Genomic DNA, 1,059,447 nt, shown 5'->3' with positions numbered 1-1,059,447 from the left:
AATCCAAGCGATTTTCCAAACGCCTTTGAGTTGCGTTTCAGTGTTAAGGCAAGGAGCGGGAAGATAATGCAATTAGTCACGGGATTCTCCAGGGCTTCCACACACAGCTTGTGCCTCAGCCCAGCCCCCCTCCTCCCTGCTGCCCGTCACACACCCACACAGGACCGTGCATACTCCTATACCCACACATCCTAGTCCAGTCACACAACCTTCTAACACAAGACACACGTAGTCTATATATCGACACACCCCAGAACACCCTCACTATACATTTTACACACGCACACACACACACACCACATTGTAAATAAACACAAATTATACCCTGTCTAGGACAACACAAGCACACTATACACACAGAGTAATACACATCGTGTCCTATACACACAACCCCTATGTGAACACACACACACACAGAAAAACTCACACCACATCCTATACTTACAAAGTAACATGCACAAACACACTCGACTACACTACACATACACTAAACACCTTTTTAAAAGGGATCCCTTCTCTCCCCCTGCCCCGACAAACACCTAAAAGGCCTTTGCTTCAAATTCAGGGCACTCTAAAGATTTACCATTTCTGTCTGTCTGTTTTGTGTAACTTGATTCCAAACTCCCTTTTTGCCCCCACTACACAGCTCTCCATGGAAACCCAATACTTCCCACCCCAATCCCTGTCAGCTGAGGAATGATTAAATGAGGAGCCAAGTAATATATTAAAACAAATATCTAAAATCAGGGTAAGCTGCAAAATCAACAGATAAACACCTCCAAATCTGAGCCTGATTTCTCATCATAACCTTTGTTGTTTTACCTACTGTTTCTGATGTCAAAGGTGACTATTATGCCTTAAGGGAAAACAGAGTAATGTAGTTTTGTGAGGAAAGGCATCTTTTTGATAAGAGAAAACTACAGAGTTGCAAGAATTTCTCCTGAAAGCTATAGAGATGTTAAAAGAAAAAGAAACACCACCATATCATTAGGCTCCAAATAAAAAAAACATGTTCGGACTTCACAGAAGCCAAATGTACCTTGGGGTCTGATATCTGTTCTGAGTGTTCAATAGCTGAAGAAATGTTGCACAACAAGGGTGTGTATTCTTAACTACCTCCAAACAATATTCTTGATTAGTTATTTGGTTTTATGGAAAAAATTACTTGAGAGTGATCTTTTGCTGGAAATTAATTGAGCCAACTTTCAAACTAAGCAAAAATCAGGGAGGGTTTTAAAAACTAGACAGATTTATATTTAACAGCTTAAAAAAAAAGAGTTTTTCAGTCAGGGAAAATTAGTATTCATGTGACATTTAAAATGCATTCTTATAGTAAAACTTTGATACCCGAGTAAATATTATTTCACATTTTATTTTGCAGTACAATTAGTTAATAGGCCCAATGCTGCAGACTTTTCACAGGCAACACCCTCATTACAGGGGAGTTTTGTCTCAGTGTGTACTGTAGAATGTGGCCTAAGTTCTACCACTAATTACAATTTGAAGTATGAATGAACAAAAGCATATAGAAAGGGTACTAAAGTGTATCAGAAATAGGGATGTTGCATATACAGTTTAGTACACAAAGTGGAGGTTTAAAATTAACGCCCAATCAACAGGAACCAGAACTCAAGACACAATGTAGTACTGTGTTTTTATTAAACTGGGAATCAGGTTAGCATAACAATTTTTTGGATTTCCCCAGTTTAAGTTAGTCCTTTTGGACCAAATCCTTTTTGCCTTACTCATGTGTGTAACCCCCCATGAAGCCAGCAGGACTACTTCTGTGAGTAACATAAGCAGAATTTGACCCCTTGAGCACAAGCTGCAGGAGGTAGAGGGATTGTGAGAGAGCAACTGTGAGAGGGTTTAATATATTTGACTTTATCACAAACCAACAATAAGGAATATTTCAAACATTCAAAGGAATATTCTACAAATAGGAAAACAAAGCTGCAATACATTTCCATCGCTCATTTTGTGTTTTGTTGTTTTAATAGTTAAAATAAAAATGTAGGGGAAGTTCTCTATGTTTAACTTTAGAGAAAAGTTCACTATAAAACAGAACTCCTACTGGTGTTCATTAGTTTTAACAAAGAGTCTGGTCATAGGTTAATACTGGTAGACATTGTTGTAGTCCACCACATGTTAGCTGTTGTCACTGTAAGACTAGTAGAGGAAAGTCTATATGTAGAATAAGAACTGAAAGAACAAAACAATGGTTTCCTCCTCTGACTTTTTTGTAGAGAGAATGAGATTGTATCCACGTATATACTGAACAAAAGAGTTTAACAATTCACAAGTCCACCAAAACTCTGTCTGCAACACAGTACCTGTTTTACATATCACAGCATAGTATGATTACCTTAAAAACCCTTTCTTCATATTGGTGGATGTAATTTAGCTGTAAACTAAGAAGAAATACTACATTTATGTAAATAAATAACTGATAAATTTATTAAATGAAATATTATTCCTATAGTTAGTTTCTATTCGTTTAAAAAAATTAATAAACCAATTTTTCATTGTCTATTTAATCCCTGCATGAAAATTATACTAAACAGGAGGGAAACATTAGCATAATTCTTGTTATAATCTTTAGTACATGTATGGCTAAAAAAAAATCAATTTTCCATTCACAATGCAGAGTAAAATGAAAATTATTGAAGATATTCAGTTTTGCTCCCTTGAGTCTTGAGATTACTCTTCATCTTTGAGAACAGTTTAAAGCTGTAGTTTTCTAATTCCCACTAGTGGAATCTGGCATATATCACAGAATTGCACTGATTTTACAGAGATTAATTAAATAAAAACAGTGGGCCAAATCATACCCTTCCATAGACAAACTTTGCAAGAAAGGTGCAGGGGAGGAAGGGAGGCCCTAAAGATATATCAAAAACTGCACAGACCAGCTCCTTAGCTGGTGTAAATCAGTGTAGCTTCATTGATTTCAATTAGCAACCTACTCCAGCTGAAGATCTGGCTCCAGGTGTTTATATTCACCCAATTTCTGAGGTGTCATCTGTTGGGGATAAAGGGCAAGGTGTTGCTCCCCATGGTCTGAGTAGAGATTGAGAATTTTTAATCTCATGGTTCTCCCAAAATCAATCCTGGGACATCCCATGGATCTCAAAGCACCCCCAGACAACTGAAGCATTCGTCTGTCTTGGCCTTCCATGCCCCTAAGAAAGAAGCATGGCCTCATCTAAATCCATGCTGTGAATGACTTTCTACTTCTATCTCAGTTACCTGTTACTAGGTGGAACATCTTCTTCCCTATATCCAAGAATAATAGGTACATGCAATCTAGTCATTTAATAAAAAGAGTTAAAATTTAACATGGTGTGAAACATGCAGCCAATTTTTAATAAGTTCCCCTCTAATTTAATATAGATTTCCTCAACCACTGACTTTTTTCTTGGCTTATTTTGTTTCTATAATTATGACTGTAAAGGTCATATCAAACTTATGTTCATAACAAGGAATTTGATTTTCACAAGTACAATCTATTTCTACAAGATTGCCTTAAACAATGCTTAACAAAGTTGTTATAATAAATCTTTAAGCCTTTCTACAGTGGTTGAGTTGTTAATGATTTGAGTAATGATTTATAAGTCTCTGACTGATGAAACTCTTGAGGATTACTGAGGTTTTGGATACATTTGTTTCAAATTTTTACAATTTAATGAAATATACTAGATAAATAGGAGAATCTATGCTGGTTTGAATGGTGCTTACTACATTAATACCATATATCTTATGACTATTCAGATTAGAAACAGAAACACGTCTTCCTGTTTCTGAAGAGCCTTGCAAATGTTATCTCAATATAAATAAATTTTTGTGCAAAATGCAGGTTGAATTATACTTTTTTTTTTTTTTTTTTTAGGTAAATGTGAATGGAAATAAAATTTGTTGATTTTTTTTAAAGCATGAAGAAAGTCAGTTTCCACATTTTAGAGAACGCTGTGCTTATTGCCAGTTAACTCACTGAGTCTGAATCTTTAATCTGTAATTCTATACCATTATTTACATCTTAAATAAACCATTCATTTTGACGATGTATGTATTTAAGATCACTTCAAAAGACTTTTTAGTGAAACTTGCTTTAGAGAAAATCTCACAGTTATATCTAAACTCAGTAGTACAATCATGATAACCTGTGGAGTAGGATATAAGTGTCAAACTACTGTGAACTTAATACTGCATATTTACAGAGTTGGCACTTCTGATTTAAAGTACCAACACTCTAAATATGTAAAGTTAAGCTCACAGTAGTTTGCTGTTTATATCTTACTCCACAGATTCTCATGGTGTACTACTAAGTTAAGAGCTCACAAAAGCTTATGCTCAAATAAATCGGTTAGTCTCTAAGGTGCCACAATTACTCCTTTTCTTTTTGCGAATACAGACTAACATGGCTGCTACTCTGAAACTTGTTCAAATTTGAGATACCTCAGGTCTCCACATGGAAAAAAGAGTCCACTATTTTGAGAAGAGGCTTCTCAATTTGAAATAAAGGCTTGCATCTTAAAAAACAAACAAACACTGTATCCCATTTATGAGACACCAAAGTTCCCCCCAAAAGTTCAGCATCCTCTAAGATTTCTATTCCCTCTATTGGCATGCTCCCATATTCATCTGGTAAAGAACCTAGGGATCACTGTGATGCTGGAAGGCCAGGTGCCAGCGCTTGCCAAGGCTCTAGCTATCAGCTAAGCACTGACAATTCATAACTGGAAACCAGACCAGCTCACCTGTTTGTTACTATTGTTCAAGATAAGTGTTAGACTTGTAAAGATATGTAAGTGTTTAGCTTCTATCAAATGCTTGTAAATTGTATTAATCTTATTTGTAATATATCCCATGCTGTAAGAGGATATGTAAGTTTCGCTTTATAACTGTAAAAATACCTGCTCTGAACTTATGAACCCAGGCAGAAGGAATAGTTCTCCTGCCCATCACAGTGCATGATCAAAACTAAGCGGGCTATTGTGAAACATCACAATACAAAGACTGGGCTAATGGCCCTTTCATGCCCATAAAAATACTACATGCAAGGAAACTCATCCCATCAGCTTGAATTCTGGAAGAAGGAAATAAAGATAGCCAACATCTCTTTGCTGTTTGGACTCTCACAGGGCTGGAGCTAGGAAACAAAAGCAGAGATCTCCTTTTAAAACTATAGATTGTCATTTATGTATCTATGTTGCCTGCTTTTGCCTGTAAATAATTCCCATTTCTTTTTTCTAGTTAATAAACCCTTAGTTAGTTTACTATAGGATTGGCTACAAGTGTTGTCTTTGCTGTGATATCTAGGGTACAAATTGACCTGGAGTAAGTGACTTATCTCTTGGGACTGGGAGCATGGGACTGAATGTTTTGTGATCATTGGTGCAAATTAGTTTTTCAACCTGTGATCTGCACACCTAAGGGGGTCTGCAGACTCTGTCTAAGATTTCCGCACATCCATTTGAAATTTTTTAGGGATCCACAAATGAAAAAAAGGTTGAAAACCACTGGTGTAAGTGATCATTAAGTCCAGACTTGCCTGTGTAGCAACATAGACTGGAGTGCCCAAATGGACTGTCTGTGACTCCATGGCAAGACTGTTATAGTGCTTCAGGAGTTCACATTTCTTACTGGGTTGATGAAATGTAATTATAGAACCTACCTCTATTTTGGGGTGTCTGCTCTGCTTTTTGACAGTCTGCCCTGAGGTTGACACTCATCACCATGAACCGCCTCAGACAGTGTGACATTCACCTTGGGTTCCTGCACTATATAATGGACCCTTTTCCCTCTATCAAGAGTCTGAACTTCCTTTCAAGTTCAGATCATTTAAGTTTAAGAAAAAAGTAATTTTTAAAAATTTTTTTCTGTTTACGACATTAACAATATAAAAAAAGAATACCTTGGTGGATTACTTTTCTTGAACAGTAAGAAGAGAAAGGACTTCTTAATGTGACTTTGAATTAATATTTGAGAACATTTAAAAACAAACAAAACCCACCAAAGCTCTACCTTTATTATTGGTGAGCAGGGAAAAGAAAGAAAAGAAAACACAATGGTAATTAAGAACCTTCTACAAACTCAGGAAACTTTTACCAGATAGAATTTCTTATTATAACAGATTATATTTGTTGATAGTAAAAATATAGCTGCTTTGTCTCAAAGCAAAGTACTCACTTTTATTGAATTAGGCAGAGTAAAATTAAAGCATGCATATATAATAGTAATAGTAATCTGGGAAACTATAACCATTATTGGCCCTATTCTCTTATCCAGCATAATTTCAAATCTATTTCAAAGTAGAAGTAGGTGAGAATTTTTGGGCACTCTGGAGATTAGCATTCTGATGTAGGTCTGATTAGGGTCCTGATCCTGCAAGACTATACACAGGCTTAACTTTACTTAAACAGGAGGACTGTTAGCATGATCAGGAAGGATGAGAAGGGAGCAGAGGAGAACACTGTTCCCCATCTGTAAATCAAATGGCATATGATCCTTTAGGGACCATTGGTAGGCATTGTCTAATAAACAGCTTTTTACTGCTCTAATTACAACAGGGACAGGGCAGTTTAACCTGCTGCCTGATATCCCCACACCCTCAGGTTTCCATCTCAGATGTGAGGAGAGGAAGATGGGGTAAGGAGACAGAGGTACAGGGCAGAAAACAGAAGAGGATTTTGGCCAGGACTGCAAAACACATGGGACTGAGTTAAAATATCCATGACATTCCTAGCCAAAATGAAACAGTTGACAAATAGGTTAGATTAACACTGGACACTAGGTAGACTTGTGCTGTATTTAAACCAGTGATTTAGAGGAGGAAGATACGGTATTCCATGGTTAATCCCATGGACATACCCATTACACTATGCAACAACTGTAAATATGGTGCTTTATCAGGAAAATCACTACAGTTAGAGAGTTGTAAAGAGATAACTAAAAATTAAAAGTGTGGGCACAGGAAAGTTGCACAAAGTAAAGAAATCTGAAAGGGAACATAGCTGAATCTTAAACAAAAAGAATTGTTTTATTAAACAGCGAGTAACTTCTATTCTTTTGTAGGTATTTTGGTAGATAATTTATTTGGATATAATCTTCAGTATTTCACAATCAGCATTACTATTATTACTTAACTATCTAATACTGTCAATTTACACATACATAAAGAGAAGAAGACAGAAAACAGAACCATAAGGGACACCTAACTCATGGAGAAGAAGGAAGGAGCCTTTAAAGAAGATGCTTTAGGAGAGTTCAGGAAATTAGATAAGAGAAAGTGAGGAGACTGATCAAGATCACCAGGAAAGATGATTTATGTCTTATTCCTTTGCTGTGGGGTAAAATAAAAAACATTATAAGTAAATCCACATTTTTAAGAAAAATCAGTTTTATTTCTTTGTAGTCTTGGAACAAATATGAATTCAATATCTGAATGAAGACAATGATTTGTGAGCCATCCCTCTACCAAGTGGCATTAGCTCAAAAACATTTCAGAACCCACAACGCCTAATGAAATAATATTAATTAATCTACAAGTGATTTTTCATTTAAATTATATTGTGGATATCCTATTTGTGCTTTCCCCCTGCCATGACAGAGAAGGATTTCTTTATACTTACCAGATTAAAAAAACCCAAACATTATAGACATGATTTATATTTTTCTATCTAAGGGATTTATTCATAAGAAATGTTGTATGGAAACATGCAGAACAGGCTGCCTTACTCTTTCAGCCTCTGTAACTGGGAAACCCATCAAGACCACATGAGTTGTCAAAGCATACAGTATATAATATACTGTATGAGTACTGTCCACAGTCACTTGCTTTGAAGGAAAGCCAAGGGCAAACAGTGGCACCAGGAGACCAGCTAAAATATAGAGGAATCAGGGTGACAGAACATAAAACACAGGTTGTGCAATAACAGGCAAACAGCCAAGGGCACATAACTAAGTGGTTTCTAAGATACTCTCTAGTGCCCTTTTCACTTGAGGCAAAGCAAAAAAAAACCAACAACTAACCCTCCCCACCCCTGCCCAAAAAAACCCCAATCCCTCTATATATGTTGGCTTTCTGTGAGATGTTCTTAGTTATACTTCTGAATATCTGGCCCCAGGTTATGTGGGAATACATAAGAATAAAAAGAATAAAAGCACAGAAGGCAGCTTATCTTGCATTTAATTGTAGTCAGACAAAGGAAAGAAGCAGATTGACAGGTTGTGCTACAATCATTGTGATCCAAAGCCAGGAAGTGTCAGTTATCACAGTGCTGATAGGCATTCATTGTACTGGATTAATACATTAATATTTGCAAAGCACTTTAAAGATGAAAGGTGTTATATAATGACTAAATATACTCATCATCACCTAAAACCTATGTGTTTCCCTTAAAGGAAAATAAGCCGCAAAAGTGTTTTCAGTCAACTGCTGAGAAGAATCAACATGTGTGATTTCTTTGCTGTACCTTCGCACTTGCTTAGGACTCTAGTAATCTAGTATATTTTGTTACCTCTTCCAATCTTTTATAGACATATAGGAATCAGAGGTGAGACTCATTATACACTCATACACCCCCACACACACCCTATAACCACAAGGAAGACTTTCTCCAGATGTTTTTCTACTACAGAAGAATTTTGTCAGACTTCATTTCCAAAACAATTGATGTAAACTGGTGTCTGCTTTTGCTTCTTCTTCTGCTACAATGAGAGTTGTTGGACCAGCTGGTTTTATCTCCACCAAACATACAGGAGGAGGGAACTATAAGGTAAAAGAAAGGCTACTATGTGACCAAAATTAGGGAAATAAATCTGGTTATTCCAAACTGAATGTCTGGTGCACAAGGTCACCTGGTACTACAAAGTTGAAGGGAGATAGGCCTTGCCACAAAATTATACATGTGAAACAGGAAAATCCTGACAGCTATTAACTCATTTATTTACCTAATGTAAGAAATATATGGAGGAAACTGAAAGTCCATACGGATATGGAGAAATCACTGATACTCCATCAAAAAGAAGATGGAAGAATACCACTATATGTTCAGGGAACTGAGGTATTTCTATTTACTCTACACAAGAAAATGTTAGGACCTGATTGAGACATCTCAATCAAACTGTGAATTTTGAGGGGGGGGATGAGAAAGAGAGAGAGACCATATGTCCAGCATAATCATTTTAAAAACAATTTGTAGAAAAGGAAATAACTCCTCTGAGGAAATCTTTAGCACTATCCCAAATTAAATTAAGTTCTCTGTTTTCATAATTAGTATCACAAAAGATCTACCCCAGCTTGACAAGAAACTATCCAAAACAAAGGGTTATCAGAGACAGGTAGATTTGGAGTCCTTAGACAAAAATCCCCATGGGCTACAGGATCAGGCTCTGTATCTCCACCAGAAACAGCTTGATTCAGGTTTGGGAAACTCAAATTCCACTACTAGGAAACGGTCAGTGGTGATGTTTTAAATACCTTCATAGTCAGACACACACACACACGCACTTTATAAAACTCTTATACATATAAGTAAAGTTTCCGTTTTGATAAGACATGTAGAAATATCTAAATATCCATTAAATGAACAATCCAAAAATGTTTTAGAGCCAGCAGAATTAATCCTGCTGGCTACACTGAGATAAAGCCTTAGCCCATAAACTGTATGAAGTACTGCATATAGCCAGAAAATCATCATCAATTATGTAAACTTCTTTTAAAAATCTGAAAAACAAATTAATTCCCACATAACAAAGATAGTGGATTTCACTGGGGCCAAAGTCCACAGCAAGTGTGACATATTAAAACTAACCCACTGTTGGATTATCTGAGTGCAAAACAAAAATATTTTTGGATGGGATTTTCAAAAGCACCTAAGGAGAAAGAGCACAATTCCCCTCAAATGTAAATGGGCTTGCTACTAAATCCCTCAGATGTTTTTGAAAATCCCATATTTTTTATTATTTAGTTAGTTAGTTATTAATTACAAAAAAAGGCTAAATTTTCCCCTACATTCTCATCACTCAAAAAAACGGCTTAACCAGTTTTGATTAAACTTAACAAAAATCTCCATTATGGATGAAAAATTTCAGGCCCAGTGAAAAATGTTTTATGTTGTGATGGACTGAAAGTGGGTTTGGAGTTTAGTAATTGTTCTTTGAAATTTAGATTTCTTAAGTTTATAGGGAGATAATTATTGCCAATTTTGCCAAAAGTACACCATTGGTTACATTTTTAAACAGTTCTTTTATAACTTCCTTGTGAAAGTGTCTTTGTTTAAGCTTTGCTGCTACAAACATCTACACCCATGGTTATTTTTACATAAGTAGTCCCAAGAACCTATTATATTCTTGGATTTGCCCTTTATGTATTTTAGTCTTAATGGAACACTATGGCAGCTAGGGGTATGCCTACACTTGCTGGTAGAGAGTATTGATTTAGTAGGTGTGGCAAAGACATGCTAAATTGATGGGAAAGCACTCTCCCATTGATTTGTGTACTCCACCTCCTTGAGAAGTGTAAGAGAAGTCAACGGGAGATCCTCTCCCATCGACACAGCACAGAGTAGTCACCGTGGTAAGTGGATCTAACTACATCAACTTCAGGTACGTAACTGAAGTTGCATAAGTTAAATTGATTTACCACAGTAGTGTAGACCAACCCTAAGATACTTATATGGGTCCAATTACTGTAGTACCTCACAATTTTCAGTGCATTTATCCTCACAACACACCTGAAAGATAGGAAAGCACTTTTATCTTCATTTGATGGAAGATAAAGAAACTGAGGCACATAGACATTAAGTGACTTGCCCAAGGTCACACAGGAAGTCTATGGCAGAGCAGGAAATTGAACCCACATCCCTCAAGTCACAGGCTAGTGCCCTAAGCACAGAACCATTCATCCTCTGTAGATTTATGTTACATACAGAAATTCCATGGCCAGACATAAAAACATAATTCAGGTTATTGTATATTTGGTCAGCTATGCAACATGATTGCTGTCATTTCCTAAAGAGCAACTAACACACACCTCAAGTTGTAGGGTACATGGCAATAATGGCAAAGTCCTTAATGTGGGGTTTTTCCCCAGCCCAAATTGTTTGGAGCGAATGTTACATTCATGAAAAGGGCTAGAGTGACAAGCCTAGAGACTGAAAGCCTCTTTATCCACAGAACAAGTACAACTAAGGCAGTGATGCAAGCTTCCCCATGTTGTCCTTCCAATTTATTTCAACCCCAGCATAAGAGGGGCCACTTCTATAGATGAAAGATAACCAGGCTCTCAGACCCTACCAATAAAGGTGCCAGTTAGAGCCAGCTGAGGTAGCAATGTTTGTCATGTGGGCAGCTAGTCACTACTCTTTCACATAGGTTATTGAGCAGCTATGAAATTTTTGGTCATTACTAACCTCATTTGGATCTGAACTGTAGACTTAAATCGAGAACGGCATGGTATCTCATAACCAATGCCTTGAATCATCCAGCTTCCACATTTCTTCAAGTATATTAAAGCCAATGTAGTCATATCTGGCCTTATACCGAAATACTTAGACCAGTGGTTCTCAAAATTTTGTACTGGTGACCCCTTTCACATAGCAAGCCTCTGAGTGCGACCCCCCCTTATAAATTAAAAATACATATTAATATATTTAACACCATTATAAATGCTGGAGGCAAAGTGGGGTTTGGGGTGGAGGCTGACAGCTTGCGACCCTCCATGTAATAACCTTGTGACCCCCGAGGGGTCCCAACCCCCAGTTTGAGAACCCCTGACTTAGACCAAATTGTCCCCATGAAAGCTTTTCCCTACTTAGAGGATATTCTGTGAGTTCCTATTTGCGGAGTTTCCTCCTGATCATTCAGATGGTGGAGATAAGGTCATACCCATGGAAACGGCAATTCTGCCAAAGGCCATAGCTATCCACATTGAGGCACCTGGTCCTCAGTGTTACCTGGCCATCGATTCCTTCCATGGTCTCCCTGCCTGCCAGTGCCCTTTAACACTCTCTCTCTAGTGTTGGAATCAACACAGGTCAATGCAGGTCCAGAATTAACTTATTTTCTGCCACCCCACAGACTTAAAGGGGGGGATAATGCTACAGAAAAAGGCTTAGCCCTGTCTCTTTCCACCCCAAGCAAGAATCAGATCTTTACACTTCATCAACAAAGGAGCATCCGATGTGTTGGGGGGGGGGGAGAAGGGGAAAGAAGGTCACAGAGCTGAACTCCCCTCATGCTCACCCTCCTGCTTGCATCTTCTGCTTTGGATTCTCCTCTGGTTCTGGAAACAGAACAGGAACATTTTGTGCTTACCAGTGAGCATTAGTGAGGTCTCACATCTGCAGAGACAAGTAAAGCACCTCGGTCATGCATTTCATGCTGTACATACCATAATGATGACACAACAGGGCATAAACCCAATTAGATTTTTTATTTGTAGAAACTGAGTCATGTGTAGAAAACAAAGTTAAACAGGGATTAGAGCTAGTCACAGGAGAATGGAGGAACTCTGTGAGCATTAAGTAAAAGGGACGTGAGATCAGTATGGTCTGCAATACAAATTAAATTAATTCCCAGAAAATATTCATACATATTTTTAAAAGATATGCATATATTTTGTTCTATATCCAACCTGTATTTTTAGGTTCCTATTGCTACCTGTCCATTTTTTGCCATGGAATCTTGATTATCCTACAATCACCAAGTAAAGCACCAGTTGTTAGAATAGGTAGCAGTTATTCATAATTTTCTTTGCCTCAAAAATTGTGTTTGGCACATGTACACTGGTGCCAGAGCAATGCTCTGTCACTTAAGTTATTTATTTCTAATTGCACAACACAATTTTACTTAACAATCCAGTAGGATCACTTTGCTCTTTGCTTGTACTTTTCTCCTCTCTTATCAGACTCATCCATCTGTCCACAGGCACTATTTGGAAGGCCCCTTTTATCTCCTGGAAATGAAGGCAGCTCTTTTGGAAAAGTTTCTTAGTACACAAAAGTGGCGGAGAGCCACCTATGAGATGATATGAGATTATTTAAAAGCTAGTGAAAGCACACGCACACAGCATTTATGAAATGGAAGGATGCTGGGTAAGCATGCAATATGAACACCAAATTAGAGGTAGGAGGTAAAATTGTCCTATTTATTTCGGAATCATTCAGAGGAAGAATCTTTCCGCTTAGATAGTATTGAGCATGTCTCTGACACTGAGGAGTCCTTGGACACAGGAATCCAAAATGGTTAACTTATTTTCTGTACCAAGAAATAGCCTCATTCCATCTGCTCTGTTATTCTGCCTTGTTACTTTTTCCTCCTTAAAATATTTCAATATACTTGTTTCATTTTCTACTACTCTACAACAGAAGAGTGCTCTGGGTACCTAGACAATCTCTTAGAAGACACTCTAAATAGAAACATATTATATGAGTTACTCCCAGTTCGCAATACCCTAGCTGTGACCAAAAAAAAAATATAACAAGAATTTAATATAAACTCTACAGAATCCCCACCAGCCCCCCACTCTCACCACCACCTAACCTCCCACATCTCCTTCTGGGGTAGGGAGAAAAGATGGGCCTTGCAGAATAACCTGAAGGTTAACAAACTGCTTATTATGTACTAAGAAGGGAAAGTGAGTTTCAAAGACACAGAGCCCTCACAAAGAACACCTCATTAACACACACACACACACACACACACACACCCGCCCCCCTGTCCCAGCCTTTTTACTGATGGGGCTCCAGATCAGGTGCCTGCTCTAACTGCAAGTGGGGCAATTTTATTGATAGAAGGCAGGTTTTTAAGATAGACCATTTAGATCTGGGATCTACCTGAGATCTGTCTAAACCAACACCTTAAATTCAACCCCAAACCAATGGGCAGCCAGAAGAAACCACAGAGCTCAGGTTTAATACAGTAGCAGAAAGAAATCCGTACATGAGTATCAGTAGTACATATAGAGCATAGTAGCTATTAATGATTTTTCACAGCTGGAACTATTTAAAAATGCACCACTGAAGTTATTTATTTTCCAGTTGGCATATTCATATGAAGTAAATCAACATCATGCTCCTTTCCAGCCTCACTGACCCCAAGTTCCCTTCTGCTCCCATATCCAAGAAACCTATATATTCCTATATATTAAGAGGGGATCATGTAAATCGATTTTCTTACTTAGTATAACTTACAAAAAAGCAGAGGAAGGGCCAGCAAAAAGGAGTGGCAGTTGATCATAGGAAATTAGGTGGAATTTGGCCAAATAAACAATTTCTTCTTCTACTTTCCCCTCCTGATCTATGAAATGGCCGTCTTAAAAGTGGAAATTGGCCACATGAGTAAAGTTCTTCCTCTTGTTCTCCCTCCTGACCTATAGAATAGTCATTAACAGGACCACTGCCTCAATCAGACAAAGGTTTTTTAGAACATACTTATTGGGCAAAATTCTTCTCCTTTATTCGCACTGGAGATCTTTAGTAGCAAATTGTTTGGTCATTTAGTGCATGGAAGTTCCACTCCCTTTACAGAATAAATGGAATAGCTACCTGGATGGCTGGGAAACATCGTTTGACCCATATATTACTAGCCCTTCATATTTTTTTGTATTTACAGTCACCGCTTTTTAATATTTACCAAGGTATTTATTGATAAAACCAAATGTCTCCTCTGTAGAGAATTGTGATCCTGACCATCAAAATGACAGACTGGACTTCTAGACAGAATGCTTCCGCAGACGTGCATAGGGCTGAAATTGTGAACAAATAGCATCACTTGCCCCATAACCTCAGCTGTACAGATCACACCATTCACAACCTCAAACAATTCTGACATTATAATCAAAAGGGCTGACAAAGGAGGTGCTATAGTCATCATGAACAGGTCGGATTATGAACAGGAGGATACCAGACAACTCTCCAACACCACATTCTATAGGCCACTATCCGCCGATCCCACGGAGAAGTACCAAAAGAAACTACACAATCTGCTCAAGAAACTCCCTGAAAAAGCACAGGAACAAATCTACACAGACACACCCCTAGAGCCCCAACCACAGGTATTCTATCTGCTACCCACGATCCATAAACCTGGAAACTCTGGACGCCCCATCATCTCAGGCATTAACACTCTTACAGCAGGATTATCTGGCTATTTGGACTCTTTCCTCAGACCCTATGCTACCAGCACTCCTAGCTACCTTCGAGACACCACCAACTTCCTGAGGAAACTACAATGCATTGGTGATATTCCTGAAAACACTATCCTGGCCACCATGGACGAAGAAGCTCTTTACACCAATATTCCACATGAGGATGGACTACAAGCTATCAGGAACAGTATCCCTGATGAAGCCACGGCACACCTGGTGGCTGGGCTTTGTGACTTTCTCCTCACCCACAACCATTTCAGATTTGGGAACAACTTATACCTTCAAGTCAGCGGTACTGTTATGGGTACCTGCATGGCTCCAAGTATGCCAACATTTTTATGGCTGACTTAGAACAATGCTTCCTCAGCTCTCGTCCCCTAGTGCCCCTCCTCTACTTACATCACATTGATGACATCTTCATCACACACAGGAAGGCGGCCCTGGAAAAATTACACCTGGATTTCAACAATTTCCACCCCACCATCAACCTCAGCCTGGAACAGTCCACACAAGAGATCCGCTTCCTGGACACTACAATGCAAATAAATGATGGTCACATAAATACCACCCTATATCGGAAACCTACTGACTGCTATAATTAACTAAATGCCTCCAGCTTTCCATCCATCACAAGATCCATTGTCTACAGCCAAGCCTGAAGATACAACCGCATTTGCTCCAATCCCTCAGACAGAGACAAATACCTACAAGATCTCTATCAAGCATTCTTAAAACTACAATACCCACCTGGTGAAGTGAGGAAACAGATTGACAGAGCGAGACTGGTACCCAGAAATCACCTACAGGACAGGCCCAACAAGGAAAATAACAGAACACCATTGGCCATCACATACAGCCCTAGTTAAAACCTCTCCAATGCATCATCAACAATCTACAACCTATTCTGGAAAACGATCCCCCACTCTCACAGGCTTTGGGAGGCACGCCAATCATCACTTACAGACAGCTCCCCAACGTGAAGCAAATACTCACCAGCAACTACACACCACACCACAAAAACACTAACCCAGGAACCAATCCCTGTAACAAATCCTGTTGCCTTCTCTGACCCCATATCTACTCTAGCGACACCATCAGGGGACCCAACCACACCACCCACACCATCAGAGGCTCATTCACCTGCACATCTACTAATGTGATATATACCATCATGTGCCAGCAATGCCCCTCTGCCATGTACATTGGCCAAACCGGACAGTCTCTACGTAAAAGGATAAATGGACACAAATCAGACATCAGGAATGGTAACATACAGAAGCCAGTAGGAGAACACGTCAATCTCCCTGAACTCTCAATAACAGATACAAAAAGTAGCCATTCTTCACTAAAAAAACTTCAGAAACAGACTTCAAAGAGAAACTGCAGAGCTACCATTCATTTGCAAACTTAACACCCTCAATTTGGGCTTGAATAGGGACTGGGAGTGGCTGGCTTACTACAAAAGCAATTTTCCCTCTCTTGATATTGACACCTCCTCATCAGTTATTGGGAGTGGACAACATCCACCCTGACTAAATTGGCCTTCAGCATTGGTTCACCACCTGTAAGGTAACTCCCTTCTCTTCATGTGCCAATATATATTTATGCCTGTATCTATAATTTTCACTCCATGCATCTGAAGAAGTGGGTTTTTTACCCACAAAAGCTTATGCCCAAATAAATCTATTAGTCTTTAAGGTGCCATCACACTCCTCATTGTTTTTGTGGATACAGACTAACACGGCTACCCCTCTGATACAAATACAGGTGACACTGCTGAATTAATTAGGATACAATTTAGAAAGGAAAAAAATTGAGATCAGGTTATTTCCTTGAATAGTTATGAATAACTATAGGATTCTTTCAAGGGCTCTCTGGCACATTGTCCACTTGCCCGAGGGCTGCCCAAGTTGTGACCCTGCTTCAAGTGGCCTGTATGGGGATTTGTGTGGACCCAGAATTCCTCCCACTTTCTCTCTCAGTCAATCATTCTCTCTTAAGAGAATGTTGAAGACAAAATATATGTGTAATTTTTTAAACAAATAAAATTAATCTTATTTCCATCCTTTAAATTTGATTCTGATCCCCTACTCTCCAAAAGGAGTCCTCAATAGTTTAAATTGTTTAACAAAACCAAATTTCACCATTATTTTAAGACAGATATGTAAAATATTCAACATGTAATGCTCTACATGTGGATATTAAAGATCCCATGGCACTTTTGTAAGTGCAAGACTTGCTCTAAGCCGTGGTCAGAAAAATTCTCCTCTTTTTATTACTGTTAATTTTGCAACACATGAGTTGTCTGTAGATCACAGACCACCCCAAAGGCAGTTGCATTTCAATGGTATTGTACATATGCAGTTTATGTTGGGCTTTGGTACTTTTCAGGATAAAACCAGCCAAAAGTGAAACTTTATTATTGTTCCTCTTTCCCACTTTTTTGCTGTTTTGTTCCTTCCTATTATTTGAATAGGATACCACATTTTAATGACTGAGATGTGTTTTATTAATAAAACAAGAAACCAAAATGCATGTCTACTGAAACTCATGAACAGTTTTTGGTTCACATGAACAAAACACATGAACAGTTAATTGACAGTTTATGTACCAATTCCATAATACAGACAAGATAAAGAATAAAGGAATAGATTTAATAGAAATTTAAACTACTGTGGACTTGATTAAAATGGCTAGGGGATTAGAATCAGGTTTTCATGGTGAGAATGGGATTATTTAAGGACTTCAAGCATTTTGAAAATGTTTTTAAAATGAATGGGGTCTTTCACTAGGTCTATTCATTTTTTTTTAAATGAGGCCCAAACCAAACTTTAAAGGAAAACTGAACCCATTTTGCTCAGCCCAGCAATCTGTAAGTTCGAAAGGTGGCATAAGAAACACTTCTAACCATGAATAAACTGTGTCAAGAATGACTTGTCAAGATTGCCACCTCTGTAGGGGCATAGTAAAGCCAATTGCAATTTTTAAAAATGCCTTCGACAAAGTTCACATTTTATTCAGGGTGAAAAGCTTTTTTCTTATCTCTCAGATTTGGAGTGAGAAAAATATTGTACTTCCTGTATATTATACAGATCTCTGTCACATCACCTCCGCTGAGCAAGATACCATATAGTTTTGAATGCTGAAGAAGCACCCACTTAAAACTTTGTGTTATGATAAAAAATATAGGGAAAAGTAACCTTGTGACCATTCAGGAGGACAAACTGGATAAATGAACTGGGATCTAAAACCCTGATGGGGGAGCTCTACAGCTATGTATTTACTGACACAAACAAGGGAACCCTGCAATAATCTTGCAATTTACCTATGGAAAGATTGAGAAACACAAGAATGAAGTGGAAAGGGCATATATGCAATTGCAAATCAACACCAATGCAACAACTAGGTTACCAATGCTGTGTTAATCCACTACTTTTTGTTCTCAGTGTTAGCTGTTTGTTTGTGTGTTTATTTTATACCTATGCTGTAGCTCCAGTTGTGTTAGAACTACAGCAGCTTTGTCTAAAGTTGCAGCATGCTTTTAAAATGGAAAATGCTGTTCCAGGTGTTAGAATACTGATAGTGGTATGGAAAAAATAAATAAGAGTTGTGAAGGGCAAACAGTAAATAAAATAAAATAAATAAATAAAATAGAACACATTATTAAATAGAGTTTGGCGCAAAAGGCCTGATCCTGCAGCCCTAATTCAGGCAAAGCGTCCATTGATTTTATGCCCTGATCAGGCAAAGCACTTAAGCATTGAAGTCATTGGGTCTACTCATTTGCTTAAAATTAATCATGAGTTTAAGGGCTTAGCTAGATCAGAGCCATATATTTCAGAAAAATTGCCCCAGCTCTCTTGGGCAATAGCTTCCTGCTCAGTTACTCTAACTACTTGCTGGACCACAGCTTCAGTTAGGACTGAGAGATGGGGCCCTAGATGAAGAATGTAAAGGGTTAAAGGTGTGTGTTTTGAGATGAAGGCAGGTAGAGTAGGGGTTTCTTTAATAGTGATTTTATCTGGTAATAATGTTTTGATTGTCCAATATGATTCAGGGCCACATTATTCCACCCTTCTTATACTGAGTAGGACTACTCAAAGATTAAGGTACAAGTGAGTAACGGTGGTAGAAGCTGGCCATTAGTAGATATTAATTATTTACTATATACTTCAACTTGAAATGTAATGCATTTAACAAAGTATTAGCCTAAGAATGAATTAGGCACATTAGAAATCAGATAGTGAATGGTTCCAGAGAAAGCTCTATGCCATGAATAAAATGTTTTGTGACAGTCAAAAATAAATAAAGGACACTGATGAAATGTCTTCCCCTACAGGATATAAGTTTTTAAATAAAAATTTGCATATTTAATCATTTATTTTGCAAGTTATTTGTTGTTAAAAAAAAGTCTCAGAAAATATCAGGGAAACCAGCTAAAACAATGGCCTCTTGAAGTCTGAGCATCTTAACAGATGGTTCCTATTAAACTTCCGTCGCTTTTTCAAGGAGAATCTCTTTTATGTCTACTACGGGGTTTGCTTTTTGTTTTTGTTTATTTTGAAACCATACCTACAGCATTTTTAGATATATAATATAGAGACAAAAGTATGTCAAAAATCTGACAAAAGCATTTCTAGCAGCTTAAACTTCTACCCCATTTTCACCTGCTGATTCAGGTCATGTTTCCATTTACTTTCTGCTACTGTTTGAATTGATGAACGATTCTCTTCAACAGGAGGCTCCTTCAGAAGTGCTCAGTTTCTTTTCAGCTCTTCCTTCTCCTCCTCCTCTTCATCAAAATGAAGGAAACGTTTAAAAATAAAATAGTGATGTTTTTCTACAAATATTTAGAAATTGAACCGGTGTACCTACTACTGTAGCCCTTATGAAAATGTGAAAGCACATGATTTGGTCCTGATCCCAGACAAGTGAACGAACACTGCTTCATAACTTATGCATGCATGAATGCTGATTATACAAGATATTACACAACTTTATCTCACATTGTGCCATACAAATGTATTCCAGAATGACTTATCGAACTAAATGATACAAGATAATATAGCTTAGCTACATTTATAGTACTGTATTATATACCATACATCATTCAAAAGAAGAACAGCATATGCATGTGAGGAGATAACAGCAAAATCCATGCCAAAATGTTGGTATTAGGAGAGAGAGAGAGAGAGAGAGAGAGAGAGAGACTGCTGTCTTTAAAAGGTCCATAAAGACAGCTCTGCATACTATGCTCCAACCAATATTAATGAATTTTCAGAGTTTCACAAAAAAATGAAAGCATTTATAATTACAATACTAGTTTTTCACATGCTGCTGTGAGAGCATCAGGCCCCTTCCTCCATGAATTATTTCCTGAATCAATATATTTCACACACTAGTTGTAATAAACCACATATGACCCTCCCACATGGTGTATTCAATAGTATGTTTGCGGCCTATGATTTTTCACATCCTTTAGATTCAGCACTAAAAAACATTATAATGATTTGTGAGTCTCTTTGGGGTATTTTAGGTCCATAATCCAATGAGCTCTGTGGAGCAGAAAAGCTTCTCTCTTTCATCAACAGAATTTGGTTCCAATAAAAGATATTACTTCACCTCCCTTATCTCTAATATCCTGGAACCAATATGGCTACATTAACACTGAAAAAATAACTCACCCCAAAAGCCATTTTTAGTTGCTTATGACAGAGATAAGCACCTGATTTTTAAAAACAGCCTTCAGTTTTGCCGGCATGAAACAGGTAGTGCGAATTCTTGGTGCCAGTATCTGTATTAAACTTAATGGCACTTGCACAACTGGAGGCTGCTTTTAAAAGTCAGGCCAAGAACATGGCAAATAATTATTATTTAATAAGTAATCAAAGGATAATTCAATGCAAGCCACACAGTTCTCTTGAAAATTGTTCTTAATTTGGTGAACTGTGTTCAGCAAAGTGTCTATATCTAACAGGAAAAGAAAAGGAAAAAAAGGAAAACACAGTCACAATATTGTTTTGAAACATTTCTTGTCAACAGTCTCATCAGAGAAGGCAGGCACAGAACCCTGTCACTGCTGAGGCAAAGGTCTTGTGGAAAAACTAGTATGTGTTCATGAAATTATAGACTGCATTAGAATGCACGTGTGCAAGGGCGACAAATTAAGGTTGCACAGGCAATGCTAATTCAAGCATTTTCTAACCTTTGAATGCTTAACTTTGCAACCTTAGCATTCTTTAAACATAGTTTGTTAGTATACAATTTCTTAAGTCCCTCCCCCCCCCCCAAAAATCCCCTAAACTCTCCTCCCCCCACACAAATTCCATCACATGCAAGCCTGACTCTCACATCACTCATCAGCAGAGCTGGAAGCTCTATATCCACACTAAATATTTTGTTCAGTGATCACTCTGTGTTTACAGCAGTTGGCAAGACATCAGCTCTATTTTGGAACAATTGCAGGAAAAGTTCTGCTCCACACCTCAAGTCCTAGGATGCAGCACCCCTCAGTCACTTTGAGGGGTTTGCAAGTTGGCATCTCCTGTCATAGTTGATGTACGAGTTTGTTTCAGTGCATCTTCTTGTGCAAAAAACTGATGAGGGATCTGCAGATGTGACTGCATGTCAGGTAGCCATGGTTGAATGATTTTGCCACAGCCTGCTTTCTTCGCTCATGTTTCGTTTTTGGCTTTTTCTGTTCTGCTGTTCTTGATTGCTTTAACTGCAGACTAACAGGTCTGCCGTCATCCTGATGTGTCAGCGGCAACAGTTTCCCATGTATTTGAGTCAAGTTGGCCAGCTTTAGAGTATTCTTATATTGTTTTCAATGGCCTCCCAACATATGTGCTCCCATTTTTAACTGTCCATAAAATATGGCTTTGGGGAGTCATGTATCATCCATTACGTATGGGGTGATCAGTCCAGTGAAGTTGCACCTGTATCATTGGGGATTCAACATTAGCCACGCAGCATCAGTACAGGACTTCAAGGGGTCAGACAGGATAGCAAACATTAATGTTACAGATGAGATGTCGACAGCACATATAAAAACTCTCTAGTTGCTTCGAGCATCTGTGATGTGTCCATGTTTCACACCCATAAAGAAGAGTACATAACACAATTGCATGATGGACATAATCTTGGTGTGAAGTCAAATGCCTTTCACATTCCACAAGCAGTGACAAGGTTGACCATAGGCAGAACGGGCTTCAGAAATGCGCTGCATGATTTCATCATTGATCATTACATTATTAGCAAACACGCTGCCAAGATAGCAAAACTTTCCTATCACATTAAGGAGTGCATCATCAAATGCGATTTCAGGGGCAGAATACATTTTTTCTGGAACAGGCTAGTAAAGCACTTTCATTTTCTTGAGGCTAACAGACAGTCCAAATCACTTTGCTGATCTAGAAAAGCAGTTGGTTAGATGCTACATGTCTTTGATTGCATGTACAAGTGTACAGTCAGACTAATGAGCAAGTTGCTCACTTTAGTGTGCATGAAGATGCTGGATACTGAAGATGCTGCCATCTATGTGGAATTGCATGTAAATACCCCAGCTGCAGTCTTTGAAATAATCTAGCAACATAGCACCAAAGAGAGCGGTAAGTAGTGTAGGTGAAAACACAGAGTCCTAATTAACGCCATGCGTGACAAACAAAGGTTCTGAGGAAGCACCAATTTCCAACACTCTAGCCAGCGTGCCATCAAGGAACGAACACACAATGATGATGAATTTTTGGAGGCACCCAACTGTGTGAAAGATTCACCAGACACCCTCATGATTAACAGTGTTGAAGGCCTTCATCAGGTCTACAAACACCATATAGAGGTCATGGTTTTGTTATACAGTCAGGTTGGCACACAGGAGATATGAGGGGATGAAACATGCTCACTGCAGACAAAATAGTCAGAAAATTTAGTTTCCAAACTAATACATCTCTACTGAGCACATGAAAATTGATTTTTGATAGGCTTATAACTTGGCCAAATTTGGGTGGATTTTCATAGGAAGAGCAAAAAACACATCCTGACACCAGGGTGGCCCTGTTGCTAATTGTCAAGTGCCTGCTCTCAAGCATGGAGACATTATAGCTTCTCAATTTAAGGTTGTAAGAATTTTTTAACATGGGCACAACAATGCATTTTTCCGTACTCTTGTTCTTGGAAGTGGCTGAACCATTTTAGCTGAAACTTGAAAAGTATAAATAAAATATAAAAATAAAAAAGTATAGCCTGAGGCAAACACCCAGCATTGAAAATTTCACGCCTGTGACAGGTGTCGGTCGGTCCTCCGAGCCCCTAGGGGCGATGGAGAGCAATGGTCTCCGTGGCCGGTCTTGGCCCCACCTCCCGGGCGTTGGAGAATTAGCGGGGAGGTGCACCGGCCGGAGTCAATAGCGCGCCCCTCGGGCAGGGGAGCGCCGGCAAGAGTCAATAGCGCGCCCCTCGGGCAGGGGAGTGCCAGCAAGAGTCAATAGCGCGCCCCTCGGGCAGGGGAGCGCCGGCAAGAGTCAATAGCGCGCCCCTCGGGCAGGGGAGCGCCGGCAAGAGTCAATAGCGCGCCCCTCGGGCAGGGGAGCGCCGGCAAGAGTCAATAGCGCGCCCCTCGGGCAGGGGAGCACCGGGGTAGGGGAACGCAGGCCCACCCAACTCCACTGCGTTCCAGCCCAGGGCCCTGACAATGGCGGGAGGCGAAGGTCCCACCGCTGGGTCAGCGGGGCAATCCGCACCCACTGACTAAACACACCCACCCCACGGTGTAGTTGGGCCCCTGGGCTACTTCCTACCCGGTCTCTCTCAGGCGGGTCGCTGCGGTCCCTCCATCTCCTCCAGGTATTCCGCTGCGGGCAGCTCCGGAACCTCCATCTCCTCCGGGTAATCCGCTGCGGGCAGCCCCAGTTCCTCCGGGTATTCCACTGCGGGCCACCCCCGCTCCCCCTCGGTCTCAGACTCACGCTGGCCTGGGCTGCAATCAGGCCCCTCCAGGTCCTCTGGGTATTCAGCGGCCGGCAGCCCTGGTTGCCACAGGCCTTCCCACCGGTCAGGCTCCTCCTTGCCCAGGGCTTTGCCTGGGTCGGCAGCAGGATCGCAAGGGAGCAGCCTGTGTCTGTCTCCCTCCCTGGTGCTCTCCTCACTGGGCAGAGGGCCCCGCCCTTTGTACTTCCTGTCCCACCCTTCCCCTTCCGGGGATTGGCGGAAGCTTGGCCTGGCCCCGCCCACTCAAGCTCAGAGGGTGGCTCTTTACCCTCTGGTTTGGAGGGGAGCCACCCTGGCTCCCTACAACGCCAAACAGTTAAAGCAACTGCTAGTCTTATAATGGAAAGTGTTAAGTAACCTTATTATAAGCAGAGCTACCAGTTCTGCCTATAATACATATAGATGTGATATGAACACCTCTCTAGTAAGAAATAGAGAGATTGCCCACTGATTTCACATAGACTGTAAATACACACATGCCAGTCAGAAAAGTTCAGAAGCCCCAGAATACCAAAAATTTAACATTGTGACCATACACTGCAGAAAGGAGGATTCAAAAGAAAAAGATAGTGAAAGGCCCTAATGCCAAAATTAAAACCCTTACACTCAGCATGAGGGCTTCTTAAGAATATCATCATGGAAGGAATGCATAAATGCATACTCTTGAACAGAAAATGGAAATCCATCCCTAATGAAGACAATAGAAATATGTATAAACCATTGAGGAAAAAGTACAAGATGAAAATTAGAAAGGCTAAGAAGGAATTTGAAGAGCAAATTGCTAAAGGTATAAAAACAAAAAAAATTTTTTTTGAAAAAGTCTGTCAGAAGCTGAAAGCCACCAGGCTAAATTTGAAAATAACATTGTGTTATAACAAGTTAACTAAAAATATATTAAATGTGTGCTGCTATTCAGTGTAGAAAAGTACCATTGTGCTTAAAATCATGTAGCCAGTCACAGTTGTGGAATTTTCCCACAAACTTCAGTGAATATTGGATTAAGCCCTAAGTGATCCTGTACAGAAATAGCAGGTAGTCCATGAAGCATCAGATCAAAATGAGAAAACCAGAAATGTAGGAATCCAAATCAGCAATCAAAATAGGTTTATTGACCGGGGGAGAAAATACAGTTGTGAAAGTGAATAAAAAGAGTGTTAGTTACATCTTCATATAACACAATAACCAGGGATCACCCAATGAAATTAGTAGGCGACAGATTTAAACAAACATAAGGAAATATGTCTTCACGCAACGCATAGTCAACCTGTGGAACTCACTGCTAGGAGATGTTGTGAAGGCCAAAAGTATAACTGGGTTCAAAAAAGAACTAGATAAATTCATGGAGGATAGGTCCATCAGTGGCTACTAGCCAAAATGGTCAGGGATGTAATCCCATGCTCTGGGTGTCCCTAAAACTCTGACTGCCAGCAACTAGGACTGGATGACTAGCTAAATGCTCTGTTCTGATCATTCCCTCTGAAGCATCTGATGCAGGCCACCATCGGAAAATGGAATACTGGGCTAGATGGAGCACTGGCCTGACCTAGGATGGCCCGTCCTATGTTCTTATATGATTGAGAGTGAGAATATAGCCAGTGTTGTCAGGATATCTTAATAGGGTTGCCAGTTTTGGTTGGACTTATTCCTGGAAGTTTCATCACACCACATTATCTTTAATTAAAGATTAATCTTCAATTCCTGGAGACTCCAGGACAATCCCAGAGGGTTGGCAACCCTATATCTTAACTGTACATTTCCATACTTTCAAATATTTGGACTTCCATTAAGTTTAACTTTAATTTTGAATTACCTATGGCTATTTTATCATCATTACATTTGGTCTTATAAGATTATTTATCCTTAATTACAAATATATATTTTACCTTATCATCACCTTATCTTGACTTCACTTCAAGAAGTTTTTGTCTGAGACTATCATTCATTTCAGTCACTATTACCAAAAGCCAACCCTAGCCCTCAATAAGGTACCTAAAGGAAAGGGCTGACTTCCTGACCAACTTCACTACTTACAGTTCTCTCAAGCTTCCCAGAGTTCTCAGGTTCATGAGAACCTAAAACTCCAAGTGACACCCATGGGTCATGATCCCTGGCAATGTGAACCCACCAGTTTCAGTTTGCACACAGGCCCTATTTAGGATTAGGTCAGTAACCTAAATACACTAAGAGTATAAGTGAAGTCCAACATCTGCAATGCCCATGAAAACTCCTTTAACAACTACATACCAAAAAGAAGCAACTTTTAACCTTTCATTATTATTTTTAAAATCCTGCTTGCTTACATAAAAAATGAAGTTATTTCTCCTCAGAGAAAGACCTTTATTCAAATTTCCTTTACTGAAGTGGATCTGCTTTACATAAAAATATCCCTAGTGCTTTATTTTCTGTCTTGACTGTAATTAATACTGACAGTAATCACATTTTCGTGACTTGAGATGACATTGATATATTTAAAATAATCAGTTTTCTGTGAAACAGTACCCATGCAAACCCCAAAATGTCAGTAGTGTATTTAATGTATTTGTTAGTGTTCTGATAAGAGCTGCAGTAAGAACTGTGCATTTTTCTGCAAGAGTCAGTACTGAGGATTCCAGCTGTGGTATACTAGGAACAATCCAGCTCTACAGCTTAATCATATAGAAGTATGTTTGTGGGAAATGCCCTTTTTCCATCTTCAGTCAATTACCATCCCAAATTATTGGATTTCTGCCACCAAAGACATCGTGCACTCAATGTCCAGTATTGTTCTGGATTAGGTAAGTTATAACATTTAAAGTCTGCCTTAGGTAGTGCTCAAAATAAACAAACAAACAGAGACCAGGAACAACTGAAAATCTTTCTGAGATGATGAAGATTCTTTCTTCAACTACAATTACTTTTTAAAAAGTTTTAATGAATGTAGTGCTTGTGAAAGGTGCTGGCTTGTCAGCATTGGAGACCACAGCTCTCTCTTTTGGGGCTTTATTGAAGCCAATGGAAAAACTACTGTGGACATCAAAAGGCTTTGGATCAGTCCTTTAATCTTAGGACTGTGTGATGGTGCATACTCCCCACACTGGCCCTGAGAGGGTTGAATTAGGCCAGACAGGCCCATCAAACAGGAGAGATTTATGCTCTGAGGAGTCCACTAATTGGAAGCAAGTTTACCTATGAGGGAACAAGGGGGCTTATCTAGAGATTGGCAACAGAGGGTCAGGCTGCAGGGTGGCAGTCACTTTCTCTCAGGAAAGGAGGGATAGGAATCTCTGTGACCTAGTAGAACCCTAGGAAGAGTGGAAGCAAGGTAGCAAATATTCCAGGGGTGAGAGCAGTAATGTTAGAGAAGCTGCAGACCTTGATTGCTTGGTAAAGGGCCTTGGACTGGAACCCAGAGAAGAGGATGGGCTTGGGTTCCCCTACCAACCACTGCAGAGTGGTACTGCCTGGGGCAGTGAATTAGAAAACTGCTTGGGTCGCTGCAGGAGTGACAGGGTCAGTGTGGCAGGTGTGAGCACTGCCTGATGCCAAATGAGTCGAAAGTCTTTGAAGGACTCCATCCTGCAAGGGGAAACCACCTACAGTTTGTCTACACTACAAAGAAAAACCCATGGCTGACCCATGCCAACTGACTCGGGCTCCTGGGGCTGGGGTGAGGGGCTGTTTCATTGCAGTGTAGACTTCCGGGCTTGGGCTGCAGCCTGAGCTCTGGGACCCGCCCACCTCGCAGATATCCAATGTGAGAAGATATGACTTTTTGAGCAAGGTCCCATCAATCACTTCTATAGTGACGGAGTCATCCTATCCTCCCACAAAGGGAGACGCGGACAATCACCTTCACAATCCAGGAAGTGGCCCACTATATACACAGGGTCAATAGCTACCTCAGTTAGTTCCATGGCTGACACTGGAGCCATTAAAATTTTGAAGAGTCATCATCCATATGGACACTAAAGTTGCCCAGAACAATCAACCTCTCCACACTTGGAGAAATAAGATCAGGTTAACGATTTCCTACAACTGGAAAGTGTTTTAGATGACATAAATCTCAGAAGTTATTTTACATTATTATTTAATTCAAATTTGGAAAATAATCATAAAGACATAACTGGATACATAGGTGTAATTCTAAACCCACTGAAGCCAAAGGGAGTTTTACCATTGAGTTAAGGTAGCCAGGATTTCACTCATAGTATGGAACATGTACAGAGATTGGAATTGGTTGGTACCACAAATGATACTATAAATTAAGTTCAAAATATTGTATGTATTGCAGTGTTAAGTGATAAATCCTCTTTGAAAGGCTGAGGTCACCTCATTGCTAAAAACTGTGTATGTATGTCACTACAAGGCAAGTGACTTTGTCAGTGAAGTCAATACAGTTATAATAAATAAGCCATCAAGCATTCAAAGTCCTGGATAACGTGACCTGTACGTATTACAGTAATGTTAACCTTAATACTTAGCAGTTGTTGCTAACAGCATGACACAGTAGTGAAATTTATAAATACAGTCACCTGAGGGTCTTTGTCACTGACAACTGGGGCACAGTTTATGTCAAACTACAGTCAAATGAACCCTTAAAAAGTTAGTAAATACCGAACAATTTCAACTATTTTAATGCATCTTATTTATTACATATGTTTCTGTTGTTATAATAATGACCAGGCTGGAAAGTTCTCAGATGTACATAAAAATGTCTACAATTTTATTTTATTGATTTCAGAGGGTTTACATTATTTTAACCATGTGCAAAAAGATGCCACAGTGGAATAATCATGCAAAATCTGTGTTTATTTATATGAACAAATTAAGTTATATTTTCCAAGAAAGAATGGCATTCCCTCTGGATACACAGAGTGATCTCAGGGTAATGATTAATATCTGTGGAGGGTCTGAGTGGAGAGTAGCCATAAGGGCAGGTCCCAGGCTCAGCCCAAAAGTTAAAGCTGACCAGGTTCAACTTTGACTTTTGTGACTATTTTAAGAAAGCACTTTTATTAAAGAGAATTGATGTAAGTAGATTGTTATAAAGTTTTCAATTTGTGTCTTCATAATCTTTTGAAGAGATGTACTTCAATTTTATATTTTTAATTTCTTCTTAATTCCAGAACAGAAGCATTCCAATAAACGTAACACCAATAGCTATGAAAATCAGAATTCAACCAAGTTTAGAAAGACTTTTAAATGGGTGAAAATGGTATAAATGCTCATCTTTCAAATATGTATACTGCAAGGCTCTAATGTTTAAAAAGACACACTCAAGGTCCATAAATGCAAACTGAGTTAAAGGTTTTAGTACATTAAGAATTAGAACAGAGATTATGGGCTAAATTTAGCTCTCAGTTACAATGATATCTCAGAGCAGAATTTGATGCAACATCATCTATTAAACTACACAAGTGCCCTATTCCGTATCAACAAGCAATTGTGCCCCCAGACGGGTGCAGATAACAATTCAGAACTAAATCCCATGAGCTCCCGTAACATCAGCACTCGCTCTCATAGAGGGCCTGATTCAATACTCATTGAAGTTAATGAAAAGATTTCCATTATTTCAGTGGTCATTGTATTGCACTTTACAGGATTCGGCCCAAGGATGCAAAATAGCATAGGGGTCCAATTCTACACAGTTTAGGTCAATAAGAGTTTTGCCAAAGTTTTGTCAATCACTGCAATGCAGTAAGATTGAGACAGTCATGTGCATCCATATTCTGTCTGTCAGCAGTCTCATGCACATCTTTCTACATGGTACAAACCTGAATAATCTGTGTGGCACAGACAGTATGGCACAGAATCCATTTCTGAGTACACATGTACACAGTCATGCAGGCTATACTCCCTACATCCGAGGTCTCACCTGGAAATGTGTCTTCACCAAGAACGTTGTGACAAAGCACCTACAGTACAGTCTCTCTGAAGATAATAAGGAAGTCAGAATAGCATTGGACACTTCCACCTCAAATATTTGCTGCTGCTTCTGGGGTTTCTGGGACACAGAGTGGTACCTGCCAGAAAATACTCCTTAGGACACATTATGAAAAGTCAGAGGTGTACTAAATTATATACTATCATGGTAAAGAGTGGCAACTACTAAGGTTGTAAAACACTTTCCATTACAGCCCTCTAGGATCACATTCACAACTTTATGAAAGTATCGACTTCTGGGCTGAAATTTTCCGTCCTTTTTCATTGTCTGAAAGGGACATTTCTTTATTTTGTGAGCAATTGAAAACAATCCATTCAGTCACAGAAGAGAGAAAGATGTGCATATTCTCCACTATAATGTTAATATTAAAACAGGAACAGACATGAACAGAATGAATCCTGCACTATCCTGAACCGAGGTAACAAACCTGAATTAGTCTCCAAATGCACTCCCTTCCTGGCACTTGGCTTCACTTGTAATGCAACATAAATCTAAACATAAGCTTCTCCCTTTGACCATCATGATTCATCAGTAATTCCTCTGAATCTTATTGCAGGGTTATAGCACTTGAAGCCAATGTCTCAACAGAAGAACTCTTCATTCCTACACAGAATATTAGAATCTGCCAGCATTTTATAGATTCCAATTAGGTTTTTAAATAGGGAACTCAGGAGTTGATCCCATAGCTATTCCACCTACAGAATTCAAATAGAGTTGCCTGCATGGTTTAACTGCAGGAGGCTTCTGCAGCTTATGGTTGGTGGTATGGGTAAAGTTCTGAAGCCAAGAGTAGGAGACAAAGGTACAGTAACTGTGTTCTTCAAATATCAACAGTTGTGCTCTTTATGACTTTTTCTATAATGATAGAAGTCTGAAATCTTATTGAGTGATTCAGTTTGTAAATAAAAGGCTATTTTATTCATGGATATCCCATATTTCAGCATTAATATTCCCCTACTATCCCCTCACATCAAATAATATAGTATTCATATGCAGACTATAACTATTAATAACTCATTAATCATATGCTATTGGAATTGCAATGCAGTTTCAGGCCAATGTGAGGAACGGCAGATGTGATATTTGTAGCTTTGTCAGATGCAAAAGAAATGCAGAGAATAGCAACAGTACTTTTACAGTGTCTCCATCAATCTGGCTAAAGCATTTGACACTGACAGTAGACCTGGACTTTGGCAACTATTACATAAGTTTGGTTGTCCAGAAAAATGTACCAACATTCTGAGGCTATTTCATAGCAGAATGCTCAGATGAGTCTGTAGATGGTGTTCTGGCTGACCCATTTCCTATCACTAATGGTATTGAGCAGGTCTGTGTAACTGATCCAATCCTGTTCAATCTCTCCTCCACAGCAGTGTTCAATGACACTAACAAGAGACCTGAATGCTGGCATCAGGATATGTTTCCAATCCTCTGGAAAAGTATTCAGCCTCAACAGGCAGTGATCTTCCACGAGAAGGCAATTGTTTAAGGCAATTGTTCATGAGCTGCTGTATGCCTAGAGGCACATACTCAAGAAAAGATATAATTGATCACAGACATATTCACTGAATCTGCTGGAAGGTATTGGCTGACAATCAGTCTGAAAAAGACAGAAGTCATGCATCAGCCTGCTCTGGGGAACCTTACATGAAACTAATAGTCACCACCAGCAACACGCAGCTGAATGCTGTTTCAGACTATCTTGGCAGCACATTGTCAAATTATGCTACTATAGACAAGAAGCTGACAAGTTGCACCAACAAAGCCAGTTCATCATTTGGCAGGCAGCAATTGGCAGCACCACAGTATTAAGCTTCAAACCAAGTTAAAAGTCTAAAAAGTAGTTGTGCTGTCCAATTTATTGTACAGGTGCAACACTTGGACCTGCTACAGGCATCATATCAAGCTTCTACGTAAGTTCCATTTGATGACATGTGCATGCCATACCCTGCATCAAATGTCTGGATAAAGTTACCAATAATGAAGTTTTGAAATGCAGCCACTCCACAGGGATTGAAGCCATGCTTATCACATCACAGTTACACTGAGCTGGTCATGTGTTGAGGATGGAGGACACAAGAATGCCAAAGCAGTTGCTGTATGGTGAACTGAAAGTGGGTAACTGCATTTGAGGCATCCAGAAGAAACACTTCAAGGACACACTGAAACATAACTTAAAGTAATGTAACATGGATGTTGACAGCTGGGAATTGTCAGCAACAGATAGATCATGCTGGCAAGCAACAGTCAATAATGGGGTTACTCAGTTCAGGATTAGTTCCCGGATCGATCTTAAAGCACAGAGGCTGAGTTGTAAACAGCAGCAGATTCAGCAAGCACAGACTGTAATCCCTTCCTTGATATCAAGCTACTCATGCAATCAATGAAGAAAGGACTGCCACTCGTGCATTGGCCTATTTAGCTACAGTCATACTCACAAGATGTAATAGTCTCATCAGCGTCATCTTCAGTCATGAAGGACAGCAGCAACATTTAACTGAGTGACATAGTTATTCTAATTCTTTTTTAGCCTATAATCTGAAAAATTAATTTAGTTTTAAATACACTTTCAATCATTAATGACCTTTTAAATCCGCTTGCAAATGTGATTTGTTTCATGTTGTACTGCAATCAAATTTTATATATGTCTATAGAATGTGTGTAACCATTAGGTTTACAAGTCAGGAAATCTAAATGACTTCACAAGCACTGGCAAGATTACACATGCTTTATTTAGGATGAAAATCACTGTGTTTAAAATTTAACTGTTTGAGTGTGTAAATGTAGTCCACAAATCTTTCTTGCCCGTTTTCTTGTTTCTCAAGTGAAATGGAACTGATGGATTGAAATAGATAGCTGGTATATGCAACTGTTACAGCACATTGCACTTGCAGATGGCAATAAGATACTAATGGGGTTATCTGTGTGTGTACCACATCTTGCCCAAACAAGTCAGCCTTGAGGAGAAGGTAAGAATAAAAATGGTAAGGCGAAACCGTGGACAGGAATGATCTAATAAAAGAGTTCATTAAGAAGGTTCAGGCAGTTGCTTTCCAAACCAACACCCTTCTGCAGTTTGGACACAGACACTAATGGACACACTCTAAATTAACTGCAAGCATCTAAAACTGTGTGGGCTGAAGTACAGCTCACAGGGTTTGTCATAGCCAAGATTAGCAGAGGCTCCCAAAAATATTAAATGAAATATTTTGTTTTCAGGTCCTAAAAGATTTAAGGTTACAAAGGTTTTTCTTAGAAGCTAATGAGCTCTTCAAAAGGGAGAAATCTGTTTATTCCCACTGGCAACTAATAACACCAATGAAATAGATGTGTGTTTTCATTGGGATTTATACCATTTGCTCTAGCATTTATATTATTGGCTTGTACAAAGGAAAAAAATAGTAGCTTGAGCTCATAATATGTTGGGCAAAATATCAAGAAGATTAGGCCACATGTTAGAGTAAACTCTGATGGAAAACATACATTTACTGCAAAGAAATAGTTATGCCAGAAATCTAAGAAATTTTACTGCAAAACGGTGTCTGCCTTGTATCCATCTATCTCTCACTATCAGATTTTCTTAGTGGGAATGGGGCTATAACATGCCATGAACAAACTACCTTAAAAAGGTTTGTAGAGGAAAAAAAGAAAGGGAGGGAAAGAAAGGGAATGGTGGAAGCAGAAATAATCTAGTAATAATACAATAACTGATTTTCTAATAATAATAATAATACTGAATATTTTTATCCTTTATTGTTTCATAAAATAATTGGTGGTCAAAATATTAACCAAGCCACAGCTATTAACAAAGACCATCAAATGTAAAAATCTGGGGGGGAAAATGTAAAGATATTGTGATCTCATTTGAGACTCAGTTTAGTAATAATTAGGCTCCGTTGCTGTTAGTGTACTGGAACGTCACATGCCTGTTCAGTTCCACTGAGAATTAGGAAAAGGCTCCCATTCTCTGGTGTCTGTGAAAGGCTGACTACATTACTGGGCAGGCTGCATCCCTCACTTGTACTGCAGAATTGCTGCCTACTCTGATCACACTTAGCAAATAGGCAGGAGAACTCAAAAACAGCAGTAGCATTCTGGATCTTTTTGTTGAAGAAAAAATGGTGATTGCCCACCTGATTGTGCAGTCCAAGGTCTGCCAGTTTCCTTCAGGATACACTTATTGTCCACCTGCCCCTTCTTCCCCTTCATACAGCTTTCATGGTAGTAACTCTTATGAGTACAGTGGGTGCGGGAGGTGTGAGCTCATGGTGAGCAAACCAGTGCAAGATGCAATGTTTACTTTCCATGTTTGCTGAGCCAGCTTGAGCACCTGTTGCAGAGCCCAAGTCCCTTACTCACCCACACAAGCACTGCTTAACCCTGTGCAATCTCAGTCCCTTAAAAATATTTCTGCTCCATAGAATCCTAGGTCCTGTTTCTGACTGTGACTCATAGAATGTAAAGAGGAAAGATAAGAGTCTCTTAATGATTAACAGCTTTGAATGTAGGAACTTTGCTTGTTCATGTAACTCCTACTGTAGTTAGTATTGAATACTGAAAATATGACACTTGCAAGCATATATTCTGTTCTTGTTGTTATAAATATGTGCAGCTTTTTTTCGGTTGTATATTTTATTATAGAGCCATCACTAGTGAGTCTATAGCTAAGGTTGCATTGACATTTTCACTTTAAGCAGGATTGAAGTCCTTCTGTTACACAATTTACTGACTGAATTCAGTCTTCAGTTTTGGCAAAGGAACTCTTGCAGCTCAAATGATTTCCAGTGTAACCATTTCAGTGAAATATTCACTATTATTTTCAGAGGATACATTTAAAAAAATTCTTTTCTTGTTAATATTATGTCCTGTTTTCCTTGTTTCTTTGGGTTCCTCTGATTAAAATGACCACAGTCTCTGCAAAATCCAAGTCTCACCCTCCCTTCACACACTGTCATGATTTTTCAGACACAGACCACTTTTTAAATTAAACTCCTCCCAGCCAAATGCCTGTTCTCCCAACCCTGCTTCTCATCATCTTGATTCTCCCATGCTTCCTCCATATTCCCCTTCAATAACTATATTCATGGGACGCATCATTTAGCACCACTTTGGGATGCTGGGCAGTGGGAGAGGAGGCTGCAGCTGAGGAGAGGAGGCATAGTGGGGTTAGCTAGGATGTCGGGTTAAGAGGAAACATTAAGACAAACTGGTGTTTGTGCTGGGGGCCCTGGAGTGGGGGAAGGGCTGCATGCTGATGAATCACAGGTAGTTCACCAGATCTCAATTCATAGACGTTAAGGCCAAAAGGGACCATTGTGATCACCTAGTCTGAGCTGCACATTACAGAACCACACCCTCCATTCCTATAATGGACCCCTAACTTCTGGCTGAGTTAATGAAGTCCTGTAATCATAATTTAAAGACTTCAAGTTACAGAGAATCCACCATTTTCTCTAATTCAAACCTGCAAGTGATCCATGCTACAGAGGAAGGCGAAAACTCCCCAGGGTCTCTGCCAATCTGACTTGGGGGGAAATGTCTTCCTGATCCCCAAATATGACAATAAATTAGATCCTGAGCATGTGGTCGAGACCTACCAGACAGACACCTGAGAATGAATTCTCTGAAGTAACTCAGAGCCCTCCCTATCTAACATCCCATTGGAGATATTTGTTACTAGTATCACAGATGGGCCACATGCCATTGTAGGGATCCTCATCCTACCATGCCCTCCATCAACTTATCAAACTCAGTCTTGAAGCTGGTTAGGTTTTTTGCCCCTACTGCTCCCCCTGAGAGGCTGTTCCAGAACTTCACTCTTCTGGTGGATAGAAACCATCTAATTTCAAGCCTAAACCTGTTGATGGTCAGCTTATATCCATTTGTTCTTGTGTCCGCATTCACACTTAACTTAAATAACTCCTCTCGCTCCCTGGTATTTATCCCCCTGATGTATTTATAGAGAACAATCATATCTCCATTCAGCCTCCTTTTGGTCAGGCTAAACAGCCACATTCTTTGAGTCTCCTCTGGTAAGAAGAAAAGGAGTACTTGTGGCACCTTAGAGACTAACCAACGCATTATTAAGGATCTACAACCTATCCTGAAGGATGACCCAACACTCTCACAAATCTTGGGAGACAGGCCAGTCCTTGCCTACAGACAGCCCCCCAGCCTGAAGCAAATACTCACCAGCAACCACATACCACACAACAGAACCACTAACCCAGGAACCTATCCTTGCAACAAAGCCCGTGGCCAACTGTGCCCACATATCTATTCAGGGGCACCATCACAGGGCCTAATAACATCAGCCACACTATCAGAGGCTCGTTCACCTGCACATCCACCAATGTGATATATGCCATCATGTGCCAGCAATGCCCCTCTGCCATGTACATTGGTCAAACTGGACAGTCTCTACATAAAAGAATAAATGGACACAAATCAGATGTCAAGAATTATAACATTCCTAAACCAGTCGGAGAACACTTCAATCTCTCTGGTCACGCGATTACAGACATGAAAGTTGCAATATTACAACAGAAAAACTTCAAAACCAGACTCCAGTGAGAGACTGTTGAATTGGAATTCATTTGCAAATTGGATACAATTAACTTAGGCTTGAATAGAGACTGGGAGTGGCTAAGTCATTATGCAAGGTAACCTATTTCCCCTTGTTTTTTCCTACCCCCCACCCCCCCCAGACGTTCTTGTTAAACCCTGGATTTGTGCTGGAAATGGCCCAACTTGATTATCATACACATTGTAAGGAGAGTGATCACTTTAGATAAGCTATTACCAGCAGGAGAGTGGGGTGGGGGGAGAGAAAACCTTTTGTAGTGGTAAACACCCATTTTTTCATGCTTTGTGTATATAAAAGATCTTCTATACTTTCCACAGTATGCATCCGATGAAGTGAGCTGTAGCTCACGAAAGCTTATGCTCAAATAAATTGGTTAGTCTCTAAGGTGCCACAAGTACTCCTTTTCTTTTTGTGAATACAGACTAACATGGCTGTTACTCTGAAACCTGTCCTCTGGTAAGGTAGGTTTTCCATACCTCAGATCATTGTAGTAGCCCTTCTCTGCACCTATTCTAGTTTGAATTAATCTTTCTTAAAACATGGGAGACCAGAACTGCACACAGCATTCCAGATGAGGTCTCACCAGTACCTTGTATAATGGTAAATAACTCTTCCTGATCTCAACCAGAAATACCTCGCCTGATGCTTCCTTGGATTGCATTAACCTTTTACACGGCCACATCACATTGGCAACTCATAGTCACCCTGAGATCAACCAATACACTGAGGTCTTTCTCTTCCTCTGTCACAACTGCTATGTCCCCAGTTTATAGAAAAAAAATCTTGTTGTTAGTCCCTAAGTGCACCATCTTGCACTATTAAATTTCATCCCATTTCTATTATTTCAGTTTTCAAGGTCATCCATCATCTTGCATGATATTCCAGTCCTCCTCCATATTGGCAATATCTCCCAAATTTGTGACATCCACAAATTTTATTAGCTCACTCCCACTTTTTGTGCCAGGTCATTAATGAAAATGTTAAATAAGATTGGTCCCAAGAAGAAATCCTGAGGAACTACACAAATAATTTCCCTCCAGGCTGACAGTTCACCTTTCAGTATAACCCACTGTAGTCTCCCTGTTAACCAGTTCCTTACCCACCTTTCAATTCTCATATTAATACCTGTCTTATCCAATTTAACTAATAATTTCCCATGTGGAACTATATCAAATGCCTTCATGAAATCCAGGTAGATTACATCTACTGCATTTTCTTTGTCTTAACTTATTTTTTTCTTTTATCTTCTCAAAGAAAGAGATCAAGTTGATCTGGTGTGATCTACCTTTTGTAAAACCATGTTTTATTTTATCCCAATTACCATTTACCTCTATGTCCTTTACTACTTTCTCTTTCAAAATTTGTTCCAAGACCTTGCATACAATTGAGGTCAAACTAATGGGCCTGTAGTTTCTTAGATGACGTTTTCTCTTTCTTAAGAATAGGTACTACATTACCAATTCTTCTGTCATAAGGTACAACTCCCAAGTTTATGGATTCATTAGAAGTCCTTGCTATTGGGTTTTCAATTCATGTGCCAGTTCCTTTAATATTCTTGGATGGGGATTATGAAAGCCCCCCACTTTGGTCCCATTAAGATGACTGAGTTTGACTTCTACCTCAAATGTGGTCATTTCTACTTCCATATCCTCATTTCCATTAGCCACCCTGCCACTACCCTAAAAGCTCCTCATTAATTTTATTAAAAACTGAGGCAAAGTATTCATTTGGGTGTTGGTCCATACCTAGATTATCTTTAAGATCCCCTCCACCACCATGTTCAGTGTTTAGCAGTCCCACCTTTTTCCTTGTTTTCTTTGTATTAATATGACTAAATAGCCTTTTATTATTGGTTTTAGTTGCCTTTGCAAGGTCCAACTCTGGTTGGCTTTTGGTAGTTCACACTTTTCACCTACACTGTCTGACTTTCAAGAAGTAGCTTTCCTTGCTAATCTATTTCCCATCTTCCTCTCCCCTCTTCCTTTCTCAGCCCCTGCCCAATCAATCCCCACTTATTTCCCATACACAAAATTTTCCTTCTCTTCCCCAGTCCTGCAGTATCATGCGTACACCATGGCCTCCTGTAAGCCCATGCCTCCCATACATTTCTCATATGCCCTGCCTCAGGTTCCATTCCATAGTCCTTCTTACCCTAATCCCCCTACATCCATCCACTGTGAGCCCTTCTCCTCTACTGCATTTAGCTTTTAAACCCTCATGTGTCAGTGTCCATATGTATATCAGCTTAAATGCTGAAAGTGGTACGGAGTGGCCATATGAGGGTTGCAGGGATGTAGAGGGGGAAACCCAAGGGTAATGGGGAATTGGCATGGATGGTAGAATGTTTAATGTGTATTTTTAAATATCTATTTAGTTTTTAAACATCCCTATATAGTTCAGACATTCATATAAATGAATAAAATACATTTATGCTCTAATTTATGGCTGCCAAAAAAAAATAGGGATTGCTCATTCTTAGCAACCAAGCAGACCTTGGTAGCAGAGATGTTTTGCAGCAGGGATTTTTAAAAAAAAAAACATCCCTGCTGCAAAACAACTTTGCACCACCTTTGGAAATGAAAAACAAAAAAAGCAAACACACGCACGTAAAACATGTTGTTAAGAAACAAAACTAATACACAAGGTTAATTTCAAATGTAAAACTTTTTACAAGATACTATATAAAATGGAAGTGATTAATGACAGTCATATTACTTGACTAGTAACTAAGATTACCAGACAAGTTATTCTAATTTTTCTGACTTATGCTAGGCTTATGTGTTCTAGCACAATACTTCAATACTAACTTTTAAGATAGTCTACATTTTTTGTTCTTGCTTTACCAAATTATCACTTGCAAACGGTGGATTTTGTGCAAAACCATGAAGCTATTCCCCCACACTTTAAATCTGTGCTTCATTTTGGTTTATGCTCTTAGACAAAACATAGGGCAAATGTTGCTTCCCCCCGCACCCCCTCATTTGTGTGACTAATCCCATTGACATCAGTGAGCCTATTTGCATGAGTAAAGTGAGCATGATTTACCTCATATTTGGAATCAGCTTAGTGTGTACTGAATAGAGTATAGAGCTGTTATGTGGTGTGACAGCAATTGAACATGACAATTATTTTTGCACACTTCTGATAAATGGAGCAAAACCTAAATAGTCATTTTATTCTGAGAAAATTACAAAGCACAAGGGATGAGAGAAGGAATCCACAGACCCAAAATGAGCCTCAAACTCTTCAAACCCATGTAGCTGGCCTTTGGACAGCCAATGCCGCATAAAGGGAGTGTTAGTGTACATATAGGACAGACCCAAAGCTCACTGAAGTCAATAGGAGTATTTCCATTGATTTCACTGGGCTTTGAATCAGAGCCACAGCCCTTGCTCTGTCCTAAGAACTATTATTATTATTTTGTTTATTAACACTTTGAAAGTACTCTGCATTTTCAAATCATTGTACAAATATTGGCTAACTAATCACCACCTCTCCTGTGTGAGCCAGGTACCTCCACTGGCTTCTCCTCTACTATCCCATCAAATTCAAACTTCTTGCCACCATGTTCAAAGTCCTGTATAGCTTTCTTGCTCCCTATTTATCCTCCTTTGTCTTGCTTTTCATCATCTTGCTCTCTCAGCTCTGCCACTGTTCCCAGCTTCATCTACTCATTTGTCAGCTGCTTGCATAGACACCTCAGAGCCTTCACCCACACTGTCCCCTTTAAATAGTATCCCCCTCCTGAGCTCATCTGCCAGACCACTATTCTCTCCACATTTAAGTCCCTTTTGAAGACCCATTCTGGTATGCTGCCTATGGGAAAGCTGTTCTGTAAACTGAAAAAATTATATGTGTGTGTGTGTGTGTGTGTGTTACCTCTCCCTCCAACCCCTGCCTACTTGACTGGCTCTCCTTTGATTATGAGTGCCTCGGGGCAGGGACTGTGTCTTCATGTCTTGAAACATTGATGCAATCATAAAGGCAAGCATATGTATTCTTAAGGTAAAAGCATTATGGAGAAAACAAAAAATAATAAATACATTTAAAATGCACACTGAACATACCCATCAATCTTATAGGGCCCTAAAACGGTGAAGACTTTTCAATTCTTCCACAAGCATTGGTGCCCGCACTGGACAGAAGGTACTGTCCATTTGCTGCATTGGAAAGAAGGCAAGCTCATCCTTTTAAACCAAAAGCTTTTTCCTTTTTCTCTTAGTCTCTGCAAAACCCATCTTGAGTCAGTATATGCAAACCACTCCAAGGACTGGTACCTCTCTAAAGTTGTTTCATCTCAGTGACTCATCTTGATCACCACCCACTGTTTTTAGTTCCTATAGGAGCTGCGGTAACCCTCCCCCACGGAGAAGAACACAATCGTACAAACTATTCATAGATTTAATACAATATGGTCCCCAAAGATACTGCATGCAATTGCAATATCTGTCACATTTCCCACATTAGATATTGGGGTAAATTGAAGCAAAGAGATAAAGTGATTTCCCAAAGCAATACAGCCAGTCAGTTGCAAAGGTGCAATTAAATCTTAGGACTTCCTAGGTGCTAACCTTCTGCTCAGCCCTCCAGCTGCCATCACGGGGTTTTATCCCTCTAGAGGTGATGTGTCAGGAGTAAACAGGGTCCAGTGCACCCCCAGCAGCCAGCAGTGGGTGGGGAGCAGAATGAGTGGGGCCAGAGCCACTGAGATGCTACTCGCTGCAGCACAGCAGCTGCCAGGGAGAATGACTGGCTGCAGTGGTGGGTTGCCTCCTGCCCAGTCTTAGCTTCCAGGGATAGCAGCCAAGTGAGCCAGAGATCCATTTCCCTCCAACCCCTGTGCCCAGAAGGTGAGCCTGGGCAGGGAGCAGGCTGCTGCTGCCACCCCTTCCCAGCCAGGCTCTTTCCCAGGCAGCTGGCTACGCTGCACAGACTGGGAGCGGCTCCATTCTGCTCCCCACTCGGGCCCAGTTGCCAGGGAGAGTAGCCGAACATGCCGGGGGGGGGGGGGGGGGGAGCTTTAAGCCGGAACAATGGGAGGACAGAGCTCCTCCCCCCAGCAGGCAATGTGGGGTGGGGAGGGGCGGGGATAGAATGGGGCCCCAGGCTGGGGCATTCACGTGTCCTCCCCTTTAGTTTGTGCCCCTCCCTGGTATGGGAAGGCACCAGTCATTTAGGCCTCTAGATTTGCATTGTTGGCTAACTCACAGTGCATGCCACCAACACACTCACTTGACTAAAAATGAGGTAACAAATAAGAGCATTAAAAAGGTTGCCAAAAAAGAACAGAAGAAAAGCAGTATTTAATGCTGTATTAGGTTATCTGGGGCTACATGGAGTTTTTAAACAAATTGAAGTATGTCCAAAAATAACAGTGCACCCTATCATGCAAAATCATCACCCTGCCAGTTTTTTAAATAAGCATGTGGTAGCTACTAAGGAATGCAATTCCAACCAGCACTATCTTACTATTAGTGACTCCCTGAAGTGCCCAGACTAAGGACAAAATATTTCTTTCTCTAAGATTTTGTGAATTTGAAAAGTGGCTATTGTTGAACTTCAAATAGTTTAAGTAGTTTTGGATACTTATCTGAACAAAACTTCAGGTGTTTATCCTAAATTATCTGAACTACTTGAGTATACAAAGTGGGTTGGAGATCTCACAGAAATGGTCCTTTCAATATTTTCAGTACTTCCATTTTCCAGTCAAGGTGGGTCCAAATCAAATCACCACATCTGAACTCACAAACTTTGAAGAAATTTGGGTATGGATCTGGTTCAAATTCTAATTTTGTGGCTTGGACCCATCTTGAGTTTCCAGCCAGGTCAGAAATTTGCATGGCTGATATTTTCAGTGGTTCTACTTCTGAAAAAAAAAAAAAAAAAGATGAAGGGGTATTCACAAATGGTGACAAGGGGAGAGGAGAGGAGTGAAAACTCATTGTTATTTCTGTTACAGTAGGACCTACAGGCTGGAACTAGAGCTGGTTGAAAATCAGAATGTCCATCCCATGGAATATTCTGATATTTCAAAGTTTCAGAAATGGGATGAAAAGTCAAAATACTTTTTGGTGGAACAAAAAGTGTATAAAAATTTCAGTATGGAAATGTCTAAACATTATGACATTCCCAAATTGAAAATGTTTCATTTTGGTTTGTTGAACCAAATAAAACATTTCATTTACTCATGGGTCTACATAGCTTGACATTTGTATTTGCCTGAGCTGCAGCAGTGCCTCATGGGAATTGTAATTTGGGTGCTTCATGCCCCCATTCTGCTCCTCAGGTTGACTGTGTGTCCCATAATACACAATGGTTGCATGTCTCACAACAAAAAAGGAGAGATAAGTGCAACAAAGAGATAGTCCAGCCAGGGTGCCCAGTCCACAGAGGAGAAATGGAGCACGAGGCATCTGAATTACAACTCCTCCCAGGAAGCACTGCAGCAGCTCAAGCAAACAGACACAAAACAACCCAACCTGGGTTTTTTGGCAAAATCAAAATGTTTGCATAAACTGTATTTTCCATTGAAGACCCATTTAGATAGAAAATTCTTGACCAGTTCTAGTCCCAAACAAGACTGGGTTCTGCTGTTGCTCTGTCTCAGATTCTCAGTACTAACTCTATTCATTTTTCAGAGTAACAGCCGTGTTAGTCTGTATTCGTAAAAAGAAAAAAGAAAAGGAGTACTTGTGGCACCTTAGAGACTAACCAGTTCATGCTCAAATAAACTGGTTAGTCTCTAAGGTGCCACAAGTACTCCTTTTCTTTTTTCTATTCATTTTGTTTCTCTACTCTCCTGCAACATGTACTCAGGCAAAGCTTCCACTAATAGTGGAATTTTTGACTAAGAACTCCATAAGGACTGTAGGTCAAGCCGCTTTTACATACATACATTCATTTTATTTTTTCAAATCTCAAAGATTTGGTTCAAATTGAGCTTGAGTTTTAGGTAAAGGTTCAGGTCAATTTGCCCACCCATAACTCATGAAACTTTGGCCCAAATACTTCGAAGGTGGCATAAAGCCAGCAACTGTTACTCTTACCTTCAGTGCTCTTATAATCAATTAAATAAAGACAATTGGCCCAAATTTGCTCTCAGTTGCACAGGTGCAAATCCCATTGAAGTCACTAGCTGCACAATGTAAGTTCAGCTGTTGTAACACAGAGTGGAATTGGAAACAGTAAGCCAAATACATCTCTGATATTGAGTAACCCTTTGGACTTGAGCAAAGTAATACACCCATTGTGTCTATAATGGCCATTATTCCCCATTAAATGTTTGTTAATAAGTTTATGTCTCTGTGTTGTAAATTGTAATATATGTGACATAGTGCTGGTGTCTCTATAATCCACCTGTCAATCATGTAACTATTCATTTTTAAACAAACAATCAATTGGTATTTAAACACCATACAATACAAAAGAAAATCTTATTAAATACCCCTGAAATGCAAATTTTAGAATCTTAAATTTAAAAATGTTATTTTACTGAATTGATCACATGAATCTTATCCATTAGGTTCTGCAAGCTCTTTAATACAAGCAAACCCATGTTAAATGTGCATGACACCACATGTGCTTCTGCTATATCCAGCATGACTTGGGAACTGAACACCAGAACAGAACAGCAGGTGGGAGTGATGAATTCCTGTTCAAGAATTCCATTGACACTACAGTACAATGCCAATACCATCGCAATGAACTCTTTGTAACTACCTGCTCCATTGAAAAGTCACTTGCACCATGTGATGACAGAGGGCCTCTGACCAATGGAGATTTTCCAAGGAAACAAGATACATTGATATTACCAAAGAGATTTGCATCAATAAAAAAGTAAGCATTGGAAAGTCTTGAACCCATGACAAGATCTCTACTCTCTTGCTACATCTCAAGGACATTCACTGGAAGGGAGATGTGGTCTGAGCAAAGGCTCAGAAATTCATACTTCTAAATATCCTGACTCTGATTGGAGTCCTCGTATTGCCTTGTTTAATTTACCTAATCTTGTTGCCGTATTTTCTTCATCTGTAAAAGACAGAGATAATATTATTGCTGGATGAAAATCTTTCTGTGACTAGTCACTTAAATTTTAAAATGAATTAGCATCAGCCACGTGCACAGTTCTTTTATTTCAGCTTTATGTGAGCAATAAAGTGATTAATGTTGTTTGCATGAATGCTCACGGGAAACAAATTTCCAATTCCCACTAGCAGTTATTCACGGAAAACTAATTTTAAGCAGACCAGTAAATGAGCCAAACAGGGATATGACCCTGTCTTTCACAACTGAAACAGCACATACACATGCACATGCAATTATTTTGTGTCAGTGACTGTGCGGGAGTGGGGGACAGAAATGTACAGATCAGTAAATGCAAAACATTTTAAATGGCATGGGACACTCCTTTAGAAAGGAGACAGAGCTCCCACATGCCAGGGATATTATATAAGCCAGACAGGGATCTGACCATTCTGTTCACAACGATGACCATGAATGCACATACTTTTCCTTTGTGAGAGTGTGACTAGAGGAAATGAAATTACATTTAAATTAAATCTGACAGCTGCCCTATTTAATTTTTTAGGAATGATGCTTCAGGCAAGGCCTGTGTGGCCCTGAAGGAATCCCCTAATCTGGACTATCCGCTACCTCTCCCTAAACTATTACACCTTTCTCAAAACTCTCAGAGATCTAGGTGCTTCTTCAAGGCTTCCTCCAGATTACAGGAAATATGCTTGTCCAGACAGACAACAGAAACAATATCAAGTGACTTATGAAACCAATCACTACTCAAACTTTGAATATTAATTACCAAATACTTGCAGCCAATTATCTCAATCAATCCTTAGAGTAAAATAAACCCATTTCATACAGCAAACACATTTGAGGAAATGATGATCGGCTCACAGATATTCCTAGTAGGAAATGGGTTGGAGGGGGAAGACTAAACTTGTAAAATATGTTATTCATTGCAAATTATTCCCTTCACTGTAATAATAATTTACCTGCCTCACAGATATTTTTGTGAGGGTTAGTTAATGCTTCTAAAGCACCACAAAGAGGCAAAGCACTACACAGGCATTTATAATTATTGCAAAAAGTAGAAGCCTGCTATTAGTGCAGTATTTCTAACACAGTCAGACTGGAAAGTAAGTAAAAGAGTCTCAATTAATGGAAACAATTGAAAATGCCACAAGAAAGTGAGGGTAAAGTAATTCTCAGAATTAAAGGAGTCTACCTTGTTCAGCACTATTTCATGGGGAATACATATTGTGGTGTCTGCTGTAACGGTGGGATGCTGTGCTAGACTGGAGAAACAGAATGAACAGATTTAGTACAGAGAGTCCGAAACAGAGCAATAGCAAAACCCAACAGTAAGATAACTAAGTTCTTTGAAAAGACAGATTTTAATGGGACGCAGAGACAAATCCATTACCGGACCTGAGGGTATGTAAAATCTGGACAGATTAGAAGGAGTGATAAAAGCTATATATAGTATTCAAGGACAATGCTCATAGTTGTCAAGACACTATTGTTCTAAAGGGAAACACCAATATATTGTGTAATTCTAGGGCTATTATCCAAATGCCAGTCATTGATCCATAGTTAATGGTGAGTTTTGCATATATGTAATAAAGAGGTTGAACCTCTGCTTTATATGGTGAATACATGGTATCTTTCCTCCTCAAAATCTCAGCACTGAATTTAGAATGAATTTCTTGAGAATTTACAAATAGATCCATTAATTAGATCCATTAATTTATTAATGAAAAATTAATTTTAAGATGAGTCCTTTCAGAAATTTAGCATTTTTGTGACAAATGAACTCAATAATGGGGGTAAAAAACACCCCAGACTCTATAGCTAAAATTAGAGCTGGTTACAATTTTCCAAAATTTCAAAATTTGACCACAAAGTCCTTTTTCCTCCCCCAAAAAAACCTGCAGTTTTTTCCACCAGCTCTAGTTAAAATTCACTAAATTCTTGAAAGCTACATTTGAAGAAATTATAAAGCAAATAAGAAAATTTATTAATGATTATTATGAATTTTAAACAGGTCCGAGTCAATAGCTCAATTCACTCCTAAGTGAAGTTAGTGATATTTTCTTAAAAGAAATTCAAAAATGTTAAGGTATGGAAACACAAAATTCAGGCACCCTGACAATCTTAACTCTGCCCTGTAATACCTATAACAGGACAGAATTAAGGTTGTTACAGTGTCTTATCTGTGTTATTTCCATAGCTTAATGTGTTTGGAGTTCTTTTGGCTAACCTTAATTCTGAATTTCCTGGATTTCTAATTATTAATTTTAGGAAAATTACAACATATGTGTGATGTTTTACATTCTTAAAGTTACTGATATATAGTTTCAACCTTAGCTCAGACTTATTTTAGGTGTTCTCTCTCTCTGCCTAGGAATAAACAAGCATAATGGTTAGGTCTTGACAGAGGAGAGGATGGAGTACAGAGGCATACGTTGTCATCTAATTACATCAGGAGGCATAAATTATGGTATGAATCAAAATTATGTTAAAATATGCTGGATTTTTATCTGAACAAGTCTTATTATTGCTGTGTAATCTCCCAGCCAGAATTGGCCAGGGACTTGTCTAAATTGCCTTAGATTTCTGTTCACCCAAGGGAAATTTATTACATTTAGAAAATGTTTTCTGGAAATTTCAGTTACTTTATACTTAGAGCTCAATGAGCAAGAGTATCTGAATCAAGGTTAAGTTTTGTGCAATGGAATGGGATGTTTCAATGATAATACTTTAGTAGTTTTGGAAGGAATTACTACACAAATGCAAATTTGGGGTGAAATTAAACCCATTGTGGAATGATGTACTTCAAAGCAGCACCGTGGAATCCTAATATTCACCACTGTCACACAATTATGATATGTTTTGTACAAAGTGTGCCCTGTGAGGCATCATTTTAAAAAGTTTTGATCTGTTGAACATTAATATCCTGTTGGATTAGATGTGCTATCATGGTATGTGAAGTTATGAAGTTTTGCTATGTGTGTGTTACTGAAATATGTTGTAGGGTTAGGAACATCCACAACCAGCCTTTCAGGTACAACAATGGAGCAGCCAGACACGCTGATGGTCCATTAAAGGGAATTCACACTCCCAAGAACTATCGCAGGAACCGTATACAACGGAGACTTGTCAGAGATAGCACATACACAAGGGACACAGCTTGACCCAGGTCATAGCAAAGGTTCTTTTCAGCAAGCAGGAAGAAGGTATAAAAGAGGGGAAGTGACATCATGTCTTGGCCTCACTCCCCCCACAACTCAACACCTGGAAGCACATCTGGAGGACAAAGATTTGGAACTGGGAAGGGGTCCCAGGCAGAAAGGAGAATCCCAGCTTGTGTATTAAGGAACTATACCATCTACCAGGGCAAGACACTGCTTGATTCAAATCCTGTCGAGTTCAGATTACAATTTTTCTTCAATTTCTAATGGTAACCAACTTTGATCTGTATGTTTATTACTTATAATTACTTAAAATCTATCTTTCTGTAGTTAATAAATCTGTTTTATATTTTACCTGAAATAGTGTGTTTTGGTTGAAGCGTCTGGGAAATCTGCTCAGGTTTCAAGGGCTGGTGCACATCCACTTTCCTTTGTAGAAGAGGTGGCCTGCGTAATAAACTTATACTGGTCAGGCTTCTGACCAGGGCAAGATGGTACAGCCCTGGGGTCCCAGGCTGGGGAGCTGTGGGAATTGGCTGGAGCTTCTCTATTGTTAATTCATGAGTGAACTGGGAGAATCATTCAGGTAACTCAGCTGGGTTTGTCCCTGCCTGTGGATGTCTGTGTAAGTAGTACTTGACAGAGGTTTCTGGCTTAGCAACAGAATCACAGTGTGAGAGGATGCCCAGCTTGGTGGCACAGAGGGCTCAGCAGTACCCCAGTTCCAGGTTGCACCCCAGGGAACCCATCTCACCCACGTACTTCTTGAATCCTATTTATACCCCACATAAAGACATGAGTTATGCAGCATCTTCAACAGGTCCTCTGCATTAAGATTTCATGCTATATACACATAATGCAATCTCCAGGAAGGATTACAAAATTTTATTTCTAGAATTTTTTTAAATCCTACCATTGAACTCTGTGTCCAACTTTCAGAATTCTGATCAAGAGGGGTAGAGCTGCAAATGAAACGGTGTACAGCCAAACTGTGTTCAATGTGAAATGTGCCACAGACAGATGTGACCACCACAAGTCAGGGTGACCGTGCCATATTTCAAAAGGAGCTAGAGAACAAAAGTATTGAGTCTGTTATTAAAGCTGTCATCCCAAATGTATTTGAGAAGTGCCCTCCAGATACTCAGGACTTTCATTCGAATTATAAAAAAATCCCTCAGTGGATCTTTTTCTTCATACCTCTAACACTCAGCTGTCATTTGCTAAGACTCTGAAATATTCCAGACATGACCTTGTCCCTGTTTTCTGTTTCTGCTCCTCTCCATTACTTTTCTACTGGCAGCTTTCTTATAACACGTGATGTTTTGTACCTCACAGAAAAGTCTGGGTGTTTCATAAGCAGAGTTTTCTGGACTGTTGCATCCTTAATATTTTAAATTAGACTTTACAATGCAGCCCTTTAAGTTAAATCATATCAGAATTTATACTCCAAGTTTGAATATACTCTTTGGTTAGCCTTATACTTAGAATCTGTTGTAAAAATATGCACAAACAATGGAACTACAGTGTATAGAGAGTAGCAGCAACACTGCAATTATTTTCTTCTTCAACTTGTAATTCAAAAGTTTAACACAAAAGGGAACATAACTCACACCTTGTAAATAAATCTCATTATAAAAATCAGAGCAGATTTTACCAGGAAAAAAAAAACCTATTTTGAAGGGGGATCTCTCACCCATTACCACATGATTACTATTTAACAAGAGCTCAACATGTGCCAGGTGTCTTATGGCTTTTGTCCTGAAAAATCATTCCTACCCTAGTTCCTAACATGACCCACAAGTGAATTTAATTCATAAATCCGAAGGAATCAGTAATTGTCCTAATTAAATTAACAATTGTGTGCTTAAAATTATTTGAAATCTGCCTCGATGCCACCATTAGGCTTAAGAGTTAACACAACATGGATTATTTTTGGACAATTTACATTTCTTTTACAGCAGCTCTTTCAGGCTGTCTAAAGACAGACCATTAGTTCCTTTTTGTTGCCTTTTTGTTTCTTTTGTTTGAGCATGCACATGATGAGCAGAGATGGCCATTCACTCAACAGGGAGGGGAATAAAAAGGATGTACTGATTTTTCTAAAGAAAAACACTCTTCCCAAGAAAAATAGTCCAAGAGGTAAATGCCCCCCACCCCCACACACACACTTTCTACAAAGCATTGTCTACAATATATTTCAAAACAACTCAGTTTGTAGCTTTATAAACTTTCAAATCCCCTATGCTGCTACAGATTATAAATATTTTCTTAAAGTAAACTACCTTTATTGAAGTTGTGACTAACAAATAGCAAACATAATACTAGAATTACCAGGTAATAATTATCAAGCCTAATAATCAAACAACACAAATATGAATTTCAGCTTAAGTACATCTTCCATTAATATGTCAAGAAAGACTATTGAAATGTGCAATATTTTATTTGTATTACTGTATCCCACTTTGACATTTCATTACCAAACTCTGAAGCACCAAAACTATATAATAGGATAGCTACAGTATCATAAAAAGCTTTGGCTTGTAGGCAGGGATAAATAAAGTCTCAGATAGATGGTGTGATAGATAAATAGTGAACACAAATTATGGAGAGGAGAGTCAGAGAGAAGGCCAAGACAGTTTGGAGCCAAGTTAGTAGGTGGATAGGAGTTCAAAGCAGTACAGTGGAATAAGTCCAGGAAACATTTTTAAATCCATTTTGAGGTGGATTTGAAGGCTGATATAGTAGAAAGCAAGGAAAGATTCTGGAACATGAAGCTGATATGGTCGTATTTACTCGACAGTGAAAGTCTGGCCACAATATTCTGGACCCCCTGAAGTTTAGATAATAAAGATTTATGAAGACTATAAAAGAGGGAACCACAATAGTCAAGATAAGAAGTGATTAATGCATAACTAAGGATTTCAGAAGAAGAAAGGTCAACATAAGGGCAAATTCTGCCAATAATCTATAGGTCACAGTAGGCAAGCTTACAGACAAGGGAGACATGGAAAAATCAAGATCAGGGCCAAAAATTATTTACAAAAATTTTATCCTAAGATCTGAATTAAGAAAATTGAACATAAAGTCTCACACCTTGGGGCTACATTGTTACAACTGAGCATTCTTAGAGAAAATACTTGGGCAACATGTACCACTTTGTTCAACAAAAGAATTGTACCTCAAATGATGTTTTGCCTGGTCTTACTCCTTACACAGGCAAAATTCACATTAAAATAAGTGGGAGTGTTGATTGAGTAAGGCCACTTTGCTAGGCAAAGAATAAAAAACAAATACCTTTCTCTTTATATACACATTTTTTGGCTGCCTTATCAAAGCAGTTTGTCTCAGAGACCAGAATGTGTAGCATCCTCTGTTAGTGCTGCTCCATAAATTAGCTAGCAGCAATTCATCTAGTCTACAGAAGCTCCCACATGACACTCAGGGTCTTTGCTAGCCTTAGAATTCTGTTTGGCCAGTATAAAACCTAAATAGCATTTAAATTTCAATAGTCAGTACAATGTTAATGCCATGCAGTGTTCTGATTTACAGTTTAATGAAATTATTCCAAGTAGTAGTTCTAGCAACGTTTAGGCCAAATCTTCCTCTCACATCTATTCTGGGCAGATCTATCTCTGAAATTTGGACAGAGATAACATTGGAATGAAATGCAACATATTTTCAATTCTGATGAGTAACTATCTTTTATTCAGGCCCAGTTAGTCCAGATATTACTGGAATAATAGCAAATAAAAACAAGGTTGCATAATCTTCACTCTTGAGTACTGGAGCATCTTTGCTTGACCGCAAGTAAAGTAAAATTATCAGGAAAACAGCGATAAACTGAGAGACCCATCCTACTTTTGCTGGTATCAATGGCAAAAGTCCCAGTAAAATTAGTGCAGAAAAGATCACTTGATCCAGAGTAGCTAAATTAGAAATTCACACAAATAATTCCAAGGAATCTGAATCCAAGACATTTATATCATCAAACAAAAAGGGGTAATTTAAAAAAAATCTAAATCCAGTAATCACAAGTTAAATAAACTTCAGAAGTATTTCTGTGGTTTTAGTAGACAAATAAAACCTATGTATCAGTTCACTTATGGTACTTTGTAAATATTAATTAAATATAATACTCTAAATCATACAGCCTTTATGCAGTAAAAACCTAACTTTGACTTAAATAAGAGGCTTGCCTGAACAAAGATTCTAGAATTTATCTAAATGTAAACATAAGAATTTGCTCTACATGTATTCAGCTTCATACTGGCAAACACACATGAGTAAGTTTGGGGATGTACTATTGTGTAAGGTTACTTTCTTGCATAAGTGTTTGCAGGATCAGGTCCTTAGATTGTGAGCTCTTTGGAGGATGGAATATGGCTTCCTCTAGATAGACAGCACCTAGAACATAGTGGGCACTGCCATACTACCACTACTAGAAAAATAGAGAATGATAGTAGAAAAGTTAGGAAGTTTCCTGTACAGTTGTCAATGTTTTAATCTTTAATCACATGATCTATCTGCCATTATCTGGATTTAATGAGGTTTCTGGACATCAAAAGTCTATATTTCTAAAAGTGATATTTCAGAGCCAGATTCACCAAAATTTCATCCAACTTCTGTGCTGCAGAAGCCAGTGCAAGCCACACTGGTTTGGCCTTCTGTGAGATTCCAAGGTGTGGAAGCCGGATAGAGTTTTATTGAAGCTGGCCCTTAACTGAAGGCTCTTGAAAGTTCAAGCATGCCAACAGTAATACATCACATACTAAGTCTCCCATTTTATTTTCAGCTCACAATTTCTTATTTTAAATGAAATAATGATTTTATGTTAAGGAAACAAACTTTAAATGCAAGTTGTTACCAGAATACATAACTACTACACCATAATTCAGTCCCCCCCCACACTTTTTTTTTGGCTATGCTTTTGAAAGAGCAATATTGACCCAACATATCAGTTCTTGTATAAACCACAATGAGGATTCTGAGAATCAGTGGTTTGTTTTAACAAGAAACTATTTTAATTGGCAGTATAATTCAAGTGTTACATTAAATGAGATAAAGTTTGCCTTTGACACCAAATCCTACCCACATACAGTACTGTAAACCTCATGTTTAAAACAAGAGGGAAAATCTAAAAAGGTATCATGCTACATTAAGCCTTTGTTCACTGCCAGCCACATTATCGTTCCTGCCTTTGTACCAGTTGAAGCTGACTGACAGTGTTCAGATAATGGGATGTGTGTATCAAAGCTCACAGTGGCATACACTGTATCTTCACATCCTTCAGTTGAGGACAAGGTATAGCAGCTATGGTCTCCAGTACCTTCTCTTTTATACATATGCTCATGGCAGCAACAAATCAAACACAAACTTCACTATCATTAGAACACAAGCACGTGCACACTTTACATAGCATGCCTTATAGCACTCCCTCCCAATGGTCCCATGGAACAGTAATTTTCATATTGTAGTCGTCTTCCCATATTAGAACTGCAGCATGAGGACTCTTCACGTCTTTTGCCATTCACCGCTCAAATCCCAGACACCGTTATCCTCTAACTTCACTGAGCTGAAAGGGCTCAGCATCTTGCAGGATCAGGCCCTCTAACTGATTAAAATGAAGCTTAATCAAGACAGTTGATTAAACTCTCAAGGAATTTTTACATCAACAGCTTCCCTCACTACCTGAAGCAGAAGTCTTCAGTACAAGAATGTATTACATTATAGTTCATAAATAAACAGAGGAAAACTGCCAATTAAATAAAATAAAAAGTAAAACAAAGAGTTAGACTGGTTGAAGTTCTCTTTCTCCCCCACACCTGGCCCCCAGTACTATTTTAACCAGTTTACAATTTGCCCTGCTGCTTTATATGCTATATGATAAGTTTGATAACAAGTTTAAGTTCTTTCCAGTCCTTTTTGGCTCATGATCATAGAAAAACTCCTGGAGAGAGTGGGAGGGCGAGGCTGAGGGATTTCCAGAGATTAAAATGACCACTTTAGAGATACTCTGAGCAAAACCATGTCAAGAGCCAAGACCCACAGGCCATTGAAAAGAATTGTAAAGTGAAAATTTGGGTGATTGTCTTCTGCCTAATTTTAACTAAAACAGTTGTTTCCTCTGAAATGGTCACTGGAGCTGCAGTTTTGTTTGCATATGATTCTTTGAAGTTCTCTCCTTCAGTCTACATATTTTTTAATCTTGGATCAGCCTGGTTCATTAACAAACCATCAGTGAACTATTGTGTTTGAATTCTAACTTAAATGGGCCACTTGGGTGTACTGGGCTGCAAAGCCAACAGAACAAGCAATATAAAAAAGGCAGACATAATCTCATTCACAACCTAAATTTCAGAAGTACACCTGGAATAAAACTGTGTTTGGATAGGACCAGAATTTTTGTGACTGTCAGCTGTTGTATGTAAAAGACTGAATTCTACAGTGAAACTAATAGAAAGAGTTCTTTGAGGCCTTCTCTACTTACTTTCAAACATATTGCTGAGTGAATTTTTATAGAAAATCTCTAGTGTAAATGCTTAATATTTTGTACTTCAACAGTGCTTTTCATTTAAAGACCTCAATACACTTTACAATCTTCATATTACCACGGTGAGTTAGTTGAATATGCTATTTTCTAATTCTGGGGTGTATTAACAGGAGTGGCACGTCTAAAATAGAGAGGTACTTGTTCCACTGTACTCAGCACTGGTGAGGCCTCATCTGGAGTACGGTGTCCAGTCTGGGGCACTGCACTTTAAGAAAGATGTGGACAAACTGGAGAAAGTCCAGAGGAGAGCAACAGAAATGATAAAAGGTTAGAAAACCTGACCTCTGGGGAAAGGTTAAAAAAAAAACCTGGTCATGTTTAGTCTTGAGAATAGACGATTGAGGGAGGACCCAATAAAAGTCTTCAAATATATTAAGGGCTGTTATAAAGAGAATGGTGATCAGTTATTCTCCATGTCCACAGAGGGTAGGACAAGAAGTTATTGGAACAAGGGAGATTTAAGTTAGATATCAAGAAAAAAACTCTTACTAGAATAGACAAACATTTGTCAAGGATGGTCTAGCTACTCTTAATTTCTGCCTCAGTGCAGGGAGCTGGACTAGATTAGCTCTCAAGATCCCTTCCAACACTTTGTTTATAATAGTGCACCGTTGGTGCATGTGGCAGACCCAGATTTGAGTGCACATCCCAGGTGAGCACTCTAGCCACTGGGGTGGCTCTCTTTTTCTTCCATTTTTTTTTTAATTGAAAGGTCAGAATTTTTATTCTGCATCAAAATGAAAACAAATGTCAAAATCTCAAAATTTTTCACAAAACAGAAGTCGTGTTTCCTAGCCAGCCCTATATACCACACAAAGGGGGAAGCTTTAAAGAAGGCCTGGAGATGCCACAAAACTGGGCAGAGAAGGCTACCATTGATGTGCAGGAGGAAAATGAGATAAGGACCATTACATAGTCAGGTACAAAAACATGTAAAGCCTTAAAGGTAGTGACAAATCATGAAAAAGGAACCAGTGAAGGGATTCAAGGACAGGGTCAGATACCATTTTCAGAATAATAAGCATTAAAAATATGGTTTTAGTAGATTTCAAAATAAAGAGAATATTTATAGGATGATAATTTTACCAGCATTTTAATATATATATGCCATTTGTTAGTATGCTTCCAGAAATGACACTGCCATCCATCAGTGATTCATTATAAATTACTTTAGTTATCTACTTTATAAATGTCAAAAGGCCAAAGAGGTGGAGAAATGTATGGGGTATTCAGCCATTTGACTTATAAAAACAAGCAAATCTACTCTGTATAGGAACCGCAAATCGTAGTCTAACAGTTATTTAATGGGGGTTGTAATTCTAGTAACCTACACATTCTTATTACAGTATTCCTAACACTACCTATTGTTTTAAAAAGTATAATGATTGCATTGATTATATAGTTGGCAGAGCCCCCCAAAATAAGAGCAACACATTCATAGAATCAAAATATTAACTCTTCTGAGGCCTGGTCTGTTGATAAGAAAGTAATTAGGAAGATTGGCCAATTGTTGTTCAGGATCTATCTAGTCCTGTATACTGTCTCTGAGAGTAGACAATACCAGATGGTTTAACAGAAGAAGTAAGAAACCCTGAATCTGGCAGTTAGGGCATATCTTGCTCATAGGAGAAATTTCATCCCACCTCTTTAAATCAGAGATTGGTTTTGGACCTGAAGCACATACCTTTATATCCCTTCCAGACTTCTGGGGTTTTTTTTCCCCTTTCTTTTCTTCTTAATGCCATCTATAATATTCCAAAATACTGCCACATGAATCCCCAGTCTAAACCTAAACCTCAGGTCTGGCTATTTTTAAGGTTCCTTCCTTCAAGATCTTCATGTCCAAACCCTAGCTACCTGTCTTGGAAGCACATCAAGATGGAATTTTATAAGTCACATCTACAGCAATGACTCAACAGGATTTAACATGCAGTTCCCTGATGTATTCTAACACCTGGTGGCAGGGTGGGGCACTGAGGAAATTCTGCCACTCCATTAAAATGACTCACTCCTTTTTCTATGCACATGGCTATATGCTGTTAATAGTACATGAGCTGCTAGTAAGCAAGTGTAATTGTGGATACAGCCATCCAGATTTGAGCTAAACTGTTTGCAGCAAGATATCTTGAGGGGACAAATACTAAGTCAGCTCTGCTTGAATTTCAGTGCAGATATAGAATGTGTTGAGGGTACTTCATGTCACAAGCTGTGGTTTGGAGCCAGGCTAGCAGGAGATTGTCAACACCTACCTTATGAAGGGCAGACTGCCAACTTCTCTTAAGGAAGCTATTGTATTAAAAAAAAAAAACATCACTTAGCATTAATAATTTGGACAATTATTGTACTCTTTGGATTCTTTCAATTTTTGTTTCAATTCTTGTATGGGTTGTAGTGAGAGAAGTCTCACCATGTATTTAGATGCTTCAGATCTCCTTGACCCTTGTATTTACTTTGGTATGTATTGTTTGCACTGGTCGACTATCTCCTCCTAGCAAAGGATGAATATCAGGTATGCTGGGGTCCGTGCTAATATCATTAGATCTATCAGTTGTATTTAATACTGCTGATTGCAACCTGTTATTGATTCACCTGCAGACCATAGCAAGACTGAATGAGCGCATTCTGGAGTGTCTTTGATCCTTTTTTGCTGAGCATTTCCATAGGATAGTTTTGGGCAATAGCTGTTCTCCCCTAGAAGCTCTTTCATGATGGGTTCCCTCGAGTTTCCTTTTGCTTCCTTTCTTGTGCATGTGAGGCCACCGGGAGCATTAATGAGGAAACAAGGGCTATAGTGGTTTCAATATGATGATACCCAGCTCAGTGTCTCAATTTTTTCTGATCTAGCCAATGCAGTTGAGTGACTTGCCCAGTGTATGGTTGAGAGCAGGGCCTGAATGAAAGCTACTTGGTTAAAAGAAAAGGAGTACTTGTGGCACGTTAGACACTAACCAATTTATTTGAGCATAAGCTTTCGTATGCATCTGATGAAGTGAGCTGTAGCTCACGAAAGCTTATGCTCAAATAAATTGGTTAGTCTCTAAGGTGCCACAAGTACTCCTTTTCTTTTTGCGAATACAGACTAACACGGCTGTTACTCTGAAACCAGTTACTTGGTTATGGCTCAATCCAAATAAAATTGAAGCAGTGTGGGTAGGTTACAGAAGTAACTGAAGAACAGTGAGAATTATATCCAAGCTTTGATAGGTGGGGGTGTGTGTGCCTTTTGTCACTGGCATTCATGCTCTGGGGCTTTGATTAGATTCCCTAATTTGTTTGATTATCAGATAGCAACAGTAGTAGTCAGGGTGGCTTTCCCTACCCCCAACATCTATGTGTGGTCAGGAGGTTGAAATCTTTTCTTTCAAACGCAGAGCTTGCTACTGTTGTCTATGCCTTTAGCACCTTGAGATTAGAATACTATGGTGTGCTCTACATGAGGCTTCACCTTGAATCCATTCAGATTCTGAAGCAGATGCAGAATGAGGTGGCCCACTTATTGAGTGGCATTTCCCCCTGGCAGCATACAAAACCAATATTCTAAGAAAATGAACCTGTTACCTTTTGGTATTTGGACAAAATTTAAGGTATTAGTTTCTACTTACAAGGCCCTAAACTTCTAACAGATTGTGTCTTCACCCATGCCATACTACCACAGTTGCAAGCATTTGAGAAGCTCAGATTGGAGCCTCATTCATTTACAAGAGAAGGGAGTTCCAGCAGGGTGCTCTCTTGCTATAAGGACTCCTCAGTTTTGCGAGTTACTGCTCCTTCTTGATCCAAAATAGCTGCACATGTTGACTTTCTGAGCCCAGTACAAAGCCCACCTAGTCTTCCAAGCTATTGTTGAGGGAATGATGCAGTCAGGACTATTGAGTAGGCTGGGCTGTTTGACTCATTTTTAAGTTATTATTTTCTGATTTAGGGTGCTGCTGATTTTATTGCGCTATTGTTGTGGTATTAACTGGGTGTGAAAAGTGCCTATAGCTCTGATTAGGTGTTATTTTAGTGAGCATTGTATGTGTGGATTTGGAATTGGGTTTGCATGACAGAGTAGGAGTGAGACAGAACGTGAAACAACATTTCAGCAGAGGGTGTGTTTGTGCCTGTTCAAACAAATTCCACATGTAGAAGGAAAAATATTGTAAAAAATTAAGATTTGTGCCTTACATGATGACCAGGATCCCAAATCACACTTTGAAAAACTCAAACAGCAGCAGCTAACATTTTGCTTCTTTGATACTTTATATAGCTATTTTTCTGTAACTAACACCACATGTCCTGGATTGAACCCTAGTGTTACCATTCCAGCATTCTCCGGCTCTAATGGAGAGGACATGCTAAATCATCTTTTGTTTCTCAGATTGATTTTTTCCCCCTTTTTTAGCCTTTATGATCAGTTTTCAGAGTCTGTATAGAGTTCTATCTCTATTTTCTTATTCCTGTTAAATTCAAAAGTTAGAGCTTGATCCAAATAAAAGTAAAACATGTCTATTTGGGAGGGAGCTGTCAGTGTGGAAGTTAGATTCTCCAGGGTTTTTGCAGCCATCCTACAGTGTTGAAACCAGAAACATTTTATAGTATCTGGCCCTTTAAGATCATTTCCTTTGTTTATATTCTTTGTAAATTTAAAAAGTTTGCTAAAAACAGATTTAGTCATAGAAGTTAAAAGCTTTTCCATCTCATAGGTCAAATCTAATCTATTCCTCCTGCCAGTTCATTATTATCCCTACAGTATATTTTCTAGTACTTCATCACTCCTAAGAAATACACCCTTTACATTGGATTTCAGTAGCAGATTGCACTTCAATAGCACTTTCAAAGTGCTTTTTAATTCATTAAGCCTCCCATCACCTTGTGAGGCAGACATTACTACTAGAAGTGAGAAAAAAAATCTGTAATATATGCTGTAATAATTTCACTCTAACTTTTAAATAAATTTACTTTGACTACATTTGTGCCTCAGCTGTCTTCACTTTTTTAAAATATTAGAAGAAGAAATGCAAGTAGCTGGAATGTTCATGGAAACAGAATGGCATGTAACTGTCAAAGAATATCTTCAAAAAGCACTTCACTGCCCACAAACATTCTCTTAAGAAACCTAATTCTAAGAATTAGATTGATCCCATTAATAGAGGGAAACTTGTGACATAAATAACCAGTCTCACAGCTTGAATTTCAAATTTTGACCATAAAAAAATGCAACAAACTGCTTGCAACTGAGCAACAGACCAGGAATTATTTACCTGAATTATTCATATCTATAATGAAATATTAAAAGTCATATGTTTTAAGGAAAATACATGAAAAGGACAAAAATAATTGAATAAATTATTCGTTAGAAATTATTTTCTCAGACCTTATTGTTACTTTCATTTACAGAGGAGTAAACTGAAGGATAGGACTGTTAAAGTTTAACTAAAATATATTTTAAAATTACCAAAATTGCTTCTCCTTTTTGGTCGGAGATAGCCTAATTGTAATATATAAAGTGTTTATTTGCAGATTTTCTTCTGCAAATATAATTGACTCCTCATTTCCTTCTCCTGGAAGGAATTAAGGCCCTGATGATTGTATATATTTGTATGTTAGGCTTAATATAATGGCAATGATTATACAAGATCTATGCTGGATGTTGGAGAATGTATTAGCAAGGGGTTAAATTCCATGTGTCAAACAACATGGTTTCAAGAGAAGGTAAATGACATTCAACAGGCCATGATTTTTGACAGAGAGGACGACTTCATAATGGAATAAGGACTATGGACAGGACTTGAGTCAAAAGGCTTCCCTTTCTATTGCATAGCAATTTCCAATAGAAAGGGCCCAAGATAAGTCAATGTGAATGAGGTACCTGCATTAATCCCTCAAAGCAAAAGGAGCTGGATGAGCAGGAAACAAAAACTAAAAGAAGCAGTTACAGATCAAACTGGGTTAAACTAGAGTTGTGTGTTTTGTGCTAGTTTAGCTGAGTCTGTCCTAATAAGTCTTTGCCAGTGCTGCCCAAATGTAGTGCAATCATCAGCCGAATATTGCAGCACAATGTAAGGTTCCTTTGCTTGTACAGGTGCCACCAGTAGGTAGCAGTGCTACTCTTAATAAGTCAGAAAGAGGTAGAACACTTCAGGCAGAATTTTATGAATATGTTCAGCATTTCAAAAAGTCTACATCACAGCTGACAGTGATTTCTCCAAGATCCAAGTCCTGTATATTCAGATAAACAAAACTAGCAAGGCCGTCTTGCAGCAGCCCTGTTGCAGACTCCCAATAATGTTACAATCAATTGTTCAGAAAATGGGCATATTGGGCCAGATTCCAGTGCACTCACTACTCACACTGTTCCTATAGCTGCGCCGCCCAAATAAAATGTATATGTTTTGGAGAAAGGTGCTCAGAAGCGTTTCGGAAAAGTAGATCTTTCTGTTACCCTATGGGGAGCACTGGGAGAGAGGTAGGTACAGAACCTCCACAGTGCACGGGGAGAGTGATCAGGCTGCATCCTCCCCCCTTAGAATAGTCTAGTATGCTCTTTTCTCTGGACCTGGCCAGGTCTGCTTCCTTTCTGCCCTTTGTGAGGTGATCTGTCATCCCAGAAGAGAGGAGGGGAATATCCAGAAAAATGACCGATGGCACTCATCAATTTATAAACACATAAGGGGCCTTCTCTAGCACTCCCCACTAGATCTGGGTACATAATAATCAGCCAGCAAATGGGGAAAAATAATTGAGTTCAGTTCAATTCCAAAAATGTTTGGAATGTGCCAGGAAATCAGAAAGGTCCATTTTGAGTTTTCCAAAATGTTTCCTTCCTCAGCTTCAGAAAAGTGTGTGCTTCCCTTAACCTTTTAACCCTGAATCAGGGAGAGAGAACATTTGAATCCACATCGCCTACCCCGTAGGTGAATGCCTTAATCACCAAGCTATAGTTATTCTCACTGTCTCTCTCTACTCCAATTAATATTTAAATATCTCTACAAAGAAGAACAGCTTCAGCAGGCGAGACTGAGGGCAACCCACCCTAGAACAGCCTGGTGGTTAGGAGGCTCATCTGCAGGGGAGTGAAGAGAATGGAGTTCAAGACCCTCCTCCAGAGTGGGGATTCAAATCTAAGGCCACGTCTACACTACCCGCCGAATCGGCGGGCAGTGACCAATCTATTGGGGATCAATTTATCGCGTCTAGTGTAGACGCAATAAATCGATCCCCGATCACTCTGCCATCAACTCCGGAACTCCACCACGGCGAGAAGCGGAAGCGGAGTCGACGAGGGAGCGGCGGCCGTCAATCCCACGCCACGAGGACGCGAAGTAAGTGATTCTAAGTCAATCTAAGATACGTCGACTTCAGCTACACTCATAGCTGAAGTTGCGTATCTTAGATCGATCCCCCGCCCCCCGCCCCCCAGTGTAGACCAGGCCTAAGTCTCTCACATCTCAGACAAGTGCCTTAACCACTAGGCTACAGGTTTTAAGGGGAGGGGTAGGGATACAGGCACACACATGCTCTCCCCCTGAAGCTGGCCATAAAAGACTTTTTCCCAACTGAAACTAATCAGGTCAGGTCAAATTCATAAATAGTTTCAGGTCAACCAAAACTGGCTTTTTCAGCAAATAAACTACTCATCCAAAAGATGTCACCAATCTGTATTCCCCGCACAAGGGCTAAGAATAACTACAGCCCCTGCACTCCTCTGAGTCCAAGTGCCACAATTATTGCTATCCTTTATGCAGGGAGTTCTAGAGAAAGGGGAAGGCTCCTTGCATCCTCCTACCATAGGACTCCACATGCACGTAAGGACAAAGGATAATTGGTCCCTTATGTTTTAAAGTTATCTAAGGCCAAAGGTCATTTTTCTGGATAGTCCAAGTAGCTTCCAAAGCAGTCACATTGGGCTTTTCTTCACTCAGTGAGTAAGTACTACAGCTATTTAAAATAAAGAAGTCTCCAGCAGGTACATGTAATTAGTGTGAGAGACACACAGGAGTGCAGGGGAAAGACTGATTCTCAGTTGCTGGACTTGGTTGGTATATAGGACAGAGTTCTATATCCCAGTCACATGGCCGGGATGAGAATCTTCCATCTGTAGGGGCTACTGTTACACTGTACAAATTTCTAACACTCTTAGTGAGCTATATGCAAGTATATATAAATGGAAACATTAAAGCCTTTCAGGTTGCAAAAAGGAACCAAATCCTGTGATAGACCCAGGCCAGTTGGGTACAGCAGAGTAGCCTTATTGGGGTCTGGGAAGTAGGCGGGCGAAGCTCGCCCACTGCTAAAGGATCCCCCCCCAGCCTACGCGGGGGGGGATCCACAGGACCTCGGAAACCAAATAATTACGGGGGACAACTAATGAACAACAGGAACGGGAGTGCGGTCAAAGGGTCAAACGAAGGGAACCGGACGGGGACACCGAGCAGAGAACCCCGGACAGCGCCCACCGCTCCTCAAAGGCATCAAGGGAGTCAGTGGACGCCGCCCAGAGGAACTCTGCCCGGAGGCGTGAACGGACAGAGGATCGGAAATAGGCCCCGCAGTCGCAGGAGACTCCATCGGTCAACCTCCTCACCCTGGTTTTATAGATGGCCACTCTAGCCAAGGCCAGGAGGAGGTTGACTAGGAGGTCCCGCGACTTAGTGGGGCCACGGACAGGGAGTGCATAGATAAGGAGGTGAGAAGAAAAGTGCAACCAAAACCTTAACAAAATATTCGTGAGGAGCTGGAATAGGGGCTGCAACCTGGCGCACTCCAGGTAGACGTGCGCCAGGGTTTCCCTCACACCACAAAAGGGGCAGGTGTCCGGGATTGGGGTGAACTGCGCCAAGTACACGCCCGTGCTCATGGCCCCGTGAAGGAGCCGCCAACTGATATCCCCGGCGGGCCTCGGGACTAAGGTGGAATAGAGGCTGGACCATCATGGCTCCTCACCCTCCATACAGCAGAGTAGCCCATATTGGGATCCAGGAAGTGGGCGGGCGAAGCTCGCCCACTGCTAAAGGATCCCCCCCCAGCCTAAGGGGGGGATCCACAGGACCTGGGAAACCAAATAATTACGGGGGACAACTAATGAACAACAAGGACGGGAGTGCGGTCAAAGGGTCAAACGAAGGGAACCGGACAGGGACACCGAGCAGAGAACGCCGGACAGCACCCACCGCTCCTCAAAGGCGTCAAGGGAGTCAGTGGACGCCGCCCAGAGGAACTCTGCCCGGAGGCGTGAACGGACAGAGGATCGGAAATAGGCCCCGCAGTCGCAGGAGACTCCATTGGCCAACCTCCTCACCCTGGTTTTATAGATGGCCACTTTAGCCAGGGCCAGGAGGAGGTTGACCAGGAGGTCCCGCGACTTAGTGGGGCCACGGACAGGGAGTGCATAGATAAGGAGGTGAGGAGAAAAGTGCAACCAAAACCTTAACTAAATATTCGTGAGGAGCTGGAATAGGGGCTGCAACCTGGCGCACTCCAGATAGACGTGCGCCAGGGTTTCCCTCACTCCGCAAAAGGGGCAGGTGTCCGGGATTGGGGTGAACCACTCCAAGTACACGCCCGTGCTCACGGCCCTGTGAAGGAGCCGCCAACTGATATCCCCGGCGGGCCTCGGGACTAAGGTGGAATAGAGGCTGGCCCACCATGGCTCCTCACCCTCCATACAGCAGAGTAGCAGAAGGCAGATATACTGGCCACTGGATTAACAGTTTTCTGTTCCCTGACTGACCAGAGCAGGGGCTGCGCCAGGCTAATAAGAACACCTGACTCCAATTAACCTGCAAAGAGTCAGGTGAGGCCATTAAACTAATGTGACCACTTTACTCTAATTAAGGCCCCTCTGATACTATAAAAGGGCTCACTCCAGTCAGGCAGAGGAGAGCCAGGGGAGAGGAAGTGTAGCTGAAGGGCTGGTTAATGAAGATGCCCTCAAGTCATTGGTAAGGGAGAAGCAGGAGAGCTGTGGGGAAGTGGCCCAGGGAAATGTAGCAACTCTGGCAGTGAAAGATTGGCTGCCAACAGCTACTACTATTAGGGTCCCTGGGCCAGAACCTGGAGTAGAGGGCGGGCCCGGGTTCTTCCCCCCTCCCCCAACCCGTCACTACCCGAAACACTTCCTGGGAGGGGAAAACAGGCCCCTGTCAGGACAGGAGGCCAAACTGTTTTGGTATAAGGCCGTAGGAGCAACAGAGACTGTAGGAATTCTCTCACCAACCTCCTTGCTGGCTTATGATGAAAAGGGCTCAGTAGACTGTATCCCTGGCCCTAGAGAGAGAAGGGCTACATGGAGGGTTGCAGTAAACCTCTGAAGCTAGCATAAACTGCCTGGAAATGCAGGACCTATGGGGACAAGGTCGGAGCTCTGCCACAATCCACAGACATGAAATGAGAACCACAAAAGTAAAAAAGTTACAGGAACTATATATCAGACTCACACTATTATGTGTTCTATGTGAAACACATTTTACTCAAAAAGTTGGGATTTTTAGAGGGTTTTTTTAAATTGAATCTACATCTTGCATCTTTCTATGTGTAAACGTATGTGCCTTAATTACCATAAGTCCAACTGTACAGGGTTCAGAAGGAAGGAAACATTTTAAGAGACAAAATGTTCTAAAATAGCTTTTCCATGCATAAAAGCATCACAGTTGTGAACTCTTATCTGAAGAGCTTACTGTGACGGGTTGGATCTCAGAAAACCCCTTGGGAACTGCCAACTGATGTGCTGAGACTACTTTTAAGTCTGTTTTCCCTGGCAGCTTGGGACTTCAGTGCCCTGCCTAGTTTGAGCCAGACATGGTAGCCGGCTGCAAACCCAGACCCAGGTCTAACCAGGTCCCCTAACAGCTGCAGGCTTAACTGAAAGTGGCTTAAGAAGTGTTCCTATCTCTAACATTCAGATGCCCAGCTCCCAATGGGGTCCAAACCCCAAATCCATTTTATCCTGTATAAAGCTTATACAGGGTAAACTCATAAATTGTTCACCCTCTATCTCACTGATAGAGAGATTCACAGCTGCCCTCCTCCCCCCAGTATTATTACATATGCTGGGTTAATTAATAAAATCACTTTTCACTTACGAAATACAAAAAATAAGATTTAAGTGGTTCCAAGTAGTAACCAAAAGAACAAACTGAATTACCAAACAAAATAAACACACAAGTCTATGCCTAATACAGTAAGAAAACTGAACACAGATAAAACCTCACCCTCTATGTTTCAATAAGCTTCTATCACAGACTGGATGCCTTCCTAGTCTGGGCACAATCCTTTCCCTCGGTACCGCCCTTGTTCCAGCTCAGGTGGTAGCTAGGGGATTTCTCATGATTGCAGCCCCCTTTGTTCTGTTCCACCCCCTTACAAGGCAGGAATCTTTTGTCTCTCTGGGTCCCCCCGCTTCTAAATGGAAAAGCACCAGGTTTAAGATGGATTTCGGTACCAGGTGACATGGTCACATGTCCTGTGCGACCCCCCAGCCTTCATTCCTCCCATCCTGACTCTCAGGAAGGCCTGCAAGCAAACAAAGCCATCCACAGTCAATTGTTCTTGTTGATGGGAGCCATCAAGATTCCAAACCATTAATGGCCCACACTTTGCATAACTACAATAGGCCTGCACTCCTGCCTGTTTGCAGGATTGGGACTATGCTAAACAAGGGTCAAAAGATGATGATGAATGGGAAAGATGAGGATACAATCATTTTAGTCACACCATCTCGTTACTGAGTTGTGCACACTTCTTCCAAGTTACAGAGTTGCTTTTTGTTTTCTTAATATACAAAAATCTAGGGTGAATTGGCAAGAGTCTCAACAGCCCCAAGAGTTCCTTCCAGCACATTACCATTTGAACTGATCCCACTGAAATCAATGGGATTTTTTTACTATTGACATCAATGGGAGAAAAGTTTGGTTGATACTGAGTTCTTTAGAAAATCCAGTGCCTAGTTTAAGATTTTTTTAAGACGTGGATGGTGAGAAGAGCCTGAAAGAAAAGTGTGGCAGATGGGATGAAGACATGGGTTCCAGGAACAACTCAAGTCTAACTAACAATGAAAAAATAATTGTTGATTTCTCAGTATTAAATGAGGCAGGTAATGAAAAGAAGCTCCACCAGAAGAGCCCTAAAATGACATCAGAGTAAGATGAGGGAAAAAAAATACGATTGCAGATTTCTCTTCTTGGCTTCTTTTCAAATCTTTGAGTTCAGGTGTTCGGAAGTACGGGGACCTCTAGTCCTATACAGGCAGAACTCATTTAGTTTGCAGGATTAGACCATTTTAGATTTTCAGATTAGACTTTATTTATATCTCTGAGATTTTCTGTTATCGCACTATGACTCTTTGTCTTTCTTATGCTATCTACTGGTAGTGGTTACATAGCAAATCTGAGCCACAACTAGCTGATACATTTGTTACCCAGGTTCAAGTTTCCTGTTTCCTGCAATGCTGCATATAACTATTCTGTGTATTATGCTTGTGCTGCCTTAAATAGGTTTTGGGGGTTTTTTATGTGAAAACAATCTTTATTAAAATTTTCATCAAAGCAGTTTCACAAAACTCCCTTACTATTAGCTACCTACTGCAATAGATAGTTTTGTCAGTTGACAGTATAATGTATTGTTGTCAGTGACCTAGTATGTCTAATGTATAATACATTTGGTGGATGGGAAGGAGGAAATTGTTCATCTTGGCAAAGTGGCACCACTTCTAGAGTTTCAGGACAGCTTAAGGCAGCCCCAGGTAGGGCAACTGGGGGCTTAGACACTATATTTGAGAGAACAAATAGGGTCTCTAAAATCTATAGGGCCTTAGTTTCCACCTTAGTGAACTTTTTGCAAAATGTTCTGCTTCCTGTACAAATTCTATAGAGTGAAAACGGACAGTACGATCTAACTGTATTCTACAGCTAAAAATATTAGGACTAGATTTTTGCTATATTTTAAAGTCCAGACCTTTTCAATATTTATATGACAGACAATACCAAAGTCAGGATGAAGTTTTCAGCTGATCCAAAACTGGAAGGAAAAGCTAAGAATGAGGTCTGATATAACCAGTTGTTAAACCTTCAGTTATAATTAACCTGAATCTTCTCTCATTTCATACCAGTTTTACCACTGGTTTTACATCTCTGATGTCAATGGAATTACTGATTTACACCAGCTTGATGGAGAAGAATCAGGCTAAATTAGTGTACAGTGAATGAAGTGTAGTAGAAAGATACTAAGTCCTAAATACTGAAATTAGAAGAGAAGAAAGTTTAGCTTATCTTCATGATAGAAAGAAGTCTACAGTATGCAGATAATTTATTAAGGATTAAGCCCTTAAAACAAGGGTTAAGGGTTGCAGTGGGCTTTTCACAGACTCTCATCACTGAGATGACTTTCTCTCTAATTGCATATTATTTAACTTGCAGGTGTAATGATTTGTATTCTGAACCATCATGAGACTATTCTCATTATACACCTATCGTCTATCATGTCATCCAACATTTAGGGACTCAACTGTAAAAATTATTTAGCTACATGAATGCACATGAGACCTGAGTCAGCTGACCCCATACTTGCATGCTGAACAATCACTCTATAAACATTTTGGTAAGGATATCTGGACACAGAGTAAAGAGTATTTTTAAAAACAATTTTCCTTCTAAGTTCACACCGTCTAAATTAGGGTGTGAAATTTTGATATTAAAATCAAACTTGTCATTAAGTTTTGAAAGTGCCCAAAACTGCCTTAAGTAGGACATTACCTACTACTTTATTATTGTCAGAGGGCACCCCTTGATGGCAGTCCTCCACACAGCCCACTGCCTCCATTTGCACCTTCAAGGGTTTTCTAAAATAAACTTCACACACAGGCCTTCTTTCCAGTAGCACTCCTCCCTGTAGTCTAGTTTTATTAACAAAACAGTTCAAAATAAAATGTTCTCAAGTCCATCCATTTATCCTCTTATAAATTATTCCCAGGCCCTTTCCTGCCTATAGTCTCAGTCCAAAATCCAAATTTTTTTTTTATTATTTTTTTTTTACTAGAGACTACTCATTCCCAGCAGCCCCTGTATCCCAATCTAGTCTCCCTAAACATTCCCCTCTCTGTGGCTTCCTAATGTCCTTAATAGGGGAAACAGGTGATTAGGCCCATTTTGAGAAACTGTGGGCCAAATTCATCCCTGATTCATAGATATTTAGGTCAGAAGGGACCATTATGATCATCTAGTCTGACCTCCTGCACAACGCAGGCCACAGAATTTCACCCACCACTCCTGCGAAAAAAATTTAACACAAGTCAGTGGAGTTACATCAAGGAAGGATTTGGTCAAATTAATCTACTCTTATAAGATCATTTCCAATATGTTCTTGAGACGTTTATGATACACAACACTTGATCACTAACTAGTACCTCTGTGGTCAAAATGGGCAACTATTATCTTGTCATTGTATCATCTTTGTTTCATGCTTTCTATGGGGAAGGGGGAAAAGCAGCATTTCACCAAGCTAATAACTTGCCATCTTGCCAGGTAAGGAAGGGAATACAAACATTATGAAGATACTGCCATAACTTTAAACAAAATAACATGAAGCATGACAGTGGTGGCCTTTTCAACGATTCCCACACAGAATTACAACAGTAGGAAAAAGATGAGGACTGTTGCCACGTGGTGGATTATCTGTTCCTTGAAATCCTAAAATAAATGAATTATACTTTTCATAGCATTTGGGGCATTTTTTTTTTTTTAAAGAGTAGCAGACACCACCAACTCTGCCAAATGCGTCAGGCAGATGTGGCTGGAGAACCTACCTGAAGTGCCAGCTGGATTTGTACTCGCATTCTTGGAGAGAATGAAGACACGAATGGCTGCTTTGAATTTAATATATGTTATTTCCTGACTGCTGGCGCTACTTAAGGGACACATTTGCTGTCCACTCGGCTGTGCCCTCTGAGAGTCTTTTTTCTCCTGAAACTTTTTTTCTTTTTAATATGGACTTTTCACAAAACAAAAACCAAAATAATAAATTGTTGCTTTAACATTTGGCTCCAATCACCTAGTTCCTATCCTAACCAAAGACAGACAGCGTCCACAGTAAAGAGTAAAGACAAATGGTTAACACATTTTAAGATACATTTTTGGCAATGAAAGAAATTTGTGAAATAGTTTCTGGTTTTTTTTAAAAACTGCTTAGAAGAACTGCTGGTATGTTTCTGTGACAACATTACCATTGCAAAGACTATTGACAGCTCACATAGTAATTACACTATTAAAAGACATATGACAAACATAGCTTACCAAAAGAGAGAGAAATAAAAACAAAACAGAAGACTTCATATACAGAAACAGTGAGCCTGGCTTTTCTATTATTGATCAAGTGCTCTGTGCCACCATCCTGTAGCAAATTAGGAAGAAAGGAGTTTGCTGCTGCCAACGTGTATTGAAACTACTGGAACATAGAACGTGGTGTCTTTTTATGTGGAATAAGCACATTAGACTGTGAGGATCCAGGGTTTGTGTGTGCACATTTTGCATAATGTCTACTTCCTAACAGTATACAGTACTACAGTACACAGCTTTAGTAATTTATACCACTGTTACTTGGCCATCAAAAGGTGAATTTCCCACCCTGAGATTTAAAAAAAAGAAAAGAAAAATGTACCTACTGGTATTTTTCACATCTCAAATGGTTCACACGATAAGGGTAAGAAGTATTTTTACTAGAAATGAACTATGGCTTTATGGGAGGGGTGGTGGTATTTTCAGTTCACTGCTCAAACTGAGGGGGAGGGCAACCAAGGAAATTCTACCTTCTTAAAAACAAAAAGTAACGGTATTTCCCACCATCCCAGAAATATGTACCAACTTTTTCTTTTTCTTATCCTCCTGTTTCTGAAACCAGCACTTATAACGACCACCTGTAATTACAAGTTTGTTAACTGTTTTAACCTATTAGCATTTCCAAATCTAGTCTGGCTGAAAATCAGGTGATTTGTGAGTACATCTGCTCAAATTATTAATCACAAATAAATTAAGTGACATTTTATTCTTTTTTCTGTGCATAAATCATTTGCAGTCCTGATTTCTGAAAGTGTTTATAGTTTAGTAAACAAATGTCAGTCATTATTTGATATTCTCTATTTGTTCTTCATGACTGATGACCTGAATCACCTGTGATGGTTTAAGTTGATTAGAGGACTAAAATATTTTAAATACAAGAACAACAAATAGCAAATAATGAATATCCATAATCACATATGAACAACAATGAAGGCATTCAGTGAAAATACAGTTATTCCACAAACCTTAATGTGAACAAAAACCTATTGCCACATAATAATAAAGGGGGAAAAGATACATCAAACCAAACAAAAATTTGGAATTTGAACAAATGTTGCGGAGGCTGTTTTTGCATATGTCTATTTTGATAAATGTGAATAATCTCAATGGTTTTAATGAGATTACTGATATGCTTAAAGTTATACTGATGCTTAAATATGCTATTGGATGGAGGTCTGTTTGACCAGCTAGCCCTATTTGGGAAATTATTAGTGTGATAGCCCAATGGAAGAGTCTGTAAACCAGTTTCCAATGTGCCTTCATTTTAGTTTTATAATCCAAAGAAAAACTTAAATATATAGTGTTTAAAAATTAATAATTTTGCTCACAAATTGGGATTATTTTATTGTTAAATCACTTAGGTAGGCTGAAACATGGTTGACTCTGTTTCATTATGTGCTCATTTCAACAGTCACAAAATGACTTTTCTTATTAAAAAAATGTCTGCTTCCAGAATGGCTCAGCAACATCAATTACAAAGTTAACAAAACCAAACAAACATTTCACCATTTATTCATGTTGCTGAAAAAAAGCATCTCTACCTAAGAAGTTTTGAACTGGCAGGCTTAGCTAAGTAGCTGCAATTTTCCTTTAAAGATAAACATAGCCATTTTAAAAAATGGAAAAACAAAAACATAAAACAAGGGCTCTTAATAGTAACAGAAATGTGAAAATACTGAGACTTTTTGTGTAAGGAAGAACCAGAGTTCCAAATGTTAAGGGAAATAGTATTGCTAGTATGACAGCCTTTCCGAGCATCAGGGTGACCATATTTTTATGAGTTTCAGAGTAGGAGCCGTGTTAGTCCGTATTCGCAAAAAGAAAAGGAGTACTTGTGGCACCTTTCTTTTTGCATATTTTTATGGCAGCAGTTTTTAATTTAGCTTTCCTTTGTGCTCCAAGGGTTAAATGTTGCATGCCCCTCCATGGCCAAAACATCAAAAAGTTGAACTGTTGTGATTTTGCTGAGCAGGGTGCCAGGAACTGAGGAAGAGGAATGTGTAGCTGTCAGCTGATATGCGGCTTCTACACAGGTGGAAGAGGAGGGGATTTGTGGAGATGCTGGGTGCATGGCCTATAAGTCTGTGAACTATGTTCGGGGAGGAGGGGCAAACAGCAGCAGGATCGATAGTAACAACCTCAACCCGGTTGCACAGGCAGCCTGAGCTCTGGCTGTGACAAAGGGAGGATTACACTCTCTGAGAACCCCTTGAACCTGTTTAACTTTGCATCTCCTGTACAAGGTCTGTTTGGCTTTGCTTCATGGTGCACATGAATTTCACCAAAAGAGATTAGAATATGATTATTCCCATTTAGGAATGCATCACATCCCCAGTCCTCACCCTGCCTGCATGTTGTATATAATGTTCACTCTTTGAAGAGCAACATTTTTCATTGGGCCTGATTCATTGCCCATTTAGGTCTATTGAATTTCCATTTACTTCAATGAGCTTTGGATCAGGCCCATTACACCCAGAGTTTCTCTGAAGTCTCTTCCTGACCTTTTGAGAAGAATTTTCCCTACATTTGTGGACTAGTGATTTCTGAAACATTGGTAGGAATAACACTGTGAAGCATAGGTGAAAATAATTTTGAGTAGTACAAGGGTTGCCAACTGTCTAATCACACAAACCCAAACACCCTTGCCCTGCCCCTTCCCCAAGGCCCACCCCTCTCTGGCCCCTTCTCCAAGGCCCTGCCCTGCTCACTCCATCCCCCCTCACTCCACCGCTCACTCTCCCCCACCCTCACTCACTTTCACTGGGCTGGGGCAGGGGGTTGGGGTGCGAGCTCTGGGCTGGGGCCAGGCTGAGCCTGGATAAGGGGGTTGGGGTGTAAGACTGGGTGTGGGGTGCAAACTCTGGGAGGGAGTTTGGGTGCAAGAGGGGACTCAGGGCTGGGGCAGGGGATTGGGGTGCGGGAAGGAGCTCAGATTGGGGGCTGGGGTGTGGGAGAGGGTTTGGGGTGCTGGCTCTGGGCTGGGACAGGGAGCTGGGATGCAGGAGGGGGTTTGGGGTACTGGCTCGGTGGGGGGGGTTCAGGGCTGGGGTATAGGAGGGGGTGAGGGGTGCGGGCTCTAGCCAGGCAGCGCTTACCGTCGTCAGAGCAGTGGGGTTATGGCAGGCTCCCTGTCTGCCTGGCCCCGCGTCGCTCCTGGAAGTGGCCGGCATGGCCCTGTGGCCCCTGGGGAGAGGGGACCAGGGGGCTCCGCATGCTGCCCCTGCCTGCAGGCACTGTCCCCGCAGCTCTCATTGGCCGCAGTTCCCAGCCAATGGGAGCTGTGGAGTTGGCGCTTGGGACAGGGGCAGCACACAGAGACCCCCATCCCCTTCCCCCCATTCCCCCGCAGGGATGTGCCAGCCACTTTCGGGAGTGGTGCAGGGCCAGGGCAGGCAGGTAGCCTGCCTTAGCCCCACTGCGCTGCCAGACTTTTAGCAGCCTAAAATCTCCCGGTTTGGCTTCAATAGCCTCTGGGAGATAGAGCCCAATTCCAAGAGACTCTTGGCAAAACCAGGAGGGTTGACAACCCTAAGTACTACACAGGCCACTGTGTAAAAGTTAGCCCATACAGACCGAGTGCACCAAGCAGTTGCACAAGTTTAGTTCAGGGTGAAGTTTGACACACGCTGCTTTACAGAATGTAATATGCAACCTGTTTCATAAGTTCATTAAATCTTTTTTTATTATTTGAACAATCTCTTGAATTGTTAAGTGAAACAGCAATTATTGTGCAAGAAAAACTAGAAAGTGAAATGGGTTATAAACAAATGTGATGTGACAAAAGTAAACACCCAGATTAACTCATTAACTGGGGAAAACTTAGATTATTAAAACTGACTCAATTTTAATACTTAAGGCTCTGATCCTGTAAAGTCTTACCCACATATATGTACATGTGTAATCCTAGTATGTTCAATTCACAATTCACCAATGGCATAAGTGTGCACACCTCCATTAATTTAATTGGAGTTCAGCTTGATCACAGAAGCAATAAATTTAAATACATGACTTTGGCATTAGGCTAAAGTTTGTCTATTTCAATATAGAAATGATAATAGCTCTTTTGAAATTGTATTCGGCCCCAATTATCCTATTACAAAAATCTATGGAAAGCTGTTATTTTTTTTCAATCCTTACTACATATGCATTTGACTGGGAGATTTACTTTTATGAATTCTTTAAAATTTATTTTTAAAAGCCCCACTTTGTTACAGTACCATTAATGCACACACATGAAAAATGATAACATCTTAAAATAGCTTTAATTAAATTTAATTAATTTAGCCTGTGTTTTTAGATCATGCTGCATGCCTAGACACTGCAGCACGTATTGCATAAGATCACTGATAGTTCTGAGGTCTGTGTCATGACTTCTGAAGGTTCTGCAGAATATGCTTAGGAGGCATCACCAGCCATACTCTTGAATATTTGATTTTGCTCATTTGAATTAGATCATTGGAATCTAAGTGCTCCTGAGATTTTGGCACACAAATTGTCAGTGTATTGATAGGAGATTGGATCCCTAATGCAATTTTAATATAGCTCTTTTCAAATTATTTAATATGCCAAATACACAAGCTATGAAAATATTGTGTTTTTTATTTTTTTCACCAGGCAAGGCATAAAGGATTTTAGCCACTAACTACTTTGGCATAAAACAATGGAATAAGTTTAACAAATAGAGAATAAAAAAAAATTTTGTTTTGATGATTTTCACAGAACTGAAATCCCAATCACCTAAAGATACTTGTGGGTAGAAACTTGGTATAAAAAAGAACCCTTTGAATTACAAAAAGCATGGAAGTGAATCAACCATTTTCCTTCCTACATAAATGATTTAACAATAAAATTGCAGTAAGCACAATTATTAATTGGCTAATAACTCTTCTGAAAACATGAATTAATAGTTCATGTTTTCAGATTTGTATAACTAGAGAATATATGCAGAAAAAGATATTTTAAATCCCTTTCAGATACAAGCATCTTTCAGTTTAGCAAGGTGATTTTTTTCTCTTTTGTAAAGCACTGTTGAACATCTTTATTGCATTTGACAATGTAAGTAGACCACAGTGAATATTCCAGTTCATAATGCTTGAATGTGTTATAAACTAACATTCAATATGTAAATCCCAAGTACCCTTAGATATATTTTTAATCACAATATGAGAAATTTAAACTATACTGGGGTAGTTCGATAAAACAGTGTTTTTTCTTATTTGACACAGCGAATGGATAATTTCCATTTGTATGCGAAAAATTTGAAAGGAACTTATCTGCAGATACTGAAAAAATCAGAAGGTATTCAAAGCACATATTATTACACTACTTGATACATAGTTATATTTACTGGCATTTGAGAGCAGTGATCTGTCTACCCACCATCACGTCAAATAGTTTAGACTTCCAAAACTTTCTTAAGATTTAGTGTTTTCACTTTTCCCAGTCTGCAAAACTGGGATATTATAGGAACAATGACCCTTTCCTACCTCAAAAGTGGAACGAAGTTTCACATATTGGTGTTTGTAAAGTGCTTTGAGATCCTCAGACAGAAAGTACTATAGATGTACTAGATATTGTTTTTAAAGTGAACTAAAATGGTTTCTATTAAAATACAAAACCTGACAAACTTCATATATTTAGCAAAATAGATATGTTGACTCTGAACATTACAAATAAATGCATTTTAAAACAAAGTTTAAAGTTAAGTAAAGGAAAGACTATCTGCTAAGATCTCAGGCAAGGACAGGTCCTCAGGGGTTCTGTGGGTGTTTTTTTTCCTCACTGCACTTGATGGCATCACTACACTAAAGCAGTGTAAGGATGCAGCTCTCTGCACTGCTTTTGGTGTTTGTGGTGTTATTTGTTCTAAAAGAAACTTCACCCCAAATTCAAACAAACATGTTTTTATTTTCATCCCTTTGACTGCCAACATAAGACTATCTAGTTGACTCCAGAGGAAGTTTCTCTTTAGTAGGAGTGTTTGGGGGAGGACTTTGTGTAAATAACAAAATTTCTATGCAAATTAATAACACATTCTGTTACAGCTCCCTTCACAAAATTAGAGAATTCTTCCCATGTAATGTACTGATATGACAGTCATCAATAAGAATTATTTGTGGTGTTGGTGACTACTGGATACCTATCAACAGCCAAATAAAGGCCTTTATTTAAATATAAACATTACACTTTACACATGAGATCATTTCACCTTGAAGCAGTGATCTATTTCATCTAAGATCTATACATTGAATATGTTCCTAATATTCACTCTTTCGATCACATTTGATAGTGTATGTCTTCACAGGAATGGAACAAGCTTTATGTTCCACTAAGTAGTACACAAATTGTGATGCAATGTTTTGCGACATACTAGTTTGAGAGGTGTCATGCTTTATTACCTTCTGATATCTTTTATTCTAAGGAAGCAGAGATATCATCAGCAGGTTCCCTAAAGAGCTGCTTTTATTTTGTCTGGAACATATAATAACAATTGTGACAATAGTCATATCCATCCAGGCTGTGGAAAGATATGAATGTCCTCTATTTTCCTATTTGAAAACAGCAAAGATTATCCTCATATTAGAGGATGTTACCCTGAGGCATGTCCCCGAGAGAGAGAGAAGGGTCCTGTTCAAAAAGGCAATGAGCAAACCAGGAAGATATGCAGAGCTTTTATTTACCGGGATAGCTTGTGTAGGAGTGGAAAACAAACAAAACCCATATGGGAAACCTTGTAAAGGCCAGATTGCCTTTGAATGAGTGTGCCAAAATAGGGCACTATCTCTAGCAGTGGGTGCTAGAGATAGTGCCCTATTTTGGCACACTCATTCAAATAAACATTTTTTCCCATCCTGTGAATATTTGAGTTTGGGAAAATATCGATCTCCAATGTTCATAAATTAAAAAACAAAATACATTCATTTTGAATCAAAACATTTCTAATAACAAACACTTTTTGACCTTTTCTCTTCTCTGGTCTTATTAGCTTAAATTTCAAAATGTAAAGTCACTTCCAACTTCTAAACTTGTTTTGACACCAATCTTCAGAATCAACTGTGTTTTGTAAACAGTTTGACAAATTGGCATTTTCTGATGAAAAATGACAGTGAAAAATTCCTGATGAGCTCTACCTATCTGTGCCTTAAGTTCTGTTTTATTTAAACCCACTGACCGGCACAAAGTGTATTGCAACACAGACTTTTGCACAGACTGGTCTCTCAGGTTTGTTAGCCCCTTTGCAGCAAAATGGGTTAACAATACTTGGGGCCTAACTAAAGCTAGCCAGGGACAGCCACAAATGTCTTCTCTCTGCATTATGAAATATGGCCGTAGCATCATTTGGGCAATTCTACCTTCTTCTAGGGTATGTTTGAAAATATAAAAGCAGCTAAAATGGCACTGATCAAACTGTGGTCCAAAGTATTTTTTCTATTGTCTTTTCTCCATCTGTATCTGCTACTACAATAAACATGCCTGCCGTGCCATGTTTTTTGCCACCACCATCTGCAAATTGATTTCCATTGCAAGACACTCACTGCTCAACATACAAATGTCTGCCAGCTTCAGCCTCCTGGAATCTGCCTGAAGGAATGTCACCTCTGCGTGACCTACCTTTACCTTCAAGACCTTAAGAACATAATTTCCAGTGTACGTACACACACACACACCTCCTTACATATTATCCATACATTTCACAAATGTTATGAAAGTCATGGTGATTCTGGCTTTCAGCAGAAAGCTTACATGACACTCTCTAGTGAACTAGTATGTAAATACCAGACCCAGGGGATCCCTGTAACCCTTAGCCATCTCTGTGCTCTCTACCAGGTGGCATCAAGAGGTCTTTGAGTTACAGTATCAAGAAGGCAAAGAGGATGAATTTGGTCTATTCTACCTGTGATGAAAAACGTCTTAGCAGAGCAGTTTGGTGATGGAAGAGGCTGTTTCATTAAACTGTTTCTCTCCTGAAAACAGTCTCACTCTTTTGGGACAGTGCTAACCAGCTTGATGTTCAACCTCTTCTCAAAAGTTCACTTGACTTAGAGAACCTTCTTATGCGTCCAGGCTCAGGTTTTCAATAGATCCCAACTCCCATTTAGGCACCTAAATAAATGACTGCATTGGGTGCTGAGCTCTTATTTAAATGCTTAAATGGAAGTTCCATTCTTTTGAAAACCAACTGCGGGTATTGAGAATTTGAAAATAGACACCCTCCTATTTTACACCTCCTTTTTGGGAGTGGGGGGCAGGAGAAGGCTGTGGATGAGCAACTTTGCTTCATGTTCTGTGTATATAAATCTCCCCACTGTATTTTCCACTGAATGCATCCGATGAAGTGAGCTGTAGCTCACAAAAGCTTATGCTCAAATAAATTTGTTAGTCTCTAAGGTGCCACAAGTACTCCTTTTCTTTCTGCGAATACAGACTAACACAGCTGTTACTCTGAAACCTGTCATGGCAGAAAGGGATTCTTTTAAAAAAAAAATCTCCAGCCTGGGTTCAGACCTTGTCCAAATGCAGAGATGGCACTTGTGTGTTTCCCAGATGACTGCCATATATCATATCATACTAATGATAATGTTAGACATAGCAACTGTTTTTGATACTGCGGTACTCCTGTCCCAGCTGAATGGTGGAACAGGGGCATTGGCGCTGTCTTATAATTATTCTGTTCATTCTTTTTTGGGCACGTTTTATGTGCTATCAGGTTAGGATTATGAAGTAGACTGAAGGATGAAGTTAAACGTGAATTAGAATGAAGTATTATTGATGAAACAGTTGGAAGATCTTGCTTGCTTCATGAACTTGCCTCCTATTCCTCCAATCTTTTTATTCAGCCTGTTCTAGTCCACATGCTCAAGTATTAATTTATTTCTGTACTCCATTCTGATCGCTTCAGAATCACCCCATCTGGAACAGACTCCAGAATTCTGTCTGAGCATTTTCACAGCTCTTCTAAATACACATACTTTCTTTCTCCTGGCCTATGGCTTGATTAAGTAATACAAAAAAAAAATCAAATCCTACTTTGTGAATGCCACCCAATGCTCAGATTCTACAACACAAAGAGAATGACTATGTCCCTCATTTGTACGTTTGCTACCTGTAACAGGCTAAAGTCCGTAACATAGATACTTACATGACTTAGATAAGCATGCCCTATAGAGGCGTCATATTGAGTTGAGTTTTGTATTTAAAGCAGGGATTCATGATTTTAGACATTTTTGTGGTCCCAGATTAGAATAAACTGGCTTTTTTCTACAGATACATTTGATTTTTTTCTTCCCCCCACCCATGGTGTCACAAGGCAGAGTTAAGGTTGTTTGGGTGCATTTCCATACCGTAACATGTTTGGATTTATTTTGATCTTAACTCTAAATTTCCTGGGTTTTGAGATGATTACAGCATTCCTATAATGTATTCTAGTTTAAATTGTTGATATATGCTCGCAGCCCCAGCATGCATCCTAGAATCTCCCTCTTTCCTGCCTTCCACACTCCTCTGAGAAATATATCTGTGTGCACGCATGTGTGCACACATACAAGACCAGTTTCCTCCTCCCTCCTCTCAGGCTGATTTAGTACCATAAGTAGCTCTAGATGAAAGTTTTTTGCTGTTTTTCATAGCTAATTACTTATTTGTCGGTGGAAATGAGTGCATATAATAGCATCAGAAAAACTCGCACAGAATTACCCATTTCAAAATGGCTGCCATCTCCCATTCTCATTCTCAATGACAATGAAGCCAAGCTGTCTTCAGTTAGTAACTCCCCTATGCTGTTAAGAGACAGAGCAGAGCGCTCACGGCATTGTCAACTTCAACCTTTTAAAAATTATGATGCAGGCCTAAAAACCTTGTGAGAATAGATTAAAATCATGTCATTCTTTTCATTTGCCTTCTGGTCATGAGAACTGAAATCCTTTCTGAGAAAGCTGAGATTCTCATGTAAGTTCTCATCTGAGGGCTGCCTGTGACTCCTGTCCTATGGAGAATGGGGGATAGCCCTCTTTCATAATGGCTGCCATTACCATGGAATTATCTGTAGAATAAAATCCTTCTCCAGAGTCTGCTGAAGGAAAAGCTTTGTTAGAAAGAACAAAATTACCTTTAACCTTTAAAACATAATATTCAAATGAAATCTTCCTATCCAAAGATTTCTGCAAATTTAAACTATGTAAGGAAAGTTTGAAGTGCCTTATTATTGTGGTTAAGATGATCCAATCATTTTTTAAAGGCTGATAATGGGTGTAAATTTATGAACCTACCCATTTTCAAATTTTAGTTCCTAAATTAAGTGATGGATTTACAGTACTTAAGTGCTCAGAAAATTAATATTTTATACCAAATGCTTGAATTTGAGACTGATACACTAGTTTCTAATCTGGAACCACAAAAATACCTAAAATCACAAGTATATGGTTTTTGCATGGTGTCATATGAGCCTTCTTAAACAGAGACTCAGGCCTGATTAATCATTTAAGCATTTGCTTTGATCACAGGCATCCAGAGATTTAAGCGATAAACAGTATTATACTATATACAACTAACTTGAACATACAAATAATGTATTTTTAAATTAATATCCTTCATATTTAGAATTGTCAATACTCTTGGTTAGCTATATCTAGAGGAGCATTTGTTGTAGATCAAAGCTTTTAACCATCAATGAAAAGTAATTTCCCTCCCCAAATACCAGGTATTTCTTGGGCCCAATGGATTGTTAAATGGCCTCCCTGCCATATAACTAACATTCATGGTCAACCCCCTAGGATTCAGTCCATCTTTGAGTGATCTCACCCTTCCCCTGGGAGAGAGGATGATGGTGGACATGAAGGGTACTGAAATCTGCAAAAACATAAGGTCTCTTCTTCCTCCCGGCTAAAAGGCATCAGTTATCTTTTAGTTCTCATTAATATTTACCCCTGGGAGCTGGCCATTTTGAGCATCTCACCTACAGCAGACAGTTTACAAATTACAACTGTAGCCTCTCATCTGAGGTGTGGCTCAAGCCTCCCGGTGCCTACCACTGCCTGGAGTGGCTTTTCCCCTCTCCTCAGATAGGGTTGGGTCCTATATTATCTTGTGGTACCTCTAGTCAAGGTGACTCCTCACTGTGCCTGAGACACATGGGAGTGTAACACTACCACTGCTGGGAAGGAGTATAAAACCCAGTACACAAGAAAAAGTACAGCAACAATTCCCCAGCAAAGAAATGACATAACCCAAAGTAACAATATAACAGGGGGACTTTACTGGGAGCAGTAAAATAGGATTCATGGAAGGAAAGATTAAGGTTAACTAACACTAATAGACCAACAAATCAACAGAGTCCCAACCCCAGCTCCCTTCCAAGGGTGGATGGTACACTGAGGACGAGTCTGGAGATAAGTGTTATAAATGCTGTCCAGATGAAAAAACAAAAATAGGTTCCTCTTACTGTGTGTTTGCCCTGGGGTGAGGAACAAGGTCAGCTCCCAGACTACTGCACTGGGCAGCACAGCACGGGGAGGAGGTGACTAGCCCTCTGTGGAGAAAGAAGTGGTTCTGGATTATTTAGAAAAGCTGGATGAGCACAGATTCATGGGGCCGGATGCGCTGCATCCAAGAGTGCTAAAGGAGTTGGCGGATGTGATTGCAGAGCCATTGGCCAATATCTTTGAAAACTCATGGCGATCAGGGGAGATCCCGGACAACTGGAAAGAGGCTAATGTAGTGCCCATCTTTAAAAAAGGGAAGAAGGAGGATCCGGGGAACTACAGGCCAGTCAGCCTCACCTCAGTCCCTGGAAAAATCATGGAGCAGGTCCTCAAGGAATCAATTCTCAAACGCTTAGAGGAGAGGAAAGTGATCAGGAACAGTCAGCATGGATTCACCAAGGGCAAATCATGCCTGACTAATCTAATTGCCTTCTATGACAAGATAACTGGCTCTGTGGATGAGGGGAAAGCATTGGACATGTTATTCCTTGACTTTAGCAAAGCTTTTGACACAGTCTCCCACAGTATTCTTGCCAGCAAGTTAAAGAAGTATGGGCTGGATGAATGGACTATAAGCTAGAAAGAAATCTGGCTAGATTGTTGGGCTCAACGGGTAGTGATCAATGGCTCCATGTCTAGTTGGCAGCCGGTATCAAGTGGAGTGCCCCAAGGGTCGGTCCTGGGGCCGGTTTTGTTCAATATCTTCATTAATGATCTGGAGGATGGCGTGGATTGCACCCTCAGCAAGTTTGGATATGAGTCAACAGTGTGCCTTTGTTGCCAAGAAGACCAATGGCATTTTGGGATGTATAAGTAGGGGCATTGCCAGCAGATCGAGGGACGTGATCGTTCCCCTCTATTAGACACTGGTGAGGCCTCATCTGGAGTACTGTGTCCAGTTTTGGGCCCCACACTACAAGAAGGATGTGGAAAAATTGGAAAGAGTCCAGCGGAGGGCAACAAAAATGATTAGGGGACTGGAACATATGAGTTATGAGGAGAGGCTGAGGGAACTGGGGATGTTTAGTCTACGGAAGAGAAGAATGAGGGGGGATTTGATAGCTGCTTTCAACTACCTGAAAGGGGGTTCCAAAGAGGATGGCTCTAGACTGTTCTCAGTGGTAGCAGATGACAGAACAAGGAGTAATGGTCTCAAGTTGCAGTGGGGGAGGTTTAAGTTGGATATTAGGAAAAACTTTTTCACTAGGAGTGTGGTGAAGCACTGGAATGCGTTACCTAGGGAGGTGGTGGAATCTCCTTCCTTTGAAGTTTTTAAGGTCAGGCTTGACAAAGCCCTGGCTGGGATGATTTAGTTTGGGACTGGTCCTGCTTTGAGCAGGGGGTTGGACTAGATGTCCTCCTGAGGTCCCTTCCAACCCTGATATTCTATGATTCTATGAAGGGTCCTCTCTTGGCTCCCTGGACTAGAGCCCTGTAGAAGTCTTGTATGGCTTTTGGCAGCTGGCACTATGCTGGTCTCTGCAGGGCTGGAACTGCCTGTGCCATGCACAAGATCCCACAGCAGTTCAAAGACTCCCTTTGTAGGAGGGGAAGTTAATGAGAGCCTCCTTGAGCTGTTCTGCTTCTCTCTAGTCCTAAGCTTAAGAGCTCATAACTTAAACTGAAACTGGTCTCTGTCTCTGACTCAGGTTGTCCCCTCCCACTGAGGGGCTGAGCAGCCCTGGTACGTAACTGGCCCAGCAACCTGCTTGGCCATATCACTTCATTCAAAAGACTCCCTACTGGCCTCAGCAGGAGTTTCTTGTCCATTCTGTCCCTCTCCCAACTCCGAATCCACACTGGCTGGGAAATGGTGTCAGGGGGCTCTGGTAGAGATTAATATTGTAGTTTGTAGTTTAGAATGCCCTAAAGACTCAGTCTAGAGTTCCAGGAGCTGCCAAACTACCACTTAGTTACACAATAAAATTACAAGCTCCCTTATCCTACAACTGTAGATTCCTGTTCTCACTCCTTATTGGCCTAAAAGTGCTACAAGGATGGCAAAAAATAAACCAACCTACTAGACATCTTTTCAATCTTGCTGCAAGGGAAATGTTTCTTCCTGACCCCCAAAACTGTCAGCTGGTGAAACCCACAGCTTCACAGAAACACAATTCAGACTACACCTCTATTATAGCGCAGGGAGAGTGTGGCACCAACCATAGCAGAATGACTGATGTGTGCCCTGAAACCTTAATATGCAGGAAGGGGAAGGATATAAGAGATAATCAACTCTCCCACCTCACTGCCACTCACTCAGAGTCTAACCAATGACATCAGGGAGAGAAGAAGAAATCCCTTCTTCTTCCCTACTCCAGTACATTCTCCTCATGTGTCCAGGTGAGGGGGGGGAGGGGCTGTAGATTAGCGAAACCTATCCCTCCATTTCCACCTCCTCTCAGGGCCACAGGGGTTGTCTTTGCCTACTGATCTGATCAATACCCTTCTGCTGAGACAGGGAGGAGTATTTTAGGAGTTTGTCTCCAGTTTTATCTAATCGGTTTTAAAAATAGGCCTTTTCCAGGAAGCAGTGTCCAGTAGCGTACAATACAGAATATAGTATATCATTATTATACTGTTACCCATTTTTGACCTGAGCAGCTAGTAAATTTCTACTCTCAGCTGGAACATTGATGGGGTCTGGTATTTTGTTTGATGCAGTCTTGTTTATTTATAAGGAATGTCCTGCTTCTCTGAATGAAGGAGGAACCAAAGGTAAAAGGAGAAATTTTAACTTACAGGACTTCTTTTCAGCCAGCACCACTGACCCAGAACCTCTTTCTAGCATTATCTCAGGGTCAAACTGTGCTTCGGCTTGGATTTCTTCAGGTTGTCTCTGTCTCTCTCTGGTTCTGTGTTCTTCTCCCTCCTTCCTTTTCCCAAAACAAGACTTAGAAAAATCCCTTCCACCTATGCAGTCCAAACCTCCTGAGTTGATTCAGTGACCCTTTTGTTTTAGGTTGGGGATTGCAACTGATTTATCCTTACAGTTATGTTGACTGAAGGATGCAGTCATACCCAGCAATCTCACTGGGATTTTAACTTAACCCCTAACAAGGTTTCACTCAGCTCATAACAATATGTACTTGATGTCATTCATGTGCCCTTTTCCTCATAATGTATAAAGGTGTCTGGAAAGCTTTGTTTGGTGCAATACATAAAATCCCTTCTTAAACAGATATCTGACTTTGACTTTCCAGTTTCTGATGGTAGACTCCTTGGAGGATTAAAGAACTTAACATCATGAGCAACTGAAAGAGCAAAGGATTTTTTGTCTGACTACACAAAAACTATTTTTCTGTTTCCTTTTTTAATAATCATTGTCAGTAGTTTGAATGAAAAGAGTTGGGAGGCAGGTTTTCTTTGTGAAACAGTCTATGCTTACAGCCCTTCAATTGAAGGCTGAGAAAGCTCTCACTCTAGTCTTCTCCTCTAGAAAAAGAATAGGGAAGGGAAAAAGTAATATTCCTGATATTTCTAAAGTAAAAAAAAAAAACAAGCAAGGGAGGAAAATAACCTCTCTAGATTATAGAAAATCAAAGAAGAACACAAGCACATCTTTCTCCTTCGCAGGTAGTGTTAAAAATAATATGGTTTGTTGTGTGTGTGTTTGTGCACACAATTTTTAAAATACCTTGGCATATAGAATTGAATATTTCCATTTTCAATTTGCTATACCTAAACTAATCCTTTGCCAAATTGACTTTTTCCTTCCATTTTGAGAGGAACTGACATCACTGGTGGCTGCACTACCATATGTTTCCCTTTCTAAATATAATAAATGTCTAATTCTTCCCTTTTTTCTTTGCAGGTTTCAAAGACTTCACAGTTCAAAGCACAAAGGATCTAGTATGAAATATATACTGCCATCTAACTGACACTAAACTGGGAGGAGAGGTAAATACGCTGGAGGGTAGGGATAGGATACAGAGGGACCTAGACAAATTGGAGGATTGGGCCAAAAGAAATCTGATGAAGTTCAACAAGGACAAGTGCAGAGTCCTGCACTTAGGACGGAAGAATCCAATGCACCGCTACAGACTAGAGACCAAATGGCTCGGCAGCAGTTCTGCAGAAAACGACCTAGGGGTTATAGTGGATGAGAAGCTGGATATGAGTCAACAGTGTGCCCTTGTTGCCAAGAAGGCCAATGGCATTTTGGGATGTATAAGTAGGGGCATTGCCAGCAGATCGAGGGACGTGATTGTTCCCCTCTATTCAACATTGGTGAGGCCTCATCTGGAGTACTGTGTGCAGTTTTGGGCCCCACACTACAAGAAGGATGTGGAAAAATTGGAAAGAGTCCAGCGGAGGGCAACAAAAATGATTAGGGGACTGGAACACATGAGCTATGAGGAGAGGCTGAGGGAACTGGGGATGTTTAGTCTACGGAAGAGAAGAATGAGGGGGGATTTGATAGCTGCTTTCAACTACCTGAAAGGGGGTTCCAAAGAGGATGGCTCTAGACTGTTCTCAGTGGTAGCAGATGACAGAACAAGGAGTAATGGTCTCAAGTTGCAATGGGGGAGGTTTAGGTTGGATATTAGGAAAAACTTTTTCACTGGGAGGGTGGTGAAACACTGGAATGCGTTACCTAGGGAGGTGGTGGAATCTCCTTCCTTAGAAGTTTTTAAGGTCAGGCTTGACAAAGCCCTGGCTGGGATGATTTAAATTGGGGATCGGTCCTGCTTTGAGCAGGGGGTTGGACTAGATGACCTCCTGAGGTCCCTTCCAACCCTGATATTCTATGATTCTATCTCTGTGAAGATATGAAGTCTGCTCACAATACACAAAAATGCCCAATTTCCCTGTTACTTTTGCACATCTTTGCAAGAAAAACTGCACTTTGGAAAATCTAGGCAAAAGCTTTGATGTTTATACATTAAAAGCTGACAGTCCTACAAAGGTAAACTAGTTAGCAGTGTGTAACTAGAGTGGTGACAGAACAAGGAACTGTGTATAAGTAAGCAAATTAAATTTTACCCTAATTACATCTGTGCAATTCCAAGTGACTAATATGGGAGCAGTGTACATGAAACGGAGGAAAAAATTTGATTCAATTTGCTGGGTTTATTTGATTGCTTAATTATTTAAAATTGTGTATTTTCACAGCTTCTCAAACAAGAGGGAAAATTCTTCATTATTTAGTTCTTTCAGCTTTTCATCAGCAAATACCAAGAGATGAAATACAGCTCCTTATTTTCCTTTTCAAGAGTTAAAAAGAGATGCTGTCCCATAACATTTTTCCATTTTCTGACTGCAGCAAACCATGTTCCGTGCACCTATTAAATATTTACATTAGTATATCAACCAGATAGACCATCAAAATCAGGGTTCATTGTGCTAGGTGCTGTACAAACATATGCAAATACATGATCCCTGCTAGAAAGAGCTTTCAATCTAAGCCATCAGTCCTGCTGTGGATTCTGCTCAGGGGTCTGATTGTACACAAGTTGCAGGATCAAAGCCTAAGTATGCAACTAAAGAGACAAGGTGGGTGAGGTAATATCTTTTATTGGGCCAACTTCTGCCGGTGAGAGAGACAAGCTTCCAAGCTTACACAGAGAAACTAACTCAAGTGTCTCTGCTAAATACAATATTTGATATATATAAATATACACACAACTCAGAATAAAGCACCAACTAAGCCTATTTGCTTATTTTGCTATTTGATACATCATTAATTAGCTGACTTCCTATGAGCATCATATCAGATTTTGGGGATTTATGGGTAGTCAATGTTAGTTCAGGCCACTCAGCATTTTACAGGATGGGATCATATGTTTATAAACAGGTTTTCACACAAAAAAGAGGCAAGTTCTGTGATAAGCTAAAGGTCTTCTGAGTGGTGCTCTGTGACCTTACCTCCCACTGAAGTCAGAATAAAGGCCACAGCACTTATCACAATCAGGCCAAATCTTGTATGCTTAGTTGAGAATCTGTTTTGAAAATTTGCCTCTGATAATAGAAGATTAATATAATACATTTCATTCTTCTAAAATAAAGCAGTAGGTACTAACTGTGAATATTGATGCTGTCAAGGTTCCTCCCCCACTCTGAACTCTAGGGTACAGATGTGGGGACCTGCATGAAAAACCTCCTAAGCTTATCTTTACCAGCTTAGGTCAAAACTTCCCCAAGGTACAAAATATTCCACCCTTTGTCCTTGGATTGGCCGCTACCACCACCAAACAAATACTGGTTACTGGGGAAGAGCTGTTTGGACACGTCTTTCCCCCCAAAATACTTCCCAAAACCTTGCACCCCACTTTCTGAACAAGGTTTGGTAAAAAGCCTCACCAATTTGCCTAGGTGACTACAGACCCAGACCCTTGGATCCTAAGAACAATGAACAATCCTCCCAACACTTGCACCCCCCCTTTCCTGGGAAATGTTGGATAAAAAGCCTCACCAATTTGCATAGGTGACCACAGACCCAAACCCTTGGATCTGAGAACAATGAAAAAGCATTCAGTTTTCTTACAAGAAGACTTTTAATAAAAATAGAAGTAATTAGAAATAAGAAATCCCCCCTGTAAAATCAGGATGGTAGATACCTTACAGGGTAATTAGATTCAAAACATAGAGAACCCCTCTAGGCAAAAACCTTAAGTTACAAAAAAATACACAGACAGAAATAGTTATTCTATTCAGCACAATTCTTTTCCCAGCCATTTAAAGAAATCATAATCTAACACGTACCTAGCTAGATTACTTACTAAAAGTTCTAAGACTCCATTCCTGATCTATCCCCGGCAAAGACAGAATATAGACAGACACACAGACCCTTTGTTTCTCTCCCTCCTCCCAGCTTTTGAAAGTATCTTGTCTCCTCATTGGTCATTTTGGTCAGGTGCCAGCGAGGTTACCTTTAGCTTCTTAACCCTTTACAGGTGAGAGGAGATTTCCTCTGGCCAGGAGGGATTTTAAAGGGGTTTACCCTTCCCTTTATATTTATGACAGATGCTCAATACTTATAAATTGCAATTTGTGCCAAAGATAATCTTATGTTCCCATTTCCTTCATCTTGCTAAACCAGTAATAATTAAATGCTGCTCTTCATTCTCTGTAAATGACCTGCAGCCTAGAATCTGTATTTTTTGCAACCAGATGAACCTGACTGAAGACCTCACACTATCTTTATAGACACAACAGCTTTTGGTTTTGGCATCTGTTAATTATTGTATTCTTTTAGGAGCTTATCTTGTCCTAGGATCTTAAAGTTTCTACTTCTAGTGAAATTCTGAAATACATCTGTACCTGTGAAGTAAGAAATCCTTCTTACAGCAATTTAAATACAAACTAAAGGTCATTTTTAAAAGATATGATGGGATGTTCTGCACGAAGTTGTATGGGATACATCAATCAGCAGTATCTCATCCAAAACCCATGCTTTATTTGAAGAGGGGGGAAATTCACACTTCCCATATCTCCTAGTGATAGTACTGGCACATAGATAGAAAAAAAATCTCTTGAGTATTATCAATGTGTAATGTGTATCAATGTGTATCAATGTTTGCTTAAAGTATTGAGTATTATCAATGTGTATCAATGTTTGCTTAAATGAGCAAAGAGTTTTCTTACCTCATAGACTATATTCTGCAGTGTCAGTCACACAAATTGAAGATTTTTTAACATCTATTCCATTTTAATGGCACAGGCAATATGTAGTTCAACAATATGTAGTTATTTCTCCCTATTAACTACTGTGTGCAATTGATATTGCAAGTGGTAACCATCAGTGTAGTTGTAATGCTACCATAGCACACTTTTACAAGATTTTAGTTCACATGAGGCCCCATCCAATTCCCACTGAAGTGAGTGGAAAGGCCCACAAGTAGCTGTTTACATTCATTTTGCTACATATTACTGCCTGGCAATGCTAAATAGCTTTGAAGTTCTCTGAGCCCTGGAATACACTCTTAAGAGTATTTGTAGAATGCTATTAACCAAAGACTGTTTCAGGCTTGCATTGCAATTTTGACACTGCTTTTTGAGCCATATTGTTTGTGTTCATTGCACTGATGACCTAAATAAATAAACTGAATAAAACAGGCAGCACAAAGTGAGAGACTGACGCTTTCTGATGGCTAGCCAGATATGGTCTATCTACACGGTGTTTTAAAACCCACAGCAGCAACTCTCAGAGCCGAGGTCTATAGACTTGGACTTCGGGGATTTGCACTGTGGCCTCAGACCCCAAGCCCAAACATCTACACTGCTGTTTTTAGTGCTGGAGCACAAGCTGCCACAGATTTTAAAATACAGTGTAGACATACCTTTAGCAGCTTAGCACCAAACATCCTTCGGCTCTGATTCGACCAAGCCGGGATATACAAGTCTGCTACTTGCAACATGGTAACAGAAAAGAGGCCAGAGGGCAGCAATTGAAGGGATGTAGCAGCAGTAAGAGCGGAACTAGTGGACCTACTTGTCATGTCTCAGTTAGAGAATTGCTCTGTACTGTGTTCCAATCATTCAGATGGTGTATTTAATAAAACAGATTCTGAACTGGAACTCAGCAAAGGAGACAGATATTTTCCCCTCCCTAGAAAGGGACCGGAGGATGAAAGAGGAAGGCGCACGCTCCCCAACAGCAGCAAGGTTGCAACCCACTCTCTCCAACATTTCTAAAATAGCTGCATTGAAGGTATTTCTTTTTATACTGCAGATCCTCCAGCCTTCCTGCCATGGAGATGGACAGACAGACTATTCCAGCCCCAGCCTAGTAGGATATATCCTGAAGGCTCTGTAACCCAAGTGTGGGGAGAGGGTAGTTCCTATGTTATTTTGCTTGGAAAGGGCACAGAGCCTGATCCAAAGTCCTTTGAGAGAGAAGTACTATGGAAAGACTTCCACTGACCTCCATAGACATTGGATCAGGCCCACTGAGAGCAAATCTCCAGCTGCCACGTAAGTGAACAAAATACAAAAATCACAATGATAAACTGACATTAACAGCTGCACAGTGTTTACAAATGTTGTGTGTACTGTTAAGCCAATTTTTGTGATTTTTTTATATAAAATTTTAATGTGTGTGAAACAAACAATTCTTTGGCAATAAATCCTTTTATTGCTATAAATGACAGAATACATATTTCATAATGATATGACCTGGTGAGGAGAGAGTTTTAACACCATTTATTTCATCCACATGTTCTTATTCACAATGTTGTTTACAGAACTAAAAATTATTTATCTTATGGATTAGAATGCTTTTCATAACAGATTCTACAACATTACAGGACATCAGGGAGGGGTGAACTTCTATATTTTCTGTAAAATACACCAGCCACCAATAGGATATATTGTAATATAGTTGCCAGGTTATTTGTTGTAAAAATAGTGCAAAACTAATTACATTATTATTATTTTCAGCCCTAGGAATGAACCAAACTGAAATCATTCTTGAAGTTCTGATATGTTTATGTAAGAACCCTGATCTAAACCTCCTATCCTATTCTCCTCTATGAGTTTCTGGGGGGCTGGGATCCCATTTGTCTCGTACTTTCTAAAGTCTTTTAGGATTGTGTGGGATCTTTTGGAAGTAGTAGCCAAGTCCAGTCCTTGATCCTGCTTTCTTGGAGGCCTATGATGCAAGTCCACTTACAGCATAATATTGTGGTATTGAGGATGTGGTTGGGTTGCAGCCCTGCCAGGCACCAACTGAAGATCTAAAAGGAGGGAGTGGCCTTCTCTTCAGCCTCTTTTAGATCCCAAAAGGAAGACCAGGTCCCTTAGCCACCTGTGGAAGATTTGGAATGGGCAAAGGGACCTGCTGATCACCCTCAGAAGACTTCTGAGCATTAGATCTTACACATACACTAAAAAAAGCGGGGGGGGGGGGTTCTTTATTCTATCATGTACTTAGGAATTATGAGCTCTGTTGTGACTAAACAGTCAACATTCAAAATCAGGCAGACACACTGAGTTTGTCAAGAGGCCACTTTTAATTTGTGTGTAAAGGAGGAGTGATGGAGAGAAACAAGTCATCCTGGTCGGGATATTTTTTACCATGTGAAAGATTTATTATGTCAAAGGCCAAGCGCACACTTTATAAACCCCTCAGCTTCTGAGGTCTGCAAAGGCTATGATGAACCATGTATAAATTCAAGCACAAATTATAGTAGAGATTAAACAGAAGGTAAACAAAGAATCAGGTCATATCCTGATAAGAAGTTCTCTTCTCTGGAATCCAAACACAGTGCAACCAAACTCAATTAACTGGGAACTCCCAGTTGACTAAAAGCTGTTTGGGTGTTCTGGGACTGTACTGCATGATACTGTGTTTCTATGGAGTTCTAGTGTATCCTTGTTCCTCTGGAGTTTAAGAGTTCTGCAGCAGATAAGCTCCATTACTGCAGAATTTAGGAGTTTGACAAGAAAGAAGGTTCTCATAAGCTTCAATTGTGCTGAGCTGATCAGTGCTGGAGAAACTAGCCAGCTCATGGAGCTGTAAAGTGGAGAAGTATAATTATTCAAAAGCCCAATATTGGGGGAATTTAAAATATTCCCCAAAACCTTTATAAAAAAAATATATATCAAGATTTCATGGTAGTTCCCAACAATTTGGACAGCTATGGCAAAGAAAAAGTCTGAATAGTGAGTACATCAAAGGCAGTAAAGATATCGATTGTTCTTTATGAATAGATTGAATATGGAAGGTTTATTTTTTTCTGATTTAGAGGTTTCTGAAGTTTGTTAAATTCCTCAGCATTCTCAAGCCAAGTTATAAAATCGCCTCATGAAGTACTTATTTTCACTCAACTCTTGTTCCGGACAGTTTTTAAACAGTTGTGTCAGTAATATGGACAAGGGCCACACTGTCCACATCCTTCATGGAGATGTGAACATTGTCCTTTCATGGTATAGCCACACACTGGATTGCCAATATGTTTTTTAAAAAGGGGTTTTTGTACTGTGATATATTTGAGATTGTAGAACTGAAAGAAAATATTTCAGAATGCAGAAAAATAGGATATATTGTAATATAGTTGCCAGGTTATTTGTTGTAAAAATAGTGCAAAACTAATTACATTATTATTGTTTTTACATCTAACAGTGTTTCACACATGATGTCAAGCTTTCCTCTGCAAACATGAAGGCTAGAAATTTACGAATGAAATCTGAGATTCTAACCTAATCACATGACTCTAGGAGCTAGGGTTTCAGGAAGAACATCAAATATCACAACACTCACAATAAAGTCAAGAGAGTTGACAACCACCAGAATCAGTTTAGATTTATTTTTTAAACTATAACGGACACTAAAGCTCTCATTGCATCTCTTGAATTGTACATTCAATGGTCTGGCCACCCTATTAAGAGGCAGAAGCAATGTCCTGTCTTCCAAACTTAGTTACTATTTTAAGGTCACTCCTGGGAGCTCCACTAAATATTACATCTGATAGAGTGTTTATTTTGCTGAATGCAGAAGCAAAGCAAAAAATGCAGAACAGTGCAAACTTAATAAAATCACTAATAAATTCATTGCCTACATCCACGTCACAGCTCAGTTTTCAGACTAGTTCTCTTGCTTAAAGCACACTGAATGATCATTCCTTTTTAACAATTTTAATGACATTTGATATCACATAGCTCTGCAGAGAGATACAGAGAGTCAGGTCAATAATATATTACTATTTCCACAAGACATTTACGATGCCAATTCATAGATGTACAGGAATGGGATGAAAAATGCCTCTAGTTACTCATTTAAATATCAGCTACTGGCTATACTTGTTTGGGGTGAAATCCAGTTCTGGGTAGAATGCCTATGCCCCACTTAAGCCCTCAAAACAGGAAATATTATCAGCACCACATTTGGATTAGAAAATACATCCAAATAGCTCAGAAAACTTACGGTACTTTGTTTCAGTGAATGTGTTAAAGTCAGTTTAAAAATAAACATGTCTTTAGCAAGTATTTCAAAGTTTTCTATATTCTATTTATTAAAATTAATCAGGAAGCTAGAGAGAGAAGGGAACTGTGGTCAAACTCCCTCACAACTGTTAAATATCACCTATTGGTAGGAAAGAATACAGGATATAAAATATGAGGGGCTCAATCCTGCAAAAATAGGACTACTTTATACGAGTAAAGCTACTTGAGAACAAGCATTTTCAGGATTTAACCCTGAATTACCAGAGAACAGCCTAGCTTTTTGCAGTTGTTTATGTACCTAACAATCTGCAATTGGACTGGTTCAGTGTCTACTTCAGCTATGTAGTTTAGAATACCCTTTGTACAGAGCATTGAGCCAGTTAAAGAGAATTGATTTAGAAGATGATGATTAATTCAGCACCTGCTCTTGGGCATTAGAAACACAGAATTCTATAGGGTGGCAGAGGGAGAAATTCACATAACTGTATCTCCAGTTCATTTAGCCTAAAGGAACAGCTGGTTTTACTCTGGCATTTGTATGCTTCATTGAACCCATTTCAGTGTATCGCTCCCTCCCTGTCAGCTAAGATTCAAGGACACAGATACAACAGAACAACATTAAATAAAAGTCTAGTTGTCAAACCACAGATAGTCTAGTTCTAAAGATTATAGCGAAAGGAGAACGTTGAGACAAAACCCCATTGCCTCATTATGTATGTACTTTGGTAAACATTATTTCATATTATTGTTAGGCATTAATAACATCACTGCTATTCCCATTCTCATGGCCTTGGAATTCAGCGCAGCTACAGAAAGAGGTGGTGTATGAATGGCATGTTCTTCCAGCACACACGTAATATTACAGTGGTAATAAAACAGATGTTAGGGATATATAGTTAATTTCCTTCACATTGCACATGCAATGGTATTATGGCCTTCAGAAAATGACAGAAGTCAAAACTTGCCCATACTTTTCTAAATTTTGTCCAGAAAAGCAACACGGATAAGAATACAGATTGGCTAACTTCTGAAGAATCTTAACAGGGACAAGACTCAAAACAACAAAATTCAATTCAGTCTCACTTAAGAAAAGAGTTCACAAGCAGTAACAAATATTTAAACAATTTAAACTTATGAATACAGTTTCTTTACTGAACAAGCTACTTAATGAACTCACTTAATACTGGAGAATGTCTTGAAGGCATTAAGCCTGTCCTGATTGTCTCTGTGACAGCATGCAGCAGTCCCATTTGAATTCTAGCAAGCCTTGGGTTATTCACCGCTCATATGTCACACAGGTGTTTTGGGTGAAGTAGCAGAATACGGCTGGAGACTGAGGGCCTAATTAGGCAGCGTCTAGAGCCCGGCAGTGACAATTAATGCTGCAGAAGGAAGCTAGGAAACTCTAAGCACTGTCTGGGAGACAGTTTGAGAAGGTAGGTGACGATGCACAGTGGCTAGGTTGTTGGATTGTAGACAGAGCCTGATTTTTTTCTGTTTGAGTCTGTGTTTAATATAAGTGCTTTTTATTTGAGAGAGAGAGAGATCCTGTGCACACTAAGTCAAGAGAAAATTCCCTCACTTGAAACGTTTGTGGTTTGTGGCTGCCCCAATTCTACCTGCTTACAGCACCATACCTTCAGTATGGAACTGTAAGCACACTCTCTTTGAACAACCCATCCCATTATATCCTTCTGTAAGATACAGAACCAAAAGAAGACTGTATTGTGAAATTATTGCTTCCTATTGCCATGCCTACAGGAGTGAGTTCACTAAACATCTGTACAATAGAACACCTCTTGCACTGTAAAGAGGTACAATCACTGATAAAAATCAAAGACCCAATCCTGTAAAGACATTACCTACTCGAGAAGTCTCTAAGTTACCCGAGACACTCACATGAGGGAGGACTACTTGAGGCGAGAAGAGAGGCAAGAACAGGCCCTTAATGCTTTCAGTAACATTCAAAGTAAAAGCTGGAAAGAGAAAAAATCTTAGCCTGATCATAAACAGTAATAGAAGTGATGTGTTCCAGTTGTGCTCTCCTGAGACCTATACTAACAGCATAAATGTAGGGGTGTTGCTAAATGCATGTGTCCCAAATAGCTGAGACCCACAGAGATTAACTCTACATAATGAGCAAAAGAAGAAGAACTAAAAAAAAAAAAAAAAAAAAAATGGCCGAAAGTAGCTCAGCCCTTCAGTGCATCTATCCCCTTACCACCTATAAAACCACAAAGACATTGAACATAATGACACTTAACTTTGGCTGAACTGGACAAAGCTTGAACAGGATAAGGTATGTATAGAACCCCTCCGTCCCCAGATGCTAGTCCAGTAACAATTTAAATACATTAGGCAGGCTCAAACATACAGAACACCACCATCATATCATTACCATTTTAACCTTAACTATTAAGCACTCAATCCATTGTATAAGGCAGGTCAAAATCTCTTGCCCAGAAGAATAAAAACATGAACAGGGATTGTGTATAATACAGTTATGTAGCCACATAAAGATGCTTCCATTTTGCTAAGGTGTCACATACATCTGTTTCTGCTGCCTGAACCACAAAAAGGCCATTTTCCTGCCATCTTCCAGCTCCTCCATTTGTCCCTTTTGCCAAGTTCTCTACATTTGTGCATCATACTATGTTTTTCCCATAAGGGAGACTTCAGTAGTTTTCCTGTGCCTGATTTAGTGCTTTTAAAGGCTAAAACAAGGCAGCAAAGGGGGAGCTCCTTAGTGATTCAGAGGTAAGGGAGCAAAAGGGGTTGAAACACTGTCTCAGATGGTGGTGGCGATGGGGGTGAGAACAGACATAAGCTTGCAGCAGGAAGTGGCTGCTTTCTGGCATTCCTAAAATGCTCAGGAATGGAGCACCATTCCTTCAGGGTTTATGAGTTCTTAATGGCAGCTGCCTTCCCTTGCTGCATAGCTAGTAATGCTTGCAGGAGTTGTATTCCTCTGACTCAAAGCAATGGTTCTATAGTTTCAGTTTGTGGTGTATTTCAATAATCAAATGATTTTCATCACCAGTTACCATTGCTGCATCATTCCCAGGTTACCTCAGGGTTCAGTGCAGTGCTGCTACATAAATTCCAGGGGGGGGGGGGGTGGGCGAGGACAGGCTTCCCACATAATTTAGGTACACCAGGGCCTTGGAAATTAATTTATAAACTCACTCCACCAGTGATGGTGTAAATTTTTAACAGTGCACGTAAATAATCATTGGAACAATTTGCCAAGGGTCATGGCAGATTCTTCACCACTCACAATTTTTAAATCTAGAAGGGATGTTTTTCTAAAAGAGATGCTCTAGGAATTATTTTGGGGAAGTTCTGTGGCCTGTATTATACAGGAGGTCAGACTAGATGATCAGAATGGTCCCTTCTGGCCTTGGAATCTATGATGTAACGTTTTATACTACCAAACAGCATTTCTTTTCTGATATCATAGTTCAAACTGGTTCTCCCACTCCTGAAAAAATAAGGAACCAACTTCTCTTCTGCTGTCCTGAACCTCCACTCCTTCCTCTGGTGCTAAACCAAACCTTTTTACAGCTTTGGAAATTTTTATTTAACTATTGACCTCTCATTATTTGTCATAGTTACGTACTTCTGCATTTGTGTAGTGACAGATGAGGCAGAAGTCACTGTGAAACTACAGCAAATAAATTCTCTCCATGTTTTCCAGGTAGAGAGAATGTTGGAACACGCTAGTAAGGGACGTAAGTTTTAAAGTGACAAGCAATATATTAATTAAGAGTGACAACAAAGGAGGTCTAAAACAAAATGTATAGCAAATAAAGAAAGATAAATAGATGCTTTTGTTTTGAAAAGCTTGGGCATCAACATTCTGAAAGAGATAGTAAACATATTTCTTTTAGATCATAGCAGAAGTTTTAACCCCTCACTGGGAACAAGAGTGATTTTCTAGCCCTGGAAATAAGTTAACATAACACCCATGATGTAAGGGGGATACGTTGGCAAGAATAACATGATTGCTAGATCTGAGAAACTAGTTAAGATAATGGTTTATATATTTTGCTGCTTTTTCTGTTCTCAGAACATCTACAAATGGAACAGTCTTTTCACAATTCAAAATTTCTTAATTTTTCTTCAAGACTGCCAGTTACTCTATGGTTTGCTGTTCAATGTTCAAAAATACTGGCCCCTCTAAAGTCAATGATAATTTTACCACTGACTTCAATGGAGCCAGAACTTCATCCCAAATTTTGGCTTTTTAGTTCTAGGTGGTCACAAAGTCACATGAGTTAGCTTCTTTTATAATTGGGCTTGTGGAACAAATATTATGGAAAGTTTAAATTCTGTCTGTAAATAAAACTTCATGATGATAGTAAGACTCAGATGTATAAGTGTTCATGGCTAGTGAACACAAAAGGGGCAGAAATATGCCCAAAAACTATTTTCTTTATGTAATTATTTGAATATTTGCTGATTATTTTTGTCTTTGGAATATTAGCTCACGTGGTAACAGACATTTAAGGCTGATCATGGTATTTGGGAAGTTTCCAGAGTTATGGATCAGACACACAAAAGAGGAGAGGAAGGCTGATCCGATACTTAGAACCTGGACTGTGGTAGACAGGGGTCCAATTTCCATTTTGCCACAAGCACTGAGTCTGTGTATAAAAAAAGAAAACCTTTACTAAAGGGGAGAGGAAACTCAGCATTAATTTGGAACAATACCACAACAAGGATTCAAAAGCGTGCAAAGAGTAACTATACATCCACCCTCACAGTATTTTGGGCAGTAGTCCTTTGCCTCAGTTTCCCACCTTGTGGTGTGGAAGTCTGACAGATACATTTCCTTTTAACATGCCACTCCCTTTTCCCTCTGCTGCATCCCTCTCACAGATGTTTGTCCAAAGTCAGCAAACTCCCAGAATTCAAGGGAATGTTCACATGAGTTTGCCTCCTGCCCTTGAAGGAAGGAAACGGGTCAGGAAATGCCTCCATTGCTGCCACTGCTCTTGCTGTTGTCTCTGCTATTGCTCACCGCTGCCTTTGTCTCTAGCTGCTTTGGCACATTCCTAGGTGTCACGACTTAGCTTATTTCTTAGTCATTCGGTTCTTAGTGATTTTATCAGGTACTGGGAACCTCACTGATTCTGCATTATAATTAACTACAACACTGCTCTCACACCAAATCTAAGGGTTTGGCTACACTTGCAAGTTGGAGTGCATTAAATCAGCCCGGGCACCATAACTCCTGAGGTGTCCACATTGGCAAGGCACTTAGAGCGACTGGACTCTGCAGCTGGAGCTCTTCTGGTAATCCACCTCCACAAGAAGCATAAAGCTTGCTGCGCCCTGGCTGGAGTGCTGGGGTGTCAGTGTGGACGACGTGTTGCATTACTGTCCTGTGATTGGCCTCTGGAAACATCCCATAATCCCCTGAAGTCAAGTGGCCACTCTGGTCATTGTTTTGAACTTGGCTGCAGGCATGCGGATATCCCCTTTCAAAGCTCCGTTTCTGACAGCCGGCATGCTTATCTGCTCCGGGACACAAAGCAAACCTTTACTGCGGAATGCTCCTGCTGCAGAGGCAGACATTTGTGAGTGTGTGAGAGAGAGAGGCTGGGGGTGGGAGCTGATGTCGGGTTTCCCCCTGCCGCTGTCTGAACTTACAAGATGGCATGCTGACACACTCTGCCCCCCAAAACACATTGTCTCTCCCCCCACATACACACAACACTCCCCTGTCACACTCTTACCCCTTCATTTGAAAAGCAGCTGGCAATCTAGTAGGACGCCCATGGAACAATGGGATTGGGAAGCTTGCATCATGTGATGCTGTGTCTGCCCCATGAGGCATTGCAAACCCTTTCCAAAGCATTCTGCAGCCACTTGCACACTGGGATAGCTACCACAATGCACTATTCTCTGTGGTGTTGCAAGAGCTGCTAAAGTGGACATGGTCCACAGTCACAAGGAGCAAGCGTGAACACACAGCAGCGCTTTCCCTGCTGCTATCTCCGAGGACCGGTTTAACTCCCAGCGCTCTACATCTGCAAGTGTAGCCAAAGCCTAAGGTTCAGTCCCCTTGTCAAGGTTCCTCCCCCACTCTGAACTCTAGGGTACAGATGTGGGGACCTGCATGAAAAACCTCCTAAGCTTATCTTTACCAGCTCAGGTCAAAACTTCCCCAAGGTACAAAATATTCCACCCTTTTTGTCCTTGGATTGGCCGCTACCACCACCAAACAAATACTGGTTACTGGGGAAGAGCTGTTTGGACACGTCTTTCCCCCCAAAATACTTCCCAAAACCTTGCACCCCACTTCCTGGACAAGGTTTGGTAAAAAGCCTCACCAATTTGCCTAGGTGACTACAGACCCAAACCCTTGGATCTGAGAACAATGAAAAAGCATTCAGTTTTCTTACAAAAAGACTTTTAATAGAAATAGAAGTAAATAGAAATAAAAAAAAAATCCCCCCTGTAAAATCAGGATGGTAAATACCTTACAGGGTAATTAGATTCAAAACATAGAGAACCCCTCTAGGCAAAAACCTTAAGTTACAAAAAAGATACACAGACAGAAATAGTTATTCTAGTCAGCACAATTCTTTTCTCAGCCATTTAAAGAAATCATAATCTAACACGTACCTAGCTAGATTACTTACTAAAAGTTCTAAGGCTTCATTCCTGGTCTATCCCCGGCAAAGACAGAATATAGACAGACACACAGACCCTTTGTTTCTCTCCCTCCTCCCAGCTTTTGAAAGTATCTTGTCTCCTCATTGGTCATTTTGGTCAGGTGCCAGCGAGGTTACCTTTAGCTTCTTAACCCTTTACAGGTGAGAGGAGATTTCCTCTGGCCAGGAGGGATTTTAAAGGGGTTTACCCTTCCCTTTATATTTATGACACCCCTAGACGAGAGTATCAGTGACTTCAGGTCTAGCGATCGTTGAGCAGAAACAAGGCCTCTAAATTGAGTCTGATCAGCTCTGTCATTATATGCTGGAGGGACCAGGTCTTGTAGTATCTAAAACTATTTAAACAGGGTCTATGCCACCAGGTAGAACTACCTATCCTCACCTCCTGTTTAGAGAATGATGTCCAATTTAGGGTGAACCCCCTTCATTGGCGCCATATTAAGTGGTAGTTCTGCCATTCTGTGGTCATACAATAAAGATAACATTTCAGTCCCCCAGCATCCAAGATTAACATTAATTTTAAACCAAAGCAGCCAAAACTGATCACTTTGGCAAAGCAAGTCTGTCTGCTGATCACCTAGGCAAAGTAGGTGTGTCTCTGCAAATATGGTCTGCTCCTGAGGTCTTTCCCCCAAATTCATCAACAAATGGCAGGGGAGAGCTCATTCAGACCCTGTCTTATATAGATATTTATTCCATTTTTTTAAGTGACAGGATGAAATGAATTAAAACAGATGGAAAATAAATTATGGATTAGCAAACAAATTATCTTCATAGCATAAATACATACAATTATAGTGTTTGTATCTTGTTCCAACCTACATACCACTTGTTAAAATGAAGCACAATAGAATAATTAATTTTCATGACTTCATTTTCATTACTTTTCGGTGGGTTGGCAACCACATTCATATCTCAAGCTGCAGTCTGTAGAGCAGACTGAAAGATACTTAAGCTCTTAAATCATGTCTTAGTTTTTATCTTACAAATTCTAAAATTTCTTGGCGAAAAGTACCAGAAGATTAACAAAGGAAGTTCTTGTTTGTAAATTTTCCTTGTGTTTATGGCCAAAAAAACAGGCTTTAATGCAGGTTCACCAATATGACTTCCATCTATGCTAACATACCACAGGTCCAATTAGGTCATTTCCAAGGTCTTTCAACACTTTATAGCACTTGCATATTTACACTGGAATCCCACTGCTATTTCCTAGAATAGCTTCTCTCAGTAAACTGCAATATCTCAGACGTCTTTATCAGACTTCTGTACATTTGATTTTATTCTCAACCATCTAGTTTCTCATTTTAAAATGGTATTGGGTTTATAATGGTTAGGGATATCACTGCAAACAATTAGGCAACCAGAGCATTATGGGCCAAATTTTTAAGGAGTCTCAACCCAGCTTTCAGTTTCTATTTTAAGTATTTATATAGCATAGTATTCCGTCTGTGCATATGCAAAGTGTTGTCTGCCTGCTTAGTTTCGTTTGGCATGCCGATTAATTTACAGTTGAACTACTTTGGGACTCAATATGCATGTACAAGGGATTACATTTGTTTACATGTACCTACTCTTATAAGTGATAGTACAAAAAAAAATCAAGATAGTGTGAAAATTTGATCCCCAAAAATGTTAAATTAAAGACCCATATGTGATCCTAGGTATTTGTTAAACACTGAACCCGCTTGTAACAAGTACAGATTGGAAACCTTGCTGACAGACAGATCTTCATAAAAAGATCAGCTAAAATCAAAGGGAATAATTTGGAAAAAATGCAGCTGCCTTTCTAGTACATAGGTATCTGACAAAAAATTTATTTAATGCACTTTGCTTCAAAAGAGTTGAATTTGGAACAAGGGTGTTTCAGGTGGACTTGCCTTCATTTAAATCAGTGGCAGAATGAAAGTGTCAGATTTTTGTTATTTTGGGCTTAAAATCCCTCATTCTTGACCAAGTTACACGCCCTTTTGGAGATGTATCAGTTTTAACATGGAACAGTTGCAGATCCACCATAGAATACTATTTCTAGTATATGAAAATCTCATGGGTTTCCATAAACATCTCAAATTGAGCCCCAAAATTCCTTGATCATATTGCATATCTAGGATTATCTTGCAGATCTCATAGTAAAATTTGGCCCAAAGTGGTGAAATGAGGCTGTCCACACTGCTTCCAAAAGAATAAATGATTGGTTCCATAACTTTTTGTTACATTATCCAAGGACTCATTTATTCTTTCTCAGCACACAGGGTGACTGTGAAGCCAAACAGCTGGAAACCATGCAATGTGTGTATGTTACACTTCATACATTATTACTACCATCTCTGTTAACACAGAGCATTCTTTAAGCAAATCCTTCTTCTTTAAGTGATATTTCTCAAGGTCTGTGGCACAGTATGATCAATGTTCTGCCACCAAGGTCTCTAAATGAAAAATGAATGCTGAAAGGGTAGTGGGGTTGGGGTGGGTTTTTTTTGTTTTGGTTTGGGTTTTTTTTGAGTCAGCATAGTGACTAAGATTTTTTAAATGTTGATCCAAGTTATTCCCCCCCTTTTTAGATTGATTTTGTGGCATAACTATATCTACACACTCAAACAGACTCACAGTAGTTTGTCATTCATACTACAGTAATGTATTATACTTGCAGTGCTGACCCACTCCAGACCCCATACTAACTGTGAAATACATATTCCACAGTATATCTATATATTTCTCTAATTGCATCATAAAATATATGTAGTATAATAAAAACAATCCAGATATAAGAAACTATCTTTTGGGGAGGCGATGGTACTAAATAGTGATGGGTGGACCTCAAACTGTTTAGAGAGTTAGTGCTAAGTTTGGATAAGTGCCTGACCATTTGGATGCTTATCTGGACTATCACTACCTCTTCTGTCTGGAAAATTTGTCTCGAAATCCAACAGGAATAGGCTCTCTTGAGAGATTCCAGATACTTCCTGCTTCTGGGTGGGACAGAAGACCTTTATTTTGTTGGGGACTTCGGTTAGACTGAGTGTGAAGGGTGAAGGAGAGAGAGGAGTCAAAGATGACCTGAGGTTAAAAGTGACAGAATGGGGTAAAGAAGAGGGAGAGCTTTTTGTACTAATGTAACATCTTGATTTGATGGCTCTGTGTTTTCTTTTGAGCTACACTACATTGTTTATTCAGTGAGGTCTTACCTATTAAATTAAACTAAATAAACTCCAAGCCACTTGGCTCCAACTTGGATGGCTTAACATACACCTAATATTAACTTTTTACTCCCCTGACTGACTTCTATGCGCTTACATGCTAATCCCTCATCACATACAGGGGAAAGGAGGTGAATCACATCAACAGCCTTAGATAGCTGGTAGTTTTATAAATTTATTGAAATAATTTTGGTTTCAAAAGGAAGTTAAGTAGTAATATTGTTCATCAGCAGAATTCAAGCAAGTATAAACACTTACTTGAGTACACTTCATGAGTACCCTTGCATATACAGAAAACAGCCAACAAATGAACTCTATGTTAATATTACTGCACTCAGACACCTTAACAGGTAATATGGGCCAGATTCTCAGCTGATGTAAACTGGATTGACTCCATTGAAGTCCATATTACTGTAACACAAGACATTTAATATGAGGCTAGTGATGTCATTTTATTACAAAGGACTTGAAAATGGGACCACTGTTAAGAAGGCAAGATTGTCAATGGACACAGCAAAGCTGCCAATGGAATATCTTACAAGTTACTGGGATGATGCTGCTTTCTTTTTTTCCTTCTGTGTCTGATGAACTATAGTTGATGTGTGTCTGTAAATATTTCACAGATCACAATTAGATTTTCCTGGTTTCTCCTTATCTCCATATGACTCTGAGTACTAACAGTGAACAGCACCCATGTTATATGTTGACTCTTCTTTTTTTCCTTTCCTATTTGGAATTTAGGTTTTGTGTGATGAGTGCCATAATGAATATCTGATTCAGAGAACTTAATAGAATTCTCCTTATTCTCAATTATGTTGAAAAAGAGACATGTTACAATGAGTAGATTTACTGTCTATGTACAGTCTTCTACTCTGCAATACATTGTCTTTCTTTGCATTTAAAATAATCAGAAAAATATACATGAAAACACAAATAGGTATATATGACTTCATATATACTTTTCAAGGCATAGTACTCAATAGTTTTTCTATTAGATTTTTGTCATTACATGAAACAGGAGAAAATTATTACCTCACTTTTGAACATTTACTGGTATAATATATTGCTCCACTATATCACAACACATATAATATGGACTACTGGGAAGAGTATTTAGATACATTGATGGTATGCAGTCATACAGTTATTACACAGTGGAATGCTACTCAGAGCACCTCTTGACTACCTCTTTCCACAGGAATTGATAGAATTTAGATGAAATTGTTATACCTAAAATATTTCTGGTTTTTAGTGTTCTAAATGACAACTACATAAATCCAGATTAATCCAGGTCATTCATATCATGAAAGAGATATGATCACATGCCATTCCTCTCTGATGCTCTCCCAAGTATACCCAGGGTTGTGAGGTACCTCATCACTACCTGCCTTTAGTGTGAAGCAGTTTTGTCTGTGCCTGCTGTAGATCAGCTCCCTGAAACCAGCAGCCTCTGGCCTCACACACAAGCACGGATTTCCAGGTCTCTGCAGACCGCTCTTCCTCTGTGCAAGCTACTGAGACACACATTAACCTCAGATTCCTCAAAGAGCTTCCTGCACTATCCAGCCCCCATCACTGGACACTCACAGAAATTACCAGGTAAGCTGACCCTGAAGAGACAGTGTACACACAGCTTGACTGGCACAACTCAAGCCCAGGCACTTTACAACATCACAGCACTGAAATAAACTTATGATTGTCTCACTATAAATGTATTATCAAAGATTTAAGAGATACTGAGTAAGGATAATGAGACCAGAAATAGTTACACATGTAAAATAAAAAGTATAATATGTTTCTTGTATTAGAGTCTGAACTTAAATTTTAACAGGCTAAACTCCTTATCTAAAATAGTTGTTGCTCACCTAAAGAAAACTCTCCACATCACCAACCCACTTGGCTGGGATCCACTGTTCATAGATGCAAGAAGGGCTGTTCTTTTTTGCCCCCCCCCAGTGATGAATAACTATTATTCAGTTATAGTCCAATGGAGCGTTGATTATACCTCTAGACAAAATTCTCTTCTCCCTGCTGTTGTTCTCTTCCTGTTGACTTCCCATCCCCCTGTTGACTCATATGTAAATAGGGCTTCCATTGTTTTGGCTTACAATGCTTAAGCTACATATGTATCTAGGCAGATACGTGTGTAAGCAGAGTGGATGAGCTCTCCCCTGACATCTAGCGCTGAGCTGTGGAAAAAAGACTTCAGAAGCTGATCTTGTTTGCTTGGACACACCCAACCTGCCTAGGTGTTCAGCATGATGGGACTGCTTGCCCAAATGATCACTTGTGGCTGGTGCTGGATCCCCAGTCTCCTTGTTATTGCGGCAGGAGTAATAAAGTAATGTAATTGTTGTGTGAACCGAGGGCAGCAGAACTGTACCTGGCATACGCCAATGGAGGGACTCACCCTCAACTGAACAGCACTCGCTAGGCAGGGGACATGGGTTCCAAAGCCCAGTGAGTAGAGAGAGGGTGGGGACAGGTACCTGGTGGTTGGGCCCTGTTTAAGGGTCCTAGACTCCATTTGACTCTTCCTCTTTCCATGATATGATAAAAGAGGTAATTTAGACTCAATTGAGAGTCTTGTTACACACTGCAGAGCTGAAATCACTAATACCTAGGTCTAAGTATTAGACCTACTTTGGGACAATGTCCCTATTCCAAGAGACTGCCCAGTGTGCACCAGCAGTGAGGCTCCCCACTAACAGCTGAAATCACTGAGAGCTCTGTTAAGTGTGTGTGTGGGGGGGGAGGCTGAAGACATCTTGGCGAGCAGGCAGCTGGTGGAAAGGCATGACCAGTAGGCCGGCTGGTGGAGAGGCATGGCAAGTGGCTAGCAGGGCGGCTGGCGGAGAGGCATGACCAGTGGCTAGCAGGATGGCTGGTGGAGAGGCATGACCAGCGGGGTGGCTGGCGGAGAGGTGTGACCAGCGGCCAGCAGGCAGAGAGGCGTGACCAGCAGGCCGGCAGAGAAGCTGGTGGAAAGGGCCAGAGCAGAGCCCTGCAAAGGTGTGGCAAGCAGCCACTGGGGCAATGAGTGAGTGCCCGAGCGTGTAAGGTGCCTCCCTAACCCCTTCCCCACCCTGCCTTCCATGCAGGGTGGGAGGTGAACTCTGCTGATGAACCTCTGAACTCTGGGGCTGCACTGGCCAAGGACAGCAACTGTGAGTGGGGTACAGAGAAGGGACTTTTGGGTAGCTGGACTTAAGACCCTGAGGGGAAAAGGACACTGCCCAACTTACTTGGGGGTGGGTCTTTTGCTCATGCTTTGTGTTTATGAACCCTAGTTGCGGTGTTTTTCCAAATTAATGCTGAGTTAATTCCCTCCTTTTATTAAAAGTCTTTAATAAAAGTCTTTGCTACACTCAGACTTTGTGCTTGCGAGAGGAGAAGTATTACCTCTTAGAGGCACCCAGGGTGGTGTTTAATTGTCCCAGGTCACTGGGTGGTGGCTCGAGCCGGTTTTGTGCTGCATTGTTGAAAAAGAACTCCTAGATACTGAACCCGGCCCTTGTTGCTGCTGGTTCCACCTGGCAGAAGGGTTACAGGTGAATATACATCCCTTTGTCTCACAAAACCTGTTTGTCCACCCTGCCTGAGATGCAGATTTTAAAACATCTTTTTGGTCTATATACACAACTCCCTAAATACATACATACATACATCTTGTATCCATTATGAGAATCAACATGACAAGCTGTTATTAGATACCTTACATGATATTCTTTATTGATAAATATTATAAACTACTAGATGTAGTGAGTCTGTCAGGTCCGTTAGGAGGTGCTGACACAGAGTAGTGAACACTTTGCCACCTGGCATCAATATATGTCAGCCTCCCACCTCCAATTCTAGTCCACATATCAGACACAGATTATGGTCAACTACATACATACATGTCAAAATGGTCATGGAATCTTACAGCTCTGAAGATTCATCATGAAACTGGATGTTCAAATCAGTCAATCTTGGTGATTCCAACATCACTACAGAGTGGAACTTGACCAGTTCATCCAAGGATTCTGAGATGCCAGCCAAAACACTATTCTCTAGAGACAGCAGGACAAAAACACTTCCAAAAATTGATATTAACATCTTGTCCCCACCACAACAGGAACCACTGGGTCCCAGACGAACTGGTCCTCCACAACCAACCCCTGCCTTGACCTTCATATGCTTATCACTCAGCCATTCTAAAGTAGTCATCCAAGAGACACAGCTGTAACAGCTAAATACCAAAATATGAACCTCAGGGGCCAGAATCTCAAAGTCATCAACCAACAGTAGTCTCTAAGGCTTTGCAAGAAACACGATAAAATTTCTTCAAAACCAGAGGGATTTTTTTTATTTTTCCCAACCATTTGTTTACTTTGTGTGTTTAACAGGACTGGATGTGTAGTCAGTTACCTCTGCTGTTTGTGTTGGTTTTTCACACAGCAGTAGAAGAATTTTTTTTAATAAGAATATGTAGAGTGAAAATCATTTTAAAAATAAATCAGTGTACTCATGGGCAAATGGGATCTCTGAAACTACTTTTGACTTTAAAACAAAAATTTTTTTTAATTGACTAGATTTAAAGATGGCAGCGCCACTTGATTCTGTAATTATTTATTTCAGGAAGTTAGTCTAATAATTTGCCTTTTGAAAAATAGAATATTATTTCATATTCCATTGCTTTGCAGTGGTTCATTTGCGTCTTTCAGCTCTAGCATTGCATGGTTAGTAGAGCAATACAAACATTTTCTTTAAATTACAAATTTCTGACCTATCAAGATACACGACAAAATATTTTTTGCCAAGCAAAATATAAAATATAGTTATAGCTGGTGTTTTCCATACAAATCCTATCTAATTACAACATGCAATATACAAAGGAATAGAATGTTATTTTTACTAATCTATGTTTTGTATTAGCTCAGTACATGTGTGCCTGTTTTAGCATAGGGGTGTGTGAGGCAGTGCATCAGTGCAACAACACCCCCTCTAGTCAAGTGTGGCACAGCCCCTGCACTAACATAGCCTAGCAGGGCTGTCAATCTATTCCTGGTGCCCAGGAATCTGGAAACCCTTTTTTCACTCCCAACTCTGTCAGAGGGTTAAGCCGAGAACCCAGGCCCACCCACTCCAATGGGTTTCAGCTCAGGGCCCTCAAACTAGAGAAGAAGGATCAGGATTCTTCAACTCTGACAGTTCCCCAAGTTCCTTCCTATATTTCTTTGGATAGCTGCACACTCTCTAGTCTGTCCCCTCCTAGGCTGTTGTCTCTGGGCAACTCTTTAGTAGCTTGTTGGCAGGAGCTCCTTTCTCCAACCTGCTCACTTCTCTGGCTGCACCCTACTCCTATGCTTCCCAATCGTTTTATCCTCTCAGCTGCTGTGAGGCTTCCAATCAGCAGTAGCCAGCAGTGCCTGTGTTACCCTTTCAGTTGCTGGGCCAGCATAGGGTACATACACCCCATGGCAGGGTGAAAAACATCAGAGTCTTTGCTCTCTCTAATACAGTCTCAACCAAAGGCATGTGTCAATGGAGAATTTTTCACCACCTAATTCAGGACTCTGAACACTACACGTACTCTTTCATTTCTGCTATTTTTATCACAGTATTGCTAAGTGTCTTCCTCTCTGTTGAGATGCTTCAGCCGCTAGGAGGTGATAACAATGATATGCCAGTTGATACAGTTCCTATTGGCCTAAAAATTGAGTCCCATTGTTCCTCTCAAATCAGGAACTCCTGAATATTGACTCTAAGTTTCTAGATGGGAAACTAACTTCAATAACAAATTGTATTTGTATTCCTCCTCCTATTTTCATTGTTACTTGCCTTCTTCTCAGTGGTCACCCTTGCACAGCCCAAATGGTAGATCATCTTCTTCCAAGAATACATGTTGCAGTTAAGGTTCAGCCATCAAGGAAAACAGCATAATTAAGTTCCCATATACCCATTTTCCCAAAAATGGGGCTCCACACTTCTGTGATACACTTGTTCCCCAGTGTAGGCTCACCACCCCACATATACCTTCTAAACCCAACTCTTCTGCATAGCAAAATAAAGTACTGACTGTCCCATATATCACTAGTACCACCACTACTCATTGAGAGGCTACATAAAGTCATGTTTTTCCTCACACTTCTTCAACAAACAAACAATTCTGTGAGTTTAGTTAAACTGAGGAAGAAAAATCAGTGCTGCACATTATGGGCTAAGTTTTGCAATATTTATTCAGTCCACACCCAGGTAAAAACACACAAACGTGCAAAAACCATTTGTACTCACACCATTTGCACAGGCACCTCATTTGGGAACCCAAATGATGTCTAGTGAGGCAAATCTGAGTTTTCAGAATATAAATTCTAACATGCCCCAAATTCTGGATACAAAGCTAAAAGCCTGGATAAGGCAACTTTGAACATCAACCCTTGGATATCTGAATATATCATATCTGGATATGTCCCCACAACAAATAGTGGTACACATCAGTACTCCGAGTGCCCTAAGACAATGGTTCTCGGCCCGCGCCGTTTCCCGCAGCCCCCATTGGCTTGGAGCGGCGAACCGCAGCCAGTGGGAGCCGCGATCGGCCAAACCTGCGGATGTGGCAGGTAAACAAACCGGTCCGGCCTGCCAGGGGCTTTCCCTGAACAAGCGGCGGCCCTAGTTTGAGAACCACTGCCCTAAAATATTGTTAATTTTGTTAGCAGTTTGAATGGCTATGGGGGGTTTTGTTTGTTTGTTTGGGGTTTTTTGAGTTTTTGCTCACCTTGGTAACCCAAATCCCTCTTCAGGATTTATGTCCATGCCTCTAGCACTCCTGCAGAAAACATGGGAATGAAAATTATGTGCACTGAATCCACAATTCTGTATGTGGGGTAAATAGTTTTTACCTTCTCTTACTGTTTCGTACATTTGCAGTTTATTTTAGATTTATGGTGCTATCTTACCAGCCAAGGTCCTTGAGTGCATGGCAAGGTGACAATGGGTATGAACAGAACTGGAATGGTTATATTAAAACCAAACAGAACAACTTAATTCAGCATTCACAGCATGAAGTCAAGAACTGCTGACATAACATCCCACAGTGCTCTGGGAAATAAAAAAGGTGAAGACAAGAGAATGGAAACAGTATGTAAGACAAATAGATAGAACAAGAAGAACAAGAGATTGTTTTGTAGAAATGATTTCCAGGATTTGAACAATTGTTACACATCCAATTAAAATACAGTTGTTCTCATCCATGATCTTTGTAGCATTTCTCTTCCTGAAAAAAAAAGTTACACGGAATATTTTTTGTTTTCTGTTTTATAATCCTTTAAATCAAAACCACATGAATAAGGTTTATGCAATGACATATGGAAGCCATTAGTACTTCTTCAGTTTTCAACTAAGTAGCCAACTCTGTACTCCTTAAGTAAGAAAAACTTCCACTGAAGTCAATGGGAGGGGTTTTTTTTGTTTTTTTTTTTTTTTTGCATAACAAGAAAGCAATTGGGCACTAAGGCTGTGCCCACACTGCAGCTGGGAGGTGTGATTCCCAGCGTGGGTAGACACTCTTGTGCTAGCTCAGATTAGGCTAACACACTAAAATGTAGCAGTGTGGACTTTGCATTATGGCTAGCCGCCTCAGCTGAGACCCAGTGGGTCAGCCAGGGTTGGACTTGGGTGGCTAACCTAAGTTGTTGCCTAGGCTGCAAAGTCCACACTGCTATTTTTTAGTGAGCTAGCACAGACCTGCCTACCCACGCTGGGAATCACATCTCCCAGCTGCAGTGCAGAGATACCCTGAAGGTATTGATCTGTATACTACTGAAATGGCAGTAGCAGCCTCATGCACAAATGCTCATGCTATTTTGATACAAGAGACAAACTTTGATTTGATTGTGGATGGGTACTTTCTGTGCAATCAAAGCCCAGTACAACTCCCACAATGTCAAATTCAAAACTCCCACCAACTACAGTAGGAGGCAGGACTGAGCTCTTCATATGGTTTCCCCCATAAGAAACACAAAGCTAAACCGAATACTTTTTCAAACGCCAATCTACCAAGAGAACTCTCATTTCAAAGGCTGTCACTTTCTCTGCGTGGATGGGGTTGAGGGAGTGGGCATCTATATTACAGTCAATCTCACATAGAGCTGTGCAGGAAGTTGTCCTTTCCCACAACATTTTCAAGGTTTCAAAAATGTTCCCATTCCCCATCAGGACAAAACTGAAGCCTTTCAAAGAAAAAATGAAAGCAAGAGAGACTTACTCCAGAATAGCAAATAGCCTTGTGGTTAGGACACATACCACTTACATAGGATATAGGAGACCTAGTTTCAAGTCTCCGCTCTACCTAATTCGGACCAAGGACTTGAAAGAAGGTTTCCACAATCATAGATGAGTGCCCAAACCACCAGGCTCTTGGCTATTTGGGGGCAGTTCTGTCTCAGGTTCTCCTGTTGGAGATATTTCATTCTGTAAAAATAAAAAAATATTCATTAGAACAGGGACTTGAACCTCAGTCTCCTAAACAGGTGTGTCTCCTAAGTACTGGGCTATAGATTCAGATTCTCCCTCACTCTGTGGCCAATGACTATTTAATTATTTATACAAAGTGGACCAGTTTCAGCACAAGTAGATTCTGTAGCCAGTGATTATGGCATGCACAAGTTGTTTAGGAGACCGAGGTTCAACCTACATTCAATTCCCGTGTCTTATTCAGGCAGAGCAGGGACTTTAAGATGGGTAACCCACAGCTCAGGCACATGCCCTAACCACCAGAGCCTTGACTATTTCAGCAGAGGGTGCTCTCCAATTGATATTTTCTGATGAACAAATGTTTTATCAACAAAATTTCCAACCAGTCCTAAACCCAAGTTCCCAGCCAAACAGCGTGTAATAAAGCTGACCCTGAAAAACCACAAGAATGAAAGACAAGCAGACTCTGAGGTATTATCTACCTAAATGTCCTCTTTATTTGACATTTTAAAGGAGATAAATGAGTAAATAAAGCTGCAGATATGAAAATGTTTTATTAACAAATGCATCAAAGTGTTAGTCATATTGATCCAGATTCAGTTCCATTGAAATCAATGGCAAAAAAAAATCCCTCTGTGACTTAAATGGCAGCAGGATCAGAAGAACATTATTTTTATGAAGAAAAATATATTGATAAGAAATGTCATTCTAATCCTTAAGTAATGATAGAAATGCTGTTATTTGGAGCATCAGAATTACACATTCTGGGTCAGCTTCTGTGCACGCTGATTAACAGCATGTGTAAAGAGCACAGAACTTGATTATTTTTTTTAGGATTGTTCCTTCAGCTATAGCTATTAAGCTCTTCAGTGGCTTATCTGAGCCAGGGCAGATGTGATTATGTAGGTGGACAACTTTATTATAGGAGGATCATTAAGAAGGATCTAAGAGTAACACAAAGTATCGAGATACTTCATTTATCTCCATATCTACATCCATATCACACAAATATATATACTAAAACTGGTCAGGAATTTCTCAGTGAAATTTTTTCCATTGGAAAAGGTTGATCCATCAAATCCAAATCTGTTTGTGTGTGGAATGGCTGATTTTGACTAATTTCCTTTTTTAGAAAAAAAATTGTGGAAAAAATTTAATTGTCCCATTTTGACAAGTGTCAAAATGGAAAGTTTCTAATTGACTTTATTGCAAAATGTAAGTTAATTTATAGTAAAAATTTTAAAAGGTCAAAATTGAAACATGTTTCAAGTGACCCAATCCACATTTTTTTCTGATTTTTAGGTTTATGAACATTTGAGATTTTATCTATTCATTCAGATTCAAGATAGGAAGAGTTTTCAAAATCTTTAAACTTCTTGGAGGATGGGAAAAACAATTCCTGCCCTGCTCGCACACGCACACACTCTCTGCATAGTACCTGGCAGGACTACGCATTTTAATGTTCATGGAAATTTCAAAAACTCTTAGTAACATGAAAGTAATATTAAAATAAAATTATGTACTGTATTTTATTAACTGAAGAGTCAAGTCTGTGTAATTACTTTCAGCTAATACTTTTGAAGTTCATTAAATGTTTTGACCCATTCTAGTTTATAAAAAAGAAAGAAAAAGGAATTTACAAATATTTATACAGTAAGGAAAAGATGGGTTGCTAATAGAGCTGAGCAAATAATGGATTTTTCATTTCAAGGATAAAACAAGGAGGCGGGGGGAGGTCCAGTTCCATTAGAAATTTAAACCAGTCTTTGGGTGAACAAAAAAATTTTTTTTTAAATTGACAAACATTTCAGGTTCATTCAAAATGAATGGTTTATTTTTTTCCAGTTTCGAGTCAGGTTGACTCTAAACAATTTTTTTCACAAGTTTGTCATTTAGATTCAGCAGTTTTCAGTGTTTTTCATTCTTTGTGTATGTTTGTGTTTGTTTTTCATTGGCCAAATTTGAGAATGAAATGCTATTCTGAAATAAAAAAGTCAAAACAAAATGTTTCAAAATTGTCAAAATGAAACATTTCAATTTTTTCTAGGTTCTTTTGCCCTGAACTATTAACTGAATTTGACCCAAATTTGTGAATAGTTTTGGAGACCTGAAAAAATGCATTTTGGGGTGAAATTTCTATTAGCTGACAAAAATTCACCCAGCTCTAGTTGTCACTGAAGTTTTAAGTTATCTGTGACATTACAACCTAGTTCCAGGGAAATGATTTGGCTAAAACAGTAAGGGCAAAATTCTGGCCCCACTGAAGTCAATCACAAAACTCATTTACTTCCGTGGGGCTAGGATTTCATCTCAAACTTTTAGGGCTTGAGCCAAATCTCATTGAAAAAAATTGAAAGATTCCTGTTTAAATGAAGTGAAAAGGAAAATATATAGGTCATAACAGTATAGTCTATTTAAAGTGTGACTTTCTCATCTAATATAATACTGTTAAAACTAGAAGTAGTAGAAAAATCCAACCTGGTATATATAAAACCATTTGGCAAGTAACTGTGTTCTACTATATGCAGTAAGAGCTCTATCCTGCATGTTTGGTTTAATGCATATAGTCCCACTGAATGTTATGCAGAGTTATGCTGCAGTTACTCCTCTTGAATTAGCCTTGCTTGACTGAGGCCTGATCTACACTACAAACTCAGATCAACATAGACCACATTAGGTTGATTTAATAATGTATGTGTCTATACTATCGAATACCTTCCGCTGATTTAAGTGACCGGTAAAGTTGACTTCTGTATTCCACCTCGGTGAGAGGCATAGCGCTTGATTAGACAACCACAGGTCAGCATGGGCATAGTGTAGACACTGTGTTGTGTAATTTGAATGAATTGGCCTCCAAAAGGTGTCCCACTGTGCTCCACTGTGACCGCTCTGGAGAGCACTTTCAACTCCATTGCACATCAGCCAGGTACACAGGAAACAGCTCCTCTGGGAACTTTTGAATTTTCATTTCCTTTTTGATCAGTGTGGGGAACTCGTCAGCACAGCTGATCATGGAGACTCAAGGCCGCAAACAGATTCGTCACTTCTGCCTCGCCCCTCCCCAGAGACGGCTCTGGCGCCTGGAATTTCTGATGGCGGGCCTGGACACACAGCAATGCTGCATGAAAATAAAGGAGCTCACAATAATAATGCTCACAACAGTGTATAGCTGAGCAGGGTCCATGCTTGCCGTGTAACCCAGGCTTAGGAAAAAAGGCACCAAAAAGCCTTGGTTTCTTTGCCGTTGATTTCAGGGAGGGAGAAAGGGAGGTAAGTGCATCATGGGAGGCTAACACCATGTTCCCATAACCACGCGCACAAATGTTTTGGTCCCATAAAGCATTACAAGCCCAATCCAAAATTCCACTCAGCTCCATGCGCTGTGGGATAGCTACCCACAATGTAGTGCTCTGCGCATCTATGCAAGCCCTGCTAGTGAAGATGCACTCCGTTGACACAATGAGCATCGTGGGGACACGCAAGATCGACTTGCTTAAATTGGAGGCTCAGTGTCGACTTACATAAAATCAACTTAACTTTGTAGCGTAGACATGCCCTGAGAGTGGCCACACTTTTGAAAAAAGAGTCAATGGCAGTTGAGTGTTGTTTGGCATATCCTATGGTTCTTTGCTCTGCAATAAACTGAACTGCTCTGTGAATTCTTCCACAATTTATTGGGAGAGAACTTATCTGCCCTTTCTGAGTACATGGGGGAAAATGTGGAAATTGATTGAAGGACTAATGACTCTCAAGTGGAGCTAGCTTACATCCACATTACAGAGTGTTAGTAGCTGATGAGTTGTGCTAACTGAAATTTCAGCCTAAAACTTCTAATGAGCCAGCCAAGTTGAGTTAAAAGCTCCACCACACTCGTTAGGAGCAACATTTGAGTTATAACTTGATTTAACTTTGCAGTGAAGACAATCCTGAAGATATACATATGTATGCACAAGGAACACCAATTTGTGAGAGATATGCATGTACTGGCCCTGACTACCACAGTTTTCTGAGTTGATCGAATACTGGATTGTTCCTTTTGAAGTCTCTTCAAGAATGAGAAAACTTAGGTGTGATTCTAATATTGCTCCCACTTGCAGAGTCCTTTAAAATGAACCACATGAATAGAATGTGTTTTTAGATCATAATGTTTCATATGAACTATACATTCGAATGCTAGAACAGCTATCTTACCTATGGGAAGAAAAGTAAGCAAGAATAATATTTAGAAATTCAAACATGTTAATGGCTGTATGCTACATTGAACTAAATAATCTTCACAAGAATCTTTTGAGGTAGGAAGATACGTTACTGTGGTTATTTTATTGAAAGGGGGACTGAGACAAAGCAGCAATGTGAAGCCACATAGTGAGTCAGTGGTAGCATCAGGAATAGAACTTGGGCCCTCCTGACTTCCAGTACTGTACTTATTTCTTCCATCACACTGCTCTCTGAGAAGAAAGAATAATTCCTGATTATGTCCATTATGTGCAAGTCTAGTATAGCGTTTAATTGTCAGTACTACAAATATATTTTCCAGGACCATATTTAGTGGCCAACACCACAGTAAATCATACCCTGGAGAAAGAATTGTTACCATTATACTTCCAAGGGAAAGTGTTTATTTTACCTACATTTTTCGATTTTCCATCACGAAAATCTAAATGAAACATTTCATTTTGGATCAAGTCAACATTAATCTATGTCCATCTGGCCCACTGCAATGCCTCATGGGAACAGTAGTTTGGGTGCTTCATGTCTCAGAAACTGGGTGAATTATCGAATTCTCAGCCATGTCTGTTGAGCACTACTGACCAGACATATGTGTACATCACTTTTAACCTGTCTTCCTCAAATATTCTGTCACTTTTTAAAACACAAGCTATTATCCATCAAGAACCCTCAGAAACTCCTATTAAGATGTTTAGCCTTCTCCTGGCAGTGGATAGTTCAGAGTGGTATTTTTGTACATTCTAGTAATTTCTGCAAGCAAACAAAGAAGGTATTGCCTACAAGAAAATGACTCTTTGCTTTAAAATTTAAATGTAGACGTCTCTGATCTAGAGAGATCCAGCTGCAATAGGAAAATCGAATTAGTTTGTACCACCTATAAATAAATGATCAAACAATTGTGAACAAGAACCTTTCATAGGGCAAATTACGGTTTCATGATTTTAGCCTCCAACTATGAGCATAGACTACACATGATGCCACGGAGTTACTATTACTCAAGTGGATCTCTTCCAGACATTTCACGGAATGGGTTGGGGGAAGAAAAAAGTCAAAAATGTCAAATGTTTGTTTGCACTTTGGCATTCATCCAACTTGCTAAAATGAGGATGCACTTTTGAAAAATCAGAGTCTAGGTGCCAACTGACATTATGAAAAAAAAATTCTGGTCATTTCAACAAAGACCCAAAGTTTGTTGCCAGTCCACAGTCAGGTTTTAAAATCATTCTTTGCAGTTGTGATGACACATTATTGGTAAATGTGGACTCCATAGAAACCCCTGGGTGGGGGGAAAAAAACAACTCAAACAATTTTCCAGGGAGCCTTCCAAGTTAAATTGAAGGAAGTCTTAGGGTGACAAAGAGCTCTCTTTAGCAACTACTGCTTACTCTACCTAAGGGATTACTGACCAAGATTTATATTTCCCTATAGGTTTCTTTTAGATTTTGTGCAGATATTTATGAAAGGTCGGCTCCGAGGAAACCTGATAGTAAGGTTAAGACAAGAGGATGTCCAGTAATTTGCATGCCTTTTTTCAGACTTTTGGACAAAAATGTCTACAGCCTCTGTCACTCTTTCCCTATTAAATGAAAGGAGGAAGCACCTTCCAGGGGTACCAGTCATGACAACAATCAGGATAGATTTGTAACAGATTTTGTTCTTCTTTATTAAATACACTGTCCTGAGAGTCAGTGGCATCCAATAAATAAGTTCTTATTAAACTGATGGAAAATAAATCAGAGGTCCCATTTCTGACACTACAAATGCTAGATGAAAAACTGTAACTATAAAATGTTGCAGAATTAAAAATTTTCCTCTGTTTTTAATCTAAGAGGCAACTGTCAGAAGGTGATATCCTCACCCCCCTGAAGTTTATGGCAAAACTCCAATTGACTTCAACAGAGCCAGGATTTCACCCAGGGAGTTTAAGGCAAGGAATAAAGATTACTGCACATGTAGACGCCTTGTAAACATTTCATGGAAAAACAAATGGACAGAGGGAAAGCTTTATGCCACATTATTTATACATGGGAGAACTAATCCATGCCAGGGGATGTGTCCTCATATAATGAAATATTATTCTCAAGAATTTGTATAGTGCTTTTTCCCGCATAGATCTAAAAGCTCTTCACAGAGGTGGGTAAGTATAATCCTTCACAGGGAAGGCCTGCAGATCCCTTAGAGTGGGTCTCTCCCTGTTTACAGCTTGCCGCAGGGAGAACTAGGCCTATCAATCAAGGCAGGATGGGAGTAGTCACACTGCCAGTTCTGGTCTGCTTCCAACAATTGCCAGTAGACTCCTTTTTTCCATCATTTTATTGATATACGATGAAATCCTGAGGTCTTTACTCAGACAAACACTCACTGAGTTTTGCAGAAGTCAAAAACTTCAGTGGAAGTGGATCTAAGTATGGACATTGACACATGCAAGCATACACACACACCCTGCTTTTTCCTCCAAATTTTACAGGAGACTAAGTAATTAAGAAACTAATTTAAAAAAGAACCAAACAGGTGCACTAATTGCATTCACAAAATGTGCAAGTAGAGATGAAAGAGGTAAATGTGTAAACAAATGTTGCAGTTGTCCATGCAAAATGGTTGCTTTCCAGTGCAAATATGTGATTATACTTTCAGATACTTGTTTTAATGTGTAACTGTTTTCTGCAAGCAACTCCATCTTATATATGATAAACTTTCTCTGCCCCGCATGAGGATTTTTTTATATTCTCCTTTAGGAATCTTGCACTTATATCAAAATTTTCACTGATAGGAAAAAAAATAGTACCCAACCACTGAAAAGGGGTATTCCAGTCTTGTCCTTATTTTCATTTAGCAACACTTTTTAAAGATAGCCCTACTGAACAATATTTTTTAACATTATTTACTTGTTCAGATTTTTTTATTTTTACTATTTGGACTGCTATAAGTAGAGTCACAATCAGAGCAAAACATTTATCGTAGCAGTTTTTATAGCAATCACGGGGTCCAATATTTTTTCCTCATGATGAGAACTAACTGTAACCTGACTAGTAGGTAATATACCTCGTAGCTAAAGTATTGTCTTTGGTCCAGTAGAATATGCAAAATCTGAAATTTTCCTTCTATTATCCATTATAATCTTCTCTTTTAACAATGTTTATTGCAGCTAGAAACAAGATTCCCAGTCCTTCCCAAACTTTACTCTCCATTTTAGGAATTTTGAAAGCACTTCAGTGCCGTGATGACAATGGACATATTCCAGGTATAATAAACTCAGTATTACAGTCATATGGTGCTACATGCTATGGAATGCAGTTGTATGAAAATTAAGCACAAAATTAATGGTGTAATCATGTCTGTGAATTTTGAATGATCATAAGCATAGGTTAGGGGAAATTCTTTGCAAAAACCTCATGACTCCCTTGAGACTTTTCTGTAATTGGAAACAAGTGAGAGGAAGTGGGAATACTGTTATATATCTTGCTCTGAACAAGCCAGCAAACTAGGGAAATGTGGTCGAGAGGAAATTACTATAAGGTGGGTGCACTACTGGTTGAAAGACCATACTCAGAGTAGTTATCAAAGGTTTACTGTTAAATTGGGAGGATGTATCTAAGTGGAGTCAGGCAGGAATCTGTTCTGCATGTGTTACTATTCAACATTTTCATTAAGGACATGGATAATGGAGTGGAGAGTATGCTTATAAAATTTTCATATGACACCAAGCAGGGAGAGGTTGCAAGGGGTTTGGAGGACAGGATTAGAATTCAAAATGACCTTGACAAATTAGAGAATGGTCTGAAATCAACAAGATGAAAAGCAATAAAGTCAAGTGCAAAGGAAAAATCAAATGCACAACTACACAATGGGAAATAACTTCCTAGTCAGTAGTACTGCTGAAGATGATCTGGGGGTTATAGTGGATCACAAATTGAATAAGAGTCAACAACATGATGCAGTTGCGAAACAAAGAAAAAGGGGGGGCTAATAACTTTCTGGGGTGTATTAAAAGGAGTGTGGTATGTGAGACATGGGAAGTAATTGTCACGCTCTACTCAGTAAGGCCTCAGCTGGAGTTCGGTGTCCAGTTCTGGACACAGGAAAATAGATATGGACAAACTGTGGAGAGTCCAGAAGAGAGCAACAAAAAGGACAAAAGGTTTAGAAAACCTAACCAATGAGGTTAAAGGTTAAAAAAAACTGGGTATGTTTAGTCTTGAGAAAAGAAGACTGAGGAGGCATAACAGTCTTCCAATATTATAAGAACTGTTATAGAGTAGCAGGTGATCAATTGTTCTCCATATCTGCTGAAGGTAAGCCAAGAAGTAGTGGGCTAAATCTGCAGCAAGGGAGATATAGGTGAGGTATTAGGGCAAACTTTTTAACTAGAACTGGAATACACTTCCATGGGAGGTTATGGAATCCCCATCATTGGAGGTTTTTAGGAGCAGGTTAGAAAAACAACCCTCTGGGTGGTGTAGGTATACTTGGTCCTTCCACTCCACAGGAGGATTGACTAGGCCCCCACTCAAGGTCCCTTCCAGCCCTACACTTCAGTGATTCTGTGAAACATTATGTGCCCCTTTTAATTTCTCAAATAGTTATATGGTTTTTTAAAAGACTAGAGGATCATAAACACTCTGAGGGAAAATATTTTGAAATAGAAGAATAGTTATTGGCAGGTAGGAAAGTTAGCTATAGATGGTTGGGGGCTGAAAGAGCAAAATTATAGGTGAAAGGAGAGTTTGTTAGAGTGGCTTGCCAATTGTGTTCATAGATTCATTCTTAGATATTTTAGGACCAGAAGGGACCATTATAACTATCAAATCTGGCCTCTTGTGGCCATAGAATTTCACCAAGTGATTCTTGAATCAAATTTATAACTTCTGGTTGACCTACAGCATCACTTTCTTATAACTTACTGTAAAGATGTGATCCAACTGCCTCTGAAGATGTGGGAGTGTTTAAATGGGAGCTGTCTCCATGCCTTTATATTATTATTCACATGCTCCTAATCTATTTTATATAAAAATCTTCTCTAGCCCTTAATATATAATAAATATTCTGTCAGTCACATAGCAAGTCACTAAAGAAAGATCTTTAACAGCTCACTATTTTGAAATATACCAGGGTAGGTGACTGGCAACATATTTAATTTTACTTGTACATAAGCTTAGTAACTCAGAGCACACCTGCTTCCACTCTCAACATTAATTACTGTGATATATAGGAGTTGCATAGTGTAAGCGGGGGAATAGTCCCGCTATTGTGGGGAACTTTCCTGGCTTCTGCACTACCCCGGTGAAGTGGGCTAGCGAAAGGATCTGAGTCCTCGCTCCCACTTCCTTTACCCAGTGGTCTCCCTGCCCTTGAGGACTCCCCTTCCACTCTCCTGTCTGGCAGAGTCCTCGTAACCCCAACAACGCTGGGCCCAGGATTGGGCCCTGGGGGGCTCAACCCGCAACCCTGCTGTGGTCACCTAGGACAGGGGCTAGGGTGTCTCCACTCCGGGGTACTCTCTCCACACTAGGCACTTCTCTGACCCACTGACCATTACATTCAATTTAAAGCAAATGCAAGTTATTTAATCAACAATTAATTTTAAAAAGAATAAGGAAACATGGGAAAGGTTAAAGGAAACACATCAACCCGCTCTGTGGCAGGGAACATCACAAACAGTGTCTCTGGAACGTCAGGGCAGTTCACAGTCTGTTCCTTGTAAGTCCCAGGCCTTCTTCTCAGGCCCTGGCTGCATGGATGCTGTGGGTTGGACACTTACTCTGGTGGTGGCCACACACTCTCAGGCTCTAAGTAGTAGGACCCTTTTTCCAAGTGTCACCCTCGCCCTTTCGGGGTTACGATCCAAGCCTGGCCTGCAGAGCCTCTTGGCTGAGGTGTCTCCCTGTGCTGGGCCCGCTGCCCAGGATCCCCCTCACTCTCCCTAGCTGCTCACCGCACCCAGCTCCGGACTGCTCCAGCCCCAGCTCCACCACTCTGTCTCAGCACTGCTGCTGCTGCTGCTCTGCCTCCAGCTCCCTGGGCTGCTTCTCTGGCCCCTCTGGCTCTGGTTGCTACAGCTCTGCTCCCAGGATAGGTCTGCTCTGCAGGCTGCTTCTGTGACTCTGCTCCCAGCACTGACCTGCTTCATGGGCTGCTTTTCTGGCCCCTCTGGCTCTGGCTGCTGCAGCTCTGCTCCCAGGGCAAGTCTGCTCTCTCTCTGGCCTGGGCCTCTGGCTTTGGGGCTGCAGCTCTGCTCCCAGGACAGGGTCTGCGCTCTCTCTGGGCTGCTTTTCTGGTCCCTCTGGATCTGGCACAGCTCTGCTCCGCAGCTCAGCTTGGGCCCCTGCTTTCTCCTTAGCTCAGCCCCACTCTGTCTGACCCAGGCCAATCCAGCTCACACGGAGGACGGGAGCTCCCTGGCCTCCTGACTCCCTGATTAGCCTGCCCGCCATGTCATTCAGGCTAAGCTGGAGCATTGGCCTCTCCCCATTACTCCTAGGGACTATCAGTCTCAGGGTCCTGATTTCCCATAGACCCATCCCCTTTTAGTACCGGGAGCTAGCCAACCAAAACATCCCCACTGAATGTTAGTAAGGGGGCAACAGTCCCCTTACATTAGTATCCTTTTAAATTGTGAGCCCTCTTGTTGTCCTCACTATCTTCCATATTTCACAAGCCACTAGAACACTGCCTCACCTACGTACTTGTAGCTAGGCCTTTCATGTTTATGTATTGAGTAAATATGGTTCTTTGGACTCCATTGTGCCGATGTCATTCCTTCATATTGTGTATGTTGTGTAAAGATTATTAACTCCAGAGCAAAACAAAAATTACCTGAACTTTTAGACAAAAGCTTTTTGAGGTCTTTCAGGAATCAGAGACAAATAAAAAAAAAATCAGAATATTTTGTTCAGTGAAAGATTTCAAAATATCAAACTTTTCATCTTGATTTGGGACCAAATAAAAACCAAAAAATTGAAATACTCTAATTTTCCAGGGAGCTAAAATTCTGAATTTTGTTCAGCTGTACATTCAGGCAACAGATTTTAAGGCTCTGATTCACAGTTGTTTACAACAAAGGATTGTAAATTTTCTATTGGGCTGTGAGAATGCAGGAGATGCTACTACATGGGCATAGACTACTGGGGTCCTGAAAGGGGGGCTTTAGCCCCACTCCCCTGAAGTAGGGGCTTAATAAATAAAGGCAACACTGAGTTTGGACCAGAAGCTCATTTATCTCACTTGAATAAAAGTGGACAAATTTAGTCATGGTACAAAACTACTCATTAAAGTGATATTCAATAGCTATTTTTTCTTTACTTCTAACTTCCCCAAATAAAAAATTGTCTATGACCCTGTAGAGAGGGTTCGTTGGGCTTCATCCCTCTCCGGGGCGACAGGGAACCACACCGCCTCCTTTAGCCCTTGCACGGCCCCTTGGGGAATTGGTTGGGCCACAGGAGTCCTGGCTCAAGCCGTCCGGCAGGGGGCTGAGCAAACACAGGGAACAATTAGCAGTTAATAAGCCCAGGCCCTGGGTCAGGGCAGGGCAGTGATGAGTTCAGGGCTCAGGTCCTTAGGCAGGGGCTGAGCAGCAGTTTATATAGTCAACAGGCCTAGGCCTTGGGTCAGGGCGGAGCAGCAGAGTCACAGCTCAGGCCTTCAGGCAGGGGCTGAGCAAACGCAGGTAACTAGTACACCCAGGCTTCAGGCTCTGAGGGCCTGAGAGAGGGGAGACTGCCACCCACACGTTGGGTGGGGGGGGACGCAGGACCTCCCACACCACTGTGTCCCAGCCCGGGGCCCTAGCAGCAGCCAAAGGCCCGCTGCTGTGTCAGTGGGGATCTTAGCTGCAACAAACTGATGGGTTCTGGCAGTGCTGCAGCCAGACTCTGATCGGCTGCCCCCGGGCTACTTCCCAACTCCCCCTCTGGAGGTACCTGAGTCACGATGGCGTCCTCAGGCGGGTTGATCACCATTGGATCCTCGGGGTAGCTGGCAAGGGGTAGGCTCCACGACTCTCCCACACGCTGATCCGTGTTGAGTACTGGCCAGTCGGGCCAGTCTCCAGGTCCACCGCTGGTTGCTGTAGTCTCCCCAGTGGGAGCTGGGCCGGAGGCATCTGGCCTCTCCAGCAGCTGCCTCTCAAGAGAGCTCTGAGGTTGGGCTCTTATACTTCCTGTCTGGCCTCTGACCCTCTGGGGGTGGGCTTGGAGTGCTCTGGCTCCGCCCACTCTGGTGTCTGGTGGAGCTCGTCCCTCTCCAGGGCACCGGGGAACCACACCTCCTCCTTACAGACCCTGTGCTACAAATCAGATGCCAGCAACATTGTTTATGGGACAAAATTTAAGGTTTCTCCTGGATTTGTTAAATCCAAATCTATAGAGACATGTTCTTAAGACACAATGTGAGCAAATGACAACTAATAGTTGCACCTTACTGATTTTCATGTGGAAGAAAAAAGTCTTAATAACTAAACTACCAAGATAGTCGAGAAAGGGTCTGAAGTAAATAGGATGAAATTCAATAAGGACAAATGCAAAGTACTCCACTTAGGAAGGAACAATCATTGGGCACACACAAAATGGGAAATGACTACTTAGGAAGGAATACTACGGAGAGGAATCTGGCGGTCATAGTAGATCACAAGCTAAATATGAGTCAACAGTCTAACATTGTTGCAAAAAAGAAAACATCATTCTGGGATGTATAAGCAAGAGTGTGGTAAGCAAGACACAAGTAGTAATTCTTCTGCTCTACTTCACGCTGATTAGGCCTCAGCTGGAGTATTGTGTCCAGTTCTGGATGGCACATTCAGGAAAGATGTGGACAAATTGGAGAAAGTCCAGAGAAGAGCAACAAAAAAATGATTAACGGTCTAGAAAACATGAGCTATGAGGAAAGATTGAAAAAATTGGGTTTGTTTAATCTGGAGAAGAGAAGACTGAGAGGGGACATAACGACAGTTTTCAAGTACATAAAAGGTTGTTACAAGGAGGAGGGAGAAAAATTGTTCTCCTTAACCTCTGAGGATAGGACAAGCAGCAATGGGCTTAAATTGCAGCAAGGGTGGTTTCAGCTGGACATTAGGAAAAACTTCCTGTCAGGTTGGTTAGGCACTGGAATAAATTGCCCAGAGAGGTTGAGGAATCTCCATCATTGGAGATTTCTAAGAGCAAAACACCCATCAGGGATGGTCTAGATAATACCTAGTCCTACCATGAGTTCAGGGGACTGGACTAGATGACCTCTCAAGGTCCCTGCCAGTCCTATGATTCTATAAGGTGGAGAGACAGGACAGACAAGACAGGACAGAGCTTTTGTTGGTGTTTTTGAAATACTGGACCCCTAGTTAGTTACAAGCACATGCTTTGGCTGGCAAGTCAACCATGACACCTGCTGGTTGGACCCTGATTCACATACTGGTCAGGTATGCCATCTGGTTGGATACACTCTCCTTATACTATGTTCATCCAAACCTGCCTTGTCTAATTGATTTCAGGATGCGATGAAATGAGAGATAGGATAGGAGGGGAAAGAGAAGAAAGTGACACAACAAGGGCTGGGAAAACAAACAGGATCTTATTTGTCTGTGTGATGTGGGCAATTAGCTAACCCCACTGATGGGCTGAGGACTGGATGCAGTGGTTCTCAGTGCAGTGGTTCTCAAACTAGGGCCGCCGCTTGTTCAGGGAAAGCCCCTGGCGGGCCGGGCTGGTTTGTTTACCGGCTGTGTCCGCAGGTTAGGGCAATCGCAGCTCCCACTGGCCACTGTTCACCGCTCCAGGCCAATGGGGGCTGCAGAAAGGGCGGCCAGCACATCCCTAAGCCCACGCTGCTTCCCGCAGCCCCCATTGGCCCGGAGCAGCGAACCGCAGCCAGTGGGAGCCATGATCAGCTGAACCTGCAGATGCGGCAGGTAAACAAACTGGCCCGGTCTGCCAGGGGCTTTCCTTGAACAAGCGGCGGCCCTAGTTTGAGATCCACTGTGCTAATGTAATGACTTTCAGTACTGATAGGTGAAAACAAAGTTCATAAAACGAGAGCAAGGCCAGCCAGCCTTCCTTTTGGGAAGGAAGTCCCTTAGCATGGTCTGCTCATTCTGAAATGAGGTTGAGGAAGCTGAGATGAGTCCAGATTAGTTACAGTGTTGGGCAGTCAGAAGATGAGCTGGGCAATGCCGATTATTCTTTCCTCCCCCCTCCAAGTCTCTTTTTAAGACCTCCAAAACAGAGTAAAAGTGGGTGGCATATTTTATCCTTATTTTGTTCTCCAATTAAATCCATTTCCACAAGGTCAAGCTTGGCATAGGTAACTTTGTTCTCACATTTTCTTGTTTACCAAGTATGATCTCACCATAGTCCTTGAGCTATATCAATAGGCCATTTTTGTTTGGACTAATTCAGTTTCTGTCTGGTTTTCTTGCACCTGTTCATAACATTTATTTATGAAAATAACTTGACCTATTTTCCATGGTGAGTTTTCAAGCAGGCAAAAAGTCATAGGTTATTGTGACATGTTATGAACTTTCACATACTTTTCTCAGTTGCTTAGGGCAAACTTTTAGATCCAATAATCATAACAGAACCAACACAGGAAACAAATAAAAATGCATAGCATTTAGCTGAAACAGATGTCTGATAAGTACAGGGTGTAGTTCTGCACTTCCTGATTTAAGAGACTTAGATATTTAGAGGGAAAGGATCTAAAGAGCTTTCAAGATAGTCTATTTTTAAGGATTAAGTCTGACTTTCTCCACTTGTATTTGTTTCCAACAGTACAAACTAGGTATTTAGACATTGCCAGGGTCCTGGCAATGGGAACTGTAAAAACAGTGTATTAAAACATATTAGTGTGAAATACTGCTTTAAAAAACCCAGTCAGAGGCACTGCATCAAATTTATCACCTATTATGATAATGCTGATTTTTCTATGAATATGAATGTTTATACTCTGACTGTGAAACTAATAGTTCTGTCACTAAACGTGTTACCCTGTGTATACACATTTTTGTTTTAAGATGTTAAAAAACCAACAAAGCATCAAATGAACAAATCATGTGTTCACCATTCGAGGCACTGATCCTACAAAGGATTCCATGTGGGTTGGCTCTTATGCCCACACAGAGTCTTGCTGATATCAATAGGACTCCATGTAAATCCACAAGAACAAACTCCTTTGTATGAGTGAGTCCTTCGGGCTCAATCCAGCACCCTGTAAAGTCAAGACTTTCACTGACTTCAAATGGAGTAGGATCAGGCACTAAAAACAGTGTGATAGGCAAATGTTGTTGGACCCTCCCACAAGGAGGAGCATCCCAGAGCTCGGACTCCCAAAGCTCGTGTCCCAGAGTTCTGTATTCTCTGCAATTAAATAACCCCTTAGCCTGAGCCCCATGCGCCTGAATCAGCTAGCACAGGCCAGCTGTGGGATTTTAATAGCTGTGTTGACACACCCAGAGAGACTAGATAGATTAACAGGCTATGGCGCATGCATAGATATTCCATACGTTGAACCAAGAGCTAACTGACGGAAGCTTTCACATCTGTCAGACCAAACTGAATAATATATTTTAATGTGTTTCAATAGCAATAGAAAAGTAATTCAATGTGCTAAGCTGCAGCGCTTTCAGCAAAAGCAAGGAAGGAAACAAAAGGGATGTCATGGGAATTCATACTTGATAGGTATATATTTATAAAATCAAGGGCAAAGTTCACTCCCACTATACGCAAGAATAATTCAATTGAAGTCAGTGAAGTTGCACCCACTTACACCAAGATATAATTTGGCTGTTAAGATGTAACCCATAAGTAAGTGTTACTTTGGTCATGCAAAAGTGGCATATTTACTTGGTTATGGTGAGTACTATTTTTAATTCAGTGAGGCTTGGAAAGAATAGCTGCCCTGTAGAAGTAGTTAAATAATGTTGCAAAACAAACTGAATTAAACCAAAGAATTTTTTCTTGTGTTTTGGGGTGATGTTCTGAATTTACTTGAACTGTATATTATATACATATAATGATGGCATCAATAGCAACTCCATAGTTAAGGCTGTGTAGATATTTGCAGTTTTAGCAGGAATCAAACCCTCTGTGTCACATTTTAATGACTGAATATTGTCTCTAGATTTAGCACAGTAACTTCTCAGAGGAGAACTGATTTTCCTATAACTATTTTAGTGAAATCTTTACTACCTTACAGAGGAAACAATTAAATGATCCCTTTTGGCCACTTCCCCGTTTTCCTATAATTTCTTTAGGTTTCCCTAGCTAGACAACCGCAGTTCCCACCAATTCCAACCCTCCCCCTTTCACTCTTCCCCCCCTCCCCCCCCCACACACACTGTGATAACATCACAGACAAAGGCCAGTTTCAAACTTTTAAAAATTAAATCACATAAGAAGTTAATTATTCCCCATAACCTAACTGAATTTTGCCAAGATTACCTCATGGGACAGCTCAGATTAATCATATACTTCTGTTTTCCAACTCTGACAACCTTCCTTTGACTAACAGGTAATATTTTGAAAATTTAAAAAAATAAAACCCAAAACATTAGAAAATCTTGATGAAAAACAGAAAGTAAGCAGCTATATCCTAAAGTGACTAGCTATTGTCTACACATACCCTGATGAGGAGAGATGGGGCTCTGGGAACATATGGGGGCTGAGCAGGCCTTTTGGAGTTGTGAATGTTGAGCTGAGCTTGGCATGTGAGAGTTAGGGGAGCTGTGGCTGCACAGACAGTTTGGAGTTGAGAGAAGGAGCTCATTGTCTCTGGGCTGAGTCAGAGACTGAATGCCTCCCTCACTTCTACACTGAGTCCACTATACAGTGTTTGTAGGATTAGCTGTACTGCCCAGACCTGTCCTATCACCTTTATGACAACACACTAGCCCCACCCCAAATCTTAACCCCAATATATATTTTAATCTCACAGATTTCCAGTATATGCGCTGGCATCTGTAAACAAACTAAGTTGTTACAATCTTGTCCTAACTCAAGAGCAGCTGCGATTACTGCCCTGCTTCTATTAAAAGGGTGTTGCAATTACTCTTCCCTGAGTGCAACTGGGGAACTCCAGTAGATGATCCCATATGGCAGTGCAGAGCTTCCCCAATGCAGGGCTGTAGCTAAATGTCACAATCTAGCCTTATTCAGCAGCTTTCAGACATACAACACAGCAATCCCTATATGTAATTCAGGGGAAGAAACAGTTAACTATGAAGCTAATTTAACCCCAAACCTAAGGCCTAATCCTGCAAGCATTTATTCATGAGAAGCTTTATGAGACCACTCTCCTCCACAGAGTTCAACAGGTCTACTCACAAGGGTATATTTACTTGTGTATGTGTTTGTGGCCATCCATAAATTATGTGATGTATTAGGGGGTGGGCTGATCTTTAATTTTGCATGTTTGTTTCAGGGTTACAACATGCTACAAAGGGTGGGTGGGTCTTGGGGGGGAAAAAAATCACCAAAAATGCCTTTGTACAAGGCACTGTTAACACACACCGCACCCTTGGAATATTGCATACAACTCTGGTCACCCATGTTTAAGAAAGATTAATTCAAACTGGAACAGAGAAGAGCTACTAGGATGATCACAGGAATGTAGGGCCTATTTTATGAGACTGGAAGAGTTTGGCTAGTTTAATAGAGCAAAAAGAAGGCTGAGCAGGGATATGATTGCTCTCTGTACATACATTAAGGGTGTAAACAACAAGGAGGGTAAAGAGCTATTAATGTTGACACAAGAACAAATGGCTATTAACTGCCTATGAACATGTTCAGGTTGTAAACAGAAGGTTTCTAACCATCAGAAAGGTGAGGTTCTGGAACAGCCTCTCAATAGGAGTTGCGGTAGCAAACAACTTAATTAGTTTTAGGAGACAGCTAGGCAAATTTATGAGTGATTGTATGATAGGGTTGTTTCTGATGTCAGGGTGCAGTGCTCAACAGCCCTCGGACTTACTTCTGAGTTCTGTCTTATGTTCCTAAAGCTCATGCTTAATGGTCATCAGCAGGCATCAGGAAGGGATTTCTCCTTGCCCCCTGACCTATCCCCAATGTATTCTGGGAAGGTTTTTTGTTGTTTGTTTTAAACCTGCTTCCTCTGAAGCATCAAGGATGGCCATGGCTAGAAATGGGACATTGGGCAGGGAGGGCCAAGGCTTTCAGGTGGCACCAAGTATTCTTTTTCCCAGGTGTTTGGTTGGCTGGTTCTTGTTCACATACTTAGGATCTAACTGATCACCATATGCGGTGTCAGGAAGGAATTTTCTCCCAGGTCAGATTTGCAGTGACTTGGGGTAATCAGGATCCCAACAAGGGCAGTCATGGGCCAGGGGCAAACCTAAGGCTAGGAGAAGCTGATGAGTTCATAATCAGTTCCAGGCCATGGTCAATACTGAGGGTCAGAGTCCAAGTCAGGTTTCAGGGTCCAAGTCAGGAGGTGAAGTCCAAAACAACCCAAGGTCAAGATACATGTTCAAGAGCACAGAACAGGAACAGTCATGAAAGCTACAGAAGAGCCACACCATTACCTGGCCACTTCCTGGAATGCCCCTTCGGTTAATATAGGGCAGGGAGCTGCTATCTGACAAACAATAGCCTATGGTCTTTGTCCACAGCAGGTCATGGGAAGTGAAGCACAGGCTGGTTATAGTTGTCACTGGGTGGCAACCTGGAGCAGTTAACTGGCTGGTAGCTCTGCAGACCTGTGTTCTAGACCTGTGGGGTCTTACAGATTTGGGGGTTTTTGCCTTCCTCTAAAACAGAGGTGGGCAAACTACGACCCATGGGCCACATCCGGCCCACGGGACCGTCCTCCCTGGCCCCTGAGCTCCCGGCCAGGAGGCTAGACCCCGGCCTCTCCCCTGGTGTCCCCTGTGAGCTGTAATATTTTGATCTGATTTCGGTTTTGGGGTTTAGTGTGCAGGTGCTGGTGGCCTGCGATATACAGAAGGTCAGATGAGATGATCTAGTGGTCCCTTCTGGCCTTAATCTTTGTGACTGTAAGACACTTTACAGACATTAAGACTCACAGCACACTTGCAAGGGCATTAAGTATAAATATACCAATTTTACAGCTAGTTAAACTACCATGGAAAGGGAAAAAATGACTTATACATGGAATCACACAACAAATCAATGGAAGAACCAGGAACAGAACCCGGGAGTCCTGAATCTTAATGCTGTGCACTAACTACAAAATAAAACTGATAAACAATCCATGCTGTTCATAACACATTTAATGGGTAGTTATGCATTTACAAAGAAATAAATTAAATTCTAGCAGTAACTAAAGCTGTTTTAGTTTAGAGATTAAATATTCTATTTTATAATTTACACACAGTAGGTAAGGTGCTACAGAGTGATTTTCTAGACCAGAAAAGCACATGGCATTAGTATTTTTGAAACTGATCCAAGCTCCAAATGTTTATATAGCGGTTGGTAAACTGTAACAGCTGGCTTACTGAACAGGATACCTGGTCTAGACATTTAGACACAGATGACAGAACCCTAAATTATGTAGTACTAGTGTGTACGTTGCATATTTCATATACCTAAAATAGTAAGCAAAAATAGGTAAGCCCGATACACAACTTTTCCAGAGACAAATATATTCTCCTCTGGAACAGTAGTAATTTTGGGGAGTTCAAAAATTATCTTCTGTGTTATCAGGTTTAAGAAAACTGCCACGTCACAAATTTTACCTTACAAGGTAAATTTCTTATTATTAATTTTATTATTATTACTATTAATGTTTCAGTAGCATCTAGAAGCCTCACCCAAGATTATGGCCCCATTATGCTAGACACTGAACAGCCATATAGTAAGAGACAGTACTCACTCTGAAGATCTAACAATCTAAATAGGCAAGTCATTCAAAAAAGGGGAGGGGGAAACATTTACAAACAGGTGCCTAATGTCACACAGCAGAGGCAGTGGCAGAGGCAGGAACAGAGTCCTGGTCAATCAAGTTCCAATCCTGTGCCTTACCCACTTTTCCATGCTGCCTCTCTTATAACACTAATCCTTAAAGAAAAATAAAAGCAACAATTCATTCTCAACGACTGACAGGTAATGTATTATATTTTCTAAACTTTCAGCTTAAATATTCAGAATAATTATATTTATTGGGCTTTTACTTAAATATCAGAGGCCTGGTATTACTCTCACTTACACTGCTTTTAAACAATTGTAATTCCACTATTTCATTGGGGTTACTTCTAATTTATAACCATTGTTCACAAGAGGAGAAATGAGCCATGCTTATATAAAATTGCTGAGTAAATATCTCCAGCAACAAATACCTTCAATAGAGAAGCTAAACGTATCTACAGAAATGAAGTAGAGAAATACAAGGAAAAAATTCATCTTCAGAACTGAGATTTCAATTCGTAGAGTTGCATGGCATCTTTAGATCTGCTCTGGATGTTTAAGCAGTCAGCCTGCATGTGACACATGGCATGCATCTCATTTCCTTTCTTCTCACTCACCTCCTTGCCCCATACAGGGAAATCACATATTTGAGGCACACACTAGAGTTAGGGGGAATGTAAACAGCTGCAGGGAGTAAACTTGGGCTTCCAGAAATGCTTTTCACCTTCATGTGTAAATGATTTGCAAATTATTATTAGAAATATTTATAACCTGTTTATCAGTGGTGTCTGAATATTCTGATATAGGGCAGAATACCAAACAAAATATTTATAAATTAATGGATTTATAGATTTTAAGGCCAGAAAGGACCATTATGATCATCTAGTCTGACCTAGACATAGACCCTCTCACAGTAGTTTCTGAATCAAGCCCATAACTTCTGTTTGAGATATAAAAGTTCAAATTTCTAAAATGTTTTGTTTCCAAAAGCCAAACTGAAACAAAAATATTGATTCAAATAAAAATAAAAAAAAGTTTGTTAATTTTTTTTCAGGAAAAAAATCCAAGTCTTTTTGACCAGCTCTACTATTTAATGCTCCATAGAAAGTCTCCTATGTGTCAATTGTTACCTGCAAATGAAATGGCAGTGCACTTACTAGAGCTTCCAAACAGCCTCCAAAGTTATCCCTGGGCATAGCTCTTTACAGTAGTCTCTCTCAAGATTAGAGAGGCATGGATGACTAGAATAAGGTCTGCAGCTTAGAGGAATGGGTGCTATTTCTTGATCAGCTAAAGCAGTGGTTCCCAAAGTAGGGGCACCACTTGTTCAGGGAAAGCCCCTGGCGGGCCGGGCCAGTTTGTTTACCTGCCACATCTGCAGGTTCAGCCAATCGCAGCTCCCACTGGCCACGGTTCGCCGTTCTCGGCCAATGGGGACTGCGGGAAGCGGCGTGGGCCGAAGGACGTGCTGTCCGCCCTTCCCACAGCCCCCATTGGCCCGGAGCAGCAAACCGCGGCCAGTAGGGGCTGTGATCAGCCGAACCTGCAGATGCAGCAGGTAAACAAACCGGCTCAGCCCGCCAGAGGCTTTCCCTGAACAAGCGGCACCTCTAATTTGGGAACCACTGAGCTAAAGATTCAAGAAATACGCTTCTGGCCAGTGCTGCTATCTGAGTCTAAGTGCAAAGGGAGTTCTAGCAAGTCCTGAAGACAGCAAACCACTTTAACAATTTGCAGGGAAGCATCCTCAACATTATAGTCAAGGGGTAAAATCCTGGCTCCATCAAAATCAATGGCAAAACTCCCATGCTCCCAGGATTTGACCTAGGCTCTTTGCCAGTTCTTCAATTGGTTTGTCCCTACTAGCCATGATCAGCATCATCTCCATTTTATCCAGGCTGAGCCTAAGCCATCTGGCTTTTGTTCAGTTTCCTGTCTCCACCAGAGATTGGGAAATCAGGGGAACTGTTCCATCTGGGAGTGCTGAGAAAGAGAAAGAACTAACTGGTATTTGTCAGTCATTGTAGCCCAGACTTAATTTCCTCTAGCAGTTTCACGTGCACATTGAATAAGAGAGTGACAGGGATGTATACTGTAGGATCCCACAGCTGAGGGCCCTCTTGGAGAAAGAATAGTGCTGCTAATCACTCTGTGTGATCTTTCAAACAAAAGGGTGAAGTCACTTTAGAGGAATTCAGTCAACCCTGCAAGATTCCTCAGTGGAGTTAGTAGCATCTCCTACTGATGGAGTCAGAAGCTATTGACATATCTAGTAGACTTTTAACCTTTATCCAAGCAGCTAATCAACCACTAAGATTAACTGTGCTTTTGTGCAGCAACCTAGTGAAGTTTTGAGGGAACAGGGCTCAAAATATCTGAGGTGATCTGGAGGCTGCTGGAGTTGGCTTATGGCTAGAACTGGGAGAATAATGTAACAAGAACCAAACAATTATCTTGTATTTTTATTAAATGAAGTATTTGTGAATCTTTGTATATTCTCCCAGCCATAAACCAATTATTTTATGAAGATTCATTATTTATCTGAAAAAATGAAATTCATCAAATAAATCCATGGACAAATATTATACTCCAGCTCTATTCACTGCCATGCTCCCCACAAAAGGGAAGGTAAAGTCTGGGTGATAACTGAGTCGGTCATTATTGACAAGTGTGGAGAGTTTGGTCAAGGTTCATAACACAGCATGTGATAGTGTTTCTCTCAGCATGTTTTTTTTTAAACAAGGAATTAATGACCTCATCAGTAGGACATCCAGTTATTACCAGATCACTATTACTAGCCATGACAGACCGATTTGATTCCCCGTCATCTAGAACCTCAGATTATGAAACAGGATGAAACACATTCTCTCTGGCCTTGACACTGATCCTGCAAGCTCCAGAGGGATTAATGTGGATCAGCTCAATTTTCTTTGGAAAGCTCCTCACAACAAAAGACACTGAGGCCTGATAAAGGCAGTCCACGCACACTGTTCTGTTTCATCACCAGTGTTCGGACATTGGCACTATAGTCTCTGCCATTTTTGCTTCATTTGTTGCAATACACCACTCTCTTGTCAACTAAATTAGTACTATAGCATAGGATGGAGCACAGGTACAATAATGCTGGCTCTGAATAACATGGTATTTAGCAAGCAGGGAGGGGTTCTTGTGTGTGTTTTTTGTTAAATTAAATGTATAACACTCACCATTTTCCCTTTCCTCCTCCTCATTGCTCACACAAGACCAGAATCCCACACATGGGAGACCTCCCCAACGTCTGCCAGTTTTGATTAATTTCACCTTGACTTGAATTCCTCAGTGACGCCTTCTCTTCCCTCCATGCTGCATACAATTTGTTCAAATATAAAAGAGGTGAAATTTTGCCTCCCCCAACAACCAAATCAATGTCCCATTGACTTCAGTGGGGCCAGGATTTCACCTGAGGTGTTCACATGTCACGGAAAAATGAGAAGGAAACTACAGCCAGTCAGCAAACCCAAATGGGTGCCAGCATCTGGGGCAGGAGCTACATATGAACAACACATACTTCCTTGGGGTGGGGGGGGAAGAGGAAGAAAAGGAGGGTAAAATGACTAGGTAGATTGACTTTGCTGCTTGCTAGGACATGCCTGTTACAGGCTTTTCCTGCCTAAAAGTTCATCCTGGCTCGTTCCTCAGTGGAGGATGGGAGGAGACTCCCATTGTTATGTACAATTAAGTCACTATACTAATGAGGAAAACTGCAATAGTGTTTAACTTCTATTTGAAATGTGATTTTTTTTCTTCCCCTTCAGCACCATTATTATTTTAAATGGAGGAAGGATGGTCTTTCAACACTGTAGTCAAAAGTACATTAGCAAACTCCCCATTTTCCTGCACTCTGATTCTTGTTGCATTTAAAATTCTTTTAAATACTTTCTCTTGATTTTGTTCTTCACTAAAAATTGATATCACACGTGCTACCATACCAAGGTCACCTCATTGTGCAGTCCGCAGTGCCAGTCAGGTGGGTGAGATGTGCAGCCCTATACAGCGGGACCCTGTACGGCAGTAAGATCAGTTTACTATTTACTTGGCACTTTTTAATGTGTCTATACGTTTGAGGAGTATGAACAACAACAAAATACAAAAACTTAAGAAAAGAAATTGCAGTGGACAAATAACCCATTAATACTACCATTAACTACCCCCTAAGCACACAAACACCCCTCTCAAAATGGCATCACAGCATTACCTGAAGGTAAGCAGGTTCTGGTTTATTTGCATCGAGGATGGAAATGAGTTATAGAATTGAGACTCCTGCCTCACTAAACACACCCTGCCAGCACAATTAATCCTGGGGGTAGTTTCCTCAAGTACTTTGACATCCCATTGGGAGAGGAGCTGTCTTTTTAGAAAAATCAAGGCAAAATCTTGGAAACTTGACTTGATCTCTCCTCTCCCCATCACATGCACCTTACCATGCCACTCAATTTTTGTTTACACTTTAGTGTTGGAGGGGGAGGGGGAAACAGGTTCAAGAGATAAATATGCATGGAACTACAGTGTGAAAACAGATTTTCTATCTTTTTGCACAGCTGCACAAAGCCTATTTTGTCAGTTTTGCTTAATGTGTGGAAGTACTTGCAGCACTTTTACCTTGGTCTGAGGGATACAGCAAGCCACTGTGCCATGCTCTTGATCTGGAAACTACCCCCAAGCACTATTAAGTGGAGATGGAAAGTGGTAGAAAGGTAGCAGTGTCATAATCAACACTTGAGACCATCAGTAGTTGTCTGTAAGAGAGAGAGGAGATTCTTTCCCTTCAGTGACTTAAGATATCACTTTATGCATTTTCCTTTTCATTACATACTCTCTGCTTCAGTGGTTCAACTTGTGTTTTGGCTTGTGTCGATGAGTAAGATCTTTGGCTGAACATTAAGTCTGAATGTTTTGCCTACTTTGTAGGAGATGCAACTGCAATCTACACAAATCACCATCTCAACACAAGGCCAGTGGATGTTGTTTTTGATTGTAAACAAGTTACCTAGCAACTGGGGAGCAATAGGAGTCAGATCTTCTTAATTCTGAAGCTGTTACTTTTTTACTATAACAGCTTCAACAGGAGAGACAGAGAGCCCCACCTCAGAATATCCCATAGGAGAGTACTCTAACCACTGGTCTAAGAGATGGGAGATCTATGGGCGTGGGAACTAGGGTGCAGTGGGTGCTGCCCCAGGTTTTACTCAGGTCTCCGTTCCCGGCCCCCCATGCAGGGTCCCAGCTGCCGGCCCCATGCCGGGGGCTCCGCTCCTGGACCCATGCCCACCCCCAGCTGTAGCCCCAGGCTTGGCCCCCTTACCGCTGTCTAAGTCCCCCCCCCCATTGAAGAGACACAGCCCTGCTCCTGCCCCAGCTCTGGGGGTGGGGGAGAGCATGGATAGGGGTAAGGGGGCTGGCTTTCAGCACCCCCACTATTAAAAGTGTTCCAGCACCACTCTGGAGATCCCTGTTCAAATCCCTTCTCCCCCGCTGCCCAGAAGGGGGGAATTTTGGCTAGTATGTGGGAGGCCAAGTTCGTGTGCTGAGCACTGGCCTAGAAGTTTAAGGTAGGCCTTCCTCCTCCTCCTGGCTTTTGAGTGGGGCTCAAACAGAGCCTGGGAGGGAGGAGGTTATAAATACAGGAGTTAGAGACACTGCTGTGGATTCAGCAGCTGATTGACACAGGAGTAAGAGATATATCTGTTATGAGGGCTGGGTCCCAATCCCTATACCACTCTGGCTATAGATCAGTGCTATTTTAGCTTTATTTACTAGGGACCCACTCCATTAGAATAACATTTGATCCACCATAGTGTGTTTTTATGGACCTAGTACAAGAGCTAGGGGGGACATATGTTACCCCTAGAGGCTATAGTGCCTGTGGAAATAATTGTTGATGAGCTAGTGATTTGGTTAGAACTGATGAACACCACAAAAGACAGACTGGATCATGTTTCCCAGTGTACAAAAAAAAACCCCAAAATGTTAAACTGCTCAGAAACAAGTGTAATTGAATTAAATTATATTAGTTATGTATGATACCAACCCAGTGACAAAGAGTTCAATTAGACCCAAGAAAAGCAGAAGCAATTGTACAAAATGAAAGTCATCCCCCACATACCACAAAACAAGAAGATCTTTAAAAAATCATGGTCTGCTAAAGTATCATTATTTATCTTTATTTTGGCACAATTGAATGCTCCACTCAGAATGCTTCTTGAGGACATCACAGAATGGCATTGGGGTAATTGGCAGGAGAAATGCTTCTGGGAATTAAAAGTTGTCAGAGTGATGAAATATTTTGAGATTAACACAGAACCTATGATCTCAGTTGATACCAAGGGCTGTCCTGCTACAAGATGAGTTCTCAGTGATAAATGCTTCCAAAACTCTGACTGACTAAAAACACAAGAGAACTCTGCTGAGATTGAAAAAGAAATGCTGGCAATTACTTTTGGTTGTGAGTGGAATTCATTTATGGGCAGAATTAGTCAAAGTTGGAACAAACCATAAACCGTTGGAAGCCATTTTGCAGAAACCATAGTGCAAAGCACTGAATTGACTTAAAAAACTATGAAGTTTTTAAAAAGTGAATACGAAAAAAGGGGCATCTTAAATGTGAAATATAAGCCTAGTAAGGAGTTTCTTATAGCAGCCATGCTTTCAATGTTACCTATAAATAAATATAAAGTAAAGAGTCTGAAATAAATGACAATGCAAGTGCACTTACAAGAAGAGTTTAAAATAAATGTGACTCAAGGGCTGTTCATTCCTGAAACAGCATTTACAGCCTCAAATGAGAAATCCAAACTGACCAAACCTTACAGGAGTTTGATAGAGTGATGAATGACCACCAGAAAAAGCCCAGGCATTTTCAAGCTTAAAATCATACTGGAATTATTGTTCCTAAACAAGTCCAAGCCGTGCTTCTCCCTGCAGCATTAAAAGAGAGTTACAAGGAAAACCAATGGCATGTGCTCAGAAACTAGTAGGAAACAAGTATAAATCAAATAGCAAGACAAATTGCCATTACCTTTTCCACCTGTGATTCAGAGTGTGTGCATGCTCTTATTATAACAAAGAGGAGGTTTCTTGTACTCATGATGCCAATTTATAAAAAATATTGTCTCAGGCCCTGATCCAAACCTTTCTGAAGTCAATAGAAGTCTTTCCATGGACTTCAGTGGGCTCTGAAGTAAGCCCTCAATGGAGCTTCATAAGTAAGTAAAGCTGTGATTAGAGGTAAGAGCCCTAAATGGAATTGATTAGGCTGATGACTATGCCCACTATGCTACACATTTATATAGGAGTACCTTTCTCTAATGGCACCATGTGACTATTCACCTATTACATCTTATCATAGTCCTAGATTATGAGCTCTCTGAGGTAGGGACAGTTTTTTTTTTACTCATTTGTACAGCCATCATTCCTGATTGGGCCCTGTAGGTGCTATTACAATTTAAATAATGAGTTTCACCATACCGTGCAGTATAAGGTGAGAAGTGTTTGGCATTACCCATAGTGTACACCTGTGTGTTGAGAGTGTAAGACCAGAGCCTGAAATATCTCTTCAGGTGAGGCATGACAGTTATGCTCAAAGAGAAAGGAATTTAAATAAGAAATTTGAAAAATTCAGGAAACAGGAAGCAGTTGAGCTGTTGCATGTAACAATACATTGCAAATCTGAAGCCACTTTCTAGGGGATTCCAAATGAGTTAACAATAGGCAAAAACCAATAATTTATGAATGTCTCATTTCAGCAACTGTCTTTGATATAGTACTTCAAGTATGCCATATTGAACTCTTATTATGAGCAGTCAAATGGTTGGCAGTAAATTCAGTCAAATAGCATATAATCTGAATTTTTAAAAAGCTTTGGGTGGTTCAAGAGGTTCATACTTAGCAACGTTAGACTATCATGACCCACTTCACAAAGCTTTGTTAGAATCAGCTGTTCAGAGACTTAAGGCAGAAGGACAAAACCTTGGTGCCAGCAACTAAGAAGCTTCTTTAACCAAAAAACAATTGACTATGAAGTACTTACAAAATAACTATACATCAGTGTCAAGGTTCCTTCCCCACTCTGAACTCTAGGGTACAGATGTGGGGACCTGCATGAAAGACCCCCTAAGCTTATTCTTACCAGCTTAGGTTAAAAACTTCCTCAAGGTACAAACTTTGCCTTGTCCTTGAACCCTATGCTGCCACCACCAAGCGTGTAAAACAAAGAACAGGGAAAGAGCCCACCTGGAGACATCTTCCCCCCAAAATATCCCCGCAAGCCCTACACCCCCTTTCCTGGGGAAGGCTTGATAAAAATCCTCACCAATTTGCATAGGTGAACACAGACCCAAACCCTTGGATCTTAAGAACAATGAAAAAGCAATCAGGTCTTTTAATTAAAGAAAAAGTAAAAGAATCACCTCTGTAAAATCAGGATGGTAAATACCTTACAGGGTAATCAGATTCAAAACATAGAGAATCCCTCTAGGCAAAACCTTAAGTTACAAAAACAGGAATATACATTCCATTCAGCACAACCTATTTTACCAGCCATTTAACAAAAGGAAATCTAACGCATTTCTAGCTAGATTACTTACTAACTTAACAGAAGTTCTGAGGAGTTATGAAGAGCATTCCTGATCTGTTCCCGGCAAAAGCATCACACAGACAGACAGATCCTTTGTCCCTCCGTCCTCCAGCTTTGAAAGTAACTTGTCTCCTCATTGGTCATTTTGGTCAGGTGCCAGCGAGGTTATCCTAGCTTCTTAACCCTTTACAGATGAAAGGGTTTTGCCTCTGTATACAGAAAGGTGGTTACCCTTCCCTTTATATTTATGATCATCAGGAAACCAAAAGAAATAATACAAGTTATAACTGGGAGAGAATGTTAGATTCCAAACAAGTGCTTGACAACTTGCTCAGGTAACAGCCATAGCATCTGTGCCAAGGCCATACATCACAGCTACCTTTGAGGGACCAAGGACAACACTGGATCTCAGTTTCCTGATGACTCTAGAATGCTAATGACAGTTTTCATGCATTGACAGAAGTAGCACATGCCCAGTCAGGGGGAAATATATGGGGAAATAGACTGGCATAACTATAATGGAATAACTACTTTGCAATTATTCCAGAATAAAGTTACTTTTATTCCAGAATAGAGTGTAAACACAGGGGAGTTATACTGGAATAGCTCTAGTGGAATAGCTATTCTGCCCTAGCTATGCCTGTCAGTTCCCCTGTATAGGCAAGGCCTCAGCCATGGACAAACAAAATCACCAGGAACACCACAGCAGGTAAGCTTATCATAGCCAAAAGAACTGTTTTGAAAGCAAGTGGCTATTTCATCAAAAAGCCAGCATAGTTCAGAGACAATATTTACTGACAAGCAACCAACAAGCAGCAGAAACATCTTCTCATTTGTCATCAGGTTCTGGTCAACTCTCCTGACTACCAATCCCCAATATTTCCACTTGCATGTTTTATCATTTGGCTGTATTAGTTTACAGTTGTTTTTAGCTGGTATTAAGTTATTAAATCATTCTCTACTCACTCTAACAACTTTTTCTGCCTTACTTCTTATCGGATAATTTTCCTCTCTTCTTATTTCCTATTTCTAGTCCTTAAATTAGAAAAGGAACAGATGCTGCTGATTGGGGGAGTAGGGGAGGGAAGAAAAAGTTCTGCATATCATCACTTTTTTGCAGGATGGGGAATATTATAATTTGACTTTCTATATCCTACACTCATTATACTACAATTGTCATCTTCCCCATTGTTGAAATATTCTACTTGTGAGAGATATTAAAATGGAAGATACAGCTGGAATCAGTGTCTCAAAACTAAAGAAACTTGTGACCACTGCATCATGAAGTTTACACTATGGCCAATATGCTTTGTTGCTATGGCCAATATGCTAAATTGTCTTGCTAATATTTACAGGGATGTTGCTGATTGATGAAAGAATCCAGCTTAGAAGTACTAAATGCAGCCTTTTAAAACTCTTAGATTTAGGGGAGATCTAGATTCTGTCCTCCAATTAAGACCTGGTGAAACCTGATTACATACTCCAGTAATTTAAGCATGATTTATATTTTAATTAATATTCTCATTGGATCATTAATGTTGGGATTATCCAGTGCTGCATGAGACTACTTTTTTGTTTATTTAACACACACACGATCACCTATTAAAACATTACTTTTTATTCCATCACAGTGTTGGTATGCCCCCTGCTTTTCTTTTTTGACAGGAAATTGGCCCACTTGGGCATCCTTCTGAACTGAACCTGGCCATGTTGGACATTATCAATTGGGACCACAAGGTTCACACCTTTAAACCTTCCTTCAATACAAGTGTCGTCCTTCGTTTCAAATCCAAATTTACTTCCATGCCACACTAACCTAAAGTTCTTATTTTTAATCACTTAATTATTAATCTCAGATGTGTAAAATAATGTAAATAAATTGGTGGAAATGGTGCTTCCACCTACTGTGCACTTTAAGAGTACAATGAAGGAAACTCATTAAAGCCAGAGGATAGGAATAAAGTAGAGATGGGTCTAAAGCAAAACCTCTAATATAAACTCCACCAAACTTTGGACATCTCTAAAATCAGATCCAGGTTTAGCAAATGGAGTCTCTCTCTAGGTTAGAAGGAAAAGTTGGGGTGTGGAAACAATTAAAAATACAATTTAAAAAAAACAACAACAGTGAGTGACTCTGCTAAATCTGAATTTAGTTCAATTTCAGCCAATAATTCATCCAAAGCTAAAAACAACAAGCCACATTCTGCCACTTTAGGCTAGGGTTACACTACACAACAGTGGCACATAGAGTATGTGTAGCTTCATGCCGCAGTAAAAAGCAAGCTGGGTCCGCACTGCAGCATGTAACTACACATCTCAGTGAAAGTCTCTGGCAGGGATGAGGCAGAGGAAAGGCTTCAGCAGCTCCTGGCTGCCAGATCCTTTCACTGTAGCAAGGAAAGACTCTGGCAGGGAGGAGGCAGCAGGGAAAGACTGAGTTGGCAGAGCCTTTTCCCCACTGCCAGAATCTTGACCTACAGCTGGGAAAGGCTCAAACACTGGGGAGCTGCTGGAATCTTTCCCTCCAACGAGTAAATGCTCCAGCACCAGGGAGCTGGCAGAGCCTTTCCCCACTGCTGGAGTCTTTTTCTGCAGTGGGGAAAGTCTCTAGCAACTGGGAGGCAGTGAGACACTTCATGGCTAAAAATACCAGTGTATACAGGAAGGTACAGCTTGGGTGAGTATAAAGCAATGTAGGGTATGTACTTGGGTATATATAGACACCCTTCAGGTGTGTCTGTACTCTACTCACCTAAGCCATGCCTCATCATCAACACTGCTACTTAATCCCATGTAGGGGAGGCAACCCAAGTACATACTCTACATACCACTGAAAGAAGCATGCAGTGTAAACATAGCCTTACTTAGGCGAAGCAGTCTCTTACTTGTGAGTAGTGCCAGTGATCTCACAAAGTAAGTCACTACTCAGCAAGTGTAAACATGGCAATATTTGCCCCATGGAAGTAATCTCTTACAGGCAGTGAACATGCATTATCTATGTTCTGTCAAATAAGCACATTTATGCTGCACCATCAGTTATAGACTAGTTCTGTATTTGTTAAACACTGCTACCACCTGCTGGTTAATTCATTGAGTGATAATTGCTATACTAGTCTAACAAGGAAGGAGAAAAGAAAAAAAAACAATACTAGACAATGTTGTTCAGAGTGAAGTGTCTAGCAAAGCCAACTGATCTAAATAAATTCGCAAATCCCCTCCTTTCTATTGCCATTTGAAAGGCAGCATTAATATGACAGATACTTCTATTTATGACAGGTTTCAGAGTAGCAGCCGTGTTAGTCTGCATCTGCAAAAAGAAAAGGAGGACTTGTGGCACCTTAGAGACTAATAAATTTATTTGAGCATAAGCTTTCGTGAGCTACAGCTCACTTCATTGGATGCATTCAGTGGAAAATACAGTGGGGAGATTTATATACACAGAGAACATGAAACAATGGGTGTTACCATACACATTGTAAGGAGAGTGATTGGGTAAGGTGAGCTATTACCAGCAGGAGAGCGGGCGGGTGCGGGGGAGAACCTTTTGTAGCGATACTCAAGGTGGGCCATTTCCAGCAGTTGACAAGAACGTCTGAGGAACAGCAGCCGGGGGGGAGATAAACATGGGGAAATAGTTTTACTTTGTGTAATGACCCATCCACTCCCAGTCTTTATTCAAGCCTAAGTTAATTGTATCCAATTTGCAAATTAATTCCAATTCAGCAGTCTCTCGTTGGAGTCGGTTTTTGAAGTTTTTTTGTTGAAGAATTGCCACTTTTAGGTCTGTAATCAAGTGACCAAAGAGATTGAAGTGTTCTCCGACTGGTTTTTGAATGTTATAATTCCTGACGTCTGATTTGTGTCCATTCATTCTTTTACGCAGAGACTGTCCAGTTTGGCCAATGTACATGGCAGAGGGCCATTGCCGGCACATGATGGCATATATCACATTGGTAGATGTGCAAGTGAACGAGCCTCTGATAGTGTGGCTGGTGTGATTAGGCCCTATGATGGTGTCCCCTGAATAGATATGTGGGCACAGTTGGCAACGGGCTTTGTTGCAAGGATAGGTTCCTGGGTTAGTGGTTCTGTTGTGTGGTGTGTGATTGCTGGTGAGTATTTGCTTCGGGTTGGGGGGCTGTCTGTAAGCAAGGACTGGCCTGTCTCCCAAGATCTATTTATGGAGCTATTCAGGTGGGAGTCAGGTAGAGATTATTGCAAGCAGAAGGGAGTGGCCTGTAGTATTACTTTCCTTTTTTTCTTATTATACTACCATTTATAACTAGGTCACTCTTGCCTACTTTCTAGCCTCTTCTAAGCTGGAAGAGGGAAACTATGCAAATACCATATATTATTGCTTTAGCAGCCAAGATGGTGTTGAAGCCTCTTTTATAGTGTGTCATTTATACAGGAAGCCAAAAATCAAAACAAACAAATCAACTGCTTGTCTTGTGGAAAGCTGTACAAAAATGTCTGAAATAAGTGCTCTCTATTAAAAAGTTATACATCCAGTAGTTGCTATGGAAACTGAAGCTTTAAGAATCATAGCAAAGAAAAATGTCTTACACCACAATGTTACAATGGATTAATTAATAAATTAAATGTATATCAAAAGAACTGACTACAGTTGCTGTGGAAAGTATTGTGTCCAAATAACCAATATACAAAACTATGTTACGGAGGTGCTCTGTTAAAGAACAATACACAAGCAACAGAAATCGTGACTAAACGATCTGCTTGGAAAACATTAGAGCAGCCGTGTCTAGCAGTTTAATTCCAATGGACAGGCACCAAAGATCGATCCAAGCCGGGAAGTTTGGATCAAGATCTACTTTACCTCGTGGTACAGGTGTTTTCAAATCTAGGGTTATAATTTGTCCCAGTGTAGATATAGGGCCCAAACTTGAAGTTTGGATTTGGACTTCCTCAAAGTTCATGTGCGTTTAGATCTGGGATATTAGTCTATCACTAGCCAGTACCAAAAGGAGTAGTAGGCTAAAGATTAGTAAACTTGACATGATTGGCTCAAGGATGCTGCTGCATTGTTTGTCTCATTCTTCCTGTTTATGTGATAGGGTCATTGACCAACACAAGCTGGTCAAAACAGCAGGCCCCAACTTGATTAATTATACCTGGGGAGGCGCACTACATTGCCCTCCCCCTGCTCTCACAGACCAGGCATTTAATTGGTTCCAATGTGGGTTACAGGGCTCCGACCATGAACCAAACAATAACTTGGGGTAGAACCTTCCCATGGACTCAGCTCAGCTGTGAAAACACTACACCCTCAACCACCCTAGGTAAGGGGGTGTGGAATGACAGAGGCCAGAAAACTGGGTGGGAAGAACCTCCTACCCCCAGTGAGTGCAAAGTCTAGCTACACGATCCCAGGTCTCATTTACCTGTGGGAGTTTGCCCTTTTAGCTTTGACCTGTACTGGACGCCAGCTGCAAGTTGCAACAAGTCAACAATCATAACAGCATTATATGAGCTTCAAATCTTGCTTCTAACCCATCTGTGCAACCAGGAGACTGCAAGGAAGGGAACAAAACCCACCCAACTACATGCCAGTTTGGCCCAATGGGAAAAATTCCTTCCTGACCCCTAAAAACGGGCAATCAGTTCAATCCATAACATCATAAGTGGCAGAGCTCCTAATCTACAACAAAGGGAAGGATAGTTAACAGGACAGTAAGGGTTCTGAAAAGCTGGGCATAGCTTAAGAAGGCAAGGGGTTGGGGACCCGGCAGCCAGTCAGCTGGCCCCACCCGCTTTGCCCAGCCAAGAGAACTGAAGGGGGAGAAAGGCACTCCCTACCCTGCCACACATGTATTTTTGATTCCCTGCTGTCCAGTTAAAGGAGCTTCATGCTAAAGATGGTAAGAGGGTACTGCAAACAATAGCTGACCTTTAAAGTAAATACTGTAAGCAGAGTGTAGTGTTCAGACAAACTTCTTGTATCAAGTATTTTGGAGTGGTGGACTCTGGGAGCCTCTGGCATCACTCTGGTGATGGACTTATCCCAGGAGCGTGGTCGTGACGTGGCCTGACTTTTGTGCCCCTTTTCTCTATCTTCTTGCCATACTAACTTGCAGGAGATGAACTGTTCTGTGCCAAATTCTGCTCTCATTTTCTCCAGTGTAAATCCACTGATTTTACTCCCGCTTTAGACTTGTGTGAATGTAGAATTTGGCCCTTTCAGGGCTCACTCCCCACTCTGAACTCTGGGGTACAGATGTGGGGACCCGCATGAAAGATCCCCTACGCTTATTTCTACCATCTTAGGTTAAAAACTTCCCCAAGGCACAAATCCTTCCTTGTCCTGGGACAGTACGGCTGCCACCATCAAGTGAGTTAGACAAAGATTCAGGAAAAGAACCACTTGGAGTTCCTGTTTCCTCCAAAATATTCCCCCCCAAGCCCCTTCACCCCCTTTCCTGGGGAGGCTTGAAAATAATATACCAACCAAATAGGTAAAGAAGGTGAGCACAGATCAGACCCTTGGGTTTTTAGGATACTAAAAACCAATCAGGTTCTTAAAAGCAGAGTTTTATTATAAAGAAAAACGTAAAAGAAGCACCTCTGTAAAATCAGGATGGAAGGTAATTTTACAGGGTAATAAGATTTAAAACACAGAGGATTCCCCTCTTGGCAAAACTTCAAAGTTACAAAAAACAGGAATAAACCTCCCTCTTAGCACAGGGAAAATTCACAAGCTAAAACAAAACATAATCTAACGCCTTTCCTGGCTTTACTTACAATTTTTGTAATCTTAGATGCTTATTTCAGGCAGGGTTTTAGGAAATGTTTTTTTCCTGCCCTGGCCCCTCTCTGTCCCAAGAGAGAACTAAAACAAAGAGCACAAACAAAACTCCCCGCCCCCGCCCCCAGATTTGAAAGTATCTTCTTTCCCCTTTGGTCCTTCTGGTCAGGTGCCAACTAGGTTAATGGAACTGATTAACTCCTTACAGGTAAAGGAGGGATTTTATGCTACCCTTAGCTGTATGTTTATGACAGGCCCCCAATTTTATTTTATTTTCAGTCTGTAAAATTGTGAGGTTGCATTATATTGTGGGTACATGAACAAGTTCAGATAAGAACAGATCTGAAGAAAATTTCATCCAAACTTTCAAGATTCAAAAATGTTTAGTGTTTCCTGGTTTCTGTGTTTCCTGGTTTCAGCTGGAAGAGGAATTATTGGCCAAATAAATAAATAAATGTGTTTGTAAGGGTATGATGTCATGGTCATTCCAGTTGGGCTAAAAATCAAGGTGCAATTGACAATCTCACACAAAAAAATGCTGTAGCTGTGAGATTTCCAGACCATTTTATAGACCAGAGGTCTGAGTACCATTTATGCTTATCTGAATGGAACCCCCAGATTTATGCCACACTAGTGAATATGGACTTACAGCATGGTGAAATTGCATATATTTGTCTGATATCCCCTTTTCTAAAAGGAAGCAATCCTATTTAAGGAGGAGGGGTCAAAAGCCGCTCTACTTTTTGAATTTTCCCTACCAGACAATTTGAAAAGCGGATGAATTATGGCAGCATCCTTAAAAAGAAATCACACATTCCTCCATCTGCTCTGAAGAAGCCACTGCAAAGAGGTTAGTTATATGGGTGAAAAGAAAACAGCTCAAGTAACAATGGGTTCTTAGGGCTCATAGCAGGGTTGGAGAAGAGATTCCGACCACAAAAAACAACAACATAGTGAGGGTAAGATTTTCAAAAGTGCTCTGCTTTGGCCTAATTCTGCTTTGATTGACTTCAGTGGGAACAGTGAAAAGCCAGTTCTCAGTGCTTTTGTAAAAATCCCTTAAAGATTCCAATAAACTTTTAAGATTGTACCTAAAGCTAATTGTATTGTCCTCCATTTAAGGCAATTCCAAAACAATGGCTTAAAGAAGCAATTGAGGTCACTATTCAATTAGCATATGAAAAATACTTTTGCTGTGATTTCATTCTCTGTGGTCTTGCCTGGCACATGCTGATTCTGAAATGAGAAGCTGCCTGTGTTTTATTCCACACATATATCTAGTTAAGGGGTATGGGACTGCATAGGGCAGAAAGGGGTGCAGAACACAGAATTGTTTAAAAAGCCTGGTACTTTTCAGAAACAGCATTAAAGTAGTTACAGTGTACAGAGTAGTCTGGCTCCTCTCAGCTCAGTCCCGAGGGATATTAGTAATAATAAAAACCAGTTTGCATTTCAACTATCCAAGTATTTCACATAGGTTTATTTATATACTTTTTTTTAAAAAAGAGTCTATTACATTAGTTAGATTGTTTAGCTTTGCTTATTAAGTAGGGAAGTTGGAAATCGTTTCAACACATAAATACTGTTATTTTATTGATCCCAAACTGTTCAACACCTGAATCACTTTTTAAAATAAATCTCTATTTGGCCCATTTGTGCATATCAGAAAACTTCCACAGAATTTGGCACCATACAAGACAGTTGGAAGTCTTTGCTTAAGAGAGATCCAGAACTGGAGTGAGTAGAGACACCACAAGCCAGGCCTGAGGTATATTAACAGAGCTACACAGGAAAGATTTCATAGCAGTTGCTTACACTGTGTCTGTTCGAAGCAAATGCTACTAGTCTCATTTTCAGGAACACTAAATTCACACAAAATATTTTTTTTTAAAAAGCCTTCCTCATTTCAGTCAGAACTATTTCCCCCATCTCCACCTCAGCTAAATTAAGAATTAGGAATAACCATTCCCTAAAAAAAGGGTTTTCAGAAGTATAACCTACCAAATGCAATGACTTTACTATTTGCATATCGCACATATAGGCATGTGCCATTTGAAAATTTTGCTCATGCATCCATGACAACCAATCTGAATAAAATTCCATCTGACGGTCATTTTCTCGGTTACACCAGCAAAAAAAAAAAAAAAAAAGATTCCAAGACATAGAAAGAAGCTCCTAGGCTGAAAAAAACATTTCTACATTTTCACTATGTGGTTCATCTGTTGCTATATGAAAAATTACAGAGTTACCAGAGATTAAAAATACTGTTGAATAGCCAATATAGGAAAAGGGTATCACTTCTTTGACCATAATTAGTTCACTCATGAGGGAAGAGACCAAAAAGCAGAGCATTTTGTGAATTATAGCATGAGTACAAGTGAATCAATGAGTGCTACATTAGTACCCCAGCACCACCAGCTGTTCATGTGTGTATGTATCGTTAAAGGTCTCTAACTCATACAAACAGAGGGTGATGGTACTGCGAAACAATAGGGTATTGTGAAGTACTTTCATTCTCTGTCTGAGCAATACTCAAAACTCACGTATAGTTCACAGTATTTAGTATGACCCAAGGGCCTCACTAGACTTAGATATCTAAGATAACACTTAGATAGATAGTATATTCCCACTACAGGCACTACCTGCTGCTTACATATTTATAATTCACAAAAGAAACAAGGCAGGAGTGTCCTTATAGAGTGAACTTGTGAGCTGTTTAGGAAAAATGAAATTCTATGTATTACTTCAAGGGTGCTGGAACAATTTTTATAGTGGGGTGCTGATGATGGAAACCATAGAAACCATGTATTTGGTGTTTGTTATTACTACTTCAAGTTAGCGGGTATCCAGCACCCCCAGCATCCTTAGTTCCAGTACCACTGCCCAGACTGATTGTTGGTATTACCCAGACATCTAATGAAAATACTTCATAATAACCCAAAACAGACAGGCAGAAAACTCAGATAGAAGTTGGTGCACTATTATGTTTATAGACAACTGTTAACATGTTATCCTTGAGTCTCCATTCTGGAGTATGATGAAGGGGACTTCTGTCCCACAGGAACAACCTGGAGAGTTTTAAAACACATTTTAAAACATTAATGCAAACATTTCTCCACAGGAATTCAGTGGAGTACAGTGAAACCATATACAAGAATGGGTGCAATCTGCTTAAACAAGCCCTTTATACTTTATAATGGAACCATTGTAGCATCAATCAGCAGAGGGAGCTCTAAGATTGGCTATAAAGACTTTTTCCCTCCCTATAGGGGCTCAGATTCTTATGTGGATGAGTGCTACAGAAATGTCTATGAATACACTAAAATATTCTCTGATTTATTTAATATAATTTTATTTATGGTTTCTAAGTTAATTGATTTGTCTTTAAATAGTAGTTAGAACTACAGATTGGCGCAAACACCTACAGTGTGATCCAGATCTGACATCATTGATTTTAAATCTGAAATAAGGGCAGAAACTGTCAGTTTTCAAACTTGGCTTCAGAAAGCAAGATTCCCCTCACTCTCAGGCCCCTGCTGACACACAAGAGGAGAGTGTCATGTAGACAGGAAGAAAAAGGACAGCATAGGACTCCCTGCTTTTGTGTGTACATGGGAGAAGTTGGGTTCCTTGTTCATCTGTGCACTCACTAAGGAGGGGGTGGATTTTAATACTGTTGCTTGCAGTTCTTTTATTGGAGAGGATGACCAGTTTTCCCCCACCTCAAAGGCATTATATGCAAAGAGGCTAGATTTTCAGAAATAGCTGGACTAGTCAGTTGTCCATGCTAATCTGTAAATGGGCATGCTAATACGTGGAACTAGAGAAGCAGCCTATTTTAATTCAGTGGAGTAGTTATGTGTTCTTCTTAAAGACGATGCCATTTTGCTTCATCAAGATTTGTTTGTGGGGCAAACAAACAAAAAAATACCTCACTTCAGAACGGCCAATAACCCAATGGTCAGGGCACTCAAGTGGAAAGTAGGAGATCTAGGTTTGAGTCTCTACTCTGAATTTTGGCTATTCTGAGGTACGAGTCTCTCCCTCTTTCCTGAGGAAAGTTTCAAAAAAGTTTCAGTATTGTCAAATCAACACTTTGCCAGTGAAAGACATTTAGTCAAAAAATTTCTTATCAGCTCTAGCAGACAGGTCCTGTCACCTCACCCTCCTTGAAGTTTTGTAAACTGAACCCTATACTGTGCTATCACTGTACTCAATATATTTAAGGAATGGGGTATGAGTATCCCCATCTAAGTGTGATTTAATATACATAACAGGTTTCATTTCCAAATGATAATGGAAGTTCCTCCTTTGCGGTGGTTATAAGAGTGATTTTATGTTAATGCAAATACAAACATCCAGTCCCTCTCTTCTTTTCTCAAAAAAGCACATGTTCCTCAGGTACATTGTTTGTCACAGATTGAAGGTGGTGTTAGGGGTGCAGGGGGGGAAAAAGAGAGAGATTTGTGGCATAGTTTGTTAGATACTGTATTTGCAGTGCATCTCTGAGCTAGGAGACAGGTCAGAACAGGGTGCAAGGAACAGGTATTAGCAGTTAGGTAGGGAGAAGAGCCAGGTGTCTGGAGAAGGGTCTGGCAGCTAGCATTGTGCTGAGGGGCATGCCAAGTGCATTCACCAGTGCCAGGGGCAAGGACAACAGTTAGGAATACACATGCATGGAGTGTTTGTTTACAAAGTTAAAAGGTTAAATTCTTCTAGACTACATCTGCTGGTCATAAATTAACCAGAGAGAACCTCATCACCCTTGAGATCTGGGATTCAAAACCTCTAAAACATGCAGCCAATTGCCTTGGCACCCAAGTTTCCTCTCCTCTCCTGTTCTATTCCATCTAAGCACACAAGTGTCTTATTAACATAACCTAACATCCCCTGACCCATTGTCATTTTCCCAGAGAGTGTGGGTGGTTACGCAGTTTTGGTTTTTTTAAAGCAAGAGGATATGCTGAACTAAGCCAATAATATAAATAAATAAGAATAATAAAACTTCCTGCCTTCCACACCTTCTCTCTACATTGGAGAGAGGACTAATTATATTTTAAAGGATTATAGAAGGCGTAGCAGATAATCAAGTTATTACAGATGCTATTAATTTATAGCACATTTAAAGGCTATCCTTGTGAGAAAATCCTACTACTATCAGCCTTAAGTCTTGAAGAGTCTCCCTCTATGTCTCCTTATCTCAGGAGGCAGCCACTTTCTTCAGAGTTTCTGCAGAGTTTATGTGGAAGGCCTCCTTTGGGGCTAGCTATTGCCTGATGATGGGTCCAAAGCTTCTTCCTTACAGCACGCTGTAAATCTCACCACTTGTGTTTAAAGTCATCCAGGTTTCACTTACTGTAGCCTAAAGTATTCACAGAGAACAGGATGTGATTCCAAACCGAGGCCTTCCTGGAAAGGTCAGTTTTAAGAACACTGACTAAAAAGGATGTCAGAATGGTCAGTAATCATGCCTCCTATATTAATGAATCAATCATATTAATTGGGTTTCCATATCTAATCGGTTTGACTTTCTCCTCCTTTGTAAGGAAGATCCATTGCTACCCTTTCTAGCAGAATCATAATGGCAGGAAAGCATTACCTTTAGTGTGGAATTAAATAGACCCTGTGAAACATCATTCTCTGAATCAAAATGTAGTAGTATATGGGAAGTAATATGTGGCTTAGCTATTGTGTACTCTTGTTTTGCCTACATACCTTGCAATGCTTGTAATATGCCAAAGTACCTTCCCTCTGTCTCTCTCTCAATGTATATACACAACATTCCTGTTCTTTCATTCACGTGGTTACTGATTAGTCTCTAAGTAAGATTAGAAGATTATGCTGAGTTAAAACTCAAAGTATATGTGGTCTTATTAACTCACTGCGGCCCTTTAAATATTGTGATCCTAATCAAGTCAATTAAATGTGTGAGTATAGCATAGATCTGAAATTATAAGTGGATCTTTGTTGGGTTCTTTTTTCTCCTTTTATTTCAGTTAGTTTTTGTGGCTTTGTGTATATTCTGCTACACCATACAAGGGATACTTCTGTCATAATGAAATGTACTGTTGTACTTCACTGTTGTGAGTAAAGGGGTCACAATCTGGACACACAACGGGATTTTCAAAAGCATTCAGCGTGGACCTAACTCCTCTTCTTTTGAAGTCAATGAGGGTTTTATCACTGACTTCAATGGGAGCACAGTTAGGCCAATGCTGAGTACTTTGGAAATCCCACACTCAACTTCTATATTACCCTAAACATATTTGTTGTTCACATTTGACTGTTACCATTTTCAAAAACACCGATGAGAATTAGGAGTGCCTTTCTGTGACTCAGTTTCCCCACCTCTAAAATGGGGGAAATGGTACCTGCCATCTTTACAAAAGCACTTTGAGATCAATGTATGGAAAGTGCTATGAAGCAACTATTAGTTATTATTATTAATTATTAATTATTATTATTATTGCCTTACAATTGGACTTAGGAGTCTAACTCCCTTAGTTGATTTAGAAACATGTACCCTAATATTTTTTTTATCCTGTGAATGGATTGTGAATATTCAGAAATCAATTTGCAATGTGATTGGTCACATAAGTCATATGTCTTTGTATCTATTTCCTGCCTGGATGAATGGGCAAGCACTTCTGGCATTAATACTTCTATGTGCAAATTTTAAATTTGGTTTCCACAACTACTGCTTCATACAATATGAAATTTGATTTTAATAACTTTGCCAGTAAAATCTGGCCACTTTACTGTTCTCTACAAGTGCACACAAAAGAGAGATGAGCCAATTAATTAAAAAATTGATTGGACTTTATCTTTTTGCATTACTTCCACAACTCTAGTGATAAATTTACAGCGATGATGCATTAGGACTCTATTTTATGTTGATGCCACTGCATATTAGTCTTTACCCTGTACTTTGTTCCTTGCATTGGCACTCCATCTAAGACAGAATCCAGATTCATCGGGAGTCAGAGTCACCTTTGCAGTCTTCTTTTGGGGTCGTGCAGTGTTTCTCACTGTCAGGCACCCTTAGGGCTGCTACGCTTTAAATCCTGAAATATCTACTTAAGCAATGTTTACACATATGGGGTGAAATCCTGTCCCTGTTAAAGTCAATGGCAAAGCTTCCATTGACTTCAGTAGGCTCAGGATTCACCCCCAAGAATAGAATAGCATATAATTCAACATTCATACTCTTGTACAGTTCATACTTTAGCATATAGTTAAAGCTTTAGCTTCAAAAGTCCTGTTTTAGCACTAGATGTCTTTTTAAAAACTGAACACCAAGTCTAAAACCCTTTCCCACACTCTTTAGACTGTACATGTTTTATTGTGGCAGAGTACACAGAACCCATCCAGTGATTATTTAAAGAACAGGGTAAAACTGTTACCCCTTTTAGCTGAGCAATTAATATCACTATTTAGTGTCAGAAAGGGTAGGGGAATCTTCTCCTTGGACAATTAAAAAATTAATGAAAAATCTTCTAAAAAGTGTTATTTAAAAAGGGAACAAAAGTGTTATTTTAAAAGGTCCTAATAAAAGAATGACAAAGACATGGAATACTGTGATCTAACCAACTGTTGTAACACTTCACTATGTGGAGACAGATATGTTTGTAAATGATCCAGCATCTTAGATATTCTACTACAAAAGAAGAATACTGAATAAAAAGAGAAGTTACTTATTTTTCATTAACACTTTGCCATATATCCTCTATTAACTGTTCTCTTCATTTGTTTGCTGTGTCTTTCTCCTGAGCAAATGAAAAGGTTTCATTAAAGCAAAGCCAAATGCTGTCAGTGGCAAGAGGTCTGCCAACCTTGGCTGTGTTAGCAAGTCAGTTAAGCTGATTTGAATATTAATACTTCATAAATTCCAGCTATTTGTAGCAGCCCTTTTCCAATAGCTCTTTATTGCCTATGAAAAGGTAGGTTATACAATTCCAACCAGTAATCAAAAGGCAGAGCAATCACCCATCTATATCTTTATAAATAGCACAGTCCTGTGAGACAATGGAGCCTCCATCTATAATAGCCTCCTCTTAAATTTACAGAAGCTGCTCTTGAGATTCCAGAAAGGTCAGTCTTTAACTTCATCAAACTCCCATGTCCTAAAGATTTTATTATAAGAACACTAACCATGAACACATAAAATAGAGCTTTCTTGTTGGGCCTGTACAAGATTGTCAGAACCCTTTTTTCAGAACAAATGTTCTGAACCTGTGTGAGGGACATCTGTTGTGCACATCTAGCATAGTTTATCCTCTGTTCTTTATCATAAGGTGTGAAACAAATGCCTCCGATCACTGAGTCCTGCTGTTGCTGCCATGGCAGTAAGTACTGTGGAAAATTCTCAAAGTGGTATTTATCCATAGGCTAGGTACAGTTCTGGGTAACATCAAAGTTTATCAGGTGGGCAAGTTTTTATCCTCCATAGTTTCCATTGCCTTTCTGAGCAAGTCTGTAGCATTAGCAACTCATGATTAACTGAAAGACTATGAAATTACAGTGTATTGAACTTTTTTTTTACTGTACCCTTAAAATAATGAGACCATGGTCATAGAAAAAAAGAATGATCCTGACTCTTGCTTCCTAAAAGTTTGACTTACATCATTGGTTAAATAATGGCAGACATATTAAGAGAAACAAATCACTCAACATCTAGAGGAGGATGGAATCATGAATAAGGCTACATTTGTTACAGAGGTCATGGAACTCATGGAATCCGTGACTTCCAGAGAACTCCGTTACATTCTCTGCTTCAGCCCCAGGAGCTGCCAGACTCTGGAGCTGGCAGCCAGCGGGGCCTGGCAGGGTTCCAGTGACAGGTGACAGAAGCAACAAGTAACAGGGACCCCCCTGCAAAGTTCCAGCAACAGGTGACAGACTCCTGAGGGGGCCCTCCTCAGGGTTTCAGTAAAGGGTGACAGCCTCGCACGGAGGGAGGAGGAACACCTCAGGCAATGGGTTGGGGGTGTCCCATTTTCTCTTTGGAAATATGGTCACCCTGCAGCTCCCAGCTGCCGTGGGCAGGGGGGAAACCATGGAGCTGAAGCAGCAAAAGCCACAGACTGGTAACTGCTTCCGTGAATTTTTGTTTATTGCCTGTGACCTGTCTGTGACTTTTACTAAAAATAACCATGACAAAACCTTAATCATGAGCAATAAGATATTTTTCATAAAGAACGGATTTTTCCAGAAAAAACTGATTGCTTTTTTGGAAAGGATGAAGGGAATGCAGTCTATTTAGTAGTGTATATTTGGACTAGAGAAAAGCATTTGTTACAGTATTCTAACAAAAGCTTACTTTTAAAATGAACTCAAATTGGTTTGGATATGTCATGTGCCCTAAAAACTATGCACAGATTATTACCGTACACAGTAATGCATTAAGTTGGGGTGGGGTATGTTAGGGCTCAAGAAGGATCAGTGTCAAGTCTAGCCTTGTTTAGCATCCTCACTATCTTGATGAGAGTAGAGAGCATGGGCTACATCTTGATCTCCTCTTCCACAACAATAAAGCCCTACTCTTGCATAGGCAGGGTCTGCCTCACTGATCTTGAGGATAGCCAGAAGTTTAGAAAAGGTGCAGAGAGATTCCACAGCATCTCTGCATTAGGGACCTGCGGAGTTGATGATTAACTCCTTGACCACTACAACTGTTCTTCCACTTATCCTGCACCACCACTCAGGCTTTGTAGAGGTTATTTCAGACCGGGTCTGCATTAACACATCAAAACTGCCACATGGGGAGAGGACCAGGAATTGGAGTACTGTTAATGGGCAGAATCGCAACTCCATCCTCAAAGCAGCAAAAAGATTCTAAGATAGCATACAAACTCATCCTTCTAAGGGTTTGGCTTGTTGGTAACAAAAACAAAAAACAGAACATAAACCTCAGCCTAAAATTTCCTCCACTGAGCCTCACTGTCCCTAAGGATTGTCTCCAGGACCTTCTTTATCCCATTTCCTTTAAGCCCTAGAACCCAACTACCTTCATCTGGGTGGAGTTTATAAGCAAAACCTACCACAGTGAGTCAGCAGAACTTCAGCAGCTTTATACAGGGTTACAGGAACTGACCAGTGTGTCAACAAATGAACCCCCAACTACAAGGACAAAACTGCTCTTTCTCCTGTTGTCTATGCAGTCTTTTTTTTTCTGCTCCCACTTTCCTAGGCCAGAGGTTCAAGCCCCACTGAAACCATCTGCAGGGGCTAACAGCTTTATTTCCAAGCTATCAATCATTTCCTCAAGGTGGTGTCTGTTTGGAACCTTTGCTGACTCAGCTGTCAGTTAGCGAGACACCAACCCCATGCTGGGTGAACTGTTGCGTACGCTTCCTCCAGTCACTCCATAAAGGGCACAACAACCGCCACATAAGGGAATGGAGCAGAGGCAAGCTACAAGACTCCAGGCAGTTCATCCATAGGCCAAAATAAATGTATGAAACCGATTATAAAACCTAGTTGCAGAATAATTTCAAACACTGAATACAGTAATAAAAATCAAAGCTCGTTTATGAAAAAGAGGGCAAAATTCTTCAGACAAATTGCTCATCAAGACTAGTTTGCACAGTTCTGAAACAAAACATTAACTGATTTTGAATTAGACTGGGATGGGTTTGTATGAAACCCAGGGCATTAGATTTGTTCACAATCGACTGCAGTTGAGTATAACAAACTATTTTTCCAGTTCTACTCAGTTTGCTTGCTTCCTTCTTATGAGCAGACAGATATATCCTGCTGCCAGTGAGACTAACTCACACAGATTATTCAGAGTGCAGGAATGGAAGGCTATACACTTCTGATCCAAACTCCAGTTGATAGGGATAATTTTAGCTCTACCAAATTTAACAAGTATCTTCTCCATTTTTTATTAAATGTAGATATATCAAGTGGTGAGGGTAGGAGAATATTGAAAAAGTTGTGATTCTTCAACATCCCTAAAAGAACAGAAAGATGAGCTTTGGAAACAAAACGTGCATATAAATATACTTGTATTGATATTACAATAGTTATATTGATAAGAGTATTTCCTTTACTTCCTGCTAGTAAATGGGAGAAAGAAGCAAGATGACTGTTGCCCAATGTTACTGGCTGAGACCATACAATACACTAAAGACCCAGATCCTCAAAAGGTATGTGGGCACCTAAATCTCATTGAAATCACTAATTCAGTTTTTTTGGGTGACATTCTCTTCTGCCAGCAAAACACAAGCTATGGGAATTTTGTAGCAGAAAGCCCACCTGCAAACTCTGCTGTCTGCATGAAGCCAGTTAACTGGAGTTTAAAGCTGCTCACACAGTCTGTGGTGTACGCACCTAGCAGTGAATTTGCCATCAGACATAGGGGGTACACACTACACACTCTGCCCAAGGGATCAAATCAAGCCTTGAGAATCGTTATGATAGCAGATTTATTGAATATGTATTAGTGTGTAAGCTCATCAGGGTAGGGACCACATCACTATGAAATGTTTTCATATATATTATTCAGATTTCCAGGTCTGTCCACCAGTAAGGCCACATACTACAATCCTATACATTGGCTCAGATGTACAGTTTATGTAATGCTTAGAATAATGGTATTATCCAGCCAGATAAAGGAACAGGTTAGGAAGGTAGTTTTGTGTAGCCACACACTCCAATTGGTTCATGGTCATTTATTTATTTAGGTAAAGCCATAACTTTTTATGACTAATTAGATTGTGGGAACTTTTTATTACAGAAGATAGCAGTATTAGGTCAGTATAGACTTGTTTTAAAGAAAAAGATTAGGCTAAAGGATCGTATGTTATTTTTACATATCTAATACAAGGACCATTAGAAAATTATGAAGTGAGCTTTAAAAAGCCTGGACTGTGATTAGCTTTTATAGTTCCATGACTATGCTTTAGCCTTATGACACAGTTCAGTCTTTTCAAGTAGGTGATTTCCTCTCATGGCTTGACTCTTCCATTTCACACTGATAGCTGTGCTAGAAATATCTTAGATTAAATAGCTTGGCAAGTATCATTTTGTGAACAGCAGTAAACAGCTTGGGCTGGAAGATTTCAGTTACCAAAATAATCTGACAAATCATTTGGGGGGGAGAGAAGATAAATGAATGGCAATAAAACATTGCATTTGAAAGAAGGGAGGAAGTAACATTTAAAAACCATACAGTTTATCAAGCTTTTAAAACTAAAATCAAAGGTGACATTTTCGTTGTGCATCCCTGCCAGAGGTGTAGAGCCCGATTTTTGGTGTGTTGAGATCAAAGGGAACTGCGGAAGCTTAGCACCTCTGAAAATAAAGCCCTTTGACCTCCTTTCCTACTCTCACCTTTGAAATTTTACTCTACAAATATGTCCATTAATGTCAACCAACAATCCACAGATGTATGGAGAACAGAATAGTGCAGTTGAGTAACAGCATGAAGAAATTAGGGCAAAATTTTCTTCTCATTTTTGTTTCCCTAGGCACAAAATTGGATAATTAATTTTTTAATCAGTTTTAGAATCTCACTAAACATACCAGACAATCCAATTGTGCTGATTAACAAGTCTCAAGTGAAAGACAGCAATTTGATTCACCTTGTGCCTCACTTCACATGCAAGCACTCATTTATATGGCACTATCTCTCAGTAAAAAGAAAAGGAGTACTTGTGGCACCTTAGAGACTAACCAATTTATTTGAGCATGAGCTTTCGTGAGCTACAGCTCACTTCATCGGATGCATACTGTGGAAATTGCAGAATACATTATTATATACACAGACACCATGAAACAATACCTCCTCCCACCCCACTCTCCTGCTGGTAATAGCTTATCTAAAGTGATCATCAAGATGGGCCATTTCCAGCACAAATCCAGGTTTTCTCACCCTCCGCCCCCCACAGACAAACTCACTCTCTTGCTGGTAACAGCCCATCCAAAGTGACCACTCTCTTCACAATGTGTATGATAATCAAGGTGGGCCATTTCCTGCAGGAATCCAGGTTCTCTCACCCCCTCACCCCCCTCCAAAAACCACACACACAAACTCTCCTTACAACGTGCATGAAAATCAAGGTGGGCCATTTCCAGCACAAATCCAGGTTCTCTCACCCCCCCCCAAAAAAACCCACACACACAAACTCACTCTCCTGCTGGTAATAGCCTATCCAAAGTGACCACTCTCCTTACAACGTGCATGAAAATCAAAGGTGAATTTGTCCTATTTTACATTTGGGGACAATGTATACCTTCAGATCAGCGGCACTGCTATGGGTACCCGCATGGCCCCACAGTATGCCAACGTTTTTATGGCTGATTTAGAACAACGCTTCCTCAGCTCTCGTCCCCTAACGCCCCTACTCTACTTGCGCTATATTGATGACATCTTCATCATCTGGACCCATGGAAAAGAAGCCCTTGAGGAATTCCACCATGATTTCAACAATTTCCATCCCTCCATCAACCTCAGCCTGGTCCAGTCCACACAAGAGATCCACTTCCTGGACACTACAGTGCTAATAAACAATGGTCACATAGACACCACCCTATACCGGAAACCTACTGACCGCTATTCCTACCTACGTGCCTCCAGCTTTCACCCTGACCACACCACACAATCCATCGTCTACAGCCAAGCTCTGCGATACAACCGCATTTGCTCCAACCCCTCAGACAGAGACAAACACCTACAAGATCTCTATCAAGCATTCTTACAACTACAATACCCACCTGCGGAAGTGAAGAAACAGATTGATAGAGCCAGAAGAGTTCCCAGAAGTCATCTACTACAGGACAGGCCTAACAAAGAAAATAACAGAACGCCACTAGCTGTCACCTTCAGCCCCCAACTAAAACCCCTCCAACGCATTATTAAGGATCTACAACCTATCCTGAAGGATGACCCAACTCTCTCACAAATCTTGGGAGACAGGCCAGTCCTTGCCTACAGACAGCCCCCCAACCTGAAGCAAATACTCACCAACAACCACATACCACACAACAGAACCACTAACCCAGGAACCTATCCTTGCAACAAAGCCCGTTGCCAACTGTGCCCACATATCTATTCAGGGGACACCATCACAGGGCCTAATAACATCAGCCACACTATCAGAGGCTCGTTCACCTGCACATCCACCAATGTGATATATGCCATCATGTGCCAGCAATGCCCCTCTGCCATGTACATTGGTCAAACTGGACAGTCTCTACGTAAAAGAATAAATGGACACAAATCAGATGTCAAGAATTATAACATTCATAAGCCAGTCGGAGAACACTTCAATCTCTCTGGTCACGCAATCAGAGACATGAAGGTCGCTATCTTACAAAAAAAAAACTTCAAATCCAGAGTCCAGCGAGAAACTGCTGAATTGGAATTCATTTGCAAATTGGATACTATTAATTTAGGCTTAAATAGAGACTGGGAGTGGCTAAGTCATTATGCAAGGTAGCCTATTTCCCCTTGTTTTTTCCTACCCCCCCCCCCCCCCCGGCCTTCTGGTTAAACTTGGATTTATGCTGGAAGTGGCCCACCTTGATTGTCATGCACATTGTGGGGAGAGTGGTCAGTTTGGATGAGCTCTTGCCAGCAGGAGAGTGAGTTTGTGTGTGTATGGGGGTGGGGGGGTTTAAAAAACCTGGATTTGTGCTGGAAATGGCCCACCTTGATTTTCATGCATGTTGTAAGGAGAGTTTGTGTGTGTGGTTTTTGGAGGGGGGTGAGGGGGTAAGAGAACCTGGATTCCTGCAGGAAATGGCCCACCTTGATTATCATACACATTGTGAAGAGAGTGGTCACTTTGGATGGGCTATTACCAGCAAGAGAGTGAGTTTGTCTGTGGGGGGCGGAGGGTGAGAAAACCTGGATTTGTGCTGGAAATGGCCCATCTTGATGATCACTTTAGATAAGCTATTACCAGCAGGAGAGTGGGGTGGGAGGAGGTATTGTTTCATGGTGTCTGTGTATATAATAATGTATTCTGCAATTTCCACAGTATGCATCCGATGAAGTGAGCTGTAGCTCACGAAAGCTCATGCTCAAATAAATTGGTTAGTCTCTAAGGTGCCACAAGTACTCCTTTTCTTTTTGCGAATACAGACTAACACGGCCGTTACTCTGAAACCTATCTCTCAGTATGCTTTTGGGTGGTTTTTTTAAACTTAGGAAAAAACATAAGTGGGTTTTTTAAAAAAATTAACATTTTTAAAGGCAAAAATCTATAAATTCAGCAAGTATGTACTAGGTACAAATAGGCATCATTGGTAATATGAATAAGTTTATAAGGATCCTCTATAGTGTTTTCTTTTATTATTCCTGATTGACCTCTCTTGTGGTAAAATCATTGGGATGGACCCATTGAAGGGAAATCTCTGTGGAGTTCTCATAGTGTTTCCTCCAATATTTTTCCCTATCTGTGGGAAGGGGACAGGGTTTAGTTTTCCCCAAACCCTGGCAGTACAAACAATGGATCCAGTCCACAAACCTTATGGATCTCTGGGATCTGCTGGAGGTTGAGGAGACACTGCTCAGGCTCTCGGGTCCCTATGGCTCAACCTGGCAGTGTGGCTCCAATGGTTTGATTTTACTAACACTCAATCAACTACAAATACCTGCTTGTGTTTCCAACATAAAATATGGTGCTCTGGAAGGTGGCAACATCTCTCCAAAAATGTATATGCATAAAAGATATTGTTGGAAATTCCCCCCTCCTCACTACTGCAGCTAATATAAATGTATAAATATTGAAGAAACAGAATAATATTTCATGAGATATTTATAGCACTTTTGCGCACAGTTGTTGATTTATATAAGTGGACTTTACTCTGCTAGACAGCATGATTAACATAGCAGCCTCTTCCCCCGCCTCCCCCTCAAAAAAGGGTAAAAATAGGTCAGTGATGTGGGACAATGGCTTCTTAAACTCTTCCTTTCCTGCCCCGAGCCACAAGCGTGGTGATCATTCTTCAAACTTTAGAGCACAAAATAAGTTCTCTCAAAAACATAAGCAAATTGGGCCATACTCTGCCCTTAATCTTGGCACCAAATTTCCATGACATCTATGGGAATTTCACAGGCAGCAAAAGCTAGAATAAGAGCTATGGTAAATAATAGCTTTTAGGATTCTCCATTCCACAAATACCACAAGAGTAAGAGAGACAGTAAATGTTAACATTTTATTTGCTTTAAACATATAGAGGTTATACAATTATTTTAGAGCCATCTTGTGGGGAAAATAAATCATTTCAAACAATACATTTACTGTAATTTTTATACCTAAAAGATCAGTGTTCAATATTTTGTTTCATCTCCTTAAAAAAAAAAAAAAAAACCAACAAAAAACCAAAGGTTCTAAAGTTACATTCTTGTTGTAAACGTTATATAACAAATTTTAACCCATTTGAACATGAAGACGGTGCCTTCAAGAAGAACAATCGTGTTAAAGTTTAGTTCCAGCTACAAGATATATAGCAATAAGCTACAGATGTTCCCTTTTAAATTACGCTTTTAGGCTAGATTCCAATCAAATTCCAACATCAGTGCTGCAGAAGTTTGCAACACACTTGAAAAGTTTTTTCAGGGCTTACTTGGCGTAATGCAGAAACCAGATGGAGTTTATTAAATCTAGTCATAAAAGGATTAAAAAAATATGAGGACATTTCTAGAAATAATTAGCCTTCAGTAGTTGAAACTGAAAGAGTTTAAGATTTTTTTTTCAATTTTAAATGCTGGTAGTCTCCCACTAGCTGTGAATTACTGTAAACCAATCTTTTAGATCATCTCATTAACAAATTGACAGATTTCTTTATAATTTTGAAAGGAGCAGTGACCCAATGATTGCTTCCATCTGGAACTTGTAGTTGAAGTACAGAACATTAAAACAGGATTAGGGAGTCAAAAGTCTGGAATAATCAAGAATCAACGTAGTCCACTTCAGCTACACAGAATAATTAAGCCTAGATTGTTGATTGAGCTACTTGGTTTGTCTACTGAATAAGACAAGCATTTAGCTTTTATTCTAAAAGACAAACAATGTAAACATGTAGTCCATCTATTTTATACTATTGAAATTCTCTATTAAAATAGTTTAATTTATGCACAAAGTTAAAGCATATTATCACATCACATTTACCTCAATCAATACAAAAGTGAAGCAGAATATTACAGTACACTTTTACAAAGTGAACAATCAAGAGATTTCACAGAAATGTGCACTTTTTGGAGAAGTGTAACAATCAGTGAATATAGTACAGACTAAACAGGCACCTCTGTTAAGTTTTTTTTTTTTAAATAAATAATAGAGCATCTGACAATAAAAGCATCTTATGGTACTCAAGGTCTTTGACAGCTGTGATTAAACAGAACACACTGGCACCCAGACAAATTTTGCTAAGGCAAGCACAAATACGCCAACTTTTAGTTTTATAGTTCTACTGAAGTTAGTGTGAGAGTGTGCACGCATGTCTGCTTACAACTTTAGTTCTTCCTTAAAGATAACAATGTGGTGCTCTTTCAAAAAGCCCTCTTTATACTTTGGAAAGGAGCCCTGACTCTGGAGCACTTGCCTTAATGATGTTTTGAATTTCTTTGAATTTTGGATGGTCTTTATCAGCTACCAGCTGCAGCAAGATGGCCTCACTAGTGGTAACTATTATTCCAGTGCGAGCAAGACGCTAAAAGAGAAAAGAACAGAGACAGGAAAAGGTGAGACCCTTGCAAGTGTGGATAAGCACATACAGTATACCAAATGGAGAACACTTTTAAAATATTCACTAAACAATAAAACCTGTGCTGTTTTGCCCCCAGTATTTACGGATGGGAAGAATAAAACCAGGAGGCCAGTGAGAATTAAGAGCGGTGGGGGGAGGAAAAAGTCAATTCCATTTTGTTATGGAATATTAAGGGGAAGGACAGTCTTGGATTAAAGAAAAGGCATGGTACTCAGTAGGGTTTCTTTCTCCAGTTCAGATCTCCTATGTGAATTTAAGCATGTCACTTCCCTCTACGTGAATGTTTTCCCATACATAAAGTGAGGATTATACTCCTCCCACAACACAGCAGTTTTGAAAAGCTTATCTCATCCAGTGTTTAAAAATTTGAGATCCTCAGATAAAAGGTGCTATGTAGGTAAGACGCATTATTATAAAGAAAATAAGTTAGCTGCTACTGAAGCTGAATTTCCTTTTTCAGAGGTTGTTAGATACCATCCAATACCCTGTTCATGAGATTATACAGTGCCCTGGAACCAGCAGTCTCGTGAAAGTAAGAGAGGAAGACTCTTTTACAAGCCTTAGCTGTTGACTGTAATTCACTCATATTAGTCAGACAGCAATAATTTTTATTAACAATGCAAAGATTATATTTAGCCTGTAATGGGACATTTACACAAAGAGAACTCTTCTGAAAGACTATAAAATGTTCTCAAGATAAAAGTTAAAATTGTTAGGATTAAAAGAAACCACCTATATTTTAAGTTATTTCATACAAATACAATTAAATTCAGTAATGTTCTGTCTAGCTCCAAACATCTTGCAGTGCATGCAAACCCTGGAAGGCTACAATTGCTGTCTGTAACAGCAGGATATTCTAATGTATCCTGGAGAGAGGCTGGCTCCCTCTGCTAGGCCAAAGCTCCACAGCAAAGAGTTATTCAGCTGTTTGGTGAATACGTCAGATCCCTGCCTCACTGATATTGTAGATCCCTATTCTGGGTCCTGTCTACCTCCCATGCCCACTATCCCCATGGAGGGGACAGTGGGTAGGAGAGGAAATGCAAAGGAAGTGGACTTTCCAGGCTTGGTCTCTATTGTGAGCAGTGGAGGAAAAAAGTACCCTATGAGGGGTTGGGATCTTTACCCCTTGGTAGCTAGTTTAGGCAGTTGTGGGATACGCATCCCTATATTCATATCCCCCACATTATTGTCGTAATCTTTGTACAGGGGGAAATCACTATTTTTAGCTAAGTGTTTTACTTTACGCAGTAAGCATGTAGTTTGTAAAACAACGAACAAATGCAGATTGTTTCCTTCAAGTTAACACTTTCTGCATGAGAACATGGCTGTAGGTTTTAATCTTAAATTGCAAAAAAGAAGTGCATTCTCCAGCACTGTAGTGAATAACTAATCCACATGAAGGTCACACATATTTTCAGTTAAAGATTTTAAAATATATTGCCGGTAACATTTCATAGAGTATTTCTCGGTGGAAATGTTCATTATCTAACAACAACAGATACATTTTCCCTGGGTCGTATACTTAAACAGATACAAGCAGCAAATGAAATAGCCGAATTTAGGTGCCAAACATGTGGACTTGAGGCTCCCGTTAGAATTCCCAAAATGATTATCAGAGCACTAACTATTAGGGGAGAGTTACAAATCGGAGCTGGAATGGAATGAAAACTGGTTAGGGAAAAACAAGAGACCCACTCACACTTAAAAGCAAAAACAAAAATCCTTATCCAAAAAATGCAAATGATAAAGCACTACCAGAAATACATTTCAGAAGTATAGCTGAAATCTGTGTTCATGTTAGTAATGCATGTGTCATTAAAACAGAATAGCAACAGAGAGTGGGCTGTTAAAGAAATACATTTAAGAGAAGAAAATGCTGAGGGTAAAATTCACCCTGTGAAGAGGTGAGACATAATGGTCACTATCTTGTGGGCTTAAATGGTTCTGAAAGTAGCATACGCAAAGGTATATGCCTCTTCTCTATAATGGCTAGTAAAAGTGTAAATGACCTAGCTTTACATTAGCTTTGCAGATCTGCTTTAGGAAACCATTAACCTCTTCAGCCCAAGAGGCAGAACTGTTTTTCCACAGAATGGGCTAGTAAATGTCTTAGGAAAAGACTTGGGGCACATCTACATGTACAGCGCTGCAGCTTCGCTGCTGCAGCGTGTCTGGTGAAGACACTGTATGCCGACAGGAGAGAGTTCTCCCACTGGCATGATAAAACCATTTCCACAGGCTTTCCCACTGACATAGCGCTGTCCACACCATCGCTTATGTTGGTGTAATTTATGTCACTCAGGTGGTGGTTTATTCACACCCCTGAATAACATAAGTTTTGCTGACATAAGCTATAGTGTAGACATAGCCTTAGGGCTTGTTCACACCACCACTTATGTCAGCAACTGAGGAAACTAACAGGAGCCTCAAGATAGCTTGAGTTAGCATTCAAAAATTTTGCTGCTTAACTGATTACTTATACTTGTTCAAGTATAACAAAAATCTAACTTATTGTAAAAAAAATGTCTTTTAGAGCTTTCTTCATGATTGCAAAAAAAAAAAAAATCTCAACATGCAGGACTGAATTCTAAATGGGGCTACATAGATTTGTATATATCTGAAAAGTAACAGCAAAAGAGGAGACCACAGGATGAAAGTTGTCTTCTTCAGCTTTGACTACATCCAGGTTTCATGCAGGATTCTCCTTGGTCAGAATCTAAACATTACAGGGCAGTCACCCCATCATGAGGAAGGAGTAATCTGCACAGAGTGGAGCAATGCAGACAGGGCTGAGGGCAGCAGAAAAAAAGGCTGACACTAACATTGGATAGAGTGAAGACCTATTCCTGTTTCGTGCCAAAATGTGTCTCATTATACAGAGTACAATCATTCTGACATGTATATGGGTCTAATTTGAAAATTTTAAATGCACTGTATACCAATAATTTAGAATCAAATTGTGTTAAAGGGTCTACATAATAGCTTGTAGTTCTACAGTACCCTCTACTAGAGGATCTCAAAGACTTGCGAGCATATCTGAAGCAACACATATTAATGAATTAAATCTACACCACCCCTGTGGGATAGGTAAATTTAACCTGTAAATCCAGTGAAAGGGAAAAAAATTGAAGGCTTTAAATATTTCTTCTTATGGTGTATTTAGCCTAAACCAGGGGTTATCAAATGTTCTGAAATCATGGAACACATCTTAAGACAATCAGTCCCTTGATCATACAACATTCCTGTATATGCCTTCCTATTTTCTGGTTCCCATTTCCCCAGCCATGGTTCCTGAAGACAGCATTCAATTCCTCTCCCCTATAATATTAAGCAGCAGCCCTAATATAGGCTCTTTGTTGCACAAAGGAAAACTAGAAGCTTGTAGAGGTGGCTGGAAGTGGAGCCAGTAACACATAACCTGTAGCCTCTCCACAAAGAGCCAGGAAGTGCTCTCTGAACTACATTTTGAGAACCACTGACATTCACCCCAAACTCCTCAAATAAAGAAAAGTTATCTAGAACCAATTAATTTGTCTGAAGTGCCCTTCTAGGAGTTTTGAGTGAGTGCAGTTATCTACTTTTTTATAATTATAATGGATCTATTCTGACTGAACAAAATCCAGGACTTGTCCAGGGCGATTCAAAATCTATTACAATACACAGAACTGTGATTTGTGTGCGCATGAAAGATATGTCCTGTTTGTTCTAAGCAAATGTACAGAAACAGCAAAACCACCAAAATTTTGGGTTTTTTTGTTGCCATACATATTAAGCAATAGTAATACTGCAGTAGTTTCCAGATCAGTCTGTGACTTATTTTTCTGACAGTAGTCCTTGTGCGTCATATGCATTATGTGGCAGATTTCATTAAGCTCGCACTTAATCAAAAAGTTACTGCATTTTTATCAAATGCTCAATACTGCTGACTTTACTTAAGCTCTGAGGTTTTAGGAGACATAGAATAAAAAAAGGAGTTGCACACCTTCTATGTGACGGGCAAAAAGTTATGAAATTATTGTTCGTTTTAAGAGTTTAATTTTCAACTATTCTGCTAAAATCCAGATCAAAAATTCCCATGTTTAGTGCAGATACAGTTCTCTTTTCCATCCTGGATTTTTAACACAACAGTGAAGCTTGCAAGCTAGTTAGAGTACATTGTTTTCAATAAAACCACCATGAAGTTGTGTATGAAATGTAGCTGCACTTTTAAAATTTTCTAGCTTTATGTACTGTCACTTCTGCAACATTTGTAACATATTCAGTTGGACTACCAGAATTTTTCTAATTGTGATGATGAAACTTTTTAAAAATCTGGACTTTAAAGCTTTTTAGCTCCTTAGAGGCAAGTAGGAGTTTTACTGAATTTGCTGCCTTTTTTATTTTTTTTTTTTTGCACATTAGAAGGCACTTCAGAACTGGAGCCCCTTTATACTTTGAAGTGTTTAACGGCAGTAGCATGCCAAGCAAAATACCATTCTAAACTATAAAAAGTTGTATAGTATTTTTATACAGTTTCATAGAGAATTCTTTCTTACGAGGTCACCCAAGGGGCCACAAAAAGTCAGTAGTTTTTTAGAATATCCAACATTTCATGATAAGCTCCCAAATTCTGACCTGATGTCCCCAACCCTGTGCTCTGCATGTAAACACATGTCACCAAAATGTTTACGTTTTTTAAAAAATCCTGGCCCTCCTGTTGCATGGTGACCTATTCTGTGGATGACTACATGACTAACACCTCTCACTGAGTTAGTCACTTCTCAATGGTTTGTAACAATAAGAGAACCAAACATAGAACCAAGATGTAAAAGAAAGTCTGCCTAAATTATGCATGTTACCTCAAGAGCAAACATTCTGTCCATCATACTTCTTGATGAGGTGGCATCTGCTACAATGTGAACTTCCAGACCTCTGCCAACCAATTCCAACGCTGTTTGCTGAATGCACACGTGAGTCTGTCAGAAAAATACCAGCATTATAAAAGTATTTACAGGATTACCTGGAACTACAGTACAAGATTAAATTAGGGATCAATCCTATAATTTTCCCAAACATTAAATTAATAATTAATTCAATGGGAGTTTTGAATGCAAACTGCATAATTGCAGGATCTGGCCTCGTAAACTCGATTTATATCTAAGTATCTTATGAGATTATCCGCTCTGATCACAACTTAACCTTTAAGTGGTATCTGGACTATAACACTGCTTTGCGCAAAGACATCAATATATAAACACGTTTTCAACCATACTACAGTAATAATACAGTACTATAACAAACAAGTACATACTTCTACTCCAAACAAGACAACACTGCGGACTCCAGGAATATCTGCTAATGCAGCTTCTACTTCTGGCAATACCATAGAAAATTTTGTTTTTGGAAGCACAAGTTTAACTCCTGTTAAATCAATTTCTTGCACGGTGCTTCCAAGGCCTTTGGGATACTGTTCTGTCACAATGACTGGAATTCCTAAAATCCGTGCACCCTGGAGCTGCAAGGAAAAAAAAATCCACAAGAATAAAACAGTTATTTAAGCATGAGAGGAGTGAACATACAGTATTTAAATCTGGACTGTATAAGACACCAGTCACTGGTAGTATCTGTGCATTGATGATAATTTGCAGATATTTTTGTAGTTACTGCAGGAGAAAGGGGAAAATCAGTAAACCTACCAAACGTTGTCCTACACTGATGATATCACCAAAATATTTGATAGCAGGTCTGAATCTTTCTTGCATATCACAACAGAAGAATACAGTACTTGAAGGTGTCAGGTTGCCCAATGTAGTTATCTGAAAACAAAAATATAGATTTAACATCACTGTTTTAATTCAATTAAATTTTTAAATGATTAGTAAAAAAAAAAGGAGATTTCTGGAATGAAAAATAGTTTTTTAAAACTCTGTCAGCATATGGGTTGAATGCATACTGAAGAACAAGAAAATTAGGGGGGAAAAAGGACCTTTAAGGATTTTATTTTATTTTGTTCGTTTGTTTTTAAAACTAACATGTGGCAATCAATTAAATATTGACCCAGACATACAGTTTAAATACACAATGAGACTTGTATACTTTAAAATATAACTGCCAGTCACAGGATCTAACCTTTTGACAAAAATACATCCAATTCTGCAGCCACAACTAAAGGGACATTACTTAAACTTCTTACAAAACTGTTTTACCTACTAATGTTACAAAGTAAAACTTAAAAGCGGTATAACTGAAAGTTTAAAATAAAATTCTCTTTCTATATACTTTGTATGAACTCATTTTCTCTGGTTCCACAGTATACTCAATGTCTCCTGTTTGTGTGGTCCTTTTACCTTTCAGATAGCTTACTTTTGGGTTTGCTTTGCTGTTCACCTTTACAAAACTTGTATGCATCCTTTCTGCTTCTTTATGATTCTAAAAATGGCTTCAAGCTTTTTCTAAATATTTTTCTATTTCATCTTTCAAATATGAAATATCAAGGCTGTTTGGTCCTCAATTCCTTCTCTTTGCTGGAGAATCTTGGCCAGATGTTTGTAAGAGGAACGGTGATGTTACTGGGGCAGTACCTCAGAGGCCACGCTCATCATACCTTCCCCCTCCCCAGTTTCCTCCATAAAAGGGGTAGATATACTGATTCTTAATGCTAATATTCTAAATGTATAAGGATTCCCCAAAGTTGATTTTGAAATGGAATATATGGTGACCTTTGTGAAATTAATGTGCCGTCTTAGTGCAGTCCACAGTGACCATAACACTTTGTACAAACAGCAGTCTTATGGTATGTCTAAGCTTCAATAAAATGCCCACGGTTGGCCCAAGACAGCTGACCCAGGCCAGTCAGGGCTGTTTTACTGCAGTGGAGACATACCCTCGGAGGCCAAAGCTTGAATCAATCTGAAAAACCAAGGCTCTAGAGGTGGCTATTCTAAATGGGCAGAGAGAGCGGCATCAGGTTACAGTGTCATGTGACATAAGGTCTTTTCAAGATCTTGCTGGGGACCACCTCCACCAAGACAGCAGCAAGGGCCTGATATTCCTAAAGGGGATCAGGAGACGGAGATGGAATCAAAAATTAAAAAGGTTCATTGGTTTATTTGTTTGGCATTTTTTCCCCTTACAGTTCAGCTTTTAAAAGAGCGTATTTTAGTGCTGATAAAACTTGACAGTATGGAGGCTGGAGCCTTCAAACAACTGAACATGTATTTCATGATTAGCAGCAGTGTAAGTCTGGCCACATTGCATTGGAATGCAGAGTTGGAAGGACCACCTCTAGGAGCAAGCTGATAGCTTGTTTTACACTTCAATTTACTCTTTGTCCTCTGAGGCTTTTAATAGCACCAGTAGTGTAACGGACACTAAGGGCTGCACTAAGGTGATATGCTAATTTTGCATAGGTCACTATAATAATGAGTTTTTAAGTCTATTTTTGAGATACTGTAAAGCACTGTGACTATAGAGTTCTTGATTTGGTGATGAAAGAGAATAATGTTACAAAATAATGGTTTCCACATAAATGTTAAGGCAAAAACCAAAACATTTTGCCAGCAGAAGACATTACTCGTGACAATGTTCTGTTATAAATACTTTGTTTCTGTTATTACCATTAATAAAACTGGAAAGTCAAACATCCAAAAGCTAGGAAATGCAGAATGAAGGTTGCTTGTGCATAGACCGTATGATGGAGCCTTTAACTGTATAGTCACACTATTTCACCTTCCAGGACCCCCACATCCATCAGTGCATATAATGGACAGTGCTCAGGGAATGAGGCAGTTGTTCAGTATTTCATTTTATCCTCTTCATACAATGTGTGGTCCCAAGCTTTGTTTACTGCACACCATGCAAATTCTTCACTGAATACAGCATTATTAATTTCCTCACAGGCTTTCCTATTATACTCACCACACAGAAATATTATTGAATTTACCTTGACAACTTCCCTGTGAAATAGGAAAGTAGTAGCTTCATTTTACAGACAGGGAATTAAAAGATAAAATTGAAGCTGGAGAGGGGAAGGCTGGCAGAGCAGGCAGAGCAACCCAGATCCACACCCCTGCAGCTCCTAGGTGGCGGAGAGGCACAAGCGCCAGCTGCCGCAGCTCCCATTGGCCAGGAATCACAGCTAATAGGAGTTGTGGGGGTGGAGCCTGCGGCCGCAGGCAGCATTGACCTCCTCCCCACCCCAACCCCTCTGCCACCTAGGAGCTGCAGGGCCATAACAGTGGGAGCACCCCACCCCGAGGTAAACATCCTCCCATACTCCCAACCCTCTGCCTCTAGCCCTGACCCCACACACCCAAACTGCTGCTGCTGGCCCAGGGGCTGCCTGAGTCGGGCAGGCCCTGAGCCAGCACCAGCCACTACAGAAGTCATGGAAAGTCACAGAATCCATGACTTCTGTGAGACTTGCAGCCTTGTGTATAACTACTGGTAGACAATTAAGAATTTGACTGGCTGACACCCCATATTGCAACAATGCAGCATGTCTACATTAGGAATTTGCATCAGTGTATGTATACCAGTGTAAGTAAATGCAAGTTTCCCTGATAGACATATCCTAATCTGAAGTGTGTAAAGTAGCTTTCAGAAAAGACCATACAGAGACAAAATTAATACAGAGCGAGGTTACAACCCTTCTGAACTTCGGAGGGATGGAGGAAGGAATTGAATATTTCAGTAGAAGAAACCAGGCAGTGTTGTCCCTTTCTGAGCATTAATTGGTACAGTAATCAAATTTCTCTTCCTTTCCCCATGTCTAAATATCTATCACAATTACAATGAGTTTATGGAAGGAGATATCTGAATGGCTGATGATTAGGCTATGCGTATGATAAAACTATACAAGTTAAGGGGTCAGCAATTTGTTGTTATTGGGTTTTTTTAAATCATTTTATTAAAAAAATATTAGGTGTCTAGTGCAACCGCCCTCCCTATCACACTCATGCAGATGAAGGACTTTTTTCTTTGACTAACGTTTCCCAGTTAATCCGAAACATGCAATTATGACTGTATTAGACCAGAGGTTCCCAACCTGAGATCTGGGAACACTGGCTGGTGGTTCAAGGAGAGCTGGCTGGTCACATGGTGATCTTTCCACCTCATTACCAGCTGCTAAATTACATTCAGAAACAGCTAAGATACATTAAAGACTGCTCTAATTTTACCTTTTCATCTAAACAATTACATGAAAAACCTCAGAGATGTAATGGCATCACCAATGAGAGGGCAGGCTGCCCACGAGACTGCTGCTGTACTAAAATGTGATCCACACTATGACAGCGTTTGGCAAGTCTGTATTAGACTAAAATGAAGTAATATGTATATGAGGTTTAACAAGAATGTATTACCAGATATCACAATACTGACTCTTCAAGGTCAAGATAAAAATTATGGCCCAGTTCTTCAAAGAGATGTGTGCAGGGATGTCAAGTTCAAGATAAAAGATATGCCCTGGCCCTGCTAAGAAGTGAGTGTGGGGGATCCCACTGAAGTCAATGGTTTCAACACAGGGAACAACCAGCAGAAGTCTTTGCAGAAGCGAGGCCTGTACTTGCGGGGGAAGGAGTCTTATCTGTGTCATTAATGACACTTTAAATTATTTAAACTAATCTTAAAATCCTGTAGTTTTCTTGTCACAATTTAGCTGCCTATTTTGTCTTTAACTCAACTTGGACCGAAAGACCTCACTGGTCAGTTTCATGGAGGGGACTTCATCTTTTCATGTCTCCAACTCAGCAGTATAATGTCACTTTAAATTAACAATGGCTAGATGACTGAAGTCTTTTTCTATCCCCAAACACATAGTAAATTTGAGGATGGAAAATAATTCAGACCTTTAGACATTCCTTCTGTTAATGTTTGTTCCACATAGTATGTTTTCTTGCCTAGTTCTGACTATACCAAATGATGAGGTTTCCATCACTTCCTTGGGAGACTTGGGAAACATAATTAGACAAAGGAACAGATACTAAGAGGGGTCTTTGACACATGAGCAAAGGAAATAACAAAAATACATAACATTCTGGGCATAGGGAACAGTATTTAGTGGTAAAGCAGTGGTTGTCAACCAGGGGTGCATGTACCCCTCGGGGTACATCAACTCATCTAGATAATTGCCTAGTTTTACAGCAGGCTACGTAAAAAAGCATTAACAAAGTCAGTACAAACTAAAATGTCATACAGACAATAACTTGTTTATACTGCTCTATATACTATACACTGAAATTAAGTAAAATATATATATTCCAATTCACTTATTTTATAATTATATGGTAAAAATAAGTATGCCATTTTTCAGTAATAGTGTATTGTGACACTATTTGTATTTTTATGTATGACTTTGTAAGCAAGTAGTCTTTAAGTGAGGTGAAACTTGGGGGTACGCAAGACAAATCGGACTCCTGACAGGGGTACAGTAATCTGGAAAGTTTGAGAGCCACTGAGATAGAGGGAGTCTGACCTGATAACCTGCTAGGGCACAGGACTCTATTAAGGCTAATTTATGAATAACATCCCAATAAGTATTTTCTGGTGATACAAAGAATAGCCATATTCCAAATAATAAAAATTATTCGTTTTTTACATTGCATTTCCAACTCATCCAGAATTTCTGCCTGACAGAGAAAAATTAATTGACTACAGCTAAAACGTGAACATTCCTCTCCATATAAAATTCACATTTTCATTACTGAAAAATGGTTGACTTTTAAAACTCCCTACGCTGGAAAAAGAGAAAAGTGATGCAATTTTGTTCTGAATGCAGTCATTACAGCACGACTGGCATAAATCTCTGGTATGCATGAAGATACCTTACTATGAAAAACACGTACTATATCTGTCTAGCAGTCTGCTATGAAACCAGTGAGTTACTATCCTATAATTTATCAGAAGCAGGACTGAATATAAAACTGGGGACATATAATGCATGGTACAAAGCTCTGGCACAATAAAATTTGTAATTAAAGATTAATCTTTGTTTTCAATGTTGAACCCTGACCCCAACCTCAACTCCACCTTAGCACAAATTAAGTTGAAAGAAAAGAAAGCACAGGTTGTCTATTTCAAATGACAAATGTTTACTGTTTTATGTACTGTACCACCTTTGGGGAAAATATGGTCTGATTCATTAAATATAAAACCAAGATTCAAGCGTGGCTGTAAGATACATGTGTTTCTGTGAAGTGCATTAGGTTATGGGCTTAATAAGATAAATGTATCCATATAATATGAAATGTAGGTTTGCTGTATTGCTTCCTCACAGATTTAGATTTTGCCTAATCCGTTCTTTACTCTGCACTGAAGTTTCCCTCAGGCATTGCAATTACAACGCTAGTCAGGAAACATGGCACTCACAGACACTGCTATGCAATCCTTTTTATAATCTGTCTTCTATATTGCGTCGTATTTAAAACGAAGACATTTATTGCAACATGTGGAAGCTCTGAGATTTCTTGAGGATAACTGTATTTATCATTTAACTATTTGGGAAATAATAAAAGTGATAAGAACTAATAAATCCTCTCTCTAAACTCTGGTCACAACTGTAAACATAGAATTCTACATGCGCATGTTAAGAGAAATTGGGGTTATATTCCTTCAACATTCATTTTTCAACAGAAATTTTAGAACAGGTTACATAAGAGAGGGGTGGCTACAGGAGGGGGTTTCAACAGCCTGTGTGGACTTTAGAGGGAAGCAGACAGTGGGTGTGAAAAGGGGTGTGTGCCTGAGAGAGAGGTGGCTGGGGGCTGTGGCACTGGAACAGTTTTTACAATGAGGGTCCTGAATGCCACTGAACAAAAACTGTGAAGCCTGTATATAAAGGAAACCACTTCAGCACCCCCGGGGGGGGTGTCTTAAGGAGACCTGAAGCGCGCTGGGAAAGTCTTAGTTTAAAGGAATGGGGGGTGAGGGGAAACCAAGGCAGGGCCCCTGCAGGCTGAGAGATGCCGGGAGTGCACTCATGCAGACGGGGTGGGAGGCGTGCGCTTCAGAGGAGCGAAGGAGTGTAAGTCACCCCCGTGTGCTTCAGGGAGCCCATAACTCCGAGCGAGGCAGGCACAGGGAGGGCGGGAAGCTGTGGGACGGGAGCTGGCCCTGGGGTGGCTCTCACCTGTATCTGCAGCGGCACCAGGCGCACCTTGCAGCGCTCGCTGACCAGGAAGCCCTTGGGCAGGTCGATGTACTGGCTCCACTCCTCGGCGAAGAGCTGCACCACGAACTTGCGGTGCATGTCGAGCTGGTCCCCGTAGAGGCTCAGGAACTTCTGGATCAGCAGCTCGTAGCCGGCGCCCTGCGGCACGGTCGAGGGCCGGGCGAAGACCGAGAAGCAGAAGAGCACGGGCACCGAGCCGCCACCAGGCCCGGCCGGGCAGCAGCCCCCGCCGCCCGCGGGAGGAGCAGCCGCCGCCATGTTCAGGGGCAGCCGCTCAGGCGCCTCCCTGCGGCCCAAGCTGCCGCAACTGCTGCTCCGCCAGCCGCTCCCGCCCCCAGGCAGACAGGCGGCCCCAAATCCCGGCTCCTGCTCCGCCTCCTCACCATGAGGCCCAGCCCAGGTACCCCGCTCCCAGTCCAGCGGTGTCTCCCCGGCTCAAGGGCCCTTCACCCTCAGCCCGGCTCGCTCCCCGCCTGCTAGGAGGAGCCGAGGCCCCGGCCTGGCCGCGGCGCCCCGCTGCTGAGGCAGGCCCTCTGCACGGGACTGGATGAGCGCTCACCTCAGCTGGGCTGCCCTGGCATCCACGCCTCAGATCCGAGTGCAGGATCGGGGCCTCGTACTGCAGCGCCGGGCCCCACCATTAGCACAGAGAGGACGACACAGATAGCAACCTTCCCCTTTTGCAACTAGGTGCAGTCTCCGCCACGCAAACGTGACCATCTTGGCTACTGCTCAGGACTTGCTACCGCCTGCCAGGGTTGCAAATCAGGAGGGATGGGGGTTTGGTCGGAAACGCTCACGGTTTGCTTCCTCCTTGCTAATGTGCCAAATTGATTTTACTGCCTGGTCCAGGGGTTGCGAATTAGGAGGGATGGGGTTTTATGGTCGAAAACACTCACAATTCCCTCCCTCCTGCTAACGTGCACAGTTGATGTATTTGATGATTGAGACGTGCGTGAAAAGGGAGGCAAGGTTTGGGGGTTCGGAGCATGCCCATGAGCCCAAGGTAATACCAGAGTGGCCCCTTTGATCTTTTTTCACTGGCTTCATCCTTGGTTATTTCCAATTACTTGGCTGCCCATGCACCTATCACTGGTCCAGGGATGGTTGCGAATCAGGAGGGATGGGGGTTTTGGTCGAAAACACTCACGATTTGCTTCCTCCTTGCTGCTTTTATAATTTGCATTGTACACAGGGACACAAATACCGAGAATAATTTTTTCAAATAAAAAACATTTATTATAATCTGGTATATAAATAAAAAATATTTTTCTTGCATTATCTTTTGAACAAGAGGCATTTAAATATAATGGATTTTTTGTTTTGTTTTTTTGGTAAAGAAGGGAACTATGCACATTTTTTGCGTTGTACTCTTTCTTCTCATCAGTCAGGTAGTCTTGATTGGTTCCTTCTGTAATGCATGGTATAGATGCCCACCTCTTGCAAGAATCACACTTGACCTTTGATAAGTAACAATTGAGAAAATGAAATCACAGAAGTTATAATGACAGGTTTCAGAGTAGCAGCCGTGTTAGTCTGTATTCGCAAAAAGAAAAGGAGTACTTGTAGCACCTTAGAGACTAACAAATTTATTTGAGCATAAGCTTTTGTGAGCTACAGCTCACTTCATCGGATGCACATACTTTGCATTCACTCATGCTATTCCTTCCACATGTCAGCATTACCTAACATATGCCTGTCAGCATGATGAAAATGTTTACTGATGTGGAATTTTTATAAGAATCATGATCCTGGGCAGTTTATGGCATTTATTTCTCATACAATTCTATGTTTCTTACCATCGTGCAATCCTCACTTTCCTTTTCACAGTTGACAAGGTTGCAGTATATGCAGTAGTCCTCCACGCTTTCTTAAAAATAAATATATGAAATGATGAATATGTTACAACCAACACTGAAAATGCAAATCTTGATTTATTAATTAATGTCAATGTTAATTTATTTATTAATTAATGTCAATATTTTAATCCAGTCACTGGTTTGAACATATCTTTTTCTTTTTTGTGAGTCATATTTTCTCAAATTTTTACTTTACTGCATCTGTATATAAAACTACCAATTTCATTCAACTGGTCAATCAATAGCAACCATTCACCCCATTCAAATTTTTGTGTACTTAAAGATATTATTGATTCATAGTCACCATTACAGAACCAAACCTGTGAGATATTCCACTTTAGGGGTATTAAGATAACTGTCTGCTATGTGACATAATTCCACTCTTCCTGTTATCTTCACATGTGCCTCATGAGTCCATAGTATATGGTAGAAAGTAATTACCTGACTCCTACAACACATGATGAAAGAAAAGGCACAATTTCAATAATATTTGATTAATCAATCCCATTAACAAATACATGTTTAGTGGTACTTAAATATACCTCATCACTTATCCAGCTTCTCGGTTTCCGGCAATGAAATGAAGAGCCATACACTTTTATAAAAAGAAAAGGAGTACTTGTGGCACCTTAGAGACTAACCAATTTATTTGAGCATAAGCTTTCGTGAGCTACAGCTCACATCCAATGAAGTGAGCTGTAGCTCACGAAAGCTTATGCTCAAATAAATTGGTTAGTCTCTAAGGTGCCACAAGTACTCCTTTTCTTTTTGCGAATACAGACTAACACGGCTGTTACTCTGAAACCATACACTTTTATGTTTCTCACTTTGGCCTCCAGTCTCTCTGTGTGTTTGCTGGTCCTTACAAATTTGACTAGAAAAAAATATTAACACATATTACATGCATGGTAATACAGTTTCCTTTATCTCTGTTTTACTATGGTGAATGCCGCCACTTTGTACATGAAAACCGTTAACATAGTTCCATTTATGAAGTATGTTAATCTGTTTAAGAAAGGTGCGGTAACCAATTACCTTTCAGAATCCATTGCTTGTCTTCCACCTCCTCCACAAGCATGTCATCAAAATTGTCATCAGCATCACTTAAATCATTGTTTGAAACATCTTGCCCTACATACTTCTCTTCTTCCATTGCTGTGACCTCTATGTTTTTCACTGTGCTGTCATGGGATACAGTGCCATCCACTTTTCTAAAGTCTTCTGTGGGTGTTTCTGGTTCAGTGTCACCAACTGCAATTTCAGTTCCGATTTTTCCCTCTGATGTGCTTGCAGCAGCTAATGTTGGTGGCTCTTTAAATGGTTTTAAGTGTGCCATACTGTACATGGTTCCTAACCGTTTCCCTAAGATGGTTTGTAATTTCACTCTCTTACCCTCAACAGCTGTAATTTTGTATGGTCCAATATACCTAGGTTCCAGTACTACTCCTTTTCTTGTTCTCTTTCTAGCATTCAGTAACAGAACAGAGTCCCCAATATCAAATGTTATTTCCCCATATTTAGAATTCTTTCTTTTAGCATAATGTCTTTGTTGTTTTTCTTGTGCTTTAGAAATGTTATTTAGGGCCAGTGCAATGTCAGCATCATGTCTCGATTTCATATTTATGCTGTACTCTTTGCAGAAATCTTCCCCAAACGTATTCATATCTTGGATCTTTGTAAACAAATGGAGAAGGGATTGTATTTGTAAAATGAAGACACACTGAATGCCATGTATACATGAAAGGTGCTGGTAATAACATACACTTACTGTGTAATTCTCTGAGACTTCTTCTTGAAATACTGGGTCAGCACAAAACATTAGTCAAAAGGGTGAAATTTTTGTTGTTGCGTGTACTTTAGTTTGCAAAGAAAACAAAATGGGGTCAAGTAATTCATCCCAATTACTCCCATTGTCATCAACCATCTTCAGCAGTGCTCTGTAACAAATGCTCATTGATTGATTGGTTTAAAAAAAGAAAGTCACATGTACGGTCTTGACTGAAACAGATCAAACATAATCAAAAAGGTGTAATACATAATGAAAAAGACTTTCCATGTAACACATTGCTTTTGAAGATTTTTTTGTGAGTTATATCTTCTTGCATAGTACACTCTACTTACCATTAGTACTGTAATATTCCCACCCCTTCACTTACCTTTTTATGGATTTATTAGCGTTTTCAGCCAAGCCATTGGTTTATGCGTGGTACGGGCTGGTGAAGCTACGTTCTATTCTCAGTCTTTCACAAATATACAGGTTAAACTGAAAGAAAATAAGTTACACCATAAACTTACATATAGACTTGTGTTAAGGAATGTTCCTTTGTGTATTTGCTGTACTTTTATGTGTAATTAGCAACAGGAATAGCCCATCTTTTAATATTTGTTTTGGAAACAAGTAGTTGTGCATTTCTTTGTTAGATATGAAGACACCGAAAAATAATTTTATAGCAACACTGACAGTGACCAACAGCAGTTTATTAAAAAAAAAAAAAAAAGTATGGTGATTGTTTGAGATCAATGAGTGACCTGAGAGTGAGTTTGACTACATAGTACAAATAACCAGAAAAAAACCAGTCATTACCTTATTGAATTCCGGACCAAGATCTGTCAGTATCTGCTTTGGGCATCCACGTCGAACAATCATTTTGTACATGCCCTTTGCCAGTTCAGATGCTGACTTACTTCTAAGTGGAAAGGCTTCCACCCATATGTCGTAAGCAGAGAATGTAAAGCCCATTTTTAAATACAGAAGAAAAGAAAACAAACAAAAAGAAGTACAGGAATGGGTTATGGAAAACCATCCAAGAGTAAAGCCGAAGAAATATCCCCAGCCAGTGCAAAGACACAATAGCGGTAATTGCTGCACTATGCTGTGCCTCTTGTATGCATTGGACTCGTTTCAAAATCAAAGCCTCATTGTATCGCAGAAATAACAATGGATAATGATAAACAATAATGTGTCTGATTCCAAAATTCACCTTTCTGCTTTTCAATTTAATTCCTTTCTCTCTTTCTGGCAAGTAAGACATCGTGCAACCTGGTTTTGATAGAACAATATGATGATATTAACATTTCGTCATGGAAATAGTATTGCAAGGGAACAGAGTTCACATTTGCACACCAAATATATTTTTATATTTCTTTTATATATTTTGAACTTCTATTTCAATTGTAAATAGCGTTCTTCAGGATTTAGTTTCATTACTTTACATACCCAATTGGCAATGTCTTTTGTCATCCCTGGCCAATAATATTTTGATGTCAGCATATTCCTCTTTTGGAATATTCCTAGATGTCCACCCAATAGAGTGTCATGATATCTTTCAAAGAGTTGTAGGGCTTCTTTCATGGTATGCACAATGACAGCCTTTCTTCCTTTTTCAGAATGGAACAATGTCCCCTCTGTTGATTATAGAAGATGGAACACGGAGGATGATTAAGGTTTCTCAGGGCCCTGAGCCAGAGCAATTGTTGGGCACCTACCACCCTGTCCACCGGCTGCACCACCTATGGCCCTATCCCTTTCGTCCTCTTCCTCAGGATCTCAGCCATGTTCCACCTAGGCTCCCCACCATTTTGCCTGCCACTTCATCAGATGCATGTAGTGGAAATTCCCAGAGGCAGGTATAAATATACAAGCAAGAATCAGGCTAGGGATAATGAGGTTAGTTCAATCAGGGAGGATGAGGCCCTCTTGTAGCAGTTGAGGTGTGAACACCAAGGGAGGAGAAACTCCTTTTCTAGTTGGCTAGCCACTCACAGTCTTTGTTTAATCCTGAGCTGATAGTGACAAATTTGCAAATGAACTGAAGCTCAGCAGTTTCTCGTTGAAGTCTGGTCCTGAAGTTTTTTTAGCTGCAGGATGGCTACCTTTACATCTGCTATTGTGTGTCCAGGGAGGTTGAAGTGTTCTCCTACAGGTTTTTGTATATTGCCATTCCTAATATCTGATTTGTGTTCATTTATCCTTTTACGTAGGGACTGTCCAGTTTGGCCGATGTACATAGCAGAGGGGCATTGCTGGCATATGATGGCGTATATTACATTGGTGGATGTGCAGGTGAATGAACCGGTGATGGTGTGGCTGATCTGGTTAGGTCTTGTGATGGTGTCGCTGGGATAGATATGTGGGCGGAGTTGGCATCGAGGTTTGTTGCATGGATTCGTTTCTGAGTTAGAGTTACTATGGTGCGGTATGTAGTTGCTGGTGAGAATATGCTTCAGGCTGGTGGGTTGTCTGTGGGCAAGGACTGGCCTGCCTCCCAAGGCCTGTGAAAATGACGGATCGTTGTCCAGGATGGGTTGTAGATCCCTGATGATGCGTTGGAGAGGTTTTAGCTGAGGACTGTATGTGATGGCTAGTGGAGTTCTGTTGGTTTCTTTCTTGGGCTTGTCTTGCAGCAAGAGGCTTCTGGGTACACGTCTGGCTCTGTTGATCTGTTTCCTTATTTCTTCGTGTGGGTATCGTAGTTTTGAGAATGCTTGGTGAAGAACTTGTAGGTGTCGGTCTCTGTCTGAGGGGTTGGAGCAAATGCAGTTGTACCTCAGCACTTGGCTGTAGACAATGGATCGTGTGGTGTCTCCGGGATGGAAGCTGGAGGCATGAAGGTAGGCATAGCGGTCGGTGGGTTTTTGGTAAAGGGTGGTGGTAATGTGACTGTCACTTATTTGCACCGTGGTGTCTAGGAAGTGGACCTCCCATGTAGATTGGTCCAGGCTGAGGTTGATGGTGGGGTGGGAGCTATTAAAATCGTGGTGGGATTCTTCCAGGGTTTCCTTCCCATGGATCCAGATGATGAAGATGTCATCAATGTAGCGCAGGTAGAGAAGGGGCGAGAGTGGACGAGAGCTGAGGAAGCATTGTTCCAGGTCAGCCATAAAAATGTTGGCATATTGTGGGGCCATGCGGGTGCCCAGAGCAGTGCCACTGGTCTGGAGGTATATATTGTCACCAAATTTGAAATAATTGTGTGTGAGGATAAAGTCACAGAGCTCAGCAACCAGTTGTGCTATGGCATCATCAGGGATACTGTTCCTGACAGCTTGTATTCCATCTGTGTGTGGGATGTTTGTGTAGAGAGCTTCTACATCCGTGGTGGCTAGGATGGTGTTTTCTGGAGTAGCTGCTAAATCTGTGATCTAGGCATCTAAGTTCCTTTTTGGATCTGGACCTTACACTTGTGCAAAGTGGATGCAAAATGCTACAGTTCTGATCTAGACTACAAAATATGCAAGACTGTGGAGAACTAGACTCCAGTTTGGTGCATTAGATACAATTTCCTGAAGTCTGTAGACATGTATGCTGTTATAAAGCACTGAACTGCAAATTTTGACAAGGAGCATGCTCTGCTACCATACTGATGAGTGTAATATAAGTGCCTTGCTAGTTGGACTGTCATGAAGAAAGAGTTAACAGGATAAAGAAAGCAGAATGCTTGTTTACTTAAACATAAAGGTTTATATAGACATAAAGGTATTTAAAAGATACAAAAGGTATATCATCTTGTTACATTACTAGGAAGTAATTGCTACTAATTTCAAGATATTATCATTGAAATCCAAACACCACTAATGAGATCACCAATTATATGTGCAGCCTTCGTAGCAATCTAGCTTGAGGATTTATCTTCATAAGGCTCTTTGTGCAAAAAGATATTGGGATAGTTGTGGATGCACTGACTTATGTTGTTGAGACAATTGTAGTAGTGGTAAAATGTTGCACGTATTCCTACGGAAAGGCCCAATAGAAGGGATATTTAAAGGTATATGAAGAAGCAGATTTGAAAATTAAAAGGCAGAGACGTTTTTATTTTCAATGTTTTGCTCCTAAATTCCTGTATTTAGGACTATTACAGTAAATAGATACTAGTAGATAATACAGTAGAATGTACCCATAACAGGTATGCAGGGGATTAAGAATGAAATGGAAGTATATCAAGCTGGGAGGAATTGCAAATTCTTTGGAGGATAGGATTGAAATTCAAAATTATCTGGACAAACTGGAGAAATGGTCTGATGTAAATGGGATGAAATTCAATAAGGACAAATGCAAAGTACTCCACTTAGGAAGGAACAATTAATTGCACACATACAAAAATGGAAAATGGCTGCCTAGGAAGGAGTACTGTGGAAAGGGGTCTGGGTGTTATAGTGTATCACAAGCTAAATATGAGTCAACAGTGTAAGACTGTTACAAAAAAAAAGCAAACAGAATTCTGAGATGTATTAGGAGGGGTGTTGCAAGTAAGACAGGGGATGTAATTCTTCCGCTGTACTCCATGATGATTAGGCCTCAGTTGGAGTACTGTGTTCCATTCTGGGTGCCACATTTCAGGAAAGATGTGGACAAACTGGAGGAAGTCCAGAGAAGAGCAACAAAAATGATTAAAGGTCTAGAAAACATGACCTATGAGGAAAGATTGGAAAAAATTGGGTTTGTTTAGTTTGGAGAAGAGAAGACTAAAGGGGTCATGATAACAGTTTTCAAGTACATAAAAGGTTATTAAAAGAAGGATCTGTAGCTTAGGTATAAGAAGCATTGCTGCAGAATAAATGTGGAAGATGCAAACACAAGAGTAAAGTTATTTATGGACTAATAGTGATAACTACTCAAGGAGAGCCTAAACAAAATAAGTTACATTATTAAAGGTTAATACCTGAGGTAGAAAAGAAAACAGAGAGGGAACATGAGGGATCTCACCCACTCCAGAAGCTTGAACTTGTGAGGCTTCCCAGGCAACGGTGATAGCTCAGAGTCTTGTATCAGTCAGGAGTAGATGAAACCCCAGTGGAAATGAGGCAGAATTTGGGTCTATGCACGCATCAGAAAACTTACTGGAGGGTGAGTAGATGGTTTTGTAAAGAAAATACAATGGTTCAAGGGAGGACACTAGATTTGTTTATGGGTACACTGATGACTCAAGGAATTTCTTTAGGCTAGACAATAGGAGCTTCTAACTATGGCTGGTGTTCCTTCAGGGAGTTGACAATGAAATTGGGGTGCTTCAGTATTTTGGATATCAATCAAAGTTTCGCTACTAGAATTGGTTTAACTGCTGAGCTGGGTGTATGCAGCATAGGTTCATTAACATCTGGAGCACAGATCTCCCATGATGCCATTGTTCCCTGCTCTTTTGGTCCCAGAGTACTGTGCGGTTCTCTTTTTTCCCATTCTATATGGTAATGCATGTCTGGTTGTTCCATCTTTCATGCAGATGAGAATAGGGGAGTGGCCTCTGTTCTCCATTCTGTATGCTAATTGAGATGAGTCTGTCACATCTTTAATGCAGGTGAGGATAGGAGAGCTGCCTGAACTTGTCACCAGGGATCTTGGTGTGTCTCACACCGCCATTCACTGCTCTATGCAAATTTTTTCTCTGATCAGTTTTGGTTGGGGGTGGGAGGTGGGGGAGCGTCCTTTCATGAGTCAGACAGAGTGGATACTGTGCCCTGGTTCCCCAGGAATACAGGTATTATCTGTGACATAATTGAGGGCATTGAGCATGAAATGATCTTTAACAATATGTTGTGACTACTTACGTTAAAGAAATCCATTCCACCTTGGTTTAGGAGAGAGACCACTCATTGACCAATAAGAATCTGGTGTTGCAGATCCCCATAGTGCAATTATTTTTTCTTCTCCATTATAAGTACAGCTTTTATTTTGGTGAGTTTTGCACACAGATGCAGAAATGTGGACTTGCGCATCCAAAATTTCTGCAGCTGCTGCTCATGAGCCCAAGCCTTCATTGTTGCAAAAGATTTTTGCTCTTGGGAAGGATGTAAGATAACACCATCTAATACACTTACTGAATATTTGTGAATCAGCTTCTACACACAAGCAATGACATGTGAACATGGGATTGTAAGGGCTGGAGTCATTTGCAAGATAAATGCAGCAAAAGGCAATCCTAAAATTTGTGAACTGTTATGAGACTTCACGTAGACAAATAGTGATGAGACTCTTTTAAATAGTCAGAATATGTGATGCAGAGTTTGATGGAATGTGGGAAATTATTTCACTGCATCAAGTCTCGTGTAGCAGTAAAGAGCACCAGGGCAGCATATTTTTATATTTTTTGGTGGCATCCAGAAAAGGTCCAAGAGAGCGTTGCTGTGGGAGTGGATTTGGGGTCAGTACCAGGTTTACAATGGTGCGAATGGCACATAGCTGGGTCTGGCCCCTCACCTGGGGAAGTCCAGCACACAGGCCTTGCTGTGTGAGCAGCTCTCAGCCAGCAGGTTCCACTCGCCTGTAGGGAGCTCATCACCCAGCAGCTGGGGACCACTATGTGGGCTCGGCAGGGCTGCTGGCCACAGGGCCAATGGGTGTGGGTGGGCTGTGTGGGATCTCAGGAGTCACATCCCAGGAATCTGCCCCACTCCCCAGCACTGCTCCAGCTCTGAGCTGTCTCTGCTGCCTGGGACCTGTGGGGCCCCACCTGCCTCCCCAGGGGAAGAGCCACCTGGGACTGGTGCAGAGGCTGGGCCAGTCTCAGCCAGTCACGGGACAGTGCGGTGGGGCTCAGCTGGGTGGGTCCTGCCAGGCATATGGGTCCTGAGGGAGCCTGGCCCAGATAGGCTCTGCTCCTGCTCCAGCCTGGCTGATTGCACCCTCCCAAGGGGCCGGAGTTATCCTGCCCCAGGACCAGCTCTGGCTGCGCTGCCAGCTCAGCCTGGCAGACACAGTCACCTCCCATCAGGGCCAGCTATTGTGGCTGGGGGTCAGGGTGTGGGAGAGTAGGTCTCTAGTGGGTGTGCGGGGGTGCTGGACAGTGGGGGGTGGGGAGATCTGTGTGTGTTGGGGTGCTGGGAAGTGTGGGGGGTCTGGGCAGGACACTGTGCAGTTGTGGCAGTGGGGGGTACTGGGCAGTGAGGGGATCTGTGGGGGGTGGCTCTGGGCGGGGAGGTGCAGGGTGCTGTGCAGTTGTGGGAGGGCTGTGGGGGGTGTTCAGCTAGGGGGGCACTGGGCAGTGAGAGGAGCTATGGGGGAGTTCTGGGTGAGGGGGGCTGTGCTGGGCATAGTGGTCTGTGGGAGGGCACTGGGCATGGGGGTTTGTGGGGGTCTCTGGGTGGCGTGGCACTGGCCGTAGGGAGTCAGAGGGATGCTGGGCAGGGGGGTAGCATGGTGCAGCATGGGCCCGCCCCCAAGGGGAAGAAGCATGATGGCAGCGCAGGACCGGGCTGGCCAGTGTGTGTCTGGCAGCTCCCGGTTTGTAAACAGTGCCCTTGTACTGGGCTGTGGGGAGTGGGGCTGTCCCTGCTGTGCCATGACCCATCTCCCATTGCCCCCGGCCAACCCCTCGCTCTGAGGACTCTGTCCCCCTGCCCCCATGGGGGCCCACAAATATGTTTAGTACTGGGCCCACAAAAGGTTAATCTGGCCCTTTTTGGGGTGCAGGCTCTGAGATGGAGTTGGGGTGCAGGAGGGTTGCAGGCTATGCAGTGTTTGAGTGAGGGGTGCAGGCTCTGACCTGGGGCAGGGGATTGGGGTACAGGAGCGGGTGCAGACATTGGCTCTGGGAGGGAGTTAGCAACTCAGCACGTTATATAAGAGAAAGGAGCTGCAGTGATTTCATATAGCCATAGGAACTGATAGAAGACTCTTTTACATATTCAAAATGTGAGGTGCAGAGTTTGGGGCGGGGGGTGTCTGTACAATATTTCACAGCATTCTGTCTCCTGGCTGTAGCAGTAACCTAGCCCTGCCGCTGCGGTGTCTGAGCATTGACGGTCTAGGCACTGGGAGGCCTGGGCCTTTAAGAACCCGGCCCCAGGAACCCGCCCCCTGCCTGACATGCAGCCTCCTGTGAGGAGAACGAAACACGCCTCTGCACCCCCCACGCCCCTAGATTTGCGAGCACAGCCCGCGGCTGAATCCCACGGGGCCACTGTTCCCCTCTCCCCCCCCCCCAAACGGGGGTGTTGTCCCTCCACAGGGTCTGGCAGCGTCTCCCCCCTGGGCTTAAACCCGGCCCCACCCCCGATTTTCCCCTTCAGCCCCTCTCCTGCCGCTACCTACAGTAGCTTGAGCCCCACGGCCAGTAAATTTCTGCCCCCTGCTCACCTCCGCCCCCCCCCCCCCCCACGCTGCAATTTGCTTCCCCCTTGATCCTTTTTAACCCCTCCAAAGAGGAGGCAGCAAATCGTAAGTAGAAGTAAGGGCAGAGAGAGGGCAGTGGCAACAGCGAAGGTTACTGAGCATGCTCAGTTCGGGTGACCATGCTCCGTGCACCCAACGTAGGGAATGGGGGCAGGGAGCTGTTTGTGTCTTAATGTGGAATTGCTGCCAGGGCTGGCTGCCCTGAGCTCGTGTTGGCCTGTGTCTAGCACTTGTTGGTAGTGCCTAAAAGTCAGTTTTATAACTTTATAATCCTTTATAAAACCTTATAATTCTTTGAGACTATTCCTATTTGGTAATTACCTCAAATGGATAAAGGTATTTCATGGAGTGAACGCATCCTATGGACGGTTTTAGAGTAACAGCCGTGTTAGTCTGTATTCGCAAATAGAAAAGGAGTACTTGTGGCACCTTAGAGACTAACCAATTTATTTGAGCATAAGCTTTCGTGAGCTACAGCTCACTTCATCGGATGTAGCTCACGAAAGCTTATGCTCAAATAAATTGGTTAGTCTCTAAGGTGCCACAAGTACTCTTTTTCTTTTTGCATCCTGTGGAGTGCTGCTGGCATTAGATCTGATTACCAGCCAGTAAAGATAAGATTTATCATTACATAGTGAAATGGAAAGTATAAAACAATCTGATACTTCAACAAAAATTGTCCTTTATCTGCAGTGTGTGCTTCAGCGAGGATTTGCTGCATGTTTAAAGCTTTAACAGTATGCAGACTGTAATATTATGTGTGCATATATAATAAATATGCCATTGATATGGCCTGAAGACTGCCTGTGTTTTAATTCTTTTTAAAAAAAAAAGAAAAAGCTTTGCAGCCTGAGCTTTGACTTTGATTTAGATTCAGGACAGTTTTTCATCGTGTCATGATGGACATATGTGATAGGTTAATACATTTTAATGCAAAATACAGTCTGATAAGTTTCCCATGGTCATCCCGTTCAAAACAGTTCACAGACTTTACTGAATGTCTACCTCTCTAAAATACCCATGTTGGAAATCTGAGTGGGTGATATACAATTATCATAATGCTCAAGAACTAACTTGACTGCAAATTTAGCAGAGAATAAATCTTATGCTTGATTAAAAAAATACAGTTGCTAGCAAATGTAGTCCTTCAATTTTGTATTTTTCCCTGCTGATGCTAAATTGTCACATTTGGCAGACACTAAAATAGCCTTAACTGATTAATGAAGACCCCATTCAGCAGCTGTTTTTAGTGAAAATTCTACGTTACAGGAGCAGACATTCAAACTGATGTTCTCATTGTCTGTAAGCAGAAGTTATACCAAATGAGTCTTAAAACTGTATCAAGATACCGGTCCTAAACATACATTGACTCTGTTCTAATTTTCTCCCACTGAATTCAGCAAGTTTGCACAGACACTAATGAAGTCAGAACTTAGACCACAATATGACTAATAATGGCCCATTTCTGCCATCCTTACTTATGTTGAGTTAGTATTTACATAAGTAGTCCCACTGAAATCAATAGGATTGCTCATATGAGTAGACACCACTCCCTGTGGTAAAGAGTGGAAGAATCAGGCCCATAATGATTAAAGTAATGAATCACATGGATTAGCAGGGAAAGAAAGAATGGTCTAGTTTAGTGGAAACTGCAGCTGCCTCTCTGTGATCTACATGGCTTAATTTAGATAAAGATTTTCTCCTAGCATACATTTAAGGTTCAGTGCAAAAGTATGAACACAATTCCGCTATGTTAAGAGAACATAAAGCCAACATATCAATGTAGCATATCTAAAATGTATCAATCATTTAGCATACTTAGGATCAACCCTTTAGAACTAATGTCATCTGCAAATATTTTCTTAGAGCAAGGGACTTAGAAGCAGGCACCCTTGACTTTGATTTCTGGTTCTGCCACTGATCTACTATCTGACATTTGCCAAGTGACTTAAACTCTCCATTCTCAGCTTACATAGCTGTACAGTAAACATAATAGTATGTTCCTTACTGGGATGTTTTGAAGTTAATTACAAGTTATTATTTTTGTTATATTAGAAATACACATTTTGAGATAAGTTTCAAAGTCTGTGAAGAACATGTAGTCACGCCTGCCAACTAGCCAGTTGTTCAGGACTTATTTTTTAATTGCTCATCTAGGCTTACTGTTCTGCTGATACAGTTAATGACTACAGCCAGTCACTTAATACTATTAAGTAGAAGCATTTGAACTGAACAATTTTATGGGTCAGTCAGTTAGCTTGAATCAATTCCAGTTCTCCAAATGAAAAAGGTGACAAGTTCAATAATCTGTGTGAATCCTATTTATCCTATTTGAATTAATCAGTTTTCGTTGATCTTAATCTGTGATGTGCCATTTCTAAAAATTATAGCAGCTTGTCCTCCACACTTTAATTGTTTCCAGTTCTAGTATTCAATATCTAAAGTCAACATCTTTACTTACCCGTCACTCCCAGATTCATATATAAAGGTTAGAGCTGTGTCTGCCCATATTTACCTTCGAAGCTTCTAATTTTCTGTGGGGATTTAATTTTCATATTATGTATTTGAAAACCATCAATTTGCTGAATGGATTCTCAGTACCAGGTGTGGGAACTGGCTGTTGTTGAATAAGCCCTAAGAAAGAAGTAAGAGACCGCAACAGAATACCTACATTATTATTATTTATTTCTTTTATTGTAGTGCTTAAGAGCACCTGTCATGGAGCAGGACTCCATTATGAGAGGAAACACAGAACAAAAAGATTAAGCTCTTTGGGGCAAAGACTCAGTCTATGTATAAGACAAGAGACAACAGATGGATACAGATAGAGTTATGGGGAAGTACAAGGAAATAATGAGACAATATTGGTCAGCATGATATGCAATGGTCTCTGCTGCACACCAGCAACCTAGCCATTGTCAAGTTTTTTGTAGGCTTCATGGCAATAGGGAGTTTTAAGGAGGGTTTTGAAGGATCATAATGAGATAGTTTTGTGGGTGTTTATGGGGAGCACCTTCCAAGCATGAAGGGCAACATGTGAAAAAGCATGAAGGTGGTTATTTGAAAATTAAACAAGAGGGCAATGGAGGTGGTCACAGATCCAGTGTGGCTACCCTTGGTGACAGCCCACCAGATCACTTTGTGGGAATCCAGTCTCTGGATCCCTAGGTGTTTTAAGCCTCTGGAGTCGTAACAAAGCCCAGGCACCATCCAAGTCCTAGGTCCCTCAGGGACACTCTTGGAATGCAGAGCTCTACCTAACACTCCTGCCTGGGAGCTGAGACCTCACTGTCCCCTGCCAAGACCTTGGAACCAGTAGTGATTCCTCAGACTCCTGTAGCTTAAATACACCCACTGCTAGAATCCCACTGAAGATGTAAGCCTTGTGCAAGGGGCTACATGGTAGGTATAGCCAATAACATACAGACACTTTCCACAGAATTCTAAATCGTTATTGCTACTTCTTTGATCACATGAGAATTACACAGATCTATTAAAAATTATAAACCCTGCATGCATTTCCCCTTATTCTAGTTCATCTTTCCTTTGGTTGTCCTTAGAGAATCATCTGTATTCAGGCAGGCAGGGTCCCCTCCTTCCCCTGACTTCATCCAGCTCATGCAGCAACTTCCCTCATTTTAAGCTGGTGTGACATGGCTGAAGAGAAAGACCAAACAGAGCAGCTTCTGCCCTTTATAGCCTTCCAATCTCCTTTGTCAGGTGACTCCTTGGTCAGCCTCAACAGGAGACCACAGAATCCTACCAAGTAACTGCATTGATAGGTGACCTCTCCTCTGACAAACCAGTTCTCTTGGTTGGGAGCCAATCTTTTGTCTAGAGAGAGAGTACATTTCAGTGGCCAAGCCTTCAAGTCAACAACCTGAAAGGCTGTTGCTTTTGCTCCTAGATCTGTTACCTCTGTAGAATGTACTAAAGGTCAAATTGATAAAGAAGCCACCTGAACCCTATCAGAGCAGGAGTGCATGTAGCTAGGCCTTGCTTGTTATATATATGTTTAGTAAACATAATTATGCAGATACCACTCTTCCCTTGTGGTTCCTTCATGTTACCTATGTTGCGTAAAGAGGGGGAGTCATTAGATCTGGGATTATTGCTAGATGATTAGGTAGAGACTGTGGCAAAGAGAAAAAAAAGGTAATCTCTGCTTGGTGAGACTAATGTGACCTTTCCTGGATTTTGAAAGTGGTTCCCACTTTGGACCTTCAGAACCAGAATTTCTTAACCTTTAAGACATGGGAGGAAATCACTAAAGTAATAGATTTCAGAGTAGCAGCCGTGTTAGTCTGTATTCGCAAAAAGAAAAGGAGGACTTGTGGCACCTTAGAGACTAACAAATTTATCTGAGCATAAATGTAGCTCACGAAAGCTTATGCTCAAATATATTTGTTAGTCTCTAAGGTGCCACAAGTATTCCTTTTTTTTAAAGTAATAGAGTGTTTGTGTGGGATTATTTTTGTTATAATAATATAATATAATATATATAATTTTGTTATATATGGGTATTGGCATAATATTATGCAGTGTGCATTATGTATTTTGTAGATTTAGTCTGATGTTGTATGTTTTAACTGTATAAAGTGCCTAGAGCCATTGGTAGACAGGTCAAAGAAATTGAAATAAATAAATAAAATACAATGAGCAGGAAATATACTGCTGCCAGCCTTAAATTGAGGTGCTGATTATATTCCAGCCCTAAAGCTAGAATCCAGAAGTGGATATTTATTATATAGAAAGTAGTCATTCTATTAAATTATTTATTGCTTATCAATTGATTATAAAAAGGTTTATAACTTTATGTCTCTGAATTCTCAACTGGTACTGACTTCTTATTCCGATACTGAATACTTAACTGCATGTGAAAAGTGGGATTATCATATCCTTCCATCTTCCCAGCATCACCTTGTCTCTCCTAATGCTGTGAGTGGTGTATTTACATTATAGTTCTTTAAGGTGTGAGAACCAAATATTGCTTCTTCCTGTGGGCTGTAAATCAGATGAACAAGTGCAGTGGAAAAAGAAGGTCCTGACCCTTCAATGAACCTCATGTAGCAGATCCCTGTGCAGAGCTCCCAGTGAAATCCCTCCTTGTTAATGGGGCCATCTGAACTCTCTGTTCAGAGTCAGGCCCGGGAGAATAGAGATTTGCCCCCCCCCCCAAATATGTGGGTATTCTGATAGTTTTTAATGAATATCTAGATATTCATGTAATATCTGTACTATCATGAGATGCATATTACTGTGATTACATACTATATGCTGGCAGAAAGTACTTGGAGACCATTGTCTTTTAAAAGCATTTGTCATATGATGAGCTTACAAATATAATGTTTGAGGCAAGTTAAAGGATGGGGGGAAATGATTAAATCTGATATATAGCAATGTGATTTTCTAGTGGAAGGTTTGACTATCTGAAATGTTTATGATAGTTGATTGCCAATGAGATCACTTTTACTGCCTCAACCATGCAGAGAAAGAGAGAATTATGCCCAAATTAGACCCTAACTTGTGTCATAGGCCTATTTTATCCACACCTGGGGCCCAATTTACGGTTACACTAAAGCCCCTTTGTGTCACTCTGGCAGTACAAATGGGTATTAAAGGGGGCAGGAGTTGCTCCCTGAGACTATTCTCTGAGCATGAGGCCTTGCCCATTGATGTAGAGGTAGCAAAAGGACTCTAAGGCTAACCATGCTCAAAGTCCCTCCATATTGGGAGGAAACGGGTAGGCCAGGGAAGGGTCTGGGCTTAGCCAGAGACATTGTACTCAGACTGAGAGCTACTTATATCAGGGGCTGGGCAGGCTCCTGACTGTGCCAGAATGTAGGGAGCAGTGGCTAAGAACACCACTTCCATCCAATCTTCTTCCATTCCTGTCCCAGTGTAGGAAGGAAGAACAGTGTCCTCGGTCTCTAGTCTGTACCTTCAGATTATCCCTGATCACCCTGGGAACTGAACACGCTGTTCTGAGAAGGAGGACTGCTGGGAAGAGATGGGGTCCACCTGACCAAGAAGAGGAAGAACATAAATTGTGCATCAACCTGCCAACCTGGTGAGTAGAGCTTTAAACTAGCTTTAAAAGGGGCAGTGACAAATGCTACCAGGTAAGCATAAAAAAAGCAACCTTAACAGAGAGTTAGATGTTTTGGGTGGCAGGGGGGAAGCATGGAAAATTACGAACAATAGGAAAATCAGTGGAGGAATCTGTTCAGCATCTTAGATGTCTACACACAAATGCAAGGAATATAGGAAATGAACTGGACGTATTAGTACATAAGTCGAATTATGATTTAATTGGCATCACAGTGACTTGGGGGGATAAATCTCATGACTAGAATATTGGTATAGAGAGCTATAACTTGTTGAGGAAGAATAGGCAGGGACGAAAGGGAGGAGCTGTTGCATTATACATCAAGAATATATAACTTGTTCTCAGGTCCAGAAGAAGGTGAGAGAAAGACCAGTTGAAAGTCTCTGGGGAAAGATAAAAGTTGGAAAATATGGGTGACATCAGGATAGGGGTCTACTATAGGCCATCAAATCAGGAAGAGGAGGAGGAGGAGGCATTTCTAGAACAAATAACAGAAATATTCAAAACACAACACCCTGTAGCAGTTGGGGACTTTAGCTACACAGACATCTGTTGGAAAAGTAATACAGCAAAACACAACATTTCCAACAAATTCTTGGAATGTACTAGGGACAACTTTCTGTTTCAGAAAGTGGAGGAAGTAACCCAGGGAACAGCCATTTTAGATTTGATTCTAGCCAACAGGGAGGATTTGGTTGCTAATCTGAAGGTGGAAGGCAATTTGGGTGAAAGTGATCATGAAGTGAGATAGACTTCATGATCCTATGGAAAGATAGGAGTGAGAGCAGAAGAATATAGGACTTCAAAAAAGCAGACTTGTCTGGAACTACAGGGGGAAATGATATGTGAAGCCTGGCATGGCAGATTTGATAAAGCCCAACAAGTTGGCTTTTAGACTTTGATAATAAAAAGTCACTTTGAACCAAATTTCGTAGCCCTCAATCAACCAAAACTTCCATTGTTGTCAAAAGGCATTTTGCTTTATTCTGTTGTTTGTATACCATGGCCATCAGAGTAGTATCAGAATTTGTTCCTTTGTTTTTCCTTTTGGCATACAGTAACTAAATCAAAAAGAGTGGTTCCAGCTGTAATTGATATGTCATGGAGAATAATGAATATTAATATTGTAGAAACTATGGAAATTAAAAATGGAGCTCAGAAGAAAAGAGATTTCTCCTTTCTGCTCCTCCACTGTCAGGGACCATTCTCATTTGTATCTATTTTTAAAATTAAAGACAATTACTCTATATTTCTTAATTTGCCAGTTCTTAATATTTTATCCTGCAGATGTAATTTACAAACTCAAATGCTCCTTTAAAGGTTTTTTTAACTTGATTCCTCTTACATCTGCCTGACAAATGTCTGCATTATCAGCTATTCAAAGAATGAGGTTTTTATTACTCCTGAGACTGATCTATTTAATTCATGAAATCCTTGATCCATGAGTGAGTGTGCATTTAATTAAGAATTTACTCCATGCCAGATTCTTCCACAGGATTTACTTTTATTTTTAATGGAGAAAGAGAATGCAAAGGAATTAAGATGCCTAGTACAGAGAAAATTTGAAATTGTAGGAGTAGATCACCCTGAGAGAACAGAATCTGTGGCCTTATATTCCATGCAGGTCTGAAACACCTGTGTAAGTAACAGATTATGTTCATGGTAGTGAGGTCTGAGTGGCAGCCATCTCCTTCTGCAATTAAGCATCCAAGTGCAACTAAAACATTTAGAAGTTATTTATTGTGAGTATGCTCCAATGCAATGAATCAATCATAGAATCATAGAGTATCAGGGTTGGAAGGGACCTCAGGAGGTCATCTAGTCCAACCCCCTGCTCAAATCAGGACCGATCCCCAATTAAATCATCCCAGCCAGGGCTTTGTCAAGCCTGACCTTAAAAACTTCAAAGGAAGGAGATTCCACCACCTCCCTAGGTAATGCATTCCAGTGTTTCACCACCCTCCTAGTGACAAAGTTTTTCCTAATATCCAACCTAAATCTCCCCCACTGCAACTTGAAACCATTACTCCTCGTTCTGTCATCTGCTACCACTGAGAACAGTCTAGAGCCATCCTCTTTGGAACCCCCTTTCAGGTAGTTGAAAGAAGCTATCAAATCCCCCCTCATTCTTCTCTTCTGCAGACTAAACATCCCCAGTTCCCTCAGCCTCTCCTCATAACTCATGTGTTCCAGTCCCCTAATCGTTTTTGTTGCCCTCCGCTGGACTCTTTCCAATTTTTCCACATCCTTCTTGTAGTGTGGGGCCCAAAACTGGACACAGTACTCCAGATGAGGCCTCACCAGTGTCGAATAGAGGGGAACGATCACATTCCCTCAACCTGCTGGCAATGCCCCTTCTTATACATCCCAAAATGCCATTGGCCTTCTTGGCAACAAGGGCACACTGTTGACTCATATCCAGCTTCTCGTCCACTGTAACCCCTAGGTCGTTTTCTGCAGAACTGCTGCCGAGCCATTCGGTCTCTAGTCTGTAGCAGTGCATAGGATTCTTCCGTCCTAAGTGCAGGACTCTGCACTTGTCCTTGTTGAACCTCATCAGATTTCTTTTTGCCCAATGAACACTATTTCTTGTTCAGGGCAAAAGAAGAATCAACACACCTCAAGAAATAAAAATAAAATTGTTTCTTGCTTTTCTGAAAGTTTTGTGCTGCAGCTTTCTTGGCCTTTTCAGTGACGCCACTATTGGGGGGCAAGGCTTGTATGACTAATTGTTCAAGGATAGGTTATAAAATGAGGCCAGGTCTAAAAAGTAAATAATTGAATTGAATTTTTGTGAATATGGAGAGATATGACGGGATATGTAGGGCCAAAACCACTCCTGGTATAATTCCATTGAATTCGACTGAGTGAGAACAGCAGTGTCAATAAAAACTTCAATACTGTTCATGAGATAATAGCATTTGACTCTTCTGGGTGATGACTGGCTAAAATCCTTCTCGTGTCCAATAATCCTCAGAAATTCGTTCAAGCGGAATAGTAAAATACATTTTTTTGAATTTAGAAAAGAAAGCAAAACTCTGAAGCACCCCACAACGTGATAGTCACATGAATACATTGGGTGTTTTATTATGTTCCTTACAATTAATGCTTTTCTCATTGTTCTAAAACAATCAGGAAAATTAAAACTTGTGATCAATGACTTAAGACCGAGCTTTCATTTAATGTTATGGTATATCCTAATACTGTTACTTGCTTATTTCTGTAATACTTTGACTTACGTACAAATGATAAAACCAGAAAGATTAACATTTTGCTAAATACGTGTCATTTTTAAATATCATACAAGAAGCAGAAAGGTCTTTGAAATAACAAATACACACGAACTGGAATGGCTACAGTCTCCAGACTCAGACTCTTTCAAGTTTGTACCAGAATAGCGTAGCAGGGCCTGATTCTCCACTCTAGTGCAGTTGTGCTGATGTAAAATGGCAGTGAAGCAGTGATGAGTCAGCCCTATTATCTTGAACATGAATATCCCAACAAAAACATTCCATTAATGACAGATTACAGATATTTTCATATGACATGTGAAACCTTCTCCTCAGACAAATTAGATATGCCCTTCCCAGTGGAAAAAGGGGCAGAGGCACCACATTAAAAAAGGGTGGGGGGGTTTCATTTTATGATGAAATATGACTTTCTAGATGTACATGATCTCAGAAACAAAACATTATTACCATGCTTTAATGTACTAACAGGTCACCTATCAGATTATCTCCTAGCCTTGATTATTACTCTAATGGAAAAAGAATCAGCTAAATTTATACCACTGGCCTTGTTGCTAGCAAAATGTAGAATTACAAATATTTTTATAAAGCAATACTATCTTTCCGTTTATCTTCAGATTAAAGATGTCATGCACAATCTACCATCATAAGCAAACAAGAAAAATGTGGTCTAGATGAAATTACTATGAAATGGGTACATAACTGGTTGAGAGACCATTCTCAAAAAGTGGTTATCAATGGTTTGCTGTTAAGTGGAGATATAGTATTTAGTGAGGTTCTGCAGGGGTCCTGTTCTGTGGCTGGTACTAGTCAATATTTTCATTAATGACATGGCTAACTGAGTGGAGAGTATGCTTAGAAAAACTGTGGATGACACCAAGATGGGAGGGGGAGGGGTGGCAAGCACTTTGGAAGACAGGATTAGAATTCCAAATGACCTTGACCAATCGGTGAATTGGTCTGAAATCAACCAGATGAAATTTAGTAACAAGTATGAAATACTACACCTAGGAAGGAAAAATTAAATGCACAACTACAAAAATGGGGCTAGGCAGTAGTAGTGCTGAAAAGGATCTGGGGATTATAGTGAATCACAGATTGAATACGAGTCAACAATGTGATGCAGTTGCAAAAAAGGCTAATGTCTTTTGGGGGTAATTTAACAGGAGTGTGGTATGTAAAATGAGGGACATAATTGTCCTGCTCTATTTGGCACAGGTAAGGCCTCAGCTGGAGTACTGTCCCCAGTTCTGGACGCCACCTAGAAAATAATAAGGTTATAAGGAATAGCCAGCATGGATTTATCAAGAACAAATCATGCCAAATCACCCTAATTTCCTTCTTTGACCTGGTTACCACCATAGTAGATAGAGCAGAAACAGTAGACATGATATACCTTGATTTTTAATAAGGCTTTTGACACAATCCCTTACAACATTCCCATAAGCAAACTAGGAAAATGGGGTCTAGATGAAATTACTATAAGGTAGGGGAACAATTGTTTGAAAAACTGTACTCAATGAGTTTGGCATCAAACTGGCAAGGCGTATCTAGTGGGGACACACAGGAGTCAGTCCAGAGTGCAACATTTTCATTAATGACTTGGATAATAGAGTGGAGAGTATGCTTGTAAAATTTGGAGATGACAAGCAGGTAGGAGGGGTTGTAAGCACTTTGGAGGACAGGATTAGAATATAAAATGACCGTAACAAATTAGAGAATTGGTCTGAAATCAATACGATGAAATTCAATAAAGACAAGTACAAAGTACTTAGGAAGGAAAAATTAAATGCACAGCTACTAAATGGGAACTAAGTGGTAGCACTACTGAAAAGGATCTGAGGACTATAGTAGATCACAAATTGAATGAGAGTAATCAATGTGATACAGTTGCAAAATTGACTAATATCATTATGTGTGTATTCAGAGAAGTGTTGTATGTCAGATACAGGAGGTAATTTCCATCTCTCTTTGGCAGTGGTGAGGCCTCAGCTAAAGTATTATGTCCAATTCTGGGCACTTTAGGAAAGATGTGGACAAACTGGAAAGAGTCTGGAGGAAAGCAACAAAAATGATAAATTTAGACAATCTAATCTGGGAGGAAAGGTTAAAGGGCATGTTTAGTTTTGAGAAAAAGAAAACAGAGGGGGGACCTGATAATAAGTCTTCAAGTATGTTAAGGACTGTTATAAAGAAGATGGTGATCAGTTGTTCTCCAGGCCCACTGAAAGTAGACTAAGAAGTAATGGGCTTAATCTGCTGTAAGGGAGCTTTAGGTTAGATATTAGGAAAAACTTTCTACTGTAAGGGTAGTTAAGCACTGCAGTAGTTACCCAGAGGGGCGGTGGAATCCCCAGCACTGAAGGCTTTTCAAGCACAGGTTGTACAATCACTTGTCAGAGATGGTCTAGATTTACTTGTTCCATCCTCAACATAGGAGGCTGGACTTCACAAGGTTTCAAGGTTGCTTCCAGCCCTATATTTCTATGATTCTATTAAAATTGTGTGTGGGTTTTTTGGGGTGGGGAAGAGGGGTTTGTTTTTGGTTTTGTTGGGGTTTTTTGGGGGGGCAAAAGGTAGCCATTTGTGGGAAAGGAGTGATTTTGGTTAATTTCCTGTTCAACATTTTTTAAAATTGTCATAATGAGACTTTTTACACTTACAAAACCAAAGAGTTTTATCTTCTGGGCCAAAATGATTTTTTATTTAGAAATTTAATTGAATGTATAGTTACAAACTCTTTTTTATTCCACGCATTTTCAGTTCATGAAAATTTTTGAAATTTTGTTTTTTCTTCCCAAGTTGGGATGGGAAAATTTTTCAAAATCTCAAATTTGTGCAGGTTGGGAAAACCATTTCCTACTCTGTTATATACTGTGTATGACCTTTTCTTTCAGATGTGGACCTCACAGTGATGGTGCATGGCTTTGTATCTTCAAGGATGGTGTCAGGGTTTCTTCCCCACTCTGAACTCTGGGGTACAGATGTGGGGACTGGCATGCAAGACCCCCTCAGCTTATTTTTACCAGCTTAGGTTAAAAACTTTCCCAAGGCACAAATTCCTCCTTGTACTTGAACAGTATGCTGTTAGCACCAAGTGATTTAGACAAAGAATCAGGGAAAGGACCACTTGGAGTTCCTGTTCCCCCAAAGCCCTTACACCCCCTTTCCTGGGGAGGCTTGAGAATAATATCCAAACCAATTGGTTACAAAGTGAACACAGACCCAAATCCCTGGATCTTTGGATACTGAAAAAAAAAATCAATCATTTCTTGAAAGAAGAATTTTATTAAAAAAAAAAGAAAAGGTAAAAATCCCCTCTGTAAAATCAGGTTGGAAGATAACTTTACAGGGTAACAAAAGATGCACAAAACACAGAGGAACCCCCTCTAGCCTTAGTGTCAAAGTTACAACAAAACAGGGATAAACCTCCCTCCAGCAAAGGGAAAATTCACAAGTTGAGAAAACAAAGATAAATACGCCTTGCCTGGCTGTACTTACAATTTCTGTAATATGAGAGACTGGTTCAGAATGGTTTGGAGGACATGGATTGATGTCCAGTCCCTCTTAGTCCCAAGAGTGAATGAACACAGAAACAAAGAACCCAAAACAAAGCCTCTCCCCCCACCCAGATTTGCAAGTATCTTTGTCCCCATTGGTTCCTTTGGTCAGGTGCCAACCAGGTTATTTGAGCTTCTTAACCCCTTACAGGTAAGGAGGAATTTTAGGCTACCCTTATGGTTATGATAGTTGGATTATCGTAATGTGTTCCACCTTGTGACTTTTCTTGATGACTTCAATACAGTGCTCAGTAGCGCTAGATACCCCAAACATATTACACTGTACTAGTTTCTTCATTGTTGCACATACTGTTTTTAATATATTGTATAAATCTCTATCTGGCCTCAGTCCAGAGTACTTTATAGACAACCTCTCCTCCCCTATATCTTCATGATGATTGAGGTCAGACACAGAGCTCAAATTAATGTTGGAATGAGTGTTGGAAACCTTGTGGAACAGCAATTTTGGTGGAAGATCCTCAATTTTAGAGTTTTGCAGGTCTTGTGACCCTGTTGTTATGATTTTTTTAATCTTCAGGGATCGGGTCAAGGCCTGTCTATTTAGCTAGAATTTGTCTTGTGCATAGGTCCAAATGGGTGCGATCTCCTGCTTAAAGGTAAAATGATGACCCATTTACTCACACTGGTGAGCAGTCATTCACACAAGTAGCCCCACTGGTTTCAGTGGGACTACTCACCTGAATAAATGCTCACCACTGTGAATAAAAGGGTTAAAGGCCTTTTAATGCAAAAGTAGAATCTTGTAGCCAACTCAAAAAATGGTCAGTTGTAGCCTCAGCTATCCATCACCCACCAGTTGGAACGAAAACCCGAAACTATACAAAAACATCCTCAGCCTCACTAACAAATACATTTACTTAGGCTGAATAACTGCAATTAGAAAAAATGTATTTTTCTTAAACATCTGTCATCTTTTCATTTAATAGGACAAAAAATGCTCCACTTTTATAACTCAGATCTGTGTTTTGAATGTATACTTTGTGTAAACTGTTGACTGATGTAAACATAAAAAATGTCACCATAGTGAGAGTTTGCAACTGATTATAAACATCCCCTGCATCAGTGAAATAGGGTGTCTGATCTGGAAACCAATACAAATAGTTTGGCCACTTACGTTTCTATTATGCACACAGTAATCTCATTAGCTTTGGTCACAAATGCATAAGTTCCATTATGAAATACAGCTGTATACCAAAATCTATTATCTGGCCATATATCAAATGGAAAACTTACATAAGCCATTTTCTTTAACACTTTAAAAACAAACGTGTTTCCTTGCATACAGTAAACACTGAGAGTTGTGTTTGAAGGATCACTCACCCTTTTGAAAATTGTGGGTATCTGCACACAGCAGGTCATTTTGAATTAAAGAGCAGAGTTAATCAGAACTCTTTCAGTATTACAATTCAGATAATATGCATCAAGGCAGTCAATCACCCTATTGCAAAATGTGCTTAAAATATTGTCTGTACTCAACACTGAATTTAAGATTTTTTTTCCTTTTGGCTTAGATTGAGTCATTAGGCTGATTCTAGACAGCAGGTCTACACTAGAACGACTTTCCCAATATAGTTACACTGGGACAGCTATACCAGCACCCCCACTTCCCTGTGGAGACGTAGTTCATTGTGGCAAAATAATGCAGTTCCCCAAACAAACTAAACTGGCAAAAGGACATTTTTGACAGGATAAATGCATTTACTCTAAAGCTCTTGCTGTTACAAAAATGTTGTTAAGAATCAGGCCTCTAACCGATATTATCCTGGTAAAAGTTTCTTGTGTAAACCTGGCCAGAATAAAATGTGTAAGTTGCACCATCCTAGGAGAAACTCAGGGTGGTTTTGCATCTCAGAGAGGCCTCTTGCTGTAGGGTAGGGTCAGAAGTACTTTGCTATAGCCCTCCTTTCTTGTACCCAGCCAGCTCCACCATGGCTGTGCCCAATCCCTGCCCATTTGTTTGTTGGGGGCAAAGGGTAATATAGCGCACCCAGAACATGCCCTACCACCTCTGCCTGGAGTCACTCTCTGGGCACAGTTAATTCAGCCACTCCTCTGCCTGGCTGAGTAGCCAGAACCACAATCTAGACCTTTGTTGAGCCAATAAGATCTTCTACATGGCAAATTGGTTCATGTAATGGCATGACTTTTGCTGGAATTCTGTTGTTCTCTGGTGATCACAGCTAACAGACAGCCCCTGGAAGGCTGTTGCTAGCCAGCCTAAGTTAAAGCAGCCTTCTTTATGTCAAGCATAAATCAGCCCTGAGAGTTGTTGGAGCATGCAAGGTAGTGTACATTCAAATAGCGCAATGGTAGGACCTTTTATTTTTTTTAAGGTCCAAATCAAATTTGTAATCTGAAAAAGGACTGCAGAAGGGCAAAGATTAGACCAATAGTTAGTTAAAGGCCAATAGCAGTGAACATTCTGATCTCAAACAGTATTTGTACTGTACATTCTAGTATAAACATTAATAACACGACTTCAACAGACTTCTAAAGTCAAGTTTTAAAAATAAAAGTAGAAGATGTAAATTGTAAGTAATCCATTTTAGACTACGACTTTCAGGTGGTCTTTGTGCTGCAATCATACTGGATAAAGAGATGTTGTGTCCAATGCTGAATAGCAGCAGCAGCATCACTATATTTTGAACAATGAGGAGTAGAAGACTCAATTTCTGTAAAAGTCTGTAAATATCACATCTGACTGACGGACTAATTGGAGAAATCTGGCATAACAGGAAGGTTCAGGAGAGGAGACGATCTAACCTAATATATTTTTTAAATCCGCCTCTGTCCTCTGTGAGTCGCATAATGTAACCAATCCCAAAACAAAACTTTGTCATTAATCCTAAATCAGACTGACATAAATACAGTTTATTTTAACTTTTACACTTTATTTTAAAACTCTTAAGAACAGTGTTTTAGCATGTATGTCTAGAATTTTAAAATACCTTCAAATAAAAATCCGAATCAGTCATTAAGAAAACAAGGCACCCACTGGTTAATTAAGATGAATCTTTTGAAGAACTAATATTCTTGTTTTATACATTTTTTTTAATGTTCTAAGAACAACTTTTGCCCTCAGCTGGCAATGACTTCCAATCCATTTGTCCTAACTACATCTGAGCGACACTACCCAACAGACCAGGACTATGCACATCAATGCATGGATATTTTTATCCAGTGCCAAAAGCGTGCTAGTTGCTTTACCAGACAGTATACCCTGCCCTCAGGAGTTTACAATCTAAAGAGACAAGGTACAAATGAAGGAAGGGAATAGATTGCAACAAAAAGGCATGCTGCTGAGCAGTGAAGCTACCACACATTTCGTTAGTTCCATGTTTTGTTAAGAGGATTTTTTGGTGTCCAACTCTCTTATTTATATTTTTGATGTTGCTTTGAGGGAGCATTATGATTTGTAGGCTTTAGGCATGTGTGCGTTTAAGATTGGATTATGGAAAACAAGGTCAGGAAGAGGGATGGTTCCCCCATGTATGGAAGTGAATGGAAAAAGCCAGAGAGATCACCATTGCCTTCAACAGCTTTGGACTGGGCCCTTAGAGCAGTAAACTTGCATCTTGCATGTGGACAAGGAATTTAAATATGCTGCAGAAGGTAAGTGGATTAGGAATCAGATGAGGACAGAACCAAGATCCAGATGCCATGAGGGAAGGAGATAAAAACAATGTATGCTGTATGCCTTCCATGTATTGAAACTAAGCAGCTTAAGTCAATGTTTTCATAGAGCAGGAAAATTATAGTTTGTTGTGTTTTTTCCCTACCTTTCTTCAGTTCCTTTTTAATTTTAACATTTTATAAATAATCATTAGGCTTTATGAAATTTACAGGAAAACTATTAAGTACAGTAAAATAGATGTTAGTCTCAAGCAACAATACTAACAGTAGTATATTTTTCCAATATAATTTATTTCTGTGTATATTATTATTTTTCTGTAACTATCACTCATTCGTGTCTGATATAGAAAATAGGTTCAAGACGTTCATACCCCAAATCACAAAGAAGATACATTTTAAACATGTTTCCTAAGTAATATAAGTATATTTGGTGTTTCAGGAGGTAGAAAATTATTAGTGTTCAGTGACTATCAAAAATGAAGGGTGTAGTGAAACTTCTGAATCCAAAAAGATATGGCTGCAAAATATCAAGAATACAAACTACATAGAAATATTACTTAGTGCCTTTGTTGCTTCTTACAAAGTAGTTATCAAATCTGTTAATTTAACACTAATTAAAGTTTCAGTTGCCCAGATAAGATCTTGTCATGAAGTTCTTTGGTTAATGGAACATAAGATTTTTTAGAACTGTATAAAAAATAAAGTGGATCAGTGATTGCAGATGGATTAAACCCTTCCCTCACCAACCGAAATTTTTGTTGTTTGAAAGTTCCTGTCATTTCCATTGTTTCCTAGGGGAGAAAGAAAATTATTTAAGGTTAAGTGGAAATATTTAATGCTTTTTCTCTTGTCTGCATGGACACCTACCTTCCTGACTTAAGTGTAAGGCTGGTTTACCCAGTGATGACAAATTTGCAGTCCATCCCTTAAGTAACTGAGGCCCAATCAAGACTAGTGTGAAATTTCCTGCTTATGTTCCAAAACCACAAGGAGCAGAGCAGAATCGTTTCTTGCTGACTGACAGCAAGAATTCCCCCAATAAGTTCCCTTACTAATATCCAGAAACGGAAGATGGAAGAGCCATATTGGATCATCCAGTCCAATGGTTCTCAAACTTTTGTACTCGTGACCCCTTTCACATAGCAAGCCTCTGTGTGCGACCCCCCCCTTATAAATTAAAAACACTTTTTTACATATTTAACACAATTATAAATGCTGGAGGCAAAGCGGGGTTTGAGGTAGAGGATGACAGCTCGCGACCCCCCCATGTAATAACCTCGTGACCCCCTGAGGGGTCCCAACCCCCAGTTTGAGAAACCCTGATCCAGTCCATCCACTTGCTATGCAGGATTGCTCTCTACTAAATACTTTGTAATGTTCTGCCTAGTCTAATTTTTAAAATCACTCCTTCCTGGCGGGGGAAGGGGGGGAGAAGGGGGAGGGAAAAGGGGATGGTAGGTTAGTCAGAACCTCATATCTGTCCGTCAGGAAATTTTTTCCTCCCTATTTAGCCTGGTTTGCTTTTCTAGTTTCATCCAGCTACTCCTATTTATAACAATACATCATTCCTCTCTCCCCTTGTTATTAACACCCTTCAGAAATTTGTAGCATTACCTCTTGCACCTTTACTGTTGCTTACACAAACAATACACAGTTTGCTCTTAACCTTTCCCCCAGCCTCCTGATAATGTTTATTATGTTCCTTTCAACTCCCTTCAATTTGTCAAAATCTCTCTGGTAATATGTGCTCAGAATTAAATATACTATTCCAGGTGCAGGAGCATCAGAGCCATATAGAGAAGGTTTGTTAACTCTGCTCCAATACAGGATACCTTGGCATTTTTGTGGCTATGTCACATTGCAAATGCACGTCTAGTTCTCTGTCTACTATCACCCCTTCTCTTTCAGCATTACTTCTTCCCAGCTCTCTCCCTTCCATTAACTATATAGATTTCAGGTTATTTTCCCCAGATGCATTAGGTACTATTTATTAATCTGAATATAATTTGTTATTCTCTGTCCATGTTTCTAATCTCTGTAAATCTCTTTGTATTATCTCCGTCCTCACAGCTGTACATGACTCCTCCCAGTTTAGCATAATGTGCAAATTCCATTACTATGCTGTATAATTTCCCCTTTTAGATCATAAATGAAGATGGTAAATAGGACTGGTCATACTGTCAATCTGTGCAATACACCATCAGATACCTTCCCTTCAACCCACCATATTGCCTTTTATGATCTTTGTCAGTGTTCTGTTCACGTGATATTTGTGTGTCCTGCACAATAAATGTAAATTACCTGGAGTCTTAAAAATAGTGGGCAAGCATAGCCTGGTAGATATGTCACAACTTGTTCATACATTTGTTCTAAATCTAATGACTTATTGGGCTTCAAAGTAACAGAGACCATTCCCACTTTTCCTTCATGATCTGTGAAAAAAAGTTTAAAATTAGTTATATGCTACATAATCTGGAAATTTTCAATCTTAGTGTAACCTGACTTTAAAAACCATATATTAATATACTGAAAATTTGTCTGATTAAGAATGTAGTATTTATGTTTCAATCAAACGATAAACTATACACGTGAACACACAAAATGACAAAAGCTTTACTGGAATAAATGTGGAATGACTACATTACTCTTATGTACCAGAACCATAAGTGAGTTATGTTGGCAGTCTCAAATGAATTTCTTGTACTTCATCACCATATCGTATATTTTGTCACAAATTTTATAGGGGAAATTATTATAGGAATGTCTGAGAATAACTTAAGTACTGGCAAAAAGAAAAGTTATAACTAGATAGCTTAGGTTTCTAGAACTTTCTGTAATATTTTTTCTGTTTAGGATGACTGCATTACTTATTAGCAAGGCTACAATTTAGTCATGGAGGTCATGGAATCCATGACTTCCAGTGACCTCTGTGACTTCAGTCCGCCGCCTGTGGGGGGCAGGGAGCTGCAGGGTACCCCTGCTGCCTCTAATGGCAGCACGGGTACCCCACAGCTCCCTGCTCCCATGGGAGGCAGGCGCACCCCACAGCTCCTGGCCACCACGGGCAATGGGGGGACCCCCCAGAGCTGCAGGCAGCAGGACCTTATGCCCCCCTCCTGCTGCAAGCAGCTCTTACCCCCTGCACAGCTGCCCCACTTCAAGCAGTGCTGGGACCCGCAGCTCCCCATTTTGTCCCAGATATTTTTAGTAAAAGTCAGGGATAGGTCAAGTCTTCCTTGAATTTTTCTTTTGGCCATGACCTGTCCGTAACTTATTAAAAATATCTGTGATAAAATCTTAGCCTTATTATCCACTCACAGGTTATGCAAGCTATTCCAGATGAGTGCCTCTGCCACTCTGGAGTAAAGCAGCCACCCTAAACTCATAACAATAAACCTTTTTATATCACCTTGCAATTGTGTATTAAAAGTAAGAGACTACATAGAGGGCGGCTGCCATTAAAAATTCAGTATTTGCCAAAAGTTGTCCCACAGTGGCATGTGAGATATTGCAATTATTCCTTTTTTTAAAATTTAGGTAAAAATTATACTATTTGTTGGCCAATGTTGAACATACAATGGAGACCACTGTAGACAGAGTAGTCCTGATTCTCAGTTACAGTAATGCTCCTTTACATTGCTCTTTCAGGGTAAAAGGGCTTTAAAGTGCGAGTAAATTAAACTTGCACCTACTTTCAAACCTCTTTAACCTCCCAGTGGGGTGTAAAGAGGCTGTAGCATGAATGGAAATCAGGCCCAGACTATTTTCGGCAAACTTTTTTTTTTGTTTATTATCATCATACTGTTTTACATATTTCATTCATTTCTTTTTAGGTTCCCAGGGAAATTCTCCCTCAGCGCTAGTTTACTGGACTGCGTTAAAAGATGAAAGCAAACTAGCTCAAATGCTTAGTTTAATGTGACTTTTTTTTTAATTTAAGTGGTTAAAAGTTCCTTGCTTCCTCACTCTGTTGAAATGTTTCTATTTTTCCATATAAATGTTTGGGTTTCCCAGATGCCATATTAATGATGCTGAGAGGATTAATTCAAGTTATGCAGTAGTCTCAAATTCATGGCAAAATAACCTTTATTACAATACAACATTAAGTTGTCTCTCTTATATTCCACATACATCAAAGTACAGGGTTAAATGGCTGATCCACAATCTTTTGTTATCTGAGCTATTCTTAAGAGCTTTTTAGAGAGCTGAATATTAAATAGCCAAGTTAATTAAAAGTGATTGTTTAACTTTGTAAAGCAAAACATAAAAGTTATGAGGAATAGAATCATGAATTTAATGAAAAACCTCTAGAAATAAAAGGTTCTTACCTGGCACAGGAACACCATATACATTGGCTTCCTGTATGAAGTCCAACATACCAATGACATCAGAAACTTCAGTAGTTGCAACATTCTCTCCTTTCCATCTAAATGGAGTCGGGAGTGGAAAACAAAACACTGTACCCTCATGAAAACATATGGGCATATTGTACTCCTGATGGATGGTATGAGCTCTTTGGGGGAAGGTAACATTAATATTATTGTTAATAATAAAATAATAATAATAATTTATCTTATTATTGTGCCTAGTAGCCACAGTCATGGGCCTTGACTCCATTGTGTTTGTACAGGACCTAGCACAATGGGGTCATGATCCAAGATTGGGGCTCCTAGGCACTATAATAATACAAATTAATAATAGTAATATTACCTTTTATAGGAATTATGAGTACATTGGACTAAATATACCCTACATTTGTTCTAGCATGTCCAGTTAATGTGATGCTCTGATCACCATAAGAGTAAGCTTTGCTAAAACAGCTGCATTTAAAAATAAATAAATAAATAATAAATGAAAACAAGTAAATCCTATACTAATCTGAAATAAATTATTTTCAACATTTATATCCAGCTAAATCTACCAAATGTAGACATCTATTTTGTTTGATACATTTTCCCACTTCTCTACTTCAGTGTGCCAAGTCTCCTTGCCCAGCAACAAAGACACCATTTGCTAGAATGCTCATGAGAAGGATCATGAGGGACGTTGAATGAAAACCTGCCACAAAATGAAGTTAGGTATGGTTGCGTGCTGCTCACAAAATTAAACACTAGCACTGTTATATACTTCAAGAATGGATATGAACCAGAGACACTTGGGAGAGAGGAGAGGAGCAAAACAGGTCAAGCAATATTATCCTATCCCATGCACCAATGCTTTTTAATAAGGACATAGTGATTGTACCTGTAGGTATCCCCGATCCTATCCAAAAAGTAAAGAAAATTCTCTTGGTCTTGAACCATCAGATCCCCTGTATTGAAATAAATGTCTCCCTTCTTAAACACCTCGCAGAGTAATTTCTTTTCTGTATGTTTCTTACTCCCAGCATAACCAAAGAAGGGATTCTTTGCATTCACTTTGGAAATGAGAAGACCAGCCTCACCTACAGAGAAAAGTTAAGGTGAATAATGATGTAAGATATCACAGAATAGTTCATGTTAATGTTTACATTAATGTTAATTGACTACATATCCTACATTTACAATATTAAGATACTAGATACCCAATTCGACATGGTGGAATTAGCCTATGAGACCAACAAACAATAGCGTGTCTTCTGCTCTACTGCCTTGCATCTTCTGTAGTCCTTTGCAGTTGTCCGAGATGCATATAAACTGCTGCCAAATAGGAAAGATAGTGTTTTACATTACATAAGATCATAAGAATGGCCATACTGGATCAGAACAATGGTCATCTAGCCCAGTATCCTGTCTTCCGACAGTGGCCAATGCCAGGTGCTTCAGAGGGAATGAACAGAACAGTTAATCAGGTGATCCGTCCCCTGTTGCCCATTCCCAGCTTCTGGCAAACAGAGGCTAGGGACACTTCCGAGCATGATTTTGCACCCCTGTCCATCCTGGCTAATAGCCTTTGATAGACTTATCCTCCATGGACTTATCTAGTTCTTTTTTGAACTCTGTTACAGTCTTGGCTTTCACAACATCCTCTGGCGAAGAGTTCACACAATGCACAGTCAACCTGTGGAAGAAATACTTCCTTTTGTTCGTTTTAAACCTCCTGCCTGTTAATTTAATTTGGTGGCCCCCTAGTTCTTGTGTTATGAGGAAGAGTAAATAACACTTTCTTATTTACTTTCTCCACACCAGTCATGATTTTATAGACCTCTATCATATTTCCCCCCCCCCCTTAGTCATCTCTTTTCCAAGCTGAAAAGTCCCAGTCTGCTTAATCTCTCCTCATATGGAAGCTTTTCCACACCCCTAATCATTTTTGTTTACCTTTTCCAATTCCAATATATCTTTTTTGAGATGGGGTGACCAGATCTGCACGCAGAATTCAAGATGTGGGCATACCATAGATTTATATAGAGACAATATGGTATTTTCTGTGTTATCATCAACCCCTTTCCTAATGATTCCCAACATTCTGTTTGCTTTTTTGACTGCTGCTGGACATTCAGTGGATGTTTTCAGAGAATTATGCACAATGACTCCAAGATCTCTTTCTTGAGTGGTAGCAGTTAATTTAGACTCCATCATTTTATATCTATAGTTGGGATTATGTTTTCCAATGTGCATTACTTTGCATTTATCAACACTGAATTTAATCTGCCATTTTGTTGCCCAGTCACCCAGTTTTTGTGAGATCCGTTTGAAACTCTTCGCAGTCTGCTTGGGACTTAACTATCTGAGTAGTTTTCTATCATCTGCAAGTTTTGCCACCTCACTGTTTGCCCCCTTTTCCAGGTCATTTATGAATATGGTGAACAGCACTGGCACCAGCCAGACCCCTGGTGGACACCACTATTTACCGCTGTCCATTCTGAAAACTGACCATTTATTCCTACCCTTTGGTTTGTATATTTTAACCAGTTACTGATCCAGGAGAGGACCTTCCCTCTTATCCCCATTAACTGTTTACAGGATAAATACCACTACACAAGATGCAAGGCAGTGGAGGATCAGGCCCTGCTCTGTTTTAGAGTTATCACTTACTAAAGTGCACCTGCCAAGAAAGATTAGATCTCACATTTCTTAGTGAATTATAATTGTCAGCATTAGTTTCCTTTTAATACTCAAAATAAAGTACCCAAGATTTGCAAAAAATGTATGTCTAAAGCTAGGTATTAAATCCATATTTAAATAGCCTGATTTTCAAGAGTACTGAGCTCCACAGCAGTTTCCATTGGAGCCAGAAAAGTGGATTATATTTATACAGAATCAGTTTTCTTTCTTTGCCAATTAACTTATAAAAGTTAACCAAATCTATTTTCAGAAAATAACAGACAAGTTAGGAGAGGAGGAAATAAGTCTGCTTGTTGCAAATAGAATGCATGGGTAGAATACTTCTATGGACTACTAGTTCGAAACACAAAGTATACAGCGCATTTCTGGAATGGTTGGTTGTGTCCCTGAGCATTCTAGGGTTACCCATACACACAAGTTTTAATTGTAGGGTCTCACATTTATTAAAGCATTTTCTGAACAGCAAAACCAGAGGGTTACATTGTTTTAGCAGAGAAAAGTACTCCAATAAAAAATATACCCAAAAGGGATAGAAAACATTACAAGGAGTTTAGGACCAAATCCTGGAGAAAGCATAAAAAGACTACATAACAGGGTTTTGCCTCGCTTTTCTTAGATTCATAAAGTTTAAGGCCGGAAGGTACTACTAGAGCATCTACTCTAACCTCTTTTATATCATAGACCATTAATTTTACCCAGTTACCCCTGTATTGAGTCCTATAACTTTTGTTTGGTTAACACATAACTTCCAGAAAGGTACTCTCTTATACATGTATCAGGTAGTCTCTCAATCTTTCTGATGAGCTAAACAGAATGAGCTCTTTTAGTCTTTCACAGTAAGGCATTTTTTCCAGCCCTCTAATTATTTTTTGTATCTTCTCCAATTTTACAATATGCTTTTTAAAATATGGAAATCTGAACTGTATACAGTATCTGTCTCATCAATCACTTATACAGAGGTAAAAATCATCTCCCTAAACCTACTCACTGCTCCCCTACTTATATAGTCAAGGATTGCATTAGCCGTTTTTGCCACAGCATCGCACTGAGAGCTCACATGGAGTTGCTTGTCCACTGTGAATCCTAATATCTTTTCAGAACCACTATTTTCCAGGATACAGTTAGAGCTTGTCAAAATTCAGAATTTCATTGTCTGGAAAATTCTGACACTTAAAAAGGTTTTCATTCTGATCAATTTTGAAATTTCAAGCAGAAAAGAAAGTCCATCTTTTCCCTATTCGTGCTTTTGTCCTTAGGCAGTCTACCATTAAACAGATTGTGCTTCTAAAGCCTCACATGTTTAAAAATGTACCACCTCAGGTCATTAAACCTACTGATTTTGTAGGCAGATTGTTATAGGTTATTATTAGCTGATGTTGGTGCTTTATCACTTGTAACACAACAATACAGTTCATTTAAAAAAAAAAAACACCTGCAAGTTATTTATAGGGTGGACATATCCTGTTATAATGAATGCTTACCTTTCTTAACCTTCTCACACCAACCATGCCTATTTCTAATCGGTTCATCTTTTTTAAAATCATACTTGATTAAGTCAAAAGGGAAAAAAAGCTGAAAAGAGAAGAGAACAGATGGACCATCACTTATTTATAAACCCAGCGACATCTGGTGGCAGCAGAAGTAAGCAATGAAACAATTTTATGTAGAGCATTCAAATCTTTTTTTACCTAAATGTAGAATCCAGTTTTATGTAAATACAAAGTGCACAAGATAAACTTACACTATTCACTGAAGAAAAGCAACATCTGATTTTAATAACTCTGTAACATTAAAAATATCTCTAGAACACATATGTAATCTCACTTATTTCCATACAGCATCCTGTGGTACAACTGTGGCCCCTATATACCATTGGAGCAGTGTACCAGAATCAGCATCAGGATGTCATAATAATAGAATCAGATCTGCAACTTTAGCTATAGTATTTGATAGTGGTGTCTGCTACAAAAACTACTCCTGGAACCAGATGCTTAGCTGGTGTAAATGACTGTAGCTCCATTTATTTCACTGGAGTTATGCCAATTTATTCCAGATGAGGCTCTGGCCCACAGTTTTTAGCATTGCTTGCTCGTGAGAATGCTTGAAGTTGTAGATTGTGGAAGTATCGTCAAGAGCAGATTAAAATGTCAGAAAAGGACTGTAGATGAACCAAAAGCAGCACTCGTTAGGACCCTAAAAACTTTCACGCTCACTCAGCACTACAGTATGGCTCTTAGGAAAAGCCTCATTTTGGTAAAGCTGCACTACCTGAACAAGAAGACTGGGAGCATTCTACTTCCCTAAACGTCAACAGGGAGGGGAGCATCTCCACTACTATACTTCTTTATGGACTGCAGCCTTCTCCCTGCTGGGCACCAGTCCTGTTCAGTGGGCCTCACATCCTCCTTTTGGGTACTGTCCACTCCTGAGAGCATAGGGACAGAAGTTTCTATACTCCCCCAATCACAGACATTGCTATTCTGATTGACCCCTACATGGACTGCACACCAGAGTTGAAGCTGGGGTGAAAGGTTCTTGGGACCTCTTGCATAAGACTAGACAGAATCTGGCCCTGGCTGCAGGACTGGGCCCCATATTCTTCCCAACATTAAAAACCCAGGTACGTTGTTTTCCACTAAATACTCAGGACCTGATTCTCATTTACACTAAGGGCTTGTTTTCACATATTGTGCTAGAGCTGCACCAGTGCAACTGCACCACTGTAGCACTTTAGTAAAGATGCTCCTTTGTCAATGATTAATCCACCTCCCCAAAGGCTGTAGCTATGTCAGCAGGAGAAGCTCTCTCATCAATACAGCACTGTCTACACGGGGAGTTAGGTTGGTATAGCTATGTCGCTCAAGGGTGCGGATTTTTCACACCCCCTGGACAACAGATATACCAATATAGATTTGTTGTGTAGACCTGGCTTAAGGGCCCTTTGCAAGTAGTGTAAAGTGGTTTTCATGAAAATGATAACTTGACCCAGAGTCTTTGTCATCATATGGACAGGGTGCATTTCTTATCAGATATTCACTTATCTTTCTGTGCATTCAATTAGCCTGCCTCCTTACTCTCCTCATCTGCTTTCTCCTAAAGAAGTGCATCAGTAGTTCTTGTAAAAGTAGGACTAACAAAGGATTTCTGGAAATCTTTGCAGAAGAAGTACTGACAGGACCAGTGTGGGAGAAACTAATTGCAAATATATATTTTAAATCACACAGCACTTTTTTTCACCAGCAAGAAATACAATGTAATTAGGGAAATGGGATTAGGAAGATGTCTCATGTAATGGATAAGATGCTAAAACATAAAATGCTCATTTGACTTCAGTTAATTTGACTGAATAGTATAATGATTTTATCATCCCTTAACCTGATCACACCACTATTCATTTTGTTGTCACTGATGCCTGATTTTTTATAGCAACCACTAATTAGCACAGGGGACAATTTAGAAAGAATCAAGTCTGTGGTGGTTGGATGCTGGATTAGTGAATGCAGCTACACATTATGCACACCTTTTGTAATATGAAATTGAATGAGACTGGAACTTTACTTTTTGAATTAGATATATTGAAAATGCTTTATAATGTAAAGGGATAGATTTTGGTAGCAAAGCAACTGACTGCATATGAGAATTCAACTGTCATTAGGCACTCAAGTACAACCTTGTTTGAGCAAATCTGTTTCACTGACAGAGGAAATGTTGAGATTACCTGATTTCCCTGACCAAAGATGCATCTTTGCATCCAAAATGCATCTTTGGATCTCACTACGACCCAGAGCAAAAGAACCTTTGTTTAAACACCTGGTCTAAAGAAGAGTACCTCTAACAGTGCACTACTGTGTATCAGCCCAAGGATCTAAAGACTGGACACATGAACTGAGATTTACTGAACCTACTCATCAGCATCTGTAATACTGTAAACCTGTCTACGTGCAAGCTGCTTTCCTTCTGCATTAAAGTTTGTGAATTGGAGTCACCTTGGCAAAGCAGGTGGCGCTGCATCATACTGCTGCGGGTACAGACCTAAATTTGTTTCATCTTGGCTATTTCAAATTATGGGGAAAGAAGGGCTGTAGACAAACATTACTGTATTATTCTACACAGTGCAATGCAGTGGATCATTCATCTAATTTAACTGTTTTACTGGATAAATAAATATTATACAACACATGAACCTTTCAACCAGATAAATTGCAATCTGACCATACTTTGTATCAGCACTGCCCTGTGATTATGTTGCTCTGATATTATTTAGCTATTTAAAATACTTATATGGCCAAATTACCATAGTATCTGAGCACCTCACAATCTTTAATGCATTTATCTTCACAATACCCCTGTGAGGTAGGGAAGTGCTATTATCCGCATCTATAAAACGGGTGATCTGAGGCACAGAGAGGCCAAGTGACTTGCCCACAGTCACACAGAAAGCATGGGGCAAAGCAAGATATTGAACCTGGGTCTTCTAGGTGCTAAGCTAATACCCTAACTACAGGACCATCTTTTTTTCTAGCTAACAGTATCCTCATAATGTCACACCGTTGCCTTTTCAAATACAATATTTCAATTCAAATACGTTTTTAAAATTGTTTAAAAATTATTATATTTTAAACTCACAGTGGACCAGTACAAATATGTATCAGCTTTTGCCTTTGGTTTGGTTTGTCAGCTGGAAATTTTACAGGAAATCTACTGTTGAATACCCTGGTAGATGTTTATAAAACAAACTGCTATATATATACACTTGTCTACACAGGGAAATAGCCCAGAATAGCTATTCCACATGAGTTCCCAATGTGAATACTTGTTCCTTACTAAGGCTGCATCTCCACTATGAGCTAGGGGTGTGATTCCCAGCTCACTTACACATACTCGTGCTAGGTCGAAGAGAGTTAGTGCGAGTATAAATAGTACTAAAATAGTAGCCATGATAGCACAGGGAGCATCAGCAGAGGCACAACTTAGCCATGCCAAGTACAAGCCCACCTGAAACGGGTAGCTAAGCTGTGCCACCGCTGCCTGTGCTACAGCATTACTTATATTCATGCTAGCTTGATGAATGTGTGTACCTGCATTGAGAATCACGCTTCTGTCTCTCTCAGTGTAGACACAGCCTAAACTGTGCTTTCATTTGGTTTAGGTTAATCCACTTTGTGTGGAATAAGTGTGTCCACATGGGGAACTAGTGCAGAATAGCTATTGTATTTTTAGTTCACACCCTCATTTTATTTTGCAATAGCTTTCCTTTGTATACAAGCCTTAAGATTCAGGATCCACCATCCAAACAAATTCAAAGACTTAACTAATTTCCTTCCCTAGCACAATTGCCCCCCTCCTCTTCCCTGCAGTCTGTAGTTTAACCACAGGGCAGCGAAGCTTTCAATGAACCGGCGCAACGGAGCCGTGTGAAGTACTTCCACTGGCAGGGGAGCAGCATGCACACAGGGCTTGTTGTTCTGGTTGCTTTCTGCCTAGCTGTGGAACTGGTGACTGGGCAACCCTCCAGCTGACCCTGCAGTCCTTGTGCATTGCTATCACTGGCAGTTTTGCCTCCAGGATTGGGGTCCTATAATATCATTGAATTTAGATATGCATCCGATGAAGTGAGCTGTAGCTCACGAAAGCTTGTGCTCAAATAAATTGGTTAGTCTCTAAGGTGTCACAAGTCCTCCTTTTCTTTATACATTAACTATGTTTCATAACTACAAGGCCTTATCTATGATGAACTCTGAACCATGTATGAAAACAGAGTTTGAACACTATTTAACCCTGTTTGGGCTAAATTGTTTCTCTTCATGATTTGGCTAGCCAGTGACAGGACCAACTATTTAAAAAAAAAAAAAAAAGCCTTGCAAAGAACATATTTGGTACTAACCCAGAAAATACTGGTACAGTAAGATATTTTGGAATATAGTGGCAGTATTAGACCATGCTTGTCAAAAGCTATGTGAATAACCTCACTGTTAAAAGAGCAGCAGTGGTACTAATTTTCAGACATGTTTTAATCTTTGCTGAAGAGGCAAAGATCATAGAAGCTTCTAGTAACACTGTTGATAAACGCATTAAGCCTTTGTGCTGTTAATATTGATTTCCAGAGGCTTATAAATATCTGCTTCAGCTAAAACTTGACATGAAGTTTTCTTGTCATGTTAAAAACTACCTGTTCTGTTATTTTAAATTTTAAGATTACAAACAAAAAACAAACTCCACTAGAATTGGGTCAGTTCTGAAATAATTTGTTCTGTGAAAGAAAGGCAATAAGCCTCAACAAAATGCTACAATGTTTTTTGATGGAAAGCTTGACTGTGGCAATCAATCAGATAAAAAGGTTAAATTATTAATTTAGCACCTGATTCTGTCATCCATTCTCATGTAGAGTAGTGCCTTACCATGCAAGCAGTCCTACTGATTTCTAGGAGAACAACAAAACAAGGTATTACACAGAATGAGTCCTGGAGAAAGATTCAGGCCTTTACAATTTTTTTTTTTAAACTAAAACACTGGCAAAAAAAATGTTACATGCAAAGTTCTGAATACAAATTTTTAGAAGCTGATTTTTAGGTAGATAGTATTTGTACTCCCTGTTACCACTTTTTATGACGTATGAGTTCTCTTTCCCCTCACTCCTGTTGCATTTTCTCCCTTGTAGCATGGGGTACATTTTAAGGGTAATGTGGAGTGTCTTTTCCATGCATCTTTGATCAGTATTAATGGGAGTCTCATGCCTAACTCCTTATGCATCACACAAATCATATATGCATAAAAGGTCTGAAGCTGCTGTGTACATTCCTGTTCAGAGGCTTCTGCAAATTTTGTTTCCTTAGCAGATATAGGCTCCCATTTTCTACTGCATTAATTCTATTCATATGAGACATATAGACATCCTTGTTTTTGAAAAATCTGTTTATACAGATGGACTGAGTAACTGTGCCTTCAAACATATCAACAGGACCCATTGTACCTAGAGATTACACAGTACAAATAAACTAAATTATTCCTAGACAAGAACACCACTTTCCAGTTAGCATCTCACATCCAGTGGCTCTTTGGATACATGACACACTACTACAGCATTCACCCTTTTCTTCACACAACTGAAAATATAATAAAATATGATTTGGTTGACAGAAGATCATCACTATCAATATTAATTCACTTACTTCTGTCTTCTCACTAGCTTTTCTGGTTGCTAGCATTGTATCTTTCGCATCACCTATAATTTGGCAAGTGGAACATCAATCACACATTAGTCTTTGCCTCCTTGCTTTAGGAGAAGGCAGTTAGTGACAGAAAATTCGCTTTCATTATCTTGGGAGCCTGTACCAGTCTTGCCAGCTTTAGCATCTGCTGTCTCATCTGTCTGTATTTAATCTTTAGATACTGTTCCACATTCATCACCTCAACATACAAATATAGGAACGGCCATACTGAATCAGACTGGTGAACCATATAGTTCTGTATACTGCCTGACAATGGCCAGTACCAGCTGCATCAGAAGAAGATGCAGGGAAACCTACCGTGGACAACTATGAGATAACGTGTCCATAGGGGATATGTTTTCCTATTTCTCCCTCTATCCCCACAAAGTGGCTGGTTTATGCTTGCAACCATGAGGTTTTATATCCTATTGTGATGGGGTGTTCAAACCCCACACAAGGCAAGAAGGGGTTAAAGAGCCGCTTTGAGCTCAGGCAGTCTTACCCCACCACACCTGTAAGGCATACCAATCTGGGAGGAAGAGCCTTAAAAGGGAAAAGCCTTGAATACTGAGGGGTTTCCTAAAAAATCTCTACCTATTCTCTATTAATATTGTTTTGCACCGGATTCAGTGTGAATGGAAAGGCAACGAAGTGAGAAAAGACACTAGAGCCTCCAACAGGAAGAAGTCAGTCAGAAAGAGAAATTCCTGGGTGTGGTGGGGGTAAGACAGGAGGCCCATTGCAAACGTGCTCACACGTGATTTTCTTTTCCCATCCTCAACTTCTCTCTCCTTGTCCTAATTCCAATTTAGGGAATGAGATCTCAGAGAGTATCTGAGAAGCTCTCTTCTTCCCATTCATGGGAGAGAGAAGTAGCATGTGCGTATTCAGTTACCCTAATTGGATTTTATGTATCACTTAAAGTTATGTCTGTCTGCTCCCACCAGCACAACCGTATTAGCAGAAAAGTGTGTAATAACCATTAGGACTCAATGAGGCCTCTTGTATACACCACAAACATGTTTTTCCTCAAATGATTTTCAGCTAGCTTCCAATCTGTCACATCTGACACACTTTTCAAAGTCATAGCCGCTCTCCTTGTCACACTTTGAGATGTCCAACCAGTGACACTCAAAAAGTGGAATAAAACCATGGCATCATCTACGCTTCTGAAATATAGTGTTTGCCAGTCAGTGATTTGTAAGGGTTTTGTTTGTTTGTTTGTTTTTAGGAAACCCCTCAGTATACAAGGAAACTGGCCCAGGGTATTATGATTCAGAAACTATTTGTATCAATCAGTATTCAACTGCAGTGCAATCAGAAACACCAAAACAAAGGAGCAGTGTGAATGTTCATTCCCCTGCAGTTCAGACGCTGCCCCCATACTTTTTTTTAAATCCAGAGGAAAGAGTGTAAAGTAACAAAAACCACATCTAGTGACCTTTTACTTTTGTAACATTCATTCCTTCTTGCCCTCTCCTACCCTTTGCTTTTTTTCATCCATTGCTGAGAGAAGTCTAACCAAAGACTCTTACTCAGGTGAATAGTACCAATGCCATAACAAAGTGGGGAGCTATCCGCGGTTATGAACAGGAATGTGGCAGAAAGAGAAGTGAGGGAATGACCATTTTAAGATGACTTCAGTAGGCCTGCTTATATGGGTAAGGGATGTAGGGTCAGGCCCTTAGTTTGTAGATTCTTGCTTTGTCTTTGATTTTTCCCTGTGATGTATAAAATACTAACATGCAATGTGGCTCCACAAGAAATATTCCCTTCAAAGAGAAAGGGAGCATCATTTTGGAGAGGCTTGGGAGGTGAGGGGGTGGAGACAAGTGTACATATTTTGGACTGGATCGTCCCACTGTAGAAAAATCCAGGGGAGAGAGTTCTGGAAGAGGAAGCATGTGCAAGAATATCCCTTCAGAATTCCTCCCCAGTCATTCTCTTGAGGTGTCAGATAGGTTTGTCTTCCATATGGGACCCAACAAAACACCTGGAAAATACTGAAGGATTCAAGTGCAGCCAAGTGTAGTTAAATCAAAGGTCCTGTGCCTCTGCACTAGTGACTAGATTCACAAAAGGACTTAGGTGCCTGCCACTGCAAGAACCTAAATCCCAGAATCAGGTCCCACAGGTATTCACAAAACCCCACTCAGCTGCCCCTGAACCATGTAGGCCTGAACCTAAAAATTGCTCAGCACCTAAATTTTTGCAGTAAAGTTTCCTGGGCACCAACATTTCTACCTCTGAGCATAAGCACTGCAACTGCACGGCAGGCATCCAAATGCCTAAGTCCTCATAAATTCACAAATCAGGAGTAGGTAGATAGGTGTTCCTCCACCTAATTCACCTGCGGGACCTGATCTAGAAAGCAAGCTCCGACCTCAGCTACTGGATCAGGCCCCTAATAGGCAATCTCATACAAAATGAGGGAGATGGGGGAGAGAAAGTCCCTCACAACTTTTAGCCCAGTGGTTAGGATAGTCATCTGGGATATCTCCAGTTAAGTCTCCCCTCCATCTGAGGCTGAAAAAGGGTTGAACAGGGATATGCCACCTTTCAAGTGAATGCCCTCGTCTGGGATATTCTGATGTGGGGCTTCCTCGGTTTCTCCTGTTATACTCTGAATTTTTTAATTATTTATCCATCGACATTCAGTATCACGACACCTAATTTTCTTTGTGAATCTAGCCCTTAATGCAGGTTTATTTTCTGGAGAAGAAAGAGTTTGAGCAGTATTTTAAAAAGACAATATAAACTAATTTTGAAGGCAGAATAATTGCAGAGCGGCCATTTCCTGTTCATGAGAGGTCTTACATTCTTTACATTTTCATTTTTGAGAAAGGGTGAGGGAAGATGATTTCACAGTTATATTATCAAATTAGATAGATACTTTGATAGGGCACAGTAATGCTAACTGCTTAGAATTTACAGCAGAAATGTCTGTAGACATTCACTATCCAGTTGCAAAAATAAATAAATAAAATTAACAGAATTTTTAAAATGTGGATTGCAGCAGTATCCTTATTTCTAGTGTATAGTGGCTAACTCAAGTCGTATGACTAAACCACAGAGGGGAACAAATAGCACCTTTACTTTATATTCAAGAAAAAGTATCAATCTTCCTTTCTGGGTATATAAAAAGTACCATTTTATCAATGTATGAAACAAATATAAAACAACATTCCACACCTTACATGGTTTAAAGACTTGGGGGGTTGGGGGATGGAAGGGCACAGAGGGAGATATAACAACTCTGGGTCTGATCCTGAACCAACCAAAGATTACAGATGGAATTTTCAAATGTGCCAAAGTGACTTAGGAACACAAGTCTCATTCTAAATCAATGGGATTTATGCTGCTAAATATTTAGTTGCTTTTTAAAATTCCATACTATGGGTGTGCTGCTCTTGATTTCAAGAAGAGCAGGACTAGGCCTCAATAATAGTACAAGGTTAAATTGGCTGCCTAGTGAGTAGAAATTCTGAAGAAGACACCTATCACTTAATTATCTAAACCCTTGGATGCAAGTTTCTTAGAGACAAACCTCTCCAGCCATTTAAAGGAATGATGTTAACAGGATCCACAGGAAGATCCATCTACTGTCGTTTTCTACCTGGGAGATGGTTGTTGTGACACTAGGTCTTGAGGGAGGGTGAAGGAAGGGGTTTACAAAAAATAAAATTAAAAACAAGAACCCAATGAAAGTGGAAGAATCCCTCACGCAATATAAAGAAAGAACCCCTCCACCTTTTCCCCTACTGAACTGTATGGGACAGTCTAACAGAATTTATTATAAAAAGGACAGTCTTTCTGTAGAGTTATTTAGCAATGGAATTTAATAGAAAATTTTATCCCTGCTATAGAATATCTATCCAGGATGGTTCAAAAAACTAGATAAAAATGATCTAATTTTCTATTAAATTCTGTAGGGTTTTAGAGTAAATTCTATAAAATCCTATGGGTTTCATCTCTGTACAAAAGTCCTAACAGTTAATAAAGGGAAACAGAAAGACTAAACCTTCAGTACCCATCTTGCAGTTTTTACTTTTCTTTACTCAAGTCTGCTTTACAATGCATTGACTTTAACCATCAAAAAGTTAAATATTAACATTACAGCGATCTGTGGTGTAATTGACACAGCTTTACTCAGTTGACCTTAGCTTCAAATGAATTTATTCAGACTTTAAAGAGGTAGTGATAGCAATAAACATGTCTGTCCAGATTCAGAAGCTTTCTCAAATGTCACTTAGCCTAATAAAAAACCACTTATTAAGCTGTTTGCTCACAACTTTCAAACTATGAGATGACTATACTCCTTTATAATTTCACAGCTTGTCACCACACAAAAACACCCAATAAATGGGAACAGATCCAACGTGAAAGTAAGATGTGTAAGAGTCACGCTGATATTACTCCAGGAGGCCAGGGCAGCCACAACTTTAAAAGTGCTACCAACATGATCAGCAGCAGCCTGTCTCAGGAGCTACACTTAGGGTCCAAACCAATTCATAATAGTTTCATCCATTCACTTAGCCCTCGGGGGGGGGGGGGGGGAATATTGATCTAAGTTACGCAACTTAACGCTACGTGAATAACGTAGCTGAAGTCGACGTACTTAGATCGACTTACCATGGTGTCTTCACCGTGGTGAGTCGACTGCTGCCACTCCCCCGTCAACTCCACCTGCGCCTCTCGCTGGAGTACAGGAGTTGACAGGAGAGTGCTTGGGGGTCAATTTATCATACCTAGACTAAACGTGATAAATCGATCCCCGCTAGATCGATTGCTGCCCGCCGATCCGGCGGGTAGTGAAGACATACCCTTAGATTAACTCTTTTTAAAAAAATATCTGAACTATTTACATGGATAACTTTTTTTTGCCGTTTCTCTCCATATACTATAGCAACTGATTACATACAGTGTGTAGAAAACTTGTTGCACTGGGCCGCTACAATATGGCCCACGGATTTTAACAGATATTTAAAGCCTAATTAATTCTGGCATCTCACCTTTGTTGCAATATCCTTCTGTAGAAGCAGTTTTAGGTTCTTCTATAAAAGTCACCCAGGAATTCACCATCCAGGCCTGTCTATACTAGACATGTTTTTTTATCAAAATATCCCACCATCACCAAGCCTGGTTAAGTTCCACTGGTTTTAACAATGTTAAGAGGCTTAGTACAGAATGGCTGCGTGCCACTAAGCCTGTGAGCATAGTGTAGAGTTCAAGAGATCCACCCAAACTGAACTTTTCAGGATCCTTTTAAAATGGGGTTGGGGAGCCCCATGTGGGCTTGGATGATCAAGTTCTACGCTGACCTCAGCATACTACTGTAAAGGCACTCTCCACCTATTTCCAGAACTCCTCCTCACCTCCTATTTTGCAGGGAAGGGATGATACAGGTGATGTGAGCGACCCTCCCTCTTCCCAATCACATATTTTATTGTCTAAGCTGAGTGAAATGCCAACACATGCACCATGCAGTAAATAGTGAAAAGTAAATTTGATTTATCTTTCCAGTTTTAATCTAAAGTAACAAAATAAATGTTACAGACTCGGTGGATTTTGATTTTTGCCATGTGACGGGGTATGAACTTTTTGTAACTCTGACTTGGCCATGTGACTGGGGACAGGAAATATTTCTTAGCATTCCTGTATATCATACTTTTGTTCCAGTCAAGCTAATATATTAGTGTCCTTTTTATCTTTTAAATTGAGAAGTATGGAAAACCAACTTGAGGTAAAATGGCCACACTGAGTTAGTCATGCATTACTGTAAATTTCATTGCACTAGTCACGTTACCCATAATCAAGATATTATAGTTGATATAGTAGTTTATCTTTATTATTACTATTACTCAGATTTATTATTTTAAGCTAAATATTTGTACATTAGTGTATGATAAGTGTATTCTTTGAAACCCTAGCCCTGAATATTACTGTCCTACTAACTCCATGGAGAACTGTATTCTTAATCGTGCAAGTCTCTAAACCAAGGGCCTGTTCCTATGGACTGCCCCAGTGTTACTGTCTCTCATGATTTTATCAAGTCTCATGATCTTTGGTGTTTTTCGTAGTGCCCCAGGTGTTGGAATCGGATTGCATGAAAATTCCAGCTTTCATTACGAAAAAAGTTGTGGAAAGCTTCAAAACATGAAGCAAGCGCACCTTAAAGTTTCAGAAAATAGAAATGTATTGTTTTTAAAAATAATCTCTGGATTTTTAAGCCAATCTCATGACTTTTGAAAGCTTTGGGGTTGGCAGTACTGCAGGCACCCCCAGGAAGCCATGCTGCCCGTAGATATTGTTCTTCCACAGTTGAGTACTTGAAGCCACACAGCAAGATACGGCAGAAAGGAGCTCCTGGCAAAATATCCCTGGGTCTAGATAGGGTAACATGGAGTGGAGAGTACTTGATCTCCAATTCCACACCAGGCTCTGACCCAGAAAATAAAAGTTTGAAGACTGGGAAGTAGATGGACTTGAGACATACAAGCATCTACAGACTCCTGATGAGCAGAGAGAGCATGCAGGTATACCTCCCAGTCTTCAATCTTGTACATATATTTCACTGGTTATAAATCTGTGATGCATTAAATAATTGTAATCTAGGCTCTTGCCTAGTAACAAAGATTTAGAATGCAGAACTGAACAGAACTTTCTTGAAACTTTCAGGATGATGGAGTTTCACTCATTTAGACCTTGTCTATGCTAGGAAATTTTAAGGGAAAAAAAATCCCACTGGTGCTGCCATTAGCACAGGTGGGAGCACTATATACACATGATTTTGGGAGCATTGAACAGTGTCAGTTAAACTTGCAGTAACTAGATCAAAAGACTTAGGACTTGATTTTGCATCCTCCACTCCCACTGACTTTAGCCTCACTTCTTCTGATCTAGTTACTGAATTAAGAATCACATTTATTCCCAACCCTCCTTCTAAAATAAAATATTAAATAGTTACCTTATAAAAGAAATTAGTACGTCCCACAGATCCTATTTTCCCAGTGTGGTTCATGAAAGAAATGTTTCCTTCAGTAGCCCCATAAAACTCACACATTTTGATGTCACCAAATCGGCCTAAAAATTCTCTCCATACATCACTCCTTACTCCATTTCCAACTGCCAAGCGAACTTTGTGATCTTTTTCTCCTTCTTTCTATTAAAAGAGAAATTAAAGAAGATTTTAAAGAATAAAATATTGTAATGCATGTGTTTGATTGTAGCAGATATTACCAAAAAAAAATATGTACAAACTTTCAGACATCCAACAGAAAGCAAAAGAGAAACTAATAAGTTAAAGTAAATTACAGTGCATTTCTAATGTTGCGAACTATATCTAAGATACAGCTGTAGTTCAGCAAACACTGAACCAGTGTCATAAATATATGCATGTAAATTGATTGCAACAGTTAAAATGTTGCTTAAATGAATATTTAAAAAAGGATGCTTGGATTAGAGAATATGAATATATGCAGGTTTTAGAAAAATTAACCGATCATTCTTCTCTCTAGAACAACTTTAAATTAAAAATTGATGTTGGGGAGAAGTTAGTAAAATGAATAGGGAAAAGCAGGAAATGCTTTTGTAACAGATTTACATCAGGAGAGGTTATCAGTTACCTCCTTGTCTTTCAAATGCATTATAACTTTCATGAAATCTTGGTTGCTTCTCAAGCAATTACAAATTATGAGAATTCCTGTCCTGATTAGAGCATCTGATCCATCTCCTATAGCATCTTCAATATTAAGACTTGCAACTAGGGCTGTTGATTAATTGCAGTTAACTCACGCAATTAACTCAAAAAAATTAATCATGATTAATCGCAGTTTAATCGCACCGTTAAACAATAGAATACCAATTGAAATTTATTAAATATTTTGAATGTTTTTCTATACTTTCATATATATTGTATTCTGTGTTGTAATTGAAATCAGTATATATTATTTGATTCAAATATTCACACTGTAAAAATGATAAAAGAAATATTTTTTAATTCACCTCATACAAGTACTATAGTGCAATCTTTGTCGTGAACATGTACCTTACAAATGTAGATTTTATTTTGTTACATAACTGCACTCAAAAACAAAACAATTTAAACTTCAGAGCCTAGGCTATTAGCCAGGATGGGCAGGGATGGTGTTCCTAGCCTCTCTTTGCCAGAAGCTGGGAATGGGCGACTGGGAACGGATCACTTGATGATTACCTGTTCTGTTCATTCCCTCCGGGGCACCTGGCATTGGCCACTGTTGGAAGACAGGATACTGGGCTAGATGGAGCTTTGGGCTGACCCAGTATGGTCATTCTTATGTTCTACAAGTGCACTCAGTCCTACTTCTTGTTCAGCTAATCACTAAGACAAACAAGTTTGTTCATATTTACAGGAGATAATGCTGCCCTCTTCTTATTTACAATGTCACCAGAAAGTGAGAACTGGCATTGGCATGGCACTTTTGTAGCTGGCATTGCCAGGTATTTATGTGCCAGATATGCTAAACATCTGTATGCCCCTGCATGCTTCGGCCACCATTCCAGAGGACATGCCTCCATGCCGATGACGCTTGTTAAAAAAATAATGCATTAATTAAATCTGTGACTGAACTCCTAGGAGGAGAATTGTCCCCTGCTCTGTTTTACCCGCTTTCTGCCATATATTTCATATTATAGCAGTCTCGGATGATGACCCAGCACACGTTGTTCATTTTAAGAACACTTTCACTGCAGATTTCACAAAACGCAAAGAAGATACCAATGTGAGTTTTCTAAAGATAGCTACAGCACTTGACCCAAAGTTGAAGAATCTGAAGTGCCTTCTAAAATCTGAGAGGGACGAGGTGTGGAGAATGCTTTCAGAAGTCTTAAAAGAGCAACACTCCGATGCAGAAACTACAGAATCCGAACCACCAAAAGAGAAAATCAACCTTCTGCTGGTGGCATCTGACTCAGATAATAAAAACGAACATGCGTCGGTCCGTACTGCTTTAGATTGTTATCAAGCAGAACCCATCATCAGCATGGACGCATGTCCTCTGGAATGGTGGTTGAAGATGAAGAGACACATGAATCTTTAGTGCATCTGGCATGTAAATATCTTGGGACTCTGACTACAACAGTGCCATAAGAATGCCTGTTCTTACTTGCAGGTGACATTGTAAACAAGAAGCGGGCAGCATTATCTCCTGCAAATGTAAACAAACTTGTTTGTCTGATCAATTCGCTGAACAAGAAATAGGACAGAGTGGACTTGCAGGCTCTAAAATTTTAGATTGTTTTATTTTTGAATACAGGGATTTTTGTACATCATTCTACATTTGTAAGTTCAACTTTCATGATAAAGACATTGCACTACATTACTTGTCTTAGGTGAATTGATAAATACGATTTCTTTGGGGGGTTTTTACAGTGCAAGTACTTGTAATCAAAACAAATATAAATAGAGCACTGTATACTTTGTATTCTGTGTTATAATTGAAATCAATATATTTGAAAATGTAGAAGACATCCAAAAATATTTAAATAAATGGTATTCTATTATTGTTTAATCACACCATTAATCATGATTAATTTTTTAATCGCTTGATAGCCCTACTTGCAACTTTTTAATCTCAAAATTTTGTTCAATGTTTCTTGGACTATTTTAGCCTCCTTATTCACTGCAATCTCTAGTATTGCTAGCTCTCATAATTTTATCAGGAGAATCACAATATTAGGCATTTCTCTTAAAGCACCAGATCCTGGATTCAGTTGATTACATGAGAATCTCAGCTTTCATTTAGAAAAAATTTCTAATGATTATGGTTGCAGGGAAAAGCTTGGAAATGTGATCCAAGTATATTCCAAAGGTGCAAACATTAGAAGGCAAATAAAAAGAACCCAACATTTTTTATTTTTAAAGATCTCATGATTTTAAAGCTGAAATCATTTTCTGAATGTGTGGGTTTGGCAATACTGAATCCCTGCAAGTGAGCTGAGAGCATGAATTAAATATAGGATTTTATGAGAGACAACTATCAAATACATAGTACTGTCTATCTGCTAATAAGTCTAGAGTGAAACTGCAACAAAGAAAGGCATACAAAGAATGTATTGGAGACTTGGGGTATGTCTGCACTAGAATAAGAGATCTGTGGCATGGCTGTGACTGGCCTGGGTCAGCTGACTCAGGCTTGTGGGATTCGGGCTGCAGAGATAAACCCTGCTGCGCAAACATTCAGACTTGGGCTGGAGCTTGGGCTCTGGGACCCTTCCCCCTTTATTTGTTTATCATTAAACAAACTTTTACTTGATTTCACTATAAACATATTTAAAAGTGCTGTATGTTACATGGAGCAGTGATCCAGTGGATCTAGTAAACTGGGGTGTACTGGTTTTTTTTGGAAACAGCAAATCCCTCATCCACACTGCTGGGTGCTAGCAGAGGAGTCATTGTGAGCACAGGAGAGATCAAGCTCCCAGCCCTCAGTTTCAGTGCAAGCCCGACCATGGCTTGGAGCATCCAGTTCAGGGAAAGCCCAGCTTTACCTCATGGCCCTGAGCTGGAGCATGCTCAGTTGTTCTGTAGGGATGATGCCTGCAGAGTCTGGTCAGCATTAGGAGCTGTGAGAAGCTCAAGCATGTTCGGTGAGAACAGAGTCTTCTTAGATTTTAACTTCTCTAAGCATGTGCAAACTGCAATTTTTTCCAAAGACTTGTAAACTCATCAAATTCGGGCACATTTTCATGGGCACAGCAACAGATCACACTCCAACTAAATTTCAACTCACTGCTTCAAAGCATGGGAGCCCTACCACTGTTCAAAGAAAAGGTCACCAGAATTTTTTTTTATTATGGGTCAAACAATGTATTCCCTCCCCAGCTTTGATCTTGGAAATGGCTGAAGTGTTGTGGCTGAAATTAAAGTCAGGCTGAGGCAGATATATAGCATGTAAAATTTCAGCCCAGACTGTTGAAGCTTGGCAATGTTATAAGCAATTAAAAATAAGATTTCAATCATGGGGAAGTGTAAGACTGCCTTAATCTTACCTCACCTTTAAATACTATTTATAGACAAATAAATCAAAATCTAATGCATTGCTGCATTCTTGATAAGTGATGAACTGAGGTCAGACAACCCTACTAACAGTGGCTGCTTTAGAAAACAGGGAGGCAATTTCGAGCTCTTGCCATGCATGTTATTTGGAGCTCCATTGTTAGACCTCAGAACACTATGGTAGAGAAAATGAGTATTTCAGTACACATTTCAAGTGAACTCTGAATTTCCTTTTTGAACTGTGGAAGTTATATTACACTGTGTGTGTGTGTGTGTCAAAAGTGCACATTTTTCTTCTCCTTCTCTTCCTCCCCTTCTCCCCCCATTCGCTTTAAGAATGGATAACTCATTATGAGGGAAGAGCAAAGTCTTTATTAGTTTTGGGAACCCCACTTCAGTGAGCCAGAAATAAATCCACATTTCATACATGTTGGCATCTCTTACCATGCAAGTATCTAAAGCATCCATCATCCTGTTACAATCCCTGTTCCATGCAGCTGGCTTTTACCACATCCATGTTTTTACCTTCCCCTACTGCTCAGTGACCTCAATTTGCAGTAAGAATTATGTAGCCACCGATTCTATAAAGTCACACATAACTTTGCTCTTTTCCTACCCCTGCAGCTCTGTGATCTTGTTTCAACATGTGATTCATTATTCAGCATGATGGACCTGATGGAAGGTGTTACCAGTAACAATAGTGTCTAAATACAGCAGTGATGCAATAAGTGCCTGACTTAGTAAAATTTGGATGTCATATCACATATCATAATGTAGATCTTCATACATCTGAGAGCTGCAATGAGGTTTTACATGTATTTTAAAATTTACCAAATATTGAAGAGCTTCTGACTACCACTATACTTTGAAAAAATGTGTTTAAATGCCATCTTGAATTTCAGTAGAAAAGCTTTGTGATTCATTTTGCTTCTAGAAAACTATTCACCCTCTGAGTGCTATAAAATTGAAATAGATAAGTCCCTTTGATTTAAAGTAGCAACTATTTTACAATTGGTTATTTTTCTTTCCATTTCATTGCTACACTGACATTCATGTGTCAGTTGCTGAACTACAGTTACCCCTTGCTGAGGTCATTGATTTCTCAGTCATTCAAAAGTAAAGAATTCTGGTAACACCCCACTGAAAACAAAACAAAGAACTCCTTTCACTGAGATAATTTGTTCAACAATGAACAGAAGAGAGAGCGTAAAAAAGTGTACATAGATTGAATGGCTTATTCATAAACCAAGGGAAATTGAAGCTCTTTAGAGATCAAGTTAAGATATAGGTAACTGTTTCCATTTATACTTTTCAGGAACAAAGACAGAGTTGTTGATGGTATGCTGAAGAACAATTCCACAAGGGACCAGGCTCTGTTATTTCCACCAGTGCAAATCCAGAATCAATAGTGGAATCAGTGGTCTCAATCCTCAGCCTCATTATGGCTGCTTTGCACTGCTCCATTATGGTCCTAAATTCAGTGCACCTAGGCCCCACAGGATCTTTCCTTCACAGGCACGTTCTCGGGAGGAGAAGAAACACAGATACTGCTGGGGATCTGGCCCAATGTCTCTTTGGGCATGTCTACACTTACTGGTAGATTGGCACTGCTGCAATTGATGCAGCAAGTGTTGATTTAGAGGGTCTGACACGCTAAATCGCTGGGAGAGCACTCTCCCATCCATTTGCGTACTCCACCTCCTTGAGAAGCATAAAGGAAATTGATGAGAGACACTCTCCCATTGACAGCACAGCATAGCCACCGCAGTAAGTGGCTCTAACTACGTCAACTTCAGTTATATTATTCACGTAACTGAAGTTGCGTAAGTTAAATCAATTTACCATGGTAGTATAGACCAGCCCTTTTTGGCTGCAACTTTAATGCCATCAACAGTAAAAGACAGGGCTGCTAGATTTCAGGAAATGTTTTTCTGAAGTATCTAGCACTTCCTGCAAAGGCACAAAGGAGTCACATGGAGGTACCAAAGCCCAGTGCTGGAGAGTGACCTTTCCTAAAAGTGGGGGCTGTCCTAAAAGCAATCCATTCAACCATCCCCGCAGTCCAGCTTCACACACTTCAATGATTGAATTAGATTTAATTGTTGAAGTTACAAGGCTTGTAATTTAGTCAAGTGCATGATGGTGACATTAACCCATTAAGGGAGGGCCCTCTTAAAAGTTTCCTAGAGACATTCTGTGGACAAGGAGTGCAGGTGGAGCAACTGGAGAACTCCTGCATGCTAATGAAGTTGACTTCATGTCAGCTCTGAATTGGCCAGTGTAGCAGGAAGTGCTGGATTGGGGTAGGCATAGGCCATTGGATCCCCACTAACAGATCCAATGGGTGAGAGCTCCTGATCAGAGAGTGAAGGGCCAAAAGGTGCTGTTCCTGTTCACAGAAGGAAATAGCTGGTCACAGAAGGTTTATGCTACAATCCCACAATATGCTCCAGCGCAGGGGTGTTTTTGTTTTTCACCCTCTCTTTCCCCAAGCCATGCAGGACCAGCCCTAGACCAAATGGTGCCACCTCCATTTGTTAAATTTCTGAATAACTTACAGCATCCTGAGCCTGGTGCCCCCCAAACCCATTACCCCAGGCAGTGACCTGGGTTGCCTGACCCTAAAACTGGCCCTAAACCTATGTACAGAATTCCAGAATTTTTGGGAGTCTCCAGAATTCCACCGCATACAAACATACACAAACCCTTGGGACTAATCTTCAACTGGTGTAAACCAGCATAGTTCCAAAAATCTAGACTGAAGTCAGTCTGGATCCTCAAATGCTATAAATCAGTGTATCTGGCCTCTTCAATTTCATCCCAATGTTTCCAATTAAAATATCAGGAAGTCTTCTGTTCGTACAACTAAAGAAGTGTTAATGCAAGTTGTTTACTTTTGCTTTCATGCCATGTCAAAAACATTGTAAATTACCAATTGATTAATATTAACTCCTGACCCTATTAGTGATGCTAATAATCATCATCCCTTGTACTTGCTAAAAAAAAAAAAAATGATGTCTGTGAATCCTAAAATGAAGGACAGATCACATGAGATTTACATTCTTGTATTTACAAGGTAGCTTTATAGAAATCATGCATATCCACACTATATCCATTAATGTTTTAAATTGTGTGCTACACCATCAGATGTTACTGTCTGCTGAGTATATTCTTGATGTATAAAGCTATTGCCTTAAAAAATTTTATTCTCTAACTGTGCTCTTAAATCTAATGATATTTTTCAATAGTAACTTAAAACTCAGTCCCAAGCCTGGCTTCAGTAGGACTCTTCTGCTGAGAAAGGCTTGTAGAAATGGGCCCATGGTTTGAAAATTATCTCCCAGCATACTGTAAAATTACTCTTAATATCTGTATTCCTTCTAAAGATTTTGTATCATATTAAGAGTAAAATGATTATAGATCAAAGATACAGAACTACAATTAGACCATATTTTTCCTGCTAGTACACAAATACCTGGTTCTTATGATATTCTGTTCAAATTAAATTGTTAGAAAGGGAGTATACTCTAAAGGTAAAAGTACAGAACTAGAAGTTGAGCGTTCTGGGTTCTGTTCCTGGTCCAGCCATTGACTTCTGACCATAGGGCAAGGTATTCTGTACCGGTCTATACCTCTATTTATTCACCTATAAAATGTGGTAATATTACTCCATCTCATAGGGTATTGTGAGAGGCCGAATAGATTAACATTCCTAAAAGTTATTAATTACTTGTATTATGGGCAACACCTAGAGGCCACAGTCTCGATCTAATAAAGACACAAATAGATGTGGTCCCTGTGGCAGAAAGCCTACAATATAATTCAAGGCAAAAATGCAACAAATGAGTAAAAACAAAAAAAAAACAAACAAACAATAGGAGAGAAGGAGGAAAAGTGCAATGGTGATAGGACTGTATTGTCACATAGTTCAGAGACATATGGAACTGTTTTAAAGTTCTGAATAAACTAGGTAACAATAGAAAAATTTTTAAAGGCTTAAAGATCCTCAGAGGGTTCTATAAACAGTAAAGTAAAGTATTCATGATTCTGATATTCAGATATAATCAAAGATTAGCTTTGGTTAATTACAGCTGTGATTAATGGTTCCCTGAGGGTTATAAAGATGGTATTTGTGAACTGATCAAACATTAGAATATTTTAAATCCAAAATGGTCCATTCAATTTATTTACTCTTTATTTCGCTGAACAGTGATTTGAGAGAAACATGGATTTGAACTTTATATTTAAAAATAAAGTTACAAGTTCTGTTTTAAATGCAGCCTAAAAACAGAGAGAGGTGAATGGAAATAAGGTGTAAATTTTTAACACCGAGAGTAATTAACCATTAGAACAATTTAGCAAGGGTTGTGATGGATTCTCCATCACTGACAATTTTTAAATCAAAAAGGGATTTTTTTTCCCTAAAAGATATGCTCTAGGAATTACTTTGGGGGAAGTTCTATGGCCTGTGTTATACAGGAGGGCAGAACAGATCGTCATAATGGTCCGTTCTGGCCTTAATATATTAATTTTTTTAAAGTAATAATACACAAGAAAGCATGTATGAATACCAAATAGCTGGATGTCTCTTGAGAGCCTTTGGCCAAGTTCCTTTAATCATATGATATTTACTGGTATTTAGTGCAACTGAAATTCTGGAAACAGGTTTCTCCTTTATGAATGTTTGCTACATTTTTGTAGTAAATTAGCTAACAAGTCCAGATCTGCTTTATTATTGCTAGATACCCAGACAGCTGGAATCTTCCTCAGCCATTCTTTCTTTCATAATGTCCTTTTTATTCTAAGTAAGCTGATAGGTCACTGATAAATGAGACTGTCATCCATAATCAACAGGATATTAAATAAATGTGGAAGGAACTACATGACTGTAGTAATATAAAATCTTACTTAACATCTGCATTAAAAACCCCAAGAGACTGGATTCTCTGTTCTACCTTTCCTACTTTGGGTTCAGGAAATGATGAGCGGGAGGGAAGCAAAGATGACTTTAAGCTGTCTTGTAAATTCTGGTCCTGGTGCAACTAAGCAGTCTCAGGGCTGTAACAATCCTCTATGGGCCATTACATCTGCAAAGAATAATAGATGGAGTACCAACCACTCCCATTCCCAGCTCTTCTGCTGGGTGCCAGGTGGGGAGAGAACAGAGCCAGGGAACCACAAGGAGATAATCTGCAAGGGTTGTCCCACTTCACCATAAGGGGCAATTAGGAAAAGGGTTTTGTATTGAGAGAGAAACATACAGAGGGATAAAAAGGAAAGGCATCTTGACTGTTGAAAAACAGTCTGTAAAACTCCCCTGAGATGGGTAAAGGCAGGAGACCTAAGATCTGAGGGAGTGTACACAGAGACCAGAAAAGTGACAGACGTGCAACAAGCCCTGTAACTCTGATACTCACCAATTCTCAAGGCCCTGCTATGTTGTAATCACTCACATTTTATATATAAAAACCCAACAACCCTCAAAACTTTAAACTGCAAGATACTTACCAAACCTCTACTAAACTTGCAGATGAAAGCATAGGTGCTGGAACTAGGGGTGTGGTCGCACTCCTTACCGTAAAGTAACAACAACAACCCAAATACATGGTTTCCACCTTCAGCACCCCCACTATAAAAACTGTTGCAGCACTACTCGACAAAAGTGATGCATTCATTCCTGTTCTTGTGTTATTACCTTGTCTAACATAGGACCATGGCATACCTTCATAGCAAGTGGAGTTGCACAGAATGAGGAAATGCTGTCCACCCATTCTTTCCCTCTTCTTCCGAGTCTGTGAAGCTCCCTTCTTTTACAGGGATCACTCTCCATACTGTGGCAAGGAGTGTTAGCTCAAAGATGTCTGTCCACTGTATGTTCTTCTCCATTTTAACATTTGGATTTCCAGCAGGGAAATGAATGCTGATCCTATCAGCATTAAAACTTACTTGCCTTTCCCTTCTGACTCATTGTTCTGAAGCAGAATAGTTTTAATCCTTATTAAATGAATCCTTGAGCATCTTTTCTAAAATCATTAGAGAGATTTTAATGTCATTGAAAGGAGCCTGGGTCAAAATGGATCTAAAAGTCCAGCCCAGATAGGTCTACACAGAGGGGAAAGAAAAAAAAAAACGCACTTGGAGCACCGACTCTCAGAGGCAGGGTCTACAGCTCAGACTTGCACTACAATGCTAAAAATCATGTGTAGACATTTGGGGATGGGCTCAAGTTCAGGCTCTGAAACACTCCACAAGCTTCAGAGCCCAAGTTTCAGCCAGAGTCCGAACATCTGCACAAGCTATTTTTAGCACCGTAGTGCAAGCCTCTCTCTGTAGATACAGGTTCTGAGACTCACTGCTGCTAGGATTTTTTGCGGGGCCATGTAGACATACTGTCAGCATCCAGGGTCATTAGCCATACCTTTCTTCTAATTAGACTGTTGTGAAGTAGAGATCTAGATGAAAACTTAGCCAATATCTATAGGTCTCATTTTTAAGTACTGAAAATACTTCAAACCCCAACATTTTTTTAAATTTAGATTTCTTGTAGGGATTTAACCCAGGAGAAAGTGCCAGTGGATAATGGAATGACCTCTTTTACCTAGCAACAGATGCCCCATCAGTACAAGAGTTCCACAAGTCAGAATATCATTTAAACAACATCAAGGCTGAGAAAAACCTGAAAATTCATTATATAGGCTTTGCATACTCTTTAAGCTTTGGACATGGGGAGAACTGTCTAGGGAAGGAATATCAACATGGTCTGTAAAAGTAATTTCAGAGCCTACAGGAGACATGGGAGGCAGTAGCTGACCGATACCATACTCCATTATAAGATTTGTCAAAGCACTTAACCCTTTCAACAAAGAGGCTTTCAATGGACCCTGACAGCAAGAACACTTATTAGTTTTATGACTAACCTTTTTCATTAAAGTATCTACATTAGTACATTAATACAGATGCCACTCTCTAGCTCTCTGCTGCATTTACTAAAGTACACTTCTGTTGAGGAGATAAAGAGGCTGAGAGAGGAGCTTGGAACAACAAAGCTGCGTAGACAACAATTGATTAGGAGCTCTAGCAAAAGTTGCACATTTCAGGCTCCCTTGAGTGGAGAAGGGAGATCTGGTGACTGAGGCATTCTTGTAACAGGTGGCCTTTCACACGTCTGCAGGTTGCTAAAGCACTGCATGCAGAATAGGGCACAGGAAAGCTCTCATTGCAAAATTTGTTGCAGATGTGTGAGAAGGCGGCAGCAAGTCAAGAGGCTGGAGCTGAGAAAAGGTTTGTTCACAAGAGTCAATGCTAGAGAAAAGACACCAAGAAAAAACAAATCATAGAATATTAGGGTTGGAAGAGACCTCAGGAGGTCATCTAGTCCAACCCCCTGCTCAAAGCAGGACCAACACCAACTAAGTCATCCCAGCCAAGGCTTTGTCAAGACAGGCCTTAAAAACCTTTAAGGATGGAAATTCCACCACCTCCCTAGGTAACCCATTCCAGTGCTTCACCACCCTCCTAGTGAAATAGTGTTTCCTAATATCCAACCTAGACCTCCCCCACTGTAACTTGAGACCATTGCTTCTTGTTATGTCATCTGCCACCACTGAAATCTTCAAATATTTAGTGCAAAACAGCATGACAACAGCTTCACGGGATGGAGATCAATGATGAGTCCTGCCTGTACACATCTCAGTCACAGGGGTCCCTACTAGTACTCAAACCAAATTGCTTTCAGCAGCCTCAGATGCCAGGACAGACAGTGAGTCCCCAAGATTGGATTCTTGGGCTTCCAAGTTATTCCTATGAGCAAGTGAAGAGGAAAAGCTCCTCATTTACTATAGGTCCCATTGGTGCCTATAGGCCATCTCCTGTAACTGCAAAGTTCAAAGATTTTCACACAACTATGGTAATTTTTAATTTAGTATTGGTTTTAAAGAATATTGTACTATCAGATGTGATAGATGTTAATTAGGAGGTCTTTCATATACAGCAATGACAACCTTGTCCCTTTAACCCACATACCAGCACAGAATTTTTTTCCTTGTGCAAGCCAGATTTCTATTGGTGCTAAGATTTTTTTTTTTTTTAAAAGTACTTGTTAGTGAAACTGGAGATTACACAGTAAACAATTTCACTCACTTGGAAAATATTAATGAATGTATCTCTACATGGAGTAACAGGTTTTTACTCATACTATTTATTTGTATGAACATGTTTCTCCTCCAGTTCTAACATGGCAAACTATTACAGATTTTCTTCCAACTACAATCTAATAAACTTTAGAACTGATTCAGTTTAGAAGGTTGACTCTTTGAAGGTAAGTGTTAGGATTTTCTTTATCTGACCTGCAAATGAAGTAAATGGTACATTGGTAAGAAGAGTTTAGGATGTGCCTGTGCCAAGGAATTAGACATGTACGCCCATGTTAGTAGGAGCTATTTAATGGAAGCGAGTTCATGTTGGTACAGAGAGGGGAAACTCAGCCCTAGAAGGTGTAATCTCTCCTCAGTGTAGTAGTTATTGTTGTGTCAAATTCCATATGAAGAAAGAAACTTTGTAACTAAAATTAATTTAAAAAAAACTAAGGCTCCATAGAGCTTGTAATTCTTTAAATTATCCATCATAAGAAAAGATTTGGCTGTGCCTGTGTTTTAGGCTATGAAAATAAACCTACCATTACACAGGAGGTGTAAAGGAGAATGAAATAAAATCAAGCAGCACTCTTCAGCAAAGTCAAGCAACTGAGGAATGGAAAGAGGGGAAACTTAACTGTCTGAGAGGATAGTTGCTGAACTTGTAACCCAAGTAAGGAGGGGGGGTGAGGGAGAAACAGAAAAGCATGCAGTAAAGAGGAACCAGCTTATACATGGTCACCTTCTTGGTATGTTTGACTTCCAGTATAGTCTTGGGCCCAATTCTTCAGTGTACTGCATCCTGTGCAATAATTTGCATTTGTGTGAAGTGGATATAAGAAACTACCATTTCCATCTGATCCCATTCTGGCAGCTGGGGAGCACTGGCCAGAGGACTCACAGACCATGCCTCCTTTTCCCCAGGAACATCCTCTGTGCTGGCATACAGGAGGGAGGAGTGGGGTAGGAGCTAGAACAGTGGTTCTAGCATAAGAACATAATGGCCATACAAAGGTCCATCTAGCCCAGTATGCTGTCTTCCAACAGTGGCCAATGCCAGGTGCCCCAGGGGGAATGAACAGGGCAGATAATCATCAAGTGATCCAACAGAGGCTAGGGACTCCATCCCTACCCATCCTGGCTAATAGCCACTGATGGACCGATCCTCCATGAACTTTAGTTTTTTTTAACTCTGTTATAGTCTTGGCCTTCACAACATCCTCTAGCAAGGAGTTCCACAGGTTGACTGTGCATTGTGTGAAAAAAATATGTTCTTTTGTTTGTTTTAAATCTACTGTCTATTAATTTCATTTGGTGACCTATAGTTCTTGTGTTATGAGAAGGAGTAAACAAAACTTCCTTATTTACTTTCTCCACAGTCATGATTTTATAGACCTCTATCATATCCCACATAGTTGTCTCTTTTCCAAGCTGAAAAATCCCACTCTTATTAATCTCTCCTCATATGGCAGCCATTCCATACCCCTAATAATTTTTGTTGCCCTTTTCTGAACCTTTTCCAATTTCAGTATAATCTACACCACTCAAAGATTCACATGTGTAAGGAGGAATCTTTAAGAGGTTGGCTCCACTAGCTTTAGGGCTGCTTTGCACCACTGAAATGCAGTCAGAGCATGAACCAAAATCTGGCTCTCGTAACATGTGCACACTTCATTTTAAAACCTGGGGCCGCAAGTGTCAGAGCCCAGGTCTATAGGTGCTAAAAACAGTAGTATAGACATTATGGCTCAGGCTGGAGCTTGAGCTCTGAAGACCAGCCCCCTCCCTGGGCTTTAGAGCCCAAGCCTGAATGTCTGCACCGCTGTTTTTAGCGCCATAGCACAAACCTGAGTCCATAGACCCAGGCTCTCAGACTTGCTACCATGGGTTTTCAAACATAGTGTAGACATTTCTTCAGATTTTGACTGCCGTGACTTAAATGTCTTCATTAGAAGTGAAACAGAGTCAATTTATAGGCCAACACTCCTGTACTATTCAGAGGTTACATTAGACCCCCAAAGGTTACTATTTTGAGTTACTATAGCCTTTGCTACGGATTGTAGCAAAGCTAAGTGAAAACTAAAATGTCTGATCCAATGTCCATTGAAGTTAATGAGAGTCTTTCCAGTAACTTCAGTGGTCACTGGATTGGGCTCTAAAAGTAAATTGTTAATAGTGCTGAAAAATAATCTTGGCTCACATTCATCTCCTGTTAACAGAACCCACTGTTGAAGTCAGTGCTGATTATTTTGAAAGAGCACTGACAGAGGATTGGATTAGAAAGGAGTTTTCATGTTAATTTGGAGGTATTACTATTAATAAATATCTCACCATATTTTTTTAAAATCTAGGTTGCTAAACAAAATCCACAAAATGACAGGGAAATTTACTAATTGTATATATTTTTGGAGTCCCGAGAACATTTTAAATAATTATTGCATGACAAGGAGGAGATTTTCAAAGGCACAGAAGGCAGTCATGCATTCAGCTCCCACTACATTTTCCTGGGCGTTGGCTGCCAAACTCCCCTGGGTTGTTTTGAAAGTCCTGTTAAATAAAGCAAGACCACTAATTGCAAGTGTCTTTGCTCCATTAAGTAAAGAGAGTATTTATCTATTTAGATAACTGAATACTGAAACACTTAATAAATAAAAACTGTTCATGGTAACAAGCCACCACTATGGTAAACGATGGTCATTTTAAAAACAAAACAAAAAAAACCTCATAACTTAAAATTGTGTATGTTTTGATCCTTAGGAGTTATTAACAACTGTCACAATGGGATTATCTGCAGCTCACAACAAGTATAAAGGTGGCAGTTGTCAATATCAGCAGAAACAATTTTAGGCTCCATCTACAAAGACCAAGAACTAGGATTGTTATATTTATTTTAAACTCAGTTTGACACACAATTTCCCTGCATAGTTAAGGACAGAAACCAAGTAATGTTATAAATTGATTTTAGAAATTATTTTATAGCCTAGATTCACTCTGTTTTTCCCTGTCCAGTCAAACTATGATTAAATTCAATTAATCTGAACCAGTTATAAATGGTGTTTATAATTAGTTCTGCAAACTTTGTTCTTAGTCCACTGCAGATGGGGCCTTAGACAGTGATATTGTATCAAAACAAGCATCCTAAAATTAGGACTAAAGTAGACTGTGATTCAAGCAGAAGTGATAGTTTGACATTAGTTTGATAGCTGCTCTAGTCAAAGAAAGTTTGTATGTCTAAAGAAAAAAAATCCAAATCCACAGACATGGAGTCATGATAAAGTCTTAGCTGTGAGACACTTTCACTTATTTGCTCTCAAGATAAAATGTGACAGATCTACATGCCACAGGTACGCTATTTCTGTACCACAATCTAAGCACCTGGTCTCCACACTACAAGGATATGTCTACAGTGCATCTGAGTGAGCCTCCCAACCCAAGTCCACAGACTTGAGTTGGCAGGGTTCACGCCTGCAGGCTAAAAATAGCAGCTGTGTAGGTGTTCCAGGTTGGATTGAAGCTCAGGGTCTCAAGCCTGGGAGGTGTGGCTTGTGAGCCCAAGCCACATCATCAAAACACCATCTTTACACAGCTATTTTTAGCCCCAGTAAAACACATCTGTGGGCCTGGGTTAGGAGGGTTGCTCCCAGACACAGTCTAGACCTACCCTGAAGGACTTAAGTAGAATTAATTTATACAAATTATTCTGAATACAGAATAGCCTTAAGTGTCTGATTCTCCATTGCCAGGCACCTTATATATTCATTTACACCTGTGGAAAAAGGATATAAAATACTGCGGTTGTGCTTGGATAGCACTTTACAGGTACAAGTAAGGAAGAATCCATCCCCAACTTTATTATCCATACATCAAATAATGAAGCCAGATCTATTATATAGAGGTGTATTTACAGAACTCTTTACTATGTCATATGCTAGATACAATTTTATAAAAACCTAAAACATAGGTTCCGTTCTTTAAAGTAAAGGGTCAGATTCTGGGCTGCTTTACAACCAGTGCAATCCCACTAAATGCTTGTGACCACTTACACCAGAGTCTACCCAACTTCCCTAATGTAGCAAAACTTTTCAATTTTGCTCAGATTGCTTTTACACACTGAATTAAAGAATCAGGCCCATATTTTCAGGAGTACACATGCACTTGTGTGTACATCTCAGTCAAAATCCCTGACTCGAACATGCATTTTTATTTTAAATATTCAAATCTTCCTTATTTTGCCCTCTGTTTAAGCAAATCAGAAAGTTCTTTTAAGACATGCATAATTTAATGCCCTGGTTTTAATACAACCACTGAATGCAGCTTCCAACTAAAATGCTATATCAGCTTTTAACCTACGTATGTAATTTATGACAGCTAATAAGACTTATGTACACAGAGTGCAAACCTAATATCTCTAGTGGATGGCAACAAATTGTTTCCTATATTATGTCAAGTGTACTTGACTTTTTGGACAGAATATCTATATATTCCTTATAGCTAAGACACAGCTGTGGACTTAACTATGCTAAGTTTTTCGGTTTCTACATAGCTGGAAGTTTTGGTTAGTGACCAACGTGCTAAAGATACACGGCTGGATTGTGGATAGTCACTAGTCTACCCAGTTGGAGGTCAGATATGAGGCCTTCCAGACCTGGGAGTAGTGTGTTCACTCTGCTAGCCAATTCATGGTTCTTCCCCTTTGTGGAAGTTAGCACAGATGGGGACACCTCCCCCTAGGGACCTTGCAGCCACAGAAATCAGGAACTCCCCTTTTGCCCAACTGCGGCATAAGGACAGGAGGAGGGAAAGGCTCCCTCTTCCCTCCATGTGTACTTCTAGAAGGGGTAGACACATTGGTCTGCACAGTTAAGGCTGAAAAGTCTAAAGGGCAAACTAATAGGAACTTGAAACAATTTTCTCTTGATCCTTTGAACTGTATTGACCCCTATAAAACCTTCAAGAACAGAGCAGAGGGAAGGCCTATGTGCATGCATGTTCCACAAGCCAAAATAAAGCTAGTAGGGCCAAAAGTAGGCCTACAAAACTTGACAGTGTCTATTTAAGTTGATCACAAGAACCAAGATTTTGAAAATGCATTAATGTTAACGTAGGTACTCTAGACTTACCCTTGGCTAAAGTTTGCGCATGAATATTTTCTTTTCCAAATAAAATAAAACTGATTCAATTTTTTCCCCTACATCTTTAAATATGGTATCAACTCCTTGGTGCCAGTTCAGTTTGCCCAGAACCAATCTATTGGCAGTCACAGACGCAGCAGCAACCTTGCACAGAAAGAGGAGTGGAGGGGACAGATTTTTTTCTTTTAAAATTACTTTTCACATTTCCCTTTTAATGTAAATACAGCTACACCTGCTAGCATGCAAATAAAGTTTAGTGAATAACCAAATGGTAGGATAACCATCATTTTAATTCCACTTACCACAGGTTGGTTGCAAAGATAACGACAAAGCTCTCCAATATACTGGATAACAGTCACATTATACTTTTTGCAGTCACTCCAGAATTGACTAGCTGAGAATTTCTTTCTTAAGACGCAAGTTGCACCTTATTAAGAAAATAAAAACAGGAAACACTGGTTGTGTGAACTCGACAAGAATGCTGCTTCAGGTACCACAGAGTCACGTAAAGGTAAATTGATTCAAATACAAATGACATTCTCATGTGTTTGTTTTACGGACGGGTCTAAATTCACAGACCTTGTCCATTACAGTGAAATGTGTCAGTGTTGGGGGGGAGGCGGTGTGTTTTTTAAAAACTAGTACTTAACACTTGGTATTTAAAGTGCAATACAAAATTAAGGAGCACAAAAGCCCAGAACAAAAGGATGTTTCTCTTTCCTCTGAGGCAGAGGAATACAAATTTTGTGTACATAGATTGCTTAATATTTTTCTTGGGGAAATGCTTTATGGAAAAACTACATTTTGCCTTTTAGTTACACACCACAGTAATGTCCCTGGACGAGCACTGAAGTCCTAAATTGCTCCCAAACTCGTAAGAAGTTGTTATCACCACTCTCTCCCCAAACATATAAGGACAAAAGCACAAGTACCACCAGTGACCCAACTTCATCAGTTTTAATCTTGATTCAGCATTGATTCCCCATCTGTTAAAGTGCACAGAGGGGGAAACTGAGAAATAAGGTTGAGGAAGGCATAATAATATCACACAAATGCTAAATATTATTCATTCCAATTTCATGAAGTTAGCTATAGGTTTTCTAAAACAGATCCACTACCTTTGCAGTATTTTGCACGAGGCAAGACAAAATTCAGAAATTTTAGGTAAACATTTCTAACATGAAGATCATTAGCCAACAGGAAAAGATATCCCATTATTGAGATACATGTAGAATAATTACACACAGCAAGAACAAAGGATTTCCCCATACTGAATCAGATCCATAGTGCACTGAATATAATCTCCTGTCTACCTCTAAGCTACACTTGACACTTCACAGTATGGCAAACCTTGGCCCTGACCTTCCACATTAATTTATGTTAAAGAAATCATCCGGGTCAAACAGTCACAATAAAATGTATATTCTATAGTCAATGCTAAGAGACAATGCAATTTAAGTGCATAAAGTCCAACAATTTTCAATGCTGTAAATTTATTTTCAAAAATATTTTAAATCTGAAAAAAAAATTTTTTTTAAATCTATACCAGTCACAGAGCTCCAGCAATATTTATGCTGGTGTGTTTACACAGCCTGCAGACAGTTAAACATGTGCATAACTTTACACATGAGAATAGTCCAATTCTACAAAGTTATGGGTCTGCTTAACTGTAAGCCTATAGCAAGTTTAAGACATTAAAAAGAACAGCTTGTGTTGGGGGTTGTTATCCTATAAATGTGTGGTCTCCTCTTGGCCCCAAGGAAGCCCTGCAAGTGGCCCATTGCCTCACTTTCCCCTCTTGATTCCTCAAATAAACTCAATACAGCCTTTGAAATGTATAAATAGCCCTGTGGGGGGAGGGCAAGGGGCATTATTTTATTACCAAAAGTCCGCTACCATAAACCAGAATCCCTCAGTGCAGTCCAAACAGTAGATTAGATCCAACAGTCCAACACTAAGTGTAGCTCAGACATCCCTCATCTTGCTTCAGCCCAGCTCCCAGGTACAACTCTGGCATCTCACCCCGCACCTCGCCTCACCTCAGATGTTTATCTACCCTATTTTCTTCCCGGATAGGGTTCCAGCTCTTGCCTGGAGATATCGGCAAGGTTGCCGCTCCCTTGTTCCCCAGCCTTCAGCCCTCTCTGGCCCTCTGGCTTCAGCTGTCTGGCTCAGCATCTCCCGCTACTGCTCGCAGCCTTCAGCCCTCCCTGGTTATGGCTCTCTAGCCTGGAGAAGTTTGCAGGTGACCCCAACTGCCTTCACCAGCCTATTATTCTGGGTTCACTGCTTAAACCGGGAACTCACACCATTTCATCCTTCATGGGCATCTCCTCCCTGAAGCTCTCAGCCCAGCCCTGTCCTTCCTCTGAGCTCTTTACTCTCAGGACTCTAGACACTCTCCCCTTTTAAATTCTGGGTTCTGAACTCTCCTTCTGAGCTTCCTCTCAGCCTTTGAGTTCTGAATTCCCTTCTCAAACCTCTGAACTCTCATTTTTAACTCCCAGGGCAGCCCCACCCGCCTCATTACACCAACACAGGCACACCTGGTCTGCAACAGGGGCACTGAGGCCAATTTCATTTAAGGGCCTGTTACCCTAATGCCAAAAACAAAAACGTGGATGAACAGAATTTTACTTAATTTTCTAAAATAAAAGTGGATAATATGGACCTTACTGCAGTTTCTTTAAAAAAAAAAAAAAAAAAACCTAGTCAATGGAATCACAAAACTGGTTACAATTATTTCCAGATTCATTTGTTTTTTGATTTAGAAAGGAAGATACAAGACAAGTCCAATTAACTCCACTGATAGCAATGATTCTGCACTGTGTTTTAATGCAGTTCTAAATTAATCCCCTCTTCAATCAACAACGCTATAAAATAAAGTGAGCCTACCCAATTTAATACATCCAGCAATGCCAAGGACAGAAGCCGCACTGTGGTAAAGAGGGAGAGTTATATAAACAGTGTCATCTGCAGTAGCACCAAATGCCCATAATCCAGCAGCTCCTTTTAGAATCTGCAGATGACTAATAACTGCAGCTTTTGGTAGACCTGTAAAGACATAAAACTATACATTACAGAGAGGTCAACATTCACTTTTGTTGAGTACATGAGTATCCAGTCTGTTACGAACTTCAACAACAACACTAATATTACCTACCCTTCTATATTCTAGAGCCAATTTTTCTGCTAGCCACTTAGCTAAACAGACATCTAAGAACTTGTTTGCAAGTTTAATGTGGCACTAGGTCTGTTGGTCCTATAGAAGTAAGGGGTATGCAAGCAAGTCATAGCTGCATCAACTCACTGCACACTAGGTCATCTGATTCAACAACAGATGGATCAGGACGTGAAGAAATATGAAGGCGCTCCAGGCCTGATGTATAGTTAAAATAGACAAGGTAGGTGAAGTAATATCTTTTATTGGACCAACTTCTGTTGGTGACAGAGACAAGTTTTCGAGCTTACGAAGAGCTCTGCTTCAGGTCTGGGACAGGTAACCAGAGTTCTGGTCCTATAGCCATATAACTATGTTGCTCAGCAGTGTGAAAAATCCACACCCCTGAGTGATGTAGTTACACCAACCTAGCCCCTGTGTAGACACCACTACGTCAGTGGGAAAACTTCTCCCATCAATATAGCTACTGCCTCTCGGGGAAGTGGATTAACAAAGCTGAAGAGGAGAGTTCTCTTTCATTGACTAAGAGCATCTTCATTAAAGCACTACAGTGGCGTCAATGCAGCGTTTTAAGTGTAGACATGCCCAGAGCGTGACAGCTAAATACAAGGGTAGAACAGATCCAGTGTCTTTATTAAGGCCATGATTTTTGGTGTCTAGCAGAGTTATGAATTTAAGTTCCCTTTCCTTAGAGGACGAGGATTCAGAGGTCAGATATGCAGTGATCATTTTGTGAATAGTGTTCATCCAGGTTTTTGTCTTTTATCATTTTTCTATGTGAGTTCCTTTGAGAGCATAGTGATTGTCCGGTTTTTCCCCACGTAGTGATTAGGGCAGTTGGTGCACTGGATAAGGTTCACCACATTGGTATGATAGGCATGGGTAGAAACCATGGATCTTGAGAGCAGTCGCATAGCTAGGTGGGGAGCAGGGCAGTGGCCGCTCCCCCACCAAGAGGAAGTAGAGTCTTTTTAATTCTTTGGCACCTTTTTAATTTTTACTCACCCGGCGGTGCTCCAGGTCTTCAGCAGCAGGTCAGGCAGCGGTCCGGGTCTTCAGCAGCACTTCACTCGCTCCAGTGGCGGGGGGTGGTCCTTCAGCGCTGCCAGGTGAGTACTAGCGGGTGGCGCCTTTTTTAATCTACGCTCCCCCTGTTTTCTCCACCTGGCTATGCCACTGCTTGAAAGGTGTGTTGTGGGGGGTTCTGATCATCGTAACAGTGAAGACATATCTGCAGGTTTCCAATCTGGTGTTATAGTGGGGGATGGTACTGCTTTGAGCTGGTATGTCCTGGTGTATGGGGAGCTCGCTTCTGATGACAAGCTTGGCGAGGCTAGGGGGCTCTTTGAAGGCCAGAAGAGGGAGCCTGGGAAAGATTTATTTGAGGATGTGGTCCCCATCAAGTCTGGAGTGCAAGTTTCATGATTCCCTGTGTGGGTTTTAGTGCAGGGTATTAGGTGACTAGGGTTGTACAGTGGGAGGTTTGTTTCCCCTCCCCATATTATAGCAGGTTCTGTCAGATTATTTCGGTAGCCCATTCCATCATGTGATCTACTTTTCTGGTGGAGTTTCCTTGTGTGGTGAAGGTGATTTTAAGTGTGTTAAGGTTTGTACCTGGACTCTGTCCTCAGTGCACATTCTATGATATCCAAGTGCCTGGTAGATAACAGATTTCTTGGTGTGTTTGGGGATGGTTACTACATGTGTGAAGATAAGTGTGGCGATCGATGGGTTTCCTATGTATAGTTGTCTGTAGGGTTTCATTGCTGAAGCTGATAGTGGTGTCGAGGAATTTGATGCTGGTGTGGTAGTACTCTAGAGTTTCATGGATGGATGGCTGACGTTATGGTGGAAATCTATGAAATCACAGCTGTCATGCCTTTGCTCCATTTCATTTTGGTTTTTCACACACAGCAATCTACGTGTGGACATGTAGAGTTTCTTTGAAACTGTATGAGGGATCCTGGTCGGAGGCAGACTGGGGAAGTTCTAGACACAAGCACTACAGTGAAGCTGAAGCAGAAGCTTTATAAACCAACATCATTTTCCTTATTTCTAATCCTTGTTCAGTGTTAGAAGAAATCAGCTCTTTCTAGGATTCTTTACTATCACCACCTGACACTGATTTCATGGCATCTCTCTCCAGTAAGATTCAAGGGCTTCCCTGCCTCTGCTTGACACCCCCAATCCCAAAAGCTAGCTCCTTAGAAGATGTGGGAAGCAGTAAGATATTTGCCTTCTGAAAAAGAGTTCTAAAAGAACTTTTTTTCTCTTTCTTGTGCTCCTGGATGAATGCTGTTCTCACATTAAACAGCGACAGCTGATGGTGCTCCAAACTCAGAAAGACAAGCAAAGACTGAAAAATTGATAATCTTAAATATACAAAATTAAAAACCAATTAGGAGTTTATATTAAGTAATCTGAGCACGTTTATACAGCTGTATTTGGGGTGAGAGCCACTCTCAACTACATATCGTTTCCAAGGATGATCGATAAATTATACACCGCAGGACAAAAAAAAGGACGTTCCATACTGATCAGATCAATGGTTCATTGAGTATTTCCTCCTGTCTGGCTCTGACTGTGGCCTCTACTTGACATTCCAGAGGCACACAAACCTGGTCACTCAGGTCCCACCATATTGTACCTACCAATAGCTAGCTGTGCAGTGCTTTATGTGAGGGAAAGATTCCTTCCTTTAGGAATCAGCCTTCACTCTTACTTTAACATGCATAATCACAAATTTTATTGAACAAAATAATCTAATACTTTGAAAAATCCATCCACAGATTGTTTGCTTTTGATTTCCCCTGACTCTAGGTTCCAAAAGATGTTTAAAAGCTGCACAACATTTTATTTCCTTTTAACTTGGCCAGAATATCTAGACTATTAATTATATCAGCAATCATGTGTTCTTGTATTATAGGAAAGCATGAAAAGGATGGCTGGATTTGTTTGTACTAGATGGATCAGATTGCACAAGACATGATTTTAAATATAATGATTCAATTCCCTCTAAACTTTTATCCATGCAAAATAACTGCTCTTTTTGCAATCACACTGTACTTAAAAGAGATAAAAGTTTCAGTGTGCATGGGCTACATGCAATCACTCAAATTTTCTTACCTCTGTAAGTAACTAAACTATATTAGATTAATTCTGGGCATTGCATCTTTCCACCTCAGCTTCACATGGAGGCCTTAAATGACATAGTTCTCACAATGTTACAGACTACCTAGGGAAGTCTATAACATGATTTAACTAAGAGTATTCAGAACAAAATTTCTATCCACAGTAGCAAGCTCTGCTATATTTTTTCACCACTATTTCAAACATAGTTAATGTCTGAATAATGTTTGCAACAGTTCTGGTTTTTTTAATTATTTTAAAAACAAACAGAATTTAGTTCTAAAATAAACTAACGTATGGTTCCATGGAGGCAAATAAAAATCAATAAAATAATTATGCTTGGGCAGGGAAAACAAGTTGTAAGATGCAAGTTATTTTTAAAACATCTCATGACTGAAACCACAAGTTAGTTTTCAGTTGAATAAGAAACACCAATCTGTTTAACCTAACATCATGATGCTGCTTTTTATGCCACTGATCAGAGGTTTTTTTTAAAAGTCTTAACTTCTTAGCCACAGGAGCAATGGTAATGAAACCAGCCATCTGTTTCTAAACTAAAAGGCTAGTAACTTAATCCTATTTTCTGTCTCTTTGGTGACCTGCATTCAAAGCAGCTTAATGAAGACCCACTTCATAATAAGTGCATAGTAACTTGTTCTAAAAGGATGTTGTAAAGTTCTAGATGTACACATTAGCTCTACAGCTGTGTTACAGAATCACAAAATATTAGTATTACATTTGCAGTGTTGACTAGCAGGCACCAGTAATAGTAGCTATTTAATAAAAGGGCACAATGCCCTGCCCCAGGATTTAAGCAATTCAGCTGGGCAGGGAAAAAGGTGCTACCTTTGCGGGACCCCTATGCCAACAGCCTTGGAAATGACCAATGCCTTTCTTGAGCTCCTGATACCTTCTCCTGTAGACTGAGGTGAGACATTTAGAGTGTCTGATACAGACACATGAACTGATGGTTTCATAAACAGTTTCAGGAAATGATGGAAACATGGAAAAGAGAGCTGTACCTGTAGTTCCTGAGGTAAAAATGTAGAGTACAGAGGACTTGAGGTTGTTTGCAGAGCGGAGGTTAACTGGTACACAGTCTTCAGATGCAGCTTCCAGTTTGTCTAAAAGGGTATTAACACTTGGCAAAGTGCAGTCTTTTGTCATTACCCAAACACCAATATCTTTTTGGAGGCTAGGAAGAATCTCTTCTAATGTTCCAAGCATATCTTAAAAAAACAACAACATTGTTACCTATTTTATAATGTATTTACAGAAAGCTAAACTTAAAGCAAGTTTTTCAATGTTTTAGAGTTATGTTAGCAAAATACAAGGAGCCAGATTCACCTCTGTGAGAGTAAGGGAATATAATCAGGTGCTGGTGCTCTGGGGGTGGGGTGGACTTCATGTAGAAAAGGACAAACAATGGTACATACAGTTGCTGTCACTCCCACGCTTTAAATTTCAGCCAGCACTCCATGAAAACCCACTAGCAATGACTACCATCTCTTGGCCACACCCAGTCTTGGGTAGTTTACAGTCAAGTTTCAGATGAGAAGTGCAGTTAATGTTTCTCTCCAGATTTCATCTGGCAAGGTAATCTGCCTTCATGCATTGCAGTTTAGTTATGGATACTTGGGTTGATCTACGTTGCAAAGCTAGGCCAGCTTAACTATATTGCTCAAGACTGAAAAATTTCATGCCCTGTGCAATGTACTTATGTAGACCTAAGCTCTGGTATAGACATAGCGAGGTCTGTGAAAGAATCTTCTATTGACTTAGCTACTGCCTCGGAGAGGTGGATTTACTACAGCAACAGAAGAACCCCTTCCGTCGCTGAAGTAAGTGTCTACACTAGTGACTGCAGTGTTTCTAGTGGTCTGCTTAATCCAAAATTATCCCCTTGCAAATGGCATGGCAGAAAACAGCAACAGATGTCACCATTCTCCAAACATACACAGACTACAAGTAAAAAATGAGCCACTACCATGATTTATTGTCTCTTGTGTTTCCCATCCCCAGAAATGTTTGCAATTTTATGGAATTGGTGCCAAAGCAGCATTGGCTTATTTACAGAAAACTATTTTTCCTGTGTTTATGACTACTAATTTAGCTACAACTAATCAGGAGAAAGATCTTGGCATCATCGTGGATAGCTCTCTGAAGACATCCACACAATGTGCAGCGGCAGTCAAAAAAGCAAACGGGATGTTAGGAATCATTTAAAAAGGGACAGAGAATAAGACGGAGAATATCTTATTGCCCTTATATAAATCCATGGTACATCCACATCTTGAATACTACATACAGATGAATACTGCATACAATACTCATCTCAAAAAAAGATATACTGGCATTAGAAAAGGTTCAGAAAAAGGGCAACTATAATGATTAGGGGTTTGGAACGGGTCCCATATGAGGGGAGATTAAAGAGGCTAGGACTTTTCACCTTGGAAAAGAGGAGACTAAGGGGGGGATGTGACAGAAGTATACAAAATCATGAGTGGTGTGGAGAAAGTGAATAAGGTAAAGTTATTTACTTGTTCCCACAATATATGAACTAGGGGCCACCAAATGAAATTAATGGGTAGCAGGTTTAAAAAAAAATAAAAGGAAGCTCTTCTTCACTCAGCGCACAGTCAACCTGTGGAACTCCTTGCCTGAGGAGGTTGTGAAGGCTAGGACTATAAAGGGTTTAAAAGAGAACTGGATAAATTCATGGAGGTTAAGTCCATTAATGGCTATTAGCCAGGATGGGCAAGGAATGCTATCCCTAGCCTCTCTTTGTCAGAGGGTGGAGATGGATGGCAGGAGAGAGATCACTAGATCATTACCTGTTAGGTTCACTCCTTCTGGGGCACCTGGCATTGGCCACTGTCAGACAGAATACTGGGCTGGATAGACCTTTGGTCTGACCCAGTATGGCCATTCTTATGTTCTTACTGAGCATAAAGAACACTAAGAAATTGGTCACTGATTTTATGGTCATTCAGAATTTCAGGTATAATTCTGATTTTTTATTTTTCAGTGCAGTAGTCTTAGAAATAAATTTACACTGAGTTCTTAATGTATTTGAGAAATGTCAATTATATTTAAACTGCAGACAAGTCAAGCAAGAAGGGGGCTGTGGTCATAAGACTACCCTATGGTCTAATCAGGCAATCCTTTCTAAGGGGAAAAATATCATAGTTACAGTCCAATTTAAACTGTCATTTAGGATTCAAGAATGGCAGAAAGGCAGTGGTTCCCACTTCCTATACTGAAGCACATCTTCTTTATGTTATTCCAATTAATTAAGATCAAGCCCAGACTGAAAATATCCTTGATTTACTGTTTCCACTTCTAAAATTATTCAGTTAACCTAAAGTTTCTGTTTTTGTGTACGGGTTTGTTTTTTTCACCTAGTATTGAATATTAATACTGTGAGTTGGTTCTACAAAAGACTTCTCAGTTGCACTCTGGTATTAAAAATTTGGAACAGTATCTGAACTGTTTGTAGCCATTTGTTATCTTGAAAGAGATTCCAGGTTAGATAGGAGAGCACAGCAAAAAAACCATAAGCAATTTCCTGAAGGAAAAAAAGAATCAGAAATAGCTAAATATTTTCTTAATATTAAAGAGCTGGAAGCCTTAGATTAATTCTGCATAATGCATGAACAATGTGAGCTGAAGATAAACTCTCCATTGTACTAATATTTCCAAAGAGCACTTATACAAATGTAAAAAGGTCCAAGACTATGTCCAATGTTGATGTATTGTTTAATGCACACTGAATTTCTCCACCAGATGTTTTTTAAAAACCTGATGCTCATTTTACACTTGTATTACCCATATGTCCAGAATAAACAGCTCTCTTGGAAGAAATGCAATACAGCATTTCTGGTGGTTCCTGGTACATGTACATAAGCAGATGGTAAAGCAAGCCACAGGTTGTGAACTTAAGCTCTCTCTATTTTTCTTAGAAACATACTAAGAAACTTTTAGGGTTTGTTTTGCAATGAGTTATTATACCTAATCTTTAACTATAATAGAGTAAATAGCAGTCCTGTGTGTTGTTTACACAATACATTCTGAACAAACATACATTAACTACATGGTTTCCCTGGGAAAATTCATGCGTTATTGAAGGTAGAGATCTCCCCCATGCCCTTTTCTCTATTTTTTCCTTCTCCTGCTTCCCTGCGAACAATTGAGCAGGTTTGTGACATGATGCGAACAACCTGAATACATAAATAATTGTTAATTGTGACATTAGAATAATAGACAATACACCTTTTGGTTCTAAACTACCATCCTGCATTGCTAGTCATACAAAAGGTTCTCTCTATTTTTCTGAGCAAGGAAATAATGCAATTATTTATTGGCAGGCAAATATGAACCCACAGTAATAACTGACAGAAATCAGATTATGAGATCAACTTGTACTGAGCAAAATCTTACTCAGTTCATTCAAAAAGTTTTATGAAATATTGCTGACAAAATATTTGAAGGGCACTCTGATGCATATGCTAAATAAGCTGTAGCCACCAATGATCCTTTTAACAATAAAAGGCCAGTCCCAAACTCCCCATTTTTAGATGCATTCCCTCCATATACTTAGCCCTGGTCTACACTAGGACTTTAGGTCGAATTTAGCAGCATTAAATCGATGTAAACCTGCACCCGTCCACATGATGAAGCCCTTTATTTCGACTTAAAGGGCTCTTAAAATCGATTTCCTTACTCCACCCCTGACAAGTGGATTAGCGCTTAAATCGGCCTTGCCGGGTCGAATTTGGGGTACTGTGGACACAATTCGACGGTATTGGCCTCCGGGAGCTATCCCAGAGTGCTCCATTTTGACCGCTCTGGACAGCACTCTCATCTCAGATGCACTGGCCAGGTAGACAGGAAAAGAACCACAAACTTTTGAATCTCATTTCCTGTTTGGCCAGCGTGGCAAGCTGCAGGTGACCATGCAGAGCTCATCAGCAGAGGTGACCATGATGGAGTCCCAGAATCGCGAAAGAGCTCCAGCATGGACCGAACGGGAGGTACGGGATCTGATCGCTGTATGGGGAGAGGAATCCGTGCTATCAGAACTCCGTTCCAGTTTTCGAAATGCCAAAACCTTTGTCAAAATATCCCAGGGCATGAAGGACAGAGGCCATAACAGGGACCCGAAGCAGTGCCGCGTGAAAGTGAAGGAGCTGAGGCAAGCCTACCAGAAAACCAGAGAGGCGAACGGCCGCTCCGGGTCAGAGCCCCAAACATGCCGCTTCTATGATGAGCTGCATGCCATTTTAGGGGGTTCAGCCACCACTACCCCAGCTGTATTGTTTGACTCCTTCAATGGAGATGGAGGCAATACGGAAGCAGGTTTTGGGGACAAAGAAGATGATGATGATGAGGTCATAGATAGCTCACAGCAAGCAAGCGGAGAAACCGGTTTTCCCGACAGCCAGGAACTGTTTCTCACCCTGGACCTGGAGCCAGTACCCCCCCGAACCCACCCAAGGCTGCCTCCTGGACCCAGTAGGCGGAGAAGGGACCTCCGGTGAGTGTACCTTTTAAAATACTATACATGGTTTAAAAGCAAGCATGTGAAAGGATTACTTTGCCCTGGCATTCGCGGCTCTCCTGGATATACTCCCAAAGCCTTTGCAAAAGGATTCTGGGGAGGGCAGACTTATTGCGTCCTTCATGGTAGGACACTTTACCACTCCAGGCCAGTAACACGTACTCGGGAATCATTGTACAACAAAGCATTGCAGTGTATGTTTGCTGGCGTTCAAACAACATCCGTTCTTTATCTCTCTGTGTTATCCTCAGGAGAGTGAGATATAATCCATGGTCACCTGGTTGAAATAGGGTGCTTTTCTTCAGGGGACACTCAGAGGAGCCCATTCCTGCTGGGCTGTTTGCCTGCGGCTGAACAGAAATGTTCCCCGCTGTTAGCCACAGGGAGGGGGGAGGGTTGAGGGGGTAGCCACGCGGTGGGGGGAGGCAAAATGCGACCTTGTAACAAAAGCACATGTGCTATGTATGTAATGTTAACAGCAAGGTTTACCCTGAAAGAGTGTAGCCAGTGTTTTATAAAATGTGTCTTTTTAAATACCGCTGTCCCTTTTTTTTTTTCCTCCACCAGCTGCATGTGTTTCAATGATCACAGGATCTTCTCCTTCCCAGAGGCTAGTGAAGATTAGAAAGAAAGAAAAAAAAAAAAAAAAACCACACTCGAGATGAAATGTTCTCCGAGCTCATGCTGTCCTCCCACACTGACAGAGCACAGACGAATGCGTGGAGGCAAATAATGTCAGACTGCAGGAAAGCACAAAATGACCGGGAGGAGAGGTGGTGGGCTGAAGAGAGTAAGTGCCGGGCTGAAGAGAGGGCTGAAGCTGAAAGGTGGCGGCAGCGTGATGAGAGGAGGCAGGATTCAATGCTGAGGCTGCTGGAGGATCAAACCAGTATGCTCCAGTGTATGGTTGAGCTGCAGCAAAGGCAGCTGGAGCACAGACTGCCACTACAGCCCCTGGGTAACCAACCGCCCTCCTCCCCAAGTTCCATAGCCTCCACACCCAGACGCCCAACAACGCGGTGGGGGGGCCACCGGCCAACCAGCCACTTCGCCACAGAGGATTGCCCAAAAAAAAAAAAAAAAAAAAAAAAAGAAGGATGTTATTCAATAAATTTTAAAGTTGTAAACTTTTAAAGTGCTGTGTGGCATTTTCCTTCCCTCCTCCACCACCCCTCCTGGGCTACCTTGGTAGTCATCCCCCTATTTGTGTGATGAATGAATAAAGAATGCATGAATGTGAAGCAACAGTGACTTTATTGCCTCTGCAAGCGGTGATCGAAGGGAGAAGAAAAGGGTGGTTAGCTTACAGGGAAGTAGAGTGAACCAAGGGGTGGGGGGTTTCCATCAAGGAGAAACAAACAGAACTTTCACACCGTAGCCTGGCCAGTCATGAAACTGGTTTTCAAAGCTTCTCTGATGCGTACCGCGCCCTCCTGTGCTCTTCTAACCGCCCTGGTGTCTGGCTGCGCGTAACCAGCAGCCAGGCGATTTGCCTCAACCTCCCACCCCGCCATAAACGTCTCCCCCTTACTCTCACAGATATTGTGGAGCACACAGCAAGCAGTAATAACAATGGTAATATTGGTTTCACTGAGGTCTAAGCGAGTCAGTAAACTGCGCCAGCGCGCCTTTAAACGTCCAAATGCACATTCTACCACCATTCTGCACTTGCTCAGCCTGTAGTTGAACAGCTCCTGACTACTGTCCAGGCTGCCTGTGTACGGCTTCATGAGCCATGGCATTAAGGGGTAGGCTGGGTCCCCAAGGATACATATAGGCATTTCAACATCACCAACAGTTATTTTCTGGTCTGGGAATAAAGTCCCTTCTTGCAGCTTTTGAAACAGACCAGAGTTCCTGAAGATGCGAGCGTCATGTACCTTTCCCGGCCATCCCACGTTGATGTTGGTGAAACGTCCCTTGTGATCCACCAGAGCTTGCAGCACTATTGAAAAGTACCCCTTGCGTTTATGTACTCAGCGGCTTGGTGCTCCGGTGCCAAGATAGGGATATGGGTTCCGTCTATGGCCCCACCACAGTTAGGGAATCCCATTGCAGCAAAGCCATCCACTATGACCTGCACATTTCCCAGGGTCACTACCCTTGATATCAGCAGATCTTTGATTGCGTGGGCTACTTGCATCTCAGCAGCCCCAACAGTAGATTTGCCCACTCCAAATTGATTACCAACTGACCGGTAGCTGTCTGGCGTTGCAAGCTTCCACAGGGCTATCGCCACTCGCTTCTCAACTGTGAGGGCTGCTCTCATCTTGGTATTCATGCGCTTCAGGGCAGGGGAAAGCAAGCCACAAAGTTCCATGAAAGTGCCCTTACGCATGCGAAAGTTTCACAGCCACTGGGAATCGTCCCAGACCTGCAACACTATGCGGTCCCACCAGTCTGTGCTTGTTTCCCGAGCCCAGAATCAGCGTTCCACAGCATGAACCTGCCCCATTAGCACCATGATGCATGCATTGGCAGGGCCCATGATTTCAGAGAAATCTGTGTCCATGTCCTGATCACTCACGTGACCGTGCTGACGTTGCCTACTCGCCCGGTATCGCTTTGCCAGGTTCTGGTGCTGCATATACTGCTGGATAATGCGTGTGGTGTTTAATGTGCTCCTAATTGCCAAAGTGAGCTGAGCGGCCTCCATGCTTGCCTTGGTATGGCGTCCGCACAGAAAAATGGCGCGGAATGATTGTCTGCCGTTGCTCTGATGGAGGGAGGGGCGACTGATGACACGGCTTACAGGGTTGGCTTCAGGGAGCTAAAAATCAACAAAGGGGGTGGCTTTACATCAAGGAGTATTTCAGGCAGGACTTCACGGAGGGTTCCAATAAAGAAATGGTGCACCTAAGTTATTGTTCTTATTGGAACAAGGAGGTTAGCCTGGCCTCTGATTGATACATGGCTAGATTTACCTCGCTGCACCTTCTCTGTGAGTGACTGCAGTGTGACCTAGAGAAATGAGTCCCCTAGATGGGGGAGGAGGCAAATGAGTACAAAAAAAATCTGGTCTATTTCTTGTTTTGATCCACTCCACCTATCTTTACATCTTTGGCTGGCAGCAGACGGTGCAGAAGGACTGCATGCCATCCACATCTCATGGCTGCTCGGCAGAAGACAGTACAATAGGACTGCTAGCAATCCATATTGCCTGCCTGCTCACCATAAGACGGTTCAATAGGACTGACTGCAGGACTAAAGAGAATGACCTGGTCAAGTCACTCCAAATTTAGTCCCTGCGCCCATGTCTGCCCAGGCGCTCCCAGCCGACGCGGCCAGGAGCACCTTGGACATGACGATGACGGCTACCAATCGTATTGTACCGTCTGCTGCCACAAGGCAATGGGTTGCTGCTACTGTGTAGCAATGCAGTACCGCGTCTGCCAGCACCCAGGAGACATACGGTGACTGTTACCTGAGCGGGCTCCATGCTTGCGGTGGTATGGCGTCCGCACAGGTAACTCAGGAAAAAAGGCACGAAACGATTGTCTGCCCTTGCTTTCACGGAGGGAGGGGGGGAAGGGGGGACTGACGATATGTACCCAGAACCACCCGCGACAATGTTTTAGCCCCATCAGGCATTGGGATCTCAACCCAGAATTCCAATGGGCAGCGGAGACTGCAGGAACTGTGGGATAGCTACCCACAGTGCAACACTCCGGAAGTCGACTCTAGCCTCGGTACTGTGGAAGCACTCCGCCGAGTTAATGCACATAATGCACTTAGAGCATTTTCTGTGGGGACACACACACTCGAATATATAAAACCGATTTCTAAAAAACCGACTTCTATAAATTCGACCTTATTCCGTAGTGTAGACATACCCTTAGTTCCCTGTCAAAAAGGCTCTCTGTTCCTGCTAAATTGTGTTCAGCAAAAGCCATAGGTGCTGGAGGTATGGCAGCACCCTTGGTTTGAAGTGATTTCCATTATACACAGGGTTTGGTTCCAATGGCTTTCAGCTCCCCCACTATAAAAATGGTTCCAGAACCTATGGCAAAAGCTTGCAGGGGTCATCAGATGTAGCTAAGAATCTATGTTGGCTGCCATGCCTCGCTTGAAATGCCACTGAAGATCATGCAAAAGATTCTAGAATGTGTGTAGGAACTACAAATACTTAGCATATATTACTGATCAAACGCTGGGATGTATCTGAAGGAGGCACTGACTCAGGTAGGGGACCCAGTGAGTTTCCAGGAAAGGGAAAAGCAAACAAGCAAAATGGAGAGCCAAATCCCATCTTGGAACAGTCCATAAGAGTCCACACTGCATGTCTTTAACTCCGTGCTGCACTGGATGTCTCATAATTCTTATTTTTATCATTTAGTTTAAATAATCAAGTTAGATATTAGATAATAATTCACATTTATTTTATCAAGAAAACAATTTCCCCTTTAAAAGCTGATTAAGGATTCTGCTGCTTGTATGTCATAGTAGCTGTTCTGAATTCACAAGCTCCTGAAAATCTCACTCATTCCCCTTCTCCAGGGCATTCATAGACTATGATCTAAATTCATTCCTAGTTTATCTTGACTTCTGCCAGCATAAACCAGGGTTCAGGAGCCATAGCGACAAAACTTCCACAAGGGCACACAGCAGTGGCAGAAAGCAACAGCAATTTCCCCTCTGCCAGGAGGCTCCTAGACAGTCAGTGAAGCTAGGGGAAAAAAAGTGGGAAACACTGGTCAAAAAGGAGCCATAATCAGAACAGCTAGGGGATACAATTCCGCACATCCCCCTGAGCAGCCTGAGTTGTCAGGGACCGCTGACAAAGCAACCCTCTCTCAGTGGAAAGCCCCAAGCAACTCCAGAGCTGGAAATACTGCATGTACTGTCAACGGTTAAACCCTTGGAAGGGTTCAGCTACCATTACAGGTGCCAGGAAGTTCAATGTTCACTTTCCTGTGCTAGCTGGGGTGACTCTGGTACTACACCTATGCTGTTAACACTTACTGCTTCCATACAACTTCCTGCAGTAAGGGATACAATTTACAGTTTTTGTCAAAAACTCTCATTTAGCCTAGGTAGGACTGCATGATTTGGCTCTTTTAAGGATCAGATTCCACTGCCCTTACTCATCTTAAGTAGTACCTTACTACTCACTTTGTCCTTATAGTTTCAATATAGGTAAGGGTGGCAGGATCTCGTAAGTGAGCAGAAGTTTCACAGAAGCGAATCTCCTCCTTCCACTCTAACACTAAATACCATCAATCCAGCAGGATTAACTGTTTTAAACTGTTACATTGAGATATTATATATATTTTAAATAAGATAAGCAGGGAACAAGAAAAATGTAAACTCAATAGGTCATTATTAGAGATGGTTGGGAATTTTTCAACCTAACTTTTTTTTTGGCGGGGGGGGGGGTTAGAAACTGTTAACTGAAACTTTCAGACCCATTTTCTCCCACCTCCCAGGTGAGAGTCTTCCACCAGGCTATGCAATCAGTCTCCTCCCATGCCCCCCGCTCACTTAGTTATTTATACTAAGTGAAACAGCCCGAACAAGAGAGACTGAAAGAGCCTTCACATTAGAATAGTCAAAGTCTGGTGGTTACAGCCCTCAGTTGGAATGTGGGAGATCAAGCTCCTACTTGGCCTCATTTGCAGGGTCTCCCTCATCACAGGTGGGCATCGTAATCACTAAGCTTTTGGCTATTCTGGGGTCTCACTCTTAAAACTTTGAAAAGATTTAGTTTCATCACAATGAGGAACAGGAAAATTTTTGAATGGGATAGAAAAACTGTGTGTTTTGTGATCCTGCTGAATTTGCATTGCTGGTTCTCATTTAGTAGCTTGCGTAAATAACACTCTTCTCCACTCATATTTTTCAAACACCCATACAAACAGTAGTACAAAACATCCAATGAAACTAAAAATAATCAGGGGGAAAGTTTTAAGATTACTTTTAAAAATAGAAAATCACCACTGTAGATAGCATGAAGAAGGAAATTCCACCAATCAGGTGAAAAGGGTACAAAATCCCTAGTAAAGGCACAGCAATACGTAGAAAACCAGAAACAAGGCACAGAGTGCAGGTAGAGGTAATAATTTTAGAGATGGGACAAAGCTGCATATTTAGAGTGTAAATTTTGAAACACACACACTCCAACCCCAAAGATCAGAAATGTTCCAGTCTGAGATTTTGCTTAGTTTTTTAATAAAGATAAAGAGCCATTTGCAAAAATTAGCACCTGGATTTGGATGCTGAAGCTCTTTACCAATCAAGCTCTGGTTTTGGATATGTGGTTTTGGTTTGGGGCCCTCTCTCATAAACACTAATTACATTGTACAACACATGCAGGTCAAAAAAGGAGTTCTATCTCCTCTGAACACTCAACAAAAATCCACCCATAATTTGGAAGCTAACAAAGTGAGCTACCCCTGATTATTACATCCCATCTCCTAAATGTTAGTTGTCTACTGTAAGTTTGTAGCGGTCTCATCTCATCTATACCACACAAATAACACAAAACTTTTTAAGACTGTCAGCTGCTTGGGTTAGGTACTATATCCTCATAAGCCTACCGCACAAAAGGGACCCACTCATGATTTGTGGGCCTCTTGGTGCTACTTTAATACAAACATTACATTATCTGTCTAAACCAGGTCTCCAAAGAAAGGAGGTGGGGAGAAATGCAGTGTATGAGGTTAAAGCATGAGTATACAAAACAAGTATATACTGTACCTGCTCCCACAATGAGTATCTTGGGCTCACAGTTACTGATAGAATGCAGAAGGGACCTGGAGCGGACGTTGAAGTTGAGGAAAGCCACCACACAGCCCAGCTTGGCCACTCCAAACCACACATGGATGAAGTCAGGTTCATTGCTCATCAGCAGGGCCACGGTATCCCCCTTTTTCAGCGCTCCCTGTTGCAAGAAGACCCGAGCTACCCTGTTACTCCTCCTGTCCACGTCCTGGTAGGTGTGAACATCCCCTTCATAGACGATGAATGGCTTGTGGGGCTGCCTTTCAGCTTGTTTCACAAACCTGTCCAGCACCGTGAAAATTTTCCCTCGTAGCCTGTAGATCTCCATGGTCAGCCCATATTTTATCACTTTCAGCAGGTATTTAAGGTCGTGCCAGAAGTAGGGGAAGAGGAGTTTCTGGATGAGATGCAGGGAGACAATCCCAGCTGCGGCGCCCGTTACCCAATAGGGTAACATCGGAACAGCCGGAGCAAACAAGCTGCAGACAACAAGCAACAGCTGTAAGCGCCTCACCCAGCAGTACTGGGGTGCTTTACTGGCGTCCCTGAGTCTGGAGAGACGGGTCAGAGTCCAGATGGGAGAGTCCGAAAGGAAGCTCAGGAACTCCGGCAGCTTTCCCCCAATGAGCAAGCTGGGGGAACCCGGGGCGGGAAGAGACGCGCACGAGCGCCTCAAAGACGCTCAGAACAAGGCAACAGGTGGCAGATGGGCATCCCCGCAGCAGGACCCACGGACCAACGCGAGCCGAGAGCTCCTGCCCCCGGGGTCCCACCAAGCGGAGCGAGCCAACACCCTCTGTCAGTCTCTAGGCAGAGCGAGGCAAGCTCCCCGCGCTGCACTTCAGAGGCTCGGCGAGCAGAGGTGGCAAGAGCGCCCTGTCCTCACAGCAAAAGGAGGGGAACGCGCCACGCCGCGCCTACGGCACCCAGCGAGCACAACGAGCCCGCGGCCCGTGGACACCCGCGGAGCGGAGCGGGACTAGGGCCCCCGGCGTGCAGCAGGCAGAGCAAGGTGAGTGCGGGCCCCCCGCCCCAAGACCCACTGAGTGGAACAAGCTTCTCCCCTACACTCCCCCGGGGCTCCCTGACGAGCGCGACCTCCTGTCTGGGGCTAAGGTCAGAGAGGGACTTGCGGAGAAGGTGGTGGGGAGCCTCGGTGCTGCGGTCCTTGCATAAGGCAAAGCTATACCCTCTGCTGCTTCGGCCCGCCGGGAGCAGCGCTGGGGGACGGCTCTTGTATATAACACAGGAAAGGGAGCCGCCCTCTTCCGCCCCCGGCTCAGGAGCTCGCTGGCTAGCCGGGCACGCTACTTGGCCCCGGTCAAAGCCATTGCTGGAGCTAGTGAGTAGAACTGGGAGTCGGGACCCCTTGCAGAGCAGACGGGGCGAGCAGCGGGGACAGGCTGCCTACAGCTCTCACTTAAGTGAGACAAAGGTGACTAGTGTTACCATATGTCCCACGTTACCAGGAACCTTCTGGCTGTAGCTCTTTCCTGGGACATGCAGTCATAGTGCTGGCCCCTCTATTTGCTTCAGCCCAGTGCCCCTTTCCTCTCCCAAGACCACAACCCTAGAGCCCAGCTACACATACATATCTCAACCCCCGAACCAGTGGTCCCCCAGGTACACTATACATCACAAAGGGTACTGGGTTGTTGGGAAAGATATCTCACAACCTTTTCTCTTCCCCCTCCCCCACCCCCCTAAAAATACCAACAGATCTTGGGAGCCAACAGAAATGGGATTTGTATGTGACAATCAAATTTCTGGTCCTCCTGGTTGTGGAGAGAAGCTTGAAAATGTGACCCAAGTGCACCCGGAAGTTTAGAAAACCAGAACATAGATCAAAAGAACCCCAACGTGTATTATTTAATGATGTTATTATCTGGATGTCAGTCACCTGATTTTTGAACACTTGGGGCTGTCAATACTAAGCCCCCAACAAATCCAGTGGCTCCCCTGTACCTCACCCAAGTCTCTTCAAACATGGCAGCTCCCCCTCTATCTCCTTCAAACATGTTACTGCAGTCACCTGCCTCCTCTCAACCCAGAGGCTCCCCAACCCCTGATTGCTCCAACCTTCATCTGATCTGAGGCACACCTCTCCACCAAACTCATTTATTCTCAGACTCCCCAGGGAAGCAGAGTGGTTGCCTTTCCCTCCCTCCATCAAGGGGAGGAGGCATACAGCTCCCTGGCAGAATTTCTTATCTAGGTTGTACTGAGCAGGCTCACCCAAACTGAGCAGGCTCAGTAACATCTACTGATGCTGCTGCCCTCACTCTGCCCTTCCTTGGACTCAGACTGCTGCCTGCTCTTCACAAGGTTTAAAAGGTGGCAAATCGGGGGCGACTGGTCAGGGTCTGAGGAGGAGGTGGAAATTTACTGGCCAGATGGTCAAGCAGCTGTAGGTAGTGGCAGGAGAGGGGCTGAGGGGCAAAATCAGGGAGGAGGGGTAGGAGCTTGGGATAAGCCCAGGGATGAGATGCTGTAGATCATGGCAGAAGCCAAAATCTCTGCACAGGGAGAACATCTGGGATGGGGAGAAGGGGTAACAGTTATCCCAAGGGGATGAGCCACCTGCCGTGTTTGCAAAAATAGGGATGGGGATCTCAGTCTTACCATGTAATAATAAAATTAATCAACTGAAATATTAATAAATTCCTTAATTTCTCATTTTTACCATGTAATAAATTTAAATATTAATATTGTACTTACATGTCAGTGCTGGACCACTAGGGTAGCAAATTCTGCTGGGTATGCAAAGAAGGCCATACTTACATGGTAACTGCTACTGGTGGGAAAATGTGCTGGCTGCTGTTTTTGCCCTCTTCTCTGGGCAATGAAGATCTTTATGGCCTGCAGACTGATCATGTTAGACTCTAGTTCTGCCTTTTAGGGTATTGTGCACATTGGGCCTGCAGGCTTTGTTCATTCCCTCCTGCCAGGCTAGAAGCTCCTGAAGCTGCACGGCGGATTCTGTGGTTTGCCCCCTTCCCTGCCATTTGTGTGTAACTTGAGAACATAAAAACATAGGCTGCCATATGGGGTCAGACCAATGGTCCATCTAGCCCAGTATCCTGTCTCCAACAGTGGACAGTACCAGAGCTTCAGGGGGAGTGTACAGAACTGGGTAGTTAGAGTGATACACCTGTCTTCCCTTCCTGACAGTCAGAAGTTTAAGGTTGCCTTGGGCATGGAGTTGCATCTCTGACCATTTTGGGTAATAGCCATTGATGGACCTATCCTTTGTCTCTTTCTTCACTGAACCCAGTTATACTTTTGGCCATCAACATCCCATGGCAATGAGTTCCACAGTTTAACGTGCTATTGTGTGGAAAAAGTATTTCCCCTTGTTTGTATTAAACCTGATGCCTATTAAAAAAATAAAATAAAATAAATAGGGTCAGAAGCCACATACCTGAAAAGGGTTGGGTTTCCTATGCTGGAGAACACCCTGCAGATGTGGCCACGGAAACCCAGAGCATATGCAATTTCTGCTCACTGGCAGAAGGGCTTCTTCACGAGCCCAGCTTTCTGTTTCCTGACAGCCACTCTCCTTCCCTTCATCCTGCCTTCCTTGGAACGTCTTAACCAGACAGTTTCTCTCCCACTCTGTAACCCCTACAACTGGTGTGTAACTACAGCCATGATCTGTCTCTTTCTGAACAATAACCCATCCACACTGCCTACAAGTCCATTCAGCCACCGTATCTCGCTCGCTGCAATACCTCTGCCAGCCTTCTTGCTCTTCTTTTCTCCCTCTCTGCATCCCAGTTATTCTCACAGCCTGCAATCCACCCTGTGGTGTGCTGCTCTTCTCACTAGGCATGGAGGAGAGCTTGTATTGAATACTTGGTTTTATTTCAACATTACATAACTTTTACACAACACAACCAGAACCTGGGTTGTCAGCAGCCTGCAGTCCAGAACCTCACCTTCTCAGATGGAGGCTGCAGCCACTCTCTTCCAAAACCACAGCTGCTCTACCAGTTTCCCTTTTTAATTAAAAAAAAAAGTATAGGGTTGTGCAGCTTTGAGTGCATATGTAGGTCTGCAGTCATAGTCTTTTCTTTTCAGTGGTAGTACCACACATAGTCCATTTTTCAAGGCATGTGCAGAAATTGTTGTAAGGCAGAAAACATCAAAATATTATAGCCACTCTATTTCTATCTCCCTGCCAGCCACCCATACATACAGGCACTCACTCTCCCACCCCACTTGCCATATCTCACTCAGCCACTGTCCCTTCCATCTCTGCAACTCTGATGCACTCATTCTCACTCTCAGAAATCCACATGCTCTTCCTTCCGTCCTATCTATCCCTCAGCCAGTCTGTCTCTCTCCCTCCCTCCCTGCAACCTATTCAGCTACTCTCCTTCCCCCCCCCTTTCCTTTCTCATCAGGGAAGGAAGTTAATAGGCTGCTCCAGCAATTACCTAGAACTTAGTTATGTATAAAACTTTTCCTACAAACTGCATCTTAGTACAGATTTAGATAAGAAAACTGTATTAACAAACATAGAAATAAATTGACACCCATTTTCAAATGTTGTGCCTAATTAGCACACCCAAATGCTACATTAAGACTTGAGTATGGAAAATAGTATGTATTGGCTTGGCTTGGCTTGGCTTGGCTTGTACCTTGTGGATTCACGGGGTATGTCTAGAAGGCATAAAAAACTCACAGGTGGGCCAGATCCTCTAACTCAAGCTCCCAAGTCAATATCCACACAGTGGTTTTTAGCTCTGCACCATGAGCCCTGCAAGCCCAACTCAGCTGACCTGGGCCAGCTGCAGCTATGCCACAGGTCGTCTGTCACTGTGTAGACATGCCCACATAGATCTGGATGAATTTGGGGCAAAACAGACGCAAAACAGATGCAAAACTCTATTATGGTCTCGCAGTAGGAAGGCCACAGTTAAGTTTGCATCAGAGTTTTCTATTTTACAGGGTCTGTATCTCTGTGTCTCACTTTTTTGGGGGGGGGACGGACCCTTTATATATAAACATGCCACAAGGAATTTAAACCAAAGATTCATCACTAATGGGTGTGCAATGATCTCCAATGTGTACTTTGTGTTTGACAGGTGTTGGTTTTTCAGGAACACTGGAAAAGCCTCATTTTTTTCCATACAGCACCCATGATTTGCTGCCCTCTGCTGTTACCTAAGCAGTAACATCAGAAATAGCCAGCCACTCATAACTCCCTCCCTCCAGTTCATCTGCATGCTTGGGAAGAATAACTACTGCACTAGTTGTCATGGTGACAGCTGCCTCTGCTAACTGGTTTTCCTCAGACCACCATAACTTTGGTGCAAAGCAGGGTCCCCGGAGGAACAATAATGAAAGCACACTGGATTTGGATAAGGTCCTGCTATGCTCCTTTAGGGTTGTACTGTGGTAAGGGTTTTAAAGGTTAATTGTTGATAACTTTCCTCACAAAGGTTTACATTAAAATAAGACAACATATTACAACTGCTTTTCCTGTGTGGGTGTGTATTGTTTATATATATGCTGCTCATGAATCGAGGGCTTTCTGAAGATTTACCTTTTTTTAAAAAGCAGGACATTATACATTTTTCATCCCTACTTAGTTTTCTGTTACACAATTAAAAACTAAACAAAACGAAACCAAATCCCCTCTAGAAAACATTTAGAAGTTGCAGTAAACTGAAGTTGCATTAAACACAAACATGTTATGTTTGAATAGTTAAATGTAATTATTTTTCAATATATTGTTCAACACAGCACTATGGTGAAATGTGGAGCTTTACAAAGATGAAGGCAACAGACTATACATTGAAGACCTAAAATGTGTAAGTGCTTTATTATTTAAATAGCACACATATAAAAGATTTTCTTTCTGTTAAAAAAAACTAATGAAATTCTCAAAACAAAAAATCTTCATTTAATGTTAATTAAGATTGTTCTCATCAATAAACTAAACCATAAAAATTAGGAAATACAAAGCTAAGGATTAAAAAGGTGGATAGTCAAGCACTCTCAAGTTAGGAAATGCCAGAATGAACATTTGCCATGCAACCTTAATTCAGCCCCCTTGTGTATATACATTATGATACAGTTACATGGTAGGTACAGATCACATACTGTTTTTCCACAAGACCCCTGCCTCATTCAAGTGCATAGAACAGATGTGCTCTGAGGATGAATTGGGGTTGTGTAGTGAAGCAGTCTATTGTGGGTAGGACCCACACCTCATTTATTGCAAAAGTTGGAAGGTTTGTATCTACTGCAGGTACTGGGACAGGCACACCCAAAACTAAAGGCCCACCCCCTCAACCAAGGGGGAGGAACAACAGAACCCAGGCCACAACTTAAGTCAGGGGACAACAAATGCAAAAAAGGAATAGGAGAGTGGGTCACTAGTTGAGAAACAGGGTCCTGGTGGGGACACAGAGGAGAGAATCTTGAACAGCACCCACTGCTCCTCAAAGGAGTCTAAGGACCCAGTGGACACCGCTCAAAAGAACTCTGCCTGGAGAAGTGATACAGCAAAAGACTGGAAATAGGCCCCACAGTGATAGAACACACACACACACACACACACACACCCCTGCGCGATCATGCTTCCTCCTCCTGGTCTTGTGAATGGCCATCTTGGCCAGTGTCAGGAGGAGGTTGACAGAGGTCTCACGAGTTTGTGGGGCCATGGATATGGTGTGCAAATATAAGGAGGTATGCAGAATAATAAACCCAGAACCTCAGCAGGAGGTTTTGGAGGAGCCAGAAGAAGGGTTGCAGGCTGGCACTTTATGTAGATGTGTGCCAGGGTCTCCCTCTTGCCACAGAAGGGACAAGTATCAGGGGACTCCATAAATGATGCCAACCACACACCTATGCTCATGGCATGTTAGGGTGAAGTACAGGCTGGCCCACTGGGGCTTCCCATCCTCTGCTGGGTGCAGCTGGTCCCGCCACCTGGTGTTGGTGGGAGGACACAAAACACTGAGGAAGTGGATGGTATGGAGTATGTGTGTGTAAATATGTTAGTGGGGCATAGTTCAGAGAGGGACCAACTAGATGGAATTCGGGCTGACTCAGGTGGTGTGTCAGAGGGGGTTGTGGGGTAGGGGCTATAGAAGGTTTGTACTGAGTGAGGCAGGGGATTGCAGGAAGAGAAGGTATAGTCTTGTGGTTAGGGCAGTTGAATGCCTTCCTGGAGACTTCAATTCTTCCTTCTCTCTGCCACCACTGAGTTCCTCTGTGATGTGGGCAAGTCACTTAAACCAAACTTTACACAGACAGTCACTTCTGTAATTTTGCTCTCCCACCTGCACCCCTTCTCCCCTCACCAATCTCTCTCTCTCTCTCTCTAAGAAAGAAGCTCTCTAGGCCAATACCATTTACAATGGTTTTATTCTTTTTGTGGAGCTCATCTGTAGGTAACAGCCTAAATATTTGATGGTGGCCTGAAGAGTTGTGGCTGCACAAATATTATCCACCCCAGTGAAGGGACCTAATTGTTGGACTATTGGATACATTTTTCAGGTCCTAAGAATTCTCTCTCAATATGGCATTTTATATCCACTTTGCACAGGTGTCAATGGCTATACAAGGACAGTGGAAAAATCAGGCTCTGATTAAGGGCCAGTATGAATTCCCATTTGTATCGTAAGATGTGACTACTGATTTGCACTCTCCACTGTCCATGTTTGAAAACTTAACTCCACAGTTGTACGGTGGTTGGAGAAAATATATTTGTATGAAAAACACTATAGTTAATGTTACAATATTTATTTACCCATTGTGTGAGTTTTTAAAATAGTGCTTTGGTTTATAACTTTAACTCTGGAGTGAAGGTCACTTTTTAATACGTACCCATGAGTAGTATATACCTCAATAGCATTCATCATCCTGTATTTTTTAACAGGTTTCCAGTACCCATTTAGGGCTTATGTCCTGTCCTCCGTCCCCGTTTCAGTTGGTGTCAAGGTTTGGTGCCGTCAACCATTTTGAAAAAAATTTTTTGATTATTTTTTATTTTTGAATAGGGTGTATGTTGCATGCTTGTGCTTGGATATATTTGGTTGCTTGTTTAGATAAAAAGGTAGAAAGGATACAGTGAGAGAGCTTAAAGATTAAAAAAGAAGGCTTTGGTAAGGTTTAGAGGAAAGAAAGGTTGTTTGGTTAGGTTTAGTAAGGAGAGGTGATTTTAAAGGACTAGTTTGGCATGTTATTAAAGAATAAAAAAAATTGAGTTAAATTTAAAAGGTGTATTAAATATAAGGGTAGTTAAGAGCATTTAAAAGAGTTAAATAAAAGAGAAAAATACAAAGAGGTAAAAAAACACATATGGCAAAAAAGGGAATTTACTAAAAGCAGAGACTGTTTAGTAAGCACATGGTAAAAATATAAAGGTTGGTTAAGAAAAGAGCATTTAAAAAAGAGTTAAATAAAAGAGAAACAGATAGGTTAAAAGTAAGAAGAGGGCAAGAAAAGGGAAAAGAAAGCCTCTTTGCAAAGGGCAAGGATAGACAGCACACGGTTAAGTCAGAGAGAGAGATCTTGCCCTACCAACTGTTCCTGGGCATAGGGAGGGATGGGAGATGGCTCTTGTTTAAAAAATCTTGACCTGGTTCAGGAAAATAGGATTGGTTCAGGAAAATGTATTCTATGACGCAGCTGTAGAACAGCATCTGATTGGTCTGATCCAAAGGTGGAGATAACTAGCCTGAGGGGCTGTGAACCTTGGAAGCTCCCTCTTTCCCCAGGAACAGTTGGTAGGACAAGATCTCTCTCTCTCTCTCTCTCTCTCTCTCTCTCTGACTTAACTATGTGCTATCTTTGCTTTGCAAAGGGGCTTTCTTTTCCCTTTTCTTGCCCTGTTCTCACTTTTAACCTATCTTTATATGTTTCTCTTTTATTTAATTCTTTTTAAATGTTCTTTTCTTAACCTACCCTATATTTAACATTTTAAATGCTTTTCTATTAACCTCCCTTTATACATTTTACTATGTGCTTACTAAACAGTCTCTGAGTTAGTAAATTCCCTTTTTTGCCATGTGTTCTTTTTTAACCTCTCTTTCTTTTATTTAACTCTTTTAAATGCTCTTAACCTACCCTTATATTTAAAACACCTTTTAAATTTATCTCAAAATTTTTTATTCTTTAATAACAACATGCCAAACTAGGCCTTTAAAACCAGAAATTTCAAACATTCATTTCTGGAAAAAAATTGAAATACAACTTTTTTATTTTTTCAGAATTGCCAGTGAACTAAACAACCAGTTATTTGCTTAGCTCTGCTGAGAAGACTGTTCACTGTTCATTGGGAGAAAACTTGACTGTTATAAAAAGGACATGGATCACTTTCACAGCCTCCGCCTTGCTGAGGTTCCTTTCCATGCCCACAGAAACTGAGGGCAAGGGGACTCAAGAATTCATGTAAGCTAGAATCTGTGTCTTAGGTATTAATATAATGAAGGGGGGGAAACCATCAGATTTATTATCTCAGCTACAAATGATATATCAGGTTTGGAAATAAATTGTGAAGAAGAATTGGAATGCAGTTGGGACTACATTTTTTTAAAATTAAACACAGATGAATCTCCTCTAACACAAATAGCCTTCCAGAAATAGCTACTTACCCATCAAATTGCAGATTTAAATGTCAAAGTTATCATGTAAATATAAAATGTGCTCTTCACATGTCATGGTTGTGTTCCAAGTTATCTGAATACTGGCAGGAAAATTCAAACATTGTTGCAAAAACTGGAATTGTCCAAAACTGTGTATATTACACCTCATGGTAGGACATGTACTGAAAATACATTAAGAATAGGCATTGTTTTATTATTAGCTAAAAGAATAAGAGAGGGAGATTTTTAAACACACAAATAAAGTGGTAGGCACCCAATTCCTATCAGATCGGAATGGCAACTTTTGGCAGTTGTGGCTACCTGAACGTCCATTTCTATCTAAGCTAAGAAGCAAATTCTGATCAATATAATAAATCACATAAGCCATTATTATATAATGCACTTGCACTAATACAGAGGTAGTCATGTTGGTTAAAGTTTTGTAGCTCTTGTTTATTCCTTCATCTCTCAAAGATGGTTCTTACTTACCTTTTTTAGCTGCATTATAAATTGATGTACTACTGTCTTAATATAAACAAAAGCCCATGTTAAAGTGACTTCTTCCAACATCACAGCTTTTTATATTTACTTTAGAGAGTTTTCTATATAAGGAATCTAAAAAGCCACACAAAAGAATAGAGTTAGCATAGCTAACTGTTCTGTAAACAGACATACTGTACTGTATATCTGCTTCCTTCTCATAAAACACAATGCTAAATATAATATTGTTTTTAACTCTTTAAAAAAATTTTAAAAGTAAATATTGAATATGCTGCTATAAAGATGTGGAAAGTGAACTGCAAAAAGTTATATTCAGAATAAATTACTTAACTAAGGGCTTGTTTACCCTAGGGGTTTAAATCAGATTAAGTTGAGTTATTCTGGTTTGAAAACACTTGCATACACACAAAAGTCCATCTGAGCGCACTAACTTTGCATTTCGCATGAACTCTGGAGTCCTCTTGCCAAGTGCACTATGTTTGTTGTGAAACAAATTAGCTCGGTCTACTGTTCATGTGTACGCAATGCTGCTGAGAACCACTTTGGCAGTCCTCCAACAACTATCTAATAATGCTTTGCAGGCAACCATTACTGACCTGTCTGTTTACCTGTGTGACCTCCACTGCTCTGCTGTTAAGGTGCCAGGATGTCTTCTCTCTATTTCAAACTGGCACAAGGCTCCAGGATTCCAGTATATCAGCAATGCTGGGAAACTGCTACAGAGGCCTCACATCACACCTCAGGCAACTGCTTGGAGCCATGCTGAGGCCCTAGATCTCATCACCATCTTGGGTGAAGCATTGGTGCAGGAAGCTGTTGTGGCCAGTCACTGAAATAAAGATCTGATTTTGGACATTGCAAAGCAGATGTCTGTGAGGGGACATGACTGGGATGCCAACCAGTACTGAATATTGAGCAAGTAGCTCAGGAGGATCTACATTAAAATCAGGGATGGCAAGAAAAAAATCCTGCACGGGACATGTAACCTGTCCATTTTTTTGAAGAACTGGACAGAATTTGCACAACTACACGACCATGGAACCCAGAAAGGTTGTGGTACCTGCTGCCCCCTCTCTTCGCTCAATACCCCCAGCCTCTGAGGATGATCAGCAAGACTCAGAGGATGAGAATGAGGAGGCCAGTGAGGAGCTATCCCCTGACAGCCAGGATCTTTTTGGGACTCAGGATCCTGATGCCAGCCATATAGAAAGCCACCCTGATTCCTCCCTTGCAGCAACAGAGCCTGAGTCCCAGCCAAACATCCATACCAGGACCCAAGAGGCAAATCATCTGGCGGGAGCTTCAGCATGTGAGAACCTATCTTTACAATTTATTTGCATCATGCTATATGGGCATGCTAGCTTCTGCTATGGGTACCCCATGGCAGCTGCCATTTTAGGTGGATGTGAGCTAGAAGCATTTCCAAGTCTGGAATATGAACAACCAACTGTGTTTTTTCATACTCCCACAGTCAGGGTACCTACAACAGCCAGACCTTCAAGGATAGGGCCTGATCAATGGCCAAGCAGCTGGACAATATGAGAAGGCAAAAAACAGAAAACTCAGGATAAAATGTTCAAATCTTATGACAGTGTCCCAAAGAAAAAACAAAATGGCAAAGAGGTGGGAGGCAGCATTTGTGGGTGGAGAGGGAAGAAGTCAGGGAGCTCTCCCAGGAGATTGTAGCAGTGGCCAGGGACAGCATGGCAATTTCTGAGGAAAGCATTTCCATGACCAAAGAGGTATTGGAAAAATAGACAGGGAGATTCAGAGGCAACCCACAGACACAATACTAAACCAAACTGTAATGCTGTAAACCAGGACCCTGCCATGTTCTTCAGGCCCTGGATAATACAGAATTCTGGGAACATCAGAGAGTCCATCAACCCATCCTCCCAGCTCTTCTTTGTCTTATCTCTCAGTGCACCTCTGCTCCTCTTGCAGCTCCATGGATACTTCATTCCCCTCTCTCAGTCCTCAGTGGGCAGCTGCAACGAGGTCCTTTTCTCTTCTTGACCACAGCTGTCGGCGGGGGAGCTCCATGGGTTCTTAACCCCCCTCTTCTACTTCCTAGGCTTGGTGTTGCAAGGTGCTGGGTTTTTTATGCATCCTCCATCCTCTTGTGAAAATGGTGTTGGCTGCTCCCTCCTCCCCATCCCTTCCCCACCTATCAACATCTCTTGGGTCTGGAGGGGAGGGAGAAAGAACTGCTCCAGTAGGGACTAAAATTGCATTACTGACATTAAATTGAGCGAGTTGGCAACACTGTTATGGAAAAGGATTGGCCACTTTCTGCATGTGGCTGAGATGGCAAGAGAGGGGTCCACACAAAAAAGTAATCACAGAGGTTGTGTGCTTGGTTATGGTGGCTATTAGAGTGTTGTCAAAAATGGAAAAAGTTGGAAGAGGGGAAGGTTGGGGAAGAAAAATTTGTCAGGTTGAGGACAGGACATCTGGGGAAATATCGTGCATTTGAAAAAAATTATAATAACTATACAGTGCAATGTGTACAGTTATGAACAATATGATTAGTTTTGTTTGTGGTAATACATCTTTAAATTTCTAAGTACTTTTGCTGCGTGCAGAGTTCACCAGGTATTTTGTTCTCAGAGTTGCTTGTAGAGTAGACTCCATGAGAGCTTAGCATGTTACTTTACTTTTGTATTTTCTTTTTGATTTCTTTAATTTCAATGGGAATTTAATTTTGAATGGGAAAGTAAAAATTCTGGTAATGAGGTTGGGATTGTAAAATGACAGAAAAGCTGAATGAAAGTTAAAAAGAGTGGGAACATTCTTCTTGTTAAAAAGAAAGCAAAGTAAAAAAATGTAAAATGCCCCCTTCTGGACAAATGTAATGTTTCCAATTTAATGGAAAAAGGAACAATTTGAGATATATGTTCAAGGTTCTACCCAGTATTTTTATACAAATGTTACTACAGACCAATGCAAGAAGAACAATCTAACAATGGTGGAAAAGATGAGCAGCTTTCAAATGGAAAGTTCTGTAAATTTCACAGCCAAAAACTTTCAAAAATTATTTTTGTTAAAGGTGGTAGAATGGTACTGTAATCTTCAAAACAGACTCCTGTATTCATTCTCTACTTTTGCCAAAAAAAAAAAAATCTTTCATTTTCTTTTTCTGGGGATGAATCCGAGGCATGTAGCCAAAGAGATTTGTCTGTGGGACCCTTACTTCATTTTTTGCAGAAATTGGAAGGTATGTAGCAAGCGAGGCAGGGGATCGGAGGAAGAGAAAGGATAATCTCATGGTGAAGGCAGTTGAGTGCTGTCCTGGAGAACAGATTCTATCCCTGCTTTTGCCCTGTGATGATAGGCAAGTCAATTCAACCATACTTTTCACAGATGGTCACTAATTGTATGTTCCTTATTTTCAGGGTGCCATACTTGAGACTCTTGGATCTGACTTGAGAAACGCTGACATTCACAGTTGAGGTGAATGATGAACACACATATTAAATGTATGGAGTCCCCTTCCCAAAGCTGACTTGCTTCTTCTCATTAATCCCACCAGTCAAGGATACATGACTGTGGCTGCTTCTATCTATAGTCTAGCAATGAGACTAGATCTTTACCTCTGCATTTAGTAGTGAAATAGATTAATCGTAGTTCCATTAAGGTGAAGTGCATATCTTTTTTCACATCTGCTAAAACTTTCAGCTTAATATTGACATTGTTGATATACTGTGACCTATCAAACTATCCTACTGTGGGTAAGTACTTCTAATTACTGATATTTTCATTTCTTTGTGAGCGGAGCAACTTTCCATGTTGTCTGTGTTAATTTTTAACTTTTAAATCTTTCCATAAAGTGATCAATTAAAATAGCTGGTTACACTCAGGTATGCATAAAACTTCTTAACATTATTTAGATATTTGTTGGATTAGCTGTCAGTAAATCTTATTGTGTAACTCTGGAGGTAATAATTCTTGGGAAGCTAAAAGTTTAAACATACTCTCCTATATGCCTCATACTGTTTACCGTTCAGATGAAAGAAGACTCACCAACCATTAAGCAGATAGATTGCTATACTTGGGACCAAATGCAGCAGCCTTGTGTAATGGAATAATGTTTCAATCCTTTGAATTCCCTTTATCATAATGGTTTATATTGATTTTAAAGCTCCCTAAAGAGGCAGGTAAAAAAAATGGTCATTTCTTGAGTTGTGGATTAGGTAGTAGGACAAAGGCATTTTATGAGGCAGATAGTATTTTTTTTTTTTAGGGTTACCCAATGTGGTGAGGAAGGAAGACAGAGACAGATAGGTCCCCATAATGGGAGACTAGGGGCAGGGTGGACTAAGGGCAAGATATGGGATGGTGATAGGGACCAGTTTGAGGAGGGAAAGAACAGAGGAGTCTGTGCTAACTAGAACACACTTCTCAAAAGCCTGGATTTGAACCCAAGATTCCTGAGTCTCACAATTCATTTGGTAGCAAATGTCAGTGAAATCCACTGATAAGGGGTGTGTGTGTGTGTGTGTGTGTGTGTGTGTGTGTGTGTTTCGCCCCCCTCTGGTATTGGTCCATATATTCAATTCTTCATTCTGATTTAGGACAAAAATAAATTGAAGTGTCAATTTCCTGCAGAAGAGCGACTCCAAGTTTGACAGGTCTAGTAAGACAAGTAAGATTAGAAGTTTGTAAGACAAGATACCTTAGAGCTTCCAAGTCAGAATTCATTAATGTTTGTGAGGTGTTCTGATAATACCATGATAGGGGGCAGATCATTTCCAAGCAATCAGTCAACATGATTGTAATGCAAGTGTCTGGCACACTTGACTTGTTATCTTGGATCTACTGAATCATTTATACACTGAAAATACATTTAGAAGTGCTAAAAATGAAGTTTGCAATTCTTCCTAGAAACACAGATGAGAAAGCTGGCCCATTATTGAAGTTTAGCAGTTATGTTTGGCTCAGGGCACAAATTGTGGAACAATGTAACAATTTATCCTTGACACAACCATCTGGATCAGTGCTAGAATTTAAAACAAAAGCTAATAAGCAAGGTCCTTTAGTTGAAGGAATGATAAATGGTTAGTGTTGTTTCCTCTATAGATTTGTATCAGGAGAGCATGCTAGGTATATCTGCATCCTTTCAAGATGGGTTTACCTTGGTGAGATACCAAGTTTTAATGTGATTTCAGGTTATTCACATTCCTACTCTACACCTGAATTTTTTAATAATCCTTACAATAAAATCAGCCTGCATCATCATCTGGTAGCAGAATTTTATGCTGTTATTTGGCCTGTCATTGTCCTATTTGTGCATTTCAGTCTCTCAGAAGCATGGAAACATGAATTAAATGTGTTGATCAGACAATAGTCAAATATATTAACATTACGGCATAGTTTACTGGTTAGTCTAAAATGGAATTACAACAACTTAAAAATCTAAGGAGTTACTGGACTTCTGCAAACTTGAGAGAATTAGGATAGTACTGTTAGAATTAGTATAGAATTGTAAGTTACTGTCTGAATCATTATATCAGACTACATACAGGCTTTTATACAAAATGGACTGAAATTCTTCCTGGCTGTGCAGAAGCTGAACATTAGATGGTGAAAAAGCTCTTGTATTAACACTCATCTTTTATAGCAGAAATTGCCTTATGAGAACTATTAGTTTATAAGATTAACAACAAAACTGAAGAACTGTCATTAGAGAAGAATGTATCATCTAATGGAAGACAGATGTTAAATGGGAGTTACATGAGATTGCTAGGGAGGAACATGTCTGGTTTCACAATGCTTGTCCATAGTTTGTTATATTGCTTTAAGACCAAGAAACTTTTAAAAGCCACACTACACAAAATTAATAGAGCAGAACATTGCTATTCAATGCAGCAAATTTCTTTATAAAGATGGTTAAATACTTCAGAGAAGATGTTATTAAAGCAAGGTATAAATAATCTCCGTATGATTAAAACATCTATGGACTTTTATTGACTTACACCAGGGATGAATTTCGTCTTCAGGACTAAAGCATAGATTTCCAGGAGCCTTAACCAAGAGGCAGTATGTTGTTGCACTGTCCAGGGAGCAGCCCAGGAAGCAGAATGAAAATTAGAGTCAGACTCTACCTCTCAGTTTCTCCTACTGCACGGGTTGGGGCATATTCCCTTAGCTGTATATCTGGTGCAGCATTTATCCCTGTACAGGATCCATGAAGGGGGAGGCCAAACCCAAACAAAGTGTCCCCCTTAAAAAGGCCTCCTAACCTCAGCTAGCAGAGTTCCTAGTTCTCCTATTGATCTAAGGAGGCAGGGTGGTTTTCTCTCTTTCCCTGAGGTGTCAGATCAGGAAGGGGAGCTAGTTAACCCAGTTCACAAGGCTCTTAGTAAAGAGCAACCAAACTTGTAGTAATAAAAAAAACACCCTCTAGCCACAGGTAAGTCAAACTACTTACCTGTGGCTAGTAACTAACAGCATGACTTCTAGCCCCCTCATTCTTGCTCAGCTTCATTTTTATGTAGCCCAGACTCCAGGTGAGGTAGAGTGCTCTTGTTTTTTCCCAGGCCATCTTGGCCACAAGCTGCAGATGATTCCTTAAAGAGGCAGTACACCCCTCCACAGTCCCTCAGCCTAGCAATGCTGGTTGGAACATTGGAGGGTCAGACCCGTTTTCTGCCCTCTCCCACCCGTATACATAGCGGGAGAGCATAGCAGTTCTGCATCAGCAGTTCACAATATAAGTAGCCCATGCCAGGGAACAAGGGCACACTATATGCCCACTTACTCCCCTGCACAGCTGCACAACTTGGGCCATGATCTTGCCTTTTGTCCATAACTTGATATGAACTAAAGTACAGATATCAGAGATATGTCTTAAGTGGTTTGTCTCAAGTCATTACTGATTTGGGGCCAGGTTCTACCACTATTCCTCAAACTGAAGCATGTCTTGCTTCTCACATAGTCACACCAGCTGCTAAAGGAATAAGTTACTCCATGACATCGGTAAGGGTGACAGAATCTAGCCCTAAGAAATTACCCGCAGCGCTTAGCATTTGCAGCTTCTTTTCCCTTTGCTTTTTGGAAACTTGTTGGAGATCACAAAAAAAATAAATTATAGAAAATTTTGATAATCTGGGGTTCTTGGAGTGGTTACCAATCTCATGAGCAGGCACTGAATCTTTTCATCATATTGAATTTCTAAGTGAAAGTGCAGTTAGAGCTATCCTTCAGAGGATTAGAACATGGTGTTTGCCTTCTATGCCCTCAGACAGGCCTAAGATCCCAGCTGGTTTTTAGTTTGCCTCTGTTCTCAGCCTGCAAGCTTTTATGTCATAACTTTAAATTGAACTTCTGTCATATTGTGCCTCACTTGTTTGTTTTTGCATAATCTTTAAGCTAGCAGACCTTCTGTTTGAGCACCTCATTGCCCTTGAACATATTCTATAAGGAGTTCAGTTTTACCTTCAACTCTTTCAAGTTGAAAAGGAGTACTTGTGGCACCTTAGAGACTAACCAATTTATCTGAGCATAAGCTTTTGTGAGCTACAGCTCACTTCATCGGATGCATACTGTGGAAAGTGTAGAAGGTCTTTTTATATACACACAAAGCATGAAAAAATACCTCCTCCCACCCCACTCTCCTGCTGGTAATAGCTTATCTAAAGTGGTCACTTAGATAAGCTATTTAGATAAGCTATTACCAGCAGGAGAGTGGGGTGGGAGGAGGTATTTTTTCATGCTTTGTGTGTATATAAAAAGATCTTCTACACTTTCCACAGTATGCATCCGATGAAGTGAGCTGTAGCTCACGAAAGCTTATGCTCAGATAAATTGGTTAGTCTCTAAGGTGCCACAAGTACTCCTTTTCTTTTTGCGAATACAGACTAACATGGCTGTTACTCTGAAATCTTTCAAGTTGGTATCCAGAATGACAGTTAAATTAGCTGTTTTGGTAGTGATTTTCCTTTTTGTTTGGAAGATGTAGCAAAGGTGGGGGTTGGGGTGGGAATCGCATAAATGTAGAACTGCTTGTCCATGCATATTTTTTGTCCTTTGTATTTTGAATGCAGCCAAATTTTCAGAAGTGTGCATTCATTAGAGTACCCAACATGAGACACTTTGTGTGAAATCTTGGCTTCGTTGAAGTCAGACAAAACTCCCATTGACCTCGGTGAAGACGACCTAGGCTGGGGTCGGCAACCTTTCAGAAGTGGTGTGCCGAGTCTTCATTTATTCACTCTAATTTAAGGTTTTGCATGCCAGTAATACATTTTAATGTTTTTAGAAGGTCTCTTTCTATAAGTCTATAAAATATTACTAAACTATTGTTGTATGTAAAGTAAATAAGGTTTTAAAAATGTTTAAGCAGCTTCATTTAAAATTAAATTAAAATGCAGAGCCCCCCTGGACCGGTAGCCAGGACCTGGGCAGTGTGAGTGCCACTGAAAATCAGCTCGAGTGCCACCTTTGGCACGCATGCCATAGGTTGCCTACCCCGACCTAGGCTATTATGCCTGACTTTTCCGCTGCCTCCTCTTTTTCTTTGTTGCTGCACTGAAAGTAACAGGGAAGAGGGCTACACTGAAGCCATCAAAGAGCCAGAGGGAAAAGTTTGGGTAGTACTGAGGTACAGAAGTGTGCCAAATGTGGCTACCATGGGTGGCACCCCATATGTCCTAGGCCACTTCATCTGTCACCTTGATACAATAGCTTCTATCAGTGGTAACACTGTGAACAGCGGGAAAAGGAAGATGTAGCAAGACCCATTCTCCAGACATCTGCTACACCTTCCCCACATATGCAACTCCCTAGATTCTGCTGAAAATCTGTCTGGGCTGCTGGGAAAGTAACTTTTTATTGTGTAATTATATATTTGGAGGCATCTTGGTTTTTGAAGACTAATGGGAGCTGCTAGAGCATAGGAACTCCTGGTTACATTATGCTCAGCATGTTGGTCACATTGCTCCTTCACCTCTCCTCCCCTACTCTGCACTCCTTCCTGTGAGATTCCTCTAAATCAAATCCACTTATTTTTATTGCAGCTGCACTTCTTGCAGTAGTTTACATTATGGCATAGCCCATAATGCATACAGTAAAGTTGTTTAGCGCTTGATTTTCAGACGTTTGAGCTGTTGCAACTCCCATTGACTCCATTTGGAACTGCGCATGCTCAGCACCTCTGAAAATCAGATGCTTAAGGTAAATTTAATTATATTGTACCCTCTTGTATGAAATGTAAATGAGACACTGTTAAAGAGTTTCCTCACCACTGGCACAGCCCCTCATGGCTGGGCATGGCATAGCAGCTCTTTCCCCCTCTGGTGCCCCCTGCCAACAGTCGCTCCAGTGGTTTCTCTTTCTATAACGCAGCCTTTTGGCCTAGTCACAGTTTAGTCACACCCCTTTTTGGGGTAACAGAGGCTAACACATAACAAATGTCCAATCCCTCTGTCCACTCCACCAGCCTTGATGCCAGGCCTAGTGGTTCATATGCTCTTTCCTCAGAGCTTCTAGTCACCCATCCCCTCCTCAGAGGGTTCACACCACCTCACTAGTGCCTCGTAGACAAACCCAGGGCCATTATCTACATTGGATTCCAATCTAGGGGGCCTTAAGATAAGGTTCAAGCCTCAAATGCCTTGCTCCCACCTCCCTACACTTCTTCCTACCATCAAGCCTGTAAGCAGGATTCTTCTACAGCCTCTAAGTTCACCCTTCTTGTAGGGCTAGGGCTCCCTCTGATCCCAGAGAGTGACTTGCAAAATTCCTACCTCTCTCCCTACAGGCCCCATCTTTTCTTTTTCTCTTTTTTATGGTGAAGCAGACTTGACTGAATAGTCTATAGCCTTATATCCTCTCACTCAGCCCTGTGTCTTTCAGGTAATGTATCAGCACCTTTTTAATAATACTTCATTTCCCCCAATGTTTTTACTAAATCACTTAATATAATTTTTTTTACTTGAAGATGTTTGAATTCCTCAAAAAGCTTTTCTCTTTCTTTATCAAAGCCTTTCTATACCAATAAAAGGTGATCAATTGTTTTCTTCCACTGTGCACTTAGTCCACCTTTGTGTCTTTTTATTTGAAAAAGATTTTTGTTTAAGCCACAATGGCCATTTAGCAGTCTAAACAAAAACATTTCATTAGTCCTTTCCAGGCCCTGAAGTATATCATAATCCTCAAATATAGGGCACAATTCAAAAAAATCTCTCTTTTTCCGTTAATCCAAATTTTTTGTCATTCATATTTTAAATTTTTCTGAACTAGTCTTTTGAATTCCTGTTTACCCAATGGGTATTTCTGTGTCAATCTTTCCAGTACTTACAGCATTTTTAGCTAATTTGTCTGCTATTTTGTTTTCTGTTACTGTTATCTCAGTATGTGCTGGGATCCAAGCTAATGCTATATGTATCCGCATCTGTACTAACTCTGTTATTAAAAATATAACTTCACTGATTAAATCACTTCTACATACTGAGTCACCTTTTTATTGCTATAAGGCCTGGGATTGAATTCGAAAGAATGATTGCCGCTGCTGGGTATACAGCCCAGATCCAATTTAGTGCTAGCATTATTGCTACTAGTTTGGCTGTCATGACAGCTACATAGTCAGGTATACTTTTAGACATTTAATAATTGTATTAAGATGATGTTGAAGTAAAAAGAAAACGGTACAGAGTTTAAGCATAGAAGTTTCTGGTTATCAAGGAATAAGGTACAGATTATCAAGGGGGGTGAAATTCGGTTTAGGAACGGGTGGTGTAAGGAATACATAATCTGCAATCTCCTCGATTGGGGATAAAAGTTTAACGGGTCAAAGTACAGACATTGAGATATGAGGGTATGTTGTTCACATAATGGCTATGTTCAGGTGTGGAGTATGAGTGGATACGATGATGAGGATGGATTTACCCTCATTTGGTGGGATTTAATGTTCAGTGAGTTTATGGTTCCAGTTCATATGGTCCAATGGAAAAAGTCTCTCAGTCCCTTTCCCCTAGTTGATGCACGATGTCGTACCGGCTCACACCTCCTGGTACTGTCGGTGGCCGGTGATGTTGTTTATATTGTCTTTGCCTTCATCTAATTTGGCCATATATTTCTGATGTCTTGGTATCTTTGTTTATCCACCCACAGTACTTCCTCCAACTCTCTTTGATTTTTTTTATAATTCTTTGTGTTATTACCTTACTTCTTTTATACTTCATTAGATCCTCACTATCTTCTTTTTTTATCGGCTTTGTTCCTTTCTTTAACTGCCATTTTGCACTTCTCATTCAACCATGAAAGTGAGTTTATAGTTTTGGAGTACTTCAATATCCTAGGTATGGCTATAGCAGCTGCTGCTATTAATCCCTTTGTTACATTATCATTGAAATTCTCTATGTCGTCACTCACACAATGACTATTCACAAATTCAGTACATTTACTTGTAAATAGCTCCCAATTAGCTTTCTTCAAATTCCAGGCAGGTAATTTTTAATTACCTTCAGTCTTGAAAAGTAATAAATATAGGGAAATGTTCACTCCCCATTCCTTCTTCCCAATGCTTAATTTTGTAATAAAGAGGTGCTGGGGCTCAAGCAATTTTTTTACATTCATAATTGATGCAGCAAGCCCAGAGGTGCTGGAGCTATAAACTGCCAGGCCTAGAGATGCTGGGGCTCAGCCTTGGCACAAATTAAACATTGCTTCATCCTTATATATTTCCCAGTTGCATTTATTTGCAATATCTGCTACTATAATTCCCAGGTCTAAGCAGAAAAAACTACCATCTGCTGCATTAAATCCTGAATGGGTTAAGGAAGCACAGAAAGGGCAAATTAGTGTGATAGGCCTCACATGAGAGGATTAGGCTGGTAGAGCAACCCCTGATTGAAGAATGAAGGTCACCCGAGTAGGTATGGGGTGGGCTAGGATAAAACCAGGAAGCTGGCTTTAAAAAAAAAAAAAGGGAGGAAGTGGGTGTTTAGTGAGATGGTCTGCAATTACTTTATTGTGTATTGGGGAGGGAATCTCGGAAAGAGTAGGATCCTGGCCCTTAGGGAAGGGTTTACCCTGGAAAGAGAATGGTGGGAGAAGAAAGCTTGTGGGAGATGAGTAGGTAGTAACCCAGGGAGTGAATAGCAAGGTTGGGGACTGAATAGATCTCAGCTGAGTGTTGTAGTTTCCCTGGCTAGAATCTCGAGTAGCAGGTGGGCCCAGGTACCCTACCAGCCACCGACAGAGGCATTGCCTGCCCAATGTGTCCAGTGAGACTATGTGCTAGAAGGGGAAACTACATAGTGACCTAGCTGGAAGATAAAGAGGCAGCTGTAGCTCTTGGAGCAAGAGAGGTGCTGTAAAGTGAAAGAGGACAACCTGTGGAGAGACAACAGGGGAAGTGTTGGACTTGGAAGAGCTAATCCCCAGAGCAGCCAGGAGGTAGTGCTACCCACAGTGAGTGAATATCCTGTGACAGGGTATCCTTGTTTAAAACCATTGGATTGTTTTGATCAATGAACTTTTCTAAGCATGCACCAGTTCTATCAATTCTCTTACTTCCCCACAACTTATGACTATTTGGGTCACCACACAGCATATGGCCTTCTAGCATTCTTCCCTCTTTCTTGTAGCTCTGAACTTTCTAATTTCCCACATGGGTTAGAGATACTATACATCCTTAAAGAAATACAACTTTTCTGCATTCGGATTGCAACAGCATTGTAGTCTAGGATTACCTCTTCATTCTCTGCTAGGTAGTTTAATCTTTCCCTTATGGAAGTACAAACACCACCTCCTCTTCCTAGTTTTTAGTCTTACCTAATGGCAATATACCCTGAAATTTGACATGCAAGCTTTTCAGTAAGCCGTGTTTCCTGGATACATAGGCTATTTGGTTTAGCTTTCATTTCCAGGATATTTTCTTTTAGTCCTTCAACATGTGCTATTCCAGCAAAAGACTGAGGTCCCCATGCTAGTCATATGTAATCATTCAACTTCATTCAAAATTGCATGAATATGCTCCATTGACAAGTTGCTAATAAAAGTATTTTTCCACTGTCCTTTGCTAGAATTTTCCTTTTTTGATTCTCTGCCTCCCCCAGTTTGTGATGTACAGTTTGTCACTTCTATCATTAATGCAATAATACTTTTTTTCTCTATTCTAGTCTCTATCACCACCTAGACCTTCCACAGTTTATCATATTCTTTGCAGAATGAGGTTGTCTGCAGTTCCGTTTCCTGCGCTGATTCTCTTCCTTCCCCACCTGATGCTTTGAGAATCTCCTTATGGCTTCTGTATAAGATACAAAAGAAAAATTAACGTATCTCTTTAGCTTGCCTTGCTGCAATACATCTTCTACATGCTGGACTGTGATTACCACCACAATTGCTACATTTGACCTGTCCCTTCTATAACATTTTCATAGAAATGCTCTTCCCCACACTTACATCTTGTTTTCCATTTACAAACTGTTGCTATGTGGCCATACCATTGGCACTTACAACACCTTAAGGGAGGGGGAATATGTCTTGGCTTCTAAATAACTGAAATCCTATTGTTACTTTCTCAGGCAGAGTCCCTCCCTTAAGTGTTGTCAGTACAGCTGTGGATGGCTTGCTTTCTCCTCTTTGTTTTACTGACTTACTAACACTTAACCAAAATCATAGGAGAAGATAATCTCATCATTGCTCAGTTCTAATGGCACACCATACCTTACCCCTTTTATTTCAGGGGAATACTTTAGAGCTGGCAACTTTCCCTAGCATTTTATTTTTTAGCAGTTTATCAGTTTTAACATTCAACTAAAGCAGTGGTTCTTAACTGGGGGTGCATATGCCAGATTTTTTTAGAAGGTAAATCATCAAAAACACAAATTAAGTACAACTACTTTGTGTCATCAGACCTATGTATGTATTAATATTACACATTTAACAATTAATGTAATATACAAACAGATTTAAAGAACTAACCTACTTCAACGATTTTTGATAAGGGGTGCAAGAACATATTTTGAGAACCGGGGCAGTAAAGGTTAAGCACCACTGAACTAAAGGTTTACTATCTCACAGCCTTCTAGCTCTTATCCTCTATTTTTCTTTTAATCCAGTCAACCACTTTCACAAGGGTTAACGGCACCTAATCTTATTTCTTTGGTTAGGGATCTTAAATTAGCATCATCAGATTCTGCTTCTACTCTCCCCCGCCCCTTGTATCCATTCGCCCTTTCTACTAGTCTTCACTTTCCAGAGTGACTTCATTTGGGGTCAGAGAATCTTCCATTGCCCAGCCCAAACCCCATCTGCTACAAACTTCCTCTCTTTATACTAAGGGTATGTCTACACTACAAAATTAGGTCGAATTTATAGAAGTCGGTTTTGTAGAAAGCATTTTTATACAGTTGATTGTGTGTGTTCCCACACAAATGCTCGAAGTGCATGTAGTCGGCGGAGTGTGTCCACAGTACCGAGGCAACCATCGACTTTCGGAGCGTTGCATTGTGGGTGGCTATCCCACAGTTCCCGCAGTCTCCGCCGCCCATTTGAATTCTGGGTAGAAATCCCAGTGCCTGATGGGGCTAAAACATTGTCACGGGTGGTTCTGGGTACATATCATCAGGCCCCCGTTCCCTCCCTCCGTGAAAGCAAGGGCAGACAATCGTTTTGCGCCTTTTTTCTTGAGTTACCCGTTGCCATACCACGGCAAGCATGGAGCCCGCTCAGCTAACCGTCACCATATGTCTCCTGGGTGCTGGCAAACATGGTACTGCATTGCTACACAGCAGCAGTTTATTGCCTTTTGGCAGCAGGCAGTGCAGTATGACTGGTAGCCGTCATCGACGTAGTCCTGGGTGCTCTTTTAACTGGGCGCCTGGGCAAACATGGGAGTGACTCAGCCAGGTCATTTCCCTTGTTTCGTCTCGTGGCGATTGAGTCCTACCGGCAGTGCACTGTCATTTAACCTCCAGCTAGCAGAAGATGATGGCTAGTCATCATACTGCACCGTCTTCTGCTGAGCACCCAGGAGATGATGATGGCTAGCAGTCGTACTGCACAGTCTGCTGCCAGCAAGATGTATAAAGATAGATGAAGTGGCTCAAAACAAGAAATAGACCAGATTTGTTTTGTATTCATTTTCTCCTCTCTCCCTCCCTCTGTGAAATCAACAGCCTGCTAAACCCAGTTTTGAGTTCTATCCTTGAGGTTTTGAGTTCCCTCCTTGAGGGGGCCATTCAGTTTCTCGCAAAGCCACCCCCTTTGTTGATTTTAATTCCCTGTAAGCCAACCCTGTAAGCTATGTCGTCAGTCGCTCCTCCCTCCGTCAGGGCAACAGCAGACAATCGTTCCGCACCTTTTTTCTGTGCAGACGCCATACCACGGCAAGCATGGAGCCCACTCGGATCATTTTGGCAATTAGGAACACATTAAACACCACACGCATTATCCAGCAGTATATGCAGCACCAGAACCTGGCAAAGCGATACCAGGCGAGTAGGCAACGTCAGCGCGGTGATGAGAGTGATGAGGACATGGACACAGACTTCTCTCAAAGCACGGGCCCTGGCAATGCAGGCATCATGGTGCTAATGGGGCAGGTTCATGCAGTGGAACACCAATTCTGGGCTCGGGAAACAAGCACAGACTGGTGGGACTGCATAGTGTTGCGGGTCTGGGACGATTCCCAGTGGTTGCAAAACTTTCGCATGCGTAAGGGCACTTTCATGGAACTTTGTGACTTGCTTTCCCCTGCCCTGAGGCGCAAGAATACCAAGATGAGAGCTGCCCTCACAGTTGAGAAGCGAGTGGCAATAGCCCTGTGGAAGCTTGCAACGCCAGACAGCTACCGGTCAGTCGGCAATCAATTTGGAGTGGGCAAATCTACTGTGGGGGCTGCTGTGATGCAAGTAGCCAACGCAATCAAAGATCTGCTGATATCAAGGGTAGTGACCCTGGGAAATGTGCAGGTCATAGTGGATGGCTTTGCTGCAATGGGATTCCCTAACTGTGGTGGGGTCATAGATGGAACCCATATCCCTATCTTGGCACCAGAGCACCAAGCCGGAGAGTACATAAACCGCAAGGGATACTTTTCAATAGTGCTGCAAGCACTGGTGGATCACAAGGGATGTCTCATCAACATCAACGTGGGATGGCCGGGAAAGGTACATGACGCTCGCATCTTCAGGAACTCTGGTCTGTTTCAACAGTTGCAGGAAGGGACTTTGTTCCCAGACCAGAAAATAACCATTGGGGATGTTGAAATGCCTATAGTTATCCTTGGGGACCCAGCCTACCCCTTAATGCCATGGTTCATGAAGCCATACACAGGCAGCCTGGACAGTAGTCAGGAGCTGTTCAACTACAGGCTGAGCAAGGGCAGAATGGTAGTAGAATGTGCATTTGGACGTTTAAAAGCGCGCTGGCGCAGTTTACTGACTCGGTTAGACCTCAGCAAAACCAATATTCCCACTGTTATTACTGCTTGCTGTGCGCTCCACAATATCTGTGAGAGTAAGGGGGAGATGTTTATGGCAAGGTGGGAGGTTGAGGCAAATCGCCTGGCTGCTGGTTTTGCACAGCCAGACACCAGGGCAGTTAGAAGAGCACAGGAGGGTGCGGTGCGCATCAGAGAAGCTTTGAAAACCAGTTTCATGACTGGCCAGGCTACGGTGTGAAAGTTCTGTTTGTTTCTCCTTGATGAAACCCCCCATCCCTTGGTTCACTCTACTTCCCTGTAAGCTAACCACCCTCCCCTCCTCCCTTCAATCACTGCTTGCAGAGGCAATAAAGTCATTGTTGCTTCACATTCATGCATTCTTTATTCATTCATCACACAAATAGGGGGATAACTACCAAGGTAGCCCAGGAGGGGTGGTGGTGGAGAGAAGCACCAGGAGGGGTGGTGGAGGAGGGAAGGACAAGGCCACACAGCACTTTAAAAGTTTTAAACTTTTAAACTTATTGAATGCCAGCCTTCTGTTGCTTGGGCAATCCTCTGGGGTGGAGTGGCCAGAGGCCCCCCCACCGCGTTGTTGGGCGTCTGGGTGAGGAGGCTATGGAACTTGGGGAGGAGGGCGGTTGGTTACACAGGGACTGTAGTGGCGGTCTGTGCTCCTGCTGCCTTTCCTGCAGCTCAATCATATGCTGGAGCATATTGGTTTGATCCTCCAGCAGCCTCAGCATTGAATCCTGCCTCCTCTCAGCTTCAGCCCTCTCTTCAGCCCACCACCTCTCCTCCCTGTCATTTTGTGCTTTCCTGCACTCTGACATTGTCTGCCTCCATGCATTCGTCTGTGCTCTGTCAGTGTGGGAGGACAGCATGAGCTCAGAGAACATTTCATCATGAGTGCGTTTTTTTTCGCCTTCTAATCTTCACTAGCCTCTGGGAAGGAGAAGATCCTGTGATCCTTGAAACGCATGCAGCTGGTGGAGGAAAAAAAAAGAGACAGTGGTATTTAAAAAGACACATTTTCTAGAACAATGGCTACACTTTTTCACGGTAAACCTTGCTGTTAACATTACATACACAGCACATGTGCTTTCGTTCCAAGGTTACATTTTGCCTCCCCCCACCACGTGGCTAGCCCCTCACCCCTCCCCGTGGCTAACAGCAGGGAACATTTCTGTTCAGCCATAGGCAAACAGCCCAGCAGGAACGGGCACCTCTGAATGTCCCGTTAAGAAAAGCACCCTATTTCAACCAGGTGAACATGAATGATATCACTCTCCTGAGGATAACACAGAGATAAAGAACGGATGTTGTTTGAATGCCAGCAAACATACACTGCAATGCTTTGTTCTACAATGATTCCCGAGTACGTGCTACTGGCCTGGTGTGGTAAAGTGTCCTACCATGGTGGATGGAATAAGGCTGCCCTCCCCAGAAACCTTTTGCAAAGGCTTTGGGAGTACATCCAGGAGAGCCGCAAATGCCAGGGCAAATTACTCATTAAACATGCTTGCTTTTAAACCATGTATAGTATTTTAAAAGGTACACTCACCAGAGGTCACTTCTCTGCCTGGCGGGTCTAGGAGGCAGCCTTGGGTGGGTTCGGGGGGTACTGACTCCAGGTCCAGGGTGAGAAACAGTTCCTGGCTGTCGGGAAAACTGGTTTCTCCGCTTGCTTGCTGTGAGCTATCTACAACTTCATCATCTTCCTCGTCCCCAAAACCTGCTTCTGTGTTGCCTCCATCTCCATTGAAGGAGTCAAACAACACGGCTGGGGTAGTGGTGGCTGAACCCCCTAAAATGGCATGCAGCTCATCATAGAAGCGGCATGTTTGGGGCTCTGACCTGGAGTGGCTGTTTGCCTCTCTGGTTTTCTGGTAGGCTTGCCTCAGCTCCTTAAGTTTCACGCGGCATTGCTTCAGGTCCCTGTTATGGCCTCTGTCCTTCATGCCCTGGGAGATTTTGACAAATGTTTTGGCATTTCGAAAACTGGAACGGAGTTCTGATAGCACGGATTCCTCTCCCCATACAGCGATCAGATCCCGTACCTCCCGTTCGGTCCATGCTGGAGCTCTTTTGCAATTCTGGGACTCCATCATGGTCACCTCTGCTGATGAGCTCTACATGGTCACCTCTGCTGATGAGCTCTGGCCAGCGTGGCAAGCTGCAGGTGACCATGCAAACAGGAAATTGAAATTCAAAAGTTTGCGGGCCTTTTCCTGTCTACCTGGCCAGTTCATCTGAGTTGAGAGTGCTGCCCAGAGTGGTCACAATAGAGCACTCTGGGATAGCTCCCGGAGGCCAATACCGTCTAATTGCGTCCACAGTACCCCAAATTCGACCCGGCAAGGCCGATTTAAGCGCTAATCCACTTGTCAGGGGTGGAGTAAGGAAATCGATTTTAAGAGCCCTTTAAGTAGAAAAAAAGGGCTTCATCGTGTGGATGGGTGCAGGTTTACATCTATTTAACGCTGCTAAATTCGACCTAAACTCCTAGTGTAGACCAGGGGCAATCAGCGGGTTATCTCAAGTGCCTATACACAAATGCACGAAGCCTGGGAAACAAGCAGGGAGAACTGGAAGTCCTGGCAAGGTCAAGGAATTTTCATGCAATTGGAATAACAGAGACTTGGTGGGATAACTCACATGACTGGAGTACTATCATGGATGGATATAAGCTGTTCAGGAAGGACAGGCAGGGCAGAAAAGGTGGCGGAGTTGCACTGTATGCAAGAGATCAGTATGATGGCTCAGAGCTCAAGTATGAAACTGCAGAAAAACCTGAGAGTCTCTGGATTAAGTTTAGAAGTGTGAGCAACAAGGGTGATGTCATGGTGGGAGTCTACTATAGACCACCAGACCAGGGGGATGAGGTGGATGAGGCTTTCTTCCAGCAACTCGCAGAAGTTACTAGATTGCACGCCCTGGTTCTCATGGGAGAATTCAATCACCCTGATATCTGCTGAGAGAGCAATACAGCGGTGCACAGAAAATCCAGGAAGTTTTTGGAAAATGTAGGGGACAATTTCCTGGTGCAAGTGCTGGAGGAACCAACTAGGGGCAGAGCTCTTCTTGACCTGCTGCTCACAAACTGGGAAGAATTAGTAGGGGAAGCAAAAGTGGATGGGAACCTGGAAGTCAGTGACCATGAGATGGTCGAGTTCAGGATCCTGACACAAGGAAGAAAGAAAAGCAGCAGAATACGGACCCTGGACTTCAGAACAGCGGACTTTGACTCCCTCAGGGAACTGATGGGCAAGATCCCCTGGGAGAATAACAGGAGGGGGAAAGGAGTCCAGGAGAGCTGGCTGTATTTTAAAGAATCCTTATTGAGGTTGCAGGGACAAACCATCCTGATGTGTAGAAAGAATAGTAAATATGGCAGGCGACCAGCTTGGCTTAACAGTGAAATCCTTGCTTATCTTAAATACAAAAAAGAAGCTGACAAGAAGTGGAAGATTGGACAAATGACCAGGGATGAGTATAAAAATATTGCTCGGGCATGCAGGAGTGAAATCAGGAAGGCCAAATCACACCTGGAGTTGCAGCTAGCAAGAGATGTTAAGAGTAACAAGAAGTGTTTCTTCAGGTATGTTAGCAACAAGAAGAAAGTCAAGGAAAGTGTGGGCCCCTTACTGAATGAGGGAGGCAACCTAGTGACAGAGGATGTGGAAAAAGCTAATGTACTCAATGCTTTTTTTGCCTCTGTCTTCACGAACAAGGTCAGCTCCCAGACTACTGCACTGGGCAGGGCAGCACAGCATGGGGAGGAGGTGACCAGCCCTCTGTGGAGAAAGAAGTGGTCCGGGACTATTTAGAAAAGTTGGACGAGCACAAGTCCATGGGGCCGGATGCACTGCATCCGAGAGCGCTAAAGGAGTTGGCGGATGTGATTGCAGAGCCATTGGCCATTATCTTTGAAAACTCATGGCGATCTGGGGAAGTCCCGGACGACTGGAAAAAGGCTAATGTAGTGCCCATCTTTAAAAAAGGGAAGAAGGAGGATCCTGGGAACTACAGGCCTAGGGGTTACAGTGGACAAGAAGCTGGATATGAGTCAAGAGTGTGCCCTTTTTGCCAAGAAGGCCAATGGCATTTTGGGATGTATAAGTAGGGGCATTGCCAGCAGATCGAGGGACGTGATCGTTCCCCTCTATTCGACACTGGTGAGGCCTCATCTGGAGTACTGTGTCCAGTTTTGGGCCCCACACTACAAGAAGGATGTGGAAAAATTGGAAAGAGTCCAGCGGAGGGCAACAAAAATGATTAGGGGACTAGAACACATGAGTTATGAGGAGATGCTGAGGGAACTGGGGATGTTTAGTCTACGGAAGAGAAGAATGAGGGGGGATTTGATAGCTGCTTTCAACTACCTGAAAGGGGGTTCCAAAGAGGATGGATCTAGACTGTTCTCAGTGGCAGCAGATGACAGAACAAGGAGTAATGGTCTCAAGTTGCAGTGGGGGAGGTTTAGGTTGGATATTAGGAAAAACTTTTTCACTAGGAGGGTGGTGAAACACTGGAATGCGTTACCTAGGGAGGTGGTGGAATCTCCTTCCTTAGAAGTTTTTAAGGTCAGGCTTGACAAAGTCCTGGCTGGGATGATTTAGTTGGGGATTGGTCCTGCTTTGAGTAGGGGTTTGGACTAGATGACCTCCTGAGGTCCCTTCCAACCCTGATGTTCTATGATTCAGGGCTAACCCTGGTTCCTCCTCAAGATGGGATTCATCAGTAACTGGTGTTGACCCACCTTCCAGGTGTGGCCAGGAACCTTAATCATGCTTTCTAGCTCCAGCTAATCCTTTTCATGCCAGTGTAGGGTAGATACCCAATCACAAGTATGTATTGATACATCACATGCAGCCACCTTTATTGATAAACTTCATGTAGTTAAATAGAAATATCACCTTGATGCTTCTAATTTATTGTGGGATTAAGTGGTATGTTTAGTTGATGTCTCCAATGTCCTACACACAGAAAACATAAGTTCAAAGTGTTGCTAATTGCATTTCATGAACATTTACACGCAAACTATTTTTTGGTTAGTTTTGCTGTCTTTTTCTATATGATCATCAGCCTGTGATGTCTGTCTGGTCAACTGGTAGACTTGGGAATTGGAAGATGGAAATCTTATTTAAATATCTTCAAGCTCTAGCTTGGTCATAAAGGGACCAAAGAAATGTAGGTAATAGTTGTTAATACTAAGGCAAGTACAGACATTTATGAAGAATCAGAATTATATTACAAGCTGTGACCGCCAATTTCACAGATGAGTTTCTTGCCAAAGAATTTCAGTTGGGCTTACTATAATAAATTTAATTATATCTCTATGTAAGTTATCTTGTTGCATACTGTAACTTATGCCAAGATGTGTAATTTTTAAGGAAACACCTAAGTACAGTAGCCAAGATTTTTTTTTAAAAGGGTGCCTCGTTATGTTTCTAAGTCCATATTTAGGTACTTAAATAAAGAGCCTGATTTTTTTTCACAAGTGTTAAGCACCCAGCCGCCCCCAGTTTCCTCAGCTTGTAGGCAGGGGCTCAAAGTCTCCCCTCCCCCACCCCACACTTCCAGAGAACCTCACTATTCATGAGCAAAAGTCAAGATGAGCTGACCTATGTTTTTTTATTTCCATACCTAGTGCTGTGTCCACTGAAGCCAAGAGCTTCATGTTAATCCTCGCAAATTTATCTGCAAAATACGCTGACCTCTAACACCCTGGAATACTTGACACTATATCAGAGTGGAGGCAATGGGAATTCAACAAATTATCTGTAGTTCTGACAGGTCAGCAGATGATTGCAACTCTACTGACATCAAGGTGGATAACCCCTTCCCACTGTTGATCAGTCTGGGATCTTTGCCATAAGTGCTCTAGCCATCTTCCTTCATGTTTCTTCTGTCTCAGGCCATCTGTAAACCAAGATAATCTGCAAAGAAGCTAAGGAAAAGTGAGATAAGAAACTCCACCTCAATAACCATAAATATCATTTATAGAGGTATGGTGCCTGGTTGGCTGACTATTACTACCACTAATAATTAATAGTGATTCTAATTAGCTCAAAAGATAGGGCTTGCAATTCCGTTACTTAATCATCTAGGGCCTCATCCTGCAAAAGGTCATATTTTCTGCAAGGAGATAAAGAAAGGCACTCAGCCTCTTTGCAAACTCTTCCCTTTCCACCATCCCCCAAGTTTATTCCACAGTGGTCTGCTGTGGCCATATCTTCAGTTACTAGTCTGTTATTCAGCATGTAACGGCTTGTAATTTAAATAACAGTTCTTTTAATATGTTCTTTAAAATGTGGTTTGGGTATACAGAAGTTTCCATTAAAATAAATTTACCACACAAATACTACTACACTGTTGTATTTGAGATACAGTAGTTATGTGCTATTTTGATTATAGAAACATAAGACCCTGATCCTTCGAGATGCTCTTATTAATCCTTGTTCTGCTGAGCAATTGAACCTCTCATTGACATCAATTAGAGAACTTCCAGGATTGGGCTCTAACTATGGATTCTCTGAAAATGTAGTAAATGTTGATTCTTCAGTGGAGACCACTGTAGAATATACAGTATAAAACAATTTAAGAATGGGATAAGACTTAATAGTCAATAAATGATTACCAGCATTTGAAAATGAGAACTTTCCAAAACATACTTATGTCTGTCTGGTATTAATCTCTCTCTTCTCTAGGATATTTTATATGGGATCTGGGCTTCACCTTGCCCAGAAATCTGGGGTCTGATCTCATTTTAAAGCCCATATATTTGATCCTTATACTCAGTCTTTGGTTTGGCTGGCTATAACTTGCACGGTCTGTGTTACTTTATCCCTATTGTATGAGATTGCATTTTCAGTTCTGGATTGCTGGACTGAACTCTAGAAACAAGAACTTTGCTCACCTTGTAGATCTTATTCTCCCTGCCACGGTTGTTATATGAAAGTATAAAAATGCTGGTGGTGTGTTTTTTCTCTTATTATTTCACCACTTTGAAAGGTGGTAGCATCTCTCCACTAAAACTGGATCTTTGTGTCAAACTGCAAAGTTCAGGCAATGTTTTAGAAGAAGACCCAGGGTTGTAGGTTTTCTGAGCCCCCTCCTAGGTGGGGGAAGACATGGTCTGTTCTGTATCCACAGCCTGGTCCATGCCTTCCACCTCCAGGGCCTACAGAGGCTCTCCTAAACTACAGGTAATCCAGCATGGAGCATGCTGGGGCACGCCTTCCTGTGCCACCACCAAGGGCTCTGAAATGACCAGCAGCTTTTATCTCCACCCAACAGGCCTCCCCCAAGACCTCTCTGAGCTGCTGTTCTTTTATCAGAACCTCCTCAGGACCTGGAAGCTAGTCTCAGTGACCAGTCCATAATAGACACCAAGGGGGAGAACATGCTAGCAGAACCCCCGTTACATAATCCACAACTTAGTGTGCAAGTGGTGGAGTCCCCTTTGATGCACAAGAGGTTGGTCTTGGCTGGTACCATCAGACTGGGAAACCTCCTGGCTTATGACAGCAGGGACTGGGTGGACCCTGTGGAGATTGGCCAGTGCATGGGTTTGTCCAACCCATGCATTTCCCATTGTGTGCTCCAGGAGGTGAGGGCAGTTCTGCCTCCTGCTTCTCTTGATTTCCTTGAGTGGGCCTAGTGGGAGGGTGATCTCCACCTGTCGCTCACCCCTGGCTCTCCAGAACTCACCATCAGTCCCCTGCCCAGCAAGCCTCCCTAGCCATCCCTAACATGCAACCTAAGTCAGCTGAACAATATCCAGCAAGCCCACCTCTGAACTGCTCTCAGGAAACATCTGAATGCACTTGTGCTTCACACCATCTATTTACTCATCTTTGTGTCCCACCCCAACACCAAATGGCAGGACCTGTTGCCACCTGAGGAGGGTGAGGAACCCTGGTGGGCCACTCTATACTCCACTCTGGTTCCATAGCCCACCAGGGATATCAGCTGACAGCTCCTTTGTTGGTTAGTATGCATAGGCATGTACCTCTTACTGAGGTTCTGACTGTACTTCTCCCTGCACCTCTTGATCTATATGCTCCCCATCCGCAGCCCCACAGTCACAGGACCTCCTTGTCAACCTCTTCCTAACATTGACCAAGAGGGCCATCTGTCATACTTGAAAGAGGAAGCTAGACAGGGACATGCTCTGAGACTCTGGGACCTATTTCTGGTCCCACATTTTATTACATCTTTGGGCAGGGTTCCTCTGAGTGGTGTCTACTGACTCCTTAGACACCTTTTGAGGAGCAGTGGGTGTTGTCTGGGGTTCTCTGCTAGATGTCTTTCTCTCTTTCTTTCTCTCCTCTCTCTCTCTCTTTTTCCCCCCCTACCCGCACTCCCCCCTGCTCCAATCCCTCATCTTTGACCTCACTCCCATTCCTAGGGTATTTTGTTTGTTTGTTGTCCCCCCATTTGTTGTCCCAAGAACTCCATTGTAGCCTGGGCTTAGTGGATTCTTCCCCTTAGCTGTGGGGTGGGCCTTTAGATATGGGCAGGCCTAGACCTGCCTGCGCCAGTAATGCTTATGACATGCTCCTCATGGTCCAAGGCAAGACAGACACAGATGGAGGCTTGCCAAGCCATCTATTAAGCAGCCTCCTCCACTTGTGGTCAGTTGGATCAAGAGCTCTTGCATGATGGTCAGGGATGGGTGATGGGGGTTCCCGCCCACCTATCCTCCATGCCATGTGGCAGGGTGCAGGTCCACTGTTCAACCTCTGCATATACATTTCTGCCGCAGATTCCCTTCCTGCTGGAGAATTGGAGTGATTTAGAGGCCAGAGTAGCTGACTGCTTGCAGAGGTGGATGGGGCTGCTCTGGTGCCTTCCCCTGTGAGGGAGGGCATTGATGCTCAATCATCTGGTTATGTCTATGGCTTGGCACCAGTTTAACACCCTGAGTTGGACCCCTTGCCAACCTCTAGTTAAAGAACTCGGAGGTTTTCCTAACTGGGGCTGCACTCAGTCTCTGTGGGTGTCCCGAGCCTCCCATTGAGGGAAGGTGGACAGGGCCTGGTCTGCATCTGCAGCCAGGGGTCCACACCTTCCACTTCAGACCCTGTAGAGACCCCTTTATAGTGCAGGTAGCCCAGCAGGGAGTGGGATGGTGAACACCTTCCTCCCCTCTCTCTGAGACAGCTAGCAGCTATTTTATCTCCACCTGAGAAGTCTTCACAGAGACCTCTCTCAGCTGCCAGTCTTTTACCAGGACCTTCTGGGGACGTGGAAGCTAGTCTCAGTGACCAAATTTGTATCAGCCACAGAGGAAAAAGATCTGCCCTTTGAACCCCTGCTACACAAATGCCATCTTCATGTGTCACTGGTGGATTGGAGGATGGTGCATTGGAGGATGGTCCTGTCTGATATGACCAGACTCTGATACCACCTGGACTATAATCCAAGTGACTGGGTGGATCCCACAGTGCTCACCCAGTGCATGGGGCTGCCCACCCTGTGTGTCTTCTGTTGTGTGTTTCTGTAGGTGAGGGTAATCTTGCCCCCTGTTTCTTTTGCTTTCCTTGACCATTTCATGCAGAAGAGTGCTCTCTGCCCAGCCCGCACACCAGGCCCTCTTGTGCTTGTCATTGGGCCCCTGCCCCATGAGCCCACAGGCCCATCCCATAAACAACCCAAGACTGCTGAATGCCATCCAGCCCGTCCAATGCTGAACTGCACCCAGAGAACATCTCTACATGCTCCTGCTCTGTACTATCCATTTCCCTGCCCTCATGTCCTGTCTCAATATTAAGTGGAGGACCTGCTGCCACCCGTGGAGGGTGGGGGCATGGGTGGATCAACCTCTAACCACTCTGGTTCCATTGAACACTGGGGATATTAGTTGGCTCCTTGCTGCATGTGTGGCTAGTGTGATTTGTGGAGTCCCCCCAAACCTGTCACTTCTGTGGCATGATGGAGACCCTGGAGCATATCTATGCAGAGTGCGCCAGGCTGCAGCCTCTTACTCAGGTTCTGGTTGCACTACCACCTCACTTGCTTAGTCTCACACACTCCATCCATAGCCCCACGAAATTGCAAGATCTCCTCCTGGCACCGCCCAACATGGTTATCCACCAGACCAGGAGGAGGAAGCTCAGTGAGGGAGGTGCTCTGTAACTGTGAAGCCTGTTTCCATTCCTTCATCACATCTCTAGACAGAGCTCCTCTGGGCAGCATCATTTGGCTCCTTGGAGTCCTTTGAGGAGTAATGGGCGTTGTCTGGGGTTCTCTGCTCTGCATCCCCTTCTGAAACCCTGTCTTTGAATCCTTGATGTGCACTCCCTTCCTATTTTTTTTAATTTGTTGTCCCCCAGAATCAGTTGATTTCAATGTTCTTTTCTGGCCCTCCCCCTCTGTAGAAGGGGTGGCCCTTTTGCTTTTGTAGACAGTGCCCTTTTGAGGGATTTGTCTGGTATATGGAGACCAAATAGGCCCGTGCACTGAATGAGGCAGGAATCTTCTAGAATAAATAGTATGTGCTAATGGAAATAAAGTCTGGTATCATAATGCATGCATATACATTAGAGGCCTGAATAAAAGTTGCACAGGCAACCTTAATTCTAGCATTTCCTAACTTTTGAGTGCTTGACTTTGCAACCTTAATGTTCTTTTAATATAGCTTTCCTGTGTAACTTCCTAGGTTTTTAAAAAAGCAAACTGAAAACAAAACCCCCAAATTCCGTTATGTTGCATTATATTGAACCCCCATGGGTCATCAGCAGGGTTGGAACCTTTATATCCACTGCACACACCTCTGGCACTTGAGCTCACTAAGTAACTGATAGAGTAGATTTTCACCCTCTATGTTGACCAGCAATAAGGGGAAGGTGATCCACGTGTTTTGGCAGTGGGTTTCACAGATACTTGCTGATAGCAGAGAAACTGAGATCCATAAATCTTGTGTTCCATTCTAGGCTCTTGAGAGGAGTCTGCCTGTTCTCCTCAAGCTTGATTTCTTCTGCCCCATTCCCTCTAGCTACATTGCTCACATCTGTGAAAAAGTCACACTCTCTGTGAGGTAGTTAGGTCAACCTAATCCCCACTCTGGACACAGCTATGTCGATGGGATAAATCTTTTATCAACCTAACTACTGCCTCTTTGAGAGTTAGAGTTACTACAGTGATACAAAAACCCCTTAATCACTGTAGTGTCTATACTACAGAGCTATAGCAGTGTTGCTGTAGTGTAGATATGCCCCCAATCTCCTTGTCCAGCTAGTCCCAGTCTCGCTAATAGTGACTCTGACCGGCTGTATCCACCTCCAGGCAGAGTATTGGGTTTAAGCAGGATTTATAAACAGGCAGGAGAGGAATAATTCGTTCTCTTAGATCACATCTCAAAAATATATTTCTTTTTAAATGGTCACCGATGACCAGCACCTTATTGGAAAGTGACATGCTGGATAGGATGATCACAAGGGCCAGTGAAGATAGAAGTAAATAGAGACCTAACATAACAATTGCTATAGGATCCAGCATTGGCTTTCAGGTTACATCATATAACATCCCTAAGTACTTTAAAGAAAATTCCTATAAATTGTTGTGAAAGGGAATTTTGGTTTCTCATTCACCTTCTACTCTGAACTCTCTCTTTAAAAAGTGCAGCAAAACACACTTTTTTTCAAAATTTAAATTTAAAAAAGATGCATTATATAATAACAGTTAGATTACACAGTGTTTGGGCTTGTATTATAACAGTACCCTGCATTTGGTCTCATTTAATATGACTGAGTGTTAGAAATAAGCCCAGGCCAACACGTCAGCTGTGAATGCCCCAAATTTTGGAGGGATCAGAAATGAAACCAGGAGCTGGATCCAAATTTCACAGCTAGTATCTGTCTCTAGAATAGGATGAACCAAATCCCTGGGTTTGCACTCTTGGACTTTCAAAATCTGGATCCAATTTTTGTGGATCAAGACCATCCTTTTAAGCATGTACCAACACCCAATTGTACACACTTTGTACGTTATCACTTCATTTCTGTATGGCTTCAAGATTTCTAAAGGGAAAATTTGCCTGAGACAATGGGTAAATATTTCAAAAGCACCTAAATAAGTTAAGGCACTTTGGGAAATTTTACTCAATAGCTATCTATGCAGAGCATTAGCATGCTACAAACTATAATTATAAAATTATTAAAGTGTGAGTGGCATCTAGTATGAATCTGCCTGTGCTTCACAGACCAGATAAAACTTTTGCATGCATACGTAGTACAGCACCTTTTATTACTGAAAGGTAAATGATTGTTTTCATCTAACTTTTTTACAATGATTCTCAATAAGCATGATAGGGCACGTCTTAGCAGAAATTTCACAACATGCTTAGTCTCTTTCAATCAAGTTCTTCTTTGCCATTCCCTTTTACCATACCCTAAAGCAAAGATACGAGAGCAGTCTTTTCATAGACAAGATCTACTGAAAGGAAATAAAACCTTGCACGCTTCCAATTTATGGATGCAAATTATTTGAAGTGGTTTAGAGTATGCCAATAACTCAAGTTTGCCATCAGGCAAATAATGGCTCCTCTTTTAAATAGTTCCATATGTGACTTTTTATTTTGCTTCTGATAATGTGCATTTCATTTAAAGAGGGGCAAAATGCCTGGCTGAATATCTCTGAAAAAAGTTTCTTTAATCCTACTTTGGAAAAGGTTTTATTGGGGCAATGGGTGGAGAAGCTGTTCTATTAATTTAGATGGAATAAATGGGCCCAGAGAGTCAAAGATGTTAACATGACCCTGTCGCTGTCCAACATTCAATAATGTTAAACAAGGTTTAGGTTAGGGTTTGGTACACAGAGACATCACCCTGTTTAGTACCATGGCAAACTCATCATTACAAATCTTTTTAACTTTTTATTAAAGACAGAGAAAAGAAGGAAAAAGAGGTAAAGCATTTGAAATGTGAAATATTAAATAAGGCTTTCATTTTAACGACATCCCTTGTTCCCTTTCCCCTTTAGCTGGAGATCTTTTAGCACGAACCCCCTTTGACAGTCTTTCAGATGGTATAAAAGTTGGTAGTAACTGTCCTTTTGGGGAAAAGGAAGTTGTTAGTTGAACTGAGCTGGAGCTGTTGTAATTGCTGCTGCTGTTAAAGTCTGATTCTGTTTCCTAAAAGACAAATATACACAAAAGGGGGAGTGAAAAGCAGCTTCTGTCTTTGTTGACTTGCAGCCTCACTGCTAAAGAAACATAGGCATGGCACATGTTCTTATCAGCCAATCAAAGACCTGGCAAACTTGTACCAGCACTGGGCTGTTTTGGACACTACTATTATCTGCCTTTCTGGTCATAGGCTCACAGCAATGTTGCAAAATATACAGTCCTGGCAAGCTAAGCCAAGGGGAGTGATGGGCTGAATAGCCCATCCCCTCATTATTTTGTTCACCAATTAGGACTAATTTTTGACACACTAATTTTGGTCCATTGATTTCTGGTCCCTCATTTATCTTGTTCACCAGACATGATTTTAGCACAATCCTTAAGTTATATAAGTAGGCTTCTGTGTCTGTACCAATCCAGGCCTCTCTCCCTTTTGTATGTTTTCCCATCAACATTTGTTATAGGTTATTGTGATATTTTATGAACTTTCACTCACTTTTAACAGTGGAGTTCATAATTAGGGTAAATTTGTAGCCCAATTATTACCATTGGTCTGAAGACTGAGTTTTAGCTGGTATTAGAGGTGGAAGTTTCAAGGAAGTTGGGGAAGAGTCAATATGCCAAGAGTTTTCTTGTTTTAAACCCTTCTCAGTCTTGGCCAAAAGATAATGGTGAAGATGCTCAAACAGTAAATCTGGGTTGGGGAGGAGGATGCTGTTAAAGAGAACATACCTAATTTACAAAAACTAAAGTATTCAGTCCCAGGGAAACTCACCACATTTTATTGCCTTCTTACTTAGACGGGTGAAGCTTTACTTCTATCAGCTGTTGCAGAAACATCCAAAAGCATTAAAACATTATTTCACATTATGGCAGAGGTTTGTTTGGGGAGGGGGGGGGATGTCTTACCTTTTCACAGAGCATGAAAAGAAAGCTGGAGTTTATTGGAGATCCCCAGACTTATTTATGTAGGACATAGCTTATGTAAAGTGATGGATGACCATTCAGCATTATGTTGATTAATCAAGAGCAGATAAACAAGTTTATGAAACTGTTTAGCCAGTTTGATTTCATAAGTGGAGTTAAAGAAAACTAAGTCCACAAGGTGGAAATACATCTCTTTCCAAAGGAGGCTGCATCTTTTACTTGCATGTAAATTTAAAAAAAAAAAAAAATCACATTTTGAGTCACAAATAAAAAATATGTAGAGATTCATGCTGTATCTCAGGAAATTCCCTTGAATGAACAGAACAGGGCAATCTGGCACCGGCTGCTGTCAGACAGGCTATTGGGCTAGATGGACCATTGGTCTGACCCAGTATGGATATTCTTATGTTAAGCATTTATACTTCTCTGATTACCTTAGTATCAGGGTAGAGGGGGTGCCATCTTAACTGTCATTACACATAGTTTTTGTGCATAAATATAATTTTGATAGTTACTGGCAAACATTTGGTTTTTTTCCATTGTATTTTATGGGTTGTGTGCATTGATTTTTAAAAGCACTTAATTTAACATTTTCAAATGTGTATGCCTAAAATTAGGCATTCAAATCCCTATGGAAGCTAAATGGACGTATAAGTATTCAGCCTTTCTGAAAATGTGCCTCCACGTGTTTTAGGTGTCCAAATTTAGGCACCTGCCTTTGGAAAATGTTGGGATTAGAGCCCAAGATAGGCCCAAAAACTTGAAACAAATTAAGGTTTTTGTAAGTAAATGTTAGAGACTGTGGATAATTGAAAGGAAGTAATTTCTTTTCATTTAAAAAGTATTCATGTAGTTTTCACCTCAAACTATTAATATACTTGCTTGCCCTCTGAAAGTGAAGAGGCTCATGCGCTCTGGAATTTGCATTTCCCTTGGGTCTGGAGTAGCTTAGATTTTTGCATGCTGCAAGAGCTCTGTCTTTTTAGGGCCTTTAGGGAGGCCTCAGGAAATAGTTTTGGATGGGATATACTTTGCTGCTGGTACTTATCTGATAAGTTAACTTTTATTATGATACTGAGTGATGCTCCTAGTGCTTCAGCCTTTAAAATATATTTTAAATAGAAATAAATACATAAATTGTTAAAATAGGTATGTCATTTGTGAAACTCCATGTATTAAAGCTTACTGGCTAGTTAAGGGAACAACAGTAACATTCTGCATTAAGTCACCTTATGTTAACTGAGGTGATCTAAATTATTGATAGCATTGTTAAAGGACAATTTAACCTAATTTATTTTGTGTGCACATTTAAAAAATTTTTCAAAGCAGCTCTTATATATCCTAGTCACTCTTTTTCTGAATTCCCATTCAGTGAATACTTTCCAAGAAGTTAATAATTAATAGTACAGTAGAACCTCAGAGTTACGAACATCCTGGGAATGGAGGTGGTTTTACTCTGGAATGTTCATAACTCTGAACAAAACATTATGGTGTTGTTTTTTTTTTAAAGTTTACAACTGAACATTGACTTCATGCAGCTTTGAAACTTTACTATGCCAAAAAAAAAAAAAAAAAAAAACCCACCACACTGCTGCTTTTAACCATCTTAAATGCAATAAGCACAGAAACAGTTTCCTTACTTTGTCAATTTTTTTAAAAAACTTTCCCTTTAGTTTTTTAGTAGTTTACATTTAACACTGTACTGTACAGTATTGGCTTTTTTGGGTCTCTGTTGCCTGATTGCATACTGCTGGTTCCAAATGAGGTATGTGGTTGACCAGTCAGTTTGTAACTTTGGTGTTTGTAATTCTGAGGTTCTACTGTAGTAATAAGTATTTCTTTGTATTACTGTAGTGCCTAGGCACCCTAGCATGAGTCAGGACTCTACTGCATTAGGCACTATACAAAAGAACAAAAAGATACCTCAAAGCTTACCATCTAAAATTCTGCTTTTGATGATCCAAAATAGGGACTTGATAATAGGTGTTAATAGGCATAGAGCTTATTACCGTCTCTGTTCCCCTTGACTTTGGCATTGACTCTTCTTGTTGTCACACCATATCTCAATCTTTAATAAGACTATGTCTGACATTGAGCACTATACCCATTTGTGGTTGCAGGATCATGCACTATGTCTGAAATGATCAAACACCCCCAAAGCATAAATTGGAAGCTTACTCTTTGTATGGTAAATTGGTTTAAACCTTGGGTAACTTACATTTTAAACCGCCATTGTTTAAAAGTTATGTAAAATAAGAAAAGATGTCCTCCTATTGAATTCGCTAATTGCCTTCTGCATGTTTTAATATGTAATATTCTGCATAAAAAGCATCTAGTACAATAACATTTGAAATGGTACCTGCAAACACTTCATCAGAAGCTTTTGCCACACTTACAAAATATAAAAAGTTACACTACAGTAGCCTAACTTATAAGTGTGGAGTTTTTTGTCCATAGGCCTTGAAATATATCTGCATGAAATTGGAAAACCATGGTGGCAACACTAGAAATGTACCAAATCTTACTGTTCCTCCTGAAAGTTGATTGTAATGAAACAATTTAACTTATTTTCAAACATTCTTTTCTAGTCTTGTAACATTCATTCTGTCTTGTAATAGTGTTCACAGTGACTTATTAAAATAAACATATGTGAGTTTACACCTATTTGTTTCTGATGATAAACAGAACAGTGAATAAATGAATAGCTTTCGTAGATGGAATATGGTCTTGCACAGCCATTCCATCTGGCTTCTGTCCAGGGCTGGGTTGATGCAGGATTGAGTTGTCTTGATTATTTTTTTCTTTGTCTAACAGAGGCAGAGAAGGTGAAAAGAAAACCAATGAGGGAAGGAAGACAGACAAGCATTGCTGATAACCTGTGTACAACCCCCACCCTCATAATTTACTTAATGAAGATTACGCAAATTTAGGTATAGGCTTTCACCATTTGCCTTTGGGGAGCTCCCAAACTATCTAGTCAATACTGATTTCTGTGCCTAGTGGTGCTGACTTATACTTGTGTGGCATGTATATAAAACTTGTGAACACTGTGTATATTATTTAGGGTTTTGATACTTACTACAGGAACGTGCAAAATATTTTACATAGTGTAACCAGTTCAGTGCTCTGCTAACCCCATGTCATGACCTGGAAACTCATGCATTTTGTAAAAGAATACTGTCTACCCCTGAGATTTGTAGAAAGATAGCCCTGCTGCTGCAAATTTTATAGGACTCAGGAATAGGGTACGCAAGGAAGAGAGCTAGGAAGATTAGTGGACCATTCCTCCACTTTTCAAAGACACCATAAAGTATATGGAAAGTGAGAATCCCCTACAAGCCTTAAGCTCATTGCCCCATCCTTAGTTTTACTGGGCATTACCTCCACACACCTCTTCCCTCCACTTTTGAGTGCTGAAAGCCACCTCCTCCTCCCATAAGACTCATCAGGATTGTAGGGATTCAAGGGTGGTCCCTAATAGTCTTTAGTCCCCAACAGGTCTACTCCAGCACACTGTGGAACTTTTGAGATTGTGTTGGCTCACTTAGGACTCAGACTTCTAAATCTGTGGGACAATCTCAGAGGAACATGCAGTGACCAACTCAGGGTTGGGCACGCTAATGCAAAGCCCAAGACCCACAGCTGGTTGTGTGCCTCCAACAAGCTAAAGGCTTGTGGAAGCTTAGTAGTTGCCTCTTAAGGTAATGGGTACCCGCTGAGTCAGAGGTGACAAGTCTTCTAAGACTGAGTACAGAGGAGAAGCCAAGTTGAGCAGAACAAGGAGCTCCTACACACGCCAAGAGGAGTGAAGGACTGACTCCCATCATGGGCATGGGGAGCAGGTAGAGGGCTAGGACAGCACCTCTTCCCAGTTCCATTAACTCCCAAGCATCTTGCCAGCCACGGGTGAACCTAAAATCTAGTCATGAAAAAGAAAATGCACTTTTTGTAAATTTTGTTGGGGGGCTTTTGTTTTCTGTACATGGTTTCACTCTAACTTGTTGCTCTGAGACAAGCAACAGGGAAAACTGACTAATTGGGGGAAGCCATGCCTTTGTACATTTTATGGTACGTTGACTGTACAAAGTAAACCAACTGGAAAAGACTTTAATCAGTTATAGTTGTGTTAGTCATAACAGTAGGTTTAAAAAAGATTCAGACAAGATTCTTTTAAGATGTCAGTGCCCCTTTAAAGAAAAATCTCAGGCAACTAAACTGGGTCAGCTAACCTCAAAAGCTCGAGCAGCCAGAGAAATACATCAGACTTTACATCACTCATTTGATGTTTATAGGGACAATTCCTAAAGAAACACATTCTCATTCATCTTTTCTAATTATCTGTCTTCTGTTCCATGACCAAGGTCTTCCAGTCATACTTTTGTTGCTCTCAGATATACAATATGAAGATTCTTTTCATTTAAAGAATGTTTCTAATAGAAAACACAGTAACTTGTTCATCACATAAAATACCAGTTACATTTGCAGAATATCTGGCTTCTGCCAGAATTGCGTTATTTAACACCAGTTCAGTATGTTTAGATCATTCTTTTTATACTTTTCTGATGTTAGCTGTGTAGAGTTTTAACACTGGCAATATGAAATTATCCCTCTTGAATTCTAGAGGCAATATGAAGCTGCCCTATTGAGGAGGAAATAAAAGACAGCTCAGTAAGGCCAAATCCACTATTACTAGTAATACAAAAATAGGTATTCAAATGGGTGAAAAGTTCTCATGCCATATAAAACATGTATGGACAGTTAAAAGTAACAATGTATAGCAGTAGTGCAGCTTCCACACAAACCATTTTTCATTCTTATTCTTCAGGGACCAACTCTGCCAGCAAGAGGGTAATTTAGTTTTTATGCCCATACTGGCTTTGATTTGAGACTCTTCAAAAACAATTTATATTCTTTTTATGTAAAGAATGTGAGAGTATACAGTACCTTTCTGCAACATTCAGAATGTCATGGATGTACCACTTACAGCCATATTTGACCAGAAGCCACCTTTTTGCAGATCTTTTCTCAAAGCAATATATCCCATCCAAGAAATTTAAAAAAAAAAAAAAAATCTAACTTCTGGATTGAATCCTTCATTCACTAGATGTCCTTTCCGCTGCTTGAAAGTTGTAGTACTTTACATGCCTTCCTAAAAAAAAAAAAAATCAGATATGGCGCATTATTCAACTCAGATTACAGATAAGTAAATAAAAGTAATTACTGAATAAAATGAATGTCTGTTATAAAATGGCTTCAGTTTGAAGGGGAGAGCTGATTACCTGCTTGGTGTGCATGATTACAATAATAATGCAATGAGTATAAGAATTAGATATTTAGAAGTAAACTTTCTTTCATCTCTATTTAAAAATCCAGACAAGCTGATATGTTTCCAATATAGAAGTTCAAACTGTGGGTTATAGAGTACTTGCTGGTAGTCTGCAGAGAGCTGACTGAGTGTATGGCACTGGCAGTCCTATTTCTATCTGCTAAGTTTTGTTAAAGACATTACAAATACAGTAAACACTTTCCTAATGTTACTTTTCTATGTAAACAATTGTGGTAGATTCTGCAGGGCAGTTGTAATCACAAATTCATGGAGAAGGACTGTATACAGTAGCAAATGAAGGGGAGAGGTGGAATAATCTAAGATGTGGTCTACGCTAAGGGAAAAGTTTGAAAGCTTTTGATTTGTGGCTTTTTAAAATTTAGTCAAGGCTTTCCGTTAGTCTTCATTCTCAGACAGACTTTCAGGAAAAACTTGAACTCTTTTAATCCGTAATGATTAACTCCCTCTCCTTTCCTTCCCCTCCCCTATTTCTCCATGCCCATTAAGTCTTTGACCTCTTTGCTGAGACTGCTAATAAATTTGCCAATTAGTTCACTCCACTGACAGCTTATATTATAGGAACCACAGAGACAAACCACATCACTTCACACAGGCAACTGACAAGCTGCCAGACAACAACTTTCAATCACTACCAAGCTGGGGTTGATTCTAACTGATTACCCAAAGTAACTTGTGGTCTAGCTTCAACATTGTTCAAAAGCCAGAGGTACTTAAGATAGAAAATTAAAGAAATACCCTTATTTCTAAAATATTTAGTGGTTATGAACCTTCTCACTATCCCTCTAGTCTGAATTCCCTTTAATTAATATAGATTAAACTCAATTCATGCTCAGGCACTAAATTGCCTTCCTTGAAAATGTTAACTTCCAAAACTTTTAAAAATGAGATCAGTTCACTTTACAATGGCAGACAGACACTATTCATCTAGTCTTATCTAGGTTTTTATACTTCAGTATGTGAGCACCTCATCTTTTTCCTCAAACAAATATCTGTTCAAAAGACTTCTCCCGGTAGAGGGCACTGCTGTTCTAAAGGATTCTCTGGACCAGCACATCTACTCATGTTACAAAGTAGCACAAGTAGGGTGACCAGCTGTCCTAATTTTATAGGAAAAGTCCCACTATTGAGGGGCTGTCTTATATAGGCACCTCTTATCCTCTCCACCCCCATCCTGATTTTTCACACTTGCTATCTGATCACTCTAAGCACAAGGCTACTCTAACAGCTTTTAAAAGATGATTTACCTGGTATGCTTCCCTTCAGTGAGTGAAAAAGCTTTCCTCAATTCTTAAGTCCTTCACTAACTTCTTTCCTTCCCTTGTAATAGTTACCCTTCCCCCTACAACTGATCAGCTTATCTTCTCCCTCATCTTTCCCTTCTCTAGTCCCTCCCTGTGTTGTAGTCTCATCCTGCTCTTATCTTAATTTGGGGAATCATTTCTGCCTTTAAAACCCAATTCCTGTTGGGGGCAGTGCAGAACCGTAGAAAGCCTTCCAGAGCTCAATGCCACATGGGACAGAATTCTGACTCTTACATCCCTTGATGGGCTGTAGTGTACTTCCTGGCACAGGGCCCCTGTCACTAGGGCCATCTCAGCAGGGAAAGGGTGCAGGCCCTGGGACATAGATGCTGAGTTTCCAAGTACCCCCTGGCTCTGCCCAGACCCTGCCCCTACTACACCCCTTCCCCCAAGGCCCCACCTCTTCCCACTCAATCTCTTCCCTGTCCAGTTCCACCCCCTCCCACAAACATGCTGCGCCCACGCTCCTCTCCCCTCCCCAGTGCCTCCTGATGCTGTGGGTGAAACATCTGATCTGCAGTAGGCACTGAGAGGGAGGCGTTGATCGGCAGGGCCTGCTGGGGGGAGGGGGCAGTTCTGGGAGGGGGCTCCTCTTCTCCTGCCCGCCTCCCCCAGTCGTCACCTCACCATGCTTGCCCTCCCACAGGGCCACCCAAAGCACAGGGCCCAAGGCGGATGCCCCAATTTGCCATACTCTAGGGATGGCTCTGCCTGTCACTACTCAGTGTGTTGCACTGCCTGGCCAGTGTATGTGGCCTCTCAGTTACAAATACACACCAGGTTGTTACCTTTTCACCACATGCGTATTTAGTCCTTCCTTAAAAGGTATAACAGCATACAGCAAAAGGCAGTTACCCTTCAGTCCTCAGCCTAATCTCTCCTTCTGAGCTTCCTCTTGCTTCCTGTTCCTTCCATTTATATCCCCCCTTACATTATTAACATAGTGATTACCACCCAGGTGCTCATAATCCCCCAACAGAAAGTGTCTAATTGCTCATCATAGCTAAGCTTATAGCTTCTTCCTGTTGCAGTGACATCAGTGATCAGGGTTCTACTAATAGTGACCTGTCATACACACTCCTTTCCATGCCCATCCTAATCCATGCCTTTTTGCCCCTTTGGGGGAACTTGTGCTTTAGGAAGCACTGGCAGGGAGCAACCCTTGCACTTCAAAAGTTTAGAGATTGTAATTTTGTCCTAAGGCTGCTATTTTACTGCACCTCAAAAGACTCAGGGCCAATGCAACAGATGATCAGGTTCTGGCCTCTCCTGGTCCTCTTTAACTCTCTTCTACCTCTGAAAATCACACATATACATTGGTTAACTGGGTCTATTTGAAATTCACATGATATAACCTTCGGGTAGGGTCAGAGTGGCTCAAAAACAGGTAGAATGCTGCCTGAGGAGAAGATGGGGAGAGGTGGATGAAGTCCTTCTGAGGCAGATGTGGGAGGGGAATGCCCAAATATTACTTAATATAGGGGGAAACCTTGAGCTAACCATGACCTCATGATTGAGCACTAAACCCAAACCACTGTAATAAGACAGTCATATCCCAGCCTAAAAAACCAAACCACATTGCATGGAAATATAAACATCTTCTGGTCACTACATGTTATGTTCCTGAAAAATTCTCTCTAACCTCAATTCTAATCTGCTGGGTCCAGGTACAGTTTTCGTCTCTCTTTTGTAAAACATTGATCATACTAATGGCACTCACTCAAAAATCACAATAAAAATCCCATGGTCACTCCCACTGATGACATATTGTGGGTATACTTGTGTTACAGTATCAAGGAGCGGGGCCTGATTGTGCTTGGTGTAATTTATAATGAAGAAGACAGTTCATGCCCCTGAGAGCTAATAATCTAGATGAGAGACCAGAAGAAACGGTAGACAAAACAGACAAACTGGATGTGGTTCGTTTGGAAGGAGGAAGTAATAATAAAACAAACCATTCAACAGAAATCACAGCTTGTTACCTTCTTGCTTGTGCTACAATAATTTTTTATTTCCACCCTTTAAACTATATAGCACAGACAGCCATTATGGGATTCCAAGCCCACAGAAAGACTCTTTTTGACTTCAGTGGGCTTTGATCAGGCCCTAAATGCTTCGGACAAAGCAAAACTGGTATTCAGCAAGTTCTAAAATGTGTTATGAAACCCAATAACCACGCTGTATGTGAAATTGCATCCAGTAGTAATTCACTGATCTTATTATAATCTCAGTACTACACCTGGAAATGTCTCCCATCCTGTCACTGAAGTAGATAAAGTCATCCTGGTCTATCACCATGAGATCCCCTGAATCGAAGTTCACATCTCCTTTCTTAGCAGTTTCTTTACTGAGGCTTCTTTATTTCCAGCATTACCAGCAAATGGGACTGTCACTTGGCCAACCAGACGGCCAGCTTCACCTGTACAGCCTGGGAACAAAAAAGACTGCCTTTATAGTAAAGAGATTAAAGCATAAAGTATTATATTAAAGCACCTTAGAAATACCAGACCCACTCTTCCCATCCTATTAGTCTGTTTTATAGTTATTTTCAGATGAGGAGAAACAAGTGAATGAAAGGGGGGAGCATAGCATTACTTCCCTCTTTCCTAAAAACCTGGAGCAATAAGGCTTTTGTCACTGCCCTGAAATAGCAGTTATTCACACAGCTCTAGGCATTTGTACATGAGGTGTTACAAAGTGTGAAGAAAGATGCTCAAAATCTGCTCACAAAATAGTATAAGAACTGTTTTCTTTTCATAAGGCAATATAGAAATGAATACATTCAGAGATGGAAACAATTATTGTTCCTCACCTGTGTGCACTTTTAAACACCATCCAAGTTCATCCTTCGCAGGTTCCTGTTTCCAGACATCATATTTCAGCAATTCAAAAGAATGCAAAAAACTAATTTTTAAAAAATCACTTCAAGAAAAACCTGTTCAACTTCAGGGAATTTAACAAAAGGCCTCATCCAAACCCCATTTAAGTTAATGGAAAGTCTCCTATTGAGATTGTTATTTGACCAGGCCCCCAGTGTACTAACATTATATTAGTGAGGGAAAGCCTCACTGCTGTCAGATAAGGAAGAAAGTCTTCATTTCTTGGCAAACAACATTCAAGATAAAGCTAGACAACAAAGAAAAGAAATCCAGAGTTTGTGAGTATTCTTACTCACAATATTTGTTAAAGCTATGATTAGAGGAAGAATATTGATTCTGCTTCAAAAAGAAAACAGACTTGCTGTCCATTTCTAAATGGTGTGCTATTCATTACTGGAACACAAATCTTGAATATTTAAGATTCTCACAATAATTTCAAATTACATTTCCATATATCCCAAAAGTAGTGCAAGTCAGTTGGGCATAGTTGTTTGGTTTAGGCTTTCCTGTCTTCATCCTTGGTCCCACAAAGTTAAAATTGCTTAAAGAGCCAAACTATTATATATTCTATTATTCTGATGGTGGGAAGGCTTTTATGGCATCCCAAATTAAAAACAGAGCACATCATCCTGGAAATCATTAATCTAGTTCTGGTATCAATGGAGCTGATTCTTTACTATCACATTTTTTGAAGTATTTGATTACACTTTAGTTTTGTGTTTCACATCGGTCTTTATGCCGATAAGAATAGTGGTTGAGATTTTTCAATGCATTATTGTTAATGGAAGATGTGTGGCTATATCCCCTGCCCTGCTTTGAAAAAGACAACCAGTACCTTAGTATATGAGATTTTATGTGGAAAATATTTTGAGATTTACATTTTTCTCTTTTTTCTCAAAGAGTTTGAGGACCTTCTGGATCTGGTGGTGGTTGTTATTTTCTTTGGAGCAGGGGGAAATAAGGCACAAAATAATTAAGTGATTTTATCAAAAGTCAAACAACAAATCAGTGTATAAGGTAGCTCTAGACCTATATCTCCAGATTTCCAAACCTGTGCACCAACCAAAAGTCTGCTCTGCCTCATTATTTAATCTTACACTGGGTATCAGGCTTTTATCAAATAAAGTAGCATGTACTCCATGTGAAAATCACCTTGAGTGGATCTTGTGCATAGGCACTTCTACAGAACAAGGATATTTTTGCATATTTTAGGCCAAATTCATCTCTCAGTGACATCAGTGAAATCCTGTTGACTTCAATGGGATTACACTGGTGTGAATAAGATGAGAATTTGCTTGGAATGGTTGTGGGAAGTTTTTTTTGTATATCAAACTTTGTCATAGCTATGCTATAGCCATAATAAGTGTGACCTGCATGTAACCCCCTCTTTTCTTTACTATTTGTGCCTTTGGGAAAGGAGAAAGTTTGGCAGTCTAGAGGGAATGTGTCTTTTTGCCTTTGAGAAGATGCTAAGACAAGCCCCTGCACCTGTTTTATTTGTGTAGTTGACCAAAATAATATTTCCTTTTGTGGAGCCATGGAATTCAAATTTTTAAGTTGGCCAAACCTCATCAGAAATTCTTTCCAGACATCTTAGGCTATTTCCTGCAGTAATATGCACTTGGAGATTTCTTTCATCTTCTGCCTGTGAACAGCCAAAGAGAAACATTCTGAAACTTTGATCATTGGTCCTATCACATTATTTTAGAGAACAGATGAAAACAGAAGTGATAATTCATGACCAACTCTGCAACTTATGAGACTTAGATACTACAGTAACAGACATTACAAATCTGAAAATTTGTATTAAAGAAGTTGGGGAAGCAGCAGAATGGCTTTTAGCTTCTTAACATACCCAATGTGATGAGATGCAGTTTTCAGCTCTAGGCCCCAGTTCAGCAAAGCACTTAATCATGTGAATAATTTTAAGTATTCCGAGTATCCCATTGTCATCTGAGGGATTATGAACATGCTTGAAGTAAAGCAAGTGATTTCCTGAACCAGGTCATAGTGCTGCTCAGCACTTCGCAGGATTGAGCCCTAAGACGTTTCTCATTTTAATTTTGAGGTCAGGAGACTGACCACAAAAGGGCATTGTGGTTACATATGGGATGGGATTCCCTATAGTGAGGGCACCATCAGTCATCCTCACTAATAATACTGATGATAAGTATTAGGAGTGCATGCTTCCCTACTTTGTTCAACCAGCTCTGTTCTCTTCTTCATTTCTAGTTTTTAGATGTGTAGCAACCCAACACACATAGATGTGATCAAACACAATTATGAGCCATTTGGTGGTCAAGATGGGGAGGAGTTCATATATATAATTACTAATGGCTCCTCTCTATCCCATGGTCTCCAGTGGTAAAATTGTGTTAGAACACTCCTACAAAAGTGTCCAGTGCAACAACAGTAGAACATGTCAGACACAGTAGGTTTCTGAAGTTTAGCTCACTCAGAAAACATTCCCAAGTCCTTTCTAGTTTCAGTCACTTAGTCTTTGGTGTTACAGGCGAGCTCTGTTCTACCCTTATTCATTCTGATCGGTGCATAGATGCTGTGTAAGCTTCTTGTAGACTAGTGCTGTCCCACAGAGTTCTCTGTCTAGTTTGTTAGGCTGACCTGGTCTGGTTTCTACATGGAACCAGGCCTAATCCATGGGTCTATTCTTTACTCTTCAGATTCCTATATTGTGCCCATCAGCATAGTTTCTGAGTTTTGTCTGGAAGCTGGGACTGCTGGTACGAGTTTCACTCACAGGCATGGTACTAGTCTAATCCACCCTTCCCTGAAACACTCCACATTCCTGCTTGCTGGGCCACCTACCTTTCTGCATTCCACTCCAGTTCATGATGCATCAGCTACCATTTAGTATCTCATCCGATAGGTTTCTTTATTGTAGGGCCAGGTTAAGAAACTTTCTCCTTTATTCTCTAATCCAAAAAGCCCCTTTGGTCCACTAGTCTGGACTAGTTGGTTACTCCCTTGTCTTTGGTGCCTTGACATCTGGGCTTACTGAAGACCCATCTGCTCAGGCTTGAGTTTGGGACAGCCGCTATCTAGATTTACATGCTCTTCTCCCTTTTTTGCTTGACCCCTCTTCTACATTGGGACCACACAGTTAGACATGTCAGCTAGTGGGCTGGCCTAGTTGCTCCTTTGTCTCCAATACTTGGGCCAATGTCTGAGCTTGCCATCAGGCTGCATTTGAGTCTAGTGCTCATTTATTGGTAAGTTTCTTATTCAGATCCACAATGTTCGGTACTATTACCCCAAGCACAACTAAGTCTTTGCATTGCATGGCCAGAGTTTTGCCTTTATAAAGGTGGGTTTATTGTTTTATTCAGAGGGATGATATCCTTATTGCAAAATGCAGCCTGTATCAGCCTATCCATCTATCTTGGTGGCTATTTTAAATTATGAATATAATTTAAAAATATTATAATCTTACATTAGTGGCACAACCTCACCTCCCTCCTGATGTGAAAATGTACATGGCTGTGTTCATTAGGCTGGTTTCAGCTCTAAGATGAGATAGGACAGGATCATCGGGGGCATTTTCTAGTTTGTCCAGTAACGTGTCAACATGTTAGAAAGAACTGTTACTCATTAGCCAGATGCTATTTTCCAGGAGCTGAAAAATAAACTCCTCTTCCAAGGAGCCCACACTATCTGTTAGGTTAAAGAAACAATAGAACATATTTAAATAGTTATAATTGAGGCCCAGATCATCCACCTTAGAACAGCATACTCTAGATTTTTACACAGTCAATCCACTTCAGTGGTAGAGATGACCTAGATGACCCTGGATTGCAAAACCCAGCCAGATGGTCTGATGGAACTCACCAGGAGGGGAATAAGGGAGCAAAGGAGCTGGGGGAAAAGTAGGAGCCGGGCAAAAAGCAGGAGCCATGAACACCGAGGTGGGGAGCAATAGCATCAGAACCTGAAGAGGCTCATTTGGAGAGAATAACCCATACTGAGGTTTGGGAGAAAAGATTAATTAATTTGGAAGGTTTGTGGGGGGACAGAGTATTTTATGCATCAGGTGGCATCACAAGGTTGTCCCCTGAGAGTCTTTTCCAGCCTTAGTCACTGGCCACCACAACTCCAAAGATCTTAACTATGGTGCTTCATTATATCCCTTCAGCATGCCACAGTGTTATTTACATAATGTTTACAGTCAGTTACCCACTTCCCTACTTGCTTCTAGGAAGGGCAGTATAGCTAGTACTCCCTTCTTTCTAGCCCCCTACTCTTTTCCCTACCAGTTCCTTCCTGTCTATTTATATAGTCCCAGCTTTGGGAGCGAGAGGGGGGCATTACTTCTACCCAATTAGTCCCTCAGCTGTATTATCTACTCAGTTAATTGGCACTCTCTGACAACTGCCTGTCTTTCAATTAAGGCCCCAATTAATGAATAGTGGTGGTGATTTGAGTGACAGAGTGTTCTGAGTCAGTACCTGACTCAGCACAAGCAGTTACAGGTGAGTTTGTGTTTGAACTGGAAGCTAATTAATTCATAAGGGAAGAAGGAAGCCATCATTGAGAGGTAGTATTAGGAGTCAGAGTATTTGGTGATATGCAGAAGCTTACAGTTTTCTGTCTTAGTGTGGATATAGGTCACAGTATTATACAGGGTGTATAAAAGTTCCTCTGTCAATGAGCTAAGGACCCCAAATTACAGTGACCAGCTGTCAGTAGAGCAGTACTGGCACAACCCTTAGCATAGACAGGGAAAGCTATTGTTTACAGTGTGAGAGTTGATTGCTGCTTGAATCCCTGGGATAAGTTCCAATGGTAGAAATAGAAGTTTTGCCTGTTTACATGAGGGGCTCCACTGGTCCAGCTTAATGAATGGTTGTAATTAGGGCAAATCCCCAGTCTAGGCAAGGTCTAATTTAATATATGTAGACTTCTGCAAATTTAAAATCCACCTTTTTTGGATAAAGAATTGGAAGATCTAGCAAGGTGAAGTTGCAACTGAATTGTAATCACCCTGGTCCTGTGATGTCTTTTTATATGCAACCCAAAGCTGCTCTGCCTTTTTTTTTTATGTGTAAACCAGTAAAGAAGTGTGAAAATTAACAACTCACCAATTACACAGGAATTACCTGCTTCTATTGTAATGATTTTGTGCTACAGTTGTAAACATAGCGCAGGAGGCACCTGGTGTGGATGTTGAAGTTGAGGAAAGCCACCACACTGCCCATCTTGGCCAGTCCAAATGACACATAAATGAAATCAGGTTCATTGCTCAACAGTAGGGCACAGTGTCCCTCTTTTTCAGAGCTTCCTGTTGCAGGAAGACCTGAGCTACCCCGTTACTCCTCCTGTCCAAATCCTGGTAGGTGTGAACATTCCCTTCATAGATGATGAATGGCTTGTGGGAACACTTCCCCACTTGCTGCATAAAAATATCAGTGAAATACTCCCTGTCCTTACCCTGCTCTTATTTTTAATCTCATCTGCCTCCTGAAGAAGATCAGGTCTGCCCAGAAATATAGAAAAAATAACTTGAGTGACATACAGTGTTACAGCTCATGCGCCAGTTGGTGAAAGGCACATGCATAACATAGTGCTGGTAAAAAAACAATAGCTATAAATATATTACTGATACACAATGATACATTAGTATATTCAATAAAGGGTTTTAAAAGAGAGGTAGACTGAAACAGTCTGAAAAATTAGTTAATTGTAATCCATCAAGTCAACATGAAGGCTACTTCTAAATGCCATATGAGAATTTACAGAAAGTAGAAATACCAAGAACAAAAATGTAAAAAGGCAGAAAGGAGAGGAATAAAATTGCACAGTTGAATAAATCATGCAGGCCAAAAACTTGTCTTCTGAAAATGAAAGTATAACCAAAGTGATACTAACAGAATGAACAAAGACTTTGAAAAGTAAATGTAAAATGGAAATTAAGAAACAAGAATTTGAAGAAGAAATAACAGAAAATATAAAGACATACCATTTGTATTCTGAAACAAAACATTTTAAAATTGAGTCAAGGTTGCTGCTTGGCTGCATTTTCCAACAACACAAACCCTAGGAAGCAAGGGAATAAGGGAAAAGTCATTGGGCACCACATTTACACTCAGCTCTTATTCTCATCCTTAACTACTTCCATTCCACCTTACAGTCTACATATCCCTACTCTCATCCTGAATAACTTATAAGTACTCTGGGACTCTGACTATTCAAATTAGTCATCAGTTCATGTGTGTGGCTTTAATCAATTATATTGGAAATAGTTCTGTAGGTGGTTTTGTATTGATGTGTGAAAAGTAAGTGAGGTACAGTATAGACTGCAAATGATAAATGTGAGAAAGGTTTTCCAAAATATTTAGGAATGTGAATGGTTGATCTCTTAGTTATTCTAAATTTATTATGTTGTATGCAGAAATAAAACATTAAAACTACATATGAATATGCATTGTTATATTATGTTTATTGCTGGAATTCAGGCAGCACATTTTTGTTCAGTATAAAGGTGGATGTATTTATTATAAGAGTTCAGTTTCTCTCCCTGAGATGCCTGTCTATACCTGCTCCATCTTAGGGCCTGATTCTTATCTCAGTTACTCCAGTGTAAATCCAGAGAAACTCAGTTGAAGTCAGATTAGAATCTGATTCTAAGTTTTCATATTCCTAGTTCAAGTATATTTAAATGAAATAATATATTGGCACACTATAGAGATAAAGATATAACAAAATAAAAGGCAAGTAGAAATTAACATGTTTGCTGGAATACTATTGAAAGCATCTCTAGGCTGGACCTAAATTTATATTCTAATGTATATTCTACAAGGTATTTTTTTATAGTTGATCAGTCATTTGTATTGAAAAAAGTTTAAGATGTGGCTGAAATGTGGCCCCTGATGAGCTCCTAGCTCTCAAGGTAATTGCAAAGCATTTATATTCTTTAATGACCAGATTGGTGACTAGTGGCTATATAGAATTGCTATTATTTTTTATTTAAATTATAGTAATTCCCAGGAGCCTCAGCCAAGACCATGAACCCTATCTGCCCCTAAGCATTTATTATTTGGCAGATTTTTTTATATGATCATGGTTGATTGAGGAGTTTTGAAGACTGATAAAAGTTATTGCAGAGCTTAGAGTGTAAAGATAACCACTGTGCAGCTTAGAAGTTCCACATGGACTGCTACAAAATTTACCATCTTGCCACCAAAACAGTCAATATGGAGTTTTAATATCTATAGCACAGGCACAGACTGTGTTTGTGGACTCCTCGGACAACAGTGTTAGCTAGCAGAGTTTTCAGATCTTACAATATCTGCAGGGTACACTTGCAGTAAATTCCACACCAGAAAGGAAAGCTCTTACATACAACATACAGAATACATATTTGTAGAAAAAAATAAGGATTCTGAACATGAAAATGTTCAGGCTTTCACTGCACACATATATATAACAAGTAAGGACATAGGCCAAAACATTTTCAAGTTATGAGTGGATTTTTAAAACCCCACAATTTTCAAAAAGTAAAACTGCTATTTTTCTAAGCCCTTTAATTTGTAAATGGCTTGCCTGGTTAACCTCAAATTTCCCAAAATTATTCTCCTCAGTTTTGAAACTAACCATGTAAAATTTCAGGCCACATTTTTAGTTATTTATTTATTTTTAGTTGGAAGGGACTCAAAATCAGGCCTAGAATGCCTTAGCATTTGAGTCACTTCTGTAATTCCACAAGACTCTACTTTCTGGTTCTCTCCTTAATGCTTCAATGGCATTTTGCTTGTGCATTTATCTAGATTTGATCTGCTGCATTGTCAGAAATAAACTAATGTGGTATTCCTAAGAGTTAATGAGCTCTGAGATATTGTCCCTGGAGCCTAGGAATGGGCATTTTAGCAACTAATACAGACTAATCAAGTCATTCTTTTGTCATTTTATTAATTCATGGCCAACCTGATATTTTTGGTTCTTAAATTAAATGTATCTATATTTGTCCTACCAAACTGGTCCTTTGGCAAAGAGCATTATTTTTTAAAAGAAAAATTATTGGTATTTTTGTCCTCTCTGAAACCTCTTAGGTGTGCAGGAATCTGATACACAGAGGGCTGTAAAAAGATCTAGTTCACATTGGTCATGTCTAACTCATTCTATGAAAGTTCTATGTATTATATTGACCGGTTTCAGAGTAGCAGCCGTGTTAGTCTGTATTCGCAAAAAGGAGTACTTGTGGCACCTTAGAGACTAACAAATTTTATTTTTTATATGGCTAAATTTGTTAGTCTCTAAGGTGCCACAAGTACTCCTTTTCTTTTTATGTATTATATTGTGGATTTTACATTGACATTAGAAATTAAACATCAGACTGAGCATTATTGGCCTAAACATTTGAAGCATAAAACACTGGTGATCAGCCCAGTTACCTAAATTTAATTTGTGAAGTGGAAAAATAATAATTACTAGGCAGAAGTCTCTCCCAGTTCACAATTGGAACAGCTGCTACACAGACTATATTTGAAATATTACTCCATTTTTTAAAAATTTTGTTTTTTAACCCAGGTACTGCCAACAAAAAATAAGAGATTTCAAATAAATCATTGGTAGCTTAGTTACTAGAACTGATAACATTAGTAATTGTGTATACACTATCTGATTGATTTAGTATGTTCCTTCTATACATAAATTGATGGTAAACTATCCTGATTCTTGAGAATGTATTTCTTATTCCTAAGCAATTGCCATATGGTTTAGACAAACAATTTTCAACCTATGTGCTATTCTCACTTTGACTACTTGCTATTACTTATTTGTGGTAAGTAATTGGCCACCAAATTTACATGCTATTATTTCTACTCCCGGTTTATTTTTTAAACTAGGAAATAATGTGCAAGGGAAAATGAATAGTGAATAAAGAAGAGCAAGTAATAAATATGAGTACTGATGACTCTTGTACACACACAAATACCCAGATGTGAATACATATATATGTATAGTATGGCTTACTCCAAGCATTCAGATATTGTGAGTCAGGCTCTCCAAAATAATGAAATTGTGTTTACTCCACAATATTCATGCAAATACAGTTGTATTCACATGAGTGCCCATGAACAACAAATAAAACATGGTGAAACTAACCATCTAAGCAGAATTCAAATGAATGTTTTGTCTTTGCAATATTCAGTCAGCTCACCTGTCTTCACTGCATGCTGCTTTTGCTTAGTAGAAATCTAACTAGTTAGCAGTAGGAATGTATTTTTAAATCACATATACTGATTTTCAGTTCTCACGAAGGGATTCAAACTTTCATCCCCCACTAGGCACAAGAATCATCTTTAGAAAACTGTATAAATTAAAACAAAGGAATGTTCAGATTCATATATCAAACACTAAGCTGTTTGTTTATATAGATTTAAGCAACAGTAAAAAATGCCTCTAGAAGAGCTCTGCACCCTGAAATTTACTTAATCTTACAACAAATAATACATAATACACCAATGCACACTAAATGGTAGACAATATCACCAAACCAGCATTTCTTCATCATTACTTTGATTATTTCTTGATTAGTTTCTGGGATTAGGTTAGATACTTCCTGGATCTGCTCATAACTTCACAAGAAAGATGCATAGATAATCTGCATATGCTTATTTTATCCCACAGTGGAGATTCTCCAGTAGCTCCACTCCCACATGACACTGTAGGGAAGAGTGCATGGGCAGGCACATATAAATCTTTATACCTGTTCTCAATAAGTCCCAAATCTTCAGGCCTGTATTTCCCCAGCTTTGTCTCTGACTCTGAGTGTGTGATAAAAGAATACTGGAATGTTGTATGGAGGAATTTAAAGGATTTGTTTTGTATAGACACAAAAAAATGGGCCAGAACTCCAGCTTCTGAAAGTGAACATTCCAAACGGATTGTAAGTTGAACTTGTCTAATTGGAAAATAAATGTGTAAAATTTGGTGATATGCATGTATCTTTCAGCTCATTTTTAATAAACATACATAGGGTGACCAGATGTATGTTTATTAAAGGGACAAAGTCATCCTGCAGATGTCCCGACTTTTTCTTAAAAACTGGCAAATTGTCTCATATTTTCTGTCTTTCACCCGCCCATCAGTACTGGCAGGTCCTGCTGCTGGCCGGATCCCTGCTTGCAAGCCACCTGCCCACCAGTGGTGAGTGGTGGGGGTGCAGTCCAGAGGCCAACGATGGGGGTGGGTGTTCAAGGATGGTGGCGGAGCAAAGATGCAGTGCATGGGCTGGCCACTCCTCCTGCTGGTCCATCAGCACAGGAAGTGGCGGTCAGTACACCCCTCAGCCCACACCACTTCCAGCAGCTCCCATTGGCCTGGAGCAGTGAACCACGGCCACTGGGAGCCGCGATCGGCCGAACCTGCGGACGCAGCAGGTAAACAAACAGGCCCGGCCTGCCAGGGGCTTTCCCTGCACAAGGGCAGAACAAGTTTGGGAACCACTGGTGTAGTATCTTGAGCCAAGATACAAAATCAGGACCGAATATAATGGAAAAAAGTCCGTCGGCCCCCCGGCCCCCGCATCCTTGACAATAGCCAGCATTAGAATGTTACTCTTTCTGTCCTTTTGCATGCAAATAATCATTCTATCATCACATACAAAATCATTTTACATGGCATGTTTATGAAAGAATGTATAGCTAAGTGAAAGATAATTTTTATTCCTAATAAATTATGTTAGTAAAAGAGTGCATTATCACTGACCCAAAACACTTCACCTAAATTGGCTACTTAGCAACTAATCTTTTTCTACTGAATGTAGTCTAAAGAGACTATGGGCTGGATTCTGCTTTTATTCATACCAGGGTAACTAACGATAGAATGTAGCTTTACATCTTTATATATTTGAACTGTTGTTTTTTATAACTTTTTCAATGCATATGAAGACTTTTGGATAACACTTACATTTCTAGAATCTCTCAAGTGATTTATAAACCGGTAATGCATCTATTTCCTTCACATAGCCTACAGATAAGTGCTGCTCCTGTTTTAATGTATGTATTCATGCCGTAACTACAGATACATCATTTATTTTTTCACCATAACTTAACAATAGAAACAGTCACAACATCTGTGAGCAATTTAACATTTGAGAGAGAATACCATGGAATATCAAGGTCAATAACAAAAACACATACTGGATGGCTACTAGTCAGCAATCATATCCTGAACATGGCAGATGACTGGGAAGTTTTAATCCAAAATGCAGCAAAATACTGAGTTCATTTATATTATTATAGTACTAACAATGAACAAAAAAGTACAAACATTATTTTAAGTTAACTATAACTGTAAGCAGTGATGAGCTGCCAAAATCTTAACAACTGGTTCCCTCCTCACCCCACAAGGGGGTCGTGGCCTGCCTCCCCTACCGCGCTGCATCCCCACTCCTCCACCTACCTCCCACCGTTTCCCACCTGGCCACCTCCAAACAGCTTTAGCAAGCTCTGGGAGGGAGGGGGAGGAGTGGGAATGTGGCGCGCTCAGGGGAGGAAGTGGGGAAGAGGCAGGGCCGGGGCCGGGGATTTGGGGAAGGAGTTGGAATATTGCCAGGGAGGGGGCGGAGTTGGGACGGGGACTTTGGGGAAGGGCTGGGAAGGGGCGGGGCAGGGGTGAGACCTCATGGAAGGGGTGGAGTGGGGGCAGGGCCAGGGGCAGGGCGGAGGTAGAGCACCCATGGGAAAGAGGGGAAGTCAGCGCCTTTGCTGTAGTCCAGCTTAGAGGTGACGAAGGCTATGCCTAAATGGCATAATCAGATACTCAATGTCCTTTTAAAAAGAAAATATTGAATTTGTACCAGGTGTCTCACAGTTAAACAACTCTTCCTGCATATCATACTCATTTGGAAAATAGGAAGACCACTTTTAAAATACTATATCACCCTGGAAAATATTCATAGACCTTGTGCATTTTTTAATAGTGCCATATAGCATCTCAAGCTTTTGTATTACCATGTCTTTTACCACTATGTACAACTTAACACATTCTGCATTGTACAATAATACTTCATCCAGATACAAAGACAAAAATTCACATATAGATACACTCTGTCTTTAACCCCAGAAGATCAGATACACTGTGCAACGTTTCTTCTTACATCAGCAGAACAGTTATTTGCAAATTTGTGATTAACCAGGAGAAGGCAGTGATTCATTAATTTTGTGACAGAATAGAGAATTTCTTTATAGTACTGTATAGTGTAAGTGTTGCACCTTGGAAAAGTCAATACATAGTCTGACAGATTTGCAAACATAAAAATGGTTTGATTTTGAGATGTTCATATATGGACAACAGCCAGAGTATCTAAGAAACAATTTGACTAGTAACTAAATAACACATTCTTTTTTGAGGCTAGTTTAATGTAATGGCTCCTGTTATATCTGAAATATATAACATAATCGGAGAGTTCTTGGAGAATAGGTAGTTGCCGCTATAGTTTAGATAGCATAAACATCTCCACTATAAACCTTTTTTTCATCTTTTGGACAGAAATTTTCCCAGCTCCAATGTCTGCTTGAGTTTTGGGGGTTTTTTGTTTGTTTTTTATGAAGTTAGAAAGAATATACTTCATCCATTTTAAGTATGAGTGGAAAAGTATACTATTCTAATATTTCAACCTTATTCCAACAGCTCTACAGCTGAATCAGTTGGGGTAAGAAAGTTAAAATCTGGTATGTATCCCAAATACATAATGAAGAAGGAGGGTGGGGGGAATTCCCATGAAGGAAGTGGGATTGAGCTGTAATAGTGAGGCCCTGTATCATAGAATCATAGAATATCAGGGTTGGAAGGGACCTCAGGAGGTCATCTAGTCCAAACCCCTACTCAAAGCAGGACCAATCCCCAACTAAATCATCCCAGTCAGGACTTTGTCAAGCCTGACCTTAAAAACTCTAAGGAAGGAGATTCTACCACCTCCTTAAGTAACCCATTCCAGTGCTTTATCACCCTCCTAGTGAAAAAGTTTTTCCTAATATCCAACATAAACCTCCCCCACTGCAAGTTGAGACCATTACTCTTTGTTCTTTCATCTGCCACCACTGAGAACAGTCTAGATCCATCCTCTCTGGAACCCCCTTTCAGGTAGTTGAAAGCAGCTATCAAATCCCCCCTCATTCTTCTCTTCTGCAGACTAAATAATCCCAGTTCCCTCAGCCTCTCCTCATAAATCTTGCACTCCAGCCCCCTAATCATTTTTGTGGCCCTCCACTGGACTCTTTCCAATATTTCTGCATCCTTCTTGTAGTGTGGAGCCCAAAACTGGACACAGTATTCCAGATGAGGCCTCACCAATGCTGAATAGAGGGGAATGATCACGTCCCTCAATCTGCTGGCAATGCCCCTACTTATACAGCCCAAAATGCCATTATCCTTCTTGGCAACAAGGGCACACTGTTAACTCATATCCAGCTTCTCGTCCACTGTAATCCCTAGGTCCTTTTCTGCAGAACTGCTGCCTAGCCACTCGGTCCCTAGTCTGTAGCAGTGCATAGGATTCTTCCATCCTAAGTGCAGGACTCTGCACTTGTCCTTGTTGAACCTCATCAGATTTCTTTTGGCCCAATCCTCTCATTTGTCTAGGTCCCTCTGTATCCTATCCCTACCCTCCAGTGTATCTACCCTCCTCCCAGTTTAGTGTCATCTGCAGACTTGCTGAGGGTGCAGCCCACGCCATCCTCCAGATCATTAATGAAAATATGGAACAAAACCAGCCCCAGGACCAACCCTTGGGGCACTCTGCTTGATACCGGCTGCCAACTAGACATGGAGCCATTGATCACTACCCATTGAGCCTGATGATCTAGCCAGCTTTCTATCCACCTTACAGTCCATTCATCCAGCTCATATGTCTTTAACTTGCTGGCAAGAATACTGTGGGACACTGTATCAAAAGCTTTGCTAAAGTCAAGGAATAACATGTCCACTACTTTCCCCTCATCCACAGAGCCAGTTATCTCATCATAGAAGGCAATTAGGTTAGTCAGGCATGACTTGCCCTTGGTGAATCCATGCTGACTGTTCCTGATCACTTTCCTCTCCTCTAAGTGCGTCAGAATTGATTCCTTGAGGACCTGCTCCATGATTTTTCCAGAGACTGAGTTGAGGCCGACTGGCCTGTAGTTCCCCAGATCCTCTTCCTTCCCTTTTTAAAAGATTTGCACTACATTAGCCTTTTTCCAGTCGTCCGGGACTTCCCCGGATCGCCATGAGTTTTCAAAGATAATGGATAATGGCTCTGCAATCACATCCGCCAACTCCTTTAGCACTCTCGGATGCAACGCATCCAGCCCCATGGACTTGTGCTCATCCAGCTTTTCTAAATAGTCCTGAACCACTTCTTTCTCCACAGAGGGCTGGTCACTTCCTCTCCATGCTGTGCTGCCCAGTGCAGTAGTCTGGGAGCTGACCTTTTTCGTGAAGACAGAGGCAAAAAAAGCATTGAGTACATTAGCTTTTTCCACATCCTCTGTCACTAGGTTGCCTCCCTCATTCAGTAAGAGGCCCACACTTCCCTTGACCTTTTTCTTGTTGCTAACATACCCAAAGAAACCCTTCTTGCTATTCTTAACATCTCTTGCTAGCTGCAACTCCAGGTGTGATTTGGCCTTCCTGATTTCACTCCTGCATGCCCGAGCAATATTTTTATACTCCTCCCTGGTCATTTGTCCAATCTTCCACTTCTTGTCAGCTTCTTTTTTGTGTTTAAGATCAGCAAGGATTTCACTGTTAAGCCAAGCTGGTCGCCTGCCATATTTACTATTCTTTCTACACATCAGGATGGTTTGTTCCTGCAACCTCAATAAGGATTCTTTAAAATACAGCCAGCTCTCCTGGACTCCTTTCCCCCTCATGTTTATTCTCCCAGGGGATCGTGCCCATCAGTTTTCTGAGGGAGTCAAAGTCTGCTTTTCTGAAGTCCAGGGTCCATATTCTGCTGCTCTCCTTTCTTCCTTGTGTCCAGATCCTGAACTCGACCATCTCATGGTCACTGACCTCCAGGTTCCCATCCACTTTTGCTTCCCCTACTAATTCTTCCCGGTTTGTGAGCAGCAGGTCAAGAAGAGCTCTTCCCCTAGTTGGTTCCTCCAGCACTTGCACCAGGAAATTGTCCCCTACACTTCCCAAAAACTTCCTGGATTGTCTGTGCACTGCTATATTGCTCTCCCAGCAGATATTGGGGTGATTGAAGTCCCCCATGAGAACCAGGGCCCTTGATCTTGTAACTTCTGTTAGTTGCTGGAAGAAAGCCTCGTCCACCTCATCCCCCTGGGCTGGTGGTCTATAGCAGACTCCCACCACGACATCACCCTTGTTGCTCACACTTCTAAACTTAATCCAGAGACTCTCAGGTTTCATACTGGAGCTCTGAGCAGTCATACTGCTCTCTTATATACAATGCAACTCCCCCACCTTTTCTGCCCTGCCTGTCCTTCCTGAACAGTTTATATCCGTCCATGACAGTACTCCAGTCATGTGAATTATCCCACCAAGTCTCTGTTATTCCAATCACATCATAATTCCTTGACTGTGCCAGGACTTCCGGTTCTCCCTGCTTGTTTCCCAGGCTTCTTGCATTTGTGTATAGGCACTTAAGATAACTCACTGATTGTCCTGCTTTCTCAGTATGAGGCAGGAGTCCTCCTGTCTTGTGCTCTCCTGCTCGTGCTTCCTCCCAGTATTCCACTTCCCCACTTACCTCAGGGCTTTGGTCTTCTTCCCCCAGTGAACCTAGTCTGAAGTCCTCGTCACTAGGTTAGCCAGCCTGCTTACGAAGATGCACTTCCCTCTCTTCGTTAGGTGGAGCCTGTCTCTGCCTAGCACTCCTTCTTGGAACACCATCCCATGGTCAAAGAATCCAAAGCCTTCTCTCTGACACCACCTGCATAGCCATTCATTGACTTCCATGATTCAACAGTCTCTACCCGGGCCTTTTCCTTCCACAGGGAGGATGGACGAGAACACCACTTGCACCTCAAACTCCTTTATCTTTCTTTCCAGAGCCACGTAGTCTGCAGTGATCTGCTCAAAGTCATTCTTGGCAGTATCATTGGTGCCCACATGGGGAAGCAGGAAGGGGTAGCGATCCGAGGGCTTGATGAGTCTCGGCAGTCTCTCCGTCACATCATGAATCCTAGCTACTGGCAAGCAGCACACTTCTCGGTTTTCCCGGTCGGGATGGCAGATAGATGACTCAGTCCCCCTAAAGAGGGAGTCCCCGACCACCACCAGGAAACACAGGACAAACTTTCGAAGCAGCCTCAACTCAGTGTTAACTTATGAATGCACAACTACTAGGCAAACACAAAGCTTGTGCTCAGTAATGCTTAGTTCTAGGGCTATCAATTAATCACAGTTAACTCAGGCAATTAATGCAAAACAACTTAACTAGATTTAAAAAATTAGTTGTGAATAATCAGTTTAAATTGCACTATTAAACAATAATAGAATACCAATTTAAAATTTATTATAAATGTTTTTGGGTGTTTTTCCTACATTTTCAAATATATTGATTTCAATTACAAAACCGAATACAAAGTGTACAGTGCTCACTTTATATTATTTTTATTACAAATATTTGCACTGTAAAAAGATAAACTAGTATTTTTCAATTCACCTCAGACAATTACTATAGTGTAATCTCTTTATCATGAAAGTGCAATTTACAAATGTAGAATTTTTTTATATAACTGCATTCAAAAACAAAACAATGTAAAACTTTAGAGCCAACAAGTCCACTCAGTTCTATTTCTTGTTCAGCCGAGTGCTAAGTCAAACAAGTTTGGTTAAATTTGATTTAAATTGTGGTTAATTGTAACTTTTTTATAATCTTGTGATTAATTGTGATTATTTTTTAAATGTTTGACAGCCCTACTTAGTTCATTGCCACCTGCATTTGCTAATGCCATCTGCACTCCATTTGTGCACAGTTATATTTTGTATATGTAAATTCTGTCATTTCTCCAAATGTGGTTGTTTGCAAAATGTTGCATATGTAGCTATTTATTTATTTTATGCAAAGTAGTATACATGCATACAGAGGCCATATTTTGAAATTTTGGCCTACATGTCTATCCTGGAGACATGTCGGTTATTCATGGGGAGCAAGCAAGCATACAAAAATAAAACCAGAATTAATTTTTTAAATAGCTAACAACTAAAAGTCACAACAATTATTTAACCAAGGAAGCCAGAGTAAACAGCAACCAGGACACCAATTATTTAACCACACAGCCCAGAATCAATTAACCTCTGTAGATACTCCACTTTGTATAGTCAACAATATTAATTTAATGTTAGTACCCAGTGTTGCTAGCTTTCAAAAAGACACATAGTCAAGCAAAGAAAATATTCGTCCTTACCTTCCACTGTCTGGAAACTAGGAGATAGGCCAAGATTCTGGTATCATTCACAGTAAATGTCAGTGAGCTTTCTTCCTTTGGCTTACAGCTTGCAAATAAAGTCCAATTTGGTTCCGATTCTTTTATTTCTCTTTGAACTTCCTTAGCTTTTTTTTCTAATTTTGAATTCTTCTAACTTTGTCTCAGATCATGGTCTGAAATTCAGAGATGTCTCCCAATTGCAGCATTTAAAAAACAAACTCTCACATAGTTTAGCTATCTGCTCTACAGTAAGAGTAATGAAATTCTACCATGTTTTTCCTACATTTCTGCGGCCTGATCCAAAGCCTTCAGAAGTCAGTTTAAACCACTGTTGAATCAAGACTATAGTGCTCTGGGATCTCCTTTAGGAAGACTTGAGAGTTTCTAATAAATGAAATCTAGGTTTATATTCTAAACTGTTCTTTTAAGATAAATTATTGGAAAACTGATGAGTGTTTCCCAGGATAAAGTCTGCAGGATTTGTCCATTAACTGTGGAGTTATCAACATAGCTACATATTTACTTGACGAAGTCAATATTCTGAAAAGCAGAGCCATTTTTATATAATCATTTTTCAGATTATAACAATTATCCAATTTATAAAAAAATACGCTAGGAAGTTAATTTTTCCATGCATATGAAGTATAAATGCTGAACGTTGCATGTATCCATATACATATGCCTAATAAAGAGCCATCCAGTCAGATCCCAACAGCACATTACTAATTTACAAAAATGTATATACATGTGTGTCAAGTGCATTAAAATGCCATATGAAGTGTCTCAGGAGGGAGGGGAAACAAAATATACTATAGTCAGCAATGAATAAGCCAATGAGAAATCTTTCACATGGGCTATATTTCAAATAGGAATGATAATACAATCTGTATTTTTGGATTAAATGTTACACATTTTATGAGGGTTACAGATTCTGTACATAGTTTGGTAAAGGGAGGATTAACCACTTTCTCCCTCAGCAAGGAACATTACACATCTGTATGCCCTTATTTTCCAGAAAGCCCAGCCACAAGGGGTAATATGGCTGGGTACAGCTGTAGTAAATGATTCCATCAACAGAGACTATAAAATGAGTAAGTTTGAATGCATTGATAGCTTTGTGTTAATTGAATCTAGAAACATATTGAATTTGGGATTATGTTTAAAGTCATTGACTAAGTGTAGGCTTTGCTAAACTATTTTGGACCATCTTTATTATATTATTACTTTGCATTGTTCTAGGGCCTAGTCATGGACAAGGTCCTATCATGCTGAGTGCTGTACAAACATAGAATGAAAAGATGGTCCCTATTTCAAAGAGTTTACAGACAGGGCCAGCCTTAGGGGTGAATGACCACCTGGGGTGCTATGGCCCATGCGATGTCCCAGCTCAGTGGAGGAGATGGGTGGAGTGGGCTGGCTCCCAGCTGGGGGAAGGGCTGAAGTTGCATGCATCATACTCTGCATGGTGTCCTGGCTCAGCAGAAGGGGCAGGTGGGTCAGGCCAGCCCCCACCCGGAGGAGGGGCTGAAGTTGCAGGGAGTTGCCATGGTGTCCTGGATTGGCAGAGAGGGTAGGTGGGGTGGATCAGCTCCCAGGTGGGGCAGTCTGCCCAGGGTGCCATTTTCCCTAAATTCAGCCCTGTTTATAGTTGTTGAACTTTGTTTTCATGAAAACCGTTTTTTCATGTAGAGAAATTCTAGCTATGACCATGACAAGTCTTTCTACTTTAACATCTGGCCTTTTACACCCTGAGTTTAGTAAATTAAAACAAAGGGTTGCTTAGTTTAAATAAAGGGGAAAAGGGCTTTTTGTAGCTCACTAATTTCTATGCTGACCCTTGATTTGTTGATTTTTCACTCAGTCATGGCTCCTTTGACCTGTCACAAGACAATATTTTGATTTATTTTTAATCCACTTAAAATATCAAAATTAATCTTTTTTTTTCCTGAAGCTGGTGAACTGTGGTGTTAGTGCTATGGGATGTGTATAAAGTTAACAGCCCTCAGATGTTTCTCTTTTTATATCCTCCATAAGCATAACAAGCTGCAGCGGCACAGGAGTCAGCAAACAAAGCTGTAAACAGGGGAGTTTCAGTGGGAGTTTTAAAGGGGAGTTTGTATTGTGGTGCTTGTTTGGGATTTGTTTTTGCTGTGGGTGGTGGTGTTTTGGGTGTGGTTTGTGTTTCCCAGATTAACAGGATTTAGGTGGGAAGGCTATGACGGATACAGAGGCAGGAGTGGGAGTGACCCATGCAATGAAAGACACAATGAGGATGACTGGATGTGGAAGCTGCGGTATGTACATGATCCTGGAGGGGGTACCTGGTAAGAGTTTTGTCTGCATGAAATGCCGTCTGATAGAGCTGATGGAGGAAAAGATCCGAGGTTTGGAGATGCAGGTGGAAAGTCTGGTTGAGTTTAGGAAGGGGTTTGAGCAGATTATGGAGCAAAGAGGTATCTGAAGGGAAAAGCTCAGACTTGCAGATGGAAGCAGGACTGGGGAATTCTGAGGGGAGACTGGGTGAGGAAAGTGGTCAGTGGAAGCATGTGACTAAAAGAACCATGCAGAGGAAAAGACAAGCTAGTGAAGGAGAAATAGAGCTCAAGAAGAGGTTTGCCGAGTTGGAAAATGAAGAAGGGGCTCAGCAGGTAGTCAGTGAAGGTGGAAGGGCAAGGAAGAGGGAAGAGAGAAGAGCGGCTAGTCCTATAGGAAAAGGGGAAGAGTCAATGGAGACTACACCAAATACAAGCTCCAGGAGGATACAGGATGGGTTGAAGAGGATTACAAGGGAGAATAGGAATGGAAAGAACTTGCAGCCAGAGGGAACGGGGATAGACTGGAGAATAGCACCGTCACCAGGAAAAGGCAGGTCTACGTGATCGGGGACTCTTTACTGAGAAGAATAGACAGGCCTGTAACCAGAGCTGATTCAGAGAATAGAAGCGTATGCTGTCTTCCAGGTGCTAAGATACAGGATGTAGACCTGAGGTTGAAAAGGATCCTAAAAGGAGCAGGAAAGAATCCCCTAATTATCCTTCATGTGGGAACAAATGATATAGCTAGATTCTCACTGGGAAATATTAAGGGAGACTATGCTAGGCTGGGGAAGTCGCTTAAGGAAATCGAGGCTCAGGTGATCTTTAGTGGGATTCTGCCTGTTCCTAGAGAAGGACAACAAAGGTGTGACAAGATTATGACTATCAACAGATGGCTTAGGCAGTGGTGCTATAAGGAGGGCTTTGGGATGTCTGGCCACTGGGAGGCATTCATGGACAGAGGACAGTTCTCTCGGGATGGACTTCATCTGAGTAGGGAAGGAAATAGACTTCCAGGATGGAGGCTGGCACAACTGATTAAGAGAGCTTTAAGCTAGGAATCTGGGGGAGATGGTTGGGAGATGTCTAGGTAATCTCCACGCCGGATTTTAGCATTGAGAGGGAAGAAAACAAAGTAAGAAAGGATACAGCCGTGGGTAGGAGAATGTATATAAGGAGGAAGGGCAGTGTGGATACCAGTCTAATAGGTTATACTGGCTGTAGAATGACCGTGCCTAATAGGGTACAGAATGTGAGTGAGGCCAAACAGCAAAAATTAAGATGTTTGTACACCAATGCGAGGAGCGAAGGTAACAAAATGGAGTTACTAGAGCTACTGGTGCAGGAAGTGAAACTAGATATTATAGGGATAACAGAAACATGGTGGAATAGTAGTCATGACTGGAGTACAGGTATTGAAGGGTATGTGCTGTTTAGGAAAGACCGAAATAAAGGTATGGGTGGTGGAGTAGCATTGTATATCAATGATGAGGTAGAATGTAAAGAAATAGGAAGCGATGGAATGGATAAGACAGAGTCCGTCTGGGCAAAAATTACATTGGGGAAGAAAACTATTAGAGCCTCCCCTGGGATAGTGCTTGGGGTGTGCTATAGACCTCCGGGATCTAATTTGGATATGGATAGAGCCCTTTTTAATGTTTTTAATAAAGTAAATACTAATGGAAACTGCATGATCATGGGAGACTTTAACTTCCCAGATATAGACTGGACGACGAGTGATAGTAATAATAATAGGGCTCAGATTTTCCTAGATGTGATAGCTGATGGATTCCTTCATCAAGTAGTTGCTGAACCGACTAGAGGGGATGCCATTTTAGATTTAGTTTTGGTGAGTAGTGAGGACCTCATAGAAGAAATAGTTGTAGGGTATAATCTTGGTTCAAGTGATCATGAGCTAATTCAGTTCAAACTGAACGGAAGGATTAACAAAAATAAATCTGCAACTAGGTTTTTTGATTTCAAAAGGGCTTACTTTCAAAAATTAAGGAAATTAGTTAGGGAAGTCGATTGGACTGAAGAACTTATGGTTCTAAAGGTAGAGGAGGCCTGCGATTACTTTAAATCAAAGATGCAGAAGTTATCGGAAGCCTGCATCCCAAGAAAGGGGGGAAAATTCATAGGCAGGAGTTGTAGACCAAGCTGGATGAGCAAGCATCTCAGAGAGGTGATTAAGAAAAAACAGAAAGCATACAGGGAGTGGAAGATGGGAGGGATCAGCAAGGAAAGCTACCTTATTGAGGTCAGAACATGTAGGGATAAAGTGAGACAGGCTAAAACTCAAGTAGAGTTGGACCTTGCAAACAGAATTAAAACCAATAGTAAAAGATTCTATAGCCATATAAATAAGAAGAAAACAAAGAAAGAAGAAGTGGGACTGCTAAACACTGAGGATGGAGTGGAGGTCAAGGATAATCTAGGCATGGCCCAATATCTAAACAAATACTTTGCCTCAGTCTTTAATAAGGCTAAAGAGGATCTTAGGGATAATGGTAGCATGACAAATGGGAATGAGGATATGAAGGTAGATATTACCATATCTGATGTAGAAGCGAAACTCAAACAGCTTAATGGAACTAAATCGGGGGGCCCAGATAACCTTCATCCAAGAATATTAAAGGAATTGACACCCGAAATTGCAAGCCCATTAGCAAGAATTTTTAATGAATCTGTAAACTCAGGGGTTGTACCATATGATTGGAGAATTGCTAACACAGTTCCTATTTTTAAGAAAGGGAAAAATAGTGATCTGGGTACCAACAGGCCTGTTAGTTGACATCTGTAGTATGCAAGGTCTTGGAAAAAATTTTGAAGGAGAATACAGTAGTTAAGGACATTGAGGTAAATGGGACAAAATTCAACATGGTTTTACAAAAGGTAGATCGTGCCAAACCAACCTGATCTCCTTCTTTGAGAAAGTAACAGATTTTTTTAGACAAAGGAAACACAGTGGATCTAATTTACCTAGATTTCAGTAAGGCGTTTGATACCGTGCCACATGGGGAATTATTAGTTAAATTGGAAAAGATGGGGATCAATATGAAAATTGAAACATGGATAAGGAATTGGTTAAAGGGAGACTACAATGGGTCCTACTCAAAGGTGAACTGTCAGGCTGGAGGGAGGTTACCAGTGGAGTTCCTCAAGGATCAGTTTTGGGACCAGTCTTATTTAATCTTTTTATTACTGACCTCAGCACAAAAAGTGGGAGTGTGCTAATAAAGTTTGCGGATGATACAAAGCTGGGAGGTATTGCCAATTTAGAGAAGGACCGGGATATCATACAGGAGGATCTGGATGACCTTGTAAACTGGAGTAATAGTAATAGGATGACCTTTAATAGTGAGAAGTGTAAGGTTATGCATGTAGGGATTAATAACAAGAATTTTAGTTATAAGCTGGGGACGCATCAATTAGAAGTAACGGAGGAGGAGAAGGACCTTGGAGTATTGGTTGATCATAGGATGACTATGAGCCGCCAATGTGATATGGCTGTGAAAAAAGCTAATGCGGTCTTGGGATGCATCAGGAGAGCTATTTCCAGTAGGGATAAAGAGGTTTTAGTACCTTTATACAAGGTACTGGTGAGACCTCACCTGGAATACTGTGTGCAGTTCTGGTCTCCCATGTTTAAGAAGGATGAATTCAAACTGGAACAGGTACAGAGAAGGGCTACTAGGACGATCCGAGGAATGGAAAACTTGTCTCATGAAAGGAGACTCAAGGAGCTTGGCTTGTTTAGCCTAACTAAAAGACGGTTGAGGGGAGATATGATTGCTCTCTATAAATATATCAGAGGGATAAATACCGGAGAGGGAGAGGAATTATTTAAGCTCAGTACCAATGTGGACACAAGAACAAATGGATATAAACTGGCCACCAGGAAGTTTAGACTTGAAATTAGACGAAGGTTTCTAACCATCAGAGGAGTGAAGTTTTGGAATAGCCTTCCAAGGGAAGCAGTGGGGGCAAAAGACCTATCTGGCTTTAAGATTAAACTCAATAAGTTTATGGAGGAGATGGTATGATGGGATAACATGATTTTGGTAATTAATTGATCTTTAAATATTCATGGTAAATAGGCCTAATGGCCTGTGATGGGATGTTAGATGGGGTGGGATCTGAGTTACCCAGGAAAGAATTTTCTGTAGTATCTGGCTGGTGAATCTTGCCCATATGCTCAGGGTTTAGCTGATCGCCATATTTGGGGACGGGAAGGAATTTTCTACCAGGGCAGATTGGAAGAGGCCCTGGAGGTTTTTTGCCTTCCTCTGTAACATGGGGCATGGGTCACTTGCTGGAGGATTCTCTGCTCCTTGAAGTCTTTAAACCATGATTTGAGGACTTCAATAGCTCAGACATAGGTGAGAGGTTTTTCACAGGAGTGGGTGGGTGAGATTCTGTGGCCTGCGTTGTGCAGGAGGTCAGACTAGATGATCATAATGGTCCCTTCTGACCTTAGTATCTATGAATCTATGAATCTATAAGCTCAATAAGCAAATTGCACACAGTAAAAGGGTGTGAATTCAGTAATTGCTTGCTGCTCTGAACTTAGAACACCAAAGCAGCTGCAAATCAGAGTCTTGCTGAGGTTAAGGGGGCTTTCCTTATGTTTGGAGCAAGCAGCAATAGCTTGAGACAAAGCTTCGTTTATGTCAGGATACATGAAAGGTTTGTTTTAGCCCATAATAATAATAAACATAAGAAGTTGTAGTTATGGGAATTCATCCTAAATTATTAACATTAAAAAAATTGATAAATCTGTCCTACTGTAAATTATGGCCTCTTGATGATTTCAGTAGATAATGCAAATGTCAGCTCCTTTTTATTTGCCTGTCCTAATATTCAGAGCTCTGCAGTCTGGCACGGCTCTGTCCTATCTATCCTCCCCGAAGGGTTAAAAGGAAGAAAACTGATTACAGCTGCACTAACCAGCGATTGACTCACACCAAAAACCCAGATCTAAGCACATTGGAGCATGTTTGGTGTGAAGTTGAGCTTCATGGTTGGGCCTTCATTTCTCTAATAGGCTGATGCAAAATTCCAGTTTGAATCATGACCTGAACTTGAGAAAAACATGAGTCTACTCCTGTATTAGAACTTGATGGTTTAGGTCTCTGTCTGAGGGGATGGGCTGGACTGCCAAAAATGATCCCGGCCCACAACATCAAGGTTATCACTATTTTTACTCCCCAAGTAAGAGTTGGATTTTGTGTGGTGCTAGTGTGTGGGAGGGAGGCAGTAGTGCCTCATTGATTAATGCAAGAAGCCTTCCTCCTGCCCTTGCATCTGTCTTGCTGAGGCCATGCACAATAGAAATGAAGTGCAGGGATTACTCCTGGGAATACAATCCGTCCCAAAAGAGATGGGGAGGAAATGGGCATTTCTAGACATTCCTCCATATGCAAAAGGATAATGAAGTGTATGCACTTCTGCTCATTGGAGAGGTATGGGGAGAGACTGTGTTTTAGGATACACAGTTGTGTCTTGGAGTGGGGTAATACAGTTCAGCACCTTACTCAATCTGTTTCTGTCGAGCACAAGAGAAACCTATTTGTATCCAGGGCATAGATGTAACAACAATCCACAAGCTCAGGTTTTATTTTTTTTAAACACTTTGGTAATAAGCAACCCGAATTAGTCGCAAATTCAGTGTTGAAAGCTTAACTGGAATTATACATTATCCCCTCTAGTAGCAATCTTCTGACTAAAAAGGAATAAAAACTTGTCTTTATTGCACTGTGAACTTGCTCTCTCTCTCATTTCCCCCTAACTACAGCAACTGGTATATAAGGCAGATGGATCATCCCAGAGTCATACGCATCTGACAGAGATTTGTTTGGTAAATGCCAAGTAACCAAGAACAGACATTTTTGAATGGGGGGTAAACTGGGGTGGACTAAAAGGAGCAGACAGAACAGTCATATGGGCCTGAGGAAAAATAGAGTACTAGTAATAGTAGTCCACTGGCACATCTCCCCTCTGACAGTCTGAGCTTAAGCCAAAGCTTTCACTCCGTTCCTCCACCACCTTCCAAAAATCTAAGTTGAATGTATTCTGTACCCATCACATATTAGTACAAGAACATCTAAGAAAAGGTGATTCAGTTCAGCTTGGTATTTCCCTAGCAACACCAGCTGTAAGTGTTTAAGTTCTTATCTTTTCTCTTTTCAAAGATCATTCAGTGGACATTGACTAGTGCAGAGAAGTAACGGGACTTTGGTTTTGTTCAGCTGTGTTATTGGTGTTTGTGACAGCCACCTGGTAACAGATCTAGTATTAGCAGCTTCAGAGGACTAACATGATGACATGGACTCCATGTCTGCCATCATTTACCTTTCAGTTGCAAATGTATCAAGTCCACTGGGACATATCTGTCTTGCCAGGGTGGGAAAAGACTCACAAATCAATTGGTGACCTCTTAGGACGGTGAAGAGGTTTTCACACATCCAGATGCAAGAAGTTTTTTAGATAAGTCAGTACCTGTCTTCTCCTGTGGCTTTACTTTCTATCTTTCTAAAATATTTCACTTCTTTGGAGAGATTGGTACTATAAATCTTTTGCTAAAACTTTTAGCTGTACTGTTTTACTTGATTTTGAGCACAAAATCAAGGTTTCTTTTCTTGGACTCCCTTCTTGAGTTATCTTCATTTTAATATAAAATAAATGGGAAAAAAACTAAATGTTTTGATTTCCTCTCTAGCTCCACCTTTCTCTGTTTCTTTCTGTGTCTCTGATTATTTTACTGTACACTTAGGAATGACATAGGTAAAACTGATTTAGGAAAGCTACTGCCTTTCAAATCCTGGGATGTCTTATAAATGTTTTTCCTGCTCTATTTAGCAGTCTGCCAGCATGTTAGGTTTTTTTGACTACCTTATTTCCTGTACCTCAGAACTGATGGTCTGTGTTATGTTTGGGTGATCTAATTTCTGGAGGCAAAAGATGTATGTCACAGCTCTGGAAAATATTGATGTTTTTTTCTCCTTGCTACGCTTCATACTAAACCATTTTAGCCCAAAACATACAAGCTTGCTCCAAAGACACAGCACCAAACAAGCTAGGAATGCAATTGTGCATGATGCAGTGATCTCATGCTGAATGTTATCTATGACTTCAGCAATTCAGCTGTCTCCATTCTTTGTATACTAATGGATTTCATTATGAATCAGTGGAAGTCTACTACTATGTTTTTAGATTTGCAGCTTTAGGTAACTATATACCCTTTTTTTAAATGCACATGCATAACTGTCAGTGATGCTAACAAGTGAAATGTATATTTATCAAGGGAAATATAGATTTAGTACTCTCCCTCTCAAACACTTTTAAGTTCATAATGAAGCCCAAGCCTGCCAAGTGAATAGCCGCAACCTTTGGGCCTGATCCTGCAAATTGTCAAATATATTCTGTGAAGTACTGAGGGTAGGTTCCACTAAGATACTTAAGCACCTAAACCCAAGAGTTAGGTAACTAAGCCCCAATTTTAGACTCCACTGCAATTCACAAAATTCCCATTGAACTCTGTAGGCACCTCAACTCATTTGGTGCCTACATTTTCCACGTAAAAGTTCCCTAGGTGCCTAAGTTTTGGCCTCTGGTCATTTGTGTTGCTGCCTCCTTCTAGGCATCCAGATGCCTATCTCCTGCCTAAAGCTCAGAGTGATCCATGAACCAGGGGAAGACAGACCTGAAGTCAGGTGGCTTAGGCACCTAAGGTGTTTCTTGAAGGAATGAGTTAGGGACTCGCCTTGCTTTACACAAATCATCAGGAAGAGGAGATGGTAGTGGTGTTACCACTACACACTTATAACTTTTAGCTCAGAGTTCAGTGCACTCTCCTGCTAGGATTTGAACAGGGGTGTCTCACTTTTCTCTGCCTCTGCCAGAGAGTAGGAAAACTGAACCTGGATCTTCCACATCCCAGTTGAGTGCTGTAACCACTGGGATAAAAGTTATAAGGTGGGTACTGGTAGCAAAACCACCACTACCACCTCCTCTTCCTCCAGCTGCCTTCTGGGGAGCAAGGCCTGGAGCAGTGAACTGCGGCCACTGGGAGCCCTGATTGGCTGAACCTGCTGACGCAGCAGGTAAATAAACTGGCCCAGGCCGCCAGGGGCTTTCCCTGCACAAGCGGCGGAACAAGTCTGGGAACCACTGCACTAGAATATGCATCTTTAACAAACTATTTGTAATAATTTTTCTAGGCTGTCTTAATGTGGATGGTCACCTGTTGTCTAGTGAAACAGAGTTTTATAAGTATCACTGCAAGAGAAGTACAAAGGGAGAAGAAAACATAACTTGGTTTAATATTGATCTTCCCAGGTTGAGTTTGCCATGTCCTGTGTATCTCTAGTCTCTGACAAAAGTTATGAAGTGATTGCTTTAGGCAGCCTCTTACTGCTGTCCCAGTGCAGTGTTAATTAAGGAAAGAAGAAAAGCTGTCATGTCAGCTGCTGTCAAAGTGTTGTGAGATCTGGAGGGATGGTGTCTTGTGTGGCATCCCTCTGCTTGTGTCCCTTTTCATCTGACCTAGATTGTAGGTACGAATATTTACTGTTGAAATAAAGGAAATGGAAAACCACTTTTACTCACTGGTGTTAAGTGACTATTTATGGTTTCCACCTCTTTAATATCTAGACTTATGTTTGTCTTTTCCTTTTTGTGGCTGGTTGTATGCTCTGCTAAGCACCTAACTATTTTGAATGCTGGAATTGTTTTCATTATTTTATGTTACCTTTTTCCTACCCAGTACTAGGTCCTCACTCTTTACATCATTTCCTGCTCATAATCCCTTTCTTCTGTAAATTTACACTGAAAGCACTAGAGATCTGGATGATTCCTGTTCATTTAAAATTATGTTCCAGCTATGTTCTCCTTTCCCTTCAGGGGATATTGTGGGGTTTTAAATTGAAATTTAACTTATCATTTTGTAATATCATATGCAGTATTACTTTTTGAATGGAATGATTAGATGTAAAGCAGTGACTAATTACATCACATGAAGATGTTTTCACTCTGATGGTTTTATTACCACAACAATGGTAGTAACCCAGCAGCTCTATCATTTTTATATATCATTTGTATCACTCATGATAAAACAAACCAAATATTTTTGGTGCGTGCTACTTTACGTAAAGTATGAACAGGGGTGATGCTAAGTGCTCTAAGGATTCAATTAAGGGTTTTTTTCCAAGTAGTCTTCTTTTCATTAAATATTTAAGATTATTCAAACAAGCAAACAAAAAATCTTACTTAGAAAAACATCACACATACTTTGCAAAGGTTCCATTTAAAAAAAAAAAAAAGGTTGCTTTGAAGGACTTTCTTGTGATGCAGACCAATATAAACACACATCCAGATGTGTCAGCACAGTGATGTGAAGAAAAACTCTCTAGTCTTTATTTACACATTTCAGCAAATATTTTAATAAGAGAGAATGAAGAATGTTGACATTTCACCACTTAGGCCTCCATCAGAACAATGTCCTGAATGCCAAAATGTCAACATTCCTTGCAAATTTTTCTTCACATCAGTGGGCTGGGACAAACATCTGGCATCTTTTTTTCATCCTTCATTGCTGTTAGCTATTGTGTATATGAAAATGGGGAGGTGTGGCATCACAAGCACAGATGAACTTCTTTCAATAGGTCCTCTTTATTCAGGTGTATCCTCAACTGGTAGGAAAAGTTGAGTCTAACCAAACTCCTTAGATTAAAAACAATTTTTTCTTAGTTGTCTATCACTGTTTTAATATACTGTAATATCATAATATAAGATGAACACGGTTTAATTAAGTACTCGACCGTTGTGTATATGACAGTGCTATAAATGAAACAGTTCCACTGTGCCCAAGCAAAGCAGCACTCACCCCTCTTGGGGACAGGTACTAGAAAATTAAGCCTGTTTTGCTTGATCCAGATTCTCTTTTGAGAATAGCAAATAGCCTTCCTGACGTGCTCCAGTCCTTCAGCAAGAGTTTCAGAAGGCTGTACCAGATCCTGTTACTACCTCTGGAGAGGGCTTCACCTTAATCTGAACCTGAGATGCTCAAGAGAAAATCATAGCAATACCAAAAAGGAATGGAAGTCAGTTCTAACATTAGATTAAAAAAATACATAAAGAATAGTAAAAACATAAGTTATCAAATGAGGCTACTGAAAAAGAATGTCAAAGCAGTTGTCCATGCTAGAAAAGTGAGTGGAGGTTAAGTCAGTGTGTAGTGATTAACTGTTGCAAACACTCCAGCCATCAGGGTGGTGTATTGGTCAAGTGAAGTTACCATCAGAAGTGAAGTGAAGCTACCTTCAGAGTATGCCTCGGATGTTGGGCACATGAAAGATAGAGAATGGATAGCAAAGCTACCTGTATCGCTCAGTTACTTCTCGGGCTTCCATGAAAACCATCTTCATTCCCCAAGCTTTCCTTTTGTTTTCTTGATGTGATCAGCTGGCATACCTACCCTGTTCCCAAACAAAGTCTACATGCACTGTATAGGTTCAAAACTCATTCTTATCCTGGGGTTTAATGTTATTAATAGGGTAACTCAAAAATAAAATGAACTTCAGCCCAAATTTTGTCCTAGCATTCCTTCCTTAGGCCTGCTCTTCCCATAGGAAAAGGCTTCTATTTATTTGAAGGAGGCTTTGATTTTTTGTATAGGTGTATGATGGGGTGTTCCAAGCTCCCACTAGACCTGAATGGGATAAGGAGAGCCTATGGGTGCAATCAGCCTTGCCCTGATACACCTGCAGTAAGTGTCAAGCCTAAAGGGAGTAGTTAAAAAGGGCTGAACTCTAGCTCAGTTGGAGGTTGACTAGTAATGAGAGCAGATGGTTGGCTTTGAGTATTCAGCAGGTTAACTTTCTGCTGAGCCTCAGGACTAACTGGGGGTAAAGGAGCCAGTTGAAGGGGAAGCTTACTAAGGCCCTACAGATAGCCTAAACTACAAATCCAGCTCCAAGGAGGAGAGCTGAGGAATTCTTGTCATAAGGTAGGAAAGCAGGACTGTCTGAAATACAGTTTAGCTGCTTCTAGAGAGGGTTGGAGTGACTTTGAGAAAGCACCTCAGTAACCAGCTGGGAAGAAACCATGATGAGCCATAAATCCACAGCGACATTCACAGTTAATCATAATTGTGTTTCCATTTGCAATCCCAAATTTGAAAATGTATCCCAAGGTTATTAATGGATGTATAAATAGTCCTGAACTAGAACTTAGGATCCAAACCCCCCTAGAGAAGAAGACCTGAAACCAAACTTGGCAGCTCAGGCCTATTTTTACTGTATAGGTGACTTAAATGATAGTGATCTACCACTTTCTCCATCACAACAAAACTAATGCTTGGTTTGCTTTGTGAGCTATTGTTTGTAGAGTATGCTGTGTAAAGTACCTTCCCCTGTGCCTAACTTTCTGTGTGTACTAGTTGAACTAGCACAAAACTGAAATTAAAATTTAAAAAACACACAACTTCATACTACATTATAGCATTGTGAGTTACATTTATGACTTGGCCTAAAATGTATCCTGTGAATGCTGAGTACTAAAATCAAATGGTTACTGTCCTGTGAAAAAGCTGAACTGTTACATTTTCCCTTTAAATAAATAACAACTGTCTGGATGCCTGAAGAGGATGTATCCCATCTGGCCCAGAACCCAGGGAATAGAGATGTAATGTATATTGTGGCACATCGGCCCACATAAAACTGTTATTCTGTAACACAAAGACACTTTTTCAGAAAAGTGAAATTCAGCTGAATTATGTACTTTAAAAGCCCACCATGCTTTACAATGTGGAAAGAAAACAGACCATCCCAGGATGGGCTTAATAAGCCAGTTACAATACCAGCAGGAATAATACTAACATTTACTCACCACTGTGTTTCACAGGCAAAAAAATTTTATGGGCGGGGGGAGCACGTACTCCTCTAGCCCCCTACTTCAGTCACATATGTTACAAATGTAGGTCGATTAGTAATCAGCATCAGTATCTGCAATGGACTCACTCACTTTCAGCAACCTCTGACCTTTACATGTTGTAATATAATTTTAACTAAAAATGGGAGAGGGGCTATAATCAATAAAAGGGATTGTTTTAGAAATAAGAGGTTCAAATTAAGAAAAATGCAGATATTCTGCCTTGTAGAGGACCTGCTTACAGTTTTTTGAACTGTGGTACAAAAAGCATGATGTAATTTCACTAGACCTTTAAACAGTGTAAAACTGTTTGACTGGTTGTGTGAATATCAGAAGAATTTATTATTAAACAGGCATAAAGAAAAAGTTGCTCTTATGGCAGTATATAGAATGTGGTCACTTTCTTTACACTGACATTTTGTCACTCTCATTGACATCAGCCCACAATTAAATAAACTCTAGGGCAACATTGTCCATGAGCAAATACATTCTTAAATGAAAACATGTAGCACTGAAATTCTTTTTATACAAACATATTGAACATAATAGAAGTTTTCTTGGCCAAAAGCAGCCTCCAGTGGAGCTTTGGTTCTCTAATTTGGAGGCCTCTAACACGACCAGTTTGTGGGAAATAATTTCTGCATTTTGTTCACCTTGATATACATGTAAAGGTACTTGGAATAACTGAAATCTGAAAAGAATGATCTTTTTGGTAAATTAGGGAAAAGTTCCTCTTTATAAATCTGGGATTTTGTTATGTGTTCAGCAGCCCACAAGGAATGAGTGTGCAATTCATGACTACATCAATGAGAACATAGAAACTGGAGCCCCATTCATGCAAAGACTTACGTGTGCTCAACTTTACACATTTTGAATAGCCCCATTGACTCCACCAGGGCTACTCAGTGTGCAAATTTTACCATGTGTGTAAGGGCTTGTCTACCCAAGAAAATTTGTTTGATTTTTTTTTTTTTAGTACAACTTCAGATTTTTTTGGCATAAACTGCCTTGTGTCCCCACATGGTGGGTTGTTGTTATCTTTTTTTTGTTTTGGTTTTTTAAATTTCTCTCTCTTTAATTTGCTTTGGAAGCAACATAACTATTTTGGAATGAGATATACTGCTATATAGTTTGTGTGGAGGTATCCCTATGTTGAATTAACTATACTGCTTTAGGTATTCCTCCTACTGGTATCCCACACTGCATTGCTTCAAAGGTGGGTGAAGCTTTCTGGTTACCTGTGTGGCCTCCACTGCTCTGGGGTCTTCTTGTTTGGATGTTACCACCCTGTTTAAATCCCAGTATGTATCCAACTATGTCACTTTGCTAGGAGCTGGAATCACATACCCAGAGTCGTATCATGCTCTGTGCTTCCTTGTTGACCTGTGCAGAGCCAACTTTTGTCCCTGGGGAGGCAAGCATGTCCAGGTTCATCTTAATAGGAGTCATCATCCTGTGAAGTTTAAGAGCAGCTATTGCAGAAAGTGCAGGAAAAGAGGCACTCCCTGGCTACGGCCACACCTACCCAAAGCTAAGGAGATTGGCAGAATTACAAGAACACTAGAGACTAGTAATACTCCCAGTATATGCACTTACTGAGGAGCTGGACTGCATTTTTGACACCGATCAACCCCCATACATGCTGAACAGTCTGCCCACAGAAGGCACCCAGTCAGTTGTCTTCCCTGGAGAGGAAATTCCCACAGGCCATCATAATCTCTCCAGCCTACCTCCTAACTGAGTGACCCAGGTAGAGATAGTGCTACAGGTGACCCTAGAGATCCAGCTTGTGAGTGTTGCAGAAGGGATAAAAGAGGCACTAGGTGGAAATACTGGGTTGTCTCGTCACAGTGCACAAAAGCATCCAATAAATAATCTAATCAAATGAAAGAACAGCTTTGACCCCATCTGCATAAATGTGCACTTTGCACTTCCACCTGATTTTTATTTGCTTTAACTTTGCACTGTAAAACCAATAAAAAATATATACACAATTCCTGTTAGATGAAAAACTTCTTAAGTTGCAGATCTGTCTCAGCATACATTCATAATAAAATAATTACAGAAAACATAGTCCAGTCATTCAATAAATTTCATTGGTTACATAATATTCCTTTCCCTCCACCAAGCCCTGATCTCAAGGTAGGAACTCAGTTATTCCTAATCCTGCTTCCCTGCCCTGTTGGGGCATTGTGTAGAGGTACCCTCCGTGGTTGTTAACATTTAGAATGTGTGTCTACTTCTGCATCCCACCCAGTAGTATGACGCTTTCCCTTACTCACAGATGATGTGCAAAACACCCCTTATGCATGTTATAGGTACTTACTGTATGTCTGCATAGCAATCAGAGGTTTGATTGCAGTGTGTGTAGACATACTTAAGATAGCTTTGATCTGTATGGCTCAAACAACAATAGCAGTGATATGTAGCCTCACAGACAGCTGCTCAGGCTGCACAACCCTGCCTGGGATCCTGCGTATGTACTCAGGAGGTTAACCCATGCTGCTGCAGCTTCACTGCTATTCTTATTCAAGATAGCTAGATCAAAACTAGCTTGGGTGCGTGTAATGGAATGCTAAATTGTATTAAAAGAAAAGGAGTACTTGTGGCACCTTAGAGACTAACCAATTTATTTGAGCATAAGCTTTCGTGAGCTACAGCTCACTTCATCGGATGCATTCAGTGGAAAATACAGTGGGGAGATTTATATACATAGAGAACATGAAACAATGGGTGTTACCATACACACTGTAATGGGAGTGATCACTTAAGGTGAGCTATTACCAGCAGGAGAGCGGAGGGGTGGGGGGGGGGACCTTTTGTAGTGATAATCAAGGTGGGCCATTTCCAGCAGTTGACAAGAACGTCTGAGGAACAGTGGGGGGTGGGGTGGGGAAATAAACAAGGGGAAATAGTTTTACTTTGTGTAATGACCCATCCACTCCCAGTCTCTATTCAAGCCTAAGTTAATTGTATCCAGTTTGCAGATTAATTCCAATTCAGCAGTCGTTTAATGTTCTTTATGTATATAAATCTCCCCACTGTATTTTCCACTGAATGCATCCGATGAAGTGAGCTGTAGCTCACGAAAGCTTATGCTCAAATAAATTTGTTAGTCTCTAAGGTGCCACAAGTACTCCTTTTCTTTTGTGAATACAGACTAACACGGCTGCTACTCTGAAAATTGTATTATATTATTCAACCACGAGGTGGTGATGTGTATAACATACCTTTAGCTCACAAAAGCCATTCCTGGCTGTGCATTAAAGGATCTTATCATGAATACAGTTGGTGTATCCCTCTAGGAGGGAAGCTTTGTAGCCAATCTGTCTGGTAAAGGAGCCTGATCTGCTAGTAGCAGTCCTGCAAGGAGTATATGGCATAATGTCAGAAGTATAGGCAGCCTAACTGGTACTAAAATAGAACAGAAGGAGCAAAGCAACAAAGGTTGCAGGATGGATCTCATCAACATGCCAATCTTCATTGTATCAAAGAACTTCAGCTTTGATAGACCTTCAGAACGGACACACTTGAAGCAGTATTTTTGCAGCATTTTGCATTACTACCAGACTCCATCAGGAAACTGGAGATTCCCAGGTATCAACTTTAATGTAATCTATGGGGAAGCAGGCAGCATAGGGACCTTTTCAGCTGATTCCTATTATTGCTAGTAAATGTAGCCTTGTATCACCATGGAAAAATACCCCTTTCTGTTAATGAACTCTGCAGCCTGGAGGGTGAGTTTGGAGGTGGGGGCAAATGATAAGCATGTGGGGCTGATCAGTGACCCTTAGATTTGCATGGGTGGGATTCCCAAATTGTATATCAGTAACCTCCTATGCACTGCCTAGCTTTGCACCCAGCCAGCGGCATCCTCTCCATAGCAGTCCACACTTCAATAACAGCAGCCCTGACAGTAGATTTATCAACACTAAGCTAGTTAGTTACCAAGTGGTAGATATTGGGGATGGAAGCTTCCAGATGGTCATGACCACATACTACTTCATACTGATGGGAACTCTCATGCTGGTGTTCTGCTTCTGAAACTCTGGGGTGAGCTATGCACAGATCTCCAGGATGAGGAGTTATGTAGCCACTGCTGGTCATCCCAGTTTTGCAGCACTATCCTTTCCACCAGTTGATGGTGCTGGTTGACTGACCCCCACTAGCAGCACTCCAGGGAGTGAAGCTGCTCCAGGAAAGAGTCATGTAAAGTTAGCTAGGCAATTTAGTTCTCTTCCTCCTCCAGTAGTACCTGCAAAGCATCATGGTGGTAATGCAGGTGGCTGTCTGCCAACTCCTCCAAAGCCACCGTCCTGCATGACTGTCAATACACCTGGAGGACCCTGTTCATATTAATGATGGTCAGGATTCCCCTGTTCAGTAGTGCCTCCTCCATGCCACCTGAAAGCAGTCTGAAAATAGCTCTGGCCTACTAAAATCACATGAATTATGGAATACCAGAAAAGGAATCATGAGAGTTTGTTTTTCTCAAAGTCCCAAATTCCATAAGTTTCTGATAGGTATCACACAAAGCACCATGAGAAAAATTCCAGAATACATTGAGCCTGGTTGTGGAACTTTGCTCCAGGGGGGATCTGTCCCAAATGCTGAACGATTATCTGAAAAAGAGCTCAGAGATGCATGGACCAGAAATTTTCCAGGGAAGCATATTAAGCTGGCATAAGCAAAGTGGTGCAGATGCACTTTTTCATTATAGTTATACTAGTGTAATTAATTATAGCAGAAAAACTTCCCTGGGTAGTCAAGCCTTTGCAGGATCCAGGCCTAGTTGTGCCAGTCAGTGAATAAACTGTCAGAAATGACAGTTTAGTGTAGTATAATTTATATTTATATTCCATGCAAAAAACTACCCTGCTAAACTGGAATAAAGTTAAGAGTACAGTACCTTTGTGATTTTTTCTCCTTGTTGCCCCTCATGCTTGCAAAACTAACTCATTATCCTCCTTCAAAACCCTCCTTAAAACTTCCCTCTGCCATGAAACATACAAAAAACTTGGCAACGACTAGGCTGCTGGTGTGGTGAAGCCACAGCTTAATATTCTGACCAATATTGTTTCATTTTTTGCTTGTACTTCTCCATCTGTCGCATCCAACTGTTGTCTCTTGTTTTATAGTTAGATTGTAAGCTTTTTGTGGCATGGACCATCTTTCTGTTCTGTGTTTGTACAGCATCTAGCACAATGGGGTCTGGTCTGACTGGGGCTCAGAGCCACTGTGGTAATACAAATATAATTAATAATAATTTATTGTAAAAACCCTGTATTATTAGCTGTAAATGCTTCTTAACCAAGATTTTTTTCTGGGAATTTACTTACTTCTTAAAATACTCTTACTTCCTGGGCTGCATGCAGTGCAGAACAGGCCAGGGGTTCCAAAATAGCTGAGCCCCCCTGCCTGGGTTTTTTGGAGAAGCTGGATGTATGTATCAATAGCTATTAGCCAGGATGGGCAGAAATGGTGTCCCTAGTCTCCGTTTGCCAGAAACTGGGAATGGGCAACAGGGAATGGATCACTTGATGATTACCTGTTCTTTTCATTCCCTCTGGGGCACCTGGCATTGGCCACTGTCAGAAGACAGGATACTGGGCTAGATGGACCTTTGGTCTGACCCAGTATGGCCGTTCTTATGTTTTTATGTGTGGTAGGGGGAGGGGGACATGGATTCTTCCCCCTCATGGCAATGACTGCCCTCCCATATTCCTTTTTCCAAGCCCCATGTTCTACTCCTCTGTTCCTCTGGGTTGCACTCTCCAGTCACCAGCTTCCCTCTAGTTTGCATTACTGGAAGATGAGTGTGCTTGACACTTTGCAGGGGATAGTCAATACCTCCAAGGATCAGGCACTTAGTCCATCTGAGTTTCAGTTTCTCCATCAGTTAAATGGGGATAATGATATTTTGCTACTTCATAACTAATGTTTATAAAGTGCTTTATATCTGCAAAGTATTAAGTCCTCCTGGCTCCAGCCCTGTGCTTTATCCACTAGACTATGTGGCTTTTGGGAGAGTGCCACCACCACCACCTCCTCTTCTAGTAGCTTTTCCAAATGTCACAAGTATGCGTCTCTGACTAAAATTTCCTTTTTTGAAGGCACATTTTGTACAGAAAATTTTCCACAACCCCCATGGGTATGCTTTTCAGGCTTAGTGTTGGTAATTTTCTGACCTCCTTAAGCAATTTAAAATCAATACTTTAAATGACTTTCAAAATCAGGGAATATATATAGTGAAAAATATTTCACCAATTCTTTTCCACCTCTATCAGGCATCTAAATGTGATTCTACATGCTTAACCATAGACTTGGGGCCTTATATCTGCTTTGTAATTTATGACTACATAAGTACAGGGAAGTCTATTATAAGTCAGTAAACTAAAGGGGAACTTTGTTGTTAGGTCTGTCTTTAAAGTAGAAGAAGAAACCTAAAAAGTATTTAATCTCCAGAATTACCTAGCATCTTCAGGTGTATCACTAAGGAAAAAATCCAGTAATTTTTTTCTATCAAAGAAATCTGAGCCAAAACATGCAAACCTGGAGAATATATGATATTTGAGAGAGGGTTTTGTGCCATCATTAATGACTTGGAAGTGGGATGGCATTTTACTGAAGTCAGTTTTAAGTAATCTACTTGAATATTTACTGTGATTACTGTGTATGTGGAACAGTTAAGCAGTGAGGACTCTATCCTTTCTGCAGCATGAATTGCAGACTTACAGATACAAAATTAGCAACTCTACCATTTGAACTAAATGAGACTCCCCATTAACTGCGAGTATATTTGAAGTATTTGTATCTCTGGATGAACAGACTGATTTGGATAAAGATCTGATTTGAGCAATCACACAAAATGCAGTCTGAAAACAAACATTTCAGGATTTAAAAAAATTGGTAACCTTTTCTTTTCAATTTTTCTGTCTCTGTGCTTCCTGATTTTGGCCACAACAAGAAATAGAAATGTACTGCAAGAAAAGTTATCCCCTCCAAACCAAAGTGGTTTGGATAAGCAACTTTTGGACAGTTATCCCAACTGAATTTCCCAGTCTTGTGATGTTTATGCAGAACTAGACATCCACTTTTCATGCTTGCAATCACAAATGAGTAAGACCATGAATGCTCTGTAAAATAAAGAGACAGTTTTTCTTATCAAACCCCATTTTTCTACCCTTTCTGCAAAACTCTTTATATTTAAGTTTCTTGCAACTTTTCATTTACCACCTCTCTCCATTCCCATTCCCATCCCAACAAAATACCTATTATCTTCTTCAAAGCTTCTCTTTTCCCATTCAGTTTTATATTTTTTACTTTCTTGGGAAGGACAGGAAATATTAATAAATATTTTAGTAATCCTTCCCCACTCTAAAAAAAAAAAAAGGAAAAGAAAGAGAGAAAGGCTTGTGTGTATAACATTTTCCAAGAGACCCTCTCTTTTTTCTGGGAGCCAATCCTCCACCTCAGTAGAAAACAAGGAATGTGGGTTTGTGTTTTTCCCCCTCATCTATTTTTATTCCTTTCCTCCAGAAGATATTTATTTATACTTCCCTCTTTCTGTTCTCAAGAGATACATTGCCTTCCATGCCCCATCCTGCTTACAGATTTCTATTTCCATTTTCTTTATCTATCATTTATTTCCTCCTCCTTTGTTCATTTTTGAGAGTTGTGGCTAATTAGCCAATTACATTGATGAAAACATTTCCCAGCTTTCTTCTGCAAAAGATTGAGGAGTTGATGCATAAGTTTCAGTCTGTCTCACATGGGAAATGGAGCAACACCACGACGGGCTGTATTCCAGGGAAAGTGAAAGTGTGAGAATTTTCAAAACTGAGCCAGAAGTATTCAAGTTTGTGGCCACTGCCTAGCTAAGCTATGGATGTTCTTATGGAAACTTATAAGAAAGTTACTTTATAGCTGGAAACTGGAATAAACAAACACATTATGAACTATTGTGGCTTGCAACCACTTCCCTGAATTGAGGCAGCCTAGAACATATCACCCCAGCCCATTTCCTACTTGCTTACCCCACCCTTTTTGGGGGGAAGGGGGTGCTTATCCCAGGGACTCAAGAAGGGAGTAGTCGGTGTTGCCTACCACTAAAAGACTCAGGAGAGTACTTGGACTGCTCCATGAATTGCAGGTTCAAGGAGGGATTCCTGAGAACTTCTTCCCTATTGCACTACACCACAACAATCTGGACAACATCTTTCCTCTAACAGTCTCTCAGCTTTGTGACTCAAAGCCATATGGGTTGCTTTGCTTTTTGTTACCTAACAAACTTTTAAGAAATCCATTCTCGAGGAAATGGACAGAAAGCTTGTCTGGATGTTTCTTTTTGTATAATGTAGTGACTATTCCGTTTACCTGTCAGTGAGAGAAGGGATTTAATGAATCTGTGACCCACACAACAGTGTGGGAGGAACTTAAATTGGTTTGCTCTGTGTGTTTGAACAGTCTAGGCAAATATGGAACTTCCTCCTCCTTCACTACAAAAGGGCCCTGAAAATGGATCTGAGAAAAAGTGTTTCTAGAAACTTGTTCTTCAACCTATAAAAAGGAGAACATTCTTCACAGTGAAGGGGAAATTGAAGGATTATGGCATCCTGAGGGTTAGGACAGTTAAACCAGACTTATTTTCATGCCAGCACCACTGGCACTTCCTACAGTAGTTTCAGCAGCCGAGTGTGGAGCCAGCCAGAAGAACAGAGGAATCCAGCCAGGAAGACAGCTACAGTCCCAGATATTGATGCTGGAAAAAATACATGCCAGAACTTGGCGTCCATGTCTTGACGCTTGCCAAGCACACCCTATGAGTGGCCACACATGTGTTTGGCTTCCACAGCAATGCACACTGAGGAGTAGAATGAAAACAGGAGTACCGTAAAATCCATACTACCAGCAGTAAAAGGGGGGCTATCAAAGAGTCACAATTCTGAAAATGGCACATGTGGACCACTTTTCTTACCTGATGAACTTGCTATCAATTCTTTCAGTAGTTTGAATACAGAAAATGTTTTGGATAATCCAGGTAGGGCACACACATTACTAAAATATTTGAGGAGCATTGTTTTGTAGGTAAATCCCAGGATGGGGAGTCAGGACTACAGATGGTCAGGAATTTTGACACTTTTTTTTTTTAAATGCTGACTCAACATTGACAGGAACATATAAATCTTCATGAAACTTTTAAGGGAAGTATGGATGGAATTTCTGGTCAAAACCAGAGACAGACAGACAGACACACACACATATACATACTTTAATGGGAGTTAGGCACCTAGTCAATTTTCAAAAGTGTCTATGTGCCTGTCTACATTTTAGCACCTAAATACCTTTAAAAACCTGGCCCAAAATCTGGCCCAAATTAGCATGTAATCCATTTGAAGTCAGACTCATTATAACTCCAGGCCATACTTTGAGTGGCGAGCATATAGGCAGCTCAACTGCACTGCCACCATGTGCAAGTAGCTACAGACAAGATCAGAGGTGCTATTTATATTTGTCCTCCACTTTACTGCACCTGCAACAGGTTTATATTGTGAAAATGAGCACCTGTGTTGGTGGAATGGATCTTTTAATACTTTGAACTCTAAATGGTCCCAGACCAAAACCCAAAATCCAACTTGAGAGATTTCAAAACAAGAACCCAAATCCAAATTTTGCATCCTGGACTCAGACCTACTTTAAGTTTAAAAGTTGTAGATTTCTGAAGTCCCTCTCTCTGAACATGACTTAATCTCATTTGTCATCACCTATTCATCCCATACCCTTGATACCCATGTCCTTAACTCCACTCTAAACCCTGTCCCCCTAACCCTCTACCCTGGCCTATTACTATGTGCTTCCTCCACTCCTGTTGCTGTGCTCCCATATGCTTTTGGATGAAGTCCCACACTGACTTCCTGCACTACAGGCTTCTAAACAAGTCCTTAAGAGCTTTCCAATCAAGCGTATATATGTATATCAGTCAAAAGTTATGGGACTTCAATCCTAATTAGATTCTGAATGATTCAAGACTATTTCTGATATATTGGGAAGTTCACCAGCAGACACCACCACAGATAACATCAGCAACATTTTTTCATCTCTTTCTCCTGACGCAACAAGGTGTGACATAACAGCAACTTTAAAGTGATAGTCTGAAACTATATAATGTCAGCTAGCAGAAAACCTCATGCTTAGGTGAATGGTTGTATGTTTATATAAAAAATCAATTTAAAGAAAACCAATTCCAGACTTCAAGATCTCATCTGCCAAGGGCCCTCTCCTCATCCACTCATAATCATAGAGTCATAGAAGTATAGGACTGGAAGGGACTTCCGTAGGTCATCTAGTCTAGTCCTCTGCACTCATGGCTGGACTAAGTAATAACTAGAGCATTCCTGACAGGTGTTTGTCTAACCTGTTCTTAAAAACTTCCAGTGATGGAGATTCTACAACCTCCTTAGGCAATTTGTTCCAGTGCTTATCTACCCTGACAATTAGGACTTTTTCCTAATGTCTGACCTTGTGATCCAGTGTGACCCCCAGATCCCTTTCCGCAGTACTCCTTCTGAGGCAGTCATTTCCCATTTTGTATGTGTGCAATTGATTGTTCTTTCCTAAATGGAGTGCTTTGCATTTGTCCTTATTGAATTTCATCCTATTTACTTCAGACCATTTTTCCAATTTGTCCAGATAATGTTGAACTTTAATTCTATCCTCCAAAGCACTTCCAACCCCTCCCAGCTTGGTATAGTACACAAACTTTATAAGCATACTCTCTATGCCATCTAAACCACTGATGAAGATATTGAACAGAACCAGGCCCAGGACTGATCCCTGTGGGACCCCACTCAATATTCTCTTCCAGCTTGACTGTGAACCATTGATAACTACTCTCTGGGAATGGTTTTCCAACCAGTTATGCACTCACCTTAAAGTAGCTCAATCTAGGATGTATTTCCCTAGTTTGTTTATGAAAAGGTCATGCAAGACAATATTAAAAGCCTTACTAAAGTCAAGATATAACACATCTACCACTTTCCCCTATCAACAAGGCTTGTTACCCTGTCAAAGAAAGCTATTAGGTTGGTTTGACAAGATTTGTTCTTGACAAATCCAGGTTGACTGTTATTTATCATGTTACTATCTTCTAAGTGTTTGCAAATTGATTGCTTGATTATTTGCTCCATTATCTTTCCAGGTTCTGAAGTTAAGCTGTCTGATCTGTGATTCCCTGGGTTGTCCTTCTCCCCATTTTTATAGATTGGCACTATATGTGCCTTCTTCCAGTCCTCTGAAATCTCTTCCATATTCTGTGAGTTTTTTAAGATTATTGCTAATAGCTCAAATATCTCCTCAGTCAGCTCTTGGGTATTCTAGGATATATTTCATCAAGCCCTGCGGATTTGAAGACATGTAACCTGTTGATGTAATTTTTAACTTTTCCCTATTTTAGCCTCAGATCCTACCGCATTTTTACTGGTGTTCACTGTGTTAGATGTCCAATCGCTATTAACATTTTTGGTGAAAACTGAAACAAGAAAGACCCTTAGCACTTCTTCTGTTTCAACATTTTCTATTATTGTCTTTCCTCCCACATTGAGTAATGGGCTGACCATGTCCTTGGTCTTCCTCTTGCTTCTAATGTATTTGTAGAATGTTTTCTTGTTATCCTTCATGTCTCTAGCTAGTTTAATTTCTTTTTGTGGCTTGGTCTTTCTAATTTTGTCCCTACATATTTGTGGTTTTTTTATATTCATCCTTTGTAATTTGACCTAGTTTCCACTTTTTTGTAGGATTCTGTACTGAGTTTCAGATAATTGAAGATCTCCTGGTTAAGACAGGATGGTCTCTTGCCATACTTCCTATCTTTCCTACACAGTGTGATTGTTTTCTCTTGTACCCTTAGTAATGTTTCTTTAAAAAACTGCCAACTCTCAAACTATTTTCCTGCTTTGACTTGCTTCCCAGGATAGAATCCCCATTGTGTAAGTATGGCCTGTGTTTTTTGTTTCTAGATGTATTAACCATATTAAAATGCATATTATTTGTTTTTTGTCCAGTTTACGAAGTGATCCAGATCTCTCTGAAGCAGTCACCTGTCCTCTTCATTATTTACCATTCCCCGAATTTTTGTCATCTGCAACTTGATCAGTGATAATTTTATGTTTTCTTCCAGATCACTGATATATGGTTCAATAGCATACAGCTAAGAAACATGGGATCCCACAGGAAACATATCTGATTGATGACAATTCTCCATTTACAATTACATTTTGAGACCTATCAGTTTAATCCATTTAATATTCTAGTTTTTTAAGCAAAATGTTAATGTGATACCAATTCAAATGCCTTACATAAGTCTAAGTATATTACAACAACACTATTACCTTTATCAACCAAACATATAACCTCCAAAATAAAAAAAAAACCCACCTCCACCAAGAATGGTTTAACCATATCTATCTTCATAAACCCTGTTGGTTTGAATTAATTACTTTACCCCCTTTAAATCTTTATTAATAAAGTCCCATATCAGCCATTCCTCTCTCTTGCCTGGGACTGATGTTAGGGTGACAGGCCTGTAGTTATCCAGGTCATTCCATTAATTTTTTTTTAGAAATTGTCACAACATTAGCTTTCTTCCAGTCTTCAGGAGCTTCCCCAGTGCTCCGTGTATTGAAAATCAATATTAATGGGTCAGGAAGCTCCTCATCCAGCTCTTTTAAAACTCTTGGATAAAAGTTATCTGGATCTGCTGATTTTAAAATGTCTAACTTCAGTAGCTTCTGTTTAACATCATACAGAGATACTAGTGGAATGGAAAGAGTGTTTTCTTCACCATATGATGAGACTATATCTCCTTTCCCCCAAATACAGAACAGAAATATTTATTGAACACTTCTACCTTATCTGCATTATTAATAATATAATTATTATTTATACAATTAATAATATAATTATACCATTTTCATCTAGTAAAGGACCAATACTATTGTCAGGATACTTTTCGTTCCCTATATATTTTTAAAACTCCTTATAGTCCTTAATTCTGCTGGCCAGAGATTTCTCCTTGTGTCTCTTCACTTCCCTCATCAATTTTCTACAATTCCTAACATTCATTACTATCAACATCCCCTTTTTTCCATTTGTTTATATAGTTATTTATTTTTTTATTATATTACAGCTGCATTTACTTCTTCTCTAAGCCAGGTCAATTTTTTTTTAACCAGCACGGCCTTCTTCCTTGATTATGGGTTTGTGACTTTGGGGGCATTTAGTAAGATGTTCTTAAATGATTCCCAATTATCAGTTATACTTTTGAATTAAATTCTTTCTCCCACCTGATTTGACGCAGTTTTTAGCTTTGCAAAATTGGCCCTATTAAAGCACCGTGTGTGTGTGAGAGAGAGAGAGAGAGAAAGAAAGAGAGAGAGAGAAATAACCAGTTTAGACTTTATTATGCTTGCACATTATAAATGTGATGATCACTTGTACTTATCATGATCACTTGTACTTAAGCTACCATTCATTTTTAGTTCTGTGATCAGTTCCTCTTTATCTGTTAGAGGAAGGTTGAATAAAGAATTTCCCTGTGTTGACTGCCACACTTTTTGAGTTAGGTAGTTGTCATCTATAATATTTAGAAATTCCAAGGATGTTTTCATACTGGAAGCATGAGACCTCCAGCGTATGTATCTCAGACTGAAGTCCCCCCATGACCATGCAACTTTTCCCCCAACACATTATAGATAGGTGCATAAGGAGGCAATCATTCTGTTCTCTAGTGTGACTTGTGGCTCTGTGGCAGACACTAGAAAGTACCACATCTTATGCTTTATCTGTGATGGACAGTGTTTTCTGATGTTATCAGCTAGTGTTTAGGAGACTTCACCTCTGCTCACCCTTTGTCCAATATTTCCCCTGGGCCACAGTCACGCCCTGGAGTGGTCTGCCTTTTGGTGGGTGTTGACTCAACCCTCTGATCAGGTCACCAGCCTCTACTCTCTCCAGGGTGACAGAGTCCCAAGGAAGACATGGGGTCCCCCACCCTTTTGATTTGCAATGGGACCTTGAGTCCATCTATTGACCCATGTGGGTGTCCAATCCCAGCCTCAGGGTTCTAAAGATTTTTACCCCTCCTTCCTTTCCCAAGGGGGAGAGTCTGGAAGTGAAGGTTTTCATGTCATTCTTGACAAGGGGTGGGGGGCCAGAGGTAGGGAGGAGAGGCTAGGCCCTTCCATTCCACTGGGCTCCATCCCAGGGCCCTGTAAGATGCACCAATATCCAGCACTCAAGAGTGCTTTATGGCTGTCTCCACGGGCCACTTCCTACAAGCCACTCTCTTGCCAAAGTCTTACAGTTTGCCTCAAAGAAGTAAAAGAAAAAGAGAATAACTAACTCTTCAGTCCCTCTGGGCTTAGCAGGGAGGCTCTTTCTCTTAGGAAAAAGGCCTCTATAGCACATTTCTTCGGGACCTTTCAGGGTAGGTGTCTCTCCCTGTCCTGTCAAGCCCCTTCTGAACTATCTGACTCCCTTTTAAGCTCCACCTCCATCTACAGCATGCTCTTCAGATGGGGCTAGGTGGGGTCACCTGGGCCCAGGGTTGCTCCTTAACCACTTCAGTTCCAGGGCCAGGTTTATATACCCCCTGAGGACATTGATCCATAAGCTTCAAAATCATTTTCTTCTGAGTTATCAGTGACTTGGAAACAGATAATGCTATTTTTGACAGTGATACTCTCCCTCTGCTTTTGCCTACTCAATCCTTCCTAAATAACCATTGATTTTAACATTCCAGTCATGCAACTCATCCCACCAGTTTTCAGTAATACTAACTAGATTCAATTTATGCTAATATGTGAGCAATTCCAATTGCTCATTAGATTTCCAGGCTCCTAGCATTGCTGTATAAACAATCCAAGAATTTGGTCTCTTCGTGTCCTTTGGTTCCTTGATTACTGTTTTCTCAACATCCCAATTTTTTGCTAACAGTGTTCATATGTTCCATCTTCTTACCCTCCCCTCTTGGCATTAGTTTAATTCCTTCCTGATTATCCTAGCCAGCTTGTCCCCGAAGAGATTGGCCCACTTTGTATGGGGAGAGAAGGCTGAATGGTTTGAATGGCCTCCACCACCAGGGCCAGCTCTAGGATTTTTGCCACCCCAAGCAAAGAAATTTTTGGCTGCCCCTGCTTTTTTTTCATGCTCCCCCGCCCCCAGCTCTGCCCCAACTCCTCCCCTTCCCAACCCATTCCCCAAATCCCTGGCCCTGCCTCCTCCCCCGGGCATGCCACATTTCCCCCCCACCAGTGCTTCCTGCGGCTTCCCCCCTCCCCCCCGCAACCCACCGCCCTAGCTCATCTCCACTCCACCCACTCCCCTCAACATGCCACTGCTCTGCTTCTCCCCTCTCCCTCTTAGGCGAGGGAGAGGCAGCGCGTTCAGGGGAGCAGGCGGAGCGGAGGTGAGCAAGGGTGGGGGGGAGTGCAGGAAGTAACGGGGGAGGGTAGAGGAACAGTTCCCTGACCCAGCTCACCTCCGCTCCACCACCACCATCTCCCCCGAGCGCGCTGCTGCTCGGCTTCTCCTCCCCTCCCAGGCTTGCCGTGCGAAACAGCTGTTTCACGTGCGGCAAGCCTGGGAGGGAGTGGGGAGAAGCGGAGCAGCGGCAGCACGCTCAGGGGAGCAGGCGGAGGCGGAGCGGAGGTGAGCTGGGGCAGCGAGGGCACACTTCTAGGGGAGGCATGGCCGGCGCCGGAATGCTGCCCCTAGAAATGTGCCACCCCAAGCACCTGCTTGTTTTGCTGGTGCCTAGAGCCAGCCCTGTCCACCACTATTAAAGGGGAACAAATGTTCCACAAAAGACAAACTACACCACTTATCTAGCCAATGATTCACTTCCAGAATCTTCTGCCTTCTGTCTTCCTTTATTTGTGGGACAGGAAGGATCTCAGAGAAGATCACATGGAGTTTTCTTCAGCACACTTTTGAGTTCCCTGAAATCCTCTATTATCTGCAAGATGTCCTGCAACACAGTGTTGTTGGTGATGGTTCAAATCAGCACTAATGGATCCTTACCTGTCAGCTTCAGAAGCCTATTCAATCACAACAACATCTCATGTTTTGGCTCCAGGAAGGCAGCACACTGTCCTGTTGTCCACCTCTCCCTTATAGAATGTTCTTTCCATTCTTCTAGTATTGGATCTCCAACACAGATTGTCTGTCTACTTTGGACCATTAAAGAATGATTTGCAGGCAAGCTTGGTTTTCTAGAGGTTGGGCCACGCTGTAATCAACATGTGTCCTGTACATCTCTCTGTTCCTTTAGACCTCCTGGATCTTCAGAGACATCATCCATAGTTTCCATGTTGAGGATCTGGTATTGATTTGAAACTTCTAGCTGTGTGGAATTCATCCTGCTTCATTTCTCTCTGGTGGCCACAGCTTATCTATCCTCATCTGTCTCCAACCATGAAGGATGATGCTGTGACCTCTTGGTCCTTCATCCTTATTCATTAAATTAACATACCCCCTACCCTGTCCCTTCAAGCCACTGAATCATGTAATTGCTACACAGTCAATTCACTTCTACCCATTAAATCGGTACACACATCAGCTTAACTTTGGTTCACATTTGGAATACTGTTTTTATTTTATTTATGTGCAACCAGAAGGGCTAGAAACATTTTTTGTTTATGTAACCCTTCTGCCCATCAGAGTTGGCAGCAACAAGGGCTGGGTTCAGTATCTAGGGGTTCCATTCCAATACACAATGCAAAACTGGCTTGAGCCCCCACCCAGTGACCTGGGACAAATATATACCACCCCCGCTGGGCGTCTCTAAGAGGCAATACTTCCCTTCTCGCAAGCACAGAGTCTGAGAGTAGCAAAAGCCTTTTAATAACAGAGAGAAACAATGTGGCATTATGTTGGGGAAACACCACCAACAGAATTCATAACACAACCCATGAGCAAAAAACCCACCCCAACCAATTTGGGGCGTGTCCTTTCCCTTTGGTTCTTGAGTCCAGCAACCCAAAGTCCCAAAAGTCTTTGTCCCTGGTCAATGCAGCGCCAGAGCTCAAAAGTTTATCTGCAGAGTTTTACCTCCCAACCTGGGTGGAGATGGGGGGGGGCTTAAGGGGCACCTTACATGGTCCAAAGCCGATTGCCCCGCTGGAATGTTTAGAATGTAGATAAGTTAGGTTTGAAAATGAAGTCACCCAAGTGCCAGCCACTTCAGATTGACCACTTTTGGTAGTTTTTATGTGATCTCAGAGAGGCATAAGTGCTGATCCAGACCAAAATTGCAGTAGACACTCAAACATGCAAACTAGAAGATGTGACTGTTTTCTGGAATTTAGCTTGTTGTACATAAAGTTTATTTCCAATTATTCAGTAGCTGTTGGTAGCTATTTATTGCCAATTATTCAGTAGCTGGTAAATGTGGTTTTTTTCATGGACAAATGCTGCTCAGTAACCAAAGGCCTAATTGCTAAAAACAGAGTGTCTGCCATTTTTGCTCCCGGTTTGCCTACAATCCTATCTACAGATATTTTGACTATCGACTCGGCGTAAGGTTCCTTCTGTTCAATGAAGATAAGTCAAAAGAAAAGGTGTTTTTGCATCAAGGGTACTACTTGACCAAAACAAATATTCTTTATTGTTGGGAACGAAGCCCTTGCCTATGTCTGGGAAGTAAAAAAATAGTATATCTACCACTGTAGGATTTATCTTCATCGTACAAAATTCTCACTGATAACATTATTGGTCGAGGGACAGAGGCAAGCCAAAATACACAGTTTGAGTCTTGGCTTACTTATTGCCTCTTACATATATTGAGTCTAATAAAGGATGTGAAAATATAGCTAGAAATGTACCTCCTTTACTTTTGTAAAGAACTGACACTTACCTGAAAGAGGATGTAAAATTATTGTTATAACAGGACTGTGTCTATTCAGATCAGGTTGTTAAACAAATCCATACAGAAAGTGTGAGATTACCTACCTAGAAAATTGTTTAAGTGCAATTTAACTTCTGCATCAGTGATGTTGTCTTAATATGATACTATATTGAAATGAGACATAGCATTCATTGTCTGAGCATTCCAGTTAAACCTACAAACCTTGTTTGTTTGTCTGGTTCATGAGTCATTGGGGACATGTTTCAGCCAACCAGACTCAGATCTCTATTAATGTCCAGGGATGGTTTCACAAAATAAGAGTGATGTAAAATGTTGTGTTACTTGTCAGATGCATGACAAAAAAGTGGTAATGTGGCACTGTTGGTACCCAATTATTTTACCTAATTGTGCATGAGGAAAGATTGCTATAGACTGTGACCACTAATGGGACACTTCTCTCCTGAGCGCCTCCTAGCAGCTGGGTGTGGCACTGCAAAACTTTTCCTTGCTCCTGGTGCAGCCTGTAGCTTGCTGACCTGACTAGGTGGCTCTTCAGGGGCTCAGCCCTCTGCCAAGTCACATAGTCAAAAACAGACCCCTTCCAGGGTAGCAAAGAGTTCAAACTGTCAGCCCTCAATAGGGTCTTCATCTCCATCTCTGGGCCTTTAAATCCCACCCTTCACTTAGACTTCTAAAAGAACCTTGTCCCCTTCTCACGACTTAGGCCATTTTTGGGGGTGGGGTTGGGAGGATTACTCAGGCCCACCACTACTTCAGGTCCCAACTCAGGGACCCTATGAAGAGCAGCCACCTACTGCTTCCTTCAATTAGTTGCTGCTGTATTCCCTTAGCCCGTTGGCTCTTACCACCTGGTCCCATTCCTCTTACCCATTACTTTAGGGTTAAAATTCTCAAGTCCTCTCACTCCCATGTCCAGTAAATGCAATCCATGAAGCACTTGTGGCCAGAGAGGGGCACTCTTTCTCACCCCTCTGGTCCCAGCCAGGAACTGCCCTCCTTTCATCTGAGCCTGCTGGACTCTGATTGGCTGCTTTCACATGACCTCTCTAAGCAGGCATGGAGGACCCACCTGCTCCTTTCTGGGGCAGGGTGGATTAGGACTGTAGGGCCGGGTACACTCTGTCACATGGACCTTTTGAAATAGCACTAGTGAACTGCCATTATGTATCACTGAAATTAGTTACTTGAGCTAGAGGCCAGAAGCAACCTTTATTTTCTAGGTTATTTCCAAAAGGTTCTTTTAAATAGTTTCCATCATAAAGGAAATCTGAGAGAACATCTCTGACAACTGACATCAGTTCACATCTATGGCATCTAGAGAATTTCTGAAGGAGAGGATATATTAAGTAAAGGCATTCTTCTATTTACTTTCCTCAAACCAACAAGGAAATAGAACATTTTAATTAAGTTTCGAAAGATTGTTTGAAAATTGCTAACCTATAAGGAAAGCCCTGAAATCTAATTTGCTATAGATTACTTAGAACTACAAGCAATCCAGATGCCTCTATTAGGAATCAGGGTCTCTGGGCAACTTAATGAGCACAGCTGAACTGCAGTAGACTGCCTGCTTGGCTACATCACCTGACTGGTGGGAAGAGTCAGCAGACCAGCTGTTAAGCCCAGCACCAGAAGTTTGGTAGCTGTTCAAAGCATTTGCCCACAGCTGTGATAGTGCCTTTACTTGCTTGTTCCAGCCCTGCTCCTGCCTAGTCTTGCTCAAGTCTCTGACCCTTGGCTCTGATTCCAGACTTCTGACTCTGGCTCTGACCCTTGGGTCCTCCTATTCCTGGCTACCGACTCTTGCTCTAACCGCTGAGCACAACCATCCTGATCTCTGATACTCTAGCTCTCTTTCAAATCTGTTGTACATGGAGAATGTGAAGAATATGTTAAATTATGTTCTCAAGTTTAAGACTGATACAAATATACAGCACAATTTAGTATAGCAGAATGTACAAAGCAGCTAAATGGGATGAAACTGCCCTACAACCAGACAGATAATAACTGGCATGGTGGGATTTTACATCCATATTCTGTGAATAATTAAGGGCGTGTTAGTCTTCAAATGCCCCCACCTTCTGCATAATCCTCAAAGATCTCTGTGACTTGACAGTGTCTGAGCAAAAAGATGAAGTAAGAAGGAAGGAAATTGAAGTATTGCTGTCAGGGGCCCAGGGCTGAATCCCACTGATGCAAAACATGACTTTCTTATGTTCACATGCCACAGATACAGCAAAAACTAAGAAATTCTTTTCTGCTCTAGCACCTGCACAGTCCCACCAGCCAAACTCTTCATGGTACATTATCTGATTAACCTGGATTTCATCCACTAGATAGCCGAGCTGACCATTTCTTGCTTTGAAACGCTTTCAGTATACTTTGCAAATAATATTGGTCAGATACAATGCAGTCTTTCTGGAGCTTTGGTAGAAGGATAAAGGCTTCACCTTGTAAAGAGTGTCCAGATACTGTAGTGATGTGTGTATCTTAAATTCTAAGAATAATAGTGATTTAACGGAACAAAAATTAAGATATAATAAAGAGTGTACAGACACATGCTATACATATAACTATCTAGAATTCCAGTGTGAATCTTTGGAAAGAGTTCATAAATCTGGATTAATAAGAAAAATACAATCTATGTCTAGTGATCCACTTCATTGCAACTCTGCCCGCTCCTGATAGATCTCTCAGGTGAGTCGACAGTATCACATCATCTCAGCATCAGTAAAATATTACTGATAAGTCTAACAGGATGAGCAAATACCATGGGCATGAGAGCAATATAAACGCTAAGAGAGAGTGGGAGCAAACATGGACACTTGCCCATTGTCCAAGGGGAAGAGGAGATAGTATAAGCCAAAGGTTGTCAATGTCAGTGTCACAACAAGGTTTAAAGCTCCATTGCAAGGGATCTAGGCTGTTGGCAGAACGTGGTGCTGTTCGAGATGGTTCTTCATCTTTCCCAGGAATGAAATGTTAGACACAAGGTGGTGATTGGCAAGATAGTTTATGTCAAGTGATGTCTTTTGAGTACTGGGTGGACTATTGAGGTTTGGAGTACCTTGCTGTTTTGTGCTCTCTCACCACTCCTCACACTTCCCCAAAAAATCTCTAGAACTATAACAAATTCCTTTTTGATGTCTCCCTGTAAAACTCTTTGACTGTCTGTATCCTTTGATATACTCTTCCACTAAAAAATGTAGTTCAGTATTTAAAACTTTTGCTAATCAACATTCCCAGAATGCAGAGGTATGGCGTATAGGTGTTTCCTTTTGTTAGTGTTCACATCTAAGGATGGTCCCTTAGAATTCAGTGCATCAGACTAACATTTTCTATACCCGAGTTTCCTTTTTTTTTTTAATGAATGGTTACAAATAATGAAAATATGCATAAGTATATTAGAGCACAGACAATATGGTCTTCTATTGGAAGAGGTGAAGAGTCTCAGGAATTAGAATAGTGGATGATCTTGCTGGTATCATAGGACTAATTCAGGGTGAGATTGGGATGTTGTGACAGTAAGTTTCAAGTCTAGAGTGGTCAGATATTGTAAATACATTATAATGAACATTCCATTGAATTTGTAAGCGAATTTGCTTTGATTGCGTCCCCCTCCCTCCCATCCAGTGCCTTTTTGCATTTGCTTTCTTATTTTTATTCAAATTATTCTATGAATTTTATAGGAAGAAAGTTTACAGGCAGAAATGTTTTAAAAAATAGTAGATGTAAAGTGAATATTTGTAGACAGTAGCTCTTAAATTTGAAGTTGCGAATATACACAGAGAAAACCTGAATTTTAAGAGTTACACTCATGCCATCAGTAACAGAAACATTATGTAGCATATATATCAAAATTAACCTACATGGTTGGAATTTGATTTTGAATACCAAATACTCACAATAAACTTCTCATGAATGAACTACAGATGAGGAGACCAAGGCAAATACGTTACATGATTATTTCCCTAAGACCACAAAGGATTTCAGTATCAGATCTAGAATTAAAATTCAAGAATTCTTGTTCTCAAACTTCGGGATCATATCACTTACGTATGATGGTCTAATATGAATGGACTTTTAATTAAATACTCATTTTTGCTGTATAAAATAAACTAATTCTCCATTTCAGTTCATTAAGCAAAAGATATTTTAAAGGACATGGGGTTCTGGAGCTCTGTTTCATACTACTAGATAACACACAGATCTTCCAGTCTTAGCAGTCAGTCATTGTGCAGAATCCACCTGCTATTTTATAGCTCTGATAACTAACATTTATCAATATTGTTTAAGATGTCTCTGTATATGATAGAGGGACCAGTTAGAAACCACTGCAGCAATGACAGTTTGCAAGCAGAATGAAATAAGAATCGGCTCTAGTTTTAATGCCTTAAGTTTTGCTTTGGCAGGTGGTCTGACCATCATGAGACAACAATTTCATGGTAACAATGTAAATGAGAGACACTTTTTCTAACCCATTCATCCCTAATGGGATGTCTGTACCTTTATGAGCACTTTACATTACAAGAGAACCATAGTGTAGACACACCTTTAGAGTCTTGCTTGTGCTTATGGATGTTTTGTAAACTGTTGACCATATTTAGTTGCAGTTGTTTTATACAGCATTATACTGCATGATCTGTCCCACGACAGAACCTCCCTGGGAGGATCAAAAGTTTTAGCATTTGGTCTAAAAGACAGATGTTATCAGGAAGGTGCTGCAATGAGTCGTAACCCTTAAACAAAGAATGATATAACCTTTCCTTATATTTTCTTAGGAATGAAAACAGCAATTATTTTTATCCTTGCAAGCACAGATGTCTGTAAATAATGCAATGCTTGTTTTCTGCGAGAAAGAGAAGATGAGTCCATCTGGAGCTGAGGGGGCATGAAACTATGAGACTATGTAAATCTGAGTTAAGTAAATGTAAATTATATGAAAAAGAATGTTATTACCTCTCTGCAGCTGCAGTTGTGGTCAATTGCTGCATTAACCTTTCCTGTGTGTTTACAGGATGATAATATGGGAATTGATTGTTAGCAGATATGAAGTACATTTCATGATCCTTCTCCAACAGATAACAGAAACTAAAAGAAGATAAAGTAGAAATTATATTGAAACCATGTAGCTATCTCTTGTCTGAATGGGTGGGAGGATAAATTTGGAACACATGTATGCTATAATAAGCACAGTGGTGATATGAGGTAATTGTCCATTACCACATGATAACGCAAAATAATCAATGTACTTTATTGTGCTTGAAAATAATAGCTCAAGTACCTCAAACTGTTTTGTTGTAGATATTACAACAGGTGTAAAAGTGCATTAGACATTTCCTCTGCAGCATCCTGAGCCAAAACTGGCTAATTTTACAAGCAAAATATTGTTTGGGTGGCTCCATACTAGTTACTAGCGTACATTTGTCTACAACACAGAATCACCAAACAATTTGGGTCAGTTGAATGACTCTGCTGAAGACTGGAACAGCCAAGCTGTTGCAAGTCAGGATATAAAGGCATAGTTGTAGTGAGTTACTTGCATAGTCCATGTCTGCATGCCAGACACTATCCAATACTCTGTATGCTTCATAGTCAGGAAAACTACCAAAATTCACACAGAAATTCTGGTTAATAAAATTCCTCCCCAACAAAAAGGAAATTAATTAAATTCACCAGGCGAGTCTGATTTTCTTTCTTCTTGTATTTTTTTCCTTTTGAAATAACTGCTTAAATCTAAACTTAAACACCACTAGCAAACAAGGCCTTACCTCTATCCTAGAAATATCTGTAGCAGCTGTGTCTAATGATTAATGGGAGACTGCGTAAACTGTAAATGACCACGGTGTTCTTTCAATTCTCTGTAACCAAAGACATGTAGGTTAATAGTTCTCATTGATACCAAAATTAAATTGAACTGTAATGAACCTATTTTGGCAAAACAGCTCTTGTAAACCCATCTTGCGTCCTCAACATATTCTGGAAAATTCAAAAAAAAGAAAGTGAGACAACCCTATTTTAAGTAGTTTTAGTAAATGCACAGTAGTTATCTCAGAACTGGATCCAGTATTTATCTTTTCCACTGTGCCCCATTCTAGAAGCCTACCAAGGAGTTCTTATGTTAGGTCTTCAGTGCCAAACATGAAATTAATAGATTTTAATCCGGAAGGGTCAATTGTGATCATCTAGTCTGTCATCCTGCATAACACAGGCCATAGGACTTCCCTCTACTAATTCCTGTTTCAAGTCAAATAGTGTGCTTGAACTGGAGTGTGTCTTTCAGAAAAACATCCACTCTTGATTTTAAAATGTCAAGTGATGGAAAATCCACCACAGCCCTTGGTTAATTCTTCAGATTGTTAATTACCCTTATTGTTAAAACTGTGCACCTTGTTTTTAGACTGCATTTGTCTAGCTTCAACTTCCCCATATTGGATCTTGTTATACCTTTGTTTGCTAGACAAAGAGTCCTGTATTTGTTCCCCACATAGATAATGATAGACTGGGATGAATTCACACCTTAACCTTCTCTTCGTTAAGTTAAATAAATTGAGCTCCTTGAGTCTATCACTGTATAAGGCGTGGACAGATTCTCCCCTTACTTAACAGTGTAATTAGTAGAATCACCACTGAAATCCTGGGAGATATACTGATGTAAAACAGGGGTGCAAACAGAACTAGTCACATAATGTTCCCAGGAACAATTACAGAATTCAGTTTTGTTCTGGTTTAGTCATATCAGAAATATAAATCAAAATGAGCCATCAGATCATTTCTTTTAGCCTTTCAGGTGAAATAATTACGTGTTTGATTTAAAATTCCCAACCCTTTGGGGAATTCTTCACAATAATGTTCTCATCTCCGGTCACCGCTATTTTCCCTCAAATTTCATTCACCTTTACACAAACACATAATGAAAGAAAGTAAGTACCATCTGAGGAACAAAGAAAGTTATGCTGTTCTATATATGCTAGATAAAAGATATCTGAATTAATTATACAATGGATTATACAACAAAATATCACTTTATATTGAGCTGGGTAACCCCAGAAACATCTGGGTTCATTTTTGAGGTATGCACCAAGGCCCATATTTTGCATATCTTTTTGCTAAAATTATTTTTTGCTTTGGCATTAGACTAATAGTGTTAAAACAATATTTTAATTAGATGACCATTTTGGCATGCACAGCTCTGCTTACGTCAGAAGCTCTTTGCCAACTTTTTAGCACAGCACAAAACTTATAAATAACATTGCACTCTCTCATTCTGCTCTCTCATAATATAATTCTGAAGAGAAATGTAAACAATCTGTACATGTTTATTAATGTAGTAATTAAATAAGATAAATGTTAGTAAGCAGATCTTTTACAAACCTGCTGAGTCTCTCATGCTGAGCATGGGACAGATGAACTCTGCCTCTGTCCCACAGCCCATGCAAACCATGAAAGTCTTCCAAAAATGTACAGCTAAAATGTAAAGCACACACAGCCATAAAAAGCAGTAAAATGTACAAACTGTCTAGCTGTAAGAGCTAAAGAAAGCTGGAAAGATGTTTTTAACATACAGGTCTACTAATAGTCATGGCCAATAGAAAATGACAAATGTAATAAATTGTGGAATCTGTCATTTTCTTTCTATGGCAAGGCCATTGTTTGCATGTGTATTTGGGCCTCTGGCAGCTTACCACTCTAAACCAGTACAGGCATGCACTTAAGGCAAATCCACCTATTCGATTCATAGATGTAAGAAAGGAAAAGGACATATTTGATCATGGAGTTCATCTCCCTGCCAACACAGGACTGTTCTCTACACTACATTTTCTAGATTTTTGTCCAGTCTAGTTTAAAAGGGCTTAGATAGTGAGGCTTCTAACACTTCCATAGGGAGATTATTCCCCAGCCTAACACTTCTTCTTTCCAAAAAGCTTTTCCTGGTGTTCAACCTACATTTTCCCTTTCTTAGCTGTATCCTGTTATTTCTAGTTATGCCCTTGTGTAGCACAGTAAATAATTCCTCTCTCTTGGCATTTACATGCTTCAGCTATTTACAGACTGTTACCATGTCCCCATTTAGTTATCACTTAATCAAGCTATATATACATATTTCACATTTAGCTCTTCATATTTTTCCTCGTAAATCACAACTTCCTTTGTAATTTTTGTTTTTCTTCTTTGTAATGCCTTCAGTTTATCAAAAAGAAAAGGAGTACTTGTGGCACCTTAGAGACTAACCAATTTATTTGAGCATAAGCTTTCGTGAGCTATAGCTCACTTGCATCCGATGAATGAGCCCTGCATTGGGGCTGTACAAGGGACCCCAGGCAACTTGGTTCAATGAGTTGCCTGCACACTCCCTGCATACCACAGAAGAGGGATCTATGCAGAGTGCGGTGAGAGGTGTGGGATAAGAGAGGTGCCATAGGAACTGTGACTGCATGGTGATGATGGGGAGCTTTCATTTTCCCAGTTGTTTGTCTGGACGAGTTTGGATACATTTATCAGAGTCCATACAAATAACATAAAAACTGTAACAAGAGGACATCCCTATAAAACCCAATTTTTGTTACAGTATTTAGATACTCTGCATATAAATGTCGTCTTACCTACATTTATACATGTATCTCTTATTAGCAAAATGCTGACTAGCACTACTTTTGAATGACTGAGTGTTGAGATTGCTTAGCATCTCTCTCAATTCAATTTTGGTTCAGATGAACAGTGTTCAAAAGTTACCACAATCTGATGGGTGTTCAGCAGCCTATGTGAAATATTGCTCATTCCAGCTCTCAGCTTCATGAATACCCTTGACACTGACTCCTCTGGGAGTCTTAACAGATAAGCTAACGATCCAAAGTGCATGACACTAAAGTAATTTCTCATCCGCCATTCATAATTTTATAGACCTCTATTATATCTCCCCTTAGTTGTCTCTTTTCTAAGATGAACAGCCGTATTCTATTTAGTCTGTCCATGTATGGAAGCTGTTCCCTACCCTTGATCACCTTTGTTGCCCTTCTCTGAAACTTTTCCAGTTCCACTATATCCTTTTTGAGATGGGGTGACAAGAACTGGACACAGAATTCGAAGTTTGGGCAGACCATGTATTTACATAGTGATATTATGATACCTTCTGTCTTATTTTCTATCTCTTTCCTAATAGTTCCTAACATTCTGTTATCCTTTTGACCGCTGCTACACATTGAGCTGAAGTTTTCAGAGAAATGTCCATGTTGACTCCAAGATCTCTTTCTTGAGTGGTAAGAACTAATTTAGAACCGATCATTGTATACGTATAATTTGGATTATTTTTTTCCAATGTGCATTACTTTGCACATATCAATGTTGAATTTCATCTGCCATTTTGTTGCCCCATTACCCAATTTTGTGAGCTCCCTCTGTAACTCTTTGCAATCAGCTTTGGACTTAATACGATTTTTTTCAAGATAGTTATCTGCAAACTTTTCCACTTAACTGTTGACTCCCTTTTACATTGTTCATTAATGAATATGTTGAACAACATAGGTCCAAGTACAGATCTTTGGGGAATCCCACTGTTTAGCTCTCTCCAATGTGGGACAGGACAGTATAAATCATCCTCCGCAGTGATGAATGATGCAAATAATTCATTTAGCTTCTCTGTAATAGTCTTCTCTTCTTACTGTTAGTTTTTTCATCTTCAGCAAATTGCTTCTCAAACTCTTTCTTGGCCTGCCTTATTATATTTAATCTGTGCTCCTTCCTATTATTCTCCATAGGATTTGACTTCCACATTTTAAAGGATGCCTTTTTGCCCCCAATGACCTCCAGTACTCTGCTGTTTAGCCATAGTGGCATTCTTTTGGTCCTCTTACTGTCTTTTCTGATTTGGGGTATGCATTTAGTCCGAGTCTTTATTACGGTGCTTTTAAATAGTCCCCATGCTGCTTGCAGACATTTAACCTTTATGACAGCTTGTGATGGGGTGTCCACCCACACTTGCCCTGAAGGAATTAATGTAGGCTAGGAAGGGGGCCAGTTAACCAGGCCATAGCTGAGGGAAATCAGGTGTTTTAAAGAATCCCCTGACTGAATAATGAGGAGGAACGAGCTGGGCTGGGTTTAAAAAGACAGGAAGATGGTAGTAGAAAGGAGGCTGCAAGGAAGTGGTCTGCAGTCCCTCCCTGGGAGAAGGGGAGGTGTGTTGGGGCTACAGAGGCAAGTAGCCTACAGTTACTCCCTGGGAAGAGGGAGTTTGGGGGTTGGCAAACCCAGAAAAGAGGGGAAAGCAAGAGAGTTAGGAAAGGCTCAGGGAAAAGGCACTAAGGTTTGGGATGGAACAGACCTTGGCTGCTGACTAGAGGGTCCCTGAGCAAGAACCCAGAATAGAGGGCAAGCCCAGATTAGCCTACCAACCACTGAGAAAGTAGCACCACTGGGCACTGAAGGGAAAGACACTCTGAGCCCATTCATAAGAAGAGACTTTGATACCCTGGAAAGGGATTGGTTGGAGGACTGAGCCACAAAAACAGAGCATCTTCCCTCACTGAGAGCCAGGAAGAGAAGGTAGGTCATGTGGTGAGAGGCAGAAAGGAGGTGTCGGACCTAGAATCAGATAATCCCCAGAGGAGGCTCACTAGTGGTGGGCAGACCACATGACCCAGCTCCTTCTAATTTCTGGCTAACTAGCATCTTCATTTTTGTGTAGTTCCCCTTTTTAAAGCTACATGTTACCATGTTTATAACCTTTTCCAGTCTTTCCGTGTAGGAAAATTGACAGCTAGCTAAAAAGCTAACCTGCTGGAATTCTCACAGCTTCTCCCCCTCCCCCACATACACACACTCTTTCTCCCCCTCAAACCGTGTCTCTCTCTTTTTCTTCCCAGCTATAAAATTTAATTGTAAGATATGTACTGTGTACATGTATAAGTAAAAAGAGGTCTGGGAACCAAAATGAAGAAAATAAGAGTATTGGTGTCTGGGCAGCAAAAAAACCAAAAGGCTATTTTGAGTACACACTGAAAATAAAGCAAGCATCATCAATCTTTCAGTCCTGCCAAGATGCGGCAAGAGCAAAACATCCTAGCAAACTTTATTTTCTCTGTTTAGGGAATATTGTCAGTAGTTCTCATGGTCCATTAGTAGGAAAGTATTTTATCATACTCTCTCTTCAGGGTGGTTGCAAAATGTAGTGGGCACCATTCAATCTTGGAGCCTCATTCTCCCCTAGTCAGGCATAGCCCATGTTGTTTATACTACAGGTTTCATTTCTGTGTTTTCCAGATCAGTGTTCCAAAAGGGTTTCTGGTTTGACCCACCACTCTTCCCCACAATGTCAGAAGCTATGAATTCCACCCTCAGAACCTGTGGATCCCCCAAGATCTACTAGAATTACAGGCCATCTATCCATATAACTTGTGCCTCCATACTTAGTCTGGGGTACCAGAGACTTCCTGACTCCATCTGCCCCCCGAACCCCATAATATAGAGGGGCATTCCACCACCCATAACTGTAAAGAAGGGTAACATACAGGAACCTGCAAATCCCAGCTAAATTATATGTAAACCAGTTCAGCCTAACAAAACTACATGTAAAAGCATGCTGGAAACCAACCTCCACACAGAAAACATCATAGAAATCTAAATTCAGAAATTTGATGCCTATCCAAATGTACAGGGGACTCCTGGAAGTAGGGTGACCAGATGTCCTGATTTTATAGGGACTGTCCCAATTTTTGGGTCTTTTTTTTATATAGGCTCCTATTACCCCCCGACCCCGTCCCGATTTCTCACATTTGCCGTCTGGTCACCCTACAAGGAAGCCACATGGCTCAATCTCCCTCCTCCTTTTTACCTGGTGGTATTTTCTTGTGGAGAAGGACTGGTAACCTGCGACCAGCCTCAGTGGCATATTTGGTGGGTGTCCTCACCTTCAGTGTCTTTGGAAAGATGACAGGCAGAGCTAGTAAACACTAAAATTCTGGGTGGTATTCAAGGGATGTGATAAGCAGTCTTCCTCCCACATGGCAGCAAGGAGTAGCACAGAGCTGCTCCCAAAAGGCTTTTTTCTAAATGACTGAAAGAAGGCATCTACTCCCTCAGAGTAAACAAGTCAAATTGACTCCTTACAGTCCTTCTGAGACTAGACCACATGTGGTAGGCTTAGCAAGTCAGAGAATCAGAACCGATACCTTGTGTAACCAGTCACAGCCAGCAAATCCATCACAATATCTGATAAAGGAATATGAAAATTTATCAATATATTTTCAGTAATTTTAACAGCAACAAAAATGCTTAATGAAAAAGCTAGATTTCATAAAATTGTTCCAATTATGTTAAAGCTTTGCAAACTCAAAAACAAGAAAATTGACCAAAATCTACATTATGAATATTTAGCCAGCTCTAAACAGACAAAGCCATAGATAAAATTCAGGGGCCTGATTCCTCAATTTACCTGTCTGATTTACCCCTTCCTTTGTAAAGCACGTTGAGATTGATCAAGGAAAAGGCGTAGATTACCATTTTTTATTGTTCCCTAGAATTCTGCAGTAGAGGCAGTCTAGGGAAGAATATTACTTTTTCCTCAACACTGGCAAAGGTCAAATTTCAAATAAAAGAAACAGTCCATTAAGAAATTACAAATAACAAAACAATAACTTCTAGGCCTGTCTGGCACCTACATATAGTGACTGGCGCTCTCTAAATATGATAGAGTAGATGCAGTCATGCAATGTTCATGCTACTCAGTAAATAATAATTTTAAAATTTCCATTTTCTCAGATCCAATTTTTGAAAGGATTTTGGCTTGAAGTCATAGGCTTCATGTTTCTTGTTTTTGTTCACATATTAGGGACTTATATATTCTTTCACAGATAGCACCACAGGATATATGGGAAAAAGATTTGGGTGATTCATTAAATGCAAGAGTTTGGCAGCACATATGGGGAAATATTTATAAAGAAGCTCAAGGAATAAGAGTGCAACAAATTCAAGTTAATATTCTTCACAGAACCTGTTGTTCACTATCCACATTTTATGGGGTTGGATTACAGACAGATGCTACATGTTGGAAATATAGAAAATTCATAGGTGTTTTTCTTAATTGCATTGAGTTGTCATAACTTTAATAATGATGCTGTAATTTTCTCAGTTCCAGGTCTTTGATGGAATAAGCATTCATAGAGATGCAGCTTTATAAAAAATATTTGAAAGCAGCTTATTTTTAACTTCACAATTTAGAAGCATACTTAAAGAGCAGGAACTGCACTCCAGCCATTAAGAAAAAATGTCAGGACTTGATTTCTAACGAGAGCTGTAATATCTTTTGGGTCAGTAAAGAAGTCTCTTCTCCAGGGTGGAATTTTTACCCCTCATGATTCCTGACAAGTGATCTTTGCCAAAAAACAGCATGGCTCTGGATTTTCTCTGAGTTAATTCATATCATGCATATCATAGACATAATAGTATTACCATTTACAAATTATTTGGTTCCCTCACAGTCAAAGTGATGACAACAGTAAAGCATGGCCATGTCATTAGTGTTAATGAGAGAACAGGTTTGTTTAATGTGAGAATCCAGTTAGACATTTTTGAGTCAAAACAGATAATGAACAATATTTTTCTTTGAAAAAGTTCTATTAACCCCTTCTGTGCTGATCGTCTGATCCAGCTGTTGCACTCCATTGACATTCATGGAATGTTAGGATATACCTTGTGCTATTAGAATACAGGAGCATAAGGAATGCTATGCCATGTTTGAATAACAGAATAGTGTCTGACATTACTATTAGCAGATTCTTCAGAGAAAGAATCAGTTCTTACCCGTAGTGGAGAATTATGCCAAAACGTCAGAGAAGTACTTATGTAGCACTGCAGACATTACTTTGTATTTAATTAAAAAGAGAGAGCCCAGGTTTCCAGTGACTGTATGCCCATTCCTTTATTCAACAAGAAGAAGATGTACTTTTATTGCCTTCTTTTAAGTAAAATCCTAAAGATTTGTTTTTGTTAGTCAAACCTTTTACCTTTGCAAACTCTCTCATTTCTGATTCAGTGGTGTCACAATAATTTTAGTTTTACTTTAGGAAACATAAATTTTATGGCTTGCCCTAACTAGCAGTGTTAGTATTTTAAAATGATATTGGAGAACTGATAATCCTTTTTATTTATTTATACTGTATAAAAAGAGAGTTAATTAGGCATTTGCCTGTTTGTTCTCAAATAGACTGAAGCCATTACAGTAAATTCCTCAGAATCAAATGCAAGTGACATAAAAATAGATCCCAAGAGGATGAGTGAAAAGAGATGGCCCGCATGTAGCCAACCTACACAGCATGCATAAATAGTCTTGGAGCCATCAGCGGGTCAGAACAGTTAGTGGAGATGTTTGCCAAAGAGCCAGATGCTGCTGTTGGAAAGATATCAGCAACGCCTCATGTGTAGGGCCATGGGTACTGAAGAAGGAGACAAGACAGCAAATAAGAAAGAGTTCCTGGAGCTTTGATCCCTTTCAGAACTGTAATTCAAATGACAATACTTGGTAGATAAAAACTGGGTCTTTGTTTTCTTATTCTGTGGACCCAAAGATTACTCAGTGTTAAGAGGTAGAGATCATATTTGCAGGAGGCTTGGAATTTTGAGAAGATAGGAAAAAATGTGAAATTAAACAACTGAAACTGATTTGCACTGAATATGAGAACACATTCCCAGCACTTTCAGAATAAAATGTGTTAATGTTCTGACTGCAAGTACTCTTCAGCAATGACAATAAGCCAAAAAAGCTGCATTCAACATCAATAATATTTTCCTTTGAGTTATTTTCTACACGATAGTCTGCATATAAACACTATTTGCTGCAAACCAAACTCTACGTTGAAGATAGGCAATATAGCTGAAGTTCACTGGTGAATAAGTCTTGATTTTAAGTCCCAAAACTTCTTATAGACAGAGCTGGTGGAGAGGCCAATAGTAAAGATTGACTAACAATTTCCATTATAAGCCTCTGTTTTCAGTTGCTTATAACTTTGCCAGTATTTAACTCACTTGACTGACATTTCCAGTGCTTGGTCCCTGGCTGGTTTTATTATTTTTGAAATTTTCATCAAAATGGATCAGCTATTTCTGAGAATGAGGTTAGGAAAAATAGCTAGTTTTGCTAATGTTAACTCCAAATGTTTCATTGAAGACCTCTGTTGGCTCCATGGTTTAGGGCAAGAACTTGAAATTGGAAGTGGGAAAGGTAGTACTAGGGTCAGAGAGCTGACTTCACTGTCTCCATAAAATCCATCCACATTTACAAATCTCTGAATATTGTCATTTGCACATGCTCAGTAGAGCTTCAGAGAGGTTGCAACTATGTGTGATCATGCTTCTTGTCTCCATTGACCTTCCCTCTACATTGAGCATACTCCAGATCCCACGAATCTGAACTCCTTCAGATGGGACATGGCAGCAGCCGCCACCCCTTTGTTCTGTGAGAAGAAGTGCTATACTGGGAGCCAGGAGTTCATGGTCCCAGCTCTTGTACTTACTGTTATCGATAATTTTATGCACTTCACTGCCCTTATTATTAAGCAAGACCTCATATCCCTGATCCCCATTTTTACAGATGAAGTAATTGAGATGTTGCACAAGGTTATAGCAGGCAGAGCTGGTAATGGAATAGAACTATGTCTCTAATATGGCACACCAATGTCTCACTCACTTAGCTATACTTCCTTTCAGAATTAATGTGTAAGATCTATGTACTTGTCTGTGCTGTCTGTAACTGCTAAACCACTCTCCTCTCCAAAGCCTGGAATAGATATCTAGAATCCTGAGTCCCTGCTATCTAACAAAGAATTGCGTAATCCACTGGGAAAGCATGTGTATCGCCCCCCTCAAGTGATTGGTCCACACAGAAGATGACAACCTCCTACTATTGTCAGCTACTCCATTAGTGCAAGTGGTAGAGGTCTGTGAAAGAGATCTAAGATCATGGACCCAGAGCCTGCTAATGGCCCATGTGGAGTTCAGTATAATTTCACATAATGGCATTTCTGTTTTTTAAATTTTCTTTTTCAAGAAAAAATAGGAAATTGTATAAGAAACACTATGTTTAAAGAACATTAAGTTTGCAAGATCAAGCACTGAGAATTAGGAAATGTTAGAAATACGGGACTCCATGCGACCTTATTTCTGCTGTCTTGTTGAGGCAGAAGATTATAAGAAGAGGCAGAGGTTATAAGAAGAGCAAGGGTGTTCTCTTGTTTTGGGGCACTAACCGTAAACCCAGGAGAGCTGAGCTGTACTCCTGTGTCTCTCAGAGACTTCCTATGTGATTTTCGGCAAATCTGTCACAGTGAAAACGTATAAAGTGGCTGAATTAAGATTGCATGGGCAACATTCATTCTGTCATTTCCTGACTTTTCGTTGCTAGACTTTGAAATCTTAACATTCTATAGAAGTAGTTTTTTATGTTATTCACAATTCTCCCAATCTTAGAAACAATCCACCCACAGAATTCCCATTGACTTCTTCAACTGGAGTTCAACGTGTTAAGTATATTCAGTTCTGGGCTCTTTACTTTGTAATAATAGCAGAGATTTTTGAAAGGTTTTTTGGTTCTTCTCTTTTTCTAAACAATAATTGCAGTTCAGTTAGTATTTTCATCATAGCTGAAACTACTAGATTACTTTTTTGTTTGACTGATAAAAATGTATACCCTCCAATAGAAGTATACTGTGCTACTACAACAGAGAGAATCTAGGAAAACCAAGTAAGTCAATCCTTGTGTGTTGGATCTCTGTTTATTTTCTTCATGTTTAAGATTAGTTGGGGTGTTGTTTTACTGTTACTAAAGACCGGTCTTGGCACTTGCATTTTCCCAAACTAAATTAAGATTATTTTACAACAGTGAGAGCAGAGATTGAGGAAACTGCTAAATTAATTCACTGATTTTTTTTAAACAACTTTGGGTTAAGGCACAAATCCAGGACTTCCACTGAAAAGGAAGGCAACTTCTGAAAATGTGTTTATTAAATATGTGTAAACTATGTTTGCAGAACAGTATACACACAAGATACTAAACCATGTAATCTTTCAAATTATCTGTTAACGCAAATGTTAATATAAACCTGACATCAGCACTAGTTTAGAACTTTAGTCACTGAGAGAAGACTGATTTACATTACTGTCTAAATCATGTATCACTAAATTATGGTTTGAAAAACATTACACAACCAAGAGTGTCTCTGTGTCTCTGCGTGTAGAAAAGACCTAGGTAACATTTTTCATGCCGTGAATATCTATTTTTAGTTATTAACCTGATAAATGAGCTGCTTCTACAGGTCATGCTCCTACCCTGTGTCATGTAGCTGGGTCTCCCATCTCAGGTAGTTTCAATGCCTGTTACTTTGATAATTATAGAAGTGTCACTTATTCATGTGTCACTTTTAGCCCATAGCAATGTTGTCCACACTAGTACTATGAATTTACTTATCCAGGACTGAGACATTCTGAATTGTCTGTTCAGAATAGTTCTCAAATGCAGAATCACTATGGGCTATGTCTACACTTGGGAGCTGGCAGATGCAATTCACAGCTCACATAGACATACCTGTGCTAGCTCTGCTCAAGGTAGTGCGCTTAAAAACAGCAGTATACCCAAGGTAGCACAGGCAGTGGCTCAGATTAGCCACCCAATTGTATAGCCGGGGAGTCCACTCCAGGCACGTATGTAGTTGGATGGTTAGCCCAAGCTGACACCCGTGCTACTCCAGTTACACTAATCTTTTTAGTGCCCTAACTCAAACAGAGCTAGTATGTTACATCTACATGAGATGGGAATCACCCTTCCAGCTTCAAGTGTAGATGTAGCAAGACATAGCAAGTTCTGTATGGGAAAACACGAGGCCATAAGTGTTGCTATGACCTTTCAAATTGCTGTCATTTAAACTGGATACTACACACAATTAAGTTTTTACTGTTACTGAGTCAGGCTTCCACATTTTCCTCATGCTGTAGCTTGTGTGTGTCTATGTCATAACTCAGACTGAAAAATCTCATTCTCCTTGTCTTGTGCACATATGTTGCTATGGACAGTGCCAGGGTTTTAAAAGAAAGGTGAGGGGATCACTGATAGGCAGCTCACAGAACATTAGGGAGGCCCTGTACTCTTTGGTCAACCTTTTTTGAGGCCCTTGCTACAGTGATACATTATACAATGCACAAGTACATACCTAGAGTCAGCTTCCTCCTCCCGGTCCCCTAGGAGAGGAGGAAGCTGACCCCACATAAGAGACAAAAATGAATCATACCCTGCAGTTCTTAAACAAGTGTTTGAAACAGTCCTGTCTCTGTAAGGAAATAATAGGGAATAGTACTTCTCCAGCTTCCTCACACAACCTCCCCTACAGGTCCAGGAGCAGCTCTAGTGTGAACTGGGAGTGCTATGAACAGCTGCTCTCCCTTTTCTGTTGCAGCTGCGCAGCTTCTTGCCTGGCCAGCTACATCACTCCAGAGAGAAAGTAGCTTTGGCTCTTCTATTGTCTGCTTTCCTAAAGCATTGTGAGACCCCCAAAGAGTGGAGCACTAACTACCACTGCCACATCAGGAGAATTCCTGGCAGGGGGGAATTGTAGATGGTTTCTTCCCTCTCTGTGCCACCAAAGCAATGCAAAAGAAAGCACAGTATCTACTCCAAAATATTGACCCCTTCATCTTTTTGACATAGTGTGTTTGGCCCTCAGGACACCATGAGGTTAGCAGTATCCCCAGGAGTGAACTTCAGTAGAGACAAGGGAATAACACCAATTCTTTTCTTCAGTTTTGTACCAGAATTTTAACAAGGAGCTCTCCTATAGGATTTGTTGTTAGAGGGAAGTCCCTGGTCCTGCGCCAATCTCTCACAAGTAGGATTCCAGTCTTTTATAGTTTCTTTCCTTAACCGTGTTGCCACTGATGTCAAATCCTATGTATCTCTCTTTGATAAAGAGATGTTTTATACAAAAGAATATCCAATGGACTGCTCTATTTCTAGTTTCATTAATGGAGGAAATTTCTTTCTTTTTCAACATAAAACATTCATTACAAAATAACTTTTTGGTGCTTTATATTTCTGGGAATCTCTCTAGCTGATTCTTTCTGGCCTTCACTCATTGTTTGCGTGAGACTAACTACCCCTTCCTACTGTTTGCTGTAATTATCATTGTCCAAACAGTGCTTAAGAACGCTTTATAATGCCTGGCCAGAGAACCCTTACCTTGGCTGAAATTTACTTACATAAATTAATAGGCAAATACTTATAAATAACAAATTCATTAAAATCAGTTTGTGAATATTTTCAAATTGTAACTGTATGTGATGGCGTTATAACCCTATGGGGTACATGGGGAGACCTTTTAGACCAGAAACAACCCGTTTCTGCTTTACAGTTTTTTTAAAAAGTGGTTCCAGGAAGAGTATAGGCATGAGTACAGGCAATGGTCAAGAAGGAACAGCTGTTTTCCTCCCTTCAGTGATTGTCTGAGGTGAAGGAAGGCAGGTGTGCTTCTGACCCAGTCAGTTGGAGCAGATGGACTTCCTTAGTCTGATAAGGGGATGTTAATGGTTGTTCTCCATACAAAAGAGAAGAAATGCAAGAGAGGTGTAGTTGTTCACATGGATGAACATTAATCCATTTAATGTTCTGAATTTGTTTTATGCTTACTAGCTGTAAAAAGGAAGCAGTATGATTCAGTCACTTGGGATATAAATACTGTTTGTCTGAGTAACTAGAGGGGGAGTAAAAATATCAAATTGAAGAAAGGGTATTTTTACATAATAAAACTGTTGCAAGGTGTCTTTCTCATTGCCAGACCCTGAGACTTCAATGCTGTGTTGTGAAACAGATTGGATGTGTATGTCCTTTTGGCACTACCTCTGGTTGGCAGTCAGACTGCTCCATTATTTTCTCCTTCTGTCTGTAGTTATAACTATTAAAGAGCACGTGCTTAGGGGTGAAGAGACCAGATACCGATTTGTAAACTTTATTCCCTCTACACTCGATACAGTATCATTAGGTGTCTTGGAATGGTTTCTTTGATGTTGACTGCAGGACACTAGCAGCCATGAAATGTCTGATCAGGCTGTTTGTAGAGTCAGTGGAATGCCTCAGCTCCCTGATATTCTGGTCACTTTATAACTTCCCCTCCCTCTGGCTTCAAAGAGAACTGTGGACTGCTAAATCTGCAGGGAGCCTGCGTACTTGTAACCAATCCTCATGTTCTAAAAGGTCACTCAGAATGGCAATCTTTGTATATGATCCACTTCATAACACCATAATAAAAATTATTACTATTGCTTGTGAAACAAAAGTAAAAAATGTGTACAGCTTCCCTACCTCCCACAAACATGCAAACACAATCTACTTATCACATCATTGGGATTCCTAGAAGAACACCCGAAGAAGACCTTATTAGACATATTGAAGGGAAGCCATGGAGGGACCATTTGGAGTTTGGGAGATTAGTGTAGATGAAGATATTACTCAGCTAATGCTCATTTCTTACAGATGCTAGTGATCCATACATCACTGACTCTTATTTGTATTCGTGGAGCATGTATTTTGAGGTAGTGGTTTTTACTGATTGGATTCACAGCATATGCCTTTGCTGTACAGCTGAGTGTCATGTTGCTACAAAGTAGGAGGTAGGTAGCAACAATGGGTGGGATATGGGAATTTTTTCTTCAAAAAATCACACAATATAATTTTCAGATAAAGAAGAGCCCTTTGTACTCCAGCTGTGCCAGTGATATAAGCACAAAAGTAAATGTTTGGTTTTGAAATGGAAAGTGGGTGTGGTGTTAATGACTTGAGTGGAATGTGAATGTAGAGTTTTTCCCAGGGATCTAGGGTTTGAATCTGATCTTGCTTATGCCAGTGTAAATTAGAAGTAATTCCACTGAAATCTACACAATTATAGTGTAAAACCGGTCTAAGTGAGATCAGAATTCAGAATCAAGTCCCTACATACTGAAGGGGAAATCTTTTTATTTTTGGCTGCAGTTTTCCAGACAAACACAGTTGCTCTTTTATCCTCTTCAATGTGATAAAACTGTAGCCAAGCAAAGAAATACGCTGTCCAAAGACTTAATTTTTTTTTAAATAATTGAATGAGATTAAGATAGTAAATGAATTATGTCAGCTCTTGCAAAGCAAATTCTTGCAATTGCAGCTTTGACATTCCAGAGTTGAATGGTACAACAAATATCCATAGCCTATGTGTATCCAGCAAATACAGTGCCTCTGTGAAGAAAAGCTACATGTGACATCAGTCCAACAATAGAGTACCATCAGCTAGAAGGTGGGACTTTAGTGGTGAGATCACAGCATCTATCAGTCAGTTTTCTCCAGCACAAGTATCATTCTGAAAGCTGTGCTAATTTTGATAGCTGCATTTTTGAAAATGGAGTGGGAGCCACATTAGCACTCAGTGTTTCACAGTATAGAAAGCTGTAGATGTAGCAAGATAGCTAAGCTTGAGACTCAACAAACTTTCTTTAAAATTGAGATTCTGGAAATCCAGCAGGCTGAGCTGATCTCTCGTTCCCTCATGAAATCAAAAACTAAAACCTGGAAATTAGAGATAAAATGTGAGTTGAGAAAGAGATCATCATGACTCACATAGAAAAAAATGAATCACTATTGGTCACGATGCTGCTCTGGGTCTCTTAGATCTCTGCATATGATTGACCAAATATCCCCACACCCCACTGAACAATATTTCTAAGGATGCCATTGTAAAGACAAAACAAAATCTGGCTGACTGGCAATTTCCGGATGTAGTGCAACTGTAATGTCAATTACGCCAAAGCAGGGTACCCTTAGATAACCCCTGCATGTTGTTTGCCCACAAACCTATCGCTATGAAACAATTTTTTAAACAATATGTACCTCCTGATATATGTCAGCTTTTCGTGTAGCAGCAGGGACTAGTGCAGGGTTTGTTATTAATTAACCTTTGTTTCTATGTAGGGTATATAGACAGCCAGTGAAAAGAATGAAGAGGTGAATGATTACATTTACCAGTTTTCTTGGGGCTGCAATTTTATGGCTATTTTGGGAATGAAGATAGAAGTGGCTGCTATTTATTTAATAAAGATTCTAGTAAATTCCAGCAGCTGAACATGTAATTAGTCCATCTGAGATAAAAGTGGATATTTTCCCATGTCCATATTTTTTTTACTATATCTATACCCATCTCAATTCAATGCAAAGCTAACATAAGAATACAGCCATATTTCATTTTTTAATTGCACATGGACTTCACATTTTGACTTTTAAAAAAATTGTAAAAATATGTAATAGTATGCTGTTCTCAGAGGACATTTATAATTGAATTATAGAGTCTTGTTTCTGATCCAAGCTGCAAGAAAAACGTTCTCATTTGCAGTTCTTTGACTGCCAAGCACTCAAATGGAATAAGCAACCAACTGGAATAAGAGTGACTAATTTAGTGAGTACTTTCTGGGAATAATTATGACATTTTGCAAGCAACAATTTGTTCTATATTTTTTTTTAATTGGGTTCTTTAATTCCCCCAGTAGAAACATCCCTGCTGGAGTTCCTAGACAACTTGCATTTTTTGTTTACAATATTTTTTTGTTTGCTGTTGGTACTCTGGACTCTATCCTATATGTGAGAAACTGAGAGCCCTCATCTCCCATTGACTCCAGTGGGAATTGATGATGTTCAGCATCTTGTGGTTTGGAGTGTTAGATGAATTATACTACCCGTGAGCACCTTTTGGCAAACTATAACAGAGATGCAGTACATGCATCTAAGTGGGTATGCACCCACAAAAGCTTATGCTCCAATACGTCTGTTAGTCTATAAGGTGTCACAGGACTCTTTGCCGCTATAACAGAGATGTGTTTTAAATGTTTTCTTAATAAAATGTCTGATCTGCTGAATAATAAAACTAGGGTGACATCATGAAAAAAAGACTTCTTCTCAGAGGTAGTCATGTAACTTAATTGGCTCAATGCAATTTGCTCATTCATATTTAGCCTGAGACTAACCCTGAGAAATTTCAGCCCCTCCAAATTTTTTTAAGTGTTACATATTAGTGATGATAGGGGATGAGAATGAAACGGCTCTTTCAACTTTATCTGTAGTGTTGTGGTGCTATTATAGTTGTAATGTCCCATTTCCCATGGCAATAATCTAATGCCTTTAGAGGATCAGTTTTGTATTGATTCACTCAATTACTGTGTGGAAAAATTGGGTGTTCTTTCTTAGTATCCCTTAATTACAGAATGTTAAGCCAATCTTTGACTACAAAGGGCCTGATTCTGCCACCTTCATTCATGTTGAGTAGTACCTTACTCTGTGAACTGTCCCTTAATGGAGTAAGGAGCTACTCAGTCTGAGGAAGCATAGCAGAAATGAGCTGTTTTGGTGCATTTCATTGATGTTTATTAGACCAAAAGATACAAGGATTATTCAGTGTACCTTCGGGTAGGAAAGGAAGTATCTTTCTGGCTAGTGAAAAGATTCCCTTGACCTCTTAGATTTCCCTCTATTACTTATCCTCTGTGATACCCAGCACTGCTTGCAGCCATTGCTATTTATCTGCGCAAGCAGGGTGGACTGTGAGTGGGCCTGAGAGTTGGGAAATCGGCCAGAATGGGAATAGTAGTTATAATCTTCATTAATTTACTGTAGTTTATGGAGGACTTTTTCTTATGCCTGCTGTTTTAAGGGTTAAACTACCTCTATACTTTTAATTAACTTCGTTTATCTTCAACGAGCAAATTAACTTCTGCAGTGAATGTAACTACCACAACGAAAAAACCCTTTAATGAAAATCAGATATCAGCTTAGAGGTGTGTCTGTTCTTAGAGATCTTAGTTCCATTTAGTACAAGTTCCAACAGGGCATGAATGTTAGGAAATAATTTTGTTTGTTTGTTGCCTGCTGGCACCCTGCTCAAAGCTATAGTGTGCATACAGCTACTTTTATTTTCATTTTGGATTAACTACTTTTTTATCAGAAGGTGGAAGAGCAACAAAACTGAACTAAGGCTGGGATTCACTGAGGGACTTAAGCCTTTATAATGCTGAGCAAAATTTAAGTGCTGAGGAAGTTTCAATGCCTACTGGGTTAGGTGGCAGTCAAGCAGTGGACCTAAATTTGGGACTTGGGTGCCTAAATCCCTTTGTGAATCAGGACCTACGTGTTTTGTTCAGTTAAAATGTCTGCTGAGAGCATACTATATAGTCTGCTGTGCTGGGCCAATATTGGCATTATGAAGACATCATATAGTTATGTAACATTGGGTATGTCTATGTTGGAGGGGCTAATGGAACATACGTAGAGCTTGCTCTGTAAAGTGCTGCTTAGTGTCCTGGACTCCCTCTGAAGTCTGTGGAAGTTAATGGTACTGAGTACCCTTCAGGGTCAGGCCCATACTTTATTTGCATATCTCTGTACCTACAGAAATATTCAAAGGATAATTGAAAGTTTGATGAAAAAGCAAATGGCAAATTCTATAAGCATGAAGAGAGGGGAGAATGGTATGTATGTGACTATGCATATGTCTAAGCAATTTTAGAATCCAAGTTGCAGGCCCTAGAGGGCATAGTCTGTGCAATGTGGATACCCTCAAGAGTATTGTTAAAATTCTAGGCTATTTAAAAATTACTCAGGCCAGGAAAGATAGACATGCACACAGACCTCAAAGTGCTGTTCAATCTCAAGGGCATTTAAAACTATCTTATGGTAAAAAACCTTGCTATGACTAAACAAAATAAACTGGAAACATGCCTGGGAGCAGAAGAAGAAAAGAATGGAAAGGGGTAGGTGACTTGGCTAAGTGAATTAATGTAGAACAGTGATGTCAGCCTAATGATTGCAATTGACAGGATCAGCCAATTAAGCTATGAGATCTTTCTTACTCATTTCTGTGACTTCAACAACCTGTAGTCCCAGTAACTTCTCTGGCACCTCTCAGATAGCCCAATGAGAGTGGGGAGAAAATACAGCATGGGAAAGACATCACTGCAATTTCTTCCTCAGTGATGGGTCAGAACTTGTGGTCCTTAAAACTCCAGGCCCTGTGTAGCAGGGACAGTCACAGGCCCCTATATAGCTCGAGAGGAAACCTTTTCAAAACTGACTACCATGGGAAGAGAATGAGGAGAAAAACAATGATAACAAGGGCAGGATTGATGAGGAGACTTAAACGTCAATATATAATAATAAAAATCTTGAATCACAGAAAAAAATTAAGACCCTTATTCTGAGCCTTTGAAGTTCTCCTGTCCTCAACTGAGAATTCATTTTGCTGAGAGTAAGCTGTGTTTAGTTCTCCAGATGAACTAAACAGCATATTGATTTGAATGACAATTATTGTATGGTATTGTTTTGTTTAAAAACTTCAGTAAGTGTATATATTTTAAGTATTCATGAAAGGAGCCAGATTGACAGCATGAGAAATTAACGTATGAAGAGATGCTGGCCTCATTCCAGGATTAGAATGTGAATGAATAGCTGAATAAGAGCTCTGTGGAAGTGCAACAGCTTCTCTCTCTCGCCAACAGAAGTTGGTCCAACAAAGGTCACCCTCCTTGTCTCTCTAGCTTTCCATTCTAAACCTTAATTTGTTACATGCAAAACCTTAACTAACTTTGACAAAACAAAATCAATCCAACTAAAAATGTCTCATAGTGTCCCTTTTGAGGGATTTTTTCAAATCTGAGAGTAGGTACTTATCAAATACAACAGTTTGTGGTATAAGAATTTTTCACTTTTGCAAGAAAAACTCCAAACTGGATTTATTTTTAGTCCCAGATCATAGATTCATAAAATCATAGACAGGTAGGGCTGGGAGGGATCTCAGGAGGTCATCTAGTCCATCCCCCCATCCCCATGCAGAGGCAGAATTAAATGTAGTTCGTCTAACCTGGTTTAAAAAAAACTCCAATGATGGGAATTCTACAACCTATGTTTAGAAGGCTTGGACTGTGTGTGTTTAACCTATGAGAAATCAGTGAAATTACGTGAATTCTGCACGTTTCTAGTTAAGACTTGAGCAATCTCTTCTTAGCAATTCATGAATAAAAACCAGCCACCTGGAGTCAAGCAGATTAACCACCTGAGGTGTTTCTTGTGAGAATGAGTTGGGTACCTGCTTCATTCCACAGAAAACAAGGGGAGGGGAGAGGATGTGGTGGTGTAGTCTAGTGGTTAGCACACCCACCTAGAAGATGGGAAATCCTGGGCCCAGTTCTCCTTCTTCAATCACTCTCATTATTTATCTACAGTGGAACAGCTTCACCAGGACAGACTGAGGGTATCCCATATCAGAATGTCCCATAGTTCAGTGGTTAAAGCACTCTCCTGAGAGGTGTGGAAGACCCCTGCTTGAATCTTCTTTCTGGGAGAGAGGGAGAAATTGAACCTTGGTCTCCCACATCTGAGGCAAGTGCTCTAATCTCTGGGCAAAAAGTATAAAGCCACCACTACCAACTCCTCCTCTGGCAGCCAGATTTTGACTGGGACCAGATCCAGTGGGCAGACTCTGAGTGGTTTTACCAGATTAGGCCCTGCTCGTTACTTAGGTGTTTGGCAACCTATCTTTCCCCAGTTCATGAATCACTCTGTGGCTTAGGCAATAGGCAACCAAACAACTAGAGTAAGGCAGCAGTGAGCATTCAGCAGTGATTTTTGGTGCCTACAGCGTTCAGCAGGAGTTTTGTAAATCACAGAGGAGCCAAAATTGTGACTTAAGTGCTTAAGTACCTTTGTAGATCTGGGCCCTAGATCTTAATGGCATCACCAGTCCCCTGAGACATCCCAGAATCACCTACGTGTCAAGGATCTAATCAGAATGATTTTCCATTAGTTTATAGACTAAAAAGCAAAATTAGATTTGATTTGTCTTTAGCTCACTTTATAAAGTGGGGTTTAGTCTATGAGATAAGAAAATAACTATTTTTCTTTACACATAACTAACCTGAGATTTTTCATTCCTTTGCAGGCCAGAAAAAAAAGTTTCAAACCCTTATTTTTAGACTGTACGACTAGTCAATGGTAAGTAGAGGCTCTTTCCAGCTGTTAAATTAATGATAGTTCATATTTTGTGCTTTTGAGACAAGGCTAAGTCATACTGTCACTCTTAACTAGTGCAAGTGCTGATAAAACTCCCATCAGGCTTGCCTGAAAGAAATTATGATGACATTTATCGTTTTTAATCTAAACCAAAGAAGCTTTATTAAAAAAACAGCTCTTTAGGAAGGGTAGATTTAACTTTGCATACAAAATTTGACTTGCTCTTTTGTTCACAGAGTAATGTATTCTCATACATTCAAGGAAATTAAAGTCTAGATAAGATTTCAGAATTAAAGGCCCTATCCAGCAGCAAATATTCACTGCCTTCCCAAACTTCTAAACCCCAGATAGTCTAAGATCCTGGCTCAGTGGGAGTTGAATAGGCAGGTGGATTTAATTAGAGACCTACAGTGAAATCCAGTTTAAACAGAAACACCTCCAGATTTGCAAGTGATGGATGTGGCTGGGAGGTAGAGAGCTACTGAGTTGTATACCTACCGTGCTGAAAAACTACTTCAAAGCTCCCTCTCTCCATTTGCAGCAGTGAAGCAAGTGAGTTTCTGCATGATCAAGGTCTATCTTTAGTCTACAGCTGGCAGTGCAGTTCATCCCAAATGGACAGCCAGGGAGAATCCGACTGCCCATTATACAAGAGGAAGCAGGGGCTTCTATAAATAGCTTTCCCTTGCTGTCTTCTGGAATGGACCTGACACCCATTATGGCACAATACTGTGATGAACATCAGTCCAGTTTGCACAATCCTACTCTATGCCAAGGAATCTAACCAATTACCTAAAGAGGTACAATGCTATGTACCCCTATTGCCAGTCTTTAGAGCCATCCATTAACCCTGCTGCTTCCCAAATTTTATTTTCTAATGGAATGAAAGGAAGAAATCTTATTCTGAATCCCAGAGCATGAGAAGAGACTTTTAGCAGGCAGTTTAGTCTTCCTGTAAAATGAAACCAATAGTCTCATAAATTTAGCTGCCTGATTACTTTGCCTTCTTGGCAGAATCATAGCGGAATAATCAAAACCTTTTATTCTTACAACAAAGTCTCTACTTTGTAGAAAGAGCTGGATGGAAGTTTTGTTTTATCTAGGTTAACTTCTAAATTCTTCTTACATTTTTCATTTTTATTACTTGCCCAAACATTGTACTGAAAATAAGGAAATCTGCTATTATTATTAAAGGCACTGATAAAATTGGATAGAGTAGAATATAAATGTTGTTCTTGGTTCTGTAAAAATGGCCACTATATTCAGCTACTTTAAAACAAAACAAAAAAAACCCCATTGATTATATTTCACGTCCTGGACTTGTTCAGACCAGAGTGAGAAATGAAATTGGAATAAAATGGTACGAGATAAGGTGTGTTCTGGGTGACTCCAGGGAACTATAGCTACAGTAAGCACGTGCAATTTAGCTACAGTTAATGTCAGGGAGCTAACTGGTTAGAACAGTGAAAATCCAGAATTCCCAAAGGTGCTTCACAGTATTGATTACACAAAGTATTTTTAGGCAGACTTCGGCCTTCTCCTAAAAGAGTTCATACCAGGCATTTATTGGAACAAAGGGGAAGAGAAACTGGACAGGCTGAGAATTCCGTGGGAGGGTGAGGAATTAAGATGATTTTCACATTTTTTGCTGGCAGTTGGATGGAAGAAGTTATCTCTTTAACTAGTTTTTATCTTGTGGTTGTATAAGCATCTATCACTATAGTATCTGCATATCTCCCAAGCGTGTGTATTTTTTTAAAAAAAGACCATAATCTCCCTCTTTTCTTTCCCACCAAGTAGGAGTAAAATGCTTGAACAGAGTTAAGGGTGGACATTTGAGTGGGTGTATAATGTGTATAAGATGTTCAGTTTTGAACACAATGCTGTTATTAATCTTACTTCTTTTGGGAGTTAGTTCCTTAGTATCAACTCAGTAAAAGATTTGTTTCCTCCATTCAGGAGTCCCAACTAATGTCTGATCTATACTAATGTTGTAAGTTGATCTAAGTCACATTACTTCAGTTACATAAGTTGACTTATGTGTCTTCATCAGGCCCGCTAAATCAACACCGCTGCATCGATTGCAGCAGTGCTGATTTAGCTGATAATGTAGACATGGCCTTATTGATCAACAATTTCATTATTCCAATGCAATGTTAGCTGTCATTGGTTGTTCACGGTCATCAAAGGAGAGAAGGCAATTGGGGCCAGTCCTATGGTGGGCTTTGAATATGAGGACAGGAACCTTGAACTGGACACTATATTCAGAGTGTCCTTGTGATATGCTCATGTTCTGTTGTTTAGAAGCTGGACTACAACACTTTGTGCTATTAGGAGGGGTTTTTTTAAGGCATATAGCTGATTTCTAGATTGCAATGATCAAGCTGGAAGGTAACAAATACATAGATCATGGTGGCTAAATCTGAATCCAGTAATACAGTGCACACTCTTCTGGCCAGTTGTAGATGGAAATGGACCTTTTTGGGGTCCAGTAGTAATGAAAAGTCCAAAGGAAGCCAAAGAGTGTGGCCCAGCAAACTGATCGTGGTGCCATTTATCGTGGAAGGTGCGATGGAAAAAGTGACTTTCAAGATACATCCCTTGCTCACCAGTGTCACTTCCAAATTGCCTGTTATCTTTAGTTAGCTGGTCTTAGTTCATTGACAAAGCCAGGAGATGGTGGTGTTTATATTTGAAATCAGAGATATAGAGCCGGTTGTTGTCTCCTAACCCCTTACTCTTCATCTCATGTTTTCTGAACTTCTCCAACAGCTACTTATAGATGATGAGTAGCAGTAATTGCTTTGCTGCATTGTTTTCATCATGACCCCAATATCTTCAAGCTCAGATAAGGTGTAGCATACAGCATTTCAGCAGTTTATCTATCTTTGCTGTAGAAAACATTGGCAAATAAGCATTTGCTCACATTGTGTGAGGGGTATAGCCAATTGATTATCAGCTATAGTCATTCTCACTCTGTTTCTAAATATTTTTAGTACAGTTACAGACAAAGGTAGAGCCTGAGGTAAGTATTTAATGCCTCTTGACACCCCCATCCAGCTAGAAACTCAACATTTTGAAAACAGTTTTTGTTCTGAGCCAAGCAAAATCCATTCATGTAAGATTCTGCAAAGCTTTAATTATTTTACCTAGACCATTTACAACCCACAACAAGAATAAAACAGCAGGAAGTTAGTTTTCTTTTGGCTTGGCCAAACTCCAAGGTGATGATTTTTTTGTTAAAATTGGTCTATTTTCCTAGCTAGTCAGGCTGAATTTGGAAAAACATCCTTACTTTCACCATAAAACAGCAGAAAGGATGTTGTTAAAATTATATTTGTGATGCTCAGTCGCAACTTTGTTATAGGGCCTCAGATTAGGCAACTAATCTCTATAATTTGGTCTGATACTAAAAATCTGACAATATTTTAACAAACAGAAGTTGCTGACTTATCCCTCTGTAAGTACCTTTCCAGCTATATCTTTTGAAATATGGAAGCAAAATAAATAAATACAAATTTACATTAGCTTTTAACATTTAAGTACCTGTTTTGTTTTATTGTTAATGAGTTACAAAGAACTGAGTAAGAAGCACTCTATGATTTTTTGGCCAAAAAACCCCCTCTGGTTTAAAAAAAATTCTGTTTAAAATAAACAGACAAACATAGCATATGTAATGAGTTCAGTTAGAGATTGGGTTGGGACCCAAATATCTGTCAGTACCACCAAGTATTTTCTCATCAACAGGGTACACTACTGCTGAAGCGTGAAAGAGGGGGGCGGAAACAAACATTAAGGAGGGAGAAATAAAACTACATTGTATGTTAAATGTTCTGGGAACTGGGGAGGAAAATGTCATGGTGTGTAGAGCTGTTTATGAAACATCCTCCTTGGATGTATTGTATGTTTACATGTTGGGTGAAAGTATGGTATCAAGTGTGTATATATGTTCTAAATTTCTGGGCGGATTTTTGTTTTGTTTTTGTTTGGGTTTTTCTTCCTCCAGAAGAAGTTACTTCCTATGCTGTGGTATGTTAACTTCTCAACATTAGTGAGACCCAGGAACCAGTGTCATTAAGCCAATGCCAGATCGCAGATGCTAGGTATTACAACATATATCATAATTTCATAAATAATGGCAGAACCAAACTACAGGGATACTTTTGAGCCATATCCAACCCAACAGAGAGGATTCAAAGGACTAACAAATGGTGAAGACATCTGAGATAAAAAACAAAAGGTAAATTCATTTTTAAATACTAACATTGTTAAAATGTTAAATAATACTGTCAATTTTCTATCTAAAGGACAGAAACAATCTGAATTTATTTTGAAGACTTGAGCAGGAAAAAGACAAGCATGTTTGTTAATTTATTGATTATGTTAGAGCTATGCAACTGGTTTCAGAAACAGTTGGCCTTGATTGTAGCAGCACAACAATCTTCACCCATGTGGAAAATCTGTTTAAATTAACATGTAATTATGTTTACGTATGCTTGAGCCCTTTATTTTCCTGAATGAGAACTTTTCTTTCTCTTCTATATATAAAAATGCTGTGTGATGACAAGATTGTGATGGACTGGGGGCAGTAAGACTTTATGGCCAAAGAGATTGGTGATTAAATATATTTGCTTTCATCTTCAAATCTAGCCCAGGCCAACAATTATTTCAATTGATGTTACCAGTAGGCAGTCCAGTGTTCAAAATTAATTCAGTTCAAATGGAAAGAGATTCACATAGAACACTACTACAACTGAAAAGAATGAACACACTTCTTGGTGACCTCAACAAAGAGGCCGTGGATTGAACGGGCATGGAGACTGAGCTACATTTTTTGTATCTTTTATATCGTTATGCCTAAAAAGAACAGGAGGACTTGTGGCACCTTAGAGACTAACCAATTTATTTGAGCATAAGCTTTCGTGAGCTACAGCTCAAAGCTTACACTCAAATAAATTGGTTTCAGAGTAACAACTAAATTGGTTAGTCTCTAAGGTGCCACGAGTCCTCCTTTTCTTTTTGCGGATACAGACTAACACAGCTGCTACTCTGAAACCTATCCTTATGCCTAGAGAGTTTGGGTCCTTTTTGGAATAGAATTAAAGTGCATTAGTACATTCTTTGTCAAGAATTTGGCACTTCTGCTGCCCATGATGTACCAACTTTGTGACTGAATAGAGAATTTCATCTCCAGGAACAAAGTAAAGTTTAACATATATAAATTACCTGGTCTGGATGACATGCATCCTAAGGTATTGGAGAAATTATTTAATGCAATCACTTTAACAGAGATAACTATTTCTGAAAAATTACAGACAATTGGGGGAATGTCACAGGATGAGCTGGCCCTTTAACAGTGTTGGGACTCAGCTTCACCTGTGCCAGATGTAGCTCACCTCCCTGGGTGGAGGGGATGAACACAAAGATCATGTAATAGGCCTACTGAGAGATATAATGGCAGCCTGTAGTCATTCAGGCTCAAGGGGATGCTCCATTAAAAACTGGTTGCACAGCTGGGATAGGCAGTAATGAGGTGGCCAAGGCTGGGTATGTAGGAAGAGGCCCTGGGAAAGAAAGACAAGGCATTTGGGGCTCGAGGGAAGAGTGCTCAATTATTTAGAGTTCCAGGGCCAGAAACTCATAATACTGGGTGGACGCACTTGCATCTGTGCTGCCAGCTTGTGGGGTGGTACAGCCACCTTGTCAACAGTGGGAAGAATTGATTAGAACCAAGGAGACTGGAAGCTGAGTCCAGATAAGAGCTAAGAATTGCTGAGGAAGGCTTGTGCCTGGCTAGAATCTAGGTGAAAGACTATGTTGTGTTTCTTTTTAATTGACTCTGTAGGAGTGGACCTTTGTGACTTAGATGTGGGGAGGGAGGGGTAAGAAACCATAGAATCCTAAAAATGTGGAAGCTGGTGGCTGACTATCTAAGAGGGGAAACTGAGATAACACACACAGAAAAACTGAGACAGTGGACAAATCTGCTGGACTGGCTAATTCCCTGCCATAGGGAGATACCAAGAGATTGCAGAAATGAAAATATAGCACTGATTTTTTTTTCTAGAAAAGTTAGTTTTCCCTGCTTTTTGGTCAAAAAATATTTTGGTGGGAATTTTATGCTTTACTGGTGATGGTGTAAAGCACTTAGGTTGACTTCAAACTGTAAGTAAGGGGAAAAAACCCTAAAATTATAGGGGAAACATTTATGGAGAGTCCCATAACAAATAAGAGAAAGAATAGGAGAATTCTTGTGTAGAAACACAAAATATAGCAATAAGTACAACATTTTATGTGCAACTGTATTTCTTGATTCTTGATCTTTATTGGACCCCAAAAAATGGAATCGTTGACATATCAGATAAACAAATTTGGAGATATAATACAGACAATGCATGCTTAATATTTACATCTAGTATAAAGAACTAAAACTTCATAAAATTGGGAAGGAGATAAAGATTGATAGAAAGTACAGAAGAAGTGAGAGCACACAGCATTGAGAGAAGTACTAAAAGACAAGAAAGAAAGTTACACAGCAGTAAACCGAAGAAAGAGAAGAAAAAATGGAGTGAAGGAAAATAAAGAAAAGAATCTCACATTAAATGTACATAAAGTTTGATATGTTTGTGTGCACACAATGCTATTAAATTGAAAGGAAATATGAATTGGTATGAATTTTGTTTTTCAGCTCAAAAAACCCCCACTCATATAAGTCAATCCAGTTCTGACTGAGACAGCCGTCAAGGTTGTCAATTAGTTTAAATTCTTATGGTGTTTTTGTTTTATTTTTAATAAGGTCAGTTTTGTCCATTGGGAACTGTCCCAAGAATGGGGCCACCAGTATCGTATACATTACTAACAAGCCCATCAGACTGTAACAACTCTCAGTCACTACTCATCTAGGCTTACTCATATTGAGAACCTTTTGCTTTCACATGCTGTCATGCGCAGTTCTTACTGACAAAGAATACTGTAGCTGTATCCTACTATATAGCACTGTGGACTTTTTTCTTCCATCAAATTAACTTTCTGTTACTCTTTTAACCTGAATGGCATTCTTATCTGTCACCCACTTACTCAAGCAGGTCTTTTTGTAAAGTATATCACACTGTCTGAAGAAATCATCAGTTCCATGGGCTTCTGAAAATAGTCCTTTTGAATGAACTGTGACATTTTAATAATTTTCAGAGTCTGTCAAGTCTTTAGGCATCTCTTTCTTGCCTGTCCAAGAATAAATCTAGTAGTAATACCTCTCACTTCTGACAAGCCTCACCAATTTCTTTGACACTTCATGGAACTAGATTTCCTTATAGAAGAACAATGTTTCTTGAGACGCTTCATCAGTAACTACTGGTTTCTATATGTTATCTTTGACAGTATCACCCTGTTGAGTTAAATATTTGACATTTGTGTTTATAATATTGTCTTTATTATGGCTTTTACTGTTTCTCTCGCCTTCAAACTTGATCTGGTGCCGGCACCAATAGAAATATTTTCATTCTGAAAAAGGGTTCTGGTTCTTCTTACCAGTAGTAGTTAGTTCCTTCAGCAGGAGTGTTTCTTAAGTCCTGTAAAGCTGAATAAACTCACAAACATGTGTATTGTTGGTAATACCCACCACAGTTTTGGATTCTCCGATGCTGAGTGTAAATGATTCCTTACAGCTTTTTTGAAAGCCAAAAACCCCATCTTGTGAACAGAGAAGGCCAAGAACATATCCAGCACTGAACAATGAGTTAACTCCTGTCTGGAGTTAATGACATTTTGAAAAAAATGACTTTGAGATCCAGTAGATTCTGGTACATGTTTATGATGGATTTGGTAACTGTTTTGAAATTAAAATGCCTATTAAATATTTTAAAACTAAATAGTTTGCAAATGTACTAATTGTGGTGGCATTGTCCCCAACCTTATTTGCATATCTTAAATATATCGCTAATAGCATCTCTGAAGCTAAAAAAAATGGTATTGTGAATCATCCAGTAATTCTACGTAGATTTCATAGATTTTAGGGCCAAAATAAACCATTATGATTACTTAGTGTAATCTGCATAGCTACAGGATTTTCCCTGTTTATTTTCTATCACCTGTAAGTATACTAGGCTTTTCAGAGTAAGTGCTGGTCCCTGCCCTGAAAGTTTATAAACTACTGATGGATTTAAAAGACAAGTGTGTGTAGGTCGGTAGGTATGGGAGCAAGCAAATATATTGGTTACAGATGTATAATTACATGGATACTCAGTACACACATAATTACATCTTGGTGGTTCAAATGTGTTTATATTTTTAACAGTTCTGTGTGAGGATGAACTTATTCCAGAATCTTCTCCTTTCCTTCCCTTCCCTTCTCTTTTCTTCTTCTCCTGTTTTTCCATATTCAACTTTTGGTTTTTTATCTCATTTTAGTTCTTTTTATCTTCCAAGTATTGTCATATCTAACTTACACGTCCAACAACAAATTATATGTAATGTATGTGCCCAAACTGAGTCACTGTATACCTTATTACTGTAACTCTCGTCCTTCACCCCATCTCTCCACCGTTTATGACCCTCTTGTTGCAACACATCTAAAATTAGACTGCAAGCTTCTTGTGTCACATTTTGTCAGAAGAACTGAACACCTGGAACTCCAACTAAAGTTAATAGAAACCTTCTGGGAACGTTTATGTATTTCTGTAAAGTGCCTAACACAGGTTTAACCACACACAGACAGCCACAAAAAGACAAAGCAGAGTAAACATTTTATATAGACACTCATCTTTTATGGATTGCTAATAAGGAATAATCATCAATTTGTCAATCAATAACCAATAATCAATTAACAACTTATAGTTGAAAGGGGTCAAAATTACAACTATATGTTGAACATAGAGTTTCTATGAGTTTCAATCAGTTCAATAATTAAAACCTTGAATAAATCAGTTTTGATTGGATTTATTAAATCAGTTAGTTACAGCACATAATTGAAAGAGGCACATAGTTACCTACAATCTGAGTCCCTGCAGTCTCCGACAGTCTGCTCCTACTCTGTTATAGAAGTTCTAACTACCTGCTGTTAGCCTGTCATAATTATACCCCTAGGTTTTTGGGGTGTCTGCAGTTTTTGATTTCTAGTGATTCTGTTTTCTTACCCAAATATATCTTGTTTTTAAATACACTTCAAGACTTCTATCATACTTCGTAAAGTCCTAACTGTGTAACAAATGCTGCTTACTAATTTTGTCAGTATGTTATATTTATGTATATTCCTGTCTATTGCAGTTAGGACATTGCTTGGTCAGTCAGAAGAGCATGGCACTACATTAAAAGGAATATCTTAGCAAGCTTGTATTTTTCCTTTCTTAGTATAACCATAGAGGATTATCAGAGTCTGGTTCATGATCAAGCTATAGGCCTTCTAAAAGTCTGGTTCATAGGCCAACAGGCTTAATTCTGCAAACTCATACCTTCACTCACATAAGTGCAGTGGGACTATTCAGGTGAGTAAAATTATCTATTTCTGTACTATGACCCTGATCACCATAACAGCATCTAATGCATAAAGACAAAGTTCTTAGGCCCTGGTCCTGCAATGAACAATGTCCGTGCAGACTCCTGTACCTAATGCAAAGCCCCTTGAAGTCAAGGGGGGCTCTACATAAAGCTCATTCCAGAATCAGGGCCTTAGTCTGTATATGTCTAGTGCTTGTACTGTTTAACAGACTCTTTTAGTATGTGCTTAAAATAAGTATAATTCAGACAAAAAGCTAAAGACACACATGGATTTCTTTAAAACATTCTTTAGTCAGTACTATATACTGACAATGCTATTGCTATATGGGTATGTAACTAGTTTCAAGCCATGGCTTCCTGGAAAAGCCTGGAATAGTTTGTCCAGGGAAGTGTTGATTCAGGAACCAGCAGTGGTTGAGGTTGTCATTTTGTTAAATGTCCCAAGGCAAACATAAAGAGGTTCTCTGAACTTAATCTGCTACATGGTGGTCTGTTTTACGTGTGTGCTTTATATTATGTCCCAAATAGGAAATTTTACTTTGAATTTCTTCAGAGTATTCTCTATCACTATGCTTTAGAATTCAGGGGTAGTCAATAGGCGTACCATGGGCCAAATCCGAACCACCAGATGCTTTTGAACGGACTCCCCAAATCTTTTTTTTACTTATTTTTATCATTATTTTTATTATTATTTTTTTCTGGAGTCTGGACCTTGACGATACCTTGACCAAGGAATTTGGACCTTGACAAAAATAATTTATTACCCAGGTGTTGAGTTACCTGGTGCCTTATTTCAATTTCTCCAGTTTGGTGTTAAGTTAATTTGATTTTCTATTCTTTCTTAAGGTGGCATGGGAAACATTGCATATTATGGAGGCACCTGTCATGGTTCCATAGTTAAGGCTGAGTTTTGCACTTGAACCAGGGGTTCAACCTGTTTGATTTATATGAAAAATACAGTTTATTCTCCCCAAATTACCGCACCTACTCTGTGGGCGCAGAAGGATTTTTTTTTTTGAGAATTTACAAGCAAATCAATAGACTTAGACTTGCAATTAATTAAAAAGGGTCCTTTAAGAAATTTAGCCATCTTGTCAGAATTTTTTTGATCCTGAATAGTCTTAATAATGGAATAATTCAGACTTCAAACTTTCCACATAGTTAAAACTCACTCAAATATTGCGCATATGCATTTTGAAGAAAAAAATTAGGATTAATGGTCACTTTTTTGCCATTATTCTTCATTAGAGAGTTTTGTTCTTCAGCAGACCTGTTAGTAGATTCCACAAAGAACTGGCTCTTCAGCATGGCTGCTGGCCTTATTAAGTCCTTGTTTCTCTCAGTGACTTATCTTATTTTGTTAATGTATTCCTTGACTCTAGTAACCAAAACCACACTGCTAGCATCAGCAGATTCAAGAATACTCTTCTTTTGATTCTTGTGATGTAGGCTTATACCTGTTCAAGGACAGTTAACATTCTGACAAGGGGTCTCTGTGACTTGTGTGACTATCTGCAGGTACTGTACATGGACTCAATTCCTCCCTACAAAACTAAGGACTATAGTGTATGGTATCTGATTATTGGTGAACATGGAGTATCAGGGAGTCTTTGTCTAGTGGTTTATCATACAGGCCAATGGAGTCCACATTTTCAGCATATAGGGTGAATGTACTATTTCAAAAAAGTCAAAGGCTAGAAGCAGTACTTGAAGTCAAATTCTCTTTCCTGTTGAGAAGTACAATGGGAGGAGAGACCTCTTACAAATTCCCTGCTGGAAATTCCCCTGGACCAGGAGAGTCACTAGCAGTCACAGTGCTGGCATAGCTGATTCCTGCACATCTCTCCACACAGCCTATGGTGCAGGAGGTGTATCAAGCATAGATAGGAGTGTCAAGGAGTGGCTGGAGTGCACTACACCCTGGTTATCCTTAACTGGCATATCATCCCTTGTGAACCTTAGCCAGCTGGCAAAGTCCCAGGGAAGGAACAGCAGATGCTCAGAATGATGCTGGGCCATTTCAGAGCTTCTTCTGTGACTGCAGGGAAAGAGTTGGAGACGTGTCATCCTTTACCACCTCTCTGTAATGGCAGGGCTGATTCCAACATTTTGGTTTAAAAGTTGCAAATTGGGGCTTAGGGAACACATTTGTAATTTGCAATCAAATATGTTTTCTTCTTAGCACAGTTCTTTTAAGAGCTACAATTTAGAGCAAACAGGAATATATTTTGAGTTGACCAGGATATATGAGGTTGCATAGTTAACAGATGCAGTAAAAATAAACCTTCTGACACATTAGGAAATAAAAACAACAAGGAGTCCAGTGGCACCTTAAAGACTACCAGATTTATTTGGGCATAAGCTTTCTTGGGTAAAAAGCTTATGCCCAAATAAATCTGTTAGTTTTTGTGGATACAGACTAACACGGCTACCCGCAGATACTTGACACCATTAGGAAATAAAGTGCTGACTGGTGAAATGAGCCTCATGGATGCAAGTGGAAATTCCTAGGTGTCTAGCTGAAAAATCTATGAATTCCTGCTCCTGCCCTATAAGGGATAAGCAAAGGTCACTAATTTGCAGCAATTGGAACTGTCCATTATCTGTTTTCATTGTAACAAATTTTACAATTATACATAGAACCATTATATTTCATATTTGTATTACAGCATAGCAAATAAGTTATTGGGGACATTGTTAGAACTTTCCTATAATTTTTATCTTACAATAATATTTGCTAATTTTCTCTTCCCTGACATATTTTTTAAATGATGTAAATGTTTCATTGCCATGCCATGTTTAAAAAAAAATGAAAAAGCAATAGTCCATAGAAATTAATTAGGAAACTTCTTTACACTAGCTCTGCCTCACTTTTGCCTTGACACTGCATCATATATTTGTTAAAGAACCATCCAGAGAATATAACATTGCTTGGTGTTGTGTGACTCTCTGAAAGAGAATTGTATATGCGGAAATGGCAAAGACAATCTGGTGCATAATTAGGACCATAACTCAGAATTTATTCTGTATGTGTGTGGATTTTGTATGTAAAATTCTAAGTGTTATTTTAACATTGAGGTTTTTCTGTTTAATACAGAGACATTTTTACTAGTTTTGGAAAATACTTCGGCATTGAATTAGGTAATTCATTTGTGAAAACACAGGAGGCAGGGAAAGAGAGAGAGGTTTAAATAATGTACCCCCACTGGCACCATACGGAGGCCAAAAAACGCGGTATACTTAATGGTAGGTGACTTGGCCGTTGATTCTCCTGGAAAATTGTAGGTGTGGAGTCAATTCTGGTAATGTGCCATGAAATCAATTCCAGTATACCAGCTACCATTGATGGTCCAGCATAGACACAACAGGAAGCAAACCAGTAAGACTTTTTTTCAAAGTATGCTTGGAATACTTTGAAAGTACTAAAAACCACAATCTGCTAAAAACTTTTTGGAAGGGCACATTGCTGACCCTGCAAATCCTCAGAACTGGATTGTTTGAGTATTTTGAATATCACAATTTACTTGCCTATCAAGACATGGTAGGTGAGATGAAATTCAGTCACTAGTCTAGTAAATATTTTAGAAGGGAATTAATATGGAAAGAATGTCATCTGGTGAGAAGTGGGGAAGAGACAAAGATGAAGTCTCAGATTGTCTGCTGTATCCAGTTTCTGGTGGTCACACAAGAATGTGGGGCAGACGTTCAGGAAGCCAGTTATAGCATTCTGATTCTCTAGTGGATCTATGCCATCCCTGACCCCTGGAATAGTTATCACAGTCTGAGAACAGCTGTTTAGTTTCTCAGGAGCCACCTGCCAGCTAGGGATTTCCAGAGCACAGCAGCAGCACTCCAGCCATGCTCCTTCCCCTCCTTGTTATGCCATGAATGTTTAGGGCTGACTGTGTTATCTCCACGCTGACAGGGACTCCCTGGAGGAATCTATAGCTATGGGGGTCTGGCCAGTTTCTGGCCCCTTTGTTCCGAGTGATTCAAGAGGGCTGGACTGGACAAGAGACTCTGGCTCAAAGTGAATAAACAGACTCTGCACTGGGAACCTGTTGTCAAAATTGAAGATATCTTCTCCTGATCTCAGAGCACCAGTTTAGCTTGCTCACATTCCCTTCAGCTCATCCTGTTTTTGGTCAGTAAATCTATATCATTTCACATCCACTGGTTACACTCTACCCTTTGCTTTGACTCACACCCAGCCCTTCTTCCTTCTGTTGCTACACAGACAGCTCCCAGAAAGCAGTGTTTTGCAGCATGCAAGGATGTAGAATCTCCAAGCAAATCTCCTCTGTAGCTTTCCCCCATCCTGTTGAGTGGAATCATGCAAGTCCTATTGCTTTTAGGGCTTTCTGAGCTTGTAGACGCAGGGTGAATAGTAGGCACTGACTCTCAAAGTAACTGTCTTGGCTGAATAATGATGCTTATGCAATAAGAAATTTTGTAAGTTAGTAATTTTGTGCTTTAACTATAACAATTTAGTGGAGCAAGAACTGGAAGTTTTACCAGTCCTGGACCTAAGCAACTTGATTTCAGACATTGCTTGACCTCTGATATTTAATTGCAAGAATTCAGACCTGTTGTAACTATGTATGAAATAAGGGGTTGTCTACATTTCCCACTGGATCGACTGGCAGCAATCGATCCAGCGAGGGTCGATTTATCGCGTCTAGTCTAGACGCGATAATTGACTGCCGAGCGCTCTCCCATTGACTCCGGTATTCCACCAGGGTGAGAGGCGAAGGCAGAGTCAACGGGAGAGCATCATCCGTCAACTTACCGCAGTGAAGACACCGTGGTAAGTAGAACTAAGTACGTCAACTTCAGCTGCATAGCTGAAGTTGCGAAACTTAGATTGACCTCCCCACACCCAGCGTAAACCAGGCCTAAAACTTCAGCAGCAGACCACAGAATGAACAATGTACCATACTGTTGTTTTTTCTGTATGTAATTTATGGTTTCCCTTATAGCATCTCAAATGCCTACGTATAAAAATTCAGATCTGATATTTTTATGATGTCATGATGAGACCAAATAGCTCAAGGGTAGTTCTCATAACGAATTATTTCAGAAATCTGCTTCATATTACGTTTCATGGTATAGTTAGAGGTGGGCTTTTTGTGTGTGTGTTGATAATATAGAGTGAAATACCAACGTTTTAAAATATATCCCAATTGCTAAACTCTGATATTGTAATATTAAAAAGAGAAAAGAACATTTACCTAAAGGAAAAATAAAATGAAATGTCTATTGCCCCCATTAAAATCTACAATTTGTGGGTGAAAAGAAAAGGAGTACTTGTGGCACCTTAGAGACTAACCAATTTATTTGAGCATAAGCTTTCGTGAGCTACAGCTCACTTCATCGGATTCATACTGTGGAAAGTATAGAAGATCTTTTTATACACACAAAGCATGAAAAAATGACAGGTTTCAGAGTAACAGCCGTGTTAGTCTGTATTCGCAAAAAGAAAAGGAGTACTTGTGGCACCTTAGAGACTAACCAATTTATTTGAGCATGAGCTTTCGTGAGCTACAGCTCACTTCATCGGATGCATACTGTGGAAACTGCAGAAGACATTATATACACAGAGACCATGAAACAATACCTCCTCTCACCCCACTCTCCTGCTGGTAATAGCTTATCTAAAGTGATCATCAAGTTGGGCCATTTCCAGCACAAATCCAGGTTTTCTCACCCTCCGCCCCCCACACACAAACTCACTCTCCTGCTGGTAATAGGCCATCCAAAGTGACCACTCTCTTCACAATGTGTATGATAATCAAGGTGGGCCATTTCCTGCACAAATTCAGGTTCTCTCACCCCCTCACCCCCCTCCAAAAACCACACACACAAACTCACTCTCCTGCTGGTAATAGCCTATCCAAAGTGACCACTCTCCTTACAACATGCATGAAAATCAAGGTGGGCCATTTCCAGCACAAATCCAGGTTTTCTCACCCCCCCCACCCCCATACACACACAAACTCACTCTCCTGCTGGTAATAGCTCATCCAAAGTGACCACTCTCCCCACAATGTGCATGACAATCAAGGTGGGCCATTTCCAGCATAAATCCAAGTTTAACCAGAACGCCGGGGGTGGGGGGGTTAGGAAAAAACAAGGGGAAATAGGCTACCTTGCATAATGACTTAGCCACTCCCAGTCTCTATTTAAGCCTAAATTAATAGTATCCAATTTGCAAATGAATTCCAATTCAGCAGTTTCTCGCTGGAGTCTGGATTTGAAGTTTTTTTGTTGTAAGATAGCGACCTTCATGTCTGTGATTGCGTGACCAGAGAGATTGAAGTGTTCTCCGACTGGTTTATGAATGTTATAATTCTTGACATCTGATTTGTGTCCATTTATTCTTTTACGTAGAGACTGTCCAGTTTGACCAATGTACATGGCAGAGGGGCATTGCTGGCACATGATGGCATATATCACATTGGTGGATGTGCAGGTGAACGAGCCTCTGATAGTGTGGCTGATGTTATTAGGCCCTGTGATGGTGTCCCCTGAATAGATATGTGGGCACAGTTGGCAACGGGCTTTGTTGCAAGGATAGGTTCCTGAGTTAGTGGTTCTGTTGTGTGGTATGTGGTTGTTGGTGAGTATTTGCTTCAGGTTGGGGGGCTGTCTGTAGGCAAGGACTGGCCTGTCTCCCAAGATTTGTGAGAGTGTTGGGTCATCCTTCAGGATAGGTTGTAGATCCTTAATAATGCGTTGGAGGGGTTTTAGTTGGGGGCTGAAGGTGACGGCTAGTGGTGTTCTGTTATTTTCTTTGTTAGGCCTGTCCTGTAGTAGGTGACTTCTGGGAACTCTTCTGGCTCTATCAATCTGTTTCTTCACTTCCGCAGGTGGGTATTGTAGTTGTAAGAATGCTTGATAGAGATCTTGTAGGTGTTTGTCTCTGTCTGAGGGGTTGGAGCAAATGCGGTTGTATCGCAGAGCTTGGCTGTAGACGATGGATCGTGTGGTGTGGTCAGGGTGAAAGCTGGAGGCATGTAGGTAGGAATAGCGGTCAGTAGGTTTCCGGTATAGGGTGGTGTTTATGTGACCATCGTTTATTAGCACTGTAGTGTCCAGGAAGTGGATCTCTTGTGTGGACTGGATCAGGCTGAGGTTGATGGTGGGATGGAAATTGTTGAAATCATGGTGGAATTCCTCAAGGGCTTCTTTTCCATGGGTCCAGATGATGAAGATGTCATCAATATAGCGCAAGTAGAGTAGGGGCGTTAGAGGACGAGAGCTGAGGAAGCGTTGTTCTAAGTCAGCCATAAAAATGTTGGCATACAGTGGGGCCATGCGGGTACCCATAGCAGTGCCGCTGATCTGAAGGTATACATTGTCCCCAAATGTAAAATAGTTATGGGTAAGGACAAAATCACAAAGTTCAGCCACCAGGTTAGCCGTGACATTATCGGGGATAGTGTTCTTGACGGCTTGTAGTCCATCTTTGTGTGGAATGTTGGTGTAGAGGGCTTCTACATCCATAGTGGCCAGGATGGTGTTATAAGGAAGATCACCGATGGACTGTAGTTTCCTCAGGAAGTCAGTGGTGTCTTGAAGGTAGCTGGGAGTGCTGGTAGCGTAGGGCCTGAGGAGGGAGTCTACATAGCCAGACAATCCTGCTGTCAGGGTGCCAATGCCTGAGATGATGGGGCGCCCAGGATTTCCAGGTTTATGGATCTTGGGTAGTAGATAGAATATCCCAGGTCGGAGTTCCAGGGGTGTGTCTGTGCGGATTTGATCTTGTGCTTTTTCAGGAAGTTTCTTGAGCAAATGCTGTAGTTGCTTTTGGTAACTCTCAGTGGGATCAGAGGGTAATGGCTTGTAGAAAGTGGTGTTGGAGAGCTGCCGAGCAGCCTCTTGTTCATATTCCGACCTATTCATGATGACAACAGCACCTCCTTTGTCAGCCTTTTTGATTATGATGTCAGAGTTGTTTCTGAGGCTGTGGATGGCATTGTGTTCCGCACGGCTGAGGTTATGGGGCAAGTGATGCTGCTTTTCCACAATTTCAGCCCGTGCACGTTGGAGGAAGCACTCTATGTAGAAGTCCAGTCTGCTGTTTCGACCTTCAGGAGGAGTCCACCTAGAATCCTTCTTTTAGTAATGTTGGTAGGGAGGCCTCTGTGGATTAGTATGTTGTTCAGAGGTATTTTGGAAATATTCCTTGAGTCAGAGACGTCGAAAATAGGATTCTAGGTCACCACAGAACTGTATCATGTTCGTGGGGGTGGAGGGGCAGAAGGAGAGGCCCCGAGATAGGACAGCTGCTTCTGCTGGGCTGAGAGTATAGTTGGATAGGTTAACAATATTGCTGGGTGGGTTGAGGGAACCATTGCTGTGGCCCCTTGTAGCATGTAGTAGTTTAGAAAGTTTAGTGTCCTTTTTCTTTTGTAGAGAAGCAAAGCGTGCGTTGTAAATGGCTTGTCTAGTTTTAGTAAAATCCAGCCATGAGGAAGTTTGTGTGGAAGGTTGGTTTTTTATGAGAGTATCCATTTCTGAGAGCTCATTCTTAATCTTTCCCTGTTTGCTGTAGAGGATGTTGATCAGGTGATTCCGCAGTTTCTTTGAGAGCGTGTGAGAGTGTTGGGTCATCCTTCAGGATAGGTTGTAGATCCTTAATAATGCGTTGGAGGGGTTTTAGTTGGGGGCTGAAGGTGACGGCAAGTGGCGTTCTGTTATTTTCTTTGTTAGGCCTGTCCTGTAGTAGGTGACTTCTGGGAACTCTTCTGGCTCTATCAATCTGTTTCTTCACTTCCGCAGGTGGGTATTGTAGTTGTAAGAATGCTTGATAGAGATCTTGTAGATGACCCAACACTCTCACAAATCTTGGGAGACAGGCCAGTCCTTGCCTACAGACAGCCCCCCAACCTGAAGCAAATACTCACCAACAACCACATACCACACAACAGAACCACTAACCCAGGAACCTATCCTTGCAACAAAGCCCGTTGCCAACTGTGCCCACATATCTATTCAGGGGCACCATCACAGGGCCTAATAACATCAACCACACTATCAGAGGCTCATTCACCTGCACATCCACCAATGTGATATATGCCATCATGTGCCAGCAATGACCCTCTGCCATGTACATTGGTCAAACTGGACAGTCTCTACATAAAAGAATAAATGGACACAAATCACATGTCAAGAATTATAACATTCATAAACCAGTCGGAAAACACTTCAATCTCTCTGGTCACGCGATTACAGACATGAAAGTTGCCATATTACAACAAAAAAACTTCAAAACCAGACTCCAGCGAGAGACTGTTGAATTGGAATTCATTTGCAAATTGGATACAATTAACTTAGGCTTGAATAGAGACTGGGAGTGGCTAAGTCATTATGCAAGGTAACCTATTTCCCCTTGTTTTTTCCTACCCCACCTCCTTCAGACGTTCTTGTTAAACCCTGGATTTGTGCTGGAAATGGCCCACCTTGATTATCATACACATTGTAAGGAGAGTGATCACTTTAGATAAGCTATTACCAACAGGAGAGTGGGTTTGTGGGGGGGGGCGGGGGGAGAAAACCTGGATTTGCACTGGAAATGGCCCAACTTGATTACCATACACATTGTAAGGAGAGTGATCACTTTAGATAAGCTATTACCAGCAGGAGAGTGGGGTGGGGGGAGAGAAGACCTTTTGTAGTGGTAAACACCCATTTTTTCATGCTTTGTGTGTATAAAAAGATCTTCTATACTTTCCACAGTATGCATCCGATGAAGTGAGCTGTAGCTCACGAAAGCTTATGCTCAAATAAATTGGTTAGTCTCTAAGGTGCCACAAGTACTCCTTTTCTTTTTGCGAACACAGACTAACACGGCTGTTACTCTGAAATTTGTGGGTGGTAGTCCAGGGATAAAATTAATACAAACAATGTTTTTCAGTTTTTAACACATAAGTCCCATTGAAATCTTCCAGTAAATAGCTAATTAATTATTAATTAAAAAGGACAATACGTAAGAACTAACCCCAGATCCCTAGAATAATAAAGTAGAACTACCCTCAGGATCAGAACTGGGTGAATACTGCATAAAAGTACTTGTAGACATTCCAAATATTCCTTGATATTATTCACAAACCTTTTTGTTTGTTGTCTGTAAACATTCACCAGAGTAATTTTGACTGCACGAATGTTCATGAAAACAAAATTATCACAAATATATGTGTGTTGATGCAAAGGTTTGTGCCAAGAGACTTATTCAATCCCTTTTGTTTATAAGTCTTAGCCATCTAGTCAGGGAGCAGAAACATTATTATATAGCAAATACATAACACAGGGCAAATTGCAAATTATGAACTGCAGTTTTTCAGAGAATATTACAAACAAACTCTATGCTGAAATTTTCATAATAAATTCATTGAATTATTTCTAATTTGTAAAAATCAGCCTGATTTATGAACAAAAAATGTTAGTTTTTCTATGAATAGTTTGCCTCACTCAGTTCAGCATATGTTCTGAAACAATAAATCCAACTTTGCCATATATAAAATTTATTTAAGCAATGACTCCAATTAACAGGCTTTAGACAAATTCTCTCCATTTTCCTCAGTTGCTCCCACAATACATAGTTTTCTATTGTATTTTATCTGAAATTTTGGTAGGTACAAAAGTGCCACTGCTGTATTTATACAAAAAAAAGCCCCATTTTCAAGATGGACTGTGCAACACTACTAACTTGTCAATCATTGTTCTGGCCCATTCACCCACTGTGGATGGAGACCTGGTCTTATCTTGCACTTTCCTCAGTGCAGTATACCAGCTGCTCTCCCAGCCTTTAAAGAGATGTTATTACATGTTTTAGCCCATTTTATGATCCCACCATAACATCTGGCCTGTTGGGAGATGGGAATACTGCAGCTCAGGTTTCAGCCGATTTTGATATATCACTACCACATGCTCATCTGTCAGACAGCCCACCAAGAATGAAAGAAAATCAGGATCTAATATTCCTGTTTTTTCTAATGTGAAAAAGACAAGTAGATAACTTCTGTGCAGAAAAAAATTAAGGCCATCATAAAAGTATTTTAATTTTCTAGTTCACTTTTAGACTTAGGTTATGATGGAGAAATCACATCTTTTTGGGGGGCCGGGGTGGGGGAGCTAAGGAGGGGAGCTTGCCCTGCTGTGAAATCACAGCACCTGATTCTGACCATAGTTACACCGGCATAAATCAAGAACAACATTGACCTAATTTCAGTTGCTCTAGATTTACACTGTATGTGAGAACAGAATTTGGCCCATAATGCTGATCTGAAGGAGAACTCCTAATAAAGAATTTGTGTAATTGTAATAACTTCTGTGGCATACTCTGATGTCACAAAAGGTATGATACCTTTGCTCAGTCTGTACATGATCCAGTAAAAAAGGCAGTTGGGTTGTGAGGGTGCAAGCTTTTATTTGAAATCTAATATCCGAAATAGAATAGTAAACAATACAGAACATTACTGGTTAAGTACATTTTCTTATTTATTTTAGTTGTCGGCATATTTTTCCTTTTCACATTTTCTACAATGCACATAAGTACAGGCAGTCCTCGGACTTACAACACAATTGGTTCCTGAAAATTGCATCGTAAGTCGAAACGTCATAACTCAGAACCGCAATCCACTCCATTGCAGGACCGAGCATTGTAAAGTTGAAACCAATGTCGTATGTTGAATCAGGATGTCAATTCAGAAACGTTGTAAGTGCTGTTTGTTGTAAGTCGAACATCGTAATGTCGAAGGCTGCCTGTATTTTTTTAGAATCTTTTTTTTTTTAAATTCAAATACAAATGGATCCCTACCTGGACACTTTACTAGCTACAACATGTATTTAGTGAACCTAATGAACCCGCAAAATACACATCCCCTTATCAACAATAATATTTCATGTCTGAGTAATACCCTTTTTTAAAAAAAGTCATAAAATAACTTGACAGTGTTAGTCTTGAATTTTTATAGTACAAAGCGGGTTTTGACAAGAAAACTATGTGTTACAGCAAATTGATGTGAATGAGTACTGAAATGAAAGATAGCAAGAAACATTACATGAGGCAGCTGAATGAAGAAAAAAAGTGAAGAAATAGGGCTTTAAGAAACTATTACAAAAAGAAAAGAGGCAACAGGAAGTAGGAGTATACAGTTTTGCTAGCTCCCATGATTTTATCATGTTTCACAATATTTAACGTTTTTCTTAAAGCTCCAGCTGCTGGAATCAAGAGATTGCATAAAAATTGCAACTTTCTTTTTAAAAATAAAAAAAGTTTCTGTCCTCATGGTTACAGAGAAAAGCTTGAAAATATGATGTTGCTGCCCCCTAAAGTCTCAGAAACCAGAGGACTAATAAATTTAGGGTTCTTTTATTTTTATTTTCTAAATTTTATGTTTTAAGACAATTTTGTGAGTTTTGTGTCCTCACTCAAGATTTCTGAATATTTGGAGTTAAGAACATAAAAAATGGCCATACTGGGTCAAACCAATGGGTCATCTAACCCAATATACTGTCTTCTGACAGTGGCCAATGCCAGAAGCTTCAGAGGGAATGAATGTAACAGGGCAAATATTGAGTGATCTATCCCCTGTTGTCCAGTTCCAGCATCTGGCATTCAGCGGCCTAGAGACACCTAGAGTGTGGGGTTGCATCCCTGACCATCTTGGCTAATAGCCATTGATGGACCTATCATTCATGAATTTATCTAATTCTTTTTTTGAACCCAGTTATACTTTTGGCCTTCACAACATCCCCTGGTAATGAGTTCCACAGGTTGAATATGCGTTGTGTGAAGAAGCACTTCCTTATGTTTGTTTAAAATCTGCTGCCTATTAATTTCATTGGGTGACACCTGGTTCTTGTGTTATGTGATGGGCTAACTAACACTTTCTCCACACCATTTATGATTTTAAGGGCTTCTATCATATCTTTCCTCAGTCACCAAGCTGAACAGTCCTAGTCTTTTAAATCTCTCCTCATGGAAGATGTTCCATACCCCTAATCATTTGTGTTCCCCTACTCTGTACCTTTTCCAATTCTAATATATCTTTATTGACATGGGGCAACAAGAACTGCATGCAATGTTCAAGGTATGGGTTTGATAGTGGCATTATGGTATTTACTGTTATCTTATCTATCTTTTTCCTAATGGTTCTGAACATTGTTAGCTTTTTTGAATTCTTCTGTACAGTGAATGGATGTTTTCAAAGAACCATCCACAGTGTCTCCAAGATCTCTTTCCTTCGTGGTAATAGCTAATTTAAACCCCATCATTTTGTATGGATAGTTGGGATTATGTTTTCCAATGCATTACTTTGCATTCATCAACATTGAAATTCATTTGCCATTTTGTTGCCCATTCACCCAGTTTTGTGAAATCCTTTGTAATTCTTTGCAGTCTAGTCTGGACTTAACTATCTTGAATAATTTTGTATCATCTGCAAACTTTGACACCCTAATAATTACCCCTTTTCCCAGATCATTTATAAATATGTTGAACAGCCCAATACAGATCACTGGGGGACACCACTATTTAACTGTCTCCAACTGTGAAAACTGACCATTTATTCCTACCCTTTGCCCTGGTCTACACTACGAGTTTAGGTCAAATTTAGCAGCATTAGATCAATTTAACCCTGCACCCGTACACAACCAAACCATTTTTGTCGACTTAATGGAATGTCGACTTAATGTCGACTTAAAATCAATTTCTGTACTCCTCCCTGACAAGGGGATTAGTGCTGAAATTGACATCGCTGGGTCGAATTTGGATTAGTGTGGATGCAATTCGACGGTATTCGCCTCCGGGAGCTATCCCACAGTGCTCCATTGTGACCGCTCTGGACAGCACTCTCAACTCGGATGCACTGGCCAGGTAGACAGGAAAAGCCCCGTGAACTTTTGAATTTCATTTCTTGTTTGGTCAACGTGGCAAGCTGATCAGCACAGGTGACCATGCAGATCTCATCAGCAGAGGTGACCATGGAGTCCAAGAATCGCAAAAGAGCTCCAGCATGGACCAAACGGGAGGTACTGGATCTGATCACTGTATGGGGAGATGAATCCATGCTATCAGAACTCCATTCCAAAAGACGAAATGCCAAAATATTTGAAAAAATCTCCAAGGGCATGAAGGACAGAGGCTATAACAGGGACCCACAGCAGTGCTGCATGAAACTTAAGGAGCTCAGGCAAGCCTATCAAAAAACCCAAGAGGCAAATGCCCGCTCGGGGGCAGAGCCCCAGGCGTGCCACTTCTATGATGAGCTGCATGCAATTCTAGGGGGTGCCCCTACAACTACCCAATACCTATACATGGACGCCTGCAAGGGATGAGGATTTTGGGGACGAGGAAGATGATAGCGTACACCAGGCAAGCGGAGAAATCATTCTCCCCGACAGCTAGGAACTGTTTATCACCCTAGAGACAGTACCCTCCCAACGCAGGCTCCCAGACCTTGAAGGCGGAGAAGGCACCTCTGGTGAGTGTACCTTTGTAAATATAATACATGGTTTAAAAACAAGCATATTTAATGATTAATTTGCCCTGAAGACCTGGGATGCATTCGCAGCCAGTACTGCAACTGGAAAAGTCTGTTAACATGTCTGGGGATGGAGCGGAAATCCTCCAGGGACATCTCAATGAAGCTGTTCTGGAGGTACTCCCAAAGCCTTTGCAAAAGGTTTCTGGGGAGGGCAGCCTTATTGCGTCCTCCATGGTAGGACACTTTACCACAGCAGGCCAATAGCATGTAGTCTGGAATCATTGCATAAGAAAGCATGGCAGCATGTGGTCCCGGTGTTTGCTGGCATTCAAGCAACATCTGTTCTTTATATCTCTCACTCTCAGGAGAGTGATCTCATTCATGGTCACCTGGTTGAAATAGGGGAATTTTATTATGGGGACATTCAGAGGTGGCCGTTCCTGCTGGGCTGTTTCCCTGTGGCTGAAAAGAAATCATCCCCGCTGTTAGCCAGGCCGTGGGGGGTGTGAAGCGATCATCCCAGAGAATTGGGTGTGAGTGTGGGGGGCGGGGGGGTTAGTTGGGTTTGTGCTGCACGTTAACCCGAAAACATCAGCCCCTCCTTTTAAATGGCCAATGTGTCTTTTTCAATTTTAATCTCCCTTTTTTTCTTCCTGCAGCTGCAAATGTTCCAATGCTTCAACTAGCATCTCCGTCCCAGAGGCTAGCGCAGATAAGAAGGCAAAAAAAACGCACTCGCGATGAAATGTTCTCTGAGGTCATGCAGTCCACCTAAACTGAAAGAGCCCAGCAGAATGCGTGGAGGCAGACAATGGCAGACTCCAGGAAAGCACAAAATGAACGCAAGGACAGGAGGGACGCATGAGAGGACAAGTGGCAGGAGCAACAGGAGAGGTGGCGGGATCAAGAGGAAAGGTGGCAGCAGCATGATGCAAGAGGCAGGATGCAACGTTGAGGCTACTGGAGAATCAAACTGATATGCTCTGGCATATGATTGAGGTGCAGGAAAGCCACAGATCGCCACCGCAGCCCCTGTGTAACCAACTGCCCTCCTCCCCAAGTTCCATAGCCTCCTCACCCAGATGCCCAAGAACATGGGGGAGGGGAGGGGAGCACTCCGGGCACCCAACCACTCCACCCCAGAGGACTGGCCAAGCAACAGAAGGCTGGCATTCAATAAGTTTTGAAGTGCAATGTGGCCTTGTCCTTCCCTCCTCCCCCACCCCACCCAGTGCTTCCCTTCTCCCCCACCCCTCCCGGGCTACCTTGGCAGTTATCCCCCTATTTATGTGATGGATTAATAAAGAATGCATGAATTTGAAACAACAGTGACTTTATTGCCTCTGCAAGCGGTGATCGAAGCGGGGAGGGGAGGGTGGTTAGCTTACAGGGAAGTAGAGTAAACCAAGCAGTGGGGGGAGGGGAGGGTTCATCAAGGAGAAACAAACAGAACTGTCACACCATAGCCTGGTCAGCCATGAAACTGGTTTTCAAAGCTTCTCTGATGCGCAGCGCACCCTGCTGTGCTCTTCTAACCGCCCTGGTGTCTGGCTGCATGTAATCAACAGCCAGGCGATTTGACTCAACTCCCCACCCCATCATAAACGTCTCCCCCTTACTCTCACAGATATTGTGGCGTGCACAGCAAGCAGTAATAACAATGGGAATATTGGTTTCGCTGAGGTCTAAGCGAGTCAGTAAACTGTGCTAGCACGTTTTTAAATGTCCAAATGCACATTCTACCACCATTCTGCACTTGCTTAGCCTATAGTTGAACAGCTCCTGACTACTGTCCAGAGTGCCTGTGTATGGCTTCATGAGCCATGGCATTAAGGGGTAGGCTGGGTCCCCAAGGATAACTATAGGCATTTCAACATCCCCAGTGGTTATTTTCTGGTCTAGGAATAAAGTCCCTTCCTGCAGCTTTTGAAACAGACCAGAGTTCCTGAAGACGCGAGCGTCATGTACCTTTCCCGGCCATCCCACGTTGATGTTGGTGAAATGTCCCTTGTGATCCACCAATGCTAGCAGCACCACTGAAAAGTACCCCTTGCGGTTTATGTACTGGCTGCCTTGATAGGGTCCCAAGATAGGGATATGGGTTCCGTCTACTGCCCCACCACAGTTAGGGAATCCCATTGCAGCAAAGCCATCCACTATGACCTGCACATTTCCCAGCATCACTACTCTTGATAGCAGCAGCTCAGTGATTGTGCTGGCTACTTGGATCACAGCAGCCCCTACAGTAGATTTGTCCACTTCAAATTGATTCCCAACTGACCAGTAGCTGTCTGGCGTTGCAAGCTTCCAGAGGGCTATTGCCACTCACTTGTGAACTGTGAGGGCTGCTCTCATCTTGGTATTCTTGTGCTTCAGGGCAGGGGAAAGCAAGTCATAAAGTTCCATGAAAGTGCTCTTATGCATGCGAAAGTTTCGCAGCCACTGGGAATCATCCCAGACCTGCAACACCAGTCTGTGCTTGTTTCCTGGGCCCAGAATCGGTGTTCCATGGCATGAGCCTGCCCCATTGCCACCAGGATGGCCAAATTGCCGGGGCCCGTGCTTTGAGAGAAGTCTGTGTCTATGTCCTCATCACTCTCATCACTGCGCTGCCATCGCCTCCTCGCCTGCTTTTGAAGGTTCTGGTTCTGCATATACTGCATGATAATGCGCGAGGTGTTCACAATGCTCATAACTGCCGCGGTGATCTGAGTGGGCTCCATGCTTGCCGTGGTGTGGCGTCTGCAGGAGAGCAGAGTTTCAGGGGAAGCGGTGGCTGGATGACCACTTTTGCAGACCTACTGCACAGTCTGCTGCCAGGACACAACAGCTGAGTGGGCTGCATGCTTGCTGTGGTATGGCAAGACAAGAGCAGCCAAGCAGAGCTGCAGCGGAAGTGGCCCTGAGAGACCACCAGAAGAGCAGGAGAGCAGAGTGGCTGCGGAAGCAGTCGTTCAATGACGATGGTTTGCAGACCTATTGCACCGTCTGCTGCCAGGACACAACAGCTGAGCGGGCTGCATGCTTGCCATGTTATGGCGAGACAAGAGCAGCCGAGCAGAGTTGCAGCGGAAGCGGCCCTGCAAGACCACCAGGAGAGCAGTGGAAGTGGAAGTGGTGGATGACGACGGTCATATGGAGGACCTGCGAGGTGGATTCATAGCATCAGGAGAGCAGGAGAGCAGAGTGGCAGTGGAAGCGGTTGTTCGATGACGACAGTTTGCAGACCTACTACACCGTCTGCTGAAAGCAGTAGGACGCCCACATGGAAAAAAGCGCGAAACGATTGTCTGCCGTTGCTTTCATGGAGGGAGGGGCAACTGACGACATGAACCCAAAACCACCTGCAACAATGTTTTTGCCCCATTGGGCATTGGGAGCTTAACCCAGAATTCCAATGGGCGGCGGAGACTGCGGGAACTGTGGGATAGCTACCCACAGTGCAACTGCTCCGAAAGTCGACGCTAGCCTTGGTACTGTGAACGCGCTCCGCCGACTTAACGCGCTTAGTGAGGACACACACAATCAACTGTATAAAATCACTTTCTAAAAAATTAACTTCTATAAATTTGACCAAATTTCGTAGTCAGTGGCAGATTAATGATTTTGCCGCCCCTAGGCCCTGAAATAATTGCCTCCCCAGCCCCATATGAACTTGTTTTAGTTTTTTTACAAATTCATTTGAACCCACCAGCAGCTCCCCGCGGCCCCCACCCCAGCTCACCTCCACGCCGCCTCTCTTCCACTTCTACCCCCTCCCTCCCAGGCTTGCCAGAAACAGCTGTTTCCTGCGGCAAGCCTGGGAGGGAGGGGTAGAAACAGAGCGGTGGCACGCTCGGGGGAGGAGGCGGCAGTGGAGCAGAGATGAGCTGGGGTGGGGAGCAGTTCCTCTGCCCCCCCGAAGGGTTACTTCTTGCGGCCCTCCCCGCACACACCCCCACCCAAACTCACCTCCACTCCACTGTCACCTCCTCCCCAGAGTGCACCACCACCCCTCCACTTCTCCCCCCTTCCTCCCAGTGCTTTCACGTGGCAAGCCTGGGAGGGAGGGGAAACGCAGTGCGCCTGGGGGAGGAGGTGGGGCCAGGGATTTGGGGAAAGGGGTGGAATAGGAGTTGGGGGGGGCGGAGTTGGAGCGCGGGCTGGGGGTGCAAGCACCCACCAGCGCTGGGTAAAGTCGGAACCTATGGCTATTATAAATTTTCTGCCCCTGAAAATTTGCCGCCCTAGGCCTAGCCATTGTCGGCCTAGGTGATAATACGCCGCTGTTCGTAGTATAGATATACCCTGTTTCATGTCTTTTAACCAGTTACTGATCCATGAGAAGACCATCCCTCTTATCCAATGACTGCTTACTTTGTTTAAGAGCCTTTGATGAGGGACCTTGTTAAAGGTTTTCTGAAAGTCCAAGTACACTAGATTTACTGGATCACCCTTATAGACATGATTGATGACCTCCTCAAAGAATTCTAATAGATCTGTGAAGCATGATTATCGTTTACAAAAGCTGTGTTGACTCTTCCCCAAATTACTGTTTTCATCTGTGTCTGATAATTCTGTTCTTTACTATAGTTTCAGCTAACATGCCTGGTACTTACCACCCTTTAATTGCCAGGATTGCCGCTGGAGCTTTTTTGAAAAATTTGTGTTAAAGGTTCTCCGCGGGGGGGGGAGTGGAGAAGCAGAGTGGGGTGGTGCGTTCAGGGGAGGAGGTGGAGGCGGAGCGGAGGGGAGCTGGGGCGTGGCGGGCATGGGGCGGGGAGCTGCCGCACCCACCAAATTTTCCCCTTGGATGCTCCAGCCCCGCCTGAGTCAGCGCCTAAGGCTCCACTTTTTGCCAGTTGTTAAATTTAGAAGCCCTCATGGGACAACCGGTTCTAAAAGGGCTTCTAAATTTAACAACCGGTTCCAGCAAACCAGTGCGAACTGGCTCCAGCTCACTACTAGATGACCTTGAAAACTGGAGTGGTAGAAATGGGATAAAATTTAATAGTGCAAGGTCATGCACTTAGCGACTAACAAGAATCTTTGTTATAAGATGGAAGCAATTGAGGAGAAAAAAGATGGGTGTGTATTGGTCAATCACAGGATGACTATGAGCTGCCAAGGTGATGTGGCCGTGAAAAAGGCTAATGCAATTCTAGGATGCTTCAGGTGAGGTATTTCCAGTCGAGCTAGAAAAGTAGTATTACCATTATACAAGGTACTGCTGAAACCTCATCTGGAATACTATGTGCAATTCTGATCTCCCATGTTTAAGAAAGATGAATTCAAACTGGAATAGGGACTGAGAAGGGCTGTTAGGATGATCAGAGAAATAGAGAACCTACGTTATGAGAAGAGATTTAAGAAGCTTGGCTTGTTTAACCTAACAAAATCAGTGATGGGGGGAGCGGGAATTTGATTGTTCTCTATAGATTCATTAAAGGGTTAAACACCAGGGAGGGAGAGGTATTATTGAAGTTAGCAGCCAGTGTTGGCACAAGAATGAATGGGTAAACTGGACATCAATAAGTTTAGTCTTGAAATTAGATGAAGTTTTCTAGCCATCAGAGGAGTGAAATTCTAAAATAGCCTGCTAGAGGGAGCAGTGGGAGCAAAAAACCTAACTTGTTTTTAAGACTGAGCTAGATAAATTTATGGAGGGGATGGTATGATGGGATTGCCAGCAATGGTAAATGGCCCATCCACAACTCCTATTAGCAAATATCTCCAATGGCTGAAGATGGGATGCTAGATGGGGAAGTCTGTGAGTTACTACAGATAATTCTTTCCCAGGCGTCTGGCTGGTGGGTTTTACCCACATGAAAGGGTCTAAACTATTGCTATATTTGGGGATCAGAAACACATTTTCCCTGAGCTCAGATTGTCAGAGATCCTAGGGAGTTGTCACCTTCTGCTGTAGCATGCGGCTTGCATCACTTGAACTAAAGTAAATGGTGGATTGTCTGTAATTTGAAGTCTTTAAATCATCATTTGAGGACTTCTGTAAGTCAGCCAGAGGTTAGGGGTCTATTATAGGAGTGAGTGGCTGAGGATCTGAGGCCTGCAATGTGCAAAATGTCAGACTTAGATGATCATGATGGCCCCTTCTGGCCTTAAAATCTGAGTCTAAATAATCTCACTCAGATCATGCACCTTTAACTTTACTGCTTAATTGTCCTGCTAAAGGCAATATAAAATTCCTTTGAAGAGGAAAAATTATGAATGGTATTAATTCTAATGTATGGTAACACATTTTGGCAGTATCACTATCTTCTTACTGCGCTCTACTTGAAGTTGTTGCATAAGGGACTTTGTACAGACTAGTCTTACGCCTCTTTTTTTCACCATTCAGGATAGCGTTTGCCTTGCTGGTTGTGAAGGAGTGGGGGGGGGAAAAACTTCCTAAAGAAACATATTTATAGTTATAACACATTTACAAATTCTAGCCATGTCAATATCAGATACAATACAATAATCATTATAAAAGTGAGTTTTGTTTATTTTTAACTTCTAGAGAGAAAAGGTGGCTATGATTAAAATATTGGAGTGGAATTTGAGAGTGTAACGGGACAATAAAATTGGACAAATAGTTTATTCCCCAAAAAATGCATTTTTGGTCCACCCAAAAATATTGGTGAAGTAGACCATAGTTTCAGCTGAGGAAACATTTTTCATGGTCAGCTTGTGTGTGTTCTCTCCCTTTATAACCTTTAGCCCAGTGATTAGGGCATTTTCCTAGGATATTGGAGACCCAGGTTTGAATCCCCTTTCTGGAGCAGAGGCTTGATCTCAGGTCTCCTTCCTCCCAGGTGATCGTCCTAACCATAAGACTCGAGGCTATTCCCGTGTGGTTTACTCTCAACCTCTCCTATTAAAGTTGTTCCAGTTTGTATAAATACTTAAATATTCATGGGGCAGGGGGAGGGAATGCTGTGAAGATGACTCTAGCCTGGTAACTAAGGTACCTCACCTGGGAGGTAGGAGAGATGGAGTCAAATCTTCTCTGTGCTTAATTCAGAGCAGGGATTTGAAGCCACATCTCCCAGGTGCATGCCTTAATCACCAGGCTATTGAGTGTCTCTCTCTCTCTCTCTGGCCCAATGAATATCTGAGTCTTGACACAGAGTGGACAACGTCAACAGGAGAGTGAGAGTGATGCACACTGGAATAGCCTCTAGTCTTGTGGTTAGGATGCTCACCTGGGAGGAAGAAGACCTGTATACCTGCACACATTATCCCATCCCTCCAGTTTGAGTCTTGTACAATATCTGATAACTTTATATGCAGTATTATCATATGAACCTAAAATATGTATATGCACACACCTCTGCAAAGCCTTAGCTTTTATTTCCTAAAACAGTCATGTGTAGCCAAATAATAAGCTTTCTGTTAAGAGTTCTCTTAATTCACCTCATGAGCTCAACTGTGCTAATTTATACACAAAATCCCTTAGGGAGTTTTTAGTTTTTTGGAAAGTACCCTTCAAACATGGAGAGCTTGGCTGTTTGTTATTTCCTGCATATTTGATAGCAACATACAGTCTGTTTATTCAACAACAACAAAAAACATTAACAGCACTTATTATTATCAAGCATACTTCATAATGCACTCATGGAAATATGTCAGTAGTAGAATACATTTTAGGTATTTTTAAACCGTGGACATTTTAGAAACCACTTTTTATATAAAAACATAACTTCCCACTAACCAATAAAAAAAAAGATAAACAGCACATGCATAATAACACACTTGGAATAGATTTTAGCTTTTTCTAAGAGTTTAAAGAAACTCCTTAAACTCTTCTTGGAAAACACAGTTCATACACCATATAAAATGTTCCTTTACATAAGAGAATGATGCTCAAGACTTGGATTGCCATTTAGGACTGAGGTCATCTATCAGACAAATATTAGATATGGCCAAACCTCCTGGAATGAGATTCTCCAAATGTCTGGAACTATAGCATTTTGAGTCCCCAAAGTTAGTTTGAGTTGGTAAACAGTTCTTGCTTTAGTTTAAGCCCGTGTCTTATTACAAAAAGTGATCAAGCTTTTTTTTTAAGTTATGTACTTATAGCTGAAATTTTGAACAATTTATCAGCATTGATCAACATTCTTAAGATAGTACTTGAGAACACATTGTTACAATCGTATCACCAAGGTTGGGACCCTGATAAATACATTTTCCCTGGTTTAGAGACAAGACTTCCTATATTCCTTCTGTTTGCTACTTCTGTTACTATAGGAGCCCTGCAGATTTGGAGGTGCCTTTGCCCCTTGGATCATATAAACCCTCCGGGCTGGGAAGTCTTGCTCAGTGATGAATCTACATTCCTGTAAATTATTGCTGAGGAACTCACAGGGTGAGCCTTGTGGACTTTTCAGTTTCTTATGACCTCCTTTCATAATTTATGCATTTGTACTCAATGATATGATTTGTGAGTACAAATAGAGAACAAAATGGCTGTGGGCAGAGGGTGGGGAGGCTATCCAGGTGTCCAATGTGCTGCCCAAAAAAGTTAACCTACTCCCCAGAGCAGGACTGGAACCCTGTTTTTTCTCTTTCCACATGAGTTCCCTAACCACCAGGCTGTAGAGTCATTCTCTTCCCACTTAACCCCGATGAGTATTCAAGCATTTTATTCAAAGTGGAACAGTTTTGACAAAAAGTCTTTTCCTGAATACCTTAGTGGCTAGGGCACTCACCTGAGATGGTGGAGATGCAGGTTCAAGTCGCTGCTCCAAAGTGAGGATTTGAACCTCCATTTCTGACCTCCCAGTTGAGTACCCTAGCTCTTGGGTGTAAAGGGGGGGAACATCACCCCCCCCTTTTGCAAATGGCATCTCAATCACTTTATAGCTCTAAGCCCAAAATGGAAACTTTTTGTTTTGAAAATGTTTAAGTTGTTTGTTTTGTCATTTAGACTGAAACAATTCTCTGAAATCAACCCGCATTTGTAGAAAAAAAGTTCTCTGAAAATGTTCTCCTGTCTCTAGTACTGAGCTCATTCCAGAAGCCAATGGCTAGAGGAATAGGGTTGCCTTAGTTAGCAACCCTCAGGGTGTGTTTCCATTACAGGTGCTACAGCAGCATAGCTGCAATGCTGGAGAGTAGTCACCTGCTACACTGACGGAAGGGGTGTTTCCATTGCTAATAAATCCATCCCCTCCAGAGGCAGTAGCTAGGCTGATGGAAGAATTCTTCCATTGACCTAGCGGTGTCTAAACCAGAGCTTAGTTTGGCTTAACTATGTGAATTTTTCAACCCCCTGAGAGACTAGCTAGATGGGCCTAAATTTTAAGTGTCGTCCTGGCCTCAATTGCCTCTTCCTAGTCTCAGGGTGGGGAAATGAAGGCAGCAATGGCTTTTTTTTTTCCTTTTTCTTTTTCTTTTTTTAAATCTAAGGCACCAACATATGGCTGGCCCTATTTGTGGGAAAGGGGGTAATTTGGCCCACTGTATTTATTTTTCATTATAATTTGTCTTTTGTTTTTTCTTTCTTTCTTTCTTTCGAAGTGGGGTGGCGTGGAAGGAGGGAACAAGGCTTTTGCTGTCTCATTCCCAACTTTTCCCAGATCCCCAGAAGCTATCCACAGGTCCTCCCTGTGAATCAGGATCTGCAGCTTTAGAAGGAAGGAGCTGGGGTGGGGCTGGGACAACTCTGTGTACCACCATCGCACATTCAATCCCGTTGGGATTCCCGATCTAAGACTATGCTAATGCGGTCAGCATTAATTTAGGCAGACTCTCCACCCACAATGTCCTCTGGTTGATTAAAAAAATTATGTGGTTCATAAATTATTTTGAAGGTAGCATTTTAAAATAATTAAAAAGGAATGTTAAAAGAGTAGGATTAAAAAGCTCTTGAAATGAAAGGGGAGAGAGAATGAGCTATATCAATATAACAGTGCAGATCTGTGATCCAGTTGTCTCTAACAACTGCAAAATTGTGAAAAAAAAATGTCAGTCAGAATTACAAATTATAGTTGGCAGCATTACTATAGAACATTTAAAATGTTATGCTTCATTCCACAATTAATTCCTGTGACATAATTTATGAGAGGGACTTTGTCATCATCTTTGCTCTTCTGTGAATGATTAGAAGACTTTTTTTGGCACATCTCATAGACTGTAGCTGTTGATACTATAAACAAGAGATACTTAAAGACAGATGTGCAAGGACTCCACAAAAAAAGAAAAATTCCCCTTACATTCTTCAAGTACATCTTAGCAGCTGCAGTAGTTGGCATTGGCTATGAGATCTGTGCAACATTAAACTTTATGGTTTTCTAAGCATTTCAGGTACTATTTTATACCATTCCGTTGTATCAAGCTTTCCATTATTTTTGGCAGTACATCCTTAGGAATGTCTGCTTCATTCAAAGGCAGTGCTGGTGCCAGCCTTGCATTGGGAAAAGAAACTGAGATCGAAGAAAAATATTATAAAAAAGGAACAACAACAAAAAATCTTTCACAAATTCACCCTCTCTTTCAGAAGATGGCAGTTCTTATGGTATATTTGAATCACTTGGGAAATGCAGTGACTACATTGTATTTGCCAGAATTAGAAGCTTTTCAGCAAGCTTCATTCACATAGGTGCTTTATTTAGTTGGCTAAAATACTGAGAAAAATCTGAACAGTTCTCAGAGACAGAAAACAGTCTTCATTCAGTCTAAAGAAAGCAAAAAAAAAATAATAATTGGACATCTGTCACTGAAGCACCTGCTTTGGGCCCATCCCTTGAAGAATGTTTTGGCTTAATAAATTGTGTGATGAACTAAACTACTGATAGTTTGGATGGTGTTTAAAGTACTCTTTAAAGGTGTTTCTTAGCTTTATGTCTAGACTTATAGTCTGAGGTCAGCAAACAGACTTATTTAGCAGCTATGGGATAGATTGTGCTTTTAGGAACAGGCCTGAGCGAGCAGTGGTGTAGGCAATAATACCCCAGGAGTAGCCCCAGACGGCACTGTGCCCCAACACCACTCTCTGACACAATTACCTCACCATTTATCCCTTGCTTTTGGTAGGGGAAGGGTAGTAACTTGCAGGTATACATGAGAAGCAAATTGCAACACCCCTGCACTACCTCAGCTGCACCACTGTAGTGGTCTGGTTGGGAAGTAACAGGAACATCACACCTCCATACACCTGTGTGCTCAGACCCAAGGTCCAGGGAGACCATTAAGGATGTAACTATGTGTGTGCAATTGCATCAGCTATGGGGACGTGTTCCTTCTCCATAATCACAGTCATAATCTAGCCTTAGGTGGCTATTAGCAACCAGCGAAAGCCAGATTCTGCCACCCTTCCACATGTTAAATATTAGCTTACTCCATGAGTAATTATGTTGAAACCAGTAGGACTACTCATGTAGTTATGTGTACTTGTCAGTTTGAATAAGGGTTGCAGAATCTGGCCCAGAGTGAAGCAGTGAAATCTGAAAGCTGCAGGTAATAGTTGAGATGGGCCTCATTAGGGGCATGATATTTATTTTTCATGGAGAGCAGAAACTCCCATGAAAGCTAATAAGTGTCATGCAGGGTGAGAACTGGGTCCTGTGTTATGCACTAGATTGAACAGATCCTGAACAGAGATTACGTGGACCTGATTCTCTTCTCATTGAAGCCAGTTCTACACCAGTATAATTCTATTCACTTTCTTCAGAAGTTTCTTCAGATTTATACATGAGAGGGGAGAACCAGTTCTGACATAAATTGTTATCCTGTGACAAGTGGATCTTTGAGATTTTGGTGTAAAGAGGAGCTTACTCAAAATCTCTGAAAAACAAGATAAATTAGCTACCAGCAAGAGATTTACTGGGCTCGCATATATTCTGTCCACCCATAATGAATATTCATGTAGTGTATGGGAAAGCAGGATCTGGGACTAAAACCATTCAGTCACCTTTCCTCTTTAATTTATTTTTATAACTTCAGAACCTATCTATGTCACATTCATCTGCGAGCATTTGTTATTAATCACATTTGTTATGGTAGTGCCTAAAGACCAGCCAAGAACGGGGCTCCATGAAACATAGTAGACAGTCCCTGCCCCAAACAGCTACAATCTAACTAGACAAGATAGACACAGGGTGCAGAAAGAGGTATAACACACAAGCAAAGTGAACAATGTGATGACAGGAAATGTCATGTTAGGTCCATGATTTTTTAAAATTTTATTTATTTGTTTTGGGTGTGTTTGGTTAAGATGGGGTAAGCTAAATGGAAAGAAAGAGGAGACACTGAAGGAAAGAGGGTGAAGAAGGGCAGGTCTGAAGAGAAGCTGAGGTGAAGAGACTGTGAGGGAGGTCAAAGGAGATGGTTGGAGCAAACAGTTAATCAGCGCAGGGCAAAGAAAGTCCAGTCAAAACTATAGAAAGTTCTCCAAATGTGCAGAGGTCCCTGCTTTGGATGCTTCTGGTCCTACAGGCTGGAGTCTCTGATTGGCTCCACTCAGTAGATTTCACCCTAGATTTCACATGACAAGCGGGAGGGGAGTCACTACCTGGGTCCTTGTGCCTCCGGAGTGTGTGTGGGAGGTCTCCCACACACAGTTTTGTATCCGGTGGGTCCCTAGACTGACTTTAACATGATTTCCATGCTTCAGCTATAATGAGCTATTGTATTTTTATAAAACAACTGTTTTTTTAGACATTGAATTGGATGTAATTTCTGTACATTTATTACTCGTTGTTAGGATTCATCATGTACCCTTGAGAAGCCAGGGATCTGACACTGGGGATTTGTCCAGCTAACAGATGTAAATTGTAACAGTGATATTTAAAAAAAAAAATCATGCTATATAATATTAACAGATTTATTTAGAAAAACATTCAGGTTTCAGACACATTGGCCTTGTCTGCATAATTTAAATTCTCTGAGATTGTTTTTTTATGTGGTTCCCTTCTGATTGGAAGCATTACTCTTTACAATAACCAATAGTTTGTTATGCTCACTTGCTGCATCACGTCTTATTTAGTTGCAATGTGTAGAGTGCCCAACCATCCCTTATACAAACAAACAGAAAGGAGTATGGAGATATCTTTCACACTCAGAGATGTCATATCATCTGCTTACCCCCATCAAAGTGGAACAGACGGTCCCATTTGTTTATCTGAAACAATGCTGCAATAAAAGATAAATTGAAAGTTTGTAAACATACTATAACCATTGAAATACGGTACAGTATAATAAAGATCACTGGTCCCTTGGGGCCAAATTCTTTCCCCTTACATCAAATAATATCCTATTCAACAAGTAGTTCTAGGGAAATGAACAGGACTACTGAATATGAATAAGAATAGCAGAATCAGACCCTTGATAGGTATGGAAGTATCCAAGGAAAGACAACACTGTCATTTAGGGCTGGACAAAATTTTCCACTGAATATGTTTTTCAACAGAAAATTGGGGTTTTGAGGAAATGACAGTTTTAGCAAAAAGTATTTGCTTCTGCAATTTTGGGTTTTGTCAAAAAACACACACACGTATTTAGTCTGAAAAACAAAATATTTTTATTTGGAATGCTACTGCAGTACCTTATAGGAGTTGTAGTTAGGTCTCCTCATGTCCCCATTCTCCTCTATCGGCCAGGCTTCCCTGCCAAACTACATCTCTCGTGTCTCTGTTTTCCACTCCAAGAAAGGTGACTATGGGACAATCACAGTAGATGTAGTTCATTGGAGGAGGCTGTTCTCCAAAGGAGAATGGGAGCCTGGCATGAGGCACCATGCAGCATTTCCAAATTGAAATAGTTTCAATTTCAGAATTTGAATTTCTACCGAAAATTTGAAATTTTCCATGAGAAACTTAGACACTTTTTTTTCATTTTTGTCTAAATCTTCTGCAGGTGAAAACAAAACAAGACAAAACCAGCTCTACTTAGTTGAGGGTCATATTTTCAAATCTTGTGCTCCAACATATTTGTGCGTGTAAAATCCAGAACACTTGTATGGAATATATAGATGTGCATTTTCCCATCTTGCAGGTAAATGAGTGCTCAGTTACAAATACAAAATGTGTAGGCCAATCTGGAGGCCATTTTTAAAATGTAAAATATGTCCAGGATCATTAGAGGATGTGGAATGCTGCTTGTCCATGATACCTGAATGCATAATTGTACTTGGTTTAGCAAGAATTTTTATTCTAAGATTTTTCCATAAGCTTTTTTGTTTATTATTTGGAAGTATTTTGTTCACTTGATTCAAAAGAAGTAATAGAACTCTTAATCTCAGGCAAGTCTACCATGGTACAAGCTTGAGGATATGCAAGTATTTTATTGAGTATTATGTACAGAAGTGAAAAATGGCAAAGGCAAATGACTCCCTACACATATTGGATTGCTCTGTGTTTAACAGTGTACATATATGGATCTTTGTGCAAAGAAACAGCAAGAGTGAACTTCTGCTATTTTTAAGGACTTGAAGGATCAGCTATATTCCATTTTTCACATGTATCCTTCATATGAAACTTTTTATCCCTTTCTTAAGACATAGGCATATTAGTTCTTAAGAGACAACGAAAATGTGAAGAAAAAGATGGGGAAAAAAGAAGAAAAACAAATTCCAGACAATTCACCTGGCTAAAAAAATGGAATGCATCAAAAATGTAAAAATTCTACATGGCTCAGATGCATGAGGGGCTGCTTATACACACAGGAGTTTTAAAGTCACCTATACCTTGCAGGAACTGAACTCCAGACGAGCAGCATAAAAAGCATTTCCAGAACTTTAAGCCTCGGTGGATGAATCCCCACCTCTAAAACACAATGTTGCAACTGTCCTTGATTAGACTAGAGTCTAGACTTACCCTTGACCATACCTTAGAAACCAAGTTAGGGAACTGTGGTTAAACTCTGCTTTTAATACATTCCCAGGTAACATGCTTCTAACATGGTTTTGCAGCCCAGTGTTGGTGAGACCAAATTATGGCAATATTCAGTTTCACACCAAACTGATTATCCAAACAATGTTAGAAACTAGCTGAGACTGTGTTTAAACATGAGCCCCTTAACTCAATTTCTAGACCTGTCTAGATGGAGCCTTTCTTCCTAAGGTCTCAATTCCATTAATTATCACAGTCAGGCACGAGGATTTCCCAAAATATCTGAGTGGTTCTGGATTGTAACCTCACATACCACCACCATCTGATGAAGACCACCAAGATAAAGGCTAGGAATTATGTAATCCACAATTATGTAATCCCCAAATTAACTAGAGCCAGTTGGAGAGCAGATGTTCACACCTTGCAGACAGCTCCCTCAGCCCTTATCTTCTCAGCAGCTGAACGCTGCACTCCACTATGATCAGGTAATGAATATATGAAACTTCTTGACATGCAATTGAATGCTGCTATGAGAATTGTCACAGGAGTGATGAAGTCAACACTGACAGGCTGGCCCCATCCTCATGCATATCTTACTACCATCTCTCTGAAGAGAAGAAGCAATAATAGGAGAATACAACAGCACAATAATGAATGCAGACTTGCTCATCTATGAAGATTTCCAGTGCTCCCCAAGATGTCTCCATACATCCAAGAATTCCTTCTGGTAATAGAGCTCTCAAAACCTCTGGACTGTCACCAAAAGAAAAGTAGCAGAGGCTATGGGAAAACAGGAGGGTCAAGAGTCAAGACTTTATAACAGATCCTACACCAACTACCTACCTTCACTGTGCTATTATAATATGGACCACAGTGAACCACATAAGAACTGCACGTGGGCAATTATCTACTAGACAAATAGAAAATGAAGGACAGCTCAATATGTGAATGTGGAGAAGACATCCCAGTCATGGAACAATTAGTGAACCACTGCCCTCTAAGATCTTTCTCTGGAGGGTCAGGCTTGATTTATTCCATTGTACTGAAAGCCGTAGAGAGGATGACAAACTTGAATGTCAACCTTTAATGTTGCTTTTCAAATTTATCATACAAAAGAAGAAACCCATTAAATATAACCCTTTGTGATATGAGACCACATCTTAACTATCCAGGTGATTTTTCATTATTACCGTCTAAAAACATACCTCCCCCCAAGGGCTAGATAATGCATGTGTTGGAGGCAGTATGGAGGCATCTCCTGCAGTTCCTCAAAGAACAGAGGTCATGCTATACTATTACATTCCTGTTGAGGAGTTCAGCATAATCCCATTTCAACCAACATTGTCAGACAGCTCTGCTGGCCAACATGTGGCGGGACAAACCCATTACTTTATGTACTCTTTTCTTTCAGTGGGTTTGGATTCAGCCCAAAATAAGTCTTCTTAGAAATGTTAATCTTCAGTACACAGAAAACAGAGACATAAAATTACATAAATACATTTATCACACAGAGTTTGGTCTCATAAAAGCCAGGAGTGGAATCTTGGTCCACTGAGGTCAATTACAAAACTCCCATAGACTTCAATGGAGCCAGGCTTACATCCCAGAAGTCTATGGATCATCAAGGGAATCTCCTAATAGACTCACACTGAAGTGTATTTATGAAAAAGTTTTATGGAAACCTATAATACCTCTTTGGCAATATCCATGCTAACATAATTTGGTGCTTTACTTATGCACCCACCCTTTTTATTGGAAAAATTCATACCAAACATTTAACCAGTGACAAAGAGGTAGCAATGGTCAAACATAAGCCAGAATGGTGAATAAATAAGGTGTTTTACTTAGCTATTAATAATTCTCTTTAAACTCTCTTTTCAACTGGTACTCTACCTTTCCCTATCAATGCAATAAGCCAATGCTTCTGCACCTGGGGAATGATCTATTTGGATGAATATCAATTATATGTAAACTGTATATAATAGTTATTGGAGAATAAACCCCAAAGAAAGGTCTTGGGTTAATAGTATCTTTACAGTGGTAATCACTGTATATCTCCTTTCATGCAGTTGGATATGCTTGGAAAGAATACTGACAAGCAGCTGAGAAAATAGAAGACTAAATTTTCTTTGCCTATTTCTGTAAAAATATAGCTCTTTGTGTATGTTTTTTTTTAAATGTAGGCTTAATAAATGACCAGATAAATGACTGGATGTGCTGCTGTAAATTGACAGAAGACTCTGAGCCAGATTCTCTCCCCTCCCATTCCAGCAGCACAAAGAGACAAGAACCTGGCAATTTGAGAATTTCCCAAGCATGGGAGAGTTCTCATATGACATAAAGCTGGCTTAACCAGCATTTACTCATCCTGCACTGGTCTTGATGTAGGGAGCATGCTGGGTTGGGAGGGAGCAAAGCTGAACCATTGCGGTGTTTCGGTTAACCTCAGCTGGTGAACGGTTTCCAGACAGCATAGGCTAGAGGAGTCTCCTGGCTGCTTTAATCTGAACTGAGATCAACCCAGACAGAGAATCAGGTAGTTCTCACCAGCTGCATAACAGTCTTACATCTCTGATATGCTATCTGGGTCTCACCCACCACAGAGGATCTGGCTGTCTCTGTTCAGAATTTATCCTTCAGTGGGCAATTATTGCATTCATTTACATTTTAAAAAGTGAGTCATTGAGAGTGATGGAAAGCATTAAATGTCAGAAGTCACTAACTTTAAACAACTGAAATGGGATACAAATGTTTCAATGAGAACAAAAAACAAACAAAAACAAAGGCTTTTCCTGCATTTTGTTTAATTACATTTCACAACACATTCTTTTGGATATCTTCATAAATGATCTGGAGGATGGTGTGGATTGCACTCTCAGCAAATTTGCGGATGATACTAAACTGGGAGGAGTGGTAGATACGCTGGAGGGCAGAGATAGGATACAGAGGGACCTAGACAAATTGGAGGATTGGGCCAAAAGAAACCTGATGAGGTTCAATAAGGATAAGTGCAGGGTCCTGCACTTAGGACGGAAGAACCCAATGCACAGCTACAGACTAGGGACCGAATGGCTAGGCAGCAGTTCTGCGGAAAAGGACCTAGGGGTGACAGTGGACGAGAAGCTGGATATGAGTCAGCAGTGTGCCCTTGTTGCCAAGAAGGCCAATGGCATTTTGGGATGTATAAGTAGGGGCATAGCGAGCAGATCGAGGGACGTGATCGTTCCCCTCTATTCGACATTGGTGAGGCCTCATCTGGAGTACTGTGTCCAGTTTTGGGCCCCACGCTACAAGAAGGATGTGGATAAATTGGAGAGAGTCCAGCGAAGGGCAACAAAAATGATTAGGGGTCTGGAACACATGACTTATGAGGAGAGGCTGAGGGAACTGGGATTGTTTAGTCTGCAGAAGAGAAGAATGAGGGGGGATTTGATAGCTGCTTTCAACTACCTGAGAGGTGGTTCCAGAGAGGATGGTTCTAGACTATTCTCAGTGGTAGAAGAGGACAGGACAAGGAGTAATGGTCTCAAGTTGCAGTGGGGGAGGTTTAGGTTGGATATTAGGAAAAACTTTTTCACTAGGAGGGTGGTGAAACACTGGAATGCGTTACCTAGGGAGGTGGTAGAATCTCCCTCCTTGGAAGTTTTTATGGTCAGGCTTGACAAAGCCTTGGCTGGGATGATTTGATTGGGGATTGGTCCTGCTTTGAGCAGGGGGTTGGACTAGATGACCTCCTGAGGTCCCTTCCAACCCTGATATTCTATGATTCTATGATTCTTTAACTACTTCTTTTTGTTTGGATAAAGTAGATTTTTCACAAATTTTTAGTTATAGGGAAAATAACTTGGTGAGTGTGTGCATATCCCTGCAATGGCTTATTTACAACTGGCATTGTATACTTTTATTGTGACATATGATTTTTCCCTGCATTTTTTTATTTAGTTTCAACATTTTTTCTACCATTTGAGAACTAAATGGATTGTAATATATTGAATGTGAGAATAAGGGAGGGGGGAAAGGATTGTTACTTACTTGATCAGAGGAGTTTTCATGAGGTGGGCCTTGTGTCCCTCAGGTTGTCAGAAACTGAGTTTTCAATCTGCAATAAAGGCAAAAAAAAAAAAATCTTTGACTGGACTCTCCCAAGAGGCTAGGCTTTTCAAAGATTCAGCAATATTTTTTTGGCTCTCCTGCTCCAACTCAGGGAGGAATTTCATGCAAATTTCCTGAGTTCATGTTGAAGAAGTCAGTTATTGGTGATCATATAAATTTGTAAACTCTGAATGTATGATATATTTTAAATGAAACTACCAGGTTGGCCAAGTAATGGTGCTGACCACAATTGTGCGAAACTCAATGGATTCTATTTACGTGAATTCTCCTAACCCAAAACAAGTGGCTTAGGCTTGCACAAACCTCCAAATTCCAATCATCTCTGAACCTATCATGAACCTCTGTGATATTCACCAATCACTGTACCCTTATGGTATGGGATCTTCTTTCCTTTCGTACACAACCCATCCTCCTAACAGACTTCAGGGCTTCTTACATTTGATGTTTTTTGGAAGGCAATGAAGCCATCTGCTTCCTTCCTCCTCCCAGGATCTTTAATGGGCATCAGTTGGACACTTCTCCCATACTGTATCTTTGTAAAGGAGCCATGCTGTAGGCCCACCTAGTCAGTGAACGCTCTTACTCTCACTTCTGCAACAAGCTAAATGAGCTTAGGACCTGAAAGACACCTCAGAAGTCCCTAAAGGGTAGCTAAGAAAATCTTCTCTACTCCTGTGAAGCTTGAACTGGCAAATTGATTTGCCTGCTTATGTCATTATGTTAGGGACTCTTGAAAACATTCTGAGTGTGAAATTAGGATTTTCTATCCTGTGATAAGGGGATGCAGTGAGAGCCAAGAATTTTGGCAGTGTTGTTAGAAGAGTACATTAGAGTCACTGTTTCTACAAGGGATTGTCTGGGATTTGAAAGACTTTAAATTTGTAAAATAGGCCTGGAACCCTACAGGGATTCTAGATTGATGGGTCTGATTCTGCAAACCAACTTCCAGGAGCATCAGATGTGCATCTGACAAGGCCCTGCTCCCTCCTCATGTCCAGGCCACCTGGCCAGTGGCTTGGCATGAGCAACTCTAAGGCTGGCACTGCATTTAGCCGTATGGAGTGAAAATCTGTCAACTGCATGAAAAAACTTGTACAGATACAGACAGACATCATCTTCCTTTCCAAATGCAAACAGATGGACATCGTACCAAAAGGACTGAAGTATGCATTCGATGAAGTGAGCTGTAGCTCACGAAAGCTTATGCTCAAATAAATTGGTTAGTCTCTAAGGTGCCACAAGTACTCCTTTTCTTTTTAGATTGATGGTGTGCATTTTGCTTTCAGCAGATAATCTACTCTCAATGCCTGGGAGAATCATGTTCAACATCATCCCGGAATCTATCAAGAAACAAACAGATCTCCAAATTAGAGAGGAACAAACAGATTTTAGATCATTGAGATCATGCACAGACAATATTGTTGTTCTCAGAACACACTGTGGAGTTGCAAGCACCTCTTGTGAGAAATATTTTTGATCTCCTGAAGGCTTTTCACAGCATATGCAGAGACAGATTTTGGAGAATTATGGCAAGTTATAGAGTACCAGGAAAAATAATTAGAATCAAGGATCTATATGATAATGCCAAATGTGCAGTCAGAGATGGTAACAACATCAGCCAATGGTTTGTAGTGACAACTGAAGTAAGTCAAGGGTGTAGTATGTTCCTACTATTGTCTGCACTGGTCATGGACTATGTCAAGAGGAAAGTAACACAAGAAGGCAACCTAGGAATTGTAAAGATAAATGAATAAAGCACAGTTGGATGACCTTCTTTTTGCTAATGACATAGTCCCCCTTAGTTCAACATAGCGCTTAATGGAAGAAAAGACCCAGCTTTTGGCAGACACAGTAAAACAAGTTGATTTGTTCATCAACAAGGGGAAGACAAAATATATGACTATCAATGTCCCAAAATAAGCCATCAGAGTAGATGGAGAAACAATAGAAGTAAGTCATTTAATTTTTCTAGGGAGTGAGATGTACAATGATGATACCATGCTAGATGTCAAGCAACTAATATCAAAAACAGCAAACAACTTGCATAAACTTGAAAGTATTTGGAGAAGTCACATGACTAGTGCTTACACCAAAATATGATCTTTTTAACACCAATATCGTGTCTGTCCTCTCTTTATGGAGCAGAGTGTTGAAAATCTGCAACAGAAACTGGTAAGTAGATCAACTCATTCCAAAATAAGTGTTTGCAGAAGATCTTCGGAGTCCATTGGAAACAGTTTCTTGCAACATCAGAAATTCTAAGCAAACCAACCAGCAGCATCAAACATGGCAAGATGATGATTATGGACATATTTAGGACACTCTTAAGAATGCCACCACACAACTTCCATATCAAGTGATAACGTGGATACAACTTGGAAAGAGAAAAAGAGGGTGTTCTATTGAAACATGAGCAATAGAGAAAGAAGCCAGGTTCTTCAACATTATACTCAGAAGCCTGAACAGACCCGTACAATAACCAGAGAGCAAGGGAGGATAAAATAAAGAAAGAAATCAAGAATAGATAGTCAAGTGACCTCGAAACATCTTGAGTCAGTGCTCGTGATCAGAACTTGCATTCACTAGTCAGGTGCCTGTATAATCAATATATGTGGCAGGCATAGGCTTATTCAAACATCAAGCAAAAATAAGATGTGTCAAGGGCAGGAACATGCATCATGTGACATTGGAATAAGAACTTTAATTGAAAAAGACTGAGTGAAGGGACTGAATTAATAGTCTCCTGGAAAACAAATTACAGAATTAGAGAGTCAGCCAAATTGTTTGTTAGGGTGGTATAAGTAACATTGGATAAATCCTTAATTTTTATCTCATCCACGACGTAGCATGATATAGTGCTTATTAATCATTTATAGGGTTTTTTTACTCAGAAAACCAATAAAGAGTATTTAGAAATCCTCAACTCTTTTTAGTTAATTACTCAAAAATACATTTAACTTGTTCAGCAAACTACAATCCAGACTTAAAACCCATTTTATAAATAATTGGAAATTGAGATGAAGCTAAATAATCACCATATGTCTGGTCCTCAAGTTCTCACTTGAGAATGGATCATGCCTATTACATACAGGCCAAAGTAAGCGGTGGAGTGAAGCCAGAGGGTATGTCTACACTGCAGTTAACACCTGCTGCTGGTCCATGTCCGCTGTCTCAGGCTCATGGGGCTTGGGCTACGAGGCTGTAAAATTGTGGTATAGACGTTCAGGCTACAATGCAATTTTACAGCTGACATGGACCAGCCACAGGTGTAGTATAGACTAGGGTGACCAGATGTCCCGATTTTACAGGGACAGTCCCGATTTTGGGGTTTTTTTCTTACATAGGCACCTATTACCCCCCACCCCCGTCCTGATTTTTTACACTTGCTTATCTGGTCACCCTAGTATAGACATACTGTCACTGACCCCTGGGGAGCAACACAATGCAGTCTGCCTCAGAGGCAGAATGCCTTTCAGATCTCTCCTGCAACAAAAGTCAGCATGACTGCTGCTGCCCCTTTCAGGGGGGCAGTTTGTTTCCCCCTGTTGTGATGGTCTTGGTCCTAAGGCTGGTGAATAGAAGTGGGTGAATCCCTGGGAAGTAGGAACAGAGTAATTCCTGCATTCCTCAAATACAGGAACTATGTTTCTACCTAGACTGCAAGGATTCTTTTGTCCTCCCCCACCCGCCCCATATTCACATATGAACCAGGCACAATCTGGCCCTGAAGGAAAAATCCCATGCAGTACAGAGAAATAGAAAATACAGAAATGGCCAAAACCAACTGCATAAAGGGGGGGAAAAACCCAAACAAACAGACTGATTATGCATGAAAGAGAAATTCAGGATAAGAAAACGAGGCAAGAACAGAATAAGCTAACAAATAAGAAACAAAATTAACCTCCCATATTTTTTTTCTTTCAATCACTTTTGCATGAGCAAAGGCTGCAGATTGTTTTCTTCAGTTATAATTTTCTCTCTCTTTTTCTGTTTTAATTGCATTCATTGTTTTTTCTTTCTTTTGTTCATTTGGTTTTATGCGCTTTTTTGTTTCTTTATTAATCTAGCCTACTTCTCTGATGTCTCATTTGATTTATTTTATTTGTTTAGTTATCTCTTTCTATCTCATTTGTTCTGTTCTGTCTATTCTGTTTCTTAGGCTATGTCTACACTACAAAGATAAGTCAACCTATGTTAGGTCGACTTACAGCCAACACATTCATTACTGCAGTGGCTGATGTCCACACTACCCTTCTTCTGTCGGTGGTGCGTATCCTCACCAGGAGCAGTTCTACCTACTGAAGAGGGACGGTGTGGGGACTGAGAGCCAGCGCTCTCAGCTCCACATAGCTCCTCACCGGGAGCCCACCTACTCCCCAGGGCTTCTCACCTCCACGCTCCCAGTCAGGAGTATAGGGAAGCAGCCCAGGCTTCTTGCCTCTGTGATCCCAGCAACCCAGAAGCTGGCTTTCTTGTCAAATTGACAAGAATTACAGCCAATATCAGGAACTCAGTGTGTACACAGACACTGCGTTGCCCCTAACTACACTGACATAAGCCTTACACCTCTTGTTGAGGTAGTTTTATTATGTCAACATAGCAGAGGAGTTATGTCGATGGGAAGAGCATTTCAGTGTGTTCGCCACTGTTGTGTCAACAAAAGTGTGTAGTGTAGATAAAATCTTACTTTCATTTTCTTTTGCATCAGTTTTGTCTGCTGACAGTTCGGTCCACTTCCCCAAGCCAACTAATCAAGTTCAAGCAAAAGGGCAGAGACAGTAGCAGGCAAGGAGCAAATACTATTAAGGTTTTTAGAGAGGAAACCAAAGTATTTAAACCTGGGAGAACCAGGATCGAATCAAATAAACTGTGTCTACATTTTTAATACTTTCTTCTATTAAAATTTGAGCATAAACTAATAAAATCCTGCTTTTCAGAGGGCACAGTAGCAAAGGGAATATTGAAATCAAATCCAGCAAGACAAATAAATCAGATACCCCAGAACCAGATTTTAGACAGAAACACATTATGTTGGTGGAGAACATGTTCAGCAGGATCAGTTTGTCATATTACAAACAAAAAGACATTCCAAAAGGTCAGAAAAGTTTTATACAATAAACCAGGGAAATTTAACAAAATGACAGAACCCTAAAACTGCTTGTTTACGAATAAATAATTGGCATACTAGAAAAAAAAATCATTTAAGCAAATGTGTGATTCTCTTAAATAGACTCTGTTTTCTAGGGCTTTTCTACATGTTGTTTTTAAATTTGTTTTTGCATCCTGCATTGTTTATGTTACCTTCTGGGGAGCATGAAAATCTTGACTTTTTTTTTTGCCCTTTTCTGTTTTTAATAAAAACATATCTTTCTCAATTCTGTTCCTCATGTAGCATGACCCAGTGTTTGTGTGAGGCTTGTGATTTCCAAATTGTCCAGCTTCAGACTTAAATATTTGCTTCTATCAGGAGCTCTCACCCGACTTCACAGGGAATATTGATCTAATTCAAGATATATTTGGTGGCAGCCTGAAAGTGGAGCCACAGCAGGAAAAGATAATTGTGTTACCTTCCGTAACTGATTGTCTCATCGGTGGAGGTTCTGAAGGCAGTAAGGGCAGTATGTAACATCATGTGTTAAAGGGAACCTTACTGCTATTGGTTGGTTACCACCTGTGTAGTGTGCTTGGCCTCACTTTTTCTAGATAGTAATAATGGTTTTTATAGGGAGGGAAAGCTTTCAGTAACCCTTAAATATGCAGTAGTCCAGCCCTTTCCTCAGGAAACCATCACTGGGCACCAGCAATCTCTGTAACCTCAGCCATGTCTCTAAACTTCTCTTCATGGGGAAAACTCAATTGCAGAAACCTGAGTTCAATATCCCTGATCTTTTCTGTGTTGGCAACTGCATCAATACAATAAAGGTGGCAGACTCAGTAAAAAGCCAAGACCAACCGTAATGCTAGGAGGAAGGGCAAGTTTAGAACCATAGCTCCACATACACCTTTCTACATTAGCCAGCAGAGTGTGTAGCCAGTGTCATTCTGTCCCATACTGCACCTCAGTCACACACAAAAATGAGGAACCCCCTTTGATACAGTGCACCTCTGTACCTCCCCTTTTCATGGCTGGTGGCTGAAGAGCCACAATCTGGGCATTATATTTGCTTTTGTACTTTAATGTATGTATTTTATATTTATGAAAGGAAGGAAGAAGAGGGGTATTTTACCAAACTCACATAATCTATCATGTACTTCCTATATCTGTCGTAAGGCAAAACCTGGCCTCCTGAAATAGAAAATAAAAAACAAAAATAGCATTCAACAAGAGTACTATGGTGTCTATACACAAATGCAAGAAGCATGGGAAATCAGCAAGCATACCGTTAAATGATGAAGATTATGATCTACTGAGCACAATAGAAACCTGGTGGTAATAGTCTCATAATTGGATTGTCAATGTAATTAGACAGAAAGGAAAGAACGGTGGAAGGATTGTACTATACGTGAGATTTTCAAACAAGGGAGGAGCCTCAGCCACACATCTCCCATTAAAATTAAGTCAGTGAGAGCTGCTGGGTGTTCAGCACTTTTAAAATTCAGATCACTTATTTAGATGCCTAAAAATGAATTTAGGAGCCTAACTATAGGCACTCATTTTTCAAAATCTTGGGCACAGCTTGCGCCTTAAACTCAGACATTACATAGCAAGTGAGGACTTTCTGAGTGACAAAAATAGAGAAGGACGAGTGAGAACAAGAGTAATGATAAAGTCAAGCACGTCTTAGTGGTTATGCTAAATTAGTTTTGGTTGGTTTGTATTTCAAAGATCACTTCTCACGGGTTACACAACATTAGTGGATTTTGAGGAAGAATTTAAATGAGGATAAAAAGGTGGTTTAGCACAGAGTATTTGTGCATATGGGGACACATGGGAGGAAATGCAAATGAGGGAGTAGGAGGAGGTACTGAAGGGAATGTGGGGAATAGAAAAAAAACAAGGTCAGAGTTATAGATTGAAGCAGAGTGGCCTTTCAACCAAGCATAAAGAATTTACAATGGTGAGCCAATGGAGGGCTGCAAATGGAAGAGTGACACAGTGTGAACAATGAGTAATAAAGATGATTTATTTTGGACAAACTGAAGCTCGGCAAGGGAAATGCCCAGAAGACCTGAGAGGAGGAAGTTATAGTAGTCAATGCTTGAGATGTTCAGGGTGTAGGCAAATGATTTAGGATGGGAAGGAAAACAGATATTTTTAAATGTTGTGGAAGAAGAAGCGAAAAAACATTTGGTCATTTCCTAATGTGGGGGCAGGAGTAGAGGGAGGAGTATGATAAACCATAGTTGCCTTGAACTGGGTGACCGAGAAGATGGGGATGCTATCAACAGCAATGAAAAATGGAAATAGAGGTGAGGATTGGGAGGGAAAATTGTGAGCCTGGTTTTGGTGATGTTGAACGTGAGATGTCAATGAGTCATCCACATGAAATGTAATTAGATGCAGGGATTAAGAGAAATAAAAAGAGCTTTAAAAATATATAAGAGGAAAAGAATTATTAGAAAGAAAATAGGTGTAGTAAAAAGAGAAGAAATTCTAAAAATAACTTTTAAAAGTAGGCTTTGTCTGTTTGATACTTCTAATGTACAGTAAGTAAAGTACTGAATAGGATTTTAAGAAAAATATTAAAGTAAGTCAAATTTGGGGCTTAAGGTATTTGATGGTTTCTCCCTAAGTAAGAATATAATGTGGCCTTAAAATATCAGTTCATTTTCCGTCCCACAAATTTTACTAATCTATGATGCTAGGAAATGACATTTTTATTGCAAAACCTCTGCTACATGTGGGGTTTTTTTCCAACTTCCGGACATGTAGGGGTTGAGTCTCCGTTCTGTTACAGCACTTTTCCACCAGAATGAACTCCATTAGCAGAGTTTCACTGGCATAAATGTGGTATAATGAAGTGCAGACTTAGAAGCTCAGATTGCCACACTGTGAGATTCTTCTCATTTAAGTATGGCTGATACCCACTAAATGCATAGCCGCAGTGTGACAATAACAATTACTTTAGCATGTTTATGATATCAGATTCTCATTTGAGAAAGGTTTCAGGGTAGCAGCCGTGTTAGTCTGTATTCACAAAAAGAAAAGGAGTACTTGTGGCACCTTAGAGACTAACAAATTTATTTGAGCATAAGCTTTCGTGAGCTACAGCTTACTTCATTGGATGCATCACGAAAGCTTATGCTCAAATAAATTTGTTAGTCTCTAAGGTGCCACAAGTACTCCTTTTCTTCATTTGAGAAAGTATTTCATTGTGTACTATAGCATGTTTTCAGCTACATAAACACAGTAATATATTTTAGAAGTTCCTTATGTCTGATCATCATTATCTTTCAGCATTTCCTGTCGCATGTTTATATTCATTTAGCAGGTTTATTTTGTTTAGACCAGAGCCAGATCTTGTCCCATTGAAGCCAACAGGAATTTCACCAACAATTTCAGTGGGAGCAGGACTCAGTACTATATATGTATGGATAGAAAAAGTCAAACTTCTGGCAGAGAGGAACTGGATAACTCAGTGGATTCCCAGTCCTGCAAAGTGCTGAGGGCTTCCTGGAAGGTGATGAGGTTGCTTAGCATCTCAGCAAAGACTCTGAGCATCTCACAGTCTCAGACTCATTGTCATTTCCTTTCTTTTCTAGGTCATGATTCAAATCAATCCATGACAGTAAAGAATGAAAATTGCTACCATTGGAAGATATTTGGTGGCTTTTGTGACTTACATTATAATAACTTGTACCAATATATGAATTGCTCAAAGTACCTTCCAAAGGTGGAGAGTATTATTCTCATATTGCCAGTGGGGTTGCTGAGGCACACAACTGGTTAAGTGACATCCACGATTCACGCAGGAGGAGTCTGTGGCAGAATCTGGAATAGACCCCTAATCTCCTGACACACTGTTCACTTCTTCAGCCATCAGACCATGTTGCCTCCCCTGTGTAGTTCATTCTAGTGCGGTGTCCACATCACAGAAAACACCCTTTATTAGAACTGCCATTAACTGACAACCTTGTTTGCAGTCTCAGTAGAAACACCCAAAACAGAAACACTGAAGACATTAAAACCAGACTCAACAAAGTACAAGAAAATATTTAGTAAGGAGTAATCCTGCTTTGCCAGAGGAATGGACTTGATGACCTAATCATCCTTTTTCTATTGTTAATCTTTGATTCTCTGAATGGAACTGAATTACTTTCTCACCATGAGAAATGGTACCTCCAGGTGAAGGCTGCCTGAGTCACAATAATAGGGTAGTATGAGGAAACTTGAACTGGTCTTGAAATTGCTGTGGCTAAATGGAGGACTGTGGTCTCCAGAGCTGTCAATTTGGAACATACACCAGCACTCCATTTAAAAAACAAACAAATGCTACTCTGTGTGATAAAGTAAATCTATAATGTAGGCTAAGTTTAGCATCCCCTAGTATATAAATATTCTTCAATTTTGAAACTGCTTAAAATGTAGATTTATAGCTGTTAATGCTGGTGTATGATTGCCACTCCTCACTACTTACAGCTCAGAGCTGTAAGGTGCTGAGCTCCTTTAGCGCCTTCAGCTTTAGTAGGAGTTGAAGACATTCAGCACTTCGCTACATTGGGCCATAAGACAATTCTTTCTCCCCAACACTTGAGAAAATGCAATCCTACAGGATTGACTCCCTGTATTTTACTTATTTAAAACTTTGGCTCACTGAGAGAGTCTCAAGAGAAACATTTTTGGATCTTGGGAAACAGGAATGAGACACTCAATATAATGCAGGGCACTCAGTCTAAAATAGCAGACGTCACTGAGCAATCAAAATCTCAGTTCTTTACACTGACTAGGCTTCTCAAGATCAGAGATCAAAAGCTTTTTAAAACTAGACAATGTTGGTGTCCAGTTTAATAGAACAGATAGCTTACTGCAGCTGTTGGGCACTGCAGCTCAAAAACATAGCCTCCCATAGACAGCTTTAACCCTAGGAATGCTGAAGATTTTGAATTCTCTAACGTGAATGAATGTCTCCCCTCCTTAACAAGTTTATATTTCCAGGACAGTTATTCATGGTTTTTGAATACAGTAACTGGAGACAGAAAACACTAACAAAATCTCATCTAGATTGGCTGTGCACTCACTATCTTGGATGATTTCAGGGTCAGTAAGACAGAGGTGATAAATGAGTTACAATGCTTGAAAACCAATACATTCTGAGGCCCAGATGGGATTTAGCCAAGGTTCTTAAAAGATAATAAGGAGGAAAAATGTAGTCTGGTGGCAGTAATCCTGGAAAACTAGATTATTATGAAAGCAATTTTGGAAGTCTACAGGAGGAATAAAACTGACACATGCAACATGTGGTAAGCAATGTAACAGAAACTAAATTAAAAAGCAAGTGTAAGAATACTAATAACAACTAGCCCCAAGTATAAGAGCACCTGCTGAATGACCACTCTGGTAATAAATACACCTCTCTAAGGGACCCATCTCATCTTCGATCTTCAGTGGTAGTTTTCCTAATTTGAAAATCAGATGTTCATTTTTAGTTTATTTTTTTCAGTTTCAATCATTATCATCAACAGCTTCAGGAAGGGTAGATTAAAGCCTGTCATTGAGCCTGAAACTTAGCTAACCTGGGACTTTCAAGATATCTCAGCCAGAACATATGGAAAGAGAAGGGAAAAAATTAAAATTGCAATACAGTGTGCATCTCGCCATACAGACTGATACTGGACTTCCAAGAAAAAGAGCTCTTTTCATGGTCCCAGGATGTATTCTGGTTAATGGTGATGACTGTATACAGGAGCTCTAATTAATAGTAGTGGAAAATCACAGTTGAAATATAATTCTGAAACTCAAAGTGTTTTTAGTGCGCTCTATACCACTGACCTCTTGAAGTCATTAGTAGAGCTGAGTGGTAATGGGATTTTCCATTCTGTGACAAATTGTGAGATTTTGAAAAAAAAAATTCATTCTGTAGAAGAACAAAAACAACAAATCTCAGAACTATGAGCAGAATGGTTCCAGGAGAATGAGCTGCCTAGTAGCTCAGAAGACAAGCTGGCAAGAAATCAGGCAGGGTTCCGTCAGAATTTTGTTGAAATTGACATTTAGGTGGAATGTTTCAATTTCAACAAAGTGACATTTTCTGACAGAAAAATATTATGTTGGAAAATTTCCAACCAGCTCTAGTCATTGGGTCTATGTGGTTTCAGAGCACATCACAATCATTATTGGGTTTTATCATTGTACACCTGTATGAGGTAGGGAAATATTATCCCCAATTTACAGACAAGGAATTTGGTAAGGGGTCAGATTGTGACTTGCCCAACACCACACAGCAAGTCTGGAATTGAACCCAGATCTCCTGATTCCCAGACCAGGGCCTTCCTTCCCAAATTGTTGCTTCCTCCAGCCTAAGTTGTTGGTTTAAATTTTGTTAATGCAATAAAATATAGAGAGAATATTAACAAATAGAATAAAGGGGAAGTGGATAGCAGTGACGATAAATTAGTAGTTAAAATGCAAATAATTGATAAGGAATGCTAAAGATATTAATGAAAAATCCATCACTGGTAGGGTTTAAGAACAATACGAAAGTTTTTTTTAACATCAGAAATGAGAAGAACCCTATCAATGGTTATAGATCCATCACTGGATGGAGATGATAAAGTTGTCATAATGATGTAGACACAGCAGAAGTATTCAATAAATATTTCTGTTCTGTATTTGGAAAGAAGCCAGATGACATATTCAGAGACCACAATGATGATGAAATACTTTCCATTACAGCGATAACTAGGGAGAATGTTAAACATCATCTACTAAAGTTAAACCATTTAAATCAGTTGTTCCAGATCATTTTTACCCAAGTTTTTAAAGAGTTGGCTAAAGAGCTCTCTTGATCATTGAGGTCATTTTTCAACAAATCTTAAAACACTGGAGGAGTTCCAGGGGACTGGAAGAAAAATAAAGTTGTGTCAATATTTTAAAAATTATAGGTCTGTTAGCTTGACTTTGATCCCTGGCAAAATTGTACCACACAACATTTGGAATAAAAAATTAGCATACTACAAAATCAGTGTAACATGGATTTAAAATGACATCTCAAAATGTAATTGTTAATGGGGAATCATTTTTGAATAGATGTTTCTAATGGGATTCTGCAAGGATGGATGCTTGGCACAATGCTATTTAATATCTTTATGCATGATCTAAAAGAGAACGTAAAATAATTTCATATAGGGTTTTCAGATGACCTGAAGACTGGTAGAGTGGTGAATAGTGATATGGACAAGTCACTTATACAGGATGATCTGGATTACTTGGTAAAATGGGCTGAAACAAACAATGTGGTAAAATGGGCTCAAACAAACAATGGGGTCAAACAAACAGTTTTAATGTGCCAAATTTAGTCATACTTCTAGGAATAAAGAATGTAGGTCATACTTACAGGATGGGGAATTGTATCCTAGAAAGCAGGGACTGTGAACAGGACAAGGGTTGATGATGGACAACCAAATGTATATCAGATCTAATGTACTATCAAAGAGTTAAAGGTGTTTATAAACTCTCCAATATTCTTTGCTTTGGGTTATGTTTCTACTGAGACCCTGGTTCTACTTGATTCTATGACAAATGCCCAAAAGCATTCATTTTAAACTTGAAAGTTCATTGATAAAACACAAAAAAGAACAAGAGATTAAAACAAGCATTTATACTGAAACTGAAATTGAGTGATTATGCAAAACAATCAAAACCTTTAAAGTTTCGCCTTTTGAGAGCAGAATATTAGTCTCTTATTTTCAGAGCTACCTTTCCTTGATGAAAAGGAAAGGATTAATTTTACATTCAGTCCTGGTGTGCAAAGGGTATTTACTTCTCTATTTCTAATAGACAGATACAAGGTAGGGGAGAGAGAGGATAGAAAACGTGGGGGAAATATGATTTTTGTTGTCTCTGGAACACTGGATGGCTGGACAGTCACAAATAGATGCTTTGGCTGGCAGGTCAACCATGACACCTGCTGCTTGGATCCTGGATCATGCTTTGGTCAGGGACATCATCTGTTTGGATCCTTTCTTCTTAGACAAGGCAGGTTTGGATGAATGCACTATAGTCGATTTTGGGATTCAATGAAAAGCGAAGAGAGTGAAAGAGATGATCAGAGGCAAGTGGGGGAGGGCATAAAGCAACACAACAAGAGAAGGGAAAACAATACAGGATTTTAAGTGCCTCTGCGGTTACGGAATTAGTGGTCCGCACTGAAGGACTGAGGACCGGATGTCATGGTAATTTGATGACTTTCAGCACTGACAGGTGAATACAAAGTTCCTTACGCAAGAGCAAAGCCAGCTGGCCTTCCTCTTGTGAAGAAAGTCCTTAGCTTGGTCTGCTCCATCAGTCTTGAGGGCAAGGAAGCTGCAATGAGATGCAGTGCTGCCAGGCTGGGATATGAGCTGGAGGAAGATGATCCTTTTTTTCCAGTCTCTTTATAAGAGCCCCCAAAAGGGTAAAAGTGGACAACATATTTTATCCTCATTATTTTGTACCAATTAAATCTATTTCCATAAGGCCAAATTTGGCATAAGTAACTGTTTTCCCACATTTGCTTGTTTACCAAGTATGATCTCACATAGTCCTTGAATTATGTCAGTAGGTCCTGGTTGTTTAGACTAATACAGTTTCTCTGTCTGGTTTTCTTTCAACTATTATAACTTTCATCATCAAAAACAACTTGACCTATTTTTCATGGTTATTGTAACATCTTATGAACTTTCACATACTTTTTACAGTTGAATTTAGGGTAACTTTGTAGGGTCCAATAATCACAAAACATCCCAGTGTGTGATGCTATGGCCAAAAAGATTCATACTTTTCATGGATGCAAAAACAAGGATATAGCGAGTAGGGAGATTGTATTACCTCAGTATCTGGCACAAGTGAAACCACTGCTGGGATACTGTGTCAGTTCTGATGTCTACATTTCAAAAAGCGTGTTGAAAAGTTGGAGATTGTGCAGAGAATAGTTACAAGTGTAACCCTTCTGCCAGGCCGAGTTGATAGCAGCAAGGGCCAGGTTCAGTACATAGGGGTTCCCTCTCAACAACGCAATGCAAAACCATCTCAAGCCCCCACCCAGTGACCTGGGAAAAATCTTACACACACCCCAGACGCCTCAAAGAGGCAATACTTCCCCTCTCGCAAGCACAGAGTCTCGGTGTAGCAGAAAATCTTTAATAACATGAGGCAAACGACATCAGCATTAAATTGGGAAAACACCACAACTAGGGTTCATCAACCAAACCATGAGCAAAAACCCGTCCCAGCAAATTGGGCCGTGTCCTTTCCCTTTGGTTCTTGAGTCCGCAACCCAAAAATCACCCAAAGTCCCAAAAGTTCAACAACCCAAAAATCACCCAAAGTCACAACCCAAAAGTCTCTGTCCCTGGTCAGTGCAGCCCCAGAGTTTAAAAGTTTATCTGCAAAGTTTTACCTCCCACATTGGGTGGAATTGGGGGGGGGCGGTGTTAAGGGGGACGTTAAGTGGTCCGAGGCTGACTGCCTCACCTCTCCTTGGGGTTCTGCTGCAGCCTTCACCACAAGCCACTCCGCTCCGCTCCACCAGCTGTCCCGCTCCACCAGCAGTCCCACAAACCACTCCGCCAGCTGCTCCGCTCCACCAGCCAGGATGAGCTGCTCCAGCCATCCTGCAAACTGCTCTGCTCCACCAGCCGCTCAGCAATATAGCTTCAGGTCCCCCCACTACTTAGCACAGCACTCAGTGATTTCAGCTCTTAGTAATTTTAGCTCTTTAGTGATTTCAGCTTGTAGTAGGGAAGCCTCAGTGATGGTGCACCATTAGCCCAAAGTGAATTCAACTCAGCAGCCTGTAACTAGACTCCTAATGAAATCAAAATTAGCTCTGATATTCCACAGTGGAGAGAGGAGGTGGTGGAGGAATTGGTGTTTCAGACCCTCAAAACAGGCCCACACCACCAAGTACAAATGCCTGTCCCCAGCCTCTCTCAATTCACTGGGTTTTTTGAACCCATGTCCCTTGTCTAGCGAGTGCTACTTAGTTGATGGCAAGTCCCTCCGTCATAAAACGGTTTCACTGTCCTTGATTCACATAATCAGGGTAACAACAGCATTATTCTTCCTGCCCCAATAATAGAGAAACTGGGGATCCCACAGCAGCCAAAGTGACCATTTGGGCTGCTGTGGGCTCATGCTAGGCGGGGTGGGTGTGCCTATGTAAACAAGATCAGCCCCTGAAGTTCTTTTCCACAACTTGCAACAATTCACCACCAGATGTCAGGGTAGAGCTCATCCTGACTCTGCTTACACAAGTATGATTCAAAGACTGGACTACATGCCTTACAGTAACAGATTTAAGGAGCTCAATCTGTTTAGTTTGTAAAGAGAAAGTTACAGTGTGACTAGATCATTGTCTATAAGTACCTACAGAGTAAAAGGTACCTGTAGAAGAAGGCTCTTTAGTAGACAAAGGCATAAGAGTGACTGGAAGTTGAAGCTTGACAAATTTATACTGGAGAAGAGTTGCAAATTTATCCGTTCTCCATCATTTGAAATCTTTAAAACCAGGTTTGGATATCTTCCAAAAAGATACGCTCAGGTTCAACCACAAGTCATTGGCCTTGACTCTGGAATCATGGAATGAATTTCTGTGGCTTCTATTATGCAGCAGGTCAGACTGGATGATCATATTGGTCCCTTTTGGCCTTACAATCTATGAATATTTATGCTATAGCATATGTAGCATCATCTTAACTTCACAATATTTGCTCTTGCTTCTCTAAATTAAGGGACAACACCCTGTCTCTTCTTGGAATATAAGTATTGTCAAATCAGTAAGAGGAGTGACCTGAAACTAACATGAGTACAAATTATAGCCAAAATTTTCTGTTGTTCCCAGCGTGACACTCCAGTGTGTTTAGAATCTGCTGTAATTAGTGGGAGTTTTGCAAATGGAACGACTGCAGTCTCAGTCCCAAAAATAATGAGTCCAAGAGAAGGACTTGTAGGGAATGAAAAAGAAACAGAAGAAAGATAAAGGTATACAGAGGAGAAGAGAAAATGAATAACTAAATGGAAGCTGAGAGCAAGGAGAGGGTTCATCCAAAACATTTTATAAAACTTAGTAGATTCCAATCTTGCAATGAAAGAAAATAAGAGCTCAACCCAGGCTGCAGTTTGGATCAGGACATAAGCTTCAGCAAAGTTCAGGTGTGAACCAGATCAGAAATTCCCCAGTTTGAAAGTGATCAGATCCAGGGGTTTTGTATGGTCCACTTCTTTACATAGATTACATATGATAAAGCATTGAAAAAGAAAAGCCCAGAGAACTTGTGTAACATGCTAAAACAAACTAGTGGAGGAAGAGCACCACTTAAAGTAATTTAAGGGGTTATTGTTCCCAGAGTAAATAAATCATAGAACTTCCATGATCAGTAATGAGAGTTATCCATTTAAATCCCTCTGCATAACCATAGGATAATAGCCTCTTTGATATGCAGTGACAGTAAATCCATCCCATAATGTTTCATGCCTCTTTTCAAAAGCCCCGCCAACCCGCATGTCTGCCATCTGTGACAGAAGCATGGATCCTGCACAGCTCTGCACTATTGTGATGAGCATTGCGAGCATGGGGTGCCTGATCCTGCAGTATTTGTAGAGCTGCCAGAGGAGCCACCGGGAACATGACAATTCCTTCCAGGCTAGCTAGAATTGCATCGTTATGCAGGTATAGGATGATGAACAGTGGCTAGAGGACTTTCAGATGTGCATGGCCACATTCCTGGATGTGTGTGCAGAGCTTGCCCCAGCCCTCCAGCGCAGTAACACTAGAATGAGAGCTGCACTGATTGGCAATTGCTATGTGCAGGCTTGCAATGTCAGATTGTTACCGATCAGTCAGGAAGCAATTTGAAGTTGAGAAATCCACCAAGGGGTTTGCTGTGATGCAAGTGTGCAGGGCCATTAATCGCATCCTGCTACCAAGGACGGTGACTCTGGGCAATGTGCAGGACATAATGGATAGTTCTGCAGCAATGGGGTTCCTGAACTGTGGTGGAATGATAGATGGCATGCAAATCCCTATTTTGACACCAGACCACTTTGCCCCTAAGTACATCAACATAAGGGGCTACTTTTCTATAGTGTTGCAAGCGCTGGTGGATCACAGGTCTGTTTTACCAACATCAACACAGGATGGTCAGGGAAGGTGCATCTTTAAGAACACAGGCCTGTTCCGAAAGCTGCAAGCAGGGACTTTCTTTCCAGACTGGCAGATTACCATTGGGGATATTGAAATGCCAACAGTGACCCTGGAAGACCCAGCCTACCTCTTACTCCCGTGGCTCATGGAGCCGCACACTGGTCACCGCGACAGCAGCAAGGAGCACTTCAGCTACAAGGCTCAGCAGGTGCAGAATGGCTGTTGAATGTGCCTTTGGCCATTTGAAAGGCTGCTGTGCCGTCTACCCATGAGATTAGATCTCAGTGAAAAAAATATCCAAATGGTTATAGCTGCCTGCTGTGTGCTTCATAATATCTGTGAAGCAAAAGTTTCCGTCCAGGTGGAGGTCAGAGGTGGAATGGCTGTCTGCTGATTTTGAGCAGGCAGATACCAGGGCTATAAGAAGAGCTCAACAGGGAGCTATATGGCTCAGGAAGGCTTTGCAAGACTGTTTTAACAGTGAGCCACAGTAATGTGTGTTGCTGTAGTGTGTTCTGCCTGGGTTTTTTTGTTTTGTTTTTTTGCATCCCAGTACGAACCTTGTAACGAGTGCTCTGTGTGTAGTAATACAACATTGCAAATGCATCGATTGCTATTATCTGTGAACAATATCAGCCCTGACCAGCCTATGTTGTGAACTAGATGAATTAAGTTTCCATAAATAGACTTTTATTCCAAACCCATGCAAACAGACACATTTATAACTAAATGAAACTTTATTAATACAGGGAAAGGAACCTTTGAAGGGGAAAGAACAGTCATTTTCATTTCACAAACACATACACCAACCATATGTCTCACAGGTCAGTGTATGTGCGGCTGTGATTGTTTGTACTCTCCCCCAGGGTGGAGTGATAGGGGTAATGCAGTGGCCTCGGATACCACTGGGAATGTGGAAGGGGCGGGGTAAGTAGGGAGGTCCCAGAATGCTGTTCTCTATGGGCTGCAGAGGGAGGCGAACACAGGTCTATTGAACCTGAAGGTCAACCAGAGTTTCTAGCATGTCTGCTTGCTGCTTGAGAAGTGGTAGCATCTCCTGCTGCACATCTCTCTCCTTTTTCTGTGCTTTTCTCCTCTCCACTCTATCCCTGTCCATTCTGTCCACGAGGGTGATCCTCCAAGCCCTGTGCTTGGTATCTGAAGCACCAGAAGCTTGCAGGATCTCTTGGAATATGTCACCCTGTGTCCTCTTCCTTCTCCTCCTCATTTGGCTGATCCGCTTCACTGATGTAGACAGAGAGACCCTCCAGGCCATTTTTTGCTGCAAAAGATAAAATGCACAGAGGTACTATTGTGAGTGTATTCACAAGATAAATGGGTGTACTGAACTCACTCCCCTTGATCCACACAAGTTGCAAGCACTACATAGAGCACAGCAGCAGTCCCAGCCATGGTGCGTGTGGCCCGGGGGAAGAGGAGGAAGGAGGCAAGTTGGGACAATAAGGGCTGGGGGGTAGCTCACGGATATGAGTATGTGTGGATAGAACAATTGAACTAAATACTGGCACCGTTTTGCACAGGTGGTGCTGATTTTAGCTGATATCTCACTCCTGAGGATAACAGAGGCTGAAAGGGAACAGCTCTTGCAGGCGCCTGGCTGCAGACTGGGGCCGTATGCTGCTAGCCTGTGTGCTGCAATGGTGCCTGCTGAAGTAATTGCTGAGTGGCATGGGAAAGTGTCCTCCCACAGCAGAAGAAATAAGGCAGCTCTCCCAGAAACCTTCGGCAGAGGATGCAGACTACCTACAGGAAAATTTCCTTGAGATCTCTATGGAGGATTCATGGGACATCCCAATGCACATAAACAAACTGTTCTGCAGGGCCCCCTCTGCCTAACTGAACAGGGGAATGAGAAGCAGAGAGCAACTCTGCCTCTATTGGTTATTTCACTACCTCTTCTAACATGGTTAAAAAGCATAAATGAATAGGTGTGTCCATCAGTTCATTATCAATATCAAAGCAAACTGCAAACTTCCCGGAGGTTCCTTCCCCCTGCATTAAGCTCACCTGTGCTGGACATTATAGGGACTGGCTCGACTGCTCTGGAGTCAAAAACAGGTCCTGGCTTGCTGTGCCACTGGATCCCCTGATTGCCTGTCCCCCATACTCCTCCTTCTCCTCTTCCTCTTCCAACACCTCCTCCTCACTGTTCACGCCAGAGACCTGTGACTCTGGCTTGTCCGAAGTATCCACGGGGTTCTTGGGAGTGGCGGTGGGCGCTCCGCTGAGGATGGCATGCAGCTCTTTGTAAATAAGAGGGTTAAGAGGTGTTGAGTTAGCTGTCATTATATCACTGTTCAAAAAGGTTTGAAACTTCTCTTTTTTGACTCAATGTAGCTGTAATAACTCCTTTAGCATTAATGAAAATTAAGTGCATCCAAGGAGAGAACCAAATTCTGCTCTGAGTTTTTCCATGTGCAAATCAGGAGTAACTCTATTAAAGTCAGTATTGGTTTTCCAGATAAACCAATCTGCCCATGACTCATTTTTATTCACATTGCCATTTTCCACTACATATGCTTTCAGTGTATCATACCTGCTTGCCCTTATTTATTTATTTTGGATGGATGGAGCTGGCAAGATGATAAAACCTATTGGTACCCAGTGAAAGTAAATTGAGTTAACTGCATTTACAGTTCTTTAAGAGTAGGATTTGAACCAGTTAAAGCTTTTAGTCATTTGGGGGGGGGGTAGAAAATTAATATCCCCCTTCTGCAAAAATAAGGTTTAAATAATTTAACAGTTAATGGGAACTACTTCAGCTCTTAATAGCATGAAGTCCAAATTTTGATTGCTATTTTCCTTCAATGGTTCAAAGCTATCCAATGGTTCAAAGCAGGAGATGTCATTCTGAATGAAAATCTCTTCCCTCAAATTAAAAAGTTTTGTGTAGTCACCTGAATTGTAAGTATGGTGCTCTTCCTTGCTTTATCATATTCATTATATTTGCCAATCAGGTTTGAATATGGGACTGTAGTTGTGTATTGGGGGATGTTTACTGAGCTTACATTAAAAGAGGCTGAACTTAGCTCCAACTGGCTGACGTAAAATATTTGCACATAGAAGTTTCACATTACAGATTTTAAGCTGATCACTCTTAAAGGACTCAGTGAGTACTGACATACGTAAAACTTCAGGAAAGGCTAGAATTAAGGTTAATGAAGTCTTCCAAAGAAACCTGTTACATTTGAGCTTGTGAAGAGAAAAGAAGGGAAGTTCATTCATCCTCCATCGCTCATCAAATGCAATGGCTGAAGAATAAATCTTAAATCAGTTTTTTGTTTCAAGGATTGTCTTTCCAGCAAGACAAGTAACTATATTTAGACAAGGTGATATTGTGCTTTTTTTCATATTTCCATGTAAGGGGAAACAATTATTTCTGTTGTGGATGAAAAAAGATATTATCTCTTCATGGACCTATTCCTATATAACTTAAAACTTGGTTTTAAAATCCTAGGTAATCAATGTCTTGAAAGTAAATCAACTGAAAAAGTTGTCCTCCCTTCCTTTGTTTCTTAGTATTGGTCAATTTCTCTACACAATGTTAAAATGTACTTATGGCAATGGATATTAATTAGTGTGATGGGGCATCTGCCCCACACTGGTGAAGAAAGGGTTAAAAGCGGCCCTGGGAAGGCTGTGCAGCAGACAGCCAATCAGTGAGAGGCTGCAAGGAACAGCCAGTCAGGGCAGAGCAGGCCCATTTATAAAGAGAGCTGCAGGGCAGAGAAGGTAGTTTTCTCTTGGGGGCCTATGGAGAAAGGACTGGATCTCTGAAGGGTGGATGGAACTGCCAACACCCTGGATGGAACAGAGGTGGGCTGAGGTGAGTGCTTGAGCTCCAGCCTGATTGGCTGAAAGACTGAAGCCCTGATACAGGGGCAGAGAAGGTGCTAGGGCTACAGGGAAGTATCCCAGGGAAATGGATGGCTGGGGTTGAAGGAGATGCAATGTGTGGCTACTGTCTAGAGGGCCCCTGGGTTGGGACCTGGAGTAATGGATGGGCCTGGGTCTTCTCCCTTCCCATGCCACTGAGGGGAGTGGCCAGTGAAGGGCTGCAGTTTGCCACTGAGGCAAGTGGCTAGAACCTTGGGCTGCAGTTGGCCAGGGAGGTGAGTGGCTGGACAGAGGATGGCTGCTCCCCCCCCCCCCCCCCAGAATTGGGGGAGAATGGAATGGGTCATGGCTGTGTCCTGAAGAGGATGCTGCAATCCTTGAGGTGACACAGGTCTGGAGAAGAATTTATGGCAATGAGACACCACCGGAGGAGGGTGCCCTGTGAAAAGACTGAGTTAATTGCCAGCATACCCAGCAGGAGGCACCATGGTGGTGAGTCCTGCCCTGTTACAATTAGTGAAGAAATTTGTCTTGGGGCTTATCACCTGGGCATCTTCTACCAATCAGACTTCATTACAGAATATAACTAAACTAATTTCTCAATAACCACTCCTAACCCCTATTCCCTAATATCACTGGGTTCTATCAAAACTAGACCAAAGAAATAGGTTTTATACTGTCCTCTGGGGCATGCCAACCCAGGCTGTATTGATCTACCAGAGGAAGCAGGTTCCAGAAACCAACCTCTTGCCCTGAGAATACTGTGCTACCCATTATTGAAAGTTTGGCCTCTGGAAATGGCAGTGAGGTACTTACAGGATTATAAATATTATGATTGGACATAGGGAGAGTGACAATTCTTCAACTGGCAATGTAAATAATTGGCAATAGTGCCAATTTGTACAGTTTTTTTATTGCAAGTCTCATGATATTTTTTGTTTTTAAGCCCCAGAAACTTGAGCTCTATGATTATAGGGGGATTTCAGCTTTCATTTTTAAAGTACATTTCTAACATTGTTACCAATCTATAAACAGGAATCTTTCTGACTCAGAAATCAGAAGGCAAATAAAAAGAACTCAAAATTAATTTTAAAAACCACTGATTTTAAAAACTGAAATAATCTCAGGATTTTAGGGGCCTGATTCATGAATGCTTAGGGGTGGGTACTGGAACTGCATCCAAAATCATTTGGATCCTATGGTGGAATGTTTACCCCACACAGACCCTGAATGGGTGAATGTGGACCTGAGAGGTGAATTATGTTACTTGGCTGCACCTGAAGGGAGAGCCAGGCTTAACTGGTCATGAAGCCCAGCTAGCAGGAGCAGGCTGGTTTGTATACAGAGTGGAAGTACGTAGCAGAAGGGGTGCTGCAGGTACAGAGGCTGCAGTTCTTCTCTGGGAATAAAGAGGTGGTGGGAAGAAGCCCTGGGATCCTAGCCTGACTAGAGAAGGTTGATGAGCACCCTGAAAGAAGAGGAGGATTTGGATTGCCAGGGAGTGACAACCCTAGGAGGTGTTCTGTGGTAGCACAAAACAAGGGGAACTTAAAAGGTGCACGCTTGACAAAATTGTGCTCTGCTAATATTTTAAGTACAACAAAATACCTTAGTGGAGATGGTCAGAAAATGATGTTTTGAAATTTCTATGAGAAATGGAAAATATTGACATGGAAAATTTTTAATGTCCATCTCTATACCAGACTATAACAAATGAGAGAACCAAATGAACAAATATACAATTTAGTCAAGAGATTGCAAAACTATCCAGACATGCCTGAGCTATCCAGAATACTCTTCAGCAGAGAAATGTAAAGCCCTCAAGCCCAACAACACTCTTTCAGACTACTCAATATTACTGAGGTGTAATTCTCTTCAGTGAGAATTGAAACTTCTCTGGTTCTTAGTGTCCCCTAGGGACAAGTGGGGAACTCGCATCAGTAGCAAAAAATTGTTTTTGTAGGTTGTTGCTCTCCAGAAACAACTGGTGAGCTTTGTTGCCAACAAAGATTGTGCAATTAGAACTTGACTGACTATTCTATAGATTTCACTGTATTCCCCCATAGCTGCATAAACTCTGCAATGATAAGCAAAAATTAGTGAAATATTCTTGTCTGTAATATAAGAAGATATGAGTCAGAATATACAGGTGGAGGGAAACTGAGTGAGAAGGTGACTTTCTAACCACAACCACATTTTAAGTGACCTAAGTAGCCCCGTGGTTTTAAGTACAGGGGTTGGGGTTTTTTTGTTTGTGTTTTTTTACTTTAAGTCAATGACCACTTCTGTTTGGCAACTGATTTTTGTGAGTCCCTTGAGCAGTAATTTAAGAGAGGTTTCACCATACTATATTTACAAACAGGAATCCTGTTACTAGCTGCTGAAAAACAGATCTGGGGTGGAAAGAAGCATCCAGTGCACAGCACACTTCACCACACTGAGAATAGAAATTTTGGCCGATGAGACAGTGATAAGCCCCTTACAATTATGAAAAATGCTGTCTAATATTCTATATCCTTATAGAGCAAACAGGATCTTGGTTTTAAGAAGTTGGGTCAGATTCACCCAAACTGGTGCAAGGTGATATGGGTAAATATCACCACCCCTATACTAGCTAGTCCCCTGAACTCCACAAAGAATCCACCTTGAGGAAGAGAATGTGAGGCCACTATTCTTCCTTAATTTCTACTGGATCAGGATGGAAAAGTTTCCGTCTGTCTCCTGGTGGAGGCTGCAAAGAAGACCTGCTGAATCAGAACATCCCCAGTTGCTCTGGACATTCCCCTCCCTGACCTTGAAAGATGCAAGGGACTGGGCAGGAAGCTGGGTTGTGGCTCCTTTGCCCCACCACAGTCTTACCGCTGGTTGTACTTTACACTGATCAAGGGTTTATACCAACAAATTGGTATAGAGCCTGGCATGAATTTAGCCTGTTGTCTGAAAGACTCACATAGTAATCTTATTCTCTGCACTTATTCAGTGCTTGTCATACATAGATTTAAATCACTTTCCAGAGCTGGATGAGCATTATTACAGAACTCTTTACTAAAAATCCTACTTACTGTTCTGATGAAGGAATACAATTGAATGATACTGAGTCTCTGCACACATGCACACCACTTCCTACCTATAGGATGAACTTCAAAGGACAGGACAGTGTTTTTATACAGTTGCAATAAACTCAGTGGGGCTAGATTCTCATCCTAGTTATACTGATATACATTCAGAGTCACTTCATTGACACTAGTGCAACTGAGATCAGACTGACTCAGTGACGTTCCATTGTTACCATTTCATAACAGTCCTCTTAAAAAAATATATATAAAGATGGATGTGATGTTCATATCTGCACTTTAATCAGAGAATGAAGGCATTTGGTTTAAGTGTAGCAGTGAAATGTTAAAACTGGGTCAAAGAAGCCTAAGATCTTTCTCTGAATTCAAAACACACACAGTATGTGAAATGTTCTATCCTAGTCTGTAAGGGGGAAGGGGTGTAACTAGCATTTCCTCTTCTCTAAATTTTCAGACTGGAATGCAATAGCACATCTGTATGGAATTAACATGGCATCTCTCCCTGGTACATGCAGATTCATGTGACTGTACAGCTAAAGGCTGTGATCTTGAGTCCTGATTTGTTTTACCTAGTAAAAACATCACGATTGATTGTACCTACGGGTCCAATAATTAAAAAAGATAATATGATCTTTCTTAAAAAAAGAGAAGTCGTCAGCCAACCATGTAGTAGTTTCAGCACTTACATCCTGTATTTGTGCTTCAGAGACGCTCTTCAGCAGGCTAAACACCAAACCAAACATTTACAGTTTTAGTCACTGCTAATAGATTCTAGACAATCAAGAAAATAGTGTTATACTTTATCTAAATCATATCTTGGAACACTTCTGATTTCCCAACATCCCAGTTGGTATTCCACCAGTATAAGTGAGTTGCTTTAAAAGTACAGGTTTCAGAGTAGCAGCCGTGTTAGTCTGTATTCACAAAAAGAAAAGGAGTACTTGTGGCACCTTAGACTAACCAATTTATTTGAGCATGAGCTTTCGTGAGCTACAGCTCACTTCATCGGATGCATCAAGAAGCTCACTATTTGATTAAAACCTGATCAGGCAAATTCACTGCCCCATTTCACTCCTGTTGCACCACTCAGGGACTAAAAGCACCCATAGCACCCAAGAGGGGAAGTCCCACACTGTGAGGGAGTCTCCAGAGGGGGAGAAGTCAATGCAGCCAGACCTACATCACCCATCCCCATTTTTTTGTGTGCAAATGATTGATTATGGACTTTACCCTTAGACAGAGACACTACAGCTGAGCAACTCCTTTGTGTATTCTACTTCTTTTGTAGAACTTGACTCCTTTCAAAATAGACCATGCTGTAAAGTATTTGAGTATTTAATGAGATGCTGCTAGCTGCCTGTTTCACTTGAGTAAGTATAAGCACACAGTATCCCTATAGCAATTCCCATTTTGTGCATTTAAAATCCATTAACTCTTAATGGAAAGATGTGCTGCATTTCTCTCAGCAGCACATATGAAGGGCAACTATTTCCATCTACTGATGGACTTCTAAATTAAGAACATTACACATTTGATCTCTCACTTACAATTACTCTGCACACAAGAAAACACTTATAAATGTCAGGTTTTTATTTTCATCTCTAAAAAAGTGTGGAGTGTTCATATGCAAAGTAACCAGTCAGTGCGGGACAGATTGAGTATGCAGTAGGATATGTTAGTACCTAATGTACATTAAGGTTTCACCCTCCTGTTTATCATAAACAGGACCTGGGTGCAGCTGCATTAAGGATATGCATAAATGATCTGGAAAGGGGTAAACAGGGACATGGCAAAACTTGCAGATGATACAAAATTACTCAAGATAGCTAAGTCCCAGCCAGACTGTGGAGAGCTACGAAAAGACCTCACAAACTTGGGTGACTGGGAAACAAATCGCAGATGAAATTCAATATTGATAAATGCAAAATAATACACATTGGAAAACATAATTCCAACTATACATATAAAATGATGGGGTCTAAATTAGCTGTTGGAATCATTGTGGATAGTTCTCTGAAAACATCCACTCAATGTACAGCAGCAGTCAAAAACAAAGAATCATTAAGTGACTAGATAGAAAATATATTACCTCTACATAAATCTGTGATACGCCCACATCTTGAATACTGCATGCAGATGTGGTCGCCCCATCTCAAAGATATATTGGACTTGGAAAAGGTTCCGAAAGGGCAACAAAAATGATTAGGGATATGGAATGGCTTCCGTATAAGAAGAGATTAATAAATTGGACTTTTCAGCTTGGAAAAGAGCTGACTAAGGGAGAATATGATTGAGGTCTATAAAATTGACTGGTGTAGAGAAAGTAAATAACGAAGTGTTTACTCCGTCTTATAACACCAGAACTAGGGGTCACCAAATGAAATTAATAGGCAGCAGGTTACAAACAAAAGGAAGTATTTCTTCACACAACGCACTGTCAACCTGTGAACCCTTTGCCAGAGGATGTTGTGAAGGCCAAGAATATAATAGGGTTCAAAAAAGAACTAGGTAAGTTCATGGAGGATAGATCCACCAATGACTATTATCCCTGCCCATCCTGGTTGGTGTCCCTAGCCTCTGTTTGCTAGAAGCTGGGAATGGGTGACAGGGAAAGGATCACTTGACAATTTCCTGTTCTGTTCATGCTCTCTGGGGCACCTGGCATTGGCCACTGTCAGAAGGCAGGATACCGGGCTAGATGGATCTTTGGTCTGACCAAGTATGGCTGTTTTTATGTTCTTATCTAAGGTGCTTGAAAATATTATGCATCACAAAAGTGGATTATCTCTCTTGGTAACTGGCAGGACTGTGCCTTCAATATACTACACACTTATTTATTATGATGTATTGATTTATATTTTTTCTCTTGTAAAAAAAGATGCCTAGAGGCCTCAATGACAAGGCCCCATTTTGGTAGGCACTGTATAAACAATTAGTAAGGTATTATCCTTTCTCTGAAGACTTGTGCTAAGATGACACATACCCAGGATAGAGAAGAGAGGCAGTCAACATATATAAAAATCGTATACACATGTATAATACATTGTTTAGTTTAATACATGCACATCAAATACAACTGGCTACCTCTAAACCTATACGTTTTTTCTGTTTTTTAATTGTATTTATTTAGGACCGCATCCACTCTGCCACTGGAGAGGTTCCAAAACAGGTAACGGAAATGGTGTGGTTCTGTTGCACTGGGGCAGGAAGGGGAGCAGGGGCAGGGAAAAAAGCAAGGGGCAGGAGTCCAAGGGGCCATGTGGGGATGGCATAGAGTTCAGTTCTGTATAGGGTTATCACATCATCTCAGTGCCTTTTCCTCACACAACACAATGGTTTCCAACAGACTTTAACCCAGTGGTCCCCAAACTTTTTACCTTGTGCCCCTTCTCCCCTCTATCTGTGCCCTTCCCCAGCCATGGTTGGGAGTGGTGCCAAGGTTGGGCCACAGCTGATGCTGGGGCTGGAGTTGTGGCTGGGTGGGAGTCAGGAGCCAAGGCCAGGAGCAGGGGCTGAAGCCAGGGATGGGGCCATGGCTGGGAGCAGAGTCGTAGACATGCATGGGCTGAGGCAGGGGCCGCAGCTGGGGGAGGAGCTGCAGCTGGGAGCTGGGGCCATGCCTTGTGGGGGAGCCAGGAGCTGGGTGGCACTCCCTCCCAGCTTCCAATGGAGGCTGGCCTGGGCCGTGCTGTGCCCCCTGAACATTCCTCTATGCACACCTAGTAGGGTGCACCCTACAGTTTGGGGACCACTGTTTTAACCATAGTGTCTTCTAGTCCTATAGGAGCAGCTGTTGTCCAGTGAACATTCTGGGGTTTATGTATATGGATCTGGTCCCTTTTGGTTATGCTAGATGCTGGCCTGATTGGTCATGGTTTCTTTTCAGCACATGCTAGTAATTTTGAATCTTTGTTTTATCTGGAGGCAGACTGTATAACTGAAAGTAGCCATTTTCCAATGCATTCAGTTTCCATGTCATTAGCATTTGCACCAGTTTTGGCTGCCACATTATAAAATAAAGAGGTATGGGTTATGACCTTCCATTTTAGCTCTAGTAACTTGTCATTGTAACATCATCTCTGCCAAGTTACTGACTTATGGATAGGCTAATGACATATTTTATTCCCAGTCCTTGTAAACTTGGGAGAATGTTCACTGCTGCACTGAAGTGTGCAGTTTAATTTGATCAGAAAAGTCCATGTGTGGTGAATATAGAAACTGTAATGATTACAGATTTACTTTGTATCCTCTTGTTTGATGTCTGAAGTACATGGAACAGCTGTGTTATCAACTATCCACAAATATTAATTTCTATTCCTCTACGGTAAACCCACTACTTGATGCTGCTGTGATCTCTGTGCTACTACTAAGATTTCCTTGTGGAGACTCTGTGGCATTAGCAGATCTCGCACTTTGCTACGCTTTAATTTTTTTTTTCTGATGCCAACCTAGGCTATCACTTCCTTTTGCCACTTAACATTTTTCTTTCTCACAATCTTACCTGTATTCAGTGTTTTTTGTTTAATTATCTGGGATAGTACTACCTTTCCTTTGATCGTGAATCCACCCATTTCAGTTTTAGTGGTTTCTTTATGGCTGAGTTTGAGATGCATTGTCCTGAGGCCATGCTTATTACTATATTATCCTCACTGTATCTTCCTTCACGGTATCTTCTGTTTGCTTTGTCCATAGGTAGATTCTCATTGCTTAGATGCCTTTGTGCTTCTATCTCATCTTTCCTCTTCTGCCTCTTGACTTAAATTTATATATGCAAGGAAAGCATATCCACAACTTCTTTTTCTGGCTTATAGTTGGTTTTCAGTTTACACTGTTGCAGTTTAAGCAACAGCTTCAGAATCACTGGTGTACAATACAGCAGCTTGCTATTATCACTGCTAAAGTCTTTTCATTTTGCATAAATCTAGTGTGTACTTCTGCAAGTACTTTAGATCCATATGGGTTCCCCTATTTCCCTTTTCATCAGCACTACCTTTAGTCCTGATTGCAGTGTATCTCCAGGTAATTTAACCAGATGGATGCATCACAATGGCATTGAGGTACAGTAGATAAGACACTAGGACTCAGAAGTAGGTTCTCTATTGCTGATCTTGGGCAAATAATTTAAGCTTTGTACCTTGTTTTCTCTATCTGTAAAATGGAAATGATCAATGTGATTGTAAGTCTACAGAAGAAACTTACTGTACAAGATTGTTACTGTTTACTCTAGCTTAGAACTGCTTCCCTATCTCTTTTCTCCACCCTCCCATCCCATTCCTTGAGTGAGTCTCACTTTTCCTCCTAGGAAAAACAAACATTTTGTTTCAAAGGATTAGTTACAACCCACTAGACAATTAAATTTAAAGTATATTCTTTAAGTCTTACATTTAAATGATTTAAACATGTACACAGCAGCTATGCAGACAAATTATATATAACAGGATTTTAATATATCTATCGATATATATATATCATCTGTTATAATAAGAGATAGAAATCCACTATTTTGTGCTCCAAATTTATTTGTAAACTAGATACTGCATAGGATAGCTCCCTTTACATCAGTGGAGTATCTCACCTGTCTGTGGTGATCAGTGTAGCTTCACTGAAGTAAATAGAGCTATGTCATTTCACACCAATTTAGGATCTGGCCCAGAGTGTGATGTAGCAGCATTATTCACAAGTAGGCATTTATGTTGGATATGGTTAAGTCAGCTCCAGATACCAGTGATGTAGGCAGGTGCATGACACTGACCATGCATATGTAACATCTGATTTATTTTATCACTTTAACATAGACTAAGTTTTAAAATAGTATAAGTTTTGTGTTATGCTCCTAGTATACTTTGATCTTCCAATATTTATTCATTAAAGTAGTGCAGACCTGCTGTAGCATTAGCAAAGTGGGAGCAAGGCCAGGCCATGGGTAGATCTTTGAAGCCGCAAGCTTTTTTAAAAAAATTATTATACAGTGAGGACCAACCAGATCTCACTCATTTGGGCAACTTTTTAAAGCAAGTTTTAAAGATCTCCATATGGCAATGAAGAATTTGCAAAGTACTAGTACAATGGTGACAGAAAACGGTGTGATATATGAAAATGGGTAGGAAAACCTAACATAACAGTGGAATTGGCAAGTTCATTTGACAGCAAGGGTAAAACAAATCATGAACTCTGAGGAAATGATCCTGCAGAAATGTTTAGAGATTGGTGAAAAGGGGTAAATTGACTCACTTTAATACCACATTATTTTTATTTCACTGTTTTGTAATTCTTGTGAATGTAAAGTTACATGTATGTAAATGAATAACTAAGCAATAAGGTGTTGCTTTCTCAAGTATCACCACATCTATACTCCCACTAGCACCACCACACCAGTTATCAGTTTTAACCAACATGTCAATGCTCCAAGACTGTTAACAGGGACAGAGATTGATTGCAAGAAACAATGGCAACATCACCACAGATGAGTGCAAGGGAGAGAGAAGGGATAAAGTGACCTTAAGGAAAATATATCTGCAAAATCAAGCTGGGTTTATAAAGAGACTAGTCAATTAAGTTGATTGGTCAAGGACACACCTCACCTCCGTCTACCAGAGCTGTATGTATAATCAAATATTTTTGTATATTATTAAACATGAAGATCCCAATTCTGCCACTCTTACTTGCATTGAGGAATTACCTTGCTCTGCAAGTAGCTCCACTGCAATCAATAGAAGGTTGTAGTCTAGTTCTGATCTTTTGTATAAAGTTGTATTTTTGTTATTTCACTCTTTTGTTCATGTCCCTTCCTTCATTGGTTCTTTCTACTATATACACCAATCCTCATGTGTATATAGCAGAATCTTTTCAGTGTCTTTTTTTTTTCTATTAATCTCCTTTCCTTCCTGTTTGTTAATGTCTACCTTCTTGTCTTTTTTTTCCTCACTTCCCTCTTCTGATGTTTTACTAGCTCCAGGGCAGAGTGGGGTTAAATCATGAAAGACTCAAAGCTTGAATCAGGTATTTGAGGGGAAGGGGGAGCCACTGGAGGGACTCTGAGGGTATATCTACATGGCAATTAAAAACCTGCAGCTGGCCTGTGCCTGCTGACCCAGGCTCACACTAAGGAGCTGTTTGTTTATAGCATAGATAGCTTGGAATCAGGCTGCAGCCCAAGCTCCGGGACCCTCCTGTCTCACAGGGCCCTGGAGCCCAGGCTTGAGCCTAAGCCTGAACATCTACACCACAATTAAACAGCCCCTTAACCGAGCCCCGTAAGTCTGAGTCAGCTGGCATAGGCCAATGTTGGGTTTTTAACAGCAGTGTAGACATACCCCAAGGAGGCTGCTATGGTCAGGAGTGTGAGCCAGGAAAATATTCAAAATGCTGTTGCCAAGGTCAGACTTGAGTCAAGCAAGGTTGCAGTAAACCAGGTCCTAAATGAGGACATTGCAGCAGTTAAAATGGAAATTGTGTGGTGAATGAGTTCCAGCTGTGTGGACAGAGAAGAAAAGGCCCGAATGTGTGGATCCAGCTAGAAGACACAGATGACATCCAAGTTACAGGCTTGAGTAACCGCAAGACTGGTGTCTATAGTTTTGGAGAAGGAAGGGGATGGGCAGGAAAAGTTCAAGAGCCCAATTTTGGCCATGTTGATTTTAACACCTGGACATTGACAAAGGGATGTCAGAAAGACAGGCTGAGAACTCATTTTGGGCAGCTGGGGGAGAACTAGATTTCTGAGTCCTTGGCACACTGATAGTGTTCACAAAAAGAAAAGGAGGACTTGTGGCACCTTAGAGACTGGCAAATTTGAGCATCCGATGAAGTGAGCTGAAGCTCACGAAAGCTTATGCTCAAATTTGCTAGTCTCTAAGGTGCCACAAGTCCTCCTTTTCTTTTTGTGGATACAGACTAACACGGCTGCTACTCTGAAACCTAATAGTAGTCATGCTTCCACATAAGAGTACTTAGGGGCTTCTGAAAATTCAAGCCTAAAGGTATGTCTACACTAAAATAAACTTATGGCTGACCTGTATCAGCTAGCTCGGGCTGCAGGGTTATAAAACAGTGTAGACATTTGGGCTTGGGCTGAAGCCCAGACTTTTGAACCTGGAGTTCCAGAGCCTGGGCTCCAGCCTGAGCCCAAACATGTATGCTGCAATTTTATAGCTCCACGAGCCAGCTGATACCACCCACTTGTGGGTATTTTTTTTTTATTGCAGGGTAGATGTACCCTGTGTGACTTTGGAGCCTAAATCCAACATTCAAAGGCACTTAGCACCTAAGTCTCATTGAGAATCAATAGATAATTCATAATTTGCTCTATTGAAAGTGGGAGTGACCCACCAAAAACAACCCCACAGACTTTCTGGGATTGAAATATAAATCTCTAATTTTGATGTGTTTGGAATATAATTTCACAATTTACCTCTTTCAGTATTTTTTCTTTTGCTCAGTACCTTGCACCCCATTTTAAAAACACTTAGGCTTCCCCTCATACAGTATAAGAGTGCTTTTAGGGAAGGGAAACTTTGAGTCACTGACAGTCTACTTTGATAGTCATCATCAGCGTGTTCCTGTTCCTCTGGCGTCTAGGACAGTGATGAAGCTCCTCCACTCCTGTCTGCTTCAGGCAAGTCTTTCAATGGTTCCCCAGCTGTGCCCCAGGTTTTTCAGCTTGGCTTCCACAGCTCTTTATATAATCATATCAAAGTAGACTGTCACAGTGACTCAAAGATTCTCTTACCCAGCTTCAGTAATGGTGTACTGATATCCTGACAGATGAATCTGGAAGGAAAATAGCTAGACAACTAGTAGCTGAAGTTCTATGCCATATCTTACCAATGGTGACACAGTTCATGAAATCTATTTCCTGTCTGATCAGAAAACTGACAAGTGTAAACTTTGATATATCAAACATTCCCAGTTGAAACTGTTCCATTTAAAACTGACTATTTTAGGGATGTATTCCCCCCCCACCTACTTGACTTTTTCCAAAAAAGGATCCTTTACTGGGGAAAAGAGTAGGAGGAGTTAAGTGTGTGTGTGTATATATAGTCCTAGTTTATCTCCACTCTGAGAAGAGTGGAAAGTGTGATTTGTCATACTATTACTTCGCCATGTTGTTTTCAGGTAGCCTCATTTTTGCTTGCCTTCAAGTGTCTGTCTTATTGCTACTCTGGTGATGGAATCAGTTTCCATCTGAAGCACATGACCGATCCATCTCCAATGCCTCCTGGAAATGATGGTGCTCAGATCCTCTTGGCCGCACTGTGTCAGTGGAGGACATAATTATAATGTCCTAGCTCCAGAAGAACTAGACCTTTGACAGTGTTTGGTTAGCAGCACGATATTCTTCCCTACATTAATTTGAAACAGCAGTGATTCTTTCTGCTTCTGAACGCAGACGTTGTCTCAAAAGGTCCATTTCTCCACTTGGAAAGGTGTGACCTAACCTCATACTGAAAGACAGTTTTTACTGCAAGGGAATAATCCTCATCCCTTCCATGGGCCACCAGCCTGTATAATTTTTGGTGCCCCAAATGGGTCCAAGCAGAGCCACCCCCTCCACAGGAGGGATTGGGGCAACCACTCTGGGCCCTGCACTTTGGGGGGGCGCCCATGCTTCAGGGGGCCTGGCACTGGTAGCAGTGAGCAATCCAGCCCCAGCCTGCTCTGTTCTGGGCTGGATTGCTGGAAAGAGGTAGGGCAGGACCAGGCACTTGGGGGACTAGATGGGAGGGAGGAGTGGAGCAGAGGCAGGGGTTTGGGGGAAGGAGCTGGGTCACTTGCTGCTGCCAGCACCAGCCCCCCCACCTCCCAGGCCACTGTGGACCCTGCATCCCCATGAAGCACAGGGCCCCACAAAGTGCAGAGCCTGGGGCGGTTGCCCCAGTCCATCCTAGGGACAGGATGGCTCTGAAAATTTAAGCCCAACATTGGTGGAGCTGGGCCCATGTTCCTGACTATTGGTGGAGCACAGGCCCATATAAGTTGCTGCCTATGATCCCTTCTCCATCTCATCCCCACCTGAAAACAGAAGTAAAAATTTTCAGCTCTGTGCAGGTAGCCAGAAGCTACTGGGAAAAAATCCCCAGGGTATAGTAGTAGCCATGATAGTGTGAGAAGTCTTCCTCAATAGCACTTTAATCACTCAAGACTGTCATAATAAATGAAGAAAACAGCATGTCCCCCTTTTACTATCAGAGTAATGACAAATGTTTGTAAAAAAAACAAACAAAACAACCCCCCCCCCCCCCAGCTTTAGGTTGGTCAGACTCACAAACCTTTAAGGTGAATCTAGGCTAGTTTTTGAGCACTTGTTAAATTTTCAACAAATTTATGGTTTTGGGTGGAAACCAAGCAAACAGACGAGAAATCAGGTAAACAAGCTGATTCTTGCTTTGTTGTTTGAGATTTATTTGAAAGCAACCTCAACAAGCAGGAAAATCCAAGCAAAGTAAAGAAAGTTTTGCAAATCTTAACTTATTATCCAGGCCTTCCAGAGAAGTCACCAAACTCTCATATAAATACACAAAGTTAAAAAAAGACAAAAGATGAAAATCTGATTCGCCTCTAGAGCGCTACAGTCCTGGTGTCCTCATTTAACTGCCAAGGTTTAGCTACTCAACCGCACGCCTCCTGGAAGAATAAACGTTCATTGTCTGGGCTCCCAAGGCAACCCCTCCTCCCGCTGGACTGAAATTAGAACAAAGTCAGGCAAAAGGTCACGAGTGGAAAGAGAGCAATTACATGCCCTTTTCACCGCGGGTAACTGTCCAATTTCCTCAACAGACCTCAGCTGCAGGACGTCTCCCACCATTGAAGGGGCTGCACTGCAGTTCTCGCCTTGCTGGCCAGATAACTAACCCCAGCTGCCCACCTCCCCCAGTGGCAATGCCCCTTATGTGATCAGGTCTGTGGTCTTGCTTGGGAGGGTCGGTGCGTTCGAGATCCACTTCTGTGCCTCAGCGAGAAATCAATCCCCTTTGGGGGCAATTTTGCACCGACTAACTCTGCACACGTCGCTCTGACTCCACGGCACCCCCACCCCGGCACGTGGCAGGAGAGGGTCCTCGCTACGAGAGGTTGCTTAGGAAAGAAAGAAAGCGAGGGACCAAGGCAGCTCTTGCAAAAGCAAAAGAGCCCCCGCCACAGCGCCGTCTCCTGAGTGCCCGCGGCACCGCCCCGAGACACGGGGCGGGGGGGGGGGGCGAAGTTATGGAACCGGGGAGCAAGGGGCCTGTGGAATGAAACGACTGACACCCCAGGAACCCCTCTCCCGGCTCCCCACCCCTCCTCCTTCGCATAACCTCATCCTCGCCCATCCCTCCCCCTACGACTTCCTCTCCCCCGCAGCCCCTCCTCCTTCTCCCCGTCTCTTCCCGCTGCACCTCTTCCCCCACCCTGTTCTCAACCCCTCCTTCTCCTCCCCCTGGCTGCAGCCCCCGCCCATCTCCGGTCTCACCCGCCCAGGCCCGCGCCCTCCTTGCTGCGCTCCCACGTGCTGGGAGCTGCGAGGCTCCCCACTGACTGACAGGCAGGCAGGCGGCCGCCCTGCCTCAAAACCCTCCAGCGCCTCGCATCCTTCAGCTCGCTCCTCCGCAGAGCGGCTCTCCGGTCCGCGGCAGCAGCGTCCGGGGGCCCCTTCACCTTCCTGGCCTCGCCGCCCCTCCAGGATCCGTCTCTCAAACCGCCTCCTCCTGCTCCTCGGCCGGGATTGCTCTGCCCTCGGCACAGGTCCGGCGCAGCCTGCCTGTGCCCTAGTGACTCCTCGGGGTGCCGGGAGCTTCGCAGGGCCGGTCTGAAGCTCACCTCGGTCCCCGCTCTTTTGTAAATATAAAGCACGTTGCGGAGCGATGCAGCGTGGAGCCCAGGGCGCCCCGGCGCGTGCTCCCGCCGCGGCTTGCTGAAGGCGCTTTGGAAGAGGCGGCTGCGGCACAGTCCCTCCCGGGCAGGGAAGGAGGGAGCAGCGGCCCCCTGGCCCCCCAGCTGCCGAGTGCTGCGCTCTGAAGACGCCCCCGGAGTGGAAGTTTCAGTACTCTGCACCCGGCCTCCCTCCTGGTCGGGTTTTCCAGCTGTCCAGTCGCAGGATGGGGAGACAGCGGGGGCTTTGCCCGCAGCTTTATTGCTTGTGGCTGGGCTGTGTCGCGCTGTGGGCGCAGGGAGCAGCCGGGCAGCAAAAGCAACAGCAGGTCCGGCCCGTGGGGGGAACAGACGCCATCTACCCAGCCTCGGAGAATCGGGAGGACGCGGCAGGGGCCGCCACCAGCCGGGTCCGCAGGAGAGGACAGCAGGATGTGCTCAGGGGGTAGGGAAGCACTTCACCGCAAACGCGCTTCCATGCAGCTCACAGCTACTGCACACAATGCAGCACCGCCACCCCCGGGCAGCCCCTTCCCGCTCACCTCCCTGCAACCCAGCGCCACAAGCACCTCCCTGCCGTCCACAAGCAGCGCCGTGTAACCCCTTTCGTTCAGTCCACAACTACATCGGTACACCCCGCAATCCCGCCCGGCAGTCCACACAGCCCCAGCCAGGCAAGCCCCAATCCCCAGCACCTCAGTGGAATCCATTACCAATCCGTGTAATCCCCACACAGCTACCTTCGCGCAATTCACAGCGGTCTCCGTGTAACCTCTCCCCACTTCAAAACCGCAGCTGGTGGCTCTTGTGTTTGTCTTCTTCACACATGACATTTCCTTTTACACTCACTTATTAGTCCAATTTAATGTTGTTGTTTTAATTCGCAATTGTGGCCACGATTTTAAAAAAAAGTACCCTCAGATACTGTGATTATGTTTGAAAAAATAGTTTGCTTGTAAAGGTAAACGTGAAAAGGTGGTGCTAATAAGAAGTAACAAATAGTGCTTCAATTTTGTGATCATGGGTATTACAGCCTTAAAAAAACTTTGAGGTAGACTTTGTTTTGCACGTTAAACGATGTGCTTGCAAAAGAGGATGGTTTTGTTTGGTTTGAGGAAGAATTTGAAGGGGGAGGGCTAGCTCAATGGTTTTAAGCATTGGCCTGCTAAACCGTGGGTTGTGAGTTCAATCCTTGAGGGGGGCCATTTAGGGATCTGGGGCAAAAATTGGGGACTGGTCCTGCTTTGAGCAGGGGGTTGGACTAGATGACCTCCTGAGGTCCTTTCCAACCTGATATTCTATGATTAATTTCGGTTTAAGGTGGTGGTGGAAGGTGCTTTTTCTTTGTTTCATTTTTTTTATTTTGGGTTGGGGAAGGGGAGTTTGTTTGTTTGCTTTTGTTTGGCAGTTCATACAGTTTTTGTTTTGTTGTACCTGGACTGTAGATTCTTTCCCTTCTGCATATCTAAAAAACCTGGATGTGCCTTTACATTGACCGACATTTTTGTGTGCACATTTATTTGTATGTGTGTGACAGACCAAACGTGTGTGGCTCTAGATTCCACTCCTACTGTTGCCCTGGATGGAAAACGCTCCCTGGAGGAAATCAGTGTATTGTTCGTAAGTGTCTGACTTTAGGTTTTTACAATCTCGTGGGAAATAATCTTCTCTGAATTTTTCTGCTGCATCCAGTATAAGATAGTGGAATATATCTTGTAATTCATTTTGGCAAGTTCAGTCTTCTAGGTTACACTTCAAAAACGAAATGATAGATTTAGTGGCTCAGAGTTCCCATAACCAAAACCTTAGGAATACCCTAAACAAAATACAGTGATTTGCCAAGAGGCAAGGATCAATTTAGTTTAAAAAAAATAAAAATCGTTAATTGAGTGATCAATACTGAAAAAAGAAAAATGTCAAGCAAATGGGATCTGAAGTTTTCTAAAACTTCTGTGGTAAATTTGGAATTGCAATATAATGATATAATAGGAAACTTTTTAATGTGTAGGGGTGTTCACTTATTTTCCTCCTTGTCATTTTTAGTTGTGTTTTAATAGCTATAAAGCATGGAGGCTCAATGATTATTGCACTGGTCATGCTAAATTTTGTACTGACAGATATGGCTATTGTTGACATGGCTTGGCAAAAAAAGGAGAGTCTGCTGAGCAGTCTACTTAAGAAAAATTGTCTAACTATAAAGGAAATATAAAATTTAAGGGTTTTTGTCTGTTAAATTAATGTCAATTTCAGAAGTGTGTTTTTTGCTCTTTGAACTTCAGCTTTAATGAAAACTGCACCTACTCATCCTACCCTTTGACTAACCTGTGTTGTTTTCTTACCTAATAAATACATCAAATTTGCAATTCAAGAACACATTGCTCTCCAGTTCTGCTGTGATGTGCTTTGTAATGCCTCCTCTGACAAATCAGACATTCAGTGGGGGATGGGAGGAAAATCTGTTGGCTTGTAGAAGTTAGAGATGGAAAAACCTGCCATGTCATTGAGGCCACTGCCTGGCAGCACATGGCTACTGGTGTTTTCACGTTTGTTTATTTTACATAGTTAAGTCAGTCTTGTTAACATTATCTCCAACTATGCCAGATATCCTTGATCTTGATCTTAGGTTCATAGACTCATAGACTTTAAGGTCAGAAGGGACCATTATGATCATCTAATCTGACCTCCTGCATAACACAGGCCACGGAATCTCACCCACCAACTCCTGTAACAATCCCCTAACTTATGTCTGAGCTATTGAAGTCCTCAAATTGTGGTTTAAAGACTTCAGAGTGCAGAGAATCCTCCAGCAAGTGACCTTAATGTTTTACAGGCAAAGGATAATTACAAATTCAGATAACAGCAATACCAAACTAGCTGTTGAATAATAGGAGCACCTGAGTGTGCTTAATTTAATGTATAATTTATGTTCGGTATATAGGGACAAATTTTAAAGGTATTTAGGTGCCTAAAGATGTATCTGTGGTGCCCCATGAGATTTTCAAAGCCCCCGAAAGCCTAATTCTCATTTGTAATCTTCAAAAATCTGGCCAGTAGTGCATACTAAGGGCCTGAGCCTAGAATCTATTCACATGCTAAACTCGAATTTGACTTATATGTGACTTATTTGCTCAAAGGGCCCTATCCTGCTCCCAGTTAACTCAGCGATAAAAGTCCTGTTGACCTCAGTGGTGCAGAAATTGGGCCAAAATGACTATGCGATTGGGTAAATGGTTAGCACACGATGCTCTTTTTAATAGATGTTTTTGATAGTTTAGGAACATATTTCTACATTCATACTCATACTTTTGTTGTGATCAGGGACTCTTTTAGAACACTTTGTAGTTACAGCCTTTTCTGGCCAAACTAAATGGCTATCTCCACTAGCAGTACCCCAGTGGAGATTCATCTTATACCAGCAAAGAGTTCTTTTGCTCGTATAGCTTATACCAGTCCCCAAATGAAATAAGCATTGTTAGGTTTTTGTTTGTTTGTTTTTTGTGCCCCCCCCCCAGTATAAATCAGTCTACATTGGGGCTTTTTGCCAGTTTTAAAAATATAAAGAATCATGCCCCTAACCAACCAACATTATACTGGCAAAAGTTTTTAGTGTAGACCTGGTTTACTCAGGAAATTGAGCTGGCCCATTTTTCTGTGGGTTAATGAATGACTTAAAAAATCAACTCTGGATCTCTGATATTGGCCATGTGTTGTAATTCAGATGCCTGACTCTTACTTTTCAGTTAGCCAATGAAAAAGGATTCTGATTTTTGCATTAATCAAGGCGATATTACTAATTTTAACAAATCAGTGAATTAAAGTGAATTCTCTCTTCCTCTCCCCTCCAATGGGAATTTCTTCAATGATCTTTTTTTCCAAATTTGCTCCCTTAGATAGTGATATTTGTTCAGCTTCTCCACCCTCAACTCCTATAAAAGAGTTGGTATCTATATAGTCTGATTTTTGAGTATCATCAGACTGAAAATGTCATCTTTCTGAGTATACTGGAGTGATAAAGATGAATAAATTTTCTGTGAAGAAAATCTTTTCAAGGTTTTTGTTGTGGTAACTGTCTGAGAACAGTAAAAAGGAAGAAGCAGAAGCATGTGTTTATGGCTCAAATGGCACAAGAAGACTCCTTTTCCAACAAGGTCTTCTTTCCGCTTTCTTTTTATTTGGCTTTGCTGTTATATTACCATCATGTCAGGTTAGGAGCTGATTTCTCTCTGCTTAGATATCTTGGAAAAGAGTCTCATGAGGTGAAACTATTTAATTTACCCATCCCAATTCTTGGGAAACCATGAGAAACCTATTTACTGATAATATGTCAGGTGGAATTTAGCATGGGGGTTATAATATACGTGAGGATTAGTTGAATTTTTGGTAGGCTATATTAACAATTTCTTATGTATTCCTTGAAAAGAGTTAATTTCAGCACGTATTACACCAAGACATCACACTGCATTGCAACTTCTATCTAAAAGTGTTCATCAGTTTAGAAACTATAATCCGGTTATTTGGTTAGAAGGCCTCTGAGTATTTCCATCATTTTGTAATGAATACATCCAATTACAGAGGAGACACTGTACATAACATTTTTCTGAATCAAATTCATTGAAGCTTAGGTCAGCAGAGGGTAAGGATGTGCAGGGACAACATATTCATAGATGGAAGTGGGAGGTTTTTGATGTCCCCCTGTGGTGCAACAGGTAACCAACTGAAGAAAGGTGTCCATGGGCTGAAAATGTGAGCTAGGGGTTGTGTGACTTTAATGGAGAATTTCAGTGGGCACACGTGAAAAATCCTGCCTAGCTTGACATTGATAAGGAGCTTCTGTTTTGAGGGGAAAGTTGGTAAGTCTCCTAGAGAGAACATTTTTACTTGGCGAATGGAGCAAGAAAACAATATACTTTATTTTTGCTTTGATAAGTTAGATTTCTCATTTCATTAACACTTTTTTTTTTAAGTCAGAACCCAGAATACAAAATTCTGGGACAGATGCTGCCTGTGTCTGGGCTTTCTCAGGTAGGGGCTTGGAAAGCAATTTTGCGCACTCAAAATTTCCTTTGCTTTCTTCCATCTGGAAGAACAGAGTTTCTGTTTCTTTCCCACTCCCACAAAACTAGTGGAGATGTTAGGCCTTCGGAGATGTGGGTCTCCGAAGAACCATGGGAGCTGAGGTCATCCACATGTGGACTCTACAAGTGTAGTGTCTCCTACAAGAACTTGTTCTTCAATGGTATTTGTGTAGGGTGCTGCTCCGCTAATGTGCTGGGGCTCATATTCCGTCCCTTGTACAAAACTCCCCACAACATTTACTTGGTCTTAATCAGGACAGAGATCAGGATTGGGCCCTTAGCATTTTCATGCTTGAATAGTTGTTCTGTGAGTAGAACATCCATTAGAGTCAGTGGGGAAATATGCATGCATGAAGATAGCAATAGATGGTTAATATTAGCACAGCCCATTACATAACATTTACGTACTTCCCAGAGAGTTTCATAAAACTACCATCCTAATGACAATATAGAAGTGTTTGCATGTTTGTCTGATTTCATTAATTCTTTACAGGAAGGTTTATTTAAAGAGATAATACCACATCTGATAGACCCCAAATACGAACGCTGTCCTCCTTCAAAAAGTCAGCTTGACTTTTAAAATCCATCCTTAATCAGGAAAGAATAAAGAAAAGGAGTACTTGTGGCACCTTAGAGACTAACCAATTTATTTGAGCATAAGCTTTCGTGAGCTACAGCTCACTTCATTGGATGCATACTGTGGAAACTGCAGAAGACATTATATACACAGAGACCATGAAACAATACCTCCTCCAAAATAAGGTCTGAAATCATTTTAAAATTAACATTTTTTTTAAATACATGACCCAAACAAAACCCATCCAATAACCTGAATTTGTAATATGTATTGCTTTTGTATTTAGTGAGCATGAAGTGCAGTCAAATCTCAGTTTCCTACTTGGATTGTCTTTAGGTCATTCTGTCTAAAACTTATAGTTTTTACTCTATTCCATTGCTTGTTTTGGAGGCTATTGTTTCTAATTAGGAAACAAAAAAAAAAGTGTATTCCTCCCCCTTTCCCCCTCCCCCCAATTTTGGAGAGTTATATTTTGGCCCTTTCCATCTTCAGAATGTTGCTTTGCATTTGATCACAGAAATGATTTACCAAAAATCAACTCTTTGTACTATGTTTGAGTTTTATTTTGGCATATATCTAACATTGTTTAACTGCATCTCTGAATTGAGCAATTTTCTGGCTTGATTCAAGGCATTCATGTTTTCTGACTTACTTCTCTTTCAAACAATAAGTTATGAGTTTAGTTCATTAACAAGCATTTCTTTTGTAACTTAATTCTGAAAACATTCTTATTCACTGTCTTCTTAAATGCTTTCTTCCCCAGCAATTTGTAGAAATAGTTGTGGTGATGGATTTTGTTCCCGTCCTAATATGTGCACTTGCTCCAGTGGACAAATATCACCTACCTGTGGATCAAAATCTAGTAAGGACTTACAATATTTGCATTGCTTTTAGAGATCTCTCTTAAATTGATCTACAATAAGCATCCATTTTTCAAAAATACTTTATAAAATACATAGTCATCACTATATACAGATATGTAATTTATACTTACTGCTTTAGTTCTATCAATAGGCATTGCTCTCTGAGTGATATGACAAAAAGTGGGCATGTTTAAACACACATAGATACCTTGAGTACATACACATCTTGTAATACAATTTTCTAATTCTGAATTTTTGCATGAAAAGTTGGTTGCAAAATCCCTCTAGATATTTAGGAGTTGCAAGTTGTGCCATATATTATTGGAGAAGTTATTTTCCCCTAGATTTTGTTTTAGATGTCTCGATAATTTGTCACACAAATGTAGGCATATATACACATTCTTTAAATGGCTATGTGTATGTGCTTTTGAATGACACTGCTGTTAGCCACTTTTGGAAACCCATTATAATAAAATTAATCTGTATATATGTGTTCCATTGTAGTACAACAGTGCAGTATCAGATGTATGAATGGTGGTACTTGTGCAGATGACCAATGCCAGTGCCAGAAGGGGTACATTGGAACTTACTGTGGACAACGTAAGTAACTTCTCTGTTTCGTGCTTAAATTTGACAAGCAGGGATCAATCCAACAATCCTGGCTTATGTGAGTAGCTTGGAGTTTGTAGGAGAGAAAAATAATCCAATTCTATACATAAGGTTACATATGCAGAGATATTGTGCCATGTCTGAGGATGTAATACAGAAGTCCCTTGCTACGTGGACCAGGTTGAGCTGCATCTACACGCCTGTCATGAGTCCTTTGCACCTCCCACAGAAAGATGTCAAAAATTACATTAATTTGGAAAACAATAAAATGATTAAAGAGAGATTGATTTGTGAGGAAAGATTAGAAGAACTGAATTTGGCCAACTGATTACTAATTAGCAGAGAATCTGATAACAGGTTACAAGTATTTGAGAGGTGAGACTGTCAATAAAAGAGGAGAATTGTATAAGGTGGTCTGTGGGTATGCAAGTAGAGGTAAACCAATGAAGTAAAAAGAAAAAGTAGTTTGAATAGCAGGAAAAAAATCTAGACATAAGTGGAAGAGCATCCTAAAGAAATAGTGACAGCCCCATTGTAAGCCTGGGCAAAGCTCTGGAGAACATTCAGTGGGCAACCTTGCACATGTCATGTGATATGTTGGATGAATTTTCACATTTTTGATGGTGATGGTGGTGATGATGATTTTGGGGTACTTTTCCCATGAGAATTAGATAGTTCTAAAGGATCGTTGGTGGCAAAAAGTGCTTTTTTTATTGCTTTAAAACCTAGGGCTTAAACCCTAGAGAGTCTTATTCAGGCCAGTCAATGGGAGTCAGCTTGGATCCTTAAGCACTGATCCTACAAAGAGCTGTGCATGGGCAGACCCCTGGGATTGCACAGAGCACACTGGAGGATCAGTGCTTTAGTTAGGGCTTGAGGATTTGGCTTCTAGACATAGGATTGAAAGTCATGTTAAAATTATAACATGAATATATTTAATTTAAACCATCATTGTGTTTTGAGATTTTAAAAAACCTTCTTGTTCCACAAAATATTGTAATTCATCCACTACGTGCTATAACAGCAACATAGAAGTTGCTTCATTTAATACATGGGACTGACGTCTTGAGTGAAAAGTAATTCAGTTTAGGCCTTGATAAGAAATACAAGCTTTATCACGCTTCTAGATAATAGTACATTTTTATGCGTTTCCCTTTGTGATGTAGTGGTCAGTCAAAGTGTACTATATGTGCATTTTTTTCCAATTTAAAAGATTTAACAAAGAGTTGTTTTGGCACAGGGTAGTCAAGTGCTTTTATAACCTGTCCTAAGCTGTGGGGACCTGAGTTGGAAGACTGCCTAGAAACTTTAAGACCAAAATCTCTCTTTGCTGTTGCTCAGGCATGTTGTAAAGACAGTGGAACTGTCCTGTAGTTGCAATCTGTTCTTTCAGAGCACGTGATATTTCTGCGCAAAGCTGTACAGCCTTGGAAATAAGTGAGCCCTGATTTAAGCAGAATTGCTTTAAGACACTAAAATTAATAATCTTTTCAGTATGACAGGTGAACTCTCTCTTTCACAGTCATATTCTGTTTATAAATGCTTGCTTTCCTAGAGGCCCAGTAAAAATTCTTGAGGGCTTAAAAAGGAAAGGTTGCTCTGAGGGAATTGCTGTATACCAGCAATATCACACATTTTGCTAGGAAGTTCATACTTCATTGTTTCAAGAATATATATGACATTGATTGGATTCAAGTGGATTTATAGGACACTCATTGTTTGATTCACACAAATTTGTACATGGTGTGCATGTGCAAATTGTAACCCATCAGTAGATTTACTACTGGAGAAGGCACATGATATTTCTACTGCATTCCATTCTAGTGATCTACACCAAAAGTAGATAGCTTTAATTTCTGACCAGGACACCTTAGGTGACTCACTAGTGGAGGCTACCTGGAGATATGATGAATCAGTGGATCTCCCAGGTGTCCTAGCCATGCCCACTTCTGGCCAGCACTACCTACTTTTGGGGTTGCATTGTCTGTCTGCGTACTCGCTGGTAAAGTCAGAGTTTCTGATACCTTTGCCATTATAAGCACCACATCCTAGCAAACTTGCTGATGTTGGAACCCCACAGGCCTGGGATAACCGACATATCCCAGGATGAAATATAATTATTATAGCTTTAGTTTTTGGGAAACTAGTTTAGTTTTTTCCAGAAAAATCATTTTTTTAAATATATGAAGACTGACTATATAGAGGTTATGCAATTAGCTTAATTGGGAAGGATTCCCTTTCTAACTTTATATTGATGTCTAACAAATGGTACACCATGATTCTGTGGTGCAGTAAAACTGCTTTGATTGGTCCAGCCACTTGAGGCCTCGGCTTATGTAAAGGGATCCTGTAGTGCTGTGGAAGTGCAGTAGCGGTTTGTACTCCACCTCTTTGCCTCCCCTCAGTTGCCTGTACAGGAGTGTTGCTGGGGAAACGGGATGGCTCAGGAAGACACTTGTGCTCTAGCAATCCCCGACTGCCAGAAGGGCTCCTGGGAACCATTAGCAACCAGTGGAATTTACAACAGCTTTCAGGCTGCTTTAAGTCTTGCCTGAGAATAAACTTTATTTATCAGGCTCAGAAGCAGGGAAACCCAAAGTCGACTTTAAGCCACCTTTGCCCACACACCTCCCATGCTCTTCGCATGCTGCCCAGGAGTTGAACTAAAGACAGAGTTCCAAGCATTAAAATATGGTTCTACTCTAAAACCAAAATATGTAAAAGTGGCATCTTTTCATTGAACAACTGAGATTCTTATGTGTTTTCAAGTTGTCTACTAATTTTATGGCAGAAATAAATTCTTACTACTATTTGTGCCTGTTAGTGCTGCACAGCCAGGTCCATTATTCAGCAAAGCACTTAAGCCTGTGATTAATTTTAAGTAGCTACTTAATTCCATCCCCATTCAGCAGAGCTTTTTAGCATGTGCTTAGAATTAAGCACATTTAAACAGGTGCAAACAAGCCTGGAATTTGGCCTGCAAAATCTTTATTACTAGGGACGACATGTAAGAAGAAAAGAACCCAACATGGATTTCAGGTCCAGATTGAGTTTGTAGGGCAGTTAAAAAATCATTTTTACTTGTAAATTGAGGACTGTAAATTGGAAGAACTTTAACATTAGAGCTCATCAGAAATCAATAAAAAGGTCAAAAATAATTTTGTTTTCATTGAAATTTGATTTTCATCAAAGATTTCCTACCATCTCTAATAAACATGAACCCCCCATGATGCTATTTTTACAATGGCACTTTTCAGATTTGATCAATATTTTAAAGAATTTTACTTTTTAAAAAAACCTGCGAAACTAATCCTAATTATAAATTCTTATTTGGGATTAATGGATAAACCCAATTTGATCTTTGTATAGCTAATAGTTTTTGAGTTCTGAATGAACAAAACATCTCCCTTAGCTTTATAGTAAGTATGAAAAGTTTTAGTCTAAAGTTTTTGAGCAGATTTGACTGAAAACTGTCTTTGAGCCTTGACTATCTGCTGTTCTGTACTAATACCAATGAGGTATATTTATTTGTTAATTTATTTTAAATAGATTACAAAGCTATACTATTAATATTACATCAGAATTTCAACTTTTTTCAAACACAGCTGTCTGTGAAAATGGTTGCCAGAATGGAGGACGCTGTATTGGACCCAATCGCTGTGCATGCGTGTATGGATTTACTGGCCCTCAGTGCGAAAGAGGTAAGAAAAATAAGGAGAGAAAGGAATAAACAAATTTGAAAGCAAATTTATAATAAGCCTTTTGTTCAAAATATTTTTCTTTCCTTTGTGACTGTTGCATATCTGGTTGGCAAGCGGAAAATTACAATGCTTTTGTTGTGATTGAGGAAAAGCTGTGTTCTTATAGATTTCTCATTATCTTTTATGTAAATTCAATAGACAGTGGGCCAAACCCTACTGTCAGTTACCCTGAGTGCGCTGGGTCAGATCTGTTGATTGAACTGGAACCATAGAATTGTTACTGAGCAGAATTTGGCCCAGTTTTCCATACAGTAATTGTTTAAAGGAAATATATAGAGCTATTTATACTGATGTGAGAGTGCCTTAAAGAAACATTTAAAATAAGAAAAAATGGATAAATTATAATAACTGTCTAAGGCCATGATTCTAGAAAGCATATCTATCCAGGAAAGCACATCTTTAGGTGCTTTTCTGAATTAAGACCTAATTTAGTAATTTTATCATTTTACTATTATTACTGAAGAAGCCATCAGCTTATTTATTACAAGGACAGAAACGTCAGTCCTAGCCATGTCACTCGCAACAATGCTGAAAGTATTTAGTACTAAACATAAAATTGTTTTTGGTTGAATTTGAACTATAATTGTCATGTTAGTCTTGAAAGACAATAGTTCCATATATAAAAATTTAGAATAACGGGAATCAGTCGATCAGTTAACAGGTTTACAATATATTTCCCTCTCAAAATATGTTATACTTCAATTTACGTTGCAGGTAACAGCTAGGAGTATTCTCTTTATTTTTAAACCACAAGGCCTTCAAATGAACAATGTCAAATATCCCTGCCAAATACTTCTGATCTGTCAGGCAAACAAAAAGAACACTAATACTAAATTGAGCTAAAAGTGAAATGTCACTCAACATACTTTCTAATTTAAAATGTTCTTGAAGACTGCTTTTCAAAATAATCACTAGAATTGTACATCCTTTAATGTTATCCTGTCAGCATTAATTTACGTTGATGCTGGTTTGCTTGGCAAAAATAATGTTCTTTGTCTTTCTCTGGCCCAGTTTATTTTCAGTGTGTTTGCAAATAACTTTTCTCATCAAAAAGCATAATGAAGAAGAGAGCAACAGAGATGTGAAAAGCTAATGGCTAGAATGCATTATCCTACCCCCTCATTAAAATACTCAGTAGGATTGCCCTTTATAAAGTAGCGGCATTGTGCCTCAAGAATCTTTGATCATCCTATGTTGTTTTAAACACCTAAATTTAGGAGTTTGCTCTCCTGTAGAGGCAAGTGCTTAGTTCCATTTGCGCAAGGGAGGTGTACATGCATTGATGGGGAAAATAGACTTCTTAAATTTGAGGTTCATACTGGGTTAAATTCAGACCTGGTATAAGGAGGAACGACTTCCAGGGAATTATTTGTTTCAGCTTCAGTATATATATAGTGTTCAAATGTGATTAGAAAACACAGTATTTTACCACTTTTATATATCTTACACTTATTTGAGACACACTGCATGTGTAACTTACATGCTAAATGGGTAGAAGTGTAGCAGGAAAAGAAACTGACACAAGGGGAGTAATATAGAGCAAGCCCTGATTCCTGCTATTCCTGACTTGTTTTATATACCCACTGAAAGGCAAATTACTAGAGGTTACAATACTTTGCCACAAGCAGCAGAGTGACATAAGTGATGAATTTGGCTCTTTGTGTCTAATTGCCTGTTGCTGTCAATCTGAATATCAGATTTTAAGAGTTACCACTATTAGATTAGTGTTTGGTATTATAATACATTACTTATCCAGTAAATCCCATGGGGACTGTGAACTCCAGACCTAATTCTGGTATATTTTTGCTTTAGACTAATTAATGTGGAAAGTAATATGAAGCAGCAGTCTGTTGGGAATTATATTGATATATGTACAAATATGTGGAAATCCTCTTCATTGGGTAAAATTTGTGCACTTCATTTATATTGGATTTTCAAAGGAGCCTAAGGGAGCTGAGCATCTCAGCTTTAGTTCAGAGTGGAGAAAACTCATATACAAATCTAATGGTTCAGGTTATACCCAAGGGACATGAAGCTGTTATCTGAATAATAAAACATTGTTTTTGTTGCATTTGGGGGGGAGGGGTGTTTGTGTGTGAATGTTGTTGTTTGGTTTCTCTTGAATGTAATAGCCTTGATTCTGATCTTTCTTATGCTGGTTTCAGTAGAATGCCAGTGCCTTCAGAGGAATTGCTCCTGATTCTCACCAGTGTGAGATCAGACTAAGACGTTCTGAGGACCAGATTCTGCTGTCCTTACTCGGAAAATAGTCCCATTAACTTCCGTGGGACCCTTCATGGAGTAAATGGGCCAAAATCTGGCTGTGAAGATGGTTTTGGATTGTTTTGTATAGATTCTATGAGAGGAAGATGCTTCAGCTTATGTATTTACAGTTTTTGTTGAGTTTTAGATGTCAGTTCCAGAATCTGCTTTCTGACAATTCATTAAACTTTAGATTCAGATTTTCAAAGCCACCTGCGGGGGATTTGGATGGATAAAGTTTAGACATCCAAATCTTTTAGGTGGCTTTCAAGGTCTTAGCCTGAGTGTACAGGAACAGAGAGTGGCATGCCAGATAGGGATGGCATTATCACCTGAGGTTTAGCCTGCAGTAAATAACTGACCAGCAAGAGAATTAGCTTAATTAAAAATTTCAACCATAGTAATTCTGTCCAAATTCTGCATTCTGTTACACTGCTGAAAGTACAAAGCAACTCCATTTAAATCAATGGAAGGAACTCTGAGCAGAATTTTGCAATATTGTTATATATTCTGGAAGTCATGAAGACTTTCTTCTAGCCTGATGCTGAAAGCAGAACCAGTATCATACTATTACACACTTTCCTTTGCTCATTTAATATCAACAAAGGTCTGACTGTGTGATCCTAATCTGACATTAATTGCTCAGTCTAAATGCATGCTTACTCAGTAATATAATATCCTTATGTGAACAGGCAATATACCTTATAGGAGTGGTAGCATATTTTTGATCTGTGGTTTAAAGCAATCCTGGTAGATGTTTTTGAAATAATTAAAGATGGAAAAAACAATTGTGTATCGGTCTCAAGGTTTATTTTAAACAATGTATGTCTATGGATTAATGTACTTTATATTAGTAAAATTAAACTGGGGGGTGGGGAAAGAAACACTTCCTGAGGAAAGGGGAGAGAACATTTTCAGGCACAACTTTAAAAATACTTGGAAGATATTTAGAATTTGTAAGTCTTCTCATTAAGGGTGAAATTCATCAAACTGTGCCCAGAGCCTGGGTACAGTAGGGATTGGTAGGAGTGGACAAAATCCAACCCCCAACTCAGTGAGCAGATTGCATGGCAGAAGTGCAACCACTGTGTGGCCAGTATTCTAGCCTATGGGCTGGGATAGCAGTTCATTCTCCTAGTGCCCCCTTGTATGGATGTTTCTGACCATGATGTATACAGATGCAGTGGGCACATACTCAGCTCACCCTCTATGCTCACCTTCAGGCTGATAAATCTGGTATTGGCAATGAGCCCACCTCTGTAGCATGCAAGAGGCATCTAGTTCTCCCTGTTGGTCTGCTCAGTCTGAGCCACCGTTATTTAGGGGGTATTGGAGAACTTAAGTGGTATGTGAGGACCGTATGGAAAAGGTGAATTTCAGCCTGTGTTAATGGTAGATGTGCTTGCTGTCTTTCAAAAAGGTTTTCCATGAAATATGAATATTGAATCATCTATTCCTGTAAAATAAATAAATAAGGATGAAGTCATGAGCAGCAGTATTGCTCATTAAAAATAATATCCCCAACGTATATTTTGGTCATTTTAAAATTATGGGAAACATTAATCTCGTGTGGTTTCTGTAAGCTAGCATACACAGAACTCTGTAAAAATATAATGCGTGTCTGTTCTTTTCAATGGCAATTTGCAATTTACATTTTTTCCTTTAGTAATAAAATAAGATGAAAAAGGCCTGATTCTTATGTACAGTGGTGGTAGTAGGCACCTTAATAATAGTTCACAGTAAAACAAATAAAACAAAACTCTGTAGTTTGCTTCTGAAACAAGCTTTTTAGCAACAGTCCTTAATTTTTAAACTAAAATGTTATAGTTAAAGTTTAGATGAACTTCCCTTGTAAATCACATTAGAGTTTTAAAAGACTTTGTCTTGTTTACTTTTTACATTACTGTATTTTCAAATGCATAGTTTTTATTGTTCTGTAAATTAAGGTCTTTTAAATTAGGTATTTTCCCCCTAATATATAACACATGTAGCTTTCCTTCAGATTGGCCTCCCAGACTCAGTTATATGATAAAACGTGACTGCTTGTTCAGCTATCTGGGCTCCTAGCAGACTAATTTCCGGGCTGGAGACAGGAGGCTGAGCAGTAACTAATGACTGGCATGATTACAGTATTTAACTTGAGACTAGCTGCTGGGATAACAAGAAAGCAGAACCTGTTTTGGAGAGCCTGCCTTATTTTCTTCTGATATATACAATGACCTTTTGTACTTACTATCAAAAGCTGTTCTTGTGGTCAACTCCTCCTCTTTGGTTTGTAGACACATTATGTTCAATCTGTTGAAAAATTAAGGCACTTGATTTTGTCTGTTTCTTAAAATTGAATGAGTTATGAAAAGGTTATATACGGAAATAAATATTCTGCCCCCAGTCTCGTGTGTGTGTGTGTGTGTGTGTGTGTGTAAAATAATCCCCCCCCCCCATTCAAAGGCCCAATCCTTATTTTATGCACACAAGTAGTTTTTACTCATGTGAATAGCCCCACTTACTTCTGTGAGACTACTTGAGAAAGGATTACTTGTATGAGTAAAGGTTTCTAGGGCCAGGCCCTTCATTCAAAGGAAGCTTGCATCCTTGTATTTCTGCACGCAGTGCTGTCTTTTAAAATTAATTATCTGGGAGGTATACAGGCCCAAATCGAAAGACAGAGAGTCTGAGGGAAAGAAGAGATGCTGGTTCCACTGTGGGCTACAGGGAGAAGGAAAGTGCGCTGGCCCCCTGCCAGAGCACTGCAGAAAGAGAATCCTCAGGCTATGGTGCTGTTATGGAGGCTCACTGTGTGTGGACATGGTGGTGCTGAAAGGGATTGGGGAGTGGGAATCAGTGGAATAGGATAGAAGTAAATGCCTCTTGATTCTTATGTGGTAGGTCGGACTGAAGTCTTCTATGAAAGCTCCTCCTTGTCCTACAAAAGGTATGTCAGAGAGGGTCACACACCAGTATTCCTGATGTCTTTTGATGGTAGCAACAGCATGGGAAAGAGAAGCAGTTCAACAGTGTCAGTGGATGTGGTGAAAAGTCCTTTTGGAACCGTTTGGAGGTCTTGGACTTTGGACTTGTTTAGTGCCTCAGAGATCTACAATTCTGGAGAGCCTGCAGCCACACAGATGGCAAAAGGTTATTTTCAAGATACTTGTGTTAAATGCTAGTCAGCAATGCTATTGTACTACAGCTCAAGAAGGATATGTACTTTATAAAGTCACTTGCTTTATCTAAGTTGCCCACCATTGATCTGTCTCGCACGCATATGGCATCTGCAGAGCAACATTCTAGAGATGCAGTTTTAAGTCCATAACCCATTTCAAGGTCTCCTCTGTGGTGCTGGGGATAACATCCATTTCACCTTTGAATCCATATTTGCAGCACTGCGTTATGATGTGTTCGACGGTGTGGGTGTTCTCACCGCAGTTGCACAAAGGGGAGTCTTTGATTTTCCACATGTGCGTCAACTAGCTGGGTCTTCCATGGTTTGTTTGGATGCAGTTCAGCATGTTCCAGAGTCTGCATGGCAGGTTGAAACCAGGAGGGTTTCAGTAATAATGGGTAATAATAAGACTGGATGGGTCAGTAATAATGTGCTTGTTTGGAATGGTGGATGAGTTCCAGGCACTTTGCCATTGCCTGGCTGGATCCAGAGACATGAAGTGGTTGTATGTGGTCCATAGAGATTTTAGCAATTTCAGGAATTGTTGGGATATGTTGTCCATAACCTGCCAGATGGAAAGCTCAGGTAGTCTTTGGCATGTTTAAGTTCTCATGCTGAGCCTATATCTTGATAGATAGCTGGAGGTTTGATGCTTGCTAATACAGAAAGCCACAGAAGCGGTGCTGATTTTATAGTTTCTGTGAAGATTCACATGGTCTAATTCAAATACCTGTCCACAAGTTGGGTATGGCAGCTTCTTGTCCACACCAGTGCACAGTACTGTGCAACTGAGTACACCAGTAAAGGCTGATGTTTGTAGTAGTGGGGCAGTTGATCCCCAGCTTGTTCCTGCTAACTTTTGGATAATGTTGATGAAAGTCTTCACTTTGGAGGCTACTTTTCTTGAGGTGGTCAGTGTGCAGTCAAGAATGACACTGAGATATGTTGACTTTGGGCATATTGCACAGTTTCACTACAAAACGTAACAATTAGAGTGTTTGTGCAATTCTGTTGTCAAGGAGGAAAGAACAGACTAATGATTTGCTTGAATTTGGTCTCAACTTCCATTTTTGCAAGCACTCCACCATGATCTTAAGGTCAGATGTAAGGGTTACTTCAAGTTCTTTAAAACTATGGGCCTCATTTGTGAGCACCAAATCATCAGCATATGCAAACTTCTGCACTGTCACTTCAGGCATATCTCTTGTGCAGACATTGAAAAGTGTGGGAGCGAGTACAGAGTCTTGCAGTGGCCCATTACTCAAAGTGTGTGGCTTGCTGGTTTGATCTCTGAGGTATATGTACATCCTTCGGCTGCTAAGCATGGGATTCAGCCGCTGGAGAATCCGCTGCATTGGAGAATTTTGGCCAGTTTCAGTAGCAGTCCATCCTTTAAGACTGGGTCATATGTCACTGACCTATCAATGAAAGCAGTACCAATCGTAAGTTTCAGTGGAGTCTGGCCTAGATGTTTGTAGTGAAGGCCAGGACCTGGTCAGAGCAACTTCTGTGCAGTTGGAAACTAGCTTCCTCCTTGGGTTGGCTGGCTTCCACAGCAGGACTGAGTTGGTTCGGAATCATAATCTCCATCATTTTATAGGTTGTGCTCAAGAGGGAGATTCGCCTATAACTAGAAGGGTCATCTGCAGGTTTTCCAGGCCTTAGGTGTGCAATGAGCTTGGCTTCTCTCTACACACAGGGATTTTTTTCAGGATGCTGGTGAAAAGCTGCATCATCCAGTTCAATGGCAGTGGACCCAGAATATATGAGAACTTGGGATCGATGCAGTCTTTTCCCAGTTTTGTGACTGCAATGGTTGCATCAATCTCTTTACTTGTGAATGGCAATGTCAATGCCATCCCCAGACCATGGGGATGATGGAGTGCATGTGGATGTCACCTGCAGGAGTTGATGCCAGGCTTGTCTGTGATATTGATTATCCATTGGCTGTTTTGAGGTCTACAGATGTTTAGCAATGATGCCATTAACTTTCATGTGTGGCCTAGTGGCATGTGCAGGATTTGTAGGCCCCCGGTGTCTTAGCAGGTTCCAGGTGCATTGTCTTGAGCGTGTGAAGTTTAGACCTTCTACACATTCAAGCCACCATTTCCAACAGTGATGCCAGGAGGGCTTGTCCAATTTCTGGGTCTCTACAGTCATCATATTTGTGCAGGAGCTCTTGGTTCTCTGCAGTCCATACAATGGCCTGTGTCCCTAGGGGATGTTGTCCTTTGTAGTGGTGATTAGGAGCTCAGTAACATGGTCAAAAGTTTTCAGCATTGGGGGAATGTGGCAGATTGTATTTTCCACAGTTGTAGTGAAGGTGGCCTGGTCTGCTTTTTGAAATTCCAGTGCAGTGCCAGTTTTGAGTAGAGAACTGGGATTTGAATGTCACTAGGGATTAGTACTGGTCTGTGCTGGCAGTTTGGAAAATTGTCAAGGGCCATCTGTGACGCAGGTATCGGTGTGCCTATATCGTCTTTAGAGATGAACATCAGGTCAGGGCAGCTCCCACCATCCATTATGAACTATGAGCAGGTTTAGCACAACCAATGTTATAATTACCAATAGGCTAATTTTCTGTGCAACAGGAGGCACTTTTTGTTTGCATTACTGTAGCACCTACCAACCTTACTTGAGATAGGAGTCTCATTGTGCTAGGCCGGGGTCAGCAACCTTTCAAAAGTGGTGTGCCGAGTCTTCATTTATTCACTCTAATTTAAGGTTTTGCGTGCCAGTAATACATTTTAATGTTTTTAGAAGGTCTCTTTCTATAAGTATAATATATAACTAAACTATTGTTGTATGTAAAGTAAATAAGGTTTTAAAAATGTTTAAGAAGCTTCATTTAAAATTAAATTAAAATGGAGAGCCCCCGGGCCGGTGGCCAGGACCCAGGCAGTGTGAGTGCTACTGAAAATCGGCTCTCGTGGGCACGCGTGCCGTAGGTTGCCTACCCCTGTGCTAGGTGCTGTAAATACACATAGTAAGAGTCAGTCTCTGGCCCAAAGAGCTTATCTAAATAGATTAGACAGGCAAAGGAAGTATGATTTTTTTCCATGTTACAGATGGGGACCTGAGGCACAGAGATTGGAACTTGCCCAAGGTCTGTGGTAGAGCAAGGAATCAAACCCAAATTTCTCTAGTCCCAGCTCAGTGCTTTAAACACAAGGCCATTCTTCCGTTCTTCTTAGAATGAATAATAATTGCTGCCATAAGTGTGCTCCATGAGCAACCGTGTGACCAGTAGTGAGAGACCGTTTGAGCAGAGAAGGAGGAGAGGATAATATGGAAGACTTTTTTGTACTCAATTATGTCGTCATGTGCACCATGCTGCCCACCAGACAGCAGTAATCTTGTGACAGCTGCATACTGGCCTCTGGTGTTCCACTGACTTTTTTTTTTTTTTAAATGACTTCTCTGTGTGTGTGTGTGTGAGAGAGAGAGAGAGAGATGGTGATTTCAGTGCATAATAAGCAGAACGTTTACCAGCTGTAGTACAGTGACAGTTAACATACCAGAAAGAAAAGGAATACTTGTGGCATCTTAGAGACTAACCAATTTATTTGAGCATAAGCTTTCGTGAGCTACAGCTCACTTCATCGGATGCATACTATGGAAAATACAGAAGATGTTTGTTTTTATACACACAAATCATGAAAAAACGGGTGTTTATCACTACAAAAGGTTTTCTCTCTCCCCACCCCACTCTCCTGCTGTTTAATAGCTTATCTAAAGTGATCACTCTCCTTACAATGTGTATGATGATCAAGGTGGGCCATTTCCAGCACAAATCCAGGTTTCCCCCCTTCCTCCCCCCAAACAAACCCACTCTCCTGTTGGTAACAGCTTATCTAAAGTGATGACTCTCCTTACAATGTGTATGATGATCAAGGTGGGCCATTTCCAGCACAAATCCAGGGTTTAACAAGAACGTCTGAGGAAGGGGGGGGTTAGGAAAACAAGGGGAAATAGGTTACCTTGCATAATGACTTAGCCACTCCCAGTCTCTATTCAAGCCTAAGTTAATTGTATCCAATTTGCAAATGAATTCCAATTCAGGAGTCTCTCCCTGGGGTCTGGATTTGAAGTTTTTCTGTTGTAATATGGCAACTTTCATGTCTGTAATCGCGTGACCAGAGAGATTGAAGTGTTCTCCGACTGGTTTATGAATGTTATAATTCTTGACATCTGATTTGTGTCCATTTATTCTTTTACGTAGAGACTGTCCAGTTTGACTAATGTACATGGCAGAGGGGCATTGCTGGCACATGATGGCATATATCACATTGGTGGATGTGCAGGTGAACAAGCCTCTGATAGTGTGGCTGATGTTATTAGGCCCTGCGATGGTGTCCCCTGAATAGATATGTGGGCACAGTTGGCAACGGGTTAGTCTCTAAGGTGCCACAAGTCCTCCTTTTCTTTTTGCGAATACAGACTAACATGGCTGTTACTCTGAAACTTAACGTACCAGGTTTATCTCTTTCAAGTTCGTTTTGTTTGCATCTAGCTGACAAACATTTGTATTCAGCTGCTCAGTGGCTGAAGCTCTCACCACCTCAACAAGGGAAGAAGAGGGTGCTCTCTAACTCTGCTTTTACCAGAGGAAGGGGAGCTGTGCTCTTTGCTATATTTTATTCCCTGCAACTGCTCCAATCTTTGAATGGCTGGGAGGTTTCAAGACCAGGCTGGGAGGTCTGTGTAACTACTGCTGATACTGCTGGCAAAGTTTATTAATTTCTTACACTATAATTTTCTCCTTTTGTAGTCCTGTGACTGGATATGTGCAGGGCTTGTGCTTTATTCAGCAGTGTTTTCTAGGTGGAGGACTATGTTTAGAGGTCTTTGTATAGCTGCTTCTGGAACAATTAATTCATTTTTTCTTGAACTATGGTTAATTTATTTTGGAATACCATGACTGCTGATCTCTGAGAAAGTGGAACCTCTTTTCTACTCTTCTTTGTGAACATGCATTAGACAGCAACTTAATTCTTTTGTCAATACAGAGCTTGCCAGAGATGCCAGATTAACACTCCTGGAGACCTAACTCCTCTGTCTGTCAATGGAATTGGTACAGAATAGGAAATGGGAGAGCAAGATTTTCTGCTCTTTTCAATCTGTGTGCCTCAATTCTGACTTTGAGGGACTACCTCTGAGGGTAGTTTAGTCTCCATCCCCATTTAGTCCTCGGCCTCTGTGCTGAGAATGCCAAAAATGTCATAGTTTTCATTAGAACATCATTTGTTCAGCAGGAACTGTACAGAGGACCCCAATTAATATTGTCCACAGAATAGCCACCACAATGATAGCCTCAATGAATTGGATTCATTTTAGTGACCTAGGACCAGTTGTTTTTTAAAGACATGTTTAAGTATCTGACTCAATCAGTGGGAATTAAGTTCCTAAATAATGGGGCTGTCAATCGCAATTAACTCACAAAAATTGATCACAATTAAAAACATTGTGATTTTAATCATGCTGTTAAACAATAGAATACCAATTGAAATTTATTATATATTTTGGATGTTGTTCTGCATTTTCATATATATTGTATTCTGTGTTGTAATTTAAATCTGTGTGTATTATTTTTGATAAATATTTGCACTGTAAAAATGATAAACAAAAGAAATAATATTTTTCAATTCACCTCATACAAGTACCGTAGTGCAATCTTTGTCGTGAAAGTGCAACTCGCAGATGTAGGGGTTTGGTTTTTTTTTGGTTACATAACCGCACTCACAAACAAAACAATGTAAAACTTCAGAGCCTACAAGTCCACTCAGTCCTCTTGTTCAGCCAATCGCTAAGAGAAAAAAGTTTGTTTACATTTACAGGAGATAATGCTGCCCTCTTATTTACAATGTCACCAGAAAGTGAGAACAGGCATTCACATGACACTTTTGTAGCTGGCATTACAAGATATTTACGTGCCAGATATGCTAAACATTCGTAGGCCCCTTCATGCTTCGGCCACTATTCCAGAGGACATGCCTCCATGCTGATGACACTCATTAAAAAAATAATGCATTAATTAAATCTGTGACTGAACTCCTTGGGGGGAGAATTGTATGTTCCCTGCTCTGTTTTACCCACATTCTGCCATATATTTCATGTTATAGAGGTCTTGGATGATGACCTAGCACATGTTGTTTGTTTTAAGAACACTTTTTTGCTGCAGATTTGACAAAACGCAAAGGAGGTACCAATGTGAGATTTCTAAAGATAGCTACAGCACTAGACATAAGTTTTAAGAATCTGAAGTGCCGTCCAAAATCTGAAAGGGATGAGGTGTGGAGCATGCTTTCAGAAGTCTTAAAAGAGCAAAACTCTGATGTGGAAACTACAGAACCCGAACCACCAAAAAATAAAATCAACCTTCTGCTGGTGGCACCTGACTCAGATGATGAAAATGAACATGCATCCATCCGCTCTGCTTTGGATTGTTATTGAGCAGAAACAGTCATCAGCATGGACGCATGTATTCTGGAATGGTGGATGAAGCATGAAAGGACATATGAATATTTAGCACATCTGGCACATAAATATCTTGCGATGCCGACTACAACTGTGCCATGAAAACGCCTGTTCTCACTTTCAGGTGACGTTGTAAACAAGAAGCGGGCAGCTTTATCTCCTGCAAATGTAAACAAACTTGTTTGAGCAACTGGCTGAATAAGAAGTAGGACTGAGTGGACTTGCAGTCTCTTAAAATTTTACATTTTTATTTTTGAATGCCCTTTTTTGTACAGAATTCTGCATTTGTAAATTCAACTTTTATAATAATGAGATTGCACTACAGTACTTGTGTTAGGTGAATTTAAAAATACTATTTCTTTTTTACAGTGCAAATACTTGTAAACAAAATAAATGTAAAGTGAGCACTGTATGCTTTGTATTCTGTGTTGTAATTGAAATCAATATATTTGAAAATGTAGAAAACATAAATATTTAAATGGTATTCTGTTATTGTTTAACAGTGCGATTAATTGTGTTTACTTTTTTTAATCGCTTGACAGCCCTACAAAATACCTTTAAAATATGGCCCCAAATGTGGAAATTGACCTTATCTCCTTGATTATTCCCTGAAAAATTATAGTTCTAGTGTTTCTGAATTTAGCATGTGCTCTATAGAAACATACCTCCTTTTTCAGGCACTTTGAGAGATTTTATGAAAAACAGTAATAAAAGAGAGCAAAGGAGCATAACCCACTCCCAAAGTCTAATATTTTCTGTACTCCATGTATTTTTCCTGTATTGGCACAAATATATCAAAATGTTGAAAGAGAGGGGGAAATAGGGGAAAGAGAACAAAGGAATGGAATGAAGATAAGGAGAGTGAAGATAACTGAGGGGATAAAAAGGAGGAAAGAAGGCAGGAGAGAGGAAGAGCAGAAAAAAAAAGAGGCTAGAATACCAGAGTGTAGGGAAAAATCAGAGCAATCAAGGGAATATATGTTTCCCCATTGTCCTTCAGCAAAAGGATGAGATTTCCACACCGGCTGTAACTCCACTGATGACTCTTGAGAGATCTTTCATGAAATTATTGCATTGTTTTCCTGGTCTTTAAGGGATTAGAAATTTGTAAGAAAAGGGACCCAGGTATTTCAAAGATCCAGTTGAGGCTTTTCCCTGTTATAAAATGTCATAGATTCATTGATTTCAATGCAGCTATGACAGTTTACACCAGCTGAAGCTCTGCCTCACAATAGATAGGAGTGTGTCTCCTTTGTCCTCTTACTTTCTTCTGAGAGTTGCTTTTTCTATCAGCAGCAAGAGCAAGTAGAAAATCACAGATGTCAAGAGAAGAAGAAACAGGCAGGAATTGAATTTAACGGTATAAGCATGTCAAATTGAAAAAAAATTGAAGAGCTGCCTTGATATAATGTATCTAAGTTTTATACAACATAAAAATAATCTGCAATGATAGAATATTCTTTCTGCTGGTTTCTTTCATAGTTTCATCATGTCAAAGCATCACGTGATGCCACTGGCTTCTATTAATTGATGATTTCAAGATGTCTCATAATTTATAAAGACTATAAGAGTTCGTGTAAATTTAATATTTGCTTTCCATTTTCCCTCTACCAGAACAGAATGAGAGAGAAATTACATAACCCAGCTACAGTAAACTATAGAGTAATACTATACAGATTTCCAACATACACCCAATGAACCACCTACAGCCCCATACGTATGGACATTCACAGGGGGAAAACATTACCATACAATAAGGCTTGTTATTCCAATTGTGACCACACAGTATTATATTTAGTATCAAGTATCTGAATTCTTCCACAGTAATTGGAGGCCAGAACAGCATGAGTACAAAGTAGGAGTGAAACACTACCATTTTGATTTAGTAGTGTTTTATGCCCACAACTTTGTACAGGTGTGGATGGCTATACATGATTTCTCTCCTAACCCAAATTTGTCGACCAGTATCCAAGATGTTCCTAGCATAACCCCATCTAGATGATTTGATAAGACACTCACTATAATATGCACTTATTAGATAGTTATGTTAACCTCTTTGATAATATTATTATTTATGGAAATGATGACAGAACATTTTTCTATTGCTTTAGGTATGGTTGGATAACTTACTAACAGTATTTTAGGCCTCCTTCACATTCTCTCTTTGGTACTTCTGAATAATGTGGTGAAATATCCAGTCACAACCAGATCAGACATGAAGTACACATTTGCCTTTTTAAAACATACCTATTCTAGTGTCTCACTTATTTTGACATAGATGTAGGCAAGATATTTGGCAGAACTGGTTGAATAATAAAAACAGACCCAGTAATATTTTGAGAATAAAAACACAGAATTGGTCATTGTTTATTGTGGGTATTCAGATGAATCCTGGTCATTTATGAAAATATCTGAATATCAAATGTTTCATGAATCTTAGCAAAGTTGATTATGCATCTGAAAATGTGTTATTCATAATTTGTTACTCTCCTGTTAAAAAAGAAATTTGAAGTATCCAGGCAATGGAAAGTAAACAATATCATGTGACCAATCATATGACAAAAACAAAGACTAAATACTCAAAGTAAGCAATTTTTATAAACTATTAAACTGAAAGTTATTATATGAAATGATTTAATGAATGAATAATTAATATATTTATAGAAATCAGGATTGTTTCAAAAACTATTCTGTAACCAAAAAGGGACTAAATTTATTCCATAGCACATGTTAGTCTTACTGTAGTTGTGTCTATTGGAGGTGGGGGGGAAGCTAAAACCTGGTCAAAATAAACCCAAACTTTCAGACTGTGGTCCAGCAACCTATGTATAGACAGGAAATTCCCTTCCAGTGTGAGCCTCAAAAAGGATGTTTGAGATGGAGCAGATTGGTGGGAGTCCTTTTGGGAAGAGGTACTGGAAGAGCCAAATGTATTGGTCTTTTTGCTCCCTGGAGAGAACTGTATGCTCAGGCTGTCTCTTTTTGTGACTTGTCTGGAATTTAGAGAAGTCAATGCAGGGCCAGATTACTTGACTTCCTGGCTTTTCTGAATTTTAAATGTCATTGGTTATTTGCTCCAGATTTTTATTCTGTAAGTTTAGCAGCTGTAAATGATAGGAATATCACTGAAAACCTGAAAGTTCAGTGCTATCAGAAATGTAAAAAGTCTCCTGCAACACACAAAGCATGCTATTAGTAGGATTCCTGCTGCAATTGCTATAGCTCTTGTTAGTCTATGCATAACTTCAATAAACAAGAATATTGCAGATCAAGTAATGTGTTTAAGAAAAATGGTTATTTAAAAATGCTTATTTAGCTTCTCATGTGAGTCTTTTTGTATAGTGGATTTTTGAAACATCTGATCCCCTTGTCAGGATTAGCTGGACAGTTTAAATTAGCCAATAGAATTTAATAATGCCAAAGCAGCTTGAAGGATGAAAAGCTAAACAGATCTAGAAACAAAGCCTAGTGGATGTAATACATGCAAATAGATGAGTAGAGCCCTTCATGGATTCAAAATTTGTATCTGCGTTCGATCTGAGATCTGCAAATACGGTCTGTGGATATAAAGTGGATATCTGCAGATTTGCCGGGCTCTAGAGATGAGAGATGAAATACTCCATTATACAGCAATGAGCTGTTAAAATGGGAAGAAAATGAGGTCTAGAATCAGACTGAATAGAATGAAAGCAGGCAAGATAAAGAATAAGGAGCTAGATGAAGTAGGAACTGAGAGAGAGAGAGAGAGAGAAGGTCTTGACAAGTCCTTTGGCAAATGAAGGCTTCAGCATTTAAAGCCAGTTCACGATCAACTTTCAGAACATTAAGGATTGAGTAGGGTAATATTAACCATAAACACATTTTAGAAAGTTGTAGTGATGTATTGGGTGAAAACATAGAGATACTGCTAACCTCTTTGAGGTGTTAAAAGAAGAGGGCAAGAACTTCAGATAAGAAATTGCAGAAGAAAGGAGAACAAGGGATAAACAGGACTAATGCTTATTAGATTTTTAATGGACAGTGACAAACCAGTATGAAGTAAGAATGCTGCACAGGAAATATTCTTGGAAAAGCATCTTCTTAACTAGCAATTGAGTGGCCCAAAATAAGTGGGTATTTTTTTCTAGAGAGATCTTGATGGTTTAAGAGGGAAAATATGCAGGTTGTTGTTGAATGTCCTTCAGACAAGACATAAGTAAACTAAAATGAGGAAGCTTGAATGTGTGTGTGTGTGTGTGTGTGTGTAGTATGTTAAAGAACAAAGGGGGTATAACGATGCTTTTGCCAAACAGATGAGCCCACTTAATATAAAAAATTCTGGATATTTGTTTTACAGAATTAACAGATTTACTTGTAAATTCTCAAAAAATACATTCTGTACCTGGAGAGCAAGTGCTACAGCAAATCATCCTGCAAACTGCATTTTCTAATACATAACACAGAAGCTGATCCCTTCTTTAAGTGCAGAGTTCATCCCAGGCGTAATTATGGAGCCATGATTGGAGTCCATAGCAAAAGAGAAATACACACAGTAAAAAGTGCTTTGCTAGCCAGTGCTCATGAGTTTAATTCACAACAACCTCACTATTATACAAGAAAATCAAGTTTAAAGGACTGTTTAGACTGTTGACTTTGTTAGCCTGGTGGTCATGAACATTCAGTTTCTTTACCTCAAATATAGTAGGCATCCAGTAGGAATTGTAAAGCTACAGCCAACTGTTAAGAAGTTTGTGTACCAGCTAGTCAACTTGTCATACTTCTAAAACTCACACATGAATTTATTTTTACTTTCTAATATTAATATTTGTATTACAATAGTGCCGAAAGACCCTGACCAAATTGGGGCACCATTATTGTTGGGCTGCACATATACACAGTAAGAGACTGTCCCTGCCCTGAAGAGCTTACAATCTTAATAGACATGACAGATACAGCAAGTATTGTTATCCTCACTTTACAGGTGGAGAACCAAGGCACACTGAGATTTAGTGACTTGCCCAAGACCCCCCCTCCCCAAAGTCTGCGACACAGCTGGGAATTGACCCTGCTCTTCTGAGTCCCATTCTAGTGCTTTAAACACAAGCCACCCTTCATACAAAATGCCTGTCTGACTCTCTATTGCATAAGTACAGCAATGGAATAGTTGCTTGACAATGTATTGTAAACATAATGGTGCTTTTAAAATTCTAGTTTGGCCTTGATGCTAAATATAAAAGTGTTGCTGTTATGCACAGATTTCCTGTGCATACAGGTTAATACTGTATCATAGAATCATAGAATATCAGGGTTGGAAGGGACCTCAGGAGGTCATCTAGTCCAACCCCCTGCTCAAAGCAGGACCAATCCTCGATTAAATCATCCCAGCTCATCGTCATCCCAACCATCCCATCTCATCATGGTTGTGTTTGGACGTCTTCTTGAGTCACAGAAATGTATGGCTAGAACAGACATTGAGGTCATCTAGTCCAGCCCCCTCTCTGAGGCAGGACTAAGTAAACCTAGACCATCCCTGACTGGAATTTGTCTAAGCTGTTCTTAAAAACTTCCACATCCAGGGATTCCACAATCTCCTAGTCCCTAGGTAACCTGTTCCAGTGCTCAACTATCCTTATAGTAAGAAAACTTTTCCTAATATCTAACTTAAATCTCCCTTGTTGCAAATTCAGCTGATTACTTCTTGTCCTACCCTCAGTGGACATGGAGAACAATTGTGCACAATCCTTTTTGTAACCTTTTACATATTTGAAGACTTATCATGTCCTCTCCCTGTCTTCTCTAGACTAAACATGCCCAATTCTTTCAACTTTTCCTCAAAAGTTATGTTTTCTAAATCTCATAATTTTTGTTCTCTTCTGAGCTTCTTCCAATTTTGTTCACGTTTTTCTTAAAATATGGTGGCCAAAACTGGACACACTACTCCAGCTGAGGCGTCACCAGTTCTGACTAGAGTGGAACAATTACCTCTTGTGTCTTACATACCACCCTCCTATTCATACATCTCATAATGACATACATTGGAAGACACAGAATCATAGATCTGGAAGGGACCTTGAGAGGTCATCTAGTCCAGTCCCCTGCACTCAAGGCAGGACTAAGTATTATCTAGACCATCACTGAAAGGTATTTGTCCAGCCTGCTCTTAAAAATCCCTAATGATGGAGATTCTACAACCTCCCTAGGCAATTTATTCCGGTGCCTAACGAACCTGACAGGAAGTTTTTCCTAATGTCCAACTTAAACCATCCTTGCTGCAATTTAAGCCCATTGCTTCTTGTCCTATCCTCAGAGGTTAAGAAGAACAATTTTTCCTCCCTCCTCCTTGTAACAACCTTTTATGTACAATAATTCCTCGCTTAATGTTGTAGTTATGTTCCTGAAAAATGCAACTCTAAGCGAAATGATGTTAAGTGAATCCAATTTCCCCGTAAGAATTTATGTAAATGAGGGGCAGGAGGTAGGTTCCAGGGAAATTTTTCACCAGACAAAAGATGTGTGTTTGTGTGTGTGTATATACACACACGTGCACACACAAGTTTTAAACAAACAGTTTAATACTGTACACAGCAATGATGATTGTGAAGCTTGGTTGAGATGGTGAAGTCAGAGGGTGGAAGAGGGTGGGATATTTCCCAAGGAATCCCTTACTGCTAAATGATTAACTATCACTCAGCTGAGCCCTTAAGGGTTAACCAGTTGTTAATGTAGCCTCACACACTACAAGGCAGCACGAATGAAGGGAGGGGAGACAGTATGGCAGACAGAATCACACTCACTGCCCCTATAAGTACATTGCCTTTTTGAGTAGATCAGCAAGTTGAGACAGTAGCTGCTGCCAGCAAGCTCCCTCCATCCTGAGGCCAGTCATGTGTAACCCCATCTCCATAGAGAAGGGGGAAGCCGGGGGGAGGGGGACACCCTGACATTAACCCCCATCCTTCTCCCCACACAGCAAGCAGGAGGCTCCCGGGAGCGACTCCAAGGCAGAGGGCAGGAGCAGCACATGGCAGTGGGGGAAGGGACAGCTGACAATTGATAGCCTGCTGGGCGGCTGCCGCACAGGGAACTTAGGGGAGTGGGGAGCTGCCGGTTCCACCCTGGTTCCAAGCCCCCACCAGCTAGCTCCAACGGGCTGCTCTTTCTGCAAGTAGTGGCAGGCGGCTGCCAAACAAAGTTACAAGGGAGCATTGCGCAACTTTAAACGAGCATGTTCCCTAATTAATCAGCAACATAACAACGTTAACCGGGACGACTTCAAGTGAGGAGTTACTGTACTTGAAAACTGTTACGTCCCCTCTCAGTCTTCTCTTTTCCAGACTAAACAAACCCAATCTTTTCAGTCTTCCCTCATAGTCATATTTTCTAGACCTTTAATAATTTTTGTTGCTCTTCGGTGGATTTTCTCCAATTTGTCCACATCTTTCCTGAAATGTGGTGCCCGGAACTGGACACCTTACTCCAGGTAAGGCCTAATCAGCACGGATTAGAGCAAAAGAATTACTACTTGTGTCTTGCTTACAATACTCCTGCTAATACATCCCAGAATGATTGTTTGTTTGGTTTTGTTTTTTGCAACAGCGTTACACTGTTGACTCATATTTAGCTTGTGATCCACTCTGACCCCCAGATCCCTTTCCGCAGTACTCCTTCCTGGGCAGTCATTTCCCATGTATTAGATGACTTCTGAAGTGTATTCTATTTGACCCTATTCTTGAGATGTGAATGTCTTTTGTATCATTTGCTCAACAACTATTTTTAGCGTGCTAGCTCAAGCAGAGTTAAAGTGAGTGTGTCCATCCATGCTGGAAATCATACCTCCCAGCTGCAGTTTAGACATACCCTTGGGGTTTGATTTTTTTCCTGGGTATTGAGTACCCTAATTCCAACTGATGTCAAGGCAAACCGCAAGTGCCCAGTACTGCTGAAAGTCAGGCCAAGTGTCTCAAACTGAGCACCCAAAAATGGAAGCACCCAGAATAAGTGAGCACTTCTAAAAATTTTGGCCCTCCTGTTTGTTTGTTCTTTCAAGTTTACTGGCTTCCGGGTTAGTACATTAGGGCACTAAAAGATGCATGATTAAGCCCTACATTCTGAGCTTGTAAGATCTTTCTTCAGACTTCTTCCCACAATGATGATGGATAGACTTGTACACTATCACTTTAGGTGCGGTTAACTTAGAGTTGCTGCTGTTGTGCATCTATGTTATGAGGCAAAAGCAGCAGTTTCACCATTAGCATGGGGTCAAAGCAATTCTATCAGTACTGTGGATACTTCATCGTCAGTGGATTTATAAAAACGTTTCCCTATGATCATAATTTAACTTCACAGTTTAATGCATGAAAATTTTTCCCATGTGTTCACAGCTTTATGTTTATGTAAATCTTCATTTCATTTTTAAGTGTGGTATGGTAATATTACATGTCCTATACAAGTGGATGATGACAAAAGCATTCATCGCTCTAGTCAGTGGATGAATAAATATATCCACTACACTTACTCAGAGTTGAGGCAGCATAGATTTGGTAATCAGTAGCTTAGTATAGCCTTGCAATGAACACGGGTGAACGCCTTTTTCTCTTCTTAGGAAACAGGTGGTTAATGTCTGTTAGGACTAATAGCATATTTGAACAGATAACAGTAACTACATAATAATTTTACATTTCTCCCATACTGTACTGATTCTTAACTTGTCAGAACTAATTAGGATTAAGTGGCCCAGTTTTCAAAGATGCTGCATACCTGCACCTCCCGTTGACTTTAATGGGAGCTGCTGAGCACCTTTGAAAATCAGGGCATAATATAACTACCAGGCTATTCTTAGGCCTTTCATTTCCCTCAGGAAGGCCTAGAGAATCTCTTCAATTCACTGGACTTTCAAAGAGTTTGAGTTCAACTAAAAGAGAAAAATCCATGCAGAGCTGATCTCCAAGCTTTCTCTTACATCAGGGCATAGGTGCTGGGGGTGCTACCACATCCCCTGTCTTGAAGTGGTTATCATATACAGGGGTTTACAGTTTGGTTCAATGGCTCTCAGCACCTCTACTATATAAATTGTTCCAGCACCCCTGCATCAGGGAAATTCTGAGTCAGAAAACCAGGAAGCTTAGACTACAGATGACTCCTCAGAGAAGTCTTGCTGCTCTCTCTCTTTTTTGGACAGGCTACAATTCTCAGGCCTCTGGGAGCCACTGCCTTCCAGGCCTACACTAAACAGCTTCCTTTTGTTAGGAAGGCTGTCACCCTGAATCCTGCTTCTTCCTTTCCATTCTTTTATTCCCTTCATGATTAATCCTTTATATGGGTTGGGCAGGATTGTCTCTGCTTCCATCCCCATACAGCGTTTGCAGCATCTACTCTAGTTTAGGGATGAGTAATTCCATTCCTCAGTTCACTTTGCATTACCGAGTCCTGTTCCATGGGTTGTTCACTGCTTACCAGAGCTTGGCCTTATAGTCATATTTTTGGGGATCACGTCTGATGTACAGCTTTGATCTAAAATGCTACTTTCGATAGCCAGGATATGAAACTGCGTCTGCTCTTTCTGTAATGTTCTAAATCTAAGTTGCCCTGCCATATCTGATAAGACTTTGAGAGAGAGTTTAATCTGTTTCATTTTTTCATACCTTGAACATAAAATCTAGAAGAAAATTAAAATGAGATCTGTTAATTTTATGACCTAATTTCAACCTATTAGTAAGGTAAGTCGTAGATCATACTTCAATACATATTTTAAAACATTTATAACAACTGTCACATCATATCTATATCTCACATAGCAGTGCATTGCCCAAAAAGTTGACTGCTTCTAAGTATTTGCCTAATTCCATCTTAATCTGGAATATCTATAGTAAATGGAGAGTTAAGAAAGGCCTCCCAACTTCACTAAAAACATCTGATTATAAGAAAATGTAACAATGGAAAAGACATTTTCCAGTAAAAAAAATTTCTACCGTTTGAAACTTGAAAATGTTTTCTTTTCTGAGAAACAACTTCTTTTTGAACTTTGGCAGACTGAAAACCTGAAGATTAGTATCCCAAACAGAAAAAAAATGCTGTTAAAACTTATACTGTACAGGTATTTTCTTATTGACTGCTGTATGAAAAAAATACTACATTTTAAAGCACCTATTAAAAGAAAAAGTTCAAGCTCCATTTCAGAACTAGAATAAGTTATACAAATTTGTCAGTTGATAGAAATTAAATTTTCTATTTACTTGTCCTTTAATTCTTTAACTTCCTTGAACATTGGTAGAGCAGTAATTTATGTTCATACTTTTTTTTTAATAATACCCATGTGATAATCAGCCTCTTTATTTTTCTTATTGTAAGGACATATCCTGCTATGCAGCTCTGTAGCGCTCTGGTGATGTAAAGCTCCATAATGCCTCCATAGTCCTGCCATTGGAAGTGTCCTGGCATGGCTTAAAGCTGCTTTAGTTGCTCCCATGCTACTACACATCCCACTTCCCAACTAGGGATTGGGTCTGGAATGGAGGAAACAGTATAGCCATGGCATTCCTGTGTGCTGGCAATCCCCAACTGCTGGATCCTTATGACAAGTGGCTTTCACCAGTCATTGGCCTGATCCCAGCTAACCCTAGGATCAGGGGTGATGCAAAGCGCTCTCTTGCTTTCTTGCGCTCTCATGCCAAATGCAATTCAGACATAGCCTAGGATTGGAGTCACACTGTTACATATATTTGCCTAAATCATAATTCAATTCATGTCTATTTGCATAAACTGAACTGATGTGGACATTCTACGTTCAGTAAGCATTCTTACAATCTATAGTAAAATAAAGACCATTGAAAACTAGAGAGCTTCTTATTAGTCACTTGATTGAGCATATATAATTTAAATTTACTGGTCAAACAGCCCTTCTTAATTTTAATTATTTGAGCTTTGCAGTTTTTAAACTAAAAGGTGAAACTGTTCTGCTCATGTAAATAACAGTTCAAGAGCGTTCAGCTCATTAAAACCAGAAGAGTATTTGGTCCACAAGAGTTTATTCTCCAAAGCAAGCTTTTCTTTATCCATGTATATTTTTTACTAGTCTATCTCATATACCCACTCCGAGCCAGTTATGTGGGAGTAGTTTTCTCATAATCTAAATTAAGTATATTTGCCTATAATTATAATAAGCTGAATCATGACACCCTGAGCACAATATCTTTAGAGCTACATAGAGATTTGCATATAATGTGCGAAAACTGTTATAGGTATTTATTGTTATAAAACATTTCTATACTGCCATAAATTCCCAGGGTGCTTTAAAAACACAAATAACCCATGTTTCCTGCCCCAAAGTGCTTACATTTTGAAGAAGACGACAAATACAAGAAAAGACATAGAAGGACATGTCAGGGGAGGAAGGATGTGGGGTTTACTGAGGGGGGGGGGAAGAATAAGAAAACTGAGAACAGAAGCTTGGACACAATCTACCTTTATTTAAGTCCTATGGAAAGATTCTTACTCACTTCAGTGGAGTTGGATCAGGCCTCCTGTGAAATACCAATGGGGGAAGTGAGAAAGAGCATTTGGATTTGGGAGGTATTGTTTCACCTTTGTATTGGCTTATAATGGAACTTTATACCTCTGTAGAAATACTGATGCACGGATACGAAGCTTTAAACATGTTTAGGCTGCTATTCTACTAAGTTACTATTCTAACTGAATGAGTAATTCTGTGCTTGTCAGCAGTGCCCGATTCTATTACAAAGTTGTAAAGTGGAAGTGGCAAAAGTATAGCCAACAGCGTTATGAACTGTGAGTGTGTGCGTGTCTTGTGGCGTGTTTGAGTCTGAGTGAAGACACTTTATGCTCTGTAGTCTTTGCTTTACAGTTATTTTCAATATCAGTAAATAGAGGATTTTGGACTATCATTGGAAAATCCAAGATAATTGTAAAGCTCAAGTTGTCTTTTAGCAGAAGGGGGTTTCTGAGGAAAAGTGTCTCAAAGAATTCAAACAAAGTAATGTATTAGTAGTGTGCTGATTGGAATTTCAAATTATATACCAAAGACTAACTTTTACTTAATCTGACCAAAATCCCAGTGAAGCTACTGGGAGTTTTGCTTTAGTAGAAAATGCAGATTTAGGGCCACTGTTTGGATTTAAACACTTGTCTATATTTTTGCAACCCAAATGTTGTAGCATTGCGCTAGTACATGAGAACCAGAAAGGGAAACTGACAAGTACAACATAAAAAGTGCAAATGATTAGTTTGTTTTTGTTGTTGAAGTTGGGGGGAAAAAGTGTGAAAAGTGAATCGAGTATAATGACGAACAGTTATATTGGATTTTAAAATGTCTTTCAGTTTTCATAATTTTGTCAGTGAGCAGTAACCTATGTCTCTTTAGTTTATTACTTTAATTGTACCTCACTTTAAATTTGAAGTTTAATCAAGGCATTAAAAGTTTTTTAAATTTGGTCCATTTTAAATTCTTGAATTTAAGAATGTCTCTTCCTTTACCACTGATTAGAAAGCTATCATTACTTTTTAGAAATTTAGAAAGCATTCAGAAAGCTATCATTAATAACTAACAATCTGTAGAGAAGAACTGTCCAGATGTCTGTTTTAGCATGTAGTGAGATTGAACATGTCTCCTATGGGGTAAAAGCAGATCAGTAACATTGTTCTGAAGCTTGGAAAAGACTGTGTTTTAGAGGGAAATCTGATTTCCTCCACTTCAGAGTAATAGGTTAGGGTATTGCAAAGGTGACATGTTAGCTCCTCATAGACCCAATTTGGTGAATTCAGAATTGTCTCCTTTTTACTTTCTGTCCTACTTCCTGGTGATTATCAACAGTGGTCCTACAGTCCCACTGAAGACTTTACATGAGCCTAATTGATTCACACTGGAAGATCCTGTTGTAGCATTGAGGCCAGTGGTTGCAAAATGAGGAAAATGTCCTTATTCCTGTCAGTAGAAAGGGTGTTGTGAATAAAAAACACTGACTGCTGTTTCTAGTGAACCAACAGAATGTCAGGATAACCAAGTTATGGCAGGCATCTTGGGGAATGTTCCTCTTCCAGCTGGACATGAGACTTTGGCAGCTGTGAAATAGTTAAGTCCCTCTGTTTTTTAATTTTTTTTTTGCATGAAGTTAATGACTGAGTGCAGCTGCAGGACTGTGTTTAGAGGGTTTCTAGTTTGTTTTTGTTTTTTAAAATGTATATTTTCTCTAGTTTGAGCAGGATTTGCTATTGAAATAATTTTTCTCTTTTTTTTTTCTTCAAAAAATTTGGGTGAATGTTGAAGGAATTCTCACATTGGTTAGAGCCAGGCATAGTGTGAAGTTGGTCTGTATAAGACACATGCTAATTCACCTAAGTCTTAACCCACAAAACCCCTGATATTTTCGTGTAGTGCCTTACTTGAATAGAGGCTCCCAGTCATGCCTAACAGTGCCAAACTGTATGCTGACTGATATGGCCAAATAGGGACTCAGATGTAAACATCAAACTCAGTTTTCACTTTTGACCTAGCAAGGATTTGAATATAGGTCACCAGTGGTAAAAAAAGCAATAACTTTGAATCACTGGTCCACCTAACAGGAAAATTTGAATAAACTACATACAATTGCTTTTGTGTTTTGCAGCTATGGGGGGAAAATGCAGATTTAAAGTAATTGTCCTGGCTGCTGCTTTATACCTGAATAATTGAAAAATGTCCTAGTGTGAATCTCTAGGTTCAGAGGTTCTACGAATAATAAGTGTTAGGGTGTTTACTTAGAGGTACTGATTCTGAACACTCTTACTCAAATGTGCAGTCTTTAATTAAATAAGTAGCTATGTTGTCTTCAGTGGGACTACTGGCATGAATAAAGATTTGGAGGGGATTTCTAGATTCTATCTTCAGTATTCCAGGTACTCATTCTTTGTGCAGTCCTTAAAATTCCACCTTGCCTACTGGGGATTTCCAATCTTGGAGGGTGAATTCCACTGAATAGCATTGATTTCCTAAAAAAACCAACACTCTCCCTGCAGAATAGGTGGCATTTTAAGTCTCCAGGATTAAATACGTGGTCTAAAGGAAAGATTCCCACCCCCAATCCCCAGGGGCATAGCTAAGGCATTGCCCTGTTCACTATTTGGAATATCAAGTAATTCAAGGTTATAATGAACATTGGTCTGATTGTGCAGGGGCTGTGTTTTGCTAAGCAGTATCTTATTTTCTTAGTGGCAAATCTTGGCTTGTGAACCAAGCCTGAGTTACAGGGTTTTGTGCGGGGTAGGGAGGTTCAGCAGGGGTAGGGGAATGGAGGAATCCATTGCCATGGCGTAGCAGCATGGCAGCTGTTGTTGCCCAATCAGGGTTACAGTGGATGACGTTGCTGCTGTCTCCCACTCTTCAATGTGATTTGGTTGGCAGTCTGGCAGATCTCATCAGTGGAGCTTATTTGGATTTATTCTGGTGTAGCACTGCAAAATCTGACCCAAGGAGCTTTACAGACTTTTTAGCAGAAATTTATCTGAATACATTGGTGGAATGTTTGCTTTCCAATATGTAGAAAAGAAATGGTGACAAAGGATAAAGCTTACCATGAAAAAAATATAGCCTGGGTCTATATTATCTCTCCTGTTGAGACCTCCATAGTGGGGATCCCCATTAAAGGAAGGTCTGCAGCAGGTGCAGCCAGGGAGATTCCTTGGTGGTGATGTACTTTTCCTGCCACGGGTATCTGGGGACCATTGGGAGCCAGGACCAGTGCAGAGGCACAGATTCTTTGCAAATGGCCTTGGCCTCCCTCTGATCTCCTGGTATCCTCAGGGGTAGGGACATGCCTGACAGACTGTTCTGCGGGCAGGGAGACCTCACTCCCCAGACAGAATGTGGGTTTTGTTATATATTATGTGCATTGCAGTGGCACCTGGGGGTCCCATTGTGGGCCAGAACCCCAGTGTGCTAGGCATAGTACAAGCACAGAACAAAAAAACCCGTCCTTGCTCCCAAGGAGTTTACAATCTGAGTTTAAGACCAGAGATAATAGGTGGACACAAACAGACACATGGGGGAGCCTAAGGAAACAATTACACAGTATTGGTCAGCATGATAAGCAGTGGACCCCACACATCAAATCCTTAACCTTAGAATAGTATGTAGGAACTGCAGTGCGGTATAGGGGAACTTTGCAGAGATTTTCTTCTTATTTCATATTCCCCTATGGGCTCTAGTGTGTGTGCGCGTGCGCGCACGCATGCAAGGGGTATGTTGGTGGTAATCAAGCCCTGAGCTTGTTTTAGCACACGCTTTCTTGTGTGTTTGCTTATGAATTCAGTGTTCACTCAGTGTATCTTGATTATAATGCAAGACTTAAGTCAGACACACACAGTATATAGGAGCAATTATAAAATGATAGCAGGAGTTGGATGAAGGATGTAAACTTAAAAAAAAATTAAAGTTCTTGCTGGAGCCAGGATTGAGAGAACATTCTTTTCCAAGGATAGAGACTTTGATTCCAAGCATGAAGCACTTTAGCGCTCATTTTATGATTCTGCAGTTCCATACGTCAAAAGTTTCTTCATAGCAGTTATTTCTTCCCTTTATTTCATCATTCATGATTTTTAGTTGGGCTCAAGAGCAAATGTTTTTTACATTTCTCTGCTTTTTTTTATATCTTCACGTTTAGAAAATTTTATATATTTTAAATGTAAGTTTTATATGTAGAAATTTGAAAGTGTGTATTTGTTCAAAAACTAAGCCAAGCTCAAACTAATAAACGCAAAATTTTTTTTTTGAAAAAATTATTTTTTCTTGACACTGTGCCAAAATATTCCTCATGTGTTTAGGAAAAAAAAAAAAGCTTTCTGATCTGCAGATGATATTTTGAATATTGTAGTATCCTTCATCTACTTAAAGCTGACATAATATCAATTTACTAAAATAGATGTGCAAACCCTGGAATGTTGTTTTTGGAAAACAGTTACCTTCTTAGTTCCAGCAAAAGGAAAATGAGAATGTGCTTCGAATGAACCTGACAGTGTGGTAGAAACTGTAATTCTGCTAAAATCTATAAAGCCCACATATACTGCTGCATTAAATATGTGTTTTCTTTAAATTAAAGTTCTCTCCCCGTTTTAATTGCAGTACATGTGTTAAATTGCCTAATCAATCACAGACATCCATTTGTGTGATGGAAAGTATTGCATCACAAAATACAGTCAGAAACAGTCATGTGGGATTGCTAGACTGGTAGTAAACTTAAGCTGGAAAATGAAAGTTGTCAGCTGTATGGAGGAGTTTATGCCTTTGGAATAGATTTGTTCTATATTTTAAAATGTTTCAGTTGATTTAGCCTTTTTAGATATCAAAGTTTTATACTGATCTGTAATAACTTTTGTTTCAAATAATATTTTACAGAATTCAAGTGATTTTTCTGGACTTAGCTGAGTTTTTCAGTGTTCAGAATGTTTGTTTAAAATGAACTGTATTAATAATTGTCTTTTATCTGTATCACAAACTTAACTGCATTAAATGTTTAAATTAAGAGTTTAGCATTTAGAATTGCTGAAAATCAGCAAACCCTAAAAAGGGAGACCTAATATTCAAGTTTTGGTTTATATAAAGTTCTTAGTCTAAATAGTTGTACTGCTCGGAGACTTTTTTTTCCTCAAGAGAAATTAATAGTCCTGCCAAGTTCCTTTCTTTTTCCTGGAGACTAGCTCTTATTTTCAGCCAACAATCTTTTCTCCCCAATTTGTTGGATGTCACCTTTTGGGGGGGGGGGGGAAGCTTTTTATTTATGAGGCCTAAACCAGTACAATCCATCAAACTTCTTGTTCTAAATCTTTGAAACCTCCCTCATGGCACCTCCTCAATGTTTGCAGCTCAGTCTTACTGCAAAAAAACAAACAAACAAAAAAAAACCACACAACCCACAAAAAAACACCTTTCCATATTAGAGTAATTAAAATATCAAAGGAAAAATAATTTTAGATAATCTTTAATAAAACAAACTTTGTTCCTTTAATGTTTAAACTTGTTTTTGCAAACTGCAGTTCGTGATCTGCAGATAGTGAACTCAGGCTGTACATGAAAGAATATTTGCATATGCATAAGTTTCAGATTCATTGTCTAACCTCAGTTATAAATTTATATATCATCAGCCCCTTCTCCCTTGCTCAGATGAAAAATTAAGCAAGGCCAGGCCCAGTTTCCTCAACTTTTAATATGAACATAAAAATTCTGGTTAAATTGTCTACCCTCCCCAAATCCATGAGAGAGTCCCAAATTCTGGTGGTACATTCCTTGGCCTGCTGACCTTGCTTGCCCTGCAGTTGAGTTGTGAATTTATTTCATATGTTGTGATGTTATGACATTGCAAGATGACTGAGCAGTGTTGTTCAACACATATCACAATGGGGTTAAATTAACTGACTGACAAAGAGACCATGCAAGTCCCTGTCTACTGCAAAATCCCTTCTATATCCCTGAGCAGGTGTTTCTGATTGCAGGCAGCTGTGTACAGAGACCTCTGCCCCCTTGACTTCTGTGGAGCTAGTTTACACACTGGCTCCATACATGAACATAGGGAGGAGTGTTGGGGCAGGTTGAGGAATGAAAGCTACTGCATCCCATGTAGGGTTTATTGTAGGGTCAGCAACTGCTACTTTAGCACGTAACAACAGCCAGGTAGGGTCTGCATCCCACAGCCTCTTAATTGTATTTTTCTCTTCCCAAACATGGATTTCATCCTTCTACTCTGCCAATATGGATTTAACTACCAACACAGTGCCTGGTAGTACCTGGACTCTGAGGGGAGTGAATTTCCCCCAGTGTGATTACTTGTCCTGTGGAATAAAATTAAGTGTGAGCCCTAATGGTGAGCCTGGTGAAGTGCTCTGCCACCCTTCAGTCCTGTCTAATTTCTGGATGCTCCAATCATCTGTTTATCTAATGGCACTAATGTGTGGGAGTGAGCTCCTGGGAGGTCCTTGGAGCCTTGGGTACAATTCTGTCTCCAAAATGAAGGGAGGGTTGAGATTTCCTTGCTCATCCCCTCCCTGGTTACTCCTAAATCATGCCTGTCAGTCACGATTTATCTCTGGGGATTATTAAAGTCCTTTTGAAGGGCAAATTTGGTTTAGAGCTGGAATGGAACAGTTTGTATGAAATGACAGGAATTTTTTTTAAGGTAGCGATGTCCCAGAGTCCCTATACAAGGCCTCGATTGCATTTTTGTATTGCATATACTGAACACTAGGCTTAATATTCTTAGTAAATCTTCAGAAATAAAAGTGTAAACATTTACAGCCAAGTACAGTTAAATATGTTTGTCAAGCCAGGCTACCTCCCTCTTTAGTTATTGTTATAAGAAAGTGATTGTTTAAATGAGAGAGAAAGTTAGAGAATCTGCAGTGAGTCCCTCAGTAATCATCTCTAGCACAGATACACCCTGTTTACTAGGGTTCTCATAAGCGTAGGCCCTAAACCACAATTCACTTCACATGCCCTATGGGGCCCTGTTAGCATCAATGATCTCTGTGTCGATGCTGGGATCTGCCAAAGAAGGGTCAGTTGCAGGGTTCGGACCTATATGGGAACAGCTTATTAAAATATTGTCAGCACATCCCTGCCGAGAAGAGGGCTCCATGCTTAGGTTTCCCCCAAATAACTTCTAATGGAGACTTTGTAAGTCTGTGGGGTCTCATTTATTTACTCTTTTACCTGCTCTTTCCTCCCTCCATCTTGCTGAGGCAGGCAGACATTTCTTTGTGGCTATTCAGGAGGATCTGACCATAATTGCTGGACAACAGCAATTAAACTGGGGAACTCATTGCCAGAAGAGGCGTCATTGCAACCAAGAGCTTAACAAAATTCAAAAAGGATTGGATATTAATATGCATATCAAAATATCCAGAGTTGTCATAATTAATTACAACAAATTTTGAAAGGCATATTAAACCTTGTGCTTCAGTGCTTAAGCCAATCTCTTCCTATTAGAGACCATGATGAGACCTAATGAGGGGGACACGTCAGCCTACTGTGGGGTTCTATATCTTCCTCTGCTGCATCTGGTACTGGCCACTGTCAAAGACAGGATACTGGACTAGATGGACCTCAGGTCTTATCCACTACAGCAATTCTTATGTTCCCCACCATGAGAACAGACTTGTGTGTCAGGCAGGTTTATTTAAATAGCACAGAATTGATTTTTAAAATCAAATAAAATTCTAAGAAAAATATTTGTACATCCGTGTATATAGAGACTAATTGGGTATGTCTACACAACAAAGAAAAACCCACGGCTGGCCCATATCAGCCTGCTCAGGCTGTGGGGGTGTTCTATTGCTGTGTGGACTTCCAAGCTCAGGGTGTAGCCTGGGCTGTAGCCCAGAAGTCTACACAGCAATGAAAGAGCCCGCGAGCCCAAGTCGGCTAGCATGGGCCAGCCGTGGGTGTCTAGTTGCTGTGTAGACAGGCCCATTGAGTTAATGCAGAATGCACATAAAGAACAGTAATGCTGTTGGTAATTTCAAAACAGATTTATAAGTACTGTATGCTACTTCCATTTTCTCCATTCCTGTGCTTTCTATGCCAAGAAAAGCTCTTTTGTTTTTAAATTTACATTTTATTTATAATTTTAATCATTACAGAAGTTTTGTCAGTCTTCAAGTCACAATACATACTGAACTCAGTTTTCTGAGACAAAGAAATCCATGAATAATATACATGGCAGGAGTAAATCACCTTCTCTCACCAGGGCATTTAGACTTTAAGTAGCAAATAATTTATAGCATATGTTCCATCAGTGCTCTCTGGCAGAATTGTTCCAGTAGCAATACTGAAAACGGAACAAATGAAGAAACACCTAACAGTAAGACTTGAAAACCCACATGGAAAATCTGATTAATGGTTTTGTAGACTTTTAGGCCAAAAGGGACCATGATGATGATTTAGTCTGACCTCCTGCGTAACATGGGCCATAGAACCTCACCCAATAATTTCTGCGTCAAGCCCATAACTTTGGTTGAGCTATAGCACATTTTAGAAAGACACCCAGCATTGATTTAAAAACTTCCCATGATGGATAATCCATTGCCTCCCTCAGTGTGTTATTCCAATGTTTTATTACCACCATTTAAACATTTGTGCTTTGTTTTTAGTTGGAATTTTGTCTACCTTCAGCTTTCCACTGTTGGATCTTGTTTATGACTTTGTTAAATTAAAGGGCCATCTATTAGAAATCTCATCCTTATCTAGACACTTGTAGTCCACGATCAGGTCATCTCTTGACCTCCTTTAGTATAAATTAAGTAGATTGAGTTTCTATAGTCTCTCACTATAAGGCATGTTTTCCAGACTTTATATCCTTCTTGTAGCTCTTGTCTGAACATTTTTCAACATCTGTTTTGAAGTGTGGGCACCAGAATTGAACACAGTATTCCAGTAGTGGTCTTGTTAATGCAGTATTCAAAGGCAATACTGCCTTCCTTCTCCTATCTGATATTCCCCTGACTATGTATCTAAAGATGGCATTCCTCGACTTAGCCTCAGAATTGCACTGAGTGCACATTCTCAGTTGGTTATCTACTATTACCTCTAAGTCCTTTTCAGTGTCACTGCAATTTTAGAAGGAAGTTAATTCTTTTACATGTAATTAGGAGTCTAATTAGTATAGAGTCAGACCTGGCAGCCACTGGGGGCCGTATAGATGTTAGCATGATATCTAATGCTTGTGCCCTAGTATCCAGTGATATGGCATAACGATTGCTTCTTGCCAATAGAGAACTCTCTGGTTATAACAACTTGAGTCCCATAGTGATTTGGGTTGTCTCCTCCAGGTTTCTCAATATATTACTCCCCTAATATCCCCCATCCTCTCACCTAATATGTGCACCCAGTCTCTCTGTGTTCTGGTCATAATCCCGATCTCCTTCCCCAAACTCCTCCATGGGAATGAACCCGCCTTAGGTATAATGTTTGAGCAGTGTAGAGGATTTACATACCGAATCTTTAGGTCTTTTAGGAGAGAAGTGGGCTCCTAATTTACTTGAATAAGCCATGAGTTTAGCAAAATTAAATATTAGTCTGCTAGTGTTTGTGGGGGCCTACAGCAGCCCCACATTCTCCTGAGGAGAACAGAGTTTTACATAGCAAAGCTTGTAATTATACTTCTGTCCATATTATAGTTGGTCCACATTATCTAATATGTCCTCTTTAAAAAGTTTACTTTGGGGCACTAAAGTGACATACATACCAGACAGCACCAGCCCCCAACCATACTAATCTGTATAGAAGTGATACAACAAGTTATGACAGTAAGATTTAGCAGACCTGATGAGAGCTAGTTTTCAAAATTGAGACAATAAATTGTCACTTCAGCACACTAGAGATGGCATTCACCCCTGATGCAGCGGGCCAGGACAAGACCATCCACACTGCTTAAACTTTGCAGAGGGAGTCTGCACACTGAGTAGCCACACAGGGATGCTTATGTGCTCCACTGCAGGTCATGGAAATGGTTTCAATGCCAGCTCTGAATAGGCTGGTGCAGAAGGTTACTTTATGGGCAATTCAGAGATAGAACAGGGGATGGGCTGTATATCTATGTTCCTGTAGATGCAGGGACTCCAATACCTTGCACAACTGGTGCAGAAGGGCTGCAGCCAGTATTCCAACCTATTAAAGCAGTGGTTCTCAAACCATGGGTTGGGACTCCAAAGTGGGTCATGACCTCATTTTAATGGGGTTGCCAGGACTGGCATTAAACTTGCTGGGCTTTGCCTTTGCCAACCCCTTCACCCCTACTCGAGGCACTAGGCTTGAGTGGGCTCAGGCTTCAGTCCCCCCGTTGGGATCCTGTAGTAATTTGTTTTCAGAAGGGGGTTTCAGTGCAATGAAGTTTGGGAACCTCGGCTGTGGGGACTTATGCAGCAGCCACATTAGGTTCCTTACCTCCACAACCAAAAATCCAAATGCTCAGACTTTAGTTAGGTGGAAGGAATTTTACCCTATATTAGATATGAACTGTTTCCATTGTGCAATGGTAACCCACTGCTCAGTGTTATATATCCTCCTTTTAGTGACTTGTCCAGAGAGGATGAGAGTCTACTGCAGCTACAAGAATTATTCATTTATCTTGAGTAATAGAAATTCATGCTGTTAATGTTGCAGTTCCCAGATTTTGTATTTGCTGACGAGCCAGCGTGGCGCTTGTTACACAGGAATTAATCTCTTAGCAGCAGTGACCCCTAAAATACTTCTGTACCTCTGGTATGATGTGTCTTGTTTGATATCATCAATGACGACAATACTTTGCATGTAATACAACCCCATTCTGTTTTCACCTCATCACAGAGTGCTTGTACCTTTGGGCACTCCCATAGTCTATGATTCAGTTTAATTATGTAAACCATTTTTCCATATAGGGTGGCTCATAGATATTCCTTTTACTTATTTTCCACCCATGCCCTTTTAAGACAACTTTTCAGCTCCACATGTTTCTGAATCTGGTTGGTGTGGAGTTCTGCTTGTTCTGAAGCCTCAAAGGATTTAACCATATCACTCGTGGTCATTCCTGTCATGACTAGACCTCATGCAGAGCAATGCTTAGGCTGCTGACAGTCAGAACGCAGGCACACATTAACTCAGCTTTTAATGCAGACATGAGTACCCATTTAGGAGTAGGCTGTACCTCTTTCCTCAAACTTGGGGACAATTGCACTGGAGGAGGTGAGAGGGTAAAGTGGGTTCTAGCTGGGGTATCTCTCCCTCCAACATCCCCTGCATCCAGAACTGTTCCAGGGCAGGCCCCCATTACTCTGGAGGCACTTGGACTATTGGGTCTTGGGGGAAGACTTCAGAGAGAAGCCAGCCTGAGACTCCAGCCAGTAGCAACAAGATCAGCCAAAGCAGAGACCTCTGGACAGTCAGAGAACTCTTTGCAATTTTGACTGTACTTTCTGTGCCCTGTGCTGATTGGCTGTTTGCTCCAACTCTCTACCACCTCCTTCTTCACAGTCAGTTAACCCACAGCTTCACTCTATACCTGCCCCTCTTACGCTCTAGACTCTGCCCAGCCCCCCTTCCTTTCCCTGTTCTTTCCATTTAACTTATCCCCTCCTAGGTTAAGCCAAGCCATAACAAAAACCAGAACTGCCATGATGTTTGCTGCCACCACAGAGTGCACACTCCTTCCCCCACCCTGCATGTGTCTTCTCTGTTTAGATTGTAAGCGCTTTAGAACAGGGACCATTTACTACTCTGTGTTTGTACAGTGCCTTGCACAAGGAGGCCTTGCTCCTGTGGCCCTTAGGCACTATCATTATAAACAGGATTAATAATAATTTCCCCTCATTTAAAAAATAATAAATGCGGTTCTGGTAGTCATTTTGTATATAGCAGTATTTTTCAATTGGATGTTAGAATGGAAGTCTGCTCACTGAAGTAATAGTATTAAAACCTCTTGCTGTGTATATGAAGAACATTGCCTTCACATGCCAAGGAGACTATATTTTGTTATAGCTCATACTCCGTAATTAATTGCAATACCTGTCTTTGTTAAAGAGCATACTATTTTCCACTGGTGAAATCCTGGCTCCATTGAAGTTAATGGCAAAACTTCCATTGGACTTTAATGGGGCCAGGATTTCACCCCATATCTTTACATTCTTATTTTCGGAACAGTTCTGTTTTTCTTCAGATAGCATTTGTATTTTCTCAAAGTAACCTGATCATCGACAATGATTTGAAAGCTGAAAGCAATGTACCATGTGATATTCCCCTCAAGCTGCATGACACCTGCACAAACTTTCATGAAGGGAGTGCACAATGGTAACACATGATCGAGCTCTTTCCTAATCCTTAGCCTTTAATTAAAATTCAGGCAAGATTCACAATGAATTCATGGTACTGAAATCCCTGATGGGATTTATGGAATTTGTCCATATTTCAAATATTAGTCATTCCTGTATGAGTCTATTGTGTGACAAGGTCACTGTCTTCTCTTATCAATCAGAGGTATATAACTTCTGTACATTTTAAGAAAATGCAACAGTCATTGGTTTGACAGGGAAGAACTTTGGCCCTCAGTAAAACTGAAACTGTTGTGGAGCTGATACACTCAGTATTTTGGAGGAGAGGGCAGACTGAGACCTTTTTAATGTCTAGCACTTCCTTTAGATAATGTAGGTATTGTAGCCAAAAAAAGAAAGTTGCTCTGTGTATTTGAGTATTGAAGAGAAGGCAGGGGAAGCACAAAGGTCTTAATATTTTAGTATAGTTATTCACTTGAGACTATCTAGGTGGATGGAAATCCTCTACCCTCAGACTTTTTTTCTTAACCCCTTTATATCATAATTTAGGTCCTGATTCTGCAAAGACTTATGCACACATTTAACTTTATGCACTGTGAATACACGCAGTGAAGTGAATGGGGCTAATCACAATATAAACCATATGGGCCTGATCCTTGGTGCAAAGGAAATGTAAAGTCTTCTTAAATGGGCAGCTGAGAATCTCTGTTATGGGGGAATCCTGGGCTGGCATAATCAGCTGTCATCCTCTGTCAGCAGCACAGCCTAAGGGATGTGCCACAGGAGGAGTGTGTATGGACAAATTACCGTTGCTTTCTGTTGGTCTGGAATGGCTCCTAGAGGACTGTTGTAAATCAACATAAATTTGAACAGTCCTGAAGTGGCTCTGATTTACATTGAGTGCTACAAGGATAAGGGGAATACAAGAGTGGCTTTGAGCCACATTTTCTCCACTCCTCAGTCCTGCTCTCAGCACGGTGGATCTGTGTCTATGCTTTTACTTGTTAAATGTAAGGTACAAAGAAGATCAGTAGTAATCTAAAATAATCTCAAAATGAAATGTGCCAAGGCTTTATTTCTAGAAAAATCCAAAATACCGCATAGATATTATGGGGAAAATATCCCTATTGTCCATTGCTGTATGAAAAAGGAGGAATATGCTAGTTGCTAAATTATACATCTGGTTGTGACAGATCATATAAATATTGAATTCTTATCCATAAATCACAACTTGTGGAGACAAGGTTATGCAAATCATTACAAACAAATGGGATTTAAAATGAGGGGGTTACGCTTTCTTTACTAAATGTTGTAATTCACCAACTTGATGTGACATCTGTAATTGCATATTTGCAAATGCTTGTCTTTTCCAGTAGTTCATCAGCATAGCATGTACAAGTTCCATTTTCCTTATCACTTCTGTATGAAAATAAATGATAACTGCATGCTTCTCACAGAATGCAATCCAGTTTAAGTCACTAGTTTGTACTAAGTATTTCAAATGGAATGCTAGCTGTGTGACTGTTTCTTGGATGACCTCATTTGATCTGAAGTGAGCCCATTGGTACCAGTGATCTGGATTTTCCTCTGGTAAATTGTAATTAATTTGCTCAGCAACTGGAAATCCCAATACCAGGTCTCCCAGGAGTTAATAAAATGGTTTGTTTTTTTTATTTTTAGCTTTTCATATATTACAGTATTAATTTTACAGCTGATTTTCATTTGATCATCTAAAAGCTCAGTTTTGGGGGGATGAAATCCTTTCATCTTTAAGCATCTTTCTCAATAATAGCTAAAATCTTGAACTGGCATTTATTTATTTTTACAAAAATTAGTGCTTCTTGTGGAAGGTTTCCTATTACGTCTGCATATGAGACCATGATTTAAATGTCAAAGATCTGCTGGTATTTTCTTTACATTGATATTTGTTGGAAAAAAATTTGTTCCCTCTGTGCTATGTGGGTCAGTTGGTTGAGGCAACATTGTGTTTGCATCAGACATTCCCTTTTTCCATTCTTCTTTTCCAGATTATAGAACAGGCCCCTGTTTCACTCAGGTCAACAACCAGATGTGTCAGGGCCAGCTGACTGGCATTGTTTGCACGAAGACTCTTTGTTGTGCAACCATTGGACGTGCGTGGGGCCATCCTTGTGAGATGTGTCCTGCCCAGCCTCAGCCCTGTCGTCGTGGCTTCATTCCTAACATCCGCAATGGAGCATGCCAAGGTAAGCCTTTTGGTTTGGCTGTGCATGGTTACTGCATCGTGAACGTTGTCTAGAAAAGCTCATATCCACCTAAAACCAAATTACTGTTGTTTTTGTGCAGTATTCATTATTTCATAGATTGAGATTCCATGAATCTCAGAAATAATAAACACAGAAAAATTATTATGATTTGTTATTCACAAAATTCTAATAATCCTGGAAACGCCAAAGTTTTAGCTGGGATACATGCACCTAATAATGAAACTAATGGTATTGGGGGGGAAAAATATAAACCCAAAGAACATAATGAGAGACAGACACACAGGGGCTGTCTCTCACATCCACCAGCCATGGTATAATGCTAGTTACTGAACCTGAGTGTCTCACTCTGGCCATTGATTAAAGTAAAAATGCCCATGTACTTTGAGTTATGTCTTGAAAAAAGAAGTGATGGCCTCTTTGTTACTGTTGAGCAGTTTGCTCTGTAAAATGGTGGTTGGGGTCCTAGTTCTTTATCTTTGCTATTTATTAATTTACTTACCTATTTGCACAATCTTGGGGACACACAAACCACCAGTAGCTCCAACTACAAGATCTGTCAGTCAGTTGGGTTCAAAGGCTGAAGAGTGCATTAGCAGATGTAGTACTAGGAACATTGCTTTGTGAATGGGCAGTAGCCCCCTGTGTCTTTGACTGGTAAAGAATGGTCTAAGAACTGAGAAGTCCTGTCAGACTCCTTGTCTGATGCACCATCCCTTTCTGCCTTTTCTCTAGCAATCAGTGACTGACTGTTCCACTCGCAGATGACCTCATATATATGATGAGGGCATACATATCAAGAAAGCTTCTGTCTTGCCTGCTCTGTCTCTTCCTTTGATTGACTTCTTAAGCTACATGCAGTTTGAATGAAATGGCTAAAGATAGCAGAAATTCCAAATAATTAGGAGGTTACTTCCTTTCTGTTGCATAGGTGGTGGTAGTCTCAGGTTGAGATATGTAATGAATTATAGACTGTTGTTTCAGTACTTTTCCTGGGATTCCTAGCAGCCAAGTTGGCAGAAATACTCTCCAGAGTACATAACTTCTGTACATTTTCTCTAGTTTGGCCACAAGACACAAATAATACAGGATCTTGTTTGCTGTCAGTGTTCTAGGACCCCAAGGCAATCTCTCTTTCTGACTGTCTGGGCAAGTATCCACAGCTAGTGTGAGGTCTGACTCATTATCAGATCTGAAATCAACTGTTATTACAATACATGCATGGTTACAATCTGACAAGCCACTCTGACTGCTTGTTGCATTGGATATAAAGTGTTTCACACCTCTGCTTATAGCATGTAGTAATGGCACTTTACCACCTTTGGAAAACCAGGGTTATTCCTGTGTTTGGGATTGTGAATTGGGCTTCAGATTGTGTCACTGAAAGACGTATGTCTCCAATGAAATCCTCAAACCCTACAGTCAATATGCAGCACCAAGAAGATGACGACACGTGGATTTCTTTCTGTTTCTTTCATGGATTCTTATAATCATTGTATGCACTATTACTTTTTGTAAAAATAGCATAAGTGGGTATAGCCTATTAAAGACATGGGGGAAGTTTGTTACTGAGGGGAATCTCAAAATCAACTACATACACTGATCTGTCTGTGGGCGTCAATATCTTGTAAGTCTTACGGCTTCCCAAAGCCCTTTCAGAAAACATGATTGGGTTGCAGTGGTCTCTGTACAGACAGATCCCCAGATGTAACTGAGAGAATGCCTAACACCGTACAAGAGAGAATGGTTATAACTAGGTGTAGCGAAGCGATGGCTCACTGGTGCGGAGCCTCCTGCTGGTTGTCCTGGGAATTAGCTCTCCAGCCCTGGAGCACCCTTGGCTGGCCAATGTCCTCCCAGACCCTGGTGCCCCTTACCTCAGGGTTCTGCCCTCTGCAGTACCCCCACAGTCTCTGGGTCTCCCCTCCACAGGGAACCCCCAACCCTCTATCCCCACCTTGCCTCAGTGGTTACTGCCAGTCATCGTTTAGCCCCCCCACTCACTGGGGCAGACTGTGGTCTGTAATCCACTCATCACTGGCAAGGAGGGTTTGGACCTGCTGCCTTTCCCTGCAGCCCAGGACCTGCTTTGGCCTTTCTGTCAGGCTCCGCTCCGCTCCTCAGCTCGCCCCGTACCCTGAGCTCCCAGGCAGCCAAGTCCATCTCCCTCCAAAGCTTTTATAGGGCCAGCTGCGGCCTGATTGGGGCGTGACCTCAGCTGTGGCTGCTTCCCCAATCAGCCTAGCCTATTGGCTCCCCGGGGCAGCCCTTTCCCAGGGCTGTTTTAACCCCTTCAGGGCTGGAGCGGGTGACCACCCCGCTATACAAGGAGAACTCCTTTCTCTAAATAGTCCAATATAAATACTTCAGTCAGCCAACAGAATGATTAAAGGATTAGGAAACTGGCCTTCTAGTGATAGACTCAAGGAGCTCATCTATTTAGCTTTGTAAAGAGAAGGGTAAGGGGTAGGGTGACCATATTTCCATATGCTGAATACGGGACACCTGATAAAATTACTCGTATTCAAGTGAGTTCAACGGCAATCAATCAGAATATGCAGTAGAACCATTCAAATTAACATCAAGTTGACTGAGTCCCTGTTAAAAAGAAATACTGCATAGTTGGATTCTTTTTATTTACCTTTTTATTTTTAAGGCTGTAGGGTTCGCATGGCGAGAGGTGACCCACACATCCCTACCCGCCACCCCACACACACATGGGGAGAGGTCACACACACACACACACACACACACACACACACACACACACACACACACACACACACACACACACACACACACACACACCTACCTCTCTCTCTCTCACACTGGTGACCAACTGACCCGGCGCTCTCCGCCCTCTATGCCTGGCTGGGCCTCCTGGATGGACCCACCTCTCCTGGTACCTGGCGCCACATCTTCCTAAGGCAACATGTGTGGGGGGCACACAGGGTCATATGCCTCTTCCCTTCCCCACCCACCCCCCGATTTCTGCCAGGGTTCACACGAGAATGTGGCCAGCAGCAGCCTTTTGGCACTGTGTAGACGGGACGGAAGGGGGGGGCTGCTTCTAGCCACAGGGGAAGAGGAGGTGAGGAAGGGATGACCTGGCCTATGTCTTTGTAGAGCTCATCTCTTCTTTCCCCTGCCATGTGACTGGAAGCAGATTGTCCCTTCCTGCCCGCACAATGTTGAAAGGCAACTAACATCTCCAGGCTGCTGATGGCCATGGACATAAGCCAGCCACCTCTGGCTACAGCATGGGCAGGAAGGGGTTAAGCTCTAAGGATGCATTGTGCACCAGGGTCCAAGGAACCTGACTGCAGGGGCTTCATGGAACCTGGCCAGAGAGGTGGCTCAGCAGGGCAGGGTGCCTAGGAGTCAGGGTCCTAGGGCCCAGTCTCCAGCCCTAGTCCAAATGTCTATATTGCAATTAAAGAGCCCCTTAGCTCAAGCCCTGTGAGCCCAAGTCAGCTAGCACAGGCCTGCTGTGGGTTTTTAATTGCAGTGTAGACATAGCCTTATTGATGATGTGGGGTGAGACAGCTTCCCATCCCAGCCAGGGAAGGGGGTTAAAGAGCTCCTGTGGGCACAGTCAGCCTCTGCCCAGCACATCTAAGAGGCCTGTCCAGCCTGAACGGGGTGGATCCTTAAAAGTGAGGATTCAAGCCCAATATCAGGTGGCATTCAGAGGGAAGTTCTCTAGCTTCACAGAGCAGAATTTGCTTAATAGGAAAGCTGCTTAAAGAGCCTCTGCTGCCTGGATCTGCCTGGAGCATTTGAAGAGGCAGAGGGATCATCTTTACTTTGTTTTCCTTTTTAAAGCCTCAGACACACACGGTGTTAGGAACCCATCCCCCTGCACAGAGACTGTTTACCTTTTGCCTTGCAGGGAACAGCAAGGTGAGCCTGGACTGCTTTTATTTTGTTTATCTTTTTCATTTGAACTCCTTTTGCATCTAGAAGGGTTGCTTCCCCAAGCTTCACAGCTGGAGGCCCACACCCCACACTGCAAACCAACTCAATGTCTACATCCAGCGAGGGACTTCTGGGATGAGAGAGGTGCTCACCCTCACCCCTTGGGAGCACCCTAGACTGCAGTGGTTCTCAAACTTTTGTACTGGTGACTCCTTTCCCATAGCAGGCCTCTGAGTGTAACCCTTTATAAATTAAATCACCACTTTTTAATAAATATATTTAAAAATATAACACCATTATAAATGCTGGAGGCAAAGTGGGGTTTGGAGTGGAGGCTGACAGCTCGCAACCCCCTATGTAATAACCTCATGACCCTTTGAGGGGTCTGAGAACCCCTGCCCTACAGGTTCAACCCGACACAGTGGCTGTAAGAAACATGAGCTTTGTTGAGAAATCATTGAATTCACTGAAATCCAGTCTAAATAATCCTCATAAGCAATAAAGAAGTTTTATATATGTTGCTAAAATCCCTAAAGATGAGAGTTGAGGGTGGAAATGAAAGGGGGCATGAAAGATAAGACCAGATTAGTGATTTCTAATTGGGAGTGCCACTATTTGCCTCAGGAGGACTCTTCCTGTCACACACACACACACACACACACACACACACACACACACACACACACACACACACACACACACACACACACACACACACACACACGAGATAGCACTAATCCATTTCTAGCTTTATTTAAGGATTGTAAAAAATGGAGAAATGAAATTCTCCTCTTAAGTAGGTAATTTGGCCACTGTCATAAGAAAAATTAATGGAAAAACTGGACACCAACCATTAGGAACTGATACATCAAAGAGCCTCTATATCATAACGTAATGGGCACTTTATAAGGACACAGATTAGACAAATGTGGATGAGATGGACAGATAACCCATTTGAAGGAGTTGGAAGGCTGCATGGTGAGAAAGTTACATGAAAAAACAAAGAAAATCAGAACTTGCCAAGCCTGAAGATCTGGAGAACAAATTTACCTTATGAGGATCCATGAGGCAGCAAAGAATAACATCAAAGTCCCTGGTCCAGACGGAGAGGGAATTGGCTTGAGTACTAACTGAGGAGCTGTCCTCACTTATTACTAAATTGTATCAACAAGTGTATCACTAACTTCTGGTAGGCTTCTATATACAGCTGTTAGCCTTTCTGAACTGCTAACCAGTTTTATCCTTACTTATATGTGAAAATTAAACGAGAATAAGGTATGGTGTGCACTTCCAAAGACTGGAGTTAATCAAGAATAGCTATCTAGAATAACCCCATGTAGGCAAGCCCTTACTTAAAGAACAAATAGCTATATCTATCCAAATATATATATATATAAAAAAAATCAGGGAAGTAAGTGCTGATCCAGATTATATGGTGTTAACTCATGTAATTTACACAGTGGAGGAGCCAAAGGCTGAGGTTGGAGCAGGAAAATCAACAAGAGGTGTAAAATAAAGCAGCCTTCCTTTATTTTTGTATGACCATGGGCCATTCATTTCACTTCTTTATGCTCGTAAATAGGGATAAAAGCCTAGCTGGCTGGCTCGAGAGACAAGGTGGATGAGGTAATAATTTTATTGGACCAACTTCTGTTGGTGAAAGTGACAGGTTTTTGAGCTACACAGAGCTCTTTTTTCAGGTCTAGGAGAGGTACTCAGCTGGGTGGCTGGCATTTTTTGTGGATTAATCAGTTACATTTGCAGAGCAAGTAGAATGTTATAGATTTATGTATTCATTCATTAATGATACCATGGCAACCTAAAGAGGAATTTAAAAATAACCCAGATCTTTAAATCTCCCCATAGCAGTTCTTTTTGCTTCAACAATAGGCTTTATTACTGATATTTAATTCAGGAGAAGACAGAAATGACACCTGTCATATTCCCAAGAGATCAGACAGTCCCTCATCCAAAGTATTCAGACAAGAGACAGTCTTAGTTGAAAATATTGTCTTGCCATTACTACATGGCTGTGCAGCAAGGTAGTGGCAGGAATCCCATGCTGGAAGATTTCTCAGCTCCTCCCTATATTCCTTAACAGTCCATTTTTTAGCTACTCCCTTTCCTCTTCAGACAGTGATTCTTAGCACCAGGGAGAGGAAATAGAGAGCTCCTACATCTTTGCTCCACTACCGAGTGGCTAATCCAATCTCAAGAGTTTTCTCAAACATCTTCCCTCCTACTGCCCATTGTTCTTATGAAAATGGGAAGGAGCTGCAGGAGATGATATGCTGAGTAATGATATAGTAAGAATGCATCCAGTCAGAGATGGCAGAATACATAAAAACTTCAAATTCATGATGAAAAACAACAGATATTAATTTCCTGATAGGTCAGTTCTGAAGAACTGCTGTGTGTGTTAGTGACTCTCTTAAAATAGATGTCCCCTTACCTGGGACTCCATCTGGCTCCCACTGAAGTTAATGCCATAGCTCTCAGGATCAGACCTCTAGTAACTGATAATACCTTAAATTATTAAAACAAGAAAAAAAATCTAATGTGATTTTCACCGTTTCTGCAGATTATTTACTTTTGCATTATTTTACTCATCTAGCACACACAGAAAAGGCTAGTCTTTTCAACTGTATTCTAGGCCATTTAGCTTTCTGGTTCTCAAACACCGGGTTAATTAAAAAACAACCAAATCTATTTTCATTTAAATTAAAATATAACATTCAGGCGAATGGTTTTCGTTTTTTTTTTTTTTTATTAAACAAAAAAGTTTTACTAAACACAAACAAACCAAGCTTCTTCCCCAAAATTTAGGGTCTAAACCGGAGGTGGGCAAACTGCAGCCCGCGGGCCAGATCTGGCCCGCGGGACCGTCCTGCCCGGCCCATGAGCTCCTGGCCCGGGAGGCTGTCCCCCGGCCCCTCCCCCGCAGCCTCAGCTCACTGCTCTGCTGACGCAATGCTCTGGGCGGCGGGGCTGCAAGCTCCTGGGGCAGCGCAGCTGCAGAACCCAGCCTGATCGGGTGCTCTATGCTGCGCGGCTGCCTGTCCTAGTACAGCTGTGCCGGCAGCCAGCGGTGCTCCAGGCAGCGCGGTCAGGGAGCAGGGAGAGGGGGAGTTTGGGGTGGTGGTCAGGGGGTGGGGGTTTGGGTAGGGGTCGGGGTCGGGGCAGTCAGAGGGCGGGGAACATGGGGGTTGAATGGGGGCAGGGGTTCCGGGGGTGGTCAGGGAGAAGGGGTGGTTGGATTGGGCAGGGGTCCCAGGAGAGGGGCAGTCAGGAAGGGTTGGATGGGGCGGTGGGGGGTAGTCGGGGCGGGGGTTCTGGGGGCAGTCTGGAGCCGGGGGGGGGGTGGATGGGGCAAGGGTCTGTGGGGGGCAGTCAGGAAGGAGGGGGGTTTTGGATGGGGAGGCCGGGGGGGGCAGTTAGGGGCTGGGAGGCCAGGGGCGGTCAGAGGACAGAGAGTCGGAGGGGTTAGATAGGGGGTGGGGGCCAGGCCATGCCTGGCTGTTCGGGGTGGCACAGCCTCCCCTAACCGGCCCTCCATACAATTTCTGAAACCCGATGCAGCCTCAGGCGAAAAAGTTTGCCCGCCCCTGGTCTAACTGTCTGACAGAATTTCTTTAAGTATATTTGACAGAGCCTCCATTTCCCTAAGCTTTTTTTTTTTTATCTGTAGGGTTCACTGAGAAACTGTCCACTCATCAGAGACAGAGGCCGAAGTTGGCCAGGTTTTCAAAGGTGCATGTGTAAAGTTAGCAATGCAAATCCTGCACGCGGTTACCACTTACTCAGAAAACTGTCTGAAAAAGCAAAGAACCTTTTTTCACTTGCCAGATATTATCAGACCCTGAACACATGGAAACATTCTACCTAATCTTTAGCATATTGAATCTCTTGGTATATACAACTGTGCCTAAAGGATAATTCATTTAATTTTGTGTTTATGGCACCAAGAATGCTTTTTATTCATTTGGCCCTCAGAAGCATGAACAGTTGGGGAATGAATAATGTTGAAATTGAGGCATAGTTAAACCTGGCTGACAAGGTAGAACAAAAACACCCAAACCACCCATCTATTTGATCGCAAAATTGTAGTGTATGCAGACAAATGATTCCCATGGCTTAAAATGGTATTCAGAAAGTAATTCACTGAATTAGCCATTTTAAGAATATATTGTATTAACTTTGCTCTCTCTAGTCTTTCCAGATTCCAAAAGGCTAATTGCATAATTCTGAAAACCCTTATTTGGACGAGCATGGGGAGGGGGTTGTGTGATGTGAAATACAAGTAGTAGTCTCATTGACTTCAGCTACTCCCATAAAAAGGAACTACTTGCAGGATTAGGCCTCTAGGTTGTATTTCTTTTAACTAACAATGGTGCTTAATGTATTCATTCACTTTATGTTAAAAATGATTTTAAACAATTCCCTTACAGTGAAAATATAACACCTACCCCCCCCGCCCCCAACATTTGGATTAACATCTTTCCTAGAAGTTGTTGAACATGTAAGCCAGCTCATGTGATTGAGGCTTTGCAGGATCAGTACCTCAATTAGCAAGACTGTATTCATATTTCTTCATTGGACATGTTTCCTTCTTTGAAAAGCAGTATGCGGTGTAAAATAACCATCCCTGAGGTGGTCTTTCTTTTCTCCCCTTTCAAAAATAATGGATTTTTTCCCCAAACCATTAAAGTTGTAAGTAATTAATGGAATTACTTGAATTCTAAAACTTTGTTCAAGGCCAGAGAGAAACCTTTTCTGTTTCTGGAACTTATTCATTTCCTGCTGCTACTGCAATTAATTTATAATTACTTAATATCTTTGGCTTATAAGGCAGTGAAGTGTACTCTTATGAGATTCGAACAGAGATTGTCTTTGTGAAGGCCACCAGTAAACTCAGATATTGCTGTTTTCAAATTAATCTGCTTTTTAACCACAAGTTTGCTGAGGTAGCATAATTTAAACAAGCAACAATAACTGACGGGGTGCATTTATATTCAGCATCTTAAGTTCATTTTGAGGCGTAAGTGTCAAAGGCCATATACAATAATTATGTGCTGGAGGAGGCTGCTGGGTAGGTTTGGTATGAGTGGAACTTATCTTCTCTCTGGATGCTGCTAAATCATACCTGCCAGGTCTGACTTCCCTGGACTCACGATTAGAAGGGACAGCTTTGCATTCCAAATAGATCAGATTGCACTAAGTGATGTTTTTTTAAAAAGAATGTTCCCAGGAAGGATATGCTTGAACCCCCTACCCTTATAAGAGCGTCAGCACACCCACAATCTAAATGATGTATTTGCACACTGCTATGTGAAATAAACTCAGGACAGTTACCGAAAAAAAGTATAAACACTTCTAGCAAATGTACTTAAAATAAGTTTGTTTGCCAAGCAGTGTTGCCTCCTTTCTTGGTAATGACAAACTGCTTTTACTTAAATGGTAAATCAGATGACTAGATCCCCAGATCAGTCACCCTACCTATCAACAACACAGAAACCTGGGGTCATGAGGCTGAGGTTTTTTTTGTTTTATTTTGTTTTTTTGGCGGGATGGGAAAGGAAGAGTCTTTGTTAAAATATTGGCAGTGCATCACTGGAAAGAGTAGGGGTAGAGGAGAGTCAAAGCCAAATAAAATGGAAGTCAATGTGAAAGAAAGAATGAGGGAAAAGTAGATGCTTTTGGAACCACTTTTTTCTCTTTTTTTAAAATACTTTTATCTTCTTAGTGCTTGATTTAAATAACATGAACCAAAAATAACAAAACTAAAAACCTCCCTCCCACAAACTGAATAGGAGGCTGGCTGGCTGGCTGTGTATGGGAAACAGGGAAGTGACTGTCCACTGAGTGCTGTTAATGTGCAAATTAAACCAACTGAAAAAAATTGTGGAAAATATTCCCCCCCCCCAAATCCTTTCAGTTATAATAATCCTAAAGGGTTCTTTTAACAGTAATAGATAAAAGGAAGTTTTAGATACAAGTGGCAAAGGGTCCTGTGGCACCTTATAGACTAACAGACGTATTGGAGCATAAGCTTTCGTGGGTGAATGCCCACTTCGTCGGATGTCATGCGACAAAGCGGGCATTCACCCGCGAAAGCTTGTGCTCCAATACGTCTGTTAGCCTATAAGGTGCCACAGGACTCTTTGCCGCTTTTACAGATCTAGACTAACACGACTACCCCTCTGACATTAGATACAAGTGAGATTTTTAAGTAGACAGTGTACTTTTAATATTGCTGACTACTCTGAATTCTATATTTAAATAATTGAAGGAGTAATCTAAAACTCACCCCAATGCACATAAAGCTCTTTGGTGCCTGGAGGCCTACTGGCCCTCATTGTTATGGCTTGTTTGGAAAATTGTCCTTGATATTTTAAAAAAATTGATAAGTAGTAGGAGCATCTGGGCTCCACGTCTTCTACAGAAAAGGAGGCTGGTGGTAGTATGAAGACTTTGTGACAAAAAGGATTATCTCAAATGCTCTCGTCAAAATCCTAAAACCAGTCCTTTGCATAGTGGAGTGATCAGAGTCAGAGAGACAGGACAGGGCAGGCCTATCCAAAAATGCTAAAGCCAACTGTGGGTATCTGACCTTAATCTATGACTGCAGACAAAGGAATACCCTCTAACTTTTGAACTTGAACAAGGCTGGTGTATAGTACTTTGCTGATGTAGAGTGAAGAAATTTGCACAGCTTTTACATCTGCTTATCTGTTTTTTTTGAAATAATAAAGCAGTTTGTTTTTCAATTCCAACGTCTTTTATAATCACTAAGTGTTCTGTTCTCCTGTATGTGGGTTATACCCACATATGGGCTAGGAAACAACATGGGTTTGGACTCAGTTTCCTTCTCATTGCTCTCTTAGCAAGGAGCTGGGGAGGAGCATAGTTGCCCCAACCTTGATCCAGCCTACCTTCTTCGAACCCACAAATATGGATGTCTTTTGAGCTCCTATAGAAGAGTGTCTGAGATTTTTGGAAACAAAGGTACCACGTAATGGAAATGCCTCCACACAGCTAGGATCTGCAGGTTTTGACTCCCCAGAATTCACAGAAGTGGAGTGGAGCCTTTGGGCACTTAATCAAATTGTTTATTGTGAAAGAATTAATAAACATACAACTGCAAAATTTCATAGAGCTATAGTTTAAATGAACTTTTGAAAGGAGAGCTGTGAGAGCTTATGAGAGGCTAAGTATCTGAATGTATACATCATGCATTAGCTTGAAGCCTGCTTTCCCTACTCTCCCCCCACCCCCGTTTGATACAAAGAGTTCCTCTATATGGCTCTGGCCTACACTGGTTAGTTCAGAGAGATCTCTGTAAGTTACTCTGTATTATTTTAACTACTCCTCTGATCTAGCAGTAACAAATTCAGTCATTGGGGCTGTGCTGATAGTAATCTACAGAAATACAGGATGTTTTTGTCTATATGGAAAATGCTTTACATCTGTGGGACTATTGCACTTTAAAAGTATAGCATTGTAATGGATGTTTTTGAAAAGTTCTTGGCTCATACCTTATTGTGTATACTGTAAATAATTTTTTTTAAAAAAAGCAAGGGTTTTGCCCACTTGGCCTCATTTTGCAGTGAATGAGCTTGTAATGACTAAAGTTATGGTCATGATGTTGGTTCTCATATTTCACTGTCAGGATATATGTTTTTTGTACTATGTTGTAATGAAGTTGGGAAGAAAACATAATTTAAATTGGAAATAGTGCATGTTAAAGCACAGTAGAAATCTACTATAGATGAACTGCAAAGGAAGAATGAAAATAGAGTAAATTTATATAAAAGTACAATTTAACAACTGTGGAGCTCCACAGTAACAAGTCTGTCAAATCTAGCAGGCCCTGAATGTTGCATGCTTAATCTAATATATCACAATGTATAGTTTAGGGGAAAGGGGAATAAAGCATGGGTAAGGGTCAATGCCAGACAAAGTGGTCTCCAAATTCACGATGAGATGCAGAAGTGTGGTAATGCAAATAATGGTTATTTTTCAGAATACTTTCAAAGATGGAGCTGTCCATCTGTTTATCACAAATGTAATTCAAGCAATGTCTGATTTCAAGCAAACTACTGTTTTCTCTTGATAGATGTTGATGAGTGCCAGGCTATACCAGGGGTCTGTTCAGGAGGAAACTGCATTAATACAGTTGGCTCGTATGAATGCAAGTGTCCTGCTGGTCACAGACAGAATGAGGCAACTCAGAAATGTGAAGGTAAGTGTATAGTGTCTGAGAACATTCCTAAATGGTGATCATTGACTCAAAGTAAAGTGTCTCTTTGTGGTGTGGTTTTATAGACTTGTACAGTGGATCATGATTGGAGACTGTCTGGTAAAAAGAGAAAAAAAGTTTGCAAAGTTCTGGGTTTTACTACACAGCATTTTAGCTGTGTTTGATGTAGAGAGGCTCTACCGGTTGTATTTGTGCTGTGCTTTGTCATCCTCATTGGGTTCATCACATCATATGTATCTGCCTTGTTCTTCGTACTTTCTACTAGATAGTTTGGCAGCTTACCTGACAAACTGAATAAAGCAGAAAATAATTCTGTTCCAAAATTTTAAAAAATTAAGGAGAAAAGACTGAATGTACAGCATTTGGAAGCAATTGTATTATCATGATTTTTTTTTTAAAGTTCAAAATATTCTAGTTTTAATGGATATCATCAACCTACTGATCATAGTAACAGCTGATTTGATACTATGTAGAGTTTCTATTAAAGAAGGGGGTGGGTACGTACAAGTCCCAAAGGAGACTACATACTTTTAGTGCAGTGGAGTTTAATTTTTGCTTTAATTTACCAATCCAGTTGAGACTCAGACATTGTTGGTATTCTACAAATAGAGTTTGCTTACTTGGTGAACACGTTGATTGGCTAAAAGCAAAAACTTTTTGAAGTTTCAAAGCAATGTAATGGAAAATTGTTAAGTGTATATAGCTCTAGTGCCGTATATAATCTTAACAGTTCTAGTAATTTATGAGCTGTTCATCTGAGAGGGGTCACTGTAGTTTGTACAGGTTAGATGTTCACAGCAGTGAAATATGTTTACAGTTAAAATTATTGCTTGATTTTTTTTACCTTCTGATGCACATCAATTTTATTTCAGTATTTATTTATGTGAATTTACTGTTACCACGTGATTAAAAGAAACAAGAACATTAGAACTTGACTTGTTCCAGCGAACATTTTCTTAGAAAGGAAAGGCAACTTTACTTTCAAGTCTGATAGTAGAGAAAGGGCGGTCTTTTGGTTTGCCGTTAGGAGGCAGTTTAAGTAAGCTACTAGATTCTTTGATACTGAGTTGAGTTCATTTAAAAACAAACACATGTGGTTAGATGTCTATGGCCAAATGTTGAAGTAGTCTTAGCTCGGTAGTTTTGCTTGCAGTCAAATACAGGGATACAAAATTCAAAGTGAAATTAAAGCAACACCATCAATTTGGAAATCACATTTCCATATGAAAATTCTGTGCCTATGTTATCATACAAAATATTTAATGTTATTAAAAAGACTAAAACAAAACAAAAACAAACAACAAAAGTTAAAGGATTTTGTTCCCTCTGCTTTTCCAGTTCATTTATTTTATGCATTTGACAATATTTTCTGTATAGCCAGTTTTCCTCTTTTGTTGGTGGTCAGTTTCACTTATTTTCTCCTGGTCTTCTAGTATGATGCCATTATGCTCATGTATTGCTTTGGGAGAAGTTTGTGTGCATTTTCTTCCCCAAGCCCTTCAAGAAAGTGTTAACCAATAATATTCAGAGTTGCTGTTGTTTCTGAATTTGGAGCTAGGTGGGCCTTTGCTTATCCAGGCCCCAGCACCATGGCTGAGAAGCAACAGGAGCTGTGTGTATGTATTTTAGGTTGCCCCTGTGCAAATGGCCAGGGAATTCGAGAACCCTGGCAGGTGGACCAAGGGGACCTCCCTTTGGACCACAGAGACAAACAAGGGTCAGGGAATATCAGGAGCCTTGTAGGGTATGCCTACATTGTATTGTAAACCCAGGTCTGTGGGATGTGGGCTCGTGGACCTGGTGTTTCTAAACCTGCACTTGAATGTCCACCTGGGCTTTGTAAACCTGGGCTTACAGTTGCTGAACTTGGGATTTACAGCCATGCTATTGTACACCACATGCCTACTGGGTGTGGTGTTATGTCCCATCTAGTGCACCGAGACCACTTAGAGAGAGTTAAATGAGTCTGCTCTTCAGCCTTAGCTAATAGCAAGTTGGCTTTTTGCTTATGCTGTAGAGGCTCATGCACTAATCTCCAGAGGTTCCTCGTTCGACCCCGCCTGCCGACGACTGGGGTCTGCTGGCGTTACACTATCATGTCCATGCTGCATTATGCATACCTTCGGACTCAGATCTGGTTTTTTTGCTGCAAAATTACAGGGCTTGGACTGATATTGCAGCGGGACTTCACAAGAGCCAGGCTTCATCTGGGTCTGGGCCAAGAGGAGCAACAGGGATAGCCTGACTCTAGAATACCTGGGTTTTCTTCACAGAAGCTGTGAAACAGCAGCTGGGCAAGGCAAGGAGCCAGGTGGTGGGTGTTTGTTTCCTGGGAACATGCAGGAGTCTGGGGAGCAGGTGGAGCATGGGGTCAGAGGTTTGAAAGTCAGGCTTTGCCTTTGCCTGCCTGCAAAAATGTGGGTGGAGGAAGATGGGTGAACCCAAGAATATTTGTTACTGTGGGTCTCAACCTGCCCAGAAGCCTGTTCAGAACAACAGTATGGAAGAGAGAAAAAAAAATTCTGACTCCATTTAAATCAATGGCCAAACTCTCTTTGGCCTGGGCTACACTGGGGCGGGGGGCAGGGGGTTTCGAACTCTGCTTACTCCTCCTGCGGAGGTGGAGTACAGGCGTCAGTTCGGGGATCGATTTATTGCAACTCGATGAGACGTGATAAATCAATCCCCGATAGATCGATCACTACCCGCCGAGCCACCACCCTTTGTCTAATGTGGGGTCAGGATTTTACCTTGCATATTTTATTTAATGGGCACATTATTTCAACACTTAATTTTTTAAAAGTAGTCACTTTTTAATCGTTTCAATTCAGTGTCCCCTGTATTGCAGGTGCAAATGAGAGCATTTATGTTGTGATGATCTGGAGTTAGAGAATAAAGTAAAAATGTATAGTGCCTATTTGAGCAAAGGAAGAGAACAAATCTATCAGCAAATGAACACACAGTTAATGGCCACATGTGAAAAGTTTGGTTTAAGCGACCTGCTACCATCATGCAGGAATTCTGTGGCATAGGCAGGGATAGAATCCAGGTTTCCAGGCAGCGTACAGCTGTCTTAACCATGAGACCATCCTTTGTCTTCCTGCAGTCCCCTGCCACGTTCACTACACACTTCTGCAACCAAATTCTGCAACCAAAAAGACAACTGTCTCCTTCACTACAAAACCCTTATGCATCCCCAGAGCAAATCCATTCTGTGCACTGGAAAAGTTAGGGATCCTGTGGAAAAAGTAGTTTGTGATTGTATCCTAATGCATATGCGCAAGGGAGGGGGCGAATGAAAGTTGCCCATGCAGCCTTAATTTTGACATTTTCTCCATTTTGAGTGGTTGACTTTGAAACCTTAATAATGTACTTTTAATGTAATGTTTTGTGTGCAATTTCCTTGTTTTTTTTTTAAAAAAAAAAAACCAAACAAACTGAAAAAACAGAAGTTCTATTTTGTGGCAACATATTGACACCAGCATGGTTCATCAGCAAGATTGGAATTTTTAGATACCTTACACACATCTCTGCTTTGAGCTAATGGATAGTAATGGTGTGGTGTTATCCTGTGTGTGGACAAGCGCTAGAGAAGAATAATATACAAATATACATCAGAGATTTTCACAAATATTTGCTGTCAGCAGAAGAATGGTGAGACTCAGAAATCTTGTGTTCCATTGCAGGCTGTGAGAGGTATGTATTTTTGTGGGTACAGACTCTTCTGCCCATTTGCCTAAGCTTGATCCTTCTGCTCTGTCCTCTCCAATCTGTCCCTGTCTAGTCTCTTCTCTACTCTTGGCTTCTTTCCTACCCAGTCCCAGTCTCTGCTTTTCAGGCTTCTCATCCCATTCCCAGCTTCCTAGTCTTCCCTTTTGGACTTGCTGTCCCAATCTCAACCCAGTCTCTCCCCCTCCCCACACCAAGTCCCAGTCGTCTTGCCCAGTCAGTCCCAATTTCCCCCTCCCAGCTCTTTGTTCAATCTGTCTCTCCCTTCCCCCACAATGGCTTCCAGACCCTGTCTCCCTTACTGGACTTCTCATCCAATCTCAGCTCAGTTTTCCTTCTCTTGGACTCCTTGTCACAGTCTCTTTGCCCACTCAATTTCAGCTCTTTCCCCTGACCTCAGGTCCTTGTCAGATCTCTCTCTCCTCCCCCATTCCCTCACCACTGGTTCCTAGTCCTGGGCACCTTGTCCAGCCAGTCCCAGACTCCCCACTTCCCTCCAACATCTGATCTTAATGTTCCCTCCTCCTCCCATGTCCTTCATTAACTCCCAGTCCCAGCCTCACCGCCCAACCAGTCCCAGTCTGCCCTCCTCACTCCAGCTCACATACTTGTGTCCAGCCAGTCCCTTGCACAACCAATCCCAATCTCTCTCTCCAATTTGCAGTCAGTTCTTTTTTGAGTGCTTGCTCGTGTCCATTCATTGTTAGGCATGTGTTTGCCATGTACACTATAGCGAGAGATTTTTCCTTCAGTGGTATCCATCAGACCGGCTCTAGTGCCCTCTGGTCTGTGTGCTTATGCGCTGGTGTAAGGGGTGCCGCTGGCCATGTGCCCTCTCAGTTCCTATTTACTACCCATGATATTTGCTGGAACGTCTACTTTTGTTTCAGCAAGGCGCCTATCAGTGTTTTTTTGTTCTCAGTTTCATAGTTTAGTTTATAGTGTATATATTGTAAATAGTATTTGTGTAAATAGTTAGAACCCTCTCCCCTTATCATTAAGGTGCTTTCTTTGCCCCGGGAATGGGCATGCCCTGGTCCCTGGGCTTCAAACCTTGTGCCTCCTGTGGCAAACCTATGCCCATGAGCAACCACACTCCAGTTGTCTGAAGTGTCTGGGAGAATCTCACGTGAAAGACTGCTGGCAAATTTGTTGGGACTTTAAATCTTGCACAAAGAAGGATAAAGTGATTAGACTTAAGGCTATCCTAATGGAAGCCGCTCTTAGACCGATTTCAGAACTAAGCTGCTCAGATTTGGCACCGAGTACTTTCGCCTTGGTGCGAAGCACTCCTCTGGCACTGTGCACATCCTGGCACCACTCTCCATCTCCGGTGCCGAGGAAGAAACATAAAAAGCAGCCTACTGACAGAGGGCGCTCACCAGTGCCAAAGAAAGGCAAGCAGAGGGAAGGCAGTGGAGTGTGACCTGCGTCGGGTCACTCTTCCAGCCCGGTCCCATGGCAGCACAGTTGACTCCACTGAGATTGTTGAGTTTGGTGCTGAACCTCTTGCCGACGCCAGGAGGTCATCGCAGCACCAGTGGGATTATGATGCCTTCAACCTCACATGCCTTCATTGCAGCCAGAGACTTCATGTCACTCCCAGTCCCACTGACCCCATTAGGTCAGCTCCGGTGACCTCGACCAGAAGGGAACATAGTGCTCCGAGTTTCTTCCCAGCACCAGGCTGTCTGGTACCCTTTAGAGAGAATCAATGTCTTGTCTCCTCTTCAAAGTCATCCCTGGTCCGCCAGTGGTCACCAGACATCCGGTCACTGGACATCCGCCAGTGGTCAGAGGTAAAGAGAGGTACTTCTCCCCTGTGGTTGTCTAGAGGTACTTCTCCCCTGTGGTTGTCTAGAGAGGATTCTTCATTTGAAGAATCTGGCCCTATGTTTAGCTTAAGAGCTATCAGTACCCATCCTACATGCCATCAGACATCGGTGCGGGTCCCCATGCTGTTGCCTGGCGAGGAGGACAATGGTCTATGCAATGGCCATTCTGGTTTCCCCAAGATCAACTAACCTTTCCGTAACTGTTATTCTTCGAGATATGTTGCTCATGTCCATTACAGAACCCACCCTCCTACCCCTCTGTTGGGGTTGGTGGCCAAGAAGGATGAATACCACCAAGAGAAATATCTCTGGTAATGGTGCACGTGGCGTGTGCACACCTAACGTGGAATGGACTTGAGCAACAGATCTCGAAGAACAACAGTTATGGACAGGTTAATAACCATTTTTTTTCTCTCCAGCCATTTCCAGTCCCAGTCTCACCAGGCTCATTGTCTTCTCCCCTGCACCAGCTCTTACTACCTTTGTGTTTGAATTAGACGGCTTCCTCCTCCACACTGCCTAGGTGTCAGCAGAGACGGATCATTGAGAGCACAGGAGAAGCAAGCTCCCTGCTCTCAGTTCTGGTGCCTGGCCCCACTGCAGCCCACAGCAGCTGGGAGAAGTCATTCCTAGGAAATTTCTTTTGAGTCCCTCAGCTGGAGCATGCTTTGTCACTCTGTGGGGATGGTGCATGCACAGCTCAGTCAGCACTGAGAGCTCTGAGAGGTGCAAATATGCTCATTATGACAGCAGTAAAAAGCTCAGAAGGTTCTAAGCTCTAGCAAATCTCTACTGAGCATGTGTGAACTGTGATTTTCAAAAGCATATAATTTTGTGAAAATCTGCCCAAATTTGGCAGGGTTTGCAAATAGCACATCCCTGACACAAAGGCTCACCCCTGCCAAACTTGAAGTCCCTCCAGAGGGGTGCACTAGATGTTTCCAGAGAAAAGGTTGCCAGAATTTTTTAACATGGGCAAAACAGCATACTTTCCCCTAGTCTTGTTCTCAGAAACAGTTGAACTGTTTTGGCTAAAATTTTCCCAAAAAATTCAGTCTGAGACAGACACGAAGCATAAAATAAATAAATAAATTAGTCTGAATGGGTAAAGTTTGAGGAAATTATAAGAAACTGAAAACAGGAGTTTATATGGGAAGTGTTGAGCAACCATAGTACTTGGTAGTGTTGACAGCCCCACCTATTAAAAAAATATTATGGGATATGTCAATAGAAACAGAATTATTTATGCTTGTAAAAATATTGGCAACACAGTATATTTTTTCAGTGCCATTCAAGCCATCTTTAACAAGTCTCAGACAATAAGTAATCTGCCCAAAATCCAAAAGTATTTACTTGCAATCATATCACCAACAAATATATTAACGTTAGAATAAACAATAAGCAGAAATGTTGAATAGAAAATTTGAGAAAACTTGAACAGACTAATCTTCAGCTTGTCAATTGAAAAATGGAGTGTAGACAACTAAATGCTAAACGAATATACATTTTGTTTGGATATTGTGCCAGTTAGAAATAGTGTGTTTTGTTATTGTTTATAGCCATCTTGCCTCCATTTCTTTTTTAAATTGCTGAGTGGAGGCTTTTATTCAATGTAAGGTTCTATAATTTACTCCTGTATACATTATACGTGAAGGGCAAGATCCTGTATTCCTTGCACACCTGCAATACCCAATAAAATCAGTGGGAGTTTTAGGGTGGACAAGCAATGCATTATAGGGTGGAAGGGAATGGAAGGCCTGACTCCTATGTTCAGTCTGGCAATACTCCCCTGGGAGCCAGTGGGAGTTTTTCTCAAGAAAAGGCCACAGGGAGAGGCCCAAAGAAGGTATTTTTAAAATGAAAAGGATAGCACCTGAACAAAGATAACATTTGTTGGTGGCCATTATGATACAGTTTCAGATCAATGAATCAAATCCTGGTCCTCGCAATGTCTGCTTTACAGAGCCTTCAGCAGCTCTGTATTGTGCCCAGGCTCTGTAGCTGTTGATGCTTCTGCAGATCCTGAGGGGAAGAACCTCACTTTGAGTGTGTCTACTGGCACTCACAGCCACCTCATCTCCAGGAGTAATGTCACAGACTCCACACGCCACCGTGATAAATATGACAGTTAGGTCGTTGGATATGATAAACAGAATGAGCAGAAGGTGTGGTGCCTCCCCAATATCTTCCTAGCTGTCTGATTAAATGGGCCAGGCAGTGTCCCAACATGGCTTTTCAAAAGTGGAGCTGTCATCCAGGACCTCACATATAGGGCTTCTTCCCTGTGGCCCTGACTGTCAGGATAGAGAAAGAATGCTTCTGCTTAATTCCCCTCCAGTAGTCAAGGTGAGGATTTGTTAAATTTTCTGAGGACAAGGCCCCATTCTAAAGTCTTTCTCCACTCTGCGAGAGTCATAGAAAAAGTTAACAAATAGATTAGATGTGGCTAAAGCCAGACCTTAGTGGCACCCATGGTTTTTAGTTTAAACTAGACAATGAATTGATAATACTGTATGTATGCATCCCCTTTACTATCAATCAGAATATTATTATCTAATTGCTCTTTGTACTAATACATTTAGGATTAGATTGAATCCCATTTTATGGCATCTTGTCACTGGCAATTGAGGCAGAAGAGATGCAAACAACTCATTCTTGACAAACAGTAAATAACTAGTTTCAAAATGAATATGTGCTAATGCTTGAGGTCACGTTTTAAAGAAAACATGTGAAGCTGTTATTTTGTTGTGTACTGCACTCACTGTAACAGATGTGAAACACTGAAATCTATCAATCAGAGTTTTGCATGAGGAAGGCGTATAAAGTGGTTATATAATGGAAAACATTTGGGGTTTGCTGTAGATTTACAATCCAAATAGTTAGTGAAACCATATTGTAAACTTATTTGTAGAAGTTAAGATATTAAAGCAAGTTAATAAGCTCACAGAAAAGAATCACTTGCAGATTGGGTGATAAGTATTCACTGAAAAATAGTTTCCCCTTTTTCTTCTGTTTAACAGAACAGAGTAAAACAAAACCAAAAAATTCTCATTATGTCAAACAGTAAAAGGAAAGCAGTTTATGTATCATTTTAATGTTTAAACTATTTTTGTTGTGTTTTTTCATTCAAGTCTGATCACTTGCTTAGTCGTCCCCCCCCCCCCGATGTTTCAAAAGGATATGCTTCTTTAAAATGACCTGTTCAGCATGGCATGGGGTTGCATTTTATTAGCGTCTTGGATGCCAGTGTATACAAATACTTACATGAGTTTATATTGGCTGATTGTGGGTCAGAAATCTGAACATGTAATGTTTGTGCCTGGCATCAAATAAAGTATACTAATGCCAAGAGGAGAACTTGTTCAAGGATATCCCTGCTTCTTAAGAGGGCAATTAAAACATGCTTTGCATTTTGCTCCTTTAAATCATCCAAAGCTCTTTTTAATAATTTTTTAAAAAAAGGCTATTCAACAATTCTCTCAGATAAGGTTCACAAGGACAAATGAATGAACGTGGTACAACCCTTTACTGTATATGGTGTTTAAATAAGGGAATATAGGCAGTTTAAGTCAGTGTACATGGAAGAACTGAAATTAGATAACAGTATGTGTGGTTTGAAGCACATGTTGTTATTTCAAGTTGAATAATCAAAAAGGTTTTATTTCCTACCTGGCTTGCAGCCCACTTACTAAGGTGGAGAGAAGGAAGAGCCTGTCTACATTAGAGATATTTGTGCTGGTGTAATACATCAACATTGTTATGTTGGTGCAATTTTTTGAAATTTTCCTAATGTAGACAGAGCTTAACATTCTAGCCCTTTACTCATCTTTGATTGTCCACACACATTCCACACTTGGGGTGCAAGCGCCCCATGCATACAGGATCAGATTATTTTGAATAGTAGTGCCTGTTGGAGCCACCCCTTCAATATTCTTGCCCTCTGCCTTCCCATAGCACGGGTAAAAAGGATGGGGCAGCTGCAGCTCATGCTCAGTTCCCTCTTGCCTCCTGTGGCTGCAAGACAGAACCACAATATCAATGTTCTTTGCTTATGAAGTTATTGGTTTTCAAGTTTGAAGTTTCACTAGTTAAATTATTAGGTTTTCTTTGATTATTTCATCTTTCACTGCAGTTAAGAGCAGTGTAACAGCGGTGTTGGACGGCTAGTCAGCCTAGTGGTTTGAGTACTTGACTTCCTGGCCCCTGCTTTTGTGGGGAAGCTGGCTGGATGAGTGATAGAGAGAAAAGCTATTCTGCTACACTACAAGACATTCTCCTTTGCAGCAGGAAGCCCTGGACTAGGCTAACATATAGAGCCAAATGGAAGCGATTCTCTGTCTGGGCAATGCAGTGTCAGCTTTCACCAGTAACAGCCCCAGTACCTGTGGGGCTGTGGAATATTTCACCAGTAACAGCCTGAATACCTGCTATAATATTTACTCCACTTGAAACAAACCAGACTTTCCCTTAGTTCAGTTTGGGTGCACCTCCAGTGATATCCCCCAGTAATCCTCCTCTTCGGTGATGCATTGTTTTCTCACACTCCAGAGTGTTGAGATTTTTCAGAGGGCTCCCACATATGTTTCCACCAGTTTGAGAGCCCCTCCTTCATGAGACCTCAATCTGGTTTTGATGGTATTGTTGAGTTCCCCATTTGAACTTTGGCTACATGCTGTTCTGCTCTCTTTCCATGAAATTGCCTTCCTGGTGGTCCTCATGTCTGCTAGATGGATAGGAGAGATTCAGGCTCTCATGGCAGGCCCACCATATACACACTCAGTCAGGCCTCACCCAACATTTCTGCATAAGGTGATCTCAGACTTTGACATCAACCAACCTATTCACCTCCTGTTTTTCTTCCCCAAAACACATCCCTCTCCAAGCAGAAATAAACTCTGCACACTGGATGTTGTGAGGACATTAACCTTTTGTTTGGACACAACCAGACCATTCAGATGTTCATCCAGACTCTTTGTGATGTTTGCTGAAAGGGTTAAGGATCAACTGGTATCCACATGGAGGCTAGCTAAGTAGGCCTCAGACTGTATTTAGACTTACTATACCTGAGCCAAGAAAGATTCACCTGGACAGGTCAGCGGTAACTCCACCCATGCCCAGGCAACTTCTGCAGCCTGCCCCTGTATCAGAATAATGCAGAGCAAAACTGTAGAGTTCAGTCCTCACATTTTTCCCTGCTGCAAGCTTCCATGCTGAATGTGAAATTTAGTAGGGGGGTCCTCTTTCAATGGGCCTCCTCTCACCTATCTCCTGACACTGGTATAACTGCCTACCTATCGCCAAGAGCGGAAGCTATGTGGACAGTTGCTTGAAGAAGAAATAATGATTACTTACTTTCCTGTAAATGTACTTCTTCAAGCTGTCTGTTGTCCACACAGATTCCATGTCCTGACTTTCATTCCTGCTGACCAGTGTCCTGTTCTAGGCCTTCTTATTGGTGAAGAAACTGAGTGGGGGGTTGTGGCCTGACTTGGCCACAGGAAGTGAAAGGGTGTGCAGGGAGTAGGTGCAGTCCCACCAGACACTGCTATTCAAAAGAATCTGATCTCACGCAGATGGTGTGCATGTGCATCAAGTGCAGAATCTGTGTGGACAACACATCTCAAAGAGCCATAGTTTCCTATAGGGAAAGTAATCATTATTTCCTGGCACCTGACACCCTGAAAAATAAAGTGCATATAACAAAAAGTTATACACTTTAATTTACTGTAATATGAACATTATAAAGAGAGTTTATATTTCTATAAAAACATTGGTTGAAGGGGATAGCTTACTGGTCCAGCATATATGTTATGACATAGAACCAATAAGCTCAGAAAGGTCACTTGTTCTTTTGGTTCAGTAAAAGGTATCACATAGTCCTGTCTCCACCTCCCACCCACAAGAACTGATGCAGGTGCAAACATTTTCTTATAGCGTTGCAATTTATAGCTCACTGGCTTATGTTTTCCGCTGAGTAAAATGATCACGAGGTGGTAAGGAAATAGTTTAATAAAATCTCCTATATGTAGTCAGGCCAGTCTTTGGAATGATTTTAGTTACCAGAGTCATAGCATCAATTTAGCCTGTGTTTTGGGACTTGACTACACCTTTTTAGTTTTTCATTTCCCTCTAAGGCACTACAAGATCTGGACAAGTACTGATTAATACAGGGCAAAGTCCTGAGGTTTTTATTCTGGGCCAGATCATCCCCATGGAAGGGCATCTTGGAAGGAAATCTCCCTTTGTGCTGCTCCACCCTCCCCATCATCATCCATCAGAAGGCAAAAGGGAGTTGGTTGTGGTTTCCCCCTACAGAAAAGACTATGTGCATCAGCGCATCTGCTCTGTCCCCAAGTAGGCCCTGGCTATGTGGCTGGGCATGGTACCAGGGAGTCCCTGGCTGCAGCATCCCCGATGGGGAGGAGAGGTTGATGCAGAAGAGAAGCTATAACCCCAGCTTTATATTATCTTCCTAAATAAGCTCTGTGGGGAGACGTATGTGTTCGTGTGTGTGTGGAATTTCACACAGCAGCCTGGTGTATTAGGGGAAAGAGATAACGTATATTTACGCTGCACACTTCTTTCAGCAGCGTGAAGAGTACATACACTATATGCCCCCCTGACATGGGTATAAATAGCAGTGTAGATGGTGAGGCTTTGCTTGGGTGAATAGCGTACATCCTGAACCCTGTGGATATGTACCTACTCATCCAAGTAGTGCCTTCCTTAACCCCACCCCTCCCCATCTATGCTGCTTTTTTTTAACCATGGAGTGTCCCGCTGCTAGAGCCTTTTCCCATCACAGGGGAAAATTCCTGTGGTGGGGAAAGGCACAGGCAGTTCCCTGCTGCTGATCCTTTCCCCACTGCCACAGCCTTTCACTGACATGTGCAGCTACACACTGCCGTGTGGATGCAGCCTGCTTTTGACTGTGGCATGTAGCTACATATGTCCTACATGCCATCATCGACGGTAGCATGTAGACATAGCCATAGTCTGAGGGGCGGGAGGGATGAAATTGATGCATGGGAGGGACCAGCGATGCACAGATTTTGTGGGTGACAATCCATGCCTCAATCTTTACTCAGGCATTTCTTGATTAAAATTCCTTTGGCTTCAGTGAGAGTCTGAGTAAAAAATGGAGTGCCCAGTCCTACTGATGGTTACACCTGAAGTTAATGGAACTGGTCATGTAAGTGTTTTCAGGTTAGGGCCACAGGGAAGGACATCTGAAACTGGCCATCTATGAGGAAATATCTGAAGAGAATGTGTGTCTAGAAGGAGGATTCAGTTAATAGAGCGTCCATTGTTTTAATGTTACTTTTTATTTAAAATGTTATACAAAACTGGTCTCACTACTGAGTAGAATCATAGAATATCAGGGTTGGAAGGGACCTCAGGAGGTCATCTAGTCCAACCCCCTGCTCAAAGCAGGACCGATCCCCGACTAAATCTACGCACTCCCTTCCCCTCCCTCAGTATGGAAGGCCAGATGCAACATTACTTGCTGACTTAAAAAGGGCAAAACCTACAATCCTTATCCAGGCAAAACTCCAGTTTTCAATGGGAGTGGTAGGAATGTAACATTGACTATTCAAACCTTTTTTTAAAACAGTAAGCTTTACAGCTCTGAGGGTGAGATTTCAAATTCTCTGCTATATCTTTTGGCCTTAAGCATTCACATGTACTTTTGTATTTTATTTTTTTAAATGTTATCTTCTGGCAGCAAGAATTGGAATAAATAGGAGTGTTCATGTCATGCTTTTTCTACCCTAAATGTATATTTCCCTCAGCTGTGTTGAGCACTAAATCCATTTATTTCTCTGCTAGACTATTACTTTGTATTACTCTCCTGTGTTTCTTTTCTAAAAGATCAGTAAAAGATCTACATTCTGTTCATAGAGTATTTTGGGAGGCAGAGCTAGCAGTTCTTACTAAGGCAGAACTCACATTGAAATAAATGGGAGATTTCCCTGAATAAGGATTACAGGGCATACACAACAGATAACTACATAAAGAGACCCGTTTGTAAATGCAACTATCTGTGCGTGCCTACATATACCTACGTTCTGTACATAGCTTGGACACCTGTTTGGGGGGATTTGGCCCATAACATTTACATAGCACAGGGTTCTAATTTTTCTTATTTATTTATAGTCTTTATAGTATCTCAGTAGCTCATAAACATTTACAAATTTATCCTCACAACACCCTTGTAAAGTAGGGAAGAATTCTCCTCCTCCTCCTCCTCCTTGTTTTACAGGAAGAAAAACAGGCAGAGACTCAATAAGTGACTTGCACAAGGAGACATGGAGAGTCTGTGGTAGAGCTAGGATCTCCTGAGTACCAGTCTGGTACTGTAACCAGACAAAACTCCTTCCTATTTCTTTGGCATAAGCTTATTGATCTGCAATATATTAGGTGTCATCTTACGGCTAAAATTGTTTTTATTTTGAAGACTTCCAGTTTATACATGACCCTCATTTTAAAAAAGAGATACATTTGACTCATCTGGTGGTGCTCATGGAAGTTACACATGTGGGTCCCGAGGAGAATGTACTCTTTCAGAGCTAGATTCTGCCTACTACTTCCATGGTGTTCAGCGAGGGGGAAGGGGCGCACCGCTTATGTGGACCACCCTGTTTGCCTGGTGATCTACATAAGTGGTGGGCAGAATTACCATACTTGCACTTAAGGAAATGTAGGCACTGTGCCCTAATTACTCCCTTGCAGGTGGGAATTCACCCCTCCTTGAAGGAGTGTAGCAGTTTGTCCTCCCGTCCCCCCCCTCCAGTATACTAGGATGCCATAGGATGCAGAATGCCACTGGTGTTCTTCCCCCGCTCTTGTGTGGTGTGGTTCTGCACCACTCACCCTGCAGGGCCAGGCCCATATGCCACAGTCTAACTCTCTTGATGAAACTTGATACCAAAATGTAAACAAGCCTTTTAAAGAATAAAATTCTATTTCTGTTTTTCCTTCCTTGTATAACATACCAGTTCATTACACTGTGTGTGTTAAATTCAAACTTGACAGTACATTAGATGAGGTAGAATATAGCTAAAACACTTCCACAGCAGCCTTTTTCAGCATTCAGACATTTCTAAGACCCTTTTCTGATACATTTGCCAAGATATTCATCATATCCTGCCTACTGTAAGCTTTACAGTAAAAAGCCATGAATTCTGGACGACAAGTGGCCGGGCCGTTTTCTTTGGCAGACAGATATCCTATTAATACCTGCAGCTGGGATGTTTGCTGCATACATTTAGAGCCAGGTCTTAACGGAGTTTGCTCAGTTTTATCTTCTTAGGTGCAACACCAGAAGGGCAGGCACTCAGACCTTAAGTTTGTTTCATACTTACGGCAATGTCCTCTTTTACAACATAAGTTGCATTTCCCCTAAAGCCTTAATTTATGTTTGTTTTATTGTGAACTGTGCGGCTCTTCCAGCCAACCAGTCTACTGGACTTTCTGAAGTAAAATCTCAAAATTTCCAGTCAGTGAGGAGGAGAATGATGTGCAGTCTGCCCCCAGCCTTCTAGCTCCTTGCCCTGGTTTGCCCAGTCTTCACACATTCCCTGCAGACTGGCAGAGCAGAGCTCCCTGTGTGGGCTGGGAGCAGGGGAGTGATAAAGCATAAGTATCTGGCCAGTCCTTTGCTATTCTCCTCACAGGGCCATGCTCCAGATTCTACCTCCTCATTACCTGGAGGGAAAGTGAGTCCCAAACTGTAGTTAGAATGACAATAAAGGGTACAAAATTGTATAGTCTTTTAAAGGCTATGTTTATTGCACAGTAGAGATTTTGTAAGTAGATGGTGCTGCTCGTTAAAGTAGCAGCAACCCACCTATGCAAGATAAAGTAAAAATGAATGAGAAACGCCTAAGTTTCAACAAGCGCATGTTTTTAGAAGGTAACATTATACATGTAATTCAAGTTATTTCAATCAATTTCTGTGTGTCACAGGTCTTTCCCACACTAAGTCAGCAAAAAATAAAAGCATCCTGCAAAAGACTGCTGCAGGTTTGGAGGTGTCTGTGAACAGTGCCAGACAGATAGTCCTGGACAGTGAAGTCTTGTATCTATTTGCAGAACCAGCACAGTAACAAAGATGGACAGTGTAATTTTCCTCACACTACACTGCCATTGTGCTGGAACCTGATGTGCAGGGTTTGAGAGAGTAGAGAGCTTCTCTGTCCATGCAATCTGTGACATCTCTGCTGAAACTGACAACACAAGAGGAACTCTATTCAGAAAACACGAAAAAGATCCTTGTGGATGATTTGTCCTTGCCAGTTTTCCTTTCTGTCTGTCTTTGTGACATGGTGCCTTAATTTTTGTTTGTGTAGAGGGGATTATCATTCTTGTTTTTAACCAGTTATCAGTTGTGATAGAAATGCACTGCTTGGAAGATATCAAGGCAAGGCATGCAACCGGTTCCAGTTCTGCTATGATTTACACACATGGGTTCATTTCATTGGATTAAATAGGATGGTAACCCATTTGCCACATCATATATTTGGTCGTAATGTAGTAAATTTATGCAAGATTTCGTAGATTTTGTAGATGTAGATTTCCTGGGGGAATTACTTGGTTTGGATTTATACCACCATTTGGGATTCTGAAACCTCTGTGGTGGTTATCTATGATGTCACAAGTGAAGCTATTATTTCTTAGAAAGTTTTGATCTGGCAAAAATGACTTTTTTCTTACAAAATGCCTAAATCTCTACAAAGTGTGGATACCATATGTATTATAAGATGCCAGTTAAAAATTGCCACTGTAGGTTGGGTGCTTTGTTAAAATAAAAGACAGTACCAAAGTAGTGGTATATAAAATCTAACTGAAAACAGTAAGTGAAAAGCGATAAAAATATGTCTAATAAATCTTTGCTCTTAGTGTTCTTTTAAAGCTTGAAGATTCTTCCTATTCTGATATTCTTTTTTTCCATTTGACAAATATTTTAAACTATATACCAAATGGATTATAATTCATTATTTTTATTTATTTATTCATAATAATTTATGTAGCTGTTTTTGGTAGTCCCTCAGTGAGGTGTTGGGTCCTATGCAGAAACAAAGGACGATGCAATCTCTGTCCTAAGAGTTTACAAGCTAGCTCTATACTGTTTGTTTTATTACTGGTATAACAAAAGCCTCAGAAATTACGTGATCTTCAACAAAAATACAGTTAACAGCTGCTGCTGAATCAGCATAGGAAGCACAAGCAAAAGAAGTATTAAAAATATTTGGTCCAATTATGCCCTCTTCCTCCTTTTCTGCATGGAGACAGGGGGTGAGCCACTGAGCTATGGGAGGAATAGGGAGATTGTTCCCCAGTCTGCCCTACAGAGTTCCATAGAGAAAAGCAGTAAAGCACAAAGCTGTGTTTGTTTCTCAGTTGTGAAATACTGGATATATTTATAATAGTTTTTTCTCAGTTGTGGAATAGTGAATTTTTTTAAAATCTGATATTTAGAATGTGGGGAATAATCACCACAAGTAAGGAAGGCAAGTAACTGTGTTCAGTAAATTTATCATTTTAAACTATGGTGAGTCCTTTAAAGCAATATTTTAAATAGCCTAGTTGAAAAGATTATAATTTTTCACTTCCTCTGATTAATATTCATAGTGTAAAAATGCAATAAAGGTCATATGATCCTCTAAGATATAAACTATATGGATGCTTTGGTGGTAGAGCAATGATAGCTGTAAGGAAATGTCCCTTGTACAAAAAAAGTACCTAAAAATCCCCTGAAAGTTTTACAGTGAACATTTCACCATGTTTTTTATTGGTTCCTTCACAGTGCAACCATAGTAGGGCTGTGCATTTTTCTTTCCAGGTACAGTATGAGATTGTACCCTCTAGATCAGTGGCTCTCAACCTTTCCAGATTACTGTATCCCTTTCAGGAGTCTGATTTGTCTTGTGTACCCCCCAAGTTTCATCTCACTTAAAAACTACTTGGTAACAAAATCAGACATAAAAATACAAAAGTGTCACAGCACATTGTTACTGAAAAATTGTTTACTTTCTAATTTTTACCATATAATTATAAAATAAATGGATTGGAATATAAATATTGTACTTACATTTCAGTGTATAGTACACAGAGCAGTATAAACAAGTCATCTGAATGAAATTTTAGTTCGTACTGACTTCGCTAGTGCTTTTTATGTAGCCTGTTGTAAAACTAGGCAAATATCTAGATGAATTGATGTACCCCCTGTAAGACCTCTATATACCCCAGAGGTATACATACCCCTATTTGAGAACCATTGCTCTAGATCCACATTCATGCATGGAGGATTCCTTTGTGTCTCCACCTAGTGTGCTGTCATCCCCGTGACTTTGTCCCCACACTTCCTTAATCCCATGGGCACTCTTCATTCGTCTGGAGTCTCCACAGTGGCAAGGTTGAGGACTGGATAGAGTGGGGGAGATGAGATGCACATTGTACACTCATTGGGCCCCCAATTGTGTTTCCGTAGAGGAGACAACACAGCACAGGGCTATTTTTTTCCACATTACTCCCCCTCCCCCATCTACCGGTGCAGCCATGACTAAGGAACCAGAGGTACTGCATGGGTCACAGCCAGTGCAGAGCAATATGGATGATCCCTGGAGCTCTTCCAGGTTGGGGCTGGGTCTCATGACTTTCTTTAGTGGGAGTGAAAATCCCAAGTCCTGAAGGGACTGTATGGGGGACCTCTGCAAATTGATCCTGTTTGAGAGTTCTTTCTTCATAGCTTCTTCCGCATACTTTATGAGAAATGATCTGGGCCCAAAAGTTTGGTTTTTTTGGGTTTGTTTTATGGGGTAAAACTCTCTTAATGTCACTTTGCAACCAAGAACTTAAATGCAGACTGAGCCAAAAACACCAACGTTTTCCAGGCTTTGGGTGGTGCAAAAGCCACAGAGTTTCATATGCTTTCAACTGGAAAACATAAGTCAGCCCAAGTTTGTTGGAAACTTGGCCCAAGCTTGCTCAGAATTCATCCCAGGTTTAACGTGAGCCAGGTTTCAAGTTTATTACAAAACCTGAAACATGGCAATTTTAATTTGGCTGCATGTTACATTTAAGAGAGTTACTCAGAACTCCAATAAACAGAGGTCACCATTAAAAAAAAAAATCAGTGTGGAACTAGAATTACAAAACAACAAAAAACAAAACCACTACCACCAAAATGCCTATCTTAAAAAAATGTTAAGGTTGCAAAATGAAGCACTCAAAACTTAGGAAATACTTGATACTTGAAACTGCCCCCTTGTACCTATGCATTATGATGCAGTCTTTACTTACCTGATCACATAGTAGTTCTTCCATCCCAGCCTACTCCTCTCTGCTGCTCACCTCTCAGCATTACAGTCAGACTGTCTCCTTCTCCTCACTGTGTGGGCACCAACCTGGGGAGCATTGAAAACACAAGTGTGTGTTTAGCCCCTAGCACATGCTCTCAATTCTGATACCCAGCACCACATCACTCCACAAGCTTTGCTCTGGTCAAAACTTGCTCCATTGACTTGGTGATATCTCAGTTCACATGTGATGCGACCACTGCTTTCAATGGGACTGTTTGCATAACCAAAGATTAGTTCTATGAAAGGATGTACAAAGATTGAGTCCACTCTTCTGAAGATTTCAGTACAGTTTCTTTGAACTACTTGAGGCTCGCAAAGCATCAGGAGTGCAGCTGGATTTGGCTAGCTGAGAATTCTCACAGAATGGGGAGCTCTTAGCAGGTGCAGAGCCATCATACTCGACCCCTATTCTGCCTTCCCATGTTCAGCCGTAGAGCAGGGGGAATATTTGGGGTAGGGCTGAATGGTGCTGCATCTCCGCTATGCTCAGCTGTTTTATGGTCCCAAAGCGATCACAGCCAGCTGATGTGAGTTAGAGCAGGGTCCAGACTGCTTTAACCTACTTTAGGATTTAGGGTGGCACAGAACTGGAACATACAAGGAAAGCCGGCACTGTGTGATCAGCCAGCTTTAAACAGACGACCTGTTAGTGCGCTGCAAACCACAAGTGCTCCATCGATCACAATTTTTGTACCATTGCAGTACGTTATTAAATCTGAGCTGCATTCTAACTGAATGTAATGCCCTTCATTTTTTAAAAAAAATCTCTTCTTTGAAAAGCATTATATGCAAGTATTATGTTAATCACCTGTTTCTTCTTCTTCGAATAGATATTGATGAGTGCAGCATCATTCCAGGGATCTGCGAAGGTGGCGAATGTTCTAACACTGTGGGAAGTTATTTCTGCATTTGTCCACGTGGCTATGTCACATCTACAGATGGATCCCGCTGCATTGGTAAGTACATCTTTCTGTGGGATCTTAGGGCATTCTCAAGCCAGACTCTGGCCACTACTGTAGCTTAGAAGCAGGAGGTGGGGCTATTGGCTGAAGCTCTCCTCTAATGGGAACTTTTGCTAGGGGATCCACACTGTACACAGGCACACTGGCTTTTCTGCCACAAAACCTAAGTCTGTTCACAGTGTTCCACTGTACAGTCCTGTTTAGAGGGCCACTGCAGGGCACCAGCTGCAGAGTTGGAGACTCTGCATGGGCTCTCTTATGGCCCAGGACCCTCAACCAATACAGTAGAAATATGTTTTGGGTTTTTTACAGTTCTGTGCATCTGCAGCTGGGAGCAGGATTAGACTCTTAGCTAGGAAATAATAAGCCACAGTTGTGTGGACAGACATGAGAAATTAGAATCACACTCGTTGCTTAACTCTGCTTCTGATGAAGTCAAAGGCAAAACTCACCTTGGTTTCAAAGGAGCAAGCTTGAATCCTTGCTTAATATTTCAAGGTCTGCCTTGCATAGGCGTACTTTACCTTCTGAATGCCAGCGTTAGAAGTGCACTCATGTAAACTTAGAAGACGTCTACAGGAAATGAAATGAATTGCTATTTCATTTGGCTTGAGTGGCCTTTTTCCATTTGTAAGAATAAAACAAAGATCAAATGTCATTAGGTTAGAGCTCTTTGGATCTGACTTTTCAAAAATCTGTTTCTGCCCTTTTTAAAATATGTGTTTGTTTTTAGATGTGGTAGTATGTGTCATGGATCTTTTCACTATGTTTGTTTTACAGCTGCATGTATGCCAAGCGTATGGTTTTAAATGTAATGTTGACTTGGCTGAAAATATCGTTTACCCTGTGCAATAAACCATTAGCTGTTAACCTACCATCATGTGTCACTTACAGTGTAATTTCTTGAGGTAGTTGTGACACTAAGAAGTAGAGTAGATGTTACATTTTCAGGCTCAGATCCAGCAAACACGTAAGCATGTGCATAACTTTGTGTTGAATTGTCCAATGATGGTAAAGTTTCTCACGCACTCAAGTGTTTGCAGGATTGGGGCATAATTTGCTTGCAGTATCTAGGTGCAAAGTAAGTGAAGGGCAGAATGGCAGCCCATTCTATTAATTTAGACGGAATCAGTGGGCCTAAAGAGTCAAAGGATGACTCTGTCACTGTCCTGTATTAAACAACGTTAAACAAGGTTTGGGCTTTGATATACAGAGACATCAGCCTGCTTAGTACTTAAACAGAGCCTTTGCTGTGCTGGCAAATACACCATTAAAAATCCTTTTGATCTTTTATTAAAGATGCAGAAAAGATGGGAAAAACAGTTAAAGCATTTGAAATATAAAGTATTAAGTATGGCTTTCATTTTAAAAACATCCCTTGTTCCCTTTGGTGTTAGCTGGAGAGAGTTTTTAGAAGTGCTCCCCACCCACCCTTTGTTTGACAGTCTCTTAGATGGTAATAACTATCCTGCTTGGGGAAAAGCAAACAGGTTAGTTGAACTGGGCTGGAGCTGTTGTTGCTGTTATCAATAAAGCCCAACCCCATTTCCTAGAAGACAGAACAAGACAAACACACACAAGAGGGGAGAGAAAAGAACAGCAATGATTAAAACTATGCAGCTTGTTTCTGATGTTGACTTTCCCGTGTAATCTTGCTTATGGAAAAGCCCAGGCATAGGCATGCTGTCTTATTAGCCACTCTGAGGCAAGGCAAATTTGTACAAGCATTGCGCATTGTTCTTTTCTGCCTCTTGTGTTGCAGGGTTATAGTCTTGCAAAATATACAGTCTTGGCCAGTTTAGCTGGATTTTTGTTAGACAGAAGGAAAAAGTAGACTGATAGAAAAGACAAGAAATAAGGTGAGGAAGGAAGAAGCATACACGGGATGTGTGTGTGAGGAAAAAGTCTTACATCCCAGCTGAAGCTGGTGGAAGTGGCAGTGTCATCTGGGTCCCTCTTTTGGCCTGTCTGGTCAGGACATATTTCAAGATTAAGACAAAAAAGATCTGGCAGTGTCACAATAGATGCTGGGGTCCCAGAAGACAGTGGGGCAGCCATGATGGTGGAGCTTGCTCCTTCCCCTTGTTTCAGTCAGCAAGTGTTACACTTGTACTCCATTGACATTCATCCATTCTTATTTTCATCCCAAAGTCTCTCTCTTTCTTAAGGATCTCAAAAGCAAGTGCTGGGTAGATTAGCCCACCCCCTCATTATTTTGTCCACCAATTGTGCCTAGTTTCTTACACACCAGTTTTGGTTAATTGATTTCTGGTACACACTTCTCTTGTTTGTCAGACCTGATCTTAACTCAGCCCTTGAGTTATATCAGTAGGCCTTTTTGTTTGGACTAATTCAATCTCCCTTTTGCACCTTTTCCCATCAACATTGATTGTTATATTCTGATATTTTGTGAACTTCCACTCACTTTTTTACAATTTCACAATTAGGGTAAATTTACAGTTATTACAACAAGCCTTATAACAGTGAATTAACCTTTTTCTGTCAATTTAAAATAGACATTTGAAACCATTGGAACAACTTTGGGTTCATAATTTTCTAGAATTTATTTTTAATCAAAATACCAAGTTATTTTTATGCAAATACGTATTTTACCATTCCTATTGGTGGTCTTAACCTTCCAGATTACTTCAGTAATGCAACAAATCAGTAGTTCAGACTGTGGCAGTAAAATAGTTCACTGCTTTTGAAGAAACTAGGGTATCATAATCATTGGAATGTCATATGCTGAATAAACCAAGCATTTTTAAAGGATAAATGCTCTTGTTTTATATTGTTTCCACTCAACTCAATAAAAATACAGACAGAAGTCCAAATTTTACCTTCAGAAGCACACATGTGATTCCCAATGAAGCCAGTGAGAGCTGCATATTGTGTGTGTGTGTGTGTAAAAATTTCCTTCTGGCTTGAGTTCTAATTTGGAAAAATAGGACATCCATCTGCAACAACTGCACTTTCTCCATGAAGAAAACTTATTAACACATCTTATAAAGTAAACAGAAGAGTCCTCATTTTCTCATTCTTTTTACTCTGGAAAAATTATTTGGCTCTTAAATTATTAGAGTTCATATTAAGTGAAAGAAAGCCTTCTGCTAAAATTAGATTTAAGAGAAGCCTGAATGGTACTTCAACAGCCAGGTGCAGTGTACTAAGTAAAACTTCACTACATGAGAAAGTTGCTGACATTGAATTTGTTGCATGAAATATTAATTCTTTGGCTTGGATAGGAATAAAACACATAGGAAAGTGTACTTCTAGGAGTTCAGTACTTCTGTACTTGCTACATGGTCTGTTTGAGCGGACTCAGGAGACCTTAAATCCATTACTGATAGAATATGACTTTAGATAAGCCACTTATCTTCTGGTGCCTCAGTTGCTTCAGCTGTAAAGTTTGTCTCCAAAATAATTTTTTCCCTGATTGTGCCCTAGGAACAGGCAGTAGAGAGGTATGTTATGGAGAACAAGCACATATGTTCCCACACACACAGCTAGAGGGCATAGGTGCTGCTACACCCTCTGGATTGAAGTGGTTTCCATCCTATACAGGGTTTAAAGTTTGGTTCAATGCCTCCCAGCACCCCCACTATAAAAATTCAACCACCCCTGCATTAGGCTTGGTTCATGAAACTTCCAGTCTCCTGAGATCTATCAGAGACTGTGGTCATCACTGCCAAGGCCCTGTGCTGTTTCTTGTCCCACTTCCACTTCTAGCTATGCTTTCATACTAAGCAACATAAGCCCTTAGTCTTCAAGATTAGACAGTCAATATAGTTTTTAAGTGCTTAATGATTATAAGTGTGGAACTGAGTAGTCTTTTTAACTTGCTGCACCAAGTAGTTGGAATGAGGTATTCTTAAAATTATAAATTTTGCGTTTTAGGAGAAACACGAATTGCCGTTTTTAATGTCATATTTGTTTGCTTCAGCTTGTACCTTTCTATTTTATAGTGCTGTATTGGTTTTTGTTTGTTTTGTTTTTTGGCTAACATTCTAAAACCTTATTTGAGGCTAAATCTGTAGCCTTTACATTAAAAAAAAACCAACTGAATAAAGCCCCTAAAGTTCAACTGAACACTCAAAGAATATCTTGATAATAGTTCTTGGCGTTTAGAAAGGCCCTGTGAATTTAACATGACACTGTCAAGATTTAAAATTAACACTCTGGACATTACCTCACTGTAATGCTTACATGAAGCTCAGATTTGATGTCAGTGTTCGTAATCCTCCATCACTTCTGCACATTTTTTGCTCCTGCTTATGTTTAACTTGGGAAAACAGTCTGATAAAAATTCACAACCTGTTTCTGCTGCCATTACTCACACTGAACAATACTTTTTCTTTGCTAATAGTCCTATTGCTTTTGATGGGACTACTTATAGAATAAGATACTATTCATTGTGAGTAAAAGTGGTAGATTCTGTCCCTACATAATATATCACATATTACTTCATGAAAGAAACGTCAAGAGCCACATTTTAAAAAATCTTAGCGTAATTACTCTTTTTGTTCGGACAGCTGCAGTTTTTCGCCATGCACGATTACCTGTGTCGAGCCAGTTCTAGAAAATGTATGCACATCTGTAGTTAGTCAGTGGAACTTCTGTTGTGAGTAGAGCAAGGAAGGTTTGACACATCTTTTGCGCGAGTAATTCAGATGCGTAGTTTTGAAAACTTGCCTTAAATGTTCTGAATTATACTCTTCAGGCCAAAGTAGCTGTATGGGCAAAAAATACTACAAATTGGTCAGTTCAGTTTAGCAACTAAATAAATTGATCTGGAAAAATTTAGCAGAGTCTAATGTTGTTAATCCAAAGTGATTTGATTTCAGATATGTTGTTTAACCAACCTAAAAAATGAAAAGATGTATTCCACTGTTGAAACATATAGTGTATATCCATTTATTGACAGTATAATTGCGATGTAAGCTATTACATGCAATTTTTGGTAGCTTGTCACTAATTTTGATAACATACATTTATCTTTGGTCCAGTCCTGCTTCCCTTTAGCCAATTTGAGTACTGCCTTACTCTATTATTAGTTCCAGTTCAATGGCTCTACTTGCCAAGTAAGGGTGTAGGGTGTGCACAGGCTTTATGTTGGGCTAGATTGTGCATCTGCAATACTCCCTTTGTAAGGGACAGCATGTAAATGCATTGCCCCAGGAGCAGCACAGGAAGGAAATCATGCCTTGGAGGCTCCAAAAAGTAGCAGATCACTACTTCCTGGCCAGCAAGTTAGGCTGTAGAGCCACCCACTTCCTGACCATATACTGGGGGAGGGAACAGCAACCATACAATATTTGCTTACTTCTAAATGCCCAGAGCAAAGGTCTGGGGAGGCTGCACAGGTTTGTTTGTGTATGGAGAAGCAGGGTTTCTTACTCTTCCCTATATTCCAGGATACCTGTACAATGTTCTGGCTAATAGAGATTAAATATGTGGTCATTTCCTTGAGGAGTCTGTGAAGGGACTTGAGGGGTTTCCTATGGCTAAAGTGGAAGTAGTGGAAGATGAGTTTATTAGCAACATTTTGGATTAACGCAAGATTACTGTCACTGAAACATTATGGCATTGCAGTAAACCGGTTGTTAATAAACTTTGTGTGAATGTATTGAAATTTGTTTTTATACAGCTTTTCAATTGCTTTTTTTTGCTATTACTCCTAGTTTTTGCCGTCACTGGGGCAAATTTCTAAAGGACAGTTCATATTAGTGTGGTTTTTTTTAATTAATGTCCAGATCAAAGGACAGGCACATGTTTCTCCAGCTTGGTGAATGGTCGCTGTGCACAAGAACTTCCGAATAGGTTTACCAAAATGCAGTGCTGTTGTGAATCTGGTCGATGCTGGGCCATTGGATCTGTTCCTGAGATGTGTCCTGTGAGAGGCTCTGGTGAGTGGTTTTTGCTTCCCATTCCAGTTATGACAGAGGTTGTTGGAAGCATTTTAAACTACTTTAAAATCAAAGCTAAAAAAAAGTTAGGAGTTACATTATTATTCATTTTTGTGTTTTCAATATGGATGTTTCCATCTGTGAACCATTTTTTCTGGTCCATTATTACTTAGGACCAGTTTCTGTAACCTCCTTTTGTTGACATTGGAAGTAGTTCTTGTGAATTGAGGAAGATTTTGTGGTCAAGCTCAAAGAGAAAATGAGTCTGAGGATCCATAGTTCATTACAATGTAAAGGAACAGATGCTCTCTTTTTCTATAGATTTCATGTTTCTTTGAACTGGTAATGTACATGACATGAGTATATCACTTAATCTCTCAGCCTGGCACTCACATAGCAACTTTCCACATTGGTGGCGTAAATATGTTTTCATTTTACCCATGCTAAGATATCTGCGGGGCAGGGATTAGCATACTTTTTTATCCATTCCCTGCCAAATACTACACCAAGGAGCTAGGAGTAAATTATAACATGTCCTAATATTACTGTACATGGTATTAATTAAGTAACTCCTGTTGTGACTGTGAAAGCCTCATAAACATAAGAGTAGAAGAGAGAAGACAGTAAGTTCCAAAACCAGGAGTTGGTACTTTATTTTTTTCTTATGATACAGAGTTCTATAGTTCAGCATCTTCTTTACACACTGAATTAGGCAAGCCTGTTTTACTGTATGTCTCTCTCTGTGTTCTTTTTTTGTAGATGAATACCGCAGACTTTGCACAGATGGAGTTCCTGTAGGAGGTGGTTCCAGACCTGTTGGACCAGGAGGCAATGGATTCCTTCCTGGTGGAAATGGGAATAGCTATGGCCCAGGAGGAACTGGATTTATTCCCATTCCAGGTGGCAATGGCTTCTCCCCTGGTGTAGGAGGAGCAGGTGTTGGGACTGGTGGCCAGAGTCCCACTGGAAATGGTGCAATCATTACTGGGCTGAGTATGTTTCCTTGTTTTTTTTTGTTTTTTTTTTCAGTTGTTTCCCTCTATTTTTGATTGATGAGTTATAACTTTATTGCTTATTGCTTGTGTTTCTTAGGCTTTATTCTGGAAATGAGAACATCTCTTTGAATACACATCCTTACTAATGCAATTATAATCTTTCATGACGGTGGATTTTCTAGAGCGTTTAAGTCCCTTTTTTCCCAACAAAGATCACAAAACGGACATGTTTAATTTTTCTTTATTTGGGTTACAGAGATTAGTTTTCTTATTAGTCCTTCATACGCTGTAACTACCTCTATCTTTTACAATCCCTTTGTTTACCAGTTATGATCACCTTTTACTCAATTAACTCCTCATTAAGTTGTATGCCTGCAGTGGCTTTAACTTCAAATTTCTGTACTATAGCCATTCATTGTCTATGTAACCCACACACCTTTTGGGTGTGGTGGTCTGTCCCATCTAGTGGCACCGAGACCACTTAGAGAGAGAGATTAATGAGTCAGCTCTACAGCCTTAGCTAACAGCAGTATGGCTTTTAGCTCATGCAGTAGAGGCTCATGCATTTAGCTCCAGAGGCCCTAGGTTCGATCCTGCCTGCCAACAACCGGGATCTGTCAGTGTTACATCTACACATTTGGTAAAAATATAAGTTGAAGTAATATACATGTTATAAATTATACAGTGGTGTGATATATGTATCATTCACATTTCTGGATCATCTACACTCTAGCCACTATTCCCTCTACCTGGGGCTTATTCTAAGACTCCAAACTCATGAGCAGCATCAGCTACCCAGGATTTAAAAAAAAAAAAACCTGCCAGAAAATTGTCCCCAAATTCCACCTTCCTGAATCAGTTTCAGTCCCCCAAATCCCCAACTACTGGAGGCGGGGACACTAGATGGGGAGGGCTCTGACTTACTACGCAGAATTCTTTCCTAGATATCTGCTGGTGGGTCTTGCCCACATGCTTGGGGTCTAACTGATCACCATATTTGTGGTTGGGAAGGAATTTTCCCCCAGGTCAGATTGGCTGAGACCCTGGGGGTGGGGTGGGGGTTGCCTTCCTCTGCAGCATGGGGCATGGGTCACTTGCTAGTTTAAATTAATGTAGATCATAGAATATCAGGGTTGGAAGAGACCTCAGGAGGTCATCTAGTCCAACCCCCTGCTCAAAGCAGGACCAATCCCCAATCAAATCATCCCAGCCAGGGCTTTGTCAAGCCTGACCTTAAAAACTTCTAAGGAAGGAGATTCTACCACCTCCCTAGGTGAATTCTCTGTAACTTGAAGTCTAAAAACCATGATATGAGGCCTTCAGTAACTCAGCCAGAGGTTAGGAGTCTATTTCAGGAGTGGGTGAGATTCTGTGGCCTGCAATGTGAGGGAGGTCAGACTAGATGATCACAGTGGTCCTTTCTGACCTGAAAGTGAGTCTGGCTTGAAACAGTTTTTTTTTTTAATAAATAAAAACTTTATTTTGTTCACAGTCATAAAATCTATAATCCTGCTACCCTGCAGGGGTAGAAGAGGAAGTTTCATTCCAGGAGAAAGAGAATTCCAGCCTTCAGTGGGAATCTAACATTCGCTTCTGGATCCTGAAGGGTCTGAGGTGTCAGTTTTTAAAGCCACCTCCCCGTTCTATATTTTTATATATAGAAAACCCATTTGGAGGCGTTTTACATTTATTAGTTTTAATTTTTCTCTCCCTCTCAGAATTCGACTTAGCATGATTAAAAGTTTACAGAGAGAGGGAAACAAGAAATAATTCAATAAATGCTTTTAAAATTATCTTAAACATTCCTAATATAGTTTTTCTGTAACATGTAGAGCATATACAAAATATATAATTACATGGTGAGATATTAAAGCACTCATTCAGGATGACCTGCACATCTCCCTCATTGCAACTTGTGAGTAAAGCAGTCATTGCAAATTCATGATGCTAAAACCTTTATACCACACTGTCATGTGTGGCCGGTACATATAAAATCTGTGTGTTAGTAACATCCATGCGATACACTGTAGACCTGTTTTATCAAGCAGCTTTGAATATCTTACTTGCATACTGTTCACCAATCCATCGCAGTCAGTATTACTAGCATTCCAAACTACTGAGCTATCAGTACTTTTGAAACGAACTGCTAGAGGAAATCTTTCCTCCTTTTTCTTCCAAATGTGGAATTTTCCCTTCCCCCCAAAAATTATTGCTTTGGCCCAAGGCCTAGGATGAATAATAATCAGTTACTAATGCCTTCAGCAAATGTTGCAGGATCAGGGACTCAGTACAAAACAGTGCATGGAATATTAGGATAAATACACCATAAGTAATAACGTCATAGTAATGAATTACCTAAATCCAAACCCAATGATTCCTCTCTCATCACACGTTCAATGTAAACAGTGTATCATAACCAAGGCCATTTGTTTAATTTTTTTCTAATGTTAATTTATGTCTTTGCTATCTTACTGTCCTATCAATAGTTCTTGGAAATACTTTTTTTTAAACTTCAAAGAATACCTAAACTCACTGATTTGTTTAAAAAAATTGTTAAAAATAATTACAGATTATGTTGTGCGTGCCTGTTTCACATTCTGATTCAACTTTCTCATCTTCTGTAATCTGTTTCAGCAATCCTCAATCAGACAATAGATATATGTAAACACCACCCCAATCTCTGCTTAAATGGACGCTGCATACCAACAATTTCCAGTTACCGATGTGAGTGCAACATGGGATATAAGCAAGATGCAAATGGGGATTGTATAGGTAAGTGTAAATTTGTACAGTCCAATATTTAGTTTTTAAATCCTTTCCTATTTCATTTTTAAACCCATTTCTCTAAAAATGAGATTTTAATTTTGAGTGCATTTTATTGTTTTCTCCACAGAATGTTGTTAGTATTTATTGGTCCTTGTGAAAAATAGTGTTGGAATCACAATTCTTTATGCTGGGACAATGTGTAAGTTTTAAAGGAACAAGCTTTTCGACCAAAATTGCTATGTATCTCAGTAAAGAATAGGTCTTTTTGTTTACTATATGTTAGTGTGATTGTTGGATCACTGTACATCTATCCTCATACTTTGTGGGCCAGATTCTGCTCTTATTTACTCTGAATTTACAGTGTGGTAACTCCATTGTTGTCGAGTTAGTGTGGATCTATACCGAAGTAGGTGAGAGCATTATTTGGTCCTGTATGTGTGTTTTACTCACTCTTGAATGTGAATGGCAAAGGGTTTTTGTAAAGATCCCAGTTGATTAACAGAATTTATATACAGACTTAAATATCAAATGCATTTACATTATAAATCAAAATACTTGAAATTATCTGTGAAGAACTGAATTCAGCACGATGTGTTTTCCCTTCAACTGCTGATGGCTTCACACACTTTTAAAAGGCAGAAAGAATGTATCTCCCACTCTATTTTAGTGGTTCGTGATGTCATCAGTTCTTATAAGGAAACACAAAACATGGGACATAACAACTGCTAAGAAGAATTCTGTTTTCAGATATATTGTTTGAAAAAATATTTGTAAGTTTTAATAATTATTTCTGTGCCACTGTGTAAGAGAGAAAACTAGAGACAGCTATGTGTGAAAAGATTCATGTCCCATTAGGGGGAGACACTTCAGTTCATAATGGCAACAAATCTTACTGCTAACATATGTTTTCAGTAATTCCCAGAACACAGGACAAGAAAGGGGTCCTCTACAAAGGAGTCATCTTTTGCTTCCAGTCTTGCTCTATGTATTCAGGATCCCTCTCAACCTGTCTGACTTCTATTTGCTTACTGTGCAAAATTATTTCAATTACAGACGAGAATAAGTCATAAGTGGAGTGTGCAACAGCTCCTTGTGCCTCTGTCCTGGCTGGCAAGGTGGTTATAGAGCAATTTTTCTGGCATAATTAGGATTTACAGGAAAGCGTCCAGGGAAGGATATAGTGGGAGATGCACAGAACTCCCTACCTTGCATCCCTGGCTGAGAGGATTTGGAGGGTTCATACTGTTGCTAAGCTTTCCTGCCCTGGATACCAACGTGGGTCTGCATAGTTGGGGTTTGGATGTCAGGAATTGGTCTCTACTAGCTAAAAATAGGGGTATATTTTTGTGTTCATGTTGTAGTGGAGATTCCTGAAGGTTTCTCATTTAGCATCTGATCCTGTACCATTGAAATCAGTAGGAGTTTAACATTGACTTTAGTGAAAGCATGTTCAGACCCCTAGGGAGTAATGCTGAAATATGCTGAGCACATCCTGAAAGCTGCTATGTGCCCTGAATTGATAGATAGTTAAGGCCAGAAGGAACCACTGTGATCAACTGTTCTTTGACAACCTGTAATACATAGGCCATTGAATTTCACCAAGTGGTTCCTGCATCAAGGCCTTAACTTCTGAATTTCTATTTGGTGTGATTTAAGGGGGGGAAGCATATGTAGGGGAGAATTCAGTCTACACATATGTTCTGTTAATTATTTGGGATGTATGGTATAATTTTTTACATTTTTATTAATATTTTGCCATTGACTCTTAAATGAAGAAAACAGAGTTTTGTACTGGCAAAAATCTGAAATGACAGCTACTCCAGGGATAGGAGTTGCATAGCATTAAAGGTCTATCCAGACGGCAATTCACATGATGACAAACTGTGTGGAGTTTGTGATATATAGTTATGTTACTACAGCATGATCTTGATAAAAGCTTCATAGTTCATGGGGGAAATTATCCTTCATGAAGAAACACACTGAAATAGTAAGAGAAAATATTTTTCACACAACTTTGTACAAGCCAAGGCTAAGTGCAGTGTCCAAGCAAAGTTTCATTCATCTTTGAAATTCCTTTCTTGCTGTAATGGTAAAAAGAGTTTTACTAAGACTGTCAACACTTTGTATTGTATATCAGCAACTAGTGCATTAGGAATAAATAATTATAATAACAGTTAACAATAACAAAGGCCTTGTCTAAGAGAGCCTGTAGAGACACAAGCAGAGACCTTCCTATTTACAGTACACATCTTCCCATCGTATCGTAGAGATGTTAGGACTGTTTTTTTCAAATGTGCTGAGATTTCACTCTGGCATATCAGATATGAATACTGGAAAAGTCACAACAAGGCCCTTTATTTTTGCCTGTGCTTTGAAGTGGGTGGAGGAATTGTGCTATAGGTTGATATAAAGGGGTGTTAGCATTTGATTATGAACTGCTATTTGATAGTAGGGGTGAGCTGATTGAAGCACATATTGAGTTTTGTATGATAATTAGTAGGGTACTAAAAGCACGTGGGTGAACACTTATTTGTTCTAAATCAAAAGAAAATAAACTAAATAAAATAAGTAAACTAAAACAGTGCTACTTTTGAGGTAGATGGTGGAGTTACTCTTATCAGGCCTGCAGTTCCCACCACAGTAGAGTTATGGTGGGTGGTGTTTGATATGGAGATATATGGAAATACATGCTGTACAGTTTTCTTGCTTTATTTAAACGTTTCCTCATTTCTTATCAGAAGAAATTGTCCCTGAAAAAGTGGACGTGAAGTGGCCATCTGTGGTCTGGGTTGCCCAGGTGGATCTAAATCCATTCCTGGATAGTGGGGTTATTGACCAAGCGTGTGATATGCGTTTGTATAGACAGTTGGAATCCTATCCACCTCTGTGTCATAACATCACCAAACATGGATGTTCAGAGTGCTAAACTCTACTTGAGCTGTTAAGACCAGATTCTCCTTCCACAGCAAGTTTAGGCTGATGTAACTCCATTGACTTCATTGGAATTACTACTGATTATTGCCACTGTAAGAGGAAACTCAGGCCCTTAATGAAGTTTGTTATAAAAATTAAAATACACGCTACTTAAACCACTCATACACACAGGTGGATTCAAATATTACTTCAAGTAATATGAAACTGAAGTAAAATGATCGAAGTATCATCACAGACTGCTCGATGTGCAGAAGTGGTCTGAAAAGTGAATAAATTTTGAGTTGCAGTAAGATGAAAATAGAGTCAGATAGTGACAAAAACAGAAGATGCTATACCATTTTTAGGAGAATCCCATAGAAAATCAGAAAATGAGGAAAGATTAGGTGTTGTGACAGGGTCGGGCCAGATGGCTATAGGAGAGTAATTTTTTGCTTAAAAAAAAAAATAGGTATTTTTTTTATTTGCATAACACACTTATAAAACAAAACAGCAGCATATGCAATGTGTAACACAGCAACCAATCACAATTGTTTTCTCATTAGCTTCAGGGGAGGGAAGAGTTCAGGCTTGCCTGGGCCCAGAGCGGTGGGGCTTCCTCGACTCTCGTGGTCTTCCACCCTTCCGAGTTACGTGGTGGTCCAGAGCGAGGGGGCTTCATCGACTCTCAAGGTCTGCCACCCCCTCGAGTTACCTGGCGCCACACCCGAGTGTCACCAACAATTCCCTCCTCTGAAAGCACCCAACAAAAGGGGCAGGTTGTGGGGTGGACAACCTGGGGGTGGGGTGGGGGTGGGGGCACATGCACCCACGTGTGAAAGGACCCCTCTAAGGTGGTGGTGTCCGCAGCAGCAATGGCTGGGGCTGGGGTCCCTTACTCTCTCCCACAATCAAAGGGTCAAAACAAAGGGAGCCGGATGGGGACACCGAGCAGAGAGCCTCAGACAGCGCCCACCGCTCCTCAAAAGCATCAAGGGAGTCGGTGGACGCCACCCAGAGGAACTCCGCCCGGATACATGAACGGACCGAGGATTGGAAAACGGCCCCACAGTCACAGGAAACTCCATTGGCCAACCTCTCTCTGGTTTTATAGATGGCCATTTTAGCCAGGGCCAGGAGGAGGTTAACTAGGAGATCCTGCGACTTTGTGAGGCCACGGATGGGGAATGCATAAATAAAAAGGTGAGGGGAAAAATGCAACCAAAAACGTAATAAAAGATTTGTGAGAAGCTGGAACAGGGGCTGCAGCCTGGCGCACTCCAAATATACGTGCGCCAGGGTTTCCCTCACACCGCAAAAGGGACAAGTAGCTGGGATGGGGTTGAACCGTGCCAAGTACGTGCCCGTGCTCACAGCTCCGTGAAGGAGCCACCAACTGATGTCCCCGACGGGCCTCGGACCCAAGGTGGAATATAGGCTGGCCCACCGGGGCTGCTCTCCCTCCAAAGGTGGCAGAAGGTTTCGCCACTTTGTGTCGGGGCGGGACAGTAGGGTGAGGGCGTGAAGCACAAGCGTGTATAGATGTTTCCTTGGCGGGTTTGGAAGCGTACCAGCTGCAGTTCATGCAGCCGGCTCGCCGTAAAGGGGTGAGGGGGTCGATTGGGTCTACGGGGCAGGGGTCCAATTAAAAGGTACGGCAGGCCTGGGGTGGGCGGGGCGTGTCCTCGAGCAGGACCCGATCGAGGTAAGCTCTAGCAGCGGGCTGCAAAGCGGCCTTCGCCTCCTGAAGTACGCGCCGGGGGGTATGAGGTCTGGAGACCCCCATGTGCCAAGCGAGTGTCAGGGGATCCAGCCAATCTCCCCGGTCGTAGTCCAGGAGGTCTCCGACTCTCGTGACTTCAGCCAGGATCAAGCTCTGGTGCACCGAGCAGGACTCTGCCACAAGCACACGGAGCTGGGGGTTGTGTAGCAGGGGCTCCGCGAGGAGATCTGCCCCCTCGGTGGTCGCCACGGACCTGGTCATTAAAAACAGTTTCCAGGTCCGGAGGAGGTCCTGGTAGAAGACCGGCAGCCCGGAGAGGTCTCGCGGAAGACCTCCCGGACAGAGATAAAAGAGCTGCCGGTCATATCGGAGCCCTCGGATGCAGCGCAGGATGGTGTGCACCAGTATGCTCCACGCCGAACTGCCTGCACCATAAAGGAGCCTCTGTAGGGCCTGGAGGTGGAAGACGCGGACCTGAGTGTGCAGACACTTCAGGCCCTGTCCTCCTTCCATCAGGGGTAGATGAAGAACCCCTACAGGGGTCCAGTGCATTCCTGACCAAAAGAACACCAGAATCAATGTCCGGAGGTTGGTCAGGAAACCCGGGGCTGGGACCAGGGTGTTGAGCCGGTACCAGAGCATGGACAGGACTAGTTGATTAAGCACCAGCGCTCTCCCTCGGAGGGAGAGACATTGGAGTAGTCCCCTCCATTTCCGGAGCCACTCTATCACCCCGCTCTCTAAGTTTTCCCAGTTCTCCGGCGGAGAGGGATGCATGGCAGAAAGGTAAACGCCGAGGTAGAGCAGCGGACCTGTGCTCCACCGGATGGTCTGAAGCGCGGGTGGGAGGGAGCTCGCCTGCCGCCAGTCTCCTACTGCCAAGCCAGAGCTCTTGACCCAGTTGACCCGGGCGGAGGAGACTGCTGAATAGATGGCCTGGCAAGCCTCCACCTGTGCCAAGTCGCCCGGGTCCTGGACCACGAGGAGCACGTCATCGGCGTACGCCAACAGGACCAGCCGCAGCTCTGGCTCCCACAGCACCAACCCTGTGAACCTTCTGCGGAGGAGGCAGAGGAAGGGCTCAATCGCCAGAGTGTACAGCTGGCCCGAGAGGCGGCACCCCTGCCGTATTCCTCGCCCGAAGTTGACCGGTTTGGTCAGGGTCCAGTTGAGCTTCACCAGACACTCTGTGGAAGCGTACAGCACGTGGAGAAAACCCACAAACTGGGGTCCGAAGCCAAACGCCCGCAGAGTGCTCAGGAGGTACCCGTGGTCTACCCTATCAAAAGCCTTCTCCTGATCTAGGGACAGGAGGGCGAACGACAGACCGTCTCTACACCCAAGTTCCAAAAGGTCCCGAACCAGAAATAGGTTATCAAAGATACTGCGGTCCAGGACGGGGTAGGTCTGGTATGGGTGGATCACGTCTGCCAGCACAGACCCTAGCCGCAGCGAGATTGCTTTCGCTACGATTTTGTAGTCCGTGCTGAGGAGCAAGACGGGACGCCAATTTTGTAAATTGTGGAGGTCCCCCTTCTTCGGCAGTAAGGCGAGCACAGCTCGCCTGCACAAAAGAGGGAGGACCCCGCTCTGCAGAGACTCAGCCCAGACGGTGGCAAGGTCTGGGCCGAGGACGTCCCAAAACACGCGGTAGAGCTCCACGGTCAGCCTGTCCATGCCTGGAGGCTTATTAGTGGGCATATGACGGAGGGCTTCTGAGAACTCGGCCAGAGTGAGAGGCAACGCTAGCCGGTCTCGGTCGCTTGCGCTGACCGTAGGGAGCTTCTCCCAGAGCACTCTGCAAGCGCCAGGGTTGGTCGGATCTGGGAAGAAAAGTCTTATCTAGAAGGCTCGGGCCCTCCCACACATCTCCACCGGTTCCGTGAGGGTGGTGCAGTCTTCTGCCAGGAGGCAGGTGATGTGTTTCTTGGCCCCCCTCGTTTTCTCCAGAACATAGAAGAAGTGAGAGCCGCGATCCATCTCCCGAAGGAGGCGGATGCGGGATCAAACAAAGGTGCCCTGGGCCCGATGGTCCTCGAGGGCCTGGAGCTCCTCCCGCTTCTCCTGGCACGCTCCGCAGAGGAGCGGGTCCTTGGGGCTGGCGGCCAGACGCCTCTCCAGCTCTAAGACCTCCCGTTCCAACTGCTCTATCGCTGCATTTCTCCGTCAGCTGGTGCCCCGGGTGTAGTCGCGGCAGAAAAGCCTGGCGCGCACCTTCCCCAGGTCCCACCATTGCTGCGCCGAGGGAAAGGCAAGCCGCTGCCCTCGCCAGGCCAGCCAGAATTCCCAGAAGGACGTCACGAAGCCCTCATCCTCCCACAGGCTGTTGTTAAAATGCCAGTAGGCCGGCCCCAGCCTCTCCGCATAGAGGGAGGCTGTCACGGTGGCTAGATGATGGTCAGAAAATGGGGCCAGCCGAATGCCGGAGGAGTGGGCTCGTGAGAGATGGAAGCGTGATAAATAAATGCGGTCCAACCGGGAGTGGCTCAACCGATGGGCTTCCACCCGGACAAAGGTGAACGTGGAAGTGTCATCCGGGTGGTGGTCACCCCAGATGTCCACTAGGGAGTGATGTTCGACTATCTCCCGGAGGGTTTCCGCGGCAGCCGGGCTCTGCTCGGTCCCCGAGACGTCCTGTTCCTCGAGGATGGTATTAAAGTCCCCTCCCAGGACTAGGCACTTGTGAGAATCTAAGGCGCCGAGGAAGGCGGACGCCCACTGGTAGAACTGCAGCCGCTCCGGGCCTGATGTCGGGGCATAGACCTTAACAAGGTTAACCACGAGCCCCTCCATACGGACCCGGAGATGCAGCAGGCGGCACGGCCTTGGCAACCCCTAGCACCTCGGGCCGTAGGTCGGGGGAGAACAGGGTTGCCACTCCAGCCTGTTGAACCCTGGCATGGCTAAAGTAGACCCTGTCCCCCCACTCCAGCCATCAACTGTCTTCGGCGGTCGGGTCCATGTGGGTCTCCTGCAGGAAAACCACAGAGTGCCCTCCCTCCCAAAGGAAGGAGAGCACCTGGGACCTGCGGAGAGCCATCCTACAACCCCGGGAGTTCAACATTGCGATGGTGAGAGGTGTCATGGGGAGGGTCGGGGGGGGTCCTCACTGGCAGGGACGCTCGCATCTCCCAGCGGGCCACGCAGCAGTCCATGACCCATCCCGTAGGTGAGTAATTGTTCACGGAAGACGTGGACCCGCCAGTAGGCTGTGGCATCCTGCTTCCCCGTCCCTTTACCCTCCCGCATGAGGGCCCTTGTGGCCCGGAGGATTTGAGAAAAGTCCCCCCATCGCTGGAGAGCAAGTTGTACCTTGTTGCGGGAGCCGCAGACATCCTCTAAAAACTTCTGCAGCTCTCCTCGCAGCTCATGGGGGGGTGGGGTTACGGTTTCCCAGTTGTTCCCCAGCAGGGCCCTTGGTGCAGCCCTGTGGTCCACTAAAACGGACAAGCAGGGTGCGGACCCCCGACGGGGTGCCTGATGGGCAGGAGCTTCTAGGCCCACCTCAAGCTCTGGGGCGATAGGGGGTGGTGGAGGGAAAATAGCAGCTCCTAATGGGTCAGGGCAGGAGAACACAAAGACCGCTCCCTGGGGGTCATCAGTTGGGAAAGGGAAGGAGACAGCCCCGGGGGCGGCAATGACATTGCAGGAGGTAAATTGGATGGGGTGGGGGCAGGGGCAGAGGTGAGGTTCTGGGTTTCGGGAGGCAAGCAGCTGGATGGTGGCGCCTCCCGATAAGGCTCAAGGGTTAAAGGGGTGGGGAGGGAGCTCTCAGTGACACTGGGCGTGCGCTCTGTGGTGGATTTAGCAGCCACAGCATCAGGAGGTGGATTATTTTCTGTAGGGCCCCTGCCCTGGAAGGAAATAGATTGTTCCGCACCAACGGGGGATGTCCCTGGCAACTCATGTTCCGGCTGCGTGGCGCCGGCTGTCACCTGAGCAGGCTCGGTGGTAGTCAGCGGGGTGCCATCAGCGGCTGGGTCGGTGAAGGAGTCCAGGGGCTCCTCGGAGGTGGGAGCGGAATCAGCAATTAAGGGGAGGGAGCATGGGGAAAAGAGGGGTGGAGTGAGGTTGCCCAGATCAAGATTTGCTGGCAAAAAGTCGTCCTCCCCCTGGGCGACCGGGGTCAGATCTAAGGCCTCGATCTCCTTGAACATGGAGGAGAGGACACTTTCTGCCACCCCGGGGTTCTCTCCGCTGGCACCCGCCACGAAGGTTGCCTCGGGGTTCACGGGGGCTTTGGGTAGCGTCAGGACAGAAGGGGCTTCCTCGAGGGTCTCGGAGGGGAGGGTCTCCCATGAAGGGGAGACTCTACCCTCCGGTGCTGCCATGTCTTTCCCGACTGACACCGGTGGATGGGACGCACTCGTGGGCAAAGCGGAAGGTTCGGCATTGGTGCCCCCCTTCCTGGTCTTCCGGGGGGCCTCCACCTCGGGTAGATGAGGCGGAGCTCGAGCCTTCCACTTGCCTCGCTTCCCCTGGACTAGGGCCCAGCCCTCCATGGCATCATCTGGGGGCTGGTTAGCAGGGGTCGTGTCAGGGGGTAAAGGCGATGGCTCAGGGACTTGTGGGGGGGAACGGTGGGGCAGCATAAGGGAGGGACGATTCTCCCTGGGGCAGGCTCTCTCCCATGTCTGGTGGTATCTCTGCCACACTCTCCTCCACGGGCCTTGCTAGATTGTCAGCAGCGAGGGCGGGGCTCTCCCGCTCGTCTGGGCATTGTAGGGGAGGTGCCCCTTGGGCCTGAGCGGGAGTAGCGGTGGTCCGAAGAGGAGGGGGGGCAGGTTCGGATACCGGGCGGCCAGGGGCGTCGGCAATGACGGGGCCGATGTCCTGCTGGGTCTCGGGGATCCCAGATGCCCCTCCTTGCCGGGCTAAGGGGCAGTCCCTCCGGACATGCCCCGACGCCCGGCAGAGGTAGCACTGGGCTTCCCCCGTGGAAAAGTACACCCGGTAACGGGCCCCCTGGTGGGGAACTAGGAAGGACCCTTCAAGCGCCACTCAGTCACGCGCCACCGACGGCAGTAGAAGCTGCACTTGCCGGCGGAAGGAAAAGATGTGATGGAGGGTGGGGTCCTTGCAGCCCAACAGGAGAGGGCTGATAACAGAAACAAGTTTCCCCAGGGTGGAAAGGGTAGGTAGCAGGGCAGCATTGGGGAGAAAAGGAGGGACAGAGGTCAGGACCAGGTGGACGCCCAGGTCCTCTAGCGGCTCTAGGGGGACAAACACCCCCCCCCCCCACCGCCAGGCCCCTCTCCACCGCTTCCTGGGCGGCAGCCTCCGATGCTAAGAAGAAAACAACCTTCCCATACATTTTGGAGGCCGCCACAATGGCCGAGGGCCCCACCACCCTCGCCAACGCCCGCACATAGGTCTCCACGTGGGGCGAGGCGGGCACCAGGAGGCATCGGACGCCGTGCTTCCTTGTCATGGTGGGAAAGGGGCCCCGGCCGCTCTTGATGGTGGTGGAGGCGGTGGGCGGGAGAGATGACGAGGCGGCACGCGGGGGGGCTGTCCCCGCCCGGGCATACGTCCTGGGGGCTGAGGGAGGGACATCCGCAGAGCTGGTGGAGGGGGCAGCGAGGGAGGATGCCGTGTTCGGTGGCGGGGCTGCAGCAGTGGGGGTGGCCCCTGCCATGAGGGCCCGGTGATTTTAGCGGGGCCCTTCCCCTTCTTGTTGCCCTGGCCTTTCCCGCCGGCTGGGGGGGCTTCCCTAGAGTCTGGGGAGGCGATGGGCATGGCAGCGGCGGAGGTCACCCCGGTGCCCTCCATTGCCAATGCCCCAGCGGGGGCTATGGCAGGTGATTAACAGGAGTTGGGGTCAGGTAGAAAGGGACAAGCTGTGGGGTGGACAATTCAGGGGAGGCGGGCCCATGAACCACCGTACGCTTGTCCAGAGAGTCCTGTCTGGTTGGCTGGTGCTTCTGGCCCACGCAGTGGAATCAGGGCGAGCAGCTGAGTCCAGAAGCAGATGTTAGCCAGCAAAGATGGTGGAGTGGGGGGGTGAAGATCGTAGTATGGGGGTTGGGAGGACACAGATGGATCGGGGGGCAGCTCCGTGCCACACCCGCTGTGTCCCTACAGACACAGTTAAGACACAGTCAAGGCCTCCCCCCACACGAGAGCACAGTTCGAAAGTTACTCAGACTTAGGCCCCCTCCACGGCGATTTGTAGATTCCCCGGGCGGTGTTCCTCCGGTGGACGGCTTTTTCTCTGTCTGTTCCGGGCTTTCTTTTTTGCATTTCAGAAATGCCGGAGCAAGTGATAAGAGTCCTCTCGACCGGAGACGGGGCCGCAGACAAACAGCAAGCGGCTGGGTCTGGAGGCTGGATCCTTCCACTCCCCCCCTCTGGGGAAGCGGGCTGGCAGGCCCCCCTCTTTCGGGGGGGGGGCGGGTTCAGCTGGAGTGGCAGCAGCGTCCAAAGGCGGGCGGCGGGGGGTGGTTAACAGCCAGCCAGCACTCTAGCAACAGCAGAGAAAGAAAAAAAAACAACGAAAAGAAAGGAGGGAGAGCATCTGGCCCGGTCGGGGGGGAAGCCAAAAGCAGGGGCAAAAAGCAAGGAAAGCCCAGGCCAGAGAGCAGCACCAGGAGAGCAGGCTAAGTAGGTCCCTTTTCCCTGGGTACGGTAACAGGGAAGGTTCTAGAACAATCAGGAACCTTCTGGAGACAATTAAGACAGGCTGATTAGAACACCCGCAGCCAATCAAGAAGCTGCTAGAATCAATTAAGGTAGGCTAATCAGGGCACCTGGGTTTTAAAAAGGAGGTCACTTCAGTTTGTGGTGTGCATGTGAGGAGTTAGGAGCAAGAGGCACTAGGAGCTGAGAGTGAGAATGTGTACTGTTGGAGGACTGAGGTGTACAAGCATTATCAGACACCAGGAGGAAGGTCCTATAGTGAGGATAAAGGTGTTGGGAGGAGGCCATGGGGAAGTAGCCCAGGGAGTTGTAGCTGTCGCACAGCTGTTCCAGGAGGCACTCGAGACAGCTGCATTCCACAGGGCCCTGGGCTGGAACCCGGAGTAGACAGCAGGCCCGGGTTCCCCCCAAACCTCCCAACTCCTGGTCAGAAACAGGAGGAGTTGTCCTGGACTGTGAATTCAGAAAAAAGGCCAAGTTGACGGCTGCTGTGAAGCTCCAAGGTGAGCAAATCCACCGATAAGTGCAAGACCCACCAAGGTAGAGCAGGAACGTTGTCGCAGTGTGTATAAGAAGGATTTCAATAGAGTCAAGTCCATCTAGCTGTTAAAATCTCAAAATGCTAATTGGAGGCTTCATTCTGCACTGATCTACATTTTGAGTAACTTGGTGGATTCCAGAGGGATTGTACAGGGTGTATTGCAGTTGGCATTAAAAAGTCAACACTTAACTCTGCTTGGTAACTGTTGATATCTGAGATCTCCTGCTTGAAGTATAGCAAAATAATCACAGTGTCTCAAATGCTATATTTCAGAGTAGCAGCCGGGTTAGTCTGTATCTGCAAAAAGAAAAGGAGTACTTGTGGCACCTGAGAGACTAACAAATTTATTTGAGCATAAGCTTTCGTGAGCTACAGCTCTCTTCATCAGATCCAATGAAGTGAGCTGTAGCTCACGAAAGCTTATCCTCAAATAAATTTGTTAGTCTCTAAGGTGCCACAAGTACTCCTTTTCAAATGCTATAGTTAACTGTTGACTGTTGAATGCAAATGCTGTATATCAACCAAGAGTTTGAACGTGGGACTTTAAGTGGGAACTTAACAGAATGAAATATCCGTGCATAATGATATACATTAAATTAAATTAAGCTAAAGGACTTGTTCAAATCCAATTTGGATTCTCTTCTGGTTACTGAAAGAACAGGCTAGGGGCATTGGGAACAGCTACATTTCACTGTATGGGGTAAGGTTAATAATATAAAAATGAACGCTCTTTCCAGACTATTATAATCTGTTTGGCTCCTTACCCAGGGAAAACCCCAAAGGATATTTTAAGAAGTTCAGAAAATTATTAAAGAATTTTCATGGGGTAAGGCAGAAAAAGAAAGTATGACTTTTTTCAAAATGGTCCTGCCAGAACAAAAGGGTAGGTTTATACACAACTTCCAGTCCTCCAATTATACTGTACAGTTTTCATCATGAATCATTGTCTACTATTAAAGAGATAAGATTCACAACAATCCTTACTGGACTGATACTGAGCAGTCTAATAGACCATCAGTTCCTCTTTCTGAATTGATAGAAACTGTGTTGTAGTAATCCTTCCTTGTTATCACTGTGTTTGCAAAAACATATTCAATAAAATGGTAAAAATATTGTAGAAGCATCAGTAGCAAAACCACAGTTACAGTTGTGTTGAGATTTGTACTTACAGGTGGATTCAAATACCTGTATTTCATACTTTTTTGTCCTCAGATTTGGCACAATAAATCTTCAGAAAACAATCAAACTTTCCATAGAATATTTTAGTGAAATTTTTGCTCACTGTTGCAGATTAAATATTTAAAAATTGAGAGATGTGGGCAACAGAGGGAGTTAATGAGGTTGAAAAGGGAAAATGATGAGGGGAGTATACATGGTGGAGGACTTTATAGTCTGAACGCTTATTTCCTTGCGTTTGACAATTTGCTTTGGTGGGGATATCCATTCTGAACTCAAGGTTAACAGCTTTTTTTTATTAGAATATTTTTAGCCTGAGCCCCTTTTATCACTGGCATGTAATAATATAGGAAAAACCCAGATTCATATTTAAATACAAGGAGTCATCTGGCACACATGGACTGAAAGGGATTTTCTAAGCCTAAATCAGTTATTTCATAGGGGAGTATTGTTTTCCTTCTCTAGAGTTTATGAATTCATTGATAATGAGAGTAGTTGGTAATGCATATGAATTTGCTTTGACAGTTTAGCAGCTGACAAGTTTGCTTAGAACTTTATTCTAGAAAAAAAAATCTTTTTCTGTACTAGAAACCATAACAAAGTAGAGGATTATAGTGTATATATTTATAAATTGCTCCTTTCCTCCTCTCTACTGGGGCAGGACAAATACATAATAGAAGTTGTTGGAATTAGGATGTTAGACAAAACATTCATGAGAAACTCCAATTCAGAGTTTGACATACTATCAGTAGATCTACAGTTGAGGGGCTTTGTTCTGAAGAAATTATGAGCAATCCTTCTGGGCAGGCTGGCTGAGCACTGAGCCAAAATATCCAGAGGATGGATTGGTCCACTGCACATGGGAATAAAACATTCTTTATGGCCAAGAATTGTAGAGTTGCCTCTGAGTGGGGAGCTCATGTAAATACATACAATTCTATTCGAGGACAACAAATGGCTTATCCAAACATATACAGGCTGAAAAACAGTTACAGTCACTGCTTTCTATATTCTTTCTAATTCCTTGATTTTTTTCTCTTTTCTTCATTTTGCTTCATTCTTTTGGCTTTCTTGCAGCAATGCTATCAACTGCACATTCAAATGTGAGTGTTTTAAAGAGCTAAATGCTTTTTGCATGAGGAGAAGGGCTGTCTGAATCCTTCATTTATTTTTTCCTTTTATTCTTTTTGCTATTTACCAGAGGGCCCTAAATTCATCCAGCCAAGAATATTGCTATAAATCAGCTTGCTAAAAGCACTGTTCTGTATAATCCAAAATCTGTCTGAAATGTAGTATGTACGTGCAATTATTTACAACAATGTGAGCATTCACTATTGCATGCTGTGCAGTGTGTGTTCTCGCTTGTGCCTTAGCTAGTAGAAAAGCTCGACTGCTGCGATTTTCAGCCTCAGAACAATCCTAGAACAACACTTGTATGTTGTGGAACTCCAACAGCACATGTTCATTTAGAAAATGGATAAAAATAAATCACCTCATTTATTTACCTTTCCCATTCCAGCCAGTTACTTCCAACGTGTAATGAGCTGAGATTTACTGTCAGGTGTTATTTACAAAATCCAAGTTTGAGATTATTTGGAAGGCAAGCAAACTACATCTCACCTAAGAGCCAGATTGTATCTGGCTGCTCCCAGGTGTGAAAGTGTGGGTAAAGGATACAAATAGACTTCCTTCATCCTTATGTTGGGGGCCTCAATAATCAGGATGCAGTGCACAGATATTGCTATCTCAGCTGGAATTCCTCTAAGGAGTCCTGCTGCTGTGTGGCCCTTCCGCACACTCCCACAGTACATGCCATGTCTTAAAGCCATAATCTGACCTAAACTGTGTCTGTGCTGGGTAATACTCTTCTTTAAGTGCTTAGTGCTTGCTTGTTGCGTTGTAGGCACCTTATTATTCAAAAGAAAGAAAATAAGTGGTTGTTCAGTTAAACAATTGAATGTGAAGCTGAACAAAGGATTTTTCCCTTCTGTTAGGCTAGGAGTTTCAAATTCTTCATAGATTTCTTTTTCTCTTCTCTCTTTTAGGATACATTTAAGAGAGAAAAAATACTATTTGTATTCCCTTCCTTTTTGAAAATGTGATTTCTTAGTTAGACTAAGAATAGGTGTGTGTGTTTAGGGAAGTAGTAATTTTGCACCAAGAACAGGCTTCAAACTTCAGTGTTTGACTGTTAATTACCTTATTTCTTCAATCATAAAATGCTGTGCTTGAAAGAAAATTTATGCTGTGAAATCTCTAATGGTCTTATTTTCTGCTGCCAACAGATGTTGATGAGTGCACGTCAAACCCATGCACTAATGGCGATTGTGTTAATACACCTGGATCCTATTATTGCAAATGCAATGCAGGTTTCCAGAGAACTCCTACCAAGCAAGCTTGCATTGGTAAGAACATTTGTTTACACTTCTGCATACTCTATCAGATTCTATTGGAGTTCTGAAAATAATTATTAGTGTTCTCTTTTTCAGTAAACCATGACAGTGATGTAAGTACTTTTTAATTACAGTTGAAATGTTGACCTACCCTTGAGTTAATTCTATAGATACAATAGTGGTTTAATTTTTGGTCTTTGCTGTTCATCTTTTCCTTCCGGTGAACCAGTTCACTTGGCTAGCTGGTTTAAAGAGAGAATACACAGAAAATTAAGGCTATGCATATTTTAATAGACTAATTATTGAACATCACTACAGACTAACACTGTTCACTAGTCTTATAGCAGCATAATGAATGTTTGACAGTATAAAGCTATATGCATACTGGGAGATCAGGAGAATGAGGTCTTTTCATCTTCAAAATGTTTCTTTCTAGGTAATATTTACTGTCAGGCTCTTTTAAAAACAATAGCTAGTAATGTGTCACTTTTAGTTCCTTGATGGAGAGCCATCTGATGGAAACCGTGTAAAGTGCTGTGAGGTACAATGTTTTCTTAATATTGTTTACTCATTGAAATGCCTAGGTTTTTTTTAATGATTTTTTCTCTCTCACTTAGATATTGATGAATGCATACAAAATGGCATTCTTTGTAAAAATGGCCGGTGTGTGAACACTGATGGAAGTTTCCAGTGTATTTGCAATGCTGGGTTTGAACTAACTACAGATGGAAAGAACTGTGTTGGTATGGAGCGCTTGTCTTTATACAAGGGTGAAGAGCCAAAGAGAGACTCTGGTTTAAAGTTTCTAGAAGTTACACTTCACACAGTATTTTTGATCTTCAAAGATGGAATTTTGTGAAATAAGATCTGGTATGAGGTGCCAGAGCCTCACTGGGGTCAAGTTGACAGTGTGAGGAGCTGCACCAAGTAGGTGATGTATGGAGTTGCACCATCCCAAAGGGAGTTCAGGAAGGAACTGACCTTCGCTGGGTGCAGTCTCTCCCTGAGTGACCCAGTGCATATGTGGGTGTGGCTGGAGTAGAAGGGGAAGTGAGGGTCAAAACCATGATCCCACCTCCTCCACACCCCTACTTGCCCCCTTTAGTTTACGGTTCACCTCTGGAAGAATAGCAAGAGAGCAGTCCTTGTGGTGTTCTGAGCAAAAACCCTGCAATTGTGATAGGTGTTTGTAAGGGTAGTACAAGCAGTAAGGCTTCTTGCCTGCTTCCTCCTCCTCCTAATTTGCATCAACATAAGGGCTTGTCACGGTTTATCCCCATAATGGGCTAGTGGCCTATTCATGTTTCTGAACTGTAAGTTTCATATTTTTAGATTTTAAACTCTGGCTGCGGGGGCTGTGTCTTGGTAGGAGTTTGTAGAGCACGTAGCACATTTTAGTTATTGCTGCGATAACAGTAATCATAATACATTTAATGTAAAGGCATTTAGATGCTATAATATATTTATATAATTTCTTGTTAATGACTAGGAAGAAGGTTATACTTCTTGCTGGTTCCTTCATATTTAAACGCTTAGCATAAATTGTTTCATTTTCTGATAATTTCTGATAGTCACACAGTTTAGTACAGAGTGGACCATGCAATTCCTGTTGACAGGGTGGGGCAGACTCTAATATGTGATGCAATCCACAGGTAATAAGATTTTCTAAGGAAACAGCATGTCTCCCTTTAATCCCGTAGCCTGAGTTTTACTACTTTGCCATGTTAAAGAAGATGGGTATTTTTATTTCTGTTAAAAAGTGTCATGAGAAACTTGCAGCTGCAACAAGCTTTGAATTCTTTAAGATAGTTGAACTTTGTTCTCCCTTCTCTTAAGGGAAGAGGAGTCACCATTTACTGCCATGCCTTCTCTGTTGAAATATTCAGGGTAAATGACATTCTAACTCTGATGTTTTGCTGCTTCTATTTCCTCAAGACTAAAGGGTATAAGTCATTTTCTGTGCTCTGTTTCTGCAGATCATGATGAGTGCACCACCACCAACATGTGTTTAAATGGGATGTGCATAAATGAGGATGGTAGCTTCAAATGTATCTGCAAACCAGGGTTTGTCCTGGCTCCAAATGGGCGTTACTGTACTGGTATGTATGATTGTGAGATAACGCATTAGGACAATCTTAATTGAAACCACCTTTTCCTGTCTAGTGAATCGTGTAAGAATGCAAATCTTTTGTCACATGGACTTAATAATTTTCCAATATCTTGCTAGTTTGGTACAGTAGGCATCTAAAGCTGCCTAAAATACTCATTGTAATTCTAGAAAGAAATTACAGAACCATGTAATAATGGTGTGCAAGATACAGTGGTTGTATGAATGACAAATTGGCTTGTGAAAATTTGTGGGAAATGTAGCTGTAATTTATTCTGTAAAACACTTCAAAAAAGAGTAACAAGAGTAGCAATATGAAAAAGCTTCAAAGGTTTTACTTTTTATGAATCTTCAAAAGTAAATTCCCACTTCATTTGCTTGTTGCTCTAGACCAGGGGTGGACAAACTACGGCCCATGGGCCGGATCTGGCCTGCCAGCCGTTTTAATCCGGCCCTCAAGCTCCTGCTGGGGAGCGGGGTCTGGGGCTTGCTGCACTCCAGCTGGGGAGCAGGGTCGAGGGCAGCTGCACGCAGCTCCCGGAAGCAATGGCATGGTCTCCTTCTGGCTCCTATGTGTAGGGGCAGCCAGGGGGCTCCACTCTGCATACTTCCCCCGCCCCAGGCGCCACCCCCGCAGCTCCCATTGGCCAGGAACCACGGCCAATGGGAGCTGCAGGGGTGATACCTGCAGATGGGGCAGTGTGCAGAGCCACCTGGCTGCGCCTCCACATAGGAGCTGGAGAAGGGACATGCCACTGCTTCCGGGGGCCTCTTGAGGTAAGCAGCACCCGGAGCCTGCACCCTTGAGACTCTCCCCGCGCCCCTACCCCAGCCCTGATCCCCCTCCTGCCCTCTGAACCCCTGGATCCCAGTCCGGAGCACCCTCTTGCACCCCAAACTTCTCATCCCCAACCTCACCCCAGAGCCCTTAGCCCCCTACGGCACCCTGAACACCTCATTTCTGGCCCCACCCCAGAGCCTGCACCCACAACCAGAGCCCTCACCCCCCTCCGACACCCCAGCCCCAATTTTGAGAGCATTCGTGGCCAGCCATACAATTTCTATTCCCAGATGTGGCCCTCAGGCCAAAAAGTTTGCCCACCCCTGCTCTAGAATTACATAATGTTTATTAGGACACCATCACGTAGGGCTAAACACAAGATTCTTTGTGAAGAAAAGGAAAATTTTGAACGTTTAAAGAATGTAGCCTAATCTAACTCCATTTAAAGACAACTGTGGAAGTTGGATTGGGCCTTCAGTAGAAAGGTATTTAATGACCAAACTTGTCTGTGAACATTTTTTCTTTCTGTACTAAAATTGGAGCTCTTATGTGAATCTGGTTCCTTTTAAAATAAACCTGTAGCTTTCCAGTTCACACTCAAAAGTTATTTTTAAGCTGTTCATTTAGATGAAAATTAGTATGACTTGACCATAAAAAGATGAATCCACACTTTTTTTTTTTCAGTTGCACAGATATACACTGTCTGCAGACAAAAGAAAAAATGTAGGGTTAAACCCTGTAATTTAAATCAAATTTTAGAGAAAGGGGGAAGAGAAATCCTGACTTGTTCTTATATTTCTGAGTTGCAAATTACCTGTAAACTTGCTGAGAATAAAGAAAACAGGGAAAAAGAAAGAGGCTGCCTGAACTAATGAATGGGATTCATGAGCAGAGGTTAGCTGGCTTTGATTTAACTAAACTGTGGTATGAGATTGGTATTGAGTACAAAGTGTTAGTTCATAAAAGGAGAAGACTTCCTTTCCTTGCTGCTTAAATAGCACAAATAAATTGTCAGGCTTGAGAGAGCAACAAAACTATAGTCTTACCAGGTTTTGAATTTTAAAAATCAGTTGTTTTTATTTTAAAAAAATGAAAAATCCCTCATCACCATGAAACAACTCCTAAAAGATTGACTGTGGTATATTAATGTTTGCTACAGGACAATGCTCTAGTACTGAACTTTATTACAATATAATGTTTTGTCCAACCATCTCATAGTGAATTCAGTACTTCGATACTGCAATAACAGGTGTCTTAGAAAAAACGAAGTGAGATGAATCAATAGTGGTGACGCTCCATTTAGAGTTAAATAGAAAATCCAAATTGTTTCATTATACAGTACTTCACTGTGAAAATTGCATTACTGGCCAAAGTAAACCTCTCTTTACAGAGTTTGATCCTGCACCTTTGACGTTAATAGGAGTTTTTTGTCCCTGACTCCACGGGGAACAGCATCATGTCCTTAGTGAAGTTAAGTGAGACACTGGCTTTGCTAAGAGACAATTATGCCATAATTATCTGTATTCTAACTTCAATTTTAAAACACAATATTACTGTGAAATAAATGGCGGAAAACAAAGTGAAAAATCTGCAAATGACAAGCTAAATATAGAATCTCTGATACCTCTAGACTCCACATTTTTTCTGAAACTTTGTTTTAAAGTATATGCCCTTTGGCTGAGACCTTGCATATCAAGTTTAACAGGGAAATGCTAACAATCCCTCAACTACTATAGTACCAAGAAGCAATGCTTTAATGACATTTACTCAAAAATAACAATAAGTGAATTATGTTTCCCTCTGGCCAGACATTGATGAATGCCAGACGCCAGGAATTTGTATGAATGGTCATTGCATCAATACGGAAGGTTCTTTTCGGTGTGAATGTCCACCAGGCCTGGCGGTTGGGGTTGATGGCCGTGTTTGTGTAGGTAAGTGAGACTTCTTCAATGAAAAGCAATTAGGACTTCTTATTATGATATATCAAAGTATAATATTTTTTAAAAAATCAAAAGACATTCTTCTTGTTAATGTTGACATTTGCTGTTGATTAAAATAATTAATTATGTAGGATTCATTCTGCCACATGGTTGATAGTCTATGATTACAGGATCTGTGTCTTGATCTTCCCTGTCTCCTGCGTCTTTTTAAATACATTTCCATTCCTGAGTCAGTATTTTCACTTGTGCATCTCACCCTTTCCTCTAATGCTGGTCACTCACCCCAAATCATTGGAAAAAATAAACCACTTTGGTCAGGGGAGGGGAAGGAGTTGTATTTTTTTGAATATATTGTTTCTCTCATTTTCACCGCTTTCCCTCATCCTATGAAGATCAAGTAAAGCAAACAATACTCCAGCAGAAGAAATATAGTAAGTTATCATAAAAATGCAACCTAAGTAAACATGATTTTATACGGACTCATAAATATTTCATAATCACTGTGTTTGGTGGCATGAAATTATGCTGCACAAGGTGCTGAAAATTAGAAGATAAAAAAGATTAAGGAAAAAACTGAGGTTCTCTGTTCTTAAACTGAGGATATCAAATAATGTAGCTCTCAGCTTCATCCAATGAAAAATCTTATGATTACTAACAATCTTTGAAAGAATGAATTCCTCCTTTGAAATGCATGATTTTTAGTGGCCCAAATCAGGTGTGTGTGAAGTCTGAAAAATCGTCATCATCATAGAAATTAGAGATAGAAAGGATGTGGTAGGTCATGCATAATTGTCCGACTGTATAGTCTCCAGTGATCACTCTAATCCAGCTTTAACTCAGTCAAACAATCCTTGTCCTTGGGAAACGTTTGAGTCTCAATGGTATGACTAGAAGCTGCGAATAATGAGAGAAACCAAATCTCTAAATCTGCTGTGGAGAAGGAGCAAACAATTCCATGCAAGAATTCCTCCTGCGAATTAGTCCTGCATACTGGAGATCATTGGTTTAGGGGAAGTCCATTTGCCCAGTGTTGTGTATGCACACACATATGGCTTATAAACTAACAGGAGATAAACTAAAAATAACACAATACTGTAAATGTGCATGTTCACTGTGCTTAATGATGTGTGTTGGAAAAATGGAAATATAGATAATTATTATTGGGTATTAGCAGATGTTGTCTGATGGCTTTTTATCAGCTTTCTTTTGTGTAGCTGGCTGTTTGCTATTACCGAGGGATCAGATCGGAAGAAGAATGTGGTGGTACTTCACCAAAACTGTGCCCACAATCTCAAAATAGCTGGATGTTCCTGCTAAAATAATCAGCAGTGAAGTAGTTAACTTAGCCAACATTTAAATTGTCATAATTATGCTTCTAAGTTAAGACAAATGTAGTTGAGATAAATAATACAGCAGTTATGATCAATCTGAGAACTATTCAATCAGATCAAGGATAAAGGGATATAAAGAACCAAGGCTGAAGCATTCTGTTCTCTGCTGGAATTATGGCCCTATAGAGATTTCAGAGTAGCAGCTGTGTTAGTCTGTATTCGCAAAAAGAAAAAGAGTATTTGTGGCACCTTAGAGACTAACCAATTTATTTGAGCATAAGCTTTTGTGAGCTACAGCTCACTTCATCGGATGCACATTATAAGCCTGCACAACTAAGAACAACCCTGACTCTGAACTGGGCCCTGGGGTTTGGGATAACACACAGGTGGCTTAAAACTAATGTTCGCTCCATGTACTGAAGACGTAGCCCATTATTCCTACCTGCCTGTCTACAGACACAGGAAGATTGTACTGCATCAGTTAATATTTGGAAGGGTATCTCTATAACCATAAGGGCTAAGCACTTTTATATTATTATATTCTTATTTTAAAACAAAAATTTTAATTCTGCAGAAGCTGGGGGATTACCAAAATAAAACCACTGCAGTGTTCCACCAAGTACCAGCTCAGTCTAACCCCTTCAATTACAAACTCCATTTAGAAACTCCAATAGGAAAAGTCTGCATGATGCAAGGAGTGAAAGGAAGTTAATATGAAAAGCAGAATGTTCCTTTACTCTATTTCTAAATGAGAATACTAAATATGTACTGTATTTTAATAAATGCAGGCATTTTATTATAGTTAATTAAACCTATGCTAAGGTTTAAACCAAGAATTAAAAGTATGACTTGTTCTCACTGATGTTGCAGCCATGATATTTGCTTATATCATGTTAATGAATATTGCCAATAAAGTACTGAAATGAGCACAGACAGCCTGAGATGGTAAACTCCCAGCACCATTCTTATTGTGTTAGGGATTTCACAATTAGGGCACAGTTGCAGAGCCAGCTTTAAGTAAGAGCCAGGCAGCAACTTTGTGTGGTCCACACACTTTGGGGCCCAGGCCGGTCTGATCTCACACTCTGGCAGTGAGACAGTAGTGGGAAGCAACCCAGTGTTCAGTTTTCTGTGCTCTCCTTTACCTCCCGCCCACAGCGTTCCGGCAGTTTGGGGCTTTACACATTGTAAGGCCAGCTTGGCACAGTATTTCACATATGAGCATATACAGCTGCCCATATCTATATAATAAGATTCCTTGTTTCAAGAAGAAGGAAGGAGGAATTTTATGTAATAGCTTTGTGCTAGCTTGTGGTGAATTTGGACTAACCATCAGTCTAAAGAAGACATTGATTATGGCACAAGGTCTCTTGACTGCACCAGAACTTTTATTAGCACCATGATAGAAATTGTGCACGAGTTATGCTATTTGGGAGTTACTGTATCGGATAACTTATTTCTAGATAACAAGATTAATTCTGGCATCAGAAAGGCGTGCGCCACATTCGGCCAGCTGACCAAGCACATGGAAACTAATATTGAACACCAAGATACAGGTCTACCAGGCTTGCGTTCTGAGCACACTGCTGTATGGTGATGGACTGCCTCCAGCAGGCTTCAGCAAAGGCTAAACATCTTACATACCTGCTGTTTTCACTGTATTCTAAATATGAAGTGGGAAATGTCCATGACACCGAAGTACTTGAGAAAGCAAAATTGCCAAGCCTAGTCATCATTCTCAGACACACGTATCTCTGCTGGCTTGGTCATCTGCATTGAATGCATGCTTTCCAAAGGATCTCCTTTATGGAGAACTTGCAGATGCTCTAAGGCTACTAGGCCAACCTAGACACAGGTTCAAGGACATTTCGCAAAAAGAATTTGAAAACTTTCAGCATCAAGCTGGGAATATTCAGTTAGCACCAGGTTACACCGGAGGACTGTGCTGCAACAGGGAGTCAGAGACTGAAAAAAAGTGGTTGAGAGAGAGAGGAAAGTGAAGAGAGCAAAGAGGAAAGCACAACAGGCCTCAAGTGCTAGTAGTGCCCTGGCTTCATCCCTCTGACCCTGCATCTGCATTATCTGTGGCAAGGACTGTTACTCGAGAATTGCCTTTTTCTAGCCACTTGCGATGCTATAGCATGGCACACAGTAACTGAATGGCTTTGGAGCTTTCAAGATGGACTGCTGCTACTTATGATGAGATTCCAGAATTGCCTCTTTGTGTCACTCTGAAGCCCAGAATGTCTATTCAGTCAGCGTGAAGTAATATAAACAGCTCCATGCATGGTTCAGAGCTCTTTTTGTTTAGAATATCCCCAGATCCTGTCATTGCTGGGATTTGCAATCTGTTGCCATCCAGTTTTTAAGTTGTTGGCTGTTTTGATTTTATGAATTACAGCTGTGTGACAGCTACGGAAAGGCATCTATATATGTCATACCAAGAATTCTAGACAATTGTGATAGCAGAGGTAACTCAACTAATCAGTACTCTTACTCTCCAGTTGATGTGCATGGAGTAATTTCATTGGGTGTATGAGGGAGACTGCAGAGATGGGGGATTACTTGGCCCAACTGCCACTGTTCAACCTATGCACGAATCAGCACAACTCTGCGAGAACCACATACACATTTGACCACCTCACTCATAGAGCCATACCCATGGGTTATCACTAGTACCTTTTTAAAGATATACCATAAATATTACAGTTTCAACAAGAAAATGCCCTTAAGATGCCAAGAAATCATGAGGCAGATTCATGACTCATTTGGGAATTTCAGTTTTACAAAAAGATGATATAATTGTTCCAGACATAAAGTAGGTTATTTCAAATAGTGTGTAACAAAAATTTCATTCATACGTAATCCTCTGGATAGAATTTCAAGGAGCCTGTATGGTGTTTAGAAAGTTGTATTCCAGGATCAGACACAGGAGCTTTCTATCTGACTATGCTACATGATTCATTGAATGATCTGAATAATATTATTCAGACATTATAGCTCCCAGAAAAGTATTTGTAATCTGAAAGTTATCACATTACATAGGGCTGATTTTATTTTATTTTATGTTAGTAGTACTCACAATGTCATAGGCATTTTGCTGAAAAGTGCATCAAAGAACTTACAATCAAAAGGCTCCTTTCTGCTACCCTTACACTGAGTACTATCTTGCTTCATAAGTAATGTCATTGAGTCCGATGGGACTTTTCATGGAGTAAGTTACTGTACTATTAAACATAAGCATGCAAAATCAGCCTCCAGTGACAGATGAGTTTGGAAAGAACATACACCACAGACGGGAACATATACTTGGAATGGGAACATTCAGATAACTATTTAGAGCCAAATTCTGTTCTTCGATGCAGGCACTTGGCTTTCAGTGGCTTATAAGTGAACCATCCTGGGTACTGGACAAACTATATCCCTTTCACTGGATAAGATTCTGATCTCAGGTTCTTATTGAAAGAATATTCGTTCATATCCTTCCTAGTCTAAGAATACATAATTATTTCTCTGCCTCACCTTTCTTAGATACTCACATGCGCAGTACATGCTATGGAGGAATCAAAAAAGGAGTATGTGTCCGCCCTTTCCCTGGGGCAGTGACAAAATCTGAATGTTGCTGTGCCAATCCAGACTATGGCTTTGGAGAGCCATGTCACCCATGTCCTGCCAAGAACTCAGGTAAAGTTGCATAATTCTTCCGATCTCACAGCTAACATAGACTAATAAGTCTGATTCAAAGCAGATTCATAGCATTTATTTTCAAGGTAATCTAAACTTGTAGTATTTAATGTGAACAAAAGAAGAATGTTTTTCTATGTTCTTCCATGCACAGTGCTGTCTAGAGTGCACCAAACTTCAGACCTGTCCAGACTATGTGAGAATTCAGGGTGTAGACACCAAGCTCTAGATAGATGCAGCAGGGCCTCATAATTATCTTTAAGTGTAGGGTGAGCCAGAAGAGGTTATGTTGGATAGGAGAAAAGGTACCTTACAGGTGTTAGACAAGGAGCTGTAGGTTCCCTAACAAAATCAGTCCAGTGTAAAGTACAGTCACTATTCAGTTTGGTAATGGGGTTGATGTTCAAACCCCTCCCCCCCGCCCCTTTTTTTTTTTTTTAAATAAGAACTAGTTCACTCATCTTTAGTAACAGGAAAATGCAGAGAACATGAAGAAACAGTTTATTTGCCACAAATTCCCCTTGAAAACAGTATTCATATCACCATATTTTGGAAAACAGTCCATGTTGCTTTCTGGGGTGACATTGCTCTGTTGTGAAGCTGTCGAGGAGATGGTACTTTTGAGAGGATAATACCATAGTTTTCCTTCTAGTATTTCTTTCATGATGTCACAATTTTTATTCAAGTATGTACTTGGAGGTTTAGAACTAACATTTTTTTATTCAACTTTTGTTTCAATTGAGTAGCTGAATTCCATGGCCTGTGTAGCAGTGGAGTAGGCATTACTGTGGATGGACGAGGTAATGTTGCATTTTTTTTCTTATATGTCTGAGACATGAAAAATAATGAAAGTAAAACAAATATTCAAAAGTATAATTCAGCATTTGGATTTTTCATAAGATACGAGTGGCTAAAGGCTTTTTTCAAGATATGGTATGTTGTTTCAAATATGGTACAACATTAAAATAAATCAAAGCTTCCTAAGAAAGGATGAGAATTGTTCCCATCCAAGTAGTAGTAAAACTCCCATCACTTCAGTGGGAGCAGGATGAGACCCTACTGGAGTACTTTCAGCAATAGCAAAGTTAGCATTTAAAAATAATACTTAAATAAAAAAGAAAATGTTATTTCTGTTCAATAGTGTAAGCTTATGGGCCTAGTTTTATCATTTCACAGGCTGTGATTTTTGGTGTCTTCCTGAAGTTGTAAGTAATGTGAAGTGCGTAAGCAGAGTTTGTAAATTCTCTGAGATGAATACTTTATGGTTTACTGACTGTATAAGCTCCACTAGTGCCACTTGGTGAGACTGTAAATCTCACAGGAGAAATAACCATTTTCCGCAATGCTGCAGTTTCGAACTATGGGAATTTGTATGAGGTCCTCTGTGGCGGTTACAGTCTTTGTTCAGTACCTGAAGACTGGAACTCCTCACAAGGGGTATAAGACCGATCGTAGTCTTTGCAAGGTGCCTGCAGAAGATTAATCTCTTCCAGGGATAAAATATAAATTAAAATCCATTTTGGAGGCCTGAACAAAATTGTAACCTTTGCTGTGGATCTCATACAAGTGAAAACAGGTTTGCAGAGGACCCTGCTGCTGCTTACTCTGAGGAACTTGGCTTGCTCAAACCATTCCCCAAAGCAGGGGAAAACTGAACCTCTTCAAACCGGAACCTTCTACCCCAACCAAAGCAGTGTTATCCTCCTCATCTGCTCCCTTTATTGAGAGCAGGCAGGAAATCCCTCTTACAGACAATTCTCATTCCTAGTCATGTCCATTTTTCTCTCCATCCTAGTCATACTGACTTTACCACACTGCAGTAACAGTCACCCAACCCTGCTCCCTTCATTCTATTCATGATCAAGGGACCTGGTTGCTCCCTGAAGACATCAGAAAAGTTGGGGCATAGGTGGGTACTGAACTTCTACCAAAAAAAACTCTTAAGGGAAAAGGATGGCCTGGACCTGTTAGGGGAAATCTGTGCTGCAGGGAGGTAGGTTGTAGCATGAAATGTGCCCAACTGTTCCCCAAGATTTAGTCAAGGTTAGTGAACTTTGTTAACCTTGCGTTAAAGATTATAAGATGTCCAAAGCTTTCATAAGAAAATTTAAATCAGTGGAATCTTGTCTACTTATGGTGTTATTACAAATCTATAACCAAAGTGTTTGAGTATGTATCTGTGTACATGTAAATTGCAGGCCAGATACTGATCTCAGATGCACCATTGTTAATCAGTCCAAGTAAATCATGGAAATAAGTGGAGTAGCACCAGTGTAAAAGAAGTTTAAGTGAGATCACAATCAGGCCCGACATCCTTGTTGTCCTTTCCAGTGTTTCTATATTAGCCACAGGAATCAACATATAGAAAGAGTAACGTTTTGTTTTGTTAATGTGGAAAAAGTCCTGGATCCCATGAGATGAAATGTGCAAAGAATGGCTCTTCGGCGCTGAATCCATAGTCACTGCACTTACAAAATATTTTGTGTTAGAGGCATTTCTGTGTGCAACTATTCCACGATAAGCTGTTTCACAGCATTAAATGTGTAATATAGCTGCATTAATTTTCTCTATTATATTGATACAGATATTAATGAGTGTGCATTGGATCCTGATATTTGCTCCAATGGAATTTGTGAAAACCTACGTGGTAGCTATCGTTGTAATTGTAACAGTGGCTATGAACCTGATCCCTCTGGAAGGAACTGTGTTGGTAAGTTATTTGAGGTATTAATTAATTATTAATGATTAAACTCACGTTGATTTTAGTGGAAGCAGGAGAGGGCCTTTAGTGTGTGAGAGAAGTGGCTATTACCTTTAGCTGCAATGAAAAAGCACTAAATCTCTTTAGAAAATCTGCCCCTTTCAGTCTGTATATTCAGGAGCATCCCTCTTACAACCCGTACTCTGTGGAGACCACAGCATGAAATAAATGTCTCCTGAACCTCCTCTTCTGGTCTTCAAACAACATCCCAACCTCTCCAAGTTTGTCATCAGAAACAAGCTCCCCACAGAACGGACCATACCAACTCAAAGCAGCACCAGACTGACAGAACAATAGATGCAAAACCTTGAGACATATCTCCAGTGTTGCGATGGTCAACACGTCCCACAAGGGTCCTATGCAAGTCTATCACAACATGTAGTGTACCTCATCCAGTTCACTAAATGCCCCAGTAACAACTATATGGGTGAAATGAGACAATCACTATGCTCTCTAATGAATTCACACAGAAAAATGCTAAAAGACAAAAACACCATATCGACTGTGGGTGTACCCTTTTCGCAAAGTGATCATTCTATATCTGACCTCTCAGTCCTAATCCTCAAAGGAAACCTGCACAACACCTGCAGACGACAAGCCTGGCATAACTTTGATAGACACTAAAAATCATGGACTGAATAGAGACACTGGTCTATTACAGCAATCTATAACCCATTTAAACCACACACCTCACCCTGAGCTTTTCCCCCCTTTCTCCTTTTCGCCCATGACTGGAGAAGTGTTAACTGGCCACTTCCATTTGAATGGTCCCATGAAATACCATAGAATCATAGGACTGGAATGGACCTTGAGAGGTCATCTAGTCCAGTCCCCTGCACTCATGGCAGGACTAAGTATTATCTAGACCATCCCTGACAGGTGTTTGTCTAACCTGCTCTTAAAAATCTGCAATGATGGAGATTCCACAACCTCCCTAGGCAATTTATTCCAGTGCTTACCCAGCCTGACAGGACGATTTTCCTAATGTCCAACTTAAACCTCCCTTGATGCAATTTAAGTCCATTGTTTCTTGTCCTATCCTCAGAGGTTAAGAAGAACAGTTTTTCTCCCTCCTCCTTGTAACAACCTTTTACGTACTTGAAAACTGTTATCATGTGTTAACAACTAAACAACCTGTTCTAGCTTGTACATAGCAGTGGCACTCTGTGGACATTTCCCAGACCTGAAGAAGAGCTCTGTGTAAGCTCGGAAGCTTGTCTCTCTCACCAACAGCAGTTGGTCTAGTAAAAAATATTACCTTGCTCACCTTGTCTCTCTAATTACGTAATTGTCCTTTTTTGCTTCAATTTAAAAAATTGTCAGTTAAAGAGGGGGATAGAACTTTTCTTTACTGTAACATTAACCTTGAGAAATCAAGCAGTCAAAAGACAGGAAATACCAAAAGGTTGCTCCTACGGTTTTAAGTTGCACATACATTGTATGAGAGGAAGGATGGTCTTGTTAAAGCACTGAACTGGAACTCAGAAATGCTGAATTATTTTCTCAGCTCTGACACAGACTTCCTGTGTGACCTTTGGCAACTCACTTAGGGTCCAATTCAATGTCCACTGAAGTATGTTGGAATCATCTTATTGGTTTTGATTGAAATTAGATTAAGCCCTTAATTTCTGTTACATCCCCAGCTGTATAATAGCACTTTCTTCATAGGAAAATTGGGAGGATAAAGTGTTTGTGAGGTGCTAAAATACTACAGTAATGGGAATCACAGAATAACACTTAAAAAATAAGATTTTATATTTTTGTTTTCATTGTTAAGCATAAGCAGTTTACAGTAATAATGTTTGTTAATGTATATTATAGAAGATTTTGCAAAAGTCTAAAGTAAGGTTAAGGAGCAACATTAACTTTTGGGTTTTCCGGATTTTTTGGTGCTTGGCTTCCCAGCTTTAATGTTAGCTTGTGGTAATATATCTGCTATCAATCAGTAGATAGGTAGAAATATGTACACTCATGAAACACTCACGGTTGCAATATTTCAGTGTGTGATCAGTTGGAGTGAAGCAGAGTATTTTTTATACATAGATATTAGTGTAGGTGTTTCCTACTGTACCTTCTCTGATAGCAAATATTTTGCACAGAAAAAAGGAATAGCACAGTGATGTAACTCTTAATGAATTTTTGTTAAAAGCATGTTTAACATCACTGCTGGCTGCCAAACAGACAAATCTGAGCACGATAATCATGGCTGTTTATAAACGGCCAAATATCCCAAAGTCGCCGTGTTCTAATGGAGGACATAAAGCTGTGCTTTACTGAAAAACTGATATATACTGACAAACTAGTTGTGAAAATTCTTAAGTGTAACATAGAATATGGGGTAAGAGGAATTTGAAAGTTTATTAACTTCTTGAAACCAAGTATTGGCATTTCTCCTTGTTCAGATTCAAATGCGGAAAACTGAATGTGAGACATATGACTGCTGCTGAGAGTACAATTAAAATAATACTTGGAGAAAAGGAGGGCAGACTTGTTCATTAATGTGTCTACCTGATCTTTTCCAGACATTGATGAATGTTCAGTGAACAGACTGCTGTGTGACAATGGCCTGTGTCGAAACACACCTGGAAGCTACAGCTGTACATGTCCAAAGGGTTATGTATTCAGCAGTGAGACTGACACATGTGAAGGTAAAAATGCTGGAGTGGGAGCCATCTGGATAGTGTTGATCTAATCAGTGATATTATAGTATTGGCGTTTGAGATGAGCAGAGAAGACTCATGGTGATACAAAACAATGAAGGGAAGGAAAGGCCTATATTATGGTATAAATCAAAAAATGCATCTTGTCATTGCTCTCAGTGGAATTATCTTAGAATGATGGGGCATGACTGAATTTCCTCCAATATAGCCAGTTCATTTTCTACACAACAGTATGTTTTGTTAGACGAATACTTTGAAGAGAAAGTTAAAGAAAATGCACATTTATCTCTTGAGCATTCTGTGAATGCAGATCTCTGGTTTGTGGCCTTGATAAATGTGTTTGTTTTGGTTCCAGAAGTCCAGTCTTCCTCATCTTCCCCGATGTTGAACAAGAGAATATCATGTAGGGCTAAATCCTGCTACTATTGATGTCAATAGCTGTATTTCCATTGTATTAAGTGGATCCTGGATCTGTGCCTTACTGACTATTGATATTGTTCTTTTATTGCTGCAAAATATGTATATTTTTAAAATTGTCATTGCTCTCTGCCCTGAATGATACAAGTATCACACAATATCACAAATGATACAATTAAGAATATAGCCACTGGAAGCTAGTGAGTATTTTTTGTGTCCAAAATCAATTTTGCATTGATTGGGCTGATAAATGAAGTTGGTGCAGAGGTGTTAATTTCTGTTTTATTTTGAACAGAAATGCATAATGCTACCAGGAATAGTGGAATTTTGGTAACTTTCAGTGTTGTTTTTGGGTTGGCCACTTGAATTATATAATTCAATAGTATCACAGTAAGGGATTTTTCACTGTGAATTGCCCTTTTCCAAAGGGAATGGTTTGCAAATTGAAGGCGTCAGCTTTGGAATACTTAGAATCTCATGAACCAGTGGTTCAGTTCCTGGCAGGATCAGCTCAGTCCCTTTCCATTCAAAGGGAATTGTGTTCCATGCAGTCATTGAAAATTGAAGTTCTGTCTGCTCTCATTGTGTGTTAAAGATCCAGCTGCACTCTTTCCAAAGTAGACTTTTCCTATCAGTTATATCCATGTACTGATCCCTATGCTGTCTTAGAATACTATACACAGTATTTAGCTAAAATTTATTCTTGAGAGTTTTAAGCTTTCATATTTTTTAAAAATAGTTTTAGCAGTGAAAGTGATTTTTCTCTCTATGCTTTATATTCTAGAGTCTTGAGTCTGCTGCAGACAGACATTATATTACCAAGAGAGATGTTACGTTTGCTTCTTCATCTTGATATTTAACTTCAAAGCTTAACTCTGACCATAAACTTGCTAATGTATTGAACAAGTTACTAGGACACAAACGACTGAGATGAAATAATTGAAATGTAATTATAAAGGACATCTCCATCCAGTTTGGGTTTTCAGTCTGAGAACATAACAAGACAAATTACCATATTAATTCAAAACAAAACTAGGCCTATGATCTAGGTGTCACTGTATAAAATTGTGATAGGGTTGGATTTTCAGGGGAGCATTCAAGGAGATGTCAGTAGAAGCCTGAGAGTCATTTCCACTCATCAAGAAAATTCAACTCATAACTCTAAAGAATGGACACTTTTTAACTTGTATCTAAGATTAAAAGGTGCATTAACTAAATTAATGATCAGTTTAGCCAGCCTGCATCAAATATAAAAATACAAATAGTGAGCAAGTTTGATTTATTTAAACTTATACAGCACAGTGCTTCTGACTATAATTCCTGGTATAACATTTCAGTATAATAGGGACGTGGGGTATAAGGAGATATTTCACAACTACAGCAAGCAATGTCTGATAGGCAGGGGAGGGGAAGTGTGCAGACAAAATTGTAGCCCAATTAGTGGATTGTTATGTAAATTAAAATGTACTTGTACTCTGCCACTGAAAGAAAAATTATTTGAGTGATCATTCAAGATTCTTCAAAGTGATAACCGGTCATAGATAATTTTTTGCTTTGGGGATTCTAATGAATAAACTAAACTCCTGTTTGTTTACCTACAGCAACTTTGAATGTTCATAAGAAAACTTCTACATATTCATAAGTAAGCAATATATCATGATAGGGACTGGCTATGGTTATAGTATTTACGCTCCCCTGAGTACCAAGACTACATGGGGCTAGCACTGTTTGTTACACCAAAAGGAGCTAGGAGAAGCTAAGGTTGTGGCCCATCCACCCCTTTCAGATCAGTCACCAGAGCTGGTTTGCTTCTTGAGGGAAGCACATCCTTTACAGAGAACAATTGTGATTGAGTGGCTGTGCTGTCATGTGCATGAAGTTTTGTCTCTCAGTGAGATGTACTACTTCTGCACTGCCCTCCACAGTAAGCAATCTTTGTTTGGTAGGGCACATTTGACCCTATAGTATTGACTACTGCTGTTACATATGTACTATTTTAAAATTAATGTTAATTTTAGAATGATCAGTAATGCTATTTATTTGGAATCTAATAAACCCAGAATATTAAAGATATTTCTGGCTACTTCCCCACTTGGTGAAACTGACTTGGTACCTCATTCTCCAAAACTTCAGGTTTAATATAAACCTGAACTTTTGGGGAAGTTTTCCTTCTGAACATAATTATTTTAATCCAGACACCCTAAAATATATTTTGTCTACAGCAGGAGCTGAAGTGTCTTGTCAATTATTGTTAATACACTTTTGTGTGCATATTAAATTATATACACATGCTTTATGAATGATCTGTTGTATCCATCTAAATCCCATAGTTAAGCTGAAGTTTAGATTTAGCTGATTAGGCAAAAATGATCCAGTAATGGTTTGCATAAAGCTGTCTATGAAACTATAAAATCTGTTACACTTTTTCTAACATTCAGCGGCTTGGCAGTTTGAGGAATAAATTCATCTCACTCTTTTTTTTTTTTTTTTTTTTTTTCTCCTTCCAAATTCTGTTTTCAAAGAAATGGTAAGCAGTTCAGTTTACCTTACTAGCTGTAAAGTTTTGCTCTCAATAGTAACTTTGTGTCATGCTGTTACATTACTCAGATGCATGCTGTTCAACAATATATAGTTTTAATTAATGTAACTTTCAGCAATAACCATAATGAAACATTAAAGCCTGTGTTGTTTTGTATTCATAACCAAGTTATGAAAACTTCGCAAGTTGTTTGTTGTTGGGTTTGTTTGTTTGTGCCTTCAGAGTCTGTGAAAGTAGAAATTTTTACAACAAGCTCTGTGGTTTAGATTGTGTTTCCACAAATGTAAACCAGGCGTGCTTTGAAGTTTTATTTCGAGGAATGTACAGTGGATTGTTTCAATTTTGGTTCTATGACACAATATATATATGTACCATACTTAAAGAAAAATATTTGTTTAAAAATGGTAAATATTTTCACATATGTTTACTTTGCATTTTAAAAATTAAAAGAATATTATCAACTTAAAGTCACATTTGTGTGGAAGTATCTTACTTCCTATTGTTATAATTAACAGCTAAGATTATTAACAGCTAAGATTATTATAAAGAGGGAAAAACATTATTTCCTGTTTGTTTACTTTGTGCATATGACACTCATTGACCTCAGTTCAGCAAAGCACTGAAGATGGAGTTCTGCACATTTGAGTGCCTTGCTGAAAGGGGGCCTTTGTAATTTTTCCCCTGTATGATCATTTAAGCTATCAGTCAGTTTGTTACGCGAACAGTTGTATATGTGATTAACTTTCAAAATGAGAGGTCCTGTTGACTTCAGTGGAAGTTAAGCATGTGCTTAAGTGCTTTGCTGAATTGGAGCCAAACTGTGTCAAATGCACAAAGTAAACAAACTGGAAAAAAATAGAGATGGGGTGGGTGGGTTTGTGTTTAGAAGATCAGGATCTTAAAAAATCCTAGTAATCATTTTTGAAAAGCTCTAGCACTCTGGTGGTTTAGAATAGGGACTCAAAATTTGGCAAACAGGTGGCCTTTATGCCAGTACTGTGCCTTTAGTTATCCCTGTGAAAATCTGGACAAATTATAAATGTTAGAAAAATCTCAGTTCACACATGCTCAATACAGATTTCTTAGATTTTAGCACCTAAATTCCCGGGATTCTGTTAGTACTCAACATTCCCCCGTCCAGGGTTGAGAGGAAGGACTTCCTCTGCAGTTGCAGCTCAGGGCTACTGTGGACAGGCTAGGTCTTCATGTCTGAACTGACAGCAGAGATCCTATTTCTTTTGTGCTCTCAATGACATCCTTGCTGTGCCCAGGGAGCATGAAGGAAGAAGATGCCCTCTTCTAATACAGAGGGGACAAGAACCAAACCCGAGGGAGGTGGGGAAGGGTAGCAGGAGCAGTGGGAATAGATTGGGACAAGAAGCCTGGGTGTGGGGAATATAAACTGGAACTGGAGGCTGACAGAAAGGAGAGGGAAACTGGGATAGGGACCTGAAGTGAAGGGTGGAGACTGGAACTGGCTGGGAAAGGAGACTGAGAACCAGTGGGTAGGGAGGAGGTGAGATAGATCTCGTAAAGAAATGCGATGCCGTAGGGACAGAACTGTGACTGGCTTGACAAAGAGATGGGTACAAGGAGCCTGATGCTGCAGGAACAGGGCACAGATTGGATGAGAAAGGAGATAGGGACTTGGAGCCAGTGAGGATGGGGAATGTGGGTGGTAGGAGTGTTTGTGTGCAAGTGGAGGAAAGTGTGGGGAGAGAGAGTTTGGTATAGGAGCCAGGAGGGGTAGAATTGGGACTGGCTGTGCAAGGAAACTGGGGACGAGGTGTTGGGATGGACTGGGAATGACTGGGCAAGGAGATTGGGATGGGAGAAGTGCAGAGGGGTGAAACTGGGACTTGGTGGGCAAGGAGACTGGGATTGAGATATGAGACCTGAGGAGTGGAGACTGGAACTGGCTCTGTGATATGTCTGGGACAGGAACAGCTTGTAAGGGACAAGTAGAAAATGTCACACTTGTGGGGAATAATCAGAAGAGTCTGCCTGCTAGAACACACTATTCTCCAGAGCCTGGAATGGAACCCAAGATTCCTGAATCTCACTATTGCTCTGCTGCCAGCAAATATCTGTGTAACCCTCTGGAAGCTTGTGTGTATCATTCCTCACTAGTGCTAGTCCATTTAGAGGATGGCAACCTACTATTACCATCAGTTACTTCTCTAGTGCAAATGGCAGAGATTTGTGTGCTGGATCTAAAGCAGGGGAGGGCAAACTACAGCCCGTGGTCTGGATCTGACCCGTCAGGGCTTTCCATCTGGCTCGCAAGATTGCCAGCCCCATGGCACAGCGGGGCTAAGGCAGGCTCCCTGCCTACTCTGGCCCCATACCGCTCCCGGAAGCGGCCGGCACCGTGTCCCTGCAGCCCCTGGGGTTTGGGCGGCGGGGCGGAGGGCTCGGCGCACTGACCTCACCTGCAGGTACCACCCCCCAGAGCTCCTGATGGCCAGGAACGGGGAACTGCGGCCAATGAGAGCTTGAGAGTGGTACCCACAGGCGAGGGCAGCACGCGGCGGAGCTGCCTGTTCCCCTCCTCCCCCCCAGGAGCCACTGCTGGACATGCTGTCCACTTCTGGGAGCGGTGCGGGCCAGGGCAGGCAGGGATCCTGCCTTAGCCCTGCTGCACACCGCTGCCACCCCGGAGCTGCTTGAGGTACGCGTGCACCCGTACCCCACCCCCCTGCCTTGAGCCCCCCGCCACACACCTCCTGCACCCCAGTCCCCTGCCCTGTCGCACCCTGCACCCTTCCTGCACCCCAACCCTCTGCCCTGAGCCCCCCTTGCACTCCGCATCCCCTCCTGTACCCCAACCCTCTGCCCTGAGCCCCTTGCCGCACCCCTCACCTCTCCTACCACCCCAACCTCCTGCCCTGGGTCTCCTTCCCTCCCTCACCCGAAACCCTGCCCCAGCCATACATTCATGGTCCTGCATAAAATTTCCCCACCCAGATGTGGCCCTCAGGCCAAAAAGTTTGCCCACCCCTGACATAAAGGTTCCAAATTTGCTGATGATCTGTTGGGTATCAATATTATTGCAGATGAAGGAATTTGTTTTTTCAATTTACCTTTTTAAAAACCTAGGAAGTTGCACACACAAAATATGTTAAAAGAACATTATTAAGGTTGCAAAGTCACTCAGAGGCTAGGAAATAGTAGAATTAAGGTTCCTGTGCAACCTTAATTCATCCCGGTGTAGTGCACATGCCTTATACAGTCACATACTACATATAGGTTGCATACTTTTTTTCAACAAGACCTCTGCCTCTTTCAGTGCACAGTATGGACCTACTCTAGGGATGAATCAGGTTGTTTAGAGAATGAGACTGTTGTCTATAGGAGCCCTGCTTCATTTGTTGCAGAAGTTGGAAAGTGTGTCGTGAACGTGGAAGGCTATTGCAGGAAGAGGAAGGGGGGGTCTCGTTAAGAAAGCTGAATGCTTCCATGAAGAATTGGATTCTATCCCTGCCTCTGACATAGAGTTCTTGTGTGATGCTAGGCAAGTCACTTAAACCAAACTTCATGGATGGCCACTAACTGCATGTTCCTTGGGTGCTGACTTCAGACCGTTAGTCTGGTTTGCAGAAGTTCTGAACACTTGCAGCTCACATCAGTGGGAGATGTGCTGTGAACATATAAAGTGCTCTATAATGCTAAATACTCTGAAAAATCAGGCCGTAGGAATCTCAAATTGAGCACCTACAATAAGTAGAAACTTTTCGCTTTATATGTCTGGGCACATCTACACTTCATTGTAAACCCGAGTCCGTGGGACCTGGGCTTGTGGACTCAGTGTTTCCAAGCCCACGCTTGAGCATCCACACTGCATTGTAAATCTGAGTTGATAGTTGCTGGACCCTCAGTCTCACAGTCATGCTAACGCGTCCGTACTGTACTATGCAGACCTACTTGGGGCTGTGGCTTGACCTGTGTGCATACTGCAAAATGATGGGACTTGGATCCAAGTCTCAGTAGGACTCTGGGTCTGAACCCACCCCCTAACAGGATCCTAGGACCTGGTCCTGAGTGCTTGCAGACTGATTTGTGAGTGGACAAAAAAAGGACTTGGGTTCAGACCTGAGTCAGAGTCCAGGTTTAGTGTGCAATGTAGACATGCCCTCTGTGCCTCAGTTTTCTAGCTGTAAAAAGAGGGTAATAATGTCATCTTTTATCTCACGAGGGCGTTGTGAAAGTAAATTAATTAATATTTGTTGAAGCATTGAGATACTCGAGTGGTGAACACCATAGGAAAAACCCACGAGGAAATTAATAATTCACTCTTCAGAGCAGGGTTTGAATAGTGTGCAGTAAATAAGATGCAGGGCTACATACCTGCACAGCAAGAATAAAACAAAATATTGAATAGCTGTTCATCAAGTGGGCGCTATCCATCCTGGTGCACTGAATGAGGCAGGGTTCCTGGGGAACAAAATAGCATGTGATCATGTAATTAAAGACTGTATCAACAGTGAACAGTGTGCACAACCAGTATGCACAAGTGCGGCAAATTAACGTTGCACAGGAAACCTTAATTCTGGCATTTTCTAACTTTAGAGTGCTTGTCTATGCAACCTTAATATCTTCAAGGTTGATCTAATAAATCAATATCTATTGAGTGTGTGTGTGTGTGTGTGTGTGTAATATACATATATGCCTGTGTAGTATACTATATTAATAGCAAGAAAGAAGACTGCTCTGTTTCTCCTAGTAGTCCTTTGAAAGGGAGAAGCTACATGTCCTCACACAGTTGAGATACCCTCATCTCCCTATTTGTTTTTTCAGTTTTAAAGAATGAATAGCCATTGAAAGCAAGGTTCGCAGAAGTACCATTACATGCAGGTTGTCCAAAGTTAGTTCTATCTTGGGACTCATTTAGCAGGTGTTGAATATTTAAGATATCTCCAGTATCACTCTGTGATCTGCCTCCACCAAATTCCTTGTTCCTGCTAGTCATATGGGAACAAGAATATTGAATTTATTCTCAAAAGCAGCTGCTCTGTATACTAACATAAAGCATTCTCACTATTCAAAAACAATTCATATCAAGGGGCAAGTCTTGATCACTTTATTTAGTTGAACAGTCCCATTAAGTAAAGAGAGTGGGTTTTGTCCCTAAGTACAGTATGATTTGGGAGGATGGAGAGAGAAATCAGTTTCTTAAAGGTTTCAGATTTCTAGATGTGCTCCATCATTTTAATAACACAGGTGATTCAGTGAATAGTTTAAGTTCATCATTGTTCTTATGACCTCAGGAGCCCATAAACAGATAAATGTGTAGAGAAATGAAGACTTGATATGGCATACTACACCAAATAGAAAATGAAACCTTTTGTACTACTTCTATAAAATAAGTGGAATAGTTGGTTTTCCCTTGAAAATCAGCCATTGGTACGTTTCCTGTTTCCAATACTTACCTCTGTCCTTTATTTAATTTTTAATTAATTTGTGTCAGGCTGTTTTAGGTTTATGGGCTTGGCATTACTGTCACTATTTGAGAACATAAGCATGGACCCAAACTGTTTAATTCCTGACCCATGACAGGAACTATCTGTTAGGATTATGATGTCTGATTTGATTTAGGATCCAAATCTAAAACAAAATTGGTGAACTTCAAAAAGACATAATTGGTGGTTGTTAGGAAGAGTTTGCTCGTGTTTTTTTTTTAATTTAAAAATTAATTTAACTTTTTTTAAAAGGCTAATGCTGACAGCAGGAGTCTTATTCTTACATGTGGACAGGCTTAAAAAAAATCCATGTGGGTGAAAGTGAGAAGGAGAGTAGCTGGAGTGGAATACTATTTAGAGTATTACAGTTTGTCTTCTTTCTTGAGCACTTTCCAGGACTATGGAATTGCAGCCAGCATTGTAATACTTTGATTCTGACAAGGTTTTCTTAATTCTTCCAAAGCCTCATGGAGCCTAGATGACAGAAACAATGAGGCCTTTGTTTGTGCACAGCGTGTTGTGCCTGGGAATGCATTGCTTGCCATGGAAAAAGGGTTTTGATTTCTCACAGGACAATTGTAAATTATTCTGGAAAATGTTTTAGTCCAAATTCTTGGAAGTTTCTGTCCTTGTAAGAAAGCATTAATTAAATAACACTTACAAAATATGCAAATACTCCTTTACATATGCACATACATACACAGTGCTTGCCCCAGCATACTCTGTACCTCATCAAATAAATAAATAAATAAATAAATAAATAAATAAATAAAAAAGCCAGATTTACCAGACATTCTGGCATATTGTGGTTCATGGCTTCATTTATACAGCACAATATTTTCCAGAAATGCATGGCTGTCCTAATGGTACCTTTTTCCTTCTGGATTATAGATATAAATGAATGCGAAATCAGCCCGTGTGTCAACAGTGCCTGCAGGAACAATCTTGGTTCTTTCAATTGTGAGTGTTCACCTGGCAGTAAACTGGATTCTACTGGATTGATTTGCATTGGTGAGTGTATAGATAGTTTTATTGTTATTAACACAAAGGGAATTGATTACACTGATTAAAGAAACTGAGAAATAAACAAGAGAGTCCTGGTAATTTGTACTTGGTAGTAGACTAGCATATCTGACTGTGAGGCATTTTGGATTTACTTTCTGAATAACATTGCTCAAATCCAGACCAGTTTGCCTGTTTCCATCGGAGCAGAGGATACTAACATAACAATTTCATTGATACTATTTCACCTACACAGGTACAGGCTGCTATGGTCCATGCATTTTATGATTGGTGAGGATCAGTGGGGAGGTTTTAGGTCCATTATTGACAGATATTGTTGTTGCTTCTCTCCAAGAGAGCTAGATGTCAGTTTAGCCAATGGGTGGTTAGTCTATTGCTTATACAGCCATAATTAAATGTTGTTGGCCTTCCCAATTACTGCACTGCCTCACACCTTCCTTTTTTGGTAAAGGATATTAAGTAGGACATGTCAAGACAGTTCTGGATTCATCTGGAACACACTTCCTGGATCTTTGTCTATCCGGTAACAGATATTGCTATGGTTTGGGGATAAAATATGTATCATAGTAATATCCGTAATTGATGATCTCCAGGTAATGGAAAAAAAGTCAAGTGTCATTAATTTTGTTAGATTTAGCGGCAGCCTTTGAGATGGTTGATCACAAGGTGTCATTCGCATAGCTGCAGAATCTGGCTTTGGGGATATTCACCAATGGCTCTGTTCCTACTTTTCTGAAAGGTCTGAAATCATGGTGTTTGGCAGACCCTCATCCACCTCAAGTGCCCACAAGCTTCCATTTTGTCACCCCACTTGTGCAATATTTATTTGAGGCCAGTAGGGGATCTTGTGAGAGGAGTTGAGCTGGAGTCCCAGTGGTGTTAGGATGACACAAAGCTCTAAGTGTCCAATTTGTTTGATCCTGATATAGCAGTTTCCTTGCCTTTCCAGTGCCTAGCTAAGATTGGAACCTGGATGAGAAAGATTTGTCACACACTCAGTCCAGAAAAGACAGAGATGATACTGGTTAGCAGGGAGAAGGAATTTAAGGAATTGAGAAGAGTTTATTATGATCGTTCCTCTGATGGGTTGGTGTGTCCACCTCTTAACCTTAGATTGCAAACCTTTTTGGTATCTTTGGACCCTGGACTTCTTAGATTCCCAGGTAGCAGAAGTGGCTGCATTTTGGGCCGGGAGGAGGGGGCGCACCTGTTGTTAGCTAAGAGGTTGTGTTCATTCCTTCATGTGAACCTCACCACACTCATCTATACGTTTTGTCTGATTATTTTTTAAGCTTTCTCATGTTTCCAGATGCAACACTGATGTGAAATAATTAAGGGCCAATACTTATATTGATTTGGACCTTACTACAGAAGTAGTCCTGTTGATTTGTTTAGTATTATTTGGATAGTGAAGTCTGCTTAGCTTCAGTAATTGTGGCAGAAACTGGCCCTAAAGTGAACGGAAGACATTGTTTGGAAAATGAAAACAGACAAACATTGGTAGGAGGAGCCAGATATGGTTTAAACAATATATACATACATTCAATATATTAATAACTTAACCTGAAAGTGAGCATAATGGGCCCAATGATGAAGTCCTCAAACAGGTAAAACTTCCACTGACTTTGATCTGGGTTCTGTCTGTATCAGGATTTAGACATTTATGTAACGATTAGAGTGTTTATGTAGGAGCAAAAGGGGTTTGGAGGTAGAGCAAAATTGACAAGTATGGATTTACAAAATTAGGGCCTAATCCTATAATTTTTAGCCAGGCAAAATTGCCATTGGCTTCAGTGGTGTTGCAAGAAAGGCAATTTGACCTTGGTTATTCCTGTGTAAGGATTACAGGACATAGCTCTTTTATTCTGGAAAAAAAAAAAACTTGATAAATGCTCTTGTCAAATATAAGTAGGCTTGAAAGGATTAGATTTTTGTAAACGTCTTGTAGATTTCAGTAAATGTCTGTAAACATCGATTTAACCCTACACACACAAACCAATGAAAAAATATTTCCATTGATGATGATCGAAATTTACAGACAGGCAAAATAAAACTGCTGCCTGAGAACTTTAGAGTTTGATTTTAAGGATACTTTGTATATTTTTGACATCTGCTGTTGACAATTTGTGTATTAATCGTTGTAATGCTTTAACTTTTTGAATCTCAGCATCTGTCATTAAATAATTGTCTGACCCCCACACCTGTGAAATTTCCTGCAAATATGGAAATTGATAAAAACTGAAAAAATGCTTAAAATCAATATTATCTGTCAAAAATTCTGCCAAACCTAAATAGATGCAGTTTCAAAAACAAATAGGCTAATGAAACAACTTTTCCCCCTGACCTCATGCCTACAATGAAAGGCCTGGGTCCTGAATGTACCAATACTCTCTTGCCCCATTGTTCTTTGTTGTGTGCGCCTGTCAGTTTTGACACTAATGCAGGGGCGGGCAAACTTTTTGGCCTGAGGGCCGCATCAGGTTTCTGAAATTGTATGGAGGGCCGGTTAGGGGAGGCTGTGCCTCCCCAAACAGCCAGGCATGGCCCGGCCCCCGCCCCCATCCGACCTCCCTTCTTCTTGCCCCCTGACGTCCTCCCCGCACCCCCGGGACTCCTGCCTCATCCAACACCCACTGTTCCCTGACGGCCTCCTGGGGACCCCTGCCCCATCCGCCCCATCCACCCTCCTGCTCTTGATCCCCTGACCACCCCCGGATCCCCTGCCCCTAACTGCCCCCCGCCACCCCATCTAACCCACCCCCCTTCCTGACTGTCCCCCGGAACCCCTACCCCATCTGACCGCCCCTGGACCCCTTGCCCCGAATTGCCCCCTGCCCCTAACTGCCCCCTACCACCCCATTCAACCTTCCCTCCTTCGTGACTGCCCCCCCGGGACGTCTGCCCCATCCACCCCCCGTCCCCTGACTGCCCCCCGCCACCCCATTCAACCCCTCCTCTCCTTCCTGACTGCCCCCCCCGGGAGCCCTGCCCCCATTCAACGCCCGTTCCCTGCCATCTGACCGCCCTGACCCCTGTTGACGCCCCTGACCACCCCCCAAACTCCTCTGCCCTCTATCCAACCCCCCACTGCTCCCTGCTCCCTTACCGCGCTGCCTGGAGCACCGGTGGCTGGCAGCGCGGCTGCACCAGGACAGGCAGCCGTGCCGCGCAGCACAGAGCACCGGGTCAGGCCGGGCTCTGCAGTCCCACCGCCCAGAAATGCTTCTCTGATATGACATAATGTGAAAGTGTATTGATAGAGTGAAAAAGAGACTCTAATGAGACTAAAATAAATAGACAAATACAGATATGTTAGCATGATACTGATCTCACACCAATTTTATTTTGGTGCTACCCCTGATTTATGCCGATATCAGAGATCAGAATCAGTCCTTATGACATGAGTGATCTGAGGGGTTTTTCTTTTTTTTTCTTTCCCTAATGATTAAGGATAAGATGAAGTCACAGAAGCCATGGATTCTGTGACTCTCAGAGCCCTCTGTGATATTTTCCGCTCTGGGCAACGGGGCTGGAGCTGTCAGCCCATGGGCCAGAGCTCCCAGCCACTATAGGCGGCGGGGGCACCCAAAGCTGTCAGCAGAGGCCCCAGAGCTGTCAGCTGCCACGGCAGCAGGTGCTGGACCCCCCTGCCTCCCACACCAGGGCTAGGGCTCTCATGACCCCACTCAGGGCTCAGGCTTCAGTTGTCCCCCTGCCAGAACCCCGGCCCTCTGATGATTTTTAGTAAAAGTCAGACAGGTCACGGGCTTCCGTGAATTTTTGTTTATTGCTTACGACCTATCCATGACTTTTCCTAAAAATAGCCATGAGAAAATCTTAACCTTACTAATGATGATACAAGTTATTTAAAATGTAATTGTTACACACCACATGGCATTTAAGTGAAAGTGTACAACAGTTGTGTTAGAATAATGCTAACGATATAGTACCAAAGCTAATTTTATTGTTTTAGTGCACCACTCCCAATGTATGCCAGACTGAAGCACTGTTGCTGCATTTCGCTATCACCCTAGAATGAATGGGTCCAGTTTATTTGTTCTGTGGAGAGGGGACTTTGGTCTCTAAAGGATGGCAGTTCTGCAGCTATCATAAACACTGTGTTTTAAAAAGCTGCTTTTACTCACTGGTTCATTTTACTTTCACATTAATAGTATTCCCAAATGAATGTGTCCAGGGAGGACAGTTTTGTAAATGGAGTTGTAGTCAGTCACCTACTGAGAAAGGAGAGTAGTTTTTTTTTTCAAGATGGTGTACTTGACTGGTGGTATAAATGCTACATTACCATTTTGAGAAATGTACACACAATAGGGATACTGTCATTTGTTCTCTTTGAAATAACTTTCTATGCACTTCTGAGTTATGGTTTGTGAAATTCTGACACCAGTCAACTGTAGTGCACAAAGCAGTAGGCTGCCATCTGCCTGTAGCATGGATATTTATTTATTTCAAGTTAGAATCAAAGAGATGCGAGTGGCAGAAAGAATGCTTTGATGCTGGGTAATAAATAACTTTCTCACCAGAAAAAAAGTCACAGTGACTACCCTTTGTAAATTTTGTCTCTGCAAGAGAGATTGTGTAAAATAAAGGAAATTAACTCATAGGCTGAAATAAGATAAGACTAGCAGGTTTTGGCTGGAAGATCCAGATGCAGCTGATATGAGGAAAATCACCTGCTAGCTGTATAATTTAAATCATTTTGATGATAGCAGTTTCTCAGATATCCCACCAGAACAGTATTTGCTGGAGGAGTTCTGCCTACGGTGGACAAAGGGATGCAGAATGCTTCTGATAGTGCTACTAAAAACAAATTTACACAAAATTACACTAAGGCAATCTCTTCTACACCTTTTAAAGGGCATGGCCTCCAGCTGTTAATAGGCATGACAGGGTGAAGGACCCTGACTCCATTTTGCCCCTCTGGGGTGTCATCATTGGCAGCTCTAACAATACCGCACAACTTTGTGTTCTGGGAGCACAACAAACAGTGGGTGAAATCCTGGTCCTATTAAAGTCAATGGCAAAATCCCATTGACTTCAGTAGGGGCAGGATTTACTTTGATTTTAAATGGATATAGGAAACATCAGAATCTGGTCTATAACATTTTATTTATGCCTACCCTTTTGAATATTTAAATCGTATTTGTGCTAAGAAAAATAATCTTATGACATAAGTTAACATCCTCTAACCATAGATATATTAAAGATGAATATTGGAGCATAGCGGTGTAGAGATAAATAAAAATACAGCTTAGTTCAGAGAAAAGTAGAAGAAATTGAATAACTCTTCCTTTTTGATAAATGTTCTTTCACCTTAAACAGATTTGAAAATAAAGTCTTTTTTTGGTTAACAGCTCCCATTCTTTTCTAATCCACCGCAGATAGTCTGAAAGGAACGTGCTGGCTGAACATCCAAGACAGTCGTTGTGAAGTAAACATTAATGGTGCTACACTGAAATCAGAATGTTGTGCTACTTTAGGAGCTGCTTGGGGCAGCCCTTGCGAGCGATGTGAACTAGGTATGGTTCTAGGCTGTAATGTCTTCCAGCTTTCAGGGGGAAGGATAGATGTATCACTGGGTAAAATAATGGTGTCTCAATTGAATCATCTTTCTCATCAGAGTATTTTCAGTAGAAAAATAATAAAATGGGAACAGTTGGTTAGTGTAACTTTTAACCCTCACTGTGTGAAACCCTTTGTAAACCATGAAGTCCGCCCGTAAATTAAATTTTTAATTGATTTCTACAAGGATGAGTTTTCATTCTCCCCACAGCGTGCCTGTGTGTGGGCAAGGTGAAGGTAGCAAAGAAGAGAAATATCTAGTGAAAAATCTGTATTCCTTCGGTTTCTTGAAGGGTCCAAAAATGCAGGTATTTAAAAACAAGCAACCTTTGTACTGACACTGTTGCTGCTTTATACAGGGTTGTTTTAGCCATCTTGGTCCCAGGATGTTAGAGAGATGAAGTATGTAAGGTAATATCCTTTTTTGGACCAACTTCTGTTGGTCATAGAGACATACTTTCGAGCTTACACAGAGCTCTTCTTCAGATCTGCAAAACTAACTCAAACTAAGTTAAATACAAGGTGGAACATATTGTTGAGCATAAGTAGTTAACCATTCAGGGTGAAGTAGCCTGCTAACACCCCTCCAATCATGGATGGGGTGGGGAGGGGGGAGGCGGGTTGTTAGTGGATTATAGATTGTTATAATCAAGTGTGTCTATTCAGTCTGTGATTCCACTTCGTGAAGTGTTCACCCATGGCTGATATGGTGTTTTTGCCTTTTAGCATTTTCCAGTGAGAGTTCATTTGAGAATGTACTGAGTGGTTTTTGCCTTGGTTCCCTTGTTTGGATATCTTGGGAAACATGTATAAGGTTCTTGGGGTGGGTTCTTGGGGGATGAGTTTGTAGAGTTTCTCTTGGAGTTGTTTGGGGGAGGATTTGATGATATCCTTAAATTCCTGGTTAAATTGTGGTGTGGGATCTTCTCTGAATTCTTTATAGTAGGTGGTGTCAGAGAGTAGTCCCTTAGCCTTGTTAATAGCCTTGTCATCGCGGTTGAGGAACCCAGGGACACCCACCATATCTGGCCACAGTAATCTTACTGAAGGAATATTGGGACTCATAGAAACCATCTTCAAACCACTCAAGAGACAAAGGGCCAGTTTCCTCCAGGACACAACTGACTTTCTCCACAAACTCTACAACATTAACAACCTCCCTCAGAACACCATCCTTGCCGCCATGAATGTCACCTCCCTCCCTGCACCAACATCCCTCAGAATGATGCCATCGCTGGCTGCCTCAAATGTTTACACGACAATGGACAACTCTTAGATAGCCAGTGCAAACACATCGCCAAACTCATCCATTTCATCCTCACACAGAACAATTTTACATTCGACAAAAAATACTTTTGGCCAAACCATGGGAACAGCCATGGGTACTCGGATGGCTCCGCAATATGCCAACTTCTTCGTGTGCTGCCTTGAGGAAGAATTTTTGGACAAATGCACCATGCAACTACTGATATCGTTGAGATGCATCAATAATATTTTCATCCTCATTTCCACCACAACTTCAACAACCACCACCCATCCATTGAACTCTCTCTGGAACTCTTCCACAGAAGCGTCAGCTTCCTGGACACAACAATCAGCTTCAACAATGGAACCCTGCAGACAACTACATACAAGAAACCCACATACACACCACAACATCTGTTTATGTAAAACCAGGCAGTCAGATACCACAGAATATGTTCCGAGAAAGTCAGGGATATACACCTTAACATACTCCAAACCACCTTCACCAAGGACACTCCACCAGAGAAGTAGACTGCATCATGGAGCAGGCCACCCAAATACCCTGAGGGAACCTACTTCAATACAGAAATAAAACCCTCTCTGACCACGCACTCCTAGTTGTCACTTACTACCCACACTGGAACCCATATGGGGTAGCATCAAACAATTACAACCCATACTTAATGAGGACCCCATCCTGAAATAAATCTTTCCTGAACCCCCTCTTTTGGCCTTGAAATAACTCTCCCAACCTTTCCATGCTCATCATCAGAAACAAGCTCCCCACAGACAGGACACACCAACTCAAAGCAGTACCAGATCCTGACAGAACAACAAATGCAAAAGTGGTGGACATATCTCCACTGCTACAATGATCAACACCTCCCTCAACACACCTCTCAAGATCAATGGGTACAACACATGCCTATCACAACATGCAGTGTACCGCATTCAGTACACAAAATGCCCCAATGACAACTATGAGGGTGAAACCAGACAACCGTTACGCTGCCCCCCGACCTTTTCCCCCTTATGACTGGAGGGGTGTTCATGGACTATTTCACCTTGAATGGTCCCTTGAAATGTGTGTTAGTGACTTATGCTAAACAATCTGTTCCACCTTGTGTTTAGCTGTGACACTCTGAATATGTCTACACTGCAATTAGACACCCAGGGCTGGCTCATGCTAGCTGACTCAGGCTCATAGGGCTCAAGCTAAGGGGCTGCTTAATTGCAGTGTTGATGTTCAAGCTCAGGCTGCAGCCCAGAGCAGTGACCTTTCCATCTTACAGGGCTCTACAGCTCACCCACCTTGTTTCTCTACTATTGCTGCTTGCAAAATAGCATAATTTCTAAATCTCAGAGCTTAATATCCTCTGGGACTGGAGATTGAAAGCAGGAATATTGTCTGAGCTCCCGATGTGTGAAAAAGGAAGGATCACAGCAGTTGCTCTAAGGAGCAGGACAAATGGGAAAGAGACAGAATTAATTTATATGCCCTTGCATCATTAAGCTAGTCATGCCACTCGCTATTGAGACAACATCAGGGCATTTCTGCTCTTTCTTTTTAAATGGGCCCTTAATACTAAGAATATGCCACTGTTCCACTTTGTTAGGCCCTTAATATAAATTTGAGGGGGGAAAAGGTCACAACATTTCAGATTATGATTAACTATTAAAGTCGTATAATTCTGAAAATAATTGTTCCTTTTTTTTTGTTTCCAGATGCAGCTTGCCCAAGAGGATTTGCCAGAGTTAAGGGAGTTACCTGTGAAGGTGAAGTAATTCTTTCTTACTCAGGAGTGGCACACTTTATCCGGTTTTTAAAAAAAAAAAAAAAAAAAAAAAAAAAAAGAGGATTCATTACATTACATCCCTGTTGTTGGAGAAGTTAGCCAAATTGACATTTGGTGGCTGCCATTACAGTCAATGGTGACTGTTGGAAAGTGTTGCTCTATCCTAAGGTATTGGAGAAGCAAAGGAAATCAAGGAAATCTCTGTTCGGATGATACAGAGCAGATGGAAACTTGGTGGGTCCAGCACCCTCGGTTTCCCGCTAAATAAACAGAATCTCTGTTACTTTATCCACTCTCACTCCCAGCACAGGAGACCTTTCCACAAAAAAGGAAATATGGCTAGGGGTGTGTTTATACCATGGTGATTCACAGGTGTTGGAACAGCCCCCAGGAGGCTGCCAGGTGTAAGAAAGAACAGTCTTCAGATCCTAGTATTGTATAACTGAAAATGTTTTGATTGCCGTGACATAACTTTAAATCCTCAATAAGGCTGTAGCTACCTTAATAAATTAAGAATGCAAATTTAAACTTCTTTTTATGCTTCATTTCACATCAGATGTAAATGAGTGTGATGTTTTCCCTGGTGTTTGTACCAATGGACGTTGTGTTAACAGCAGAGGATCATTTCACTGTGAATGTCCAGAAGGCCTGACATTGGATGGAACAGGTCGAGTGTGTTTAGGTAAAAACATGGTCACCTCTTACTGTTCCTTAGCTCTGTGACTGACTTCTCATGTTCTTTGCACAGTTTAAAATAGTCCTATAGTTTCTGGAATGCACTGTTCCTTGAAAGGTATTTTTTTTAAGTTCATGTTTATATTTTAATTTATGTCTGTTTAATACTCAACACTTCCGCCAGCTTAGGGAGGTCTATATAAGAGGTGCTAAAGATAGACATCTGGTTTAGGGCTTGTTTTCACTGCAGTGTTTGCTCAAGGTCTAGCTTGAGTGTTGCCTCTACCCTGACTCCCTTGCACACACAAAAATCGCTCAGATGAAGAGGAGTTTTAAACTTGAGCTAGCTGGCCCATCATAGGGTATGGGTTGAAGCTTGAGTACTGCTGATGCTCATGCTAGGAATGCAGTTGGGATGCAGCAGCTCTGTGCTGCTAATCCAAACACTCTGTGCTGCTCAAGTGTTGTTTTGCGGTATGGCTGCTCTCACTTGAGGTAGGCTTATCTGAAAGGAGATGGCTTATCTTTACTGCAGTGTTAGATCAAGTTTTTAGATTTCAGCATTTAGTCAACAGAAGAAACTGACACTCTGACACAGAAAAGAAGACCTTTAGGTATCAAAAAATGTAAACCTCTGTGCTTTAAAAAATTAACCAGTTGAAGTTGTATTATTCATTGCTTCTGTTAACCCCTTCTTTCTTGAATTAGTTGCAAAGCATATCACACATGTGGCTCACAGGGGCTAAGGAACTCATGTTCAAGCATAGTAGTTACAGAGAAATCAGCACATTGTTCTTCCTTGAGGCTCAGAAGGAAATACTAAGTTTAATACATACGGCAGCTATTGTAGGCATGTGATTTTCCTAATCAATGAGTCAGTGTTAACATTACATTTTATAGTTTTCTAATGGCCAAATCTTGAACCTGTTAGCAAATCCTATGGGATAGGACTTTGTCCCCTAGAATTGCAAAAGTGATGGGACATGTAATTTTTATCTGCAGTCCAGAAGTAGGGCATGGCACACCCTTGCAGAAAGGCCATAGCGTATACTTCTGGATTAGGGGAAGAACAGTGAACTGATCTGTCCCTGCCTCATGTGCAGTGTGATACACATAGAGCCACACTGTTTTAGGCCACCTGGACCTTCTGGAAGATTATCAGTTTCTATCTGGAAATTCAGGTTCAGAAAGCATCATTCTGCTTTTGGCAGAATATGTTTTCAGTGCTCAGTAATCTGCACTGCCTGGCTGTCTGTTTCCAGGTGGAGTGTAAGGTAATGATTTGACCTATAATGTCCTAAAAGTCTTGGGACCTGCCTACCTGAGAGACAGCCTCTCTCTCTCCAGGTCATATTACCACAGTTATGATCAGAAAAAGCCTTTGATCTTGATTCTCCCCATTGTAAAAGATAGGGTCTGCTTGCAAAGCATTCTCTGTAAAGGACCCTTTCCTTTGGAATGCTCTGTTTCCCAAGGTCTGAAATAGTCTTCATATGTTGACATTCTTGGCATGCTGTGAAGCCCATCTGTTTTCAGGATGTTAATGAAGGGCTGAGAAGAGGCAGTTGAAGGTAGGATTTGCTTGGTGGGGGTTTTAGTCTGTACTGGTCATGTGAATGATGCAATCTAAAGATGTAGGAGATGGGGTGTGCTGCTTTGGTTAATTTTTACTTTATATCTCCTTTATTATCATTATTGTTTTTAAATGTCTGTCCATGGTGCACAGAGCTTTCAATGTGCTCCATTTGGTGTGGAGTTTATATAAGACTGACATCTAAATAAATAAATATAGAAACTCTTTAGAACTCTACCATAAGGAAAGGGGCCTGTACCCATATCTCATCATGGTGAGTTGTAGAGACTTACTGCAGCAATTCCAAACACTACGAGGGGAGTTCCTGGACACAAGGGTCTCTGTAGCTTTTGTATACTTTTGGTCCTGATTGCATACATATGCCTCAGGGTGCTGTATTAAAAACAGAGATAGTATCAGGAGTTGGATGTGAAATCTGAAGTTGTTCCAGTAGAAATGAGAATATTTTTCAATGGATAGAAAAGGAACATTTTTTTCCATTAGAGAACCTGCATTTTACATAACCGAGAAGCTATAAAACCTGCATTCATATGCCCCAAACTCTTGTATCATATTAAATAAGACTTTTACCTTGTAATTTAAATGGACATTTATTGGCAAAAGCTTGGCAAAATACAGTAATGGACTTAGGTGATTTGTGATTAAGTACATGTTTAAATTAAAAGTCTGAAACATTTTCATGCCACACTCTTCACCTCTGTCCAACAGCTGTGAGCGTCACACTGCTGCTTGCAAATTCCCTGTTTGGAAATGGAACGGGACCAGTGGATGCAGATGGGGAAACTGGCAGCCAAAGAACTGTGCACTTTGTATAGATTCTGGAGTTTGTATGGCGTTAGTGGAGTTAATGCAGTTCTGGTGGCTGAAGTATGAAGAGCAACATTTTGACTATTTTCTAAGAAAGGAAAATTATTTTTTAAACTGAGCATTTTGTAGAAACCAGCTGATTTTCCTTTTTGGATTTTTGGCTTAGAGTGAAAAATGCATTTAGTTAAAAATTGAAATCAGGTTTCTGGCAGGTACCAGGAAAAATAATTTAAAATTAATTATTTTATTTCAATTTTTAGAATGTCTCAGCATGGATGACTGTGGCTTTCTAAGAGATTGTCCAAAGTGACATGCTCCAGTAGTTTTAAATTGTTCTAGTTATTCAGCCACTTTCAAATTTGTGAGCTTATAATGCTTTTTGGAGGGCTCTACTGCTTTATTGTTATAGCCTTACATTTGTACTTTCTGTACATTTCTCCTAGGGAACTCACATTCAGTTGGGAAGTAAGACAACCAGAATGTTGTTATAGCAGCTCAAAACATATTGAATACATTTAAAAATGTAATATCCAAAGAGAGAGAGAGAGAGAGAGAGAATTAGAAACAACATCCCATTTGGGAGTGGAGGTGGGGGACTTAATTAAGAGGGAAAATTCCACTTGTCAAGTCCAGGAAACAACAAAATAAACCTGTGCTGGGCAAATCAATGGACTCAGGCAAGAGAAGTTTTCCTTAAAATTATTCCAGTATGGTACATTGGGGTATTGACTTGCCTTGGAGGCTGTGGACTGTTGATGAGGGTATAACAAGCCGGCTTACAGTTTCTGTTACCAGGTTTAGGGGGGTTTTCTTCATAGAACGATATTTCCTCTGATATAGTGAACTTGAGAGAATATATATTTTATATGTATGCTTACTCTTAGTTTAATTTTTATTTGTTTAGGGAGCTCCACATCCACTCTGGCCATTTATATAGGTTCCTGCTGGGGAGCTGAGCTCTTTTGAAAATCTGGCCCTTAAAGCTTGATTTTTTACAGGACATGTGTAGAATGGTTACATGTATAATAAGCTCAAGGACAGGGAGGGGACTGCAGTATTAATGGGAGCACTAATGCTCAGCTGCTTTGTCACTCCTGCATAGAAGCAGATGTAAGACTAGAGAGAGAAGTGCACTGCTAATCTTCTCATTAACTGGATAAGCAGTACACTTAGGATGTTTCTGACATGCCCATGTCCTATAGCCAATCCATTTTTATCACAGTAAGAGGTCAGCAGCAAAAGCTTTTGAGACTTATTTTCAGTCATTTTAGAGGACTCTGCCTAGTGTTTAACCACACTTGCACCTATGTGTACTCTTCACTCAGGCTTGAAAGTGCAACCCATCTTGCACTCCCTACTCTGCATCACACCTGGATTTGCAGGATCAAGGCCTTCATATTTTCCTTTACTTTAAGAGCAGTTGCCATGCTTCAAGGAATTCCCCTCCACCCCCCATTAAAGACTGAAGTTGAGCAAGATGGCAATCCTGTTCATTCTATGTTAGCTGTAGTTCTATTTATGCTATTAGTTAGCAGCAGCTGATGTGAATCAGTAATTTGCTTTTCAGGGGGAGAAGGGGAGTTGAAGATAATGTAGAGTATCTAAAGGTGAGGAATTGTTGGAGTGGGATTTGAGCTTTTGCATTGCCTGATTTGCTGGTAGTAGTTTATAGTGAATTATATGTTGCACTTTAGTAATTAATTCTGGGCATTAATTCTATTGTATCTTTAAGTTATTTTCATTTATAGCATGTGGCTTGGTGCTCTTTTTTTAGCATGTGTATATAAAAATCAAAGCTTTGATAAGAACTCAGATATGCATATAGTGAATGTTAATGTATCAAAGAAAAAGGAACTAACTCAAAATCTAATCTAGCAAATATGTTTGTTTCTGGTATGGACTTCCATTTTCCCATATTTGTTTGCTCACAGAAAATCAGGATATGTGTGTGTGTGTGTAATTGGCATCTTTATGTAGTTTTGTACAGTAGGTTTGGCTTAGACTTTTTTCCATGCTTGGTAATGTTATTTCCAGCATCTGTAGGAAAGGTTACAAGGAGCAGTGTGATGCTTACAATTGGTGGATGGAGGTGAGAACTGATAGGAGGGACTTTGATTTTAAAACAATATATATTACAACTTTATCTTAAGTCCACCACTTCATTTTGCCAGGGTTTAACCAGTAAATGCCAGTTTAAATTACATGGCATAAATCTTCTGTTAGACTACCTAGGCAATTTGGGCCACATGATACATTCCTGAAGTAAGTTTACTTGCTGCAAACTGCTTAATGTACTACAGTGGTTTTAATGAAAGCAAGTATGTATTAGCAATGTGGTCGCTCGGTCGCATGAGCAGAAAATAATTATACATCTTGAGGGGGCATGGAAACCATGAGGATTACATTTCCAGTTCTTACATTTGTGCTGTAAATTGTTTTAAATCAAGATGCATATACAGGAAATTTACACAGGAAATTTATATTATTTTGAAGGATTTGCATGGAAAATATATCTATAACTCATCTGTGTCATTTTTAGCTCTTCCATCTTCCCTCATCAGTCCTTCATTTCCCCTGTTGAGCATTAAAAAAGCCAGACAATGCTTATTAAAACCTAATTCCTGGTCTAGTCTGTCATATGACCGATTCATACAACATATTTTGTTTTGGAGCTGTAGATTGGTTTTCTCTCCATATCAACAGTGCTCTTTGTATCCTAGTCTGAGTTGTGTTACTTACACAGTGCATTTGTCTTCATGTTTTTCCTTGCACACTGTAACTGTCCCCCTTTTCTGTAGAATACACCGTTTCTTAAGGTCTAATCTGATTCCCATTGATGTAAGTGAGTATCTTTCCATTAACTGAAGTCAGTGACAAAAGTTCTGTTGGCCTGAATGGGCATAGGAGCAGGCCCTTAGTACTTACACTATTCTGCAGTTGCTAAATCTTACACTGGTACTGGCAGAGTTCTGGAATGCTAACAGAGCATTGTCACAGATTTGTCCATCAGGTTTCAATCTGGATGTTTAGAAAAGTAAATCTGGGAGGAATCCGAACTGGAAAGGGAAATCAATAAAATTAAATGCAGGATTATGAGTTCAGAAGAGTCAACCAGACCTTTTTTGCTCTGTTGAAAAAAATAAAGATGTAGGTTAATAACAAACTTTGGAATACGCTGTTATGTATTTTCTTGAAACTTCTATAACTCAATGCAGAGATTTGATAAGCCCCCTGCAGTGCCCTTTGGGCTTATACAGCTAGCCAGATACCTCTAGGAAATGGGTATTTCCAGTATGCTTGGAATCAGTACGTATATGTGGATGTCTTGGTGATGACGAATCTTTCACTAAACTTCTGAACAATATCATAGAGGCTTACAGTAGCGTGTTTTCAACATTTCTATTACGAACACTATTTGTCAGGTATTCATGACTTGGACTTAAAAGTTCCCCTCCAGGCTAGAAATGACCATTTAGCGGCTTAGCTATAAAATGCATTTTTTGTATTGATTTAATCCTTTACATTAAACAACTTTCTTAAAAAAAATTTGAGTTATTTCTTGGCATGATGAAAAAATGCATAAGAAATTTGTGAAAAGAGTGAGACATTCTGACATGCTTTACTGGGAGATTTTTGGCATGTTTGGTGTGTATAACACTGTGCAGCTTATTTTTAATGGGTGAAACAGGTAAGCTTGGAAAAACGTACACGTGCACTTTCTGTCTTAAAACACGCACATAACTACATATGTAAATTAGAGATGTAATGCTTCTCTAGATAGTACAGTATGCAGATGTGGATTTTGTAGGTCCAATTGGTGTATGTACCTTTTTGGTAGATCCACACATTTGGATACACATTAGAAAATTTGTCCCTAAATGTGACCCTAAATGTGAACTTCCATTAAAGTATTCTAGGGTTTTGTTTTGGTTTTTTTTTTGTTACTACTTTGAGCTATTAACACAAGGTCAACAAAAACCAGCAGAACCTGCACAAATTTTGCTTAAACCTGTATCTAAAATCTTCTGAATTCTTCATGTTATTAATCCAATATCACCAATTTTAAAGAATAGCTGATTTTTACTATATATGCCATACCATATTTATAAATTAGAGTATCTTTGAACTGTGAATAAATATACTTCTGCTTCCTACCAAATACACACAAACAATCAATGGAGCACATTCATGTCATGGCAACACTATATCTTGATGTTGTAATAATGCAAAGGTCATAACATTTGCATTGAAACCTTGTGATCTGCACCTCTCTTTCTGGAGATACTTCTACTCAGTGTGAAACAATACAAATCTAGAAATCCATCAATAATGTAACATTAGCAACAGTACGTATGCATCTGTGTAGTTCGTATGATGGAATATCAAGCACGCATGTTGGTGTCTCAAGCACAGATCTGATCTTGTACTCTCTCTCCCTAGAGCTGTAAAAGGCTGAACATCATGCATGCATAATTCAAAAATAACTGTTTATAGAAAATTCATTAAATTTAGCAAGGTTACTCTGTAACATGGTATAATTGCCTTTGTTGTATGAAATGTGCAGATATTCGCATGGAGCAATGCTACCTGAAGTGGGATGAAGATGAGTGCATTCAGTCTGTACCGGGCAAGTTTCGTATGGATGCCTGCTGCTGTGCTGTTGGTGCTGCTTGGGGCTCAGACTGTGAGGAATGTCCTAAGCCTGGCACCAAAGAATATGAGGCTTTATGCCCTAGGGGACCTGGCTTTTCCAACAGGGGAGATGTTCTAACTGGCAGGCCATTTTATAAAGGTAAAATCCATACTTCGCTGCACATAGCTTACTGGAGTTGAAAGTGGGTGTTATTTGTATCTGTCAGTTCTTAAAGGGAAAACACCAAGGTTTGTATGATTAGAGATGTTATCAATTATATAGCATTAAAATTAAAACATAACAAATATTAGTTCAGATAGTCATCTCCTTCCCCTCCATATGTGGAATGTGTTTTGTGGCAGCATTCTGGATATACTGGAGTGGGGGTAAGATGAGAGTCTGGGAAGCCAAGTCAAGGCAAGAGATTAGGACATAGTCATGGTTCTTGAGCATGTGAGTGGAGAGGGATGGATATGTTTTGGAGATGATGATGTAGAGGAAAAACCTGCAGGATTGAGCAACAGCATCCATTTTGGATGAGAAGGAAAAAAGTGGCTGAGATGATACTGAAGCTGAATATTCTGGTTAGAGAAGATAGTGAAGACAGTACCAGCAGTGATAGAGAAAGGAAGGAGAAGGCCACTGCCCTTCCCCTCTGCATGCTGCCTAAGTGGCTCTTGCTTCATTCTCAGACTGAGAGGGTTGGAAACTGCCTGAGGAGCTGGAGGTGAGATATTTATTGATGCCCGGGTGGGCCTGGGCTGTGGAGGGAGAACTGTGGATTGTTACATTCTTGGAAGGTATATGTGTGGCCAGAAGTGGGGTTAGGGGGGATGGAGGTGAGAGGTAAAAGAGGACAGAAACACCAGTTTCTCCCTCCCACAGAAAATTAAAGACTTTAAGTAATAAGGATATTCTCACCTTTTCTGTCCTGATTTCATTTTTATGGTGAGATCGTTCTGAAATATTTTTGAACAAGCAAAGCCTTTGTCATGAAAAAAAACATATTGTTTGGAGGAACTTTAACATTTTGTCATTATGCATAACCATTCATCAGTTCTGATATTTACTGTCCTTACTCAGGTAAAATTATTAAATTCAGTGGAAGTTAGCCTGAACAAGGATTAAGGACTAGTATTTTGTCCAGGATTTAGCTCTGCTTTTCTGTGCCTATTGTTTTCTCTTGTACTTGTACCAGCACTTTCCTCTGCACATACTGATGTCTCCAGGCTACAGTTTTGTTCCATAAAATGGATGCTTCTCAGTTAAGGGTATTCATCCAGTAGAATGGTACCTATAAGTAATGTATAGTGCTTATCAGAATGTGTTTAGGGCCTTATTGGCTCTTGTGTGTACACAAAGAGCCTCTTTTATAAGCCCTGTGGAAGGTCTGTTACAATTGCAGTCCCTGTGCTATGGAGAATGTGAGGACTGCTCGCTCCATACATTGCAAGGGACTATTTTGCCCCAAAGAGGAGTGAAAGTATGGGACTATACCCCCGCCACTCCACTGTACTAGTCTGCAAAGCTGCTAAAAAGTCCTCATTTGCTCTGGGAATCTCGGAAAGAGCTTCAGGGAGCCACAAACTTTCTCACCAAGTTGCAACTGGGCTGGCATGGCTCCTCACTGCTTCTTTCTCAGGCTGTGTTTTATAGGCACAGTTTATTGCACAGGGTTTCCTCATTCCCTTTCCTGCTTTGTTTTGAATTCACAACCTCACAGTGGTAGCTGAAGTTCAGTTTCTAGAAAAGAATGACTTTCAGCAGCAGGAATGAAGCGACAATGTCTTACACACTGCCAGGTTTATTTTGTGGGTTAACAAAATGGTGTTCAGTATACACTGTGTAGAAATGAATGGGAAATTACCACTCTTGACACAGTTTCCCGGTTAATCATTTAAATGTTCTGTTTTATTTTTTTTTCTTCATAGATATTAATGAATGTAAAGTGTTCCCTGGTATGTGCAGGAATGGCAAATGCAGGAACACAATTGGAAGTTTCAAGTGTAGATGTAACAGCGGGTTTGCTTTAGATATGGAGGAAAGAAACTGTACAGGTAAGTCTTACATTTTCCCCGGTGTTTAAAGGAAGCTGCATCCGTTTTGCTCACTATCCAGACCTTGCAGTTCTTGGGAGTTTTCCCCTAGTAAGAAAGGCAAAATTCGGCTGTTAGTGTGAACCTCTTGAGTGTCTCTTTCAGTGAGGGATTCTCTAATAATTGTGTCTTCTGATTTATTCTCATACACCAAAACTTTGTTAAATTACTGTTAAAGTTGCTTGAGTCAAACTCCTTGAAATGAAATCACTAAAATTCAAGAAAATCACCAGTTAAGGCAATATTAACATCCCTTACCACCTAGGCATCGTAATACCAGGTGGACTCAGAGACTCCTTACTTCCACCACAAACTCACTTTCATTTGCAAAATGCAACCACTCAAAATGCTTATGTCCAGTTCCTTACAGTCATGCTCACATATGGCATCAGGCATGATACTGACAGACATGTAATATGTATTATTGGTACTTAAAAAAATCTGAAGTCAGAGTTAAGCTAGTAAGCTTGTGTGATTGAGGACCTGGATGTGTGCATTGTGAGGGATTGGAAATGGAAGTGGTTTTATTCTGGAGCTCAGGAATCTCTGTGTGTGTGTGTTTGCGTTGTTTGATGTGTGTGTAGTAAGGCACGTGAGGTTGGTCTGGATGTTAACGTTCCCTTTCCTGGTGTTTTCCTTGGTTTTCCAGTGATTGTATTTTTAAGTTAATGAGAGGTCAGAGAACATTTTTTCACAAAAGTTTTTTTTCCCACTTTTTCATCGACATTTTTTTCAGATGAACATTTTCTTTCTGACCAGCTCTAGACTTAATGATCTTTTAATGTGTGTTTGTGTTTTAAATTACTAACAAAATGGGATTAGTGTGCAAAATCTGCAGGAGGCCAACCGTGCAATGACATGAGAGGCCCACTGCAGTGAATTTCTGTCCTGCAGACTTCTGCATGTCTGTATGTGGTATATGAATTACTGTTGTGTTGCACAAAGGGGAGCGAGAAGGAATGAAATGGAGGAAAACGGGAGAGGATTTTATCCATGGTGGAAGTGTAAAAAATGTGTGAAGTGTTCAAAGATTCCCTCTTCTCTCTGTCTCCCCATGTCCCTCCTCATCCCTGCCTCCCCAGCTCCATGTGTGTGTCTGCCTCCTGCAACTCCCCTATAAACACTTGAATTTGTGCATTCCTAGTTCTCTGAACCACCTATCCAGATACCTCCTCTCTACAGTTCCCTGACCACTTCCATACCTGATGCCCACAACCCCCATTGTGTCCCATATGCTCTATTCCCATTTTCTTCACCCCGTCTTCCTTGGACCTCATGGAGATCTACACCAGTTCTCTGCTTCCCAATCCTCCACACTTCTCTGGGGCTCTTCCATTAATCAGTTCAATGTTTTCATCTATCTATAACCCTGTTTTCTGATTTCTATTCCACTTGTAAACTTTTTATAATTTTCCATTGTTTTACACATTTTTACAGTATTTAAAAATCATTTTAAAAAGAGACTTCTGTATATAAAAATAATTAATGGGACCAAGGACTGAGGGTATAGTGGAAAGCACGAACCAGGGAGCCAGACTGGGTAGAAGGATTGGAGAATCGGGTGAGGAAGTAGGCTAATGAGAAAGGCAAGCAGTCTGGCCATTGGGCTGAGGAGTCAGTGAGGAGCATGTTGTTCAGCTGTGCTCCCCAGTCCTGCACATCCTGGTACCCTGCATCCGTCACCCTGTTGTATACCCTCTTCAGACCAACTCCTCAGCTGCCCACCTTGCTTCCCTGGCTCCTTACATGGAACCCTTCCAATCCATTAATGCTTCCACCTTCGTTTTCGACAAATGTGCTGTGGTTCACTGGACCAAGTTGCATATTTAGACATGACTAATAAAGTACAGCAATCCAAAAGAGACATTAAACTGCAAATCTAAATGTGAAAGGAGTCATTTTAACTTCCTAACTTCTAAAGAAGTGAACCAATATACTTATAACTTTCTAGAAAATTAACTTTCTATCTAGGAGTAAGTGCTGTGAGTTTAGATATTCCTGATTTTGCTTACATAATATATGAAAGTAATCCCCATATTACTGTAAATCCAGGGCTTTGGAGCTGTGCTCCGGCTCCGCTCCATCTCCAGGCAAAAACCTGCTGCTCCACTGCTCTGGAGCTGCTCCGCGCTCCAGCTCCGGGCTCGGCTCCAAAGCCCTGTGTAAATCTCAATGCCTCTTTAGCTATGGAGTCAACTGACACCTCCATAATAATGACAATTCCAAGAGGGGTGATGATAATCAGAGCTTTTCTATAACTTTGCAATTCTTGGTATGGTGCCTATTGCATAAATATCATCCCATCAAAAATATGATCCGAAAATGATACCTGATGGAAACCCACTTGTCACAAGGTTTCAGATCTAACTTAGATTTCTGAAGTCACCTTGTTCCAAATCTTCTAGGACTCAATTTATCACTGAATCATTCTTTTAAAATATTAAATGAAATATTTGAATGGCCATGTGTACACTTCAGATTTCACTGGCATGAGTCACTTCTCCATTTGCGTGTAAAGCAGGATTCACTTTAAACTGTTTGATTTTTTTTTCTCTTCATTTAATGTAAAATAGACATTGATGAGTGTCGTATCTCCCCGGACCTCTGTGGAAGTGGTACCTGTGTCAACACTCCAGGCAGCTTTGAATGTGAATGCTTCGAGGGCTATGAGAGTGGATTTATGATGATGAAGAATTGCATGGGTAAGCGTTGTCAGAATGTATTGCAGTCCTTCCATTTACTATTTTGGAGCCTGATATTTTAAACAATGTGCACTAATGCACACTTAATTAGTATCCATAGTTACTGTGACTGCATGTATAAATCAGGTCTGACCATGCACAGATGTGCAGTTAACGGTACAAATACCTGTATTGTGCATGCAGTTATGGTAATTGTCTACATGAATTAGGTATACAATTCCCTGCACACATTTTTGCACATGCACATATTAAGGAATCATAGAAATATAAATCTGGAAGTGCCTTCATGAGGTCATCTAGTCCAGTACCCCACACTGAGGGAGGACCAAGTACCACTAGACCATCCCTGGCAGGTGTTTGTTTAAACTGTTCTTAAAAACGTCCAATGAAGGGGTTCCAAAATCTCCCTTAAAATTCTATTTCAGTGCTTAACTATCCATATAGTTAGAAAGTTTTTCCTAATATCTAACCTAAATCTCCCTTGCACCAGATTAAGACTGTTATTTCTTGGCCTACCTTCAGTGGACATAGGGAACTACTGATCACCATCCTCTTTATAACAGCCTTTAACATATTTGAAGACTGTTATCAGGTCTTCCCTCAGTCTTCTTTTCTCAAGACTAAACATGCTCAGTTTTTTAAATCTTTCCTCAGGTCAGGTTTTCTAAACATGTTATTAGTTTTGTTGCTCTTCTCTTGACTCTGTCCAATTGTCCACATCTTTCCCAAAGTGTGGTGCCTACAACTGAATACAGTACTCGAGCTGAGGCCTCACCAGTGCCTACTGGAGTGGAACAATTACCTCCCATGTCTTACTTACAACATTGCTTTTAATTTTCCTGAGAATTATATTGGCCTTTTTCGCAATTGATTTTTATTTCCTAAGTGAAGTACTTTGCCCTTGTCTTTATTGAATTTCATCTTGCTGATTTCAGACCAATTCTCTAATTTGTCAAGGTTGTTTGAATTCTAATCCTGTCCTCCAATGTGCTTGCAACCCCTCCCAGTTTGATGTCATCTGCAGACTTATAAGCATACTCTCCCCTCCATTATCCAAGTCATTAATTAAAATATTGAATACTAGTGGACCAAGGACTGTCTCCTGTTGTACCTCACTAGATACATCCTCCCAGTTTGAGAGCAAACCATTGATAACTACTCTTTGAGTACAGTCTTTCAACCAGCTATGCACCCACCTTATGGTAATTTCATCTAGGCCACATTCCTGGAGTTTGCTTATGAGAATGTCATGGAGGATTGTGTCAAAAGCCTTACTAAAATCAAAATAGGCATCTACGGCTCCCCCCCCCCCCCCCCATCCACTAGGCCAGTAACCCTGTCAAAGAAGAAAATTAGGTTGGTTTGGCATGATTTGTTCGTGACAAATCCATGCTGTCTATTACTTATTACCCTATTATCTTCTAGATGCTCACAAATTGTTTGATAATTTGTTCCAGTATTTTTATAGGTATCCAAATTAGGCTGACTGGCTTATAATTCCCCTGGCCCTCTTCTTCTGTCCCTCTCCTCCCCCGCCCAAGATAGGTATTATGTTAGCCCTCATCTATCCTCTGGGAGTTCTCAAAGATAATTGGTAACAGTTCTGAAATTGCTTAAGCACCATAGGATGAATTTCACCAGCTCCTGCCAATTTGAATCCATCTAACTTTCCTAAGTATTCTTTAACCTGTTCCATCCATACACTGAATTTACCTAAATATGTTAAAAAGGAGTACTTGTGGCACCTTAGAGACTAACCAATTTATTTGAGCATAAGCATCCGATGAAGTGAGCTGTAGCTCACGAAAGCTTATGCTCAAATAAATTGGTTAGTCTCTAAGGTGCCACAAGTACTCCTTTTCTTTTTGCGAATATAGACTAACACGGCTGTTACTCTGAACCCTAAATATGTTGTTTGGTTAATACTCTGATTGGTGAGCATTCAAACAGAAATCGTCTTTGCCTGCTTTCTGTTCCTTTCAGAATATCTCCTTCTGAATGATTGAACTTCATAGTAATTTCTTACAAAACAGGAGAGTAGAACTCATTCAAGAGCCATTACTGTACAATTTAATTGCTTACCATATTACAGGAGGTGGAGAAGAGCAGTAATTACTTCATTTTACCCTTTTTGTGAGCCTTAGATTCTGAATTACCTCCTGATGCTGACGGTTGCTTTTCCCTTCTTTCCGCCTTCATTAAGTTCCTTAAATGCCTGTCATGTTTCCTTTCAGACATAGATGAATGTGAACGTAACCCTCTCCTTTGCAGAGGTGGCACTTGTGTGAACACAGAAGGCAGCTTTCAGTGTGACTGTCCTTTGGGACATGAGCTATCACCATCACGTGAGGACTGTGTGGGTGAGTTTGTTACCTGAGGATGGCATGTATCTGTGGTATAAAAGCTCCTTGTGACTGTCAAGGATGTGGCTCCAGGAATATCTACACATTCCTGTCCTTCCTTGTTTCTGAATTCCTTCAAATTGAAACCTCAGGGCTTGACACTGAAAAGTCCTCAGTACACTAAGCATCCATTGACTTCAATGGGAATTGAGGGCACAGAGCACCTTGCAGGAAATGTTCTGCACTTCACAGGAGTGGACTTACAGAAATTATAAAAGAATCTTGTCAACTTTCAATTAAAATACATAAAAGCACAGAATAAACTGCACAAAAATTGGTTCCTTTAGGAAATGTAGCTCTCCTCTCCATGTACGTGGAGTACATTTTTGCTTTTTCACCTCTTCTGTGAAATATCACTTGCTCAGTTGCAGTGTTGTTTTGTTACGTAGTTACTTCCAGTGATAATTTAAAGTATAGTCTCCGTCCATGCTTCCTTAGTGGCTCTGGCATTCCAGCAGCCATTTTTGAATGGCAAGTAATTGAACTGAGCAATTCTTCTCTTTCAGATATAAATGAATGCTCATTGAGTGATAATCTCTGCAGAAACGGCAAGTGTGTGAACATGATTGGAACATATCAGTGTTCCTGTAACCCCGGATACCAGGCCACTCCAGACAGACAAGGCTGCACTGGCAAGTATTGAATGCCTCCACCTTCATACTTTTATGTCATCTCTCTTTACATTTAATTTCCTGTTAAAACCAGTCAGAGCCAGCTTTTGTCACTATCCAAAGCAGCAACTGTTGGGACCCTCTCTACTCCAAGAGTTATGAAAAGAGCAGATTATTTCAATTTAAATATAGAGGAAAGAAGAGTGTGTTGCCATGCTGCAAAACCTCTGCACAACAGTGTGAGGAAAAAGCATTCTCATGATACTTATCCAGTCAAATCTCAAAAGATTTACCTAAAGTCCAGATGGTGGTGGTCAATTTTATTCACTGATCAAAAACAGCAAGGAGTCCCATGTCACTGCTTTTGTTACTGATTTGCCCCATTATCCCCTTCCCCATCACATGTGGTACATACAGTTTTTTTTAAATGCAGCACTGTCACTGTAAATACTTTGATGGGAGAGTCTTTCTGTGTTTTATAACTGCGATTCTGTAGTTTAACCTTTTGTTTATAGCACTACTGAGTTATAATAATTGGTAGTATGCATATACTGTTAGGTTACCTAACTGAAGGGTTTTGACACAAATTTGTGGTATGGTTCAATGCTTTCACCTAGAGGTCTTATTAGAGTCTCTCAAATTTTCTTTCTACAATGTCTTCTGGTACCTTGTTTCCTTTCAAGTTCTCATCTTTACTTTCTTTGAATATTAGAGCAAGAAAATCAACAAATATCAACAAAAACAATGCCTAAAAACAGTCACTTGCTTCCATAGATAAAAATGAGTCATGAAGGAGGGAGGGCTAACTAAACTGTAAATCAGTGATATAAAGTGAGAATAGAAATTCAAAATGAGCTCATTTTTTAAAATAATTCCCTTGCTAAATAAAATGGCAAACAAAGATGACTTCTCCTTGTGAAAACAGAGTTGTCAAATAATGTAGTCCAAATATTATTTTCCCAGATATCGATGAATGTGTGATCATGAATGGAGGCTGTGACACCCACTGCACTAACTCAGAGGGCAGCTATGAATGTAGTTGCAGTGATGGCTATGCTCTCATGCCAGATGTGAGAACATGTGCAGGTAAGCGAGGGGATAAAACAACATTGTAGTATTTTCATGAGACTTCATTTTAAAAAATTCTTACATCATATCTTGCAGCAAAAGAAAACATATTATTTTAGCAGATCCTTATCTGTATGTGCTGTACAATGATCTGCTTTCATTCCAGATATTGATGAATGTGAAAACAACCCAGATATCTGCGATGGTGGGCAGTGTACTAATATTCCAGGAGAATATCGCTGTCTTTGTTATGATGGCTTCATGGCTTCTATGGACATGAAAACCTGTATTGGTAAGTACCTACAAGTTATATTTTAGCAGTTATGTTGTTGTGTGTATTTCCTGATGAATCACTACAAGCAGAATCAAATTGTGTAAGAAAAAATTGCTGAAAACAAAAATTTATAGTTTTGCTTAAGAAACAACCTTAACTGCTTTCCCCTGAAGAGAAAATATTTTTTTAAAAGTCTTTAAAAGTGAGATTAATCTAATTTGGGTCCATTAACACTAAAATGCCTTACTCATAATCTAAGTATTACTGCACGGTATCACTACCGGGCAGAGGTAAGGCTGTCTGGGTGCTTTAACTCATCATTTCCATAATGTAACAGATTTGAATTTCCTGAAAGTGTAACCTTAACGCTGAACTTCCTGGGTTTGTAATGCTTGGTTTGGGATAATTACATCATCCCTTAATTTTTTTACCCTTAAATTACTGATGTATACTCTCAAATTTAACTCTGTTTTAACAGTTCTTTCCAGTTTTTTTGATAGGAAGGTGGGGCGGGGGGAATACACACGTTCATAAATTACATACAGAAAACCTGTGAAGATTTAAGGGTACAAAGTTATGCACTTAAAATTTAGGTGATGCTGGAGTTAAGCTTGCCTATGTATTCCATTAACTGAACTACTGAAACTTATACTAAGCAATCATGAGGGATTTTGTAGTGAATTTATTTATTCAGTTTGATTGAATTGTAACAATAAGGAAGATCGTGATGGCGTGTTTTGATATGCAGAGTCTTAGTAGCCTTCATTTTATACATATGCTAGCCTTCCGAGAGAGGAAAATAGATGAAAAGTATCAGTGACAATAGCTCTATAACAGGGCGATCTGCTCCTTTAATAACCCAGGAGGTAGGCAGGGAGCAGCTGACCCTACCCCAGAGAGAAGCCACACAGACAGGTGCTGGGAATCAGATGATGCAGCTGGTCCACACCTCAGGATTGTCCCACACTCTCATCTGGAATATAAAGGAGAGCTCAGCCATGAGGGGGGCGTGGGGAGAGTCAGGAGAGAGGATAATCTCTGGCAAACAGAACTGGAGACTGCACGCTGGCCCCATGGAGCCACTCTGGGTTGGAAAGGGCCCTCCTAGCAGCTGCCATAGGACCCCCCAGTCTGAACCCTTAACCAGATGGTTGCTAGTACTGCTTTTTGTATACTTTTCTCCCTTTGCTTGGGAAAACAATAAACAGGTCACTGAAGAAAGGGACTGAAACCTAACCAGGTATTAAATCTATGTGGAAACCCTTTATGAAGACCAAATAGGAAACCTTTGCCACAACTGCTCCCAACCCATGGGAGTTCCCTAGACATATTAGGGCCCCCTCTTCAATCCTCTCTGATTGGGACTCCTCCACTGAGACCCTGGAAAATGCAGAAGAAGTCCTGCATTGAAGTCCCAACAGATCAGAACTACAGGGATACATCTGAAAACCCCTGGAAATCTTACGGGCCAGTTCACTTCCAACTTCCCTCCCACCACCCCTATTTAAAATTGTGCCTATTGTAATTTATACTTATTTTATTTCTTTCAAAATGAAAACAGAGAAATCACCAGCAATGCCTTTTTATTCTCACCATAGTAATTCTCTTCATTGGCGTACCCTAGTGTTACCATTTCATTTAAAAGGAGGTATAAAAATATTGGGCAATATATTTGGAAAGTTCCATCTCCCCTAACATTACTGAATTGTTTAGTAATATGAATCACGGCATCTTTATGAATTTCCTCATTTGACTGTTCGCCATTTACCTGATTTTAATGCTTGTCCTAATATAGAGGATTTGCTGTACCTTATAGTTATAAGCCACATTTTAATCAGGGGTAAATGCTTTCATTTAGATTTTACTTATGTTTCAATTATTATTTTAGTTTTATTTTTTCTGGTGACACTCTGAGGCCTAAAATACATTCTCACATATGTCATTCATCAAAATTTTAAATGATGAAGAAACCTGTGAAAATTGAAGTCAGTTTGCAGATAATTCAAGACTACAAATAGGGCTACATTTGTTACATAAATTGTTCTCTGGAAGAAAGTCTTAATAGCACTCTTACAGTATGATGTTCATGTCTGAGTGTTTTTAAATTGATTTTACATTATTCTTTTAACAAATAATAAACTTCATAGTTAAATATTCAACTCTTTTATCCATTTTGAAAATGCTAATGTAATTGTGCAAGAGTATCATCTCTACCTCTTTAGAGAATTGCAGAAATGAAGTGAGGAACGGTTGAAACGTAGTGTGTTGAAGACTAATATTACCTGTCAAATCTCAAGTAAACCTTGAATATTTTACTAATAGAATTATTGATTACTTCTGACTTTGATTAAATTCACCTGAAGGGTGAAAATATTTCCCCAAAATAGATAATGCTCTTAAATGGCTGTAATATTCAAGTAATAATTAAACTATATCTGCAGATGTGAATGAATGTGACTTGAATTCCAACATCTGTATGTTTGGAGAGTGTGAGAACACCAAGGGATCCTTCATTTGCCACTGTCAGCTAGGATATTCAGTCAAGAAGGGAACAACTGGATGCACAGGTACAGAATATTTCCAGCATTTGTGTTATGCATTATAATTGTTATATTTTATCTTCAAAGTTTTAGTCTTTGTCACAGTGGGCAGCTCCTAGATGGATTTCATATATATGTGTATGTATATTTCTGAGATGCATACATGCATTAGTTTTAGAGAAGAATTCTACATCAAGTAAATCTAAATAGCAAGAATAAGGTAAAAGGAGAGAGAATAAAAGACCGTAAAGAACAGAAAGTGAAACTACATGCAGTCCTTTGTTGAACCATCCTAGCAACTGTACAGAATTAAAGTAAAACAGGCTCATATTCTACAAATCCAGTAGTGGAAGAAAATCCTTCCCCTGGCCACAGAGCAGCTACTATGCTACACTGCTTGATGGATGCTATTTCAGCCTAATGACTCTCATCCTACTGTCTATGCATTGTCATGCCGGAGGCTTCCATGACACCCACCCATCTTACCCTCCATTTTTCTGCTGCTAAACATAATCCTTTCTACTGCAAATGAGGCTGTCCATAGCTGCACAGCAGGCAACTGGATATCTCCAAAACTGTACTTCTTAGGAAAGTTGGCAATAGATACTAAATGGAAGCAAAGTTTTGATCACAAAAGAGGAGGGTTTCCCTGAGTTATTGTATCAAATAGAAATTTCAGTTTGCTCTTTTGCTTACTGTTTTTTGCAATGTTTGGTTTTATTGTAGTATGCAAGACTGACAATATTATGGTATATATAAAACTGAGAAACAGAGATCTTCTGGAATGTACATTTTTGTTATATTTGAATGATTTCTGTTTTTAAAGATATTTGTTTTTCTCCTATTTATCAATTATTTGAGTCTAACAAGAGTAACATATGGTCTTAGATCCTCACAAGTGCTATTAATAGGGACCATTTTACATATTTTTATCTCTTTTTTTCTAGCGGAGTGTAGTAAATACTTTTCTGTATATTCCACAGCCGTCACCCACTTCCAGGAACTAAATATTTTTTTTCCTATAACTTGGTCTTTTGGGATTTTTTGCATAATTGTCAAATCCTTTTTATGAATAAGATTTGCATGTATGCTCAGAGCTCTGATGGGCACGTTTTTAAACAAACACAAATAAATAACATTTGTGTAAGATTACATGAATATCAAATAAAAACCTGATATTGTAGGAAATAATAAACCCAGTTTTAATATGTATTTGCAGATAAAGAAAAACCTGGAAATAAAATAGACTATATACTTTCCAGTAACACAAGCTATAAATATAAAACAACCTGCTTAAATCATTATACAGTATTTTTATTTTGAAACTATGCAACCGACATATGCAGTATGTTGGAAAAACATCACAAGTCAAATTTCCAGTAGCCTTGGCATTGAACTTTTATTGATCAATTTTTTTTTGCCTTGTTAGATGTGGATGAGTGTGAGATTGGTGCCCACAACTGCGACATGCATGCCTCATGTGTTAATGTCCCAGGAAGCTTCAAATGCAGCTGCAGAGAGGGATGGATGGGGAATGGCATTAAATGTATTGGTGAGTGTGTAATTACTGATGCATTTGTTTGGCTGAAAAGTTTTTAAATTGGACTTACTTGACTGTTTGAAAAAAATCATTTTATTCCTTCACATGTAAAGATCTATGGGCAGATAGAGAAATAGGATTCTTGTATTTCATTTATTTATTTTTTGTTCTGTGAAGAAAAAAGTTTGCTTTCATCACAAACTCTTGTCTGTCTAGCAGTTTACTTTAAACAACTTAATATGAAATTATTCAAGTCAGAATACTTATGTTGGCTTACAATATTGGAAAGAAATGGAACACTTTAGTGCAGACATCTTTTGATGCATGTCCAGCATTTGTAAGCTAAATTCAATCAATTATAGACTGGAAGATGAATTTAATATTTTTTCCAAAGCTTACGAGTAAATGTCAAGATGTGTAAAACGTTAAGTTCATTAAAAACAAATGGAAGAAACAAAATGTTGTGAGATTCTGGACCAGTGACTCAAAGAAGATCAGTTTCTATAAGTGAAAGGAAACTTAAAACCCATCTCTTATTGTTCTTTTTCTGTCTCTGCCACTGGTGCTGAGTCATCTTGGGCAAGTCACTTCAGTTCTCTGTGCATCAGTTTCCCCACCTGTAAAATGAGGCTAATGGTACTGGCCTCTTTTTTGCAAAGCACTTTAAGATTTATGGGTGAAAATTGCTGTATAAGAACTAGGTATTATTTTATTTTATTCTTTATTTAAAAGATAGCTCTTACTATTATAAGACAGCACTACATGCTAGATTTACAAAGGTATTAGGCATCAGTGGATGCAGATAAGCACTAAGTCTGATTTATAGAAGCCCCTTAATGAATTAGGCGCCTAAATTCCACTGATTTTCACCCGCATAGGTGCTTTTGTAAATCTTGCTCAGGTGACTATCAGTGTCTTACGGTGGCTAAATACCTTTGTAAAACTGCCCCGAAAGCTCACTACGGTTAAGCCATTACTGAGAAGAAGGGAAAGCCTCTCCCCTGCAAGCTTTTTTGTGCAAATTATTGTCTGAGGTTTCATTGCATCAGAAAGAATTGTTGTTCTTTGAGTTGCAGATGTGTGCTCCACTAGCCAGATACTTTTTTCCTGCAGCAGTTCCCACCAAGGTGGCACATACCCTGCTCCTCCTCAAGGCCCCTCCCTATGTAACAGCAGTGCCGCCCTGACTCCCCTTAGTTCCTCCTTACTGCCGGTAGCCTAAGTCAGAGCTCATGGTTTATTACCTGTGTCACAGCTACTGGCTGGGACTTTGTTAGTGTAAATAGTTAGTAGGAGTCAGTACCTGTAGCATGGTGTAGTGTTAGTTTAGTAGCACGTATGCAGCATTCTCCAGGTTTTAAGCACTGTTTTGATTCCAACTTCTCTAACAAAGTACCAAAATTCAAGTTATTTAGGGTATGTGTCATTTGAACTGCAGTAGCTTGTGCTTGGAACCACTTCATTCATGCATATAAACTTTATTGTAAGAGGAAAATTTTAAATTAAATCAATTGTATATTAACCAAGTATCTCCTACTGGTGTACAGCATTGGTACAGGTGCCCTCCTGGCTATAGTAATCAACTTTGTGGTTTTTGCTGTGTATCAGCTAACAGATTAATTGCGCGTGCAGCATATTACCTGCTATAAATATACAGTTTTACTCTTTCTAATGTCTTGGTTTTCTTCTGCTGTACAGATCTTGATGAATGTTCTAATGGAACCCACAAATGTAGTGTGAATGCTCAATGTGTGAACACTCCTGGGTCGTACCGTTGTGCCTGTGCTGAGGGATTCACTGGAGATGGATTCACTTGTTCTGGTAAGGAAGATCTAAGAAATTTCCTGTAAGGGTAGTGTGGATACTGATTTTTTTCCATTTTTTAGAAGCTTTGCAAAATTAGGACTAACTCCCAAAGGTAGAGAGAAGATTGTAAGAGCCTCTGCCATACAAGATGCAGGTCAAGATCCCTCCAGATCATTCAAGAAACTTGCTAGTGTGACCCACATACCTCCTGCGTGTGGTGTTCTGTCCCATCTAGTGGCACTGAGACCACGTAAAGAGAGAGATAAAATGAGTCTGCTCTACAGCCTTAACTAATAGCCAGTTGGCTTTTAGCTCATGCAGTAGAGGCTCATGCTCTAAGTTCCCGGTTCGATCCTGCCTGTCAATGACTGCGGTCTGTTGGCGTTACACTAATAGAGACTCCTGGCTCTCACTTCAGCTTGTGTACCAAATCTTCAGGTGGCTGATTGGCTAGTGTTCTTGTCTACCCTACCCTCCTCCTCCTCCCCGCCCATCAGCCTGCTGTCACCAGTAAACTCTCTAGCCAGGAGCACACACAGCTCCAGCTCCCCATTACTCATCCTGTCCCTGTTGGCAGGATCCCTGTAGCAGGGGCTGCGGAGGGCAGCATCTGTTCTCTCTTCAATATGCCAGTATGGGGAGGATTTGATGATTATCATATGAAAAGGTTTTTTTTAAGTCAGGTTAGAATTGAAAAATATATCATGTTTGTTCCTTTGCATTTGCTAATAGTTGCCTTTGAATTTCTGTTTTAAGAATGAACTTTTTCTCATATGGTAACTGAAAATCATCTGAAGTATTGAAGATTATCCTGATTTTATATATAAACACTGATGAGATTCTATGTTTGCATGATTACAGTTTTGTCACCCCTTCCATGCATAATATAGACCTGCAGTAACATCTGTTTTCTTTTAAGTACTAGCGTATTTTGTCCTGCCATGAGTGCAGGGGACTGGACTAGATGACATCTCGAGCTCCTTTCCAGTCCCATGATTCTGTGATGTGTAGAATATGCTATAACGGCTAGAAAGTAATGTTACTGCATGCTATACTTTTCAACTAACCTAAATATAGACCCAAATTTACTTCCATCCTAAATAGACACTGTCTTCTTTCTGTTTATTATGGTCAGTTGTTGACTTCATAAGTGCAAAATCATTAAAATATTCTTTTAATTGTAGTAGATGTAGTTGTAGTTGGTAAACATGTGGTTTTAAATCAATGTTCCCCCCTTTCTGTTTATATGCTTTATTCTGGGTCATTCTCATATATTTTAAAAACCTAGTATTTTAATATTTTGTTTTCATAATTTTGAGAGCTAAGCATTAATGAATAGAACGAATAAGTCGGATTTAGTATCTGGGATTACTGAGTCTGGGTGATCTGAGTCATTTTCCATGTGGTTACACTGACTGCACTCTTGAGCAACATTCCGATATATCTGAAATGTTTGTAAAGCTAAATGATGCTAGCAAAACAGCAACATTTTAAAGGCCAGATATTGAAAGAACACCTGCAAAAATTAGCGTACTATGATATATGCCCTGAAATGATCGTTTAAACCCACAGACCCCGCTGGTATTCAGTTTGTATATGCAAGAGTGCTTGTGTACGTATCATTTGCTCACACAGTTAATAGGGTTAAAAAATTGTGTGGAAAAGACAATTTACATTTGCATAAATAGAGATTTTTCATTTTGAAAATTTGCCTCTAGAAGTGTCTTATCTGAATAAATATTTCATCAGTGTATTTTATGATACACGTTTATGACTTCAGAAATAAAATATCCACCTTATTGTTTGTCAGAACTTGCCACTATTGGGTCTGGAAAACTTACATTGGTTCAAAATTAGATACTGTATGGGAAAATCTGTTAATGAAAATGTGAGTACATGGAGACCCAATGGGGTAAAAGATATTGGAAATAGTTGTTACCTTTTGTTTTTCTACATTCTTTTATATTCTGTCTTTGAATGGTGTATATGCTTTGCTTTATATCAACAAATGTTGAAGAGAATTTATTTGAATGATGAATGGGAAGAAACAGACTCACACTTGGATTATAAAATACATCACAGAAATTTAATGGCTGCTTACCTCTTCTCCTGCAGATATTGATGAGTGTGCAGAAAATGTTAATCTGTGTGAGAATGGACAGTGCCTGAATGTCCCTGGTGCATATCGATGTGAGTGTGAAATGGGATTCACTCCAGCTTCAGACAGCAAATCTTGCCAAGGTAAGTTACCAGTACTTCAACCTTGTTTTCTGAGTTTGGATTGGCTGCTCTGAAGGAAACCACAAGAAGTGCTGGAAGAACCTCAGCCTGGAAGCAGAATACACATAACATGCTTCATATGCTTCTCCAGCAAGGATTATGTTGCTGCATGAATTATGGTGAAGGTAGCTTTCATCTCTTATGAAGTTTTCCTGGTCTTGAGCCAAGAAACCTGGAGTAGAGGTTTGGCTCAACAAGTTTGTTTTCCTTATTCATTTCTCTTGTTTTTGTCTAAGTGAACAGTTTGTGGAAAAACTCTGCTGACCACTGTTCTATTTAATACATTTATACAGGAAATATAAACTATGCTGATCACCACTCTATTTAATAAATGTATACAGGAAATTTGAACTGTGCTGTTCACTACTGTGTTTAAGTTACAACAATCCTAAAATTTCTCTTTGGAATTTTTCTTCTACCCGCTTTCTCTCTGTCGTATGTACTCTATTGTCTGAGACATAACTTTTAGCTGACAGTGATTCCACTCCATGTAGTGGTCTGATGTCATCTCTCACTTACTATAACAGAAGTGTATGTGGACTCTGTTCTAGACTGATTTCTGTGTACTGAGTGCTCCAAAACTTTTTAGATCTTGTTTTAAAACACAAACATGTTAGTAGAACCTCATGACATCTTTGAAAGTATAAACCTCTTGAAGAGACATCTAAGGCCAGATTTTTAAACGCATTCTCTAAAATTGCACCCACAATTTTGCACATGCAGACCCCCATATACATACATAAATCAACTTTTTCAGCAAACATGTGCTACTGAATATTATTTTTGTATTCCGTTTAAATTATTTTAATAAATTATACTAAGGTTAGGCCTTAAAATAGGTTGTCAATTTTAGCTTTAATTTTAAATAGGTATATTTTAAAATATAAACCTGTATTTAATTTAAATTAAATTCATTTTTTTTTTTTTTTAATTTTCAATTTTCATTCACCTTGGGGCACACGTGCAGACATATTAAAACAGCCTGGACTTGCATTAATTTGCCTTCTCCATTTTCCAGGTGTTTATGAAACTGGGTGGAGCCTATGTCCATGTCTCCAGTTTGCTCTTGGAGGTTATATCTACATGACAGCTAGACACTTGCGGCTGGTCCATGCCAGCTGACACAGGCTTGTGTGGCTGTTTCATTGCTGTATAAACTTCCTGGCTTGGCCTGGAGCCTGGGCTCTAGGACCCTGTGAGGTGGGAGGGCCAAACCCAGAAGTCTACATAGCAATGAAACAGCCCCGCAGCTCGAGCCCCATGAACCTGAGTCAGCGGGCACAGGCCAGCCGTGAGCGTCCAGCTGCTGTGTAGACATATCCATAGTGTTTCTGGAAAGATTGGAACACTATGGGTATGTCAGCTCAGGAACTAGGGAGTGGTTAGCCTACTGCTCTCTACTTGGTGTATTTTGCATTCTTTCAAGGGGAGTTTGGTGAACTTTACACACATGCTTACCTACATGTGGAAACTAGGAGAATGGCAAATGATCAATCCCTATAATTTGTATTTGTTTAACGATGTGCTTTTCTTTTCTTTTTTCTTTTTTGTATATTTCTAAAAAGTCATTTAATAGTATTTCGATTTTAAAACTTTCTTTTTCATTTGGAATCTGGGGGATTAATTCCTGATAGCACAACTTTTCTTGCCAAATAGAAATACTGAACGTTCACTTTATATCTGAAGATTATTATAACAAATATGACAGGAATAAGAGATGTGGTGTCTTTAAAGCTACTCCTCAAAAATTCCTATGTTTTAACTTTTAAAGTATACAAGCAGTGCATCTGATTTTTCCAGAAATTCTATCAGTGTTTTATGTGTTTTTTGAGTGTTTTTAGTTGTTCTTAAGATAGTGGACACTACTATTATGATGATTTGTAACTACTCGCTCTTCCTCTATTCCTTCAGATATTGATGAATGCACCTTCCAGAACATTTGTGTTTTTGGAACCTGCAATAACTTACCAGGCATGTTTCACTGTATCTGCGATGATGGCTATGAACTGGATAGAACTGGAGGAAACTGTACAGGTATAGCCAATTCCATACAGAAATGTGGCAGGTCTTTCAAAGAGGTGTTTAATGTACCGGTTCATCTATCTTTCCATTTTCCCTGCTGGATGAACATGGTAAAATCAGTTGGTGACTAAATGGGTACATTTTAAACTATTTTTAAACTCTTTTTAACTATGTACCATTAAAAGATTCAAACTCAAAGAATAGTATTTAAGAAAACAAGTACCAAAAAAAACACAAAAGTTTTTCTCCTATGCTTTCATCTATATTCCAGACTTAGTCACCCTTTCCTTCAACCTACATACTTCTCCCAAGCAGAATTTTTTGTTAGCATGTATGTGTAAACATTCATGTGTGTGTGTGCGCGCGCGCACACATTTTTAATAAGAATAAAAGAGTATGAATATGGTCGTTCTTAAGTATTCATATACAATTTAATTAAGATACCAGCTGGATTTATTATAAAGATTCAGAAAATATCTCTGGTGGTGGACCTCAATCCTGGCTGAGCTGTTTCAGCAATCCTTCTTTCAATCTGGTACTTGTTCTCTGTTTGATAACTGCCGGATGTGGACAAATGTGCACTAAGGAAGTAAACTTTTTTTTAAAATGTTCACTATTAATTAAAATGTATGGAACATAATTCTATAAACATACATGGTGCTTTGCAGAGATACAATTAAACATAGTCCATGAGGCTCGTCTGTTCCAGTTTAGACAGACACAATGCAAACACTTTAAGTATTAGGGTAAGAGTGGGAGCAGATTCTGAAAAGATCAATGATGAAAGACTAAACAAAAGAAGTGAGTTTTAAGGAGGGATTTGAAGGAAGACAAGGAAGTTCCTTGATGCATTGGAAGAGCTGTTGTAAGTGTGGAGGAGTAACATGAATGCTTCATAAAACTGAGAATGGATAAAGCTTCTACAGTTTATTTTTAGAAGTCTGGACCAGACTGTTTTATAATAAAAAGATTTTCTTTTTTTACTCACGCTTTTTTTAAAAAGCGGAAAGGGGGGCGATGCAGGGTGCAGGCAGCAACAATGTCCGATATGAAAAGGTGTTGCAATGGTGCAACTTAATGAGTGTGGAAAGCCCTCCATTGTGCACGGCAGACACAATCATTCTGTTATAACAGTATAATTCGCACATTGTCATGTTCTATACAGCTTAGATACTTCAAGTAAGAGTGGACCCTATCTCATTCATTTTATTTTACGTTCCATTTTCTTGGATTGCCTCTATTATTAACAAATTTATTTGAGCATAAGCAAATTTAGTCTCTAAGGTGCCACAAGTCCTCCTTTTCTTTTTGCGATACAGACTAACACGGCTGCTACTTTGAAACCTCTGTTTGCCGATCATACAACTGTGATATACTCCTTATATGGATTTCTCAGACATGCTACTAATATTAAGAGTAATATTTTGATGAGATCTATAATTAGAAAGAACTCGTACAACATTGTAATTTTTTTTCAAACACTTTGGGACTTCCAGCATTTCCTTATTTACTGAGTACTAGAAATTATATAACCTAGTTTATCCAGTCTCCAGTTAACCAGGTTTCCTGGTTAATTAAAGCTGTATTATGTCCTCTGGCAGAAATTGGTATTATGCATTGCTTCCCCCATTGGACAAAGTGCTATATAGCAGGGGCCTCCAGTGGGACTGGGATCCTGCGGGTCCTGCAGGACCTGCTGCCATAATAGCGGGAGTGGGTAAAATGTATTTTGTTGCAGAAGGGATTAGGTGGGCAAAAAAAAAATTTGCGGGAAAACACTTTAAAACTTTCAATACTTAAATTTAAGTGAGGTTTAGAAAGAGGTTTGATGTCTATTATACGGAGTTAAAGTATTTTTACATGGTTTAAGCAAGATTTGTTTTATTCTTTTAGTTGTAAAAATTGTGTCTGAATTCTATTTATATATTAACTGACCACTTTTGTTTTTTGTTTAGTAGCCTCAGGGAATCGGTCCCTCTTACGGGGTCTATGGTTTTTGCGGGTGGGAGTGGGATAAAAGTGCAAGAAACAGTGTGGAAGTGGGAGAAACAGGATTGAAAAAACAATCCCATGCAGAGCTCTACTATGTAGTGCTATACGTTATTTTGGTTAAATTAAGAACTGGACAAAAGTAATGCAAATTAAATGTGCAAGTGTAGAAATTGTTCCTGAGTGTTTCTAGAAATGGCATTGCTTCAACTTCAGCTAAAAATAAGAGGTTTATCTTTCTCTCTCTCATTTGAATCATACCCTCACATCGTTCCCCACATCGTTCTTCCATTAAATCAACAGATTACAAATGTAGCTTTCCCATTTTAGATATTGATGAGTGCGCTGATCCCATTAACTGTGTTAATGGTCTCTGTGTGAATACTCCTGGGAGGTATGAGTGTAACTGCCCACCAGATTTCCAGCTGAACCCAACTGGAGTAGGTTGTGTGGGTAAGTGAAAACTATTTCACGTAAGTATGAACAAGAGACAGCAGATCCAGAGGCCTCTTGTACTGATACTAGATCATTTCTAAAGATAGAGGGCCACATTTTGCCTTGTTTTGCATCCTGCTCAAAATCAATGAGGGCAGATTTTGGTCCAGAAAATATGAATCTGTTACTGTCATGTTAGATATCAAACCATGCTCCTAAATATAGATTTACCAGCTTTAAATACTATAAACATTGTCCATTTTCTTAAAATACATTTTTTTGTATATACCAGAGTGTTTGTTATTTTCATTACTGATTCCATTTTCTGGATGGACCCATGTTTTTGATTTTAGTAATTGAGTTTTAAATCCAAGAGTTCTCATGGGGCTGATGTACACTTCCTCTGAAGTAGATTTTCAGGACTTGGCTCACTGGTGTGCTTAAACCTATATCGGAATTAGAACTGCATGTAGTAGCCATTTGGATTGAAACCAACCTGTGAAAGACACACTTCAGTGCAGTTTGTGTAATTCTCTCTGCTTTACTCTGGCTTAAAGTGAGCTTAAGTTTACTTGTCCCTTTGCAACATGATATAGAAAGACAGTCTTCTGATTACAATATTTACTGGAAGTCAAGCAGTTTAGGTGCTAGTGTAATGGGTGTCACAGACTTGTTGTGTGAACTTGGGCAAATCATTTAACCTTTCAGATTGGAAATGCCACCAAAGGCCTCTTCACTTTGCTTTCTGGGGATGTCTTGGGATTTTTTAAAAAAAAATTGTATCTATAGTAATTTTAAAAAATGATTACGATGTTTGCTATTGGTCTAAATCAAATAAATAAAACCTGATTAAAACTTTTGTTAAAGAAATGTGAAATTCTGTCGGAATGGATTCTGCTGCTCAGCTCTTCCCTCGTTCTACTTTTCCCTGTAGAATTCAAAGGGGCTCACTGTCATTGCTCAGGGTACCAGGCCACCAGCAGAATAAGTTGGCAGCTCAGCTTATCCCAACCAATTTATTTTACAGTTTCAGGCTGCGATTTTCAAAGGTACCTAAGAAAGTTAGGTACCCAACTCCCTTTGAATTTCTGTCAGATTTGGTTGCCTGACTCCACTAGTTTATTTTGAAAATCCCAGACTCAATTTTTATTCATTTTTTGAGCTGTTGAAATCTAATTTCAGCATCTAGTTCCCCTTTCCATCTCGTGAGCAGAGGACTCACTGGAGCATGGAGAATCTAATCTTCTGGGTCCTCTGGTGCAGCACATTTCTACTAGGATACCTCTGGCCTCCCTCAGCCAGAGGCTTCTGTCAGGCAGCTTTTCAGAAGCTTCTGAGGGTGAGTCCTGCCCTGCCAGTTGTCAGCTGACCCTCAATCTGCCAGAACACGGGGCTTTCAGTTGGATCTGTGTTTTGGGGCTCAGCCCTCCTCTGGAACCACAGCTCTGGCATGGGGAACTTGAGTAAAAGCTCCAGGATTTATCCAGAAACATTTTCAAAGGGGAGGAGGACCTATACAGCCTGTTCAGGGGTAACTCCAGAGTCCCCCGTGCACCCTACCACCCAAAAAAACCCAGAAGCCAACACCCCCAACTGAATAGCTAACTTGTAACTTTAAAGAGCAAATGGGAGAAAAGTCAAAGTTTTTAAATCTTTTTCATTCCCACTCTGAGGAAGCGTTTGCTGGGTCTTTTCTCCTGCACAAAGACCTTTCACAGTATTTTCTGTCAGACTCACTGCCTCTCCCACAGCCTGCAGCATGTCTGGGTGTGCAGAGAAGAGAAGAAGCAACTCTGACTGCAGTCTGCTACTTCTTTGAAGCTCTGTCTCAGGCATCAGCAGACAGGGAATTGCACATATCCTCACTTTTCTGGTACAAGGGCTCCAACTCTCAGAGGCGGGAATGAATCTCTCCCTGGCCTCCCTCAACAGTCTGGACTGCTGGTTATAGCGAAAAGAACACTCCAGGGAGTTTGTACCCAGACCAGAAGTACCTAAGAACTTAATTTCCTATGCAGCTGCACCTGTGTAGGATTACAGAAGGGTAAGTGAGAAATCCTTTTGCATGGGTAAAATTAGATCAGTGTGCTACTACGGGAAGCACTTTTTAAAACAAGGATAGCCCTTTGGGGTGGAGAAGCAATAGTTCATTAGAAATTCACTAATAATATAAAATCATCATCATCATCCTTCCTCATTTTCCTTCTCCAGCAGCTCTTCTCCTGGAGGATTAGCTATCTGATTCATACCATGAACTCTAAAGGTGGACACTCAGGAGAGCTTTCTCCACCTAAGTACTGTGATACTATAACCTGCAAGATAATACCCATAAACAGACCAAACAGAGGAAGAAGTTCTCAAAACTAAGGGAAAATATCTTCCTCTCCAAATAAAGTTGGATACAATGTTTCCCATGCTCTTGATCTTTGAGGACATCATAGGATCTGAATGGGAACTGGAGGATAAAACTAACATTAAAGAAAACATCTAGAATTTTCATGAACTGTGGGAACTAGCGCAGATAGCAAAAATCAGTGCAGGCCTAATCTTATCAGAAAAATACATTGTTCACCTTTCAGAAGGGTTTTTTCCCCCAAAAGATCCCATAGACCATATGAGAGAGGGTACTCTACACAAATATTTTTAATTCTCACCTTTTGAATATAGTCAAAAAGATTCCCTGTAAGAAAGATTTACTTGGTGGCCACCAAATGGCTCATTGGTTTAAGGGTGTGATTCTCACCTTGGGTATGATAGGTCCAGGGTTCAAATTCTGGCCAAATCTTCACAGCAGTGTATAGAATATTAATTCTTGGCAGTCAATGTGATTTACAGCAAGAGCAATGCCCCCAGTCTCAGTGGCTACACAGAATCTATCTGTATGCCTGTATACAGCAGAAAATCAACCCAAGTCATCACAGGCAGATGAGTCCAGAGGATGTGCTGCAACCTAACCCAATTTGTATTCTGAACTCTTACATATACACACTGTGGAAGCAAGCCTTACAGGATGGGGAGTGTAACTGGAAGACAAATAACGGGAGTTATGGGACCAAGAAAAGGAAAGCATCATCCTTCTTAAATGCACAGTTTGTGCTGTAAAATGTCCACAAATTGCCTCAAAGGATACCACTTTCCGGTTCTATTCAACAGCACCACCATTGGTGTGTCTGAACAAAAACCAGGGATGAGCCATAATTCAAAGCTCTTCTCAGAAGCAATGGAAATAATGTCTTTGACAGAGAAGAATCTTGTGTTTTGCAAGGCAGTTCATGTGAAGGGTAATCTGAAACCAAAAATAAGAAAAAAAGAACCATGATCATCCTGATAAATCCGCACTAATTTTTGGACTCAATAATGCCAGCCAAAGCACCTGGAGAAAAGATTAGACCAATTGAATCAGGGGCCCATTCTTCATCCTGAGATGCTGAGACTATCTTTGATTGAAATTTTAAGCACTAAAAATGAAGTGTAATTCAACGGGAATTGTCTGTTAGGGTAATTGATACAGTTTTGGTATCTAGACAGGACTGAACCAGAAAATTCAATTTATTTAGACATCTGGGAAACTGTTCCATGAGACAGTCAAGACTTCATCTGCAAGGTCTCTAGCGGTAACACAAAGAGGAATAGTCTCGGCCTTATCAGAGAAAATTTGCTGAACAGTATTGTGATCCTCATACAATGCTTTTACCAACTTCTATAAAGTGGATTTCTATTTCTCCGTAGAGTAATCCTTTAGTGGTAAAGTGCATCATGGGCCAATGCCCAAAAAATTATTTAAAATTATAAAATTTATATGAAGGGAATTTACATTTGTCTATTATTCTACTGAAATAATAAATAGTAATGATGATGATTGTTTGATCTCTTCCTTCCCTACTCTGATTCACTACTTGCTGTTTCCCCTTAGTGAAGAATGAGGGGAGAATCTACGCAGCAGAATGGAAAATTTTTTACCATAATTTTCTTTCTATTAGCAGTTTCCTTCCTAATTCTACTAACCCTAGTTGTTTTAATGGCCAAGCTATAGTTAGTAACAATTTTTTTTTAAAGTCTAAAGGAACACTGCTAATACACAAAATTCCCTTAAAGTTAATTAATGCAGTTTCAGATTGTTGTCTTGCTGCCAATAACCAATTGTTGAAGAGTTTCGAAAGAGTTTGAAGCACTCTTCTGGTGGCTTGAGGTGGAGGGTAGGGTTGTGTCCTGTATTCCTGCCCTCAAGAGCGACACTGGCCCTCCTCTGAATTCCACAGGGAAGAATCATTGCCATTCATGGAGCATAAGGGGGAGGAGCTACTAACAAAAAGAAAACTTTGGTAAGAAATTTTCCATTCCCCATATTAAAATACTGGGAATAGTAAAAGTGCTATACCAGTATATGCTGTGAATTTTGAAGACATGCAAACTGGTGTTTAAGAACCTTTAAGAAGAAGTAGCAGCTATATTGACCATCACCTTCATTACTCTTGATACCCCTGAGTATTAATGTGCATTAGCTTTTTTACCTTACCAGTAACTCAGAAAGATACAGCAGCCGGGGCTTTCCATCCACTAGTAGCAAGCTTTAATATGATTGTTTCTTCATTCAGGCTGGAAAGTGCAATTATAGCTGAATGTGTTTTACATGTAGATAATCGTGTTGGCAATTGTTACCTGAAATATGGACCCCGAGGGGATGGCAGCCTATCCTGCAACACTGAAATCGGCGTTGGAGTCAGTCGTTCCTCATGCTGCTGCTCTTTGGGGAAGGCCTGGGGAATCCCCTGTGAGACTTGTCCCCCTGTAAACAGCAGTAAGCATTTTTAAAAATTTTCTTACAAAAGGTGCTAATATGAAAAAGTACTTACAATAATTTAGTGTATGACAATAAACAGACTATGAAAATATCTGGCAAATTACTTCATAAGCTTATTCTCTAACGATCTTATTGTTGAAGAAGGTCTCCATCTTCTTCTCAAAGGTGATGCATAGGCCATGGATCTCGGAATCAAGAGACCTCAGTTTTGTTCCCAGCTCTGCCACTGACTCGGTGCCTGTTCCTGCACCAGTGAGGTCAATGGGACCAGAATCAAGCCATCACTGGTGACCTTTGGCAAATCACTTTTCTGTGCCTCATTTTCCCTTGCAAAAATGGGAATAATGGATAAAATTTTCAAACGTTCCTAAGTAACTTTCACACTTAGGTACTCTTAAAATTTTATCCATTAACTGCACTTTTGCAGGTGAGGAATATAGGTACTTACATCATGCTTCTTATCCAGAGAACTCCAAGTTCTTTATAAAAGTGAGCATCACTGAATAAAATTTTCAAAAGTGCCTCAGTAATTTTGCCCAATGATACTTACCTTTGAAAGCACTCGAGGTTTTAGGTATGAATAGTGCAATGTAACTACCAAGCATTATTGTTTTTATTATTTATTAAGTTATAATACTATACAGTCTAATTTTAACAAATACTCATCTCTGTTGTACAGTAGTAATAATTTCTAGGCCCTAGTTAAGATGGTAGCCACTTTCTACTAGGCATTACGCAAAGAAGACACAGTCCCTGCCTTAAAAGAGCTTACAGGTTAAGGCCTCGTGTGCATGGTTACCAGCGTTATCTTAGACTTTCCAAGGTGGAAGCCTATGCACTTCCTTGACTTTATACACTGTGATTAGTCCAGTGAAGTCAATGGGACTATTTGTAGTGTGTATGTCATTGCAGGTCAGAGTGCTGTTAGGTTAAAACAAGTTAAACGACAAGGGGCAGGGATCGTGTTTGTGCACTATATTTGTACAGTGCCTAGCACAATGGGGTCCAGGTCCTTGACTGGAGCTTCTTGGTGCTACTGTAATGCAAATAAAAAATAATTATGGCATTTAAAATACCATTGAAATTATAAATTATCCTTAATACCAGTGTTTTATTCTACAAATAAGTAATAGCCTTTTTTTTTCCTCTAGCGGAATATAATACTCTGTGTCCAGGGGGTGAAGGATTCAGACCAAATCCCATCACTATTATCTTAGAAGGTGAGTTCATCCTGAATAATGGCTGTTATGGTTGCAGCTTGACAAAAGGTGACGTTTTCAAAAGTTTTCACAATAGGAGGATCATTGATGAAGTGTTCACATTCATTGAATCGGAAAACCACTTATTAACATGAATAATACTAGAGTGGCAAATTCAAACTGGTGCTTGTGTGAGCAGTTACCCAATAAGGATACTCAAAACCCATTTGAGTAAGTAAGATTAAACAAAAATATAGTTTAATCAATGGAAGGTTAATGTTGCTGCAAACATCTATCATAGAGTAAAAGCCTGGTCCAAGTGAATTTCTCATGCACTTTCAGCATGCAGAAATGAAGCGTTAGATACCAAACTCCCATAAACAATCATGGAAGCTGAACGCCTTATGTTCATCATGTTGAAAATTTGCTACAGAATATGTGGGATAATCATATTCCCTCTTCCCTTTGATAATAAAGTACAGATTTAGAAGGAAAAAACCCCAGTGAAGATTAGCAGTTACTAGCTGGTAACATTCCAATGGGATGGTTAAGATCTCTTGTTCCTTTACATTTCAGAGTAAGAATATGGCCTTTTCTCTCTTTACAGATATCGATGAATGCCAGGAGTTGCCAGGTCTCTGTCAAGGTGGAAACTGCATCAATACTTTTGGCAGCTTCCAGTGTGAATGTCCTCAAGGCTACTACCTCAGTGAAGAAACACGGATCTGTGAAGGTGAAATTCTGCAGTACCTTGTCCCACACCAATACACACGTTTGCAAATATTTTGGTCTTTCAGAGTTTTTCTCCGGATGCAGAAAATTTCATGCATAGAGAGTAGTTGATTGCAGATTCATTTTCCATACAGAGTGTAATGGTAATCTTCATAGCTATTATGATTCCCTAATATATTGCCTCTCTCTTGTTTGTAAATACGAACATACGTTTGTGGTACTGACACTAACAAAGAAAACGTGTGTGCAACTTCACAAGCTTCACCTTGTGATGTTTCCTCGTATTTCTGTCACGTGGGAATGTTTGGGGGGATTCATGTTAGGGTTGATCTAAGAACTGGAAACTCCTCAGAGCCTGCTGTTATCCCATCTAGACCCTGTGTGATGCTCCCTTGCTCCCCTTCATCCTTAGATCCATTACCCCTCTCCTGCAGATAGTAGGAGGTGTACAGGAGTAAGACTCCTTCTGAGTAAGTGCATCAAACCTAGACAAATCTTATGAGGCATATTGTAGGTTCCCCTAACTCCAGCCCCGCAAGCTGTGTAGGGAGCTTGTCAGGCCCCATCAGCCTCTCTAGCCCTTAAGAGTCTCTTGGCCTACCTCACCTCCAGAAACCTTATGTGGCTTATCTCAGGCCCTCTACCTCCATGGTGACTTTTTGTAGTAACCCCCCTCATCCCAAATCCGCCTCCTACCTCTGCAAATACTAGGAATCCCATTCATTCTGACAAGTCTAAACAGGATACTTATTCCTTGCCCAACTACGATATTTAGGTTTGTAAGGCGTATTAAAGCCTATTTATGCTTATCAAGTGTGGTGGATCCCTGCGGTTGAGGGAGTTTTTAGGGCCTTAACAAGATGCCTAAGGCTTGCAAGGGGATGGGATGTCTCGAGCATGTGTCCCAAAGTTTTCAGGGTGCTGGTGGGCATTAAGACTTAGAAAGGGACTCCAGACTACATTCTTAAGTCTATAGGAAGGGTGAAATATCAATAGTTCTATTGCCTTATTGCCCCCCCCCACCCGCTGCCACATAATCCTGTGTTCATCTGTTCCTATGCTCCCTTTCATCTTCTATCCCTACTCCCCACTCTGCCAGCACCCTTCATGTCTCCCTTCTACATTGCCCTCTGCTCTGCTGCTTCAGTGTCCCTCCAGTCTCCTCCCAAGCCCCACACTTGCATCGCCAGTGCACTTCCTAAGGACTGTAGGAAGTGAGCACTTTCTAAAAAGTGCACAATGGGAAGAGGTGAGGTGTGGAAATAGTGGTCTAGCAGGGGCTTGTGAGGGCAGCATAGCAAGGAACATTCCTCCCTTGAGTATATGAATCCAGTAAACTTTTAATTGTCTCCCACTTTCTATTCTCAAGCCTGGCTGTGGTGGAAATAAATATATTTTAGAAGAATAGTTTAGCTGGTGACCACCTTTTAAAATATATCTTATTTTATGTACAATTTGTCTGATTAACTTCAATGGTATTAGACAAATTTCCCCTCAGGATTGGCTTACATTTTGAGGTCTGTCTTTGCATGGAAAAGGGACAGAGACTTGTTGTTGTTTTGAAATCAGTGCTTAGGTCTCCGCAATCATTTGCTGGCATACTTTAAACTCATTGGAGCCAGTCTGATGTTAGTATTTAAATGTTAATAAGTTGGCAAATGAGAGTTTAAGTAACTAAACTTTGTTCTTTTGTAATAGATCTCAGCTAGGTAAATTCAGTAAACTACGTTTTATTTCTCCCCTTCTTTGGTTTTTTGGGCAGATTTTTTGCAACCAAGTTTCAAAAAGGTTAAAAGAATTTTTAACTGTCATGATCACTTCTGTTTTAGGATGTCATAAATCAGTTACCGCTTCTTCAAATCATTTCAAATTTGTTAGAAAAAATCCTACTACAGCTTCTGACCAGCCTACCAATTCTGAGGCCAACATTCCTTTATTCATTGCGTTTAGGTGAAGAGTGAGAGCAAAATTGGGTTTGTAATGGAAGCTCTTGTTTCAGACGTAGCTATGGAGTATGCTACGCTGGTTACACACCACAAAAAAGATAAGACCTGTATCTTAATGAGGTTACAATATCAATGTAGCTGTAATGTGATAATGGAGGATTACACACAATAGGGAAAAAGATAGGGTGAGGAAGGACAAGGGTTACAGCAACGAGATTATGTAGTTATTCAGCATATGCATGTGCATTTCTAAAAATGTGTTTTGAATAGATATTGACTTTCTCCTTTTAGCCATCACAGTAGAAGTGAATCTGAAGGAGGGATTTGAATGAAGAGAGAGTTATGGGTTGGTAGACCACAGTAGGGATTTAATTCCTTACATGAAGGGTGGCATGGAAGCATGGTACTGAAATGCCTCTGGAAGTGGCAGGCAAATGAAATACTAAGGCTCACATCATTAGTGGAGTAGATGGGACAGGAAGTGACTCAGCTTCAACAAATCTTGAATTCTTGACAAGTGCTGTCTTCCACTTCAGGGATTGGAGGAAATCAAACATACAAGAGAACAATAATACATTTCAGCTGCTGCCACAAAAGCCTGTTTAAATCAAAGCTGAGCAATTTGCTGAGCTTCTTTGCTATGTTGGAGTAGTTTAATATGGACTTATTCCTTATAATTATTTAATTGGGGTTGTTCCTCTTGTCTCTTTGTGAACTGTACTTTTTCATTTGTTCTCTCTAGATATTGATGAGTGTGTTGCACATCCTGGTGTCTGTGGCCCTGGGACCTGTTACAACACCCTAGGGAACTACACCTGCATCTGTCCTCCAGAATACATGCAGGTGAATCGAGGACACAATTGCATGGGTACGTAAAACTTGTTTACATGACATGCTGTAGTGATCAGAGCTGTTTTAGACCTCATCTGGCTGCTTAAAATCTTCCCTGCAAGAAGGCTGACTTTGAAAGCTTCCTTTAAGTGCCTTATCAGAACATTAAACTTAAATGATTGCAACTGCAATGCTTAAAAGCTCTTGAGACGATATCATCTTTTCTAACCTTTATTGCAAAACTGCCACATCAGATATCCATGAAAGAGTGTGGTGTTGTGTTCTCTAACAGAAGTCAGAGCTTTTCATTTTCACACATAATTTTTCGTATGTATATTTGGCTTCCAGCTGGTGAGTCTGCTAGGAAATGGGTCTTAAGAACAGCTATTTTTTTTTTTTAAGTTTCTTTGAAATTTTTCTCTCTTCTAAGGCATCCGTGACCAAATGGAGATGGAACTGTATCATCCTGAGCAAATACACTCATCTAAAGTAATAGGGAGACAAAGTATAATTTAATTAAGGTGATTTAATCTGTAGAAAAAGTTTTTTTTTTTAATGTATGCTGCTTGCACTCTCAGGGTCACTCTGAGTCAGAATTCATGAGTCACAGTGGCTAGGTCAATAGTTGAAGGGATTTGACTTTTGGCTGAACTACTTTGTTGGTTACTGCAATGGGCCACCTTCTTCTGGTGCACCCCCTCATGGCCTAGGGTCACCCTAAGGCAGCCTGCCTTAGTTTCCCCTTTTGGAATGTTAAAAAAAAAACTTCTCACAGGTTTTTTCTTGGTCAAAAATGCCCCTCTTTGGGGACAGGGTTTATTAATATAAAATTTTACTGTAGAGGCTGCGTGGTGAGCTTCATGGTCTGCAGAGAAAGTGACAAATAATTATCTTGTCTTGGACCCACCCACTGTCAACTCAGGCTTGATTTACCATGAAGGCAATGGAGCCTTCTGAACCGGTTTCGTACCGGACGTGGAATTTGTGCTGCAGCAGAATTTCAGTGGCATTTTAGAGACAGTCCACTATTTCAATGTGGGCAGCCACAAACTATGACTGCACAATGACTCAACTTCCTGGAGGTCTTCATGCTTTGAACCTCATTGATAAGAACACTGTGGCTTGGCTTGACTGGATTGCATATTCCAAATAAATATAAACAAACTAAAACTCAAAATCCCAAATCAAGTCAATTCATAAGCCCACCCAACACAAGGTTTCTCTTTCTCCTCCCAGGCCTCCATGCCTGGGGCAACTCCCTTGGTCTCGGGTCTTCCCTAAAGGAGCCTTTCCTCACTCCTGGAGGGACTACCACAGATTCCTGAACTTCTCCATTCATTGCAGTCACCTGCTGCCCTTTATAGGGAATTGTCTGATTCAACCCAAGTATACTTCATTCTGTCATCAGGGTTGGCTGACCCCAGTCCTCCAGCCCTTAAGGGAAGAACCACCCTGTTGCTGTTACCTTGTAACTCTGAGTGTTTTACCATGTAGATATGAGAAAGAGCTTTTGCTATAGAAGCTACAATGGAACCTCCTGTGAGAATGAACTGCCTTTCAATGTGACCAAGAGGATGTGCTGCTGCACGTACAATGTTGGCAAAGCCTGGAACAAGCCTTGTGAGCCATGTCCAACCCCAGGAACAGGTAAGACTTCCCCTAACAATCCTGTTACATTAACTTCCACATCATCTTAGCTCCCTCTCTGTATCAGTTAGTGTGAGTTTCAGTTAAGATTATGCCATTGTCCAAAGGGAATGCAGGAGTGATGCTATTCATGTTAGCTGCCACCAACAATACTTAATCTTCATGGGCTAGACTTGAGTTCAGGCATCTGCCATCATGATCCCAGGAACAGGGTGGCCATGGTTGAAAGTCTGACATGGTACAGTAATGGTGTTGGCACAAAGGAGCTGCAACCTCCCCTCTGACCTAAAGACAGTCAGTGTTGCCCAAATAATGAGCAGTGGTGGATGTGGCCAAGAGAGCTGGGTGATATGACAACTCCGTTCACCCTGGCTGAAGCCTCTTCCAGGGAGGTGCCTAGAGAGCTCATGACATGAATTAAAGATGTTCCTGTTGGCTGCAAGTGGGAGTGAGGGCAGGCAGCAACACCAGTATCTGACCTTCCTTGGGTGAGTTGTCCCCAAGGGAGTAGGAAGGTGTTGATTGCATCCCCCATCATTGGCAGAGTGAATCTGGCCTGGGGGCTACAAGGACCACACAAGGACCACAAGTTTTTGTTTTAGGTAGAATGGAGCACACTGCTGTGAATTTGTTAATTTTGGATCAGTTGTGTTCTTAATAATTGCCAAAGCACTCAGAGCCTTGTGTAGGCGCTTTTATGGACATAAATCTAATTATAATTGAAATTAAAATATGTGTATATAACAAATTGTAATATAAAAGCCACAAGGTACATGCCAAAAGGAATGTCATGAGCAGTGCCTTTTTTCCATGCATTTACGCTGCCATGTAGATAGCTGCAGAGTAAAGCTGCTGCATAAATTGCCACCCAGAAGGCTTGGAAGAGAGATATGGTCACGCAGTGACTGAGGTGGCCCAAGATGTAGATAATACGGTGATTTTTGGAAGAGGTGCTGCAAGAGCAGAGCCCCTACTCCAGTGGAGTAGCTGAGCTCAGCAATACTGGCACCTTCTCTAGCTATGGAACTGCTAAGGTCCACAGGTGAGGGACATTCTCTTGTAGACTGTTAAAATAGTGGCAGGGCAAGTTTGCTGTGGGGCTGGGCATGCTGTCTCCTCTCTTGTCTAACTTAGAGACTCTGCAGCTGGGAGTGTGCCACCCCTATGGTATTCCTATCTCCACCAGAGCACAGGCTCAGCTCTGGCAGAGTTTAGGAACTCCATAATGCAAGCTCCTCCACCTGCTTGGTTTTCACTTTAACAGTTTGTTGAGTGCAACCCACTTCTCAGGCATTCACCCACCATCCCAGACCTGACAGTCTGTAAACTCCCTCTCCCTGTCAGCTGCTGTTACATGTTCCCCTTGGAAGGAGAGGAGCTCAGAGCCAGCTTGTGGTCACAAGCTGAACAGTGAGACTTCTGTGAATGGGAGAGAGGGTAGTGGGGTGGAGGGCTCTCTGCTATGCAGAGCCTTACCACATAATTCTGGGAGCTGCATAACCTATGTCTAATGTGCATGAACAAGGGGCCTTGGTCATCTGTCTGCTTTGTGTATTATCTGATGTTATTTTCTCAGCACCCTGCAAAACTAGTAATCAAATAGAAAGACCATAGTGCATTTGTCAATGTGATAAACTCCCACCAGAATACCTTTTTCATCCCAGTGTATGGAATTTCAGGAAAAGTGCAGTTGAATGTTTTTTGCATCCCATGTTTTTCTGAAGCTCAAAATGAGGAAGGAACGACTTCCTGGATTACAACACCAGCAGGAAAATCATCAAACCTATAGTAATTCATGGAATGCATAAACAAACACCGACATTCAACAGTCGAGGAGAAGTCTCATAATGTACTGGGATAAAAATAATCACTTGTATAGCAAAAGACGCCTTTTATTATGTCATTGGTTTTGCCCCTAAATCAGTGATACTCAACCTGCAGTTGTAGTGCTGCATGCATCTTTAGTGGAGTCCATATAACTGAAGTGGTCTTTTTGTTTGCCTTGTCTACCACATGGCGAAGGACAGAATGATATCCAAATGGATCAGAACCGCTTGGGACACCCTGTCCTACAAGCAGCCAGGAAGGAGCAAAAAGGGACCGAAAGGAGAAACGCTTTCCTTCCTTCCTTCCTTTCAGTAAGCAGGAGTATGAAGAATGAAGAGAAGAACTCTTCTTCTAGCAACCAAATGTGCGAAATGAAAGCAAGCGTGAGAGATGAAATACTGTGTTACAGTCGCAGAAAGCCACTGCAATAAGATCATGATAATAATATAGTTTCACAGTGTCAGGATCGCATACATAGAGTATTTATGGCTGTGTGGACACCATTGAACAAGAAAGTGTCTCTGTAGCTGTTCTTAAATGCTCTTTAAAACCTCTCTGCCTGGGCAGTTCTGCAAATAGTTACAGAGTTAAAATATCTCTGTTTCAGGACTTTGCCTGGTTGGCTTTTCTCCTTTAGATGTTTTTGCCGCAGTTCAAGACATTTCTGAACCTCTAATTCCACTAAGGAAGGGGTTTGTGTGGGGGGGTATCAAACACAAATTCCAGTTGTAAATGGTTGAATAGCTACAGTTATTCTGAGATAATGAGTATGTTCTGAAATCTGGGTGTAGGCTGCACATCACAGAAGCAGAGGTTATGGTGCATTGACCGTAACCAGCTTGCTGGCTTCAGCCCAGTAACTCATTAAAAGTGTTGTTATGCTTTGATGAGAACTATATTGTTCCTCTCAATGAGCTCAGCCTTTACATCTTCTCTTTCTGAATAACTCTTATTTTTTTGTTTGTTTGACAGATAGTCTCACTGTCTCATGTATTTGAGTAACAAAGATTATACAGTTTAATGTTGCACATGCATGTGAATCACATCCATTAACATTAGACAGGCCTCTAACCTTCAAAAATAAATGCTCTTGTAAGTTTTTACCCTCTCCGCCACTTCTCATTTATGACCAAATTGTATCTGATTAGTTGGCTTATCATTTGAGGTATAAGTAAATCATGAGGGACTAGTTACTGTTAACTCTTGGATCTTACTGTCTTTATGAAATGTAATGTAGTAATAAATAGAGTATATGGTATTTGAAAATTACATACAAAAATCTAAATTTAAAAATGTTAAGGTTGCAAAGTCAAGCAATCAAAAGTTAGGAAATGCCAAAATTAAGGTTGCCTTTGCATATGCATTGTGAAAGTCTTTAACTATCCAATCACATACTATTTTTTCCTGCATTATGCCTGCTCTTGCCCTGTGCACACACAGTGCTTCCAGAGGCCCCCTAACAATCTATTAATTGTTTTCACTTTCAGATAGCTGGTCACCAGCAAAACATTTAGAAAAGCCAATTTCAACTGAAAGCTTAGGGCCAAATTAAGATTCCAAAAGGAGCTAACATGGCTGCCCCTGGGGCAGCCTTGATTTGTCCCAAAGTTTTCAGATGAAATTGGCTTTTCTAAATGTTTTGCTGATGATCAATTATCTGAAAGTGAAAATAATTAATAAAATTTAAGGCCACAAGGGGACCACTGTTAGGCTTCATGTATAGCACAGGCCATTGAATATCATCCAGTGACTTCTGCATGAAACCCCAAAACTTGTGATTGAACTTGAACATGGTAAAAATTTGAAAAGCATTGACATGACTGAGTCAATAGTACTAAGGCTTCTCAGTGCGTAAATGAGCATACATGACTTAGGTGCTTTTGCAAATTTAACCCTTTGTCTTTTAGAAACATACTACTTCTTGATTTAATGACTCCCAAGTGATGGAGAGTCCACCACATCCCATGGAAGGTTGTACTAATGGTTAATCAGCCTTAACTGCTGAAAATTATGCCTTATTTTCCCATAATGTTAGTAGAATGGAAACTTAACACCAGAAGCTATAAATCAGTTTTCATTTTAATGCTGATGTAATGACTGAAAGAAAAGTGTAGTAACATTTCAAAATTGAGTGTCAAATTTTGCCCTTAAATACATCGGGAAATGAATAGGAACTGTATGTTCACACCCCCGGGGCAGAATTCGGCGGTAACTATTCACACAGTAAAGTTATTTTGTCCCAGCTCTGCTATTTCACTGCAAGATGCACGAGGCTGCCAATATCAGTGTTTTACAGATTTGACATAGTGAGAGTGGCTTCTTGTTGTGCAAAACTACACATGTTGATCAAAATGGGTCCATTTTTCCGTTTTAAAAGTTCACCATGTATTGTGAAGGTTTTCTTATGAACATTGCTGTGCTGGTAAAGTCTTATTGACTCAGAGGGTTAATAAGAAATATTTTACTAACAGAGGAGGTATGCTGTCACACCCTGCACTAATTGATACCATTAAATGCTGGAAAAAAGCTTACTTACAAGTAACTGAATTAATCTAAATATATTGCCACTGCAGATCCACACTGTAGGATTTACATGCCTTGCCTTGAAAGCCATGGCTCAACAGATAGTAGTAAAAGCCATTAGGGTTATCTACATCCCTTATCCTCAAGATGTCCTGGAAGAGAGGGAGTAGTAGTCCCCTATCTCTCCCTGAGTTCCTTGCCATTTAAATTACAAAAATCTCTGAAGAGGAAAGGAGAATAGGAGAGACCAGTGTGGAGTGTTGGCCAGAGTTAATGTAGTCAATGAAAACTAGTTACTGTTAAGTTACCTTTAGTTTCCCTAGTAAAATTGCCTCTGTAGATCCTCAACTGTAGGAGATTAGAAAGTAGTAACAAATCTCAAGAAGTAGGCTGAGGAGTGCTACTTAAGCAGAAAATGAAGGCCTGCTCTCCCAAACTCAACATCTGATATAGCTTCAAATGGAGCAAATAATGATATGTAGAAGTGTGAATGAATTTCTGAGTGGTAGCTGCACTTATTGGCAAATTTGCTTTTAAATTTTACTTAGAAAAGCCGCAGTAGAATTGACTGGAAGTGCTCTTGGAAAGCTGAAGAAACTTAAAAAATAATTATTGAGGGACTGATACATATTCTTTACAAATGCATAATTTGTTTCATGTTTAGCGGAATTTAAGACCATATGTGGGAATATTCCTGGCTTCACCTTTGACATCCATACTGGCAAAGCTGTTGGTAAGTTTTACTAAATGTATTTTCAAGAGGTAATGTTTTGCCGCTTAGTGTTTCATAGCAATATAATAATACTGCTATGATCTCTGTATACCAACTGTATGTAATAAAACTCTAATTCCATCATAGAGTTCTGGTGACATCATAAATTGCAAGAGTATGTGGTTTGATCAGGTCACTAGAACTCATGTTTACTTGGATTTGTAATTAATGTTATTTTAATATAACAGTTGTATGAAAAATTCTCCCTTCCTGCAACTGGCATTTTACATGCTTCTCTCTCTCCCTTTGGAGCTGTATAACCTTCTGCATTTCTCTGCTACATCCTGACAATTTCAGAAAAGTGCAGAAAGTTAAGAATAAGATTTTTATTATATATCTCAGTTTTTATTAAGTATTTTTCTAGTGCCATGTCTTCTTATACTGCTATCATTTCATTTCCCTCTCCATCCCAGTATATGGTTACAACTGATACACTTTAAAAGAATAATTACCTATAAGAAACTTCCCTCTTGAGTTTCTTTGGGACTTTTCTGCATTCATAACACTTTATACACTAAAAACAGATATTTAATGTTCAGTGTTATCCCATTCCCGTATCTCTTTTCTTCCTTCTTCCAGCTTCCTAACTGATTGATTTAAATTTATAATCCAAATCTTGAACTTCTTTATTGAATATCATATAATTTATTTGCCCCATCATTCACAACAGCAGCATGTTTAGGGTTTTTTCTACACACACACACACACACATAATTTTTAATACATATATAATATATATTAAATGATGCTGAATAGCTGCAAGCAGAGTGAAATATAGAGAATCCATGGGGTACATCAAGCCATACAATACTCTGTGTGACAAATGTATATTCACTTTCAGATATTGATGAATGTAAGGAGATCCCAGGAATCTGTGCAAATGGCGTTTGCATTAACCAGATTGGCAGTTTCCGCTGTGAATGTCCCACAGGATTCAGCTACAATGACCTACTCTTGGTCTGTGAAGGTGATTTGAATGACAGTTTTTTTCTGTTTTGTCCGCACAAGCATGCTTATTGAAAAGGGGAGCATCAGGGCATAATTCCAATGCTATTATACCTTAGGAGGAACAAGTTGTGGGTATTCTTTCAATGGTTATCTCATAATGACCATAGGAGGCACTTGTCTTTAAAAAAACAAATGTATGTGCTAGCCAGTTTTTGACAGTTTTTGTTACATTGGTTTTGACGCAACCTGCTAAGTCTTAAACATGTTTCCTTAACAGTCCCTTCTCCTTTCTAGGCTAGGCATTGTTTTGTTTTCTTATTTACCTTTGTGAGTGAATTTAGCACTCCTGAATGTGAGGAATAACAGCACTCTCTTGAACATCACGCTTTTGCCAATGCATCTCATTTTTGATCTACTCTTCCAGTACTCTCCTAGGCAGAGACGTATTAGTCATATACAGTTGTGCAATGTTGTTATGACAATAAAACATGGGAATTAAAATTAGATCACTGTCATAATTTTCACTTTTGCCCTAACCTTGGATTTGAATTCAAGTCTGGAGGTGAAATCCTGCCTCTGTGGGAATTTTGCCATAGGCTTCAGAGGACTCAAGGTTTCACCCCATAAGATTAGAATACTAACACACTGCATCACTTTCCTAGTGTTTTAATTAAATTATTATTTTGTTTAATTATATAAAGTTACATAGGTATATTTATTTACCCAGATATTAATTTTATTTATTTATTTATCTACACAGACTTTTACAGTTCCACTGTCAGCACAATGCAGAGGGGTATTAATTTAGATGGAATATACAGCCCCAAAGAGTCAAAGATGGTAACTTGGTTGTGGAAACTGTTTAATGTTAAAAAGTTTTAAACAAGGTTTAGGGTTTGGTACACAGAGACCGTAGACTGCTTAGTTCGATAGCAAACACACAGGTCAGAACATGTCTCAGGATTAGGATGAAGAAGATCTGGGCTCTGAAGTGATGGGAGAGAGAGGGGGGCAGCCATGATGGGGCATCCTTCCCCTTCTCTTGTCTTTTCATCAGCCAGTGTCACAGTAACCAACTTTTCTCCCCCGTCTTTTTTTTTTTTTTTTTTTTAAAGGGTCCATCCCCTCGTTATTTTGTTTACCAGTTAGGCCTAATTTATAACACATCAGTTTTGCTTCATTGATTTCCAGTTCCAGGCTTTTTTTGTTTACCAAGCATGATTTTAACACATTCCTTGAGTTATATCGGTAGGTCTTTTTGTTTTGCTTTTGTACCTTTTTCATCATAGGTTTTGTTGTTTATAGGTTGTTGTGACATTTTATGAACTTTCATTTACTTTACAATTGAGCTCACAATTAGGGCAAATTTGCAGACCAAATTATTGCAACATAATCCCTTTTTTATGAACCAGTTCCACATCAGGTCAGACTTTGGTTCATAAAATTTCAATTATAAACAAGAATCTTATTTTACTTTGAGCATATACAGGGGAGAAAAGGCACTTGGTTATATTTTAAATTGCAAATATTGCAATTTTTTATTTTAAAACTGGAATTTACACATTTTATTTAATTAAATATTACAAAAATTACAGTAAAACCTTTCAGATATTAACTAAGCTAAAAACTTGCAACTTTATAGCTAAAACAAAACTTAGATCTGGTGCTGTTATATGTTTTAAGATGTTTAAAAACAAACTGGCTTTTATTACTTTTTTGGCTGTATGCCCAGAATGGGTTAAGATGGAAAAAACTTTCTTTCCTCACCCCCCCCCCCCCCCCGGTTACACAGTTAAAACTATTTAAAGCTGCACATTTACACAACTGTAAAAAATTTAATGCACGAGTGGTTAAACTTGCTTATTTGGGGAAAAACTTTACCCCGATGGCATGTTTACCTAAGTATGTTGCCTTTTTAAAAAAGAAGCAACAAAATGATGTCTTTGGAACTGCTTTTGCATTCATGAGCCTTTTGCAATGCCCAAGGGTGGTAAAAATTTGCAGGCATTTTTAGACTATGACAGACCCTGCCCACCTGCTTCATCAACATTTGTGAGGACAACATGGCCATTGTGGCTAGTTACCCCAATAAGGGGATCTAACCTGTAAACACTAGCATTGTCCTATCTTACATGCACAAAACATCAATAATAATTACTGACATTAAAAACTAAACAGGAAAAATAATTGCAAAACCCAAAACAATCACAAGAAGGTTTGGTTCTGCAAAACTCCTTGTTTTGAGGGGCTTCTTGAAATTTAATTCACAATCAGTGCAGTAGCAGCGCTGAATTAAGCTGGCATTCTGCTAACAGGAGGGTTACCCAAGATGTACTTTCAGTAAAAATTGCTAGACTACAACTACGCTTCATTTTTGCCTCTTTTAAAAAATGCCTTTACATTAAATCCTTTGAAGTTTTTACCATTTACAAAAACTACAACCCCTAAATTAAAAGAAAAAGGGAAAACAAAACAAAGCACTTGTAAAAAGGTTAAAAAATGAAGTGCTATAAAACAATTGAATAACCCTTTAAAAAAAAAAACAGATTAAAAGCATGCAAAGCAAACTGTTAAATTACATTCTGATACTACTGGGGTTTTCCTCTAGTTTAAGGCTGATTTTTTAAAACACATTTTTGACAATTTAAGTTGTTATACTGTAAAAATATGGCTTTTATCCAAAATTGGCAAACCTTTTTCTTTCCCTGCTGCCCCACGTTTTGTACACCCTTTGCAATGTACACACGCTTTCTCATAAGGGTTTTTTAAACACACTGTTTAACTTCTGCATTGTGTCAAGAACTTACCAGTTTTTTTTACACATTTTAAATTCCCAGTTTTGTTTATAAACCCTTGTTTTTTAAACCAACTTTAAAACAATTGTCTTTTTGCCAAGTTGCCAGCTTTTTGAGTACGTATTAACCCTTTAGACTCACCCAGGGACATAAAATGTATTAATTTAGATGGACTCTATGGACCCAAAGAGTCAAAAGTGTTAACATGACTTTTAAACTGTTCAGCATTAAACAGTTTTTAAAAAGGTTAGGGTTTGGCATACTGACATTAGTCTGCTTAGTACCATGGCAAACACACCATTAAAAATCATTTTAACCTTATCTTAAAGATACAGAAAAGACAGAAGAACAACTAAAGAAATGTAATGTGTTAAATAAGGCTTTTAGTTTATTAACACACTTTGGGATATTTTCCCTTTATCTGGAGAGAGTTGTTAAAAAGAAAAAAAATCCTTGTTTGACTGGGTTTTTTTAAGATGGCATTGAAGATGGTAATAACTGTCCTTTTGTGGGGAAAAGAGAAATACTTAGTTAAAATGGGCTGGACATGTTGTTGCTATTGTTGTTAAAGTCAGATTCCATTTCCTAAGAAGATAAAACAAGACAAATATACATGAAAGGGGAGCGAAAAGAACAACAAAGAGAAAATGCAGCCACTGTCTACTGTGGTTGACTTTCACAGTTTCACTTACAACCTTACCACTGGAAAAGCACAGGCACCACATATGGTCTTATCAGCCACTCCCTGACCTAGCAAACTTGTACCAGAATTGGGCTGCTTGGGGCACTGCTTTTTGCTGCTTCTCTATGGGCACAGATATCAGTTGTGTTAAAAGATATACAGTCCTGACCAACTAAGCCAGTCTCCTATTAGACAAAAGGAACAAGGAGAGAGAGTGATGAAAGAGAAGCCATAAGGTATAGAAGGAAAAGGACTTTGGGGTGAGGGAGGGAGGACAGGCAAAGGACAGACAGTCTCACATGCCAGATGCTGTCTGAGATTTAGCTGGAGGTTCGGTGTCATCTGGGTGTCTCTTTCTGGCCCGGGCTGATCAGGACATCTCTCAGGATTAGGTTGAATCCGATCTGAGGTCTCAGGAGATGGTGAGGATAGCAGCCATGATAATGAAGCTTGCTCCAGTTGCCAATTTTTCTCCCCAAATCATTTTTTTAAGGACCCAAAAAGGGATTGGTGGGTGGAATAGCCCATCCCCTTATTACTTTGTTTATTAATTAGGCCTAATTTCAGTTGATTGATTTTCAGTTCTGCACTTTTTTTGTTTACCAGTTTTTTACGTAGTCCCTGAGTTATATTAGTAGGCGTTTTTGTTTGGAGTAATGTAGTCTTTTTGATTTGCTTTTGCACCTTTTTTCATTAACATATGTTGTTATAGGTTATTGTAATATGTCTTGAATTTTTACTTTTTATAGTTAAGCTTACAATTAGGGTAAATTTGTAGGCCCAATTATTGCAACAGGGCTTAGATCCATAAGGTCTGATTCTTTCCTAACCCTGGTTTTTCATTGTTGGAATTCACTTAACTTCAGTTCATTCTATTGACTGGCTTACACTGGTGCAACTGAGAGGAAATTCAGGATCAGAATCTCCATTCTCCATGTTATCCTTCCGTGGCACTAAAAATATCTGCGCTCTAGACCAAATAAATATATTGTGGCACTTGACATTTGAATTAGGATTCTTTATGTTTCAGATATTGATGAGTGTAGCAATGGAGACAATCTCTGTCAGCGAAACGCAGACTGTATCAACAGTCCTGGGAGTTACCGCTGTGAATGTGCTGCAGGTTTCAAACTTTCACCTAATGGTGCCTGTATTGGTAAGAAATCAGTTGATTCCACTGCTTTGCTTGAATCCATTTGTACCTATCACATTTACATGTTTCCTGTCAAGATGCAAGAGAAACTTTTTTTTTTTTTTTTTTTAGTTTGCTTGTCAAAACTATGTAAAAACTTTACGCTCTAGCCATATTTCTCTGTTCATAATAAGAAGAAACTCCATGAGATTTTAAAACAACTTTCTTGAGGTCAAGCTATTGCTAGAATATGTTTGAGACCTCAAAATGTATCGACAAAGGAAAGTTCCTATAAAACCAGTTTTGTAATGATTCCGTTTTGGTTATGAATAATTCTGAGCATGATTTAAATAATTTACTAACTTTGTAAAAACATGTTTGTGAAAAATGAATGATAAAAATGTATGTCACGTGTTTTATATTTTTGTTATAGATCGCAACGAATGTTTGGAAATTCCTAATGTTTGCAGTCATGGCATGTGTGTGGACATGCAGGGAGGTTACCAGTGCATCTGTCATAATGGTTTTAAGGCATCCCAAGACGAAACCATGTGCATGGGTATGGAAGGGATATGCTTTGAGTTCTAGACAATGGAATGTATCTAGAATTTGAATCGTATTAGGAGGTTATATTTCTATTAAAGTACTGATTTCATATATTAAGTATCAATGAGACAAATTAGAATTTCCTTTAAGAAAGTGCTCTGAAGTAAAATATGCTTGATCCTTGTTTCTTCTTCAGGGCTACACATCACTGAATAAAATATAAAATCAGTGTTCATAAAGATATGTGATGATGAAGTCTTCATACTGAAGGGCACTTAATATGATTAAATCCCTATTCTTATTGTGCTCATATGGTGATGTGAAAGAGATGTCACTAAGATACATAAATCACAGAACCAAAGGTTCTTGTCCTTGACCATTTGGTCTGTTTGGATTTTTAAAATTGTAGACATTACATTATTATGAAAAGGTAATGCATGTATGCAGCTCCCTTTGTGTCACTTTTTGGTTAATGCTTTGAGAAAACAGCCAAATATAGCTTCTGCAGCTTTTGTAAATAAGCCTCGTGTAAATTCTGGCTCTAACTAGGAGTTCAGTGTCCCTCTGGAAATATAGGAAGTGTTCCAATTTTCTTATTATACAAATATTGGAAACTTCTTCATATGCTGCTGTGTCCTTGTGTATCTTCCTTTTCTCAATTTTTTCAGTTGAATCACATTCAAATTATTTGTGCAGGGTACTTGGCAACTGACTTGTTCTAAGTCCAAATATCCAAACTTTGATTATTTAAAAAAAGTAACAGTAACCTTTTTCATAACTCTCATAACTTTAAACTAACAGTTTTTAAGGTTTCAAACATAAATCCTGAAAACAATTGCATATGGTAAAAATATCCCTATGATCCTGCCAAGTTTTACAAAAAATTTCAAGTCTCACTTTCCACATTACAAAAAATAAATTTAAAAATTCTGCAAAATAATCATGAAAACTGCCATTTTTTCTTAAAAATACACTAGAAACTAATACTTGAATAAAGAACCTTTACAAGACCCTTTTGTGTGCATACCACATTAACAAACAACTGGGAAGACAAGTTCTTGTCTACAAATTTATTTGTCTTTGCAGATGTTGATGAATGTGAACGCCATCCATGTGGAAATGGAACTTGTAAAAACACAGTTGGATCATATAACTGCCTGTGTTACCCAGGATTTGAGCTCACTCATAATAATGACTGTATGGGTAAGTACTTTAATTTCATTGCTGCTGCTATGGTGTCACATGGGGATGTATTTAAAGAAACTTAAAAAAACCCTAAACCATAGTCAGAACTGATCAGGGTACTAGCAAAGGTAAGGAAGTACAGAAAATGATACTGTTACCTCCTTTGTGCACTTCTGTAGATAACACTTTCTCAACAAATCATTATTTTGGATATCATTGAAAGAATTTTCTTGTGTCATTCTTTAAAAAGATGCAAGCCCTGACTCTTTGGCGCACTGGGACTGCTTTGTTCTGGTCCGATAGTGCAAAGCAGTCCCAGCCACTGGAGGATTCCTCTATGTTGAGAAACCTTCGAGTAGTGCTGCCATAGTGGCTTTTGTGCCATCCGCCTCTTGGCTTCTGGAAAGGAGGCATGACTGATATTCCCTTACACTCAACTGATCCCCAACTGCTGTGACGGTCCCTGGGGGCCATTGGCAGCCAGCATAAATCACATCAGGGACTGGTCCAGCATCTTCAGGGGTTGCAAATATGGCTCAAAGTGTCTCTTGCCTCACTCCCACTGGAGACTTGTGCTGAGCATTCTTCAGCTATAGCAATGATTCAGGGCCATTGCTGAAAATGATACTTCATCCCAAGTTGTATGGCACTGTTCCTTATTTACAATACAGGATTTACAATTGGGTGTTTGCCCAATGCATTAATAACATCTAAATAAGTGGTTCTCAGTAGTCCCTTGCGTCCCAGTCAGCACACAGCTGCGGCCCATGTGACGTTCTCAGGGCTGTAAATAGGGTGAGGTGGGAGGGGGACCTGACCTGAGTGCAGAGCCAGCAAGGGGTACAAAAATGGGTGGCACAGGATCAGGCCCAGTGGTATCAGCCCCGACCCCAGCAGGATCCGGCCCAGAAGCATTGGCAGGAGACCAGGATGCTCAGCACCCCCCTACTCTGCAAGATCCAGTGACCTCAGCTGGAGCAGGCTCCCTGGCACCAGGTCTGCAGTGGCAGGTGGACAGGGTGGATTGCACAGCTGAGCTATGTGTCAGAGTACAGGCGCAGAGTGGGTGGTACAGGGGTGGGAGTGCTAGGGCTGTGGGGGTCGCAGGCAGGGTCTGGGGCAAGGGGTGGGAGTGCAGGGAGTTAGAGATGTGGGAGAGGGTGCAGCTGGTGCATGGGGGACAGACTGCAGGTGGGAGGACTGGTGGCTGGGGGCAGTCCTTGGGGGAGATAGATGCTGGGGGCAGTTGCTGGGTGGGGGGGGCTGGATGCTGGAGGAGCAGTCCCTGGGAGGGGTATTCTGCCCTGGAGAGGGCACCCTGTCTCTACAGGGCAGGCACGTTTGCCAGCCCAGTGTTGGGGGCAGGGTCTGAATGCTGGGGGAGCAGTCCCTGGGGGTGGGGGGCGGGGGAGAGGGCTGGATAAATCCAGGGCAGTCCCAGGCTGTGAGGGCACCCTGCACTGGGCAGTGCTCTCCATCTTTGCAGGCAGGCTCTGGGAGTATGCCCTCTGGGCACTCAGACCAGCTCTGTGGAAGTGAGGGTGGCAGTACACCATGCCATGCTACCCTTAGAGTAAATTAATTAATTTTAACAGTGAATGTTTTGACTTATTTTGCTAAATTAAAATGCTCTTGGTAGACATTTGTCAGTCTTGAAAGAAAGGTACTATATCTATTTGAATCATATTGCTGTCTTATAACAAATACGAAACCTTGTTTTTTTGTAGATGTACAGGTAGTATATATATTGTGTGGATGCGGCCCACATAACACACAGAGAGCTGCATGTGTGTCCCACAATGTTAAATAGGTTGAGAACCAGTGATTCGAATAAATAATTTTCTTCTTACAATTGTGGTTTTTCTAAGTTAGCTCACTTCGGTACCTCTTTTCATTCATGTTGATATATTGCAAAAGTGCTCATGATATCACTGTCTACAAGTTAATTTTTTTCTTTTTGCTTAAGTCACAGAGCGTTCTTCTGGAAACTTGGGTTCTGGACCCCTTATTATTAATTAATTATTATTATTATTATTATTAAGACTTCCTCCCCTCCCTTTATACTTCCCACCTCTAGACTAATAGCTTGTCACTAGCCCACCTCAGATTTTCATAGCTGAACTTCCATGCCAGTGTGAAAGAGTGAGTGTCCTCAGTATTAGGGAAAGAGGGAAACACCAGTATCAAGGAAGCAGTCTCTATTGGCCTCCCGAACTCTCTTGCCCTCCCAAGATTACTTCATCTACCCACAGTCACTGAACCCATTTTTTTATTTTCCACTGCATGCATCCAATGAAGTGGGTTTTAGCCCACGAAAGCTTATGCTCAAATAAATGTTAGTCTCTAAGGTGCCACAAGTACTCCTCATTCTTTTTACAGTCACCACTGTTTCCAGAGTACAGCTAAGCTTTTGATAGTTTTCTATAACTGTGGTTCCTGGATCATCTTTTTTAAGAGGGAGATTAAAGCCTTCCGGGACTGGAGAACAGAGTAGGTCGGTTGACATCCTCTCCTCTAAGGGGAAAATAAGAGCCTTCACACAGGCTGAACAGGGGGGAAAAAAGTCTTTAAATTCCTTCCAACTCCTGGAGAGAACCAAAACACAGTCTATAAATCATTTTTACATCCTTTTCTCCTCCAGCAGAGGGGAAAAAAGCAAAACTTGCTGCACATGGGCAACAGAATGCAGCTTTAAACAGAAGAAAATCTACAGCACTGAACTGAAGCCCCTTCCTTTTGTGTGGCAGAATGGCTGTTGATCCACTCCCAGTAGCCCCAGCAGCTGTCCTCCTCTCTCATAATGGCTCCATGCTGTTTTCAAGGAGGCTAACAAGCTCAAGTTGATTCATAGCCCGGGGTCATTCATTACTATTCGCCTTCCTGCCCCGGAGCCCATAGCATTCTCCCTCAGCCATGCCCCTGCCCACTGAAGGACAGCATAGCTCATCACAAGGAGATAATAACCAATTACAAATATCTGAATGGAGTAAATAGCATGGAAAGAGAAGAATGGTTCATGAGCTGTAACCAGTAACACAGAAATTGCCATACTGCATCAAATCAGTGTTCCATTTAGTTCAGTATTCTGTTATCAACAGAAACCAGTATGAGATTGTTTCAGAGGATGGTTGAAACCTCTGCAGTAAGCTATAAGGATTATATACCTGATAGAAGAGTGTTTAATCTTCAAGTCTCAAATTAAAATATTTTTAAATAACAAAGCATAAGTTGTCTCTAAACCAACTAGAATTAACAGCTAGCATCTTATTCTACCTGACACACACACTTTTCCTTCCATCCACCCCATACTTTCCCATCTGCACTGTCCTTGTTCACGTGTCTTTTTAAATCTATGTTACTAAAATGGCTCTGTAGAGCTAATTGGGCATTTCCAGTGCTCAGTCTCCCACTTGTTATGGTCTCCTGAACTACAGAATCAGCTTGCAGGACGCAGGATGATTCAGTGCTGTCTGCAATATACATTTTCAAAAATGTGAAAAATAATAAAACAAGTTCAGTGAAAACCTGAGCACATCTAAAACGCCACATGAAATCCAAAATGCCCCATGTAACATTTTCTTCTCTGTGCCTGAAGTTAGTATCACACAAAGAGTCACTTGGCAGCAACTGAACATCTCCAGATGCAGTAGCTGATGTAATGCTACAAGTTTAAAAATTGTAATACCCTATAAAAGGGGGTGTTGTTTAAATAGAACATATGCCTTAATGTACTGAAGTGAGAGTTACTTTCCACTAGCTGTCAACTGTTCCCTTGCTGCTCAGGATTTGTCTCTTCCATGGAATTATATATTGCAACTTTAGTGTGTTTATACCATACTGTATATACTGTGTCTGCATATACATTCTAACTGTTAGACCTCTTGGAAAGGCTCAGCCTCTCTTGTTTATTTACAGATATTGATGAGTGCAGTTCCTTCTTTGGTCAGGTGTGCAGAAATGGACAATGTTTTAATGAAATTGGTTCGTTCAAATGTTTATGTAATGAAGGATATGAACTTACTCCAGATGGCAAGAATTGCATTGGTATGTACTAAACCAACCAGAGATTCCAAACTTCCCTGACTTGAAATAATCAAACTGTTGGCCCCATTTAGAAGTAAATATTACAATCTGAATAGCTAAGATAGAATACTGAGAACAAAAGACTTACATTAAGAAAATTGGTGGCAAAAGTGTGAGGGTTTAGAATAATGTCATTTGTTTTCCTTTCCCGAGCTCGCTTAAGTCGATGAAGTCAGGAAAGAACCTATAGGCTCATAAAAGACAACCCTCTGGCTTACATCTCTGTTGTGGATGACAATAATATCAGCCATTGTTACATAAACATAAATAATTCACTGTTGCATTAATTTCAAAATTTCCACATCCTTATATATTCAATTTATTCTTTTAAGATACTAATGAGTGTATGGCACTTCCTGGTGCATGCTTTCCTGGTACTTGTCAGAACTTGGAAGGGTCATTCAGATGCATCTGCCCACCAGGATATGAAGTGAAAAGTGAAAGCTGTATTGGTAAGGCTGTTACTGTTACTTCTGAATGATTTACCAATATAGTAGACGATCTGGTGCAGACTTGATGAAAAAATGTAAATATTGATGATGAAAAGCCTCTTCTATTTTAGCAAGTCATAATGACAAGGAATAAGCAGCAGTCATCAGCAGTTGTCCTTCTAGCCAGCAGGCAAGATATTATGAGCTGTAGTGAGAGAAAAGGATGTAAGGACTCAATGTTTTTCATTAATCCAAATTAAAAAATATTTTGTCTAATGCTCAAAGAATTTCCAGTCTTTCTTTCTTTTCCTAATCTTTTTTCCAAATGAAAAAAGAGAGACTATCTACTGAATATATACACTGATTACAAAAATTATAATTTTTGGCAAGCAGTGCATTAAACGGCAATTCGAAGTATCTCGTATCGTAGAATTGTGACGTTTAAAAATCTTAATAAAACTATTGAGCTACTTTTCCCTATGGAAACAGAGTTTTCTAAATCAGTTTCTCCTAACAGATGTTTTCTGTTTTTGAGTCTTACAGCCCGTGGGAGCATGTGCATCAAGATTTCAATCCCAAATTCATAGCAGAGATGGTGAAACAGATCTTTGTTTCAGTTTTAGAAGAATAACTTTGAGAATGCTGTTGAAAATCAGTTCAACGCTTTAACGTCACCTTTCTTTTCTTGTTTTGTGGAGGAGAAATACAGAACTCTGCTCCAGTGCAGCAGCGAATTGAAACCATAGTTACCAAATTAGAAACAATACCCAAACAAGTTCAGTCCTCATCAGGAAAACTAAGAAGAGGGCTAGCATGAACCTAAAAGTAAATTTGTGTGTGTGTATATATATATATATATATATATATTAAAATTGATCCTACAGTATCCTTACTGAAAGTCTTACTCAGGGAGAATGCCTACTGTAGTCAGTGGGAGACTTGCTCAAGTAAAGACTGAAGAAAACCTCTGTTCATACTTCAAGATTTGGTCTGTAACAATTTAATCTATCTAAATCTAGGAACAGAGGCAGATCTCAAAGACACTGTAGATTTTCCTCTTTTAAAAGTATGATATATTTTCTAAGATCACAAGTTTTTCATGCAAGTATCATTCTACATTGTTCAGTTTGCCTGCTGACTTTGCAGCTCCTTTTGGCTGCTGCTGCCTATATTAACAACTGAGTTTAAGATTAATCCAAATCACCTACAGTTATAAAGTCCTTCTAAGTGAAAGTTGTTGCGTCCCCAGGAATATCACTGTTTAAGACCATGTTTAATTTCCTCTTGTATGTTTTTAGACAACACCACAGTAAAAGTGTAAAATATTCCCTTTAATCAACTTTCAGTTCCAACAAAAAACAGAATTGCATATTCCTACTTTCTTCATCCTGCCGTGTTAAAAAAATTCTATTAATATTTTTTGCTTGATATCGTGTCATTTTTATTAATATTTTGACTAATATCACAATATTTTGTAATCAGTTTATTTTATGTTACTTTTCTAATGTGCAGCCTTCTTTGTAATGCTCTGTTACTGTATTTGAAATTTGTTCATTATTGCTAAATTCAACTCATTTACACCTGTGCAACTAGAGTTCGATGTGTGAGTGAAGGCAGCGTTACTCCTGGGGGGGTTCTGTACCAAACAATTACAAATTCTGCAAAATTCTGCAGATTTTATTTGTCAAAATAATGCAATACAATCACACCAGTTTCAATTGTTTTGGTAAGTTTTTTTGAACTACAATACAGACAAAATGTCACAATAACTATTCAGTATTTCCTAAACACATGAAAGTTAAGTTACAAATACTTAGTAACTAGTACCCTCCATTCCAGTTATAATCCTGGATTTTCATTTAAATTACATTAGAGAACACCAAACAGAAAAAAAAAAAAAGTAGAATGTCATTTTAAATTGCTCAGACTTTCACACATGAAAGTCATACGGTTTTGCTAATCGTTGTCCTGGACCTAGCTGGGTACTTTGAGAAATGCTTGGTTCTGATTGTCCTGACATTAGCTTGGTAAATGTTCTATTTGCCCTCAAAAGTCTTTTTTTTTTAAATGGGTAAGTAAAAATCTAACCCCATTGCACCACTTTGACACAGGAAAAAAGTGAGAAAGTACATAGATCTTCCTAGCTGATTCCCTTACTGTCATTTATAAGGCTTTACATCACTCTCGCAATGTAGGGCCTTAAAACTTCTACAAGTTTTTATGCTCCTGGGGGAATTGACTGAGAATGGGAACAGTTAACTAACAATAGAATAATTAACAGTGTTACTATGCAGACAGGTTGCTACATTTCTCCCTCAGAGAATGAGATCAATTAACCATCAACAGCAACATTAATAATGTTTTTTTTAACAAAAGCTATTTTCTTTAACTTATAAACAAACAATTTTCAGTAACATGATACTAATATTTAATTGTTTTTTCAATTCTCAAGAAGTTACATTTTACTAGGCAGGCAGACTGCTACACTTCTACCTCCGGGACAGAGCCTTCCTCCTGGATACCCTCCTCCGCACCCTGGAGCCACAGTATCAAGAGAGAGGGACAGTCTCTCTCTCACTTGTTGGCCAGGCCTGCCCCCTGACGGTGATAGTCTCCCCCGCAGTCAGGCATGCGAGTCCCCCTCCTCCCACAGTGATTTGCATCTCTGAAGCTGCTCCAGGCACCCTGGGCTGCGGGGAAAAGACTCGTGTCCCCCTGCATATTTTCTTTGAATTTTTCTGCATGAGGGGAACAGAAATATGAGGGCCAAATGAATTCTGCTCCCCTGCATTGGTGCAGAATTCTGTCAGGAGTATAGTGTCTCTGTGCATGTGCAATTACATCAGATGTTGTACCATAAGTCAGTAATTGTAATTTTTTCTAAATGTCATTATTTATCATCATTCTCTCTCAAGACCTGGAGAGCATTTTGATCCTCTAATGAGAAGATTTGATTTGACTAGAGGTTTACAACGTGCATGACCCCTGTGAGAAGCAAAGACTAATGAGGGGGAGCTGGTCAGGCTTTTAGGTTGACCAGCTGGAAATCCACCCAGGCCTGCAAAAGTTCCGGACCCATATTGCTCATTGAAATAAATGTGACTCAGTATCTGTTTTATAAATTTTATTAAAACTGTTAAACTAAAATCAAATCAAGAAAACATATCACCAAAGAGAAGTTATTAATATTGAAATAAGAATCAAATCAAGTCAAGCCAGAAACAGTATCATATGATGAGTATTCTATGATGTTTAGAACAGCAGTTAGATCTATGAATTCTACAGTTGTTTGAGAAGACTTTCCCAATTGAGAATGTCTGGCTTTCCCAAGAAGTGCAGGTAATGGCTATCAGCTTGCCTTTTGAGGGTTTGGATCTCTCTAGTTCCATGCTGGAGAATCTGAAAAGGATCAGAAACACAAGAAGATCCCTAGAGTTCACTCATTTCACCTAGACTTAATCTTTTAAAATATGTGACTACTGGGAAATTACCAAAATAATCCATTCTAACCAGGTGATCATGTCTTCCCAAAGTTGAGTATGTCAATTCTAACTTTGCTGCATGAAATTGTGAGTTCATATCAAAACACTGGTTCCTTCTGCTAGGAATCTCAGTACTTTTGTCACGTTTCACCGTTCTGCTCACCATTTCTTCAATGCCACTATTCATCTGTGGCCAGAATACAACTTCTCTAGCTCTCCTTTTTGATGTGGTCATTCCAAGGTGATCTTTGTATATTCATTCCAATGTTTTTCTTTCCCATCACTCTGTGGGAACCACAAGCTCTTGCGAGTGTTTCTGCCATTACTTAGTGGTGTCCAGGTTAGAACTTCAGGATCACATCATAGTTCTGTATTTTTTAAAGTAGTCACTATAGCCTTGATGGTGCTTCTCCAAGCCACTTTTTGTGTATTTCAATCAGAGATTTATGATTACTTTCTGCTTTGAAGCTATGGTCATAAAATTGTGAAATCTAGTACATCCATCTGCCAGACCTAATGTCTCTTTTTTCAATTTGCAGATATGTCGTCTTTGCAGCCATTATAGGCATACATGCATACAAAACTGGTAATCAATCAGTTCCATAACACTTTAATAGTACTACTCCCAGCCCTCCTTTCAAGGAACATGTGGAGAGTTTGTTGTCTTTCAGGGGGCCAGAAAATTGCAGCTCTGGAGCTGCTATCAGAATGTTGTTTAAATCATTGTACTTTCTTTTGTGCTCTGGCATGCATGCCCATTATGGTATCAGTGTTCGCTTTCATGCCTGCTAGATTCTCTAACATCTGTCTCATAAAGTGAAATATTTCTGGACTCTAATATATTCCAAAAGGCAGTTTTAGGAAGCAGTATCTGCCAAATGGTGTGTTGGAAGTGCGGTTCTCCTTTGTTCCTATGTGTGCTCCACCATAGAATGTGCATGTGTTCATGCGCTCTTGCTCAGAGATTTTAGTTAGCCGTGTCCGCACCTGCACTCTTTATATCCTTGGATTCTGATGCAAGGATATATAGGGAGAGGCAGACATACCGCTGCTCCAGTTCCTTCTCAACTGCCCTTTACTCGAGACAGAGCATAGTGGTGTTCACTGTGAACTTCTCAGCTCTTATCTTCTTAATAAGAATTTTATTTATTTTCTTCCTAATTGTTATATTATTTGCTTTAGCACGTGTTTGTGTTTCTGCCCCTCTCCCCTGAGCACTTTGCAGTCAGGGTCTTCTACCCTCACTCTTGTTGTCTACAGCCTCCCTGCTTGGGTTATGCCAAAGATCCAGGGTTTCAAACCCTGCCAGAGCTGCCACAGGTCTTTCCCCCTCAGCAAAAAGCATCCCAGCTGCCTTGGAGAGTCATAGGTCTCATCTAAGAGCAAGGTCTGCATGAGGCTTAAAAACAGATCTCACAAGCTGAGGGAGGATAAATTGACGCTCCTCCTGATGGAGTGCTCATTGAGACCTGTGGGGGGGGTCCAACTCCCTTCCCCCATATGTTGGCCTCAGTCACTTAGTCCAGACTGGTCACTTCAAAAGACCATAAGGCGGATTCGGAAGTGAAACACTCAGAGGTAGAAAACCCATTCCCCGGAGAGAGACTGTCCAAAAGGGGAAAGTCACTTCTTTAAGACAGGGAGCAAGGAGACTTTGCGTCCCAGTATAAATACTGCTAAGGTTTCTGCAGGCCCCAGTACCAAGATACCAGTTACCCAACAGAAAAGACTTTTGGTATGCCTCGTGCTGAGATCATAGAATCATAGAATATCAGGGTTGGAAGGGACCTCAGGAGGTCATCTAGTCCAACCCCCTGCTCAAAGCAGGACCAATCCCCAATCAAATCATCCCAGCCTAATGCTTTGTCAAGCCTGACCTTAAAAACTTCCAAGGAAGGAGATTCTACCACCTCCCTAGGTAACGCATTCCAGTGTTTCACCACCCTCCTAGTGAAAAAGTTGTTCCTAATATCCAACCTAAACCTTCTCCACTGCAACTTGAGACCATTACTCCTTGTCCTGTCCTCTTCTACCACTGAGAATAGTCTAGAACCATCCTCTCTGGAACCACCTCTCAGGTAGTTGAAAGCAGCTATCAAATCCCCCCTCATTCTTCTCTTCTGCAGACTAAACAATCCCAGTTCCCTCAGCCTCTCCTCATAAGTCATGTGTTCCAGACCCCTAATCATTTTTGTTGCCCTTCGCTGGACTCTCTCCAATTTATCCACATCCTTCTTGTAGTGTGGGGCCCAAAACTGGACACAGTACTCCAGATGAGGCCTCACCAATGTCGAATAGAGGGGAACGATCACATCCCTCGATCTGCTCGCTATGCCCCTACTTATACATCCCAAAATGCCATTGGCCTTCTTGGCAACAAGGGCACACTGCTGACTCATATCCAGCTTCTTGTCCACTGTAACCCCTAGGTCCTTTTCCGCAGAACTGCTGCCTAGCCATTCGGTCCCTAGTCTGTAGCTGTGCATTGGGTTCTTCCGTCTTAAGTGCAGGACCCTGCACTTATCCTTATTGAACCTCATCAGGTTTCTTTTGGCCCAATCCTCCAATTTGTCTAGGTCCCTCTGTATCCTATCTCTGCCCTCCAGCGTATCTACCACTCCTCCCAGTTTAGTATCATCCGCAAATTTGCTGAGAGTGCAATCCACACCATCCTCCAGATCATTTATGAAGATATTGAACAAAACCGGCCCCAGGACCGACCCCTGGGGCACTCCACTTGACACCGGCTGCCAACTAGACATGGAGCCATTGATCACTACCCGTTGAGCCCGACAATCTAGCCAACTTTCTACCCACCTTATAGTACATTCATCCAGCCCATACTTCTTTAACTTGCTGACAAGAATACTGTGGGAGACCGTGTCAAAAGCTTTGCTAAAGTCAAGAAACAATACATCCACTGCTTTCCCTTCATCCACAGAATCAGTAATCTCATCATAGAAGGCGATTAGATTAGTCAGGCATGACCTTCCCTTGGTGAATCCATGCTGACTGTTCCTGATCACTTTGCTCTCATGTAAGTGCTTCAGGATTGATTCCTTGAGGACCTGCTCCATGATTTTTCCGGGGACTGAGGTGAGGCTGACTGGCCTGTAGTTCCCAGGAACCTCCTTCTTCCCTTTTTTAAAGATTGGCACTACGTTAGCCTTTTTCCAGTCATCCGGGACTTCCCCCGTTCGCCACGAGTTTTCAAAGATAATGGCCAATGGCTCTGCAATCACATCCGCCAATTCCTTTAGCACTCTCGGATGCAACTCGTCCGGCCCCATGGACTTGTGCACGTCCAGCTTTTCTAAATAGTCCCTAACCACCTCTTTCTCCACAGAGGGCTGGCCATCTACTCCCCATGTTGCGATGCCCAGCGCAGCAGTCTGGGAGCTGTCCTTGTTAGTGAAGACAGAGGCAAAAAAAGCATTGAGCACATTAGCTTTTTCCACATCCTCTGTCACTAGGTTGCCTTCCTCATTCAGTAAGGGGCCCACGCTTTCCTTGGCTTTCTTCTTGTTGCCAACATACCTGAAGAAACCCTTCTTGTTACTCTTGACATCTCTTGCTAGCTGCAGCTCCAGGTGCGATTTGGCCCTCCTGATTTCATTCCTACATGCCCAAGCAATATTTTTATACTCTTCCCTGGTCATATGTCCAACCTTCCACTTCTTGTAAGCTTCTTTTTTATGTTTAAGATCCGCTAGGATTTCACCATTAAGCCAAGCTGGTCGCCTGCCATATTTACTATTCTTTCAACTCATCGGGATGGTTTGTCCCTGTAACCTCAACAGGGATTCCTTGAAATACAGCCAGCTCTCCTGGACTCCTTTCCCCTTCATGTTAGTCCCCCAGGGGATCCTACCCATCCGCTTCCTGAGGGAGTCGAAGTCTGCTTTCCTGAAGTCCAGGGTCCGTATCCTGCTACTTACCTTTCTTCCCTGTGTCAGGATCCTGAACTTGACCATCGCATGGTCACTGCCTCCCAGATTCCCATCCACTTTTGCTTCCCCCACTAATTCTTCCCTGTTTGTGAGCAGCAGGTCAAGAAAAGCTCCCCCCCCCAGTTGGCTCGTCTAGCACTTGCACCAGGAAATTGTCCCCTACGCTTTCCAAAAACTTCCTGGATTGTCTATGCACCGCTGTATTGCTCTCCCAGCAAATATCAGGAAAATTAAAGTCACCCATGAGAACCAGGGCGTGCGATCTAGTAGCTTCTGCGAGTTGCCGGAAGAAAGCCTCATCCACCTCATCCCCCTGGTCCGGTGGTCTATAGCAGACTCCCACCAATACATCACTCTTGTTACTCACACTTCTAAACTTAATCCAGAGACACTCAGGTTTTTCTGCAGTTTCATACCGGAGCTCTGAGCAGTCATACTGCTCCCTTACATACAGTGCTACTCTCCCACCTTTTCTGCCCTGCCTGTCCTTCCTGAACAGTTTATAACCATCCATGACAGTACTCCAGTCATGTGAGTTATCCCACCAAGTCTCTGTTATTCCAATCACGTCATAATTCCCTGACATCACCAGGACCTCCAGTTCTCCCTGCTTGTTTCCAAGGCTTTGTGCATTCGTATATAAGCACTTGAGATAACCTGCTGATCGCCCCTCATTCTCAGTATGAGGCAGGAGCCCTCCCCTCACAGACGTTCCTGCCTGTCTGTCTTGTTAGAAGATGTCTTCTAACAAACTACCGTGAGTGACACCGTTGTTGGTACTGGAACCGGAGACCTCTAGGAGACCCCTAAGAAGCCTTCTTCAACCAGTGCTCCAGTACTGCTCTTCTATGTATGCAGCCACAAGGAGCACATTGACCTTACCTCCACACTGCCCCCAATACTGTCCACCTCAGGTCACATTGCACTCAGACTGTAACTTTTCATTATCCCCACTGCCACCTCAGGTTCCCGTTAGCACTGTGAAAGAATCATCGAATATTAGGGTTGGAAGAGACCTCAGGAGGTTTTGGCCCAATCCTCCAATTTGTCTGGGTCACTGTGGACCCTCTCCCTACCCTCCAGCGTATCTACCTCTCCCCCCAGCTTAGTGTCATCTGCGAACTTGCTGAGGGTGCAATTCATCCCATCATCCAGATCATTAATAAAGATGTTGAACAAAGCCGGCCCCAGGACCGACCCCTGGGACACTCCGCTGGATACCGGCTGCCAACTAGATATGGAGCAGTTGATCACTACCAGTTGAGCCCGACAATCTAGCCAGCTTTCTATCCACCTTATAGTTCATTCATCCAATCCATACTTCTTTAACTTGCTGGCAAGAATACTGTGGGAGACAGTATCAAAAGCTTTGCTAAAGTCAAGATATATCACATCCACCGCTTTCCCCATATCCACAGAGCCAGTTATCTCATCATAGAAGGCAATCAGGCATGACTTGCTCTTGGTGAATCTATGTTGACTGTTCCTGATCACCTTCCTCTCCTCCAAGTCCTTCAAAATAGACTCCTTGAGGACCTGCTTGATGATTTTGCCGGGGACTGAAGTAAGGCTGACCAGTCTGTGGTTCCCTTTTTAGCCCATGTCCCCATTCAGGACATTTGCAGGGCTGGCGCATGGTCTTCAGTTCACACGTTCACCTCACATTATGCGATCGTCTCCCAGACAAGGGAAGACACCGGGTTTGGTAGGGCTGTGCTCTTCCCTGAGAATTTGTGAACTCCTTCCCACCTCCAACACTCGCAGAAGAAAATCACTCGAAAAGAAAAGCAATCACTCGAGGAAGAAAAGACAGTTTACCTTTTCCATAACTGGTGTTCTTCGAGATGTGTTCCTCATGTCTATTCCACATCCCGCCCTCCTTCCCCTCTGTTGGAGTTGTCTGGCAAGCAGGAACTGAGTGTGGGGGAGCACACAGCGCCCCTTATACCGCACCATGGAGGCGCCACTCCAGGGGTCGCTAGGGGCACTCCCCTATGGGTACTGCTAGGGGAAAAACTTCTGGCACCGGTGCATGTGGCGAGCACGCACACCTATTGTGGAATACACATAAGCAACACATCTCAAAGAACACCAGTTATGGAAAAGGTAACTGTCTTTTCCTCTCCCATGAAGCCCTCTTAGTAACAGAGGAACCTAGGTTTCCCTTCCTAAGGAGTACCCAAAAGGATCCCTCTGGTACCATCTCACCATTTCGAGCCAGAGTGTCCTTAGGTTATCCTGCATCCCAGCATACAGTCTCCTCCCGCTTGGTACTGATACCTCCCCACTGCCGATCTCTGGGTCTTTTTAGTAGGACATGGGGAGGATAATTCCTCAGATTGGGATTTTTCTATCCAGGATTCTGCCTCCTTTGCATTCCAACTCCATTCTCTGGAGGTAGTGCCCATGCCATCCCTGGCAGGAACCCCTGCAAGGCCCACTCCCTTTCTTTATGCACCACTGCAGTGGGTTTTCTGAACCCATGATCTACAGACACAGACTGGTATTATAGGATACCTCCCATAAGAGGCCCCATCTTTATCAACAGACATAGGTACCATAGGAATATCCTCCCCAGGACGAGAGGAGCAGGAGTTAAAGGTTTAGAAGGTCCTCCTCCTTACCTGGTGAGGTGTCTATGGCCCCAACTCAACACTACCTACGGGGCAGTGTGCATTCCTCCCCCAGGACTAGGTCATCTGTTAATGAGGTTTTACAGTCACCACCCTGTACTGTATGGCAGAATCCTGCTACCATCATGCCTACTTGCAAGAGAGCAAACAAAAATATTATGTACTGGCCAAGAGACTAGAATGTATTTTCTCCCATCCCACCCCCAACTCCTTGGTAAGGGATGCTGTCAACTAGAGCAGCCAATAAGCTTATTCCAAATTGACTCCCTAGGATAAAGACCTTAAGAGTCTGGACCAGGGGCGGACAAACTTTTTGGCCTGAGGGCCACATCAGGTTTCCAGAATTGTATGGAGGGCTGGTTAGGGGAGGTTGTATCTCCCCAAACAGCCAGGCATGGCCCGGCTCCCCCGGGACTCCTGCCCCATCCATCACCCCCTGACCCCACCCCTGACTGCCCTCTGCTGCCCCATCCAACCCCCCCCATTCCTGACTGGCCCCCCCCCGGGGACCTCTGCCCCATCCAACCTCCCTGTTCCCTGCCCTCTGACCGCCCCAACCCCTATCCACCCCGACCTGACCACACCTCCGAACTCCCCTGCCCTCTATCCAACCTCCCCTGCTGCGCTGCCTGGAGCACCGGTGGCTGGTGGTGCTACAGCCACGCTGCTCAGAGCACCGGCTCAGGCCACGGCTCTGCAACTGCGCTGTCTGGCTGCCCAGAGTGTTGCACCAGCAGCGCACTGAGGCTGCAGGGGAGGGGGAACCGCAGGGGAGGGGCCGGGGTCTAGCCTCCCAAGCCAGGAGCTCAGGGGCTGGATAGGAGGGTCCTGTGGGCCAGATGTGGTCCGTGGGCCGTAGTTTGCTCACCTCTGGTCTGGACCATCTGGGCCAAAAGAGCTATTCATTGGCTGCTCTCCAGTTTAGGGTTGCGAATCATCAGGCCTCAATGGCAAAATATGATTCTACAAACTATGCTAAATTTACACATTTTAGTGACTACCTGTCACAAGATCAAACAGAGCAGTTTCAAGCTCTCATCTTGGAAGGCCAGATGATTGTGAAGACTTCCCTTCAAACCTTCCTCAATGCAGCTGAAACAGCCTCACATTTGATGGCAACTGGCATCATCATGTAATGAGCCTCTTGGCTACAATCCTCCAGCTTCCCCAGGGAGGTTCAGAATACAGTGGAGGACCTTCCTTTTGAAGGGTCTAAGCTCTTCAGTAGTGACACCAACAGTTCACACCACTCGTTGAAGGATTCCAGGATGACTCTGTGATCCCTTCGGATCTATATGCCTACAGTAAAAAGATGATTTAGCAAATCGTAGCTTGCTCAATGTTCTCAACCTTTTAAATACCAGACCTCTACAAGATATGCAGAACTCTTCCAGACCTCAGAAGAAGGGGCCCTCTTCAACGGTGACCTCCCAGTCTGCACCTTCCATCAAATGGCCATTTTGATAGCATGGTCGAGGGTCATGAACCACCCCTTTTTCTGGATCTCATGTTGCATGAAACCACTCTCCCTCTGCTCTTTGTGGACGATCTCCCCTCTACCTGCCTGGGAACTCATCACATCAGAAGCTGGATCCTAGAGGTGGTTTCCACAGGGTATTTCATTCATTTCCATTCCATCCCCCCTGCCCATTTCCCTACCTCTTCAGGGACACTTCTCACATGGATCTCCTAAATCAGGAGATTCAATCTCTACTTTTGGGAGTGACTGAGCCATTTCCCGCCAAAATTTGTCAGAAGAGGGTTCTGCTCCAGGTACTTCCCAGCTCCCAAAAGGAGAGGAGGGTGGAGGTTGATACTAGACCTCATAACTATGTGTATCTTTTTATCTTTTTGCAGCCTTTCAAGATATTGACCCTAACAACATTAATTCCATCCTTAATTCCTCATTGTCCTCAACCTTTAGGCTGCACACTTTCATGTAGCTAAGCACCCATCTCATGGTTCGTTGTTGGTACAGAGCATTACCAGTACTGTGCCTTCCCCTTTGGCTTTTCAGCTGCTCTGAGGACCTTTATAAAGGTCCTCTCTGTCATTGCAGCTCAACTGCATCGGGGACGGGGGAAATAACCATCTTTCTGTATCTGGGCAACTGAATCCTCCTTGAGGTCCAGGCAGAAACAAACATGGCCCTAGTCTTATTTTACATTCTGGGCCTTTGTCTAAGCCTGGAAATGTCTACCCTAACACTGGTACAGCACACAGACTTCACTGAAGCCACTCTGGACTTAGCCACCAGAGCATACTTACCTGCAAAAAGGTTTACCACGGCGGCCATGCTTATCTCCACTCTACAGCAGAGCCCAAATCCAAAGCAAGGGCTTGCCTGCAGCTCTTAGACCACATGTGAGCCTGCATGTTTGTGATGCTCCATGCAAGACCTCACCTTCAATGCTTTCAGACCTGGCTCTGAATGGTTTACATCCCCATCAGTCTTTTCATACCTCCAGTGACCATACCTCCAAGAGTTCTCTACTCTCAGTTGGTCCTCTCAGAATTTGTGAGGAAGTTCCATTTTTGCGTTCGTCCCCATCAAGGGTCATCACTACGGATGCCTCTCTACTGCACTGGGATTCCAGGCTCCACAGCAAATTGACTCCTCAAGAAGCTTGTCTCCACATCCATGTTCTAGAATTCACGGCAGTTCTCTGTAAGTGCCAGTTTTTCCTCCACAACATTGAGGGCCACTCAGTCAAGGTAATACTGGACAACAGAGCAGCAATGTACTATATAAATCACTGGGGGAGAGGGGGGGAGCAAGATCCTAATACTTATGTGCAGAATCACTAAGACTGTGGAACTGGAGCATATCCCACTGCGTAGCTAGCTCAATGGTCTACCTTCCATGCCTGCAAAACATATCAGATTCCTTGAGCAGGCACTTTCACGAAGCGCAGTTCCTGGAGCTGCTTCTTTCTCTGCAAGTGTCATTTTGCTTTCCTCTCCCAGGAGGTCTCCTGATACAAGAATTGAGCACCATAACGCACCCCAATCTGTCAAAGCTGCAACCTAGAGCTGTGGTTCTCAGGCATAGAACTGGGCCGCTATCCCAAAGTTCAGTCTGTACTCCTGAGTAGTAGATAACCAGTCATGAGAAAAACCTACCCGCAAAAGAGGAGGCACTTTCAAGTCCATTGTAAGCATGAAATGGAGGGTGGGGGGGGGTCAATTTATGAGTATGCCAAGGTGCCAATTATATTTTTAAAGCTGAAGTCTATCGAATTAGGTTTGCCACTATATAATCAAATCCAGTAGGATAACCCCTTTTTATCGGGTCCACGGAGTGTTAGTTTACTAGATCAACTTTTAACTCAAACAGTATTTCTCAAATCAGGACTTGCTTATTCTTAACCAACCAACAATTTATTAATTCACCCAGAACCACATAAATATGTAATCAACCGTTCACCACTCAGATGTAGACACAACCAATTGTATATACCACACACACAGTACAGACCTGCAAGAAATTATTACACATAAGAGTTGAGGCTCAGAAGTTATATTAAAGAACCATGCAAATTACCAAGATTTCTTATTACATTTACTTATCAACAATTCTCAATTATTTAGTACCAGACACATTTATCACATATCCAAGGGTGGATTTGTCTTTAAGGCACTTTGAAGAGTGTGGTTACTTCTGTTTGACTACATTAGTCCAAAAGGGACACATTTTGAATATTAAAAGTGATTGCTTAAAACAATTCTTTTCAATCTCTCTTAGGTCAATTTTCTTGGATTTATAAAGGAGTTAAAATCTAAAATATGTTTACTTGAATTCTCACTAGAGAGTGTAGACTCGGCAAGATAACCTACAGTTATTTATATTAACAAACAGAAGGGGAAATACAGTCTTTGAAATGAAATCTCACCACTTCTTCTTATCCTCTTAACCCTGGGATGGGGGAAGAGTCCTTTCCACACAGCTGGTCTGGGCATCTGTCACATTTAGGATTGTGCAGTTTCTTGTGTTAGGTTCTGTCAGTTCTCTGAAGCATATGGTGACCTCAGTTTTATATACCCTAGTTTCAGGGTTTGTTGGAGGGGGACACCCTCTCATTCCTACTGGATATTTGCCAAGTTAGTGGTTAGGTTTTATGCAGTGTAGTTGTAGCCATGTCAGTCCCAGGATATTAGAGAGACAAGGTGGGTGAGGTAATACCTTTTATAACAGGTAATACCAGCTCATGTGTGTTACCTGCTTGTAGAATGACTCATCCACTTCCTCTTCCTGATTTGGTGGTCTAGACCCCCACCAGGATATCACTACTGTTCTTTTTCCTTGTTATTCTCACCCAGAGACTCTAGTTAGGTCTGTCACTCACTTTCCCTTGGACCTCCAGGCAAGTGTATACGTTCTTGATGTACAGTGCATCACTTCTTCCTTTTTTTCCATACCTGTCCTTTCAGAACAAGCTATATCCTCAATGCTGATACTCCAATCATGGGAGTTGCCCCACCAAGTTTCTGTGATGCCAATTCAGTCATAATTTTCTTCATGTACCATGACTTCCAGTTCATCCTGCTTGTTTCCCATACTCCTTGACTTTCTATACAGATATCAAAGATATTTTGCAGATTGCCTTGTTGCTTTTCTTTTTTGCCTTTTTAATGCAGTTGTGATTTCTAGACCCTTCTCCAGACGTTAGCTCCTTCCCCTTGTCTTTGTTACTTGAGCCTAGATGCGCGTTTCCCGGATTTTTGTCACCATATCCCATAGGACCTAGTTTAAAGCTCTCCTTATCAGGTTAGCCAGATGACGTCCAAACATGCTCTTCCCAGTACTTGATAGATGGAGCCCAGCCCAGCATAGTAATCCTCTTTCCTGGACTGACACAACCTGCATTGCCACGTATTTACTTCCACAATTCGATGGTCCTTGCCTAGACCTTTTCCTTCAACAAGGAGGATGGACGAAAACACAACTTGTTCCCCAAACTCTTTCATCCTTCTTTCCAGAGCCATGTAGTCTGCAGTGATCCACTTAAGGTCATTCTTGGCAGTATTGTTGGTGCCCACGTGGATAAGTAGGAAGGGGTAGTGGTCCGAGGGCTTGATGAGTCTTGGGAGACTCTCAGTCACATCCTGAATTCTAACTCCAGGCAAGCAGCACGCTTGTCGGGATTCCTGGTCTGGATGGCAGATGGATGATTCTGTCTCCCTTAGGAGAGAGTCCCCAACCACCACCACCCTTCTCCTCCTCTTGGGAGTGGTGGTCGTGGAACCCCCATCTTTAGGACAATGCATCCCATGCCTTCCAGTCAACGGGGGTCTTCTTCTGATCCCTTCCCTGAGGTGACCCTATCAAGGCATTCTCAGCAGTAGTACCTGTGCAGAGAGCCTGAAAGTTGCTTACCTTTATCCGTGTTGGGGGTATATTGGTTCTCCTCTTTTTCTTCTTTTCGAGGAACATGCTCCCAATTTTCTTCCTTGTTCTTCAGTCCCCCCCATGCTGCCTTCTCCAATTCTTTGGCATGCTGTGCCCGCAGTACCAAATCCTGACTTCTAGCTAAGAAGTCTTCATTTTCTTAGATGCAATGCAGGGTTATTACATGGGTCTCTAGTCCTCTAACCTTTTTCTTCCAGTATGGAGACCAGCTTGCACTTTGTACAGACAAAGTCACTTCTATCGTCCAGGAGAACATGGCACATCCTATGCAGGTTTCAACAGCCAACCTCACTATCTATATTTCCTGCCTTGTAATGTATCAAGAGCCTCTTCAGATGTATTTATTGCTCCCAGAAGCTTGAAAGGCAAAATCCTGTGTGGGCTCTCCCCCCAGGCAAACTCCCTCCATTTGCTTCTCCTCTGTTCATATCTTACTTCATAACTAGAACTTAAAAAGTATTTGTAGTAGAGTAAAAATTCCTTTATTTTTCTTTGTTTAACTTATAACATGTTTAAATCCCACATGTTTAAACATACCTAGTTGTGTTTTTTTTTTAAAGTGATTGAAAGTGAAGAGTTTAAAAGAAACATTTGTATATACTACAAATCAATAGTGGCTGCAGAAAACATTCATAAATATTAATGTGTGCATGTGCCATGGGGGCTCCATTCTTTCTGAAGTCGGGCAAGAACATTTAGAATGCAGTTTCACATTTAGACTCACTCAGAACTTGGAAAAAAAACACCTTTTTAAAACTCTTCTTTGTTTCATGTTTCATGTTTCCAAAGAATCTTTTTCCCCCTTGTCCTAAAATATCTGCTCCCATTGTGGTTTGAAAACATTTAACGTTTATAGTATCAATAAGACATGCCCAAAGTGACGTCTGATGGCACAGGAAGGGTACAGATTCAGAAGACAAAAAGCAGACCCTGTTAGAACTGTACGGGATAATGAAAACCAATAAACAAGTGGAAAATTTCACATTTCAATCACTATTTTAAAAAGGAAAGAAGGGGGAGCTTTAATGTGTCTGTTTTGCTGCTTGAACAGAGTACTGAGTGTGGCTGAAGTCAAATCTTTTCAGATATCAAAGAAATACACAAAATTGATTCCAGGTGGGCTAATGATGAATCTTTTCTCCTATTATTTTGCAGATATTGATGAGTGCAATGAAGACCCCAACATCTGTCTCTTTGGCTCCTGCACTAATACTCCAGGAGGCTTTCAATGCATCTGTCCCATAGGCTTTGTGCTGTCTGACAATGGACGAAGGTGTTTTGGTAAGTTGCAGGGTTAAAGCATGTTATCACTGACTGCAATAGTTAACAGAAACTTTGCAAGAAGAGTGGGGACTCTTTAGTAACCTCACACTGGTTGTCAGGATTGTTGCCATGTCATGCTCTTATTACAAGTTTATTATGTTAAAACTAAATTGATTAGGTCCTCCCAGTAAAATAAATGTTTGTCACATGGTGCGCCATGCTCTACGGAAGACAATAAATCTCTCTTACCTTCTGGTACAACTTAGCAATACAACCAACAGTCACTGTGTCCTTTAATCCTTTTTATAAAACTAAGAACTCATTGGTTCTTTTAAGGGTGGATTCCCTGCCCAGATAGGCTCCCTTTGTGGTTATAAATAGCATGGGAGGCACAGTGTATGAGCTTCTACACTGGCTTCTACACCTTTCTCCCCACAGCCCCAGCTTTGGGATGCCATTCACCTCTGCCAAGATGGTGTACAGTCCTGCTGGAACTAGCACTGGGCCAGGGTCTAGGGCAGACAATCATGATTAGCACCATGCTCTGCTGCATCCAGCAAATGCTAGGCATGACAGGAAACTTGCCTTCAAATTTTGCAAGAAATCCTTTTCTTTGTGTACTCCAAAAATACTACTTTACTTGAAGGAAAACTACATTTGAGTCTGGAGCTCAGTTCCTTGTTCCCCAGGCTGGCAGAGTCTGGGGCTTTGAGGAGCTGTAAAGGCAGGAGTGGAGGTATTTTTTGCCTTTGTAATGATGGTCCCTGCTGTCCTGCAGAGAGTGAATAATGTGCAAGAAAGTCTTAGACCTGGTATACACTAAAATGTTAGGTTGACCCAGCAATGTTGCTCAGGGATGTGAAAAATCCACATCTCTGAAGGGCGTAGTTAAGCCAACCTAACCCCAGTATAGACAGTGCTAGGTCTATGGAAGAATTCTTCCATTGACCCTAGCTACTGCCTCTCGAGGAGGTAGATTACCTACGACGATGGGAAAATCCCTCCCCTCAGTGTAGGTAGTATCTACACTGAAGTGCTACAGCGGCACAGCTGCAGCACTGCAGTGGCACTGCTGTAGTATTTCAAGTATAGACAAGCCCTTAGTCCTCACTTCAACCCTGAATGCAGCAGACAGCAGTTGTGGATAAAAGCGTTGGTATCCTGTTGTCTGGGTGGGAGATGTATTCCATAAAATAATGGTGAAACTCAGGCCTAGAATTATCACTTTCATTTTCTGATACATTCTTCTCTAATCAGGCAGGAGTCTGTCATATAGAATGTGTGGGTTTTTTACATACCTAGCTTATTACTGTTGCTTTTTTTGTTTGTTTTTCTAGATACCCGGCAGAGCTTCTGTTTTACTAACTTTGAAAATGGGAAGTGCTCTGTCCCAAAGGCTTTCAACACCACCAAGGCAAAATGTTGCTGTAGTAAGATGCCAGGAGAGGGATGGGGTGACCCTTGTGAGCTCTGCCCCAAGGAAGAAGAAGGTATACATCATGGTTTATAATACGTGTAGGAAAAGACTAAAATGTGAAGTCAAAATAGTGCCTCTGCACAGCTGTAAATTAGCCTCCGGCAGTAGTTCTTGTTGCTTTGGGACAGGAGGAAAGGCAAAATGTGGGTTAGTGCCCAGAAACACAAAAGCTGTCACTGGCATTTGGTTTGTTACCCTACTGTTTGGTTTACACTAAACAAACTGAGGGAGAAGCGTTAAATGATTATGTGCTAAGATAGGGTTACCATATGTCCGTATTTTCCCAGACACGTCCAGCTTTTTGGTTCTTAAATCACCGTCCGTGAGGAATTTTTAAATATCAAAAAACGTCCGGGATTTTGCCATTATTATTTTTCCCCAAAGAAGAGTTGATCATTCAAGAAAGAAAGTGAATGTTGATCACTCAAGAGAGTGCCCGCTTTTCCCCCCTAGCTCCCAGTGCTTGCGCCACGAAACAGCTGTTTTGTGTAGCGGGGGGGGAGGGGGACTGTGGCGCGCTCAGGGGAGGAGGCGGGGCCGGGGATTTGGGGGATGGGGGTGGAGATTTTGGGAAAGGGGTTGGAATGAGAGCGGGGAAGGGGTGGATTTGGGGTAGGGCCAGGGATGGTGGGGCACGAGCAAAATTTCCCCCCTGCATACAGTGTCCTCTTTTTTGAATGTTCAAATATGGTAACCCTAGCTAAGAAAGCTGCTCTGTAGACTGACACAATTACTCAGGCTTAATACTAGTAAAGGATGTTGCAGTTGAAACTAGCAAGAAGGGAAAAATGCAACTCAATAACAGGGAAAATATATGGTAAGAATATCTATCCAAAACATGCTCTTTTTCATTGGTGTTAATTAAATTCAGCTGCCTTAATGGTTTTGATCACTTTCATCCATTTAGCATGTTTGTTTATAATTGTTGAAAATGTTCCTATACAGTTGCTTTCCAGGATTTGTGTCCCTACGGCCACGGAACCATCCCTGGGATTGATGATACACGGGAAGGTATTGCTTTATTTCTGACACTGCTTAGAAAATCTTTAATTCCCAGTTAAGTGAGGCGCTATTGGGTAATGCTGTTTTGTTCTTTCTGGTAAAGCTTTTTTTTATTTTGTGTTTTTTTTGTTTTGTTTTCAAGGGTGAAAGAAGTTTTGGAGCACTGAGAAAGCTTACAAGATATATTCTATTTTTGAAACTGCATAGTTATATTTTGGCCCAAGACATATAGAACAAGATGCTTACTTTTTGGTCATTTCCTGCTTTTCATTAGAAATGTAATATTTAATATAAAAATAGTCGAGTTTTACAGCTGAAAGATAATAGTTTACATGGTTTTCTATTTTTCAGATGTCAATGAATGTCTTGAGAGCCCAGGCATTTGTTCAAATGGTCACTGTATCAACACTGATGGATCATTCCGCTGTGAGTGCCCAATGGGATACAACTTAGATTACACTGGAGTGCACTGTGTAGGTAAGTACTGATTCTACATTAGGCAGACTGTACATTGCAAGGATAGCAATGCTTAAAGTTCATAAACTTAAAATACCACTTAGCCTGTGTCCCAGTTCTCTGAAGTTTGTGTTTTATTTATTTCATCCTAGATACTGATGAATGTTCGATTGGCAATCCATGTGGAAATGGCACATGCACTAATGTGATTGGTAGTTTTGAATGTAACTGTCATGAAGGGTTTGAGCCAGGCCCAATGATGAATTGTGAAGGTAAATCATGATTTCCTCCATTTTACCTCCTCTTTTTCTCTTATATTTATTTTATTTTCCATCCAGCGTTTGCGCTATCGTAATGTGTGTATTGGGTTTTTATTACAAAGTCAAAGTTATAAGTTAAAAGGAATCTCTCCTCTTGAAATATGCCAATGAAAAATAAAGTCTAGGGTTCTGAAATGAGCTGTATAAAAGAAATTTTTGCAAAAATAGCACTTTTCATGACCTAGCTAGTGTGTGGTGCAGTGTAACCCTGCTAACATTCCTTTTGAAGGAAAAGTTTTCTCCTCACCCAGCTCTAGAGAAATATGTTACCTGATAGAAGTGTTTCTAAGAATAACTGAACCTCTTAAATTTCCTCATCAATACATTGTAACGGCCATTAATGTGGCATGTGAGTGTTCATTTTATTAGTCAAATACGCTGCTTGTTAGTTTTTCCCAAATTTTAGGGTGTGGCCTGCAGAGATGGAGGGAGAGAAGGGACATAGATAGGCTACTCAACTGTTCTCCAGAGTCTCAGCTTTAATTTGAAAATAAGGGTCTAGCTGTTATAGTCGCAAAGAAAACCTTGGAAATGTGACCAGAGTGTAACTGGTTCAAAAGTGTTTGCCTGAGTTTGCAGAGAACCTGACACAATAGCTTTGGAGTGTGACTTGCCCCATTTATTTCAATGGGTGCTAAGTCAAATGCCACTAATAATACTTTACTTGTCAACATTAACTATTTCATTGCTCAACAAAACATGTAAGAAAGCAAAGAGAGAGGATCATATTATGAAGATCTATACATTTTGGATAGGCCTTTAACAACACATGGTGGGTCTGAAGGAGGGCATGATTAGTTTATTTTCCTGAATAGGGACTTAGCTTTCAGAAGCTTGGGAAATGCTGGCTTATCGCATCCTTGAAAAGACTGTCTATTGTAAATAGTTCCATATAGTAAAATCCCAGCCAAAAACAAAACAAACCAAAATACAAAAACACCTACAACTCTAACCTTAAAGGTGGCTTTAGAAGTGTATATGTTACAAAATGCAATATATATGAGGATACCCTGGATACATTTATTTTTTGTTTATGCTGCCTCAGAAATACACAAAAAAATTCCCAGAATGAAGCATTGATTTCTAACACTTTTTAGATGGTAACACAGAAAATACGGGTATAAAGAAAGTTCCAGTGGTGCTATTACAATTAAGCTGGAACATAGCATTCAGTCTCCCTTTTCCTTACTATTCAGACATAAACGAGTGTGCTCAGAACCCTTTGCTGTGTGCTTTTCGGTGTATCAACACTTACGGTTTCTATGAATGCACCTGTCCGGTTGGCTATGAACTGAGAGAAGACCAAAAGATGTGCAAAGGTAATTAACTTTAAAAAAAGTTTTAGAAAGTAATGGCTATTGAAATGTAATTTTTCCCAATGCCTGTTACCCAGTAATAGACAAAGTATGGTCAAAAGTTTTTCTTCAGTGCATCCTATATCCAGCCTTTTTAATAAAATGTTGCAGCAGGACCTACCATATGATGCACCAAATTGATACACTCAGCATTGTGTCCAAGACAGAATATCACCTGGTGGGCCCTTGTTGTCTCCACTTGTCACAAAAACTTAGATCAAGATGGAGCATTTCATGCTGGAAGATGTCCTCTCTGTAACAGTGTTAAAGATGAAGGTAGCTGCTATTTGCTTAATTTTATGCAAATTACAAGGGCTCTCAGGCTTTTGATTAATTGCAGTGCTCACATGCCTCTCCCCACCCCCCCAACCCTCCCAAGTAGCCTGTCACCTTGTTTACTCTTAATAAAAACAGTTTGGGGTTAAGAAGAAAAATAAAAATTATATTTTCTGAACAACAAATACTAGTTGTCTTCTACAACTGAACCTACGAGAAAGCATTCATACTAGGTCTTTATTTGAAATACAACATATACTACATTTTTTTTCAGACCTGGATGAATGTGTTGAAGGTCTCCATGACTGTGAATCAAGAGGCATGATGTGCAAAAACTTGATTGGCACCTTCATGTGTATCTGCCCTCCTGGAATGACCCGTAGACCTGATGGAGAAGGCTGCATGGGTAAGGCTTGGGAAGGGAACACTTCATATATTGCTCCAATATTAAAATGAAAAGTTTATAATATACAAGTACATTTGGAAAATAACTAGTCGGAGCATACTATGGTTAGGTGTCAGAATTATATATTTCTTTGGAAAGTAATTGAGATAACCAGAGTCATATTTCTCTCAAGCAGTCCAAGGGTGGAAATTTTTAAACACAAAGAGATACAGAAAATTTACTCTGTGTTGTACTGCTTGACTCTGGAGTATTGGTATAAAGTTGTTACTCTGACTTTGAGCCAACTCCCGTTATCTTTTGGAAAAAGCCAACTCCTTAAGGGATATTATTATCCTTTTGTGACTTGGTTGTTTTCTGCATTGAAACACTAAAGGGGATAATTTTTTGCACAATTTTACCCATCCAAACCTCCTGCTAAAATTGTGAATTATTGAATTGTATGCTAACAGGGAGACCTCCAAAGTCATAAATGGCAGCTAGGTGCTAATTAATTACACCCTTTGCTACTTGACTGTGGTTTAGATGTAGTAATTAGAGGCACAACTACTCAGAACGGCATCTGTAATATTTTGTAGGCACAAAAACAGAAGTACGGATTGCATCTGTGCTCAGCTACATATACCCAAACATCTGTTCATGAGGATGGAGACACAAGGCCTCTTGAACGTTCCACTTGACAAGTCTACTCTAACCCTGTTCCATCCAGTCTTTCCTTATTTTAGGGCTTGATTCTCTAATCTTTACAGTGAGTAATTCTTACACTAGAAGTCCCAGTGATCTCAGGACTACTTACCATAAATAAGAGTTGCTGAATTTGGCCATTAAGACTATTTTTGTTTCTTTTTTTGTGTGGCCCACCTTTGCTTTCAGTGTATAGGGTTGTAAGAATTAAGTCTTAAAATTACTCTGACTACCCATGAAAGCCTTTAATTAGTTAGCCAAATGGCATCTCTTTTAATAGTTCTCTAAATATGAATAATAAAAGTAGAATAATTATTGTAGGTAAATATGAAATTATATATTTGCAAAAATGTGTATTAATAGTAGAGAAATTATATTTTATGTAGGTTTCAGAGTAACAGACGTGTTAGTCTGTACTCGCAAAAAGAAAAGGAGTACTTGTGGCACCTTAGAGACTAACAAATTTATTTGAACATAAGCTTTCGATGAAGTGAGCTGTAGCTCACGAAAGCTTATGCTCAAATAAACTGGTTAGTCTCTAAGGTGCCACAGGTACTCCTTTTCTTTATATTTTATGTATCCAGCTTTTTCAGAGTTAAGGGGTAACAATCTAGAGCAAAATACAAACATTTTGTTCCAGCCATCAGCAGCAAAGAATTCATAGAAATTAAAAACCATCACAATTCAGAATAATTCTCTCATCTTAAGATGAATCGGCAAACAGCTTCCCTTGACCATTACTGTAATTTGTTTAGAGGGAAAATAGATAGATCTTGCCAAGTGCTGCTGTGTCTGGAATCAGAATTTTTCCCTTGTAATTTTGCAAGTCCGTTGACATTCTGAAGCTTTCTATGTTGACAAAAAATACTGGAATTTATCTCCAAGTATAAAAAAATAGTAATTTTTTAGTTCTCTTAAACATCCATCCTGGTAAAATCTCTCCTTACAGAATTCTTCTTATTTTATTGCGCATTCAAGGAAAACAGTCTTCTTTAATCATAAAGCATCAGTCTATTTGCTAGTAAGAAATCAAGAATTGTGCCTTTATAAGAGAGATGGCTGTTGGATTCAAACCTACTTCTGTTTTGCCCTGAGCAGCCAAACCTTCCAGTGTTCTTTTAAGCACCTATGGAAATTATGGTATCAATTTGTTTTTTGCAAGCTAATATGGGAAAAGGAAGGAGCAGACACTTTGGGATTATAAACCCTATTTTAGGAAAGGCGCCTAAGCACATACTTAGTTCTTACTGACTTAAGCACGTGTTTAGGTGCCCTTCCTGAACAGGCACATTTTATAGAATCGTGGTCATGTGACATACTCTTTAACTATTAACTTTCTGTTTCTTAATGGCTCTCACTACTTTATTTTGAATGACTCTCTTCACTAGTGTATTAAATTTCATTGTAATGCTAATTGCTAGACAGAGTTGTAGTGCAGTTGGCTTATGCCATGGTTCATTGAAAACTTACTATATTTGGTAGAAAATTGACAAGGTTTATCTTTCTAAGTTGCTATATTTTTCCATACCTCCTTCAAAGCACATAGTGTGCTCAGTTCTCAACAGAAGAGTGAACATCAGCTTTTGGAGGTTTACTCAGCTGTCTTTTGGCCATATGAATGTATTAGTTACCGAAATGTTTGAATTTTTTTTGCCTGCTGAGTAAATAACTCTGACAAACAGGTTTTTAGTCTGTCAATTCAGATAAGTTTTAAATCACATTTATTGTGTGTATATGTGTGATATTTTTGTAAAGATGAAAATGAATGCCGTACCAAGCCAGGTATCTGTGAAAATGGTCGCTGTGTGAACATTATTGGAAGCTACAGGTGTGAATGTAATGAAGGATTCCAGTCAAGCCCATCAGGCACTGAGTGCCTTGGTAAGTTGATTTCCTTGGCATACATTTCCCATTACATGAAAAAGTATAAACTCAGTGCAATAAAATGGAGGTGGAATATTTAAATAAAAAAATAAAAGCACTGCTTGCTAAGATTTCTACCAATAATGCAGACCCTGAGTACTTCACACATCTCTTGGCTGTGTGTATAACAGATTAAATAATGATCCTTGATCTGTTTTTCAGGATTAAGATAAATTGAGTTTTCAAAGAGAAAACAATGATTTATTTTATTTCTGGAAAAAATGATAATTAACAGTCAGGAAAAATGACATCAAATGGTGGTTTCATGCCAAAGGAAAATAGTTTAGCATCAGCCTTGCTTACCCTATATGCAATGTTAAATAATAAATCTCACTTTAAGAGCAATATATTTCTAATTATTCCATTTATGAGCCAGATACTGCTGCTACAGAATTTTAATGTTAGATCTGTTCTACTGTACAGTTTTGTGTAAAAAAATATATATATATATATATGTACAAGCCATTACTTTTCAGTAACTATTTTGATCAGTTTTTTCCTCACTCACTGTTTTGCTAAATGGAGATTATTATAGTATGAACATTTAAAGTAAGGACAGGAAGTGTTACTGGCAAAATTCTATACGTCATAGGCTTTAATTTCAGTCTGTAAATGAACATTTTAAATAAATTCTAAACAATTAAAAGGAAGGTGATGCAAACTTGAAGGATCTTATGCCTGCTTGGAAACAATAAGAAAGTTTTAGGATAGTCTAATAACCTAAAGAGGAAGGCAAATGAATGCAGTCACTGATAACAGGGGAGAGGGGCAGCTGTGGTTGATGAAGCTATTATTGCATGCTGAAGAAAGGAGAGTGACTAAAGTTGTTGACTGTCAGGCAGGGGCTTAGTTTGTTAGATTCTAGTAACTTCTGGAAGATAGCAGGGCAGCTGAAAATATCTTGGATTTTTTCCGTCTTCATACTGTTGAATTCACAAAGGGGTTTCCCATGTTAACTAGTAAACATGAAAGCTACCATTCAACAGAGCAAACAACTGGTTATTATTTAATACTTTTGGTATTACCAGACATCAGTGTATGAATTTATCTGATTCAAAATGCTTAACATTTTAAGAAGTGATACGGGAAAAAAAGCAATTGAATGAACTGAAGTGATGAAACCAGATAATTCCTGTAAAGCAAACTACAATGATTGTCAAGAATTGTTGAGATATAAGGATTTATGCTCCTCTCAAAAAATGCAGAAAATCAGTTTCTTCAAGAGTAAATGTGCCACTGAATGAAACTGGATTTCATGATCCTGCTTTTGAAACATTTTCAAGGGAAATGTCTTCATCCAAATGTAGTTGCAGTGATAATTTAAGTCCCTGTTCTAAACATACAAGCAGATCTTCAGCATCGATGCAACCACCATCAGCATCATGACTAGCTGGTTGAACAGGTGGACTGATATCCCTCCTTCCCCATCCTACACAGGAGGATTCCAGGCTAGCTAAAGAGGGGACTAAGACTAGGTGCTGCCACATCTGACTTTTAGGCACCCTGCTGCCTAATGGGATCTGCCGCTGTCACTTAGGCACCTAGGCTGTCTACACTGCGCATGGGAAAAGTTAGAGCAGAGTCCCCCATTAACTAGCCAATATGATATGCTGATGAGAGGGATGTGGCCTAAGCCCTGCCCCTCAAAGGGAGTTAGATGCTTAAACAGGAGGTGCCTCCCTCCAATTGGGCATTTCAGCTGTAAACTCTCTCCTGGATTTAGGGCTGACCTGGCTTAGGTGCCTGAGGTGGAGGAGGGTATGTGGTGGTGCTTTTAGTCAGTTATTGCCAGTGGGTAGGGCACTCACCAGAATGTTAGAGACCTAGATTCAAACTCCCGTTCTGCCTGGTGTGGAGAAGGGCTTGTGCCCCACCTCCTAGGAGAGTGCCCTCGCAATGGGATACTCTGGGATGGGTCTCTTCTCCATCTCTCCTGTTAGGGCACTCACCTGAGATAGGGGAAGACCTGGGTTCAACTCCCTACTCCAGTGAATATTTAAGTATTTACTGGAACACCACCACCCTCGTCTCAGCATACCTATTGGATCGAGCCTTGAGGATTAGGCAGGCAGGGGAATGCCTAGTTTGTGACTCCCACTGGGGCTTAGGCGTGAATGAGGTGCTAGGCATCAGGACTCAGGTGGCTTTGTGCATGCCCAGCAGCAGAAATGTAGGCATTTGAGGTGTCTGTCAGTGGAAACAATGTCTAGGGACTTAAGGAGCCTATAGGGCTAGATAGCAGCTTGGGGGGGAGGATTAACGATCTAACTTTTGGATTTAGGCACCTAAAGTAGCAGTTAGGTGCCTAAACCCCTTTGTAGCGCTAGCCCTCTGTCACTAAATTTGCATCCAACTACCATAAGTACTTAAAATTTGCATTGAGAATATGGAGACCTTTGCTCAACATATCAGATCAGTGATCTCTGTAGTTCATGACATCATCCGTATCAGGCTTCCCCATTTAACCTGGCATTAAAATGAAGGTGCTGGTAGCAGACTAGAAAAAAGAAGGTATCTGTGCATCTCTGCTTGGATGGCTAGCTGGTAAGAGCCAAGAAAAAACACCAGATGAGGGAAGCCCTTGCCAGGATATGCTTTCTACTAGAGCAGTGTTTCCCAAACTTGATTAGTGACCAAATGGAAAGAGGATGGCTCAGGCTATTAATCATAGTCCAACATCAATCCCAAGGAAATACACTGCTCTTTTGAATTAAATATATGAACAGATATTTTCAAAAATTTACATTTTGGGAGAGTGTTCTTGGTGCTGTTTCCATTCAGTGCTTTTAGGGTCATGGTATCACTGAATGCATTGTGCTGGGTATTTCTTTATAATTAAAGCCCAATACATTTGCTGATCAGATTGTGCAATCTTGTGTCAGAGTTCCATTTAGTTTAAGTATGAATCAAAGCTTTGTATGAACTCCAGGTCAGAATGTACTCAATGAGCTCTAGCTTTCAACATTTCTTGCACAATACACCTATTTAGTAGAGCAGTAGTTGACTTCAGTTATTTCTTAGTTAGAATATAGAAGGAAGTGAATCATATTGACATTTTCAGTGTATGGCTCCACAGTAGGAAAATTCAGTCACAGGTATAAAGTTTTACTGATATTTAAATTAGTTAAGCATAAGCAGAATTAAAATTGATAGCCATAGGCTTTAATCAATGTAACTGCATTTGACTTTATTGCCTTCTGTACAGTTTTTTGGACTGACTGAAACCCAGTAAGATTTCAAGATAGCTAAATATGGACTGTAATAAAATTATGTGGGGGGAAAAAACAGAGCAATGATTGCTTGTGTTTAGTAAATTTAGTTAGATGACTATGGGTAAAAAATTTCAAAAGCACCTAAATGATTTAGGAGCCTAAATCCCATTGAAACCCACTAGCAGTTAGGCTCATAAGTCGTTTACGGGTTTCTGAAAAATTTTCTGTATAGCTACAATTATTAAAGCCAGTTTTCATAAAGTAATTAAAAAATCCTTTCTCCTTTAAACAATGGATGTATACGGGACTATTAGGTAAAGGCTATAAAGTAATTCCCTAAAGGACTGAAGTAATATTCAATAAAATATATAAATACTTTACATTTCAAATTATACCCCACACTAAAATCTGCTGCTCAGCACAGACTTTATTCCATGACTCAGGTCCACCTTCTAGCAGTGTTCCATGGTAGCTATGACATCACCACATGATGTATGCTGGGATATCACAATTAGTTACCTAATTTCCTTAATAAAGATTCGTAAGACCCTCTTTAAAACAGTGAAATTCAAAAGCTTTAAGTCAGGAACCTCTCTTACCTAACTAGATACACTATGTTTACAGAAAATAATTCTCTTCCAACCAAATTGGATCTTGTTAATCTCTCTAAAGTTGCTGTATTACAGGTTATATTTTTTAATGAAGAGAACATTTAATATCACTGTGTAATTATAGCTGGTGGTTCAAATTAAGGGGAACAATAAAGGCATATCTAAAAAAACCCTAACTTATGCAGGGAAGTGTAAGTTATAGCTCTTTGTACCTGCTGATTCTATTCCTCAGTAGATTTGCACAGACGATGATCAGGCAATTTGCTGTCACCTGTCCTCCCTCACAGTAACTAACAGAACAAACGTAAGATTGAGTAGTGCCCCACCAGCAGAAACTGTTCATCTGAATCAGTTTAGCCCTGTGTCTTTCGGGGTTCCCCAGCAGAGAACAGGTTAAAATGTGTTCTGCTTCCTAAACGTCCCTCCTGGTGGATTTTCTTACACTGCTTAGGGGTATGATGGAGATACTATGCTTCCCACAAGCCAGTGCAAACCAGGAATGCATATGATCCATGGTGTATCACTTTTAGTAAAATACACCTGATTTTTACTATGAAAGGAAATATTTTGCCAGTGAAAGAGCTACTTTCAGAGAACAGCCTGCAATAAGGAAATCCATTCCATTTTAACTAACAAATCAATCAGATGACACTGGTCCTATTACTAGTGTCGGTATCGTCTGTGTAAAAAATTATGCTAATTGGGGGGATATTTAGCATGCTAAGACCATGTTTACATTTAAGTTTGCCAGTTTATTTTATCATTCACACAAGTAAGCTGCTCTGCCAGGTTTACTGGGGGATGCTCCAGGATGTATTATTCTGAGACATAACTGATACCAGGTCTCACGTAACCACTGACTCACTTGGGGGAGCCCTAGCAACCCTTTAAGAGCAGTAGATTGTCAAAATATTTTTAGGGTAAGGTAAGATAAACCATATTAATATGCTAAATGCTCCCCAAAGACTGGTTGCTATCAGAGTCACTCAGCACATAAATCTGGGCTCACTGCAGTTTTCTTTTCTAGTTCACTTTTAAACGCATTCATATGTAACAATAATGGACCATAACAGTATCAGTGAGACTTCCTGTTTAATACACATTGAGCTCACATTCTTTCTTGACCCCTCCACTCTCTCCTTTCAGATAACCGCCAAGGATTCTGCTTTGCTGAAGTTTTACAGACAATGTGCCAGATGGCTTCCAGTAGCCGTAACCTTGTCACCAAGTCAGAGTGCTGCTGTGATGGAGGGCGAGGCTGGGGTAACCAGTGTGAGCTTTGTCCACTGCCAGGAATCACCCAGTATAAGAAACTGTGTCCACATGGACCAGGATATACAACAGATGGAAGAGGTAATTGTGGGAAGAGGTAGAGGAGAGGAAATAGACAAAGATAACACAGAAAGTAACATGCTTTCTTAAATCTCTGAGATATTTAGCTGAAGTTACCAGCATTTCTGAAGTTTACTGCAAAATTGCTCGGCTTGGTATTTTCTATACATTCAATAATAATTTATTTCATATGCTTTTCAATGGGCAGCACCTACAAATCCTTACCTAGTGCCTGCTGTGGGAATATTTACATAAGCAAGGATTTTCAGGATTGAGTCCTAAAGCAGGAGACAATGACTAATAAACTGAAAGGCTAAAAGCTGTCGAGAACAGGGGTGGGCAAAATACATCCCGCGGCCCAGATCTGGCCCGTCTAACATTTCTGTCCGGCCTTCTCTGCCCCCTTGCGATCTCGAGTCCGGACCGCTAAAAGTCCCATGGCACAGCGGGGCGTTCAGGCAGGCTGCCTGCCTGCTGTGGCCCCACACTGGTCCCGGAAGCGGCAAGCTGCTGCTAGCATGTCTTTGTGTGCCTCTAGCACGGAGGAGGAGACGGCTCCATGTGCTGCTCCCAGCACCATCCTCACAGCTCCAATGGGAGCTGCAGAGGTGGCGCTTGCGGGCGCAGACAGCATACAGAGACCCGCTCCCCCACTCCAAGGGGCGCATGGAGATGTGCCAGCAGCAGCCTGCCGCTGCCGGGAGCGCCCCACTGTGCCGCTGGCTGGGAGCTGCCTGTGGTAAGTGCCTCCTGGCCAGAGCCTGCACCTCACATCCCCTTCCCCCACCACAACCCCCCGTCCCAGGTCAGAACCCCCTCCTATACCAAACTCCCTCCCAGAGTCCACACCCCTCACCGTCTCCTGCAATCTGCACCCACCTGGAGCTCCTCCTGCACCCACCCATATTCCCTCCCAGACCCCGCACCTACTCCATTAATATAGTAGAAATGTGCGGCCCATGACGACTTACCAAAATTCGTGGAGCAGCCCCCCCTACGAAAATTATTGCCCACCCCAGTCTAGAAGCTGTTACATGCTACAAAAGGTATACACATGAGCCAAAAGGCATCAACAACTGAAACCTGTAGCTACACAATAGTTTCACTGTATGATCTACATATTTTTTCATATTTCTACAAAGAAAGCATAAACGTGTTTTTAATTCTTACGATTGATTTGACTTTCTTTTAACATAATCTAAAGAAAATTCACTTCTATTAAATATAGACATTGTGTAAATTAAGTTTGCAGAACTGGAGCTTGGTTTCTCAGTATATTAGCAAGAGAATTAGGTTGGACCAAGTTACAGAGTTCAGATCCAGATGTAGAACAGAATTTAACAAAAATATGAAGGGTGATTAGATTGGGCCCATCTCTAATGACAAAGTAAGGAAATAGGAGTTTGTAGTAGAAGCATGTTGGTGGAAAAGTAGGTAGAATATTAGGGTAAAAAAAGGAATCTGAATACACCCAGTACTGTTTCAATGTCCTGTAATTCCATCAGGGTCAGCAAGCTGGAGTTTATCACTGAGAACAAGATCATTTTATCAGCTCTCAAAAAAGGCAAATGAGAGAATTTTAAAACAAAAGGGGGGGTAATGAGCTTGGTTTTAAAAATTAGATGTTTCTAGATTGAATTAGACTGCAGATGCTACATTCATATGTGATACTACTGAGCTTCTGCTTAATCATATTTTAAAAGGTGACGTGTATATTTCCTCTCCAGATATTGATGAATGTAAAGTCATGCCAAACCTGTGTAGAAATGGCCAATGCATCAACACAATGGGTTCCTTTAGATGCTTTTGTAAAGTTGGCTACACCACTGAAATAAGTGGGACATCCTGTGTGGGTAAGGTTATCACTGTAATGTTTAGTATTTTTGCTAATCCAACAGATTTTTTTTAAAAATGAAATGTTTATTTTCTTAGTGAAATTCCCAGGTAAATTCTTTAAAGCCTCAGAATACTAAAATTCTCTCTTCCTCTCTTCACAAAATACATTTTTGTCTTCACACTTAGTTTTAGGGAGCCTTGAGACCTGATTTAGCATATTACAGTTCTGCTAACCTAGTGATATTTCAGCAACAACCTGAATGAGATACCACTGAACTGGCCACTAACCAGACCAATCATGGTTTGGGGAATAAGCTTTTGGCACATAGAGGCTAATAATTAAATTGCTCGAAAGGACATGTCAGGAAGTTACCATTAATTAAGACTAAAGGGACCACACAGTGGCCCTGAGTGAGAGGCTTTGTCTTTAGAAATTAGTTTCACTGTTCTAGCTGATCCTCAAAGCAAATGCACTATTGCTTCAGTTATCCACCCTCTCAGGTTACTTCAGTGGTAGCTTGCATCTGTAAAGAAGAGGACAATTAGGAAGCAAGGAAAGAATTATAAAAATAATTTGGAAAAATTAGAGATTTATTTGTGCAGCTGTTCAGTAGCATCCTTGTAAGTAAATGAATATTTTTTACTAATTACTGATTCTCCTACTTAGATCTTGATGAATGCTCCCAGTCTCCAAAACCATGCAACTTTATCTGCAAGAACTCAGAAGGAAGCTACCAGTGCTCATGTCCCCGTGGCTACATCCTGCAAGAGGATGGAAAGACATGTAAAGGTGAAAAAAGTTGTCAGTTACATCTAGATTCGTTATTTTATGGGATGGCTACTTTATAAATACTAGGGCTGTCAAGCAATTAATCACAATTAATCACACTGTTAAACAATAATAGAATACCATTTAATTAAATATTTTTGGATGTTTTCTACATTTTCAAATATAACACAGAATACAAAGTGTACAGTGCTCACTTTATAATTATTTTTGATTACAAGCATTTGCACTGTAAAAAAAACAAGAAATAGTATTACGTGAATTGAAAAATACAAGTAATGTAGTGCGAAGGAGTACTTGTGGCACCTTAGAGACTAACAAATGTATTTGAGCATAAGCTTTTGTGAGCTACACGAAAGCTTATGCTCAAATAAATTTGTTAGTCTCTAAGGTGCCACAAGTACTCCTTTTCTTTTTGCGAATACAGACTAACACGGCTGCTACTCTGAAACAAGTAATGTAGTGCAATCTCTGAATTTACAAATGTAGAATTATGCACAAAAATATGCATTCAAAAATAAAACAATGTAAAATTTTAGAACCTGAAAGTCCACTCGGTCCTACTTCTTGTTAAGCCAATTTGCTCAAACAAGTTTGTTTACATTTGCAGGAGATAATGCTGCCCGCTTCTTGTTTACAATGTCACCTGAAAGTGAGAACAGGCATTTTCATGGCACTGTTGTAGTTGGTGTGGCAAGATATTTACGTGATAGATGCGCTAAAGATTCATATGTCCCTGCATGCTTCAACCACCATTCCAGGGGACATGCATCCATGCTGATGACAGGTCAGGCTCGATAACAATCCAAAGCAGTGTGGACTGACGCATGTTCATTTTCATTATCTGAGTCAGATGCCACCAGCAAAAGGTTGATTTTCTGGTTAGTGTTCTAATTTCGTGTTCTGTAGTTTCTGCATCAGAGTGTTGCTCTTCTAAGACTTCTGAAAGCATGCTCCACACCTCATCCCTCTCAGATTTTGGAAGCCACTTCAGATTCTTAAACCTTGGGTCAGGTGCTGTAGCTATCTTTAGAAATCTCACATTGGTACCTTCTTTGCATTTTGTCAAAGTGTTTTTAAAATAAATAACGTGCTGGGTCATCATCCGAGGCTGCTATAATATGAAATATATGGCAGAATGTGGGTAAAACAGAGCAGGGAACATACAATTCTCCCCCGAGGAGTTTAGTCACAAATTTAATAAACACATTTTTTTAATGAGTGTCATCAGCATGGAAGCATGAAAGGGCATATGAATGTTTAGCATATCTGGCACATAAAGACCCTACAACGCCAGCTACCAAACTGCCATGCAAATGCCTGTTCTCACTTTCTGGTGATACTGTAAATCAAAAGAGGGCAGCATTATCGCCTGTAAATGTAAACAAACTTGATTGGCTGAACAAGAAGTAGGACTGAATGGACTTGTAGGCACTGAAGTTTTACATTGTTTTGTTTTTGAGTGCAGTTATTATGGAACAAAAAAGATCTACAATTGTAAATTGCACTACAGTACTTGTATGAGGTGAATTGAAAAATACTATTTCTTTTGTTTATCATTTTTACAGTGCAGATATTTATAATAAAAATAATACACACTTTGATTTCAGTTACAACACAGAATACAATATATATGAAAATGTAGAAAAACATCCAAAATATTTAATAAATTTCAATTGGTAGTCTATTGTTTAACTGTGTGATTAAAACTGCAATTAAGTTTTTTAATCATGATTAATTTTTTTGAGTTAATCACATGAGTTAACTGCAATTAATCAACAGCCCTAATAAATACCCTCAACTCCAAAAGGTGATATAACAGCTGCAGCTCCCAGGGAAATCTCTGGTCCAAAGTCAGTGGTGATACAGAAGGTGGTATATGTTGCATGTCAGGTATAAGTGGTGTACAACTTTTATACCAAATTGAATGCCAAATTCATGGATTTGAAAAAAACAGTAGAATGACTCAGGAAAAGCCTTGCACTAATTCCAATTGCAGGAGGAAGCTAACGCTAATTTACCTGAGGTGCATGACAGCCACTCATTTTCTGACCAACAGGCCTGATTTGCCACTTCATTACACTAGTTCTACATGTGTAACTTTTTGTTAACAGAGTAGAGAATCAGGGACAACACTATTTAACTTGCTCCAGCATGTACTTCCCTGATGAATATGGATTTATGCTTCAAGTGATAAAGAAATTAATATTAAGTTAAAAAGGAAGTACTTTCACATGATGATCTTGTTTAAAGAGAACAAACATGGTTACATCTTTTTCACTGAGTCTTACTAAGAGAAATCTGCTACTTTCAGATCTTGATGAATGTCAAACCAAACAACATAACTGCCAGTTCCTCTGTGTCAACACTCTTGGGGGCTTCACATGTAAATGTCCACCGGGCTTCACTCAACATCACACTGCTTGTATTGGTAAGAACACGTTAACACTAAGTTTCTGTACATTTCTCTTTGTTATAAAAACAAGGGCAATACTTAATATGAGCCTATTTATTTTGTACCACAGATTTATTAATATACAGACTATTTTATTTCTCAGTAGTTCAAAAAGGCAGATAACTATGAAAAGCAAAAATATCTGAAGCTCATCTACAATAAGCATTTTTGTAGTGACTATTTGTAGGTAGTTACTGTATATTAATTCTAAATGTACCCACATGAAGACAGAGGTAAAATATTAAAATCTGACTTAAAAAAAAAATCAAAAACAGATTAAAGAATTTTTTCTTTCCCTTGATAGCTACAGATGTCTTTAAAAACTTTAACATATATATCTTACCAACTAAAGCCATCCTCATGTGTAGTGTACACAGTGGGTCAAATGTTTAAAAAACCCTCCTTTTTCCTCACCCAATCTGTACCTGTATTTTGCACCAGAGACTGAATCACAGTACAAGCACAAATATTTGAGTATTTATGGCTCTAAGTCTGCAAATTAAGTAATTACACTGGCAAGTTTAGTAGGTGCAAACTACACCTACAAAAAGGTATGAATATTTACCCTGTATGTGTAACCTCTTAACCCCATCCCTTATGTACTTTCTTTCTCCTCCTGTATCTGTATAAATATTTTTTGTTAAAAATCACTGCATTTTTTTCTAGATAACAATGAGTGTGGTTCACAGCCATCACTTTGTGGATCAAAAGGAATCTGTCAAAACACACCTGGAAGTTTTAGCTGTGAGTGTCAGAGAGGCTTCTCTCTGGATTCTACTGGATTAAACTGTGAAGGTAAATTTTGAGGGCCATACATTCTCTGCTAAGGCAGAAATCTGCAGTTCGTTCTTATATGAGTAGTCCTACTGAAGTCAAATGGAGTATTTGCGTGAGTTGCTACATCAGACACTTAGCCTTAGAGCAGACAAGGGAAAAAAAACCAGGAATGTAGTTCAGAAGATTTGTATCGACAATTTACGTATCCTACTGGTTTGTTGTACACACTCACAGTTCAATTTGCTAGTAGTAGCATAAGCAGAACCCTGAGTACTCTGCAGCACAGCTACTACTAAACTTCTCGGCTGCAGCCCCCACATTCCATTGCAACAGTAATGTATGCTCTCTCCATAAAATACCCTTCATTCCTGCCCCCACACCTGTAAACACACCCAGTTTAGCTCATCATTGAAAATACTCAAAAGACACATATAACAATTATTTCTGAAGCTAAGGTTTAAAGTTTTGCTCTCCTGGCAGCCCAGCTTTACTCCCTTAGTCTCAGCTCTCATGTTATCCAGGCAGCCCATCTTAGAACCAGCTTCCCAGCCCCTCCTCCCATGTGCACCAAGGAAGTGGTGAGCAATTTATCTTCTCCATTACTACGCATTTTTTTCAGGCAGCCTAACTGCTTGCCTACACTCCTGGGAGCAAGCTGGACTCCAGTTCTGACTCCATGGAGCAGTGAAAATATTTAACAGAAAAATTTTGGTTTCAATCAATTTCGCAACTCAACAAATGTTCAGTTTGGAAATTGTCAAAACACCACATTTTGACATTTTTAAATGGAAAAATTTCTGTTTCAAATTAGAGTAATTTTTGTAAATGGTTTAAATTCAAAGTTTCAGTTGACCCAAACCAACATTTTTTCCAATTTTCTCTTCCCCAAAATATGACATTTCAACTTGCCATCCCCATTCCAAATGGAAAACAATTTCCTGACAAGCTCTAACTGAAAACCAGTTCCTTTGTAGGAAAATTAGAGCATAGGTGGCAGCTGCAGCCAGATCCCAACAGGGCAGCACAAACCGAGAGTATTGGTGCCTGATGGCAGCAAAGTGAAAAGTTCCACGGCAGAAATGCTGAATTCTCTGGTATCTTGGAAACATGCCAAATTCCATGGCTATTATTTTAGGCTCTCTCCAGGCTCAGGCAGGTGACACTGCATCAGTAAATCTTAAAAAAGTGAACAGATTATAATCTTCACAACCGTAAGCACTAGAAACATTCTATTTTATATGAAAGTTGGGATTTTGAAGCAGTTTTCCACAGGAATCTTGGAATATGCAGGGCCCCAGGGGTAGGGTTTTAGCTTGAAATGTGTGACAATAAAATAAAGCAACTTTTTAGAATATGATAAAAAGTGTTTTCCCAGTCACTGTTTATAAATGGCTGGAATAGGAAGAGTCAGACATAAACATGTTAAGGTGTTCTAAACCAATGTTTCACCCCTTTTTTCTACAAAATAAATATCACGTGAGTGCTCTTTTTTGGTCATAGTGAATATGATGCTAACCATTTACTTACATGTTTGGGGTTTTTACAGAGTAATACACAAAAGCTAGAGCAATTAAAAGACTGCAGTGTCAATCACCACAAACAGTATTTGAGTTTCAAGCACTGCAAGTCTGCCTCAAATTTTTGGAGATCACGAGTAGTAAATTACATTTCTAATTACGAGATAGAGAAATATAATTGGGAGTTTGATATTCTAGTGAACACAGTATGTTTTCCCTGACATTTGTTAGGCTGCTTACAACTTGCTGTTAGGTGAAACTTTTAATGAATGTGCACATTTTTTCAAATAGGAGACTTTCATACAGAAAGAAAAGGAGTACTTGTGGCACCTTAGAAACTAACAAATTTATTTGAGCATAAGCTTTCGTGAGCTACTGCTCACTTCATCGGATGCATTCAGTGGATCCGATGAAGTGAGCTGTAGCTCACGAAAGCTTATGCTCAAATAAATTTGTTAGTCTCTAAGGTGCCACAAGTACTCCTTTTCTTTTTGCGAATACAGACTAACATGGCTGCTACTCTGAAACCTTTCATACAGAAGTGTTTTCTTGCCTTCTCTTTTCCCTTATGGCCATCCCCTTCACCTTTCTTCGCACATAGCCCTGAAACCTTTTAATTTGGCTTTCCTCACTGCGTATAGGTAGACAAATTAGATTACCTCTGTGCTTATTTTACATGTTTGTATTTCTAAGTGCCTTTCAGACTAGCAACAACAACAAAAAGTCCTTGCAAAGCAAGTTATTGGAAACTGGATGTATGCCCTCTTGTGACTGGAAGTTTTGGCACGTAGTCCCAGTTCTGGAGGAAGTTCTGATAATATTATTTAATTATTCTAAATCTAATTCTACAGAGTTTGTGGAAGTCTGCAAGCAGTCCTGCAAATTCCTGCACACTTCACTCACAACTGCCGCTCGTAGGTTCCCCTCTATTGAAGCAAAACATCCCAGATGCATTACTATGTTCAAAGGCTTTGTTTTCAATTCAGACAGCATATTGGAACATAACATACTGAAGCATAATATACTAGCATACTGAAGCATAACATACTTTCATTAAGAGCTTCTTGCCTGTTTGCAGTAAAAAAAAAAAAAAAAAATGTGGATTTGCATCTCAGATGCACACAATGGTCATAAGGGTAACATTTCCAAAAAGCACCCAAGTGACTTAAGAGCCTATGTTCCTGACTCACTTTTGAAAAATGGGACAGACTCCCAAATCATGTAGGCATGTCTCAAAATTTTATGGAGCTCCTGGACTCCATGGGACATTGAAAACCCTGCAATTTGTCCTACGCGCATTCAATGTTTTTCAAGGTGTTGGATAGTTTATACAGCAATTACATAACTTGATAATCGCACTTAATAGATATAATAGTTATCTGAAGGAACATAGTTATTGAAGACACAAATCTTAAAGAGAACATCAGGACTGTGCCCTATAGAACCCACTCCTGCTAGGTACTGAACATCGGCCTCCCAGGAAACACTCAGCACTTTGCAGGATCAGGTCCTGTGCATGTATCCAATACGTACCCAACACACCATATGTAGTTACTGTGCATGGGCCCAGTCTTGCAACTCTTATGAAAGCAAATAGTTCCATAAGCTTCATCTGAACTTACTAGTGTGTGTAAGGAGCCAAATTACAGATGCAGCTTCAAGCTTAGGTGAAGAATCTTCTATGGATAAAGTATGGTCCTTTAATTATAGTTATTGAAATAAGTTGTGTGTGGTGGTTGTGTGGGGTTGGTTTGCTTACTTGTTGTAGGCAGTTTGTGTAACCATTTCTTCTTCCACATTTTACTTTTTTTTTGGACGGGGGAGCAGATGTGAATGAATGTGATGGAAACCACAGGTGCCAACATGGCTGCCAGAACATCCTGGGTGGCTACAGATGTGGGTGCCCACAAGGATACATTCAACATTATCAGTGGAATCAGTGCGTGGGTAAGAACGATCTCCTTTTGACCCAGATGTTACATAACGACGACGAAACACTTAGATTTTCAAAAAACCCTATGAACATCTTTTAGGTTCAGAGGTACCTACATTAAACTTGTGTAGATCCTCTCTGACTTACGAAGTTGAAAGGGGTATAGTTACATCAAATCATGTCAGCTGACTGTTACTGCCTTGCAAGGGGAGGGAAAGACACAAAAATTCAAGATAATTTCCAGGGAAGGCCTGTAAAGCCCTTGCTAGGAAAGAGTTAGCACTTTAGTCAATAGCTGTAAAGTGCTAAACAGACACAGATAACCACACATGTACAAACCTTTCAATTGATAGAATAGCAGCAATAGAAGCAAATGAAATTAAATAAAGACAAAGATTAAACATAATGAGTCGTGTCCCCCCCCCCCCCCCAAGCACTCAGGATTCTGTAAAACAGAATTAGCAAGAATACAATAAAAACATAATAGAACACCATATTTTTCAAATACAAAGACAAATAGATGATATGATCCATATTTCTTTTAAGGGCAAGAAGGGAAGGAAAGATGATCAAATGTAGGGTCAGCAGTACCCACTCAATAATACTTTTGGGAGAAAAAACTTTTTTAATAGTGGGGAGGGATGAAATTACAACTTCACTTCTAAATCACAGATTCATATCTATCTCAAGGTTTGTAATGATCAAGAGATTTTCCTTATGGAAAAATCCTATGGATAAAAGCAATGTGGCTTAATGTAAATTCTATAGCAATCTACAGAAATGAGTACAAATGTCACCTTTCTATGTGCTTTTTTTAAAAACCATCCTGCAACAGAGATAAAAAAAAAAAATTATGCCAGAGCTAGATGTCAAAAGAAAATAAGAGATAGTTACAAAAAGACCTATAGAAAACTAATAAGCAATTCTATATATTTCCAGAAGGGTTACCATTTGATACCCATTTGTTTGGTAACCTATGGCAGTGGTTTTCAACCTTTTTTCATTTGTGGACCCCTGAAATATTTCGTATGAAGGTGCGGATCCCTTCTTAGATGTAGTCTGCAGACCCCCAGGGGTATCGCAGACCACAGGTTGAAAACCACTAATCTATGGTATAGGGAAGGAGTTGGTGTTTTCAGTCTAGTAGAGAAGTTAAGAACTGAATGCGAATTACTAAAGAGGCAGTTATTCTAGCCATTTGAAGTATTTTGGTTCAAGGTTTGAGTATGTTGGCGGAGCAGTGCATATTCCACAGCCCATTCTGTATTTGTTCTCATAAGAAACAGAGGATATTCACATCGAGGACTGTCAGGCCAATAGTCACACACAATTCACTTTTTAAAGAACCAAAGATGCATAAAGTATATAGCATTTAATTTAAACGATAAAAAGGATCTCAGAAATGCTTATATTGAGCAGATTGTTAGTTTTTCAATTAGTTTTAATGTATCCACTTACAATAAAAGTTTACATTTTTACAGTAAACGGTGTTTTGTCTGGCACTTCACCAACCGGAAAGCTCTATAAACAGGCATTTCTGATCTTCATTGAAATTCTAGTTTAATCCGGTTGGCATGGGCCAGCAGAGAGTTGGGGCCTGGAAGGAGGTATGGAGCCCTGCCCCAAGTGCTGCCTCCACAGCTCCCATTGGCTGGGAACTGTGGACAATGGGAGCTGCAGGGGCGGCGCCTGCAGGCGGAGGCAGCGCACAGAGCCACCTGCTGTGCACCTAGGAGCAGCCAGGGAGCCACCTTAGGTGAGTGTCCCCTGAATCCAGCAACCCGTGCCCCTGCCCCAAGCTGCTTCCTGCCCCCAAACTCCCTCCCCAAGACTGCACACCGCACCCAAGCACTACACCCAAATTCCCTCCCTCTTAGTTAACTAGCATTTTTCACTTACCGGCACCTCCCACTCCCCTAGCATGCCGGATAAAACAACTTTTACTGTATATTGTAGATAAAACAATCAAATAGCATGAAAATAGGATTGATAATTATTTCACATTGTTTTATAAATTACAAGAATGGATATGCATTATATGAAGAAATGGGAAATTTAAAAACTAGTGTACAAATGACAACAAAAATTATTTTTAAAATACCAAAAACTTCAGTTTTTCAAAGCCAGACATCAGAACAGCAAGAAGGGTGTAAGGAAATGGGACAGCAACAATGTTCAGTTCAAGAGAATTCACTAGGATCTGGAAATGAGTACTCTAGATTTGAAAGAGCTCTGAGAAACTTTCAGTATCTAGTGAGGAGAGTTATTTAAGATTCCAAAAGGGAGTAGAAGAACCTAATAAAGTGGGGGAAACCTAATAAAAGTTCATTCACTTTAACCTCTCTTGATGCATTTATAGTCTCCAGCTATTCATGAACACTCCATTCATATGTGAAATCAGTTAGGTTCAAAAAGTTTAGAGCTTAAGGGACCTTGTCAAATTTTTTTTGTGGGGAGGGGTTTACAAAGAATTGAATCATTTCCATTGCTCTGCTGCTGCTTTTTGTATAGCATGTTTGTCTCTCCAGTGGAGATTTTGAGTATATCATGATTTGACTATTAGGGAAATAGTTTGAAAATCCAGTTTAAAAATTTTAATGGGAGTCTCAAGTATGGTAAAGAGTCATATCATCATATGCTTTAAAATGACCTAATATAGATCTACAACAATAGGATATACCAGAGGGAAGTGAAGGTGCAAAAAAGTGCTAAATTCATGATGATGTTTAAAACAGTCTTTTAAGTATTACTTCAAATATTATTCCTACACATTGCAATTTCAAAATTATTTTTCTATGGAATCACTTCATGTGGTGCACCTCAATGTAAACGATAAGATTAACTTCTATTACATGGTAATTTGTCTGCATACCACAGCTGCACAGACACAGAGAAATTCTTACTGTGTTATAAAAACAACTTTTTCTCCCTTGTTCATTTTGTTGCTGTATATCTGATTTAGTTTCCCAATTAGGAAAGACATTCCACATATAAATGTCAGATCTAATTATATCAGAACAACACAACCTGGTTACAAATCTACCAAAAGTACTTTTGTTGGCAACATTCCAGCTCTGCTAAAAATGGCAATAAAATACCAAATAAACTTGTGCCAAATGTAATTTCTTGAAGCATTTTTAAAACCATGTACTGTTTAGGATATTTTAGTGAACAGAAATACAGTATATCTATACACATACATTTAACATGTTCATGCAGGATTCTGGTTACACCTAATTTCTCTCCAGTGAGATACAAAGTAAATTGTGATCAAGGATTCTAGAGTCATGTGAAGCTTGCCCTACCAATGTATCACTCTCTCACTGAGGAAAGAGCAAAGATGGCCTTGTGTGTTAAGGCACAGAATATGAAATTTCTGGTTGTGACTTGCATTGTGTGTTTGAGTGGGTCAGTTATTTGCTCTGTGACTCAATTCCCCAGCTGTAAAATGGGGATGTTAGTATTTTCCTTACTTCCCAAAGATTTTATAAGGATAATCCTTGGGAAGCACTCCAATACTGCAGTGATTGGGCTAGATACATACCTAGATAGACTGACTTCCATATGCAATGGATGAACATTTGGTGACTTGCACAACAATCCATGCGGCAGATCAGAATGACACTGCTGGCAGTCTCTTCTGAGAGTTTCCATAAAATCCAGATGAGGATAATTTACTTGATTATCCCCCAGTGTGCTCTCTTTTTACATAAGGGTTTACTTATAGCCTGTCAAAACAAATTAAAGAGAAGATGATGAGATGCCCAAACAGCCATCCCATTAATACTGTGTGTGTGTGAGAAGCTCTGGTTTCTTTCTTTTAGAATATTCTAAATCCCCCACCCCCGCCTGCGTAAAATAGTTAAGATCATCCAAGTCCTGCAATAGAATTATGGGTGAAGCACTTCGTCTTTGCATGAACTCAAATGGCTTTATTTTAATGGTTGAGGAAACCACAAAAATACTCTTCTCCACTACAGATTTATCCTCACCTAATAGTATGCTTGGGGGAAATGTGGTGTTGGTGGAAAGAAAAAAAGAACAGCAAAGGACATGATCCTGAACTGGCCGAAAACATCTCAGTGGAAATTTGAGTTTATTACTTCCAAAATACAGATTTGAGGGCCTCTGCAGCATTTGATACCTAGCTACTGTCAGAGATGGATCAGTGGTGTAGTAATTTCTAAGAAGGAGGCTGAGCCTGGGCTAATTTGAATGTCAGGGGGCGAGGGGAGGCTTACAGCTTGCATTTGTAGTAAGAGTTTTAAGTTGGGAAGGACTACATTTGGCACATGCCCATGCCCTGTGTGGGGCATTAGAAATTCTAGCAATACATATTTTTCCCTCCCTGGACATCATAAGCTGTTTATGACTACAACCTGCCACGATAGTATCTTCTCATCTGGATAAACAATCGTTTATTTTGCTTATTAGATGAAAATGAATGTACCAACCCTAGTGCTTGTGGCACCGCTTCCTGCTACAACACACTCGGAAGTTACAAGTGCACTTGTCCATCTGGATTTTCTTATGACCAGTTCTCTAGTGCATGCCATGATGTGAATGAGTGTTCCTCCACTAAAAACCCCTGCAATTACGGCTGTTCCAACACAGAAGGTGGTTATCTCTGTGGCTGCCCTCCTGGATACTATAGAGTTGGACAAGGGTGAGTCTCTTCCTCCCTCTCACAAACATCCTTCCTCCCCAACACTTATGATGATTGTATAACACATTGTAATAAGTGGTCACCATAAAAAGCAATGGCTATGAAAGTAAGGGCTGCAGAAAACGCAGTTGGCAACAGAACTAGTGCAGGAGCACACAGGGCCTCCAACAACTCTGCATGCTACAGTCCATACAGCCCTATGGCAGTCTCTACAGTAGGCCTGAAGAAGGTGGATTTGGGGCAAAGACAAGCCAGGAGATGGCTCGAGGCCAGTGTGTTTGGAGCCATGCAGATCCACTGGCCTGACCGGTCTTTCAGGGTCATACAGCAGGCCCCGGGTGCTGCAGAAGTCACTGAGGAGACACTGCACCAGTGCTATGTGCCCTGCCTCTGGGTTGGGGAAAGAATTCCAAGCCTATCTGCATAGTTCTTCTGTGTACCACCCATATACTTAGGTTGTGCATAAGAACAAGGAATTGCTTATATGTCTGTGGTACATAAGAAACAAAGTAGGGGTTTGTGTGTGTTCACTGCAAAAGAGCATCATCTAGCATATGAGCAAAATTAAGTAATACAATAACTCCTCACTTAAAGTCGTCCCAGTAGTTGCTGATCAGTTAGAGAACATGCTCGTTTAAAGTTGCGCAATGCTCCCTTATAACGTTGTTTGGCAGCCACCTGCTTTGTCCGCTGCTTGCAGGGAGAGCAGCCCGTTCGAGCTAGCTGGTGGGGGCTTGGAACCAGGGTGGACCGGCAGCCCCCCCATCAGCTCCCCGCTCCCCTAAATTCCCTGTGCGGCAGCTGCCCAGCAGGCTATCAATTACCAGGCAGTTCAGCTGTCCTGCCTGTGCTGCTCCTGCCCTCTGCCTTGGAGATGCTCCCAGGAGCCTCCTGCTTGCTGTGCGGGCGGGAAAGTGGGGGAAGAGAAGGGTGCTAATGTCAGGGTGTCTCCTGCCCCCCACTTACCCCAGCTCCATAGAGCAGGTGGGGACACGATAGGGCTCAGGATGGAAGGAGCTTGCTGACAGACAGCAGCTGCTGTCTCAACTTGCAGATCTACTTAAAAGGGCAGGGTACTCAGAGTGGGGTCAGCATACTTAAAGGGGCAATGCGTGTCTCACTCACATACATGGTGTATGTCTCTGTCTCTCTCTGCCATGTTGTCGCTCCTCCCTCCATTCATGCTGCCTTGTAGAGTGTGAGGCTACATTAACAATGTGTTAACACTTGAGGGCTCAGCCGAGTGCTAGTTCATCATTTAGCAGTAAGGCATTCCCTGGGAAATATCCCACCCTCTTACTCCATCCACCACCTCAACCAAGCTTCACAGTCATCATTGCTGTGTATATAGTATTACATTAAATTGTTTGTTTAAAACTTATACTATGTATGTGTGTGTGTATAAATATAAAAAAAATAGTCTTTTGTCTGGTGAAAAAAATTTCCCTGGAACCTAACCCCCCCTATTTACATTAATTCTTATGGGGAAATTGGGGTCACTTAACATTGTTTCACTTAAAGTAGCATTTTTCAGGAACATAAGTACAACGTTAAGTAAGGAGTTACTGTAGCTGTCATTCCCCTTTTGGTGGCAGTACATTGTGTATTTGGAGCACTTTTCCAAATGGTATGGGGATATTCCTCATCTAATTGTACCTTTCCTTCATCCTACAGATGAAGTAACATCTATACAGTGATTAGTAAGGAATAGCTATTGCACTGATCAACCCAAAGACAAAGCAGAAAAAAGAGAGAATGAATAATACAAAATGAATATAATAGCCCATTAGCTTGAAATAGTAGTCAGAACATTTACTTTGGATGCCAAATGTCCTGTTGGAATCTATTCTTTGTGATGTATTAGTGTTCTGTGTATTGAGAATTAGGGAGCTCTATAATGGTCCCTGGCAACAGATAACCATCCTTTTTTCAGCATGTTACACTATACAGGACAAATTTTAAAAAATTATTCCACGGACATCCTAGGGGGAAATAGATATTGTGTAACAGTGCAAGGGATTATGTGAGCTTTTCCCCCATCTAAATGAGGAGGACATAAAACTGAAATGAAAAGAAAAATGTTATCTGTCTATGAACATTTTGAGAAATGGGTCACTCATATGATCATCCCTATTCAACAGCCATTGTGTCTCAGGAATGGGATTTAACAAAGGCCAGTACCTCCCTTTGGGTGGAGATGTAGATGAAGAAAATGCTTTGTCCCCTGAAGCATGTTATGAATGCAAAATCAATGGTTACTCCAACAAAAACAGCAGGAGGAAAAGAAGTGTGAATGAAACTGAGCAAGCGGAGGTGAGTGAATACCATAACAAACAAGCTAATATATATACTTAACACTGTCCTGGAATCAGAACTACTCCATGGTATGTCAAACACTACACAGCTGACACAAGGAGGAGTGAAGTTCTATTACCATAGTCATTTTGAAGTTCCAGATGTGACTATCCTGTGCAACATTCTATAGTCACAACAGTGCAGGCTTATGTGGCTATCGAGTTTTTACAATATGATAATTAGCTTCTAAACCTGAGCTATTTGTATATGTGTTTAAGGGTAAATTAATCATATTGTGATGTAATTGCCAATACCAGAGAACCACTTCTGGATCAGGCTCAAGACTTTCCTTATGTGTTAGTGTATTTTTGACAAATGGAAATGAAGAGATGGGATCAGTGGTTCACTCCCACCACAGGATGTATTTTGGGCACGTTCCCTTGTTTTTGTCAATTTTTATTGAGGTAGCAAGAAGCCTTAGGGCAAAAAGCACACCTATTAGGTTATGTAGGGCTAGTTTGGGAGACAGACTGCCCATTACAGTGTGTACTGCTCAAGAGCTTCCCCTACCCCTTACAGCATCATGCAGCAAATCAGTGGTTATCTGTATTCCAGGATGTTGTTTTATGGCAGTAATGAGAAACTACTGATTTGGTTTAAAAAAAAAAAAAAAAGCAACCAAGGGATATAAATCTTCTCATAGTTTTTACAAGGGCTCTGATTAATCGTCCATAATGCTTTTCATCTTCAAAGTAAGTTTTTACTGCTAGATTTACATAAAGTAGTAGTGATTAGGTTTCTTACATAAGCAAAGCTTGGAGCTCCTCAGCCAGACCACAACCCTGACACAAGGAGTTAGTATTCCCACTCTCTGATCCACAAAAGGTTGGTCATAGCATAGAAGTGGCCTCGACCACTTCTGGAGAGGAGGGCTGTTGCATAGCATTGTTCAAATGTTGATCCATGGATTGGCTTTGATGGCAGTTTCTGAAGAGCTTGTTAGTGCTGCCATCACTGCCTTACAAGGGGTTGTGTGTGGACTCGGCCTTAGTGACAAGAAAGTAGAATGTGGAATGAAAACATCTGAATTTTACGTAAATATCTCAGCAAAGAGGAGAGCCTTTTGTGCATGCCTAAGATAAAACATGCTTTTGCTAAGGAGTCCCATGAAATAGTGGCAGAAAGAGGAGAATGAATTTCCTCATTTAGATCTGGGGGAGGGGGTAGTATCAGTTAGCCACATTAACAATTGTAAGAGAAAAGTGGTTTCTTGGACTTAATACTTCTGATGATGATGATGTACAAACAGTTACCTGGTGACAGTATGGTACCACCTAAGTCATTACTTCACTCCTACCTAATGTGTTCATCTTGTTACCAAGCTATCCAGTTATTTATGTTCCATTCATAGCAGTGGAACATACAAGCACCTTCCAAAAAAGTAAAAAATCCCCTCATACAGCATTCATTTCTCATCTAGTTCACTGCACCCTATCTCGTTACTATAGCTCTCGCATGGCAGTAAGCCATATTGTTATCTGGTGCTATTAGCCTTATGTGAAATCCCCTAATTTACTTTGGAATTTTCACAGCAAACACATATATTTTGTTTAAAAAAAAAAAAAGTTGGGATTGTCTGGGTCTTGTTGGTTAGCTGCATGCCTGAGGTTCAATGAACAACTTGTCGCAGCACCTGCAGCCACCCTCAATTTGCTTTGTTTAATCTACAGTGCATAATAGTATGTAGTGTGATAGGATTTGACCCTTTTTGAGGGCACCCTGTTATAGATGCAGAAGGACTTGAACTGGTAACATTCTGCTGTGCAGCATGAAAATAATGGGTACCCCAGTCATTTCCTGAGAAGTAAAGATCTATCAAAAAGAGAGAAGCAAGGGAAAGACTTCCCAAAGAAGTCACAGCCTTTTATAACTCTTTCATTAGATGAAGAACAGTTTTCACCGACAACCACCTGCCTTTTGTTATAACAAAGCTATTAGATTAATTTATCTCCCCCCCCGTATTCACATCAAACATACTGGGGCAAATTCAAACTCCGTTTGTGTCACATCAAAGCAAAATTTCCCCCTTTGGGAGGATCAGTTTGCTAGTAGTGCAGATTTTTTTTCACTACTCTTATCACTGACAGCTGCTGAACATAGTTTCTCAAATGCCAGGACGTAGACTCTCACTGAAGCTTCTATACAGAAAACATTGTTCAAAGAACTTCCAGTATAGCAGTTCAGGGTTCCATTCTGTTTCCATACTCTTTCACAGTGAAGTTTGATCAGTATTTAGAACAGGTTGGAAAGTGGGATACTTCCTGTTTCTTTTCTGCAGAGTTAAACCAGGACTTTTTTTTGGAGCAAGCATGAAATGATGTAAACTCTGAGGCAAGATTGAAATCTGAACCCTCTGTGGATTTGGGGCTGTAACTTTAATTATTCTGTAAAACCTGAGTGAGAAGCCTTAAAGATTTACAGAGTGTGTTATGTGGAACTGAGTAGTTCTCCCAGTTGGAAAGGATTTATAAAGGGCTTCTTTCACAGCTGCAGTTTTTGAGAGAGGAATTAAACTGCTACTAATCAAACTCATTAATTTGCATTGCTTTAGGAATAATATAGAGTGTGTGTGTCTCTCTCTCTCCAACTATCCTTTTCTCTTTCACTTCAGATTGAGCAGATTAGCTTGGAAAGCTTAGACATTGACTCTCCTTTGAAGATGAGGTTGAACTTCTCTGGGCTTGGTAACAAAGAACACATTCTAGAACTCATGCCAGCTATACAGCCCCTTACCAACCATGTCCGCTACATCATCTCCCACGGCAACGATTATGGAATCTTTCAAATCCATCAGAGGGATGGATTTAGTTACCTGCACACAGCTAAGAAAAAGTCAGTGCCTGGCACTTACACACTGGAAATCACTAGCATTCCTCTATACAAGAAGAAGGAACTAAAGAAACTGGAAGATAGCAACGAGGACAACTACCTCCTAGGAGAGCTTGGAGAAGTGCTCAGAATGAGACTGTGGATTGAACTCTATTAGCCACCTCTTCTAGACTTAATCCAGTTCTTGAATCACTTCTGTTCATCTATTTATCCACCTGAGCATGTCTACTTTTCAAAAGCTTTAAGGAGTCATTGGACTTAATTTTTTAAAAGGAAAAAAAAAAAAAAGACCTCTATCTTTCCATCCTGCCAAGACTGCAGAATGACCCTTGCAGGAGGAATGACTGACTCTGCCATGGTCAAAAGTTTGATTACAAGGGCAACCATGGTTACTGTATCCTTTATATAACCTCAATTTAAAGTATATTAAAACTAAAGTTCAAGAGGTCAACACATGGCACTAAATGGCACAAAAATGTGAACAATTTTTTCCTGTTAGCAGTCTGTAACACTTTTTGGGTATTTTGCTATAGGTGCTAATTAAAAAAATATAGATGTTTATTTATTTTAATGCAGTAATATATGGAGAAATTACAAACTATGTAAACAAAAGGGAAACTCATTTGTTTTTCTTTAGATTTATAAATTTGAGCTATTTTAGAGGTATTCTTAAAAAAAATCCAGTAGATTTGAAAAAGGTTTCCTTTTGTGTGCCAGTTGTCCAAATACTTTTAAAAAAACATTTCCATGCTATTACCAGTGCTCTTTCAGCTCTGACACCACCCTCTAAAAGACATTTAAAAGGATGCTTCAAAAACATTGAGTATTCAAAAAAAAAGTCTTAAATGACTTGAATTACAATATTAGTCTCTGTAAAGATGATTCTCTCTCACTGCCTGTCATTAGGACTTTATTCTGTATCAGCCACATGAAATAATGGGAAGCTGAGGCACAACCACTGTAGCAAAATACCTTGACTGCTTGTGATACCATTAGCATTGCAGGCCAACCTGTACTGTATTTCCTTCCGATAACCTCAAGGTACCACATGTGCTACCACAACACCTCATTCTCACAAAAGGTGCTCTACATACTTGCATTACTGTAGGCAGCTGAAAAAAAAAAGTATTTCCTTTGAAGGGAACACCTGATGTTTCACTCGGTTTGGTGCTGGCTTGGATTAATGGTGCATTTATTAGGATTGAGCTGTTTCAGGACTGCCATATGTGCAAACTAATTACGCAGTGCAGACCAGGAAAATATATCTGAAATCATTTTTTTTAGAACTTTCATTAATACTGTAGTTATACACCATATGCCTCATTTTATCCTAGCCTATTTTGTAAGAAAGATGTTTGTACATGACATTTAGTTTTCTTTAGCAATTTTTTTTAATGTTGTACCATTCTGTGTTACATGTATGTCTCCATGGTGCTTTTTTTTTGACAGCTGGTGCCTGTAACTCGTCATAGAACAGAACCTCATCATGTGAAATAGCCAAAGCACATGCAGACTCCAGGTTTATTTCAGTCATGTAGCCATGCTGACTAGTTACAAGTTACACTCTGTTGGGTTTTTGGGAAGGAGAACCCTTCTAAATTTTAAATCAACTGTTTGTGAGATTTATATTTTTTATTTGTAGGTCTGTATCACTATGACAACACTTTTCTTGCAATAAAGCTTATTTTGGGGTAGGTGTCTTGAATTGTACATGTATTTTAAAAGAGAACACCTGCCTAACTGCATAGTTGGATGGTGTCACTAATGGATGGCAGAAACAACAGTCCATGTAGGTGCATTCTTCCCCTGGCTGGATACTAACTAGGTTCTTCGGGACACACTGGGTAACTATGCTAAATATTCTGTCCTCGCACAGTGTTAAATTTATCCCACAACATTAGAAAAACCTAATTCAAGTCTGTCTCCCTTATACACTGCTGTACATCGGGAGTAAGTCCAGTGAAATCTCACACTGACTTTCAACCTTTACCTACAAACTCTGGGTTCAGTATTTGACCACTACAATCTCAATTATTTTTAAACAATGCTTCATAAGTGTACAACATTAATTATTAAATGCAATGTCCTAGAATCAGGTGGCTAGATTCATAAAGAGACTTGGATGCTTAAGTCCCAAGATCAGGCACCCCAGTAATAACAAAACCCCACTTTGTCTGCCCAAAGAGGTGGCAGTTTGAACAGGGATCTTTCTTCTCACTGGCAAGGACTTGGGAAGCAAGGGCTCCCACATCCCAGGGCTAAAAGTTAGGAGGGAGGTCCCCCACCCTCTTGCAAAAAAGTACACAGGCATCTAACTCTGAGGGGTAACAGCTGAGAATCCCAAGCAGAGAGATACACACAAGTGCAGATTAGGTGCTGTACTCCCTGAGAAGGATCAGGTTTAGGACACATCCTCCCCTAGTATCTCCCACTGACTACCTTTGGCAGGGAGCTGCCTAATGTCCTGGCTTCTGTGAATCCCATTTTAGAGGTCTGTCTTATTTGCTGTATAAGGAGCCTGAGTGCCTAACTTAGGCTTTCTAAATCTCAGTGATTTTTCTGGGCACTAGCATCCTAAACTCGTTCAGGAATCTAACCCAGATCCTCCTGAGCCAAAGACTAGAACACTCCCAAAGAATCCATTCCAGATTTTACATAGAGCAAGTGCATGCTTGGTGCTTCAGATAATACAATTGATGGAACGTGAACATATGGCTGGATAGTAACATCAGCAAGGATGGAGGAAAGTAGCATGGGACAGAGCACTGGACCAAGAATCAGGAGACCTGGATTCTGTTACTGTCCTACACTTTTACCCTGGGCAAGTTCATCTACATAGAGAACTATTGTGAAATAGGGATGGGTGGGAATTTAGATAGCTATTCCACAATAGCCTCCCATGTGGATACTCTTATTTTGCACTAAGACTGCACTGTAATTTAATCCAGTTCCAAAAGTTAAAGTTCATTAAGCTAAACTACACATGGACACTTTGTCTACATGGCAGGAAAAAAAAGTGTGTTCTTAACTTGAGTTTGCTAACTGGGGTTTAAGAAACGGCACTGAAGACAACAGCTCAGCTTTTAACTTTTGTTAGTAGTTAAAGTTCAGTCCCTGAACTGCTAGCCAAAATTAAAAAGCTGAGCTGCCATATCTTCACTGCCATTTTTAAATTAACATTTCTTCCTTGTAGCACAGACATATTCTCAGTGTGGAATAGGCGTGTCCACAGCATGAGCTATTCCAGGCAACTTCCTCAAGTAGCTAAGACCTTAAACCCTGTAGCTCAGATTTCTCAGTCTCTGAAGTACAAATGACTTCAAATGGAAGATGAAGAGACTCCACATCTTGCAGCACTAGCCCTACTTACCCTCACTGCTACTCAGAGAGAAATGGCACTATAGAAGTCAAAGCTATGCTATGATAAAAGCCACGTTCCATGGTTATTCCTGTATTAGGTGTCTAATTCAATAGTATTTAACTGGTTTTCACTAATATACATAATTGGTCATTTCTTTTCCCTAAGTGTACCATTTATTTCTAATACAAGATAGTGAATGGAATCAGTAATAACAACAGGTAGTAAAATACTGCATGAATAATGAGAATATTAAATTGCTTTTCCCAAGTGTTGGCACTAATACTGTTTGCAGATTGTTTAAGTAAAAGTCATGACAAGTTTAAGAAATCATGCACTTAAATTTAACTCTAGGGAAAATAAAGAGCCAGGAAGTACAGGAGAACTGTTGTTATAAATATTACCTTTTGCCAATTAGCTGCAAAGAATGATTGAGCTATTTACTCTTGGGATAGTCTTTCCTAAAATGTGCATGTATTCAGATCCAAGTGGCACTTGTTAGTACTGCAATTTAAATACTGCAGTATGAAATTACCTGGAACCAGTTATTTAACACTAGCTTTGGATATATTGTCATGGAAGCTGTATTAAAATTCAAACCTGCTCCTGGGAAGAGTGATTGAAATATACACTAGTAAAAGCCCGTCTGAGGCTTTGCAAGTATATCTAGTAATACTGATATTACCATTCTTTAACTAGTTTCCAAGAAAGCTACTCATGCTTCCAACGTGGGAACTCTCCAGAAGTGCTTATTGCAGTAAGAGCCAATAGTGTGAACCATGGAGAGTGGTTATCTTTTGTTGCTGATCGCAATTGCTATTTGCTTTCCATTATTAGCATTCTTGTTAACTGTTCCTTAGAGGATACAGCATTTAAGCATTAATATATTTTATATGCACTACAAACCTTTGGGCTATATAATATGCTGAAATAGTGTATTTTGCGTGGTCACCAAGTGAATAAGATTTAATTATTTTTTTTTAAGGGAAATAAAAGGAGTACCAAATTCTGAGCTCATTTACCTGTATAAATTTTAGGTAACTCTACTGATGATACAGTGGGCACAAATTAAGATTCTTACCTTTTTAACAGTAGAGAAGATATTGCCAGCTTGGGTCAATACTCTCTATCCTTATAATGGGGCATATGGCTAGAACCAGGAATATCTTTAAACAAAAAAAAAAATCCATTAACTGCACATACTATATTCCAAAGTTACACTGGTATAAATTAGCTCAGAATCTGTCCGCAGTTATTTTAACACCCACCCACACTTAATGCTAGTGTCTTTTCATTTTCAAATGATCTCTAAAAGTGATGGGACGTGATTACCTATAAGCTAATGTAAAATGTCGATCCCCTAGAAACCTATAAAAACAATAATGCATGCAGTTAAAAGCAAGTTGAGAATCTCCCTGTTATCTAAAGTAAGTTGCAATATTACACATGTGTTGGCAAACTGGAGTAAAGTTCTGGGCCACACAGTAGCCTGGTCCCACCAACAAGAAATCGGTCTATTGCTGAGTGGTGATCTTTACCTACAGCGAGCAAGCAATGCTGTGTCAGAGTTGTGTGTTTGTTGCTGGGGTTTGTTTGTTTTTTACACACACACCACCTCCCCCCCACCCCACCCCCAGCTGAGCGGCTGAATTCTACGTTAAAGCAGAAATTGTAAAATACACAAATGTATAATAATCTGTTCAAAAGGTGCTATAAAATCGCAAAGGTCTTTTCAAATGTAAGCTTTATCCTGATTTTACAGATTGGCAGGCTTAGGAAATTGAGGCACAAAAATGTTAAGTCACAAGACAACCTAGGACTGGAGTCAGGACTCCTAGGCTCCTGCTGTACTCACTGGATCAATTCCTACATTGGGTAGGGAATAGTAACTTACAAGTATGTCAGGTTTTTGATGCTGGATGAATTTTTAAATCCTAGGGCTAAAGAGACTCCTGTATATAAAACACAATTACAATGTGGAGGTTTTGTTAGATATCCATCAATGGCAGCACCGTATCAATCATTGCCAGCTTTCCAGGTCATAGAATGAACAATATCATCAGAATTCCTCCTTCATCTCATGTTATTTCTAGCCCCAAAATTCACTCTAAGATCTTGTCAGCATCCCCTAACTATTTACCCACCCCTGAGGGAAAATCTATTAGGAAGTTGCCAGAACGCTATTTCAATTCCTGTGTCAAATAACGAACTCTGGGGAGGGGAGCTGAATTGTACCCGAGAAGATTTATTAGTAACAACAGGATCCAGGAAAGGCGCTGAAGCCCTTTTAAGTATTTCGTTTTGGACCAATACACCAGGCTGACATCTGAGTACTACATGCATGTCTTCCAGGCCTACAGTACTTGGAATAAATACATTCTGGGCCAGCAGAAAAGCCAGAATTCTGCACATCTGTTCTAAATTTAATTTTCTTCCACTCCCATTAAAGTCCTAAACACCAGGTTGAATTTGGAATAGAAACTCTGGCGGATATCAATTTTCATCACTTGGAACTGTGCACGCTTCTGTGAGCCCGGCGCTTCCCTCAAGATTTTTTTCTGGGAGACACTTTTCAGCATGGCTGCTTTGCACCATTCTTCTATTTCTGCAATCCAACCTTATTTGGAGCAGTAACTTCATTGCAGCTTTCCATGTCCTATCCTGCCGTTCTAGGCTAAAGTGGTAGATGTGAAGAGAGGCTTTTAATTAATAAAAATATGTTGGCATCATGGAGGTTTTTAACATCCTAGAGGCTGGATCCTGCATCACTGAAATCAATAGGACCTTCACCATTGACTTACATAAGCCCAGGCCCCTAGTTTTCTCTGTATGGGGATGCTGACAGGAAAAGTTCATATTTCCGTTATATTCTTCTAGAAATACGCTCACCATTAATAAAAGTAATCCTTTTCAGTGTTAGCTACTGCCAACCTGAGTTTCAATTGGATGGAGCAGGCTGTCAGAAGACCATCAATATTCTTCAGCAACACCAAAGGATTTTAGTCAGAACAGTAAAGTAATTTTAGTTAGTGGAAAATGTAAATGCTTTCGTGGACTGCTAGAATGGTACTTTAATCTGTTAGTACAATATCTATTTTTAAGAGTAAAGTTATTTTATTTATTACTATCATCAGCATGCTTATAATTCTCATGGTTTTCACGGTCAAGATTTAATTAACTCCGGGCAAAATTTGGATATCTGTGATAAAATTTGGGGGTAAATATCTGGATTTCCAGGCTTTTAGGCCCAAATCAAAGGTATTTAGGTACCTAACTTGCAGGAGAGCAACCAAACCGGATCTAAGAGGAAAGATTTTAAAAAGTCAGACATGTTTAGTCTTGAGAAAAGAAGACTGGGGGGCGTGGGGGGGGAGGGGGGGGGGGAAGAAGCCTGATAACAGTCTTCAAAAGTGCTAAAGGACTGTTATAAAGAGACCAGTGATCAATTGTTCTCCATATCTACTGAAGCTACGACAAGAAATAACGGGCTTAATCTGCACCAAGGGAGATTTAGGTTAGATATTAGGAAAAACTTTCTAACATAAGCTCTGGAATAGGCTTCCAAAAGAGGTTGTGGAATTCTCATCACTGGCGGTTTTTAAGAACAGTTTGGACAAACACCTGTCAGGGACAGTTTAAGCATACTTGGTCCTGCTTCAGCACAGGAGGCTGGACTGGATCACTTTGAGGTCCCTTGCAGCCTGACATTTCTATGCTTCTGTTATTTAAGGTGTTATTTAAAGTATTTAAAGTTGAACCACCACACAGGTACAAGACTGATTTTTTTAATACCCTCATTACTCAGCTAAATCAAAACAGATTTTCATCAGGCCACTGAAAGTCATCAGCTTTGTCAATGGTTTATCTTCTTGCCTAATTTAAATTTTCTACATAGAGTTTGGAACAACAGCTGATCAAGAGATCTCTCACATATTTTATTTATATATATTATAGGCAAAGTAATGTTTTCACTAAGCACTTACTTTAAAACAACAAAATAACTGCTTCATTCTTTCTCCTCTTTTTATCTTTCTTTAAAAAAAAAAAAAAAAAATCACAAGACCTGGAAAACTTCAGCCAAAAAATGAAAGTCTGAGAAAGTTATGAACAACTGATACAGGGCAATTTATAATGAAAACATTTAAGCAGCATGGGGCTACCATTACATCTATAATACCTTAGTCAAGAGATGGTAGTAGGAATGTGGTGAATGGGCAATAGCCATCTACAAATATCTGAAGTTTAATTCTTCATCCTTGATGTTAACATTTAACAAAATACAATGGGTTATTTAGTAGGATATAAATATAAGTAATATGGTGACATTATTCAACAAAAACTTTCCGTTGTTTATCAGAAAAAATTTCCTGACAGGCCTTTGAGTGTGCACGATCACTTGTGTGTACAAAATGATAGTTTCTATGTGCAAATAAACTGCAATCAATTTTGCATGTGTACACAAATATGAAAGAAAATACAATTGATAATGAATTAAGAATGACTGTGCAAGTGCTTTTTGATGGAAAACTGAATGCACCCAAATGCAACTGGATATACAAGCTTATGAATATTTGTCAACTCTAGGTTTAAAAGGGCCAATTCTCTGAAAATCTAGTTTGGGGAACAACATATATTGGCAGGGGAAGGATACACTAGGACTTCTCTCCTACAGACCATCTCTAACTGCTATAAATCTATATTTTCAAGGCCATTAACTAGGACACAGTAGGCACCACTAAAGTCTTTTTTCTTTAATGCATATTATGTATAAGGCCCTTTCTTTTTGGTTTTTATTTTTTCCCTGGAAATTTAATCAGTGTTTATTACTACAATAACAAAAACAGATGAAAATTGGTGCAAAAGCTATTGATCTTTCTGGGTAAATATTGGGGTTTATTTTGGTGGGTGGAAGGACAGGGGAAAAAAGTATTCAGTAGATTAATGCTTTGATGAACACAATTCAATGTGGTTTGCTGCAGAACTAAAACAACTCAAAACACAATGCCACCTCTCACTTTAAGAAAACAATACATCTCTAATCCCCAAATAAAATTTTTCATTTGAATAAACAGTTTACTGTTGTAGACTTAGAACTATTAGCCTATAAATATTTACATTTAATAATTGGGCCACACCATTTGCAGCACATACACTCAACTTCATGCTTTTATCCTGTTTTTGTTTTTTAAAACTTTTGAATACTTCCTTGTGTTCTAGAACATGTTCTGATACAGATTTTCATTTTCTTCCCATTTTAGTGTTTCAAATCTGTGAACTGTTATCTGCTAACTGGTTGAAACGTGTACACAGTTGGCATGAGATTCATCAATACTCTCAGATGTGCATGCACTACAGAGCTTGCATGCATGCCTGTTTGTTTATTGTGTGCATCTTCTAGACTAATACATAGCCTTATTTCAACAGGCAGCTTTGCATATACACCGACTACTGTATTATCGTAATACATATATTTCATGCAATGTATTATATTTTCCTAATAAAACAAGTTATTTTATATATACATGAATGATACAAAAATAGGGTGAAAATCGGGGAGGGGAAGAATACTTTTTGTAAAACCCAGGATTTTTTTTGGTAAAAATTGGTTTAAACTGAAAATGAAGGAGCTTAATTATGTGCCAGCTCTCACTGCATTTCAAATGGCTTTAAGAGACTTTGAAATACTAAATGTTTTCCTCTCCCCCCCATTTTTTGCAGTGTGTGGATGATCTGTTATTCATCTTGTTTGCTTATGTTTTTTTCCTTATTACTAAAGAAAGTGTTGAAAAAAGCAGCAAGGCTAAAGTGTACTGGCTGCCTCTACAAATATCAGAAAATGAATGCTTCGAAAACAGCACATATTAGTCATTCTGGTTAGTGAAGAAAGCACCCAATTAACTTTTAGTATGTAATGTAGACACCTTCCCAAAGAAAACATGAACATGCTTTACAGACAGAAAGGGCCTGAGCCTGTACCATTGACATGAGTGGAAATTTTGGCATTAGCTTCAATGGGAGCAGGATGAGAACCAGAGTTCTTAAAAACAGTAATGAAAGTTTAAGACATGATTCCAGAAAAACACAAGTCAAGGGAAAGTTATCATCAAGATGATTACTGCTGTCTAGTTTGTGTGAATTTGTGTTACAAAACAAGAGCAAAGGCCGTGAATGAAGAGTGAAGAAGTAGGAGAAGAACGTGCGTCCACTCACTTTAAAAGGTCAGTAGCCCAACCTAACCTTCATCAGCAGAGCTATTCAGACCCACAGGATCACCAATGGGGCTCAGTATGGGAAGTGGTCAAATAGCATTATAGCCATTGTCTACTAAAGGTAAGTCTTCTGCAAATACTGCTCAAACTATTTCCCTTTCTAGGAATTGTTTCTGGTCTGAGCTATGTATGTAACACAGAATTTCCATCAGAATTTGTATATAAAGTACAGAAGTATAACTCACTGGATCAGCCTCTTTCAGGTTAGCCACCTCTCAAATGGGACCACATAGTGCATCATACTCAATGGTCAAGAAGAGGGGAATACTGAAACAACAAATATTAATTTTAGGGAACACTGACTAGGCAATTTAGTGTCCCTCTCTCCTGCATACAAAAAACCAAGGAGAAGGATAAGGAGAAAAAGGAAAACTATCTTAGAGATACTTTTTCCCAGGCCCTCAAAACATTCAAGGGGAGGATTAGGATGTAAGGGAAGAATCAGTGATGCTCAAGATCCACTCAAAATCTACAGTTGTACATACAGTCAAAGAAATGGAAGTTTCTGTTAAATGATCAGCCATGAAATAATTTAATGTTATTTATATGGTCATCATTAGCCTTCAGGGACAATATGCCAAAGAGGAAAAGGGGGCAGTTCACACTTCTTAGCGATAAGGACAGAAATAATCTGCAAACTCAGTAAAATAGCACTTCTACTGGTCAGATTAAAAAAAAAATTTAAAATCATTAGGACTATAAATAACTCAAATAAAAGCTTTGATTCAGCAGAAGTTGATTGGGTCAAAAAGGAAGGCTGGTACACACCATTATTTACTAGCTCAGCCAAAGAAACTTCCCTTTTACATACAGGCACATTGTAATCTAGACACCCCTGCATCACAACAAAACACTCATGGAGTTTTCATATCCGAAGGCTTCAGTTTTATGCTTGATCATTAAATTACAGTGTACACCGTCTGATTTGTTGTCAGACACTGATATTTGGTCACCAGTGAGAAAATTACCTGAACTTCTTGTGCCTATTAAAAATTTAAAACTAACAAGCAACATATGCCCCCTGAATACTTATACAGTAATAAATCCCACCTCAAACAGATGCATTGCTCTATATATGGAAGCCTCCATAAGTAATAAGAACATAAAAACGGCCATATTGGGTCAGACCAAAGATCCATCTAGCCCAGTATCCTGTCCTCTGACAGTGGCCAATGCCAGGTGCCCCAGAGGGAATGAACAGAACAGGTAATCATCAAGTGATCCATCCTGTCGCCCATTCCCAGCTTCTTGCAAACAAAGGCGAGAGACACCATCCCTGCCCATCCTAGCTAATATCCATTGATGGACCTATCCTCCATGAATTTATCTAGTTCTTTTTTGAACCCAGTTATAGTCTTGGCCTTCACAACATTCTCTGGCAAGGAGTTTCACAGGTTGACTGTTCGTTGTGTGAAAAAATACTTCCTTTTATTTGTTTTAAACCTGCCGCCTATTAATTTCGTTTGGTGACCCCTAGCTCTTGTGTTATGAGAAGGCGTAAATACTTCCTTATTTACTTTCTCCACATCTGTCATGATTTTATTGATCTCTATCATATTCCCCCTTAGTCATCTCCTTTCCCAAGCTGAAAAGTCCCAGTTTTATTAATCTCTTCTCATATGGCAGCTGTTCCATACGCCTAATAATTTTTGTTGCCCTTTTCTGAACCTTTTCCAATTCCAGTGTATCTTTTTTTGAGATGGAGCAACCACATCTGCACACAGTATTCAAGGTGTGGGCGTACCATGGATTTATATAGAGGCAATATGACATTTTCTGTCTTATGATCTATCCCTTTCCTAATGATTCCCAACATTTTGTTAGCTTTTTTGATTGCCGCTGCACATTGAGTGGATGTTTTCAGAGAACGATCCACAATGACTCCAAGATCTCTTTCTTGTGTGGTAACAGCTAATTTAGACCCCATCATTTTATATGTATAGTTGGGATTATGTTTTCCAATGTGCATTACTTTGCATTTATCAACACTGAATTTCATCTGCCATTTTGTTGCCCAGTCACCCAGTTTTGAGAGATCCTTTTGTAGCAGTCTGCCTGGGAATTAACTATCTTGAGTAATTTTGTATCATCTGTAAATTTTGCCACCTCACTGTTCAACCCTTTTTCCAGATCATTTATGAATATGTTGATTATTATGAATATGTTGACTGGGCCCAGTACAGACCCCTGGGAGACATCACAATTTATCTCTCTCCAGTCTGAAAACTGATCATTTATTCCTACCCTGTGTTTCCTGTCTGTTAACCAGTTATCAATCCATAAGAGGACCTTCCCTCTTATCCCATGACAGCTTACGTTGCTTAAGAGTCTTTGGGGAGGGACCTTGTCAAAGGCTTTCTGAAATCTTAGTACACTATATTCAATGGATCCCCCTTGTCCGCATGCTTGTTGACCCCCTCAAAGAATTCTAGTAGATTGGTGAGGCATGATTTCCCTTTACAAAAACCATGTTGACTCTTCCCCAACAAATTGTGTTCATCTATGTGACTGACAATTTTGTTCTTTACTATAGTTTCCATCAGTTTGCTCAGTACTGAAGTCAGGCTTACCGGCCTGTAATTGCCAGGATCACCACTGGAGCCCCTTTTAAAAATTGGCGTCACATTAGCTATTCTCCAGTCATTTGGTACAGAAGCTAATCTAAATGATGGGTTACAGACTATAGTTAGTAGTTCTGCAATTTTCTGCATTTGAGTTCCTTCAGAATGCTTGGGTGAATACCATCTGGTCCTGATAACTTATTAGTTTATCAATTTGTTCCAAAACCTCCTTTAATGACACCTCAGTCTGGGACAATTCCTCAGATTTGTCACCTAGAAAGAATGACTCAGGTTTGGGAATTTTCCGCACATCCTCAGCTGTGAAGACCAATGCAAAGAATTCATTTAGTTTCTCCACAATGGCCTTATCGTCCTTGAGTGCTCCTTTAGCATCTCAATTGACCAGTGTCCCCACTGGTTGTTTAGCAGCCTTCCTGCTTCTGATATACTTAAATTCTTTGCTATTACTTTGAGTCTTTGGCTAGCTGTTCTTCAAATTCTTTTTTGGCTTTCCTAATGATATTTTTACACTTCATTTGCCAGAGTTTATGCTTTCTATTTTCCTCACTAGGATTTAACTTCCACTTTTGTGCTGGAAATGGCCCAACTTGATTATCATACACATTGTAAGGAGAGTGATCACTTTAGATAAGCTATTACCAGCAGGAGAGTGAGATGGGGAGAGAGAAAACCTTTTGTAGTGGTAAACACCCATTTTTTCATGGTTTGTGTGTATAAAAAGATCTTCTGTACTTTCCACAGTATGCATCTGATGAAGTGAGCTGTAGCTCACGAAAGCTTATGCTCAAATAAATTGGTTAGTCTCTAAGGTGCCAGCCACAAGTACTCCTTTTCTTTTTGCGAATACAGACTAACACAGTTGTAACTCTGAAACCTTTTGAAAGGATACGTTTTTGCCTCTTCCTGCGTCTTTTAACTTTGTTGATTAGCCACAGTGGCATTTTTTTGTTCTCTGTGTTTTTTAATTTGGGGTATACATTTAAGTTGAGCCTCTATTATGGTGTCTTTAAAAAGTTTCCATGCAGCTTGCAAGGATTTCACTTTTAGCATTGTATCTTTTAATTTCTGTTTCACTAACTTCCTCATTTTTGTGTAGTTTCCCTTTCTGAAATTAAATGCTACGGAGTTGGGCTGCTGTGGTGTTTTCCCCACCACAAGGTAACAAAATGGAGGAACTAGAGCTACTGGTGCAGGAAGTGAAACCAGATATTATAGGGATAACAGAAACATGGTGGAATAGTAGTCATGACTGGACTACAGGTATTGAAGGGTATGTGCTGTTTCGGAAAGACCGAAATAAAGGTAAAGGTGGTGGAGTAGCATTGTATATCAATGATGAGGTAGAATGTAAAGAAATGAGAAGCAATGGAATGGATAAGACAGAGTCCGTCTGGGCAAAAATTACATTGGGGAAGAAAACTATTAGAACCTCCCCTGGGATAGTGCCTGGGGTGTGCTATAGACCTCCGGGATCTAATTTGGTAATGGACAGAGCCCTCTTTAATGTTTTCAATAAAGTAAATACTAATGGAAACTGCACGATCATGGGAGACTTTAACTTCCCAGATATAGACTCGAAGACAAGTGCGAATAATAATAATAGTGGATGGATTCCTTCATCAAGTAGTTGCTGAACCGACTAAAATGGCATCCCCTCTAGATTTGGTTTTGGTGAGTAGTGAGGACTTCATAGAAGAAATGGTTGTAGGGGATAATCTTGGTTCAAGTGATCATGAGCTTATTCAGTTCAAACTGAACGGAAGGATTAACAAAAATAAATCTGCGACTAGGGTTTTTGATTTCAAAAGGGCTGACTTTCAAAAATTAAGGAAATTAGTTAGGGAAGTAGATTGGACTGAAGAACTTATAGATCTAAAGGTAGAGGAGGCCTGGGATTACTTTAAATCAAAGCTATCGGAAGCCTACATCCCAAGAAAGGGGAAAAAATTCAAAGGCAGGAGTTGTAGACCAAGCTGGATGAGCAAGCATCTCAGAGAGGTGATTAAGAAAAAGCAGAAAGCATAGAGGGAATGGAAAATGGGAAGGATCAGCAAGGAAAGCTACCTTATTGAGGTCAGAACATGTAGGGATAAAGTGAGACAGGCTAAAAGTCAAGTAGAGTTGGACCTTGCAAAGGGAATTAAAACCAATAATAAAAGGTTCTATATCCATATAAATAACAAAACAAAGAAAGAAGAAGTGGGACCGCTAAACACTGAGGATGGAGTGGAGGTGAAGGATAATCTAGGCATGGCCCAATATCTAAACAAATACTTTGCCTCAGTCTTTAATAAGACTAAAGAGGATCTTCGGGATAATGGTAGCATGACAAACGGGAATGAGGATATGGAGGTAGATATTACCATATCTGAGGTAGAAGCGAAACTCAAACAGCTTAATGGGACTAAACTGGGGGGGGGGGAAGGCAGATAACCTTCATCCAAGAATATTAAAGGAATTGGCACCCAAAATTGCAAGTCCATTAGCAAGAATTTTTAATGAATCTGTAAACTCAGGGGCTGTACCGTATGATTGGAGAATTGCTAACATAGTTCCTATTTTTAAGAAAGGGGGGAAAAAAGTGATCCAGGTAACTACAGGCCTGTTAGTTTGACATCTGTAGTATGCAAGCTCTTGGAAAAAATTTTGAAGGAGAAAGTAGTTAAGGACATTGAGGTCAATGGTAAATGGGACAAAATACAACATGGTTTTACAAAAGGTAGATCGTGCCAAACCAACCTGATCTCCTTCTTTGAGAAAAGTAACAGTTTTTTTAGACAAAGGAAACGCAGTGGATCTAATTTACCTCGATTTCAGTAAGGCATTTGTTACGGTTCCACCTGGGGAATTATTAGTTAAATTGGAAAAGATGGGGATCAATATGAAAATTGAAAGATGGGTAAGGAATTGGTTAATAGGGAGACTACAGCGGCTCCTACTGAAAGGTGAATTGTCAAGATGGAGGGAGGTTACCAGTGGAGTTCCTCAGGGATCAGTTTTGGGACCAATCTTTTTATTACTGACCTCGGCACAAAAAGTGGGAGTGTGCTAATAAAGTTTGCGGATGATACAAAGCTGGGAGGTATTGCCAATTTAGAGAAGGACCGGGATATCCTACAGGAGGATCTGGATGACCTTGTAAACTGGAGTAATAGTAATAGGATGACATTTAATAGTGAGAAGTGTATGGTCATGCATTTAGGGATTAATAACAAGAATTTTAGTTATAAGCTGGGGACGCATCAATTAGAAGTAACGGAGGAGGAGAAGGACCTCGGAGTATTGGTTGATCATAGGATGACTATGAGCCGCCAATGTGATATGGCTGTGAAAAAGCTAATGCGGTCTTGGGATGCATTAGGCGAGGTATTTCCAGCAGAGATAAGGAGGTTTTAGTACCGTTATACAAGGCACTGGTGAGATCTCATCTGGAATACTGTGTGCAGTTCTGCAGGTCTCCCATGTTTAAGAAGGATGAATTCAAACTGGAACAGGTACAGAGAAGGGCTACTAAGACGATCCGAGGAATGGAAAACTTGTCTCATGAAAGGAGACTCAAGGAGCTTGGCTTGTTTAGCCTAACCAAAAGAAGGTTGAGGGGAGATATGATTGCTCTCTATAAATATATCAGAGGAATAAATACCGGAGAGGGAGAGGAATTATTTAAGCTCAGTACCAATGTGGACACAAGAACAAATGGATATAAACTGGCCACCACGAAGTTTAGACTTGAAATTAGACAAAGGTTTCTAACCATCAGAGGAGTGAAGTTTTGGAATAGCCTTCCAAGGGAAGCAGTGGGGGCAAAAGACCTATCTGGCTTTAAGATTAAACTCAATAAGTTTATGGAGGAGATGGTATGATGGGATAACATGATTTTGGTAATTAATTGATCTTTAAATATTCATGGTAAATAGGCCTAATGGCCTGTGATGGGATATTAGATGGGGTGGGATCTGAGTTACTACAGAGAATTCTTTCCTGGGTATCTGGCTGGTGAGTCTTGCCCATATGCTCAGGGTTTAGCTGATCACCATATCTGGAGTTGGAAAGGAATTTTCCTCCAGGGCAGACTGGAAGAGGCCCTGGAGGTTTTTCGCCTTCCTCTGTAGCATGGGGCACGGGTCACTTGCTGGAGGATTCTCTGCTCCTTGAAGTCTTTAAACCACGATTTGAGGACTTCAATAGCTCAGTCATAGGTGAGAGGTTTTTCGCAGGAGTGGGTGGGTGAGATTCTGTGGCCTGCGTTATGCAGGAGGTCGGACTAGATTACCATAATGGTCCCTTCTGACCTTAGTATCTATGAATCTAATCTCCCTGAGCATTTCACAGTCACTATTTCCATCCTGATCAGGTGGTCAGTAATATATCCCTATTGCCAGCATGGAATTACTACCCCAGAGATCCTAGGGTATAGTTTGGTTCATTTAAGATTTTCCTTCATTTGATTCTATGTTTTCTTTCACATATAGTGCCACGCCCCCACCAGCGTGACCTGTTCTCTCCTTCCGATATATTTTGTACCCTGGTATTATGGTGTCCCACTGATTATCCTCATTCCATCAAGTTTCTGATATGCTTATTATATCACTATCCTCATTTAATATGAGGCACTCTAGTTCACCCATCTTATTATTTAGACTTCTAACATTTGTATATAAGCACTTTAAACACTTGTCACTTTTTTGCTGTCTGCCATTACATGATGTAATTGAATGGGACTCTTTTTCATTTGACTGTTTTTCATCAGATCCTACCCGTATTTTATCATCTTCCATCCTCTTCTCCATTAATTAATCCTCCCCTAAGGGATGTCTCTGTCCGAACCACGTGCTCCTCCCCACCTGTCGGCTTTCCCTCAGCCCTTAGTTTTAAGACTGCTCTATGACCTTTATAATTTTAAGTGCCAGCAATCTGTTTCCATTTTGGTTTAGGTGGAGCCCATCCTTCCTGTATAGGCTCCCCCTTTCCCAAAAGTTTCCCCAGTTCCTAATAAATCTAAATCCCTCCTCCCTACACCATTGTCTCATCCACGCATTGAGACCCTGCAGTTCTGCCTAAGTGGCCCTGTGCGTGGAACTGGAAGCATTTAAGAGAACATTACCATAGAGGTCCTGGACTTCAATCTCTTACCTTGCAGCCTAAATTTGGCCACCAGGACCTCTCTCCTATCCTTCCCTATGTCATTGGTACCTACATTGATACCACGACCACCGGCTCCTCCCCAGTACTACACATAAGTCTATCTAGATGTCTCAAGAGATCTGCAACCTTTGCACCAGGCAGGCAAGTCACCAGGCAGTTCTTCCAGTCATCACAAACCCAGCTATCTATGTTTCTAATGATCGAATAGCCCATTACTAATATCTCTCTCTTCCTAATAATTGGAGTTCCCTCCCCTGGAAAGGTATCCAGTGCAAGAAGATACCACATCATCTGGAAGAAGGGTCCCAACCAGTGATGAGCTGCCAAAATCTTAACAACCGGTTCCCTATAAAAAGTTCTGATTTAAGGGATGTGCCCCAGTATGTATTTTTTGTAACAGAGTTACCATACGTCCATATTTTCCCAGGAGGAAATTTTAAAATTCCTCCCGGACGGTGATTTAAGAACCAAAAAGCCTGACCTGTCTGGGAAAATACGGATATATGTTAACCCTGCCTAAAGTTCTTTTTTAAAAAGATGGGCCTGAACTAGAAATGAGCTCCGTTTCACATATGTAGGTCCCCGCCACTCCCTGGGGGTGTGCTAGGGTGACCAGATGTCCCGATTTTATAGGGACAGTCCCAATTTTGGGGTCTTTTTCTTATATAGGCTCCTATTACCCCCCACCCGCGGTCCTGATTTTTCACACTTGCTGTCTGGTCACCCTAGGGTGTGCACATGTGTGGGTCCCAGCTGCTCCCTGCCCCCCTCATTGAAGCAGGTGTGCAGGGTTACTGCCCTGGGAACTGCAGGGCACCAGTCGGGCCAGCTGCAGACAGGGGTGTGGGGCAGGGCTAGCTGGTGGCAGGGGGTGCAGGGCTGGCTGCAAGCCAGGGCAGGGGGTGCAGAGCTGGCTGGAGGCAAGGGGGTGTGGGGCTGGCTGCGGGCAGGGCAGGGGCTGACTGGAGGTAGGGGCTGGCTGCAGGCAGGGCAGAGGGGTGCAGGGCTGGCTGCAGGCAGGGGCTGGCTGCGGGCAGGGCAGGGGGTGTGTGCAGCAGGGGTTGGCTGGATACAGGGCAGGGGATGCAGCAGGGGCTGGCTGCAGGCAGGGAGTGCAGGGCTGGCTGGAGACAGGGCAGGGGGTGCGGGAGTGGCTGGAGAGAGGGGCTAGCTTCAGGGGTGGCTGGAGACGGGAGTGCGGGGATGGCTGGAGGCAGGGGGTGTGTGCGGCAGGGGCTGGCTGCAGGCAGGGGGTGCGGGTGTGGCTGGAGACAGGGGCTGGCTGCAGGCAGGGGGTGCGGCAGGGGCTGGCTGCAGGCAGGGTGGTGGGTACTCACGGGGAGAGCAGCAGGACACAGCCCAGGCCCCACCAGGCAGCACTGGGAGCCCCAGGGCCACGGGAGCAGCAGCAACAGGGCTTGTGCCCAGGGCCAGGCAGCAACCCACATGGCTCCCGCAGCGCAGCGCCCCCGGCAGCTGGAGGAGGAATTACATCACTTCCTGGCCGGAGCCCATCAAAGCCTCAGTGCCCCCTGCAGGGAAGCGGGTTAACAACCGGTTCTAAAACTGCTTCAAAATTTAACAACCGGTTCGCGCGAACCGGCTCCAGCTCACCACTGGTCCCAACTATGGGATCATTTCCCTCTGCTCCAGCTGTATGTTCTTCTTCCCTGAGATGTTTATCCTCCTCAGTAGCACAGAGGCTGTCAGACTGGGCGTGGGACCGTTCTACTGTGTCCCGGAAAGTCTCATCTACGTACCTCTGTCTCCCTTAGCTCCTCCAGTTCAGCCACTCTGGTTTACAAAGCCCGTACACGGTCTCTGAGGGCCAGGAGCTCCTTGCACCGAATGCACACATACACCACCTGCCTATAGGGCATGTAAAGGTTCCTTCCCCACTCTGAACTCTAGGGTACAGATGTGGGGATCTACATGAAAAACCCCCTAAGCTTATTTTTACCAGCTTAGGTTAAAACTTCCCCAAGGTACAAACTATTTTTCCTTTTGTCCCTGGACTTCATTGCTGCCACCACCAAAGTGTCTAACAAATATAATTGGGAAAGAGCTCACTTGGAAACCTCTTTCCCCCCAAAATCCCCCCAAGCCCTACACCCCCTTTCCTGTGGAAGGCTTGATAAAAATCCTCACTACTTTGCATAGGTGAAAACAGACCCACCCAAACCCTTGGATCTTAAGAACAATGAAAAAGCAATCAGGTTCTTAAAAGCAGGATTTTAATTGAAGTAAAAGAATCACCTCTGTAAAATCAGGATGGTAAATACCTTACAGGATAATCAGATTCAAAACACAGAGAATCCCTCTAGGCTAAACCTTAAGTTACAAAAAGACACAAAAACAGGAATATACATTCCATTCAGCACAACTTACTTTATCAGTCATTTAAACAAAACAGAATCCATCGCATATCTAACTAGATTGCTTACTGACTTTTTACAGGAGTTCTGACCTGCATTCCTGCTCTGGTCCCAGCAAAAGCAACACACAGACAGAGAGACCCTTTGTTTCCCCTCCCCCCCACTCCAGCTTTGAAAGTATCTTGTCTCCTCATTGGTCATTTTGGTCAGGTGCCAGCGAGGTTATCTTTAGCTTCTTAACCCTTTACAGGTGAAAGGGTTTTTCCTCTGGCCAGGAGGGATTTAAAGGTGTTTACCCTTCCCTTTATTTTTATGACCAGGCAGGTTTTCATACATGCTGCGTTGGGTACAATAAACTGGACAGCCCCCCATTCTGTTGCTGGACTTCTGCTTGCATTATCTGTTTACTCCTGAAGCTCGTTCTTTTGTTGTTCTTTTGTTTTTTATTAGGGGGTGTTTTGGGTTTTAAGTTTAAAGAATGATACGTATCTAGCCCCTGCAAAACACACACACATACACACTCCCTCGCAAAACTCCCATTAGCCATTCCTGTTCACAGCGCCTCTGGTCACTAAGGAGCAGGTTTTTTAAAGCCCTGGTCTTCCTAGGTAGCCCACTCCCTGGTTAAGGGTTGATGGGTGCAAAAAGGCTTAGGGATCAAAGTCTTGCTAAGAAGCTCTCAGCCTTGCCTAGGTCATCTGTATTGGACATAGGCTTTTGCTTCACTTCACAGTTTGACATGACTGATTGATTGTTTGCAGCTCTTTTTCCAATACATGTTTAATTGGTTTACATGTCCTGGTGGACACCAACTTCTTCCTCTAACCCACTTGGTTGGATTACTCATTGCAAATAATTTATCTAACAAATGTAGGCCTTTTTCTTTTCCCAAATTATTTATGAATGGATAAATTATTCAAAATAAAAGCTGCTTTGACAGGACCACCAGAACATATACTCTCAGATACTGTGCTACTGTCATTTTTGGGAAACCTTTGCATGCCAGAAACCTTCTTGTAAATAAAAAGCTTGTTCACCTGGATGTTCAAAAATAAAGGGTCATGCATACCAGCAAAGCAAGTCAGTAGGATTTATTTGCAAGAACACTCAGGGATACTTTTTATGGGGCCACAAGTAGAGCTGGAGGAATCATGGTGGCAGATTTCCTTAATTCTCTGGCTATTGAAGAAAGCTTATCTGAAATGCAACAAGGCTAGTAATTTGTTCCTCTCTACATCTGAAAAATTGACATTTTTGTTTAAAACACAAACAAAAAAACAACATGCTGCACACAGACTCACTCTTTTGTTTGCCTTTCAGCACATGAACCACTGGCACCCCAGTGGGCTGTACCCCCAGCTCTGATGGGTTTGTATCTTGTTCAGCTGGCTAGGTAGATCACTCCCAAAAGCCTTGTTGCACTCAGTACCACCAAACAAGGTTTATGTCATTGCTTTTACCCTTGAAGCGTTCTCATGCCTTAGAAGGAATGCGTAATATCCCTGAAGCTCAATAACTCTACACAAGTCTGACTGCTCTAAAGCCATAACTTCAACACCTATACTGTCTTCCTGGTGGTGAGCTATGGTTTTGTCCATTTTGACATTGCTTTTTTTAAAAGTGATATTCAATTAAGCTGCCCCATGACCCACTTTCATCCCAGGGGTGTAAAACCTTATGTAAAATAAATAAATTACAGGAGACATTTTGGGGAAATGAGTAAAAGTATTTGGCCAATCAAGACTTAGGGTTTGTCTACACTACACAGTTAAATTGACATAAGGCAGTTTATGTCAGCCTAATTACGTCAGTGTCTACATTACAGCCTTCCTCCCACTGATGTAAGTGCCCTACTACACAGACGTAACTCCACCTCCACGAAAGGCATAAGGCTTACGTTGGCGTAGTTAGGGCGACACAGTGTCTGTGTAGACATTGCATCCCTTACATTGGCTGTCTTGTCAATTTCATGGCAGGAGCCATGAAAAAAAAAAAAAACCACAAGAAAGCCCCTGCTCCCCTGGTAGCTGGACCCAACACCCAGCTGTGAGTCAGGATGAGAAGCCCAAGCAGCCCCCTGCTCGCTGGGAGCCCCACAGCCTTGCCCATTTCAGGGCTCACTAAGCTGTGAAATTGACAAGGCTACCTGGCTCCAACAGAGAAGCTGGACCCCGCTTCCCAGTGGTGAGAAGCCATGTGTGGCTCCCTCTCTGCTCCTGGCAGGGCATGGGGAGCAGGCAGCCCACCAGAAGCCTGTGAGCCTGTAGGGCAGCCAGGCTCCCTACGCTGCCCCTCGGAGGTCAGTGGAAGCATTCCTTGTGAGGACACACACCACTGACGCAAGGAGAATAGCATGGACATTACTGCAATGGCTGTAAGGTTGACTTAAAATGTAAGTGTATCTCTACACTACAGACCTAATACCCAACTCCCAAGATGCCAATTTTTTCAGCTAATTGTTTCTCCAACGATGGTAGTGCTTTAGCTTCACTGACCTGGTTTGCTAAACCACGCCATGCATTTATGTTTTCCCCTGAGAAGAAAAGCTTTCTGGAATCTGTTTTTAATTGGCTGCTCTACAGTTTCCGTGTAGGTCTCTATCTTAGTATTTGCTTTACAGTGAAAAGATTAACTAGTGGGTTTTACATCACCAATGCCTACTTAAACTTGTATAGTCATTTCCCCCATTTTCCCCCTCTTTGGAGAACAACAGTGTCATGTTAAAGATTTCCCAGCTCATTCATCCATCCTGGCACCAGCTTTTATAGCCTTCATATCCTTATACTGGCGATGATGAGAACAGAGCATAATTAGAACAGCACCATTCCTTCTGTAATAGTCAAACATCCATTATTGTTTCCAATGTAAAACCCTACAGTCAGAGACTTGTAACACAGCTGTACAAACTCTTTGAAGCAAGCGAGCACATAAGGTCATTGTGGAGTTATGTAGGGATTTCCCCCCCAAAATTCAAATATATATAATTGGTTCAACCACTGTAAAGTTATATAGCTCTTCTTTTTTTTTAAATTTGCCTGTTTAAAAAGAATTCATTCACAAACAAATTCAATTAAAAAGTAATTAAACTGGTTTCTAATGGAGCATAATCATTTAAAAGAAAACATACTAGGACAAAGTCTTTTTACTACGGTCAAGATGGTGTTGCAGAATCAGCCATTGTTGACGCACAGTACATTTTTAACCCATCTTCCAAAAGGATCGTGTACATGGCCAGCTGTCTATCAGGTCAATAATCCATGATCCTATTAAAGATTTAGTCAACAGTATGTAATCAGAATGAGGGGTTCATTTAGGTCGAAGATGAGTTTTAAATCCTCTTCCAAAAAGATTTAAGCTATTCAAATGAAACTAAATATTAAAAACAATGTTAAGTGTCTGCCTTCTGCTTGAGAAACTCTGGGAAATTCAGAGTTAAGTATGGCAATTCAATTCTAAATTAATTGCCTTAGCTGCATGATATTCTAGTAGATTAATAGTGCCCATCTTTTGGTAGAACTGTGGAATTTCAGGCTAATTTGATTAGACAAAAATTTCTGCTGTTCTAGCTCTGTTTGTCACTATCTTACTGGCAGTGCTATTACTGCCAAACTGCAAGAAAGCACACTGTGTTGCCCAACATGCTTCCAAATGCTTTGTAGCAGGGTGGATTGGATTTAAATCACTAGTCAGGAAGTCTTGATTTAATTATGGATTTTTACATAAAAAGTGCCTTCTTGTTGGTTGTTATAACCTTAATACATATTCTTCACAGGTAGAGGAACTTCATTAAAATATTCCCAAACTGGGTCTCTTTTATGGCGTGCTGCCATTATAGGTTTTCCCTTCTAGTGAGAGAACGGTATGGTAGATCTAAAATCAATGAAGGCTACACTCAGAAAGACTTCTGGAATATGCTGCTCAAACAGTTTCACTTTTGTTTTAACTGCCTGTCCCTCCCTTCTCACATTTATCTCCAGACCTCTTCCCCTTGTCCAGATCTATTCTGCCTCCAACAATCTTGTATTCGTTGAACTTTCTGAAACTTTGCACTTTTAGAGAGAGGTAAGGGATTGACTGTGTACACAAATCTGAAGACGGACAATAGGGTTGAGGTCTGTTATTTCTCACCTCTATATATTTAATTTATTTATTTTAAAACATTTTTGCTGTTAACAAGCATGTTATCTCTAGAGAGACAAATCCACAGTTTGAGAACCGCAAAACTAAGCATCTCTGATGGTATCTTCTAGACTGAGCACTGAATCCCACTGGGTAGATAGAAAGATTAACCTAAATAATCTACACAGAAGCCCCTGGAAACCCATAAGATTGGGTCGCTAATCCATGAACTATTGGAACTCGTTTACAAAACTTTTCTTAAACATTACATGAATATATTGTCTCATACTATAGAATTAATAATCCCTATTCCATGATGAGATATCGGAGCTATAATGTATCTTAATTAAAACTATGTTTAGATATACTTTTTGAGGGAAAAACTTTTTCTCAAAAAAAAATCTGATTTTTTTTACCTTTTTTTTTTTTTAAAGCATTGATTTTTATCCACCCAGCTTTGTAGGTATGGCCCCTTCTGAATCATATACAACATTTCAGGATTATAGAACTCTAAGCATTTCATGTTACTCATAGGAACATCAGAATGGCCATACTGGGTCAGAATAATGGTCCATCTAGCCCAGTATCCGCTCTTCCGACAGTGGCCAGTGCCAGGTGCCCCAGAGGAAATGAACAGAACAGGTAATCATCAAGTGATCTAGCCCCTGTTGCCCATTCCGCTAGGAACACCATCCCTGCCCATCCTGGCTAATAGCCATTGATGGACCCTATCCTCCATGAATTTATCTAGTTCTTTTGTGAACCCTTTTAGGTGCCTTGGCCCTCACAACATCCTCTGACAAGGAATTCCACAATGACTCCAAGATCTCTTCCTTGAGTGGTAACAGCTAATTTAGACCCCATCATTTTATATGTATAATTGGGATTATGTTTTCCAATGTGCATTACTTTGCATTTATCAACATTTAATTTCATCTGCCATTTTGTTGCCCAGTCACCCAATTTTGTGAGATCCCTTTGTAACTCCTCGCAGTCTGCTCTGGGGCCTTAACTATCTTGAGTAGTTTTGCATCATCTGCAAATTTTGCCATCTCACTATTTACCCCTTTTTCCAGATCATTTATGAATATATTGAACAGCACCGATCCCAGTATAGACCACTATTTACCTTGCTCTATTCTGAAAACTGTCCATTTATTCCTACCCTTTGTTTCCGATCTTTTAACTCAATTTCCATGTCCTCATAACTAAATGAAGTCCTCACAATGTGCCTTTGTGAACTGTCTAAACACAGAAAGAGAGAGATCCAGGACCAAGAGTTTCTCAATATCAACACCTCATTGAGAGTTGGACTGCAGTGGGACAGCCTCTAGCCTAGCACCTCTATTGGTGTTAGTACATGGCAGAGGCTAACTGCACCAGAAATCCATTTAACCAAACAGACACATTCTTTTATGTCTGTTAGCCACAAGATGCAAAGAAACATTATTTCTCAGTATCCCACAAAATAATAAAACCCGTTCCATCTTGGTACAGATGGTCTTTGGCAACACAGTAGCCATCCTGGAATCCAGTTGTCAAGCCAGGAGGAAGTCAAAGAAAAGTGCTAGAAAGGAAACTTGATAGTTACAAATAATTTTTTCAGCTGGTGAGAACACCAATGTAAGTTTTAACAAATGTGCCCACTTCAAAATACAAGAGTTTGTGGAATATGGAACTAACCACACATCAATCTCGTTTTCTTCTGAAGTGGGTTACATCTACCACTTCCTCAGTCTAGACTCCTTTCATAGGATGAGAAACAACACCTGCTTCATGGAACATTGCAAAAGAATATGGTTACTCATTATCAAATTATTGATGTAAATTCAGCATGCTTAATAGCATTCTCTTCATTGAAAGAAGTTGGAGAACATCCAGAAATAGGTGAAAAGACAGAATGTTACACCCAAAATTGTATTCAAGAGATTCAAAAGCAAAGTTAATCTTGATCAGGACATATGCTCTTGCAGAAGATACATTCTAGAGGAAGAAGAAAAATGCAGACTACAATAGGCCAGCATTTGGAATGAGCATTGCCAAACCACATAATCCAAAAGAGCATAATTCCCACACAACTGAAGCTAAATAGGGAAAAAAATAAATATTTCCATACTAGCTTGTGGGACAAATGCCGGTGAAAAAGGAAAACCTAAAATGGACCTCAAGCATTTTTATAGCTTGGTTATGGATAAAACAAATTCTTCTGCAGAAACCACCACAAATTTTATTATTTTATATATACACATTTTTATATTCTTGAAAGGTGCTAGATCAGGAGTGGGCAAACTTTTTGGGCCGAGGGCCACATCCGGGTGGGGAAATTGTATGCAGAGCCGGGGCAGGGGGTTGGGGTGTGGGAGGGAGTGCGGGGTGTTGGAGGGGGTGAGGCGTGCAGGAACGGGCTCAGGGCAAGGGAATGGGGTGCAGGAGGGGTGCGGCATGCAGGCAGGGGGCTCAGGGCAGGGAGTTGGGTGCAGGAGGGGTGCGGCATGCAGGCAGGGGGCTCAGGGCAGGGAGTTGGGTGCAGGAGGGGTGTGGGTGCGGTAGGGGGCTCAGGGCAGGGAGTTGGGGGGCAGGGTGCAGGAGGGGCTCGGGCTCCAACCCGGCGCCGCTTACCTAAAGCTTCCTGCATACCTGCCCTGACCCCGCGTGGTGCCGCTCCAGGAAGCAGCTGGCACCATGTCCCTGCGCAGCCCCTGGGGGCCCCCCCCCCACAAGGCTCTGCGCACTGCCCTTGCCACGCCTCCAGGTACCTCCCCCGAAGCTCCTATTGGCCGCGGTTGCCTGTTCCCGGCCAACGGGAGCTGCAGGGGGGGGGGAGGGTGCCTGGAGGCAAGGGCAACGCACGAAGCCCTCTGCCCCACCCCAGGCACGTGGTGCCGGCCACTTCTGAGAGTGGCGCAGGGCCTGCGGCACCATGAGGGGCAATTGCGCGGGCCGGATCCAAAGCCCTGAGGGGCCGGATCCGGATCCAGCCTGTAGTTTGCCCACCCCTGTGCTAGACTGAGGTCCCGAAAAATGAAAGTCACTTATATATCCACACACCAAGCATATGATGGGCAGAGTCAAGGCAGCAGCTTTGCAAGCTCCCCCTACTGCTTGGCAGAATTTCCTAAACCTAACATAGAAGGAAACTCTTCCAGGATTAAAAGGGTAGTTCAATCTCATGATAAATCCCTTTCAGTCCTTGGACTCTGCTGAAACTACCAACAAAGATGTCTACTATTAATAATTGAAGAAGTCTGGCCCAGAAGCGGACACCAGCCTCCTAGAAATTGTTGTCAGGTTTTGTCAGATGACTGCAACTTTCAGTCACCAAGTACTGGAGTAGCTAACTAAAGGCAAATAGAATGTCAATACATCAATTTAGAAACAACAATTTAGAAACTTCCTTCCCTCTTTTCTTTTATGTATCTGGGCTCAACCAGAAGGAAAAGCATATTATGAGATGATAAAACCCTATATGCTTCCCTCCAAACATCAAGAAATCCTCTCCAGAAAAAACAAAATCCTACCACAGAGTTGACTAAAAAAAGATTTTTTCAATTTTGTTCTTTACAGTATACATTTTTCTTTTTTAAAATAAACCTGTTTAAAATGAAACCTGAAAGTAATATAATATATGTTAAGAGCTAAAATTATAATCTCTTAAAATATTTAAATAAAAAACAAAATATGCTGAATTCATGAACTTCTACCAAAAACTCTTAGTTAAAGGCTGCTAATTTTAAAAGTTTGAAGGGTAGCCTAAGTAAAGTAGGTTTCAGAGTAACAGCCGTGTTAGTCTGTATTCGCAAAAAGAAAAGGAGTACTTGTGGCACCTTAGAGACTAACCAATTTATTTGAGCACAAGCTTTCGTGAGCTACAGCATCCGATGAAGTGAGCTGTAGCTCACGAAAGCTTGTGCTCAAATAAATTGGTTAGTCTCTAAGGTGCCACAAGTACTCCTTTTCTTTAAGTAAAGTAGGAGACTGTTCTCGTTTTCAAGAGACTTAGAAGAGTAGGAACATAAGCCCAAATCACTTTCATTTAGACATATTTGAAAATTTTCCCAGGCTGACCTGAAATAATCAGTTTAATTCACTTACTACAATTAATCCCTGTTTAATAAATCATTGAGTTGTAAATGTGAAACATATTTTGATAAGAGAAGAAGTTTATGTACCCAAAACATTTAAGGCTGAATTGTTTTAAAAAAGTTTAGGTTTTGTGTGTTTGTTTAAATTCTAGTTACCATCCTAAGGCAGCTGGACACAAACCGTGAGCCAAAAGTTAATCAGTCACCATTTTCTAACATACTATAAATGTACAATAAGAATCTGAAGCTATATACTTTCCTAAATAAAGGTATATCGTTATAGTGTAACCTCTTAGGTAGCAAAATGATGTACCAAATCTAGTGTTAAAGCCTCTATTTAGATGTAAATCAATATGTTTTAATAATTATATCAACCAATGAGAATGTGCCTTTCTTTAGAAAAAACTGAAGTACAAATGATAAAGTTGATTAAAATTAACCATTTAAATCAAGGCTCTCAATTTGGTGATTTAAATCGCTGATTTAAAATTCCCTTGATTTAAAATCAATCCAGCCTGCCATCACCAAAATAGCTCACAAAGCAATATACAGAAAGAGAATCTATTATGTTTCTTTTGGCACACCTAAGAGTGAAAAACTACATGTCCAGACACAAAATACACACAGTTTCTCATTTGATGTAGACATAATAATAAATAGTGAAGAGGATAATGCAACTGACCAAGGACAAAACAAGAATTCTCCAGTGTCCAAGATTCAGAGCAGAAATAAAAAGACTCCCTTTTAAAAAAGAAAAAAAAAGGAAAGCTCCTGATAAAAGCTCATTAAAACCACAACAGCAGCCTCTATAATGCAAGAGATGTCAAAGATTCCACAACTAAATCATCCCTTAAGAAAAGGAAACAGTTTAGAAAACAATGAGAAACAAGCTGTATGTAGCCTTCTGAAGTCCAATGCATTTACTTTTTAAACCTTTTCATGAGCCCTAAATTCACTTTGAAAAGTTAGATTAGAAGCTGTGGAAAGTGAAGTTTTTTAATTCTCCCCAGAACAGGCACATCACAAGGAGCAGTAGAATAAATCTGCGGACAGTTCCCTATCAACATACCTCAACCCTTCTTTTGGCTTGATTTTTTACAGGACTTTAATTAATGAAATATTAGTCATTCAGAGCATATTGTTTAATACAAATTCAGAATTAAATCCCATTTATAACAGGTATATTACTTCTTTCATTCTTTAATCTATTATATAGTCTCATACATAGAAGTCAGGCTAAACAGATTTAAACCAAAGGATTTAAATCACTATTTTTATCATGATTTAAATCAGCAAGCAGGAAACCTTGATTTAAATCAATTTTAATTGTGTTTTGTATTTGTACTTCAGTTATTTACCCAAGGAAAGGTTTATTCCAATTGGTTGGTAACTATTAAGATGTTGATTTACAACTAGTCTTTCCACTAAAACTTGGTGCTTCTTTTTGCTAACCAGGAGGATATAATGCATCTATACACATTTATTTAACCAATTATACAGCTTACCTTACATGTATTCAGATTCTTAAATTTTTACATGTTTATGTTAGAAAATGGTGAATGAAATTTCTTATTTACTAAATGATTAATTTTTGTGATTTATGTTAATTTCTATTTGCATGGATATTCAATTAAACATACACAAATATTGCATTTTAATTTCTTTTTATTTAAAAACTATGAACTTTTTTTTCTTATGTATCCAGTGCTTTTATCAAACATGTTTTGCATGTAAAACTGACTTATTAGACAGTTAGTGTAGTACAGTGAACTAATTGTGTCTGGTCACCATGTACTTCAAGATTTCAGAACTAGTAGATCATCTTCTCGCCCCTAGTTTTTATTCATAGATTGGAAGGGGAAAACAAGCTTTTTCTGCTTCTTCAACTCCCCATTGGTTTCTTAAATTGTAATGAACTAGTCATTGAACTGAACTAGTTGAATAAACTGAAATGAAGAAAATATTCTCTCTGCAGAAGATACTACTGCTGTCAAAAATTGGTTTAGCACTCAGCAAACTCTGGTTCCAGGAGCATAGCCAGTGACTTCCATCAGTTCAGTGACTTGACTTTCTTTAAAACTTTTGTCAGAAAACACATACTACTTAATTTTTTTTTGTATCTTACTTGAATGATTTTAAATATTGTATAGTATATATACAAACACACACACTGTATTTTTTAGAGAGAGAGAGAAAGAGAGTGAGTCAGTAAATAAACGTAGGCCTTAACAGTGGATGTGAATTTCAAATAGTGCATTTGTAAATAGGTGTATTTAAAGGATATTTTTAAAAATAAATCAAATAAACTCAATATTTTAAAAATGGATTTTTATCCACCTTGGCAGTAGCTTAAGTAATAGCAGTCACATTTCCAGGAGACATTCCCTCTCCTAGAGTCAGCTCTAAAACAATTTCTTACTCTTCTACCAACTTCCAAAGAAACAGGACGGAAGCCTGTCAATCACATTTCTCTGGATTCCCTAGATCAGCCATGACAACAATTTAATGAACCAGGTACAATAAAAGCCTTATGTATAAGACTGGTTACATGTCTGGTAACTGACTAGTTTTTATTTCAGATTTCAGTTGAACTGAAGTACAGCTACAGAAACAATTCTCATTTGAGGGACTAAACTACCGAGAAAGGGATATTTAGATCTAAACTTTGGACTGCAATAACTCCATGGAGGTGGAGATAAAGGCACACTGCTTCCACGGTAAGATTTTCTGCCAATCCATGAGGTAAATTTAAACAAAATACAAAGACCATCATCCAGAGAGTCTAGCAACTATCCGCTTCCTAAGAACTGTGCACAGCAGTGCTCTATCAGTTACACAAACAGCATTTTCTAGGCTGCCAGCGCCAAGCAGGGCAGGTACCAATCTTTCCAGAGGATTAAGAATGCATTTCTCTAGGTCACAAAACAGAAAGAGAAACAGACAATATCAGGGCCTTGTGGGTCAGCTTGCCATCGGAGGAGAAATCAGCGATGTGGAGTCTGCATATATTCTTAGTACAACTTGTTTATTTTACACTATATATACACACACTGATCCTTAAACAAAGGTGGTTACTAATGGCATGCCGGCAATCCCGTCTTTCCAAGCTTTCAGCCAAAACATAAAGCCCAGTATGCAGGGAGTAATTTTACCTCAAGAATTGACACTAGTTAGAAAAATCAAGGCAGAGAGCAAACTCTCTTGCTATTTTCCACAGCTCTCCCAAGAAAACTCACCAAGACCACAGCATTTTCTTCCAAGGTTTATTAATTTGTTTAAATGCAAAGAAAAAGAATGTCCAGACTACGTGCAACAGCACTGCCTGCTGGCCACCTGCTGTAACAATATAAACTACAGTTCTGATGTAGAATTAATTTATTCCATCCCACTAATATCCTCTAATATGGAGAAATATTCTCAGATTTACTTACATTGATTTTACAGATCTCTATATAGATTTTACTGAATTTGATGAGTACATTATTTTCTTTTCCCTGGACAGACTTGGGAATTACACAGCTTGAGTCTTACCTTTCCCATGAAATGACCCATTTTAATGGGCTAACAATACAGTTCTAAACCATTTTGTAAAGGAAAAAGTAAATTCTTTTAAAAATAGTATTGGTTTAAAAAAAAAAATCACATTCAAAGGGAGGGAATATATTCCTGGAATTTACATCAGGAGACTGGAAGTCAGGATTGTTGAGTGTTGTTCCAAAATCTACCCGCCCCCCCAATTATCTTATTTCTCTGTGGCTCATAGTAAAATGAGTATAATCCTACTTACCTACCTCCTTCTCAGGGATATTGTGAGCATTAATTTAATCTCTACAGCATGCTGAGACTCCGAGATGTAAACAGTTATAGAAAATGGTTTATTACTATTAGTAGCTAAAGTAAGGCTCCCCTAATATAAAAAGGGAAATAGATACAAACTCAGCAAAGAGCCATAGAAGGGTCGATTGCCTATACCTGTCACAATTCTGTTTGTTAACTACCATATTGCTGAGATTATAGTAATACAAGATGGTTTTGTTAATACTGTTTTATCCTGGGAAAGTTAAATTTGTTTACGATGTGTTTGGAATGATGCCACATAGAACAGATATATTAGCAAAGTAGACAGTAAAACATAAATGAATGCTAGAAAGTTGTGTGTCAGGACAGAATTAGTTTTGTTTAATGACCTAATGATTTCAAGGTCAGCCAACAGCTCAGTATGGAAAGAATCAGATTTCTGTTTTCTGGTTAAACGGAGATGCCCTGGTTCTTGGAGTTGCTGAGCACACACAACTCCGATTAATGAAAATAAATAATTATTTGTATCATGGCACCCACAGGCCCCAGTCAAGAATGGGGCCCTATTTAGCTTGGTGCTGTATGAACATATCGGAGGGAAAAGTCCCTTCCCCAAAGAGCCAGTAATCTAATTTCAGACAAGATACAAGCGAGTGTAAACAGAGATGTTTGGCCTCCAGCTGCCAAAACTTAAGTGTGTTTCTGGTCATCCTTACTATATCTAAGAGCATATTATTGATAGCTGGAAGAAATGAGGAGATTTTAATCAGAGTAAAAACTGTCAGAATGACCACTCAGGCATCCAATAGTAAGCAAAATGAAATTCTATATAAAGTTACCCAAAAATCCCATGGGAAACCCACACTTCACTCTGTGGGTTAGCTTTGATTTCACATAATACAGTGAATGGCTGTTGTTGGTTTACGCCATAAAATGTCATTTCCTTTGAGGTACAGGAATTGTTGGCAGGAACTATATTTTGTTTTACTTTGATTTCTAGGTTACGGTTGCTGAAATTACTGTTTCACTACAACCAATGATGCTTTACTTTGAATTTGTGTTGTTGCAATTTACACCCATATTTTGGTTTGTTTTTTACCACTACTATTCATCACAGATTAATTACATTAAAAAAAAAAAAGCCTGACATTTTATAAATCACACAGGCTAAGACTGGATCAACTCCATTCTTTCACACACACACACACCCCTCACATAAATAGCTTTTAAAGCGGTATTAAAGGAAGTTATGGTACAAAGGAACGGTTCAGAAAACTTTTTAATTAGCATCACCATGGTTAAAATATCACAGGAGCCTGCATGATCCAGAGGATTAAACATACATGGTTCGGAGAGAAGAATTATTGAATTCTAATACCAGCTGTACCACTGACTTACCATATGGCTCTCTCCAAGTCTTTTACCACTCTGACTCCATTTCCACATCTGTAAAGCAGACATAATACATTGTACTTTTACAGGTGGTTCAATAGTTAATATTTGTAAAGCACTTAACAACAGAAAGTGGTACACAAGTACTGCATGATTAAAAATTACTCTCATGCTTAAGGGATTGACAGCAAGATAAATATTATTTGCTCAACTGCTGTAATACTTCTGTTTTGTTTTTTACGTTTTCACCTAACCAGAACATGGAGCACTTCAAGGTGAAATGAGAAAAGCCTATGTACGTCTCCTGCTCTCATAATTTTATTTTCCATTTGCCTCCTTAATTGTTTCTAAAGTAAAAATGCTTCGCAAAAGAACTGAAAGAAGATTAATGCAGGACTGTGGTTGATAGTCTTTTCGTGGACTCCAAGGTCAGAAGGGACCATTCTGATCATCTCATTAGCCCTTCTGTACCACAAGCCATGGAATTTTCCCAAATAATTTCTAGCGCAGATCTTTTAGAAAAACATCCAATCCTGATTTTAAAATGGTCAGTGATGGAGAATCCATCACTGGCCTTGGTAAATTAATTCCAACAATTAATTACACTCACTGTAAAATAATGTATGCTGTATTTTCAGTCTGAATTTTTTCTAGCTTCAACTTCCAGCCTGTGTGTTATGTTATACCTTTCTTTGCTAGACTCAAGAGCCTATCAGCAGATATTTGTTCCCCATGTAGGTACCTATAAAGTAATCCTTTAATCATTCTCATGAACCTTCTTCTCTGAATGCTCTCCAATTTATCAGTATCCTTCTTGAACTGTAGGCACCAGAACTGGTAGTCTATAACACCAATGCAAAACAGAAGAAAAATAACTTCTCTACTCCTAGCCAAGTGTCCCCTGTTTATGCATCCCAGAATCACATTAGCTAGCCCTTTTGGCCATTGTGTAGCACTGGGAGCTCAGGATTCAGCTGATTATTCACCACAACCCTCAAATCTTTTGTTTCAGGGTTTCTTCTTTCTCGCTCTATAAAGGTATTCTTAGACCAGCTCACCAAGATTAATGAGGTTGGAATTAGCCATTCGAGACAGAATTACTGCCTCGCCCTCGCAGCCCTTTGAAGAAAATAGAAGTTTTGACCATGTGAAGTACCCTATCCATCCTTTATGACTGAATGTGGTATCTCCCCAAGAAGAATAAGAGAAGGCAACGAAAAAAAGAAAAGAAAGAAAAGGTATCTAATATATTCCTTTTCTCCAAGAATATGCAGTCACAACTATTAAAGTTTAGAACACTACTGTATGTCTAAAATTTATTCTAAATACTACAGATTATTTATTCCCTCGCATGCAAAAGAGACAGCTTATGTCAACAGGGAAACTATGCATACACACTGCAAGAACTGCAAACAAAGTGAACTAATTTAATATTCTATGTTGCAGTCTCACCTTCACTCCTTAAATAAAATAACTTAACACAACAGTGCCATCTGGTGTTGCAAAGTATAGTCTGAATTTCTGAAAAAAGAAAAAAGGAGTACTTGTGGCACCTTAGAGACTAACCAATTTATTTGAGCATAAGCTTTCCTGAGCTACAGCTCACTTCATCGGATGCATACTGTGGAAAACGCTTATGCTCAAATAAATTGGTTAGTCTCTAAGGTGCCACAAGTACTCCTTTTTTTTTTGCGAATACAGACTAACACGGCTGTTAGTCTGAAACCTGAATTTCTGAAAGTAGCTTCTCCCAAGAAGTGTGGTTCCTACTACTTCCAGGAAAATCAAAGATGTTTACTTTAATAATGCTATCAGAAACTTAGTTATTGATTGCATAGTGCCAATCATGTGTTACACAAAAGAGGTCCCTGCTCCAAAGATCTTCCAGCCTAATATTTGCCCACTCTCATGTGCACTGGACTCCATTCTTCTCCATGGGAAAGAGGAGTCTGGTGGCACCTTAAAGCAGGGATGGCCAACCTGAACCTGAGAAGGAGCCAGAATTTACCAATGTACATTGCCAAAGAGCCAGAATAATACGTCAGCAGCCCGCCCCCCCCCCCATCAGCTCCCCCTCTCAGCGGCAGCTGCACTGGTCAGCGCCTCCCCCCCCCCCCCCGACTACCTGTTTCATGGCATGCAGGAGGCCGGGGGGGAGGGGGGGAGGAGCAAGAGCATGGCAGGCTCAGGAGAGGGGGCGGGAAGGGGTGGAGTGGGGGCAGGGCCCATGGCAGAACCAGGGGTTGAGCAGTGAGCACCCCTCAGCACACTGGAAAGTTGGCGCCTATAGCTGCAGCCCCGGAGTCGGTACCTATACAAGGAGCCGCATATTAACTTATGAAGAGCTCCAGAGCCACAGGTTGGCCACATGTGCCTTAAAGACTGAGCTTTTGTGGGTAAAAAACCCACTTCTTTAGATTCATGAGTGAAAATTACAGATCCCAAATAAATCTGTTCTGGAATGTCCAGGCATCTGAAGAAGGTTTCTTTACCCACGAAAGCTTATGCCCAAATACATCTGTTAGCCCTGGTCTACACTAGGACTTTAGGTCGAATTTAGCAGCATTAAATCGATGTAAACCTGCACCCGTCCACACGATGAAGCCCTTTATTTCGACTTAAAGGGCTCTTAAAATCGATTTCCTTACTCCACCCCTGACAAGTGGATTAGCGCTTAAATCGGCCTTGCCGGGTCGAATTTGGGGTACTGTGGACACAATTCGACGGTATTGGCCTCCGGGAGCTATCCCAGAGTGCTCCATTTTGACCGCTCTGGACAGCACTCTCAACTCAGATGCACTGGCCAGGTAGACAGGAAAAGAACCGCGAACTTTTGAATCTCATTTCCTGTTTGGCCAGCGTGGCAAGCTGCAGGTGACCATGCAGAGCTCATCAGCAGAGGTGACCATGATGGAGTCTCAGAATCGCAAAAGAGCTCCAGCATGGACCGAACGGGAGGTACGGGATCTGATCGCTGTATGGGGAGAGGAATCCGTGCTATCAGAACTCCGTTCCAGTTTTCGAAATGCCAAAACCTTTGTCAAAATATCCCAGGGCATGAAGGACAGAGGCCATAACAGGGACCCGAAGCAGTGCCGCGTGAAACTGAAGGAGCTGAGGCAAGCCTACCAGAAAACCAGAGAGGCGAACGGCCGCTCCGGGTCAGAGCCCCAAACATGCCGCTTCTATGATGAGCTGCATGCCATTTTAGGGGGTTCAGCCACCACTACCCCAGCCGTGTTGTTTGACTCCCTCAATGGAGATGGAGGCAATACGGAAGCAGGTTTTGGGGACGAAGAAGGTGATGATGATGATGAGGTTGTAGATAGCTCACAGCAAGCAAGCGGAGAAACCGGTTTTCCCGACAGCCAGGAACTGTTTCTCACCCTGGACCTGGAGCCAGTACCCCCTGAACCCACCCAAGGCTGCCTCCTGGACCCAGCAGGCGGAGAAGGGACCTCCAGTGAGTGTACCTTTTAAAATACTATACATGGTTTAAAAGCAAGCATGTGAAAGGATTACTTTGCCCTGGCATTCGCGGCTCTCCTGGATATACTCCCAAAGCCTTTGCAAAAGGTTTCTGGGGAGGGCAGACTTATTGCGTCCTTCATGGTAGGACACTTTACCACTCCAGGCCAGTAACACGTACTCGGGAATCATTGTACAACAAAGCATTGCAGTGTATGTTTGCTGGCGTTCAAGCAACATCCGTTCTTTATCTCTCTGTGTTATCCTCAGGAGAGTGAGATATAATCCATGGTCACCTGGTTGAAATAGGGTGCTTTTCTTCAGGGGACACTCAGAGGAGCCCATTCCTGCTGGGCTGTTTGCCTGCGGCTGAACAGAAATGTTCCCACTGTTAGCCACAGGGAGGGAGGAGGGTTGAGGGGGTAGCCACGCAGTGGGGGGAGGCAAAATGCGACCTTGTAACGAAAGCACATGTGCTATGTATGTAATGTTAACAGCAAGGTTTACCCTGAAAGAGTGTAGCCAGTGTTTTATAAAATGTGTCTTTTTAAATACCGCTGTCCCTTTTCTTTTCTCCACCAGCTGCATGTGTTTCAATGATCACAGGATCTTCTCCTTCCCAGAGGCTAGTGAAGATTAGAAAGAAAAAAACAAAACAACACACTCGAGATGAAATGTTCTCCGAGCTCATGCTGTCCTCCCACACTGACAGAGCACAGACAAATGCGTGGAGGCAAATAATGTCAGAGAGCAGGAAAGCACAAAATGATCGGGAGGAGAGGTGGCGGGCTGAAGAGAGTAAGTGGCGGGCTGAAGAGAGGGCTGAAGCTGAAAGGTGGCGGCAGCGTGATGAGAGGAGGCAGGATTCAATGCTGAGGCTGCTGGAGGACCAAACCAGTATGCTCCAGTGTATGGTTGAGCTGCAGCAAAGGCAGCTGGAGCACAGACTGCCACTACAGCCCCTGTGTAACCAGCCGCCCTCCTCCCCAAGTTCCATAGCCTCCACACCCAGACGCCCAAGAACGCGGTGGGGGGGCCACCGGCCAACCAGCCACTCCGCCACAGAGGATTGCCCCAAAAAAAGAAGGTTGTCATTCAATAAATTTTAAAGTTGTAAACTTTTAAAGTGCTGTGTGGCATTTTCCTTCCCTCCTCCACCACCCCTCCTGGGCTACCTTGGTAGTCATCCCCCTATTTGTGTGATGAATGAATAAAGAATGCATGAATGTGAAGTAACAATGACTTTATTGCCTCTGCAAGCGGTGATCAAAGGGAGGAGGGGAGGGTGGTTAGCTTACAGGGAAGTAGAGTGAACCAAGGGGCGGGGGGGTTTCATCAAGGAGAAACAAACAGAACTTTCACACCGTAGCCTGGCCAGTCATGAAACTGGTTTTCAAAGCCTCTCTGATGCGTACCGCACCCTCCTGTGCTCTTCTAACCGCCCTGGTGTCTGGCTGCGCGTAACCAGCAGCCAGGCGATTTGCCTCAACCTCCCACCCCGCCATAAACATCTCCCCCTTACTCTCACAGATATTGTGGAGCACACAGCAAGCAGTAACAACAGTGGGAATATTGGTTTCGCTGAGGTCTAAGCAAGTCAGTAAACTGCGCCAGTGCGCCTTTAAACGTCCAAATGCACATTCTGCCACCATTCTGCACTTGCTCAGCCTGTAGTTGAACAGCTCCTGACTGCTGTCCAGGCTGCCTGTGTACGGCTTCACGAGCCATGGCATTAAGGGGTAGGCTGGGTCCCCAAGGATACATATAGGCATTTCAACATCACCAACAGTTATTTTCTGGTCTGGGAATAAAGTCCCTTCTTGCAGCTTTTGAAACAGACCAGAGTTCCTGAAGATGCGAGCGTCATGTACCTTTCCCGGCCATCCCACGTTGATGTTGGTGAAACGTCCCTTGTGATCCACCAGAGCTTGCAGCACTATTGAAAAGTACCCCTTGCGGTTTATGTACTCGCCGGCTTGGTGCTCCGGTGCCAAGATAGGGATATGGGTTCTGTCTATGGCCCCACCACAGTTAGGGAATCCCACTGCAGCAAAGCCATCCACTATGACCTGCACATTTCCCAGGGTCACTACCCTTGATATCAGCAGATCTTTGATTGCGTGGGCTACTTGCATCACAGCAGCCCCAACAGTAGATTTGCCCACTCCACATTGATTCCCAACTGACCGGTAGCTGTCTGGCGTTGCAAGCTTCCACAGGGCTATCGCCACTCGCTTCTCAACTGTGAGGGCTGCTCTCATCTTGGTATTCATGCGCTTCAGGGCAGGGGAAAGCAAGTCACAAAGTTCCATGAAAGTGCCCTTACGCATGCGAAAGTTTCGCAGCCACTGGGAATCATCCCAGACCTGCAACACTATGCGGTCCCACCAGTCTGTGCTTGTTTCCCGAGCCCAGAATCGACGTTCCACAGCATGAACCTGCCCCATTAGCACCATGATGCATGCATTGGCAGGGCCCATGCTTTCAGAGAAATCTGTGTCCATGTCCTGATCACTCACGTGACCGCGCTGACGTTGCCTCCTCGCCCGGTAGCGCTTTGCCAGGTTCTGGTGCTGCATATACTGCTGGATAATGCGTGTGGTGTTTAATGTGCTCCTAATTGCCAAAGTGAGCTGAGCGGACTCCATGCTTGCCTTGGTATGGCGTCCGCACAGAAAAAAGGCGCGGAATGATTGTCTGCCGTTGCTCTGACGGAGGGAGGGGCGACTGACGACACGGCTTACAGGGTTGGCTTCAGGGGGTTAAAAGCCACAAAGGGGGTGGCTTTACATCAAGGAGTATTTCAGGCAGGACTTCACGGAGGGTTCCAATAAGAAATGGTGCACCTAAGTTATTGTTCTTATTGGAACAAGGAGGTTAGCCTGGCCTCTGATTGATACATGGCTAGATCTACCTCGCTGCACCTTCTCTGTGAGTGACTGCAGTGTGACCTAGAGGAATGAGTCCCCTAGACAGGGGAGAAGGCAAATGAGTACAAAACAAATCTGGTCTATTTCTTGTTTTGATCCACTCCATCTATCTTTTACATCTTTGGCTGGCAGCAGACGGTGCAGAAGGACTGCATGCCATCCACATCTCATGGCTGCTCGGCAGAAGACGGTGCAATAGGACTGCGAGCAATCCATATTGCCTGCCTGCTCACCATTAGACGGTTCAATAGGACTGACTGCCGGACTAAAGAGAATGACCTGGTCAAGTCACTAAAAATTTAGTCCCTGCGCCCATGTCTGCCCAGGCGCTCCTGATCGACCTCACACAGGCGACCAGGAACACCTCGGACATGACGAGGACGGCTACCAGTCGTACTGTTCCGTCTGCTGCCAGAAGGCAATGGGTTGCTGCTACTGTGTAGCAATGCCGTACCGCGTCTGCCAGCACCCAGGAGACATACGGTGACGGTTACCTGAGCGGGCTCCATGCTTGCGGTGGTATGGCATCCGCACAGGTAACTCAGGAAAAAAGGCGCGAAACGATTGTCTGCCCTTGCCTTCACGGAGGGAGGGAGGGAACGGGGGCCGGACAATATGTACCCAGAACCACCCGCGACAATGTTTTAGCCAAATCAGAGTGCTCCATTGTGACTGCTCTGGACAGCACTCTCAACTCAGATGCACGATTGTTTGCCGTTGCTCTGACGCAGGGAGGGGCGACTGAGGACACGGCTTACAGGGTTGACTTCACGGAGGGTTCCAATAAGAAATGGTGCACCTAAGTTATTGTTCTTATTGGAACAAGGAGGTTAGCCTGGCCTCTGATTGATACATGGCTAGATTTACCTCGCTGCACCTTCTCTGTGAGTGACTGCAGTGTGACCTAGAGGAATGAGTCCCCTAGACAGGGGAGGAGGCAAATGAGTACAAAACAAATCTGGTCTATTTCTTGTTTTGATCCACTCCATCTATCTTTTACATCTTTGGCTGGCAGCAGACGGTGCAGAAGGACATATTGCCTGCCTGCTCACCATAAGACGGTTCAATAGGACTGACTGCCGGACTTAAGAGAATGACCTGGTCAAGTCACTAAAAATTTAGTCCCTGTGCCCATGTCTGCCCAGGTGCTCCTGATCGACCTCACACAGGCGACAAGGAGTACCTCGGACATGACGAGGACGGCTACCAGTCGTATTGTACCGTCTGCTGCCAGAAGGCAATGGGTTGCTGTTACTGTGTAGCAATGCCGTACCGCGTCTGCCAGCACCCAGGAGACATACGGTGACGGTTACCTGAGCGGGCTCCATGCTTGCGGTGGTATGGCGTCCGCACAGGTAACTCAGGAAAAAAGGCGCGAAACGATTGTCTGCCCTTGCTTTCACGGAGGGAAGGAGGGAGGGAAGGGGGGACTGACGATATGTACCCAGAACCACCCGCGACAATGTTTCAGCCCCATCAGGCATTGGGATCTCAACCCAGAATTCCAATGGGCAGCGGAGACTGCGGGAACTGTGGGATAGCTACCCACAGTGCAACACTCTGGAAGTCGACTCTAGCCTCGGTACTGTGGAAGCACTCCGCCGAGTTAATGCACTTCTGTGGGGACACACACACTCGAATATATAAAACCGATTTCTAAAAAACCGACTTCTATAAATTCGACCTTATTCCATAGTGTAGACATACCCTTAGTCTTTAAGGTTCCACCAGACTCTGTTGTTTTTGTGGACAACAGACTAACATGGCTACACCTCTGATATATGAGAAAGAGGGAATTCCAGGCCTTGCTCGTTAACACCATGTGTTTATCCCCAGTATACTGATGTTACTAAGTTATTTTTTATTATATGAAATTCTTTAGGAATTTTGTAAGTATAACACTCATGCAACAATATATAATGTTTTGCACTTACAGAGCACAGCACCATAAGAAATTATCAAAAGACTATACAAAGGAGGTGAATGTAATTATCTCAGTTTTCCACATGGAAAGTTTTTAATCTTTCTTGGTGAGAAGTCTCTGGCTATACACAGGGTTTGGTTGTTTGGTTTTGTTTGTTTGTTTGTTTTAATTATTCAGAACATTTCCTTCCCTCCCCCAATTTTATAGCAGCCTACAGTTTAGCTTTTGAACACCATAGAAAACAGAACAATATGCAAGAAAAAAGAATAATCCTATGTAGGGGAGTGAACTTGTTATATACTCTCCTGTTAATTAACAACCAACCAACTACTATGTAGTTCATCTGGTGCATTCCAAGGAAACACACTGAAGTAGCTACTCAAAAAAATTAAAAAAAAAAAATCTACAAATTAAAGTAAACCAGGAAAGGGTGATTTGATTTAGCAGTATCCCCAGGCAAGAATTAGGCAGGGAAGATACCATGATCACGAAGGTGGTTTTCCCAGGGTGAGGCTCATCCATTGCACTGCGGGTGTGCTGACCCCTGCGATTTCCCCAAATGCGGGAAACTCAACTGTATAATTTGTGATTAGTTATACCAGAGCCAGGGAACCACCCCCACAACACACACACAAACTTGCCAAGATCCTCAGGGACAGTCAAATCCTCAGAAGCACTTGAGCTGTACTCAGCGCACATGAAGGGAGTGGGGGAAGGCATAGAGAGCTTTCCATAACACTGCGCCTGAGGGCAGCTAGAGGCTAGGCCTTGGTGCAAGTTGAAGCAACCTCCATGCTGCTTTAATTTGTGCTGGCTAGAACTGCTCAGCACAGCAGCATCTCCCACCACTCTTCCTCCCCAGGGCCTCACCCACTATGCCAGCGTGGGCCAGGAGCAGGTGGCACTGAGCTGCCTAGGCCCGCTCGAACCTGTTAGAAAGGGGAGTCACGAGCTGGCCCTCTTTAAATCAGCTTCCCATGCCCTTTGCAGCAGAGCCGGCCCAGGGCGTTTTACTAACAACTTGCCACGTGCTCCGTTAGCACATTCACGCTGTTTACTCACCATGGCGGCTGCTTCTACTCCCTTCTTCCCCTTCGCAGCCTGCCCGCTGCGAGCCACGTGCGGCTCCCGCCTGCCTTCTCCGGGCGCTCCGTTGTTGGCTCTGCCGCTTTCTCCGCAGCTCCCGTTTCCTTTCATCCCCACTACCATGCACTGTGTTCTCATGCCTCTGCCACTGTCCTCCCTGTTACCCCCGGGCACTTGTCCTCTCCCCCACTTACACCCACCGTCCCTCCACAGCCCGCACACGCCCAAACACTTCCCCCCGCTGCAGGAGGCGGCGTGCGCGCCCACCCCGCAGCCCAGAGCACCGCCCTCTGCTCCTGCTCCTCGTTGGAGGAAGGGGAAGGGGAAGAGGAGGTAAGGGGCTGGCCGGGTTTGCTCTGCCTCCTACTTCTCCGGCCTTCCCTCCCCACGTGGTAGAAGCGGGAGGCGATGCTTTCCGCGCCGCGAAGGAAGCCGCTGTGAAGCGAGACAGCACCAAGCCCACCCCTGAGAAATCTCAATGGCGGAGACTGAAGAGTTTAAGGGGCTGCTGGGATTCCTCACCGCACCCAGTAGGGGCAAGAGAGGAACCACCGCCCTCCTCGGAGCGGCCAGGCTGGAGAAGGGGTGCGGCTGTGGGACCCAGCCCCATCCTCCAGCCCGTCAGCAAGATTTTCAGCAACTTTTAAACAGAGGGCGGAGGCTGTAGGGCAGGGGGTTCTCAAACTGGGGGGTGGGGGGGTTAGGATCCCTCGGGGGTCGTGAGGTTATTACATGGGGGATCAGGAGCTGCCAACCTCCACCCCAAACCCTGCTTCACCTCCACCATTTATAATAGCGTTAAATATATATTTAAAAGTTTTTAATTTATAAGGGGTGTGTGTGTCACACTCAGAGGCTTGCCGTGGGAAGGGGGCACCAGTACAAAGGTTTGAGAACCACTGCTGCCTAGTCCTCAGCCACTGGCAGGTACTTTGCCTTGTGGGCTTTCGATGACTCAAGCAGGGGTTGCTGAGTGCTCCTGCTCAGCCATGCAACAGGGGGGGTAAGGAAGTGCCCACTGCCCTACTCTGTACAGCTCCCCAGTGTGACATTTTGTGGAGGTTATACAATGCCACGACCGTGCTTGTATAGAACACTAAACTTTAGTTTATGGTCAACTCACTGCCCCAAGTAGGGAGAGGTTTGAACTACGCTAAGCAACTGTGAGGGGGGAAGCTGTAGACAGGGCTGGGCTTATTGGGTGGGTGGGTGGGAGTTTACTACGCCGGGCACTATGGTCAGGGAAGCAGTTCACAGCGTCAGTACCTCTGAGTTCCCAGCCATCAGCCTCTGCTCCTTGGCCACCCAGCTCTGAAGGCATGCCACCCTTAGTGCCTGTCAAAGTTCCTTCCCCACTCTGAAGTCTAGGGTACAGATGTGGGGACCTACATGAAAAACCCCCTAAACTTATTTTTAGCAGCTTAGGTTAAAACTTCCCCAAGGTAGAAACTATTTTACCTTTTGCCCTTGGACTTTATTGCTGCCACCACCAGGCATCTAACAAATATATAACTGGGAAAGAGCCTGCTTGGAAACGTCTTCCCTCCCCCCCCCCCCCCATCCTACACCCCCTTTCCTAGGAAAGACTTGATTAAAAATCCTCACCAATTTGCATAGGTGAACACAGACCCAAACCCTTGGATCTTAAGAACAATGGAAAAGCAATCAGGTTCTTAAAAGAAGAATTGTAATTGAAGAAAAAGTAAAAGAATCACCTCTGTAAAATAAGGATGGTAAATACCTTACAGGGTAATCAGATTCAAAACTGATAGAGAATCATTCTAGGCAAAACCTTAAGTTACAAAAAGACACAAAAACAGGAATATACATTCCATTCAGCCATTTAAACAAAACAGAATCTAACGCATCTCTAACTAGATGGCTTATTAGCCCTTTACAGGAGTTCTAACCTGCATTCCTGCTCTGGTCCCGGCAAAATCATCACACAGACAGAGAGAACCCTTTGTTTCCCCCCCCCCCCCCAGCTTTGAAAGTATCTTGTCTCCTCATTGGTCCTTTTGGTCAGGTGCCAGCAAGGTCATTTTAGCTTCTTAACCCTTTACAGGTGAAAGGGTTTTTCCTCTGGTCAGGAGGGATTTAAAGGTGTTTACCCTTCCCTTTATATTTATGACAGTGCCATACTGCTGCTGTCACTGGCCAGGTCTTCAGAGCTAGTTGTCATCCAACAGTCCTGGCTGCAGTGTTTTCCCCAGGAATTGAAATTTGGGGTCAGGGCCGATGAGGGGTGAGACCGTGAGAGTGAAGGTGGGCTGTATAGCGCCATAGTAAAAACAGAAAAATGTTTCATGACCATTCTATTAGATTTAACTCATGTTTTAAAATCATCACACAAAATTAAAAGTTAGCTACTTAAGCCTTCTGTGAAGCACTACATCCTTCTTGGTTTCTTGTTATAATTTTGCACAACTCTATTAATGAACTTCTTGAATGTAATGTGTTCATCTTTGGTGGCTTCTTGTGTGTCCGGTACTTCCATTCCTTCAACTGATATGCTCATTAGTTCATTCACATGATCAGGCGGAAGATGACTTCTTTCAGAACACAAAATTCTATTCAATGATGAAAAAGAACACTGAACTGTAGCTGTTATGACTGGGAGTAGCAAGAGATGAATTCCTACTTCTTTCATCCCAGGAAACAGCATAAAGATTGGGTCGAGCAACTAGTGATGATAAAAAAAGAAGTTGAAGTCAAATCTTCATTAATTCGTGGTATGATATTCCACTCTGTGTTCAAATTCTCTAATCTGTCCTGAGCACATGGCAGCCCCATTGCTGGTAGTGCCTCACTCTACTCAACTGTCGTGTTTTATAGGTCAGGGATCTGTAAAAGCTATGTAAAGGTTGAGTAGAATCTAGAAGTCACTGTTGTAGATTTTTAAGGATAAAGTCTGTGTACTTTTTCAGTTGTCTGAACAAACATTTCTTGTCCTCTTCACTTAAGGATTCAATATAAATGCCTTCATTAGCCAACTTCTGGATGAAGTCTTTGCTTCTTCCAGTACGTTTTTAATGGGTAGCTCTCTGATTGAGCCAAATGTAGTTTCTATTGCTGGACAAAGATCTACTACTGTTGTAGCAAATGCCTGGATGGTTTCAACAGTAGACTTACAAGAGAGAGAATGGCAACAGTCTTCTCTGAACATAGTAGCAGAAGTAATCCACCAGCCTCACTACTTAGATCCATCCCATCTTGGTAGATACTTTCCAAAGCCAGTAACAACGGCTGGAGTAATTTTAAGACAACAGCCAATGATCGCTCATGAGAAAGCCAAAGGGTTTTCCCAGGTTGGACTAATTTGAACTTCAGTCCCAGTGTATTTTCCAAGATATTCAGTGTTTTTGGACTCTTGCTGAAAAAAAAAAAAAAAAAAGAATATAATGAAGACATTAAATTTATAGCTTTTTAAATGTCTTTTGAAGTGTCTGTAGCTCATACTAGCGCTAGTTGGAGTAGATGGCCTCTGCAGTGTGTATAGGAGACATTAGGGTTACACTTTTCTCTGAGCTATGCTTGTGCTCCACAATGTCTTCCAGAGCAGTTTGCAGCTCCATCAAATGCACAAGGAACCATCTGTTTGGGGTCCAGTCAACAAGCATTTAATTCTTCTAAGATGTGGGCTGGCACAGATGCAGCCGATGTGTCTTTTATAAAACTTGAACATCTAGAAATGCATCTACTGGCCTACCACTATCAAGATAACATACACAATAACAATACTTTGTGTCCATTTGCATCAGTGCATCCATCAGCTGCAAATTTTTTGCATGTGGTGAGAAAGTTCTTCACTTTTTCAACTGTTGAGTCTCACTGTTTCACCACATGCCTCTAGCAAGTCAGTTGACTTTCTTGCAGAAAGTTAGTGAGCATTTGCTGGTCTTGTTCGAAACCAGTGTTCAACTTCAGGATGAACAAGTGACAATGCACTTAACATTAGCCTCCAGTTTGTAATGTGTGGTATCTCTTGCTTAAATAGCATGTATGATGCCACAGCCATGTTTGTTCACATGAACTGTGTTGTGTCTCCAGCATTCTTAACAGCCTCATTAACACTCACCAGTGTTATCCTTGGTCAGTGGAGACTCAGAGTTCAGAGATGCTTTCACATGAGTTCACCTCCCAGGTGCGGGGCAAGAAGGCATCTTGCTTGTTCCTTCAGCTGCCCACAGTTCGCTCTGGCCACTGTTATTCGTTGTGCTACCATTCATTCCATTGCTCTGTTGTCATTGACCCTGTGCTCTAACCTTCTGCTGCCACCTGTGACCTCTGTGAGTTGGTATCTTGAGGTTCCACCCAGAAATCTCAGCGATTTCAGCTGAGCTCTCAGTGGGAGAACTGGGCCATCTCTTCCACAGAAACACTGTCCCACAGCAGGTCTAAGCACTTAGACCTGATCATCAGTGATTTCAGCTGTAGTGGTCACTTAACAAAACAAAAGACTATCTATGGAGCCTAATCAGCTCTGTCTTAAAACATCGGAGAGGCACAGGTCAAATAGTACTTGTGAGTCATGCAGACCATCAAGCAAAACACCTGTCCCCACCCTCTCTCGATGCCCTCAATCAGCACAGTAAGTACAGTTCTACTGCCCACATTTGATTCCCTCCCCACATTCAAGTGATTTGTAACCCAACCCCAACCAAAAATTATCACTTGGGCAACACAGCTGTTTGCTGGATACCTAGGTAGACTAAGTGTGAATGTAAATACAATCTGGTCCTGAAGCCTTTCCCCCCAGCCCATCACTAGCTGTCAGGGAGGGCTCATTTAGACCTTGCTTACAAATCATAATTTGAAATTAGTAGGTTGGCCAAAGCACCAAAATGAATGCACTGACATAGTCATAAAAAAACCCCCAAAAAACAGCTGTATAAGGAAGCTAGTCTATGATAATACTTTTCAAATCTATTACTTTTTTAGATTCATGTATTTTATCATACACTGTATATGCTTTTAAAGTGTGTATTAATGTTTCAATTTCAATTCAGATTTCCAAATAGTCACTGAATTGACAACACTACATGTAACTAGTTCACAAAACAGGGGGGGGGGGGCGGGGGAGGGTTGGGGAAATTCAGGGCAGGCTTGTAGGGAAATCCCTGCCTGGCTGTTTGCTCAGCAAGTGCTGAAGCAGCCCCTGGTACCTAAAAGGAGCAACTATAAGCAATCCACCTGTGGTTTGCCTTGACTAGGAAAAGCTGTCCATGTTTAGGTTTGCCTTGGTTAACAGCTATACCTGATCTGAACTTGACCTTTTTCCTAGTGCAAATGCAGAGCTTCAGTTTAATTTTAACTGGTCCTGTGCTACCCTGGATAGTCACCTGGGACTGCATTGATAAATACACACATTACACTGCTCTTGGGAGCAGCAGCAGACAGCTGTTATTGGTGAGACAGGAGACACCTGTGCTATGCTATCACTTCTAAACCACATTTTGCTACAAGCAGTAGAGCTCTGCTGCCCAGCCACGGATGAAGGTAGGGCCAGAGCACATTGACACTACTGGGGTCCCCAGAGCCTACCCAAAGGAAATCAGTGAAAATCATGCTGCTGCCACGCTTCCTCAATCTTAACGAACATGTTTTAAAAAGCAGTTAGATAACCTAACCAAACCATTTAAAAACCTCTAATGTAAGCCAGTTATCAGAAGCATTGGGGCAGAGTTTATTTATAGAGCTAATAAAATAAACTGAAAGATGACACATATGAAAAGCAAATTTTATTTATTTAATTTTTTAAACCACCACAACCTGGTCCCCACAGAAGGCAAAGGTCACAGCAATACTCTTCCTTTTCCCCAGATAAACTTTTTTTTCCCCTGCATAGGACAACTCCTTAAAGCAGTTCTCTGCCCTATGAATCCAACAGCTTTGGTACCTACCATTTTTCTGCGGAGGAGCAAAGAAATTTGCAGACAGCTTGAATTCTGCGCCCCAACAGAAGAGTAATTGTAAAGGGCAAAACAAATACTGCTTTGCAGTTCACCTTTAACTCAGTTCTCATACCTCAGGCAGCAACTTTGTGTAGGCAAGGGTTGATTGCATAGATCTTGAAAATGCATCAACAAAGTATTTTATTTCCAACAGTCAGGAACTATTTCAACAAAGTAAAGGCACAGGATAGGTGTATTCTGGATTCACCAGGGATTCTTTTTGCAGTAAGAATTTTTGTTCTCATCCAATCATTCATACTAGGAATCTGAAAAATTCCAAAATTAATTAAGAAGGCTAAGTCCTCCAGCTCTCTTGGGGGAGTCATGGCTTTGAGAGCCTAATTATTTGCCTGGCTTCTTTAAAATAAGATGAGGAAAATAAAAGTTTTGATTCTTATTTGAGCTTTCTTAGTTTTCCAATTAGAAGCTTAGAAACTTGGGAACTTAACATGACAATTTAAATGATAGAGAGATAAAATTAAAACTCATGAGCAGGTAAATAAATTAATGGTCTCTTCTCTCTATATTTTCACTAGAAAGCAATGAAAATGTAGCCTTAAAACACAATAGAGAGAGAACGGTAAAATGGAAATATTGGGGGTTACTCCAAAGAAGTCTGTCAGTTTGTCAGAAAAAAAATATTTAGGAGTTGCATCTAATACATTCAGAGGCAAAGAAACAAAAAGCATACCTATTGTGAGTACATTTTGAAGTATCTAATATCACATTTAACAAATAGATTATCAACATTCTATATACTGGGGTAGGTCTGCATTCTTTCTAGTGGACTTTGAGGAATGTACAGTGTTTGGGGGGGCGGGGGAAGACAGGGAAAGGAGTTATTTTGTGTAAACATATCTTCCCTTCAAAGGTTTGGCATTTGGCTCAGGAAGGTTAGATGCTATTTCTTTCTAAGCCAATTGACATCATTAACTTGGTAGAGAGTAGGTCTGCCATTTGACACCACCACCAGTTGTGCCCCCAAACCATTCACTGGCAGCGTGGTAAATTAGAAATATTATATTTAGTATAATAGCGGTCATCTGACATCATTACAAAATTGCAGTACACAAATTCACATATCAGGAATCACAGAGCATGCTTGTCATGCATCAGGAAAGGACTGAAAATACTGCAAACATTTTTCAATAAAAATAGACTATGTTGGACAATTTTATTGAATTCACTTCCTTTTATTGCAGTGTCCCCTTGTACAAAGTAGTAACTGCAATATTCAATGTTAAAACATTAGAAAAGCATGTGTGACAGTTACAGTACAGTATTATCAAAATATTACATTTTCAAACCCAGTGGATAACTAAATACCCAACCAAGCTCAAATCTTTAAATTAATTCCATAGTTCATTTTTAAATATGTAATGTCAGGAAAGCATATAAAAAGAATGTATGTAAAAGAAAAGAAACCTAAATACAGTCAAATGAACAAAAAAATAAATAATTGATTTCTTCAGCTATGGTTGCTCCTTCTAAACCCATAAAGAAATTTCATCAACAGAAATAATGCAATTGCCATGCATTAATGAGAAATTATATATTTCAAGTCATTAACAATGATTGGAACTTAAAAAAATTTGGCTTCAAAATCAAAGTTTATATAGACTAAATAGAAATTGGAATGACTGTCACTAGCTAATATCTGTTGCTCACAATTACTAGTAACTGTTGAAGTTTATTAGAGTGTTACAATAAATCTTGAAACTGTTGATCTGGTGTCTAGTGTTAGTGAAGTTTTGAGAGTGCATATGTGAAAAGCATCCTACATTATTTTACAGACTACAATTCCCTCCCCATCCCCAAATGCATATTTAGATATATTTTATATAATTTTATACACATATATGCATGTATGCACACACTTCATTTGGTTCCTGCATTACAGATAACAAGCAATGGTTTCCTGAATGGACAAAAACTTTAAATAAGTGTACCTGTGCACATTTTCAAGATAGCAGCACTAAGTTCATGCCTTATTGTCCATCTATTTAAAAACAAAACAAAACAAAAAGAACGAAAACATGGCAACGATTCCATGTTCACTGAATAAGGAGACATCCCTACCACCTCAACAAGCACTGCAAAACCTGTAACAGACACAATGAGGCTGTTACATTTTTTTTCTGTAATTAAACAGCACTATTAGAATTTGTTTGATTATAAATTGTGTCTTAACCAGGCCCATGTTAGCATTAATTTACTTTGTACTTGGCAGCAAAACATGCTGCTTTTAAAAAATTGAAACAATTTAACCAATTCAGATCCAGACTGGTAGAAACCAACTGCAAAAATGGAGATTTTGTGACTTACCAATGACCTGACTACAGCATGCACTGTGGATAAAGCGTAGAACACATCTCCAATTGTCACTACTTCAAGCTGTATCTTACTTCACAATGACTAATAGCTTTGTCCTTCAAAAGGAACTATTAGTGAGTATTTAATATAATGCTATGTTAAGCATAAAAATAAACCTTTTCTAAGGATCATCTTCAATGAAAATCATTGAAACACTAGCAATGTGACCCAGTAACATGCCCAGTACTAATATCTAGAGGTTGCGAAATGTTTTTAGCCAATCCTTTCCTGAAAAATATATAGGAATTTAAAAAACAGTTCATATTACTCACCTTTGTATAAAGGCTCAAGTGAAGATTTTTATTTATGTGTTAGAAGACTAAATTAGAAAGTAGTCAAAACATACACTGGAAGGACACACAAATTGGCAGTTTTTATTAAACATGAAAAATGTGTAAAGTATCATGTATGATGGTCTAAATTTCTAGATTAAGCCTGAGTATTTATTTAGTAAGACTAAATGTGAGATCTGACAATTGAATGAACTGACCTAAAAACAGCTCCCCTAATAACCAGTGGTCCATTTAACCATTTGATGAAAGATTCCGAATTTTAGTTTTTACATTTGACATTGGATGGTGTAGCGAGATTCCACATAGTGTTTACAGTATTCTGTTAGATGGCATCACATTGCTCATATTTGCTCCTTCAAGCCTTAGGTTAACACTTTCTTCAAATAAAATAAATGACACCAAGATCTGAAGGCCAGGAATTAAGACAGGTCCTCTTCTTTAAAAAACCTAAAATAATCCAAAAAGCTATCTTCAGCCTACAACAGAAATACAGTTACATATTAGAGCTAAAGACTGACACACTAACCTTCACCAAGATAGCCAAAGTTATATGCATATCAAATTTTGAATGGAAAGAAGGGCACAATGTCAAATCTGAGAAAAAAGGTCCTCCCATCATTTGTCTAGCACAATTAGTTTTAAGGGTACAAGTTCAGTAGTACAAAGTCTTGGACAATAACATTATGATTTTTTTATTCCAACTGACCTGCCCTACCTTTGTTTCAAATCTAACAGGTATCATTAAAACATTCTGAATAGAAAACACAGTACTAAAAATAACAGCTTGATGGAAGACTGAAAAGCAGCATTCATTTTATTGCAAGATGGAAGAGACTAGAAACTAAAGGATGTTTGAGCTAAAGTCTTAGTTGAAGGCAGATGTTGACATTTTATCTAAATGTACAAAATAGGGTGTATAGATGCAGTTTGGTTAATTTCAGAAGGCACCTCAAGGCTAAAAGGCTTTTATAAATCTATAATCCTTTCAGTGATCAAAAATAAAAACACTTTTATTGCTGCTATTCAAGTAGCAAAGAAAAAGCTTGTTTTGTTGTTCTTCAGTCTAACAAGGAATCCTCCCCCATTAAGCAAGATTAAGTTATAGAAGAATTTGAATAAAACTGAAGATTTCACAACTTTAGAAATATAGTGACTTTCCTTGTGTGCTTTCAAGTCAGTGGAACAGTGAAAGAAGAGTCACTTTTTGCCTTTGTGATGTTAATAATCTTAGTCACTCTCTTCCAGGCACTGAAGTACCATTTCATCACAGTTGCACGTTGCGCAGTATGTTTAGGAATAGAAGGTAAGAACACTCTGATGATTCCCACGAACAAGAAGGATTGGTGGCAGGTCTTTTGATAGAACTTCTAACCAGGCCATGTATAGTGCACTAGATACTGCACCTTTTCGTGCAACTGGCAAACTCCTACAATTTGAAGAAGAAAGAAAAAAGCAAATGGAAAAGAAGAATGGTTTAAAAAGCAAGTCAGACTACTAGTAGTACTGCATAAATACAAAAAATACAATTTGAAATAATAAAAAGGTAGAAATTACTACATGTTTAATTCTAACCCATTTCATAACCTTTTCGGTTTTTTAGGCTACATATAGTCAGTTCACAATCCTGAGTGCAAAGAAATTAATTAGTTCTGAGCCAAAACTGTCTTTAAAAAAAAACATACTCTGCTACATGGACTCAATTGTAACTTTTTTTTTTGGGGGGGGGGGGGCATCTCAAGTTTCACCTTAAGTCTACCCACTCTTGAAATTTTCCAAGGGTGGGGCTGGAGAGGTGATGGAATCAGCATTTCACTCTTGTGGCTTCATTCAGAATGGTTCTCCTCGCTTGGAGAAACACAGTCACTCTCCAAATCTTGGCCAAGATAATGCTTTTGCTTCAGACTACAACAGTCTATAGTCACATTACTCTGCCACCAGCCCCTCCAGAGTACTAGTGGAATCCTTCAATTCTTGCCTCACCGGAAACAGTTAAATCTTTATTTGTATTGCTCAAGTTTCATCTTTTTACTGCTTCAGAAAGCACTGAAACCTTACATGACTTTGTACAGAGAGCAGGATGTGTGAAATTAAGAAGAATTTCTACACTGAAGAATTTGTAATCCAATTGCACTGTAAGTGGGGATGACAGTACAAAGAATATGCAGAGACAGGTATGATATAGGCAAATGGGATATATGGTTACTGTAGATAGAATATCTTTGTTTTTTAAAGAGCAATTTGAAGGCAATGGAGAGCAATTAATACACAAGCAGCAGAATGCCTGTAAGTGTCACAAGCCAAATTACAAAGCATTCTCTCTCTAATTCCACCTTGTACTCTAAAAGACTGTACCTAGGATAATACACAAAATAAGTTGTATTACCTGTGTAACCGATATAGTAATAGAGTTACTGTATCACTGTGAAAATAGTATAGAAACAGTCAACCTTTACTTACATTACAATTACATTAGCTGTGCTTGAATGTTCTTTCAGCAACTCATTTAACCTAATCTGGCGGTAGCTCTGTAATTAAAATGGGAAAAAAAAAAAAAATCAACCCAAACTTGTTAGGGAGATCTATTCATTATTTCAACAATCCAGAATCAAGGACAATTCTTATTTATGCAAGAAATGTGCAAAAGGAGGTCAAAATGGATTGCTGTGTTGTTTAAAATAGTGTATCATTCCCTCCAACTTTTAATAAATCACTCGGGTTTGTAAAGTAAACATATGTCCCTTCTGTCCAAACTTCTACCCCCTCAGTTGCCTAGAACAAGAGAGGTTGCTGGATTCCTTCCAAGGTTCTGTTCTTGAACACTCATGTCAGTTTCTAGCTAGCAACTTATAAAAGTGAAGCCCTCGCCCGGAGACATTTCTGGCTGCTGGAAGGGAGAAGAAGATTCCTTCCTATTTCCCGATTCCCCACAGACATCTACATCCTAGAACCACCTGTTGTGAGGTTCCACTACTCTACCCTCCCTCAGCATTCTAGATATTGCTGTGCTGGCCTGTGCCTGCTATCCAAGACTCCTGTACTAATCCACCCCTTTCTCAAGTCACCATTTTGGGTCCTCATCTTCCTCTTCTACTCCCAGCTCCAGCACCTGCTTCTCCAAAAGTCAAGTTTACCTAATTCTTGTATTTGCTCTGCTTCCACAGAGTTCTGAACAGCAGCAGTAGACCATAACAGCTGTTAGTCTCCCTGTGTTTATATTTGCAGAAGCAATCAAGCTGGCTACAGACTCAGGAAAGAACACTGCATTGGTCCATACCCACACAGGTTATCTTTTTAATTATTGGGACTAGAAATCCCTTTTAAATTAAAATTTCTGCAGTTAGTGATGACTTAGGCCCCGCGGGGAACATTTCCTACTGTCCAATGATGAATGAGCAAGTGGAGTTTTCAAGCCTTTTCCCACCCGACTTCTCTCACACCACACCCACTTTGTAATGGAGCAAAGAAACTTAAAAAAAAAAAAAAATCAGCTCATTAAAATGGGGTATATGGGACACAGTAGGATCACCACTCTATCAACAGCCAACACAATAATTAAAAGTTATAAAGGGGTACCTTAGTTTTGTAAAGCTCAAGTTCATTATCTGTTATTCTCCAAGGCTCATCTTCTTTCATTTTATCTGCAATGTCTTGTTCTTTATCATCTTCATGAAGTCTGAATGGCTCAACCATTTCTTCAAAAGCTGCAATACTAGAAGGATTTTTAACCAATATTCACATTAAAAATAGATACTGTTACTCTTTTCTTTGTAAGTGTCAACTGTGATTTTCCATGCAACAGAAAAATATTCCTAAATATAAGTCAACTCTTGTATGGTTTGTGGTTAACTAGTAGAAGTAATGTCAACTGAAATTCTCATTCCTGTGTTTTGATACTAGAAACCTGCTAGTTTGTGAAAGATAAATAAATAACACCTATGAATATTAATATTTTAAGCAGCTGTTAACTATCAAACTTAATACTGTGGGAACTGTCTTTTAGATTTCAAAATTTACATAAAAATTGATCTGTTTTTTCTAACAAACAATCTAGACTGAAGATCATTACCAGAGAAGGAAGTGCCACACTGGCTTCAACTCCATATAGAAATGTAAGAAAAACGTTTTAAAAGAAAATTACAAGCTTCAAGAGGGAGAGTATTATCCTTCTAGAAATTTGATGATATAAGGAAATGAAGAAGGGTAAAAAACAAACAGCTATCAATTTAACTCAAGTAGATATGAGAGAAATTGGAATTCAATTACATTTTGATGACAAAAGTTTTGGTTAAATACATTTTACACTTATTATTCTACGTAGATCACACAACACATGATCTCAGAGTGAAGAAATCAAACTAACTCCATGGATCACCAGTATTAAATGAGACCAAAAACAAAACAAAAAAAACCACACTTCTGTTATCATGCAGTCACTTTAAACTCTATTTCTGTGCTAAAAAACTATCTGTAGATACTTCACAATTTAGTAAAATTCACTGCAGCATGCATCATAAATACTGGAACTCAGCACACTCTGGACACACTCACTCTTGCCCCAGGCATGCTTCTTACCTAATGGGGATATGAAAAGGTGACAGACAGACGTACACCATCCAGAAATTTCTGTGGGAATTCCCAGCAGCTCACTTAAAGTAACTTTAAATCCACTTTGTGTTACTGGACAGGCACAAATGGGATTTCATAGGGCAGAAGACCTGGCCCAGTACATTTATCATGGATGGGTCATACTGCAGAGATGCCTGAACTCTACCACATCAGGGGCCATTTAGGGAATTTGCTCAAGACATGCACAAGGCTCATATCTGCTGTGCATATTAAATTTATCCGAGATCAAAAATGTCTCTAACTGTACAGCTAAAGATAGAAAGCTAAACAGCCTGATTTTCAAAATGGTTAAGCAGTTCCTCCATGGCTGAATTTTAAGACTCTGTACTTTAGGCACCTTTGGAGTTAAATTCTGCATCACTTTGTGCCAATTTCTGCTGTGAGTCCCTGAAGATTACATACATGTGTCTCAAAATGCTTTACCTGCCCCCAACAGCTGTCATATCAATTAGGATATTTAAAAAAGACAAAGACTAGTGACAATCTAGGAAGCTATATAGTTTGCTCATCTACAATATATAGTTTCAGTATAAATATTTTATCAAAAAGTTTCTGATGATTAATACTTATCCATCAAAATAATGAATATGTACAACTCATTTTAGGAATTCTAGACAAATATTTCCAGCACCTGCCAGGCTATGTTGAAAAGCAACTGGCTCAGATTACTCTGCTACAAGAATTTTCAAAAGACATTTGGACACATTTTATAACTTTTATACACTGGACAAGATTTCAGGTGGAAGATGAAGCTCAATCTTCTGATCTCTTAGGTCTTATAGGACATTCCATCATAAAATGGCACTAGTAGTATTAGGAATCAACTGCAGGCAGCCAAATTGTTCAAGCTTGAGAAACAGAAATATTTAATGATTCTTTTGGATAAGAAAATTTCAGCAGGACTTGGATTTTCTCATGCATTCACTGAGCTGATTAATACTGACACACAACTGATTTAAAGATCAGGCTATACACATCATTATTTTGGGTTTAGAGATGTATATGACTATGGATAAGAGAAGCATACACTAGTTTTATCTCAGTTTCTACCATATTTCAATTAGGGTAGAATTACTGTAGTTAACTCGTTTTGTTGGAATTAGAATCTAGCACTTTTGTGGTATCTTGCTAATTAGGAGATTCTAAACCAATACTGAATTCGTGGCACTAGGAGCTCCCCACCTGCACTGTTCTCTGAAAGCTTATGTCTTTGTAACCATGTAGTTTAGTTATCAAAATACATACGTAGAGAATTATATACTGCTTTTCATGTTACAACAGAAAAATGAAGAATGCAACTAGTAAATGAGGTGTCTTTCTGGAACATTTTCAACTCACTTTTCCTTCTTTGGCTTTGTATTAATGTCTCCAAGTACCATGATGTCTGAGAAGTCTATCCGAAATTTGCTGAGCAGAGTAGCCATCCTAAATTTCAAAAAATATAGATATATATTATATAATATATTTTGTCAGTTAACATTTTTATAGAGCTGTTTTTACAGAACAAAGAGACATGGACATTCACTCCAAAAGCAATCTAATTTGGAACTACACAGGTAAGCATAAAAACAGAGAATGAGGCAGGGCAAGGGTTTCAACAAAAATCATACAAATGCTCTGTTTAGACATTGGCATGTCTGGATGGCTCATTTAAAAGTATGCTTAATACAAAGTATTTAAAGTTTTTAAGGAACTGAACACTTCACTGAAAACTGCCCATAAAAAACTGAGACACCTGAACACAAAATAAATGTTTAGTTTGTGATCTGTTTATCACCAGACGTTGGGATTTCCTGCAACAAAAATTACATGCCGTCTCCAGATGTTTAAGAGTAATTCAAACAAAAATAGTGCTTCATCAGAGGCTGCAGGAGGAGATTTAGCCTAGCTTTATGTACTTAAGCCTACACAAAACTTTTGGACAACAGAATCAATCATTCTCGTTATGCCAAAAGGTTCATATACCATAACTTATTTGTAAACCAGACAGCTGTTTTACAGAACAGAACCAAACAGATTTTCCAAACTTTTAATTCCCATCACTAGAAATGCAGCATTAATTTTCTTTAAGTGTTAGGGTTTTCAGAAAAATAACTAGGGGAACTTTTTAAAAAATAAAAATAAATTGCTGTAAACAAACACACACACTATAGTAATGCTCTCTAAGAACTAGTTGCCTTTATATAATCATACCAGGATGTACCTGAGCATCCCGAACTGTCTGGAACATAGTACGCATTGGGGCCATACAAAAACCTTTGCATGGCACCAAATATTTGGAGCAGAGGTTATAAAAAGACTGTGTAGTCTCAACCTCTTCAGTCCTTCTGCTAAACCCAAGAGTCCTATGAGAGTAGAACTCTAAGTAAAAGAAGAAGATGGGAGAGAATTGTGATTATGTAGAGGTTCTTGAGGAGTTGTAGTTACTATAATAATTTTCTTCTTCTTCCAAGTGGTCTCTTTCTTGTTAAATTTTAAGCAGGGACTGGTGAACTGCCCTCCAAAAGTAAACATCAGATCTAAATGCCACATCAAGAGGTTAGTGGTTTGTTAAAGTGTGTACAGAATTTCAGGTAGCAGCCTTACAGATATCTGTGATGGAAACACTGAGATATGCCATCAGTGCCACCGTAATTCTGACAAGAGCGATCTTTAAGGCCCTAACGTACCTTTCAGTTTCTTGAATGCCTTCTCATTCTGTTCAAGGATATTTACAGTATGGGTGCAAAATTTACCACTTTTTTTTTTATAAGCATGTCCAATCTTAAACTAAATAGTCAAACTCTTCTGTAATCACCCTCGACTGTCCTGTATTACTTTTTAGGGAAAGAATGAGAAAAACTTGTAAATATCCCACAGTTCAGTAGACCTATCTTAATTTAAGGCCCAATTCTGTGACCTTTTCTTACTAAGGTGAGCTAGGGCTACCAATTTGAGTCCCTGTTTCTTTACCATATTAGATGAGATATCTGGCACCTATCCATTTTGTATCTAGGTGTTGCCCTAACCTAACAGACTATTCTAACCTTGCAGAAGTGGGGTAGTTAACATACCATCATAATGGTTCTTAGACTTATCTTGTGAATGCAAGTCAACATTTATGATCTGTTGTGGTTGGTCATATTAGTTTCAGCTCCCTTTAAAAACACAGCAAGAAACAAAGTATTTGCCAAATTGGAAAAAAACACAACAGTAGTAAAGGCAACATTTTCTTTATGATTACATCTCTAAAGTTTAAAGTAGCTTAAAAATGTTTCAAATGCTGTTTGTTATTTTAAACATGATCATGTGCTATGTTAACTAATACCAATAAATTAGCATTCAGGTACCTCCCAATTCAAGTGTAATAGGAAAAGGTCATTATTAAATAAGAAAAACATTTATCTATTGTGCCTGATTACAAAAAGTTCCATAATACCATAAATGTTTTATTTAAAATTAAGGTTAACTTACGCTCGCCTGTCATGATCGATCCTGTTTATTTTTCCACCAATAAACACTCTGATCTTACAGTCTTTCCATTTTTTCTTGGTTGTCAGAAGATAAGGAATCAACAATGTCAAACCTGCATTAGACCACAATATTTAGAAATACACTGAGTAGCTAATATGCAGTGTCAACTTTCTATTTAATAGTGTATAGCAACAATTTATATATGGTAGGAGCAAAGCTCCATGTTTGTCACAGAGGTCATGGATTCTCTGCTGCGGCCGGTGCACCTGACCTAGGGGCCGCCTGAGTAGCTCGGGCAGCCCTGGGCCAGGAGCACCGGCTGCTGCTGTGGCAGTTTCGGCCACCTCCGCCCCCCTCCGCCTCCCAGCAGCAGGACTTTGGGTTTGTGGAGGGGGCTCAGGGCTGGGGTGTGGGGCGGTGCTTACCTGGGAGGGGAAGGCTCCCGGGAAGGGTGACAGCAATCCCCCGTCCCTCCCTGCAGCTCCGATTGGCCACGGTTCTCAGCCAATGGGAGCTGCAGATCCGGGACTTGGAACGGAGAGGAGGCAGCACATGGAGCTAGGAGCTGGGGTTGCCACTTCCCAGGAGCTGGATAGGAAGCCTGCCCAAGCCCCACCAACCCCCCTCCCCAGCACAGTCCATGACTTTTACTAAAAATACCCGTGACTAAAACGTAGCCTTTGGCATGAGTGATACCCATTACCAAGTGCTTTTATCATCGTTACAAATTATCTTACCCCCGTCATCAAAAAGCCACCAGACATCAATAGTATTTTTGCCTTGTTTCTTCTGAAACTGAGAGCTAGCATCAAGAAGTCTTTGGTCAGCCAGGTTTAAAGGAGAACGTGGGCCTTTCGAGTCTAGCAAATTGAGAAAAAGAGAATTTGTAAAAGATTTAAGAAAAACTGTGGCTTAATCTCAAACACAGAATTGTAGTATTGTTAAATCTAACGTCAGTACTGGGCAAATTTGTTGAAACAATAGCAAAGAATAAAATTGTCAGACACCTGGAAAAATATAAATTGTTGCGCAAAAGTCAACATGGTTTCTGTAAAGGGAGATCATGTCTTACTAATCTATTAGAGTTCTTTGAGGGGGTCAAACAAACATGTGGACAAGGGGGATTCAGTGGACATAGCGTACTTAGATTTCCAGAAAGCCTTTGACAAGGTCCCTCACCAAAGGCTCTTATGTAAATTAAGTTGTCATGGGATAAGAGGGAAGATCCTTTCATGGACTGAGAACTGGTTAAAAGACAGGGAACAAAGGGTAGGAATAAATGGTAAATTTTCAGAATGGAGAGGAGTAACTAGTGGTGTTCCCCAAGGGTCAGTCCTAGGACCAATCCTATTCAACTTATTCATAAATGATCTGGAGAAAGGGGTAAACAGTGAGGTGGCAAAGTTTGCAGATGATACTGAACTGCCCAAGATAGTTAAGACCAAAGCAGACTGTGAAGAACTTCAAAAAGATCTTACAAAACTAAGTGATTGGGCAACAAAATGGCAAATGAAATTTAATGTGGATAAATGTAAAGTAATGCACATTGGAAAAAATAACTCCAACTATATATACACAATATAATGGGGGCTAATTTAGCTACAACTAATCAGGAGAGAGATCTTGGAGTCATCATGGATAGTTTTCTGAAGACGTCCAAGCAGTGTGCAGCGGCAGTCAAAAAAGCAAACGGGATGTTAGGAATCATTAAAAAAGGGATAGAGAATAAGACGGAGAATTGCCCTTATATAAATCCATGGTACACCCTCATCTTGAATACTGCGTACAGATGTGGTCCTCTCATCTCAAAAGAGATATGCTGGCATTAGAAAAGGTTCAGAAAAGGGCAACTAAAATGATTCGGGGTTTGGAATGGGTTCCATATGAGGAGAGATTAAAGAGGCTAGGACTTTTCAGCTTGGAAAAAAGAAGAGACTAAGGGGGGATATGATAGAGGTATATAAAATCATGAGTGGTGTGGAGAAAGTGAATAAGAAAAAGTTATATTATGGGAATAAGTAAATAAGAACTAAGGGCCACCAAATGAAATTAACGGATAGCAGGTTTAAAACAAATAAAAGGAAGTTCTTCTTTACTCAAAAAGTAAAGGAGTACTTGTGGCACCTTAGAGACTAACCAATTTATTTGAGCATAAGCTTTCGTGAGCTACAGCTCACTTCATCGGATGCATACTGCATACTTCTTTACTCAGCACACAGTCAACCTGTGGAACTCCTTGCCTGAGGAGGTTGTGAAGGCTAGGACTATAAAAGGGTTTAAAAGAGAACTGGATAAATTCATGGAGGTTAAGTCCATTAATGGCTATTAGCCAGGATGGGTAAGGAATGATGTCCCTAGCCTCTATTTGTCAGAGGGTGGGGATGGATGGCAGGAGATAGATCACTTGATCATTGCCTGTTAGGTTCACTCCCTCTGGGGCACTTGGCATTGGCCACTGTCGGTAGACAGGATACTAGGCTGGATGGACCTTTGGTCTGACCCAGAATGGCCATTCTTATGTTTTCCAATATTTGTATTGTTAAAAAAATTCTGACTTTAAAAATATTTATTTTCAGACTTTATAGTTTGTTTAAATGGACTTGTAAAAATGCACACTGAGATAAGTTTAAAGAGTTTGCAGACTTCACCAGCTAAACCTACTGTTCTGAAAGATTAAAAACTAAGCAGGAACAACAAGCAGACCTTTGGTAGATAAGCACAATTTGCAAGACCTTCTCTCTCTCTCTACACTTATAGCTCCATCGATCTGATCCAAACATAAAAAAACTCAAATCCTCAAAAAAACATACTTCAGAGCAACAGTGGGTGTACGGTTGCTGCTCCATGCATCTCTCATACTGAAGAAAAGACCTGCTGCTCTTGTTTCACCAAAACACATCTGTAGGTTCTTTAATATTGTCAAGGTTTTTTACCAAGACAAAAATCGTAGAAAACTACAACTTCTGAAGTATTATTTTAATTTCTTACATTTAAAAAAAAAAAAAGAAAAATATATAGTTAAATGCATTAAGGAAGTTAAGATCGTAAAAGGAGTCCATTTTGATGCTGAATATGTATGTAGTATTTTATGTACAGAATAAGATGTTTTGCAGGTTCCAGGGCTTAGAAAAATTTTACAAAACATTTAGTTGCTGTAATTAAAAAGGTGGAATTTTTAGTTAGATAATGAGGCTATAGATATAACTGAGAAAGAAACTAAAATGACTTTCTGAATAAACCTAACAGACACAGAAGTGAAATGGATGGATTAAAAAAAACAAAACAAAAACACCTTTCTACCTCCTTCTCAGTCAAAATTTAGATTTGGATACAGCAGCCAGCCACTTTACTTGGTATTTAGCTTCTAAGCCAAAAGGTATGAATTTGATTTTACAAAACCCAAAAATATTCCTGATGTGAACTACAATTGACTGAATTAATACATTTATACAGAGCTTGAATTAGGTCAGTACACAATGGTACAAAGCACACTGGCACTTCTCCCAAGCCACCATCTTGTGCTCCACAATCTCTGCTTTCATTTAAAAGAGGTAAGTTCTCTAGCGTTTATAATTCTGACGAAATCCTCCCTTCACATTTGAGGTTAACTGATTAAGCAATGTTTGCCTGACTCTGTGGAGAGCCTGGAACAATAACTCTGAAAAGTTGAATAGTCCCACTCATTTCACTGAAGTATTCACTAAGATGCCCAAAGTATAATATTGATAACCGTTTCATTGCTTGTGGAAGCATAAAGTAAGCAGCATAGTTTACTGAGTGATGTCTCAGATATTATAATGATGATGATCTTATTAAAATCTATACAGAAAGAATTAGACGTTTGGCACCCGGACTGAGCAGCATTTCAGAGAGTACAACTACCTTATTACTACCTTATTCCTCCCCTCCACCCCAAATCAAGGAGCCCAGAGAGGCATGTGAGCCCCACCAAGGATCCCAGCAGACCTCATGGACACATTCAAACCCCACTGAGGCAGAACCAAGTTCAGGAAACCTCATAAGCATGCACAATCAATCATATTTTGAGCATATGCACATCTAGCATGCGTGCTGTTTCTGCCAATTCATGTGAAGAAAGCTTATTTTGTGAGAGGACTTAAGAGTACCACCACCTTTTTCTACCACCACAATTTGACCCCTGAATTTCCTAATCCAAGTTAAACAGATATCCAGGATACCATCCAATGGTTGATACTCTATACATAAAAGGAGTGAGAAAAAAGAAAATGGAAGGTAGCAGTATGGAAAAAATGGATTGTAACAAAAAGATGGAAATGCCTGCCTTTTTTCAACAGTGGTTGTGTTGGAGTCTTGCCATCTTCCTCCTCCTCTGGAAGATGTTTAAAAAAAAATAAAAAATAAAAGGTTAATATCCTTTGTGGTGTTAATGAAGATAAAAGTAGCGTACACATTCAGAAAATGAGACATAAAATGAAGCAGCACTCTGTGAGAAAATAACCACAACATGGATGAGGATTAACATATCCTGCAATAATGATTAGCTCTTTAAAATGTGTTAATACTTCACATAGCCATAGAGTTTGTCTTCAAAAAAGGACAAGAAAAACATTTCCTCCATATATAAATGCAAGGTGTCTTGACTCATTTTTAAAAATGTTCTTTTAGTGTGCATTTAATTAAATGTTCTAGTTTAAGCCCAACATTTCTTAACCTTGGTGGCTTAGAGTTAAGCTTGCATATAAAGATTTGACCAAATTTTCAAGAAGTTCTGCATTCCTACAGTTCTCATTACCGCTACAAAAAAATGACAAGCTTTTTATTTAGGTGCCTAAGATCTTGGAGCCTTACTTTATGCATCAAGGTTTCAAAAATTTTGCTTACACTTTCTAAGTGACTACTCAAGTAATACGCAGACAGTGTAAATGCCTGGGAAGGCCAAGAGGAAAAAAAAAAAACATTGTAATTCAACTCTGTAAAAAGAACGGTCCAATCTCACAGCTCACTAGAACGTTACCTTTATGCAGACCAGGAGTTTTTTCACTGGATGGTGGAGAAAAAACCTTAGATGTGTCTGTTTCAGTCTTTTTGCTATAGTCCACATTTACTACAACATCCTTTGAACTTGGAGATTTCTCTTGAGAGGACAGTAATTCTTCTGTGACGAGATAAATGATTAATATTGATACCATTTCTGATTGCAACATTAAACATACTTTTAGCTTGTAAAAATGATGTTTTATGGATAATTAATGATATAATAGATTAGAAGATATAGCACTCTGGAGAAAATCAACTGTTTTGTACAACTTCATGAACAGCAACAACATGCTACATACATAGAAATTCTACCTCTGAAAGTAAGGAATTATTTTAGCTTAGTCCCGGATTATACCTTTTCAAATTCTATAGGCATTGAACTACACCACTCTGTAGAGACAGAGCTAATTCACCTCTATGGAGCTGGAGAAAATAAAGGGGTTTGAATCCTCATATTTACATTATGTCAAATTGTTAGTATGAGAAAGGAACTGAAACTGGGGGCCTTTGGTATAAAATAGATCCTAAAAATTTATCATCAATTTCTATCTCAAGCTGAGCATTTTTCCAAAAATATTAAAAAAGTCACAATACTACAATTCCATAAAATTGCTTGCTGAAGGTGGCTTGTCCAAAATCTAGTGAGTAAGAACACACCTCATTTCAGCAGACAAGCTCAGACAAAGGCCTTTTTGAACAGATGACAATAATAGAGGTAGTTAACTATTGACGTAATAGAAAAAGGCACAGTAATGTTAAAAAACCTGGTCAAAAAGTGATTTCTCAGCCAGAAGTTATCAGTTAAGTCAGCAATGGCTCCAGACTATTAAGACTGCCTTAAGTTTGAGACCAGTGGTAAAGCTGTCAGGAACATATGATCCCTTCCATGAGGTATTAGATTAGTGAGGGGTGGTAGAACTGCTATTATGAAGATTGCCTGACACTTCCCATTATAAGACATAGTCCTCAGTGGCTTATAACTAAAGCTATGTTTTTGTCACGGGTATTTTTAGTAAAAGTCACAGACAGGTCACCAGCAGTAAACAAAAATTCACTGCCTGTGACCTGTCCATGACTTTTACTAAAAATACCAGTGAATAAAAATTGGAGGGGGAGGGGCTGCCCAGGGCCCCGTGGGTTTTGGGGGAGGGCAGCCTGGCTGCTTGAGGCGGGGCCTGCAGGTGGCAGCGCATGGCCCAGGACCCCTGCAGGTGCTGGGGGGGATTAGCAGGGCTGGCAGACTCCCTACCTGGCTCCACATCTCTGTCGCCCAGCAGCAGCAGAGAGTTTGGGTGTGTGAGTGGGCAGGGGGTTGGGGCACAGGATGGGGTGAGGCGGGCTCTGGGAGGTGCTTACATGGGGGGCTCCCCGGAAGCGGTGACATCCCCCTTGCTCAGCTGCTAGGCGGAGGTGTGGCCAGGCAGCTCTGCACACCACCTCCACCCAGGGCACTGTCCCCGCAGTTCCCATTGGCCACAGTTCCTGGCCTATGGGAGTGCAGAACTACCTGGCCACACTTCTGCCTAGCAGCTGAGCAAGGGGAATGTCACTGCTTCCAGGGAGTCCCCCAAGTAAGCACCACCCAGAGCCTGCCTCACCCTGTCCCGTGCCCCAACCCCCTGTTCCCTTCACACACCCAAACTCTGCTATGAGGGGGGTGCGGTGGCCCAAGACTGCCCCAGCAGTGGCCGGTGCGACTGGCACAGGGGCTACCCGAGCTGCCCCTGAGCCAGGCACACCAGCCGCTGCAGAAGTCATGTAGGTCACGGAATCCATGACTTCCGTGACAAACCCGCAGCCTTACTTATAACTTTACCAAACTTTAACTGTTTGGGCTAAAGTTTTCCATGCCAATTGTCTGCCTCAGAGTGAATTTTTTGGGAAAGTTTTAGGCAAAATGGGTCAGCCACTTTAAAAGAATGTGACTAGGGGGAAAATAGGTTGTTTTGAGCACATTAATTCTGTCAAACTTTTATTTCAAAGCCTCTCGTGCCCCTCTGCTTTAGAGTGGCCTTGAAGTTTGGCAGTGGATGGCCTTTTTGTTAGGGACCTGCTTTTGCTGTCCTCTATGAAAATCCACCCAAATTTGGTCAAGTTTTAAGATTTTGACAAATCTGTTTGCACAACGCATACTTCTTAGATTATAGCAGCTAAATTCCATGAAGATTTAATCTGCACTGGTCACACTCCAGCCTAGGGATGAGAAGGATTTTCCCTACGATTGCAGCTCTGAGCTGCTTTAGACTGGAACCCAATGGGTTTTGGGCAAGACTGAGATTGGATGAATCCAGGTGGGAGTGAAGACTCAGAACGTAAGAATGACCATACTGGGTCAGACCAAGAGTCCATCTAGCCCAGTATCCGACAGCAGCCAATGACGGATGCTTCAAAAGAAATGAACAGGACAATCAAGTGATCCATCCCATTGTCCAGTCCCAGCATCTGGCAGTCAGAGGCCTAGGGACACCCAGACCCTGTTGTTGCATCCCTGAACATCTTGGCTAATACTCACTGGTGGAACTAGCCTCCATGAATTTATCTAATTCTTTTTTTAACCCAGTTATAGTTCTGGCCTTCATGACATCCTCTGGCATTGAGTTCCAAAGGTTGATTGTGCATTATGTAAAGTACTTCCTTTAATTTGTTTTAAACCTGCTGCCTATTAATTTAATTAAGTGATCCCTGGTTCATGTGTGGTGTGAAAGGGTAAATAATACTTCCTTATTAACTTTCTCCATACAATTCATGATTTTATAGACCTCTATCATATTCCCCCGCACTTAGTCATTTTTTTCTCAAACTGAAAAGTCCCAATCTTTTAATCTGTCCTCATATAGGAGTAGGACTGGCTAGGCAAGGAGACTGGGGACAATAAGCTGGGTGTTTGTGGAGTAGACAGGAAGCCCCAAGAGTGAAAACTTGGACTGGCTGATCAAAGAGACTGGGATGAAAACCTGAGGAGTGGAGACTGGAACTGGCTAGGTGAGGAGTAAAGGACTGGACTGTTAAACGTGGGGTGGGGAACGGATAGGACAGGGGCAGGTTGGAGGGGATGGGGCAGCAGGGATCACACTCAGGGGGAATGGGCAGAAGCTCTGTAATCACTAGAGCAGACTCCACTAAAGAGCTCAGAATGGAACCCAAGAATCCTGAGTCTCACCATTCTTCTCTTATCAGCAAATAGCTGGGAAACCCTCTGGCAAAATATTTTAATCTTTCCTCTAATACTGGTCCACACAGAATATGACAACCTACTTCTGCTATTAGTCACTCAGTTAGCTCAAGTGGAAGAGGCCTTTGTGGTGGATTTAAAGGTTCCAACTCTGCTGATGACCCATTTGGTGTCAGTATGACATCACATGATCAAATATCTTTTTCCCCAAATATTTTATTTTTTAACCTAGGAAATTATACACAGGAAAACTACATTAAAATAACACAATTAAGGTTACAAAGTCAATAAATGCCTGAATTAAAAATGAAACCCTGGGATAGTTTTTAATTACATCATCTAATATTTAGTTAAGTGCTTGATTTTGCCACCTTAATAATGTTCTTTTAACATAATGTTTAATACAAATAAAAACTAAGTCTATAAACTACTTTCTTTGAATCACCATTAATTTTTTTGCATTAGAAATGTATTATCTTTATTGTTTCCTATTTATCCAATGCAGATGTATCATCTCCAGGCTTTTTATATCACTAGAATGGAAAAAACTTGCCATGAAAGAATCCAAAATGTCTTTGGTCATGCAACTTTTGTTAAATCAAGTTAAATTTTCTAACCCCATTTGAGTTTGAACATATATTAGAAAAATATTAAATCCTTGGGGAAATTTAAGTATGTAGGTGGTTACAAACTGAAGAAAATAATGTTTTCTAAAAGAAGTTACAATACAAAATATAGAACATTTATCATTAAAAGCAACCCATCAGTAACAGAAGTCATACCTACTCCATCTAGTTTTATTTTGTACAAGGTTAACAGAAGTATTTTTAAGTTGACAAAATATTAGAAGTAATTATAAACACTAAATCTCTATATTTTGCTTGTAGGCGTAACAAATAGTTTATAGAACACTTAACTGCATAAAATTTGGCTGTTATATTTTTCTCTTTTTCTAGGAGGCAAAATAAAGCATACCTTGTCCCTGAAGGTGAGAAATATCCAAACCTTCCTTTAGGCGAATGACAACTACACCATACTGAATGTCAAAGGCATCACTGTAAAAGGGTAAAGAAGTTGCATTTTTGTCTTGTTCTCTTTTTATTTCTCAACAATCCCAATTGAGATTTTTCTCTTGGACTTAAGCTTCATGTACGTAAATTGTACTTCACAGATTTTAAGTCCCAAACTATTAAGCCACTTCAGAAGACTGAATACCATATGCTGAAGTGTAATGGACAGCAACTGTCTCCATTTCACTTCGTTTCTAATATTGCAAACAGTGATCAAATGAAATACAAACAAACCATTCTAAGCTCCATGGGAAAGGTGAAAGCGTGTGTGTAAAATTTAAATCCTTTTGAGCAGTACAGGACAATTCTTTTCACCAGAAGTCCCAAAATATTTTATAAGAGATCCCCTAACTTGACAAATTCCAGAGCAGTCTCTGAAAACTATAGGCACTGAAAGAAGTTTCAAAAATACACAAAGTAACAATTAATGAATGCAGTGTGCATGGAATTTAATGGTAACTATTTTTACAAATTATAGCATTCATAATAAAGAAGTCAGGTTTCAAGACAAGTTCTAGCTGACTCTGGTTTCCATTATGTGTAACTTACAGGAAAAAATTCTCTCCTTAAAAAAGGAAGGAAATTAAGAGAACAGACTTTGTTAATGAAAAATTAGGCTGTAAGTCTGATCACAAGTTAGGAGAGTCCAAATCAAAGTTCCAATAACAAAGGAGCTTACCCATATTGCACATTTTGTTTTTATTTGACATTAATATTTAGTATATAAAATGTCACAGCAACAGAAGACATCCAACCAATAACGGCAAACACTTCTTGAATCTCTGTTGCACAAACACCCTAAATATAGAAGGCTATTTCTTCCAACACAAGTGGATTCACAAGCTCACATGGAAATCACCAGACAATGTGACTGTCAACCAGACAGACCATGTATGTATATTTAAGAGATGGGCATCTTCTTTGAGGGATATCAGAGTTAGCAGAGGAACAGATGTTAGCTGAGATGGAAAAAAAAAAAAAAAAAAAAAGTGTATCACAGGCACAGAACAGTTCAAAGGCAAAGAAATGCAGATCAGATTCCAACTTGCAACTGTTCCAGTGTTTTACAGGACCAGACTAAAGAAAGTCTGGAAGACACATGGTCAAATTGGAAGATGGCAGGAGAAATAGTGGGCCACCAAAAGAGGGCAGAAGAAAGATGCATGGATTATATCTGGAACATGGGCAGTGACTGACTAAAAGAAAGTTCTGAAGGCAAAAATGTATCAGTGCAAGACAGGTAGAAATCTTTGAGGCTGATGCAAGATACAGAGAAAATTACAAAGAAATAAAAAGAGATGCAGGCAAAATAACAATGCCTGGGCTCAGGAGAAGGCTGCAGAGGCAGCAGCACAGAAGGGAGAGTACAAGCAGCTCTTCACAATAGTGAAAGACTTCCCAGGAAAAACCAGACTGTCAGAGGTCTCTCCATGGACAGATGCTGAAAATGCATGACAAAAAAATCTAGAGGCTTGAAAGAAGATTTCCATTCTATATTAAGTTGTTCACAACTGATGATCACGCACAGGGTCAAGAGAAATGCTAACACTAAGTTAGAAATAGCAGAGTGATCAACAACACCTGATGAAATTAAAGCCACCAGAGGCCTCACATCGGGGAAAGCTCCTGGGGTTGACAAAAGCAATAGCTGACCATCAATAATACCTACCCACATTGAAAAACAGCACTAGAGTACTAGATTTACTGAGGCGATTTCAATATTAATTATTTAAAAATGATGTTTGGGAATACCTGGAAACAGTTCATTGCTATTTCAAAGTATTCATCTAAAAACTTTGATTACACTCTGCTAGAGGTACAAGCAGTTCTTCAGATTATATATTCTTGTTTACTGTATTTGGTAAAAAGAACAGTTCTGCATTTTGTACTCACTGAAATAAATTGATATAGGTTTCCACATCCCTCATGTCAGCTTGTTTCCAATCTTTCTTAAATCCAACAACAAGAGTGTTTGGTCTCAATCGACCCAGACCAGCAGCCTAAGAACAAAGCCAATCAAGCATTTTTAAAATACTAAAAAGTATTATATTAACTGAAGGTAAAATAAGAAAAATGTTCTTACTTGCACAAAACAATTTTTTTAATAAAAGCTTTATAGTAGTAGAGTGAAAATATTGCATAATTATGATGCAATTTCAATATGCATGCTTGAAAGCGTAAAATATAAAATGCAAAAATGTTTGTACTCTTCTGAGGCCAAATCACCCATTAGCTCAAACAAAAGTGCAAGAGAAGTGTACCTGCATCAAGTACTGCCCCCCATCTCTCAAATCCTCTGCATGTACTGGTGCATAGAAGGCCTTCATTTTGTTTTTAATAAGCCACCGCTGATATCTGGCCAAGTCAGTTGACAATTCTTTAATGGCTTGTCTGCGAGGGCCCTTTAAAAAAATGTACTACTATTAGTCCAAAGTGCATTTTAGAATAATCACTACTGGTTATTTTCTGAAAAATAGATTTCCTTTGTACAGTTGCATGAGTGCATTGATAATTAACCCAAAATCAAATCTAATACACTTCAAGTTCAAAAGATATTTTTGTCACTTCAAAACAAGAGACCTATCAACACAAAGTAAAATTGACTCAGATGGCGATAATAGGTCTTCCTTTCTTAGATACATGCTTCCTGTGCTTTACTGGAACAAGAATTCTCAAGCTCCAATTGCTTCACCAACAGGCTTGTCCTCTGCCATAAAAACAAGGGTATTTTTGTTTTGTTTTTTTGTAGCAAAAAAATATAGATATAGGCATAGTTATAGGTTAAGTACACATCAGGTTTTGTGTGGCTTCTTGTGTCCCAGCAAGTTTAACTGAAATTGGTGATCTGCTTTAATTTCCATATAAAGATGCTAGTCTTCTCCCCAATGGCAGCCACTACCTTAAATAAACCCAGATCTCAGCCACTTCTGATGGGGTCCTGTGGCATGCAGTTGTTTCCTGCCAGATTCACAAATACATGAAGTAGTTCACAACAGAATCGGGTTAGTTAATCCTGGAGCACCTCAGATTACAATGGCAAGGTGAGAGGCTCAGCCACTCTGACAACTGCCTACAATTTAAACACATACTCCTTCCCCCCTATGAATCCTCCCTTAACATCTACAACTAGCTGGACCCTTTGCCAGTCTTTTGTAGTTGAGTTAATTTGACTCAATTACCATAACCCCTTCAAAACTCGCTGAACTTCCATCCTGCTAACAAACCCTCTTAATTCTCCAGTTTTTAAAAATCACTGCCCTTATCAGAATAGTAAAGTGTTCTGTTTAAAAACAGCACTGAAACAAAACTTTGAGCTTGAAGATTTTGACTCCAGTGATCTGAAGGGAGCACTAACCCAAACTGTGGGTATCTTTAGCTTTGGAGAAAAGCATCAAATACAAAACAAAATTTAAAAATAAAGATCTAAAGAAAATAGTCTAAATGTGGTAATTTACACTGGTATTTTTACAGAAACTCAAGAGAGTTAGGTGCCCAGTGCCTATTAAATTTCAATAGGATTTGAGTGCTTAAGTCCGGGCTCTGATGCTAAGAGCCAGGTGGGCAGCTGTGAGGAACCGCAGATGGATCCTCCACCTGCCCTGAGTGGGGGGCCTGGAGGGCACAGACACTGGGTGGGGGGCTGCTTGGGCCCCACACCCAGGTCAGGTGGAGGGTCCACTGCGGCTCCCCACAGCTACCCGCCCAGCTCTTATCGTTTACAGGCTGCAGCTCCGAGCTGTAGGGAGGCTGGGTCCCTCCACCTGCCCTGTGCAGGGTGCTGGGACACTGGGCATGGGGCTGCTCAGGCCCTCCACAGCTGCCAGCGTGGCTCTCCCCAACCTGGCTCCAGCTGGAGGAGAGGGGGGAGGTATGGCTCGGAGCCGCAGCCCAGCCATGGTAAGAGCCAAGCAGGCAGCTGTGGCAGCCCCTCCACCTGCCCTGGGTGTGGGGCGCGAGTAGCCCCCGGGCAGCTCCACAGGTTTCCCCCTTCCCTGTGGGTAAGCCAGCCGGGGAGCCACGGTGGACCCTCCACCTGCCTGCAGTGCAGTGGGGGCGGGGGGCGGGCTGAGAGCAGCCCCTGGCAGTGTCCCTGTCCCCCATGCTCCCTGCCCAGCTAAGGGCAGGTGGAGGGTCCGCGACTCCATCCAGGCTCCCCACAGCTGCCCCCGCGGCTGTCCCCAACCAGGCTTCTGCCTTAAGTTGGCATGTTATACTAAAGAAGTAAAAGCAAACTGGATAACACGGAAAGCAAATATCAACCTTATTTAGCCAAGCATGCTTTACCCCCCAGGATTAACAAATTGGAACACTGTTTATCTTTAAGCATCTTGCATCCAAGAATGTTCATTTTATAAAGTTACAAAATTATTCCAGGGGAGGAGAAAAATCTAGCAGTGATGTACATATTAACATTCTGAAGTTATCTGCTATGCTAGCATTTCTAAGGCTTGCACGAAATTACAATATACTTTGTGCTATTATGAAAGATAAATCCCATGAGAGGTTATCAATAAATCTCAGCTTCCAGAGAAGTGGGAAATTTGACACTTTACATTTGAGAATAATAAAAGTAGTTATGGAAAGAAACCAAGTTAGCTTATTTTTTTAAAATGCAGAAAAAATACTTACCATGTGTATATGACCACAGATCATCAAACCCACATTTTTTGTGAAAGCATGGACAAGATGAACCAAAGCAGGACGTGAGTTTGGAGCACCTGTCATAACAAGGCATTGAGGCCTAGAGTTTTAGATTTAAAAGAAGAAAAATTAGAATTCACTTATTTCCTTTGTATTGATAAAAACACCTTTTAAGTAATTTGCAACTGACTTTAGAATTGTGAAGATAAATATCTTCACAGATCTCAGGATTGCAAATGCATATATTTGGAGTGAGAAATGGGGGATATTAATTACATTATGGAAAATTTATGTAGCATTGACAACCTTTAACAACCATCAATTCTTTTTCCCTGCCTGCTTATTTCATCAGAAACTAATGAATGGCAATATCTATCTAAATCCGATACATTTCAAGGAAATATGTGGACAAATTGGAGGAAGTCCAGACAAGAGCCACAAAAATGATTCAAGGTCTAGAAAACATGACCTATGAGGGAAGATTAAACAATTTTTTCTAATTTTTTCAGTCTGGAGAAGAGAAGACAGAGGTGACATAACAGTTTTCAAGTACCTACAAGGTTGTTACAAGGAGGAGGGAGGTAAATTGTTCTCCTTAACCTCTGATGATAGGACAAGAAGCAATGGGCTTAAACTGGAGCAAGGGTGGTTTAACTTGGACTTTAGGAAAAAATTCTTAACTGTCAGGGTGGTTAAGCACAGGAATAAATTGCCTAGGGAAGCTGTGGAATCTCCATCACTGGAGATTTTTTAGAACAAATTTAGAACAAACCTTTCAGGGATGGTTTAGGTAGGGCAGGAAACTCGACTAGATCACCTCTTGAGGTGCCTTCCAGTCCTGTGATTCTATAAATTTAACTGAATTTGGTATATAAAATGTACAGAAACAAATATTCTTCAAACTAATAAGGAAAAATCACTCCGTTTATTTGTAACTTTCAGAGTCTCTTTATGTAAACAGTCAAGATGTTTAATAAAAAAGTTAAAATAAAGAAGTTCAGACATTAAAGCCCAACATTCTGTCAAGTTACTGAAGTGTCTGGCATGAGTGATGTGACCTGGCCGGTACTAAACCTGCTGAATAAGGAAGAGTGGATTGTAATTGAACAAGAAAACAAAAATATGAATGCCTATCAGCACAGGGGTCATAAGATCACTTGTCAACACCTTTCATTTTCCCTTTTATGGGGAAAAAGGGAGCACAGCACAAGCAGTAATGTTTGTTTTCTCTAACTTTCATACACAGAAACCCTGATGTAAAGATTTAGCTAGCCCTCATTTTGATAGCTATATTTATACAATCACTACATCCACAAACCAGCAAGCTTCCCCAATCAAAACAAGTAGGTAAGTCTCAGTCTTGCCAAGACATAACAAATGTCTGGGTGGGGGGGTTTTTTTTGGTTTTTCTTTTTGTTTAAAAGAACCAATATCAACAAGGGTTGTCAGTACAAGTCATTTTAATACCAAGGCAAGTCAGTCTTATAACTGACTGTTCTAAAAACCAAAACATTCTCTACCATAAACTAAGTAGCATTTGAAATAAGAAAAATTATTTCCTACCCTAGAAAACAAAATCATAAAAAGTATTTCCAATCCAATCTTAAAGGCCTGCTCATTAGCGGAAGTATGTTCACTCTTCACATTAACACAAGTAGGAAACCACTTTTGGAAATAAACGTTTGATCTAGGCAGTTAAGTGATAACTAAATTGATGTATAAAGTCAAATTCCACTGCCAAATTCATCCAGTTTGCATATTGCTGACAGTTACAAAATTATCTTAGTTTATAAGTTAAGAAGCCTCTTACATCTTCAGCAGTAACAAAGAATTTACAATCAAAACTCAGCTGCCAATTTTGTTGTTTATACACAATGCAAAATAGTAGCCAACTTATTTTTTTTAAGCTATATTAGCTCAGCAGTGATGACAGCATTTCAGTGAAGTAACCAGAAACTTAAAGACACAGGGAGAAATGTCATTTTAATATTTTATAAAACCATGTTCATGAGACTAGCAGGATTGCCTATTAGTATGGTAACTTAAGTTTTCAGTAGTTTATACCTTTGCAAAATTAACTGTCTGGGCTGAAATTTTCCACGTAAGGCTGATTTCCATCCCCATAACTAGGGAAACCTTCCACGTCAGGCTGATTTGTTCTGAAAAAATTCAGCCACAGCAGTGGAGTCATTTCCAAGAAAAAGGTTAGAGAAATCTATATTGTTTTCCTCATTTTGTTCCATAATAGTTACTCCACTATGGAAATATACTAATTATTCCAGAATAGTTTTCACATAAGGAACTATTCCAAAATAGCTATTGCAGAAGAGCTTGTTCCACAATAATTATTCAGGTCAGTTTTCCCATTATCCTAATCTTACCACCCTGAAATCACAGAGTATTTTCTCATTATATGCTCCCTTCACATATGGGCAGATTTCCAAGGAATTAGCAAAAATTCTGCATCCCATGGCTGCAAATCCTCCAAGATTGTGTTGCTGTTGCAGTCTTTGTCAAGAATGGACATGCTGCCAGAGGCAGGAGTAAAGGGAAGCTGAAACACAGCCTTGTGATGGATGTTCCTGTCCCAAGATCCAAGCATGTATTAGAATATCTGTAGACTTAGAGATTTAAAGCCAGACAGACAGTTTCATATAAAGAGTTGTGGATTCTGGAAGCATCAAAACCCTGTTTTGCTGAGTGCACAGTTTAGTGGAAAGAGATTTTTCTAACTTCTACACTATGCCTCCAGCATGAGCATATCTGTTACCTGAAATTTTTTACATGGTCTTCCACGCCTGTAAGACGAACAGAATGCTGCAATGCACTTAGGTAAGTCAAGGCTTGCGTAGAGGATCCCCAGTTCACATCTGTGGGAAGATTTGTTTTAAAAAATTTAATATTATGTCACAAGTTATTTTGACAAATATAAACCATTTTCTCAAACTAAAAATTCAGTGTCTGATTGTTTAGCTCCAACATCAACTGAAAATTAGATAAAATCAAATTAAAATTAGAGTATATTCCCACTGAAAGCAGGCTAAAGTAAACCCAGCTTGTGTTTAAGTTAAGGGAAAAAACCAGTTAAACTCTACTGTAAAGAGGATAATTCTGTAATCAAATCAAGTTTTCTAGATAACTAGATGTTTCATATTATACAATCAAATTTAGAACTTACTTAAACTGACCTATTTCAAAGAATTCTATGGTGTTTGACAAAAGCTATGAAATCTTTGTACAAATAGGTTTTGTAGCTATGCTACTCTACAGCAAAAGGAAAATTTAGCAAGGTAAGCATTAGTTTTAAATCAACAGGCAAACTAAATCTTGACGAAAAAACCTGGGTTAAGAAACTATCCTTTTAGATTATCACTGTTTAAGAGAAATTGAATGCCTACAGTGTAATGAGTTTACTAAAATTAAATAGCTATAGAAGTCTGGTCTTTCATGTTCTCATGCAAGCAGTCCAATTTTTATAATTAAAAATAACTACTAAGTAGAATTTCAATTCTCAAAAGCAGAGTGTGGACAAGTATGGGAGGGGGCTCAGGGCTGGGGTAAGGGCGGCATTTACCTGGGGGACGGGCTCCCACCAGCATGTCCCTGTGTCTCCTAGCCAGAGGGCTCTGCGCACTTCCCACTCCCACAGGCGCTGCCCACAAAGCTCCCATTGGCTGCGGTTCCTGGCCAATGGGAGCTGCGGAGCCAGTGCTTGTGGTGGGAGCAGCACGCGAAGCCCCCCAGCCACCCCTCCCTCTAGAAGCTACAGAGGGGCACGGAACTGGGTGGGGAGCCTGCGAGCTCCACCCTGCGCCTGCGGGGGCCCTGTCCCATCCCCCCAGAGCAGCCCCTCGGCCCAAGTTTTAGTTAGAGGCATACAGTAAAAGTCATGGACAGGCTTTAATTTTTTTTTTTTTTTTTTTTTACTACCTGTGACCTGTCCATGACTTTTACTAAAAAATACTCATGACTAAAATGTAGCCTTACTCATAACTCCTCCAAAATGCACACACTACTTCCTCTCAATTTATCTTTGACAGATCGAGTACATTACCTTTCGAATCTATATAGTTAAATGTATGTGAGATGCTTCTCTCTTATTTTGAGAATAGAGTTTATTCTGTAACTAACCATGCAAATAAAATTGTAAATTTAAAATACAAAAAAACACAACATTTAAACAAAAGTAAGTAATCAGAGTTTCTCAAATTTGCCCAGATTTTTTTTTAAATTGAAAATCACATACCTACCTGGTTTCTTGTAAGTGACATAAATATAGAGTCCAAGGACTATGACATATGTTAGCAATGCTGCCCACCAATTAATGACGAACATCACTATGCAGCAGAGAATCGCTCCAACAAGAGAAACCCACATATTGTAGTACTTAAAAGCAGGACGCCAACCTAATCAAAGCACAAATACGAAGTTAAAGAATTTGAGAGAGAGAAAGCGCGAGCATAAAAACATATTAAAAATTCTGGCACACATTTATCCTTAAAGCTCATCCAACAACTTCTTGCAATATTTCAAAGAAAGCTTCATCTATGTTATTAAGGACAGGAGCAGAAATGATTATATGACAAGAAGTATAGGTCACTTTTTAAAAGGTGGAGTTTGACATTATTTCTGTGCTAGATATTCCTAGCAGTCTGGTGAGTGGGAATATTTGGCACAGAAGTCCATACATTACTCAAGTTTGATTTTTGCTCTGTAGTATACCTTTAGAAGATGGTACAGCGTGAATCACAATGCAAATGACTGCATGCCATGTTAGTGGGTGCTATCCTTTCAGTTCCGCATTATCACTCCAGTTAAGCTAACTCGTACTACTAGCTAACTACTTTTAATGTTTTTATTTATTTGGATAAGAGCAACTCCTGAGCATTGAAAGAAAAAGGACAAATATCATATAGCCGACACATTCAGGAAGAAAGTGTAACTGTCAAAGAGAAGTACTGAGGTTGCCAGAGTTTGACACCATGAGTTGCTGACGGGCTGTTCAGAAAGAGGTATAAGGATCATCTGTTCTTATAAAGACAGCGGTGACTAATGGAGTGTATTTAGGCTTGGAAGCATTAGATTTTTAAAATCAGTAAATATCAGCAAACATCTATTTCACTGTACACACACAAACTGACAAAAATATTTCCACTGATTATCATCAAATGTACAGATAAGAAACACTGCTTGAGAATTTAGAGTTTGATGTAAGGATATTCATTTTTTGTGTATTTCAACATGATGTTGAGCATTTGTGTTTTAATGGTTAAAAAGTTTTATCTTTTTGAATCTGTGTCTACTGTCGTTAATAGTCTGACCCTTCCCCCAGATTCCTGCAACTGAAAATTTGAATTGATAAAAATTGAAAAATGCTTAAAACTCATGATTTTGCACAACTGACAAATTAAATAATATGCTTAAAAATAAACACTGATTTTATCCATATGAATTATGAAAACATAAAAATCAAATTCTGCCGAGAATATTAGTCTTTTAATATGGCTAACCTGCAAATACGGCATCATCATTTGTGATCTACACATATGCTTTCAGAAGTGAATATACCCATACAGATTGACGTACAGAAAATTCAAAATATGCCTGCTTATTTATATATGTAATTTAGCAGGCTCAATTGTAAATAGAAATAGAATTTACATATATATGTGGGCTTTCAACATATTAATTTCATCACTTGTGTGTATAAGCAATAGAATAAAAAACATGCGCACAAGGTTGCGCAGACACAAATCGAAGGCAACTTATTGAACTTTTATAAGTTTGGCCCCAAACAACAAAGTGAAGATGACTTTTTAAAAAAGGCTCCAACCTAAACTCAGTAGGCTAAAAACTGAAATAGAAATTCCTATTTATGTTGAATGCAATTCTTTTATAGGCATGGCATAGCAATACTTTTGTTACAGATAAAATAAAAATTGAAGCGTAACAGCTTCACTGCCCTATTTCTTGCGATTAGGGTCATCAATTTTTAAGCCCTGGGGCAAAAGAAACAAATAAGAACACCATAAGGAATTCTTTTCCTGAGGGGCAAGTAGTCTCTACAAACAGAATTTTTTCACCAGTATTGCTTAACTAAAAACTGAACAATAAAACTCCCTTCCCCCCAGCATCACCACATAATCCCAGTGACACCCAGCGTCAATGGGAGGGAATTAAAGGACAGCGAGTCCTGGTCCAATGTTTTGTTAGGAGAAACCATCACTCCTTCCTAGAAGGGCCTTCCTATCTCATTGAGGGCTTTAGTTTTCTTACGGCTTCCTTGTTCTGAGGCATAGCTCTTGACTCCATTCACCACCTGCTTAATGAGCCAGCGTTTCAGTCTCTCTCTCTATCTCCCCTCCCCATAACAACCAGGTGTGACCCTTAAGGCAGTTCCCTTAGAGACTGAGTCCCAGTCTCTTTGCCTAGTGAAGTTTTACTCCTTGTAGTTCAGGCCAGGATGAGGCATTAGCTGGGCACTCTCAGAGGTCAAGGAGATATGATGGGTATTCAGAACATTAGAAAATTCAAGCCAATTATTCAAGAACCTAAACATGAAAACAGGCAATGTCTATACACAGGGTTTAATTCGCACTGTGTTTTACATAATAAGCACTGACTGCATACACAGAGTCAATTGTTTTCTGATTCAATATGTATCAGTGTCTACGTGGCTGGGACTTTGTGCAATGATAGCAACAACAGTACTGCCAGAATGCTGAGGTATAGAACACCAGGAGCAAATGGACAGGTCTTGGCCTTGTGCCAGTATTTGAACTGGAAGGTGATATCTGTTCTACACGAGCAACAGAGAACACACAGATAGATAGGTCAGTTCTGGCATCATGCAAAGCAGCATGGGATAGCAGCGGGTAGCCTGCCAAGCTAATGAGAATGAGTGATGTGTGCACATGAACACAAGTTCACTGCATATTGAGTTAGTGGACTATAGAATACATATTAACTGACCAGTTAGTATGCTTTAAACCTTTGCATCATGTGGACATAGGTCATTCAAGTGTGTACTCAGTAATGTTAGTGTGGACTAAATCCTCCATGTAAACAAGCCCTTATGCTCCTAACTTAAAGCACCCATTTTGAAAATCCTGGCCTTAGTCCTTAAACCAGAGCTTTCAAAACAAACGGAGGAACAAAAATCGAAGTTCTCGTCACATTTTACATACTGCACCCACACACGTGGCTTAGAATTAGTTGTTGGAAAGCATATTAGGAGGAAAAGACATCTTACTCAGGTTCCCAAGCTGTGACAGCTACAACCACAAGCCTCCCATATGCATCCGACGAAGTGCGTATTCACCCACGAAATCTTATGCTCCAATACGTCTGTCAGTCTATAAGGTGCCACAGGACTCTTTGCCACTTTTACAGATCCAGACTAACACGGCTACCACTCTGATACAAGCCTCCCATAGTTACCAAAGAGGCTGCTTTAGTGTCAGCCTTAGGTAGCGGTTTGATTCGGCTAGTCTAGTAATTTTTCTAAGTTTATTTTATTAAATTCTTGAATTATTAAATTAATAACTTCTGTGCAGGAATACTTTGTTTCTACAGTAGCTTTAAAATGTGTTAAACCCCCAAATATGAAATTCCTACCTGGAGATTTTGCAAGTGAGGCATGGAATACAGAGAAATTAATTAAGGCATATGAAGCCAAGAAGAAGTTGGAGATTATTGGAGCAATGACATTCAATTCAGCTGTAAAAACACAAAGAAAAACAAATAGTTATTAAGCTTTTTATCAAACTGCTTTAAAAATCCCAGGGCCAAAAGTTTGCAACAAGGGCCTCCTTCTCTCTAGTGGAAACAGTAGATTTGTTAAGACATTTTATTTTAATTCAGATCTATATAATGGTCTAATACCATAAACTGCTCTAAACAATTTCTCTGCAATCATTTCAACTACTACAGAGAAGAAACAAAACACATAAAACTAAAATCTGCTTCAGAAATAGCCTATTCTGACACCAAAAATCACCATCACCCTTGTGTTTCCAGCCACACTCACTTTTTAAGGAGATTTCTAGAAAATCTGTTTTCTCAGTTCAAGAGTCCAAATATTAATATGTTCAATTATACCTTGATAAAGTCTAATCATTTACCTCTCTCTTCCTCAGACACAGTCAAAGAAATAAGTTTAGTCTCAGTTTTATTTTCTCACAGAATCACGATAAACTTTGAATTTAAATGTTTCAAAGCTTTCAATGTGAGTTACAATTCTTTGTGATCAATTAATGTGCAGCAGACATTTGTTTAAAATATTCGCTATTTAATTTGCAGGCACTCAAGGAGTACCAAAGTTGTTTGAAGTCAGATACTGTTTGCTATCTGACTACACTGTTTGCTAATTCAGGTTATTTACATTTTTTTCAAGAATTACACAATTAGCCCATGAATATTAAGTTTTCATTAGTCTGCAATAGTGTTGGAATGTGAGAGGGAGACAGATTGCAGTTTAACAGAGGTCTGTGGGAGCTATAACAGGTGAAATCATATACCTGTGGGCAAATGGAGAAGAATATTTGCCGACTCCCACATTAACAGAAGACTGAAGCAAGGCTATTACTGTTACTGCTGATGTGACCCTTTAATGGCGTATGCGTGTGCGGGCATGTGCGGTGCGGGGAGGGGATATCCTTCCTTCTGCAACAGTTGAGGCTGTCCCAAGAGTAAAGAGGGTCTTGGCAGATTCAAGTAGAGGTTTGGAATTTGAGACGCACCATCTAGGCTCTCTGTAACTCGTCTCAGTGCAACTGCAGACAGACAGAGAGGGATGCAGCCTCTGTCCTCCTCTGCACAGAGAAGAAAACTCACTCCCCTCCCCGCCCTTTTCCTTCTTAAAAGAATTAGGAGATGGAAGAGTAGGGCTCTCCTTTTCACCTGGATAGAAAGCAGTAGTAGTAGCTATCACTAGTCATTTCCCACGACCACAAAGGACTGAAATAAAAATTACAGCTGTTCAAGAACATGACACTTTAGACTACTAGGACCCTCTTCATTCTAATGAAACCTCCAGATCACATGTGGCAGCAGTGATAACTTGGTCTTTCCTTCCTCCAACAGCCCTCAAAAATGCAGAATAAGCAAGATGGGGAAGACGTAAGAGTAACAGCAACAGTTTTTAACATAAGCAGTCCTGGAAGGGGCTAGAGGATGATATGGAAGATCTTCTATCTGCCCTGCAAGGAATGTATTATTACCTGGGCTGGCCCCCACCTCTGGCAGCACCAGGAGAATCTTGCACTTCAGTGGTTCAGTGGAGAGCAAATTTTAAAGTCCTCTATTTGTGCAAGCTTGCCCCTTACGCAAGCATAGATTAGTGATGTTTTACTGTCTAGTATGTATGTATGTATGTATGTATGTATGTATTAAAAATCTGTAAATAAATATAAAAAGCTTTCACTTCATACAACAGCTCTCTATAGTAGACTAATGAATAAGAAGTCAATACAATAGGGTTGGGAAAGGATTAAAAGAAAAATCTGATTAGCTAAAAAGTCTGAATATTAACTGTTACCTTCCCCCACTAGTTGAGACTGAGGCCTTGTCTCCACTACCAGGGTAAGTTGACCTAAGTTACGCTACTCCAGCTACATGAATAACGCAACTGGCGTCGACATATCTTAGGTCGACTTACCGTGGTGTCTTCACTGCACTACGTCGACAGGAGATGCTCTCCCATTGACTTCCCTTACTCTTCTCAGGCAGCTGGAGTACTGGAGTCGACCGGAGAGCACTCTACTATCGATTTAGTGGAAGACCCACTAAATCAACACCAGCTGCATCGATTGCAGCAGCATCGTCTCCCCAGTAGTGCAGACAAGCCCTGAGATGAATCTGAAGTAACTTCCGATATGTGGGAGAACAATCCTCAAACCCCATCCACTGAACAGGTTTCCAAACAAGCCAACACCAAAAATTTTTAAAATAAAATTCTATCTCCAAGACTCCATGGACCCTGTCATCCAAGCATAAGACAGTACAGCATTTTACAGCACAAAAATTTTTTACTCCAATTTAAATTAACTAACCAATTAATATGAATCCAAGAGCAATCAAGAAAGTCAGAATATATCCTCGTAATGGTTCATTGTTCTTCCCATAGCCTTTAGCAAACATGAGAAGACCTGGATAGATATTGTCCTTGCATAAAGCCTAAGAAAGAAAATACAAAGTTAGCAAGGTTTAATTAAGATAAATTTTGCATGAGATACACACTAATGCATTCAATGAGGGCTAGTGTTGTCTCGTTAGAGCACGGGGTTGGGAGTCAGGACATGCTGACTATTCTTTACTCTGCCTTTGCATTACTGTGTGATCTTAGGGTATGTCTTCATTACCCGCCAGATCGGCGGGCAGCGATCGATCGATTTATCGCGAGAGGCGCAGGCAGAGTTGAAGGGGGAGCAGCAGCAGTTGACTCACCGTGGTGTCTTCACCTTGATAAGTCAATCTAAGTACGTCGACTTCAGCTACGTTATTCACGTAGCTCAAGTTGCGTAACTTAGATTGTTCCCCCCCCCCCCCCCCCCGTGTAAACCAGGGCTTAGAGCAAGTGACACCTTCCCATTCCTGAGTTTTCACCTCTATCAATACAATGAGGATAATATTTTCTCTTCTTTGTAAATCACTGACATTTGTCACGGAACAGCAGTAAAAAAAGTCACAAAATTAATCTTTTTTTTTTTTTTTAGTACTGAACCAGGAATTTCATCAAGATATGGAAAATATTCTCAAAGCTACTCTCTCTCTGCTTTACTGTAGTGCTTTTCTGTCAAACTTTCTTATCCTCCTTCGCTATCTGGCTTCCTGCTGCAGGGTTCATGGGTTTGGGGTTTTTGTTTGTTTTTGTTTTTAAGTGTATGGTATCCTCTCATGAGCCTCAAACATGAAGCATTCCTACAGTAACAAAACTGCAGTTATTACACACACACACACACACACACACACACAGATGGGTGGGGCATTATATTTAACTCTGGGAAAAAAAAACAAAAACACAAAACACAGAGCCCTTTATTACATACCTCAACACCACAAGCGAGGGGAAAAAATGTGTACCAAAACAGGACCTTTCAGCTCCAGCAACTAATCAAGTGTGAAGTCATTTATAAAAGATATACAATACCCATTTCACAGTCTTGCTGAATGTTTGGTATAAAAGTTCCCTGGGAAATAAGTTTTACAAACTCTACAATTTTACTCAGTTATTGTTACAATATCTTTAAGCATTCTGAATTGCAACTAACTGCCGTGCATTAGCTCCAGAAAGGAACCATCAGTAGATATGGAGGATATGCAACTACCAACAGCATTAAAAATTAATTTAGTGCTCACTAAAAGGAGTCAAACTACCAGCTTCTCTATCCACAGAAAAGGTACAGCAAAGAGCGGAATAAACCACTCCATATTGCCAAGCAACATTCCCTTAGCTCTGACCTAGTCGAACCACCAACAAGTGACAACCTCTTAACCAATTCAATCCATGGCCTCAATGCAAGGACGGCCAACACTATCACCACCTAAAGCAGTAAACTGAATACAAAACTCTGCACTGTTAAATAATTACGTCATCACTTACTGCATAGTAAACAACTCTGGGCTTAAGTCTTGGCAGGTAAAAGCTTTCCAATTTATCTTGAAATCTAAAACTTTAAGGGCCCTATACTCAGATGGAAGAGGCTGCGTATGATCAGCAGCACTACAAATCTGCAAAAGATCTCATTGTGGCAATATTTTTTCCTTAACTTCTAGATCAAACAAACATCATTAATCTTTGGTTGCTTCCTAACAGTTTACCTTTCTTTTCAACAATAGGACATTTTAAGCCAACCTTGAATATACCACTGAGCTGTGGTAAGCAGGATTCTTTCCCAAGCAAGTGTCAAGAGCTTCTGCAGAATTGAAACCTTCATTTTTTAGCCCATCTGGTTGCTAAAAAAATTTCAGGTCACATTTTGAAGGTTGTGTGTAGTGCTTTCTTCCAGAGAGTCTGTGCAGACAGGTCCATTGCCTCTGCTGCTGCTCATAACTTAAGGCTACGATTATGTCACGGAACCAGTGATTTCCACTGACCTCCATGACATTTTCTGCCCTGGGACTGAAGCTCCCAGCCAGCCCTGCCCACGCAGCTGCCCAACCGCTGGCAGGTGGACCCCTTGCAGCTGCCCAGTGGTTGCAACCATGGCCAGTGGCTGGGGGACCCTGCAGCTGTCAGTTGCCTGGGGTAAGGGCACCCCGCAGCAGCCCAGCCCCAGGGGTAGGTGGACCCTGGAGCTCACACCCACGACATTAGTAGGGAACACGGGAGCCCCAGCAGCAGTGGGTGTTAAACCCACCTACCCCTTTTGTCAGGGATATTTTTAGTAAAAGTCAGGGACAGGACACGAGCTGTTATTTTCCATGACCTGTCCCTGACTTTTACTAAAAATATCTGTGACAACTCAGCCTTACTTAGAACTTTGTCACACTACAACAGAGTGGAAAATGACCACACTGTTGTCAGTTTTAACTGCTGCTATTCAGAGTCCAGTGGGCAGTGAAACTGTTAAGAATGAAGTCAAATTGAGTCTGTTGCTTCTTGGCAAGCTTTGACACCAGCAGAGGTGGGCACTGGAATGAATCACTACAGAGGAATCTCAAGTGATATGAATCAAGACACTAATACAAAAGCTCCCTGTTCCCAATATTCCAGTTCCAAAAGAACTGATTCAAGTTCTTTTGTTATGAAACAAAGACATAATATAAGCTTACCTGAAAAATCTTAGGTGCACTCACTAAAGATGCCAATGCGGAAGAAAGGGTGGCTGAAAAGATGCCAGCAGAAATCAATGGTGCAAATCCTGATACCATGCTCATTACCTGAAAGCAGGATATAAACATTTTAATTTATTTTACATGTACCAAACAGAATGGACTGAACAAACATCTCCCTCTAAATAAAACAATTTTAATAAAAATAAACTAAAATTATGTATACAAATGTTTAGTTGAATGCCTTCAGAACTGTTACAATTCACTCAACACTGTCTGCAGAATTTTGTCTCTTACTTCTGCAACTCCTAGATTTTTTCAAATACCATTTACCGTTCAAAGTATGGAGAATATTACAGGACAGTACACGCTGGCTTTTTTATTCCAACTCAATTTTTTTTTTTTAAAGTCATATGTATGATTTCTTAAAACAGACTGTTAGCTGCTCTGTTCAACCAAGTCTGAGCTCTACAGCTAGAGAATCTGGTGGGTCAAATTTATCTGCATACCAATCTTAAGTGCATCAAAAAATGTCTCATTAATGGTCTAAGGAAAGAATTCACTTTCCTATTAGTTACATCAATAAGAGCAATCATAAGCCAAAAGAGAATGCAATTTTAAGAGAAGTATTTTAGCTGTTTGACAAAATACAGTATTTTGTAAGGTTTGGCTTCAAGCATAGAGATGTTGTCCGTTTGACAGAAATTTCTGATACCTAACATCCTGAGGAAGAGAAAGTCGCATTGTTGAAGAGCTCTCCCTAATATCAGTCTCAGATTTTAGACTGTGGAAGCTACACCTGGAAGGTGACCAGCACCTGGAGACTGAACCTCTTAAAATTGATAAATAGGGAAACTTTCAGTTAGACTCTTCCTCATGGAAATTATCCCCACCCTTCTCAGGAAGATCATCCCTGCTTACACAGCTGCTAGAAGCTAGGGGGAAGAACTGTTTAAAAGGAAGAAGGTTGGTTTGTGGAAGGATACCTGTCCGTAAGACTGAACAAACGGCCTTTTCCACCTAAGGCTAGAGGAACACGCAATTAGCAGAAACAGAGAAGACACTTAAAAAAAAAAAAAAAAAAAAAAAGAGGGCCCAGGTGCTGTATGGGAAAGAAATCAAGTGGTCATAGTAGCTAATAGAGGAGTGTTATGACTAGCAGTAGCAAGCAGTTAGGCACACAAATCCCCACCTCATATATGGAAGGCCAATAGAAAAAAAATGCCAAAAAATTACAGGGAAATCTGACTGAGGAGCGAAAGAATTAGAGCCTCACTTATATGGCTTGAGAGAGAAAACCAAGCAGAACTAAGAAAAAGCCTTAGTCCTGTGGTACTTAAACTTGGATGGAGGAGAAAGTATAAATTCAGGCTTCCCCTTTCTCCTGAGAAATAAGAATAGAGAAGGAAAAAACAAAAACCACTCCCCAAAGGTCTGATTTCCTAGGGCTCTGGGTCTGTTATTTGGTGGAAAGGGGAAGGAAGAGAAAATGAGAATCCCTAAATGTCAATGGATCTAATACTTAGTTTGCTGGAGGAAAGAACAGTGCTAACGTGGCCATGAGATCCACTCCCAGTTGCTGGTGTTCATTAGAGCTTCAGCAATCCAGTGTTTTAACTATATGAGGTCCAGTCTGACAGAGGAGACAAAAATTATTCCCCTCCCAGGTCCAGGAGCATGCAATATCTGTGGATGGTCTAACATTTTCTTGCAAACATTTATTTCATAGATTCTAAAGACCAGAAGGGACCACTGTGATAATCTAATCTGCTCTCCTGCATAAACACAGGGCATAGAACTTCCTTGAAACAATTCTTGTTTGAACTAGAGGATTTATGTTAAAAAAAAAAAAAATCCAATCTTGGTTTAAAAATTGTCATTGATGGAGAATCCACCACAACCTTTGGTGTATTTTTCCAATGGTTCATTACCCTCGCTGTTAAAAAAAAATTGCACCTTATTTCCAATCTGAATTTGCCTAGCTTCAGTTTCCAGCCATTAGATATTGATATACCTTCATCTGCTAGATGGCATCTTCAAACATTTGTTCCCCATATAGGTACTTACAGGCTGAATCACCCCTTAACCTTCTCTTTGTTAAGCTAAATAGATTGAGTTTATCATCATATGGCACATTTTCCAATTCTTTTAATCTGTCTCGTGGCTCTTCTCAGAACCATCTCCAATTTATAAACATCCTTCTTGAATTGTGCACTTTGGTAAGTGCCTCTAATTAATCTTCCTTCTTTTTGTCTTTCAATTCTTCCATCTTTCTTCAAAGAAATAGGGCTAGAAATAAAAGTAGTAGAGGACCAAGCAAAGATTATACTTTCAGGAAAGGTGGCCAAAAAAAAAAAAAAAAATCCCCAAGAATACAGCCTAGAATTTTATCAAGAGAGTGAGGAGCATGTGCACCTCTCTGCTTCCTAGTCACTGCAGCTAGAATGCTTACTGGGAGATAACTTATGTCCTAGTATGGTAAAAGAGGGAATGTATAACAAAACTTCAGTACCTAATCAGGAAGACGAGTAAGGAGATGCTACCAGGATGTTACCTAACAGAAGGCTAGACGATTACCAGAATTTGTTTTTAGTTAGGCAAATGCTACTCAGATTAAAATAAAGATGTGATAGTTATTACAGCGCGTTAAAGATAAAAACACAAAAGATAGCAAACAAGGTAAAACTCAATAGTATTTACAGCTGAAAAGAAAGGAGTAAATCTAAAGACACACACTCTGGTACCATGTGAGAAAAATAAACTATTGCTAGCTCCATATATCCTCAATGCAAAGGATTCTTTTTCAGTAAATTTAAGTTGTTTGTTAATTGCACTAACTATGCATTATGATTGCTTAAACAGATTGTTAGTGACCAACAGTTAGTCTTTACCCAATAGCTGTATGATGTCTAACATTTTAAGTTTGCAGTTTCAACTTAGTTCTAATAGATCAAGCATCTACATTAAATAAATAAAGAGGCCATCATCACAATTAGTATACTGTTTGCAATCTCAGACAAATAAGGAATATTTTCAATGAATAGGTCATGGAAAAGAAATCTGCCCATAGTTAGAAATAATTCTGTGTTAACATGTAATCTTTCCATTTGTAGATGAATATAATATATATCCTCCTGTGACATGACTGCTTAATGGAGGATTTCCAAGATGCAGTGCTGTTAAATCAGCCATCTTTCGTGTGCTGCCCTTGAAATCTTCAGATTGTACCAGAGGTCTGGCATTTTGGCTGGATCTCAAGTTACTCTCCAGTATATGGCCACAGTTTGGTAAACACAACAGCTTTTTCCTTCCCCCAAGAGATTGCTTTTCTACAGGAGCTCATTTATATATTTCTTTCATTATAGTGGGTCATACAATACTTCTAAACAAGAGATATAACAAACAGCTAATTTCATTCCAATGGCTCTTTATAATACAAAGATTTTAATAAACTCTTTTGAAATTCTTGTTAATTATGGCAAAGATGCTACTTTAAAGGCCTCTTCAGTCATGACACCTCACAAAAAATTACAAGTGACAATGTAAACAAGTCAGGAAATTTTTGTCCTGTATGTTCTCTCACACTGTTATACAATAATGCCTAAGGAAACTAAGATGTGAAACTACATATTTAAGAATTGTTACAACTTAACACTGGAGCTACTGTTCTGTGCATAAGACAGACTGAGACCAGTTGAAGACAGACAGACTATTGTACCTTTGATAACATCTTGAAAATCTGATTGGCATTTTCAGTCACTGGGCGAAACCCAACATTTGTACCTTTCAAACACAATATCAATGTCAGAATGAGATCATTCATCACTTGCACTGAATGAATACTTTTTTCATCCTAGAAACCTTACCCTTGTTTAGTGACCAGGGGAGCAGTGGGGTGGGGAAGGAAATCTGTTTCAAATTTTAACACTGTTTGTGTCCAAGTGTACCGATTGTTTTTACATTCATAATTTATGATGAAGACTAGAAACACCTCCCATAATAGTTCACTGTTTAAAGGAAGAAATGAAACCAAAAAAATCTTCATGCATTGTGCATATTTTAATGTTCACTTATCAGGTATGTTTTATATATAAGCATGTGTTAATTATAGCTATACGTTCTTGAAGTTCAAATATAATTTGATTATAAAGTAATGAAACTGCCATGCTCCCACAAGTCATAAGATTACTGTAAGTGTCATTACTTGCTTTGGAAGACACTTTAGCTGTTATGAAATTAGAAAAACTTGGTTCTAGAACACAAATTATCACTGATCTCAGAAAATGGAGTTTAGGCATTGGATTGCACGGAAAAGAAAGCTGATGGAATAAATATTGCAGCAAATGGGTTAGAGAAACAATAGAGGATTTACAGATGTGAGTTTCTACATTATAGAAAAAAGATTAAAATAATCATTTTATTAAAGATCAAGTATCTCACTTTTGAAACTCCAATATATTTACTGGTAAGGATGACAGAGAAGTCTTAAACATATTGAAAAATGATTGCTGATATATTAGCAAATTTATTAATTTTCCTACTGTATTACTAGGCACTTTGAATTGTCTTGAAATATTCAAATTCTTGTATGTAAGGGATGAAGCTGTACACCACATGTGATTGGGATTCAGTTTATTTACCATCACAAAAACTAACTACAGATGTAATACTGAAACAATCACATTCTGTAAAATCACTATTTTAAGCTGGTGTTAAGGTTGAAAGTACATATCAAGTAACTTTAGAGACCAAAAAAAAAAAAAAACACACCCCTTACAAGAATGCTTAATCGTCAAGGAAACAAGCATTGCACAAACCCAGGATAGTCAGTATTAAGGTTAAACTTGATCCAGAGGTTATATGTGGGAGGGAATCTACTAACAAAGGCTGATCACCTCTACCTTCATATTTCTTTCCATCCAGTTTAAATTGTTTTGACATTCAAGGGCCTTCAGTCTACCACATCTTCAGGCATTCAATATAATTCTGTTCTAAATTTCTATTTCTATTTTCTGTTCACTTTCCAAGCTGCGATCTACCTACATTTGTGTACTGCCTATTATACTCCTGGAGGAATTCTTTCCCAAAAATAAAAAATTCTGCAAAACTCTGCATATTTTATTTATCAAAACAACACAATATAATCATGCCAGTTACACTTATTTTGGTAATTGATTTCAAAAGATTTGTCAGCAAGTATGTGTGTAACAATACAGACAAAAAGATTCTGATAATTTTTTTTTTTTGGGGGGGGGGGGGGAACAAATAGATTCCTTACTCGGCATATTAATACAGAACTTTGTGTAATTAATTTAAATTACAATACAGAACAACACCTGTCAGAAGCAGTGCAAAGGGTTGGGGGGAGTCAGGGGCAATGGACGAGTTGACTGAGAAGAAAGAAGCCTGGGAGTGAACCTGGAGGGTGTTGGGTGTGGGTCAGAGGTTTTTCTTTTCAGTGGAGGAGTGGGATTGTTATGGTGTTGGGAAGCTTTCCCCATGCAGACCTTGGCTGACCCCAAGCCTCTCCCATTCAGTCAGGCACATTGCCCCTGTCCCTGTACCCCCCCATTCCCATGGGCCTCTGCAGCCCCTCTCCCCCCCATCCCCAGGCTCAACACTCTCGCCCCACTAGCTCCTGAGCCCATTCTCCAGGCTGTCCCCTGCCCCACTAGCCATTCTGACCCTCAGTGTGACCAGCCCCCCAGCAGCCCTGTGTGCCCCACTCTGTCCTAACCTGGCTCTGCGGGCAGAGTGCTGTGATGAACTCTACTCCTGGGGGAACTCTGCAGCACTGGGCACAGAATTTTGTATTTTCCTGCATAACATACATTTTGCCTAAGAAGTGTTGCAGTTCTGCCTTTTTCCCCACCAGAGGCCGCTGTGGCACTAGAACGCAGCATGAACGCAGCTGCAGCACTTAGGCAAAACTTATTTTATGCGGGAAAATACAAAATTATGCAAGACAGATGAATTTGCGCAGAATTCCCCCAGGAGTACTATTACCTCTGAATATTGGACATTTTATTTCTTACTCAAATGTTGTGCAGTTCTCTCTCTCAGAGACATTGATACAACTGATTTTTTTCTCATTTTAATGCTAAAAAAAAAAAAAAAAAAAAATCTATGTTAGAATCCCTGCTACTTGCATTATATAAATTTCAAATACATAACAAACAGCTAATAAAATACATTTCAACTTCTATTTAGTAGAACAAGAATTCATTATTAGGCAGTGCCCAGCTCTATCCGCAAAGGATTCCAAAGCCAGGGAAAGACCTCCTTCCTAATTTAAAAAACAAAAAATAAAAACACTAGAGAAATCTATGACCTAATTGTTTGAATTGGAACTCTTACAGGATACCAAGTACCAAAGCCCAAAATAACTCATCTACAGGGTAATTATGGAAAGAGTAGTTCTCTGTACCCTAGGGTTGAAGACACTACAGGCTTGTTTACACTTACAGCACTGCAGCGGCACAGTTGCACTTCTCCCATCAGGGTAGGTACTTTGCCCCCACAAGAGGCGGAAGCTATGTTGACGGGAGAAGCCCTCCCATCGACATATACTGACCTAACCTTCAGTATAGACCACACTAACTATGTCGCTCAGAGAAGTGGATTTTCCATGCCTCTGAGAGATGTAGTTATACCAATATAAGTCTGTAGTATGGCTTATTGAGGCTCCTTTGCCAAGAGTAGATGCTTCAAGTTACTCTGATGCTGATTAGAAGAATTCGGAAGTCCATTCCAAATCTGAAAGTGATAATGTCCAATTCAAAAATCATTTTTAAAAATCCAAAATTCAAAGATGAATTTAATGGAGGAGACAGCCAAACAAAATTACTTGGAACAAACATCTAATAAATTGATATTATTTCTAAGCAACTTATATGAAAGGGAAAAGGAAACTATGATTAGTGCCTGAGATAGCTGTCTACTATTCATACCGTTTTCTGTACATGTAAAATTAAATTATCAAATGGAAGAACAATACAAGCAGAATTTTAAAGATCATTTTACTTCAGCAACTAGGTTATTAAAAACAAAAAATGGTGCTTGTTTTACTGTTGCCTTTCTCAGCATGACCATCACACGCTGGCCAGTTTCACTTTCTTACCGAGATTCTCATTAGTTTCATTTTCTAGTGGACATGCTGGGTGATGCCAACAGAGCAGGGGGAAGTGTTTTTTAAGCTATACATTTGGAATTTTAAAGAACTTAATGAAAATATTCCTGTTTTTCTTAGATTTTGTAAAAGTCTCTATTATACGAAAGTAAACAAATCGAAGTTGAATGCTGCTCTGAAGAATTGGATTCTATCCCTTCCTCTGCCACAGAGTTCCTGTGTGATGCTAGACAAGCCTTTTAAACTAAGCTTTTCACAGTTGACCATTAATTGTGTTCTGCTCATTTTCTGGATGCCCAGATTTGCACATGTATTGAGCACTCTTATTACAACTTTGAATATACAAGTGCTATAAAAATGCCAAGTACGCTGAAAAAAAACATCAGATCTTAGGTGTCTCAAATAGGACACCCAAAGTTAGTTGACAATTTTGGCCTTAACATCCCAACCTGCTCAATAGGGATAATAGTACTACCTCTCACAAGAATGTTATAAAGACAAATTAATTAATCTTTGTGAATCACTCAATCAAATAATCTGGTGAAAGCACCATTGAAATGCCATGAGGAAATTAATTTTGTATTCAGTGAAATTTTTGGATAGTGTATGTAATAACGCCTAGGGTCACACATTAAAAGGTGGCGAAATTTTAAATAAATTATCTGTTCATTTAATGAGGCAGGGATCTCCTGGAAAAAATAGTATGTGATCACGTAATTAAAAAGAATCATAATGCATATGGCAAAAGGGGCCAAATTAAAGTTGCACAGGCATCCTTAACACTGTTATTCCCTAACTTTCGAGTGCTCGACTTTGTAACTGTAATGTTATTCTAACAGTTTTTTGGATGCAACATGTATTTATATTAAAAATAAAATTGAGGTACCAGTTGTGACTACAAGGATGAGGTCTGGTTATCATGTGCACTTTATACAAGCCATACATTTTCTACACTTAGGTAGATTTTCAGTGTGACATTTCACACAGGTTGTATGTCCCTTGAATGCATTTAGTTCGATTTCTTTTCGTACATTTTTAATACAAAGTGACCTACTTGTATTTAATCAGTGTTGTTGTAGCCATGTCAATCCCAGGATACTAGAGAGAGAGAGAAAGTGGGTGAGGTAATATCTTTTATTGGACCAACTTCTATTGGTGACAGACACATGCTTTTGAGCTTACACAGAGCTCTTCTTCAGGACCAGGAAATATACACAGAGAGAGTCACAGTTAAATACAAGGTGGAACAGATTGTTTAGCATAAGCAGTAAACACATCCTTCAAGGAACCATTCAAGGTGAAGTGGCCCATTAACAGCCCTCCAGTCACAGGGGGAAAGGGAGAGCAAGGGACTCTGTGTACATTTCCTAGTCCTGAAGAGCTCTGTGTAAGCTTAAAAGCTTGCCTCTGTGACCAACAGAAGTTGGTCCAATAAAAAATATTACCTCACCCAACTTGTGTCTCTGATGTATTTATGATAGTCTAACTCTTTTTATTAACAGAAAACATTTTAGCAAGATTTCACTGAACAGAAAAATTGGCAGAGCTCTATCTTGAGTAGATCTGTTGCTACAGGTAAGTTTTTTAAAACTATTTTAGATATCAGGTCTTTTTAGATGTGTTAAATGCCAATGTGCAGCAGACACATTGAAAATCTGGCACTCTGTCAAGGCCCTTGACCCTGGAATTCACTTTCCCCATGCTCATGAAACCTACATTTATTTATATTCCAGACAAACTGCAATGTTCATTGGTTTTCCTTTGACATTCGGCAACAGGCCGGCGGGGGGTGGGAGAATTAGGCTGTAGAATGAGTAATTTTGATGACTGAATAGTAGAAAATTAGAGCTCCATCAGGCATATTATTGTGATTACTGACCATTTTAAAAAGGACACCATTAATTTAAATTTTAAGTGACATTTCTGTCTGAAAAGTAACTGGCAATAAAATTAGTTTGGAACAGATTGGCAGAATGAAAGTTGCCTGTATTTTCAATTGTGTGTATTTAAATAGCACTGTGTGTTTCCTTTAGGATTTATCTATATGGGGAAGTTGACCTGCATAATTATTGTAAATATGCTCACTTCAAAGTTGAATTGTTTTGCATACAAATATATATCTCCAGAATAGCTCCTGATGCAGACAGTGTTCTGGAATAAAGAAAAGTGACTTTATTCCAGAATAACTACTCCACTCACACAAGGAATTAAAGGGCTTCTCTACACTTACATTTTATAGCGCTCTAACTTGCTGGCTCAGGGGTGTGAAAAATCACACACCCACCCCGACCACAGCAAGTCTGAGCGCTTTAAAGGGCTAGTGTGGACAGGTTCCGAGAGCTGGGAGCCACACTCCCAGTGCTCTGAGCTAATCCCCTCGTGGAGGTGGATTACCAGGAGTGCTGGGAGACCTCTCTCCCAGCGTTCACGTGCGACCACACTCGCACTTCAAAGAGCTGCCAGGGGAGCATTCCCACAGCAGCACTTTGAATTTTCCAGTGTAGCCATGCCCAAAGTCATGTATTCCAGAATATATATAGTGTCCACACAGGGAAGTTACTCTGGAATAGTTATGCCGGTCAGTTTTCCCTTATAGGCAGGCCACTGTCCCCTCCACACAGTCAGTTTCACCTGTTTGTGGGTTTTTCACAAAGGAACAGGGGAGAGAAATAAATATAGCAAAAAATAGGAAAAAATTATTGTAAAGTCACAAAAACTGGTGTGCGTATGGGGAGAAGGAAGCACAGAACTAACCTCTTAAACGCATATGCTAAATTTCAATTTAATGGGTTTCCCTTTAAGTATGGTAATGATTTAATTTTTTAAAAAGATAAACATTTTTAATTTTTCCTTGAACTCAAACATATCCTGGGAATATCAGCATGGTAATAAATGTTATAACTTAAATTAAACCAAGAACAAGGATGAAGATAGGAGAAAATTTACTTAGAAAAGTGAGGGAATGAACAGCAGTATTACCAAAAAGCTTTTCACTTGTTAGAAGATAAAAGGCAAGGGACAGTTAAAGTTAATGACTGCAAAAGCTCTGTTAGGTTGCATACACCTATCTGCTAGAAAGGTTTAATGGCTCAGAACTTTAAACCATGAACGTTCTGCAACCTACCACCCACACAATTTGCTCATGTCAAGAACAGGGATCTACTCCAATTACAGTATCTGGAGATAAAAGTAAAATTCTTTAGTACAAATGTACCTTGCTATTCATGTATACAGAATAGTGAAAATGCCTCACTAAAGAAAGCCTTTAAGAGACACACATGAAACAACATTTACCAAAAAAAGGGGACTTGTTTCCTAAAGAACAAAAACGTATTCTAGACTTTCCTTACATTTACAGTAGATGGTCTATATTTTAATCTAGGCTTATTTCACAAAATTTGCTATACTCAATAAATACCACCTTTCCCCGCCCCTCCCGTCCCCCAAAAAACAAAACAAAACAAAAACAAAAAACCATTCAATTGATGCTCTCTTAAGCCTTAAAGCGTCTCTCACCTGGAAGTCATTCAGCAGACCATAGGGACACTGTGTCTTCTGACAAGATGAGAAATCAAAATTTAACTTGCAAGCGGCAGTAGTGCAATTCGTCAGTTCGGTAATGATGGTGCTATTGATGTTACCTGTGGCATCCCGAACAACACAAGAACCTAGTGTGGACCCAAACAAAATACAGGTTGTCCAGTGGCAATTAAACAGTCTATTAAAAAAAAAAATCTATGTCAAGTTCAATTCTCTTTTTTTTAGGAAGTATATTCTAATGGTTCAGCATTAGAAAACAAGAGCATTTCCTTTAAATTACTCCTGACATTTAACACACACATGTATGCTTCATTTTCTTAGATGGAAAAGTAAACAAGAAAACATCATGCATTAGTTATTGCATAATGTTTTAGCAATATCATCAATACAAAGCACTTGTAAAATAATGTACACATTTAAACTGCTTTTTAATACATTAACATAAGCTATCTCAAATAAGCAGAGAAATTCTATAAAAAGATTTACTTAATCCATAATTAATAAAAGTAAAGAAACAAACATGGAGAAAAGTTAAGTTTTTTTTATAGTTTTTTACAGTTTTAAAATTCCCATATTATTTTGTTTTCCTGTGCTGTGCATGTCAATTTCTTGGGCAATTTTTATTTACAACTGGTATTGTATCCCCTCATACACGGTTCTGTTTTCACTCTTGCTGTTCCCCATTTGTTAGTTTTCATATTATGAGTGCTCAGTCACGTTTTGCACAGGCAATACATTTGTAATTTTATTTTCTCTTTTCTGGAAAAATGTTTTAAAATGCTGTTTTATCGTCTACATGAGTTTAAAAAACAAAAACCCCAAACCTGTGACTGAGACTGGCCTGATGGGGGCAAAGGAGATGTAGGTTGAGTGGGAAGTGCCACCTGTTGGATTGCTTTGGGGCTAGAGTTTTACTGCTGGTTTTTGGTTTTGATAGTATTTTAATAAAACCAAGAGGCACCTATATAAGTACCTTTGTTCTAAATTACAAAAAGTTTTACACACACTTTTAAATCATCATTTACCATTTTTTAAAAAGGCAGGCTAGTCTAACATAGTCATGTTATTGAAAATGTGATGTCGTCCCCCCGTACACTAATAGTTTTAGCTAGTCAGGCTGTTATAACTTAGTTTTTGGTACCATGGCTCTTGTATTAGTCTGAAACTATGTCTATATATTCTCTCTCTCACTCGGATATTTTATACTGGCAGGTGCTCAGAAAGAATATTTCCTTTCACCAAATGTAATGCCATTCTTATACACTCACTTCAAAATTTGCTTGTTTTGAACACAAATGTATTATTCAAGTTCTCCATTTCTCAATAACTCAAAATCAGCTGATACCATAATAGTCTGTACATATTAAGTAGCTTGTTAAGACGCCCACTGCAGGCCAGCTAATTTGTAGGATTAAGAGTAACACAGCTGACCCCAAAAAACAAAAACAAACCACACCACTTAGTGGGCAGTAACAATAGTAAATAGAAGTTTTGAGGGGTTTTTTTTAAAAACAAACTCACTATCTTTTCTAACAAAGTTTCATCACTCTGATAGCTGTAGTCTTTAATTCACTCAAGATTATAATTAGTCATTTGTGATGCCCCAGCTAAAGGCCAATAAGAAATACTGTGGACAGTACAAAGAATAAGTAGATCAGCATCCAGGTACTAAATGGAGTTACACCTGTTTAACAAGAATAAACTAAGCTATTAATGAACTCAGTTTCGAAAACCTGCTATATAAAATATGCAGATCTCTACTTTGACATTTATAGCTCTTATCTTTAGCAAAATGGTTATTGTTTAACCTTCTATATGTAATTACTGGAATTAAGTTAAATGGATCTTGGCTAATGGCTAGTATCTAGTATTTAAGGGAAAACAGATTTATTTAATTAGGAGTTTTAAAGACTGAATTAAGGGAATTCTCTTAGTCTTTACTGATCTGCAGATCAAGTTTCTTCAAAGAAAGAATGACAAGAACGTTTTAGGAATGAAAGAAAACACAGCATGTGATACCTGATGGCTTCTCCTCTGAAAAGGAAATATTTCACTGGTATATTACCTCTGAAAGTTACCAGAATGAGATTTAATTTCTAAGATGATGCTCAGTGATTTCAATTTATTTTTTTGTTGAAATATTTCTGTATATAATCGATCTCTCTCAACCATTTGGGCTGAAATTTTCCATGCCAATTATCTGCCTCCGGCTAACTTTTTTGGAAGATGTCAGCCAAAACACTTAAGTCGTTTGAGAATGAGATTAGTGAAAAATACACTGTTTTACCCATATTAAAATTTTCACTGATCTTTACTTTGAAAAGCTCTAGAGCCCCCATGCTTTGGATAAGGGTCTCAAAGTTTGGAAGGCAGTGGTTTTTGCATCAGAGATGTGCCTCTTTTGCTGTCCCAAAGTTCATCAAGTTATAAACCTTTCATAACAAAAAACAAAAAAACAAAAACAAACCCACCAGTTTGCACAATTTAAGTAAAGACTTATTAGATGATTGCAGCTGAATTCCACAAAGATTTCATTTGCACTGGGCATGCTCCAAGCCCAGAGCTGAACAGGACCTTCCCCACACTTGCAGCTCTGGCCTGGGTACCAGAACTGAAACCTGGGAGTCCACTGCATTCTCAATAGTTGGTCTGCTGTCACCCAGCAGCACATAGGAGAAAGCTGCCTGATTGAAATGAAGAGGTGGCAAGAGCCAGACTGGAATGGGACAAGACTAAACTGGGTCTGGGAGTTGGGGGAGGATGGGACAAGAAGCTTAAAGAGCGGAGACTGGAACTGGTTAGGTACAGAGAATGGGACTGGAATGAGGAGCTAGAAATGGAGAAGAGTCAAGGACACATTGAAAGGATCAGGGGAGAATGGTCTAGGAATACTATAGCTCCACCTCCAGAGGATGGAATGGAACCCATGATTCCAGACTGTTTCCCTGCTGTCAGCAAATAGCCATGATACGCACTGGCACGTATGGGACACACACACACACCCCCCGAGCGACCCCCTTCTAGTGCTAGTCCACATAGAGGAGGACAACCTACTTTTGCTATCAACCAGTCAGTTTGCTTAAGTGCCACAAGTCTGTGCGGTGGATCTAAGAGATCCAACCATGATGAACCATGTCCTTATGGTTGCCACATGATAGAATTTGTTTTTCCAGTTTGCTTTTATAAAAATCTAGGAAAATACACACATCAAAACGACATTAAAAGAACATTAAGGTTGCAAAGTCAAACACTCAAAAGTTAGAAAATGCCAGAATTAAGATTGCTGGTGCAACTTTAATCTGGCCCCTCATGTATATGCATTATGATAGTATGTGTTCATGTAATTAAAGACTATTTTTTCCCCACAGTACCCATCCTTCATTCAGAGCACAAAAGGGACTGTACTCTTGGAATCAGTTAGGGTTATGTAATGAAGAAGACATGTTGTTTGTAGGACCACTGCTTCATTCGTTGTAGAAGTCAGAAGGCAGGTAGTGAATGAGGCAGGGGACTGCAGGAAGAGAAAGGAGTTAAGACAGTTGAATGCTGCTTTGCAGAACTCTATTCTATTCCTGCCTCTGCCACAGAATTCTGATGCGATGTTGGGAAAGCCACTTAAACCAAACTTTTCAGAGGTAGCCACTATCTATGCTTCATTTTCTGCATGCCCAACTTGATAGCCTGGGTCTGACTTGCAGAAGTGCTGAGTGCTCACAGTCGCAGCTAAAGTCAATGGGAGCTGTTCTTGAATATGTGAAGTACTATATAATGCTATGTACTCGGATAACTCAGGTCGTAGGTGTCTGAAATTGGGTACCCAAAGTTAGTGGATACTGTCAACCTTAATCTTTGTTCTTCAATTCCATATCTGTAAAATGGGGATAATGCCACCTTTCATCTCTCCAGGGCGTTGTGCAAATTAACTAAATGTTCGTGATGCACTCAATTACTATAGCGATGGGCACCGCAGAAAAGATCATCAAGCACTCAAAAGTTAACAAATGACGGAATTAAAATTGCCTATGCAACCCTAATCCTGCCACCTTGCATATATGCATGATACATCTTCCAAAATACATCTACACTGTTTTCCTCCTCATGACTCCTGTGTCTTATTCAGTACCCAGAATAGCTAGCTGCCTCCTCAGCCAGTACTATCTATTTAACTTCCTTTAGTCCTCCTCATTCAATGTATGACCCAATGCCTTATTTACTGCACACCATCCACATGCTGCACTGAATACAGAGCAGGTTTTGTTTTCTAATGGAGCTTTCTATTGCACTAAGCACCACAGTACCAGAGTGCTTCACACATTAATAAAATGTGTTTTCAGAGCACCTACACCCCCCACATGTATCAGCCCCATCAGACAGGTGCAGAGTCGAGAAAGATGTTAAGACCAAGATTTAACAGGCTGTTCAGTTTCAGATGCCCAATTTTATACATGGAGTGCCTGACTTTTTCAGACATGCTTAGCACCCACAGCACCCTCTGATTTCAACTAAAGTGACAGCAGCTCACGACTGCTGAATCATCAGGCCAGGCTGATCATCCAGGAAGTAACAAAATTAGCCACTTCTAAAAATCCTGGTTTAAATGACTTGTCTCACAATTAGGGATGTAAGAGTTTAACCAGTTAACCAACAATCTTGATGCTTATTGGTTTCTATTAATGGTTATACTCTGCCCAGGGTCCCGGCTGCTGCTCCTTGCCTGGGGTCCCCATTGCCGCCCTGCTTGCCCAGGGTCCCTCTGGGCTGCCATCTCGGCTGCCGGTGTCCGTCCCAGCTGCCAGCCTCGCACCCGAGGTCCTGGCTGCCACCCTGGTGCTGCCCAGGATCCCGGCGCACCTGGGGTCCCTCCAGGCTACTGTCCCCAAGGCCAGGGTCTATCCCAGCTGCTGGGACCCTGGGGGCGCCAGGATGCTGGGCGGCAGCAGGGTGGCAGCCAGGACCTCGGACACAGCAGCAGCAGCAGGGATTGCCGGACACGGCAGCAGCAGCAGAGCCCTGCCTAAAACGTAACACTTCCCTCACCCCTAGTTCCCCAGGTAAACATTTAACCATATAACGGATAGAATTTTAAAGGGTTACATGGTTAGTTTTTAAACGTTATTTACATCCCTTCACACAATACATAGGAAGCCTGTGGTAGAGACCGGGACAGAACCCAATTTTGAGTCCTGGTCTCCTGCCTTAACAAAAAAGTATTTTTCACTTTGATTCCCCTTGCATCATTCACAGAAGTTGGAAGGTGTATAGGGAATGAGATGGGGGTGGGGGGTGGTCCATCAGACAAATCACCTAATTGATTACACAAAGCTCTGCCTCATTCATCACCCATCCTTATGCAGACTGAGGCAAGGGTCCTTGCATAGACAATTATAACTTTTGCATTTCTTAACCTAATTGTTTGGTTTTGCTAACATAACATTCTTTTAATATAAGTCTTGTATTAAATTTCCTGGTTTTAATAGGAGATGGAATTCATGTTTTTCCATCATCACATGAAACTTAAGTTTTAAAATGAAATGTAGGCATACCCTGCGACAGCAAGTCTCAGACTGAGGCTTGTGCCATAGCGCTAAAAACAGCGATGCAGACGTTCGGGCTCAGGCTGGAGCTTGGGATCTGAAGCCTAGGGAGGAAGATTGGCTTCAGAGCCAGAACTCCAGCCCAAGCCACAACATCCACACTGGTGTTTTTAGCATCATAGTGCAAGTCTGAGTCTGCAGACCCAGGCACTGAAACTCATGCCACCAGTTTTAAAATGCAGCGTAGACAGACCCTTATTGACTTTCACCGTCTCCATCACATAATCAAAAGGGTTTGAACGCAAGACCTTTAGATTCAGATTCACAGCACAGAACTCTACTTGATCTAAAAAGGAGAAACAGATAGCAGATAGGCTATTATTCTTTATGTGGAACAGCCACCAGAAAGCAACAATAATTTGGCATTGAGTTACATAGATGTGCTAGTCATGAGAATGTTATTGAAGTTTAAAGGGCTGTAACATGGGAGGGTACCAAGGGTTAGAGCAGCAGCAGCAGCAGCTAGAGATTTGACACATTAATTCTGAAAGACTGCGTAGCTAAGGAGATGAGACTTGGGTCTGCCATGTGAGCAACCTGGGTTTTTTTTCTGCCAGAAGTGATGATATGCTTAATATTTAGTGTTGTGAAATATTAAGGCCAATCAACAGAACAGGTATTTGAACTCATGGTCTTCCATTGAATTCAGACTCCCAGCCCAGTGGACCATTCCCTAGATTAAGGGGGGTCGGGGGGAGGAGGAGGAGGAGGAGAGGAGGAAGAGGGGATAAAAAGAGTGGCTTCTCAGTGAGGCTTTGGATCATGCCCAGTGCAGATGAAATGTTCAAAGCATTAAGGACAAGTTCTACTCGGCATATAGAAATAATGATTTTCTGGGGGTTATCCCAAACCTCAGTAAAATCTGGGTGAATTTCCCCCCAAAAAATGTTAGTTATAGGTATCACTATACATTCTGCCTATAAAGCTAAAAATATAGCTACAGCAAAACATACCTCAGGAATTAATAAGTAAAAAAATCAACTATTTACCTACAGATATCGCCATTCCTATGTAAACCAATGTGGTAATTACAATGGCCAACAGTGTTCCTTTAGGTATGGCCGATTGGGGATCCTGAAAGAAACATTTAAATGAATACTTGCAGTACAAGTAAATATGCAAACTGTACATTAAGCAGTAATATAACAACATACTACTTACTGCAAGATCACCTGAGATATTTGCACCAGCCAGAATGCCAGTTGCAGCAGGGAAGAAAATAGCAAATACAGAAAAGAAAGTTTCATCGTCTCGGAAATCTGGTCCAAAATTCTCAGTAAGTATTTCAGCTGTTAGAGAAAGGAATTTTTTAAAATTATCATCTTATACTGTATTTGTATAGGATCTCAATATTTACCAATTCCACCTAAAGCAGTTACGTGAAAGCAAATAAAAACAGTCAAACTAACCATGAACCAAGATCATATCATTTGCATATAAAATTACAGAAATGTCTAAAATGGCAATATTTTATACTTGGAAACTCTAAGTCTTTATTATTTCGATGTCTTTCCAGCATCGAAATAATAAAGTCAGCAAAAGAGAACAGAAAAATCTCTTAAAGTAATAATAAAAATAAAATACCTAGTTCTGACATACTGAATACAATTTAAATGAAGCTAATGATGAAAATTACCAGGTTTAAAGAAGTTTTAGGAATGTGAATACATAAAGTGTATGGAGGAATTAGGAAAAACTGGGCTATCCACAATGAAACTTTTTTGGGGTTAGAACTCTCTCACTTTGCAATACTGAAATACAAGAAGTACAGCAACATAGAACTACACTTCAGCAAAACGTGAATTTTAACTCATTTTTTCTATGAAGCTGTTTGTATTCAAGATATTCAGTGTTATAGCATACCTTTATAACCAAAAAAACCTTTAACCGTCTTGCTATCCAGTGGAATAAATGTTCCTATGATAAAATCACCAATAGCAAGTAGCAGGATCACCAGCAGAGTAATCTGTGCCTGAAATTTTAAAAATTACAATCAAAGTCAAGTATCTACCATATAGTCTGTGAACTAAAAGACTTGGTCCTAATAAGTTACAAAGATTTAAAGTAAGTCCATTTTCACTTATTACATTCAGATAAGTCATGTGGAAAACAACAGGACAAAAAAACCCAAACACAGGGAGGAAGAGTGAGCAGGAACTCACACATTTCTAAAAAGGAGAATTATGACAAAGTTAAGAATTAAACTGGCCTTGAATAAAAAGAGATAAGTCCTAATAGTCTGGGACGGTGAAATGATCTTTACTAATGTCTACAACTAGATGTAAGCAATAAAAATTGATTTCTCCACACATTCTCCTACAAACTGCCACTGTATATAAATAGTGATTAAGTGACTACAATAATTAATAATCATTACGTTTTTTTATGTGAGATTTCAACACTTGATATTACTGAAAAATCAAGGTTAAGCACAGTGGTTTTACTTTAGTTGTTTCAATCAATTCAGACTAGTTGATTTTCTGATTCTCATGCAATATAACTGGGTTGCAAAAAGTAGAGAGGAAGACTTGAATTCAAAAGAGTTTTCATTCATTTTTCTAACAAAGTTTTGCAAATAAACTTGATTTTTAAAAAGTCAATTTTGGGGCACAAACTGCTTGACAGCATCATGACTCCTATTGTTTGAATAATTATATTTTTAAAATATTCCACAGACAAAAAGAGAAAGTTTTCAGCAATATGCTGTTTTGGAATTTAACAGTTGAATTGCAAAGGGGAAAAACAAACAGTTTGCTGTGCCCTTTGAATTTTCATAACATAGTACACAATCTGAGCTGGAAATCAGTCATGTGATAAGATCCACTCATTCCACCACAGTGTTAGGCTCCCCTCTGCTTGATTGCTGCAGCAAAATGAGAGGACTTCAGAAGGTTAAATCCTAAACTGAAGCTATAGAAACTAAGTTGAAAAAATTAAGACCACTACAGAAAAAAAAAAATGAAGTTTGTGGAGATCAGTCCTACAAACAATCTGATATAGAAAGAAGGCCTGCTCCACTGCAAACGATATGTTCAATGATGAGAAATAAAAGTTCCAGGTATAGAAGCTAGTTTTCCTTTTCATACATTGGTATCCACTGGTCTTGCCATTACCCATGGGAAGCAGGGAGTAGTAAAAAGCCAAATCCTATAGAAGGAAGTATCAAATATAAAGGAACAAATCCCTCTACGAAGAATGAGCACTGCTTTTTTTTTTTTTTTTTTTAAAAACACACATTTATTTGCTTGCTTTGTTCAAATTTCAGGTGGCCAGACTGCAAGTCTCATTGGTCAAAGTCTTGCTTTTCAGCCCAAAACTTTATTAAACTCTTTGCAGAATATACTTTAGTTTATCTAAGAGGGGTCTTACAAACCAACCATGAAAAGCACGTAATCATTTTATCTTATCGCCAAGAAGAGGAGTCTCAAATTTAAGAGTCCACTTCACATCCAATGCTCAAAGTTTATTCATGATATTTGGACCTGAATATGTAAGGAAAATATGGCTCTCATTTCAACTCATTTGTCTGTCCATACACAGTCAGGTCATGCCCTCAAATAACCTGTTCTTCTACAGAAGAACTGAAGATGGGATTTTATAAGACAGAACTCCCAAGTCATTTACCCTTACAACTGAACTAAACTGCTATACTGAAATATGGCCAGGCATCCACTAGGGCAGTGGTTCCCAAACTGGGGTTCATGAACCCCTGGGGGGTTCACAAAATGTTATAAGGGGTTCTCAGGAAAAAATTCCTGAATGGCGGACAGAGCTGTCCCTAGGAACCCCGGGCAGCATGGAGCCCCTGGACTTCCAAGAGCTAAGCAGATCAAAGCGAGCATATCTATCATACTGAGGAGATTTAAACTTCAAGACTCCTTATAAGAAATGGAAAGGGAAGTGGCTATTTTTTGATGTTTTTAAAATTAAATAGGCAGCTAGTGTGGTTTTTAAAATTATGAAGAAGAACAAGTTTAAGCTTTGTTGTAACATGCGTTGTTTGCCTGGACTGCTCAAGACCTGAATGCTTGTGAAAGGAGGAACTCTGAGTTGGCTGCTTAAATACCTTCATGCTGTTTCACGTCTGATACTCCTTGAAGAAGCATAGGAGCCTTGTCTTATAACAGGCTTCTTCTAAGTAATACAAGCTACGAAAGTGTGATCTTGGAAGAGTGTTGCTTTTTTCATAATGTAATAATAATAATAATAAATAAAGTGTGTAATAAGCATGTTATAAAAACAAATTTTATATTTCCAAGATCACTGCTTTTATAATTTATACTCGGGTAAAGGAGAAAATCCCTGGAAATATTCATTTTTAGGAGGGGGTTCACGAGACTTGACATTTTAGTGAAAGGGGTTCACAGGTTGTTAAAGTTTGGGAAGCACTGAACTAGGAGAATATAAAAAGGGTCTGCAGAAAAAGGTTTACAGTTCCATGTTTCTATTAGTCTCCCCTGTGCAAGATTGACAAACCAACAGGGTTTGGGGGGGGGGGGGGGAATAGCTGTCTGCTGCTACAACTCTGATTAACAACCCCAATGATGGAGAATTGAAACTTTAGGTAAACAGGGTTTAATCCCTCAGGGAGGCCATCCATAAGAAGTTAGATTTCTCCAACAGATTCTGAGGGGATTTAGGCCAAGGTCTACATATCATGTAAATGATTTTTACCAAATGCTCTTCCTAGCTCTAGATTTTAGAGATTTGAAAAGAAAGTTAGAGTACCACTCAAAAGGTACCCATACTTGTGATTTACACTCTCAAGCTGGAATATCAATCTGTGACCATCAAAGGGATTTAGGGCTCAAGGTAAAGCAAAGCATTCAGAAACAGATTCTGGAGTTTGCTATCGGCCATGTTTATTAGCCTAAGGAACTAGAATCTGTGAAGTCAGTGTGGTGTGATCAGGATTACAGCATTTTTCAAACCATTTTGTGAATTAGCAGATGGATGTCCACCCACACAAGTGGTCTTCCATGCTCCAGAATGCCATTATTCAGAGCAAAATATTAGTACCTTGCTGTTGTTTTAAGTTGCATATAAATTTAGATGAAAAAAGTGTTTGGAGAGCAGATTATCATCAAAATATTTAGTTTAGCTCCCACTTGTCTGCTGCCTCCTTCTGGTAACTGAGCCAATTGGCCGTAAGGTAAGTCATGCCCAGGGTGCAAGTTGCTCTGACAGGCAGGCTCTGTTCCTCCAGGAAAAGAAATATTCTAGTGGTCTGGTGGTTCAAGTTTGTTTCTCGTTGGCACACACACACTATGTGGGCATGCATATACCATGAGCCATTGTTGTCCAGTTATTTTTGCTGTGCAATGTGAAAATATTGCTAGATATTTTAGTATGATGGCTTCAAAAGTTTTGCCGATTACTTTGAAGGCACTAACAGAGACTGAAACAAGTTAATGGTAAAGATTTAGGAGTTCAGCATTGTCCACTGGACTTGTACGTGCACAACACCGACATGAATAAGTACAGACTAACACGGCTACCACTCTGAAACCTATAAAACAATAAACATTGAAGACTACCTGAGCAGAGTACTGGAAAATGATTATAAACTTCATTTATATACATTAATAAAACTATTTTTCAATAGAAATTGAAATGAAGTGCTCAAAAAATTAGCTCAAAAATTGGCAACATCCAGAGAACATACTAAGAATTTGAGGTTCTGTTTTGTGTTTAAGTTCTTTGTGAACTGCTGTTGGCACTGCTACTGGATTACCTGGAGAGACATTCCCTTTCCCTGGATAACCTACTGCTAAAAAATGCACTTAAATGTACTAAGGATACCCTCTTTCTTCATCTGGACTATAAAGATCACATCAGCTTGGATAACAGGGTCAGGAATGAGGATATGCCAAATAATATGTACATCAACACAATGTTTCCTGTGAATTCTTAGTTATAGAAAATGGCAATAATGATGACCTGATCACCTACCATAAGAGGGAAGATATGATTTTTGAGATCTTTTGTGGTTAAGAATGTAGATCAATTCATTTCTTGAGTGATTCAGGGAAGATATTAAAATGGCAGGTGGCTAGGCTGCACTGACACTGTGGGGAGGCATACAGAAGGGACACTGGGAACAAGCAAAGTAGAAGGTGTGCTAAATTTCTCAGACATATCTAGTAGAAGATGTGGTAAAAGTGGCAAGCTGGGCTAGGGCAGGCCACAGCAACTGCCCCACCACATGTATGAAAGTAGATTCAGCATACAGAATCCTCAATCTATCTTTAAAAGGAAACTTGGTCTTCCAATTACCAAAAATCTAGTTCATTTGAAATTTCCAGCATTCAAAGAAAATTCTCACTCCATTGCAAATGTTTGTAGAGATCAGTGGGTCTGAAGTTGCTCTTTCAGGTGGAGGGAATGTAAGCTAAGATCAGAGTATGGTGCAGTAGGAATATAAAAAGTCAGGCAGAAGGAGGAGATGGGAACCTAAATTTCACTGTAGTAGACTGAGCAGGTCTAAACCCATGAACAACATCCAGATTAATAGCTCTCCAATGAGAGAGAAAGAGGACAATTTATGTGGTTACCTAACTGCATTATCTACTGAGTTGTGGACACTATCCATATTATATGCTGACTGTAAACCTTTATGTGTGTGGATCTCTCTCTGGCTAGCTTGAAGGGGTGTTTCCCCTTTAAGAGCTCCCTTACAGCAGGTGGGTAAATAGGGGAAAGATTACAAGTATGTACAGGAAGGGCAGGAAACAGTTGGGGCCAGGTTAGGACTAGGTCACTGAACTGCCCTTTTTGCTGTCTGGAAAAGTGGGGAGATATTTATAACCCATGCAGGCTGGTAGATACCCTCTGTACCAGGATTGGGCTTGCAGCACCCACTCTTTGTACTAGCCAAAAGAACTCTGTTCCCTTTTGACCCATTGTGGGCATTATGCTAGTTGCCCCTTTCCTTTGGGAACTAGGGAGGAAATTTTCCTCTCACTGACATGGGATGGGTTGGGTATTTTTTCCTTTCCCACAGCTGGTCTAGGACTCAGAGCACTGGAATAGGGAAGTTAGGTTGTAATGTTGCAATTAATATGTAAAACTTGTGGCAGATGTCCAGTGCAGGTACTCAGTATAGATGGAAGGGATACAGTTATTGGATAAAATGGATTGGAAAAGGATTTGAAGTAAAGCTTCCCATAAGGGAGCTGAGTAAGAGGGGCTGGGGGCTCCTACATCTCATCAGCTGAGAGCTGGCCCCCCTCCTTTTCCTGGCCCCCTTTAAAGGAACTGAAGAAACAGCAAGGAGCCAAACCCCTCTTTCCTACACTCTACAATTTGTTGCCAGGTACTCTCAGACATAATAACTGAATACATTTATGACCTATTTAAACTATATCCATGGCCTCTTCTTTTTATTTCCGACAGACAGAGAGAGGTGTGTACTAAAGTATAAATGTACATTAAAAAGTAACAGAATCTGGAACAGAACATACATAATACAACTATATGAGCTCCTCTAGTGTCTTCATACAAGTAGTGTCAAATTTTAAATTTTAGGTCATAGTTACTTACTTTTGCTTCCCATTCCATTCCTGCTACAGAGATACCTAACAATATAAGTACTGTGATGGCTCCTATAATTCTGATGTCATTCATCTCATCCAACATAAGTGCACCATTTTCCTAGAAGAAGGACAAATTTTAAAGACAATTACATACAGTGCAGAATGTATTTTTCCTACTACACAATGTAGAGGGAGTAGTGGTTTAGAAAGTGAATAAAAATAGTTTACTTTTATACCATTGGTTCAAACCTGCTGATGTCGGTAAGCAAAAAATAGGACCAGCTGAGGATTGTTCAGAGGCTTAAATGAAATAGCTAATGGCCCCATTCACATGAAAATGAGTGAACAGGCAGTGACTGCTTTCAACCAACAGAAGGGATATCAGCCAGCAACCTTATTGACAGGCTCCATAAAGAAGCCAGTCACAGAACTAACATTCACAAGTTACTCGTTGCTGACAGCGCAAACCCTTCCACAATGCCGTGCCACTACTGCTCTTCATGATATAACTGCTCTGTAGATAGGGGGTTCACTGTTTCTAGAGCTTTTCTTCTGGCACTTCTTTAGTAGTAGCTTTTTTCTAGTAATATGTCTAAGTACTCAATTACCATCACTTAACTCTATATTACACCCGACTTCTGAATGTACGAGAGCCTGTGTGACACAGCAGCAGCTAGAGATGAAGGAAAACCTTAACTCATCTTCCTACCAATGCAAGATCATCCTTTGTATTACATTTACAAAGGTTCTGAAGTATCTAGGGGTGTGTGTGGTTTTTTTTTTACTAGTTTTAAATGTCCCCAGCAAAGAAACCTCCACCACTTCCTTTCATAGACTATTCTAAAAACTAATACAATTTAGAATTGGAAAATCCTTGCTGCTATTCAGATGGCATTAAGAAAAGGAACATTTACACCCCCAGCCCACTCCTCTCATACAACTGTGAATAACAACTCTTCTTCCTTAATGTTTACACCTTTCAAATATTTGTAGATTTATGTACCCCAGCATCTTTAGCAGTTATTTGCCAAATTATATACATTTAGCTCTTTAAACCCTTAATCATTGCTGTCACTCATCTGAATTACATACAATTTGCCAATAGTTTTATGGTAATGTATTTCCCCAAACTGAATAATCTATTATATGCCAGGTGTGGTTATATCACAGGAAAGAGAGAGAGAGAGAGAGATTGATTATATATAAGCTCCCTGTCACTATGTGTACTGATACCCCTGTGTATACAACCCAGAAAATGCACTGGTCTTCTCTTGCTGCCATATTGCTGTACAGACATGTTCAGTATTACTCCCAAGTCTCTACCTACATTACCACGTTCCAGGTTTTTTCTTCTCATTAAGCATGAATTTTATGATTTTTCTCAATCAACTTCTGTCCCAGGGAAATGAGATCGTACTTGTGATTTTTAGTTAAGTTCATTCTATTATTTTCTGCCCATTTTTAAATCTTTCTAGATCCTTTAAAAGAAGCTTGGGAACATTCTACTAGACAACCATACATTTTAAGCTTTAAAAGGACTGCTTGACAACAACAAAATGCTTATTAGTAACTCATATTTCATCAGCCTTTTTTCTAAACTGTCAATTTGATTTTTATTACAATTTTAGCTTAGTCCCACTCTAAAAAGGCAAAATGCAAAAAATAAATTTATTAATATCAAACAATGTCATCATTCAACAGTGTATTAATATGAAAAGTAATAATGTAGCACATCCTAAAACTGTATCAATACATGCTGCTGTTAACCAAATTAATAAAAATTAGCATAAAGTCAGGGTAGTCATACAGATTAGCAAATGCAATCTATTTACCTGCAGCAGTTCTACAACTGTCTCTGCAAAACCAACCACATACATAGCTACTGCAACAGCATTAGCAAATGCGAAGATTAGGCCTATTGCGCCACCGAATTCAGGTCCCAGGCTTCTGGAAATTAAATAATATGCTCCTCCTAAAGACAAAATGATATGAAAATGCTTTAGAACTCTGGACACCAACAGAGCTGTAATTATTCATGTGGGCAAGAAAGTCACTAGCAGCAAGGAAATTCTTAAATCTTAGGCACTATGATAATACAAATAACAAATCTCAACAACTTTCCTTATTTCTGTTCAAAAACTCAGTATGTAACAGATAGTGACAACTTATATCTAGAGATTATACTTCCCCAAGTCACTAAAATTACTTAAACCTGGTGCTTTACATCATCACCTGAGACATGCATTCACCAGAAATGCTTTGTCAGTCTTATTATTCAAGCACACAACTGATTTGGAATTTTACAGATGCTTGCTTGTCTGAACAGGCGAAACTATTTTGAAGGATGGAGGCAGATTGCATGTTTTGTTACTTAGACACACTTTTACCTATAGATAACATGGAAGTAGACTTTTCCTCAGTGAGGACTTGTGCCTCTAACATGCACTGAAAAAATTATGACTTGTTTGTAAATCCATATTTGGTATGGTGTTTGATTTTTTTTAAATAATCCATCAGATACATTGCTCTAGATTAGCATAAATATGCATATATAGTCAAGAAATACTATTTTGTTTCAATTATTACATGCTACAAAGTACTTGCTCCCTAGGCTGTTCAGAGCTACCCTGAAAGCAGCTTGGCTTTACGCCCACTGGGAACAACAAGAGATGGCCATTCTGAAAGGAGTAGTTTTGGCTACTAACAGTCACATGAAGCTTCATTCCTATCAAAAACTGGAGGTTATAATCATTTTAAAAAGATGACAGATCTTCAGGGAATTCTCTGCAATATTATATCTAAAAAAAATTTCAATTAGGAAGCACAACTTCAGATCATTAATCCTAAAAAAGTTCTTCAAAATGTAACCATTGCGTGAGATTTCAGCAAGTTTGCACTACATGAAAATTTGAAGAATCTTCATTATAAAGATCATTTGGGACTAAAACATGGTTCAACATTTCTTTTGGCCTTCCCCATCCATCAATTTTAACTCCAACTAAGTTAACTTTACTTGTACGTTCTCAGAAATTTCATTTTGTACTCAAAACCTAAGTGCTATAATTTTGAGGCCAGCTATGGACCTGACAAGTCTGGGCATATCTTTCTAGATTTTCAAAATGTGGCATTAAGTGAAAATCTCCTAATTTGCAATAAGAAAGAATTTCTAAAAGATCTGTTAAAAAGTCAGACAGCCCTTTAGTTCTCTAGTATTAAACAGGTAGAATCTATAGGAAATGCCGGAAATAAATATTGACTGGTATAGCACACAACTTGATAGAAAGTAGTCAAACCAATTGTGCAGAATGACTTATTTCTTGGGTTATAATTGTTACCTGGCTAGAAAAAAGAAATTCTCACAAATACAAGAAATCCAAGTACAACAGTATATTAACATATGAATTCCAGAAGAATGAACACTGAAAACAGTTATATCTGATAAAATCCTTTGTCTTATGACAAATCTCGAGTCTATACAATTTGGAGTTTCTTTAGCTTTCAAATGAGGTCAAGGGAATGATTGTACTGCACTGGGAATGTCATAACAGCCACAAGACTATTCAATTTAAAAACTGTTTTTTTATATTATCCAGTTTGAAATATATTCTCGGTGTCTTAATTTCCATGCACAAAAACTTTTTAAACAGAAAATGGGGCATTGGAGGCTAGATGGAAGAGTAACATCTGGAAAAAAAAAAAAACAGCAATTTAAAGAAATTTGACACTACAGAAATGTATGTTTTTTTAAAAAAAAAATTGCTCAATGGTTTAAGAATAAATCTGCAGGCAAACAACACACATTCCCTTAATGATATCTTCCTATACTGGCCTTATCAGCAAAAGGTAGCCTTTGCATGTCATATTTCTATATTTTAATACTGACCTCCGATTGAAAATTTTTCTTTTATGTCTTTCAACAACAATAATCTAACCTTTTATATAGGGTTTCATTTACTTGGACACAAAAAAACCCCCAAAAAAACAAAAAATGAAAAACAAAAAAACCCAACCTGTATCCCACTTAAAGAATACAACTTTTGCAAGGAAAAAATCCTCAGATTTCCATTTCAACACATAATTGGAGGTATGGGGAAATACAGAGCAAAACTCCATTAATTTCATAGAGTTGCAGATAATGGATGTTTTAAGTTGAAGATCTCATATTCTGAATCCAGTAACGTGTCAACTTCAGACTAGGAAATATTAACTACGTGTGCCTAAAGGGATCAGATGGGGGAAGAGAAGGAATAGATTTAAAAATAAATCCTAGAGTCTACATTCTAGGTTTGGAAAGATTAATATATGTAAATGGGTTGTAAACTACACTCTGGTTCTTTTATTATCTGTAAGGTACTTTAGCGCTCTGAGATTAAAAACAGTTTCTTATTACAAGACACAGGGTATGGCACTATTACCAGAAGAGAAGCAAGAATATAGCTTTACTCTTTAATACACAGAAGAGAACAGTGTTAATTAGAATTGACACATTTAACAGCTAAATGACAATTTTATGCTTGTGACAAGGCTAACGTTCAGTTGTTGGTGTTCCTGCTGTGTCTTATTTGCTCTGCAATGGTGGCATTTTTGTCTGTATGTCTAATCATGAAAAGTGGGATAGGCACAAAAGGAGTTTTTTTTGTAACTGCTACTGCTTTACTTTGTTACTGGTTTTTATAATAAAATGGCTGACTGACTACTGTGATGAAATACTTTTGGAGCAGAGTAATCACCAGTAAAGTCTTTCCCTGCACCTTAAGCTCTTACTGAAATCATTTTGTAGGTACATAGTTGCTGGCTACAGGATGAGCATGCATGCTAACAAAAATGCCAGTCTCAAACCAATACCCTCTGGAGAAAAAAGCATTAAGATTATCTAAATGGTAACTTTTCAGAGCAATGGAACTTCTTTTGGAAGAGTCTTCCACCATAAAATTATGTGTTTCCAGGAACTTGTATAGTTCTGAAGAGAATAAACTGAAATACATCCTACTACAGGACAAAAACAGATGTTTTCTGAAACAGTAAATATGTTTTTACCAGGAAATACATAAATCTCATCCAATGGATTCATCTATAGGAAAGAGTTAAAATTGCTCTTTTATTTAACCAAGCCATGTAACAGAAGTGGGGGATATTTAATAGCATACATTTTTGAAGAAAAAATACTTTTTTTTTAAAAAGACATCATTACTGAGCAAATATATGAGCGTATGGATTTATTCCTAAACAACTTTATTTCCAAGGTGCCTTTTGCATTTAAAAAAAAAAATCTTTAATTTCTTACTACTGAACACTAATTAGGTTTTGGAACTATAAAATACTTGAATAGCAACAACAAACAACAAGGAATTGACTTGCTCTCTCTCCCTACGAAAAAAAAAAAATCTGCAGGAAAACAAGGCAGCACTTCTGTGAAATTGGGAAGGTGAGCTACCAATTAGAACTACTATGCAAGTTATTCAATTAATTCATTTTTTTTTAAAAAAAAGGGGGTGAGGGGAGGCGAGAGACCTATTGCAGAACAGCAGACATTTCATAAAAAGGGAATCCTTTTAGCTATTTTCTCTTCATGCCATCAACTCTTATTTATCATTCTTAAAGAGAAGGAAGACGAAACCGAGGTTTAATCAGAACCTTATCTTATAAAGAGGCACAATTTTAGCCACAGTTAAAGTACAAAGAACTGTTTACAAAAGTAGTTTTACCTCCTCTTACAAATCCATTGGTAGCTATTGCTGAAGTAGACATTCCTGTGATAGTTGTCACAACAGTTGCCATTGCAATAACCAAGACAGAAAGAGCTTTCAAAAGAAAAAAATAGTTACAATATATTAAAAATTAAAGCTAGCTTCAGAAAAGTACACGTGCCTTGTACTTCATTGTGTCAAACTTGTGAGAATGTACTTTCCAAACAGGTTTGGATAACATTAAGCTGGGCACAGCTCTTATACAGGTATGGAAGAAATCTTCTTCTCTACTCCCCCACCCAGAGAGCTGGGCAGCTTTGCTCCCTAGAACCTGCTACAGATGTGAGGCCTACTGTAGTCCAGTTCCGGACTAAGCCATCAAGGCTAAATTAAAATATAGGTGTTACCACATACACTCCATATCATCAATCTCTACTTTTCAGACCTAACCTAAAAAATATGTAACTCACTCTGAAAAACTATGAAAGAGGAGTCAGATTAGACATTCTAGCAAGTTTTTCATTTAGCTTCTTAAGAATTTTATGATCATGCTGAGTAACAGACAACATATCTGTATTATTCAGCCCCCCTTCCCCAATTGCTCTAAATGCGTTATCAATGATCCATGATTGTAGAAGTTACCCTGTCTCCATACATACAACTGCATTCGCTAAAACTAAATAAGACGTCATATTTTTTAAAATTGTACACATACCTATCCCAGCCTGTCCTACAATCCATGACAGTCTGATGAAGAGCATCACCCCCCAAATATTCAACATACATCGTACCTAGGAGAACAAAACACAAGACATAATATCTTCTCATAATTGCATGGTTTTAACATATACATAGAGTTATTTTAGCTAGGTATTGCAAACAAACAATGTATTAGGCCTACAAAAACATTCATACTTAAAATTTTGAATGGATTAGTTGCTGTAGCAAAACCCTTTTTCCCTCCTAAAATGTTTTATGACTGAGTGACATTTTTAGGTATATACAAGAGTTACTGGTTTGGTTGGATGGAGTTTTTCATCTTTTATATCTTTGGAACACGGAATTGTTTTCTGATCACAGGTTTCTTACCCACTCTATCTAGATCAGGGATGGAAAATTACACTGATTCAAGAACTGAAACCTAATATTTTTGATCCTAGACCAATTCCAGAAAAAATGCCAAATTGGTCACAGAGAACAATGAGTTTCTCTTCCTCACTAGCGTATACACCATTGCAAAACGGACAATCCCAACTTTCTAATGGTCTATTGGAGCACTGGTTCTAGTCCTCTGCTGCTTTTGTTGTCTTATGTAGTGCCGTTTGTTCCTCCTTTGTTTTCAAACAAGGACAGGCACAGTTTAGTTATGGCAAGACCTGGAAAAGCCTCTGGAACAGGCCATATTGCTTCTTCTGCAACTCTGTCATTCTGAACATTTTGTTTCAGAATCCTACTATTCTGCACTCAAATTTTTTTTAAAAGGCTTTTATTACCTGTGTGTGTTTTGATTTTGTTTTTTTTAATTCCTCAACAGAATAGTATAAATAAAGAATTTCCATTTTGCAGAATTTCAGTAATAAAATTAGCACCGAGTCTTAAAACAGATAATTAAATTGTTCTCTTTTGGCAATTGTTGTGAAACGTTTATTTAACAAGTGAGTATAGACTGGGAGACATGTGCCTCTCTTCAAATCCCAGGAGCTCTAAGAACAAGAAGCATGTCTAGGGATTTCCCAAGATTCAGAAAGCCGATTCAAAGGCCTTTCAGTGAGACATAATTGGAGTGGAAACACAGATGCACAGCTGGGCTCTGACTATTTGTCTGAGTAGCATATCCCAAGTAGACAAGAATCACTAAAAAGCATGGTTCTGAGGACTTTGTCCAAGATTACAAAGCAAATCCTCAACCCACTGTGGAATGTAGAGGTGGGTCTTCCAACAACCTTTTAAATTAAAAGTTTCTGGGGGGAAAAGTGTGCATTTCCCGAATATATATTTCTGGGAGGGGGAGTTTAACACCAATTTCACGACAAGATTTAAACAAATGCTTTATACACTGAAGCACTAAAAAGATAGCAAAGATTACTTTTCAATACCTCCCCTCTAAATTTTTTACTTGTTTCTTAACCTTTGATTCAATTATTTTTAACAAAACAGATCTGCAACTGACCTTTCATTCTTGCTGAAAAATACACTCACTCAAAATATGTAAAGTAACTGGCAAGGTCACATGTATTAAAAGGCTTGACATACTATATATTTACTTACCAATACACCTTTTATCCAGCCAAACTTGACTATTCCCTTAATGTCTGCAGTATAAGTAGCATCAGCTTCCCCAGGAGGAGTCCCTTCTTCTCCATTTGCATATCCATCCTCAAAAGGTTCCTGCAGAGAAGGCGGGAAAATAAATAAATTTTAAAAAAGTACCTCTATATCCTTTAGCAAGTGTCCAAAAGGTGATTTCAGAACTGGACACTCAGTTAAATTTGACTCAGATGTCATTATTAGTAAAAGTGATCACAGACAACAAATTATTAATTTCTAAAGACCACATCTATGTAGTGTTCTAGTCACAATTTATGTGACTATTGTACACATTTTCATACTTAAGTAATTTTTACAGTTTGGATATTTGAAATCCCTACAAAAGATGTTTAAAATAAAGTATGTTTTTACTTGAGGAGGTGATTAAGTCATGCCACTGAAAGCTTACCATAGTAGTTGAGCAGTACCTACAAAAATTATCTGTAGTTATAATCAAATTAGTATCAATTTTTTTATTGCAACCATGCAATCTATTACTGTGTAGATTAGTGCAAGCATGTTATTCAAATATTCTTCCTAGATTTATAAACTGTCTTCATATGCCTTCAATCTGATTTAAAAGATTAAGAAACACTCTCGTAAAAGGACCAAATGGCACCTTCATCATCATTTAGTTTGACCTCTTTCCTAAACACAGGCTATAATATTTCACCCAATGAAATATTCCAGCAGCAGAGGCAATTATTCTTCCCTACTACATAAGTGAACACTACTGCGCCCAATAACTTGTAAATGAACTCAGAGGATCTCTTTCAGAAAAGACAGCTAAACTTGATTTAGAATTAAGAAAATGAAGAAGATGAATTGATCACTTCTTTGGTAGTCTGTGCAGTGGACAATTACAATCTTTTTACAGTGTAGGTATCACATACCAAGAAAGTTTCCCCACAATAATCAACTCCCCTCTAAGTCACACCCAATCCCCTTTTTAAACTAAAATGAGAAGAGAGATGGGTCTTGCAGAATGCCCTGAAGATCCAACACTGAGTCCCACAGTGCAGACGTCCTTTACTATTGCCTAGCACTCAAAAAGAATGTTGAGTGACCAAGTGGTTTTGCTTTAGATAACTAGGTAAATGTTTCTTATAGTAAGCATAAGAAATATTAAAAGTAATACCCAAGGAATACTATAAATGAGGTACATTAGTAACCTAAGACACCATCTTGGCCACTATGGATGTAGAAGCCCTCTACACCAACATTCTACACAAAGATGAATTACAAGCTATGAGGAACAGTATCCCCGATAATGTCACAGCAAACCTGGTGGCTGACCTCTGTGACTTTGTCCTCACCCACAACTATTTCACATTTGGGGACAATACATACCTTCAAGTCAGCAGCACTGCTATGGGTACCCGCATGGCCCCACAGCATGCTAACATTTTTATGGCTGACTTAGAACAACGCTTCCTTAGCTCTCATCCCCTAACACCCCTACTCTACTTGTGCTACATTGATGACATCATCATCATCATCATCATCATCTGGACCCATTGAAAAGCAGCCCTTGAGGAATTCCACCACGATTTCAACAATTTCCATCCCACCATCAACCTCAGCCTAGACCAGTCCACACAAGCAGTCCATTTCCTGGACACTACTGTGCTAATAAGCAATGGTCACATAAACACCACCCTATACCGGAAACCTACTGACTGTTATACTTACCTACATGCCTCTAGCTTCCATCCAGGACACACACCACACGATTCATTATCTACAGCCAAGCTCTAAGATACAACCGCATTTGCTCCAATCCCTCAGCAGAGACAAACACCTATAAGATCTCTGTCAAGTGTTCTTAAAACTACAATACCCACCTGTTGAAGTGAAAAAAAACAGATTGACAGAGCCAGAAGAGTACCCAGAAGTCACCTACTACAGGACAGGCCCAACAAAGAAAATAACAGAACGCCACGAGCTGTCACCTTCAGCCCTCAACTAAAACCTCTCCAGCGCATCATCAGAGATTTACAACGTATCCTGAAAAATGATCCCTCACTCTCACAGATCTTGGGAGACAGACCAGTCCTCGCTTACAGACAGCCCCCCAACCTGAAGAAAATACTCTCCAGCAACCACACAACAAAAACACTAACCCAGGAACCTATCCTTGCAACAAAGCCCGAGGCCAACTCTGTCCACTTATTTATTCAAGTGACACCATCATAGGACCTAATCACATCAACCACGCCATCGGGGCTCATTCACCTGCACATCTACCTTCTTGTCAACTGTCTAAATGGGCCACCTTGATTATCACTACAAAAGGTTTTTTCTCCTGCTGATAATAGCTCATCTTAACTAATTAGCCTCTTACAGTTTGTATGGCAACTTCCAACTTAGGGGGTGTGTGTGTGTGTGTGTGTGTGCACACACACACACACACACACACACACACACTCTCTATTTATCTTCTTACTATATGTTCCAGTCTATGCATCCGATGAAGTGAGCTGTAGCTCACGAAAACTTATGCTCCAATAAATTTGTTAGTCTCTAAGGTGCCACAAGTACTCCTGTTCTTTTTGCGGATACAGACTAACATGGCTGCTACTCTGAAACCTAAGACAACTATAATGTTTAAGGGTGACCACTACAGAAATGATCCTTAATACTGTTCTTAATACTATGCAACATCAGTGTCACCTCATACAGTGTTAAGAAAGAAGCCTGCATCCCAAATTTACCTCCAAAAAGCACTTTACAAAGTATAGGCTCTCACTGAAGTCAAGAGCAAGACTCCCTTTGCTTTAACAGGAGGAGTAGGCTCTATTATAGGCACGACACACTCAGTTTCAAAGGCTTTAGCATTATGAACTTAAAACACAAGTCAGGAAGTTAGGGGTCTCACAATGAACTAACTTGTCCACATAGCAGAAAGGTACTTTATAGTCCTACCTTGTAAACAGTGTTTCAGCAAAAACAACTAGTGAAAAATCTGGGGTGCTGCTGGACTAAAGATTGCCCCTTGGCTGATGTCAGGCTCTTGACTGCTGGGAGGAGAGGCTCATCTGCATGCCACTACTCCACTCCAGTTGAAGATGACATGGGGCTTGTCCACACTTACATTTTATAGAGCTCTAACTTGCTGGCTCAGGGCTGTGAAAAATCACCCCCCTGACCGCAGCAAGTCTGAGACCTCTCTCCCAGCGCTCACACTCTCACTTCAAAGCACTGCCGCAGAAGCGCGCCCGTGGCAGCACTTTGAAGCTTTCAGTGTAGCCATGCCCTTAGCTTCAAACAGCAATGAAAAAACTCAAATACACGAACTAGATAAACCACATTTGTACATCCCAAGGTAATGAAGAAAATAATCAAGCAAACACCTAGAAGATAATAAGGTGATAAGTAACAGTCAACATGGATTTGTCAAGGACAAATCATGTCAAACCAACCAAATAGCTTTCTTTGACAGGGTAACAAGCCTTGTGGATAAGGGGGAAGCAGTAGATGTGGTATATCTTGATTTTAGTAAGGCTTTTGAAACTGTTCCGCAAGACCTCATTATAAACAAACTATGGAAATACAGCCAGCCTAGGTGGAGCTACTAAGGTGAATGCGTAACTGGTTGGAAAACCATTCCCAGAGAGTAGTTATCAGTGGCTCACAGTCAAGCTAGAAGGGGATATTAAGTGGGGACCCATAGAGAGTGGTCCTGGGTCCAGTTCTGTTCAATATCATCTTCATAAATTTAGATAATAGCATAGAGAGTACACTTAACAATACCAAATTGGGAGGGGTTACAAGTGCTTTGGTGGATAGGATTAAAATTCAAAATGAATTGGACAAACTGGAGAAACGGTCTGAAGTAAGAGGACAAAATGTAAAGGAACAATCCATTGCACAGATACAAAATGGGAAATGACTGCCTAGGAAGGAGTACTGCAGAAAGGAATATGGGGGTCATACTGGATCACAAGCTAAATATGTAACACTGTTGCAAAAAAAACAAAAACCACCATCATCATTCTGATATGTATTAGCAGGAGTGTTGTAAGAGACACCAGAAGTAATTCTTCCACTCTACTCCACACTGATAAGCCTTAACTGGATTAGTGCGTCCCATTCTGGGTACCACATTTCAGAAAAGATGTGGACAAACTGAAGAAAGTCCACAGGAGAGCAACAAAAATTATTAAAGGTCTAAAAAACATGATATATGAGGAAAGACTGAAAAAATTGGGATTGTTTAGTCTGGAGAAAAGAAGACTGAGGGGAGACTATACCTGGGGGGAATTCTGCGCCCCTGTGCATAAAAATGGGGGAGCAAAGAAATCTGTGGGCGAACGCACACCCCTTCCCCAGCAGCCCAGGCAAGTCTGCTGGGAGCAGCCAGCAGCAGATCACCATGGGGGGGGGGGGGGACTGCATGTGCGTGCGTCCATGGAGACACATTAAGGGGGTACGACTGGGCAGGTGCCTGCATGGGAACCAGCGAGAAAGACTCACTCTGTCCTTCTCGCTCACTGTTGCTGCATCCCGGGCTTGGAGGAGTAGGGCTGTGTGAAGCAGGCTGTCCCTGAGGCAGAGCAGAAATGTAACAACTAAGCAGGCAGGCTGCTAATGTTCCCATTTTTAGTAAATTGTTCCCATTCTTAATCAATTAAGGATCCGTTACCTTGCAAGAGTGATATAAAGGAGGCTTATTGTAAGTGACAGTAACGGAATCCTCAGTTAGGCCTGGTCTACACTGCCATTTTGCAGCGCTGCAACTTTCTCGCTCAGCGATGTGGAAAAAACAAAAACAGAAAACCTTGAGCGCTGCAAGTTTCAGTGCTAGTAAAGTGGCAGTGTAGACAGTGCACCAACACTGGGAGCCGCACTCCCAGCGCTGGTAGCTACTCCCCTCATGGAGTTCTCCCAGCGCTGGTGCCACGACTACACAGCCACATTAAAGCGCTGTGGCAGCGCTTTAAGGTTGCTAGTGAAGACATAAGGGTATGTGCTTTCTTTCTCACTTTTTTCCTCTGTGCCAGAGAGGGCACAGCTCAGGATCTATTTTACTTATCCATTTAATAAAAAAAAATTTTTTATATATATATGCAGGACAATGATTAGCAAAACTGTATGAATTTCATGCGTAAAAGTCTGAGGAATTTAAAGCAACATTCTACTTTACAGAACACCAAAATAAAAGTAATGTAATTTAAATGAAAATCCAGAATTATAACTAGAATGCACGGTATTGGTTACCAAGTATTTGTAATTTAACTTCCATGTGTTTAGGAAATGCCGAACAGTTATTTGTGATTTTTTTTCTGTACAGTAGTTTAAATAAATTACCAAAGTAAGTGAAACTGGTGTGACTATATTGCATTATTTTGACAAGTAAAATATGCAGAATTTTGCATTTTTGGCACAGAATTCCCCCACGAGTAGAGGGCATAACAGTTTTTAAGTACATAAAAGTTTGTTACAAGGTGGAGAGTGGAAAATTGTTCTCCTTAACCTCTGAAGATAGGATAAGTAGTAATGGGCTTAAATTGCAGCAAGGGCGGTTCAGGTTGGACATTAGGAAAGTCTTCCTGACTGACTGTTAGGGTAGTTAAGCACTGGAAGAAATTGCCTAGGGAGGTTCTGGAATCTCAGTCATTGAAGGCTTGCAAGACAAACACCTGTCAGGAATAGTCTAGTTATTACTTGAGTGAAGGGGATTGGACTAGATGACCTATCGAAGTCCCAACCAGTTCTACATTTCTATGATTCTATGATATTACCCAAAGGGAAGGGGGCACTTTCAGCTGGATGTTCTTCACAGAAAGGTAATTACATAGCAGAAATCATCTTTTCCCTCCAGATGTTAGAGCCCTTCCTCTAAGAAACCACAATTTCTCTGAAACAAACATCAAGTCTAATAGCTATACTGGGACTACTAGTATCCCCGTACACCACTGGCAGCATTACTCAGACCTACAGAGGGATACCTTGGACCACAACCCTTAAGGTTGTGCTCTCCAGCTGTAATCCTATCATATCAAGGGAAGACAAATTACCAGGGTGCCTGCATAGCAGATAACTAGAAAGAGAATTTGCCTCTTTGGAAGTAAAGACAGAATAATTCCCTCAAAGAGTGCTTTTAGAGCACAGTAAGAGGGCCTACACAGGTAGGAAGGGCAGAGTGGCTAGTGTGCTATAAATTCACACCCTAGCTTACTGCATACTAATTTCCCTGTGTAGACAAGCCCTTAGGCTCCAAACTGTAAAGGGTGGTGTAGATCAAGTATTCTTGAGCACCCTGAAAAACCCAGAGATTATGGGAAGAAACCCCAGTTGTGGCTATGGCTGACGCTGCCTATTTCCCCCTCCTCCGAGAGTGTTTTGCTGGAAAAAAGAGGACTGTCTCCATCTTCTGATGTTCTAGGATTTGCACAGAAACCAGCTCTCAAATGCCAATTTACTTATTTACTGATAAGCCAAGAGATGCTAATTTCCAAAATATATTAGTAGGTTCTATTTTAGTATGACTATATCATCCATTGATAATAATACCTATCTAACATGAGCCTATTTAAGAGCCAAGATCTTAAGTAGGAGTTTTTTCCCCCTAGATACTTATAAGCAGAAGACTTTAACTGAGGAGATTTGGAAGGAAAGGGTCCACTAACAGAAGGATCACAAATACAATAACTCAAGCCCATCTAAAGTGATTAACACCATAACCCTAATTGATCACTTTCCATTTTAGCTCTTTCTAGTGTCATGAGTCACCCAGTGGAGACTGTGCTGATCTTTAAGCCAACTTTAAGAACACTTTACACTACCGAGTGGCATAAAGAGGCCCTCGTTGAAAATATTTAGGCCCCTCCCCCGTTTTTGTTTTTTTTTTTTAAATAATGAAAAGCAGAAAGACAGTAAGCTTAGATTTAAAGTGAACACCACAAAATTGGCTCTGGATGTCTCAGTGCCCTACAAAGAGGAAAGACTGGATACTGTATTACTGAGCAAGCTCCCCCAAAGCAAAAAAATTTTGCACTGACAACAATAAGGAACCCATTATCTGATGTAATTCACCCCGTGTTTATTTCAGTAACTATGCTGCTTTGTGATGAGGAGGATGGGGCCCTCTAATACAGGAGGCCAAGAAAATTGCCACCATCTGCCCTAATCTAAGTTCTCACCAGATTTCCCATGTCAGAAATCTGTTTTCTCCCCAGACCTCTTTTGGGCCCCTCTGACTAAAGTGAGTGACCATGGCAGTGAGCAGTTTGAGCAATGGCAGTGATCACATTTCTATTTTAATACTCTCAGATATGAAGCTTAGAAAGCCATCTATACACCTTAAGATGATTCCTGAACAAATGTTTTAATAATTGAGTAAGACAAAAATGAACTCTTCATCATTGCTCTGAAATCCATAATTGCCAAAATTACTATGTATAAATACTTTTATGCAGTCTTTTGTTACAGAAAAGCACAAAACTGCTTGCAACTTATTTAATTTTAAAAATCAAAACAAAAAAAAGGACCCAATGTTTATATTATCCAAGCAGTTTTTATGCTTTGGCCAACAGAGGACCATCAACATTTGATAACCTCTTTTGCTTTCACAAAAAAAAAAAAAAAAAAAAAAAAAAAAACGTTCTGTTTCTAATAAGAAACAAAAGAACAGAGTGTTATTGAAAAGATCGGGGGAATTTTAAGAGGGGAGAAAAAAGAATTTTCAGGATTTTCAACTGTCCCACAGTACTCAAATCACCAAGCGCTCCCCTGAATTTACAGTGGACCTACTTTTAGTGTGATTTTATCAAATCCACACTACTTTGTTTTATATTTAACCATATAGGAATTACAATTTAAGTTTAATCTATTGAACACATTTATATTCTCAGAATCCTTTTAAGACTAATAAATACCCTTCATCACTATTATGTGCAATAAACTAAGTAAGTTACAGCAATACCACGGCTTTCTCATCTTTTTTTGGTAGATTCTACAAACAGCTGAACATTTAAGAACTTTACTAGTAGAGCCCTGTGTGGATACAAAAATGTGGATCTGCATCTGATCTGTAGCTGCCAGAATCAACCTGCAATCCACTAGCTGTCTTTTACTTGTATCTGCATCCACACCCGTGTCTCACAAAAGGATAGTGTTGGGGCGGGCGGGGTCTCTAGGAGAAGGGGCGGCGCAGGGTGGAGGGCTGGGGAGAAGAGGCATCACAACGCATGCTGCTCCCAAGGGCTCACGAGCGATGGTAGTAGTACATGTTGCAACACAGCAGGACAAAGAGGTGGGGCGCCGGAGCCCCGCCCGCTTAAATCCCCGCAGCTAGGGGCAGGCCCTGTTGCCCAGGAGCGCGGCCAGTGCTGCTGGGCTGGACCATGGTGGGGACGCTGGTGCTGTCCGAGAAACCTGAGCTGCTAGACAGGAAGTGGCGCGGCAAGTGGGTGCTGGACAGCCCCGACTCCAGCCTGCCACCCAGCCCAGCCACTAGCCCTGAGCATGCTGCAGCCCCCAGGCTGCCCAAGCCAGATGCCACAGGACAGGTGCCGCTGGCGAGTAGAGCTTTGCGCGGTTGTATCCGCATCTGATCCACTATTCCCAAAAATGGTCCATGGATATCTGCAGATTTGCAAGACTCTATTTACTAGCTTTTAAGCCAATTTCATGGTCCTCTTTTTTTTTCCCTAAGGATCATAGCTAGCTTTTCAGTGAGTTATGAACTATCAAGTCAGCACTAAATTATGTATATTATGAATAACAGATGGAAGTTTTGTCCTGTAGGTCTTGTCTTTCTCTACTATGTAATGTTCTGTAGGGAAGTACATGAATTGTTTAAAGGTTATTGTTGGTTATCAGTGCCAGTGGGTGCCTTTGTAATAATGCACAAATGAGAACAGTGAGACATTCTGAAAGTCTGTGGGTGCAAAAGAATTCCACTGTTTAAGAAGCCAAGCTCAGCCTTACTATTTTTCATGGTACAGATTAAGGGTTTGTTTACAGGGGGAGTTAGTGTGCAGCAAGCCAGGGTCTGAATCTACAGTGCACCAGCTGATCATGCATTAATTCACCGTGTAGACAAGCATCCCTACTGGGCCAGGGATGGAAGGGGCTTCCTCATCCCCTGCATGGAGCAGCCAGGGCTGAGTCAGGATCATACCCACCCCCATAAACCTCCACTGGCTGCAGGAAGTTCCGCCTTCCCCCCACCCCCCACTTCCTGCCCCCATTGCTCCTCAGCCATAGTGGGTCACTGTACAGCTGCTCCCCCATTCGCTCAACCCCTGTGCACCTAGACCCCACCCCCTTGCACCCAGAACCCTCCATCAAGTCCTCCGTTCCCCAACCTCCTGTATCCATCCCCCCACTGAGCCCAACCTCCAGGATCTGGACCTGCACCACTGCACCCAGAGCACCCCCTGCTGAGCCCCCCCAATTGAACTTGAACCAATGAGCGCTCCATACCTGGACCCCCACCCCACTGAGCCCCAACCAGCTGCACCAGACCTCCACCCCCCACTAAGCCCCTTTCCTTCAGCACCTGGACCCCCTGAAGAGTCCCTTTCCCCCTGCACCTGGAACCCAAATGAGCCCCTGTGCATAGACATGCACCTGGAGCCCCCACTGAACTGCCCGCACACAGATTGCCCCACACAGAACCCTCTCAATCCACGCCTGGATCCCCACACATTAAGCTCCTCCACACCTGGATCCTGCCAGGCTGAGCCTGCCTGCCCATACCTGGTATGCCTGGCACAGAGGGGCAGGGCCCTGGGGTGTTTTCTGGGGGAGGGTTGGGTGCAGCGTCATGCCAAGTCCTTGTCCCGGGGGGGTGGGGGAGGGGGGAGTAATTATTAAAGGTAACATTCCATCATTATGTACTGTAACTAGTACTATTTTATAAACCATACACATTCAAACAGGATCTTACGAAGTAAATCAGTTACTCATTATTTACCAGCTTCACAGGTGAAATCTTCTTGGCATGTGATCAGGATGAAAAAAAAAAAAAAGACTTTAATCTCAAATCAGTGAAACACCCACAGGTAAATGTTTCTATTTCAACATATCTCCTCTGCACACTCTCTCATCCATTGAGCCCCAGATGCACTACACTAAGGTGAATACAAAATCCTGCAAGTAATCCGACATGCTCTTGGTGCTGATCATTCCATTAGCTGCTGAAGAGAATCTTGGATTAGAGAAAGTATTTAAAAAGAATACATATTAAAAAAATTGATCAGTTAAATAGAAAAATATCTTATTCCACATAGCAGCTTGGATTGCCATACCAGAGCAGTTTTGTCCATCAATGGTATTGCCAGATGCTTCAGAAGATGGTATAAAAAACCCCATGTCTTGGAAAGTTACAAATAACCTGCCCATAAAGGAAGTCTCTTTCCAACCCTTCCAAATTATTATTTTTAAAAAAGTTACAATTATTGTAGTGCCAAAGGATCAACTGAGAACAGGGGCTCCATTCTAAATTTTTCATACCTACTCAGGTCTTACTGTTTGCTGCATTGAGGTATATAGGTTAATTATGCAATGTATAACTGGCCAAGCTCAAGAAGGGCTTATATTCAACTTGATGGTATCTGTCTGGCTGCCTGCGACTAGATGGATTGACTGGATACAACGTTCAAAAGCTAAGATTTCAAGGAATGTTTTAGGCCAGTGATACTCAGACCTAAGTGGTTCAGGAACCAAATTAGAAATCAACATTACCCAAAAGTAGCATGAATTCATTGTTTCATTCACTATGTATTCATATTTAAACAGTATGGCAGGGGAATAGTTATATTCTCCTAACAGCAAAACGACTGACCAAGTATTATTTTATCAACTACAATTGGTTAACAACATAGTAAAAGCATCCTGATTGGTTAATAATTAAAAATCACACAGTGTTTCAACATGTGCTGCAAAGAGCTGCAGGAGACATATTAAAGAGCCACTTGTGGCTCACAAGCCTCAGTCTGAGTATCACTGGACAGAACCCTACTGATTTGGGACTGAAAAAAAAAAATGGAAAAAACAGAAAGGGGGCGGGGGAAATATGAGGGACAAAAAGCCCCTGCAAACTCTTGAGCATAATCACACGTTCAAGCACCTCTTCAGTTGTCTATAGATCAAAAAATTGGTTGATACCCAGCAACACTTCCCAGCACAAGACCTCGATTCATCTCTGGACAATCATAGGACCTAATCACATTAACCACGTCATCAGGGGCTCATTCATCTGCACATCTACCAATGTGATATATGCCATCATGTGCCAGCAACGCCCCTCTGCCATGTACATCGGCCAAACCAGACAGTCTCTACGCAAAAGAATAAATGGACACAAATCTAACATCAGGAATCATAACATTCCAAAACCGGTAGGAGAACACTTCAACCTCTCTGGCCACTCAGTAAAAGATTTAAGGGTGGCAATTTTGCAACAGAAAAGCTTCAAAAACAGACTCCAGTGAGAAACGGCTGAGCTTGAATTAATATGCAAACTAGATACCATTAACTTGGGTTTGAATAGAGAGACTGGGAGTGGCTGGGTCATTACACATATTGAATCTATTTCCCCATGTTAAGTATCCTCACACCTTCTTGTCAACTGTCTAAATGGGTCATCTTGATTATCACTACAAAAGGTTTTTTTTCCTCCTGTTGATAATAGTTCATCTTAACTAATTAGCCTTACAGTTTGTATGGCAACTTCCACCTTCTCTATATGTATATATCTTATTATATGTTCCATTCTATGCATCCAATGAAGTGGGCTGTAGCCCACGAGAGTTTATGCTCTAATAAATTTGTTAGTCTCTAAGGTGCCACAAGTACTCCTGTTCTTTTTGTTCATCTCTGCTTACCCTCCCAATAATTTAACATGTTGGCACATTAAATGACTTCTCTCCCTGATAGAAAAAAGAATGGTGGTAGGAAAGAAAAAATGCAGGGGAGGTGCACACAGCCTGTCATAAATATAAAGGGAAGGGTAAACACCTTTAAATCCCTCCTGGCCAGAGGAAAAACCCTTTCACCTGTAAAGGGTTAAGAAGCTAGGATAACCTCGCTGGCACCTGACCAAAATGACCAATAAGGAGACAAGATAATTTCAAAGCTGGAGAGGGGGGGAAAACAAAGGGTTCTCTCTGTCTGTGTGATGTTTTTGCCGGGACCAGAGCAGGAATGCAGGTCAGAACTCCTGTAAAGGGCTAATAAGCAATCTAGTTAGAGATGCATTAGATTCCGTTTTGTTTAAATGGCTGATAAAATGAGTTGTGCTGAATGGAATGTATATTCCTGTTTTTGTGTCTTCTTGTAACTTAAGGTTTTGCCTAGAGGGATTCTCTCTCAGTTTTGAATCTGATTACCCTGTAAGGTACTTACCATCCTTATTTTACAGAGGTGATTCTTTTACTTTAATTAAAATTCTTCTTTTAAGAACCTGATTGCTTTTTCATTGTTCTTAAGATCCAAGGGTTTGGGTCTGTGTTCACCTATGCAAACTGGTGAGGATTTTTATCAAGCCTTTCCCAGGAAAGGGGGTGTCGTGCTTGGGGGGATATTTGCGGGGGGGGGGGGGGGAAGACGTTTCGAAGTGGGCACTTCCCCTGTTCTTTGTGTAACACTTCGGTGGTGGCAGCATTTAACCTAAGCTGGTAAGAATAAGCTTACTGGGGTCTTTCATGCAGGTCCCCACATCTGTACCCTAGAGTTCAGAGTGGGAAAGGAACCTTGACACAGCCCCTGCAATGTGAAGGTAGATATGGAGTACACAGAACCCCCCATATGGGGGAAGTGATTGGGGGACCTGGTATTATGGAAGGGGGGAAAGGTGAACACAGAGCTCCTCACATGGGGTGAAGGGGATAAATGAGTTCACACAGAGTCCCTGCCAAGGGAGGATAAACAGGGGATTCTGAAATGGATGGAAGGGGAACCACAAAGAACTCATGGTATTGGGGGCGGGGAGGGGAGGCAGGACAGACTGGAGTACTTGGTATGGATGAAGGGCAGAGTAGGGGCACACAGTCCCAGTGATGGAGGAAGAAGGAAGGACCCAGGTATGGAGGAAGGGAGGCAGGCATGAGGAAAAAGGAAAGAATAGGAGTGCATACAGCCCTGGGCACGATGTACAATGTGGTGCCCAGGTATGGAAGGGGGAAATGGAGGGCACAGAGACAGCTTGTGGAGAGGAGAGAAAGAGATGGAGAAACGTAATGATCTCAGCCTACAGAAGCTACAATAAATGTGGCCGCCTAGTTATACATCCTAACATTATTTGGATTCTTTTTGACCACTACAGCACAACGAGCAGAGGTTTTTATGGAGCTGCCTACTGAGACAATTCAGGGTCTTTTCCTTGAGTAGGTACAGTTAATTTAGAACTCAGCAATGTGTATGAATCAGTTGTGTATTATCTTGCATTTGCAACATTGAATTCAGTCTGCTATTGTGCTGCCCATTCACCCAGATTTGTTGTGTGTCTGGAGTTCTTCATGGTCTTCGAGTCTTGAAGAACCCAACTTCATCTGCAAGTTTTGCCACCTGTGGCTTATGTCCCTTTACAAAATATCAATATTAAAAGCTGCTTCTAATATAGAAGCACTATTAAGCTTTTATTGTGCTAAAAATTGAATAATTTATTCCTTAACTAGATTTTAATCCATGACAAATTTTAACTCTGAGTACTAGCAAAAGGAAGTTTGATCACAGTATGTCTTTACAAAATGATGTTTCTTTTTCTTAAAGTAAAGGTTTTATTCTGCTTCCTGGATGTTTTATGGAAAGTCTTTTCAGAGAGGAAGAGGGCAGGCTTGAGGACAACGGCAAACATGCTTAAGCCCACTCTCCACCCACCAACGCACATCCTTGCCTGCGACTTCAACAGTATTAGGTGAGGTCTCCCAACTTCTGGACTCTACTCAGGACCCAAAGACACTTCCCAGGCAGTGAAGAATCCCCTTAGTCTGGTCTCTCCAGGTACCCATTGCTCCTCTTCTCTGTGCTTCAGGTTTGGAGAGTGATGGAATTGCCTGAAGCCAACCCCACCTAGCACCTGTTGTCCTCACCTTCCTTTGGGCCTCTCCCATAGAGTGATCTCAACTCCAGCAGCAGCAGCTATGTCCTACTACATTACTGGTAAACATCCCCATGTAGTACCTGGGGAAACAGCAATTACATGAGTTCCCTCACAGCAGTGTAGGAGGATCATCATATTTACGCAGGAAAGAGGATATTCAATGGACATCATCATCAAAAGGGCAAAGCAAGCCAGCTGGGTGAGATGTGCAGGGGGGAGGAGTATGGGACAAAAACAAAACCCCACTATCCTTTCAGTTTTATAAATATTAGGTAAAAATTTTCAAATAGAATTTTCAAGTTGACCAGGTATCTTTAAGTGAAGGGACTTTGACACATCTAAAATACAACTATATAACCACAATTATTCATTCAGGGATGATGTCTTCTTAAATTACAAGATTAGCTATTTATCCTAAACCTCCCATTTGTTTATACAATCTTACTCCAGTTCCTTAACAGGAGTACTTGTGGCACCTCTCTCCAGTCAACAAAATTAAACCACCCCCTAAAAGCAGCAGTAGCTATGTCGGCAGAAGAAACACACCACCATATGCTGGCTAAATTTATGTCGCTCGGGAGGGGGTCCCACTCCCCTGAGCAATATAAATTTTGCCAACGTAAGTGGTAGCGTAAATATGGCCAAAAATTCCAAGATAGAGCAGAAAGAGACTAACTGTGAATAAAGGAGAAGAAAGTCCTTTCTAAAATATTTTAGGAGAGGGTGAGAAAAAACAACACACTCACTGTCACGTAAGAAATCCTGTTGCAACTAGAAAGAAAATAATTTGAGATTATAATATTTGATACCATTATTAAAATAGTTAGGTTAACTGCACTGATCAGAACTGGAAGTTTTTTAGTCAGTTATAAAACACAACTACAATCCTAAATAAAACTTGAGTTAAGATTAAACTTAAAAATTGAAACCCAAACCTCTGAAAGTATGGAAAGGCATAATTAAGACATACAAGCAACCACAGCTCTTCCCCTCCATACTTACATTCTAAAATTACTTTTTGTAAAGCAATTTTTCTAATAGCTTGAAGAAGTTTACTGCTAGAAGCTGAGGACATCTTACATATGAAAAAGTCCTGCTGATATCGTGACCACTACATTAACATCCTCCCAACCAAGACTTTGGGGGAGGGAGGGGAAAGTGACTGAAGGGTAAAATAAAATGAAATACCTGGAGGGATTTTAAAATGGAAGGCTAGGCTCAGTTTGTGGGTGAAGTATTAAAATGTTCGCCAAAGAACACTGAAATCTATTGTAAAACCAAAACAGATGTCAGATACTTTGCGGTGCTCTGTCACCACACTAATGTTTGAACTTATTCAAGTGTTATAAATTGCCTGATCTATACTGAAGAGGAATGCATTACACTAGCTTTATGTTTAAATGATCCTCATCTAACTGGTGGTCCTGGGAATCTTAGAGAGAGAGAGAGAGAGAGGGGAATACTGCTTTCAGTATGTCATATGTCTATCTGGAAACTTGTGAAGATGTCTCTGTGAATAGCATGAAAACGCTAAATTTGCACAACCACCTAAAAGAAAGATTTACCACTTAAAATCTGTATTTAAATGACTGGCTTGAGACTTCTACCAACTCATTTTGGATACTTCTGTTCCAGCCATGAGACAGGATTAGGAAGAATATGAGAAATGGATTAGTAAATTCCTATGTCAGAGCAACATCTGTTTTTTTCAGACAGAGGGACACCAGCAAGAGCCAGATATGGCCTGCAATACCAGCACACATGAAAATAGGCTGCCAGAACCTGAAAAATCACATGCACTCCATTAGTAAAGTTTTCCAGCCTTGGGTGGATATATCTGTTGTAATGGAATAGCAAGGCATAATTGTTTTAAACGAATTCCGTGTGTGTGTGTGTGTGTGTGTGTGTGTGTGTGTATTTTAATGGAATATATATATTGCAAGCTAATTCCCTGGGATAATTACTCAAGTCTGAAGATGTTCTCAACACTATGATATGATATTTCACCTTTTGAGACTAAATAGTACAACATGTACCCTATCTACTATTGTCTGATCAGAAAAACTGTTCTCTGCCATGTTCTGGAAGTGGAACCAAAGCCCATGAAGAAAAGCTGATTTCCTGATAGAATTAAGTACAGTGTTACAAACATTAGCTGATGTTTTTATACAGCTGAGACTGAAGAAAACTGAAGAAAATCTGGCAAAAGGTACAAGTCACTGTTGCCTCTTTGGATCAGGCTTTTTTAAATATCTAGACATAGCTTCAACCTGCAGACCTAAGTGGAAGTGAACAGACATTACTGAATACCTACAGAGATGGAAAAAAAATTTTCTACAAGTTTTATTAGTTTAGATGTTGAGTATAAATCTCAAAATTAGGAGTAAAAGATTTCCATGCAGAAAACAGCAGTCTGGGACTGTTTTTAAAAAAATAATATTGTAGTAGCAGTAAGAGCAAATCCCCCCAAAAGCGGGTCAGAGTCTCCAAAATAAAAGTTAATTGAGCATTCAGGCAACCAGAAATGCAAAGAAGTTGTTATAATTCTCTAAGAGATGTAGACAGAGACTTACAGGAATGGAGCAGATTTATAAGCTTTTGACCAGCAGATTTATAACCTCTAAACTACTTAGCAGTATTGCTTTAACAAAAGTCGGGTTTAATATTAATTATTCCCCCAAGTTTCCTAGCAGGCTAGTAATGCTGCCGGTAGCATTCCTGGCAAAGTATGGCAATTTCCTTCTGTACTTGTCAATCCTGGTGCTAAGAGTGCTAATCCTATAGATTTAGCAATTGTTCCCATTTTCTTCATTTTGACCAAAATGTCAGTCTAACCTAATTCTGCTTGAGACAACAGATCCTGAACCTCTGGGGAGAAGCCTGAACTCCTGCTAGTATGATCTAAAGACTGTCCAGTAGATTCAAACATTCAAAACTGCCCAATAGACTGCTCTAAAAGCTACTGTTCAAGTCTTTCTAACACACACCCAAAAGGGCTGCCCACAGGACTTCAGCAAGAGGGACACTATCCAGAAGCATTCTTATTTCTTAAGTGGATGGGAAGGACCCCAAGAATCACAGTGGAACAAATCAATACTGAAGGCTGAGACTACACTGGTTATGATAGATTTTGGTACGAATGACATTACTTCGGGTGACACTCGAAAGATCTTCCAAGGTCTCAAGGACTTTGTAAGAGCTGGAAGAAAAGAAAAGTACAAGTGATTTTTGATATCTTTCCTGTCCCATCAATGACAACAAAAACGACAGGAGATACTGCAGGTAGGTTGTTAGTTATGCAAGTGCTGTAAAGTAGAGTTTTGGTTTCATAGAACAATGAGCCTCTTATATATGGCTTCTGTCTCAGTAGAAGGCAAAACAAACTTCTGAGTGACAGACTAGCTAAACTAGTCAGGAAGGTGTTAAACAGAGTAAAATACACAAACATAAATGTCTCAAGGTATCATTTGTCAGTTCAGACACACAGGACCTGAAACGTTTATAGACGGATGTTAGGGTCTGTTACAGACCACCAGATCAGCATTGAGAACAGGACAAACAGCTCTTTCAACTTCTGTAATGTATAAAAAGAAAAACCACATTATCATGGAGGATTTGAACCTGGGGTACATATGCTAGAGTTCCTATGCTGCCACTCCTTGGAGTTTCTTAAAAAATTAAGAAGCTAGTAAACCCAACTCAGGGTAATTCTTCATTAAACTTCACTGTGATAGAGAATGATGACCTAACCACCAAATTATAAAGAAGCAAGTGCCAGTGATTACAACATAACTACATTTATGTGCCAACCGAATATAGTTTCGATCAGTATTTTCTATACTTGGCATTTTGAAAAGGCCCATTTCCTCATGCTGAAAGGAATTGTGAGTAAAAGTTTAAATAAAACAATCTGAATGATAATAGGAAGTTGTATAAATCCACAATTCCAGTGTCACTAAAGAAGACTTCTTTGGTTAAAAAGAAAAGTGGAAGGACTAGAACTTTCACCCAAGAGTTTTAGTAGCCATTAATATTGATGTTCAGTTGACCAATGGAAACAGAGAAGGAACCAATACTATGAAAACTAGGAGTGCTAACAAGAACACAGATGTTTTAAAACTCATTGGAGTCTCTAGGAATTCTTATTTTACTGAGAAATTGAAACAATACAAAACCTGCTAACCAATTACATCATTCAAAAGCTTCCTAGCCATGTTTCTGGTGATTGCTGCATTATTTACAGAGTTCCCAGTACGAAATTATCCTTTCAAAACAAAGTACTGTTTCACAGGAATCTGAGCTCTTCTTCATAACCAATGCTCTTAATAGCCAAAGGCATTAAGGCAAAGCTCAATTCTCAACAGCTACAAATAAAACTGGGATGGTTTGACCATGTGACTTAATGTTTTATAAAGTCGAAACTACCGATTGTAGAGGATTTCACCTGGCATATGTTCTTTACGCACAGGTTTTAGGCCAAATGACTTGCACCAGGAACATTGTTAAACATTACAATTCATGTTACTGGTCTCAATGGTGATTAGTTTTTCTTCATTTTAAGTGGAAGTGTAATGCGATATTACAACAGTATTGTCTCAGTCTCCTGAGCAGTCAGTAAGAAGTAGAGCAAAATCCACTAACTGATAAAAGCAAATGCAAAGAGTTGTCTGCAGCGACAGTGGATAAGTTACCCAAATAAAAGTGATCTTTTAAGAGCACACACTGTTCTTAATATTTGGCTCAATGAACATTAAAAGGTTTCCTTTCATCTAGGATATTAACTACCAGATGAGGTTTAGCAGCCACAGGACCAAAAATCTTGGTTTTAGGGTATAATTTCTTCCCTACAACTACTTATTTAAAAAAATACACTAGCAGACTTTTTACTTCATCTTTTGACCTCAGTTTCCACTGATTTAAAGATGTTAGCTTTGTGACAAAAACAACAACACTATTTTGAACTGAAAGCAAGCATTGCTTTGACTAAAATTAAGTGATTTTAAAATAGGCAGAGAGATAAAGAGCAATTATAAATTTAACAGTTCAAATTCAAGTCAAATCGAAGGATTAACCCGCTACCATCTCTGCAATGAGCAAATATTTTGCAGCCCACAACTCAATACCATTTTTAACAGAATGAGTATTAAGGATCCTCTTGTTTTGGAAAGAGAGGATATTTTACAAACACTTGGTAGTCATTTTTATTTAATTATTTCTAAAAGGAAAACAGTGATCAGTTTTTAGAAGTACTAAATATCCATTCACATTTTTCCCAAGTTTACACCAAGCTGGTGAAACTGTGGCCACAGTTATTCAAGAACCTTGGCTCAAATAATAAGTCAGTTGCTATTCATCCTAGTGGGATATCCAGACAAATTGCTACTGAGACATTGGATTTTATAAGATGATAGGTGCCTCCTGTATTACTCTTCCTCACCATCAGCACTAAGTCTTAAAAAAGGATAAATGCCCATTGAAATGCTCATTAGCAGATCCTATCAACCAACCAAGAAGATAATGGATTTTCTCTTCAGAGTCTGGATACCATCTGTTCTTCTCCCACACAGAAAAGGATGTAACAGTTCTCTCATATAAAAAAGTAGAAAAATGAGTGATAATCTAGAATGAAACAGCAGCAAAGACTGCATGCACTTAGAAATCCATCCTCCATGCTACACAATTTATCAAGTTATTCTGAAGCTGAGTATCTCCAGTTGTAATCCCTTGTGAAAGCACTGTGCACTTAAAAAAAGCACAACGCCCAGAAGGGATCATCCCAATGTTTAAAAAAAAAAAAAAAATAAGAGTTGGGAAGAAGAGCTAGATATTTCATAAGGAATGGGGAGCTGACTGGGAGGCAGCTGAACAGAGAAAGAATCCAGAGGTGGAAGTAATAGACTGTGGTCCTTCAAAAAAATAAAAGGAAGTGAGATTAAATGTCATTTAACTGAAGATACTATCTGTGCCAGTTCCTCATTCCCGAGTCTTAGCTCCTTAGGGAAAGTCTATCATTCATGCACTAAATTCTACTACTGCACTCAAGAATCACATTCTAGAGTATGATCAAAACCCAATGTCATGGCTTGGCTTGCCATCACTTCCCATGCCCTCTGAACATTTCTTCTTTATCACAGTCAGCAGAGGAGCTCTCACTAGAGACTGTGCTTCTTCAGCCTTTGCTCTAGCTTGTTAGAGTTCCAGGGGAACTGTTATTTTTTTAAATCGTCCTTTATCTTCCCTTCTAGTCAATTCTCAAACAACTATACTGAACAGAGGCCAAAGCTTTTGAGTGCATGTCTGTGGTGTTTTGACACCTCTTTTCCCCCTCAATGCACAGTACAGAAACATTTTTACTTGCCATCTCACTTCTTATTTTTGTTTCAGGGTGTTTCCCCTCCCCTCCGGTTGTGATTTTGTTTTGGGTTTTCTTTTTTGGCATTTTCCTAATGCCGCTTCAAGAGATGTATTTTTCTTTGGACATTTCAACATCAGTCCCTTCCCAGAGGTCAAGTTCAGAGCAGAAGCATGGGAGTAGTGAGCTGCCACTCACAGTAGATTGTGCAAGTGTTCGAACTACAATCACACATGCTCCACTGAGCTCAGTTCCCCATCAGGGGGCCTCAAATGCCCTACTAGGCTTCTTGGACTGAGCTCCTTCTTGACTGGAAGGGGGAAAAGAGTGTGGTCCTCTTCCAAGTGTTCCCCCTCACAGTAAATTACGCTGAACTTCATGATGTGATCCTTCCTTTCATGCTTTGATCAGCAGTGAAATAGCTGATGAGGACATATCCTTGGGCATCAGAGTCAAGAGGACTACAAGAACAGATCTCAGTGCTTTTGTTTCAGGTTCAGACAGACATCACTGCATTATTTAATCTTCAAAACAGGGACTGAGTAAATTTTCACAGCCAGTGTCACAAAACAGGTTTCAGAATAGCAGCCGTGTTAGTCTGTATCCGCAAAAAGAAAAAGGAGTACTTGTGGCACCTTGGAGACTAACAAATTTATTTGAGCATAAGCTTTCGTGAGCTACAGCTCACTTTATCGGATGCATTCCGATGAAGTGAGCTGTAGCTCACGAAAGCTTATGCTCAAATAAATTTGTTAGTCTCCAAGGTGCCACAAGTACTCCTTTTTCTTTTTGCGGTCACAAAACACTTCCGTACAAAAGCTTAGATCTGGGAGAACAAGGTGGCAGCTCAAAAGAGGTGGCGAAATACAGTGCTGCTATGTACTCCCCTTATTCCTAATTAAAGCCTGTCCTGTTCTCTGTACACTAGTATCAGGTATGCTATTTGGTTCAGCACCTATTTCAGCTCAGTGACTACCAAAGCATTTGGCACACAAATTCCTGGATGGTCCAGTATATGACCTTCTTTTGGTCTCTTCTTTTACAGGTACAGTATAGCATTTAAGACTGCTTAGAACCTTCAAACTTTATCAGTGCAACAAAGTGTTAGACTACTCTGATCATTGCATGTCTACCTCACTTGACCACATTATGCATATTTGTGGCCCCTGACAAGCATCACCCAATGCACTAGAGAGAGATCAGGAACACCTGCAAGTCCTGCTTGAGGCACCCAAGGAAGATTTTTTTGTAGGTCAGTATGCGAGCCAGGCTGAAAAGCTTCAAAGGCCAAAGCTTTGAAACTGACGCTTAATGTCAGTGAAGACTGCTACGCATCAGGACTCAGTTCCAGTAAAGCCCACATCAGCACAGACCTCCCTTCCATATCCCCGTAATCCCAACTGTCTAACTGTCCCACTGAAATGCCCAGCACTAACACTGAGTTCAAGGGCTCGGTCATGCTCCTGCTTAGATACTTGGAGTCTGTGGTAGGAAATTTCAGTTTACTGAATGAGGCACAGACTTCTTACAAGAGGCTCACCTAAATCAAGGCAAACCACCCCTCCTATAACAAACAACCAGTTTACATCAGGGAATCCTAATTTTACTCTCCTGCATTCTCAAGCTTGAAGTGCAACAGAGAACAACAAGTCAGGTCTCACTGGATGTTCCAGGTGCCGCAGTCATTCCTGATCCTCCGATATACTACCACAGATTCCCACGGTACTAATTTTGTGTTCATCACTCCACATTAGTGGAGAGTTAGGATTTCTCCATGCAGTCAGAATGGTTTTTTTTGCCTCCACTGATGGTCACAGTTGGGAGAAGGGGAAAGAGAGAAAAGAGGGGAGAGACATTCAGCATACAAAGCTCTGGCCTCAACCCCAATGTACCAGTCCCTCTTATACTGATGCTTCACAAAGCCCTTTCAAGGCTCCCCCTTGAATAGGGGCAGGATGAAGATAGTAACTCACCCTATTTGGACTTAGATGAGTCAGAGGATCCTGATGTTAAATACATCCCTACTATAGAGGAACAGAGATCTTGACTTTACAAGGGAGGACCTCATTCTCCACCAAACCTCTCCCCAAATTCTTACCAAAAGTTGTCCAAGATAATTGTTGAAGCCAACACAGTAATCTATAAGGGCCATAACTGAGGTACCCAGGAATCCCTATGAAATATGAATTGTGCCCTTACACCCAAATCAGGTGGTGAGAAAGCGTGACTGACTTCTCCCACAGCTGCCTCAGTCCTGAAGGCAGATAGAGGGGAGAGAAATAAAGCCTACATAGCCAAAAGTCAGGTTAAGCTTTGTAAGAAAAGCACTGTCCTGGTCAATTCTCTTATCCTCAAAGGCACACACCTGGCTCATCTTGAGGAATGGGCAATATTGGATACTATCTATGGTGACAATAGACACACAGACAGCAGTGAATGCCCAAAGGTCTTCAAGCACCTGGGTTCCTAGAAAAGTTCCAGAGAAACCGGGTATCCACCTTGGATCAGAAAAAGGCTGTTTGGGGAGCATGTAGAGTGTTTACAAGAGGAAGACAAACATAGCATTGCATTTTCTAAGGCCTGCATCTCACCCCAGGGGTCCTTCCTTCCAGAGTAGGATAAGGTAAGTTTTGCATCAACTGGCTTCCAGTGTTTGCTGAGCCTTTAGTCAGCACACCATTACCTGGACCTTATTCTCAGAAGCAGATTGGAAGCCTTTTACTCCCGATGATCCCTGCTCAACTCAGACACAGACACTGTTCTGTGGGGCTATGAGCTTAGGTTTCAGAAAGCCATCCTGACTGCATGCATTTCAGTTCCCCCAACCCCCCATATCTCCCTCTCCCCACAAAAAAACACTACAATGTTTTTGTGTTTATCAATACCAGGAAGAATTGCTGCAGGGAAATCCAATCTGGCCTGGCAAAGAGCAATCAAGGCAGTGCCACCAGGTGAAAGACAAAAGGGGGTTTACTCTAGATATTTCCTGACACACAGTCCTCAGGAAACTACATCAATATCTAGTCAAAGAAGTTCAAGGTCACTACCCCAAGAACCATCACCCCTTTTCTAGATATAAGAGAATGACTGTACATCCTCTGGACTTTGAAGATGCTTACAAGCATATAGAGATACTTCCTAAACAACAGTAGGATTTGCTGAAGCGAGAACAGCACTGCCAGTTAGGTCTTGCCTTTGGCATAAACTGCCTTTTTTTTATTAAATGTACTCTTATCCTGTGTAGATACTTGGACAATTGAGGGATTAGAGACAACACTCTGGTGAGTGCTGAAACATCAATCTGTGTTACTGCAGGGGTGCTGGAGTTGTTAGAATTCAAGACTGACTGCTGGGATTCTGGTTGTTATTGGTAGGGCTCCGTGTCTGTCACAGAGGCTGCGGAAGTCATGGATTCCGTGACTTTTTGCAACCTCCATGACTTCTGCAGTGGCCAGTGTGGCTGGCCCCGGGGCCAGCTGATCAGGTGGCCCCAGAGACAGCCACACAGGCGGCTGCTAAGGCAGCCCCGGGCAGCTAGCCCTGGATACTGCCCGACCAGCCGCCGGTGAGGCCGGACCTGGGGACTGCCTAAGCAGCAGTCCTGGGGGCGGCCGGAGCAACCACTGCTCAGCAGCTCCCGCGACAGCTGGTGCCGCTGGCCCCAGGGCACCCCCCACCCCAGAGCAGCGCCTTCCCCCGGGGACCTCCCAGAGCAGCGGCCCCCCCACCTAAGATTTAGTCAGGGATTTTTATAGTACAAGTCATGGTCAGGTCATGGGCTTTTATTAAAAATACCCATACCTAAATTATAGCCTTAATTATTGGGATACAAAGCCTTCCAAGTAGTTTCCATGGCAGATCACTATTAAAAGGCTTTGAAGTGGACTTCAAGGTCCTAATGGAAGAAAAAAAATACAAGTACTTTCACATCACATCTGGGTAACTAACAGACTCTAAGCCTCTTTAGCATGGTAGGAGACAAGAAGCAATATTTAATTTGAAATCCATTCCTAAGACACCTTTTGTCCAGATTGTAGTGATGACAGATTTGTACATCATGAGAGGAACTATGAATACAGAACTCTACACACTGAGAACATGGTCTATCCAGAAACAGTAGCTGCACATCAGATGTCCTGAAAATGCAAGCAGTCAGAACTTTTAGAGACCTAGTATTACAAAAGGTGGTCCTGGTTCAAGTAAACAAAACAAAGAGACACAAGGTCGCACCTGCTGGAAAGAGCTTTATTTTAGAAGATGTTCAAAACTGCCACATACATGGCAGAGAAGATCATCATCATGCAATTGATATTACAGATTCTTACAGGTGGTCCTTAGATAAGGAAGAGACAGCATAGCTTTGACTAGTCAGGGACACCAGAGATGAGTTTCCTTACTACTCACCCCTACAAGCTGCCAATTATCTCATGGCATGAAGGAGACCGCATTAGCAAAGAATGTCTTCACCTATATATTTCCTTTCCACTAGCCCAACTCACAGCATAGATCCACAGCAATACTCAGAAGACAAAATGCTCAGTGACCATATACTGACCGGCCCAGACAGATTTTCACCTATTACAGATAGTTAAAGGCAGTCCCATCAACCTGAGAATTTGGACTCAGATCCCCCAGCTAGGGTATTAGCCCAGCCCAGGGGCTCTTTCCGTGACAAGGCAGAGATCATTAAGCATAAAGAGTAACATTTTCAAAAGTGTTTAAATAACTTAGAAGCCTATATCCTCCCATTGACTTTCAATGGCACTTAGACACTTTTGAAAACGTTACCTGCCAATTCCAAGGTCATCTTCCATACAAACCTGTAACTCCAAAGAGAGACAGTTTGCAGGGAGGTACAATCAGGCCCAAGTGGACTCCTTCTACTTCAGGGGTTCTCAACCTTCTTCTTTCTGAACACACCCCCCTCTCCCCAACATGCTATAAAAACTCCATGGCCCACCTGTGCCACAAGAACTGTTTTTCTGCATATAAAAGCCAGGGCAAGCATTAGGGGGGTAGCAAGCAGGGCAACTGCCCAGGGCCCCAGACACAGGGAGCCCCACAAAGCTAAGTTGCATAGGCTTCGGCTTCAGCCCCAGATGGCAGGGCTGAAGGCCCTGGGCTTCAGCCCCAAGTGGTGGGGCTTCGGCTTTCTGCTCTAGGCCCCAGGAAGTCTAATGCCAGCCCTGCTTGCCAGACTCCCTGAAACCTGCTCGCAGCCCCCAGGCCCCTGGTTGACAATGACTGCTCTACTTGGCTCACAAAGACTACTGGTTCTCTACCTGCAATCCCAACTGAAAGTCTAAACTCCATCCTAGTTTGACAGCTATTACAGACTAACACCTTAGCAACCCTGGCCATCAAGTTAACATTGGGATTGACACTTTTTTTTTTTTTTTTTTTAAAATAAAACTCCCTATGCCATCTGATTATTAATGTGGTCCTGAGAAAGTTGACAAAACTTTATATTGACCTATTCAGTACCTGCAAACTCAGGTTTCTTCTATGAAGGTCAGTTTTCTGGTGGCAGAAACTTTAGGGTCTTGGTTTATTTCTGCAGTCATCCACTTAGCAAAGCAATGCAAATATAGTAAAACCAACCATTGTGATGCCATCTACACAGCACAAAGGGAAGAAAAAAAGAGGAACTAGGCTAAGAGGAAAATTTTAAGGAAATGTTTAAGGAAAAACATAGTGAAAGTCAGACAACACCAAATAGATCCACAGAACAGAACTTCTCTGCAGTTTTCTTCTCAATCTTTCCCCACCCAACCAATAACCCCTCATTTCAATTCTGGGCCTATGTTCAACAGGGACTGGCACTTATGCTAAGCAGCATTTTAGTGAGCAGTATAGGGACAGTCATGAGAGCCGTGAAGTCATTTCTCCTAACACCCTATAGTAACTCAAGGGGAAGAAACTGTTTTAAAGGATCAAGTCACTAATCAGATCAGCAAAGGACAGATTCATCCACCCAAAGTTGAGCTTGGCTATCTCACCCACCCTCTGACCTGTCATTATCTGAACACAAAAGTCTGACAAATTCAGCATGTGGCGCCCTCTATGTCTATTTCAATATGAGACTTGGAACACAACAGAAAGCAACTCATCCATTTGAATTTACTAATTCCTAGTGCTCACTACCTCAGTGATAGGGATATCTGAAGCTGAAAACAGCTCTAAACTACATCTGAGCCTCTGTTTCCATTAGTAGAAAGTTAGGCTGATCAACTCAAGTATCATCCAGACACCAAACCAGTGCAACTGTTCAAATAACCATGAATTTTATACATCAAACAGTTTCAGGTGTTGCATCTTTCCCCCTCCCCCAGTCACACAAATTATAAAAACCACCAAAAAAAAACAAACAAACAAAACAGACTTTTAAAATGTGTCTTCCTCCACCCACCGAGTGATCTATACCAGAACCACACAAGCAAAAAAGGAAAGAATGGATACAAAGTATTGTAAAATACAATAAACTAAAATAAAACAAGACAAGACTGTTTTCCCCCTCTAATTGAAAGATTGAAAGTAGGTAACACCGCAATACTGACCTCAATGAGTAGGTCTACATTGTAGCTGGCAGAAAGATTACCAGCGCAGTAGACACCCTTGTGCTATTATGATTCAAACCTGTACACTGAAAACAGCAGTGTGGACACTGATGCACAGGCAGACGCTCAGGCCAGCCACCTAAACTTGGACTCACCTGACCCCTAGGTCTATCTCCACCAGTGCAACAGTGTCAACACTTAACACACTAGCTCAAGCCCACCTAGTGCAAGTCTGTTTACCCAACCCAAGAGGCTTGCTCTCATCTGTAGCGTAGACATACCCAAAAGGCACAAGGACTATTTACATGAGCGGCACTACTAAGTTTTTGTGTAAGGGAACTGTTGCCCCCTTACTAAGGGTCAGTGGGGGGTGTTTTGGTTGGCTAGCTCCCAGTACTAAAAGGGGAAGGGTCTATGGGAAATCAGGACCCTGAGACTGACAGTCCCCGGGAACAATGGGGAGACGCCAATGCTCCAGCTCAGCCTGAATGACAGGGCGGGCAGGCTAATCAGGGAGTCAGGAGGCCAGGGAACTCCCCTCCTCTGTGTGAACTGGATTGGCCTGGGTCAGACAGAGTGGGGCCGAGCTAAGGAGAAAGCAGGGGCCCAAGCTGAGCTGCAGAGCAGAGCTGTGCCAGATCCAGAGGGACCAGAAAAGCAGCCCAGAGAGAACGCAGACCCTGTCCTGGGAGCAGAGCTGCAGCCCCAAAGCCAGAGGCACAGGCCAGAGAGAGCAGACTTGCCCTGGGAGCAGAGCTGCAGCAACCAGAGCCAGAGGGGCCAGAAAAGCAGCCCAGGAAGCAGGTCAGTGCTGGGAGCAGAGTCACAGAAGCAGCCTGCAGAGCAGATCTGTCCTGGGAGCAGAGCTGTAGCAACCAGAGGCAGAGGGCTCAAAGAAGCAGCCCAGGGAGCTGGAGGCAGAGCAGCAGCAGCACAGAGACAGAGCGGTGCAGCTGGGGCTGGAGCAGTCTGGAGCTGGGTGCGGTAAGCAGCTGAAGAGAGCGAGGGGGACCCTGGCTAGCGAGCCCAGCACAGGGAGATGCCTCAGCCAAGAGGCTCTGCAGGCCAGGCTTGGATCGTAACCCCGACAGGGCAGGGACAACACTGGGAAGAAGGGTCCTACCACTTAGAGCCTGACAGCGTGTGGCCACCACCAGAGCAAGTGTCCAACCCACAGCATCCCTGCAGCACAGCCAGGGCCTGAGAAGGCGGCCTGGGACTTACAAGGAGCAGACTGTGAACTGCCCTGACATTCCAGAGACACTGTTTGTGATGTTCCCTGCCACAGAGCCGGTTGATGTGTTTCCTTTAACCTTTCCCATTTTTTCTTATTCTTTTTAAAATTAAATTGTTGATTAAATAACTTGCATTTGCTTTAAATTGTATGTAATGGTCAGTGGGTCAGAGAAGTGCCCAGTGCAGAGAGAGTACCCTGGAGTGGGGACACCCTAGCCCCTGTCCTAGGTGACCACAGCAGGGTTGGGGGGTCAAGCCCCCCAGGAATCCTGGGCCCAGCCTTGTTGGGGTTACGAGGACTCTGCCAGATAGGAGAGTGGAAGGGGAGTCCTCAAGGGCAGGGAGGCCACTGGGTAAAGGAAGTGGGAGCGAGGACTCAGATCCTTTCACTAGCTCACTTCACCGGGGTAGTGCACAAGCCAGGAAAGTTCCCCACAAGAGCGGGACTATTCCCCCGCTTACATTTGCCATGTCTACATGTATATGAAGATAGTTACAGTTATTGTGAGAATCACAAGTTATAATTTTTAACTGTATTAGATTAATATACCTTTTGTATTACAAAAAAGCTGAAGAACACCCTTCACTGATTGCATACTTGAACATGCAGATGTAATAAAGACATTGTCTAGTGGTCTGAACCCATGACTGAAAGTCAGAAGCACCTGAAATTGGGGGGAGGTTGTTTATTTTCATAGGGTTTTAAAAAACAACAAAAAACAAAAGACAACAGGTGAAACTGACAGGGCCACATTGTGCCATCTGTTTCTAAACTCCACACCCCAATGATTTAAGAAATGGCAGCACTGTGTGGTCTCCAGATGGGTATATAATTGAAGCACGTAGTTGTGGTATTTCTAGAGAGGTAAAGACAGAGGCATTAGATGCAGTTATACATAACATATACATGTATTTAGAATGCCCAAGTTCCTTTATCAGACCAACTACTTCTGTCAGACTTACAGAAAGTGAAACGGTGAGGGTATCTCTAAAACTAAGGATGATACTTCCCGACCTGACAGGAGAGTTGAGAGGATTTACTTGCTACTATCTATTAGGTGCTTTGAAGGTGAAGCACACTGAAGAGCTAAATATTATTTAATGTGCAGCGTTCCAATTATAACAGTTATCTTTTCATACATTTGTAATACCAGATTGTTCAAAATTAGAGGAAAACACATATTACCCGTACTTTTTCAAACACACAACTTGTTATTTCCATATCAAATTTCTTTACACAGACACTTGTCTACACCAAGGAACAAACCCATGACAAGTTTTAAAACTATTAAATTTGAGATTTTTGCTTTTTTTTTTTAAAAAAAAAAAAGCAAAGCAAAGCATAAAAATAAAAATGGTTAAGTTGTGAAATACTATCTACCCATATATACCCCTGCTCCCACCCTACCCCCCACCCCGGACCAAGATAATAACTCGGGTAGCATTTTACTAAGCTTCGTAATAAAATGCGTTTGAGGGATCATGTTTGTTTAGAACCAACATGCAGTTTCACCCCAAAATGTAGCTTAAGGAAGTTGAAAAGCTCAGGAAATCATAGGCTTAGAATTAAATTGCTTCTTCAATTGCTATGCTGTAATCAAAGCCGTGAAATCCTGTCGAACCTCTGAGGTTCAAATTCTAAATTTTATGATTTAAATGAACTTGGATTATGATGGAAAGAATATTTAAGCACTATCCCTCTTCCCATCCCCCCTCCAAAAAAGATTTTTTTTCTCCACCCTACATGTTGGACCAATACCAGATACCACACACACACTCTATATGTTGTATTCATGAAAGAAACCAAAACAATGGTAAATGGCCACTCATGTTCCACATTAATTTATAAACAGGATTCTAAGAGAGAGAAACATGAATGAGAAAAGACAAGAAAGATGATAGGAACAACAGTAATGTTTACTTGCTACAGATAAGACAGAAAATACACATACAAAATAAAGTTTTATGAAGGAAACAGAAAAAAAAATCACATTTCAAAGTAATGTGTTAGTGTTTACATTTGACACGTGGAAACTTCAGCACTTTTGGTGATACAGTGGTCTATTTAAGTGGCTCTAGATCAGAGGTGGGCAAACTACGGCCCGCGGGCCACATCCGGCCCACGGGACCGTCCTGCCCAGCCCTTGAGCTCCCGGCTGGGGAGGCTAGTCCCCGGCCCCTCCCCTGCTGTCTCCCCTCCTCTACAGCTACGCCGCCGCCACACGGGCAGCGCTCTGGGCGGCAGCGTGTCTAGCTCTAGCTGGGTGGCATGGCTGCCAGACATGGTGCTTTGAGCAGCATGGTAAGGGAGCAGCGGGCAGTTGGATGGGGCAGAGGTTCGGGGAGGGAGGCATTCAGGGGACAGGGAAGAGGGGGCAGTTGGATAGGGCTGAGGTTCTGTGGGGTGGGGGCATGGGACAGAGGGTTAGATAGGGGGTGGTGTCCCGGGGCAGTTAGGGGCAAAGGAGCAGCGGGGGTTGGATAGGTGGGGGAGGAGGCCAGGCTGTTTGGGGAGGCACAGCCTTCCCTACCTGGCCCTCCGTACAGTTCTGCACCCCGATGTGGCCCTCGGGCCAAAAAGTTTGCCCATCCCTGCTCTAGATTCAAGATTTTAACAGGACTCAACAAACCTGCTCTGAACTGCATTAAACACAGCAGTTGCCTCTTCCCACTGCCTCAGGTCAAATGTTTGACCCTATCTATTTTTTATGAAGTTATGACTTGAGAATTATACCATATAATTTGTTCACAATGTGTGTTACTCCTAGTAATCTTTAGCAGGAGTTATTTAGTGCATGCAATGAGAATTTTTAAATTAAGTACACAGAATTCAGAAGGAGTAGATCTTGTGGTGCAGACTATATGAGCTAGTGTCAAATACAATGCAGCATGAATTTAAAATAGGCTAAGCTCTAAATTAATTTAGGTGAAATTCTATTAGAAATATGAGAAAAGGAAATAGATACAACTATAGCTTTGTGGTATGCAGTAATCAGTAGTACAAAGGGGGGAAAGTTACTGAAGACAAAACAATGCTATTAAGCACAACTGCTAATACAAAGCATTGAGAGCTAGGATGAAAAGAGATCAAAACACACAAGTTTCCTTATTTTTATCAACAGAGAGTCTTGGCAAATGTGGATTACTTTTTGTTAAGTTTTACCTAGACCAGAAATAGTCTTTAATTAGTATTTAAAATTCAAAAGTCTCTAACCCATGTCCACATACCAACCAAGAGGCAGTTTCATTCAGCAAGATATCAGCATCTGAAGATATTCAGAGACTATAAAGCCAGGATGGGCCATTGCTATAATTGTCCGACCCCATAAACTTCCCTTGATTTCTGTTTGAACTGGGATCTCTCTTTTAGAAAAGCATATCTATATGCTGTGCAGAAGCTTTAACCATTATGTCTCCAATAACATACTGACTACTCCAAAATGTGGCAGAAGCTTACAGTTCTGAGTTTAGTCTTGTTATATCTAGTACCCAGTAGAATTTAAAGGAACCACTGAAGCAGACAGACAAGAAAGAGACTCAATTACAATAATGAAACTGCCTTCTCCTTCCCTACCAAAACACTGCTGAATTCAAAATAAGGGATAAAGAGTGTTCCATGTGAGCTCTTCTATTTTTTATGTAAGGTCAGTAGAAGCAGCTTTGATGATCTAATGACATGCTGCACTTGGGAGTGGGAATCTCTTACTTGTAATTACCTTTTCCCTATCTAACCGACCATAGATTCTCCTCTCAGTTGCAATAAAACCATTTCATGTATAAATTGTGACTGGCTCCTACTGCCCGGCGTCCCAACTCCTGCATACCTTTAATATCTTTGCGTGACAAGTTGTTGCTGTTTCCGTTTTCTTCCCAATACAAATCCACATTTATCTCAAGCCGGCTCGTGGACAACGGGAACAGACACCGAGAAGGGTGAGGGGGCGGGGGGAGAGAGAGGGGGGACTTCCAGTTGTTTCTCCGTTGGCCAAATTCAGACCGGGGGGAGGGGGAGCAAAGGCTTCCTATTTCAACCCAGCGGCCCCTGCTCAGCGCAGATCGAGTTATCCGGCCCCCACGTGGGAAGAGGAAGGAAGCGAAGGGCTCTGAAGCACCCGGGCTGAGGAATGGAGATATCTGCAGTCTCTTACCTTGTCCAGCTCATCGTGCAGCTCGGCCAGGCTGGGCCGGATGAGCTTCTCGCCCAGCTCGGCGGCCGTGTGCCGGTAGTGGTCTATCCTGGGCACGGCGTCCATGGTGTTGTGGCCGAAGGTGCGCAGATAGTAAGTGTTGGTGTGGGTATCATAGTGATGATGCCCCCCGGAGCCGCCGCCGCCCCCGGAGTGGAGGCTGCCCTCGCTCAGCACCGTGTCGCCGCCGTTCTGGAAGCTGACACCGCCGCCCTCCAGGCCCCCGCCGGGCTCGGCCGGGCTCTCATCACCGGCCGATGGGTCCACAAAGTTCACCCGAAACCTGCCCTTGGCCTCCTCGCTGCCCTTCACCGCTGCGCCGCCCTGCCCGCCAGGTTTCTGGGGCTCGTCCGCCGCCGCCCGGCCAGAGCCCTCCGCCACCAGGTCCACCTGGAAGCGGCTCTGGCTCGGGGTGGGACCCAGCGGTCTGCACAGCGCATCCCCGGCCGCTGCCGCCAGAGACAGCCCCGCTTCTGGCTCAGAGTCGGCAGCCGGCGCATCCCCAACGCCAGCCGGCAAACGCGGCGTTTCCTCAGTCCCTCCAGACCCCGCTGCTGCTGCCTGCTGCTGCTCCCGGGTGGAGCCGGACAGCGGCTGTTTCCCCTCCATGTCTCCGGCTCAGGGCGCAGCGAACGAGCGACAGCCCCGGCTGCCTCTGAAACCTGAGCGGCGGCTCCGCTGCTTTAAACGTCCAACCACCAGCCGGGCTGCCCCGAGACCACGCAACGCGCCGCGCCCGCCCCTCGGCGCCTCTCCCCTCCCTCCGCCGCAGCGCCAGGTGATGATGATGATGCTGCTACTGCCAGGGCGGCTCTTCTCTCTCGCCCGCCCGCAACAAGCCCCTAACCCCGGAGAGAGGGGCAGCAACAGCCGCCTTGCGGAGCGCTCCGCACCGGACCCCGCCCCCTCCTGCTCCCCCCGGCACCGACCGGGCGCCCCGGCTGAGGAAACACGCGGTGCCCGCTCCCCACTGCGCTACCTGACCTAAACCCAGAGCCACCCTGACGCCGGCGAGCGGCGATCCCCACACCCCGAGCCAGGGCCCCACGCCGCGGCACTGACACCCCGAGCAGGAGGCGGAGCGGCGCTCGCCCAGCGCCAAAGCACTGACAGCGCCGCGCTGCGAGCAGCCGGCAGAGCTGGCCGGGCTCAGCCAATCGCCGCTCCCCCGCGCGGCTGGGTCTTTAAAGCGACACGAGGCCGGGCCACCGGCGGAAGTGGTTCCTTCCCAGTTCTCGCCCTCGGGGGCTGTTGGCGGCCCGCCCGCTGGGACTCGCTCGCCTTCGGGCCCAATGGGCCTGGCTCCGCTTCTCTTTCCCGGGGCGGGGGCGCCGCCTGTCTCCGAGGCTCCTCCTGCACCGTCCCGTCGGCCGCGTTGCGGCAGCAGGAGACACCCCGCTCTGGGGCGGATGCTAGCGCCGCGACGGCTGCATCCGCCGCCGCCGCCTCGGAGGGAGGGGGGAGGCGCAGGCTGCGATCGCGCTGCCCAAGCAGCCTCATCCAGCCCCGCCCGGTGGCGCCTGGTGCCGGTCCCGGCCCGCCCCCTGGCCTAGCCTCCCGCTTGCCTGCTCCCCCGGTTTGAAAGTTATCAGCCCGCCGGCTGTGAGTGTGCAGGCTGCGGCGCGGTGGGAGATCTCGCGAGAAGAGGCAGAGGCGAAGCTGTTGGGGTGACGGGGAGGCATGGGCTACCCGAGGCGGGCGGCGGCTGCCGACCGCTTAAAGTAGGAAGTGTCAGGGGTAGGTCAGGGGGATGCTAAGCAGCAGGAACCTGGGGGTTTGCGGTAATTACAGCCGTTTTCCATGTCCTCGCCACCCTTCTTCTGTCTGTGGTGCGGGACGAGTCCTCACCAGGAGTGTTTCCACCCACTTCAGTGGGGCAGTGTGGGGGGCTGAGAGCCCAGGCTCACAGCTCCCTGCTCAGTGGTGCTGGAACACTTTTTATAGTGGGGATGCTAAAAGGCAGCTAACCAAACATAAAGCAGTGGTGCCTGAACTTTTTACCTCACACACCCCCACCCCTTCTCTGTCCCCCCAAGAACTGGGTCTGGGAGCAGGGCTGTGGCTTGGGGCGGGGGAGACACGGACAGAGATAAGGGGGCTGGCAGCTGGAACCCCAGGTCGTGGGGGGGCGGTCAGTGGTTGGGACTCTGGTCACAGGCTGGGAATACTGCAGCACCCCCTGTATGCCTATGTCCCCACTGAGAGCTCAGCTACCCCCTGGGCTCTCAGCTCTGTGCTTCTGGGAGCTGGGCTACTGCTCAGGCTCACCACTGCCACTCAGGCTCAAAGCTGGGCTGCCCTCCATCCTCCAAGGCTCTTGGCTTCCTGCTTATAAATTGTCTGCCCTCTATAACACTGAGAGAGAGAGCTGCACAGCTGTTTGCTCCCCCAGGTATTAATTTCTTACTCTGTGTTAATTAATAAGCACTTTTATTAAGTATAAAAAGTAGGATTTAAGTGGTTCCACGTAATAACAGACAGAACAAAGTAAGTTACCAAGCAGAATAAAACAAGACATGCTAGTCTAAGCCTAATACAATAGGAAACTGAATATACACCCTCAGAGATATCCCAATAAGCTTCTTTCACAAACTAGACTGCTTCCTAGTCTGGGACAAATGCTTTTCAGACCAACGCTGTGGTTTATGGTCTGGGTCCAGCAATCACTCACACCCCTGTAGTTACTATCCTTTGTTCCAGTTTCTTTCAGGCATCTCTTTGGGGTGGAGAGGCCATCTCTTGAGCCATCTGAAGACAAAATGGAGGGGCTTTCAGGGCCTTATATTCTCTCTCTTGTGGGCAGAAACCCCTTTGTTCTTCTGTGCAAAATCACAGCAACAAGATGGTGTAGCCACCTAGCAAGTCACATGTCCATGAATGATTCAGCTTTTTGGAGGCCAACGCCATTGTTTACGTGTTAGTTTGAACGTTCCCAGGAAAGCTCAGATGTGGATTGGCGTCTCCCAAAGTCCATTGTCAGTTAAGTGTTTCTTGATTGGGCAGTTACTCAGAATAGTCCTTTCTCAAGAAGCTGCCAAATGCTTCACTGATGTTACTTAGAATCAAACACATTGAGATACAAGTACATGGCCAATATTCATAACTTCAAATACAAAAATGAGACACACATACAGACATCATAATCATAACGAGCAAATTACAACCTTTCCATAAACACCTTACTTGACCTCCTTTACAAGATTTGGTGCAACTATAGGACCTTGGTTGCAATAATGATCTATACAGTCACAGTTCATGTCAGTAACGTCACAGAAGGGTTGAAACAGGACCAACTGGCAACACCTTCTATACTCAGACTTGGAGGGGAGACAGCAGGATGTCCCACCACCACAGTCACTAACTACCACTTACGCAGTGGAGGAGAGACAGAGGGGTAAATTAATTTTTTTCTGCTTCTGTATTATCAAAATATAAAACCAGATAATGAAGGTTTTCATTATTTTTATTTTCCTTTACAAACTCTCACTAATGCAAATTTGAAATCTAGTGGCTTCTTTGGGTTGTCATTGATACATAGTTTTGCTGAATTTAAATGTCAATACCGTAACCTTAAACGTCACCTGGAAACTCACAGCCAGCCAGTGCAGAGCATGGAACACAGGTTGAATAGGCTCACAGTCAGATACTCCATTTATCAAACAGGCTGCCACATGTTTCATCAGCTTTGGTTTCTGGATGGATGTAAGGTGCAATCCCCAAGTAGAGTGCACTGCTATTATATTATTATAAAAAAGAATTCCCAGTAGAGGATACCCTCTAATCTCTGTCATATAGGACAACATTCAAACACAGTAGATATTTTTTGCAAGTTGGCAGAAAATGATTTAGGTGCTTCAATACTACAGTGATGAGAGCTGTTTAAAAACCTGAATGCATAGATGTTCTTTTTTTCTGTTTGTATTTGGGTTGATAGACCCAAAAGAAAGAGGTGTGAATTATGACAATAGCCACCAAAAAAAAAAAATCTTAGTTGTTTTTAAAATGTCAGTCTAACACCTCTTTAGGACACTTTCTTGATAACTGATCATGGCAAAATGTATTATTCCTACATCTGAAAACTATTTTCAAGATAGGACTGATTGCAGCTTCTCACAGGCAGTCTGAACTGAGTAATTTGAAGAAGAGGGTAGGAAATAACATCTTTGGCCAGTTTTGAAGCTCCTGGAAAATGGCTTGACCCAACATTCAATCTGTGACATTGTAAATGCAAAATGTTCTTTAAGGGCAATGAGAAATAGGACTGCTACTGTTTATTTTATTCAATTTTTCAAGATGTATAACTTGTTGCTATTATTTTAAAATAATAATAATAAAAGGCCCAGACGCAGCAATGAGCTGTGCATGAATGAAAATATCTACCTATATGTAATTCATTGAAAAATCAAGGCCTTCATTTCCAGAGTATGATAGTCCAAACCTCCTACCCAATTATATTTTTAAAATTTTAAAAAATGTTTTTACTTTGCGCACAAAAGTCTGTAAGGTGCCAAACTTCATTTTTCAGTTCCTTCACCTCTAGATGCATTTAACTTCTCAACAACAAATTTGGTGACAACCCAACAGGCTATCCAAGGCCAGAAGGGACCATTGTGATCCTATAGTATGACCTCCTGCATAACACAGGCCTACAACTTCCCCAAAATAATTCCTAGAGCAGATCTTTCAGAAAAACATGAAATCTTGATTTAAAAATAGTCAGTGATGGATAATGTGCCACGATCATTGGTATATTGTTCAATGGTTAATTATTCTCACTGTAAAATTGTATATTTTATTTCCAGTCTGAATTTGTCTCACTGTAACTTTCAGCTATTGGATAGTATTATGCCTTTCTCTGCTTGGTTGAAGAGCCTGTTATTAAATATTTGTTCCCCATGTAGGAACTGATAGGCTGTAATCAAGTCACCCCTTAACCTTCTGTTTGTTAAGATGAACAGATTAAATTCTTTGAGTCTATCACTAAAGCATGTTTTTTTAATGTTTTAATCATTCTCATGGCTCTTCTCTGAACCCTCTTCAATTTATCAACATCCTTGAATTGTGGGCACCAGAACTGGACACAGTATTCCAGCAATCGTCACAGTAGTGCCAAATACAGAGATAAAATAACCTCTCTACTCCTCCTCAAGATTCCCCTGTTTACTACATTCATTTTTTTGGCACATTGTCACACATTAGGAGCTCATGTTCAGCTGATTACCCATCATGACCCCCAAATCTTTTTCAGAGTCACTGCTTCCCAGGTCAGAGTCCCCCATCCTGTAAGTATGACCCATATTCTTTGTTCCTAAATGTTTACATTTAGTTTAGCCATCTTAAAATGTATATTATTTGCTTGTGCCCAGTTTACAATGTGATTTAGATCGCTCTGAATCAGTGACCTGTCCTTTTTATTATTTACCACTCCCCAATTTTTATGTCATCCACAAACTTTATCGGTGATGATTTTATGTTTTCTTCCAGGTCAGTGATACTACTGGAAACACACCTATTTGATGAGAATTCCAATTTCACCATTACATTTTAAGACCTATCAGTTGGCCAGTCTTTAATCCATTTAATGTGTGCTGTGTTAATTTTGTACTGTTCTCGTTTTTTATTCAAAATGTTATGTGGTACCAAGTAAAATGCCTTACAGAAGTTTAAGTATATTACATCAACACTATTACCTTTATCAATCAAATTTGTAATCTCATCAAAAAAGGATATTGAGTTAGGTTGGCCATATCTATTTTCCATAACCCATATTGATTTGCATTAATTACATTACCCTCCTTTAATTCTTTATTAATCAAGTCCCATATCAGCTGCTCCATTAGCTTGCCCGGGATCAATGTCAGGCTGACAGGACTATAATTAGATGGGTCATTTGGTTTACCCTTTTTAAAAATTGGTACAAGATTACCTTTTTCCAGTCTTCTGGAAATGCCCCAGTGCTCCAAGACTTATTGAAAAATCAACATTAATGGTCCAGCCAGTTCTTTTAAAACTCTAGGATGTAAGCTAGCTGGACCTGCTGATTTAAAAATGTCTAATTTTAGTAGTAGTAGGAGAGAGAGCCTGAGAGACAACAATGGATTCAAAAGATGGGGATACTGGTCTTTTCTTAATTCCTGTCCATCAGAGGACTTTGCTGGAGGTGAATCTAAACATAGTTTGAGTTTAGTCCGCAAAGCTTGTCTGTAGTCCATAAACATATTTTAGGCTTAATCCACATAGCTTGGTTTACATCACATATCTTCGGCTTAGTCTGTAAATTTGTTGATGGTCTCCAGTACTTCTTGAAAGGAACAGATAATAAAAGACAGAATGCAGAAGATTTCTTCCAAAATCCATGGGGTGAACATAAGAGAGAGTAATTGAGCTGAAAAATATAGTAAGCTATGGTGAAATTCTGACTTTGTTCAATGGATAAGAGCTTGAGAAACACAGTGGATGATGCAGAGAACAATGTCAGAATAAAGAATCTCAGGCTAGGTCTGGGAGAAACCACAGGAGCAGTGTCTAGTTTTTTTCTCAGCAATGTTGAGTTGTTCAAGCCAATAGCATGACATTCCCTTTTAGCAGCAAGGATCTCATTCACAGATACACACACAAAATCCCTGCACCATGCATATTGTATAAACAGGCATAAATATCACGTGATCACCTCCAAAGAACTGCTTATATGTTCTTAAGGCATTTGTTAGCTATTTCAATTTGGAAATTATGATTATCACTAGCTTAATGCCTATTTCTAGTTTTAAAAGGCAAATGTTTTCATGTATATATAAAAAGGGGATAACCCTTCAAGTCATATTATAGTCATGATACAGAACTGTTCATGAACCCTGCAATATATTAATTCATCATTAATCAATTTTTCATGTGTTAGAAATCAAACAGTTTTCATAGTACTTATTTAATAAGCTACTACAAATAAATATTACCATACATCATTTTTCATTTACAGTATTTTTATAGTAGCTTATTTCTTTCTAAAGCACTTAATACACTTTATACACTGCATGGAATATACAGCAAGGATTTAATTATGGATGAAATGCAGCTACCTCTTGGGGTGGAATTCAGCAGTTATGTAACAGTGCACACAGAAACACTGCACAATAATTCAGAGAAGAAAGTGGTATATCCAGTTGAAATAGTTAATTAAATGTTTCCTAATACTGTTCCACTTACATTATTACTATAATGTACTGCAGGTATCGCTGGTGAACAAAGCATAATATAACACCCTAACATCTCAATGAAATCAAAATGGCATAATGCATGATTAAAGTTTAGAAAAGATTATTATTTTATCACAGTATTACATATAAAATATTTCCTCAAAGTGTGACGCAGTGCTAAACATTTGTAGTGGTGTCACTTCAAATCCTGTCAAAGATTATAAAAACAGAACTAGTGAAAAATCCAACTTTGGTTGGAAAGTTGGAAAAGAAAGGAATGAACCAAAAATATGCACACATGGAAAAATAATAGGACACGATTGGATTCTTATTACCAGGCATATTTTGTTTTACCGTTGGCAAGAATCAGAAATACACTCAAAGTTAAAGTGGCTCTCATTATTAGCAGAAGACATGAAGAAGGAAATGAGGTTTCACATGCCAGACTATAAACTAATGAGCATGTGGAGGGAAATATGTGGTTTCTATGTTTGAAGTAGTTCAAAGATGCAGAAACTGCCTTCAGGAATGGCTATCTCTGTTACTGGTCTAAATGTCAAGGTTTAATACCAATATCCATTATTTGAGGCATGTAACTAAATGAGCAGCTAAGTTTCTTAAACATTTTTTATTTAAAAAGTTATAATATTCAAGGAAATAATATTCCACTTTCTTTATTATAATTAAACCGTAAGATCTAATACATAAATATTTCCAGTTACATATTTTATATGGTCCTGATCCTCCATCCCTGCATCAGTTTTATGTTGGTGTGACTCCATTCACCACAATGGAGTCACACCAGTGTAAGACTGGTGTAACAAAATGGAGACTAAGGCCCATATATATTTCAGCCACATCTGATATCCTGAGCTTGAGGATGTTGAATATGGAGCACAGGTGTTTATCCCTGCATTCACCCCTTCTCCTCTCCCTTCCTTTCCACTACAAAGGTAGACACACATAGTATTCTGCTACTGTGTCTTTTATTTTGTACTTTACATCTATTGCAGACGTCTGTCCAAATGAATGCATTAAAAAATACTTTATTTCTCTTCCCAGATTACTGGATGAATTCCTGAGCAATTATCACATAGTCATGTGGCAACTTACCTGTATTTGTATTAAACTAATCCTAGCCACCAGAAAAAATATTAATTATAGCACCACACTTCTGAAAGATTGCCAGACAAATCCCATGATTAAGGCCCTCTGGACTGAAAAACTTTGGGAAAGCTGTATTACCAGCCAGCTGTAAAGGTACAACAATTTATTTCAGGGTACTTGCTTGTTCTCTAAAGCTTTTTGATGTACCCTTGTATACATTCAGGCTTCCATTACCCCAGCTTGTACTCTTCTACATATACTCTGTTTTTGCCATTTTTTGCAACCAGGCTGCTTTCAGGGGTGCCATTAAAAAGAATCTGGGTATTATCAAAATTCATCTTCTATGTTTCAATGTTATCCTTTAAGGGAGATTAGCAATGTCCTCTCCCAGGAATTTCTTTTGATAATACTATAATAGCAGTACAATCTACTTAGGGGCTTTACGTGACATCTGTCAGGAAACCAAAGCTGATGCAAGATGTGGCTGCATTTTTGGTAAATGGAGTATCTGACTGGGAGCATATTCAACCTGTGTTCCATGCTCTGCACTGGCTGGCTGAGAGTTTCCAGGTGAAAAGGTTCTGGTTTCTTTATAGTCAAACTGACTTAGCACCCAAAAGACCATCTCTCTCCCCCTACTATACCACCACAGTTGAGATCGACAGAGGTCTCCATGTATATTGTGGAGCCCCATGGTATAGATGGCAGGGGGCTGCTGGCAGGGCACTGACTCAAGGACCCTACAGCTATGAAATTTGTGCCCCTCCCTTGGTCTGCAATAGGATTCCTGCAAGGCTCAGAATTTTTCCCAGGCATTTGAAAATAGGGGGTGAACTGTTCAAATTAAGTTAAACACAAGGGACAAGCAACACACACTGCTTTTATTAGTCACTAAAATACATGGAATTTTGGATTTTTTTTTTGAGGATGCCCTGCCCGTGATTTCTTTGGGGATGGAGGACCCTGGGTGTTGTGGGACTTGGGCAGTTGTATTGGGGGGAGGGGGGGGCGAGGGAGTGTCAAGATTCTGAGATTCCATTCAGGGAGTCTAGACCCCTTGCACACCATTGAATACAGGTCCACAGGGGTGCTGTGCCCAAGCATGCAGGGAGATTTAGGAGCATGGATAAGTGTCGGGGGGGGGGAGGGGGAGGGACATGAAGCAGGACTGGTGAAGCTTTGCACAACTCTGGCAGCACAAAATAGTTGTAAAGGTTCCTGCAGCAAAGAATCTCTGGGTAATGTAGAAGAGTCACCATACTCTCCTACGCCACCACGCCTTCCAGCAGCTGGTATAGAGGGCATGGCCAATGAAAAGGGGGTATGGTCAGGACTCTTTTACAGCCCAGTGAATTCCAGCTGCAGGAACTATTCCTTTGGATGAAATGAAATGTGAACAATTTCATCATAAAAGGAAAAAATAACATTATAAGCAATTGAAAGCAGAATTATAATGCAAATCTATACCTACACTGATCTCAGTCCCACAAAGCAAGGACAATGAGCTTTTACTTTACACAATAATGAGTGAGAGAAAACAGCTTGAGTTGAAATTCTTGTGTGTAATCACAGATGGACATTTTAAAACATACAATAGCCTCACAGTTTTCAGTTTTACACTTGTGTTCCTCCCACAGACTTACCCTGGACATTACTAACACCAAAGGCAATCAAATCCATTATAATCTTATAAGTAATAGAAGCTGAAGGTATAAGTTTGTACTAATGCATTTGTTTCTCCTTGCTTTCAGTCCTTATCTTGGGAATACAGATTGTATTACCAGTATTAATTGTACGTCTTTTGTGTGACTTCTCAAGATAAGTTGGCAGGATAAGATGCTATGTAAATTATTGAATCCTTGAACAATGCTAAGTATTATAGTTGAGCTTTTTATTTAACGAGTTCTTGAAGGATGTTAGTGCTTAGGTAGTGACTCACCTGTTTCTTTTCAAAGAATTGGACACTAGGCTACTGAAATCACTGGCAAATCATTCCAAACAAGAGAAGCCCAGTAACATCCACTGCATAAGGTATGCAGCCATTTTCCTTCCATTCATGAAAAGTTTCATTGAACTTTTCTAGGATAAATTCAGGATTATCAGAGGGACCTAACAAAGCTAGGTGAATGGTCAGCATGATGGCAGATGAAATTCAGTGTTCACAAATGCATATTGTAAGGAATAATTTGAACTACACATACACATTACTCCATTCTAAGTTAACTGTCACCACTCAAGAAAAAAGACCTGACTGTTCACTGAGCACAGCTTAATGAAAACCTCTGCTCAATGTGCAGCAATGGTTAAAAGAGAAAACACATGTAGGGTGCATAAGGAATGGGATAGGAAATAATACTGAAAATATTATAATGGCATTAAATTAAGGAATGGTACATCCTTACCTGGAATACTACACTGAGTTCTGGTTACCCTGCCTCAAAAGGAAATATCAGAAGTAGAGAAGGGTTTCAAGTAATAGGTGACTAAAATAAATAGAGGCATGTAAAGGAGAGGTTGAGAAGATTGCGGTTCTTTAATTTAGAGGAGAGAAATCAGAGAGGACATAGAAGGTATAAACAAAATAATGAAGGGATGGAGAAGATAAAATGGGCAACTCCTATTTATCCTTTCTCATAATACAAGAATGGGGCATTTGATGGAACTGAATGGCAGAAAATTTAAAATTGATAAAAGAAAATGTTTTTCACATCATGCATAATTAACCTGTGGATCTTATTACCATAAGATCAAGCAAAAAAGTATTAGACATTTAAATGGATAATGAAAATGTCAAGAGTTACATTACATGAAAATGTCAAGAGTTACATTAGGGATATAAACCTTTATGCTTCAGGATATAAACCAATTTCTAAGTGACATGGATTAGGAAAAAATCTTCCCCACAGGGCAGGTTATTCCAAATTGCTACTTTGACGTTTTTTGTACTTTCCACTAAAGCATCTAGCACTGGCCACTGTTAGAGACTAGGTTTCCAGACAATACTTTTAATATCTTACTTTTTTGATAGTATCTAAATATACTACCCTTTGCTCACATGGGAACATGGCTGAGGAAAAAGGAAGTATGGCCAAAGAGTCACAACCTCCACCTGCTCATTTTCTGGAATGGTTGATGCATCCAGACATAAGTTAAGCAGGCAGTCCTGAAACTCTGCTATCTTTTGCCACACTGAGTCAGCATCCAGGAACCATGGGGCAATGTAAATATGGAACAAGTTTTACTGTGAGGGTGCTGATGATGGAAACCATAGAAACCATGTATTTGGTGTTTGTTATTACTACTTCAAGCCAGGGGATGTGCAGCACCCCCTGCACCTCTAGTTCCAGTACCACTGAATATGGGTGTAATCTATCAAGAGGTGTCCAGGTGCAGCGTGGCCAGTGCTCAAGATCTGGTCCACAGATTCTTTTGGTACGTATGACCAGGATATGTTCTACATTCTAAATTTTTCCCCTTGTTGAAAGCTGGGTAGATAATTGACTAAATATACACCAACTTGCTCTTGATTCCCATTGACCTTTCTTTCATCTATTAGCTGCTTCATGTGAGTCATAGTTCAAGGATACCTTCACAACATATACTGTAAACAGTTTGTTTAGACCACTAGGTAGAAAATTACTATAACTGCAACTCTTCTTTATCTCATATATCAAGCCATAAAGCTTAGGTTTTATCCAGTTTCACAAATAGACACTTCAATTGTGTCCGAAAAACCATATGGCAAACGTATCCCCCTCACTTTGCTGTCTATTGTTATCATCCATCTGTGCCAAAAGGAACAAATATTATAGGCACTCCTTAATTTTCTTAGACATAGGCTGGAAGGAAATGTGTAAGAAATACTTCCCTACAGCTGTCTCTGGACATCCTCCGATTGTTAATCCTGGTTATCTTTCTCAGCTAACACATCAAAATTAGCAAACCTAAGAACTTTTTTTTTTCCACAGCAAAGCATTTTCTTGCTGCTCTCTCTTCGGATGTCAACAGTGTCTGCCAACAAGAATAGGTTTCCTCTTGTCTCTGTGTAGATATCTCCAGGAAGAGTATCTGAAGTTTTGTTTGTTTGTTTGTTTGTTTTTTGCATTGGAAATGACAATTGATTTTAACTTTTTTGGCACTATTGACACTATAATGACAAATGTTACAATGTCATTCTTTGCCTAGCTGTCTGTACCACATTAAAAGGATGCAGCCTTCTTTTTACAACCAAGTTTACCACCATTCCATTTCATTGTTATGGTCCTTCATTTGCATGATAAATTCTGAATCCCAAACTGTGATAATAAGAAGGTTATTTATTCTAAAACAGTTAACAAGTTACATTTCCTGCATTCTTATTTTGATTGTGTCTGTCATTTTAGGCCTTTATTCCAGAATGTTCCTGCAACTTGGGTCTTGACAGATTGAAAGGTAGTGATTCTCACAATATGATCATCAATATTGCTCTGTATAATGCTCTTTATTGTCCTACTCGGAGTTGGGTGAAATCTTGTGGATAGTGGGCATAACTTCATTCAGCAAAAATATGGAAAAAACAATTAATCTCCTTTATGGAATAAATAGCTAAAATTATAGGAGCCACTATCCAAAATTCAGGCAACATGATGAAATCTGAATTATGTGCGTGAAGGGGTTTCACTAAGGAGTAGGTATTGTTGGATAATCTGTGTGTATGAGTGGAACAGAAGCAGCAGAAACACCAGAGAAGTTGAGAAAGAAGGGAACAAAAAGCTTAGGACAGAGAAGGAATCTAGTATGATCTTGAGAAAAAAGCTAAGGGAGAGAGCTGTTAGGTAAAGTGCTGGCTGGAAAGAGGCTTGGAACTGTGAGCAAAGAAACAATTCTTACTCTGCCAGGGAAACAGGACTTTATGTACATTCTTTTAAATAAACTGGATTATATCATAGAAATACCTGACTCCATCGTCATTTTTTCCTCCTAATGGAAACAACCCATAGGACCTCAAATTTTGGATAACTGCTAATGTCAAAGGGGTAACAGTATTAAAATAAATTGATACATAAGAGATGGTGTATTCAAATATAGGCCCAATTCAGCAAAACATTTACATATATGCTTAACTCCACCCCTATCTCACATGTGCTTAACTTTAAACACAGTCATAAAACCCATTGGAGTCTACCAAATGCTTAAGTGCTTTGCTGAATGGGGGTGGATTGATGAACAGGGGCCCTGGTGAGCACTGTATTTTACAATTTGGTACACTTCTTAATGTGGTGCAAAGGAGGAAGGTATTAAATGAGCAGGTATAGGTTAAGTGTTATACTATATAAAAGACATTTTAGAGGTTATCAGACAATGCTTTCATTGTTTCATTGAGGTTAAATTTTTAAGTAAATATGCATTAAATTCAACCAGGAAGTTGCAATCAGCAGGGATATACAAGCTGGCATTCCCTAGATTTTTATGTCCGGGGGTGGGCTCAGAATGCTCCAGTGTTGATGACTCAACAGTGGAATTCACTTCTCCTCTTGCTCTGACACAGCCCAAGTTTGTTAACCTTCAGGTACATTACAAAACTGATTTTTTCTACTCAGGCTGTTCCTGAATGGACAGTTTGAGAAGTGGATCTAAGGGAATCTTAAACTTGGATTTTTTTAACCATTAGTTATATTGATTCAATGAACACACACATGTGATTTTTATAGTTATTTATTGTATAATGCCCAAGAAAGACATATTGTGACATTTTTATAAATTGAAAAATAAATCAATAGACATTTTACTATGCTACTGGACGATTTAATTTAATACTTGAATTGCATTTCATTGATGGAGTTCTGCTACCGATAACACACTGCTGTAGGCTATACTTGGTTTGTACTATGCTTTTATTGTTTAAATATTATAAAGCTTATTTTAAAAGAACAGGAGTTCAGGGCTGCATGAAACTGCATCCCCAGTTTCTACATACAATTACCATGATTGCCCACACAAGTCAGAAATTATAATCAAGGTCCTTCATTTTTGGTTTTTATTTTGTTTAAGACTTCCTGGGAATCTATCAGTGTTTATTAAAAATTTAAAAATGGTAAAAATTGGTGCAAAAATTAACATAACAGTTTTCTGAAAACATTGGTAAAAGTTGAATTCTAATGACAGCTACTGCATATGATTACACCATGGGGACTTAAATATATGAACACGTATCCAAGATTGCTTTTTCATTAAAATATCATTTTGAGAATATTGCAGCAAGCAAAAAATAAAAATAGAAATTTAAAAACGGCATATTAGCTAAGAGATTGATTCACCATTTTTTCTCAGTTTGCAAATTGTTTATATTTAGGTATAATATTGATATGCCAATGACTGTGTTACAAGATAACAGGTGTTTTCTTTTCTTACAATATCACATGAGTTAATGCATTTGTTAACCATTTTTGGAAGGTAACACATCACTCCGCTCTTTCTTTGGCAGTTTGTCAATAAGTTGATGACGTGACAAGTCTGGTATTTGTCAACTATGTACTAAATTAGTGGTCTTATCAATTCATGAAAGGTTACACTGTCATCTTCACAAATGGAACAAGAGCATAGACAGTATTAAATGTGTAATGAATATTAAAAGGAATTGCTACAAGCATGACCCCATATTGGGGTTGTCTGAAACCTGACCTGACTCATGCTGTGTGAAATTCACAACATTTGTTTCCACAAATACTTTTGTTTCAGAATATTAACATTTTTGATAGTTTTTCACCTTTTTTTCAATCCAGTTATTGCTTCATTCAGGTCTATGATGACTTCTTTGTTTTGTTTTTAATACAATAGTCACCTTTCCTCCAAAATTGGGTCCATATTCACTAGGAAATGGGGCAAATTTTGTTTGAAATATGTACTGTGATGACATTTCCATTAAAAATGATTGTTGAATTTCTAATTAAATTTAATAAAGTCTTTCAAGCTGTTTTGCATTTTAATAATGCAAAATTTTACAAATATTTTAACATCTTTAATCTATACCTTTGTGAACAAAGTGACCTTCCTAATGAACAAAGAAAGTCTTTTTATGTATCAAAGCTCATTTAAGTTAGCTTTTGCTTGTAAACCCAAATATGATTTGTTGAGAGTTCTACAGTACAAACCATGCTTTATCTTCGATGCTTGTGCAATATGCACAGGAAGGAAAGCTTAGGGCCAATGGCAGAAAGTTAAGAAGTCCATGAAGAAAATTCATGGTTCAAACGGTTTTTTTGCAGTTTTGCAGCTGCTGTTTATATAATAGCCAGCTGTACCAAAATTCACATTTTTATCTGGCAAATGTCAGATTGTACATTAAACATTTCATACACCATTGGGAACACTGTCTTGATATCATCACCTGCATTTTAACTTGGAGATGGGTCAAAGTTGTGGGCTATTTTTATTAATCAAGCCGTGCTCTAGATATTAGGAAGAGAACAGTATAAAGAGAAGAAAATGCCTCAGACTGCTGATTTTTCTATCGTTCCGTCTTTAATCTAATTTAGTTTTAACCAATATTGCAATTTGTCAGGGTGCTGCTTTAATCATCTTGTGGATGTAAATTGATCAATGCTAAATTCCCTAATTAATTTATCAAGTAAGACCTAGATGTGATTGTTTAATCTATTGCTGATCTTTTTTCTCCAGCTCTACATATGAAATATTACAACTATTCAAATGTTCTTCAGATATATAGACTTACTTGTTAGTAGACGTTCTTGTATCTCATTCTGAATCTGAATAGCACATTTACGTAAGTCTACAGCTTTGCGTACATCTTGTGTTCATAAGACTTGTCTCTAAACTTGAATAAACTTTTTTCACACCAACAAGTTTGCGGATACCCATTGCAACGTTCATCTAAATATAGCAAACAAAACACATATAGGTACTGAATAGACAATACTGTTGAAAAGGGGAAAGAAAGCACAAGTACTTTTGCATTAAAAATCTCCCTATGAAATATGAACTTTAAGGGCCTTTTTTTGGAAGGGAGAGAGTTATTGATTTTCTCTCCTCTAAACTGTTTCCCCCTTAAAGACACCACAGCAGAGTGACCATCCTGCCAGTCACAGATGGCTGGAGTCAATATAAAGGACAATTTGAATGTTTGGTTTTTATGACTAACAGACTGGAACACTGAAAGAAAATGAGGATTTCTTAGCTAAATATTATTAGAAATGACTCTTTCATTTCTTAATTATATATATATTGTAATATTGATTTGGGCAGTACTGTACTGGAAAACTACCACAGTGTATGCCATTGGTGTACTTCTTTGCAGAAAGTTATAACCAGTTTGGTAAGTAGCAGTCAGTCTTTTGTTGCCTTTTGAACTTCACTCAGGAAGCTGTGTTTGGGATTTCTATCTACAGTAAGAAAAAGTTAAATTGTCCTACACCTCAAAAGATCACAAAAGATTCTGGAGTACTTAAATCAAGTGATGGGAATAGTATTAACCTTTACAGCACTGAGTGTTAGGGCCAGGCCATGGGTGGCCTGTGGGCATGGAATTAACCTCTCGGTATTGGTGCCAAAGATCAGAGATCACTCTGTGGCCAGACTAGGTCAAAACCACAATGTCGGAGTCCATTACCAAACTGACAGAATGAGGCCAGAATTGGGGTCAGGCCTGTCCAGGATCTTTCACCAATGGTCTTAAGCTGGAGACAGTAAACCAGGATCAGAGTCACCAGAGCTGAGTCTAGATTAAGAACTGGGAGTCTGGGATCAAGGCGAGTCTCAGTGAATAGCAGCAAGCAGGGTCTAAAGAAAAAGTACACCAGAGGTGTGCATTGCTCAAACAACTCCCAGCAATGGCTTCCTGGTTTATATGGGGACTGCCAGCCAATCAAGGAATCACAGAAAGCTGTCACTCATGCCTACTAGGATGGGACTTCTTGGAGGGTTCAGCCTCCCAGTTCCTCTTGGTGGCAACTGAACCCTGGTTGTGATAAGGAAGCAGTGCTTCCCTTGAACCCCACAGACTTTGGTTCTAGACCCATGGCTCTTTCACCGAGGACAAATAGACTCCTGCTTTTGACTGAGGAACAGATTCAGAGACAACTCTTCTAGTCCCTCTTTCCTCCTCTCCCTGTCAGGATGAACCCTGCTCCCACCCCTCCTCTTACTTTCTCCCTCTCCTTCTTCTCAAATCAACAGAAGCCATTTTTTCCTTTTTGCCCACACACTAAGCCACTTGCACAAACACACCTCAAGCAGGCAGAGAGCAGTCTTCTCTGCACACATACTTCTCTGCACCAATCTGCTGCTGTTTCCATGGTGATTCTTCCTTAAATATGGACTCATCTCATGATGTAACCTGCTTCCCAGCTTCAGGATCCTGCCTGAGGAAGTGGTCTGAAATCTGTAACTAGGAATGTGACATGGACATGGACATGTCTGTACTGCATACTGGAGAAGGAGTAGAAGCTTGTGGGGTCCAAGCAGCAGTTGGCACATCAGGTCACAACAGACTCCAATCGAGAATCCTGATCTGATCCTACCTCCCCATACTAATAGCTTAGATACACTTCTTCCTGCATAGAGCCCTCTCCCACTCTATTAGCTGCAATTATAACTACCCTATCCCAAGGAGGTAAAATACCTGGATTAGCCAAACTAGTTAAAAGCTAACTCAAAGAGTACTTTAGTTTTATTGCTCCTCTCTCTTTCAAGAAGCTGCACCAGTTTACTAAAGTCTTTGCCCTGGTCTACACTAGGACTTTAGGTCGAATTTAGCAGCATTAAATCGATGTAAACCTGCACCCGTCCACACGATGAAGCCCTTTATTTCGACTTAAAGGGCTCTTAAAATCGATTTCCTTACTCCACCCCTGACAAGTGGATTAGCGCTTAAATCGGCCTTGCCGGGTCGAATTTGGGGTACTGTGGACACAATTCGACGGTATTGGCCTCCGGGAGCTATCCCAGAGTGCTCCATTTTGACCGCTCTGGACAGCACTCTCAACTCAGATGCACTGGCCAGGTAGACAGGAAAAGAACCGCGAACTTTTGAATCTCATTTCCTGTTTGGCCAGCGTGGCAAGCTGCAGGTGACCATGCAGAGCTCATCAGCAGAGGTGACCATGATGGAGTCTCAGAATCGCAAAAGAGCTCCAGCATGGACCGAACGGGAGGTACGGGATCTGATCGCTGTATGGGGAGAGGAATCCGTGCTATCAGAACTCCGTTCCAGTTTTCGAAATGCCAAAACCTTTGTCAAAATCTCCCAGGGCATGAAGGACAGAGGCCATAACAGGGACCCGAAGCAGTGCCGCGTGAAACTGAAGGAGCTGAGGCAAGCCTACCAGAAAACCAGAGAGGCGAACGGCCGCTCCGGGTCAGAGCCCCAAACATGCCGCTTCTATGATGAGCTGCATGCCATTTTAGGGGGTTCAGCCACCACTACCCCAGCCGTGTTGTTTGACTCCTTCAATGGAGATGGAGGCAATACGGAAGCAGGTTTTGGGGACGAAGAAGGTGATGATGATGATGAGGTTGTAGATAGCTCACAGCAAGCAAGCGGAGAAACCGGTTTTCCCGACAGCCAGGAACTGTTTCTCACCCTGGACCTGGAGCCAGTACCCCCCGAACCCACCCAAGGCTGTCTCCTGGATCCAGCAGGCGGAGAAGGGACCTCCGGTGAGTGTACCTTTTAAAATACTATACATGGTTTAAAAGCAAGCATGTGAAAGGATTACTTTGCCCTGGCATTCGCGGCTCTCCTGGATATACTCCCAAAGCCTTTGCAAAAGGTTTCTGGGGAGGGCAGACTTATTGCGTCCTTCATGGTAGGACACTTTACCACTCCAGGCCAGTAACACGTACTCGGGAATCATTGTACAACAAAGCATTGCAGTGTATGTTTGCTGGCGTTCAAACAACATCCGTTCTTTATCTCTCTGTGTTATCCTCAGGAGAGTGAGATATAATCCATGGTCACCTGGTTGAAATAGGGTGCTTTTCTTCAGGGGACACTCAGAGGAGCCCATTCCTGCTGGGCTGTTTGCCTGTGGCTGAACAGAAATGTTCCCCGCTGTTAGCCACAGGGAGGGGGGAGGGTTGAGGGGGTAGCCACGCGGTGGGGGGAGGCAAAATGCAACCTTGTAACGAAAGCACATGTGCTATGTATGTAATGTTAACAGCAAGGTTTACCCTGAAAGAGTGTAGCCAGTGTTTTATAAAATGTGTCTTTTTAAATACCGCTGTCCTTTATTTTTTCCTCCACCAGCTGCATGTGTTTCAATGATCACAGGATCTTCTCCTTCCCAGAGGCTAGTGAAGGCAAGAAAGAAGAAAAAAAAAAACAAAAAAACACACTCGAGATGAAATGTTCTCCGAGCTCATGCTGTCCTCCCACACTGACAGAGCACAGACGAATGCGTGGAGGCAAATAATGTCAGACTGCAGGAAAGCACAAAATGACCGGGAGGAGAGGTGGCGGGCTGAAGAGAGTAAGTGGCGGGCTGAAGAGAGGGCTGAAGCTCGAATGTGGCGGCAGCGTGATGAGAGGAGGCAGGATTCAATGCTGAGGCTGTTGGAGGACCAAACCAGTATGCTCCAGTGTATGGTTGAGCTGCAGCAAAGGCAGCTGGAGCACAGACTGCCACTACAGGCCCTGTGTAACCAACCGCCCTCCTCCCCAAGTTCCATAGCCTCCACACCCAGACGCCCAAGAACGCGGTGGGGGGGCCACTGGCCAACCAGCCACCCGCCACAGAGGATTGCCCCAAAAAAAGAAGGCTGTCATTCAATAAATTTTAAAGTTGTAAACTTTTAAAGTGCTGTGTGGCATTTTCCTTCCCTCCTCCACCACCCTTCCTGGGCTACCTTGGTAGTCATCCCCCTATTTGTGTGATGAATGAATAAAGAATGCATGAATGTGAAGCAACAATGACTTTATTGCCTCTGCAAGCAGTGATCGAAGGGAGGAGGAGAGGGTAGTTAGCTTACAGGGAAGTAGAGTGAACCAAGGGGCGGGGGGTTTCATCAAGGAGAAACAAACAGAACTTTCACACCGTAGCCTGGCCAGTCATGAAACTGGTTTTCAAAGCCTCTCTGATGCGTACCGCGCCCTCCTGTGCTCTTCTAACCGCCCTGGTGTCTGGCTGCGCGTAACCAGCAACCAGGCGATTTGCCTCAACCTCCCACCCCGCCATAAACGTCTCCCCCTTACTCTCACAGATATTGTGGAGCACACAGCAAGCAGTAATAACAGTGGGAATATTGGTTTCGCTGAGGTCTAAGCGAGTCAGTAAACTGCGCCAGCGTGCCTTTAAACATCCAAATGCACATTCTACCACCATTCTGCACTTGCTCAGCCTGTAGTTGAACAGCTCCTGACTACTGTCCAGGCTGCCTGTGTACGGCTTCATGAGCCATGGCATTAAGGGGTAGGCTGGGTCCCCAAGGATACATATAGGCATTTCAACATCACCAACAGTTATTTTCTGGTCTGGGAATAAAGTCCCTTCTTGCAGCTTTTGAAACAGACCAGAGTTCCTGAAGATGCGAGCGTCATGTACCTTTCCCGGCCATCCCACGTTGATGTTGGTGAAACGTCCCTTGTGATCCACCAGAGCTTGCAGCACTATTGAAAAGTACCCCTTGCGGTTTATGTACTCGCCGGCTTGGTGCTCCGGTGCCAAGATAGGGATATGGGTTCCGTCCATGGCCCCACCACAGTTAGGGAATCCTATTGCAGCAAAGCCATCCACTATGACCTGCACATTTCCCAGGATCACTACCCTTGATATCAGCAGATCTTTGATTGCGTGGGCTACTTGCATCACAGCAGCCCCAACAGTAGATTTGCCCACTCCAAATTGATTCCCAACTGACCGGTAGCTGTCTGGCGTTGCAAGCTTCCACAGGGCTATCGCCACTCGCTTCTCAACTGTGAGGGCTGCTCTCATCTTGGTATTCATGCGCTTCAGGGCAGGGGAAAGCAAGTCACAAAGTTCCATGAAAGTGCCCTTACGCATGCGAAAGTTTCGCAGCCACTGGGAATCGTCCCAGACCTGCAACACTATGCGGTCCCACCAGTCTGTGCTTGTTTCCCGAGCCCAGAATCGGCGTTCCACAGCATGAACCTGCCCCATTAGCACCATGATGCATGCATTGGCAGGGCCCATGATTTCAGAGAAATCTGTGTCCATGTCCTGATCATTCACGTGACCGCACTGACGTCGCCTCCTCGCCCGGTATCGCTTTGCCAGGTTCTGGTGCTGCATATACTGCTGGATAATGCGTGTGGTGTTTAATGTGCTCCTAATTGCCAAAGTGAGCTGAGCGGCCTCCATGCTTGCCTTGGTATGGCGTCCGCACAGAAAAAAGGCGCGGAATGATTGTCTGCCGTTGCTCTGACGGAGGGAGGGGCGACTGACGACACGGCTTACAGGGTTGGCTTCAGGGAGCTAAAATCAACAAAGGGGGTGGCTTTACATCAAGGAGTATTTCAGGCAGGACTTCACGGAGGGTTCCAATAAGAAATGGTGCACCTAAGTTATTGTTCTTATTGGAACAAGGAGGTTAGCCTGGCCTCTGATTGATACATGGCTAGATTTACCTCGCTGCACCTTCTCTGTGAGTGACTGCAGTGTGACCTAGAGGAATGAGTCCCCTAGACAGGGGAGAAGGCAAATGAGTACAAAACAAATCTGGTCTATTTCTTGTTTTGATCCACTCCATCTATCTTTTACATCTTTGGCTGGCAGCAGACGGTGCAGAAGGACTGCATGCCGTCCACATCTCATGGCTGCTCGGCAGAAGACGGTACAATAGGACTGCTAGCAATCCATATTGCCTGCCTGCTCACCATAAGACGGTTCAATAGGACTGACTGCCGGACTTAAGAGAATGACCTGGTCAAGTCACTAAAAATTTAGTCCCTGCGCCCATGTCTGCCCAGGCGCTCCTGATCGACCTCACACAGGTGACCAGGAGCACCTCGGACATGACGAGGACGGCTACCAGTCGTACTGTACCGTCTGCTGCCACAAGGCAATGGGTTGCTGCTACTGTGTAGCAATGCCATACCGCGTCTGCCAGTACCCAGGAGACATACGGTGACGGTTACCTGAGCGGGCTCCATGCTTGCGGTGGTATGGCGTCCGCACAGGTAACTCAGGAAAAAAGGCGCGAAACGATTGTCTGCCCTTGCTTTCACGGAGGGAGGGAGGGAGGGAAGGGGGGACTGACGATATGTACCCAGAACCACCCGCGACAATGTTTCAGCCCCATCAGGCATTGGGATCTCAACCCAGGATTCCAATGGGCAGCGGAGACTGTGGGAACTGTGGGATAGCTACCCACAGTGCAACGCTCCGGAAGTTGACTCTAGCCTCGGTACTGTGGAAGAACTCCGCCGAGTTAATGCACTTAATGCACTTCTGTGGGGACACACACACTCGAATATATAAAACCGATTTCTAAAAAACCGACTTCTATAAATTCGACCTTATTCCGTAGTGTAGACATACCCTCTGTCTACTATCATTATCTGTGTGCCCTCTAATAAAGGAGCTCAGCATTACTATACTGGGATTTGGAGACCATCAAAGAGGGGAGGTTTGGAGCAGCCCATACTTCCCTGCATGTTCGAATAGAGAGGTGATTTAGACAGGGGTCCACCACAAAAATGGGAGTTTTGATACTGACTTCAGTGGGACCAGGATTTCACCCTTATTCTTTCCCTTTCTTGAGGAAATGCACCAGAGTTACTCTGGCTCTAAACTTGCATGGACTGTATAAACCCTAGAAAGGCAAAATGGTCAGAAGAGCTCTGGAAATGGAGAGCTCTTTTGAATAAGTATTCTCCACCCTCCTCACTCCCACATTGTATACTCCACAAGTCCTCATGGCAAAGTTTTACTTTTAGTGTTTGTTCTGCCTTTTCATGTCTAGCTAATCATTCACTCAGACAGGTCAGGTGTTGTCTGAGCTTATCTATCCCCAAAAGTGATAGGTATGTTTTGCTGGATCAGGCCCTATATTCTTATCAAGCTCACAGATATGTGCGTAATATGTTTTTACAGACTTTTTATATCTGTACTTATGAACCAGGAGTTTTTCCCTTGTAAATATTTGCCTCTGCTCTTAATAAACACTTTTCAAGGACATTCTTGAAACAAAGGATAAAACACCTCAAGAGGCTATTTCCTGGTTAAACAATAAAAAAAGACAGTGTCTTCCAATACCACTAGCTTCCAAATACTATCACCTTTTGTATTGTGTTTCTTAATTTTGTCATGGCAACACAGCATCTCTTAAAGAGTCATCCAATAGCACAAGTTATCATCACAGTTCTTGAAGTAACTGATCCTTTTGTGGCCTCCACTTAGGTCTCAGGCCTCTTGCCATCATCTTTCTTGGGGCAGAGTCTTACATCGCTCTTTCTAGACATGGGAATTTAGGCTGCAATTCCTCTTGCAATTCACTGTAATCACATTAGCAAGTCTGACTTTAGTTTAGCACCTACAGTCCTGTTTTCCCAGAAGCAATGACAGGGGTAGCCAGTGACCAACTAGCCATCAAAAACACAAAGTATTATTTATTCAGAACAAAAGCATTTCAGAGAAAGCATATCTTAAAAACAATCAACAGCTTACATGCAGGTTTAGCTTATTAGGCAATCATCCATGTTCCACATGGAGATCCTGATAGGAACAAGTACTTCAGATCCTGTCCACAGAGTTTGTCCCCTTGGTCAATTCTTGGATCAATTGGGAGTGATGTTAGTCTAGATCCACAAAAGTACTGAGGCACCTAACTCTGGGGTTGAAGTGTCTAAGTCCCTGTATTAGGCTCCACTGTGATCCACAAAACTCCTTCCTAACTCTGTAGATATCTAGATTCACTCAGTGCCTAAGTCTCTAGGGTACAAGTTCCTTAGGCACCTATGTTTCTGCCTCTGGGTATGCACACTGTTTCCTCCCTCTAGGCATCCAGATGCCTATCTCCCATCTAAGCCCCAAAGTGATCCAGGAACCAGGGGAAAAATAGATGTTCACTAACCTATCTTGTGTGCAGGGTCCAATCTGGTAAGCATGCTTAGAGGCTGCCTACCAGATTGGGTCCCATTCAAAAATATCTCTGCTGGAGGAGGAGGAGGTAGTGGAGCTGATGTTTACCTTGTCCACTGGTTTGAGCACTCACCTGAGACATGGTAAACTCAGGTTCAAGATGCCCCTTTTACTGACAGAAAAAAGATTTAGACAGGAATCTCCCACCTCTCAGGAGAGTGTTTTAACCATCGAGCTATGTGATATTCTGAGCAAGGGCTCCCTGACTCTGTCCTGTTGAAGCAGTTCCCGTTACAAGGTGGGCACCACTTCCTCCTCCTCTGGCCACTTTGTGTGGAATGAGGCAGGCACCAGGACTTAGGCACTTAACCCCCAGGCAATGACTTAGGTGTTAAGGGTATATTTATAGTGCAGAAAAGACCCTTGGCAGCAAGCCTCAGAATCCGGGTCAACTGACTTGGGTTTGCAGAACTTACACTACAGGACTAAAACTAGTGTGTAGAGATGCAGGTTTGGGATGGAGCTGCACTCCTAGACCCTCACCCCCTTGGTTTTCAGAGCCTGGGCTCCAGGCTGAGCCTGAACCTCTACACTGGTATTTTTAGCCCCATAAAGACTAAAAATTGGTTTGTGTTCTTAGACACCTTGTTTTTGCAGTGTAGATATACCCACAGCCATCTGACTCCAGAAGAGGGGCTCCCTACTCTGGATTGCTATCAGAGAAAGGTGCCTATCTCCACAAGATGAGTGGGGCTTAGAGACACCCCCCCCCCCCCCCGTGTCTATGGTATTTCCCACTGATTAGTTAAAGTGGTTTCCCATTTGGTATGTTGGCTTTAGTGGATTGTGTTCTTAGCACCTATCTCTCCCCATTCATTGTAGAGGAGCCTAGGCACCTATCTCAGGCTTTGTGGATCCCATGCTTGTTCCTGTGATTTTCTAGGCACCTAAAAGTTAGGCATTGTGATGCACAGCATTGCAACACCTAAGTCCCTTTATGTCAGGGTGGTCACTTTTAGCTTCTTAAATCAGTGCAAACTAGTCTATCCAATTTCACCCTCAATGGGTGGGGAGAGGCTCCTCCAGACTTGTTAGCTGCTGAGGGATTTGTAGTGACCTTAATCCTGCAGGAAACCTCTGTAACTCCCCAAGGAGCCAGAATACAATTCCTACATTTATAAAGTTGATACAATAGTCTTTGAATATTCCATGTGTCCATAATATCTGTCACAGTTATATCATGTATTTTTCTTATTTTCTTACATATTCAATTTATATTTTCTATTGGAAGCAGGGGTAGTCCCCACTCTGCTCTGAACAAAATGTACACACACTAGGCTAGACCCTCAGTTGTGCCCCCCATCAGATGTAGGAGGTATGGAGTGGGCATAGCAGGGTAGCAGAAAGAACTGCTCTAGTTTGTGTAACTAAGAGGAGCCCTTAGGCATTAAGTGTTCCAATGATTGGGGGAACTGAAAGGTGGACTAGGGCCACCTTACCCATAACCCACCCTTCCTTAGCTGCAATGAGTTGGGTGCACTTGTAGGAGTAAAATAAAAGCCGACCCAAACTTTCATCCAGAACCCTTTCTGAAATGCAAAACACTTTGGTTAATCCTTTCAAACTCATTGTTTCAGTTTTCATGACTGCCTATTCAGGTTCTGAATCAGAACTTGGCTACTCTTTTTTGACTCACCAGAAACAGGAATTCGTAGAAATCTTGCAAGAAACCCTGTATAATATTTACAGCCTACTCTTTCAATCTTAAGAAGTTATGGTAATTCAGATAAGCATCTGTTGATTTCCACTGCGAAAAAAACCCTTTGATATACCACTATCACTAATTCAAGCTTCTTTTCATTCTAAATGACCATTTCCTCAATAAAATCCCAATTCAGCTTCTTAGTTATGCCCAGAGCACTCTACAGTTAGTGTCAGAGAGCTTTCCAGGATTGGCACATGTTAATGTGAATCCTCTCTTTCCTTTTGCAAGTTGGAAACAATCCCTTTAATGATGCTCCTGGAACACACAAATGGAGAAACAAGTTCCAAGGTAAGTACCAAAGTGGGATTTACATGTGATACGGTGTTGGATTATCAATGAGCCAGTGAAACAGCTTGATTTTTTTTTAACTGTAACAAAAATGAAAATTGTAGTTTCCAAGTCCCAAATTCTACCCTCAGCTGCTTCAGCATAACTATCAGTAGCATCAATGGACTTGAGTATATTTATGTAATGGCAGAAAGTTTCACCAAGAAAAGACAAGAAATTCACATTTTAAAAACTTTTTTAGGTTGGGTAAGAATTATTTCAAAATATTTATGCAGCACTGTATAACAGTGAAGTCCAGGAGAAGAGTAGAATAAACACTCATCTAGAATGGCAACCAGAATAGTCAGGATTTAGCATGTTTCTTTCACACTCAGAAGAGGCTTGACAAAAAATATTAGTATTCCAAATATGCCAACGGAGTGAGCCAATTTCATGGATTCAGAGTGTATAAGGCCAGAAGGAGCCATTGTGATCATCTAGTCTGACCTCCTGTATAACATAGGCCATACAACTTTTCTAAATTAATTCCTATTTGAACTAGATCACATCCTTTAGAAAAATATCCAATCTTAATTTAAAAATTGCCAGTCGCAGTGCAGTTAGACTTGCAGATCAAAAGAGGCAGGCTTAATATCATACATATTAGAGATGCTAAACAGGACAGGGTTTTGATATTACCCAAGATAGGCATCCATAAATACAAGTCAGAGCCTAAAATATCTACTTCAGTGTAGCCATCGGCAATTCAGAACTGTAATTATCATAAATAGCCAGCGGATGTCATTTGCTTTGTAAGCCAATACAGCTGAAGGCGTATGTCTCTGGCACTGAAACACTTTGATTATTAGCACATTGGGGACAGGATTTTCTTACAGCTAGGAATACATTTCTAGGAATGTACAGGAATTAGATAAAAACCCAATTATATTATTGAAAATTGGAGCTCTGCACCTAATTTCCCCATGCACCATATGGAACATTTACTCTTTAGCTGTAGTGCAATATTTGTGAGTGCTTAGCAACTTTAGTAAGCTACTTGAAAATGATTGTTAAAGTCAAAGAGGCGCACACGGCTTGAGTTCTATTACAAACTTGGATGGAGGATCTAATTCCTGCTCCCACTAGCTGTCAATGCTATTGACTCCAATGGAAGCAGAATGAGTCCCCGAAGCGCTGTAGAATAAGGCATTTAAAAATAAGTAGTCAGTGCTAAAATGATCTATTAATAAAACTACTACAGCGAAATAAGACACACATTTCCTTCTACAAGATGCAGTTTCAATTCAGGGGTGTTAAAATTCAGTGTTAAACCAAGAAACCAGATTCAGCAAAGCACTTAAACACATGCTTAAGTACCACTGAAATTAAGCATGTGCTTAAGAGCTTTGCTGAATCAACATCTAAATGGCTAAATACTGCAATACCTGTTTTCACAACTACCAATACGGATGCCGTGCTCTCCTTCCCACACATACTTATACCTGTAAATAAACACCTCTAAATTTGCTGTCTTGAATTTGTACCCTCTGGGTTTTTGGTTCTATTTGGTTTATTTTCCATGTGTAAGGAATAGGACAAACCATCACAAATGCAGAAGAAGCTAGTTACAAATAGCTCTTTCAGGCAGAACTTCCAGTATTTTAAACTTCTGCTGGTTTCTGAACCATGAGTTAGTTTAACCCTATTGCTATGACCCAAATGTGAACAACTAGTTTATATATTCTTTCTTTCTATACTGAGGGCATTCTTATATAACCATCTTTAACAGTAGAATTCATATTACACTCTACAAGAAAATCCTTATCTTAAATAGCTTCATGAGTTTGTAGGTTCTACAGGGGAGGAATACATTTTCTATGCCCAATTTCTTATACAAAGCTGTAGCCTGTCTGGACTTTATTAGACATGATGTTTGGAGCTTCTCTTTTAAATAGATGATATAGCTCTCTTAACATATGTTATCATACTGTGACAACATTACTAAATTATACCTTTATTACCAGACACTGAAAACAAATTATGAAAATTGTGGGGAATTTTACAGATCCTTGTGAAGGGTGCTTTATATGCTGCACAATGATTTCCTAACAAACTGTTACTTAACTTTTGCTTCTTTTCTAACAGTGTAGACACTGTGTGATCGCACAGTGAACAAATCTGCAAGTGTGAGCACTGATAGCCGCTGCTGGAAAAACAAATGGAAATCATAATGAGTGCTGGAATCATCACTCAGAAACAGAACAATTCTGGGAGAAGGTAAAAGAACCTACGTTAGCTTTGGGTCTAGGATGTTATGTCCAGAGCAATACTGGGGGCATTAGCCACCCAAAGCAGGTCAGATAGTGATAGAGCCTGAGAGACAGGAACACATGCTTGGCATCCTTTTATTTTTGCTTAACGGGAAAGTCACCTAGAGCTGAAGCGCATAGGAGCCACACACTGTCAGAAGTAGTAGCAAGCACTCAGCAAGGTTGATTGATCAGGAATGAGAAAACTTTTAGTTCCTGTTGAGGGAGCTATCTCAGAAAGGTCAATTAGATGTGTCTGGACTTAATCCAAATGACATGGATCTATAGGGACACTTTAATACCATGGGGTTCTGTGCAATTTCAAACAGCGGCTTTGATTCACCCTACATGTGACGAGGTAGAATGATCCCACACTTTAGAGTTTGTTGGTCTCATTCTCCATCATATTTATAACAGTTTTTCACAGGTGTGGTTCCACTTATTTCGACAGGGTGGAAAATCAGGCCCAGTTTTATATATTTGTAAAGTGCTTTAGGATCCTCTAAGATTAAAGGTGCAATGTAAATATAAGATAGATAAGCATGGTGATTCTGAGCAGTACCTACTGGTTACTCAATTTGTTGCCTGTGCCGTCCCAGCCCTGAAATGATTTATCTGAGAATGCTTTGCAATAAATTCAGGATGAAAGCACTATAAAAAAATCACACTTTTATGCTAAACATGTAATAATTTATATAACTATTAAACAGCAAAGTTCTTATTGCTAAAGTACAATAATGTAGCTTTTTTAATTGTATCAATTATTTTGATAAAATGTTATCATGACTTCACAATTATCAGCCACTATTTTATAGTGCCATCAAAATTTGCAATAGAATTATTTAGATTGTAAGCTGTTACACAGGGACTTTCTACTACTACTGTATATGTACAGGGCCCTGTTCTTGTCTGATCTTTAGGCACTTTAATAAACATTATGATGATTGTGATTATTAATAATAAGATGCTGAAAATGGGATGGCATGCAAATTATAATAGAAATTACACATTCCATTTTCAACCACAAACACTAAACTACTTTAGTTTGAACCCTATTACTAGAATATAGAAAAGAGATTAATTTAATTTAACTTATTAGAAAGAGTTGTTTTAATGTTTGTGGCTAAGATTTTCCAAATAGGAGCCTAAAGCAAGGATCCTAAATCCATATTTAAGCACCTAAATTAGTGGCCTGCTTTTCCTCAATGGGAATTGTGGAGTACTTGGCACTTCTGAAAATCAGCTTAAGGAGCAGTGCATTGCTGTGCTGTCCCCAGTCAGCTCGGGAATAAGACTGAGAGTCAGGGACTTGCTTGCCCACTATTCCAAAGAGGGAGTAAAATGTGCTCTATCTATACCTGGAGCAACCTATGCTCTCTGATGTATTGCACAGTTATGCTGCTGAACATGTTATCAAGGTTCTTCCCTGTTCCCGACCCCTGCCAACCACCTGTGAGGAGGAGGAGAAGCAGGAGCTTCCTTCTCCTCTTGCTGCCCATGATATGAGTCTATGTGAGAGCCTTGTACCCCCTTATACCTTTTTGCTGCTGCACTAGCAAGGCCATGATTTGGCCCTTAGGCTTTTGCACTGACCAGCTGGATGCTGTTTTCTTTCAACATGGATAAGGAATTAAGTCTTTCAAATCGGGATGTATGAGAGAAAGACTACTGAACTATGGTGGCATATAAAGTCACAGACTGCTTTTGATCCATACGTAGAGCTCCCATTGACATCTTTGGGAGTTCCCAGTGTGCAGCAAGGGAGACATATGGCCAACATTTATCAAGAAACAAGGTGGTGATGATAAAGTGAAGTACTTTGTAATTATGATAGTTACAGTTATATGGCAGAATGGTATTTCTAGGAACCGGGGGGGAAAAGAAGTTAGAACAGGGGACTGGGATGGGAATAAGGACTCCTGGGCTCAATTCCCAGATCTGCCACTGTCTGACCTTGAGCAAATCACTTGTGCCAAAACTTTCAAAAGTGTCCACTAACCTAGCATGCCCATTTTGAGACACCTAGGCTCTTGTTATAAGATGGGAAAAATTCACAACTCTTATCCACTTCAATAAGAGTTTCACGACTCTGCACCTCTGCAAGTCAGATGCCAGGCATCTTAAGCAGAGCACCTAAAAGTTCAGTCACCCAAATTTAATGTACACTTTTGACAATGTTAGCATCATCATCTCTATACCTCAATACATGTGTCTGCAAAATGCTCCTGATACTTCAGAGAGATGTTATGAAGCTTAATTAGTGTTTGTTAAACACTTTGCACTTGTCTGATTTTCTTCTAAAGATCTACAAAGTATGTTATCATAAGCACATTTGGAAAGTAGTGCTTAGCAAAGACATTTTTCACAGAGATGTTTTGAAACACAGCACAAGTTACCCATTTACACAGGTTTCAGAGTAACAGCCGTGCTCAGGCATTGGCACCCTGACAGCAGGATTGTCTGGCTATGTAGACTCCCTCCTCAGGCCCTATGCTACCAGCACTCCCAGCTACCTTCAGGACACCACTGACTTCCTGAGGAAACTACAATCCATCGGTCATCTTAATCCCAAGAACTCCCCTTGGGTGGAAGGTTGGAGGACTGCTTCTGCCAGAATCCATGTTAGGGTTGGAGTTAATTTTGTATGCATCCGATGAAGTGAGCTGTAGCTCACAAAAGCTTATGCTCAAATAAATTGGTTAGTCTCTAAGGTGCCACAAGTACTCCTTTTCCATTTACACAGTAATTCTAGTGTTAATTGCTTGGTAACTTGATATTACTATACCATAATATATTGATATTTATAAATCAGGTCAGCTTGTATTTACTGGAGTTAATTTTATGAATCTGAGCCTATTCGTTTTAAGTTTCATTTGTATAACTTCACTTGTCAGTGGATTTTATTTTATAAGATCAAAATTTAAAACTTGTGCTTTTGATGTGTGTACAAGAATTTATGACATCCCTGAAGACTGACGCTCAGCTTGTACATAGAATAAATAAGTTAGAGTCAAAGTTTAAGGCCAGAAGGACCATCAAATCATCTATTCTGACCTCCTGTGTATCACAGGCCAATAACCACCACCTAATCACCCCTGTACCAAGCCCAACAACCAGAATTAGACCAAAATATTACAGCCTACAGCAGTGTTTCCCAAACTTTTTTGGCCATGGAACACTTTTAGCCTATTATGGAACACTTATAATATTATTTTGTAGTCGTTTGGTTTTCAAATAAAAAATTGCATTATTTATGCTCAAATATATTTTATTTATAAAACCAAGCAAAAATACAAGTTTAAAATAACTTGAACTAACAATTTCTAACTGGAAAGTGCATATAAAATGTACAAAAATCAAGTGCAAGAGTCAAAATTTAAAACAGTGTTCTACTTTTAAAAAACTGTTTTTATATATACACAAACACCAGACAAATTAGATTTTTACTATGAAAATCTATTTTTATAAACAGAAATACAAATTTCGATTTAATGGGATTGGTGTTTCTGCATTTTTCTATCACAAATTTGCTTAATATTAGGAATAATGCTGGAAAGTTGAATCCTCATGTGAGGCGCAGCATCAAGTCTATTCCTATATTTGATTTTTGTTGCAGTATAATATGAAAATCCCATCTCACACAAATAAGTTGTAGCAAAAGGAAGGAGCACTCAAACTGCACGTTTAGCCACATTAGGGTACTCTTCTATTAGGCTGCTCCAAAAATTATTCAGCAGAAGATCCTTAAACTTTTGTTTCCAAACAGAATCAGAAATTAAGTCAATTAGGCTTTCATAATCGTGTGCAGTAAAGCCTACTGGTTTGGCTGTAATTACAAACGGATTTTGAACCCAAGCATTATCATCAGTAGTTGTCGGAAAATATTCTAATAAAGAGGCCTGCAAGTCACATAAGTGCTGTAAAATGGTGCTGGAAACTTCTTCATGGACTGTAGAATTTATTTCAGTCAGAAATTCATGTAGTGTAGGGAAGCAGTCGAAGTTATTCTGTTCTACAGAAGATGCCCAGAATTCCAGTTTCTTTTTTAATGACGAAATTTTATCCATTGTAGTAAAAATGGTCACAATCTTACCTTGCAGCAACAGATTAATTTCATTTAATTTTGCAAAAATATCTGCAAGATACGCAAGTCTCATTAGCCATAAGGAATTTGTCAGACAGTCATTAAATTTTCGTCCTGAATTATCTGAAGTGAAGAATACCAGTAGTTCACTACGAAACTCAAAAAGCCTCACAAGCACTTTTCCTCTGGATAGCCACCTCACTTCCATATGTAAAAGAAGTGTTTTGTGCTGACTACCCATTTCCTTGCACAAAATTTTAAATAACCTGGATTGAAGTGGTCGAGATTTGACAAAATTGATAATTTGTACTGCTTCATCGAACACAATTTTCAGATATGCTGGTATTTTTTTAACTGCAAGTGCTTGTCTGTGTAGAACACAATGGCTCTTAGTGCTTTCTGGTGCCACACTTAACGATTCGTGTTACAGCTCCCTTAATCTTCCCAATCATTGCCCGAGCACCATCAGTACATACATCAATACATTTTCCCCAACTAATTTCATGCTTTCTGATCAAATTGTTGATGCAGTTGAATATTTCTTCTCCAGTCGTGTAGCTTTGCAGAGATTCACATAAGAGCAGGTCCTCTTCAATAATATTATTAAATCTATATCTATATGTATAGTAGCACAGTAAGTCCTGAAATGTCAGTGGACTCATCTAGCTGCAATGAATACTCGTGGCAAATTTTCAGTTGGCAAACTAGCTCTTTTTCTATGTCATCGGCAAGATCTTTAATACGGCATGCAACAGTATTATTTGACAACTGTACAGCATCAATTTTTTTTACCAGACTGCTCGCTCAACATGCACATTACAATATCTTTCGCACAAGGCTTGATAAGCATTTCTCCAATACTGTGAGCTTCTCCGGCAAGCGCTATATGGTAACTTACTAGATAAGATGCCTCTGTTGCACTTTCGTTTTCTGTTTTAGCAATTTTAATCATTGAAAGTTTACAATTTCCAAGTGAGTCACGCTCCCTCTTGAAAAAACTTATATCTTTGTCTTTGTATTCAGCATGCTTGGTTTCCAAATGGCTATGAAGTTTAGCAGGAGCCAATGAACTATTTTCTAGTATTTTGTTGCACATGATGCACTGCGCATCAGGAACATCTTTATTTCCAACACACGTAAAACCGAAAGACAAATAACTTTCATCATACTTTCGTTTTGGTCTTTTAACACCTGCTTCTTCTTGTTTTTTTGATATACTTCGGTGGAAATTCTTTCACCTTGGATAACGCACTAGTACTAACAGATTTTTCAGCAACAAAAGACTGCAATTGTTCATCCTCACTTTGAAGTGTCACAATATTTTGCTCGTTTATTTCGGCCACAGTTGGAGTACCAGAAGAACTTGCTTTTCCTTTCAAAGTTCCTTCTTTAAGCCACAAATCCATGGTGATTAGGTTTAGTAACAATATTTAGAAATACTGATTTTTGTCAAATTTTGTTTGTCACAAATATTTATATTGTTTCAAGTGAAGCTAGTTTAGTTGTGCTTATTGCACACACGGTAAAGACCCACCGGTTTGAACGTGTTGAGTGAATATGTTATATTCAACATGGCGTAAAGAGAATGGTGTGTGCATATCGCTGCAGTTCGCGCAGCCTCGAGCAGAAGGGGTACTATGTCACTAGCTGAAACGTGCCCGAAAGGGGTAGACGTCAACATGCTTGCGTGCCGCGTTTTCTTTACACCATGATATTCACGGAACACCTATTCACATTGTGTGGAACACCAGTGTTCCGTGGAACACAGTTTGGGAAATGCTGGCCTACAGGAAACTAGACTATTATGTGCCACAGGCAGAGAACAAGAGAAGCCAAGATGCACCAATGCCTGAGGCCTCTGCAACATCAGGGAATTAATTTAGTGAGATATACTTTGATGATCCTAGCAAGTGATCAGCACCTCATGCTGCAGCGGAAAGTGAAAAAACCCCCCATGTCTCTGTCCAGCTGGTTTTGGGGAAAATTCCATCTCAACTAAATATGGTGATCAGTTAGACCCCAAGCATGTGAGCAAGACTCACCAGCCAAGCATCTGAGAAAGAGAATTCTCACTACTACCTGGGGTGACCAGACAGCAAATGTAAAAAATTGGGACGGGGGAGCCTATATGAGAAAAAGACCCACAAATCGGGACTCTCCCTATAAAATCGGGACATCTAGTCATCCTACTAGCACCTCAGAGCACCACTCCACCCTGTCCAGTGTCCAACCATAAGCATCACTGATACTTCAGAGGCAGAAGACAAAAAAACCTCCAGAATACACAATTCCCTTCCCAACACCTACAGGAGACCAACTGAAGCCCTAAGATATGAGATTTTAGGAACACAAGCCATGAATCAGAAGGTTGTGTCTTGTGCTTTTTACCCAGCAACAAGAACATGAAGAAACCATGCAGGCACAGCTGGGTTCCAAATACCAATATTTACTAACTATACACAAACATGCAAGGCCTACCTATTTACATAGTGCTGCTCTGACTAGTCTCTGCACTCTTCTAAAATACACAGTGCCTTGAGCACCACTCATAAAATAGGACTCACAAACTATTTAAAGGTAAATAACCCTATTCCTATAGACTACAATGTATATCTCAGTCAGTTGCAGTGGAAGCTCACCCACAGTTTGGCAATTTTAAAAAGTATGGAGTTCTCCAAAGTTGAAACACCTATTCACACTTTTGGGTGTGTAAATAAAGAAATAATAATCTGGACTATGCTTGCAAAAAGCCACAATTATATATTTATAATTACAATATATATATTTGCATGTTCATGATGGATATTTGCATTAAAAAATAGGTAAGTGCATACTCAAGTAGCTATTTTTTCTCTCTGAGCAGGCATAACTTAAGTGCCTATTTTTTTAAAACATTGGGCTTTCTGTAATCTAACAGAAGTCTGGGTTAAGATTATTAGGAATTCAATCTACAGAACAATTCTCTCAACTGTTGTTGGGCTTGAAGGGGTTTTTCTATGCTACTAGAGATTGACCAAGACCAAGATCAAGCCTCCTGTATATCATGAGTACCACTACAGCCTTCCAGGAACCAAAAATGTAGATTACTTTTGGTATCCACACCAATATATTCACATCAAATTGAGGGGGTTGGTGGGGGTGTGGAGGTGTCAGCCTATGTGGCTAAAATCAAGTGAGCACCAGGAGCTGGGAGTACTGGTGCCACGCATAAAGACCTCAGACCACTTCTGTGATGGGTTGGATCACAGAAAACCCCTTAGGAACTGCAAACTGATATGCTGGGACTACCTCTTAGCTGTCTTCTGTGCCAACTTGGGACCCCAGAACCTTGCCTGCTTGAGCCAGACACGCTAGCCTGCTAAAAACCCAGACCCAGATCTGAACAATGTCCCCCAAAAGCTGCAGGCTTAACTGAAAACAGCTTAAGAAGTGTTCCTGTCTCCAACACTCAGATGCCCAGCTCTCAATGGGGTCCAAACCCCAAATAAATCCGTTTTACCCTGTATAAAGTTTATAAAGGGTAAACTCATAAATTGTTTGCCCTTTATAACACTGATAGAGAGATATGCACAGCTGTTTGCCTCCACCCGCCAGGTATTAATACATATTCTGGGTTAATTAATAAGTAAAGAGTGATTTTATTAACTACAAAAAGTAGGATTTAAGTGGTTCCAAGTAATAACAGACAGAACAAAGTAAATTACCAGACAAAATAAAATAAAACATGTTGCACAGGCAGAGCGGCACCAACATTCCTCAAATGGGTGATCTGTGCGAAGTTGCTGTGATCACTCATGCCTTCCTCCTTCTGATGTGCCCTGATGCCACGGTGAGGAACATCGCGGACAGCACTCTGCAGGATGCCATCAAGAAGTGAATCGCCAGGACCCCCTCCAACCAAGATGTCGCCACCTACCTGAGTGGCTCGCTGGAAGGTGAATTTGGAAGAGACAGGGGAGACTTTGCTTCGCTCTGGACTCGTGCCCGCAATGCTAAGTGACAACTGGAGAAGCATATTGGCTGGGAGTCCTGGTGCCACAGGTGAAGAATAGAGATCACACTATCATCACTCTGAGAGCTAGAACCATGCTGGAGAGGACCCTGAAGGATGACATCCGCTGCCAATAGGTGGAAAACCTGAAACGGAAGCTGGACCAGGGCAAGGCGTTCGAAGTGCAAGTGGGACGCCAGCAACCATTTCTTCCTGGGGGCAGTTTCACCCGATTTGCTGACTGGAGGTTCATCCACAGGGCCCAGTTCAACTGCATCCCACTGAACAGAACTGTCCGCCATGGGAATCGGGACAAGCGATGCAGGAAGAGCAGCTACGCCAACGAAATGCTACCCCACGTCCTGTGTAGCTGCAAGCCCCATTCGAGAGCTTGGCAGCTGCGACACAATGCCATCCAAGATCGCCTGGCCAGAGCCATCCAGCCATCCATGGGGAAGGTTGCCGTAAACGCTGTCATCCCCAGAACCGAGAGCCAACTGTGACTGGACATCATCATCACGAACGAGGACCGGCAGAAGATCATCCTGGTGGACGTAACAGTCTCGTTCAAGGACAGGACCCTGGCCTTCCACGATGCCCGAACTCGAAAGGTAGAGATATATGCCCCTCTGGCTGAAAGCTAAGGGTTACCAGGTCCAGACACACAAACTGATTGTTGGAACCTTAGGTGCATGGGACCCCAGTAATGAGCGAGTGCTGAGAGAATGCGGAATCGGTCAACGGTACGCTCGGCTGATGCAGCAACTCATGGTGTCAGAGGGACATCTACACAGAACACATCACTGGACATTGGCAATACCAGGAGGGATGAGCTGGAGTGCCGATGAGAAGCGCAGTCAAGAAAGTAACTCAAATACTTTCCTCACGGATTGTATTTTCTAAATGGACAACCAACCTAATTCTCAATTACTGAGGAACAATCTCCACTCAATGATATATTTTGCTTTCTACAACCAAATCTCCGTACAACTTTTCATGAGTGATGTACCTGAGTATTTGGATTCTAGTATCTAAACACTATTGTTAAATCTATTCACCTAAATGTGGGTTATTCCTGATTATGTACTCTATGTATCATATGAATTTTAAAAACAAACTTTGTATTTGTGGATAATCTAAGCATTATACCCAGATGTACAGACACTCTTTTCTCAATCTAAGTGTTATATAATTTTTTTAACGTTAGCTTTAATAAAAATTTTAAATCTGTTCTTATCAGTTTAATTACTGAGGCAGAAACTGCACCTTCTAGAAGACTCAACTTGCTATCCTGAGGAAGACTACAGCTTTGAAGATGGATTCTACTGCCCCTGCTTTGGAGACTCCAGGACAGACTGAGAAGATGATCACTTCCTTGCCAATTCCAAAGAAACATTCAACAGCTGCTCGGACTGCTGCTGCTCCATGGAGTGCCCATCTGGGAACACCCTCAGAAGAACACGCTCTAAGAAGACCCTCAGCACTTCGAGGACATTGCAGATGAGCAGCATCAATGGGAAAAGCAGCACCTCCTTGAAAAAAATTTGTGGAGACACTACTGCAGGGAGATCTTGCACCTCAAGGATGGCCTTCCAGGACATCACAGCCAGGAGAAACATCATCATCTCACCTGCTTCTCGGGAGACGGATGCTAGAAGGAGAACTTCTCCCACCTCCTCCACTGCCCAGGAACCTGATGCTGGTCATTGTTCTGCTCGGCAGCAGTTCTGCAGAAAAGGACCTAGGGGTTACAGTGGACGAGAAGCTGGATATGAGTCAACAGTGTGCCCTTGTTGCCAAGAAGGCCAATGGCATTTTGGGATGTATAAGTAGGGGCATTGCCAGCAGATCGAGCGACGTGATTGTTCCCCTCTATTCAACACTGGTGAGGCCTCATCTGGAGTACTGTGTGCAGTTTTGGGCCCCACACTACAAGAAGGATGTGGAAAAATTGGAAAGAGTCCAGCGGAGGGCAACAAAAATGATTAGGGGACTGGAACACATGAGTTATGAGGAGAGGCTGAGGGAACTGGGGATGTTTAGTCTACGGAAGAGAAGAATGAGGGGGGATTTGATAGCTGCTTTCAACTACCTGAAAGGGGGTTCCAAAGAGGATGGCTCTAGACTGTTCTCAGTGGTAGCAGATGACAGAACAAGGAGTAATGGTCTCAAGTTTCAGTGGGGGAGATTTAGGTTGGATATTAGGAAAAACTTTTTCACTAGGAGGGTGGTGAAACACTGGAATGCGTTACCTAGGGAGGTGGTGGAATCTCCTTCCTTAGAAGTTTTTAAGGTCAGGCTTGACAAAGCCCTGGCTGGGATGATTTAATTGGGGATTGGTCCTGCTTTGAGCAGGGGGTTGGACTAGATGAACTCCTGAGGTCCCTTCCAACCCTGATATTCTATGATTCTATGAAAGGGGAAAAGGCAAAATGCCACATTTATTGTGAATACAGAAAGAATCATAGTAAGCAGTTAGTTATAGCTATAACATTCCATTCAATTTCATATTTATTCACACATTCATTCATACACACACACACACAGGTTCTGCAAGGTTGTTATCATAGTTACCAGCCTTAGAGTTGCTCATGCCAAACCACTGGCCAGGTGGCCTGGACATGAGGAGGGAGCAGGGCCTTGTCAGATGCTCATCTGATGCTCCTGGAAGTTGGTTTGCAGAATCAGACCCCAAAGTTCTCACTTTCTAGAGTCCATTTTTATAGGAGTTTCTTCCTATGCCAGTCTATGGGAATTGCTTCATCATGCTGTTGCTGAATCAATCAGCAGATAGCACATTCCTGACGGCTCCTTGCTGCCAGGTGTTATCTTGTTCTTTGGTTCTCCCATCCTTGAGGCTGTTGGATGGATTCCAGTCTGCCCTCCAGGGGTCCTCTGGTTATTTCCACTTGATGTTTTCTTCAGCCGATGGACACTGGATTCTTAGGCTGGCACCTCCCTGATCATTCAGTTATTATCCACACCAAGCATCCATCCACATACATCCTCTATCTCTATTTTAATCACAATTGTTAACAAAGCGAGATGAATACAACAAAAGGGCGGGGAGTCTCTGGGTGCTGTTTCTGTTGTTACACAGTATTGCTTTGAGTCTCTCTCTGCGTGAGTAGTTGTTGTTACAAAGAATTGCTTTGAGAACAGACTCTGTCTTAGAATGTACTAACACAATTTGCAGCTTGCAAGTTTCACACACAGAGGGAGAGAAACAGTACCAAAAACTAAGAGACCTCTTAATTAGTAATACCCTGGAATTTAAACTATGGGGAATCAAACTCATTTGTGATTTTAATACAGAACTTCTTTAATATGATCCAACAACATTACGGGATGTAGAGACCAGACTTACAAAGACGAAAAACACAGCCCCAGAAAAAGATGGCATTTACTATAACATCCTGAAAAAACAGCTGCCTGGTATTAACTGCACTTTTCAACAAATGCAAACAGTTCCACTGTACTCCCAGCTCCTGGAAGAAGTCTATGATGGTGCGCGTCTACAAGAAGGGCCAGCAAGACGACCCCTGCAACTGGAGATCCATCTCTCTCTGCTCCATCATGTACAAACTGTATGCCAGCTGCCTCATGGCTAGGATCACAGACTGGTCGGTGAATGGAGGAGCCATCAGCTCCACCCAGAAAGGCTTCATGTCATGAGAAGGCTGATCTGAACACAACTTTGTCCTTCAGACTGACATCCACATGGCCAGGAGGACACGGAGGCAATGTGCCAAAGCATGGCTTGACCTGGCTAATGCTTTTGGATCGATGCCCCACCAGCACATTTTTGCCACGCTGCGAGAGTTTGGGATGTCTGAAAACTTTCTCCAACTGATCCGGGAACTTTATGAAGGCTGCACCACCACCACCCGCTCCATGGAAGGAGAGACACCTGAAATTCCTATCCATAGCGGCGTGAAGCAAGGTTATCCCCTCAGCCCCATCATTTTCAACTTAGCCATGGAGCCCCTCATTTGAGCAATCTCCAGCAGTCTTGGCGTTTTTGACCTGTATGGCAACAGCGTGAATATCCTGGCCTACGCAGATGATCTGGTCCTAATCACAGCCACCCCGAGTGTCCCCTACAAATGCTCGACATCACCAGCCAGGCTGTCAACTGGATGGGACTCCGCTTCAAAGCTAGGAAGTTCGCATCCCTGCATATCAATGGCAGTAGAAGGGACTCAGTCCAGGTGACGTCTTTTCAGATCCATCATAGTGAACCTACGATCTTCCTCGAGGACAGGCAAGCGTATCAACATCTCAGCATGCCCCCGGGTTTCTGCATCCAGCAGACACCTGAGGATACCATCACAGAGATCCTACGAGATGTGGCCAGGATCGACTCCTCCCTCCTGGCACCGTGGGAGAAGATCAATGCCTTGAACACCTTCCTGATCTCCCATATCTCATTTGTCCTGAGGGAATCTGCCATGGTGAAGGTTCCTCTGAACAAGGCAGACAACACCATCCAGCAGCTGGTGAAGAAGTGGTTGTTTCTTCCCCAGAGGGCCAGCAATGAACTGGTGTACATCTTGCACAGGCAGGGCAGCAGAAGAGAAGCGATGAGAAACACAGTAAGGAAAGTAAATGAAATACTTCCCTGATAGACTGTATTTTCTAAATGGACAACCTACCCTAATTCTCAATTATTGAGGGACAATCTCCACTCATTGATATATTTTGCTTTCCACAGCCAAATCTCTGTACAATTTCTCATGAGTGATGTACCCGAATACTTGGATGCTAATATCTAAACTATTCTTAAATGTATTCACCTAAATTTGGGTTATTGCTGATTATGTACTCTATATATCATATGATTTTTAAAAACAAACTCTGTATTTGTGGATAATCTAAGCACTATATCCGGATGTACAGACACTCTTTTCTCAACCTATGTATTACATAATTTTTTTTAACATTAGCTTTAATAAAATTTTTAACTTTTAGAAAGATTCCTGATCTATGCCTCCATCTAGGAAAAGGAAGGCCCTTTTCAAGTGAGTGTGAGGCCAGGGTGATAAATTTCATTTAAGTTATTATCGTAGGTAATATGAAATGATGCACTCCAGAACAGGAAAACTATAGTAGGCTTCAGTGGGGGTATAGGAAAATCAGCATCACCTAATAATAGCACTACCAAACTAAAGCAATGGCTCTATCAAAGACTTTCTGAGAATACTCCAGAGGATTGGAGGGCAATTAAATCTGAGAAATTGTTTTCTCTACTCGGCTGCTGGCCCACATTTGCTGACTTGCAGCAAGGTGTTGGACAGAGCCATGATTCAACACCCTCTTTCCTCTATCTGTGTTTGCTGGGTGACAGTTTATTATGAGATTTTTAGTATATTTGCTCATGGTTTGACTTTTACACATTTTTTCCCATTCTTGGCTACCATTTTTAAGCAGGTCATATGGCATAGTTCACTCAGCTACTCTGAATAGCTTGCTATGAACTTCTGTCTTGCTTGGAACAATGGTCCGCACAGCCTATCATGGGAGGACAGTGCTGGAAGAGGGGTGCAGAGAGGGCTGACAAACCTTGCAGTGTCCAGAGGGACCAAAGAGGAGTTGGGAAGCAGCCACTTGTGCTGTGGTGGCAGAGCTGGAGGGGAAAGTGACCTCTGCCATCGTGTGATGAGTCATCTCTTCATTTCACAACCAAAATTGTAGTGTTCATAAAAATTCAGAAAGCTTTTTCCTCAGCTTCTGAGAATACTAAAGCAGCCATTGGCCGGTAAAGGTAACAAAAAGCAATATGCATTGGGAAGAATTCTTCTTTTCTCCCTCCTTCTGCATCTTCTCAGTTGCAAATTCCAGAGTCAGAGACTTGTTGCAGAGGTTTTGGGATCCTGACAAAGCCTCCAGGTCCTCCAGTTCCTGGTCCCCATCTCTGGCTTGCAAAAGGCCACTGAGGCAGTATTCTTCTCCCTTCCTGCTAGTTTTTCAGCAACCTGGTGCCAGGTACCTTGGTGCTGTCCAAAGTATCTTGGTTCTGTCCAAAAGAATCCACCTACCTGTGCTGGAGCAGATATTGGCCCCATGGGTCTTTTTATGGGCATCTACAACCCATTTCATTTCCTCCCAGCACTGATTTTCCAAATGAATGATAGCCTGTTCGGCAAAACATTTGGACACCTCATTTAAAAGTATAGAGTTCAGCTGGGACTGCATCACCTCTTTGCTTCAGATATTCACAGCTGCCCAGATGTCTGCCAAGATGCAGCTGGCAGCATGCTCATACAATAGCTTCTTCTGAGACATGCTGCAAAAGTGGTTTTGCTAACGATCACAAAGAAATGGATACCAGTGAGAAATAGCACACTATGAGATCTCTGCTACTTGTACAAGTAAAGAGCTTAAGAAAAGTGTGACCTTCTTGGGCCAGAAGAGCATAAAAACTGTCCCCTAAGCAGTGTGTATTTGTGCTCTGGTATGAAGTGCCCTGTGGGGACAGTACTAATTGCACTACCTGCGCTATTATGCAAGCACTTGTTGTCTGCACTGGTGCTGTCATGCTGGAGGTAAATGATGTGGTGGTTAACCTAGGTTGGTGTAAGTGCAGTCCAAATGGTGGAGTGAACACCTGTGCAATATTGGGACCCATATTTTCTATAACACTTGGTGTATTTCAGACTAGAGCTGTTTGCGAATTTTTTGACAATTTTTTTTAAATCAGAAAGGTTTCTCAGGTCCAGGATGGAATTTTGTGAAAGACACCCTGGAATAGCCAATAACCCCATTGTTATGGCACTCACCTGGGAGGTGGGAGATCCAGGTTAAGTCTCTATTCCAATTCAGGCAGAGTAAGGACATGACCCTGGGCCTCACACATTTCAAGGGAGTGCCTTAACCACTGGAGTGGATCCAGCTCTGTTTTTTCATCCATTTCAAAAGGTCTAGTTTTTCTATGCATAAAACAAATGTTGAAACATCTACATTTTTCAACTTGTTTTCTGGCCAGATTTATTTTAGACATACTGGGTGTCCAAACAGTAGTTAGCATCTAATGGTCTTTTGTATATGCAAAATTCCTAGTGAGCATGTCTCTGTTACCATTCTTTGCCCTGATATTTCATAGTTGCTTATTAATATTCCTTGTTTAATGATTTGTTCGGTATGGATGCTTATCTGCCTAACACATCCAGTAAACAAAAAGAAAACTCGTTTTATAAATAGATGCTAAGCTGCAGCTTGGAATCAATATATTTAATACACTCCAAAATTCAGGACTGCATACATTTATAGTTATACCCTGACATTCAGATTCACAGTATTACCTAATAGAATATGCATGTAACTTTGTTAGCAATGCACCAGGTTACATTGTTAGGTATTTCCAGATTTTAAATAACAATAAAACTAATTTTGCCTCTTTTAAAAACATGATATTTTTAAAATGCAAAAACAAGGCCTCACACCTAGATTAACAACTGATCTCAATATAAGAAAGAAACCTTTCGTAGACTTTGAGCTAAGTGAGTTGCTGCACTCGCTGTACTACTAAACTGCACAGCTAGAAGAGTGAGTCTGAGGAGCATCAACCCAGAATTTTCCCAGTGTGTCACAATTACAGCAACACCCACAGTGCGTTAAATAACTTTGTGTTTGAACAGCTATAAAATGACAGTATTCAGTAGACTGCAACATGCCTTTTCTTAAGCGTCATGGGTTAATCTAGTCATTATGCATTGTGCTGCATTATAAGACAGGCAGGAAGAATTAACCCATTTTAGTGATGAGGATTCCAAGCCATGATTGTATCAGTGATGAGAGAACCACAGAAAGTTTATATGATCATTTCAGATAATCACCTAAATGTTTAGATGTTTATATATTTTCAATCTGCAATGTTAGGTTGAAAATCCAATTCTGAGCATCTTTAAATCATGGTTATTGTAAGACCCCAGTACTTAAAGCCAGCAGCAGCTTTCATTTCTAGTCTCTCTCCTTATCAGCATCTCTTTGCAGATGACATAAGTATAAAGAAGAGAACAGCTGTATTTTTAAGAGAGGGAAAAGATGGTTTTGTGGCTAAACTACAGGGAGATATAGGTTTGACTCCATCATGGACTTCGTATTTTACCTTTGACAAGTCACTCAGCATGTCTCTGCCTTATCTGTAAAATGGGGATAATAATATTTCTCTTGGGAGGCTTAATTAATACATATTTTGAAAATACTTGGAAATTCTTGGATGGAAGATACTGCAGAAGTGTCAAGTGTTATATTACAAAGCAGTTTTTCAACTAACTAATGTAATTTACTGATCATAGCTGAGTTTTAAGCTCTTTCCATCCTCCCTCAACTTCAATTCTTAGCCTTCAAACTCAGTTCTGCTTTGACTTGAGATTATGCATGCAGAGGAGCACACTAATGCCATTATTACATAATACTTCAGAAATGCTCATATCTCTCAACAAAGATACAGCTCATTCACACACCTTATGCAAACAATTGCTACACAGGTGAGGACATGTACTGCTATGTTTGAAAAGGCTGTTTGGATGAAGTCGTCATGGCCCTTCCCAGGCCAATACAATCAAACCCTCCCCCTCATAAACTGTTTTCCTCTGTTCCTCGGGTTGGCAAGATGCTGCTACTTCACTGCTTGTGGGAAAGATCTGCACAATGAAAAACAATACCTTGTTCATGTTCAAGGTTGTGTTGACCCCTATTGCATACACTAGTTGCAGCAGATATTATGACTGATTAATAGTTTCTAAATAGCTAATCCAAATGATGTAGATTATGAGAATCTGGATTTGAATTAATATGTAATCTTGTAAATCTTTGCACACCCCACCATCTTCATCACAATCTGCATCTGGTTGCAAGAAAAATATCCCAGAGATCTTTCTTTTTGGATTACCACCCATGCAAAGAGAACAGACAAATTTGTTTTCACAAACCTTCACACATGGAAAGATTTAATTTTTATATTTAATTACAGCCTGACAAGCACTATTCTGCAGGAAAGAGCAAATGTGACCAAAACTGTTAATTTATCAGTGACAGGGCAACAACAAAGACTGGGGGGGAGGGATATCTCAGTGGTTTGAGCATTGGCCTGCTAAACCCAGGGTTGTGAGTTCAATCCTTGAGGCGGCCATTTAGGGATCTGGGGCAAAAATTGGGGATTGGTCCTGCTTTGAGCAGGGGGTTGGACTAAATGATCTCCTGAGGTCCCCTTCTAACCCTGATAGTCTATGGCACTTATGAAAATGAGCTCGGATCTGGATTCCTTGTGCTTAATACATACTAAAGAAACAGAAAATGTCTTTGTCAGAATGTTGCCAAATTCATAGTTACATGGAAGGGTTCTACCTGCAGCACAAGAGACTCGACCTCGTAATAATTTAAAATTAAGACAATTTCCTTAGATGTCTATATTTTAAAACAGAAGAGATATTCCAATGAAAGAGTGAGAAACAAATATAACAGCTGAAATACTGGAAGCATTTCTCTATTCCTCTACTGTTCTCTGCTCCTTCTCCATTTCCAGCACCGGTACTTTTCCTGTAATGCTGCTCATTGGCAGCACAGCTTTGGAGTGTTTTGGCATGGAGTAGTCTGTTTATTCTCCCTGGAGACTGCACATAGATCATAAGTCCTTGCTAGCATTCTTAACCCTTAAATGTAACTCACAGTGTTCGCTTTCTGAGTTACTATGCCACAGCAGCTGCAGTGCTGGAACGTGGGGAGAAGGAGTACGTTTTCAAGTTGTCATGTGGGGAGTCATACACTTTTCTAATCCCATAATTCTTTTATGGGATTTGCACACACAGCTCTAAATCATCCCCAGTACTTTAAAAATGTTCAGTTTAGTGGACATCAATGTCATCATTGCTATTTACAAAAGGAGCAGGCCACTGCCCTCACTTTTATTAAGGAATGCCTTGTTCAACTCAGATTAGTGACAGCTGCCACAAGTTTCCTTAAATCCTGATTTCTATTGTTGCTCTGTGTTTACCTCTTGGGAGAGTTGGTGTCTACTTCATATTTTATTCTGCTACAGTATGCAGTGAACTGGCTCACCCCCTCAATATTACAGCATGATGCAATCTAAATGCTGATGATTTTATGGTAAGTGCTAGTTTATAGATTATTTGGGAGTGGTTGAACTATACTAACTACTGAACTAATGACGTTTCTCACTTTTACACCACTTTCTTTGTCTAGATGTCAAAGCACTTTTTAAAGATGAGTAAGCATTATTATTCCTATTTTACAGGAGAGACTTGCCCAAAATAACACATAATTCATAACACATATGGGAAGAAAACTCATGTGTCATGTTTCCTTGTTACACACTCAGTCCACTAGATCAAGATACCCCTTTATGCAGGAACCATTCATGGATGATACAGTAATGCTGAAATGTTACTTGGAGTTTATCTGCAATTTTAGAATGTCTGGCATTTATTTTTGACTGAGTATATTTTTCTTGTATAAAATAGGACATTGACTTTTTCTGCTTACAATTCCTCTTTTTGTCTCCTTTTCTTGTACCCTAATACTGCTTTTACACTACTGATGGCTTAAGGCAGGTGCTTAAAAGATGAAACAAAGAGTAGGAATAAATGGTCAGTTTTCACAACTGAGAGAGGTAAATAGTGGGGTCCCCAGTACTAGGACCAGTGCTGTTCAACATAGTCATAAATTATCTTGAAAAAGGGGTACACAGTGAGGTGGCAAAGTTTTCAGAAAATAAAAAATTATTCAAGATAGTTAAGACCAAAACAGACCGTGAAGAGTTTCGAAACTGGGTGACTGGGCAACAAAATGGCAGATGAAATTCAGTGTTGATAAATGCAAAATAATGCACATTGAAAAACATAATCCCAGCTATACATACAAAATGATGAGGTCTAAATTAGCTGTTGCCATTCAAGAAAGAGATCTTGAGTCATTGTGGATAGTTCTCTGAAAACATCCGCTCACTATGCAGCGGCAGTCAAAAAAGCTAATAGAATGTTGGAAACCATTAGGAAAGGGATAGATAATAAGACAGTAAATATCATAATGCCACTATTTAAATCCATTGTACCCCCACACTATGAGTACTGTGTGCAGTTCTGCTCACCCCATCTCAAAAAAAGATATATTAGAATTGGAAAAAGTACAGAGAAGGGCAACAAAAATGATTAGGGGTATGGAACAGGTTCCATATGAGGAGAGTTTAAAAAAGACTGACTTTTCAGTTTGGTAAAGAGATGACTAAGAGGGGTATGATAGAAGTCTATAAGATCATGAATGGTGTGGAGAAAGTGAATAAGGAAGTGTTATTTACTCCTTCGCATAATGCAAGAACCAGGGGTCACCCAACGAAATTAACAGGCACCAGGCTTAAAATAAACAAAAGGAAGTACTTCTTCACACAGTGTGGAACTTGTTGCCAGGAGATGTTTTGAAGGCCAAAACTATTACTGTGTTCAGAAAAGAATTAGATACGTACATGGAGGATAGGTCGAGCCAAGATGGTCAGGGATGCAATCTCATGCTCTGGATGTCCTTAAGCCTCTGGCTGCCAGAAGCTGGGATTGTTCTTTTCATTCTGCATCTGGCATTGGCCACTGTTCGAAGACAGGATACTAGGTTAGAAGGACCACTGATCTGAACCAGTATGGCCGTTCTTATGTTCTCTGGAGATGTGTTTGATTGTATTCAGTTTATTAGAGACACGTTTTGCAATTCTGTGTGAAAATCCAATAAATATACAGTAATTAAAAAGGAGATTATGAGATTCTAGAAACCCATTTGCCAGCCTGTTAATGAAAGGACACTTTACATACTTAAATATTTGCCAATATAATCTCTAAAAGGATGTTGCAGTTCTTAAGCTCATCTACTGCAATGCTCCATTGTCAGTTAGATCCAGTGTCACCCTGCTTATTCAGAACCTGAAATACAGAACGTGGAACTTGGTACATAGTGCTGACAATAAAGAAACAGCTTTTGTTACTAATCTGACAAACATTTTACCAAGCCCTGGATACGTGGCTTAAACACATTATTTCTGCTAGTTACCAGTGAAACCACTTTTAAACTCCGATAATTTTGATGATAGACTGCATTGTGTAATTGACAGCAGTTGGAAATCCTTCAAGTTTTCTTCAATGAGAGATTACTACTTAGTGCTTATATAGAGCTTTACATTTTAAAACACTGTACAAGCTAATTATCCCTGAAAACACCATTTCTGAGGATATTTTTCACATTTTGCACAGGAGGACACTGAGCTACAGATAGGTTAATCACCTTTCCCTGGTCCCACTGAAGTCAATAGAGGACAGAGTTTTAAACTACTTGCCCAGAGTCATACAGCAAATATGTGGCAGAGCCACATGAGTGCTTGGCTGGCTCCCAGTCCTATGCTCAGTCAGCTAGGCCATCTTCCCTCTCTCACTTACATTGCAGTATGTGATTCAACTATAGATTTATTTTGCCTTCTGCTTTTAAATTGAATGAATGTAACATTCATGAAAGTGAGTCAGGCACTGTATAGGATTCCCCACTCAGTTACACTAGTGCATCCAGGCTCAGGAATTACATACAGTTTTGGGAATCACTGACAGGAAGCTGCCAAGCATCCCCAATTGTATCTGAGCAGTTGATCTGTGATGTACATAGCTAGCGACTAATATGAGATCATTAAACTCTTGTTCACAGCAGATTAAAATTATAGTTTGAATTCAAGTCTACTGAGATATGATGTTCGTGTATTAGGTAACAAAACTCTGGGCTTTCTATAAATTTCTTGATGTCTACATCAATACCAGGCCATTTTATAAAACAGCTTCTATTGTGGCTGTACAAACATTAATTTAACACTAAATTGGCAAAATTACAGGGATTAGTTGATAAGAATGTTATATGAAGTTCAACTAATTTGGCAATCCAGCAGTTTTCTCTATATCTTGAGTATATTGGGCCACTTACATACTGTAAATTATGTGACTACTACATATTTTAAGGCTTGTAGGCTAATAGTGTTGCAAGGCTGATATGAGAAAACCTGGATGTTATATATTATTTACCTTGCATAATTAGGCTCTTGCAGCATGAAAGCATCTGGATGACAAAGAATACCTTTTAGGTAAATGAATAAAAGGTGGAGATTATAATACATGTATATTCCATAAGAGATGATCTTTTTCAGGTTGTGTGTGGGAGATTCTGGCTATTATCCAGGATGACTCAGCTGTTGTATGGCTTTTGTGAGTCAGTGACAACTTAAGTGATGTAAATATAAATTACAATCATAACAAGCAAATACTTCTCTTGAGACTTCTACTGTTCCTTGTGACCCTTGCTGTTACTTTGCCCTAAATTATACAAATGTTCTGAAGACAATACCTTTTATTCTATTGTTATTTAAGTAACTTACATTAGGACTCTCTTTCGGTTAGTGTGTCTTATGTATTGATGCAGCAACAATGATTTAACTGATCAGCTGCTTCCCTTTTCACATTGTTTTGCAGAAAATTGTCTCCAGATTAACAATAACCATAGTAAAGATGTGAATATATCTTATCACGCTATTCACCATGAGCCCAATTTTCAGCCATCAGTACCTACAATATAAAATGAGGTTCCTTGAATTAAAATTTAGAAGTGGGATTTTTAAAAAGCTGCTAACATAGTTAGATGCCCAACTCCCACTTCAAAGTCCCATAAGTGTTTTTGAAAATCCTATCCTAGGTACCTAAGACTGAAAATTGGGCCCCTTAATGATAATAAGCTCCAACGGTTAAATTGGACCACTTAAATAGTCCATCAAAGGGCCTGTCTATACTATCAACACTACCTTTAATAACCCAGTACTCCCCAGCTGATAAGAAAATAGTTTGATCTTGTTTGAGTAGATGGTAAAAACCTCTGTTAAAACCCATACCATGCTGCAGAAGTATATTGCCCCTCTGATTTATAACAAACAGCTGGAGTTAAGATACATTTTAAAGCACAGAAATCAACCTCAGCCTTCCTCCCTCTATTATCAAGGATGGACCCTTTGTTTCAAAGTGGGACTTTTTCTGGAATACTCCGTAGGCTGGAAGGAAATGGTAGGTTGTACTTGGAATTTATGCCTTGGAATTTTCCCGTTTCTTTTCCAGTTTCTCCTCCTTTGATTTATAAGATCAAAAAGCAACCTAATATTTTGCAGGTTTCAGCGTAACAGCCATGTTAGTCTGTATTCGCAAAAAGAAAAGGAGTACTTGTGGCACCTTAGAGACTAACCAATTTATTTGAGCATAAGCTTTCGTGAGCTACAGCTGTAAGGTGCCACAAGTACTCCTTTTCTTTTTGCTAATATTTTGCAGTAAGCACAGCAATTAAGTTAATGGCCTGATACTTTGTTTTCAGTTCTGATATACTTCACAGGCAGTGGCATACGCATGGTAATGTAGCTTGTCCTTTGACAGACTGCCGAGGTGGTACGTCAACATGCAGGTGTATGTGATATGCCTTTCACTTCACTGATATGCTGCGACAGAATTTTGCAACGCTTCTTCATATTTTAGATAAATAATTTCCAGGCTGATCCTCTCACACAATGACTCAAAAAGAACTAAAAGAAATCTGTATCCATTTTTTTTCATTCTAGGAATCTGAAGTAAAATAAAATAAAATAAATGGATTTTTCAGTAAGTTCATGAGGATATTCATGGTGCGAAGTGCTTCTTATCTTTTGAAACCTCAGTTTACTTATCTGAGCAACAGGCCTACTGTTTCCTTTTAAGTGACATGAGCTATATGGGAACAAGATTCTATTTATCTGAAGCCACTGAACAATTTCAAAGGGAACTAAAATCCTCTAGGTTTTCCTTAAGAAAAGCTCTGTGGAATGCAATAGAAAATGAGAAGGAATTTGACCCATCCTATGAATGTAGAGAATCATTCCTATCCCCAAAGGCCCAAATTATTCTCTTAGCACATAGTCCAGTAAATCTGCTGTGCGCTTAGGACTTTCACGGGGACTGTGACGAAGATACTTGCCCCTACCAGTTACAGCCCCTGTTCCAGCATCTCCTGAACCTGCTGTGCCCTGTCCGCTGGGAACAGGGATAAATAGCTGATGAAACTAGGTTATTTCAGAGTCAGAGGCCCCTTCCCAATCCCCTCTGTGTGCTAGGACATACTGAAACCCTGCAAAGCACACTTCACCAGAATGCACTCCTTGCATCCTGGTCCCTTGCAAAGATGGACTATGCCATTTCTGATGCAGTCAGGGTTTTCTGAGTACAGCACAGGGTGGGGAGGCCAGGAGTTGCCCCATGTGTATTCCATGTGTAGTCACTCTGGTACTTTTCAGTCCATTGGGAGCAAACTGCCAGTGCTTCCTTTACATTAGAAAAATATTATTAGTCTCACAAGAACAAGAAGTAAGGAAAAAGCATGGAAAGACTGTGAGAAAACATTCCTACACTACTGCAGACTCCAGTACTCTGCTCAGATCCATGCTCCTGAGTAGCTAGAGCTAGTTGGGGGGGGGGAGGGGCGGCTGGGAAATTTTTCAAAATTTTGACTGATTTCCATTCCAAAACACAACTATTTTTCATTGTTTTAAAATTTGTCATTAAACTTTTTCAAAATAGTTTTTTTATCCTCTTTCTTCCCCCTTTTCCTTCTGCCACAGAATGCAACAGAATGAATGATGTCCAGGTTGAATTTTATTTTTACTCTTTTTCATCATTTTTCCTTTGGCCACTTTTTCAGAATTGCCCACACTTTTGCAAAGTTACAAAGGAAGAAATACAAAAACAAACAAACAAACAAAAAAAACCCAAAGAAAAACAAAAAGTAAAAACATATATCACATATAATTTCTTCTATTCTGTGGGGAAAGAAAGACAAAGCAGGAGAAAGGGGAAATATATATTAAAAAACCAAACAGATTTCTGGTTTTGACAAAACATATATTTTTTTAAATGGTAGCTTTCTGCAGAAGTTTTCAGTTTCAAAAATAAGCCATTTTTCATTGAAGAAAAGTTGTAAACAAAAATTTTTGATCTGTTCTATACATAACATATTTGTCTTAGCCCTGGTCTACACTGGAGCGGGGCGGGGGAATCGATCTAAGTTATACAACTTCAGCTACGTGACATACTTAGATCGACTTACCGTGGTGTCTTCACCGCGGTGAGTCGACTGCTGCTGCTCCCCCGTTGACTCTGCCTGTGCCTCTCGAGGCGCTGGAGTACAGGAGTCGACAGGAGAGCGCTTGGGGGTCGATTTATCGCCTCTAGACTAGACGCGATAAATCGATTCCTGCTGGATTGATTGCTGCCCGCTGATCTGGTGGGTAGTGAAGACATACCCTTACTTTTGAGCACAGCTCTTATCTGTTTCTCCCTACAACCTATATTTAAAAAAATAAAAACAAAACAGCCTGTCATACTGCAGTCTCAGTTTTGCACCCCAATTAAGTACAGCTTCAATGTCCAAGATCAGACTTAGACTCAGTTAAGAATCAGGGCCAATGAGTGTGCCCTTCTTGCCTTTTCTGTAGTCAACTTTACTAAAAGGCCAGCTTCTCCTTGAAGGATTATATATTTATTCTAAGTGAATAGCTTCCTGGGCATATTTTGCTCTGCCATATGCACTCTGTTGTGTTCCCTGTAATAAAAGTCATAGTGCTGATATTTAGAAAGTTGATATGGTAGAATAGCGAAGCCATTGATTCTCATCCAAGAAGTTACTCAACAAGACAAATTCTCTTCAAATGTGACGTGTTCATGAATTAATTAATGCATTTCAAGACTCTTCTGTGTTAGAAATGTGCCTTGTTCTTTACAACCTGTGACCAAACACTTTCAACCTGACCAGATGATTTGCTCTATTGACCTAGAGCAGGTTTAACTCAGTGCACAAGCACTGAAAACAAATGTTCTTTTAATAACTTCCTTTGTAGGGGGTCAGAAGGAATCTAACATTTTCTCTTTTAAGTCAAGAACATCTTAATTTCAAAAGGACAATATCATCTCTCTGTGTGGACTCTGTGCTCCTGGAAGGTGAAAAAGTCACAATAAAGCATGAAGCAGCAGACTTTTGTAAACCACGTAGTGTATTTATTTTGGTGCCCTCATTTTGCGGGAAATCCATGTAATCAGGTTTATTTTTTCCTGAAATGGACTCCAAGCCAGACAGAGACCTGGGGAGCTGCAGTCAGTTTCTATATCTTTATAATTTTATAAGCGTGCACAGATTTTTCTGGACCATTTGGAATGAGGAAAATAGCTGCCATCTTGAGGCTGAGCTGCTGTAGTTATGTGGAACTAACTACTGAAGCATTGGTTTATTCATGGAAATTGTTGATCCACTTTAGGGAAGATGTTAACACAGGTGACGTATCACTAGTTCATACCTTGATGTGTGTGAGATGAATTGGCCCAAAAGTACATGTATCTCTACTATAAGACTATATTGACATCATAAGTTATAACAGCCCTTAATATGACCATGTTAGATATCTGCAGAGATATTGTGTCTGTTACTTTGGAGAAATATCTTAAAATGTTCCTTTTTAATTCAATACATGACGTACAGCTCTAGTAGATCCTCATGCAGATGCACCAGACAGCAGCACAAAAGGAGCAGATGTGGAGTAGAATGGCAGGGTAAATTTAAAGTTTTTAGGCCTCAATATTGAATGTTTGGAGTGAAATCAGTTCTTGATTTCCCCATGACTGCTCCCTGTGAATGGCTGTTGGTCGTTTGGAAGGACCAGCATTGTTCTCACCTCACACTTGTTAGCCCTGCGGTCGTCTAGCTGCATAAGTCTTCTTCCTTCAGGCAAGTACTGTCTCCCTCACAACTTCCATAGCAATGCTCCTTTCAGGAAACAGAGCAGCAGCAGAGAGGAAGATGTTTTTGCAACCAGTCAGAAAAGGAGTAGAGACCCCACAATAAAAGTAAAATAAAATATCCTTTAAAAATAAATCAATGAGCTCTCTCTCTCTCTCTCATTGTGACTCTCAATTATGAAAAATTAGTACAGCCACTTTCTAAAAATTAGCGAAAGAGGCAGTCTAAGTGTAACCAGAGTACCTTCTTAATCATTATAATTATTATTAAATAGATGTATCACAAAAGCACCTAGAGGCACTAATCAAGATCCGGGCTTCATTGTACAACCATATAGTAAAAGACAGCCCTTGCTTACAAGAGCTTACAATCTAAATAGACAAGACAGATGAAAGGTAGGAGAAAGGAATTATAATTTCCATTGTAGAGATGGGGAACAGGAGGCACAGAAAGATTAAGTGACTTGGGTCTGGGTCACACAGGAAATCTATGGCAAAGCTAGGAACTGAATGCAGATCTTATGAGTCCTGGTTCAGTTCCTTCGCAAGGCTATTTTTCTTTTTGATTATTATTTATAACGGATAAGGGATCATATTTCTGTTCTGTTTGTACAATGCCTAGCACAATGGGGCTCTAGTCCATGACTGGAGTTCTTAGCTCATCTTAATTAATTAGACTCTTAGAGTTGGTATGGCAACTTCCACCTTTTCATGTTCTCTGTATGTATATATATCTTCTTATTATATGTTCCATTCTATGTATCTGATGAAGTGGGCTGTAGCCCACGAAAGCTTATGCTCAAATAAATTTGTTAGTCTCTAAGGTGCCACAAGTACTCCAGTTCTTTTTATGGATACAGACTAACAGGGCTGCTAGTCTGAAACCTGTACAAATAATGATAATGATGACATAATAGACTCAGACCTGGACACCTTTCTTTACATGAGTAGTCCTTACTCACCTGCAAAAGTCAAGGGCACTGTTTGCATGCATAAGCACTACTCTCATGGAAACAAGTATTTCAGGACTGATATAGACCCCTATATCAGTCATAACAATATAACAAGAGATAACAAATCAAGGGAGAACAGAAGTGTCCAAAATAAGAGAAGTATGAGGATTATAAAAGTAAGATTGAGATAAGATTGCACATGTAAAATCTTAGGGTTTAAAAGAACTTTAAGGTAGAAGAGTAAAAAAAAGTAACTAGTGAACTCCATCTCTTCATTCTAGAATTAAAAATGATGTAGAAGGAAGATAAATATGCACTGGATTAACAACCTGACTGCCAACTTTCAGACAGATGTGAATTCAGATGGCAAAGTAACCTCTGAGGAATAAGAGTTATAACAACAACTGACCCTTAAAATGAAAGCTGTACCCATAGTCCTCAGCCTAGTAGTCTGAAAGTTCTGGCGATAAGCACTTCTTTTTGTGATTAAACTCTGAAATATATCTGTAAATAAAGTGACTTCCCTTTTTTTTTGTTTTGATTTTAAAATTAAAGCTAACTTTTCTGGGCCTACTGCTGCAGTGACCACCATGCTGAAGACAACATAATGTTATTTTAATATTAGCTGTAGAATATTTGAATTAAAATAGCAAACATTACACAAATACTAGTGCTCTGATTCAATTCAAAGACACATGAGACTTTTGATATTCATGAATTCACATATTTTAGAAATAGGTCTGCATGATTTGGTTGAATATGGGCATTCTAGCTCAAATATCCTATATCAACATCACTTGCCAATCCATAGGCAGTCATTTATTTGCTTGTTATAATCCAATAATGAAAAAGTTAACAAATAATGAGACTGGTTTGTGAATGTTGCCCAAAGCCTAAAGATGCCAAAATGTACATTAATCAAATATTACTTTTAATACTTGCTAATACATATCTTACATGATTACATACTATGTTTTACCACAGGAGCTTTGCCTCATTCTATGAACAGGGAATGAATCAAGGATGTATAGTCACTGAAACTACTGTCATGCAGAAGTTCAAAGATGTGTAGTGAATGAAGCAGGGAAATACACAAAGAAAAATGATGGTCTCAGGGTTAAGGCAGTTGAAAGCCACCCTGCCTCATTGGATCTTATCCCTGCCTCGGCCACAGAGTTCCTATGTGATGCTGGGCAAGTCAGTGTAAACAAACTGTTTACAGGTGGCCGCTATATGTTCCTCATTTTCTGGGTGCCCAACTTGGGTCTGATTTGATTAAGGTCCGAGCACTCAGCTGCAAGTGAGGGCACTGGAAGCTGTGCTTTGAATGTATAATGTGCTATAAAATGCAAAATACTTTGAAAAATCAAGTCCTAGGCTTCTCAAATTAGGCACCCAAAATGCTTTAACCTCTGCCTCAGTTCCCGATGTGTAAAATGGGGATAATAATAGCACCTCACCTCATGGGGTGTTGTGAAGATAAATTCATTAATGCTTGTAAAGAACTAAAGGCCAAACTTTTAAAGGTATTTAGGCATGTAAAGATGTAGATAGGTGCCCAGTGGGATTTTCAAAATCAGTGTGAAATCAAAGTTAGGCAGCTAGGAGCTTTTGAAAATCCCACTGGGCACCTATCTGCATCTTTACGTGCCTAAATAACTTTAAAACTCTGTCCCCAGGGCACTACAATGACAGTGCCACAGAAAAAGCCCATGGAGAAATGAGTAATTCTGTATTCAGTGCAGCGTTTGGATGGTGTGCAGTAAATAGTGCACAGGCCACACATTAAATGATAAGGATAAAAATATTAAATAGCAACCCATTGAATTAATACCTTTCATCCTGTGCACTGAATGAGGCAAGGGTCGGGGGGGGGGGCAGGGGGCGGGAAGGGTTCAGGAAAGAAGAGCATGTGATCAGATAATTAGAGACTATATCGTAATGCACAAGCACTAAAGGGTTGAATTAAAATTGCACAGGCTATATTCATTCTGGCATTTCTTAACTTTTGAGTGGTTGACTCTGAAACTGAAACATTCATTTAATGTACTTTTTAAGCATGTGTGTGTATGCTTTAAAATATGTTTCAAAATTGTTACGTTACATGTATATATATATTATTTTAGTTTTTGAAAAAAGATCAGTAAAATATGAATAGAAAAATAGAACACAGAATATTTATCATGAAGTTAATTTTTTGTTTGCTAATTTGCCTATCCTCTGAAATCATCTAATGCAAGAAGTGTGAAATTTTAAGCATACAATCATCCTGATTTAGTTTAAGAGAGGAACTGTTACTTATATATGTGTGTTTCAGAGTAGCAGCCATGTTAGTCTGTATTTGCAAAAAGAAAAGGAGAACTCGTGGCACCTTAGAGACTAACAAATTTATTTGAGCATAAGCTTTCGTGAGCTACAGCTCACTTCATCGGATGCATTCAGTGTGTGATCCAGTTATTGACTTTGGGTTTAGGGATAGCATCATATAAAATCTTAAACAAAAGGTGAAAGTACAGTGTTGACCTATATCACAAAAAGCCTTATTTAGGCACGATCATGTTTGTGTTTTTTGATATAAAGGCATGCATTGTTCTTTACAGTGGCCTTTAGAAAGGCCTTTGAGCTGACTGCTTTTACTGCTGATGTTTGCACACCCAGGCTACAATGAAAATGAGTTATTGGTGCACAAGGGAAGGAGGCCTTCTGCAAATACAAAACCTTAGGATTAATGTGCTCTACCCTTTCTGAGCATCCGTCAAACTACTCATAAATACTCAGACTAAACTAACTTCCTGGTCAACCAGGTTCTTCCCCTCTTCTCCCTCCCACCCCCAAGAATATTATATGCAAGAAAACAATTCATTTTTCAAACAGCTTGCTGTGTTAAGGGTAGGGTTTTAGGACTGTGAGTGTGGGTGCGTCCTCTGGGCCTGATGGGCCTTATCTAGACTAGGAAAAAAAGTCTTTTTCCATTGAGCTTTGGTTTAACTTGAGTGAAACCCCTCTTAACATCAGTATAGACAGGCTGTAATTTGAGCTGCTAAAATTGAGCTAAAGGTGTTATAAACTGTGTCTACATAGCTGTTAAGTGGGGTTTGCAAGAGAGTTAAGCGAGCTCAGGTGAGGTAACTCAACTGAACTCTCTGACACACCTTTTTTCCTAATGAAGACAAGGCCTTAAAACTGCTCTCTGCTTCTTAGGGTTTGTCTACATGGGGATATTGACCGGCATTATAGTGGAACAATTATTCTGTTGTAGTTACACTGGCATAACTCTCCTGTGTGGATACGCTATTCCAGAATGAAGTAGAACAATTGCTCTGCTTTTGAAGCTAGACAAGCTCTTAACCTACAATATCCCTGCTGTCCACACACAAAGAAATGCAAACCTACCTCCCCTCCCAAAAAAACAAACACAACAATTTTCTTGTTCACTTTGTTCATTTCTTGGTAAGTAGTAAATCACATTTACAAAGATATCTTCAGATTTCATCTTCCCCCACAGGATGTTCCTGACCAGGAACCAGAGTGTTGCCTTCTTGACCTTATTATTATCATAGTGCCCAGGAGCCCTTTGTGTTAGGAGCTGTACAAAAAACAAAAAGACAGTCCTTCCCCCCAAAGTGCTTATAATCTAAGTAGAAACAGCATGAGAGTTCACCAGAGGTAAAACTCAGACACTAATGAGATGGCAGCAAATGAGAACCTACATGGACATCAGTCTCAATACCGACACATGAGACTGTTAAGTCATGCCAAGAGAAAATAGACGCTGAAGATATTTGGACCCTATATTTTCCAGAACTGTGAAAATAGTTTATTTAAAATATCTACATCCAAACAATGTCTCCACTATCAGTATTTTTGTCCCTCCAAGGCCATCCTAGCTGAGTGAATGGGAGAAATAAGAGGTAAGTAATTACAAGTTTTGCTGGTTCTTAAGCTTGCTTATGCTTTACTTGGGCTTGGTCTATACAAGCAACTTATGTCAGTGTAACTGCGTTGTTCAGGGGTGCGGATTTTCCATACCCCTGAGTGATGCAGTTATACTGACCGAAGTCCCGGTGCAGACAGTGCTATGTCAATGGGAGGGCTTCTCCCATCGACACAGCTAAAACCTCTTGGGGAGGTTTAATACCTGTAATAATGAGAGAATCCCTCCCATCAGTGTAGGTAGCATCTTCAGTGAAGTACTACAGCTTGGTGCAGCTGTGCCACTGCAGCATTTCAAGTGTAGACAAGCCCTTAGTGTCTGACTTGTTGTTTCCCCCCCCCTCTGTTTTTCTGCATTTTATTTAGTAAGGCTAACTGCAGAAACAAGTAATTGTTATCAGTAAAAATACAGTTGCTGTATGTAGCTGTATATGAAAAGCTGCTATGGCTGCACTCAGCGTTCCTACTGGTGCAGAATCCAGTGCTATTGATGTTTTCACACCAGAGACAGAGCAAATTGTTTATTCACGTTCCATTCAGTGTCTGGTCCTCCAGGAATCTTTACTGCATTTAGGAAAGCTAAACAGACCTCTGTGGCCCCTGCCTTTCCCTTCAGTGCTGAGTATAAGAAAGGACTGCTTGCTACACAAGCAAGAGGGACGTAAAGAATTTGTATTACTTGTCCCTCCCACTGACAAATTCCCTGTTTCTTTGTCTGTCCGAAACTGGAAAAACTGGGACAACGGATAAGATGCCTGGAAGATGACTGTTTTTTTCTGAGATTTTTTGACTCATTTTCCATCTTCCTGTGAGCAATTTTTTCAAAGAATTTGAAGTATTCATCCCACTAACTGATTGATATTGTTGAAGGGAAATCATGGAGTGCAATGGCTCAGAGCCAAAACTGATTCATACCCAGAAAACCATTTGGAATTACAAGTATTCTACTCCACTCACTTCCAAAACCAACATGATAATATGGTCCTGGAAAAATGATATGCTAAATAAACCTTTCAACTTTATATCAAGATAGGTATTCTCCCTCTTCTTGTTTGGCTCACTGTCAATGCAAATTACAGAGAATAAAAGAAGTGTCTGATTTCTAAGGTTTAAGTAAGGTCATGGGAGCATTTAAGAACATCTATGAAGTGATTCTCCGTGTGACACAGTGGTTACATATATTTTTACTGATATGTGCCTAATTGTTTTTACAAGGAGAGGTTTAGAACTTAATGATATTAAATACATGCTGAAGCTTAATATGACTGTGGAAATTGCAAAGGTAAAAACAGTTTTCAAAATCTCTAAAGGGCATAATGCAGGAGTATTATTTAAATCTCTCTGCAGCAGATTGCACATGTGCTGGCAATATTTCTTATTTACAGGAACTCCTGATCATTCTGGCAGAGGTATGCGGTCATAATGGATTTCAGGAGGCTACATCTGACAAGCAGCTTCCGAAAATAGACAGTAAATAAAATACATAATAATTAAGACTTTGCAGTTACATAGAACTTTTTTATTCATGTAGCTCAAACTGGAAAGAAAAGTGGGTAAATGTTATTAGCTCCATATCACAGATGGAGAAAGAGGTGACGTGAGGATGGGGATGGGGGCTTTGTGCTTCTGTGATCCTAAGCTAGTAGAAATGCCTCTAGGGGGCTTTTGCAGTTGCTATATATTAGAAGCTGAGGCTGCTTTAACTTATATTGTGAGCTTCACTGGCCCCGGGATGCCCCAAGATGGGGCATGGAATGCAGAAAAATGGCATAAATCCACCTGTGCCACCCTTTTGGGTAGTGTGCTAAAGCTCAGCCACACCTAAGGATCTGGGCTTTGGTTTTGAAGCTACATTTAAAATACACAAGAAATACTTTCTAACATAAATATCTTTGGGAGCATCTTTCTGTTCTTATTAGGAAATTTCAACAGAAATGACACACAAAATTCACACACAAAATTAGCCAAGTAAATTCAATAATAAAGGTGAGAAGAGTAATTATATATGCCACATACTTCCTGCTGATGTTACACTGGAAACTGTATGCTGATGTTTGACAGCCGTTCAATCCAGAATGAGTCTAATAAATTCAGAGACTGACATTACTTAGATAAATCACAGGCACAGATTGCCTGCAATAATGTCATTAGTTTTAGAAAATATATCTCTACAACAACTTACAAAAACTTAGCAATTGCACACACTTAAATTATTCCCATAGCCACCAGTTCATTCCAATTATTAATATCCTGTTAAATTGACATGAAAGAATTAAAGGAATTACTGTGAATTTACATCAGTGTAATAACAGAGATCAGTGATTGGTCCATAGACAAGACTGAAGTATCTCTGTACCAGGCTGAGATACCACTTTTTGGCATGATGCACCTGAATTAATATAAGCCTATACTTTGTCTGCCACAAACATAATTTAGTTTCACTGATATGCAGCAGCTGTCAGTTTCAAAAAACAGGCTTAGTACAGCCACAATCATAACAAAACATGACCTTGGCTTACATACAGTAGCCATGGTAGCAACAAAAAGGACACTTCCCACAATGAGTTAGGGGGAGGGCTTTTCTCTCAGTTTCCCATGATTAGGTGACTCAGTTATATAGCAAGTCCGAGAGAAAGTGTCCTGCAATCAAATAAGGTTACTCTGAGACAAGCAGTTTTGTGATGGGACGAGAGGAACTTTGCTTGTCTCATATCTCTAGGGAAGATCCTTAGCTTAGAAGTTACGATTAAAGCCACTTTTAGCATCAGGAAATTGCATCACTTCATTCATTTACCAAAACAGCAGGGTAGTCTGATTATCTGAAATTTTTTCTATATTTCCTGTGGGTCAGAGCAGGGGATTGGGAGTCAGGTCTCCTGGGTTCTGTTCTCAGTTCTGCCACTGACTTGCTGTGTGGTCTTGGAAAAGTCTTTCTGTCCCTTTATACTTTTCTCATGTGTAAAACAGAGATAATGCTACTTACTTCCCTCCCACAGATGTTGTGAGGCTTAATTAATTTTTCTTGTAAAATGTTTAGAGATGCCTTTCTGGGGTTGCCTCTAGAGGGTGCAATAAATGGCTCCCTTTTCCAGTTTAAACTACTTGGCTCTTTTGTATACTCTTGGGAGATCCAGAAAGCATGCGGGAATGAGAAACAAAACCAGGATGTGATCAAACAATTTGACTGCCCTCTCACTGCGTTAGAAGGGATATACATGAAGAAAAGAAATAGTGACCTTTGAGGGAGTGTATATACAGTGGCACACACTACTTCACAGCAGTCCCTTAAAGCCCAAATAGGTGAAGAAACATGGACTGAATTCCACCCTCTCCCCCAAACCTACAGTCAGGCCACAGTACAGCAGTCTTCACAGGCTAAGCCCTGGTCTACACTAGGACTTTAGTTCGAATTTAGCAGCATTAAATCGATGTAAACCTGCACCCGTCCACACGATGAAGCCCTTTTTTTTTACTTAAAGGGCTCTTAAAATCGATTTCCTTACTCCACCCCTGACAAGTGGATTAGCGCTTAAATCGGCCTTGCCGGGTCGAATTTGGGGTACTGTGGACACAATTCGGCAGCATTGGCCTCCGAGAGCTATCCCAGAGTGCTCCATTGTGACCGCTCTGGATAGCACTCTCAACTCAGATGCACTGGCCAGGTAGACAGGAAAAGCAATGCAGTGCCACGTCTGCCAGCACCCAGGAGACATACGGTGACGGTTACCTGAGCAGGCTCCATGCTTGCCGTGGTATGGCGTCTGCACAGGTAACTCAAGAAAAAAGGCGCGAAACGATTGTCTGCTGCTGCTTTCACGGAGGGAGGGAGGGAACGGGGGCCTGACGATATGTACCCAGAACCACCCGCGACAATGTTTTAGCCCCATCAGTCATTGGGATCTCAACCCAGAATTCCAATGGGCAGCGGAGAATGCGGGAACTGTGGGATAGCTACCCACAGTGCAACACTCCGGAAGTCGACGCTTGCCTGGGTACTGTGGAAGCACTCCGCCGAGTTAATGCACTTAGAGCATTTTCTGTGGGGTCACACACACTCGAATATATAAAAACGATTTCTAAAAAACCGACTTCTATAAATTCGACCTAATTTCGTAGTGTAGACATTCCCTGAGAATAACAGTCACTGCTCGTCCACACAAGGTGTTTGGTCACTGGATCTGTGTAGTTATGAAGCTCCTGGCGCCACCTCCAAATCAGCACAGAGCTTCGTTTAGCAGCACACGGTGCAGAAATCCCCCGGCCTACCTATTTTCATGTGATTCAGGCTTATGTTTAGGCTCAGCTCGGCAGTCAGCTTGAAGCCGCTCCAACAATGGGCGGCATGTTCTGCTTACAGTTTGGCCCGAGAGAGTCACAACCCTATCCTTGCAACTAGAGCTGGATGAATAATGGGTTTTTTGATTCACTGGCAATTCCAAAACAATGGGAAAAAATTGTGTTGGGTTGAACTGAAAATGAAAGAATTTTTAAGTTAAATCAAAAAGTCAGAAACAATATTATTTAGGATCCAGTATTGTTTGATTTTGACCATTTTAAAATTGTTTTTGATTTTTAAAAAATAAAATTAAAGAAAATTTTGAATGAAAAGACATTACAACCCAGAAGTGAAATGTTTCCTTTTTTAAAAATATCAAAATGAAACTTTTTTTTTTTAACCAAACATTTTGGCAAAATCAACATGAATTTGCAAAACATTTTGGTGTCATGGAGTATACATTGCTGAAAAAAAGTTTAAGTCAAAAATTTTCACCCAGCGCTACTTAGAGCCCACTTAAAAGTCTATTCAGTTACAGAACTAATCATCAGGGCCATAGCTAATGAGGAATTTCAAGATCAACTGGTCTGTATTCTTTCATTGTGTCTTTTTTTGGAGCGATGATCCTGCTAGCAATTCCCCCTCTCATTGGAGGAGCAAGGGAGTTGCTAGCTGGAAGTGAGGAGATGAACCATTGGCTGATTTCTGTCTACCGAGGCTGTTACACTCCCCGTACGTAATCTGAGTCCAAGGACGTCAGAAGTCACTGACTTGGGACCCTTTAAACATCCCTTAGATATTAAGTATCAGAGGGGTAACTGTGTTAGTCTGGATCTGTAAAAGGAGGTGCTGTTGTCATTTTATATTTTTTTCTCGTGTTAGTCTATAAGGTGCCACAGATCTTTTAGATATTAAGTGTCCAGTTAAGAGCAGCCCCTTTTAGCTCTGACCTAGTTGCTATGTAAACAAGGACCTTCCAGTAATTCATTCTAACACTGCAAGCAATCAGGGACATTGTGTGACAGTGTGGAGGAGGCCCTCTGTGATGATAATTTCTGTCTGTGAGATATTCCCCGAAGGGTGACTTGGTGGTACCAGGTCACTGTGGTGATTTGTGCAAATATTTTCAGGTACATCTACTGATCAGGGCTTACAGACTCTTTCAGGCAATATGCTTTTCCTTCACTGGCAGTTCTGCAGAGTCAAAGCAAACAGCACATTCATCAGCTAAAGGTCAAAGCATTTGGCCCCATTCCTTATAGGAAAAGGCACAATGGTTATGTATTAATTGTCATCACTTGCGGGTGGGAGGTTTCCTGCGAATGGAAGCTACATGGAATTTCCCATGTTTTGGTGACTGCAGGAAAAAAGCTCAAAAACATGAATCCTGAAGGCCAAAAACCAGAAGGCAAATAAAAAGAATATATATATATATAAAGAAAATTTTGAATGAAAAGACATTACAACCCAGAAGTGAAATGTTTCCTTTTTTAAAAATATCAAAATGAAACTTTTTTTTTTTAACCAAAACATTTTGGCAAAATCAACATGAATTTGCAAAACATTTTGGTGTCATGGAGTATACATTGCTGAAAAAAAGTTTAAGTCAAAAATTTTCACCCAGCGCTACTTAGAGCCCACTTAAAAGTCTATATAAGTATATATATATTTAAATAGCATCATTTCAAAACCAATCACCTGACTTTTTAGCTTCTGACTCATGATTTTTGATTGCTTGGAGCTGGCAATAGTGGGTACTGCAAAGCAAGAGGAGCTGATAGTAACACATGGGGACTTTTTGGTCTCAGCCCTAGCTTGAAATCCAACCTAGACTAGTAGTGGCCAAAAGTTAATACTACCAGTTATCCAGATCACACATGCATTTATTGGCTCCTTTGTCTGCAGTCGCTGAAGATGGGACATAGGTCGTATATGTATGCAGAATGAACTACCTGACCTCAAGGAATTAAAAAATAAATAGACACACTCTTCTTATGCCATAGTCACTAGACTCCTCTTCTGGCCCTTTCCCTTGGCGGCTGTAGAGGACCATGCTCTTCTGCACTGTGAATCCAGTGACTGTCATAAGTAATTACATTAACTTGAAAAAAATTAAAAGAGTTGTCGTTCTCTCCCCTAGCACTAGTAAGTGTTAACATGTCCTACTGCATTCTGACATAAACAAATGAGATCACTGTTTCATCTTGTTACAACGAAAATGTTTTATTTTCTCTATCTGTTTAATGAGAGAAAAATAAAAGCAAAGTGATTTAATTGTGAACAAGCATGCAGCATTCTAATTTGTTTGACTTGGAGTGCATTAGGCTTCATGGTGGCCATGCTCGGATGGAGCAAGAAGAAGTTCAGACTCTGCTTAACTTGCTTGTTATTTCAGGAGTGTATACAAATTTCAATTTCCAGCTAAGTCACACATCTGTGCTAGCTTGCTATTTGACTGGAAAGTTAAATTCACGTACAATCATCAGGTGAAGGCACAATGCCCAAGACCTAAACCCTTGATAGGTCACCTACAGAAAGAAATTTTGCTCTCATTTAACACATAGTAATGAGTCAACCGCTGATCTACACTTGGAAGAAAATATTGTGACAATATCAAGTGTGACTAAATGTTTTCTCTTATGGGTTCTTTAGCTTTGTTTGCCAAGTGTCACTTTCAAAACAGGGATCTTGCCAATAAACTATGTAGGCTGAAGGGATTATTTTAATCTATGCTTTTCTTTCATAGGAAGTAGCCTTTGTTTGCCATAGGTTCTAAAGGGTATCATGAGTTTACCATTACTAGCTCGTATATCCTCTATGAGCTGGATCCAATGTCCACTGAAGTAAAAGGAAAGAGCCTGTAAATTGACTTCAGTGGTCAGGGCCGGATTAACTCCCCTGTGGGCCCGGGGCTATTAGATTTTGTGGGACCCCTGTATACAAGTCTTTTCCCTGGGAGGGAGTTTGGTGCAGGAGGGGGCTAGGGCAGGGGATTGGGGTGGAGGAGAGGGTGCGAGGTGCAGGGTCCGGCCAGGAGCCGCTTACCACAGGTGGCTCCCGGCCTGTGGCGCAGTAGGGCTCAGGCAGGCTGCCTGCCTGCCTCCCATAGCCCCACGCTGCTGCCGGAAGCGGCTGGCTGCTAGCACATCTCTGCAGCCCCTGAGGGGAAGGGGACAGCGTGTCTCCGTGCGCTGCCTGCGCCCACAAGTGCCGCCCCCATAACTCCCATTGGCAGGGAAGTAGCCAATGGGAGCTGCGGAGATGGTGCTGGGGGCGAGGGCAACGCACAGAGCTGCCTCTCCCCTCTCCCTCACCCCCCGCTAGGGGCCACAGAGACATGCTAGCAGCCGGCTGCTTCCGGGAGCAGAGTGGGGCCATGGCATGCAGGCAGCCTGCCTGAGCACCCCGCTGCACCGCGGGACTTTTAGAGACCCAGAGTTGGATATCGCTGCCTGTGATTTATTTCTGCGGGGCCCCCCTTGAGCCGAGGCCCTAGGCTGCAGCCTCTAAAGTCCCTGCCTTAATCCGGCCCTGTCAGTGGGCATTGCATCAAGCCCCAGTTCCTTTAATAAAAATAAGCAATTCAGTTTAAAATAATAATACCCAGGTCTTAGTGCTTTTCACCAGTATCTCTCAAAGCACTTTACAAAGTCAGCATCATTCTCCTCTGAGGCACAGAAAGGGGAGGTAACTTGCCCAAGGTCACCCAGCACGCTACCAAAACTGGGCTGACTATAGCTGAGCACTTTCACACTTAGTGCCTGTAAGACACACCTAGAAGCCTAGCTGACCTGACTGCCTATCTTTTGCACAAGGCCAAACCAACCTTAAGCAATAGCCAAATGTCCTGTCCGAAAAGAGTCAGTGAAGAGATAAGGCCTTCCAGGGACTACACCAACCCAGCAGGGAGCAAGGGGGTGGAGGTGGGAGGAAGTTCTTAGCCTCTCTTTCAAATGGACCTACCATCCTCAGTAAAAATGAGGCCATGCGATTGCTGTATATTCCTCAGGAAATGGATTTCAGGGCACTGAAGCACTACAGAGAGGGGTGTCAATGTAAAACCTTGGGGCAGACAGAAGGAAGGTGTTTTTAAGGGAGCATTCTGTCAGGTTGTCCTTTTCTGTATAAAGAACATTGGATCTGACCTAGGTCCATCCTGCCCAACAGCCTGATCCCAGCAGTAGCCAGCAACAGCTGCTTCAGAAGGAAGGTGCAGGCAGCTCTGAGCTAAGCTCCAGTCAGGGAGAGTCTTTAGCTCAGTCTCTGCAGTCAGAGGCTGGTTCATCCCCTGAGGCAGGACGGGTTAGAGCCCTTCAAACACCACAGGAGCTTTTAAAATATTAAGTTTAATTGGACAGCCTTGTTATCCATCTCAATGTCTAATCCCTCTTAACTCCTGTAAAGTATTTGTCCTCAGTGATATCTTGTAGCAGCAAGTTCCACAGGCCACTTTTGAATTGTGTGAAAAAGCATTTCCTCTGCACAGTTTTAAATATGTTCCCTGTCTTGCTTGTGTCTCATGAGACAGGGAGAATAGCAGCACCCGGCCCACCATTGCATACTTTTTCTTGGGCCCTCTCCTCACTAAGGGAACCTTCACAGAAATGTGGCAGTGCCTAACCAGGCAGGAGAGCTGTTCCTCTGAGGAATGCAGTGCCATCTGGCATGCTCCAAGAGGCAGCATGCACTGACCTGTGATGAAGTGTAATGTACTAGCTCAGAGGAAGAAGTGACGTGTAGAGTGAACACCTTGGTGGGTGGGTCTCTGCCTGCAGCCTCACTGGATAGTAAGAGCTTTAATTTGTGCAGGAAACCTCAGCTGAGGTAGAGAGTTTATTTGTGGTATTGGAAGTAAACAGGCAATATTTGAGACAGCGCTCCTTGGAGCATTCTTCCTGGGGGCTGTGTATGGGAGGGACAGCCTGACTGAGAGTTAAAGGTGATCTGCAAAAGGGAAAGAAATACTGGGCTTCTGCCCCTTTTTACTTCTTTCCAAGAGAGAGAGACTGGAAGGGGATAAAAATAAAGAATTATTGCTCATTTCTTACATTAGAAATTCAGGTCGTCTCCCCTGAAGGACTATGGTAACTGGAGAACTAGTGACGTGACAAGAGATTGAAAGCCAAGCCATTGTTATGGTACAATAGTCCAGCCCAACATGACACAAGAAGTTTGTGGTACTGCCAGGAATATAATAAATTCTCCTGGGTTCCAGTCCAGTGCCCCAGCCCCAAGAGAACGCCTTGTTCCTCTTACAAGGGGCCTAGAGAAAAAGCAGTATGTGCTCATGTAATTTAAAGACTACCATCGTGTATGCATACAAGGGAGCAGAGTTAAGATTGTAGAGGCACCCTTAATACAGGCATTTCCTAACTTATGCGTGCTTGACTCTGCAACCTGAACAGTTAAAACCATTACACTCAATAAACAGTGTTACCCATAAATCCCACTAATCTGAATTTCGTATTTTACACAGGTCAGAGTGGAGAACTGGGAAATTATTCACTTTGTTTTTCTTTGTGTGTGTTGTTTCTTACAGTTGACCATGATGTTTATTTCTTTAAAAGGAACCAAAATATAGCAAAGTTAGTTCAAGGTCATCAGCACCCTAATATAAACATCTCCTTCCGACGACATAATCTTCACAAAAGAGAAATTTATTTATTCACTGCCTAGTAAAAGCTTAATCATTTACTTTCTCTACAGTCTTTCCATATATCTGCCACGCTTTAATACTTGATAATTCCTTCTAATACTCTCATTTTTCAATTCTGATAACAGCTTAAGTTTCTGGGAGTTGTAATTTTTAATTTCATGCTCCCTTGCTTGTGTGTTTTAGCTGTTTTTCCCACTACACACCCGAAGTGTATTGTTTACCGACCTGCCTCTTTGAGAAATGAAGCTTATTATTTTTAATGCACCTGAAACATTCATCCATGCAACTCTAATTTATTTCCTGGTTCACTGTTCATTCTCATCCACTTGTATCCAAAGTGGAATAAAACTGAAGTGAGGAAACATCCTGGTAATAAGCCAACTGCTGCAGGAAAGCAAGGTACCCCTCACCCCCACAGAATCTATTCCTAGTTATATTGCTCTAATTAAAGACCAGATGCAAAAACTCCTTTGTGTTTGTGCAGTGTTTTCACCTCTGATTTGCTTTCCTCCAGTGCTGAAACTAGTTATTAGCAAGTCTGCACATACTGGGTGACCTCATCTCACAATGTAAGTTTCTGAAGCAACAACATATAAAAATGGAACTAAGTGATAAAGGCTGGTGTTAAATCAGCAGAATTATTTGTCCTAAATATATAGAGAGAGGCACCAAGAGCACATATCAACTGTTAATGTAAATGAAATAAAGAGTGGTTCCAGTACTTTTATATCTGTACAGCACTGTATATGTGTTTTTTAAATAGTGTACTGTGAAAGGGTCAGGCCAGATGGCTACAGGAGAGTACTAGAAGGCAGATATATTAGCCCCAGGTTAAACAGGTCCCTTTTCCCTGGGTAAGGTAACAGGGAAGGTTCCAGAACAATCAGGAACCTTCTGGAGACAATTAAGACAGGCTGATTAGAACACCTGCAGCCAATCAAGAAGCTGCTAAAATCAATTAAGGCAGGCTAATCAGGGCACCTAAGTTTTAAAAAGGAGCTCACTTCAGTTTGTGGTGTGTGTGTGTGAGGAGCTGGGAGTAAGAGGCGCTAGGAGCTGAGAGTGAGAATGCAGACTGTTGGAGGGCTGAGGAGTACAAGCATCATCAGACACCAGGAGGAAGGTCCTATGGTGAGGATAAAGAAGGTGTTGGGAGGAGGCCATGGGGAAGTAGCCCAGGGAGTTGTAGCTGTCGCACAGCTGTTCCAGGAGGCACTCTAGACAGCTGCATTCCACAGGGCCCTGGGCTGGAACCTGGAGTAGAGGGCGGGCCCGGGTTCCTCCCAAACCTCCCAACTCCTGGTCAGACACAGGAGGAGTTGTCCTGGACTGTGGGATTCACGAAAACGGCCAAACTGAGGACTGCTGTGACGCTCCAAGGCGAGCAAATCCGCCAATAAGCGCAAGACCCACCAAGGTAGAGCAGGAACTTTGTCACAATACGTTTGATTAAACATTTAGCTTATCCTGTTAAACTTTTCTCAGACTTTACAAAATGACACTAGTTTCCATCTCAAGAGCAGTAAGTTTCATGTCCTTTAGCTCCAAATGAAGAACGATATTTCAGGGTAGTTCGCCCCTTGCAGGACCAAACCATCGAGTGTATTGCACCATTTACATGGGATACTGATTGATGAATACTGCAGTATGAGTACAGCTTTGGATCAGTATTATGAACTCTCTGAATAAATGACGTGCTTCTCTGTGTTATTGGCTAACTCTATACTCAGGGCCAGCTCGAGGTTTTTTGCCGCCCCAAGCAAAACATTTTCTGGCTGCCCCCCCCCCTTTTTTTGGCTTTTACACGTTTGCACTTCGCAATGTTTTTGTTTTGTTTTGTTTTTTGACTGTTTAAAATTAAAAAAAAATGAAAACAGAGAATTTGTAGTTAGTGAAATAAAACAATTTCCTACGAGTGTACTCATTTACTCACTGGGCCGGCCATGGAGTGAGCTGGGCTGTGTCTGCCTGGGCAGAGCTAGGGCTGCCCCTTTGCCGGAGGCCTTGGCATAGGCAGGACGTCAGTGCCGACCCCAGGGCTCACGTGGGCCGCACGGGTCAGACCAAGTCATGCTGCTGGCGGGGTGCCCAGCTTGGCTGTCGCTGCCGAGTAATCAGAAGGGCCTGGAGCTGCGTGCGAGGCACCGAACAGCTCTGCCTCCTGTCTCTCCTTCCCCGCGAGCACGCCCGGGGACTTGGCGCTGCCCTCTGGAGCTGGGTGTCGCAGCCCCGTGCTGGCAGGAGCAAGCAGCAGGCATGGGGGGGGGGCTGCCTGGTCCCTCCAGCCAGGGCACAATCACCTTCGCTCCCCCGGCGCCAATCCCAGTCTTGCTATGACGTGGGGCCATGGGCAAGGCTGCTACAGCCATTTCAGACTGGGATTGGCGCCAGGGGAGCGGCGGTGATTGTGCCCTGGCTGGAGGGACTGGGCAGCCCCACCCCCCAACGCCCACTGCTTCCTCCTGCCAGCACGCGGGCGTGCTCTCAGGGAAGGAGACGAGACTGGCTCTAGGCACCAGCAAAGCAAGCATGTGCTTGGGATGGCCGGAACGCCGCCCCTGGAAATGTGCCGCCCCAAGCACATGCTTGCTTTGCTGGTGCCTAGAGCCGGTCCTGTCTATACTTATAGAAACCTTTCTGTTATGCACTACTGGGGTGTTTAGTATGTGAGTAGATGATCTAACCAGCCCTTATCCTGTTTCCTATCCAGAAACCCATTTAAAGAAAAGGGTAGGAGAAAGGAGTAAACATACGAGAAAAGCTTCTGATTCAAAGCCTGTTTAAGTGCTTTGCTTGATCAAGGTGTAGGTGATGACTGGCCATCTCTTGATAATTCAGTATTTTTTATAGTTTGAGATGACAGACTTAGGTTTTGTACAAATGTACACAAACAGCGCATATCCCTGATGACTGCTCAACCTTGCCATTACTGGTCAGCTGATTTCTTGGAGTTGTTGTGGCAGAAGTGGGTTTTCAGGAGAGATTTGAGTGCACGTTAGGAGACCTGGGGGCTGTGACTGACTTGCTGTGCAACCTTGGGCAAGTCATGGAACCCTTATGAACCACATCTGCAAAATGGAAATATGACTACTGCGCTATCTTTGTAAAGCACTTAGAGTTCCTGGGATGAACACTATTATTTGCAGGATATGAGAACCAGATTTGATGTGGCGTATCCTACTAGACCATATGCTCATTTCGGAGGACAAACACTTACATGTCCCAAGAAAACCAACAAATGTTTCTTTTATTTAAAGAAAAACAGGACTGAAGTTGAGGAGAATTTAGATGCTTCATATATACATAGATTGTAAGAAAGAAAGACTTTATACCTAACAGGAGGGCTGCGGAGATTATTTAGTTAAAGCACTTGATCCTACACCAACTGAAGTCCACTGGAGTAGGACTGGGGCCCTAATGTCTGCAACGCTTTGAAAAGGTATGTAATGCAGGGATAGGTGAAGCATGGGCCAAATCCTGACTGCCAGACACTTTTAAACGGACCATGAAATCTTTTTACTTATCATTATTTTTGAATTATTTTCTCTAGAGACTGGACCTTGACTATATTTGACCAAGAAATTTGGACCTTGACCAAAACTAATTGATTGCCCCGATGTAAGTGTTACTGCTACTTAGTTGTACTGAAATTTTCCTTTTCTGGAGCACTCTTTTGAAGAGTATTAACTCTGACTCTGTTTATTTTTCTGCTGGTATGTTTTTAGACCAGTTAAGATTGATTTGCTCAAAGGCTTTTTGTTCACAATGGGCCCAATCCTGGTGCCTTCCTATGTCAGAACTTCAGTGAAATTGATGGAAGTTCTGACTGAATAAGGCAGGCAGGATTCAGTTGTTCGTTAGTAAGAGCATGTGCATGTAACTTTGCATATAAGCTGTGGTATTCTAATTAAAACTTTGACAGGGGCTTTGAAGATGCTCCAACTGTACCCTGCGGGGGTGGGTGGGTGGGCGGGAAGCGGGAAAGCATTAACTTGCTGGCTCTGCCCTTGCTTTTGGTTTATGGCAATTACTTTATTATATTCTGGCATGAATATCTGACATATCATCTGTGAGTCCACAAAATACAGTAACTTGCTGTTTTACAAGACTTTAAAAGTCATTCGAATGGTCAGCCAGAGATTACAGATTGCACCCAATGGCAGTGACACTGCAAGGTAGTGAGCAGACTCAACTCCCCTAGAAGACAGTGGGAGTTGCGGACGCTCAGCACCTCACTGGAGTGTTCAGCATCTTACAGGATTGAGCCCCATGTGAATGGCGCCCCGTTAATGGTCTGATTCCCTCTGTGTTTTCTGATGTAGCCTTGTACATGCACAATAATATGGGGGCCTTGGCAAATACTCACTGTGCTGACATAACTCTTCATGTTGCTGTAGTCAAGCGGGGAATATGTTACAGCTCACCAACTAGTGGCTGGAGGTGAATTCATGTGTTATTATGAACGGCAGCTGATACAGATTCTTCTATGGTTCAAATGGTAGACCTGGTGTCCTTGTAAGCAGGGGGTCTTGCTTCAAGTCTTAGGAAGAATGGATTTGTCCTCTGTGCAGAAATGAATTACCTTCATGGACTACATTATATGAGTGTGGCCTTGTATCTTAATATGTTCTAGGGTGTGCTATTAAGGCACAAGCCTGCGCTAATGGCGTTGTACCGTATTAGAGGATCAACTCCTCCCAGAGCTCCTCAGCATGTAGGGAGAGTGCTCTTTTAGCGAGGTTTGGCATACATTCTTCTCTGTGGCTGGCCAGCTCTGTGGGTTGATGGGAATGGTATTATGGCCACTGCTGTGCTCTGTTTGGCATGGCTTGCTTGCCCAGGAAACAGTGCTTGTGCTCCAGGAAAGTGCTTGGACTAAAACTGTGACTACACCACATACAGCTTTCCACACCCCTTCAGCATTCTCACGATCCTCTTATGAATTTGAGCAAAGGGCAACCACAATATGGTCCTAAATTTGTAACCATTTCTCTTTGTACAATTTCTTTTTCCTCATCCAATTATTTTCATCATCTTGTCTGTCCAAGGTGGAGCATTAATGGATCTTTCCATTTCCTTTTTGACTCAGCCCCAGCTGTGAAAGAGTAAGGACCTTGCTTTTTCCCATGGATTGCTGTCTTAACGTCCATGGGGAATTTTTCTTGTTTAACTGTGACTATCCCACAGTGGCTTGTCTAGATTGTTTGCCTTTTTTTATTGCTGTAAACTTTACTAAACATTAATAAAATTTATGCCAGAAAGAAACTTGAGAGGACATAAAAAGAAAGGGCCCACGCTTATTTATTGATTAACAATAGTCCCGCAGACTTCTGAAGTAACCTGCTAGCACTCCCTGATTAGAATTCCCACAGTGCCTGACATTTTTTTCTTTCAAAATGCAGCTGCTTAGTTACAGGCCTGTAATATTTTTCCTCTTTATTTTGCAGCTTTTTCTCTGGCATTCTTTCACTGCTTAACTGAGCCTGCCTGCCTCCCTCACCCATAGTTTACAACATGGAGTGAACTTTCTTTGTCACGGAATCTATCCAGTTTCTCAGCAGCCTTTATCTTGACATTATGGGCATTTGGTACTTCTATTAAATACTTTTGAGGGATTTTAGCAACCAAAATAGATTAGGACTTAAGTTGTGCTACCAGCTGCTGTATCTTTATTTCACTGTGCTCTAAAGCTTGTTCCAGTTGCTTTATCTTTTCACGCTACAGTGAAACTTGAGTAGGCAATTCCAGAATCAAACAAAGCCGACAGACTCCCTCTCCCACTGGTGTGAGATCACTAAAGAGCTCCTCCGTAGAGCCCTCTTCCAAAATAAGCAGAAAAGAAAAAAGAAAGGATCTTATCAATTTTAATTTGACTTGGCGTAGCTGAGAAGTTTCCTTTATATCAAATCACGACATTTCTCACATTCTTAAAAAAGGTGAAAAATGGGTTAGTTACAGCTGGCTCTGACAGTTGCAGAATCTTTCTGGCACGCTGCTGCAGTTAAACTTACACCAAACTATTTCTACTGAAGTTTATTTGAATTATTTACCACTGAATGTTTTGGCAGTGAGTACGTGAAGACATCATTACCATTATTGCACGCTGCTAACCCCCAAAATGATGCTGAAAGGAAGGCATTTGTAACTGAGCTTGAACAATCCCTAATGTGTACAGTAGAATGAAATTTGATCATTCTAGGATTTGTCAATTTCTCTAATGGACATAAAGGGGGAGATCTGCAAAGGCATGTGTGGGAGGGAGGCACCTTTTCATAAAGAATATCAATAAATTATATACTTGATAAATACATTAATATATAGTTAAATATAGTGGTTTATGAGCTACTGTATTATTAATGATTACATTAATATAATGTATGTAAAAAGTGAGAGATTTTTGGTTTGGGGCTTGTGTGTGCGTGTAAAATATCTTAAATGGATATTCCAGGAGAATAATATTCTATTATTTGTAGTTTGGCAAGCAAAGCGTATAGCCATCCATTTGTGGCAGAGCTTGTATGTGGACTTCCAGTTGAGTCAGATCAATGCATGTCATTAATGCACACACACATAACATTATGTTTCTTTTTCAAAAGGGTTTCTGGTTTTGAAAGAACAACATGTATTTTGGACAGAATTAAGGCTGTGATACTGTGATGAAATATAGATTTATTTGTACTTGGTAAGATTAATGGCCAACATTTTCAAACTTGGGTGCCTGAAGTTAAGCTTTTAAGTGAATGTGTCTTGATTTTCAAAGATCTTGAGAACCTCCCGTTCTCACAGACTACAGTGGGATTTGTAGATACTCAGCAAGTCCGAAAAGAATAACTCAGGCCTTTACTTAGGTGCCTTGATATAGATCTGAAAGCCTAACTTTGAAAGTTTTGGCACTGTCCTTATCTTATGTGGGAAATTTAAAACCGATTAACTCCTTGACTATTCATTTCCTTGTGCTTAAGTGCTTAAGTTCATAACTGATACGATAAGCAAGTACACCATCATCACCAAGGGACAGATTTTCAGGGTATTTAGGCACCTAAATTAATGGCAGTTAGGCATCTAGGTGCTTTTGTAAATGCCACTAGGTGCCTATCTGCATCCTTAGCAGTCTTTAAAAATCTAGCCGTTAGAGAACATAACTAGTTTTTGAAACAAAGTGTTGTGATTTCAGAATTTCTGAAGTTTGTATTTACTTATTTTTTTTTAAAACAACCTTCTGGGAGTGTGTGTTGGGGGCTAGGGGGAGAATAGGTAAATGAAGAAACATTTTCTAGCCCTTTACGGCAGCTTTGCACTGGTATCTGGGTACACAGAAGGTGTAAGGTTGGTGGAACTGGCTAGTGCCATGGTAGCACCTTTTACAGCCCATAACTCCCATTGACATCAATGGGAACAGGACTGGGCCCAAAACTGTCACCAAAAATTGTTAATACTTTGTCCTAATCATAGATTTTCCCCAATCTCCAAGTATAGTGGGCACACAAATATTCAAGGAAATGTAAATATATGCAAAATATGAAGGGATAGTAATCAGCTATCTTAAGCAAGATGGAGTCAAAGAAATATAAGATTTTTTTTTAAATGATCTATAACTCAGCAGTTTGTTTCTGCAAAGTCTGAAGAAAATTCCTTTGCCTTCAGAGTAAGTCCGGCAATTTTCAGGCTAAGTTAAGTTTCTAAACCAAAATGATAGAAGAGCAAATATAGGGAAGCTGGCTGCAACCTAAACTATGAAGAGGCAAGAATATTATGGAGGTGGGCATATTGTGGACACCTCTGGCACCAATACTGTACTTGTATAGATACAGCCTTCCTAGCTGTGAGGAACTTTAATGGCATAGTATGACAGAGTATGACAGTCACGGATTGTCCAATATGAAAAGGGGGGAAATCTTTTAATGACCTAAAGGAAAGTAACTCATCAGCTGTTGCAGTTTAATAGTTTCTGGGCCCTTCATCTTTTCCCTGTTTTTGAAGCCAATTAGTAAATAATTTGTATGGCTATTTATTTTTGTATTGAAGTTGTACCTAGGAACCCCAGTCCTGGACCAGGACCTCATTGTGGTAGGCGCTGAACAAACACAGAACAAAAAGGCAGTCCCTGCCGCAAAGAGCTGGCAACTGAAGTGAACAGGATAAATGGAACTCTCCCTGATGATGTGATTGAATCAATGTTTAACTCCACAACAGCATCCCAGAAACACTGTTTATCCTCTAAGCAGTACTGGTCTAGGTGTCTCTGACGGTGGTTGGGGAGACAGGAGGAAGGAATCCTCCCAATGAGCCATGGATTAATATTTCTAAAATAGTCCTCCACTATAACAACAATCTATTTCTGCTGACAGTCTACACCTCTTCTCTGCACCTTGCTCTGGACTCTGCCTTGCAGGGAGCCTTGCAAAACTAGTAGTTAGTGACTCAAAGGTTCACACATCCCTGCACAGCCCAACCAGTCTAGTTTGTCTTGTGCAGTGTAGAAGCACACCAATACTGTTGAAAGGGGCAGCTCTGCAGCTGCAAATACATGGGCTAGATTTGCATTAAATAATCACATAACTTCCTACAACATATTGTACTTCTGCAGAAAAACAATGGACTTGAAACATGACCCTTGCACATCTGTTATTGGTGAGACTGTTGTGTATGATGTTTCATAATGCTACTGAGGATATTAGGCAAGGTCTTGTTTAATCTTTCATCACAGCTTTCTTGATAAGAGAGAGATCAGCACATGCAGTGGTCATTCTCATTTCTTGTAGCAAACCTCCTGCCCAACCCCATAGTACTTCCATACCAAATTTATAATGAGCACGTGAAAATTTCAGTACTACAGGCTGCCTGAAATAAATTACTCAAATACACATCTCACCTTCTTAAAATGAGATTAGCCCTTGAGGCTCAGTCTTCCTGCTGTTTTCTTTTGAAAAAGTTACTTATTTCCATGGTGCAAAATTACTGGTTTCAGAGGCATTAAGCTTTTCTGCAGATCACACTGTGAGCCCCATAACTATATGCTATTTGCTAGGTGATTACACTGAAATGTATTTGCGTGCATTACTCATAAAGGTATACTTAATACTTTCCATAGTACTGCCTTATAAAAGCAACACAGTCTGCTCCAAAAATTTCAAGGGCCTCAATAGGGCCTTTATCTGTGTGAGCACTTTTATATAAACCTTATGAACACTATCTACAGATGCAAACCCCATTTGTCCAAATGGGGACATGCATTTGTGCAGATGTTAGTGTGTGTACAGGTATTTGCATACTCAAAGTTGCAAATGGAAGCAACTGTATGAAATCACGTTGTGACGGTGCACCCCAGAAGGCTTTATGGAAATATGTTTATCAATGTATATATGACATAACTGGAATATGTTTTAGGCTACATATGCCATTTAACATATCTCTGTAAAGGTTATGATCTGCTGTATCTATTCATCCTATTTGTATGCATTGTCATTATTGTATTTGAAATTCTGAATATTGGCTGTATACTTGTTTGATTTTAAATAACCTTAGAAAGGCATTTGGTCAGCTTCTTTAAAAAGGAAGTTGCAAGTTAAGTGCCCAATAAAGAAGCACTTATCGCACAATGGATCTTGGAAGGCTCCAATCCACATAAGAAGTATACATGAGGACGTTCAAGGTAACATGTGAACAATGGCTGCTGCCTGTAAAAACTGAGTCATGCATGGACATGTGACTTGCCCATGTGACTCCAAAACTCCATCTTGGAGCTGGACTTTGCATAGGAGAGAGGAGGGGGTATCCACCCACAAGAGAAAGTCTACTTAAACCCCTGGGAGGCCCCTCCATTTTGTCTTCAGCTGGCTAAAGATATAACTTCTCCACTCCCAAAGATACCTGAAAGAAACTGGAACAAAGGACAGTAACCACAGAGGGTGTGAGTGATTGCTAGACCCAGACTAGAAGGAGACTAGTCTATAAAAGGAAACTTACTGGAATTCCTCTGAGGGTGAGGTTTTTATCTGTATTCAGTTTTCTTACTGTATTAGACATAGACTTGCGTGTTCTATTTTATTTTGCTTGGTAATTCACTTTGTTCTGCCTGTTACTACTTGGAACCACTTAAAATCCTACTTTCTGTATTTAATAAAACCACTTTTTACTTATTAATTAACCCAGTATTAATACCGGGGGTGGGGGGCAAAAGGCTGTGCATATCTCTGTGTTATAGAGGGCAAACAATTTATGAGTTTACCTTGTATAAGCTTTACACAGGGTAAAACGGACCCCATTGGGAGTTGGGCATCTGAGTGTTAAAGACAGGAACACTTCTTAAGCTGCTTTCAGTTTAAGCCTGCAGCTGTTAGGGGATGTGGGTCAGACCTGGGTCTGGCTCTGCAGCAGGCTAGTGGGTCTGGCTCAAACCAGGCAGGGCACTGAAGTCCCAAGCTAGGAAGGCAGGGAAAGCAGGGGCGGAAGTAGTCTTGGCACATCAGTTGGCAGCCCCAAGGGGGTTTCTGTGATCGAACCTGTCACACACGCCCTGCATTTTAACTTGAATCTTCAGTCACAGTCTGTTGCTTAATCAGTTAATTTCTATAAATGAAGCTTCTAATTACTAAAAAAAAAAAATCCTGATCACATCTTACAAAATATTTGAGCTTTTACAAACTATTCAATGTCTTAATAGACATACCACATACTGCAACATCAAGGGTATCTGAAGGAATGCGGCAAGGCCACATTGTCTAGAAATCCAACCGATTTTAATGTAGCCAGAGTTCTAACAGCAACGGCTGACTCCCGCAGAGCTGTAAGCAAGCAGCACCAGCCACCAAAATAACACTTTTTGTTTCAGTCCTTTCCCCCCCAGCCTCTCTCAAACCACACCTGCCTGCAATCCAGCTAATGGCCTACTACAATACCTTTTTAATATATACAGTATTTATACTTAGTACTTTATCATACTGGTATTGAAATATCTCCATAGCATATTTTCCCCTTCGCCAATTATCCTTATATATAAATGATTTCTTGTCCTTTTATGCCTTCATGTGAACTGCCTCAATGTTATATTCTACATTGGGAAAAAACTCTCCAAAACAAAGATGGATCAATAAGCACAGATCTGAACCAGCTTTGAAAAAGCGTTGACTTCATCTTGTGTAGCCATGTGAAATGAAAACTGCAACAGAATGTGAAATGCTTTCTAATGTCTACATCTAATTAGAAAGTGTAGATCTTTAATTTATATTAAGTGTCTTATAGACAATAAAATGCTTAATTAACAATGCAACAAGAAGGGATTATCTTGACATTCTGTCAATGTTGCTTGAGACACATCATATTCAGTACAGCATATAGGTGTGTGAGTGATACATTATGACCTGGAGGCCATGAAACCAGGAGTCTAGTGGACCATCAAAGAGAAATGATTCCAGAGAAGTCCAGGTGAGAAAACCACATTAACAGCAGCCTGAAGAGTTCAATTCCAAGAGCTGCAGCATTTCAGCAGATTACAGCTCCTGTTACAGAAAGGCAGGAAGGCAGGCATCCATATTCCAGTACATCCAGGACTTTAAAGACCCTGGGTTCATTCCAGTTTTAGGATGGTGACTAGACTAGACTAGAATCACACTAGTGCAAAGCTGGAAAAAAAAAAGAGTGGTGAATCAGGCCTTTGGCTATGCTACAACTTCAACTGTGTCAAAGGACCCAGTCAACTCCGTACACAGCTACAACATGGTTCCACTACTAATGTGGATGGGATATTAACTATTTCCCTGAACTCTGCTAAAGCCTTGGACACATCCAAGTCTTTAGCAGAGGTCAGGAGAATATCCCTGGTTCGATCCCAAGTGCATTACAAAGTGGAACAATGTTGTATCCAGGTAGGATTTAACATGCTTTGGGGAAACAGTTAAAATACAGCATTTCATAAACACTCCAGAATAAAAATCATTTTTAGGGGGAGATATCACTGATATAACTGGTCACCATACTATGGTTGAAATTGTCGTGTATATGAGGCCAAAAATTGACACCACCACCTTGAATTGCACCTATATGTCACAAGCATTGGGCATATGTGCTCAGAACAGCTCTTCCCATTATAAGGCAAACTACTACATTCTGCACTTGATGTAGTTTCATGCTATTTTCAAGGGCGGCCCCAAGTAAATGTGTGCATTTCAGGCCATTTTAAGGTTAGAGCACAATGTAAAACTCTCCTGGTTCAGAATTCTTTTTGCAAAGTTCTAGAGCTAAACTCCATTAATTTTAAATAATGTAATTTCACTTACATATTGTGCACTTGTATATTAGTATATTTCATTAGCACCACAGTACTCTTGTTTAAGGCATAACAAAGCTACTGTTCATAATAAGGACTTCCCTTTGACATGACTCACACCCTCGGAAGCTCCTTTGAATTGAGTGGTGTTGCATGGGGTATACATTTAGGAAATTTGGGCCCAATTCTCTCCTTTGTTGTGGCCCATTTATACCACTCAGGTGGCAGAAAGGGGCTGAAAGATTATGTAAGTGGCACTGGGGGAAGACATTCTACATAAGAGGCAGCCGCGTAGCCCGGTGGAGGGAACAGGGGGAGCGATAAAAAAAAAAGGCCCCACCCACTGAGGCACTTTTACTCACCCAGCGGCGCTCTGGCAGCAGGCCCTCACTCACTCCAGGTGTCTTCGGCACTGAAGGTCCTGCCGCCGAGGTGCCGCTGAAGACCTGGAGCGAGTGAAGGTCCCGCCGCTGAGGTGCCGCCGAAGACCCGGAAAGGTCTGCCAGGTGATTGAAAGCACAGCAGCAGGTGGCGCTTTTTTTTTGGATCACTCCCCTTGTTCCCTCAACAGGGGAAAATTTAAAAGGCGCCAAGACATTAACAAGGCACCACTTGTGCTTAGTGGGGGAGCGGCTGCTGCCCCACTCCCCCCCTAACTACGTCACTGATAAGAGGGGATTCCCAGTCAGTGTAGAGCAGCCACTGTAGCCAGAAACTGAAGCTGTGGTTCTAACTTATGCCAGGGGTTGGGCAGGTACCTTACTGCCCTGAGAATAAATCCATTAATATTTACATCCTATTACATATTTCAATACATGATACATTGTCACAGTTATGCTATACAAATGGTAATACACAGAATCATTAAATAAAGAAGTACAAAATACTCCTATATTAAAATAACCTCGATACAAATCACACAAAACACCCACAAAAGCATGCAACTTCTTAATTAAGAGATTCTCAGAACCTTTAATACACCTTGTAGCAAGTAATATTGCAGCATAATACTACATGTAAACTCCTCCACTAGCCAGAGATCACTGATAAAAAGATCAGATAAAAAGCAGCAATCCCTGTGCACAATGACAGTGTGACTTTCAAAAATGACTTTGACAGGACACCTACACTACCTTGTATTTATAACAACACTAGGGCCAGTTATAGTTTTATAACTATACAGCACTAAGGACGGTCAGTGCTCAGTTAATAATTTATAGCACCACCACTAATTTAAGGATGTTGGACCATATTCCCAGGGATAACTGAAGCAGATGGAATTACATTGGAGTTGAATTTGGACTCTTCATCAGCCTTAAATCCTTGCTATTATGGCTTTGAGTTCCAACCTTACTGTTGTGTCCCAATGTAATTTTTTGTAGATATTAATTAAAAAGACTTGACCCAGCTCACAAAATGACTGATGAGCAACCTGAAGTAGGATGAAGCAACATGCTCATAGGACCAGATCTTCAGCTGCATTGATTCTTGGCCCAGCCCTGAGGTCGGTTACAGCAGCCTAAGAGTTACTCTAACAGATACCAGCTCACAACAGTTTCCAAGGGACCATTTGATATGTTATAGCCATACCTTCTCCTCTCCCTTGTCCTCTGGGGACTCCTCCACAAGGGCTAGGGAAGATGAACAAGTAGCACCACAGGAATAGAGTGGGCTTAAATTTTGGCCTAAAGTTTCTCATTTTAATTCACCTTCACACTCAGTTAAAAGGTTGACTTAATACACACAGAACCCCATTTGCTATATATAAGCCCCGTGGCCTGAAGCTCTAGAGGATAAGGAGCTCTTTATTCCCGTATATTGGTGAACCAGTGAAGAATGGCCACAGAGCTGCTTCATCTGCATACCCAGAATTCCAGATGGACAGAATTTCAGATGGGAAGGAACTCTCTGCCCCAATCTATTGGTAAATGGGAGATGGTACTGCTACAGCAAGAGTTTCCTTTACATAAGTTTTCTACTCAGCATCCCTCCAGTGACACTCTGGGAACCACCATAACTGTCCACAAACTCAGAATGGGGTAGCAGAACTAAATAGAGGAGGAAATTATAATATTTGGACCCAGAAGTGAAGGAGATACACAGAGGGGAAGCTGATTTAAACACAGTTATCTGCTGTAGTGACTTTATTGTTCTGGCAACAAACAGGAACAAATGGAAGTGAGGCTTTGCACTGAGTACAGATGCCCAACCATTTAAAAGGGGCAAAACATCACATTCCACCATCTTACTTTAAAATACTTCCAAATATATATGCACATTAGGGCTTACATGGCTAATATAAGGTTTCAGAGTAACAGCCGTGTTAGTCTGTATTCGCAAAAAGAAAAGGAGTACTTGTGGCACCTTACAGACTAACCAATTTATTCGAGCATAAGCTTTCGTGAGCTACAGCTCACTTCATTGGATGCATACTGTGGAAAATACAGAAGATGTTTTTATGGTCTGTGTATATAAAAGTGCTGCTTTAAGGCATATTTAATTGTCTGTAGAAAGCATTCCACTAGTCCATTTGTAGCAGGATGATATGGAGCAGATCATATTGTACTTAATTCCATTTGAAGCTAGGAACCTCTGAAATTCTTTGGTAGACCAAACTGGCTAAACAAGATATGAAGATGTCCAGTGGTCTTGGTAAGCTATAGTGGAAGTCATTCTGAAAACTTCTGGCCATTTTGAATGGGCATGCATGATGAACAAAAACTGCCTGGTCCTCTCCTGAGCCTCCACCACTGGACCCAGCAAAAGTAGAAGGGGCCTCACCAGAGTACACTGAGCTCTGCTGCTGTCCTCTTCAGCGTCAACAATGAGCCTTCTGCATTGACTCCACATTCAATACAAAATTTCATGAGTGAAATCTTGGCCTCATTAAAGTTAAGAACATAAGAATGGCCCTACTGGGTCAGACCAAGGTCCATCTAGCCCAGTATCCTGTCTACCGACAGTGGCCAGTGCCAGGTGCCCAGAGGGAATGAACAGAACAAGTGATCCATCTCCTGTCGCTCATTCCCAGCTTCTGGCAAACAGAGACTAGGGACACCATTCCTGCCCATCCTGGCTAATAGCCATTGTTGGACTTATCCTCCATGAATTTATCTAATTCTTTTTTGAACCCTGTTACGGTCTTCGCCTTCACAATATCCCTTGGCAAAGAGTTCCACAGAGTGACTGTGCGTTGTTTGAAGAAATACCTCCTTTTGTTTGTTTTAAACCTGCTGCCTATTAATTTAATTTGGTGACCCCTAGTTCTTGTGTTATGAGAAGTAGCAAACAACACTTCCTTATCTACTTTCTCTACATCAGTCATGATTTTATAGACCTCAATCATATTTCCCCTTAGCCATCTCTTTTCCAAGCTGGAAAGTCCCAGTCTTAATAATCTCTCATCATACGGAAGCCGTTCTGTACCCCTAATCATTTGTGTTGCCCTTTTGTGAACCTTTTCCAATTAATGGGAGTTTTGTCCTACATGCCTCTTTCTGTCTTTCACTCTCTCTGAGCCTGATCTGGTGAGTAGCTTAGTGTTTGCAACTTCCACTCTCTTCAGTGAGAGTAGAGGCCACTCAGCACTTTGCAGGATCAGGCCATAGATATAGATGTATAGCCAATGTATATGTACATATGGTACAACACACATCGGTTTCCTATACTGCAATTAGGAAAACCAAAATATTGCAATGTCAAGCAACACAAAATATGCACATCTCTCTTACCAACAGGAGCAGTCCTTACATCAGGACTGTACTTGATAAGGACCAAATTTCAGAAGTGTTAAGCACCCACAAATCCCAGTTAAAAAAAAAAAAAGACTGAAGAAATTCAGGTGCTAAGCACTTTTCAGTGTTTAACCTACTGTCCCAGTCCAGTTCCCTGGAAGTCAGTGAAAGAGATGCCTAGGGGCTTCAATAGGAGTTAGAGCAGGCCCCAAGAGAGCACATAGTGATTGTTATCTCATCTTAATAAGTTTTCAGGACAGCCTGAGGTATATACAGTCAGTTATCAGTTATTAAATAATAACCACGGAAGCTAGATTTGGTCAATGGCTACAAGTCACATACTATTTATTCCTAAGGAAAAGGCAAGAAATTGTAGGATTATGCAGTTCCTACAAATCAAAACTAAAATGATGGCTGCTTCACCTATAAACCAACCTACTGGTCATACAAGTCTGCCTTCCACCAAGTACCTCAACCAGCATCCAGAAACCAGATCAGATACAACATACTGGATCACCAGTATCATGTAAAGGAAATTTCCCTCAAAGTAAAAAATGAAATCATGCACCATACATCCTAAAAATCTCCTTGCTTTACATACGCCAGAAGTGTAACATAACTAATGATCCACTAAAGCAAAAAGACTCATGGCACTTAAATGTCAGAGAGGCATAGAGACAAAACCACCACGAAAGGAACACAATAGACCTTTCTGAGAGAGTCAAAATAATATAACCTATAACTTCATGGAGGGAAAAAAAGAGTTACAGGGTGAAACAGTGTAAGAATTTAATAAACTGTAACCAGTCCACTCAAGTAGTCCTCCAGAGCTGCGAGCAACTCAAATACTTCCATACCAGGTCTCAGCATCAGAGAAATCCTTCCCTTTTTCTGGATCCTCCCTCTCAGAGTTCTCAGATACTATTACTGTGGCCGTAAGTTTTTCTGATTAATCTAGTTACTAACAAATATAAGAGTGTGCTCCAAAACAAGCTCTCAGCCATGCTGATATTGGAATGCATAATCTAAATCCAACTCCTGTGGTTGCCCACAAACTCACTCTGCAGTCAGGAAATAAAGAAATTCTGGACTTGCCAAATGTAATAACTCCTTTCTGCCTTGCAGCCTTATTCCTTGTTCTAAGTCAACTGAAGGTTTTGAGAACTGTCCAGCCTGTAGGCATTTCAGCTTACTTCCTCAGGAGAAGCTGCAGGCAGATTCCAGTTTAATAGATCTATTGTTATTCCCTATCCCTGGGGGTCCCAGCAGCTTTTAAAAGATAATATTTTAACATTTATATGGCAACTTTCATCCCAATGTACTTTTAAAACCTCCTACAAACAGCACCATTGAAATGCAGTTACTTCTGGGGTCAGCAGCTATACCCAACACAACAGCAGCGGAGGGAAAATTTTGGCATGGGTACTAGGACAAATCCCTTCTCTTATGATAAATGCCATGATATCTTTAATATCCAAGCTGAGCAAACTGAACCTTGGTTTTTAAGGTTTTGCCTGAAGGCCCTATACACACTGAAAATGGGTGGAATGTATTAGGCTAGATCCTGGGCTGCCTTACTGTTCCCATGCCACAAAGCTGCCTTAAAGCTGGTACATACAGCCATCAAACCCCAGAATAACTGGGTGGAGTAGAGCTGCCATAATGGCTCCTACACCATCACTTCTTCCTGTGGCTAGGGAAAGTGGACATAGCCAGGGTGTCCCTACCCCCAGGAAGCCATGGTTGCTGTATAGGCCCCTTGGAACTATAGACAGCTGGTGCAACTTAGAATGCCTTTGGACAGCTTTAAATTATGTTTAGGGCATTGGACTGGGGCCAGGGAAATGCAAAGAAGAACTGAAACCACCTTCGTGTACCCTCCAACTGCCACCCCCCATCTCCATCCAAAGCGATACCAAATGCTTCTCAGATGCAACTCAAGATCTGAGTCAGAGTCATTTTACCTATCTCAGATGGATGAACAACTGAGTCAGTCCTGTTGGAATTTGAACCTAAGACCCCAGGCTGTCCAGATAATACAAACCAGGGCTAGCCTGAGGTCATATGGGATCCTGGATGACCATTAAAACCATCCACAAAAGTGGAAAACTCCACCACTGTAAATCCTACCTCAATTTTAGGGGCCTCTGGGAAATAAAAGCCCAGCTCCATACCTTAGGGATTCTCAGCACCCTAGGAAGTTGATCCTCTGATTATTTTCCATGTCATCTAATTGGTAGCTATGCCTTCTCTGATCAGCTCACAAAACTACAGGATCTTATTTCTCCAGCCTAACTCGGTCATTTCTGATTCATGAACAAAACTGTCCCCTCAAAAGGTTTCGGTGTCTGAATGATCACTTGGTTGCTGTACATAATTAATTCCTTTACTCCTTACAGATTTTCCTTCAGCTGAAGGGCCTTTAAGGGAAGCTCTATGAGGAGCATGGAATGGTGTGAGCCAGTCTTACACAGCACATAAACCAATTTTATCTCACTTAAACATTTACTGTATACAGTGTTGGTCCCAGGATATTAGAGAGACAAGGTGGGTGAGGTAGTATCTTTTATTGGTGAGAGAGACAAGCTTACACAGAGCTGAAGAAGAACTCTGTATAAGCTTGAAAAACTTCTCTCACAAACAGAAATTAGTTCAATAAAATATATTACCTCACCCACCTTGTCTCTCAACTATTTACTTTAGCCCCACTTTTCTTTTTCACCCTTTGCTTCTGGTATAGAGCTTCATGCTGAGAGGATTTTTCTCTGAAGAAGAACCCAAAATTCCAGGTGGTAGGGAACTCTCCAGTTTCCTCTAAATGGTTATGTTTTCCCAATAGGATCTCTTAAGGAACTCCCCTAAAAGATATCTGTGAGAAGGAACACATATGCATGGGAGAGGGAGAGGAAAAAGTGGTAAGAACCATAGTAAAAGAGTGTAGCTGAAACATACCGGCACAATGGGGGAGAAGGGAATAGAGCCTCCGGTTCTCTTTATGTGGTTCATGTAAGGGCTGGGAAGTATTGTGGTCCTTGTGCTCAAGCCAGTGCAGAAATTGCTCCCTAATTACTTCCAGGGACATATGATGCTCCAAAGTGGAAAGGGAGTATTAGAAAGTCAGTGGAGTCAGTGAAGCAAGGGCTCTGCCCCCACACCATCATAGAATCATAGAATCATAGAATATCAGGGTTGGAAGGGACCCCAGAAGGTCATCTAGTCCAACCCCCTGCTTGAAGCAGGACCAATTCCCAGTTAAATCATCCCAGCCAGGGCTTTGTCAAGCCCGACCTTAAAAACCTCTAAGGAAGGAGATTCTACCACCTCCCTAGGTAACGCATTCCAGTGTTTCACCACCCTCTTAGTGAAAAAGTTTTTCCTAATATCCAATCTAAACCTCCCCCATTGCAACTTGAGACCATTACTCCTCGTTCTGTCATCTGCTACCATTGAGAACAGTCTAGAGCCATCCTCTTTGGAACCCCCTTTCAGGTAGTTGAAAGCAGCTATCAAATCCCCCCTCATTCTTCTCTTCTGCAGACTAAACAATCCCAGCTCCCTCAGCCTCTCTTCATAAGTCATGTGCTCTAGACCCCTAATCATTTTTGTTGCCCTTCGCTGGACTCTCTCCAATTTATCCACATCCTTCCTGTAGTGTGGGGACCAAAACTGGACACAGTACTCCAGATGAGGCCTCACCAGTGTCGAATAGAGGGGAACGATCACGTCCCTCGATCTGCTCGCTATGCCCCTACTTATACATCCCAAAATGCCATTGGCCTTCTTGGCAACAAGGGCACACTGTTGACTCATATCCAGCTTCTCGTCCACTGTCACCCCTAGGTCCTTTTCCGCAGAACTGCTGTCTAGCCATTCGGTCCCTAGTCTGTAGCGGTGCATTGGATTCTTCCATCCTAAGTGCAGGACCCTGCACTTATCCTTATTGAACCTCATCAGATTTCTTTTGGCCCAATCCTCCAATTTGTCTAGGTCCTTCTGTATCCTATCCCTCCCCTCCAGCGTATCTACCACTCCGCCCAGTTTAGTATCATCCGCAAATTTGCTGAGAGTGCAATCCACACCATCCTCCAGATCATTTATGAAGATATTGAACAAAACCGGCCCCAGGACCGACCCCTGGGGCACTCCACTTGACACCGGCTGCCAACTAGACATGGAGCCATTTATCACTACCCGTTGAGCCCGACAATCTAGCCAGCTTTCTACCCACCTTATAGTGCATTCATCCAGCCCATACTTCCTTAACTTGCTGACAAGAATACTGTGGGAGACCGTGTCAAAAGCTTTGCTAAAGTCAAGAAACAATACATCCACTGCTTTCCCTTCATCCACAGAACCAGTAATCTCATCGTAAAAGGCGATTAGATTAGTCAGGCATGACCTTCCCTTGGTGAATCCATGCTGACTGTTCCTGATCACTTTCCTCTCATGTAAGTGCTTCAGGATTGATTCTTTGAGGACCTGCTCCATGATTTTTCCAGGGACTGAGGTGAGGCTGACTGGCCTGTAGTTCCCAGGATCCTCCTTCTTCCCTTTTTTAAAGATTGGCACTACATTAGCCTTTTTCCAGTCATCCGGGACTTCCCCCGTTCGCCACGAGTTTTCAAAGATAATGGCCAAGGGCTCTGCAATCACAGCCGCCAATTCCTTCAGCACTCTCACCAGCCAGGAAAGCTGGCCATACAGGTGGGGCCGGGGAGAGGATGCTGCACCCATTAGAGAAGTGCAAAGGTTTGTGCCCATCCCCATGCATTGGTGAGCTCTGGCAGGCATTCTGCCCTTCTCGGGCAATGCACTTCTGCACTGCCCCCCCACCCGCAGAAACAGGGCTGTGTGTACAGGCACATTGTAATCTAAGTGGGGGGGTTTGCATGAGTGCTATCAACAATGGAGACTGTGGTGGAGAAATCACAAGTGTTTTGTTATCACTCTGTCATCTAGCCCTTCTGATAGACACCTCACTGCGGGAAAACAAATTTTCTAGTGTAGATCAAACCGAGGTGATTTGAGAGCTCACAGTACAAGATGAAGTACTCACCTAGAAAAAGACTTATAGAAACTGGACAGGTAGAGAAGGAGACACTATGTGAGAGAATTAATAGGCTAAATATTCAGAACACTGTGCACACAATTATAACACAATATGTGTATATGAATGCATGCCCACTTTGCACATGTAATTACTATGATTGTGTATGCATCAATGACCAGCTACACATTAACTGGCTATTTGCATTCAAAATGAGCACAAAATCATGATAATTACATGCCGAAATTAGACCTACAAATGTGCATGAAGTGCATACACATAGTCTTGAAAATGTCTCATCATGTACAGACACTAGTGTCTGTATAGTTAAGGTCAAAGCTAGCTCCAATTCTGTTAGATAACAAATTTTTTTCTCTGGACAAAGTTTAGGTTATTAGGTGTGCGATACTATATATCTTATCTTCTAAAGTCAAAATAATAAGAAAAAAAACCCCAATGCAATCAGATAAAGAATTCAGGCTGAGCGCTGTGCATTGTACCAGCAAGCTCCAAGAAGCTTCTGCCCTAAAAAGGCATCTAGAGTGCTCCTGGTGGAGCAATATGGTACTGCATGGCCCCCAGCTCAGGACAAAAATTAATCCCTGGGGGTTTAAATCAGAGTGGGAGAATATGTTGAGGCAAGCAGTTCTGAGGTCACAGAAAGTTATTGTAACAGTTGCTGTCTTTGTTAGATTGCTCACACACAGTACTGCACCAAAATAGTAGGGCATATGATTGTCTTCTCACACCAGTTTTACATTGATATAACTCCTCTGACTCCTGATTTACCCAAATATAAATAAGAGGAGAATCAGCCTCCAAGCATCTGTCTACAGTGTATGATCTCAAGAAAATGGACACTTTGGCATGGAAGATTGTACATGAACCATTTTTTGAGAAAAGAGGATGTTTTATGCACAACTGCAGTACCCATAAATTGTTCCCATCTGCTAAGTTAATTTAAGTAGGATTCTTTTATTCTTTTAAATCAAGCTTATAATAAACTAAATCACCACAGCATAAGTAAAAGGAAAATCCCATTTCACTGATGTTCCACAGAATCCCATTGACTTAACAGGCTGTAGATCAGACCCCTACTTAATTTCTTAGAGCCTGATTTACTGTTTGTCTCTCATGCAAGCCACTACTTTAATCAACCACAAGTGCATATTCCCAAAGGGCTATAGTTTGGCAGAGTAAAGTCCTTCTGTCTATGGGGTCATGTAAAATGTTGAGACTTGGATGTACTAGTAATAATGAAATACACCTCTCTGACCTCTACTACATGAGCCAACTCCACAGCAGTGACATAGTCATGGAAATAATGTGGAGGTATTCCTTGTAATATTTCAGTGTTCTAACTTACCATTTGGTCAGTTCTTGGTGGCAGTTTAGGGCCAGACTCTGCCATCCCTACTCATACTTATTTTCAGTGGGACTACACACAGGATAAACAACTATTCAGTGAGAGTACTGGGGCAAAAATTGGCTATTAATGGTTATTCTAGTTTATATCAGAAGTACATAAGCTGTACCCCAGTGGTTCTCAAACTATTGTACTGGTGACTCCTTTCACACAGTAAGCCTCTGAGTGCAACCCCCCTTATAAATTAAAAACACTTGTTTATATTTTTTACACCATTATAAATGCTGGAGGCAAAGCGGGGTTTGGAATGGAGGCTGACCGCTCGCGACCCCCGTGTAACAACCTTGTGACCGCCTGAGGGGTCCCGATCCCCAGTTTGAGAACCCCTGCTCTACCTTGAAGGTTTCCATTTATTATCATCTCTAATTGCTCCACAATAAATTAATTAAAACATTATTAGCTAGATTCTAAGTATGTCTTTAAGCCAGTTGGCAGCACTCAGACCAGCCTGTGCTGGGGGCCAGTGCATCCTCTGGCATAAGTTAGAGCAGTTTCCCGGACCCACTTGTGAGATTCTGTACAACCCAAAATCCCAGAAATACTGAGAGCTATGAGTGTGTCCCTGCATCTCCTAATCTGATTTTATATAGGACTTAGACGGCCCCTGTATTGGGTGAATTTTCCCCAACTCACTGAGGCCCCTTTATGGTCCTTGTATATTGCCAGAATGACATGCAGGGGCCAGAACCCACCACTTCAGAGTGTGCTCCTGCAGTCCTTAGCCTTGCAAAAGTCCTACTGATATCTTGAAGTCTAAGCGCTCATCTACACTACGGGGTTAGGTCAAATTTTGCCGCATTAGGTTGATTTTAAAATGAATGCATCTATACAACCAACCCCATTCCGTCAGTCTAAAGGGTTCTTAAAATTGACTTCTGTACTCCTCCCCGGCGAGGGGAGTAGCGCTAAAATTGACCTTGCTGGGTTGAATTTGGGGTAGTGCAGACACAATTTGATGGTATTGGCGTCCAGGAGCTATCCCAGAGTGCTCCAATGTGACCGCTCTGGACAGCACTTTGAACTGCGATGCACTAGCCAGGTACACAGGAAAAGCCCTGGGAAATTTTGAATTTCATTTCCTGTTTGGTCAGCGTGGCGAGCTCAGCAACACAGGTGATCATGCAGTCCCCCCAGAATCGCAAATGAGCTCTAGCATGGACCGAAAGGGAGACACTGGATCTGATTGCTGTATGGGGAGAAGAATCTGTGCAGACCGAACTCCGATCAAAAAGAAGAAATGCTAATATATATGCCAAAAATCACACAGGGCATGGTGGAGAGGGGCTACAACAGGGACACACAGCAGTGCTGCATGAAAGTTAAGGAGCTCAGGCAAGCCTACCAAAAGACAAAGGAGGCAAACGGTTGCTCTGGGTCAGAGCCCCATATATGCCGCATGGCATTCTAGGGGGGGACTCTACCACTACCCCACCACTGTCCGTGGACACCTGAAAGGGGGGAGTCTCATGTAACAGGGAGGAGAATTTTGTGGATGAGTAAGAGGAGGAGGAAGAAGAGGAGAATGTGCAGAAGGCAAGTGGTGAATTCGTTCTCCCCGGCAGCCAGGACCTTTTCATCACCCTGGAGCCAATACCCTCCCAAGGCGGGATCCCCGACCCTGAAGCCAGAGAAGGCGGCTCTGGTGAGTGCACATTTGTAACTATAGTACAGGGTTTAGAAGCAATAGTGTTTAATGTTTGATTTGCCCTGAAGAATTGGGATGCATTCGCGGCCAGTACAGCTACTGGAAAAGTCTGTTAACGTGTCTGGGGATGGAGCGGGAATCCTCCAGGGACATCTCCATGAAGCTCTCCTGGAGGAACTCTGAAAGCCTTTGCAGAAGGTTTCTGCGGAGGGCTGCCTTATTTTGTCCTCCATGGTAGGATGCTTTACCACACCAAGCCAGTAGCAAGTAGTTTGGAATCACTGCAGCACAAAGCATGGCAGCGAATGGTCCTGTGTTCTGGTCGCATTCAAGCAACATTCGGTCTACATCTTTCTGTGTTAGCCTCAGGAGAGTGATATCATTCACGGTCACCTGGCTGAAATAGGGGAATTTTTGTAAGGGAACAGTAAAAGGACCCCGTTCATGCTGGGTTATTTGCACTTGGCTAAAAGGGATCATCCCAGAGAATAGCCACACGGCGGGGGGAGGGGTGAAGGGATCATCCCAGAGAATAGCCACATGGTGGGGTGGGGGGAGGTGCGTGCTGCACATCTACCCAAAAACCGCAGCCCCTCCTTTTAAATGTGAAGTCCAACTGGCATTGCTTGCTATGGGAAAGGATGGCAATGCAGTTTGAAGGCTTACCATGGCTGCCTGGAAACCGAATTCTGTTGCCCAGCTGTGTGTGATGTGTCACCATACTGGCAGGCGCTCAATATAAAAGGCAAAATGCGACCTTTTACCTAAAGCACATGTGCTATCTGCTGTGAATTGCTTGATTCACTGTGAAAGAGTCTCCCTTTTGTTCTCAGAAATGTATCATCTTAAATTTTACTGTCCCTTTTTAGCTCCCTTGAAGTGCAAATGTTTCTATGCTCCCCCATCATCTCCGTCCCTGAGGTTATCGCAGATTAGAAGGTGAAAAAAAACGCACTTGCGATGACGTTTTCTGAGCTCATGCAGTCCTCCTGCACTGATAGGGCACAGATTAATGCATGAAGGCATTCAGTGGCAGAGGCCAGGAAAGCATTAAGTGAGAGCGAAGAGCAGAGGCAGGAGGAGATGCTGAGGCTAATGGGTGAGCAAACGGATATGATGAAGCATCTGCTGGAACTGCAGGAAAGCCAACAAAAGCACAGCCCCCTGCTGCATCCATTGTATAACTGCCTGCCCTCCTCCCCAAGTTACATATCCTCCTCACCCAGACGCCCAAGAACACGGAAGGGGGGGGGGGCAACGACCTAGCCACTCCACTCCAGAGGATGGCCCAAGCAACAGAAGACTGTCATTCAAACAGTTTTGATTTGTAGTGTGGCTACAGTAAGCAATGTGGCCTTGTCCTTCCCTCCTCCTGCACCCCACCCCACCCAGGCTACCTTGTCAGTTCTCACTTTTTAAAAAAATTCGTAAAGAAAGAATACATGGTTTCAAAACAATTGTTACTTCATTTCCTTTGCCAGCTGTGATCGAAAGGGGGAGGGTGGTTGGCTTACAGGGAATTAAAATCAACGAAGTCGGTGGGTTTGCAGCAAGGAGAAACATGCACAACTGTCACACTGTAGCCTGGCCAGTTGTGAAACTGGTTTTCAAAGCCTCTCTGATGCGCAGTGTGCCTAGCTGTGCTCTTCTAATCACCCTGCTGTCTGGCACCAGGCAATTTGCCTCAACCTCCCACCCCGCCATAAATGTCTCCCTCTTACTCTCACAGATATTATGGAGCACACAGCAAGCAGCAACAACAATGGGAATGTTGGTTGCACTGAGGTCTAACCTAGTCAGCAAACAGCACCAGCGAGCTTTTAAACGTCCAAAGGCACATTCTACCACCATTCTGCACTTGTTCAGCCTATAGTTGAACTGTTCCTTACTATTGTCCAGGCTGCCTGTGTACGGCTTCATGAGCCATGGGAGCAAGGGGTAGGCTGGGTCCCCAAGGATAACTATTGGCATTTCAACATCCCCAATGGTAATTTTCTGGTCTGGGAAGTAAGTCCCTTCTTGCAGCTGCTCGAACAGCCCGGAGTTCCTAAAGATGCGAGCGTCATGCACCTTTCCCGGCCATCCCACGTTGATGTCGGTGAAACGTCCCTGGTGATCCACCAGTGCTTGCAGCACCATTGAGAAATACCCCTTGCGCTTTAAGTACGGGTTGGCAAGGTGGTCCAGTGCCAAGATAGGGATATGCATTCCATCTAATTGCCCCATCACAGTTAGGGAACCCCATGGCAGAAAAACCATCCAGTATGACATGCGCATTTCCCAGAACCACTACCCTTGATAGCAGAACGTCAGTGATTGCACTGGCTACTTGGATCACAGCAGTCCCCGCAGTAGACTTGACCACTCCAAATTGATTCCCAACTGACTGGTAGCAGTCAGGCATTGCAAGCTTCCACAGGGCTATCGGCACTCGCTTCTCAACTGTCAGGGCAGTTCTCATCTTGATATTCCTGCACTTCAGGGTGGGGGAAAGCAACTCACAAAGTTCAAGGAAAATGGCCTTACACATGCGAAAGTTTCATGGCCACCGTAAGAATCATCCCATACCTGCAACACTCTGCAGTCCCACCAGTCTGTGCTTGTTTGCCGGGCTCAGAATTGGTGTTCCACTTCATCAACCAGCCCCATTGCCACCATGATGTCCCAATTGCCACAGCCGTGCTTTCAGGAACGTCTGTGTCCATGTCCTCATCACAATTGTCCTCATGCTGGCGTCTCTTAGCCCAGTTCTGCACATACTCCAGGAACATGCGCGAGGTGTTTACGATTCTCACAACAATAACAGTGAGCTGAGCGGGCTCCATGCTTGCCATGGTAAGGCGTCTGTACGGGTAACCCAGGAAAAAAGGCGTGAAATGATTGTCTGCCGTTGCTTTCACGGAGGGAGGGAGAGGCGACTGACGACATGTACCCAAAACCACCCGCAACAACGTTTTTGCCCCAACAGGCATTGGGAGCTTAACCCAGAATTCCAATGGGCAGCGGAGGCTGCGGAAACTGTGGGATAGCTACCCACAGTGCACCACTCCGTAAGTCGATGCTAGCCATGGTATTGAAGACACACACACACTCGCTGATTTAATGTGCTTAGTGGGGACATACACAATCGACTGTATAAAATTGATTTCTAAGAATTGACTTCTATAAAAATCAACCTAATTTCATAGTGTAGACATAACCCTTATCAAAGTCTTAGGGTTTGTTTCTAAAAGACTGCAGGATCAGGACCTTAATGGAGAATACAGAATGAACAACACACACAGTGGAAATTCTTCAAGAGCAGCTGTTGCTGCATAGGAGAAGTTTGAAAAAACCCTATTTTGTTCTGAAACAATTCTGCTTCTGTATTGTATATTTCCTCTGTTTTTCTTCTCATTATCTATTACTACAGATATTTTTATGAAAACAGAATCTTTGCTTAAGGGTTCATCTGCCCTTTCTACTTATTACCCATCCAACATCCTAATCTTTTGTTCGTGACATCGCTGTAGGGCTGCTGTGGAAATTATTATGCTGCCAAAAAGCAGAGGACTATGACTACAGGTAGAGAACAAACAGAAGATCTCTTGAGAAACAAAGATCCTTTTTTCATCCAAATATTTTCATTAATAATGAACGAAGGAAGGAAAATACATGATATTTTTCTGAGGAGTGGCTGCTCTTTTAACCAGGCATTTGGCAAGAGGAAGTGTGAAAGGGCCCTGTCACTCTGAGAAAAAAGGTTTTTAAGCAAGGCTTGGCAGTTTGCTCTTATGATCGATTTGCACTTCTTGATCATTTTTATTCTTTGCAGTCTGCAAGCACCAGTTTCAGGAAGAGTCACAGATTGCCATTTACTGCACATGCTTTCTAAAAGACCTCCAAAAGGCTTTGTCATACCCTGATATGCCTAGAAACAGTAGTGCCAATCCCAAACATTCAAAAATCATGAGTTTTTTAAAAAAGCAACACGTTTTGCAATATTTTGATTTGACTTCTTGTTTTTGAGCTTTTACAGTACATTTGGGTCATGTTTTCAAACTTTTCTCCACAGTACCTAGCTCCATGAGGGCTAGATGCTAATTTTATTTTTTAATTAAAAGTTGAGAATCTCACCTAATCACTTGACTCCAGGAACTGCAGCTTTTAAGGAAAACCCAAATATGAGACTCATGATAAGAGCTGGTAACACTAGTAAATAAATATAGTTTTTCAGATAATTACAGGTTAGATTAGGTAAATTACAAAACCAGCCAACTTTGGAGACAGAGCAGAGTCAGACCAGTCCAGGGAGAGTAACTGGAGGGAATGAGGGATAATTGCTCTCCAAATACCTGAACACATATGTTAAATGTGCAGGCTGCATCTTCTCAGCTCTTCTAGCTGGCGCAGAAGACATGGTCCCACCTTCTCCTTTGGAGAGGATTGCACCCTTGCTGGTTCAAAGGGGAACAGTTCCTTTGCTCCACTGAATGTCAGAATTGAGATATACCCAGGGCCGGCTCCAGGCATCAGCTTTGCAAGCAGGTGCTTGGGGCGGCATTCAGAACAGGGCGGCAGTCCGTGTCCCGCGGTGGCAATTCAGCGGCAGCTCCACCGCTCTTCCCGCCACCGCAGCTTTTGGTGGCAGCTCCACTGCTCTTCTGGGCGCGGCGGCAATTTGGCAGCAGCTCTGCTGCTATTGCGGCGGCGGCAATTCGGCGGCGACTGCTTGGGGCAGCAAAATTGGTAGAGCTGCCCCTAGATACACCTCGCCCTTGTCGGAAGTCCAGGAACAGGAAGGGTGGGGGACAAAGAGGGTATCTTGCACCCTCCCCCCAGTACATTTGTGCCAGAGACAATCAGGGAGGGTAAATACTGAAACAGTGTTCTAATAGAGTATCTCTAGCAAACAGGTTAAAGAGAACTTCATAAGCATGGTTTGAGGATGAGTGAGAAACATTTTAACTTTCATGTCACGATCAGGTTCTAATCACAAAAGTGTTGTATACTACTTACCTGTGTGCATTACCTAGCTAACAAAGAGGAGCTTTGCTCTGAACAATTGCTCTGCAAAAATAAGCTTGTTTATTGTCTTTCATTGCTCCATCTCACATATGCTCAGTTTACAAGTAAAGATTTGTTGTTTCTGGCAAAATATTGAAAAGCAAAATATTTCAATTCTGAAATGCTGCCATGATGTCTTGTGGGACTTGGAGTTCAAATGCCACATGCTTCAATTCTCCTCTTAAGACTGGACTTACTGGTTGGACTACATCTTCCATGATGCAACACGGTCTTCCCTGTTGGTGATGGGAGGTGGTTCACCATATCAGTCAGATGGTCACAGTGCATCATGGGAGATGAAGTCCAGCTGGGAAGTGTGGCACATTAAGAAGAATGGGAGTCTGAGTTACCTGAATTACAACTTCTGTGAGGCACTGTGGTAGCATTTCAGAACCAGAAATTTTTTCAGTTTGAAATTGGAATTTTCCTTGGAATCCAGACAATTCTTCCAAAAAAAAAAAAAAAAAACACCTGAAAATCCAATTTGCTGTTGAGAAACAGTTACAATTGAAATATTTCAACCAGCTCTACTAAACGTTTTTGGCCCTAAGGTAAATAGAAATGAATCACTACACATAAGTTTAGAAAGAAGCTGCCATTTTTAAAAAGTTTTCATAGTAGCACACACACTTCAAGTTATAAAGGCAGAAGACAATGCTGGTATTCTAGGTTTTCAGAACAACAACTCACGGTGTTATTTTTACTGGAAATATAGCAGAAAAAATTTGTTTTCTTCATGTTTTTGTGGTATTTTCTCAAGATAAATTTTCTTTCTACTAGTGTATGACACCTCAAAAAAAAAACAAAAACAAAAATTAATTTCTCTAATAGAGGGACAGATCTAGGAAAAGGAGAAAATTGTTTGATGATGCTCATTACATTCAGGGGGATTGATCAAGTAATATTATGCTCTGCAGGGTAGAGGATGGTGGTGTTAAGTAATGTTGAATTGTTATATTCTTTGAATGCTTTTCCTCCAACTTATTTGGAAACCTTCTATTATTCACATGAATATGGTATCCAGTCACTAATAAACCTGTGCATGCATTACTGACACTTTTGATAAAAATCTGCAAGTAGAGACAAATAATGCATTAAGTATTCTCCCTGGAATGCAGACTGCTGGTTCTAAAAACAGAACATAACAAAGGTTATTTTAGATTAATGGGATGTTTGCTTGACTTCTACAGTATTTTGCAAAATGAAAAAAGATAAAAACTACTTAAATTCTAGTAGATTATGATAGCACCAAGGAGCCTCAATCACAGGTTAGGATCACACTGCTCTAGGCACTGTATTAACAAGTAAAATAGATAGTCACGACCCCACATGCTCACAGTCTAGGATGTGACAAGACCAAACAGGCACATAAAGAACAAATGGGGTCATACTGGGTTGGAGACAAGATAAAAGGAAAGATGGGCAATTATTTTTCTCTCTCTAGTACATGAGAAACACTGCACTTCTTATTTACCACACATAGTATGAAGAGGGGACACAATCAACATAGTACAGAAAAATAATATCCTGTGTACTGACCAAGTTATCTGAATCAAAATCATCCATAAACTGTGTCAATACACTGCTGAAAACTGTCGCCACAAGCTGGCTATTTTTTGAAGCAGAACTAAAGACTATTCACAGCTGGCTATACTCTATTACAGAAATGCAGATTAAGGCATGTTTGAAAGCATTATGAATAATACATTATTTTAAAAGTACAAAGTGAATATTATAATCAGCTGTCAAAATTCAAGAAGCAATTTTCAATCTATGGGCCAGATTATTCCTAGCAGTTGCAAGGGATTTCAATTTTTGGAGTGGGGAGAGGCTGTGCTGGAGGAGGGCCTTCACCTCCTGCTGTAGTGGTGATAGGGAGGGCAGTTTTAAATTCTGTCTGTTGCTCCACAGAAAGCATTGAAACTGCATCTGCCTGCAGACTGGAGGATGGATTCCATTCACTCCAACCCTCACATAGTTTCATGCACCCATTAACTCAGGCTTTGTACAGAGAAAGGAGGAGGGAGTGTGAATGGTGGTGGCTGAATTTCACCCTTCACAATGTTGCACAGATCCAAAGACAAATAAATACCTGCCAATTGCAGTAAGTCTCTATTCCATTCATAAGCCTTTGAGCTCGATAAGAATTTCAAATCTAAACACTCCCCAACAGCTCCCATCTGTAGTTAATGGCAGTGTCCTATATTTGGCATCTTTAGTGACTAAATAAAGCCTTGAAATGTTAGCAATATGGGAGCTCTAACAGTACTGCTTCACTCTTATCATTCATATCTAGTAAATATTTATTCACCTCATAACTAGGAGATCCTGCAGTTCTTCCTAAGGGAAAAACTGCCCTACTACTAAATTTAATGGAAATTGTTCTTACTCAGGTAGAACAGAATTCGCCCCATACATCCACCCACTTTTTGCTGTTGTCGTTGTGGATGTAAATTTTGGAAAATCTCCTACAGTGTGTTCTGAAATGTAGCAGTGGCATAATTTGTCCTGTAATCATGCAGTTTTAGGAAAGTGAATCAGGATTCCGGTTCTAAAATTCTACACATCTTTGTATTGTTCCTAAGATTAAAAACTGCAGGCCCTTAATCCATAGTGTAGATTACTATCCCTGTGGTTAGTCCCTGCGGTGAAGGTAACTATGCCACAATATGCCTCCAGGTACCTGGGGAAATAACAACAAGAAGAAAAACAACAACATTGTTTCTGAGTTAAACATTCTCTTTTCTGTGTACAGATATTCATTTTCTTTCTCCAAGCTAAAACTTTATATAGCTTTTCAAAAAACATATTTTGCGATGGCTTTGATGGATATACTTATCTAAATAACCAGTGCCTGACTGCAGTTTTACACACAAGTATTATATTCTGTAAAATCACCAATATCTCATGTAGAAAGAAAAGGAGTAGTACTTGTGGCACCTTAGAGACTAACAAATTTATTTGAGCGTAAGCTTTCGTGAGCTACAGCTCACTTCATCAGATGCATCTCATGTATTATGGACCAGTCAATAGTCAGTTGTAACAATAATGTCCTTTAGAACTTTACCCTGGGCTCTAAACTTTGCCAGATAGTTCATTACGCAATTGGTATAAGATCCAAATACTAGCTAATATTGTTTAGATATAGTCTGGAGCCTTCAGTGTAAACAATTAGGACACAACCTTTACAAAGACTAAGGATTATTGTCTGAATTCACAAAAAACCATGACAGACCACTTCTTGGAACACTGTAAAAGCAGGGGAAAAACAATTTACCAGACACCACTGAAGGGCATTTGGTTTCATCACCTTTATCTCCTTTTTCTCCCTAAATAGATAGTATGCAAAATTTCACCACATACAATTATGGTATCAAGAGTGATGGCTTAAAAATGAGCCATACACCTGATACAACATTTCTGGTTTTCACTGCCAAGCATGATGAATGTTCAGATTGAAATTTCATAAATGGGGATGGATCAATACTGAAAGAAAGCATTCTCACAGGGTGAGTCTATGTAAACAGATTACAAAGAGGGCTTCACACACACAGTTTGAGGAAGGGTGGGAAGAACTTTTTTTACCTTCACATTGTGATCAAGTAGTTCAAGACCCAAGAATGCAGGCTTTTTACAGCGTTTCCCCCTATTATGTTTTCTGTAAATCACTGGAGATTAAAATATCCCCTTATTTCTCTCCTTTTCTTTTTGAAAGAAAGTTGATGTTCTTTAGAAAACAACCAATTGTTCTTTCACAAGTTCCCGTGCCAAGTTTAGAAATCACAGCAATGATGTGAAGCAAAGTCATTTCATCCCACCTTTTATTTTTCAAAAACATGAAACAAGAAATATCGACATTGTGCATGGAGGGCGAACGAAATTCACTCCTGTGCAGAGAATCAGCCCAAGGCCTACACACTCACTGAGATCTCACCTCAAATTCTGAAGTTACCCTTACTCACTTTTTATTCCTTACTCAGGGAAAGCTCATCAACTCCCATTCTGTTCTAAGAACTGAGTAAAGACTTTCTGGAGAAGGATCATCTCTGTGTTATAAGCTTGTGTACAGTGTCTAGTACAATGGAGCCATGATCCATGATGAATCCTGGTCACATGCCACCTGAGGTACGTTGCGCATACGCTAAGACAACCATAAATGACTGGGGCCCCAAGGAGCCATTATAATGCAAAACAATAACACACAGAACACAGACCAATTTTTCCTCAGCGCCAAGGAGACATTTTTACAATGTTCTCTTTATTTTGGTAGCTGGGTTTCTCTTTCCCTCTGCCTTCCTTGGGAAAAAAATGCTGCTTACAACCTGTACTGTAGGCCCCTCTCCTCAGATGGTCTCCATCAACCCAGACAGCAAGACCCCCTGATTTTGGTCTTCTATTTTGTAGCTCACAGAACTGCTTCTAAGCATCTGGTCCATAGGGCTCTCTCCAAATTATGGTTAGACTCAGCTAGCAAAAACTTTTAGCATGGTTACAGTATAGACAGGGGGCTAGAGATGAGCTTGAAGTGTAGGTTGGTTAGCAGGTCTTGGGGAAAAACAAATTCCTAGCCACCATGATCAAGGGGACTATTTTAGCAACAGCATAGCCATTTGCAGAGTTTCAACCACAGCGTGGTAGAGCATAACTCCCAACTACACATGTCTAGAAGTGTCTGTTTACTAGTCATTGCTATTTGACTTCTTCATCCATGTATACAAAGCAATCCTCGGGGGTGTTTGGGTAAGCAGCCCCTAAGTCTTTAGTGTTATGAGACCTTTCTCCTAACAAAAACTATTTTAACTGATAAAGTTTGCTACTTTTCTGATGTGCAATCATGAGTGGGATATCATAGGTGCTGCATATTTCCAGTACCTCCGGAGTCTCGCAGATGAGCTGAGAGGCAGAAGATTTTCTGAAAGCTGTTTAACTATTTACGTTCATGTCAGCAAAAAGTCAAATATTTTCTTATCATTTTCTAAGGGAATCTGAGCTGCCTTGGGATTTAGGACTTTTTTTTATTATTATTTGAATAAAAAGAGGGCTCAAAGAAAGACATGTTGTTGATATGGTTGAGGACAATGTTTTTGTGAATTAAGGTGAAAACTTGATTAAAGATGTGTCTCTTTGGATTGTTTATGCTCTTTGGAAAAAGCAAGTTATCTCCAAGTCATCATGTCACCTGAGACTCCTCCTTTCTATAAACATTTTCACCGACTGACATCATGCCTGATGGTTAGGGCAGAGCTGGTCGGACCACATCCTCCCGGGGTGCTGCTGAGCTCAGTCAACAACCCACTCATAATCCTAGCAGACATTTCTGCTTCTTAAGGCCAAGGTAGCCTTTCCAGATCTCATATTTAAAACAAAGCAAACCAAACCAAACACACACAATTTGGAGCAAAACATTTATTTAGTGATAATAACTTAGGCACTTCATTCATTCCCAGGAATAAATCTGCCTTTCATTTTCTTATAAGATAATGTTTTCCCAAAACTGTGGATTTGAAATTCCCCACATATTTCTGAAATGCAGGGACAAAAGGACCGGATTCAAGACAACATCCCTCTTCAGGAAAGCATGTAAGCACATACTTAAGTCCCACTGAAGTTAATGAGAGAGAGCGAGCCACATTAAGTGCTTTCATGAATCAGAGCCAGAATGGCTGTCTTACAATAGGTAGTCAACACTTCACCCCCTCCCTCTCCTGGGATTTGGCTTTAACAACAATACAAGAGTTCAGTTCAAACTTTTCCATAGGCCTGAATGCCCTCAGGGTTCTTATCTCAGGACTGCTCAGATTGCATAATTCCTCTCTGTCACCTAGACACTGGCACCTCCCTTACATTTGGGTGGGGAAAGAAGCCCCCTGGCTCAGTCAGACAGCAGAACCCCCTTAATTCTATTCCTCGGGATCAACATGTGCAAACGGGGCAGTGATTCAGACAAACACTGCAAGCTTATTCCAGAATCAAAGTCAATTATGAGTTCTGAACATGAATTGGAAGCTTGTTCTATAATTGTGGGTAGGGAGAACATCTGTCCTGTACTATCTGTATTTCAGGGCATCCCTTACTTGCGCCAGTATCTTGAGATCTGTATCCAGCAAGAAGCCATTAAGTAGTGGCTGATCAGTGTTTTCAATGACCAAACATGCTGTGGCTCAAACACTGATACTTACTGTGGATTTTGTTCCACAAATAAATCACCTTTTGCTTGTGTTTATTGGAATATATATGGAAGGGCAGGCCATAACCATGGAGACTAGATTCCAAATGCCATAGTTCCAAATTTTTCCAATTTATGTGGAGGACAAGTCAATACATCATCAGGTTGTGGCCTTACAGAGCAATTAGTAACATACAAAGAAAGTAAACTAAAGAGATTCTGGACAAATATTCTATGAAACTTACAGGTAATAAACAGTACTTTAAAAGCAGTGTGAAATTTTTCCAGCAATCAGTGAAAAGATTTCAGTACTAGAGTAACATTCAAACAGCACAGGGTCCTCATGGACACTGATACCGCATTCTTAGCAAATTAAGGTGTCTTACAGCATGTATACCTTTTAAAGAAACATTGTTAAGTATTGGACTCACATTGGCTCCCGATATTTCATCCAAACCTTAACTATAGCTCTGCCACTGCACTACTGAAATTATCAGTGTTCAATTTTTCTTTAGATAATTATCTATTTTATAGTTATCTCAGCTAATCCATATATTACTAGTTTCCACGTGGACAAACCAGGTAGAGCCATGCTAGCCAATTTTAATAGGTTTCAGAGTAGCAGCCGTGTTAGTCTGTATTCACAAAAAGAAAAAGGAGTACTTGTGGCACCTTAGAGACTAACAAATTTAGTTGAGCATAAGCTTCCATGAGCTACAGCTCACTTCATCACATCATCACTGAATGCATCCGATGAAGTGAGCTGTAGCTCACGAAAGCTTATGCTCAACTAAATTTGTTAGTCTCTAAGGTGCCACAAGTACTCCTTTTCATAATTTTAATAGCACTTCTTGCAGTATCATACCTCAGATCCATGCAAATTATATAGGTGAAAGCAAGCCCTTCACATCTCTTGTAAATTAGCTTTGGGCTGCATTGCACTGAAACTGAAATCTCCAACAATTTCATATTCTCAAGAAATGTGTAAGACTAGCTTATTTTGCATAGCTTTGCTCTGTATACATATGCAGTACATATGCATAGATAGACCTGTAAATATTGTACATTTACAGTTAAGAGAGGATATCTGGAGGTAAGCCCAATCTCCTCCCCACTCTATACTTGGAAAAATTACTAACATTATCCCAATATGTGCTACTTCTCTCATTTGTAAGAAATTGTAACCATCAATCACAGACTGATTACTAGCCAGGTCTTAATGTCTCCTTTTTTATTACTCAGTTTAAATAAGTACTTTATGCCTGTCTTTTCTCGGGTTCTCTTTTCAAAGAAGAGGTATTAAACAGTATATTAAGTACCATGGGAAAGAACTAAAATAAAATCAGGTGAGTATGGGTTCATGAGGATAAATATTTTTAGGAATAAAAAGCCTATTACAAAGTCCCGCCCAAATGGCATTTTATCCTAAACAAAAGTCTGCATCAAAGGTAAGACTTTCTCTGCAGCTCCAGATTTTCTATTGATATAGATACAACATTGTATTAATGCTCCTCTGGATTCTAAAATTTTGATATATAATGATTTCATTCCAGTTTTTATATCATACCCTGCAGATATTCAATGAATGCAAAGACAGCCTATGTATAAAATAATATAGTCCTAACCACAATGTTTAAGAGTGTATGCATGTAGCTCCCACTCACTTCACTAGCTCTATGACTGCACATCTCTCAGCTAAATTTAGCCCACAGACTTTACTATAAGATCACTGCAGGAAACAAAGGGCCCTCCCATGTTAAAAGCCACAGGAAGGGACTTTTTGCAAAAGAATCTCCAGGAGAATTCCCTCAGAGAGATTAACGTACATCATCGGATCTTGGGATTGAGTGTTTCTCCTCCTCCTCCTCACCATGAAAAAGCCACCTTCTAAATCTGGTTGATCCTCAGCATCCATGATAGGTGATGGCTATGCAGCTTCAATATAGCCTCATTACCACAGAAGCTCCTGAGGATTCCAAAGGGCTACGCAAAATAAGTTAATACATCCTGGAACCATATTTCAAGGTAATGTCTGTGGGGTTAGAGAGTGGGGACAAAGTGGACACATTTCCCAGCCCTGGCCTGTTCCCTCTCTCATCTCCAAGTCCTTCTCCAGAACTGATTCTGGTCTATGCAGAGAGAGTTCATGGGGTTGAGGGAGGAGAGGAGAGGGTGCCATGGAGGCACTTAAGCCACCTTATGCAGTGAGCGGGGTGATGCATGGAGGAGAGACAGATCTGATCCCGAAGTTCCTTAGTCCCTTTCAACAAAAATCTATGAGAATATTTAGACCCTCCCCGGTGAGTCTGGGCCTTGTTTTAGATAGATCATTTAGGGTTCTAAAATGTCTCTGAAGAAGAGTTCCTTACAGAAACTCCCTTGTTTCTTGATCATTGGCACAGAATAAAATTGACAAACACAACTGAGCCTTTTAGTTAGTTTCCTGTTGTGCCAGTTTTATACTCTAGGCTTGCCTCCCAATCATTTGTTTATTTGTGGCAAACTAATAGAAAATAAAAACCACACTTTTTTTTTTAAAGTTTCCTTGATCTCAGACTGGGGTCCTGGTCTGATCCAATTAGTTAGGATATTCACACTGAGTCTCCTTCAGGAGCCTCCCTCGTGTTGTTTAGAATATATGCCAAGTTTGAATTCATCAAAATAATGTGCAGTCGGAATAGCAGAAGAATGAGAACAAGTTCAGAAGGGTGCAGTTAAGTTTAAAAAAAAACCTGTCCATCCTCGTTTACTAGCTTCAGCGGGGTCTGGAAGTGGAAATACTGAAATACCCCGGGGAATGTATTTTTCTTCTGACACAGCTGAGATTAGGAAATCCTGGAAATCTCATGAGACACTATTCCTGTGAGATTTCCAACTCAGCTTCCAAACCAGACACATCTGAATCCCTACGCTACTTCTCCAGCCCAGATCCTGGACTGGTAGAGTTCTGCCCAGCACCAATTTTCAGATTATTTTTCAGCAGCTGGAACTGAAACCAGCTAAGACTATTTCCTAACACTGCTGGAGTTCTTTAAATGGAAGATTTTAAACGCGCATTGTCCCTTCCTTTAGGCCTAGAGTAGTGGGCACGGGGACTTTAAAATGCTGTTTCCCCAGATTCCTGAAATGTGATTTCACTAGAAAATACATAGAGTATTTAAAGTGAAGAGCAAGTTTGTAAAAGGAGAAGGCTAGTGGCTCCCCTCAAGGCAGTCAGAGCTGTCATTCAAACCTAATCAGAGAAAGCTCTTGCCACCCTACTCCTCTAAGTGCTGTAATATCTGATGACGATCCCACTAGTTTTCTATCTGCAGGTAATTGATGGTCATGTCCTCAAGTTTCATGCTTTGACCTTTCTTCAGGTCTTCACCCCCGTGAGCTATCCAGCACTGCTTGCTGCGGATAGGTCAGAAATAGCAATCTATTTGAGGTGGATTCACTAATCTTTTACCATGCTGAATTCTTCTTTTCCAGCTCTTATTTTTGAAAATTTGTTATAGGAACATTCTAGACAAACTTAATTCAGGTCCTTGGCTGATAAGTCCACAGTATACTCAGGAGCAGGGGATGCAATGGGCTGGGATGGCCATGTAGCAATTACAGCTGGGGCACAGGAAAGCCACATTACTTGCATCTGCACCATCATAAAAAATTCAGGCACTGCAGGGAGAGAACTGTTTCTCATGTCTGTCCCACAACTTAAGTTATAGCCCAAAAGAAGTGTTCCCTTCCTTTAAGCGAGCAACACAACAGCAACAGCATAGTGTGTACCAGTTTTAAGACCATCTTTCTCCATCATTACATTTTTGGAGGGTGTGAATTTTTAAGCATCCTGCACATTTACAGCATAGCAGCTTACCATACAATGGGAAATTGAAGTCTGATATTTTCCCCTCAGCTGACACAACCTCAAACCTTCCTCCCTCTTTGGGCTTCTCTAGGAAGCTTGAAAAACAAAAAAACAAGCCCTCAGATAACGAATAATTTTCAGATTAAAACATGTATCAGGAAAATACTATTTCTCTTACTTTAAAGTGAATCCAGACAGCAATTAGCTCAACATCTCAATAACTGTTCTCCCCGACACCAACTTGGGCTCTGTCTTCCTCTCTGAGGCAGTGGTTTACAAACCTATGGTTCGCAGACCTGTAGGGGTCGGCAGACTATGTCTAATGGGTCTGCAAAAGATTGTCATCACCATAGAACAGTGGTTGTAAACCTGTGGTCTGCAGACCTATGGGACTCCGCAGACTATGTAAGATTTCCAAAGGGGTCCGCACCTCCATTTGAAATTTTTTTCTTCAAATGAAAAAGGGTTGAAAACCGCTGCTCTAGGGCATTCAGCATCACTTACACAGCTGAGTTGACTTCAGTCACTGTCATGGCCTCACTGAAAGTCCTGAGAAATCCCCAAAAGTCTCAGTCTTCGGCCAAATGTCTGAAGCTAACTAGATATGATTGAAAGCAGTCATGTCATAGGAACATAAATTGGATTATTCTATCATTTCTTTAATTCAGTACAGCAATGAGACCGAATCACCAACATTAAACCTTAATGAATCCCATCTTGGGACTCATACATCAGACTGAAAATTCCCGTTGCCTCGGTTATCTTGTTCGTCCCCAGCCTAGTTCATGGGTCCTGCCCTTTGCTGCTGGTGGCAGTGCAGTGCAAATAAAAAAATCCCAATTTCTAAAATTCAAGGCCTTGTCAACAGTGTGGATTTTCTGAAATTTTCCCATTGTTGCTCAAGAACTAGCATGGCTCCATCAGTGCTAAAGATGGTCGTAGTGATAGTGCAGACTGGATGACAGTGTATTTACCACCTGCCTTCCTACCCTGCTCAGAGTGGGTCCAAACAAGTGGTAAAAATGCAGATGGTTGGTCTATATCCACAATGTTATTGCAAATCTCCAGCCTAAGCAAGGCCTTAGAGATCAGGAGTACTTCTCCATTCCCCAACATACGGTCCTGTGTGTGTTAGAAGTGATGAAGTGAAAATGAAAAAGGAGCGGGCAAGAGAAAACAGAGCAGTAGGCTATTAAACCGCTCCTTGTCTGAGCAGGGGTCAAAAATATAGCTCAAAAGCAGGCGAGAGGGACATATACAATGGCTTATCTTTGTCAGATGTTGGATTCATTAACTCTGATGAGTCAGTAAAATCCACTAAATCTTACTCAGAGCTGGGGAACAGACTTGTAAGAGACTCAGGAGTGCTGCGCTATTCTATTAAGTCTATAAATGCAAGGTTTATATTCTGGGCTCATATGGCCTCATCCATTCCCCATTGTAGACAACTGAAAGATTCCCATTGACTTCAGTGGTCTTTGGATCAGCTTCCCAAACTGCAGGAAAAAAACGCTGACATAGAATCATGGAAATGTAGGGCTGGACGGGACCTTGAGAAGTGTTTAAGTCCAGCCCCCCTGCACCGAGGCAGGACCAAGTAAACCTAGACCATCCTTGACAGGTGTTTGCCCAACCTGTTCTTAAAATTCTCCCTTGGAAGTCTACTTCAGTGCTTAACTGTCCTAATACATAGAAAGATTTTCCCAGCATATTTTCTGAAAGTGCATAGAGGATTTATCACTTATTGGTTAGACTGGGAATCTTCACTCCTATGTGTTATTCTTGGCTCTGCCACTGGCCTTCAATATTGTTGACCTCTGATGAGACAAGCCACGTAACATCTACTAGTTTGTCATATATCTGTTCTCAGTCAATCTCAAACCAGGATTTTCTTCTTGTGAATACAGGTGAGTTGCATCATACACACATTTAACTTATACAAATTCAACTATACGCACTCAGCAAAAAAAAAAAAAAAAAAGAAGAAAAAAAGAAAAATAACAAGATACCTGTAAATAGTGTGGGCGATACTGCCCACCATTCCACTCAATAAGCGTATGCCCCAGAGTGAGCGTGAGATGGGAGACGTGAATCTACTGTTCCCTCAGTCGGTCTCAGTTCCCCCGTGCCTCTCATAGTGTGAGCATCTCGCAGCGCTGAGTGTGATTCTAGTGTTTAAAAATACTGTATGTATTTTTCGTACAACATGGCCCCTAAACACAAGCCAACTACTTCATCTGGTGCTCAACTGAAGAAACAGAGATCTGTTCCAACACTGGAGGAAAAACTGGCTGTGTTGGACTTATTGAAAGACGGCATGTCGGTTTCCAACATGGCACGTAAATATGGCAGCAACGAATCTAGCATCAATGCCATCAAGATTCGAGAGAGAAAAATTCGTCAAGCCGTGGCATCAAGTGCTCCAATAACTACTAAGGTGATGAGCCAGGTGTGTGATAAGACTCCACAATATGCTATGCATCCGATGAAGTGAGCTGTAGCTCACGAAAGCTCATGCTCAAATAAACTGGTTAGTCTCTAAGGTGCCACAAGTACTCCTTTTCTTTTTTCTTTTTAAGACTTTAGTGAAGACTGAAAAGGCATTAAACTTATGGCTGGAAGACATGAACCATAAACGTGTGCCTATCGATGGCAACACGTTGAAAGAAAAGACTCTTAGCCTCTATGCGCTGTTCAAACCTCCTGCTGAAGGGGGACAGCCTTCTCATGAGAAGGAATTCAAAGCCAGCCAAGGTTGGCTTAACAGTTTTAGGAACCGCTTCAACCTCAAAAACGTGCAGACTACTGGTGAAGCTGCATCTGCCAATGAAGAGGCAGCAAAAGCCTACCCTGAACAATTAAAGAAAATCATAGAAGAAAAGGGCTATCTTCCGGAACAAGTTTTTAATGCTGATGAGACTGGGCTCTTCTGGAAAAAAATGCCCAACCTCACTTACACTTCGAAATTAGAAAGACAAGCCCCTGGCTTCAAAGCAGCTAAAGACCGTGTGACTGTGTTGTTTTTGTGGCAATGTGGCTGGGCGTTTAATAAAGCCGGGCTTGCTCTACAGGGCTGCAAATCCCCATGCCCTAAAAAGGCAAGAACAAAAATCTCCTGCCTGTGTTCTGGCAATCAAATAAAAAGGTTTGGGTGATGGCAGCATTATTTCTGGATTGGTCTCACAAGTGTTTCATTCCGGAGGGCAAGTGATACCTTGAAGAGAAAGGACTTGACTTTAAAGCGTTGCTGATCATAGACAATACTCCTGGCCACCCTGCGGCACTCCGGTTTGCGCATAATGACGCTGAAGTCATCTTTCTCCCCCCCAATACCACCTCCATCCTCCAACCTCTCGACCAAGGCGTGATTCGCTGTTTCAAGGCCACGTACATGAGGCTTATGTTCTCACGGATACGTAACGCAATGGTTGCTGATCCCAATCTTAATGTGATAGAGTGTTGGAAGTCCTTCAACATTGCTGATTGCATCACTTATATTAAACAGGCAATGGATGCAATCAAGCCTGAAACAGTCAATGCATGTTGGCAAAACCTATGGACAGAATGTGTGAATGATTTTAAGGGATTCTCCAACCATTGAAAAAGAAGTGAAATGCATTGTTCAGGTGGCTAGGCAAGTGGAGGGTGATGGCTTCATCGACACCCTTGAGGAAGAAACTGAAGAATTAATTGAGAGCCATAGAGAAACACTGACTAACAAAGAGTTAGAGGAACTGATAAAATCGTCTACAGAAGACGAAGATGATGACGGCGAACAGGAAGAGCCAGCAAGTTGGAATCTTCATAAATTTCCTGAAGTGTTCCAAGCAGCGAAACATTTGAATGATTTAATTTCTGAATACAATCCCTCTATGGAACGAAGCATCAAAATCATACGTACGGATGATTTGAGACTGTATCAAGAAATGTTTGAACAGCTCAAGAGACAACAGTGACAGTTGCCGATCACCACGTTTTTCAAGGAAAAACAACCAGCAGCAGATGAGCCTACGCAATCACCTTCTCGAGCTGAACCAGAGCCAACCACTTTGTCTATGACTCGCTCTCTGTCACCCAAGCTCTCCATCACCTCTGTCTCCTGGATCGATATCAAGCCCTGATGACCCCCTGTAATTACCCCTGTAATTAAAAATACAGTACTGTAAAATTATATTTTTCATATGTACTCTTTATTATATACTGTACATTACTGTATACATTATACATATTACTGTACAGGGTTGTATACACAAAACCATGTACAACATACTGTACTTTATGGGTGATTTAAGGGACTTTCAAGGGTAATTTTGACTATACGTGATTTTTGCCTTACACACTGACTTTAGAACCTAACCCCCACGTAAGATGCGACTCCACTGAAATAACAATTCTGTTAATAACGTCATTCTCTAATGCTTGTGGCATGATAATTTCTTGTATAGTAAAAGTGCTTAGAATTGTATTTTGTCACTTCTTTTAAAGGGAAAAGGCTGTTGTAGAACAATCTGCAGAAAAGGAGAGTGAGAAACATGTATGAGCCAGAGGGCAAATGGCTTTTGCCGAATTCCACAAGAATCATTGTGGTTTTAGAAACAATAATACACTCATTTATTCTAGTAATGGAGCCAGAGACAGCCTCCCACACACATTTCCATACTTGGGTGATGTTTAGATTCAGATTAGAACCTGGATCTAAATTTCTGGGCCAAATGATGATCTGCCTCAGTACAGGTGCACAAGGATTATGGCGAGGGCTCCTCTCACTTCTATGTGACTCAAGGGCAGGTCACATTAGCAGTTGCTTAAGCAGAAACTGCTTGGACCTTGCTCTCCCTGGGAAGCAAATCATGCAGGGCCAATGTATTGGGGAAGCAGTCTGCACTATCCTGGGGCACAATCTCTCCTATTGCCCTCTCAGGAGCAGCGGGGCTCAGCACTTCCCCTACACAGAACTTTGTGCAAATTACACAATTTAGCCTCCTCTGATTTGAGCCCATCTCTAGTTTTCACCCTAACTATATACTTAGCTCTAAATCCTCTCTTAATAGCTAGAGAGAGAGAGAGAGAGAGAGAGAGAGAGAGAGGGGGGAGCCCTGTAGGGGGCTTAGAGCCACAAGTCTCAGATGTTCCTCAGAATAGTTTGACTGATATAATGTTAGCAGCAGTTTACTGAAAGAGATTTACCATGAGCTCATAGGCTCTTTAATCATCCATAGAATTTGGGTAAAGATTTCAGATTTGAATCCACATTTCTCTCCCACTCTGCATTTTACCACATAATCCTGTCAGAACATCTAACATAATAATAACTGTTTCACTGTATATAGAAAGTGGACTCTGTTGGCAGTAGATGTGAATTACGGTGTTGTTGGACTATTCTGTATAATATGCTGTTATAAAGGTCATATATTGCACTTGAGCCACATACAGAATTCCCATTGACATAAATAGGATATGTCACAGTCTAGCACAGTCTATTTTTACTTGAATGGTTTATTGTGTGTGTGTGCAAAACATTGGATCTGGAAAATGAAAGATAATAAAATTAGATTAAAAGCCTAAGGAGTTTCTAATCATTAACACAATTTTACTGTGTTATTGATAAGAGATTATAAAGTAACCCCTACTTCCTGAAAATAGCATTGTCCATAAAAATAATAATATTTGAGGGTATTTGTTTGGTGCTCATCTTTTCCTACAGCTCATTCCCCAATTGAGATAATATTACGTTGTGACATCACAATGTGTTATCATGGAAAGGATTATGATATCACAAAAAGGATTATTACTTTAAATAAGGAAAAAAGTAGAAAGAACAGATCTACTCTTAAGTACCAAAGACCTTCTTATGTAACAATTTCTAACAACACAAGAAGCAGAAGAGAAACACAGAAGTTGTATGATCCATAACCACAATTATCTTCAAAAATTTTCATGAGATGTGAATGGGTTTCTATGTTCCCCGTATCAACTCAGTGGGCCTAATTCTGCTCTGAGTTGAACCAGAGCAACTATTTTAGTCAATAGCTTTACACCAATGTAAATCTGGTATGAGATTAGAATCCTATCCCAGTTGCTTTTTTGATTGGTGGTGGTGTGTTTCTGTTGTTGTTTTAAGAATTTTATAGTTCTGCTCTGCAAGTTCATTCCAGACTGAAGTGCAGTTTGAGCCCGTTAGCAAACCTCATTCAAAAGTTACAAACAAAACAAAATCAAAACCAAAAACCAAAACAAACAGTTTGTCTCCTTTTGAAAGTTATTGAAGTGCCTGGGGTGAGGCATTGACCAAGGTTCTCTCTTGGACCCATTGTTATCTAAGCCCTTACATCATGTGTTTTTTTTATTTTCCCTTGTTTTCAAAAGTAGTGTTGAAAACTAAATGAAGTTAACACAGGGACCCACTGTGTTTAAGTAACTTTAAGATTGTGACACACACCACCAACAGGAAGGATGATGAAAGCTGTTTATTACTTTCTCTGGAACCTGCTCCCAGTGAGCTTCAGTACTACAGTGGTATCAGAACAGTAAGTGATTACAAACACCTTATGTGCTCTACCACCTCATCTATTGCAAACCAAATAAACCCTGCACTTCAGTCAATGCATTGTACACCTACAATTACATGTTTTAAATAGCCTTTGGGTGAGATGTGGTATATCTTGACTTTAATAAGATTTTTGATACTGTCTCGCATGACCTTTTCATAAACAAATTAGGGAAATACAACCTAGATGGAGCTACTATAAGGTGGGTGCAAAACTGGTTGGAAAACCATTCCCAGAGAGTAGTTATCAGTGGTTCACAGTCATTCTGGAAGGGCATAACGAGTGGGATCCCATAGGAATCAGTTCAATATCATCATCACCGATTTAGATAATGTCATATAGAGTACACTTACAAAGTTTGCGGACAATACCAAGCTGGGAGGGGTTGCAAGTGCTTTGGAGGATATGATTAAAATTCAAAATGATCTGAATAAACTGGAGAAATGGTTTGAAATAAATAGGATGAAATTCAATAAGGACAAATGCAAAGTACTCCACTAAGGACGGAACAATCAGTTGCATACATACAAAATCAAAAATGTCTGCCTAGGAAGGAATACTATGGAAAGGGATCTGGGGGTCATAGTGGACCACAAGCTAAATATGAGTCAACAGTGTAACACTATTGTAAAAAGAGCAAACGTCATTCTGAGATGTATTAGCAGGAGTCTTGTAAGCAAGACACTAGATGTAATTCTTCCGCTCTACTCCACGCTGATTAGGCCTCAACTGGAGTACTGTGTCCAGTTCTAGGTGCCACATTTCAGGAAAGATGTGGACAAACTGAAGAAAGTCCAGAGAAGAAGAACAAAAATGATTAAAGATATAAAAAACATGACCTGTGAGGGAAGATTGGAAAAAAAAAAAAAGGCTTTATTTAGTCTGGAGAAGAGAAGACTGAGAGGGGACAAGATAACAGTTTTCAAGTACATAAAAGGTTGTTACAAGGAGGAGGGAGAAAAATAGCTCGTTAACCTCTGACGATAGGACAAGAAGTGATGGGCTTAAGTTGCCGCAAGGGGAGCTTAGCTTGGACATTAGGAAAAACTTCCTGCCAGGGTAATTAAACAGTGGAATAAATTGTCTAGCGAGGTTATAGAATCTCCATCATTGCCGATTTTTAAGAGCAGGTTAGACAAACACCTGTCAGAGATGGTCTAGATAATACTTAGTCCTGACCATGAGTGCAGGGAACTGGACTAGACCACCTCTCAAGGTCCCTTCCAGGTCTATGACTCTTGATCCTATGCTCTTTTTGAGGTTTGTCAATGAATGTTCACCTCCCATTTCTATAAGTTAGGAGCACCGAGGAACAAATGCATTTCACTTCACTCTTTTCAGAATGAAGGATTTTCTAGGAAACACCTGTTTTAATTTAAAACATATGAGAGAGCTGCCCTTGACTTGCAGACTGTGTTAGCAACACCCAGACACAGTGACTAGCCCTTCAGCAGCTGTCACTGCTTGAATGGAGTTTTAACCATTTAATAGGGAAGGATGCCCACTTTATTTAGCAAACCTTGTCAAACTGTTCAAACCGCTCTGATAGGCCTGAGTTCTTTCTACTCACCACCAGCACCACTTTGTCCATAACCAGCCTATTTCCAACTCAGTGACTAACTCCCTCAACACTGGCTTTTGTACCTTACAAGGCCTATCATCCCACTTTACCTCTCTGTGTTATACTCCACTCCCAGTTGTGCCAGCTGATCTGCTCTTGGGCACTACTCCATTCCCTCCACGGGTCAGTCTGTCCATTTCACTCCTGCATGTTCCTCCAGGCATAGCCAAATCTCAGGGTTCAGTTTCTACCCTAGCAACCTCACAACGCATTGTGTCATAACACAATGATCACTTTTCCTACCTAGACACATTTGTGGCTTCTAGCCACACCTGCTGGAGGGGTTGATTAAGGACAGAGTACAGTTTAACTAGGAGTTTCTTTGCTATAGCTGGTTTATTGCATTCTTAACATGACCTAAGCCTAGATTGCCAGGTGTTAATGTTACTATGGTTATACTGACCTCTAGGGGTTTAACTTTCCATCACAGAGAGTCTTTATCTTCTTTAATTCCAGAACAGTGATGGAAGCTTCTTGTTTAGCTTGTGCCAAGTCAACCCATAGCTTTTCACTTCTCTAGCATCTCTCGGTTTCTGTAAACACAAGAAAAAACATGGCATTAAAACAGACACCTGAGGAAAGAAAAAATACACACCTGGCTGGTATTAGAGTTGTGTTCAGTTCACTTTGCAAATAGCATCAACTTAGATGCAGGGGCACCTTCAGGAGGCTGAAGAAAGCCCTGTGTAAAACATGCAGACTCTTTGAGGTCTGTCATTTATAAAAAATGGAGAAAATATGGTAACAATTATATTGGGTATAAATGCTTATATTATGAGTCACGTTTTTCTAGTGTCATTCATAGGACTAGTCCCTCTGAAGTCAGTTATAGCCCCTAAATTGTTTTTCAAAGATTTTCTTTCCCAAAATGGGTAATAGACAAAGCAATTGTCAGGGCTCAGGCATTTACCAGCATTTTTCCTTAGCAATTCATATTTTTTCAGAGATGGTGAGTTGCATGCAAAAACCTGGCAAAAACCTCAAATAAAAGTTTGGTTGCTTTAAGCAATGTCAGTGCTTAAAAAAAAAAAAACAACAACAACAACAACAACAAAAAACCCCCACAAAACACCCAACAACATATTTTTGTGCTCTCACAAATATGAAACAACTGTTCAAAAAAATTACACTGTTGCATTCCATAGTCTTGATTTGGGAATTTTGGTGTATTGGAAACAAGCTTTAATCTAATTACACAAGCTATTGAGCACATGCAACAAATGATTTCAGCAAAAGCTTCCAACATTTTTTTATTGTGGGGCACTGGCATAACTAGTAGAACAATGTATTCCATTAATTAAAACATCAAACATATGAAGAAGAAGATAGATATTTCTCTATCAGATTTCTATTTTCTGCCCCTCAGCTGCATCAGCACTAGAATATATTATTTTCTTTCTCATATTAAAAAAAAAAAAGTTTGCTCAAACTTTCCAAAAAGTTTACTTTCAAGCAGAGACCAAGGTGAAAGTTTTGAAAAGTTATGAGAGTCTGAAAACCATGGTTCTAATGGAAATACTCAGACAATGACTGTCGCTATAATTATTGCTGTCACTAGCCCCCCAGCTATAATCACAATAACACAGTCTATCAGGGTCAAAAACATACAGTCTAAATTTGGAAATATATGCTGGCTTCAAGCCCTAAATGGAACTCCCCCATTACTGCTTTTGCTGCATCTGGAATTGCCAGATAATCAGGAAATCCGTGGGTGGGGAGTGGGAAATCCTATATTTCTAATCTGATTTGATAAGGAATTCCACTGTGGAAAATCATAAAAAGGGCCTTCCATGGATAGGTACAACAAAGAAAAACAAACAACAGATTTAAAGTGACAATGAATTGTTGAAAGAAAAGGAGGACTTGTGGCACCTTAGAGACTAACAAATTTATTTGAGCATAAGCTTTCGTGAGCTACAGCTCACTTCATCGGATGCATGCAGTAGAAAGTACAGTGGGGAGATTTTATATACACAGAGAACATGAAACAATGGGTGTTACCATATACACTGTAACGAGAGTGATCAGGTAAGGTGAGCTATTACCAGCAAGGGAGGGGGGGGGAGGGGGGAGTGGCAATTCTTCAACAAAAAAACTTCAAAAACAGACTCCAAGGAGAGACTGCTGAATTGGAATTAATTTGCAAACTGGACACAATTAACTTAGGCTTGAATAAAGACAGGGAGTGGATGTGTCATTACACAAAGTAAAACTATTCCCCCATGTTTATTCCCCCACCCCACTGTTCCTCACACGTTCTTGTCAACTGCTGGAAATGGCCCACCTTGATTATCACCACAAAAGGTTTTTGTGTTTGTTTGTTTTGTCTTTGTCGTCCCCGTTCTCCCCCCCCCCCCCGGGTAATAGCTCACCTTACCTGATCACTCTTGTTACAGTGTGTATGGTAACACCCATTGTTTCATGTTCTCTGTGTATATAAAATCTCCGCACTGTATTTTCTACTGCATGCATCCAGTGTGAGCTGTAGCTCATGAAAGCTTATGGTCAAATAAATTTGTTAGTCTCTAAAAGGTGCCACAAGTACTCCTTTGCTTTTTGTGGATACAGACTAACACGGCTGCTACTCTGAAACCAATGAATTGTTGAGTTGTATCTGGAGCTTCTGCCTCTTTGCTCTTATATCACAACCTTGCTGCATTATCATCTTTGATTAGGTTTCTTTTTGTGGCTTAACAAATGTGCAACTCAGTTCAGTTCTGTATTTTGTCTTATCACCACACTGTAAACAAGCTACTACTTTTTAGATTTTTGTTCCTTTTAATTATTATTTAAAAATATAAAAAAAGTAAAAATAAGAACCCTAGTGGTGCTTCAGCACATTTTGTCTTATTGCAAAATTCTCCTCTTAAATACCCCAGTATTTATCAGGAGTAAATCTATTGAGGTAAATGGATTTACACCAGTGTAAAATTGGTGTAAGAGGAGAATCAAGACCATGGTTATAGAATTAAAATTGAACACGAACTTGGCCATTCTAACCATCAACATAAAATACACAAGAGACCCATTCTGTGCAATTTGGCTGCTTTGAAATATGGAGATAACTTGAACTGAATGGGCAATCAGCAATAGACTCAGGTATGAAACTGGAATTATCTGCACCTCTGACATTTGCAGAGAAGGTAATACAGTCTGGGGCCTCCCGCTTCCTATGTGGTACCCAACTCACAGAGAGCTGTCTGAGTTCCCAGAAAAGGGACAAATGTGCCATAAGGAATGGTGCCACTAAGGAAGTGAGTGACCTCCACATGGGGTTGGGGAAATCCATGTGCAGAAGGTCCCTGTAGTCGGCCCGCTCTCAGCCTGGGCTCAGCCATCATCTCTTTATGTCCCTTACCCCTAAGTTCTCGCTGAACCCCTACTCCTGGGCAAACTCACTGTTCCCTGCAGGAATTGGGCTCATTCCCAGGGTCCTTTCTGAGTCTAATCACCACCTGTGGCCAGTTCACCTCTTTAAGCTCCCCTTCTCCAAGCAGAGTATGCTCTGCAGATGTGCCTAATTGGCACTGCCTGAGTGTAGGGATGCTGGTTAGGTTTGCTGTCAGTGGGATGGTCGTATGTCCTGTCACAGTCCCGTGTGTATAATATGAGTGACACAGAGCCCTAGCTTCTCTTGGTATGTGTCACAAGCCACAATAAACACAGGAATAAACAATTGGGGGTTAGTCCTGCAGGAGTTCCATATGTTAGAGAGCTAACAGGATCAGGTCCTATATATTAAAAAAAAAAAAAAAAAAAAAATCTTAAAAAGCCTTCCCTCATCAAAAAGGCTGAAAAAGTAGAGAGCAGCACAAATGCAGTTCACTTAGAATTCACTTAATTTTTTTAAACTCTTGTCTATAAACATAGGGGGATTTTAGCCAGTAGCTCTAAACATATCCTGTTGCTAGGTGCAGTCTAAAACCAAATCCCAGAGCTGCCTCAGCTCATATTAGAGTTCGCAGTACACTGACACAGCTTAATGAGCAGCCAGGAAGCTGTTCTCCACTTCGGTTCCATTTTCCCTAGGGCAGAGAGCTACCTGAAATGCTATATGAAGCAATTTTGTAGTTTCCAGCCTCGCCTTTATAAGCATGTTATAAGTTGCCCAAAAAACCCAAAAACTTAAGTGAGTGATAAGATGAAAGAAAACAAAAGATTTGAATTCACATAATGTACCTATTATAGCTGGTTGTGAATTTTCTGACAAAACAGAGTTTCCGCAGAATATGCCAATTCTTTGAACCTGAAATGTTTCACAGAAACAGCTTAAGTTCGACAAACTTTTCTCAAAATCACAGGTGAGGAGGATGGCAGAATCCTTTCTAGTTTCCTGGCAGGCTCTTAGGGATGCCAGAGTTTCTAGGGTCCGTCACACTGGGGCCACCCTGCCACATGGATTGCCCTGGGGCCAGGGACCCCAGGGCTTGCAGACACCCAGGTCATCTGGATTCCTGAGTTGCGCAACTCTGGAGTGGAAGCACTGGCAGCTGCAGAGTTAAATTGAATGAATAGCTATGGTGAAACTGAAAAGGATCATGTCAATTTCAGTCTGCAGCTGCTGAGATCCAGCAGAGCATATATACAGTAGTTTCAGAAACACTGTGTGTCAGTGTTTCCGAGAGGAAAATTTCATGGCATTTTTGGTTCACAAGAAATTTAAGAAATAATTGATTTTGGTCCAAATCAGAACAAAACCAAATTTCAAAATATAGAGATTTCCTGTGAACTGGAAACCCTGAGTTTTGACCAGCTTCAGTGGCAATAATGAAAAATACTTTATAAAGCACTCTGCATCGCAAGCTCTTAAACTATAGCATGATAAATTACTACATTCTGTTTTCAGATACACAATAAATAATCACATTCTTACATTTGTATAAATGTAAGAATGATTTATTTACTATGTAGCCCTTTCAATCCCAGAGTGCTTTACAATCTATACTTGATTGCTTCATCCAGATGGCAACTGCTCGAGAGCCCAGTTCTGCCCAGAGCTCTGCAGGATCCCCTTGCAGGAATCAGGGCTGTTGTTACAGCTCTTAGTGATGTGATAAAGCAACTCAGACCAGACTTGGAATTTGTCCAGGACATTGAGTTTGAGATCTTTACTTTATGAAGAGCACCATGGAATCTCTAACAACCACACCTGGCCAGGAACTTTATAAAGCAAAATTTAGCACTGTGATGCCTCCTTGCACAATACAAGGACTACGTTTCAGTACTGATTCAAAAGGGTCTGTTCTACTTATGTATATTTATTAGGACAATCTCCATGGTATCAGATAGCACCACCTATTTTACAGCATCACCGATGTATAGATTGTGTCTATGCTAACCATCCAATCTAAAATTGCCATCCATTGTGACTAGTGGCAAAGGTCCACAAATGTTAGCAATGGTGGAAATGTTAATATAGACAAGAAGTTCGTGGTTACCGCATTTTAGCCATCATGTCCTTTATAATTCACACACACAATCCTTCCCCCCCTTTCAAAAACGAAGGGGTTTCCTCATATAGAGGAGTCTTTAGAGTGAGCTCTCAGATTACTAAGAGGTTTTTTGTTTGCAAAATATACCTCAGTATATTGATCATGAATAACAAACTAAATGATGTCAAAATAAAAATGAACAAATTTTGTGATGTATTAGCCTCTTTTAAAAAGTTCGTTTGTCACTAGTGTTGCTAATTCACAAAACCAACTAATTCACATTGGGTCTATTGGTCAGTGGCATTAGCAAGGTTATTCTGTAGAAGCTAAGCATGGGGTTTACTGTTTTCTTTTACCTTACAGGAACAAAAAGATATGGTATTATATAAAGTTATCTTTCCAAACAGTGCATGTTCCACTTATAAATAAATGCCTGATTCATGGCCAGACTGCAATAACCTTACTCACACTAAGTAAAACCTTATTCCTTGCACCGTTCTAACCATTTCAAGGGGCCTACTAGAAGAGGAAGGCACTACTCAGTGAGAGTTTGGGTATCTCAGTCTGTCCCTACATAGGGTGTTATGCATCCTCATTCCTATTGATTTCACCCCTATTTCAATGGAAATTCAGGGTGCTCAGAAGATTGGGCCCCAAATGACTTGTGGTTAGTCTCCATGTCTGTCACAGAGATTGCGAAAGTCAGATTCTTCAGTGGCTGATGTGGTTGACCTTGGGGCCCTAGAGCCAGCTGCACTGGCCGCTGCTTGGGCAGTTCCAGGCAGCTGGCCCGGGGGCAGCCAGAGCAGCCGCTGCTCAGTGGCCCCTGTTAGCTGGACCCCCATCCCATCCCCCAGCAGCTGCCCCCCTGGTCCTCCCAGAGCAGTGCCCACCCCCCCAGTGCCCCCGTCCCCAGCTAAGATTTAGTAGAGGTATATAGTACAAGTCATGGACAGGTTACGGGCCATGAATTTTTGTTTATTGCTCATGACCAGTTCATGACTTTCACTAAAAATGCCCATGACTAAATCGTAGTCCTACTTGTGGTTCATTCTTTACTATAAGGGCAATACACAATTAGAATGTTTAAATGTACATATTGGAATCTTTGTGAATAAAAACACTTGAATCGGCTGTTTGTGAGAAATCACAAGTAAACAAATGGCAACTTGTATTGTGGCTATTTTCAACTAATGTTGTATAAATATTGATAACAGTTTGATTTTGTCATTTCACTTGCTTTGCTTTATTACACCATGGGTATGCCTATGATCACAGAGGAGCCAGTTCATCTCTAGGTTGACTATGGAATCAGTGGAATTACAATATGAAAGCATATGGCCCAGGAAATTCTATATTTGCATGGCCAATATGCTACCTCAGATTATGATCTCACAAGTCAAAAAGAGCCAATCTAATCATTACTTGGATGGAAGATTTACAACCTCCCCTCCCAGTACTAGCAATGTTGGTATTGGTGATTAAATAGAGAATATCCTTTCCTCTAAGGAAGTACTGAACCAATGTCCTACCACAACACTAGGTGCCTTCAATGAGACATGAATCTGAGATCCTGACCATTACTACAACAAGGTCCTGCTCTACAGTTGGGACTCCTAAGTAAATAATAATAATAATTAGAAGTGACTGAAGATTCCATGGCACTTTTTATAAAAATAGAAGGGTTAGTTCCAACATCCTAGCCACGTTTCAGTTTAGTTAATATATAGTTTGCTTACCTAAATTCCCCATGCAGATTCACCTAGATAGGGTAGTCCTTCCTTCTGCTTCTAAACTGTTAAACAATTGCTATGTTCCACACCAGATGCAACTGCATCTAAGTGGCAGGTGAGAATTCTCTTGTATCTATTTGGCAAGATTCTCAGTTCTAAGAGCAGGATCTCACTCATTTTAAAAGCACTTTGAGTATCTTTGGTTTGAAAGGTCTGAAAGATTTGAATAAATTTTTCCATATCAATTCATATTAGCTTGATAATAACTCTGTATTTGCACTACATAATGAAATTACATAATAAAAGCAAAGATGCAACACTCATGCATAGTGTTCTTTATATTACATAGGGGCAAATCCTATACTCAGTGCACAGATGAATTAAATGGGCCATGCACAGGGTAAGTCTGTGGTGGTCACAGGTGGAAGGAATCTTCCTCCTCAAGCTACAAAGTAGCACTACTACTCTGTAGTCACTATTGCAGCTTCAGGGCTGCAACAGGTTTCATGTCTTTTGAACTCCTGCTGCTATGACCCATCTACCATGCTCAGACCAGACCCACCAGCCATGCCCCAGCTCCTTCAACATCCCCAACATACTTCAGTGGAGGGACTGCCCAGGGAGCTATGCTCCAGAGGATGCAACAGGTGTGTATATATTGTGCAAACTGCCCATATTCCTCTCACCATGCAGCAGAACTGCCAGCCTCCCTGCAAATGGATGTTTAGACAAGATTAGCCACATATAGATTCAGGTGAGCTATTAAACACAGTCATGCTTCCAAACCTGATCAGTTACCCCCATAAAATGATTGTAGTACTTCTTTCATATACCATCATATACCAAATCAAAGCACTGTGATCAACAGCAATCTAAAACAGAGTCATAAACTGCTTTTATTCACCCCAATATTATGTGATTCACCTTTATAACTTGCTGCCACTTGCACTTAACCTTTGATTTTGCTACTGGAATATTCTCTGCAACATTAGCCAAAATAAACAATTCAAGTACAGCACAATCCTTTCCCATATCAGTTTACATTTTCACTCATTGAAACACATACTCCCTTTACTTTTACACAGGCCATTTCCTGTTTCCTCTTGCTGGACAAGAGAGCTAATGCACCTTGGTAAGCTTGCCATGTTCTATTAAATTAATACAATTATCTTCATTATCAGATTCCTTCCCCCATTAAAAAAAAAGTTGGAGTCTGGTCTGTAATGAAAGGGCAGATTTTTAAAAAATGAGATGTTTCTTGCATTCCCATAAACTATGCCTCCGATTCCATCTATCCACACACATGGGGAAAGGAGGACGAAAAACCTGCACTTTCATCTCCAGAAAACTCAGGCCTTAGCTACTACTAGTATTAACCTCATGAGGTATGTCACGTTTGAGCCCAAGCCCCATTTCCATCCACACCTGCTAGATGAATGGGTCAGAGCCCAAATCCCACTGTGACTCAGAACCGAGTCCTGCCATTTTGCAGTGTGGATGCAGGTCAAGCTGCAGATCTGAGTCCAGTAGCGGATTAGCCACTGGGTCAATGTGGCCATGTGCCCAGGGGCCCCAGCCAATTGGGGGACCCTGGAAAAATGGGCACCCTCACATGCTCCGCCAGCCCGGCGCTCCTGCTGGGGATTGGGGTCAGGGCGCGGAGGCTTGAGCATGAGCACTGAGCGGGTGGAGTGAGGCAAGCACCTGCACCCCGACCCCGCTCCCCGGCAGGAGTGCTAGAGGGGACTGCAGGTGGAAGGGGTGGGGAAGGGTCCCCCACTTGCTCTGGCCCAGGGCCCCACAAAACTGTAATCTGCCTCTGCCTTTGTCAGAAGGTCTATATGTAGTGCAGTGCCAGCATGGACATGTTAGCATGGCTGAGAGATGTGGCTCAAGCATGGACTTGGAGCCACAGAGTCCAGAAGCTTGGGTCCCAGAGACCTGGGCTTAGTTTGCAGTGCAGACTCTCTGCAGGCCTGCCATTGAGGGACAAACACCACACACTTACATAAGACTAGTACATGACAAACTAAGCATATTCATGTGGCACTGTCGATGTGCCAGTGCCACTCACGCACAGAAAATGAGGCCTAAAACCAACCTCCTAGTCTCCCTCACCCTAAACACAACAACTGACACTTACAAAATGCATAGTGAATCTGGACTAGCACAAAATTTCACACAAGATTGGACCATTTTCAAAAAGTGGAAATGAATGTGAAAACCTCAATTTTAAAAGTTTTTGAATTTCATTTTCAATACGTCATGTTATATATGTTGTATATGTTGAACCCAAATGATGAACCCAAGCCCAGTTTGCTAGACACTGGATGTATCAAATCTTTATTGATGTTTCTGTGTTGCATTAACCACATCAGTTCAGCGTTAACAAGAAGCTTCTTATTAAGGATGTGGGAGAGAGTTGAGTCTCTGTCTTTCTCCAAGCTACAAAACGAGAGAATTAAATCATTTCTGTCATGGTATCTGTGAAGGAATGGCTTCTTTTGTTCCTCTTGCTTCCAAAGAGGTTTTTTCTATGAACATAGCTTATTGAATAGTACGTGACCATTGTAACAGGGCTTGTCCTTGTAAAATATCTGTGAAACTAGAGAACCTTCCTCCTTCCCCATTTCCTCCCCCAGGTAAACAGGAGCACAGCTTAGGAGGAGCGGATGGCTCAGAAAATCGGTAGTGGAACATAGCGCTTTCCACCCCCAAAGCCCCCCAAACTGCAACTGCACATGGACAGGGACCCTACTGGGCTTTTTGTTAAAACAAAACAAGGTAGAGTGGTGGAATGCTGAAAAAGTAAGAGAAAGAAAGGAAAATTATTGCTCTCTCATTTTAAAGGTGCTTCAGTGCTATTAAATGCCTCTAGTAATGCACATTTAACTGACTGGGGGCCTTAACTAAGGGGTTCTTTAAATAAAGTATCCCTAATTTAAATGTCAGAGAAAAAACCCTACCAATATATATGTACAAAAATATGGAATAGTCATAACTTTAAACCAACTTAACTGACTTTATTCAAACTTGAATGATTTTCCTCCCTCTCCAAGAGCTACGCAGCATGATGGAATTAACATTTACAGCTCTGTCCATTTTTTAAAATGTAAGGGCAAACCTTTCAAGTGAAATATGTGAAATTGGTATATTTTTTTCCATGCACACAAATACCTGAACAAGTTTTGCTGAAACTAGAGTAGTCACTAACTTGTGAATTATGTTTATGCATACAAATGAGTAGCTTTTGTATTGTTCATTCCTGAGTGGTTTAGGTCCACTTAAAGATACACTATCAGGTATTTTAATCCTAAAAGATATATAAAGACTTTTCTAATTTACACAGCACAGCAACGTGTACTAGAGGAGTAGGATTTCTAAAGCACAGCAACCTGTTGCTCACTAACTGGCCGATGTAGACCTTGTTACAGCAAACTAGAAGTTCCCCAGTGTGCATTAACACTACATTAATGTGGTCTCTAGAGAACTTTCAGTTTGCACCAACAGGGTCTAGATGGGCCAGTTAGTGCCAAATATGTTGGTGTGCTTTAGAAATCACACCCCTCTCATGCCCGTGGCCATGCCCTGTAGACAAGCTGTATGAAAAGCTTTGATAGAACCCAATATTAACAGAAACGCCTTTATGACATTTTTAAAGGGTCAACGAGAACAGCTTTTGTCTGGATGCCTACGGTATGGTACTAGCATAAAAGACAAGAAAGTAGATCTAATTATTTGCTGATAATCTATTCTAATTTTTTTAGCTGAAAAGAAAAAAAAAAAAGCTGTAACCAAGAGCAAAAATAGTGAAAAGTATATTTGATTCTGAAATTTGTCAATAATCTAAAGTTACCTTAGTGACATAGGAAATATTTTTATATTATTTTAATCTGTCTGTGACTCTTTATTAGTAGAGATGAAAAACAAACCAAGTAACAGATTATACACTATATTTTACTATTATGCATAATACAGGCTGCATATTATTCTTGCCTTATTTCTGTAAGTAGTCCACTGAGTTCAGTTACACTGCTCATGTGAGTAAGGTAAGCCAGATTTAGTCTTGGCATGAAGCAGAATTGTATATTTTTGCATACATAACTTGATTCAAGAGAATTTGCATGTATATTATATTTTTAAATATTTAATATTTATATTATAATTATATTTTCAATATTTAAACAAACAAATATTTGGCACTAGAAGAAATATTTAAATAAGGATCAAAGTGACTAAAATCTTTTCCGGATGGCCTCATTTGACTCATTCCAAATGTAATGCCCCAGTTATATGTTTTCCCTTGTGCCCCTTCTGAAAAAATGGCTGAATGCAAATGTCTGTAGAAGAATACAGAAAAGAAAGGGATCATGTCTTTTTATTTTACCCTGAGGAGTGTTAAATAGTGGCACCATGCTGGCAAGTCCTGAACCCTTTTCTCTCTTTCCCATCGTTATTTTGCATTTTGTGGCACCTGCTGACGCAGTCAGCTGCCAGAATCACTCCTGGCACCACGTTGCACAAAACAACAAAGAAATCAAATGCATGAGAATGTTGGCTTGTCTGTCTGATACACTGAATACACAAAGAACAACAATACTGTCTGCACCCTGCCAATAGCTAAAGCATCTCACTGAAGCATGGCAATTTCTCTCTCTCTAATTTAAAGGTGAGCTACAAAGGGGATAGGGAAGAGCGCATATATGTCCTTTCCTGCACCTTTGTAATATATAAATCAAAGATTTTTCCCTTACTCCTCCAATCGACGGTATTCTGGGGTTTTTTCCACAATAGTAATATTAAGTCATAGCTTTCATTTCTAATATATGTAGATAGTAAGCTTTTCAGAGCAGGGACCCACAGTTACTACAATGATGAGTAAGGCTAAGATTTTGTCATGAATGTTTTTAGTAAAAGTCACAGACAGGTCACGGGCAATAAAGAAAAATTCACAGAAGCCTGTGATCTGTCCCTGACTTTTATTAAAAATATCCATGATATTACCCATGATAAAATGGGGAAGCGCTGGGCAGCTGCAGGGTGGCTGGGAGCTTCAGGGCCCCCGCCACCCATGGGGGCTGAGAGTTTCAGGTTGCCTCCTTTGCCCACAGCAGCAGCCGGGGAGCTGCGGGGTACCTCTGCTGCCCATGGCGGCTTGGAGCTTGGGGGCCTGCTGCCTCTGGCGCTGGGGGTGCCACTGCGGGAGGTGGCGGGACCCTGCAGCTCCCAGCCACCGGGGCTGAAGTCACGGATTCCGTGACTTCCGCAACCTCCATGTCAAAAATCATAGCCTTAATGAGGAGCGCGGTATAAGAACCTATTCAGACCAGATATCTGTTTGTACGGCAAATAGCAGAATGGGGCTCTCATCCATGACTGGGGCCTCTAGGCACAACCATAATAGAAATAATTAATAACAGTTTTAGTTTCTACTGGGAAACTCTTCGGAAGCCTGTAGAACTAGCGTGAGACAGGGATATCCCGTTACGGTGTGAACCTGAGCAGATGTTTTCCCAGTAGATAGAGACGATGTGAAGTCTGTGTTAAAATCTTGTGTGTTTTGTATTAAAATCAATCAATGTAATGGAGTATCTGTCCAAAACACAGTCAAAACAAAGATAGTCTCTGGGTGAAATTGACTCCAGTGCAGAGAACCTGCCCTATGTCCTTGTGCATTGTCTAAGGCCGGCTTAAACATTTAATGGCCTATGAACAAAGTTTAATAAGTACCACCAGAATTGCCAAGAGAAAAGACGATACTTTTTATTAAGTGCAGGAGTAGTTAGCTAACTGCACAGTCTTTTTGAAAGCCCTGCTTCCTACTGGGTCATGTACAGTGGTTTCGTACAGGTATTAACAGTCACTCCCATATAAGTGACATGATAGTTATCCTTAGAACAAGACCATCTGCACTGGGTGAATTTCAGCTCCTGGGAGAGATGAGAAACCTGAAGCTCCAGTTTCAATCTACTGAGATGTCACAGTCCCACTCTAGTTCTTTGGTTCTCCAGCAAAAACAGGAAGATCTGGTATTTCTGAAGTGAAAACACTTTTAAAGCACAACACTATTGAAGCCACCTTTACACACCATACAAAAATATAGCAAATATCTAATTTTTCTGACAATGGCTGTTCATCTTGCTTTGCATTTTAGAAGGGAAGACAAATAATAACCTGCACGAGCAAGCATATTGGGTGGTTACAGAAATGCAAGTTGACCCCTAAAATCCAGGGTATGGCTCTGCCATGAAAAATGCATGGTGTATAAATATGTTAGCTTTGATCCATAAGGCCCTGACTCAGTGTGTGCATAACTTAAACAGATTCATAGTCCCATTGAAGTCAATGAGATTAGGTACCTGACTGAATCAGGGCCTAAAGGGTTTTGACCCTGGATATTTGAAAGACCATCTCTCTTATCATGCAATATGGCAGTTATGACCCTCTGAGGTGCTTGAGCTAATAGTCCCAAATAATTTTAATTGGAAAGGGCTGGCCTACAGGGTGTTCTTGGCAAAGGAACCCAGCTCTAGAATTCTCTTTCCATCTCAGCTCAGCAGAGTCCAGATTGAATCAGAACATTTTGCAAGACCCACCTGTTTGTACAGCCCCTCCCCTGTTGGAGGAGAGGGGAGAATGACATGGAGGCTGGATCCTAGAAGTGAATATGTTGTTTTATGAGTTCTGGTTTTTAGATCCAACAACAAAAGCACTCATATAAACAAAATTCAGGCGATTTTAGCACCTACTTATACTCCTTGCTGGAAAATAGGAAAAATATTTTTTAATGTAAACAAGCTCCTTGTTACGTGGTTTGTGATGTGAGAGGTAACTGGTTTAGACAGCCTGGAGGGGCCAGTGGAGAACAAAATAATCACAATCAGGACTAGTCTAAAAAGTGTTTCACGTTTTTCCACTTCATACATGCAGTGTGAAAGCTTGTTGCCATGAGTAGTCTCTGGAGAAAAAAATGGTTTAATATCGTTCCAGGCCATTTATTGTTTGGGGGGAAGGAAAGGAAGAGAGTATGGTGGCAAAGGAATGGTGTGTTTTATAAGTAAAACAATCCCTGTAGGATTACCCACATCCTGAAGGGCTGCAGATGAGCCCCAAAGCCTTTTCACAAGAGAACAAAGGAGTAAAGGCAGTTTCACATGGTGACCTTTCCCTTGCTTGTCAGTGGTTGGCAATTGGGAAAGCTGACAGGACACATCATGCAACATTTCCTCCAGGGAATTAAAAAAAAAACGAAAACAACTGTGACCAAAGGCTCCATGTACCATAAATAAATACTTAGATAGTTACTCTGCAGAATGTTAGGCCCAAATGGTAGGAAAAGGCCTCCAGCGTTTAGGTGGCAGAGCTGCACTGAATTTGGTGGGAAACTGGCAAATTGTGTGGGAATGTAAAGGAAATTCAAAATTATTTGCTAATCTTTGTAGCTCCTAAGGCAGGGGAGGGAGGCAGGCAATGCCAGAAGGAGCAGGGGCACTGTCTTGATGGCTGACTGCCTTCTACTGCTGCAGAAGTTGCTGTGGAATAACAGCTATAAACTTGTTTTCGGTGCTTATTTTCAGGGTTCTAATATCATAGAATATCAGGGTTGGAAGGGACCTTAGGAGGTCATCTAGTCCAACCCCCTGCTCAAAGCAGGACCAATCCCCAACTAAAGCATCCCAGCCAGGGCGTTGTCAAGCCTGACCTTAAAAATATTTAAGGAAGGAGATTCCACCACCTCCCTAGGTAACGCATTCCAGTGTTTCACTACCCTCCTAGTGAAAAAGTATTTTCTAATATCCAACCTAAACCTCCCCCACTGCAACTTGAGACCATTACTCCTTGTTCTGTCATCAGCTACCACTGAGAACAGTCTAGATCGATCTTTGGAACCCCCTTTCAGGTAGTTGAAAACAGCTATCAAATCCCCCCTCATTCTTCTCTTCCACAGACTAAACAATCCCAGTTCCCTCAGCCTCTCCTCCTAAGACATGTGTTCCAGTCCCCTAATCATTTTTGTTGCCCTCTGCTGGACGTTTACCAGAAGCAAGTGTGGGGCCCAAAACTGGACACAGTACTCCAGATGAGGCCTCACCAATGTTGAATAGAGGGGAACGATCATGTCCCTCGATCTGCTGGCAATGCCCCTACATATACATCCCAAAATGCCATTGGCCTTCTTGGCAACAAGGGCACACTGTTGACTCATATCCAGCTTCTCGTCCACTGTAACCCCTAGGTCCTTTTCTGCAGAACTGCTGCCGAGCCATTCAGTCCCTAGTCTGTAGCGGTGCATGGGGTTCTTCCGTCCTAAGTGCAGGACTCTGCACTTGTCCTTGTTGAACCTCATCAGATTTCTTTTGGCCCAATCCTCTCATTTGTCTAGGGCCCTCTGTATCCTATCCCTACCCTCCAACGTATCTACCTCTCCTCCCAGTTTAGTGTCATCGGCAAACTTGCTGAGGGTGCAATCCACACCATCCTCCAGATCATTTATGAAGATATTGAACAAAACCGGCCCGAGGACCGACCCTTGGGGCACTCCACTTGATACCAGCTGCCAACTAGTCATGGAGCCATGGATCACTACCCACTGAGCCCAACAATCTAGCCAGCTTTCTATCCACCTAATAGTCCATTCATCCAGCCCATACCTCTTTAACTTGCTGGCAAGAATACTACGGGAGACCGTGTCAAAAGCTTTCCTAAAGTCAAGGAACAACACGTCCACCACTTTCCCCTCATCCACAGAGCCAGTTATCTCGTCATAGAAGGCAATTAGATTAGTCAGGCATGACTTGCCCTTGGTGAATCCATGCTGACTGTTCCTGATCACTTTCCTCTCCTCTAAGTGCTTCAGAATTGATTCCTTGAGGACCTGCTCCATGATTTTTCCAGGGACTGACGTGAAGCTGACTGGCCTGTAGTTCCCAGGATCCTCCTCCTTCCCTTTTTTAAAGATGGGCACTACATTAGCCTTTTTCCAGTTCATAGAATCATAGAATATCAGGGTTGGAAGGGACCCCAGAAGGTCATCTAGTCCAACCCCCTGCTCGAAGCAGGACCAATTCCCAGTTAAATCATCCCAGCCAGGGCTTTGTCAAGCCTGACCTTAAAAACCTCTAAGGAAGGAGATTCTACCACCTCCCTAGGTAACGCATTCCAGTGTTTCACCACCCTCTTAGTGAAAAAGTTTTTCCTAATATCCAATCTAAACCTCCCCCATTGCAACTTGAGACCATTACTCCTCGTTCTGTCATCTGCTACCATTGAGAACAGTCTAGAGCCATCCTCTTTGGAACCCCCTTTCAGGTAGTTGAAAGCAGCTATCAAATCCCCCCTCATTCTTCTCTTCTGCAGACTAAACAATCCCAGCTCCCTCAGCCTCTCCTCATAAGTCATGTGCTCTAGACCCCTAATCATTTTTGTTGCCCTTCACTGGACTCTCTCCAATTTATCCACATCCTTCTTGTAGTGTGGGGACCAAAACTGGACACAGTACTCCAGATGAGGCCTCACCAGTGTCGAATAGAGGGGAACGATCACATCCCTCGATCTGCTCGCTATGCCCCTACTTATACATCCCAAAATGCCATTGGCCTTCTTGGCAACAAGGGCACACTGTTGACTCATATCCAGCTTCTCGTCCACTGTCACCCCTAGGTCCTTTTCCGCAGAACTGCTGCCTAGCCATTCGGTCCCTAGTCTGTAGCGGTGCATTGGATTCTTCCATCCTAAGTGCAGGACCCTGCACTTATCCTTATTGAACCTCATCAGATTTCTTTTGGCCCAATCCTCCAATTTGTCTAGGTCCTTCTGTATCCTATCCCTCCCCTCCAGCGTATCTACCACTCCTCCCAGTTTAGTATCATCTGCAAATTTGCTGAGAGTGCAATCCACACCATCCTCCAGATCATTTATGAAGATATTGAACAAAACCGGCCCCAGGACCGACCCCTGGGGCACTCCACTTGACACCGGCTGCCAACTAGACATGGAGCCATTTATCACTACCCGTTGAGCCTGACAATCTAGCCAGCTTTCTACCCACCTTATAGTGCATTCATCTAGCCCATACTTCCTTAACTTGCTGACAAGAATACTGTGTGAGACCGTGTCAAAAGCTTTGCTAAAGTCAAGAAACAATACATCCACTGCTTTCCCTTCATCCACAGAACCAGTAATCTCATCATAAAAGGCGATTAGATTAGTCAGGCATGACCTTCCCTTGGTGAATCCATGCTGACTGTTCCTGATCACTTTCCTCTCATGTAAGTGCTTCAGGATTGATTCCTTGAGGACCTGCTCCATGATTTTTCCAGGGACTGAGGTGAGGCTGACTGGCCTGTAGTTCCCAGGATCCTCCTTCTTCCCTTTTTTAAAAGATTGGCACTACATTAGCCTTTTTCCAGTCATCCGGGACTTCCCCCGTTCGCCACGAGTTTTCAAAGATAATGGCCAAGGGCTCTGCAATCACAGCCGCCAATTCCTTCAGCACTCTCAGATGTAACTCGTCCGGCCCCATGGACTTGTGCACGTCCAGCTTTTCTAAATAGTCCCTAACCACCTCTATCTCCACAGAGGGCTGGCCATCTCTTCCCCATTCTGTGATGCCCAGCGCAGCAGTCTGGGAGCTGACCTTGTTAGTGAAAACAGAGGCAAAAAAAGCATTGAGTACATTAGCTTTTTCCACATCCTCTGTCACTAGGTTGCCTCCCTCATTCAGTAAGGGGCCCACACTTTCCTTGGCTTTCTTCTTGTTGCCAACATACCTGAAGAAACCCTTCTTGTTACTCTTGACATCTCTTGCTAGCTGCAGCTCCAGGTGCGATTTGGCCCTCCTTATATCTTTCCTACATGCCCGAGCAGTTGTCCGGGACCTCCCCCGATCGCCATGAGTTTTCAAAGATAATGGCCAATGGCTCTGCAATCACATCCGCCAACTCCTTTAGCACTCTCGGATGCAACTCATCCGGCCCCATGGACTTGTGCTCGTCCAGCTTTTCTAAATAGTCCCGAACCACTTTCTCCACAGAGGGCTGGTCACCTCCTCCCCATGCTGTGCTCCCCAGTGCAGTAATCTGGGAGCTGACCTTGTTCGTGAAGACAGAGGCAAAAAAAGCATTGAGTACATTAGCTTTTTCCACATCCTCCGTCACTAGGTTGCCTCCCTCATTCAGTAAGGGGCCCACACTTTCCTTGACTTTCTTCTTGTTGCGAACATACCTGAAGAAACCCTTCTTGTTACTCTTAACATCTCTTGCTAGCTGCAACTCCAGGTGTGATTTCGCCTTCCTGATTTCACTCCTGCATCCCCAAGCAATATTTTTATATTCTTCTCTGGTCATTTGTCCAATCTTCCACTTCTTGTAAGCTTCTTTTTTGTGTTCAAGATCAGCAAGGATTTCACTGTTAAGCCAAGCTGGTCGCCTGCCATATTTACTATTCTTTCTACACATCGGGATGGTTTGTCCCTGTAACCTCAATAAAGATTCTTTAAAATACAGCCAGCTCTCCTGGACTCCTTTCCCCCTCATGTTATTCTCCCAGGGGATCCTGCCCATCAGTTCCCTGAGGGAGTCAAAGTCTGCTTTTCTGAAGTCCAGGGTCCGTATTCTGCTGCTCTCCTTTCTTCCCTGTGTCAGGATCCTGAACTCAACCATCTCATGGTCACTGCCTCCCAGGTTCCCATCCACTTTAGCTTCCCCTACTAATTCTTCCCGGTTTGTGAGCAGCAGGTCAAGAAGAGCTATTATATATATATATATATATATATATATATTCAGAAGAACAAGAGGAAAGATGTTCCAGTAGTTAGGCCGCTAACCTGGGAATCAGAAGACTTGGGTTTAAATCTGCTCTGCCACAGACTTCCTGTGTGACTCAGATTCCAAGGCCAGAAGGGACCCTTGTGATCTGTCAAATGGGGATAACTGTGCTCCCCTACGTCATAGAGGGAATATGAGAATTAACATATAAAAGATTGCGAGCTGCCCAGATATTTCAGTAATGGGAACTGTGACAGATATAGCAACCCCAAATAGTAGCTTTGGAGTCCATTGTTTTAAATGAATGGTTTATGTATGACTGTGTTCTATTCCTTGGGGAAGGACTACCTAACTAAGAACAGTGGGTGATTGTAGCAGTCTGTACCATTATGTTCACAACTTTCACAGAATTATGACACATTTTGTACAAAGTTTGCCTTGTGAGGTATCATTTGAAAACTCAATTTGCTGAACATTATTGGCCTTGTAAAATGTGTGTACCAACATTGTATGTAAAGTTATAAGATTTTACTGTAATATGTTCCAGAGTTAGAAAGGCAGGCCCAAACGAGTTTTCAGAGACAAAGGCATCCCCGCCAGCCCTTAATAGATTGTCACCTGCTTAAGTGTCCATTCTCTGGCAGGGGGAAGGCGTGAACAAGAATTTTACATTTCATCATAGGATGGTTCAAACCTCAGGTCCACAAGAGACAGTTTGTCACCATGACACAGCAAGGATGTTTCTAACACAAGAAATTGAATAATAAAGAGGGGAGAAAAATGCTTGACCTCACGCTCCTTCATCTCTGCTCATGACATCAACAATCCTTAAAGAACTGACCTTGTGGGTGGTGGAAGGGTGTTCTGACTGAAGCAAACCAGTATCAACTACTGTAAAATTAGGGTGAGAAACCTTTTGCTTTTAAGTTCACTTAGCTTGTTAAGTTAAGCATTTAGTTTGTATTTTATCTTTCTATTTTCTTTGTAACCAACCCTGACCTTTATGTGTCATTACTCGTAGCCACTTAAAATCTCTCTTTCTGTAGTTAATAAACTTGTTTCATTGTTTTATCTAACCAGCGTGCTTGGATTAAAAAGTGTGTGGGAAACTTCATTTGGGATAACAAAGCTGGTGCATATCATTTTCCACTGATGAAATGATTGACTTTATATGAGCTTGCATTGTTGATCAAGGTGCTGGTAATACAAGGCACACATTTCTCAGGAAATGTCTGGCACTAGAGAGTCTGCTGGTGTTCTTCTGCAGAGTGGTTCATGAGTGATTAACTAGTGGTACTCAGTGCTGTGTAGCTGGGAGCAAATCTCATGCTGGAGGCTGTGTGTTACTGGCCAGGAGTGGCTGTTCACCAGTAAAGCAGTGTAAAAGGCATCCCAGGTTGGAGAATTGAGGAGACAACTATTCAGCAGTCCATATGGTCACAGGGATGATTAAAACAAATCACCCAGGCTGTAAACACTCCCCACCCCTAGAGGTATCACCTCCTGGGAAGGCTCGCATATACTAGTTCAAACTGGATTCTCCAATGCTCAGCAAAGAAAGGATTGTTGGACAAATAGCCTGAGTTTAAACTGACTCAAGGACTTTCTGATCCAGTAGATAGACAGGACCTTGTGTCCACCAGGAATAGGGGAACAATCCTCACAGAGGGTTGGAAGGACTCAACCTATTAAAGGAAGTTTAGACTTGAAATTAGATGAAGGTTTCTAACCATCAGAGGAGTGAAGTTCTGGAACAGCCTTCCAAGGGAAGCAGTGGGGGCAAAAGCCATATCTGGCTTCAAGACTAAGCTTGATAAGTTTATGGAAGGGATGATATGATGGGATAGCCTAATTTTGGCAATTAATTGATCTTCTACTGTTAGTGGTAGATATGCCCAATGGCCTGTGATGGGATGTTAGATAGGGTGGGATCTGAGTTACTGCAGAGAATTCTTTCCTGGGCGTCTGGCTGGTGAGTCTTGCCCACATGCTCAGGGTTTAGCTGATTGCCATATTTGGGGTCAGGAAGGAATTTTCCTCCATGGCAGACTGGCAGAGGCCCTGGGGATTTTTCGCCTTCCTCTGCAGCATGGGGCACGGGTCACTTGCTGGAGGATTCTCTGCACCTTGAAGTCTTTAAACCACGATTTGTGGACTTCAATAGCTCAGACATCGGTTAGGGGTTTGTTACAGGAGTGGGTGGGTGGATTCTGTTGCCTGCGTTGTGCAAGAGGTCAGACTAGATGATCATAATGGTCCCTTCTGACTTTAAAGTGCATGATTCTATGACTGCTACATGACCTCTGGTAAGTGTATAGGAATTTCTATTGATGTTTTTATAGGTTCTCTCTGTAATGCTTGTACCTTAAGAATAAATGAAGCCCACAGTAGCATTTAACTTCAGAAAGAGGAACTACACAAAAATGAGGAAGCTAATTAAAGAGAAATTAAAATGTACAGTCACAAAAGTGACAAGCCTGCAAGCTGCATGAAAACTTTTTTAAAAAAATCATAATAAATCTCAAATTAAATGTATAATCCCAAATTTAAAAAAAAAACATAGTAAAAACCAAAAAAGTGCCACTCTGGCTAAACAAAGTAAAAGAAGAGGCTAGAGGCAAAAAGGCATCCTGTAAAATTGGAAGTTAAATCCTACTGAGAAAATATAGAAAGGAGCATAAACTCTAGTAAGTCAAGTGTAAAAGTATAATTAGGAAGGTCAAAAAAGAATTTGAAGAGAAGCTAGCCAAAGACTCAAAACATTCAGCTGTTAGTTTTTAAGTACATCAGCAGCAGGAAACCTGCCAGATAATCAGTGGGACCACTGGATGGTTGAGTGCTAAAGGAGTACTCAAGGAAGACAAAGCCATTGAGGAGATGCTAAATGAATCCCATGCATCAGTCTTCACTGCAGAGGATGTGAGGGAAGTTCCCACACATGAGCCATTACATTAGGTGACAAATCCGAGGAACTGTCCCAGATTGAGGAGTCAATAGAGGAGGTTTTGGAACAAACTGATTAATTAAACAGTAATAAGTCACCAGGACCAGATGGTATTCACCCAGGAGTTCAGAAGGAACTCAAATATGAAATTTCAGAGCTCCTAACTATGGTATGTAACCTATCAACTTCTGTACCAAATGACTAGAGGATAGTTAATGTGACACCAATTTTTTTAAAAGGCTCCAGAGGCAATCCTAGAAACGACAGGCTTGTGAGTCTAACTTCAGTACCAGGCAAAATTGGTTGAAACAATAGTAAAGAACAGAATTATTGGGCGCATAGATGAACACCGTTGGTTGGGGAAGCATCAACATGGCTTTTGTAAAGGGAAATGATGCTTAATCAATCTATTAGAATTCTTTAAGGGGGTCAACAAGCATGTGGACAAGGGTGATCCAGTGCATATAGTGTACTTGGACTTCAGAAAGTCTTTGACAAGGTCCCTCACCAAAGGCTCTTAAGCAAAGTAAGCTGTCACGGGATAAGAGGGAAGGTCCTCTCATGGATTGGTAACTGGTTAAAAGATAGGAAACAAAGAAAATGAATAAATGGTCAGTTTTCTGAATGGACAGTAGTGTCCCACAGCGGTCTGTTCTGGGACCAGTGGTGTTCAACATATTCATAAATGATCAGGGGAAAGAGGTAAAACAGTGAGGTGGCAACATTTGCAGAAGATACAAAACTACTCAAGATAGTTAAGTCCAAAGCAGACTGTAAAGCATTACAAAGGGATCTCACAAAACTGGGTGACTGGATAACAAAATGGCAGATGAAATTCAATATTGATAAATGCAAAATAATGCACATTGGAAAATATAATCTCAACTATATGTACAAAATGATGGGATCTAAAATTAGAAAGACCTTGGAGTCATTGTGGATAGTTCTCTGAAAACATTTGCTCAAGATGCATTGGCTGTCAAAGAAGCTAACAGAGCATTAGGAACCACAAGGAAAGGGATAGATAATAAGACATTAAATATCATAATGCCACTACATCAAGCTGAAGTACATCCACACCTTGAATACTGCGTGCAGTTCTGGTCACGCCATCTCAAAAAAAGATATATTAGAACTGGAAAAAGTACAGAGAAGGGCAACAAAAATGATTAAAGGTATGGACCAGTTTGCATATGAGGAGAGATTAAAAACAGTGGGATTTGTCAGCTTGGAAAAAAGAGTCAACTAAGGGGAGATATGACAGAGGCCTATAAAATCATGAATGGTGAGGAGAAAGTGAATAAGAAAGTGTTATTTACCCTTTCACATAACATAAGAACCAAGGGTCACCCAATGAAATTAACAGGCAACACGTTTTAAACAAACAAAAGGAGGTACTACTTCACACAATGCACAGTCAGCCTGTAGAACTCGTGGCCAGGGGATGTTGTGAAGGCCAAAACTATAACAGGGTTCAAAAAAAGAATTAGGTAAGTTCATGGAGGATAAGTCCATCAATGGCTATTAGTCAAAATGGTCAGAGATGCAACCCCATGCTCTGGGTGTCCCTAGACTCTGATTGCCAGAAGCTGGGAGTGGATGACAGGGGATGGGTCACTTGATGATTCCCCATTCTGTTCATTCCCTCTGGGGCACCTGGCATTGGCCACTGCTGGAAGACAGGGTACTGAGCTAGATGAACCATTGATCTGACCCAGTATTGCCATTCTTATGTTCGCAGAAAGAGCTATGTGGTAACTTATAACTGTGGGCAATACATTGGTCATAGCCTCTGGAGGGAAAGCAAAGCACAGGTGCTGGCCTTTTAGGCACACTGGCTTGCTGGGGATATCACAGAGTAGATCAGGAAGCTGTGCAGACTTTAAAACTCCTGCTCAGGAGTGAGTGAAATGTATCTCCGCCAAGGAGAGGCAACAACTGGGAACTAAAAACCTTTAAGTGGATGCCCTTGAGGGACCATGAAGGGTGGAACAGGTGCAGTTACCCTGAAACTGTGATAGGGAGTAGGTACCTCATTATGTGAGGTAAGAAATGTAGCATATTTAGGCTCAGTTTTTAAGAGCTTATTTATGAAAGACACTTTTTCAAGACAGCCTAGGGCCACAGCTATGATTGGTGTTAGCAACCAGAGTAGCTGTTATCTCCTTTAACTTTGGTGGCATTATCACAAGTTATTTTCCATCAGAAGTCAAAAGAGCACACTTGTCTAACCTCAAACAGCTTTGGACCCTTTTAAGGATGAGTGGCCTAACATGAAAGTCAGCTGGCTTCTCCACCAGGGCATTTAGTTAGAAAGGTTGCTGATTCTTAAGACACAGGTGGAGTTTCTGACTTTCCCTTTATGAGGAACAGTTAGTCCTTTCATCAGCAATTTCACAATTAACAGGGATAGCATTCTTTGTGCAGCTTGGGGTTACCTCCTTAACGACTTAACTGAAACATTGCTAAAGGGTTGAACAAGGTCAAAGAAGGCTGCTGCTAGGAGAGAAGAGACACCAGCATGCATGAGGTACCTACAACATGTCTGGGATTAACTACGTTTTGCCACAGGGGCAAAAGGATTTCTGAAATGTTCTGCAAAAGAATATATAATTATAAAAATATCACTAATAAAAGCTATATCAACTAATATAAATAAGTAAAAGCAAACAAAAATGTACAGTATCAAAAAGGGCAGTTTTTGTTCAGTGGTCAGAGAGTGCCCTTAGAGATACGCTTCTTTCCATGGTAAGGAGAAAATTTCTACAGCACCACAGTATGTTATTTTCACAAGACTGCACTCATTTATTTTTAAAGCAAGCATTGTGCTTCACATCACAGATAATCAGGATGTGTCAGACGTTATAGTCTGCAATAGCTGATCAAGTCTTCTTTGGATGGTGGAACAGGCAAGATGGATCAGATATTGAAAAAAGTTTCTTAGTAATTAAATAAAAATATATTAGCTATTTCCAGATCTGTCTTGTCCCAAGCCTTATTACAATTTGCATGTAACCAGGCATAAGGAGGACTAATCATAGGATTTCCATTCATTTTAAATAGACTTGATGGATTTGAGGAGAAAAATGTTGTATTATAGAGCAATCCAGAAAAGCAATAAAAATGCCCATTTGGAGGCGATTAAGACATTTAGAGAGAAATCCACCTATATGTTGTTGCTCATCGTTAGGAAGTAATATAATTTTTGTATACATTTAGTACTGCATCTGGATAATTCTCTCATACTGAAGATTCACTGACACTAACCAGAGTAGCATTTCAATCTTCTGGAATTTTAATTGCCAAACGGATATTCAAAGCTTGGTAGGAGGTCACATTTTTCATCCATTGGTGACCAGCAAGAGAAAGAATGGAATTGGTTACAAATGATTTACAATCAGTTTATTCTAGCAGCTCCAACTATGCTTTGTGAGATTTCAGTTTCTATAAAACAAATGACAGGTTTCAGAGTAACAGCCGTGTTAGTCTGTATTCGCAAAAAGAAAAGGAGTACTTGTGGCACCTTAGAGACTAACCAATTTATTTGAGCATGAGCTTTCATGAGCTACAGCTCACTTCATCGGATGCATACTGTGGAAATGAAGTGAGCTGTAGCTCACGAAAGCTCATGCTCAAATAAATTGGTTAGTCTCTAAGGTGCCACAAGTACTCCTTTTCTTTTTGATAAAACAAATGCTGTCTTCAAGTTGGACTATCCTGTTCAAAATAACCTGTGACTAGTCTCAACATTGTGTGTCCAGATGTCCTCTTCTCAGCTGATAGTACGAGGACAGCACATTAGCTAGTCAAAGGCACTGATCATCCCTTCCCTCCTCATGTTGAATCTAAGTTTGTTTACATACATCCAAAGGAAGAAACTTTTCCCAGAACAGGTGAACAAAGTACCAGTTATTTCAATATTGAAATGGAGTTGGATACATGATTTGAACTTGCAAATTCTTTGCAAATATGTACGGAAGAGAGGACCTTGTCAAAGAGCTTTTTATCATAGGAGTACATCTTTAATTATAAGATACTCTAAGTTCAGGAACATCTGGCACCCTGTCAGCTGGAGTGGGAAAGTGATACCTGCTGGAAAGGTCAGGCCACTGGCAAGGTTTATTGTATTGTTTTGTACATTTCTGTTTTAATGAAGGATTTTGATCAATGTCTGTATGACTGCATCCAACATGAGGAGTAACGTCAGTGTTAATGATACTTTACAGCACAACAAGTTCTTCCATTAGACTTGCCCAGTTCTTTTACAGTGATTAAATATTTGAGAGGTTCTTTCCACTCTAAGTCATAGGTTTTTAAAAATCACAGGGCTCAAAGGATTCCAGGTAATCCATCATCAGAATGAGAAAAACAAGCTAAGCTACTGTCACCATGACCAGCACACTCAGTGAATGCCATCAAGAACTCTCTTGGACAGAAACACAGATATTTGAAAGCTATAACGTAAAATGTCTTTGTTCTTGTGTCATATATAGATAGGGTTTAGTGTGCCATACCTTTCTGAAGAAGTGGGAGGATTTCAAGTTTTATCAAAGCAAAGCTTTAACAATGGTCTTGGTTTAGCAGACCAATCCTGTTGATCATTAATCTTGTTAAGTAGGTAGGAAGTACTCATCACTGTGACCTGTATTTAGCGATAGTTTTTGATTATTATTGATCTTTAGAGTTGCATAAACGTGGTGACTAATTGTCAGGAAATGCTGCCACTAAACTCTTTTTTCTTGCCCATCAACCTGATCATGTCCCTCTCCCTTTTTGAATCCCCTCACCAGCTCCCCATCCACTCCCACATCAAATGTAAGCGTCTCACCGCCTTTAAGCTCTACAGAATTCTCTCTCCCCTCATTCATCCTTACGCATCAAGTTTTGCATTCTCCTTGTTCCCTGCACTGTGCCAACATTTGCAGCTTTGCCCAGCCATTTTTGTCAGCTTCTCATACCATCCCCTGTGCCTTCTTCCACATAGCCCCAGTAAGCATGTAAACATGGAAAAACTTCCCTGAGTTCTTCCACACACACCCCTACTCCATCCACATTTAAATCCCTCTCAGATAGCCATTCTTGTTGTGCTGCTGACAGCGATTTGAGTTGATGCATAGGTACATAAATTGCCTATTGTTCCCTTTCCCTTAACTTCTGTCTAATTGTCTAGCTGTCCTTAGATTGCGAGCTTCTCAGAGCAGGGATCATCCTTCTCGAGTGATCCTTTTGCTTAAGTGCATAGTCGGTGCTACAAAAATAATAAATAATAATTCACGACAATGACAGAGTGTGAGCTTAATGTCAGATGACAAAAAAAGAACCTTTATTCCAATTAATTCCTGATGTATCTGAAAATAAATATGCTTAATCTCTAATAGCAGGACAGTACCCACCAGGCTGAGGCTTAAAACTGCCAATGTCTGGATGATTCAGTGGAACTGTTATTGAGATATAGAGCCTCTCCCCTTTGGTCCAAGATGGCAGAGGTCAAAAGTAATTACTAAGGACCTACCTGTTAAGACACTTAAGCACGTGCAGAACTTTAAGAATGTAAATAATCCAATTCACTTTAATGTGACAACTTGCATTCTTCAAGAAATGCACAAGCACTTTGCTAGAATGGGAAAGATGGCTGGTTATTTGTCATAGGTTAAAAAAGGGGGAAGTCATGGATTTGTAATATAACCATGGCAAAGTCATAATTTTAGTTAAAAAGAGGGAAAGCTGTGACAGGGTATTTTAATTAAATTTTATGTCATGGGAAATTATGAGAACAAACAATTTTATGGTAAAGTAAAATTTGACAATCCATTTAATGTTTAATATTATAAAACCATTAAAAAATCCTGGTAACACCCCCATACTAACAGGTTTCAGAGTAACAGCCGTGTTAGTCTGTATTCGCAAAAAGAAAAAGGAGTACTTGCGGCACCTTAGAGACTAACCAATTTATTTGAGCATAAGCTTTCGTGAGCTACAGCTCACTTCAGCTGTAGCTCACGAAAGCTTATGCTCAAATAAATTGGTTAGTCTTTAAGGTGCCGCAAGTACTCTTTTTCTTTTTCCCCCATACTATGCTAAACAAGACAAATACCAGACAATCAAATTAGTAAAAGTTAATGGAGGAGTCTTGCCTGAGTTTCAGGCTGGCAGGGGAAGAAAAGGCCAAGTCAGTCTCCCTTCCCTCCCCCCCGTCCCAGAAATCATGGCAGTGGCAAACCCACAGTTTAAGTAATAATCATGGGATGGGACTTGATGAAATGAGTTGGTGGCCTGAGTCCCCTCTGTCAAAACAAGTGTGACAAAAACAACTTTCCGTTCCCAATATCTAAATTTCAAAATGAAGTTTAAGCCTTAAAAACCTAGTGTCTAGACTCTAAAGATTTTTGAGCTGGGGCTGATTCACCTTCCAGCTCCACTGAAGTTAGCCACAAGACTCCTATTGACTTCAAAGCGAGCTGGATCAGATCCCCTGGCCAGCTGCAATCTTTCCAGGCTGTTTGCTGATGATGTCACACCACTGACTCATCAGCATGCTGGGAGTTAAGAATTTCCAGTTCTGGCTGTTGGCTTGCAATAAAGGTCCTGCAAGTGGCCACTGAGCATCCTAGCAGGGAGGGATGCGATAGAAAAAGTAATATTGGAGCTAGGACTATTGGGGGAGAAATAGAGGCTCGTTCAGCCTAACCAGGCATGCAAGGCTATAGGCATGGTCTAAGAACCTGAACAGAACCCAGGCCCATCCACCAGGGAGCTGCTGCTACTATTTAAACTCCACTTCTGATTAAATATTGTTAATCACAAATTACTGAAGACCCTAAACAAAATAGTAGTCCATTAGGACTAGCCCTGTAGATGCACATTAACTCATCTGGGTTTCAGAGTAGCAGCCGTGTTAGTCTGTATCCGCAAAAAGAACAGGAGTACTTGTGGCACCTTAGGACTAACAAATTTATTTGAGCATAAGCTTTTGTGGGGTACAGCCCACTTCATCGGATGCATGCAGTGGAAATACAGTAGGACGATTTTATATACACAGAGAACATGAAACGGGTGTTACCATATACACTATAACGAGAGTGATCACTTAAGGTGAATAAATGGACACAAATCAGACATCAAGAATTATAACATTCAAAAACTAGTCGGAGAACACTTCAATCTCTCTGGTCACTCGATTACAGACCTAAAAGTTGCAATATTACAACAAAAAAAACTTCAAAAACAGACTCCAATGAGGGACTGCTGAATTGGAATTAATTTGCAAACTGGACACCATTAAATTAGGCTTGAATAAAGACTGGGAGTGGATGTGTCATTACACAAAGTAAAACTATTTCCCCATGTTTATTCTCCCCCCCACCGTTCCTCACACATTCTTGTGAACTGCTGGAAATGGCCCATCTTGATTATTGCTACAAAAGGTTGTTTTTTCCCCTCTCCTGCTGGTAATAGCTCACCTTAGCTGATCACTCTCATTACAGTGTGTATGGTAACACCCATTGTTTCATGTTCTCTGTGTATATAAAATCCCCCTACTGTATTTTCCACTGCATGCATCTGATGAAGTGAACTGTAGCTCACGAAAGCTTATGCTCAAATAAATTTGTTAGTCTCTAAGGTGCCACAAGTACTCCTGTTTCATTTGGGTTAGACATTCAGTTTAACTTTTCTACCTTCTCTTTGGAGCAATCACCAACTGCTATGTACAATTTATCAACCTTTATTAAAATAAAAACTGCTATTTAAAATAATCTGTATTTTTATATCCAGGGCTCAGATTAATGAGAGGGGTTTTTAGCTAAAACTACACACACCACAGAACTGCTGCCTGAATTGCTTCAATTGATTTTCAGTCTGAGTTTAACAGAAACCGGAGTTCAGATGGGCTGTTTATACTTAGGAACTTTTCAAATACAACTAAACCGAGCCACACTACTATGCTGACTGCTCCCAAGCACACACCAACTCATTATAAGACCTTCACTCCTTGAGGGCCAGAGTGTGTCTAGCCCAAGCACAAGAGTTAAAATCACCCCTGTGCAGAGAACCAACAAAAGTCCTATGCACAGTCCATACTCACAGGAGGCTGTAAACGGTTCACAGGCCTTGTGCTAAGCTCGCTGTTCAGGGATGAGTTTCACTCCCAAGGATAGGTGTAGGGGTCCAATAAGTCTCTCTTCCCCCTCACCCGCAACCCTTGCATTCACTGCCCAGGACCAAGCCACAGTTGCAGCGTCTGCATTCTCACAACTGTATATACTGTGCCTTGATAAAAGGTCTCTTGGGACCCACACCACTCTTCCTTCCACCGGTGAAGCTGGCTGGCCACAGACAGGCATGCATTCTGCACCCCGATAAGAGGCCTCAGGGAGTAGGTTTTCACTGTAGTGTTAATCCAGGCTCTTAGTCAAGTGTTGAGCTCTAGGCCTCTTCCCATCCGCACACAAAAACCTCTCACCCAAGTTAAATACCTGGGTTAGAGCCCTCATTCTGCTTTCTCTTGGGATCATGGGTGGCGAGTTCTGTAGGCCTGTGGTGCCCGGGCACCAGGAATATTCCTGGCCTGGTGGCCCGGCTCCAGCACTGATTCCCACCTGCCTCCCTGCGTGCTCCCCGCCCTGTCTGCCACCCCATGGCGATTTAAAACAGCACAGCAGGGCTGAGTGGCTTCTGCGCGCTCGCTCCACGTGGCTGCCGGCACATCCTTGCAACCTGTGGTGGGTGGGTGGGACTGTGCTGCTACGCACTGCCCCCACCCCGAACGCCCCTGTGGCCAATGGGAAGCTGCGGGGGCGGTGCCTGGGGACCCCCCTCGGCCTGCCCCGCCTAGGAACCGCTGCTGGAGGGGGTGCCCCAGGTAAGCACCAACCCCCTCATCCACTTCCAGAGTCTGCACCCACACCCCATCCCCATACACCCCCTCCGGACCCCAAATTTCCTCCTGCACTCCTACACCCTCTCACCCCAAAACTCCATCCCAGAGCTTGCACCCCCACCCCCTCCTGCACCCCCTGCCCTAGCCCAGAGCCTGCACCCAGCACCTAAACTCCCTCCCAGAGCCCGACCCCTCACATGCCCTGTACCCAAACTCCCTTGAGCCTGACCTCTCACCCCTTCTGCACCCAAACTCCCTCTCAAAGCCTGCACCCCTCCTGCACCCCAATCCCCTGCCCCAGCCCAGAGCCACTACCCAAACTCCGTCCCAGCCTGCACCCCAGACTGCCTCCCCCACCCAAACTCCCTCACAGAGCCTTAGGCAGGTCGGGGTGGGGGGCGAGTTCTGGGCACCACCAAAATTTCTACAAACCTGCCGCCCCTGCTTGGGATGGTAACCCATCCACTTTGCAGTGAGGACACAGGCTAAGTCACTCAAGTTCTGATAGTCCCCCGATGCCTTCCCAAATTTCCCCCAACTGTGCTCTGGAGGACAAAATTTCTCCCACAATTCATTGGGAAAGAATCACATTGCCCCTCAACTTACTGCTGCACAAAGAACCATGGAATATGCTTCCAGCACTCCTAGTGACACATACAGGAGAACACAGCACTAGTAAGAACACAGTGACTGGGGTATGGCTTTGCAGTGTGGCTACTCACACTCAGACTAGACTAATCCAGATGGCAATCACTCAGGTTAATTTTGCAGCCAAGACATATGCAGAGAGACATGCACTCGCTGGGTTGCCATTCTTCTGACACTGGAAGTGCTGCTTTCTCAAACAGGTACTGAGATACAGGTGTATGTAAATCAGAGGATTTAGATGACCGCCCACCGGTATCTTCCAGCAACTTACAGCCAGCTTAACCCCTGACTGAGGGACAAAGCAGACATATGGAACTTCCTTCCTTGTTATGACATCATAACTTTTAGTATACTGAAAACCCATGGTATACAGTCCCACATATAACAAATAGGATTTTGTAAGTAAACTATAACAAGTGTGAGAAAGTGAAAGGTGAAACCCAAGGATTGAAGTGAGACACTACCACTAAGGGTATATCTACAAAGCAAAAGCTGTGCACAGACTAGCCTACCTGACCTAGCTTGAATCCAGCTAGCACAGGTAACAGCAGAGAAGACTTCAAAGCAGGCTAATGAGCCAAGTACTGTCTTCACTGGTATTGTTCCCATGCTAGCTGGATTCAAGCTAGCTCCTGTCTCTACTACGATCTTACAGTGAGACAACTAACTTGTATTAACTAACCCCCATCTCCTTTTTTGGAAATGAAGACAGAGCCACAATTAAAAATAAATTCTTTAAGCTTCCCTGTCAGTTTGTGAACTTCTTTCTGCTTCAGCTCACCTCCACAAGGTATAAATCAGGGTAGAATTCTACCCTATGTGTTTTATACTCAAGAACACATTTGTCAAAAGAAATCAGCAGGGTTGCATATAGTGTCAGTCAGGACAGAATCTAGCCTCTTGTGTGGTATACTTACTGTGGTTTCTTGTTTTCTCCCTAACAGCCTGGGGAAGTCGGAAGGTGTTATTACATGCAGCACTACAGATGTTTGATTAAATCATTCACCGAGTGCTTCTTCTGCATGATTTACATCCTGGCAGAGCAATGACACCAGCACATCACTGTACCAATCAAATGGAAAAGAATCCAAAACAAAAAAGTGAATCATTTGCCTAGAGAAAGCAGCAAAGAACCAGAAATAAACACGGATAAGAAAGGAGCATGGCCTATCAGGCCAAGGGAAAACCAAGACATTACTCATGTTTGTTCCACATGAGAAACAGCTCTTCGTGGTGATCAGTGAATTGAAAATATATCCTGCTTGGCCTCTCCCAATGTAGCCCAAGGACAGGAATAGATTGACATAGCCAGGCTGCAAATATTAACAGCCAAATTCCAGGCATGGGTAAGAAAGAAGTACGAGCACAGCAAAGGAAAGTGTTTCTGTTACTATATGAACTCCAATCCCTCAAGAGATGGTAGCTAAATCAATGGAATAATTCTTCTGTTGAGCTATTGGTGTCTCCAGTGCAGGTTAGGTAGACCTAACTACATCACACAGTGTGTGAAAGTTTTCACATCTCTGAGAAATGTTGCTAGGTCAAACTAAGTTCTAGATGTAGCCCAGGCCTTATAGTCCATTTACCAGCAAGTCCTCCAGTGTTTCTCTTGCGGTCTTCCTGGTACATTGTAGTATATATGTTCAGTGTTATCCAAGTGGAGGCTTTTGTGCACAACCAAGTCTGGTTACAGGATGCAGTCACTGATTACTTCATTTGTTTTATTTCTCAGAAAACAGTATTCCATTAGTTTTCCTTCTGTCCTAAGTGCTCTTAAAATGAAGCAGCCAAAGAGTAGATGGGAAAGGAAGGAGGCATCAAGCCTTCTCATACAAAGCAGGGCTTTTGGAGAGTCACTCATCATCTTTGGCTACCGTCTTGTAACCATTTTCTGATCCGATCAGGATGACAGCTGAAGCCATTTGGAATAGCAAGAGTACACATGTCCACTGCTGCTGTTATAAGGTTCAGCTTCTGAAATTATTATTATTTATATTACCATCATAGCACCTAAGAGCACACTGTGAGAGGTGCGGTACAAATAGAGAACAAAAAGACAGTCCCTGCCCTCCAAAAACGTAATTAGGTTATAGCTGCAGATCTACAGACTACAGGACAGGGATTAATGCCGGGGTTTGGCTTGACCCAAATTGACGGTTATCTGGGAAAAATCTCTAGCTGTATTTCTTCCTTGCAGCCTTACATTCAATACACACAAAACCAGACAAACATACACAAACAATAAGTAGAGTCATCCCAGGCTTCTTTCTATTCAATAGAACTCCAATTGCTCTTTCCTCGCAGAGGAGCATTTTGTTGTTGTTGTTGGTGGTGGTTTAAAAAAGAAAGTGCTCAATAGGCTCAGCTGCATCAGCTGGGGATACTTCTGTGAGCTACATCTAAATTCTGATGGGGAATTAATTACTGAAGCCCAGATCCACAAAAGGATTTGGATGCCTATCCAAAATTTAGGCACCACTGAGATCCACAATGGAACAATGTCAACAGGTGGCTTTTCCGCAGTCTCTCATCAGAATATTCCATAGCCCAGTGGTTAGTGTGCAAGTGCTGTTCAAATCCCTTCTCTTCACCAGGCAGATGGGGAAATTGAACCACAGTCTTACACATCTTGGGTGAGTGCTCTAACAACAGGGCTAAAAATTTATGAGTGTGGCACCTCCTCCTCCAGTGTTTTTGCAAAAACTGGCTTAGGCACCTAACTTCAGGAGAGGGTTCCTAGCTGTAGAACCCAGGCAGACATAGGTGCTTTCCTCCAGCTTGAATTTAGGTGCCTAACTCCTGAAAGGGCAAGGCTTAGGACACACCCCTTTTGTCAGCATCTGCTGTAGATTAACTTACGTAGGGAGCTGCCTAGCTTGCTAGTTTTTGTGGATCCCATTCTTGGGCATCTTTCTCCCCGCATTCGTTGCATAAGGAGCCTGGGCACCTAACTCAGGCTTTGTGGATTCAGTGATTTTCTAGTCACCTAAAAGGTGGACATTGCAGTGCTGAGCATTGCTATGTCTATATCCCCCTGTGGCCATGGACTGAAACCCCAGGCCATTTTCTGTCTTGTGCGGGGAAAGGAGAGATGGGTCCCCTCCAAGAGACACCAGTGAGGTGGGAGCATCTAGGATTCATGGTTCCCACCAGGGGGTGTGAAAAAGACTTGTACTCCCTATCAGGCTTCAGATTGCTTAAGATAGCTGGCTCCCTTAAAGAGCAAAAAGTCTGGCAGTAGTGTTTATGCAGGGTACCAGTGGGAGAAAACATTAGAGACCTGTCATGCATACATGCACTGTGGAAAACAAAAAACTGTTGATAATGACTCTGGTTTTTGAATTTGAAGTGCACATTAACAATATGACATAATGCCTCCTGAATTAGTGGCTAAGACCTGCCTTCCTTCCCACCGAGACTGTTAGACTTTCTAAAGAAGCACTGGAGTGGTACGTAACCTTTGCCGCAGAAGGGTTTGGACTGACAGCTTGCCAGGAACCTGAGAGCTCCATGTGATTTGCACATGTATTGTAGATTTTTCAAGTGCTGTGAGTGTACACAGATCTTTACAAAATATATAGAAAAAAGGAAACATGCTATAAGGATCAATTGGAAGACTGACACTGCTTCTCTAAAAAGAAAATCTGGAAATCCTGTTTTATTGATGTGGCAAGGTGGAAAGGGAAATATGAATGTAAGGCAACTATGTTTTCTTGATTTATTTAGATTGATTTAGAAAGTTTCTCTTCATAATTATAAGTGGGCTTGGCAGAATGGGATTTTTTGTGATTTTGACAGATATTGATGTTTATTTTTGAGCATTCTTCTGCTATTTAAAATTTCAGATGTACATAATTATGGATTTTAAGGGTTTTTATTTTCAATCAATTTAAGTTTTCACAGTTGTTGGAAATTATGGAGGACTCAGACAATAATTACTTAATGACAAACATTGAGATTCAAAAAGTTAAAGCTTTATAATTGTTAAAACAAATTGTCAACATGAGATGTCAAAACATATGAAGTAAATATTCTTAAATCAAACTCTAAGTTATCAAGAAGAATTTTTCTTACATTGCCTGACTGTAAATTTCAATCATCATCAATGGAAATATTTTCTTATTAGTTTGTGTATATGGCAAAAATCAACACTTACTGACAAAAGTCTAATCTTTGCAAACCTAAATATAAGCACTTCCAGGGAGACTTGCAAAAAAGGCAACTCTTAACCCTGAATTGCTGTAATTGCAGAAATTTATAGAAATCCAATACATTTCTATAATAACTTCTAGGTGCATTTAGGCCTCATCTTTGAATTCAGCTGAGAATGACCCTGCCAACAGCCTGAACCTTGTCAGTTTTAAAGTTTCTGAACTACTTGTCATATAAATCATTAAGCTTCATGAACGGATATGATCAAAACTTGGAATTTCTTTCCTGGAGGTAATTCTATATTTGACATTTGTCTTTGTCCAGAATCAGGACAAAGTCAAAATATAAAAATTTTTCATGGAATAGCAAGTTCCAAAAAATTTCAATTTGGAAATAGTGAAATGGTTTGTTTCAACATTTTCTATCAAAACAAAATATCTAGACATTCCTGAATGGAGACATTTCATTTCAGTTTGCTGAACTGACTCAAAATGTTTCATTTCAAGTTGATTAAAAAAAACCCAAAAAACAACCACCTATATTATCCTGAGCTATTGCAATGCCTCATGGGAGCTATAGTTCATTTTGCTCATGCTCCCATTCTACTCCATGGGCTGGGTCCCTTGGCTAGACTATATCTTGCATGAGCCCCATAGTCAGAGACTCCCATGGTGCACTGCAATGGATCAACCAGAGAGGAGACCACAGTGCATCATGGGAGATGGAATCCAACAGGCCTGGGGATTTTCCTACAGAAAGTTTTGATTTTTGGGAGGGGGATGGGGGGGACAAAAAACATTTTCTGTCTAAAAGCCTTTTGATAGGAAATTTCTGAGCAGTTCTATTCTGTCCAACCCTGAAAAGCCCCTCACACTTCTACTTCTTGAGCATTTGTAGAAAAGCTGCAAAGTGTGAAAGATCATTTGACTCTAGCTCCCCTTAAAGACCTTCATTGTTGCTTTTTTTTTTTTTTAAAACAGGTTTCCTCATCTTTATTGAAATATTTTTTTCTCAATTCGTGACACGTGTCCTGATCAGTTTCTTAAGACTCTGGCTGCAGGGTGGGGAAGGGCAAGGTTGTGGGGTCCCAGCTCCCCACCCCAAAATCATAATAAATAAGACTGGTGTCTGCAGTTTGGGGGTCCAAAACTGAAGCTGATTTGGTGTCATGTGGGGGAGATGCCCCCAACCTGGGGGTGTGGGTAGATGGGACCCCACACTGCCAGCCCTCTGCATGAGGGGGGTAGGGCAATTTGGGAAGGAGAGGAGAGGAATTTTCCCAGAAGCTGGAGATTCAGGCTGTTCAGGTGTGACTTATTATCTTTCAGAAATGCAAGGCCAGAGACGCTTGTAATCTGATAAGCATATCAACAAGTCACTCCTTCTGAGTGATCTCTTCCAGAAGTGGAACAACCTCCATGAAAAACTTCCTGCCGATAAGCCTCAGACTAGTACACTTATCATTGAGAGTCTGAGTTAAATGAATGGAGATAATTCATCTGCCTTTCAGGGGAAAGATGGGGTGTGGTTTCATAGTCTGTCTTTACTGCTATTCAGACTGTGAGGAATTCTTATTTTGATTGGGCGCAGCTTGCAAAAATTCTGTAATTAATAGGTGCCTATTTGTAAGAGAGAGCAATCATGTTGAGGCCTCCTCCCCCACCCCTTTGTCTGGTTCAATTTTAGGTCCCAATCCTACAAGAACTTGTGTCATGCTTAACCTTACACACTGTGAACAGGGAAACTGTAGTCAATGAAACTACTTGCAGTGCGTATGTAGCCCCCTCGTGGGGATCCACTGATCACCAAGAGGGGCAAAGACCCCTTTTTCCTTCCTCCTCACTGAAGGATCTTCGCACCAATAGACCCCAGGGTTCTTTGCACTCAGGGCCTCCACCCCGTGGCTGGGTGCATAAACTAATAGATAACCCCTACTTTCTCTGGAACATTACAATGTATAAGTACAAGAAGTCAAGGATCATTAGATAAAGCCAAACATTGTTTTATTCCAAGGGCAGGATGGGGTAAATTCAAAGAAGAGAAAGGGAATAAGTACAGAACTCAGATACTTGATTCACCAACCAAATCTCACAGCAATTAGCACTAAATGCTTATAAATGACATAAACCAACAAGAATGAACACAAAGTCTCCTTACAGGCCTTAAGTCGGTGGTAGTGTGGCAGGGCAGCTGAGTTTGGGGCTCAGTCTCTCCTTTGTGGGCTCCAAGTCAGTCTCTATTTCTCTACCTAATAGAGACAAACATGGCATCTCCTCCCCTTCTAAGACAAATAGCAACTCTGAGGCTGCTTATCTTTGGGATGCTTTAACAACTCTCTACAGCCAGCTCTCTCCACAAACCTGTCACTGCCCAGGTTCAACTCACATTTACAAGTAATCCCAGGCTCTGTCGTTGTTCACACAGGCACATCTCAGGCTCTGGGACAGAAACTCCTCATCCTTCCAAACATGGGTTTGTCTGGGAGCAGGGCACATTCCAGGGCAATCCCACCCAGGCACAGGCACTCCTGGGCCTGCAGTTGGCTGTCCAGCTTGTCAAGCAGACCCCAAGCCTCCATGGGCTCTTTGTCTCCTTTTCAAGCATGTGAGGAAGGAGCCTCAGATTCAGTTTCTGTCTCTGGGCTGCTCTTTGTGGGAACTGCTTCTGCTAAGTCCCCAGACTGGGGGGAAATTAAGTGTTTGGAGGATCAAGGTCTTGGGCAAATTTTAAAAACAAACAAAAGCCCCAAACTCCCCCCTCCCCCACATGATATAAAAACACAAGTTCCATTGACAGTCAATTGGATTTGTGCTCCTGTGTCATATGGGTGCTTTTGAAAATCCCACCCTCAAAACATTCAGGATTTTGTATTTGACAGTTATATTATCATGGTATTATACTGATAAATTACCATCCAATTTCAATATTTTACACTGATTGATGTTTTTCATTTAAAATAATTATGCATATTATAGAATGGTTGTATACAGATAGGCAATCACATTAATACTGAAAACATCTTTCAGGTTATTGAGCATGAAAGCAATAACGATTGGTCTGCCTTTCTAGAATGATTGGGCTAGTATCTCTCGCAGTATTTATATTAAATAGTAACAAAAGATGCATTATAATATATTTGAAAAAAACTACAGATAAAAGTAGTTTAATATAAACTTTGTTATTCCATTTCTCTAAAATCAGAACATAAAACTAGGGAAACAATACATAGTATTAAGTTGATTGTAAATAATAAAAAATGTATCATCGCTACATTGTAAAGCCAAGAATACAATTTTTAAAAAATAGTATACGGCCAGTTTATGTTTATGTTCTAAGTGGTGCAAGTTAATGCTCTGTCAGCCTGGTTATTGCCAAAGCTCAGAGGCTGCGTATGGTAGCAGCATGAGAGAATTCGATCAGAATTTTCACATGTGAGTGTCTCAAGTTAGGCACCTAAAAAGCTATATTTAGGCACTTAAGTGGTGTAATTTTAAAGGTATCAAGCACATGCAACTCTTGTTCACAGAAAACACTGAAATCAACCAGTGTAATTGAGAGCTGAGCCAGCCCTAAAGGTAAGGAGGACTTGTGGCACCTTAGAGACTAACCAATTTATTTGAGCATGAGCTTTCGTGAGCTACAGCTCACTTCATCGGATGCATACTGTGGAAATTGCAGAAGACATTATATACACAGACACCATGAAACAATACCTCCTCCCACCCCACTCTCCTGCTGGTAATAGCTTATCTAAAGTGATCATCAACCTGGATTTGTGCTGGAAATGGCCCAACTTGATGATCACTTTAGATAAGCTATTACCAGCAGGAGAGTGGGGTGGGAGGAGGTATTGTTTCATGGTGTCTGTGTATATAATGTCTTCTGCAATTTCCACAGTATGCATCCGATGAAGTGAGCTGTAGCTCACGAAAGCTCATGCTCAAATAAATTGGTTAGTCTCTAAGGTGCCACAAGTCCTCCTTTTCTTTTTGCGAATACAGACTAACACGGCTGTTACTCTGAAACCAGCCCTAAAGGTGGGATTTGCAAGAGTGCTTCAAACTGACCTAACCCTGATCCCACTGAAGTCAGAGAGAATTTTACCACGCTCCCCACCCTTCCTAGGGAGGACTTTGCAGGAAACTCTGCAGGCTGAAACTTACAGTGTTTCCTCTCTCCTGCCCAAGAGCAGCCCATGTAGGGGATGATAAGTCCCTAAATTATAAAACAAACCCATGAAATATATTTAAAAAATGACTTACATGAATTGAGCCCTTTTCAGACCGTCAGAAAATTTCTGTTAACATTGCAGTAGCCTGACAGACAACCCATGCAATAAGACAATAGGGTAACTATGCTGAAAAGTGCCAGGCACAGAGCAAGACTGGAGTACCTCAAACCCTCCAAAGCGTGGAGGTATTCTATATAAGACACACATGGAAGTATTATTGTGGCAATAAAAGTTTTATTATTTTTAGCTACTGTACATATGATCAAAGATCACATATTGGGTGCATAGTAGAAGATGATTCACTCACCCGTACTCTGTACTAGTTCTGTTCTATTCTAATAGGATATAATCAGATCCTTCACTCACAAATAGGCCTTTAGAAACAAAAGCTTACACAGAATCTTAAAATAAAAATAAAATAAAATAAAAAAACACACACCCCACCACAAGTCATAGAAACGAATTAACGTGACCAGGGAGAGATGGCAGGCCAAGTCGGTCTATTTTTGACTAAATTAAACAATGTTAAGCTTTTAAAGAGAGAGTTATGCAGATAGAGTTATACAGTTACACAGAGTCTAGTCACTTAACTATTTAAGATTAAAGAATTAACCTTTTAAAACCAAACATAACAAACAAAACAAAAATACAATAGGCTAAGGTTTCTTCCAGACCTGCAATGGGATTGATGCAAAATGTGATCTTTTCTGTTAACATTGCAGTAGCCTGACAGACAACCCAGGCAATAAGACAATAGGGTAATTATGCTGAAAAGTGCCAGGCACAGAGACAAAGGGGGAACAAGGAGCTCCAGAAGGTCATCTGAAATGCCCACAGGATGCAAAAATATAACGGGAAGCCATAGAAGAGGGAAAATGTGGTGCTGGGGAGTGTTGGCATAGTGTGGACATGCAAAAGTGGTTTAATTACAGCGGTCGCTGTACATTAGCGTAACTTGCATCAATAAAACTCTGTAGTATAGACAAGGTCTAAGTATATTACATCAACACTATTACCTTTATCAACCAAATTTGTAATCTCATAAAAAAGATATCAAGTTACATGGGATTTATTTTTTATAAACCCATATTGATTTGCATTAACATTACCCTCATTTAAGTCTTTATCAATCCAGTCCCATGTCAGCTGCTCTGTTATCTTGACTGGGATAGAAGCTTGGCTGATAGGTCTATCATTATCCAGATCATCATGTTTACCCTTTTTTCTTCCAGTCTTCTGAAACTTTTCCAGTGATCTGAGACTTACTCAAAAAAAAAAAATCAACATTAATGGTCCAGTGAGCTCCTCAGCCAGCTCTTTTAAAACTCTTGGATGCAAGTTATCTGGACCTGCTGATTTGTCTAGTTTTAGTAGCTTTTGTTTAACATCCTCAAGAGATAGTAGTGGAATGGAAAGTTATCACCATATGATGAGGCTATAGCATCTGTTTCCCCCCCCAACTCAGAACAGAAATATTTATTGAATACTTCTGACTTTTCTACATTATTATTAATTATTATTCTACCATTTCCATCTAGTAATGGACCAATACCATTTTCATCTAGTAATGGACCAATACCATTTTCAGGATTCTGTTTATTCCTAACATTTTTTTTAAAAAAAAAAACCTCATTATCCTTAACTCTGCTAGTCAATTTTGTACAATTCTTAACTTCTCATTCGCTTTCACTTCCCCTCCAAACCAAGTTGGTTTACCCAGCATGGCCTTCTTCCTCAATTGTGGGATTGTAACTTTTTGGGCATCGAGTAAGATTTTCTGCATGATTCCCAATTATAATTCACATTTTTCTCGTTCTTCCTCACCGCTGATTTGGTTCATATTTGTTTTCAGCGTTGTGAAATTAACCCTATTAAAGCACTAAGTATATATTACTGGTCTGGACTTTGCTTGCACATTATTAATGTGATCAAGTCATGACTATTTATACCCAAGCTTCTAGTTTTGTGATCAATTCCTCTTTATCTGGTAGGATAAAGTCTAATAAAAATTTCCCCATGTTAGTTGTAACACTTTTTGAGTTAGGAAATTGTCATCTACGATGTTTAGAAATTCCAAAGATGTTTTAGTACTGGCAGCATGACACCTCCAGTAAATGTCACTCAAATGGATGTCCCCCATGATCACATTTTCCCCCTATACATTATGGATAAGTGTGTAAGGAGGCGGTCACCCTGTGTCCTATTGGGGTTCGGTGGTCTGTAGCAGACACCAACTAATACCCCACCTTGTGCTTTATCTGTTAGGACATTGATCCCATAAGCATTCAAGATTACTTTCGTCTCAGTTATCAGGGACTCAAACAGATTACACCATTTTTGACATAGAGTGCCTGACCCCTCTTCCCCTTTTGCCCTCTTGATCCTACCTACGTAGGTTATAGCTATTGACTTAAACATTCCAGTTGTACAAATCATCCCACCAAGTTTCAGAAACATCAACTAGATCAAATTTATGCTCAAATGAGGAATTCCAATTCCTCTTCTTTGTTACTCAGGGTCCTAGCATTAGTGTACACACAATGTCAAAATTTCTTGTCTTCATGTCCTTTGGTTCCTTGATTAGTTTTGTTCTCAACATCTTGGTTTTGTGCTGAGCACTCATATCTTTATGGCTCACATCTTCCCTCTTTTTACCCTCCCCTTTTGCTATTAGTTTAAACCACTCCTGACTACTTCTAGGTTGAATTCCGGTAGGTCTCAGTGAAATAAGTGGCAGAATTCCAGTAGGTCAAGCCATTAATGGGGAATTTCTCTGTCCTTTTCTCTTCTTGCATAATAAATATTAACTAAGTAAAACTAATTTACATTTAATGAGGGAATCTCCATTATTCCTACTTCTCTCAACATTTGAGCCATGCCAGTGACTTAATTACAGTTACTACAACCATGGTGCAGTTTCTGGGATTTGATCTGATTGATATTAGCAGAGCACTTGAGAAGGGAATCGAAATAATAATGGATACTATGCTCACTCTTCTGATTCTGAGAAGCACTGCATTGTTGTGGAAATATTGGGTTCTAAATGTTAGTTAAAAAAAGAAAAAAAGCAGCAAGGTTTTGGCAGTGGAATATCCATACAGAAGTCTGACCAGCAGAGGATGTCTTAATTTGGTTACGGGTACATTTTTTTCCTAATAGTTATTTTGTTACAGGGTCCACTCACCGCTGTGGTGCTTCCTTGTGGGTGCGTCTGGGGTTCATTCTTTCCATATCCAACACAGCCTTCTGCCACTCTCACTGCACACCGTGCTGCCACTCTCTCTCTGTGTCTCAGGGTGCTTTGTCTTCATGACTTGGCCGTCCAGCCAGGTCACTGTGTGTTTTCCCCCTTCCCAGATATCAAAGTCTCTGCCTCCAAGATGGCAGTCTTCCATTCACTGCCCAAACTGTGCTACTTCCCCAGTGGCTGAGAGGGGAACCTGGACCCACCCTATACTCCAGGTTCCAGCTGAAGGACCCTCTAATCAACAGCCAAGGTTTGCACCATCTTAAACCTTGCTGCCTTTTCCTACACCCTCTCCACCTAGTCTCCCTTCTTCCTCTCTCTACTGTCCAGAGAGTAGCTACAGGTTCCTACACTGCAGCCCTCTTCCACTGCCAGCTTCCTAGCTACATCCTAGCCCTGTTTTTTCCTTTCTAACTGGGTTCTATTATTATTCAGAGGTTACTTAGGCAGCTATTTCCCCTCAGCTGTGGCCTATCTGGTTAATTGGCCTTTCCTCCATCTCATTAACCCCCTTCTAGCCTGGTGTGGAATGAACAACCCACCACATATTGAAAGGAAGAAAAAGGGGATTTCATTTAGGACAAAGTTTTTTCATGTTTCCTTTTATGGAATTAAAAGGTAAAACTATCTTTTTTAAAATGACATCTAAAGCATCCAATCAATAGAATCCTACACTATTACATTTCAGCAAGAGTGCGCTAATTAAGGGGGGTAAGTACTGCTTAAATGAGGTAATTGCTTATTGGGACAACAGCAAAGAGGGGAAAAGGGGGAAAAAGATGTTACTGCATATGTAAGGAGAGAAATGATAGATAATACTTTTAGCTGCCCCAAATCCTCAAACACCACTATTGCCTACTCATAAAAACAAACAAACAAAAGAATCCTACAGCCTTGGAAGCATTCACATTGATTCCTGCTCAGCTACTGCCAGACTGAACCAGGAGATGTAGTCCTGAGAGGAAGCTGCAGGACAAGTAATGCTTAAGTGCAGGGCCGTCCCTACCCGTATGCAAAGTACGCAGCTGTGTAGGGAACCAGGAAATTTGGGACACCAAATTTCCTGGTTCCCTATGCAGCTGAGTGCTGCTCCAGCCCCTGCTCTGCCTCTTCCCCATGCCACCCCCCCCCCCCCCCCGTGCTCCACCCCAGCCCCACCTCTTCCCACCCCTGCTCCGCCCCAGCCCCACCCCCACTCCACCCCTGCTCCACCCTCACCCCACCCCCACTCCAGCCAGCCCTTCCCCTGAGGACTGCAGCAGGGGTCAGGTTCCCTGCACTCACCGGTGGCGGTAAGTAGAGCAACCCAGCCTGCTCCGCTCCTCTCCTCTCCCCTGGCTTCTAGCCACGCCACCAATGAGTGCTGGGGGCCGGTTCCTCCCTTCCCCACAAGACTGGGAGCCAGGGTAGCAGAGCAGGCTCGGGCCAGGTCACTCCACTTCCCACAGGAAGTGGCCAACCCCCCGCCCCTGCAGAGGCCTGGGGCCAGCTTCCCCCTCTGGAGGCTCCATAGGGCACCAAAATAGCTAGGGACAGCCCTGCTTAAGTGGTTTCTTTTCCTTGTGCTCTCCAAGGTGATAAAGCTCTGATCAAAAAGTTATTCAAACAAAATAAAAAGGGAGAAAAAGGGTGGAAGGGTAGTATAGCCTAATTTCTAGTTTAAAGTAGAGGTGTTCCCAAACCAAAACTGATTGCAAACTTACCCAGACTTTGAGAAAGTTTGAATGTGGATCTGGACTTTATGGCTATGGCTCATCATTAGCTTAAAGCTACAAAGCTTAAACCAACAAAGCAGGAAAACATGAAGTATATATAGGCTAGCATTTTATTAAGCAAGCTGAAGCGAACTTGAAATGTTCAGAATAAACAAGATCAGCACTGCTGATAGAAACTCAACAATTTGGAGATTTGTTCAAACCATGTATGCACACGTGCGTGCGCACACAAACATGCAAACGCAAATCCTTTCAATGCAACACCTGGTTTAGAAAACCAATCCATCAAATGTTTTATTTGATCATGTAAATGTTTGTGTAAAGATTCAAGCATAGATGTGAAAAATTTAATGAGCAGAAGTGACTGTATATGCGGGTAATTATGTTTTCAGGTATTTCAAAGTTTGGGGTACAAACAGGGACATTTATATATTCATAAACTTTAAGACCAGAAAGGGCCATTGTGATAGTTACCCTGATCTCCTGCATTACACAGGTCATATGATTTCCCTGTATAAATTCCTGCTTCAGTTTCAATGACTGTGCTTGTACTAGATCATATCTTTTTAAAAAATCCAATCTTGATTTAAAAATTGCCAGTGACAGAGCATCCATTGTAACCCCTGGTAAGTTGTTCCAATGGTTAAATTTTCCTCACTGTTAAAAATGTGTACCTTATTTCTAGTCTGAATTCATCTAGCTTCAACTTCTAGGCATAGGATTTTGTCTGCTATATTGAAGAGCCATTTATTGTCAAATTTGTGTTCCCCATATAAGTTCTTATAGACTGATCAAGTCACCCCTTAACCCTCCTTTTGATAAGCTAAATAGATTGAGCTCCTTAAGTCGTTGACTATAAGGCACGTTTTCTAATCCTTTACTCATTCTCACGGTTCTTCTCGGAACCCTCTTCAATTTATCAACATCCTTCTTGATGTGTGGACACTAGAACTTGCCTTTTATTTTTATTATTGGAATACCAACTGCTGAGTAGAGATAATATAACCTCTATAGTTCTACTTGAGATTTCCCCAATTTACACATCCAACGTTAGCATTTTAGCTCTTTTGGCCCCAGCATGACACTGGGAGCTCACTTTCAGTTGATTATCCTCCATGATCCGCAAGTGTTTTTCGAATTACTGCTTCCCAGGATAGAGCTTCATCCTGTAAGTATGGCCTGAATTCTTTGTTCCTCCATGCATGACATTACATTTGGGTGGATTGTTTGACTGTATCCAGTTTACCAAGTGATCTAGATCATTTTGTGTCAGTGACCTGTCCTCTTTATTTTTCATCATTTCCCCAATCTTTGTGTCTGTGCAAATTTTATCATGTTTAGTGAGTTAGTGTAATCCAGTGGATAAAACAATGATCAAGAGTCAAGGCAGTCTGGATCCTATTCACAGTTCTGCCAGTCTTCGTGTGAAAAGACTGCCTCTCTGTACCACTTGTTCACAATGTCTAAAATGGGGATATAGCATTTTACATGTGGATAGGTAGCACTGAGATCTATGGTGAAAGATGCTATATTACTGCTAATCTTAGAAATATTTCCGTTGTGCGATGAACTATTGCTTGCAGCAGTGTAGCAATACTAGGTGCTACCATAATACAAATAAATTATGGCCTACCACTAAACATATTTCAGATGTTGGCTCATAATCAAATCATCAGCAGGAGTAGTAGCATACAGTATAATTATTGTAATTATTGTAAACACTGTATTTTATTACTTGTATGTTTTGAAACCTACCTCTGGCTGATTATGTATGCTGGTGGGAAAAGGACCCCATCTATAGTCTTATGAAAAAACTCCACCTTCTTCTTGACCTTTGTTCTTCCTTTTTCTATTCTGCATGTTATGAAATATCACACTGCTTCCTCTGCAAGTGTTGTAAATGCAGTATCAGGCAGAAGAGTCTTTCTTAACTGCTGACCACCAAAGCTTCAAATCTGAAAGGTTTTAAAACAATAAGACTGGGGAGTTCTGACTGTGTGTTTCTCCTTGCTTTTCAGTTTGAGAGACCATAATGGATGACTTGGGGGCAAGATGCATGCCTAGTGTTATGCAAGATTAAAACGACAAGCAAGGATGCTAGGAGAAAATGGGAGTATAAATGAATGTCCTCGGAGACAACAGAGTAAGTACTTAATGGGCCAGATTCTGCTCTCAGTTACAACAATCAGGGCCGGCTCTACGGTTTTTGCCGCCTCAAGCAGTGAAAAAAACTGCCGCCGCGGATGGCAAAAGCAAGAAGCTGCCGCCGATTTGCCGCTGTGGCCGGCGGGACAGAGGAGCTGCCGCCAAATTGCCGCCCCTTTCTAACTGCCGCCCCAGGTACCTGCGTGGGACGCTGGTGCCTGGAGCCGGCCCTGACAACAATGTAAATCTGGAGTTAGCCCACTGATTTCATTGGAGTTATTCCACATTTATACTGGTGTAACAGAGTCTCTATTAACCCCCATAGTTAGTGGGAACTCTAGACCTGCACAAATTGAATGTGTGTCTGTAGACGGGAAGAACAATTAGTTTTTCCAACTAATCTATGCCATTTATGGAGAAAAATGGAGGGTCTATGAAACAGTGTCTCCAATCTACCAAAAGTGCATATTTTACAGACCTTCCACTTTCTGCTGAAATACAGCCTATTCCCATATCATATTGAAATTGCATTAGTTCAAAACTAGAGGTAATTCACAGGACAAGGGCTTAATGGCAAGTGCACAATGTAAGGAGGTTTTGCTAAAAACACTAACAATAATTAAATAAAAGAAGGCAGAGAGGAAGGTTTAAGTGCCTCTGGAGCAGGGGTGGAAAAAATACAGCCTGCAGGCTGGATCCGGCCCATCTAACATTTCTTTCCAGCCCGCCATGACTAACATTTCTATACTTGTGATCTCCGGGCTGCTAAAAGTCCCAAGGCTCAGCGGGTCGCTCAGGCAGGTTGCCTGCCTGCCGTGGCCCCACACCACTCCCGGAAGTGGCTGGCTGCTGCTGGCATGTCTCTGTATGGCCATGCTTGTGGCATCTATTGCACCAGTGTGGCAACAGCTGCTTGGGTGAGAGAGCAGGAAAGGCTCTGCACAAACATCTCTAACTTAAATCCATTCAAAGTGCAATTTGTTCAGCCAACTCATTCAACCCAACCAACTTACCGGAGTCCTGTGGTGATGAGGAATTGGTGATAGGGACAAAGTCACAACTTTGCACTCACACAGTTTTAAGTGATGGTCGTTCTCCATAGACTAGGGCATATATGGAGCTTGCATTCTTCTGAAGTGATGGAGCAGCCTTTTTAGGTACAGCGCTTCTCTCCCCAGGCCAGGGAAAGGGGACTAAAAAGGAATCCTAAGGACTAAAAAGGAATCCTAAACACAGCCTTCCCTTTCTGTACCTGTCAGGCTGCCACTCCTGGCTGCTCATCCAACTCAGCAGTCAAAATAAAACAAAACAAACTGACATTTGGGTCGTGGAATGTCAGAACTCTTCTTGACAATGACCAAAAACCAGAATTAAGAATATCCCTATTGCCAAAACACTGAAGAGGTGTGACAGACATCGCTGTCCTCAGTGAAACCAGACTCACTGATGAGTCCCACTCTTGAAGAGGTGGGAGTAAGCAATGCCTACTACTAGATTGGCAAGTCTAAGGATGAGCCAAGACATTCGAGGTTTGATTTTACCATATGATCTGACATTGTCTGCAAGCTTGATTCGCTCCCCAAGGGAGTCAATGACTGACTTATGGTGCACCACATGAACTTGTTCAGAGACCAGTATGCCACCAGTATCCGTGCCTGTGCGCCAACAATGACTCATACAGGGAGGTTAAGGAGATATTTTACGAAGATCTCATCAGGGTCATCAGAGGGATGCCACCCCACGACAAACTCTTTGTCCTTGGAGACTAATGCTCACATGGGAGCTGACTCTGACTCATGGAACAGGGTGCTAGACCATCATGGCATTGGAAGGACAAACTCCAAAGGCCAGCTACTTCTCTCCAACTGTGCCACATTCTATCTCGCTGTTACCAACACCATCTTCCAACAGGCTAATAAATATCAGACAATGTGAATAAATCCCACTTTGAAACGGTAGCACATTCTGGATTATGTAATTGTAAGGTTTAGAGCAATTAAGAATGTGCACATCAGCTGCTCTGAGAGGAGCTGAATGCTGGTTAGACCAGCTGCTTGTAAGCAGCATTAAATCACTACATTTCTGACCAAAGCTCCCAGAAGACACCTCAAGCCACTAAAGAAGATCAATGTGGCTGCCTGAAAGACCCCAGAAAACAAGAAAAGTTGGAACCAGAGGTCCTAGGAAACTCCACAGACGTTGAGGCCAGAGATGACAGAGAATATGGCATCGAAGGGTCTTGGCTTTGTAAGGTGGAAATATCAAGATGGTTCAATGAAAATTACCCTAAAATAGACTGGCTACTGGAGAATATGCATAACACATACAAGTATAGTATCTTGGACAAGAAATCAGCATTGAAAAAGGCCAGGTACAATCAGGCCAAACATACACTATAAACCCAATTAAGGATAATGAAGAACTACTGGTGGGTGCAGAAGGTTGCAGAACAGCAGGAAGTGGCTGACAAGTATGATGCAAAAAGCCTTCTGTGAAGGTCTCCATGCAGTGTGTGGCCCAAAAATCCAGTGGTACAGCCCCCTGTCCTCACAGCAGCTGCTCACAAAGGCGATATTCTCTCACTGGGCAGAGCACTTTGATAGTGGATTGACAGTTCAGGAGAATATGTCCAACAAAGCCACTGAGTCACTCCCGCAGCACTTTGTCCTGGGGGAGCTGTCCATGGCCCCTTCTTTAGACGAGGTTATTAAGGCCATCAAGCAGCTGTCCACGGGCAAGTCTCCAGGCCCTGACAACATTCCACCTCAAGTGTACAAATGTGGACATGCCCACCTGGTCAGGAAACTCACCAGCCTTTTCAAAACTTTATGGGAACCGGGTACTGTGCCTCAGGAGTATAATGCTTTCATAGTCCAGCTATATCAAAATTATGGAACCATATCTAGCTGTGACAACCATTGCAGGATCTCACTGCTGTCTACAGCAGGGAAGATCCTTGCATGGGCTGTCCTCAAGAGGACTTGGTGTATCCAGAATCACAGTGTGGCTTTCATGCTGGCCATGGCATAATGGATTTGATTTTTGCAGCCCAACAAATACAAAAGGAGGCTTGTGAACAGAACAAAGATCTGTACATGATGGTTGTTAACCTAACCAAGGCCTTTGACATGGTAAATCGCAAGGGCCTATGGAAATGGCCTTCATAAATTTGTCTGTCCAGAGAAGATGATTGTTCTCATCCGCTCATTTCATGATGGCATGATGGCCAGAGTGACAGAGTGTGGTGACTCATCAGGACCTTTCCCTGTCAACAACGGGACCAAACAGAGATGAGCAATGGCTCCATTCCTCTATGCCTTTGTCTTCTTGGCCATTCTCTTGTTCACATTCCTGGACTTTTGGCAGAAGCATACACATCTGGTTTACATTGCATGTTGCCTACAACAACTCAGGGCCTGCACAAAGATAATTAAACAGCTATTAAGAGATTTCCTGTTAGCTGATGACTATACCCTCATTGCACACATGCTCAAGGACATTCAGCTTATCCTGGATCACTTTGCCTGCACCTCAAAATGCTTCAGTTACAATCAGCCTGAAAAAGACTGAGGTCAGGTACCAGCCAGCACAAGACCACCAGTACCACCAGCACCATTATCACAATTGACAACATACCCCACAACAGAGTCAGGAAATTCTGCCACCTGGGTAACATACTTTCCAGAAATGCCAGGTTGAATGATGAAATTATTCAGCACCTGGCAAAGGCCAGCTTGGCATTTGTCAGACTCATAGATATTAAGGTCAGAAGGGACCATTATGATCATCTAGTCTGGCCTCCTCTCACCCACCCACTCCTGCAATAAACCTCTCACCTATGTCTGAGCTATTGAAGTCCTCAAATCATGGTTTAAAGACTTCAAGGTGTAGAGAATCCTCCAGCAAGTGACCCATGCCCCATGCTACAGAGGAAGGCGAAAAGCCCCCAGGGCCTTTGCCAATCTGCCCTGGAGGAAAATTTCTTCCCGACCCCAAATATGGCGATCAGCTGAACCCTGAGCATATGGGCAAGATTCACCAGCCAGATACCCAGGAAAGAATTCTCTGTAGTAACTCAGATCCCATCCCATTACAGGCCATTGGGCCTATTTACCATGAATAGTTAAAGATTAATTAATTGCCAAAATCATGTTATCCCATCATACCATCTCCTCCATAAACTTATCAAGTTTAATCTTGAAGCCAGATAGGTCTTTTGCTCCCACTGCTTCCCTTGGAAGGCTATTCCAGAACTTCACTCCTCTGATGGTTAGAAACCTTAGTCTAATTTCAAGTCTAAACTTCCCGATGACCAGTTTATATCCATTTGTTCTTGTGTCCACCTTGGTACTGAGCTTAAATAATTCCTCTCCCTCCCTGGTATTTATCCCTCTGATATATTTATAGAGAGCAATCATATCTCCCCTCAACCTTCTTTTGAGTAGGCTAAACAAGCCAAGCTCCTTGAGTCTCCTTTTGTAAGACAAGTTTTCCATTCCTCGGATCATCCTAGTAGCCCTTCTCTGTACCTGTTCCAGTTTGAATTCATCCTTCTTAAACATGGGAGACCAGAACTGCACACAGTATTCCAGATGACGTCTCACCAGTGCCTTGTATAACGGTACTAACACCTCCTTATCCCTACTGGAAATAGCTCTCCTGATGCATCCCAAGACCGCATTAGCTTTTTTCACGGCCATATCACATTGGCGGCTCATAGCCATCCTGTGATCAACCAATACTCCAAGGTCCTTCTCCTCCTCCGTTACTTCTAATTAATGTGTCCCCAGCTTATAACTAAAATTCTTGTTATTAATCCCTAAATGCATGACCATACACTTCTCACTATTAAATTTCATCCTATTACTATTACTCCAGCTTACAAGGTCATCCAGATCCTCCTCTATGATATCCCGGTCTCTCTCTAAATTGGCAATACCTCCCAGCTTTGTTCATCTGCAAACTTTATTAGCACACTCCCACTTTTTGTGTTCTGGTCAGTAATAAAAAGATTAAATAAGATTGGTCCCAAAACTATATTGATCCCCATCTTTTCCAATTTAACTAATAATTCCCCAAGTGGAACCGTAACAAATGCCTTACTGAAATCGAGGTAAATTAGATCCACTGCGTTTCCTTTGTCTAAAAAATCTGTTACTTTCTCAAAGAAGGAGATCAGGTTGGTTTGGCACGATCTACCTTTTGTAAAACCATGTTGTATTTTGTCCCATTTACCATTGACCTCAATGTCCTTAACTACTTTCTCCTTCAAAATTTTTTCCAAGACCTTGCATACTACAGATGTCAAACTAACAGGCCTGTACCCAGATCACGTTTTTCCCCCCTTTCTTAAAAATAGGAACTATGTTAGCAATTCTCCAGTCATACAGTACAACCCCTGAGTTTACAGATTCATTAAAAATTCTTGCTAATGGGCTTGCAATTTCATGTGCCAATTCCTTTAATATTCTTGGATGAAGATTATCTGGGCCCCCCGATTTAGTCCCATTAAGCTGTTCAAGTTTTGCTTCTACATCAGATATGGTAATATCTACCTTCATATCCTCATTCCCATTTGTCATGCTACCATTATCCTTAAGATCCTCATTCGCCTTATTAAAGACTGAGGCAAAGTATTTGTTTAGATATTGGGCCATGCCTAGATTATCCTTCACCTCCACTCCATCTTCAGTGTTTAGCGGTCCCACTTCTTCTTTCTTTGTTTTCTTCTTATTTATATGGCTATAGAACCTTTTACTATTGGTTTTAATTCCCTTTGCAAGGTCCAACTCTACTTGACTTTTAGCCTGTCTCACTTTATCCCTACATGTTCTGACCTCAATAAGGTAGCTTTCCTTGCTGATCCTTCCCATCTTCCACTCCCTGTATGCTTTCTGCTTTTTCTTAATCACCTCTCTGAGAAACTTGCTCATCCAGCGTGGTCTACAACTCCTGCCTATGAATTTTATCCCCTTTCTTGGGATGAAGGCTTCCGATAGCTTCTGCAGCTTTGACTTGAAGTAATCCCAGGACTCCTCTGCTTTTAGATCCATAAGTCCTTCAGTCCAATCCACTTCCCTAACTAATTTCCTTAATTTTTGAAAGTCATAGAATCATAGAATATCAGGGTTGGAAGGGACCTCAGAAGGTCATCTAGTCCAACCCGCTGCTCAAAGCAGGACCAATCCCCAACTAAAGCATCCCAGCCTGGGCTTTGTCAAGCCTGACCTTAAAAACTTAAAAGGAAGGAGATTCCACCACCTCCCTAGGTAACGCATTCCAGTGTTTCACCACCCTCCTAGTGAAAGAGTTTTTCCTAATATCCAACCTAAACCTCCCCCACTGCAACTTGAGACCATTACTCCTTGTTCTGTCATCTGCTACCACTGAGAACAGTCTAGATCCATCCTCTTTGGAACCCCCTTTCAGGTAGTTGAAAGCAGCTATCAAATCCCCCCTCATTCTTCTCTTCCACAGACTAAACAATCCCAGTTCCCTCAGCCTCTCCTCCTAAGTCATGTGTTCCAGTCCCCTAACCATTTTTGTTGCCCTCTGCTGGACATTTTCCAATTTTTCACATCCTTCTTGTACGGTGGGGCCCAAAACTGGACACAGTACTCCAGATGAGGCCTCACCAATGCCAAATAGAGGGGAACGATCACGTCCCTCGATCTGCTGGCAATGCCCCTACTTACACATCCCAAAATGCCATTGGCCATCTTGGCAAAAACGGCACACTGTTGACTCATATCCAGCTTCTCGTCCACTGTAACCCCGAGGTCATTTTCTGTAGAACTGCTGTCTCGCTATTTGTTCCTGGGTCTGTAGCGGTGCATTGGATTCTTCCGTCCTAAGTGCAGGACTCTGCACTTGTCCTTGTTGAACCTCATCAGATTTCTTTTGGCCCAATCCTCTCATTTGTCTAGGGCCCTCTGTATCCTATCCCTACCCTCCAGCATATCTACCTCTCCTCCCAGTTATGTGTCATCGGCAAACTTGCTGAGGGTGCAATCCACACCATCCTCCAGATCATTTATGAAGATATTGAACAAAACCGGACCGAGGACCGACCCTTGGGGCACTTCACTTGATACCGGCTGCCAACTAGTCATGGAGCCATGGATCACTACCCATTGAGCCCAACAATCTAGCCAGCTTTCTATCCACCTAATAGTCCATTCATCCAGCCCATACTTCTTTAACTTGCTGGCAAGAATATTGTGGGAGACAGTGTCAAAAGCTTTGCTAAAGTCAAGGAACAACATGTCCACTGCTTTCCCCTCAACCACAAAGCCAGTTACCTCGTCATAGAAGGCAATTAGATTAGTCAGGCATGACTTGCCCTTGGTGAATCCATGCTGACTGTTCCTGATCACTTTCCTCTCCTCTAAGTGCTTCAGAATTGATTCCTTGAGGACCTGCTCCATGATTTTTCCAGGGACTGAGGTGAGGCTGACTGGCCTGTAGTTCCCAGGATCCTCCTTCTTCTCTTTTTTAAAGATGGGCACTACATTAGCCTTTTTCCAGTCGTCCGGGACCTCCCCCGATCGCCATGAGTTTTCAAAGATAATGGCCAATGGCTCTGCAATCACATCCTCCAACTCCTTTAGCACTCTCAGATGCAGCGCATCCGGCCCCAAGGACTTGTGCTCGTCCAGCTTTTCTAAATAGTCCCGAACCACTTCTTTCTCCACAGAGGGCTGGTCACCTCCTCCCCATGCTGTGCTGCCCAGTGCAGTAGTCTGGGAGCTGACCTTGTTCGTGAAGACAGAGGCAAAAAAAGCACCGAGTACATTAGCTTTTTCCACATCCTCTGTCACTAGGTTGCCTCCCTCATTCAGTAAGGGGCCCACACTTTCCTTGACTTTCTTCTTGTTGTGAACATACCTGAAGAAACCCTTCTTGTTACTCTTAACATCTCTTGCTAGCTACAACTCCAGGTTTGATTTGGCCTTCCTGATTTCACTCCTGCATGCCCGAGCAATATTTTTATACTCATCCCTGGTCATTTGTCCAATCTTCCACTTCTTGTAAGCTTCGTTTTTGTGTTTAAGATCAGCAAGGATTTCACTGTTAAGCCAAGCTGGTCACCTGCCATATTTACTATTCTTTCTACACATGGTTTGTCCCTGTAACCTCAATAAGGATTCTTTAAAATACAGCCAGCTCTCCTGGACTCCTTTCCCCCTCATGTTATTCTCCCAGGGGATCCTGCCCATCAGTTCCCTGAGGTTGTCTAAGTCTGCTTTTCTGAAGTCCAGGGTCCGTATTCTGCTGCTCTCCTTTCTTTCTTGTGTCAAGATCCTGAACTTGACCATCTCATGGTCACTGCCTCCCAGGTTCCCATCCACTTCTGCTTCCCCTACTAATTCTTCCCGGTTTGTGAGCAGCAGGTCAAGAAGAGCTCTGCCCCTAGTTGGTTCCTCCAGCACTTGCACCAGGAAATTGTCCCCTACACTTTCCAAAAATGTGCTGGACTGTCTGTGTACTGCTGTATTGCTCTCCCAGCAGATATCAGGGAGATTGAAGTCTCCCATGAGAACCAGGGCCTGCGATCTAGTAACTTCCGTTAGTTGCCGGAAGAAAGCCTCATCCATCTCATCCCCCCAGTCCGGTGGTCTATAGCAGACTCCCACCACGACATCACCCTTGTTGCTCACGCTTCTAAACTTAATCCAGAGACTCTCAGGTTTTTCTGCAGTTTCATACCGGAGCTCTGAGCAGTCACACTACTCTCTTATATACAATGCAACTCCCCCACCTTTTCTGCCCTGCCTGTCTTTCCTGAACAGTTTATATCCATCCATGACAGTACTCCAGTCATGTGAGTTATCCCACCAAGTCTCTGTTATTCCAATCACATCATAATTCCTTAACTGTGCCAGGACTTCCAGTTCTCCCTGCTTGTTTCCCAGGCTTCTTGCATTTGTGTACAGGCACTTGAGATAACTTGCTGTTTGTCCTGCTTTCTTAGTATGAGGCAGGAGCCCTCCCCTCTTGCACTCTCCTGCTCATGCTTCCTCCCGGTATCCCACGTTCCCACTTACCTCAGGGCTTTGGTTTCCTTCCCCTGGTGAACCTAGTTTAAAGCCCTCCTCACTAGGTTAGCCAGCCTGCTTGCGAAGATGCTCTTCCCTCTCTTTGTTAGGTGGAGCCTGTCTCTCTGCCTAGCACTCCTCCTTCTTGGAACACCATCTCATGGTCAAAGAATCCAAAGCCTTCTCTCCGACACCACCTGTGTAGCCATTCGTTGACTTCCACGATTCGACGGTCTCTGCCCAGACCTTTTCCTTCCACAGGGAGGATGGACGAGAACACCACTTGCACCTCAAACTCCTTTATCCTTCTTCCCAGAGCCACTTAGTCTGCAGTGATCCACTCAAGGTCATTCTTGGCAGTATCATTGGTGCCCACATGGAGAAGCAGGAAGGGGTAGTGATCCGAGGGCTTGATGAGTCTCGGCAGTCTCTCCGTCACATCGTGAATCCTAGTTCCTGGCAAGCAGCAGACTCCTCGGTTTTCCTGGTCGGGGCGGCAGATAGATGACTCAGTCCCCCTGAGGAGAGAGTCCCCCACTACCACCACCCACCTCCTTCTCTTTTGGAATCAAAAACCCTAGTGAGCCCTTTTGAAATCAAAAACCCTAGGCGCAGATTTATTTTTGTTTGTCCTTCCGTTCAGTTTGAACTGAATTAGCTCATGATCACTTGAACCAAGGTTGTCCCCTACAACCATTTCTTCTATGAGGTCCTCACTACTCACCAAAACCAAATCTAAAATGGCATCCCCTCTAGTCCATTCAGCAACTACTTGATGAAGGAATCCATCAACTATTGCATCTAGGAAATCTGAGCCCTATTATTATTACTAGCACTTGTCCTCCAGTCTATATCTGGGAAGTTAAAGTCTCCCATGATCACGCAGTTTCCATTAGTATTTACTTCATTAAAAACATTAAAGAGGGCTCTATCCATATCCAAATTAGATCCCAGCAGTCTATAGCACACCCCAAGTACTATCACAGGGGTGGCTCTAGTATTTTTCTTCCCAAATGTGATTTTTGCCCAGACGGACTCTGTCTTATCCATTCCATCACTTCTTATTTCTTTACAGTCTACCTCATCATTGATATACTATGCTACTCCACCAACTTTGCCTTTATTTCTGTCTTTCCTAAACGGCACATACCCTTCAATACCTATACTCCAGTCATGACTACTATTCCACCATGTTTCTGTTATCCCTATAATATCTGGTTTCACTTCCTGCACCAGTAGCTCTCGTTCCTCCATTTTGTTACCTAGGCTCCTCACATTGGTGTACAAATATCTTAATTTTTGCCGTTTGGCCTTGGTCACGTTCTTTATCCAATTAGGCACGGACATTCTACAGCCAGTTTGACCTATTAGACTGGTATCCACACTGCCCCTCCTCATGTCCATTCTCCTACCCACGGCTGTATCCTTTCTAACTTTGTTTTCTTCCTTCTCAATGCTAAAATCTGGCGCGGAGATTACCTGGACATCTCCCAACCATCTCCCCCAAATTCCTAGTTTAAAGTTCTCTTAATCAGTTTTGCCAGCCTCCATCCTAGAAGTCTATTTCCTTCCCTACTCAGATGAAGTCCATCCCAAGAGAACTGTCCTCTGTCCATGAATGCCTCCCAGTGACCATACATCCCAAAGCCCTCTTTATAGCACCACTGCCTGAGCCATCTGTTGATCATCATAATCTTGTAACACCTTTGTTGCCCTTCTCTAGTAACAGGCAGAATCCCACTGAAGATCACCTGAGCCTCAATTTCCTTGAGCATCTTCCCCAGCCTTGCATAGTCTCCCTTGATACGTTCCATCGAGAATCTACTGGTTCATTTGTTCCCACATGAAGGACAATCAGTGGATTCTTTCCCACTCCCTTTAGGATTCTCTTGAGCCTCAGGTCCACATCCCGTATCTTAGCACCCGGCAGACAGCACAACCTTCTATTCTCTGGATCAGCTCTGATTACAGGCCTGTCTATTCTTCTCAGTAAGGAGTCCCCAATCACGTAGACCTGCCTTTTCCTGGTGACGGTGCGATGCTCTGGTCTATCCCCTGTTCCCTCTGGCTGCAAGTTCTTTCCATTCCTATTCTCCCTTGTAATCCTCTTCAACCCATCCTGTATCCTTCTGGGGCTCATATTTGGTGTAATCTCCATTGACTCTTCCCCTTTTCCTATAGGACTAGCCGTTTTTCTCCTCTTCCTTGCCCTTCCACCTTCAGTGACCACCTGCTGAGCCCCTTCTTCATTTTCCAACTCCACAAACCTGTTCTTGAGCTCTATTTCTCCTTCACTAGCCTGTCTTTTCCTCTGCCTGGTTCTCTTAGCCACATGCTTCCACTGTCCATTTTCTTCACCCAGAAGTCTCCCCTCAGAATTCTTCAGTCCTGCTTCCATCTGCAAGTCTGAGCTTTTCCCTTCAGCTGCCTCATGTCTGTGCTCCATAGTCCACTCGAACCCCCTTCTAAACTCAGCCAGACTTTCCACCTGCATCTTTTCCTCCATCAGCTCTATCAGACGGCATTTCATACAGACAAAACTCTTACCAGGTACCCCCTCCAGGATCATGTACATACCGCAGCTTCCACATCCAGTCATCTTCATTGTGTCTTCCACTACATGGGTCACTCCCACTGCTGCCTCTGTATCTGTCATAGCCTTCTCACCTACATCCTGTTACTCTGGAAAACACAAACCACACCCAAACACCACCACCCACAGCCAAACAAGCACCACAATACAAACTCCCCTTTCAAACTCCCACTGAAACTCCCCTGTTTACAGCTTTGTTTACTGGCTCCTGTGCCACTGCCTGACTGGCTGGCTACCTTTAGAGGACCCCTAGTCAGAGAAGCCCCACCCCCTAATCAGCACAGAGCCCCTACAAGCCTCTACACATACAAATATGACAAATACAAAAACCAAATACAAATATCTTCTCCAACAGAACTCCCACTCAAACTCCCGTTTTCAGCTCTGTTTGCTGGCTCTGGAGGGAGAGCAGAGTCTGCCTTAGAACCAAGATAAAAATCTCTCTTGCTGTTTTATTCACCTCACTACTCTATGGCTGTGAAACACAGATGCTGTACTGATGCCACATCAAACTGCTGGAGAGCTTCCACCTTCACTGCCTAAGATCCATCTGCAACATCAGGACAGGATCCCCAACACCAAAGTCCTTGAAAGGTGCCAAATCCCTGGTATCAAGAGCATGCTCATCAGGGCTCATCTTCACTGCATCAGACAGGTAGTCCTCTTGGAGGCTTCCTGTATACTGAAAGTTATGCCCTACATCCAAGTGAGCATGGGAACCCATCCTCAATATAAAGATGTATCCTCAGATATAAAGGCAACTCAAAACATGCAAGATAGACATTAAAACCTGGGAACTCGTTGCACTGGACAGACCCAGATGGAGACGTCTGTGCCATGAGACAGTGTCCATTTTTGAGGAATGGCGTGAGGTCATTGCAGGAGAAGGGACCCAGTTGTAAGACCGGTGCCTCAAACCCTCCCTGCAACAAAGATTACTCTTGCAAGACATGCAACTGCATTTCCAAATCCAGGATCAGACTCACTTCCCAGGTGAGAAGCCATAAAAACAAAAACCCAGAACTCAAGTCAGCTGAACACTCATCCATCATATTAACAGGAGATTCCAATAATGAATATGTTGAACTGCACTGGTCCCAGTACAGGTCCTTGGCGGACTCCACTGTTGACCTCTCTTCATTGTGAAAACTGACCATTTAGTCCTACCTTTTGTTTCCTATCTGTTAATCAATTATTGATCCCTGAGAGGAACTTCCCCCTTAGCTCATGGCTATTTAGTTTCCTTAAGACCTTTAGTCAAGACTCTTCTCAAAGGCTTACTGAAAATCCAAATATACTATATTGACTGGATCACCCATATAGACATGCTTGCTGACACACTCAAAGAATTCTAATAGATTGACAAGGCATGACTTCCCTTTACAAAAGCCATGTTGACGCTTTCATAACAGATCGTGTTCAGCTACGTGTCTGATCATTCTGTTCTTTACTATAGTTTTTACCAATTTGCCCAGTACTGAAGTTAGGCTCATCAGCTTGTAATTGCTAGTGTTGCCTCTGGAAGCCTTTTAAAAAAAAAACAACATTGGTATTGCATTAACTTCCATCCAGTCATCTGGGACAGAGGCTTGTTTCACCAATAGCTTATATAATACAGCTGGTAGCTCTGCAATTTCATATTTGAGTTCTAAAACCTTTTGTATTGACATATCACTGTGGGATTTGTCACCCCCATCAGAGCTATTCTTTTTGGGTATCTGCCCCACATTCTCTGCAGTGAAGACTGATGCAAAGAATTTACTTAGGTTCTCTGCAATGGCCTTGCCTTTCTTGAGTGCCCCCTTAGCACCTTTGTCGTCTAGTTGCCCCTCTGCCTGTTTGGCAGGCTTCCTGGTTTTGGTGTACTTAAGCAATTTACTGTTAGTTTTTGCATCTTTAGCAAGTTGCTTCTCAAATTCTTTATTGGCCTGCCTTGTTATACTTTTACAATTAACCTGGCAGCGTTCTTGCCCCTTTCAATTATCCTCACTAGGATTTGACGTCCAAATTGTAGAGGATGCTTTCTTTGCCTCTAATGGCCTCCATTGCTCTGCTTTTTAGCCATGATGGCATTCTGTCGATCCTCTTAATGTCTTTTTCTGATTTGGGGTATACATTTAGTCTGAGCTTTTATTATAATGTTTTTAAATAGTCCCAATGCTGATTGCAGGCGTTTAATCCTTGTGACCACTCCTTTTAGTTTCCATCTCACAAGCACTCTCATTTTTGTGTAGTTCCCCTTTTTAAAGTTGCATGTTACCAGGGTGGATTTTTTTTATACACTTCCCCCCACTACACAGATGCTAAATTTAATTACATTACCGTCATTATTACCTAGTGGTTCAGCTATAGTTACCTCTTGGACTAGTTCCTGTGCTCTCTTTAGGATTAAATCAAGAATTGCCTCTCACTTTGTCAGCTCCAGGACTAGTTATTTCAAGAATCAGTCATTAATGGTGTCTAGACATTTTATCTCTGCATCATGCCTTGAGGGGACATTTACCCAGTCAATATGGGCATTGTGGAAATCACTCATTATTGATTGCGCTTTCTGTTTTTGTAGCCTCTCTAACCTCTCTTAGCATTTCACAATCACTGTCACCATCCTGATCAGGTAGTCTGTAATATATTCCTACTGCTATACTCTTATTATTCAAGGATGGAATTTCAAATAGATAGAGATTCTATAGTGCAGTTTGTTTCATTTAAGACTTTTTTACCTTATTTGACTCTATGCTTTCTTTTTATATATAGTGCCACTCCTCCACTAGCTCTGTCATCCCTCTATAATTTATACCCGGTATAACTGTGTCTGCTTGGATTATCCTCATTCCACCAAGTTTCCATGATGCCTGTTATGTCAAAATCCTCATTTAATGCTCGGCATTCTAGTTCACCCATCTTAGTATTTAGACTTCTAACATTGGTATATTTTGTCAATATTCAGTTGTTTGTCTTCATGTATTATATCTAAATGGGACTCTTTCATCTGACTGCTCCTCACTAGCTCTGACCTCTTTCCTCTCATTTTTTGTAGAATATAGAGTTTTTTTCTTTAACAAATTCATTCCTAAGGTCTGTGTCTGCCTGAACCGTGTGCTCCTCGGCACTTGTCATCTGTCCCCCAGCCCTGAATTAAAAAAAAAAAAAAATCCTTTATAGCTTTTCTAATTTTACCTGCCAGCAGCCTGGTCCCCCTTTGGTTTAGGTGCAGCCCATCCTCCTGTATAGGCAACTTCTTCCCCAAAAGGTTCCTAATAAATCTACATCTCTTCTCCCTATACCATCGTCTCCTTCATGCATTGATACCTGACAGTTCTGCCTATCTTACTGGCCCCACACATGGAACTGGAAGCATTTCAGAGAGTGCTATCATGAAGGTCCTGGACTTTAATCTCCTACCTAGCAACCTACATTTGGCCCCCAGGACTTCTTTCCTACCTTTTCTTGTGTCATTGGTTCCTACATATACCATGACCACTGGCAGCTCCCCAGCTCTACCTATCAGGCTATCTAGATGTCTCATGAGGTTTGCTACCTTTGCACCTAACAGGAAATTCACCCTGCGGTTTTCCTGGTCGTCACAAACCCAACTATCTATATTTCTAATAATTGAATCCCTGCCTACTATTACCTGTTTCTTGATAATAACCGGGGTCCTTGCCCCCAGAAGGATATCCTCAGAGCGAGAGGATAACATGACATCATCTGGAAGGTGGGTCCCAGCTATGGGATCATTTCCCTCTTCTCCAACTAGATGCTTTCTGGCTATGAGACTTTCATTCTCCTTGACAGCACTAGGGCTGTCAGACAGGAGGTGGTATCGCTCTACTGTGTCCCTGAAAGTCTCTTCTCTGTACCTCCATCTCCCACTGCTCATCCAGTTAAGTCTCTCTGGCTGGGGTACTCTGTCTCTGAGGGCCATGAGTTGCTTGTACCACCTGCCCATGAGGCAGGTAATCACGCACAAACATATCCTCTCTCTTGTGTACATACATATATATATATATATATATATATATATATATATATATATGTACACACATACACACACACGTACACTCTGGTTGTGCACTTCTAGAGGTGCCCCTACTTAGTGAATGTACATTTTCCTGTACCTCTTTCCTAAGTCTCCTATAGTCACTACTAACAACTCTCCAGTGGGTTTTCTTCTCCCTGGAGCTGGACGAGCAATGTCTTTTTGCTCACAGTAAGGAGCATGTTTACTTTTTCTTTTACATTACTGGGCAAAAAGCAGCTCATGACTCATTCCAATACAGCAAGCAGTGACACAAATCTTCAGCAAATTTACACAATTTTGTATTTAGTTTGTTTTCTTAAATTTAAAAGTCAAAAGTGTCCACTGGTTACTTTGTCATGAGCCCAAAGACTGAATGTCGTCTTATAACAAAAGATCCAGTAGTTACCTTGATAAAAAGCTAGCTGGCTCTGAGCTCTATAATCTTTCCCAAGCTTGACTGAACTACAGGATTTTTACGAAAAATAAACCAACCCCAAAACTTCCCAGTAAATTACTGATTTGTTACTGAAGGATACCTCATAAAATTTAGATCAAGGTCTAAATATTTGTTTTCCCGGACAACTCTTTCTTCAAGAATCTATATTCCATGAAAGACTCATGATCATTGCACTATATATAGTATAGCATCTTTCACTTTACAAGCTAGTTTATTAAACTTCACAATATCCCCCTGAAGTATGTGGGCATTATTCCAATTTAAAGATGGGTTAAATAACTTCCTGGAGCTGCACAATGAATCCCTGGCACAACTGGGATAAGAATTTACAGGTCCTGACACCCATACCCCTTCTCAAACCACACAGAATCACAAACATTGGGTGTAAAACAGATTGAAAATATTAAATCAGACTAGAAGAGAGAAAAAAAAAAAAAGATCAGAAAGAGACTTTACAGCAGCACTAGTGACTGGCTGATTTTTAATCTGCAACCAGAGCCAGAAATCAACTTCTTTTAGGGAATTAGTTTATCAAACTGACAGATTGATCCATTGTGATACGTCTTGATTGTTAGTTGAGGTGGCAGCTCAACTGACCCTTGTGGAGTAATTAGCTGAGGATAAATTAATCTGTTCTCAAATCTGCCCCACCCATCTTTCAAAAGTTCTGAGCCTTGCTTTTCAGAATGTATTTTGTACAGTTTGATTTGGTTTTCCTTGGAGCTTGAACAAATGGTTGCATGTCCTTCTACTGGTGAGATTACTTTACAATTAATAAATAAAAAAGGAATAGTTAACTAAATATTCCTGAGTGAAAGTGCTGAGTGCTTTGGACGCATGTCAAACTCACTTCATTAATGCCAGATCTTTAGAATCTTTGTGTGAATGTTCAGCAGGAAACATCATTTAATTAATTTAAGGAGACCAAATATTTATTTTTTGCAATAGTAACCTTAAAGAACTACTTGTACCTCAGGCAAAAGGAATTTGGCACAAATCTCTTTATTTTGTTTTAGTTAATATAAAAGGGATGTGTGTGAGATGTATTAACATTTTTTTTAATTGGTTTTCTTGGTTCTCCCAATATATACCAAAACATAACTGGTCTTTGGCATGTACTGTTTTTTCAAATGTTCCAACACAAGCTGCCTTGATGCTAGTTGCCTCCAGCTATTCCTCTAGCCAGGATACTCAGCCATATAGCTCTGACTTTGTTCTTTCAGAGCATGCAAGCTAAAAAAATATATTAAAGAACATTTTAAAATTATGCAAAGCATTAAAAAAAGCTAGACTGGAAAATTTCTCAAAAATCCTTATATTCACATAAAAACATATTGGATGCGCTGCCCATTATGCAAAACCAGAAGTGAAGTATCCTGTGCAAAGAACAAAAAAACGGTGTTCCCATTTCTGTTTTCTGACACTTATTGAAGTTTTGGTTCTACTTTTGGAGGTTAAAAGTTAACTTGATATTTTTCTGTATTCCATTCCACTGGGCTTCCTTTAGGCCTGATTTAAAGGCAGTTTGTCTTTACACACTCACAGTTTTGCAGACACAAATAATTAAGGTCAAAATTAAAGGGGTAATTCTTGACATTTCGGGGTTTAGCTATCTGCTTGCATCCACACAAAAGATAGTCATCCATCTGAGAGATGTTAATTATGGCAGCAATTACTAAGAGGAAAGACAGATTGTTAAAAACGTAATTCTTTATCTCCTCCCCAAATAACCTGTCAGCTAAGAAGGGCTGAACACAGCTGCCTCTGCTCATCAACAGTTATCCTGGTTGAGACAGAAGTGGATTGCTAAGGAGTAACACAAGTGGTCAGTTTCTCTGGCTATGTTTACACTAGAAATTACTTCCCTATAATTTACATTGCTCAGGGATGTGAATAATCCACACTCATGAGTGATGTAAGTTACACCAACCTAAATGCCGGTGTGGACAGGGCTATGTCGGTGGGAGAGCTTCTCCTGCTGACATACCATCTCTCGTGGAGGCAGGATTTAAGCTAACATGCATGCTCTCTCCCAATGGCTTAGAGCATCTCCACGCCTGCTCCATCTAGAGCATGAATCTCTTACAGCCCCCACCTAGAGAACATTGGCTGTTCAGCTCAATCTGTAGCAGTTTGTGCTTTTGGCTCTAGAGGTCTTTGGCTTAATCCCCGGTGACGGCAGTGATCACACACTCATTTACGTGACAGCCAGAAGTTCCACATGCATTGCTAACTGTTTGGAAACTATGGTATCGAACCAGCTGAAAGTAACCGTTGAGGTGAGCCACCAGGACTTTTCCCATTTTGTTTCTTTTTGATTTTCTAGGGGTTATATTTTCTCATTTGAAAGGCCTAGCTGTATATTCCTTCCCCTGTTCCTATCCAAGATCTCAGCTAGGCTGTATAAGTAGTTGATTTTGCTGTAAAATTATTTCTAAATATTTTTTCTGCAATGAGTTTCCACTTCCCTGAACAATGTACACACATCAGGCTAATAACGTTGGATTCAAGCATCCAGTACAGTACCTGTAAGGTTTAATTGTTTTGCAATATCCTTGGGGTGAGGGTTTGGACTTCCAGTATAGCGACTTCCGCTAGTGCTATTTCTACTCAACACTTGCTTGAAATTCTTTACATTTTATTAAAGACTCTGCTTGGTCTTTCCTTGAAGGGGCTGGAACCAGGTGGTAAGGCTGCCATCATAGGGGTGTTGTAGACTGTTTTTCTCGTGTGTTGAAGTATATTCTGACATCCTGGTGTACTTTTGATTGATGCTACCCAGGGACACTGAACACTACAAGGGCAGAAAAGGCAGCATGCTCCTTTGACTCAGGTGTACCAGAAAAACCTGCAGAGCATGTGCTTTTTCCTTTTTATATGGGGATTTGAGATTACCCAACAGCAACAGGTTGGGTTGTTGGTAAAACCTTAAAATTAGAGGGGAGGGGGAGGAAGAGCAAAGAACAACGCTCTGTTTCTTAGACTGCAGAGGTTGTTGATCCAAACTACTGAACTCCCACATTAGAGCACAGATTCACTCAGATGCAGATGTAAAGCATCTGGTAATGGGGGGCAGTTTAGTATAAGGCTTCCCAGATAAAATCAGCCATACAAAAACTGTATAGAAGTTTAAGTATGCTTGTGTAAAGGCAAGCGGAATACAAAAAAAGGCACACAGCACTTAGGGCTTGTCTGCACAATAGGTTAGTGTGCGCCAGAGGGGTATAAATTCTAGTACACACTAGTATATCGTGCACTAACTAGTCTGTGCAGAGCCTGCTGGTGCACACTAAAAATGTCTGTACTGCATGTTAATGTAGGCCCATTTCAAACAATGCTATATTAACACACACTAGGGATCCTTTGTAGTATGTGCCAGCAGGGTCCACACAGGCCCGTTAATGCATGACATGCTAGAATTTACACCCCTCTGTTGCACACTGGTGCACCATGTAGACATGCCCCATATAGTGAATTCACATGAACCATTTAAAAAAAAAGTGCATCAGGAAAAACCTTCCCAAATATCCTAATCGTAAAGCTACAGCTATTGGTCAAGAACTCTCTCAAGTCCAAATTTATATATAAAATCCCACTGTGCCTTTACATGGTCTCTTTTTACCCTTCTTGTGTAAAGAGACTATAGGAAAAGCAACCTTTATAGAAGACTTATACAGCAACTCTTACTGGTCTCTTAGATAGACCTTAACCTAATGGTCAGAGCAGTTTTTAAAAATGTAATAACCTCAGAGGGACATCCTTGGGGAAGGAACCTTATAAGATCCTAACGCTCTCCCTGCCACAACAATCATTTTAAGAGTGCTGTGATCTCATGGGAGAAAATGTATGGTGTTACTATCGTCACAAACTAGCCACAGTTTTGGATTTAATTAATCTGTGGGGGCCCTTGAATTGAAAACAAAACTTGGCAAACTCCAAGGGGCTGGGAGGACTGTCCCAAGAAGTAAAGAAAGTGGCTGTTGCAAAATAGCATGATAGCATCACAGGAGCCAAGAAGTCCTAAGTCAACAAGGCATAGGAAGGCCGCACTTTTCAGCAACAAACCTTGGATTTTAGTTTTAGGGTAGCTGAGCTTGCTCAGAGTAAGGTGCATTAGTGTGATGCGTATGTAGCTCTCTTGCTGAGCCTCCAGAAGGACCCAGCTCATGAAGTACAACACAGACACTGTGTAACAAATTCTAAAATGTCAATGGTTCAAATAGCTTTTATCCCTTTATGTGCATTTCATAAGCAATTTTTGGATGTTTCTTTCAGCTATTGACAGACAACTGTGGCCTGCATTATCCCCAGAGTTAGAAACAAAATAAAAGGCTGCAGGCAAGTCTTGGAGAGATTACACCACAGAGAAGGAGCAGCCTTTGAGACAGGCAAAAGCCTTCACTGAACCACAAAATGTCCACTTGTGCTAATCTCTTCCAGGGTTCATTTGGACTAACAAGTATCCAGAGATGCTGGTTGTGTAACTGATGTAAGAACTTTAAAAATGTGCCCTACCCATATGTAGGGCAGATCCCTCCAGACATGGAGGTATGTGGAGCTTGTCAAACTGGTTTTGTCCCCTTCTCTAATCTATAGAAAGAGCAACGCAATTCCTTGCTCTTCTTAACCTCCACCCTCAACCTTCACCTCATCAACACTCCCTTTCTTCAAAGAACTTTTAGTTTCTTAAATATACATTTTAAAGTAATCAAGGCCAAAGAACAGTTTAAGCAAAAGATGCCATACCATGCAGTGTCTCCATTAAATTGTACTGATGGTTGAATACAGACTACATTTAATTGGGTAGCACACAGAGCTACATTCTTCTGGAAGGAAATTATCCATTCCCTTTCAAATTTCAGTATTTACAAAAAAAGGCTTCCAGCCCTTGAATCACATCCTACAAAGACACACTAAAATTTTTAATCACTCTAAGTAGATGTCCCATTCGGTAAACCTAAATGGCATTCTCTTGCATAACGTCAGTAAAGCTGAATCCAGGAATGAAACGCTCCCCAAATTAACTGATTGTCTATATATACAGAAGAGCTACTCTGCCAACATTCTGGCTGAGTGAGCCAACATTTCTGTTTTTATTTCACGACCAAGAAAAAACCCCAGTATGCTAAGGCATGTCCTAGAGCAGAAGTGGTTTTATTGCTGGTAAAAGTAGAGTAGCGTGGGGCTGGTTAAGTAAAAATAGAATTTCTCTCATCTGGTGGTTCTGCTGCTCAAGGTGCCAGGGCAAACTATTGACAGTTCCAAGAATGTGGGTTTCCCCTCCCCTGTCAAAAATTCCAGTCCCACTGCTGGTTATCCCACGTTTCCATCACAATGCAGTCCCACTAATGCATATTTGTGGCCCTGGTCCAGAACCACCTGTCTACGCATGGGAGATCTTCCAAGATCTTCCAGCATCTCCTCATTGTCCCAGTCTTTTGTTGTGCATTTGCTTATAAGTCACTGCATCTCCCTTCTCCAGATCAAAAGTAGCCTTTGAAACATCTGCTGCCATTGGGCACCACCATTTGCTGGCAGCAGCTTCTGCGGAGGCACAAAAAAGAAACTGCCTCTCTAAAAAGAAGCCATTATCAGTTATTAGGGAAAGCAGGATCCTTATCTTCTGCAAGTAATAGCAAGGCATGACACCAGCCTGGGTCTTGTCCAGGATGAATTTCCCCGGCCTAGGTCATTTTTTCTCAATCCCAGAGTGGGCAGACATTCTGATAATGCAAGCATAGAGCTACACAGTGAGTTGTGGCGCTATGAATCTCAGGATATGCACCTAGATAGCTGTACTGCATATCACACCAGCTGTGGCCCCAGCGCAGACATGGGGATTGACAGCAACATGCGGCCTTGCTGCAGTAGGTTAGGCTACCCCACACTGATTAAACCATGATTGCTTAATTCATGGTTAGCATTCAAAGAAGACATGGCCTAAAGCACTTGGGATCGTCAGATGAAAGACACTATGAAATTCCGAGTCTATCCCTCTAACCCTCAAAATCATTGGGAGAAAAGGAAGAAAACATACTTTATTTTGCATTGAGGTTACAACTATATTCATTTGCACTGTTTATACCACCTAGGTCAGACACCACAAACCAAGCTTGATTTAAGGCTAAGCAAAGCAATCATTTATGTAAATTGCCAGCAGACTCAAACATCCGGCCTAAAACAACAACAAAAACTGACTTGTCCGATTTGCATCAATCTGTTTACACCAACATGCTGCTCTAAACACAACACTGCTGCTCCACTTTTCAGTTCCCGATTCTTCCCCACCCAATCAACACAGCAGCAGTGAAAGGTCTGATGTCTTGTTAGAAAACAATTCACCTGTGGTGATATCAAATGTGAATGGCCTCAGATTAACATAGCTGTTTTATAGTAATTTCCAGTTACTAAAGTCGGCTATATAAGGAAGTTCTACACAGGGCCGGGTCTACAGTTTTTGCCGCCCCAAGCAGTGGAAAAAACTGCCGCCGTGGATGGCAAAAGGGAGAAGCTGCCGCCGATTTGCCGCTGTGGCCGGCGGGACAGAGGAGCTGCCGCCAAATTGCCACCGTGGCTGGAGGAACTGCCGCCCCAAGCACCTGCATGGAACGCTGGTGCCTGGAGCAGGCCCTGGTTCTACATAAGAATTACTTTAAGTGATCCTGCACTGGGATGGGCTAGAGGATCTAACAGGACTTTTCCATGCCTAATAGCTATGATTTTGTGATCGGCTGGTGCAAACATAACTTTAGAAAGCATTCAGGTAAAATTAATTGTATTTTAACACCTTTGGCTCCACATACGTGCTAGTGTTTATGCACTTTCATGACAACTAAGAATACCTTTCTTCAAAGAAGCTTATTCTCATTAGATCCCCTGTTCTATTTAACCACTAAAACATAATAGGCAGTGCATTTTTGGGCAATTATTGCATGCCTCGGATGATGTTTAACCACCCAGCAAGTACAATAATCCCCTAGAAATGCACTAGTTGAAATATTGTATCGCTATTATAGAACTGAGATCACAAAAACGTAAAGGAAAACAGTCCGAATGAGCATTGACCTAAAAAGAACGCCATCAATAGCCAATCAGAAATCTTCACTTGAGTACAGTTTTCTGAAGCCATTACATAAATTTATAAAACGGCCTATGTGTTTTCAACACTCTGACTGGTCAGAGCTAGTTCAGCAGATTCAAGACCCAGCAAGGTGGTGTGCATGTGGGAGGGGGCCAAGAGCGTGGTGCATGGGAAGTGTCTTATTCTCCATTACCGCAGCTGGCTGAAGAAGACATGGGCACAATGTAGCTCTATGTGCCATTTGCTCAACTCTAGTTCCAACTTTGTGGAACTGAAACCATTTTTTCAATACTAAGTGAGTTACATACTCTTCAATAAGGGCTATGTCCATGCCAACTTTCAAGCTTCCTTTGTTTTTTCTCATCACCCTATTTTAAAAAAGGGTGGGCTAGAAATTCAGCCAAGGAAAGGATTAGATTTACTCTGCCATAATGTGAAACAAATGGCTGATGAGATTTTGTTCAAGTTTTCCTAAAATACTCATCTTAAAGTGGAGACCAAGCATGGAAAACTTCAGCAAAGGAAATGTTTTGTAACATTAAGAGCATATAAAAGCAGGGGGAGGAAAGGAATGATAATGAAGAGTTTTGCAACCTGAACAGTGTGTTCAGTGGTTTCTATCAGCACAGTAATAGGAAAGTTGTTTAAACTTTTTCAGTGGAGACTTAATTGTTGAAAAATGCCCATTTTCTAATCTTACTCGCTGTTTTCACTATTTTATGCGTGTCCTAATGGTTTATATAGCAGGCTTTACCATTGGAAAGGTACAGAACTAAAGACTTTTCTGTTTGCAGAGTGGTTTGCAAAACATTGTAGGAGGGAGACAAATCTAATTGGGAGCTGTCCAGAAAGCAAATTTTGGTGTTTTTAGAAGCCAGCCATAATTAGTTAGTTGCGCAAGTCTCAGATATCCCTTCTAAGAGGACCATTCCATTTGTGCCAATATGTATGATGGTCTATTATGTTTAGGTGTCAAGTCACCACTAGTCATGATTGTAATCTATGCCTAAGTGGTAAGAGCAGGCTGTGCATGTGTGAGAGAAAAAGCAACACATTGTTATAATAATGTAACATGGGTTTGAATTTGGAGGCAAATCACAGGGGATATCTGCCTTTCAGGTAGAAAAGAGGCAGAACTTGAGGGGAATGAATATAAAAGGGATTGTTTGAGGCCTCTGGGGTTCTCATATTTCATCTAATTAGCAGAGTTTTTGCTGGCTAGTGTCACCACACAGCATTTTACCCAGCCCTGTTCTGGACCAACCAGTTCTGGAAAGGACTGAGAACTACATTACACTGTAGTGAAAAGCCCAGACCTTGAAAGTAGTTATCTTTCCTTCCCTCTCTTTCAGAGTTGGGGCCCAATCCTTGCATGCCATTTACTTCCCAAGGAACAGTATCACAAGGACCTCTCTCCCCTTCATCCTTCAGTATCTCTATCAGCTTGTTCTATCTCCAGTGAAAAGAACAAGACACCTATACAGAAAAAAATGAGACTTTGCCAATAATTTATAATGTTGGAAAATAAACATTTGAGTGCAACTCCTGTGAACTCCTGCTGATTTTGCAATCTGATTACAACCCTGCAGATATTCATAACGGGGACCAAATCTTGCTTGCTTTACTCAAACACTGCCAGAAAGCCCCATTTTCACATACATGGGGCAAACTTGGGAATAACTCTGAAATCAGTGGGCCAGTGTAAATAAGATAAGAATCTGACCCACTGGAATTATACTGCTGTAAAACAGGAGAATCAGGCCTTTTGATTTCAGTGGGGCTTCTCATGTGAGAAAAAAGAACAGGATTTGACCCTGAGAATCTTGTGACACAACGTTCCAGGAAGCAGCCTTTGTTTGCACACACTGTGGCTCTGTTATTTATTAATATGTGCACCCAACAATGCCTATTGTCTCTTTTCATATTAGAGGGTTGTCACATGAGCAGTTCAAGTGACACCAAGGATTGCAAGGCGAAGACAAGTGGTTCTCTGGCTCCAACGAGAAATGCTGTGTATTTTAATACATTAATACTCAACAAATGTCTTTTCAGATTAAATCACCCACATATTTTTAATTAAAAACCACCCAAACAACTATGTTTAACAAAAAGTTAGTTTTCCCACCTAAACAAAGGAGTGGTTTGTTATTAAGATGCAGGAGGCAACATCTCCTTCTAACATGGCAATTAACTGAGTGATCTGATTAGTTGAGATTCTGATTATAGGTGCTCTCTTTCTACCCCATACTTGCAACTTGTAGGGGGAAAATAAAAATATTTAAGTGGAACTTTGCTTTGCTGTTTTTAAAAATCTCTTCCTTCTTGTACCTCTTCCTGGCATCATTTAGTCTCTCCTGAAAGAAACAACATGCTAAACTTTTGATTTTTGATGAGCTCTAGCATAATTTAGTTTTATCAAAAGGCTGTTCACTTATTTGTCATATCAACCTAGAACAATCCTTTCTTTGTATTCTGACAAATGCTGGTTTCTCCCCATGGACTAGATGCATCAATTTTGCATAGCCACATCTATTATTCTATTCAGGAGAGACTGGACACTTGGAAGTGATATCAGGGTAACTTGAAATTAATACAGCTAAACTTTCAGCTTGTTTTATAACAAGCAGTAACCTGACCCCTACACATTTCATAATGGAATAAATAAAGAAGAGTAGATTGGAGACAGAAATCCAAGGAAATGATGACATCGGTTTTATGTCACCAGGATGCCCACCTTCATGAAAACATACTACAGTGATGCCAAAGTGACTTTGGAGCCTAAGTCCCTTTTTCAAAAATGACTGACTTGGGTTCAGACACTTAAATACGTTTTCAACATCTAACTAATTCATGTCAATGGGAGTTAAGTGCCTAATCACTTTCAAAATATGGCCCATAGGAGCCTAAGCCCCATTGACTTCCAAGGAGACTTAGGATCCTAAGTGCCATTTTCAAAAGCAGGTTACTCACTTAGGGTATGTCTACACAGCAACTAGACACCTGTGGCTGGCCCATGTCAGCTGACTCAGGCTCGCGTGGCTATGTCATTGCTTTGTATACTTCTGGGCTTGGGCTGGAGCCCGGTCTCTAGGACTCTGTGAGGTGGGAGGTCCTGGAGCTCAGGCTCCAGCCCGAGCCCGGAAATCTACACAGCAGTGAAACAGCCTTGCTATCTGAGTTGCGCAAGCCTGAGTTGGCTGGCAGGGGCCAGCTGCAGGTTTTTCTACATACTCTTTGAGCTATTTAGGTGCTTACACACCTTTAAAAATGGTCCATAGGCTCCTAAGTCACTTACATGCTTTTGAACATTTTACCCATACGCTTGTTTTAGTTTTTATAATATTGTATGATCTATGGCTCCAGAAAAGGACTTTGAAACACCAAAGGAAATGTTTAGAATATTCTTTGTTAGTGGTCTGTGGCCCCTGCTCTACTTAGCCATGTCCCAAACACACACAGCTGTGCAGTATTAGTGACATAGTGCTTTGGGGGCTCCCAGGAGATGGTCACACAGCACTGACTCCTCCCCGTCTGTGAGTTTTTGGAGCCTTCTGTTCTACATCACAGAGGGTTAAATGAAAGCAAGAGGCCGTGGAAGGGCTCAAAACACCCACAGAAGGAGGAGGCTGGCACTCCGGGTCTACTTCTGCTTTCTGAAAACCCCCAGAAGCATCACTGCACCCATGGAGTTCTATGGGGCTACGTTGGGGTAGAGGAGGTGGCATAGAGCCAGGGAATTAGCTGCTCTAAGTAGGATGAGTGTCTAAATCAGCAGAATTACCACTAGAGAATGAACCAACAGTGAATGGTACTCCTGGCCTCTACTCTGTGCCTAACTTATAGGGGGATAGAGTGAATGCATGACAAAGAGACCCTGTCCAATGACAGCACAGCTCCTGTATGAGCAGTTCAGGCATAGAGGCATTGGGAACTGAGCAGAAGAGGACTTTGAGGGACTGGTTTTCTATGCACATGCTCCAAAACACATGTGGCCAGATTCCCAGCTTCTCAGCCCAGCATGTGCTGCAGAGGTTGGGGAAAGGAGGTGACAAGAAGATGACTTTAAGCCAACTCTGCGTTCCCCAGATTCTTTGCAAGTTTGGTGCCTAAGGGTCCGATTCTGCTCCCATGGAAGTAAATACAGTTTGCTATTGACCAATCTGGAAGTCAGACCAGGTTCCAAAATTACTCATGTGCTATACGTTTGCAGGATCAACCCTTAGTATGCAGGTTTCAGAGTGGTAGCTGTGTTAGTCTGTATCAACAGAAAGTCTCTAAAGTGCCATAAGTACTCCTCGTTCTAACAAATTTATCAGAGCATAAGCTTTCGTGGGCTACAGCTCACTTCATCAGATTCATGTAGTGGAAAACACAGTAGGAAGATATATACATACACAGAGAACATGAAAAAATGGGGGTTGCCATACCAGCCCCAACGAGACAGTCATATGGCAACCCCCATTTTTTCATGTTCTCTGTCAGCTAACTGGTCCTAACAGAGTGATGGAATAATCTTAACTGTAAGGGGCCTGATCCTGCACTTATTAAGTCAGCGGTACAAGTCCCAGTGACTTTAGTGGTGCAGGATAAAATCCTAAGGGAGATGCTTAATTTCAACAGATTTTTTTTCCTGGTGTGTAAGACTTTAATGTATAGTTATGACTAGTGCAGCAACATTTTTTGCAATTTCATTCATGCAATTATTCTCATTACCTATGCACAGCAACAGAATGAAATTGCAAAAAATGTTGCTGCACTAGTCATAACTATGCATTAAAGTCTTACACACCAGGAAAAAAAATCTGTTGAAATTAAGCATCTCCCTTAGGATTTTATCCTGCACCACTAAAGTCACTGGGACTTGTACCGCTGACTTAATAGGTGCAGGATCAGGCCCCTTACAGTTAAGATTATTCCATCACTCTGTTAGGACCAGTTAGCTGACAAGGAAACACAGTGGCACCCAGTGGCCAAATGTTTTTTTTCTTAAATATTCTCTTGACATTTTCTTTCCCTTGCTTTGCGATCAAATTTCCATATATAGTTATGCTAAAGGTTGCAACATTAATATGATAAAACCCAACTTTAAAGGAAAAACAGTAAAATTAAGTGTTCTTTTTTAAAAAAAAATCCCTGCTTGTAAAGTACTTTTGGTCTCTACTTGATTAACAGGCAGCTTTTTTTCCAGCGGCTATTAGGGAGATTGCCAGTTCTAATGCAATGTTGAAAGTTAATTAAAATGAGAATATTGAAAGTACAGGTAGTGTTTTTTTCTTTTAGCAAAATAAGCTGAGCAAGTGGGGAGCCTGCTTCTATGCCAGTTGCCATTTCCATTCATTCAGCTTTGTGAACTTGGCAAATTTACAGACAGCAATTAAAAAAATACATACACCTCTGCACTTCTCGCTTGGCCCAAAGTTCTCACTGGCATGGATTTGAGCTCCAAGTAATTATTCAACCCAACTATATTAATTTGGTAACACATGAGAAATGTCTCACATAGTCCTTTCTTACATCTGGAAAACGTATATCTTTCTGCATCAGGCGGCATGCAATGTTCTGGGGATATCCACTCCGGAGTCCTGAGCAAGGCACCAATCCTGCAGTGAGAATGAGATCCAGGCAGCAGATCCCTTGGAAGCCTGCTGATATTAATAGGACTTTGTAGAGATGCATAGGTGTCTGCAAAGGAGCTCATTGCAGGATCAGGGACAAGGATTTAGGAACAACCAGGAGAGGCTTCCTCATGAGAATCCTTTACAGGTTTCATACTGAATCCAATCAATGCTGGGACTGGACAGAACTTTGGATCTTTGCTGTATAGATACTCGTGTGGTGCAGACCTACTTATTAAAGTTTGTAGGTCGAAACTCTACAAGCATTTGTGCATGTGAGTAGCCACATTGAACTCAATGGCATTATTCATGTATGTAAAGTTTCTTACCTGCGTAGCACAATAGGCGGGGGGAGAGAGGGGTGTCACAGTTATGTATCTTACTCTAGAGTCTCAGTGCTTTGATTTCAAGAGCTCTGGGCTGTTTTTAAATAGGGAGCCATACCTCAATTTACCAAAGTAACTCCTCTTGATTTCCAAATAAGTCTGTTTTCAAAGAGGACATTTTTTAAAAAGTGCCAGAATTGCACTACTTACTCAAGCAACATTTGCTCTGGAATCAAAAAAGTAAATACCACGTTAGGATGCATGAGGAACAAGATAGGATTGAAGGAATGCCTCAGTCTTAGAGAGTTGCCTAGCTTTGCGTAGCACCGTATGTTACCCTGTCACTGCTTAGGCCATAAACTGATGTTTATGATGTTCTGCAAATTAGTAAATATACACATTAGTTAGCAATATTTTGCATAAAATGTCATATGGAGCTACACAAAACTTGGTAGCTATGCTTGAGTAATCCTACAGCAGGGATATAATTCCCTATTACATTCCATACAAGGGCAGATTAGGGTTTGTGGGGCCCTGAGCCAGAGCAAGTGCTCCTGCACACACTCTTGCCGGGGAAATGGGGTCAGGGCCTGGGGGCTTACCCCACCCCGCATTCCTGCCAGGGAATAATGCCAGGGCGTGCCTGCCTGCCTTGTGCTCCAGCTGTGGAGCGAGGGCTTGCAAACCCCCATGCCCCGACCCTGCTCCCTGGCAGGAGCACCAGGTGGCCGGAGCGGGTCAGGGTGCAGGGGTGCCCATTTTTCCAGGGCCCCCAATGGGCCAGGGCTCCTGGGCCCAGGGCTCATTGGCTAATCCACCATTGATTCCATATGATGGCTAAAAAAACAAAAAAAAACAAAAACCAAATCAGGGAGAATTATTCTCCATTAAACTCTGTACAACTTTTCAGGAAAATCAACAGAATTTAAATGCAATACATATGTGCCTCAAGTATTACCCCACTACCATAGTGGTCATATGGTTCCATCCTGCACTCCCTTTCTAAAAGGTCTTTCAAAGAGCCTTTGAAGCAACCCTCCCCCACATCATAGCTACAGAGCCACATGGAGTTAAAGGAGGACTCTGGGTGGCGCTAGGAACGGCAAGCTGACAAGCAGCTCAGAAGCAGCACGAGGTGGCTACTATCCTTGCCTCTACTAGCTTCTGTGCTTCCTTTCCCTGCAACAAAGATGAGCACTGGATTATAGCTGGTCAAAGGGGGAACCCATTGCAGAGAGAAGGGAGTGGAGGAGAAACAAAAGAGCACGTGAGTGTGAAAGAGAGGAAGAGATAGATAGGGCGAGAGCTAAGAAAAGGGAGTACACTAAAGCAGTGGTTCTCAAAGCCGGTCCACTGCTTGTTCAGGGAAAGCTAATAAGACAATTCAATTAACACTAGGATACCAAGGGAGGAAAAGTCACTTTTGTAGCCAATGACTTTTTGCAGTGAAACTCAGAAGTTTCATCACAAAAAGAAAACCACCTCCACAAGAGGTCTACAGCTCTTACCGGTGATGTGCAAGTGAAGACACATTCTTCCTGTTTACACAGCTTTTAGCCTCCTCAGGATACCCCACAGTGCCTAGGTGACCACTCTGGCCAGCTGCTCTGCTGCCAGATAAACAGACATCCACCCCCTCCCCCTGTAAAGCCCCAGGAACTTTGAAACTCCCCTTCCTGTTTTCTTGGCAAGTGCTCACTTATCTGGCCAGGTGACAATGCCTGCTCTACAGAGCAAATGATTCCCTGCTTGGAGCAATGCTGACTTATCAGTGTTTGGGGAGAGGAGGCTGTGCAGGGACCCAGGATGCCCTGCAATCAGGCTTGCCCCGCCTTCCCACAAGACCTATTGTCAATATGGAGAGAGCTGCATTGTGGGATAGCCGCCCTCAGTGCACTGCTCTCATCAGTGACGGAAGTGCTGCAAATGTAAACACTTTCTGACGCCTGTGGAAGTAAGTGAGTACACAAACCAGCGCTTTTCTTTCACCGGTTCACTATCACTGATTAAACTGACAGCACAAAAACTCTGCGAGTGTAGACATAGCCTAAGACTCTGGGACAACAGTTCCTCCATTTGCAAAAAGTGCTGTGAGATCTTTAACACCTAGAATTAGTTGGAACCTTAGTTTTAATGCCCTTCCCATTGTGCTGGAGAATTAAATCAAATCAGTGCTGAGTCAAAGGAAAGAATTCTACCTACTAAATCACTGCAACACATCCTGGAGCACTTTGGTCTCTCATCCAAAACCTGACCAGGTTCAATTCTACTTAGCTTGTGAGAACTAATGAGATCAAAGCCTGAGATGACTGACTATAAAGTACAGTTCAAAATAAAGCTTCTGAAATATTTCAATGCATTAAAACCCACAAAGAATTAGCTGATCAGATATGGGAAGATATTGACACCTAGCATAGTATACTGCCAACACCCTGAAAAAAATTATTCAGGAACTATCCCTTATGCCTGACTCATGTAAGAGGACAACGTATGAGCAAGCATGATGTCATATGTGGAGAGGGTTTTTGAATAAGTTACAGTATGAATATTGTTTTATGATCTGAGAAACCTGTGTGATCATGTTTTGCTCTTCTATTAGAAGTTTATTGTGTAATCTTTGCTTTTCTTAAATCTCTAGTCTAAATACAAAGGTTACATGAGAAATATGACTCAGGAAATTAGGATAGACATTTGGGTTGAGATTTTCATAACTTGATAGAGGATTTAGACACCAAATACAAAGATAGCTTTGAAAATCTCAACCTTTCAATGTAAGTTTTAAGAGTCGATAA

At 40.9% G+C, this 1,059,447-nt stretch overlaps 7 protein-coding genes, 1 long non-coding RNA gene and 1 pseudogene across 13 annotated transcripts; 4 read left to right on the top strand and 5 right to left on the bottom strand.

The window, feature by feature from the left end:
- Nucleotides 1-163,041: 163,041 nt before the first annotated feature.
- ISOC1 (isochorismatase domain containing 1) lies at nucleotides 163,042-177,059 on the bottom strand. The gene is made up of 5 exons (XM_074953074.1): nucleotides 176,705-177,059; nucleotides 170,274-170,393; nucleotides 169,889-170,092; nucleotides 169,437-169,553; nucleotides 163,042-164,538 (listed from the first exon to the last, which is right to left on the bottom strand). Exons 1-5 carry the CDS (start codon nucleotides 177,002-177,004, stop codon nucleotides 164,392-164,394), a joined length of 888 nt encoding a protein of 295 aa, XP_074809175.1. The 5' UTR covers nucleotides 177,005-177,059; the 3' UTR covers nucleotides 163,042-164,391.
- A 712-nt stretch (nucleotides 177,060-177,771) lies between these two features.
- LOC141987596 (uncharacterized) lies at nucleotides 177,772-181,457 on the bottom strand. 4 transcript variants are annotated; one of them, XM_074953071.1, is made up of 6 exons: nucleotides 181,190-181,457; nucleotides 180,762-180,868; nucleotides 180,374-180,603; nucleotides 179,641-180,277; nucleotides 178,546-178,616; nucleotides 177,772-178,206 (listed from the first exon to the last, which is right to left on the bottom strand). In XM_074953071.1, exons 3-6 carry the CDS (start codon nucleotides 180,422-180,424, stop codon nucleotides 177,793-177,795), a joined length of 1,173 nt encoding a protein of 390 aa, XP_074809172.1. In that variant the 5' UTR covers nucleotides 180,425-180,603; nucleotides 180,762-180,868; nucleotides 181,190-181,457; the 3' UTR covers nucleotides 177,772-177,792. The 4 variants fall into 4 exon arrangements, with proteins under 4 accessions (XP_074809172.1, XP_074809173.1, XP_074809171.1 ...); XM_074953072.1 differs by having other exon boundaries at nucleotides 180,374-180,405; XM_074953070.1 differs by having other exon boundaries at nucleotides 179,641-180,603.
- A 23,165-nt stretch (nucleotides 181,458-204,622) lies between these two features.
- SLC27A6 (solute carrier family 27 member 6) lies at nucleotides 204,623-263,226 on the bottom strand. Its single transcript, XM_074953069.1, has 10 exons — nucleotides 262,401-263,226; nucleotides 251,167-251,373; nucleotides 246,730-246,888; nucleotides 244,137-244,261; nucleotides 226,503-226,697; nucleotides 213,809-213,899; nucleotides 210,526-210,724; nucleotides 209,610-209,707; nucleotides 207,583-207,713; nucleotides 204,623-206,072 (listed from the first exon to the last, which is right to left on the bottom strand). Exons 1-10 carry the CDS (start codon nucleotides 262,879-262,881, stop codon nucleotides 205,896-205,898), a joined length of 1,863 nt encoding a protein of 620 aa, XP_074809170.1. The 5' UTR covers nucleotides 262,882-263,226; the 3' UTR covers nucleotides 204,623-205,895.
- A 192-nt stretch (nucleotides 263,227-263,418) lies between these two features.
- On the top strand, nucleotides 263,419-440,830 carry LOC141987595 (uncharacterized). The gene is made up of 4 exons (XR_012639585.1): nucleotides 263,419-263,436; nucleotides 389,050-389,102; nucleotides 393,127-393,360; nucleotides 440,731-440,830. It is a non-coding gene; the product is annotated as an uncharacterized LOC141987595 (long non-coding RNA).
- A 26,916-nt stretch (nucleotides 440,831-467,746) lies between these two features.
- On the top strand, nucleotides 467,747-715,501 carry FBN2 (fibrillin 2). Its single transcript, XM_074953067.1, has 65 exons — nucleotides 467,747-468,533; nucleotides 469,626-469,708; nucleotides 474,504-474,602; nucleotides 475,108-475,203; nucleotides 478,818-478,913; nucleotides 516,660-516,857; nucleotides 528,910-529,035; nucleotides 548,812-548,937; nucleotides 554,697-554,849; nucleotides 555,609-555,842; nucleotides 558,479-558,616; nucleotides 573,885-574,004; nucleotides 574,610-574,735; nucleotides 575,969-576,091; nucleotides 578,689-578,811; nucleotides 583,683-583,835; nucleotides 584,582-584,635; nucleotides 586,420-586,545; nucleotides 589,119-589,244; nucleotides 598,563-598,682; nucleotides 604,094-604,231; nucleotides 607,245-607,295; nucleotides 607,872-607,997; nucleotides 614,956-615,183; nucleotides 616,956-617,081; nucleotides 619,694-619,822; nucleotides 622,057-622,182; nucleotides 622,731-622,856; nucleotides 623,799-623,921; nucleotides 624,070-624,195; nucleotides 626,619-626,744; nucleotides 628,147-628,269; nucleotides 629,956-630,078; nucleotides 632,179-632,304; nucleotides 634,255-634,377; nucleotides 636,685-636,807; nucleotides 641,426-641,587; nucleotides 642,742-642,810; nucleotides 643,397-643,522; nucleotides 646,210-646,335; nucleotides 647,793-647,945; nucleotides 652,960-653,028; nucleotides 653,909-654,034; nucleotides 658,523-658,648; nucleotides 659,058-659,183; nucleotides 660,257-660,373; nucleotides 664,271-664,399; nucleotides 664,771-664,890; nucleotides 681,500-681,625; nucleotides 682,945-683,097; nucleotides 684,030-684,095; nucleotides 684,438-684,563; nucleotides 684,695-684,814; nucleotides 686,059-686,181; nucleotides 686,768-686,899; nucleotides 689,336-689,461; nucleotides 694,473-694,679; nucleotides 696,386-696,511; nucleotides 697,162-697,284; nucleotides 699,596-699,712; nucleotides 700,403-700,531; nucleotides 703,858-703,977; nucleotides 708,398-708,629; nucleotides 710,771-710,942; nucleotides 713,596-715,501. The coding sequence occupies exons 1-65, from the start codon at nucleotides 468,316-468,318 to the stop codon at nucleotides 713,968-713,970; spliced, it is 8,703 nt and encodes a 2,900-aa protein (XP_074809168.1). The 5' UTR covers nucleotides 467,747-468,315; the 3' UTR covers nucleotides 713,971-715,501.
- A 40,213-nt stretch (nucleotides 715,502-755,714) lies between these two features.
- LOC141988326 (U1 spliceosomal RNA) lies at nucleotides 755,715-755,854 on the top strand (annotated as a pseudogene).
- Nucleotides 755,855-763,487: 7,633 nt separating this feature from the next.
- SLC12A2 (solute carrier family 12 member 2) lies at nucleotides 763,488-864,730 on the bottom strand. Of its 3 annotated transcripts, XM_074953065.1 has the most exons (27): nucleotides 863,855-864,724; nucleotides 831,470-831,589; nucleotides 829,917-829,992; nucleotides 829,220-829,315; nucleotides 825,347-825,486; nucleotides 823,522-823,632; nucleotides 817,843-817,951; nucleotides 817,141-817,268; nucleotides 816,969-817,053; nucleotides 810,362-810,513; nucleotides 799,717-799,824; nucleotides 796,995-797,118; nucleotides 794,560-794,661; nucleotides 791,193-791,348; nucleotides 789,713-789,812; nucleotides 786,931-787,042; nucleotides 784,563-784,703; nucleotides 784,195-784,301; nucleotides 782,207-782,286; nucleotides 778,037-778,177; nucleotides 777,344-777,391; nucleotides 773,778-773,900; nucleotides 773,041-773,152; nucleotides 770,926-771,012; nucleotides 768,535-768,670; nucleotides 767,419-767,486; nucleotides 763,488-766,387 (listed from the first exon to the last, which is right to left on the bottom strand). In XM_074953065.1, the coding sequence occupies exons 1-27, from the start codon at nucleotides 864,500-864,502 to the stop codon at nucleotides 766,252-766,254; spliced, it is 3,546 nt and encodes a 1,181-aa protein (XP_074809166.1). In that variant the 5' UTR covers nucleotides 864,503-864,724; the 3' UTR covers nucleotides 763,488-766,251. The 3 variants fall into 3 exon arrangements, 2 of the variants coding, with proteins under 2 accessions (XP_074809166.1, XP_074809167.1); XM_074953066.1 differs by lacking the exon at nucleotides 777,344-777,391 and having other exon boundaries at nucleotides 863,855-864,723; XR_012639584.1 differs by lacking the exons at nucleotides 763,488-766,387; nucleotides 767,419-767,486; nucleotides 768,535-768,670; nucleotides 770,926-771,012 and having other exon boundaries at nucleotides 773,778-773,902; nucleotides 777,345-777,391; nucleotides 863,855-864,730.
- Nucleotides 864,731-882,089: 17,359 nt separating this feature from the next.
- Nucleotides 882,090-883,703, top strand: LOC141988212 (myb/SANT-like DNA-binding domain-containing protein 7). The gene is made up of 2 exons (XM_074954043.1): nucleotides 882,090-882,843; nucleotides 883,433-883,703. Exons 1-2 carry the CDS (start codon nucleotides 882,261-882,263, stop codon nucleotides 883,528-883,530), a joined length of 681 nt encoding a protein of 226 aa, XP_074810144.1. The 5' UTR covers nucleotides 882,090-882,260; the 3' UTR covers nucleotides 883,531-883,703.
- Nucleotides 883,704-896,053: 12,350 nt separating this feature from the next.
- LOC141987954 (zinc finger BED domain-containing protein 5-like) lies at nucleotides 896,054-898,055 on the bottom strand. Its single transcript, XM_074953785.1, is given in 5 exon segments — nucleotides 896,054-897,059; nucleotides 897,061-897,267; nucleotides 897,269-897,438; nucleotides 897,440-897,830; nucleotides 897,868-898,055. Coding segments are annotated over 5 exon segments (1,962 nt in total).
- Nucleotides 898,056-1,059,447: the final 161,392 nt, after the last annotated feature.

Source organism: Natator depressus, chromosome 5, assembly GCF_965152275.1.
Source record: "Natator depressus isolate rNatDep1 chromosome 5, rNatDep2.hap1, whole genome shotgun sequence".
Classification (NCBI taxonomy): domain Eukaryota; kingdom Metazoa; phylum Chordata; order Testudines; family Cheloniidae; genus Natator; species Natator depressus.
This window is presented reverse-complemented; position numbering and strand designations above follow the sequence as displayed.

Bases quoted from the DNA above. Each gene is read 5' to 3' on its own strand.
- ISOC1 (XM_074953074.1), bottom strand. From the start codon at position 177,004: ATGGCGGCGGCTGCTCCTCCCGCGGGCGGCGGGGGCTGCTGCCCGGCC. The intron at 170,394-176,704 runs GTGAGAGCCACC...TTTTGTTTTCAG, and splicing joins TGGTGCCGCTGCAGATACAG to ATAACTACATTGGGCAACCT. The intron at 170,093-170,273 runs GTAGGTTTACTG...TTTTCCTTGCAG, and splicing joins TCAGTGTAGGACAACGTTTG to CTCCAGGGTGCACGGATTTT.
- SLC12A2 (XM_074953065.1), bottom strand. From the start codon at position 864,502: ATGGAGGGGAAACAGCCGCTGTCCGGCTCCACCCGGGAGCAGCAGCAG. The intron at 825,487-829,219 runs GTAAAACTACTT...TTTTGTCTTTAG, and splicing joins CAATGGATTTGTAAGAGGAG to GAGGAGCATATTATTTAATT. The intron at 773,153-773,777 runs GTAAGATAATTT...GGTCTAATGCAG, and splicing joins GTGGCTTTTTGATGACGGGG to GTTTGACATTGTTGATTCCT.
- SLC27A6 (XM_074953069.1), bottom strand. From the start codon at position 262,881: ATGTTACCCTATTGGGTAACGGGCGCCGCAGCTGGGATTGTCTCCCTG. The intron at 213,900-226,502 runs GTAACTATTTAA...TTCTCTTTTCAG, and splicing joins GTACTAATTTCTTTTATAAG to CTTTTTTTCCCTTTTGACTT. The intron at 209,708-210,525 runs GTACAATCACTA...GACTCCATTTAG, and splicing joins AGGATCGGGGATACCTACAG to ATGGAAAGGAGAGAATGTTG.
- LOC141988212 (XM_074954043.1), top strand. From the start codon at position 882,261: ATGCAGAGCTCATCAGCAGAGGTGACCATGATGGAGTCTCAGAATCGC. The intron at 882,844-883,432 runs GTGAGTGTACCT...TTCCTCCACCAG, and splicing joins AGGCGGAGAAGGGACCTCCG to CTGCATGTGTTTCAATGATC.
- LOC141987596 (XM_074953070.1), bottom strand. From the start codon at position 180,424: ATGTTTTGTGCTGACCCAGTATTTCAAGAAGAAGTCTCAGAGAATTAC. The intron at 178,617-179,640 runs GTAATTGGTTAC...TTTATTTTTAAG, and splicing joins CAAGCAATGGATTCTGAAAG to AAAGCGTGGAGGACTACTGC. The intron at 178,207-178,545 runs GTAAGAAACATA...TACTTATCAAAG, and splicing joins AAAGTGAGGATTGCACGATG to GTCAAGTGTGATTCTTGCAA.
- FBN2 (XM_074953067.1), top strand. From the start codon at position 468,316: ATGGGGAGACAGCGGGGGCTTTGCCCGCAGCTTTATTGCTTGTGGCTG. The intron at 700,532-703,857 runs GTAAATTTTGAG...ACGGGGGAGCAG, and splicing joins TACTGGATTAAACTGTGAAG to ATGTGAATGAATGTGATGGA. The intron at 708,630-710,770 runs GTGAGTCTCTTC...CCTATTCAACAG, and splicing joins TACTATAGAGTTGGACAAGG to CCATTGTGTCTCAGGAATGG.